The sequence below is a fragment of the Myxocyprinus asiaticus genome, chromosome 34, assembly GCF_019703515.2.
Source record: "Myxocyprinus asiaticus isolate MX2 ecotype Aquarium Trade chromosome 34, UBuf_Myxa_2, whole genome shotgun sequence".
NCBI classification, from domain to species: domain Eukaryota; kingdom Metazoa; phylum Chordata; class Actinopteri; order Cypriniformes; family Catostomidae; genus Myxocyprinus; species Myxocyprinus asiaticus.
The window spans coordinates 18,748,603-19,900,864 of NC_059377.1; the positions used below are offsets into that span (position 1 = coordinate 18,748,603).

The 1,152,262-nt window shown below is 38.8% G+C and overlaps 19 protein-coding genes, 4 long non-coding RNA genes and 2 pseudogenes across 52 annotated transcripts; 10 read left to right on the forward strand and 15 right to left on the reverse strand.

Annotated features, from left to right (window-relative positions):
• The first annotated feature begins 7,320 nt into the window (after nucleotides 1-7,320).
• LOC127425492 (polypeptide N-acetylgalactosaminyltransferase 4-like) lies at nucleotides 7,321-56,626 on the forward strand. Of its 2 annotated transcripts, none has more exons than XM_051671558.1 (11): nucleotides 7,321-7,618; nucleotides 29,612-30,047; nucleotides 32,823-32,992; nucleotides 37,773-37,962; nucleotides 38,988-39,173; nucleotides 40,039-40,156; nucleotides 46,485-46,661; nucleotides 49,250-49,381; nucleotides 49,512-49,622; nucleotides 53,558-53,710; nucleotides 54,912-56,626. In XM_051671558.1, the coding sequence occupies exons 2-11, from the start codon at nucleotides 29,671-29,673 to the stop codon at nucleotides 55,038-55,040; spliced, it is 1,743 nt and encodes a 580-aa protein (XP_051527518.1). In that variant the 5' UTR covers nucleotides 7,321-7,618; nucleotides 29,612-29,670; the 3' UTR covers nucleotides 55,041-56,626. The 2 variants fall into 2 exon arrangements, with proteins under 2 accessions (XP_051527518.1, XP_051527517.1); XM_051671557.1 differs by having other exon boundaries at nucleotides 7,321-7,614.
• A 3,314-nt stretch (nucleotides 56,627-59,940) lies between these two features.
• On the forward strand, nucleotides 59,941-84,685 carry LOC127425491 (polypeptide N-acetylgalactosaminyltransferase 12-like). Its single transcript, XM_051671556.1, has 10 exons — nucleotides 59,941-61,226; nucleotides 63,359-63,528; nucleotides 64,383-64,572; nucleotides 64,778-64,963; nucleotides 67,228-67,345; nucleotides 69,043-69,219; nucleotides 73,435-73,566; nucleotides 74,507-74,620; nucleotides 76,370-76,525; nucleotides 81,557-84,685. Exons 1-10 carry the CDS (start codon nucleotides 60,862-60,864, stop codon nucleotides 81,692-81,694), a joined length of 1,746 nt encoding a protein of 581 aa, XP_051527516.1. The 5' UTR covers nucleotides 59,941-60,861; the 3' UTR covers nucleotides 81,695-84,685.
• A 38,552-nt stretch (nucleotides 84,686-123,237) lies between these two features.
• LOC127425502 (gamma-aminobutyric acid type B receptor subunit 2-like) lies at nucleotides 123,238-493,573 on the forward strand. The gene is made up of 19 exons (XM_051671571.1): nucleotides 123,238-124,148; nucleotides 194,006-194,143; nucleotides 319,002-319,172; nucleotides 337,130-337,231; nucleotides 353,619-353,684; nucleotides 353,792-353,980; nucleotides 354,468-354,710; nucleotides 371,874-371,934; nucleotides 392,229-392,306; nucleotides 394,148-394,298; nucleotides 394,849-394,981; nucleotides 396,367-396,474; nucleotides 401,719-401,841; nucleotides 457,101-457,211; nucleotides 467,015-467,239; nucleotides 468,960-469,142; nucleotides 475,885-476,014; nucleotides 476,302-476,416; nucleotides 484,233-493,573. The coding sequence occupies exons 1-19, from the start codon at nucleotides 123,837-123,839 to the stop codon at nucleotides 484,396-484,398; spliced, it is 2,805 nt and encodes a 934-aa protein (XP_051527531.1). The 5' UTR covers nucleotides 123,238-123,836; the 3' UTR covers nucleotides 484,399-493,573.
• A 2,834-nt stretch (nucleotides 493,574-496,407) lies between these two features.
• Nucleotides 496,408-540,558, reverse strand: LOC127425503 (elongator complex protein 2-like; annotated as a pseudogene).
• LOC127425504 (uncharacterized) lies at nucleotides 526,985-534,322 on the forward strand. The gene is made up of 2 exons (XR_007894629.1): nucleotides 526,985-527,075; nucleotides 527,429-534,322. It is a non-coding gene; the product is annotated as an uncharacterized LOC127425504 (long non-coding RNA).
• Nucleotides 540,559-540,828: 270 nt separating the features above from the next.
• On the forward strand, nucleotides 540,829-545,787 carry abitram (actin binding transcription modulator). The gene is made up of 6 exons (XM_051671570.1): nucleotides 540,829-540,992; nucleotides 542,212-542,263; nucleotides 543,211-543,340; nucleotides 543,456-543,532; nucleotides 543,629-543,698; nucleotides 543,874-545,787. The coding sequence occupies exons 1-6, from the start codon at nucleotides 540,926-540,928 to the stop codon at nucleotides 544,009-544,011; spliced, it is 534 nt and encodes a 177-aa protein (XP_051527530.1). The 5' UTR covers nucleotides 540,829-540,925; the 3' UTR covers nucleotides 544,012-545,787.
• A 15-nt stretch (nucleotides 545,788-545,802) lies between these two features.
• Nucleotides 545,803-670,033, reverse strand: ctnnal1 (catenin (cadherin-associated protein), alpha-like 1). Of its 2 annotated transcripts, none has more exons than XM_051671550.1 (19): nucleotides 669,683-670,033; nucleotides 598,883-599,072; nucleotides 581,931-582,118; nucleotides 577,040-577,159; nucleotides 574,753-574,842; nucleotides 570,268-570,438; nucleotides 568,255-568,455; nucleotides 565,252-565,338; nucleotides 563,723-563,881; nucleotides 559,681-559,773; nucleotides 558,228-558,378; nucleotides 555,077-555,114; nucleotides 554,922-554,972; nucleotides 554,663-554,817; nucleotides 552,879-552,927; nucleotides 551,896-551,952; nucleotides 549,129-549,248; nucleotides 548,221-548,304; nucleotides 545,803-545,967 (listed from the first exon to the last, which is right to left on the reverse strand). In XM_051671550.1, exons 1-19 carry the CDS (start codon nucleotides 669,785-669,787, stop codon nucleotides 545,803-545,805), a joined length of 2,274 nt encoding a protein of 757 aa, XP_051527510.1. In that variant the 5' UTR covers nucleotides 669,788-670,033. The 2 variants fall into 2 exon arrangements, with proteins under 2 accessions (XP_051527510.1, XP_051527509.1); XM_051671549.1 differs by having other exon boundaries at nucleotides 565,252-565,341.
• Nucleotides 670,034-688,250: 18,217 nt separating this feature from the next.
• Nucleotides 688,251-691,395, forward strand: LOC127425494 (uncharacterized). Its single transcript, XM_051671559.1, has 6 exons — nucleotides 688,251-688,389; nucleotides 688,626-688,847; nucleotides 689,313-689,417; nucleotides 689,500-689,614; nucleotides 689,699-689,787; nucleotides 689,997-691,395. Exons 3-6 carry the CDS (start codon nucleotides 689,403-689,405, stop codon nucleotides 691,113-691,115), a joined length of 1,338 nt encoding a protein of 445 aa, XP_051527519.1. The 5' UTR covers nucleotides 688,251-688,389; nucleotides 688,626-688,847; nucleotides 689,313-689,402; the 3' UTR covers nucleotides 691,116-691,395.
• Nucleotides 691,396-702,443: 11,048 nt separating this feature from the next.
• On the reverse strand, nucleotides 702,444-708,433 carry sla1a (Src like adaptor 1a). Its single transcript, XM_051671564.1, has 8 exons — nucleotides 708,223-708,433; nucleotides 707,631-707,733; nucleotides 707,408-707,501; nucleotides 706,191-706,277; nucleotides 705,636-705,739; nucleotides 703,881-704,012; nucleotides 703,423-703,552; nucleotides 702,444-703,020 (listed from the first exon to the last, which is right to left on the reverse strand). The coding sequence occupies exons 2-8, from the start codon at nucleotides 707,698-707,700 to the stop codon at nucleotides 702,816-702,818; spliced, it is 822 nt and encodes a 273-aa protein (XP_051527524.1). The 5' UTR covers nucleotides 707,701-707,733; nucleotides 708,223-708,433; the 3' UTR covers nucleotides 702,444-702,815.
• A 17,729-nt stretch (nucleotides 708,434-726,162) lies between these two features.
• ccn4a (cellular communication network factor 4a) lies at nucleotides 726,163-739,965 on the forward strand. Its single transcript, XM_051671563.1, has 5 exons — nucleotides 726,163-726,324; nucleotides 729,468-729,759; nucleotides 731,506-731,760; nucleotides 738,489-738,682; nucleotides 739,035-739,965. The coding sequence occupies exons 1-5, from the start codon at nucleotides 726,277-726,279 to the stop codon at nucleotides 739,332-739,334; spliced, it is 1,089 nt and encodes a 362-aa protein (XP_051527523.1). The 5' UTR covers nucleotides 726,163-726,276; the 3' UTR covers nucleotides 739,335-739,965.
• LOC127425495 (protein NDRG1-like) lies at nucleotides 739,964-756,144 on the reverse strand. Of its 3 annotated transcripts, XM_051671560.1 has the most exons (17): nucleotides 755,993-756,117; nucleotides 755,675-755,746; nucleotides 752,747-752,821; nucleotides 752,581-752,616; nucleotides 747,777-747,882; nucleotides 747,529-747,649; nucleotides 747,368-747,430; nucleotides 747,090-747,150; nucleotides 746,731-746,817; nucleotides 746,572-746,628; nucleotides 746,385-746,488; nucleotides 746,223-746,285; nucleotides 746,058-746,109; nucleotides 744,121-744,168; nucleotides 743,695-743,730; nucleotides 743,358-743,409; nucleotides 739,964-741,328 (listed from the first exon to the last, which is right to left on the reverse strand). In XM_051671560.1, the coding sequence occupies exons 2-17, from the start codon at nucleotides 755,702-755,704 to the stop codon at nucleotides 741,120-741,122; spliced, it is 1,200 nt and encodes a 399-aa protein (XP_051527520.1). In that variant the 5' UTR covers nucleotides 755,705-755,746; nucleotides 755,993-756,117; the 3' UTR covers nucleotides 739,964-741,119. The 3 variants fall into 3 exon arrangements, with proteins under 3 accessions (XP_051527520.1, XP_051527521.1, XP_051527522.1); XM_051671561.1 differs by lacking the exon at nucleotides 755,675-755,746 and having other exon boundaries at nucleotides 755,993-756,144; XM_051671562.1 differs by lacking the exons at nucleotides 752,581-752,616; nucleotides 752,747-752,821; nucleotides 755,675-755,746; nucleotides 755,993-756,117 and adding an exon at nucleotides 748,784-748,937.
• An 11,267-nt stretch (nucleotides 756,145-767,411) lies between these two features.
• Nucleotides 767,412-772,589, reverse strand: LOC127424964 (uncharacterized; annotated as a pseudogene).
• Nucleotides 772,590-776,729: 4,140 nt separating this feature from the next.
• On the forward strand, nucleotides 776,730-778,424 carry ntaq1 (N-terminal glutamine amidase 1). The gene is made up of 6 exons (XM_051671306.1): nucleotides 776,730-776,939; nucleotides 777,124-777,223; nucleotides 777,310-777,360; nucleotides 777,482-777,630; nucleotides 777,746-777,870; nucleotides 777,956-778,424. The coding sequence occupies exons 1-6, from the start codon at nucleotides 776,860-776,862 to the stop codon at nucleotides 778,057-778,059; spliced, it is 609 nt and encodes a 202-aa protein (XP_051527266.1). The 5' UTR covers nucleotides 776,730-776,859; the 3' UTR covers nucleotides 778,060-778,424.
• On the reverse strand, nucleotides 778,309-782,033 carry LOC127425377 (proteasome subunit alpha type-2-like). Its single transcript, XM_051671305.1, has 8 exons — nucleotides 781,919-782,033; nucleotides 781,444-781,520; nucleotides 781,034-781,166; nucleotides 779,807-779,929; nucleotides 779,630-779,711; nucleotides 779,427-779,500; nucleotides 778,662-778,719; nucleotides 778,309-778,567 (listed from the first exon to the last, which is right to left on the reverse strand). The coding sequence occupies exons 1-8, from the start codon at nucleotides 781,957-781,959 to the stop codon at nucleotides 778,451-778,453; spliced, it is 705 nt and encodes a 234-aa protein (XP_051527265.1). The 5' UTR covers nucleotides 781,960-782,033; the 3' UTR covers nucleotides 778,309-778,450.
• Nucleotides 782,034-782,163: 130 nt separating this feature from the next.
• On the forward strand, nucleotides 782,164-783,496 carry LOC127425379 (uncharacterized). The gene is made up of 3 exons (XR_007894615.1): nucleotides 782,164-782,799; nucleotides 783,061-783,121; nucleotides 783,269-783,496. It is a non-coding gene; the product is annotated as an uncharacterized LOC127425379 (long non-coding RNA).
• A 960-nt stretch (nucleotides 783,497-784,456) lies between these two features.
• On the forward strand, nucleotides 784,457-801,092 carry LOC127424810 (zinc finger protein 706-like). Of its 3 annotated transcripts, none has more exons than XM_051670250.1 (4): nucleotides 784,457-784,511; nucleotides 785,129-785,274; nucleotides 800,236-800,366; nucleotides 800,496-801,092. In XM_051670250.1, the coding sequence occupies exons 2-3, from the start codon at nucleotides 785,140-785,142 to the stop codon at nucleotides 800,329-800,331; spliced, it is 231 nt and encodes a 76-aa protein (XP_051526210.1). In that variant the 5' UTR covers nucleotides 784,457-784,511; nucleotides 785,129-785,139; the 3' UTR covers nucleotides 800,332-800,366; nucleotides 800,496-801,092. The 3 variants fall into 3 exon arrangements, with proteins under 3 accessions (XP_051526210.1, XP_051526208.1, XP_051526209.1); XM_051670248.1 differs by lacking the exon at nucleotides 784,457-784,511 and adding an exon at nucleotides 784,537-784,903; XM_051670249.1 differs by lacking the exon at nucleotides 784,457-784,511 and adding an exon at nucleotides 784,538-784,903 and having other exon boundaries at nucleotides 800,555-801,092.
• A 704-nt stretch (nucleotides 801,093-801,796) lies between these two features.
• On the reverse strand, nucleotides 801,797-810,306 carry LOC127424807 (bone morphogenetic protein 8A-like). Of its 2 annotated transcripts, XM_051670245.1 has the most exons (7): nucleotides 809,805-810,306; nucleotides 805,621-805,813; nucleotides 805,186-805,334; nucleotides 803,230-803,421; nucleotides 803,065-803,144; nucleotides 802,638-802,748; nucleotides 801,797-802,461 (listed from the first exon to the last, which is right to left on the reverse strand). In XM_051670245.1, the coding sequence occupies exons 1-7, from the start codon at nucleotides 810,295-810,297 to the stop codon at nucleotides 802,312-802,314; spliced, it is 1,368 nt and encodes a 455-aa protein (XP_051526205.1). In that variant the 5' UTR covers nucleotides 810,298-810,306; the 3' UTR covers nucleotides 801,797-802,311. The 2 variants fall into 2 exon arrangements, with proteins under 2 accessions (XP_051526205.1, XP_051526206.1); XM_051670246.1 differs by lacking the exon at nucleotides 802,638-802,748.
• A 4,265-nt stretch (nucleotides 810,307-814,571) lies between these two features.
• Nucleotides 814,572-1,031,955, reverse strand: macf1a (microtubule actin crosslinking factor 1a). Of its 17 annotated transcripts, none has more exons than XM_051670235.1 (100): nucleotides 1,031,215-1,031,955; nucleotides 945,235-945,296; nucleotides 940,656-940,745; nucleotides 939,630-939,725; nucleotides 938,151-938,228; nucleotides 936,204-936,296; nucleotides 927,049-927,215; nucleotides 926,836-926,948; nucleotides 926,564-926,670; nucleotides 926,359-926,478; nucleotides 925,636-925,731; nucleotides 925,254-925,381; nucleotides 925,044-925,137; nucleotides 924,034-924,188; nucleotides 923,242-923,662; nucleotides 922,046-922,123; nucleotides 921,461-921,622; nucleotides 921,024-921,128; nucleotides 920,629-920,724; nucleotides 920,404-920,529; nucleotides 918,677-918,829; nucleotides 914,481-914,635; nucleotides 909,506-909,632; nucleotides 909,225-909,408; nucleotides 908,979-909,145; nucleotides 908,244-908,422; nucleotides 907,987-908,125; nucleotides 907,387-907,580; nucleotides 907,140-907,299; nucleotides 906,594-906,677; nucleotides 906,354-906,461; nucleotides 906,122-906,220; nucleotides 905,872-905,991; nucleotides 905,651-905,742; nucleotides 905,354-905,489; nucleotides 896,084-903,592; nucleotides 895,826-895,981; nucleotides 895,515-895,730; nucleotides 895,248-895,415; nucleotides 894,858-895,148; nucleotides 893,480-893,629; nucleotides 893,069-893,302; nucleotides 892,830-892,994; nucleotides 892,302-892,643; nucleotides 891,308-891,499; nucleotides 891,049-891,225; nucleotides 889,199-889,322; nucleotides 887,023-887,222; nucleotides 886,576-886,893; nucleotides 886,302-886,468; nucleotides 885,016-885,172; nucleotides 884,805-884,916; nucleotides 883,671-883,733; nucleotides 881,822-882,060; nucleotides 880,894-881,023; nucleotides 880,103-880,302; nucleotides 877,727-878,234; nucleotides 875,902-876,896; nucleotides 874,055-874,555; nucleotides 852,113-852,274; nucleotides 851,855-852,025; nucleotides 851,201-851,367; nucleotides 850,889-851,048; nucleotides 849,274-849,600; nucleotides 848,693-848,777; nucleotides 848,382-848,608; nucleotides 847,880-848,086; nucleotides 847,444-847,671; nucleotides 847,050-847,268; nucleotides 846,391-846,594; nucleotides 841,373-841,598; nucleotides 841,015-841,241; nucleotides 839,564-839,686; nucleotides 839,349-839,450; nucleotides 839,159-839,260; nucleotides 838,894-839,067; nucleotides 837,307-837,462; nucleotides 837,028-837,225; nucleotides 836,288-836,416; nucleotides 835,203-835,385; nucleotides 834,934-835,089; nucleotides 834,462-834,668; nucleotides 834,255-834,374; nucleotides 833,968-834,137; nucleotides 833,702-833,861; nucleotides 831,221-831,415; nucleotides 830,849-831,121; nucleotides 830,534-830,722; nucleotides 829,627-829,738; nucleotides 828,887-829,041; nucleotides 828,574-828,736; nucleotides 828,337-828,491; nucleotides 828,168-828,242; nucleotides 827,267-827,284; nucleotides 826,021-826,138; nucleotides 825,506-825,568; nucleotides 820,458-820,669; nucleotides 818,548-818,661; nucleotides 817,783-817,891; nucleotides 814,575-814,813 (listed from the first exon to the last, which is right to left on the reverse strand). In XM_051670235.1, exons 1-100 carry the CDS (start codon nucleotides 1,031,306-1,031,308, stop codon nucleotides 814,575-814,577), a joined length of 24,672 nt encoding a protein of 8,223 aa, XP_051526195.1. In that variant the 5' UTR covers nucleotides 1,031,309-1,031,955. The 17 variants fall into 17 exon arrangements, with proteins under 17 accessions (XP_051526201.1, XP_051526195.1, XP_051526197.1 ...); XM_051670237.1 differs by lacking the exon at nucleotides 1,031,215-1,031,955 and adding an exon at nucleotides 989,096-989,224; XM_051670233.1 differs by lacking the exon at nucleotides 1,031,215-1,031,955 and adding an exon at nucleotides 956,420-956,998.
• A 20,226-nt stretch (nucleotides 1,031,956-1,052,181) lies between these two features.
• Nucleotides 1,052,182-1,053,695, reverse strand: LOC127424808 (NADH dehydrogenase [ubiquinone] iron-sulfur protein 5-like). The gene is made up of 3 exons (XM_051670247.1): nucleotides 1,053,556-1,053,695; nucleotides 1,052,524-1,052,743; nucleotides 1,052,182-1,052,419 (listed from the first exon to the last, which is right to left on the reverse strand). Exons 2-3 carry the CDS (start codon nucleotides 1,052,737-1,052,739, stop codon nucleotides 1,052,315-1,052,317), a joined length of 321 nt encoding a protein of 106 aa, XP_051526207.1. The 5' UTR covers nucleotides 1,052,740-1,052,743; nucleotides 1,053,556-1,053,695; the 3' UTR covers nucleotides 1,052,182-1,052,314.
• Nucleotides 1,053,696-1,069,954: 16,259 nt separating this feature from the next.
• LOC127425375 (uncharacterized) lies at nucleotides 1,069,955-1,072,768 on the reverse strand. 2 transcript variants are annotated; one of them, XR_007894614.1, is made up of 4 exons: nucleotides 1,072,636-1,072,768; nucleotides 1,070,661-1,071,714; nucleotides 1,070,327-1,070,464; nucleotides 1,069,955-1,070,090 (listed from the first exon to the last, which is right to left on the reverse strand). It is a non-coding gene; the product is annotated as an uncharacterized LOC127425375 (long non-coding RNA). The 2 variants fall into 2 exon arrangements; XR_007894613.1 differs by lacking the exon at nucleotides 1,072,636-1,072,768 and having other exon boundaries at nucleotides 1,070,661-1,071,358; nucleotides 1,071,460-1,071,588.
• A 783-nt stretch (nucleotides 1,072,769-1,073,551) lies between these two features.
• Nucleotides 1,073,552-1,082,481, reverse strand: LOC127425374 (uncharacterized). Of its 2 annotated transcripts, none has more exons than XM_051671302.1 (3): nucleotides 1,082,042-1,082,481; nucleotides 1,075,648-1,075,749; nucleotides 1,073,552-1,075,204 (listed from the first exon to the last, which is right to left on the reverse strand). In XM_051671302.1, the coding sequence occupies exons 1-3, from the start codon at nucleotides 1,082,475-1,082,477 to the stop codon at nucleotides 1,074,180-1,074,182; spliced, it is 1,563 nt and encodes a 520-aa protein (XP_051527262.1). In that variant the 5' UTR covers nucleotides 1,082,478-1,082,481; the 3' UTR covers nucleotides 1,073,552-1,074,179. The 2 variants fall into 2 exon arrangements, 1 of the variants encoding a protein (XP_051527262.1); XR_007894612.1 differs by lacking the exon at nucleotides 1,082,042-1,082,481 and adding an exon at nucleotides 1,076,835-1,077,005 and having other exon boundaries at nucleotides 1,075,159-1,075,204.
• Nucleotides 1,082,482-1,085,391: 2,910 nt separating this feature from the next.
• Nucleotides 1,085,392-1,107,997, reverse strand: LOC127424954 (E3 ubiquitin-protein ligase RNF19B). Its single transcript, XM_051670534.1, has 10 exons — nucleotides 1,107,750-1,107,997; nucleotides 1,098,528-1,099,816; nucleotides 1,095,158-1,095,357; nucleotides 1,093,515-1,093,659; nucleotides 1,092,320-1,092,482; nucleotides 1,090,898-1,091,012; nucleotides 1,090,571-1,090,711; nucleotides 1,090,223-1,090,412; nucleotides 1,088,395-1,088,529; nucleotides 1,085,392-1,087,975 (listed from the first exon to the last, which is right to left on the reverse strand). The coding sequence occupies exons 2-10, from the start codon at nucleotides 1,099,124-1,099,126 to the stop codon at nucleotides 1,087,555-1,087,557; spliced, it is 2,109 nt and encodes a 702-aa protein (XP_051526494.1). The 5' UTR covers nucleotides 1,099,127-1,099,816; nucleotides 1,107,750-1,107,997; the 3' UTR covers nucleotides 1,085,392-1,087,554.
• Nucleotides 1,107,998-1,111,834: 3,837 nt separating this feature from the next.
• Nucleotides 1,111,835-1,122,016, reverse strand: LOC127424956 (adenylate kinase 2, mitochondrial). 2 transcript variants are annotated; one of them, XM_051670536.1, is made up of 7 exons: nucleotides 1,121,830-1,122,016; nucleotides 1,121,319-1,121,444; nucleotides 1,120,419-1,120,529; nucleotides 1,120,018-1,120,112; nucleotides 1,113,051-1,113,123; nucleotides 1,112,684-1,112,879; nucleotides 1,111,835-1,112,031 (listed from the first exon to the last, which is right to left on the reverse strand). In XM_051670536.1, exons 1-7 carry the CDS (start codon nucleotides 1,121,926-1,121,928, stop codon nucleotides 1,112,024-1,112,026), a joined length of 708 nt encoding a protein of 235 aa, XP_051526496.1. In that variant the 5' UTR covers nucleotides 1,121,929-1,122,016; the 3' UTR covers nucleotides 1,111,835-1,112,023. The 2 variants fall into 2 exon arrangements, with proteins under 2 accessions (XP_051526496.1, XP_051526495.1); XM_051670535.1 differs by lacking the exon at nucleotides 1,111,835-1,112,031 and having other exon boundaries at nucleotides 1,112,643-1,112,879.
• LOC127424957 (uncharacterized) lies at nucleotides 1,113,131-1,120,011 on the reverse strand. The gene is made up of 3 exons (XR_007894546.1): nucleotides 1,118,605-1,120,011; nucleotides 1,117,855-1,118,149; nucleotides 1,113,131-1,117,404 (listed from the first exon to the last, which is right to left on the reverse strand). It is a non-coding gene; the product is annotated as an uncharacterized LOC127424957 (long non-coding RNA).
• A 3,097-nt stretch (nucleotides 1,122,017-1,125,113) lies between the features above and the next one.
• Nucleotides 1,125,114-1,139,782, reverse strand: LOC127425362 (anillin-like). Of its 4 annotated transcripts, none has more exons than XM_051671283.1 (25): nucleotides 1,139,619-1,139,782; nucleotides 1,138,238-1,138,388; nucleotides 1,137,033-1,137,473; nucleotides 1,136,341-1,136,663; nucleotides 1,134,975-1,135,365; nucleotides 1,134,698-1,134,897; nucleotides 1,134,495-1,134,599; nucleotides 1,133,235-1,133,343; nucleotides 1,133,013-1,133,099; nucleotides 1,131,401-1,131,594; nucleotides 1,131,014-1,131,168; nucleotides 1,130,764-1,130,908; nucleotides 1,130,536-1,130,671; nucleotides 1,130,260-1,130,448; nucleotides 1,129,345-1,129,471; nucleotides 1,129,215-1,129,263; nucleotides 1,129,059-1,129,109; nucleotides 1,128,587-1,128,619; nucleotides 1,128,022-1,128,043; nucleotides 1,127,826-1,127,938; nucleotides 1,127,481-1,127,534; nucleotides 1,127,119-1,127,205; nucleotides 1,126,456-1,126,563; nucleotides 1,126,201-1,126,373; nucleotides 1,125,114-1,125,925 (listed from the first exon to the last, which is right to left on the reverse strand). In XM_051671283.1, the coding sequence occupies exons 1-25, from the start codon at nucleotides 1,139,634-1,139,636 to the stop codon at nucleotides 1,125,811-1,125,813; spliced, it is 3,576 nt and encodes a 1,191-aa protein (XP_051527243.1). In that variant the 5' UTR covers nucleotides 1,139,637-1,139,782; the 3' UTR covers nucleotides 1,125,114-1,125,810. The 4 variants fall into 4 exon arrangements, with proteins under 4 accessions (XP_051527243.1, XP_051527244.1, XP_051527245.1 ...); XM_051671284.1 differs by having other exon boundaries at nucleotides 1,137,066-1,137,473; nucleotides 1,139,619-1,139,780; XM_051671285.1 differs by lacking the exon at nucleotides 1,127,481-1,127,534 and having other exon boundaries at nucleotides 1,139,619-1,139,780.
• Nucleotides 1,139,783-1,152,262: the final 12,480 nt, after the last annotated feature.

A 1,152,262-nucleotide genomic window follows, 5' to 3' on the forward strand; every position in this document is an offset into this window, starting at 1 on the left:
AAAGTATCTGTAATCTCATTACGTGCTTTTAAAAATGTAATGTAATCAAATTACAAGTCTTTGGTTTTGTAATCTAAATGTGTAATCCAGAATACATTTAGTCCGTTATCTCATGTGAGTGAACATGATTTTGAAGATATTGTAAAGTTTGCTGTCTTTGATTATGTTTTGGGACTAGCTATTGGCGGTTGTATTCAAATAATTAATTAAGTAGGTCTTTGCAAGGTTTGGGAATGTTATTAATTGTCATTTATAACTAACTGGGGGTTATAATTTCATTTTGAGTTCCTTTTAGTGTATTATTATGTTTTTTTATGTTAAATTACAATGTTTGCTTTAAAGTTACTCTTGTGGGGATTAGTGTTCCTTTTCATTACCTGTGATCCTGTTTGAGAAAGCTGAAGTGTTTCAAAATGATTATTGGTGCAGTGTTAAAGACAAAATTTAATTTAGGCATTTAAATGCTTTCTATGGTCACTTCTCTTTGATACCCAGTACCACATCATTTCTCAAAATTACTATTCCTAAAAGAAGTAAACTTTCATATTACATTTCCTTTGGGGTACAACATTTTTAATCATTCAAAAATGACTGATTGCACTTTTAAAGGGATACATACAGCATATACAGTATAATCCTGTTAAATGTTATGAGTTTCTAAGGGTTACCACTAGGTGACATCCTTCACTTCGTCAAGAGATTTGCTGAGGCGGCTTCAAAAACAAGAGAAGAGCTTCTGCAGACCTTTGACAATACACAAATGCTAACAATATACACATTTAAAATTCAGTGAATTATTCAGTGAATCAATAATACATTTTTCATAATCAGTTCAGTGCAACATTACTTTAAAATAATTCAGTTTTAATTCTAGGCTATTTTTGTAAAAGATGTAAGGCGACATGTTAAGTGTAGGATTACAAAGTGTTCTGTTTGTACTGGATTTGGATTATCTTTCATTGTGTTGAGTTGTGAATAAACTTTTGAGTTAAAATCTGTGATGCTTGCCAAAACAAAGATTTATACATCACATTTGATATATTTAATTATAGGTTGTAGATCAGTGCTGTTGCTCTTAAAGGGGATGGAATTGTATTCAGGAAAGAACTTCAAAGGTCCAAAATGAATATGAAAAAATGCATCAATATTTCCTCATAACAAAGGTCATAGGGAGTAGGGGTGACCTTTTCCCTTTGGTCACTCTCCCATGAATGCTGTTATACCAGTCTGTCATTTAGGACCTGTTAAAAAAAAAAAAAAAAAAAAAAAAGAATCCTCCAGTTCTTTCATAGATTATAGAAGAAGACAAAAAAGTCACTTTTTTTCTAAATTTTTTAGATCTGGTGGTTAAGGAAGCCAAGCAAGGCATATGACTTTATCTTGATGTCAGAAATTACACGAATTATTAGGTGTCATTTTATTTTATTTTTTTTATTTTTTAGCTATTTGGCTGAACTTTATTCAGTCATGGACAGTGGTTCCATGTGTTTAAAATTATTAATGTCAACACAAACACTTTGTGTAGAAAAACCTAGTTGAATTAGGTAAACCAAACAAAATTAGACATGTCAATGTAACTCAAATAAATCTCTTATGTACCAACTAGTGAAAGTGTATGTTAGCATGCTAAACACATGCTGGCTGGAAGCACTACAGAGTGTAGTTTAGTAACTATGCTATGGTTAGCACAGCATTTTCCCAATGAAGTGTCAGGTGTATTCTATTGATTCATGTCTTTTATTTTGAAATTCTAGTTCCTGTTTCATGTCATGTGTTCCTGTTTCCCTAGTCATGTGATTTCTGTTTTCCCTCCATGTTCATGTGTCATGTTTTCATTGATTTATTGTTTAATTATCTTGTTATCAGTTCTGTTTGTTCATTGGTTTATGTTCTCCCATGTCTTGTATTTAAGCCCTCATGTTTGCATTGTCTATTTGTGGAGTATTGAATGTTATCGGATGTGTTGGTCAAGCCATGGTCAAGCCATGGTCAAGCCATGGTCAAGCCATGGTCAAGCCATGGTCAAGCCAAGTCTGGTTATAGTCAAGTTTCATGTTATGATTGCTTCATGTTTGTAGTCAGGGTTATTGGTTTTCATGGTCTCTAAATAAACTGCACTTGGGTTCTTCATCTTTACGTCCTCGTCATCGTCATCATTGTCAGCAGTTCCAGCCAACATACGTTACAGAATACTCCACCTCCCATGGACCCAGCGGTTTTGCTTCTGCGCTTACGTCAGGGGAATCATCCTCTGGAGGACTATGTTGAGGACTTCTGTGGTCTAGCCAGCCAGGTGGACTTTGATGAGGTTGCCCTCAAGGGTTGTTTTAGATTTGGACTGAATGAGTCCATTTCTTTTTTGATGCCTGGCGATCGCAGTTCCCTCAGCCTGGCTCAATATATCGACCTCGCCCTTCGATTCATCAGTTCCCCGTTCACTGTGGGGGAGGCGGATCCCGAACCAGAGTTCCACGTCATGGCTGCCGCCGAGCCAGAGTTCCACGTCACGGCCGCCGCCGAGCCAGAGTTCCACGACACGGCCGCCGCCGAGCCAGAGTTCCATGACAAGGCCGCCGCCGAGCCAGAGTTCCACGTCACGGCCGCCGCCGAGTCCCACGTCACAGCAACGCCTCAGCCTGCTCCATGCCACGTCACAGCGACGCCTCAGCCTGCTCCATGCCACGTCACAGCGACGCCTCAGCCTGCTCCATGCCACGTCACAGCGACGCCTCAGCCTGCTCCATGCCACGTCATGCCCTGGACTTCGCTTTGGCCTGTCTGTCCCTCGACATTGCCTCAGCTCGGTGTTCCCTCGGCTCCACTATGGTCCTTCAGCCTGTCGGCTGTGCCGGGGTCCCTCGTCCCTCTGGCTCCTCCTTGGTCTGTCGGTCACCTGGCTCCGCTTTGGCTCTACGATCCCTCAGCTCCGCCTTGCTCCTTCAAGCCTCTAGCGCCGCCTTGGTCCTCCCTGCCATCGGCTCCACCCTGGCCCTTCGTGTCTTCGGCTACTCTCCGGGCACCACGTTCCAAGGCTCCACCCCTCGAGCCTATCATGGCTCCACCTTCCATGGCTCCGCCCCTCGAGCCTCTCATGGCTTCACCTCGCCCTTTCTCGCCACGCCACGCCCCACGCCTCAAGACACCTTCCCCCCCCCCCCCCCGCTCCCTCAGAACTTTGAATTATGTCATGTATTACATGTTTTGTTTATGTGTTGGGGTGTCAGGAGCCACCCCTTAGTGGGGGGGGGGGGGATATGTCAGGTGTATTCTGTTGATTCATGTCTTTTATTTTGAAATTCTAGTTCCTGTTTCATGTCATGTGTTCCTGTTTCCCTAGTCATGTGATTTCTGTTTTCCCTCCATGTTCATGTGCCATGTTTTCATTGGTTTATTGTTTAATTATTTTGTTATCAGTTCTGTTTGTTCATTAGTTTATGTTCTCCCATGTCTTGTATTTAAGCCCTCATGTTTGCATTGTCTGTTTGTGGAGTATTGAATGTTATTGGATGTGTTTGTCAAGCCATGGTCAAGTCTAGCCAAGTCAAGTCAAGTCTAGTCTGGTTATAGTCAAGTTTCATGTTATGATTGCTTCATGTTTGTAGTCAGGGTTATTGGTTTTCACGGTCTCTAAATAAACTGCACTTGGGTTCTTCATCTTTACGTCCTCGTCATCGTCATCATTGTTAGCAGTTCCAGCCAACATGCGTTACACGAAGCAAGCAATCAATTTCATGCGCAACACTGTCCCTCCTCATCATTTGCTCAAGCTCCACAAGCTCCACATAACAGAAACTCTTCTAAATCTCAACATAACAAAACATTAAACACTAGTAAGTATCCCACTTTATATTCATCTGGCACAAAAACACATAAAATAACACTTAATTTTAACATTTACTCTCCCTATCGAGTCCCGTGCAGTGCATGCTGGCAAATGGAAATCCCCTGCCCAGTTTCATCAATGCTACATTAACATCACAAAAAGTATTCATGTAGACCCAACTCAACTGAATTAAGTAAACTTTATTTTACAAATTTAAATGGACAGAACACAATGAAATCAAGTTGTGACAAAATGTTCTAGAATTGTGTTGCTTAAGATCATTTTAATTAAGTAAATATATAAAATATTTGAGTGTGACCTATTCAGAAATGTTTCCATGTTTTGTGACCGATAAATTCAGGCACCAACTATTTGCTCTTTGGAACTCTATTAGTCATTGAATTGATTAGAAGTAATTTAAACTATAAATAAAGCTTGGCTTAACTATCAGTCCGTGTTTAAAGCTGAAACATAGTGCTATTTGGCAATAGACCTAATGAGCTCATTTCTTCAGCTGCATTTATTATTATGCCTTCGTTACCTTGTAACTAACTCTTTTCTTGTGGTGTTTCTATTGTTTTGTCCACCACCTCCAGATCTATTAGTGCTCTATCATACAGCAGCTGTGAAATTAAGATTTGTTCCTTTAAAAGCTGTCATGCCTCACCAGCAGCAGATGGAGTCCGGGACTCACAGGATATGAGAACAGCAATCCTGTCCAAATTACACAAACTGGGTGAGAGTATAGTACGGTAAATGCAACAGTTTATTACAGATTTTGATCTTAAAATGGTCTTTTCTTACATAGGGCATAACATACATGTACAGCATCAAAGTTCTCTTTGTAAACACTTTACATAATACTGAATTGTATTATGACTGTTCACAAGCAATCCATGCTGACATGAGCCAAAAAAAAAATGAACACATCATAGTCCAAAGAACGGTGAAATGACGCGCACACATACTGTAGGTGCACTGAGGTGCACATCGCTGGAAACACACTGAAACAATCAAAGACGTCCAACATTTACATGCACCAACAATTAAAAATAGTGCAGATTGGCGAAAGAACGCGTCCATAAGGCAGCAGCTGAGAGAATTGCTTTTCCCTTTCAGAGTTGTAACTTGACACAGCATCTTTTAAAAGCAGCAAGATAGTTCATGTTATATACAAAATAATTCGAAATAGTCCAGATGGGTCCCCTTTGGTGTTCAGGAATAGTTAGCCACACAAGGCCTGTTCTCTCGAACTGTGCGCATGTTGTGTAAATACAAATGACAGATATGTGATATAATGTTTCGTAACATCACGAACAGACAGATGTCAAAACGAAACGTTTCAGCAGGGTGGCAACTATAAATGCTCTTTTTAGACTGGGGAGGAATTTTGAGTTCTGAAATTTACAGTATGTTTCTATAGTACAGTTACCTCTTATGTCTAAATATCAAGGAAAATATGATTCTCCAATTCATGACCCCTTTAAATAGTGTTTTTCATGCGTCTTGGGTGTGATGAAATTCTTGGCAGTAAATTCATGTTAAAAATGTACAAAGTATCATAAACATCCATCTCCAAAATCTCAAATTGTGTCTAACTGTCCATTTGAATTATTTAGAATATAATCTGAAACATAGCTCTCAGTTTGATGGCTGTCTTGGGGACAGACAAACGTAAATCTTTCAAACAAGTGTCATGCAGTGCATTGGCAGGGCAGCTGAGCTCAGCTTTCTGTTCATCAATACTACACTGGCCAGCATACAGTTCATGTTCTGCCCTCTTCAATAATGACCTTTGATCTGATAATATTGTAACTGTAGTTATCATACTTGTAGACATTGGTGTGCACACAACATGCTGTGTCATGGAAAAATTGCTCAATGAATTAATATCCAACCTACAAATGTCTGGTGTGGGTTTAAGATGTCCAATATATCATATTTAATATATTTTCATTTTGTTAGTAATATTAATGGTCATTGGAATGTGGCTTACGTGGCTTCCTCAAAGCTGAATATGTTTACTTTAGTGACCAGATACACCTGTTTCACCCATACTTTAGAAAGGCTATAGTGAACAACAGTTAACTCTATCATGTCCAGGTACAGAGGGTCATTTATAGTCTTGTAACCTTGAACATAAAAATGTTGCCACGTTGCAGAGGGGAAGGTCCTCTGCAAGTTCAGGGTGTTGTTCAGTCAACACAGGAAGGAATTACATATACTGTTCATACTTACACATATTCTGAGCATCTTCCCACACAGACAAGCTTTAAACAGTATGATAAATAGGCTATGAATAGTATGATGTATTGAAAAGACCTTTTTTTTTTTTTTGTCAAGATGAATAATCAAGTCCCAAAGTATATCTTTAAGGCTAAATTGGACACCAATAAATGTGCAAATCAATTCTGTCTCTGTATGACAGTTGAAAGGAAATCAAACATTGTGCATACAGTGAAATTAACATCTAGTAGAGTTTTTAAAAGGAATATTCTACGCTCATTACAAGCTCAGTCGAAAGCATTTGTGGCATGATGTTGATTACCACAAAAATAATTTCGACTCATCCCTCCTTTTCTTTAGAAAAAGTAAAAACTGAGGTTACAGGGAGGCACTTATAATGGAAGTGAATGGGGCCAATTTTTAGAGGGTTTAAAGGCAGAAATGTGAAGCTTATCATTTTGTAAAAGCACTTACATTCATTCGTCTGTTAAAACTTGTGTATTATTTTAGCTGTAAAGTTGTTTAAATTGTCGTTTTAGGGTTTTAGGGGTTACGTAGACATGGCAATGAAGTTACTGGATAGGCTTTACTTAGAAAACTTTACCAGAAAAGGTTAGTAAGTGATTTTATCATACTAAAATCATATTAACACCCAAATTGTTTATGTCTTGTGGCTATACTTTTAAAATGGTGAGTATTTTAACATTTACGGATTGGCCCTCATTCACTTAAAATTTTAATGGACTCACTTTAACCCAGATTTGTATTTATTTATTTATTTTAAGAAAAAGAGGGACGAGTCGAAATGGTTTTTTTTATTTATTTATTTTTTTTTTTTGGTAATCAGCATTATGCTACAATGCTGTGGATTGATCTTAACTTGTACTGAATGCGGAATATTCCTTTAAATTCTTTCTAAATGGTATACTGTTAGTCTCATTCACTGTTGGGACATGATTACAGATAAAACCCATTTAATAATTTTATTTGGATTATCTATTATTTAAAAATTATATATATAGTTATAGACATAATTGAAATCATTATTTAAATTATTATAAATAATATCATTATTATTATTCATCATATAAATTCATTAAGTTTGTTTTCCTCTTAATATTTTGCAATTGCGATAATTATCGGCAAATATTCCATGCACTGTTTTTACTACAAGTAATTCATAAACATTTCATAGTTTTAGTATGAAGGTTCACACACAGAACTCGGGCGTTCCCACAATGCTCCAGTCACGTGGCTCACTTTTATGAAGCCAGGCTGTCAAATCTGAAACTTCCTGGGGTGCAATGCATGCAAGACCGTTGCAAGTTCATAACACTTATTTCAAGCATGTAACTCGTAGTAGAACTAGACGTTTGTAATGACCCAAGCTACTTAAATAGTAAGTGCAAGTAGTTATTAGGAAAAGAGCGGGGTTTTATTCGGGGGTGACTGTTGTTTGAGGACTCATTTGGGTGTCTTGAGGAGGATGTGGCTGCTGTGTTGACAGTGGCACGAGTCTTTCCAGCTCCGTATATCTCTATAAAAGCACGGCATGTAGAGAACAAGTAAGTAAGTTTACTATCTAATTTCGCGCTGTGTTTAGATATATGAAGTCTCAAGTGTGTGTATGTGAGATCTGAAGTTGTTTGCATGTGTTCAGACCGGTTAGTGGAGAGATACACACGAAGTGTAACTGTAAGTTATCACAATAATCGAGTTTACTCTCCTGATTTATAGTCTTTTGCGCAGATCTTTTGTTACATTTATATTTAAAAGAGCTGATTTGTTTCAAATGTTATGATTTAGCTTACTGAAGATGTAGGCTGCCATTAAAACATATGTGAAAAGAGATGTAGGTATGAAATCAGTCTATCCCGATTAAATAAAGTGGTTAAGTATCTGTTTTTCTGTCTTCACAACACAAATAAGTACCGTGGCAGTGCCATGGCACAGTAAAGGAATAACCATACCAGATGGTAAAGCCATGGTACTAATACATGTCTTTCCAAATACCAAGTTTGGATTCCAGAATGTTCCCAGAATAGAGCTTTAAAGGAATATTCTGGGTTAAATACAATTTGAGCTCAATTGACAGCATTTGTGGCAACATATTGATTACCATGAAAATGTATTTAGACTTGTTCCTCATTTTCTTTAAAAGAAGCAAAAATCTGGGTTACAATGATGCATTTACAATGGAAGTGAATGGGGCCAATCAGTAAACAATGCTCACTACTTCAGAAGTATAACATGATTTAACATGATTTTAGTGTGATAAAATTGCTTACTAACCTTTTTATTTTGTGTAAGAAAGATTACAGCCAATTTTACAGCTTCGTTGCCATGACGATGGAATGCCAACAAACCCTAAAATGACTGTAATAATTAAAATTTACACAACTTTACAGCTCAAATAATACATGAGTTTTAACAGAAGAATTAATGAAAGTGCTTTTATAAAATAATAAGCTTCAGATTTCTGTCTTTAAACCCTTCACCAATGGGCCCCATTTAAAAAAAAAAAAAAAAGGATGGACGGACGGACGGACGAGTCGAAACTATTTTTTGTGGTAATTATGCCACAGATGCTTTTGATTGAGCTTAACCTGTATTGAACCTGTGATATTATTTTAAGGTTCTTTCTTGGTTAGCCACAAAAGTCCTTTTTGTGGAAATACAGTGTAGTTTTAGGTTGTGCATAATGGTTACCCTAACGTTCCCATATCCTCTAAATTCCGGGAACCTTTCTGCAACCAAACGGCACAAATACGTCAATAATCAGTCTACAAGCCATGTCTTGTTTATTTATTATTATTTTTTTTTATTATAATTTTACCCCCTATTTCTCACCAATTTTGGCATGCCCAGTTCCCACTACTTACTAGGTCCTCGAGGTGGCGTGGTTACTCACCTCAATCCGGGTGGCGGAGGACATGTCTCAGTTGCCTCCGCTTCTGAGACCGTCAATCCACACATCTTATCACGTGACTCGCTGTGCATGACACCGTGGAGACCCTGCATGTGGAGGCTCATGCTACTCTCCGCGATCCACGCACAACTTACCACACGCCCCACTGAGAGTGAGAACCACTCATCGCGACCACGAGGAGGTTACCCCATGTGACTCTACCCTCCCTAGCAACCGGGCCAATTTGGTTGCTTAGGAGGCCTGGCTGGAGTCACTCAGCATGCCCTGGATTCAAACTCGCAACTTCAGGGGTTTGAGTCAGCGTCAATGCTCCCAGAGCTACCCAGGCCCCCATGTCTTGTTGTTTTAATCTATTGTTTAGCTACTCATTAAAATAAGTCAAACACGTAACCAAACTTAATATGGATGAATAATTCTACAATTAATATGGAAGATTTGCTGGAACATGTATTTTTTTAATCATTACCACAAGAATAAAATTGAGCCCAGGTTTTACGTTTCCTAAAACAGCACTGTATCCAGTGCTAAATGATTACAATGTACCATGGTATTTACACGGTACTCCAAAGTACCGCTGAATTCTATGATACTACCAAATGTACATGTCCAAAAAGCCATGGAGTCTAAATTCAACCCTCATACTTTCCCTCTGTCTCTTTCCCCTTCATACGCAACGGTGAGTAATTTGGCACTGCAGCTTAGTTACTGAATTGTTTTGGCTAAAGAAGCCTTTTCCACTATTGTGTTCATAAAGACACATGAAAGGTAACAAGCTGTGAGTAGAGAGCAGCTCTTGTCCGACAAGTAAATCTGGAAATACATTAGGCATTGTGGCGCTGGTACTAACTCACTTAAATTAGAAAGACAGTCATCACAGCCAAGTGTTCAGTTTGTTCACATGTTGCTTTCAGCAAGAGCTGTCTAAGCATCAATGCTGATGTGTTGGTCTGTGATCCACATGTTGCAAGCAACATTGATCTTGCTGTAAACAGTATAATGACAATGTGTTTTCTAAACTCTCCCCAGATGGGTATACACAATTCTGGTTCTTTCTCTCTTTATTTTTCTTTGTATGGCCTTCCCATTTATTCTAAACTATGGCGTAGATTTGGTTTGAACTCTGAGAGGGACCAAATGTGGGAAATGTTTCATTACAACACACTACACAATGCATTATAACAGTTCAAATTAATGCACAGATAACAAAAAAAAAAAAGTGTATTCAGTGTAGAGATACCGTGGTGTGAGTTTTTGACAGATTACCAACTGAGAAAGAAATCGCGATTAACCGGTTTTGCAATTAAATGTGCGTAACTGTAAGATGCGCAACATGTAGTTCACGTCATCAACGTGATGAATTTGTACAGAAGCAGTGCTTCAAATAATGAGGATGAAAACTTTGAAAAGTTGCGTTTACTCGCTGATAGTAACTACATGCACATGCACCGCACGCTGTCAACACGCATAAACATTACAAAAAGTGGCATCTTTAATTCATCACTTTAAAATCACCACAGCTAAAAATATTAAACTTACTAGTATGGTGTTGGAGCATTCTATCCCATTTGTATAATGTGTCTTTCTAGGACTTCTGTCTGCATAATTTACATCCGTCATCTTCAGTCAGTCATTTAAATACTCCCAAACAGCCGATTTAAGTCGCTTTTTTGATGGATATATCTCCTGGTAGATCGAATTCCTCTGTTATTTTTTGGAATTTGTGTGTTTAAGCTTCAGTTTCACATGAATTGAAAGTTCAGTTCGGGACACCTGGCCATTAAAGCACCACGTGGTCACCGTCTGTAACCATAGCAACAGCTCCGATACACACATATGCAAGAGTTTTCCCATTTAGGATTACAAAATCTTACAAAAAAATATTTTATATTATATATTTATACATTATATCTAATATTTTTGCCACGTGTAAATAAAACATTTCATGGTTTTTAACCATGGATTCTAAATTCTTACAGTTAATCGCGTCATTCCTAATTCAATGCATACTCTTAAATATTTATGCACTGTATCATATCAAACATACAGAAAAAAGCATAAGGGTTAATGTTTCAGAAAAAAATGTACCCTTTCAGAAAATTACACTTCTTACCTGCTCATCTGAAATGCTTGTCTGCTTTCCTCACCATGAAAAACAACTGATCATTTCTATGGACGCCTTTAACATCTCCACTGACTCCACATATAACTCATGTGATGTATTTCATGTTTTCTAAATAGTATACAAAAGTTTTGTGTGGGTAACAGACCTACAGAACGAAATTGCACATTGTCAGACCACTGACTGTCTTGTGAGTTTCATTCCTGTAGGGGGCACTTGACGCTTGAAAACCAAATTCTCCATTCATCCGCATTTAAATCTAAGAATGCTTAATATCCATTTGGAGACATTTTACACGGGATAGTTATTTTTAATAAAAACTGATAATTGCAAGGATTCATACCTGTGAATGAAAATCTGCCTCAGCATTATCTATAAAAGCATTTTTTAAAATCTTCATCCAGTAATAATAAACAACTGTGAGTTCATGCATCCTGGCCAGCGCTGAGAAAAGTAACAGGTAGCATGTGACACCGCCGTCTAGTTGGGCGATACCAACTTGTACAGCGGAGGGGGAACTTCAGTTTTTTGTCTCAATATGACAGACTCACAGCCACGCATTTGCAAGGTATAACATACAAAATTATTTTCAGCGTTGATAAAAATATATAAACAAGGACAGATGCATTGTGGGGGACGTGTGCCCCCCCTTGACCAGTGATTCTAAATATAGCACAGACAAGTTCCATCTGTTAAAGGGTCAATGACAAATAAAAATGATGAAAAGGAAAAATCTGGTTTGAAATACATGTAACAAGTTTGTAAAAATATAATCTATGTATTCATGGTGGTGTCCTGTTTTTGGAAAGCTAAAAAAATCTAAAAGTTTGTGATATTTTTAGGCCCTGTTTATACTTGGTAGTAAGAAGGTACTACATAATCACAAATGGACATGCGAGACACATTACCATTTACTAACCTTGACACATGGACATGGGGGTTCATATAGCGGTCCTCTCTGTGATGTTATTTCCTGTGTTATGGATTTCTTGTAACATAACGATGAAGTGGCTTCCTGCATGTTGTTTACACCACTTTCACTTAACTTGGAGGAGAAATCAAGTGTTTTGAAAAGTGTTTTTGAAAGCCTTTTTGTAATGAGATTTTCAAACTGCTTCGAGAATCAGTTTGGAACTCTGTAGTGAATGTTGATTGAAGGCAGACGGTTTTTACATGCAACACACTTCAGCACCTGTTTTGTGAACTTGTGTGGCCTACCGCTTTTTGGGTGAGCTGTTGTTCCTCTTAACAATAACAGAAGTTACAGTTGACCGGGGAAGGTTACACAGAGCAGAAATGTTTATTTTATACACATGTTAGTAATGGATGCAGCTGAAATAGACAACTTGTTCATTAGAAGTGGGTGTCCACATACTTTTGACCATATAGTGCAGGGGTCTGCAACCTTTTTGACTTGAAGTGCCATTCTTAATTTTTCTTGTTAATCACTTTGCTGGCAAAATGGTGCAAGTCCTGTTTTTCCATGCTATCCAGCATGATTTTAGAATGTTCCGCATCTTGAGTGCTTTGATAAAAGGAAATCTGAACTTTTGTACAAAAGGAGTTTACACGGTTAATGTGACAAATTTGCTTATTTGCTTAGTGACCTAAAAATTGTGTTGAATCTTAAATGTTTCATACTCATTTTGCCTAGATTTAAAAATGACAAAAAAACAGTTGCATCAACATATAGAAAAATACATTGAAGTCTTCTGAAGCGATAAAATCACTTTAAATAATTCAAATGTTCTTTTTGGGTAAACTATTCCTTTAACAACATCATTCATCTACAGCAACAACCAATTCATTGAGTTGTAACGGCAAGATTTAGGAAAGAGCTGCAACGGTATGAGATTTTCACGGTACGATAACCGTCTCAGAAAATATCACGGTTCCACGGTATCACGGTATATGGTATTACACAATTATTATTATCAGTTACCGTGACCCTTAAAGGAGCTGAACAAACACTTTATTATAATTGAAACTTGAAACCATTTTTTTAATTGAAGTATGTGTAAAAAAAAAGTCTCTCTTTTGAAAATAAATAAGAAAGATAATAGAATTATAATAATAAACTGAATTATAAACATGATAAAAAAATAGCATTTAACTATAACATGTTATATAAAGCATGTTAGTTTACATGTTAGCATAGCATGTTAAATTAACTACTAAATGAAAAATAACATCAGCTGTGTGAGCTTTTAAAGTAATGTCCTATGATTATTAACAGTTAACATATACTGTAGGTGTGCGACAGCACAGCCAGACTGCTCCTATCTGTACCTTTAACTCAGTGGTTCTCAGTTTTTGCTTCGGGACCCAGATTTTACATTGGAAATCAAGTGGCGACACACCATAGTAAAAACGTAACCTGTATTTATTGTGTCCTGGGTCGCATTTCCTTTTATGTTGCATAGTTTTGTTCATGGTTTTCAAGTACAAGGACATGCATCAGGTGACATTATTTTTGTTCTTGACGTAAACAACAAAATCTACAGGAAGTTTTCTCTCCCCCCTTTTACAAATTGAAGAGCATATTTACTTATATGAGCCCATTATTATCCCATTTGTTTCCTAATTTCAAACAGAACATGCATATTACACAGGAGGAAATGCTCCTCATTACCATGGTTAGGTCAGTGTACATAGTCTTGAATAATAGTAATAATCATAATAAATTATAGTATTTATGAAAAAATAAGTACTAGCTGAAACACATCTTGAAACTTTAACTACAACTGCCACTGTTGATATAAAATGAGGTCTAATAGATTCTACCTTTAGATTATTTCATATAACTATAACATTTTGTCAAAATATAACAGGTACTTTTACTCATGTAAAATCGTGAAAGGTGATTTTGTAAAGGTGATGATGCATAATGAACAAAAAATGTGCACATAGCACCGTGTTGCTCATTGCATGTAGTTTTCCTCCTCAGTGCTGTTTGTCACGTCGGGTCTGCCTACTGTTTGAGAGGTTTGACTTTACTTCCTTCGTAACGCTTTAAACTAGAAAAGTCTCACTAGAAATGAAATCAGTTTTGAGGTCTGCGCTCCACAATATCGAGGGAAGCCCGGTTGTTGCACCCGCGCACCAGAGAGCAGAGCAAATCATGATCGCGAGCTGGTTCCGTTACACTCGTGCGAAAGTGCAGATGAGAAGCCTTTAGCTGATTGCGAGATTATCATTAAATCTGCCTCAGCAGTCCTAAATAGGCTATCACTTGGGTGGCCGCCGAAATATCTTCAATGAGAGAACCATGTCATTGTTCTTTCCCTGCTGTCTGCGACCCAGTCCGAATTGACCTGCAACCCACCAGTTGAGAAACACTGCTTTAACACACACACACACACACTCACTTATGTCAGACCCCCTCGCCTTACATCTCTCTGACGTTTTCTCCGCTGCATGTGTGTGTGCGTGGGGCAAGTTGACGAGTCTGACAGGCAGACGAGGAGGAAAGGAGATGCGCAGGTGAGATTCTCTGTCTGGTTGCATTATTTTTTTCTCAATACTGTAGATAAGCAAATGTACATGGTATGTATGATAACCTTAAATATTATACCCTGGTATTCTGTGAAACCGGTATACCGCTGCAACCCTAGGAAAGAGAAGCCGTTGTTGTCCATGCATGGCAGGCAAAAACACAAAGAAAAATCGAATTACAATATTAAAGTAGTGTTTTATCTAGTCAAATATTTAAAGCTGAACGAGTACTCGATTAATTGATTACTCGTGCACATCCTTAGTTTTAGTTTAAGAGTCACCCTCATTGTGGTGTAATTTTCGTGTATCCTGGGTTGAAAATCTCAAACATGGATTGGATCTAAAAGCAAAAAGCAACAAACTGCGCAGCGCGCTTGACAAAAAGCAGACACGTTTGGAAGCACTGTCTGAATTGATCTGTGCCTCTGTATTATCGTCTCGTGATGCGCAACGGTTTGTACACACTTTGCTCGTCTGCTGCTTAGCGCAGTCTTGTTAGTGTTATAAGCACTGATAGTGTTTAACTTCCCATTCAGTTCATAACCACATAAAACTTGATGCATGACTAAAAGGAAGGATTACATCAAGAAGTAGATTGGCATGCAGGTGCGAGGGACTTCATATAAATAAAATACTAGTTCTTCTCTCACTCTCACTGCTGCTTGCATGCCAATGATTACCCCTCTATGTATCAATGATGGCTTGCTGACCCCTGATATAGTCAGTGGTTGATTTGTAAAAAAAATTCAAGGGAGATAGTGTGGTCAAGCAAACATTCTTTTATGGAGGGGGTCACGCAAAGATCACCGGCAGCCTCGCAATTGGTATTGTTTTCATTTCATGCATTTTATTGGCATACAATTCTTATTTAATCGCTATATTTTTTTTAACCATTTTCCTATTTATATGTTACAGTTACAAGGAACATCCGCATATCATGCCGTATGGACTCTTTTCACATATCTGGGTTTGGAATTCGGAAGTAAACAATAGCAGGGTAAACTTGTATAGCAGTAAATGGGAGACCACAGTAAATATAATTTTTGCTTACCTGTTTGCTCCAACAGAAAAAGAAAAAAAAATCCACTATTAGGCTACACTTCACAGCTGTCCAAAAGACATTATAAACCTCATCACAGCTGTGGTATCTCGTTTTATTTTTAAAAATTTATTCAAGGGTAATAGAATACAAAATATATTGTTATTAATTTGTGACAAAGATATCACTGCAGCTGTCATTTGGTCCACGCTATATATAAAGAATATGCTTTCTGCCTCATTCTATGAAGAAAATTTACATGAGATCTCGATGATGATGGAAAGTTTAAACACTGTACGCAGTAGATTATGTAATTTGTAATGTTTACATTCTGCATCAATGGCAAAGATTCATGGTGCTTGTGCTATACGTGGCCATAATATCCACCTATTACCCTCTGTTATTGTATTTAATGATGTATATTGTGAAAAGAATCCACGTTAAGATCATGAAAAATGTTTTCTCTCGATCGCTCGCTCACTGTCACACACACACGCGCACACACACACACACACACACACACAGACACACACACACACACACATCTTTTCTACTCCATACCAAAATAGTAATGTAAGTTTGGGCTGTTTCTATGATGGATGCTCAACTAGTGGTGTAAGAAAGGAAAGTAATTATTTTTGGGCAAAAACCTGAAAATTGTTTTAGTTAAAAACATGTATGTTTTTACTGTGCACTAGTCATAGGAATATCTTAACTTCTGTTCTCTTCTTTTTAAAGATTTCCTTGAACTTGTTTTTACAAGGGGGATGGTTTTTGCCATTTCTTTCAACACGGAGGATGGCATCCCCTCGCATCTCAACTCGAGCCTTGGATATAGTGTATGAAAATCTGTTTTAATTCAGAAATTTAAAACATGCTCATCATAGAAGAGGTGTATTTAAGTCCCTGTCAATATTTTTATATAATAAAGTAATAGATCAAGGGTCGGCAACCTTTTTGACATGGTGTGCCATTTTTTTTATTTTCCTGGCCAATGGCTGTCGCTTTAGGGGGGAGTATGCTAATCCCAAAAATAGCACAGATCAGGTGGCGCAGCTGTAAATACCTGAAGAACTGAGACATGGGAATCCCAAAATGTACCATATTTTCAAAGGATCTCAACACTCCACTCTCATATGTCACCGAACGTATTAACCTCCCTCTCAATCCACTCTGTCCAGCAGAAAGGGGATTTATTAATACATAATTTTGGGTTCGGCCATATGCTCGAGGCTACATTTAAATAAATGTCTGAATTAAACACTCTGGACACTTTTGTCCATACCACGTGCAAACGCGAGATAACAGGGTGTAACTTAACTTCTCCTGTTAGTTTGATAGAAAGCCTTTGCAATGGCAAAATAGGGGTAAGAACTTCCTGTTCAATACAAAACCAGGGAGGGGCTCTCTCAGATGGAAGCGACCAATGAGCCAAATGTCAATTGGCCTATGCAACTTTCTGAAATGTAATCTGGGACATTTACCATTCCAAATGAAGGACTTCGCTATGCTATCAAATTGCTTGAAATAAGAGAGGGGGACATCTATAGGGAGAGATTGTAGCAGGTAGATGAATTCTGGAATACAATTCATTTTAATAACATTAACCCTCCCAATCATAGATAAATGTAATGAAGCCCACCTGCCCACATCGCTCGAAAATCTTTTTATTAAAGGGTCAAAAGGAACTCTGACTAAATCACACAAATTTGCTGGGAATAAAATACCCAAATACTTAATGCCCTGTTTGGGCCACTGGAAGGCACCCAGCTGAAAAGGCGTTACTGGGCAGTACGCTGTCAGAGCCAAAGCTTCATATTTAGACCAATTATCTCTGTATCCTGAGAACTTAGAAAAGGAATTAATAATTCTGTGGAGGCAAGGCATAGATCTAGTGGGGTCGGAGATGAATAATAAAAAATAATCTGTGTAAAGCAAAAGCTTATGCGCCACACCTCCCGCCATCACCCCTGGAAAATCATCCTCCTTTCTTATCGAGGCTGCTAATGGTTCCAGAACAATAATGGGGAAAGAGGGCAACCCTGCCAGGTGCCCCTATCCAGAGTAAAATAATCTGAAATTAATCCATTTGTTTGTACCGCTGCTAGCGGGTGTCTATAAAGTAAATTAATCCATCCAATTAAAGTATTCCCGAACCTGTAAATTTCCAAAATCTTAAAAAGATAATCCCATTCTACCATATCAAACACCTTTTCGGTGTCAAGTGAGATGACAGCGACCGGAGTCTGATCATTCGCTACTGACCACATGATATTGATGAAACGCCTAATGTTATCAGAAGAGCTGCGGCCCTGAATAAACCCCATCTAATCTATATGTATGTATAAGAGATGTCATAACTTTACTTAATCGGTTAGCCGAAATGTTTGACAATATTTTAACGTCTAGCTGGATCAGGGAAATTGGACGGTAACTCTTGCACTCGCTTGGATTTTTGTCCTTTTTAAGAATCGGACTGATCTGTGCTTGTGTCGTGGTCATTTTGCTCAGCTGACAGTTTAGGAAGTTCTAATGGTTCCACAAAGTTTCTAATATCCTCTCCAGTAGACGAAGATGTGGAATTATAGAGATCAAGATAGAATTCTTTGAAGGCATTATTAATATCAATGGCTGAGATAAATATTTCACCACCAGCAGATTTCACTGAGGGAATGGTAGAAAGATACTCTCTCTATTTTATATATCTAGCCAGAAGCTTTCCTGCCTTGTCCCCTGACTCAAAGTATGACTGTCTAGCCCTGAATAGCCAAAACTCCACTTTCCTCGACAAAATAGTATTATATCTATATTTCAATCGGGACAATTCTCTGAGTCCATCAGATGACATTCGGCGCTTCAGTTCTGCATCGGCACTTTTAATATTCCCTTTCAACTCCACGAGTTCTCGTGCTTTGGACTTTTTGATGAATGAGGCATACTGTATGACCCGACCCCTAAGAACTGCCTTAAGTGCCTCCCAAGCCACGCCCACAGAGGATATTGAGGACCAGTTGGTCTCCATATACACTTTGATTTCAGCCTTTAACATTTGTTGGAATTCAGGATTTTGCAAAAGGTATACATTAAAGAGCCAACTATATGATTTCATTTTCTCTGTATGTGGCAACACCTCTAAACACACCAGGGTGTGATCTGAGACTAAAATGTTTCCAATTGAGCAATCAACGACAGATGAAATGAGGGACTTAGATATATAAAAAAGAATCTATTCTAGAGAAAATCCTATGGACTGATGGAAAAAAAATTTATAGTCCCTACCAGATGGGTTCAAAAGCCTCCAAATATCTGTAAGACCAAGATTTTTACACATCCTGTGAAGCGTCAATGTTGCTCAAGGGGGCTTGCACACTTTTGCTTCACTATGATCAAGTACTGAGTCCATCAAAAGATTAAAGTCTCCTCCCAATATTATATCACGAGGGGTGCCAGCGGCTTGCAACATCCCTTCAAGATCTATAAAAAAAGCCCTGATCATCGACGTTAGGTGCATAAAAATGATCCAAAATAAGACTTTGTCCCTGAATTTCAGCTAAAACAATATTCCTAATTTATCTTTACTCTGTTTGAGAGTAAAGTCTGTTACTCTATTTGAATTTTGTAGATGTTTACTTATCAGTGTAATGACTCCCTCGCTCTTACTTGAGCCAGCACTATAAAAAAATATGCCCACCCCATATTTTTCCACATTTTTCAGCTTCCTGTGGAGAAAGGTGCGTTTCTTGAAGAAACACTATATCATATTTCTTACGCTTAAGAAGAGAAATCCTTCCTTCTTTTTATGGGGTGCCCCAACCCATTCACATTCCACGTGGAGAGAGAAAATCCACTCATATTAACATTTCCATTTTGACATATAAGAAAAAATAGATTGTGTGTCAAAGACAAGATTATAAAGACCACATTCCAACATTAGTGTAACAATCAAACCCAGATCATCCCTTAGAACAAAAAAAACGACAGAACAAAGAAAAACGTGCGCATTAACCCTGTGCATGACAGCGCCAACTGGTGTCCATCCCTCCAAGCTCAAACAGTCCATGTATGCCTACGAGAGCCCCCACGACAAACTTGCCATCGGATTGCTCAAGTCCGGTGCTTCTATACAAATTTTTTGAGACAGAATTACACAGCAAAAGATCAATAAAACAAACTCCAGCCAATAGGCAGAATAAACACAAAGAGCATGTAGATTCATCCATAAAACTGTCCTCAACGTGTATTACTCTACAAAATAAACTCCAGCCTCTAGGCGGAACCAGCACAAAAAGAATGCGCAGATTCTTCAAACAGTCAAACGAATGTTCAGTGAGCCGGTCCACTCGGCTGCAACATGAGTACAAGCAAATTACTTACTCCAATGACTTTGCAAGAAATACTCCACAAAATGAATAGCCAATAGGCGGCACCAGCACAAAATTTTGTTTTTGCAGGTTCCTCAAACTGTCAAGTGGATGTTCAGAGAGCAGGCCCACTCGGCTGCTTTAAAATAAATTATTAACGTAAGTGGAGGCCAGTGTAAAGACCTGAGGACTGGAGTAATATGCGCAGATTTTTTTTGGTTCGGGTGAGAATCCTGTCAGCGGCATTCTGAATGAGCTGCAGGTATCTAATGGTCTTTTTGGAAAGGCCGATTAGGAGTCCATTGCAGTAGTCTACCCTACTTGTGATGAATGCATGAACAAGTCTCTCTAAGTCTCGACTGGATAAAAAACATCTAATTCTGGCTATATTTTTTAGATGATAGAAGGCTGATTTAGTTATTACTTTAATGTGACTACTGAAACTAAGGTCTGACTCCAAAATGACACAAAGATTTCTTACTTGATTTTTTTGTCTTTAGGCCCTTGGAGTCAAAAGTATGTATTCACCTTTGGAATTTCACCAAAGAATTGTTGCAAAATACAATGACCTCTGTCTTGTCATTGTTTAACTGAAGGAAGTTTTAGCACATCCAACTGTTCATTTCATCAATGCACTGGTGCAGAGAGTCTATTTTAAGTTGTCTAAATCATCCTTTTAGTGGTGGGTCTACTGTTTTAGGGAAATGAATGTGTTATTTTACATCATGTCCCTTTCTGGTTTCCTTGAATGTATCATGCTGAAGTTACAGGGTTTACCGGCTTTGTACAGACATGGCATGAGCCTAGAGTAGGAATGGGCATTTCGAGTAATTTTGCAAATCAAGTACTCTAACACACAAAAAGTGAAGTTCAACCTTCAATCTTTGAACCTGTTATTCTTTAGGAGTCTAAATTGCAAGTTTCATCACGATACAATCTTATATTGATTCTCTAAGCCAGCGATCCTATATTTGCCGAAACCTCAAAGTCTGCAGCGATTCAATTTCGATTCAGGGGCCTACGATTGATATTATGTGCTATATTTTACACAATCAATTACATTTATTATCTCCAAATGCAACCAAAATATAATTAGAATATTTGATTAAGCGCTCTGAAAAGTGCAAATCCAGTATCCACATTGGGACATCCACAACAAAATGATATAATAATATAACAGAAAAATAAATAAAATAAAAAGTAAAGTCACATACATGTGATCATAAATCATTTGATAACAAATTATTGCCTTGTGGAATGAGGTAAACCCTACAATGACAATTTGTTATCTCAACAACAGTCAAGCAAGTCTTTCAATCAAAAATATGACAGGCGAGTATGTGCTATCAAGTGTTTTTTTTTTTTTTCTTTCAAAACTTCCACAGTTGTTTTGACATATTTTGTCACAGTTTACTGTGATAAATGTTAGGAAGGGTGTTTATGTGTAGATGTAAAAAGTCTTGTAATTGATGTCGGGGCAGGGCAGGTGTTTTCTCTTTCCCTCGTCGGCGCTGTTCAGAATGTTGTGGCTGTTTAGCCATTTGATTGGTTGAATTGCTCATTAACACTTTAAAATAGAAAATTATCATGTTGAATTCAAATGTGTTGCATGCGCCACGATAACGAAGGAAGCTTGATCAATCGCACATTTGAGCCGCTTTGTGCTATCTTGAAACCGCAGCTCTGTTGACAGGTGAGCACGGATAGAGCACAGCGCAACTTCAGGCTTCAAAAGCCGCGTTTCCGCTATCGTGCCAAATGAGGGTGTGCTAGTGCGTGCAAGGGCCAGTTGCGTTTCCACTGTCACTTCCGGGGCTTCATCGTGCCTCCTCTGGGCTTTCTCGGGGCCAGTGGCTTTCTAACCCTGTCTGCGCCAATATACAATCTTTAAACTAGGCATCTGCACAAGAAATCGATTAATCGAGTACTGGTTCATCTTTAAATATTTGACTAGTAAAAAGACTACTTAAATATTGCAATTTGATTTTCCTTTGTGATTCTGCCTGCCATGGACAACAGTGAAGCTGCTTCTTTCACCCAAATCTTGCCTTTACAACTCAATGAATGTGCTGTGGATGCATGACCTTTTTTTTTTTTTTTGTTTATTTTGTTTTATTTTTGTGATTTTTCTCCCCAAATTGGAATGCCCAATTCCCAATGTGCTCTAATGCTATGTTCAGACTGCAGGCAAATCGGACTTTTTCTCAAATCAGATCTTTTCAGGCAGACTGTCCACACTATTAATTGCAAGTGATCAAATCAGATTTGCGCGTTCAGACATAACCAACCTATCTGCATGGGTTGCTTTGGTAACAACGTAGGCATACCCACGTGACGATGCTTTCAAAACAGATGCGAGAAAAATAGAGGTGCATCATCTCGCTCTCCAAATAAGTGCCCTGTCCAGTCGCGGTGCAGAACTCCTCTGTCGCACAAGAAAAACTCAGCGACGGAGGAGACTGGTAAATATTTTGATGTTCTGTGCTGCAGTCACCGATTTTTGAGGTCATCGTTGTGTGTCGCGTTAAGAGTGACGCAAAAGACCATTTGAAATCCGATTTGAGCAGCCAGAGCATCCGGACTGAGACGCATCTGAAAAAAATCAGATTTCAATCGCATTTGAAACCACCTCCCAATGTGGTTTGAATCAGATTTGGAAAAATCTGATTTCATGTGTTTTTTTGCTGTCTAGACTATCAAAAACTCAACTTGGCTTGTGTTGAACCCAGATATGTATATGTATGCATATCCTTTAAGTATATCTGCTTAGGATCAATGGATTAGAGATGACAATTTCAAAAGTTGTTTTAATGAAGAAGCACAGAAGTTTCAGAACATTTTGATGAGTAGATGTTTCACCTGTTGGCTTATGGTTTGAACGGATAAGCTCACAGGTGCATTAAACCTGTACTTTTGTTACTATTTTAAGGAGCACAGTAATAAGTGAAAGCAATTTAAAACAAGCCTAGAGATATTTTTTAGGGTCTAGTTATATGTTCTCAAAGAATATTGTGTTTGTTCTACTTTTTTATCTTTGTGGAATAACCCTGGCACATGCTCTTATTCAACGTAGATCTCTTCCCCTCCTATCACTCTCTCGTGCACACACACATAAATTAGTTAAGCCTATATCTACCATCAGTTGCTTACAAACTTGTCTGTTTGCTTTTATAGTGTCAAAGATTTTAGCCTGTTTCTGAAGTACATTAATGGTTAATTTAGATTACATAAACTGGTATTCAGTTTACGGTTTTGTTGCATATCTATATGTGCATAAACAACATTCATTATTAAATGGGGTTAAAAGGTTGAAGTGCTGTGATTGAGAAATGGGATTATTTTACCAGACGGCCTGTCTGTCATGACTACTGTTCAGCTAAATCCCAGCCAGCTGAAATATTAATGCAGCTCAATTATGTGATTACTCTGTTAGCCTCGGATGATGATGGATTCTGCTTACATTCAGGCATGTCTGTATTTGACTCATCAAATTCAGCTGCAGTGATTTGAGCCGGCAATTAGCATGAGACCTCTGTCAAAACAGCCTGCTTTTTAAAAGTACAAATGGTGCCATTGAAGAGCATGTTCTTTCACTTCTTAGTTGTTGATGTTATCCTGAAATCATTGTAAACTGCCATTTCATTCATCACATTTCACTTTTAACTTGTTGGAAGCTGTTGGTGATTGTATTTGCCATTAGAAGCTGTTCCAGCTCTCGTACATGAGAGGGAATGTGTTTAGTGGGTAATTTGCATTTTCACATTGGCAAAGGTTAAGAGATCTACACTATTGGTCCGATGTTTGTTTATTTTTTTTTTTTTTTCAATAGCTGATGAGATCTCTAGAGAGCAGGGTGGCTGATATAATGCGGATAGGCAGCACTTTATTGACATTCTTTATTATGGTTGGGATTTGTTCTAAACCCCTAACCTTAAAGTTTAAACTTTTAATGCAGCCCAAACCGCTTAACGTACAGACTCCATTCAAACTTTGTTTTGTAGATAATTTCCGCCTTAGGTCTGCTATCCATTTTGGCTTTTGTAAACTTTATAGCCTACTTTTTTTAAATTTGAGATTCAATTTTGAAAACCTCCCATTGACTTCATATAGCGTTGTTCAGCATTCATAATGTAGTCAACGGTGATGATGTCATTGTAATATTTCCATACTGAATTCCAATTGATCTTCTTTCTGGCAGCTAGTTACATACTAGGGATGTGCCAGGGTGGTCAACTAATTGTCTAGTGGTCCAACAACTGACTAGTCGATTAGTGGGGTCGACTACTAGCATTAATATTTTTAGTTGTAGTGGTTTTAATGGAAGATGCAATGCTCAAATTAATTGAGAGATGCAACTTCTTGGAAGTTGTGTATACAACCTAAACTAGTTCACCTTAAACCTAAAATGTATTTATATTTCAGTTATTATCGTAATTATTATTATTACGTTTAAATTTATAATTGTCTTTAGATCATTATTTTTATTAGTAATGTTCCACCTGTTGAAGATTGATATTTGCGTGATGGCAAACTGAAGGGTGGTTATATAAGATTTTTTTTTAATCACTTTGTTATTTTAATTGCTTTTTCGTTTGAAGTGCAATTTGAATTTAGAAATATCAATAAAGCAAGAATATTCACCGATCCCTTGGCCGAAGGATTCACGATATAATCTGATATTACAATATTTATTACTGAATTGTGTTTGGTCTATTCTTAATAGCCACCTATACACTGCATAGTGACTATGTGTTGATTGTTGTTCAGTGTTTCCCACAGGACTTTGTAAGACTGTGGTGGGTTGACCTCAGACCCCCTAGGGGGGGTTGGGGGGCATGCTCCCCCGTAAGAAAATTTTTTACATTTTGAAGTTAAATGCATCAATCTGGTACACTTTGAGAGCAAAATTAAGAGGCTAGATCTTTGGAGAACTTTGTACTCTTGTAAAGAATTAACAGCAGGGGTGCTCATAGTTCTATGGAATGAGATCTATTTTTCATCATGTTATTGCAGCAAGATCTACCACGTACAATATAAATTATACATTATCACAATACCAAAATTCCAGTAGTCCATAGTGAAATTTGATGATTCTCAATACCAGCTTCAAAACTTGCTGGTATTGAGACCATGATACTTCAGCCGTATCATGGCTGACCCTGCACACTGACCCCAGCTTAGCTGGGATATGTGAAGAAAAAAAAAGAATTTCACTGTATATGTGCAAATGTATAATGTGTGATAAATAAATAAAATTATAATTATAAAAAAAAAAAAACTACAACAAACAATAAAACTAACTAATATGTTAATTATGGAAGAATGGTTTCAAGTTCTTAAGTAATTATTCTAGACTAGTAAACAGTCAGTAATAAAATAACAATAATAAAACAGCAATGAATAGAAATAGATTAAAAACAGTAGAACCAAAATTACAAATTAAGAAAATTCTGTGCTTTTTTAACAACTTTAGAAGTTTTTAACAGCAGTATCAAGTATTCAAGGAAACATTCAGAATGATATTCAACAAAACTACTACTGGTTTTTACTGTATGATTATAATACATTAATACTTTTTAAAGCTACTAAAATTATTCAATCAAGAGCAGTGAGTGTTGTCTTGTTTTCTTGTTGACACACTAGACAGCAGCAGGTCTATTAGCTTACATTTATACTTAAAAGTCAGATATTTTAATACAAATCTGCTTTTTTCTCCACTGTTTACATTCACTTTAGACATCACTCTCTGTGTTTACATGAATACCTCACCAAGACGGCATTTTGAAATGTATTTGACCGATCAGGTGCGCATTAGTGCGAACACTTTCAGAACACACACGCATGATCAAGACACACATACGCTGCCTGTCAATCAAACAGAGCGTAGCTGTTATTAGATCACTAGCCAATTATAAAATTATGTGCTCTTGATTACTTTCAACAGCAGAATAAGAATATGAACTTTCTAATAAGTGACACAGGCCTAGGCTATCACAAATATAGCTGATTATTTACTTTTTTTATTGACGTTTTAATCAGTCTGCTTGTCCGGTCGGTCAAGTAAAGTTCTCTTTCACTTGCCCCTTCAAAAATCCACTTGTCCTGGACAAGTGGACAAGCGTTAATATGGAGCCCTGGGTTGTATAGATGTGAATGGTGATGACACGGCAAAAAAGTCACACCCACAAAGCATTGTAAATGAGACGGAGTTTAATGCAGTTCACAAATGGTCAAAACACAAAATCGACTAGAGCATACATTTGAGCGATCAAAGAAATGAAGCAAAAGTGGTTAGCGGTGTTGAACTTGCTCTCCAGGGGCCGGTTACACCAGCTATACGTAAGTTACAACTTAGGCTAGCTGTGGCGTAAATGGGCACTAAGTCACAATTTACGCACTACTAAATATTTGAGTGTTGCACCATTAAACTTAAGTAGGATGTAACCCTACATATAAACTAAATATTTAAGGAAGCCTCCGACCAGGAGTAACGGATGGAATTAAAAAGCAGACTGACATCAATGAGCTCATGTTTTGATTGACAGCCTTCAGTACTTTTGACATACAGTATGATGTTGACATTTACACTCGTTTACATTTACGGGAGAAAACATTATGTAAAAAACATACTTCTTCAGCATGAAACCGCCTAACGGTGCACTTTCCTGTGTACGCCACCCGGTGTCAAGTTTCAACATATACAAAATGTATAAGATATTAAAATTAATAAATGTCTATTTTTCCAGCCTGTTGTATTAGTATTTATTTATTTATCGCCCCTTATTCATTTTAGATACAGTTATTAAATATTGTTATTTACATTGGTGAAATATACCATTAATGAAATCTTGTTTTATTACGTATCGTATTTTAATGAGGATATAATTTATTACAGCTGACAGTTACGTGAACAAACAAGGTTTGATCAAACGTAACAAGATCAAACTGAAATGCACGGCTTTTTAACATTTCTGTGTCAAATTTGAAGGCTGTTTATTGGATCAATACATGTAAACGTCATATTATGCGACTACACATCACTTTACGGAGACTTAAGAGTCTTACCTTAGGAACAGGTGGTGCAGCCAAATTAAGCACTGACTTAGTTACAAACTAACTAGTAGTTACTAAGCCCTTAGTGTGAACTTTACGTCCTAACTTACGTGAGACCTTAGGCACAGTTGGTGCAACCCGACCCAGGTGCTGAAAATAGTTACATTGTCAGAGCCGCTGGTAATAATGTTAACTAATGTTAGATTAACGCTAATTATCAATGATAACTTCTGTAGTAACGCTAAAATTGTGTTGTGACTAGTGGATAACTGCAGTGGATAATGTAATGTTAGTTAACATGTACTTACCTCAAACGATGTTGTGTCTTCAAAATGCCTTGGTAGTCTCGGATGCAGTAAGGTGGTTCCAATGCGCATGTGTGTGTGAGCATGCGCGCTGACTGACTGGGAGTGAGAAACACAACATTAGAGATCTTTTATGTTATTATGAGAAGTTCAAAAATATTTTTGGTTCATTATGAAACCGTGGCGGGACAAATTAGACTGTGGTGGGTAATATGGTCTGTGCACACATTACTTTTATACTTTATCAGCATTCTTGTCTAAGCATTTTTTTTTTCATGATTTGTACACCTTAAAGAAATGTTCTAGGTTCAATACAAGCTCAATCAACTGTATTTGTGGGATAATGTTGATTACCACAAAAATAGTTTCAACTCGTCCCTCGTTCATTTAATAAAAAAATAAAAAAGACTTAAAATGAATGAGAATGGTGCCAGTCCATAAATGTTCAAATGCACACCATTTAAAAAGTATAGCCATTAGACATAAACATTATATGTTGTAACACATTAAGGACGGGCAAGGAGGAGGTGGGAACCGGATGAACCATCAAAGTAATTTTAATGAAAACTTAAACAATTGACACAAATATAAACACACACATGGCAGCTGCGTGCTGAATAGCCCGATTGGGGGCCGGGCCGTGAGTGTGCACGCCCTCCTCCTCGTCACACTCCTCCCTCCTTTGCCTCAGGCCGGGGAACCCCCGGCATGACGTACATACCCCCCTCCTTTCCGGCCGTGCCTGACTGCAGGCTTTCCCCACCTTCCTCGAGACCTGGGAGGGAGACGAGGAGGAGGAAAGGGGAGAGGGAAAGAACGAGGCAGAGAGACAGTGAGAGAGAGAAAGGAGAGAAAGAAAAAATTGCTCGCTGGTTCCCAGACACGCCATCGCCTGGTCCTCTACCACTCCTCCACCCTCTGGTGGACGACAGCCACTCCTCCCTGGGCAGACGGCAGCGAGTCCTCCGCCCCCTGGTGGATGGAACGCCCCTCCCCGTTCTGGCAGCCGGTAGCGAGCCCCTCCGCCCCTCATGGATGGCAGCCGTTCCTTCGCGCCCAGGCAGACGGCAGCGACTCCTCCGTCCCCTGGCGGACAGCCGTGGCTGCTGCTTTGGGTGGACAGCAGTGGCGAGGACTCCACGACAGCACATCCCTCCTCCTTCCCGGGTTTTGGCACCAATGTACACAAAAAGGATGTGCAAGGAGGAGGCAGGAACCGGACGAACCATCAAAGTAATATTTTATGAAAACTTAAAAAGACATAAACATAAAACACACACACGGCAGCTGTGTTATGGCTCTGTCTCTCCCGAACTGCCGCATCCGGCTCGTCTTTATCCCTCTCCTCGGCTGATTAGCCCTCCTTCTCGTCACATATGTGTTACAATGATCTTAGTGTGATAATATCAGGGCTTTAACAGGCGTTTACCAGATTACAGGGTTTATGGCTTAATGTCGTCATGACAGTGAAGTTGTAATATTGCATATAACTTTAGACAAATAAGGTTAGTAAGAGATTTTATCATGTTAACAAATCATATTAACACGTATAATGTTTACATCTTCTGGCTATACTTTCGGAATACATTTTGTGGCTATATTTTAGCATTTATGGACTGGCTGGAATTATTATTATTTATTTTTTTTAATGAGTGACGTGTCCAAATAATTTTTTGTGTTAATCAACATTATGCCACAAATGCTTGACCTTAACTTGTATTGAACCTGGAACATTGCTTTAACATTTGCCTATGTTTCTACGAGTCCAGCCATCTTGAAACTAATGTTGCATTCCTGTAGCTCAGATGGTAGAGCCTGGTCCTGGCATGGACATGGTCATGGGTTTGACAACCAGGGAACACATACTGAAAAAGCATGAATGCACTCAAAGTCACTTTTGATAAAAGCATCTGCCAAATGCATAAATAATGTTTTGACAGATAGGTGTCCCGGTTTTGAGGTCCTGCAAAGACGCAGAGCATTACCGTATCTGACCTGGTAGGATATTTGAATTCAATAGGTAGATTTATTCACATGTGAGGTCTTGATGCATTGCATTTATTGAAAATGGGCATTATTGACAAGACTGTTGGTAAATCTTAGGACCAACACATGGATGAGCGACCACTTTTATTAATTGGTTGAGTCATTGTAATTTTTGTAATATCAGAATGGCAAAAATCAGTCAATTTATGGGCCTGACTGATATATTTTTAGTCTGTTACTAATCAGCACATTCTCTTTCGTCTCTTGTCCTCCAGAAAGGTGGGCGTCCAGGGCTCTCTGACTGGTGCTGTAAGTGGTGCTGGCTGCCAAGGTCATGAAGATCCGCTGGTCGAGGAAGGCGGCTTTCCTGGCTAAGGTCTGCTTCCTCCTCTGTCTACTGTGGCTCTTCTACCTCCTTATAGTCCGTTCTGTGCCGTCCTCTTTGACTGATAATGAAGGTAAACGCAACATCCTGGTCCGAGACGTTACTACCCTCACAGAGGGGGACTCTGACAGCCTCCTCCGGCCCATTTATGAGAAACTTCCACCAGACCCCAATGCTCCTGGTGAATATGGCAGAGCCACTCGACTGACCCTCAGCACTGAGGAGAAGAAAGAGGAGGAGTCTGGTATTGAGCGCTATGCCATTAACATCTTCATCAGTGACAAGATCTCCCTCCATCGCCACATCCAGGACAACAGGATGCATGAGTATGTCCCAGCCTCTACAACATTAAAGGGATAGTTCACCCAAAAATTAAAAAAATTCTTCATCAACTCATTTACCCTCATTTTGCTCCAAACCTGCATGATTTCTTTCTTCCGTGTAAGACAAAAGCAAATGTTAGGCTAAAAGTTACCCAACCTCGTTTTCCATTCACTTTCATTGCATGAGAAAAAGATGCAATGAAAGTGAACGTTGACCGAGGGTAATTCTGCCTAAAAAAAATGTTTTGTGTCTGCAGAAAATGGTCATACAGGTTGAGTGATTGAGGACATCATTTTTTAGGTGAACTATCCATGTAATTATAAATAAATACAAATAAACAGGAAAAGTGCTTGTTTTCGCTTTCTAGGGAATCAAAAACATGATCCACATCTCAAACTCTTTCAACACTCCAGTGATTCCCCAAGTGATTTACATACTTTTGTCCACCTCACCTGTTCACAGCTGTGCTCTGGGGAAATGAACCCATTGACTAGAGTCAAGCAACATGATTGAAAACAAAAAAACAAAACAATAGAAAGCGGGTGTGGGAGGTTTTTTTCAGAACAGCAATGCTTTTGTATGCGAGTAAATGTTTCATGGTCTCTGTCACACAATAATGAGGATGATTCTAGCTGGTTTTCTGAGATGAGTCACAGTGAAGTGTCCCCCTGGAAGACTAGAAGTGAGACAAATTGGATGCGTTTTTTCACCCCAGCAGTCTTCATACTGCGCTTCAGTTGCCACATCACAGGCTCTTCTGGAGATCACACACTGTAGCTAGCTGATGATTTTTTGGCATCAGCAGGGATTTTTATCTGTTGATGTGAAGTTCTTTTGCTCGCTTTTTGAAATAACTCTCAGACAAGTTAGTTCTTGTCAAAGAGTTAAGCATTACTGCCAGCAACTTTATGCTGTGGGGTTTTCCTTGGCATCTCTCTTTGTTGGGATAATTATTAAGAATTAGCCCAAATTTGTTTGCTTTCAGTAAATTTAGTGTCTCTACATATTTGTGGTGAGTTTTGACTCGACTTTTCAACCTTCATATTCTTAAAAGGATTGTTCACCCAAAAATGTAAATTCTCCATCATTTACTCACCCTCATGCCATCCCAGATGTGTATGACTTTCATTCTTCTGCATGAATATCTCAGCTATATGATAAGTGTGGGTGAGAAATAGATCAATATTTAAGTCCTTTTTTACTATCAATCTCAACTTTCACTGTCACTTCCATATTCTTCTTCTTTTGCTTTTCTCGATTCGCATTCTTCGTGCATATCGCTACCTACTGGGCAGAGAGGAGAATTTATAGTAAAAAAAGGACTTAAATATTGATCCGTTTCTCACCAACACCTATCATATGTCTTCTGAAGACATGGATTTAACCACTGAAGTCGTATGGATTACTTTTATGCTGCCTTTATATGCTTTTTGTGGTTTCAAATGTTGGTACCCATTCGCTTGCATTGTGAGGACCTACAGAGCTGAAATATTCATCTAAAAATCTTCGTTTGTGTTCAGCAGACTAAATAAATTAATACACATCTGGGATGGCATGAGGTTGAGTAAATGATGAGAGAATTTTCATTTTTTTGGTGAACTATCCCTTTAACATCTGCTCTTTTGGTTCTCAACTGGTGGGTCATGACCCAAAATTGGGTTGTAGGTCTGTTCTGATATGGAAAAAACAATGGTAAATGCAAATATTGAAATGCAATTGTGCAAAGTTAGGATAGCAAAATAAATAGGCTAATCAACTTTTAAAAAGAAATAATGCAATCCCATATACTCTGTTGACATCAAAGGTTGTGCATCCAATCAAACTCTTCTGTATTTTGGTGCAAATTCATCTGTCACTTGATAAAACCTGGCCAAATTAGGCAGATGCCAACTTAGACAGGTTACATGACATACCTTCATCCTTAAATGACCAAAACAATGCAAGGTAAAAGAAAATATGACCCAGATTGCATTAAATGCATGTAGACATGGTTTATTCCAACCACATTGTCTTCTGAGCAGTGAATTATTGACTGCCAAGAGCAGGAAACCATTGAAATTCATGTGACATTTAGAAGCTATAAAGACAAATGAGTGGAGATTTTACATTGTGATATTAATGAGTTCTTATTAATAAATTAATATGTTAATAAATTTTAGCATACTAAGGACTTTTTTTTGTTTACTTTTGTATGATAAACAATTATGGTACTGTGTTGTCACCACTTGATCCGTGTCTTAAAACAAAACCAGCTGCGAAGCACCGCTCTATCCTTCTTAAATGGTCCAAGCTGTTCCTCAGAATGCTGCAAAAATTTCTCTGGCATGTCTCCATCCCCTCCTTCTACTGTGTTTACTCTGAATCTGTTTATGAACCAGAAATGGTCCCTTGCAGATTTCGAATTTGAGGAATGAAAGTTGTAGTTGAAGAAAAGTATGCAGAAAAATCTGCCTTGTTTTAAGAATTGAAAGTTGAAGTTGATTGATGGGCTTGTTTTGACTCCACACGCACTTTAAAAAAAAAGTCAGATTCCTTCACACTGTAATTGAGGCATAGCATTGCAGCTTGTGAAACATAGAAATTAAGTAGGCAGTCAGAAGACTTTAGGGTGTTGAGAGTGTCGGTTTAACAGGGCTGTTAGATGCCGCTGTATTTTAAATGTTAACCTTTACCCTCTAATATGCACTGGCTCACTCACAGGAAAACTATTTCTCTAAACCACATGTTGAACAATAACTTGCATAACTGTCTAATTCTATCTCTTTTTGTAATGGCAGATGCAAAGCAAAGAAGTACAATATTCATCGACTGCCCACTACATCTGTGATCATAGCATTTTACAATGAGGCCTGGTCCACTTTACTCAGAACCATTCATAGTGTGTTGGAAACCACACCAGCCGTCCTACTAAAGGAGATCATACTTGTGGATGACTTCAGCGACAGAGGTAAGATGATAAGTTCTGATGCTGGATTTGTGTAGGAAGTTAATTTTTTCAGTTTTTTGTTTTAGTAATGGTCAACTATTCGTTTTAGTCTTTTGACAAAAAGATCCTTAAAATTTGTCTATATTTCGTCATTACATATTCATACATTTTAGTCAACAAAAACAGTATATTTTAGCTGATTATGATGTGCAAAATGGACAAAAATTTAAAAAGTCAAACTGTAACAGACCAAATTTTAATTAAATATTCAAACATTAAATTTTATTTTTCTTATAAACATTTTATAAATTCAAAATGTTTCAAACATATAAATATACACACTGTCCTTGTGAGAAAAAACAAAAAACAAACAAAAAAAAAAAACAGCTCCTGAAATAATAATGAATAGACTGAAGTATTAGCTACTCTTTATAAGTTAGCCTACTGTATTCTGAATTCTTCGTGATTTTGAGACGTAATAATTTAGACGTAAAAGGATATTGTATTGCATCTAGTGTGTTTCTTACGGGAACAGCATATTCACCATGCAAGGTACTCAATGTAAATTACGCATGTTTTCGTCAACAGTTTTTGCAGTATGCTTTAATATAATCTTTCAATTATTGTCTTCATGTGCCTTTTTCGTCTTGTCTTCTTTATCGTTGATGAAATAAAAAAAAAAATCATCAACAAACGTTTTCGTCAGTGATTCCGTTGACGAGATTAACACTGTGTGAAGAATGGGAATCGTAAGGACTTTAATGATTCTGGTCCTATATTCTGATTGCTCTTAACAATTCCAATTCCTGAACGATTCTATTAACGATTCAGTGAACAAGTCAAGTACCTCTATAACTGATTCAGTGAGTCCTTTGACTGTTTCAAACAGATAACTCATGAGTTTGAGATTTTGTGGCTGATTTCAGAATTGCAGTACTTACACTGACACCTAGGGGTATGGATGCAGCATCATTCAAGCATAATTATTTTTTAGTTTTTGATACCATTGAAAACATCACTAATCACATTCATCCATGATTAATTTATTCCATGAGTAAAAGTGTCCAATATCAGAATCAGAATCAGCTTTATTGCCAAGTATGCTTACACATACAAGGAATTTGTCTTGGTGACAGGAGCTTCCAGTGTACAACAATACAAAAACAGCAGCAAGACATAGATAATAATAAAAAATAAAAAATAATTATACACATACGTAGTGCGATCTAATACAAATCTGTTATCTGTTATGTACAGTGCAAATACAAATCTGTTATGTACAGTGCAAATGTTGTTTTTTTTTTTTTTTTTTTCCAAGAGGAATGAAATGGCAGAAGAGGTTGGATGTATTGGATAAATATAAAAAAGACTAAACTGTGTATTGCACATAGTTATTGCTCAATGGGGCAATTTAACTGTTCATGAGATGGATAGCCTGAGGGAAAAAACTGTTCCTGTGCCTGACGGTTCTGGTGCTCAGAGCTCTGAAGCGTCGGCCAGAAGGCAACAGTTCAAAAAGGTAGTGGGCAGGGTGAGTGGGGTCCAGAGTGATTTTTCCAGCCTTTTTCCTCACTCTGGAAGTGTATAGTTCTTGAAGGGGGGCAGGGGCAACCAATAATCCTCTCAGCAGTCCAAATTGTCCTTTGTAGTCTTCTGATGTCTGATTTCGTAGCTGAACCAAACCAGACAGTTATTGAAATGCAGAGGACAGACTCAATGACCGCTGAGTAGAACTGTATCAGCAGAGCCTGTGGCAGGTTGAATTTCCTCAGCTGGCGAAGGAAGTACAACCTCTGCTGGGCCTTTTTCACAATGGAGTCAATGTGTGTCTCCCACTTCAGGTCCTGTGAGATGGTAGTGCCCAGGAACCTGAATGACTCCCTGCTGCCACAGTGCTGTTTAGAATGGTGAGGGGGTCAATTTGGGGTGTTCCTCCTAAAGTCCACAATCATCTCCACCGTTTTGAGCGTGTTCAGCTCAAGGTTGTTTTGACTGCACCAGACAGCCAGCTGTTCAACCTCAAGGCAGTTACTGAGATTTACATGTGATCTTAACATGGGAGACCTGTGAGGAGACCCTCTCCATGTAGAAAAACAAAAAAAAGAAGCTTTTATAAGGTTACTGATATGACTGGAGTCTTCATCTAATGTGATTGGTCAGGATTTCATACATAAGTTTCAAAATGACAGTTCATTTCTTTAGGAGCAAAACTTTTTTAATGAGGAAAAAATTGGGGGCCTGGGTAGCTCCAGGGTGTGCTGAGTGACTCCAGCCAGGTCTCCAAAGCAACCAAATTGGCCCGGTTGCTAGGGAGGGTAGAGTCACATGGGGTAACCTCCTCGTGGTCGCTATAATGTGGTTCACTCTCGGTGGGGCGCGTGGTGAGTTGTGCGTGGATGTCGCGGAGAATAGCGTGAAGCCTCCACACGCACTATGTCTCCGCTAGGGATTGGCATTCTGGTCATTTTGTCTACTCGAGTACTCTGACTAATTACTCGAGTACTTGTTGAGTACTCGAGGGGCGATTACATGTTCATAACTGTATATATAATAACATGTCTGACAAACATCTATGGCTGCTGCATTTTGCCTTGGTGTTCCAGTGTATCGTCTATTCATTATTATAGGCTGTTATAAAATAATATGTTACAAAATGTACAAAAGATTCAAAATATAATGCATTATATTTTATCATTATGTGAAGATTCGCTGTCCAACTCTGAAAGAATGTGCCCAACGCACGTCTGTCTGTTCTTCCTTCAGGTTACCGTAGTAATCTTAGTAAACATGCACCAGTTGTGCATTGTGTTCCATTTAACTGTGCTCTGTCTCGCCTGCTGTATATGCATTGCTTCAGCACGTTGAGTCCACTGCCACACGCGCCTGGTGTGTGTGTCCCCAAATGTTCGCTCTTGTGAGGAAAGCCACGATGCTCTGTATTGTTGTTGCTGTGATTCATGAAGCGTTCCATTCAACTCGGAGAGTCTGAATTTCCACCTTTCAACTGGGGAAAGTGAAACGGAATGACACTTTATATTGAACATCTAACTTGGAAACTTGTGCAGAAATCTTCAACTCCCATTTCATCGAGATGCAGGTGCGTGTTTCTTCACGCAGGGCAGGGAGGTTTACAGTCAGTGACAAACATTTACTTTTATTAAATAATATCCATTAACGAGTCAAAATTCTTACATGCAATGATAATAAAACGTGTTTAGCAAATGTTTTGCAGAAACAGGCATTCAAAACACAGTTAATTACACTCTCTTTTGATTATCGTAACGATAGCATTGCAGTGTTGTATCAGTTTGGTTGCTATGAGACGTTTCTGACAATCAATGTACCCCTCAAAACCACAATGTAATCAGTCTCAAAATTAAAAATAAGCTCCCTCTTTGTTTGTGTGTTTAGTTGTCAGGTAATTGTCACTGGATTTCGAATTAAGTGAAAAGTCACATCATGCGTGATCACTATTGTTCATCGTTTTCATGATCGATCATTGCTCCCGTGTCCGAGTACTCGAGTACTCGTGCCCATCCCTAGTCTCCGCACTAACGCGCTCAACAACCTACGTGATAAGATTGACGGACTGACGGTCTCAGATGCGGAGGCAACTGTGATTCGTCCTCCGCCACCCGAATTGAGGCGAGTCACTACGCCACCATGAGGACTTAGAGCGCATTGGGAATTGGGCATTCCAAATTAGGGAGAAAAAGGACAAAAAAAATTAAGGACAAAATTACTGAGTGAACCTTTAAGATGCAGTATATTTAATAATTTTACAAACTTCAGTTTTAATCTTTGTGGTTAGGTTTAGGGGTAAGGATAGGTGTAGTTGTAGGGTTTCTGCAGGACTCCAGATAAACACAACAAGCACAGTGTATAAATGTGACATCCAACTGTTGCAAGACCTCAGAATTTCATCAGTTAACTTGTCGGGGTGTAACTTGTCGTGGGCGTGCTTTGTAGTAGTCTTGCAGGACGCAGACAGACCCTTCTCTTTTGATGGGTTTATTAAACATAATTCAACTCCTGAGAGTTCGCAAGTTGGACTATACTTGTCATAATGTATGTTTGTCGTTGTTTGTGATTACAGTCAATTCAGACTGTAAGCTCACAACTCAGCTAAAACATGATTTCTTTTGCATTGGTGCTGTAGATTCGATAGTAGCACAGTGCTGCAGGAAGTAGTGTCACTGTAAGAGTATTTAAGTTAATTAAAATGCACAACTTTAAGAACTCTTCTATTAGGGGCCATTCACACAGAATGCTTTTTTTTTTTTTTTTAGCTTTTTTGACTTGTGTGTCATGCAGGAGTGTAACGTTTTTTATACACCTTGTCAAGTTAAAAAGAACTTCAACTTTTAAAAACGTTTTAGCCCTCTAGAGAGTTTATTCTGGAATTCTATATTTAGGAACTTCTGACATTTTTGAGACAAAGATATTGAGCCTTATAGAACTATGTAGAGGCAAAGCAGAGTAACAAAATGTACATTTTCATTTTATGCTTGCTTGATTTTCATGATGTTGTATTTTGACAATATTTGCAATGAAGTGTACTAACATTTGCCTGTCTTTGCATATTTCAAGCATCACCAACACAGGTCTTGATATTGTGGCAGCCATAGTTAAAATCCTGGATCAACTGTTGTATTTGTTCAGATAAAAGCCCCAATAAGTGAAATAATGTCTTGTTCCTAGTAGATTTATGTATTGTCTGCGATTAGAGCTATTTTGCTGGATCCTGATAAAGAGGTTCTTGTCAAAACAACCATTCACATTATCTTTGCATGAACTGCAGGCTATCTGAAGTCACAGCTGGAGCAGTATGTAAGTAATCTGGAGCGCGTTCGTCTCATTCGCACCAAGAAAAGAGAAGGTCTGGTACGGGCACGGCTCATTGGCGCCACCTACGCTACAGGACACGTGCTCACCTTTCTTGACTGCCACTGTGAATGTGTGCCTGGTTGGATTGAGCCACTGCTGGAAAGGTGTGAACGTCTATCTGCCACTGAGATTAATTTAATAAAATTATAGTCTAATGTGTGCAGTAATTATCTTATTTATGAATTTAAAGACCCCATGAAATCAAAATGGGAGTTTTTGGGACATTTAGGCCAGATCTGAAGATTTGAAGCCATCTCTGTTTTAGTGTACTGCTTAAAGATGACAAAACGAACCTTTAGTATATATACACAAAACATTTCAGGAAAGCAAAGCAAAAATATTGATGACTCATGTTGCACTACACAAATTTTTGTCCAATCAGATGCTCTATGGAATGAGAATGTCCCTCCCACTAATACCACCTGCAACTGACTAGCAAGAAGCGAATCATGGTTCACGATTAAAAAAGAGCCCTTCAGTAAGTCCCACACAAACTTCCTGTTTCAACAGGAAATACAGTATGTCAGCACAGGACAGAAAACTGCTCATCGAGCAATTTCATGGGGTCTTTTAACCCAGAGAAGCATTCCTATAATTCACAGCAATATATTTATAATGTTTATTATAGAGGTCGACCGATAGTGGATTTTGCCGATACCTATAAATAAGGTGATGGAAAAGGCTGATAACCGATTAATCATAGAATGTTACAACATTATCTTAGTCGGCACAGGCATAGAGGCCAGAGTCCAAAATGAATTAAATCCCAGATGTAGTTTTTTCAACCAAAATCCCAATAATAATCAGAAAAAAAAATTTGGTGCATGAGACTTTAACACTAAACAAGCCTGAAACACATTATTATTATTCACAATATATGAAGTTGGAGATACTATGTATTTTTCTTTGCATGCCCTCGCTTCAGTTTAAAAAAAGGTAATTATCTGAGGAACACAGAGAAATAAATAAAAAAAAAATACTGGCAACTATCGGCATCGATTTGTGCCAATAACTGATAGCTCCAAAAAAGCAACTATCAGCACTGATTAATCAGTAAAACCGATATATCGGTCTGCCTCTAGTTTATTATGACATTGATATTCACTGCTAACTTTGTCTTTTCATTCAGAATTGCTGAGAATGAGACCACCATCATATGTCCAGTGATTGACACCATTGACTGGAACACATTTGAGTTCTACATGCAGACTGCTGAGCCCTTGGTGGGTGGCTTTGACTGGAGGCTGACATTCCAGTGGCATGCTGTGCCTGAAATCGATCGCAAGATACGGAAATCCCGAATTGACCCCATTAGGTTGGTTTCTGGTCACGTTTTCCAAATATAGCTCTATTTGAAGTGTGTAACTTCTACGACACTAGCAGCAACAAACAGAATTGATAAAATAATGAGTGTTTTCAATCAGGTTTCCCAAACACTTCAACCGCCCTGCCCCAAACGCATCCCACTGGTTGAGCTAGAAATGTTTGTGTTTACAAGTCAGCCTATGAGTGGCTTACTTATAGTTGTCTCTGCACATTACATTTGGATATGAGAGAGTATTACACACTTCATCTTTTTACAAACTGATTAGAAATGCTTAAAGGGATAATTCATCCAAAAATGAAAATTCTACCATTATTTACTACCATTTATTTACAATATGGACCACTGTTAGCATGCTTTTAGGGTGCTTTTTGCCCTTTTTGGAGCTTGACAGCTCCTGTTCACCATCCACTTTCATTGTATGAAAGAGCGCAGCTTGGACATTCTGCTATAATTCTTTTTTGGTATTCCACGAAAGAAAGTCAAATGGGTTTGGAATGTCATTTTAATTTTTGGGTGAACTGTCACTTAAGTAATTTGGGTCTCTCTCACTATCAGACTTTAAAACATTTATGAATGTAAAGATGGTAATTGGCTCAAGAAAATGGAACGAAAAAGGACTGCACTGGTATTGTGTTTATTCAATTCACATAGGATAGTGAAAAGATTATATTTAATGGCCAAAGCCAGGGGTAAATTAAATTTGACCAGTTCTGTGTGAGATTTCTCTGCAGACTCATCCGATGGCAGACCCAGAGGCACTGAACGGGAACTAAGAAGCACTTACCTGCTAGAAAGTTGACCGAGGGAATATCTCTGATGGATTGCCAATGCTTTGCTTCTGCTCATTTCACAGGTCTCCTACTATGGCTGGAGGCCTATTTGCCGTCAGCAAGGTCTACTTTGAGTATCTGGGCACATATGACATGGGCATGGAGGTGTGGGGAGGAGAGAATCTGGAACTTTCTTTTCGGGTAAGACACAAGCAGGTGTTCTGTATTCATGTTACCTAGGGTACTGATGATTAGCATAGGTTTTCCAATGGAGCCTGTCAGCTGGAGTTTGATAACTTGAGAGACTGAGCTCCTCTGTTTATAATTAGACCCATCTCTCATATTGGATTTCTTTTTTTCAGCCTTTACCTAGAAATTAAGATTGATGGTGTATACCATGGAGTAATCTTTTATGCATATGGAAACACAAAACAATGCTTGGTCTTCCAGGGCATTACAACGCTCATGCATAATTGATGTTGTGTGAATTGGTTCACTAAAACATGTGGGGATGTAGTTGGCGTCACGACTGATCTAAAGTTCTGTTGTAATCATATTCATAGTTCTTGGCTCATTATTTAAACATTCAAATCTTCTTATGTCATGTTTTATTTCTGAAAGGTAGTACATGCCAATGAAATCAGATAATGTAACTTTGTTCACTGAAAATTAGGGCAGAAAATCGAATAAAACAAATTAATCACGCCGTTTTCTGTTGTTAATCACAGTTAACATTAAAACAAACATTACAATTATAAATATATTTACTTCATACTTAGATCTCACAAGAAATTGGGTTTATCATCATTTATTTTAATTATTTTAATATGTACATGGTTAAAACATTATGGTTTTTGCGGATAGAGTTAATTATACTTAATTATTTTTACAGGTATAAATCTTTAATAAAAGTATATGTATACATGCCATAAAATCAGTGGACATGCTGTAATTAAAAGTCAGGCAAAATCTTTTTTAATAATTGGATCAGATTCAGTTCATATCAAGCTTTATTGGCAAAAGAAACTTAAGTACATTTCCAATGCATTATTAGACACTATACATACAGATATAAATCGAACTGAAAGTTTAAAATCTCAAAACCATTTTCTCTGGCTGGAGTTGTCATGCCGTTTTTTGACTACTTAGTTTTGCTATGGATAGGGGTAGGTGTGGCCTTTAGGGATAGGGACCAATCAGGTTGTAGGGAGTAGGAATCTGGCAAAGGTCAGATTTCGGCACCACACCGGGACATGCGTTGTGCGTAATGAATAAAGGCCTGTTCACACCAAGCATGTTTTTTCGGTAGGAATGTTTGTTCCGAACAAGCTTTTGTGCGGTAACAATGGATTCCGATGCCGCTATTCATACCGAGTCCGATAAATCGTCCTCCGACAATCCGAAGGTTTTTTTACAGAGAGTGTTCCGTTTTTTTATTTCTTTGGACTGCGATGAAAACTGGCTGACCAATGAGATAAGAGATTTTTGTCAGTCGCTGCAGCTGCTCAATCCAACACATTGGTGGCGCTAATCAGCTGGCAAACACTGGCATTGGATGTGCAGCTGATATACTTAAAAATAAATGGTTGCAGTTCAGGAAACCTTGGTACTGCAAACATAACCCCAGTCTGTTTTTGAAAGTCTGCTTATGTTTTTGTTTTTTTTTATAATCTTAATGTGCATTATTTAATAAGTATATCAATGTCCCTCTATATTCTCATGGCATTCGTTTGGACTAAGCTCATAGTAAATCCCATAAAAAGATTTGTTACATGCAAAGTTTTAGACAAACAAATTGCAGAACCACACTGCTATTTTTATTGCAAGGATAATATAACAAAGTATTGTAATAATTTAAATAAAGGCAGTGAGCCAGTATTTTCTTTTATATTATTTTTATATATGCATCCTATTTTATACTAAACTGTTATTCATAATGTACATTATTCCACGTTTATTTATATCAATGTACCTTGTGTTATATTTTTTTTTGTGATTAACATTTTTATTAATTTTCAAAACAAAGAAAAACAAAACATATATACAGTGATTCAACAATAACACCCACTACTTCCCCTCCCCGATCAAGAACCGCACCCCAAACGAACATCCCAGTGGTCTTACATAAGTACACACATTTACAGAGAATAAAATAATAAATATATATATATACATACACATACATACACACACATATATATATATATATATATATATATATATATATATATATATATATATATATATATATAAAATATACACACATACACATACATACACATATACATACACATACACCTATTATAAACATACAACTCTAAACTATACCTCTCTCTCCACAGACCCACTGCGAGAGCCCCCCAAAAATGTCAAATATCTACCCCATTTCCCAATAAAAGAATCCCATATCCCCAGCCTTCTACATGATACCTCTTCGAAGGCTGCCACCTTTCCCATCTCTTCGCACCACTCCCGAATTGAGGGTGCTCCCACCGACTTCCAACCCCTTAAAACAATCTGCCTTCCTATCATCGCACTAGTGAGGATCCAATTATTTATGTATTTATTACCTACGTCGATGACCGCCCCATCACCCAAAACAGAGTCTGGGGCAAAATTAAATCCGAATGCCCAACACGTCACACAGAACACTCTGTACCTTCAGTCAAAATTCCTGAATCTCAGCACACCACCAAAAAACATGGGCCATGTCTCCTTCCTCTGATTGGCATCGCCAGCAGGTGGGTGTGTCTTTAAGACCAAGCCTATACAATTTAGAGGGGGTCCAATAGAACCGATGTAAAATCTTGAATTGTATAAGGCGCACCCTTGCATCTCTGGATGCAGTTTTTATGTTTTTTAAAATCCTAGCCCATTCTCTCTCCTCCAATTCCAGGTTTAAATCTTTCTCCCATAATCTCTTGAGAGTGGTTGAGACTCCGTCCCCCAGACTCTGAATTAATAAGGAGTAATACACTGATGCCTCATGGCCCTTTCTTCAGCTCTGCCTCGGCACTTTTAATATTTCCTTCCAACTCCACAAGTTCTCGTGCTTTTAATTTTTTGATAAATGAGGCATACTGTATGATTCGACCCCTAAGAACCGCCTTAAGTGCCTCCCAAGCCACGCCCACAGAGGATACCGAGGACCAGTTGGTCTCCATATAGACACTGATTTCAGTCTTTAACATTTGTTGAAAATCAGGATTTTGCAAAAGGGATACATTAAAGCGCCAATTATATGATTTCCTTTTCTCTGTATGTGGCAACACCTCTAAACTCACCAGGGCGTGATCTGAGATTAAGATATTTCCAATTGAGCAATCAACAACAGATGAAATGAGGGACTTCAATATAAAAAAAAATCTATTCTAGAGTAAATCTTATGAACTGATGAAAAAAATGTATAATCCCTAACAGATGGGTTCAGAAGTCACCAGATATCTACAAGACCAAGATTTTTACAGATCTTGTGAAGTGTCAATGTAGCTCTAGGGGGTTTACACACTTTTGCTTCACTGTGATCAAGGACTGAGTCCATCAAAAGATTAAAGTCTCCTCCCAATGTTATGTCATGAGAGATGCCAGCAGCTTGCAACATCCCTTCAAGATCTATAAAAAAGCCCTGATCATCAACGTTAGGTGCGTAAATATTAGCCAAAATCAACCTTTGCCCCTGAATTTCTCCTAACACAACAATGACTCTTCCTAATTTATCTTTAATCTGTTTGAGACATTTGAATTGTAGATGTTTATTAATCAATATAATGACTCCCCTGCTCTTACTTGAGCCAGCACTAAAGAAAACATGCCCACCCTAGAAACACTATATCATATTTCTTGCGCTTAAGAAGAGAAATAACCTTCCTTCTTTTTATGGGGTGCCCCAACCCATTTACATTCCATGTGGAGAGAGATAACCCATTCACGTTAACATTTTACATATTGATATAATAAAAAAAAAAAAATGAGTGTGTCAAAAACAAAATTATACAGACCACATTCCCCATTAATGCAACAATCAAACTCCGAACTTCCCCCGGAACAAAACAAACCGAAAAAATAAAAACGTGCACATTAACCCCGCGCACGACAGGGCCAACCGGCGACAATCCCTCTAAACTCAAAGAGTCCATGTACGCCTACGAGAGCCCCCGCGACAACTTTGCCATCAGATTGCTCGAGTCCGGTGCTTCTGCACAAATTTTGTGAGGCACAATTACAATAACAGAAAATACTTTGTAAAACATACCCCAGCCAACAGGCAGAATAACAGAAAAATCATGTAGATTCATTCACAGAACTGTCTTGAAGGTGTGTTCCTCCTCAAAATAAACTCCAGCCGATATAAAACTGTTCAGTTTCTTCGGACAGACAAACAATTGTTCAGTGAACTGGCTGTTATGAGTGCAGCAGATGAGGTAATCATTCTACTAGGAGGCATAAGCACAAAGAACAAACATATTTAACCACAACTGTCCCAAAGTAGTGTAATTCCACAAAACAAGCTCCAGCCGTTAGGCAGAGCCAGCGTGAAAAACAAAACCGGCATCCCGGTTACTCGGATGATCAAGAGCCAAACATAACTTACTCAGCCCGTCAACTTTATAAAAGACGTCCTTTATGTGAGCATATAGATATTTTGTGGTCATCCAAAGTGTCCATTCTCGATCTGGCCGGAAACTTCAATGTAACAAAAAAATCTTCCGTCAATGCAAAAGTTTCTTGGAGTCATGCCATAAAACAAACTCCTGCCGCTAGGTGGAGTCAACACAAAAAGAAACAAAAATGACACCCAGCTTCCTCAGATAATAGAGTTCCTGAACCGCAAGTCAGTCCACTAATATAAGAAACATCAAATGGCTTACTCCAATGTATTTATAAAGGAGAGTGCCTGTTTTGGACAAGTAAATACTTTGCGACCATTCTTCGTTTCTATTCTCAGTTTGGCCGGGAACATCAGAGCAAACGAGATCTTTTTCTGATGTAAGAGTTTCTTGCATTCCTTGAACCGATCGCGTTTCTCTCTTGTGGAATTCGCAAAGTCCGGGAACAAGAAAATATTATGGTTCTTCCAAGAAAGCTTCCCTTTGCTCCTCGCCCGGCGCAACACGAGATCTTTATCGGATGATTTCAGAAATTTGGCCAGAATGCATCGAGGCCTATCTCCCTCAGCAGTTCTGGAATTTCAGGAATTTCACCATATCTCTGCCCTCTTCATTCTCAGGAATTCCAACAATTCATATGTTATTCCTTTGGCTCATATTTTCGAAATATTCCAGCTTTTCCGAAATTAATTCCAAATCTGTTTTGGACGCGGGCGGATTAGCAGTTAATTCCCTTTCCGATGACTTAAGATAATCGATTCGTTTTTCAACTTCTGTCACTCTTCGGACAGAGAGAATTTTTCCGACAGAATAAGAGAATTTTGTTTCCATCGCCGTAATCGATCGACGTATTACAGCGAGATCCTCCAAGTCGGCAAGAACCTTCGTCAGCATCACCGACATGTTGGACAACTGACGCTGAATATCTTCTCCCGACGTGCTGTTTAAATTGTGTCTCTGGTCCGCAGTCCCGTCAGAGGCCTCAGCTTTTAATGTTTCCAGAGTCTGAGAATTTTGACTTCTTTGCCATATTTACCTCAAAGAGCAAGTATGTAATTGGGTGTATCGAATCTCACCGGATCACAACATGAAAATAATTAAAAAACTAGCAAAGTTCGCAAAGTCTCTCGCATGGCGTCACGTGAACCCCCACCTTGTGTTATATTAACCAGGCATTATAAAAAGGGAAGTTGGGTTCTGGAGTCCGTTTAGAAGATACTTGTAGATAAATACATGTGCAAATATAAATAGGACATATATTTATGCAGCAGCGCTCTTTCCTCATCTCACTTGCATTAAAAACACAGATTATATACTCCTCAAAATGCATCAACACCATGAAAAATTTTGCCGAATTAGGTAAATAAATGCTTTAACAGCGTTCATTATATTAATCTCTAATAGTTGAAGGTGCGGGGAGGAGACTGGTGTACATGTTTAGAACAGCAACAGTGCTGCCTACTGTACAGGAGTGAAATAGTTTTTCATTTAATGTTTTTACGGACTTTGTGTGAATAGACCCTCCTTCAGAGGTTCGTCTGGAAAAGTCACCACGGATTTGGGTGTGAACAGGCCTTAAGTGTGCACTGCCCCATACAATCAGTTTCTGTGCTAGGATGTGCAGTCGAGTTGAGTGTGTACCTCCTGGAAATTAATAAATGGCAATACAGCCACAGGAAGTGGGGAAGAACATTAGTGAAGTTTAAGGAAGTGAGAAAAAAAAAACAGGTACTGCATTATTTACGTAAAAAAAAAAATGTTACGCGTTCAACAGTCAACTATTAATCGTAGAAATTAACATAAAATAATATGTTTGAGTGCAAAAAAATGTGGGAGATGAGTGGAATATGAAATATTGTATGAAAATATCAAAATAATAACATTATTCTTGCTTAATTTTCAAATGTATTTTGAATTTATAGGTGTGGCAATGTGGGGGGTCTTTAGAAATTCACCCATGCTCCCATGTGGGTCATGTTTTTCCCAAGAAAGCCCCATATTCCCGATCGAACTTCCTTCAGAACACTGTTCGTGCTGCAGAAGTCTGGATGGACTCCTACAAGCAGCACTTCTATAACCGAAACCCCCCGGCAAGCAAGGTACAGTGCACTTCCCTCCGTCTCTCTTGAGAGTGAATTGTCACCCTCTTTTACTTTTAAAATCACCCTGTTGTATAATCTGACAGATCTACAGCAGTTGTCTGTTATTTCCTTCTTTTACTTTTTCAACTTTTATCTATAAAAGTTCTGTGCTATAATTGCTTACTCACTCCTGAAGGGGAAAAATTGTGAAAGAGATAAATGATGTTCAGTTTTGCTTGAATGCCACCATTCTATCGGCTTACAGTGTTTGTTCTTCATTTGGCCGTCTTTGAAAAAGCTTAACTGCTATCAAAGATAATAAAATTGGGCAAACATATATTATATCCTGCAGGCTAATGTTGTGTTACAGAAAGATTACATTATTAATGACCAGGATCTATGATCAAACTAAAACGAATGCCAAGACTACTCTTATTGGCTAACATGAGTTGTTCATTCACAAGTCTGCAAGAAAACACACCCTTTTCATGCCTGTTAGGAGTGTTACTAAAATGAATGTTATCTTATGTTAACCTGTTTGGGCTTGTTTGTTTAAAGTGCATCGTGGCAGTTCAAGTGTCATCATTGCTTTTACAGGAAGTAGTTACAGTTGAAGTCAGAAGTTTACATACACTTAGGTTGAAGTCATTAAAACTCATTTTTAACCTCTCCACAGATTTAATATTAGCAAACTATAGATTTGGCAAGTTGAATGTTTCACTTTTAATTGACTATATCACAATTCCAGTGGGTCAGAAGTTTACATTCACTGAGTAAACTGTGCCTTTAAGCAGCTTGGAAAATCCCAGAAAATGATGCCAAGCCTTTAGGAAATTAGCCAATTAGTTTCTGATAGGCTAATTGGCTAATTGGAGTCAACTGGAGGTGTACCTGTGGATTTATTTTAAGGCCGACCTTTAAACACAGTGCCTCTTTGCTTGACATCATGGGAAAATCAAAAGAAATCAGCCAAGACCTCAGAAAAAAAAATTGTCTGGTTCACCCTTTGTAGCAATTTCCAAATGCCTTAAGGTACCATGTTCATCTGTACAAACAATAGTAAGCAAGTATAAACACTATGGGACCACACAGCCATCATGCCGCTCAGGAAGGAGACGCATTCTGTCTCCTAGAGATGAACGTAGTTTGGTGCGAAAAGTGCAAATCAATCCCAGAACAACAGCAAAGGACCTTGTGAAGATGCTGGAGGAAACAGGTAGACAAGTATCTATATCCACAGTAAAACGAGTCCTATATCGACATAACCTGAAAGGCTGCTCAGCAAGGAAGAAGCCAATGCTCCAAAACCGCCATAAAAAAGCCAGACTACAGTTTGGAAGTGCACATGGGGACAAAGATCTTACTTTTTGGAGAAATGTCCTCTGGACTGATGAAACAAAATGTAACTTTTTCGCCGTAATGACCACCGTTATGTTTGGAGGAAAAAGGGTGAGGCTTGCAAGCCGAAGAACACCTCCCCAACTGTGAAGCATGGGGGTGGCAGCATCATGTTGTGGGGGTGCTTTGCTGCTGGAGGGACTGGTGCACTTCACAAAATAGATGGCATCATGAGGAAGGAAAAGTATGTGGATATATTGAAGCAACATCTCAAGACATCAGCCATGAAGTTAAAGCTTGGTTGCAAATGGGTCTTCCAAATGGACAATGACCCCAAGCATACTTCCAAAGTTGTGGCAAAATGGCTTTAGGACAACAAAGTCAAGGTATTGGAGTGGCCATCACAAAGCCCTGACCTCAGTCTGATTGAAAATTTGTGGGCAGAACTGAAAAAGCATGTGCGAGCAAGGAGTCCTACAAACCTGACTCAGTTACACCAGTTCTGTCTGGAGGAATGGGCCAAAATTCCAGCAACTTATTGTGAGAAGCTTGTAGAAGGCTACCCAAAAAGGTTGAACCAAGTTAAACAATTTAAAGGCAATGCTATCAAATACTAACAAAGTGTATTTGAACTTCTGACCCACTGGGAATGTGATGAAAGACATAAAAGCTGAAATAAATAATTCTCTCTACTATTATTCTGACATTTCACATTCTTAAAATAGTGATACTAACTGACCTTAGACAGGCAATGTTTTCTGCGATTAAATTAAATAAGAGTTTAAGTGTATTTGGCTAAGGTGTATGTAAACTTCTGACTTCAATTGTATGTGGCACTCAGTCTTTCAATAGATCATTAATCTATTGAGTTACACTTTCAGTTAATGTGCTAGTTCAAGAAAAAATTTCCTTTTTTTAACAGCAGAAATAATTTATTGTCATTCAAAAATAAATAAATAGATATAAAATAAATAAAATACAAATAATACAAATGTGATTTCCAGGCCTGGCAAATGCATAGAAATTACTATGTTTATAAGTAATGGAAAAGTCTCATTCTAAAGTCTAATTTCTGTAATGAATGTAAATTTTTCAAGTTTATGCTCAGTTCAAAAATTTTACATTGTATAAAACTTACTCTTTGTGAGTGCAGTCTTTATGAAATTATTCCAGTGACCAGAAAAAATGTCACGACAGTCCTTAAGTAAATTCCACAAAATAATCTGCCATCTTTGCCTCGAGGCCTGATTGTGATTTTTCTCTTCTAGGAATCTTATGGGGATATTTCTGAAAGGATTTTATTGCGAAAGCGACTCCAGTGTCAGAGCTTTAAATGGTACCTGCAGAACGTTTACCCCGGCCTTCATGTGCCAGAGGACAGGCCTGGCTGGCATGGAGCGGTAAGAGATTCATTGTACCTCACATTACAAGCTCATCCATGCGATTATAATTGTTTCCCCCTCTGGACTTCCTTCTTAATGTCTTTCTTTTTTAACACTGATTTTCTGTTTTTCCTGGTTCCTGGTATAGGTGCGTAGTGTCGGTATCTACTCCGAATGTCTGGACTACAACGCACCAGACCACAACCCCACAGGAGCTCAGCTGTCCCTGTTTGGCTGCCACGGTCAGGGTGGTAATCAGGTAACTTCAGTATTAAAATTTTTATTTTCACTTACTCGAGTTGTTTGAGTTTTTTGTCACGCTTTCCTTTGAAACTAGAAAAATGTTGCACCCCACATAGCACTAAACAATAAAGGGAAAATGTAGTTCACTAACCACTAAATGAAAATTCTATCGTTATTTACTTAAAGGGATAGTTCACCCAAAAATTAAAATTCAGTCATCGTTTACTCAACCCTGTGTTGTTATATTACCATATTTCTTTCTGTTATTTTATTAACACAAAGGGAGATTGAAAACATTTTGTGCTCGGTGATGTCATACAATGGCAATTTATGGTGACCACATCTTCAAGCTTCAAAAGGACACAAAAGTATAATTCAGGAGTCTGATAAATTATTGAATGTGACTCATGTCTTGTTCTGATGGAATACGATAAGGTTTGGTGAGAAACAATCTGAAATCTAATGTATTATTTAGTGAAAATCTTCAAGGACCGTTGAACTCATCTGCGCGTTCATGAGACAGCCTGCACGTGAGCATTAGAGCTCATTGCACAAGAAAAGAGTGCTGCAGCCGCTCGCAAGGTGTGGCGTTCAAGCAAAAACTCATTTTGTTTCGCTTCGACAGGACCACCAGCGATATTAACAACAGAATACACAACATGGCTGCACACAAACCAAAGAACAGAACTTACAAAACATGTGTGAAGAGTTTGTAGTCGTAAAATAGATGCATTTCTATGACCAGAACTGGAGAGAAAGGCAGAGGGAGCGGGAATATCTGTCACCTCTTTTCTATTCTGAACCTGTGTGTGTGCGGGCGGTTTACGAGGACTTTTTTTTTTAGGTTACAGACTGGTAATTACAAGAGTATTATGCTATAAATGTGGTTTGTGGTTTATGAGGACATTTCTAGTGTCCCCATAATTCAAATTGCTTAAAAAAACATACTAAACAATGTTTTTATGAAAATGTAAAAATGCAGAAAGTTTTTTGTGAGGGTTAGGGGATACAATCTATAGTTCGTACAGTATAAAAATCATTATGTCTATGGAGAGTCCTTATAAGGATAGCCACACCAGCATGTGTGTGAGTGTGTCACAGACGCCTGAAGAGTCCTCCGCAAAAACAGTCGGTAGGTGTAACATTCTCGGCCAAAACAAGTAGTTTTATCCAGCAAGTGAGATGCTGGCTTCAATAATATGTTTTCAGAATGATTCTTGACTGGTGCCAGGACAAAAACTCTGATTAACATGGAAAAGAAAACTTTTATTGCGTGTCATTTGGTGTCTGGTTAGGATACAGTGTGACTGTAGCTACCTCCACAAACAAATCCTTCAAACAAATAAGGCTGGTCATAGAAATGCATTATTTTTCTACTACAAACTCTTAACAAATGTTTTGTAAGTTCTGTTCTCTGGTTTGTGTGCAGCCATGTTGTGTTTTTCTTTTGTTTATATCGCTGGTGGTCCTGTCGAAGCTAAACAAAACAAGTTTTTGCTTGAACGCCCCACATCGTGAGTGGCTACAGCACACTTTTCTGCATATTATGATTCAAGACGTTGTGAGCCATCACGTTATAATCTAGCTGCAGCAAGCACACCATAGTGTGCAGTTTCAATCTCTCCCCTCTCACTTCATACAACTCATAATCAAAAAATATCTCAAAAAAGCAAAAATCTGGGTTCCAGTGAGGCACTTACAATGGAAGTGAATGGGGCCAATCAGTAAGCATTAAAATACTCACTGTTTCAAAAATATAACCACATGACATCAACAATATGCATGATTTTAGTGTGATTAAAAATCACTTTCTAACCATTTCTGTTTAAAGTTAAAACAATTTTAAATCTTTGTTACCATGACAATGTAATGTCAACAAAACCTAAAACCTAAAAACCAACTTTACAGCTCAAATAATACAGGAGTTTTAACAGATGAATTAATGTGTTTAATATAAGTGCCTCACTGTAACCACGAAATAATTTTTTGTGGTAATCAACATTATGCCACAAATGCTGTCGATTGATCTTAACTTGTATTTAACCCAGAACATTTATTTAAGCGGCATGCCAGATCCGGCTCCGCTTTATTTCATGATGACACTACTTCTTTATTTACATATTTTGTATTTTTGCATCAGAAATCCCTCATACTTTGCGATCTACTTCACCTTTTAGGCTGTTTGGAAAGTTTGGAGTGCGTCTAGACTGTGAGCTGTGTTTTCTTCCTCTCTACAATTAGACGCGAGCTGCAGTGCTCATCTCGTGCAACGTCATTAGAGTTTCATATGATCTTGTTATGTTAAATGAGATAAAATGACTATTCGGCAAGGAAAATGTTTGTTGACAATTTTTTAATAGTCGACGTTGTCCATATCGTCGACTAATCATTTCAGCCCTAGCGGAGTGATACAAATAGAAGTTTAGTGAAGAGGTCAGAGCTGTGCTTTATCATGAATAAAACACGGCTGTTGACCAATCAGCATCTAGGACTGGAACTATCCGTTTTATAATAATCCTCATGTCGTTTCAAAACCACAGAACACAAATGAAAATGGATTTTTATTGTTGATCTCCAAAAATCACATAAAAGTATACTCTTTTGACCGCAAGTCCGTACAAATACATTTGACGCATGCACACTACAACGGCTTTGTTAAACTCTTTAGTGCAGTCAACAGCAGACACATGCGCTGACGATGTGCACATACCGCAGTGCACTTTGTCCTTTATTCAACATCCTGATTTCTCCAAGAGGAATTAAAAGGGGTTTTCTATTAATGCCAGAGCTATCGTAAAACTTTGAAAATGAGTATTAGGTGAATTTCACTTCCAGTTATATTACACCTACATTAGCTGATGCAGGAGATCCATCAGGCCCTGTTTGTTGCATTTGCTGCAAAACAAAGCAAGCTTTATTTGGGCAGAAACAGGAGTCCGGGCTGAGATATGCCGAGATATGAAGTTTTGTTTTAGTGTCAACCCTGCTGACAAAATGAATGAGTCTCTTTTGGATGTATATTTAATGGAAAGGGAAGCCTGCATGTGTGTCCGGTGGCTTGTGTCACCACTGTGCATCAAGGGACTCTGAAGTAGCACCATGTGTGAGTGAAAATCAATGTTTCTACAGCCTGGGCTGAAAGGGAAACCTTAGCCACTCTCCTCAAAGATAGACCTCTGTATAAAATATACATGAGGCCCTGGAGTAGATTGACTAATGGTAACCGGGTAAATGAGTTTGAGACAGACAAATACCTTCTCTTCATATAGGTCACGGCCCTGATAATACTGGAAGTAGCTTACTTTTTTTGTAGGAAAGCAACACTATTACTATATCACTATTATCACCAAGCGAATGATTAAATGGAAGGGAAAAAAACAATCGCAAAGACTTGCATTGAAGGATGAACCTGAGCCATTTATAGTGCTGAAAATATTATAGAGACTTGAGGTTTGCTCTTATGACTTGAACCACTGCAACCACACAGAACACCCCAGCGGCAGCCTCATAGGAATGCCCTGGCAACCACCCACAACACTCAAGCGCTGTGGTGGCGAGTTTTGCATAGAAAGTTTCACTCAAATTGTCTTCAGAGAGTACTGTATTCAGATATTTAAAGTGGCAGAGCAATGACAGCAGAAACAGCTACACCTTTTAGTTCATTATTATTCCACAGTTATAACCTTTACCCTCTGAGAAAAAACCTCTGATCCTCTGCAGTGAGAAAGGGTTTGCTTATGAATTATCAACCTGATGTTGACTGTATATGTGCAAACTTCCATACATTCCCTGCAGAGCATGACTTTTTATAGAGGCAGGATTTTAATTAATTCCAAATGAACTCTGATACATGCAGTTTTTTCTGCCTGATATTTTACAATAAACCAGGTTGATTTAGTCATATTAAATATATGTGTACATTTCAAACTAAGTGTCATTTCTCTCTCTCAGTACTTTGAGTACACATCTCAGAAGGAGATCCGCTTTAACTCAGTGACTGAGCTTTGTGCTGAGGTCCAGGATGGAATGACACACATAGGAATGAAGCATTGCCCACAAGATGATGTTCCAAGACCTCCCAGCATCATATGGGAGTTCAAGCATGTGAGTCTGCTTTCCCCGTCATCAGTAAACAGGATGCTTGGACAAAAAATTAAAGTAATAATTCACCCAGAAACTAAAATACTGTCATCATTTACTCACCCTCCAAACATATATGACTTTTATTCTTTGATGTTAGGCAGAATGACAGCTTCAGTTACCATTTACTTTCACTGCATCTTTTTTTCATACAATGAAAGTGAACAAGCTGTCATTATGCTTAACATCTCCTTTTGTGTTCCACTAATGAAAGAAAGCCATACAGGTTTGGAACACATAAGGGTGAGTAAATGATAAGAGAATTTTCATATTTGGGTGAACTATCTCTTTAAAGGGGCTTTCACACTAGATCTTAAGGGATAGTTCACCCAAAAATGAAAACTCTCTCATCATTTACTCACCCTCATCCCATCCCAGATGTGTATGACTTTCATTCTTCTGCTGAACACAAATGAAGAATATTTCAGCTCTGTAGGACCATTCAAATCAAGTGAATGTTGGCCAGAACTTTGAAGGTCCAAAAAGCACATAATTCAGCATAAAAGTAATCCATATGACTCCAGTGGTTAAATCCATGTATTCAGAAGCGATATGATAAGTGTGGGTTTGAAACAAATCAGTATTAAAGTCCTTTTTTTTAACTATAAGTCTCCACTTTCACTTCATTTCCACATTCTTCTTTTGTTTTTGGTGATTTGCATTCTTCGTCCATATCGCCACCTACTGGGCAGGGAGGAGAATTAATAGTAAAAGAAGGACTTTATTATTTATCTGTTTCTAACCCACATTGATCGTATCGCTTCAGAAGACATAGATTTAAACACTGGAGTCTTATGGATTACTTTTATGCTGCCTTTATATGCCTTTTGGCCCTTCAAAGTTCTGGCCACCATTCACTTGCATTGTATGGACCTACAGAGCTAAAATATTCTTCTAAACATCTTCGTTTGTGTTCAGCAGAAGAAAGAAAGTCATACACATCTAGGATAATATGAGGGTGAGTAAATGATGAGAGAATTTTCATTTTTGGGTGAACTATCCATTTAAAGTTTTCATGGTAAATCCAAAGGCTAATGTACCGTGGTTCAGACCTGCGTCAGCCTTAAAGTACCTAATTCGGAAAATTATTCTACATCACATCCTAGCTCTGCCTCCATATTTCCATGCCGAAGATGACAATTATCTGGTAATTGTTTCTACTCAGGATGGGAGCATATATAATCCTCATTCAAACATGTGTATCACCTCCTACCGCACTTCTGACGGCCGTGCAGACACCCAAATGAGAAGTTGCACTCCTGGAGACAAACACCAGCATTGGAAATTCGAGTGACCTTAAATGCTATGTGAACTTGGATGTATGTGCAATTATCAAGGAGAATGTCTCTTCAGACACATAGCTTGGAATAAAAAAAAGGAGTGAACAACAGGCATAAAAATGGGACATATTCTGCAAATAGTGCCTTTGCAAACCAAAGTGGATATAAACTTGTAGTGTCAAGGTTTTTTTATGTGCTATTACAAGTCTGTAACAACTGTCCGATAAAACAAATTTCAATGACACATTGTGGCAAATTCAACTATCCAACAAACATGTAGTGTTATGTTGGACCAGCATTTTTGTTTACATTGATACACTATATGCTTTTAGTGAATGGTTTTTAAACTCAGTGGTAGCTACCTTTTAGCTATACTGCACAGCTATTTTATTTAATTGTACCAGAAGTGACTGATTTCAGGATGTTGTGAGCTGGATCATCTTGATTGTGGCCTCTTGCTCTCCTGTCTTATTTTTGTCTTATTTGTGGCTGTATTTTTGTAAAACTAGGGTATTTAGGGTCTTTTCACCTTATTTTGTGCAAGCTGCATGGATGGTTTTGGAACACTGGTGTTGATGGAACTGTAACAGAAGAAGTATTTTGTGGCTGTGTCACTCAGGAGACCAGCCACATCAATGTTCAAATGGTTTGTTAATAAGTACACTTCAATTTGAAGTAGATTACAGAAGTAGAAAATGCACATCAAAGGTGTAAAAATGAAAAACAGTGTGCTGAAAATGTGGACCAAACTCTTGATAGATTTTGTTTCTTCATTCTCATACCCACTTAGAATTTTACAAGATTCTTTTTAACTACACATTTGGGATTTATCCACTGAACCCTTGAAATAAAAGGAATAGTTAAGCAAAAAATGAAAATTCTGTCATCATTTACTCACCCTCATGACGTTCAAAACTTGTATGGCTTTCTTTCTTCTGTGGAACACAAATGGAGATGTTAGGTTAATGTCAGTGAATCATGACTGAAGCCCAAGTATCTCGGTCAGACATGAACGCTGAGCGTCCGCATACAGGACGCGTGACACAAATTTAGTTATCAGCAGATTGCTTGAACACTGAACGCGCGCAGCCTGATTTTTCTAACCGCGTGTCTTTGAATGTGCAGAATGTGCATGTGCCTGGAGTTATTTGCACTAATTAGAGGGTCCACAAGGTGGCAACACTCACAGTTGAGCCGTTGCTGTCATGAAGAAGCGCTAGAAGAATATGTAATCGCCGGTAAACAACAGGAGACGAATGTGGAAACAACAACAGTACATATGCAAGTCAAGAACACGTGTGAGGAGGTCAGGAGATTCCTGCATTTGTATAACTCGAGTCTGAACAATATAAAGACTATCTTTAGGTGTCTAAACTCCTGAAGATAAATAGTCCAGTAACTCAACAGTGGTAGCGCAAATGCGCAAAGTCAAATGAAGTATACTTGACTGACACTAAGCGTTCTCGTCAAAACCAAGGTATACTTTGGGCGTAAGGCTAACATTTTACTTGACATCTCTTTCTGTGTTCCACAGAAGAAAGTAAATCAAGTTTGGAACAGCATGAGGGTGAGTAAATGATGACAGAATTTTCATTTTTTAACGAACTATTCCTTTATGTATCGATTGTTGTCTTACAACCTAAAGTGCCTCCTCAGCATGATTACTTTCACAAAAGTGCTCATTTTCATGCTACCACCTTTACACGACTGAATACTACAGTATTTTAACATAGTTTTGGCCAAAGTAAAGCATTCAAATGAATTGTCTAAGTGCTTTTATAACAAAGGTCTTCCGTTCACTTATCAATTTTTCTCTGCAATAGTTAAATATGATATTGAGATCAGTTGAGATTTCAGATGAAAACAAAATGAATCTATATCCTGAATGATTGTTTGGATAATTTTAAAAATGACCCTTTAAGGCATTTATTTTTTGCACTAAAATGCATTTAAAATGGAAAAGTGTTTTTTAAAGGGACTGTGTGGGACATTGAACATGAAATTTGAATTACTACTGATAAAGCACAGATCTTGGTGATCATTTCTTTTGTTGATCGACTGTAATGAAGTATTTCTGGAACATGGAAAATAAGTGCAAAGTATTTTTGTCTCAATGTATTAAATTAAAGTTATAAATGGAACTTTTTGTGTTGCTTTTTTTCTAGACAACACGTCTCTGTCTATGCCCTGCCTCTCTGTTGCTATGCCAATGACATCTAGTGGTAAAGGGGGAAAATGCTATGGGACTTTGACTCAAAACAGTTTTGAAATTCTTATTACAGCATTGCCATGCATGGAATTTAGACTTTATCTGGTTATGTTCATATTTTACATTCTGATTCCCCATTTCACATCCCTTTAAAAGAAAGGGGTATGCTGCATATATAGTTATTTCCTGATTCTCTTATGTAAACCAGATCACAGTGAACCACATAGTGTTCTGCCAAGTCAGGCTCAAAAGTTTAATGGCACACTTTCCACATGTGCAACTACGTAAAGTCACTTTGAACAATTCTTCTGCTTATATCTGCAGTGAGCATAATTAAAGCGGTTTTAATTTTACCCTCTGACTTACATTTCAGGATGATTGGATTGTGGGGAATAGGTGCGTGATGAACCCTGTTAAACCAATGCCAATTAGGTTAGTTTCTTGTGGGCTAACAAGAACAACCCCCTGAGAAAATACCAATAAGTATGATGGCAATTAGACAAGATGGAGGACCCAGTGCAAGTCCTTTGAGGTTATGTAGTGAAAGTCCAAACAAGTTGGTTTACAAAGAAGTTATAAATCAATAAGGTTGCTCAAAAGCAGTTGAATTTAATCAAACAGACCATCCCTGTGATAGCACATAGCAGTCTGTGGCCTATAAGCTTTCACAACCCACATAATGTGTGCAGAAACGATCAATATCTCATAAAAACAGAATGTTAAAGGCCATATCAAGATATGTTTTAAATTGACCTCTTACTGGACTGGCTAGGAAAACTTACACTGCTCCGTGTTCATGTGGTAAATGACTGCACAACACTGTGTGCAGTGTACCATAGATTATTACAACACTCTTTGGAACGTCTACAATAAGCGTGTTCAATCAAAAAGCGTGGCACTCAAATTACCATCTCGCCTCCAACGGCCTAATCAATAATTAAGCGCGTTATTTTGAATAAACATATATTTTATTTGCTACTTGGATCATCTTACGTTTTATGTTGTTTAGCTTTCTTTTTGCTGTAAATTATTGCTTGTTGGAATGTTGGGGGAAGAAATATTATACTCCAAACTTCAAACCAGTCTCTCTGGTTCAGTAGAATTAATCTCAACAAACAGGCTTCTTCAACTGACTCACACATATTTATTATTGTCAGTCAAAGTTTCTTTCAAAATTCCATAGTTACCAGAACCAGAACTTGTGGCCACTGATATATACATATGGGGTGCACAAAAATGTCCCTTTCATCTAACACTAATATTTCATAATATTATATTCTAGGCATATCTAGTTATATGTTTAGAAACTGTAGTGACCATTTAAATTGATGTATTTGGCATAAATGGATGACACGCTGTATTTTATATAGTACAGTATGTTTGAAAAATAATGTCTTCATAAAGGTAAAATGCCACTTAAAGGAAAATTCCGGGTTCAATACAAGTTAAGCTCAATCGACATCATTTGTGGCATAATGTTGATCCCTACAAAAATAATAATTTTGACTTGCCCCTTCTTTTTTTATTTATTTTTTTATTCCCTTTTCTCCCAATTTGGAATACCCAATTCCCTCTACTTAGTAGGTCCTCGTGATGGCGCAGTTTCTCACCTCAATCCGGGTGGCGGAGGACAAGTCTCAGTTGCCTCTGCTTCTGAGACCACCAATCTGCACATCTTATCACGTGACTCGCTGTGAATGACACAGTGGAGACTCAGAGCATGTGGAGGCTCATGCTACTCTCCGCGATCCACGCACAAATTACCACGTGCCCCACTGAGAGCGAGAACCACTGATCGTGACCACGAGGAGGTAACCCCATGTGACTCTACCCTCCCTAGCAACCGGGCCAATTTGGTTGCTTAGGAGACCTGGCTGGAGTCACTCGTCACCCTGGATTCGAACTCGCGATTCCAGGAGTTGCCTCTCCTTTTCTTTAAAAAAATGAAATAAATAAATCTGGGTTCCAGTGAGGCACTTACAATGGAAGTGAATGGGGCCAATCAGTAAGCATTAAAATACTCACTGTTTCAAAAATATAACCACATGACATCAACAATATACATGATTTTAGTGTGATTAAAAATCGCTTTCTAACCATTTCTGTTTAAAGTTAAAACAATTTTAAATCTTTGTTGCCATGACAATGTGATGTCAACAAAACCTAAAAAACAACTTTACAGCTCAAATAATACAGGAGTTTTAACAGATGAATTAATGTAAGTGCTTTTATAAAATTATAAGCTTCACATTTCTGCCTTTAAACCCACCTAAACATTGTAAGTGCCTCAATGTAACTTATATTTTTGCTTTTTTTAAAGAAAAGGAGGGATGAATCAAAATAATTTTTTGTGGTAATCAACATAATGCCACAAATGCTGTCGATTGAGCTCAACTTGTACTGAACCCGGAATATTCCTTTAAATCAATTCCAGGGGTGCACAAATCTCCCTTAAATAAAAAGCTCATTTCTGACCAGTTATTTTACTAAAGTTAAACTGTGGTAACATGATATTTGTTGGCAAAAATGTTCATTTTAATAATTTCATAATCATAATGAAAAGACACAACCTAAAACGGTTTTAGAGTCGTGTACAAATGAATGATTCACGTGACAGAAAATGTTAACTTGTTGCATTTCCTCCCGGAAGCAGCGAAGCAGAACCAAACTATGAGGAAACTTCCAGAAAACAATGATATAGAATTTGCAGAGCTACAGATAAGAACTTAAGAAAGTCAAAAGGAAGTGTTATGTTGCATTTAAACTGTCAAAGCATACGATAAAGAGTTTGGCTTCTTTCCAAATGAAAATTAGTAACTGTTTGCTCTCTGTTCCTTCACCGTCTGTTTAACTTCCAGTACACTTATTTATCATACGCGCGTTCAGCTTGTGCGCTCAAAATACAATATTTCACTTATTAATAGCAAAGTGTGAGCACTTTCATGTACTTGGCATTCACATCTCGGCATACAGATGCTTATATTGTGGTGACGCGCACTAAATGGATTTGGATTAGCGCTGATGTCACAGTGTGTAACCCCTTTGAAGACTGTGTGATTTCACCTGGATTCCTGTCTCGTCCAGTTCTACAGGTTTTATCTAGTAAAACAGCCAGTGCTAATCTGATCGGGCAAATCCATCTCTATATCGATCTACAGACCTGCGAGATTTGCCACTTCGTGGCTGTTGCTTAAAACATAGTAAGCTTCCTACCTAGACAACACTTACAATACTCATGGGCGTCACAGGTGCGTATTTTTTGCGCATTGTAAGGCGCTCAATCAGAACTCCAAAGAATGCGCAAAACCAACGCGCTTATGATGTTCGAAAATGCTGTCTAGATAGTTTACGCGGTTTTGAGACAGCCAATATTTCAACAGTTGGTTTCAGCCACTCACTAAATGAACAACAAGCCAACTTTCACTTTGCTCGGATAATATAGATTTCCTGCCATCTATAATTAGTTTCCCCACCACTGTAATCGATTTTCAAATTAAATCTGGCACTTTGTAAACATGGTGTCTTCTTAGTTAGGCGACTGCGAACTTCTCTTGAACTTCTCATGAGATTGAGCTTTGGATGACAAACCATTTAAAGGAAACCAAGCAGCCCAGAGAGGATACATTATGGCATTATATGGCAGACGGAGTCGGTCCAAGTTAATTCTGTGCATTCTCGGAGCTTTTGTTGCGGGATATTTAATATTTCCTAAGGACGTTCAGACTCCAAGCGATGTCGGGTTGGCGAATCGAAGAGAAGTGCCAGTCGTGGAGCGCAGTAATGTGGACGTTGAGTTTTTAAAGAGACCTGTTTATGAGAAGCCTCCTCTGGATATTAATGCATTGGGGGAGATGGGCAGAGCTGTCATACTGGACCTGAAAGATGAAGAGAAGCAAGAGCAGGAAGAGAGTATCAAAAAACATCAAATAAACACTTATGTCAGCGATAAAATATCACTACACCGCCGACTGCCTGAAAGATGGAACCCATTGTAAGTGTTGATGCTTCAAAACGGTTTATTCTGTTGTTGTTTTATTTTTATTTTTAACTAAGACTGGAAAAGCATCAAAGCTTCTTTCTGCATATTAAGTGTATAGTGACAACAAATAATCTACCAGCATCCTGCATAGACACAGTGCGCCTCTATTTAGTACATTTCCTTTTGGAAACATTCAGTTTCTTTTTAAACAGTAAACATTACGGACACTTGCATTATTGTATTTAGTGTAGTAACTTTGTAGCAGGGCATTAACCCTTAAATGCATGGGAATTTCACCCAACTACATATTCGTGGTCTTAAGAGACCTGGGGCCGGTTGCACCAGCTATACGTAAGTTACAACTTAGGCTAGTTGTGGCGTAAATGGGCACTAAGTCACAATTTACACACTACTAAATATTTGAGCGTTGCACCATTAAACTTAAGTAGGACATAACCCTACATATAAACTAAATATTTACGGCAGACTCTGACCAGGAGTAACGGATGGAATAAAAAAGCAGACTGACATCAATGAGCTCATGTTTTGATTGACAGCCTTCAATCCTTTCGACATATATGATGCTGTTGACATTTACACTCGTTTACATTTACAGGAGAAAACATTATGTAAAAAACTTCTTCAGTATGATTCAACCAATCTAACGGTGCACTTTCCTGTTTACGGTATCAAGTTTCAGCATATACAAAATATATAAAATATTAAAATGAAAAAATGTCTATTTTTCCAGCCTGTTGTATTAGTATTTATTTATTTATTGTCCCTTATTCATTTTAATATTTATTTACATAAGCTAAATATATCATTAATGAAATCTTGTTTTATTACGTATTGTATTTTAATGGGGATATAATTTATATCAGCTGACAGTTACGTGAACAAACAAGGTTAGATCAACAGTAACAAGATCAAATTGAAGTTCACAGCTTTTTAACACTTCTTTGCACAAATTTGAAGGCTGTTTATTGGCTCAGTACAGGTAAACGTCATATTATGCGACTACGCATGACTTTACGGAGAGCTTACAACCTACTAGTTAAGTCTTGCCTTAAGAACAGGTGGTGCAACCAAATTAAGCACTGAATGAGTTACAAACTAACTAGTAGTTACTAAGCCCTTAGTGTGAACTTTACGTCCTAACTTACGTGAGAACTTACACACAGCTGGTGCAACCCTACCCTGGCACTTCAAAAATGGATCTACTAAATGCTCAGATAGTGTCAAATATTCAAGACACTGAGGAAATAATAGAATAAAATACATTTTTAATGTTTTATTTTTCAAATAAAAAATGCAAGAAAATGCAACAAATCATGAAAAAAATAGAGGATTCATTACTTTCACAATGAAATTTCATGAGATGCAAGTCAAACACATATTGAGCTACACATAACACATAAGATACACATCAGCTACACCTAAGTTACACAGAAGTATTTTCTCAGACAGTTATTGAGTCTAAATAGATGCACAACTTACATTATTTCAGTAGTACACCCAAATGACAATAGTCATATCATACCGTTAATGTGTTACACTTGCTATAGTTTACTTCCATGTTGTTTATTCATCAAATAGCAATGTCAAATGTAAATCAAGTCAAGCACTGAAACAACAGCACCACCTTGAGTAAATAATAGTATGTATGTGTACACGCATGTGGAATACAGATAACTCAACATTGCTGCGCCAAATATCAACGTGATATAGTGTTTATTTGTATGAATATAGTACTCATTTATCTTGTGATAAAAAAAGACATAGATATCCTGTGATGGTAAACTTATATAGATATGAAATAATCATAAAAATATAAGTGCAAAAAGAAAAAAGAAAACAACAACAAAAAAAAACAAATAAACAACCACAATATTACATACAGTACCTAGGGTCTCTAGTGACCCTATACACTTTTGGTACTTAAACCATTATAAAAAATACATATTTTGCAATTTTGGCTTTTTTTTTTTTTTTTTTACTCTATTCATCAGAGAAAGATTGAGGAATACTAAAAAGGTGTGGGCACAACTCCAAAAAATGAGGTACAGGAGGTGGAATGAGGTCCCGGGTCACTGAAGACCCGAGGTATGTGCTTAAGGGTTAACAAACGTCTTTCTATCCAGATGTAAAACCCTGAAATATGACTACCTGAGCTTGCCCTCAACCTCAGTAGTGATAGCCTTCTACAATGAAGCCTGGTCTACACTGCTGCGGACAGTGCACAGTGTCCTGGAGACCTCGCCTGACCTGCTGCTCACTGAAGTGATACTGGTGGATGACTACAGTGACAGAGGTATCAGTCTCAAACAACATGTCTCATGCTACCTGTCAGCAGGGGAAAATTGAAGTCTGTGATCATCATAAGATCACATGTGATACCTTGGTGTTATAAACCGTGTGTAATGTTTCAAAACAGCAGTGAAACATCGTTAATAATGAGATGGTTCTGTAGTTTAATAGTGAAGAATCCCAGCTTTGAAACAAATTGTGGGTTTTAATTCAGTGTCAGAATCAAGTTTTTAAAAAGAAGTTAAATTTGCCCCCTGGAATGGATTTTTAGGGGCATTTTTACCAGATATATCTATTTGTCATTCATTACTGTCAAATATTGAATCAGTTAATTGAAATAAATAATACAGTGTTCAAACTCATAACTAGACAGGCCTAGAATAGAATATTATGAAAGATAATAGATTAAAAAAAAAACAGAGGAATTCACTAATACATATTTTAAATATCTGGAGCATTTTTGTCACTTTCACTGACAGTTTTGCCCCGGTTTCATTCCATGAAGGGTTTTTGTAGTAACAGATCTGCAAGACTTGTACTGGCAGCTTATTTACCATTATGCCCTCAAGCAAGGCACTTAACACCAGGTAGCTTTCAGGGCCTTTTACGTAATTAGACTATTGCAACTTTCTCTGTATGAAAAGTGCTGGTTGATGTGGGATTAACTAAACAATGCAAGTTTATCAGCTGCAGATAGATTCTTAACATAGAAATACCAAAGCAGTGATGTCAAATGAGTTCCTCCCTGGTTTAAAAAAATGATTTTTTCCTTAATGCCAAAACCAATTGACATATTTCTGTCTCTGTCCATAAGGCCTGTCGCTTTTATTGAATTCCTCTCATGCATTTGCCCTACAGATCATTTAAAGGAGCCTCTTGAGAACTACATTGCCAATCTCAAAAAGGTGCGTCTTATCCGAGCGAGAAAGAGAGAGGGTTTAGTGAGGGCACGGCTCCTGGGGGCATCCATTGCTACAGGGGAAGTGCTGACCTTCCTGGACTGCCACTGTGAGTGCCATGAGGGCTGGTTAGAGCCATTACTCCAGAGGTGAGACTCTCAAAAGTGTTTACAAACCCTGATGCATTACTTTCCCTCATGCTTAAATTTGTGCATGAGGCATTGTGGTAGCAAAATACTTTAGGCTCATTTAACTTTTGTTTGTAGGCCATTTAAATTTGCATAGCAAAATTTGCATGCTTTTCCAGGATTAGCCTAATATTTATCTCCCCTTTTTCACCGTTGTATCCTGTAGAATAAAGGAGGAGCCATCTGCTGTGGTTTGTCCAGTTATAGACGTTATTGACTGGAACACCTTTCAATACCTGGGCAACCCTGGAGAACCTCAGATCGGAGGATTTGATTGGCGATTGGTGTTTACGTGGCACACTGTCCCAGAACATGAGCAGAAACGCAGAAGTTCCTCCACTGATGTTATTAGGTTTGTAGTTGACACAGTTAAAAAGCTCTTCTTCTGTAGCTTAAGGGAAAATTTAAACAAACAAGACAAGAACTGTTTACTTTGGCAAGCCTTACTGTAATTCTCAATAGCTTTGTTTCCAAGTTATCTGTATATTTCTAAAGCAAACATGACTATTACTATTGCTTATACTTATGATTAAGGATTTGAACAAACCCCTACCTCAGGTTTTCTGACCCCTAACCATAAATATTAAACCTAGGCATGTTACTCATACCACACTGTTTGTACTACAGGCATGAATGATATCCATGCAATCTGACATACAATTTCAACTGACCAATGATAAAAATGGGCAAAAAAGTCCTATAGACTTCCAATGAAGGAGAGAGACTTGAATTGAGTCTCCCTGATCTTTAATTTAATAGAGACTTGGGGTTGGAGTCTTGACTTGGGCCAGTAAGCAACACCTAGCAACCACATTACATGGGTAAAAATTAGTCACATTTCTTCAGGAAATCTAAAAATCTAGTTTGCATACTGCTGATGAAATATTTTAGCTATTGCAGGGTATTCTACTCATGTAAAATGTTTTATTAAGTCTTATATACAGTGCATTCAGAAACTATTCAGACCCCTTCATTTGTTTCACATTTTGTAATGTTGCAGCCTTATGCTAAAATGCTTTATTTTTCCTCCGCATCAATCTATACTACGTACCCCATAATGACAAAGCAAAAACCAGATTTTTGATAACTTTGCAAATTTATTAAAAATAAAAATGAAATATCACATTGACTTAAGTATTCAGACCCTTTGCTATGACACTTGAAATTTAGCTCAGGTGCATCCCATTTCCCTGGATCATCTTTGAGACGTTTCTACACTTTGATTGGAGTCCACCTGTGGCAAATTCAATTGATTGGACATGATTTGGAAAGGCACACACCTGTCTATATAAGGTCTTACAGCTGAAAATGCATATCAGAGCAAAAACAAAGCCATGAGGTCAAAGGAACTGCCTGCAGAGCTCAGAGACAGGATTGTGTGGCACAGATCTAGGGAAGGCTACAAAAAAATATCAGCTGCATTGAAGGTTCCCAAGAGCACAGTGGCCTCCATAATTCTTAAATGGAAGAAGTTTGGAACAACCAGAACTCTTCCTAGAGCTGGCCGCCTGGCCAAACTAAGCAATCAGGAGAGAAGGGCCCTGGTAAGAGAGGTGATCAAGAACCAGATGATTACTCTGGTTGAGCTCTGGTTGTCCCATCTCATGTGTGGAGATGGGAGAAACTCGCAGAAGGACAACCATCACTACAACACTCCAACGATCTGGGCTTTATGGCAGAGTGGCCAAACGGAAGCCTCCCCTCAGTGCGAGACACATAAAAAAAGCACATAAAGGACTCTCAGACTGTGAGAAATAAGATTCTCGGGTCTGATGAAATGAGGATAGAACTGTTTGGCCTCAATTCCATGCATCATGTCTGGAGGAAGCAAGGCACCACTCATCACCTGCGCAATACCATCCCAACGGTGAAGCATGGTGGTGGTAGCATCATGCTGTGGGGGTGTTTTTCAGCGACAGGGACTGGGGGACTGGTCAGGGTTGAAGGAAAGCTGAATGCAGCAAAATACAGAGATATCCTTAATGAAAACCTGGTCTAGAGCGCTCAGGACCTCAGACTGGGCCGAAGGTTCACCTTCCAACAGGACAATGACCCTAAGCACACAGCCAAGACAACGCAAGAGTGGCTTAGGGACAACTCTGTGAATGTCCTTGAGTGTCCCAGCCAGAGCCCGGACTTGAACCCAATCGAACATCTCTGGAGAGACCTGAAAATGGCTATCCACCGATGGTCCCCATCACAACCTGACAGAGGTTGAGAGGATCTGCAGAGAAGAATGGCAGAAAATCCCCAAATCTAGGTGTGCATAGCTTGTTGCATCATACCCAAAAAGACTTGAGGCTGTAATCACTGCCAAAGGTGCTTCAACTAAGTACTGAGTTATGTCAATGTGATATATATATATATTTATTTTTAATAAATTTGCAAAGTTATCAAAAATCTGTTTTTTTTCCAAATGGAGTGTAGATTGATGTGAAAAAAATTATAATTTAAAGCATTTTAGCATAAGGCTTCAACATAAAAAATGTGAAACAAATGAAGAGGTCTGAATACTTTCTGAATGCACTGTATGTTTGAGTCTTGTATATGATTAGTTTATATTGAGTCTTTCCAAAACATACATCATATGAACATATGTCTTTTGCTTTGAATCAGGTCTCCTACAATGGCTGGCGGTTTATTTGCAATCAATAAGAAGTACTTCCATTACCTGGGCACATATGACACAGGAATGGAGGTTTGGGGTGGAGAGAACCTGGAGTTTTCATTCAGAGTAAGTGTGTTTTTTAGAGATTTTTCTCAATTTTCTGTGCCATTTTACTCTCATTTCTCTTCAGGTTTTGCTGTCCTGTAGGGAGAAAGCCTGCTGGCATGTTTTTGACAGATGGTCTGCATTTGAGAAATGTGTGATGAGTCACGCAAGGTTAGGGGGTCAGTCAGCGCCTTTATTAAGTGTCTGCCAGCCGGCACGATGACTAAACCGACCTTCACTCTGTGTTTATGCTGCATTTACTTATTCATAATTCCTCTTATTACTCAGCTCACATCCCCTCAAGGATGCCAACACTGTTACATAGAGACCAATGGTTCACTTTTGTTTTCAGTGCCTTGAAAGCCAGTAGCTGTGTTTCCAACAGGGGAACAGCATGAAGAGTAGACATCTGCTTTTACAGTTTACAGTAATATTATGTAATGTACGTTTGCTACAGAATTCTGTTTTTGTAGCAGGAGATTACTTACTCCCAATAATTGCTCCTACTTTTTATGATAAAAAAAAAGTACAATTAAAACAAAACAAAAAATCTAGTTTGTAAATGTATATCTTAACTACATGTTGTCATGTAAACGTTCCACAATTAATTTGTTGCACTGATTCAGATATGAATTTGTGAGCCTATATGACATTCATGTATAGAGCCAGTACTTTCTACCAGTATGACCAGTAGATGGCTGCAGAGATCCACTAATTCATGTCTGGTTGTAACAAACTGATTGTGTGTGTGTGTGTGTGTGTGTTGTGCATTCTGCACTGTGTATGTGTTATGGTGTCACCCCTTCATTTCTGATTTATTGATTTTATTTGACAAATAAAAAAAATAAAAAAAATGCTCTGTGTTATAGTCCCACCCATTCATTTCATTTTGTAGGGTCAAATTTGACCTTGAAAAAAGTATTACATTTTTAGTCACAAAACCTCAACTCATTAAATCTAATCCATATTTTATTTTATATGTGTTTTGTTTCCAATGGAAAATGTAGAAGAAGTAACCAAGCCTTGGACCACTCAGATGAAGGATAACATATTTATTAAAGAAAAAAATTTAAATGGATCATAAATTACTCAAACAATTCATGAGGGTTAAAACAATACAACAAATCTATTTTGTGAATGTACTGTATATCTTTAACAATATGTTGTCATATAAACATTCCACATGTAATTTGTTACACTGATTCAGATGCAAGTTTGTGAGTCTTTTGACAGATTCATTTATAGAGCCGGCTCTTAAGAGTATTTGGTTTTTAATTAGACTACACTGATCACGCTGTTTGTTTTTGTGTGCAGCCAGCAAAGACAATGCAATAAAAATGTTTTGTCAATTTATTGTCTTTTGTCTTTGCCTATAGTCTTTTTTTTATTTTCATGTTCGATTCAGACTGCAAACTCACAACTCTGGTTAAGCATAATTTCTTTTGACAGGGCGCTGTAGATTCAGACACATTCTGGAGGAAAATCTGTGAAATGAATTGAAATATTATGGTAAAATGTGTTAAACAGATCTGAGAGTACTACAATCTTAATGGCAGCTGAAAACACAATCAAATTAGCTGAAATATTTAATAAACAAACATGTAAGATGTATGGAATGTGTAAAAATTGTATGAATGATGGATGTTCCAGTTCTTCGGAAATGTACAATTATCTTCTGTTGCCCTGCTAATCTCAAAGTATTTATTTATTTTTTTCAGATCTGGCAGTGTGGAGGGAGTCTGGAGGTTCACCCTTGCTCGCACGTTGGCCACGTCTTCCCGAAGAAAGCACCATACTCGAGAAGCAAGGCCTTGGCCAACAGCGTGCGGGCGGCAGAAGTCTGGATGGATGTATACAAAGACATGTATTACCATCGAAACCCGCATGCCCGTCTGGTACGCCTACTTGTGCAGTCTGTTGCATAACTTGGCTTTTGTTTGCTTGTCTGCTCATTTTCCAAGAGTACGTTTATCACAAAGTCAGTCAACAATGTGACAGCTTTGCCACAGTGTTAATAGACTCTGACCAATCATGTTGACTGTGAAAGAGGATATGCACATTTTCTAGGATATGTACACCAGGGCTGTGTGCTGCATTCTGAATTAAATTTAGAATGCTTATTAAATTTAATTTAATTCATAAATTTGAATTTAGATAGCGAATAGGATGCAAAATTGTAATTGTAATTGTAATTTAAGGTAGTAGAATTAAAAATGGAATAAAATTTAAAGAAATTAAATTAACTGCTCTAAATGTAGTTTTAAAAATACATTTCATTTTTCAGTATAATTTTCCCCATAAACATACACACATGGTGGAAGAACATTAATTTAATTGAATACTCTAATTTACTCCGAAGTCTTAAAAATGGAGCTAAACAACAAAAACCAGACTTAAATAGAACACGTACAAATCTGTTTTTATCTGTTAAAATAAAAATCTGAATCTTTATAATTTACATCCTCACATACACACACTTTCACACATGCATTCTGTTGATGTGCTCTGAATTAATGACATTTAGCATGCGGGCTGGAACTCCTTAGGTGACATTCTCTCTGCTCGGTGTGAAATTACTACAGAGAGAAGTGGCACCTCTTTCAGCCTGCGTTGTTTGTCATCCAGCCACGCACCCACACCGAGCTCTGTAGTTAAAGGGAGAGGTGCTCTCAGCGACAGATCGGGTAATCCTTCTGTCTCTGAACCTTGGAAATGCTGCCCCGTTGGCACTGTCAGCTCGAAATCTATCTGATGTGATGCCAGCAGATGAGACTTTTTCTCTCTTTGGGTAAAAACCACAGGTGAACACCAGCCATGCCAATGTGGATCAGGTTTGACAACCTTCACACTCTTTTGCCACGTAAATTTGAAAGAGGATCGCTCTCTCGAGTCTCGGTATATTTTATTCATGGTCCAAATCTCTGTTGATTGTGCCAGTGTACTCTAAAATTCAACAACATTATGCTCTGTGATGGATCTCAGTATGCACAATGTCACTGGACATAAAGACAAAGTGAGTGTACAGAGTATTTCCTACACCACTTTTCAGTTGTGACACTACATCTTCGCTGGCTGCACTCAAAAACAAACATACAGCACAACTAGTGAAGTAAGATTCACAAATGTATTACACTTATAATCTGGTTCTTTTAATCAATCTATTAAAAAGATTCACAAACTCATAGAGCTGCTCAGTTGCTAAATAAGGACTACAAAATGACTGTGTGATTTATGTTGTAGAACAAAACGTCAAAGTCTCTACAAGTAATTTTTTGCTTGTGGAACCCATGGTGAATAAGCCTTTCGGACTTGCCTATAAATTGATGTCATGATCAACTCAATAAGTTCTCTGTTTGAATCAGTCTGATGAATCTTTCACTGAATGAACTCACTGAATCAGTCAGAGTGGTTACTAAATTGATGTTTGACTCACTGAACCTTAAGTCATTTTATGTTTGAATCGAAATGAAGCAAGAACAGTTTTGTGTACTTAAAGGAATAGGTCACCCAAAATGATAATTCTCTCATCATTTACTCACCCTTTTGCCATCACAAACTTGCGTCACTTTCTTTCTTATGTGGAACATGAAGATATTTTGATAGAGATACAGTATGATGTGAATTTATCCATACAATGCTAGTCAATGGGGTCATACTCTTTTGGTCTAACTCCAAAAAGGACATAAAGGCAGCATAAAGGTAATCCATATGACTCGAGTGGTTTAATCCATGTCTTCTGAAGCAATAAGATCGGTTTTGGGTGAGAATCAGATCAAAACGTAACTCCTTTTCACTATAAATCATGACATTTGCAAACTCCTAGGCGTAATCATGATTTGAAGCTTGATAACACTTACTCGCTTGATGCATGTATAGAGTGCATATATTGACATCATATCTCCAACAAAATATCTTCAGTTTTGTTCCAGAGAAGAAAAAAAGTCATATGAGTTTGTGACGGCATAAGGATGTGTAAATTATGAGAGAATTATAATTTCTGGATGAACTGCTCTTTTAAAGTTTATGAAACTTATATAAAATAGATATCTTTACTGACTAGTTTTCATATGACACCGTGTAGGTAAAAGAATAGTTCTCTCCCTTGTGTTTTTCCAAACCTGTTTGACTTTCTTTCTCGTGCGAAACAGAAAATATGTTTTAATGAATATCGTGGATGATTTTCTCAATACAATGGCAGTTGAAAGTGACTCACTTCGAAGCTGAAAAAAGGGACTGAAAAGTAGTCCATGCTGCTATGCGTCATATTCCAAGTCTTCTGAAGGCATATGATACGTTTTGTTGAGAAACAACCAAAGATTAAATTACATTTTTAGTGAAAATGTTTACATTAAACTTGTAATTAAATCTTTGAAACATTTAAACGTTACCAAAATAGTGTTTTTTTTTTTTGTGTTTTTTTTTTAAGTATATGTAGTTACGGGAGATTCATACCTCTTAGAGGACAGGGCAGAATAATTTTTTCTGAAATAGCTTTGTGTTCCCTTGCAATGATTTTGCATTCCTTTGCAATATATTTACCATGGTATTACTTCTACAGTAACCGTATTCATGGTAATAAAAAACATAATTTTGTGGTTGTTATGGTTTTACTACAAATACCATATTTTTGGTAGTAAAACCATAGTAACCACAAGATTAACCATGGTTAATATATAGAAAAATCATGGTAACTATATGGATAAAGTATACTGTAATTAAAGCATGGTTTCTCCCAAAAAAAAAAAAAAAAACATGGTTATTTTTATAGTTACTACAATATTACTATAGTAAAACCATGGTTTCCACCAAAAAAAAAAAAAACATGGTTAGCCTACAACAGTCATGGTTACTACAATATTACTATAGCAAAATGATATCTGCAAAAAAAAAAAACTATGGTTACTACAGTCTTCAATATTACTATAGTAAAACCAGAGTTAAACTATGGTATTTGTGTAGTAAAACTGTTATAACCACAAAATTATGATTTTCATTTTGATTTGTGGTTTTCGTTTTCCTGTATTATCACTATGGTTTCACTACGAATATTATGGTTAAAATATGGTTACTGTAGTAAAACCATGGTCAATTTATTGCGAGGGAATGCAAACTATTGCGAGTGAATGCAAACTATTGCGAGTGAATGCAAACATTATTGCGAGGGAACGCGAAACTATTTCAGAAAAAAATTCCCGTCCTGTCCTCTGAGGGGCCTCTAAGTAGGTTCAAACTATTTTGGGGGCTGCAAAAACAGCATTCTGTAGGAAACACTGCTGTACATTATGTGCCTGCCTCGGGACTGTTTGACTTTATTGATAGTAAAGCCACAGACGTATCATCAGTGGGTGTAATATTGTGGCATCTGGCTTACAGTATTGATGACTCACTATCTATCTGGCATAATTAAAAGTTCACTTCCAGTTATGCTAAACCTCTTCGACAGAGCTCTGCCTCCAACAGATGTTCCTCACAAGTAATCATATCTTTGGGCCATCACTCACCAGTAATTCTTGCCTGAAAGGGCAGTTATGAGGAGATACTGTACCACAACCACAGACATAAACAGGAACTTGGCCTGGATTAGTCTTGTTGGGGATGTGGGGATGCAACATTGTTGTGATGGAGGATGCTGCAGAATATGTAGTATTTTGTGGTGTACCGCAGCTGGTGTATTTCATCCAAATGCTTAGAAACCAAGAGAGGAAAGCAATGTTTAACTGATGATGTTTGTCTATTTTTCTGTGAAAACAGTAGATGTGGTTTGAAAAGAGCTTTTTTTGTGTAGCATTGTCATGGCTTTTCCTTTATGCTTGATCTGTTCATGTTATTTTATTAGTGGTGCTTGATACTCACCACAACTCATATCGCATGTTCATACTTCCGGTTAGGGGTTTGTTCAGTTCATTAACCCTAAAGTATTACAATTGTGTGTATTCTACTTTTTGCTATGAACATAATTAAATCATGCGGCTTGTTGAGCTATTTCTTTTGTAACCTACCTTTGACAATGAGGTTAATTGGCTCATTAAGTAATTTTGAGGTGTTATATGCTTTTTATAAGACATTTAATAAATATCTCCACTGGGACAACTTTTTACCATTGTTTTCAGGAGGCATATGGCGATGTGACAGACAGACGGAAACTCAGAATGCGTCTTGGCTGTAAAGACTTTAAGTGGTTCTTGGATAACATCTACCCTGAAATTCAAGTCCCAGAAGACAGGCCTGGCATGTTTGGGATGGTGAGAAAAGACAAGTTTCTTTTTTATACAGTATTTTTTGTTACAGTACATTTTAAGTACTATAGAAGCACGCCAAGTCTAAACTATCTCCAAAATGCAGAATGAGACGTTTTGTCTGCAACCACTTCATGTGGCGTTCAAAGCGGCGATTGATGCTGGCGCTGACGCTTTCACGTGAATCATGAGAGCGGCTTCACGATTGCTGTAACAAAGCGGATAGCCACAGTCTACCGGCAGATTAATATTGTGGAGGATGAGAGTTTGAAAGATTGAATGCCAATTGCAATGAAAATGCAACCTATGGTATACTAGTTCTTTCGATTAGTCAAAATCCCACTTAGACTTTGGGAAACTTAATGTTACTTGAATTGGTGCTATTTTAGTGTATTTCTATCTTTATACTGTGGCTTTGTTTAGAAAATGTTAATAAGGCATTATAATGTTACATATTGTTTTGTTTTCTTTCCTTTAATGGAAATAAATGCATTTTGACAGGAAAAGGAGTATATATAGAGTTACATTTCAGCACTTTCAAAATCTCAGATTAATCGTGATTAACTACTGAAAATTATGCGATTAATTACGATTAAAAAAAGTTAATCGACTGACAGCACTCTTCTTAATGTTTGTTAATTGTAGTGTTAAAGCATGTAATGGTATTTTTAAATACATCAAAAAGACAGACTGATTGGATTACATCATTCGCAATGCATTAAGGGATAAATTGTTCATGTTCGATTTACAGACTTGTACCTTTTTTTCTTTTTTTTATTTCAAATTTTCAAATCAAATGTTTATCATTCATCTTGGACCCTTTTGGTTTATTTCAAGGTTTACACTCAAATAAAGTGAGAAACATGATGTGACAAAACTCAAAAAAATACAAGTGGCAAAGTGTAGACATGTGAATTAATGGTTATGTTTCTCTTCTTAATTTCAGCTGAAGAATAAAGGAATGGCCAACCACTGCTTTGACTACAACCCACCTGATGATCATAATATGGCTGGTCACAGGGTCATTCTTTACCCATGTCATGGCATGGGTCAAAACCAGGTAAATTTCAATTGCTGAACTTTAACAGCAGGCAGACAACAGCACTGCTCCAATATTCTTCACTTGCACACAATACACAAAGGCTGTAATGCTTCCACAGAAATATACATCTAAGTGTGTTTCACAGCTTTATTGTATTAAGATGCCACCATAATATGCTGCAGTAAATAGTGTGTTGTGTATTGTTGTTTTTAAAGTGACTCTAGCGGCCTGGCACAACAGTGTAGCTTAATTTGTCTCCTTCTTCTCTGTGGGGAGGCACACAAGCCCTGGAGACTTATCAGTGCACACTTATGTACAGCACAACAAGACTTTTCTATTGGGTTCTCTCTATGAAAACAAGAAAAATCTTCTACTTCAGTGTGATTTTGTACATGTGTCTCTATCAGATTTTGCATCAGTTGAGTGTTTTGATTTGGCTTTGATGATGATTAAAAGTGTTGAAACCTGGCTGAACTCTGTAGCCCTGTTTACACCTGGGATTAACTTCTGTCTCGGGTGATCCGATCACAAGTGGTCATCTGACATATACACACACATTTACACCTGGTATTAACATGTGTCTCAAATGTGTTTTCTGTGAACACTTGTGATTGGATTTCGAATTCCTCAGTGGCAGGATCTTTGATTTTTTTGATGGCATACATTACTTAGAAAATTTCACGTGTTTGTGTGCTATGAAAGAAGCTCATTCACAATGGCTTACGTGTCCACATGCATACGTACGTTGTTTGGCACTAAATACAACACAAGTTCTCAGTTGAGTATAGAATTTCAATGAAAAATGTGTTGTTTCTCTCCAGAACCTGCCTTATGTATTCAGAGGACTTGAAATATGACACACAAGCCACATGGACTGCTTTTATGATACTTTTGCCCCCTTTTTAGCTTTAAAGTGAGGCACTATCCACTGCCAATAGATTGAATAGATGGACCGAGGTATTTATTAAAACATCTCCTTTTTAACTCAAAGTAAGAAACAAATTCATATGGATTTGAAACGGCATGAGGGTATGTCATGTCGTAAATGATGACAGAATAGATGCATTTTTGGGTGAAGGATTCCTTTAAAGGAATATTCCAGGCTCAATGCAAGTTAAGCTCATTCGACAGCATTTGTGGCATAATGTTGATTACCACAAAATATTTATTTTGACTTGCCCATCCTTTATAAAAAAATTTTTTGAGGCATGTACAATGGAAGTAAATGGGGCCAAACTGTAAATGTATAAAATAATCACTGTTTCAAAATTATAGCCACAAGATATGAACAGTATGCATGTTAACATGATTTTAGTGTGATAAAATCACTTACTAACCTTCTCTGTGTAAAGTTATAGCCAATTTTACAACTTTGTTGCCATGACGATGAAATGTCAACAAACCCTAAAATCACTGTAAAAATGAAGTTTAAACTACTTTACAGCACAAATAAGTTTTTACCGAAGAATTAATGTAAGTGCTTTTATAAAATGATAAGCTTTACATTTCTGCCTTTAAACCCTCCAAAAATTGGCCCCATTCACTTCCATTATAAGTGCCTCACTCTAACCTCGATTTTTGCTTTTTTTGAAAAGAGTGTAGAAATTATTTTTTGTGGTAATTAACAGTATGCCAAAAATGCTGCCGATTGAGCTTAGCTTGTATTGAACTCGGACTATTCATTTAATAGTAGGTTAAACAGGGTCTGTGTGTACTTGCTGATGCTGAAGGTGACCTCCTGTCTCATTCTCTCTTTTTTTGCATTAGTTTTTTGAGTACTCCACACTCCAAGAGATCCGTTACAACACAAGGGATCCTGCAGGCTGTATCGTAGCTGATCCTGTCTCAACCTTCCTTACAATGCATCACTGCAGTAAGCCCAGGGAAGCTGTGCCTGAAGACCAGAAGTTTGTCTTCAGAGAGGTGAGATCACATTTCAGTGCATACTGATGGCATACAGCAGGGGTCTTCAACCTATTTCAGGCCAAGGACCCCTTTGTGGGTAGAGAGAGATGGAGCAGAGACCCCCTGTTACATATTGTATAAAATTGAGAGCCTGGCCTATAAATATGTGTATAGTGGGCCCTTGTTAAAGACATATTTTGACCCCCTGGTATACATATATTGAATGTAAAGAAGTGCAAATGTAGTGATACTTGGGTTACATTCAACACATGGATTATTTGGCAATTAGGCAGAACAAAAAGTGTACACACTAACAAGCATGCTAGGAGCACTTGTGTTCTTTGAAACAAACAAACCCCCACGCAGGGCCAAGATAATGCCACGTTGAAGTGTTATTTGAGAAAGTCACGGGCAACAGGTTGAAAGGGTTTCGGTGTGGCTTGCAGTGAAATTTCAGAAGCAAACCTTAGTCTGAACTCTTTGCCAGTACAGTGAGCACCTGAAGAGCAATGTGATGAGAGACAATTAGGGAATCAGAACACAAAACAGGAAAGAGTTGCTGTGAAATGCTGATGTTGGCTGAGCTTCCTGTTCTAATGGGCCAAAGTCCTTAGAGTATTGAAAGAGAGAGAGAGCACAAAAAGCAGTTTGAGAAGCCATCATCTCTGACTCATATGAATTAAAATCTCTCTGCTTTGAAATTATGTGTGTTGTGAAAAGTGTTATACAAATAATACAAAATTTAAAAACAATCTTCACCACAAACACTTATATAAGATCTCCTTATACATGTATGAATGTGCTGCTATGCTGTCAGTTTATGATAAAGGAACACACTTTGAGTTTTACGTGAGAAAGGGCACTTCATATATTAATAATCACTATGTGATATACTGGTAGAATAAAGTTTGTTTCACTTTAGTGGACAGTAATAGCCAAATTAATCAAGTATGGGTCCGTCCATGTTTTTCTTTCAGTAAAAAACCTCCTTGTTTTCCTTCACACTATCAGTAAAAAGTTTAAACACACCTGACTCACTTATCATGTCCCTAAAAACTTTTAGATATGTGGGATTCTAACGAAACCTGTCTAGAAAATGTCCTTGTCATATATAACACCAAATTAAAGCCTGGATGATTCTCGCAAAACATGTCAAGAAAATGTTCTAGTCCTTTTTTTACTTCAAAATCAAAAGGAACAAAATAGAAATGAAATTCGGCATTTAGAAAATTAAGCTTATTTTTAGGGCCATTAAGATTTTTTACACTGTGCCATTATTTACATTACATTTATGCACATTTTACATCCCAGTTCTCAAACTCAAACATCAACACAAAAAAGATAGTCATTATGATACTCTCATTATCAGAGTGTGACAATAATTATATATTATTAAAATTGTGATTTTCATTTAAAAAAATGAAATGAAATTTTCACTGATTTTAATGAAAAAAAAAAAATCATTGTACATCTTTTTTACCATAATACAATAAAAAATGACTGTGCAGCAATAATGAGAATCATCATTGAAAACAATGGGAATAGTAAAAGTAAAATGTCAATGTATTACTGTAATGAAAAGTGGGGGTTAAAATGTAAATTTTAACGAAAAGTGGGGGTTAAAATTGTAAATTTAAAGGGGTCATGACATACTCTTTTTTTCCCTTTTTTTTTAAATTATTTTTTTATTTATTGTCTTCCCTGAGGTCCACTGATAATTTTAGTAAAGTTTTTTTTTCTTCACCAAAACAGTCATAATTTAGCAATATATAATCATTTTTAACCCTGTCTCTGGCCCTCTGTCTGAAACGCTTGTTTTTTGCCTCAGTGTCCCCTTTAAACTTAAATGTAAATGCCCACTATTTTGATTAGCTAACATCGTGCAGCCCCTTGAAACTCAGTCGGAAGAGAATGAACAGGCTCCACAACATTATGAAACGTAATTTCAGGGTCAACACATAACGCTCATCCAACGCATTGCATCCGAATATATTAAAATGTTCACTCAAGCGCAACTGTAACACTCAGCACCATAAACTATCAAACTGACGTGACATATGAAATATTCATGAATGAAACTGGTTACTTACGGTTTTGCGATCAGGTCCAATATTGTTTTTAGCTGTCCCATCCTTCAATAACAGTTCCTTTGCAAAGCTTGAATCATGTTATGACTGGTTTACAAGCAATCCACACTGATACAAACCTTAAAAACCCACAAACATAGTCCAAAGCAGGGTGAAACAAGACGTACACACATTCAGTATCATCCTGCACTGAGGCACATCGCCGGAAACACATCAAAACGGTCATCCACCATTGTGCCTGTTCCAAAACAATCAAAAATAACTTGTTTAAATGACTGGCGTCCTGTTGCTCTGACCCCCATCATCAGCAAATGTTTTGAGAGACTAATCAGAGATTACATCTGCTCTGTGCTGCCACTCTCTCTTGACCCGCTGCAGTTTGCTTACCGCAACAACCGCTCCACTGATGATGCCATTGCATCTACAATACACACTGCTCTCTCCCACCTGGAAAAAAGGAACACTTATGTGAGAATGCTGTTTGTAGACTACAGCTCAGCATTCAACACCATAGTGCCCTCCAAGCTAGATGAGAAACTCCGGGCTCTGGGCTTAAACAGCTCGCTGTGCAGCTGGATCCTGGACTTCCTGTCAAGCAGATGCCAGGTGGTTAGAATAGGCAGCAACATCTCCTCATCACTGACCCTCAACACTGGAGCCCCACAGGGCTGTGTTCTCAGCCCACTACTGTATTCCTTGTACACACATGACTGTGTGGCAACACATAGCTCCAATGCCATCATTAAGTTTGCTGATGACATGACGGTGGTAGGTCTGATCACTGACAATGATGAAACAGCCTACATAGAGGAGGTGCACACTCTGACACACTGGTGTCAGGAGCACAACCTCTCCCTCAACGTCAGTAAGACAAAGGAGCTTGTGGTGGACTTCAGGAGAAAAGACAGAGAACACAGTCCCATCACCATCAATGGCGCACCAGTGGAGAGAGTCAGCAGCTTCAAGTTCCTGGGTGTCCACATCACTGAGGAACTCACATGGTCCATCCACACTGAAGTCGTTGTGAAGAAGGCTCATCAGCGCATCTTCTTCCTGAGAAGGCTGAGGAAGTTTTGAATAAACCGCCACATCCTCACACGGTTCTACACCTGCACTGTGGAGAGCATCCTGACTGGCTGTATCTCCGCCTGGTACGGAAATAGCACAGCCCACAACCGCAAAGCACTGCAAAGGGTGGTGCGAACTGCCAGACACATCATCGGAGGTGAGCTTCCCTCCCTCCAGGAAATATATACAAGGCGGTGTGTGAAAAAAGCTCGGAGGATCATCAGAGACTCCAGCCACCCGAGCCATGGGCTGTTCTCACTGCTATCATCAGGCAGATGGTATCGCAGCATCAGGACCTGCACCAGCCGACTCCATGATAGCTTCTTCCCCCAAGCAATCAGACTTTTGAACTCTTGATCTCCCACAATCAAAATACATCAGCACTGCACTTTATTACCCTTACTCTTATATCTCACACCGGACTGTCATAAATTATATTATTATTATATTATATTCTCTCTTAACAACTGACTATCAACCGACAGCCTGAATGTCAATACAGTACAATACTGTACATTCTATATATATATACTTTTTTATATATTTTTATTTTTTATTTTTATTGAATAATGTGTATCTATATAGTGCGTATTGTATACTGTACAGTGTATGTTATTATTTGTATACTTTTGAGTGTAATTATGTGTATAACAGATGTTTAAATTGTGCTGTGTTAATTTGATGTTATTGTAAATTGGTATATGTCTCATCACTGTCATGACTGCTATGTTGATCGGAACTGCACCCAAGAATTTCACACACCATTGCACTTGTATATATGGCTGTGTGACAATAAAGTGATTTGATTTGATTTTGATTTGAAAGATCAAGTGCGTGTTTACATACACCAACAATTAAAAATAGAGCAGATTGGCGCAAGAATGCATCCAGGACGTGTTTGTGCTCAGAACAGCAAGAGTAGTTCAGCTGAATGAAACAAAATGGTGTCTCCTTTTCAGAGTTGTAACTTGACACCGCGTCCTTTAAAAGCTGTACGAGATACATGACATCAGTCAAAGACGTCTGTCTAGTGCATGTTTATATACAAAAATAATTCAAAATAGCCTAGATGGGTCCACTTTGGTGTCCAGGAATAGTTAGTAGGCCACTCTTGGCCTGTCTGTTCTGCTCTCTCTCAGTTTAAGAACTAAAGCACCAGTGGGTGGGGCCAAGGGTGTGATGATGTAAAGTAGGCATTGATGTTGTTGCTGTAGAGGCAGTCATGAATTAATGAGACGACTAGAGACATAGGGAAGTCACGGAATTAGAGAACGAGGCATTTTTGCAGCTTGGTTTTAATAAATGCTTTTATTGCATTGGGATTGTTTTGAAATTTACAGTATGTTTATTCAAAATCGGTCAAAATATTGAGGAAAATTGTATTCCTCATGACATGACCCCTTTAAATGTCCTGAAAATACAGTAATGTCACAATGCAGAAAATCTTAATGGTCCTAAATGCAGGCTTCATTTTATTTTTGTAAAATATAATTTCACATTTCTTTGTATTGATTGGGGGTTAAATATGATCAGGATCATTTATGACCATTTTCTTGACAGTTTTCATGAGAATTACCCACCTACATTTTGGACCATTAAGAAAAAAGTTTGTAAAATTTTTTTTTTTTATTAAAATCAACAGAAATGAAAGGCAGCACCAAGGGTAATACTTTACAAAATTTTAACAACATGTAATTTTTTCCAAATTCCGGTAAAGAGAATATCATTATCATTTTTTTTTTGTAATTTGGAAGGGGGAGGGGGGTTAAAATGTGCGTAACTGTCGCAAAAAAAAATCTTCTGCCTCAAAAATAGGTTTAATTTTCTATATGCAAAATATATTTTATGTATAACCTTTATAATATATAACCTTTCCTAAACTTTGCATTGTCAGGATGGCACTTTCTACCACATTCAGACTCAGCAGTGTGTTGAGGCAGTGCACCGGACTGACACCGGCAGCCCTGGCCCCGCTCTCCGTCCCTGCTCAGACTCTGCCTCCCAGAAGTGGATCTTTGAAGAGAGAACATAGCTGCACTTTTTTAAAGGGCATTTAATATGGGCAGATCTGACTTCACACCAGTTTACTGACCATTCCACTGTCTTTCTTCTTTGATTTTATAGTGCCTTCCTGGTATATGACAACACAGGCTGTATAGATAACACGAACATAGAGTATATTGCAGTAAATTGAAAGAAGAGTTCACTCAAAAATGAAAATTCTGTCAACATATACGAGGATCAAAACCCATATTTTTCTTACGTGAAAAAGGAGGTCCTTGGCAGAATGACAGCCTCAGTGACAATTTACTTTTTTTGTATGAAAGAAAGTTGGTTTTTAGTGCATTGAAATTCCTCTCTTAGTCATTTTTTTATGTGTCATGGTGGTCGTCGTCTTTACATTTTAGGAACACTGTATTTTTACAGCTTATTGTAACTTCTAAGTCTTTCTCTATTCCGACAGACAATCACTATCATTTCACAAGCTTTGAGTTATTTTAATCACTCAGTGCTGCCAGCTCCATCTACTGGTTTCTTACTCCTCCCTCCTATTCCTGTAGCTTCTATTTATAATTTTTCGCTTGACTATATCTATTTTTTCTTAAGTGACTATTATATTTCAAGAACTCGTCCTTTATGATCTGGTTTCTGATCCAAGTCTCAACACTTGCACTAGGCGCCTCTTGGCAGACTCTTGTATGCATTTTTATGCCATTTTTGAGTATTGAGGTTAGGCTCAGATAAACAGCGACGCTGTCACTGGCATTCTCTCTACGACCACTAGATGGTACCAAGTCCTCCATTTTACTCAATGTCCTGCGGTGTCCTCCATCAGCTCATATTTACATGGCTGTAATTTCAGGAGCTCACAGTGCAGTGATTCAGATGCTGGTTTCAGGTTTTCATACCTAATTAGAGCTGAAAAAGAGAACAATGATTGTTCCTGATATATAAAAGTAGCCTAACTCTTGTAGTCATGTATTCTCAATCATTGAGGGGAAAAAAGGAGAGAAGTTGAGATTGTGGTTGCCAAATTGCTGTAATTTCACTTTATATTCTCCTTTAATTACAGTGAAGCAATGCTGAATATTCAGTTAGGAGTATGGGAATATAAACCTCTTTTGGACTAATGTCATTAATCATAAATTTGTTTGATTAACTTATCTCATTTATTTATTACTGCAGTAATTGCTGGAGTCCTTATGCATTGAAGAACAGCTAGTAGATTTTTAGTTCTTGATTTTTGTTTACTACAATGTTTTAAGTGCCTTTTCGTGTGTCTCCTGAAGTATAAGAGGGCCGTTTGCTTGTTGACCTTTTGTTTTGATGAGGTTTATGTATAGTTTGTTTGTTATAACTTTTGCTAAACATATTAACATGGACCTGTAAGTTGATGGGAACACTGAACATTGACTTTGGGCAAATTTGTTTACTATTTCCTTTGATCAACGTGATTTCTATGAGAGCTTGTGACATGGACTTAATACTGAACAGATATTTCTATCAGGAAGACTCTCAGACTTGAGTGAAATTTAAGATGACATTTATTTGATGAATATAAAACAGAAATGTAATGTCTCTCTTTGGCGTAAGCCCCGTGTGGCGGTCCGAAGAAGTTGTACTCGGAACGTCATATCCTGCCGGAGATAGGAGGCAGGGCGAGGAGCCTACCCCCGTGCAGGACGGGACTCAACTTGTGGTGGTGGGGTGGTGGAGGTTGCCGTGTTAGCACACCGAAACAGCAATGTGATAGATTGTGAGCAGACTTATAAAGCAATGGCTTAATGTGATTGGCTAGGAGTTACCTAGCTAATGGTGCGATGATGTACAGCTGCTAGTCTTCCTGCTAGAACTACGCTGCACTTACATTTCCAGGGCCTCCACAGATTAGCAAATGATTCCTTGATTATCTTCAGATTTAAATGGGAACCAATTGTGTTTGCACTGGTAAGGCTTGTCCTAGTTAGTCAAAGCCTAAAATTGACTGTCAGTGGATTGGCTTAAAAGGTCAGATCAAATGACAACAGCGATGATCTTCCATATGGATGGCCAAGAGTCCCATTGAGACCATTGTGTTGCACTTAACATTATGATCAATAATTTGGTAATTTCATTGTGACCTGCTTGAAATGGAAGTATAAAACACAAACTTTATTATTTTTTAATGCTTTTTGATCTTCAAAAACACCCAGTGTTCACCCATAGTAGTCACAATGCCCAAAGGAAATAAATGGCCAAAAGCATTGTGTGGTGTTGGTCATACTGACGGTGATTTTGCACTTTTCTGCGATACATAAATGGTTTAATGGTGTTTTTTTATTGTTTGTTTTTCTTAAATCCATATCTGTGCTGGAAGGAAATTCAGGTAACTTTATGCTGTTATACAAGTGACCTTAACATATCAGAAATGAAGGAAAGGATTTTTTTTTTTTTTTTTTGTAAATGGATTAATTATATACAGTACTGTGCAAAATTTTTAGGCATTTGTGAAAAATGTTGCATTGTGTGGATGTCTTCAAAAATAATGCCATAAATAGTTTTCATTTATCAATTAACATCATACAAAGTCTAGTAAACATAAAACAAGCCAAATCTATATTTGGTGTGAACACCTTTGCTTTCAAAACAGCACCAATTATCATAGGCACACTTGGACACAGTTTTCCTTGGTTGTTGGCAGATAGGATGTTCCATACTTCTTGGAGAATTTGCCACAGTTCTTCTATCTATTTAGGATGTCTCAATTGATTCTGTCTCTTTATGTAATCTCAGACTGACACGATGTTTAGTGGGGGGCTCTGTTGGGGTCATGCCATCTGTTGCAGGGTTCCCTGTTCTTCTTTTCTGTTCCATTATATTTGCAAAATGAATGTTTGGGAGTCTAAAATTTACATTTCCTATTGACACACTACAGCTAAAGATATAAATAACCATCTTAAGACAAATGTTTTTGTGAAACATCTTATGTGCCTAAGACTTTTGCACAGTACTGTATGTTTAATAAAATATGTTTTATAACTTATGTACTATTGAATCTAAAATTGATCAAGCTAAAATTGAATTAGTGTTTGAGTTTTTACACTTTAAAATAAAGCCATTGAATAACATCTCAAATGCATATATTGAATTTATTGGGACTATAAATATGTGAAATATATAAATATATTTCATTTTGAATGCTGTGTTCAGTATATGTCAGGTCAAATAGGCCGTTTTTTGGTTAAAATGGGCCAGTGAATCTGTACTGCAAAACCATCATTTTGAACAAAGGAATATACTCTTTTAATGTAATTACAATTATTTCTAATTTTATCAATAAAATTGCATTAAAATAAATTTATTTTGGCATTGCAAATAAAATATACTCACTAAGCACTTTATTAGGAACACCTGTACACCTACTTATTCATGCAATTATCTAATCAGCCAATCAGGTGACAGCAGTGCAATGCATAAAATCAAGCAGATATGGGTCAGGAGCTTTAGTTAATGTTCACATCAACCAGCAGAATGGGGAAAAAATTTAATCTCCGTGATTTCGGCCATGGCATGATTGTTGGTGCCAGACGAGCTGATTTGAGTATTTCTGTAACTGCTGATCTCCTGGTATTTTCTCGCACAACAGTCTCTAGAGATTACTCAGAATGGTGCCAAAAAAAAACATCCTGTGAGCAGCAGTTCTGTGGACGGAAACGCATTGTTGATGAGAGAGATCAATGGAAAATAGCCAGACTGGTTTGAGCTGACAGAAAGGCTATGGTAACTCAGATAACCTCTCAGAATGCACAACATTTCAAACCTTGAGGCGGATGGGCTACAACAGCAGAAGACCATGTTGGGTTTTACTTCTGTCAGCCAAGAACAGAAAGCTGAGTCTGCAGTGGGCACACGCTCACCAAAACTGGACAGTTAAAGACTGGAAAAACGTAGCCTGGTCTGATGAATCTCGATTTTTGCTGAGGCACACAGATGGTAGGGTCAGAATCTGGCGCCATAAGCATGAATCCATGGACCCAACCTGACTTGCATCAACAGTCAAGGCTGGTGGCTGTGGTGTAATGGTGTGGGGAATATTTTCATGGCACACTTTGGGCCTGTTAATACCAATCAATCACTGCTTGAATGCCACAGCCTATTTGAGTAGTGTTGCTGGCCATGTGCATCCCTTCATGGCTACAATTGTCCCATCTTCTTATGGCTACTTCCAGCATGATAATGCACCATGAAACAAAGCAAAAGTCTTCTCAAACTGGTTTCATGAACATGACAGTGAGTTTACTGTTCTTCAGTGGCCTTCCCAGTGACTGGATCTGAATCCAATAGAACACCTTTGGAATGTGGTAGAATGGGAGATCCGCAGCACGAATGCGCAGTTGACAAACTATTTTTTTGCTAATTTAACAGTTATATTTTCATTACAAATTATAATGTCAGAGTAACAGTTTGAGTGAAAAGTTTTATTGAACAATTAATATTAATTCCAGAGTTTCTTCTTAATTTAGTATGTCCTCCTTAAGATTTAATGATTTGTTCTCACTTGACTCGAGTTGGTATGAAAAAAACCTGATGATCATGTTATTCAGCATGATTTGAAAATATTCCAACGATCATCTTGTGTGCTTCTATGGATGCAAGAAAATCTTTTTTTATTATTATTATTGATTTTCTCCCCTTTTTCTCCCCAATTTGGAATGCCCAATTCAATCTCAGTTGCCTCCGTGAGGCATCTTATCACGTGGCTTGTTGAGCGCATTACCGCGGAGACATAGCACATGTGGAGTCTTCACGCTATTCTCCACGGCATCCACGCACAACTCACCACGCGCCTCACCGAAAGCTAACCACATTATAGCGACCATGAGGAGGTTGCCCCATGTGACTCTACCCTCCCTCATGTAACTCTACCCTCCCTCATGTAACTCTACCCTCCCTAGCAACCAGGCCAATTTGGTTGCTTAGGAGACCTGGCTGGAGTCACTCAGCATGCCCTGGATTCGAACTCGTGACTCCAGGGTGGTAGTCAGCGTCAATACTGGCTGAGCTACCCAGACCCCCGGATGCAAGAAAATCTGACATTTTGTATAAAAGTTACATTTCCAGGTAATTTCCTCTTTAATTGATATTTTGAATCAGGCTCAGACTTTTGAACTGAACAAATGTGTGTTTTTGTGTGTTTGCCTTTTCACATTATTATGTCATTTGAAAGTCACTGTCATTGCAGTGGTGTTCCCAGACCGGGGCAGGGGCGGAAGGATAAAAAAAGGGCACTGATAGTTTTTGAATGAGTTGAACTTCTATATACGTTACTAATTTCTTTGCTTTTGCTATATTTTTTCCCCTTTGTTATATAGGCCTTTTTTTTCTCCATGTGCCAATGCTGGTATGTGTGCCCTAGGTTGCCGTCTGCTGGAATAATGTATTGTTCTGTAAAGCCTTATATTCTGTTGCATGGCTCATAATGTAATAAGTTAATAAGTCTAGATTATAGTAATAAAGCAATTATAATTTCTTTTCAATTGAAATTTTATGTGTAATTGTATTTTTTTTTTACTCATATCAGTTGTAATAAATGGGCATGACATGTTTGTGAGTGTGAGGTGGCTGTGTGTATTTGATCACATTTATAGGGAGCCTGCATTCATACAATACAAATATAACACATCCAAACTTGAATTTAGATTCCTTCCACATTATCTTAACAGTTTTAATGAAAGGAACCATCAAAATATCTCTTATATGTCAGTTTATAAAGTGGCCCAATTTACCTGATGGCCCTACATAATACCAAAAAACAAAACAAACAAACAAAAAAACTAAACTTTCCCTCTGCAATCTTTTTTCCACATTATTGCACACGGACTCTCCTGCAATCTAATGATTTGTAGAACAATTCATGCACTTCACTGAGGAGAATGGGGAAAATAATACATCTAAAACCTTTTCCTGTATAAACCACTACTCTCATTTACCCTCTAAATGTGTGCTTGTTCTTTCTATTCATGTTAGAGTAGCAATTGCAGAGAAAGAGGAGAATCGGGGTCACATTGGCACCCTATCTGATTGGCTTGAAGATGCGCATCACAGTCTGAGGAAGCGCTCATGCCAAGTGCTCCGCACTATGCGCTCTGCCCCGCAGTCATTCTCAATTACTCATTTATGATGCGTGTCTGCTTGATATTTCATACTGTTCTTGGGCCTCTTTTGTATAGTGTCATCTGCCGTGCTCTCCGGTTGCAAAATGAGATTAGCACGCAACACTCCGGCAGGCTTTCGGGAAACAGTTTCATGCCGTCAGTGCTGACACCGCTGCCAGAGAAGCATTAGATGTGCCGTCTGTGTGAATCACTGCAGAGAACCTTGTTTGCGTCTTTTTGCATCCGCACAACTATTTTTCATCAACAGCGGCATCTGTGTTGGTGCACTGTAAATGGGATTATGACCATGTCACTTTTTAGCTTTAGAAAGGGACATTAAATATTGAAATGATCTCTTATGTAGAAAACGGCTCTTCCCTCCTTGTGAAGCATTTGGGGATCTGAGATATGAGGGCAGCTTGCTCGCCTACGTCCCATGTGTTGCTTAACAAGGTCTCTGTGTATACCCGAGCCTCTTTTCAGAGATGGAAATAAGCTTGAGTTGGCAAAGAAAAAATAGAAAGACACTCACAGACCTACACTGTCAGTTTCTACACTTTCTGTTGAGCTGCCTCATGTTGTTGAACCATTGACTGGGCAGCCTTTACTGCTGAAGTCTCATTTCACCTGGTCCTCCAGGTTTTCAAATCAGATTGAGCAAGCTAGGTTGTCCAAAAATGTTGATCGATTCGAATGGTACATGCACATAAATTATGCATGAATAAATTCTCACTGTCTCTACATCATATATAGGGTAACTTCTCAATCTTGAAATTGTTATCCCAGGGTCATTTTAACCTTAGTTTATCATAATGGACCTTATTCACAGTCGTGGCATCATGAATATTTGATGGGAATGACAATGAGGCTGTGAGGCATAGACTTAAAGCCCAAAGTATCCTTCATTTGATTGTGCATGCATACACAGGCAGTTTCCGCATGCACGCTAGGACTGCTATGAGATACTGGACTATTTTTCTTGAGGAGTTTAGACCAATGAAGATGTCTTTATATATCTTCAGACTTGAGTTATATAAATGCAGGTATCTCCTGACCTCCTCACACACGTGCTCTTGACGTGCACATCCACTGTTGTTGTTTTCAAATTCGTACTTTGGGCTTTATACTTCTGCATCAAACCTATACCATAGGTTCTGTGTAGGTGTGTCTGCATCATTCTGTGAGTTCACAGCCAAGTGCTAGTATTAGTATATTGAGAGAAAATGCCTTCATTTCTAAAATAACTCTAAATTCCATAAATAAACAAAGGCATCTGCAATTTGTGGATTCAAAGGTGTTTATTAAATTATTGTAGCATTAAAAACAAGTTCATAAAATATGTACATGTTGAGATTTAGGTACATATTATTTATTATACATGTTGCCTGCCATGCAGAGAGAAAATAAATCAGGCATATACTGTATGCTTGCTTTTGAGGCCCGCTTAAATAATAAATAAATAAATAATCTTGCATGCTTTGATGCGCAGTGCTGGAAACAATAATTAAAATAATGAATAACTACCAAAACAAAAAGGGTGTCATTTTAAAGCATAGAAGCTTGACTTTACTATGCATATACAATATAACTAACTCTTAAAGGGATAGTTCACCAAAAAAGGAAACTCTCTCATCATTTACTCACCCTCATGCCATCTTACATGTGTATTACATACTTCCTTCTGCTGAACACAAACATTTCATCTCTGTAGGTCCATGCAATACAAGTGAATTGTGATCAGGCCATTGAAGCTCCAAAAAGGAGATAAAGTCAGCATAAAAGTAATCCATAATGCTCCAATGGTTAAAACCATGTCTTCTGAAGCTATCCAGTTGGTTTTGGGTGAGATCAGACCAAAATATGACTCCTTTTTCACTGTACATCTTGCCATTGCAGTCTGTTGGCACATTCATGATTTCAGGCTCAATTACACTTTCTAGTGCTTGACGCATGTGCAGAGTGCTAGACGGCGCTATAGGAAGTGTAATCATGAAATCATGATCGCCAAGGAGAATGCGGTCAAGGTGTACAGAGAAAAATGAGTTACATTTTGTTATGTTCTCACCCAAAACCAACTGGATTGCTTCAGTAGACATTGAATAAACCACTGGAGTCGTATGGATTACTGTTGTGCTGACTTTATCAACTTTTTGGAGCTTCAGAGGCCTGATCACCATTCACTTGCATTGTATGGACCTACAGAGCTGAAATATTCATCTTAAAATCTTTGTTTGTGTTCAGCAGAAGAAAGAATGTCATACGAGTTTGAGACGGCATAATGTTGAGAGAATGATCATTTTTGGGTGAACTATCCTTTTAAGCCTTAAAGTGAGTCACTATCCACTGCTATTCTACTAAAACTGAAAATATCTCATTTTGTGTTCTGCAGAAAAAAGAAAGGCATATGTGTTTGGAACTACAAGCAGGTGAGAAAATAATGCCATAATTTTCATTTTTGGGTGAACTATTCCTTTAACCTATATTTTCCCTTTAGATTCTTTTAATATGTTCCCCTGACCTGTTCCAAACCCCATTTGACAGATATTATTGAACTATTTATTAAAAACAACACATTGTTTCACAGTGTATATTGTTGGCACTGTCCTACTCTAGAGCAGGGCTTCATTACAAGGCTTATCTGAGTGATAAACTCCGTTTCAGAGGTTGCTTATCCCAGGGTTAAAAGTGGCCTTAACCCGGGGTTAAACATAGTAGTATTCTGGTTCCACAGGCAACAGTAAACATATTTAAAAAGCAACAGAAAGGAGGAATGTTGTTACTTATCTATATTGTAAGTTACAACAGACAAGACAGTATTTGAACGGTGCATTTTTAAATATATGATGTACTCTATTGTGAAGGGCATTCAAGGTAAGAGTGTTGTTCTTTAATGAAAATGTTGTTTCATAATTTCCATATTTGTTTTGTTGTGGCCTGCAGTGAGAAGTTATGCCTCCTGGCCAAGCTGTTTGTAAATTACCATTGGGGCTATTATATATAATTTAACTCCCTATGGAGTTGCATTCTGTACATTTCATGCCCCATTTTTCTCTCTGCCTCTCTCTCTCTCTCACCACTTTATTAAATGGATGCCTTATTCTTTTCATTTGTTATGCACTTAATTCATTTTAAATCAAAGTTTAATGTATTGTTTTTTTGTTTTTTGTTTTTACCAAAGATTGCAGGAATTTACACCATTTGTTTCTAATTCAACATTTTCAAATGTTCCATTTCCACTTCCATTTGTCTTCTAAACACTTGGGCACAGTCTTGCACAACCAATTTCCTCTACGGCAACAACATAATTTAATTTCATGTGATTTATTTATGGACAGTTGGCTTTACTTGTCTCAGATATTTGTTTCTCCGCTTAAACTAGAGCTTGATGTCTACAGTCACCTTTCAAAGGGGCAATGTAACATGATCAGCCACAGAAACACTGCTATTATGGACACTGATGGCAGACAACCTACAGGGGAAGGTAATAGCAGAACTCTGTCAGCCTCATCTGCTCCTCTATGATTTCAGGTGACAAGAAATGTTGCCCATACAAGAAATACAGGCAACTAACAGTGAAATAATGAAAAATCCTACAGTGAAATGAATGTATTACTATTATTGCACTGTAAACCAAAGCCTCGGGTACATCTTAAATTTACAGATCCATGATTGAGAGTCAAGGAGTTAAGAACTTAGTATTTTTTGTTTTGAATGTGGAGATTTAAGTGGATGTGTCTTTACTACAGCACAACACCACCACACTGTCCATGTCCTTTCGCCCCTGCCCCTGCTAAGGTCTGTGCACGTTAGTGATCATCTCTCTCTCTGACCCTTAGAATTAAATAGGCTGTTTTTTGCTGCTGTGACTTTAAGACTCCTATATGTAAATGGTCTCTTCTCATGTGAAGCGAGTAACAACACTTTGTTGCACTCACACATAGGCTGTGGATTTGCTGTTGAGTCCGGATAGTTTTTAATTGCCTCATTTTTCAGTAACAGCCTCTTGGCAAAGCCTGCATTAGATTTACAAAGAATCTGTGCTGAAATGTGCCCCTCAAAACTTTTAAACTAAAACTAAAACTGCACAAGATTTGTGAACTTTACCACATTTTACTGTTATTATTATTTGTTGGTTCTTTTGTTCTTTAGGAATAAAAGAATCTATTCTGATTTCTCCTTATAACCTCACCACGACAGGGCAGGCCAAGATGCATAACACTGAATCGGTGTCATTGACTTGAAAAGATGAATAGTCATGTACAGCAGTTTCAGAATAAGCTGCTTTTGTAGTTTTTGCAGTTTCAATAATTGGTCTTTTTGGACTTTTCACTTCAGTTTTTATTGTAAACTCTTTCAAAAATTTAAGGAAAATTCAATTTCTCATGATATGACAATTTTACTTATAAAATTCACATCTTTAAGCAAGAAAAGCTTGACCGTGATCACGGTGCAAGCTTTATGTGATTTTTCAAGCTGATATTTACTGTATGTTGTTCTAAAGTCTTTCTATGTATTTTGTCAGATTTATTGATTTACAGTGCAACTCATATCCTCTCATATCATTTCAACACGTAGAAAGGAAATTATCTATGGCATGTAATCAGTGACTTTCTCTTGCGAAAAGCATATATCTTAGATGTATTTACAAGCGACTCACAGACTTGTTAAAGGTCAAAGCAAATTAAACTCATTTTTCACTATTTTTGTTTACTTTCAAAAATATTTGACCTTTAATTTTAAATGTAGATTTTTTCCTATATCCCTGATAATGTAAAAAAGCCAATTACTGTGCAAGGGTAAGAATTTTTTCAGTTTTTGTGCAGGTTGTGAAATCCGAACAAACTGTCTGATGGTCCAATCCAAAACCATGGAGAACTGTTCATCCAGACCCAACCCCAGCCGCTCTAAGCTCCTCCCAAGGCTATGTACTATCAACCTGTCCAACAGACATACTGGTCACCTTCAGAGCATCATCAGAACAGCAGACCTCAGGTCCTCCACTGGAATGGACAGCAAGTCACCTGCACAGCACTACTCCAAGTACCATCAAAACTCAGGAATAGACTCTTGTTTTATCCGAACCATAACAGTCACAGAAGTGGTTTGTGGGAAGAAGAGGTATAAGTGCTTAGGGTGTTTGTGCTACTACACTGACCTGTGGAGGTTGATGTCACACACTGAGCAGGACTGGAGAGAAGGCTACAGCTGTAGAGTGTTCTACCGCAGGCTGAAGTGTATGCAGGACTGCAGGGAGCTACAGACTGTATATGAAAAAGAAGCAGCTTCTAAGAGAGACCCTATCTAATCTAAACTAATCATAACCAAAATTGTCATAAAGCAAATGTAAGGGTGAACAACACTGACTTCTCTACCCTAAACCCAACCGATAGTGTCATAAAAGCAAAAGTTAGATGAAAAACACAATAGCTGAAGCAACCTTATTTCATGGCGCTTTAATGGCACTTTCGGCTCGTGTGTCAACTCACGTGCTTTGCTGGAATCAAACTCCAGTCTCATGCATTTAAAGTTCAACACTCTATCAGCTGCACCACTTCATCACATTTGAAGACGCTTGTAAATGTAGTTGGTTATATAATGCAAGCATTAAAATGTAAATGTTTTCAAATAACGCATTATAGTAAGAGTGTTTCGATGTCATAAGATAGCACTGTGTGGGGAACAGAGCACAAAAAAGTGTTTAAGAAGTGTTAATCTGCCGTTTTACTCGTGATTTGTGTGAGTGAATAAAACGTGTTGTTGTTGCAACTCTAGTGTTTATTTCACCTGAACACTGCAGCGATATGTAGAACGAGGCATGCACAACTCATTTTGCAAAGATGTAGTTAGAGTAACGTGGATCTATGAGACCAGGATGGAAATTTTTTTCTCAAGACATGCAAGAACCAAACGACGTTTGACTTTGTGACCTCAAAACTGGTACGTTTATGGTGACTTTTTAGAGCCCCAGTCCTGATTCACTTTCATTTTATGGAAAAGAGCTACCAGGAAATTATCTTCTTTTGTGTTCCACAGAAGAAGAAAGAAGTTATATGGGTTAAGAACAATATTAGGATGAGTAAATGATAAACAATTTTCATTTGAACTTTTCCTGTAAGCTTTTATTTTTAAATGTCCTTCTGGCTGGGGGAATTGCAGATTTGCACTGAATCTACGGTACAGTAGACAATATGATATATGGCTGTAATTTACAATTTATGATTATATGCATAGAGGAAAGGACTCTTTGCAATTAAACTAATGGTTTTTAGCCGTCTGAGTTAAATACTTAATCACAAAATAAGCCCATCGTAATTGATTTCTCTTTTTAGTTGAACATGATAATTCTAAGTTTTCAGCAAAATATAACAAAAATCCATCACAACTACACCGATTGTGAGGCTGCACCAAAGTCTAAAATTATTCAGAGATAATCACTCACAATGTAAACAATATCACTGTTTCCTATTTGAGATCCATCTGAGAGGTGGAATAATTCTTTCCATGATGACACAATGATGAGCGCAGTCAAAACACATATCACACTTGCACTGCAAAGTATGGAATCTGCTCATCTTTTCATCCCAAAACAAATGTTCATGGCATTTCCTGTCAAAACAAGCATGTTTTATTCTGGGAAGGGAAAAATCCAGTTGACACTTCTGAAACAGCTGAAATGTCTGTTTATTTCACCTCCAGCCTGAGGAAAATGCCTTTGAGCTATTTTTTGCATTGTGTAGATTTTTGCAGTTATTGTTACTGTTAGTCTCTGTTTTAGCCTTCACTTTTGTTGATAATCTTATTCAACACAACTATGCAAGTAGTGGTGATAGTTCCTGTTTTTCATGTCTAGAAGGTTGGCTCTCTTATGAGAGATAATAATGGTACATTATTAGGAGAATTATGAAGCTTCTCTAAAAGCAATGCTGAAACTTTTCCTCATATCCAAACAACATAAGGGCTTGAACCTCCATGTCATATCTGAGAGAACTGACTGATAGCCATGGAAACAAATGAGTGGAGTTGTGCCATAAGCGTGACCAGCTGAGCCTTTTTTTTCTTGTGTTTCATATTTGTCATGGGCTATGTAATTGGCTTGTGGATGTATAAGTGTGCAAAGTGTCAGGGGCTCTTCTCAAATGAAACAACCCAGCAAAATCTCTCTCCATCAATAAGTTTAAGGGCTTCAGCTACAGACTTTCACAAAAAGCTTTTTGACATTTGTCCATCCATAACATCCATACATCCATCCACTTCTTTCACATAATTCACAATACATGGTTAATTTAGCTCAATTGACATACTTTGTCTGTTAGATGGGTTTTGTAAGAGGCAGTTTGCAGCAAGTGAGATAAAAGATATTTTTGATATGTCAAGCAAAAAAAAAGGAGTGTCCTCTGACAGTTTTTATTTTCAGGCGGGAGACTGAAGTGCAAGTGCTTTGAAAGCTGTTTTAAAAAGAATCCATGTGTCAATCACAGCTAGCACATGACAGCCACCTAAAAGATTAGAAGAGATCCACTGCTGACAGGCATGGTGGCATCACTGTAAAGCCTTCATCAATTTTTCTGTCAGGAGTACAGTCGCTTTGTTATCGGATAACACAGATACTTATTCTCTCTTATGAGAATTTCAAGGATTCCTCAAATTCCAGGGGAGATACTGTTGAGACATTTGCATGTGCACAAAATCCAATGTTTTGGTAGTGCCGCTACAGGGTGTCCTGTATTTCTGTGACAGGACAGTCAGTGTTCCCTGCTACAATAGATCGGTCCGCTCACTCTGTGGTGGGTGAGTGGGCTGTGAAGAGGTTGTGTGCAGGGGGTGCCGGTGTCTTGCCAAGATACCGACCTTTTCAAAAAGGCAATCGATGAGGCCCAGCACTGGGGCTCCGGAACATTCACGCCTGTCAGGTGGGTGAGAGGAAGCTCATACAGACAGCAGTGGCTTGCTAATTGCTCAGGGTTGCTGGTGCCCCCACTGTTTTGTTGCAGGTGGTGAGTGTCTGTGTCCCTGTGGTGCCCGCTGCGTGTCCACACCAGCCTTGGGGGGGCTACTATTTCACACTTAAGTCTTGCCAAAGCAGGCTCCTCTCCATATGCGACCACACCTCCAATGGTAACAAGTGAAACAGTATTACCAATGTATATATATATATAGTAAGTGGTAGCACAGGATCAGACGTTTAAACTGCAGATTAAAGATTGGTATATTTTCTAAAGGAAGTATGAGTGGTGCTTGCCCTGGCAAAAACTTGCCAACATGATACTGTCGTGTTGTGGGTGGTTGCAGGGGAGTTGCTATGATGTTGATAAGTTGTTGTGAATGGTTTTTAGCATGTTGGTTTGCAGTTGCTAGGGTGTTCTGGGTGTATGTTAGGTGGTTGCTTACTAGCCCAAGTGAAAAGAGCCCACCCCCAAGTCTCTATTGATTTATGATATTCTGGTTCTTAGATATGGCTTGAGTTCCAACTTCAATGTAAGTCTATGAGATTTTTTTTCACCTGTTTTATTGTCAGCCAGGCGAAATTTTACGTTTAATCACTTAGAAAAGTCTCCTCAATGAGCCACACAATTTGAGGTATCATTCATGTCCGTAGCACAAATTATTCAGGCCAAGTTATGTGCTTACATAAAGGAATATTCAGAGTTCGGTACAAGTTAAGCTCAATCTACAGCATTTGTGGCATTATGTTGATTACCACAAAAAATTTATTTTGACTCTTCCCTCCTTTTCTGTTAAAAAAGCCAAAAAATGAGGTTACAGTGAGGCACTTACAATGGAAGTGAATGGGGACAATTTTTTAAGGGGTTTTTAAGGCAGAAATGTGAAGCTTTTATTTGATAAAAAGGCAATTCCAGCATTAAGGATGACATTTTCAGTGAAAATTTGAAATTTAACTTCATATATAAAGTACTTTTTACCAGTATATCAAACAGTTTTTAGGTATAATCATAGACCCCTGCAGATAGAGTCCAGACATCAGAAAAGTTTCAGTCTTGAGAAGTTTTTTTTTTCCAGTTTAGATCAGGAAATGAGCTTGCCTTATGGATGTGACAAAAATGTGTTTTTGGGAGACTTAGAGTTAAAACTGTGAATTGAAAAGCACAATCCAGAAATAATAATAGCCACATAATTTAGAAGGGTTGGCACTCCTAAGTAATATTTATTTTTTATTCTCATTTTGTTAGTGTCATTTGGACTAACACTGACACCTAGTGGCTTGGATGCAGCAAAATTTAAAATCAATAGTTTTCAGTTACAGATGCCATTTTATAAATTCATTATTCTCAGTTAGCCATGTTTACTTTAATCAATGAGTGAAAGTGTCCAATAACAGGACTATTACTGAGATTAAGCGAGTAGTATTCGGCTGGTCATGCTATCATAACATGACAGCCCCCATGAGAGCGACCCTCTCCATGTAGATTTAAACAGCTTTTATAAGGTTACTGATATGACTACAGTCCTCATCTCATATGAGAATTCATGATTTTATACATATGTTTCAAAATGACTTTCTTTTGCAGTAAAAGTTTTTTAATGAGGAAAAAATTACTGAGTGCACCTTAAAGCGACGTCCACAGTTTAAATGTTTTATTTTCCTTGCGTCATCGTTTTCCAAAGTATGCAGTTATGGAAAATGGCTTTCTAGTGTGGATGAGAGACATAAATGTAGCGAAGTTAATGTTTTTTCAAACAAAAACATATTATGCAAGCACCAGTAACCAGATTAAACTGTAGTCATTTTTCACAACACTGCTTAATGTATAGTAACATCACTTCATTCCTCCTGACAATCTATAGATTTTCTTTAACAAAAAGATTTGTTACTGTGAAAAGTATCTGTGAAGATACTGTAAAAAGAGAATTTTTTAAATATGAAAAGTGACTTTTTCTTTCTGCTTATATGTCCAATAGATGATGCTCTTTGATCAAACACTGTGCTGTTGCTCTTGTACCTAAGTGCCAAGGTCCACTTTGGTATGCAAATTAATCTTATGCGGCTTGCTTCATTTCAGGCCCTAAGTGGTGATGTTGGGTCTCAATTTGAGGGATTCAGAGCTATCTAGCCATTTTCTTTATTCTGTCATGTACACAAAAATGAATCCGTTGAGATTTCATTTACTGAGAAAATTATTATATGCTATATCACAAGCTTCCCTTGGGCCAAAGAACACTTTATTTAAACATTACGCATACGTTTAATATCTTTGCTTTGAAATAGCTACACAATTCATCCTTCTAAATAACTCAAACTGCCAACCACCACATACTGTACTTCTGTGATTCACAGATCTAAGTCATGTGAATACTAGGCTCCATCTGTCCAGGCTTCTAGGCTTGTGCACCATAGAGCAATGTCGGTATTATGTGATGAGGTGAGAAGGATTTTGGCAGGTTGCCTGGCAGTTGGGCTCCTTCTCCTAATGAGAGAAGTCTACATCATTATCGATTGACGTGGTCACTTGATGCGCTTCTCAGACTGGTAATGGGATGATGGGGCAGCGTGCTGAGAGAAGGAAGGATCTGCAAGCAATCTAACATTTATGTGTGTGTGTGTGTGTGTGTGTGTGTGTGTGTGGGGGGGGGGGGGGGGGGGGGGGGGGCTTCAAAAGAGTGGAAGTGAATGAGTAAAATCAAGTGGACGGGTCTGTGTTGAATACACAGTCTTTCAAATAACAATATTTATGAAAACAATGTGTTATGTACCTTGCCGTCACTGTTGAAACAGTATAAGGGGCTGTTCAGAACTAACGCATTATTGTGTAAAACAGCTATATGCAGCACATTGAATGGATAAGTATTCCGGTGCCTTGAGGCACATTTTTAAAAGTTAAAGTTCGTTTAACTTGACACAGCATTATATAAACGTGCTGCTTTTGTGAGAGACGCTGAAAAAACAAGACACGCCACAAAGACTTTGGTTTTGCGCATGTTTACATAGGAAAACAGTTTTAAAAAAATAGCACAGATGGACACAACAGCCTCTATCTGGTTAATAACACATGTTATGTTTTGGTTGCTAGTGTGCTAGTATTCCAGCAAGACCGCTTGACAAGTTTAACCACCAATACTTCCTTGGTCAATTAGCTTGCTAACCAGAAAAACCATGTTCCTCAACTAGCTTTGCCAGCTACATTTTGCTGGTGAACCATCAGCTAGACCAGCATAAACTAGCCTGGACCAGCATGGCAATTCTAAGCTGGCCTTTTCACCAGGGGTTGTCTGTCATTTTCTGTACAAATCTTCTGTCCCTCGTCTCCCAGCTCGGCCTATTCAGCGACTCTGTCGAGGACTTTGCCCAGCATTTCTAACCGGTTAAGCAGACGGAGGCTATACAGCATTTCCTGCCCCGGCGCGGATCAAGATCCCGCACCCCGTCTGTTCGTCGCCAGGGGCGTCACCCTGCAGCGACGATTCCAGCTCCGCTGCAGCCCGGGCCAGCGACCCGGCCCCAGCGTAGAGCCACCCGCAGGAAGCAGAAGCCCTCCTGTCTCACGGCCCGCTACCAAGAACCCGAGGAAAGCTTCTAGCCGCCCCTGAGATGGGTGACCCATCCTGGGTCACACACCCAGTGTTTACGGCCATCATTATTGTGATTGTTGGACACCGCACATTTATGGCAGGCACGACGTTGTGGAGGGGGAACCCCCTGCCCCTATGCACCCAGCTGCGACACAACACACCCGCCCAGGCGGTTGTGACAGATTACGAGGACGGTTCCCTCCTCCCCCTTCGCTGGGTACCCGGAGCCAGGTAAGTGGTTCGATGTCTCCAGACTCAGCATGGCCATGAGTTCGGGGTCCGAGCCCCCTCAACGTGGCGCCTCTGGCTCCGCCCCTCCGTGATGCCCCACCCGCCGGTACGTCCCTCTCGCCCGGAGCTTGGGGGTGTGGCTTGCGCTCCCCAAACTGTTGCGATGGTTGACCGGGACCGTCTGACTTGGCTATGCGATTCATTTCGCCTGGGTTCAGCGGCGTCCATTTTACCTCAAGTGTAGGGCGAGAACGCCGCTGCCCTCCCCGCGGTAGAGCCTGTCCCTCCAGCCGAGATGAAGAAGGGGTTCTACAGCCCCTACTTCATCGTACCAAGGAAAGGCGGTGGGTTGCGGCCAATCCCGGACCTGCGAGTTCTGAACCGGGCCTTGCACAGACTTCCGTTCAAGATGCTGATGTGGAAACGCATTTTAGCGAGCGTCCGGCATCAGGATTGGTTCGCGGCGGTAGACCTGAAGGACTCGTACTTCAACGTCTCGGTTTCTCCTCGGCTCAGGCCCTTTCTTCAGTTCGCCTTCGAAAGCTGGGCGCACCAGTACAAAGTCCTCCCCTTCGGTCAGTCCCTGTCGTCTCGCATCTTCACGGAAGTCGCAGAGGCAGCCCTTGCTAAGGGAAGTGGGCGTCCGCATCCTCAACTGTCTCAACGACTGGCTGGCTCTAGCTCACTCTCGAGACTTGTTGTGTGCGCACAAGGACCTGGTGCTCAGGCATCTCAGCCGGTTGGGGCTTTGGGTCAACTGGGGAAAGAGCAGTTCTCCCCGGTACAAAGCATCTCTTTTCTCGGGTTGGAGTTAGACGCAGTCTCTATGATGACACGCCTCATGAGTGAGCGCACCCAGGAGCTCTTATTGCACTGTCTGTCTCTGTCTGCCCTGCCCTCTTTAGATAGATGAGAAGAGAGCAAACACATTAGGACTCCATCATCGATCTATACCAGTGGCGTGCACAGAGAGGGGGCAGCAGGGGCCCATTTCATATACAAGTCTACAGGTGCCCTTCTGGTCATGCAGATTAAGGGAAGAAACTATAATAATAAAAATAAAATGATTAAATAAAACAAAATTTAAATCTCTTAATAATCTCACAATAACAGTAATAATGTGTCAATGTGAGATTTCCTGGTAATTCGCCTTTAACAGCGTGCGCTACAGCAGATTGGGGTGAATTCCATTTGAAAGTGATCTATGCCCATCTCACTCCGAAGGGCAGAGCACTTGAAGTAACTCTGAAAGAAACATGGCATTACTCTATGAATTTTCCCTTCTCTAACAGTTTTGTGGATGGGCCCTTTGAGAAAGGATTAATTTTCTCACTTTCGTTTGGAACAACCCTTTGAGTTGTGTCCCCTTCCCACAGCACCCTCAAGGGTGCAAAAATGCCATTTGGATAATTGAATTGCCGTTGCCTCATACGATTAACATGTCAGATAAAAAGTCCACTCTATGTACATTATTGTAGTGTAAGTTCATCAAAAAATAATACTTGCACAATAATACTTAATACGCACACTTGTGTCATGTATTTTGTTGATCCATGTTTTTCATGTCTTTTATTTTAAAATTCTTGTTCCTGTTGCCTAGTCATGTGATGTCCTGTTTTCCCTCTATGTTTATGTGTCTTGTTTTCATTGGTTTATTGTTTAATTATCTTGTTTAGAGTTCTCTTTGTTAATTGGTTTATGTTCTCCCATGTCATGTATTTAACCCTCATGTTTTCCATAGTCCATTGTCAAGTATTGTTGAATGTGGATGTGTTTTGTGCTTCATAGTCAAGTCAAGTCGTTTATGTTTTGTTTTATACTCACATTTGGATACTGCACCTTGTAAATAAACTGCACTTGGGTTCTCTTTTCATCATCGTCTTCATCATTGCCAGCACACACTCGTTACAAAATACTTGACAAACTATGAACCCAGCAGTTAAGCTCATACGGCTATGTCAGGGGAATCGTCCCTTGGAGGATTACGTAGAGGACTTTTGCGCTCTGGCCGGCCAGATGGATTTTAATGTGGTCGCCCTCAAGGACATTTTTAGGGTGGGATTAAGTGAGCCGATCTCCTCGATGCCTGGCGGTCGCAGTTCCCTCAGCCTGGCTTAATATATCGACCTTGCCCTGTAGATCATTGGTTCCACGTTCACTGTTGGGGAGGCGGATGCCGAGCCAGAGTTCCACGACATGGCCGCCACCGAGCCAGAGTTCCACGACATGGCCACCACCGAGCCAGAGTTCCACGACATGGCCGCCGCCGAGCCAGAGTTCCACGTTATGGCTGCCAAGCCAGAGTTCCTAGTCATGGTCGCTGAGCTAGTGTCATCTTTTGCTCCATGCCATGTCACAGCCACGCCTCAGCCTGCTCCATGCCATGTCACAGCCATGCCTCAGCCTGCTCCATGCCATGTCACAGCCATGCCTCAGCCTGCTCCATGCCATATCACAGCCACGCCTGAGTCTGCTCTATGCCATGACATGGCCACATCTGAGCAGTTGGACCTGGAGATGGTTCCCACCCTTGTAGCCACCCTTAGTTCTCCTGAGCAGGCAAGGGGAACTTTCAACCCTCAGACCCCGCCTGGACCCTCCGAGCCCTGCACTCCACCTTGGCCTATCGGTCCCTCGACATCGCCTCGGCTCTGCGTTCCCTCGGCTCCACTGTGGTCCTTCAGCCTGTGTGCTTTGCTGGGGTCCCTCGTCCCTCCGGCTCCTCCTTGGTCTGTCGGTCACCTGGCTGCGCCTCGTCCCTCCGATCTGTCAGTTCCACCGGGGACCTCCTTCCCTATGGCTCCACCTTGGTCCTCAGTCCCACCGGCTCCACCTCAGTCTTCCGATCCCCCAGCTCCACCTTGCTCCTCTGAGCCTCCAGCACCGCCTTGGTCCTCCCTGCCATCAGCTCCACCCTGGCCCTTCGAGTTTTCGGCTACTCTTAGGGTATCCAGTTCTCCATGGCTCTGCCCCTCGAGTCTCTCATGGCTCCTCCTTCCGTGGCTCTGCCCCTCGAGACTCTCATGGCTCCACCCCCCACTGGCTCCGCCCTGGTCCCATGCTCCACGCCCTGCCAAGCCATGCCTCAAGACCCCCCCCCCCCCAGCTCCCTACAGAACTTTGGATTGATCCATGTTTTTTATGTTTGTTCATGTGTTGGGGCCCCTTAGTGGGGGGGATATGTCATGTGTATTTTGTTGATCCATGTTTTTCATGTCTTTTATTTTGAAATTCTAGTTCCTGTTCCCTAGTCATGTGATGTCCTGTTTTCCCTCTCTGTTCATGTGTCTTCTTCTCATTGGTTTATTGTTTAATTATCTTGTTTAGAGTTCTGTTTGTTAATTGGTTTATGTTCTCCCATGTCATGTATTTAACCCTCATGTTTTCCATAGTCCATTGTCAAATATTGTTGAATGTGGATGTGTTTTGTGCTTCATAGTCAAGTCAAGTCGTTTATGTTTATGTTTTGTTTTATACTCACGTTTGGATACTGCACCTTGTAAAAAAACTGCACTTGGGTTCTCTTTATGTCATCGTCTTTGTCATTGCCAGCGCACTCTCGTTACAACTTGCAGTGTAGAAATCTTTGTTAATTACAATGGGAGCAGTCGCATCACTTTTAGTCTAGATAGACTAGATAGATATCAGTTCTATAAAGATGGTGTTGAGGTCAGAGTGAAAGCAGCAGAGATGACAGGATGAAGTGAGGAAGCAGAGATGAGAGAAAGTGAGAGAAAATTGATTATAATTGTATTCATATTTAATTATATTTTCATGGTGTTTCAAGGTACTTCAGAAAATACCATGGTTTTACCATGGAACATGTCTAAAAAACATTGTAATACCATGGTACTTTTTGTGAAAAAAAACAGAATAGGCTGGAAAATTGAAAAATTATGATATGTAGGCCTATATAACCAAATAAAACTTCTTAAATACCATAAAAGCAAATAAATTAGTGAAGTATATATACAGTAAATACTACTCATTCAAAAATTATCAGTGCCCTTTTTTATCCTTCCGCCCCTGCCCCTGCTGAGGTCTGGGCATGCCATTGATCCATATTGTCTTTGAAGCTAAGTGTTTCAAATTGTCATTAGCCTCGTCTGTCTATGAAATTCTATTCCAACCTCGAAGATCATCAACGCCCTTTCAACCTTTCCGGAGCAAACATTCCTTCTCTGTGGATTCAGCTCATTCCATAATTAATGGTGCTGGTATGACGTCCTGGAGCAAAGTTCCACTGTAAGGGGAGGAAGATCCATGGTGCATGCGTGCTAAGCTTCATTAGTGTGGGGGGAAACTCACGTTCCTCAGAGGGAGAACTGTGTTCAAGTGCTGCACAACTGGAGCAGCAAGTCATGGAAACAAGCTCCAGGAGAGAGTAAAATGTGTTTATGCATAGATCTAAATATAGGAACATACAGAGCTGGAGCCAAATCTCCCCACCCAGTTTTGCTTGTTGACTGTAAAATAAAACCAAAATAGTGAAGCTTGGACAATAATGGTGCTGAAAGGGCTTTTTTTTTTGTCACACAAAAAAGTCCACGTCTATCCATACTTTTGGGGAGTAGTAAACTAAAAGTAGTGATGCTAGAACGTAACTACATTTTTCAGTAGCGTGACAGTAGCTCTGCTATTTTCACAAATGTGTAGCTTTTCGAGTAACAAGCTTTATTTTCCAACGAGTAGTGCTGTATAGCACTGTATCTGTCACAATCATTGTATTACAATTGTAGCAATGGAGCAGAGGCAATAATCAAACAAGCTTAACTAAACCATCCTCTCTCTCTCATGTAGCACTTGGAAACCAAATCATTGCAAATGAACCGGCTGAAAAAATTATTCCCTTATATTTAGCATTGGGAACTATGATCCACTTGAATGAGTTGGTTCTTTCGGACTAGTTCACATAAATGATTCACTGATTCACAAGTATTTAGTTAATTGCTGCAGTTTATCACTATATTTCAATATTTCTAATTTATGTTTAGTACAAATTAATGTTCAATTTGATGTGTTATCCTATTTGATTAACCCTTACAAAAATTAACCATGGCTTTACTATAGTAATATTGTAAATCTGTTTTGTGGAGACACATTTAAGCGACCAAGTGTAAGTACCCCCTGTGACGTAACTACCTACTCCCATCATCAATGACGCCCCGCTTCTCGGATCAGCCACCTTTCCTAGGCTCCCTACGGGAATGGGCGAGAGAGAGCGAGAGGAGGGGCGCATGTTAACAACCCTTGTTGGGCAGCGTGTGATGAGGCTCACCTGATGTTAATTGGGCCTCATCACTGCTGCCTTCAAAAGCCGAGAGCCAGTCTCTGGTGCATGCACGCTGGCGTCCTTGTAGGTCCAAGAATTGAGCGGGTAAGGAGTCTGACACAAGTCAGATGCGTTGCTGGACCCGCTCCCCGGATACCCTGGCGCGAATTAAATGCATTGCCAGGAATTGAAGCATGAGTCGCAGTCGACGAACCAATATGCCAGAACGCCATGCCCCTCACTCGCAGTGGCCCAGAGAAGCTAGGCCATAAGAAGATGTCGCCACCCCTCACACCCCGGAAAAGGAGAGGAGCATGTGTGGATGTCGGACCCTGCTCCTTTTTCCTGGACTAAAGACATAACATTGCTTACAGCACCTTGTAGACTGTGCTTTGAAAGGGGCCAGGCGACTAGACAGCACATGATATCCACTCTTATTCATACAATGGTGACTGAACATAATGCTTGCCATAGGCCTGCACCTTATGTTTATTGTGCAAGCTGTTACAAACAAGCAGTGATTTACCAAAAGGCCTAAGAGATATTTACCTGCCTTCCTGCACTACGACTCCCCCTCAAGTTTCATCCTTTGTTAATTCCACACATAGCTTGTTTCTGAAGTATCGTGTTTGCAGAAGATGGCAGAAGTTAAATCTGCCTGAATGGAGAGCTGTGATGTAAACAAAGTGGTTTGGTTTAATTATGAAGGCCTCAAAAGTAATTTAAGAAACAGATGGAAAGGTTTCCTTATATTTAGTATTGTCAGTGAGATTTGGCCATGTGTTTATAAAGTCAATATAAAATCAAAGTTTACACTATTTACTTTTATAATACATGTTCTCAGTCTTAATGTGCACAATTCATCAGTGCACGTTATTACAAAGGAAAGATTTTTGTCTTCATAATCGTTCATCAAAATGTAATCATTTACACCGCCTCTAAAACAGTTTACCTTTTTGACTGACATCAACTCAACAAATCAACATGATCAGACAGGAAACTGAGATGTTGCCATCAAATGTTCTGGTACCCTGAAATCAACCCCATTCTGCTGAATTACTAACAAGTGCCATCTCCCATCAGAATTTTTTTTGCATGAATTCAAATGTGTTTACCTTTTCATGTGGCGCTAATGATAGCATGTTGCATGAGCAGCCTCAGAGACATGGGTTCTAGACCCATGGAAACCAGGGAGTAATTACGTACACATAAACAATGGTGAGCATGAATCAGAAGTAGCATTTTCCCTATAAGATTACATTTTTGCTCCACTGATGGTAAGGTGTAAAATATGCATTTTTGTTGACTGTATTACATCATTTACAACTAAAAACATTTAACTTTTGGTGCCACTCTGTGGACATTTCACCCAGAAAATGGAGATCACACATGCTAATAAGTTCAAAAAAAAAAAAAAAAAAAAAAGGCCCAAAACAATAAATAAATAATCTCTGTTGAAACTGATAAAATCAACTGAATACAGTTTGAACTTCAAAGCGTCCCATATAACCCTTACAAACATGTACCATGGCAACGATTGTTCTGCCAGAAATACCACATAGACTTCAATTATTGTTAATAAATTCAAATATAAACAGTACATTAACTAACAAAAAAAGTAAAACTAGTGGCAACTTATTTAGTCAGGAAGATTCTTATTACACAGGTGATACCATATGAGTTTCAAGTTTTATAGTAGGCATAGTTACAATAATTCCAGATATTTTGGCAGAAACTTTGGTTCCCAACATTTAAGGTTCATACATTTGTGAATAATAGTTTCAACAGGACAGATACAATCTATATAGTATATTAGTGCCATACTGATGTTTTTCTATGTCTTTGCTCATCTCACTTTTATAATCAATATTTCTGGTTATATTTACGTTTTCCTAAAGTCTTAACTATTTTCCTGAATTGAAGAACTAATTCTCGTCTTGTTCTGAATTTTTGCGGATTTTTTTTGCATGCGGATCCTGCATGATGAGACGTCATCTGATGTTATTATTAAAAGAGGCTCGTTATTTTGAACTTGCCCACATAACGCATAGTAGCCGCTGCTCGCTCTTCCTGATACTTACAAAACCGGACTATACAAAACTGACACAAACAAATTAATAGAGGAATTTGTCATATTTCTGTTAGGCAAGTGTGCATGAAAACTGCAGAGTCGTGAGGTGACAACGCGTGACTAATAAATGATTTGCGAGTGAAGGAGAATGCCAGTCGCCAGTGCAATACTCAGGAAATTATTGCACATTTATTAAAATACATTGTGACCCAACATGTATGGCTATGTGACCCAGTTTGGGTGGGTACAAGGGTGGGAACCATCTCCAGGTCCGACTGCTCAGATGTGGCCATGACATGGCATGGAACAGACTCAGGGGTGGCTGTGACGTGGCATGGAGCAGGCTCAGGCGTGGCTGTGACGTGGCATGGAGCAGGCTCAGGCGTGGCTGTGACGTGGCATGGAGCAGGCTCAGGTGTGGCTGTGACGTGGCATGGAGCAGGCTCAGGCGTGGCTGTGACGTGGCATGGAGCAGGCTCAGGCGTGGCTGTGACGTGGCATGGAGCAGGCTCAGGCATTGGTGTGACATGGCATGAAGCAGGCTGAGGCGTTGTTGTGACATGGCATGGAGCAGACTGAGGCATTGCTGTGACATGGAATGGAGCAGGCTAAGGCGTTGCTGAGACAAAAGATGGCGCTAGCTCAGCGACCATGATAAAGAACTCTGGCTCGGCGGCCATGACGTGGAACGCTGGCTCGGCGGCCATGACGTGGAATGCTGGCTCGACAGCCATGATGTGGAATGCTGGCTAAATACAACAAACCAATGAACAACCAGAACTCTAAACAAGATAATTAAACAATAAACCAATGAAAACATAACACATGAACATGGAGGGAAAACAGGAATCACATGACTAGGGAACCACATGACATGAACCAGGAACTAGAATTTTCAAAATACAAGACATGAAATACAAGAATCAACAAAATACACATGTCACTTAACTTGTACTGAACCCGGAATATTTCTTTAAAGTATGGCAAAAAGCCTCCAGGACCCGGTTAAAAGGGTGGGAACCATCTCCAGGTCCGACTGCTCAGATGTGGCCATGACATGGCGTGGAACATACTCAGGCGTGGCTGTGACGTGGCATGGAGCAGGCTCAGGCGTTGCTGTGACATGGCATGGAGCAGGCTGAGGCGTTGCTGTGACATGGCATGGAGTAGGCTGAAATCAACAAAATACACATGACACTTAACTTGTACTGAACCCGGAATATTTCTTTAAAGTATAAAAGCTATGGCAAAAAGCCTCCAGGACCCGGTTAAAAAGTCCCCTCAAAAGTAACTGCCACCGGTGTTGCAGGAGAATCGTAGTCCTCCATTATAAACTACAAACTTGCATTCAGGTCTGGCTCTATTCTGATATGGAATACTCACCTTTCACAATCCAAACAATTCCCAATGGATAACAAAGTCCTGTAGTACATTTCTTTCTAGTTGTATATTCTGTTGCGCTCTGAAATATGTCACATTACGGAAATAATGGGTTGCAAATGCCATTTCATGTTGACTTTAAACACAGCCTTCAAAGTGACAGATTCTTCAAGCAGATATAGTCAGAGTGCTAGGCTCACAATGAAAGCAACGCATAGAACAGTATGCCACACTATTATAATTTCATGCTCATACAATATGAATTCAGTCAAGGGATTTCAGTTGCTTTTGTTTCAAGTCATTGTAGCTTTTGGAGCTAGCAATGATGGTGACTGAATCTGAATACAAATAGAGAACCATAGTTCTGGGGATAGTGCCCATGGTTTGCAGTGGTTTTTAGAGTTTGTGGTCTAAGGAGGGAGATAGGAAGTCCCTCAGGGAGTTGACCTGATGCTTGGAGGGCTGACGGAGAGATGTGTAGTGCAGGCCAGCTGAATGCAGGGTTAATTGTCCAGAACTGACTGCCACCCTGAGTGACAGAGGACCACATGACTCACTTTGACATGTCATGTGAAGCTTTCTGAGGCCCGTGATGTCCGTACAGTATTTCAGGACCCTTCATGCCAGTCACATCATGGCTGGATCTGAGTCCTAACAAGCTAGCTCAGACCTGTCATCATTCAGTTGGCTGCAAGAGTCTTGAAACTGGAGCTACACCCCGAAAATGCTCAAAGCGTGGGAAAAACTGCTGTCTTTTATTAGTGTGGGTCAGTGCATTTAACATTTTTCAGACAAGAATTATACTAGTTAAAATTTATTGGGATAGTTCACCCAAAACTTTTTAATTCTGTCATTACTTACTGCAGATATAGCCTATTGCAGATTATAGCCTAGTGCTGGTTTACATAATGTTGACTGATCGCACTTTGAATTTCGGCGACAGTAAGCATAAATTTCTGCTACTGATATCAGTCTGTGCTTATCAAAATTTAAACCTCTGCCCCCAGGGGCCAAAGCTGGAAGTGTTTTTAAGCGTAGGTGCATGTGTGATCTCCAGTTTCCGGGTGAAATGTTAACAGGGTGGTGCCAAAAGCAAGTTGTAAGTAAATAATGTAAGACAGTCAACAGATATGCATATTTTATTAACCATATGCCCTAACACAAACCCCAACCCTAAAAAAAAAAACAATCAGTGGAGTAAAACTGTAATCTCAGAGTGAAATGCAACCTCCGAATGATGCTCACCATTGTTTTATGTGCCCATTGTACAACATGCTATCAGTAGCACCAGAGGGAAAGGTAAAACCATAAGTATTGATGCGAAAATATTTGATGGGGGGTGGCGCTTGTCAGTAATTTGTCAGAATGAGGTCGATTTTAGGGTAAATAAACTTTTGGAAGCAACCTGTCGATTTCATGTGATCATATTGGCCTATAAATTACCTAGCTTTGTGTGCTGAAAATCTTCCATTCTGTTGGAGCTCACAAATCTTATTAAATGAAAGTGGTCATGACATACTCTTTTTTTATATATATAATTTTATTATCTTCCCTGAGGTCCACTGATAATGTTAGTAAAGTTGTTTTGTACCAAAACAGTCATAATTTAGTAATATATGATCATTTCCCACCATGTCTCTGGCCCTCTGTCTGAAACGCTTGGTTTTGGCCTAAGTGCCTCCTTTAAACTTTATCGTAAATGCCCACTGTTATAATTGGCTAACATCGTGCAGCTCCTCAAATACAGCCATATTTGAAACTCAATGAACTCAATGGAAGCTAATGAACAAGCTCCACAACATTATAAAACTACATTTCAGGTTTTACACATAACAAACATCTAACACATTGCATCCAATTATATTAAACTGTTCACTCAAGCACATCAGCACCATAAACTATCAAACAGTCATGACATTTGAAATTTTCATGAATAAAACTGTTTACTTAATGTTTTGCTATCAGGTCCCCTAGTGTTTTTAACTGCCCCATCCTTCAAAAACAGTTCCTTTGCAAAGCTTGAATCATATTATGACTCATTTACAAGCAATCCACACTGATATGAGCCCCCAAAAAACACAAACATAGTCCAAAGCACGATAAAAGATGACATGCACACACATACATCATCATTCTGCGCTTAGGTGCACATCACTGGAAACGCATCAAAATGGTCAAAAACATCCATCTAGTGCATGTTTTTATACACCAACAATTAAAAATAGCACTAATGGGTGCAAGAACATGCTCAGGACGTGTTTGTACTCAAAACAGCAAGATGCAGAAGCTGAATGAAACAGAATGGGTCTCCTTTTCAGAGTTGTAACTTGACACCGCATCTTTTAAAAGTGGTGCAAGATAAATGACAACGGTCAAAGACATTTATCCAGTGCATGTTTATATACAAAAATTATTAAAATAGTCCAGATGGGTCCCGTTTGGTGTTCAGGAATAGTTAGTAGGCCTGTCTGTCTGTATTTACGAACTGATCACCAGTGGGCGGGGCCAAGGGTGTGATGATGTAAAGTAGGCGTTGATGATGTTGCTGTAGAGGCGGTCATGAATTAATGGGCCACCTAGTGAAATAGGTAAATCAAGAACGATGCGTTTTTGCACATACTTTTATTGCACTGGGGATTAAGTTTAGAGTTCTGAAATTTACAGTATGTTTTTACAGTAGAATGACCTCTTATGTGTCAAAATATCAAGGACAATTTTATTCCTCATGACATGACCACTTTAAAGCTTGGCAAGTCAAAGGGCATCACGCTAGGTTTGATGTCAATGATGAGGCACACAAGAACCAATTACTTTTTAAAATCATGACATCAAACTTGGAGTGATGCATCACATTTGAACTGATTGTGGGTGTGAATGATTTGAGAACCATGGCAGTCTCTTTCTCACACAAAGCTACCATATGGCTTCAAATGACCTAAATATAATGTACAGCTGGTACTTTTATGGTACATTTCATCATTTTTGCAGCTTGACAGCCCCGTCCACATTTATTTTCACTGAATGGAAAAGAGTAGCTTAGACATTCTACAAAACATCTTTTGTTTTCCATAGAAGATAGAAAGTCAAAAAGGTTTGTAACGATATAGGGGTGAGAGTGAAAAGAATGAAAGACTTTTCCTTTTTGGGTGAACTATTCCTTGAAGCTTTAATTCATTAAAAATAAAATCTTTTATATTTTATTTTTATTAAAAATGTATAGCCTATGCCTCATGTCAAAACGAGAACAAGCGAGACAATACCTTTAAACACTGGACAGCTGAAGTGGTGGGGTTATTAAAGAAACAACTGAATGTTGTTTCCTTCTATTTTAAGCACCACGAAACAGGGTAAGGCCTCGGCACATTCACTAATGAACAGAGCATCTGTTTGCACAAACATACTGTATACAGGTCGAAAGCTCAGTATGCTGAAACAGTACTGAGACACATTTACAGCCTCCTCTGGCTCGCTCTGTGCATGTGTTGCTGAAAAAATGAGCCAAGAGGATGGTATAGGCACTATGCTGAGACTCACATGATCATCAGTCTTAAAATATGATAATGATGGACCCTGTGTCAGAGCTGTAGTGCAGAAGTTGATAATTCTGTAATGGGAAACGGGTTCGAATTCTGACTTAGATTGTGTCTCGGTCCCATCCCCCCTCTCTCTACCACTTGCCTATTTGTCTCTACTGTCCTGCAAATGAAGGCTAAAAAAAGGCCAAAAATATTTCCAATCTCAAAAATATAGTGATGCCATTTTAAACACAATCTTTAATGCCAATAGATTGGGTAGCATTAATCATACACATTTCTGTTTGCCATGATGAGAATACAAGAAAAAAAAATAATGTCTCCAGGAGCTGAAATAATTTTCATTATCAATATTACAAAAAGTTCTTGTCTGGTTTGCTTTATTGTTGTTGTTTCATATTTAATGAATGTTATTATTTTGTCTACAACAGTTTGTTCTGGTCCTTGAATCTGATTGGATTCAATTCCAATGCGGCTCGCATTACAAGATACTTTAAAAGGATAGTTCACCCAAAAATGAAAATTCTCTCATCATTTAATCACCCTCATGCCATCCCAGATGTGTATGACTTTCTTTCTTATGCTGAACACAAAGATTTTTACAATCCCTTTAACTGGCTTCTTTTGGAACTATTTTCGCTGAAGGAGAAGAAATGCACAAACTTACTGGCCAACTTTTGTCTAAAATGTAAGCTTTTTAATATTATTTACTTGTTTGTTGAATTGTTGTATAAAAATTATTTGCGGCCTAATGTGTCATACCTACGGCAAAATCACAGCCGCACTGATACACAGAACAACAGCACGATTGAGAGTGGGATACTGCAGAAGTTTATTACAATGCCATGTCCTTCAGCAATCTTTTTGTGAAATCATAATCTTTGCTGTTCTATAAAAATCTTGGATTATCAATGTACCTGGAAATTGTTGGCTTGAGATGTGGAAATAAATGGACAGTAGTCTGAAATATATCTTTCTAAAAAGGTGACATGGGAGTCCATCAAATGTTTGTTTAAAGTTAAGATACACATTTCAAAATGCCCATGCACTTTCTCATCTGAATCCTATATATTTTAAGTACATTTCCATCCTAGAATTAACTGCTTATCTATGTAATCTATTAAAGGCCCCACATTAATAATTGTTGCCTTGTCATACTCTTTATTCACTCATTAACTGCTTGCCTCAGTCTTGTTCAGACAATTGGTCTAAAGGGGCATGCTGTAGGTGTGCACTGAACCCATAACGCACATTTGTGCACATTATTTCCATAATGAGTTTTTCTCTGGGTAATCTCTGAATCTCAGGACAACACAACTGAATTTGTGCCTTATGAGGGTATGTGGAATTTGCAACACTGCTTTCATTTTGCCTCTACACCAAATATGCATTTTACCCTGACTGTTGCAAATGGGGTGAGAATCGCTCATATCTACTTGGTATGCATGAGATTTGCAAAACTGGGACTTCTGTTTCACAAAGCAAAAGCAACAGCCCTGAAACCATCCCAACTTCTGTATATGTGTGGCACAAACAAATAAGAACAATTGCATCTTGTTGCCTATACAGAAATGCACCACAGCTCATGGCCCTGCATCATCTCTTTTTCATTACACTACTGTACATATAACACTCTAAGACTCAAGAACGTGTTTATCCTGTGATTAGTCTTGCACAGGTATTTTCATTTTGCAAGCTGCTCACTCTGCAAGGTTTGCATCATTCATATTCTGCTCTGACATAAAGCGTTCCTAAAAGTGTTTACAGTTATTTATCCCTTGAAAACACATTTGCTCTTGGGCACAGTTCTGCTCTGGAAGTACAAAAGCTGCACTCAAAGAGGCTCAAAATCTCAAAAATGTTAATCACTGCAATTTCATTTCCAATTTTGGTGAGAGACTTGAGGGACCCTCCCCAGAGAAGGAAGCTGACCGTTGGAATCACAGAGAAAAGTTATGAGGCCTTCAGAATGACTTTAGCAGCTCATAAGTGTATTTAGGACTGTCTGAACGACTACTGAAATCTGAGCCTTAGCTATAACTGCACTGAAGACTGGAACAGTTCTTTGTATCAGCAAAATTTCAATTTTTCATCCAGAATAACATTGCTCAGCTATTCATCCAATCACACACAGAGCTGTAAAGTAATATCTTGTTAATTTCATTCAATACGTGAACATCACTTTTCATAAAGATAAATATTAAAAGGAAAGCTCACCTAAAAATGAAAATTCTGTAATCATTTACACACCCTCATGCTTTTCCAAACCCATGACTTTTTATCTAACGTGGAATACAAAAGGAGACATTAGACAGGATGTTAACCTGGAAAAAAAGATAAAATCACTTTAACTGGTGCACAACTTTTTCCTTTTTGGTACTTGTTGTTTTAACCTTGTAACAAAATGCTTAGTTTCAAAAGAAAAGGAGGAAGCGGGAGACGGTGAGATCCAACTCAAAAGGGGCTTTATTTCCCACACTTTCACAGACTCAAAAATCACACTTTTCAGTGTATACACTCAATAATGCTTTTCAGCACAACAGAAATATTGCACGCTGAAACACTCTGCTTCGTGCAGCTCTCTCCCCTCACTGGCATCTGGCTCGCTCTTAAAAGCCTCACTCTCACTGCAATGACAAACAGCTGTTAGACAATCACTGTCAGGTGATGATCCTTACCATTCTCATCTCCCGATCTCGCTCTCCATTCACAAACCGTCGCTCAACCACGCTCCCACTACCACAAATCTGTATTCTGAATTCATTAGCCTCACTACACACAGACAGTTCAGTAAATACCTGCGCTATAACACATTTGTTTATTATTAGGTAATGGAGGGAAAATATAATTTCAGACCTTAAATTTTCCTTATCCTTTTTTTTTTTTTCTGTCGAAGTGGCATGGCATGGCATGAATCACTTGTTGTAATGAATATTTGTCTCACAGGAATCATAAATGATAATCACTCACACATAATTTGATAAAACTTTAAGATACCATTTCCTTAATAAATGGCTAGACCCAGAGGAATCTTGGAGTGGCCATTTCACAAGGCTTCATTTTTCATTTACGCTGTTTTGAATATATGACATTCAAAATTCAGGATGCATCCAGCAGGAATGTATTGTCAGTGCTGCATTGAAGAATGTCCTCAGGTTGTCCCATTAATCTCTATTAAGTAGAGACATGTCAGCCAGGACTGTGTGTGTGTGTGTGTGTGTGTGTGTGTGTGTGTGTATGCGCTTTAAGCAGACAGATAGCTAAATATTCACCTGCACCAAGTGTGGCCTTCACTGGATATGAACTTCACATAATGAATTCAGGTTCTTTTGAGACATGTTACAACATAGTTGTCTTGCAGATGTACTGCTTTAGAGGACAAGTTGATATTACAAAGCATAATTCTGCATGCATATTACAATTAATCTAAATTATACTAAAATCTCAACCATTTTAATGCTCAACATCAATCCAATATCTGTTAGATGCAACGAAACAATCTGTAATTTGTTTTTCTAAAACTAATTTATGAATGATTTGCTTTCCTCGCTTTGTTAACGGCTAATGCAATGCCTGATGAAAAATGTAAACATTTGGCAACAGTTTTGCTAGTCCTTAAGACTTTCTGTTCTGTGTCCCTGTATTTTAATTCACCACATTTCGGCCATAGCTGATTTTCTGATCACATTCTCTAGTACAGCGTTTCCCAAACGGGGATTTGCAAACCACTGGGGGTTTTTGAAGGAAAGCCAAGGGGTTCCTGAGAGAGCGTAGAGATTGTGTACGAAAATATGTCCATCATTTAATGATTTTTAAAAACTGATGATTCCAAATGTTGTCCGCCATTTAACAAATAAAAAAACAAGAACACAACTTAAACCAAGTGTGTACATTTTTCTTTAAACCAAACTTGTGTCTATGGCTTCAGTGCAGTTTACCTCAATTAGATGAGAGTGCTCTCTCTCTCTCTCTCTCTCTCTCTCTGTGCATGCTGCATATGTGTCTGTGTGCGCTCTCATGCAATGGACGGTGAGAAACGGAAATTTTTTATGCAAAAGTTAATGACGCGCTACTCTCTATACAAATTCCTGATGTAGCATAATTACTTTCATTATCAGCAACACAATCATGTTTTAAAAGTTAAAAAAAAAAACACTTTATTAACCTGACATAGTTTGCCCTGTAGTCCTGAAAAGCAATAGGAGATGGCTGTACCTCCTTGCCTGCATTGTTAACCGCTTGTGCTCTGGTTCTGTTCACTGCCGAACTGACCGGTTGATAGAGGCTTCTGATGGGTCTGAAAGGTGTCAATTAGGCGGCCACCTACTATTTCCTTGCAGGGCAGGTGAAACTTAAAATATAGTCTAATCAGTACTTGAAGTGGGCAGGTACTCACCGGTACGCAGTACCTGCACTCCTCTAATTTGCTCTACAGAGTACCAGCAGTTTTTCTTGCGTACCACCACTTCTCAGAGTCTCCCAGTACAATGTAATGTCTTTATTTAATGTCAGTGAATTGATGCTGCCCGCCAATCACTTTTATCTGACCTTCCATATTATTTTTGATAAAATCGCTGTAAACATCCGAACGCTCTCTGAGCAAAACTCAGCGGTGAGTTTAACAACACTCAACACGTGCAACAGCATCAGCACTCGTCAAGCTATCCGTGGTCCAGTTCTGGAGGAGTGCATGTGTTAAAGCTTGAGTGGGCATAGTTCAGTTACACTCTTCTCCAAAACATGAACCAGCAACTTTTAGGTGAGCACATTTTATCGTGTCTTATTCACTCAAATGTTTTTTTGCAAATTGCTTTTCTCACTCCTTAAAAACAGAAATGAAATAAATAGAACAGAAAACAATCAAGTGGAACATTTACTGTCATGATACACAGAGCAAATGAGGAGGTAAACTTAACAGTTGAAACTTTATTAAGCACACTCCAACTGCATGTCTCACTACAACACTCTCTCAGTAATGGTGGAGCAGCCCCCATCACCTCACAACCCCAGAATTTGCTTTATAACAACCATAGCCCTTCTACCAAGATGAGCCTACAAAGTTAGCAAAAAAAGCATAACGCAGCGGTCACATTGACATTCTTATGGCGGTTCACTGGCGAGGAGACAAGATACAAGAATAATAAACTGCTTTTGTGAGGAAACAGCGCATAACTTATTGAACTGGCCACCTGTCCACTAATCTTCAACATGTATTACAATCCTATTGGAGTGAACAATGTGTGGAGTTCACTACGATAAAAATGGCCTGACGAAGTCACTGACGATTTTGCAACAGTTTACGACTCTCCCCGTTCATAAGGTGATGGCGATATTTTGAATCAAAACCTGCAAGTGCATCCTTCGTTTGGCAGCAATGAATAATGTCTTTATTAAGTTCAACACCTGCATGTGCAGTTTTTGAACAACTCAAGGTAAAGCCATTTTTCCAACCAAACAGGTATCAAAAAGTATCATTGCATGTTATTTTACATGTACATTGGAGTACTATGTAAATACCATGGTGTACATCAATGCACCGCAGTATTACCATCTGATACCATCACAATATCATGGTCCTGCCACAGCAGGCAATTATTTTTTTTAAAGGTAGTTGATTTTGAGAAACTTTAACTAGTGTTGGATGTGCTGTGTGAATAAGTCTTTTATCAATACTTTGTAGCCAGTAGCTACATTAATTGCTACACAAGATATATACTTGTGCAAAGGTAAAAATGCTGTTCCTAAAGTCACCAGAATTAAATGCTTTAGTGACATTTTTACAAAAAGTTTCTCCTGGGAGAGCATGTCCCCAGACCCCCAATAAGGGTACACTGTTTTGCTGGACCTGTGCTTCAGACAGTACTGTAAAAAGCTGTAAACATCCCTGAAAGTGTGTTGCCTGTTTTATTTAGGCTGCAGCGTAGAGATTTCACTTCTGTTGTCACCATGTACAAACTGATATTAATAAAATCGCTTGGCCATGCAAGGTTTTGCACATATTTAGTGACCAAAGATCAGCTCCCCCGTCAATGATTTAGCACCTCTTCAGCACCAGCAATCAAAATTCGCTGGCACCGGCCCTGTTCACCATTTCTAATGATTATTATGTAAGACTGTCACAAAAATTATCTGCATCACTTCCGGGAAAGTCAAAGAACTCTGCGAGAACCAACGTCATAAAACTCTCACACAGAGGAGCATCTCCACCTGAGAAAACACACTCCACTGATTGGGGACCATAAAACACAAATCACACTCACATCTGCTCTCTCTCTCTCACCTCCGGTCACTTTAAGGACACCAAAAACTAAGTTATGACTTATCCTGTTCTGTAATGTAAAAGGTTTTCTGATCATACATGTTTGGTATCATTCAAGAGGTCTCAGTGCAACTGGTAAAACGGTCTCATTCCCTTTCAGCAAAGTCAAATCACAAGTAAGATTTAAGAACTTAATACAGTAATTCTATCCGGGGCATGCCCCTCCCAAGTCTCACACAGAGACCAGATGCTGTATGCAGATTAGGTGCATTCTTTGTAAACATCAAACAACCTACTCAATCAAAGGTCGACTTACAACTCCCTAAATTGTAAACCAAATCCTAAATAACATCAAACACACACATCTGAAATAACAATGGAATTGTTTGGTACTTAAGGAAGGATGGCAGAGAAGCTCGGGGAATCTGCAAATCAGATCTCCCATGCTTCGTCGTTTGCATGTAGTTTTTTCTCTACCAGGTATTTCTTATTATTGATAAATGTTTGAAGGAATCTGTAAATCAGATCTCCCATGCTTCGTCATTTGCATGTAGTTTGTTCTCTACCAGGTAATTGCAATTTGTATTTCTTATGTTTGGTAAATGTTTGAATGGAATACAACTTTAAATATTATTATTATGTTTGGTTCACTGATAGCTTTGAGTTTGATTTATTATTTTAATTGGATTGTTTGAATGTATTACTATTACCTGGTAAATAAATTATGATTCATTCTGAAGGACTGTTTTCTAGTATATTTCTTGTTAACTACAAATCTATGGTCAGAGTTGGTTTAATTAAGCTACTTCAGAAGTAACCCATTAGATAAGTATGTACTAAAAGGCTAAATGGTAAATCGAGAATCTATTATAGAACTTAGCCAAGTAGAATTAAAAGGGAATACTAAATGTAGGACCGAGAACCTGTAAAACAGAACTTAATTGACTGGGGTTAAACGGTAAACCGAGAATCTATAATAGAACTTAGCCAAAATAAGACAAAACGGATAAAGCCGAGAACCTGTAAGGACTTAGTCTAAAACTTACTAATATCTGAAACTGATGAATTTGTAGTTAAAGGACCTGTGTCTGACCAGCACAGGACCCAAATAACATTGAAATAACAAATGCAGTCTGGAAGAGAGAATTACTAAATTCAGAGCATAGATACATCAACGAGGTTTTTCATAATTGGAGTCAGATGAAATAAAGAAAATAATTAATGATAAGATTAATAAAAAACATGGAACTCAAATCAAATAATCAAAGTATTATTTAATGTCGTGCACGATAAAACAGAACACGCAGGAGACCTTCAGCCACGCCATTGGATACCGTCCTTGGGTCAGTGGGTGACTTCCCCCTTACAAAGTGGTGACCCCGACGTGATGATCCACTCCGAACCGATAGGTTGTCCCCCTTACAATTATCTGCACAAGTATCTGGCTCCTGTGTGCAAATTAATGTGTGCATGCAAGGAAGGCAAATGCTCCCCTCATTGAATTGGAGGATAATAATCATTTTAAAAAGGAAAAACATACCTAATGCTCTTTTTCAGTTTTAGACTACATTTATTTTGTATATTGTTGATATTGTCAAAGGTACAGACTTTAGCAGGTCTAAATATTCTTTCTCAGTTTTCATAAACAATAACCCCACATTGTTTTTATTTTCAAAGTAAAGTTAATAAAAAGCTATTTGTTAGTTAAGGATGTAAGGTCATATTTGTTCTCCAGCCAGATCTTAAAAAGGAGTTTATGGCCAGACCTTGAAAATGTTTGAAAATGCTATTTTAATGTAAATAAACACATTATTAACAGTTTTGTTTTTACATGTTACAATAAAAGTGTTAGGTAAGATAATTATGAAAAAAATATAAAAAAAAGTTTGGCCTCAGTTCAGTTTATAAAACCCTATGTTTATTTACTTATTTTTAAATAAACACATGTTGCGAACAAAAACAATCTCAGAGTATATTTTATATACTTTTTATATACACTTTTTTCTTCCACTTCAAGCACTGAGGCTAATCATGTATAATTTCCTAAAAAATATAAATATGTTTCATTTCATAAAAATATTTCTAGAAATAAGAGGGACATGTCCCCCACCCTATAGGTTAAAATGGTTGTCACAGCCCTGGTTTGTTATTTCAATTAAAATACATTTTTTATTATTGAAAATGTAATAATTGGTTATATCATATCAAGATATCAAGGCTACATACACAAATGGAATGGAATAGATTCATACAATTTTCAGGGAAATAAAAACAAAGAAATAAAATAGACCATTAGACAAAGACAGATAACATTTTGTGTGTGTAAATTTTAGCCCACTACTGGGAATGTAGTGCAATCTCTGATTGGGATAGAAATGGCAATGGTGAACTAAATGAAATGAAATATATAAATATGGCATGAAAAGAACAATAGATGTAATAAAGGCTCATTCAAATATAACTATAATATGAAAAATAAAATGCAAAGATGTAACATTAATTATATATGAAAGGTTAACATTACTTAAAATATCAGGGGGTACTTCAAATAAATAATTTAGGTCAAAGGGGTTTGGCTGACGAAAAAGTTTGGGAACCTCTGCTCTAGTAGAAAGGAGGGAGGTGTCTTGCATAAAGCAGAATGGTGGGACAAGAACTCGACCTATTTCTTCATCTGGAAATCACACAACAGAAAGCAATACAAAGAAAATTGTAAGAGATGGCAGTAAAGCTTGTATAAAGGGTCTATGTGCAGTGCTCAAACAAGAGCAAATAAGATAAGAGGCCTCTTTTACAGTTTATCAATGTGCTGATGGTTCACTGTGGTGCTGTATTTGTGATTTATGGTATTGCGATTGTATTGTACTCTTATTTGCAGTGCTTCCTATTATTAGTAACATGCTTGGTTATCAAACAATGGTTCTGTGTTAGAGCTCTGCTGCATTTACATGTGCATTTATATATACTGTAGAAGGTGTCCATGACATGAAAGGCTAACAAGTACTAAAAATCAATAGTCCTTGATTGTGATCAATTTTTTGGGTTCAGTACAAGTTAATCTCTATCAACAGCATTTGTGGCATAATTTTGATTACCACAAAATATAATTTAGACTCGTCCCTCCTTTTCTTTAATAAAATGATATCCAATTTTACAACTTTGTTGCCATGACTACATAATGCTGTAAACCAATTCTAAAACATCTGTAAAAAAAAAACAACAACAAAAAAACACACTTTACAGTTGAAATAATCCACAAGTTTTAAAAGAAGAATTAATGTATGTGCTGCCTTTTATACATTTATAAGATTCACATTTCTGCCTTTAAACTTCTTAAAAATTGGCCCCATTCACTTCCATTGTAAGGGCCTCACTGTGACCTCCGTTTTTGCTTATTTATTTTTTTTTAAAAAGGAGGGACTAGTCGAAATACATTTTTGTGGTAATCAACATTATGCCACAATTGCTGTTGATTGAGCTTAACTTGTATTGAACCCAGAATATTCCTTTAATAATTAATGTAGTAATTATTAAATTGATCTTATTCAAAGACTGTATATTTCAAATCTTGGAGTTACTGTACTAATACTTCTCAGTATATATTACCATCTTTTTTTATTTATTTTTTAAGCAAAACCTTAAGTGGGTTTTATTTTAACCACCAGTTATTTAGTTAGTTGTTGTTAGTAGGCAATTTTATCTACACATCATCAGCTGTGCTAGTTTGTTGGTTTTATGTTTTTTCCTGACTTTTATTTGTCTGATATGTGTAAAATATTTCGGCATATCAGAAGGTGAATTCAGGTAAATTTGGCCATATTGAGATGACTGTAAATAAGTGGTCCAAATTGCCTGAATTCATCCTATATGTTAATTCAGGCTGAAGTGTTTGCTGAAATCTGAAACAAGAAGTGGACAGTAAGCAAAACCACCCAGAAAACAGTGAGAAGCTGCTTTCAGCACCTTGGACAGCAACACTGGAATTGGACTAATCTCTATTCATATATTCAGAATATCTCAGCTCTTCAGATCCAAACAATACAAGTGAATGGTGACCAGAACTTTAAATCTCCAAAAAGCATATAAAAAGCAGCATAAAAGTAATCCATAAGACTCCAGTAGTTAAATCCATGTCTTCAGAAGCAATACGATAGGTGTAGGTGAAAAACAAATCAATATCTAAGTCCTTTTTTTACTATAAATCTCCACTTTCACTTTTTTCTTTTGTTTTTGGCGATTCACATTCTTTGTGCATATCGCCACCTATTGGGCAGGGAGGAGAGTTTATAGTAAAAAAATATCTTAAATATTGAGCTTTTTCTCACCCACACCAAATCATATCTCTTCTGAAGACATTGATTTAACCACTGGAGACATATGGATTACTTTTATGCTGCCTTTATGTGCTTTTTAGAACTTCAAAGTTCTGACCACCATTCACTTGCATTGAATCGACCTACAGAGCTGAGATATTCTTCTAAAAATCTTTTTTTGTTTGTGTTCAGCAGAAGAAAGAAAGTCATACACATCTGGGATGGCATGAGGGTGAGTAAACGATCAGAGATTTTTAAATTTTGGGTGAACTAACCCTTTAATGAATACCTACGACATCATTTGCCTGTCATTATTTTCATAGCAGAACAGATCTAAATGCGGTGGTGCAACATGAAAGGCGCATATTTTAAGCCTAATTAAAACTGCGACGAAATACCATCAGCATCAAAGGTGAATTCATCATTCACGAATGAGCTTAGAATAGCTAGGTGGCAGTATTTATTTTGCTGTTATATTGCACCTCGATGGACAAATTAAAAGCATAACGTTCAATAACATAATTGTGGGATGTGTCAACACCTTGCACATGAATGAATCTTTCTAATAAACCACCGAATCTCGACGCTGGCCCTGTTAACTGTACGCAGACTGAACTGAATACATATTTTAGAACGTAAAGGGCTCAGATGGGCAATTTACCTCACAACCTTACAGGAGACACATTTTGTAGGTTATTCAACACGTTACGAGTGACCAGCTCCCTTGTCTGGGCAGTCGGTTGTTTTTTTGAGAGAACATCGTTGAGGAAAATGATTTCTCTCTCTGCTGCGCGCGCCCGCACACACGCACACACACACACATGCACTGCGCGGTAAGCGCGCGAAAGAAGTGAATCTCTTTTCACAGGCACTCAGGCAGCCGCATCCGCCGAAGCATCAGTGAGCGCAGTCGTTGAGGCTGTCAGCGAAACGTCACACGGATATCCTCACTCGGATTGCCCTCTACGACCTTACCTATAACAATTAAAGGGATACCAGAGCTCTGCCAACTGCTTGGAATATATTTGAGTGTTTACGAATTTGCACTCTGACTCAAATCAGAGCTTTCCACACCTAGAGACGACGGATTGTGATGTGCGCATTTGGTTGTGTACTGGACGTGGAAAGAAGGACTGGGATGGACCGAATTTAACCAGGACAAGTGTGGTACACTAAAGCGGAACCAATACAGCTTTGAACCCCTTCTGCGACTGGGCATCCTCTGGTTTTACGCATCTCAACTCCAGCGTTGGGGTCCGCAGGAATTACTGCGCTGAAGCATCCGAGCGCGCGCCACACCGCAAGAGAACCTATAGAATTACATTGCAGTTTTCGTACAAACCCCGTCTAATGCCTTTTCTCTTCGGGTAATCGGAGCGTCCAAGACGAAGCTAAAGATTGCGATGCCAGGACAGTGAGAAGGTGGATCTCAGTTGTTCTTCCTGAACGGTAGCATGGCTCCGTCCCGGAGGGACTGCAGATGTGAGATGATCTTTTTGTCGGGATGCCTACTCCTGTCCTTCTCGGGATTTCAACCTGCATTGGCGAAGGTTTGCCACGATTACACAAGGCACGGCCTGGACAACAACTGGTACGCGAGGGATGGCGAGAAGTTGCCCATCATGGTCCTGATGCCGATGAACGAATCAGCGCTGATGAGCAGCATCAGTCAAGGCATCGAGCCGGCCGTTCAGCTGGCCATCCAACACATACGCGAGTCCAGGCAGTATTCCTTCTCACTCATAACCAAAATCTACGACACAGAGGTAAGTGCATTGCATTTGGGTGTTGTTTAGTGTGGCGTCGGGGGCTGGGTTAGTTTTGGTCGTATATGTGCATGCATGTTTCGGGGGTAAACTGCGGGCAGCGTGCAGTCAGCGCGCGCTCATGTGGAAAAAAGGATTTTGCAATGGTCGGTATAATTGTGGAATGTCGCGCTACTTGTATTTTCCAGAAACTGTTCGGACTCGGAGAAAGCAAAACGGAACAAGTATAGTTTTTGAAGTCCTTAGATTTCTTTAATACAGTCACCGCCCCCTTGAATTGAGAATTAAGTGTACACAGGTGTTGCACTGCCTTGATGGGCTGCGCACGTGCCAATGGCTCGTGCCATAAATGCAGCCTGTTTTCATGTATTATCACTAACCTTAGGAAAATATATTTTCCTGAACATAAGTACCTGTACTAAGCTGGTTTTATGAAATAACCATTATTGCCTAATGTAAATACCTATGACGAAATAACAATGAACATTCAAATGGGCCATTAATGTTTTGATTTTGACAGTGGTTTTTGGGCCTGATATATTCAGCACTCTTAATGAGATTTGGAAATAAAGTCAACGTGAGAAGTCCAGAAATGAGCTGTTACAACAACCTACTAGGCTAATTGATATATTTACATCCACGCAAAACAAAAGTGACGTTTTCTTCACTGGTATGAGAGTTCCTATCAGATGACACGATCGTATATACGTTTTAAACGTAGGAACGGTTTGCCTTACGTATGAAGATGGCAGTAATTTGCCCCTTATTTTTTCTCTCTTAAGGTCCCTAAGGATTAATTACATTTGAAAGTGCGTGGTACACATTTTAAGTCCCGGAAACACAGTAGGTTATACCAAATTGAATGCATTCGTTGTTCATTGATATATTGATGACTAAACTGATTGGTTTAACCTTTTGTTATTCGTTGTCCTTGATGTTGTCATTAAGAAATATCGAAAGCCCAACCTGTAACACTGGTCTTTCAAAATGACGTGACGTTTTGGTTAGCTAATTAAAACGCTCATTAAAATGTACATTCAACGGGTTAATTAACTTACAAACGAACTGACTATATAGGCTAACCTATATCATGGGCAGTGGATAAGCTCACAGATATGCCTTTATTGTTTCAAGAAAGTGGTTATTGAATTTCGTGTTCGTGTTGTTTTTGTGACAAAAACGCCTCAGGAAATTTTAGAATTACTCCTTAATGATCGAGGCACTATTTGGCCTCTCATATTCTACTATTTCTGGGGGTGCGATCACCTGGGGAGAAGAGAAGCTAATCAATCGCTATTTATCACCATGGTTTCATAAGTGTGACAAAGGGGGAATGAGAAAGCGCGCGAAAACGCAGCTTGAGGCTTGTGGAGTTATCGACGTGAAACGTAGGTGTAAATTAACAAGGCGTTAACATATCTGTAAAAGTTGGCTCATTAGAATTAAAACGTCGCTATGTACAAAGCACGTGCTAGAAACTGAATCATTTGAAATGAACATGAAGGTACATTACTCCTAAATCAATCAATGTAACTAGATTGCGCATTGATTTAGCGACACTTTGCTAAACAAAACTGCCTCTTTTAACAAACGCATATTGTTCGTATTTTACGTTCAGAGGCTTTAGGCTAAATATTTCTCTCAAGTCTTTAAAACAAATCATAATGAGATGTTTTTACAGCAGCAATAAAAACATTTCAATTCAACCATCCCTAGATATTGGTAACACTTTACAATAGGGTTACATTTGTTAACATTAGTTAATGTATTATGTATAATGAACAATCAATGAACAATATATATATTTTTACAGCATTTATTACTCTTAGTTAATGTTAGTTGATAAAAAATACAATTGTTCATTGCTGGTTCATGTTAGTTGATAGTGCATTAACTAATTTTAACATATACTCCTTTTAATTTTAAAAATGTATTAGCATATGTTGAAACTAACATTAACCAAGATTAGTAAATGCTGTAAAAGTATTTTTCATTGTTAGTTCATGTTAACTAATGTTAACAAATGGAACCTTGTTGTAAAGTGTTCCCTATATTACATGTTAACCTGCCATCATGTATGTGCTCATGAATTCATGCAAAGCTTACATTTAAATGTATGTGTAAACTGGTTAAGGAGGATAGGCCACTAATGTATACAAAGTGCAACCAGCCTCCGGCAGGGGCGGTGCTAGGGTCAGTGGACATCCGGGGCTTAGCCCAGACCTCTGTGGATATGGGGCAATACTTTGATGAAATATCGGATTATAATACACTTTATAATAAAGATTTGAATACATCTATGTGGTGCCATTTATAGAGTAAACTAAAAAAGTCTCACTAACTTTTGTCTCAGCTTTAGATATGCCTGAAATTCAGAAATTGCATGGTTTTAACACCTATATTTTAAAATGCGATTTAAAAAAAGCACTGTTTTGTCCCTTTCGGCTTTCTGTATTTTGACACATTGTTTATGGCTGTATACAGTTTTCATTTATTCAACGGGTGCTTGAGTTAATTTACAAGAAAGCAGGTTGTAAATAGGCTTAATAGGTACTTGTAGGGGTGGGTGATATGACTAAAATCCTATATCAAGATGTGAGTAATTTTATATCACGATAACAATATATATCACAATATAGTTAGCCTACATATTTCTGAAAAATCAATAAAATTGTATTAGCCTATATATTAAGCCATGTCGCAGTAATCCAGTCAGTGAATTAAATACTTTATAAATAAAAACTTTTCTCTTTATTTTGAACCTGACAAACATAGTCAAAGTAAAAAAATAAATGCCACATTTCAGTCTGATGATGTGCACCAATGTTCTTCTTTTTCTTTTTATTATTTTTATTGTTGTTGTTGTTATTGTTATTATAATTATTGTTATAACTATCCTCAAGAAACTTGACATCCTCTCAAAAACAATGCAAAAAGTAAAAAAAAAACATAAATAAAAAAAATATATCCATAAATAAAACACTTAATTAGGCTCTTTGTGTTTTTAGTCATCTCTATAAAGAACATATAAAATATAAAATAGGAAAATAGGCTATGGCAGGTTTGTTTCCTGAAATCAAACATCATTCGAACAGAATTTTAGAAATGGGGTTTGATGTGTATTTTAAAAACCCACTTGCCATTGAGAGAAACCAGAATGAGTAGTGGGTGTGATCTATGCTTTTTCTGTCACAGGAGCACAAATGAAGGGACTGGGATGACTTCAAGACTGGTGCGCACTTGCGCAACACTCGCACAAAACACAGCTGTGCGTGTTTGGATGGGAGGCATGTTTGGAGCATGGGATGAATGTCACTGAATTTGCTTTGATGGTGGCTCAAGCGAAATTACTTGCCGCAAAAGCGTAATTTTGTATCGCATTCTAGACAAAATTTTCATCTAATGACACGCGCAGCTGTCTGTGAAAAACTGCGTTTCATTATTTCTATCAGTCTCACGTGAAGCCCTGACCACTGATATATACACGCACATGGATATATCGACATACACAATGTACAAACCTTGCAAATCGCTGTTTTCTGCTCGGTATCGTGCTTTCTAAAGCCAAACCAATACCACACCATGGAAGATGCACTTTTTCTTTCATAATCTCTTTTTACCTTCTCATTCAAATTTATCTGAGGAACGAGCAGTCACTCCGCCTTCTACCATTTATCTGACAATGTGTGATGTGCTTTACACATTTCTCGTGAGGCAATTTTGTGTTACCGCGATAGAGACGATAATCCAAAATGTATACATTTTCTTGGCAACATTTTTACCAGTTTATCCTGTCTACCGTTATATCGCCCACCCCTAGGTACTAAAGATTAAAAATAATAGCTAGCTCTGCTAAAGTTTGCTAGGTTTATTGCATTGTGTCTTAATAAAGAGTTAAATGCTATAAAAGCAAATGTCCTGTCTTGTGACTTTAAAGTTAGCAAATTTCTCGAGTACATCTTTATATATTACTTCATGTTTTCAGGGTTATATATCTAAATATTTGGTACTTACTGCATCTGGATGGACCAACTCAACACAATTTCCAAGACACACAGTCACGAGCCGCGAGCTCTCTTCTTGCATGCACACACAAAGGCCACATGAGAGCTGGAAAGCAGCTGCCGACAAGACAGCGCATGTGTACTGAAATAAGTCTGTATTTGGTGTTATCAAATACCGTAAAAATACAGGAATCATTAATATATATATATATATATATATATATATATATATATATATATATATATATATATATGCACACACACACACACAGTATATTACCCTAACTTTAAAATGTAATGTTAAAATAATAAAATTTAATATGTTTTCATATCAACTTGATACCCAAGCACTGATACTTCTGACATCACTACAAAAAGATGATCAAAACATTCGGGGCTTTACGGAAAACATTCGTGGCTCAAGGCCCGGTAGCCCAGCCCTGGAGCCACACATGGCCTCCGGCATCATATAATGTGCAAACCTATCAATGAGCATTTGTACATGTAACTAAAAACCTGCTAACTCTTACACTCAATGAGCACTTTATTTGGAACACCTGTACACCTACATATTCATGTGATTATCTAATCAGCCAATCGTGTGGCAGCAGTGCAATTCATAAAATCATGCATATACTGGTCAGGAGCTTCAGTTAATGTTCACATCAACCATCAGAATGGGGAAAAATTGTATCTCAGTGATTTCGACTGTGGCATGATTGTTGGTGCCAGACAGACTGGTTTGAGTATTTCTGTAACTGCTGATCTCCTTGGATTTCCACACACAACAGTCTCTAGAGTATACTCAGAATGTTGCTGAAAACAAACAAACATCCAGTGAGTGGCAATTCTGCGGACGGAAACACTTTGTTGATGAGAGAGTTCAATGAAGAATGGCCAGACTGGTTCGAGCTGACAGAAAGGCTTCGGTAACTCAGATAACCTCTCTGTACAATTGTAGTGAGCAGAGCTTCTCTAAATGCAAAACACGTCGAACCTTGAGGTGGATGAGCTATAACAGCAGAAGACCACTTAAGGCACTTTATTAGGACCATAGAGTTCCTAATTAAGTGCTAAGTGTGTGTGTGTGTGTGTGTGTGTGTGGGGGGGGGTGCGTGGTCTAGGGCCGGCTTGTGAATGGAGAGTGAGATCGGGAGATGAGAACAGTGAGGATCACCACCTGTCATTGATTGTCTCTAACATCTGTTTGTCATTGCATTGAGAGTGGAAACGGATTTAAGAGCCAGCCAGACGCCAGTGTGAGAGAGATAAAGCCACACACACACACACACACACACACACACACACACACGCGCACACACACACACACACACACACACACACACACAGAGAGAGAGAGAGAGACTGTGTTGGTTTTGAGTCTGCTGAAAAGCAACTGTGTGACAGTGTTTATATTCAACCACTCATGATATAATTGAAATTTTGTTTTCAGACTTACATTTTTTTTGTGTGAATTGTAAACCTGTGGTCTGATGTCCATTATATACCCTAAAGTTTTTATTTTAGTTATATTACAAGCCCATTTCAAAACCTCTGTTTTCCCCTCCTATGCATTCACACCCATATACATGCACACATTCAACACAACAGCCACAAACAGTAAACAAAGCTAACAGTAGTAGCAGTGCATAAAGTAATGCGCATTCAATACTTCATATTTAGAGAAAGGAATTTGCATCAGACCAAACTGCAATGTACAGTAAGTGCCCATGTGAAACAGTGATATAAAACAGGATGTGTTACTAATATGAAGACAGAAATGCTTAGGGTCTGAGTTCCTGATTGGTCTCCTAAAAGAATTAGAGGCAGTGGACCAACATTTGCACCTCACAGAGTTTCACCTACCTAAAAAGAAGAAGAAGAAAAAGAGAGATTCACAACAGACCAGCCCTTTAGTGCCAATTACAGATGGCATGTTTCTTTATGAAAAACAGATATTTAAACTAATACCTGAAACTCACCATTTATGACTGATTCTATCTGTTATTTTTCTAATAGATAAGATTGAGAAATCAGTTTCAGGGACAATATTTTCATATGCAGAAAGCCATTTCTTCTTTTTTCGGGCTTGTCTCTGTTGTGCTACTGTTGACCTCAGTGAGCCCTTCTCATATTACAGCCCTGGTGTCATGCGTACAGATATCACTGGAACTTACGCCTCACAGAGGAGCAAATGCGTCTTGTCAGATTTGCACACAGAGTGCAGGAACCCTTGCAGAGCTCTCAGCTCTTGCCATACATTTCTGTTATTCTCAAAAGACCAAGAGCCCTGAGCTTAAGTAAAGCATCTTGTTGTGTTGTCGCAGTGAGTTACGATTTTTCTAAAAAGCATTGCCATAATAGGTCACATTCAATTAAACTGTAATGCATCTCAAGATGACAGAGTATACATGTGTTTAAAGGCCCCTCCCCCCATCCCAACCTCTATTTCTATGAAAATAACATTAGTCAAAAGTAGTAGTTAGCCTCAGTCACCATTCACTTTCATTGAATGGAAAAAAGATGTATTAAAGTGAATGGTGACTTGAGTCGTTCAGCCTAACATCTCCTTTTGTGTTTCACTGAAGAAACAAAGTCATATAGGTTTGGAACAACATGAGGTGCATTTGATTTCACCTATCTGCCACAAAATGTACAGTAGTTAATTGAAACTTCCATTGGGTCATGCACATTACTGCATTTATGTGCTCTTTAAACCTGTCATCCTGGGCTTCTCTGACATTTTGAGTTATGAGGGTCTACATGGACATCAAATGGGCTTCTGCAGCTACTACTTTGACATTCATGAAGTGTGGTGTGGAAAATCAGTACAAACAACCGTGCAGCCCCATAGATGCCTTCGATTTCAAAAGTAATAGTGAGGTGATAGTAATGGAGATGTGCAAGGCGGGAAGCATTGAGTCTTATGTGAAGATCATGTCGCTATCCTGTAGGATGTTACTGCTTTCAGCGTTCAGGAACTGAGGTGGTTCAACATGCTTTCAGCCATGTGGTTTTTGGTTTGCCATTTTAAAAGACAGAGGGCTCACCTTTATAGAGGTCAGATGAGAGGTAACATGCAATGTAAATAGAAACTTATGCTGACAATATTAATTCACTTATAATGCATCACTTTTTTTGTTGTTTAATTTGTAGTTAAAAGCTTGTTGTTGGATTGTGAATTGGGCTCTAATTGCTGACCTATAGTGATACTCATTGCCAGGAGTTATTCTTTGCTGCTGCGCAACATTCACATCCCTGAAGACTCAGGGCTTCAATGCAGTACAGTATGATGCTATACAGGTTTTTAAACAAACAACAAGCTATTTGCTTTCAGAGTAGCCAGTTCAGTTCAGCCAGTTTCTAAACAAATTTATTTTTCGGCTTATGTTGCCAATCCCTCCTACTTTTCAACCCCTCCCCTACAAATGCCTGGCTCCATTCTTTTATATAATGTCCACTTTTCATGATCTAAATATTTAATGCAATACATTTTAGAATATATTGTTTCACTCGGGAGTACACTCGGTCCTGTTCCCAGCTATTGGTCCTGTTTAGACCAATAGCGTTACACTCAATAGCGTAATTAATAGAACAGATGTGTTTTAGAGCAGTTGAAGTTCTTTTAAACGTGCCGCCCTTTTTTGCAAGATGTGGTGCAACAGTCAAAGATATCTGTCTAGTGTAGTACGTGTTTACCTAGATTTTTTTAAATTTTTTAAATGATGCAAAAATGCTTTCAATGTCAATGGCCAATTATGTATTATTTTAGAACAGTGATCCTAGAATTACTGATGGTGTTTTTTTTAAAAATTTTTAATGACATTTTATTGATGGGGATTGCCTGCATTGTGAGGTTTTTTGATAAATATCTTATTAGATGAAATACAAAATGAACCCTCTCATATCAACTACTCAATTTTAGCGACAGTTTATGCAGTCAAATTTAGCTCATAAGCTTAACCACATGGACGTGCTCATTAAAAAAACACATTCCACAGATGTTTTCAGAGGTGGCATCCGTCTCTTTGATTATCAAGCAAACAAGAATTGTAAAACCATTTCTTATTTACCAAAATGTGCTGGATTGGAGATTCTGGCTACCAGAAATGTAAAACAAACATTTGCCCAGTTATTGTTTCTGCTGCTTAGGGCAATGGGGAGTTGGACTGATTGGATGCCAGTAGGGCTGACCCCTAATAGTTGACCAAATGTTGGTCGATGAGAAGAGTCTTGGTCGACCAAGTTTTGATTGGTCGGTTGGTCGCAGAAAAAAAAAAAAAACTCCACAGGAAACCGACGAACTTACATACATTACAGCTGGTTGGACTGTAGGTGGTACTATGGGGTAATTTTCGTTAAGCAGGGTTAGGGTTAGGGTTAAGCCTACACAATAAAGCAAGACACATTGATTTCAAACTTTTAACTTTATTTTTTATTTATTTTAACTAAAAATTCTAATGAAACTGGAAAAAAATTAAGTGCAATTAAAATGTGTGTTGTTCAACTTTTTGAAAGATGCTTTTACAACAGTTGTGAAGGGCAACATCTCTTTGGAAACGAACCTACTTCATCTGTGCATTCTCTACCGGTCAGGTATTTCATTGTCTGGGAAAATACATCATGTGTGTGAATACATTTGTTTTGTTCCCTCCTTCACGATATATATATATATATATATATATATATATATATATAAATTTACATCGGCAACCCAGGTCTGAGGGATCGGTGAATATTCTTGCTTTAGTGATTTTGCATTGAAAATTACATTAATTTATTAAATCAAACTTAAATCAAATACATTTCTAAATTCAAATTGCAGTCCAAACGAAACGAAAAAGCAAATAAAATTGTGTGATAAAAGAATAACATATATACACCTTTCCATTTACCGTCAGGCAAGAATCCGTCTTAACATCATGGCGGAAAATTACTTACACAAATGAAGACATAAAAACAATTATAAATGTAAAAATAATAATTATAATGATGATAATAATCACTGAAATATAAATCATGGTTCGAGGTGAACATGGTTTTGTATTATTTTATGATTTAATCACAGATGTATAGGCTGCAGAGTTGTGGTCACAATGAACTGCTCTGTGGAAATAAAGTGAACTGAACTCAAAGCACCTCCTGAGCTGAGGTGTCTGAGGTCATTTGCAGCACTCATAGACGATACTGTTCTTGCAAAAATAAAAAAAATAAAATAAAAAATCAGAAGACAGAAACAAAGAAAGAGTGAGAACCTTTTACATGCGTGTGTTCCACGAGACTGCACGCCTCCGTACCAACAGCGCATCATACATGCGCATAGACAGCTTTTCTGTCATCTTTTCTTAATAATATAATAAAGTGTGTTTCTTCATATTAATTTGATAATAATAATAGCCTAATAATAATAATAATAATAATAATTTAATACATTAATGGGAAAACGAGCCAAATATCGTCTTGACATCGTCAAAGGCATCAGCTATTGGCGATCACTCTGACCATCGTCGATCCCCAAGATCATCGTCTGTCGGCACAACCCTAATGTGCATTTCTCTCTATAAATTAACACAATGTTCAGACAGTCTCCTTGCTGGTTTTACCAACACATTCAGAATCATTACCGCTTTTGCCAGTGTCGCTGCAGCTCGCTTCGTGCGTGCGCTTGTAAAATTAATATTTCAAAGGCTCATTATTACGGTTTAGTATTTCTCTGTAATGTAGAACAGTGTTTGCAATGCTACTTATAACATTCTTCCTCAGCCCTGGAACTCAAACCATTTTCTGATGCCCCCCCAAAAATATATATTTAAGTAGCCTACTTAAATTAATATCATAAACATGTGACAACTAGTCGACTAATGGCTTAAACTAACGCCTACAAGTCGACAAGGAAAATCTTTGGTCGGGGGCAGCCCTAGATGCCAGAAAAGGAGAAACGAGGGTGGGGACATTTCCAAGCTGATTTCTCTCACTGCCCTCCAAAACATTGTGAGAAAAATGGACACAGCTTGAGTTTGGCTTCTGCTGGCAACTGGACTGGTGAATGTCAGAACGCAGCCCTCCCACACAGTTATACAGCATTTAGAGGGATGTTTTCTTTTATATCCTTTCATTTTGTTGCTTTCTTATTGCTTAGGGGACAGATAGAATTAGCTTTTTATTTAGGATGAAAAAGGTTGGTCTTTATGATAGGATTGTATATTTCTGAGACATAGAGATAGGTATTTTCATAAGCACTGATATGTGTGCATGAAATTGCATGCAAATAAATGGACAGTAGCTTATTACAAATCACTTGTAATTTCAGTTAATACTCAATGTATGGAATCTGGCTGTAAACAAAGTGTAAGTTAAATTAAATAATAGGATTTAGGTTTTGTCTTTTAAGATTGGCCAAATGCCATGCTGTCTTTCTCCAGGGGCGAGCACTGAGTAATAAGCGTAAAGTTTGCCCTTGTCAGTCCTCTAATTACATTAAATCCTGTGTAATTCCTGGACAGCAAAGAAGGAGCCGCTGATGCACAGACGAAATGTGTGTGTGTATGTTTGTATGTGTGTGGCTGCATAAATGGGAGAAAGCTAGCCCATGGGATGTGTCTCTCCAGGGATGGAGGGATGGTCTGGTCACAGCTGTGCAATGTGGTGGTCCACAGGCAGATGCTGGCAAGTACCACAGCACACATTCATTAGCCACATTTCCACTATGGGGCCAAATGAGGCCGTGCTAGTGCGTGCCAGGACCAGTTGCGTTCCCACTGTCACTTCCGGGGCTTTATTGTGTCTTGCCTGGGCTTCCTCTGGGCCAACGGCCAATGGCCTTTGGCCTGCCGATTGCCCTTGGGCCAAAGAATGCAAACTGGGGATTGAGGAGGGGTCAGTGTCAAAGACGAGGTGTTTCGTGGAGTCAGGTCAGAGGTTTCAGAACCAAGATACTCATTCCCCAATTTTTCATATCTAGCTACCAGCTAACCTCAACAGATCAATGGAGAATGGAGAATCATCAGTACTGGTCAGTAAACGAAATCAGGGCTCTTCTGAATATTTGGTTGATGAAAATGTGCAACGTCAGATTGATGTTGTCTGCCAAACAAAGATGTGATTAAGTATATTGCTGCTGAAATTGACAAGTTGTGTATTCAGTGCACAACGGTACATGTTCGGGAAAAATTTAAAAGAAATTGCAGGCACAGTACAAATCTGTGTTCATTTCAAGGGCTAGCTAGTCTCCAGAGTCTGATACTTCAGTTTGAGTTTCCCTCTTGCTTGTGAAATGGGCGGGGTATTTGACGTTGGCACCAGATCGATTTTGGTCTTGCGGCTCGAGGTCCGAGGCTTTTGGCCCTGGCTGGGCAGTTGAAAGCCCTGGCTCGCTCTGGCCCAATCTTAGAAAAGCAGCTATTCAGTCACTCTAACTCATATACTCTTGCCCATACTGTATATGCATATCAAAATCTAGAGTTGGGGTACTTGAGTTTGGACTCGGACTCGAGTCCGAGTCACAAGTCCAATTTTAATGGACTTAATGGACTTGCCAAATGCATTTTTGTGATGCAATGAAAATGAATAAATAAATAACAAAACAGAAATTAATAAACACATCTCTGTCTGCATGCAGTTGTATTAGCCCCTGAAGTCGTAGACGTAGCCAGAGTTGTTTCACTGTGTTTAAGCAAACACACATACACACACACACACATACACATGTGCACAGGCACACTCATCAGTCAACCAATGCGCTTGAATGTTACTACAGAGACTACCGAGGTGGCTGTCACAATGAAAACATAAAGACAGGTATGTGTCCAGTGTAATAGAAACTAAACAAGGCAGATCACACAACACGTGACCTGACAACTGGTAAAATTATGTGTGGCGTTTGTGCAGCCAAGATGGTGCTCGCATTGTGGTTTCATTGTGGTTATAAACTTAAAATCAAGAACTTCATTGTGTCAAGTCCCCCACATCATGTCTCTCACAGTTTACTAAAAATAGCATATCGAAATAAAAATAGTATTAATATTAGATATTAAGTCTTTTTAGGTGTAATGTATCTACACATATAGGCTTCTGTAGTCTCTTGTGGTCCATGCAGTGTTGTCAGCTTGAACTGGTCCATGATAGCTAGATGAATTAACTGTGTAAGTTTTTAAATAGTCAGGGAAAAAAGTGTTATTTCTAAAGCCGACAGCAACTCTAAACAGATAAACAGCACCTATTTATTATTGATTGACTATTTTCAAATCATTGACGAGCTGCTTAAAATACATTCTTTTACAGCATTTGTCCACCATTCACAAGGTTCAACCATGCACAATAAAATTAGGATACTTTGGGCAGTGAAATGTTTTGTTTATAATTATAATTATAGACTATAAAATAAATGTATTATTCGATGGTAGAGTTTGTGTATGAAGCTAAACTTCATGTTATGAGATGAATTTAGTTGGTTATGACGTTTTGATTTTACATTTTTATTTTATTTTATTTTTACTGTAAACCACCGGGTAACTTATGCACTTCATTCCACGCTGTTTCAGACGTGGTGCTTTTTGCGCAAATATTTTTGCCATGTTTGCCAGCAGCGGGTAACACGGCTCGTTGGCTTTCCACGGGAGATGTCACTCTTTTATGGTAATCATACATCAGTTCATTCCGATAATGATCTTGCCGCCGAACACGCCCTTGAGCTAAAACAATATTTGAATATTTGAACAATAAAAGAATGCAGGTGTATCGAGATGTGTTTTGAAGATATTTTTTAACTGGCAAGCTGTCAGCTGCCAAAGAGGTCCAACTTGAACATAATTACACTGAAAAACAGCACTGTAGGATGCAAATACGCATCCTTATACCTATATAAATAGGCCTAATGGAAAAGGCTACGACTAGGGAGATCTTACGCAACTCACCAATAGTTGAACCTGATGCGAGTATGCGGCTGGATGCATCTCCAACTCACAATGGAGGTGTCTGTGTTTCATGTCAATTTCTCTATTAATCTATCAATTAAAATATTGATGTTGAGTTTACGGTTACAATTTTAATTCAGATTCATGAACAGATTTATTCGGACTCGGACTTGACTCGGCCTGTCTTGGATTTGGTCTTGAGTACAACTCTGCCCCTTTTGTACTCGGGCTCAACTCAGACTCGACCGTTTAAAGACTCGGACTTGAATCAGTCTCGACTAAGGTGGACTCGAATCCAACACTAACAAAATCATATCACAAACCACTTAAATCCAATGATTAATCATTATTCAGAATCAGGGGCATAGCAACCATTTTAACTTTTCTAAGCAGTGCAAATAAAACAAAAATTATATCTGGTTCCATAAAACGATAACTTTAAGACAAAGCAGAGCCTCTGCCAAACAGTTGCAACGACAACATACAAACGGTAAGCCGCCACCCTACTACAGGGTTCCTATGGTCATTGATTACCAGGAAATATCAGGGAATTTTTAAAAATGTGATTTCCAGGCCTTGAAAAGCCATGGAAATTAATAAAATCTAAAAAAGCAATGTATAAGTCTTGGAAATGTAAATAATGAATATAACTTTTCTAGATATGATCAGGTCTAAAATATTTAATTGGCTTGAAATTACTCTCTAAAGAATTATACTCAAACAGTAAACACAAACAACTGAAAAAATCTGGGAAAAGTCATGGAAATTCATTAGTAAAAAAAAAGTGTTAGAATTAATAAGCAAAGCTGATAATATTTTATAATGTGCCCCCCCCCCCCCCCCCCATTTCAGATTGTTCCAACAGCCTTAAATGTATGCCCATCTCAAATAAAATGCTGAGATTCTCATTTGGAAACTTCCTTCACTCACAGTGTTTAAACAAATAAGGACAAATCATCTGCTCATTGACTTGCACGGATTAACCCAAAGAGTTTTACACATTTACTGTCATGATTCATGCATTAGAATACGTATTATAGTCAGGTTCATGAACAAAGTCTCTTTAATTGTCACGCATGGAGAGGTCTTTCATTTTCACTTCCATTCACATTCCATTATTGCACAGAAATGCAAAGCCTGCGTGTTGGTCGGCCCAGTCTTGTTCTCCAGTGATGGCGTAATACGTCTTTAGTGGGTTCATCCTTAAATGGACAATCTCATAGGCCATTGAGCACAGAGCAGTATGTGGTGGCTGATGAATGGGGGTGGCTTGTAGAAGGCCAGTCTCTATCTAATGAAGTATTACTGGAATGCTGCTATCTGCAGACTTCAGACTGCATAATACTAGTGCAGTTTGCTCATTTGTTACACCAAAAAACTATCTTATCCAGAAATCCTCCAGGGCTTCACACTTCAACCCTTCTTACACAGGTATGGCTGCAGTGAATAGCTGAGCTGAAAGCTCCATGGCACAGCTTTATTAAGCAAGCTGTACAGGTCAATGCAGGGCAGAGGGCTGCATTAGGGCCAGGTCCTACATGAGTGCTTACTCAATCGGTAGAGTAACGCATCAAGAATGTTACCACATTTATCCACAGTTTTCCTGACTATAACCACAGGGCACTGCCATGATGATTCTAATTGCCGCTTGACTGTTTTCTGGTTGGATCTCTATAAGAAGCAATGTAAAAACCGATATGAGCATTCCAGATGGAGAACAACAACAAGTGTTAGTTGGAATAAAAATTACAACTTGTGCACAACGTCATAACAACTCAAAGTAGCTAATGATGATATCAGTGTAACTAACCTTGGGCCATCACTTCACGTCATTCACCAACTCTTTACACTTTACTCTACAGGTTCAACACTATGTAGCAACGTGCTTTTATGACAAGTTTTACAAATTTAATAAGGCAAATATCACATTATCTGCAAAGAATATACGCCGATGGGAGTAAAAACACAGGAGACCGGAAAACAAAGACTTCTGTGTTCAGGAAAAAGGTGGATAAAACAGATAATTGGAACTCAATTGGATGAGTCACGTTCACAGCTGGTGTAAAATTACACTAGCTGACTTTAACCCCGATTTTAGCCTTGATTTGCGAACAGGCCGAGTCAGTGCTCGTTGGCGCCAGTCTGTAGATTTTGGGCCAGTCGGAGTTGACATTAATTTTGCAGAATATTGCGTAGTATATGATGGGTACAAACTCTGATATCTTACCTTCAGAGTATGATTTTGTAAAAATCAAACATGTTTGATATTTTAGTTTGATATACTTAAGAGTTTGTGTTTGGATCGACTTAACAATTTGTCACCCATTAATTTGAATATTCTCAATTCTCAATATCCACAGTATGTTACAACCATTGTCCTTAAGTTTCAGGAGGTCTAACATTTTGTAATGTATAGTAACGTATCATAATGCAAGGCGAGCACGTCGCAGATAAATGCCCCTTTTCAGTGGAATTTAGCATCGGATTTGGAATAGATTAACAATTTAAAATGTTAAATAAACACATTTTATTTTTATTTTTTTACTGTTTTATGAAGGTTGGTTTCTTTTAAGTCTAGTCGACTTCAAAATTTTCATTTAAACGTCAGTGAAATTAATCATTCCGCACATCCCTTCTAAAAAGTTCAACCTTTAGGTGCCTTTCAGTTTTTCAAATAAGCATATTTTACACTTACTGAGAACTTTATTAGGAACACTATGGTCCTAATAAATTGCTGGACATGGTCTTCTGCTGTTGTAGCCCACCCACCTCAAGGTTCAATGTGTAGTGCATTCTGAGATGCTAATCTGCTCACTACAATTGTACAGAGTGATTACACAAACCAGCCCATCTGGCACCAACAATCATGCCATGGTTGAAATCACTGAGATCACATTTTTCCCCCATTCTGATGGTTGATGTGAACATTAACTGAAGCTCCTGATCCGTATTTGCATGATTTTATGCATTGCACTGCTGCCTCACAATTGGCTGATTAGATTATCACATGAATAATTAGGTGTACAGGCCTTCCTAATAAAGTGCTTAGTGTGTGATTATCCATATTTTGAACCTTCACAACAGTGACTGGTGGGATGGGGGTCAGGCTTATTTTTGGTAAATTTTGACGTTTGCCTTAATGACTCTTCCTCATTTTCCTTGAGAAATGCTCTAGCATGTGAATGCCCCTTGCTCATATTGATTTGATGACTACAGATAAAGTAATGGCAGGATGCCTGTAGTTTATTGGGCTGTATCCAAGGATAAAGAACACCACCACTTCTCTCTTTCTGTAAGTCATAATCACAAAGCTCTCTGCACACTGCTTTGCACGACTAGGAGCCATTCTCTGCAAAAGCACTGAACCATAAGCTAAACATATCGCCTGTCTCACAGTCTGTAATTACACAAATGGTGGGATGAATAATTGTAGAGACGAGGTATAGATGGAATTCTGACAACGTTTAACAAAGTCCTGAAAAGGCGGACAGGCTGGCTCAATGTAGTCCTTATGTGAACAGGGTGTATTAAACAGAGGAGTAAAGTCTTGAGGGTATGTTTGAGAAATGGTTACCCTTTATTATTACTGACATAGATCAATTTAAAGTTTTCGTCCAGATTATGGCCCAAATTACTTCTCATCATCTGCCACCAGAAGGCGTAACTCTTCACCATTTTACATTAACTCAGCCTTGGTGCAGATATTCTTGTCAGTTTAAAGTGATTGATATCTCAAATGAAACATGTCTGGCTGTATCTGCTGATATGTTTGGGATGAATGTTGTCTGTTTAGGTAATCCAATAGAACCCTGTCTGTAAGTGATTGTTATTTCATTATTTTATGTGTTCTGGATAATTCCAGACCATAAAATGGCTGAAACAAAAATGACATTAATTTGAATTTTATTAATGTTCTTTCTTCCTGGTGTCTGCAGAGGCCCGCATGGCAATTGTATGGTGTATTGGCTTGTCATGTTTTCTTCTTCAATGCCATCACTTCATATTAGATCAGCTATAATGGTTACTTCCTGGCCATCATTGACCAATGCATTATAATGCATTCGGCCTACTACAAAGATATATGCAGTAATATTTAGCTTTGTGCTCACAGTAGTCAAGGTAAAAGCAGCATCTGAAGAGGTTATAAGGAATTCTTCTTAGACCAGAGAAACAAAGTATAACTTTGATAGTTAAGCCAATGAATAAAGTCTCATTCAAAGTGCTATAACTTGAGAGCTTGTATGTGAAGCTCGAACTTTTGTTAAAGCACATGAGTTCTTCAGTTAAAAATGTTTGTTGCTGTAAGGTTGTCTAAACTGTTCTATTAGCAGTGAGACGCTGGTTTTAGCAGTGTAACTGGTTCAATGACGGGTTCACTCTCTCTCCACACTCTGCGGTCTGGCCCCTTTTTATTTCCCTCATCTTTCACTGCAAACACAGAAACAAGCAATTACCAACAATTAATCTCAGGTGCGAACCCTTACCGCTTACTCTCTTCCCAGACAGACGCTCGACCATGCCCTCGTCTCCACATACCCCCACCACCTGACTCAGGCTGAGGAACCGTCTAGACTGCTCCCCCCTCCCCCCAATTTGGGGCCGCACCTGACCGTGATCCAAGTGGAACTCCAGATACCGTACCTCCACTCGCCCAGTTGCACGCTTCTTCGGGTTTGCCGTGAGCCTTGCCCATCGCAGTGATCTCAGAACGGCCCCCAGATGCTGCATGTGCCGCTGCCAATCATTACTGTAAATAATGATATCATCTAAGTAGGCAGCGGCATACACAGCGCGCGGTCTGAGGACCCTCTCCATAAGATGCTGAAACGTAGTCGGTGCCCCAAACAAACCGAATGGAAGGGTCACAAATTGGTGTAAACCAAACGGTGTGGAGAAGGCTGTTTTTCTTCCGGATATCGTGTTGCGTAATCCACCAGGACTAACGCAAAGCGATGCCCATGTGCTGTCCATTCTAATGGCCCGACGAGGTCCATGCCAATTCGTTCGAAGGGGACCTCGATCAACGGGAGAGGGCGCAATGGCACTTATGGAGCAGCCGGCCGATTCACCAGCTGACATTCACGGCATGCTGCACACCACCAGCGAACATCCCCATGAATGCCCGTCCAATAGAAATGGGCCATGAGACGACTTAGTGTTTTCCCCTGTCCCAAGTGACCTGCCATCAGATTATGATGAGCCACTTGGAATAACATTTCCTGACGGCTCTTTGGTATCAACAACTGGGTTGTATTTTCATTTGTCCGTGTGTCCTGTGTCACTCTATACAACTGGGGCCGGTTGCACCAGCTATACGTAAGTTAAAACTTAGGCTAGTTGTGGCGTAAATGGGCACTAAGTCACAATTTACACACTACTAAATATTTGAGCGTTGCACCATTAAACTTAGGTAGGACTTAACCCTACGTATAAACTAAATATTTACAGCAGACTCTGACCAGGAGTAACGGATGGAATAAAAAAGCAGAATGATATTTAATGACATCAGTGAGCTCATGTTTTGCATGACGTATATGTTCTTTCGACATATATGATGGTGTTGGCATTGATGGTAGGACATGATCCATCCACGAACGATGTCTCCGCGTGGGCAGTGCCCAGACACGTAAGACAGCGATTGTGGCTGTCGGAAGTGGAGAGATAACGACCGCAACCAGGAATAACACACAAACGGAAAGGCATCTATAAAAAGACGCGTCTTTAAAAAGACATTCCGTGTGTGCCACTCTTTTAGAAAGAAAATATACTCTATTAGAATATACTCTTTTAATATGTTCTGCCGAAGCACCCAGGGGCGTTCTCTGCAAACCACAGATGCAGAGGGGGAGAAGCCGCTGAAATGCACCGTAAAATCCAGCAGAGAGAGGTGAATGAACTCGGCGGATGAATTCAGCTCAATGAATAGAACCACTTGGCTCCGAAGAGAAAATCTGAATGAGTGGCTGCATACCAGCTCCTTTTATACCCTTATGTCCAGGGGAGTGGCATGCAAATTCCGCTCGCCAATTCTTATTGGCCTTTTAAAAAAAAAGATTAGAGGTGTTTGGGGCTCCCAAGAGTGACCCTTAGTCTCACTACATTGACACAACATCGAGTGAGTGATAGATAGGAAACATACTTTTAAGCAGCTCTTCAGCATGAAAGCATTCTAACAGTGCAGTTTTCAGGATGCGTCGCCCGGTGTCAAGTTTCAACACATTCAAAATATATACAGGATATTAAAAAGACTAAATGTCTATTTTTCCAGCCTGTTGTATTAGTATTTATTTATTATCCCTTATTTATTTTAGATAAGGTTCCTATATATTGTTATTTACACAGGGCAAGTATACTATTTATTAAATCTACTTTTATTACGTAACGTATTTGAATGGGGATATAATTTATATCAGCTGACAGTTACATGAGCAAACAAGGTTTAAACATCAACCGTAACAAGATCAAATTGAAGTTCACAGCTTTTTAACACTTCTGTGTACAAATGTGAAGGCTGTTTATTGGCTCAGTACAGGTAAACGTCATATTATGCGACTACGCATGACTTTACGGATAGCTTACGACCTACTAGTTAAGTCTTGCCTTAAGAACAGGTGGTGCAACCGAATTGAGCACTGACTTAGTTACAAACTAACTAGTAATTACTAAGCCCTTAGTGTGAACTTTACATCCCAACCTACATGAGAACTTACGCACAGCTGGTGCAACCCTACCCTGATCTTTTACAATTGCAAAATATGGATATGTGAGTGTGATGCCCGGCTGAAGACATTTACCAGCAATCATTATCACTTGGTCAAACGTGTGCTTCAGGGTTGCGTCTCGCGAATACTCTAGAGGGAAATCCTCTACCTAATCCTCTAAAAATATTTCTTAAATGTACAATTTAATTCACCACATAATTGCATTTTGTTTTGCAGTCGTTTTGTGCAGAACGATATATTTTTTTTACACAATCACTGCTTCATTCATCAGATGTGCATTTTAATATTTTGTTTTCAAAATTTGCTCTGTGGGTCAATATGAAAGCTTCCAGGATCAGTGAAGACAGTGGAGACCCTGTGTATGGTCCTGCTAATGACAAGCATTAATTGAATATAGTGAGGTTCACCGTGTTATTGCAGAGCGCAAAATAAGGGGATGTGTGGAACCTGCACTTTAGGGACATTCACCAATCAAATGGATGACTGCTCTTTACTCCCAAAAGTGACAACGTGTGGTGCGGGCGAAAGCGCCCTTAGGTGTCAGAGAGGAAGAGGAGACGAGGATGAGGAGCCATTATATTGTACGGACGATTTTCATGCACGGCATCATGTTATTGACTTTTTTCCTTCTCACTCTGATTGTAATTTTTTACAGTTCTCTGCAACAATCATCCCACCACTTTGTTGTTACCAACTAGTCCACAAATAACTTCATTTTTTTACTTATTAATTTATCTGTTCATCCAATATCGACTAACCATTTTCTGCATTTATTAATGTTATTATTATTATTATTATTATTATTATTATTATTATTATACTTGTCGGTCAAAAATAATAATAAAATAAAACATATGTATACTGATATTAAATGGGCATAAAGTGTAGCTATAGGTATTTAAATTTTATTAGCTGTAATTTCACGATTGTCCTGCAGGTGTCTGCATAAGTCTGTGTCTTTACGATGTTCTTAGCGCTGTACGATTACTCCAGAGCACTCTTTAATCTACGAGCCTTTTCAAGTACTACTTAGGCTTACGATGCTTTTGGGAAACAAGGCCCAGGTCTTTTAAGGTCACGTCAATGCCTTTAAGGTCATAAACAGTTTAAGCAAAAACGTATCGGCACACATAGATTTTTGCCCATTATCCTGATTTCACAATACATGTAAACACCTTTACCAGCGCTCCTACCAGCTTATCCAACATGAGCAAGTGTTGTGCGCCTCACTGTTTATGATTTTACGTCAAAAGCAGAGAATAACCCTAGGGTGACCATACGTCCTCTTTTTCCCAGACATGTTCTCTTTTTCGGACCTTAAAAAAGCATCCGGCTGGGATTTCTAAATTTGCTTAAATGTCCGGGATTCGGCTTTAGTTGCATTATGATGTGCATCTGGTCTAATACTTCATTGTGTGTGTGCGCATATTTGCATTGCTTTAACCCCTCTTTGTAAGTCCTGCCTTCTCGCACACCAATTGGTCGATTATAAGAGGCTTGCAGCAACTATTGGCCAAATTCCTGCCTGTCAATCTCTCCGCGAACGCACAAAGCGCTGTTGTGTTCGGCATCAAACAGTTGCTTGACAGTAGCAGCAAATGACAGCTGAGTGGAAACAATGCCCAAACGAAAGTGCAAATTTACAGAAGATTTTCACAAAAAATTCCCATGCTTTCGTCCAGGTCGAGATCCGTGGGAAGCAGAATGTATGACATGTAAAGCTGGCACTTATGTGTCAGTTGCTAATAAAGGTGCAAGTGATTTAGAAGCACACATTAACTCTGTGAAGCATAAAGGGTTATCAGGTAAATTAACGGACTACTTTTTGCGACCAGGTAAAATTGTTATCACATTGCTTCATTTTCCATGGCCATTCAAAATAATATTAATAGTAAATGAAGGTACACTCATGGCATCAAATATTTTATTTTAGTACATGGACTTCAAAAGAATGTTGAATTTATTTATTTATTTATATATATTTATGTTATGCTAATAGAGTGTCTTTTTCACTGTATTAAAATTGCATTCATAGTAACACTGTTTTGAACCCTATTATTCCACCCCACCCCAACCCCCCCAGGGGCGAAAAAAAAAAGGTGTCCTCTTTTTGGAAAACAAGAATATGGTCACCCTAAATAACCCGATGATTGCAAATCTTACGTGAATGCGTGTTTCTAATGTTTTTTTTTTTACATTAACATTTTATTGATTCAAAAAACAGGATTGAAGCAACATGCACACACAGAATGAAATGATATTAAATTATATGTCCCTCCACCTGAACATCCCACCCCTCACACTACAAACATCCAGTGGTCCAACACAAAATGAAAGTATACACACAAACAAATAAAAAAATAAAAAAAATTATATATATATATATATATATATATATATATATATATATATATATATTTTTTTTTATTTTTTTTTTAAACAGACAAGAGGAAACACTTAAGAATATGTATAAAAATAAAATCATACATTTAAAACTACAAATCTCCCACCACTGCCCCTCCCCGAGAACCTTCTAAAAAAGGCTAAATAGCTGCCCCATTTTTTATTAAATAAATCCATGTTACCTAGCCTTCTATATGACATTCCTTCAAATGCCGTTACCCTGCTGATCTCTGTGCACCACTCATGAAACGAGGGCGCTCCAGCCATCTTCCATCCTCTAAGAATGATTTGTCTGCCGATCATAACACTGGCTAGGACCCAATTTTTAATGTATTTATCTCCTATATTAATGACCGCCCCATCGCCTAAAATATAGAGTCTGGGGCAAAATGAATTTTTAGTTCCCAATACATCACACATAAAACTCTGAACCCTCAACCAAAATTCTTGGATCTTAACACACCACCAAAAAACATGGGTTGTGTCCCTTGTTTTTTATGTTTTAATGTTTTATTGCAGTAGTAAATTGATTTTTGATAGTTACAGTGTCAGCGTATTGTTTTGCATGTAAATGCGATCTAATCAATCAGCTAGCATAACACTGAGTGCATGCATTACTATAGATTCTGCCCTATGCCACAGACACAAACAAACTTTGTTTAGAACCCCAAACCTTGACTGCTTTTACATTTGAGCATGGATATCACAGAAATAAGGCTTAACAATCACCAGTTGCCAGCCTGTTGCCTCTGACCCTCTTTGTGTAAAATAAATGAGTGAGTCTCACATTTACCAGATCATTGCTTCTCAGATGTCTGAATCAGAATTATACATGGTCCCCTGTGGTTATTTGGCTCTGGTGTCTACATAAATATTATTTATGTGCTAGGGCACTGGACTCTTCTGCTCTGTTGACTCCCTCACGCAGGGGAGCTCTATTGATTTCTTCCTGTCCTTTATGCCTGCATTTTGAACTGTATGAATTAGCATTTCTCCTCCAGTCTCTGTTTTATCTGCAAACACTGCTTTGAAGTGGTAATACCCCAAGGATGAGTGACCACTGTAAAACGCAACATCCATAAACAGTTACGTTCTGTATTATTCGGTTAAGGTGCGAGCACAGAAAATAATTAGTGATGACAAAAAACAAAGGGAAAGCTGTGAGGAACATAATTTAAGTGAAATATACAGTTCATTCAAACCAAGCTACTACAATGACGTGTCATTCTTCCATTGTAAATCAACAGTTAGGCCATTGTAGCATTGACAACCTGGAAAATGGATTCTCGCTCTGATTTTCCCATGATTAAATAGAGTCTGATCAGATTGCTGCGAGGATGGTCATTTCTCTGCTGCCCTTTCGAGAGAGATTGTTATGAGAGTGGAGAGATCTAAACCCTTGTTTCTCTTTCTTTGATAGAGGGCAAATGTAAATGTCAGTTATGTCAGGCAGCAGAAAGGTCTGGAAGCCTGGGAGAAAGTGCTAAATGAGTTCTGACAGCAGAGGAAGGCCAGAAAATTCAGCCGAGCACTGAGGAATGCAAACATACAAGGGAATAAAATGCACCCCAAAAGTGTTCCTGTGCTCAGTTCCAAAAGGGATAGTTTATCCAGAAATTTAATGTCATTTACTCACCCTCATATTGTTTCAAACTCATATAACTTTCTTTTTTTCATGTAGCACAAAAGGAGATGCTATCACCATTCACTTTCATGGCATTTGTTTTCTAATCAATGAATGTGAATGGTGACTGAACCTGTCAATATTATTATATGGCAAACATCTGTTTTGTGTTCCACAGGAGAAAGAAAGTAATATAGGTTTGGAACGACATGAGGGTGAGTAAAACAGAATTTTCCTTTTGGAGTGAACTGACTCTTTTAAGCTTTGATATTACTTTATTCAAGATATAGTTTATTGCACACATTTGTACACAGACAAAGTGAAGGAGTGCCTCTTTAATGAAGATTTGCTATTGCAGAGGGCAAAACTTTTTGGCCATTGCAAATTGTCATTAGAAATAAGCAAAGGAAAAAAATAAACAAATATATTAATAAATAGTCTATTTTTTAATCAGTAGATATTATGAACAAATAATGAGCTCACATCAGATTAGAGTTAATGGTTAAAGGACTCTTGGAGCGATTTCAGCCCTTTATCAGGATTTATAGAGTTCCGGTCCTCTAATCTGATTGGATGAACTGCGTTTCAAAAGTGCTGATATTTGTGCTTTGGCTTCTTTTTGAGCTATTTTCGTTGGTGGAGGAAAACTACACTACACAAAATAACTGGCCATATTGTGTCTAAAATGGAAGTTATTTCATATTAACTTCTTGTTAACTGAATTGTTGTAAAGAATAGCTTATCACACTCACAATATTTCTGTTGTACTGAATATCTGCACAGCTGTCATTACATGCAGCTGAATCACAGACTTGTTGATATTCAGTACAACATCACTCTTTTCACACACTTAACATTGTGACGTCCATTTATCTTATTTTGTAATCACTGAACATCTTTTAATATTAATGAGAATATATAAAGCTCAGCTTATCATATCATATGGTCATTGGACGTGCCAGAGTATGTCATTAAACACGTTGACTGCTAACCTGAGGTGCCATATGCGAGATATCTTTCGCCAGCATGTGGTGAGATGTGCCTGAGAGAAAGATGTTTAACATACTGCCTCTTTAAAAAACCTTTGTGGACTTGCATTTCTATAGATTCTGCCCTATGCCATAGACACAAACAAACTTTGTTTAGTACCCTGACGTATCTGGTACAATGCGGTAGTTCCTGCAGAATAGGAACGGGGACAATGTTAGGGCCGATTTAATTCATTTATTCATGAGTGTAATTGAAATATTAACACTGGCGGCAGACAGCAAAAGCTTAACACTGGGACCTGAGTCTGTTCACACGGCACTCTGCTCTGAATATTTTATTTAGATGCTCCGCTTGTGGCTTCACAGCACAGGTTAATCTATTCACCATTCCGACACAGCATGGGACCCTTGTACCGCTGTCTTTAAAGTCCCACACAAGATGTCTAATAATTATCCTTATTAGCAAAATACAAGAAAAGACTCGTTGATTTTTGTCCTAAATTTAAATTTTCTTCCATTTTCTGTCTAATTGCAAAGATAACTAATTCCCCTCACTAATAACAACAGAAAAGACATTCTAACTGAAGCTAAATGAGGAATCTTGTGAATATAGAGAAGGAGGGCATTTGGTTGGGAGGGACTTTTGCATATTATGAGCAAGCTTGTTGCAGTGTGTGTGCCCACACATTTAGCTAATTTTAAACAAGTGTGTGAGGCTTTTGGTAAAAACAGACTCATTAGCCAAGTTTTTATTTTGTGCATCAGTGGCTGTCTTGGGGTCTTTCACAGGGCCGATTCTTGGATTTCAGACTTAAGGCATGGTCACATTTACCTTTGCACGGGGAAAATCCACAGGTGAAGAAGGCGTGGGTGGACATTGAGCACGTGTAAAACCAGCAAAAAACCAATTGCCAAAAAGCCTTTTTTTAACGCTGCCCTATATACTCTATGAGAGCTAAGTTAAAAAGAAACTTGCCACTAAAATTATATCCTTGTCCATTGTGAATATTCAGTGCAGCTGCGTACGAAGCACCGCCCACACAGAGGTCACTGGCAAACCAAGCAACTTTCTATTGGTCAACACGGCAAATTGGCCTGTCAAAGTTCACCAAACTTGATCTCAACTCGAAATCCACAAGGGAAAATTCTTTGCCAACGTGAAATTCACAATCATGCAAATTCCTATTTAAATTACTGTATTTCACCTTCTGTCATTATTTACTATTAATTACCAGTATGTTTTTCCAAACCTGTATAAGTTTCTTTCTTCTGTGGAACACAAAATGAGATGTTAGGCAGGATATTAGGGACCTACAGCCTCAGTCACCATTCACTTTCATTGCATCTTTTTTACCATACAATGAAAGTAAATGGTCACTTAAGCTGTCATTCTGCCTAACATCTCTTTTGTGTTCCAAGGAAGAAAAAAATTATAATATGAGGATGAGTAAATGATGACATTTTTTGGAGAACCATTTCTTTAATGCAAGAAATCACAAATCTTGTGGTCATGAGTTCGAACTTTGTCAGTAGATCAGTAATGTTAATGTATTTAGATTTCCATTTCATGAGTTCAAAAGCACAAAATCGTCACTTGCGGAGCAATTGTAGACACTGTGACGTTTTTTTAAATAAAATACTTGCTGTTTAGGTAGGGGTGCACTGATCGATCGGCCACCGATCGAAATCGGCTGATATTCCTCTTAAATCCGTGCCTAGATTTAGGGCGATGTTTTTTGTAGCATGCAGGGAATCACACATACACTGCTCTAAAAAGGGAGCGCTTGCTCAGCCCTTGAAGCATGACAGAGTGGCCTTTGGAGGGTGAGTGCAATTCTAAGCATTCACGAATTTAAACTTTCAGATATGATGTAATTGACATGAATTGATATTTTATATATTTTTTTTTAAAATGTGTAAGAATTACATGTGTATGAATATTAAGTTGCCCATTTTCAAGAGTCATTACGGTAGTTATTCTGACTCGCCGCACAGAGAGCAGGAAGAGGATAAAGAGGCTGCTAACGGGTATAAAACAAATTAAACAACAAATATACATGTGAATACAAATCTGAGTACACGTGATGTAATGTGAGTCGTGACAATCAGACGTTGTGTTGAGTGATAGAGACTGTTTGAGCCTTCATGAGTGCTTTTAGCCTTACTCCCTCGGTGTCAATCAAACATGTGCACTCTCCAGGTGTTCTCAATATCTCGTCAGTCACTCATCTCAGCATTATTCTGTGAGGATCCCAATTTAAATCAGACTGATGTTCGTCACAATACCACTAATCACAGCAATTACATTTTAACCTTAACGGCACCGCGTCTTCATGCATTTGCTTAATAATGTGTGATTTGTGTTACAGCAAAATGGCAAAGACAGTAAACAAATCATAGATATTAATGATTTCTCACTGGAACAGTTTTAGAGCTTGTGATGGGTATATTTTTCTTATTTTTGAATGTATCTCTTCTGTGTGTGATGCTCTCATGGTTTTTACTGGTTTTTATTGGCAACAGAACTATTCTTAACTGTTTTCAATAGAAATAAATGTTAGCAATTCACAAGTAATGTAATTTTAATGTAATTTTGGTAATACTTTATTAAAAGGTTTAATTTCTTTAACATTAGTTAATGCATTAGGTATCATGAACAAACAATGAATAATATATTTTTTACAGCATTTATTAATCATAATGTTAGTTAATTAACATACAATTGTTCATTGTTAGTTCATGTTAGTTCATAGTACATTAATGTGCATTAACTAATACAACTTTTGATTTTAAAAATGTATTAGTATATGTTGTAACTAACATTAAGTTCATGTTAACTACAGTAAAGTTGTTAAATAATGTTAACAAATGGAAACTTTTTGTAAAGTGTTACTGTAACTGTGTGGGGCATAAACATATTACTGCAGCATATAACTTGCAAAAGTGTGGCAAAGGGCACTTAAAAAAAAATCGGTATCGGTATCGCCTTCAAATTTCCTGATCGGTGCACCACTAATTTAGAGGACGCAGAAAAGCTCTCTGGAAGAACTTTGTGAAGTGCGTCACACTTTCCTTATGTCTTTGCTGTGTGGATCTACAATATATTTTTTAAATGTGTCAATAAACCTGCTCTTCACACAATTCAAGTTTGCATTCAACTTATTTGCTCTTCAAACACTTTGCAGGCTTTGGATTCTCAGGAAATCGTTATTTCAGGATGACCAGCTCAAGATATCAGATGCAATGATTAGTACTGTGGTTAATCCAGTTATGAATTAATGATTCAGTCAATTACTTTTTTGATGCACTTGTAATCCTAATAAATTAAATAGGAGTTTATTCTGTAAATGTGTTTCCTTTATAGTTTATGCGCATTTCTTCTTATCGAATAAAAAATGTATCCACCTCAAGCGAGCTTATAAGTATTTTATGTTCATTTTATTTGGAGGTTTTATTTGCATCTTGGTGTTTCCTTCTGGCAGTTTTTATGTGATATCCCAAAATATGCATAAAAATAAGTGAATGGAAATACAGCTTGTGACAGCTGTGTGCCTACAATATACAATACTGTGCAAAAGTTTTAGGCACTTGGGAAAAATATTGCATAGTGAGGATGTCTTCAAAAATGTCATATGTCAAGTCCAATAAACATAAAAAAGCTAAATCAATATTTGGTGTGGCCACCTTTGCCTTTAAAACAGCACCAATTACGTAAACCTGGACACAGTTTTTCAGCATGCCGAAGCAGGACAGAAGCAGTGTGCATCCATGTTAACAAATGAGTGTATTTGAGTGGTAGCTCAGTTGTAAAATATGCTGCCTTCCACCCCTGGAGTTCGCTAGCTCGCTAGTTCGAACCCTAGGGCATGCTGAGTGACTCCAGCCAGGTCTCCTAAGCAACCAAATTGGCCTGGTTGCTAGGGAGGGTAGAGTCACATGGGGTAAAACTCCTCGTGGTCGCTATAATGTGGTTCATTCTCGGTGGGGCGCGTGGTGAGTTGAGCGTGGTTGCCGCGGTGGATGGCGTGAAGCCTCCAAACGCACTATGTCTCTGTGGCAACGCGCTCAACAAGCCACGTGATAAGATGCATGGGTTGACGGTCTCAGATGCTGAGTCCTCCGCCACCCGGACTGAGGCGAATCACTACGCGACCATGAGGACTTAAAAGCACATTGGGAACTGGGCATTCCAAAAATAAAAAATGAGTGTATTTAAATCGGAAGCAGAAGCAGCGCATCAGCTGCACTGCAGCGGGAGTTGTTGAATCTGTTGCTGTGCTGCTCACGCTGAATTAAAGTGAAAGTGCACTGTTGATGGACATCATGAAGATGAGTTGACACAAACAAGCATATATTGCACAGATTAAGCATATATTTGTAGTCTAGTGTGTTTTTGTTTTAATTACAGCTCGTAGGAAAACAAAAAAATTAACTGACATAAAAGTAAAAAGGTAATCATTTTAATTATTTAGCTTAAGCAGACATAGTTTTATAAATATAGCTGCGAGCAGCAATTAACGGGGTTCGAGTGGTTTAATGCCTTTAAGCACATGCGTAAAACAGTATTATGTTTTATTTAGGAAGCATGTAACCACCTAGATCATAGATGGAATAGACCATTTACTACATGGTTTTTAAAGCTTTTTAAAGCTCATAGAGCCACCTATGGTCTGATCTCCATAAAAGTCTGCATGCTTGTTTAGAATCGTATGTCGCATGTGCTCACCTAATTTCGTGAAGTTCTGAGTTTTTGTTTAGGAATGATACAAATGTAAATAAAAACAAAAAAACATTTAAAGTGCTTCAAATGTTGACTTATTTCTTACTAAGATGCGATTATATATAGTTTATACTCTTTATTCTATACAGAAATGGACCATGGTGAAAATATTTAGACACTGGTTTGTTTTCAGACAGTTTAATATAACTTTCAAAAAAGTCCAGTACAAACGTTACAGTCACTCGGAAGCTGTCACTGTTGTTAGGCGACAAGAACAGTCCTCCTAATTAACAATGCTCAGTCTGACCTTTGTGGCCTTCGAAGGCATGGCCTTTGAAGTCTGAGTCCTTCGAAGGATGCATCCTTTGAATTGGGACACAGCCATTGTGTGTACGTGTGAAACACCACGTGATTACAGAGGTGTAAAACTCTTTAGCGATTTCTTTCAAATTTCTCACAGACCTGTAGGGCCAGGAGTCGAACAGGCCCACCGAGTTTTGTGCCGATCGGCCTCCGTTAACCTTGTCTAATAGGTGCACAAATTGCATTGGCCGATGGCGGCCATGTTTTTTGAGATATGCCAATGTCCTCATAGACAGTCATGGCACCTTGGACGAAGACACTGCATGCTGATTTCCAACTCAATCAGACTAACTGTTGCGTAGTTAGAGCTGTTTTCATGTTTTTTTTTCCTGTTATAGCACCACCAAGTGGCCAAACTCCACGAGTTTGGTGGAAAAATCTCATTTCGTTCTGCCGTTATAGCCATTTTAGTAAAAATGGCCCACCCTTTTCGAAAGTTTTGGCACCCCTTAGTGACCGTGAGTTGAAATTTCAACTTTTTTTTTATAATTATTGATAATCAGACTCTATTTCTGCACTGGTTTGGTTCCGATCGGGCGAAAAACCTAGGACTAGTTCGCGAAAATAGGTTTTTAACATTATCTGAAATATTTACCGAACGATTTGACAGACACCAATGCTTCTTGAGGCAAAGTTGTTTAGAATGAGAAGAGCTATCAGGTGATATATATTACTTGTGTTTTTTCACAACACTGCATTATATATAACTATTAACACCTACAAAAATCGTGATAGCACCACCTAGTGGCCGATTTTTAAAAAAACTTTGCACAACCCTCTCAGACCAAGAGTCAAATAGGTCCACCAAGTTTCGTTCCGACATTGTTAACCTTGTGTAATTGCTGCTGAACTTTGATTGGCCAATGGCGGCCATGTTTTTCAACATACATGAATGACCATATAGACAATGATGGCAGCTGAGACAAAGACAATGTATGCAAATTTTGAAGTCAATAGGATTAACAGTTTCATAGTTACAGCCAATTTCATGTTTTTTTGGTATTATAGCGCCACCATGTGGCAAAACCACGCCAACTTTTCTGGGCGACCAGAGATTGACATGTTACATAAGCATGCCAAGTTTGGTGAAAATATCTCAAAAAAATATATATAAAATATATAGGCGGAAATGAAATCGGAGATATACGTTTTGTTTGGTTTGAGCCAAGGATTCCAGTGGTATAAAGCACTCGAGTCTACGACAAATGGTCTAGGAGTTATGAGTAGTTTAGTGTTTTTGATCTCTGTAGCACCCCCATTCACCGATTTGGCCGAGTCCGTGTTTCTGAGTACCGAGCGATACTACTACCATCTGACCAAGTTTCAAGTCTCTAGGCCTTACAGTTTGCTCTGCCCGATCAGTTTTATGACAGAATAATAATAATAATAATAATAATAAAAATCGTAACAATTACAATAGAGTTTCAGCGCTAAGCGATTGAACCCCTAAAAATCGTAACAATTACAACAAGGTTTCAGTGCTAAGCGCTTGAACCCCTAATTAAAAACTACAATTAACTACAAGTCATAGCCTTAAACAAACAAAATATAACTGCCCTTACATTGAGAGCAGGTCTAAAGGGTTAACACCAATACTCATATACAACAGAGTGTGCTACCAAATGTAAACGCGACAGCACGTGTGGTCGGTAAATTCAGAACTTACCTCAGTCTTGTATTGAAAGACACTTGTATTAAAGTGCTCTATTGTTCTCAAATTTTTATAAGGATTGATTAACAAAGAAAAAAACGTGGGATGCCATACCTGGCTGTTGGTGAAGATGGTGAGTTAACATTGGAATTGCGTACTTTTTGTGAGGAAAGTACTCAACCCTTAAACGTTTGGACTGGTGTTTGAATGAAGAGATATCACTATTCAATGGTTGTGCATAAATACTTTTTTCTGACAATATTATTAAGCTATATTATTAAGTGTGATCGAGCCAAACCATCCTCTGTTGTGCAAAACAACATTCAGCCTCATTGTCCTCCCCTTCCACTAAATAATGATGTTTAAAAATGAGCAGAGCTTATTGAGTTGGGTGTCACTACATTAAATAATTCTACAAGACTGCATTAGATAACACCAGCATCATGTAAATAAGATTTCATGACGATCAAGCTTGTAACACCTATCAATAGCTCACTCCTGATAACCATTTTATAACTTTATTTTCTGTATAGAGCGCAGCAGTTTCTGTAGCAAGTCACTTTACACTGCAAAAAAAAAAAAAAACAAACAAACAAAAAAAAAACAAAAACAATATATCAGTCAGTATTTTTATCATGTTTTGCAGTAAAAATATCTTAACATCTTTATAACAAGATAAATTTACTTGAAGACCAAAATTGTGGTAGACAATAAAAGGATGTTCTCTCAGAGAATACTTCTTGAATTATATTTATCTTTCTTACTCCATTGGCAAATAGTTTTTTGTTTTACAAAATTTTCATAGATTTATGGTTTACAGTTTTTTCAAACAAGAAATAAAAAACAATTTGCCAGTAATGCTGAAAGAAACATTATAAGAGAATTCAAGATTCTCTGAAAACAAGTGTTGTTATTACAGATTTAAAAGGAATCACAGATTTTAAGGTGGGCTGAGATGAAATACGGGGAGACTGAAGCATCACTAGATATGATCTACAGTAGCAACGCCTAGGCCTACACTCTCTCATAAACATGTATATGTAGATGTTGAGAATAAGGTAGGATCTTAGCAGGCAAGTAGAGAACAGGGTTGATAAGATGCACAGGGGGAGTTTACCAAGATGGTTTCTTGCCATGTGCTCCTGCTGTCACATGTCATTACCATGGCAGCAGTAAGGAAAACACCACCCACTGGGACGCAAGGCCCGCGCTGAGGCATCAGGCTGGCACTCGCTCTCTCTCTCACTGGGCTTTATCAAAGGGAAATACTGAAACACAGGGAGATGGAGCTGCCACTAACCATCAGAATCGCAGCCGTGCCACATGAAAAAGGAAGACTGCTTAAATGTCTGCAGAAAAATCGGATATGGTTGTGGAGGGGAGGGGCTGTATTTTCTACTGAACACTGCCATCTATGTATTTGTTTTTGAGTGTGTAAGTGGAAGAGAGTGGGGGGTTGGGTGTGTAAAACATTACGGTGGCCCTTGTGACTCCTTAGGTCTGATCTGGTCAAATCCGTAGGGCCTGTGGACATGTTCCTACAGGAGTCATAGTTCACACTCCTCTGCCTGTTTTCCTGCCTCCCTCACCCACAGAGCTCCACGCAACTGTATGCACGGCTGTAATCATGTGTGTTTTATACTGTATTATTTAGCTTTCTTGCTGACACTGACAATGTCTTGTGCCTTGAGCCTGAATTTTGGTAAACTTGAATTTAACTATGAGCCCTCCTATCTTGTTATGAAGATTTACAATGGACTTATGATGCACAGAAATGAAAATTCTTGTCCAAAACTGAAAATTCTGGGCTGAAAACCAAAACCTGAAAATAATTAGGATTATTTTAAATTAAACTTTATTTAGAATAACAAAACAAATGAATAACTAAACAAATTGAAAATATTATAATATTTTTCTAAGTGATAACACCATAAAATCTAGGCTCCAACAACTGTTTAAAATAATGGACAATATTTTTAAAATACTGCAAATATTACTCTAATTATAAGAGGATCATTTTACATGAACACTGCTTTTTCACTATGTCAATGCTTCTGTTATGTTATATGTAATTGTTTGACAAGGTGTTTGACATGCTGTTGTCATGGTCATGTCATCTAAACTACATGGGCCTGATATGATTAAATATTCCACATTCAGAGCATGGAAGGAGAATATAATCTGGCAAAGACTAAAGAATAAATAAGAGCGAGAGTTATTGGCTCTAGTAACTGCAGGGCAGGACAATGTTAATGACAAGACTGGCATTGTGAAGGTCAAAATGCCCTCAGTACAGTGATGATTGTTTGAATTCCACCAGCAACCTTTCAAAACCAATATGTTCCTTCTGTCTCAAAAGCGTAAACCTTTAAGGGATTTTCTATTGGCTACTTCATGAAGTCCGAAAACTGATGCCTGTGAGCAAAAAGCAAAGTTCTACCAAGTTTTAGTGCATTATAGCTGCTGTACAGATGTTAGCTGTCTTGTTAACTCAGAAACAAGCATTGATTCCAGCTTCCTCTACCAGCTAGAAATCAACAACTACTTTCGACAGGAGGTAGAAAATACGACATGATCCAATTCACTTTGGTGTGGTTAAGGCGGTTCCTCTGTTGAGCTAAATATCATTTAGCAGGAGAATGGGGAATGGGAGATGGGGCAGTTTGCTCAGCGTCTTGAACATATAACTCCATTCATATGGGACCCTATTCACTCATGCTTCTGTATATTTATTTTTAGTTCAGATCGCACCAATCTTCTGCCTTAGTTGTGCTGCTTGCTTGTTCTGTATAGTACAAACACAGCACCCTTCTCCAGCCTGCAGCGGTTTTCCTTTCGCAGGAAAGCCCTCTTTTAAGAATAACCCTGCTGGGCAACAGCACCTCCAGTTCCGGTTTCATATTAGCTAATGTGTTCTTACAGTCCTTTTGTCAGTATATACTCTCGGTAGACTTCACTTTGAGCACTGTGGATATTTTTATCACTTAACACTATTTAGTAAACTATGAGCATGCTGTTCATTAAAATAATAATTAAAATTGGAATCTCTTTTGTACGCCAATATTTGTAAATTGGTATTTACCTTAGTTTCATGTGTAAACATTCAATTGCTCAACATGAAGTTACTATAAAAACAGTGGGACATCTCTGCATTACAATATACAATAAAATGTTACTATATCCAATGCAAAAAAGTATTTGTAAGAGATAATATACAGTGAGACAGTCACTATCTAAAATTGAAATAATGAGCCGCTTATTACATGGCTTCTTGCCAAATAAATAAATAAATGGACATGAAATTTTGAGTTAAAATATTTCAATTTGAGTTTAAATTATTTTATGTAAGAAGAAAGAGACTGTGGAGTCATATGAAACAAGAAATGAATACAGCTATGCCGTTTATACAGTTTAGCAGTCACTATACAATTCGACCCCTGACCGCAGCCCAGAGAAAAGTAGGACAAAGAGACCCACCTAATGATATGTCAGTGAGTCTTTCTGTGCTGGCCAGAGCAGTTCCACACGAGTGCATCATGAGACTGGGAGCTCAGCTGACATTTGGAGAAGAGAGGACTCTGCACCCAGAGTAGCTTTTAGATCCAAGGCTTGCTTCAGGACTTTAAGATTTCATAGGAAGCTGTTAATGCTACAGCCCTGTGTGCCTCTCACACTGACTTATTCATTACAGCTAACCAACACAAGCACTGGGGACTTCTGGCCTCCTCTCTTTTTGGAAACTAGTGACTTCTTCAAGGTTCAAATGAAAACTTAACTTTCGCTTTTTGGATTTTGCACACAAAGGGGATATTTTTTGGTTTTTATGGCTCTGCTTACCCAGTAGTATTTGACCAATATGAGCTGATGCTAATAAAAAGTTATTGAATTTTACAAGATATCTTCAGGGAATGCTGAAAGTGATAGGCACTTTCCATGAGTAGGGTTTAAAATAGTGCCTGAATAACTGGAGTATTTATTATTTATTGTCATCCAAAATGGTCACCAAAATTCAGGACATGTTTAAATACAGTAAAGAAACCCTGATTTGTTTTCTAGCAATAACCTAAAAAACATAAAATTATAATGACAAAAAATTTTAAAACGAAAAAATAAATACAATAAATTAAGACATTTGGTAAATTTAAGTCAGATAGTAGTTCAACAAAATCATCTAAGCGACCATTCACACGAACATGTTTTTTATTTATTTTTTCTACATCAACATGAGTTGGATGGACTGCTTTGACTGTTGCGCCGTGTCTCATGCATGAACGTCATTTTTTTAATAAGCTATGTCAAGTTATAAGAACTCTCAAAAACGCATTTTGAGACACCTGTGTTCTGTTCCATTTGTTGCTCAGCATCAAGCTTTTTTTAAGAACGCATTTGGTCTGAACCAAGACTTCTCATAACCAAAAACAGGGTACAGTATTTGTGCTTCAGCAATGCTTTGAAAAAGTAACGAAACGCCAATGCTTACTGTATTCGTGGAATGTGGAATATTCTCCCTTTACATCCTTCATCTCCCTCTCTCTTGTCCAGTGATTAGTGATACTGCAGTTGTGTGTGGTTGGGCTCATCTGGGGAATTGTTCTCATTATGCAGAGTGAGTTTTGAGGATGGGTGTGACGCTCGCACAAATGTCCATTAGAGGAGCAGTAGGCCTGTCGGAGTCTGCGGCACCTAATAGACTGCACAGCCCCATGACAGAATCCATTGAGAGCCATTCTGAGTGATCAAGAATGACACGAGTCTTGCCACTAATGTGTGTTAAGAAATGCCCTCATAGCTGTAAAAGGTTAACTTTAAAATTTGATTTTTTCTAAGGCTGTCGATTTAACGCATTCAGCGTGATTATTTATATAAAAAATAATGCGTTAAAAAATTATTGACCATAATAAGGAATATTGCTTGAAGTACCACCTGTTTTCTCCACTGGGCAGTAAGCAAAACTCCAGCAGTTTAGGCAATGCACAGCTTATACAGAGAACAAACCACACTTACTGACAGCAGACAGCATAAGATGAGCAGAGGTGGGTAGTAACATGCTACATTTACTCTGTTACATTTACTTGAGTAACTTTTTGGAGAAAATGTACTTTTAAGAGTAGGTTTAATGGTGGGTACTTTTTACTTTTTACTCTTAAAATTTGAATGAAAAAATGTACTCTTCTTTACAATGGGGGACATTACTGTCGTTACATTACTGGTTTTAATTCAATAAGTGGTAATAAATGTGTAACTTTTTGAGAGATTTTTGAAAGGGACTTTTACAGCACCGGAACTTTACAGTGGCGCTCTGTCACTCGACTCAAGTTCATCACTGCAGCAACAGCAGTAAGCGCTCAAAACAAACACTTTCTTTATTTCACACAGTGAAAATGTAGAGTTACGTTTATGCAATGCCTTCATTCAACACCAAAACAAGCGGGAATTTCAGCATACAGAATTATGGATTCAACTAAGAAAACACACTGCGGTAAGTCGTGGTGATAATGATAATGATAATGCTGGCTTGTTTGTTATGGCAATGGTCAGTTTCCATGTGATTCTGTACCTACGGGTTCTTTTGACCTACGTTTTTAATTATACATTTTCTTATATCAGTGCTGCAATACATCAGTGCATATAAATCCATGTTACAAACTGTCTACAATGGACGCGAGCTATGCCGCGTCGCAATGCCATGCGGACGCATCCATTGTAAACAGTGTCTGTGATTATATTGGGAGCAATTTGTTTTTGTCGCATCATGCCGTGCCACTCGCATCTGATGTAGACAGAACATTATTTTGTTCTGCTGATAACGTGCTTGATAATGCAGCACAAGCATACAGTCATATGCGTTATAAAGCACGCATGCGATTGCAAAAGTCGTAAGTCTGATCACTTAGAAAAGCAATACACACCTCATCATCCATGGTATCAGCCATGTCTACAGTGCAGGATGCATTATGTACCAAAGTTTAAAGCTTGGGTTAAGGGATTTGTTAATTATTGTTATGAGCAATAGTAATAGTGAAGAACCACTAACCAGCAGGAAGTAACATTAAAAGTAACTTAAGTAAGACTTCTCTTTTCATTTCTGGCATGGCTCTCTTTAGAGTTCCTGTCTATTAAAGGTCAAATTAAGGACATGCCTTTAGACAAGTAAATGCAACCAAATCTAGCACCTGATAAATGACGGGGACATCAGAGTGGGCCGTGTGACCTAATGGTGGGGTCCTTCACTGTCGGCTGGCTCATTTCTTGAATAAAAGAGATGTTTGGGAAGCTGGGATTTTTTTTTTTTTTTTTTGTCCTCTGCAAAACCTTTGTATTCAGGAACTCAAAATGAATGTAGTACAGCACTGAAGGTTGTGCATTTGATGTTTTGTGCATCTAGCGTTTCGCCTGCAACCATTTCCATTATGACATGCACAAAAGCTGGCAGTTGAGGCTGCTTCATTTGTGAAAAGCCTCACAATGATACACAAAACTCTTTTCCTTTGGATTTGGAGAGTATGGTATTTAATAACACAATAAAATAACGTTACAGATTAGGGATTTTTAACCTGCTTTATCATCTGCCAGGTGAAAATCGCTAAGAAAAGTAATTGTACATGTGACAAGGAGGAGCCCAATTGGGCAAATCAGCCGAGGAGAGGGATAAATGCAGCCGGATGCGGCAGTTCGGGAGAGAGAGAGCCACATGCAGCTGCCGTGTGTGTGTTTAGGTTTGTGTCTTTTTGTTTAAGTTCTTATTATTATTATGCGGTTCCCGCCTCCTCCTTTCCCATTTGAACCATGTTACGGTACAATGTCTGTGGCAAAAACGAGATGACTTTTGCACCAAAGTGTAATACATAGGGTGAACCCTAAGTACAAAGTATGAGCAACCACTGTTTATGTTTTTAGGATGCAACTCACCTCTCAGGCCATTGTGTATATGAGTATGTTTGGTATCTGATTATGCTTCTCTTGTTGTCTACTTTCTATTCTCCTGTCTCAGTGTTTGGAGGGTTTCACTGAGGAACCTGATTGTGTGAAACAGCATCATAACAGTATGTGGAATGTGAGATTTGACCCCTTACGGCGGCGTGTGTTTTGGTTTCCCGAGGTTTCCTACTGTCTGACACTGAAAGGCCAGAGGGAGATGCTCCCGTGGGAGAAACACAACTACTGCAAACACTTGCCTTCAGTTTAAAACGTTATTTAAGAAAGCGCACTGTTTATGACTTTCAGCTGCGGTGTTACCATAGAAACCACTCAGACTTGAGCAGAAAAAACGAGGATTGTATTTAAAAACACTGACACCCAAACACTAACACAAACATACAGGCATGTTTACATTCCTGAAAACAAGCATTATGCTTTCTTTTGTTGTCATATTTGTTTTGGCAGCACAATCGGACACATTCCATTGTAGGGATATAACGTTTTCTTTTTAACGCAGTTGGATCGTTTAACGCCACAACAGGTATACTGTTGCTATGGCAACAGCTAGACTGTCAAATACTGATGCTGGCTAATTCCAGCTCTCAAATTCCACATCAGATAATACAAACTATATTTATGACATAAGCGTTTCTGCCCTACTGATGATGAAATGAGCTGTAAGTTTGTTGGGATGTTCCTCCTCAACGATCTTTTGCACACTTTGTTCTTCTGGCAGAAAGGAACATATTTTCTCTGTTTACTTAAATCTGCATCATGCTAGGGATAGTTCACTCAAAAAATTCATCATTTGAAAAAATTCATCAAAATGAGTCATCATTTACTTACCGTCATGTTCTTCCTTTAGGAAAAAAGAAAAGTCATTCAGATTTGAAACAACAGGAGGTTGAGTAAATGATGAGAGAATTAAAATTTTTTGGTTGAATATCCCATTAATGATTATGGTCCTTATTAGCATGAGGTGTCTGGTTGGGATAGAGAGTGAGAAAAGACACATGAAAGACTGACAGTACAAATCCCTGAGATGAGGCAGTGTGGAAATGGAAGAGGAGGAAGTCATTCAAAAGGAGAGAAAGAAAGAAAGAAAGAGAAAAAAACAAAAAAACAGAGGTGCACGGCTTCTCTGGGCGCCCGCTTTCTCCTGTGCCCACGCTCTTCCTCCCACATCGTGCGCATGCAGTTCTAACCTCTTGCTGTGAGATCTCTCTCTCTCTCAATCACCATGTTGCTCTTTCTCCTTATCTCTCGTTTCTCTCCTCTGCACTTATGTTCTTCCAGTGAAACCATTAGACATTCATGACTATGAGGGTTTTGTTGCTGCTGTATGGGTGAATCTCATGCAACCTGTAAAGAACTTTTTTAAGGAGCATTAGGAGTTTTTGCATTTTTACATTATTTTCATGACAATAAAGCATTTTTCCCCAGTTTTTATTACTGAAATGTGAAAACATCGTATTCTCATTACTGTATTAATACATAATGGTAGTATTTGAAGTAATATCTTAAATTTGTGCATTTTAACAACAAATTTAACTTAAAACATCATTGTATTTCAGAATTTTGTTTACCGTAAGACAGTAAAAAGCACTGTATTACAGTAATGAGTGTCTAAGGAATACAAATGATAATAATGGGAATTTAAAAAATCAAAAGTAAAATGTCTGGACCACTGATCTTTTTTATTACTATTTTTTTTTTTTTTTTTTGCAGGACAAAACCTGTACAAACAAATACAAATATAGAGTATTAAAATGTGCACCTACTATCACAGTAGCACCAAAATAAAATAAAATAAATAAAAACAAATCTTCAGGGGAATAAACATTTTAATGAATTATTTAGAGGAAAGGCTTCAAATACTCTATAAAATAGTTTTGTTTTTTGATTTTTTTTTACTTCTTTTAGAGTCTCAATATTCTGTCACAACTCAGTTTTATGTTGGTGGATGTTAGGTTTATTGTTTGTCCATTTCTGTTTGTTAATATAGTATTTTCCATATATTATAAACAAATTGATTGCAAAATTTAGTTCAAAACTCCTGTTCTCATACAGTAAAACTATATCTTTACCAGTTAGCTGAACCTTCAATGTTATGAGGTTAAATATTAAATGCTCAATGTCAATCCGGTTTTTTATTTTGGAATACAAACATTCAAAGAATAAGTGATTTATGGTCTCTTCCTCTATATTACAGAACACACATGTAGTCTCCATGTCTCTGAAAAATCTTCACTGGGTAAATTAAATGAATAACTAAAGTAATTTCTTTAACTTTATTGGTGAGACAGTATTTACTGGTCAACCTCCAAATATCTTTCCATTTAAAGTTATTAAACTTTGAAAACCAATATGTCTTCTATCTAGATAACAATGTGTCTGCAGATTTAAAAAAAATAAAAATAAAAAAAATAAAAAAATGTATTATATTTTTAACTAAAATGTTGACACAATTTACTTTTAATTGTGTATCGTGGAAAGATTCATCCACCCTGAAGACATACAGTATCACCTGATATCAGTTGAATAACGCCATTCAGAATGGCATCAAATACTATTGCAAATTCTTTTGCAGAATCTGATAGTGATTAATTCATAATAATTAAAAAGTTGTCCATTAATCTGAAATAACTGTCTCGCATCAAATGACTGACTTACATTTTAAGAAAAATTCCAAACCACCCATCGTATTAAAAATCATGTTGTGGATGATATTCCATATTTTGTCTTTCCAAAGAAAGTAGTTCTTTATCCATTTATTCTTAAATTCGAAGTATTCAAATACATAAAATACATAAATAAGAAGTACCACCTTCTTCTAATGGATTGCATAAAATATCCTTTTTAATATAGTAAAGCCTGTTCTTCCAGGCAAAGCTAAATAATAAGGTATCTACATCTTTTATAGTGGATTGTGGAACATCTAATACAAGTGCTATATACACCAAGTGTGATAACCCTTCCGTTTTGGACAAAAGTACTCTACCATTCAGTTATAGATCTCTCATTAACCATGCATTACATTTCCCTTAATTCTTCCTATAATTGGAGTAAAGTTCAAATTTTTCCTTTCCTTTTAGTCTTTCTGGGGTGAAATATGACCCAGACTTGTTTTTGTAAGATTCACCTGTTAAAATTTAGCTCAGCTTTCCATAAAGCTCTTATCATATATTGTATTGTACTCTAAATAATAATAACCTAAAAATTGTACTGGTTTTATTTAACTCAAAACTATTATTAAGCATTACTGAATCAACCTGAATACATTATGTTACAATAACATAACTAATTTTAAGGGTAGATAAGACAGAAATAGCTCCTAATGGTAGGCTAACAATTGCAGGCTACCGCATGTTACAGTGTACTGTATCTGGATTATAAAAATATTAAGGCTAAATGTGTGCAGGATTGAACTCTGGGGGCATTTCAGAGCTGTGCAGGAAGACAAAAAATCAAATATAAGAAATATCCTTCTCAGGTCTCCAGGAAGAGACAGAAGGGAGGGAGGGAGGGAGAGAGAGAGAGAGAGAGAGAGAGAGAGAGAGAGAGAGAGAGAGAGAGCACGAATAAGAAAAGAAGTGGCATAGAGAGTTAAAAAGAATTTGTGAGACTCAGCACAGAATGATGGAAGAGACACAAGATCCTGTTCCCATACTGTCACAGCAAATCTTCATCAAAAGGCCACACACTTTCTGCATCTCTCTTTCTCTCTCTCACTCACAACTAATTTCTATTAGGGATGGGACACAATGGTTGACTAGTCGTCCAACAACTGACTAGTTGATTAGTGAGGTTGACTAGTTAATCTATATTTTATTCATTTTGATATTTTTAGCGATTAGCATGCTAAAAAATTCTCTAGAATGTTGCATCTTTAAATTTATTCCATTTATAGAGCCCAAGAGTGCAACAGTCTGGTTTAAATTTAAAATCCCCTTCATTTTCTCCATAGGTTAAATTATTTTTAACAATAAATTATTAACCTTTGGTATATGCTTCTATTGAAGACAACAGTCTGCGTTATTTGATCTTCATTATTTAAAAGAAAAAGCTTTTTAAAAGTGGAATTTGTGGTGATGAACTACATTACCCATGATCCAACACTGAAAGCTCCACCAGAATTGCAACAAACAAACCGCGGCAAAAGAGCTCTGCAGTGACTGCCCAATCCCATGACGCACTGCGAATGATGCAACCGAGTCGCTCTTCCTACAATCTAAAACTACTTATTGTTTCTGTACTTCAACAACTTTAAATCAATAGTTTTTCCATCACTTTTATTTCCACAGTTCTGGGATTGGGATTGTAGTTCATTCCCTCATGAAAGACGTTAAGTACATCTTTGGTGATCATGTCACATCTTGAGCTGTTTTGTGAGTATCCTGCCATGGTAGTTGCTCTGTTAAAGTAAAAATAGTTCCACTTTTAAAAACTTGTCTTGAGATCCTTCCATTTTGTTCTCTCCGTCTAGCTGTTTTTGAAATCAAGAATGCCCCCTTAGCACACCTTAAGAAATGCATCATATCAGGGTCAGGGGAACCCAAAACCAGCCTAATTGAACAGGGCTTCTTTAAGTAAGATTAATTGACTAGTCATTCAGACAACCCACAAACTACTCAATTTTGAAAATGTGTAGTTTTGCACATCCCTTGTTTGTTTGCCTTTCACTGTATTACTTTTTTTGAGCAACACATACAATGCAGAATGTAGTTTTGGGTTTATTCACTCCCCTTTTCTCCCCCTCGTGTCGTTTTGCTTAGGGAAAGGAGTTGCGGTTTGCAATGCGTGCTGTTGTGAGGTTAAATGAGAAGAGTGTTGACATGTCCCAGAGTTCTGTGCTTCATTTCCAAATGTTCTCAGACTTCACTGGTCTGTGCTGTACACAGAAGCCTTCTCCTGTCTAACTCGGCCTAACTCTCCACCACTAAAATTGTCAAAACTAGGGAACTCTGTGCAAATAGCAAGCAAACGTCAACACCTGGGAGAAGCCTGCATGCCAACAATATCCTCTGAAGTTTTGTTTCACTTATTGGAATACACATAAACCACGAAACAGAAACAGCAACAAAAATGGCATGCATCTTATTAGTTTGATACTTTACCTGCCAAACTAATATAACATTTTAGGTGCTGTTCAGTAAATTTGTTCTGTATTTTATTAAAATTATCTAACACTTCATAATGACTTTTATTCATTAAAAGTCATTATATATAATGCTTAACAGATCAATAGTTAATTTGTATACTGTATATGTACAGTATATATATATATATATATATATATATATATATATATATATATATATATATACTCCATATACAGTATATAATGTATTCATATTTACACACAGTATATGCAGAGATGGGAGGGTTCATTTTGAAATGTATTCCACTACAGATTACAGAATACATGCTGTAAAATGTCATTTGTAACGTATTCCGTTAGATTACTCAAGGTCAGTAACGTATTCTAAATACTTTGGATTACTTCTAGATTTTTTCACTTGTTTTGACTATAAAAACTCTGGCAGTACAATAAGACAAAATACACATGTTAAAAATACATTCTCTGAAAAACCTAAATATCTTATGCAGTGTTGTTTCTAAAACAAGATAAATCTAATTTAAAGATATTTTTACAGGAAAACAATACAAAAAATAATTATCAAGAATATGATTTTTGCCCTAATATCAAAGGTCTTACTAGAAAAAAAGAAAGTATGATCCAATGTGAATTTTCTTGATAAAAAATATGATTGTGCCTGGTAACGTGCATGTAAAATGGCTAGAAATAGCATTTTAGCTTAGCGTAATGCTGACAATTTACACAAGATTTATTTCTGTTTCTTCTGCTCCAAACTTACTTCAAACTTACTTCTCTGTCTGCCCGTATCAAGGTAACACATCATAAGAAAGTGTTTCACCGCTGTTCAAATGCACTTTGGATCGCATCATTTATATATATAAAGTAATCTCTTCAGTAATCAAAATACTTTTTGAATGTAACTGTATTCTAATTACCAATGATTTAAATTGTAACTGTAGTGGAATACAGTTACTTATATTTTGTATTTTAAATACGTAATCCCGTTACATGTATTCCGTCACTCCCCAACCCTGAGTATATGTAAGGAGTCACTGACGACGGACCATTGAATTATTGAAAAATAATGCACACCCTGAAGTGGTAATGCGGCCACGACGCAGGGCAGAAAATAATGTGAGATTTTAAACTTCAGCAAATTAAATAAAAATAGAAATAAGCAAATAAAATTCAGTATTCAATTTGTTTTATATCTGTATGTATAGTGTCTTATAATGCATTGGAAAGTACTCTTAAATTTATCTTGCAAATAAAGCTTGATACGATTTGAATCTGCTCATTTGATCCTATTATTAAAAAAGTCCATTCGAAAACGACTTCTTACAAAAAAAAAAAAAAACGACATTTTGCCCAACTTTTAATTACAGCATGTCCACTGATTTTATGGCATGTAAACATATACTTTTATCAAAGATTTATACCTTTAGACATTTGTCTAATTTACTCTATTCAAAAAAGAAAGAATATTATTTAAATAATTATTATATTATATTATTTTAATATTTAAATAATAAAAATAAATGATGCCTAACCAGTTTCTTGCAAGTGGTCATTCAAAAAAGTTACTTGTCCGGAGAGAAATTGACATTTAAGTATTGGTTACATTATAATACCATATAGTACATTAAGTAGTAACATGTCAAAGTTTCTGTTGTATGTTTTCTAAAATTACGTACCATATAATTATTATTATACCTATGCAATCAACTCATTTTTTGTGACAGAAATGTAAACTGCACTGGGTAGGGGAGAAGGTTATTGTCAAATGGTAGTTTAAATTATTTTATGTACTGTAGTCAAATAAAGAAAAGCCTCCATCGCCATTACTTACAGCAGGGGTGCTCACACTTCTATGTAAGAGATCTACTTTTTCATCATGTTATTGCAGCAAGACCATGCACAATATATACAGTACATTGTCACAATACAAAAATTTTAGTAGTCTGTAGTGAAATAGGATGATTTGTTAAGAATTGTTTGTTTTCAAGTAATTATTCAACAGTAGTAAACAGTAAGTATTAAAAATAATAATAGAAAAGTGATGAATAGAACAAATTAAAAAACACTAGAACAAAATAGAAATGATGAAAAAAGTGCTTTTTTAACAGCTTTAAGAGTTTTTAACTGCAGTATCAAGTATTCAAGTAAACATTCAGAATGAAATGCGACAGATAAATATAAATATACTGGTCTTCAATGTATTATTATAATACATTAAGACTTTTTTAACTACTAAATTTATCCAGCCAAGAGCAGTGAGTGGTTTTCTTGTTATAGCTGTTTGATTATCATATTAACAACACAGAGACAGCAGTGGTCATCGTTCACTTTCATTGTATCACAAAGAGCAGCTTGGACGTTCTGCTATGAATAACTCCTTTTGTTTTCCACCGAAGAAAGAAAGTCATACAGGTTTGGAACAAATGACTCTGAGGAAATGAAGACAGAATTTTCTATTTTGGGTGAACTATCTGTTTAAGTTGTCATCACCAATCTGCTAAATCGAGAGTAACACATCTCCCACTCTTCTTGTATGTGGGGGCTCTTGTCTTCATAGTACTCAGCTTGTTGGATCACCTTCAGAAATAGAATAAAAGATTGATTATGTATTTCTGATATGTAGCTACAGCATTCCGTGCGTAGAGCTTGCGTAAAGAGCTCTGAGAGAGATCTGTCTCTGCTGCCAGATGCTCCAGAGAAAAAAAAACTGGCCTCCTTTTTCCAGCCTGTCAGTCAAGCGGTGGTGTGACCACATGAGCGTTCTTTTACGTGTGGTGGCATGGTGCACAGCTTGGGAAGAGGGCTTTTTTTTCACTTCACAGTAGAGAATCAGCCACCCTTTCACTTCCACAGCTCACTTCCTGTTGGGGCTAACTGACTCTAGGTGCCATTTTCTTCAGGTGGAAGGAACTAGCCTCCCTGTGGCTATGCTGAAAGTGTGAATAATGGAAGTGTGCTTCCAAATCAGCTTTACACAACTTGAGAGCACAGATTTGAGACGGCTAGTGCCTGATCACAGGCAATAGCAAGGCTGTCTAAAGTTTTCTCATGAAGATTTCGAACAGTACAGCATAAATTATTGTTTCGGTAAAGACTTGCATCACTTGCATAGTTTTCTAATAAATTCAGCCCAAATCATTATCAAAGGACAAAGATTATTTACTCTAGCCATCTGTGGATAATATATTGTGTATATGCATTTTTCATATAGCCTAAACAATGTATTTTCAGTTACAAGTATGTTGTTTTGTGGTTTGACAGCTTGAATGAAACCTCTTCAAAGCTACATACAGAGAAATTGCATAATAATCTTAATCATTCAGTTTGTGCGGTTAAACCAGTTTCATACACTAACCTGCAAACTCATCAATGTCACTTTGTTCATTCTTGAAGTACAAAATCCTTTGTAACTTTTGTGTGTAGCGTCCTGTGCAAGGAACTCTAAAATACCCATCCAGTGTTGGGATACCTGTGCATTGCGACCGGCTTCAGTTAATGTTATATCACCCCCTTGTGGTCTCCCAACGCTATTACGTCAGACATTAAACAGAAGACCAACTGAGTGAATCGGAAAGCATGCAAAATAGGCTTCTAGTCTAAATGTTGGCTAATGTTAATATATCGATGCCTCAAAAACATATCGATAAAATAAAGTGCCGATATATAATCGATGTATCAATATTTTATGACATGTCTACTGTGCTAAGATATTTTGTTTTTCTTTTTTGGAGCTTGACAGACCTGGCTCACTGTATGCTTTCGATGTATGTAAAAAAGCAATGTGAACATTGTTCAGAAATGCTCTTTCTGTGTTCCATTGAAGAAAGAAAGTCAAACTCACCCAAATGTCAAAGTTTGGAATGACATGAGGGTGAAAAACATCATCTGAACAGTCCAACACTACCAAAACGTGACATATTAATTCTAAAGGTTATCAGTATAAATCTGAAAACTGAATTGACACAAACAGTAATCCTCTTTTTATGTGTTGTGTGTCATGTCACCATATGTCATCAGAACCCACTGATTAAATCCTTGATCCCCAGCTGGTCAGCAGAATAACAACACTGAGGGGTCAGTTTCCGTGCCGAGGCCTGCAGTCAGAATATTCCAGAAACACAGTCCGTTGCCTCCGTATGCTGAACCTGTAAACTTTGTGGTTAAAGTTCTCCAACAATATTTCAAGTTGAGTCTCGGAAATGGCATGTGATAGCATGCATTTAGTTCCACATTACTCAGGCTAATCAGTGTAGCAGGAAAAGAAGAAGTGGAAGTGGTGCTATGAAATTTCTCTAGTGAGATGAGTTTTCTGGGTGGGATAACATGATGAAATCTGACCTGCTTCAGCATATGCAAACTGCAAGACCCCATTGTTTCCAGGTTTGTCTTCTGCTGTAATCAAGACTCAACCTGCTTACTTCGTCAAATATTAATCTGAAAGAGGAGAGTGAGTGGTTGCAGCTGTTATATACATGAGTCAGTTCACAGTTTCTGTGATGTGTACTTAGGTTCGTCAAACTTAACATCAGTCTAATTACTGACTGTTCATATGAAAACAAAAAGATACATAATACAGTAATAAGTGTACTGTATTGTAAGTTGCTTTGGATAAAAGTGACTGCCAAATGCATAAATGTAAATGTGAGACAAATTTTAACAGTTATTATTAGAATAGTGAGGCCCAATTGAAAGATAAACCAACTGTGATAGAGAATTTTATATTGCAGTAAAATTGTAAGGAGGGTGACATGCAGGGGCATTTCAATCTTAGGGGGCTCAGGCTCCAATGACACTATAAGATGTGCACATTTAATGTATTGCACTTTATTTTTACTGTTTACCTAATTCAAGATAGTAAAAGAAAAAAGAAAAAAGATTAGGTCAGATTTGTTCACTTGTTTGTTCAGTGACCCTTTTTGTAAATCACAGTTTTACGCCAGTCGTTGGCAACAAATGAAAGTCTTTTATGTGTTTTGAGTGAGTTATTAAACCATTGATAATGCACCGAGTCTTTTACGACCAAAACAAGTCTAATTATACTTTATTAAAATCTGCATGTCAAGACACATCAGCAGAGTGTTTTAGCATCATAAGCATTTCCCCGCAAATGACAGCAAAGTACAAATTTGTGAACTGCTGTGCATGAGTATCAAGCTACAATATTAGCCTAAAAATAATTAAAAGTTTTAATTAAGTCCTGATGTCACTGTAATGTCATCAGTCACTTTTAATTAATGCAGCCCCTTTCTCTCCTTGTTAAACAATAAAACAGAACTAAACTAACAACATGCCTCCTCTCCTTAAGTTGGTCAACAGATGCTAATTCTTGCTCGTTCATGAATTGATTGTGAAATAGGGTGTATTTGTTCAGTGTGTCAAACAAATGATATGCTCCTTCAAAGCCCGCACTCCTATGCTATTGGCTCATGCTTTAATCAGTCTTTACAGGTAGGACAAGCCACCAAAGCAGTCTCACGCTTCAAACTAGTGCAGCGCTACCGCTGTTTAAAAGATTTGCATGCTGATTGCAGAGCCACAGATTTCTAGAGGGGCTGAAGTGAATTTTAGAATTTTATGAACTGATGCAAATATTCAATATTTATTTATGCACTTGTCCTACAAAGTCTGTTCCACATACCAGCTGATCCAGAGTTTATTTAGCCCCGAGACGGAGCACTTGTAGAAAGTAAGTCCAGCCTTACATGTAAAAGAGCCAATCAACTTTTAGATACAGAAATTGCCTGTCATCAACTCGAGAATGTGCATTAGCTGGACCAGCCTGAAATCAACATCATCACACGGGAAGTCAGCATGCTGTTTCCGAAAGTTCTGGTACCCTAAGATCGGCAACAGTATGCCGACTCACTGACATGCCCTATCTCCCATCGGACATATTTGGAACGGCTCAACAACAATTACTTTCCCTCGTGGAACGACTGGTAGCACGTTGCATCAGTTGCATGGGAGACCACAGTTCAATCCCCATTCAAACGATGAAGTAATCACATTTGTATAAACAATCAAGAGCGTGATAATGAGGATTCATAAAGAAGCACAATTTATGATACCATTGTTGTCATATTTTACTGCTGATTTGAAATATGTTCTAAGATCGTAATCTTGACCAACCGTTTTGGAGATTTTGGTCTTTCCCCATTCAAGTAAAAAAGAGCTGTACCATCATACCTCTTGTATCTATAGAAAATAGCTGCCCGGGAGCATTCCAAAGATGGCTGCTGAATGGACTGACTTGCCTTGAAAGGGACTTTGGCTGATCTTCAACAATGGTGAAGTGTAGATTTACAGAGTTTAATGTATGTATCTGTGGATCTTCAATCACTGCAGTGTGATGGATGACAGTGTTTCTGAACAACTATCTATAATGAATGATTCTGTAATTTAGCCAAAAAAAAAAAAGGAATTTAGCTTTTAAATGTTTTATATTTTTGTTTTTTGTCTGGAGCCCTGCTTTTTGCATTTGAGTTAAAGCCATAGCTGTTTCCCTGCCTGCATAGCTTTGCTTACAAGCGCTTTGTGTTTATTTGGCATAGCCTATGCAAGAAAAACAGCACATGAACAATTAAGCCATCAAAAAGACACAAATGAAACATATGCATGCTGGAGACATGTTTGATGAAAAATGGAAGTATGTATTCTGGAGACATGTTTGATGAAAAATGGAAGTGAGTCACTGAAAGGCTTCCTGACCTACTTAGGTTGTTGTATTGCCATGCATACTTGATATGCTTCAAAAACACAAAGCATGAGTTAGTGTTTCAAGCAGCAGTCAGCCATTTTGGCTCCGAAGGGTGTTCCTATGAAGAGTTTTTACGAATCATCTTGTCTCACTCTCTTAACAGCTAACCTAGACTGTGTGGAAAGTCTCCTATAATGAGTTGCTTCTATTTTCATGCTGATTCTTTTTTAACTCACAAAGTTTGAGTTTGCTTATTCCAGGAGAGAGGAAACAGACCACACAATCTCGCAGGTCACTGTACAAAATTTACCTTGTCTTGTTTCTGTGTTATGTATTGTTTTTGAGGCTTATCTGGAATTCTTAAAGGAATAGTTCACCCAAAAATCTAAGTTCCAAACCCATATGACTTTCTTCCGTGGAACACAACATACAATAATGTGATGATTGCGAGGAACAGACTGAAATTTGAAAGGTTTATTCACTGATAATCTCGCCCTTTGTTACAGCTTTGAAATCTCATTTGCACTGTATTCATACTCGGCATCTATAATGAGAAACGCAGGAATCAATGATTTTGTATCATTAAGTTCAGTTTGAATATGCTGAAGCATGAATGAGTTTTGAGAGGTATGGGAAAGGGAAAGATTTTGAGTGTAATTTTCAATCTGTTCTTCACAAAAAACTTTCATACGACCTCAGAAGACTTGGAATATATTGCATGAGTTGTATCGTCTGCTTTCTTGTCTCCTTGTCACTATATGCTTTCATTGTATGGAAAAGAGCAGTGTGAACATTGTTCAAAACATTTACTTTTTTGTCATACAGGTTTGGAACAACACGAGAGTAAATGGTAACACAATTTTCTTTTTTTAGTGAACTATCCCTTTAAAACCAAGAGTAATCCATTGATCAGAAACTATGAATTTAATTGAGCAGTTATTTAGCAGTGTAAAATGTTAAAATGGGCAAAATTTTCCTTTAATTTTTTTTAAGATTCATCCAACCTGCTCATTCCCTGTAGTCATGGCAATGCATTGTCTGACATCAGTTCTTCAAATGAGTATTTTCCGCCTGCTCCTGTCGCAGCATTTGTATGGTCACTTGTTTGGTGTACAGTGGCCTCAATTGTACAATCACCTTGATTAAATGCGCCACCAAAAAGGGAATAATCCCAGCTCTTTGAATGGATATTTGGTTTAATGCTTTTCTGTTTATCCATTCTGTATTGTACTGCAGCCTACAGTGCATATAAGGTCAAAAGTGTTTGCATATTATTTCCTTCAGAGCGATAAATCTCAGTCTTTTCCTAAAAGTTTGTCAGTTACAGGCTACAATAAATAGCTATAAACTTGCATTGCCCTCTTGAAGAAAAAAAATGCCATAGTGCTTTTTATTGCATGAATTAAGTGATTCGACATTTTTTTTTTAAAGGGTTAGTTTACCAAAAATTCTGTCATAATTTACTCAACTTTAAGTCATACCAAACCTGTGCGACTTTCTAACATGGCACACAATGAAGAGAAATTTTAAAGAATGTTCAGACTCTGCTCTTCACCATACATTAAAAGTGAATGGTAAATGAGGCTAAAAGTCTGTCTTACAACCTCCTTTTGTGCTTCATGGAATAGAGAAAGTCCTGTAGGCGTGAAACTGAACACTGAGTAGGAATCTTGTACTGAAATTTTCTTTATAATGTAATTTAGCAATTTGAATAAGATGGCAAATTTCTTTGATCTTCATGTACAGTTCATTTATGTTCTAGCTAGATGTTTCACTTATTAAAGCAAGTCACTTTACTTGGTAGCCATATTACATACACACAAGTGAAGCTCATATTTACTTGAATAGAAAAAGACAGAAATCTCCCAAATTGTTGGTCAAGATTACAATAAAAAAAACATATTTAAATCTGATAGCAACAGTATCATAAATTGTACTTTAGCTAAATTAATCAAAACAAAACAAAAACAAAACAGAACGAAATGGATCCGAACTGAACGGAACGAAACACAATGCAACGAAATAAAATGAAACTAAACAAAACAAAACAACATATTTTTTATTTTTGGTCTAACTAATGTGCAAGCATGTTTGAGAGTAAACAAACAGGCCATTGGCTCTTTTAATTGTAAGTTAGGGCTTCCATTTGTACAGCTGCCATATTTAGCTTTGCCATACCTCTGTCAGAAATGTTTTATAGCTGGACTACTTGCCCCATATTTAGTGTTACAATTTCTCCCATTCAAATATATATATGAGTGGTCCATCTCCTCACCTTGTAATGTCTCTGACATCTCATAGCTGGCCACCTGGTCCATGGATAAAGCTGTGCCCCTTTGTTAACCAACTGGTGATTGCTAAGGGTAAACACGTAGGTTAATGCATCTGTGTTCTTGTGTGCCACACAATCAGAGCTTGGCTTTAGCACTCGAAGCTCTCCATGTGAACAGACACTCCAGAGCTGCACATCACAATGCCTCTGCATAATTCTCCTTCAGAGTGTCAGCAGGCTTTGCTTCATTTTCCTGCTCTATGACTGAAGGCATGCCACCAGGAACTCTTCTTGCCACGAACACAGTGTGAAGGAGAAGCCATTTCCTCCCTGGAATGTCAGTTGAGAACCCACAAAATGCAAATGAGGCTGCAGTCATGCAAGATTATAATTTCATGTAAGATGTAAAATGTATTTGTACATTTCAATGTATTTGTACATTTGTACAAAAAAAAAAAAAAAAAAAAAACTTTACAGAGAGAAGTGTCTTATAGTATCATGACAATAATAACATTTCTGTGGTCGATACCATCTCCAATTTCGACATCACCACAAACACCAATAATTAATTTTTAAGGAAGTAATCATCCTTTCATATTTCCAAGCAATTATATATAAGGAAATTAAGTTTGTATACTGTATACAATTAAACATATAAAATCAGCAATCATTTCGAGTGTCCTGTATTTTCTGTTGACTAGCTTGTTAACAATCAGAACTAGTGATGACTAATTCATGAATTAATCACACTTTTGAGTCTGTTCTTTTCAATGAATTGGTAAAATGTATTAGCAAAATGGTCTGGGTGAGGTCTGATGGTCTGAAGATTTGTATCCCCACCTTTAACACATTTACAGCAATCCAAACTGAATTACAATACATGCTAAAAAGACTAGCTTAACCAGCATGCGATTCTCATGCAGGTCTAGGTTGGTTAATGCTGGTTAGTGCTGCTTTTTTGCATATACACCAGCATATACAGTTGTGCTCAAAAGTTTGCATTTTGGCATTGATTTTGAAAATATGACTGATCATGCAAAAAAACTGTCTTTTATTTAAAGATAGTGATCATATGAAGTCATTTATCATCACATAGTTGTTTGGCTCCTTTTTAAATCAAATCATATTTAAATAATGATAACAGAAATCACCCAAATTGCCCTGATCAAAAGTTTACATACCCTTGAATGTTTGGCCTTGTTACAGACACACAAGGTGACACACACAGGTTTAAATGGCAATTAAAGGTTAATTTCCCACACCTGTGGCTTTTTAAATGGACTATTTATACACAGACACTAATTGCAATGAGTTTATTAGCTCTCACGTGGATGCACTGAGCAGGCTAGATACTGAGCCATGGGGATCAGAAAAGAAATGTAAAAAGACTTGCGTAACAAGGTAATGGAACTTTATAAAGATGGAAAAGGATATAAAAAGATATCCAGAGCCTTGAAAATGCCAGTCAGTACTGTTCAATCACTTATTAAGAAAATTCGGGGATCTCTTGATAACAAGCCACGGTCAGGTAGACCAAGAAAGATTTCAGCCACAACTGCCAGAAGAATTGTTCGGGATACAAAGAAAAACCCACAGGTAACCTCAGGAGAAATACAGGCTGCTCTGGAAAAAGACGGCGTGGTTGTTTCAAGGAGCACAATATGACGATACTTGAACAAAAATGAGCTGCATGGTCGAGTTGCCAGAAAGAAGCCTTTACTGCGCCAGTGCCACAAATGACAACACCTTGATACGCCTCACAGCTTCTGGCACACTGTAATTTGGAGTGACGAGACCAAAATAGAGCTTTATGGTCACAACCATAAGCGCTATGTTTGGAGAGGGGTCAATAAGGCCTATAGTGAAAAGAATACCATCCCCACTGTGAAGCATGGTGGTGGCTCACTGATGTTTTGGAGGTATGTGAGCTCTAAAGGCATGGGGAATCTTGTGAAAATTGATGGCAAGATGAATGCAGCATGATATCAGAAAATACTGGCAGACAATTTGCATTCTTCTGCATGAAAGCTGCGCATGGGACGCTCTTCGACTTTCCAGCACGACAATGACCCTAAGCACAAGGCCAAGTTGACCCTCCAGTGGTTACAGCAGAAAAAGGTGAAGGTTCTGGAGTGGCCATCACAGTCTCCTGACCTTAATATCATCGAGCCACTCTGGGGAGATCTCAAACGTGCGGTTCATGCAAGACGACCAAAGACTTTGCATGACCTGGAGGCATTTTGCCAAGACAAATGGGCAGCTATACCACCTGCAAGAATTTGGGGCCTCATAGACAACTATTACAAAAGACTGCACACTGTCATTGATGCTAAAGGGGGCAATACACAGTATTAAGAATTAAGGGTATGAAGACTTTTGAACAGGGGTCATTTCATTTTTTTCTTTGTTGCCATGTTTTGTTTTATGATTGTGCCATTCTGTTATAACCTACAGTTGAATATGAATCCCATAAGAAATAATAGAAATGTGTTTTGCCTGCCCACTCATGTTTTCTTTAAAAATGGTACATATATTACCAATTCTCCAAGGGTATGCAAACTTTTGAGCACAACTGTATAATGTGGACCAGCATTCTTGATTTTTTCATCAGGGAACAATGATAATCATACAAGACAAACATAGCATTCTGTCATTACCTTGTTTTGTTTGTGGCTTTGATCAAACACAGTCATGTATTTGCAAATCATCATAAAAAAAACAACCCCAAGCTTAATTTCCATGTTAGCTCTTATAAGCTAATTCATTTTTCCTATAGATCGTGGCATGCATGTACTACCAAACGTGACTTAAAGCTATTGGATCAGTGTTGTGTAAGATACTTAAATTGTAGCTTGATATTTTTAATCAAGGGAATCAAATCTGAATCTAGTTAGGACACTTTTATAATCATAACTTTTTATGTGTTCCTCACTTTTTAAAATGGTTTATCTGTTCCTGATATTTCAATTCAGTTTTGAAACAATGAATTACATGTGAGGATTACAATGTGTATCATAGCAATGTGAGTATAGCTATGTCTAGACATGGAGCGATGATGCAGCTGATTAAATGGAGTTATGTTAGACAGAGATGGCACACTATTGTCATAAGACTCCAAATAGTGAGAGTCTCTGAGCAGACTTTAATATGAGCGAGTCAATCAGCTGTCCACCCTTTCCTCTGCTCCGTGTCCGAGAGCAGTCAGCTTGATGAATGGCACCCATTACTCTAAACATTATGGGCTGCAGCAGATGGGAGGATATTTGGGCCTTGAGCAAGAGGAGTATTTTACCCTGAACGTAATGGTGAGACCGTTGGTCTCACAGAATGACCAGCATATGCTCTAGACCTGCAGAACACATACCATCGAGTCGCCATTTCCACACACTCACCAATCCCTGTCGCTAGAAGCATCGTGTCTATTCAAATAGATTTTTCAAAGTGAATTTGGACTGTTACAAAAAAGTATTTTCTGTGGCAGAAATCACCTGTTCACATGTCTAAATTTTGTCAGTCCAATTAAGTCGCACATTCCGCAGATTGTTTGCTTTATACTGTAAATTCGCTCTCGTGTTTGTCCAAACCTGTATGAATTTCTGTCTTTTCCGTGGAACACAAAAGGAAATGCTTAGCTGAATGTTAGCTTCAATCTCATTGTATGAAGAAAAAAAGATGCAATGAAAGTGAATGGTGAACAACTGAGAAACAAGCCTCTTATCAGACATCTGAATGATCTTTTGCATTAGAATCTGTTGCATGCACTGTATATTTTTGCTTGTGAAATGCGTTTCTCTTCTCATTCTAGGCTAGAATGTTTAATGACCTCAGACATGGCAACAGGAGTAATGACAAATAAATGAAAGCAGTATGAGTGTTTAGGGTGAGGCTACATCTCAAATGGGATTTCTGTGCAGACAGGGAGTGGTAGTGTTAAGTAATAACCTGTCCCCAGAAGAACCATGGATCAACAGCACGTTAGCTGTCAGGAGGTAGGAGGAACATACAAGTGCTAGGTTATTCAGGGTTCCTGCAATGCATCTTTTTGGCTGCTAAGAAGATAATTAAGTTATGTGTAGAAATATTGGCACCTTCAGCCATAGAGCAGCATTGGAAAGCTTTCCTGGAAATAATGAATGTGTGTACATTTTAATCATGGAGGTATCCTGCTGAAAAGACAATGTAACCTGCAAGACTACCTTGGTCAACAAGCTTTATCAGAAAGACCATGCTGGAAGACCAGCTTCATCAGCTGATGAACAGAAGTGTTATGCTTATCCAAGACCAACATCAAACCTGCAATTTCCACCCTGGGCCGGCATGGAAATTCTTAGTAGTCTAAGCTGGTCTTTTCAACAGCATATCCACTGATGCTCAATATATTTATATGCACTTTTAAAATTAGATTTCAGTCAGACTTAAACAGTAATTTGTCTTTTTTAAATGTCATGTTTATGCTTTAGTCCAACTAAAATCAGTCGAATATGTCCGATTTTGCGGAGTCGGACTAACAGACCTAGATAATGCAATTGTAGCTTGTCTTTGTCCAGCATGTATACAAGTTAATTGCAACACAATTGGCCCCGGCATTGTGCACATGCTCCAAAAGACTGAGGTGATGCTCAACATGTGTTTAACCTGGTGTATTTGATGTCATTCCTTCAAATATTTGATTACACATTGAGTCATGTATGCTAGAATATACAGATGAAGACTGTAGTTCAACAATGCAAAAACCCACTTTTGCTTGATTAGGCTATAACTGGACATTTAGACGTACTCTCTGTTGTATATGATCACGTTTGTTTTAATTTACCACTTCAGAGTAAAATACTGAGCAGATTTTCATTTGAAGGGCAGTTTTTTAGGGCAGAGGACTGCTGGAGGGAAGCATTGTGGAGGTCTGGGTAAAGGAAAAGAAACGGTGTTCCTTTTTGAGAAACTCCAGAGGGCCAAACTCAAAGCTCAGAGCAGGCCTGAACTTTTGTTCCTTGCCTGAGAGTAAAGCCGGATACGTTTGTGCCTTTTATCCTGGCCTGATGCTACACCAAGTGCCACATCACCACAATTATCCAAAATGGCAGTAATTACCCCCGCCTCTCCTCCCTGGCTCTGCAGTGGAGACATCCTGGGGAGAATGTAGGACCTCGGGCCAAGAAATAATTAACTTGATAATGGCCACCCTTTCCACAGCCATCCTTTTCGTTCTGTCTCTTTTCACATTTCCACCAATTACAAAGATACATTGTTTTAAGCCTTTTCATAAGAGTATACTAATAGCTTTCCTTACGGTGCACCATTAATCATCATGTGGGAACCTCTCAGAATATCAGATTATGAAATTACCTGCACAGTGCTTGATGTCACAATGATGCAACCTGCTGGATGCTCCACTCTTGCTTAACATTTTTACACAACTTCCCAGCCTTAAGCATAGCTTACACTGAAGGTGATGGATTGGAGAAATTTTAATGCATTTTGTCATTTTTCAGCTTTCAACTAAGTGGTGTAACTTTTTATGAGCTTAGTCCAATAAAGCAGTTTGGAGGCCTCCTGACAACCACAAACTGCTAATAAAGGCTCATTGCTTTAAAATATTGGCATTTACACTTTCAAATCCAATATGGGCTGATCTGGAGATTTAGTTCACAGTCTTCTGGAAGAGGCATTATTCCAATGACCTACTTGTGCTCAAACATTAGGAAGTGAGAAAACATCTACAATCCATTTCAAAAGATTTCAAACTTGCCATAAACAGTAGACACAGTTGGCAGGAGGACAATTTTGTCCTGGGTATTGTGACTATGGGAGGTCTAGTGAGAGGTGGGAAGGTCAATGGGCCCAGGGGAGACCAGGAGAAAAGTTTGTCCCGGCCCAGAAGAAAATGTTATTGCTCAGATGCTGCTCATTCAGAGCTCAGCACACCTAATGGCGATATCATGTTTTGTTTATTATGTTTTATTATGTACAGTATATGGATAGAATGAACTGTCCATTTGAGCAAAAGTCTCAATTTTATCTCCCTGCTCTCTGTTTAGGAGAAACAATTGAGATGTTTAAAAGATCTCTTTTTTTTTCTTTGAGAGATAAAACTTCTTCAGCAGTGTCACACAATCTCAGTCAGTCAATGCAGCCTCTAAGCTAAGTACTCCAGTTTGTGTTGTACAAATGTCTTCTTACAAATCCAGGCTACTTGGTTCAGTTTCATGCGACACAAAGGTGTGAACATCTCAGGCAAAAACTCCTGCAGCAAGCACGGCTGTGGTTTGCAATCACAAATGTCCAAAAGCCCAAGCCACTTGTCTTGGGGTCTTAAAAATCGAGGTGGATTTATGCGCGTGAGTGGAGCTCGTTGGATCTCTGAGCCCTGTGAAGGGGAACAAATGCACAGGAATGCTTTTGCCCTCACCCTTGTTTGTTCTAGATGTGGTGGGAGATTCCGACATCAGCTTTTGGCCAAGAACACTTTAAACAACCCTAATTTTAGGCTTCATGATTTCCCTACATGCTATTGCCAAATACATAAGATAATCAAGAGCTCTTATCTTGGTGATATAGACTGATGAATCACTGAATTGTTGATAGAATGGACTAAACCCTATTGCCTTTTTGATGGTAAACATCAAAGTTGAAATGCACAGCTTCTTTGGATTTAGAAACCATAATAGCATTGTTTAACTATAGATAAAAGCCTTATTTTTATCCCACTGCACCATTTTTCTTGTAATCCTTAAAAAAATCCCATTAGGTATTCCTAAGAAAGCCATCTTAGTAGTACACTGTAAAGTATGGCAACCTGCGATTTTTACTTAAAGGCCCTGATATACTTCCGGACAAGTTTTTCTTTATTCTTCGTTCAGGGGTAAAAAGAGGTCAAGTAACAGTATACTGTTTGCAAACATTCAGACACCGGTCACACTGCTGTGGGAGGCGATTAGAGGAGCATTTATATATGAAGACACTACATGTAAATTCTAAACTATTGTGACAAAAATGTGTTATGTAATAGCTGAGTTTCCATCGAAATGTTTAGCATTTCTAAAATACGAATCATTGCGTTTCCATCCATTACTTCATGCACATTATCTTGAGGGAGTCACCTTGTCATGATGGAGCAGCTAAATTACCTCCTTGTTTTGGGGAGAGTTTTAATTGCAAGATTAGAGCGATTGTACCTCATTTTATTTAATGCTGCCAGAAGATGCCATAGAACAAGTGTAATATCTGATTTAACGAGGGCTTAACTTGATGCGATGCCCACACATCACCAGTCTCCACAAACCTGGGAGCGCCTGTGCTCAGAACTGTTCTGGTGGATTGTGAGGACCCACTTTAATGACCAGCTGTTGGTTAAACACTTCAGAATGTTAAGAGCTATGTTCAAAGAATTGTGTACCAAGATCAGACCTTCCGTTTGGCCAGTCACATCAAGCTATTGCACACTCATATCACATGCACAAATGGTCAAAACACATCATCGTTTTGCGAAATCGTTTTGTGTTCATCACCTTAATTTTATTAATGCAAAACTCTAGAAAATCCATCTCCTCCTAGCACATTCAAGCATTTCCATTCAGGATTTCTTATGCGCAATTTCAAAATGCGCATAAAAATAGTTGGATGGAAACCCAGCTAATGACATTATGCCTCATTCTATGAGTAAAATTCAAATGAGGTCAATAAAAGAAGTTGTTTTAACCACTCGATGATGATTTAAAGTAATATATATGCAGTAGAAAATGTTTAATTTGTCTTGTTTAGATTCTGAATTCATGACGCTAATGAGCTAACACTATACACGGCCATAATATGCGCCAATTACACTCTGTTATTGTGATGATGATAAGAGAGACTTATCTTACTTTGGTCAGATGTATGAATGGATTTCACTGCAGATGGCACATAAGTGAATGGGCACTTGAGAGTATTTGAGTAGATTTGATTTCTTTTGTAGACTAATTAAACAAAAAATTGCATGACAGTGTTTTCATGTTGAATACTGACTGAAAAACATAAACAAAGTATTAAGTGGAGCTTCAGGTCACACATACCAGTGACGTGGACCAATGGCTGTAAGGAGGTGTTTACCAGCCGGTTAGAAGTTTTCTAAAAGTTCGCCCAAGCAAACTGTTACGGACCACCAAAATGAGCGGAAAAACATACAGATTTTGTTCTAAATTACGTCATACCCATTCGTTCTTCGAGTTTGTATGAAGTATATCTGGACCTTAATGATGAGTATATTGACTAGGTATTTAGATTATTTTTTCTACTCGAGGTCTCAACAGATTAGACACCCGAGTATTTGGGGTGGGATGTCGGGTGATAGAGTGAATAACACCTGTCCTATTTTTTTAATTGTTGGGCTATGTACTATACAGTGTGCCAGATAGATGTCCTTTGCCATGGCATTTCATCTCACTGTTTATTTAGCATCTCGTGCAAGTTTTTTAAGACAGTGTATCAAGTTTAAATTAGTTCAGCTTTTAAAAATGCATCTTGAACGTGTTCAATTCCACTCCATCAGATGCATTACATCTAAATGTTTTTAAATGTAAGACAATGTCCTGTGTAAACACTTTAACCAATCAGACTGCAAGGTACCACCCAATATGAAATCGTAACCAATCACAAAATAAAAAATTTTATGTTTCGAAGTGATGGAAAAGTCATGCAATTATTGTGTTGTCATGATCGATCATGGCTGGCACTTCCAAATACTTGAGTACATGTGTACTCGTACCTAGCCCTACTACTGACTGCCCGTCTAAGGCATAACAAGCCAATAATTTTATGTTCTAATCAGTATTGTATATAATGCTGATGTATTATATAGTAAATCTTATGAACCAATGCCCTGACCTTAAGACTGATTTGTACTATAAACACATTTGTTGACCAATGAATGTAATTTTTTTGAAGAACATCTTTTTCTTTTTCTATTGCAGAAAGCTCACTTACTAACAATAGAGGGGTTTTGCCCACACAGTAGCCGAGAGTAGATTGAGAGTGAGTGGGAAAATTCCTTGTAAAGTAGATACGATTTAAACTCTGTAACCCGAGAAAGTTTCTAATAAGTATTTAATAATAGAAAGACAATGAGTATTGATGAGCTAAAAGGTCAATGAAAGACGTATACTGGGAAGAATTGACAGAGGGACAAAGAGTCAGTGATCATATTGAATCACATACTGTATGTGGCATGATCCACTTGCATGCTACCTTAAAGAAAGAATACTATACATGTTTTTTAATTGATTTCACATTCTTCCAGTTGTATGTGCCTGCACATTTAGTCAACTTCATATTGTGCATGACTTTAAGCCCTTTTATAAAGAGCAGATTGCATGCGACATGCTGGTCCCCATTTGCTCTCTCTCTTTTTTCTTTCTTAATCTCTTCCTGTCTTTTCTAGTCCTGAAGACTTCAGGTTGCATATTTGGCTGCAGCAATTTGCCATTGACTGGCGACAGGTGCAGCTGCTGCCATTGCCACTGTTAACAAGCCGTGATTATCCCTTGTTGTCGCCACAATACCTCGGGTGGCCATTTTATGATGCTGATGATGCCAGAGGAAATAGTTCTATTAATAATCCTTAGCCCACTGTCCTTTCCGAGTCATTTGGTTCTGCGATTGCAAATTTATGTCCTCTTCTATTTCCATTTTCCATCAGAAACACATGAATTAATGAGCAAATCAAGCTTGTGAGTATATTTTGGATCTAAAATGTGTTTGTTTACAATCTGATTTAAAGAGCTGTTGAAGGGGGGCCAGGGTAGCTCAGCGAGTAAAGACGCTGACTACCACACCTGGAGTCGCAAGTTCGAATCCAGGGTGTGCTCTGTGACTCCAGCCAGGTCTTCTAAGCAACCAAATTGGCCCGGTTGCTAGGGAGGGTAGAGTCACATGGGGTAACCTCCTCTTGGTCGCTATAATGTGGTTCTCACTCTCGGTGGGACGAGTGATGAGTTGTGTGTAGATGCCGCGGAGAATAGAGTGAAGCCTCCACACATGCTACGTCTCCACGGTAATGCGCTCAACAAGCCACGTGATAAGATGCGTGGATTAACAGTCTAAAAAGCAGAGGCAACTGAGATTTGTCCTTCGCCACCCAGACTGAGGCGAGTCACAACACCACCATGAGGACTTAGAGCGTATTGGGAATTGGGCATTCCTATTGGGGAGAAAAAAATAAATACAAATAAAAAAATAAAGAGCTGTTGAAGATGTGCCTAATATGTAAATTCTGCCAATGGTCTGAATTACAACTGGTGCCATAAATAACCAGTTCGTTACACTGAAATTTTCCTTAGGGAACTAGTTCCTTGTAAGAGAAAATACACAGTATATTCAATAAATACAATAAATGCCTCTCTGAATCTACAGAAAATGTGCGCTCTTAGAGCTTTAGGTCTGGCTTTATATATTTTCCTCCTGATCTACTGCAGGTCTAGAGTCTGGCCACTGGAGAGACGGTGTGTCAGCAGCCTTGTGGTCACTGTACTGGGCCGGCTTACCATGCTAACAGCTCTACTGATAGGACTTAAAGAGCGGTTTGGGGCTCATTTCAGTAAACACAGATTTAGGGTGTGTCTGAAACCTAAAAATATGGCCTTTTCAGGCAGTATAGGGACATACATTAGGAACGCATCAAAGCATGTCCAAATTCAATGTTTGGATAACATCCTGTCTATTAAGATGACTCCATCTAGCTGATTTTTGAAGGCATCATACAGTATATGTGTCCGTTGTCTATAATATCCCACAATACTGACCATGCAATTCAGCAGTTGGTTAAAAAAATAAAATCTGACAAAGTGGTTGAAAGCAGTTAATGGGTGTACAAATGTAAATTTTCTTTCATTTTTTTAATGAGAAATTGTTATAATTAAATATTCTTGTACTAAATCATCAGATGTGACGTTATGGTGCCTGTGTGGAAGACACCAGTAACACTGTTATGGTGTTTACCAGTGTTGGGGAAGCTAAAAGTTTAAATAGTTAAACTACAGTCAAGCTACCCTTTTTAAAATTAGTTAGCTACACTGCAAGCTATAAACGAAAAGTAGCTAACTACATTAAAGTTAAGAAAGGAAATCTTTTTAATAATATACTTATTATATTGTCACATTTTTGATATTAATATATATACATACATATATATTGTAGCTGTCAAAATGAACGTTACTGCATGATTAATTTAAAATTAATTTTAACGCGTTATTTTTTCTTAATTGCGATGAACACATTTACCGTTAATACAGCATAAACCAGCATAAACACTGGTTAGAAGGGTGGAACCTTTGCAATGTGTCCGCCCGGACTCATTACATGGACACACACACCACAAACACACACAACAGCCGTGTCAGTGATCAAATGATGGGGAAAGGACCTCTTGACACTATTTGTTGTATTTTTCAGCCTAAGTAAGGCACATTTTAATTACCACAGAAGTACGTCATGTCTCAACTATAACCAATATGCAGAATGAGATGTTTTTGTCTGCAAGCACTTTTCATATGTAGTTCAAAGTGGTGCTGAATCCCTAACGTGAATCATGAACATGCCTTCACGATTGCTGTAACAAAGCGGATAGTCACGGACCTTCAGCAGATTATTATTGTGGAGGATGAGAGTTAAAGAGATTTAATGCCTATTACAATAAATATGCAACCTATGGGGAGACTAGTTCTTTTAATTAGTCAAACTCCCACTTAGACTTTAGGAAACATTTAATGTTATTTGAACTGGTGCTATTTTAGTGCATTTCTATCTTTATACTGTGGATGGCTTTGTTTGGAAAATGTTAATTAAGCATTATATTGTTACATATTGTTTGTTTTCTTTCCTAAAAAGGAAACAAATGCATTTTGACAGAAAAATGAGTATATTTAAAGTCAAATTTCAGTGATTATTCGCGATTAACTACTAAAAATCTTACAGTTAATTGCGATTACAGTGTTTCCAATAGGATTTTCTGAGACTGGGGTGGGTGGACCTCGGACCCTCTGGGGGGTCTGGGGGCATCATCCCCCGGATGAAATATTTTACATTTTAAAGTTAAATGCATCAATCTGGTGCACTTTGAGAGCAAAATTAAGAGGCTGGCTAGATCTATGAAGAACATTGTGCTCTTGTAAAGAATTTTGTGCTCTAGTAGTAATTTAATCATAAATACATTGGTTGTATAGATTTAAATGGTGATGACACAACAAAAAATGTCACACTCACAAAACATTAACCAGACAGAGTTTAACGCAGTTCAAAACACAAAATCGACTAGAGCATACATTTGAGCCAGGGCTCGACATTAATCATTGTCATGTGCTTGTCCTCTGGAAAAGTAAATTGTTCATTCACTTGTCGGAGTAAAATAGTTACTTGTCTGGAGAGAAAAAAGGACATTTAAGTTACATGCTCAAGAAACATGTAAAAGTTTATGTATATTTTTCTAAAATTATGACCGATGCCCAACCTAATAGTGTACCTATCCAATCAACTCAATCCTCTGCGACAGAAATGTAAACTGCACTGGGAATGGGAGGAGGTTATTGTCATATGGTAATTATTTTATGTTACGTATGTGGCAAATAAAGAAAAGCCTCCATCGCCACCATTAACAGCAGGGGTGCTCATAGTTCTGTGGAATGAGATCTACTTTTTCATCATGTTATTGCAGCAAGATCTGCCATGTACAGTATAGGTTATACATTATAACAATACCAAAATTTCAGTAGTCCATAAAAAATTAAATTTGATGATTCTCAATTCCAGCTTTAATAACACTAACTAATATGTAAATTATGGAAGAATGGTTTCAAGTTCTTAAGTAATTATTCTCAACTAGTAAACATTCAGTAATAAAATAACAATAATAAAACAACAATGAATAGAAATAGATTAAAAACAATAGTTTTTACAGGCGGTGCTGTCTGACTGGGAGATGCTATGCTGAAGCAACGGAGCAAAACACAATGTTACAGATCTTTTATGTTATTATGAGAAGTGTAAAAATATTTTTGGTTCATTATGAAACTGTGCCGTCACAGTCTAGGTAATTAAAGGCGCACTCAGCGATTCCTGAGAAACACTGTTGATATCCAAACTCAACTGCCAAAACAAACACACCCCTCCCTTCAAGGCTCCTTTGGAAGCTCTGCCCCCCAAATTCATGCACGCGAGATGGTTTTACGCACACCAGCTCTAGACACTAACATCTCTCCTGCTACTAAATCTAACATCACAACAACAGCATATATAGGTTCTGTGGAACATAGCAAAATTTATGTTACTCACCTATCGAGAAGAAAAAGAGCAACATCTGCATCCGTCTTCAAGCCTTTTACCTCTCTGAGGTCTCTCCACCGCTCAAAAGCTTCGCCGATGTTGACGCGGCTCCTAGCCCTCGACTTATCATAATCCTTATTTTTTAATTTATATTAATCTGACCTTTTTCTCTTGGTCTGTTTCTCAGCTATTATTCCTCCTTGGAGTTTAGAAAGTTCGCATCAGCCAAATTTGCCATCGCTCTTCTAATTATTTTCCCTCTCACTCTGCCCCCACCCCCCATCCTGTGCACATGCAAGAATTTGTTGCTGATTGGCTGGAGTAGTGTTGTGTGGATCGGTCTGTTCCACTTTGTTTTTGTCCCATTTACAGAGCCAGGGCTGTGTACAAATACTAGATTTTTTTTTCAGCCCACCCACAAAACGGACAGCTAGCAGACTGAGGAGATACTTGTAGAATTTGACAAAATGTGTATTGGATTAAAATTACTGAGTGCACCTTTAATGGGAAACACTGGATTAAATATATTAATCGACTAACGGCACTAATACACATACACACACACACACACACACACACACACACACACTATATATATATATATATATATATATATATATATATATATATATATATATATATATATATATACGGTATACCCTTGTTCATTCTGCAATCAGATTAGTATTTGGCACAAAAACAAGTCTCGGTTAGGGTGACAGCATTAAAATGAAAATTACAACATAGGGCCTACATAAAAACATAATACATAAACATAATACAACATAAATATTACATACAACTAAACACAATTTATACTAAATTGAACATTAAGCATAAATACATTAATACTAAATACAATTAATAAAACTAGAAAACACGCTATTTTTATTACAATTAAAATTAAAGCTGAAATGTGTCATTTCTGCCCCACTACCGCCACCAAACAGAATTGCAAAAATAAACATTTGTTTTAAACAGCTTTTTGAATACATCCTTCATCAGATGTCCCACCTCCAAACTCATGCCATTGGTTGAGCCAGTGTTACTGTGTTGGGCTGAACAGGTAGCTCAAAACAAACAGAGGAATGTTGAAAGAGCCACAGAGCCTCAGTGTTTACACTTTTTCAGGGAAATCAACCTACAAATGGTTTACTTATTCGTTTACTTATGGTTTAATTATTTCTGCATATTAAGCTGGGATACAAGGAAGTATTTGAACATAAAAAAAAGACAATTAAAAATGACACACATCAGATTTAGCAAAATATTTTACCTTAAATAAAGGAAACGGCTGTAACTTTGCAGGGGCTCAAGTGGAAGGGTAAATTGGTTATTTGAACTGGTTCATTCACGTGAACCGTCAAAGAACCGATACACTTAAATGTTTTGAACTTTCCAGGGCTACATATGAGAGATAGGACGGGATAGGAAGGTAAATGGTTTGATAACTGTTTTGGTTTGCTTGGCTGTAGAACGGTATGCACAGTATAAAAATAAATAAAAATAAAGTGATGTAGTGTTTTGTGACACTACACCACTATTCATTGGGAAAAGTATCTTGTTACTGGAAAAACTACAGTATTGTCAAAATAGCTGAACAATTGTAACGCTAAATGTAGTTAAGTTAGTAGCATTGTGTTTATAGTGCAAGACACACTTGAATTTGTTGTAGATCATTAAAATGATGCTGTTGTGCCTTAAAAGGATGTAACTTCATACTAAAACGCTGTCTGTTAGGTCATTGACGGACTAGGTGACAAGGCCTTTGGTTTTGTTCAATCTTGTTGAGCTACTTAACCATCTGGTTGCTGGTTGCCAGATAGTCAAACAAGCATCAGTGACCCTCAATCAATGTCTCATTATGTTTGTTGAAATTTTTTTTTAAAGCTTAAAATCACTGCTAAATAATTAAATAAATTATATTGCAGTAGTGTGGTGGTGACTTCTATTGTTGTCAGTTCTCTCATTCTGGCACCAGCTCTGCTAATCTAAAATTAAGCCTTCAACATCACCTCTGAATACTGATTAATAGCCCCATGATTGTAACAGCCAATCCATGCTATATCTGTCAATGCCGGCCTTGCCTTCTCCTTCATTTGCACTCAAAGTGAGGAGTGCGTTCCCATGACAACATGATCAAAGCTTTCTTGGCAGATTCTGGTATGCAAAGGTGCCTTTCGGAAGACATAATGTGTTTCCACAGTAGTCCTTATTTGGTATACAAAGACGCTACAGTAGACGCTTACCATAGAACTTCACTGATTACAGTGAAGTTACACACATTATTGTAACAAATTTCTTAGCTTTCGTGGTAAGGAGGAAGCGAGAGACGGTGAGATCCAACTCAATAGGGGCTTTATTTCCCACACTTTTCACAGTCGATAAATCACACCTTTTAGTGGACACACTCAAATGAGGCTTTTCAGCACAACACAAATATCACACTCTGGAACACTCTGCTCTGTGCAGCTCTCTCTTGCTCACTGGCGTCTGGCTCGCTCTTAACAGCATGTCTCCACTCTCACTGCAATGACAAACAGCTGTTTGAGGCAATCATTGCCAGGTGATGATCCATTCTCATGAACCATTCTCATCTCCTGATCTCGCTCTCCATTCACAAACCGGCTCTTAACCACGCCCCCACCACCACAGCTATATTCACCAAATTGAACTTCCATCTTGCTGGAGAACAGACAATATTCTGTTAAACAAGAGGAATTGCCTGTTTTGCACTCAGTGTTTTCGTGGTTACTGATGACCAGAATTAAGTGAATATGGAGGAAATATGCAAATGAGAGCTTTTAAAAGCCTGCCGTTTTATTCAGCATTTATTCAGCATCACCATCACTTCAATCAACTCACCTTGCAGTGCCTCATCACATATTCCTGCGTTTCATATGCCACAGTCTATTTTCAACACTTCTATTTCTGACACGTACTCACTAACCAGTGTGCTCTAGTGTCAGAAATTGAGAAATTGTGTAAGAATCTTCATGGTGCCACTGTTGGTTGTGGGTCAGCAATAGCCACCACATAAAATATGCTGAAAATTGTCCTTTTTATTTTAAAGGAGTTAGGAGAAGTTCAAACAGGATGTGTTCTTGTGTTAAAAACAGCTAGATGGAACAGAAGAGAACAGAATCAACAGAAAGCAAGTTTATAGGCATATTAACTTCCATAAACCTTTGCAAATATAAACATTCAATACGTTGATAAACATATGCTTATCCCACTCCCAGAATTATCTGATTGGTCCATTGTTTAACAATTGACATAGATCCGCTGCACTGAGTGTCAAAGGTTTATCTATTTTAACTTGACACAGGGTCTTAAAAATATGGCAATACACAGTGAGACATGGCACAAAAACATCCGTCAAGCACATGTGGACATAGACAAACAATTAATAAATGGTGCAGACAGAATGCCCTTACATTTTAACAAATTAATTATAATGCTAAAAAATAAACCTATTTGCTTTTTTTCAAATTCTGTTTTGTTTGCTTAAACCCAGTCTAATCCAGAACAAGACAAAAAAGGTCAAACACAGATAGGAAAGTCTTGACCGGGTAATGGTGTGTAGTGTTGCGACATTCTCGTTACAACCATGATTGAGTCAGGTCAATCTGACTGCCATTAATTGACCTTTGGAAGTGTTTACCAGAGACTGAAATATCATCACCAACATGTGAAAATCAAAGATAAAACAGTTAGAAACTCACATCGCAATCAATAGCCCAGCTCCATATTTTCTTTCCTTCAGCACTTCCATAGAGCTAAGAGCGTTGCCATAGTGATATGAAATGGGTGCATAGTGCTGCAGCAGTTGCGCTCTTCTGTACATCACAGTATGATTTGCACATTTAAATATTCAATGTCCATACTTTTTTTTCTGTTTACACTGATTTATTATTTTCCATTTTCCATTGACTATATTATGAAAGAAACATTGCAATTGCAATTCTAGTTGTGCAGTGTGGTTATACGAGAAGAATATAAATCAAGAAAAAGTTCTCAAGGTTGAAACCTGCTTTTCTAGAGTGAAGAATTCAGAGCATGTACAGTACATCTAATGTTGTCACTGTGATTGACATTACTGTTCTATGTACATTTGTAGAATTTACTTTTGAACTTAATTTTGCTTTCCTTTCTATCTCTCTCCCTCTCTCACAGTGTGACAATGCGAAGGGATTGCGGGCTTTCTTTGATGCGATCTGCTACGGTCCAAAACATTTGATGATCTTTGGAGGAGTTTGTCCATCAGTGACTTCAATCATTGCTGAATCTTTAGAGGGGTGGAATCTCGTACAGGTTAGTGTCACAGCAAATATCTAAATCATTAAGCTTGTATTGTCATATCTATTTGCTTTACAGAATACCAGTGTTTCCCAATCCGGTTCCTGTCCCACGTCCAAACATGCACGCTTCCCTGCTTCTCACAGTATGCAAAAAGCAGTGTGTCAAATTTGTTAGATTTCCAAACATGTAATATTCATGACACAGTATGACATTTGGACAAGACAGTGGACATTTTGTTATCCCACACCTTCAGAGCATACTTTAATAAGGGTCAAGAAGTAAGTTCTTCATCAAATGCAGTACATACTCTGAAAATGTGGGGATTTGGATGCACTGAACTGATGTCTCTTATCTAAGACACCCGATCATCTCATTAGTAGAGGCTCCATCAACTAAATTAAGTGTGTAAAATAAGGGAGACCTCCGAAATGTACAATGTTGGGGTACTCTAGAACCAGGATTGGCAAACACTACAGTATACGATTAAAAATGCCCCTTTTCTTCAAAATGTAATGTTTCGTATCGTACTCTGATTATACACACTTGAAAATTTCTTGCCAAATATCTGCACTAATGACTTCCTCTGTGACATAAATAAAATCTACCATCTAAAATCAAAGACTGGCAGAGCTATGCCAGAAACTCAATCCCAATGCTGATAAAAATTGGAAAAATTTGTAAGCTTCTCCCTGCGGTTTTAAGCTAGCTACTACAGAGATTTCTGTTTTGAGAGCACCCGAGGGGGTGTTTAGTGTGTTAATACTGTGATTTTAACAGGAAGTCTGCATTTGGCTTCTCTCAGCCTGTCTTCGCCTCTTGTTTGCAATACCCAGTGATATCTGTAATCTGTGTATTAGTGCATCACTGACAGAACTTGTACGCTGAGGTTGCCATCGGCACACATGAAAAGGAAGGCTTGAGGAAGTAATGCAGTTGTAATCTTTCTGATGATGGGCATGGGGGGCTATAAATGAATGCCACTTGAGGAATCCCCTTCGGGCAACTACGCTTTCACTTATGTGTTGGCAGATGTTTGTGTGGTCAGCCTCTAAGCCAGCTGACATTTCACCAAGAAAACCTGGCATTTTTCCAAAGTTATTCCTCAAAATTGGCTTGTTTCCATAAAATTTACAATACTGTACACAATTCTAAGTGCAAATTAAGTATAAAATGACTCTATTGAATTGGAAAAGGATTTGAGTATATTTAATGTTCCTACGGACCAACCAGCCCAATAAAATAGTAAGAAATGAAAACAAATCAACACATTTAACAACAAATATTGACCGTAATGAATCAGGCGAATATCACGTCTGAAAAAAAAACCAAAAACCTTGCCATTTGGACTGTTCTCGCCTTCCTAAAGGTTTGGAGTAGAGGATAAGCTTATAGAAGTTCTAATTTGTGGATTAATCTCCCATTAACCCCAGCTGAGTAGATCTCTAATTAGTCAGGGTGATGGGATGTAAACGCACACACAGTGGGATTAGCAGTGACATGCCTCAGAAAGGCTTTTATATGACAAAATAAAACACAAACAAAGGAAGTGATTTAGACTAAAACGTCCAAGATTGTGAAAGGTCAAAAGGTTGACTAGATGGCAAGTCATCCAACAGCCAAATAGTTGATCTGTGAGATCGACTTATTTATCTATATTTTGTCTTATATTTTACTAGTTTTTACATTTTTAGCAGTGGTGCTTTAAATAGCATTTTGACTGCATGCTGTGATTTAGCTATTAGGCAGTTTGCAATGTAAAACCATGTCAGAAAAGTTACAGAAACATACTTCACGCAAGTATACAAATGCGAGCGCTTGACCATCGCATTGCCAGCGCGCAGTCTGGTTTAACATGCTTAACATGCGTTTTTGCGTTACTGTGGTGGTAACAAACCTCAGTACTCAAGAGGTACTCAGTTACCATCAAAAGTCTGTGCCATAAAACTGGATGCCTTATTATTAGGCAAGTTGCAAAATAATAAATATGTTGACTTTACCTGACTTGCTCAGCAATATTCTCTTCAAACTTTTGCTCCGCCATAACAGTAGTTGGCTTGAAATAAAAAACACACCTCAAAAGTGAACATTACAATATCCTCTATAGTGCCTCTTGAGGCAACGTTGACAATACAACACGTACTTGCGATGAGTAATGAATTGTGATCTGACACATTTTGGAGTGCAACAACACATGAAATCGAGCTTACGAAGCTAGACATGCATTTGTTTCGACCTTAAAGCACTGTCTTATTTTGCTTAAAATTCTTCTTTTTTTTTTATTCTTTTTATTTTACATTTTCTAATGGTGTGGTGTCTAGTTAAAAAAAAACATCCATTTATTTCAACATGTAACTCGAGACCCCTGCATTCTGTTCCATTTAGTACATCTGTTGCACTATATCTATCTGTTTTTAAACACGAGAACGCATCATACGTAAACACCCCCTAAGAAACCTGTCCGATCGGGCGCAGGTGGACCTGAAACCAGCATTATTATATAGGGCTTCCTCAAGACCAATTAGTCTTAAGTCGTTCAGGCAACCCACAGACTAATTATGAATTTAAAAAGGAACATGAATTAAAGTGTTTTCTATTTTACAATACAGAATCTTTTAGGAAATCCCACAATATGGTGTTTTACAAAAAAATAGAAATAATTGATGATTACATAGCTAATGGTAAAACTGTACATATTATATGTTAAACTGTACATATTATATGCAGCCTACAGGTATATGCAATTTGGAACAAAAGACAACTATGTTTGTGATCTCTGGGATAGATCCTTTTTTATTCCAATAAACAGTTTATTTGGGCGGCGGGGGTTCCGATGTTCGGCGTGATCCGATGACATCATCCTAAGATTATTGAATGCATATCGCATTTTCCAACAATTTATTGCATTTCACATTGTTCTCCATGTCGTGCAGCTCTACAGTAGTGTAATCTCTTCAACTATGAAGTGCTAGATTTATGGCAGCGTTGACGACGCTGTTCTCGCAGTGTTCCATTTCCACGCCCCTCCTCTTGGCCACACAGCATTATTATGAGAGCCAGGTGCCAATGGCTGGAGGATTCTCTGTCACACCTGTTTTATTTCACCAAAGCCTGATCCGTTTCATAACAGCAGTTGAAATGAACATTAAGGAAACATATTATCCAGCTTCATAAGAACCCCACATCAACACTAAGAGGCTGTACCTTTATTTTTCAATTAAGGGATGCGTTTGATGAGAATTTGAGATGGCGTAGAAATGGTGCCTAGTTGATGGATTGTGTAATTATGTTTAATGAAAGCTTCAGATGGTTACTACAGCCAAAAATGAGACAGGCAGTCAGAATAGTTTTCTGTTACAGCACACAGTTGTGTTTTCACCACTGAAATTATATAAACGTGTTCAAACAGGCTGTACAGCTTCCAGAGATGTGCCAACACGCAAACAGTCAATAGTAAACTTTTGACCTCAAGAGCCATTTAAAATCGGTTAGAATGTCAGTTTTCACAGGCATTCTGCTACTGCATACTGTCTAATTAAATAGTGCTGAGCTTCCTTTGTGGTTTTCAAATCATCACTTGGCATTCAGTGCATCTGAATGGCTCCACTGTTATGAAGTGGCTTACATCAGTGCTTGCGATGTGCAGCGATATTAACATGACTCGAGTGCTTTGAATCAAATTGAATGTCACCCAGACTGTAAGAGAATGATTATTTTGAGATGAGATAAAAAAGCTCTGAGATGAAATTGTGCCCTCCTGTGATAGTCATTTTTCTTATCACAGGGAAAACGTTAAACAAGGGAGAACACTGTTTTTTATTACTCAACTAATAGGCAGATCTTATTGTTGACCACATTCATAGGTACTGCTCGAGAAATTATAATAATCTTAAACAAGTCCCCTTCAAAGATCTAATGAAGGTACCAATGCTCATAAGATCTTAACAGAGTGATTAAATGAGGTTAAACTTACCGTATATATTGACTGCTATGTCAAGATGCAGTCAGACATTTAGTTGCCACAAGCAACTGAAAACCTACTTTGATAGTGATGGGCATACACAGGAGAAAAGAGATCACAAATTAGATCTCTTTAATATCTCAAATGTTTCTCCACGACTCCAGTAATCTCACATGTGTCTCAGCGATAATTCTAAGTGCAATTTATTGTGCCAGCGCAAAGCGCAAGTGGGCGTGGGTGGGAGTGTTTGCGCTATCTGTGGGTGTATTGTATGGAAATGAAGTGTAAAACTATCTATAGGTCATGGTTTATTTTTCAATTATTATTATTATGTTTATGTTTATATTTACACAATTCTATTTATGATCTAATTGGTATTGGTATTTTTCCACCTGTTGTCATAGAGTGATTTAAGTCATAGCATAAGGCAATGGTGGAAGAAGTTGGACATGGTTAAATCTTTGGATTTGGTTTAAATATTATGCACATAATAATGGAAATCCATATTTCTATTCTTCTAATTCATTGCATACAGTGTCTTTACTACCAAATTCTTATGAATGTGCTGTCTTTGTTTATATGGCTGGTGCTTGAGGGAATGGACTATATAATAGGACGCAGTTGGTGCCGGAGAAGAACCTCCGAATAAAATTGCACTTGACCAATTAGCACCTTGCACATGTGATTTTGCCCTTGCGCTCTTAAAATAAGGCCTGAGATCTCAACAATGTCTCAAACTGTGCTCAGATTTGCCCAGATACCAAAGTCTGCAAAAAATTGATTTGAAATTTTAATATGAATGTAACACATCAGTGGAAAGGAGGAGACGAGAACCAGCTTGATAATATAAATAATATTTAATTAAATAAAAAGACACACAAACACATACAGGGAAGCTGCCCATAATTCTCTCTCTCTCAAGCTGCCGTCTTTGGTCGCCTTTATCCCTCGCTCGCCTCATCAGGCTGATTGGGGTCTGGGCGTCCGTCATTCCGCCCGGCCCCGCCCTCCTCCGCACTACAATGAACTAATTTGTGCCTAGTTTTATTAGTTTTATGCAGTTTAAGGAGAAACATCTGAGACAAAATTGTTGCTTGAATTAAACAATTGTGAACTGAAAAAAAAAAATTTTTAAGCTGCATGCATGTCAGTTACATAAGTACATTACATCAAATTCAATTGAGTTATCTTAAATAAAATAAAAATAAATTAATAATAAAAAAGTTTTTAAAAATTACATTTTTCAAAAGTACACAATTCAATTTGATGGAATTTTTTTTTCTTACATTTAAATATGTAAATCTTAAAAATATGCTAAAATATATTTTTTAATGAGCAAAACTACCTGGTATCTTTGAAAGATAGCTGACAAGTTGAGGTTAAATAAATTGCTTATACTAAAGAACATTATTGCTATACACTAGTGCTGTTTTTCCTGGATTCTGGCTTTCAATATTGATCAAGTAACATCTGTTAAAGTGTCAAATCAGCTTGAGGTACTTTTCATTTTTCAGTGTAGTTTGAAATGGGCAGCTATTTTGTTGATAGAGTCCATCTGTTTCTGAGGAAAAGTTTGTAAAGACAACATGAAGTAAGGGACAGTATGCAAAGACAATGGTGCTGTCTGGTTCTAGTAAATCAAGTCAAATTGCAGAGCCATAATCTATTGGTTAGCACACATGCTCCCCAACAGTTGAAAAACGTTTTGCACTGTGCTATTTATAAAAACCAACTCTGTTTCATTTGTCTTACCTTGTTAAAACTGCCATACAATCAAGTCATAAACATGTTTTTGATAATTTCTGCTATTCAGTTATTAAATAAGTTTCTTTTTCACCTCATAGGTCAAATCTTTGGTACACACCAAATGCTCTTAGTATCAGCTCTGTCATCATTTCTCAGTCTATTATGAGTCGAACATGTAAGAATGATATTGTTCAAGGTTCAGTGAGTCCGTGAGTTGACTTTATAATAGTGAATCATTTGATGTCAATGTTGCCAATGGCACTTCCGCATTCCTTGATTTGCTAGGCTGACAGATTCGTTATGGGTGTATTGGATGATAGTCTATGCCATCATTATGCACATCAAAGTACTAAAATTAGGCTAACTATATAATATGTCTATATAATAGCCAGTGTTTCTATGATTTTTAGATGTTTTCATGGGCGTTTCCTGTTACGCTCGCATTATCCCTGGTATTGTTGAGATCCAAGCAGTATGTCTTTGAGTCTGTCATCCTCTCATGTGCTCCCAGCCGAGCATGAGCCAGAACCAGACTGCTGTCGATGTGCTTCGGCAGACGCCGTCTTCCTCTTTGACGTCAACTACAGGAGAGAGAAGAACAGCCAACTCCCTTAGCTGTTTACATATGGCCACTTTCCAGACTGACAGAGAGAGCTTAGCACACTTAGTTAATGTAGGGACCTACAACACTTTTTTTTAATTTTTGTTTTTTTATAGTGAGCCTGGGAATATGTGCAAATGACAGCTTTGTTTTTAAACAGACAGACCAGTTAGAGAATGTGTCATTAAAGGTATAGCTCACCCTTTTATAGTTCATCATTTATTCATCATAATGTTTTTCCAAACACTTATGACTTTCTTTCTTCTGTGGAACACAAAAGAAGGTATTAGGCAGAATCTTAACCTCAGTCAGCATTCATTTTCATAGAATAGGAAAAAATGCAATAAAAGTGAATGTGACTAAGGCTAACATTCTGCCTTAAAACTTATTTTGTGTTCCATATGGTTTTGGAACAAAACATGAAACATGGTTTTGGATTGTTGACAAGTTGCTTATTACAAAGAAGACTAAAGTAACACTACAGAGCTCTTTCCTGCATTCTGTTTCTCAGAATTGATGAATAAGCACCTGTTTAAGTATCAAAACTCCTTGAGGTACTTTTTATTTTTCAATGTAGTTAGCACACGTAGTTAATATACTGTAGGGCCTATAACACATTTTTGTTTACATTTTTATAGTGAGCCTGGGAATATGTACAAATGACTGCTTGTTTGCGTATTGAAACAGAAAGGCTGGATAGAGAATAAGTGTGATGAGGAGGAGGGCGTGGCCGGGCCGTGAGGGTGCACGGCCGGCGCTGAATCAGATGATCAGCGGGAAAGCGAGATAAAGGGGGGCCGGAGACGCCAGTTCGAGAGACAGAGAGAGACGCGCGCAGCTGTGCTGTGTGTGTTTGTTTATGTTTGTTTTATGTTGAGTTTTACATTAAACATTATGTTGACTGTTCAGCCGGTTCCCGCCTCCTCCTTGCCCATCCTTTACCTGTTACAGTGGTGGCAAAACCCGGGAGGGAGGAGGGATGCGCTGTCGCGGAGTCCTTGCTGCTGCCATCTGCCAGGGGAGCAACCGCAGCAGTCTGCATGAGGATGGAGGTGCTGCTTCCATCTACCAGGGGTCGGAGGGCTCACTGCCGTCCGCTGGGGGAGGAGCGAGCTTTCGTCCACCAGAGGGCGGAGGAGCGGTTGAGGACCGGGCGACAGCATGTCTGGGAACCGGCGAGCAAGTTTTTCTCTCTCTCTCTCTCCTTAAATCAAAATCAAATCACTCCTCTCTCTCTCTCTCTGCGTGTCTCTCGCTCGCCCTTTCCCTCTCCCCACGCCTCCCCTCATCTCTCTCCCAGGTTCCCAGGAGGTGGGGTGGACCACCGGCTGAAAGAACGGCTGGAAGGGCAGCGTCTCCCCTCCAGAAATGGGGGGGAAGTAAGTCAGTCCGGTGGCATCCCAGCCTGAAACGGGCGGGGTAGGAGTGTGCGAGGAGGAGGGTGTGGCCTCCTTGCCCATCCTTTACCTGTTACAATATGCCATTAAGCATATCAGACCTCTGAGGAATATTCAGAGAAAAGTTACCTGCCTTTTCGCATTTGCTTGGAGTAGGATATACAAAGAGACCAACAGTCTTGTTGAATAAACTGAATATCTCAACCTCTCCAACCTTAATTAATGTAACTTGAAACAATACAGGTAAAAATCATTAGTCCATGTCAAACATGACGCTGGCTCAATGCTGAACCTGTGAAAATTCTTGCTCTAAGCACTGAGGAATTCAAACTAATTTTGCATACACACATATACACACCTCTCACATTTTGCTGTGGGTGTTGCCGTGATCAGTTTGTGGATACCATCTGCCCTCAGATTTATGTAACAACTGATCCACAAGCAGCTCTCACACATCCTGATTGTGACTCATGATCAACCCATGATGCCCCCACTATGGTATTAGTGAGAGGTTCACAATCTCTATTCCCGCTCTGTTCTTAGAGGTCTTGCAACGAAAAGTGACAGCAGAAGATACAGTTAAGATACAGTTACAGTTAAAGATACACTGCTCAAAGAACGATACAGCCAGAAAAATTGCCAAAAAAGGAGGCAAAATGGTTCTGTCATTCGGAAAAATCAGCTATAGTATAATGCAGTGTTGGGGAAGCTACTTTGAAACTGTAGCTTGTCAAGCTACAAACTACAGTGAAGCTACCCTTTAAAAAAGGTAGTTAGCTACTCTACACTACAAACACCTAACACATAATAGCTAACGTCATTGAAGCTGTTTGAGAGGTATTTACTCTAAACACCACCAATAAAAACTATAAAACACCATATTTTATACAACAGAGTGAAAAATATAGTGATGAACCGCAGCATTTAACCAAATATTATACAGTATTATTATGTTAAATGATTGCAATAAATGTAAGTGCAGCGTAGTTCTAGCGGGAAGACTAGCAGCTGTACATCATTGCACCATTAGCTAGGTAACTCCTAGCCAATCACATGTAAGCCATTGCTTTATAAGTTTGCTCACAGTCTATCACATTGCTGTTTCAGTGTGCTAACACGGCTAACAAGGCTCATATGGACATATACGTTTATATAGGTGTTGTATAGGCCACTCTGTCATTAGATAATGGATGTTTTGGCACACAGCTAAAAATCTTTGCCAACAACTCTTGGAAGTGGTCTGCTTCAAAAGTGGACCGACTTTGTCGATCAATTAGTTGTTAGTAGTGAATATTTCATTATCTGTAAGTTATATGCCCATTATAAATCATGTGTGGCAGCAGAAAGGGTTTTATAGCATCATAAACCTTTCAAAGCTTAATGTGTTGGATCCTTTTTTCCTGTTTTTGAGAAATAATGGCTTCCGCATACTGCTCTGTTGTAATTTAGTGCAACATCACAAATGTTGATTTCTCAGTTGAACTAAAACTAAATGCATGGATGAAAAACTGCTTTATCAGTGCACATTATTGTAAGGAACTCTGAAATGTCTCTGAAACAAATGCCCTTTTCAGCTTATGCCATTTAGGCTGTTCAGGCAGCGGAAATACTATTAACTAATATGGATACAGCCAATGTTGTCTGATCAGAAATCCACAGGTTCTCCCATTATGCCATTTGACCTCTCTGTGTTCACTTAGTTTGGACATTCTGTAACAGTAGTTGTTTTGCATTGCCCTACTCACATGCAGCTTTGTTGCTACACTGGGCAATAATGGATGATAGGCCGAATCTGATCCGGTGTAACAGTAAGAATTATGGACAACCCGGAAATAAATATATTAATTCACTCATAAACACTGTTCTGTTTCCTGTACAGAACCAGTTGTTGTTTCCTCAGAACAAGAGATGGTTCCTCTCTCTTTCTCTGTATCTCTTCCTTTCTTTTGCACCAACACTATTCTATTCTTTTGGAAAGTAAAGCTAGTTTGCTGCAATTCCTTGAAGTGCCATAGTAAACTCCTAAATAAAACATGTGCCGCTGCTGTGTGCTGCTCAGCTACCGTCAAACCCTTTCTTGTTCACTATCCATATTTCATGAGCTCCAAGCTGAAGTTAAAAAAATCACAGGTTGGGCTGAATGCTGGAGGCCATTTGATGAGCATGACCTAAATGAAGAACTGAGTCTGTTAATGTGGCATCCACAACTTTACTTAAAACTAAAGCTCAGTGTGTCTTCTCAACACAGATTAATCAAGTCAAGTCAGGTTTATCGTTATTGAAGGAAAAATGATAAAACCATTTCTCTGGAACTAGAATATGACGTGGCAGTGAGTGAAGTTGCATCAGCTAACAACAACAATGTCAGACAATACACAATAAATTAAATTTCTGAAGATTGTAAGCAGTGTAAAAGTTGCTGCCACAATGTGGTGTTGTACGTGGTTGCCAGGGTGTTGCTACGTGGTTAGTACAGTGTTCTTGTTGATTGCTATAATGTTGCTAGGTGGTTGAAAGAGTGCTCTGGTTGGTATGTCTGGTCCGAGTCATAAGACCCCACCCCTAGGTCTCTATTCTGGTAACTCTAAATGTAAGTCTAAGGGATTTTGTTTTTTACCTGTTTATCGACAGCCATGTATTGTAAGTCCAAACATCGTAAACAGTTTTCTTTTAACGGGGTAAGGTCATAAACAATTTAAGCTAAAACCGATCAGCATACCTACATTTCTGCCCATTTTGTGTCTTAAATGATTTACCCACATATAGTACATAATAATATTTGACTTCAAAATCATATTCTATATTCAAATTTAATAACAGCTGTTTTCTTGGTTTTATTTCACTTTGTTACACCTATTGTGTTCCCGGTCAAAAATGACCGGCCAATGGAAATGAATGGTTGGTGCTAAAAAAAATAAAACAAACAAAAAAAAAAATTGTGTTAAGGAGCCTGTCCAACTGATGAGCACATATCTGTATATGTACTTGCACACATAAAGTCCTTGGACATATGAACACACCCATACATACACCCACACACATACACTCACACAAACACACACACCCATTGGTTTGCTCTTACATTTTGTATGATTTTTACCAATGCAGCAATGGTTCAGAGGTTGCCTGGGAATCCAAAGGGCATGTGGGTGTGTGTGGGGTGTGTGGGTGAGTATGGTCAGAAATGACTGGCCATTAGGAATGAATGGATGAAAAAAAATTGTGTTTAGAAGCATGTCCAACCATTAGATGAGCACATATGTGCATGTGTCTGCGAACATAAACACACATACACACACACCCTTTGATCTCAGGCAACTTCGGAACTTTTCTTGACCCTACCTGGACAAAGGAACAATGGAAAAATATTATGTATAAGGTAAGGTCAATAAAGCCTACTATGAATAAGTTCCAAAAAGAAGTACAAAACCTGTTCTAATTAATATAAATCAAGTAAACAAAAAGATCTAATGCAATATCTAGTGCAATTACAGTATATTCATAATGGTAGATTAATATACATTTTAATGGGCCAGTCATTTTTGACACCACAAGTGTGACTGCCATTTTAAACAGTTTAAAAAAAAGAAAAGACTTTCTGGTTAAAACTCACTGTAGAGTAATTTATTGCTGTTGAAATAAGTAGTACAGCTGATGTACTGCAGGTCCATGTGGTGTGTAACAGTGTCCAGTGCCTTGAAAATGACTGTAGTGCACACAACAATGTACTGATGTAGTTATTAGATTGGTGAATTGGCTGTTGAGAATATTTTTTTTTTTTTTTTCTGGCTGAGACTTCTCTGAGGCTGTTAGAATCAGACTAAAGGGATAGAAGACATTCGCTTAACAGAGCCAATTAGTATCTAGCCTAGCACGCTCTCTCTCTCTCTCTCTCTCTCTCTCTCTCTCTCTTTTTCTCTCTCTCTCTCTCTCTCTCTCACACACACACACACTGTTGTCTTGCTAGTTATTTGTCGCTCACTAGAGAACAAGCTTGAATACTTTAAAATGGAGAATTTTCCTTGTCTAATTTTAGTTAATTAATTAGTTATAGGGCTGTAACGATACACAAAATCCACGGTTCGGTTCACACCTCGATTTTTGAGCCACGGTTCAGTTCATACCTCGTGGGGTGTGAATAAGAAAAAAATCTTTAAAAAAATCTTTATTAAATCACCAATAGGTTCAACAATTTGGAACACTAGAAGAACAGGATATGAATAACATAATTACCTAGATTGACTTGAACACTAAATAACAAGATTAACTGTTCACATAAACTAACAATGTAAGGAAAATAAATAAATAAATAGCGATAAATAACAAATAATTTTACATTCTCTTCCACACTCTGAGGTAACAGGCCACCAGTCTGTGCTGTAACCCATGAACTAAGTAAATAACTTTTCCCTTTGCGAACAGTACTCTTCAGAATTAAACACAACTAAATGATAAAAACATTTCTGTGTAAACATAATTCAAGTAAGTTTAAAGTTTTTCTTTAGGAATACCATCATGTCCACAGTGTCTGGTGAGAGGCTTGCACTCTGTGCTGTGACGATGTCCCCTGCGGTGGAGAAAACCCTCTCACTGGGGACAGATGTGGCTGGGACTCCAAGGTAACGTTTAGCCAACTTGGCTAAATGGGGAAACTGGCTCTCATTGTCCTTCCACCACATAAGTGGATTTGACTACACTGGGAGGCTCTGCACTGCCTTGTAATGCTGCACCTCCTCCTCCACCACTTGAGACAAGGGCTTGGGTGGTGGTGGTGCCTGTTCCGCTGGAAAGAAGTTTCCAAACAGTTTAGTGATTGGTGCTCTTTTTGCTGGAGGACAGTCACTGCTGCTGGATGCCACCTCTGATTGCTCCTCTGTCTCCTCTCCGGAGGCCTGGGCCTATCAAAGACAAACACAATTGCAATATGATGTCAGATATTATTACACTGAAGTATCCAAATATGGAAATCCAGAAAAAAATACATAAATAAAACTACCTAAAACAGACGAACATTTCTGATGGTTAAAGCTTTTATCATCTGGCTATACTTAATTGCTGAAATTTAATTAAAATAAAACTGATTTGCACTGTGCTTTTCACAGCATTTTATTTAAATAAATTCTGTTTAGACTGAAACTATTTAACAAATACCTGTGGAGGACGGTCTTCCAGAATACTGTCAGTCAGGCTCCTGAAGATCATGCCAGGGTGGTCTCATCCAGAAAAGGCAGAGTTTTGAAATGTGGATCAAATGCAGTGCTCACATGAAGGAACTGAGTTAGTGTTGTGTCAGTATCAGGGTATCTCTCTTGGAAGTCAGATGCAATGGCAGTTTTGACATCTTTTACAGCTGTTGAATCTGGGTCATTGTGCCTCATGGATGCCAAGATTGTGTGTTTCAGTGGCATTATCATTGAAACTGTTGGCAGCTGGTCAGAGCTCATGATAGTTGTCACCATTTTGAATGGTTTGAGAGCACGAACCACATCCTCAGCTACTTTCACGTCATCATCGGACAAATTAACAATGTCCTTGATGTTCCTCTTAACACTCCTATTGGTAAGTGCAGAGAAAACAGCAGCCTGCTGTTCTAGGTAGCGCTCAAGCATGTCTTGGCTTGAGTTCCACCTGGTTGGTACATCTTGCATTAGCTTATGTGAAGGAAGCTGGGGCATTTCTTGTTTTGTCTTTAACACTGCTGCAGCTGTAGTGCTTCGATGGAAAAAAGTGACCACTTTTCTCACTCTGTCTAAACGCCGTGACATCTGGTTAACACTCATTCCCTTCTGAGAAGCTAGATTTAGAGTATGCGCAAAGCATCGAATGTGGGGTGAAAATCCGGCAGCTTCAACCGCATTCACAATGTTCTTGGCGTTGTCCGTTGTCACAGGGATACTGGCGTTTGGTCTGCCTATTCTCCATTCCGCTTTTTGTAGGATCTCTGACAAATGTTCACTAGTGTGACTTTCGTTGACAGCGCGAGTCTGGAGAACAGGATTTGAAATTACCCAATTATCTGTAATATAGTGCACGGTTATGGTAATGTAGATTTCTGTTGCACGGGACGTCCACCCATCTGTAATCAATGCAATGAATTTGGCATTATTCAACTCCTCCTGTAGTTTAACCTTTACTTCGTCATAAAGTTTAGGCAACACGTTTTGGGTGAAATTCAGTCGGCTTGGCATTACATATCTGGGTTCCAGCAAGCGGAGCAAATTTTTGAATCCGTTGTTTTCAACCACTGAAAAGGGGCACATATTCAGGGCCATGAAAGCGCCGATTGCATTGGTAAAATTTTGAGCACGGTTGGAGTTGGCTGGTAACTTAATTTGAAAGGCATTAGGAAGAGTAACCTGCTGATGTTGAGATTTCCTCCGTGTACCGCTTAGATCAATGTCAGGATGATGTCTTCTGATATGCGTGTGCATATTTGATGTGTTGCCTGTCACCTGAGGAAGTTTTGTGAAACACTTACGGCAAATTATATGTGTTCTGTCTACGACACGTTTGCCATCCCTATACTCCACTGGATAACCAAAATATTCCCATTCTACTGAGTTGTATGTGCTGTGAGGGTCTGCAATTTCAGGGTTATTAGCCGTCTTGAGATAATTGAATAGATCAACTTTGCAGGCGTGGACACATGATTGGAAACGTGGTCACATGACACGTAGTTGGAAGATGCTAAAACAAGTGTAAAGTCATACTTGCCTTAACTTACTAACTAAATAGAATAATAATTTCATGATTTACATGTAATGTTTACTGTGAAATGAGAAAATGAATTTTGTTGTAGTGGAATTTTATTGTAGTGTGGTAAAGAGCTCAAGGGGCTGCATCTGTAACTGATGGAAGGCTGCTGGGGTTGGAGAGGGGCGTGTGTCGACCGCGACATGGGATCGTGGATGTTTGTATCGTGATTTCGGTTGCGGTTCGCGTATCATTACAGCCCTAGTTAGTTAGTTGTCCCCGTAGGGAAAATGGGTTTGCAGCATAATCACACAAAAATCAGAAATCAAGACTGGCGTATATAAACAACATACACAGTATAAAAAAAGAAAGAAAAAAAAAAGGAAATAATGAATGAATGAACGATCAGACCAGCTGGTCATCAGTTAAAAACTATTAAAAAAAGAATTTAAAAATGTAATTGCTTGAGAGATAAAAGATAATTTGGACCTGTTTTTCATACAATGAGGAACACAATACCGTCGGCCAGATAACAACAATTCAAAAGCAGAGGCCAAAGGATGCCTCTTGACACTCACAATATTATTTGCCTTATTTAACACTCTCTCTTTATAAATACTTTCTATACTCGGTAACATAATCCCTAACAATTTACTTGCCATTGTTACCACTTTCCTTACTGATTTCTTCTCTAACTCGGTAGCATTACCATACTAGCAAATAATACAGAATGTCATAACACTTTCAATAAAAGCACCATAAAACATCAAAAGCATTCTGTTGTGGACATTAAATGAGAGTAATTTCTTTAGGAAATACATTCTCTGTTGTGTCTTCTTACTTATATAATCGGTCCACATGTCCCATTTAAGCTTGTGGTCAAGCACTATACCGAGGTATTTATAATTTGTAACTGACTGAATTGGCTCCCCATTAATTAATGTAGGATGTGATATTTTCTCCTCTCTGAAATCAATATACATCTCCTTTATTTTGGAGATGTTTAGGAGAAGATTTGATTTCTCACACCAGTTTAAAAGAAACTCAAGGACAGGTCCATGCTCTTCCTCCCCATCATGTAAGAGGCTCACTAAAGCAGTATCGTCTGTATACTTAATGATATATCTATTCCTAAAAGTACTTAAAAAAGAATTAGTATATCAAATAAATAATAATGATGATAAAACACATCCCTGAGGTGATCCTATTAAAGTAATAATTTTATCAGAAGTACACCCACCTATCTTAACCTGCTGGGTTCTAAAACTAAGGAAATCAGTCACCCATGTAATCAGCCTTCTTTACAGTAAAAATTATTCTGCTATTGTACAAGGGAAATACTATTAAAGGCAGATGAGAAATCTGCAAATAAAACTTTAGAATGAGTCTTTGGTTTCTCTAAGTGAGAATGCAACAGATGCAATACAGTCAAGATTGCATCCTCTACTCCCCTAGAAACTTGATATGCAAATTGCAGAGGATCTGTGATGGAAGATGCTGTGTTTGGGATACAGTGTACTTTTTCACTAAATGCTCAAAACACTTCATCACTAGTGATGTCAATGCTATTGGTCAAAAATAATTTAATCCTGATATAACTTTATAACCTTAATAACTTTTTCTACTGGAACTATTGTAGATGTTTTCCATAAAGCAGGAACAATACCAATATTGTAAGATGCCCTAAAACTATCAGTAAAAACTGGCGCTAACTGGGCAGCACAATGCTTTAAAACGTTACCACATATCTTATCTGGGCCTGGACTTTTATGAGGATTACTGACCTCTAGTTCATTAATATAAAGACCAGCGGAAAAATGAGTTGTAGGTAATAACGACACACGACAAACGAAACAGCGTCCCCACATCCACTTTCAAAACAGCAGAAATATGAGTTAAGCTGATTGGCCATCTTCAGCTCCTCATTATCTTGCAGCACCAGAGGCGATTTACCTCTTCCCTTATGGGGGACTGTAAGGGGGTTAGAGGGAAAGAGGAGGTGAGAACTGGCTTGAAAATATAAATAATAGTTTAATGAACAACTTAACCAAAAACACACAAACATAACCACACACAGGGCAGCTGCCTGTAATTCTCTCTCTCTCGAACTGTCGTCCCCGGCCGCCTTTATCCCTCGCGCGCCCCATCAGGCTGATTGGGGACCGGGCGTGCATCATTCCAGCCCGGCCCCGCCCTCCTCAGCTCTACACACCTCCCGGCGTTGCCTCAGGCCGGGGAGCCCCCGGCATGATGTACATCCCCCCCTTCCTCTCTGGGGGGGGGGGGCGTGCCTTGCGCCCCGACTGTCAGCGGGGCCACTGCTACTGCCTTCCTTGACCTGGGCGGAGACAGAAGGGGAAAAAACAACAACACAAAAAACAAAATAGGCAAGGGAAAGGCCAACACGGAGCGACAGAGAGAGAGAAAGAAACTCACTCACCGGTTCTCTGATGCGCCGTCGCATGGTCCTCGATCACTCCTCCACCCTCTCAGGCGGACGGCAGCCACTGCTCCCCGGGCGGACCAGAGTCAGACCTTCGACCCCCAGCTGACAGAACGCCCCTCCGCGTTCCTGGCAACCCGTGGGGACACTCCTCCGCCCCTGGCAGCGGCCCTACCACTCCAGGCGGTCGGGGAGTCGCTCCCTCCTCCCCTCATGGACGGCGGTCTTCTCTCGACCCCTCTGCGTTTCTGGGGGGCAGCAGGGCACTCCTCCGCCCCTGGCAGTGGCTCCATCGCTCCAGGTGGTCGGAAATCCAGTCCCCACTCACCTCGCGGACGGCGACCGTTCCCCGGCAGCGGCGCTCCCCTGGGTGGATGGCAGTGTCGAGGACTCTGCGACGGGCATCCCTCTTCCTTCCCGGGTTTCGGCACCAGTGTAAGGGGGTTAGAAGGAAAGGAGGAGGTGAGAACTGGCTTGAAAATATAAATAATAGTTTAATGAACAACTTAACCAAAAACACACAAACATAACCACACACAGGGCAGCTGCCTGTAATTCTCTCTCGAACTGTCGTCCCCGGCCGCCTTTATCCCTCGCGCGCCCCATCAGGCTGATTGGGGACCAGGCGTGCATCATTTCAGCCCGGCCCTGCCCTCCTTGGCTCTACAGGAACATTTGTCATAATCTTAATCCCCTGCCAAGCATGTCTACCGTTACCAGATGTCAGAGATGCCTCTATTTTTTCTTATAAATATGCTTATCTATTTGTATTTGCCCTTTGATCTGCCTCTGTATGTCCCTTAAAGTTATCACATCCTGATTTCTATATGCCTTTCTTTTCTCATTTATGAGGGTCTTTAATTCTTTAGACACCCAAGGTTTATCATTAGGGTAGACTTTGAAAATCTTAGTAGAGATGACAGAGTCTACACAAAAATGTATGTAATCAGTCACTGTCTCAACCTGTTCATTAATATTTACACTACCAAAGACCTCCCACTGTGTACATTCAAAGCATCCCTGCAAAGCCATTGTACTGTCATTATCCCACACTTTAACAGTCTTTTCCTGAGGCTTCTCCCTTTCAAGTAACCTCTGATAAACAGGGTGGAGATAGACTACACTGTGATCAGACGCCCCCAGTGGAGGGAGAAGAGATGAAATATAAGCATTTTTGACAGTTCCATAACACGTGTCTTTCCTAGTGGGACAGTCAACATATTGATAGTATGTACACAAACTCTTCTTAACATTGCAGTTATTAAAATCACCCAGAATAAACTTAGGAGCATCAGGAGAAATTGTCTCAAGTCTCTGAGATAGATTGTAAATAGCCTCTTGCGCCTTACTGAAATTTGTTTTAGGGTGAATATATACCACAGTAATAAAAATTGTACAGGAGTCAGTGGGAGCTGTGGCCTAGCGGTTAGTGCACATGTTTCAGACACAGGTTTAAATCCAGCCTGCGTCGTGTACTGATCCCATTCCCCCTCTCTCTTTCCAACAATTTATTGTCCCTTATCTACTGTCTCTCTCTTAATAAAAGTGGCAAAATTCCCAAAACAAAACTTAGTCAATTTACTGTCTTAATATATGTTCGTGGTCTTATTGTGCACAATTCATGAGTGCATGCAATTTGAAATAAAAATAATAATAATAAAAAAATCAATTGTCTTTGTAATCTTTCAGCAAAATGTAGTAATTGCCTCAGAAATGACTTTAGTTTTTGGCTGAGGTCACCTTGGCCGGAGGTCAGGCTCCATTTTGCTTTGAAATGCCCACTATTCATGATCCTATCAATTCCCGATGGATATAAGTCTCGCTCTACATTTTTCCCCTTGAATATCCTGTTTCAGTCTGAAATACGTTACATTGGGGAATTGAAATGGATTGTGAATACTATTTATTTTTGACTTATATAGGAAACTGTATAGAAACCAACTTTCACTGCTACACTATTTTAGCACCTTGGCAAGACCCCGTGACATTCAGGAGTTTGAGTGTCAAATCAATTTAAAGGGATAGTTCACCTAAAAAATTAAAATACTGCCATCATTTACTCTCCCTCGTGTTGCTCTAAGCCTATCAGATGTTTTCTTTTTCTCCTGGAACACAAAATATGTTAGGCAGAATAAGCAGCCTCAGTCACCATTCACTTAAATTGCATCTTTTTTTTCCCATACAATGAAAGTGATAGATGGCTAAGGCTAACATTCTGCCTAACATCATATGGGTTTTGGAACAACATGTAGGTGAGTAAATGATGAATTTTAATTCATTTTTGGGTAAACTATCCCTATAATATGGGGGATTGCAGTATTCTTTTTTTCCCTGAAAACAGAGAAGGAAAAGGTAACAGATGATTGTCTGACTGTATTTAGATAATGTTGTGACGAGGAGGAGGGCGGGGCCAGGCCGTGAGTGTGCATGGCCGGCCCCCAATCGGGCTAATCAGCTGAGGAGAGGGATAAGGCTGAGCCGGATACGGCAGTTCAGGAGAGGGAGAGCCACACGCAGCTGCTGTGTGTGTGTGTTTATGTTTGTGTTTTTTGTTTAAGTTTTCATTAAAATATTACTTTGATGCTTTGTCCGGTTTCCGCCTCCTCCTTGCTCATTTTAACTGTGTTACACTGGTGCCAGTACCCAGGAGGGAGGAGGGATGCGCTGTCGTGTCCTCGCCACTGCCGTCCGCCCAAAGGAGCAGCTGCAGCCGTCCGCCGGGGGATGGAGGAGTCTCTGCCGACCACCTGGACATGGAGGAACGGCCACCATCCATGAGGGGAGGAGAGGCTCGCTGCCAGCCGCCTGGAGCAGTGGAGCCGCTGTCAGGGGTGGATGGGCTCGCTACTGGCCGTCAGAACACGGAGGGGCGTTCTATCCACCAGGGGTCGGAGGACTCGCTCCGGTCCGCCTGGGGAGGAGCGGCTGTCGTCCACCAGAGGGTGGAGGAGTGGTTGAGGACCAGGCTATAGCGTGTCTGGGAACTGGCGAGCAATTTTATTCTCTCTCTTCTCTCTCTCACTGTCGCTTCGCCTTGCCCTTTCCCTCTCCTCTTTTCCCTCCCCTTGTCTCCCTCCCAGGTCTTGAAAGGTGGGCAAAGCCTGCCGGCAGGCATGGCCCCCTCGGAAAGGGGGGTGGGGGATGTACGTCATGCCGGGGGTTCCCCAACCTGAGGCAAAGGAGGGAGGAGTGTGACGAGGTGGAGGGCGGGGCCGGGCCGTGAGTGCGCATGGCCGGCCCCCAATTGGGTTAGTCAACCGAGGAGAGGGATAAGACCGAATTGCCTCCTCTTCCTTGCCCATTTTAACTGTGTTACAGATGTATTATTAAGTGCTGCAGACATGGCTGAAAGACCCGGTCTCATATTTTTTCAGGCCTGTTCTCGTACTGGATTTTTTTGGATACATGGATTGGCTTTGATATTTTTTATTTAGGTCACATTTTCTGCACCACTTTGAAGATTTGGAGTATAAATTATTTACTGGTGGAAAAAGGGCTTTGAACATGGAAATAACACGATGAATGGATCCTGTGATTATTGCTTATCCAAAATAAATGTGCATTAATTACATAAAATCAAATGTGTTTACGATCTGCAGTCATAATGCTTGTAGGCTTGTCAGTTATGTCCAAAAACGTAGTTCTGACACTGTTAATGATCAGAGAGAAACATATTAGCAAGGGTGTTATGTATTTGTTTGTATCTTGTCAGTGGCGTGTCCAGACTTTTTTGACTGGAGTGGCCCATATAGGGCACAGACTCATTCAAGGGTGGCATGAAACGTAACTCAACATCCCTGATTTTATTTATAATAATACTAATAAGATATGGACATTTTCAGGAATTTTTAATAGTTGAATGTTACTTAGCAAAATCATTGATTAATTGTTAATACTGCAAAACACAGAAGACTCCAAATAGCATTTATTTTTTACATTTTGTATTTTTTTCAGTATAATTTGTATGTACTGTATATTGTGTGTCTTTAAACTGCATAAATGATATGGACACTGCTAATGTGAAGATGATAGAGTTTTGGAGTTGGAGAGATGACGCTACCGTGGCTTGACGTAATACCATCAAGTAGGCTATTGTTTTATTTTGAGGAAATAAAGCATATACTGAAGATATTTCTTAATCTTATTATAGGCCTATACATAAAGAATGTGCATGGATTTCAGTTTTGTGTAGGATACTCAATTTAGCCATATATTTCAACTGCTAAAGGCAATTTGATTATTTAATTAAACAGTGCTTTAAAAACAACTTAATTTGATATTAAAAACTGTTTTCCTGATCTCCAAAAAATAAATAAATAATAATTTTGCATCTTTGCTTAAGAGACATACTACGTATTAAGACTGAATGCATTACATTATGAAAGGAAATGAATATAGGCTATATGACAAGGTTCCCGTGGATCCATAAAAAGTCTTAAATATCTTAAATGATACAACAAATATCTTAATTTTCATTTAAATAGGTTTAAATTTGGGGGCGGAAAGACACGAATCGTGATATGATCAAACTTCAAAAGAAAATGATTTAATTAAATAAATGCTTGCGCTACGTCCTTGAGAGTGAAAACATGACACTGTTGTATTTTCTTCTAGCACGTGGGGCTTGTGAGTGTTTCCGGCTGTTGCAGAGATGTTCACAATCATTAAGCCATATCGGAAATTTATGACAAACTATCACTAAAGATCAACTGTTGATGATGATGATATAGTGTTGATGAAATATGAGAATGTTTACTTTTAATTGTTTATAATGTAATATGTTGTAGATTATTGTAGGAGTGCACATTTTATTTCCCTTATCTGTTTGAATGAGCAGCTGAAAGAAGTGAAGTGTATACATTTCAAAATAAAAGAGTCCCTGGTGTATTTCGGCCTTTAAAGTTAAAAGTTCAGCGGTATAAATACCCCCCCACCGGTTCTTGGTATTTTGGTTGCACCATAAACTGCATCTGCAATTTAATTCAGTTTGGACTCGTGTAGCCTCTGTCTGGCCCTCCCCATCACAGGAAGGGAAGACTAAGAACATTTAATATAGGTTACCAATTTTAAAAACTATTGGCAGATTAATTGCCTTTCTTTCAACACATTGTCGTATCAGCAAAATCCAATATCGGTTGACCTCCTTTATTTATATAATGGTACATAAACCAATTTTAATGTGATATTTATGTGGAAAACATGTCTTGATTATTTTAACTTGTATATAGCCTTCCCTGTTTTACTGAAAGCAATGTTAAGGCCATGTTGAAAGAGTCAGTGATACATAATTTATTTTGAGGTTGTGTGGGCTTGTTTTGGTATGGGGATACGGTATTCATTTTATATGTACAAGTCTTGAAAAAGGTCTTAACAAGTCTTAAATTTGATTTTAAAAACTCTGCAGCAACCCTGTATGAAGACTCAAATTTCTGCTAATTAAAAAAATGTATAGGTGTATTCATTTAATTTTAACTCCAACACATGATTATGATAAAATAAATAAATAAATAAATAAAATAAAAATAAAGTTTACAAGTTTCGTGGCAATGTGGCATTGTATCATTTTTAAAAGAGTTTTTAAAACTTTGTTTGAGGCAGATAGTTTTTAGTAAACTAGATATCCCTGTATGTTTAAAAAAAATGCTTATGATGCACGCATCGATGTTATACAGACCTCAAAACATTACGTGGGAAAGTAGTCAGACATTTCATATCTGAATGAATGAAGGGCTCTTGACTAGAATAAGATGATGAAATATGCAGAAGATTCAGCATTACAGTTTTTGTCTAGTTGGAATAGAAGAGAGTACTTATTCACTTCAAGCACTGGTGACTGGTGACATAGAGGTGCATTCCTGTGGAGCTCACGCAAGTTGTTTCTTGTGGTGCGGGATTCAATTTCCGAGTTGAAGGCGGGAGCGGATAGTGATTCCATGAGATGTGGACGCGATGGGATGGGAGCGGGCGGTCAGAAAATATCCTGAGGGCACTGTGGCATCAAAGGATGTGTAACTCGGTCAAGAAAATGGTCAATTTAGTGTTAAGAAACTAACCTCAGGCAAGTCAAATGGTCATCATGTCACGTGTCATCTGATAACAGCAATACCAGGAAAAAAATGAACGTCTTTGTGTACACTTTTTGTCTATTTGTATGGCTTTCGCCCTATGTGGAATACAAATGTGGGGTTGAGGGAACGGGAGCGGTCAGGAAGAAAATCACTGCTGGCACAGAATGGGTGAACATGGATTAAAAGTCATCGGAAAAGTTCTGGTGCAGGACAAAAACTCACAGTAGCGGGATGGAAAAAACAGTCCTGCGCTGACCTCTAACTCGACGGATGATCATAGTGATTTTTTGTCACGTTCCATAGTTTTTGCAGTGAATGTAACCATTGTTTATAGTGAAATGGTCCCTCACCTGATTTCCTTAAGCCCTCTTCACGGTGCACTTCAGTGTCGCTGTCTCGAGGATCATGTGACATGCAGCGTGATCTACAGTGCACGTTTAAGCCATATTTCATTTCAGATGACTGTACGCAGAGTCCACTTGAATAACTAGAATTTCCTGACACTGCTTTCCACTCCGAGGTGTAGCAGCCCGGTTGAATAAAACAAATTTGCTCTCTTTCACTGATGTTTGTGATTGTCTTCCTTTTATTCCTTTCACATGTTTTGACTCCACAGCACACTGTAAGAGCGAAAACAAGCAAATAACCTAGTATGGGTATTTGCAGGGGGAAATTGATTTAAACAGACCAATGAGACAACACAATTGGCCATTTTACAACAAAATTACATATTTAACCCAGTATCTAAACATAAATAACATAAAACTAACCATAAACCAAAGTAAATGACATGAAATAAAACTATACAAAATATAATTATATAAAATAAACATTACTGACATTGTGCCCTTATCAACCAGGTACTAGATCAAAAACAAAAAAACTAAAAGTACAAATTTCCACTTTACAACTCTAATTTAATCTAATCTACAACTTTAATTACACTGTGACTCATTAACTGTTATATATAGTGTGCTGATTGCTCTCTTCTCTTCCATTCACTCTCCTGTTCTTCAGAGGAACGGCACATCAAAATAAAATCTAAATTTTGTGTCACCTGTTTCCAAGACCCTCATATAAATGCACAAACATTTTAAAGAAAAATAGAAAGAAAAAGAAAAAACCTCTATGATGCTTGTAATTGACACAAGTTTTCATTTTAGACCTTTCAACATTTTATTAGTCTTTATAAGGTATAAGGAAACGGTCAACATCTTTTAAATGTTTTTTGTCATATTTAATCACCTTTTCTTTGCTTTTTTTTTTGCAGTGTGATACATGCATTTTTAAAATTACAAATGTTACAAATTACATACAGTAGTCAATTAATTGACACTGTGCATAATAACAACAAGAAATCGAATGATAATTAATGTTGTCTTAAATAGTTCTAGATGGAGTATACCATGTCACAAAACATTTCAACGAACCATATAATGCATTAAAAATTACATTCTTAATGCATTATAATGGACTCATATTTCCTTGTAAAACACCTCACAAGTAGTTGGGTCACACTTTATATTAGGTGTCTTTAACTAATATGTACTAACATTAAAATACACACAATACAATGTGTTTACTGTGTAACTACATGTTGTTCTGCAAAATTATCACAAGATTCACATTTGCTGCTACTGAGGTTGATGTACGGGGAGGTTTAGGAGCAGGGTTAGGGTTAGGTTATGTTAGGGTTTAGAGTAAGGGTTGGGATAGGGTTTAGGGTTAGAATGTTAACAGTGTTACTACAAATGTAATTAAATTTACAGGTACTTTTAAAGTATGAACGTATGTACATTTATAAGTACGTTGTATTGTTTAAGTACAAAGTAGTTAAAGACACCTAATGTAAAGCTGGACCAATAGAGCGCAACAGTCTGGTTCCAGAAGTAAAAATCCCTTTCATTTATCCCATAGATGAATACATTTTCATCAATAACTTATAAACCTTTAAAGACAGACCTACCATGAGCTACGATGTTGTTCATTAGGGCTGCAACTAAGGATTATTTTGATAATTGACTAATCTAACGGAGAGCGATTTTTTGACTATTCGGGCGATTATTGCAACGATTAATCATTAGCTCTTAACCGACTATTCAACTTCTGCCTCGACTTAAAAGGCTGTATTATACGTGCATGCTAACAATAAAGAGGACAAAATCATCTTTTAAAAATACCTCTAAATGACATTCAATGAATTATAGGGAAAAAACTTTTTAAGTTTCAGTAAAAAAAAATCACTGCAAAAAATCCTATTGTTATCAAGTGTTTTTGTCTTGTTTTCCATTTAAAATGGTCTAAAAATCCTTAAAACAAGATACATTTACTTGAGAAGCAACATATAAGATACTTAGACTTACTTTAAATGAATATATAACTATATTTTGTATATAAGTGTTTTTTTCACTTGGTTATATTTCTGTGAGTTCAGTAAAGACAACATATACTTATATTCAAGATCTGTTCTCTAAAAGCAATCTTATCTTATATGCTGCTTCTCAGGTGAATGCATCTTTTTAAAAGGATTTTTAGATATTTTAAAATATTTGTATTTTGTATATTATATTCAACATTCTCAGATGACAATTTTATCTTCTGCAGTATTGCTGCTAAAGTAAATGTATGTTGTTTTAAAGGAGTTTTAGATATTTATATTGGAAAACAAGCCAAAACAAAAACAAATAAAAAAAATATTTTGTTGCAGTGTATAATGGGGCGAAGACTACCCTCTCTCACCTTTCTGTTCACTTCAATCCATCTTTAACTCACAAAAAAACAAACTCTCTCTTATTAATAAAGCTGCATATTGCCAATTTTCTTCACGATAAGAAATGCACAGTGACATATATTATGATTCAATAAGTCGCGAGCCATCACGTTATAATCTAGTTGCAGCAAGCACGCGTGAGGGGGACGAACGTCCCCGTGACAGAGTGTGCCTCAGCCGGGTGCAGTTTCAATCTCTCCCCCTTAGATCGGGACACTTCGCACAACTCATAGAAGAGATGCTGACTGCACAGAGAAATGCCAGTTTTGGAGTTTGTAGTTATTTACATGATCTGCTTCCGTATTATTTGAACTTTATTAAAGCTATAACGCATTAAATAGAACTGCATTAAAGATGTATGCCGGGGTGTTTCATTTAAATACGCTCTGATATGCAAGTTTTGCTTCAGCGGAGCGGCAGCTCCGGCTCCGCATATTCCACAAAGAGAGTGCTTCTGTATCTACTTATTTTATATTTTTGTATAAGTCCCTCATACTTTGCGATCTACATCACCTGAAGCTGTGAAAGTTTAGAGTGCATCTGGACTGTGAGCTGTGTAATTCTTCCTCTCCTCAGTCAGGCACGAGCTGCAGTGCTGCTCTTGTGTGTAATCATTAGAGTTTAATGTGATCTCATGTTATGTTAAATGAGATCAAATGACTATTCAACACCGACATTTTTTGTAGACAAATTTTTATTGTCGACGTTGTCGATAACATCGACTAATCATTTCAGCCTTATTGTTCATCAGTGGTATATGCTTCTGTTGAAGCCATCCATCTGTGTTATTTCAACTTCATTGTTTAAAAATTGTGATTGATAGTGGAATTCATTGTAAACAACTGCATTACTGATGGTACAGCAGAGAAAGATCCACCAATCAGAGAACTGCAACCAACAAAACCAGCGAAACATGCCTAGGAGTGACAGCGTGCTCCCATGACACACTACGAATGACGTAAACGAGTCAGTCTCCCTTCACCCTTAAACTACTTATATATTTGTATATATCGACATATTTTGCAGTAAACTTAAAATATATTGTTTCTATACTTGTAATCAACAACCTAAATCAATAGTTTTATATATTCCGATCATTTTTTATTCAATCACATCATTCGCAATGCTTTATGGGATTGTAGTTTGTGCCTTAATGAAAGACTGTATGTGTCGTACCTTTGTCTTTATGTCCCATTTTCAAATATTTTTTTTTTTCCTCAAAACAAAGTTTGTGATGTTGTGATTCACCTCAGAGCTGGTTGGTTTGGTTCATGGCTCATGGTTTTATGAAGGATTTTATTAAATGTCTATGGAAGAAATTAATGTGGAAAATACTTCCAGAACACAGGCGGCTGAAAAAGTGGGTGGGAACTGTTGCACTCTATTTTTGTAAAATATATATTGGTATATCTTGTGAAATAAGAGGACAGGTTTTTGCTCTTTCTGGATCACAGAGAGGATGTATTCAAATGCCCAAGCTGGTGATGTAACACAGACAGCACAAGGAGGAACATGAAAGAGTCACAGCTCACTGTCTCCTCACTGTGACTCAGAGAGAGAGAATGAGAGAGAGAGAGAGAGACAGAGAGAGAGAGAGAGAGAGCTTAGTTTTCTCAACATGAGTATGGCAGATAAACTGCTGTGTGTGGGGCTGCTGCCTCTATTTCTACAACACTTTAGCAGTGTTGTGTTTTTTAGCAGATACATTAAGACTGCAGCACCAGCAAGATGTCACAGATACAATTAATTCTACACTGCTGTGCAGACTAGGGGCTCGGTAAGCATCCTCTGAGCAGATTTTCAATTCTTTATTAGTGCCTCTTCCTGGGAAAAAAACAGAGAAATATTTTTGTTGCAAATCAATCACAATTATAGCACAAGATGCCAAACTCTCAAAACCTTCTCCTAGATTTTGACCTTGTTAGTGGTGCCTGTTAACTTAGGGTTAGGGATAAGTATTAAACTTTATCATGTAACTCATCCTTTACCATTTGTGGTACAGACATGAAAGTTGTCTCAAATCATGTGGCTTGTTGAGCTGTCACTTTTCTAAGCAATCGGATGACTGATTTTCGCCAGGCGGACCATAAAACGGGTGAATATCAAAGAGACTTGGGGATAGGATCTTTTGGACTGTCAAAAGGCTGGTAAGAAACCACCTAGCAATTACCCAGGACACCCTAGTAACCGCAAAGCAATGTACTAAAAAACAGCTAGAACACCGTAGCAACCACATAGCAACAGCTTAGCAATGGCTTTGTAACATAGAGGAGGCTGCATGCATATACAATATATCACCATAATCAAACACAGGCAGAAACGTAGCTTCCACAAGTTTTTTCTTGGCATTAAAAGTAAAGGAAGATTTATTTCTAATATAAAAGCCAATCTTTACTTTGAGCTTCCTAACTAGATTAGCAATATGTACATTAAATAAAAGCTTGTTGTCTATCCATAGACCCAAATACTTGTACGAGCACACCCTTTCAATGGATTTACTATCAGACGTCAGAATTCTAACATCATAAAACAGCTTTAAACAAGCTTTGAGAAGACCATAAACTTTGTTTTTTGAGCATTCAAAACCAATTTTATACTCTGCAGAGAAGTTTGTAATGACTGAAATGCAGTTTGAAGCTCTTGCAATTTGAGACCTATCTGTAGATTATTCCATGCCCAAGGAGCATAGTAGGAAAATGCAGTTTTCCCCAGATTTTTCACAACCCCTGGTACATTAAAAAGCAACCATTTGGAAGAGCACAGTTGATATTACCAATGCTGAGACAGAGAAGGGTACAGAGGTAGGCTGGAAGTTTACCTAGTATAGCTTTATATATAAAAATATACCAGTGCTGTTGTCTGCATTTGGTCAATGATGTCCAACCCACTAAATAATAAAGAATACAATGGTGAGTAGAGACTTTGCATTTGTAATGAAATGTAGAGATGCATGGTACACTAAACCAAGGCTTTGTAACATAGAGGAGGCTGCATGCATATACAACATATCACCGTAATCAATCACAGGCAGAAACGTAGCTTCCACAAGTTTTTTTCTTGGCATTAAAAGTAAAGCAAGATTTATTTCTAATATAAAAGCCAATCTTTACATTGAGCTTCCTAACTAGTTTAGCAATATGTACATTAAATAAAAGCTTGTCATCTATCCATATACCCAAATACTTGTACGAGCACACCCTATCAATGGATTTACTATCAGACGTCAGAATACTAACATCATCAAGCAGCTTTAAACGAGTTTTTGAGAAGACAATAAACTGTTTTTTGAGCATTCAAAACCAATTTTATACTCTGCAGAGAAGTTTGTAATGACTGAAATGCAGTTTGAAGCTCTTGCACTGCCTGCACTATGGAGGGAGCATATTTATAAATGACAGTGTCATCTGCATACAGGTGTAATTTTGCTTGAATGTCATTACCCAATTCATTTATAAAAATGGAAAACAAAATAGGTACCCTGGGTGACACCTTTAGTTATCTTAAGAAAAACAGATTTATGGCTGTAACAGGATTAGGATGGGCAAGGAGGAGGCGGGAACCGGCTGAACAATCAAAATAATGTTCAATGAAAACGTCTGGGTTACTGTCGTAACCCCCATTCCCTGATGGAGGGAACGAGACGTCATGTCGATGTAGTGCCAAACTTATTTGCGTTGGGGTAGGTGTCCTTGGAAAAAGACACTGCAGTGACCACACCCTGCCTGAAGGGGAGGTAATTGTGTGGAAATACATCACATGGTCTTACCGAGTCTTGTCAGCAGTGTCGCATGTGGAGAAGTTCCCGTGGTAGGTCCTACCCAGAGGGGATGGAGCTCTACCAACATGCCAACCAGTGGCAGAGGGAACTCTGCCGAAGGGGAGACATGGGTCTACCGTCAGGGAGACCATACCGTGCAAGATTACGTCATATGGTTTACCGACAGGGAACCAACATATATGGGGCACCTATACCAGTACAGGGGCTGACCTGAACAGGGCATACTGACACAAGTACTGGGCCTGGCGTCGAATTCCTCCACCGAATTTGCTTGCTGCAGGTGCTGAGGGAGAAATCCAGGGTTCACCGATTCCGGGAACTCACGTGAATAAAAGAGCTTAAGTCTTCCCCTGGGGAAGGGGAAAGGTGCTTGTGTGCCAGTGGTACACCCGGCCAGTTGTCCTGCCACTTACCTGTTCATACCTGACAACACATGGGACTAAACCGGCTCAACCCGGAGATTAGAGAACCTCGCGAAGGTATTGGGTGTTGCCCAGCCCGCTGCTCTACAGATGTCTGTTAGAGAGGCGCCGTTAGCCAAGGCCCAGGAGGAGGCTACGCTCCTAGTAGAGTGCGCTCGTAGTCCCATAGGGGATAGTGCACCTGGGCCTGGTATGCCAACGTGATGGCGTCCACAATCCAGTGGGCAATCCTCTGTTTGGAGACAGTGTTCCCCTTCTGCTGTCCCCCGAAACAGACAAAGAGCTGCTCGGAGCTCGGATACGCAAAGCATGTACTGGACACAGCAACGACAAGGCTGGGTCTACAACCTCCCGGGGCAGCGCTTGTAGGTTCACCACATGATATTTAAAGGGGGTAGTGGGAACCTTGGGCACATAGCCCGGCTGGGGTCTCAGGATCACGTGAGAGTATGCCGGACTGAACTCTATGCATGTATTGCTGACAGAGAATGCTTCCAGGTCCCCAACCCTCTTGATGGAGGTGAGCGCAATCAGGAGGGTCGTCTTCAAGGAGTGGGCTTTCAGCTCAACTGACTCTAAGGGCTCGAAAGGGGCTCCCTGTAGGCCTAGCAGGACCAGAGAGGTCCCATGAGGGAATGAGGTGCGGCCTAGGAGGATTCAACCTCCTGGCGCCTCTAAGGAATCTGATGATCAGGTCGTGCTTCCCTAAATACTTACCATCCACTGCATCGTGGTGTGCCACTATAGCGGCTACATACACCTTCAAGGTGGAGGGGGACAGCTGCCCCTCCAACCTCTCCTGCAGGAAGGAAAGCACCGACCTGACTGCACAACTCTGTGGGTCTTCGCCTTGGGAAGAACACCAATTCGCGAGTAGGCACCACTTCAAAGCATACAGTCGCCTGGTAGAAGGGGCTCTGGCCTGAGTGATAGTGTCTACCACCGCGGGTGGTAGGCCGCTCAGATCTTCCGCGTCCCATCCAGGGGCCAGATGTGGAGGTTCCAGAGGTCTGGTCGCGGGTGCCAGATCGTGCCTCGTCCCTGAGAAAGAAGGTCCTTCCTCAGGGGAATTTGCCAGGGAGGGGCTGTCGTGAGGAGCGTGAGTTCCGAGAACCAAGTCTGGGTGGGCCAGTAGGGCGCTACCAACAGGACCTGTTCCTCGTCCTCCCTAACCTTGCACAACGTCTGTGCAAGTAGGCTCACTGGTGGAAACGCATACTTGCGCAGACCCCAGGGCCAGCTGTGCGCCAGTGCGTCTGCGCCGAGGGGGGCCTCGTCAGGGAATACCACAGCCTATTAACCAATTAACAGCCTTAGGATCAAGACCAGCATTCCTAAGTTTGTTCAGCAGCAATTCATGGTCCACTGAATCAAACGCCTTAGATCCACAAATAAGCCAGCGCAATGCTGTTTTTTGTCCATGGCACCAATAAGATCATTTGTCACAGCCATAGCAGCAGTAATGGTACTGTGACCAGTTCTAAAGCCAGATTGAAAATCACTTTATATTTAATATTATCAGATAAAAACTGTTACCTGTAACAGTGTTATAAAAATATAAGTAACAGGCTCAGCAATAATATCTGCCAACACCTTTAAAAGATAAGGATCCAGTTTGTCTGGACCTGCAGACTTTTTGTGGTCAATATATTTCAGAGCTTTACAAACTTGAGCAACTGAAATGGGTTTAAAATCAAGTAAATCTCGATTTCCTTTTCCGTGGTGATAGAACAAGGGACAGGTATTTTCATTTCTGCTATTAAATACAGATCCAGCATGGATAAAGTATTTGTTAAACTGATTGACAATAATGGCCTGTTCCTTTTTTCCTCTCAACCAACCAGAACACGTTCAGGGAGGCTTGAAACAACATGTGTACCTGACAAAGTTTTAATTAATTTCCAGAATTTTTAGGGGTTATTTAAGTTCTCTTTAACTGACTTAAGATAAAACACTGATTTGGAATTTCTGATCATTAAGGTACACTTGTTCCTAAGGGTTCTAAACGTTGTCCAATCAGCAGAGAAGTTTGTAAATCTAGCTTGGGCCCGTGATTTATTTCTTAAACAAATTAGTTCTGAAAGACTGTCAGAGAACCAGGGATTGTCTCTACCACTGATTCTAAACTTAATGGGAACATGTTTATAGAGATAGACAAAAAGATTGAATTAAAATATTCCCATGCTATTTTAACATCCAGAATCAGAGTAACTCTGCTAAGACCACTGTAGCACAAATCATGCAGAAAAGCCTGCTCTTCAAAACTTTTAAAATGTCTTTTAAAAATGAAGCAGGGTTTTACCTTGGGAAACTTTGTATTCCTAACACAAGCAATTGCACAATGATCGCTAACGTCATTGCAAAATATGCCAATTGAACTGTATTTATAAGATGTATTCGTAGATTTATTTTGTACTTTGGGATTTAGCCTTGTTGGTGCATTAATAAGTTGCACAAGGTTTAAGGAGTCACACAGTTCTTTAAAACAATCTGAGGTCCCTGAAAGCCAATCCCAATTTAAATCACCCATAAGCTTGCTAGTTTACCTACAAAGAATTGTCAAGGCAGATTTTATCTGCACACATGAATCTACTGTATATTCTGATGCAGAGCGACACAACAATGATGACCGTTGAGATAATTGGAATGTCTAATGACTTTCAGCCCACACGCTCAAGCAGACTAATTCTAGATCATTCCTTTCCTTCCATGACTCTCCATTAGACTCAGTGGTGAAGAGATTGAAGGGATGGACTCCAGGCTTGATTGCAGTCAGAAAGACTCTTTAAACTCTTGTGCAAAACACATGCCTGAGAACAAGAGGAAAACAAGCTTAGATTTAGAGAAGGGATGGACTTCAAAGTGCAGCTCCATTACAATCCATTAAAAAGTGCATTCGCTAGATCGACACAGAGGATCAATAAAAGCCAGTTAAAAGTCTTACACAGCTCACTAATATCTGTAGCATAATCTCCCAGTCAGACGGGCAGAGTGCAAGTGAGAAAAAGGAAAATTGTATTAGAATGGAAGAGACCACTTCACACCCTGAGCAAACACACACACACACACACACACACACACACACACACACACACACACACACACACACACACACACACACACACACACACATACATGTTGGTGCAGCTATCATTATGAGGACTCTCCATAGACATAATGATTTTTATACTGTATGAACTATAGATTCTATCCCCTAACCCTAAACCTAACCCTCACAAAAAACTTTCTGCATTTTTTCATTTTCAATAAAACATAGTTTAGTATGTTTTTTAAGCAATTTGAATTATGGGGACACTAGAAATGTCCTCATAAACCACATTTATAGCATAATACCCTTGTTTGTTGCCAGTTTGTAACCTAAAAAAGTCCTCGTAAACCACTTAAACCTGCCCACACACATACACACATACACACACAGATACAGAGATCTAAAACAGAAGACACCATAGACATTTATTAGACATTTACTGTTTTTATATAAAGTTAATAGCTGATTATGTGCTATAAACAAACCCTGCACCCTAAGGATCCATTCAGATAGAACACACAGCCTGAAACTGAACTTTTGATTGGAAGTTTGGATTGACTGCACTTAGCTGCATAAAAAGCTTTAGGATGCTCCCTTGCTCCCTATTTAGTGAATGACTTAACCTCCAGTGTGCTGTGTGTCTGCATTGGTCTCAGAACAGTTTGAAATGCACTTTATTTTCAACCTAACTCCATTTAAAGCCTCTGATAGCAACATTTTTCTAAGGAAAAAATGCGCCAAAGTACACATTAGTGTACATTGTGTTTAGCAGCATAGCGTTGCTCAAATTTAAAAAATGCCATACCGGATTGAACTAGAGACTATAATATTTTGATTCAAACAGGTTGCATTATAAAAACTTGATTAGGTTTCTTATCAGATGTAGCTTTGTTGGTTTTGTCAGCTTTAGCGCACTGTTGATCACAATTTTGTCCGCAAACTACAGCTTAGTACCCTCCACCTTTCTGCTCTTACTTCCGTGCTGGATCTGAATGCAAGTGCACACACAAATACACACACATTTTCAATTATCATGCTGGATTTTCACGCCATACCATCCGCAGCTAATTCCTGCATGCTTCCCGCCTTTTCCCCTGAGGGAATCAGGGTGGGAAATACTGTGATGAACCAGGTTATTACTAGACAGCATTCAGTCTATAAGACCTTATTATTTTTTTCCATGAATACCAGTATTTTCTCTTAATTTCATTTGCAGTCCTTTCTTTTTCATAGTTGTTTGAGCATGAGTGAATTTGTTCTTCTCAACATGGTTCAAAGCTATAAACAGTGAATGAAGATCTCAATCCACTGCATTTCGACTTTATTATTCTGTGCATATATTGAGTAGATGCTTTATGGCCTAAAAAAGTTTAAAATAAACAGTGCTAAATGTACTTGGAGAAAGGAGAGCATTGCATAGTATTTGTGTTAAATCTTATATTAGACATAAAAAAAGATAGAAGGTTATGATTTATTTTCTTGGATGGTTTAGAGTTGTGTTAATGGTCCATTTAGAGTGTGTTGGGAGTCTATTTATTGGACAATTTAGCCCACCTTCTGCTGTGTCGCACTGGCTAATGGTATACGTTCAGATCTTTATATGCTGCACATTTGCACTTCAATCGATAGCATGGGCAAATGTTCCCATTCTTAACTGTCACACATAAACATTTTCTTGGAATGACACATTTATCATATTCTCAATGCATTCACCTCAGTGCATATGAAATCTAATTTGCGAGGGCGGAACACTTGGGCCTGTCTCGAATCTAGAAATTGCATGAGGAAATATTTGGATTAAGAGTGGAAAAAACAGACTATCAAAATTCAAATCTGGAAAGTGTATGAGGAAATATTTGGATTATGAATGGAAAAAACAGACTCTCAAAATTAAAATTTTATCAAACTGTCCCTCCTTGAACATCATTATTTTGCTTCATTATGTACACCATATTTCAGGAAGTGTTGATTGTTTGGCTGTCAAAACTAAATTAAGTTGTAATGAGAGATAACATTATGTTGTAATGAGAGATAATATTTTATTTTTAAGAGGAAAGTACTGCAAAGTACGTTGTAAAAGGCAGTTTAGACTGGTTTAAGCTGTTTTTTTTAAAGCAGGGGTCTCATTTATTTCTAGTTTAAGTTCTCCTAAGGAATTTGATTTAGTGATAAGAGAGTTAAATTCAGCCAACGAATTCAAGTGCAATGTTTCACTATTGATACAGGTGGATATACAAGGCAGAATGCTTCTTATCTATAGCCTAGTTTCCATCCACATTATCGACAAAGTGAAAATGCATAACTTTTGGGAAATTTGCCATCTTCAGCCTGTTTCCATTCAAATGGCCTTTTATCGATATAAATGGTGTGCGTGATGATGTTATGCCTAAAAAAAATACTTTGCCGCAGGTTGCCACCGATTCCGACCCGAAAGCGAAATGTCATGGCTCTGTTCAAGATGACAACCTGCACCAAGTAGTGTGGGAAACTTTCAGTCTTAGTATAAGGACCATCCATTGATGTGTATATGCTGTGTGCACAGCTATTAAAGAAAAATTGATGTGGTGTAATATCAGGGTTTACATATAGTATGATACATTCGTGGAATGGTGTGGAAAAGCAACTTTAATAAATAAACGGATGTCTACCGTGATTAAATTAATCACAAACAGTGGCCATTAATTTGTTCTCCGTGCACTTGTTGATGTGCATGATACGAGATATTTGTGTTGGCAATCCTGGAAGTGTCATGTTTGCAGCATCGGATCTATATGCCGTTAAGATAAATCCATAATCACGTACAATAAATTGGCTTTCAAGGATGTATACCGTCGTCATGATTAACACAGGCTAACAATTGGCATAAATTCTATCATGTGACACTATGTTTTTGCATTAATGCCAATTTTCTCGACAAAAAGTGTTTCCAAACCAGTTTTTCGCGACATTTGAAGTATCGACAAAGAGTTTATTCTCTAGAGTTAAACGGAAAAATATAATGTTCACACTGTTGAAATTTTAGTGATAATTTGCATTTCCATCAGCTTTATTTTGATGCGCTAAAACTTGGAATTGTAGATTATGATGGCATAACGTTATTAACCATAAGAGGGGTGACCTTTGTCTTTATAGCCTTGTGCTTCCATTAGAACTGGTCTTCATAACTATATCAGTCCTACAACAGTGACTTGCTGTTATAAACAACATTATGGCTGCTCACTCTCAACTGGACTCAACTTCATCGAACGACATAGCTGTGTAATCACGCTGTTTGCACACATTGTATCTAAAACCATCAAATCCTAATTTTAGCCACTGTAATATAAGACACAAAGTCTCTCATGTCACTGTTTTCATGAGCACTTTTCCTCGGGGACAGCTGTGGAATTGTGATACCTTCAAAGGCATTCAGCCTTGCTATTGCAATTCATCCAAATTGTTCTTTTTGACAGTTAGTGTTTTCTTGGCATAGCTGTTTTCACACATACACATTCTCCTGTAAAGCGACACAAACAGAAGAGATTAGGTGTGTTCGGATTGAACTGCATCTCAATTTGCCAATCGGTGAGATTTGCTATTTGCAGTCGAGGGAGGAGTTGAAAAGAGTGCAGCCAAGCTGGACACTTTGCTCTTCCCATCGCCTGCTGAACCTAGGGGTGGACTGGCCATTGGGAGAACCGGAATGGGCCGAACACCTCAAACCCCAAAAGGCCCAGTCTTAGCCAAACACGGCAGAGAAATGAAATTACACTAAAGACAGAAAAACTGAGAAAAGAAAACGTCCTGGTTACTTTCGTAACCTCCATTCCCTGATGGAGGGAACGAGACGTTGTGTCGATGTAATGACACTAGGGGTCACTCTTGGGAGCCCCAAACACCTCTGCTTTTTGAAAAAAGGCCAATGGGAATTGGCGAGTGGAATTTGCTGGCTTGCAACCACTCATTCAGGTTTTGTGCTGAGGAGCCGAGACAAGGTCCCAGCCATTTCAGCGGGTAGTTCAGTGTTGTGGCAAGAGGGACACAAGGTCTCGTTCCCTCCATCAGGGAACGGAGGTTACGAAAGTAACCAGGACGTTCCCTATCTGTCACTCACTCGACGTTGTGTCGATGTAGTGACACTAGGGGTCCCTATACAAAACGCCACAACTAGCTGAACTGTGTTACATGGACTGGCGGTGCAAGACGGGCAGACCGCTGTGTGCCTCGTAGCCAGCGCACCAGGCCGTCACGTAACCTTCCCCAATGCTCTTATGAGCGTCGAACGGTCCTCAAAGAATAAGTCGACTGCCCAACAAATAGGGACAGGCTAGCCCAGCCGTGACCTCTTTTCCTCTTTTTTCTCCCCAAAAAAGAGTGGAATTTGTTAACCGACTCGGGGCCATAAGTGTCTAGGTTGGGGGGTGTCACTCCCAAGGGGAAGACACCGCAGAGACCACACCCCGCCCAGAGAAGGGGGGGGGGGGTGTTTGAGTGGAAATACATTACATGGTCTTACTGAGTCCCCCAAGGGGGGAGGAGTTTCTACAAACATCGTGACCGGGGCAGAGGGGCCTCGCCCAAGGAAGACACAGTTTACCGACAGGGAAATTATTTAGCGGAAGATATCACATGGGGTCACCTACAGGGAACCAGCACATGTGGAGCACCTACCCCAGTACAGGGCCTAATCAGCACACGTACTGGGCTGGCAGCGAGTTTCTCCACAAACTCGTCTGCCACAGGGCTAAGGCCTTCGAGTCATCAATACAGTCATCGAGACTGAGTCCAACTCCAAGCTGAGAAAAGAGATGCTCTGAGCCAGGGAGAGCTTGCTCTTTTCCCAGTTGACCCGAAGCCCCAGTCGGCTGAGGTGCATGGAGCACCAGGTCCCTGTGCGCACACAAATCATCCCGAGAGTGAGCTAGGATTAGCCAGTCGTCGAGATAGTTGAGGATGCGGACACCCACTTCCCTTAGCGGGGCAAGGGACAGGGACAGGCCAAAGGGGAGGACCTTGTACTGGTAAGCCCGGCCCTCGAAAGCAAACTGCAGGAAGGGTCTGTGTCGAGGTAAGACCAAGATGTGGAAGTATGCGTCCTTCAGGTCTACCACCGCGAACCAATCTTGATGCCGGACGCTCGCTAGAATGCGTTTTTGCGTCAGCATCTTGAACGGGAGTCTGTGCAAAGCCCGGTTCAGTACTCGCAGGTCTAGGATTGGTCGTAACCCACCGCCTTTCTTCGGTACGATGAAGTAGGGGCTGTAAAACCCCCTCTTCATCTCGGCCGGAGGGACAGGCTCTATCGCATCCTACCGTAGAAGGGTAGCGATCTCCACACGCAAGGTAGCGGTGTTCCACTGAACCTGGGTAGGCACCTGGCGAACTGAATCGTGTAGCCGAGTCGGACGGTCCGGGTCAGCCATCGCGACGGGTTGGAAAGCACGAGCCATGCGTCCAAACTCCGGGCGAGGGGGACCAAGGGGACAATCACATTGGACGTACCGGCGGGTGGGGCCTCGCGACGGGGCAGAGGCTGAGGCGCCACATCGAGGGGGCTCGAGCCCCGTGGCCGTGCTGAGTCCAGGGACATCGAAGCACTCACCTGGCTCCTGCCGCCCACCATAAGATTGGCCGAGGAGGGGGGAGGAGGAATATCGTCCCCGCAGTCCGTCGGAACCAACCCGGTGTGGGCATGTTTGTGCCACAGCTGGGCGCGCAGGGGCGGGGGGAGTGACTATTGGGTTTCCAATCGTAAAGCTCTGTCATGCGACCAAAAGTTGAGAACATTTTGTCTTTCGCTGCAACGAACTCTGGTGTAGGCATCCGTTGACCGATGAGAATCTCAGAGAGGTGGGACTAGCTGCACTGTGAAACTGTCTATTATCTTTCTTTGTCAAGCTAAAAAGATAGTAATTGTGGAGAGAGCCTGGAGAAGAGTTTCAAGGTTTACTGGTACATTGTCAAAAATATATATTTTAAATAGCCATCTCTATCTGTGACCACATCTACCCACTGTTGTGCAAGCCTTCCAAACTGACCTTTTTACAGTCCCATGCATCCAACGCTCCGTCAGAGCTTTCCCTAGTGTGTAAGCGCCCTTTCTGTCATGTAGTGATGGACGCTTTCGAAACCATGAAGCTTCTAAACCTTTACGAATCATTTGTTTCAAACCAGTGCTTTGGAGCACGTATCAAACTGGCCGTCACGTGATTTCAACAAACTACGCTTCGTTACATTATACTGTTTCGAAACAGTTTCTAAACGTTTTGAAATTTTTCACGGTTACGCTAGGGGCCGTTGAACCCACAGTGAAACCCTGAATTAGTGTTAAATGCAGGTTGTAACTGATCTCGAGTCAATGCAGAAATAAATTAGATCCGTAAAATCAGACTCGTTGCTGATTTTAATTTTAGTCATTTTCATTTCCCTGTCGATCACCTTGAGTTCCCAAAGAAAAACAAAAACAAAATGTTGGGTTTATGAAAAATTATTTTGAGACAGATATTTTGTGATATTTAAAGAGATTTATTTGTTTTACAAAAGGTGAATCTGGAATTTCGACTATTGTACATGATAATGTATCTTCACTTTCTTATTTTTTATTGAGTACACCAAAATTTGGCAATTCTAAAATAATGTAGTGGTAAACGTGCTCATCAATTAGTCTAAGGCATTCAATGCGTGAGTTCAAGTCCCATGCTGCCTGAGTGTAACTTACTACCATAAAGTTTTGTTTTCAAATGTTTTTGCACAATCTCTCAAAGCAAACATATTTGTACAATTTCTTTATACAACAAAGTGTTGTTTTATAATATAAAATAAAATAAATAGTTTGGTATTTAAAATTTAAAAATACTTCACTGGCTACCTTTGACTCTGGCCTTCAGGACAGCCAATGGAATGCACCATCTTATTTCAATTCACTTCTCCATGTCTGTGCTCCAACTCGCTCTCTGCAGTCAATGAACGAGCGGCGCCTGGTAGTCCCTATCACAAAGAGGCTCAAAGTCTATTTCACAATCTTTCACTTTCTCTATTCCACTGTGGTGGAATGAGCTTCCAACCTTCACGCGATCTGCTGATACCATCTCAACATTCAAGAACCAGCTGAAAACACATTTGTTCCACGAGCACTTAACCAGTCCTGAAAATAATGTCACAATGCAAAAAAAATCTTAATGGTCCTAACTGTAGACTTCATTTTCTTTATGCGAAATAAAGATTAAATGATGCAAAATAAATTATTTCATTTTTTATTTTTTTTATTGATTTGCGGTGCAAAATGACCAGGGCAGCTTTTCCCAAAAGCATTATAAGCCTAAGTAGATCATAGAGACCACTGACGGCAATAGTTTCTTCAATCAACTTAAGCTTACGACGCTTTTGAAAAACGCAGCCAAGGACATTTTCTTGACAGTATTTGTGAGAATCGGCATCAGCGAAAGTTTGGCTACAGGAATTTGTCTGTGCACTTTATGTTTTCAACATCAGTGACTCACAAACTGCTTCCTTATCTGTTGTCTTTTTAGAACTAATATGCTGCTACACTTTTTTTAAAATAGAAAATTACTGCAAATGTACCATAATGGTTCAGAAAGATAATATACTGTTGAGACATTAGTAAGCAAGATAGTGCACACTCATTAGCATATTGAAATCTACTTTATTTCCCCTATGTTGTTCCAGTTTTGGAGCATTTGGGAATGACTGGTGTTTCAAACGCATGTCCCATCATGCACGGGTACCTGGGGATGTGCACATTGTTCATGCGGTGTCATGGATGCAATTATTTTTCATATTTGAAAATGCACTCCCCTGTGTCACACGAGGTCAGTCTACTGCCAATTTTAAAACCAGAAGTTCCCAGTGTAAAGGGGTTAAATGGGAAAGGAGGAGGCGAGAACCGGCTTGACAATATAAATAATAGTTTAATGATAAACTTAAACAAAAACACACAAACATAAACACACACAGGGCAGCTGCCTGTAGTTCTCTCTCCCTCTCGAACAGCCGTCTCCGGTCACCTTTATCCCGCGCTTGCCTTATCAGGCTGATTGGGGTCCTCCTCCGCACTACACTCCTCCCTGCGTTGCCTCAGGCCGGGGAGCCCTTGGCATGACGTACATCCCCCCTCCCCTCCTCTCAGGTCATCCCCGCCTTCTTCGACCTGGGAGAAGACAGCAGGGGAAAAACAACAACAACAAGAAACAGGCGAGGGAAAGGCCAACACGGAGCGACAGTGAGAGAGAGAGAGAGAAAGAGAGAGGAGAGAGAGAGAAAAAATAAACTCACTCACTAGTTCTCTGATGCACCGTCGCATGGTCCTCGATTACTCATCCACCCTCTCAGGCAGACAACAGCCACTCCTCCCCGGGAGGACTGGAGTCAAACCTCCAACCCCTAGCAGACAGAATGCCCCTCCGCATTTCTGGCGGCCTGTGGGGACACTCCTCCGCCCCTCGCAGCGGCCCTACCACTCCAGGTGGTCAGGGAGTCAATTCTTTCCTCCTCTCGTGGACGGCGGTCTTCCATCGAACCCTCCGCATTTCTGATGGACAGCAGGGCACTCCTCCGCCCCTGGCAGCGGCTCCAGACGTTTGGGGAGTCCAGTCCCTCCTCGCCTCGCAGACAGCGGCCATTCCCTGCGTCTGGGAGGTCAGGATACTCCGTCCCCCGGCGGATGGCAGCGATGCTCCCCTGGGTGGATGGCAGTGCCGAGGACTCTACGACGGGCATCCCTACTCCCTCCCGGGTTTCGGCACCAATGTAAAGGGGTTATAAGGGAAAGGAGGAGGCGAGAACTGGCTTGAAGGTACAACTCTATGCAATAATTTAGAAGGTGCAATAATTTAATAGTGAATTAAAGCAAAAGTAAAATTACAACCAAACATGCAGGACAGCTGCCTGAAGCTCTCTCTCTCTCGAACTGTCGTCTCCAGTCACCTTTATCCCTCGCTCGCCTCATCAGGGTGATTGGGGTCCGGGCATGTGTCATTCCTGCCCGGCCCCGCCCTCCTCCGCGCTACACCCAGGTTTTATCTACATGATAGATGGAATGAGAGTAGCAGAGAACTACACAACTGGTCTCTTAAATGCAGTTTAAATATAAACAGGGACACACAAGAATGGCGCTGTCCTGTTTTAAATTTTAATCAAAACCTTTTAGCAGGATGAGGCAAGTGGTTGAGCTCGTTCCAGAAAATGGCCTTGGAGACAAAGGAAAAGAGGCTCATTACAAAACTGCCTGCTGCACCGTCGCAAACCATACACCCACACAGATACGCACACATGCACAAACACACATCTTCCTCTGACCCAATGGCTTAAGGAAAAGTGGGATGGCTTGTTCCAATGATGACTGATTCCTCTCCATGCACAGCGACCACCTAGAAATTGTGCGCCCCCTCTGGTCCTGAATCTTAAACTGAAGCACTACAATTATGAATTTACATTAGGAAACCATATAACAGGAAATATAGAATTTAGAGAAGTGGCCTTTTACATTCAGAACAGAAAATCTTTTCCATGCCTTATCTTCTGTGCACACTGAAAAGCTTTAGACAAGTAGGTGTTCTACACCCTACTTTCAACTCTAGATATGCACTCTAGTTTTTAGCATATCCAGGCAGGAGATTGTATTAGAACTCTTTTATATTTCTATAATAAATGAATGCAGAGTGGAATGTTTCTGGTTTCAGGCATCTACAGTACATGTACTGTAGGAAGCTCATGCAGACAGTCAACAGCTAATTAACCAGTCAAAATATATATATAGTGTTGTGCCAGGGCTGAAGCCTAGCCAAGAGGGCATGTGGCCTAGACATGTTGAGCTGCAGTGCTTATACGGGAAATGCAGGCTTGAATCTGGTCTGTGACGTGTTTTCATTTACCCTTTCTCTCCCAAATAATTTTCTGTCTTCCAGATGTGTTTTGCACAATAAAATATATATTTGAGCCAGGGTGATTTTGAATGTAACATTTAAAAAAGATTCATAATTATTCTGTGCTAATTAAAGGAATAGTTCACCCAAAAATGAAAAGAGTAGAGTCTCTAGTTTCATCCGGAATGCCATTTTTAAAATGTGAGTGATTTATTGTGAAACGGTACCCTGTTAAACACAATGACCACTTTAGTGAACAGTAGCACTAGTTTTTCATCAGAAATCATATATTTACTATGCGTTTTCACATTGAGAAAATAATTTTGCTTTCAGAGGCTTTATATGGAGTTTGGATGAATATAAGGTGCATTCTGAATTGTTCTTAGACCAGTGCAGACAGACAGCACACTGGAGTCCTTCACTAAATAGGGAGCAAGGGAGCATCCTATAGATTTCCTATGCAGCTAAGTGCATTCACTCCTAAAAACTGAACCAAATGTTCAGTTTCAGGCTGCAGATGATGTTTGAACCACTCAACATTTTTGGCAGACATGGCACAATGGTTATCAGTACATAGATTAATAATTTATAATGTATAATTTTATTTTAACATTGTTGGCAGTGATTGGATGATGCTGGCCATTACTTTGAATCAGAATTATTTATGTTTATACAAGTATTTTATGATACATAAAAGTATCAAAGTCATTTTCCAAGGATTTGGTGAGAAACAACCCAAAAAAGTAATTTACAGTGAAAAATTCCCTTTTTGAAATATTGACGTCCGTTGCATGATTACACAAGAACTTGCATTGTTTTTGGCACTAAAGTCGGGAGTTGAACCCAGATGTCCTTGTACACTAAATGAAAACTGTAAAACTAGACTAACACATCTAACACTTATATAAGGAATCTCTACATTGTTCTTTTGACATGTCTTATCTCGCCTAAGTCACCTAGAGAGCTTGGACTGCCATTGGTACCCCAGCGAAAAAATGTCTCTCTTAAAAAAATGGCTAAAAAGTTGTGTAAAAGCTTTAAGATAAGCTTGGACTTATAGATTTATTGATTTGACTATTGTTTTAGAATGAATAAAAGATTTAATATCTCCATTCATTGTTGTTTTTTCAGTGGCGTTCTGCTGATTTCATCTACTATCGCACTGGCAAGGTCTCTGGGAGAAATCATTACACAATGTTATTGATCACAGATCAATTATGTGTAATGGCCTGGCCCTGTGGGTCTGTCTGAAAAAATATAATTGCTGTGAAGAAATTTATGATTTTGCCTTTATGCAAATTTTGCCTTATGATTTAGCTCTTGAAGCTCAGTCATTCAAAGTGCTGCTGGCTGACAGTCTCGTTAGATTTAATAAATGCTTCTGTGATCACATGCCTGATCTCCATTGAGTCGCCCCAGACCTTGTTATTTATACAGATGTCAGAGCGGTTACACCAACTTTATATCACTATTGCTGTTTGTTTTTTTTCTTCTACCAGATGTTCGTCTGTGGCAACCTTTGGGAAAAATAAGCCGAAATGGTATACAGTATAGTGGCCCCAAAAAATATTAGTGTGTATTTTATGATGAAAATAAAAAAGTTTTTCTTCATAATCTTTATTCAAAATGTTATAACTTACTATGTCACTCAGCCACCTGTAATATTGAGAGCACTTTTCACAGTCCAATCAATTCCAGATGAATAAAATCAAGTACTGCTCTACTCTTTTGTTGAATATCCTGTTACACTTGTTTTCAAATACATTTCAGAATACCATTTCATGTTGACTTTTAAGCCACAATTAAAAATTTATGAATGTCATTGCATTAGACAACAAAATATCAAACTAAATGGCATATTTTAGAAAGAAAGCACAGCCACACTTTTCAAGCAAAGCATATCATAAAATGTTTGTTATTTTTTAATTTATAAAACAATAGACACTGCTCAAAATTAAGAGAAAAGTATTTGGACACTTTCTGTTCATCACAACTACAAACAACATTTGTTATTTAATGCAAAGACATTCATATAAGTATACAAATAGATTTGGGGCCACAGCATATTTAAACGTAGTCTCTAATAAAGTATCTTACAGTATATATCATCTCTAATATACTTTGTAAAATATACACTCACCAGCCACTTTATTAGGTACACCTGTACATCTACATATTCATGCAATTATCTAATCAGCCAATCGTGTGGCAGCAGTGTAATGTATAAAATCATGCAGATATGGGTCAGGAGCTTCAGTTTATGTTCACATCAACCATCAGAATGGGGAAATTTTTTTTATCTAAGTGATTTAGACTGTGGCATGATTGTTGGTGCCAGATGGGCTGGTTTGAGTATTTCAGTAACTACTAATCTCCTGGGATTTTCATGCACAACAGTCAGAGTGTTAAGAGAATGGTGCAAAAAACAAAACAAAAAAACATCCAGTGAGCGGCAGTACAACATTTCCAATCTAAATCCAAGCTCCTGACCCATATCTGCATTACACTGCTGCCACACGATTGGCTGATTAGATAATCGCATGAAGAAGTAGATAAAGTGGCCGGTGAGTGTATATGTAATAAATAAATAGTTCTAGTTTCAAATCGTTGTTGAGCAAATTACTTTATGTTTGTTTCATAGCCTGTTTATGTACACCTATCTGAAAGTCTCCTTGCTTTTATATATCGAACCATTACTGCTGAATCTAAGAAATGCTTCAGGTCCATTATATTATGACAAGCACATCTGCCCAGCATGCCAGTGGGAGAGCAGCAATTCGATTGTCTGTGTTACCTGATATTTTGTTGTTTGATAGGTTAGCAGTGGCAGGTCATGGCTTCCTGTGGTGGATACTGTGCATTTTTAAAGAGAGCCACTGATTTACCAGCAAGACTTCCTTTCCTTATGTTGGGAAATGCACACAAACAGCCAGCCTGTCCTTTACCAGCAATAAACACAATTAAAAATGAATAAGAAAATAACTGAAAGTAACCTGCACATTCCTTGAAAGATTAAAACCTCAGCAAACAAACGGAGCTGAAAACTTGCAAGAATGCTGTTGACATTTCCTTTAGCTTTTCATTTAAAGATCATAACACAAATGTCCAAGATATGATGATGTCAGAAGCTTTACCCTTTAAGCCATAATTAATTCGTATTTTTATTGTCATTAACTAAAGCTAAATGACTGTTTTGGTGGGGGAAAAAAAACTTTACTTACATTATCTGTGACCTCAGGGAAGATAATAAAATTATAAAAAAGAACATTTCATGACCCCTTTAAGTGTTGGAAGCAATAAATTACTAAAACTAAAATACTAAACTAAAACAAGAAAACTAACAAAGTGTGAAAACTAATGAAAACTAAACTATATAATATAAAATCGTAAAATTAAAAGTAAATTAAAAAACTATAATAAGCCTGAATAGGACCAGACCTTAAACTTTAAAATACACTCTGTTTCAGGAGTACACTAGCATACATGACCTCAAGGCAAACAGACTACAAGCAACAAAACTCTAATTTTAATTTCATTGCATCTTTAAAAAGCAGCCATCTCCCCATAAGTGCATTCTTTGCTTTTCCTCTCAAAAGTTTTCAAAAAGAACTTCAAGATTTCCTGAGACTCTCCATCCTTGCATAGCCATCTACACCTTCCCATTGCTCTGCCAGAGTGAAGTATTTATTTTTTTACTATCGATTGCTCTCTATGAATTCCCTTTGTACAAACACACCCCCTTCCTCCACTTCTCATTAATCAGTGTGACTGAGAGCCAGTGTTATTTGAGGGCAATGCATCGCAGATGCTCAGGCCCTTCTCTGCAGTGTGGGCATAAAGAGCTCCTTTGGGCTCTTCACCAGCTCTTTTTTCTCCCTTTTTCTCTTTCTCCATTCCCCTCCTGCACCATGCTGTCTTTGGTTGTACTTAGGGATGAGTAGCCAGCAGTTCTGTCTGAATAATGCTACCTGTGGCAGTTGCTGCATAAGCAGATGCCATTGGCTCCTCTCTGCATTCCTCACATTGCTGAACAATTAGCTACACAATTCCAGTGTCGCACTATGTATCAGCAAAGACTATGGACAAATGCTTGCACCATTTGTTATAGACACTCAGGGAGATGCATGGCATTTTGCTTATTTACTATGTCTGTGCTACTGTTCCTCTGCATTAGTGGTAAGGATATCAAGTCAAGACAGTTTTATTTGTACAGCAAATAAAGAACATGAGTTTTTTTTTTTTTTTAAATAAAGGTGTATTTTCAATCGCATATTAATTTTTTCTGTTGTATCGAAATTGGTATTGAGATTGGTATCGCTGGTATTTGCATTGGCTACTGACATTTTTCGAATTGTGACAACCTTAATTGTTGGTGTAAAAAAAGAGGTCAAATATACAAATAGAGTAGCAAAAAATGAACAAACAGTTGAGATTAAAAGTAGACAGAATCTTATGTAGTCTCCCTATAAAACATTTATCTTGCCTGTACACAACGAACTTGGCAGCTCTGTTTGGCCTCAAAGGTCATTGGGTTGATATAGTGCCTGTCAGAATAAAGCCTGACCTCTTCAGCTCTCCTGGGCTTTGCCAGAGCTTCTCATCTTATCACACATCCTTTGCAGAGACTGCGCTTTATCCGCTAACACCTCAAACAGTGCGGCCAGTGGGAAAGTGTTGGTGTTGGTAGGGGTGAAGTTCAAGGGCCCTGTGTATGTTCGATTCATTTGAATGAAAATATGTTTGACTACATTTGCAGATATTAAGTGAAAAGTTTGGATTACCATTCAAAAATGTATATAAAGTGAGGTTTATTTTAGAAACTGTAGGAGGTCTAAAGGTGGATCTTAATAGACCTTATAAAATTTGTGAAATATGCAGCCCTCTACATTGCGAGTAAATAACTTGCATATGCGACTAAAAAATTTGAGTTATTAGCCACTTGCTAGTAAATGTTAAGATTTCACTCACAAGTGATTGAGTTGTTTAGTTGATTTACTCGTTCCGTGTAATGTGTCCAAAGATGAGATTTACATGCAAATTTTGTAGGAATGTTAGTAGTATAAATATACACGGTATGGATTAAAGTGCCCGCGTACCTTCACCAATAATATGTAAGGAAATTTATATGTGTTAGGAATTAAATTACACTGTCCGCATGTCTATGATATTATGTAAGAAAATTAGTGACTTTGCATACAGTATCTCCAACAATAATACATAGGAAATTAAATAATGGAACTAGCCGTGTTCAACCACCATTATAAGAAGGAAAAATTACAAATAATCAGATTAGAAGGCTCGTATTATTCGATCACAGTTAATATGTAAGGAATTAGCTTAAGGGAATTATGATTAATTCACTCATTGAAATAATTACTGTATGCTTCTAATCACTCGGCCATGCTGAGTTGATATGATGCAGCTGTGAACTCTTTAGAGTAATACTATTCTCATGGCTATTGAAAATAATATCACAAATATGTTTAGATATGGTTTGAGCTTCGGAGCGCAGATCTTTTAAAAAATTAAGTGATGAGATTATTTATCAAAATAATAGTCAAATGCTGGTCAGACCAATCAGATTCCACGCTACAAGACTGTTTTGATCACGCGGACTGAGGTTTCATCAGAAAGTGCATAGAGGATGTTGCTCCGACCAAAACAATACGGATCTACCCCAACCAGAAGCCATGGATAAATAGCGATGTTCGCGCTGTACTTGATGCACGGACCTCCGCTTTTAATTCCTGGAATGCGGAGGAGCATAAACAAGCCATTTATGCCCTCCGCAAAACTATCAGAGCATCAAAACGCCAGTACAGGTACAAGATTGAAGGACAGTTTAACACCACCAACTCTAGAAGCATGTGGCAGGGAATTAATATCATCACAGACTTTAAAGGGAATAAAAACTCCACCATAAACACCGCTGCCTCTCTCCTGGATGAGCTAAATACTTTGTATGCTTGTTTCGAGGGAAATAACACCGCCCTTGCGGAGAGAGCTCTCGCGGTCAAAGCTACAGAGGTTAGTTCACTCTCCATCTGTAGCGGATGTAACCGATCCTTCCGATGGGTGAATATCCATATAGCCGCGGGTCCAGACGGCATTCCGGGCCGTGTCATCAGAGTGTGCGCGAACCAACTGGCTGGTGTTTTTACGGACATTTTCAACCTTTCCCTCTACTTGTCTGTGGTCCCCACGTGCTTTAAAAGTCCACCATTGTGCCTGTACCAGAGCAATCCAAAATCACTTGCTTAAATGACTGGCGTCCTGTTGCTCTGACCTCCATCATCAGCAAATGCTTTGAGAGACTAATCAGAGATTACATCTGCTCTGTGCTGCCTCCATCACTGGACCCATTGCAGTTTGCTTACCGCAACAACCGCTCCACTGATAAGTAAGCAGCTTCAAGTTCCTCGGTGTCCACATCACTGAGGAACTCACATGGTCCGTCCACACTGAAGTCGTTGTGAAGAAGGCTCATCAGTGCCTCTTCTTCCTGAGACGGCTGAGGAAGTTTGAAATGAACCACCACATCCTCACACAGTTCTACACCAGCACTGTAGAGAGCATCCTGACTTGCTGCATCACTGCCTGGTACGGCAATAGCACCGCCCACAACCGCAAAGCCCTGCAAAAGGTGGTGCGAACTGCCAGACACATCATCGGAGGTGAGCTTCCCTCCCTCCAGGACATATATACCAGGTGGTGTGTGAAAAAAGCTCGGAGGATCATCAGAGACTCCAGCCACCCAAGCCATGGGCTGCTCTCACTGCTACCATCAGGCAGGCGGTATCGCAGCATCAGGGCCCGCACCAGCTGACTTCATGACAGCTTCTTCCCCCAAGCAATCAGACTTCTGAACTCTTGATCTCTCACAATCAATATACATCAGCACTGCACTTTATTAATCTTATTGTCTCACACTGGACTGTCTTAAATTATTTATTATTTAATTATTATATAATACTCTCTTAACAACACACTGGCAACTGACTATCATCCGACATCCTGAATGTCAATACAGTACAATACAACCTACTGTATATTTTATATATACTATATATACTATTTTTATTATATAATGTGTATTCTATATTGTGTGTATGTGTATTCTATATTGTGTGTGTTGTATACTGTACAGTATTCTATATTGTGTGTATTGTATACTGTACATTGTATATTATTATTTGTATATTGTGTTGTGTGTAATTATGTGTATATTAGATATATAAATTGTGATGTGTAAATCTGTTTATTGTAAATTGGTATATGTCTCATCACTGTCATGACTGGTATGTTGCTCGGAACTGCACCCAAGACTTTCACCCACTATTGTACTTGTGTATATGGTTGTGTGACAATAAAAGTGATTTGATTTTTAAATTAACTTTGAATACAAACAAGATTTTATTGCTGATCTAAACACATATACAAACATAACAAACAGGTTGGTGAATAAATTGTAACAGAAGGTGAATAAAATGATCTGTACAGAGAAATTGAACTTTATGGAGTCTTTAGACAATGCCTTGAGAACCATCAACTTCCATTCAGAATAAATACCTTGATTTGCAATCGGGTTACTCAAATTATATTAAAGAGACACCAGCACTTTCAGCGAAAGTTGGAGATACTCGTGGATTGGAATAATGAGGCGGGGCTATGGAGTGGGACCTCCCACCACGTTGGTGAGTAGTAGCGCAGACAAGAGAAGGGCTTCCCCTGAAGTTTTAATTCAGAGCTTTCCTGGACTCTACATTGTGCAGAACCTGGCAGAGGGGTGCCGATGCAAAGCCAGCCGAGGAAGGGCTAAGAGCCACGAGGAAATAGAAGCAAAGAAGAGCAGAAGTGAGCTGAAGAAGAAGAGAGTTCTTCCTTAGTGGGGAGGCTTTGTACTGTTGTGGTTGACCGCACCCCAGAAGTGTCTTGAGCAAATCAGAAGTGTCTTTTGCAGGGTCACATGGTAATTTCTGTCCCTCCTTCTGAAGGTGATTGATGAGCCTTTGTCTCTGAAGATTCTCATTTCCCGCCCAAAATAGGGCAATGTTTAATCCTGATGTTTTATATCTCGGATACAACTGAATATATAAAAAATTAATTAACATAAACATTCCTGAAATGCAGAAAGAACCTCTATGATAGTAAACATGATGTGCTTTATCATGAATGGTTACTATTCTAGTAATATGACATGAATAAGACAAGATTAAAGATATAATCATAAATTTGACAATTAGCAAATTGATTACAGGTCATAAAAACATAATTTTTTGAATTATCTAGCAAGGCTAAGTATTGTGTACATTTTGGTACAAAAAGGTAGATTCTGTGCATTTTAGAGAGTTAAGTCAGCAAAGTACTGTGACTTTGTGTGAAATGTTCATGGATTAAGATGAGATGTCTTAGTATTAGAATTGTGTTGTCCATTGCAAACATGAGGGTCTCATAAGGGAGTCTGCTTTAGCTGTCTTGGTAATGAGTTTTTAGCATGTGACACCGGAAATGTCTCATTTTTAAGTGTTCGTGTGTCACTAAATAAATGAAGCAAATTGACTTCTTTTAAATTTCTGGCATGGGGGTTTCTTCAGAAGAGTAGTCTTTAAGTCATGTGATGACCAATAACTTTCAGGGCATTCCTGATTTACAACCTGGAGGAGGAATTTAGGTTTGTCCACAGAACTCTCTTTGTTCTCAAGATGGTTGACACTCAACAGAGCTCTTTGGACTCTTTTCAGGCCTCTGTGTCTTAGTTAATAACTTGGAAGAAAAATATCAGTTTACATCCTGGATTTGAATCATTTTGGTAGAAATTGTTAATTCTTCTGCCCATAAGATCCTACAGTTTTCATTTCAAAATGTTTTTTTTTTTTTAAATATCCTTTGTTATTTGCAGTCAGTTTTGATAAAAAAAAACAAAAAAAAAACAAACAAAAAACAAACAAACATACATTTTAATAAAACATTGCACAGATGTGGTAAAAAAAAATAACATGCAACTTCTCACTAATTATTGTGTACTAAACCGTAATGGAGTGAAATCAAGAGTGGGGTGACATGAGCCCTTTTGGCTGATTGAAGACCAGACACACTGCTGCATTCTGGACCATCTGCAGTGGCTTAATTTTGTAAGCTGGAAGGCCAGCCAACAAAGAATTGCAGTAGTCCAGTCTTGAAATAACCAGAGCTTGGACCAGGAGCTTTTTCATAGTACACAAAATTCTGTTTTATTTTGTAGGTTACAACGTTATGAATAATTTGTGTGAAAATATGTAGCTGACATGAAATTTTAAACAATGACAGCTCATATTATTTTTATACATGCAATTTCCGGACATTAATTGCGAGAATACATTTGTACTTTTTAAAATGTAACTCACACCACATTTAAAGAAAAATCTAAAATGTGATATAAATTGGTGAAAATTATATATAAAACAAATTGCACACTTTCACATACTATACATGTGTGTATGTTTGTAAATAAATCTAGTCACCCTGCCCCCAATATTCATATTAATGGTGAGTCTATATGGATTTTTTAAAGGAAGTGCTATTTTTTTATCATTTTATTATCTTCCCTGAGGTCCACTGATAATATTATAAAAGTTTTTTGGCACCAAAACAGTCAGAATTTAGTATTATATGATAATTTTTGACCCTGTTTTTGGCCCTCTGTCAGAAACGCTCGGTTTTGGCCTAAGCGCCTCCTACTTCAACGTAAACGCCCACTGTTATGATTGGAAGACAATGAACAAGCCCCTCAACATTATAAAACAAAACTGCAGGTTTTACACATAACTCACATCCAACACATTGCATCTGAATATATTAAACTGTTAATCTCAAGCTCAACTGTAATCACTCCACAAACTATCAAACACTCATGCATTTGAAATATTCATGAATGAAATGATTTCCATACGTTTTTGAAAGGGTGGAAGTGTTTTTACTGCCCCATCCTTCAATAACAGTTCCTTTGCAAAGCTTGAATCGTATTTTGGCGAACACACATAGTCCAGAGTGGTGACACTAGGCACACACACACACACGATGTATCATCCTGCACTGAGGCACACATCACTGGAAACACATCAAAACGGTCAAAGACGTCCATCTTAGTTCATGTTTACAAACACCAACAATTAAAAATAGCGCAGATGTGTGAAAGAATGCGTCCATAACGCATTTGTGCTCAAAACAACAAGAGGCAGCAGCTGAATGAAAAAGAATTGCTTCTCCCTTTCAGAGTTGCAACTTGACACCGCGACTTTTAAAAGTGGTGAGATACATGGCAGCGGTCAAAGAGTCTGTGTACCTCATGTTTATATACAAAATAATTAAAAATAGTCCAGATCAGTCCCCTTTGGTGTTACGTTAGGAATAGTTAGCCACACAATGCCTGCCATCTTGACTTGAACTGCCGCCAGTGGGCGGGGCCAAGAGTGCGATGACACATGTTGTGGGATGTGTAAATACAAATGAGCAATGTTTTGTAATGTCATGAGCAGACAGATTTAAAAACAAGATGTTTCAGCAAGGTGGCAACGATAAATGCTCTTTTTAGACTGGGGAGGAAGTTTTTATAGTACAGTTACCTCTTATATGTCTAAATATCAAGTACAGATTTCATTCTCCATTTCATGACCCCTTTAATGGTCGATTCATAAACTGTTACATAGTACAGTATGTTTTTATAGTACAGTTACCTCTTATATGTCTAAATATCAAGGAAAATTTCATTCTCCATTTCATGACCCCTTTAATGGTCGATTCATAAACTGTTACATTGCTCCCCACCAATCCTGAATATGGTTACATCCTTGGCTGCATTTATTGGTGGGACATAAGATGGGTCAATAAAACTCACTGTATAACACTTTGGACTTTTATTGCTAAATAAATGATTACATTACCATATAATAAATACAGTATACATGTGTATGGTGCTGGCAGACTCCACATGCCAATTTCACACAGTGTAGACACGAGGGCTGAAATACATTAAGCTCTCTTAATTTGATGTACAGTGTTGACTCTTTTGCAGTAAATCTAATAATCTTTTAATCACTTCCGCTCTGTATAGTGCCTCTGAAGATGTAAAGCAAAACGCAACCTATTTCGACCTTAAGGCAGTCATGTGACTATGATTTCTCACACCTTTGACCCAGGCCATGTCCTGCTCAGAGGAAGGGTGATGGGATTTAAAATATTTATGCTTTCTCTGAGAACTTAGTGTGCCTGCCCCCTAAGGTCTGGGCAAATTGAAAAGGCCGCAGCAAGATACTTTGAGTTACAAGCCCTAGTATGGCTGCTTTGAAGCTTGCAGATACTATCTGTAAAATTATACTCATCTTGAGTGTATCTCATTGGAGGTGGAGCACCACGACCACTGGGATCTGGAGGTACAGTACGTTTTGCTGGCCTTTCATATCTACCATTGGAGGGGAAATTGAGAACCCATTACTGACTGACCAGGCTTGGGTTCATTAATTTCTATTCTGTGTTCTTCGCTCAACTTTGCTTCCTGTGCTGAGTGAATCAATCCCCTCATATGGATCTATTATTATTGTTCTATACACATGAGAGGGGAACTGATAGTTATAGGTGACTGCTTGATGGCCTCCGTGCCCTGCAAGCAAATAACAAGGGATGCGGGGAGTGGACAATCGATGAGGAAAAAAAGATAATCTAGAGCATGATAAGGGTTTGACTGATGGTTATAATGCAGAGAAGATCCAAGCTGGCTGATATTGTATAAAGGGTTCTTACAGATCTATATTAAACCTGGAACCTATATCCCATATGACAATGTAGAGGTATGAGGACACTCACACTCTAACAGCTAATTATACTTAATTATACTTAATGGGTGAAGAGGCTTTCTTTCTTTTTTTTTCTTAAGTTCCCAAAAATAATTACAAAATGCACTGACGTTTTTGTTCTGCTAAGGTTTGTTCATGCACATCCCTCAAATGCTTAAACCAGGAGAACTCAGCTATTCGCAGAGCAGGGATGATTGTTTAAAACTAATCGTAGGTGTGGTTTGGACATGACTTTGTTTATTTACAATCAGGCATGCCAGCTAAGGAGATTGTAGCTAGCTAGGTTACTATCTTAACCAGTGCTCGAAGTTTGGGCCAAGGCAGACCGTGAACGTTTCACCATCCGAGCTTTTCATTGGACAAGTACACCCTACCAGGCTGCTGGTACGCAAGAATAGCTGCCGGCACTGTGACATCATTTTCGCATCATTAACGTTCTTAACGTTATTAAAGTTGAAAATGGATAACTTGGAAGCCTGTCTCTCCGAGGTTGTTCAGAAGTACACTTTTTTCATATAATGCTCAACACAAACTTTACACAGACTTTACAAAGACAACATGGTCACGCCAAATGCGTGGAAAGAGATTTAGTTTTTAATGGAATCAGATCAGGTAACTTGTGGAAAGGGCTTTGTGACAAGTTCAATAAGGCAAATAGCCCTAAAAATGGCAATCCACAGAGAAAGACCTGCATTATTGGCATTATGTCCATGATGTTACCCTCAACAAACTAATTTTAAAACAAGGCTGCACGTAGTATAAATGCAGGCTTAGTTTGTCTAGGATAAAAATGTGTGGCTTCTTTAACTGTATAAATTAGGTTTTAGTTGTTTCTAACAGGGTCTGAATCCACAAGGCAACAATCATTGGGTAGAATTCAAACAAATGAATTGTGCCTGCTGATAGCCTTGTTTATTTTCACATGCAGTCTGCGTTGATTTAGCACCTAATTCAGATCTGAGTGTTACATTGTGGACTCTTTTTACAGCGACTATATTCTATCATACACACTTCATCATTTGATCGTTTGATGAATTACTGCTGCCCATCATTGCTAGAAAATATACATGAATGTCTCTTTGCAATAAAATTCAGTCTGTTTTATGAGTGGTAATAATGAAACATTAATTGCATCAGACAAATAGCACTGTTTTTTCATGTAAGTCACAAAAAAACAAAGAGGTGTGTTTGCACTGGAAAGAATGACAATTACTTCATTTAAATAATTTAAATTTTACAAAGTAGGATTTAATTTATAGAAAGATAGCACAAGCACACTTTTCAAGCAAAAATACATTTGTTAAATTTTAAAATATAGAGCAATAGATACACTGCCTGGCCAAAAAAAAGTAATATACAGTGCATCCGGAAAGTATTCACAGCGCTTCACTTTTTCCACATTTTGTTATGTTACAGCCTTATTCCAAAATGGATTAAATTCATTATTTTCCTCAAAATTCTACAAACAATACCCCATAATGACAACATGAAAGAAGTTTGTTTGAAATCTTTGCAAATTTATTAAAAATAAAAAATGAAAAAAATCACATGTACATAAGTATTCACAGCCTTTGCTCAGTACTTTGTTGAAGCACCAATTACAGCCTCAAGTCTTATTGAGTATGATGCTACAAGCATGGCACACCTATTTTTGGGCAGTTTCTCCCATTCTTCTTTGCAGGACCTCTCAAGCTCCATCAGGTTGGATGGGGAGTGTCGGTGCACAGCCATTTTCAGATCTCTCCAGAGATGTTCAATCGGGTTCAAGTCTGGGCTCTGGCTAGGCCACTCAAGGACATTCACAGAGTTGTCCCGGAGCCACTCCTTTGTTATCTTGGCTGTGTGCTTAGGGTCGTTGTCCTTTTGGAAGATGAACCTTCGCCCCAGTCTGAGGTCCAGAGCGCTCTGGAGCAGGTTTTCATCAAGGATGTCTCTGTACATTGCTGCATTCATCTTTCCCTCGATCCTGACTAGTCTCCCAGTTCCTGCCACTGAAAAACATCCCCACAGCATGATGCTGCCACCACCATGCTTCACTGTAGGGATGGTATTGGCCAGGTGATGAGCGGTGCCTGGTTTCCTCCAGACATGACGCTTGCCATTCAGGCCAAAGAGTTCAATCTTTGTTTCTCATGGTCTGAGAGTCCTTCAGGTGCCTTTTGGCAAACTCCAGGCGGGCTGTCATGTGCCTTTTACTGAGGAGTGGCTTCCGTCTGGCCACTCTACCATACAGGCCTGATTGGTGGAGTGCTGCAGAAATGGTTGTTCTTCTGGAAGGTTCTCCTCTCTCCACAGAGAAATGCTGGAGCTCTGTCAGAGTGACCATCGGGTTCTTGGTCACCTCCCTGACTAAGGTCCTTCTCCCCCGATCGCTCGGTTTGGCCAGGCAGCCAGCTCTAGGAAGAGTCCTGGTGGTTCCAAACTTCTTCCATTTATGGATGATGGAGGCTACTGTGCTCATTGGGACCTTCAATGCTGCAGAAATTTTTCTCTACCCTTCCCCAGATCTGTGCCTCGATACAATCCTGTCTCGGAGGTCTGCAGACAATTCCTTGGACTTCATGGCTTGGTTTGTGCTCTGACATGCATTGTTAATTGTGGGACCTTATATAGACAGGTGTGTGCCTTTCCAAATCATGTTCAATCAACTGAATTTACCACAGGTGGACTCCAATCAAGCTGTAGAAACATCTCAAGGATGATCAGTGGAAACAGGTTGCACCTGAGCTCAATTTTGAGTGTCATGGCAAAGGCTGTGAATACTTATGTACATGTGATTTTTTTCGTTTTTTATTTTTAATAAATTTGCAAAGATTTCAAACAAACTTCTTTCACGTTGTCATTATGGGGTATTGTTTGTAGAATTTTGAGGAAAATAATGAATTTAATCCATTTTGGAATAAGGCTGTAACATAACAAAATGCGGAAAAAGTGAAGCGCTGTGTGTACTTTCCGGATGCACTGTACTTTAATATTTGGTTGGACCGACTTTAGCTTTGATTACGGTGTACATTTGTTGTGGCATTGTTTCGACAACCTTATGCAATGTCATAACATTTATTTTCATCCAGAGTTGCATTAATTTTTGGCCGATGACGGGAGAGTCGAACCACTCCGTAAAGTCTTCTCCAGCACCTCCCAAAGATTTTCAATGGGTTAAGGTCAGGAATCTGTGGTGGCCAATTCATGTGTGAAAATTATTCCTCATGCTCCCTTAACCACTCTTTCACAGTCTGAGCCCGATGAATCTTGGTATTGTCATCCTGCAATATGCCCATGCCGTCAGGAAAGAAAAAATAACCTGGTCATTCAGTACATTCAGGTAGTCAGCTGACTTCATTTTATTGCCGCATATCGTTGCTGAGCCTAGACCTGACCAATTGAAGCAACCCCAGATCATAACACTTCTTCTAGAGGCTTGTACAGTGGGCACTATGCATGACGGGTGCATCGTTTCATGTGCTTCCCTTCCTACCCTGACACGCCCATCACTTTGGAATAGGATAAATCTGGACTCAGACCACATGCTCCAGAGTCCAATCTTTATGCTCCCTGGCAAATTGAAGTAGTTTTTTTCCAATAAGCCTCACTTACAAGTGGCTTTCTTGTGGTCACACAGCTGTTTAGACCCAATCCTCGCAATCCAATTCTCATCGCATTGTGCGTGTGGAAATGCTCTTAATTTCTTTAATAAATATAGCCGTCGATTTTTTAACGATGTGACTTCACCAAGCATTTTCATTAAAGATTTTTGTCCGACCATATTTCTTCTGCAAAGCTGATGGTTCATCACTATCCTTCCTGATTTTAATAATGCGTTGGACAGTTCTTAACCCAATTCCAGTGATTTCAGCAATCCCCTTAGTTGTTTCTTTGCTTGATGCAGGCCAATAATTTGCCCCTTCTGAAACACAGTAACATCTTTTCCTGGTTGTTTAAGAAATGAGAAGCTACACACTGTATCAGTTAGGGTTAAAAGAATTGTTGCCAGCTGAAACATATTAATCACTGCAATAATGATCCAATCATAGGCTCTTAAGTATTCACTTATATAAAATCCAGATTTTTTTTTTTTTTTTTTTTTTGGCCAGGCAGTGTATACTGTTCAAAATTGAGACTATGTTTTTGGACACTCTCAGGTTTTCAAAGTTGTGGAACATGTCCATAGTTAATGTGATGGGGGCATCTTTATAAACTTGAGGGGAACTGACTAAATATTTGTAAATCACCTATAAAATGACCTTGAGACCAGTTGTTAGAAGTAATTGCAAAGATGGCACCTGGTTAAACTGGATTTTGAGTGGTTAGTTAATAAGCTGCTTTTTTTGCACTGAAATGCCGCACACAAATGTGGCATAACTGTTTAGTGAATTTATCCCATTGTATTCAATGTCATGCAAATGTCCTTTAATTCCAGACTGTCTAAAACAAACAGTGTGTTACAGACAGATGTGCACTAGAGTGGGAGCCTGATGGTGCATCTAACATTGAGAGTCCTTGGCGCCAGTGTGCCACAGATGAGCTCTGATAGCCTGATAGGACAACAGGCTCCATTGGCAGCCTAGTCACGTCAGTGGCGAACTGGGCTAACGCCACCTAATCACGGTCTGGCGATGTGCCCCTCGGATGAGGAAGTGCAGGTGTCTGCCTCAGCTGAGCTGGGTGTCAGTCTATAAGATGTGTCATCCCTCTCTGAGCACACTTCACCCCCCACCCATTTTCCCTTGAAAAACACACAAGAGTGCTTGTGTCTACTCTCAGCCCATAAATTTAACCACATCACCCACTCTAATCTGGTGTCTGGATGATGCCATGAATTGGCCTAATTTTTGAAGGGCAGAATGTGGAAATATGAGCTGGTATTAGAATGGCACAGGAATCTGGGTGTACAGTAGAATACACATATAAATTGGCCCAAAAAGTATTTGGACACTAAAGCAACTCTTAAAAATGTATGAATGTCATTGCATTAGATAACTCAATATCAATCCAAGTTGCATCTGCAAATAAAGGATACTAGACTTTCACTTAACTTTTCTGAGACAATTTTGCAATTACTTCAAACCAGCTGGTCCCAAGGTAATTTTACCGGGTGTATGAATTTGAAGACAGTTCCTTTCAAGTTCACACAGGTGTCTTGAGCAGAGTAACCACAGGTGTAGTTCATCACATAGCTATGGACATTTTCCACTAACGTTTGACAACAAGAAATTGTCCAAATAACAGCATAGCAACTGTAACTTTTTGTGAAATGTTTTACTTGAATAGTGTGCCAGTGCTATCTTTCTTTAAAATGCCACTTTGGCTTAATGTTTGTTATTTTTTTCTAGATATTTTTATAATGCAATGACATTTATAAATGTTTAATTGTGACTTAAGTGCCCAAATACTTTTAGAGGCCACTGAGGCAGGCAGCATTTATGACACTATCAAGAACAAAGAGAGCAGAAATACAAATGGCTGAAAATGAAAACATCCCAATCTTTAGAGTCTTTTTTCAAATTATTATCAACTCTTCTTTGTCGCTGCACACTGTTGCCCATGCCCATGGTGTCTGCCACAGGGCTAAACTTCCATGGCAAGAAAAATCACAGAAATGTTCTTTTTCTTCCTCTGAACAAAGGCAGACTATTTCGAGAATGTGTCTGGCTTGGGTTGGGGGGGCATTGGTTTTTCAAGTTGACAGCCAGAGTCATTTCCCTGGTGAGGAGATATTTCTTTGTTTGGCACACTGCTGTGTCTTCACATGGCAGACTGAGGCTCTGTTGAATAGAGAGCTGCTGAAGCAACTGTGCCATAAGCTCATAAGTGGGGGTATGTTGTAGTCCTAATGAAGTCTGTCTTTTACTGATGTGCTCTTTGCACAGTGGTATTTCCTCTGTCAATTGTGGTTTCCCCTCACCAAGGTGACCCGATCCTTCTCATTTGCAGTTGTACAAATTGTAGCTGCCGTGGCAAGAAAAAGTGTGTGAACCCTTTGGAATTAGCTCGTTTTCTGCATTAATTGGTCACAAATGTGGTCTCATCTTCATCAAAGTCACAAATATAGACAAACACAATGTGCTTAAGCTAACAACACACAAACAATTATAATATTTCATGTCTTTATTGAACACATCCCATTAAACATTCACAGTGCTGTGGAAAAAGTAAGTGAACCCTTGGATTTAATAGCTGGTCGATTCTCCTTTGGCAGCAATAACCTCAACCAAGCATTCCAGGTAGCTTCAGATTAGACCTGCACAACGTTCAGAAGGAATTTTGGAGCATTTTCTTTTTTTGAAGCCATTCTTTATTGGATTTAATTTGATGTTTCTACTTCTAATGAGCTTCAACTGGCACACAGCCACCTTGACATTATCCTGTAGAATATCTTGATAAACTTGGGAATTACTTTTTCCCACGATGATGGCAAGCGGTCCAGGCCCCAAAGCAGCAAAGCATCCCCAAATCATGATGCTCCCTCCACCGTACTTTACCATTGGGAAGATGTTTTCATGTTGGTATGCATGTTGGTAGCCACAGTACTAGACTGTCTCCATTTATAGACAATTTCTCTAACTGTGGACAGATGAATATCTTAGCCCTTCGAGATAACTTTGTAACCCTTTCCAGCTTTATGCAAAACTAAAATTCTTGATCGTAGATCTTTTTCACGAGGGATGGTCCACATCAGCAGATACTTCTTGTGAATAGCAAACTCAAAATGTTTGAGTGCTTTTTATAAGTCATAGTAGCTCTAACCCACATCTCCAATCTTGTTTCATTAATTTGATGCCAGGTTTGCCAACACCTGACTCTAATTAGCTTTTATTGACGTCATTAACCTAGGGGTTCACATACTTTTTCCAACCTACACTGTGAATGTTTGAAAGATGTATATATTGAATACATCTTCAATGTACAAGAACAATAAAAAAAAATTGTGTTTTATTAGTTAAAACAGATTGTTTTGGTTCATTATTGTAACTTCAACAACTTTTTCTTGCCACTGTATGTTGAAGATTGTGAAATGGCTGGATGAGCCCAGTTCCCTATCTGTCACTCACTCAACGTTGTGTCGATGTAGTGACACTAGGGGTCACTCTTGGGAGCAACTCTAATTTTGAAAAAAGGCCAATGGAAATTGGCGAGTGGAATTTGCATGCCACTCCCCCAGACATACGGGTATAAAAGGAGCTGGTATGCAACCACTCATTCAGATTTTCTCTTCGGAGCTGAGTGGTTGCATTCAGTGCACTCAATTCAATTCTCCCTTCTGTTCACCTCAAACTGCTGGATTTATGGCGCATTTCAGCGGCTTCTCCCCCTCTGCACTCGTGGAGCACAGAGAACACCCCTGGGCGCTTCGGCAGAGCAAAACAAAGAGTATATTCTAAAAGAGTATATTTTCAGAAAAGAGCGGCACACACGGAACGTCTTTTTAAAGATGGCTTTCCGTTTGTGTGTTATTCCTGGTTGCGGTCGTTATCTCTCCGCTTCTGATGGCCACGATCACTGTCTTATGTGTCTGGGCGCTCCCCACGTGGAGACATCTTTCGCGGATGGGTCTTGTCCTCATTGTGAGAACATGACCATGGTAATGAGTCACGGCTTGCCTTCGTAGAAAGCAAGCCACGCCAGCGGCTCCCCGCCTCGGTCCTTCTACCTATGGGTATGAGGCCACTTCGGTTAGCACTGGGGGTGATTTGGGGACTTTAATGGGAGCACCTCCGCCGGGTAACCCCCCACGGACCTCCCATTACTCAGCATGCTCGCTTGCTCCGGTTGGGCTCTCGGATGAGACCGCCGGCTCGTCTCAGGGCAAGTTTGACCTCTTATTCGTGGCCCAGGAAGACGATGAGTTATCGAGCGCAGCATCGGAGAGCGGGCTTGTCCAGTCTGATGCGGAGGCTATGGCTGGGCTTCCTCCTTTGGGTATGGTCGCCCAGTCTCAGGCCGACGCGGAGATGATGGACATGTTTTCCCGGGCAGCCGCGAGCATCGGGCTAGAGTAGAACTCTCCACTCTCCCCTGAACCCTCGCGGCTCGATGATTGATTCCTGGGTCCAGAGCGCCGCTCACGGCCGCGCCCCGCCCCGGTCCCTTTCTTCCCGGAAATGCGTGAGGAGCTGACAAGATCGTGGGGGGCACCTTTTACTACCCAATCCCAATCTTTCAGCTCCCCCGCTCTCACTACCCTCGGTGGTGGGACGGCCAAGGTGTATTTGGTGATCCTCCAGGTGGATAAGGCGCTCGTGGTGCACTTGTACTCGCAGAGTGCTGCCACCTGGCGCGGGCATCCGAAGCTCCCGTCCAGAGCCTGTAGGTTTACATCATCTCTAATGGCTAAGGCCTACAGTGCCGCAGGACAAGCCGCCTCCGCCCTGCACGCCATGGCTCTCCTGCAGGTACACCAAGCCAAGGCACTAAAAGAGCTGCACGAGGGTAGTTCTGACCCAGGATTGATGCAGGAACTGCGCTCGGTGACCGACCTCGCTCTCCAGGCGACGAAGGTCACGGCACGGTCTCTCGGGCAGGCGATGTCCACCCTGGTGGTCCAGGAGTGCCACCTTTGGCTCAAACTGGTCGAGATAAGAGAGGCTGACAAGGCACGGTTCCTTGACGCCCAAATTTCCTAGGTTGGCCTGTTCGGCGACACCATTGAGCCCAGCAGTTCTCAGCGGTGAAGCAGCAGATGGAAGCTATTCAACACATCCTGACCTGGCGCGGCTCAAGACCCCACACCCCGTCTGCTCGTCGCCAAGGGCATCCTCCTGCAGCAACAGCACTGGCTATGCCGCAGCCCGCCCCCGCGGCCCGGCCCCGGCGTGGAGCCCACCGCAGGAAGCAGACGCCACCTGTCTCACAGCCGGCCGCCAAGAACCCAAGGAAGGCTTTGAAGCGCCCCTGAGACAGGCGACCAAGGGACGAGGAGACCCGCTTCTATGGAGCTGGTAGACAGACCACTCCATCCCCCGGTGGAGGGCCGGGAGGAGAATCTTTTGTTTCATTTTTCGCCGCATGCCCAAGAGGATGCAGTGCCCAAAACTTCAACAAAAGAGTGGTTTTGTTGTTCCCTGGGTCACAGGTGTGCACGGCCGTCGTCATGACCCCCGTCCACCGTCCCATTTCGGCGCTCCAGCAGCGGACCCCCCGCCCCTGCACACCCAGCTTTGGCACAAACATGCCCACACCGGGTTGGTTCCAATGGACTGCAGGGACGATATTCCTCCTCCTCCCCCCTCCTCAACCAATCTTATGGTGGGCGTCAGGAGCCAGGTAAGTGCTTCGATGTCTCTGGACTCAGCACGGCCATGGGGTTCGAACCCCCTCAATGTGGTGCCTCAGGCTCTGCCCTGCCGCGAGGCCCCACCTGCCGGTACGTCCGAAGTGATTGTCCCCTTGGTTCTCCTCGCCTGAAGTTTGGACGTGTGGCTCACGCTTTCCAACCTGTCGCGATGGCTGATCCAGACCGTCTGACACGGCTACATGATTCAGTTCACCAGGCACCCGCCTAGGTTCAGCAGCGTCCGTTTCACCTCGGTGAACACCGCTACCTTACGTGCGGAGATCACTACCCTTCTATGGAAGGATGTAATAGAGCCTGTCCCTCCAGCTGATATGAAGAAGGGGTTTTACAGCCCCTAATTCATCGTACCGAAGAAAGGCGGTGGGTTGCAGCCAATCTTGGACCTGCGAGTACTGAACCGGGCCTTGCACAGACTCCCGTTCAAGATGCTGACGCAAAAACAAATTTTAGCGAGCATCCGGCATCAAGATTGGTTTGTGGCGGTAGACCTGAAGGACATGTACGTCCATGTCTCGGTCTTACCTCGACATAGACCCTTCCTGCGGTTTGCTTTCGAGGGCCGGGCATACCAATACAAGGTCCTCCCCTTCGGCCTGTCCTTGTCCCCTTGCGTCTTCACGAAGGTCGCAGAGGCAGCCTTGAAGTGGCGTCTGTTTGCTAATTGGTGTTCTTCCCGACGCGAAGACCCCAAGTGATGCGCCGTTGGATCGGTGCTTTCCTTCCTGCAGGAGAGGCTGGAGGGGCGGCTGTCCCCCTACACCTTGAAGGTGTGTGTAGCCGCCAATTCGGCACATCACGATGCAGTGGATTGTAAGTATTTGGGGAAGCATGACTTGATCATCAGGTTCCTGAGAGGCGCTAGGAGGTTGAATCCCTCCAGACCACGCCTCATCCCCACGTGGGACCTCTCTGTAGTCCTTCGGGGTCTACGGGGAGCTCCCTTTGAGCCCCTGGAGTCAGTTGAGCTAAAGGTACTCTCTTTGAAGGCTGCCCTCCTGACTGCGCTCACTTCCATCAAGAGGGTAGGGGACCTGCAGGCATTCTCTGTCAGCGAATCGTGCCTGGAGTTTGGTCCGTGTTACTCTCACATGATCCTGAGACCCCGACCGGGCTATGTGCCCAAGGTTCCCACGACCCCTTTTAGGGATCAGGTGCTGAACCTGCAAGCGTTGCCCCAGGAGGAGGCAGACACAGCTTTGGCATTGCTGTGTCTGGTGCGTGCTTTACGCATCTATTTGGATCGCATGCAGAGCTTTAGGATCTCCGAGCAGCTCTTTGTCTACTTTGGTGGACAGCAGAAATGAAGTGCTGTATCCAAACAGAGGATCGCCCACTGGGTTGTTGATGCCATCATGATGGTATATCACGTTCAGGACGTGCTGCCCCCCCGTGGGGTTACGAGCCCACTCTACTAGGAGTGTAGCGGCCTCCTGGGCCCTGATCAGAGGTGCCTCTTTCTGCAGTGTAGCAGGCTGGGCAACACCCAACACATTTGCGAGGTTCTACAATCTCCGGGTTGAGCCGGTTTCGTACCGTGTAATGTCAGGTACGAGCAGGTAAGTTCTGGGACAGCTGGCCAGGTGCACCGCTTGCGCATAGCGCCTTTCCCCTCCCTTGAGGTGAAAACGTGCGCTTTTGACTCCCAGTCTTGTTCACAAGCTGTGATCCCTGGATGACTTTCCTCCTTAGCCCTGTGGCAAACGAGTTTGCGGAGAAACTCGCTGCCGGCCCAGTGCGTGTGCTAATTAGGCCCTGTTCTGGGGTAGGTGTAGGTGTCCACTCTTTTCCATGGCTGGGCTAGCCTGTCCCTATTGTTGGGCAGTCGACTTGTTCTCAAAGGACCGTTCAATGCTCATAAGAGCATTGGGGGAGGTCATGTGATGGACTGGTGCGCTGGCTACGAGGCACGCAGCGGTCTGCCTGTCTCGCACTGCCAGTCCAAGTAACACAGTTCAGCTAGTTGTGACGTTTTGTATAGGGACCCAAAGTGTCACTACATCGATACAACTTAGAGTGAGTGACAGATAGGGAGTGTCCTGGTTACTTTCGTAACCTCCGTTCCCTGATGGAGGGAACAAGACGTTGTGTCCCTCTTGCCACAACACTGAACTACCCGCTGAAATGGCCAGGACCTTGTCTCGGCTCCTCAGCACAAAACCTGAATGAGTGGTTGCATACCAGCTCCTTTTATACCCGTATGTCTGGGAGAGTTGCATGCAAATTCCACTCGCCAATTCCCATTGGCCTTTTTTCAAAAGCAGAGGTGTTTGGGGCTCCCAAGAGTGACCACTAGTGTCACTACATCGACACAACTTCTCGTTCCCTTCATCAGGGAACAGAGGTTACGAAAGTAACCAGGGTGTTTTCCTTCCTGTGTTGATGTATTTCCTATGGAAACAGGAAGTTGGGGTTGGACATTATGAAGGGCTCATCCCTTTTTTTAAAATAACCAATAGTCGTTAGTTTACATTTCAAAGCCTTGAACCATGATTTGCTAATAGCTACTGCTAGTACAAGTACAGTAGGGGGTATTAGGGGGAGGTTACATTCTCATCCTTGAGAGCATTTGATTGGACAAAAATTTGGACATGCTTGTGAGTGCAAGACGAATCTTCAGTCTTTTTGGGCCATTATCCGAGAAGAGAAAGACTGCAAATTCTAAATTCTTGTATCTGCTAAACTTAATTAGCATAAAGTTAAAGTTAAGCTGTGGTCACACTAGGCTTTAAGCATGCTAAACTATTTCGGACACCACAATGGACAGGATATGATATCATGCTCGAGGACTTCTGGTTTTAATAAATAATAAATACCAAATTAAAAATAAAAGTATATTCAAAATGTTGAAAGATACCATCTACTAACTTTCCTGCAACAGTAAAAACACAGCTTTGAGCCAAGAGGTTAGTTTGTGATGTTTAGATCTGGTCTCCCATGTTCTGATGCTTTTAAATGGGAGTGAATGGAGCTCAACATGTAGTGTGACCGCAGGTTCAGTGGTTCATAGTTTAGGAGTGCATTACATGTATTATATACAGTAGATTAGATGGCCTCAAACTAATAGACATTGACTAAAAGCCACAAAACTCCAATTTGGATATTATGGGGTCCTTTAACAAGCTATTTTACTTAATTTCCAACAACCTGCATAAAAGCATGTGATCTTTCTGCAAAGTGGAAATCTGCAGGGGTCCCGTTGGTTTGACACGTTGCGTTGAGTTTGACGTATGCTTAAAGTGAATGAAGGAGTGTGGCTCTTAATTTTCCTCATTGTGATGCCCGAGGGAACGAAGTTTAATGTGCAGCCACCATCACCTACACTATTTCAGTGCTTCATCACGCAGAAACATATCCCCTTCTGAGGGATAGAATGAAAGAGCATGCCCCTGGCCTATAGTGACAGTGAGGAAATCATTAAAACTGAATTGCACTCACTGAAAGCGTCATTTATTTCACGTGCTCTTTGAGCATTCTACTACACCGAGTAGCAGTTTTAACCACCACGCAAACCATGCAATTGCATGAGGCCCCGGACGTCGGGGGCCCCCTGGCCCGAGTAAGAAAGCTCTGCAAAAATCGCTTGAGGGGTGACATGTTGTTCTGGGTACACACGCGAATACGCTGTTGTCTGCAGTCTCAGAGTGGTTCACAAAGCGCCGGGTTCAGGTCAGTAGGACTTTGGGTTCGGGTTTGTAATTTATGGAAAAAATATACAGGCCTTCCGAACTTGTTTCGCCCACATGCGCTCACACAGATACGCGCAAATGGATGAGGGGCCATTCACACTGAACGTGTTTTGCGTGCGTCTACTTTGTTTTTCCATTGTTTTTCTATGTAAACACATGCTGGATGAACGTCCTCGACTGATGTACCATGTCTCGCTGTTTCTTCAGTGTCTCACGCAAGACCAGCACATTTTTAGACACTGTGTCAAGTTAAAAATAACTTAAGGTTTCAAAAATGTGTGTCAAGACACCTGAGTTCTGTTTCATTCGTTGCGCTGCATCTAGACTGTTTTTAGCACAGGTTTCACAAAGATTTAATGTTCTGAACAAGTTCAGGCTGCAAAGAGGTGACTGTTATAATTTTTAACATTATTCCAGATTATTCTGCACCAAGCAAAGTTTCAGCGCTTGATAAAGGACAATGTTTTTGTTGTTGTTTTTGTTTTGCTTTTTCTTCTGCTCTAGTGTGCTGAGGGGCTGCCGTGGCTTGTATGTTTACTGTTACAATACTGTAACGAATGTTGCCTACGATGCTTAGCCTACATAAAATACAGCCTTTTGCAACATGATGAGCAATGCACTGCAGAATATATTAGAATATAAGCTCCAGGTGAAAGTAAATAAGACAGAACTACACTCTGGTCAAAAGTTTTGAAACACTTACTCATTCTGTATTATAATTTTTTTTTTTTTTTTTAATAATAGTAAGGTCATCAAAACTATGGAATAACATAAATGGAGCTATGGGAATTATGTTGTGACTAAAAAAAATCCCAAATAAATCAAAACTGTGTTATATATACAAAAAGTGTTTTGTAAACATATATGTAGGTAAATAAAGCTTTTTTTTTTATCACTGTATTGTGAAAAACTGGAAAACATGCATTAATTATCTTTAACAAGATTTTTATTTCATTAAACATTTTGAATGTACTTGGCTACAATGGCTGAGAGGAAGAATTTAAAATTACTATTTAAAATAAATTTTTGTCATTTTTTAGCAAAATTTTTCGAAATGGGGCCCCGGGTTGGTTGGTTGCTTGGGGCCTCAGAAATCGTAAACTGACTACACCACGTGTCTGGATATATGCCCTGTTATAACGCTCTATTAAATCACTTCATTATCAATTGATGAACCATTGCTGCCATGATCACTAGAAAATGTACACAAACATCTCTTTTAGTGCGACATTATTTTAGTGCAGCACTATTTTAGCACATTCAGCAGCTGGATAAACCAGATTGTGGGTTGTTAGTGAACAAGACGCAGGGTTTTGCGCTGTGCTGCGTGCAAAGGTGGCCCTTCTGTTATGTAAATTTCTTGAGTGAAGTTGACCCAGAGCTTAGAAAAAAAAAAAAAAAAAAAAAAGAAGTATGACTATATCCTGGACGGACACAAGAGCTAGGAAGAGACTGATAGAATACCCCATTGAATCCTCCTTGCCATGCAAACTTTGACTGCTGTTCCCAAGTCTCAGTGCTTTAGCGGATGCTGGACCACATATGGGTTCTCAATGAAGTCAGGTTTTAGGTAATGCAGCTGTCTAGCAGTGTAGGAATACGATAATGTGCCCTATCCTGCTGTAGACTGGAGTTTGTCTTTGTGTGTTTTGCATAAGGCTTGTGATCGCTTTTGGAAAACATCACAGAGCTGTTGATAGAACCAGGACACATGCACAAGTGTTATGAGTATAGAGAAAGAAAAAATAATACAGCTACTCGAATCATAAAATGCACAAGCTTTGAGTGTTTCTGAAATTAGCCTCAAAAGATTTTGACTTGCTTGCCCTACAAGAATGTTTTTTTTTTTTTGTTTTTTTTTCACATTCTGTGTTACTTTGATCAGACTGCTGAACACAGTTCCAATAGAAAACATAGCATGACTGTGATCAAAATGCAAGGGAATGTTTGCAATGCAGAAAAGAAATAGAACATTAATATAGGACACTTAATTTATTGTAATTGTACGTACAGCAGATTATTTGCTCAAAGGTTACTTTTTCAAAAGTTTACGAAACTTAATACACATCAACGTTATTTTTATTTCTCCTAAAGAGAAACATCTAAGATAGACACAAATGACACAATTTTTGACATACAGGAAGAAAATAAAGCTTAAAATTATACGGATTAAATTGCCAGATAGCTTGGTCTTGGAAGAATTTGATGAGAAATGACGAGTTCACATTGAAATATCTGACTTTTGATCGCAATCATTTGTATCTTGGTAATTTACCCTTCGTTAAACTCCGCCCCCTTGGTTAATGCTGCTCGCTTTGACAAGCCTTGCAGAATTTCCCATAGGAATGAATGGGAGACTGGCGTGAACGGTTCGACTTTTGGCTAAATAGTCTCATAACTGAAATTGAGAATATTCTTACGTGGGCTGGAATGAAGAGTGACATTGTAAACCATATTTAACTGACGTTTGTTGTAAAACAAATAGTTAAATTACACAGTATTTTGATTGAAAACTGTGGAGACTGTGAATAAGAATCAAATCAAAGGATTATCACAGTCACTTGAAAAGAGAAAAGCGTCATTTGATGGTGATTACACACCTGATAACATTAGTGAAAGTGAACGGAACTGCTCATAATGTCTCATAACACACTCACTATGATGATGTGAACTTTTAATTTACTATCGTCTTTATTAACCCTTGTGCAGTGTTCCTTTGTGAGTTACACTCGTAGTGTTCACAGATCAAAAATGACCCGAACATACATGTGCAATTTTTTTCTTTCCTTTTTTTTTTCTTTTTTCTTTTTTGTGTGAAATTTTTGTTTTTTAATGATATGTAAAAACAATAATTTTACTAAAGTAAAAACACTAAAGTTTTTTAAAAGCGATTTATGGTATTTAGACTTTATTTCGCTCTAAATTACACCATTCATTTTCATATAAAATAAGCACATTTTATGTTATCTTCACTTCAATAAAAACCTTCATTTCAGTAAACTGACAGAGTGTCAAAACATCACAGTTTGTCATGCATTGGGGGTCTCTGGTGACATCTGCTGTAATAAAAAACAACAATTAAATGAATTAAGAACTATGTTCCCTAGATGGCTCCAGTGCTCCATGCATTGGCTGATCTCTATAAGCCAATGTTTTAACAAATTTCTAGATATTATCACAAGTTATGCATTGGATATATATTTAGACATTATATAAAAAAAAAAAATGTTTTTGTCAAATTGTAGCATTTTTTCTAAACCACTCGTGTTGAAGTGTCAGATTTTGCAATGATGCTCCAATATGCTGTCAAACCTGACCATGCTCCACAGTCAAATCTTATTGTGTAACAAAGAACAGAAAAGAAAATTAATTATTGTGTTACCTGTCATTTATTTTAAACATCAAACATAAAATTTCCACCATAAACTTTGTCACACGGGTCAGACACAGACTTCGACCTGTGTGGTATGTTTGGTATATACAGACAGGTTTGTCTACACTTGTGAGGGCCAAAAAAAAAAAAAAAAAAAAACTCAAATGGGTCAGATGATGTTGATCTTCAAATCTAGTGATGTGCATATGTTTGTGTGTTGGTTAGGTTTAGGGGTAGAGTTTGGAAGTTGAAAATATAATTAGCCTGATATGAAATCAATGGAAGTCAATGAGAGATCACTAATATAATCAAACAAACCTGTGTGTGTGTGTGGGTGTGTTCATGTGTTTTTTCTGCATTGTGTATTTTTTATAATCTCACACCTTCATTTATGTGTGGTTGTTTTCTGCATTGTGTCTGTTTTATTGATTTTTATTTGACAAAATTAATAATAATAATAATATGTGTATATATACTGTATATATATATATATATATATATATATATATATATATATATATATATATATATATGTATGTATGTATTTTAATATATCCCATTAATTTCCTATGGCAAGTCAATTTTGACCCGAACACCACAAGTGTTTTTTTTTTAATTTATTTTCTTTTTTATATACGACCACTTAGGCTTATCGAATCAAGTCCACATTTATTTATTTTTTTGTGTTTATTCATTCATTTATGTGTTTAGATAGCTAGTAGAGGAAAAGTCACCAAGTCTTATACCACTCAGATAAAGGTAAAAAATTTATAATTTTTTTATGATGAAAAATCTGATTTTTTAAACTCAGATAAAAACTATTTTTATTAAAGAAACAAAATCAAAATGGGTCAAAAATTACCTGAACACCACAAGAGGGTTAAGACCTCAGTCAATACATAAATGAATTAAGGTTAAGTTATCAGCTTTAATTTACCTTGGAACAAATGTAGGTGTCCTCAATGATGTTATAGATGTTCATTTTGGAATGAGGAATGACAGTTTAATACATAGCATGCTCTTTTCGTGATTTGTTTAAAAAAATAAAATAAAATAAAGAAATCCTCTCTAGGTACCTCGTGTCACTATTACAAATGGCCCGGTATCAACGTTTTTTTTTATTTATTTTTTTACATTTTCTTGGATCATTTCTATAAAATCTCACTTAAAACTATTCAAACACGCATTTCTCCCATAAATGAGAGTATATGGGAGAAATGGCACACAGCAACAGTTGCTAAGATAGGATTGTCAGAAACGCTTTTAGGGCAGGGCTTAGTGAAGGGTCAATTCTGAGCCAGTGTTGGGTAGATTATTTCTGAAATGTAATCTGGTACTGATTACATACTACAAAACTAATATTGTAATCAGTAACTCTTTAGATTACATATTTAGGTAATCTAGTATTATTACTTTTGGATTATTTATTGCATTTGTTGATGTAAATCACATTTTAAGTGTACTAATTTGTAATTTGACTTAGGGCTGGGCGGTAAAACGATAACAATTTCTTCACAGGAGAAACAACAGAGATATTAAAAATATCTTATTTGTAATTTTTCTTACCTATAGGCTGTGCTTCAAAATTAAAACCTGAACTGCATTGCACATTGCATGCAATTTTCACATTAATGTTACTTGCATTAAAATGTTAAATGGAAAAAAGATGTATCTACTTAATTATGTGTCATTGATTTTTCCTGCCTTGTCTGAATATGGACAGAGGGTTGTGAGGACAGAGAGAAATGACTAGAACAAGAGTTATTGAATAAAGAAAGGAAAGAAAATGTGAAGTAGGGAAGGAGTTTGTGTGATGGCCCAGGGTTTAACACAAAGTCGATAACCCTGCAAAACGCAATCACAATGTGTCTAGATTCAGATCAGTGTGATCAATGCTGTAGGGGCCCCAGTCACAGTGGCCGCAGAAAAATCAAATGCTTTATGTGGGGAGAATCCTTGATGACGCAGAGGTTTTCGTCCCCTGCGCTTGAACTGACTTCTATATTCTTTCTCTTTATTTTTATTTTTCTTGCCCTATCTTCCATTCTCTTCACACAAGACAACTCAGGGTATGTTCACACTTGGCAGGTTTGGTTTGATTAAAACGAACCCTGGTGCGATTGCTCTGTTAGTGCGGTTCATTTGAACAAGTGTGAATGCTGCCATCTGAACCTTGGTGCGCACCAAACAAGCAGACCGAGACCCACCGCTTCCAAACAAACTCTGGTGCGGTTCGACTGATATACGAACGCAGCATGGACCAAAGACGTCTAAACGGACTAATAACAGGAAGTAATTTGCCTAATACTGATCTCAAGCATACCTGGTTCTTCTCATCATAGGAGCTATGTTGCCCATTACAGCTCGGTACAGGCGTCGGAACCGCCGTCAGCCAACCTTGCAGCATATCTTCGCTTGTGTGTGCAACGGAGGAATTCCTGGCACGGCTTTGACTCCTTAACAAATTTTATTAGCTCTTCGTTTGTTCTCAGCTGGTAAAAATACCACCATATATACATATATAAATTCAACGAGCGCATTTCGCCAAGCAGCCAGCATTGTTTTGGATGTTCGGCAAGTTACGTCGCAAAATATACGTCATAAAAGCTGTCCAATCAGGTTGTGACTTTTTCCTGATGCCTTTTGTTTTGTATCTTTAGGTTCGGTGGTAAAAATGCCAGTGTGAACGCTAAGTGAACCAGGACTAAATGTATCATTTTCTTTTTTGGTCCGGACCAAGAGAACCAAGAGAACCGAACTACATGTGTGAACACCCTCAGAGGAGTGAAGCACTTTGCCATTTTTGTTTTAATTATAAAAAACTCTTTTTCTTTCTCAAACATAAAACTAGAGATAGTAAACAGCAAATTGGGGTTTAAATGCATACAAATGACATGGAATTAAAAACAAAACACACGATAGATAAACTAATAGATAAACTGGAAAAAAATAAAAAACCGAACCTGATCTGTTGGCTGACACTGCAGTGAATGTCTGATGCTTTGATCTCACTCGACTTTCCACCCAGAACCAAGCCGTCAGCACTGATTAGTCTGGATGGGCAATGGGCCACTCAGTTATCCTTTACCAGGCTTGCAAAAATGTGTTATTAACCAGATTCATTCCTGACTATCTACTTTCTAACATATGAACTGCAATCAACCTCTTCAGGAGTTGCTAAGGCTACATCACAGCCTAAATAATCTGTGTATTTGTATTTAACTTAATATAGGAATAAACTGGCAAAAGAAACTAACCAGGCTGAAAAGCATGCTAGATTAGATTGTTAGTTTTGCCAACTCACTGTAAAAAGTGGTAACGTGCAATTGTTACCTCAAAGAGTTATTTCTACTTGATCTAATCCTTAATATTAGTTTTGTTGGTGTAATGTATCCGATGTATTCAGGTTGATTCAGACACTTATTTCTTGAATCAAAGCAATTCATTTAGATGATTCCAAATGTAGCACATTTTAGGTTTCCTGTCCAAGCATGTGTTACAGTGTGGTCTGTATGTTTATCTCAATACCAATTTATATTGTAAGATACAGTAGAGACTACAGGCAGGAAGTGTTGGGGAGGAATGAAAGAAAGAGGATTAGGAAATGACACAAACTGGACTTGAACTTGTGTCACCCATATGAGCACCAAGGTTCAGTGTGACAGAGGACATATGGTAACCACTAGGCCTTGGCTCTAATATATTCTTTTCTCTTTTTTGAGTCAGTGCAGCTTTGTCATGGTCTTCTTTTAAAATAAGAGAAGTACAGACCATGCACTAAGCATACAACTCACTTCCTTTTTGGAGTGCTGTGATAGAAATGTAGAGGAGCAATAGGCTTCAGGTGCATCCAATCAAGCGCAGCCAGCCATGCTCCATTTTGCTCACACACTATTTAGTACTCATTTTTAGCTGGCTGGGAGGGACGATGAAGAAGTGGGTGTAGGTCTCACCATCACTCATGATTCATTGTTGAATATTTCTTAGCAAATGCTCTCACGATCCCTGCAGTGAACCTCATCAGATTCTCTCTGCCCTTTTCAGCTTCAACTCAATGCCTCAACAGCCATGCAATTTCCCATCATCATATCCTAAATTAAAGCTCTCTAGAGCCCCTCACTCAACCACGCTGTAGGTCTTACATAATTACTCAGCCTGTCAGTAGCGCCACACTGCTGGGCACTGTGTAAGGTTACATCACTAATGCAAAATGAAGATCATTTGGGTGGACCATCTCACATTGCCAGACAGAGACTGCTTCTTCCTCTAACATTCTTTCTAAGGGCATAACAACCATTATAACTGTATGGACATGTCCCACCACCACACTGCAAAAAATAAAATAAAAAAATAAAATAAAATAAAATTATTGTTAAGTCAGTTATTGTTATCAAAACATTCTTTTTTTTTTTTTTTTTTTTTACTGATTCCAAGACAGACAAAAATAAATTTAACCACAAAATTATGCATTAGGAATCAACTTATAACCCTTTATACCCCCCCCCAAACAAATAAAAAAAGACAAAGTTCAACATACAGGGAAAAAAAATTTGATTTACAAAAAAAAAAAAACATTTGCCTCCGTCCACTGCCCCACACTAGCACCTCTCCAAATGAGACAAATAACTGCCCCATTTTCTGCCATAACTCGACAGGTTCCCCAGCCATCTGGAAGTAATCTCCTCGAAAGCTGCCACTTTACCCAACTCGGTGCACCACTCCACGAAATGAGGGTGCATCAGTTGACTTCCAACCCCTAAGGATTAGCTGTCTGCCAATCATCACGTTGGTTAGGACCCAGCTTTTCATATATTTATCTCCTATATTCAGGACCCCTCCATCACCCAAAATACAAAGTCTGGGGCAAAATGAAAACTGAGTGTCCAGTAAGTCACACACAAAACGCTGGATCCTCAACCAAAATTCCTGAATCTTAATACAACCCCAAAAAACATGGGTTGTGTCCCCGTCTTCTGACTGGCATGGCCAGCAGTTGGGTGAGTCTTTAAGACAAAGCCTATACAATCTAGAGGGGGTCCAGCAGAACCGACACAAAATCTTAAATTGCATCAGACGGATCCTGATGTTTTTTTAGGATCCTAGCCCACTCTCCCGCCTCCAATACCAAGTTTAAATCTTTCTCCCGTAACCTCTTGAGAGAAGACGAAGCTCCATCCCCCAGACTCTGAGTTAACAGGGAGCAATACACAGAAGCTTCATGACCTTTCCCATAAGCAGTAATCACCATTTCCAAAGTATCTGCCACTTTAGGGGGGTGTATACAACTCCCAAAAACAGTAAAGAGCAGGTGGCGCAGCTGTAAAAACCTAAAGAACTGGGATCTAGGAATCTTAAAATGTTGAACCAAATTACCAAAAGATCTCAGTACTCCACTCTCATATAGGTCACCGAGTGTAGTAACCCCCCTCCCAATCCACTGTGAACAACAGAAAGGGGACTTATTAATTAATAATTAATGTCCGAATTAAACATTCTGGACACTTTAGTCCAAACCACGTGCAAATGCGAAATAAAGGGCTGTGACTTAACTTCACCGGCTAGTTTGATCAAAAGGCTTTGCCATGGCAAAATAGGGGCAAGAACTTCTTGTTCAATAAGAAACCAGGAAGGGGCTCTCTCAGGTGGAGGCGACCAATGAGCCAAATGTCTGAGACCAAATGCATAATAATAAAACAAAATCTTGGGTAGGCCTAACCCACCTTTGTCAATCGACCTATGTAACTTATTGAAATTTAACCTGGCACGCTTACCATTCCAAATGAAGGACTTCACTATGCTATCAAATTGCTTGAAATAAGAGAGGGGGACATCTACAGGGAGAGATTGTAACAGGTAGTTGAATTTTGGAATACAATTCATTTTAATTACATTAACCTTCCCAATCATCGATAAGTGTAATGAGGCCCACCTGTCCACATCATTCGAAAACCTTTTTATTAAGAGATCAAAATTAACACTGACTAAATCAGATAAATTTGCTGGGAATAAAATTCCCAAATACTTAATGCCCTGTTTGGGCCACTGGAAGGCACCCGGCTGGAAGGCCGTTACTGGACAGTACGCTGTCAAAGCCAAAGCTTCGGATTTAGACCAACTGACTTTGTATCCTGAGAACTTGGAAAAGGAATTAATAATTCTGTGGAGGCAAGGCATAGATCTAGTGGGGTCGGAGACGAATAATAAAATATCATCTCCGTAAAGCAGAAGCTTATGTGCCACACCTCCTGCAATCACCCCTGGAAAATCATCCTCCTTTCTTAACGCAGTTGCTAATGGTTCCAGGGCAAGACAGAACAATAATGGGGAAAGAGGGCAACCCTGCCGAGTGCCCCTATTCAGAGTAAAATAATCTGAAATTAATCCATTTGTATGTTCCGCTGCTACAGGGTGTTTACAAAGTAACTTAATCCAACCAATAAAAGTATTCCCGAACCCATACATTTCCAAAATCTTAAAAAGATAATCCCATTCTACCATATCAAACGCCATTTTGGCGTCAAGTGAGATGGCAGCGACCGAAGACTGATCATTCGCTACTGACCACATGATATTGATGAGACGCCTGATGTTATCAGAAGAGCTGCGGCCCCGAATAAACCCTACCTGATCTATATGTATAAGAGATGTCATAACCTTACTTAATCGGTTAGCCAAAATTTTTGACAAAATCTTTACATCTACTTGGATCAGGGAGATTGGACGGTAACTTTTACACTCACTTGGATCTTTGTCCTTTTTAAGAATCAGACTGATTCAGACTTGTGTCATGGTTGGAGGAAGCTTTCCATTCTTTAATGATTCAGTATAAACTTCTAACAAAAGTGGAGCCAGTTCTGTAGCATAGGATCTAAAAAATTCTGCAGCAAAACCATCTGGCCCTGGAGCCTTGCCAGTAGGTAGGGACTTAGTTACCTCGTCAAGCTCCTCCAAGGTTATCTCAGAATCAAGAGTGTTTTTTTGCTCAGTCTTCAGTTTAGGAAGATCTAATGGTTCCGCAAAGTTTCTAATATCTTCATCAGTAGACGAAGACGTGGAACTATAAAGATCAAGATAGAATTCTTTAAAGGCACTATTAATATCAATGGCTGAGGTAAAAATGTCACCACCAGCAAATTTCACTGAGGGAATGGTAGAAAAAGACTCTCTCTGCTTTATATATCTAGCCAAAAGCTTCCCTGCATTGTCCCCCGACTCAAAGTATGACTGTCTTGCCCTGAATAACCAAAACTCCACTTTCTGCGACAAAATAGTATTATATCTATATTTCAATCGGGTCAATTCTCTGAGGCCATCAGATGACATACGGCACTTCAGCTCTGCCTCTGCACTTTTAATATTTCCTTCCAACTCCACAAGTTCTCATGCTTTGGATTTTTTGTTGAATGAGGCATACTGTATGATCCGACCCCTAAGAACCGCCTTAAGTGCCTCCCAAGCCACGCCCACAGAGGATACCAAGGATCAGTTGGTCTCCATATAAACACTGATTTCAGTCTTTAACATTTGTTGGAAATCAGTATTTTGCAAAAGGGATACATTAAGGCGCCAACTATATGATTTCTTTTTCTCTATATGTGGCAACACCTCTAAACTCACCAGGGTGTGATCTGAGACTAAAATGTTTCCAATTGAGCAATCAACAACAGATGAAATAAGGGATCTGGATACCAAAAAAAAAAAAAAACTATTCTAGAATAAATCTTATGGACTAATGGAAAAAATGTATAGTCTCTACCAGATGGGTTCAAAAGTCTCCAAATATCTGCAAGACCAAGACCTCCACACATCCCGTGAAGCGCCAGTGCCGCTCCAGGGGGCTCGCACACCCCCGCTTCACTATGATCAAGGACCGAGTCCATCAAAAGATCAAAGTCTCCCCCCAAAATTACATCACGAGGGGTGCCAGCGGCCCACAACATCCCCTCAAGATCCACAAAAAAGCCCTGATCATCAGCGTTAGGTGCGTAAATATCAGCCAAAATCAGACTTTGCCCCTGAATTCCTGCCAAAACAATGACTCTTCCTAATTTATCATTAAACTGTTTGAGAAATTTGAATTGTAAATGTTTATTTACTAATATGATGACTCCCTTGCTCTTATTTGAGCCAACACTAAAGAAAACATGTCCACCCCATATCTTCCCAAATTTTTCAGCTTCCTGCGGGGAAAGATGCGTTTCTTGAAGAATGACTATATCATATTTCTTACGTTTAAGAAAAGAAATAACCTTCCTTCTTTTTATGGGGTGCCCCAACCCATTCACATTCCACGTGGAGAGAGATAGTACACTCATATTAACATTTGACATTTTGATATAATAGAAAAAATTTATTGTGTGCCAAAAACAAAATTATGAAGACCACATTTCAACATTAATGCAGCAATAAAACCCCGAACTTCCCCCCGAAAAAAAAAGAAGAAAAAAAAAGAAAAACGTGCACATTAACCCCACGCACGACAGCGCCAACTGGCGTCAATACCTTTAAACTCAAAGGGTCCATGTACACCTACGAGAGCTCCCGTGACAACTTTGCCATCAGATTGCTGAATTTTGCCTCACAAATTTGTAAGGCAAAATTACATAACATCAAATATTTTGTAAAACAAACCCCAGCCAATAGGCAGAATAAACACAAAGATGTGTAGACTCATTCACAGAACTGTCTCGAAGGTGTGTTCCTTCACAAAACAAATTCCAGCCGATATAAAGCCGTTCAGTTTCCTCGGTCAGACAAACGAATCTTCAGTGAGCCAGCTGATGAGTGCAGCAGATGACATAATCATTCCAATGTCCCACGAAAATACTCCACAAATCATACTCCAGCCAACAGGAGGCATAAGCACAAGGAACTGAGATATTCCTCCATCACTGTCCCAAAGTAATGTTATTTAACAAAACAAGCTCCAACCACTAGGCGGAACCAGCACAAAAGGAAACGAAACACGCATCCCGGTTCCTTGGATGGTCAAGAGTCAATTCACTCAGAGGCCGCATAAAAGTATATCCCATGATTTACACAGTCAGTCAACTTTATAAAAGACATCCTTTGTGTGGGCATGTAGATATTTTGCAGTCATCCGTTCATTGTAAAAGTGATCTTCCGACAATGCAAAAGTTTCTTTAAGGAAAAGTATTAATCCACAAAACAAAACAAACTCCAACCATTCGGCGGAGCCAACGCAAAAGGAAACAAAAATGCCGCCCAGCTTCCTCCGAAAGCCAGAGTATGTACAGTGAGTCAATCCACTCACAAGAAAAACACCCAATGGTTACTCACCCATTGTTTCAATAAAAGACATTGCCTGATTGGGAAATGTAAATACTTTGCTGCCATCCTTGGTGTTTATTCTCAGTCTGGCTAGAAACATCAGAGCAAAAGTGATCTTCCGCTGATGTAAGAGTTTCTTGCATTAACTAAATCGATCGCATTTCTCTCTTGTCGAGTTCGCAAAGTCCAGGAACAATAAAATATTGTAATTCTTCCAAGAAAGCTTTCCTTTGCTCCTTGCCTGGCACAACACGAGATCTTTATCGGATGATCTAAAAAATTTGGCCAGAATCGATCAGGGCCTTCCTCCCTCAGCAGATCTGTGAGCTGGGACTCTGTGAGCTCGCTCGATTTCTAGCTTGTGGCCTGTTATGTCGAGCAGACTCGGGAAAAGCTCCTCTAGGAATTTCACCAAATCTCTGACCTCCTCATGCTCAGGAATTCCAACAATTTGAATGTTATTCCTGTGGCTTCTATTCTCAAGATCTTCAAGCTTTTCAAGAACACGTTCCAAATCAACTTTGGGCGTGGGTGGATTAGCGGCTAATTCCCTCTCTGATGACTCCAAAAAATCGATTAGTTTTTCAGCATTTGTCACTCTTGTGACTAGCTCAGAGAATTTTTTTTTCCTTCGCCGTAATCGATCGACGTATTACAGCGATATCCTCCAAGTCCACAAGTACCTTCGTCAACATCACCGACATGTTGGACAGTTGACGCTGGATTCCTTCTCCCGCCGCACCATCCAAATCGAGTCCCCGGTCCACAGGCCTGTCTGGGCTTTCATCTGGAACCCGTAAGTGTCTTTTAATGTCTACAAAGCCCGAGGATTTTGACTTCTTTGCCATGTTTATCTCAAACAGTAAATGTGTAACTGGGTGTATCAAATTTCACCGGATTATATCATGAAAATAATGTAAAAAAAAATAGCAAAGTGCGCAGAGCTGTCTCTCACACGTCTGCCCTTCGCATGGCGTCACTGTCGCTGCCATATCAAAACATTCTTAAAACAAGAAACATTTACTGGAGAAGTAAAATAGTGTAAGATAATGAGACTTGTTTTCAGAGAATATATCTTGAATTAAGTTTAGCAGATAAAATGACTTTTTCTTACTTTACTGGCCATTATGTTCTTTCTTTCTTTCTTAAACATAAACTTCACAAAATTATGTTAAATGTATGCCTCAAACAAGAAAATACACTGCCAATGGGGGGAAAAAAATAAATCAAGATATATTCTCTGAAAATAAGGCATACTATACTGTATTACGCAATTTTGCTTCTCAAGTAAATTTATCTTGTTTTATAGTTGTTTAGGTTTGTTTTTGTTTTTTTTACTGGAAAACAAGACAAAAACACTGATTAAGAACAATAAATGTCTCCCCCACTTTTTGGGAAATCATTAAAATAGTGACTTTCAAGCTTTTTGACTCCGCCATTGTCCAAGACAATTTTTGAAACCCCAGAATCTTTGAATGTCAGTAGATAAAAAAAACGTCACGATTACAAATAATTTCGTGATTCCACACATTTCAGAAACTGCCAGAAAGTTGTAGGTCTACGTCATTATTTTAACTAATTTCAGCATTTTATCCCTTAAACGCATACCTCAGGTCTTTAGAGACCCAGGACGTCATTCCACCCCTGTACCTCATCCATTTATTTTGGAGTTGTGCCCAAATCTCTTTAGTATTCCTCAATCTAGCTCTTATAAATTGCAGAATTGCAACAAACATTTTATTTTTTATAATGGTTTAAGCACCAAAAGTGTATAGGGAGATCCAAGTATATAAATTTTTTTTTTTTTTTTTTTTTCACTTTCATAAATTATATTTTTATGATTATTTCATATCTATTTAAGTTTACTATCACAGGATATCTTTTTCTTTGTTTATTACAAGATAAATTAGTACTATATTCATACAAATAAACATTATATCATGTTGATTTTCTGTGCAACTATAAATGATCAACAATGGTGAATTATCAGTATCCCATAAGCGTGTACACATACTGTACATATTATACATGCTATTTCTTACTGAAGGTGGCGCTGGTGTTTCAGTGATTGATTTGATTTACATTTGACATTGCTAGCTGACGTAGAAATCACATTGATGTAATCTAAAGCTATTGTCTATTGACTATTGTCATTTGGGTGTACTACTAAAATAATGTAAGGTGTTAATCTATTTAGACTCAATAAGTGCCTGAGAAAATACATATGTGTAACTTACTTAACTGATGTGTATCTTATGTGTAGATTATGTGTTATGTGTAGCTCAATATGTGTTTGACAACTAGTTCTAGATTTGTCCTGATTTATTGCATTGTTTCTTTGATTTATGAAAAATAAAGCATACAAATATATCAAAATATATTTTATTTTATTATTTTCTAATTGTCTTGAAAATATTTAGAAAATTTGACACAATCTGGGCGTTTTGTAAATCCATTTTTTATAGCTATAAGTGCCGGGTCTCTAAAGACCTGAATATGTGAGAGTGTTTGGGAAAATTACCATGCATTTAAGGGTTAATGAAGTTATCATATTTTAATATACAGTAATAGGGCTGGTATTAATGCAGATTTCCTGATTCGATTCCGATTCACAAGCCTTCGATTCCGATCTTGATTTGATTCGATATCGATTCAAATGGGTTCTCTCTCAGCTAATGCTCTTAATTGTAACGAACCTTCTAGGTAACCCTTCAAGGTACAATTTGAAAATATTAATTTTACAAATTATATTTGATCATTTTTATCATTTTATCATCAATTTTTCATAAAATTAGTCACATTTTAGCTTTTGAATTTTTTTTAAGGTGCTGTGAGCGATTCTACTTCCACGAGACTGAGCCGTTGGATTAGCCACACCTCCTCTTTCCTAAACACCACACTCCAAAGATAACAAATTAGCTTTACTGAGGATGACATTGTGCAGAAACGGTTGTTAAAAACATCAGCAGCAAAAGAGCGCCCTCAACTGACAACTGTTATGAACAACATGGCAAAAAATGGCAGTAAGCCTCAGTAATTCACTGCAACAACAACACTATGACACTGCGACTACAATGCAAAATTATTGACATGTCGAAAGCGTCAGAGACTACGGCCTGCAGACATTTAGTCTAGAGCTGTCACAGAGGCCAGTGAGATATCTCATGACATTTTTTTCAGTAATATCTTTCAGGGAGTAGGAACATTTTTTTCATACCTTTCCATTAAAAAAAAATTCTGTCTATTCCATCATTTAATGTAGTGAAATTGCATATATTATGTTGCATATATATTTTTGTAAATGTTTATTGTTTACTTGCATAATTTGTACAAGTATTTACATTGATATGAAGAACACGTGCTAAATCGGTACTGTCTCTTTAAGACCTTCAGCCCTTGAGTGCATATAATGGGAGGACGTGCATGAACCATGTGTGATTAGATTTAAATGTTTCTTTGTTGTTGTTTTTAATCAACAGCTGACTGTAAAGAACAGAAACGGTATTAAAAGAGACATTATTCAATGACATATGGATCCCTGGATCTCGTCTTTGGACACACAGAACGAGTAAAACCAAACTTTTACTATCAACATGCAGTGAAAAGATCTTGGCGCTAATAACTTCTTCTCCACTATACTACTCAATCACTGGTGAGTGATTTCTGAACATTTACAAGGCAGTGGCTAATCATAGACATTTTTAGTCGTATAATGGGAGAATTGGTCGCAAAGGAGTGATTTAATTACAATACTTGCATTATAGAGGGTTGCCACATAGAGTGAAAGATCGTTCTTGGGATTTAAAAATCAGTAGAATCCTAAAGAAGATCACAATGCATCGGAAAATCGATAATTTTACCCAGCCGTATACAATAACTTATTTTAAGTAATTTGAAGTCATCTTAAGGCCCCCTTGGAAGTTTGCTGAGGCTCCCTTGTGGGCCCTAATTCCCGGTTGAGAACCACTGTCATAAGAGTTTCATTTTACCTGGCTGTAGTGCAAAGAAAACAATTATATCTGGCTGACAAGACCAAGCAGAAGCCTCTGCCAAATGGTTGCATTGGTAACTCACAAGCGATAAGCAGCAATCCTATACCAACCCCCACAAATGAGTTTATTCCTACTCCCAGGTTCTGTTGTTGTATATGCCATGATATGTGCCATCTTTATGATATGTATCTGTAGCAAGTTATGTTCTTTGGGCAATGGAGGAGTCAGGAGACAAAGAAGCAGTGCAGGCAAGTCTTTTATTTTCTGCCTTCAGCATCTTGTACTTTTTAGCACTCAATTCACGTAGATTCTTCACAACACTCAGTAAGATAACATAAACTTTTTAATGCACTCAATACACATCGACACCTTGCTCTCGGGTCACTCTCTCTCTCCCCGAACTGATGCATTGGTGTGGCTTTTCAAGTTTTCCTCCGCCATCACTATAACAAGAGACAGGTGTTAGAGATAATTACAACCCAGGTGACAAGCCTTACCACTCTCTCTCTCCCGCAGACAGACACACGACCACGCCCCCATCACCACATATCCCCACTGCCTGACTCAGGCCAGGGCAACATCCAGCCCTTTCTAGTAAGATCAGTCAATGGGCTGGTGATGTCAGAGTAACTAGGCACAAAGCTTTGGTAGTAGCCAGCCAGCCCCAGAAACTGTCTCACCTCCTTTTTGGTCTTGGGCCTCGGACAGGCCACGGTTGCTGTGGTTTTGTTAACCTGGGAACGCACCTGCCCATGGCTCAAGTGGAACCCCAGATACCGAACTTCAACCTGCCCAATTACGCACTTCTTTGGGTTGGCCGTGAACCCCGCCCGTTGCTGCAACCTCAGGATAGCTCTCAGATGTTGCATGTGCCGCTGTCAGTCATTACTATAGATAATATTATCATCTAAATATGCAGTGGCATATGCTGTATGGGGTCTGAGAATTTTGTCCATGAGATGCTGAAATGTGGCAGAGGCTCTGAACAAACCGAACAGAAGGGTCACAAATTGGTGTAAGCCGAACGGTGTGGACAAATCCATTTTTTCTCAGGAGATTGGAGTTAAAGGGATCTGCAAATAACCCTTTGTTAAGTTCAGTGTTGAATAAAATTAAGCCACGCCCAACTGATCAAGCAATTCATCAATCTGAGGCATTGGGTATGCGTCAAATTTGGACACCGCATTCACTTTGCGATAGTCTACACAGAACCGGACCGTCCCGTTGCTCTTAGATACCAGAACCACCGGGCTGTCCCAATCGCTGTGCAACTCTTCTATTTTTTTGTGTTCAGGAAGGTGATAGGGGTGGCTACGAACCATCACCCCCAGGGTTGTCTCGATGTGGTGCTCTATTAGGTTTGTGCGACTGGGGAGAGGCGAGAACATGTCCACAAATTCCGTTTGCAACTTGGCCACGTCTGTGAGCTGCGACGGTGAGAGGTGGTCTCCACAGGGACCGGGGTGAATTAATTTGGTTTTAGAGTCACCTCCGGCCCAAGCTCCACCCTCTCTGGGACTACCATCGCTAAGGCCACAGGGACCGCCTCCCTCCATGATTTTATAATGTTGAGATGGTAAAATTGACGTGCTCCAGCCCTATCCATTCACTTAACCTCATAACTGAGATCTCCGACTTGCCGTGTGACCTCAAAGGGCCCTTGCCACTTGGCGAGTAATTTAGAGCTTGAGGTGGGCAGTAATACAAGCACTTTATCTCCTGGTGTGAATTCCCATAGTCGAGTGCCCCTGTCATACAGCCGGCTTTGACGTGAGCTTGTAGCAAATTCTCCTGTGTTAATCGACCCAAAGTGTGGAGTTTTGCTCTAAGGTCAAGAATGTACAGAATTAAATGTTTACTGTTTGAAGGTACATCCTCCCAAGCTTCCCGTATGACGTCGAGGACGGCGTGCGGCCGACGGCCATACATCAGCTCGAATGGGGAAAACCCTGTGGAGGCCTGCAGGACCTCTCACACTGCAAATAACAGGGGATTGAGCCACTTATCCCAATTTATAGCATCCTCGTGTACGAACTTACGAATCATGTTGTAAGGGGGTTTAGAGGAAAGGAGGAGGCGAGAACCGGCTTGACAACTTAAATAATAATTTATTAAACAAAAACCCAAACAAAAACACACAACTAAAAACACAGCACAGCTGTCTGTAATTCTCTCTCTCCCGAACTGTCGTCCCCGGCCGCCTTTATCCCTCGCGCGCCCCATCAGGCTGATTGGGGACCGGGTGTGTCTCATTCCAACCCGGCCCCGCCCTCCTCAGCTCTACACTCCTCCCGGCGTTGCCTCAGGCCGGGGAGCCCCCGGCATGACGTACATCCCCCCCACCCTTCCTCTCCGGGTGGGGGGGCGTGCCTTATGCCCCGACTGCCGGCGGGTCCTCCCCGCCTTCCTCGACCTGGGAGGAGAAAAAACAACAACACAAAATGGCGAGGGAAAGGCCAACACGGAGCGGCAGAGAGAGAGAGAGGAGAGAGAAAAAGAAACTCACCGGTTCTCTGATGCGCCGTCGCGTGGTCCTCGATCACTACTCCACCCTCTCAGGCGGACTGCAGCCGCTCCTCCCCGGGCGGACCGGAGTCAGACCTCCGACCCCCAGCGGACAGAACGCCCCTCCGCGTTCCCGGCGTCCCGTGGAGACTCTCCTCCGCCCCTGGCAGCGGCCCTACCACTCCAGGTGGTCGGGGAGTCACTTCCCTCCTCCCCCCGCGGACGGCGGTCTTCTCTCGACCCCTCCGCGTTCCCGGGGGACGGCAGGGCACTCCTCCGCCCCCGGCAGCGGCTCCCTCGCTCCAGGCGGTTGTGGAGTCCCGTCCCCGCTCGCCTCGCGGACGGCGGCCGTTCCCCGCGTCCGGGTAGTCGGGCTACTCCGTCCCCCGTCGGACGGCAGCGGTGCTCCCCTGGGTGGACGGCAGTGTCGAGGACTCTGCGACGGGAATCCCTCCTCCTTCCCGGGTTTCGGCACCAGTGTAAGGGGGTTTAGAGGAAAGGAGGAGGCGAGAACCGGCTTGACAACTTAAATAATAATTTATTAAACAAAAACCCAAACAAAAACACACAACTAAAAACACAGCACAGCTGTCTGTAATTCTCTCTCTCCCGAACTGTCGTCCCCGGCCGCCTTTATCCCTCGCGCGCCCCATCAGGCTGATTGGGGACCGGGTGTGTCTCATTCCAGCCCGGCCCCGCCCTCCTCAGCTCTACACATGTTTTTTAAGGTTTTGTTAAATCATTCCACCAACCCATCCGTTTGTGGGTGGTAAACACTGGTGCGAATCGATTTAATATCTAACAATTCGTGTAGTTCACGTAGTGTTCATGACAGAAAGGTAGTGCCTTGATCAGTAAGGATTTATTTCGGAACCCCCACTCGGGAGATAACTCTCAAGAGTGTCTCCGCAACACTGCATGCTGAGATGTTGCGTAGGGACACCGCTTTCGGATATCATGTTGCATAGTCCACCAGAACTAATACAAAGCGATGCCCGCATGCGGCCCGTTCTAATGGCCCGATGAGGTCCATGCCAATTCTTTCGAAGGGGACCTCGATTAGCGGTAGAGGGCACAATGGTGCTTTTGGGGTGGCCGGTGGATTCACCAACTGACATTCACGGCACACCGCACACCACTTGCGAACGTCCCCATGAATGCCCGACCAAAAAAAAAAAAAAGGGCCATTATTCGGTTGAGTATTTTTTCATGACCTAGATGTCCAGCCATTGGATTATGGTGAGCCGCCTGGAAGAGGGTTTCCCGACGGCTCTTTGGTACTAACAATTGTGTTGTATTTTCTTTTGTCACTCAATACAACCTCTCTTTGATAACTGAAAAATATGGGTATGTGAGTGCGATGTCAGGCCGGAGCTGCTGACCATTGATTACTCTAACTTGGTCAAATGCGTGTTTGAGATACTCCTCACATGACTGGAATCCCCTGAGTATGGGAACTCTCTCTCCTGCGTCATCGTGATGCAGAGTAGACAGCCCTGGCACAGCCTTTTCAGCCATAGCATCACGTCACACACCGAGACAACTTTTTACAGGACCCATCCACACATATTTCCCTTAATAGATTCTTAAAATCAGGCCAATTCGTTCCCAAAATCAGTGGATGTGTGAGACGGGAATTAACTGCTGCCTCTACTCTATACATTTTTCCCCTGAATAGTATCTCAATGGTAACCACCGGATACATGTGAATATCCCCGTGCGCACACCACCCCAGGCGACGAGCCTTACCACTCTCTCTCTCCCACAGACAGACACATGGCCACGCCCCCATCACCACAAAATCAAATAAAATAAAATCACTTTTATTGTCACACAACCATATACACAAGTGCAATAGTGTGTGAAATTCTTGGGTGCAGTTCCAAGCAACATAGTAGTCGTGACAGTGATGAGACATATACCAATTTACAATAAACATCAGATTTAAACAACACAATTTAAAATCTAATATACACATAATTACACACAACACAATATACAAATAATAAAATACAATGTACAGTATACAATACACAGTATATAGAATACACATTATACAATAAAAATAGTATATATAGTATATATAAAATATAAAATATACAGTAGTTTGTATTGTACCGTATTGACATTCAGACTAGTAAGTTGCCAGTGCGTTGTTAAGAGAGAATATAATTTATGACAGTCCGGTGTGAGATAATAAGAATAATAAAGTGCAGTGCTGATGTATTTGATCGTGAGAGATCAAGAGTTCACATAAGTATTCATAGTTCACCACAGTATCATAAATGTGGAATGAAGTGATGTTTGTGTAGATCTGATGGAAGCACGGTGACTTTTAGGAATTCCTGCAGAGCATATGGAAAATGTGTGCACTCTCAGATGTGGCAAGTGCAAAGGTCATGTGTCAGATACATTTAGTGATATCACTTCCTCTCAGCAGACCTCAAGTTTGCACCTCTATGCAAAACAAATAATTCTGAAATCGTTTTCTGCTGCATGAGAGGAGCCTATTTATTCTGATTAATTCATGATGCACTGTAAAAATTTGGTATCCTGCAATTATTACCTTAAGGAGCTATTTCTACCTGATCTGTTTTGTTTGGGTAACTTAATGGATTCAGATTGATTCAGTGATGTTACTTTAATAAAACCACATGAATCACATTTTTAGGTTAAGATTTTTCAGTGTACTCCTGTGGAAAGTGGAAACCGGCAATTGTTACCTCAAGGACTGATTTCTACTAACAATCTAAAAAATAAAAAAAAATCACTAATCAAATAAGCAAATTTGTTACATTGATTCATCAATGCCTTTTGTACAAAGGTCAGATTTCCTTGCTTCCACTGAAGCACACAAGATGCTCTTTAATCATGCAGGATTACATGAATCATCAGGTTTTGCACAAACTTGTGAAGTCCAATACCAGCTCAGGTGCATGCTGTCATTACAGGAATATTGGCACATACCAAATAATAGGATATTCATATAAATTTTTCAGTTAAACTTTTCATAACAGCAGTTAGTATTATAATACAATTCATAATGCAATAAACAGTTTTAAATAATAAAAAAGCGAAACAGAAGCATTTTCACAAGTTAACTCAGACGTATGAACTGTAAGTAAATTAAAAAAAAAAAGAACATTGAATTATTTAATGGACATTCTTGATGCTGAGTGTCATTTTTATATAAGCATCACTCAAGTATATGTGCGTTTCACATTGGCACTTATGTTAAGCATCTGTCTGCATACTAAGTGACACATAACCCAAACACAGACCTCGGTCATGCATTTATAATCCTATGGGCATAATCCACGGCGCCGAGGCCCGAACACGTGGCTAGGAAGTGAAGGCAACATAAGTGCCTGGGTTTAGATATTAAATTCATACATTATTCATGCAGAAGCTGCTGCTCACAAGGATTTTTGGCATGCCATTTTCTTTGAAGCTGTCTCCACCAAAGCTTATTAGTAATGTGTGGATTTTATTTATTTTTTTCTGGTCAAAGTTCAAACAACTAGTAATGTATACACTGTATGCTGGAATACTGTTTTTTAAAAGTTAGTTGGCTTGGCTTGGTGGTTTTATATTGAAAATGTTCAAATGGCCAATGCAATTTCCAAAATAACAGAAGTGTACAGGTTTGTAATCTACACAGTAAAACTTTTTTGTCAAATAGGCTTAATCTAAAAATGTGCTTCATGTGGTAAAATCTATATTAACTGTTTTTATTCAAATATAAAGTACTATAAAATATTACAAAAGCAACCTGATTACATTAGGTTAGACCAACAAAAGTTATTTTTGAAAGGTAAGAACAAATAGAAATAGCACCTCAAGGTAACAACTAGCTTGGTTTGATGGTTGTGTGTGGAAAAACCCACCATGACTATTGGATTTGTGTACGTGTGTTGTGTTAACTACTATATGCATGCCTAGTTGAAAGTTGCAGAATGCATCCCCACAACCCAGCTGTCCCATCAAGATAAGGACTTCCTCAGTTACTCAATTGTTTATTGATTTCCTGATATTCTTCTGTATGAACTGTAAGCCAGCAGTGGCACAAGAGTGATGCACGAATCTGTACAACACAGCTGTTGATTGACAGTGTGTTTGTTGTCAGGATGTTTGTTTTCTTAACAGGACTGCTTAAAAACGTATTTGCTTTATTGACAGAGTATATTTGCAGTCACTGAAGTGAGAATACTGGCACAGTGCCCTTTGTATTAGCCACTTAATTCTTAACCTCTGACTGCAAGTAATTTACAGTATAAAGAAATCGTCTGATGATTTTTAGTGCCTTAACATGCGAAAATATCGCTGCTCTCCAACTGACCGCATGTGGCTTTTGTGCTTCATGTGGTAATATCTAAATGAACTTGTTTTATTCAAGTCAGAAATATTATTTAACATCACAGATCAATCTGAACACATTAGATTACACCAACAAAACTATGGGTTAGATCAAGTAGAAATAGCTTCCTGGTAACAACTGTAAGTTACTGCTTTTTACAGTGCATTATATGTCCAAAATTGCAGTTATTAATGGAATGTATGCATAATGGAACTCTGAAATCATATTTTTCTTTAAATCAGTTGTACAGTATATAGATAACACTTAAAATAGTTTAAGATTAACTAACAATTAACAATACTTTTACAGCATTTATTATTCTTGATGTTAATTTCTACATATACTAATACATTACTAATATATATATATATATATATATATATATATATATATATATATATATATATATATATATATATATATATTAATATTAGAGTTTGGGTACTCGAGTTTGGAGTTCAGCCGAGTCCATGGCATTTGATTTATGATGCAATGAACAAAATAAATAAAAATAATGAAACAATTAAATGGACACTCTGTCTGCAAGCAGTTGTAGCAACCCCTGATGTCGTAGATGTAGCAAGAGTTTGTTTCACCGTGTGAAGCAAACACGCCTGCAGAACTGTACACTCAGTCAACCAATACACTTGAATGTTACTATGGAGACTGCTGTATAACATCGAACTCCGAGGTGGCTGGCATGACGAACACATAAAGACATGTATGTAGCCAATGTAATAGAAACTACAAGGCAGTTCCGCATGGCACAGGACCTGACAACTGGTAAATTCACACGCGGCATTTGTGCAGCCAAGATGGTGCTCGCATCGCGGTTTCGTCATGATTAAGAACTTCATTAAGTCAAGTCACCCACATCATGTCTCTCACGGTTTACTAAAACAACATATAAAAATTCAGAACAATATTATCAATATTGGGCTATAAAGTCTTTTCAGGCGTAATGTATCCACACATGTAGGCATCTGTGGTCCACGCAGTGTTGTCAACTTAAACTGGTCCTTGATGAATTAACTGTAACTTTTTAAACAGTCAGGAAAAATGTTATTGCTAAAGCAGACTGCAACTCTGAAAACAGATAAACAGCACCTATTTATTGTTTTTCTATTTTAAAAGCATTGACAAGCTCCTTAAAATATGTTCTTTTACAGTTTTTTCCACAATAAAATGCACAATGAAATATAAAGTAATTTTGGGCAGCGAAATGTTTTGTTTATAATTTAATTATAGAGTGGGTGACCAGACATCCCGGTTTATTACACAGGACAGTCCCGGTTTTTGGTAGGGTCACTGATTTATTTTTTTTCTTTAAATTAAATCTCCTCATTATCCTTCTCGCTATTGTCTCTGGTATCGTTTACAGAGAAGAAAATAAATTTTGTTGCGTCGCACGTTGATTTGACAATACATTCATTCTAGTCTTCAGCAAGTCAGCTGAAATGTATCTGGTTACCATGGCAATGACGTCATGCGCTATATGTCATCCTGTCAGTCAGCGCAAATGTTTTCAACAACGAGCTGAGGGTTGCGAGTTGCGGGCAAGGCTAATGGATGGCTGGGCTCTGGGACGGTCGCGGTTACAGGCTCTGGCACTGGGACGGTCGAGGCTACAGGCTCTGGGACGGTCAAGGCTACAGGCTCTTTGACCGTGGCAGGAGTGGGCTCTGGCCCGTAGACCGTGGCATGCGTGGGCGCTGGCTCGCAGACCGCGGCAGGCGTCGAGGAGGGGTAATGGAGGTTCAACGTGGCTCGGACGTATTCTAAGAAGGGAAGATTCTCTACTTGCGGAAGGGCTGTGGAATGATGGAAGTTTAAGCCCATACCATAGATGGCACAGAGGTAGGGGTCCGAGATAGTAGTGGAAGTGATGAGTTGGCAGAACTTGACGGTGTATTCAGGGAGAGGAAGGTCTTGCTTGAATAAATCCATAAATGAACCGGTCAGCTCCATGACTCTTGTGGGTCTGGACATGTAGGAGAGGAGGATTAGAGGGATCACTGGAGTGGAGGAGGATGTTAGGAGGAACAGGTAAGTGATCCAGTATTCTTTGTAGGTCAGTCCTTCTGTAATGGTGATTGTCTTGGAGTGGAAGAGAGGAAACACAGGAGTAGAATCATTCAATCTTTTAATTACAATCGCTGGAGTGGAACAAACGCTGGAGTAGAACAAACACTGGGGTAGAATAAATTATAACGCTTAACATCACAAATTAACCACACAATGTAACACTTCAAGGACTGACAAAGGAATGGGCAAAACTAGAGGGTATTTATACACAAAGAACTAAATGAGAGAATGGAATACAGGTGAGGAAGATGAGCAGGTGGGAATGATGAGGGCTGTGAATTCTGGGAAATGTAGTGCAGGAGAAAACTTCAAAATAAGAGTCCTTAAAGAATATGAGGGAGACAGACTGTGACAATAATGTGCTAATTCTGACAGCTCTAATTTTAATATATTAATTTTAATGTATTTTTTATTTCTAATTTTATATACTTTTATTTATTTTAATGCAATCACTTTCTGATATGTGAAGCACTTTGAGCTACACTTGATGTATGAAATTTGCTATACAAATAAAGTTTATTATTATTATGTTTTTACAATAAACATTTTATATGTTAACATTAGTTAATTAGTTCCTGGAACTAATATAAATAAATATTTAACATGAGTATTTTGATAAATTAACATTAACAAAGATTAATACATGCTCTAAAAAGTCATTGTTCATTGTTAGTTAATGATACCTAAGGCAATGACTCATTTTAACAAATTTAGCCTTATGGTAAAGCATTACCAGTATATCACAGTTTAACACAAAGGAGACAAAGCAAAGTCACAGTGGCTGCATTTGAACTGTCAAATAATTCCTATTTTATCATATACGTATATTTGATAGCACAGATGTCTTTTTGCATGCTTTTAAACAGCTAAAAGCACATACAAGATTGGATTTTTCTAATTTAACAAGATCTAATTTTCCTAGGGAAACTTGGTGTGGTAATAATGTACTGTAACATAGTCTGTTATGTCATAAGTCCAGTATTTTCAACCAGGGGGTTGTGAAGGCACTGCACGGTATGTAAGATATTATATAAATGATTTAGAACTCTCTTAATAATTTTCATTCCCTTTTTAACTATTTAAATGATCATTAACTAATGATGTGATAAATATTATGAAGAAAAGTAATGTTTTTAATGAAAGTGTTACCAAGAAATTCAGATCTGTAGTCTATCAATAACAGTATCAAACAATACTGAATGTACTGTAGCTCTTGGGGGCTGGAGTTTCTATCAGACTGCTGAGATTTCCAATTCTATTTTTGCAGCATAGCTAATTTAAAAACATGAAAGAGCAGATACTTAAATCCAGAGCATTTCAAATCGCAATGAATCTGAGAAAGTTTGGTTAGGTTAAACCGAAGCATCTTGTGAGATATCCGGATGAGCTATAGACAGATCTCTCCATCTCTCCTAGGACACAATTGATGGACTTGAAATTTAATTACTGATACTAAGAGGAATGTGTAATGTGCAGTAAGGGCTGTCCCGATCTCCATGACATTCTCAAAGAAAATGGAGGGTTGCTTTTTTTATTTATTTTTTTATGAATGGTGGGAGGAAATGGACCTGCCACTTATATTGATTTCAAGGGAACACTTCCATGGATATATAACCAATTACTGTCTGAGTCTCCAAGACTTTGACAAGTCATTGTAACTTCTCAAGCACACATTATATTCAATTGCCTGCTAATGCAATATCTTAGCTCACTTCGATGTTACCTAAAAAGAAAAAAAAGGGGTGCATAGAGTCCACAGTACTTCCTGGCAGATCAAATTGAGCCAGGAAATATGTTTTCAACCAGCAGGATTTCACATTGCTTTTCTGTCGTGAAATTAACCTTGGTTACACTGACTCACTCTCAATCAATGCCTCTCTGTTTCAATTTAAAATAACATGGAGGTTCTGCACTCAAGCTATGTGCTTGCATTCATTTGTATTTTGTTGTATACTCATTCCTTATTTATTTTGCCTTCAACAATTTAATTGGAAGAGGGAAAAGCAGACGTTCATCAAACGGAGCCAAATAGCCCCAAGTGAAGATTCCCCTGTTTATGGCTTCTAATGTTTCTTTGGCAAATGAATTAAGAGAAAGTGAGAGGCAGAGAGAAAGAAAGAAAGAAAAAATCAAATACAGAAACAGTCCATATGAACAGCAGAAAAGCTCTGTCTCAAAACCTAGTAAGCTACCTAGTGGCCTATGGCTTACATAGGCAGCTAACTTCTAAGGCAGCATCCTAACTGAAATGAAACCTCATAAAAAACTGATTTGGAACGTTCTATATGGCAGTGACTCAACGCATCATACAATTAGCGTTCTTCATGTGAAGTGGATGGGAGACTCAACTCACATTTCATTTCAATGGAGTTTTGCATTATCACATTGCTAAGCTAACTACATTATATCAAAGTCTTTCTAGCAAGTCAGTCCACTGTCTGCCATCTTTGTAACACTCTCGGGAGGCTATTTCCAGTCATGCCAGAGCAGCTCCTATCTACTTGATTGGAGAATGACCAAAATCTCAAAAACGGTTGGTCAAGATTACGATCAAAGAACATATTTCAAATCAGCAATAAAATCTGACAATACTGGAATCATAAATTGTGATTCTTAACCTCATATTAAGCTAAAAACGCAATTTTCCCGGCTTGTATAGCTAATCCTCTCCCTCTCTGTTGGAAAGAGTGACGAGGAGAAGAAAAAGAATAATAATGGTTTCTACAGTTCAGCATCTGCTCATTAATCTTTCATTCATCTGCCAGCAGCAGCAGTGCAGTGAGATTTCAGGTTACGCTATCAAATCTCAATTTATAAATAGACAGAGTTATACAGAGTGTGATGGAACACAATCATTCATCTCTTTTTGAGTGCATTGCTTTCATTTTTTACATCTGTTCTTCGGCCAGTGTTTCTGTTGCACTGATAACAGGTAATTTGATCAACTGCTGAAAACCACTGGCATGATCATTAGAGAAAACATAAACAGACTTTGTTCATTATTCTTTGAAGTACAATTAAAAATGAGCTCATTCTTTGTGTTTTGTGACTTAAAAGTCTGTGAGTTATTACAGCTTATTACTCATAACTCATGCAACATTTCCTTTCGCGTTTTAGCCCAAATGGTGGAATTCAGATGGTTGTCTGGACCAATGTCTTCAGCATGTCATGTGGCATATTTTAAAGATTTAAAATATTTCACCAAAATAAGTTTAAGTTTTGAATCATAAAACAATAGATATAGGCATATTATTCAAAACTGAGACAAAGTATTTTGACACATTCTGGTTGTTAAACGATTAAGGCCTGAGTAATTTTTTCAATGTTATAGTGTAATAACATTTTATTGCAGTGTAATGTACAGAGAAAACTACAGTATACTGTAAGTAAGCCATTCCCCAGCAACACTGCGGCGCTATCTAAACATTGCTCTGTTAGTTTGAGCGGCCCAACAGAGCAACATTGAGCATGTTTTCATGTACATTCTTACACCAACTATGCTTAATCAGTCGACAACATGTAAGGTTTCCACAATTGTGTCCAAAAGAACCAAACCTTGCCCCCTTTATTTGGACCAAATGCGGACAGAGTGAAATAGGATCCAGTTCTCTTTGCATTCACACCTTGAAAGTGGCCTCAGACTTTTTTTTTTTTTCCACTTTATCTTTTACAGGGTCTCAGTCAATTCTTTAGATGTAGGTGTAAAAGTAGATGTTTGCCTATTAATCCTAACCTTTACTGGATACGTTCCGTACACATGCCTGTTTATGGTTTGATGATGATTTCAAGTCTCAAGAAAACCTAGTTTTCTTGCATTGTTAGATTTATTATATTAGCATATTTTTGGTATTTATCAGCGAATTGGTGTGGATGTAAACACACACATTTACGGCAACCAGTGGCGTGAGTTTGCCGCGAGTTTAGTGCGAGCCTACCTGTTTGAGCAAACAATGAAATTAGAGAAATTAAACATAGCAGTTTTAACAAATTAGTCCCAGACAGGTGCTGATTATGTAAAATGTTTACTTTTAAGGATAGTCCTTTAATCATCTAATATATATATATATATATATATATATATATATATATATATATATATATATATACAGGTGCATCTCAATAAATTAGAATGTCGTGGAAAAGTTCATTTATTTCAGTAATTCAACTCAAATTGTGAAACTCGTGTATTAAATACATTCAATGCACACAGACTGAAGTAGTTTAAGTCTTTGCTTCTTTTAATTGTGATGATTTTGGCTCACATTTAACAAAAACCCACCAATTCACTATCTCAAAAAATTAGAATATGGTGACATGCCAATCAGCTAATCAACTCAAAACACCTGCAAAGGTTTCCTGAGCCTTCAAAATGGTCTCTCAGTTTGGTTCACTAGGCTACACAATCATGGGGAAGACTGCTGATCTGACAGTTGTCCAGAAGACAATCATTGACACCCTTCACAAGGAGGGTAAGCCACAAACATTCATTGCCAAAGAAGCTGGCTGTTCACAGAGTGCTGTATCCAAGCATGTTAACAGAAAGTTGAGTGGAAGGAAAAAGTGTGGAAGAAAAAGATGCACAACCAACCGAGAGAACCGCAGCCTTATGATTGTCAAGCAAAATCGATTCAAGAATTTGGGTGAACTTCACAAGGAATGGACTGAGGCTGGGGTCAAGGCATCAAGAGCCACCACACACAGACGTGTCAAGGAATTTGGCTACAGTTGTCGTATTCCTCTTGTTAAGCCACTCCTGAACCACAGACAACGTCAGAGGCGTCTTACCTGGGCTAAGGAGAAGAAGAACTGGACTGTTGCCCAGTGGTCCAAAGTCCTCTTTTCAGATGAGAGCAAGTTTTGTATTTCATTTGGAAACCAAGGTCCTAGAGTCTGGAGGAAGGGTGGAGAAGCTCATAGCCCAAGTTGCTTGAAGTCCAGTGTTAAGTTTCCACAGTCTGTGATGATTTGGGGTGCAATGTCATCTGCTGGTGTTGGTCCATTGTGTTTTTTGAAAACCAAAGTCACTGCACCCGTTTACCAAGACATTTTGGAGCACTTCATGCTTCCTTCTGCTGACCAGCTTTTTAAAGATGCTGATTTCATTTTCCAGCAGGATTTGGCACCTGCCCACACCAAAAGTTGTTTAAATGACCATGGTGTTGGTGTGCTTGACTGGCCAGCAAACTCACCAGACCTGAACCCCATAGAGAATCTTTGGGGTATTGTCAAGAGGAAAATGAGAAACAAGAGACCAAAAAATGCAGATGAGCTGAAGGCCACTGTCAAAGAAACCTGGGCTTTCATACCACCTCAGCAGTGCCACAAACTGATCACCTCCATGCCACACCAAATTGAGGCAGTAATTAAAGCAAAGGAGCCCCTACCAAGTATTGAGTACATATACAGTAAATGAACATACTTTCCAGAAGGCCAACAATTCACTAAAAATGTTTTTTTATTGGTCTTATGATGTATTCTAATTTTTTGAGATAGTGAATTGGTGGGTTTTTGTTAAATGTGAGCCAAAATCATCACAATTAAAAGAACCAAAGACTTAAACTACTTCAGTCTGTGTGCACTGAATTTCTTTAATACACGAGTTTCACAATTTGAGTTGAATTACTGAAATAAATGAACTTTTCCACGACATTCTAATTTATTGAGATGCACCTGTATATATATATATATATTTTTTTTTTATTTTTTTTTTTTTATTCCATTGATTTTTTTGTCCCTGATTCTACACTGTAGCATACATTTTCCATCAAGTTCTGAGCACACCGAAGGTCATGATTCACACCATGCTGAATTTTAGCTAGATATGCTAGTTTAGCTAGGTATTAAACCCCTTTGTGTTAGCCATCCTTATCAAACTTCTCAGTTTTTATATGTCCTCCACTCTTCTTAATGGCAGCCAGATTCCTGGTATCAGAATGTAAATCTCCTTCCATGGATAATTTAAAGGTGATTATAATGGCGTTATAAAGGTGATTATAATGGCTTCAAATCCGTAAGTCATGCAGGTCATGCAGGAGTGTAGCTCTCCTACACAGATCAATAAGCTGATGAAACGAGGGCTCCTTAGTCCCTTCTCTCAGCGTGCAGAAGGAGTACTATCCTCATCTTCCAGGAAACTTGGGATTCTGAAGGACACCCGAGTCACATGATCAATAACCCGGCTCTTTAACCAGGTCATACAATGTTTACTCCATCCTCTTCCTTTCATCCAGGAGAGCGCTGGTGACAGCTAACTCTCCCTATTGATTAATGTTGCAGCTCGTCAAATCACCCATTCCAGACACACGCGGGAAAACATAGTGCCTCAGATGAATTATCCTGCTGAGAGAGGAGGCTCAAACCGTAAACCGTATTTATGCCTGACTCTGAGTGCTGTGGATCATTGTGCAACATTTTATCTTTCTCTCCCACTGCCGTATTGCAGATGCAGAATTTATCTGCTGCTCTATTGCAGTTTGCAACAGCTCTGATGCCTCTGAAAGTCTCAAAAAACTGAGATTGGGTGGAAATAGATTGAAAGCTGCAAAGCAGCTGTTTGCTGTTACCTTACAAAATGGCAAGTTTTTTATATTTTTTTATTTTTTTTATTTGTCCTTTTAATTTAGTTTAATTGGTGTTTACTCCACGAGTGTTGCAGTTTCATTTTAGTTTTTCAAGCTGAAGTGTGTAATGTTTGCACCACTACAACTACCAAAAGAAATTGCAAAAATAAACATTGTTTTTAAACAACTTTCCAAAACACACTTTGTCTGCTATTGGTCGAACTAACAATTACTCCTGCCCCAAACTCCTGCACCAATGTGACCAGGTTGACCTAATGTTGCTGTGTTGGGCTGTCCGGGCTTGTCAAACAAACAGAGCTATATTGAAAGTGCCATAAAACATGGGGAAATTAACCTACATATGGTAAACTTTTGTCTCTGCAAACAACTGTTTTTGCATATTAAGGTGGGATATAAGTAAGTAGTTCAACATTGAAACATCTGCTGTCAGTTTTAGTTTTTCTTTTTTTTTCTTGTTTTTTTTCTCAGTCTAGGTGTCAGGTTTAAAAAAATGTTTTAGTCTTTTTAAACTGATGCCAAATTTTGTGTATTTACTGATATGATAAATATATTTTTAATGCTGTAAAATTTCTCTGGGCTGTCTAGTATTAACATTATTTAATGGCATTTTCAGTTCAGTGAAGGTGGGTTATAAAGGTTTCAAATTATATTGTTTTACTGTGTATCAAAAACCAAAACATTCATTTGTGATTTTTATTTTATGTTTGTTAGTTTTGGAGTTAGGGTGTACAAGTGCATTGGTGCATCGTGGTGCATCGATCTTTCAAAGAAATTTCGATGCATCGATTATGGAATTTAAGAATTGATTATCATAACTATATTAATACCCAATGTGACCGTCTCATATTACAAAAACTTTCTCGCAATGGATACGGAGCGGAGCATGTAAGATTGAAGGGAAAGAATGCACACTTTGAAAAAAGAAAAAAAAAAATGTTATGCAGTTGTTGATTCATTCTCTTTATAGCGAATGCTACAGGGAATGGGGATCGATTTCAGACTGTTCTGAAGGGAACCAGCCAGTTGATTACAGTCACTGTGATTGGTCAATGACACGTGGCAGCCGCAAAAATATAAAACATTTTTATCTTTCGCAGTGTGTGCCGCACAGTCCTGCATGAAAATGTGTTTGAATTCTCGTAAACAAGCTTGACAAGTGGAGGTGCCTCCATCTAGCCCCCTCACGCCTCTCTCCCTATCCCAAAATTAATAGGGAACTTGTGGTTACCACATCCCGTGTAATTGCCTTTAACTACCAGACAGTTTTTTTAAACTATGACACTGCTCGATTTAAACATGGATCTTATCTACCTGCACATAACATTTCATCTTTAATTACTGGTGCAGTATCTTAACGTTACATTATATGCAAATCGATCACGCTTATTTAATGGTTTACCGTCTGTTTATGTGTGTGCATCAGTTCATTATGTTGCATCAGACATTGTTATTCTTATTCATATCGGATATCTAATATACATGTAACTATATCTATATGTATATGTACCACATTAAGTCTAAATGTAACATATTCATAATATTTATGAATATGTTACCCTAACCCAAACCCTAATACATTTTTGTTTGAAAATGCATTGATTTCACTGTTTATGCCTCACATCCTTACTGTAGCACGTTTTCCTCCACCAGAAACTAAGCATTATGAAAACGCTCTCCATTACAGCATAATTTGGAAAACAATTAAATTTAGGAAACCTGAAACCGTGTTTTCAAACGAAAAGGTTTAGTGTGGATGTGGCCTGAGTTTTAAGTTAACGAAATTCTTTTCATTTAGTTTTTTTTTTTTTTCTTCAGTTTCAGGTTTTGTTTTTGTTTTGTAAAGTAATAACAATAGACACTCCAAGAGGGATGTTGTCATTTCTCTATCAATGCCACACAAATCTTCTTTCTGGTCTGTTAGGTTGAAGCACAAAAAGGCACAATTGAGGCAGGGCTTTAGAGGATGTGAACTGCTATTATTTCACAATGAATAATCGAGATGTCATAACTTACTGTTTGACCTGGAATTGGCTTCCAGTGAGTCGAGAGTTCCCATATACCATAACAAAACAACTTAAGCATTTGTTTGCCTCTCCTGTTGTACTCAAATCAACCACTTTTCTAATCCTTATATCCTTAATGCATTTATACGCAGCAATGAATTATGGATGAATGGAAAGCTTTTGAACATGGCGACGTGCTTCTCACAGGTATAAAATGCACCATGCCCTCTCACCCCAACCACACGCACGCAATGACGCCGAGAAAAAACGCCAGAGAAATTAGGGGCAAGGGCTGGTCCTTTCTGTTGTGACAGGCATCTAAACAACCTGCCAGATGGAATGCGGTAATTGGGGTTAAATGCCCTCAATTAGCAGTGCATTGACAGAGTTGTGCAGCTCACGTCTCTTTTCAGTCTCTCCGTTTTCCCTGCGGGAGAGGAGGAGTGGGGATGGTACAAGTGCGGGACTCTGCAGACTCACTCATGTGGCGCTAACCCTCGCAGTGGTGTGGAGAATGAAACACCGGCTCCCTTACAAAATCGATTGCCATATCATCATTGGGTCTACATGCTGGGTGCATGGAAGAGGGTGATATGGCTGCAGATGGTGGAAAGGGAGAGGCATCTTTTCAACTGTGCCCTCTAATAGGTTTTTCTCTGGGTGAGTTTGTGTGTTTAGTTTGATGAGAGAGAGCTTTTCTAATCATTAGCCACTATCATGGCTAGAGATGCCAGCATGAGATTGATTATGACAGAGACTAACACTGAATTTGATAGTTTTACTATATAGTGTTCAACCAAAAGGTGTCAATAACTGCAGGCTTCAATGACCTCCAAATGCGGGAGTAATTATGTTTTGGTTGCTCATTAAATGAACATTTTCTGGTCATGACAAGAGGTTCTGAGCGGAGATGAATGATTGATTATGCATGTAATGGATGCACCCAATAGCACACACACTCATTGTCAAACCAATCAGTTCCATGTCAGTTACTTAGTTTGTTACTCACAATTTAGCAGACAATTTTCATCCAAAGTGACTGACGCTACAATTGCAAGGACAGCGTTAAGTGGGATCACTTAAGGCCATGCGGGTGATTTGTGACCTGCTCTACCATTTTGAGTCAGTTTGACCCAGAAACACATTTTAATACATTTTGTTGTATGGACTAAAGTAAAATGGTAAAATAAAGACTAAATTAAGTTCCAGGTTTCTGATATAAAGGTTACATTCACACAGTCAGTATTTGGGATTGACAACCACATTTATTTACAGGTGTGAGTTTTGAAATGTCCTGTTCATTTAACATCTTATAGTTGCGGCTTAAAAACGTTGTGTATGAACGAACATCCGAAGTCAAGCCTGTATTCTAACACATGTAACCATAGTGACAGAGACTAAAGTAAATATCAAAGATGGCGACGCCCATAACACTGGCATGTTTTATCAAAATTGATGCTGCGTTATTAAATAAACAAGTTTAAATGAGGCGCAAGTTCATTTATCAGATCATAATTAACCAACAGTGGCTTTGAATGCTCTTAACCGAGTGCAGAGCGCAGCATTTGTCGCGCGGCTCGCAACGGCAGGCAGCTTCGGTGAAAGAGTGGTTGGATCTTCGGATGACACGCAGCTCATATCTCCATCTCTTTGAGTTAACGAAACCTCTCATGATTAACACGAGACATGCGCATGTATAGACAACTTTGTCCTATACGGTTCTGTTCACACAGCACAGGTTTGCCAGGTGTCAGTTCGGTTATAAAATATGGTTGTCTCATAAATAACCGACTTGTGTGTGAATGTAACCCTATTAAGCACTCAAAACAGGATTGACAACCATATTCTGCTGCTGTGTGAATGTAGCCGATATGTGTTCCCTCTCCAAACCATTGCCTAAATATTGTTATTTATGTAAATGTTGACTGAGAATTTTAGAAAGTTTTAGACAGTTCTAGATTTGAGAAAGTTACCTTTCAAAATGCATTAGTCTTACTAACTTCCATGACAAGGCCCAGGTCAATGAACTTGCTAAGCGGTGAGGTGGTACACGTTTTATAGGGGAGACTGGGGCTAGTTGTAACACTTTTTACTCCTGTGAATATTTCTTAGGTTAGCTTTATTTTTGAAACACAAAATGTTCCTTTTACTTTATTGTAAAAACTCAAATTGTGTTTCAGGGTAAAAGTGGCTGAAAATGATAGAGTAGGTTTTACTACAGTAACCATATTTTAACCGTGATATTCATAGTAAAACCACAGTAATAATACAGGAAAACAAAAACTATTGTCATAAAAATCATAATTTTGTGGTTACTATAGTTTTACTATACAAATACCGTAGTTTAATTATGGTTACTGTAGTAATATTGTAGACTGTAATAACAACAATTTTTGCCAGAAATATGTTTTCTATAGTAATATTGTAATAATCATGACTGTTGTAGGCTTTGTTTTTTTGTTTTGTTTTTTGGCGGAAACCATGGTTTTACTATAGTAATATTGTAGTAAATATGAAAAGTAAGTTAAGTAATCATGTTTTTTTTTGGTGGAAACCATGGTTACTATATGGACACAGTATACTGTATTAAAACCATGGTTTTTACTATAGATTAGCCATGGTAAATATTGTGGTTACTATGGTTTTACTACAAATATCATGGTATTTGTAGTAAAACCATAATAACTACAAAATTATTATTTTTATTTCCATAGTTTTCATTTTCCTGTATTATTACTAAGGTTTTACTATGAATATCAAGGTTAAAATATGGTTACTATAGTAAAACCATGGTAAATGTATTGCGAGTGCATGCAAAACCTATTGCGAGAGAATGCAAACTATTCCAAGGGAATGCAAAACTAAGAAAACAATTGCCGACCTGTTCTCTAAGGGGCTTCGTACATTTGTGCTCTGTGCAAATTTCTCTTTTTTCTTTTCCTTTTTTTTTTTTTTTTTAGCCTTTTGCCACTGTTTATTCAGAGGAGAACAGGAAATGTTAGGGAGAGAGACAGCAAGCAATCCAGAAATGTTGTCAGTATGATTCAAACACATATTTACCATATGAGCGCAATGAGTCCGGAGTACATACAGTTGAAGTCAGAAGTTTAAATACACTTAGGTTGAAGTCATTAAAACAAATTTTTAACCACTCCACAGATTTCATAATAGCAAACTATAGTTTTGGCACATCCTTTAGGACATCTACTTTGTGTATGACACTAGTAATTTTTTCAACAGCTGTTTACAGACAGATTGTTTCACTTTTAATTGACTATATCACAATTCCAGTGGGTCAGAAGTTTACATACACTAAGTTAACTGTGCCTTTAAACAGCTTGGAAAATTCCAGAAAATGATGTCAAGCCTTTAGGCAATTAACCAATTAGATTCTGATAGGAGGTGTACTGAATTGGAGGTGTACCTGTGGATGTATTTTAAGGCCTACCTTCAAACTCAGTGCCTCTTTGCTTGACATCATGCGAAAATCAAAAGAAATCAGCCAAGAACTCAGAAAAAAAAATTGTGGACCTCCACAAGTCTGGTTCATCCTTGGTAGCAATTTCCAAATGCCTGAAGATATCATGTTCATTTGTACAAACAAGAGTACACAAGCATAAACACCATGGGACCATGCAGCCATCATACCCCTCAGGAAGGAGACGCATTCTGTCTCCTAGGAATGAACATATTTTAGTGCAAAATGTGCAAATCAATCCCAGAACAACAGCAAAGGTCCTTGTGAAGATTCTGGATGAAACAGGTAGACAAGTATCTATATCCACAGTAAAACGAGTCCTATATCAACATAACTTGTAAGGCTGCTCAGCAAGGAAGAAGTCACTGCTTCAAAATTGCCATAAAAAAGCCAGGCTACAGTTTGCAAGTGCACATGGGGACAAAGATCTTCCTTTTTGGGAAATGTCCTCTGGTCTGATGAAACAAAAATTTAACTGATTGGCCATAATGACCATTGTTATGTTTGGAGGAAAAAGGTTGAGGCTTGCAAGCCGAAGAACACCATACCAACCGTGAAGCATGGGGGTGGCAGCATCATGTTGTGGGGGTGCTTTGCTGCAGGAGGGACTAGTGCACTTCACAAAATAGATTACATCATGAGGAAGGAAAATTATGTGGATATATTGAAGCAACATCTCAAGACATTAGCTAGGAAGTTAGGTCTTCCAAATGGACAATGACCCCAAGCATACCTGCAAAGTTGTGGCAAAATGGCTTAAGGACAACAAAGTCAAGGTATTGGAGTGGCCATCACAAAGCCCTGACCTCAATCTGATAGAAAATTTGTGGGCAGAACTGAAAAAACGAGTGCGAGCAAGGAGGCCTACAAACCTAACTCAGTTACACCAGTTCTGACTGGAGGAATGGGCAAAAATTCCAGCAACTTATTGTGAGAAGCTTGTAGAAGGCTACCCAAAATGCTTGACTCAAGTTAAACAATTTAAAGGCAATGCTACCAAATACTAAAAAAGTGTATGTAAACTTCTGATCCACTGGAAATGTGATGAAAGAAATAAAAGCTGAAAGAAATAATTCTCTCTACTATTATTCTGACATTTCAGATTCTTAAAATAAAGTAGTGATCCTAACTGACCTAAGACAGGGAATGTTTTCTATGATTAAATGTCAGGAATTGTGAAAAATTGAGTTTAAATGTATTTGGCTAAGTTGTATGTAAATTTCTGACTTCAACTGTATGCTAATGGCTAACTGCACCCTTTGTGTGGGCATCCTAGATATGCAACCATTACGTTACAGTTAACCTACAAGAACAGCATTTTTTATGGATGACAGGGTTCTGGAATAAAAGTTAATAAACCTTTATATTACCCAAGCTTTATATTACCCAAAAGCATCTCTTGGGTTTTGACCCCCAATACAATTGAAGTCTTACCCTGCCTTGGGTGTATATTATGCTTTAATGAGCTGGGTGTGTATGTGTAAGTGTGCTGAGCTATCATGCAGAGTGCCAAATGCCTCTCTTGAATACTGAATATCAAGAGCATCCTTTGTGTAGACTTCATGATCTTTGGCAGCTGAATAAACCTCTTCCCCAGTGTGAATATCCTCACCATGAATATCAGATCGGTAATGACGTGAAGGGGATTTATCCTCTTCGCCTGTGATGATTTTGTGGTGTGTGTCTATATGTGTATGTGTGAGGACGTCTTTGAAAGCCACATGCCCTCATTACGGTAAATATTGGAATAGAAAAGGACTATCAGGTCATTAATAAACACAGTGACCTTGGGCTACGCCTCTAATCATGTGTTATTGATGTCCCACTGAAGTCTTGCTTCCCTTAAGAAAATCCCAAAGTTACCATTTAAAATCCAATAATGTTACCTAGCCCTATGATAAGGCATATAATAAACACGCTAACAAGTGAAGTGATAAACGTTTTATATAGGGGAGACTGAGACTGAAAAAGTCAAACTTTTTACTCTAGTAAATAATTCTTGGGTTAAGTTGAAGATTTTCACATTTATTGCTCAGTAAAAAATATATACACTCACCAAGCACTTTATAAGGTGCATACTATGGTCCTAATGAAATGCCTGATGTGGCCTTCTGCTGTTGTAGCACATCCGCTTCAAGGTTTGACGTGTTGTGCATTCTGAGATGCTATTCTGCTCACTACTGTTATCTTAGTGGTTATCTTAGTTACCGTTGACTTTCTGTCAGCTTGAACCAGTCTGGCAATTCTCCATTGACCTCTCTCATCAACAAGGCATTTCCATCTGCAGAACTGCCATTCACAGGATGTTTTTTTGTTTTTGGCACCATTCTAAGTATATTCTAGAGACTGTTATGCGTAAAAATCCCAGGAGATCAGCAGATACAGAAATCCTTAAACCAGCCCGTCTAGCACCAACAGTCATGCCACAGTCGAAATCACTGGGATAAAAAATTTTCCCCATTCTGATGGTTAATGTGAACATTAACTGAAGTTCATATTTATGCGTATCAATGTTGCCACACGATTGGCTGATCAGATAATCGCATGAATATGTAGGTGTACAGGTGTTCCTAATAAAGTGCTTGGTGAGTGTAGTTAATTGAGCTCAATAGCAGGGCATGTTGTCACAATAGAAGCAGCATTTTATGAGCATTTCAGCCAAATTTAAACAGTACAACATTTATGAAATAAAACTTTTCAAGAAACAGCAAAAAATGTCAGAAAAAATGTCAGAAAAGAAATATTTTAATAAATGAATTGAATAAAACACATATGACAACTTGCCCCAATAAAAATGTGAAACGTGCTCCAAACTGACATTTGTGACAAATACCCTTGTCCCAGTAACACAGTTCAGCCTTTCAGTTAAAATCAACCTTCATTACATGGTTGACCACCGCCTTAATGTATACTAGAGCTGTTTTATTGTGTACGTCAGGTCTTTAATGAACCAAAGAGAGCATATGTTACACCACTCCTTGTCTCTCTTCACTGGCTGCCGGTTGATGCACATATCAAATTCAAGGCTCTGATGCTGGCATACAGAACAGTCACTGGGTCTGCTCCAGCATACCTAAAATCATTTCTGCAGAGCTACGTTCCCACCAGAAACCTGCGGTCAGCTAAGGAACTGTGCCTAGTTGTACCAACACAAAGAGGCACCAAAACACTTTCCCGGACTTTCGGTTTCATCGTACCACGTTGGTTGAATGACCAACTCCATCCGTGAAGCTGACTCACTTTCTGTCTTCAGAAAACGGCTAAAAAACTTCTTTTCCATGAGCACTTAACCAGTCACTAACTAAAAAATAAATAAATAAAAAATCTTGGTGCACTTTAATCTGTCTTGTATACTATTATTCTGATGCTAGTTAAGCTTTGTAATGCAGCACTAATGTAATCCTTTCCCAAGGGGAAAAACACCATGGAGACCACACCTTGCCCGACGGGGAGGTAACGTGTGGAGAATACGTCACATGAGAGAGGGAGCTCTGCTCAAGGAAGACACGGATTTACCAACAGGGAAACCGTACCGTGGAAAATACATCACACAGGGTTACCCACGGGCAACGACCACATGTGGAGCACCTACCCCAGTACAGGGTATACTAGTGCACGTACTGGGCTGGCATCGAATATTTCCGCCGAGTTCACCTGCCACAGGGCTGAGGAGGAAGACATCCAGGGTTCTTGTGAACTCGCATGGGGGAAAAAAGCGCATGTCTTCCCCTCCGGGAGGGGAAAGGTGCTGTATGCAAGTGGTAAAATCTCACAAAGGTATTGGGTGTTGCCCAGCCCACTGCTCTACAGATGTCTGCTAGAGAAGCGCCGTTGGTCAAGGCCCAGGAGGCCGCCACACTCCTAGTGGAGTGTGCTCATAGTCCCAAAGGGGGCAGCACATCCTGGGCTCCTGGACAGGGCCGCGACTGTGTTGGCATATCAACTGCCTCGAGTTGCTGGTGGTATTGCTGGCCCTGCAGAGGTTAAGCCACAGGTGGCGCTCCTGGACCACCAAGGTGGACATCGCCTGCCCGAGAGCACGCGCCGTGACCTTCATCGCCCGGAGGGTGAGATCGGTCGCTGAGCGCAGCTCCTGCATCACTCCTGGGTCAGGACTACCCTCTTGCAGCTCATTTCAATGCCTTGGCCTGGTGCACTAGCAGGAGGGCCAAGGCATGCAGGGCGGAGGTGGCCTGTCCAGCGGCACTGTAAGCCTTGGTCGCCAAGGACAACGTGGACTTACAGGCTTGGATGGGAGTCTCGGTCAATTCTGCCAAGCTGCCTTGTCCACCTGGGGAATCGGCGTGTACCCCCTAGCCGCCCCACCGTTGAGAGCGGAGAAGCTCAGAAGTCGGGTCCGGGCACTAAAAGGTGCCTGCCACGACGTCGTGAGCTCCTCGTGCACCTCTGGTCAGAATGGAACTGGGGCAGGGTGCAGCCGTGAGCGGCACTCTGAGCCCAGGAACCAATCATCAAGCTGCGAGGGCTCAGGGCAGGGTGGAGGGTTCCACTCAAGCCCAACGCTCGCGGCAGCCCACGCAAGCATTGCCACCAGCTCCGCGTCGGCCTCAGACTGGGTGACCACACCCGAAGGTGGGAGCCCAGTCGAGTCCTCCGCGTCCGACTGGATCAGTCCACTCTCCAATGCTGTGATCGAGAGCTCATCCTGCTTTTGAGCCCCGAATGAGACATCAAACTCGCCTAGGGGTGAGCCGCCTGTCTCATCAGGCGGTTCTCATCCCAGAACTCAACCGGGGCATACTGGGGAATGGGAGGTCCATGGGTGATTACCCGGCAGAACCACTCCCATTGGGGTCCCCAAATCGCCCCTAGCGCTAACCGTCACGGCCTCGTACCCGTAGGTAGAAGGACCGGGGCGGGGAGCGGCTGGAGTGGCTTTCCCCCTGAAGAAGGAAAGCCACGACTGGAACGTTGCCATGGTCTTGCTCTCGCAGTGAGAGCATGAACCATCCATGAACGCTATCTCAGTGTGGCTGTAGCCCAGACACGTTAGGCAATGATCGTGGCTGTCAGAGGAGGAGAGGTAAGACCGCAACTAGGAACTATACACAGATGGAAAGACATCTTTAAAAAGACGCTCTCTATCAGTGCCACTCTTTTAGAGGAAAATACTCTTTTAGAATATTCTCTCTCTTTTTAGCTGTTGAAGTGCCCAGGGGCGTTCTCTGCACTTATCCGTGCACGAGGGGGAGAAACCACTGAAATGCAACGTATATCCAACAGCATACGCAGAGGTGAATGGAATGGCAATGGAATTCAATGAATGAACACCGCTTGGCTCCGAAGAAAAATCTGAATGAATGGTTGTGAACCAGCTCCTTTTATACCCGTATGTCCGGGGGAGTGGCATGCAAATTCCACTCGCCAATTCCCATTGGCCTTTTCTCAAAGATCAGAGGTGTTTGGGGCTCCCAAGAGCGACCCCTAGTGTCACTACATTGACACAACGTCGAATGAGTGACAGATAGGGAACCACTGCTAAACCCAAGTTTGTGTAATTGCATTTTTGACTCAAAACCTTATAGTTACTGAGATAAAGCCTTTCTGACAACTTCCCCGTGTGATGACTAGCCCCGGTCTCCCTTAAATAGTTGTTGGTACATCACTAATGTCATATTGTATAAATGTCTTCTGATTAATTTGTCTGATGTTTGAAAAAAGGCAGGGTTGCCATGAAGGCTGATCTGGTAGAAAAACCAGGTAGATTATGAAAACTGTAAATAATGAGCAGATATCCATCATACTCTCTGAGGAGCACTCTGTTAGTGTGTTCTGCTGTTTTTGAGGATGGGGGCAATGGTGAAGAGGACTGTGTCTCTGCCTTCCGGTAGATCAGAAGGTGAGGACCTGAGTCTCCCCTGTGGATGTCAACTTTAAAAATTCCAATTCACTTATTAGACCTCCTTTGACACTGAAATCCAGTTTACTTGCTGCTAGTTCTTCCCTGGAGATACAGTACTGTGCAAAAGTCTTAGGTACATAAGGTGTTTCACAAAAGCATTTGTCTTAAGATGGTTAATTATATTTTCAGCTTTAGTGTGTCAATAGGAAATATAAATGTTAGACTCCTAAACATTACTTTTGCAAATAGAAAAGATTAGAATAGAAGAACAGGGAGCCCTGCAACAGATGTCATGGCCCCCACAAAGCCCCCCACTGAACATCATGTCAGTCTGAGATTACATAAAGAGACAGAAGCAATTGAGACAGCCTAAATAGATAGAAGATCTGTGGCGAATTCTCCAAGAAGTATGGAACATCCTATCTGCCAACAACCAAGAAAAACTGTGTCCAGGTGTACCTAGGAGAATTGGTGCTGTTTTAAATGCAAAGGTGGTCACACCGAATATTGATTTAGCTTTTTTATGTTTACTGGACTTTGTATGACATAAAGTGATAAATGAAAACTATTTATGTCATTATTTCTGAAGACATCCTCACTATGCAACATTTTTTCATGAGTGCTCAATTTTCGTGAGTGCTTAAAGCGCAGCGCTAAGACCGCGTGCAATGTCTTATCCAATTTTCGTGAGAGCGCTAATTCTAAGCACAATTTTCATGCCAGCACACAGCTTCAGTGGCCGTGGGTGGGAGTGTTTGCGCTATCTGTTGCTGTATGCAAACTAACTGTGGGTGTATTGTAATGAAGTGACACAAAGGGCAATTTGCTGTTTTCCAGAGAAATAGGTCACTGCGCTAAGACGTTTCAATACCACCTCTTAACTCAGCGCAAAGTCCAATTTCAGTTCCTGCATTTGGTTTATTTTTTAATTATTATTAATATGTTTAGAATGTACAATTGTTTTTATGATCTAGTTTGTATTGGTATTTTTTCCACCTGTGCTCGTAGAGCGATTTTTAAGTCTGCAAAAGGGGCTGGTGGAAGAAGTTGAAGAGAGTAAAATGTTTGTATTTGGTATAATTTTTTGACCATTTACTGTATTTAATTTGATTGTATTTTCATTTCGTTTGAAGTGTCATTTGAATTTAGAAATGTTTTTGGTTAAATTTGTTCCTTTCAATAAATGAATTTATTTTTTCAAAATCAAAGTTGACCAGTAGAAGTGAAGTGCATTACGATATAATTACTGTTAATAGCCATGATTTGTGTGTCAGCAGATGAAAATGATTAATAATATTTTACATTCTCTATTTTTTCAGTTCTTCTAATTCATTGCATTCAGTCTGTTTACACTACCAACTTCTTATGAATGTGCTGTCTTTGTTTATATCACTAGTGTTTGACAGGGAATGGACTATACTGTATAATAAGACACAGACGGTGAAGGAGAAGAACCTCCGAATTAAGTTGTGCTTGACCCAGCCCATTAGCGCTTTGCGCGCGCAATTTCGCCAAACCCATTTGCGCCTTTACTTAGCACATGCTTGCATGAAAATACCAAAATTTCCTGGCCATGCCCATTAACTTTGTGTGTTTGAGCTGCTCTTAGTGCTAGTGCTGTTAAAATAGGGCCCTGTTTCTACTAAACTTCACTAAACTACATTTTGTCATAACCAGAAAAAACTGTTTGATTTATTCATATTCTTCAGGCTGCACAAAGTAACTTTTTCCAATGTAAAAAACAAAGTGAATAGTACTTTTGACACAGGGTTGAGATCACATGACCAACTGAATTCTACTCACATTTTATTTCACTAAGTTATTACTGCTAATGTATTGGCCAGTAAACAAAAACTAAAAATTACTTACTGCACCTTTAAATACCTCATGAAATCACTTGACAAGCACAGTTTTTTTTTTCCTGTGTTATCGTATTTCCCACTTAAACAGTAAGTTGGGGTATCATGTTGTCTTGCTACACTTAAGATTGTTAGCAATGTGTATTTTTGGAGGGATGCACTGAACAAAACTATATTTACCATTAAATATACATGGAAAAACACGGTTCCATTATAAAGATGATTCCATTTTAAGCTCTGTTTTATTTGTTAATCTTTCAGTTTATATGCTTACAAAGAGCAGAAAAGCTAAGCTCATTCAATGGCAGCATTGCAGAGAACAATGTTGTGCAATGTTGTCAATATTTCATCTTGCAAGGCCACAGTCTCTGGAATTGGCTAGAAAACCTTAATGAGAATGAAATGCTGTCTATTGACTCAGGCAGCCCAAGTGTCAAGAGAGTCGGCTACACTAGAACTCAGTTAGGGTGCGCTCCCAGAATGCGAAATGTCTTATTTTCTGGCCCTCCATTCCTTTTTTTTTTTCCAACTCATCCCTTTGCTATGTCACTCACACCCATTTGTTCACTTTCACATGCATTTCAAAAGCAAAGGAAAATCACAAGTGAGGTCTCTTTAACATCTCAATTGTTTCTCCAAGAATTCAATGTCATTTAATTTAGACTTTTGCTGGTCTTTTAGATTTTTCTCAATAATGTCTCAATTTGGTCTCAGATTGGCGCAGATCCCAAAGTTTGCAATCAAAATCAAATATTTCAACTCCTCTTTTCTCACCAAATTCAAAATGATCTGAGCTATGCTATCTACATTATTTTTATATTTTTTTTTAGCTCTTATTGTATGTCAATAATTGCGTCATATGTGTCTTTTTTAATCTCTCTTAAGAAATTTTTGGAAACATCTGAAACAAAGTTCATACAATAAAATTAAACTATTACATTTCAAATAATGGCAATACAAATCTACTGTGGGTTATCTCCCCTCTAAATACCCCTTTCTTCCTACACTTCCTAATTTTCTTAGTATTTTTGTCTTGCTTTTCAGTAAACGTACAGTATCTTAAAACAAGATTTAGCTAAATTGAGTGTGTATGCTTAAAACAAGAAAAAAAAAAAAAAAAGAAAAGCTATTTGCCACTAAGATATGAAAAATAAACCTGTTTTCCTTTTGAATTTTGAGTTTATTATCCTCAACCCATCATTGACAAAAAAATATTTTCTTGTTTTAAGCATAAACCTTGCCAAATTGTAATTTTGCTTCTCAAGATAATTTTTTTTCCAGAATTTATTTCCAAATTTTTATTTATTTTTTTTAAATATTTTATTTTGGGGTATATTGTTTAGAAAAAACAAGACAAAAATAGAACATGAGTTAGAACATTATTTTTTGCTGTGTATTCACCCCTACAGTCTCAATGTCATCTGGATTAAAAATCCCTGGTCTCCTTTATTAGACTTATTAGGTGAGCACTGTGACCTTCCAGTCCCTGGGCTGTGGAGCTGAGAGGTGTGACAGGCTGTGGCTCTTCTGTGTAGTTTTAATTAACACTGGCATTGGGAGATTGATGGAGAGAAGACACGGGTTGTCGGCACGGCCTTGCCACTGGCGGGGGGTGGCAATTAAAACTCTGCAGTGGCACAAGCAACAGGATGAAGGGACAATGTGGGGAGGAGAGGAGAGGAGCGGAGAGGAGAGAGGGATTAGGAGACGAATGGGAGCTCACCTGATGCCACCACCCTTAAAAATTTTGTGTTTATGTATGTTTGTGTTTGTGCGTAGGTGCAGATCTGAAAAGATGCCGGAACAAGAAGTAAATAATAATGAAATCTATTTCTTATTAAAGTTATAAGCCACCAGAGTCACTCATTACACTGCACATTACACTGATTTAACTCTGTGCTATTTGCCCAGCTCAATGAACATTGTGCTATTGCAGAGCGAGGAAAGCGGGGAGTAACCTGAAATTTATTTTAAAGTGTTTGTGCACATTTTCTATTGAACATGGCATGATCAAATGATGGAGAGGACCATTCTAAGTATAACTTGGCATTAATTGGCAGTGTTGTCACGCACACTTTCGGCATGTGTGGATCACAGTAGTTTATTGATGCTGTACAGTCCGGGCAGAGTGAGCCAGATCAAGGTGGTCTGCTGCATCCTCATCATGCTGTATAGCACTCAGAACTGGCCCGCAAGATCGGAATTACGCTGTTCAAACTGCATTTAGTGCATATTTTGTAGCAAAATTTATGCCGTTACCTGATCTGTATAATTGTTTTAGTGAATCAGTCACTAAACTAGCACAGAGAGCGTGTGTAAATAAACTGTGCTTTTTCATGACCCAATTCATTTTTAGTGAATTCATCCCTCTGTTTGTTTTAGTGGCCTGATGTACATTTCTTGTCATTTTACATTGACTTCAAATGCGGCTTATCCAATCAGAATTGAGATTCTGAACTATCTGTATTATAAAATGTCATTTGATCCCATTGGAATAGCATGTGTGTGTGGTTTTTTTTTTTCTTTTTTATGAGTATGACCATATTTACACCTGGTATTAAGATGCGTCTCGGGTGATCCGATCACATATGGTCAGGAGAGACACTTCGCTGTTTACACCTGTTCGCTTAAATGCATCTCTTGTGACCACTTGTGTTCGGATTTTGAGGAGAGGGTCTCTAATTTCATGATGTCACACATCAATCACCATGTCAGTGTGTTACTGCATGATAATAAACAGCAAAAAAGAAATTAAAGATAAAGAAAGACCCCCACAAGAAAAACAGCGAACTTTTTCTCCCAGATGCAGTTGAAATTTTATCCAAGCACAAACGCAACATTTCGAACAGAATTTTCCATTATTCTGTAAATGATCCGTAAAACCTGAGCTTCAGATGTGTGTGCTTCTCATCGGTGTCCCTGCATGTTGATACAGACACAATGTTTCATGAAGATCTTGTGCGTGTTTTATTTAAGCGCTTTTTAAAATTTTCAGATCAGATGGTTATATCCTTTTAAATCCGCATGTGACTGCCAAATTGATGATTGACAGGTGAGGGTTGGTGCTTCGCTACTGTCCGGGACACATTCAGGACAGGTTTGTGTTTACACCTCAAATGCAATGTGGTCACATGTGTTTTTGACCATGTCCATATGTGGTTTTGTGATATGATCATAACATTTTTGCACCCCGTTAACACTTGTATTTAGCTCTGACAACATTGGATCACCAAAAATGCATCTAAAAAATTACTGAGTGCACCTTTAAGAGACTGGTGATCACAGTTCAATGGAGACCTTGCATTTTAAATCAGATTTTCAAGGCTTGATACCACCTGGAGATGCCGGTTCCCCCTGCGAGAGGATCTGTAAGGAAAGGAGAAAGCCAAATTTTTTTTTGTGATTACTTTCTTTCTTATTCTGCCTTGTTGACAAACTGAATGATCACACTGATCTTGTGACTCGACAGGAAGTGGAGGAAATCAAATTCATTAGAGGTCATTACTTTTATCAATCTGCCTTACTTTCAAAACACTTTCCACTATCCCTGCTTAAAATGCAGAGACTCTAAGTAAGCCATTCGTAGATTGATTCCCCTGAAATGTATAAACACTGTGGCTCTGTTGCACTGTTTCAAACAATCAAAACATTGTTTGTTTGTTCATCCCAGCCAGCCTGACACAGCAACAGTGGTTAAACAATGGTGTAAGTTTTGGGTGGGACTGTCTGTTTGAGCAGCTAATGGGAAACTGGGGCCTTGTTCAGGAAAAACTCATAATTTTGCATTTCATTTTGTGACACTAGTGGCACAAAAATTACACAATTCACCTTTAGAACAGCTGTGGGACTAGATTGGATCTGCGACTCATCAGTTGTTTGTGAATATGAAGATTTATTATCCTAAAATATATATATATATATATATATATATATATATATATATATATATATATATATATATATATTTATCAGCAAGATACTACAGCAGCCTTTCTCACAACTCTGATGTTTTTAAAAAAAGAGTTGTATCTTAGTGCATTGTGCTCTGACTGTTCCCCTGTGTGGATTGAGCATTCAGCATGTAGGCTAGTCTCAACAAAACAAAGATTAGAGCAACCTCCAAGAGACCCTTTAATGCTCAGAGAGTCCCGTAGGTGCATTTGGATTTAGTGGCACTAGCATGATAAAAATCCTTAATTGGCAGCACTAATCTGTGTGTTTTGAACAACAAAAACTTCATTGAGCTGAGCGACGGATTGACATGGCACGGCATGGCAGTGTTGCTGCCTCTTATTCTGGAGTTGGCCACTGAAGTGAAAGCAGGATTACACTCTGATAGAGGTCTAAATCAGCTAATTTGCTGCACAAGAACAAATTGTAATGCTTCTAAACACTCCAGTCTCTCATATGAGAAAGGGAGGAATGAGCATTGTGATTGAAAACTTTGCACTGCATTAATTTGAGGTTATTCAGTATTCAGTTTTACAGGATAACACCATGTTCTAACCAGGCATGGTACGATAAGCAATAAAAGTGACAAGTGAAAAAAAAAAAACTCTTCCATGAAAATTTGAGTTTTTGTTCTTACCAGCCACAGCCATGACAATCTAAGAGCAGGGTGTCAGGACATTTTGGCGATCTCTGAGTATATATTTCTGTGGCGTCGTGCTGGGTAGCTCCACCCCTTTTTGACTACCTCCGTATGTAGTTTTGTGATAGGATCATAAAACATTTTGCACCCCGTTTTCACCTGTATTTAGCACTGACCACACTGGATCACCAGAAATGTATCATTGGTCCAAATTAGAACTCCTCATAAATGTACAGTACATTAAACATCAAATATCTTATAATTGACTGTGATTGTGTTGTGTTTAGAGGTCTGCATGGGCCTTAAAATGAAACCTGTACCCGAGACTGTGTGGCCCGACCCTACACGGCCCGAACGATACCGTCAGATTATAAGACCAAACCCGAAATCGCTCACTATCTTTATAATTTCTTCTCCTAGCAAGTACTGTTGCAATAGGCTATATTTTATGTAAGCATATAGGCAACATTCATAAGAGTATTGAAACAGTAAAGATACAGTTTTAACAAGGCACGGCAGCCCCTCAGTACACTAGAGCAGAATGGAAAAAAGCATTGCCTCACCATTTATTTGCTGAAACTTCACTTGGTGCAGAACAATCTGGAATAATATGAAACAATGCAACAGTCCCCTCTTTACTGCCTGAACTTGTTCTGAACGTTGAATCTTTGTGACATCTGCGCTAATAACAATTTAGAAGCAGTGCAAAGAATGAAACAGAGTGTAGGTGTCTTGACGTGTTTTGAAAGTTATTTTAAATTGACACGGTTTAAACAGTGCCGGTCCTGTGCGAGACGCTGGAGAAAAAGCGAGACATGGTGCAACAGTCAAAGACATTCGTCCAGCATGTGTTTACATAGGAAAATAATGGGAAAACAGAACAGTTTAGCGCAATAAACACGTTTGGTGTGAACGACCCCTAACTCGTCCATTCACGCGTCTTTGAGTGAGAGCGCGTGCGCGAAACAAGTTCGGTAGGCCTGTTTATTAAATTATTAATTACAAACCCAAACCCGACACGAACCCAAAGTCCTACTTGAAAAACTGACCCGAACCCGGCCCGAAACCTGTCGGGTTCTCGGGTCCCACCAGGTCGGGTTGCAGACCTCTAGTTGTGTTGCACAGCAGTTTCACGTTCAGTGTGGACAGAGAAATTATTTGTCGCTGGAAACTTGTCGCTTTGTACCTGTTTGCAAACAATAAGCATATGATAGTTTTTGTGAAATCGCAGATTTTTTTGGCAGATAAATACAAAAGTACCATTAAAGTGTTGTAGTTCATATGACTAGTGTGCTTGATTAATTCTTAAAGCCATACAATAGCTTTGTGTGAGGAACTGACTGAAATTCACTATCCCTTTAACTGAATGTACAATTGGGTTTCATATGTTCAACAGGTGTGACACCACTGTCCTGAAACGAGGTACTTTCGGGTGAAGAAACGGGTTTCATCGAGGCAGGACGGAAAAGGCAAAAACCGCAACCAATCTAGATAGTGTCTGTCTCTGAGTTAAAGCACACTTGGTTTAAAGAGAATCACAAACTGCTAATCTCTGCCATTATCAGGAATCTTAATATCTCATCTTCTCCTCCACAACAATTAACCCTACGTTGATTGAAATCAATATCTCTCCTAGAGGACACAAAATCATTATATTAGATTACTTCAATCCCTTCCAATCCCCTTTTATATGGCCATGTCCATGTTAAAAGGAAAAATGGATGTCATATTGGCCTTCCTTCCTGTTTAACATGGAGCAGGTTGTCTGATTATGTCCGCACTCTACTTTGAGCTATAGCGTAGCTTCACACATTTCCTCTATAATATAACAGTGGAAGTAAGCCTTTTTTTCAAATCTGTCTGTCCTTGTCTAAATATTCACAGGTCTAAATGTTTTAACAGGGTTTAATAGAATTCACTGAAATGTAAGACTGTTGTTATTCGCAAGTTCTCTGGCTGTCATGGTGTGTACACACCAGTGTGCCATTGTGAGATGAGGGAAAGAATAATTTTTTTTTTTTTTCTCTGCATGACAAATTCAGCTTGCTTATCTTTTTAAGGCAGTTTAGCTCAGGTAAATGTGTAAACATTTGTCAAATTAAGTTCATTTCAAGGTAATTTGGTCTGTGATCTTCATCTTAATGAATGTCTCTATTAGGTTAATCTTGTGTTGTTACACAAAATGGTATATGTTAGAGATGATTATTTAGGCATAGATTTGTGTGTGTATTTGTGCATGTTTATCTCATCAATATTTTCTTCATTGTCACTAGGGCTGTCACTGTGATTATGACGATTAATTGCCTGTTTTAGGGATGTGGCGATTAATTGTCCCGTTAAGGGCTTTCATGATTAATTGTCATATAAATTGTCATATTTTTTAAGGTGTGTTTTTTCTGCCTGTGTGCTTCATACACCTCATTACATATTTAACTTCAAATAAATGAAATAATGAAATAGGAATACACTATGATTTGCTTTTAAGGCTTTAAAAACTTATGAATGACATGAAAAATAATGTTTTAAATATCAAAATATTTCTAAATACTTAAAATATGTCTCTTTTTGGTCAACTTTTGTTTTTGGTAAATTTTACATTTACACTTCTCTTTTTTTTTCTTTTTTTTATTATATTTTATTATATTTATATTATATTTGTATTATATTATGCAATAGTAAAACATTTCTTTTCTAATTTCTCCACTTTCATACATTATTTTAATGCACTGATTAAACCCACAAGCCCTTATTTGTCATGAAGCAAAACCTTTGAGATGTCGTTTCATCATTTTATCACTCCACAGAAATAGAGTAAGCGTGCGTCTCCTCCTCTTTGTCACTGCGTGTCATTAACACAGTGTGTATGAACCAGGAACATTTGCCATTACACGATCGTTTAAAGTGAAACTCATGGGAGTTTGGCACGGGCCTCAGCACACGCTCTTCAGGACAGGAGCTGGTTGACCACCTTGGTGCGGCTCAGTGACGCTCGGACTCGGAGTTCAACTGAATGACACACAAACGTGCCGTTCATAGAATTTATACAGTATATTTGCTTAAAATTCCCTTATTTTGGGCATTATAATGTGATTGGAATTTGAATGCCCAATAATCAAATTTCATTAATCAAATAAAACTATTATATTTTCATTTGATTAAAGCTGTACAGTATGCATTTGATTAAGCACAATTTGATCATAGTAACATTTAATTAAAACATTTAAAATTACAGAACAGAAAAATTAAAACAGAAAAGGCATAATTTGTATCTATAAGACTTTCTGCTGTTCTTTTTGTCAATAATTTTCTGTGTAATTTCATAAAAAAATCTGAGTTTTTTTATTTTTAAGTATCGAGTTAGTATCGATCCCAAGGTACCAGGGCGGGTTTCGTACCAAAGCCAAACTTTTGGTATCGGAGCAACCCTTTTGTGACTAGAGATGCTGAAAACTAGTGAGGCGTGACGCAACCAAAGATGCTCCAAAAGCGTCAGTCTGATGCATGAGAATTATGCCAATATGTTCAGTGATATGGAAATAAAGCAAACAATATTTTGACTTTTAAAGCCACGTTTTGTATTGTCTAAATGCATGTTGCACTGTTGCCACAATAAATATATATGATGTAATGTTTTTGAATGATCTGAATTGCAATATTTATTATATTTATCATTATTTTAATTATTATAGACTAAATTATCTGCATTTAAGGTGCCTTTCTTAGTAAATATTAATTTGTGATTAATTGCAATTCATTTGATTTATTAATCGGCACATCATGAAATTAATTCAAATAAAAATTTGAATGGATTGAGAGCCCTGATAAAAATAACAATTTCAAATAATTAAATAATCCATATTTAAGCAAAACTTCTTTTTTTATCAATACTTCTTAGTAATAAATGAAATATAAGTTTATTTATCAATCAATCAATTTATTTTTATATAGCACATTTAAAAACAACTTTGTTGACCAAAGTGCTTCACAATCAAGAATCTAGAAACAGTTAAGAGATTAAGAATGAAGGAAACATCTAGGGCTGCCCCCGATAGTCGACCAAAGGTTAGTTGATGAGAAGAGTCTTGGTCGACCAAATTTTGATTGGTCGGTTGGTCACAGAAAAAAACTCCACAGAAAAATTACGAACACCGGTATTACCGCTGGTTGGACTGTAGGTGGTACTATGGGGTAATTTTCGTTAAGCAGGGTTAGGGTTAGGGTTAAGCCTACACAATAAAGCAAGACACATTGATTTCAAACTTAGAACTTTATTTTTTATTTATTTTAACTAAAAATTCAAATTGCACTCCAAACGAAATGAAAAAGCAAATAAAATTGTGTGATAAAAGAATAACTATATACACCTTTCCATTTACCGTCAGGCAAGAATCCGTCTTAACATCATGGCGGAAAATTACTTACACAAATGAAGACATAAAAACAATTATAAATGTAAAAATAATAATTATAATGATGATAATAATCACTGAAATATAAATCATGATTCGAGGTGAACATGGTTTTGTATTATTTTATGATTTAATCACAGATGTATAGGCTGCAGAGTTGTGGTCACAATGAACTGCTCTGTGGAAATAAAGTGAACTGAACTCAAAGCACCTCCTGAGCTGAGGTGTCTGAGGTCATTTGCAGCACTCATAGACGATACTGTTCTTGCAACAAAAAAACAAAACAAAAAATCAGAAAACAGAAACAAAGAGTGAGAACCTTTTACATGCGTGTGTTCCACGAGACTGCACGCCTCCGTACCAACAGCGCGTCATACATGCGCATAGACAGCTTTTCTGTCATCTGTTCTTAATAATATAATAAAGTGTGTTTCTTCATATTAATTTGATAATAATAATAGCCTAATAATAATAATAATAATAATAATAATTTAATACATTAATGGGAAAACGAGCCAAATATCGTCTTGACATCGTCAAAGGCATCAGCTATTGGCGATCACTCTGACCATCGTCGATCCCCGAGATCATCATCTGTCAGCACAACACTAATGTGCATTTCTCTCTATAAATTAACACAATGTTCAGACAGTCTCCTTGCTGGTTTTTTCGACACATTCAGAATCATTACCGCTTTTGCCGGTGTCGCTGCAATCAGAACCTGTTCTCTTTGGCATGGCCCATCTTTCTTTAGAGACATGAACAGCACATCCTTCATCACTGTCATCCTGTGACTTCGTCACTACTTTCATTTACCAGAGGGGCTACAAATGAGTCTAGATGAGACACTGTTCCCACAGCTCTCCAGAGGTCAGGGGGTCATGGCCACTGCTCACAGAGCAAAAGTCAATTCCATTTCACCTCCTATTCACAGCAAAATTAATTTAGTTGATCTAATCCCAAGCAAAGAAACCAATTCCAATTTCATTTTCAGTTAAAACGCTGATGTAGACTGGAATTGCTTAGAACTTGTAATATTTTTCTATTGAGGCGTTTCCTTGGCCTCTAATGTACTGTTTACAGCTGCTTAAATTAATTGAACACACCTACAGATTCAACAACCCAGCCATATAAATTTTCATAAAAACATCAACATGCCGCTTTTGAAAGATTACATTACCATTAGCTATTCAGTTTAGATTTTTTTGCACTGCACTGAAAATTTTGTCAAATTAAATGTGCAGCCGCTCAGCCAGGCAGACATTTTATGACTGTAAGCAAATAGTGTGCTCCCTTAACAAGTATAAGACAGCTTTTTCTATTTTAATTCAAAGCATTTCCATATGTTTATCTCTAAGAGACTACAACCCTCAGGAACATTTGTTAATCTACTGTAGGAGCACTGGCATAAAAATTATTCCATGATGTTTAGGGCTTTTTTTGCTCCAGTTGAGGCTTAAGATGCTCCACTTGGTGTTTGACAACATGAAAAAACTCTTCAAATGTGTGAAGCCTCATTTAAACCTTCCCTTTCCAATGCCTGAAAAGACATAAACAAGCTTAACATGTAAAATCTGAAAAGTACATTGAGGAGTTTTTGTTTTAAATGATCTTTTGTTATTTGAGGCAGAGCCGAGCTCAATTCACTCATTGAACTAGATGGAGAACAAACACTTAAAGGGACAGTTCACCCAAATAAGAAAATGATGTCATTGTTTATGCATGCACATGCCATTCCCTTTTCCATACAACAACATTTCATAGTGACTATGCCTGTTAAGCTCCAAAAAGGACAAAAAAAGCATCATAAATGTAGTCCATATGACTCATGTACTTTATTTTAAATCCCCTGAAATCATATGATTGCTTGAACAGATTAAACAGACCCAAATTTAAGTCAATAATTAATTTATCTTTCAGTCCAATGAACTGGTTCATTAAAAAAGAACCTGCTCACAAGAATGATTTGTTCATGTACTGACTGACACGTTTCTCAAATTCGACTCACTGACTCTTGAGTTAACAGCTCAATGGAGGAGAATTTTATTAGTGAATAATGACTTATATTTCAGTCTATTTTTCACACAAATTAATCAGATGACTTGGAATATACTGTAGAGCACCACTGCATAGGCTTTGGGTTTTCTGTGTATTATTCCTTTAAAATTTTAGGCTCTGAGTCTGTACATATACATTCACAAGCTGATTTGCTGAGGTCAACCGTCAGCGGTGCCAACGTTAACTGCTCCTGTCACCATGGGCACTCTCCAAAGGTGTGAGTGCTGTCTTTTTTATAGAGATGTGTTAGTGTGTTGATTCATTCACACCTACACTCTAGACTCCTGGAGTCCTGGCACACTGGCTATGGGCCGACCGATTGTGCTCTATCCAGCATGCTGGGCAAAACAGCCCAAAGTTTAATGTGAGCACACTCTTTTATCTCAGTTTAATTATGCCATGGTGACATAATTTATAATGTACTGACAAACTACTGCATTTTAATATGACTTTGCATTATCTACATGTGTATGATTTGAGTACATTAGCATCTGATTTTTTATTTTATTTATATTTTACATATTTTTGAATGTGTATTTTTTTTTATTTTATTTGCTTTACATAATATTTAATCCTTTTTACTCATTGTGATAGACATTTGTTGTAAAACATTAGGATACGTGTGTGTGTGTGGTCCAGCTAAGACTCATGCACATCATATAGTTGCCATATTGAACATAACATTTTCTCTCCAAGTGGTACATTTTTTCCTACTGATTCTGTTGCTTCTAATATATGAATTAAAATCATCACACAAAGCGTAATGGTGCAGATTTATGTCTCATATGTGACCAGTCCTTTGCTAAAATAAGTCTCCCCTACCTCTTTTTTCAGCTTTCTTTTGCGGCCACAACACCTGTGCTGGCAGACAGGAAAAAGTATCCAAACTTCTTCAGGACGGTCCCGTCAGACAATGCTGTGAACCCTGCTGTTGTGAAGTTTCTCAACTATTACAACTGGAGCAGAGTGGGAACCCTGACCCAGGATGTCCAGCGGTTTTCTGAGGTACTGTATGTCAGGGGGAAAATAAATACTTCAAAATTAGGGCACAGACCTGCCTTGGACAGCTAAGTAAGACCAAATGACTGAGTTCAGACATGAAACTCTGAATGGCGCAAGCTGATAGGTTCTTTTTAACTTGTTATCTTTTAACCAGTCGGCTTGCTCACATGTGATATGTCAAACCAATCGACTCACATGGGCTGCATCCAAAACTGAAAATTGCTGCCTTTGGAGGCTATAATACAGATGTAGGATGAAAATAAGGTGCTTTTTAAACTGTTCTGTGACCAGTTTCATTAAGAGTTCCATTCATTCAAAAACACTGCCAGTTAAGCCATTAATTGATTTGGCAGCATGGCAGCTGCCTACGTATTTGGATGCATTTTTATGTATAATTGGTTAGCCAATCAACTTTCATACTCTCTCTTTGCCTAACATTTATATTTTCTCAGTTTCCAAGTAAGCCAGTTTCACTGCAGCGTGCTGCAAGAGATTTCTCTGAAAATGCTATTTGATCAGGTAGTTGCTGGGGCTCTTTCTTTTAGCAGCTTGCACAGTAAGGTCTGCTTTTGGCCATGACACATAGAAGCGCATCTTTATCAAGGTAAGCCATAGCGAAATCAGGGACAAGCACACATCGCTATCTTAGGTCATTAGTTTGAATAAATCCTCACATAGCTCGGCGAAGTCACTAGTTACATAAGCTCTGGTACACATTATGAGACTGTCTAATTGTGTAGTAGCTTGTCATACATGCTTGATGCAGCATATCTTGTTTTTTTAATTGTGAAGCAGCAGCTGCATGTCCACATGCCGACTCAGTATGTCTGTGTATGTTCTAGCAGTAGCAAGTCTCCGTACTTGCTCTGCAGTAGTAGCAGTAGCAGCAGCAGCATAGCATATCTAATCCGGCAAGACCAAAATCCTATCAATATGTCATACCCACATAAACATGCTAAATGTTTCAGAGAGTTATCATGACTGAACTTATATTACTCATCAGAATGTTAATTTCTCAAAGATGTTTTAGTATTTAGTCAATCTGTAGCTAAAAGAAATTGCTGTAGTTTGTGTTCAAAACAGATCCAGAGAAAGACATGGGGAGACTGTTGTTTTAGCCCAACATTTTCTTCATAAGTGCCAGCATTTAAATAAACATAGGATGCAAGTCAAAGCATTTTGTTTCAAGGAGCACAATACTCACTGACCCCTCTCCAAACATAGCGCTTATGGTTGTGACCATAAAGCTCTATTTTGGTCTCGTCACTCCAAATTACAGTGTGCCAGAAGCTGCGAGGCGTGTCAAGGTGTTGTCGGGCATATTGTAACCGGGATTTTTTGTGGCATTGGCTTCTTTCTGGCAACTCGACCATGCAGCTCATTTTTGTTCAAGTATTGCCGTATTGAAACAACAACACCGTCTTTTTCCAGAGCAGCCTGTATTTCTCCTGAGGTTACCTGTGGGTTTTTCTTTGTATCCTGAACAATTCTTCTGGCAGTTGTGGCTGAAATCTTTCTTGGTCTACCTGACCTTGCTTGGTATCAAGAGATCCCCGAATTTTCCATTTCTTAATAAGTGATTGAACAGTACTGACTTGCATTTTCATGGCTTTGGATATCTTTTTATATCCTTTTCCATCTTTATAAAGTTCCATTACCTTGTTACGCAGGTCTTTTGACAGTTCTTTTCTGCTCCCCATGGCTCAGTATCTAGCCTGCTCAGTGCATCCACATGAGAGCTAACAAACTCATTGACTATTTATACACAGACACTAATTGCAATTTAAAAAGCCACAGATGTGGGAAATTAACCTTTAATTGCCATTTAAACCTGTGTGTGTCACATTGTGTGTCTGTAACAAGGCCAAACATTCAAGGGTATGTAAACTTTTGATCAGGGCCATTTGGGTGATTTCTGTTACTATTATGATTTAAAAAGGAGCCAAACAACTATGTGATAATAAATGGCTTCATATGATCACTATCCTTAAATAAAAGACAGTTTTTTTGCATGATCAGTCATATTTTCACATAAAATAATTTCAAATCATATCAATGTTTTTGCAGAATAAACACCAGCATAACTAAGAAGCAAACCAGAGATGCAAATCAGCTGTTCAGCAATTTCTTTCTTCTCACATAATAATGTAATTTCAACTCAAATCAATATTTTATGTACATTTACTTATTTATTTGGGAAGTAGTCTTGTAGTAAGCTGAATAATGAGCAGTCAGATGGTTATTTTTACAAAATAAACACCAACAGAACTCCAACACAAACCGGAGGTGGAGTGCAGCTGTTCAGCGATTTGCAAATCAATATTTTATATCCATTTATTTATTTATTTGGTTAGTAACCATGTAATAAGCAGGATAATGTACAGTCAGACGGTTGTTATTGCGAAATAAACCCCTTCAGGGTGATACAAGATCCTGTTCACCCTATCTGTGATTATTTTGCGAAAAAATCATCCCTTACATATTTGCCAAGATCTCAATCGTCTTTCAATTATTCACTGCAAAAACCTGTATGATTTTCTTTCATCTGTTGAACACAAAGAGACGTTAGGCAGAATGTTAGGTACTGACAGCCTCAGTAACTATTCACTTTCATTTCATGGGGAGGTGCGCTGTCAACATTCTTTACATTTGTCCTCATAATGGGTTTGGAACAACATGTGGTTGAGTAAATGACTGAATTTTCATTTTGGAGATAACTAACCCTTTAATACCAATTTGGCTTCTTAGATAAATTCCTCTCCTTTTATGTATGTTTATACAAAAGATATGTATTGAGATGAAGGTTATTTTTGCAGAGTCAATTGGTTACTATACATCCAACAGTTCATTTTCAAGACTAAAAATCCGATTTGACTATTAAAAAAGAAATAGCAAAAGCTTTTGTAAGATCACTCTCTGTACCAAACTGAGTGAACAGCATTGTGCTATAGGCTTTTGGGGGTGTGGGGGGTGGGGGGGGGGGATAAAGGGGGTTGGGGGATAAAGTGGGTTGGGAGGGATAAAGAGTCACAGTGAGAGTTGTGGAAGGTATAAATCCCTTTATCTTTGCCTCCGGAAGGAGTTAAACAGGCACAGAGGAAGAACCTGATCCCATCACCCTGCCTGGGGAGGGCACTGAAAGCCTGAATAGCATGTGTATGCCGGTGTCATACTCTCTCGCCCTCGGCGGTGCTGTATCGCAGTGTAGCTCACCCGCACTGTGTGATGTGACATTTCAGGAGGAGGTGCATCTGTTGTGTCACAGAAATTAGGAAGCGTACAACCTGAGAACCTGAGAGTCACTGGCCATTTCATGGAGACTTCATTTGCCTATGATTGCTGGTATTAATAATATCCATTTCAAAGGCAGAAGCCCCTAGATCTAATTGCTTTTATTGGAATTCTTTCCGCATAATACCTAGGCCTGGGCTATATTTATTTAATATTCACTATATATTATAAATTATTTTGCTGGTGATATAAAATAAATCGACACAGCGAATATTGTGATGATTTTAATACCCTTTTTATTTGCCCTTTAAAAGGACAGTTCACCCGAATACATTTATTCTGTCACCATTGTTCTAAAATATTATAAAAGTTCCAAATGCATTTCTTTCTTCCATGAAACACAAAAGTAGATGTTAGGAAGAATTTTAGACCTAGTCAAAATTCCACTTAGACACTTTTATTGTTTGGAAAAAAGATGCACTGAAAATGAACGGTGACTGAGACTAATATTCTGACTTGCAAACGTTGAGACAGATGTTTAAATAGTGTCTCTCATTTAAACTTCAGTAGCAAAAAAAAAAAAAAAAACTTTTTATTTTGAAGTTTGATAAAAAGTCTGATTCAACAATTCATTTACGTCATCAGTCAAAATAAAATGTTAACTTGCCATTTTTTTCATATAAATTGGATGGCCACTTCTAGGGAGAGTACCCACAGTACTAAATTTTTAGACAGTTTGTCTAATTGTGGACAGATGAAAATCTAAGATCTTCAAGATAATTTTGTAACCCTTTCTAGCTTTGTGCAAATCACCAATTCTTGATCATAGGTCTTCTGAGATTTCTTTTTTTGTGAAGCATGGTCCACAAAAGCAGTGCTTCTTGTGATGCAAATTTTTGAGTGCTTTTCATTAACCAAAGTAGCTCTAACCCACACCTACAATCTCGTTTCATTAACTGGATGCCAGGTGTAACCTAAGGGTTCACATACTTTTTCCAACCTACACTGTGAATGTTTGAATGATATATTCAATACGTACAGAACATTACAATAATGTGTGTATTATTATTTAAAACAGATTGTGTTTGTTTCGTTATTGTAAGTTAGTTGAAGTTCAAACAATATTTTATGACACATTTATACATACATTATACAAATGCAGGTAATTCCAAAGGGTACACATATTTTTCCTTGCCACTGTATTAAAAAAAAATGTATTAACCTTATAATGTATAATATATTTAAATTGAATAGATTGTAAAGAATTGTACTTTCACCATACATCAGTAATTACGGTAAATGCAAATATTTATTTTGGTTTGTGTTACCACTTTCATCGCATGCTAAAGCAAATTATCTTCATCTCTTTCACCTTCTCTTTCTTTCGAAATGTGTGAAAATCAAGAGATAATGCAAGAAGGCGAGCATTTGGAGCAGGTGACCATATGGTTTCTCTACTGTAGTATACTGTCCTTACACCAAGGTGCTCCATTACTGACCAATTGGACACACTTCAGTAGCTTTAGTAATGGGTCTCTATTCAGGAATACGTGTGTACATGTGGATGCATGAGTATGTGTGCGTGTAATGAAGTTTCTGCTTGTTTGATAAGTGATTAAACATTTAGGCAGCCAAGCTAATTGCATTCCCCAAGGAGATGATCCAAGCACAAGTCATCCAAATGTTCTGTTACGAAACGGACCTCATGGGCAGCAGTATCTGTGCGCATCAGCTTGTGTGTGTGTGTTAGCCATTGTGTTTTTCTTTGTGCCTGATCACGTCTGTTTCAGTTTAAAGGCTCATTAAAACTAGGATGCATACCTCTGTAAGATGGTACAAGTCTTGTCGCAACTCTGAAAACTGAACATCAAACAAAACTCTATACCAATTCCAAATTAAATGTAAAACAGCTGATTGACGGTGTAAGACAGAATGAGTGAAAAGTCTGTGTGTGTGTGTGTGTGTGTGTGAGAGAGAGAGAGAGAGAGAGAGATAGCAAGAGAGAATAAATTATTGGATATAATATTGTTTCTGTTCTCTGTTTTAACATCATGCATTGGTAACACAATGAACAGTCATTCCAATAAAGGTTCAAATGTGCCATAAATGAAGACCCGGACACATCTAGCACGTTGTCTATAGGGTGACCAGGTTTTGAAAGTCTCAAACTGGGACACCAGGGGGGTTCACAATACATGCATACATATATTGTATTAAAATATGTAGCTAAATTAAATATAACATCTTTTAGTATGTAAAATGGTATTTTATTATACGATTTTAACCACATTTTAGATATTTGTAAAATGTACAAATTCCATATATTTATTCTATCCATAGGATGTCATATTGCTTTTGTAATAATGATATGACTTGTCAGTGCTTGAAATTTCTTGTCAGCTACTGTAACGTTGGATTCTTGCAATGGAAGAGAAAGAGAGGAGACGCAGGAGTAGATAGTCTTTTAATAATGAACGCTGGAGTGGAACAAACAATAAAGCTTAACAATAGTAATCGCTGGAGTGGAGCAAACACTTGAGTGGAACAAACAGTGGAGTAGAACAAACGCTAAAGCTAAACATCACTAACTAACAACATAACGTAACACTTCAAGAACTGACATTGAATGAACAAAACAGGAGGGTATTTATACAAACAGTGCTAATGAGCAGTGGCGGTTCTAGCTTGTATGGCGCCCTGTGCGAAACCCGCTTCAACACGCCCCCAAAGTTATTGACCGGGGTGGGGGGGTGGTGCATGGGGGCGCCCCCCGCAAGATGCCACCCTGGGCAACGGTACGTCACCCATGCCTAAATCCGCTACTGCTAATGAGGGAATTCAGGACAGGTGAGGAAGATGGGGAACAGATGGAAGTGATGAGGGCAGTGAATTCTGGGAGATGTAGTCCAGGGAAACAATTCAAAATAAGAGTCCTCAGAACAGAACTGTGAATAACTGTGACAGCTAAACATTTTTACACAAAATTTGCAATATTGGAACTTAAAAGTTAAAAAAATACAATTCCACTATTCCACATTTAAGTGCTTGTACTATTTTAAAAAAATACAGCTGTATGAATATGACCTGCAATCTCTTATTTAACACTGTGGCCATGGGAAAGTGAACATTTACAATGACAGCAAAACATTTCAATTCCATTTTCACGTGTTGTGCAAAGAAATAGATTTATATTTCTATTTCAGCTTCTTTCAGCTGGTTGAACATGCATTTTCATTTGGGCATTTCTAATTTGCGTTGGATGATGACAGAGAGCAGCAGAGAGCGCCAAGCGCGTGAGTCGTTGTCATGGTAACCAGATATATTCTAAGTGGATTGCTGCAAAACTAGAATGAAAGTATCGTCAAATCAATGTGCAGTGCAATAAAATATCTTCCCTTCCCTGTAATCGATACCATACACGATACCAAGAAGGACACAGTGACACACCTTGTAAAACCGGGACCGACTTCTGGTCACCCTAGTTTTCTACCTGCTTTGCTTCTCTCCATGATGTACTGTAGTGATTCCCTCCCGCTCTGCCTTTGCTAATGTAATGAGGGCAATAGACATCTGCTAGTGCTATCGCTGCCTAGTGACATCTTCATGTTAAGGTGATAGCGGGTTTAAAGGTTTAAAAACTTATCGTAACAAAAACGAAAACTACATATTTTTAAAGATTATTTTTCTATTATTTTAGTTTTTTCAGAACCATGAAAATGTATTTTAGTTTAGTTTCAGTTTTTCTAATTATGTTGATTTTTATTTTTATTTCAGTTTACGAAAATGTTTTTTTTTTTTACATTTAGTTTTAGTTTTAGTTTACGATAATAACTTTGGTGCAATCCAGTATAGACATGTCCACAATTATATCAGACTGAATGTGTCTCTCTCGCATCTGTTCCTCTGCCTGAACACAGGTGTGTAAGGCCACTGGGAATATTCCAACACAAAAATAAAACATGAACAAAGGTTAGCAAGCATGGGAAAGTATGTCTATAGATATAAAGTGTCTTGTCTATTCTTGTTTTGAGGGTTCATGGTTACTCAGCAATAGTTTGGGGACAAAATTGTCCCCAGAAGTGATCTAAATTTGGCAAAACCTCCCTTTCGGGACATCCAGGGACATTCTCAATTGGTAAAAAGATTCATAAATGAATAAATAATGTTTTTTATTCTAAAAGTGCATCTATTTTTTTAGGGATTATGTGTGAGTGTGGGTTAGTCTGTAATAATTATAATTAGTGTTATTATATAAATGAATATTCAAATAAATCAACTATTTAAATCAAATTTAAGCTTCTTAAAAATTTGGGGTGAAATTTCTATTTTAAAAAGTACAAATAACTTCCTTTAATGTCATGTACTTGCAGGTAAAATAATAAAAGCTGTCCTGTTTGAAATGTCATGTCAACTAGACATTTTAATACAAATTATTAACAAGTTGAAACCCTAAAAAATTAAACAGAATTACACGTATACCAATGAAACGCTTGTATCATGAAAAAGTGCAGTGTGTCATAGCTGTTTGAATGTGATCTGCCAGGTCCGATTTACCTCTGTGAGTGTCAGTGTGTACAGTGACTGAAAACACCTCACTGGTATTTTTATGTAGTAAAGGGGTGGTGTAGACTCACACCATCAACTTTTGGTGAAAAATACTTTCTTTGCTCCCACACGTAATCCGTTTGATTGATTCTTCTCAGTAGCTTCAATAAAAACAGGAAGTTAGATGACAAAATTTGGAAGAACAGAGTGCTGAAAAGGGGCAGGGCTGAATAACGTGAATACAGTTGTTCTAGGGCATTGCTAGGTGGTTGCTCTGTGGTTACTTACTGGCCCAAGTCAAAAGAGCCCACCCCCAAGTATATAATATATTTTCATCCCTATAGCTGAGGTCCCTCCTAATGCAAGTCTTGTATTTTTTACCATTTTTATCATTTGGAGGGCAACATTTTTAAGTCTGATCACTTTGAAAAGTAAATTGCACACCTCTCCTAAACGAGTCACATGACTTGACATATCATTCATGCCCGTAACACAAAGGTACATGGCGAGTTATGCCCCATAGTGTAATGCTGCATTCTAATGGACCTGGGAAGCTCCTACCTCTGAGTTGGGCATTCGTTACTATGACATGTCATGCATTCAAGTGGGAAACAAAATACAACAGAAGCCAAACTTAAATACACAATGAACGACAGCAAAATCTCTTTTTTTTCTTTTCTGTTGTACCAGTGAATAGCCATACCTGAACACACAGTAAATTTTACACGACCTATATGATTTATTAATGCATGGTTTCTAAAAAAAATAAATAAAAATGTTCTCTCCTTAAAACAAACTGTCATTAGTCATTAGTTGACTGTCATATAACATTTTAATATTATTGTAATAAAGCACTGAAATTTAAATAATTTTGCCAAATCATTGCTTTCCCTCATCTTTCATGTTAACATGCCCCTTCTGACGTCGCAACTCATGTATTATCTAGAATTTTGAGTTTCCCACTTGTAAGTACGACTTCGCTTGATCATTCATGTTCTCGGAACTTGTAATTACGAGTACAAAATAGTTAGTTGTTTTTTTTGTTTTTTGTTTTTTTCAAATCCCTTATTCTAAATATAAGCAATAGTAACCATAATGCTTTCCTTATAGACACTTATAAGTGCTGATATTTAAATCCATATTGGCAATGTTTTGCAAAGGTAGAAGAAGTATGCCTCTCTCTAGGAGTTGTAGTCTTTGGGACCTTGAAAATAAGTTGATAAGAATAGATCACAAATATAATATCAGCAATATGACTCATACGTAATTAAAACCAACTTTAATCCTTAATTAGGACACCTATTAATGGAGGCATTTTTAACATTTACTGAAATTTAATTCCACAACATAATTATATATATATATATACTGTATATATATATATATATATATATATATATATATATATATATATATATATATATATATATATATATATATATTATATATATATATACAGTTAAAGTCAGAAGTTTACATACACTTAGGTTGAAGTCATTAAAACTCTTTTTTTTAACCACTCCACAGATTTCAATGTAGCAAACTATAGTTTTGGCAATTAGTTTTGACATCTACTTTGTGCATGACACAAGTAATGTTTCCAACAAATGTTTACAGACAGATTGTTTCACTTTTAACCCTCTGGGGTCTGAGGGTGTGTTGGAGAAGTTTCGACATGCCTTGACATTTGTGCTTTTTTCAGTTGCTTAAAAACATATTAAAGTCTGATAACACTGTATTCAGCACAAACCGGGCTACAATAATATGAGAGCAACATGTATGTACATACATGTATGTATTTTTGAGAAAATAACGTTTATGTGTCGTTTTTGAAAAAACAAAAATGTTAAGTCACTGAAATAAGGCCATATAACACATACTAAACATTTGTTCACAAGACTTTTGAGAACTGGATCTTGTAGCCTAGAGTTTTTGCTACAAAATGATGTGAAAACCATCCTGATCACTCATTCATACAAAACAATATAGTCATTTAACTTTTGTAAGACACTTTTAGTGTTAGAAAGGCCATATTTGAGGAGGCGTGGATGATCATGAATATTGATGTGATTCACACCTGAGGAGACAAAGACCCCTCCCCTGGGCCTATCAGTGAGGAATGTGACTGAGAGAGAATGAATTTGAGGAGACTTAATGATTGAATGTATTGTTTGTAGCTTATTCACAAAATCAAGTTTAAGTTAAAAGAAGTAATCTGACTATACATTTTCTTTACATAAAGACTTTACTTAAAAACTTTATAACTACACTACCGTTTAAAAGGTTTTAGATCTGTAAGATTTTAATGTTTTTAAAAGAAGTCTCTTCTGCTCACCAAGACTGCATTTATTTGATCCAAAATACAGCAAAAACAGTGATATTGTGAAATATTTTTTTAAAATTTAAAATAACTGTTTTCTATTTAAATATATTGTAAAATGCAATTTATTCCTGTGATCAAAGCTCAATACTTTGAATACTGGCTGGCAAGTGTGGAAATAGTCCAACTAGTAAAATATGTACATGTTTATATAAAATAGCATGTCAACTAATGTAAGTAAAGACTTACTCATCCGAAATTGTATCCTCAGCTGGATTAAGTCACTCTTCAAAATGCAAACGTTCATTGTCGGAGTCCCGCTCTTCTTCTGAGGAAAATGTGAACTCTTCGTCACTATCCAGAACCGTCTGTAGAGCGTCCTCACCTGTGTAGCATGCCATCTTCAGACGTGCAGGAAAGTGAATGAATCTGATGAACTTGATGCTTTTTAAGGCATTGTTGGGGGCATTTACCATTTGCATTGATCGCCTCAGCACATTACCATATGAATAGCGCCCTCTGCGTGTGGGTGGGATCACATTAGCGATAATTAGCTGAGCCAGGAGAAACTGTACATCTCTTAAGTTTCATACAGATTACATTGCAGGAGAATATTTGTTTTAAATTTGAATTGTTTTATTTAAAAGTAGACATTTTAAGCTTTCTTTAGACATAGGTTTCATGTTTGCCTGATAAGTATTCGCTGAGTTTCAGTTCATTTTTGTGACGTGTTTCAGAAAGATGCTCGCGGAGACAGAGACGGCTGAAAGCACACCCTGTATATTTTCTTTATTTTACAAAAGCACAAGGTTTTGTTGTTATTGTGAGTGTACACAAATAAAAGTAGACCCTTTATAGTCTCTAATGATGTCTTACACTTATCTGTATGCCCAAAAATGAGTATTTTAAGTTGTTTCCGCTGTTATGAGGAAAAAATCCAGCAGGACACGCCGGCGTGTCCGTCGACCCCTGAGGGTTAATTGACTATATCACAATTCCAGTGGGTCAGACATTTACATACACTAAGTTAACTGTGCCTTTAAGCAGCTTGGAAAATTCCAGAAAATGATGTCAAGCTTTAGGCAATTAGCCAATTAGGCTAATTGTCTAATTGGAGTCAATTGTAGGTGTACCTGTGGTTGGATTTAAGGCCTACCTTCAAACTCAGTGCCGCTTTGCTTGACATCATGGGAAAATTAAAAGAAATCAGCCAAGACCTCAGAAAAAAATTTTGTGGACCTCCACAAATCTGGTTCATACTTGGGGTCAATTACCAAACACCTAAAGGTACTAAATTAATCTGTACAAACAATAGTATGCAAGTATAAACACCATGGGACCATGCAGCCATCATACCCCTCAGGAAGGAGACACAATCTGTCTCCTAGAGATGAACGTAGTTTGGTGTGAAAAGTCAATCCCAGAACAACAGCAAAGGACCTTGTGAAGATGCTGGAGGAAACAGGTTGTATCTAGATCAACAGTAAAACTAATCTTATATCGACATAACCTGAATGGCTACTCAGCAAGGAAGAAGTCACTGCTCCAAAACCGCCATACAAAAGCCAGACTACAGTTTGCAAGTGCACATGGGACAAAGATCTTACTTTATGGAGAAATGTCCTCTGGTCTGATGGAACAAAAATGTAACTGTTTGGCCATAATGACCATCGTTATGTTTGGAGGAAAAAGGGTGAGGCTTGCAAGCCAAAGAACACCATACCAACCGTGAAGCATGGGGGTGGCAGCATCATGTTGTGGGGGTGCTTTGCTGCAGGAGGGACTAGTGCACTTCACAAAATATATGGCATCATGAGGAAGGAAATTTATGTGGATATATTGAAGCAACATCTCAAGATATCAGCCAGGAAGTTAAAGCTCGGTCGCAAATGGGTCTTCCAAATGGACAATGACCCCAAGCATACCTCCAAATTTGTGGCAAAATGGCTTAAGGACAACAAAGTCAAGGTATTGGAGTGGCCATCACAAAGCCCTGACCTCAGTCCGATTTATGGGCAGAACTGAAAAAGTGTGTGCGAGCAAGGAGGCCTACAAACCTGACTCAGTTACACCAGTTCTGTCTGAAGGAATGGGCCAAAATTCCAGCAAATTGTTGTGAGAAGCTTGTGGAAGGCTACCCAAAATGTTTGACCCAAGTTAAACAATTTAAAGGCAATGCTACCAAATACTAAAACAGTGTATGTAAACTTCTGATCCACTGGAAATGTGATGAAAGAAATAAAAGCTGAAATAAATCATTCTCTCTACTATTATTCTGACATTTCAGATTCTTAAAATAAAGTAGTGATCCTAACTGACCAAAGACAGGGAAAGTTTTCTACGATTAAATGTCAGGAATTGTGAATTTAAATGTGTTTGGCTAAAGTGTATGTAAACGTCTGACTTCAACTGTATATATACACTACCTGTCAAAAGTTTTGAAACACTTACTCATTCTTTATTATAATTTTTATTTTTTATTTTATTTTTTATTTTTTTACACATTTTCGAATAATAGTAAAGTCATCAAAACTATGGAATAACAAATGGAGTTATGTTGTGACTAAACAAAATCCGAAATAGATCAAAACTGTGTTATATTTTAGCATCTTCAAAGTAGAATTTGCAGACATGTACCCTTGACATTTTCTTAACCAGCTTCTTGAGGTATCACCCTGGGATGCTTTTTAAACAGTATTGAAGGAGTTCCCATCTATGTTGGCCACTTATTGGCATCAATTTCAAAAACTGAAATTGAATGCCAACTGAAATAAATGAATATGGTGGCACAATTATATTTTTGTCTACAAAACTAATTTCAAACATTTAAGCATACACCTTCAGATCAAAAGATTTTAAAAATCATGAGAAACATTTCAGTCCAGTGTTTCAAAACTTTTGACCGGTAGTATATGTGTGTGTGTGTGTGTGTGTATATGTATATATATATATATATATATATATATATATATATATATATATATATATATATATATATATATATATATATCCGGTTTTGTCGTAATACTCTCCTATGATAGAGCCGTGGAGGTTTTTATCTCAGTAAATAAAAGAATCCCTGACAGCACTTAACGCTGTATGATGTACAAAACAAGCCCAGATGGGACTTGTAAAGCACATTTTAATTACCACATGAGCAAGTCAAGTCTAAACTATCACAAAAACACAGAATGAGACGTTTTTGTCTGGAAGAGCTTTTCATGGTGAGTTCAAAGCTTGACGCTGGCGTTGACGCTCTGATGTGAATCATGAGCGCAGCTTCATGATTGCTGTACCAAAGCGGATAGTCAGTCTACAGGCAGATTAACATTGTGGAGGGTGAGAGTTTGAGAGATTTAATACCCACTGAATATGCAACCTATGGGTAAACTAGTTCTTTCAGTTTGTCAACCTCCCACTTAGACTTTGAGAAATGTTTAACGTTACTCAAATAGGTGCTATTTTAGTGCATTTCTTGTGTAAGGCTTTCTTTGTAAAATGTTAATAAAGCATTATATTGTTACATATAGTTTTGTTTTCTTCCCTAAGATGGAAATAAATGCATTTCACAATACAATAAGTATATATCGTGTCAAATCTCAGCACTTTCAAAATCTGTGATTAATCATGATTAACTTCAAAAAATTATGCGATTAATAGCGATTAAAAATTTTAATCTACTGACAGCACTAATATATATATATATATATATATATATATATATATATATATATATATATATATATATATATATATATATGCACACATACAGTTGTGGCCAAATATTTGGAATAATGTACAGATTTTGCTGTTTTGGAAGGAAATTTTTACTTTGATTCACCAAAGTGGCATTCAAGTGATCACAAAGTATAGTCAGGACATTACGGATGTAAAAAACAGCACCATCACTATTTGAAAAAAAGTAATTTTTGATCAAATCTAGACAGGCCCCATTTCCAGCAGCCATCATTCCAACAACTTATCCTTGAGTAATCATGCTAAATTGCTAATTTGGTACCAGAATACCTAGTTTGTTAAATGAAGCGTAACATTGTCTTTGTGTTTGTTTTTGAGTTGCCACAGTATGCAATATACTGGCATGTCTTAAGGTCAATATTAGGTCAAAAATGGCAAAAAAAAAACAGCTTTCTCTAGAAACTCGTCATTCAATCATTGTTTTGAGGAATGAAGGCTATGCAATGCTTGAAGATTTCATACAAAGGTGTACACTACAGTCTTCAAAGACAGAGGACAACTGGCTCTAATGAGGACAGAAAGAGATGTGGAAGGCCAGATGTACAACTAAACAAGAGGATAAGTACATCAGAGTCTCTAGTTTGAGAAATAGACATCTCACATGTCCTCAGCTGACAGTTTCATTGAATTCTATGGCAAGTGCTACAGGAAGCGTGGGGTGAAATGTCACCTGAGTATCTGGACAAACTGACACCTAGAATGCCAAGGATCTGCAAAGCTGTCATTGCTGCACGTGGAGGATTTTTTGATGAGAACTCTGAAGTAGTTTGAAGAAGTTCTGAATATTTTTTTCAAATTGTAATAGTAATTTTTCACGTTATTAATGTCCTGATTATACATCGTGATCAGCTGAATGTAAAAGTACCAATTTATGGCCAGCAGCCATGTCACCCTGAAGCTCTTTCCTGGTTGCCCACTAAAGCTAAGCAGGGTTAAGCCTGGCCAGTACCTGGAGGGTAGACCTCCTGGGGAAAACTAAGGTTGCTGCTAGAAGTGGTATTATGCTCACCATGTGGTCTGTGTGGGTCTTAATGCCCCAGTATAGTAACAGGGACACTATGCTATAAAAAAAAAAAAAAAGCACTGTCTTGCAGATGAGATTTTAAACCGAGGTCCTGACTCTCTGGGGTCATTAAAAATCCCAGGGCACCTCTTGTAATGAGTAGGTGTATAAACCTGGTGTCCTGGCCAAATTCCCCACATTGGCTCTTATCTATCATGGCCCCCTAATAATCTCCATCCCTGAATTAGCTACATCACTCTACTCTCCACCAATAGTTAGTGTGTGGTTGGCATTCTGGTGCACTATGGCTGCTGTTGCATCATCCAAGTGGAATTATTAATTTTTATTATTATTATTTTCTTTCCATAAGGGCAAAACACCTTAGCAAATGTGCATCTGCATGCTAAAAACACTCAGAACATCTCTGTGTAATTGTGGTAAGTTTTGCACGAACAAGCACCATTTTCTTCAGAAAATTAAAAGATCCAGTTGATTAATATTATTTAAAATCAGACCTAAACATTTTTTAAATTTTTAGCTGAGATGAAAAAAAATAAATCTCTAAGCAGCCCTTCTATTTTGAGATGAAATGATCTTAGTGTGCATCCTTAGCGCCCATATACAGATGAAATTTGTCAGTGGAGGGTCACATTAGCTGGCCACTGTCCTCTGTCAGGCCTCATTGTGCCATCAGCCTCAGAGAGCAGATCCTGGCTGACTCTCACACACCTTCCTATATATCTTAAAACCAAGCCAATCAGACTCACAGTGCTCAGCCACGCAAAACGGCACAGAAAATGTGGCTGATGATGGACCGCTGTGGGTTTATAAAAAGAGGGAAAAATAAGCTAGTGACATGACAAGCTGTGACCCACACTTGTCCTGTTAATTCATCATTTACAGGCCTGGAATGGCAGCTCCAAAGAGACGATAATAGTACTTGGTGTCATGGTGACTGCTGGATTCTTGTAATGCAAGGAAAAAAAAGTACATTTTTGGAAAACAGAGAGTGCACCTGACCTCATGCCAGTCTGTAAATTAAATGTCCTTAAAAAGCATCGTTAGAATGTAGATACTGTTCAGTGTAGATACAAAATATGGATGTCATTGCATTAGATAACAAAATACCAAAGCAAGTGGCATTTGTTTTAAAGGAAAATAGCACACTTGAAGAATGTTAGGTATAAAATTATAAAACAGACATGCACAGTTTCAAATTAATACAAAAAGTATTTGAACATTTTCTGGTTGTCAAACTTAGTTTATAGTTAATGTGCTTAACTACACCTGTGTTAACTTGAAGGTAACTGATTTCATACATCCACTTAAAATGACCATGGGAACAATTGGCTAAAAGTGTAAAAATGGCTCATATACTGTAAGTGATGTTCTGGGAAAAGGTCTAGAATCATTGTACTTACAGGGTCCATATGCCCTTGATACAAATCTCTTGGCCTTTTATTTCTCCATAAATTTAGGACAGTTGCCTTCTTAAATTAAATTATGGCCATTAAATTGTGGGCATTAAGCCAGTATGCCTCAGTGGGTTTGTTGTGTCCAGGTGAGAAGGGGGAATGCCAGGTTTGTTGTAAATTAGCTTGCAGGGCTTCTTGACACCCAGTAGTGTGCTCTTGTGTCTCCCTACCTGATTCATGCAGCCTCCTGTTTTTTCCCTGGGTTCGTTTGACAGGTCAGTGCATAAATGCATTATGCATTTCATATCGCATCATGCTCATTTCTCCTCAGCTTTAGGACAGCTCTCAAATCCCATAATCCTTTACTGCACAGAGCCCACCCATCTCTCTGTCTCTCTCTCTCTCTCTCTCTTCCTGTCTTTCTCTTTCACTCCTCTTCCTTAAATCTCCCCATCAGGAGGTCCCTTGTGCTCACACACAAGCGCTTACATGCACATTGTTCATACAAGCTCATGGTATCCACACTTATAGCATTTCCCATCCATCACAAACAGATTTGCTCATGTGGAAAGGGGTTTCCGGGATCTGCCAGTATTAAGCTACAGATATCCAAATTGCATTAGTAATCAAAACAATGTGTAGCAGCCAGGCTTTTCAGGTACAGTCTGTCACAATCCGAGGCCCATTACACCTGGTATTAACATCTGTCTTAGGTGATCCAAGACATTTTTGCTGTCCTTTATGACTGTTGCTTGTCATCACTGTGAGATTTTGGGTAAAATCCAGGGTACACAATACACATCGTAGTCAAGACTTTCATCCCATTTGTCCCAATTGACAGCATGCAACTTTTTAGCATATCTCATGTATCTCCTTTAACCGTATGTACTATCTGTAGCAATAAAAAAAATAAATAAAAAACAATTCTGACAATGCAAAGCAGGGCAATCATGAGCCACTTTTGTGGTTCCTACAGCCAATGCAAACTAAACTAAAGCTTACCTGGCTATCCACCTAAACTGGGTCCATGTTACAGTCTTTACAGTCAGTTGTGGCTCAACTTCAGTGCACCAGGAGTAAGAGCATGGCATTTTTGATAGATCCTATTTTAATCTCTGGTTATATCCAACCTTTGAGTGAATTTGCTTTTTACAGTGATTTCTGTGCCTATATGCTTGGAACAGTGGATTTGAGGGGTTGAAATTATCTCTTTCTTTTCATCCATTGTGGTTCACAATACACCACACAGAGCTCAACAGTACATGGCTTTCATTCTCATGCCATAAATCTTTATGGAGGACGGGAGGTATTGAGACTTTATTTGCAAGGGACTGGTCCATTTTTCAAAAGCATCCATTGACAAGGATGGATGAGGTCTGTGTGGAGTAGGGTTTGAAGCGCTTAGAGGTGAAGCTCTGTTGTATCCAAAGCCTGGTAGGGGAACAGCAGATCACTTGTGGAAAGGGATCCTGGGAGCCTCCAGGCTGACTGGGATGCATGAGGAACATCAGATCGGCAGGAGATTAGAGTGAATTGAGATATATATCAGAGGAAGGGAATGTTGCCTTTGATTGGGTACTTTTCTGGGTGGTTCACCATCTGCAAACCCTGCTCTCATTCTGTTCTGTTTCATTTCCAGATCCCTCTCTCACTCTCTCTCTCTCTCTCTCTCTCTCTCTCTCTCTGGCAGGTGCGGAATGATTTGACCAATGAGCTGGAGAAGGCAGACATCCAGATTGCAGACACAGAAAGTTTCTCTAATGATCCCTGTGTGAATGTAAAGAAACTGAAGGTAAGGAAACTCCCAGTCTCCACCAACCAAACATGACTAGCTAACAGCTCACAGTGGCCCACTCATAGATATATAATTTTTCCTTGTATCCTTGTGTGTTAAGATATAAGGAGACTTTGTTTCCAAATACATTTAGAAGATGGGGCAGAGAACAGCACACATTCATCATATAGATACTAGTCATTTTTGTGCATGCATATATTCAGTGAGAATCTGACTCTGTTCTCCAAAAGCAGAGATGCTAATGAAATCCAATGAGTTGGAGTTGTTATTGCCTTAACCACACATAGAACTTTAATATATCATTTGTTTCTCCTAGACTGTAATGAGATTATAAATGGATAGCAAATTATTAAGTTTTGCTTTTTTAATTAAGTGTCCTGCTCCTCAGATTTTTCTCCTGAGAAAAAGACCTAGTAATGTCACATGTGTCTCCTCTAGAGTTTAAGATAATTTTAATAATGTCTTAAGGGGAGTTCAGACTGAATGCATTATTGTGCTAAAAAAACAAAGACACAAAACAACAAATAAAAAAGAATGTAGGTATCTTAAGATGCATTTTAACAGTTTAAGTTGTTTTTAACTTGACACTGCATCTAAAAAATGTGGCACTCCTACGCAAGACACTGAAAAAACAGCGAGACGTGGGGCAACGGTCAAAGCTGTCCCTCAAGTGCATGTTTACATAGAAAACAATTAAAAAACAGCATGGATGGTGCAATGTGTTCGGTGTGAATGGCCCCTTACACTGTGCTCAGATTTACCAAGATACCAAAGTCTGCAATCAAAAGTCAGAGAATTTAACTTGAACTTGAACAAATTATCTGAGATGTGCTATCCACATTAATAGCTTTATACTCTTTTTGTACTGCAGGGCTCCAGACTAAAACAATGACTGTGGAGCCATTGGCTTCTAAACTGAAACATTGAGGAGCCAAATGGCTGTTTTTAGTTGCCAAATTACAGAATTGCTCAATTTAAATGGTTGTTGAGAAGCAAGATAGAAAGTCGAGAAAGCTGATAACCGATTAATCGGCCGATGGTTTTAAAAAATCTATATATGTGACCTGCTCCGTCATTTTGAGTCACTTTGTCCCAGAAACACATTTTAGTTTTATGCATTAAAGGTGCACTCAGTAATTGGAGCTAATTAAAATTTTTTACACATTAACAAATGAATTGTGTTTTTGTGAAGTGTAATCCGAATGGTGCACACTCACATGAGATGAAGACTGTACTCTTAATAGTTTTCTATAAAAAGTGTTTTTATTATACATGGTGTGGGTTACCCCCCACAATGTCTATAGCCAGGTTGAAATTACATGACCCCCTGTGTTTTACTAAACGTTGAAGAATCCATGCGCCTATTGGCTGCCACCTATATAGATACGCTTGGCTATATTTATGTAGCATACTGTGTTGTGTTTGGTGGTGCGAAGAGCAAAATGAACACAATGGAACATACTTATAATCATGCTTTAGCAGCGGAGACAACGGGAGATTCAGTAGCTGTACTGCCGAAGAAGCGAAAAAGGTATGAAGCAAGAAGACAGAAAGACCAGTACGGCATCTCTGTCTTGTATTGCTAGATAATTGAGGTTTATTTCAAGCTAAGTAGTACTCTAATAAAGGTAATAACTGTCTTTTGAAATAACGTGAAGTCTCCAAATATTATTGATATGAGGGACTATAATAATCTGTCCTTAACTGTAGAAGCATATTCACTTATATTCTGACGTTTGTTTTTAGGCAAAGCAATTATATTATAGTATTATAACTAACCTTAGAAATTACCTCAGACTCCAACATTTTCCAGATGCAAATGAGACGATCATGCTGATCCACGTCGATAGTAGGGGTGTAACGATCCATCAATCTGGATCGATGCATTGATCCAATGACCAACATCAATGTTATCGATACAACGCGTAAATATCGCTATACAATTTTTTTTAAGATGTACCTTTATTTTAATACTCTTATGTCAGCCACATCAATACGCATTTCCGTCAGGTGATGAAGCAACCTTATTACATTCATTTGACTTTATGAGCGCTAAATATGCTTTTCATGTGGGACATGGATGTGCGTGGGGTCTTTAAAACCACATTGTGCTCTGCTATCCATGTGGCGTGCACACGCATTAACTGGGCTTCCCGCGAAATGCGAGCTCCTTTGACAGGATCGGTGCGAGTGCATCCACCGGGCACTCCTTAACATGTGAGCTCTCGTGACAAAGGCAGAGTGGCTCACATGCGTGATTAATTCAGGCTTCCATCGATATCGTTGCGCATGTGACTCATTTGAATTTTAGATGAGAATTTGCTATTTTAAAGTACCATGGAGAAGTTCAACCATGTGAAACATCTTGACAATGCTGACATTCTGAACAGCACTAACGAGGGAAAGAGAAATACCTGCTCAGCTCCAGCATCAGTTATAAGACTTTACACATCTACACATCAACACCCTTACTAACATTTATCCCAGTTAACTGTAACAGAATTTTTCATTACAACTGTGGAAGTTGTAGCCATGAAAACCACAGATAGCACAGATAGTTGGAAACAAGTCATGGGTATGTAAGTATTTTCAATTGGAATAAACTGAAAAATTAGCTGTCATCAAACGTGTGATGATCACTTGTTTGTGACTTTATTTTTATATTATTTATCTGTATACTGTTTTTCAACATCTGGAGTACCATATTTTGTTGTAGATGTCCCAGTGTGGATACAGAGAGCTGAATAAAATAATCAAATTATATTTTGGTTGCATTTGAGGGCAAACTTTTTTTTTAATTGTGTAAAATAGACACAGGTAAAATAGGAATATCGTATTGTGATGAAACATTCTGATTTACACCCCTAGTTGATTGTACACAAAGTAAATGAAGAAGAGCAAAGCTAATGCTAGGTAGAGAACTACTGAATGACCTTTTAAAGTAAAAAGAAAAGCATTTAAATAATTAAATCTAGACAGCGATTTGGAGTAGAAATATAATAATTATATCATTAGACCTTCCTTCTTACCAAAGAGCTCAAAACACAAAATGTGTTTCTGGGTCAAAGTGACCCAAAATGATGGAGAAGGTTAATAAATGTTAAATATATCATGATTTGACATATACATTATATGTGCATGAAGGCTCATAAACAAGTGAAGTGGAAAGAAATGCCACCATAAATTTATTTGGGACTGTTTTTTATCCGAATGGCAATTGTTCCATATTCTGCTATTTATCTCACCTTGCAATTTTGACCTAAGGTTTGCTCTTACCTTTTTCGCTGAGTCGTTTTTTCCACAGCATTTTACACTTGCCGTGAAACTATCATGACTTCTAGTGCATTTTTTTTTTTTTTTTTTTTTGACCACACTGTTATTTTTCACATTGGCACAGCTGTGTCAGCTGTGCCAAAGAGTTTAGAGACAAATACTGTAGATGTTCATGTTCTAAATTAATCAACACAGATAAACAGATGTTAGACATCTTGGAATACTTGCAGTGCGAGTTAGAAATCTGACCACTACTGAAAATTATTCTATTTAGCATTTTGCTTCTATTTTGCAATTTCTGAATACATATTTTCTTCTTTAAAAAAATATATTATGAGCATGACCATTGAGTGAAAAGTTAAAAAAATTTGCCTGAATTTCATAATTTCTTTGGTATATCCCCATTTTTCTTCAATACAACCACAACCCTTAACCTAACAATGCAATAAAGATGTAACACTATAGTGGAAATGGAACCTCCACATCATGCTCGACAGTGATTATGTGTACATTATTAGTTCCTGGTTTTATTGCGAGACGAGAACCTGGGTCTCCCACACAGCTGACGCAACACACAATCAGTGACGTCACAAGAGAAGGTAAGCACACTTGTCTGGCTTAATGTCTGATGGGAGATTGCGCTTGTCAGTAACTCTGCATAATGCGGCCGATGTCAGAGTACTGGAAAGTTTAGAAACAATGTTGAATTCCCGTTTGATCATGTTGGTGGCATAGAAATTGTTCAGAATCTTAAATATTTCTTATTAATTTTTTTCAAAACCCCAGAATTTTGTATATTTCCAGTGTAAAATTAGATTTTAATTCCAGAAGTACGTATTAGCTCAATTACGTTTGAGTTTTGCTGTATTTGCTGTAGGTGGCTATTAACATTCACTATTTAAATGTGGGAAAGCCTTGTAACAAAGGTCTGGGGGAAAAAAGCAAAGCTACTGGTGACTGAGGTCTGGGGGCACTGGTGTGGATCTAGACTGAATTTTGCCAGGGTGTAAGAAGCTTGTGGTTGCCAGAACTCCAGGACAGCTGGAGCCACTTACACAGCTTGAGGGATTCAGGTTAAGTGTCCACGCCGTCGGGAGCGGCAGTAGGCTTTCTAATGGCTGCTGATTGTGAGGCAAGATGTTCCTGTCCCAAGTAGTCAGCTCTGAAAAGGCATGCAGGAGTATTCCACACAATAGCTCAAATCTCTCAGCAGGGTCTTTGGCACTGCTAAGGCGCAGGGGTGATATTGTGGGAAATGAGAAGCTTTAAGTCAGAGAGACACATCTGAAAGAATCAGTTTGCCATAAGCCACACACAGTTTCGTGCTGCATTCTCAAACTGAGTTTGAATGCGGCCCCATTTTGAACACTGTTTACAGTCATTGTTGCCAAGTTTGCCCTCTACATTGCAAAAAATCCCTGTTTTAATCAGTATTTTCTTCTTGTGTTCCAGTAAAAATATCCAAACATCCTCAACATTTGCTGAAGAAGCTAAATTACTTGATCTAAGTCTTATTTTCAGAGAAATACAGTATAACAAAATATTGTTAGGTTTATGCTTTAAACAACAACAACTTGAACATAATGGTAGAAAACCTACAGTCTAATGCTGCATTCCTTTTGTAACTGAGTTTCAATGTGACTCCATTGTGAATGCTGCTTACAGTTATTGTTGCTGAGTTTGCCCCTTAGAGCAGGTCTGGGATCAGTTTAAGTGTGCTTTCACACTAGCACTTCTGGTATGCACCGGGGTTCGAATGATGTTAAAGTTCGGTTCGTTTGGATGATGTGAACGCTGTTTTCCAAACTAGTAGCGTTTAGTAGTCATTTTCAGTGTTTACCGTACACCAGACCACCTTTTTAAGTGGACTTGGGTGCAGTTTGCAGGTGCAGGTGTGGGTCCGAGTCTGCTTGAAAAGGTGGTATGGGGTATGGTTCATGTGAACTCCAGTTCGTTGCTGATATAAATGCAATTGTACCAAATCACAGAAGTGAACTGCTATTGATGAAGTATAATTTGTGTCTTTGCAAGCTCCCCTCAGCAATTATAATGGTACAGCACATTTCTCATACCTGCTTTTGTCCAGATAAATCGCCTCCAGAGAGCAGCTCACATTCTTTATGGGTGCTTCTCAATCAGAAGGCTGCAGCCTTGTTAGGCTGGATATCTCGGTCATGTCATCAGGCACCGTCGAAAGGCCATCTCAACTGTGATTACCCATGGAAGGTAGCCTTGTTTCACAGCCTTCGTTTGCCATATTTTGGAAGATGCATCGGGTGTATCCTTCATGGCCTTCAATCATCCACAATCCTTTGCACATGTCCCAAATTATTTTTAAAAAGAGTGGAAAACGAGTCGTGTGACTGTGGAGGTGGAAACCGTTATGACGCAGCTTACATTTTTTCTTCAAGTTTTTATTTGCATTTGCAGCAATGACAATATGTAGAAAAAAATGCAAGTAGTTTAGACAACACAAAAAATAAATAAAATTAATAAAAGGGCAATTACATGAATTTGAAAAGCTTTAAAAGTTTTATAGTTTTTACAAGTCTAGGGTTCCATTTTTTCATATTTGAAAGGGTTTAAAAATAAATTCTTAAAATAAATTCTTAAAAATACATTTTTGAGTGACTAGCTTTGTGAATAAAAAAATTGCTAAAATAATTACGAGATTAAGGATATTTCTCATTTTCTGATGTATATGGGTTTTCTAAACAAAGTAAATTATCACATGGGTCTAAGCATATAGTTTGCCATGCGCACTTACTAGACCGTCTCATTCTATCGCTGAATGCTGAGGAGGAGCCTAGCCTACAGCCTCAGAAGACTGGTCTAGGAAGGACACAACCTAACTAGGCTGCAGCCTTCCATTTGAGAAGCACCCATCATCTCTTGCAATGCATTTGCGGGCTTGCGGCAGACAAACGCTGACATTCATCACATCATTTGCACATTCAATCCATCCGTGGCAGACAAACACAAGTGTCGTTCTGTGCATGTAAATTTTCCGTGGTAAATACAAAGAGATGAATACTTCAATAATACAGTGAAGCTTATGTCTTCTTAAGTTGTTACTTAGTTACAGTAGTAAACAGCTTCTGCTTGTACTCACGTTGATGACGCAATCAGACTGTGGTTCTGACCCAAATAATCTGATGTAAACAGAGACCAGCGGGGGCAGGGGGAGGGGGGAGGAAACAAACTCGGATTTGGTTCAAGCAATCGAACTAAGTGTGAAAGCACCTTAAATGTATCCGCTGTGATCTTCCCTGTAAATGCTACTTGTTTCAGAGCTGTCAACAATTTGGTAGCCCACCCACTGGAGTCATTATTTTCTCTCTGGCTTGAACATGGAAATTCTCATATTGAGCAGCTCATTAGTTGTACATGTACATGTTAAATGCTCTACCTTAGCCTTCTACTTCTAGTCGCAAGTAGAAATATGATTCAGAGATGACCCCAGCATTCCAAACAGAATAAATCATCCTCCAAAGGGCACTTCGAAGGGAGAACAATCATGATAGCCATGCTGTGAGATAGCTTCAAACCAAATTTGTTTAATAAATCTGACTTAAAAGGTGTGTTCTGAGTAAACTTTATTTTTGAGCCCCACATCTTTCAGCCCTCCAAAGCTCTCACAGTGGCTGGTGAAGTATTCGAAGGGAATTGGGCAGAGGGATGATAATTTCTGTTTGGAACTCGCCAGTGGCCATTTCAATATCCGAGCTGCTCTGACAAGTCTTTTGATGGATGGGGCTGCGGTGTACCATAAACAAGTCTGCTTGACTTCCATCTGAAATTTTTATTGGCATTTGGCCAATATAAGGCAATATAGTTAAGAGGGTGGAGAGGAATATTGAGATTGTACGCAGAATGAGAAAAAGGATACTTAGGCCAATAACTAGGCCCAAATGTAATCTCCCTGCTGGAAAAAACAGCTGGTCACCAGCATATATTGTGTTTGGAATTTTGGCCTACAACTCATGATGCTCATGTGCTGGAGTTTCAACAAGTTTTTTGACTAGCTTAACCAGCAAGACTTAACCAGGAAAACCATACTAGTCAACCAGCTTCAACAGCTAGCATTTTTTGCTTGTGAACAACATGGCTATTCTGGTCAACCAGCTAGACCAACACCAAACTAACACCAATCAGCATCAACCAGCTCAGGACAGGATGGGAACTGCCAGTGTTGGTGCACCAGCTAGAGCAGCACTAAACCAACACCAACCATCAAAAACAAGCTTAGAACAGCATGGGTAATTTGGTCCACCAGCTAGGCCAGCACTAACCATCATAAACTATATTAGAACAGGAAGAGAATTGGCTGCATTGGTCCACCCACTAGACCACTACCAAACCAGCATAAACTAGCCTATATATATATATATATATATATATATATATATATATATATATACACACACACACACATACTGTACTGTACAGCTCTGGAATACATATATATATTAAGAGACCACTGCAAAATTATCAGTTTCTCTGTATTCACTATTTATAGGTATGTGTAAAATAAAAAATAAAAAATATTCTATAAAGTACTGACAACATTTCTTCCAAATTCCAAATAAAAATATTGTCATTTAGAGCATTTATTTGCAGAAAATGACAACTGGTCAAAATAACAAAAAAGATGCAGTGTTTTCAGACCACGAATAATGCACAAAATTAAAGTTCATATTCATTTTTAAACAACACAATATAAATGTTTTAACTTAAGATGAGTTCAGAAATCAATATTTGGTGTAATAACCCTGATTTTCAATCACAGCATTCATGCGTCTTGGCATGCTCTCTACCAGTCCTTCACATTGCTGTTGGGTGACATTATGCCACTCCTGGCGCAAAAATTCAAGCAGCTCGGCTTTGTTTGATGGCTTGTAGCCATCCATCTTCCTCTTGATCACATTCCAGAGATTTTCAATGGGGTTCAGGTCTGGAGATTGGGCTGGCCATGACAGGGCCTTGATCCGGTGCCAGCCTTGCTGAAGCACCCCCTGATCATCACCGATCCTCCACCTGGTCGTCTAATGATTAGACAGAGACCTGGAGAGGCCTTCAAGCCACAGTGTCTCACACCCACTGTGAAATTTAGTGGAGGATCGGCGATGATCCGGGGGTGCTTCAGCAAGGCTGGAATCAGGCAGATTCATCTTTGTGAAGGATGCATGAATCAAGCCACTTACAAGGTTATCCTGGAAGAAAACTTGCTTCCTTCTACGCTGACAGTGTTCTCCAACTCTGAGGATTGCTTTTTCCAGCAGGACAATGTCCATGCCACACAGCCAGGTCAATCAAGGTGTGGATGGAGGACCACCGGATCAAGACCCTGTCATGGCCAGCCCAATCTCCAGACCTGAACCCCATTGAGAATACCTGCTTGAAATTTTGCACCAGGAGTGGCATAAATTCACCCAACAGCAATGTGAAAGACTGGTAGAGAGCATGCCAAGACACATGAAAGCTGTGATTACAAATCAGGGTTATTCCACTAAATATTGATTTCTGAACTCTTCCTAAGTTAAAACATTAGTATTGTGTTGTTTAAAAATGAATATGAATATGAAAATATTGTTTTCTTTGCATTATTTAAGGTCTGAAAACACTACATCTTTTTTGTTATTTTGACCGGTTGTCATTTTATGCAAATAAATGCTCTAAATGACAATATTTTTATGTGGAAATTGGGAGAGATGTTGTCAGTACTTTATAGAATAAAACTAAAATGTTAATTTTACTCAAGACACATACCTATAAATAGTAAATCCAGACAAACTGATAATTTTGCAGTGGTCTCTTAATATTTTCCAGAGTTTGGAAATTATCTTTAAAATACAGTGTCATGAAAAAGGGACGTCCCTTTTTCAGGACACTGTATTTTAAAGATAATTTTGTAAAAATCCAAATAATTTTACAGATTTTTTTTGTAAAGGGTTTAAACAATGTTTTCCATGCTTGTTCAATGAACCATTAACAATTAATGAGCATGCACCTGTGGAATGGTCATTAAGACACACAGCTTACAGACAGTAGGCAATTAAGGTCACAGTTATAAAAACTTAGGACACTAAAGAGACCTTTCTACTGACTCTGAAAAACACCAAAAGAAAGATGCCCAGGGTCCCTGCTCATCTGCGTGAACATGCCTTAGGCATGCTGCATGAAGGCATGAGGACTGCAGATGTGGCCAGGGCAATAAATTGCAATGTCCATACTGTGAAATGCCTAAGACAGCGCTACAGGGAGACAGGGAGGACAGCTGATCGTTCTCGCAGTGGCAGACCACATGTAACAACACCTGCACAGGATCAGTACATCCGAATATCACACCTGCGGGACAGGTACAGGATGGTAACAACAACTGCCCGAGTTACACCAGGAACGCACAATCCCTCCATCAGTGTTCAGACTGTCCGCTGAGAGAGGCTGGACTGAGGGCTTGTAGGCCTGTTGTAAGGCAGGTCCTTACCAGACATCCCCGGCAACAACGTCGCCTATGGGCACAAACCCACCTTCGCTGGACCAGACAGGACTGGCAAAAAGTGCTCTTCATTGATGAGTCGCTGTTTTGTCTCCCCAGGGGTGATGGTCGGACTCGCGTTTATCGTCAAAGGAATGAGCGTTACACCAAGACCTGTACTCTGCAGTGGGATCGATTTGGAGGTGGAGGGTCCATCATGGTCTGGGGCAGTGTGTCACAGCATCATCGGACTGAGCTTGTTGTCATTGCAGGCAATCTCAACGCTGTGCATTACAGGGAAGACATCCTCCTCCCTCATGTGGTACCCTTCCTGCAGGCTCATCCTGACATGACCCTCCAGCAAGACAATGCCACCGGCCATGCTGCTCGTTCTGTGCATGATTCCTGCAAGACAGGAATGTCAGTGTTCTCCCATGGCCAGCGAAAAGCCCGGATCCCAGTCCATTGAGCACATCTGGGACCTGTTGGATCGGAGGGTGAGGGCTAGGGCCATTCCCCCCAGAAATGTCTGGGAACTTGCAAGTGCCTTGGTGGAAGAGTGGGGTAACATCTTACAGCAAGATCTGGCAAATCTGGTGCAGTCCATGAGGAGGAGATGCACTGCAGTACTTAATGCAGCTGGTGGTCACACCAGATACTGACTGTTACTTTTGATTTTGACCCCCCCTTTGTTCAGGGACACATTATTCAATTTCTGTTAGTCACATGTCTGTGAAACTTGTTCAGTGTATGTCTTAGTTGTTGAATCTGTTTATGTTCATACAAATATTTACACATGTTAATAAATAAAAGCAGTTGAAAGTGAGAGGACGTTTCCTTTTTTGCTGAGTTTATATACACTGGTGGCCAAAAGTTTGGAATAATGTACAGATTTTGCTGTTTCGGAAGGAAATTGGTACTTTTATTCACCAAAGTGTCATTCAGCTGATCACAGAGTACAGTCAGGACATTACTGATGTAAAAAACAGCACCATCTCTATTTGAAAAAAGTAATTTTTGATCAAATCTAGACAGGCCCCATTTCCAGCAGCCTCATTTTCATCACTCCAACACCTTATCCTTGAGTAATCATGCTAAATTGCTAATTTGGTACTAGAAAATCACTTGCCATTATATCAAACACAGTTGAAAGCTGTTTGGTTCATTAAATGAAGCTCAACATTGTCTTTGTGTTTGTTTTTGAGTTGCCACATTATGCAATAGACTGGCATGTCTTGGTCAAAAATGGCAAAAAGGAAACAGCTTTCTCTAGAAACTCATCAGTTAATCATTGTTTTGAGGAATGAAGGCTATACAATGCTTGAAATTGCCAAAAACAAAACTGAAGATTTCATACAAAAGTGTACACTACAGTCTTCAAAGACAAAGGACAACTAGCTCTAATAAGAACAGAAAGAGATGTGCAAAGCCAGATGTACAACTAAACAAGAGGATAAGTACATCAGAGTCTCTAGTTTGAGAAATAGACGTCTCACATGTCCTCAGCTGACAGCTCAGCTTCATTGAATTCTACCCACTCAACACCAGTTTCATGTACAACAGTAAAGAGAAGACTCAGGGGTGCAGGCTTTATGGGAAGAACTGCAAAGAAAAAGCCATTTTTGAGACAAAAAGTAAAGGTTAGAGTGGGCGAAGAAACACAGACATTGGACAACAGATAATTGGAAAAGAGTGTTATTGATCTTAACCCCATTTAGCTTTTGTGGAATCAGCTAGACTGTAAGGTGCATGAGAAGTGCCCGACAAGACAGCCACATCTATGGTAAGTGCTACAGGAAGCGTGGGGTGAAATGTCACCTGACTATCGGGATAAACTGACAGCTAGAATGCCAAGGATCTGCAAAGCTGTCATTGCTGCACGTGGAGGATTTTTTGATGAGAACTCTTTGAAGTAGTTTAAGAAGTTCTGAACATTTTTTTCAAATTGTAAAAGTAATTTTTCATGTTATTAATTTCCTGACTATACATTGTGATCAGTTGAATGCCACTTTGGTGAATAAAAGTACCAATTTCTTTCCATAAGAGCAAAATCTGTACATTATTCCAAACTTTTGGCCACCAGTGTGTATATATATATATATATATATATATATATATATGTGTGTGTGTGTGTATATATATCATTTGGTAATTTATTGATTTCATTTAATGGGTTTGGTAAAGTTGCCAACATGTTTAAAAAGTAAGCTCATTTAAATAATTTAGTATAGACATTGTTATATATAGGGCTAATGTTAGTGTTCTAATAAAGCACGTTGAAGCTTTTCTCCTTTTATTTTCAATTTAATACATCTTCTGCACTGAGGGTTGTGATATTTAAAAGCATACTGAAATAACTTGAAATAACAGTGGAGCAGTATTGCGGCAAGTTTCTTTTATCAGTGAGTGGGAGGAGCTAGGAGCGGGAAATGGACAACCCGGAGTAGAGCTGGAGCGGAGTTATTACAGAATGCTTTAAGCGCAGAGTTGAAATTGTTGCCACTCCACTCACATACTCTGGTCTAGACTAGCATGGGAATTGGCTATGCTGGTCCACCAGCTAGGCCAGCACCAAATCAGCACTAAGCTTGTTTCCATCTGTATTGTGGAAAGAATTAGAATAGCCAATAGCAAATTAAAGATCTGTTTAGAGCATTTGTTCGTTTCCATGTATTCGGTCTTGGCATGCTTCACACAGTCTTGATGAGCTTACAGAATGACTGCATGAGCTCCAGATCTCTTCCAGATCCCTCTGAGATGGATGTCACGCCTATTCCCATCAACTACTTCCTCTCTTCTCGTCTGCCAGCATGCCGTGGAGTGGGTGAAGGCCCCGTGTGGTGTTTAATGCATAGAGATCCAGCTCCAGTGATAGATTGAACCTCAGCGATGCAGAACTGGATGGGGTGGAAACACAATGCTCTGAATTCATCTGAATTATTTAGAAGCTCAATTGTGCTGCATGAATGCTGGATACAGATGAAGATCTCTCCTTCTGGATATGACACAATTCACACCTCTGTAGCTAATGTCACTCTGTAATAGATGTCACTCGGCATAATACATTCTCACCCAGCAATGCTACACATCCTAGCTGTGGTTTTGTAAACTGCTTACGCAATTCTTGCAGCCCTCCGGAAGGAGAAAGGCTGCTCTCTGCTCTAATAAAAAGGCTTGCTTACTTCCCCTCTTTTTATTTTAGGGCTTTTTTGGTATTTAGAGACAGTAAGCAAACAGACTGGAAACAGTAGTGGGGACAGGCCTGGGACCTGGGATTCCAACTTGGGTTAGCCACTTTTAAGCAGCATATGTTGTTAAGTCCCAGGATGTATTAAATAGTTTTTATTCTTATTGTCCACTTTACTTAGTTTCCCTATTGCTTTCTCTACTGTCCTTAAGCAGAAAGCACTGTCTGTCTTGATTGGATAGTGAGTTGAGGATAAAGGGAAAATAGCCTCAACATTTCCCCAGTGTGTATGTGTGTGTATTGCACGAGAGAGACTAGAGAGACTTCTTTTTATCTCACTCCTTGACCAAAAGACAACATAATGATGTCAAAGCACTACCCACTAGGCCATGTTTCTGACACCTGTCCTCTTCTTTGATTAGTGCTTAGTGCAAATAGCAATTGTTTACCCTGATATCAGTATTATAAATTTAATATTTTACCATTTTTACCACTGCATTTCTAGAATAGTTGCTTTTGTTTTCTTTATTTCATTTTATGTCATTATTTAAAAATATTTTGCAGGGGAATTGACTGAGAATGAACTGCGCCCAGTAAAAGCTAAATTTTTTGTATGCGCTGTCAGTGCTCGTTTAGCACACGATTCACTAGAGGAATTGCAAACGCGCCCACAAAATCACTGCTGAACACAATTTGAACATGCAATTTTGATCTTGCGGGCCGATTCTGAGCGCTATATAGAGGAGGATGCCACAGACCACCGTTATTTGAGACACCCTGCCGGGACTGTACAGCATCACTGTGATCCAGACGACTTAATCATCCCTTTATGCCAAAAGTGCACTTGACTACATAGTGCATCTGGATATATGCCAGATTATAATGCTCTTCTCCATCATTTGATCATTATTTGATGAATTCCTGCTGATATGATCAGTTGAAAATGTACACAAACATCTCTTTTATATAAAATAAAAAATGTACCTCCTGCTTTGACTTGGCAGTAATAATGCAGTCTAAATTTTGTGAATTATGCGCAATCTATTGTAATCCTAATTTACATAGAAAGGAGGCGTGTTTGCATGGAAAGGTATGACAATGACTAAATTTAAATACTCAAGGCGCAGCACAATTTCAGTGCTGATTGTGCATGGTTAAACTAGATTGCAGAGGTTAGTGAATAAGATGCAGGTTTCTGGTGTACAGGTTACAAGGAAACATTTGACCATCCACGTCTCCTGCCGCTTCGAGTTTCTTCTTTGTGGCCAAGAAAGATGGCGGTTTGCACCCCTGCATTGATTACCATGCCCTAAATGAAAACCTTACGAGGAGCAACTGTGTTCACCAAACTCGATCTGCAGAGCGCTTATAACCTTATCTGCATCTGCCGTGGAGACGAGTGGAAGACCATCTTTGTCACCCCAACAGGCCACTATGAATATCTAGTGATGCTATATGACCTGGCCAATGCTCCGTCTGTGTTTCAGGGCTTCATGAATGAGATTCTCCTGGAATATCTCCATCTTTTTGTCCTCGTCTGTATCAATGAGATCCTCGTCTTCTCAAAATCCCTTTCTGAGCACACTCTGCATGTTATGACAGTCCTTCAGCTCCTCCGTGAACACCAGTTGACTGATGGAAGTGCTCCTTCCATCAGTCTTCCTTCCAGTTCCTTTGGTATAACATCGGTCCAGAGGGGGTGCAGATGGATCCGGGAAAGGTTCAGGCAGTTTAACATTGGCCGCAACCCTCCACCGTGAAACAATTCCAATGTTTCCTAGGATTTGCTAACTTCTACTGCAGATTCATCAAGAACTTTAGTTCCATTGCCACTCCTCTTACCTCCCTCCTCAAGGCCAAGTCCAAGTCCCTGTCTTGGTCCTCCGCTGCCACCCTGGTCTTCCAAACTCTCAAAGGGGCCTTTACCACCGCCCCAATCCTCAAATATCCTGACCCAGAGCAATCATTTGTGATAGAAGACGACGCCTCAACCACCGGCGTCGGGGCCATCCTACCTCAGCAGCAGGGAAACCATCCTAAACTCCATCCATGTGCCTTCTTCTCCCAAAAACTATCCCCCGCAGAGCAGAACTATGACATTGGGAACAGAGAACTACTTGCCATTAAACTAGTGCTAGAGGAGTGGTACCATTGGCACAAAGGGGAACATCTCCCCTTCCAAGTCTTAACTGATCACTGCAACCTTGAATATCTCTGGGAAGCTTGGCGGTTAAACCCTCGCCAGGCCAGGTGGGCTTTATTCTTCACCTATTTCCAGTTTACCATCACCTATCATCCAGGGTCAAAGAATTCCAAGGCAGATGCTCTCTCCCACCTCTATTCTCCAGAAACTCCCAACTCCAGTCCCTAAACCATCCTTCCTCCATCCATCATAATCATCCCTCCTAGGGGTATCAGTTAGTATCTCCTCAGGGTACCACCCTCAAACTAACGGGCAGACGGAACGTAAGATCCAGGAGATAGGCTGCTTCCTGAGAACTTACTGCCACAGCCATCAGACCAGTTGGCCGAGTATGCCCAGTGCGTACTCAGCTTCCAACCTCCTCAATTCCCTTGGTCTGGGGAAGCATCCGATGTCCCCGCAATCAACCGCTGGTTCCAGACTGTCACACTTCCACCTGACTCTCTCTCTCTCCTATTCACCGTTCACTATCCCCAGACTTCCAATCACCTCCACCTATAATCAATCATGCGCCACATTAAGGACTGCATATACTGTATACTCACCTCAGCCCAGTATTCATTGTCTAGTCTAATTAAGAACTTTACAGACTGCACTACTCAGTGTTGTGTTGTTTACTTACCCTCATAGCATGTGTCTTCATCGTCCTTCTTCTCTGCCTTTGTTCATCAGTGCGCATATAATCTGCTGCAAGTTGCATCCTTGTCAACTGTCAACAAGTCTTCATCCAGTTAAGTTTGCTACCTGTAGTACTTAGCAGTGTTAATAAAGTGCCTGTGTTTGGGTACATCCTCAGTTCTGGTGTGTCTGTGTCATTAAAGTCTTGTCATAGAATGATACTATAATTCAACCTCATGTTGTTCTAAACCGGTATGACTTTCTTCTGTGAAACACAGAAAAGGGACAATTGCTCAAAGAGACAATGGTGATAATTTATAGATTGCCCTTTGTGGGATTTAAACCCACAGCCTTGTGGTTACCAGCCCAGATCTCTGACAATATACTGTATATTCCATAATTATATCTATTATTAAGTTGTACTCAACTGGTAGAGCATGGCGCTAGCAACACCAAGATCATGGGTTTGATTCCCAGGGAACACACAAACTGATAAAAATGTATACCCTGAATACACTGTAAGTCGCTTTGGATAAAAGTGTCTGCCAAAAATGCATAAAATGTTAATGTATTATTCCCTAACCATTAACTACCTCTTTAATTCTGTTTTTGTCACTCTCTGTAGGATAATGATGTTCGGATCATCATCGGCCAATTTGACGAGAACCTGGCCTCCAAAGTCTTCTGCTGTGTAAGTCAGCCAGCATTTAAAGGACAGTACAGTCAATACAGCTTGAACTATGGTTCTTCTGCAGATGGTAAAATGTCGGTTGAGTCCATGATTTATGTGTGTTCCAGGCCTATAACCTGAACATGTATGGCAGTAAGTACCAGTGGATCATCCCAGGCTGGTACCAGGGGAACTGGTGGGAGCAGGCGAACTCCACCAACTGCACCACAAAAAAGCTGCTGACAGCCATGGAGGGTTACATCAGCGTGGACTTTGAACCTCTCAGTGCCAAACTAATTAAAGGAATATCAGGAAGGGTAAGTGTCTGCAATGCTGTGTGATATCAGAACGTACAAATGAAATTGTTGATATCCGGCAGACAATAATTCTCACCATGTGCAAGAGAAAATATGAGACATTGCCAGTTTAAATGTTTTCTCAATGGAAGCTTTCCTAAGCTGCTTATAGTAACTCTGTTTGAAGGACCAGTTTAGACCACCAGGAAATTTCCATGATGGGCCAAGCATTGACTTTCTGATGAAGCTGTTTGACCAAGGTAGTCCTGCTGGTTAAGCTAGTTGAAAAGCCTGGGGGTACACCAGTACACCTGCTTCCATGGGGCCAGCATCCAAAACACAACATGTACCTACTGGTCTTTTCAGCTGGGAACTTCTGTTGCATCTAACAAAAAAATACCAGACTTACTGTCTTGCTACCCTTTATTGTATGAATTTACGAATGTGCTATTCAAAACCCACACTAACATATTTGTAAAACAGCACTGTTGTATCTGTCTGTCTTCAGACACCACAAGAGTATGAGAGAGAGTACAACCGGGAGCGAGAGCAGAAAGGGGTGGAGGCCAGCAAGTTCCACGGTTTTGCCTACGATGGCATCTGGGTTATAGCAAAGACCCTCACCCGCGTCATGGAGCTCCTAAGACACAAGGAGAGGCATGACACGTACCACAACTTCACAGTGGATGACCGTGAGGTGGGCAGGATGGTTCTGGACGTCATGAACGAGACTAACTTCTTTGGAGTGACGGTAAGTTTGCGCTTGGTGTTTGTGTTAATAGATGTTCAATGAATCTAGTTTAAACAAAAACATTCATGCACATACATTTTCAGGAAAAAGTATGTGAACCTTTTGGATTTACCTGGAGTCAGGAGTAGTGTTGGGCAGAGTATAATTTAAAGTAGCAGCCCAACTAACTTAAATACATTTTTCAGTTGCATGACTGTAGCTGAGCTGTTTTTAAAATAGAGTAGCTTTTCAACTAGCAGGCTTCTTTTTCCAGCAAGGAGTGGTGTAGCATTACAAAATGTTACATCGTGCATGCAGTCACCTGAGTGTACAGAGACACTTATCAAATATACTCTCCTAGAATTATTTTCTAAAGTAGTAGTGGGAATTATTGCAGCATGTTTTTTAATGGTTTGTTTTAGCAAATTGGTTCATTCAGCCTGTTCATTTCAATGAACTGTTTCAAAAAATAGATCCTGTCATTACTTAAAATCACTGGTGCGTTTTTGGGCTGCCACTTGCAATTTTTCACACTCAAATTTAAAGGCTTACCATTTACACATATTGTGGACTAATTGCATAAAATTGGTCTCATTTTTCACAAAACCCCCAAAATAAAAAAACAAGACTCCAATTATTAATTAAAAAATATTGTTTACAATCTTATGATGAACAGAAATAAAAAAAAAAATTTTTTTTTTGTTTGTTGATGTCCTAACTTTGTAAGCATGCAATTCTGTTTCTGTTCCCTCTATCTCCCTTTAAAAAGTCTTATTTTATTCCATTAGATGGCAGCAAGTACTAGAAAAAGAAATTTCCTCTATTATCTTCCATCACAATGTGCAAATTTGAAATGTAGGTGGCGCTCTAGCACATTTCAGCCCTCAGAGATGTGCTCATCCATAGACATTCAGTCTAATTTTCAGTTCAGGCACCACCCCCATTGTTTCATTGAATATCTCGGACTCTGAATGGACTAAGAGCTCAGTCTAGGTGTTATTAGAAAGCTGAGATAATATATTTTTCCAGTGATTTGTTTAGCATGTTTTTCCTGCTAGACTGCATATTTTGTTCTGGACATTTTATACCATTGGATTATTCACCCAAGCAAGTTCACAGACAAGCAATAAATGGCTTATTTTCTTTAGAAAATATAATGTAAAACCCCATTCATGAGAATGAGAACTTTCATTTGATATTTGACTTGTCCATTTAAGTGCTATGTGAAAAACTTTTATATTAATATTTCTACCACATTACCTCTATGTAGCGCTTATTTGCGATGCAGATTTTTTTCAGCCCTTATTTTGTTAATTTATGTATTGGTGGTATTCTATGAAAAATTGAGATTTTAATCTTTCAAATTATACCGCATATGCCTGAATTACGTATCCAGGGACTTTAATGCTTTAATCTTATTTTGTGATATAGCGCCCCCCTATGGACTAGCCGGCGGGTCCATAGATTTTAAGGGGTTTTAAGTGTGTATATATACAATATATATATTGTGGTACATATGTATACTGTATACAGTATATACAGTATGTATATAGGGGGTTAAATAACAGTTTCAAAGTAGCTTACCCTGCACTGATTCATAATATTTTGTGTTTGAAATTCATTTGTTCCCTATCTGTCACTCACTCGACATTGTGTCGATGTAGTGACACTAGGGGTCACTCTTGGGAGCCCCAAACACCTCTGCTTTTTGAAAAAAGGCCAATTGGAATTGGTGAGTGGAATTTGCATGCCACCCCCCTGGACATACGGGTATAAAAGGAGCTGGTATGCAACCACTCATTCAGATTTTCTCTTCGGAGCCGAGCGGTTGCATTCAGTGCACTGAATTCAATTTCTCCTTACCGTTCACCTCAAACTGCTGGATTTACGGCGTATTTCAGCGGCTTCTCCCCCTCTGCACCCATGAAGTGCAGAGAACACCCCTGGGCACTTCGGCAGAACAAAACAAAAGAGTATATTCTAAAAGAGTATATTTTCAATTCTAAAAGAGCGGCACACATGGAACGTTTTTTTAAAGATGACTTTCTGTTTGTGTGTTATTCCTGGTTACGGTCGTTATCTCTCCACTTCTGATGGCCACGATCGCTGTCTTACGTTTCTGGGCGCTGCCCACTCGGAGACATCGTTCGTGGATGGGTCTTGTCCTCATTGCGAGAACTTGACCATGGCAATGTTGCGGTCGCGGCTTGCCTTCGTAAGAAAGCAAGCCACCCCAGCGGCTCCCCGCCTCGGTCCTTCTACTTACGGGTATGAGGCTGTGTCGGTTAGCACTGGGGGCGATTTGGGGACTTCAATGGGAGCACCTCCACCGGGTAACCCCCCACAGACCTCACATTCCTCAGCATGCTCGCATGCCCCGGTCGGGCTCTCGGATGAGACCGCCGGCTCATCTCAGGGCAAGTTCGACCTCTTATTCGGAGCCCGGGAAGATGATGAGATATCGAGCGCAGCATCGGAGAGCAGGCTTGTCCAGTCTGATGCAGAGGCTTCGGCTGGGCTTCCTCATTTGGGTATGGTCGCCCAGTCTCAGGCCGACACGGAGATGATGGACATGCTTTCCTGGGCAGCCGCGAGCGTCGGGCTAGAGTGGAACCCTCCACTCTCCCCTGAACCCTCGCGGCTCGATGATTGGTTCCTGGACCCAGAGCGCTGCTCATGGCTGTGCCCCGCCCCGGTCCCTTTCTTCCCAGAAGTGCATGAGGAGCTGACAAGTTCGTGGGGGGCACCTTTTACTACCCAATCCCGATCTTTCAGCTCCCCCGCTCTCACTACCCTCGATGGTGGGGCGGCCAAGGGGTATTCGGTGATCCCTCAGGTGGATAAGGTACTCGCGGTGCACTTGTGCCCGCAGAGCGCTGCTACCTGGTACGGGCGCCCGAAGCTCCCGTCCAGGGCCAGAAACTTTTTCAGAGGCTCCTGGGGCATATGGCATCCTCAGCGCTGGCTACACCTCTCGGGTTGATACATATGAGACCGCTTCAGCACTGGCTTCAGACTCGAGTCCCGAGATGGGCATGGCGCTGCGGGACACATCGCGTGGTCATCACGGCAATATGTCACCCCCTCTTCAGCCCTTGGACCGACCTTGCATTTCTACGGGCAGGGGTTCCCCTAGAGCAGGTCTCCAGGCGCGTCGTGGTTATGACAGCACCTCCAAGACGGGCTGGGGTGCCGTATGCAATGGGCACACAGCCGCCATTTCCTGGACTGGCCCGCGGCTGCATTGGCACATCAACTGCCTCGAGTTGTTGGCAGTACTGCTCGCCCTGCGGAGGTTCCGGCTGTTGATTCAGGGCAAGCACATGTTGGTCCAGACGGACAATACGGCGATGGTAGTGTACATCAACCGTCAAGGCAGTCTGTGCTCCCGTTGCATGTGACAGCCGGACGCACTGTCACGACAGGCTACGCTCAGGGGAGGGTGGAGACTCCACCCCCAGGTGGTCCAGCTGATTTGGAGTCAATTCGGTCGAGCACAGGTAGACCTGTTTGCTTCCTGGGAATCATCCCACTGCCCGCTTTGGTACGCCCTGACCGAGGCACCACTCAATGTAGACGCATTGACACACAGCTGGCCCCCGGGATTACGCAAATATGCATTTCCCCCAGTGAGCCTACTTGCACAGGCCCAGTGCAAGGTCAGGGAGGATGAGAAGCAGGTCGTCCTAGTAGCACCCTACTGGCCCACCCAGACGTGGTTCTCGGACCTCACGCTCCTCGTGACAGCCCCCCCCCCCCCCCGGCGAATTCCTTTGAGGAAGGACCTTCTTTCTCAGGGACGGGGTACCATCTGGCACCCGCAACCAGACCTCTGGAATCTCCACGTCTGGCCCTTGGATGGGACATGGAAGACTTAAGTGGCCTACCACCTGTGGTGGTAGACATGATCACTCAGGCTAGGGCTCCCTCTACGAGGTGCCTGTATGCTTTGAAGTGGCGTCTGTTTGCTAAGTGGTGTTTTTCCCAATGCTAAGACCCCCAGAGATGCGCATTCGGATCGGTGCTTTCTTTCCTGAAGGAGAGGCTGGAGGGGCGGCTGTCCCCCTCCACCTTGAAGGTGTATGTGGCCATTTATGCCATTTCAGCACATCACGATGCAGTGGATGGTAAGTATTTGGGGAAGCACGACTTGATCATCAGGTTCCTGAGAGGCTCTAGGAGGTTGAATCCCTCCAGACTGCACCTCATCCCCTCGTGGGACCTCTCTGTAGTCCTTCGGGGTCTATGGAGAGCTCCCTTTGAGCCCCTGGAGTCAGTTGAGCTTAAGGCACTCTCTTTGAAGACTGCCCTCCTGACTGCGCTCACTTCCATCAAGAGGGTAGGAGACCTGCAGGCGTTCTCTGTCAGCGAATCATGCCTGGAGTTCGGTCCGGGTTACTCTCACGTGATCCTGAGACCCTGACTGGGCTATGTGCCCAAGGTTCCCACGACCCCTTTTAGGGATCAGGTGGTGAACCTGCAAGCGCTGCACCAGGAGGAGGCAGACCGAGCCTTGGCGTTACTGTGTCCAGTGCGTGCTTTACGCATCTATTTGGATCGCACGCAGAGCTTTAGAAGCTCCAAGCAGCTCTTTGTCTGGTTTGGTGGACAGCGGAAAAGAAGCACTGTCTTCAAACAGAGGATCGCCCACTGGGTCGTTGACACCATCGTGATGGCATATCAAGCTCAGGATGTGCCGCCCCACGTGGGGTTACGAGCCCACTCTACTAGGAGTGTGGCGGCCTCCTGGGCCCTGACCAGTGGCGCCTCTTTGGCAGGCATCTGCAGAGCAGTGGGCTGGGCAACATCCAACACCTTTGCGAGGTTCTACAATCTCTGGGTTGAGCCGGTCTTGTCCCGTGTATTGTCAGGTACGAGCAGGTAAGTTCCAGGACAGCTGGCCATGTGTACCGCTTGTGCATAGCACCTTTTCCCTCGCTTGAGGTGAAGACGTGCGCTTTTGACTCCTAGTCGTGTTCACAAGCTGTGTTCACAAGCTGTGATCCCTGGATGACTTTCCCCCCTTAGCCCTGTGGCAGATGAGTTTGCGGAGAAACTCGCTGCCAGCCCAGTACGTGTGCTAATTAGGCCTGTACTGGGGTAGGTGCTTCACATGTGCTGGTTCCCCGTAGGTGACCCCATGTGCTATCTTCCGCTAAATTGTTTCCTGTCTGTAAACTTCCCGTTGGGAGTGACCCCCCCCCCCCCCCCCCCCCAACATAGACATTTATGGCCCCCTGTCGGTTAACAAATTCCACTCTTTTTGGGGAGAAAAAAGAGGAAAAGAGGCCACGGCTGGGCTAGCCTGTCCCTATTTGTTGGGCAGTCGATTTGTTCCCGAAGGACTGTTCAAGTGTTGGGGGAGGTTATGTGATGGCCTGGTGCGCTGGCTACAAGGCACACAGCGGTCTGCCTGTCTCGCACCGCCAGTCCACATAACACAGTTCAGCTAGTTGTGCCGTTTTGTATAGGGACCCCTAGTGTCACTACATCGACACAATGTCGAGTGAGTGACAGATAGGGAATGTCCTGGTTACTTTCATAACCTCCGTTCCCTGATGGAGGGAACGAGACGTTGTGTCCCTCTTGCCACAACACTGAACTACCCACTAAAATGGCTGGGACCTTGTCTCAGCTCCTCAGCACAAAACCTGAATGAGTGGTTGCATACCAGCTCCTTTTATACCCGTATGTCCAGGGGAGTGGCATGCAAATTCCATTCCCCAGTTCCCATTGGTCTTTTTTCAAAAAGCAGAGGTGTTTGGAGCTCCCAAGAGTGACCCCTAGTGTCACAACATTGACACAATGTCTCGTTCCCTCCATCAGGGAACGGAGGTTACGAAAGTAACCAGGACGTTACCTCACACAAATAGCACACTTCCACATTTCAATCAATAAGATGAGATTAGAGGTGTTGGTCGGACCTGCCCTATAAAAATCACTTGCAAAGTTTGATTTTGCTTTTCACAAGAAGATTTGCCAGATGTAACTGTGACATTGTGGATTTGTGTGGGGAAGAACAACACTTACAATCCAAGACACATCTGGAATGCTATTTCAGCATTAACATACTTCAAATTTATGAAATATGTGATCTCTTAAGGGCCAAATGCAGTATCTAAAAGGCTTCCTGACAGTCCTATAAGCTGTACCACTAAAAGCGACAGGCGGAACAAGTGTCTAAAAAGATCTATGCATGTCATCTTACATTGAGCTGTTAAGTGACATTTCCTAAAGCTAAAGTATTGTTAAGGCCATTTCATGATTGCCAAGTCAGAACAGAGGCAATGTCAATGTGAATGGGAGAGATTTTACTGCTGCAAATTGCCTGTGACTGGGAAGACTGGGAAAACGTTTGGAAACGCAACTTGAGATTTGAGGCCAGTTACTGTAACATGAAATGTATTTTAAACACAGAATGAGAAGCAGATAAGGGGAGGATATATTTGGTATGCAAGGAGTGTCCTGTCTGCAGACATAACTTAATGTGTGTATCTCTCTGTGCATGTTTGTTTATAAGATAACACTGCTGCTGGCTGCCAAAAGAGAGAATCATAGATTGCAAAAAGAAAGCTAGTTAGCAAATCTAAAGTCATGCAGTGAAGCTGATCTGAACTTTCTTTGTAAAAAGAAAATGAGAAAGAGATTTCATATTGCTGTAAATGTTGTTGGTTTAGAAAAAGAGTAGGGGTTAATGGGCATTGTGGGTTTGAGTATGTCCTCCAGCCCTCCATCTTGAGTTTTTATCCAGTGGTTATCTCTCATTTTTGATGTGTACAGAGTATGCTTTATGGTCGCCCAGGCTGGCAGCAAACAGTGCATGTGCCGCAAGACCTGTAGAAGCTTAATGGAGAAGAAGGAAAAACAAACAACACACAAAAAGGAGAAAATTATGCTCGAATACCATTTGTAAAGGGACAGTTCACCCAAAATTTTAATTCTGTCATTTACTCATCTTCATGTTATTACTTGTTGGCTTACTTTCTTCTGTGGAACACAAATGGAGAAATTATGAAGAATGTACTGGTTTGCACTTGAATGGAGCTTCAAAAAGGATGCAAAAGTATCCTAAAATTGGTCTTGGTCAATATGTCTTCTGAAGTCAAACAATAGCTTTGTGTGTGGAGCAGATTTATTTTATGAGAGTCCATTAGAGAAGTACCAATATCCTATTTGTAAACAAATCGTTCAGACCAGTTTTGTGATATGAAAGAACATAATCGTTTTGAAGAGATCTGATTTAAAAGAATGATTAGTTTGTGAATCGACTTCTTTTCTCATACTGATGTCCGGTTTGTGAACGAATCATTCAAACCAGCTTTGTGAAATGGATAAACTGGTAAATGAGTAAATAATGACAGATTTTGTGTGAACTATTCCTTTAAAAGAGGTTGCTTGGTGTTTACCAAATCATACGTATAGGTTGGTGTTTATTTAGTGTTGGGTTCGAGTCCTCAAGGGTGCAAAAACCCCTTAAGAAAAACCTTCGAGTAAATACACTTACGATTATAACAAAGGGTTTTCTAAACATTAGAGTTTCTTGCAACTGGGCTTTGGTCTTTAACCAATCAAGTTCGAGTCCATAACAGCCGAGGCTGAGTTGAGTCTGGAAAGTGAATCTATTTATGAAACTAAATTCAAATTGCAACTGTAAACTCAACACTTTGTATCAATATTTTTTAGCTTGTTTTAACTTTTACAACTAAGAAAAATAATGTGTCAATATCAGGGGCGCAACTATCCATTTATGTACATAGTATATAGTACCCCAACTTTAGTTTTAGTGCCTAAACAGACTGGATATGGAATTTCACAATTTGAGTTCCTGATGTTTACAGTAACCTTTTCGCATCAAAGCCGAATAACTGCAGAGAATCTTCTAGAACACAGTCTCTCAAAACTAGATGATTTGCAATTTAACTACAACATATTTATTTAGTGGTCCCTCAAGGGCCAGGTTTGTCTCCTGCTGATGGCTGGCTCTGTGGCCGACAGAACGAACTGTTCTAGCTTCTCCGTAAGACTTTGAGTCCTCTGAGTGGAGCTATCGATTGAGTGCCAGCATGCCCTGGGAAGTTAAACATTAGCTTAGAGAAGTCTCCATGGATCATTCTGAGTGAGAGGTGGAGGTGCGCTATGCTCATTTGTATAGAAGAGTGTTCGCAACTTTGGGCCTGTGGCATTAGTTTCTAAAAGCAAATACAGAAATTACGTTTTACATTATTTACTTGTTTATCCCTTTAAGATCGGCCCGCCAAGAAAAAAAATATTTATCAAAATGCTAATAACTACAGTCTTGACCAACATTAAAAAGGTATAATTTTAAAGCTTAGAAGCTGTACTTTCAATGCATGTAGGCATTATGAATGTCACATATTCCCTGTTTTTTTTTTTGTACTGACTTATGTTGAAATTCTTGTTTAGTTTCCATGTTTCTGTTTCCTGTTAGTTTGTAGTCCTTTTGTAGTTTCATTTTATGATTTGTTTTCCCCGATTGTTTCCACAGGTGTTCCTCTTTCCCTTGTTTGCCCCTGTGTATTTAAGCCCTTGTTTTCCCTGTTTCCTTTGTCAGTCTTTTCATGTATTACTCTTTACGTTTGTTCCCTGTGTTTTGTTACTTTATGTTCTGAGTTACCTGGTTTAATTTTGTTTTATTACAGATGCTGCATTTAGATCCTCCATTCTCTCCTGACTCGTTACAGAAAGACTGACTCCTCCGAAATGGATCTAGCAGCGTTCTTTATCCAGTTGAGCCAAGCGAACTTACCAATTAGGGAATACTCTCATCTGTTTAGCACTGTCACCAGATACACGGAATTTACCGATTCCCACCTGAAATCGCTGTATCAGATTGGACTCATAGCTCACAAGTGGAGGGAATTGCCGCAGACCGGAGATTATACGTGGGAGGAATATGTGGAGTTAATATTAGAGACATTCGCTTCAGAGGATCCTCCTCTCTCAATCCCGGTTCCGGTTTCTGAGTCTTCCACGCCTGAGTCCGCTCCACTCCATGTCACAGCAATACCTCAGCCTGCTTCATACCATGTCACAGTCAAACCTCAGCCTGCTCCATGCCATGTCACAGCTATGCCTGAGTCTGCTCCATGCCATGTCACAGCTATGCCCTAGTCTGCTCCACGCCATGTCACAGCTACGCCCTAGCCTGCTCCATGCCTTGTCACAGCTACTCCTGAGTCTGCTCCACACCATGTCACCACCAAGTTTAAGTCTACTCCACGCCATGTCACAGTCAAGCCTCCCGGGGCCCTTGTTTCCAAGTTAAATTATCCACCACTTATGTCGGTGCATAGGGTCACGAAGACCCTTCCTCACAGCTTGTCAGTACTCACGCCTGCCACAGCCAACGAGCCAATGCCCACGCCTTCCATGGCCAACGAGCCAATGCCCACGCCTGCCACGGCCAACGAGCCAACGCCCACGCCTGCCACGCCCAACGAGCCAACACCCACACCTGCCACGGCCAACGAGCCAATGCCCACTCCTGCCACGGCCAACGAGCCAATGCCCATACCTGCCACGGCCAGCGAGCTGGAAGTCTCGTCCATCCCAGAGCCAGCATTGCCAGCCTCGTCCGTACCAGAGCCTGCGTTGCCAGCCTCGTCCGTCCCAGAGTCTGTGTTGCCAACTTCGGCCATCCAGAGGAGGAGGAAGAGAAGAAATGTTTCTGTTCCCAAGTCCCTTCCCATGTACACGACCACAGAGGTCGTTTCCAAGTCTCTGCCCATGTTCACGACCACGGAGGTCATTTCCCATTCATCCAGGACTCTTTGTCTCGAGCCTCCCATTGCTCCGCCTTCCATGGCTTCGCCCCTCGAGCCTCCCATGGCTCCGCCCCAGAGTCTTCCACGGCTCCGCCCACTCCCCCAGAGACTATTCCTCCAGCGGCTCCGCCCGCTCCCCAGAGACTCCTCTTACAGCGGCTCTGCCACCTGACCCAGTCCCTGTTCTGCGGCCACCTTCCAGGCCTCCTGACCCTGTCTCGGCCCTGCGGCCACCTCCCAGGCCTCCTGACCCTGTCTCTGCCCTGCGGCCGCCTCCCAGGCCTCCTGACCCTGTCTCTGCCCTGCGGCTGCCTCCCAGGACTCCTGACCCTGTCTCAGTCCTGCGGCCGCCTCCCAGGACTCCTGACCCTGTCCCCACCTTGAGGTCATCTCCTTGGTCTCCTGGCCGTCCGCCTGATCTGTTCTGGTCTCCTGGCTGTCTGTCTGATCTGCTCTGGTCTCCCTGGTCTTCTGGCTGTCCGCCTGATCTGCTCTGGTCTCCTTGGTCTCCTGGCCGTCCGCCTGATCTGCTCTGGTCTCTCTGGTCTCCTGGCTGTCCGCCTGATCTGCTCTGGTCTCCTTGGTCTCCTGGCCGTCCGCCTGATCTGCTCTGGTCTCTCTGGTCTCCTGGCTGTCCGCCTGATCTGCTCTTGTCTTCTTGGTCTCCTGGCCGTCCGCCTGATCTGCTCTGGTCTCCCTGGTCTCCTGGCCGTCCACTTGATCTGCTCTTGTCTGCTTGGTCTCCTGGCCGTCCGCCTGATCTGTTCTGGTCTCCCTGGTCTCCTGGCCGTCCACCTGATCTGCTCTGGTCTCTCTGGTCTCCTGGCCGTCCACCTGATCTGCTCTGGTCTCCTGGCTGTCTGCCTGATCTGCTCTGGTCTCCCTGTTCTCCTGGCTGTCCGCCTGATCTGCTCTGGTCTCCTTGGTCTCCTGGCCATCCGCCTGATCTGCTCTGGTCTCCTTGGTCTCCTGGCCGTCCACCTGATCTGCTCTGGTCTCCCTGGTCTCCTGGCCTTCCGCCTGACCTGCTCTGGTCTCCTTGGTCTCCTGGCCGTCCGCCTGATCTGCTCTGGTCTCCCTGGTCTCCTGGCCATCCGCCTGATCTGCTCTTGTCTCCTTGGTCTCCTGGCCGTCCGCCTGATCTGCTCTTGTCTCCTTGGTCTCCTGGCCGTCCGCCTGATCTGCTCTGGTCTCCCTGGTCTCCTGGCCGTCCACCTGATCTGCTCTGGTCTCCTGGCTGTCCGCCTGATCTGCTCTGGTCTCCTGGCCGTCCGCCTGATCTGCTCTGGTCTCCCTGGTCTCCTGGCCGTCCACTTGATCTGCTCTTGTCTGCTTGGTCTCCTGGCCGTCCGCCTGATCTGTTCTGGTCTCCCTGGTCTCCTGGCCGTCCACCTGATCTGCTCTGGTCTCTCTGGTCTCCTGGCCGTCCACCTGATCTGCTCTGGTCTCCCTGGTCTCCTGGCCACCCGCCTGATCTGCTCTGGTCTACATGGTCCTCCAAGCCTGCAGTGTCACCCTGGCTCTCCATCCCTCTGGCTCCACCTTGGTTTGAACCCTCCCCGACTATGCCTTGTTCCTCTGCTCCCCTTGCCCCTTGTGCCCCCTTGAACTACCTGTTTTCCCCCACACCCCATGGACAATTTGTTTTTGTTTTTCAGTTTTTTTGGAGCGTCTGGAATCCGCTCCTTAAAAGGGGGGCTCTTTCACATATTCCCTGTTTTTTGTATTGACTTATGTTGAAATTCTTGTTTAGTTCCCATGTTTCTGTTTCCTGTTAGTTTGTAGTCCTTTTGTAGTTTCATTTTATGATTTGTTTTCCCCTGATTGTTTCCACAGGTGTCCCTCGTTTCCTTGTTTGCCCCTGTGCATTTAAGCCCTTGTTTTCCCTGTTTCCTTTGTCAGTGTTTTCATGTATTACTCTGTACGTTTGTTCCCTGTGTTTTGTTTCTTTATGTTCTGAGTTACCTGGTTTATTTTTGTTTTATTAAAGACGCTGCATTTAAATCCTCCATTCTCTCCTGACTTGTTACAATGAACCAGAACTGAACAAGTGCTTTGAAATTTGCAGACAAATCAGAAGTGTCACATTTTGATAATTTATTAATAAATTTTCTCTGAATATATTATTGTATTGTAAAACATCAAACTGAACAAATAGCCATGCATCATATGTCATTGGAAAGCTCTCAAAGAGTAGAATACAACCAGCCTATTTGTTTTTCTCAAATACTTTTCTAAAATATAGCAAATAATAGCTAAGTATTTGTCCTGTTAAAACGAGCCCACACACAACATAAACAGATGCATAGATCATTAGATCAAGCATAGATCATGCACACAGCACAAAATGTGCTATCTGGCTAAAAAAAGGTTAGCTTTCCTGGTTCAGATGACTTAATCGGAAAAGATGTAGCACAGTGGTTCTAGTACCAGTGGTATGCGGCGTGCCCTCAGGTGGTATGCAGCATGACCCAGGATATTTACATAAAAAAATACAAATATAAATTTTATTCAAATGTTTCACATGTTTTATTTCTAATGTATGATTACAATTGTAATATATCTTTATGATAGACCACCTTTTTCTTTTTTTACATCGGCAGTGCAGGATGTGAATAGGGTAGTTCTTGTTGTGCGCGGCTATGCTGATGTCTCTGTGCGCACACCAATATTATTCCCATGCAGAAAACAGAACAGCAAAAACTGATGTGATTGAGGCAAGATGTCATTCTGTTTATTTTACACATTCTCAGACTTCCTTAAAGTCTATGATCTTAAATAGTGCTTTTGACACAAAGACACTGGGTTGTAATTGGCTGTATTTTGTTTTTGATTTCACTGGAAGATTGCTCGGATGAGGGACAGAGAAATGGAGTGTGTGTCTGAAATCTGTGCACAAGGCAAATGACGAACATTGCCGCTATGTCACCTATGGCCGAGTCCGCCTATGACTGGAGGGAAGGAAAATACTTATATTGACAAGTTTTAAAGTTAACGACTGGTAAGGGCATGATTCAGAGTAAAATTATCCTCAGATAGCTTACTGCAGCCACTGTTTTCATAGATCACATGCACATTATCACATATTTTTAAGGGTGATGCTAGCTGTATAATTTTAGGGGGGCTGAGATGAAAAACAGGGTCTAGCAATACTTAAGCTCCAAATTTCTAAATATATGTAGTAGTTTGTTTGAACTGGATTGCAAAACTTCTGAATGTTAATATTGTATGTTTGATTTTAGAAACACACTCTTGCTGATTGTGTAAACTATAGGAATATTGATATTAATGAAATATGGTATTTTGTATGTTGTTCACAATCCTTAAGACTACGCAAAACATTTACATCTGCCGAATGCTGAAAAAATATTTGAGTGAACATTGATGGTGACTCTGTGGTACTTGAATGTTCTGATTTGATCAAAGGTGGTACTTGGCCTAAAAAGTTTGAGAAGCACTGTTGTAGTACATTGTCCAGCATCATGGAATGCTAAACCAATTGTATTAGGATTCAGATTGCCCCAACCAGAAGAGGAAGTCTTCCAAATATGGGCAGAGAGGATTTACTGTAATTACATATGGCAACCAGGAAATGACACCAAGTACATGACACAGACTCAATGATGGCTCATATGACACAGAATGGAACTGAATAAGATCTCGTTACTCATGCTTGCATGCTTTGGAGAGAGAGCATACCTTTAGTCATTGTTGTATTTGCATGTGTAATTAGATCATATGTACAGTTATTATGTTTTATTTGTTTGGAGAGACTTTTGGACAGTTGGAGATGTTTTTGGACACTAGAATAAATTATATTTGTAATGCTATAACTTTTGATTGCTCTGTCATATCAACACAAAGTTTTACTTAGTTATGGTTGACATGGTTGGGAACAAAACAAAAATAGTTTTTTGGAACTACCTTATTTACACCCTGATATATATAATGTCTAATCAGAAAAATAAGAAAAATGTTCATTTTTGGCTCACGTTTTTTTTTTTTTTTTTTTCAGCAGTTTCTTAGGCTGAGAATCAGTGTTTTCTAGCTGTGATGCTTTGCCGCTGAAAAAGAAAATATATTTTACCCAAATTGAATGTGATTTATTTAAAAGATCATGTACCACAAAATAATGGTTTGACAGAAGATCTTTCTATTGTGTTGTTTTTTGCTGGCAACACACATAAAAACAAAGACACAGCACAAACAGTGTGGTCCGATTTATGAACAAACTACAGAGGCTGTGTTTCAAACAGAATTTTGTATTCTGAAGCATACCAAAATTTTTATTCCTTCATAAACTATTTCTTTAAAAGAGGTTGCTAGGCACATGACTTATGTACAGAATTCTGTTGGAAACACTGCCTCTGTAGTTTTATATTGTCTCATACACTGAGTGATTGCACCATCAATAGACTGTTACTATTGGTACATCTTTGTATACATTTGGGATATTTCAGTGCTAAACTATCTGCACTATTATCTTTAGCTTTATGTTTGGTCTGACAGTGCCATTATCATTTGCTTGCATCACCTTCATCACCTCCACCCACAACCCCTCTTTTGCAGACCTGAGGGTGCCTTTTACACCTGCGTGACCTCAACAAAGCCCCCATGTGCCCTTATTGTTCACACCTCTATACAGACTCACACACACACAGTGATAAAGGTTCCATCAACATGTTTGAGCCAGTCCCAACAACCCACACCTGCAGTTCAGCCATAAGTCTATTTTCAGCCTATGGAGGTGGAGGGCTGTTCTAATATTATAAAACTCAGATTAAAAAGACAGTTTGAGCGGTGATGCATTTGAGCTTAACGTGATTTACACATTTCTATTAACTAATCATTTAGTTCCTAATTTTAGGGCTAGAGTTAGGGCTGTGATTGGTTGATAGGTTGATAATATTGTTCTTGGTTAGGTAAGTCTTCCTTGTTAGGTATTTAGAATTTTTTTTTTTTTTACATTCAATAAAAGCAAGTTGTCTATTATTTTAAACATACAGTACTGTGCAAAAGTCTTAGGCACATAAGATGTTTCACAAAAGCATTTGTATCTTCAGCTTTAGTGTGTCAATAGGAAATATAAATGTTAGACTCCCAAACATTACTTTTGCAAATAAAAAGATTATAACAGAAGAACAGGTAGCCCTGCAACAGATGTCATGGCCCCCACAAAGCCCCCCACTAAACATTGTGTCAGTCTGAGATTACATAAAGAGACAGAATCAATTGAGACTAAATATATAGAAGAACTGTGGCGAATTCTCCAAGAAGCTTGGAACATCCTGTCTGCCAACAACCAAGAAAAACTGTGTCCAGGTGTACCTAGGAGAATTGGTGCTGTTTTAAAGGCAAAGGTGGTCACACCGAATATTGCTTTAGCTTTTATTTTAAGTTTACTGGACTTTGTATGACATTTAGTGATAAATGAAAACTATTTATGTCATTATTTTTGAAGATATCCTCACTATGCAACATTTTTCACAAGTGCCTAAAACTTTTGCACAGTACTGTATTTTATCAATAATTTTCAGTATGTAATGCATTGTAAGTAAATTAAGCTGTCTTGCTTTTTCCACTATCGTGGATTTTTTTTTTTTTTTACCAAACTCATCACAGGGAATTGTGGGATTGCCTTGGCAGAGGATGCATATGATTCTGCCTTAGGGAGGCATCTTAATTAAGTCACCTACCTTTTGGAACAGCCTTCTTGTCAGGAGTGCACCTGTGATGCCTTGGGAGGCAGCTCAAAAGGTTTTGGAACAGAGCTTATGTGTTGGGGAACATAAGATTTATAACCATAACCATATTATTCCTCTTCCCCCCTTCAAGAGGACAATATCCCCTTGTTAGACTGTTACTGCATTTAAGAGTCTTGTTCTGACTTGTCTGGTGATACAAAAGACAAAATAAAAATAAAAACATCCTGCTTATAAATCTTAGTTACTGTATGTCTTTGAAGCTGTTTAACATGTATTATGTATGTGTACATTTTACTTTGGATTTCAGAGGTTTCATTTGAATGCAGTTCTTCTAACATAGTAAAAATGATAATATGTGTTGTGAAAGCAAGCATTTATCCAGCACACCCACGTCAGAGCATCTAAACAAAGCATTGTAACACACTGGTACTACTGCTTCCTGTCTACACTTCAAAGACAGACATTTTTAGAGATTTGATCGGTTCTTAGTTGCCTCCATGGTTTTAATGGGCTTCTAATTTTTGCCATGGTAAAGCAGTTTGCCTCTCACCTGGTATTTTATTGGGGCGATTTATCCTAAATCCTTCTAAATGGCTCATTAGGCAGCCCTGGGGGCAGACAGACAAGCAAACTGCAATAAACTAGATAACATTTTGATTCAATGATGTAGCTTTTATTAACTTTTTATGTTAAAGTGCTGTATACCTGTCTGTTCTTTGATCAACTATTCAAACATCTGCAATGTTTGATGAGGCCTTATACCATATTTGAATTAATGATTTTATGGAAAACCTCACTTCCTCTGCTAATTATTGTATTTTGTAACTGGGGGAAAAGCTTTGATTAATTATACTATATATATATATATATATATATATATATATATATATATATATATATATATATATATATATATATATATTTTTTTTTTTTTTTTTTTTATTTATTTATTTTTTTTCTCAGTTTAGAAGATGCATTTCATCCGAAGCCTCTTACAGCGCACTTATTGCCATCTAGGTTATAGGTTAGGACTAAGGTAGTCCGGACTTGCAGTTTTTGCCTGGTGAATAAAAACATTGGCAAAAATAGATCCCCTAGACTTGCACTGAAGCCATATTTAAGTTCCTGAATATCATAGAGAATTGGAGGTCAGGAAGCAACACCCTAGCGATACCCTAGTAACCACACAGCAATGCCCTGGCAACCACCCACAATATCCTAGCATTGTGATGCTGAGTTTTGCACAGACCACTCACATTTACTTTGAAAAATATAAAGACTATTCGTGAACCAGGAAGGCATCCATGGCCTCCTCAGCTGGCACAATCGGATTTCCTCTCTGACCTCCATGTGCTCCTTTCATTAAGCAGATCAATTTTGGTGATATTAATTATGTTTGCCTCAAGAAAGAGATCAATTCACAGATATTTAATCTAATAAATGGGCTGAAAAACAAGCACTGAGCCAGACTTCAAGGTATACACTGCAATTTGATGCTGTGCCAAGAGTGAAGGATATGGCAACAAGATGAAAAATCGATTACTGCAAGATGTACTGTATCTGTCCAACTTACAATAAATGGCATGTTATTAATCCTCTAAAGTCTAAACTGTGGAATCTAGACATCTGCACACTGACAGTTTAACATGTTATAAGCAGTTCTTTTGAGTGTTGTTTTGTGTATGTTTTTGCAGGGTCAGGTGATGTTTAGGAATGGGGAACGGATGGGGACTATAAAATTCACCCAGTTTCAAGGTATGTGCATTAGATGGTCTTTTTTCCTTTTAATAGGAAATGCTGGATGAAGTTCAGGTTTTTAAGCCAATGTAGATCATTCTCAATCTTAAATTAAGGTATAGGGATTGTTCACCCAAAAAGGAAAATTCTGTCATCAGTTATTCACCCCTCATGTCAATCCAAACCTGTTTGAAATTTTTCTTCCGTGAAACATTATAGGAGAAGTTTAGCGAGAATGTCAGAGTTGCCTTATTCCATTTAATTACCAGTGAATAACAACTGAAATTATTGCTTGCACATTGTATACAGTAAATAACTGCTTTTGTGTTCCAGGGAAGAAATAAAGTCATATAAGTTATAAATTATATGACGATACGAGGGTGAGAAAATTATGAAAGAATTTTCATTTTGGGTGAACTATTCCATGAAATGAACATCTCAATCCGTGAAAGTCATTTCGCAGGATACATACACAGTCCATTTGACCAGTGCTTGTGCTATACATCACGTAGATAGCCTGCATACACAGTGCCAGCGTTGGTGCCATCCTGTAGTTTAATGGGGTCAGAGAATTCCCTTGCTTGGGCCATGATGTGATTAATCGTATGTGTGTGCGTACGTTTCCTGAGGGCCAGGGAGATTAACTCTGGTTTGTGGGATTTAATCTCAGAGCAGGGGATTCCTCCCTCACACCCCAGCATCGCTTCAGGCCAGCGTTCCCACCCTCTTCAGTCTTATCTGCTTCGGTACAGAGGTTTCCCCCTGTAGTGTGTTACATCACCACTTCAGACTGCAGTTGTGAGCAGGCCTTAGGAACAGAGAGCTGTTTGGCTGAGGGGTGATCTGTCTGTCAATGTGAAGGCAACTGGCAATCAGGGATAAATAATGAAAAAAGAAGGAGGACCTGTTATCAACAGTGCACCAAGGTTATTATCGTAAACTAAAATGAAAACGAAGACTAAAACCAAATGTAAAAAAAAAAAACCTGATGTAACCTGAAATAAATAAATAAAAAATAACATAATTGAAAAAACTGAAACTAAACTAAAATAAAAATCCATGGCTCTCAAACTAATTGAAATAAAATAAAAATAATCTTGAATAAGGTTTAGTTTTAGTTTTTGTTGCGGTGCCTTTAACCTTAAACCCCACCATTACCGTAACGTGAAGATGCCACTAGACAGTGATAATAGACGGCCTAATACCTCATTGCATCAGCAACAGCGAGAATCACTATCATCATGAAGAGAGGCAAAGCAGGTAGATAAGAGTCTTTTCACTCATTCTGTCTTACCATATCAATCTGTGATTTGATTTAGATTTCATTTGAACCAGTAAAGAGTTTGGTTTGAAGTTCAGCAGGGCTTGACATTAAAGGTGCTATATGTAATATTTTTGCTAAGTTGAAATACTGGCTTCTCCAATAACCATGCTCCAGCCAGTATATTCTACTTTGAAGTTTCCATTCCATGTTTTGGCCTGTGTGATCCCGCCCAGTGCCCACTCACCAATAGTATTTCGACACTGCAGGGTTGCCAGATTTGAACAAGTTTGCAGGCAAACAACACTGCGTGCTGCAGCCATGGAAGCCAGCAAACTAACTGGATCAGAGATAACAGATTCCACCCAACCTAAAAAGCCTCGCCATCCATCTAAAAACCACCATGACCAGAGGTGTAGTAAAACAAAGATAAATACTGGAGATGCCTTTGGATTATGGAGACAGCTTAAAGCCCAGAAATCCTTTAAAACGGATGCTGAGTTGGCTAATTTGCATGTCAACATTCTGGCAACCCACATGAGTTTCGAGTCTGGGGCGGGGCAGACAACTCTCTAATATTTTGAATTTGGACTGCAGTACCCATTTCAAACGCTTGTTGTCATTCTTACATATGGCACCTTTAACGCTTGTCAAGTGGATTTTTGAAGGGTCAAGTAAAAGAGAAAAGTAGCCTGAATGAGAATAACGAAAAAATAACCGGCTATATTTGTGATATAGCCAATGCTTTTTTACAAAGTTCTTATTCTTATTCTGCTGTTAAAAATAATACAGGTCACATCATTTTAAATTTCAGAATAGCTGCGTGCTTTCAATGTCAGACGGCTTTTTGTGCGCTCACATGCGCGTGTGCTCCGAAAACGCTCGTAATGCGGATATGCGCCTGAACGATCAAATACATTTCGAAATTCTGCCAAAATGCCCATCTTAGTAAGGTATTCATGTTATCTCAGAGAGTGATGTCTGAAATGAACGTAAAGAGTTTTTTTACTGACTGTTTAGTAGTTTTGAGTACAATTCTTACATAGCAAATTAGTTAGTGTGAATATTTGTTGTGATAAGCTGGTATCAAGAATTTTCAAATTTCAATAACAACTACAGAAGTTTTGGTATTGTGATAATGTATATATATTGTGTATGGTAGATCTTGCTGCAATAACATGAAAAAGTAGATCTCATTCCATAGAAGTGTGAGCACCGCTGCTGTAAATGATAGCAATGGAGGCTTTTCTTTGACTACCATACATACAGGGTTGGGAGGGTTACCTTTGAAATGTATTCCACTACAGATTACAGAATACAAATACATGCTGTAAAATTTAATTTGTAATGTACTTCGTTAGATTACTCAAGGTCAGTAACGTATTCTAAATACTTTGGATTACTTCTTTAGCACTGGTAAATTGTTTTCACTTGTTTTGACCATAAAAACTTTGCCAGTACAGTAAGACAAAATATACATGTTAAAAATACATTCTCTGAAAAACCTAAATATCTTATGCAGTGTTGTTTCTAAAACAAGATAAATCAAATTGATCTTGTTTTAAGGATTTTTAGATATTTTTACAGGAAAACAATACAAAAATTATTATCAAGAATATTTGCCCTAATATCAAAGGTCTTACTAGAAAAAAAGAAATTATGATCCAATGTGAATTTTCTTGATAAAAAATATGATTGTGCCTGGTAACATGTGCATGTAAAATGGCTAGAAATAGCATTTTAGTTTAGCGTAAAGCTGACAATTTACACAAGGTTTATTTCTATTTCTTCTGCTCCAAACTTACTTCAAACTTACTTCTCTGTCTGCTCATATCAATGTAACACATCATAAGAAAGTGTTTCACCACTGTTCAAATATACTTTGGATCACATAATTTATATGTATAAATGTTTTCCATCTGAAAGGACTAAATATTAAATGAAACAAATGACAATAAAATACAAAGTAATCTCTTCAGTAATCAAAATACTTTTTGAATGTAACTGTATTCTAATTACCAATGATTTAAATTGTAACTGTAGTGGAATACAGTTACTTATATTTTGTATTTTAAATACGTAATCCCGTTACATGTATTCCATTACTCCCCAAAACTGCATACATAACATTATATAATTACCATATGACAATAGCCTCCTCCCCTATCAGTGCAGTTTACATTTCTGTCCTTGAGAAACGAGTTGATTGCAGAGCTGTACTATTAGCAGGGCCGTTTCTAAGCATATGGGGGCCCTCAGCAAAATCCTACTTGGAGGCCACCCGCAATAATATTATTTACAAATTGGACATTGGGAAGTACAGCTATACGGCCCACATTAGGGTCATTCCTGGGATTCGGTAATATTTCAGCTTGGAAAAAAAAATTTCCGACTACATTTAATTAATTGTCTGAAGACTCCAAAACATTAGGCACATATTAAACCTCCAACAAATCATATTTTTCCACATCAGGCATCAAATCCCTTTTATTATGTCCTATTTTTTTCCTATTTGGACACCTTTTTTCTCAATCCTGTCAACGGACATAATGGAAGTGGTTTGAAAATGATTCTACACAAAATAAGCATCTATCTGCTGCTTATGTGTCCAAAAAAAAAAAAGAAAAAAAGATTAAATTCAGATATTAACTAAAGCCCCAACTTTTTTGAGCTAGACCTTAACATGTCAGGCTGTGCTCAGCAAACAATATATTGATTTTTAATTATGTTCCCATTTTAATTAACACACTTGTCTTAACCCCGTAACAACTCTCCAACCACTAGGTGACTTGTACCCACATATTTTTAACACCATGTTTCGTTCAAGTAAATATATAGAATTTGTAATATATAATACATTTTCTATTCCATATTTTTGTTCAAATATTCATAAATGTATTGAATAACTCAACCCCATCACAGGCTTACTGTGAAAAATGTGACAGGGTTGAGTATGATGGAGTTGTTGTTTTTTGCTCAAAATGGCCACTGTTCCTCATGTGTTGTAGGACAGAAGACCACATAACATGCATGATATTAATAAATTATATATATATATATATATATATATATATATATATATATATACAGGTGCATCTCAATAAATTAGAATGTCGTGGAAAAGTTCATTTATTTCAGTAATTCAACTCAAATTGTGAAACTCGTGTATTAAATAAATTCAATGCACACAGACTGAAGTAGTTTAAGTCTTTGGTTCTTCTAATTGTGATGATTTTGGCTCACATTTAACAAAAACCCACCAATTCACTATCTCAAAAAATTAGAATACATCATAAGACCAATAAAAAAAACATTTTTAGTGAATTGTTGGCCTTCTGGAAAGTATGCTCATTTACTATACATGTACTCAATACTTGGTAGGGGCTCCTTTTGCTTTAATTACTGCCTCAATTCGGCGTGGCATGGAGGTGATCAGTTTGTGGCACTGCTGAGGTGGTATGGAAGCCCAGGTTTCTTTGACAGTGGCCTTCAGCTCATCTGCATTTTTTGGTCTCTTGTTTCTCATTTTCCTCTTGACAATACAGGTCTGGTGAGTTTGCTGGCCAGTCAAGCACACCAACACCATGGTCATTTAACCAACTTTTGGTGCTTTTGGCAGTGTGGGCAGGTACCAAATCCTGCTGGAAAATGAAATCAGCATCTTTAAAAAGCTGGTCAGCAGAAGGAAGCATGAAGTGCTCCAAAATGTCTTGGTAAACAGGTGCAGTGACTTTGGTTTTCAAAAAACACAATGGACCAACACCAGCAGATGACATTGCACCCCAAATCATCACAGACTGTGGAAACTTAACACTGGACTTCAAGCAACTTGGGCTATGAGCTTCTCCACCCTTCTTCCAGACTCTAGGACCTTGGTTTCCAAATGAAATACAAAACTTGCTCTCATCTGAAAAGAGGACTTTGGACCACTGGGCAACAGTCCAGTTCTTCTTCTCCTTAGCCCAGGTAAGACACCTCTGATGTTGTCTGTGGTTCAGGAGTGGCTTAACAAGAGGAATACGACAACTGTAGCCAAATTCCTTGACACGTCTGTATGTGGTGGCTCTTGATGCCTTGACCCCAGCCTCAGTCCATTCCTTGTGAAGTTCACCCAAATTCTTGAATCGATTTTGCTTGACAATCCTCATAAGGCTGTGGTTCTCTCGGTTGGTTGTGCATCTTTTTCTTCCACACTTTTTCCTTCCACTCAACTTTCTGTTAACATGCTTGGATACAGCACTCTGTGAACAGCCAGCTTCTTTGGCAATGAATGTTTGTGGCTTACCCTCCTTGTGAAGGGTGTCAGTGATTGTCTTCTGGACAACTGTCAGATCAGCAGTCTTCCCCATGATTGTGTAGCCTAGTGAACCAAACTGAGAGACCATTTTGAAGGCTCAGGAAACCTTTGCAGGTGTTTTGAGTTGATTAGCTGATTGGCATGTCACCATATTCTAATTTTTTGAGATAATGAATTGGTGGGTTTTTGTTAAATGTGAGCCAAAATCATCACAATTAAAAGAACCAAAGACTTAAACTACTTCAGTCTGTGTGCACTGAATTTATTTAATACACGAGTTTCACAATTTGAGTTGAAATAAATAAATGAAATAAATGAACTTTTCCACGACATTCTAATTTATTGAGATGCACCTGTATATATATATATATATATATATATATATATATATATATATATATATATATATATATATATATATATATTGATTAAAATATCATTTTTAAAAGTACTGATTTAATATCTTAATTTCACGTGACTATGCTGAGTTGTTGAGCTTGACGAGACCCATCTCACTATAATACACTTCAAAGTATGAATACAGATTATGACATTTCTTACCTGTTTCCGTACCACACTGTTGAAGACAGCTGAATGATGTCACTTCTGATTAATAATGTCACATATGAGCAGAACTAAAATTTTAATAGGCTGAAAATGGTTGGTGTGAGGGGGTTGAGTTCAGACTGAGGGACAAACCTTTATAGCCTGGATTTTATAAAAAAAAAATCATGATCTTTTCGGTAAAATATATTTCTCAGCAAAGGAACACAAATAAATCTTTACATTGATGACAACAATTATAAATTATTATTTAAATTTTTTTTCTAGGTGCAAACTCAGTGAAGTGTCTCAGGGACATGACAAAATGCTTGGTTTAAGATAGAATGAAGAAAAAAAAAATTATGATAAAGATTATTTTAATGCAATAATTATTTTTGTCCATTTTAATGGACATCAACATCTTGTAAAAAAAAAGCTTTCAACATTTATTTTTAGTGAACCACCACTTCATAAGGTCTGGGGGACTGAAATATTACCGAATCCCAGGAATGACACATTACACAAATACCTGTTTTCCCCATTCTCCAATATCCCTTAATATAAATACTAAAACTAAAATAAAAACTAAATATACTGAAAAACTAAACTAAAACTAACAAATAACTAATGAACAACAACAACAAAAAAAAAACTAAAATGAAATTTTAAAATGATATAGAAATAAAAGCTAAATTCAAAATTCAAAACTATTATAACCTTCCAGTGCACTAGAGAGGGCTTCCTTCAGCATTGTAAGAACAGTCACTAGAGACTTACACTAGCTCAAGGCACTGTTGTTCCGAGGCTCCTATACATCTTTTACACATTAATTCTTTCACTCATAACTCACACATTCACTCACTCACAGGCTCACTCATTCACTCATGTACTGGCACATTTATTCATTCAGTCTCACTCATTCATTCAATCAGTTTCTTTCTCATTCATTCAGATTCTCACGCATTCATTCACTCTCTTACTCACCCACACGCTTTCTCACTCATGAACGCCTGAACCAGTGTGTGAGATGAATGATTCGAAATGAATGATTCACTTTCTCTCTCCCACACTGATTCATTTATTTATTCATTCATGCATTCATTCAATCTATAAGTTTCTCACTCATTCTTTTAACCAATTTCCCACTCATTTACTAACTGGTTCACTTACTCGTTAATTAACTCTCTTACTCACACTCATTCATACACTTACTGGCTTACTTATTCACTTAATTATGGTTACTAATTTCATTCAACCACATTCTCATTCACTCATTCTCACTTGTTAATTCACTTTCTCATACACTGGGTTCATTCCTTCAGTCACTCACTCTCTCACTCATTCATTGACCTACATTCTCTCTCACTCAATCATTCATTCACATTCTCATTCATTCATTTACTCTCACTCATTAATTCACTCACTCCCTAATTCATTCACTTTTTTACTCACACACTGGCTCATTCATTTACTCACTCACTTACTGGTTCGCTCATTCATTTAATCACTTTCACAGACATTCATTCACTCACTTACTGGCTCACTCATTCACCCTCTTACTCTCACTCACTCATTCATTCACTCACTTTCTCACTGACTCATTCATCCATTCATTCACTCACTTTCTCACCAACACACTGGCTCATTCATCCATTCATTCAATCACTTCCTTATTAATTTATTCACTCCTTCACATAAACACTCAAGCATTTTGATCATTCCCTTAGTTTTCCCTGTTCTTTCTGTGTTCTCTTCTTTTCCAGCTGTTCCTGACTGCACCTCCTCCCCCCCCCCACACTCTGTGTATCTCTCTCTATCTTTCTCTCGCAATCCTTCACTGTTAATGGATAGGAAGGGATAGCCCAGGCTGAATATTCATTTATATGAATATTCATCCTCAATTGAACCTGTCCTCCATCCATCTTTAGAGTCTTAATCTGTCAGCTTCTATATCACTCCCTCTGCCGCCTCACACCAAGCCATCTGGACAAGATACTCAGAGCCATTTTTTAACCTAGTTATGGTGGTGCTGACCTCCTGGCACGCTTGTGTTATCAAATATGTTGTTTTCCATTAAGCAAGACTTTTCAAAATAAACAATCATTCAACATTCACATTCAAGATGTGAAAACTCTTAAGTCTTTAGAAGTCATTACAATTGACAACCACAAACAATTCACGTAACTGTGGTCTACCATTACTGACAGCATCTGTCTTTAAACTGAAAACAGCACACATTGGACAAGCTGTATCTACCCTTCCGTCTTTCAGATGAGACGTTAAACAGAGGTCCTGACTCTCTGTGGTCATTAAATATCCCAGGGCATTTTCTTGTAAAGAGTAGGTGTGTAATCCCGGTGTCCTGGCCAAATTCCCCCCATTGGCCCTTGTCAATCATGGCCTCCTAATAATCCCCTGTCATGAACTGGCTGTATCACTCTTTCTCCTCTCCACCAACAGCTGGTGTTAGTGAGTGTACTGGCGCACTATGGCTGCCGTCGCATCATCCAGGTGGATGCTGCACACTGGTGCTGGTTGAGGAGAGTCCCCTTTTCACAATGTAATGTGCTTTGAGTGTAGTATCAGAAAAGTGCTATATAAATTTAACATTCATTCATTCATACCCTCACATGCTCTGCTTCTGTAGTGTTCTGCTGATCTCTGATTTAAATGTTAAGGTTCTCTCATGTACTGGCCTGCAGATCATGTACATGTTACTCTGACAACACCTGATTACTCACAGTTAATTTTTCACCTGACACAGCTAGACCACCTAAGGCAAAATATTTATGGTCGAAGTCTGATTGAAGGAGGTCTAGTAGTAGCATTTGTAGAAGTGATTAAGATGATAATAGCTGACTGGTAATAACATGTGTTCTGTAAATAGCATATTTCATGATTTTTATTTTTTATTTTCTCCCCTTTTCTCCCCAATTTGGAATGCCCAATTCCCAATGCTCTCTAAGTCCTTGTGGTGGTGTAGTGATTCGCCTCAATCCGGGTGGCAGAGGACGAAACTCAGTTGCCTCCACGACTGAGAATGTCAATCCACACATCTTATCACTGGGCTTGTTGAGCACGTTACCGCGAAGACATGGCATGTGTGGAGGCTTCACGCTATTCTCTGTGGCATCCATGCACAACTCACCACGCGCCCCACCAAGAGCAAAAACCACACATTATAGTGACCACGAAGAGGTTACCCCATGTGACTCTACCCTCCCTAGCAACCGGGCCAATTTGGTTGCTTAGGAGACCTGGCTGGAGTCACTCAGCACGCCCTGGATTTAAACTCGCGACTCCAGGGGTGGTAGTCAGCATCAATACTCGCTGAGCTACCCAGGCCTCCAGCATATTTCATGATTACGTTTTGCCTAGTTGATCAATTGCTGTGTTTTGGATGCTGGTTTGCTGGTGTTCCTATTACACTTCTTACCTAGGTTAACCAGCAAGCCTCCCATGATCAACCAGTCTTATGCTGGTGCAACAACATGGCACTCAGCATAATCAGCATAAACTTGGATCATCATGGAAACTCATGCTAATCTAAGCTGGTCTTTTTAGCAGGGTTCCTGCCTCCATTGTCAAATATGTCAAATATCTGATACAAGGACGATTTAATGGTTCACAATGATGTATCAGTTCCACATGCCCCACAGTGGCATTCAGCCATGAACAGTCATGAGATGATATCATAAGAATTTATGACTGTGACGAGGAGGAGGTTGGGGCCGGGCCGTGAGTGTGCATGCCTGGGCCCCAGTCAGGCTAATCAGCCGAGGAGTGGGATAAAGACGAGCCGGATGCGGCATTTCGGGAGAGAGAGAGCCACACGCAGCTGCCGTGTGTGTGTTTATGTTTGTGTCTTTTTGTTAAGTTTTCATTAATTATTACTTTGAAGGTTCGTCCGGTTCCTGCCTCCTCCTTGCCTGTCTTTTATGTGTTACAATGACTTATCACCAATAAACTGTTTGTCTCTTAACATGGCATAACGATTGAACCTTGGTGCTTAACACCCACAATATAACCCTTTATCACCACATATTAGCTATCACCAGTTCTGCAACTCTATTGATGTTGAATTAAACACCATGCATGACAACATTCTCAGAGCTTGTTTAGGGGTAATAGTGACCGATTCTAAAGCTCAATAAGTGTATCAGCGAGTATTGGTTCCCATGTTTCGGATGTAATGGTTGGTAAGGACAGGCTGGTTTAGTGTTTAGGAGAGCAATGGACAACTGTATTCAATATCTGGGCGAAAGAGAGGAAGACAATGCCAGATGGAGGCATTACATATCCCATGAAACCGAATCATGGATTTCTGGTTTCAAGACATGTCTATTACCTTTGAGGCCAACTATATGTGAGTGTACTCCTAAAAGTTGACAAAACATGCATTTATAATTCAGATGACATTTAAAATATTGATGACTCATCTTGTATGCAGGGCATATACATATTGTTCAATAAAATGCTCTATAGAATTGGAATGTCCCCTCCGCCAATACAATCTGAAACTAACTAGCAATAGCAAGTAGCAAATAATGGTTTGTAAATGTAAATTTAAACCATTAAAATAAATGAACAACCATTCCATACTGTATGCAGGGACGTGCTGTCCATTTAAGCAAGGTAAGCAGTGCTTACCTAACAGAAGGGCAAAAAGAAAAATTACACTATGAAATATTTAAATATAATTGTTAATATAAACGTCTCGGTTACGTACGTAACCTCGGTTCCCTGAGAAGAAGGGAACTAGACATTGCATAGTTATGCATATGGGAGTGCCTTCATGCACAACCTAGTTGGAACCTCGCTACAATAATGCCAATATTCTTATATTGGCTATAGTGTTTAAGCCCCGCCTGTTTTGGCGCAAAATTGTCCGCTATAAAAACAGGTGCACAGACTGAGAACAAGGAGCGCATCGCTCATGCCTCAAGAACTCTGAGTCATGTAGTGCGGCTAGAATTCGCAATGTCTCGTTCCCTTCGTCTCAGGGAACCGAGGTTACGTACGTAACCGAGACATTCCCTTACAACTCAGTACACTTGACATTGTGTAGTTACGCATATGGGGAACAGAATCCCATCACGCCGCACTACACGACATAACTTCCCAGAGAGGAAACATATCGGTGCAGTCTTGTGGGATGGCGACCGACATGAGCATGCTGCAGTGAGTGATCCTCATGATGGCCAGAAGGAGAGCACTCATAACAAATATATGAACTATAGTCATATAGTATGAATTAACTCCTCATTAACCCAGTCGGGAAGGGAGTATATTTATAATGAAATTGCTTGCAGCTTTATGGTAAATTATAATGGCCTGACTGCAGGCGGTTGTGCAAATGATGGGGAGCCAGTACTTAAAGGGAAGGGCATAAGTATATATATATATTTGGCTAATGCATAGCAAGTGCTCTAAACAGAGAGGACTGTGAAAAAACAAGAGACGTTACGTCTAGGTTGTAAAACCTTGCGAATGTGTTTTGCTAGGACCACCCTGCTGCAAAACATATGTCCATGCCCATGAGGAGATCATGCCTCTAGTTGAGTAAGCTTTAACACCAATTGGGCAAGTCTTACCCTGCGACTCATAAGCCGGGGTAATTGCATCGACAATCCAGTGAGAGAGCCTTTGCTTGGAGATGGACATTCCTTTTGTGCGTCCTCCATAGCATATAAAGAGCTGATCAGACATTCTGAACTGGCAAGTATGCTCAACATATGCATGTAGTGCCCGTACAGGTCATAACAATGCAATGATTGTTCCTCATCTGAATTAAATGGAGGAGGGAAGAAAGCCTGAAGGTGAACCACCTGCGCTTTGACGGGTGTGGTTAGGGCCTTGGGTATATAGCCTTTCTTGGGTTTGACAGTGGCTCTTGAAAGACCGGGGCCAAACTCCAGATATGAATTGTCGACTGATAGTGAATGCAGGTCACAGACCCGTTTTACTGAGACCAGAGCCAACAGTAGTGCGGTCTTAACGGAGAGCATGTGCAGTTCAACAGAGTCCAAAGGCTCGAAGGGGGCCCTGCGAGAGCTTTTAGGACTAAAGTTAAATCCCAAGTCGGGACTTTAGCCGGCCAAGGTGGGTTTAATCGTCTTGCTCCTTTAAGGAACTTTATGATTAAATCATGCTTGCCTATAGAGGCAGCAGCTTCATGTGTGTGATACGCAGATATAGTTGCCACATACACTTTGAGTCATGCGTCTAATCGCTCTTGAAGAAATATTAGAATTTCGTGTATGGGGCAGTTTATTGGGTCCTTGCCATGTAAGAGACACCAATCAGTGATCACCTTCCTTTTTAGTGCGTAGAGGCGTCTCATGGACGGTGCTCCGGCTTGTAAAATGGTGTTCATGACTGAACGCATCAGTTCTGGTGTGTGTAGTGTGCCCCGTTCAGAGGCCACACATGCAGGTTCCAAAGCTGGGGCTGGGGATGCCAGATTGTGCCTCGCGCCTGAGGGGAGATCCCTCCTCAGTGGTATTTTCCATGGTGAGCAAACTGTACAGCATCTCTATCATGTCCGGAAACCATGGCTGGTTGGGCCATTTCGGCGCAACTAATAGAACCGTTTCCTTGTCCTCTCGGACTTTGCATATGACAGAGTGAATAAGGCATACCGGGGCATCCATTCCCAGTGGGGCTTGGGACTTCGAATAACAGAGGGGACAGTGGGCATTCTCCACTGAGGCAAATAGATCGATTTCTGCTTTGCCGAATATTTCCCAAATCCTCAGTGCAGTTTGAGGGTGAAGTCTCCTAAGTTCTGCCTTGGCGGTTTATATATGCCACAACTCTCAAGCTGTCTGAGCAAACCAGGACATGACAGCTCGCTATTTTTGACTGAAAGCCTTTAAGGCTAGAAATACAGCCGATAGCTCTAAGCGGTTGATGTGCCACGCCCTCCTCGCACCTGTCCAGGTGCCGAAAGTAGGTCGTCCGTCGCACACTGCCCCCCAACCTGTGTTGGAAGCATCCGTGGTCACCACTTTCCGCCTGACAACTTGGGACTTCGAGTACCAGAGGGGACAGTGGGTATTCTCCACTGAGGCAAATAGATTGATTTCTGCTTTGCCAGATATTTCCCAAATCCTCAGTACAGTTTGAGGGTGAAGTCTCCTAAGTTCCGCCTTGGCGGTTTATATATGTCACAACTGTCATGTTGTCTGAGCGAACCAGGACATGACAGTTTGATATTTCTGATTGAAAAGACTTTAAGGCTAGAAATACAGCTGATAGCTTTATACGCTCCATGACATATACCAATGCTTTCTGAAACAGTTTCAGTGGAAGTGTTCTCCCCTGTTTGAACTGAGGTGGAGACTGTAGAATGGCTGAAGCAGTAAGTCTCTGTGCAGGCATAACAGAGCCTCTGATTGTGCCAGTAACAGCCAATCGTCAAGGTAGATCAAGATGCGCATGCTGCTCAGTTTAAGAGGGGCGAGAATCGCATCAGTGCGCTTTGTGAATGTGCGAGGAGCCAGAGACAGTCCGAAGGGCAGGACTTTGAATTGATACACCTTTCCCTCGAACGCAAATCTCAAAAACATCCTGTGATGTTGTACAACTTGGATATGAAAGTACGCATCCTTCAGATCTATCGACATAAACTAGTCTTGTGGGTGTACATGCGATAAGATCCGTTTCTGAGTATTCATTTTGAATGGGCAATTTATATGTGCGCAATTTAAATGTCTCAGATCCAGGATTTGCCGAAGCCCGCTGTTTTTCTTTGGAACAAGAAAATAACAGCAGTAAAACCCTTTTTGTGCTTGACAATTTGGCACAATCTCTATCGCGTTCTTCACGATGAGACTGTGTATTTCAGCTTGTAACACTGGCGCATCTTCTGACAAAACCATGGAAGACAGAACGACATTGAAACGGGGTGGCTGGTGTGCAAAATTGGATCATATAACCATGTTCGATCATTTTTGCACCCATTCTGAAATACCCGTTAGGGCTCGCCACGCATCCGCGTAACGGGACAGAGAGCGATTTGGTTTGCTCACTGTAGGATCTGATGCGACGCTCACTATAGGGAAGCGGTTGCGCATAATGTGTGTGCTTTGAAGAGGAAAAAGGGGCTCTTTATTGAGAATGTGCGAGCATCTCGTGCATTTGCAACGAATGATCTATTCTTTTTTGCACTTATTGCATTTTTTATTGCATTTGTTTGAGTGTAAGACACAGAAACAACATTTTGAACAATATTGTGAACAACAATATTCCTTTCCCGACAAACAATAGTGGGGAGATGGGGAACAGTGATTTGTGTCTCCAATCAATCCCTTTTTGGAGAAACTGCGGACTCTACTTTCCGCTTCAAAGGGTTGTGCCCATCAGGAGAGCTTTTGCTGCGCGTGCTGATACGCAGGTGCCGGTGAGGCAGCAGGTATGGGGCTTTTAGTCGGGGCTGGCTCGAAACAGAGTGAGGGCGAACCGGCTGTGATATACTCCGTTTGGCATAAAGTGTCTCATAGCCTGTGACTGTTGCTGAATCGCGACGTAATGCTCAGCAAACTTATTAACAGAGCTGCCAAAGAGGCCGGCTGGAGACACTGGAGCAACCAACAGAGTGGCTTATTCCTTATCACTCATTTCTGTGAGGGTCAGCCATATACGTCGATCCAGACCTGCCAGGTTGACCATGGACTTACCGATGGCCTGCGCAGTGACTTTTGTGGTATGCAGTGCTAAATCTGTAGTGGTGCAGAGCTCTTTGAATATCTCTCGAAGCCGTTCTCGTCCATTTTCCTGAGGAGCTTGGCTTGAAATTCCTGGCACACCACCATTGTGTGGAGTGCTGATCCAGCTTGTTCTGATGCTGAGTAAGCTTTTCCCGCCAGAGCGGACGTTTGTCGACACGGTTTGGAAGGATGTATGGGGCGTGATTTCCACGCTCTGTTACTCGCTGGGCAGAGGTGTGCCGCTTTATAACCGTTTTCTTCCCCGTGATCCACATTAAAGAGGATGGCGTCACTGCGCGAGTGCGCCGTATAAGGTCACGCGCCAGGACTTGGATAGTTCGTTATGAACTTTGGGGAAGAATTTGCGGGACGCTGCCGTTTGAAGGCGTCCAGACTTCTGAAACCATTCATCGAGGCGAGACAGTTCAGGTTCCTCTGGGGGAGACCAATCAGGGTGAAGCTCTTCGACCGCCCTTGTAAGGACACGGAGCATCTCCCTGTCAGTGGCGCATGCACGTCCCTTGCCCTCGCTGGGGGGAGGGCGGCAGCATCATCCACTGACCACTCGCCTGATGCAGCGAGATACATAATGACATCGTCATTATTATCCCCAGCGTCAGAACCGCTGCACGAGACGAGGCCGCCCACACTTTCAGAAGGCCGGAGCTCGTCTCGCATATAGCGTATCAGAAAACGCGCTTCGGAGAGACTGAGGGGCTCACGGGGCATGTGCCGCCACAAGGACCACCTCAAAGTCATCATGCTCGACCTCGCTGCCCCGCCGTGCCTCCTCGTGTGAATCCTCGGGTATCACAAAAGAGGCGGGTGGGAGGGTTTGTGAAGCTGAATCATCCCTCAGAACGAGGGTTATTCACGAGCAAAGCGTCTTGAGAATCATGCACTCACAGTGAGGGCAGTCTGTCTCCATGAGAGCTGACTCTGCGTGGGCATGTCCCAGACAGTAAATGCAGCTCTCATGCTGATCGGATGGCGGGATGTGCCTCTCGCACAAGGAACACTTATGAAATGACATCTTTAAAAAGACACGAACACGAAAGTGACTCTTTTAGATATATAAATATATAAATTAATATATATTTATATTTATATCACACAGTATACAATACACAAACCCTGCAGAAGCACTGCGGAGAATCAGGATGCTGAGGCCCGTTCACCAACGAAGCGTCAATCAGCGAGGCGGTGTGATGTTCACCGGAACACTGCAGGGGAGCGGAAAGTTTTCCCGCGAAGATTCCGCCCGCTGACTCGTGCATATCGACGGCGAAGGTGGAGGGCTTCTATACAAGAGATGATGGAGGAAGAAATTCTGAGGAAATGGTGTTTGTGCACCTGTTTTTATAGCGGACAGTTTCGCACCAAAACAGGTGGGGCTCAAACACCATAGCCAATATTAGAATATTGGCATTATTGTAGAGAGGTTTCAACTAGGTCGTGTATGAAGGCACTCCCATATGTGTAACTACGCAATGTCAAGTGTACTGAGTCATAAGGGAACTACTGTTTTCGTTCAAATTCATCATCATTCATCTCAGTTGAGCAGCACAGACAGTTATTAATTTTAAGCTTTGGTGCCGCCCTCAGGTATAAGCACTTTATGTTATGCTTTTTCTGATTCAAAGCATTGTTGACCACCCTTTCATTCAACACTGTACGTTCATTCAAATTGAATCACGGCCACTACAAATGGCCAAGGTAAGCATGCTTTCCAAAATGAGTAAGCCAATCAGAAGCTCCTTCCTTCAGTCATGCTATCTGATAGGCTAGATTCTTGTTTTCAACATGTTCAAGCTGAAAAACGTGCGTCAACACGTTCAAGTTCACTTAACTAATGCATTATTAATTGCTAAAATGGATATAGTGTAAGTATCTGTGACCTACGGGGATTTCGCAAAGTTGATTTCAGTGGAATCGAGAAAGAGAGGCTATCGAAACTTTAACAAGTGTGCGACTTTTACAACAAAGTGACGGAGATGTTCATTTGCAAGGAGAGGGAGCATGATTTTGTGTTCAAGTGAAGGTAAGTTAATATATTTATAAAAAATAAGTGTTATTGATACTAGGTCATAGATAGGTCATTATTTCTGGTTAGTCTGAGGCTATGAAGTGGTGATCTGGCAATCATGTCCTTCTTGTGTTATGCTCTGTCTGTTTTATAGTTCTAACATTAGGGCACGTTGTCTGTTTAAAATAAAAATTAAGGGATGTAGACTGCCGTGACTATGTTAAATTTGCCTTGTGCATTCAAGTTAAGATCATTGTCTTTGGTGGTCAGATTAGTTAATTGCTGCTGTCCATTCCAATGGTTCTGAACTGTAGGGAGAGTGACGTGTGAGGCCTATGATGTTGAAACATATAGCCTGCTAGTAACAAGCTATCTTTTCTTTTTCTTTTTGTTGTATGTCAAAACAAGCTCTTCTGGCACTATTGTTCATTGTATGATTTAATGGACATAAACATGCTCGGCTCAATATATGGAAATCTTTAATTTGTGTGATATGAGCAATATTACTCTCCTGAATTTAAAACATTTTGGTCATGAGGTTTGCCACTGTGACATAATTGTTTCCACTGACTGGTGGATTCTTAGGCAACAATTTACATCAATAACATTTCCGCGACATTACCCTCACCTGTTTTGTGTGTTTGGGGCACAGCGTTTAATAATCTGTATTAAAAATCTTTGATGCTTGCCAAGTCTCAAAGCCCACGGCACGTGCCTGACTGTATGTCATACCCATTGTCCTGTTTTAATAGGGAATATTGCATTTACTACAAAAGTTGTACTCATTTTTGTTTTGCTAATTGTAATTGCAGAAAATGGTTTGGCACAGGGCTGCATTTCAGAGTTACAGTAAACAATTTTAGTATTAGCAGCCCAGAAACTGGCGCTCCTAGGAGCTAAATGATAAATATCTTATTGTCCATGTTCACTGTCCTTAAGTGAGTTTTCATCTCAAGGAGGAATGCATCTGGCCCTGGTAGTGTGATTGTCAATACACAGGCAGTCTTGAAGTGCACACCAGGGACAAATATTGAGTTTTAAGATGGCTTTTGGAATAAACTTGCTTTGAATTGGACCTCTGAGAGTAAGTCTTGTTCTGTTTAGGATTTATTGACACTAAGCTTTATTTTACTGCATCTATGGACACATTACCTCAAAATATGTCTAATCGCCTGCACAAATATCCAGTAACTCAGTTTTAATTCATTCTTAACTTTTGTCTTTAAAGACCCTATGAAATGGCTTGATGAGCACAGTTTTCTTTCCTGTGTTGATACATTTCATGTTGAAACAGGAAGTTGGAGCAGGGCACATAGAAAGCGTCCCTTTTTAATTAAATTGCCAATAGCCTTCAGTTTACATCACATCCATGAACCATGATTTGCTACTTGCTGTTGCTAGCAGGTGGTATTAGGGGGAGGGACATTCTCGCTGTAGAGAGCATTTTATTGGACAAAAATGTATATCCACTTCTGAGGTCAGAATGAGTCATCACATTGCAAAAATAATTTACCTGAGTATTTTTGTTTTATTTTCAGTAAAAAATATCTAAACATACTTAAAACCAGAAAAAAAAAAAGAAAAAAAAAAAAGAAATTTTTTTTTTTTTACTTGAGAACCAGAAAGATGTAAAATATTAATCTAACTAAATTAAATGGGATTTATGATTAAAACAAGAAAAAACTAGTTGCCAATGGGATAAGAAAAAAAAAAAATTCTTACCCCATTGGCAAATCATTTTTTTAAGCATAAACGTTACTAAATTCTGTTAGTTTTCTCTGAAAACAAGACAAAATATCTTATGTCATTTGCTTCTTGAATAAATTTATCTTGTTTTAAGAATATTTCGATATTTTTACTGGAAAACAAGGCAAAAAAGGATTTTTTGCATTGCAATATTTTTGGATGTTTCAGGAATATTTCAGGAAAAAGAGAAAACTGTAAATTTTAAGCGTCAAAGCTAAAAAAATACATGGACTTAAAGGCAGAAAATTCCAATTAGGATTTTATGAGTTCTTTAATATAGCATTTTTAGATATGTTGTAAAATTAATGTACAGTATATTTGGTTTCTGAGTGAAGTGGTTCTCACTGTCACGAATCACAGAGAATAATGAGGCTCAGGACCCAAACGCAAACCCAAACGAGTTGAAAATAAACAGGGAATTTATTAATACAAAATAAATAAAAAACAAACCAAAACTCCCACAAGGGGGAAAAGCAAACATAAACTATCCCGTAGGGGGAAAAGGTATCCAGGCTGGGGCAGAGGGTAACGCAAATAACAGGACCAACCGGACTGGAAACAGGAACAGGGAATAACAAGAACACAAACCAACACTGGAAACAAGACGAAATGGCACTGGACAGCAAACACGAGGAGACTAAAACAGGGAGAAAAATCAACAGGTTAACAAGACAGGGCAGGTGTGACTACTAAACTAATAATGGGCAAAAAAGGAGGTGGGGTATATATATGCGGTGATACAGATACAAAACAAAGCCATGTGCTCTCACATGACATCAAAACACCTAAATAGCATGAGCGCACATTGCCAAGACAATGAGGCAATACACGCCCATGCCAACCGACAAACAAGACGAGAGAATGCGTAGCAATGGCAAACAAAGTGACGGCATGCATTCTCATACTAAACGAAACCTGAGCGTATATTATGAGGCAAACTCCACGTGATGCACGCAACAGGCGACAAAAACAAGACAGGACACCTGTGCGAGAGTTTGGCCACACACACACACCCGACACCTCAGACCGAAGTGACCGAACCTCAGCACAACATGAAGACAGCTCGCGACCCGGGCATGCAATGCGAGCACGACACGAGGCGCACCCATGTTCGTGAGAGACAGACAAACTATTGATGCGGGTGCATGCTGCCAAGATGACATAAGCGCGATGCACCCACGTCAGTAACAGACAGACATGAAGCACGAGTGTCTGGATCCCGACACAGAACGAAACCAGACAGGAAGTCAGGATCCAGACACCGTGATCCCGATATGAAACAAGACAGGTTGAAGAGCGCACGGCAGGGAATACAACCAAAACCGCGCGCTCACACAAAGACAGACAACGAAACACAAGAGAGACATGGGCCGATAATGCCACGGTCCCTGATAAACCCACTGCCTGTTGGTGCCGGGTGGTCATTATTTTTATTACACAATATGCACACTTAGTAATCAGGTGTCTTTTAACTGATGTGCAAATGCATAAGGTTGCCATTTATGTACTCTTTCAGCTCCTGTAGCCCTCACATTACATGACTAGTGAAGATTCAACATCGCACACAGCATTGCATGGCAATTTAGGACAATATGTTGGACTTCTTCTGCAGTGAAGCACACAGAAACTAAATTTACTCTCTATTGTCTTGTTTCTCTCTGGGGGCCCCAGGCTTTGAACATTCTCCTCTTATCACCGCTGTCCTCTTGTTCTCGTTGTCTTTCACAGAGGGTCAGGAGGTGAAGGTGGGCGAGTACAACGCCATAGCAGATATACTGGACCTTATCAACAATACCAGGTTCCAAGGTAGGAAAATCCCTTTTTGTGTTTGTTTGTGGGTCAGTGTATGGGTGATAGGGAAACAGAAGGTTCATATGCCAATGTTTTGTACTCGCTGTTAAATTATTTAGCTCACCACACTTGGAAGAGTTATTTTTTCCCCTGTTTGCCCACATTGACATGCTTTTTTCAATCCCTGGATCTTTGTCTTTTCAAACAATCCCTGCCTCTTAAGAAACACACAGTGGTGGACAGTTTGAAGGAAATCAATTGTTTTAATGTCTCATGCTTCCTCAATTGGAACTTGCTAAGAGGCAAAGTGGATCTGAGGGAATTATTTGGCACATTCGGAATGTGTAATCAGGGGGAAAACAATGGTCATGCACTGACCACAAATGAGGTACATTTGCAGTGTTTTCTTTTTGTGATAAGCTTTTTTTTTTTTTTTTTTTTAAAGGTTAATTTTTGAGCATTTAAACAAATTTGAGATGGTTAGGCTGGTCTGTTTTTAATTTTTTGAGGAGCGTTTTTGGCACTTGTTAGCAAGGAGAGCAGCTAGACCAGCTGAAGACCAGCTTGGCAAGGCTGGGAGACTAGATAAGATTAGCTTTACCCTTAAATGCATGGAAATTTCACCAAACACATATTGGCACTTATATCTATTGACACTCAAAAAAATGTTTAAATAATAACACTGTTACATGCCTAGGGTCTCTAATGACCCTATACACTTTTGGTACTAAACCATTATAATTATATATATATATATATATATATATATATATATATATATATATATATATATATATATATTTTACACTATTTATAGGAGAGAGAATAAAGAATAATAAAGAGGTATTTAACACAACTCTAAAAAAATTGATGAGGCACAGGGATTGGAATGAGGTCCCTGGTCAGTAAAGACCCGAGGTATGCATTTAAGGGTTAAACCAGAAAAACACCATAGGCTGGTTTAAACTGGATTTAACAGCATTGCACAAATACAGTATAAACAGACAAAAAAGAACCTTATGACAGGTCTACTTTACAGCATATTTTTAAATAGTTCCTGACATGGATAAAATGTATATTTTTATTAATCATAATGAATGGAAATGCCTTTATGGCCAAAAACACACTATATGGCCAAAAGTATGAGGACACCCTTTCTAAATAACAATTTCTGCTGTTTCAGCTACATCCATTACTAATAGGTGCAATCAATATCAATGTTGCAATAAAATCAAGCATACAGGCATACATCTCCACATCTTCAACATTATCAGTACAATGGGGCGTACCATAGAGCTTAGACACTATCAAAATGGCAATTGTAATTTAAAATTGTAAAAATGCTTTACAGTGTTTAGTGTGGAAGAACTTGAGTGGCCTACACAAAGCCAAGATTTGGACCTCACTGAGTACTTTTGGGATGAATTGGGACGCCAACTGGCAAGCAAGGCCCCATCGCCACTCTTGTGCCAACTCCCTATCAATGCCCATGTTTTTGAACAAGCACATATGGGTATGGTGTTTGGATTTACACATACCTTTGGCCATGAAGTGTATGTACAGATTCATGGACTTAAGTACCAAGCAAGAGTAGAAACCTATGCAGATAACCTATGCAATAAACATCACAACCCCCACCATAGTCTCTAAAACATCCACAAACATTGTTATATAACCTTGCACAGAAATAAGGTCAAATATGTCACATCAGTGACTAGATAATCCTGTATATTCTGTATAAGCCCAAGTCATATAAATTAAACTGGAGAAGGCATTCGGAAGGCATTCTCAGAGGTTAAGTTTTCAGAGTTGACTTCAATTGTAACTGACTGTGAACTGTTGTAATTCTCTTGAAGGTGTGGAACCGCCCAAGGATCGGACGTTTGTGCAAAATAAACGCCGGCAAATAAACGTCCCCCTTTATAGCATCCTGTCTACCATCACTATCCTGGGCATGGTCATGGCGGGAGCCTTTCTCTTCTTTAACATAAAAAACCGCAATCACAGGTCAGTGCTGAACTAGAATACAAAATGAAAAAGTTCAAATAGAGTGACCTCAAAAATATTTGGACATTTAAATTACATTTAAAATTGAACTCAGAACTAACTTGACCAATGACTTTTAACCAACTGGTGTCAAAGGGAGTTTTAGTGGATGTATACATGTTCAATATATATTTAACATCCATAAAGTGGCCAAACAGCATTCTTTCTTAACAGTATATCTACTTCTACAATAAAAGTGGTTATAATACAGTAACTTCCTTAAATATAAATGCCACTTGGTTTGATGTTATCTAATTCATACATTTTTGTGGCTTAAGTGTCACAAAAACACTAAAAATAAAAACACACATAAAAGTGTGGCTTAAGTGTCCAAATACTTTTTGGAGCCATTGTAAGAGGGTCACCTTTCAACATAATTTAATAAGGTAGTGTCATGCTCATATTTTTCTCATACATTTATGTGTGTAGATGCAAATTTAATTGAAATGGTTAATTATAAATTAAATGTGAATATTTAATGTGTCAGCTGTGGGCTTCCCTCCATCTGCAGGCTGATCAAAATGTCAAGTCCATATATGAACAACCTAATCATTCTAGGAGGCATGCTGTCGTACGCCTCCATCTTTCTCTTCGGTCTGGATGGATCCTTTGTGTCGGACAAAGTGTTTGAGACTCTTTGCACTGTGAGTAATGGCTGATTTCTGTGAATCAAACATAAACACGACTGTATTTCTGTATCTGTATTCAGATATTGCCGGTTGTGGGTGGGGCTTAAACTGGAAGTGCGTCAAAACTAAATGAAAAGCCCATGTGTAATATTTGTGACTTTCCGAATAAGATATTCGGCTTCGGTTACATCCCTAGTGCCTATATCTGATTTTTGTTTTGTTTTTTTTTTTACAAAACTGGCATTGTAATAATAATAATAATAATAATATTAAAGTTTCATTTAATAATTGATGAGTTGGAGTGGACAGTGAAGGAAAAGCATCCCAGGATGCGCAACATGAAGTTGTTTGAAGGAATGCCCAGAGTGTGCAGAGCTGTAATCTAGGCAAAGGATGGTTACTTTGAAGCATTTAATCTTTTTGTTTCACTTTTTGTTGTTGTTGTTGTTTCTATATTATTCCCATCTTCCGTTTGAGTTAATTCATAGTTTTGATGGCTACTATTATTATGAAATGCAGAAAATAGTAAAAATAAAGAATGAGTAGATGTGCCCACACTTTTGACTGCAAGTGTAAATTTTAATCTGAAAGCTTTCACCTCTACTTTCCAGATAACTGTGTCACTAAACTGAGTAAGCATGATTGGATGTGTCCCATCACACCTCTGTTCCCTGTTTGCATGTGACCATAATCCACCTTTTAATTACAAGGCTTTAGCTACTGCAATAGCTTGAGTCCCAGGGAAATAACTGACAAATGTGTCGAGAATAGCAGATGCTACCTGCCTCAGACAGGTCTGGTCTCTTTGGCCTGATGAGATGAAGGCTTCCACTACAATTTTAATGATTGGGTACCACCAGGCAATTAATATTCCTGAACATTTAAAGAAAAGTTTTTTTTTTTTTTTTTTTTTTATGAAGTCAAGTATTGTTGTTTAGTTTTTCTTTTTTTTTCATCATGACTCATTGTCTTCAAGGCAATTTAATTAAGAAGTAAAAGAAGTATGTATTTGTGTTTTTGCCTTTGACTCAAAGACAGAGATTGATCGACCTTATACAGTACATGGTATATACATTTCACTCCCAATGGAGAACAGAATAAAGAGATTCAGGAATACTGAATTTGTAGAAAGGGGGAAGGAAGATAGACAATTAAGAGAGGACAAAGCAGAGAATTCTTGCCACAGGAACTTCCACAGAGCTCTCAACACACCCTGCCACTCAATTTGCTTTCTGATAGTGGACTTGGGATCATAATTTTTTCAGCTCCAAGTTTCTTGTGCTTAGTTTTTTCTTAGTGCCAAACTTTGCTTTGTGGATGATACTGAATGTCAATCTATAAAAGATAAGAGCTTTTGGCTAGAAGAAACCTTGTTTTACTTTTCCATGTGTTGTTCGCAGGTCCGTACATGGATCCTAATTGTGGGTTATACAACAGCGTTTGGTGCCATGTTTGCAAAGACCTGGAGAGTGCACGCCATATTTAAGAATGTAAAGATGAAGAAAAAGGTGAGATATGTGTGGCCAAAGCATGTTAAATATGATCTGGCACCTCTCATAGACATTCAGACAATTATGGCTGGTAACTGCTGGACTTTAAAAGATGTGTTAACACAGTCACTGAGATTTTGTTAAGTAAGACATTTTACCGGATCAACATCTTTTGTGTTTTGTAGAGGAAAGTGAGCCTGGATGATAAAAAGATTGTATTCGCCCACCCCCCCCAGAACTGATGTTATTTTGCTTAAATTAGTTTACATATACTATATAGTCTAGTCAAAAAAGAGTTAATAATGTTGACATATTATAAAGATGTATAATTTGTCAACATTATGAAAATTTTGAACAGCACACTATATGGTAAACGTAAACCAATTTAAGCAAAGTAAAGTCAAACCCATGGCTGGGGTCAATGAGCATCAACAGGTTAAAGCATCACGGAAAAGCCATGCTGCCTTGGTCTGTCAGCTCTCTCATTTTTCAACTAAAACGCTATAATATAGAAATACATTTTCATTGAAGGTCATTTTGCTGTCTCCATGCTCAATTTCCTGACACATCCAGAATCAGCCAGCACTGCTTGTCCTACCGATTGAATCTCTGATCTTTTATAAAGAACAGTGTCTTCCTCCTCCACTAGAAATTGTCTTCACAAGTCTGTATGTGAATCTCCTCTGTCCTTTCAAAAGAAAAAAACACCACACTGGAATACAGATGGCCTCTTTTTTAACTATAGGTACAAACACATCCACACAGCTTTTTAACATAACAGATTCATCCACACCCACTGACCTCTTTTATACGCTTCTTTCTCTCTCTACTCTTGTTTTTTCAATGCACTGTAAGAATGTGGCAGGTGAGGCAACTGATACTGTATGACAGTGCTGTAAAGGATGGCTAGCCACAGCTCCAGCACCCTGCTGGCCATCTTTATTTATAGAGCTCACAGCTTACTTCTACTGCTGCAGTCTGAATTAGTGGGGATGAATACTGCAAGAGAGATCCAGAGAAAGAAGTAGAGAGAGAAAGAAAGAGGGTGATGAACAGTGCTGCAGGTACAATTGGAAGATGTGTTATACTGAGAGAATTGGTGCACTGCAAAAATCATTTTCTTAGTTAGTATTTTTGTCCTGTTTTCCAGCAAATATCCTTAAAATAAGATGACAAAAATGACAAGCTATTAAAGGGATAGTTCACCCCAAAAATGGAAATTCTCTCATAATTTCTCAACTTAATGCCATCACAGATGTGTATGATTTGCTTTACTCTGCTGAACTCTAAGATTTTTAGATGAATATTTCAGCTCTGTAGGTCCATACAATGCAAGCGAATGGGTACCAAAAATCTGAAGCTCCAAAAAGCACATAAAGGCAGCGTAAAAGTAATCCATACGATTTCAGTGGTTAAATCTATGTCTTCTGAAGCGATATGATTGGTGTGGGTGAGAAATAGATCAATATTTAAGTCTTTTTTTACTATTAATTCTCCTCCCTGCCCAATTGGTGGCGACATGCACGAAAATGCAAATCGTCAAAAACTAAAGAAGAAGAATGTGTATATGAAATTGAAAGTGGAGACTGATAGTAAAAAAGGACTTAAATATTGATCTGTTTCTCATCCAAACCTATCATATCACTTCAGAAGAAAATGATTTAACCACTGGAGTACGGATTACTTTTATGCTGCCTTTATGTGCTTTTGGAGTTCTGGTCACCAATCACTTGCATTGTGAGGATCTACATAGTTGAGATATTCTTCTAAAACATTTTGTGTGTGTTCAGCAGAAGAAAGTCATACACATCTGGGATGGCATGAGGGTGAGTAAATGATGAGAGAATTAAAAATTTTGGATGAACTATCCCTTTAATTCTTGTTTTCAGAGAAATATAAACACAAACAATTCAGTTAGCTTTATGATTAAAACAGGAAAAAAAAAAACTTTGCAAATGGGTTAAGAAAATAACTTAAAACAAGTCTATTTTTCTTATCCCTTTGACAAATATTTTTGTCTTGTTTAAAGTTTTCTCACATTTCCCTGAAAATGAGTCTTGATATCATATGTCATTTTACTTTTCAAGTATTTTTATCTTGTTTTAAGATATGTTTATAGATAATTTCTGGGAAACAAGACAAAAATAAGAGGGCTTGGTAACATCAGCTGAAAAGTCATTTCAAATTTGTAGCAAATTTGATTATTATGAATATTATGAAGACAACTTTTTTTGGGGGGGGGGGTTATGTGCACCAGTAAATAATTTATGAAAGTAAATAGGTTCCATTTTGATTTCAGGTTTACTTCAAACATGCTACTGTTGTTACCATGCTTTTAAGTCTTTTAAATGTCCTCTGTCATGCTAATCTCCGATTGTCTGCATAGCTCACATTTTTGCTCATCAGGGTGTCAATTAATTGAATACTGAATTGACGGGAGTTTTCAAGTACATACTGTACATTTATTTGCTCATGATTGTAAAGTCAACACCATGACCACTTCTTAAAAACGTTTTCTCTCTTTTTTTTCTTTTTTTTTTTTTTTTTTTTGCAGCTTAGTTTTGTGAACGTTAGAGTATGTCTACATAGCACATTACATCTATTTCAAAAGGGCAGGGAAAGTCCTGTTTTTCTTGTTTACATAATGAAGTTTCAAACAAACCTTTGAGAGGAGAATGTTATAATTCCAACTTGATGTATCACATGTCATTTTTCCCCTTGATGACTTCTCTTTAATTTTATTTTCACACCTCAACTAGAAGTGTTTAGAAGATGCATAAAGAAATAAATCAGGACACATGTAATGCTCAGGCTCAAGGTTTTAATCTAAGGACTGATTCCATCTGGCTTCAGTGTGCAGGAAGCTGGCAGTGAGCTGACTTCTGCTCCACGTAGTGATGGACTGCTGGGCTTTGGAAGTGTAAAGTGATGGTTGCTGTCAGGACTGTGGTTTGTGAGTGTGTATGTGGGTGTGCAATCTCTTTATCAAGCTGAGAAGCAGTCTCACAGCTTTGACTCCTAAGACAGCCCGTTGCAATTCAGCCAGCATTCGATGCGGGTCCGGTGGTCCGAGGGGTCGGCTATAGTCTCTTTCTGCCTCGAAGCACAGCGAGGGCTTTGTCAATCACAGCAGTGGACAGTGCATCTGTCCCTGCCTGATTTAAATTTGAGATCCAGAAACAAAAGGATATTTGGAATAGATGCACATGCAAACACGTGCCTATTTAATACAACAACACCAAAAAAACACCAGGTTGTACATTCACTGGCTCAAAAAAAATGATTTTGGATAAGAAATAAATTTGTGATGCATTGTGTGGAACAAAAGAATGTGCAGCAGTAAGAAGACCTTCACTGATCAGTCTTTGCATTCAGGGAATAGGTACAGGGAGCTTTGGTTTATGTGTGACTGCAAATATAAATGGAAAAATAAAACTGATGTTACATTGATTTTTGAGCCAATATGAATAAAGGATAACATGTCTGACTTGATGCAAACTAACAAACAGATGGTAAGTAGATTGCGTAATAAACATTATCTTCTAATGGAAACATTTAGCTACTGACACAACAGTTAAAACATAAATTAAATCTGTCATGAATATAGGCAGATAAGTCTCTATAAATAAAGGATCACAGAATTAGCAACTTAATGGCATATGCATACAACACTTAAAGAACAAATAATGATAACAAGTTAAAGCATCAGTACCTTTTTCAAATGTGTATATTGGTAATGTAGTAGTGAAGAAAAGAACAACAGCCACATAGTTTGCTCAAATGGAGGCACGCAGTTATGAATAATGACACAGAAAGCTGAACTTGGTAGCAAAAGCTTGCTTAATTTAAAGCGTGTGCTTTTCTCAGACTCACGTGCTCCGCGTCTGTTGCGAGAGCGTACGTGTAATCTGAGCATTATAATGGACGTTATAATCGATTATTAAATTCAGGAATTTATGTATCGAATTGTCATCTTCACATCAATGCGCCCTACTAAAAGTGTCAATATATGAATTAAATAAAAATCTTAATTTAATTTGGGTGAGCAAGCAAATGTTTTGGGTGGCATCTGCACACCCTGGTACAACCGTGGCTACGCCACTGCAACATATACAGTTATAATTGTTTTTTACTTGGACCAAGTCTGCATTATAGAATGTACAGTGTCTCAAATAGATGGCATCAGATGTGTGCATCTGTAAATTCCAATTAGACACAAGCACATGATGTCCTGCATAACTTAGACAGAGCACAAACACAATCTGACACTAATGCACTGCATACTCTTGTAGACCTGCAGCAATAATCTTTTACAAACAGTGCACCATTAAAACTGTGGATTAGAAAGCTTATACAAAGCCATTTTGCTCTTAAAAGCAAATGATTTTAGTTTACAAGCTCCTGATTAGAGGCATTAAACTAGGTATTGTGTCTGATAAGAATAATTTGAAAGTATTTATAGCTTCTGATGATAAAAGCATTTGGAGCAGTGACAAGGTGGAGGTTGGTATTTTAGGATTGCTATTAGTTTTTGATCCTTCATCACCTTCCGTTTGCCATTATAAAAGGAGATTTTGTACAATAAAGTGAAGTTCAACAATCATGTCACTCTGTGATATTGTTAATGCATTGTGAAGTGTCATGATCCTGTGTCATTTGAAATGTCTAGCCCCTATAATGCAACCATGAACTTCAATAAAGAGTGTCCATTCTGAAGGAATTATCCATGAAACTCAGTGGTCAGACAGAAAGAACCACAAAGATCTTGGTTTGGCTTGGCCCTTAAAGGAATAGTTCACCTAAAGCTATTGGCCATATAGTGTGAATGCCAATTCACTACATTTTGTTTTGATGTGTAATATTTTCAGGGGTACAAAATGTTCTGGTCTGGCTTCTTTTGGCTTCACTCTGCAAGCCATCAAATGTCATTTGATCAAAACGAGTTAGTGGATCTATTCTTAAGCACACGCTGGGGCGCTAAGAAATACTCTGTGTATTTTTCCTCTAGGATACACACAGGCCTCCTAGCTGTGACCTTTCCTTTGATTTGGGCTCTGTTCAGGTCAAACACTGTTAAATAGAAGAATAGAAGAAAAAAAAAAAGATCAGACAGTAGCAGCACTTTCATCCACAAAGGTTCAGAATGCAAGAGAAGATCACGCTTTTGAATTGAGCGAGCAGCCCATTGATGGTTCCTGGCTATATATCTCCCTCTTTCTCATCCGTTAATCACCTCATCCCTCTCTGTTTTTTCTTTTCCAGATTATCAAGGACCAGAAGCTCTTTATCATCGTGGGTGGGATGTTACTGATTGATTTGTGCATCCTCATATGTTGGCAGATTGTAGATCCCCTGAAGAGAACTGTGGAAGAGTACAGCTTGGAGGCGAGTTTGCTTGCTTATTTTTAGTGTCATATGTAACGATTCAGCAGAATTCCTCATTCCTGGTCTTAATGATTAATAAATCAGAATTACATCATAGGCACGGGGAGTTGGATTAATAAGGAAGTACTTACACCAGCCAAGGTTTTATTACCATGTGCATTATTTTTGGTTCAGGAAGTGAGATGTCATGGACCGCCCCCCACAACCAAGTCGGTGAGTACATAGGCCAGCTGGAATGTGGGGCATTGGCACACTTGCTTGGAAAAAAGACACTTGGACGAGGCTGTCGCTTGTTGACACACAGAGGGTGAAGTGTGTGACAAGGAATTTAGCAGGGCTTCATAATAGGCTGCACTTCTTAAGTCGCGAGTGATTGAGGATGTTTTGCTGAGTACAATGCTAAAATGGACATTCTCATACTTGACCAGTTGTGTAGTGGAGTAGTGGATGGCTCTTCTTAAAGTTACATCAATGTTCTTTTGTGTTTCCCAGAACTTATTTTTTTTAAGGTAATGATGAACGATGCCACATTGGGCATTTTCAAGTGCAGACTAATGGTGGGGATTTTGATTCATCCCAGTGACTCGAGTCTTTAGAATCCGTTCACCAAAAAGATTAGTTCAGATTCATTCATTGATTTGTTCATGGAACATTTCTGCAAATTACGCCTGTGTGCCAGTAGATGGGACCAAATTACCTTCTTAGACATTTTGAACGAGTGATTGCATTGAACCAAAAGCAAGGTAATTTATGACCAGAACAAGTCTAATTATCCTTATTAAAATTCTGCCATTCTTCTAAGACACTGCAGAGTGTTAAAGCATCATAAGCGTTTTCCCACAAAAGACAACAAAGAATATCGATCATATTTTGAACTGAGAAGCACCATTTTTTTCAAGCTATAATAAAAAGACATCAATACTAGCCCAGGGCTCAATGCTAAGCATTTTTTCTACTGGCCCAATTGGGCAAGTGCTTCAGATTTTTACTTGCCCTGCCAAAATTTTCACTGGCCCCAACACAGAAATAAAAAATAGCTTTTTTACCATACTGGCTTTAAAAAAATATGCCCGAAGCTAAATATATTTTATATCCTGTATATTACGTTTTTAAGACGTATTATTCCCCCAAATTGTATCATGTTTACAATTTACAAGATATAATTTATGCTTTATGTAACCCCATACAAGCACTTTACAGATATTAATTCATTAATTCATCACATTAACCTCAGCCGTCCTGCCATTTACACATGCCTTTTGAAGCGAAGAGTTCTGTGGAGCAAATGATAGGCTTTCAGTCACCCATTTAGTAATTCTGTCAACTTTTGGGCCCTGTGTAATGTTTTCACAACCAGGATAAAAGATTTAGTCACTGAGTTAAAGATTTGATTATTGGCTGAATGTAATAAACATATGAATCCCTGAGAGAGGAGACTTGCTACTAAATCAGTTGTGACTGATGTTGGTAGACATAAGGCCTAATCTGTGAATTAAGAATATGGATATAAACATGAAATTAGACAAACCAAACATGACCAACACTGACTGATACACAAAACACAGAAAGAAAATACCAGTACAGTCCAGAAATGAGATATGAAACAGGTGTGTCATGAGGATGATATAAAGTAGACTGTTTTAAATAGTCATCTTCACCCTGCAGCTGAACAGCTCTGAAAATAATAGTAACAAGTGTGATTTTGCTTCTTTTCATATCAAATGCCATTATTATGTCGAATGAATGTTTACGTTTTGAAATATTACCTAAATAAATGTATATTTACATTTTGGATTCTGAGCTCATGATTCTCAGATCCACGTGTATAATCGGGGTTAAACTAAGGTTATTATGTTTCATTCCGCACTTCATCTCTAAAGGCAAATTAATGAGATAAATGAAATTCTATGTAGTCTATTAATTAATATGAGGTCATAAAAACTGCATGTTTAATAATTATTCAAGAATTATTTTAGTTGTTGTTGTTGTTGTTAGTTTTAAATGAAGCATAGTAGGTCACAGCTGTCACTTTTTACTGTGGGAACAATTCTAGCACTCTGTCCCTTTAAGAGAGCACATGCATGTTAAACAGTGTCTACGCTGAGAGAGAGAGATGATAAGAGAGATGCACGGAGAGACAGAGATTTACAGTCCAATAGAAAGAAACTATTGATTTCTTGTGTTCCTATGAGTGAATTACACGTTTTCACCAACATGTTAAAATAAAAAAATTTGGGAATTTCACGCACTGTGAACATGGAATGTGCAGGGATACTTAAAAAGTTGCGCAAGATGTGCAATCCCACTCCAAAATTCATGAAGTGTTTTTTTTCCTGCTGTTTTATACACATTGATAATTGCTGCTGCTGAGACACTCAGAAAAGAGCCAGGACAGTTCTAGGAGAGCGCGCTCAGTGTCTGCATGTTCTTGAACGCACACACGTCCAAGTTATTGTGCGCACACACATCCAATATATTAGGCGCTTGCGCGTCTTTGTGAGCTAAATATAATCACACTTGCTCATCTCTGAGTGCTCGGTTAGAAGACTTTGTTCGCTCCGTGTAATTTTTGTGCTCGCTCATTTGTTGTCTGCTTGCACTAACATTATAAATGCAGCACTGGCCCGAATGGGCAAGTCACAGTTCTAGCAACTGGCCTGAATCTCTCTCACACTGGCCCTGGGCCATCACGCAGTCCTTATTGTTGAGCCCAGCTAGCCTAAAAATATGTACGAGTTTAAATAACGTCGTATTGTAATGTGTGGTCATCACTTACTTTTATTCATAATTCATCCGGCCACTTTTCTTGTTGAACGAGATTGTCGAACTAAACGAACGACTTGCCGCCTCCTCTCATTCAGCCAGTCAGCAGATCCTCATTCATGAACAATTCATGACTGATTCATTCATTAAATTTGTGAACCAGTGTACCAGTATTTAGTTCATGAATGAGATGTCTTGTCTCGTTCAGACTCAAATGACCGATTATTAGTTCAGTGAAGGGGTGTCTTCGTTCATTGGGTCAAACCAATGATATGCTCCTTCACAGCCCACACTCGAATACTACTGGCTCACGCTATAGTCAGTCTTTAAAAGCAGGACAAATCCACACAAATACAATTTGCATGTCTACAAATGTACAAAGACACTTACCATAACCATTTTGGCCACAAATGACAAAAAAGCAGGCCTTAATTTTTCTGATATTTTGTCAAATGCTGGGCTTCACTTTTATCAAGTTCAAGAAAAGCCTAAATATCTGACACTGTGCACTAAAGCAAAAGATTTCAACTGATACTTAATGTAATTGTAACTATATAGTGATAAATTGGGGGATATGTGCATACCTATAAACTTGTCTTAGTGCATTCCACCCGTCTCTCCTTGTTGAACGCAATTGACTCACATGCCGAACTAAACAAACCACTTGCCTCCTCCTCTCATTCATTCGCGACGTCTCATCTTGTTCAGACTCAAACGACCAACTCTTATGGTTCAGTAAAGGGCTTATTCGTTCAGCGGGTGTAACCAATGATATGCTGCTTTACAGGCCGCATTCGAATGCTATTGGCTTGTGCTATACTCAGTATTTACAGGCATGAAAAGCCACCAAAGCAGTCTTCCGCTTAGCTCACTTGCTTCGAAAGGGAGAGATGTAAGTGAATGAGAAATATTAATCAGTGTATGGAGGTGAAGGAGAACGATTCGTTCGCTTAAAAAATGTTTTGTTCAAAAAGACATATTCGTTCACAAATGAAACATCACTAGTGCAGACAGCTTTGATAAAAATGGGAGCAATCTGGTTTTGTAGGATCAAGTTTTGTTTTGAATTGTTTTTTTTGTTGTTGTTTTTTGTTTTTTTTTTACTTAATTTAGTATGTATGGATATTATTATTATTCTGTCCCCTGACCTCTGACGTTAACGGTACCTGACTCAAGACCAGCAGGTTTAAGGGGCCGGTGCAGTGACAGATTTTCCAGCCCAGAACTGCCTTTTCTGAGGTTCAAAATTATGCACCGGCACCCTGTTAATGGATAAGGGTCTAGTGAGAGAGAGGAAAAGGTCTAAAGCAGCACTAAAATGCGATGTGGCTGAGTGGACTTTGCCATCACACGATGGAATCATGGCCACCTCCATCCCTGGAGAACTCTAAGCCGGGAGATTAGCGCAGATTGATTGGTGCTAGAAAAAGGCCCATTAACTTTCCCATCAATCTAGGTTGTTTAGACGAACTACCCCTTCCTCCTCTCTCCATTCACCACTGTATAAATTGTACATCAGACCCAAACTAATTTTAAAATGAAAACAAAACATGAACAAAAACACATTTAAACGTGACATATATATATATATATACACTACTGGTCAAAAGTTTTGAAACACTTGACTGAAATGTTTCTCATGATCTTAAAATTCTTTTAATCTGAAGGCGTATGCTTAAATGTTTGAAATTAGTTTTGTAGACAAAAATATAATTGTGCCACCATATTCATTTATTTCATTATAAAACTAAAATTTAATTAAAAATAAAAGTTTTTTAAATTGATGACTTGGCCCAAATAATAAAGAAAAGCAGCCAATAAGTGCCCAACATAGATGGGAACTCCTTCAATACTGTTTAAAAAGCATCCCAGGGTGATACCTCAAGAAGTTGGTTGAGAAAATGTCAAGAGTACATGTCTGCAAATTCTAGGCAAAGAGTGACTACTTTGAAGATGCTAAAATATAACACAGTTTTGATTTATTTTGGATTTTGTTTAGTCACAACATACTTCCCATAGTTCCATTTCTGTTATTCCATAGTTTTGATGACTTTACTATTATTCTAAAATGTGAAAAAAATAAAAAATAAAGAATGAGTAAGTGACCTAAACTTTTGAATGGTAGTGTATATATGTTTGGAACAACATAAGGGTGAGTAAATAATGACAGAATTTTCATTTTTAGTTGAACTATTCCAAGCATTGAGAATTGACCATTTGAGGCAACATGTGTGACAATGACTGTTGTGCATGCTATGAAGTTGAGCAAAGTTCAACTTTATGCAAATGTGCACCAACGCGATGTGTTGACAGCTAGTAGGAGTGCAGATAGCGAAGCTCACGTGATTCGCTGCCTGATACAGTCAAGTAGGAATTACTTCTAGCAACCAACAGTTCAGCAACTTGGCTATCTGTAACAATGGAATAAGCCATTGTTGACTGTTTGTTTGTTTAAAATTAAGTGATGTCAGTGAAGCTGGAGACATTTACAGGAGACAGTCTTTCAGGAACTCGAAACAGAAGAACATTAATAGATCTGAGTTAAATGGACAGCATTTTTTGTGTGCTACAAACTCCAGCTTGCTGAGAGCAAAGTCAACCTGCTCAGTTTGTGCCTCCTCTCATCCAGATTAAGAGTTTGCAGAAATTTGCACAAAGAACAACTTAGCCAAAACTGTGCCATATTTGCTGCATAGAGCAGAACAGAAACATATTTTTAACGTTTTTTACCTGTTCGTCACTATACAAGGGAAGTTGACATGAAATGTCAAACAGTGACAGCTAGGACCTGCTATGCTTTGTTTAAAACTAACAAAAAATAAATAAAAATAATTCTTGAATTATTATTAAACATGCAGTTTTTATGACCTCATATTAATTAATAGACTACATAGAATTTTTGTACTTTCAATTCTTTGGTCATACTGCAGTACTTCTTAAAGGTGAAGTGTGTAATTTCTGCTCAACTAGTGTCACTCAACAGAAACTGCAAAAACAATTACTGTCGACAAACAGGTTTCCTGAACACTTCCATCCAGCATTGGTCAAACATGATCCCGCCCCAAACTTACACCATTAGTTGAGCCAATATTGCTATGTCAGGTTGGACAGGACACTCAAACAAACAGCAATGTTTTCATAATGCTAACGAGCGACAGTGTTGATACTTTTCGGAGGAATCAACCTACGAATGACTTACTTAAAGTTATCTCTGTATATTAAGCTGGTGTAGGAGAAAGTATTTTAAAACTAAAGTACATACTTCACCTTTAAGTGAACCACACACACACACACACACACACACACACAAAATTAAAGATACATTATACTGACCAGTTGCAGCACCTACAATATGCATTTTCCCTTATATACACAGTAAATAACCTAAGCTCTTGATGTTGGAAACAAACAAGTTCATAGACATGTTATTAAGCTGCTACCAACAAACAGAATGCTGCATTAGGTTAGAGCAAATTAGTTTTGATTGAACCTTAATTACCTGGCAAAACAAAATGTTTCTCCTTGTGGATACTGGTCTATGAGAGAGAGAGAGAGAGAGAGAGAGAGAAAGAGAGAGAGAGAGAGAGACTATAATGTAGATCCAGAGTATTGCTGTGTTTCTCTGGTCTGATGAAGGACAAACTGTGGAGGGACTGATTAGTATTCAGCAGGTTTCTCCTGCAACACTCACCGTTCTCGTTCCTGTTCTCGTGTTGCGCTGCAGCAAGCGCAGTCTGCCTGCACATAGTATTGCAGTGTGGCATTGCCATGGTAACAGCCAAGGTTTCTGACACCCATAAACCAGCACTGTCACTGCTGATCCGAGAGACAAAAATACATGGAAAGGCTTTGGAAAGGCACTGTTATGACGGCGCCTGCAAACATACAAACACGCATCATAAAATGCTGAAAATATGTAGAATTTGTGTGAGATGCTTGTACATGCTGGACGATGTGTCACGCAAAAACAAACAAATGCCAAAACTAAGAGCTCATTGATGCATTTCCGTTTTCATAACGTGATTGAGCAGCATGCATATAGTAGGATTAGTTGCAATTATTAAGGTAGGACATTTGTCATTTCATGTACTAATTTGGACGGGATTTGGATCTCTGTAGGTATTACTAAGGTGAGAGTGTCTGGATGTGGCTGTTATGGAAGTTCATGTGCTCTAGATGTGTGCATAGATGTGATTAATTATAGCAGTTTGTATATAATAACGGGAAGTAATTCTTGTGAGGATAATACGTGACGCTGCTACTACAGTGGCCATCCAAAATCAGACTTTCCTTATTGATAAAATGTTCTTTGTATGTTGAAAGGGATGCCAGCAGTGCTTGAACCACAGATTGTTATTTTACCCAAAAAGGTGGCAAAAAAGTTTAAATCTATAATGAAGGTGCACCAGAAAGTGCTATGATAAATGTAGCTATAAATTTCTCAGAGGCTTTAGATAGTAGGTAATTTGCTCCATTTTTATCAAAGTTGCACAAGAAACACACATACTTGTTCGATTCGGACTGGATTAAAATCACAAAGTACATCTGTAAAACATAAATTTACCTAGCCTCCTTTTGGAAAACTAGTCCTGTCTAAATAATGCATTAAGACTACAGAATACTTCTGTTTTCCTCATACTGCTACATTGCACGCACAGTGCACGTGACGTAAATTTCATCATTAGGACAGTACATGCAGACTGTCCACGAGCAGCACTGTTTTTCTAGCCTATAGTCTGTGTGCATTGTCAGTGCATGTGCCTGGAGTTGACTGTACTAAATAGTTTGACAAAGCAGTCAGCCTTCTTGTCAAAAGAAAGTGTATACTTTAAAAAACTAGAACACTTGTGCGAGACGTAATGGCACACAGAAAAATTAAGCATAGACTTTTCTCTCAACATCTTAATTTCTAACACACACTAACACTGATACACGCTTATATAAAATAAGGGACTCACTCTGCTATTAATGCTCACTTGCAGTTCAGTCTTCTTGAGTGAAAGTGAGCTGTCTGTCAAATTGTCTCACAAGCATTCTCTCTCTATCTCTCTTTCGCTCTCTCAGACTGAAGACAGGTAGGCAGGCATGCATGAGTCACCAGGTATTTTCATGTGCAAATGCACATTTTAAGAGGGACCTACAGTAAGTAATTTGTCTAAACATGTGCACTTTCATTATGTATTGCTTTAGATGCAGGTCTAGAGTATGCTGGGATCCACTCTGGAGATTTGTTGTGGCCAAGGAATGTTCTACTTTCTTAAGCCCTATTCGGATGGGATTAGTTTTCCGGACATATGCCCATAAAGTAATTATTACTGCAGACATCTGTAATATTTACCATCAATTTGCACGGGAAAAGCGATGTCTGTAAAAATCAGAGATGGGTGAGTCTACAGCATTTTTCACACTGCTGTCACGTGCAATTGACCTATTAGAAAATGTATACTGTGCTGATTAATTGTGCAGGAAATATTAAACATGAGCATATACTGTATTTGTGATTATTAGAAGAAACTGATTAGAATATCAGGCTAAATCAACAGAACTGGTGACATTAACAAACCTGAAATCTTATATTACACTCTTGAATTAAAAATATGGACCATCCCTTCACATTATGTAATTTTATGTTCCGAAATGCAGGGCTCAGCATAATTTCCCTCACTCACTCTGCTCAAATCATAATCAAAAACTGCTCAATTCTCTTTTACATGGGTAAATAAACACTCGACAGCATAAAAAGCTTGAGAAAAACCTGCAACAGCCAGCGTTATCTGAAGTTGTGAAGCACATCTGGCGTCTTTTCTGGCGTCTTCTCTTGACCAACATCCAGTTCAGACACTCAGAGAACTTAAGAAACATCTATATTTAAAGGGCTCATGTGCTCGAAAGTGCAGATTTACAGGCTTTTTATTAACGTGAATTCGCACTGGCTTAATATTACCAGGGGTAATTTTTATAGTAGGTTAAACACACTGTAATTTTTACTGGCGCGGGAATGCGCAGTCCGGGAAAGTCCGAAAAAATGACTGACATGACCAATTCGCATGGGATTAAAATTACTGAGAAGCTCTGGTAATTATTACATTACCCCACGTCCCCATATATTAAACTTATCCCATCCAAATAGGGCTTTATAGGGGACACCTCTATTTATTAGTCAAACACATTTGTTTTTCTATCATGGTGGTGATATTTTCTGTTGATGTATATTCTGAGGTAGTGATATTTTCTATTGCCTAACCCCCTAACCCTAAACCTAACCATCACATAAACTTTTTTTGCATGTTTAGATTTTCATAAAGACATTATTAAGTATGTTTATTAAGCCATTTTTCATGATAGAAATATGTAGCTGATCTCACCGATGATGGACATATTTTTTATTTTATTTATTTGTATCGATTGTTTTTCATATCATTTTTTATTTTATTTTATTATATGAGGATGGTCCCAAATGTCCCCAGAATGATGTTTTCAAATTTAGCTCACTTTTGGGGACAAACTCCTCCTCAAAGTAAAGCTAAGAATGTACACACACACACACACACTCCTGTGAGATAGGTAAAGTCAAGATTGAGGTGAAAAAGCAAAGAAAAAAGGAAATCAACTCATAAACACAAGGGGTTTGTACATTCATAGAAGGGACATGTGGGCAGGTCTTTCTCTTTTTATTTATTTTTCTCTGCTCTATTGTAGCTGTTTGCCAAAGATGCACCTTTACAGCTATCAGGTGTTTGGCTGTGTGTGTAGTAGTGTGGGCGGGCCATTATATGATTTACTTAGCCTCGGACAAAATCCTTTTATTCTCTGTCGCCTAAGAATGCCTGAATAGAGCCTGTATCGTGGGAATAAGTAGTCATCTGTCAATTTTTTTTGTCTCTTTCTTCAGCCTCTTTTGTATATTATGTGTTTGGACATTTGCAAAAAGTGTGTGTGCATGTGTGTGTGTGTGTATTCAGAAAGCTGAAGGGCCTTGGAGGACTCTTTATATTAAATGGCTGTGGTTTGTGCAGGAATCAATGGCTCAACAAAACAAACTGGGTCGTTTAGGGCTGAAAAGCCACCTACCTCACTCCTCCATTGATCATGTGTGTGAAGCGTTAATCTAGATCTTGTTGGACGGGATTTGGATCTTTGTAGGTATTACTGAGGTGAGAGTGTCTGGTGTGAAGTGTTAATCTAGATCTTGTTGTTTGTGCATAATGTTAATTTTCTTAAGAAAAACAGGTTCAGGGGGCCTGGGTAGCTCAGCGAGTAGACGCTGACTACCACCCCTGGAGTTGCGAGTTCGAATCCAGGGCATGCTGAGTGACTCCAGCCAGGTCTCCTAAGCAACCAAATTGGATCAGTTGCTAGGGAGGGTAGAGCCACATGGGGTAACCTCCTCGTGGTCGCTATAATGTGGTTCGCTCTCAGTAGGGCACATGGTGAGTTGTGCGTGGATGTCACAGAGAATAGTGTGAAGCCTCCACACATGCTATGTCTCCGCGGTAACGCACTCAACAAGCCACGTGATAAGATGCGTTGGTTGACGGTCTCAGACGCAGAGGCAACTGAGATTCGTCCTCCGCCACCCAGATTGAGGTGAGTCACTACACCACCACAAGGATTTAGAACGCATTGGGAATTGGGCATTCCACATTGGGGATTAAAAGGGGAGAAAATCAAAAACAAAAAAAAAGGAAAAAGTAAAAAAGGTTCAGAAGTTGAAGGTTGAACTTAAATTAACAATTTTAAGTAATCGATTACTTGTTTTTTATATGTTAGAGTACTTGTCTAAAAAATTACTTGAAATGCCCATCCCTAGTTCAAATTGCACAGTAGCTCAACTGATAGACCGTGGCACTTGCGATGCAACGTGAGTCGACACATGAGCCGAAAGTGTCATAGAAGCAGCACAAAATGACATGGTTGCTGCAACAAGTGTGTTCACATTTGCTTTTTATGACACTACCAGTTAAGTTTAAGGTTTAGGGTAGGAAGGTCAGTGTTGTTGATTTAAAACTCGATAGTGCATTAACCTTAAAAACCTCATCAGTCTGGAAGAAAATGTAACACTCTTTTAGTGCCACACAGTAGACATTTCGAGCGGCATGGTCGCTCAGTGGTTAACACTGTCACCTCACAGCAAGAAGGTCCCCTGTTCGAGTCCCGGCTCACCCAGGGCCATTCTGTGTGGAGTTTGCATGTTCTCCCCATTTTTGCATAGGTTTCCTCAGGGTGCTCCAGTTTCCCCCACAGTCCATAAACATGCAGGTCAAATTAATTCTAAATGTTAAAATTGCCTGTTGGTGTGAGTGAGAGTGTGAATGTGTTTGTCTGTGTGTTAGCCCTGTGATGGACTGGCCACTTGTCCAGGGTGTCAATCTGCCTTTGGCCCGAGACAGCTGGGATAGGCTCCAGCACTACCCGTGACCCTACATAGGACAAGCGGTTATAGAAGATGGATGGATGAAGTAGACATTTCACCTCGAACCTCAGTCATGTAATTTTCATGAGATCAGGCAGTTGGCTCAAAAAGCACATACTTGCATTGCGTTATGAAAAAGTGACAATGGGTGAAGCTTGTGCAGCTAGAAGCATTTGCGTTCACTTATTGGCGTAGAGCATGTTTTGGACTCGCTCTCTCTCTCTCACTTAAATCATCCTGTCTTCCCATTGTCCCTTGCATTTATGTGGTCTTGAAAACCAGACTCTCTCTTTCTCAATGCACTGTTGCTATGCGACTGCTGATTGAGTGTGAGGGAGATGCAATTTATCAATTAAAGGCCTTCTAAATTAAAGACAGTGTCAAGGGGTCCAGTACTTAGCAAGGAGCATTGTCCATCAGGGCAGTTTAATGCACAGATTGGTAAGGGCCTGAGACCAGTTCAGCTGAATAAATAATTGTTACAGGCACATCAAAGATCTGGAGCTCTCTATAGTGCATGTATTGCATGCTGGCTTTATATTGGGTGAATTCAGGTAAATTGGGCCACTTTTTGCCATTCATCTCAATGACGAAAAGTACTGTAGACCATTTTTTCTGCATTGTCCCTTCAAGCTCTGGTATTATTTTGTGGATTCATTTATATCCACAAGAGTCAACAATCTGTCAAAGCTGTGGCCTAGTGGTCAACACACACACTGTATGCATTCGGTTGTGGTGATCATGTTGGCAACATGAGTTGTGATTTCCCGGACCCATTTGTACACATAATTTCCTGTCCTATCTCCACTACCCTGTCCATAAAAGTAGCAAAAAGAACAAAGAAGTGTCTGCAGTCTTGACAAATGTATGCATCTCTTTACATGTTATTGTACCATTTACATCCTTAGTTGAGAGCAAACAGAGGACAATATCAAACCCAGTCCCATATCTTCCACATACATCTCTCTCTCTCTCTCTCCCCCTCTCTCTCTCTCTCTCTCTCTCTCTCTCTCTCTCTCTTTCTCGCTCGCTTGCTTCTAGCGCTGAACAGACACTCTCAATCACAGCTACAGACAGATCCATTACACTCAGCTCTCCAGCTCCTCACAAAGAAGAAAATCCATTAGTGTGTGTTAGTCAGGGTGTGTGTGTTTGAGAGTGAACACGAGGGCAAGTAATAGAAAGAAAGATTGAGAGAGAAACTCACAGCTGCAATATCTGTGTCCTGTGGCTCCGCTACAACTTTTTTAAACTATTGTCATCATGCAGATACATGATGTTTAGAGTTTGTGTTTGTGTGTGAGTGTTTGTATACAGTTTAGCAACTCTTACCGTGCATCGTAGCATTGTAACCACAGGTAAAATAACTTTATTTTCAGTCATTTTCAATACCATTTTTATTTCAAGTAATTTTCATTACCATTGTTAGATCAATGTAACTATGTTTCTATAAAACAAGCAGGGTTGGGAGGGTTACTTTTTAAATGTATTCCACTACAGATTACAGAATACATGCGGTAAAATTTAATTTGTAACGTATTCCATTAGATTACTCAAGGTCAGTAATGTATTCTAAATACTTTGGATTACTTCTTCAGCACTGGTAGATTTTTTCACTTGTTTTGACTATAAAAACTCTGCCAGTACAGTAAGACAAAATATACATGTTAAAAATACATTCTCTAAAAAACCTAAATATCTTATGCAGTGTTGTTTCTAAAACAAGAAAGTCAAACTGATCTTGTTTTAAGGATTTTTAGATATTTTTACAGGAAAACAATACAAACATTATTATCAAGAATATTTGCCCTAATATCAAAGGTCTTACTAGAAAAAGAAATTATGATCCATCGTGAATTTTCTTGATAAAAAAATATGATCATACCTGGTAACGTGCATGTAAAATTGCTAGAAATAGCATTTTAGCTTAGCGTAAAGCTGACAATTTACACAAGATTTATTTCTATTTCTTCTGCTCCAAACTTACTTCAAACTTACTTCTCTGTCTGCTCATTTGAACATAACACATCATATGAAAGTGTTTCACTGCTGTTCAAATGCACTTTGGATCGCATCATTTATATGTATAAATGTTTTCCATCTGAAAGAACTAAATATTAAATTAAACAAATGACAATAAAATGCAAAGTAATGTCTTCAATAATCAAAATACTTTTTGAATGTAACTGTATTCTAATTACCAATTATTTAAATTGTAACCTTAGTAGAATACAGTTACTTATATTTTGTATTTTAAATGCGTAATCCTATTACCGTTAATCCTGTTAATCCGTTACTCCCCAACCCTGAAAACAAGGTATGGTATTTGTCAGGGTAACACTGTATAATAAGGTTATATTTGTTAACATTAGTAAATGCATTACAGTAGGTATCATTAACTAACAATGAATAATATATTATTAGAGCATTTATTAATCTTTGTTAATGGTAATTTATAAATATACTATTGTTAATTTTCATTTCATGTTAATTCATAGTGCATTAATCCTTTAAGCTCTTAGGGTGTTTTTAAAGATTTCCTGTTTCAGTGGCATACCCAAAATTTAAGGCTTATAACTTGACAAAAAAAAAAAGACAAAAAAAAAAAAATACAAGGAGGGTTAAGTCTTTGGTAGAAAAAAAAATATTAAAACAATTATTTATCCTAGTGTCCAGAAACATCTCCAAGTGTCCAAAAGCATCTCCAAACAAATAAAACATAATAATTATATATATTGAATTACACATGCAAACACGACAATGATCAAAGGTTTGCATAGCATGCAGACATGATTTTAGTAATGAGATTTCACAGAATGAGTTTCATTCTGTGCCATTTGAGTCATCATTGAGCCTGTGTGGGTGAAGTTTATCCTACTTGGTGCCATGTCCTGGTGGCTAAATGTAAATAGAGTGATTGATCACATGACTCTCTGCCCAAATATGGTGGACTATCTCCACTGTTTGGAGCAATCTGAACCCAGTCCGATTGGTTTACGTTCCATGATGTTACAGAATTTCCAATGACGTCATCTGATCCAGGAAAGCTAATATGTTTGTATCCAGACAGCAAGATGCCATGTAGCCAGATGCTGTGTGCACATTGATTCGTGTGGATTATCTAATGATCTATGCATCCGATTACTTTGTGTGTTGGCTCATTTAAAAGATAAACGCATCTAATGGTATGTGATATTTTATGTTCTGTTCATTTTTCGTGAAGTTATAAGCAAAAAATGTGGCAGAAGGCATAAAGTACCGATTCTAAGCTTCTTTTTTTTCTCACAGGCCCATCTGAGCTTAAAGGGTTAACTAAAGCTAACAAATACAACTTCTCATTTTAAAAATGTATTGGTATAAGTTTAAATTAACTTTAACCAAAATTAATAAGTGCTGTAAAAGTATTGTTCATTGTTTTCGGTTTTGTTTTGTTAACTAATTGTAACACGGTTAAAATGGGCAAGGAGGAGGCGGGAACCGGACAAAGCATTAAAGTAATATTTTAATGAAAACTTAAACAAAATACACAAACATAAACACACACACATGGCAGCTGTGTGTGGCTCTCTCTCTCTCCTGAACTGCCGCATCCGGCTCGGCCTTATCCCTCTCCTCGGCTGATTAGCCCGATTGGGGGCCGGCCGTGCACCCTGCCCTCCTCCTCGTCACACTCCTCCCTCCTTTGCCTCAGGCCGGGGAACCCCCAGCATGACGTACATCCCCCCCCGTCGTCTGGTCCTTGACCACTCCTCCACCCTCTGCTGGACGACAGCCACTCCTCCCCGGGCAGACCGGAGCGAGTCCTCCAACCCCTAGCGGATGGAATGCCCCTCCACGTTCTGGCGGCCGGTAGCAAGCCCCTACGCCCCTGGTAGCGGCTCCACAACTCCAGATGGCCGGCAGCGAGCCCCTCCTCCCCTCACAGACAGCGGCTGTTCCTCCGTGTCCAGGCGGCCGGCAGCGATTCCTCCATCTCCCGGAGGACGGCCGCGGCTGCTCATTTGGGCGGGCGGCAGTGGCGAGGACTCCACGACAGCGCATTCCTCCTCCCTCCTGGGTTTTGGCACCAATGTAACATTGTTAAAATGGGAAGGAGGAGGCGGGAACCGGACGAAGCATCAAAGTAATATTTTAATGAGAATTTAAACAAAAAACACAAACATAAACATACACACGGCAGCTGCGTGTGGCTCTCTCTCTCCCGAACTGCCACATCCGGCTCGGCCTTATCCCTCTCCACAGCTGATTAGCCCGATTGGGGGCCGGTCATGCGCACTCACGGCCTGGCCCCGCCCTCCTCCTCGTCACACTAATGTAGTTAACTAATGTTAACGAATGCAACCTTATTGTAAAATGTTACCTTTGTCATGAAGGAAAGTAGCCTAAACATGTTTAGAAACTATAATTGTTTTTTAACGATAACGTATAAACCATTAAAGACAGACCTATAGTAAGCTCAGAAGTTGTTAATCAGTGATATGGGCTTCTATAAAAAAGCCATCAGTTCACATCATTTTAACTGTATTTTTAATTAAAAAAAAAAAAAAATGTATTAGCAGAATTCGTGGTGAAGAACTACACTACCCATGATCCTGAAAAAAACTGGCAAAAGAGTTCTGCAGTGACTGAACACTTCCATGCTGCACTGTGAATGACGGTCTCATTGTATCTCCTTGTACTTGTTTATTAGTATATATCTAAATACTCTGCAATAAACTTACAATAAACTTATATTGTTTTTATACATATAATCAGCAACATTAAATCAAAAGTTGTATTTATTTATTTACAGAATTGTATCATTCTATCATGAAAGTGAGAGTTCACTGTCTTTTATCCGTACCTTTTATCCGATTGTCAAATTATTATTATTTTTTTTTGCTTCTAATCAAAGTTTTTGAATCACATCAGAGCTGGTTGGTTTGATTCATGGCTTAGAACTGTTTTTGAGGAATTTTATAAAATCCTTATTGAAAAAATGATTGGGAAAAATTGAAACCGAGACAGCAAAAAGTGGGTGGGCACTGTCGTGCTCTGTTGAGTTTTGAATTGAACATTAAGGATCCAGTGTCACTGACTATGCAGGTGTTACATCACAGGTGTACATTTCAGGAGTAGCCTACTGTTAAGTAAGAATGTGCATAAGACATGTGCGGTCAAGTGTGTGTGTGTGTGTGTGTGTGTGTGTGGGACAGACAGACGGCTCGGTCACTTACACAGAGGTGATTACTGATCCAGTGCACACGCACATGGCCGCTGCTGTTCATTAGTGTGTGGCAGAGCAAGGGCAACAGTGTGAGCTGCATTCTGCTCCCTCTCTCGCAGCTCTTTCCTGCTGTATCAGCAGTGCAGTGGCATGGTGCATACAGATGCCAGCCGCAAAGCAGTGCCGTTTACTCGAGTCCTTGAGGAGATGCCATTCTCCTCTGCCCGTCGGGAAACAGTGACACCCAATCTCATCAGTTAAAGGGTTAGTTCACACAAAAATGAAAATTCTCTCATCATTTATGCACTCTCATGTTTTTCCAGACTGAATAACTTTTTCTTCTGTGGAACACAAAATGAAGACATTTTGAAAAATGCCCCAGTTGTTTTATTCCATGTAATGATAATATTGATGACTGAGATGTCAAGCCTCAAAAAGGATGTAAAATCCTAAGAAGTCCACACAGCTTTATATTGCAAGTCTTTTGAAGCCATACAATGGTGTTGTGCGCTGCACAGAATAATTTTCTTACTCAGCATTACTCAGATACAGTTACTTGAGAAGCAAAATGACCCAAGATGTTAATTGTTTTCAATTAATGTACTCAGTTTTATGCGTAAAACAAGAAAACTCTATTTGCCAACTGATTAATTAAAAATAAACTTGTTTTCCCTTTTAATTGAGTTTATTTTTCCTCACAAACCTCTCTAAAATGTGTTACATTTCTCTGAAAACAAAACTTAATATCTTATGTAATTTTGCTTCTCAAGTGTATTTATCTTGTTTTAAGGACATTTAGATAAACAAGACAAAAGTACTAAGATTTTTTTTTTCAGTTTTAAAATCTTGACATCTGCCATTGTGAAACAGTTTTTGACATGCTTGTTTACACTGACCCGTGCTTAAACGTTGCACATTCATGGGACAAAATGTTTTGGCTACATCCGAAAGCTTAGTGCTATTCACAGGATAGAAGCGAGAACACTAAGTAACTAATTACATAATTGTCATTTTTGGATGAACTGTCCTTTTAACTCACCAGTTGTGGATCCACACTCCACTGAGCAAGGCAGACCGGCACGACAGTGTCAACATTGCGTGTGACACAACTCACCCTCTGTCCCCTGAGGGCGCCGGGACTGCACAGCCTCGAGGTTCGGCTAATTAAACCTACGGAGGTGGCTGGGGAGCTGGCTGTGTGCCAGTCCACCTGGGCATAATGACGTACACAGCTGGTGACACGAATAAGCGAGCAGCACTCATACGATCTGCCCTCTCTTGGTCACAGCGTGTTTTATGAAGAAGTGTTTGCTTGCGGTCTCCTTAGTCGCTCACAGCTACAGTCCCTCGAGACAAATTCTGTTATGAGCTGGTTATGTATTCATCTATTTATCATGTGATTGTTAATAAAAGTGGTAGTATTGGAGTGTGTGCTTGTGTGTTGGTTTATTTGGCTACCGTCTGGGTGATGAACAGGGTGTGATGGGGTGTCAGGTTGATTTGTGATCTTGTCTGCTCCATCTCTGAACTTCTTTTTATATACAGTATGACTTGGGTTTGGAAACAGTGGAGCTTCTTTGGAAGTGGAGGTCTGGGTAGGAGGTTGTGTATAGGTTGAACCTTGAAGTTTTATTGCTCTGATTTTTGGCTGTATTCTGGGCTTCATTATTGGCCGCCTTGAAATGATATGTTATATTAAAATGTAATTTCTGATGTTTGGTTTGGTTTAGGGATTTAAACAAACCTTTATTAAACGTATACTCTTAACCCATAGCCACATCATTTGTGCTGCTGACTGGAATACAGTTTTCACCAGGTTGATGATAAAATGGTTAAAAAAAGCCCATAGATTTATATTAACCCTTATATTGTGTTCCGGTCAAAACTGACCAATTAACTTGTTTTCTTTTCTGAAAGCTGTAGTTTATTTCATTCAGTTGGAATAAAATTCAATGAATTTGTTAAAACACAATTGAACACATGATTTTTTTAGATAACTTTCATAAAATTGTATTGGTTTTATTTCACTTTGTTACATCTGTGGTTATTTAAAGTGACCAGCCATTTGGAAATGAATGGATTAGACTACAAAATACAGAAATATTAAGTGTTCAGAACATCCTTATCCTTTATGTAAGCACATACGTGGATGTGTTTGCACACACAAAGTCCTCGGACATGTGTACATGCACACACACACACACACACATACACACACAGCATGTGTTGAGGCCTTTTTGTGCATCGTCTTTCCATGTACACCCTTTGAGAAATAATTGTATCATATTTACTTATCATATAATGTTGTGTTTGGGCTTGTTTGAATCGGGATAGTCTGCTGTAAGTTACAATATGTCATGTTCTAAGTCAGTGTTTCCCAACCTTTTTTCTGCTAAGCTAAAATATACTACAGCACACCACTATCCCACATAGGCTAGCCGTCGTCAATATTTTTCCTTTTCAAGAACTTGTCCATGTTTTCTGTCTGTCTTAGTAGCATGTTTACTTGTAATGTTTGAAATTCGGCTATGCAAAAAAAAAAAAAAAACAAGTCACATAGGTAGGCTACGCTGTGTGAGGCGCTAAATGGGTAATGAAAAAACAACAAATTTGCTTATTTTCTAGTTTGTAGATTTGTTCTTGTAATGCCACAACAAATTACAGGGATGAAAACTCATGAGGGGCGAAAAAGGTAAGACAATCACTGGTCCACGAACATTTTTTTTGGGGATATTTTTTTTTTTTTTTTTTAAGAATAAGCTAAAAACACCAATTCCAGCTATTTTTGTGATTCAAGTTTATTCAAGTTTACAACTGTGCAGAAATAGCTGCAAAATAAAGAGTATTATGGTGAGGCTTGCTTCTGTTTCACAAATTTGTTCAATTTTATTAACTGATTAGTTCAGTGAATCCTTCTGGAAATGTCACTCGGTGAGTGAGTCAGTGAATCATTTTGAGTCGTTCATGACCGAAATCTACCAAGAGAATTTATAGTGTTTAAGAATTAAAAGAACAAAGCAGATCTATAGTCTTCCTTCAGTCTGAGCATTATTTTTCATCCAAAAAGACAACAATAATAGTCTAATAATCGTGAGTTTCAATAACGTCCTTACCTTCTCCTTTATTAAAACATGCATGGCTACAAATCTACTGACTTCAGTATAAGAATTATAAACACAAAGCAGATCTACAGTATCATTTTCCTACAGTAGCCTATTTAAACTGCTGAGCATGGCTTTTATCAGAAAAGACCACAATAATAGACAAATAATTCTAATTTTGAGTTTCAATAATGTTCTTTCGTCTTTGTAAAGCAAATTTCACATGAGTTGAGTCGAGGCGTCAACGCTCCGTTCAGTGCTAGCGTCATTGCCCTCCACATGACAAGAGTTGCAGAAAGCGTCACAGAGGGATGATTTTACGATCAGTCACTTTTGCACATTAATCATTGCTCTTCACAATCACAAAAGTGACCGATTATGGTTTCAAAATGGCAAATTTCTCCGAAAGGTGAGGAGTTTGGATCCCTGAAATTATATATATATATATATATATATATATATATATATATATATATATTTTTTTTTTTTTTTTTTCATGCATTTATTTATTTTGTGGAATTTGATAATTTTCCACGACACACCTGACAATCTTTCACAGCACACTAGTGTGCCACGGCACAGTGGTTGGGAAACACTGTACTAAGTTATATGTATTTTTCAGGAAGTAATAAGGAAAAATGTGACAAAAAGTCACTCCTGTTTATTATATTTATGTGTGTCAGTGGGAAGTTCATACACTAATACTCACTGCAGTTTTGCCTCTTGAGTGAAACAAATTTGCTCACTGCATTTACTAATTGAGATCTTTCCAACTATATATAACAGAGCTATCTCATCTTTTTTTATGTTTTTACCAACTTGCTCTTGGTGGGGCGTGTGGTGAGTTGTGCGTGGATGCCACGGAGAATAGCGTGAAGCCTCCACACGCGCTATGTCTCCGCAGTAACGCGCTCAACAAGCCATGTGATAAGATGCGTGGATTGACTGTCTCAGACGTGGAGGCAACTGAGATTTGTCCTCTGCCACCCGGATTGAGGCCAAGTCACTGCGCTACCACGAGGACTTAGAGTGCATTGGGAATTGGGCATTCCAAATTGGGGAGGAAAAAAAAAGAATTGGTATGATCAGCTATATGCATTGTATTGTCCAGATTCTAAGCTATTTTGTTTAGATGAAGCAAGTGGTTATTAATTTATTACATATTTATTTATTCATTTATTCTGCAAAAAGAAACAGAACACCTTAGTTACCACATATCAACGCTCTGGCAACCACTCACAGCATGGCTGTTGCATTGTGGCGGCGAGGTTTTCACAGGCAAGAATTAATCACATTTTTCTTCAGAAAATGTCTGAATTCAGTTTAATTTTAAAAATGCAGATTCCATAAAAATTGAAAAGGAAAATGTTTTGCTCAAAATACAGAAATCTATCCATTGCTAGATTGCGGTGCATTTTATGAACCGCAATTCATTACAGAGTATTACATTTAAGACCTCAAGACTCTGTAATAGTATATGGTCAGCTTATTTACTCCATAAAAAGTCAGTCTATCAGAAATTCTGGGAACTCAATGCACATCACAGATGGATATCTCAGTGTGGTGGGAAAAGTGTCTACTGCATCTCGATCGGCATCCTGATCTTATCTCCATCCTGTCTGCAGTCCGGAAACTGAGAGTTAAAGGGAGAATTTCAGAGTTAGGGAGAGGAGGAGGGAAAGGAAAAAGCCTCTAGGATCAATACACACACAAGCACTGGAGGAAAGACATGGTGTGAGCGGAGATGTAAACCATATGGTACTATTAAACCCTACACCACTCACTTAGTGCACTGGGCCATAGGAGTCCGTACATGAGTCTGCGCTCTCCCCTGCACCCTCCAAACATGGCTGCTGTAGTCCCACCTTTTAGTTAAAAAAGCCAATTGCCTTTTTGATCGAGGCATCTCAATACTTCTTATGGTGGCAGTAGGAATGGAAGTTCCGCCTTAAGGTGTGGTCAAACATACCTGTGAATGGCGAAATTCCACGGGTGAAGATGGTTTGGTTGGTGAAATCAGCAAATTATAATTGTCAAGCAGCCTCTTTTTATGCTGCACTTTATACTCTGTGAGACTTACTTTAAGTTAAAATGAAACTCACCACTAAAATGATATCCTTGTCCACTGCGAATATTCAGTGTAGCTGTGTACGAAGCACCACCCACAGAGAGGACACTGCCAAACCAAGCAACTTCCCATTGGTCAATGCATTGAAATTCGCCTGTTAAAGTTCACCTGTCTAAGTTCACCAAATTTGAACTCTGCTCTAAATCTGCGAGGTCAAATCTTCACCACCTGAAGTCCATCGTAGGGATTCCCACTGAGGTGATGAAGGTATGTGTAACCGCGTCTTTACAGTTTAAAGAGGCGATTAGCTTTCTTTTGAGGCATTGCAATGCTCATAATAGTGTTTTGGAAAAGAAGTCCCACCTTAAAGTTAAAGAGCCAATAAACTTTTAATTTGAGGCATTGCAATGCTCAATATTGTGGTGGTAGGAATAGAAGTCATGCCTTAAAGTTTAAAGAGTCAATCACCCTTTTATTTGAGACATTGCAATGCTCAATATGGTGTTTTGGAAAAGAAGTCCTGTCTTACAGTTTAAAGAGCCAATCACCTTTTTATTTGAGACATTGCAATGCTCAATACAGTGTTTTGGAAAATAAGTCCCACCTTGCAGTTAAAAGAGCCAATAACCTTTATATTTGAAACATTGCAATGCTCAGTTCAGTGTTTTGGAAAAGAAGTCCCACCTTACATTCAAACAGCCAATCACCTTTTTATTTGAGACATTGCCATGCTCAGTTCAGTGGTTTGGAAAAGAAGTCCCGCCTTACAGTTAAAAGAGCCAGTCAACTATTTTTGAGGCATTGCAATGCTCAGTATGGTGTTTTGGAAAAGATGTCCTGCCTTGCAGTTAAAAGAGCCAGTAACCTTTTTATTTGAGACATTGCAAAGCTCAATATGGTGTTTTGGAAAGAAGTCATGCTTACAGTTTAAAGAGCCAGTCACCTTTTTATTTGAGACATTTCAACACTCAATATGGCAGCAGTAGCAACGGAAGTCCCGCCTTACAGTTTAAAAAGCCATCATCCTTTTTTATTTGAGGCAATGCAACGCACAATATGGTGGCGGTAGGAATGGAAGTCCCGCGTTACAGTTAAAAGTGCCAGTCGTCGTTTTGGTAGAGACATCAGATGTTTGTTTATTGGAAAAGGTGCATATGCGTTAGCTCAATCAAAAGTAAAAAATTTTTTATTGTTTTTTGAGCTAAATAAGAACAATTTATGATAATATCAAAAAAGTTTGCCTAATATTTCCATTTGTGTTCCACGGAAGAAACAGTTGGGTGTTGAACAATATGAGGGCGAATAAATGATGACAGAAGTTAAATTTTTGGGTGAACTACCCCTTTAAAGGCACTTTGGCTATACTCATAGGCAGCCGCCTTTCTAACCGTTCCTTGCCCCACCCTCCTGGCCCTTCCAGCACAGAGCCTCCGTCCATCAGGACATGTTTAGGCTGAGATTTCATGCTTCCATGATCCACACCGCAGGTGACTGCCAAACATATTTACCCCTGCCTTTTCCCCCAGTTATGGATCTCTGCTGCGAAACGAGGCAGTAATAACGCTATTGTGATTGCCCTGCCAAATCCCTTGTTAAGAAAACTGTGAAATCAAGTGTGCTTTCTGCTCAGGAGATGCACACACACATGCTCACACATAAAGTGGTGGTACACAGCAGGTGATCTTCCAAGTGAGAGCTGAAAAGCTGTGCATGGTGGGAATAAAGTAGATAAAGGAGATGTTAAAGGAGAAGAAGAGACGTGAAGAATGAGAGAAGAGCAGAGATGGAGAGGAGGGTGGCGTCTCCGACTGCAGGCGCAGCCCCCCTCCTGACTGCCATCTGCACATTCATTAACCTGCATGCCACTACACACTGCTGTGATGGGCCAGGCCTACCAAGAGCCTGTGTCTCTGTGTTTTGTGTGTGTGAATGTGTTTTGTGTTTGTGCTCATCTTCCAAATCTGTAATTAAGATAATATTTCTGTAAATATGTCATATAGCAGCAAAGGAAAATGTGTCTGTATGATTCTGTGTGATGTTGAAGGTGTTCTAGTTATTAATACTGAAATGACTTAAAGTATTATTATTAAGACTTGTTACAGTGCTTGTAAGGTGATGTATTTTTGGTTTTGCAAACTGTATACCTTTTTTAGAAAATTAAGATTAAAGTTTTAAAATCTCAGATTGTTTTAGACCGAATATTCTGCATTCCGAATTCACTGACATATTTTGGACTTAATGCTTAGACCTCCAAACCAACATAGGCTGGTTTAAGCTATTTCTTTTACAACAGGGCAAAACCAGGATAGAGAAAAAAGGTTCCAGAACAACAACACATAGCGATGATATCAGGTCAATATTTGCATGCTATTCTTTTTTACATCTGTTTATTCATATAGCATATTACAGTTGCTTTCTTTTCCCCTCCCTCCCTATATCTACACTTTATTTGGATTTTCAAACTTTTATTAAACTGTTTGAACTTTTCAAACTATAATTTTACCTGACACTAATTTGCATGCACTGAAAGACCTATTTATTTAAGGAAAAGTCAGGAATCTGAATCTAGAAGTACATAGCCCTTTTATCTCACATTGTATGATGTCTTAACTTTATTCTACATCTCTCTGGAATACTTGATTCTGATTGGTCAATTGCAGCATTTTCTGGTCAAATGTTTTTGTTTAATAACCCCTAAACTGTATAATTGACCATAGTCCCTAAGCATCTCAAACTCAGTACATGCATTTATAAATTAGTAACATGAGAGCATCCAACAACATAAATGCAAATGTCATAGATGGTCTCTCCTTGATCTTGGTCTGCCGCTGAATTATGTGGGCTCTCATTGCATTCCTGCTTCAGAACAGTAGTTCGAGAGAGAGATTTATGTGTTGAATGAGGGGGCAGGGCAACAGAGACATCAGAGAGGTCTGTGCCCATGATGCCCTTCCCATGCTCAGCACCATTGGGCCAGAACAAGGCCACATCAAAGGGCTTCAAAGGGCCTATGAAGCAAACACTTATTAACCCAGGCAACAGGCCTTTTATAAGGCAGTTTATTTTCCTGTTTGCTAAATATTTGTGTATTTTCAGTTTGTTTTCACAAGACCTTTCTAAAATGAACAAATGTGCGGAGGCAAAAGGGTCAATAAATATGATATAGAGGCCTATTCAAGACTGTAGTATGTATTGTGGTATAATATTAGTCAAAGGTAACTCAAAAGCATCACTACATTTTTGTATTGTTGGGTAAGTAGAACTACTGTAAAATGTAAAAGCCCTATATGTGTCTTAATTGATATCACTGCATTCAGCATAAAATAATTGAAAGGGGAATGAACAGCAACATGGTTGTAATTAGCAGTTGTGCAGTTTTGCCCTCTGCTGGTGTGGATGAACAATGCTGTTGTCCATGGTACTGAATTGTAGCCCTTTTTAGGGAGGACACATTGAAGATATAAAAGCCTCCCATAGAGTTGCTGTGGAGAACCACATTAGAGCAGGGGAAGGTCAAATTTTATGCTGATGTATGGTATGTTTTGGTCACTAGTGGTAGTTTCTAAGGCACATTGCTGGGAAAAAAAAGTAGCTTAGACCAGCCTAAACTGGTTTGCTGGTCTTAGCTGGTCTCCCAGTTGCGACAAGTTGGTGCTCAGCTGGTTTAGCTGTTTTACCAGCTGGTCTCCCAGCCTGACCAGCTGTTATAAAACCATTCAACAGACCAGCTTGACCAAGTTTGGAGACAATTCAAGGCTAGCAAACCAGCTTAGGCTGGTTTAAGAAGATTTTTTTCAACAAGACAGGACCAAGAAAGAAACAGAAATGGATCTCAGACAGTAATGCACACTATAATGAATACACCAGAGACTGACAAGTATTGATTCAGACTGTGTTGCTCCGCATTGTCGTCAATATGCCCATCCTTAAAGAGAATGGTTGAATGGCTGATTTGAAATCATACACTACTTAGACTAGCATACTATCTGCCCATTCCCTCCCGCTCGCATCAGATCTGAGATCTAGACAGATTGGTAGGCAATTAGACAAGCTGTAATGAATTTATACTCCGCATTGGGTCTCTTTTCATTTTGGGATCCTGATCTGATAGTATGGCTTACTCTACTTAAGTTTTGTGACAGTCATGGCGTATAATGGGTGAGTTTAGCATTTTCCTTATATGCTGATCCTACTTGGAGTGCAATGGCTGCTATCGTTAAAATTTCATGATGAATTAGCAGGAAGCCCGCATATATTTTTAATCATCCTGACTGGCGCCAGGATCATTGCATCGTTCAGATCGACTTGAAGGAACAAGTTTTTGAGCAACCAATTAGATGATGTTGTTTTTTGATGGCTTTCTTTCTTAGTATGTCAGCTGTATGTAAAACACTTTAGAAGTGACCACAAGCTACAGTGGAGTCCAAAAGTCTGAGACCACTTGTGAAAATGCAATAAACTACACTTTTTTTCCATACAAATTACAAGTTGTATTATTAGCATAACAATTTCAGTGAAAATTTTAACTGAAAAATGAAAATGAATTTCAAAATTTCTTCTCCACATGTTTGTGCAAAACCTGACGATCCATGTTCTCCCAGTATGATTTGAGAATGAAATGGGCCACTGCACACGATCACACAGAACAAACTCCTTACACTAACAGACACGGTCACACAGACTATTGTACCCAGTGGTATACTCTCTCTGTCTCTCTCCAGCACTAATATGAGGCAGTGTGTTGAAGCTCACACCTCCAAAATGGGCCTATGTGAAAGAGGCTGATTTGAAGCGTGGGTCGATAGCTCTGGCACCGCACACACCACCTGAGCCTGATAACTCAGCCACAAACAGCTCTTCATTACTCTCATAAGACTTGAGCCTTTGAGAGAATGAAAAGTGTCATTTGGCCAATATGAGAGGCAGGTGCTGGGGCCCGATCTGAGGGATTGGATCGATGTGACGGGCTGCAGGTGGCCTGTTATTATCGCACGACTCCAAATGAGCTGATTTTATTTTTTAGAGTCGTGTCTGAGAGAAATTGTTAGATAATTTGGGCAATGCTGTATTTATGTTGTGTGAAATACAGTGGGGTCTAAACGTCTGAGACCACATTGAAAATCTGTGATTTTGTTTTAGGATTCAAGGATTTAGGTTTGAAGTTTTGTTTAGGATTTAAGTAAGAAATATTTAAGATTCTGCTCTATTTGTAGGCCAGTAATCAATAGAAAGCAAATGTGTGACTGTTACCTCATTTTTCCATGATTACCATGATTTTCTTGCTTCCAGTGAAGCAAACAAGATGGTCTGGAACATTATCAAATCATGCTGGGATAACATGGATCATCAAGTTTTGTACAAATTATTTTGCACAATCCATGCCATATAGTGTGCGTATCAAAATGAAAGCAAAAGGGAGCCATACTAAATACTAAGAATGCTAATTTTCAGTTCAACTCTGTCAGTTTGTTATGATTATAATATAATTTGTAATGAAATAAAAGAGAAAAATGTGGTCTCATATGTCTGTACCCCTCTGTAGGTTAAGATTCATATCCTTGCGCGATCCCACGTCCACATGCGTGGACGATATATTTTGGCTTTGCTATACGCAACGCATAATTCAATTTCATTTAAACTGACTAATCTCAGTTCAGGACACTCTAAGCTGTCAGTAAAGAGTTAAACTTTCTATGCATGTCATGTGACAAAAAAACATGGCGCCGATCACAGCGGAGTTTGTCTTTGGGAGAAACGCCAACAAATCTACATCTGGTAAGAACCCTAATTAAGTTTTTACAATGAAACCTGTTTGAGTCAAAAGATTAGTCTCTAATTTCATCCAATATGCTATTTTTAAAATTTGAGCGAATTATAATGAAACGCCATGCTGCCAAACACAATGTAGTTTAGCACAAGGTTTTCATTAGAAATCCTATATTTACTGTGCATTTTCACATTGAGAAAGAAAATTGCTTTCAGAGGCTTTCTGTGGCGTTAGGATGAAAATCTGGTGCATTTCGAACTGTTCTGAGACCAGTACAGGCAGACAGCACACTGGAGGTTAAGTCATTCACTAAATAGGGAGCAAGTGAAAATCCTATAGCTTTCCTATGAATCCAACTGCATTCAATCCAAACTTCAGATCAAAAGTTCCGTTTCAGGCTGTAGATGATGTTTGAACCATTCAACATGATTGGCAGACATGGGACAATGGCAGTGAGTACTAGAATTCAGAATTTATAATAGATAATTTTATTTTAACATGGTTGACATTGATTGGACAATGCTGGCCATTATTTGTATCAGAATGAATTATGCTAATTTCTGATTGGTAAAATGCTTCAGCACTGGCTATCACTTGTTTGACAGTGCAATGAGAGAATATTGAGATTTTGTTGCCAAAGTAGAAAAAAACATTGTAACATAAAAGTCAAATCAAGTCAAATAATTTTTATTTATGTTGTTTTTTATTTGTGCTTTTCTCAATGCACATTTTTCCAAAGCAGCTTTACAGAAAATCAGCTGTAATGTCTGTGACGTCTCAAAAACTTAAACAACCAACACTCCTGGGAAACATAATAAACAATTTGATTTTAAAAATCAGACTTTCTATAGCTTGGAATTATGGAAAATTTTACAAAGGAGTCCTGCTGTCCACATATGTGGACATCAATATTTAAGAAACTATTTGCTCTAGAATTTTTAATTATTTATTTATTTATTTATTTGCATGTTTATAAGGTGCTACTAATTTAAAATAAAAAAGGGAAATGGGAACAGATCTATACGTGGCTACATCAGTTATAGAACATTTTCTCAGAATGAAAATACTTTCAAACGCTTCCACCTCTCTAGCGCCCCCTATGGCTGATGACCACCTGCGGGGAGGCCTGTGGCACCAGCCTGCTGCCTGACACTGTTTCCACTCTGAGCAGCTGAGACCCGATAACAAACCAGCTCTGACCATCTGACAGCCCTCCTGGCAGCCGGATGGAGCCGAGCCCCCCTCCTTCTTCCTCAGTTGCACCCCCTAACACAATGACAGCCCTCTGCCCAAAATGCTTTCACCAGATTCAGACGGGCATCAGTGGCCCCGGCACCACACTACCACACACACACTTAAATATGTGTCCATATACATAGACCAATGGGAACTCTTTCACACCTGCAAAAACACGATTGTCTGGAATATTTGATTCTGACTGGTCAATTGTGGCATTTTGCGCTTCACTTTCTGTATCACACCACTTCTCCATTTTCATGGCTTTTCAAATAGTGCTGGGAATTTTGATTAATTGTTCATTTTGATTTCATTTACTGATTCGTTCAGTGACCATTTCTTGAGAGTGCATATTTATGCCAACAGGTGGTGACCCATTAGCCTATTTTATGTTATGAGTGTGATTGAAACATTGAAAATTGGTCCATTAAAAGATTTGTTCAAAAACACTGATTCGTTTACGAACGAAACACCACTAGTTAAAAACAGTATTTAGAGCAGTGTAGAGAGCAAGTTGTGCTTGATGCTTTGGCATTCTTTAGAACTATTTTCGCTGGCGGAAAAGAAATAACTTGGCAATTTTGGTCTGAAACTGGTGTTGCTCTATATTATTTACTTGTTTGTTGAACTGTTGTATAAAAGCAATATCACAAGTGCAGTCATGCTGTTATTCCATATTTCAGCTCATGCCTACAACCGAATCACAGCAATGCTGATATACAGAACAACTGAACTCTTGCTTGTGTGATATTGCTTTAATAATCTTCACTTAAACTGTTCATTCAACAAGACAACCGATTTCATTCATAGCTGTGCTAGTTTTATGTCTCTCGTATCAACGTCCTGATTACCCTTTTTTGTGGTAATCACCACAAAAAGTAATGATAGGTACATGCGTGCATACACACTCTCTCATACATTGCATACGGTACCGATCTGAGGTCACATGGTCAGCAGCATGACCAACATAAATGCAAATGGCATATGAGTGAAAGGAGTGAGTGAAAAGACATGCCGACATATGCATAATTGCATGTGCAAAGCGTGACTGTGGGATTATTTCATTGGCTGGCTGTGCAGTATGATTTATCATAAGTAGTGAAGTTAGAAGAGACCCTTTATCACCATTGAGCAGAACATTCCAACAGACTTAGAACTGAGCTGCTCATTTGTATCCATGGAAACAAATTAATAGAGTTCCATACTATTAATCATTTAGTCATTTGACAGGCTAAGATTGCTCTGCATCTGTATTTTTCTCTTGTTCTCTTTCTTGTGCCCACATACTTAGCAGACAAATTTAAAGGGATAGTTCACACAAAAATGACTCAATGTTCTCGTCTTTTTGATATGTTCTCACATCTTATGGAGTTTTGCGTTCCTTACCACAGTTGCGTTTGGCTTAATGTACAATCACGTTTTCATCAAACCGCACAATGTTGACTTTAAGACATTACAGACATTTCTATAAAGCTGCTTTTAAACGATGTGTGTTGTGAAAAGCGCTATACAAATTTGACTTGACATGTTCGCAATACATCGACTGCAAAAATACTGTTTTATAACACCACATTTCTGTTCTGCACAGTTTCTGTTACACACTGATGTGTATTCACTCAATTCATCAGAATGCAAGAGAAGCGGTCTTCCAAATGCATTTCACTTCCCCTGTTCCTCTTAGTTAAAAAGACAGATTGCTGGTCTCTCAGCTCCCATAAAGTGGGCCGATGGGAGGGGAACATCCAGGCTGCACAGAGAAATGGGCTGCTCCTGTTTGAACATATTTCCAAAAGCATTGGGGCAGAAGCCAAGCATCTATCCTCTTTTATTTCTATCTGCGGATCTCTCTGTACTGCATGCAGAGTATTTTGCTCAATTGGCCACCTACAATCACAGTAATCCAATTTACCACTGAGGTGTGCTACGGGATAGAAACCAAGCGGAGAATCAAGAAAAGAAAAAACTGTTCTACAATCTGCAATAAGCAGAATTTTTTTGGTTTTCTTTTGAGGCATGACAATGCCTCAATATTCCCACAGCCAGTGAATGTCATTTACACTGTATACAACACATTTTTTTTTTAAATTAACATTTTTATTGATTCATAAAGATGACAAAGAAAAACAAAACGTATACATAATGAATCAACATTTAATTCCCACTACTACCCCTCCCCCTCCCCAATCAACATCCCCACCCCGACACCCAATGAACATCCCTGTGGTCTCACTTAAGTACACACACACACACACACACACAAAATAATAATAATAATAATAATAATATATATATATATATATATATATATATATATATATATATATATATATATATATATATATAATCATACACAGCTAAAACTATGCCTCTCCACAGTCCTTCCCCGAGAGTCCCCCAAAAACATAAAATAACTGCCCCATTTCCCATCAAATGAATCCCAGATCCCCAGCCTTCTATACAACACCTCCTCAAAAGCTGCCACCCTCCCCATCTCCTCACACCACTCCCGAATTGAGGGTGCTCCAGCTGACTTCCATCCCCTTAAACAATCTTCCTGCCTGTCATAACACTGGTCAGAAACCAATTTTTTATGTATTTAACTCCTATATCACCCAAAACACAGAGTCTGGGGCAAAACGAAACCTGAGTGCCCAACACGTCACACACAAAACTCTGAACCTTCAACCAAAATTCCTGGATTTCAGCACACCACCAAAAAACATGGGTTGTGTCTCCATCCACCAATTGGCATCGCCAGCAGGTGTGTGTGTCTTTAAGCCTATACAAACTAGAGGGGGTCCAATAGAATCTATGTAAAATCTTGAATTACATAAGGCTTACCCTTCCATCTCTAGATACAGACTTGACGTTTTTTTAGAATCCTAGCCCACACTCCCTCCTCCAATGCCAAGTTAAAATCTTTCTCCCATAATCTCTTGATAGAAATTAAAGCTCCGTCCCCCAGACTCTGAATTAGCAGGGAGTAATACACTGATGCCTCATGACCTTTTCCAAAAGCACTAATCACCACTCCCAGAGTGTCTGCCGCTTTAGGGGGGTGTATGCTACTCCCAAAAATAGTACAGAGCAGGTGGCGTAGCTGTAAATACCTAAAACACTGAGATCTGGGAATCCCAAAATGTTGAACCAAATTTTCAAAGGATCTCAACACTCCACTCTCATATAGGTCACCGAGTGTAGCAACCCCCCTCACAATCCACTCTGACCAGCAGAAAGGGGACTTATTAATACATCATTTTGGGTTCAGCCATATGCTCGAGGCAACATTTAAATAAATGTCTGAATTAAACACTCCGGACACTTTTGTCCATACCGAGTGCAAATGCTAGATAACGGGGTGTAACTTAACTTCTCCAGTTAGTTTGATAGAAAGGCTTTGCAATGGTGAAATAGGGGCAAGAACTTCCTGTTCAATACAAAACCAGGGAGGGGCTCTCTCAGGTGGAAGCAAAAATCTTGGGTTGGCCTAGCCCACCTTTGTCAATCGGCCTATGTAACTTATTGAAATATAATATGGAATGCTTACTATTCCAAATGAAGGACTTTGCTATGCTATCAGATTGGTTGAAATAAGAGAGGGGGACATCTACAGGAAGAGATTGTAGCAGGTAGTTGAATTTTGGAATACAATTCATTTTAATAACATTAACCTTCCCAATCATAGATAAATGTAATGAAGCCCACCTGCCCACATTGCTCGAAAACCTTTTTATTAAGGGGTCAAAATAAACTAACTAAATCACACAAATTTGCTGGGAATAAAATGCCCAAACACTTAATGCCCTGCTTTTCAAGGGCTGAAAAGCCTTTGCTGGGCAGTACACTGACAAAGCCAAAGCTTCGGATTTAGACCAGTTGACTCTGTATCCTGAGAACTTAGAAAAGGAATTAATAATTCTGTGGAGGCAAGGCACAGATCTAGTGGGGTCGGAGATGAATAATAAAATATCATCTGTGTAAAGCAAAAGCTATGCGCCATACCTCCCGCCACCACCCCTGGGAAATCATCTTCCTTTCTTATCGCAGCTGCTAATGGTTCCAGAGCAAGACAGAACAGTAATGGGGAAAGAGTAAAATCCAGAGTGAAATAATCAGAAATTAATCAATTTGTTTGTATCTATAAAGTAACTTAATCCATCCAATAAAAGTATTTTTATATATAAAAGTATATTTCCAAATTCTTAAAAAGGTAATCCCATTCTACCACCATATCAAATGCTTTTTCGGTGTCAAGTGAGATGGCAGCGACTGGAGTCTGATCATTCACCACTGACCACTTAATAATGATGAAATGCCTTATGTAATCAGAAGAGCTGCAGCCCCGAATAAACCCCACCTGATCTATATGTATAAGAGATGTCATAACTTAATCGGCTAGCCAAAAGTTTTGACAATATTTTTACGTCTAGCTGGATCAGAGAAATTAGACTATAACTCTTACACTCACTTGGATCTTTGTCCTTTTTAAGAATCAGACTGATCCGGTCTTGTGTCATGGTTGGCGGAAGCTTTCCATTCTTTAATGATTCCGTATAAACTTATAACAAAATTGGAGCCAGTTCTGTAGCATAAGATCTAAAAAAATTCAGCAGCAAAGCCATCTGGCCCCGGAGCCTTGCCTGTGGTCAAGGCCTTAATTACCTCGCCAAGCTCCTCCAAGGTGATCTTAGAATCAAGATAATTTTTTTGCTCAGTCATCAGTTTAGGGAGTTCTAATGGTTCCAAAAAATGTCTAATATCTTCATCAGTAGACGAAGATGTGGAGCTATCGAGATCAAGATAGAATATTTTAAAATATCAATGGCCGAGGTAAAAATTTCACCACCAGCAGATTTCACTGAGGGAATGGTAGAAAAAGACTCTCTCTGCTTTATATATCTAGCCAGAAGTTTTCCTGCTTTGTTCCCTGACTCAAAGTATGACTGTCTTGCCCTGAATAGCCAAAACTCCACCTTCCGCAACAAAATAATGTTATATCTATATTTCAATCGGGTCAATTCTCTGAGGCCATCAAACGACATTCGGCGCTTGAGCTCTGCCTCGGCACTTTTAATATTCCCTTCCAACTCCACGAGTTCTCGTGCTTTGGATTTTTTGATGAATGAGGCATACTGTATGATCGGACCCCTAAGAACCGCCTTAAGTGCCTCCCAAGCCACGCCCACCGAGAATACTGTGGACCAGTTGGTCTCCATATAAACATTGATTTTGGCCTTTAACATTTGTTGAAATTCAGGATTTTGCAAAAGTGATACGTTATAGCACCAACTAGATGATTTATTTTTCTCTGTATGTGGCAACACCACTAAACTCACCAGGGCATGATCTGAGACTAAGCTGATTCCAGTTGAGCAATCAACAACAGATGAAATGAGGGACTTCGATATAAATATTCTAGAATAAACGTTATGGACTGATGAAAAAAATGTATAGTCCCTACCTGATGCGTTCAAAAGTCTCCAAATATCTGTAAGACCAAGATTTTTACACATCCTGTGAAGCGTCACTGTTGCTCTAGGGGCCTTACACACTTTTGCTTCACTATGATCAAGGACTGAGTCCATCAAAAGATTAAAGTCTCCTCCCAATATTATATCATGAGGGGGCTTGCAACATCCCTTCAAGATCTATAAAAAAGCCCTGATCTTCAGCGTTAGGTGCGTAAATATTAGCCAAAATCAACCTTTGTCCCTGAATTTCTGCTAAAACTATAATGACTCTTCCTAATATATCTTTAATCTGTTTGAGACATTTGAATTGTAGATGCTTACTTTTCAGTGTAATGACTCCCCTGCTCTTACTTGAGCCAGCACTAAAGAAAACATGTCCACCCCATATCTTCCCAAATTTTTCAGCTTCCTGCTGGGAAAGATGCATTTCTTGAAGAAACACTATATCATATTTCTTATGTTTAAGAAAATAAATAATCTTCCTTCTTTTTATGCGGTGCCCCAACCCATTCACATTCCACGTGGAGAGAGATAATCTGCTCATATTAACATTTGACATTTTGACATAATAGAAAAAATAGATTGTGTGTCAAAAATAAAATTATAACGACCACATTCCAACATTAGTGCAACAATCAAACCTTGAACATCCCCCAGAAAAAAAACAGAAAAAAGAAAAATGTGTGCATTAACCCCTCACACGACAGCGCCAACTGGCGTCCATCCCTCTAAACTCAAACAGTCCATGTACGCCTACGAGAGCCCCCGCGACAACTTTGCTGTCGGATTGCTCAAGACCGGTGCTTCTGTACAAATTTTGTGAGACAGAAATACACAACCGAAGGTAATCTATAAAACAACTCCAGCCAATAGGAGGCATAAGCACAAAGAGCGTGCAGATTCATCCACAAACTGTCCCAAAGGAGTGTTATTCCACAAAACAAACTCCAGCTGTTAGGCGGAACCAGCACAAAAAGAAACAAAAAAGGCGCTTAGTTTCCTCAGACATTCAAGTGAATGCTCAGTGAGTCAGGCTCACTTGGTACCACAAAATGACTTACTCATTCCATTGACTTTATGAAGGACATTGCTTGCTGTGGGCATGTAAATATCCTTAGTATCTATTCTCAATTTGACCGGGAACATCAGTGCAAAAGCGACCTTCCACTGAGAGTTTCTTGCAATCCTTGAATTGATCACGTTTCTCTCTTGTTGAATTCGCAAAGTCTGGGAGCAAGAAAATGCTGTGGTTCTTCCAAGAAAGCGTTCCTTTACTCCTCGCCTCGCGTAACACGAGATCTTTATCGGATGATCTCAGATATTTGGCCAGAATTGATCGGGCCTGTCTCCCTCCGCAGTTCTCCGAGCCAGAACTCTGTGAGCTTGCTCGATTTCCAGCTTATGGCCTGTTATGTTGAGTAGACTCAGGAAGAGCCTGTCTAGGAATTTCACCATATCTCGGCCTTCTTCGTCCTCAGGAATTCCAACAATTCGGACGTTGTTTTGCCGGTTACGATTCTCCAAGTCATCCAACTTTTCCCAGACGCGCTCCAAATCTACCTTGGTCGCTAGCGGGTTAGCAGCTAATTCCCTCTCCGATGACTCCAGATAATCTCGTTTCTCGACATCCCCCACTCTTGTAACCATTTCAGTGAATTTAATCTCCATGGCAGCGATCGATCGACGTATTACAGCAAGATCCTCCAAGTCAGCAACAACCTTCGTCAGCATTGCTGACACGTTCATCAATTGATGCCAAATTTCCTTCACTTCACCATCCAAATTGACTCCCGGGCTTTTGGCCTGCTGCTCAGGGGCTTCAGCTTGAGCACGTAAGTGTCTTTTAATATCTCCAGAGCGCGAGAATTTTGAATTCTTTGACATATTGTCTTCCTAGAACAGTTAAGAATCAGGGTGTAATGAATCTTACTGGTTTATGACACAAAAAATATTAAAACTAGCAAAGTGCGCAGAGCTCGCCGTTAACACGTCCGAACCTCACATGCCGCCACGCGACTCCCCCTATACAACACATTTCTGTTGTTTCAGTATCTCACCTAAATCAATGTGCTAGCTCTTATTTTTTTACTTTTCTGAGCCATTTAGGAATGTTGTAATGTGGCCTTTCTCATGTTACTGTCACCCTTGAGTGAATCGCTTTTGTTGTGGTATTCCTCATTTGTAAGTCACTTGTGATAAAAGTGTTTGCTAAATTAATACATGTAAATGTACACGGTCTACTGGGTAAATACCATTATTTAAGACATAACATGAGCTACCCACTGACATCTATCCATATTTAGACAGTGATACTCAGTTCAAATACATTCTCTGTTTAACATATTATATAAGATTTAGTTTTATTATTTATTTAAAATAATAGTAACAACAGTGAAAACATGCAAATCATACTCCCTGCTCTAATGGATTAGAGCAGTGAACGACTGGGACTGCTGTTGTTTGACTGTTTTAAGGAGCGTTGACAGCTTGTGTAATTTACAGTAAGCGCTGATGGATTTTACTATTATAGGGTATTTTTTTCCGCCTTTGATCATTCTGCTCACAAGTCTGCTTAGATCAGTGATGTCACTTCTGTTGTTTAACTGCAGCTGTGCATCTATCTATCCATCCATCCATCCTTCCTTCCTTCTTTCCTTCCTTGCTTCCTTGTTGTCTGTCTGTCTGTGTCCATCTATCTATCTATCTATCTATCTATCTGTCTGTCTGTCTGTTTGTCTGACTGTCTATTATCTATCTATCTGTCTGTCTGTCTGTCCATCTCTCCATCCGTCCATCCGTCTGTCTTTCTGTCTGTCTGTTATCTATCAATATATCTGTATATCTGTCTGTCCATCAATCATCCATCCATCCATTCATCCATCCATCTATCTGTCTGTCTGTTATTTATCTGTCCATCCGTCCGTTCGTTCGTTTGTTCGTTCATCCTTCCATCCATCCATCCATCCATCCATCTTTCTATCATCTGTCTGTCTCTCTTTCTTTCTTGCTGTCTATCTGTCTGTCTTTGTCTGTCCATCTATCTATCTATCCATCCAACCGTCCATCCCTGTCTGTGTCTTTCTATCCGTATATCAATCTATATGTCTGTCTGTCTGTCTGTCTATCTATCTATCCATCTGTCTGTCTTTATATTTCCATCAGTCTATCTGTCTATATATATCTATCTATCCATCCATCCATCAGTCTATCTGTCTGTCTGTCTGTCTGTCCATCTGTCCATCCATCCATCTCTATATCATCTGTCTGTCTCTGTCTTTCTTTCTTTCTTTCTTTCTTTCTTTTTGTCAGTCAGTCTGTGTCCATCCATCTGTTTTTCTATCCGTCTATCTATCTACATATCTGTCTATCAATCCATCCATTCATCTGTCTGTCTGTCTGTCTGTCTGTCTGTCTGTCTGTCTATCTATCTATCTATTGTTCCATCCATCCATCTTTCTATCATCTGTCTGTCTGTCTCTCTCTCTCTCTCTCTCTTTCTTTCTTTCTTTTTGTCAGTCAGTCTGTGTCCATCCATCTGTCTATCATTCTATCTATATATCCATCTGTCTGTATTTGTCTTTCTATCTGTCTATCTATCTACATATCTGTCTGTCTGTCAATCCGATCGTACATCTGTCTGTCTATTTATCTAACTATCTGTTGTTCCATCCATCAATCCATCTTTCATCTGTCTGTCTCTCTCTTTTTCTTTCTTTCTGTCTGTCTGTCTTTATCTGTCCATCTGTCTGTCTGTCTGTCTGTCCATCGACCTATCTTTCTACTGTATCTATCTATCTATCTATCTATCTATCTGTCTGTCTGTCTCTCCGTCCGTCCGGCCATCCGGCCTGCCAGCTATCTAAAGGACAAGGTTTAATATATAAAAGTGTTTGATCAGACATAATATTTTTAACATTAAGATTGCAATATTATGTTACATTTCAAAATGTTAGATTGTATTAAGATCTAGTTTTAGGCACTGTTAAGTGTATTTGTTAAGATATGTGGTGTTTCAGTGTTGTACAGCATGTTGTTGAGGTTTTGAGGAACACCACATTTCTGTATCATAGCACTCTTCACAGCTGGTATGCAAGTCACGCCTTCAGGGTTGCCTAGGAGAACAGACAAGTAAAAGGTGGTCACATGATCTTAACAGCATGCTTGAGGCCCATGTCAGATGACTTGGCCTGAAGACAACAAGGAGGCATCACATAGTCTCCACATTTGACATATGACAGCTGTTAATAGCAAACATGAGAGGTGGGGAGGTGTGGAAAAATAGAGAACAAGAGTGAAAATGAGATATTTTTGTATTCATAAGCACCAGATGATGTGCTGATTCTGTATTGTTATCAGTTGAACTGTGAAAGATTTATACTGTTTAGTTGCCACAAAATGTATTTGGACATTTCTGCATAACAGGAACAAAAATATTGAAAATATGTACAAAATACATCTATGCATGATTTCAATGGTTCCAGCTGCCCTAGACAGTATTTCAAAAAGCTTTGTTTATTACGGCCAGTGACCTTCTCACATCAGCTTTGCCCATGAATGCTCCTGCTATTAAGCAGACCTCCCCGACTTTCTGTATCTGTGCATAATACAGCCCAGTACACATCACAACACAGGCCTCTGATAGAAACTGTGCCTCCAAGGACTCAATTACTGTTTTCTCAGCCAGCAGCGACAAGCAAGAGATACATTTGTGTGAGACTGCCAAAGTTAAAAAGTTGGAGAAAAAAAGGACAGTTTTGTCTCACTGCTGGAAGTATCGTTCTTTGAATCACAGTTCTGGCCTAAGTTTTTAACTAAATTCTCTATTAAAGGGATAGTTCACCCAAAAATGAAAATTCTGTCAATTACCCATATGTCATTCCAAACCCATATCTCATTCTTTCTTCTGTGGAACACAAAGGGGAAGTTCTGAAAACTATGCTGGTCGCTCTTTTCCATGAAATCACAATGAATGGGGACTGGAGCCTTCAAGCCTCAATTTAAATCTTAACATTTGTTCTAGCTCTCCTCGATGCATTCATGATAGTTCATGACAGAAGTAGTGATTTTTGTGTGAATTGTTTTAAAGACAAATCAGTTGATCTGTTTCACAAAACAGATTTTTTCTGACTGATCTCTAGTTCAACTGACTAACTCAATGATCTTGTTGCTGTGGTTAACAGCTCACTGGAGGAAAAGATTATCAGTTAATACCGAACATTTCAGTCTGTTTCTTACTCAAAATTATCATATGCCTTAAAAAGCGTCGTATGGACTACTTTTATGATACTTTCCTGGTGCTTTTGTGTCCTTTTTAAAGATTGAAAGCTCCCATTCATTTTAATTGTATGAAGCGACCAGTGCAAAATTCCAGTACATTATTCAAAATTCCTCCTTTTGTGTTCCACAGAAGAAAGAAAGTCATACTGGGTTGGAAAGAGGGTGATTTTTCATTTTTTGGTGAACTATCCTGTTCCAGTTATGAACAGTCAAACAGATCTTGACAGTAGCATGTGCACATAGTAATTGAAAAATGTGTTATAACAACGGGGAGCACTCAGTATCTTGAACAAAACGAACACCATCAAAAGATATCATATTCACTCAGAGCTATATAATCATGTTTAATTAATGTTAATACAAGGGAAATATCCTGGACAGAACATGCACCTCAATGGAGCACATAGAGCAAAGGTAAACCGAGAACAAGAAAAAATGAGTGGTGGATGATGCCGGGAATGATAAGTTGAATGAACAGCAAGTGGGACTTTACCAAGAGGATTAGATCAGACAGTGTTTGAAATTTGTTGTCAGCTTTTTAATGTGAAGTGCACTGGGTCAGTTCAGTCCTCAAATGCAATGGATTGTTGCTATCCATTTGAACTTACTGTTTCACTATAAGTATGGTCAGGATCTGCGGTTGTATTTTATTACTAAAAATCTGGGTGTTGCTTCAACTATGGGCACTTTTGGACCTCTTTTGGATGTGTGGACATTAGAAAAATATCTGTCTTTAACCACACTTTTCACATTCTCTCTAGTTTATTTAATTTGTCCAAACAGTAGATATACATGCATCACAGGTGAATTCTGTAGTTTTTAAGAAAGTCTTAATCGTTTCCACCAAAATGTAATTTTATTCTATAATGTATTTTGTTCCATATTACATTGTGATGGAAATAACATTGCAAACATGTTTAGAATAAAATTACTACTTTCTCTTGATAAAGCTCATTTCTTCTAGGATATTATGCATCCTAAATACACAAAATTAAATAATATGTGACCTGCTCCATCATCTTTAATCATGTTGACCCAGAAACACATTGTGACTTTAATGCACTGAAGTTAACTGGAAAGTCTCAGCCAAAATTTTAATGACTATATTTTGCGAACGGTTTGGAGAAACATAATTATATTATTAGAAAACTAAGACTTTCCTTTTAACATTAGTGCATAAACTAAAAAATGTGTTTCTGTGTTAAAGTGACTCAAAACGATGGAGCGGGTCTCATACTGTATGTTTACACTTTTTGCATAATTTAACAAAATTACAGCTCGATTGGAAATGATGCACAATAAAAATATTCTCTTCAAAAGTGATGTTTATCCTAACTTTTCTTTATTTTCTTCACACATCACATTTCATCTCAAGCATGCTCCTGATGTACACTATTGTGTTCTTGTACACTTGATAAAACTTAATTATTTAAGGTTTATGATCAAGTCAGTTTTTGTTTTCACTTATTATCAAAGTGTTTTTTAAATGTCATGTTTTTGATGGATTTTCATATTTAAGAATAAAAGTCTGAATCTTGGGACAAGTGTACAACAATAAAATCTATATACAGTATAAAAGGCATTAGAAAAGCAGGGTAAAAATTATGATGGCAAGATAAAAAGTTTCCAAGAAAGTTTCAATGTGACCTTCATATAACAAAAAGAAAAAGAAAGCAAGTTTTAATAAAAATACACTCCTGGGACATACGAAACACCCTTCTACCCTTTCCATGCCCTTTTATCTATGGCACAAAGAAAAGTATACTATATGTGCAGCTTCAGTAATCATGGGGGCAGCGGAGTGTATTATGATGGAGAGTAGCCCTCTTCCATTGCTCACAGTTTGCAATGCCTGCCCTCATGAAAAGAAAAAACTGAAATCCTAATGAGTTATCAGGACTGATGGTTTATCCTATGCGAGTCCTCTCTGTGTCCTTGACTCAACAAGGATGTATGGACAACCCAAGTCACAAATCTTGATTGTTCCTCAGAAAAGAAAACAAGCTGTTTGCATTATGGCCTTACTTGTTTGCGTGTGAGTGCGTTTGGATTCATGTAAGGGTTTGTGTGTTCGTGACTGTAATACAGAGAACATATCATATGGAAGAGGTATTAGGGAGGCCAGCAGGGGGTGGTTACACTGCAGTCTGTGTGGGTCCTAATGCCTCAGTATAGTGATGGGGACACTATACTATAAAAATGCACCGTCCATCAGATGAGACATTAAACCGAGGTCCTGACTCTCTGTGGTCATTAAAAATCTCAGGGCACATCTCGTAAAGAGTAGGGGTGTAATTCCCACATTGGCCCTTCTCAATCATGGCCGCCTAATAATCCCCATTCATTAATTGTCTCTATAACTCTACTCTCTCTTCTCCACCAATAGCTGGTGTGTGGTGAGCATACTGGCGCACTATGGCTGCCGTCACATCATCCAGGTGGATGCTGCACACTGGTGGTGATTGAGGAGAGTCCCCTGTTCACTGTGTAAAGCACTTTGAGTGTAGTGTCAGAAAAGCACTATATAATGGTAATGTTCGTTCATTCATTCATTCATTCATTCATCTGTGTGAATACCTCAGTTTAGTCCCAGCAGTAACCGAATAAAAAATTTTGCCCATGAGTTAGCACTAATAATGTTTGACAGTAAGCACTCGAACCCCATTTATGAAAGTTGTTATTCACAAATTAGCTACATGTTCATAATGAGTGTGTTTGTGTAGGGCAAGGCTGTGGGTTACACTTCTGTGCCGACACATGATGGCAACATGGGGAAAGTAATTTGCATCAAAGACTTTGGAGACTCACAGAGTGAGCAGATGGGAGTTGTGATTAAAAAAGAGATATTCCAGAGCGTTTGATTAAAGAATGATGTCAATAAAAGCATTTTAGGTTGCAATAACAAAAGCAAACTGAAACAGACCGCCGCACATTCTCATTTGCATATTTAAATGAGCGTGATGTTCAGGGTTAGATTCCTGGTCTAATGATGCTTTTAGCCTGTAATGAATCAGTTATGGCAGCTCCCAGGCTCAGCCGCAGGGACTGCAGCAGGGCCACTTTGAAGACGCCTTGTTTGAAGTAAAGTATAGAGCAGTGGACTCCAAAAATAAGCACACACAAGAGGGAGACAGATCTGCAGAGTTTCTACTCACAGTTGCAGGTTCATCTAAAATCTCTTCAAACTGGAGCAGGTACATCCAACCGAGGGGTTGCACAAAGATTCTTTTGCTCTTACCGAGTAGCCAGCAAGCCAGAAACAGGGTGCAAAGTCAGAATCAGAATCAGAATGAGCTTTATTGCCAAGTGTTCTCACATACACAAGGAATTCTTTTTTTTTGGTGAAGAAACAAGCAAGTGCACACAGAACATTGCAGTGAGACACAGAATATAATACAAGGTAAGAGTATAAATAGACATACAAATAATAAGACATATAACAGAATGGCGTATATACATGTGCAAGTGGTAATATATGTGCAAGGTAGGGGTATGTACAGTTATTCAGTTAAATATGAGTGAATTTACACATGTACATGAGATAGGTATTTACATTATTGCACTATGGGAGAGTCCTGAGGCAGTTTAATTGTTCTTGTGGAAAATGGCCTGAGGGTAAAAACTGTTCTTGTTGCTGGATGTCCGGCCAGAGGGTAACAGTTCAAAGAGGGAGTGGGCAGAGTGTGTGGGGTCCAGAGTGGTTCTACCTGCACGTTTCCTCACTCTGGAGACGTACAGGTCTTGGAGGGTGGGCAGGAGGGCACCAGTAATAAAAAATAAAAAAACAAATCTTTGGATCCGGTATTTTATTTATTTATTTATTTATTTATTTTTACAAAATCCCATAAACCAAGACCAAAATTTCTGACTGGTCCTCTTCTTAGAGCTTTCAAGCTACATCCACCAAACTCGGCACAGACCTTCAGACTGTTCTGACTCGGGTCATTATGTCTTTTATAACTGAACTCATATATCTGTTTTCCTGTAGTGGATTATCAGAAATCACTAAAATTTAGATTGAGTTAGATTGCCATAATGTTCAATCGGGTCGGTCGGTCAGTCAGTTTATCTGAAGGACAGAAGGCTAAATATTTATACATTGTTTGATCGATCCTAATATTTTAAACATTAAGATTGTATTATGATGTTAAATTTATAAATGTTATTAAGATCTAGTTTTAGGCACTGTTAATTGTATTTGTTAAGATATGTGGTATTTCAGTGTTGTAGAGCATGTTGTTGAGGTTTTGAGGAGCACCACATTTCTGTATCATAGCACTCTTCACAGTTGGCACGCAAGTCACGCCTTCAGGGTTGCCTAGGAGAACAGACAAGTAAAACGTGGTCACATGATCTCACTTAACAGCATGCTTGAGGCCCACGTCAGATGAACTGGCCTGAAGATAGTCTCGCATAGCCAGGCCTATGACTACTGCATAAGTTTGGGCTCTATAGCAGCTTCAGTTGGCCAAGAACCGTCCATTTAGACAGGAAAAGCCATCTAACTGACATGTTAAGCGACCGATTGCAATCGGTTTTGTAATTGTGGGGTGTTTAGGGGCTGGGATATCAGAGATGTCTCATACCATTATAAAAGACATACATGGGGAAAGAAATTATTTATATAATGGTGCGCGAGGCTCCGCAAGCGATTGCACAGAAAACACATGAGAGAATAGCAGAAAATTTGTAGAGAGTCTAAGTAAAGTCCAGAAAACCTCATTATAGATTATTTCACAGGCATAACTAAGTAAACAAAGCAGAAGGTGCAGCTCTTCTCGTGAATCTACACTTTACTTTCTGCTTCGTGCCTCAAGCATAACTCTGAATATCTTTAAAACATTTGATGTCACTAACCTGGCAAACTTGGGCAAATGCTGTGATTATTTAATCTTCAAAGTGCTCATTATATCAAATCGGAACCTTGTAAACACAACTTGTCTTCCTATGTGCAACTTCTCGCGGACGTTTCATCGAACCAGCCAATCAGATTAGCACTGAGTTGATCAAGAAAGCATTTTCAAGTTTTGTGTGCTATGTGCATCAGACATAGGGTGTGCCGTCTGAGGCTGGGGCTAGCCTGAGAACAACAAGGAGGCATCACATAGGGTGCTTATTAATACTCTAATTGATGCTTCCTCGTTTCCTCAAGCTTGTGACCCAGAAACCGAGCAAAGTCTGCTATCAAAGGACAATTTTCTAAATGCACCAGGAAGATGGAGGACAGAGGAAGCTTTCTGAGTTGGCTTGAGCGAGGATGCACAGGTGAATCCAATGCAGAGGCTTTTTTTTGTCAAAGCACCATATGCCAGATAAACTCTTCTCCTCCTTCACAAGTGGCATCCCAGTTCTAATTTGTGTTTCACCTTTGCGGTTCAAATTAACCACATTTGTCATATATTTCAACAGTGCATCTTGAATTATTAGGATTTTTAACAACATTCTGTTACTCCCAGAATCATAAACAAGATAAACCAGACTCCGTTTCTTAGTGAAACCGCATCTATCTCATGATTTTGTCTCTAAAATATAATTTTTGTGGCTTAACGTGACTTAATGAGTTCTGGAGAAACTAAACTTTAGACATCTGAGATAAACAAATTTAGCTGAGGTTGAAGTTGTTAAAGGGATAGTTCACCCAAAATGTAAAAACTTTCTCCCATTATTTACTCACACTCATGCCATCCAAGACGTGTATGACTTTCTTTCTTCAGCGGAACACAAACGAAGATTTTTAGAAGAATATTTCAACTCTGTAGGTCCATACAATGCAAATGAAAGGGTAGCCAGAACTTTGAAGCTCCAAAAAATCACATAATGCAGCAAAAAAGTAATCCATATGACTCCAGTGGTTAAATTCATATCTTCAGAAGCGATATGATGAGGTGTGGGTGAGAAACAGATCAATATGTAAGTTCTTTTTTACTAAAGTTTTTACTAAGTTTCTTTTTTATAAATGTCCACTTTCACTTTCACATTCTAATTAAAGAATTTGGTTACTCCGTTAATACCAGTGAAGATAAATCATAATTCTACTGCAAACAATGGCATTCTAGGGCATTCGGTGCTTCCAAATTTATGGCAACAGTTTGAGGAGAGCCCTTTTCTATTTCAGCATGAAAATGCCACTGTGGACAAAGCAAAGTCCATAAAGAAATGGTTTACTGTGTCTGATGTGGAAAAAATGTACTGGCCTGCACAAAGCCCAGACCTGAACCCCACTGAACACCTTTGGGGTGAATTGGAATGCCAACTGAAAGCCAGGCCCCATCGCCAAACATCAGTGCCAGACCTCAGTGATGCATTTGTGTCTGAATGAGAACAAATCCCTGCAGCCATGTCACTACATACAGTATAGTGGAAAGCCTTCCTAGAAGAGTGGAAGTTGTTATTGCACTAAAGGGGGAAATTGATGCCTATGGATTTGAAATTGAAGGTTCATCAAGCACATGGGGTGTCCACAAACTTTTGGCCACATAGTGTATATTAATCCATTGGAGTTGTATGGATTACTTTTCTGCTGCATTTATGTGATTTTTGAAGCTTCAAAGTTCTGGCCACCATTCACTTGCATTGTATGGACCTACAGAGCTGAGATATTCTTCTAAAAAATCTTAATTTGTGTTCCGCAGAAAAAAGAAAAGTCATAACCATCTAGGATGGCATGAGGGTGAGTAAATTATAAGAGAATTTTACATTTTGGGTGAACTATCCCTTTAAAATATGTGCTAGAGTTGGCAGATGTTTTCTTTAGTAGACAGTTTGAATGTTTTTGATTGTAATCGCTCAAATCACATACATCAGAGAGTGTCAGGCTAATGTTCTTGTTTCAATTAAAATAATATATTATGTTGCTGTTTTTAAGTTAGTGGCCAACTGGTGATTTATTTACTTAACAAAGCCAATTTTTTCCTCTCATTTGGTGCTAGGTAAGTATTCAGATTGGACCCTGGTACTAAACCTTGTTCCTTTGATGTGTGTTATGGCTATGCTGTGGTAGGATTAGGTCAGTGAAGTATCACATGGGTTGACCTTGAGATTAGATGGCCGAATAATTGACTTAACTTTTTGTTAAACAACTCTCAGCTCCACTGAGCAATATCTGCCTTTCCATAGTACATTTAAGCAGTGCCATGCAGGTGCCGAGAGATCACAGGATGTAATGTGAAAGGATTACTCACGATAAGAGATTACGGTCACTACAGGCAATGTCAGGGGGAAACAGGTGTACTGGGGGTGACTGACCTGTCCAAATGAAAATGATAACAATCATTACCCTTAAACAAGAGCTTAGTTCAAAATCAAAAGTCTTATAAAGTGGCTGGATAACAGAAATCTCGTTGGGGCTATACTGAGTTCTCAATGGGATGAAATGTGCTTTTGGATAAATTACTTTCTCACTCTCCCCATCATTTTTGGTTGGTCCTGCTCTACCATTGCAGAGGTTACCGGCTTGTCTTTCGCTACAGACAGGCCAATTACTACTTTCATGTCTCTGTAGCTTCTCTTTTCATATCAACATCAACATCCAGAGCCGTAACTATCCGTTTTATAACAAACATTATAGTATCATTTACAGATGCAATTTAGAAAATAATCTTAGTATTGTTTTAAGTTTAGAGTCTCCAGCACCGTAGAGCAGAGTTATGGGGTCAGGATTCACCCATATGCTGCCCTTTTGTTCCCCCATCCTGTACTAATACACTCCTAATGATTGCCGGCGTGCAGTTTTCGGTGGCCATATGGTTTATTTCAGTCTATAAAGTGTGATATAATTCTTTAGTCAGCTGTCTGTGTCCCTATTGCCTCCATCTCTCCACAAACACACATCCATTCCAGCTTCCATTGAACAATTACATTAGACGCCTAATGCAGTGAGAAATAGCAGTGCAGCCATCACACTCTTTAAGCCCATCCCACCAGCTGTTGCCTGGCAACACCACACTGCTCGTCTAATGCTCAGGCTATGATGAAGCGGACTTCTAATTGTTTTGTAATTAGAAATATGCATTGTTTTTTTTTTTTGTTTTGTTTTTTTCTTCTTCTTTCTTTTATGCCTGGGCTGCTAAGGTCAGACAGCACATTTGCATGTTTGACAGAGATGTAAAAGCAATATTGTGTTACTATCAGTGTGAGGACAGATATTTTTTTCAGTAAACTAGTAGTTAAGTTGCATATGGGCTTGTTACTGTATGTGTTTCAGCATCCTCTGTTTTGTGTTTCACCGATCTTACTTGTACATGAAGAAAAATGATTTGGTGATTTAAAAATGATTAGGTGATTTAAAGCTGCTTTATTGAAAATAAAAGTATGTTTAAATACTCTTTCTATGTTGCAGCTAAGTATGGAGAGAAAACTACTGTGCAAGTAAGCCAGAATGTTTTCCCCGAAAAATGTAACACTGTGGCTCTGTGACGCTTTTTACATTGCTCTGTTTGTTTGAGCTGCCTGACACAAAAACTTCTTGCTCAACCAATGGTGTGAGTTTAGGGTGGGATAACCTGTTTGGCCGACCAGTGGAAGTTGGGGAAGTTTTTGGGAAACTTGCCCATCCCCTTTCTCATCCGTCTTTGTTCAGGAAGTATTTTTCCCATAAATTTTATTCCATAGGGATTGCATAATATCCTTCATAAAAGAGTTCTAAGCCATGAACTGAACCAGCCAGCTCTGAGGTGAATCACTAACATGAAAAACTTTGATTTGAATCATAGTAGTATTTGAAAATCAGACAAAAAGATAATGGTACAAGACGTGTGTACTCAACATCTTTCATGAGTGCATGAACGGTAATCCCTTGAAGCATTACGAATTACATAATCAAAATAAAATATATTGAAGAAAATAAACTTTTGATTTAAAGTTGAAACAATAAATTTTTCCGATTAACAATTTTATTGATTCACATATAAGTAACTCATAAGACAAAACATATATACATAGAATCAAACTTAACCCCAACTATTACCCCTCCCAATCCCACCCTAACCCCAACAATATAACAGTGGTCCCAAATGACATAGACACACACATGCACCAAAAAAAATAAAAAAAATAAAAAATAAACAGATAAACACAACAACAATAATCACATATCCACAAATGACAAATACCCGCCCCATTTCTCCACGAACACTTTATACCTCCCCGTTCCTCTGAATGTTACTTCCTCAAAGGCCGCCACCCTTCCCATCACCGAGCACCACTCCTGAAAAGAGGGCGCTTCAGCCAACTGCCAGCCCCTCAAAATGATCTGCCTGGCGATCATGACACTAGTTAAGACCCAACTCTTTATTTGTCTGCTTTCAATGTCAATGACCGCCCCATCACCCAAGATACAGAGTCTGGGGCAGAATGATACCTGAATGCCTAACACATCACACACCAGACTCTGCACCTTTAACCAAAACTTTTGAATTTCAACACACCCCCAAAAGAAAACTCCGTCCCCCAGACTCTGAATTAGCAGGGAGTAATACACTGATGCCTCATGACCTTTTCCAAAAGCAAAAATCACCTCTCCCAGAGTATCTGCTGCTTTAGGGTGGTGTATGCTATTCCCAAAAATAGTACAGAGCAAGTGGCGTAGCTGAAGATCCCTAAAAGACTGAGATCTGGGGATCCCAAAATATTGAACCAAATTTTCAAAGGATCTCATCACACCACTCTCATAAAGATCACTGAGTGTATTAACTCCCCTTGCAATCCACTCCGACCAACAAAAAGGGGACTTATTAATGCATAGTTTGGGGTTTAGCCATAGGCTCGAGGCAACATATTGATAAATATCTGAATTAAACACTCTGGACACTTTTGTCCATACTGAGTGCAAAACTTCTCTGGTTAGATTGGCAGAAAGGCTTTGCAATGGTAAAATAGGGGCAAGAAATTCTTGTTCAATGCAGAACCAGGGAGGGCTCTTTCAGGTGAAAGCGACCAATGAGCCAAATGTCTGAGACCGAACGCATAATAATAAAACAAGATCTTGGGTAGGCCTAGCCCACCTTCGTCTAGTCTGCCTATGTAGCTTACTAAAATGTAATCTGGTGCGTTTGCCACTCCAAATAAAAGACTTCGCTATGCTCTCAAATTGCTTGAAATAAGAGAGGGGGACATCTACCGGGAGAGACTGTAGCAGGTAGTTAAATTTTGGAATACAGTTCATTTTAATAACATTAACCTTCCCAATCATCGATAAATGTAACGAAGCCCAACTGTCTACATCGCTCAAAATCCTGTTTATTAAAGGGTCAAAATTAACTCTAACTAAATCAGACAAGTGTTTTGGGAATATAATACCCAAATACTTAATGCCCTGTTTGGGCCACTGGAAGGCGCCTGGCTGGAAGGCCGTTACTGGACAGTATGCTGACAGAGTCAAAGCTTCGGATTTAGACCAGTTGACTTTGTATCCTGCGAATTTGGAGAAGGAATTAATAATTCTGTGGAGGCAAGGCATAGATTTAGTAGGGTCAGAGACGAATAATAAAATATCATCTGCATAAAGCAGAAGTTATGCGCCACGCCTTCTGCCATCACCCCTGGAAAATGATCCTCCTTTCTTATCGTGGCTGCTAATGGTTCAAGGGCAAGACAGAACAATAATGGGGAAAGAGGGCAACCTTACTCTATTCAGAGTAAAATAATCTGAAATTAATCCATTTGCTTGTACCGCCGCTACCAGGTGTCTATAAAGTAACTTGATCCAACCAATAAACGTACTCCCGAACCCATACATTTCCAAAATCTTAAAAAGATAATCCCATTCCACCATATCAAACGCCTTTTCGGTGTCAAGTGAGATGGCAGCGACCGGAGTCTGATAATTTGCCACTGACCACATGATATTGATGAAACATCTAATGTTATCAGAAGAGCTACGACCCCGAATAAACCCCACCTGATCTATATGAATAAGAGATGTCATAACTTTACATAATCGGTTCGCCAAAACTTTAGCCAAAATTTTTACATCTAGCTGGATCAGGGAAATTGGACGGTAACTCTTACACTCGCTTGGATCTTTGTCTTTTTTAAGAATCAGACTGATCTGGGCTTATAATAATAATAATAATTATATAATAACTTTTTTTATTTATCACACATTTGCCACATATACAGTGAAATTCTTTTTTTCACATATCCCAGCTAAGCTGGGGTCAGAGTGCAAGGTCAGCCATGATATGGCACCCCTGGAGCAGATGGGGTCAAGGGCCTTGCTCAAGGGCCCAACAGTGGCATCTTGGCAGTGCTGGGGCTTGAACCCCTGACCTTCTGATCAGTAACCCAGAGCCTTAACAGCTGAGCCACCACTGCCCCCAATCATGGCTTGCGTCATGGTTGGTGGAAGCTTTCCATTCTTTAATGATTCAGAATAAACTTCTAACAAAAGTGGAGCCAGTTCTGTAGCATAAGATCTAAAAAATTCAGCAGCAAAGCCATCTGGCCCCGGAGCCTTGCCTGTAGGTAAGGCCTTAATTACCTCGTCAAGTTCCTCCAAGGTTATCTCAGAATCAAGAGAGTTTTTTTTTTTTTTTTTGCTCAGTCGTCAATTTAGGGAGTTCTAATGGTTCCACAAAATTTCTAATATCATCATCAGTAGATGAAGATGTGGAACTATAGAGATCAAGATAGAATTATTTAAAGGCATTATTAATATCAATGGCCGAGGTAAAAATTTCACCACCAGCAGATTTCACCGAAGGAATGGTAGAAAAAGACTCTCTCTGCTTTATATATCTAGCCAAAAGCTTCCCTGCTTTGTCCCCTGACTCAAAATATGACTGTCTTGCCCTGAATAACCAAAACTCCACTTTCAGCGACAAAATAGTATTATATCTGTATTTCAAACAGGTCAATTCTCTGAGGCCATTAACGACATTCGGCACTTCAGCTCTACCTTGACACTTTTAATATCCCTTTCCAACTCCACTAGTTCTCGAGCTTTGGATTTTTTGGTGAATGAGGCATACTGTATGATCTGACCCCTAAGAACCGCCTTAATTGCCTCCCAAGCCATGCCCACAGAGGATACTGAGGACCAGTTGGTCTCCATATAGACATTGATTTCAGTCTGATTTCAGGAAATCAGGATTTTGCAAAAGGGATACATTAAAGCGCCAGCTGTATGATTTCTTTTTCTCTGTATGTGGCAACACCTCTAAACTCACCAGGGCATGATCTGAGACTAAGATGTTTACAATTAAGCAATCGATAACAGATGAAATGAGGGACTTAGATACAAAAAAAATCTATTCTAGAATAAATCTTATGGACTGATGAAAAAAATTTATAGTCTCTACCAGATGGGTTCAAAAGTCACCAAATATCTGCAAGACCAAGATATTTACACATCCTGTGAAGTGTCATTGTTGCTCTAGGGGGCTTACACACTTTTGCTTCACTATGATCAAGGACTGAGTTCATCGATAGATTAAAGTCTCCTCCCAATATTATATCAAGAGGGGTGCCAGCGGCTTGCAACATCCCTTCAAGATCTATAAAAAAAGCCCTGATCATCAGCGTTAGGTGCGTAAATATTAGCCAAAATCAACCTTTGCCCCTGAATTTCTGCTAGAACAACAATGCCCCTTCCTGATTTATCTTTAATCTGTTTGAGACATTTGAATCGTAGATGTTTATTTATCGATATAATGACCCCCCTACTCTTACTGAAGAAAACATGCCCACCCCATATCTTTCCAAATTTTTCAGCTTCCTGTGGGCAAAGATGTGTTTCTTGAAGAAACACTATATCATATTTATTGCGTTTAAGAAAAGAAATAACCTTCCTTCTTTTTATGGGGTGCCCCAACCCATTCACATTCCATGTGGAGAAAGATATCACACTCATATTAACAATTGACATTTGATATAATAGAAAAAATAAATTGTGTGTCAAAAACAAGATTACAAAGACCACATTTCAACATCATTGCAACAGTCAAACCCCGAACTTTCCCCAGAACAAAACAAACAGAAAAAAGAAAAACGTGCGCATTAACCCCGCGCACAACAGCGCCAACCGGAGTCAATCCCTCTAAGCTCAGAAGGTCCATGTACACATACGAGAACCCCCGCAACAACTTTGCCAATGGATTGCTCAAGTCTGGTGCTTCTATACAGATTTTGTGAGGCAAAAGTATATAACAGAAAATACTTTGTAAAACAGACCCCAGCCAACATGCAGAACAAACAGAAAGAACATGTAGATTCATTCACAGAACTGTCTTGAAGGTGTGTTCCTCCACAAAACAAACTCCAGCTGATATAAAGCTGTTCAGTTTCCTCAGACAGACAAACAATTGTTCAGTGAACCGGCCGTTATGAGTGCAGCAGATGACGAAATTATTCCAATGTCTCGCGAAAATACTCCAAAAAACAAACTCCAGCCAACAGGAGGCATAAGTACAAAGAAAGAACAGATTCATCCATAAATGTCCCGAAGTAGTGTTATTCCACAAAACAAGCTCCAGCCACTAGGTGGAACCAGCACAAAAAGAAACAAAATAGACATCCCGGTTCCTCGGATGATCAAGAGTCAAATTCACTCGGAGGCCACATAAAAAAAAAATACATCATGACTTACTCAGTCCATCAGCTTTATAAAAGACATCCTTTGTGTGGGCATGTGGATATTTTGCGGTCATCTATAGTGTCCATTCTCAATCTGGCCGGGAACTTCAGTGTAAAAGCGATCTTCCATCAATGCAAAAGTTTCTTGAAGGAGTCATTTCACAAAACAAACTCCAGCCGCTAGGCGGAGCCAATGCAGAAAGAAACAAAAATGGCGCCCAGCTTCCTTAAACAGTCGAGTTATGTACAGCGAGTCAGTCCACTCACATAAGTAACATGCAATTGTTTACTCACCATAGTTTCTATAAAGGACAGTGCTTTTTTGGGGCATAAAAATACTTAGCGGCCGTCTTTGGTGTCTGTTCTCAGTTTGGCCGGAAACATCAGTGCAAAAGCGATCTTCCGTTGATGTAAGACATTCCTTGAACCGATCGCGTTTCTCTGTTGTCGAATTCGCAAAGTCCGGGAACAAGAAAATATTGTGATTCTTCCAAGAAAGTGTTCCTTTGCTCCTCGCCTGGCGCAACACAAGATCTTTATCGGATGATCTCAGAAATTTGGCCAGAATTGATCGGGGCCTGTCTCCCTCAGCAGATCTGCGAGCCGGGACTCTGTGAGCTTGCTCGATTTCCAGTTTATGGCCTGTTATGTCGAGCAGGCTCGGGAAGAGCTCGTCTAGGAATTTCACCATATCTCTGCCCTCTTCATGCTCAGGAATTCCAACAATTCAATTTCTATTTTCAAGATCTTCCAATTTTTCCAAAATATTTTCAAGTCTGTTTGGACATGGGCGGATTAGCGGATAATTCCCTTTCCGACGACTCCAGATAATCGATTCCATTCTCAACATCTGCGACTCTTGTGACCAACTCAGAGAATTTTGTTTCCATCGCCGTAATCGATCGACATATTACAGCGAGATCCTCCAAGTCAGCAACAACCTTCGTCAGCATCACCAAGATGTTGGACAGTTGATGCTGAATATCTTCTCCCGTTGTGCTTCCCAAATCGAGTCCCCGGCTCGCAGGCCCATCAGAGGTGTCAGATAGAGCATGTAAGTGTCTTTTAATGCCATGTTTACCTCAAAGAACAAATATGTAACTGGGTGTATCGAATCTCACCGGATTAAACATGAAAATAATTAAAAACTAGCAAAGTGCGCAGAGCTAGTCGCTCACACGTCTGCTTCTCGCATGGCGTCACGTGATCCCACGTACCAATACATTTTAAGTTCATTGCAAAATGAAGAGTGTAGGGAGACTATGTTGCAATAACACACAGCACCTTTAAAGAATCACCATAAACTTTTCATTCTAAACTACTTGCGTACCTTCAAGCCGTGCGCATTTCCTCTCTTATCTGCCACTTCACTGAGTTTAAAGATTGTCAGACAGTTTGACTTCTAGATTTGTCGCATCATGGAATTTAGAATGTCATTTATAAATAGAGCTTCTTGCATTGACTGGCTCAGTTTACTCACACTGCCACTTTGTGAATTGTTTTCTGAGCAGTCAACTCCTTAATGGCAAACTCAAATCACTCAGATTCTACACAGGAGACAGATGAAAGCTTGACTGTTACGCGCTCTGACTAAACTGGGAAGAACTGGCAAGATTTAAGGATACTTTTGGAGGTTGTATCCCCGTCTATCTTTGTGTATGGGCAGTAGGCATGGTGAGCTTAGGGTTCTCCAAACTGGGGCAGGAGAAAGTGGTTTAGAGCCTGCTACTTTTAGAGCCAGCACATTCAGGGGAACTCAGTTCTTTCCTTCACAGACTTTCTTGAAGTTGTGCTGACCTGTTTTGCATAGCAGTATAGGTTATTTGCATTGCCTGACTGTAAATATCTCAATCAATTCCAAACAATCGATGTCTGACCTATAAAGAGTTATTGTTAATTGGTCGCACTCAAGTGGCATTCTGTAGAGGTGACTGTGTTATTGTTACTATCCCTGTGAAAGGCCATTTAGGGGGATCACAATACCTGTTCACATAATGCAATCCACATCAGGCCTTGTGACCTTGAAGTCACCTGAAACACTAGTGGAAGTGAAAGACTTCTAAATGAACCAATTAATAAATGTTCTAAAATAAATCATATAAAGAAATGGTTCTCAACTGTTTTTGCTTCATGACCCAAATGTTACATTGGACATCAATCTGCCACCCAAGAATATACTGTATAAAAAACTGCGTAGGCCTGAATTTTAATTTGTATTTAACTATCCATTTACAAGACAACCCTACTTAACATTCACATTAACACATTTAAAATCAAGGCATAACAAGTCCAAGTTCAACATCATGTTATTGTTGTTAGTGACAAAGGTGTTTATTTTAGTCAGGATTCTTTCCACTCATTCTTTCCCTCACTGTGTCTCCACAGGCGGATCCTCAGGGACGAGACATCGCAATCCGGCCCTTCCTGGAGCACTGTGAGAACACACACATGACCATTTGGCTGGGGATTGTCTATGCCTACAAAGGCCTCCTTATGGTGAGTGAGAACATTCTAGAGAGTGTCAACATGATCACCATCTGCTCCTGTCGACAACAGCGGCTGAATACTGCCATTTCCTTTAGTATTTGGGAAATTATAATGCATATCTGACTGTCAAAATGAATGCATACAGAATATTAGATTCCATGCCTCTTGTGGGATTAAGAAATACAAATGCAATGCATAAGTAAATGTTACAGCATTTGCAAGGCAGCACTATGTTGAAATACCATTAAAGGAATATTCCAGGTTTAGTGAGTCAAGCTCAATCGATAGCATTTGTGGTATAATATTGATTACCAGTACCACAAAAATTTATTTTGACTTGCCCTCCTTTTCTTAAAAAAAAAAAAAAAAAAAAAGCAAATATCTGGGTTACAGTGAGGCACTTACAATGGAAGTGAGTACGGCCAATTTGTAAATGTTAAATACTGTTTCAAAAGTATAACCACTAGACATAAACAATATGCGTGTTAACATGATTTTAGTGTGATAAAATCACTTGCTAACCTTTTCTGTGTAAAGTTATAGCCAATTTTACAACTTCAGTGCCATGATGATGTAATGTCAATAAACCCTAAAACGACTGTGAAAATTACCATTTAAAAAAAAACTTTACAGCTCAAATGATACATGAGTTTTAACAGAAGAATTAATGAATGTGCTTTTATGAAATTATAAGCTTCATATTTCTGCCTTTAAACCCTCCAGAAATGTGCCCCAAATCACTTCCATTGTAAGTGCCTCACTGTAACCTCAGTTTTTGCTTTTTTTTAAAGAAAAGGAGGGACGAGTCGAAATTATTTTTTTGTGATAATCAACATTATGCCACAAATGCTGTCGATTGAGCTTAAACTGTATAGAACCGGAATATTCCTTAACACTACAATGATGTTGTATTCTTTAACATTAGTTAATTACATTACTTAACATGAACTAGCAATTTACAATACTAATTGATTTTGGTTAATGTTAATCTCTACATATACTAATACATTTCTTACATTAAAAGTTGTACGTTAATATAAGTTATAATTAATGTAAACCAACAATGAACAATGGTATATTTGAAAATGAACTTTAACAAAGATTAATAAATTCTGTAAAAACATATTGTTAATTGTTAGTTCATGATACCTAATGCATTTTCTAACATAACAAATTATTAAGTTGTCAAAATACCTCTTACTTCTTTTTATTCTTTATCTTATCTAACATTTTCTGCAATTAATTCAGCTCAAACTGCTGGACATACTTTGTGTTGTGTAAACTCCTAAAATACTTATTTAAGATTAAAATTGGAAGATAATTTAAATTGTTAGAATGCTTTCCATTCAAAATCTAAATGAGACTGATGGCGTCATTGTAATATTTGCATACTGAATTGTAATTGGCCTTCATTCTTGCATTTATGTGCATATTCAGTTGTGATCTGTTTTTTCTTTATAAAATGGATAGTTGAGACTCTAAATTCTGATTGGATGTGCAGATAAAATGCAGATAAACACTCACCTGTGATGGCACATTCTATATTAAATGTGAGCAGGAAGGGTCACCTTTGCGTTGTTCCTAAGTACACCACTTACCCATTATAAAATCATTGTAACATACAGCCTCATGTATTATTTTACTATCTGATTTTTCACTGCAAAGGCATTACACAAACCAAAAACGTACTAAAAGCTCACTTAAAACTGCAAATCTAGTTTATTTTATTAAGCAAACTGACTTGAATTTAATACATTTTACCCCTAGGAGTACATATAAAATGAGCAAGGTTGCTTTTTCCAATTAACCTCACTAAAGAGCACTGGTAAGTCAGTTTATTGCCCATAGCATTGCCCATTATCTTTATTAGAGTCAATGGTGGCAACATCCTACAATACAACCTGCCCTTTGGCTCATATTGTGCTCTGTGGAAATTATTTGTCCCTTTGTTCTTGTTGCTGGAATAGCGGCAGGTGGTTGGCTTGACTGACAGGCTGTTACCTCTGCTTGTACTTGCCTTACTGTAGACAATCTGTGTCAAAGTTCAGCTGTGCACCATTGAAGCTCTCCCTGTCTGTTTCTCTGCTTATCTGTAAGAATGCTCATGATTGCCCAATAATACACTCACAGTCTCAAATTTCTTGTTCTCTGAGATGTGACATACAGTCCCTAAACATTTCCCCTTCCCTCCCTTGTAATTTTTAAACACCTTGTATTAAATCAGCACAGTTTTTAAATCCCTTACATTTGACATGTTTTAATAGGGAGGAGGAGATTGAGGCTACATTCACAGAGCAGCAGAATGTGGTTGTCAGTCCTGTTTTTGAGTGCTAAATACAGTTACGTTCACAAATATTTCAGCTATAAACGAGAGTGAAAACAGCATTCTATAACCGAAGCGATTTGCATGCACTATTTGAGAGCATTAATAACATCAAACACATCAATAACATCAAATCTCATTGGTTCTTGTGTCATGATATTTGGTCACAAGACATGCAAGAACCGATGAGGTTTGATGTTATTGACTTAGTCGCCATATTTGATTTGATCAATGGTTTAAATTTGATAGAAGTGTGAATTTAAAGTTATTTGTTCATATTATTCATAGCCACTCTTATAAGATTTATGAACAGGACAAACACTGATTGTGTGAACTAAGCCATCGATTCTTGTTCTCAGAGATATGACATACCTGAAAACCTGCAACTAAATTAGCTTGTTTTTTAAATCACTTACAGTAGACATATTCTACTAGAACAAGGGAGGAGGAGACAGAGAGGGTGAATGAGTAAAGAAAGTGTGAGAGGGGAAAAAAATTGTGATATGGGTTCCGATTGGATTAGAATTGAATAGATTTGAGTAAAGTGGGGGAAGAATCAAATCTGTGAGTGTGCATCATTGAGTTAGCTGAGTCATATTTCTCAGAGTTTGCTCTCAGTCGCACACAAAGGTGCTTTGATTACTGCAGACTTCCTGGGAAAGTTAGACAGGTGTTGTTAGCTGTCTTTAGAGGCATTAGGGTGCTAAGTATGTCAGCCACAGTTCATTCTCACTGCCATTATGATATATCACTGTGAACTCAAGATTGCACAAGGTGATGAAAGTGAAGATGGTTTTCTCGGGAAAATGGCCCATGATAAATAACCTTATCCTTTCATTGATTTGATTTCAAATTAAGCTACATATACTGAATAGCAGATAAAGGCAATTTTATCGGATGATGTGACACAGTGCTGTATAGTGGATGGGTACTTATATAGAACCATTCTTTTAGCCATACCAAGCCTGACTATTACTCTTGCTCAAACTTACTGTTGGGCTATACATTTGTACAAACCCTTAACACTAAAGGCCCTGATATACTTAATATGAAATCGAAGAACGAACAGGTGTGACATAATTTAGAATAAAATCTGACCAAAAACAGGATGATTTTGCATTTGTTTCAGTGGTTCGTAACAGCTCATCAGGGCGAACTTTTAGGAAATCGTTTAACCAGCTGCTAAACAACTTCTTACTGCCATTGGTCCACATCAGTGGTAGGTGTGACCTGAGGATCGACAACATGAACACACCGGCATGCAGTTATTAGCGAGCTGGTGCAAATTTACCTGCATCTGTACGGTCTTCACTTAGAGACATTTTCCAAGACCATGTCATGCGATTGTTTTTTTAAATTAGTCTACAAAAGGAACCAAATCTACTCAAATGCTCTCAATGCCCATTTACTCATGTGCCATCTGCAGCGAAAGCCATTCACATATCTGCCCAAATTAAGATATACCCCTCTTATCATCATTCTTTTGTCTGTATTCTGCACATTAACACTGTTTTAAACACCCCTATTTGCAGTAGCATCAGTGTCATCATAAATTGCAATAACAGTGTAATCGGTGCATATATTATGGCCACGTATCATCTGAGATACTGGTGTAACTCCTGTTCCCTGATGGAGGGAACGGGACGTTGTGTCAATGTAGTGACACTAGGGGTTCGATTTTGAGAGCCCCAATCACCTTTGCTTAAAATAGAAAAGGCCAATGAAAATTGGTGAGTGGAATTTGCATGCCACTCTCCACCCCGGACATACGGGTATAAAAGGAGGAGGCGTGCACCACTCATTCAGATTTAAGCTGAGGAGCCGAAAGAGAGCTTCAGCACCGCGGCACGAGGGACACAACATCTCGTGGACACGGGCAAGCTGCTGCGTGCCTCGCAGCGAGCGCTCAACCACGTCGTGACCTTCCAGCGAGTTAGGTAAGGCGTCTCCCTAGTCCCGTTAAGGGGGGAAGAGGCACTTACCCAAGGAGGCTACAGGCGGTGGCCTTTCCTGATTTTTGCTGTTAAGCAATTTCCCACCAAGCACCTTGTAGAATAGTGCTGGGAAGTGCTCTCCCTCCTGGAGAGGGCACTATGGTGACCACATCCTACTGGAGGGAGGTTAACATGTGGAGAATACCTCACATGGACTTACCAACGGGGAAGTATGCATATGGAATGATACCACCAGGAGGACCCTATCTACGGAGAGGGTACACAACAACAGTGGCCGAAGCAGAGCGAAGTTCTGATGAAGGGAAACACAGGGTTCACCTGAGGGGAAACCGAACAGTGGAATGCGTCACATGGGATTACCAAGGGGGGAATCACCACATATGGAGCACTGAGCCAGAGTACACGGGCTCACCCGAAAAGGGGCATACTACGAGTACTGGGCCTGGTGGCATCACTCCTCCACAGAGTTCATCACCGAACAGTGCTTAAGGCTTAAGAGGCATGCAGGGTTCACCAGTTACGGGGAAATGTTGTGGACAAAATAGCGCACATTATCACTTTGAAAAAGGGGTAAGGCGTAAACGCAAGTGGTACACCCAACCGGCTGCCCGGCCTACCTGCTGTTACCTCGTAACACTCGGGACGAAACCAGTTCTATGCGTAGGTTGTAAAACTTTGCAAAGGTATTGGGTGTAGCCCAACCAGCAGCTCTGCGTATGTCTACTAGAGAGGCCCCCCTTGCCAGTGCCCAGGAGGACGCAACACCTCTAGTGGAGTGCGCCTGGACCCCCAAGGGGCACAGCAGTTCTTTCAATTGGTAGGCCAAGGAAATGGCATCCACAATCCAATAGGCCAACCTCTGTTTGGAGACAGCTTTCCCCTTCTGCTGCCCTCCAAAACAGACAAAGGGCTGCTCCGAGCATCTGAAGCTCTGCGTGCGGTCCAGATAAATGCGCAGAGCACGAACTGGACATAGCAACGACAAGGCCGGGTCTTCCTCCTCTGAAAGGAGCACTTGCAGGTTCACCACCTGATCCCAGAAGGGAGTGGTGGGAACTTTGGGCACGTAATCGGGCCAGGGTCTCAGAACCACGTATGAGTGTGCCGGCCCGAACTCCAGGCATTCACTGGTGACAGAGAGCACCTGTAGGTCCCCGCCCTTGATGGAAGTGAGTGCCACCAGGAGGGCCGTCTTCAGTGACAAAGTGCTGAGCTCGGCCTGCTCCAGGGGCTCAAAGGGGCTCTCTGTATGGTAGGTAGGACCACAGAGAGATCCCAAGAGGGAATCAGGCGCGGTCTAGGAGGATTCAACCTGCGCTGTCATGAGGGTCTCCCATCCAGTGTATCGTGATACGCTGCCATAGCAGCCATGTACACCTTCAGGGTAGGGGGAGACAGCCATCCCTCCAGCCCTTCCTGTAGGAAAGACAGCACAAACCCGACCACGCACCTCTGTGGGTCTTCCCCACGGGGAGAACACCAGTTCACAAAGAGATGCCACTTCAAGGCATAGGTGATCGTATTTCCCACCGCTGGTGGAAGATCTGTTAGGTCTTCCGCGACCCGTCCAGGAGCCAGACATAGAGGTACCAGAGGTCTGGCTGCGGGTGCCGGAGCGTGCCCTGCCCCTGAATGAGAAGGTCCTGCCTCAGGGGAATGCGCCAGGGAGGGGCTACTGCCAGGAGCATCAGATCTGAGAGCCAAATCCGGTTGGACCAGTACGGCACAAGGAACAGGACTTGCCGACCATCCTCCCTGACTTTGCACAGAGTCTATGCAATGAGGCTCACTAGAGGAAATGCATACTTGCATATCCCCTGAGGCCAGCTGTGCACCAAGGCATCCATGCCGAGGGAAGCCTCGAACAGGGAGTACCAAAAGGGGGCAGTGAGAGGACTCTCGGGAAGCAAACAGGTCTACCTGCGCCTCCCCGAATCTCTCCCAAATCAGCTGGACTATGTTGGGGTGGAGTCTTCACTCCCCATGGAGCGTTACCTGCCGTGAGAGCGCGTCCGCTGCATGGTTGAGGATGCCCGGAAGGTGAGTGACTCGCAGAGACTTCAACGTCTGCTGACTCCAAAGGAGGCAGCGCTGGGTGAGTTGCGACAGGCGGTTTATGTACGCCACGGTCACCATGTTGTCGGTCCGGACCAACACATGCTTGTCCTGAATCAACGGCCGAAGCCTCCGTAGGGCGAGCAATACCGCCAGCAACTGTAAGCAGTTGATGCCATTGGAGTCGGGGCCCTGTCCAGAGCATATTGCTTGCCCATTGCACATGGTGCCCCAGCCTGAGTTCGAGGCATCTGTTGTGACCACGACGCACCTTGAGACCTGCTCTAAGGGAACGCCCGCCCGTAGAAATGCCGCCACACTGAAATGGAGAGGACACCACTGAACCTGGACAGGTGTCTGTGAACTGGATTGCGTAGCCGAGAAGAATCGTCCTGATGAGCCACCTCTGGGGGCTGGAGAACGCTAACCAGGCCTCCAGGCTCGCCAGCAGCACCAAGGGGACAACTGGGTTTACCACGCCCGGGGAGGGTGGTTCACGGCAAGGCAGAGCAGGCGCCCTGCCGGAAACTCAGGGGGGACGTACTGCTCCACAAGCCCGCAACGGCGGCCGGTGGCTAGGGCGGGCAAGTGGCCCCAGAGACCAGTATACATACCTGTTCGCCGGCCGTCTCTCAACGGAGAACAACGGCACGCGAGGTACTCGCAACTGACTGGTTGACCGGAAAGACTTCCAGGGCCTGGCCGTCGCGAGCGCGCTGACCCAGGGAATGAGGGAACTTCTCTTTTATTGATCATGTGGGCGATTTCATACTTACCACGCGGTGGCCCAGGGGCAAAGGTGGGGCTGGTAAGTTCACCCAGCCAGACCGGTCGGAGTCAGACATCTCATCCCTGGGTCACTCATGTCAGGGCCACCTCGAAGCCTGTGCGGGATTCTTGGGGGCCGACTGACGGGCAGGTGGAGCCACCTTCCCATGGGAGGATCTTCTACTCGGTTGTATGGGCTCCGATGGTTCGGGAGCCGGGGCCGGCACCGCAGGAGGACAACCCTGGCGAGAAGCAGACGGGGCACGGGACTTTGGAGGCCCGAAAATGGCCGAGTCGTGCTGCGACAGGATGTGTTTGATCACCTTGGTCTGCTTCCTCACCATCGAGAACTGATGGGTGAAGTCCTCGACCGTGTCACCAAAAAGCCCCCCTTGGGAGATGGGCGCATCGAGAAAGCGAACCTTCTCGGCGTCACGTATCTCCACAAGGTTGAGCCACAGGTGCCCCTCTTGGACCACCAGAGTGGACATCGTTCAGCTCAGGGCGCACGCTGAAGTTGGTCACGGTATGCAGTTCCTGCACAAGCCCTGGGTCGGTTCTACCCTCATGCAGACCTTCCAGCACCTTGGCCTGGTGGACCTGCAGGATGGCCATGGCGTGCAAGGCGGAGGCGGCCTGACCCACGGCCTCGTAAGCCTTCGTCACCAACAAGGAAGAGAACTTTAAGGCCTTGGAAGGGAGCTTTGGTCGGCCCCTCCAGGTGGCTGCACCCTGCGGGCATAAATGTACTGCTACGGCGCGCTCTACCTGGGGAAACTCGACATATCCCTTAGCCGCACCGCTGTCGAGGGTAGTTAGGATGGACGAGCCCGTGAAGCGTGTACGGGCAGAAAAAGGTGCCTTTCATGACTTTGTTAGCTCCTCGTGCACTTCCGGGAAGAAAGGCACTGGGGTGGGGCCTGGCCATTAGTCACGCTCCGAACCCAGAAACCAATCATCCAGCCGCGAACGCTCAGGGCAAGGCGGAGGGTTCCACTTTAGCCCGATGTTTGCAGCTGCCTGGGCAAGCACGGCTGCCATCTCAGCGTCCGCCTCATCCAGAGTTCTACCGCCCGTGAGCGGGAGCTCAGAAGATTTGTCTGTTTCCAACAGCAGAAACCCACCCTCCGATGCTGCGACCGATAACTCATCCTTGGCACTCGCCGACCCGGCCTCCTGAGTTTCAACCCAGGATGGAGCGGATTGGGAAGCAGCCACGGTGGCTCCTTGCTTCACGAAGAAGGAAGTGAGCTGCGACCGCAACGTTCTCATGGGCATGTTCTCGCAATGAGAACATAACCACTCCATGAAAGCTGCCTTGGCGTGCTGGCACCCCAAGCACTCGAGACAGATTTCATGGCTATCCGGAGGGGAGAGATAACGGCCACATCCAGTAGCACAAAGGCGAAAGGCCATCTTTAAAAAGATGCCAATCATTTGTGCGAGCTCTTGAAGTAGAAAATATATTCTTTTAGCACCTGTAGACTTGGCTGCCGAAGTGCCCAGGGGAAGCACAACACTCGACCGTGTGAGGGTGACTGCTGATATGCACCGTAAATCCAGCAGCGTAAGCGTAGGTGATAGGACGAACACAATACATGCATTCTGCTCTGAAGAAAAAATCTGAATGAGTGGTGCACACCATCTCCTTTTATACCTGTATGTCCAGGGCGGAGAGTGGCATGCAAATTCCACTCGCCAATTCTCATTGGCCTTTTCAATTTTAAGCAAAGGTCATTGGGGCTCTCAAGATCGAACCCCTAGTGTCACTACATCGACACAACGTCGAGTGAGTGACAGACAAGGAAAGCATGTTTGCTCAGTAGCTCCATGAATTCAGAATGGAAACAAAATTGAAACATTTTCTACTGCATATATATTACTTTAAATCATCATCGAGTGGTTAAAACCACTTCTTTTACTGACCTCATGTGAATTCTACTCATGAGGCATAAAGTCATTGATAACACATTTTAATGTCACATTAGTTCATATTTAAATGCTCCTTTAAATGCCTCCCACAGCAGTGTGGAAGGTGTCTGAATGTTCGCAAACAGTATACCGTTACTCAGCTGTTTATAACTGCTATTTACCCCTGAGAAGAAGAAGAACTTCTCCAGAAGTACATCAGGGCCTTAAGCATTAAACTTCTAGCAACTCATCCCAAAACATTTGTGCTACAGACATGGATGAAACCTCAAAATGTGCTGCTTGTTGAGGAGATGTGTGCTAATACCTTTCTAAGCAAAGAAACCAAACTAATTTTGCCTGGTGGATGATAAAACGGGAAAAAACGCACTGAAGGAGGGACACAAGACATATCTAAGAAACCAGAATATCATAGAAACTTGTTGGTAGGCTCTTTTGACTTTGGCCACTAAGCAACCACCCAGAACCCCCTAGCAACCACCTAGCAACAACCCAGAACACCCTAGCAACCACATACTGTAGCAACATGCTAAAAGGAACCACTTAGCAAACATCAACAAGAAGCAGTCACATTTTCTGCAAAACCATGGCCATAACCACCATAGACATTGACGGGGGCATCCCAGCCCATCCAATATTCAAATTATTGGTCAATCAGTAATGGGTTTCAGTGGTCGATGCTTAAATGATTGCATTTGGCCCTCCCCAATCATGAATATGTGGTTGCACTGGTCTTTTATCTGTAATAGTCAATAATTGCATCCATTCTTCTGTTTTTGTAGTTGTTTGGATGTTTCTTGGCTTGGGAAACCAGAAATGTGAGCATTCCAGCCCTGAATGACAGCAAGTACATCGGTATGAGTGTGTACAATGTGGGCATCATGTGTATCATTGGGGCGGCGGTGTCCTTCCTAACGCGGGATCAGCCGAATGTGCAGTTCTGCATTGTGGCACTGGTCATCATCTTCTGCAGCACCATCACACTGTGTCTGGTGTTTGTGCCAAAGGTGAGTACTGCAACACACAGCCTCATCCTCCCTGTGGGGAAGTAATTGTAGAGGTCAGCGAAAAGCACATTCTGGCATTTGTTTTGTGCAAGTTCACCTGAATATAATTTAGAGACATTGCTTACTTTGCTCCCTCTGGAGCTCTCTAAAGATAAATACACTGAAATTTGAAAAAGATTTAATAAAGCATTAAACCTTTTGTAAAGTCTTATATAAAAAATAATAATAATAATAATAATTTAAGGATGTAAAATGAATAGGAAATATTTAAGATTTTGCACTATTTCTAGGTCACTAAAGCAAATAAGCAAATCTGTGATATTGGCCATGTTAACAAAATGGCAGATTTCCTTGCTTACATTGAAGCATACAAGATTGTAATTTTCAAATCATACAGGAATAACATGTATAATCAGGTTTTGCACAAACTTGTGTAGTCCCGGGGGGCCTTGGTACCTCAGCAAGTAAAGACGCTGACTACCACACATGGAGTCACAAGTTCGAATCCAGGGCATGCTGAGTGACTCCAGTCAGGCTTCCTAAGCAACCAGTTGGCCCGGGTAGAGTCACGTTGGGTTAACTTCCTCGTGGTCGCTATAATGTGGTTCTTGCTTTCAGTGGGGCGCGTGGTGAGTTGTGTGTGGATGCTGCAGAGGATAGCGTGAAGCCTCCACACACACTAGGTCTCCGCGGTAACACATTCAACAAGCCACGTGATAAGATGTGCAGATTGACGTCTCAGATGCGGAGGCAACTGAGATTCGTCCTCTGCCACCCAGATATGAGGACTTAGAGCGCACTGGGAATTGGGCATTCCAAATTGGGGAGAAAAAATAAAAATAAATAAATAATAATAAATAAAAAAAAATAGTGTAGTCCATGCCAACTCTGGTGCATACTATCATTAATGCAAAAGATATACATACCAAATACTAAGAAATTCATGTTTATATTTCAGCTCAACTTTTTACTGAAATTTTATGCTGATAATATAATTGGTAACACTTGACAACAAGGTTCCATTTGTTAACATTAGTTAATGCATTATGTATCATGAACTTACAATGAACATGTTTTTTAGAGCATTTATTAATCTTTGTTAATGTTAGTTAATACAAATAAAATTGTTCATTGTTAGTTAATGTTAGCTCATAGTTTATTAACTAATGTTAACATATACTACTTTTGATTTTAAAAATGTATTACTATATGTTAATATTAATTAACATGAACCAAGATTAAAAAATGTTGTAAAAGTATTGTTCATTATTAGTTTCCTACTAACTAATGTTAACAAATGGAACCTTATTGTAAAGTGTTACCACATTTTTTAATCTTGGTTCATGTTAATTTCAACATATACTTATAAACAAACATTTAAATCAAAGGTTGTGTATGTTAACATTAGTTAATGCACTTTGAACTAACATTAACTAACAATGAACACATGGTTTTTATTAACTAACATTAACAAAGATTAACAATTGCTGTAAAAAAATATATATTGTTCATTGTTAGTTCATGATACCTAATGCATTAATGTTAACTAATAGAACCTTATTGTAAAGTATTACCCTATAATTTGTCATGAAAAACTGTATTAAAGTAGGCAAATGCAAAATAAAAGCATTTCCACAAGAGATTTTTGAACTCCGTATATCATAGGCAGAATCAAAAACAAGACCTTAAATGTTCATATTTGCCTTCTCCCTTTTGTTAGTTTATCACAATGCGAACAAACCCAGATGCTGCCACGCAGAACCGGAGGTTAAAGTTAACTCAGAACCAGAAGAAGGAAGATTCCAAGACTTCCACGTCAGTGACGAGTGTTAACCAGGCCAACACGTCCCGTCTTGATGGACTACAGACTGATAACCACCGCCTCCGAATGAGAATCACAGAGGTGACACAAGTGTCACAGGCTGCAAACACAACAAATAACCTTGATTTAATTTCTAACTTCAAAATGAAATTTCAACAACAAATATCATTTTGATAGCAATATCTAATACTTCATCTCAGAGATGCATTTATTTAGTGGTGCATCACTATTATTATTGCTCATACATAGAAACTAGGATTTGAACAAGTCGTACACACTGTTTGTGCTACAGACATGAATGATACCTCAAATTGTGCGGCTTGTTGTTTTAATTTCTAAGAAATCAGACTTACACTGGTATGGTAGATGATAAAACAGTCCAAAAAAACCCCATAGATTTACATTGAAGGACGGTGCTGTACCCAGCCTGATCTCATGACATTTACATGACCACGGCACAATTTTTGCAAACCAAATGTGACGAGGAGAAAGGCGTGGCCAGGCCGTGATGGAGCACTGCCAGCGCTTAATCAGCTGATCACCAGAAGAGTGAGATAAGGGGGAGCCGGAGATGCCAGTTCAGGAGAAAGAGAGAGACACACAGCCACGCTGCATGTGTGTCTGTATGTGTTTATGTTTATGTTGAGCTTTATCATTAAACTTTATGTTTACTGTTCAGCCGGTTCCCGCCTCCTCCTTGCCCGTCCTTTACCTGTTACACCAAAATTACGTGCTGTATTACATGTTTGGCTGCAGTTTCCCTGTGAAATGTCTAGCTGGTGGCACCAAGAGCGAGTGAAAGTATGGTTTTTAAGGTGAATTTTAGATGGATGTTTTAATGAGTAAACCGTACTTCCATAACCTAAAACTTTAACCTAAACCTTATGAATAATAATAATAATAAAAGATAAATGAGTGGCAAATAAAACAGACATCCTTACCCTAAACCAGCACTTAAACCTAACCGATAGTGTTCTTGTCACAAATGCGACATAAAAAGCAAATGTTTTGAAGCAACCACGTCATTTTGCATCGCTTCTATGACACTTTTGCTTCACTTTCACTTTGAGCATCCTTGGCTGGGCTCAAGGCTTGGTCTCAATGTCCAAAGTCCAACACTCTATCAGGTGAGCTACCATGGAAATGTAGGTGTGTCTGGTATAGAAACTTTAAAATGCAACGTTTTTCAAATGTTGCGTTAGAGTAAAAGTGTTTCGATATCATAACATGGCAGTGTGCGAGTAAAATAGGTGTTTTTCATAATCAGCCATTGAACTCTTGATTTGTGTGAAAGTTTTGTTATTAAAATTTTTTATTGATTATTAAAGAGCCCTCCAAAAAGGCCAAATAGCTGCCCCACTTTTTATCAAACAACTCCCGGTTTCCTAGCCTTCTATATGACACCTCCTCTAATGCCGCCACCCTGCCCATCTCTGTGCACCACTCCTGAAATGAGGGTGCTCCAGCCGACTTCCATCCCCTAAGGATGACCTGTCTGCCGATCATAACACTGGCTAGGACCCAATTTTTAATGTACTCATCCCCTATATTAATGACCGCCTCATCGCCTAAAATACAGAGTCTGGGGCAAAATCAAATCTGAGTGCCCAATACGTCAACATAAAACTCTGAACCCTCAACAAAAATTCTTGGATCTTAACACACCACCAAAAAACATGGGTTGCGTCCCCATCTACTGATTGGCATCGCCAGCAGGTGGGTGTGTCTTTAAGACCAAGCCTATACAATCTAGAGGGGGTCCAAAAGAATTTATGTAAAATCTTAAATTGCATAAGGTGCACCCTTGCATCTCTAGATGTAGACTTTATGTTTTTTAGAATCCTAGCACACACTCCCTCCTCCAATACCAAGTTAAAATCTTTCTCCCATAATCTCTTGAGAGAAGTTGAAGCTCCATCCCCCAGACTCTGAATTAGCAGGGAGAAATTCACTGATGCCTCATGACGTTTTCCAAAAGCAGTAATCATCACTTCCAGAGTATCTGCCGCTTTAGGGGGGTGTATGCTACTCCCAAAAATAGTACAAAGCCGGTGGCACAGCTGTAAATACCTAAAGAATTGAGACCTGGGAAGACCTGGGAAGACCTGGGAAGACCTGGGAATCCCAAAATGTTGAACCATATTTTCAAAGGATCTCAACACTCCACTCTCATATAGTTCATTCAGCCATATCGAAGCAACATTTAAATAAATGTCCAAATTAAACACTCTGGACACATTTGTCCATACCGCAAATGCGAAATAATGGGGTGTAACTTAACTTCTCCAGTTAGTTTGATAGAAAGGCTTTGCAATGGCGAAATAGGGGCAAGAACTTCCTGTTCAATACAAAACCAGGGACAGGCTCTCTCAGGAGGAAGAGATCAATGAGCCAAATGTCTGAGACTGAATGCATAATAATAAAACAAAATCTTGGGTTGGCCTAGCCTACCTTTGTCAATCAGCCTATGCAACTTACTGAAATGTAATCTGAGACGTTTACCATTCCAAATGAAGGCCTTCGCTATGCTATCAAATTGCTTGAAATAAGAGGGGGACATCTATAGGGAGAGATTGTAGCAGATAGTTGAAATTTGGAATACAATTTAGTCTAATAACATTAACCTTCCCAATCATAGATAAATGTAATGAAGCCCACCAGCCCACATCGCTCGAAAACCTTTTTATTATAGGGTCAGCTTTAATTAACTCTAACTAAATCACACAAATTTGCTGGGAATAAAATACCCAAATACTTAATGCCCTGTTTGGGCCACTGGAAGGCACCCAGCTGAAAAGGCGTTATTGGGCATTACGCTGTGAGAGCCAAAGCTTCTGATTTAGACCAATTAACTCTGTATCCTGAGAACTTAGAAAAGGAATGAATAATTCTGTGGAGGCAAGGCACAGATCTAGTAGGGTCGGAGATGAATAATAAAATATCATCTGCGTAAAGCAAAAGCTTATGCGCCACATCTCCCGCCACCACCTCTGGAAAATCATCCTCCTTACTTATCGCGGCTGCTAATGGTTCCAGGGCAAGACAGAACAATAATGGGGAAAGAGGGCAGCCATGCCGGGTGCCCCTATCCAGAGTAAAATAATCTGAAATGAATCCATTTGTTTGTACCGCTGCTACCAGGTGTCTATAAAGTAACTTAATCCATCCAATAAAAGTATTCCCGAACCCATACGTTTCCAAAATCTTAAAAAGATAATCCCATTCTACCATACCAAACACCTTTTTGGCATCAAGTGAGATGGCAGCGACCGGAGTCTGATCATTCGCCACTGACCACATAATATTGATGAAATGCCTAATGTTATCAGAAGAGCTATGGCCTCGAATAAACCCCACCTGATCTGTATGTATAAGAGATGTCATAATTTTACTTAATCAGTTAGCCAAAATTTTTGACAATATTTTAACGTCTAGCTGGATCAGGGAAATTGGACGTTAACTGTTACACTCACTTGGATCTTTGTCCTTTTAAAGAATCAGACTGATCCGGGCTTGTGTCATGGTTGGTGGAAGCTTTTCATTCTTTAATGTTTCCATATAAACTTCTAGCAAAAGTGGAGCCAGTTCTGTAGCATAAGATCTAAAAAATTCAGCGTCAAAGCCATCTGGCCCCAGAGCCTTGCCTGTAGGCAAGGCCATATTTACCTTGCCAAGCTCCTCCAAGGTTATCTCAGAATCAAGATAATTTTTTTGCTCAGTCGTCTGTTTAGGAAGTTCTAATGGTTCCACAAAGTTTCTGATATCTTCATCAGTAGACGAAGATGTGGAACTATAGAGATCAAGATAGAATTCTTTAAAAGCATTATTAATATCAATGGCCGAGGTAAATATTTCAACACCAGCAGATTTCACTGAGGTAATGGTAGAAAAAGGCTCTCTCTGATTTATATATCTAGCCAGCAGTTTCCCTGCATTATCCCCCACTCAAAGTATGACTGTCTTGCCCTGAATAGCCAAAACTCCACCTTCCATGACAAAATAGTATTATATATGTATTTCAATACGGAAAATTCACTGAGGCCATTAGACAACATTCGGCGCTTCAGTTCTGCCTCGGCACTTTTAATATTCCCTTCCAATTCCACGAGTTCTTGTGTTATGTATTTTTTGGTGAATGAGGCATGCTGTATGATTCGGCCCCTAAGAACCACCTTAAGTGCCTCCCAAGCCATGCCCATGGAGGATACTGAGAACCAGTTTATTTCAGCCTTTTGCATTTGTTGGAATTAAGGATTTTGCAAAAGGGATACATTAAAGCGCCAACTATATGATTTCTTTTTCTCCGTATGTGGCAACACCTCTAAACACACCAGGGCGTGATCTGAGACTAAAATTTTTCCAATTGAGCAATCAACAACAGATGAAATGAGGGACTTCGATATAAAAAATAAAATCTATTCTAGAATAAATCTTATGGACTGATGAAAAAAATGCATAGTCCCTACCAGATGGGTTCAAAAATATCCAAATATCTGTAAGACCAAGATTTTTACACATCCTGTGAAGCGTCAGTGTTGCTCTAGGGGGCTTGCACTGTTTTGCTTCACTACGATCAAGGACTGAGTCCATCAAAGATTAAAGTCTCCTCCCAATATTATATCATGAGGGGTGCCAGCGACTTGCAACATCCCTTCAAGATCTATAAAAAAGCCCTAATCATCAACGTTAGGTGCATAAATATTATCCCAAGTAAGACTTTGTCCCTGAATTTCAGCTAAAAAAATGATGACTCTTCCTAATTTATCTTTATTCTGTTTGAGACATTTGAATTGTAGATGTTTACTTATCGGTGTAATGACTCCCCTGCTCTTACTCGAGCCAGCACTATAAAAAAAAATGCCCACTCCATATCTTTCCAAATTTTTCAGCTTCCTGCGGAGAAAGGTGCGTTTCTTGAAGAAAAGCTATATCATATTTCTTACGCTTAATAAGAGAAATAACCTTCTTTCTTTTTATGGGGTGCCCCAACCCATTCACATTCCTCGTTGAGAGAGACAGTCCACTCATATTAACATTTAACATTTTGACATATAAAAAAAATAGATAGTGTGTCAAAAAAAAGATTATTAAGACCACATTCCAACATTAGTGCAACCATCAAACCCCGAACATTCCCCAGAACAAAACAAACCGAAAAAGAAAAATGTGCACATTAACCCCACGCTCGACAGTGCCAACTCCAATCCCTCCAAACTCAAACAGCCCACGCACGCCTACGAAAACCCCCGCGACAACTCTGCCATCGGAATGCTCAAGTCCGGTGTTTCTATACAAATTTTGTGAGACAGAATTACACAGCAAAAGATAATCTATAAAACAAACTCCACAAAACTGTCCTGAAAGTGTGTTATTCTACTAAATAAACTCCAGCCGATAAGCAGAACCAGCACAAAAAAACATGCAGTTTCCTCAAACAGTCAAGCGAATGTTCAGTGAGCCGGTCCACTCGGCTACAATGTGAGTACAGCAAGATGACTTATTCACTCTACTGACTTTATGAAAGACAACACTTGCTGTGGGCATGTGAATGTTTTACGGCCATCCTTAGCATCTATTCTCAATTTGGCCGCGAATATCACTGCAAAAGCGACCTTCTGTTGATGTAAAAGTTTCTTGCATTCCTTGAATCGATCACGTTTCTCTCTTGCTGAGTTTGCAAGTCTGGGAACAAGAATATGCTGTGGTTCTTCCAAGAAAGCCTTCCTTTACTCCTCGCCTCGTGTAACACAAGATCAGAAAATTTCAGAATTGATCAGGGCCTGTCTCCCTCTGTGAATCTTTCTCGCTCGATTTCCAGCTTATCACCTGCTATGTCGAGCAGATTCTGACAGAACCCATCCAGGAATTTCACCATATCCTGTCCCTCTATGCCCTCCGGGACTCCTACGATACAGACGTTATTCCACCGGCTACGGTTTTCCATGTCCTCCAACTTCTCCCAGACATGCTCAAAATCCACTTTGGTTGCTAGCGGATTAGCAGATAATTCCCTCTCCGATGACTCTAGGTAATCAATCTGTTTCTCAACATCCCCCACTCTTGTAACCACATCAGTAAAATTTGCCTCCATGGCGGGGATCGATCGTTGTATCACAGCAAGATCCTCCAAGTCAGCGAAGACCTTCGTCAGCATTGCCGACATGTTCAGCATTTCCCGCACCTCCCTGACCAAATCGACTCCCAGGCCCGTGGATTTTGAATTCTTTGACATTTTGTCCTCAAAGAACAGTTATGGAACAGAGTGTATCGAATCTCACCGGTTTGTCATAAAAAGTATTAAAACAAGCAAAGTGCGCAGAGCTCGCCGTTGAGGAACACATCCGATCCTCACATGGCGTCACATAATTCCCCGATTTGTGTGAAAGTTAATAAAACACACAGTTGTTGTAGCACCTCTAGTGTTCATTTCACCAGGAAACTGTGGTGAAACGTAGAATGCGGCACGTATAACTCAATTTGAAAAATGTTTGTTACAGTAACATTTATTCCGTAAGACTACATTGCATGTACCATATCTAGGAAGCAGAATATCATGAGACTTGGGGAATTTGGGGGCTCTTTTGACTTGGGCCAGTAAGCAACCACCTATCAATGTCCTAGCAACCACCCAGAACACTCTAGAATCTACTTAGCACACTGAAGACCTCAGAACACCTTAGCAAATGCATAGCATCGCCTTTGCAAACACCCACATTAGACTAATGCATTGTGTGTGACCACTTACATTTTCTCCATAGAATGTAAAAAGTCTAGTTATTTATTAACATCCTTTCACAAACTTTTAAATGTGTGTGCATTACAGCTGGATAAGGAACTAGAAGAGGTTACAATGCAACTTCAAGACACTCCTGAAAAAACTCCCTACATTAAACAAAACCATTACCAAGACGTAAACAATATCTTGAGCATACGCAACTTCACTGACAGCAAAGGTAAGAGAAGTGGATATCAAACCTTGCGTTTCTCATCTGTCGATCACATGCAGCTGTAAGACAGTGACTCAGTTTAGAATGTGACACACTTTTCCTGTTACTGTCACCCAGAGAAAAAGAAAAATGTATTGAAGGAGTGTTATACATACCTCCAAACATGCCACCCTGAAATGTCATACAAGGTGCAACTTCTGACTCAAAGTTATTTAGCTGCATCCACCACTGACGTCAACATCCTGACAGCAATGACTGCAGTTGTGTTCTGAGGGTCATACCTTTGTTTGCAGATGGAGACAAATCTCTGAAGAACCACTTAGAGCAGAAACCCCAGGCTCAGTGGGGATCCATGGATCCATCCAGGATAAGCAGAGGTCTGCTAGAAGACATCAACTCACCAGAACAGTGAGTTCACACACCTGCATGTACACTGGGCTCCAGAAGTTTTTGGACATTTAAGCCACACTTAAGGCATTGCAGTATATAACAAAACATCAAACCAAATTGCATTTATTTTAAAGGAAGATAGCACAAGCACACTTTTCAAGCAAAACGCTTCATAGATTTTGCAGTTTCGGAAGGAAATTGGTACTCTAGTTAACCAAAATGGCATTCAACTGATCACAAAGTATAAAAAACAGCATCATCACTATTTGAAAAAAGTCGTTTTTGATCAAATCTAGACAGGCCCCATTTCCAGCAGCCATCACTCCAACACCTTATCCTTGAGAAAATCACTTGCCATTATATCAAACACAGTTGAAAGCTGTTTGATTCGTTAAATTAAGCTTAACATTGTCTTTGTGTTTGTTTTTGAGTTGCCACAGTATGCAATAGACTGGCATGTCTTATGTCAGTATTAGGTCAAAAATGGCAAAAAGAAACAGCTTTCTCTAGAAACTCATCAGTTAATCATTGTTTTGAGGAATACAGGCTATACAATGCTTGAAATTGCCAAAAAACTGAAGATTTCATACAAAGGTGTATAATACATTCTTCAAAGACAAAGGACAACTGGCTCCAGCAAGTACAGAAAGAGATGTGGAAGGCCAGATGTACAACTAAACAAGAGGATAAGTACATCAGAGTCTCTAGTCTGAGAAATAGATGCCTCACATGTCCTCAGCTGACAGCTTCATTGAATTCTACCTGCTCAACACCAGTTTCATGTACAACAGTAACTTTTGGCTGCCAGTGTATGTGTGTGTGTGTATATATATATATATATATATATATATATATATATATATACACACAGTTGTGCTCAAAAGTTTGCATACCCTGGCAGAAATTTTGAAATTTTGGCATTGATTTTGAAAATATGACTGATCATGCAAAAAAACTGACTTTTATTTAAGGATAGTGATCATATGAAGCCATTTATTATCACATAGTTGTTTGGCTCCTTTTTAAATCATAATGATAACAGAAATCACCCAAATGGCCCTGATCAAAAGTTTACATACCCTTGAATGTTTGGCCTTATTACAGACACACAAGGTGACACACACAGGTTTAAATGGCAATTAAAGGTTAATTTCCCACACCTGTGGCTTTTTAAATTGCAATTAGTGTCTGTGTATAAATAGTCAGTGAGTTTGTTAGCTCTCACGTGGATGCACTGAGCAGGCTAGATACTGAGCCATGGGGAGCAGAAAAGAACTGTCAAAAGACCTGCGTAACAAGGTAATGGAACTTTATAAAGATGGAAAAGGATATAAAAAGATATCCAAAACCTTGAAAATGCCAGTCAGTACTGTTCAGTCACTTATTAAGAAGTGGAAAATTCGGGGATCTCTTAATACCAAGCCAAGGTCAGGTAGACCAAGAAAGATTTCAGCCACAACTGCCACAAGAATTGTTCAGGATACAAAGAAAAACCCACAGGTAACCTCAGGAGAAATACAGGCTGCTCTTGAAAAAGACGGTGTGGTTGTTTCAAGGAGCACAATACGACGATACTTGAACAAAAATGAGCTGCATGGTTGAGTTGCCAGAAAGAAGCCTTTACTGTGCCAATGACACAAAAAAGCCCGGTTACAATATGCCCGACAACACCTTGACATGCCTCACAGCTTCTGGCACACTGTAATTTGGAGTGACGAGACCAAAATAGAGCTTTATGGTCACAACCATAAGCTCTATGTTTGGAGAGGGGTCAACAAGGCCTATAGTGAAAAGAATACCATCCCCACTGTGAAGCATGGTGGTGGCTCACTGATGTTTTGGGGGTGTGTGAGCTCTAAAGACATGGGGAATCTTGTGAAAATTGATGGCAAGATGAATGCGGCATGTTATCAGAAAATACTGGCAGACAATTTGCATTCTTCTGCACGAAAGCTGCGCATGGGACGCTCTTGGACTTTCCAGCACGACAATGACCCTAAGCACAAGGCCAAGTTGACCCTCCAGTGGTTACAGCAGAAAAAGGTGAAGGTTCTGGAGTGGCCATCGCAGTCTCCTGACCTTAATGTCATCGAGCCACTCTGGGGAGATCTCAAACGTGCGGTTCATGCAAGACAACCAAAGACTTTGCATGACCTGGAGGCATTTTGCCATGTCGAATGGGCAGCTATACCACCTGCAAGAATTTGGGGCCTCATAGACAACTATTACAAAAGACTGCACGCTGTCATTGATGCTAAAGGGGGCAATACACAGTATTAAGAACTAAGGGTATGCAGACTTTTGAACAGGGGTCATTTCATTTTTTTCATTGTTGCCATGTTTTGTTTTATGATTGTGCCATTCTGTTATAACCTACAGTTGAATATGAATCCCATAAGAAATAAAATAAATATGTTTTGCCTGCTCACTCATGTTTTTTAAAAAAAATGGTAAATATATTACCAATACCATACTCCAAGGGTATGCAAACTTTTGAGCACAACTGTATGTATGTATATATATATATATATATACCCATACACTGATCAGCCACAACATTAAAACCACCTGCCTAATATTGTGTAGGTCCCCCTCGTGCTGCCGAAACAGCACCAACCCGCATCTCAGAATAGCATTCTGAGGTGCTATTCTTCTCACCACAATTGTACAGTGCGGTTATCTGAGTTACCGTAGACTTTGTCAGTTTGAACCAATCTGACCATACTCTGTTGACCTCTCTCATCAACAAGGCTTTTCCGTCCACAGAACTGCCACTCACTAGATGTTTTTTGTTTTTGGCACCATTATGAGTAAATTCTAGAGACTGTTGTGTGTGAAAATACCAGGAGATCAACAGTTACAGAAATACTCAAACCAGCCCATCTGGCACCAACAATCATCCATGTGATTATCTAATCAGCCAATCGTGTGGCAGCAGTGCAGTGCATAAAATCATTCAGATATGGGTCAGGACCTTCAGTTAATGTTGACATCAACCATCAGAATTGGGGAAAAAATGTGATCTCAGTGATTTCGACCGTGGCACGATTGTTGGTGCCAGATGGGCTGCTTTGAGTATTTCTGTAACTGCTGATCTCCTGGGATTTTCACACACAACAGTCTCTAGAATTTACTCAGAATAGTGGCAAAAACATCCAGTGAGTGGCAGTTCTGTGGATGGAAATTGTTGATTAGATAAGTCAGTGGAGAATGGCCAGACTGGTTCGAACTGACAAAGTCTATGGTAACTCAGAAACCGCTCTGTACAATTTTGGTGAGAAGAATAGCATCTCAGAATGCTATTCTGAGATGCGGATTGGTGCTGTTTTGGTGGCACGAGGGAGACCTACACAATATTGGGCAGGTGGTTTTAATGTTGTGGCTGATTGGTGTATATATATATATATATATATATATATATATATATATATATATATATATATATATATATATATATATATATATGGCCAAAAGTTTGTGGACACCCCCTTCTAATTAACAAATTTGGTTACTCCATTAAATCCAGTAAAGAAAAATCTTAATGTTTCTTTATGTAATGGCTTAGGCTTTGTGTGCTTCCAAATTTGTGGCAACTGTTTAGGGATAGCCCTTTTCTGTTCCAGCATGACAATGCCCCTGTGAACAAAGTGAGGTCTATAAAGAAATGGTTTACTGTGTCTGGCGTGGAAGAAATTGACTGGCCTTCACAAAGCCCAGACCTGAACCCCACTGATCACTTTTGGGGTGAACTGGAACAGCAACTGTAAGTCAGGCCCCATCGACCAACATCAGTTCCTGACCTCACTGATAGCCTTGTGTCTGAATGAGAGCAAATCCCTGCAGCCATTTCACTACATACAGTATAGTGGAAAGCCTTCCCAAAAGAGTGGAAGCTGTTATTACAGCAAAGGGGGAAATTGATGCCTAAGGTTTTGAAATCAAATATTCATCAAGCACATATGGCGTTCACAAACTTTTGGCCATATAGTGTATATACACTGGCCATCAAACGTTTGGAATAATGTATAGATTTTGCTCTTATGTAAAGAAATTGGTACTTTTATTCATCAAAGTGGCAGTCAACTGATCACAATATATAAGCAGGACATTAATAATGTGAAAAATTACTATTACAATTGGAAAAAAAATCTTCAAAGAGTTCTCATCAAAAACCCCTACATGTGCAGCAATGACAGCTTCGGAGATCCTTGGCATTCTAGCTGTCAGTTTGTCCAGATACTCAGGTGACATTTCACCCCACGCTTTCTGTAGCACTTGCCATAGATGAGGCTGTCTTGTCGGGGACTTCTCATGCACCTTACAGTCTAGCTGATCCCACAAAAGCTCAATGGGGTTAAGATCCATCACACTCTTTTCCAGTGATCTGTTGTCCAATGTCTGTGTTTCTTTGCCCACTCTGACTTTTTCTTTTTTGTTTTTTTTGTTTCAAAAGTGGCTTTTTCTTTGCAATTCTTCCCATAAGGCCTGCACCTCTGAGTCTTCTCTTTACTGTTGTACATGAAACTGGTGTTGAGCGGGTAGAATTCAACGAAGCTGCCAGCTGACGTCAGCGTCTATTTCTCAAACTAGAGACTCTGATGTACTTATCCTCTTGTTTAGTTGTACATCTGGCCTTGCACATCTCTTTCTGTTCTTATTAGAGCCAGTTGTCCTTTGTCTTTGAAGACTGTAGTGTACACTTTTGTATGAAATCTTCAGTTTTTTTTGGCAATTTCAAGCATTGTATAGCCTTCATTCCTCAAAACAATGATTAACTGATGAGTTCCTAGAGAAAGCTGTTTCGTTTTTGCCATTTTGGGCCAAGACATGCCAGTCTATTGCATAATGTGGCAACTCAAAAACAAACACAAAGACAATGTTGAGCTTCATTTAACGAACCAAACAGCTTTCAACTGTGTCTGATATAATGACAAGTGATTTTGTAGTACCAAATTAGCAATTTAGCATGATCTCAAGGATAAGGTGTTGGAGTGATGGCTGCTGGAAATGGGGCCTGTCTAGATTTGATCAAAAATGACTTTTTTCAAATAGTGATGGTGCTGTTTTTTACATCAGTAATGTCCTGACTATACTTTGTGATCAGCTGAATGCCACTTTGGTTAATTAAAGTACCAATTTCCTTCTGAAACAGCAAAATCTGTACATTATTCCAAACTTTTGGCCGCCAGTTTGGAAGTGCCAGTTGATATAATATTTTAATATGATATAATATGTTGATGTGTTCTCATCAAAGAGGGAAAAAAAGTTGCATACATCAATGGGAGGTCATGGTAAAAAAAAAAAGAGAAAAAAAAGAAAAGAAAGACAGGGAGAGGGGGTTCTGGTTTATGTAACTTATGTAACTAGACGTTGGACCCTAAAATGTACAGTAGAGTTGAATTCTCAAAGCTCTTGATTGCACACACACACACACACACACACACACACAATGCTCTCACACTTACCCCAGTAGCCAATGGCCTCTTGACCCTGCTAAATAACAACTTCTACTACAGGGAATATACACTTGGTAATTGGTAGTATGCTTGTTCGTCTGCAATAAAGGATGTCACATTTTTTAACCTGTAGCATCTCACTAATCAATGTTAATTATTTTCAAACAGAGTAGGCATTTTCCTTTATTGATGTGTAAAATTAATATTTAATTGGAACAAATAACTCTCCAATCTCTGAAGACACTCCAATCTTAAAATCGATTGGCAGAGGTGTGACTTGTGTACTTTATATAACTGGCATTTGGCTTACGTATTTGATTTAAAGGGCTTCAGTCTCTTGGGGTTCAGTTTGAAACTGACATTCGACACAGGCATGAAATGTACTTTATGTCAGGGGATCCAAACAGCCAGGTACATAGTGGATTAAAGGCTTCTGCAGAAGTGCCTATTTTTGAGTTAAGAGTAGTTAAGACTTAAGTTACGCCTTTTCAAACACAACTCTACTTTTCAGTCATAAGATCTCAGTCAATTGTCTTCCCATCTAAATCCATGGGCTTTTGTTTGATCTTAATATCACTGTAAGAGAGCATGTTGTATTTTGGCCATCATCTTAAATGTACAATTTGCAAAACATCTAGTAAGCAGAGGAGGGCTGGTGTGTATTGCTATTGGAATTTCTGTATCTTTGTGCACCTTCAAGCTTACATTGTTTTGCCAAGTGCAACATCTTCCTAGAACAACAGTCCAATCAATCAATCAATCAATCAGATTGAAGGTTTAGGGCTTACACAACATTTTTCTTTGATCAACCTATCATTCCCTCTGATTTTAGGAGACTTGCATCTCTGCAGAACAAAAATGGGCATTTTTCAACCACATTACACGATTTGCCTACTACATTGAGATTCCCTACTTTCATTGGATAGGTGAGAAACGCCCATCCTGGTTTGGAAAGGCCCTCTGATTACTACATTGAGATTCCCTACTTTCATTGGATAGTTGAGGAACCCCCATCCTGGTTTGGAAATGCCACTTATTACTACATTGAGATTATCTACTGTCATTGTATAGTTGAGGAATGCCCATCCTGGTTTGGAAACGCCCACTGATTACTATTGTGAGATTCCCTACATCCATTGGATAGTTGAGAAACGCCCATCCTGGTTTGGAAATGGCCATTGATTACAACAATGAGATTTTCTACTTTCATTGGACAGTTGAGAAACGCCCATCATGGTTTGGAAATGGCCACTGATTACTACATTGAGATTCCCTACTTTCAATGGATAGTTGAGAAACGCCAGTCCTGGTTTGGATTCACCACTGATTTCAACATTGAAATACCCTACTTTCATTGGATAGTTGTGGAATGCCCATCCTGGTTTGGAAACGGCCACTGATTACTACGTTGAGATTCCCTACTTTCATTGGATAGTTGAAAAATGCCCATCCCATTTTTGAAAACACCCACAGATTGGGAAACGCACATTTTTGTTCAGCAGAGACCTATACTTTGATTTTAGGGTTAGTTGATAGTTAAGGTCAAAGTATAGCTGCATCCAAAATCGTATACTTCTGAACTATTCTATTTCATTTTGTAGTGCAAGTAGACTGAGCAGTGTTAACACTAAAATGCAATGAAAATAAGTGTACAACAAATACCTTGCTGATATGTTTCTTCACCTGGATTGTTGGACACTTCATGCACTCAGCACTTGCAGCTTACCCTACATAGCAGAAGGGGTGGGGTTTCCAAGCCATAATGCCGGCTGACAAAACAATTGTTATTAATAGTAAATGTGGCAAATAGAGAGACTTCATACATATGTAAATGCTTTACAGTCACTCCATGATGTGTCAATATGTACATTATGTGAGATATAAGTGTTGGACTGAGGTTGGCTACTGTGCTAAAGCTTGCAGCAACACATTGCGTGTTTGAAACGTTACTTCCATCAGCTGAATAATGGCAAATGCTTCCATGTTGGACAAAACCGTTAGTTCTCCATTTGAGACGATACTACATTCACACACTTTAGAGCAAATTGCAGTGTATATTAAAAGTGCACAGTATATAGTGCGTCAATTGGGACACAGCTTATGTGAGCGGTGCACAGTGGAAGTGGAGCACGAAGTAAAGTTTTTTTTTATTCAAGTCGGTTGGTGTTTTCTCTTGCTTCAAGATTGCTCTTATACTGCTAGTATTTCATGTGCTGTGTGGTATAATTTATACTAAACTTTTGTTACTTGCATCAGAGTTCATTTTCCATTATTAAACACATACTCAGAAGAGTTTTAAAGAAAATTAGGTGTTTTGAGACTTTTATGTAAAGTATAATAACCATTTTAACTATTGCTTTTATGCTCTTTGTTCACAGCATACAGCGCAGGCTCTCTCTGCAGCTGCCCATCCTACACCACGCCTATCTACCATCCATAGGAGGGGTGGACGCGAGCTGCAGCAGTCCCACTAGCAGCCCAGCCTCCAGCCCGCACCACAGACACATGCCCCCCTCCTACAGGGTCATGGTCTCTGGCCTGTGAGCCCCACCCCAGCCCTGCACTCTGAGGATGCGATCAGCTTTTCTTTTTAAAAACAGACTGAGCAATATCAGCGGTTAAGCGTGTGAGCAACCCATGGGAGGGTTCCAACTCTGTATGCATCTATGACCCCCCTCCCACCATCCATGACCACTTCAGAGCAGAACTGATCTTTCAGGCTATGAGGGAGGTGACTGGATGTCCTCACACTTGCAGTAACCCACCAAGACTACCATTCCTTCTCAGTTCTGATAACCTCCCGTTCCTAACTCAATGTACTCAACGGCCCCCCAAAACAGCAGGATCAACAAAGGACAGGAGCTTGTAGCCTTACCTGCTTCAAAGAGACAGATCTACTAGCAGCCTTTCAACTCCTTTGACAATATCCGTGCACATTGGTTCTGCTGGAACTTGCGGGAAAAGGGCATTGGATGTGACCGAGCACTCCTCCTATTCACCATGCCAACAGCCATGTAAATACCATATTGGAACATCAAAGTGAGCTTTGAATATGCTGTAAAATGAATTATTTGGGGGTGTATTATTCTGATGAGGCCTGGTGCTCTGGAAAACTTTACAAACAGTGAACAAACCAGGAAATAGATGCATTCAAAGTTGCAAACTGGTTGGTATGAATTTGTTGTATTGCTTCAGTGTCCCCATAGTGTGAAAATAATGGTAAATGGTAAACAAGACTATTAAAATCTCTTTTTTTTAGCTAAAGAGAACAAGCAAGTGTTTCAGAGAAACACAGGCCAACTGTTCTTGTGTGGATCAACGTGTATCACACTTTTGTAGAGTCACACCACATTTTGTTCTTAAAAAACACTGATTCACGTAGGCCTGACCTGGTAACAGAGTATCAAAACAGCTACTTTGAATTATAGCTTCATGTAATGTCATATTAGAGGCAAAGACTCTGATAAACATAAGAGTGCCCTCAAAGAGTCCCAGATAAGAATGCCTCTGGTGAAAGCCTCCACAAACTGTAGAGTACTGTCGGGTATGGCAGGCTTAAAGGGTCAGTCTTCCATTACAGCCGAGTGAGGTGATCCTGAATACTTGGCAGTTCAAGGCGCACCCAAGCACATTTAGCGGGACTAAAACACACAGTTGCAGTCCCACGCTAAGGACGTTGATTGGGCTGTAACAGAACAAGAAGACTCATAGATTGCGATAATAACAGGGAAGTAGGACTTTGGTTTTGCAGAGCCAAACCAAAATATTGTCGCAGAAATCTGTGAGGTTACACAAAAGAACTGGTCCACACAACACGAAAGAAGAAATATATTGTATTAAACAGCGTGGCTGAAAAATTAGCACAAGTGTAATTAACGTAATAAGAGCAAGTGATGTATGAGAAAAGCCTAATTTTGACACTCGGGTCTTTCAGTTTCCCCCTCCCTCTGTTTATTTTCTCTTCTTTGAAAACTTCCCTGGTTGTAGCTTGGGCTAAAAGGAATTGAATGAGAATATAGATCCTGTTCCAAGGGAGAAATGGCAGAGTTTCACCCCAGTCTCCGAGTGACATTGTGATATATTTCACCTAGCTCTTAGCAACAGTGAACTTACCTCATAGTTGCTATAGAAATATTACTGTGTGCTGTGAAATTTGCACAACGTCTTGCTGAGATAGGGAGCGTCAGCATACCAGTTTTGTTCTGTTGTCATACCAATTTTGTAAATCTATATCGAGACAACAAAGGAAATGTAATCAAAATATGAATTATCGGAAATAAGCTATGTATCATGCATATCAAAGGCAAGAGAGTTCGCTTCAGCTGATTTCTCACCGTCTGTGTCTTGGTTTTAGTTTTTGTCAGATTTGTTACGTGTGTGCCTGTTGTCTTACTGTAGCCTGACGGACCGAATTGTGTCGACTGGGCAACAAAAACACATATGTAATGCATATGATCATACGTAAACGCAATGAGAACTATTTTTTTCAAATTTGTAATTACCTTCTGTATGGTTGTTAGCCGATGAGAACACAACATGCACTGTTATTTAATGTCTTTTAATGCAAGCGAGAAAAGAATGGAAAATAATAGAGGTGGGTTGGCTAACAGCTGCGGTTGTCACAGTACCTTACGCTTACTAACAAGTCACAGTGATGAAGACCTTTAAATACAAAAACGCAAACAGATGCACAAAAATCCCACAACGCCACGGGAATTAATGTAAACTCATCTTAAAATGATGGCCAAGACCTACTCTTAAGTTTATTAAGTTATTTTATTTTAATGATTATTTAAAAATATATATATTATTATTATTAGTATTTTCATTTTGGTTGTGTAAAATCGATTGTCTTCATTGACGAAATTACAATATTTGACTTGACTTTACCAGCATATGACCTAAAGTTTATTTAACATCTGTTATTTCAGACTATAATCAGCTCTTATTTCCAAGTTCTTTCATTTTCAACCTAGTTGTTTATATTTTAAGTCTTTTGTAATATGTTGTTTGGCACATTGCACAATCAGTATCAGTTATTAAAGGAATATTTTGGGTTCAATACAAGTTAAGCTCGTCCCTCCTTTTCTTTAAAATAAAAAAGCAAAAATCGAGGTTACAGTGAGGCACTTACACTGGAAGTGAATGGGGCCAATCGGTAAACGTTAAAATACAAACTGTTTCAAAAGTATGGTAGGCGTAAACAATATGCATGTTAACATGATTTTAGTGTGATAAAATCACTTAACCTTTTCTGTGTACAGTTATAGACAATTTTAAAACTTTGTTGCCATGATGCCGTAAATCCTGTAATCCTGGTAAACAACGATTTCAACTTTACAGCTCAAATAATACATGATTTCTAACAGAATTAATTTCAGTGCTTTTATAAAATTATAAGCTTAACATTTCTGCCTTTAAACCCTCCAAATATTGGCCCCATTCACTTCCATTATAAGTGCCTCACTGTAACTTCAATTTTTGCTTCTTTTTTTTTTTTTAAGAAAAGGAGGGACGAGTCAAAATAAATGTTTATGGTAAAAAAAAAAAAATATGTGAAATTATGACACAAATGCTGTCGATTGGGCTTAACTGGTACTGAAGTGCAACAGTTAATGCTTCAACAACACCTTTGGATGCAATCAGAGAAACTGTACATTGAAAGAATATTTAACTGGTTTATTATAATGTACATTTAACTTTTCCCATTGTTTCTTAGTACAACCTCACCCCGTTTAAATATATTTAGGTAATACTCTATAATAACTTTTATATTAATGAATAATTAACAAACATCATATAATGCTTAACAGATCAGTAGTTTATGTGGACTGAAATATTTGATATGATATTTGATTTGAATGAAATATTTACATACAGTGGAAAGAAAAAGTATGTGAACCCTCAGGAATTAGCTGGTTTTCTGCATTAATTGTTCATAAAATGTTATCTCATCTTCATCAAAGTCACAAGTATAGAAAACACAATGTGCTTAAGCTAACAACACACAAACTATAATAATATTTAATGTCTTTATTGAACACATCCCATTAAACATTCACAGTGCTGTGGAAATAGTAACTGAACCCTTGGATTTAATAACTGGTCGATTCTCCTTTGACAGCAATAACCTCAACCAAGCATTTCCGGTAGCTTCGGATTAGACCTGCACAACGTTCAGAAGGAATTTTGGACCATTCTTCCTTACAGAACTGCTTCAGCTCAGCCATATTCTTTGGCTGTCTGGTGTGAACGGCTCTCTTGAGGCCATTCTGTAGTGGATGTACTTTGATGTTTAGAGTAATTGTCCTTTTGCATCACTCAACTTCTACTAAACTTCAGCAGCCACCATGACATTATCCTATAGGATATCTTGATAAACGTATTCATTTTTCCCTCAATGATGGCAAGCGGTCAAGGCCCCAAAGCAGCAAAGCAGCCCCAAATCATGATGCTCCTTCCACCGTACCTCACAGTTGAGATTATGTTTTCATGTTGATATGTGGTGCCCTTTTTATGCCATACGTAGTGCTGCGTGTTCTTCCTAAACAATTCAACCTTAGTTTCATCAGTCCACAAAACATTTTCCCAGTAGTGTTGTGGAGTGTCAAGGTGGTCTTTGGCAAACTTAAGGTGTGCAGCAATGTTTTTGTTGGAAAGCAGTGGCTTCCTTCGTTGTGTCCTGCCATGCATACCATGCCTGTTTAATGTTTTCCATATAGTAGACTCTTGAACAAATATGTTAACCAGTTCCAATGATTCCTTCAAATCTTTAACTGACACTCTAGGGTTCTTTTTTACCTCGAGCATTCTGCGTTGTGCCCTTTGAGTCATCTTGGATGGACGGCTTTTCTAGGGAGAGTAGCTACAGTACTACATAGTCTCCATTTATAGACAGTTTGTCTAACTGTGGACAGATGAATATCTAAGCTCTTTGAGATAACATGGTAATCCTTTCCAGCTTTGTGCAAAGCAACAATTCTTGATCGAATGTCTTCTGAGATCTCTTTTTGCAAGGCATGGTCCATGTCAGCAGATACTTCATTCAAAATGTTTGAGTGCTTTTTATGAGTCAAAGTAGCTCTAACCCACAACTCTAATTTCGTTTCATTAATTGGATGCCAGGTTTGCCAACTCCTGACTCTAATTAGCTTTTGTTGACATCATTAGCCTAAGGGTTCACATACGTTTTCTAACCTACACTGTGAATTTTTGAATGATGTATTCACAATGCTGGTATGTACAAGAACAATACAATAATATGTGCATTATTAGTTAAAACAGATCATTTATACATAAATGCAGGAAATTCCAAAGGGTTCATATATTTTTCTTGCCACTTTATATACAAATATATGAATCAAAGTTTTGTGACATTAATGATCTGTAAAGCTTTTTATAATGTAATGTTTGTTATTGTTTCGGTAACATTTTGCAATAAGGTTGTATTCGTTGACATCAGTTAACTGCATTGGTGAACTAACAATGAACAATACTTTTTCAGCACTTATTAAATTTGGTATATGTTAATTTTAACATATATTCATAAATTTTTCAAATTAATAGTTGCATATGTTAACAATGCATTATGAACTAACATGAACCAACTATGAACAATTATATCTTTATAAATTAACAATAACAAAGATTTATAAACGCTGTAGAGTTATATTGTTCATTGTAAGTTCATGATTCCTAATGCATTGGCTAATGTTAACAAATAGAACCTTGTTGTAAAGTGTTACCAAGTTTTCAAATGAAAGTTATTAATACAGTGCTACCAATATTTATTCAGCTCAGTGAATCAGTAGAAGTAAAAGGGCTAGCTCACACTCACATATTCATTAGTATGGACCATATTCACAGTAGCACCATCTTTAATTTTTGATGGGAATGACAACAATGCTGTAGGGGATAGATTTACAGTCTCTTCAATAGGTTGTACTGTTGTTTAAAGTGTTTTGAATCATTCTGCTGACAAACATTTAAATTATATATATATATATATATATATATTTCCCTCTCAGATCTACAGTATGCATATATCATCATGATATATGTCATTCTGATTGTTGATGCAATTGAAATATGGCATTCAAATGCATACAGTATGGTGTATTATAAAATAGCCAGATATTTATACTGAAATCCTCTGGTCCTATTTTTTGAACAAGCTGGTGAACCTCCAGATGTGAACAGGAAAATTAGTATTTAAATGAAAAGATCTTCAGATCCTTCATATATCACATCAACTCTAAAATAATCCAAAGGAGGAATTCAAATCTGTATTTTAGGTAAATATCTTTTTGACAAAATTGGAGGTGAAGGGGATGTTTACAAGTGTTTCAGCCAAACATCTGCTCAAGGAGAGGGCATGATTAATTATTTTCTGTACTTTTAAATCAAAAAGATGACTATATGATTATTAATGAAATGTAGATTATCAATAAGAGATTTAAGAGATTATCAAGAGATTATAAAAGCATTGTTCAGATAAATCATACAGTACAGTATAATGAATGTATGAGGTTTACTACATGAAGAATTAATCATCTAATATTTATTTATAGCTATTGATTGTTTTCTAATTATTCACTTCCGTGCATGGTGTTCTATGCATACATTGCCATTTTCAAATAATTGTCTCAATAATTTCTGACAAATGCACAACATAATAATTATGAAAGTGGCAATAATTAGCTCATTCAAACTGTATAGATAAGTATACTGAATGTTTTTGATGGTATATTAATTTGAAAGATCATATCGGAAATATATGTCAGCGTTGCATTTTTACACTACCTGTACTTTTCCAATAATTATGCCACTAATGTTGACATTGCACAGGAATACTGTCTTATGAGTCATAATTCTCAGAACAACTACTGTCTGAGCATACTAAAAACAAATCTGAAAACATATTCAGTGTTCCATGCACCACATACTGTTATTTTAAAAAAATTGAAAGGTAAACACTGGTACAGTGATGTTACCATGTCATTGCCGGTACAGGAAAAGTGAATTTGTGACGTATAGTCTCTTTTTACAGAAACCACTAGAAAAATGCAAAAACTAAATAAAGACCAAGGTAGTGCTTTATATGATTTTTATTTGGACATTTGGTTCTATACTGTGGATTCTAACAACTGTGTGTGCATGAGTCTGTGAATCAAACAAACACGAGGTTAACACATCGCTTTTGAAGTTGCATCATGGTCTGTGGAATGCACATCTGGTTGGTTAGGACAGTCTTGGCAATAACCTTTGCTGATTTGTTGGTCACTTAAATTGAAATGAAAATGTTCTGTTTCTCTAAAGCAAGAAAAAACTTAATTGTGCAAAGAGATTCATTAATTTATTGTACATGATTTGACAAACGTTCGGCTGGACTCCAAGCGTATTCTGGTGTATCAGTGCATCATGTAACAAACTATATATAAAGGCCTAGTCATCACCCCAGGAGAGTGAAGAACCACTTATAATGTATATAATGTAAACAACTTATTTTTTTTCTGTAGAGGTATAATACAATGTTAGTGGGGATGTTAAAATGATGTTAAAATGACAGAATGTTAGCAGTGAGCTTGTATGTCTGTTTGCCACTGTGTGAAAACGTGCTGTCTACAAGTTTACACATCGCTATACAAAACTATTTATTCTGTGCTGGAAGACTTCTCACCTTTTCTTTTTTTTTTTTAATTAATCAGTTATTTTGAGTTCACGAAACATCACTGCCTATCAAGAAAAAAAAAAAAGAAAAAAAAAAGAGGAAATCCACAACTGTTGTTTTGTTTTTCTATACAGTGCTTTTTGAAAGTGTACACTTGTGTGCTCCACTTCTGTACCGGTCAGTGTGTTTGCACTGGTACACACACAGACACATGGGAGCTCTTGAACAAATCAAAGTGGATGTTCTCATTTCACATTTCTTGTACCCTTACACTGCATGGAAATCATACAATTTTTAATAAATTATTGCAAAAAAATGTTTTATTAATAAAATAATCAAAATAATCCTATGTTCTTCATCTAATCTTATTTGGATTTTTTTATTTTTTTTATTTATATATATATCCTGGAAATATTATGGAAATGGTTCACGCAAGTTGTCATCATTTACTCAACCTCATGTCATTCTGAACCTGTATGGTTTTTTTCCAACTATGAAACACAAAAGACGTTGTTCTTTTCCATACAACGAAAGCATACAGTTACTCTTAAGCTACAAATTGGACAAAAAAACACCATAAAAGTCATCTGTGCTATATGCCAAGTCTTTTGAAGCTATATATTAGCTATATGCTTCCGAATGTTCATGTACCCTGAAATCGACTCCATTCTGACGAATTACAAGTGCCATCCCCCATCAGACATTTTTGCTTCAATTCAGGCATGATCAATTTTTTTCTCCGGCACTACTGATAGCTCGTTGCATAAGCAACCTCCGAGCAAACTTGCTTTTGGCACCACTCTGTGGACATTTCACCTGGAAGCTGGACAACACATGCCCATACGTTCAACACTTCCAGCTTCGACCACTGGGGTCAGTGATTCAGATTTCCATAAGCACAGAATGATTTCTGCAGAAGAGCTTTCGACCTGTCACCAAATTCACAATGTGACCAGTATGTAAATTTAATCATTATTCACTGAAAATCTTAGGATGCATCTCAGTCAGCTCCTTATGTCATGAATCAGTATATCGTGAATACAAATTAGGGCACTGGCAAAGGTGTTGATCCACTGAACATTGGGACACTTATGACTCAATTACCTGTGACACAATATAACTCTACTGCAACTCTTAATATTTAAAATATTTTTTTCCATTTCATTTACATTATGGATGAAAGATTATTCTTTTTTAACCACTTGTGACCCCACGTCCACATGTGTGGATGTTGTATTTTGGCTTCGCTCTATGAAACGCATAATTTAAATTAATTTAAACTGACTGAATACTGTTCACAAGACTCTAGATTGTCATTAAAATGGTTAAACTTCTCCCGCACCGAGTCTCGTGACACAACAGCATGATGTCGATTTCTGTGAAGTGCTTCTACGGGCACAGAGCCAACAAAAGTGCCTCTGGTACGAAACCTATACGTTTTTTCATGGAAACCTGTTTGGGTGTAAAGAGTAGAGTCTATAGTTTCATTTTGATATGCCTCTTTAAAAATTAATTTTGTTGTGGGTTATTTTGGGACATTATTCCCTCATAAGTAAAAAAACTAAAAAAGTTAGTTATTTTAAATAACATTCAACATTAGCACATCTGTGGGTCATTTCGCTTCATTTTAATGTAAATGTTGTTATCGCTGTACAATGCGGTTCTATTCATTAAAATTAGTAAATGCATTCCTATATTTGCTGTGCATTTTCAGCACACTGAAGGTTAAGTCATTCACTAAATAGGGAGCAAGGGAGCATCCTATAGATTTCCTATGCAGCTAAGTGCATTCACTCCTAAAATCCGACCAAAAGTTCAGTTTCAGGCTGCGATGTTTGGACCATTCAACATGTTTGGCAGACATGGGACAATGGTAATCAGTACATAGATCCAGAATTTATTATGTATAATCTTATTTTAACATGGTTGGCAGTGATTGGATGATGCTGGATATTACTTTGAATTATAATTATTTGTGAATTTTTGATGTATTGTCTGTAATGTCTCAAAAACATAAATAACCAACACTCCTGGAAACATAATAAACAATTTGATGAAAAAAATCTGACTTTCTATAGCTTGGTATTATTTAAAATTCCACAACTTAGTCCTGCTGTCCACATATGTGGACATCAATTTCTAGGAAAACAGTTTTCTCTAGAATATTTCATTTTTTTTTCTTTCTTTTTTTTTTTAAAAAAAACAGGAAAAATTTGATAAATTGGATTTAACTTTGTACAAACAAGGTAAGTGATTCTTTCACACTACGTTAACACAATGTTTAAGTATTGTCGCTATACTTCCAAAACAGTGGGTATGTGGTGATGGGGCGTGGTCGTGCGCTGGTTTGTGAATGGAGAGCGAGGCCAGGTAGAATGAATGGAAAGGACTCGCACCTGTGTATAATTTCTCTAACAGCTGTTCTGTGTTTCAGTGAGTGGCTTTGGGGAGATAAAGGAGAGACGAGAAGCCCCGAAAAGAGAGAGAAATTAACCTGTGTGTGTGCTATGGCTGAAAAGTCCAAACAGAGTATAAGTGAATAAAGTTTTCGTTAGAGTGATTAAGCCGGCTCCCGCTTCCTCCTTTCTACACCTACAAAGGGCTGTGGCACAGTGGTGCCGAAACCTGGGAATAAGGCGGAAGAAAATGCCGTCATGGTGTCCTCGCCACTGGCCAAAGTATTCAAGACCCTCGCCGGCATCCACCAAGCCCAACATTAGTCTCTGCTTGAGCTGCGTCTGGAACAGGAGCAGCGGTTCCAGGCGCTCTTCTAGGCTCAAGCAGAGGACCAGCAGGTGCTACGGAGTTGGGTACAGCAGGAGGGGTCTTCTCCTACGGCCGTACCGCATGTCACGCTGACAAAGATGGGACCTCAAGATGACCCGGAGGCATTCCTTGAGCTTTTCGAGTGGAACACGGGAGCATGGAAGTGGTCCAGCACTCAGTGGGCGGCTCACCTCGTGCTGCTGTTTTCTGGGGAATCCCAACTCGTGGCCCACAAACTACCTGCGTCCAACCTCCTGGTGTACGAAGATCTAAAGAAAGCCATCCTGCAACGGGTCGGCCGAAGCCCAGTGCAACAACGTCAACACTTCTGCTCGCTGACGCTCGGCAAGCTCGGCCACCCGTTCTCATTCGCTCAACAGCTCAGAGACACCTGCCGAAGGTGGCTGCTGGCTGCAGATCACGACACCGCAGTTCATCGTCCGGTTACCGAAAGGGACAGCGGAGTGTGTCCAGTGCCACCAACCAGCGTCACTGGATGGGGCGGTCCAGCTGGCTGAGGACCATATGGTGGCGTATTCAGGGGCCAGCGAGCCCCCTTCTTCTCTCTCGCGCTCTCTCCTCTGGGCTTCTCGTCTCCCCTTTATCTCCCCAATGCCACTCACTGAAACACAGAACAGCTGTTAGTGAAATTATACACAGGTGCGAGTCCTTCCCATTCATTCCTCTTGGCCTCGCTCTCCATTCACAAACCAGCGCTCGGCCACACCCCCATCACCACAGGTTATTTAAACCTTTACCTTGGTGCAATGCCTAACAGAGTTTAAATGATTTTCTGTTATAATCGAAAGCATTACAGATGCCATCATTACTTGCTTAAGTATTGAGTCCAGAACATTCCTTTAACATCTCACAAGGATGAATGCCATTGGATTTAAATATAATAAGTGACACTCTTCCTAAATTAAACATACTATTCCTCCTGTTAATGATTCATGCCTGCTAAGTCTATGGCCCTCATGGCTCATTGTACATCTTATCCGAATGCTCATCTGTCCTTCAGGTCCTGAAAATGATAGGATGAGGTCAGGATTTTCTGTTCTTTTTCCGTCACTTTTGGCTGTAGGGATTTACAATAGGATTCGGAATTCACGGGATGCTGGCTACTTAAAACAACCCTTAAAGGAGTTAAAATTACAGCGGCCTCAAAAAGTTGTTATTTGGAGACAATGTATGAATGTCATTGCATTAGATTAAAAAAATAAATGCAGTTTGGTTTTGATATTTAAGATAGCACAAGTACACTTTTCAAGCAAAAACATTTCATGAAAAGCACGTTTGTTAAGTTTTAAACCATAAAACAATAGATATCCTGTTATGTTAAGACAAAAGGTATTTGGACATTTTCTGGTTGTCACATGTTAGTGGAAAATGTCCATAGTGACTTCATATATCCACTAAAAATGACCTAGACATCAGTTGTTGAACGTTGTAGTATTTTAGGTGCAGAAGAACAAACAAATGCTATGCAATATGACTTTAATCCAGAAAACCCAACCTTTTAATTCCTCAACGTCATAAATTAAAAGATTCTGCCTGACTAGGCATCAAGGAGTCTAATGGAGGCCTGCCTTTGGATGATAAAATGGTCAAGGAGACTAAAACAGCATGATTTAAAACAAAAAAGGCCATTGGTCACAGAGGCCCCTCAACCCATGGGACAGTGGCATGGGGCAGACTCAGCATGACCTTCTGAACTTCCATACAGAGCTAAAGCAGGTTTCCTTGAGAGGCATTCTCTCTGATCAGTATACTGCAAACAACAGCTAAAAAAAGAAGTCCCTTTGTTTCATTCATTTAGTAACACACAGACACTTAAAATTAGACATTTCCTGTCACATGCTAAAAAACTCATTACCAAGACACAGATGTAAAGACCCTCGTGTTTGCACAATTCTAATACGAAGACATCTCATCTTACTCCAGGAACATTTCACACAAAGTCACAGTACTTCGCTGAGTTAACCCTATAATATGCCACAGTCTGGGCCAAAATATACACAATATCTAGCCTTACTAGATAATTCTGAAAATGATGTTATGATCTGTGATCACTTTTATAACTGACAAATTAATGATTATAGCCTGATCAAATCAAATCAATCAAATCACTTTATTGTCACACAGCCATATACACAAGTGCAATGGTGTGTGAAATTCTTGGGTGCAGTTCCGATCAACATAGCAGTCGTGACAGTGATGAGACATATACCAATTTACAATAAACAGATTTACACATCACAATTTATATATCTAATATACACATAATTACACTCAACAATATACAAATAATAACATACACTGTACAGTATATAATACACACTATATAGATACACATTATTCAATAAAAATAAAAAATAAAAATATATAAAAAAGTATATATAGTAGTATATATAGAATGTACAGTATTGTACTGTATTGACATTCAGGCTGTCGGTTGATAGTAAGTTGTTAAGAGAGAATATAATATAATAATAATATAATTTATGACAGTCCGGTGTGAGATATAAGAGTAAGAGTAATAAAGTGCAGTGCTGATGTATTTTGATCGTGGGAGATCAAGAGTTCAAAAGTCTGATTGCTTGGGGGAAGAAGCTGTCATGGAGTCGGCTGGTGCGGGTCCTGATGCTGCGTTACCGTCTACCTGATGGTAGCAGTGAGAGCAGTCCATGGCTCGGGTGGCTGGAGTCTCTGATGATCCTCCGAGCTTTTTTCACACACCGCCTTGTATATATTTCCTGGAGGGAGGGAAGCTCACCTCCGATGATGTGTCTGGCAGTTCGCACCACCCTTTGCAGTGCTTTGCGGTTGTGGGCGGTGCTATTGCCGTACCAGGCGGAGATGCAGCCAGTCAGGATGCTTTCTACAGTGCTGGTGTAGAACCGTGTGAGGATGTGGTGGTTCATTCCAAACTTCCTCAGCCGTCTCAGGAAGAAGAGGCGCTGATGAGCCCTCAGTTCCTCAGTGATGTGGACACCCAGGAACTTGAAGCTGCTGACTCTCTCCACTGGTGCTCCATTGATGGTGATGGGACTGTGTTCTCTGTCTTTTCTTCTGAAGTCCACCACAAGCTCCTTTGTCTTACTGACGTTGAGGGAGAGGTTGTGCTCCTGACACCAGTGTGTCAGAGTGATGTACCTTTTAAAATATGTGTGGTGATTTGTAATCACTTATAACTGACAAATTGGTGATAATAATCTTTAATCTTGTATTATTCATAATTTTACTAAGAATGGTAACTATTCATGACATAGCCTACCAACTATCGCTGAAATTCTTTCTGCATTTCAGTAATGTTTATGTTCATACATTTTTTATATATTCAGTTGTATCCAAGATATAAAATGTATGGTTAAAGCATGTACTATTTCATGCAGGAATTGTTAAGAATCCTTTACACAATGGATTGTAAATCAACTTTGAAAAGGACAGACAAGTTGACCTTGTGACGATGAAACCCTTCTCTTCTCTGCGCTACGACACACACACGTGACGCCGCTTCATCATCCATCGATGCAACAGACAACAAACCATCCACGATCTTAACAGATGTCCAAAACATTGACAGAACCACCCGAACTTTCTACAAAGAGCCAAAGAATCAAGCAACACAAGGAAACGTAACGAAACGCAAGTACATCTCCAGACTTTGCTGAAAGTGCTGGAGTCTCTCTAATATAATTCGAGTTACCCGACTGCAAATCGAGTTAGACTGAATTAAGTATCAAATGGTTCTCAAGGCATTGTCTACAGACTACATAAAGTTCCTTGTCTCTGTATAGATCATTTCCATCCAAGTCACTCTTTCACTTTACTCACCAACCTGTTTCATGTTTGCATGTGTTAGATTAGTTTTTATGTTTAGATTAGCAATAAAGTCTTGTTTGTATTCAAAGATAATTTGACTGTGGTATATTTTGATAATCTCGTCACTTCATTTTTTCAAAGATCCATCCCTAAATCTATACCTAAAATATTTGTGATATTATTTTCAATAAGCCATGAGAATAAATTACTCTAATAAGTGAATTAATCATATTTCCCTTATTAAAGCGAATTCCTTACAACAGAAATTGTGAGCGGATACAACGAGACGTTATATTACAATTTTAATGGTGGAGAAATTTATTCAGACAAATAATCTAATTATTTGTAATTTATCTTTCTTATAATGGTTGTCAAACGCGACTAATTCCATTATAAATTGACATACGGACAGTTTAATTTAATTCCTAACACACATAACGTTCCCCTACAATGTAGTTGCAAAAAGGCTTTACTTATTTCAGAGAAATGAATTCTGAGAAAAGAAGGAAAGGAAAGCCACAAGGATGGATGGAATGGATGGATGTTGTTTCAAGGCAACACAAATCTTCCCTCACATGCTGTCTGGATGTCTCTGTCTCTCGTATTATATGTTTTATTACAGCTCTGCTCATCTCATTTTGAAACTCGCTCAATCATCTCAGTCTAGGTAACTTTCATATACTGTACACTTGCCAATTTAAAAAATAATTAGACAGATAAATAAACACACAAATCCATCTTGTTTTCAGAACTTACTGCAAACAAACAAAAAATCACTGGGAATAGTTCATCCAAAACATGATTTTACATTTTGTTAGGCTGTTGATTTAACGTAATACATTAGTGAGATGAATTATATACAAAAATAATGCATTAAAACATTACTGCAATTAACCATGTCACCGGAGGATAGGTTGGAATATTCCTCCCATCGGAGCAATTAAAGCCAGAAGTACCACCTGTTTTCAGCAGGGGGCAGTAAGCGAAACTCCAGCTGTGTAGGCAACAGCAGCTTATACAGAGAACAAACCATACTTAGGCTTGCTTTATAGTGACCTAAAAATGCTGAGTTTATGACATGACACAAGCAAAGAAAGACACTCCAAAAGCATCCGTCTGACGCATGTGTACATTGACACATTTTTAGACAAGCCCTAATAATAAATCTATCTCGGACAGATTGACAAATTCAATTGTATAATGGATTGCTGTGGACTGTAGGCCAATGATTGGCTTATGTTCAGTAATAGGGAAATAAACAATATATTGCCTTCTAAAGCCACATTTTGCGTTGTCTAATCAAAGTTTTAATTGTATACCTCAATAATGTAATGTCTTTTTATTATCTGAATTATTTTATAATATTTATTATATTTATAATTATTTATAATTATTATTTTAGAATCGTTTATAATTACTAAGTCGTTATATATTGAATTATTGTTATTTAAGGGGCTTTCTTAGAGAATTTTTATACATGCGATTAATTCGATTAATTAATCTGCACATCGTAATTAATTTGATTAAAATGTTTTATTGATTGACAGTCCTAAAGTTGTCATTACAAACCCATTTGCTGTTAACGTTACGTAGCTCTTTTCCATACAACGACAGCTTAGCTGTCAAGCTCCTAAAAGGCGAAAATGAAACCCCATAAAAGTCCTTTTTGACTTATGAGCTATAGCTGTAAAATTGCTTTGTGTAATAAGTCATTATTCACTGATAAATTTAACCAGTTTCCAAAAATGTCATAGACGGCAAAACGGCATTAGTTCTCGAGTATGTAGTAAACCAACACAACGCACCATTTTTTATTCTGGGAGAGGTTAAGATTCAGTGAAAAGTTACTCAGTTTCTGTCTATTCCTCACATAAACCTAGTGTATGGCTTGAGAAGACTTGTAATATAGCTCATAAGACATATGGACCAATTCTATGGTGATTTTATGGTGTTCTTTGTCGTTTTTTGGAACATAACAGTCCCAGGTAACTGTTGCTGTATGAGTGACTTCTGGGCAAGAAATACCTGTAAGTGCCTACACAGATGGTTTATCAATTACACCTACAGAAAGGGAGAGTTTAGCTAGAATGGACTCAATCCACTGTGGGGGAAAGTGTGATGGCTGGAGAGAGGGCTCGGTGCAAACAGAATGGCTTTCACAGCTTGGCCTCTCACTGACACCTCATTCTCTCTCTTCACGGATCAATGCGGAACCTGCCCTCAGGAGCCCCCATATCTACCTGAAGCTTCTCCCGAGCAGTGTGTGCCAGCTCACAAACATGCTGCCTTTTTGTTGTCAAAAACACCACCAGACCACCGGTCTTTGGAAGTAGATATGACTCTCTTGTTTAACTTGAGAATGTGTCACTTTCTGAGATGTTAAGTGTGCAAGAATGAGGACGAAACTTAGATTTTAGTTTTAGGGGTTTAGTGCAAATTGTTGTACAAACTGACAGCAGCAAATCAATCCATAGGCCCGCATCAAATCTGTACACTTTTGTCATTTTGTGCCATTCACTTGCATTGAAAGGACCAATGGAGCTGAGATATTCTTCTAAAAATCTTTGTTTATGTTCAGCAGAAGACATACACATCTGGGATGACATGAGGGTGAGTAAATGATGAGAGAATTTTCATTTTTGGGTGAACTATCTCTTTAAATTTGGGAAAATAAAGACAAGAGATGATTAAGACCTCTAAAAATAATAATTAACACTTTTTTTGTACCATTGAAATTACTTAAGACTTTATATGGCCTTTAATTTTGAAAAGTGAATTTAAAAACGACTTTTTAAGTACCCGGGAGAACCCTGATTATGTGCGGACCTAACAGGCACACCACTGAGATATGCATTCAATAGACACTTTTAACTGACCATTTCAAAATTAAAATGCAGTGTTGGAGAGCAGAGAAGAATATTACCAAGAAAAAGGATACCATTCATCCGTTTCCTCACATTTGCTCCAGTCTGATCCAGAAGACTCTGATGGCCTCCATTTATACAGCAAAATCTGCCCATTCTCAAGACCCACAGCCAACAAATAACTACACAAATTCAAATAAAACAAAACATTATTTAAAATGTCACTTATATCACTTATTTCCAATTATGTCATCACATTAGGATCATGAGTAAAATAATTTTCTTACCTCTGGTCTGAACAGAGCACTGGGCAGATCGACACAGCAGTGGCTGAATCTCCAACATCCAAAACAGAGGAGCAGGGACTCACGTCGGCCCCCTCAAACTCATCAAAACAGTCTCCAGAGCCACGATGTCCCCAAACTATCACCTATAAATAAACAAACAAAAAGCTGATCAAATGTCAAAGTTCAGACTGCAAGAGAGGTAGACTGCTGCTTTAAACCATGAGATACCTTCTTGTCTCGACTTGACGTCACAAAGTACTTGCTGTCAGAGCTCCAGTCACATGACCAAATGATGCGTGTGTGAACCGCCGTGTCCTTACTAGAGAAAAACTGCGCTCTGGAGGGAAAAAAGAAAAAACAAGAAACAGGTGAGATGCAAAAATATATTGTGAAATATGTGAAATATTATAAGACAAAAAGGCATAAAACTCTGTATTAGCTTAATTTACTATTATCAAACTAATAGATTTGGTGCTGGATTTTGATTTAAAAAAAAAAAAAAGTGTACCAACCATACAAAAATACACCATATAGTAAAAGCTATGAGGCAAAACAAATTTAAATATAGCTGCAAGCAGCGATGATGGGCCCAAGCATCATAAGTCCATTTCCACCCGGTGCCTTTCGGAAAACAATGCAAGGTGGACACATGAATTTGGCATTTGGCATTATTCCAAACAATTTTGAAGCAATTTGGGTAAATATAAGAGGACTATTTTAAAGTCTGTTGTAAGAGCCACACTTCCTGCTGCCATGTGGTGGCGCTATGACCGTGACCCCAAATAGTCACATCCATGTGATTAGCCCCCAAGACTAAACATACATCTACATTTTTATCTTAATCACACATTGCACACAGAAGATTTGAGACACTTCCTGTTTCCCATTTTTCACCATTAATTTAATGCCGCGCCATGGCAACACCATTCGATATATCAAAAATCTGCTCACAATTTAGCATCTACAATGTCTTGGCATGATGTTGCACAAATTTGGTACCAGTCACATGAATTCCTTAGGAGCCATATTTAAAAGTTCAGAGCTTGCGATTTTCAGAAAATCCAAAATGGCCGACTTCATGTTGGGAGAGCTAATGACTGTAAGTTGTTCAGCTTGATGAGAACTATATATGTACCAAGTTTGGTGACTCAAGGTGAAAATGGGGTGCTACAGAGACACCGTTACATACCCATTCTAAAGGGGGTGCTACAGAGCGTTCACCCCCCCGGGCAACTTTGCCCAGCCACTCAGACGACTCTGATGTGTGTGCAAAATTTCAAGAATTTTCACGCATGTTAAGTACCCAAAAAGTACAGAAAACCTTGAAAAGAATACAACTAATAATAATAATCCTAAGAAAAACAATAGGGTCTCTGCACTTTCAGTGCTTGGGCCCTAATAATATTAATCCTTAGAAGAACAATAGGGCCTCCCCAGTTGCAGTGCTTGGGCCCTAAAAATTATAATAATAATAATACAAATAATAATAATCCTTAGAAGAACAATAGGGTCTCTGCACTTTCAGTGCTTGGGCCCTGATAGGGCTTCCGCACTTTCAGTGCTTGGGAAATACTGCCACAAGCGGCGATTGTCGGGGGCCATCAAGTATGGCAAGATGACCAAAATAATCAAATTTGACAGAAAAGATCCTGTGGATGCTGTGGACACAGCTATTTTGGTGTGACAATTCAACTGCTTTGAGAACAGTTGTAAAAAATTGATTTTTTTAAAGATATAGCACCCCCAGTTCAAAAAATTAAACTTGCCATGTTACCTAGGGGTGTTCTCTTTTCCGTGTGTACAAGTTTTGTTAAGTTTGAAAATTGTGCTCACAAGATACAGGCTAATTAGTAATTATAGGCCACGCCCCAAAATAAATTTCTTTATATCTTCGGAATGATTTGACATATCAAAATTCTTTGAACAAATTTTTGTCAGGAGGATCTATAGATGATGTATACTAAGTTCCGTGCAAATCGGACAAACGGCCTATGACAAGTTCAAAAAAGTATGTTTTTCAAATAAAGCAAAGTCGTACAAAATTTTTTTGCGGAAATGGAAATTCAAGTAATCGTATGATTTAGGGCCACTGATGGATTCAGAAAAGCTTTAGAATTATTGTAGCCTACACGGTTCCAGAGATATTAGCAAACTTAGCTAATTATAGCACCACCGTGTAGCCGATTGTCACGAAATTTATTATACCACTTCATGTAGACACCTGCTTGTGTATAGTACGTTTCATAACCATCGGCCCTTCCCAATATGCGTTATTAGGTGCTGAAATTTGATTGGCCTCTGGTGGCCATATTTGTTGATTTGTCAAATCTATTTTTTAAGAATATGTTAGCATTTGAACCAAATAAGATGCATATTTAATTTGAGCTTCGTCACTCATATGGCTGCGAAGCAATGTTGTTATAATGCCCCCAAGTGGCAGAACTGTACTAACCTTTGCGTACATCTTAAAAATGTCCTGCTGACTAAGTATACCGAGTTTGGTTACATTTAGAGTTTGCGTTGAGTAGATATTGATCAATTACTCGTATCACGTTCAACCGAAGGAACTGTTTCGCTAATATCTTTGGAACAATTTAACTTAATCGGACAAACGGTCTAGGAGCTTGAAAAAGTATGTTTTTCAAAAAATTCTAAATGGCAGAAAGACTTTATAGACGGAAATGAAATCGGAATGCCATTTTGTAGGGCCTGACCCAAGGAATCAGAGGGAAAATAATTTTGATTTTAGCCCTCACGGTTGCTGAGATATGAGCCAAAACATAAAGGTGCTTACTATAGTGTCAGATACCTAGAGTCAGATGGGTGTGCGTGTATGCGCATGAGTAGCGGTCGGGATTTGGGACCATCCTGCCATGTTTGGTGTCTCTAGGATGGTCTTTGCTGCCCATTCGCTTTTAGGGCAGAAAAGAAAAGAAGAAGAAGAAGAAGAAGAAAATCCTAACAGATACAATAGGGTTCCAGCACCTTCGGTAGCGGTTCTACTTCCACGAGAATGAGCCGTTGAATTAGCCACGCCCCCTCTTTCCAAAACCCTGCACTCCAAAGATATCAAATTAGCTTTATTGAGGCTGACATTATGCAGAAACAGTTGTTTAAAACAACAGCAGCAAAATAGTGCCCTCAACTGATACCTGCTATTAACAACATGGCATAAAAATGGCAGTAAGCCTCAATAATTAGCTGAAACTACAATACTATGAGAACGCTCAAAATGATTGACAAGTCAAAAGTGTCAGAGACCACGTCCCACAGACACATTTTTATTTGCTGTTTACAGAGTCAAGAGCTGTCACAGAGACCTGTGAGATATCTCATGACACTTATTTTATAATAATCTTTCAGGGAGTAAGACAATGTTTTGCATACCTTTCCATGAAAAAAACTGCTTACAGCACCTTTAAAAAGCAGATCCTTATCCGTTGATACGCATGACTCTAACAAGAAACAAATTCCATTAGAATACAATTCAATAAGAATCAAAATATTGCCACACTTGGCTTTGCCTGAAAGCACAAGTAATCATCTCTCTCAACACCTCCACGACACATATCCACAGCGCCCTCCATTAGACTCAATAATAACTGCGAGATTTGGTGAAAGATTCAGAGGGAAGTTCAGTACAATTCAGAGTTGCCTATGGAAGGCAAATGTGCAAAGAAAAATCAATATGCGATGTTCAAAAAGTGTTTTAAATAGTCAACCAATTGCTGCAGAACGAGTACTCGATTAGTCGTTTACTTGTGCACATCCCTAGAAATTTTTTGATGATTAAATACAGTAAGGTCTCCTAAACTAGCTTAACCCTGTAAAGCCTGACATATGAAAGAATCGTCAGAAAATTACAATTTTTTTAGATTAAACTGTTTTTAGTAACATTAGACAAACTATAAAAAACAATTGTAAAACAAATTGTAAAAAAAAAAAAAAAAATTGATACATTAGGCTTTAAAGGTCATTATCCTCCTGAGGCCCAGCAATTCATTTTTATATAGGACAATTGTTATTTAAGTTTTTCTTAGCCCATACATACTACAGTGATAAATCTTGGGGTATTATCAGAGGACTCCCTAGGCTTTTCAGAGTTGCCAAATGTTTGAGAGTTTGGCCGTAACAACTTGGTCCTTGGTCTATAAATATGGACTGAAATATATAACAATTCAATTCAGCACATCAGACACAATATTTTTTCAATTTTTATCATATGTATTTTTTGCACCAAACACTATTTTGTAATTTAAAAAATGGAAACTGTAAAACTTTTTTCACTGGGTCTCAGGAACTTACGATAAGATGACATCAAAATAGCTTATAATGTAAAATAATGAGATCTTTATAATGACTGAGCAGGCTGCATATATGAAAATATATAGAAATATTAGTTCACACTAAATTTATCTTATAAAATGTGTCAGAATTTTCAAAGCTCTGTGATTTTTATTTTTTTGTGGTGGGCATGAATGGAATGGAATAGAGAGATATACCTCAAAAGCCTGTTGTATCATATTTGATACATGGATTTCAAAGGGCAGTTTTCAATAAAATAATATTCAAAATTAAAACTAAGCACAAATTATTAGTCAAAATATCAGTAACAATATAATCATTACTGTCACTTTTACTTTATTAATATAAGCTGCCATTTATCCCAACATAAGGGTCACTTTTTGGCAAAGTCCAGCGGCCTTTTTTAATAGATCAATATAAACATTGAAACCACATTTTACAAATAACCACTAGATGGTACCATAAACATGTTATTTGGCTCGTCAGCTTGAACAGAGAGTGAAACGGGCTGTCAAACGCTGTGTATCATATTTGATACACACAGCTTTATAGGGTTAACAAGCAGAGAAAACTAATTTTCATAGCTTGTTTTCCCTGAAAAGTATAAATACTAGCTCTGTGGCACTATCAAAACATTGCTCTGTTTGCTTGTGCATCCCAACCAGCCTGACAAAGCAACAATGACTTGACAAGTGGTGCAAGCTTGGACGGGACTGTCCGTTTACCCAACTAATGGAAGATGGGGAGCACATTCAGGAAACCTGTTTGAAAACAATCATTATTGCAATTCCGTTTGGTGGCACTAAAGGCCACAACATTTGCCTTTACATTTTCATTTACTGTAGGTATTCTTGAGTATTTTATCTTATATAGCTAAACTTTGAATTTGTGGTCACCCACAGTGCAGCTTCAGATCTCCACCGCTAAGCAGGTCAACACACCCTGATGGCACCACCTCTGCCAATAACCCTCTCCAAGCGTCTGCCCCGTGCACACCAACACACGCGTGCCTCCGCTAATTAAAGCTCAGGCAGCCGCTGCTGGCCAGGCGCTGACTGGCGAGTCTCAACTCATTAGCCAGAAACACAAAAAGAGAGCGAGACAAATGGAGAGGAGGCGGTGGAGAGGGGGCGGAGGGGAGGCAGCTTGTCTCTGTGATAGAGATTTCTCCATGCCTGACACTGTTCGACCGCCACGCTGGGCCGTTTTCTGATCAGCTGTGACACTGGTAACCTCTACACATCTCCAGCATACAGGCTGTGAGTAATACCAGCTTCAACCAGAATGGACTGCGCTGTGCATCAGCCCTTTGCGGCCTGCAATGCCTCAGACACGTCAGAAAATGGAGAAAGAAAAACAAACGCTCCTCTGCTTACCTTATGTCAACAGTCATTTAGTTGCGTATGCTCTGAATGTAGACACGCTATTATAAGCCCTCAAAAATGTGCACTGGCAAAACATTTACTAAAGTAATGAAATATTTGTAATTTATATGTTGCTTGGACAAATGAGTCAGAATGGACGGCTACTTTAGCCCCAGAACAGTGTAGTTATGGCATCTACCCGCAGAGGCTAAATAGATATGCTAACCAGCCTGACCCCTTGTCCATGATGTGTAGAAAATGAATTGTGGGTAATGAGCTGATATGGGCAGAAGAGGGCAGGTCTGCTCACCTGAAGCTGTGCCAAGGTTTCCTCTTCTCCATAGTGACCAGGTGCGGTCCTGAGACACAGCGAGCAGAAGATGTCCGTTCGGGGAGAATGCCATCTGAGTGACTGTTAGACTGTGATAGGGCAGCGACTGGAGCTGTTTCCACTAGGTGGTACTCCACAACAGGATTGCAGCATGCTCTGCTTTAGAGGCCTGGAAAATATAACACATGATCCAAGTCAACTGGTGTTCTGTTCTGCTTACAATATGGCTGCACTTTACTCGTAGTCTCTCTTTAACAGAGCTTGTGGCTTTTTCTGCTACTATTTCTCTAAAGTTTAAAGGAATAGTTCACCCAAAAATGATAATCCTCTCATTATTAACTTGTTTTTGTCTCTACAATGCAAGTCAATGGGGTCCAACACTTCCAAACTCCAAAAAAACAAAAAACATAAAAGGCAGCATAAAGGTAATCCATATGACTCAAGTGGTTTAATCCATGTCTTCTGCAGTGATGTGATCAGTTTTGAATGAGAAACAGACCAAACTGTAAATCCTTTTTCACTATAAATCTTGACAGCTACAGTCTCCTTGGCACAATCATGATTTGAAGCTTGATTAAACTTCCTCGTGCTTGATGCATGCTGCTTTTATGTCATTTTTGGAGTTTGAAAGTGTAACACCCCACTGACTTGAATTTTATGGCTCAAAAAATTTTTGTGTTCCACAAAAGAAACAAATTTGAGATGGCATAAGGGTGAGTAAATGATGAGACAATAATATTTTCTGGGTGAATTATTCATTTGAAGTTTTTCATTTGAAAATTCCTTTTTCACCCAAAAATGAAAATTCTCTCATCATTTACTCACCCTAATGCCATCTCATCATGTGTATGACTTTCTTTCTTCTGCAGAACACAAAGATTTTTGGAAGAATATTTCAGCTCTGTAGGTCCATACAATGAGTATGAGAACAAGTGAATGGTGGCCAGAACTTTGAAGGTCCAAAAATCATATTAAGGCAGCATAAAAGTTATCCACATGACTCCAGTGGTTTAATCCATGTCTTCAGAAGCGATATGATAGGTGTGGGTGAGAAACAGATCAATATTTAAGTCCTTTTTTACTATCACTCTCCACTTTCACTACCTTCTTTTGTTTTTGGCGATTTGCATTCCCCGTGCATATCGCCACCTACTGGTCAGAGAGGAGAATTTATAGTAAAAAAGGACTTAAATATCATATGCAACTCACTTTTGAATTCTACTTATGTTTGTCAAGGTTTCTTGGCTCAAAATCAGTCGTAATCTTCATTTCCCATCACCTCTGACCCTTTCAACAAGCTGTTTTTTCAATATTTTACCTCAAGACTTCAATATGTAGATGAGCTCTGTTATTATTGGGCAACAACTTCACACTGTCATTCATCAGGACAGGAAAAGCTACTGAACAATGAATAGCCGTTGAAAAGAAAACTTACTATGGACTAATTTAAATTACAGCTATCATTTGGCAGATGCTTTAGTGACTTGCTTTTACTTTTTATGGAATGTGAACCAATCTTTAATCACTTGGCCACATCACCCATCAGCTGTTCCTGTAGCTAATCTGGTAGAGCATGGTGCTTGGGACATCAAGATTGTAGGTTCAATTCCCAGGGAACACATTCTGATACCTTGATTGCTCTGTAAGTCCCTTTAGGCAAAGCATCTGCCAAATGAATATATGTAAAAGTAAATCTATGTGAACATTTAGGTCAAATAGTTACAACAGTTCACAATTTCCAGCAGAGCTTGTCCTCTTCTTCTGAACCTCGATCATAGAGACTCCCTCCTACATACAGCAGTGTATATTCAGCCAGCATGTTCACAGCAAAGTCATGTGAGCCTGCCGGACCCCAACAGCAGCCCGCCATCAGCCCCACTGAATCAACCTCACAATCTCCACTCGAGCAAGAACAAATGGCAGGTGACACACAGAATGTGCTTTCATTCGGAAGGGCTTTGTGCGTGATCAGCGTGGGTTTTGCAGAACCACGGGGCCAGACCAGGACACAAACCAATGATCTCATTTCACTGTCTCAGAAAATGTGTCACAGTGCCCTAAGGGCACATAGGGTAGCTACCAACCATAGTCATAAGAGTCCAGTTCCATATTAATACTATAGATGGCTCATTATATTGTAATTGTATGAGAGAAATAAAAGGTTAACAAATTAACACAAGCTTGTGAAAGGTGAAGAGTGTAATGTTTTGGATGTTAAAATCCTTTGTTTTATCCAAGTATAATATATGTAGAGACATCTGTAAGCAAGCCATTTGTAGGTTGATTTTGCCAAAAAGTGTAAACACTGTGGTGATAATAACAGGGTTCCCATACCTTTTGACCAACAAATTTCCTTGAATTTTCCAAGATTTTTCCAGTGATTTACGATTACTGGACTGAACGTTTTAAACATTTTCTAGAGATTGTATTCACACAGAGCATTGTATAGCTGATGAAATATTCATTGAGCATAACTAGAGAAATTATTACATCATATTACTATAATACAATACAAATAAATATAAAAATATTTATATAAAATTATAAATTATTTTTGCAATTCCTTTATGTAACACTAGTAGTACAGAAATTACAAACTTCTAAATCTTTGAAATTCCTTTAGACTTAGTGCAGGTCATGCATGCATGGTTTTTGTGGGTGTCCTGTTTGGATGTTCTGTGGCTACATTTGTGTGACACTAATGACCATCTGGTCGCCCGTGTCACTGTACCTTACATGCAGAGGCTACCACCGTCCTCGCAGAATCAGACGCCAGGCAAAACATCTCAAAGCCATGCCCGTACCTGTGGAGACAGAGCAGTGGAGAGGAGAGGGTATGTTAATGAGGGCTCTGTCAGTGCCTGCTCACAAATACAGCCTGAGCATCATGACAGGTTCAGAGAGACAGTCGGGGCGGTGATTCAAACACGACAGATCCTTTGTGTGTCAGGGCTGCCATTCACTCTGTCCTATGCTTACGGGAGTGGAAGAAAGCCATGCACTTTGGCAGCCATTAGCAGATCTGCTTAGTAATTTCCAGCACTGGATGAATAGTTTGAGAAGTCACGCTGTCAAAGCTTTCAGCTACTTACAGCTGTGCATGTAAATTATTAGAGTTTACCTAGTGCTGCCTGTGTACCAAGGAAACTGACTTTGAATTATTATGAGGGAAATAAACTAATACTGTAATCAAGAACATTTTAATTGATATTGAATGCTAGAGGTATATGAATATATTATCTTGATATCTCAAACTATGCTGTTAATGTGTAATAATTATTCGCCAAAACTCATTTTGATTATACACCTGGATGCTGACTGGTCAATGCAGTGTTGCTGTCATACCTTATTGCTCAAATAATACACCCATTCTTCCCACCAGCAAAATACTACTAAGCATCCATTTCTGTAACATACAGCCTACAGTTTCTGCAAGTGTCAGAGTCATACGTAATATCAGTGCAGAACAGACAGTATACTTCAGTAACAAGAGCTTGGGAACCTTGTCGAGTCTAAATTATTTTTCTTTTTTTTTTTGTGATAATTAGTATTATGCTGTCGACTGACCTTAACTTGTATTGAACTGGATGAACCAATGGCGTGAGTTTGGGGTGGGACTATCTGTTATTTCAACCACTGGTAGATGAAGGGTGTATTGTGAAAGCTATTTGAAAATAATTTTAATTTTTGCAATTCGGTTGCGCTAGTGGTGCAGAAATTACACAATTCAGCTTTAAAATTCTCTTGTATCAGCTCAATATACACAGTCAACTATAATTAAGCCATTTGTAAGTTGATTTCACCTAAAAGTGAAACACTGTAACACTGTGAAAACATTGCTTTGTTTTAGCACAATGTCCAGCCTGACACAGCAACATTAGTTCAACCGATGGTGTGAGTCTGGGGTGGAACTATCTGTTTGCACAACTGGAATATGTTTGAAAACAGCAATTATTTTTTGCAATTCTGTTTGGTGTCGCTAAGAAATAACACACTTCAGCTTAAACTTCAAATGTCTGTGCCTTTATTCTGATTCTGATCTGTTACTATTCAGGTTGCTGGCCCTTTTAAGGTAAAGTTTGTAATTTCTGTGCCATTAGCGCCACCAAGTGGAACTTCAAAAATAAACAGTGTTTTCAAACAGCTTTCCCAAACACTCCCCCAGTCTGCTATTGATCAAACAAACAGATAATCCTGTCGCAAACTCGTCAATGTTGCAATTTCTGGCTGTTTGGGACATTCGCGCAATGTTTTTTAGTGCCAGTTTTTTTTTTTTTTTTTTTTTGATTTTTCTCCTTTTTCACCTAATTTGGAATGCCCAATTCTCAATGTGCTTTTAAGTCCTCGTGGTTGCGTAGTGATTCGCTACAATGGCGGAGGACGAATCCCAGCTGCGTCTGAGACCGCCAACCCATCCATCTTATCACGTGGCTTGTTGAGCGCGTTGCCACGGAGACATAGCACGTGTGCAGGCTTCACGCAATCCACGCTCAACTCACCACGCGCCCCACCGAGAACGAACCACATTATAGCGACCACGAGGAGGTTACCCCATGTGACTCTACCCTCCCTAGCAACCGGGCCAATTTGGTTGCTTAGGAGACCTGTCTGGAGTCAAACAGCACGCCCTGGGATTAAAACTAGCGAACTCCAGGGGTGGTAGCCAGCATCTTTTACCTATGAGCTACCCAGTCAGTGCTAGTTTTTGAGGAAATCAGCCTATGAATGGCTTATTTATAGGTGTCTCTGTATATTGAAGGAATAGTTCACACAATTAAAATTCTCTCATTTTACTCACCCTCATGCCATCCCAGATGTGTATGACTTTCTTTCTTCTGCTGAACACAAATTAAGATTTTTTAGAAGAATATCTCAGCTCTGTAGGTCCTCACAATGTAAGTGAATGGGTTACAAAATTTTGAAGCTCCAAAAGGACATAAATGCAGCATAAAAGTAATCCATATGACTCCAGTGGTCAAATCTATATCTTCAGAAAGTGATATAATAGGTGTAGGAGAGAAACAGATCAATATTTAAGTCATTTTTTGCTATCAATCTCCGCTTTCACTTCCACATTATTCTTCTTTTGTTTTGAGTGATTCACGTTCTTTGTGCATATCGCCATCTGCTGGGCAGGGAGAAAATTTATAGTAAAAAAGGATTAAATATTGATTTGTTTCTCACCCACACCTATCATATCGCTTCTGAAGACATGGATTTAACCACTGGAGTCGTTAAAAATTACCCATTCACACATTGTAAGGACCTAAAGAGCAGAAATATTTTTCTTCTAAAAATCTTTGCGTTTTGCAGATGAAAGTCATACACATCTTTGATGGCATGAGGGTGAGTAAATAAGAGAATTTTCATTTTTGGGTGAACTATTCCTTTAAACTAGGAGAGGAAGAAGTATTGTCATATCGAAAAAGTTTTACAGCAGCACACAGGAGGAATGGCTCTTGTCGTGGGATCTAAATACCTATTACACTGCATTATTTATGCTACATGCGCTGGTTAAGCAATAATGCGGAGCAGCATTAGTGCCTGCAGCAGCACAGCCAATGAGAGCAGACAAACACAAACGAAAATGGATGGGAAACTCACAGCTTCTATACCTCTGGCCACAGTGTGTTCTGCAAGAGGTCGTCCTCTGTCGGGGGCTCTGACAACACACACAGACAGTCACAAAATGTAAACATAATTATTATGAGAAATGAGCAGACCTATAGATTGCATTTTTCAAAAGGCTCATCTTTTAATTTAGCAACAGATACACAGCCAAGCAATTTGCTTGAACAACGGCAGCTTTATCTTCAATTTTCGATGTCACTTAGCTTTACAACGTGCTGTATATCAAAGTTAGCTCTCTATGTGCAAGCCTGATATAACTTTGTCAAGAAAAATAGACACTTACACACTTATGCAACACATGCCCCAATTGAAATGAAATGGAGACCAGACATATTTTTTTATTTAGTGGCAGTTTTATTTTAATTGTTTCCCTCTTTGCTGCTGCAGAAGACACAAGATGGAAGGAGTGGTATTATTCCATTAACAACTCGATGTCCGCCTCATTGCACTCCCCGTAGCCCAGAGTCATCAATATTTTAACTTTGCAATTATATAAGCCTTCTTTCTAATTATGATTTCAGATTAAGGAGCTTTTTCAATCACATTGACAACGTTTGTAACAGTTTGCCTAGAGCGAGAGGCATAAACCTCCCGCTTACACACACACTCCCCCATCCCTCTTTTGCTGTAATAACATTTGTCTCCAGTATCTCTGATTCATGCCCCAGATACATGAATAAACCAGAGAAAACAGTCTTTAATAACCACTTGTCAAAAATGTAGGATATCATTTTGTTTTTTAGGAGTAACTCAGGAATTGTTGACAGGACTTTTGACTGTTATATATGGTATTGTATATTATAGTTTGTTCTGCCAAAGAAACACCCACTTAGACAGGAAGGGTCATTTGATTGACATGTAAAACGACCAACCATAGTTTGTTTTTTAATGTAATGTTATGTATAGGGGTGTGAAAACATGAGGGTGACACTTCAGGACCCAGATTTTACATCAAGTGGTGACCCAACACCAATAATTCACTGCAAAAAAACAATTTGGTTAACACAAACCATCCCTTCATTGCAAGTAAACACATATTTGATGTTGTCTGGATCATATTTCATTTACTTTGTACATGTTTAGTTACTTGTTATTATTGGGATTTTTTATTTTTATTTGCTGTCTGCAATCCAATCAGAACAGATCTGCAACTCATTTTTGGGTCACCACCCACCAATTGAAAACCGGTGGCCAGTAATTTCAAGAAGTGAACTGATGTGAAAATATGTGAAAACAAAACTATGTCTGTATGCATACAAAAGTAAAACTACACATAAATACCTGTAAGTTTGAGAGGTTGAAAGTAGGACTCTTTGTACTGGTCAGACATGCTACTGAAACCATCACTGTCCTGTTGAGTGCTTTGAGATGCAAGGTCAACTGTAAATACATCAAAAACCACTGTAAAGGTTAGCAATTACCTTTCCACTCCTCGGATCAGCACAATGGATAAATGTGCATTCAGGTCAAAGAACTCAAAGGTGAATACCTTGAAACACAGCCTTGTTGGACAAGCCGAGGGCAGGCGTGCTGGCTCCCTCTGGGAGGTCGGCTTCATCCTAGACACCCAGGGGACAGATACTGTAAAAAACATTTTCTACACAAAATCTTTCTATAGAAAAAGGCACTTTCTACAGACAGGCTACAAAATAGAGGCTGAATCGTTATTATTTTTATTTTACAAAATGGTAAGTAAAAATGAGGTGTCAACCTGAGGAGGTCAAACAATATATTATATGAGCTGTTTTATTTTATACTCATTTTATATACATACGGTTTGCTTTTTTTGCAACCCTGTTACCACATTTTGGGACATGTGTAAATGCAGTTTAAAACCCTGATTTGTTTGATGTTGTTATGTTTAAAGTAAAAACATTAAACATTCAAATGAAGAGACATTTTTTTAATAATAAAAAAAAAAACTAAAAAACACATTTTGTACTACAAAGAACTGAATATCATGATTATTATGACACTGTTGTATGATTTTAATTGTTGCATAGAGTTGAGAAGGTGGGACAGGCAAAAATCACCATTTTAACATGAGGATCTCTTTTCACCTACTGTTTTATTCTAGATTAATTTTCTATTAGATAATAATTTCTACAACATAAAGAATAGTTTCACAAAGAAAAAAAAAAGCATGGGATTTGTGCCTCTAATGTTTTGAAAAAAGTAATGGGACACCAACACCACTTACAGTAAGTGCACCCTGTTAGAGAAGTGCCAAAACTCTTCTATACACCAATTTTATCCAAAATCAGCCTGAATCTAGTTTACATTTATGACTAGCATTTTTGTCGTCTCATTTACCATGACACCAGGTTATAGAAAATGGAACTCACTTTTAACTGCATATGTGCATAAATACAGAGTTTTACCACAGGGCTTTTGAATGCTTGATTCCGATTGGTTGACGGATGGTGTGCAATTATTTTTCAGTAAATGAACTGCTATGAAGTAGTTCCAGGTCTTGACTGCATAACGGTTTCATCACTTTGTCAAATTAGTTCAAAGATCTGAACATCCTACCACAGCAAAATAACAAAATAAGTTAAGTAAATCAGATAAGAATGACAAACAATTTATATACTATCTGAAATTTCTTTTAATCTCTCTCTCTCCCACATTCATGAGCACACAAACACAACCTTGTTACTCCAGTAAGTGCTTTAAAACAGCCCCAAGGCACCGTTACTAGTTCTAAAGTGACGCTTTCAAACTAGCAACAAAGGCTTGGGCTGTATCAAAGCAAGATCACAAGAGCATTTTAGGGCAAAAAACCTGAAAATTTATTGAGATAAAACCCTGAAAAATGTCTTCAGGTGTGGCAACTGTAGTATAATCGGAATAATTGACTCAGGCCCATTGAATTATTGAAAAATAATGCACACCCAAGCAAAGTATGTGAGGGGCAGCATGATTTTGCCTGGGGCAAGGAGCTTTTGTTATCGTAGCTTCGCTGTTTTCTCTCGATCCAAGAGTGCTCCACTAATGATCCATCATGAGCACAACACCTGTAAACGGCCCATAATACAGTAAGAATTATGTTTTAAGCAGTGTTAAACAATATTGGCATGAAAGAAAGTGGTGTGTTGCGTAGTGGGCTAAAGCACATAACTGGTAATCAGAAGGTTGCTGATCCCCACAGCCACCACCATTGTGTCCTTGAGAAAGGCACTTAACTCCAGGTTGCTCCAGGGGCATTGTCCCTGTAATAAGTACACTGTAAGTCGCTTTGGATAAAAGCGTCTGCCATATGCATAAATGTAAATGTAAATGTAAAGAAATATGGAATTTCTGATATTTCTGGGGGGGGCGGGGGTGTCTTGGGCGAAACCCGCTTCACCACACCCCCAAAGTTGTTGACCGGGGGGTGTCTGTGTGGGTGCCTCGTGCCGCCACCCTCAAGATGCCGCCCGACGGCACGTCACCCATGCCTAAATCCGCTACTGCTAAAACGCCAACTGGACAAATCGATTTGTTAATATTGTGTTGTTTGACTTTAATTGTTTGCCATCTAAAATGTATTTAGTGCCATAATTTATGCAATTACATGTGCAGATGAACAAGCTTAACAAACGCGAGCCAAAGTAGAGATGCATACATTTTAAATCTTTTAAGTATTTAAAAGCTAGTATTTCTGAAAGTGAACTCAGCATTGGACATTTAGCTTTGATAATCTTATCTAGTTTTGAGTAAAAAAAAAAAAGAAGAAGAAGTGTAGAACTTTGATAGGGTAATGTTAATTAATAAATTAAATAAAGAAAGGGGAGTGGGAAATGGACAACCCGGAGTGGAGCTGGAGCGGAGTGATTATAGAATGCTTTACGCACGGAGGGGAACGGCCATGCCGCAAACCTTGGGGTGTGCATTATTTTTCAATAATTCAGTGGTTTGTTGTCAATTATTCCTTACATAATGTAGGAATGTGAGACTCCTCTTTAAATATCCCTGATCAAAGACAGAGCGTAGAGTAATTAAAATTGCGGTTCCGTTTAGCAAAGCTAATTAAAGTTTATAGATGAGATGATTCTGAGTACTTACATTAGAGGCCAGCAGTTTCTCCAGGGAGGTACATGATATGTTAGCAAAGTTCTCAACTACATTCCGTGGAGCTCTGAATACCCGCAGGACCTTCTCATCAGCACCAGACACAAACTGAAACCGCCCGACCATAGTTAAACACTGCATATCATAGCCATGAATCTGTGGCCTGGAGATCTCGTGCCAGGTCTTCTGCAGAAAGATTCAGCATAGAACAACCTTTAAAGACCCCATATAATGACAAGTTCCGTTTTTTTCCCCCTCTATTGACATGTTTCCGAGTTTAGGTGGAACATATTAAAGCGCCTGTTTTTGTTTTTATTTAGCCAATAGCTTTTAGTTTACGTCAAAGTCATAATTTTCATGTCATGGGGTCTTTTGATAATGCCGACAAGAATATAAAAATCGTCACATTTGCACCAGCAACATTACTACTTATTTAAATCAATTGACAATGTATAATCCAACAAAACATAAAAGTTTTTTGGATAATATAGTGATCTGTTTAAACCTGTGAGGATCCTTTTCTCTTCCAGGGTGTGAAGAGTCTGGTGGTTTGGTCTGATCCAACAGAGATGAGAAACTCTCCATCTGGGTCCCAGCTCAGGTCCTGCACTGCGTTAAAGTGACCCGAAACCACCACACCTGGCCTCCACTTTCCCTGTGCAACACACATACATACCCATCTCCATATTCATTATACACATTTGGTACACATATTATTATTTTGTATTTCAATTTTTACAGTTTTAGATAAAGATCATGGCAAATAATGTCTGTATAACAATTAAATGTCTGTATAATTCGATATAATGTGCTTTGTTATTGATGGATGTTGAGAGTTATGTCTGACCTGGTCGCCGTCACGGTGCCAGAAGTGCAGTGCTCCGTGGAAGGCATGAGCCAGAATCATAGAGCCATCTGGACTCATCTGACAGCCATAGAAACCCAAGGTGTTTCCTCCGACTTCACCAACACGTACCTAGTGTACACAAGGTTAATAAGAAATAATGGAGCAACAATAAACATTCAAAATATCAATATTCTACAGCAGAGATTTCCAACCAGGGGAATGTGTACACAAGGTGTACTTAAGCAGGTTCCAGAGGGAACTTGGAAAGATTAAAATTTTGCTTTGTTGCTAAAAACAGAAACTACAACCTTAAATAAAATTATTAGGCCTTTCAAAAAAAAAACAAAAAAACAAAAAAAAAAAAAAAAAACATTGTTGTGTAATTGTCTTAACACATTCAGTTACTCTTTAAGGAAAAAAACAATGCGTGTAAATTCTGTCAGCAGTGCTCTTTAGGGGCTGTTTAGACGGAAAGTGTCCCAGTGCACTAAAAAGGATACTGGTGTCTCGAGACAGGTTTTTGAAAAAAATAAAAACACAGCGCTCCTCTACGAAAAGCTGGAAGAACAGTGAGACCTGGTGCAATGGTCAAGGATGTCCGTCTAGTGCATGTTTACATAGAAAAACAGTGCAGATGGACAGTGTGAACTGTCCCTTATTTATCTCACTCTATAAAGAGCATTTATAGTTGCAACCCTGCTGAAAAGTCTCGTTTTGTAATCTGTCTGTTCGTGACGTCATGAGACATTGCTCATGTGTATTTACACGTCCCACAACATGCATCACCACACCCTTGGCCCCGCCCACTGGCATGCAGTTCGAGAGAACAGGCCTTGTGTGGCTAACTATTCCTAACACCAAAGGGTACCCATCTGGACTATGTTAAATTATTTTGTATACAAACATGAACTACACAGACTCTTTGACCGCTGCCATGTATCTCACCGCTTCACTTTTTCCACATTTTGTTATGTTACAGCCTTATTCCAAAATGGATTAAATTCATTATTTTCCTCATAATTCTACAAACAATACCCCATAATGACAACGTGAAAGAAGTTTGTTTGAAATCTTTGTGAATTTATTAAAAATCACATATACATAAGTATTCACAGCCTTTGCCATGACACTCAAAATTGAGCTCAGGTGCATACTGTTTCCACTGATCATCCTTGTGATGTTTCTACAACTTGATTGGAGTCCACCTGTGGTAAATTCAGTTGATTGGACATGATTTGGAAAGGCACACACCTGTCTATATAAGGTCCCACAGTTAACAGTGCAAGCCATGAAGTCCAAGGAATTGTCTGTAGACCTCCGAGACAGGATTGTATCGAGGCACAGATCTGGGGAAGGGTACAGAAAACTTTCTGCAGCATTGAAGGTCCCAATGAGCACAGTGGCCTCCATCATCCGTAAATAGAAGTTTGGAACCACCAGGACTCTTCCTAGAGCTGGCCGCCCGGCCAAACTGAGCGATCGGTGGAGAAGGGCCTTAGTCAGGGAGGTGATCAACAACCCGATGGTCACTCTGACAGAGCTCCAGCATTTTTCTGTGGAGAGAGGAGAACCTTCCAGAAGAACAACCATCTCTGCAGCACTCCACCAATCAGGCCTGTATGGTAGAGTGGCCAGACGGAAGCCACTCCTCAGTAAAAGTCACATGACAGCCTGCCTGGAGTTTGCCAAAAGGCACCTGAAGGACTCTCAGACCATGAGAAACAAAGATTGAACTCTTTGGCCTGAATGGCAAGCGTCATGTCTGGAGGAAACCAGGCACCGCTCATCACCTGGCCAATACCATCCCTACAGTGAAGCATGGTGGTGCCAGCATCATGCTGTGGGGATGTTTTTCAGCGGCAGGAACTGGGAGACTAGTCAGGATTGAGGGAAAGATGAATGCAGCAATGTACAGAGACATCCTTGATGAAAACCTGCTCCAGAGCGCTCTGGACCTCAGACTGGGGTGAAGGTTCATCTTGCAACAGGACAATGACCCTAAGCACACAGCCAAGATATCAAAGGAGTGGCTATGGGACAACTCTGTGAATGTCCTTGAGTGGCCCAGCCAGAGCCCAGACTTGAACCCTATTGAACATCTCTGGAGAGATCTGAAAATGGCTGTGCACCGACGCTCCCCATCCAACCTGATGGAGCTTGAGAGGTCCTGCAAAGAAGAATGGGAGAAACTGCCCAAAAATAGGTGTGCCAAGCTTGTAGCATCATACTCAAAAAGACTTGAGGCTGTAATTGGTGCCAAAGGTGCTTCAACAAAGTATTGAGCAAAGGCTGTGAATACTTATGTACATGTGTTTTTTTTTTTTTTGTTTTTTTTTATAAATTTGTTAAGATTTCAAACAAACTTCTTTCACGTTGTCATTATGAGGTATTGTTTGTAGAATTTTAGGAAAATAATTAATTTAATCCATTTGGGAATAAGGCTGTAACATAACAAAATGTGAAAAAGTGAAGCGCTGTCAATACTTTCCGGATGCACTGTATATTCGGATGCAATGTGTTGGATGTGCATTGTGTGTAAACCCTGCAATTTTGTTTTATAAAGTTCAGGGGCTTGTTCATTCTCTTCCGATGGAGTTTTCTGAATTTGAGGGGCTGCACGATGTTAGCAAATCATTACAGTGGGCATTTACACTGAAGTTTTAAGGAGGCGCTAAAGCCAAAACCAGGTGTTTCAGACAGAGGGCCAAAAACAGGGTGAAAAATTATCATATTTTACTAAATGGTGAATGCTTTGGTGCAAAAAAAAACTTTTATAAAATTACCACTGGAACTCAGGGAAGATAATAAAATGATTTTTAAAAAAGCACTTCATGACCCCTTTAAATATATCAATCCAATAACATCTATATTTCTCAAACTGCTTCAGTCTGAGAGGAAGCTACTTGGTGAGGCTGTTTTTCACCCACGGTATCACTTATATATATTGTAACAATGGTAAAAGAGCAGCTTTATACAAAACAAAAACATGGGGACTATACGGAACACTCTCCAACATCTAGACAGAGATGAGAGGTATTTCTGGATGCTAGTGGTGTCAATGTCCCTGATAACACTGCAGGTCAAGAAGGCCACTAATTAGCAGGCATGAATCCTCAGCAATCTGAGTTGAGAGTCTACAGCTGTGATCAGTCTCAGTTAAGTAACAGTCTAATGTGTGCCCAGGACACCAATTAATCAGGCAGAAAACGAAAAGCAGGAGTTATGCAAAGTGTTAACAGAGAACTATTAACAGATAAATAAATTGTGTTTGCTTCCTTTGAATGCATTAATGTGATGTTGAATGTAATCATAGTGTACACATTAAATCGAATATGAGCATCAGACTAGCAAAGCTAGGAGACAAAATAGTTACATAAAGAATGAATCAGTATAAACTCCCCTGACTGGGCTCTGCTATGAATACAAAAGCACTGTAATCATTTTCTCAGCAAACACTAATGTGAAGGAAAAAAAAAACAAAACAAAAAAAACAGTGGCTTGCCCTTTGTCTGGCCCGTGTCTAACATGCTTAATGCTGCTTGAAAGTCTCACGGTAATGGGGGAAGTGAGTCGTGCTGTGGAGCAAGTGGTAACATTGTCTAAAACAAGATAATTAGTCATGATTATGTCATCAGCAATAACCTGCCTCTACATTTATTTACGGTAGCATGTGAGCAAAGATGATGCTCTTGCCTCAACATCTGCATTGTCAATAAAAACACAGAGGGAAAAACTGCTAAATTAATTAATGTAATTCCACTTTCAGCTCTAAAAAAAAAAACGAAGTGTGTGGCAAGAGACATTGGCATCCTGAAATGTATTTGACAGTCATCACAAGGTGACTGTGATTTTGTCAAGTAGGACGTGATCTTGGATGAACATCTTTTATTGGTTTTGTTGCTCAAACAAACATAGCCCTTATCATTATCCCTATCCCTTAACCCAATCATGCCTAACCATTAACTTCTCAAATTGGAGGAAAATGATAGGTTGATAAGAATGTAGTTTAAAACCTCATACCTAAGCCTAACCATTACTCTTAACTCAACCCTAAAATCTGATTGGTTGAGAAGAATGAAAAATGAAAATGTTTAACAGACAGACACTTGGGTAATGGGCAACAATCTAGGTGTGCCGATCAGTTTTTGCTTAAACTGCTTATGACCTTTCCCCGATAAAAACTGTTAAAGGCATTTACATAAGCTTACACATTTATATCTTAGTTTATAAAGCATAATCTATCTACAATTGTGCATGAAGATGTGCTCAGTGTTGTTCAAGTCCAAACCCCAATCATCTAACAATAACCCTAAACTTAAAGCTAAAATCCACATGTACTACTTGGCAAAAGCATGGTCACCAACATGACAACGATGGAAGAAATTTGCAGAAGCTGTTTTAGAGTAGCAGTGATTCCTCTCGTTCAGAGTTGTCTCTGCTCAATGATTCACAGTCTCTTGTCACGCCCAGTAGAGCATATCTCAAAGATATTGCCGGATCAGCTGGCTGGCTTAAGCTCTCCATCAAAATGACAACAGTACACAGACAAATCATCCATCTAACTTTGCCAAAGGGAGATTTTAGCCCTTCCACAAAACATATAGGGCTATTTGGACAGACCCATACTGGTTGGGAAACATGGGTTCAAAAGTAAATCCACAAACCATCAAATGACAGGGGCTACAGACATTTTCATGGTCCTTTCTTCGCCAATAGAGAGGCGTATTCACAGGCGTGTCCTATGGAGTGAATATGGCAGAACTAATGATTGAGATAAAGAGAGCACTTCACTTTGAATGGCATGGATCTTTGTGAGCCATTCTGGAAAGAGCGATGCAACATTAACCAGATTGATTTTGAATTCCGTCCACGTGGCTACTCGTATATCATGGCCAACTCTCACAGGCAAAATGTGCAATTGCTCGTTTATGAAAGGAACACCAATATGGATCTGTGGCATGATGTGTGTTGTAACACAAACCACAGAATTTGCGATGAAACTGGATGCAAAATTAGAGATTCCTGGTGCTGAATGTGAGCAATGCAACACTGATGCTGAGAACCTGGAGAGGGAGAGCAGCTCAATACTAATTTTGACCACATAACCAAGAATTGGTGGTTAAATTTCTGGGCTAGTAACTAAAAGGTTGTAAGTTTCAAACCCCATCATTGTGCCCTTTAGCAAGGCACAAGATCAAGTTGCTCCAGGAGAATTGTCCCTTCAAAACGTATAGGGTGTAGGTTCTTGTAGTTCCTGTACTCCATTTGGTAGAGCATAGTGCTTGATAGAGGTATACCTTGAATACACTAAGTCACTTGGTATAAACATGTCTGCCAAATGAGTAAATTCTTGAACTATCTCCATGAACTATCAGCATTGTGCCCTTGAGGAAGGAACTTCTTCAGAGGGATTGTCCCCTCAATAGGTATAACTAACTACTTCATGCTACCAGTACTTGCATCCAGCCAAGAACGTTAAATAATCCATCCTGCCGAATGAATGTTAAATCATCCATCCTGACCGATAACGCCAGGAATGTTAGATCTCCCACTAGACCTCTCTCTACATCAGAAGATATCGAAATATCAAAGTGTTGTCTGATATCCAAAACCCAGTCAACATCCACAGTTTATGTTAACTTTTCTACCAGCCCAAGAGTTAGGCACAGGCAGCAGGGAATATAGCAGAAGGCAGGAGACAAAGTGCCTTAATGCTTTATTCATGTTTTCCCCCGCAAGGTTCATATTCCTACAAATGAGGAAGATGAGCAATTTCTGTAACTGAAGGTGACCAAAGCACAAATGATAGTGAGAAGCTTGATACTGAGAGCAGCTCAATACTACACCAATTACATCCCCAATCATGAGTGGTGTGGGGGTCATGTGCTCTGGAGGTTAAAGATCTGGCCTGGTAACCCATCTGTCCTATGGTCTATGATGGAAAATAAACTATTAGCACAACGCTAATGACTCAAGGTTCACAGTCACAAAATAGTCCCTCCAGTCCCTCCACACTGTTAAATGGCAACAAATCAAAATCAAATCAAATCACTTTATTGTCACACAACCATATACACAAGTGCAACAATGGGTGAAAGTCTTGGGTGCAGTTCCGAGCAACATTGCAGTCATGACAGTGATGAGACATATACCAATTTACAATAAACATCAGATTTAAACAACACAATTTAAAATCTAATATACACATAATTACACACAACACAATATACAAATAATAACATACAATGTACATTATACAATACACATACAATATAGAATACACAGTATACAATAAAAATAGTATATATAAAATATACAGTAGGTTGTATTGTACTGTATTGACATTCAGGCTGTCGATTGATAGTCAGTTGCCAGTATTATTAAGAAAGAATATTATTTATGACAGACCAGTGTGTTGGGGGAAGTCACCCACTGGCCCAAAGGCGGTATCCAACGGCGTGGCTGAAGGTCTCCTGCGTGTTCTGTTTTATCGTGCGCGGCATTAAATAATAATACTTTGATTATTTGATTTGAGTTCCATGTTTTATTAAACTTTTCATTAATTCTTTTCTTTATTTCATGTGATTCCAATTATGAAAAACCTCATTGAAGTATCTATGCTCTGAATTTAAGTTTTGTATCTTATTATTTTTAGTAATTCTCTCTTCCAGACTGCATTTGTTATTTCAATGTTATTTGGGTCCTGTGCTGGTCAGACACAGGTCCTTTAACTACAAATTAATCAGTTTCAGATATTAGTAAGTTTCAGACTAAGTCCTTATAGACTCTCGGCTTTATCCGTTTAGTTTTATTTGGCTAAGTTCATATAGATTCTCGACTCACCGTTTAGCCCCAGTCAATTAAGTCCTGTTTTACAGATTCTCGGTCCTACATTTAGTATTCCCATTTAATTCTACTTGGCTAAGTTCTATTATAGATTCTCAGTTCGCTGTTTAGCCTTTTAGTACATACTTATCTAATGGGTTACTTCTGAAGTAGTTTATTTAAACCAACTCTGACCATAGATTTGTAGTTAACAAGAAATATACTAGAAAACAGTCCTTCAGAATGAATCATAATTTATTTACCAGGTAATAGTAATACATTCAAACAATCCAATTAAACTAATAAATCAAACTCAAAGCTATCAGTGAACCAACCATAATAATAATAATTAAAGTTGCATTCCATTCAAACATTTACCAAACATAAGAAATTCAAATTGCAATTACCTGGTAATGAAAAACTACACACAATGTTTACTGTGAGGGTCATCTGGCTACAGAGGCACCCTGATTCCTTTATCATTACACACAGCAATTCTGTGGGAGATCTGAATGCAGATTCCATGAGCTCCTCTGCCATCCTTCCTTAAGTACCAAACAATTTTATTGTTATTTCAGATGTGTATATTTGATGTTATCCAGGATTTGGTTTACAATTTAGGGGTTTGAAGGTAGACCTCTGAAACTTGTGACTGAGTGTTTGACTGATGTTTACAAAGAATGCACCTAATCTGCATACAGCATCTGGTCTCTGTGAGAAAACTGGGAGGGGTCATGCCCTTAAATTTTACTTGTGATTTGACTTTGCTAAATGGGAATGAGACCATTTACCAGTTGCACTGAGACCTCTTGAATGATACCAAACATGTATGATCAGAAAACCTTTTACATTACAGAACAGTATAAGTCATAACTTAGTTTTTGGTGTCCTTAAAGTGACCGGAGGTGAGAGAGAGAGAGCAGATGTGAGTGTAATTTGCGTTTTATGGTCCCCAATCAGTGGAGTGTGTTTTCTCAGGTGGAGATGCTTCTCTGTGTGAGAGTTTTATGACATTGGTTCTCACAGAGTTCTTTGACTTTTACCGGAAGTGATGCAGACAATTTTGTGCCAGTCTTACAAGTTTGAGATAATAAGATTAATAAAGTGCAGTGCTGATGTATATTGATTGTGAGAGATCAAGAGTTCAAAAGTCTGATTGCTTGGGGGAAGAAGCTGTCATGGAGTCGGCTGGTGCGGGTCTTGATGCTGCGATACCGCCTGCCTGAAGGTAGCAGTGAGAGCAGCCCATGGCTCGGGTGGCTGGAGTCTCTGATGATCCTCCGAGCATTTTTCACACACCGCAATGTATATATGTCCTGGAGGGAGGGAAGCTTTCCTCCGATGATGTGTCTGGCAGTTCACACCACCCTTTGCAGGGCTTTGTGGTTGAGGGCGGTGCTGTTTGTACATATCAGCAGCCAGTCAGGATGCTCTCTACAGTGCTGGTGTTTTACACCATGACTTATAAGCAGGGTGTATTTTACCCAGCGGTTTGCCTGGCTGACCCACTGGAAGCCAGCACTCCACTAAACCTGACCAATTAGGCTAATCAATATGGATGAGTATCTCATTTTTAGACGTGTTAATTAGCCACAGCGATGTTGGTCATTTGCTGCTTAGTGGGACAGTTGCAGTCAGTCAGTAAGAATTCAGCCCAATTGTATATACTGTATGAACTAGTAATTAGCACGGGTTCAATGGTCTAGGCCTTAGGCTACACTTGTCAGTGTTCCTTCACCTTTTTAACAATAGTTAAAGGTGATTTCTGTGCATCAGCGTCACCAACATAAAAATTGCAACAACGACTGTCTTTATACAGGTTTTGCAAGTACTGTCCCCTTATTCCAGTGGTTGGAAAACAAAAAAGTCCCACCTCAAACTCAAGGTTGAGCCAATTTTTCTGTGTCGAGCTGGTTGGACTGCTCAAACAAACAGAGCCATTTTTTTTTTAATACTGCCACAGAGTCACAGTGTTTACACTTTTTAGGGAAATAAACCCAAGAATGGCTTAGTTGTAGTTGACTGAACATTAAACTGGAATAGGAGAAAGTACTTTAACATCGAAACAATTTACACGCATCACCTTCAAGTCGTTTTCTTTTTTTTTTTTTTTTTTTTACAAGTGCACAGTTTAAAATAATGATAAGGTGCATCCCAAACTGCCCAATTCTGCACTATTTTACATCATTTATTTACATCAAGTAGTGCGAGTAGTGTGTTTACACTGAAAATGCAACAAAAAGAAGTGTACTACGAGAACCTGGATGATGCACTTCAACCATCAAAAGGGAGTGTGGAATGTTAGACACTTCATGCACTCAGTGCACGCGGCTTGCCGTACATAGCGGAAGGGGCGGAGTTACCTGGCTACGCTGCTGGACTGACAAAACAATTGTAAATACTGGAGAATATGACAACTAGCGAAACTTCTGTAAAGACAGCACCTTACAAAAGTGAGTTAAACGCTTTACCATGCAGTATAAGTGTTGAACTGATGGTAGATAGTGTGCTAAAGCTACACAATGCTTGGGTTTGCGAATGCTTCCATGTAGTAAAAAAACCGTTAAGTGTTACATTTGGGATGATACTACACTTTGAAAATTCATACACTACATGGCTGAGTGCATAGTACATTTTGTAAGTGCACAGTATATAGAGTGTTGTTTGGGACAGCTATAGTCATTTGCAACGACATATAATGTGTGCTACTTATCTCTGAAATTGAGCTAAAGCTGAAGTGAAAATAGGGGATCAGAAGCTGGAAATCCAAAAAGTTAATGATAACAGACATTCGTTTCCTTTGTAGGGGGGAACCTGTCAGCTCAAAGGCTCTCATCCACATCTGATATCCAAGTTCACACCAACTTCATATCATATGCCCTTTACGACTCAGAAGACACATGCAATGTGGAAAATACAGGATGTGGAACAGTCTTTCCTACTGCATTCAGGTACAACAGAAGACCTGAAACATACCTTGTTCTTCTTTCTACTGCAGCGCACGACCTTTCATTTTTAATTGGATGTGTCGAAGTACGACAAAGCACGTGAGCCGTCATACGACAAGGCGTCAAGTGTCAGAATCAGGGAAGTATAGGTCTCTGCAGAACAGTAATGGTGTGTTCAAATCTCAGAATCAGAATGATCTTTATTGCCATGTATGCTTACACGTACAAGTGACAGAAGCTTCCAGTGCACAAACAATACAACAAGAAATAGATAATAAAAAAATAGAATAATAATAAAAAGTGAAAAGAAAATATAAGTATATATAGAAATACACAAGACAAAATATATATATATATATATACACACACACACACACATATGTACAAATACAAATCTGTTATATACAGATGCAAGGGAATGAAATGGCAGAAGAGGTAGGGTATGTTGTATAAATATAAATAGATTAAGCTGTGTATTGCTCATAGTTATTGCTCAATGGGGCAGTTTTAACAGTTCATGAGATGGATAGCCTGAGGGGAAAAAACTGTTCCTGTGCCTGATGGTTCTGATGCTCAGAGCTCTGAAGTGTCGGCCAGAAGGCAACAGTTCAAAAAAGTAGTGGGCAGGGTGAGTAGGGTCCAGAGTGATTTTTCCAGCCCTTTTCCTCACTCTGGAAGTGTATAGTTCTTGAAGGGAGGTCAGGGGACGACCAATAATCTGCTCAGCAGTCCAAACTGTCCTTTGTAGTCTTCTGATGTCCGATTTCATAGCTGAACCAAACCAGTTACTGAAGTGCAGAGGACAGACTCAATGACTGTGTGTGTTTTCAAACCGGGATGGGTGTTTCTAAACTATCCAATGAAAGTAGGGAATATCAGTGTAGAAATCAATAGCCGTTTCCAAACCAGGATGGGCGTTTCTAAACTAACCAATGAAAGTAGGGAATCTCGATGGTTTGAAAACACCCACTAATTGGGAAAAGCCCATTGTCTCTAATCAGGAGCCTTTATGCAGAGCAGTGATCTGAGCCCTAAGCCTGTTTGCCGAGATCAAAGTTAGTGCCTCGTATTAATCAACCACAAAGCCATGCCTGTTATCTGCTGCAGGAATGCTAATCAAACTGTCCTGTGAAGAACTGACCTGCTTTGAGGATAACTGAGGTACTGCCATCCCATTTCTGAAAGGAACTCATTCAATCACCAAACCAAACATTCACAGTCTCTGAGACAGATGGAAGAGAAAAAGGTTCTTTGTGCAGTTTTATGCATGTGGGTTAAGTTTGACAGATTTGGCAGAGATTGAGCAGATGTTCCCTTCATGACCCAGAAAGTGGAACACAGCAGAGGAGCTTCTGTCTCTGCAGAGTACTTCCTGTCCCTGCTGTGGATTCTCTCTCTATAACCATTAATTTCCTGTCTACTATACTATCCGACATAGAAACTGTTAAAAGCTTACACCTTTTATCTACGTTTTACCTACATATCTATTTGTTCAAAATAGAATATTACCATACAACTCTTACTATGTCTGCCATATATAGTATGCACTAGAGGTGGATGATATACTGGTTAATGTGTCAGCCGATATGAATCATTTCTATCACAGTTATGCAAAACGCTGCCGTATGGTAAGGAATGTGCGTTCCGCATTTACTTTACATATAGGAAGAAACTGAGGAAGAGTCTGTAAAACCAGGGTTTCTCAAACTTTTTTGAACCTAGGGCCCCTTTCATAACCCCAAATTCTTCGCAGACCCCGCCCCACGTACCATCATCACAAATATGATATTATTTACTAAAAGTATAAAAATTATCTCTGTAATGAGTTCCAATAAATTTTAATACATATGAAGCTTGCAGAACACCCAAGCACTGCTGTCCTGTTGTGTTAGGCTTCTGTATGCAAAGTGTTTCAATGACATTACATTTGGTTTTATGTTTGGAAATGTTTTATTCCACTGTTTTAATAAGATTGTGTTATTGTGTTTGATGTACATTTAATGTACAGCATTTTGGTTTAACTTACATTTTTAAAGTGCTTTAGAAATAAACTTTACTTTGACTTACATTCAGTCACTGTACAGCAATTTACAAGTGAGGAATACAACACAAGCAATTCATATCAAAGAGAGCAAAAACAAACACTGTAAAATGAAGTTAGGGAGACAGTCTGTTGTTGATCATTTCTGGTTTCAGCTAAATCCACAGGATGACGAAACATCACCGAGAACACTACAAAGCTCGAACAGTAGGCTACTGATTTTCTTAAAAAAATTTATTATTAGAATTTCCCCCTAGTCAAAGCATGAGTTTACACATCAATAAAGCACCATATTCTTTTGAAGAAAAATAAACAGTTGATTAATTTGTTTTTATTCACATAAACTATACCACACCACAATATTCATAATTAAACAACAGTGAAGATACAAAACAATTTACTCATTATTCATTTTGTCAAATTATTGTTTCATTGTTAACCGTCACTTTTTTATGCAAATAAAAGGCAGAAAAAAAAAGTTCTAGAAAGTATTCCTGCATAATGGTCTCCCTTCCGTTCGGCAGTGAACGGGACGTGATTTATATTTACATGAATGACAGTTATAGTGAAGTGGAAATTTATATATACTGTATAAATACAATGTATTGACCACCACTATTAGACAAATGATACTGTATGTTTAAATGAAGAGTCACTGCTATAGGAAATATATTATCACATTTGACATGAAGCTGGATCATCAATCGTCATATTATACTAACTTATAATACGACAGTAGCATACTTTATCTAGCAAGATTGAAAAACATAATTATAAGTATATACAGTCAGAAATGTGGACCTTGCTAATCCAGTGCTGGTCAGATGGGAATTCAACTTGGAATACACGTAATAAACCCCTTCTCTTTTGTACTGGATGAAGTAACACCTCCGTGTTTCAATGTATGATGGATATTGTCCAATGTCATATGCAGAAACTCCTGTAGATGCAAGTAACCCCCCCCCCCACATCCCCCCACCTCAGTCATCTTGAAGCGAGATTCATTCACCATTAGAGAAGTCGCTGTGACTATTATATATTATATAGGCTGTTTGAATAAATTCTAAACTTCTGTTATGTTGTATTTTTATACTAGTCAATAGCTTTAGACTGAGTAGTTTTTTTATTGCTTTTTTATTACTTAGCCTATTTGATTACAACATTGCAACACAATGTACAAAATTCAGGGATTTTCCACAGACCCCCTGGCAATTTGAAAAGGACCTACATAATGTGTTCTGTTTAAGGCTGGCAAAGTAAAATTCTAAATTTGAATATTCATCCAATTTAAGATAAAAATACACATTCTAATATTAAAACTATGCATTCGAATTTTGGATGTGCACCAAACACTGGAAAAATCACGTTCTTAATAAAAGGCTACATGCAGCACAACAAATACCTTTTAAAAAAATGCAGGTCTTGAGTCACATTTTGTTGTTGATTTGCTCAAAAAGAAAAATGCAACCAATAAAATATGAGGTTGAAGCTCATTAACTTGACACGGCATCTACAAAACAAAGCATTCCTGAATGAGATGCTGAGTAAACTGATACGTGATGCAACAGTCAAACACTTTCATCTAGTGCATGTTTACATAAAAAACTAATGGAAAACTGCGTGAATGGAAGCAAAGCGTTCGGTGTGAACAGCCCCTTAAGACCTTTGCACACCAAATGCGAATTGTCGCCACCAATTGTTGCCGCGATTAATATTTTGAATAGAAACAATAGATTTCTATAGAGCCATTCATACCTGGAGCAACAAAGCAAGTTTTTTTTTTTCATGGTTAGTGTTAGTATTTTTTTTCCTCCCCGTTGATGAAATGCCCTGAACAATAAAATATGAGCTTTGGATCACATGTCAGAAGCTGCTGCAGTTACAGCTGGTAGCACTAAAGCACAGAAAGCTGTTTTGACCATCGACATTAAACGCTGGTTACTAGAGGAAGAAATCCTGAACCAGCAGTGAGGACGTGCATTTTATTTGCATCAAATGTCTTAAAAACTGAAACATCTTTTATCATATGGGTTCTCTTAACATTTAAATTATATTGCTGCATCTCTGCCTTGCACCCTGTTAAAAAAAACTTTGATTCTGGAATGTGGATTGTCTTCATAATGTATTTCATATTGCTGCATTTTTGCCTTTGCATTTAATACTGTTCACAATAAAATATACAGTATATTGTGGCATCTTTGTTTTCCTATCGCTTTTTTTATAAACAATTTTATGTATCTTTAATGTGTTTTACCACCAAATATTAATAATATAAATACTATTGATGTAAACTGCAGTGCACTCCGTATACACATGTCTTTGTATAGCAAAAATGACTGTGCTGTCATTAGCAGTATTTAAGTATCTAATAATGGGTCAGACTGATGATGGGTTTTGTTTTTTGAGATTCTATTTTTATTGCTTGCATTACACAGACTCTTGGATGTCACGTTTAATTCGTAACATACAAGTTTGTTAATAAATGTACAGTACATAACACAGGTACAGTAGATGTACATGTAAAAAGATATAATCTTGTTCCAATTGACAACATTTCTTTTTACAGTCATTATATGTGTGCATTACACAGTGATTTTAAACACATGTACTGTATATAGAACAGGTAGATGTAAATGGCAAAAAAGATATTAACAGTATTGTTTCAATTGATAAAATGTGTTTAAAAGTTAATATTATTTTTACAATCGATTCTTTCTAATCACCCCTCAGACTGTGGTGAAGCCTATACATGTTCAGTCAACTTAAAAATAGTTTGTGAAAGTGGCTTGAAAGTTTTCTTTCTCGTTGAGCAAATCAACAACAAACTCATTATCACTGCTGCAGCTTTTAGAGAAATTAGTTTTATTTTTGCAATCGGCTTGCTAGAGAACTCAGTTGTCTATCATACTGTAATTTCGTTGTTTACTATTGAACTCGTGGAGCAGTTCTTCTTCCCATCCGTGATGGGTGAAGGGCAGAACAGCTGAAAGGTGCTTTGCACCACCTATCGTACTGGGGTAAATTTGATTGTCGATTAGTGCCACCTTTCGTAACGGTGTGAATGTGCTAACGGCAATCATTCGCCTCACTTTTAAGGTGAAAAGGCCATTCGTCTGCGATTCGTTTTGCATTATTGCGTCGCCTCTGGTGTGCAAAGGCCTTTAGATGAGGTCTTTGACTGTTGCGTCTTGCTCTCTTGTCAGCGTTTCTCAGCGTAAGCAATGCTTTTTCAAACACTGTGTCAGGAAAGGAATTCTCGAGACCCTTGTGTTCTGTTTCAATATATTGTGCTCCATCTGTTTGAACAGCCCCTGTGCTCAGAGTCTGAGCTGCTTCACCACTGAGTTCAGCCGAATACCACTACTACCTGGGAATATTACTAACGTACACACAACTGTAATGTATGAAAAACACTGTGCTATCTCCATTATTATGAAGCTTGAGTCTGGGGTAGTACCTTGGCACTTGTGTAACCACCTCATTTTACTTTTTACTAAACATTTGAGAATATGAACTTGCTAAATCTCTTTTTTTTATTATCATGATTATTATTTTATACACTTTAGTTTAAAATGGAATGCACAGCCAGGAATGTTCTTCGCAATAATTAGCACGTAACCGTGCTGTTTGCTTTATGTAATTGTTGCGACCTCTTGTGGTCTTAGGAAACAATGTAATTTAAAAACCTGGGCAGGGTTGCACCAGCTGTGCGTAAGGTCTTACGTAAGTTGCGACGTAAAGTTCACACTAAGGGCTTAGTAACTACTAGTTAGTTTGTAACTAAGTCAGTGCTTAATTTGGTTGCACCACCTGTTCTTAAGGTAAGACTTAACTAGTAGGTTGTAAGCTCTCCGTAAAGTCATGCGTAGTCGCATAATATGACGTTTACCTGTATTTATCCAATAAGCAGCCTTCAAATTTGACACAGAAATGTTAAAAAGCCGTGCATTTCAGTTTGATCTTGTTACGGTTGATGTTCAAACCTTGTTTGCTCATGTAACTGTCAGCTGTAATAAATTATATCCCCATTAAAATATGATACGTAATAAAAGTAGATTTGATAAATAGTATACTTGCCCTGTGTAAATAACAAAGTATAGGAACTGTATCTGCAATAAATAAGGGGTGATAAATAAATACAAATACAACAGGCTGGAAAAATTGACATTTATTCATTTTAATATCATTATATATATATATTGAATGTGTTGAAACTTGATACTGGGTTATGCATCCTGAAAACTGCACCACTAGAACAGTTTCATGCTGAAGAGCTGCTTAAAAGTACGTTTTCTCTCTCATAAATGTAAATGAGTGTAAATGTAAACAACAAATTGGATTGAAGCCTTTCACGCAAAACATGAGCTCACTGATGTCATAAAATATCAGTTTGCTTTTTTATTCCAACTGTTGATCCTGGTTGGAGGCTTCTGTAAATATTTAGTTTATACATAGGGTTACGTCCTAGCAAAGTTTAATGGTGCAACGCTCAAATATTTAGTAGTGCGTAAATTGTGACTTAGTGCCTATTTATGCCACAACTAGGCTGAGTTGTAACTTACGTATAGCTGGTGCAACCGGCCCCATGTGACTTTAAAATTAGAATTTAATTTGAGTTTTGGTAATATTTAAGTGAAAAATTCCAATTTAGTTTCTCAGCACTAGTGTTCCACATAGTATTTTAAAAAAAAAACCATATATATATATATATGTATATATATATATATATATATATAAAAATAGTAGGCAGTATACAGTGTACACTGCACAGTATTCAGTTAGGATAAAGCTAGGATCGCATTCCAAACATAGAAAATATGAAAAGTTACTCTGACTACCACCCCTGGATTCGCGTACTGAGTGACTCCAGCCAGGTCTCCTAAGTAACCAAATTGGCCCGGTTGCTAGGGAGGGTAGAGTCACATGGGGTAACCTCCTCGTGGTCACAATTAGTGGTTCTCGCTCTCAATGGGGCACTTGGTAAGTTGTACGTGGATCACAGCATGAGCCTCCACATGCTGCGAGTCTCCGCGGTGTCATGCACAATGAGCCACGTGATAAGATGCGAGGTCTGACGGTCTCAAGAGGAGGCAACTGAGACTTGTCCTCCACCACCCGGATTGAGGTAACCACGCCACACGAGAACCTACTAAGCAGTGGGAATTGGGCATTCCAAATTGTGAGAAAAGGGGATGAAATGAAAAAGGAAATATGAAAAGTTGACTGACCTGCTCCACCCACACACCATCTTCCTCTGTTCCCCATAAGATAATGGTCTTGTTCATTGATGCAGACAGCAGTTTCAAGGGCTGTTCACTGAGTCACCTGAAGGGGAAGACAATGAGTATTAACAGAGGTGAAGCCTAGATAATAGCAAACAGCTGATAAATACAAAGTATGTGGGAATACCTTTGATATGTGGAGGCTGCCAGTGAATCCCATGAACCCAGTTTTCATGGCCAGCTAGCTCTGTTTCAAGAGTCACTGCAAACACTAAGACAAAAACAAAGAGCAGACAACTTTTGATACAAAGTATTACAAACAAGTTCCAAAATTAACTTTTTGCTAATGCCAGTGGCCAATCTTGAATTTGGCACTTGGTGAATGTTAATTTTGGACCCTGATTACAACAACATGCATGCATTGTTTAGCTTTGAATTTTATTAAGGCAAGACATGGTTTCAAAGTTAAAAGGATAATTAAGTGTATAACCATCATCCCAGTTATCAATATCTTTAATCATTACTCATCACATAATTTAATTATGATCACGCAAATGACAAACTACCAGCCTCACCATCTCCAGACACTTCAAAGACATTCTCCTTCATTTTAATAACAGTGTCGATCTGAAGGTCTGGTTCATTGGTAGTCTTGGCAAACAGCCTCCACACTCTGATCAGACAGACTTGAGAACAGCTGGCTAGCAAGAGCTCTGCATCTAAACATTTAAAAGTTCCAAAACACAAGTGAAAGAGTGAAAAGCAGTATGCCAGGCTTTCCCGCTTGCATATTTCAGTTACATTGCCTTCAATTGACAGCAAGTGCCTGTTTCATGCATTATGAAAGAACATGAGAGCGGAATCAACTTGGATAGCAGCTATAAAGGGTAGTAGATCACTGCTGTTACCTTATCATCTTAAATGGGTCTTTGCATTTAGGGTGAATCTCACCAAACATGACGTGAAATGTCCAGATCATATTTCACCCAATAAAACAATTTTGTTTTTTTTAATTGCTTTTTTTTAATGTTGTACATTTTTCAATAAATATATTTTGTTTTTAAAGGAATATTACGGGTTCAATACAAGTTAAGCTCAGTCAACAGCATTTGTAGAAGAATGCTGACTACCACAAAAAATAATTTTGACATCATTTGTATTGATCCCGGAATAGTCTTTAAGGTTTTTTTTTGTTTGTTTGTTTTTTACAATAAACCTTAAAAGGTGCACTCGGTCATTTTTCATGATTAAAAAAGTTTTACTCAAGAAATTAATAGTAATTTTGAATCATGACCAACCACAAGAGATGAGGAATCCAGTTATATCAGTAACCTTATTAAAGTAGTTTTATTGAACACGGAGAGGGTCCCCTCATGGGGGCGGCCATTTTTGAATCAAATGACCAGCCAAATACTACTCGCTTAATCTCAGTAACCGCCCTGTTATTGGACACTTTCACTGATGGATTCAGTTAATTATGGCTGACTGTGTATAGTGAGTTTCTACAATGGCATCTGTAACTGAAAATGACTGTGTTTGAATGATGCTGCATCCAAGCCGCTAGGTGTCAGTGTAACTCCAAGATGACAAATTACTGAGTGCGCCTTTAATCAAACAAAAAAAGATGTTTTAATTTTTGAGTTTGTTTTATAATTCTGTTTTTTATATACAGTATATCATTTTCAGTGATGTTCTCATTACAGCAAAATAAAAAATGAAATCATCCAGTTAAAAAATTTTGATTTTTAAAATCAGCATAATTTACAATATAAATAATGTCATCGATTTAAAAAAAAATGACTATTACTTTGCATTATGGGGATTTTGGGAATATGAAAATTGGGGGAGAGAGGTGTGTTTTTATCATGAAAATAATGTCACAATGCAAAAAATCTTAATGCTCCTAAAAATAGGCTTCATTTTGTTCATGTAAAATATATCATTTTTTCCACTTTTGATCTCAGGGTGAAATAATAACCCTTAAACACACATTAATATCTCTACCATTGTATTCCATCATAATATAGAGATAAAACATAATCAAGAATAAGCTTTTTGGGGAGTAACTGCAAAAATTCCTACCTTTTATGGCCCATTCCACACCTCGCACCCAATCCTCATGACCTGCCAGTGTCAGAACCCTCTGAAACTAAACACATCGACATGTGACATCCACACACATGCTTCACATCCAAACCATTACATTTTAATCTTTAGTAGATAAATATAATTTAACAATCTTACCTGTCCACCGATCTGCACGTACAGGTGAACCTTGCTGTCATCTCCCCCACAGGCAAGTACTGAAACTGCAAGTAGATGTAATTATTTTCCTTATGCACTCCACAAGGACACATTTTGAGCCTGACAAGTTACTATAAACAGTCTAAAAGCAAAATACTGCTTCAGTAGGGAATAAAACGTAAATGGCAAGATATGGACACCCCAGGACATATTTAAAGCCCAGGATGAGATTTTAACATGTGATAAGGATGGACAAAAAAGCAAATGAACATGGAGCAGCGGGCACAGCTTACCTCTGCTGCCTGGCAACAGCGCCAAGAGACATCCATCACAAACCCGCTCCCAAATGAAATGGTCTGGAGGCATTCAGCTAAGAATAATAACGCAATTATTAAAGTAGGTTATTACCAATCCAAACAATCTAACTATATTAGAGCAATAATCCAGAAAAACCTGACATTATCTGCTGACCTAAATTACAAAGTAATGTGACTAAAACATTTCTGGCACAAAACAAGGCTTGTTTCTGGGACTTGGCAGATCTCATTAGATCATTGTCATTTGAATGGTTGAGAAATGATGCAATTCACCATAATCTGATGACCTGAGGAAAGCATTTTATAAGATGGTTTTAATAAAATACAGTCTTACACAACATTTGCCCATTCTATTTACAGTTTATAACACACTTTCTGAACTGTCAGTCAATATCACTCTCAATTTGAAGTATGTACATGTACAACAGAAAGTAGTGAAAGCAAATAATGCTGGTCATTATAATATTCTGAGTTATTAAAGGAATATTTCAAGTTAAGCTCAATCGACAGCATTTGTGGCATAATACTGAATACCACAGAAATACATTTTGACTTGCCCCTCTTATTGTTTAAAAGGAAGGGCAAGTCTGGGTTCCAGTGAGGCACTTACAATGGAAGTGAATGAGGCCAATCCATAAACATTAAAATACTCACTGTTTTAAAAGAATAGCTTCAAGACATAAACAATATGCGTGTAAATATGATTTTAGTGTGATAAAATCACTTACAAAACTTTTCTGTGTCAAGTTATAACCAGTTTTACAACTTCGATGTAATGTCAATAAACCCTAAAACCCTCAAAACGACTGTAAAAATTGATTTAAACAACTTTACAGCTCAAATAATTCATGAGTTTTAACAGAAGAATTAATGTAAGTGCTTTTATAAAATTATAAGCTTCACATTTCTGCCTTTAAACCCTCCAAAAATTGGCCCCATTCACTTCCACTGTAAGTGCCTCACTGTAACTTCGCTTTTTGCTTTTTTAAAGAAAAAGACAGACAATTTCGAAATAAATTTTTGTGGTAATCAACTTTTATTAAACCAGAATATTCCTTTAATTTATCTTTTTGGAAATATGCAAGAATTGGACTTGAGTCTAACTTTCTTTTGTGATTAAAAAATGCATATACACTGTCCAAAAGTCTTGAGAACACTAGTGACAATGCTTCTATTCTGCATTCTTCTCATTTAATATTATTATTATTACAAATTATATTATCAGCATAACAATTTGAAAGAAAATTTTAATTGAAAAACTTAATAAATTTGACGATAGGTATTTGACAGCAACAATCACTCTGGCATGAACTCCACAAGTTTGTGTTATTCCCGTATGATTTGACAATGTTCTAAAGAGCATCTTGTATGTTTCAGTGGAAGCAAGTAAACCTGACCTTTTGTACAACGGTGTTAACATGGTCAATGTCACAAATTTGCCTGCATTTGATTAAAGACCTATAAAAGTGCAAGTATCATATATTTAAATATAATCTAAAATACTTATTCATTTTACAACAAGACATTTCTTTCTTTGAAATGTTTCAAAACATTCCTAAAAGTTCCTAAAAATGTATTTATCTCCAGGTTACTTAGATGTTGAACCACAGATCTTCAATGTGGTCTTGTATTTTTGTACCCCATTGTCTATATTTTTAAATAAACATTGTAGCCTTAGTGTTACTAAGAGACAAGGCATTCTAATACTGTATATTTGTGGCACTTAATATTATTTACAAGATCCAACCAGCAGATGTCAGGCTCGCACAGCTGGAAAGTTTTTGCTACTCAAAAAACGTGCAATTAATACAGGATTCTACAGTAAGTGAATGCTGCTAAAATGATTTTTGAAATGAGATGAAAACTCTTTTCATGTTACCTGTATTAGAGGTGCAGGTCCAGAGTTTAACAGTCGAGTCAGATGATGCTGAGGCCAGCAGTAATTGAGAGGAGGGCAGAGACACAGCGTCCATGGCACACACCGGCCCGGAGTGTCCCGAACACACTGCATATACAGTGAACTGCGGCAAAAGACGGACAAACAGCTTTAAAATCATTTCAGCTGATATTGAAATAAACTGCGTTGGTCAAACAAAGAGATATCCCCGCCCCAACTCACGCCATTGGTTGAGTAACACTGTTGGGGCGGGTCTAAGCAGGTCGCTCAAAACAAAAATTGCAATTTTCAAAGCGCAACACAATCACAGTGTTTACAGTTCTCAAGAAAATTTACCTATTGATGGCTTACTTGTAGTTGTCTTCACATATTAAGCTGGGAAAAACTATTTTATCACAGAAAAAGTTACATACTTCAGCTTTAAGTAATTGAATTGTTTTATTGCACAAATACACACGACTTTGGCAATATGTTGTATATTCATTGTTTGTAGACACATACCTGTCCATCATGCTTCTGCCAAACAATAATATTATTATCTGACCCACCAGACACCAGTTGTGTTTCAGGACCTGCAGAAATAGAAACGTCAAGTTTCTACCGATTTTAAAATGTACGTGTATGAGGTACATTTAAAAATAGATGAGGAAGTCTACATTTCATATTTTCAGGTAGTTTTTATTTTTATTTTTTTAGTTCAATTAAAATTCGGTTCAGAAGGAAGACACAGACCATCACGTCAGTAAACACTAAACACTCTATTTGACGTTTAAGTGCTGGCCAAAGTAATCGACTTACCGCAGTCATGTTTATGAACCCACTGGACAGCGTTCACCCTTCCAGTATGTTTGTTTAGGACCTGCGTAATCTTAATTTTCTGATGACAATAAATACATAAAACAAGAATGAAACAAATTTCACAGCAATAAAATATCATTAGATCAAATTGACAGTTCCAAGTATTTATTATGAAACTACTCCATCGGAGTGCATATTATGAAATGTATGTATGAGTTTATAGCTTGCACGTCACTGGACTATTCATCTATAAATTTAACAAAATGCCATTAAGCAACAACGACAGTTGCATCATTTTCAATTTGAGAATAACTGCACAGTCAGTACCTGTGGATTATACAGCACAACTGAATTACATGCCCCAAATGCGAAGAGACCTCCTCTGCCCCATGACACAACATCAGGTGTGCGATAGGCACAACAAGAAACATTACATGTGTCCATCACAGGCGCTGCCATCTTCAGTGCTGCAGAGTGTTACAGTTAAAAAGAACCGGAAACATGTTTGGTGCTGCAGTAGTTCCGGGGAGAGAAATGGTTGTGTATGTTTTCCTAAACTAGCGAGTATGAAACGTTGAAATTGATTAAATTACGTTAGACATGCATTAATTATCATTTAAATAAAAACTGCACCTCACAAAAACGCAAAAACCTTGACAGACGCAAACAGCTTATTTAACCGGATGTGGATTCAGAACAGACAATTTCTTGTGTATCTTTATTTGCCGTCCGACTTACAGCATCAGTGTTTGTTTCTGATTAGTTGGTGTGTCCCTCCCGCTCTTAATAAAAGTGATCCCTTTGGCATAAACGCTATACAGGCGCTGGATATTGTCATGGAGGACATCGAAAAGAAAACCCCATCAGTTATTGATCGGTATTTCACCCGCTGGTATAAAACAGGTAATTGGAGCTGATCATTACAACATATTGATATTGATTCTCTGCATGTAACATTTTGATTTTAAAGGGATAGTCCACCCAAGAATGAAAATTATCTCATGCTTTATTCACCCTCATGCCATCCCAGATGTTTATGACTTTCTTTTTTCAGCAGAAAACAAACAAAGATTTTTAGAATATTTCAGTTCTGTAGGTCCATACGATGCAAGTGAATGGTGACCAGAACTTTGAATGTCCAAAAAGCACATAAAGGCAGCATAAAAGTAATCCATACAACTCCAGTAGTTAAATCCATGTCTTCTGAAGCAATATGAGTGTGGGTGAGAAACAAATATTAAGTCCTTTTTAACCATAAATTCTTCCTAGAAGTCAAGTCATTTTTATTTGTATAGCGCCTTTCACAACACACATCGTTTCAAAGCAGCTTTACAGAAGATTAGGCATTAACAGAAGATGAAAGTGTAATATCTATAATGTCTTAGAGTCATCATTGTGTAGTTTGATAAAATACGTTTGTGTATTGTTTAAAAATAAGTAATTAAATAATAATTGTATTTAGAACCCCAGTGAGCAAGCAGAAGGCGACTGTGGCAAGGAACACAAAACTCCATAAGATGTTTGTTAATGGAGAAAAATAACCTTGGGAGAAAACAGGCTCACTGTGGGGGCCAGTTCCCCTCTGGCTAACATCATGAATATAATGCCAATATTACTTATGTATAGTGCAAGTCATAGTTTAAAATTATTAAACTAAGTAAGTGTTAAGGGTTAGTTTTTAAACAAAGATTTAGTAAGAAATGTAAGATTAATGACTAATGTTAAGACATGGATTAAACCACTGGAGTCATATGGATTACTTTTATACTGCCTTTATATGCTTTTTGGACCTTCAAATTCTGGCCACCATTCACTTGCATTGTATGGACATACAGAAATGAAAATATTAAACTAAATACTAAAAATCTTTGTTTTCTGCTGAAGAAAGAAAGTTATACACATCTGGGATGGCATGAGGGTGAGTAAATGATGAGAGATTTTTTTTTTTTGGGTGAAGTATCCCTTTAAGAATGTTAAGGACACTATATTGTAGTCAAGTATGTGTTTTCAGATTCTCTGATCATTTCAAAGCATGAGATATTTTCCTGTTGTCACCATATGTGATTAATTATAAAGCTGTTGATTTCTCACAGTGAACATGATGGTGTAATTTGTGTTGTAGATCTAAAGGGAAAGTCATGTGAGGATCACTGCATCCTACAGCACTCCAACAGGTAGAAGAACATTTGCAAGTTTGTTCCTTGTTGTAAAGTGGTTTCTAAAAGTGTTTTTCAAACCCATTTTCCAAAACCATGTCACTTACCAATTTTGTTATCAATGTAAACAACTGATCTAAATGTAATTTTTAGAGGTATTAAATAATTTCCCTTCAAGTTATAACAGAGTAACCACAGGTCAAGTTCATCACATTAACAATGGATATGTTCCACTAGCATTCTTTTTTGTGCTAATTTTGAACAATATACACCAATCAGCCACAACATTAAAACCACCTGCCTAATATTGTGTAGGTCCCCCTCGTGCCACCAAAACAGCACCAACCCGCATCTTAGAATAGCATTCAGAGATGTTATTCTTCTCACCACAATTGTACAGAGCGGTTATCTGAGTTACCGTAGACTGTCAGTTCGAACCAGTCTGGCCATTCTCCACTGACTTATCTAATCAACAATTTCCATCCACAGAACTGCCACTCACTGGATGTTTTTTGTTTTTGGCACCATTCGGAATAAATTCTAGAGACTGTTGTGTGTGAAAATCCCAGGAGATCAGCAGTTACAGAAATACTCAAATCAGCTCGTCTGGCACCAACAATCAGCCATGTGATTATCTAATCAGCCAATCGTGTGGCAGCAGTGCAGTGCATAAAATCATGCAGATATGGGTCAGGAGCTTCAGTTAATGTTCAAATCAACCATCAGAATGGGGAAAAAATGTGATCTCAGTGATTTGGACCGTGGTATGATTGTTGGTACCAGACGGGCTGGTTTGAGTATTTCTGTAACTGCTGATCTTAATAAATGCCACTTAATTTTATATTGTGTAATGTACTGCAATGACAATATATTTTGAAGTGTGGCTTAAGTGTCTAAAAACATTTGGGCCTCTGTGTTTCTAAACAAAGTTTTATGTGAAAGTCTAAATCTGTGTTCTTCTTCAGGATCTGCGTCATCACACTTGCAGAGTCTCACCCCATCCTTCAGAATGGACGAAAAATCAAAAACATTAACTACCAGATCAGTGACGGATGCAGCAGACTTAAAAACAAAGTGTCTGGAAAGTCAAAAAGAGTGAGTACCTCTGCCTGGAAAGATCCTTACCATACACATACAGAATGATTGTCATTAATATCTTAATGTTGTACTCCTTTATTCACATTTTTAATATGTATAATGTATTCTGTAGGGTGGTCAGTTCCTGACAGAGTTTGCCCCACTGTGTAGAATAACATGTACAGATGAGGAGGAATACACCATATTCAGGTAAGTCATGAAGTCTTCAATCACACAATTCCACTGAAGATGTAATATCACTTGCAGCTCCCATGTTTTCTGAACTAAATTGTGATTTCTCCACAGCTGTATCAGAGGACGTCTCTTAGAAGTAAATGAAGCCATTCTCAACAGACCAGATCTGTTATTGGAAAAGGTAACCACCTGTATCTGTTTTCCTCATAAGCACTATGGTTGTACTTCCTAAAAAATTGAAAAAAAAAAAATATATATTTTGGTGGTGATCAATAAAAAAAAATTTTTCTTGTCTTAAAAAAAAAGTGTGGACTAAGCTAAACCAAATGTGACTGTTTTTTGTCTTCTTGGCTCAGCCTTCTACAGAGGGGTACATTGCTGTTATATTACCTAAATTTGAGGAGAGTAAGAGCATCACAGAGGGCCTTCTGAACGGAGAACAATATCAGGAGGTTCTCTCTAAAAGAACAAACCAACAACAAGAGCCTTGCTGACTACAGTTTGCACTTTCAAGAATAACTGCTTTGAGAAGGTGAAAATGCTAAAGACATCCAGCTATATGGCTCTAACATTTACAAACAATCTTTAGAAGTAGAGGAAATCTGAAGACTTTAGGAAATGAAGAGTTGCATCCACAACAAATTCACTGGATCGCACTTCAAGAGAGCTGAGAAAACCCTTGCATTTTTGTTGGACTTTTCCATTAGTCTTTAGATGTGTGAATAAGCCATTGTCAAGGGTATTGTTTTGTGTTTAGTTTACTCTCTCATTAACAGCCTTTTTAATTTAGGAATGGATAGGAATAAATCACAGACATATTATTTTATTTTCCCTTTGGTTGCAATGAAACTGCTCATAGCACTCAAGTTTTGAAGGTTATTATAGTTTAAGTAACTCGACTAAATAATGTAACAGCTCCCTTCTGGGCATATTCCAATTCAGTTTGCTATTATATGTTAATTTATTATACAAGCACTCTAAGCTTTATGTTAAAGGCTGTTTTGTAATAAATAAATCATACATAAGCAATGATACATTTTCATAAATTGCATAAATAATTCACCCAGCCATTCATATTTTAAGAAAAATAATGTATATTTAGATGGGAATTTTAAAATTGTTTTTTTGGTGATTTAACAATCATTCAACGGTCATCAATGATCCAACACTAATACAACTGCTGCACAATCATCTCTAAAGCTTATGTATTGACTGACTGTAGTACAAATCAGAGGAACATTTTAGCAAAGTATTCACTAGAATTGGTAGAAACCCAACTCTGAAGAGCCTTGTAATATGTGCCATGCTAAAAAGTTGCTCATCAATACACAACAGTCCTACTGATTTATATACTGTCTTCATTTGAACCTTTCAGGTTAATGTACCAAAGCTCAACATACATTGTTAGGTTTGCTGTAAAAATACAAATCACAGTGACCTACAAGGCAGTCCATATTACAAGGCTGTCACTCCTACAAAAGCACACTTAAAGGATCTGACTTTAAGAAATGTCTCTTTGGAAAGTAACATTCCTCGCTCTGAACTCTCCAGCAGAATAAAACCTGGAACATTTAGATCCTGATTTCTCAAAATAATATCCAAAGTTACTGAAATGCTGCCCTACAGCCTTGGGCAGACTGCCTTGTGGCAAGACCAGTGTAGAAAGATGATTAAAACTGTGGATATATTTGGCATCGACTTGTACATGAGGCAGTTATGTTAAGGGAATAGTTCACCCAAAAATGAAAATTCTGTCATCATTTACTCACCCTTATGTTGTTCCAAACCTGTATTACTTACTTACTTGCACATAACACAGAAAGAGATGTTAGGCAGAAAGTTACTTTTTCTTTCCAATGAAGGTGAATGGTGACTGTTGTGTTCCACTGAAGAAAGTCATACGGGTTTGGAACAAACCAAATTTTTATTTTTAGGTGAACTATCCCTTTTAAAAACAGTGTGCAGAGTGTTTTGCATCAAAAGATCTGAGGTTCTCTTCATGTACACCTCAATATTGAAACATAGTCAAATAGCGATTCAGTTAAAACTGTAGCTTATTTACCAGCCATTACACTTGAAACAGTTGCATTATGACTTGATCACATGCAATGGATATTTTTTTCTATGTTTTGGTAACTGGAATGAGGCTGGTAATACTAACGCTACTGTACACCACAAAGCAAATGGACAGAAGCACAAAGAATGGCACACTGTGAGAGAGTGCACTGCTGTGCACTAGTGTGTGTGTGTGTGTGAGCAGGCGTGAGTGCTTTTGGTTTTCAGAGCTATTTGCTCTCCAGGAACGTCAGATTGGCCATGTGCTGCTCCAGGGATTTGACCCCAAAGCCATTGGAGCCTTTGCCGTTCAGAGTTTCCTCATTGACGGGAGTGCTCAGCTGTTTCTCTCTCCAGTGCTGAGGAGAACTCAGGCAGCTGCATTCTGATTTACACTGGAATTCAAGGAAGAAAATAAAGTGGAAAACAAATGAGCTTTAGGATATGATCATCTAATTTTACTTTGTTCAAGGTTGGTGGTACAGATGACAATCTTGACAAAATGGCAGAACATGGCCCTGGCACACTATATATGACCAAATAGCATAAAGGTTGATTAGGGTAATTTTAGCAAACTTTACTGCAATAAAATACTTTATTTTAACCTCCTGAGACCTGAGCGTGACTGCTGTGTACATTTTCCATTTCCCTTTTTGATTTGTAACTAGTAGCACCTAATAAACATGCAAAAAAAAAAACATTCAAGATCAAATCGTTTTCTAAAAAAATGTATGTCCATATATGTGCACAGCGGGACTAAGTTGTTAAATTTTAAATAATACCAAGTTATAGAAAGTCAGATTTGTATCAAATTGTTTATGTTTCCAAAAGTGTTGGATATTCATGTTTTTGAGATGTTACAGACATTACATCAGAAATGAGCATAATTACTTAGGTGGTGGAAAAGGCCAATGGCATTTCAATGATATTTTCTTAGTTCAGACATAAGAGGTCAGAGTCCAAAATGAATACAATCCCAGATCTAGTTATTTTTTTTTAAACCAAAATCCCAATAATAAGCAGAAAAAAGACAATAGAGTGCATAACATGGGACTTTTAGCACTAAACAACCCTGAAACACACCAGGGACATTTAAATTGAAATGACATAGACTTCTCTCCGTTACAATGCTCTATATTTAATATTTACCAAATTAAGCTTTTTATAGCCTATTTATTATTATTATTCACAATATGAAGTTGGAGAAACAATGTATGTGCTGTCAATGGATGTTTCAATATAGTCGCATTTTTCTTTGCATGCCCTCACTTCAATTTAAAAAACTTAAATTTCAGAGGAACACTGTATAGTTTTTTGCCGATAACCGATAGTTCCAAAAAGCATCTATTGGCACCGATTAATTGGTCTATCTCTATACTCATTACCATTGTCCCATGTCTGCCAAACATGTTGAGTGGTCCAAACATCATCTGCAGCCTGAAACGGAACTTTTGAAAGGGAGTTTGTATTGAATGCACTTAGCTGCATTCAAAAGAATGCTCCCTTGCTCCCTATTTAGTGAATGACTTAACCTCCAGTTAATGCTGTGTGTCTGCACTGGTCTCAGAACAGTTTGAAATGCACCTTATTTTCATTCTAACTCCATATAAAGCTTCTGAAAGCAACATTTTTCAACTTTTGGATGCATCCATTGATTCTCAATGTGAAAATGCACAGTAAATATAGCATTTCTAAGGAAAAATTTGCTAAACTACACAGTAGTGTACATTGTGTTTAGCAGCGCGCCGTTTCGTGATAAATCGCTCAAATTTAAAAAATGAAAGTAGAGACTCCAATCTTTTGACTAAAACAGGTGCCAATGTAAAAACTTAATAAGGTTTTTTACCAGATGTAGATTTGTTGGCGTTTCTCCCAAAGACAAACTCCGCTCTGATCCACACCATGTTGTTTTGTCACATAACTCTGTACGTCGAAATTGTAACCCTTTACTGACAGCCCAGAGTGTCCTGAACTGAGATCAGTCAGTTTAAATTAATTTAAATTATGTGTTGCGTATAGCGAAGCCAAAATACAAAGTACATGCAGGGTTGCACGAGGTTAAAATATATAAGCTATGTATACTTTACATTTTTCAAAACAGCTATGCAAACTTTTAATAATCTTAATTAGATGAGTCATATGACTCAACTGAGATTTGATATAACAATATATTATACCTCTCTCTGAAATACTTATTTCTGATTGGTCAACTGTGTCATTTTGATGTCAAATATTTGTGTAAAATGACCGCAAAACTGTATAATTGACCGTTAACCCTGGCAACCGATTTCCGACATAATTTCATTTAATTCATCCGTATTACTCCTTGTTTCTTCTCACATAATAAAATAACAAACTTAAATGTCCATTTATTTGTACATTTGATAAGAAGCCATGTAACAAGCAGGATAATGTAGTCATTTTCACAAAATAAACCTTTATAGGGTGATACAAGCACTGATCACCCTGTCAAGGATTATTTTGCGATAATGACCGACATTATCCCTTATATATGACTCGGTCTGAATTGGTTTGTTTATTCTGAAACTGCATTGCTGTTCGAAAAGAGTATCTATGTTTTATAAACCAGTCTTTTAAAATTCAAATAGCAAGCTTGGATAATCCCAGACCTTCATGTTGCTACCAACCTTTCTGATGAGCTTATTACAGATTGGCAGTAGGTAGACCACCACTGTTAGGATGCCTTTGGTGTTCTGTATGGACGAGTCAACCTAAATAACACAAGAAAAACAAATGGATCGTTGGCTGACCAAACTACCCAAAATGCAGTACTTTCTTTTTTTTAACAAGTGAACCATGGCTGTTTGTTTGGGCTCTAATTGCAGTCAAGCAATCATTTTCAAGAGACAACAATCTATACATTTTTGACAGATGATTTGTGGAACAGGCTGGTTCACATATAATTGGTTTTTGTGAACTAATTTGCTTGTAAATCACGAGAGGGGTCCTGGAGACATGCTGGGAGATCCTGACTGAGTTTGTTTTTCCGGAGTTCGGAACACATAACCTCTATAAACCTATTTAAAACCGCCTTTGAGTGTGACCTTTGCTTCTTCTTAAAAACAGAGGGATGACCCTCAACAGCAGGCCATTTTATCAGGTTAAATGGTGTCAGGAAATAGAGGAAGGTCAGTGTCTTGGAAGGACAAACTGATTAGGTCAACAGCATTGCATTTATCATCTAATCTCATATGGCAATGACCTTAAAAACAATAAATTAAAGTCTACATTGTTCTCTTAAAATAAATCAAGATGTACTGTATTTACTTATTACATGACTTCATGGATTATTTCATTTTGATTGGTTGGCATTCTGCAGTCAAATATGTATGATAACACTTTATTGTACAGTGTACATGTTGCACATATTACATTTAGCAACTAATCTCCTACACTGTGGACTCTTTTCACATCCCGCTTATTACAAGACAACCTACCAAATATATAAATAGATATGAAAATGTCCTAAATTTTTTTTTGCCATGCTGCAGTCACCAGAAAAGGCTTCTGATGTTCTCTTGTTGTATTCCATTACCTTCTGAAAGATGGCGCTCTTCCCCTGAACTGGAGTTTTGGCACAGACCTGCAGCTGATGACATGAGGCTGCCAGCTTCTCTGTCTCAGATTTGATGAGCATTCTGTCTTCATCCAACACCTATAACACACAGACATAACATGTGGCCATCAGGGCTGTGTGCTACTCAGAACTGAATTAAGAATGCTATTAAATTACATTTCAAATTCTGAGTTGCAATTAAAGTTGCAAAGAAGGATGTAGTTATAATTTGAATGTAAGGAAGAAGAATTAGGATGGAATGAATTTGAAAGAAATTCTATTTTGCCCTACAAAGACAAAACGCAGGAACTACGTCAACACTGAAACTAAGAAAAATGGCTTCAAAGTTATTTGGTTTAAGTGTGGATTTTGTTGTTACTTTTTCACACTCCATTTTCTCTCTGACCATATTTAAGCCAAACCTGTCTGTCACAGGACAGATCATAGTCTAAAATACCCATAACTCAGTTTTGACAAAGTGTGTAGTTACTGCGTTTTGCTTTTGCACAGCAAAGTAAGTGTATTTTTTATTATAATTCATTTCATTTTTTTTAGTATGAAATACCCATAAACATGTTATCATACACACAACCTATGGGCTATTTTCAGAAACAGTACATGATATGAAAGGTGCTGTAAATGAACTTTCACGAGAGCCTTTGAATTATGGGGCTTTTCCACTGCACGGTACAGCTTGACTCAACTCTGGTCGCTTTTTGGGGGTTTTCCACTGTGGATAGTACCTGGTACCTGGTAATTTTTTTAGTACCACCTCGGTCGAGGTTCCAAGCTAGCCGAGCCGATACTAAATGTGACGTCAAAACCCTGCAGATCACTGATTGGTCAGAGAGAATCGTCTCTACCAGCGTCACTGGATTTGTGACATGGGACATCAACCCGTTAGTTTTAAAGTTAGCAACAGCGATAGGAATATCATTTGTTCACACGACATTCGAATTGTAAAAAGAAATGGCAGTGCGCAAAACCACGCTGTGGTCAATAAACGAGGTGCAGACGTTCCTCTCGTTAGCGACGAACAAAACAACGTGAAACGAAAAAGTCTTTCAGGAAGTGTCTCAGCTGTTGGCCGCAAACGGCTACCACTGGACCTACCAACAGTGTAGGGAAAAGTAAAAAAAAAAACTTAAAAGTGACTACAGAACCATCAAGGACCACAACAGCCGGAGTAGTTCAACTAGAAGAAAGTGGAAGTGGTTCGACCAAATGGACACTATCTATGGCAATAGATCGGCGAGCAATGTGTGGAGAGTGCCCTGGACTCGGCCACGGCGTTGTTGGAGTCCACGATGGAGGATGGTACGTTTTGTTATGTTAACTCTATATTCTGCTTGAAAGCTTCACTTTATTTAATTGACCAGCTACTGGAAAGCTTGCTTCTAAAACAACCAGGCCAATTTAACTGTTACACTTGGTGACTAAAATCACCATGCAACAACTGCTTTATGCAGCACAATGAGCTAGTAGCTAACAGCTAGCGGTCGTGTAATTATTTATGGTCAGTAATGTTTAAGTGTCGCGTTTAAGATGATGTCACGGCAGTAGAGGCGGCGCAACTATGACGATCAGCCTATAATCCCACCCACGTTGAGGCGGCACTAAACTGCAGTGGAAAAGCAAGCTCAGAAATGTAAAGCGAGCAGAGTCGAGTCGAGCCAAACCGTAACGAGCAGTGGAAAAGTGCCATTAGACATGCGCCCTCTTTCCAAAACCATGCCCTCCAAAGATACCGTTGCAACCGTCGATGCAGTGCATCTTCTCAGGGTTGCCAAACACAACAGTAGCAAAATAGTGGCCTCAACTGACAACTGTTATGAACTTGAAAATGGCATTAAACCAGAATGATCTGCTTCAACCACTACATTACAACAACGTGCAAAATGATTGACAGGCAGAGAGCAGTCTTCTGATAGGCTGATCAAAGATTTTTGTTTGCTGTTTACACAGTCTAGTGCTGTCACACATCAGTAGAAACAGATCAATATTTAAGTCCTTTTTTACTATAAATTCTCCTCCCTGCCCAGTAGGTGGCAATATGCACAAGGAATGTGAATCGCCAAAAACAAAAGAAGCAGAATGTGAAAGTGAAAGTGCAGATTTATAATAAAAAAGGACTTAAATATTGATCTGTTTCTCACCCACACCTATCATATTGCTTCTGAAGATACAGATTTAACCACTGGAGTCGTATGGATTACTTTTATGCTGCCTTTATGTGCTTTTTGGAGCTTCAAAGTTCTGGCCACCATTCACTTGCATTGTATGGTCCTACAGAGCTGAAATATTCTTCTAAAAATCTTCGTTTGTGTTCAGCAGAAGAAAGAAAATCATACACATCTGGGATGACATGAGGGTGAGCAAATTATGAGAGAATTTGTTTTCCTTTTGGGTGAACTATTCCTTGAAAGGTAATTGCTAACTTTGAACAGATGGATACATACAGTAAATAGAGTTGAGCAATATATATTGGCTGTAGTCTGCACTCACAGCTGGGGAAATGCATGTTTGAGATTATTAATCAAACCATGCGCTGTACCACAGGTGTCAGGCTCTGTGATTATGGATGTGTAGCGCATGCCCGCCCCAGCCAGATCAGGGGTTAACTAACACTATTATCCATGTCTCTGTGGTCCCAATGAGATGGATGGCAGTCATTTAAAGTCTTTATTTACAAGCATCTAATTAAACTCTGAACCATGAGGGCTGGTGGGCATGGTGGGTGTGTTACCTGTGTGGAGAGGGTGTGCAGGATGGAGCACAGATGGATACCCTGGTCTGATAGCACCTGGAAAACAATCCGTAACATCAGGCCTGACTGTACCTGATTAAATATCACACAACTTGAATAAACAGCTTTATAAAATGATTAAAATCATGTATTGGTTAACACCTGCTTGATATTCAGAACTCATGTATCTTTGGAAATGCATAAAGAAATAATTATTTTACATTTTATGCATAAAATTTGAGTGGTACTTTGCAAAACACACTACCGTGACGCTAGAGTGGTTGCCAGGGTTTTGCTATGCGTTTGCAAAGGAATTCTGAGTGCTTTTTTGGCATGTTGCAGGGTGTTCTGGGTGGTTTCTATGTGGTTGCTTACTGGCCCAAACCAATAGAGCCCACTACCATGTCTCTTTGATATTCTGGTCCCTAGATACCCCTAATGAGCAGTGGGTACCCTAAAGAGTTGTTTCTACTTGAGCTGAACCTTAAAAATGACTTCTGTGTTGTGGTCAGATATATTTAGGTTGATTTAGTCATATTAAATTACATTTTCTGACTTCAATAAAACCAGTTCATTTAGACGTTATCACATGAAGCACATTTTTTTACGTTACCTGACAATTATTTATTTTTTTATTGTTATTTTTTATTTTTATTTTTTTGCTGTTAGTGTTAGCTTTTGACTTTGACATTAAGCAGGTAGGCTTGTTCTGTCAGATAAGAGGTTGTTATGGGAAAGGGGGTGTGGTTGGGTGGAGACCAGTATGCCACACTTATTGAAAGACAAGACTGCCTAATCAGCATGTCCTACACATTCACAGCACATAACCTGCTCTGGATCACAGACAAATGATAGCTGGTCCTTTTAATAATATATTGATCTGTCTTTTCCAGGGACTTCATTGCTCTTAATGACACTTCAAACAGATTAAATTAAAAAGCCTATGAGAAAGAGGAAACACAGGAGAGTGAATGCTGCCATACCTCAGCTTGGTGGAATAGATCCAGAGTTGTCTTGAGTAGGCCTTCCCCCCTTAATCACACATGGAAGATAGATAGGTTGCAAACAAGTTAACAGCAGTGTTAATCAAACATCCTCTAGATCCATAAAATTGATTGTGTAGAATGGCAAACTCCAGATCAACAACAAAATAATTTTCCTTTCCTGACCAGACTGAAAATTTGTCATAAAGCTTAAACGGTAATACTTTACAATAAGGTTGTTTACGTGAACATTAGTTCACACAATAGTTAACGTGTACTAACAATGAACAATTTTTACAGCATTTATTAACATTGGTTAATGTTTATTTATAAATATAACTTTGTTCATTTTAGTTCATGTTAGTTCATAATGCATTAACTTATTTCAGTAAAACTTTCCATGTAAAATGTATTACTATATGTAGAAATAAATAATGATAATACTGATAAATGCTGTAAAAATATTTTTCATTGTTGGTTCTTCAGTCAAAAATATAAGATTATTTTCATGTTGAAAAAATATATCAAAATCTTTAAGAATAAAAATGTTATCTATTTTTGAGATTTATGCATTTCAATTATATGACAATTTCTTATCAGACTAAATTGAATAATCTTTTAAATAACATACATATTATGAATTCAAATGTGAAGTATTTAATTCACCTTAAGGAGTATGAACATTTGAACTTTTGTAATCAAAATTCACATTTTAAGCAACATAGTTTGATAAATGACAAAGCAACTGTATACAAAGCAATTTTATACTTTGGTGAATGAAGCATTGTGACGAGAAGGAGGGCGGGGCCGGGCCAGGACTACGCACGCCCGGCCCCCAATTGGGCTAATCAGCCGAGGAGAGGGATAAGTGCAGCGGAATGCAGCAGTTTGGGAGAGTGAGAGCCACATGCAGCTGCCATGTGTGTGCTTGTGTTGTGTCTTTTTGTTTAAATTAAATATTATTTTGACTGTTCAGCCGGTTCCCGCCGCCTCCTTTCCCATCCTTAACCTTGTTACAAGCATATTTAAATCAATCTAATTTAAATAAATTGTTTAAATCTTACTTTTGCAAGGAATCTTTTTTGAGTGTTGTTAACAATTGCGGGAATAAAGGGATAGTTCACCCAAAAATGTTCTCATCATTTACTCGCCCTCATGCCATCCCAGATGTGTATGACTTTATTTCTTCTGCTGAACACAAACCAAGATTTTAAAAAGATTTAACCACTGGAGTCTGTATGAATTACATTTATGCTGACTTTATATGCTTTTTGGACCTTCAAAGTTCTGGCCAACATTCACATATTGTATGGACCAACAGAGATGAGATATATTTACCTAAAAATCTTCTTTGTGTTCTGCAGAAGAAAGTCATACACATCTGGGATGGCATGAAAGTGAGTAAATGATGAGAGAATTTTCATTTTTGGGTGAAATATACCTTTAAATAATGTTAACATACACAACAGGGCCGTCTCTGGGTGCTGGTGCAGGCACCTAAGTGTATCGACATGGCGCTAACACTTACCCTAATTCTTACCTGCTGGAACTGTAGACAAGCGCAAAATCTGAATATTATTTTTATTTACACCACTATTTAACCAGGCAAGTCACTTAAGGACAACATTCTTATTTACAAAGACAGCCTAGTAAGATGAAATTGTTTTGCATTCTTTTAATTTCCTGTGTGATACAGTATTACTCTACCCAATCGGATAATCTGATAGACGAACTGTGAAATTTATGAAAAGGTTTGCAGGAAGTCTGCTGCAGCAGATCAGTACCTGGTGAAGAGGTACATGGAATAAGCCATGCTGGACATGATCTGGCACAGTCGAACCATCTCGTGGTCCTGCTCATCCCAGCGTTCCACTTCTGAGTCCACATCGGATGTGAGGAGACACAGTTCCAGTCCCAGCTTAGCGATGGTGGTTTGCTCCTGGTTAAATCAAGGATAACAGACATGTCAGATCACAGATGCAAGGCTGTGTTTTAACAGAACAGCACTGAATGAACATTAATTAATTACAAAATGAACTGTACCTCAGCATCAAGCTTGGCAGCCTTGACTGTCTTCAGGTTAGCAGAGTGTCTCTAGGAAGAAATGATTCCGTAAATATGAAGGACATGAAAAGCTAACATGAGAATTGTGATTTAGAGATATTCTGAAGGTATACACTTTCTCTCAATATACTCACCCCTGGTCTTGGTAGCGACAGATATGTTTTCTTATCACCTAAAAATGAGGAAGATATTGTTTCATTGCTTTGCCTTTAAGAGGTATTAGAAAATAAAACATGTAATAAAAGTATTAAAGGGATAGTTCACCCAAAAAAAGGAAAATGTTATCATCATTTACTCACCCTCATGCTGTTCCAAACCCACATGACTTTCTTTCTTCCATGGAACACAAAAGGAGAATGTTAGACAGAATGTTAGGGACTAACAGCCTTTCCATACAATGAAAGTGAATGGTGACTGAGGCTAAAATTCTGTGTTCCACAGAAGACAGAAAGTCATATGGGTTTGTAACAACATGAGGGTGAGTAAATTATGACAGAATTTTCATTTGTGGGAGAACTATTCCATTAAATGCTTCAATTGTGTAAGGTAAAATGTAAATCAGGAAAAGACAAAAATTCTCATTTGAAAAATTATATATGAAAAGGGGACACTATAAAATAAAAATCTTTGGGGAAAGGTTGTAGATAATGATGTGGATCATTAGATACGAAGGCATGATCCTTGGTGGGGGATGACAGTTTGTTTTGGGAAATATCTCCACTGGCACAGATGATGACTAAGAGCCTCTCATCTGGAACAAAAACATCTCCCCTGGCACTGCTTTTCTGTCATGTTACTGATGCCTCTCTTCAGACTCTTTGACAAATATCACTGTCACATAAAGCTACGGCTTTATGTGCTATCGTGAGAAAACCACAGTATCACTTCGGAAAGCTGACATTTAAGCGGTATGTCCAAATACAAATAAGTGAAAGAACTTCCATAGAGTGGGACCGCTGCAATGCGCCCTTAACCTTGCCTACAGAGATTTATCCAGCCACTTTACAATTACCTTATGTGAGGGATGTGGATGCAGTGTAAATGTCAAAGCGGTACATCTTTAGCGGCTGGAAAAGATAGGAATCTAGCCCGAGGTAAAAGACCTTTAGAACTGTTATCGTTGCCCTGCCCTGCTACTGATGGAATAAAAACAGCCATGAAATCCACATTACCATACTGTGGTATATACTGTGGAAACTACCGTTCAGAGATGATAAAAGACATGAGATGGGTTCATATCTTGGGCAACGTGAGTGGCTTTATGGGAGAAGATGGACAGCTGGAAGAACATACAGGAGGATGGGGAGGAAATGAGTAACAGTTGGGTTCTGCAAACAAAAATCCCATTTATTTTCTCTAAAGTTAAATCCTTCAAGACAGATTTACCGTGAGCTCTGAGGTTGTTAAGCAATTACATATGCTGCTGTAGACACCAGACAAGTCACTGTGATTTCAACTTCATTTAAAAATAATTGTGTTTAATAGTCCAATATGAACCCTGAAGAGACATCCACCAATCAAGAGAATTCGCTGTCACCATGGAAACGGGAACCATGGCAAAAGAGCTCAGCAGCGATCGCTTACTCCCATGCAGCACCGTGAATGCTATAATCGAAATGATCTTCCTGCAAATCTTAAATACTTATTTATTTGGATTAGGGCTGTCGGTTAAATGCGCTACTTCAGTGTGAAAAATTAAAGCAATTATTCATATCCCCGGACCGTAATAAGAATATTCCTACCATCGGAGCAATTCAGTATTGAAGTAACTCTTGTTTTCAGTAGGGGGCAGTAAGCGAAACTCCAGCTGTATAGGCAACGCGCAGAAAACAAACCACACTCTGGCTTGCTTGACACTAGTGACAGCACATGATGAGGATGCATTCTTACGTTCAAAGACAGCTGGACGGAGCGCAACTTTGAATGCAGGGATCTCAAGACACGTTTTCGAACTACGGTTAACTTGACACAGTGACCTAAAACAATGTGTTTATGACGTGATGCAAGTTAATGAGAGTTGAGCTCCAAAAGCATCCGCCTGACACGTGTACATTTACGCATCCTTAGAAAAGATCTTATAATAAATCTCGGACAGAATGACGAATTAAATTGCAAAATGGATTTCTGTGGACAGTAGGCCAATGATAGGCTTATGTTCAATAACAGGGAAATAAACAATACACTTACTGAGCACTTTATTAGGTAACTATGGTCCTAATAAAGTGCCAGACGTGGTCTTCTGCTGTTGTAGCCCATTCGTCTCAAGGTTCAATGTATTGTGCATCCTGAGATGCTTTTCTGCTCACTACAATTGTACAGAGTGGTTATCTGAGTTACTGTAGCTTTTCTGTCAGCTCAAACCAGTCTGGCCATTCTCCGTTGACCTCTCATCAACAAGATGAGAAAGTACACAGAACTACCTCTCACTGGATGGCACCATACTGAGTAAACTCTAGAGACTGCAGTTACAGAAATACTCAAACAAGCCCATCTGGCACCAACAATCATGCCACGGACGAAATCACTGAGATCACATTTTTTCCCCATTCTGATGGTTGATATGAAAATTAACTGAAGCTCCTGATCCATATCTGCATGATTTTATGCACTGCTGCCACACGATTGGCTGATTAGATAATCACATGAATAAGTAGGTGTACAGGTGTTGCTAATAAAGTGCTCAGTGAGTATATATTGTCTTTTAAAGCCACTTTTTGCACTGCTTTACTCATCTGCCACAATAATTTAAAGTATTTTAATTATCTGAATTATTATATTTATATACAGTTTATTATTTAAATATAATTATTTATACTTGTTTAATCATTATATATTGAATAATTTTTATTTGGGGGCCTTTCTAAACAAATATTTTGATAATTTGTTAATATGAAATTAATTAATCAGCATCATGTAATTAATAATAAAAAATTTGATTTGAAGCCCTAATTTGAATATATCTTATTGTTTTGCATTAACCTTAAAATGTATTGTTTTTTTAAACTTACTCATGGAATTTATTTTATTTTATTTGTTTCAATTTTCAAATATTTTTTTTTTTTTTGCTCCTAATCAAAGTTTATAATGTGATTAATCCCAGAACTAGTTGGTTTGGTGCATGGTTTAGAACTCTTTATTGGGGAATTTTTTGAAATCCCAATAGAGAAAATGAATGAGAAAATTACCTACTTTTGGAATCAAGACAGCTAAAAAAGTGGGTGGTCTCTGTTGTGCTCTATTGAAAGGCAAAAGATGGCAGAATTACATTGGATGAAAGTGCCATACCTCTGCGGCCCTCAAACACATCGTTGATCTCCTTCAGTAGAATAGCCATGTCACACAGCTGAGACTCCCAGGCCTCGCAAAACACATCCAGGTTCTCTTTAGCGATCTTGCTGGTGGGGTGCAGAGCTAGGGTTTGTGCTGCTGAGATAATCTGAGGGAACAAACAGAGAGGTTATAGCACTATATTGCAACCAAGGGCTCACGGTTTCGCTGGTTAACTCCTGCTGGTAGGTGTAATAATTACAACAAACAACATCTTTCTCCACTGACCATGACCCCCATTCAAAAATAGTCGTCTTTTCTAACAAAATATTTTTTGTTTGGAAGCAACATATGAATTGCAAGTAATTCTTTATTTTATAGTATATGTTTTAACAGATACAGATTTTTTAGAGGGCTGTTAAAAGTGTAAAATGGATATTTTTCTGTCTACTGTCTTCAACACCACAGCTGAGGATAGTCGCTCATGAAGGGTTTGGGACAAATTGAGCCACATCCCCCCTACTGCTGCTATTTTAATAAAGATCTTTCTCACCACTTTTAAATAACTTAAGATGCGACTGTATAATTTATCTGCTGTACAAAAGCTGAATAGCAATATTCATCACTGGTTTTTCTCCAATGTGCCAGAGCAGAAATGCACCATCTAACTCTTTCGGCAACAGCATAATTATGATTTACAGCTTTCTGTGAGGAACACAGCAAAGCAGTTCTCGTCTCTGCTGAGGGTGTGGATTCAGCTGGTATAGCTTTCGTAATTACTGATAATGTAATTAATTATTATGCACCCCTGAAGCTGCTGCTCTCCTGCTGTGCTCTTATTGGCTCGCTGATCTTTAGAACTCATCATTATTGGCAGGTGACGTGAGTTCACCCTCAGTCAAAATACTAGTTCCTGCACTCTAGCACACAATCAGACCTGCTGATGAAATGCACTGCAAATTATACACTCGGTTTCACAAAAGGCACATCACACAAGTAAAAATACACCAGTAACTGTTGGGAACACATTCGGTAACAATATTAGGCCACAATAATTTGGCATTTCTATGTTTATTGTAACATATATTGGCCCAATCGTAGTTTTTCATTCCATTGAGCTTTTCCACTTGGCACAATGTTATCTAAAGTTCATATTCCAAGCACAGCAAATAAGATTGAAACAGCAGGAGGCAGCGATGCATGATTTGTTTTTTCTGTTTCTTGCTATTTTATAACTGTGTGTGTGTGTGTGTGTGTGTGTGTGTTTATCTTTTTTTCTGTAATCAGGGTTGCGAAATCAACAAAAAAACACAATATGGGTCAAATAAGCTTTGGTGATAAGCACTGTCTAAGGCGGATAACAATCTTCAGTTTTATTTATTTAGTTATTTATTTATATATATTGCTATTTTGCTGAGGAGCCAGCTTCCTTGTATTAGAGTAGATGTTTTAGTGGGGTCTCTTTGTTTACCTGTGGGCCAACAACGCGGAAGGTTTCCTCAGCGTGAATACAGGTGATCTCCAGAGGCTCGGTCCCCGAAATATGACAGAGTAAACGACAAGTCTGAAATGAGGAGTAATAAAAATAAATGACACTACACATTAAAGATAATCCTAAGGGGCCTGGGTAGCTCAGTGGTAAAATACGCTGGCTACCACCCCTGGAGTTCGCTAGTTCGCTGAGTGTCTCCAGCTAGGTCTCGTAAGCAACCAAAATTGGCCCGGTTGCTAGGGTAGGTAGAGTCACATGGGGTAACCTCCTCGTGGTTGCTATAATGTGGTTTGTTCTCGGTGGGGCGCAAAAACTGTCTCAGACGCGGAGGCAAATGTGCGACCACGAGGACTTGGAGCGCATTGGGAATTGGGCATTCCAAATTGGGAGAAAAAGGGGAAAAATCCCCCAAAAAATAAAATATATAACGATAATCCTATACTCAGAGTACTACAAATGGATTATGTGATATGATTATAGGTCTATATGTTAAACAGTGTTGTAAAACTGTATCACAATACATCAATCATCCTAATTGATTGTAAATGCTGTTCAATTGTTACCCAAAATACTTACCCAAAATACTGTACTCAAAATGTTTTCAAATGTATTTGATAGATTGTAATTATCAATATTCCACAATGGTGTAAATTGTCTTGACAGTTACATTAGTCTTCAGCATACACTACCAGTCAAAAGTTTGGACACAAGTACTTTATATTATTAATTCCACATTTGTAATAAAAACAATACAAAATATTGGAATTATAAAGTCACCAAATTTTTTTTAAAGCTGCACTATGTAACTTTGTGCTCTCTAGTGATATCTGTGGTTGAAACTTAATATTGCAAGCAATTTGCAGAAGAACACTTTACGTCAGTTGTGTTTCGCCACTGCTCTCCTGGTGGATGAATCTCATGATATGAGCATACCTGGACATCGCCTGTGTGTGATCATGACTGGGAGATATTCAGAGCCGGAGTCATAACGTGCTGTTTTCATTTTTATATTATGTTATACAATTAAACATTTAAAACTTAAATATTACTTGCTTTGATGAAGATAAAAACATTCGTATTTGCATATTTTGAATAAATGAATTTGACACTTATAGCGCTTTTCTGACACTACACTGAAAGTGCTTTTACATATAGAACAGGGGACTCAATCACTACCAGTTACCAGTATATTTTAATATGATTATTCAAGTGTTTTATCTACTATTAATGTTTGTATTGTACTACACTTATCAACTGAAGAGGTGAAACTCGTGATATGGCTGATATAAGTTCAATGGAAGACTTTATTATTGTTATATTATATTGTACAGCCTCAGTTGATAATGCAAGTGAATTGTAATACTACAATAGTATGTCTATGCAATGCACACAAAAACACCGTAAACTAAAAACATAAAACAAGGATTCAATAATGATGGGGATAAAACATACTTCATTAAACATTAAAATATTATGCTAATATGCAATATTACAATTACATGAAGTCAACTTCAGAAGTCTTAAATATTAGTGAACATGTCACAGTAATTTCACCCAATGTAAATCACGATTGGTTAACACACGAGTGATGTTCGATTCATACAAGCATGGCAAGCAATTTTAGCTTTAACAACCCTACCAGACAACATATCTAAGCATTAAACAGATAAACATCCAAACAGACTGCAGTGATGTCCTGAACTGTGTTGTAGTGGACAACAAGAAGACAAAAGCATTCCAAAGCCCTTTCATCCACTATAGGGGGTGAATCTTTGTATTGATATAATCAGGTTTCTGATGTGATCAAGCCTTATGTAAGCAAATGCCTTTTGCCATCAGATAAGACTAAAAAGATCATTTCCAGGCATCTTTTTAGAAGACAAAGGGCCCTGCAGAGCGGTTGACCCCTGGATACCATTTTGTTCACCTCCTGACTCTCAAACCGAAGACCTAGGTGTGAATGGCAACAGGACGGCTCAAGACCTCATCAAACTGGTTCTGTTGATTGTTCTGGCCATTTGTCTGGAGCAATTTACAGAGATATGTCCAAAAAGAGGAAAAAACTTCACAGAGTTTTACTCCTAAAATACAAACAAAACTGCATCACATATTCATTCAGAGAATGGTATTAGCTTAACAGCAACTATTTGTGACACAACAGTTCACACAAATGTAGCTGTTAATGTATAAATTAATGCACTGGTGAAAGTTCAACCTTTCATCACCATATTTGGACTCTATGCGTTCTGCACAACGAATATTTTGGAAGTGGTTTGGAAAGTGAACAATGCATAGGTAAAACCTTAAAGACACTTTTCTAACAGTAAACTTTATACTATGCAAACGAGAGGCAAAGGTTGGACCACACAGTGTGTGACACCGCTGATCTTAACAGCCAATCAGAACACTGAAACAGGGAATCACCATATTGGAATCTCCTCCTCATGAAAAAGGTCTAAAAGTATTCTTTAAACAGCCAAACCCTGTCCTGAGTCTCTGAAGGGGTCCTGAGTCTCTGAGCGTGACACTAACAGAATAACAGAAAAACACTCTACAGATCTGCGTCTCCACTCCAGGAGGAAAAACAGGAAGATAACTACAGAGATACCAGCGACAAGGTTTAGCTCTGGAAGCAAATCTTCCCTTCAAGTTTCGTGCATCTGCGTGTTCCAGATAAAGAAACTTCTCCGACATAAGGACTACATCTGCATGTTCCAGATCGCAAAAACCTCTCGGTGCTTTCAGGAGACCAGCGTTCCCCAGTTCTTCGTGTTCAAGGCTGTGGGAACGGAATCCATCTGCTTCTCTGCTTCATCCCACCAAACCAGTGGAAGATGTCACCATCACTGAAGCTCATCACTCAATCAGGCAGAACATAAATATATCACTATCTAAACCTATTTCAAGAGACCTTGGCATTAGTGTTTGTAATTAATGTATACCATCAGTTTATGATTTTCGAATGATCTTTAGATGGAATAATCGGTGTACCAAATGTTTTACAAATAATCTTAAAGTTATTTGTTTACTTCGAGATAAGTTATCAGAGAAATAGCAGTTTATTCTTCCATAAGATAAACCATCTGCCATAGCTACATCGAACTCAGCCACTTGCATCTTTAAATTTCGTGCACTTTTTCTTATCCATTCGAAGTATCTTTTAGCATATTAGTACCATTTTGTAGTTGTTAGTTGTTCTTGTTTATGTTTTTTTTAAATAAATTCATTTTATTATAACTGTGTCTTCCTTGTGTTGATAATGCACAAGTGCTCTAAAGGTTAGGTCGAATCTCACAAATCCTTCAGATTATTCAGATGACCAACTCGCTCCAATTTACATATTTATGATGTATTGAATGGTCCATTTGGATCATTTTTTATACTGTTAAGGTGAAATTCCTGGTGCCCTGAAAATGGAGGGAGAGGCCATCTGACATTCATAAACACACACATACTTTGGTTTCTTGTGTCTTTTGTACATTTTAATTAGTGCCAAGTGTGATTATATCTACAGTGCGAGTGTGACTGACCTGAACGTAGTTTCTGACGGCTGTTTCTTCTTTCCTGTGTTTATGGTCATGAAGTAATGATGCAAGGATGTACGTCATAAGCCAGCAATTTTGCGTGAAATCTGACCCGACAGCTTCGTAGTGAATCAGGGTAAGGTAAGGACATTGTTTTGAACACTGATTGTTTATGTACTCTTTTTTTTTTAACCCAAAAATCTTACGTAGTGCAGCTTTAAACAAATCAAAAATCGTACATTTAAGATACATCAATATAGCCACCCTTTGCATAGATTACAGCTTTGCATCATATTGCATCAGTCTGAATCATAAATTATGAATTGTACCACAATAATTCCGAATTGTTGCTTAATTTCACATTTCATGACACATACACATTGCATCATTCAGTAAATATTTGTAATCCATGATGCAGGTCTTATGCAAATGCATCTGCAAGATCTATGTCAGAGCAAAAAGGTACACCCCTAATATTAAATAGATGAGCCTCTCACCTCCAGCAGCTGTTCTTTGTGCTCGGTAAGTGTGCTAGCATAGTCAGCCACGGCCTCCAGGTTTCCATCCCCACCAGAAGCCTTCAGAGCCTGCAGCACCAGGTGATCTGAATGCAGCTTTAGCAGTTCAGTGGCCCTCACCACCGCTACTTTATGAAGCTGAAGAAAGACAGGAAAAGGTGTCAAGCAGATAGATAGACAGACAGACAGACAGACAGACCAAGCTGGAGAGAATGAAAAGTGAAAAAGTGGAAAATGTGAAAAGGATGGACCGGTGTTTCCAACAGAATTCCAACAAAAACAAAACAATACTGCTTTTGTAACATAATTTTTGATTCTTTTTTTAAATACCATTGAATGCAAAAACTTTGTTGTTAATGTGTGATTTTAACTAGGCCTAGAGTTATATGAATAAGTCAGAAATTATACTAATTAAAGTCTGACAAACCAGCCTTTGTTTTAGACATATATGAAAGTTATGACAACAATAAGTGAGTCAGATGTTAAAGGGTTAGTTCATCCAAAAATGCAAATTCTCATATCATTTACTCACAATCATGCCATCCCAGATGTTTATGACTTTCTTTCTTCATTAGAACACAAAGGAAGATTTTTAGAAGAATTTCTCAGCTCTGTAGGTCCATACAATGCAAATGAATGGTGACCAGATCTTTCAAGCTCAAAAAAATAAAAAAACAACATAAAAGTAATCCACAAAAATATTATATGTATTCTGAAGTGATGCAATCACTTTGGGTGAGAAACAGATCAATATTTCAATCCTTTTTTACTATAAATCTCTACTACAGATTTATAGTAAAAAAGGATTGAAATATTGATCTGTTTCTCACCCAAAGTGATTGCATCGCTTTAGAAGACATAGATTTAACCACTGAATTCATATGAATTATTTTCATGATGTCTTTATTTGATTTTTGGACCTTCAAAGTTCTGGTCACCATTCACTTGCATTGTATGGACCTACAGAGCTGAAATATTTTCCTAAAAATCTTTGTGTTCAGCAGAAGAAAAAAGTCAAATACATCTGGGATGGCATGATTGTGAGTATATTATATGAGAATTTCCATTTTTGGAATTTGGTAACCAATCTGATGGGTACAGTCAATGATTCGTTTGATTCAAATTATCCAAGCCGAACAATGACTGAGTCTTTATGACTGATTCATTAAAGTATAATATACAAAAGAATATATGTTATTTGTTAGTAAATCAGACTACAGTGGTTGCAGCGTCGCACTGTATATTTGTTCTTGCATAAGCATCCTTTCTGTGTTTAATATCACAGGAACCTGCCCTTTTAACTCATTACATTCCATTCAGACTGCAAGCTTACAACTAAAGAATTATTTATTTTTCCATGGTGCATTAGATTAAATAGCAGTGCAGTGCCACCACTGAATAGTGCTACATCAAACACACTGGAATGGATACCTCTGCAGTAAGTCTGACTTCGAGGCTTACACACAAGGGATTCAATCCCTGTGTGCAGTCTGTCGCAAAAATCTCACCTCTCGCCTGAGATCACTGACACACTGACAAGTTTTCAGAATAGAGAGCTCCATCTCTTCCGTGGCCTCTTTGGCTTTAAGTGATTGCTGCTGGAGGGAGAGAGAGAGAGAGAGAGAGAGAGAGAGAGAGAGAGAGAGAGAGAGAGAGAAAGAGGACTTCAAACACTGCACAAAGGATGATTTTCAACCTAACATTCAGCATCCATGTTGAAGAACTCGCCACATTTCAACACAAGTGTCAGTATGGCCCGAGCAGCTTGAAAGATGGACTTGTAAGACACAACAGACTTTTCCGCAGCTCTCTCTTCAGAGGACAGGCAGACAGGTGGGTGGGATTGCTTTCAGACAGGATTACGGTGGGATGTCAACATAAACACAGCACAGACAGGCGTGTGAGTGCTAGCACTCTCACCTTCTGTATTTTACTCTGAGACATCACACTGCGACTTAAACAGTCAATGCACTTCAGTGAGCACACACCAAACGTTTCTGTCACTGAAATGGTAGACAGGTAAAGTGGGGGCCAACCCAAATATTACCATGTAAAAACAACACTCTCGCTAAATCAGTATTATCCGATGACAGAAAAAGCATATATGTACAAAATCTTAAGGTAGACACAACAAGAAAATAAACTGTAATTGTTGAGGGATGAATACAGGTTATTTTGAAAGGCTGACTCTTTTGGATGTCTCTACAAACAATCTTCATTTTGAATTTGACGTTCTTCCACCAGGGCGGCAATATAGAGCCTCTAGGTTTAAGTTTAGGACCATTCACGCTTCCTGGAACTTGAGGGAAACTTACTTCATACATCCACAACAAATTACCATGGCACTAGTTAGTTGAAAGTAATTCCAAAAATTGGTCACAAAAATTAAGTTAGTTCTGAGAAAAAGTCTTGCATTGTTTGTTTGCAGATGCAACCTGGTTTGATATTTTGTTATCTAATGCAATGAAAGTCATACATTTTAAGTAGTGATATACTGATATTTCGGCCAGACCAATTAATCTGCCAATATTTGGCCATTTTGTGATTATCGGCATCGGCCGATAACCGTACACGCTTGGCCGATTAATAAGTGTTAACTCTCCCTTGTGTCAGTTCCAAAATCTACCGATAGATTTGTCAATGAATAGTCAACACTTTCTATTTTCAAGTTTTTTTCTTTTCAAGTTTACGCAAATTTTAGTAAATACTGCATAAGTGTTTGTTTCAGTTTACAAATTGTGTGTACATCTGATTTTCTGCTGTTAAATTGTATTATTGTTATCAGCATTTATATTGGCCATCAGCCATCCTGCTCTCTAGATATCGTATCGGCATCGGCCATTGAAAGCCCATATCGGTTGACCACTAATTTTAAGTGTGGCTCATGTGTCCAAATAGTTTTTAGGGTGACTGTATGTTGTGTATAAGTACAAATGTTTCTTTTTTTATCAGATATTGCAACACAATTCCCCTTTGAAGGGACAATAAATGTCGACCAATTCATTGAAAATAACCAACAAAATAGATTTTGTCGCTCACAAATCAGACGTCATTATGGCTTGTGAGCCAGCTTTACTCCACCCAAGGCAATAGCTGATGAAGTATTTTTTGGTGGTTTTCACATTGGGCACGTTTGCTGTGGTCCGAATCCGGGCGCGATTGTTCCCGGCACCCCACGGAGCATTGGACTGGTTTCAGACTCGCGTATGATTCTGTCGAACCCTTGTGCTTTTCCGTCATCGACTTGCGTCATCACAAACGTGCACATGATAGAAACACAACGTGGGTTGCTATATTTGTGTGGTTTTTTTATTAATTTTGTGTCATGAGCACTAGAGTGAACAACACTTGCGCCTCTGTGTGTCGCATGCCGTAATTCATTTAAATTCAATTCGTAATTGTACATGACAGGATAACTGTCTTTTTTGAGGACACAGCTGGTTGCACGCTCACTCACGCAAATATATAAAAGGCACCTCACCTTTTCTGTGTCCCACAACATTTCCCTGACACTCATGATGCACATGTGTGTTTGTTTTTGTGCAACTGATGATGTCATCATGCTTAAATCGGCAAAAACGCATGAGCAATACAGGTTGCTTTCTCACTCACGCGAACCACGCCACAGTTCCAGTGCAACCGAGCTCAGACCACCTCCTACAGGTAGTCTTGGGTTCGGTACCGCAGTCCGCTCCCTGCTCCGCAAAACAGATTCCCTGATATGTAAAGGTTTTCCATGACCATGGGAACTCTAAATTTCATCCATTTATAGTACATCTCATATTTTTGGGAAAAAATATGAGATATAAAAATTGCGAAGACTTTGACATTTTTCTACATCAAGTATATATAAATAGAGCGCAACAGTGCCTGCCCATGTTTTCAGCCGCCTGGGTTCCGGAAGTATTTTTTCCATTTATTTTTTGCATAGGCTTTTAATAAAATCCTCCACAGAGGAGTTGTAAGCCATGAACCAAAGCATCCAGCTCCGAGGTGAATCACAACATTACAAACTTTGTTTTGAGGCAAAAAATCTGACAAAAAGACAAAAGTACAAGACTGTGTACTTACCGTTTTTCACGAGGGCACAAACTACAATCCAATGAAGTAATGCGAAAAATGTAATTAAATACAAAACGATGGGGATATATAAAACTATTGATTTTAAGTTGTTAAATATAAGAATAGAAACAATCTATTTTAAGTTTATTGCAAAATATTTTAGTAGTTTAAGGGTGAAGGGAGGCCAACATTGCATCATTCACAGTGCATCATGGGAGTGGACAGTCACTCCTTGGCACGTTTCGCGGGCTGTGTTGGCCACGGTTTTCTGATTGGTGAAATACTATTTTCTTTTCATTCTAATAATGCCAAAAGGTTTCTCTGAGGGTTAGGTCGTAGGGTTAGGGGATATGAAATATCATTAGCTCTGTGTAAAAACAATACAAGTCAATGGAAAGTGCCCACCATGATAGAAAAACAAACATATATGTGAGTGTGCATTTTCTTACCGCCTGTCTCCACGTGTTGATGAGCTGTTTGGTCTCATGACCAGTGATCTGGCAGAGTTGTATGATTGTCTCTCTCTGCTCGTGGTTAGTGTAGGCAGAGTCTGTGAAGTCTTCAGTCTTCTCTACCAGAGCTTCCAGCTGGGCAGCCACAGCTTCACAGGACACACAGTACAGAGAGTCTCTCAGAGCCTCCACTTTTACCTGGAACACACACACATACAACTGGTAAGATATTGATCCAATAGAAGCATTCAAGTTGTAGTCTTAAAATACGGAACTCAATTAACATTTTCTAGCCATGGTTTCCTTTGGAATATGATTTTAAACACAGCAGCAAAATTCAACTTTGAGGTATGACCTCAAATTATCAGTTATGTTGTAGAATAAAACGTCAAAATCTCTTCAAGATATTTTATCTAGAGAAACACTGATATATCGGTTTTACAGATTAATCAACACTGATAGTTGCCGATGGTTTTTTTGTTCCTCTGTGTTCAGCGCTGTAGGGTTCTACAGTATAACAGCAGCTTCTAGAGGTGAAATAAAAATAATCTCTGACACCTTGTGGGGATTTGCTGTATCTGTCACTGTATATTGTAATACATTGTTGATGATTATAAGAGTGCATGTTTTTTCACCTTGTGTGTTTGTTTGAGCTGGAAGCACAGACATTTCAAAAGTCCCTGGTGTATTTCGGGCATGTTTATAGCTAAAAGTCCTGTATTATGCATCAAATCTTAGTTTTTTTCTGGTTATTATTGGGATTATGGTTAAACAATAAACTGAATCTGGGATTTTATTATTTATATTTATCCAACATATCCTACCTTTTCTGCCTTTACATTCCCTTGCATTATCTGTATATAACAGATTTGTATTTGTACATACGTATATATATATATATATATATACAGTTGTGCTCAAAAGTTTGCATACCCTTGGAGAATTGGTAATATATGTACCATTTTTAAAGAAAACATCAAGAGATCCCCGAATTTTCCACTTCTTAGTAAGTGATTGAACAGTACTGACTGGCATTTTCAAGGTTTTGGATATCTTTTTATATCCTTTTCCATCTTTATAAAGTTCCATTACCTTGTTACGCAGGTCTTTTGACAGTTCTTTTCTGCTCCCCATGGCTCAGTATCTAGCCTGCTCAGTGCATCCACGTGAGAGCTAACAAACTCATTGACTATTTATACGCAGACACTAATTGCAATTTAAAAAGCCACAGGTGTGGGAAATTAACCTTTAAATGCCATTTAAATATTTGTGTGTCTGTAATAAGGCCAAACATTCAAGGGTATGTAAACTTTTGATCAGGGCCATTTGGGTGATTTCTGTTATCATTATGATTTAAAAAGGAGCCACATGTGATTCTATTTTTTATTATTATCTCTGTCTTGTTGTTGTATTGTTTGTGCACTGGAAGCTTCTGTCACCAAAACAAATTCCTTGTATGTGTAAGCATACTTGGCAATAAAGCTCATTCTCATTCTCATTAATTTTGGAATCTTGTAGCCTCTATGTCTGTGCCCGTCAGGACTAAGACTAAGAAAAACTTTACATAAATCGTTTAATACATTTATTAAAAAACAATTAATAAATCGGTTTTCCATCACCTTAGTTATCGGTATCTGCAAAATCCACTATTGGTCTACTTCTAATTTTAACCACACACCTTTTTTTTACCCATAAATCCAAAACTGCCATATAAATACCCATATGAAAATCCAGAGGAAACCCTTGGCGATTAGCCTTCCAGGTTAACCGTAAACCATTAATTTAAAACATGTTTTTATAATGATCTTATATTTAAATGCTAATCAGCATTTTGTTGTACATGTTAACACTGTCAAACATATGCACATTGAACAAGCTAAAATCTAGGTATTGTGTATGTCCAGCTTGATTGGTTGGACAATCACGCAATACTTTCAGAAGTTTGACTTTCAAAGAGAAACTAGATTCCATTGATACATTCATCTGAGAGCCCTTGTACAATGCCTGTACCTTAAAGTCTTTAATCCCAGCGTAGATGCTGACAGGAAGTGCTTTGGCCTCTCCACTGCTCCTCGCGTCAGTCACAATCTCAATGACTTGCTCCAGGGCCAGGCGCATACGCTGGAAGACTGCTTCTTTGTTGATCCGTGCCGACTCACAGTCTGGATGTCTCAGACATGTCTGAGAGATAGAGAGGGACAAAAATTACTTTAAAACAACAACAGAGGAATAACAGAAGTACTGGTCATACTACATAAAAACCATCAAAATTTACTAGGTAAATGAAATGTAAATTCATCTCATTTTACGAGCATAAGAAGACAAATGAGCACTTATCACACTGTTCAGTTGTATATTCAAGCTCTAAAACTAAAAAGTACTGTGGTGGTATAGAATTCACAGAATACTACAGTACTATATAACAGTTGTGCATATTCAAATAAACATGTTATTACCATTGTCCCTTTTCAATAAAATACCATGATTCTTGTTTTAAGTCCATTGCTGGGTAGAACTGCAATCCGATGCTGATTACAAATCATATGACTAAAATTGGAATCAGTAACATAATATCTTGGATTATAATTTTTAGGTAATCTAATCAAATTATGTTTGGTTACTTTTGGAATACCACTGACCTAACTTGTTTATTTGATGTCACATGCATTTGAGTAGGATAATCTATACCATTTTGACATAATGTTGCTTTAATGCATATAAGAAAACTTACTTAATGAATACACAATTATGATTGATTATCTTTTTATGTTTTACTCGCTATTTGTCTGTTACTGAGTTAAATAAAATAGGCACAAAAACACAATGTTTTGTCCAAGATGGCAGAAAAACATGGTGTGAATTATTCTTATTTAGAATGAAAAATTATATACTATATATATATATATATATATATATATATATATATATATATATATATATATATGAGAGAGAGAAAGAGTGAGAGAGAGAGAGAGAGAGAGAGAGAGAGAGAGAGAGAGATTTTTAAATATAAACACTGATGAACAAAAGTTTGGAATAATGTACAGATTGTGCTGTTTCGGAAGGAAATTTAATTCACCAAAGTGGCATTCAAGTGATCACAAAGTACAGTCAGGACATTACTGATGTAAAAAACAGCAACATCACTATTTGAAAAAAGTCATTTTTGATCAAATCTAGACAGGCCCCATTTCCAGCAGCCTCCAACACCTTATCCTTGAGTAATCATGCTAAATTGCTAATTTGGTGCTAGAAAATCACTTGCCATTATATCAAACACAGTTGAAAGCTGTTTGGTTCATTGAATGAAGCTTAACGTTGTCTTTGTGTTTGTTTTTGAGTTGCCACAGTATGCAATAGACTGGCATGTCTTGGTCAAAAATGGCAAAAACGAAACAGCTTTCTCTAGAAACTCATCAGTTAATCATTGTTTTGAGGAATGAAGGCTATATAATGCTTGAAATTGCCAAAAAAACGGAAGATTTCATACAAAGTTGTACACTACAGTCTTCAAAGACAAAGGACAACCGGCTCTAACAAGGATAGAAAGAGATTTGTAAGGTCAGATGTACAACTAAACAAGAGGATAAGTACATCGGAGTCTCTAGTTTGAGAAATAGATGCCTCACATGTCCTCAGCTGACAGCTTCATTGAATTCTACCCACTCAACACCAGTTTCATGTACAACAGTAAAGAGAAGACTTAGGGGTGCAGGCCTTATGGGAAGAATTGTAAAGAAAAAGCCACTTTTGAAAGGTTAGAGTGGGCAAAGAAAAAGACATCTTTGGAAGAGTGTTATGGATCTTAACCCCATTTAGCTTTTGTGGGATCAGCTAGACTGTAAGGTGCATGAGAAGAGCCCGACAAGACAGCCACATCTATGGCAAGTGCTACAGGAAGCGTGGGGTCAAATGTCACCTGAGTATCTGGACAAACTGACAGCCAGAATGCCAAGGATCTGCAAAGTTGTCATTGCTGCACACGTAGAATTATTGATGAGAACTCTTTGAAGTCGTTTAAGAAGTTCTGAATTTTTTTTTTTTTTCAAATTGAAATAGTAATTTTTCATGATATTAATGTCCTGACTATACATTGTGATCAGTTGAATGTCACTTTGGTGAATAAAAGTACCAATTTCTTTCCATAAAAGCAAAATCTGAACATTATTATAAATTTCTGGCCAACAGTGCATATATAATTTGATCATATATACATATAAATACTGCTTAACATCAGCAGTATTTAGTAACTTGAATAATTATTTGTCATGAGAAGGCATGGTCTTATCCTTTGAGTGGTGCATTTGTCCACAAATTCAGAAGCATGGATTACAAATGTAATTTACATGGTGTAAAGATATGAAGGGAGTTGCTTTCCCCCGTTTTCCCCTGTAATGCTGATAGAGCTCTAGGCCTTCCATCAATGACAGACTAAAATATGTTTGAGTTTAACAGGCATTTTTTAAATAGACAGGTGCCACTTTAAACAAACGTAGTCTTACTCTAGCAATTTTGGCATTATAAACACCATCTATGTTTGCAAACAGATCACACCTGTTATATTTGTGAATCAACATCACAAAAGTGACCACAAAAGCAAAAGTGCATTCATTTACATTTTTGAAGCAGAATACAAAAGCAATTTGCGAAACTAAAACTAACTTTATGCACTACTGCAATCGGTTCGGTATTTATGTGTGGATTACATTGTATTATTTAAATTGGCGTCTATTTGTACACTTTGATGCATTTGATTGAAAAAACCCTTTCAAAGACATAGCGACACATGATTACATGACACACAGAGTGATAAATCAAGTGATATTTAAAATGTGTTCGTCAGGAGTTAAGTTAGATATGCAATGTACAGTTGAGAAAACATGCAAGTACACGTGGAACACTTGGACGTGGAATCGTTTTTCAGTGGTCAGGATATTTTTATTTTTATTTTTTCTCCCCTTTTCTCCCAATTTGGAATGCCCAATTCCCAATGCACTCTAAGTCCTCGTGGTGACGTAGTGACTTGCCTCAATCCGGGTGGCAGAGGACGAATCTCAGTTGCCGTCGCATCTGAGACCGTCAATCCGCGCATCTTATCACGTGACTTGAGCGCGTTACCACGGAGACCTAGCGCATGTGGAGGCTTCGCGCTATTCTCCGCGGCATCTAAACACAACTCACCACGTGCCCCACCGAGAGTGAGAACCATATTACGGCGACCACGAGGAGGTTAACCCAACATGACTCTACCCACCCTAGCGACCGGGCCAATTGGTTGCTTAGGAAGCCTAACTGGAGTCACAAGTGATCGGGATATTAAGTTTTGGAAGGCAGTTTATATTGCACATTAATCTTTTTGCCCTGTCTCCTTAAATCTGAAATGATTTTTTTGTAAATTGAGTGGTCAAATGCTGAGTGAAACCACTCCATCTTATAGCCACCTGTCATGAATGTGCAATTCCACAACCCTCCCCCTCTTTTCCGAAAACACTCGAAGACTCACCAAACGTACATCAGTGGTTGGCTGATTAAGTATTGAAAATTTAAAAGATTAAAAAAAGAGGAATTGGGGGATTAATATATTACCAGCAATTTACTGCCAGTGAGTAAAGACGCTGACTACCACCCCTGGAGTCGCGAGTTCGAGTACAGGGCGTGATGAGTGACTCCAGCCAGGTCTCCTAAGCAACCAAATCTGCCCGGTTGATAGGGAGGGTAGAGTCACACGTGGTAACCTCCTCGTGGTCGCTATAATGTGGTTTGTTCTCGGTGGGGCGATTGGTAAGTTGTGCGTGGATGCCGCGTAGAATAGCGTGAAGCCTCCACACGCGCTATGTCTCTGCGGTAACACGCTCAACAAGCCACATGATAATGGGGGCCTGGGTAGCTCAGTGGTAAAGATGCTGGCTACCACCCCTGGAGTTCGCTAGTTCGCTAGTTCGAATCCCAGAGTGTCTCCAGCCAGGTCTCCTAAGCAACCAAATTGGCCCGGTTGTTAGGGAGGGTAGAGTCACATGGGTTAACCTCCTCGTGGTCGCTATAATGTGGTTCGTTCTTGGTGGGGCGCTTGGTGGGGTTGCCACGGTGGATGGCGTGAAGCCTCCACACATGCCATGTCTCCGTGGCAATGCGCTCAACAAGTCATGTGATAAGATGCGCGGGTTGACGATCTCAGACGCGGAGGCAACTGGGATTCATCCTCTGCCACCCGGACTGAGGCGTATCACTAAGCCACCATGAGGAGTGCATTGGAAATTGGGCATTCCAAATTGGAGACATTCCAATTTTGCTGCCATTGCCTGATTATTTTGTACCATGTAATCCATAAAAAGTCAATTTAAAGTATTTTTTTTTAAAATCTATTTGACCTGAATACAGATTCTACCATGAATGTGTTTGAATATTCTATAAGTACACCCCATGTGAACATACTCTTTAAAGATATTAACATGTTTTAGACAGCAAATGATACTTTCTTTCACAATCTGTTCTTACCTTAGAGGCTGTGAGAAGCATCATGGTGCATTTCTCCAGAACAGCACGTGCTGCGGCCATTCGAGCTCTTTTCTTCTCATCCTTCAGATCCTAAGGAAAACGAGAAACCAAAAGACAATCATGAGAAATCACACACTGCCTCAAGTGCTTTCAATTTATTTTTGAGTTGTTGAGAACTTTCGGCTCAGATTTCACCCCAGCACAAGCCTTTACAGGTAGAATAAATAATTTGCTTGCAACAAGGCTGGGATTACACTGTATTAACTATTTAGTTTAGTTATGATTTCCACTGCTAAGTGCTTATAAAATGCATAAGGCACTTTATTCAAATAGAGTACCCTTTGGTGTCCCATTTACTTTAAGACACAACTTAAAATAAAATTAAAACTATAAACCAACATTTTATCCCAAACTTTCCAGATTTTACTGATTAAGAGCCTAAATTAGTCTTAAAGCTGAAGCATGTCATTTCTGTGCCACTAATGCCACCATACGTAATTGCAAAAATAAACAATGTTTTCAAAACAGCTTTCCGAATATGCCCCCCGTCTGCTGTCGGTCAAACAAAGAAACATTCCCGCCCCCAACTCACGTCATCGGTTGAGTAACATTGTTAGGGCGGGTCGAAGTGGGTAGCTCAAAACATACAGGAATTTTCATAGTGCAACAGAAACACAGTTTACAGTTTGAGAAAATTAACCTATGAATGGCTTACTTATAGCTGTCTCTGCATTTTAAGCTTGGATAGGAGAAAGTATTTTAACCCTGTTACCCATTTTGCTGCTGTTTATTAATTTATTTAATTGCTAGAAAAAAGAAAAAAAATTGCTTTAAATCACACAAATCATGACTGGTTAAAAGGGTTGCAACAATTTCCAACCTCACATAAAATAAATTGAAAATAAAGCTCATATAATATTTAGTTTGACATCCTGAGGTTGACGATCAACATTTTTACTGGTTAAGCACCTCATTTCACTGAGAATTTGTTGAAGAAACAAAGGACTTTCAATGGAGTCTCAGAACCTATTTTGTACCCTATTCATTGAAAGTTCCATAAACTTGTCTTACCAAAATGGGACCAATGATTCATGACTTCAAAACAGAATGTTTGTTTAAGTGCACTTGACTTGACTCTTAATGGTCTAAAGCAAACTGTCAAGAGATTCAGAGAACTCGCTGAATTCATTCAAATGCTAGTTTTTCAAGGTCTTGCTGAGAATGAAGGGTAAATTTGGTCCTTGGAAGACATAGCGCTGACATAATGCCTTCCACCATCACTGAGCGAGGCTGGAATATAACTCAATAGAGCGCCAACACGCCTTGAGGCATACGGGATTTGTGACTGACAGACTGTGTGTGTGCATGTCACAGAGAATGAGACGAGCCTGATCTCTCTCGCCCCGGCTGGGAGCCACTGCTCACAAAAGGAGATGCGATTATCTGTTATTATGTTCTTCTGAATAAAACTGCAAAGACGGAGGCTGCAGATTTGCAGGAAAGCGCTGCAGAGATAGGAACGTGATGTGTTTGTGAAACATTATCAAACACATACTGAAGCTTTCTGCTTGAAATTAGAGAGCCTCTCCTATCAGTTCTCGGTGTCATTCATATTCATATTACTATCCTAATCATGATGATGCCCGGAAGGAGGCCTTAGGACAAACATACAGCCATGCCCAGCTGGAGATCCAGCTCAAACTAGCTTCTGATGTTCGCAAGTTGCTTCAAGCTGGTTATTTATGGTCATTAGCTGGTTCAAGATGGTCTAGATGGTCTGTTAGCTGGACTACCAGCTGGTGTTGCCAAGGTCAACCTGGTAGACCATCTTGCAGACTATATAGCAGAAAATAGGCATATTCAGACGCAGTGCGAGTGTGGTAAATGATCACGCATGTGTTGTGAGTTACTGCATTGCATCAATACACAAATATGAGCCCTAACACTTTAGATTCCCATTAATAAGCACCACAGAGCTACAATTACACTCCATCCGTTCTGCGCTGCAGGCAAGTGAAACATAACCAAAAGGTATTTATCAGTGGGGTTTGAGAGCTGAGTGATTTAAATTGCAGTGTACGGCACAGTTCAGTTCTTTAAAACTTAAATCCCTCCATTATCTATCCCTCTCTCCCCTCATTAGTTGTATGAATCTACACTGGCCCTAAACGTCTGCCATAGGAAGTGTCATTATCAGTGTTTAATTATCGGTGAAATGAGGGAATGAGATGGAAGGATGATGAGCAGAGGAATGTGTATGATCTGACGTGTATAAGAGGTCACTTACATTCTGTCTGTCTCCTGTGAGATGGGCAAACTCTACCATCTCGTTCCCGAATTGGCTAAAGATCTGGACAAATTCCTGAAAAGTGCTGACTCTCTCCAGCTGCTCCAGAGTAACCAGCACCTGAACACACACATAAAACACACATATTTACATATAAAGCTAAAAATATCAATCAAATATCAAATATAAAAAAAAATTATCAGAAGTCACTATCATGGCTCAGAATATTTAAAGGGATAGTTCACCCAAAAATGACAATTCTCATAATTTACACACCCTCATGCCAGACTTTATTTCTTCCGCTGAACACAAATGAAGATTTTTAGAAGAATATCTCAAGGATGTAAATATTGATCTGTTTCTCACCCACACCTATTGTATCACTTCTGAAGATATGGATGTAATCACTGGAGTCATATGGATTACTTTTTTGCTGCATTTATGTGATTTTTGGAGCTTCGAAGGTCTGGCTACCATTCACTTGCATTGTAAGAACCTACAGAGCTGAAATATTCTTCTAAAAATCTTTGTTTGTGTTGAGCAGAAGAATCAGTCTGTCATGAGGGAGAGTAAATGATAAGAGAATTTTCATTTTTGGGTGAACTATCCCTTTAATGGAGTTTTCAGTTATGTTTTATCAACTTTGTCTCAGATGTTTCCTCATTTTACCTACTGCAATTATTATGGATGGCATAGCTCAGATAATTTGATCTTTGAAGTATTTGAATAGAAATGTTTGAAAGTTTTGACTAATCTTTAAAGCTGAAATGTGTAACTTTGAATTTTACTTACTTTTATCCCAGCTTAATATGCTGAGACAACTATAAGTAAGCCATTCATTGGTTAATTTTCTCGAAAACTGTAAACACTGTTTCTGTGACCCGCCCCAACAACATTACTTGACCAGTGGTGTGAGTTGGGGGTGGGACTATCTGACTGTTTGAACAACTGCAGACGAGGGGCGTATTTAGGAAGCTGTTTTGAAAACATTGGTAATTTTTGCAATTCCATTCGGTGGTGCTAGTGTATGGCATCAGATTAATATTACCAGAACTTGAATTTGAAAAAGCCTCCGAATTCATGATCTTGAAAAAACACTGAGTGTAATTTGATGTTATCGAAAAATGGTGCTGTTAATTTAATGGTGAATTTGCCTCATAAAAATGTAGGTTATGAAATTCCAGTTTTAATTATTCAAGTGGTGGATTTCAGGTCATGAAATTCAGGTCTCAATATTCGGGTTGTTAAAAACGGGTTGAGAAATTCAGGTCACAAAATTTGAGGATGGCATCCGGGAATGCAAGGAAGAGCAAACGAGTATCGATGTAATCCATCTCTCTCTTGGACAACCGCAAAGCGATGGAAACAACTCAAAATAATATATATATATATATATATATATATATATATATATATATATATATATATATATATATATATATTCCTTTTCCTCTACTAATTAGTATTATCACCACATAATCTTTAATAGTATTTCTTTGTATGTATATTGTTTATTTTATATCTAGTTCACATAGTATGCTTTATACAATACTGATTACTCTGATTAAAATAATTACCCAAGTGCCAGTTAACAGATTTACCCTTTTTAATGTATATATTTATGTTTAATTATATTTTCTATATTTCCAGAACCCCACACACTTCAACTTACCATTGATAAATGCTACTTATTTGGAATACTCCTGGTATGAGACTTTAATGTTCTATTTATATTAAATCTAAAAAAAATATATAAAAATAATGTATAGAAATATATATATATATATATATATATATATATATAAAGTTCTCTGCCCTCAGAACAACAGAGTGTGTTCTAATATATATCTGTACATATATACAGTATATATATAGAGAGAGAGATGTCACATTTATCAGACATATAAAAAAATATATTTTATTTTTAGATTTATTATTTAATACTCGTGATTTATTTCTTTATTTGCAGACATGCAGTTAAAATTAGGTAGTTTGATTATTTGTTTCCACTGGTAAATGTACTTCGCCTAAATGTTTATGAAATAAGGTTCTTGACGAAACTTGCTGATAGGTGAAGGATCCAATTTACAGTTGATCTTTTCTTCATAACACATTTGTGAAACATTATAATAAGTATCCCTACAGTATACCTTTTTGTGTTTTCACAGTCACAGTTGTTTAAAATGATTTTGAGCTGTTTCCATCGCTTTGCAGTTGTCCAAGAGAGAGAGATGGATTGCATTGACGCTCGTTTGCTCTTCCTTGCATTCCCGGATGTCATCCTCAAATTTTGCGACATGAATTTCTCAACTCGTATTTAACATCCTGAATATTGAGACCTGAATTTCACAACCTGAAATCCACCACTTGAATAATTAAAACTTGAATTTCACAGCCCCAATTTCTATGAGGTAAATTCACACAAAATATTTTAAAATGTTTAAAATGTACAGTTCTTTAATTAATAGTCTTTTTTCAAGATCATGAATTCGGTGGATTTTTCAAATTCAAGTTCTGGTGATATTAATCTGACGCCATACTAGTGTTGCAGAAATTACATACTTGAGCTTTAAAAATGTATGTAGCAGTATATACAATGTTAAACATTAAACAAAACCATTCTTCCACACAGCTGCTTTTTTTTTCTTTTCTTTTTTTTCAGAAATTGATTAATTCTGCCAAAATATAAAACAAATGTTATAACCAGATCTCAGTTAAGTTTGTCTAAAATAATGGAGAAAATAATGATGATTGCTTTCTACCCTTATTATTACTCGTATATTGTGTTTGATACTGTTTTTAATGACTGATTTGAATTGCCTAAATGTGTAATTATGTATGTAACAATTTCCCAAATTTTACTGCTGCACGTTTTCTATTATCTTGAATGTTTGCTATGTCAGAGGAGAGTTCTGAACTCCCTTTTTAGGATGAAATAAGTTTGATTAATAGCCTTTATTCAACAGAAAACATTCAGGGTCTGACTCACACCAAAATGGCATTTCATCAAATAGATTCCCAGACAGAGAGCAAAGTGAGATCAAAAAGGGGTGAAAACTGAGCGATGGACAGCTGCATGGATTTTAAAAACATTTTATAAAGTAATTTAGTCAACACTGATTGTCAGGTCTCTGTGTGTGTTGGGAGTTACAGCACTAGACCTGAGGGAACTAATCAAACGCTGCAGACATGTTTCATATAACTTATGCATGCAGCACAGATTGGGTTTTGTCTTTAAAAATGCCCAAACAAGAGTTTTCAGGTACACAACAGAGTTCTAAATATTTTATAAAAGCTCAATAGTTATGAGAAGTAATGTCTATTTTATGATTTATGACATGATTATAATATGACAAATTAATAATTACACACCAAATAGGACCTGTAGAATAAAATAATAAATAAAAAATACATGTCCTGGTCAAATTTCACCTCATAATCAAAAGAAGAAAAAAAAAGAATCTTGCACTGGAATATTTTTTCATGAGATTTAAACATTATCTAAACCCAAAATACACATTACTGTATTACAGATGAATTTTTTACTCTATTTTAGACAGTAACACAATTATATATAAATTGGGTGTTTCTTCAACTTCAGGCAATTTGATGTCCCAGTGAGATTTCAAATGTTTGTCTTTTTGTTATATGAAGGTCACATTAAAACTAACATTTAAACTTTTTACCTTTTCAAAAGCCTTTCATGTGCAGATTTAAACTTGTCCCAGACCCAGATCAATAAAATATGAGAATCCATTATAAAAATAAGAATTATTACATGTTTAAAACTATGATGATCTAAACAAAGAATGAAATAACCATTTCTATAAATTTCTCACAAATTACGACTGTCCCAGAGTTGTGGTGTCATTTCCACCACACCAAACAATTTTGCCCCTAATAAAGTTTTATCAAAAGTTAGTGTATTTGTAAACCAAGTCAACAAAAGTGTCCTTGAAGAGCATGTTGGAGATGAATTATGAGACATGTAATGTTTGAACATAAAGAAAAATCAAGGTACAGTATCACTTGTGAGCAGTATTTTTTTGGGCTGTAATTTCCAATCAAGCTGTAATTTGAATCCTGTACATTATGCAAAACTTTGAAAATATTAGTCTGAAAAATGTTTTAATGACACTTGACGCAAAAATTGCCTGAAGTTGGAGAAACACCCAGAACCACCCGTTCTTAATGGTACAAGATTAGGCGCCACTTTCTTTATAATTCTTATCACTTCTGATTGTGGAGTGAAATATGACCCAGTCATGTACTTGACAGTCTTTGTGAGACTCACCCAACTAAATGTGCAAACTTTAAAAATGTTAGTAACTGTCTTAGATGCTGAGTCACACACTTTGCAGCTATTTGTGTAAAAAGAGCAAAGTTTCAGTCAGCCTCAGAAATGTTTTCTAATGTACAGACAGGCTCAGCGGAAGCAATTCGAGACTCTCACATTGGTGAAAATTGATAAGAGAAGGCTCTATTTGAGGTGCACCAGCTGGCAGTGGGTGTTATCAGGCATAGTCAGGGACAAATTCAATTGTGTTTCCCTCTAATGGAGAGCTGTTCTGCTGGCTGGCTGTCCAAACATCACTAACTGGGCATGATCAGCTCCAGATCTGAGTCACACACATACACACACCACACTTCCTCATCTCACTGACATGGAAGTTAAGACAGCCTTCCTACTTTGTCCTGTACATCTTCTCTTCAATTATCTCCAAAGCAGCAGGACTCTAAATATTCCTCTGTGGCCATGCTGTGATAACATCTGAGAGCAAGGACTGGCCTTTGTCTGTGTGTGGCTGCGTATTTGAAAAGTAAGCTTGTATTTGACAGGAAAATGTAAAAGCCATTACATGTGTATGTGGACACTGCTGACAGTACGTACTTTGTTGCGAGAGCTTATGATCTGTTTGATAACGATGCAATCTGCGAGCACCAGGACTTTGGTAACAGAAGAGAGCAGCATGCGAGCAGCTTTCACCATGCCCGTCCTATCACTAAACACAGTGTTGCGCCCATCGCCCTCACACTGCTCCACACTGGACACGTCTGTCAACTGAGCTATGGCAGAGCCTGCAAAGCAAAACAGTGCAGAATGTTAGAGATGTGTATGCACATACATATTTACCAAGCTCTCTCAATGGAGACATACAACATACTTTTAGGGGCCGTTCACACCAAACTTTTTTCACACTTAAAATGTTTTGCATTCTATGTAAAGAACAGGTGCTAGATGAAGCATTGTGCGTGTTTGACCATGCATATTGCTGCTTTTTCAGCATCTCGCTCAGTAGCGCCACGTTTTTAAGACTTTTGAAAAGAAATTTTGAAAAGAAAATGTTTCAAACATGTCTTGAGTTTTTTAGTGCAAGAATGCATTTGGTCAAAACTGCCCATTATTGTTTTTTAATACTGCTAATTCTAATAACTACAGACCAGCCATTCTCAAACACAAACAAAATTTTGTTCTTAATAAGTATCTTTTTTTCAGTAAAAATATCTAAACATTACTGATGTTTATGCTTAAAACTAAGTAAAATAAAAAACTGCACAGGATACATTCTCTGAAAACAAATCTTAATATTTTATTGAAAATTTTAATTGAGTTAAACTGATCTTGTCTGAGGGATGTTTGGATATTTTAACTTGAAAACAATACAAAGATACTGATTAAGAACATGATTTTTTTGCAGTACACCCCCAGAATTTTAAGGATTAAAACAATTATTTACTTTATAAGCCACTTTTCCCTTTGAGGATGTCCCCAAATGAGGTTTTTGTTAGTTTTAGTATCTACAGATATTTTTCAGCATACAGTGCATCCGGAAAGTATACACAGCGCTTCACTTTTTCCACATTTTGTTATGTTACAGCCTTATTCCAAAATGGATTAAAGTCATTATTTTCCTCAAAATTCTACAAACAATACCCCATAATGACAACGTGAAAGAAGTTTGTTTGAAATCTTTGCAAATTTATTAAAAATAAAAACGAAAAAAATCACATGTACATAAGTATTCACAGCCTTTGCCATGACACTCAAAATTGAGCTCAGGTGCATCCTGTTTCCACTGATCATCCTTGAGATGTTTCTACAACTTGATTGGAGTCCACCTGTGGTAAATTCAGTTGATTGGACATGATTTGGAAAGGCACACACCTGTCTATATAAGGTCCCACAGTTAACAATGTATGTCAGAGCACAAACCAAGCCATGAAGTCCAAGGAATTGTCTGTAGACCTCCGAGACAGGATTGTATCGAGGCACAGATCTGGGGAAGGGTACAGAAAAATTTCTGCAGCATTGAAGGTCCCAATGAGCACAGTGGCTTCCATCATCCGTAAAATGGAAGAAGTTTGGAACCACCAGGACTCTTCCTAGAGCTGGCCGCCTGGCCAAACTGAGCAATCGAGGGAGAAGGGCCTTAGTCAGGGAGGTGACCAAGAACCCGATGGTCACTCTGACATAGCTCCAGCGTTTCTCTGTGGAGAACCTTCCAGAAGAACAACCATCTCTGCAGCACTCCACCAATCAGGCCTGTATGGTAGAGTGGCCAGACGGAAGCCACTCCTCAGTAAAAGGCACATGACAGCCGGCCTGGAGTTCGCCAAAAGGCACCTGAAGGACTCTCAGACCATGAGAAACAAAGATTGAACTCTTTGGCCTGAATGGCAAGCGTCATGTCTGGAGGAAACCAGGCACCGCTCATCACCTGGCCAATACCATCCCTACAGTGAAGCATGGTGGTGGCAGCATCATGCTGTGGGGATGTTTTTCAGTGGCAGGAACTGGGAGACTAGTCAGGATCGAGGGAAAGATGAATGCAGCAATGTACAGAGACATCCTTGATGAAAACCTGCTCCAGAGCGCTCTGGACCTCAGACTGGGGCGAAGGGTCGTTGTCCTGTTGGAAGATGAACCAAAGCACACAGCCAAGATAACAAAGGAGTGGCTCCGGGACAACTCTGTGAATGTCCTTGAGTGTCCCAGTCAGAGCCCAGACTTGAACCCGATTGAACATCTCTGGAGAGATCTGAAAATGGCTGTGCACCGATGCTCCCCATCCAACCTGATGGAGCTTGAGAGGTCCTGCAAAGAAGAATGGGAGAAACTGCCCAAAAATAGGTGTGCCAAGCTTGTAGCATCATACTCAAAAAGACTTGAGGCTGTAATTGGTGCCAAAGGTGCTTCAACAAAGTACTGAGCAAAGGCTGCAAATACTTATGTACATGTGATTTTTTTCGTTTTTTTATTTTTAATAAATTTGCAAAGATTTCAAACAAACTTCTTTCATGTTGTCATTATGGGGTATTGTTTGTAGAATTTTGAGGAAAATAATGAATTTAATCCATTTTGGAATAAGGCTGTAACATAACAAAATGTGGAAAAAATGAAGCGCCGTGAATACTTTCTGGATGCACTGTATATATTAGGGCTGTCAAATGTTTACATTTTTTTTTATCATGATTAATCGCATGTTTTCTTGTAGTTAATCGCAATATCTCATGAGTGGACAAAATATGCTTCATTCAGATGTATTTATTGTTTTTCAGTCATTTACACACAACCTACGAGTTAGTACAACAGAAAATAAACACAGCACAATTCAAAATATGTAAATATATATATATACACACACACACACACACACTACTGGTCAAAAGTTTTGAAACACTTGACTGAAATGTTTCTCATGATCTTAAAATTTTTTTGATCTGAAGACGTATGCTTGAATGTTTGAAATTAGTTTTGTAGACAAAAATATAATTGTGCCACCATATTCATTTATTTCATTATAAAACAAATTTAATTAAAAGTTTTTGAAATTGATGACTTGGACCAAATAATAAAGAAAAGCAGCCAATAAGTGCCCAACATAGATGGGAACTCCTTCAGTACTGTTTAAAAAGTATCCCAGGGTGATACCTCAAGAAGTTGGTTGAGAAAATGTCAAGAGTACATGTCTGCAAATTCTAGGCAAAGGGTGACTACTTTGAAGATGCTAAAATATAACACAGTTTTGATTTATTTTGGATTTTGTTTAGTCACAACATACTTCCCATAGTTCCATTTATGTTATTCCATAGTTTTGATGATTTTATTATTATTCTAAAATGTAAAAAAAAAAATAATAATAATAATTATAATAAAGAATAAGTATTCGGTAGTGTATATATATATATATATATATATATATATATATATATATATATATATATATATATACATATATACAGTGGTGTGAAAAAGTGTTTGCCCCCTTCCTGATTTCTTATTTTTTTGCATGTTTGTCACACTTAAATTTTTCAGATCATCAAACAAGTTTAAATATTAGTCAAAGATAAAACAAGTAAACACAAAATGCAGTTTTTAAATGAAGGTTGTTATTATTAAGGGAAAACAAAATCCAAACCTACATGGCCCTGTGTGAAAAAGTGTTTGCCCCACCTGTTAAAACATAACTTAACTGTGGTTTATCACACCTGAGTTCAATTTCTCTAGCCACACCCAGGCCTGATTACTGCCACTCCTGTTCTCAATCAAGAAATCACTTAAATAGGACCTGCCTGACAAAGTGAAGTAGACCAAAAGATCTTCAAAAGCTAGACATCATGCCGAGATCCAAACAAATTCAGGAACAAATGAGAAAGAAAGTAATTGAGATCTATCAGTCTGGAAAAGGTTATAAAGCCATTTCTAAAGCTTTGGGACTCCAGAGAACCACAGTGAGAGCCATTATCCACAAATGGCGAAAACATGGAACAGTGGTGAACCTTCCCAGGAGTGGCCAGCCGACCAAAATTACCCCAAGAGCGCAGCGACGACTCATCCAAGAGGTCACAAAAGACCCCACAACAACATCCAAAGAACTGTAGGCCTCACTTGCCTCAGTTAAGGTCAGTGTTCATGACTCCACCATAAGAAAGAGACTGGGCAAAAATGGCCTGCATGGCAGAGTTCCAAGACGAAAACCACTGCTAAGCAAAAAGAACATTAAGGCTCGTCTCATTTTTGCCAGAAAACATCTTGATGATCCCCAAGACTTTTGGGAAAATACTCTGTGGACTGACGAGACAAAAGTTGAACTTTTTGGAAGGTGTGTGTCCCATTACATCTGGCGTAAAAGTAACACCGCATTTCAGAAAAAGAACATCATACCAACAGTAAAATATGGTGGTGATAGTGTGATGGTCTGGGGCTGTTTTGCTGTTTCAGGACCTGGAAGACTTGCTGTGATAAATGGAACCATGAATTCTGCTGTCTACCAAAAAATCCTGAAGGAGAATGTCCGGCCATCTGTTCGTGACCTCAAGCTGAAGCGAACTTGGGTTCTGCAGCAGGACAATGATCCAAAACACACCAGCAAGTCCACCTCTGAATGGCTGAAGAAAAACAAAATGAAGACTTTGGAGTGGCCTACTCAAAGTCCTGAACTGAATCCTATTGAGATGCTGTGGCATGACCTTAAAAAGGCAGTTCATGCTCGAAAACCCTCCAATGTGGCTGAATTACAACAATTCTGCAAAGATGAGTGGGCCAAAATTCCTCCACAGCGCTGTAAAAGACTCATTGCAAGTTATCGCAAATGCTTGATTGCAGTTGTTGCTGCTAAGGGTGGCCCAACCAGTTATTAGGTTTAGGGGGCAATCACTTTTTCACACAGGGCCATGTAGGTTTGGATTTTGTTTTCCCTTAATAATAACAACCTTCATTTAAAAACTGCATTTTGTGTTTACTTGTGTTATCTTTGACTAATATTTAAACTTGTTTGATGATCTGAAACATTTAAGTGTGACAAACATGCAAAAAAATAAGAAATCAGGAAGGGGGCAAACACTTTTTCACACCACTGTATATATATATATATATATATATATATTAGTTGTATGTGTATTATGACAGGACATATTTGGTTCCTTTCATGGTGTTTTAACAGACATCATGTTTAGAGGAGCACAATGGAATAAAATAGTTCTGGTTATGTGACTATTTGCACCACTAATGCGAAAAAAAAAAAAGTCTGCACTGTCATTTACAATTGACAACTATGTGTAAAATACATCAACAACTCCTTTTAGACCCCTTTCACCCCATTCAGTGGGATTAAATGGGTTAATGACAGTGTAGATTACCTGATGGGTTCTGGCATCTTCTGCTGTTCTACAGTGGCTAGTGCACTATCAAACACACTATTATGCAGAGACACTGACAGAACCTTGGAGACTGTGTGCATCAGGGTTTCCGTTAGCTGGAAATGTCCGACAAATAAAAAAATTATTTGCACTGCACTGCCACATAAGACTTTCCAAAAGAAGCCTGTGTTATTCCCGTCTAGCATACCAGTTTAAAACTCTTCCTTTAGTGCATCGGTTAATTAACAGGTGAGTAGATCCTGAAATTCATGCACAAACTCAACGGGAGAGTTCATTCATGATAACATGTAAACAAATAACATAAAAGAACGGCTCGCACCCGTTTGGGGTGATTCAATCAGAAGAGTACAAGTGTATCACCGTTATAACTGGTCATACTATGCTTCTTTTTTTTGACCACTTGTGTTTGGATTTCACGGGAGAGACTCTGGTATAATGACACATTAAACATTAGGCCTATGTCAGTGTATTATTACATGATATAGTGCAAAAAGTAAAAGAAGAATAAGAAAGCGCTTAATATGCGCACAGTTTCTCTTAATTATACTTGCATTTAATCTAAGCACAAACATGACATTACGAGCAGAATTCGAAGTAATTTAGTGTAATACCTGAATTAACAGAGCTTCAAATGTGCATGCTTAGAGATGAGATGAGTGGATTTTTTCCAATTAATCCGACAAACTTTATCATTCCTGGACACGTTGGCCAGCACTAAAACTCTGATTCGCAGTGCAAGGCAGGTGTTCAAATGGCCGCTGCAATCATGTTAAGAGCACTATCTAACTGTGTTTTTTGTGTGCTTACTTCATTCTAAATGTTCCCCTGCTTTGCTACATTGATAAAATGCTTGGCACAGGTCTCAGCATAATGTCTCCCACCATCTGCTTTCACGATGGTCAATGCATGGTTTATTCTATAAAGACGTGTGTTAACAGCGTTAAAAAAAATAGTGGCGTTAACTTCGACAGCTCTATATATATATATATATATATATATATATATACAGTACTGTGCAAAAGTCTTAAGATGTTTAACACAAACATTTGTCTTAAGATGGTTATTTATATCTTTAGCTGTAGTGTGTCAATAGGAAATGTACATTTTAGACTCCCAAACATTCCTTCTGCAAATAGAATAGAATAGAAGAACATGTAGCCCTGCAACAGATGGCATGGCCCCACAGAGACCCCCATTAAAGTCAGTCTGGGATTAAATAAAGAGACAGAAGCAATTGAGACAGCCTATATAGACAGAAGAACTGTGGCGAATTCTCCAAGAAGCCTGGAACATCCTATCTGCCAACAACCAAGGAAAACTGTGTCCTGGTGTACCTAGGAGAATTGGTGCTGTTTTGAAGGCGAAGTTAGTCACACCAAATATTGATTTAGCTTTTTTTATGTTTACTAGACTTTGGATGATGTTAATTGAAAAATTAAAACTAATTATGGCACTATTTTTGAAGAAATCCTCACTTTTTCACAAGTGCCAAAAACTTTTGCACAGTACTGTATATAACTTTTTTTTCTGAAGTATAGCTAGGTTAGATTACAAACTATACACACACATAAACCTCACAAGCCACTGAACCGATAACCTGTCCATTGGTGAAACACTTCTGTGCTTCTTATTTAAGGTCTGGTAAAAACAAATATACACCCATATAACATATATATCTTCTCTTCTCTCAAAAAAAAACCTTAAAAACACACCAACATGCATTCATAAACTGTTACTACTCTGTCAAGAATATCCCATTATAATAAGATCATTCTTGATCAGAGTACACCAGGGCACTCTTTAGAATCTCACACCACATCATTTAATTATTTACACACCAATCCATCACAGTGGGTGGTCACTTTGTAAACATTTATAAACTCTCACTCCTCTCAGTGGGCGTCCATAATAGGCCACTGTCTAACACACACAGGAAACACAGCCCTGTCCAGACACAAATGCTATATGTTGGCTTATTTTTGGTCAGGGCGGCAGATCTGGCGTGTCATGTCCCAGTTGGAACGTGTTGAAAGGACACTTGATGAGGACAGTTCCCAGCCTCGTGCATCTATAAAGCACTGTTATTCCGAGAGACAGAAAGACTGGCTCATACAAAAATGAAAAGAGAATGGGGAAAAGAGGGTGAGAAGTGGAGAGAGACACTCTGTTCCAAAACCTAGTGAGCTGCCTACAGATGAAGCATTGTATTATTAGACCTTATGAAATCTTATGACGAGGGCAGTCTTCTTTTCTTACAGTATATATTATAGTTCCTATAAAAACAGAAAGTTCAGGACATAGAGGAATTTTTCCTTTTTTAACAGCCTATAGGCTTACGTCACAGCCATGAACATTATTTGCTACTTGCAAGTCGGCATTCTTATTCTAGAGAGCATTTGATTGGGCAAAAAGCTGTGTGGTACAGAATGAGTCATCAACATTTTTGGTCAGTTTTCCCAGAAAAGAGAGATTGTACATTTTAAATCTGCAAAAGGGCTAATGTTTTGTCAACTTTTAAGGGTACCCTAGCATATAGATGACTTCAAAGCTACCAGACATGGACTAAAAGCCACAAAGCTCATAAAATTATGACTTAATGAGGTGTTTAAGGGCTCATAGGCTCTCCCGACAAAGGCTGTTCCAAAAAGTAGACATCTTAATTATGCTGCCTCCAAAGATATCACACTTTGTCCAAATGGTAAGGCAGCATCAATATATGGAAAAAGTAATTCCATATTGTATTGCAACACAGTGAAAAATTGTATCCAAGATGGCGAATGAGGCGAGAGATATATTCCATTTAATGCTGAAGAGTATCGTGATGAAGAGGAGGGTGGGGCCGGGCCGTGACTATGCACGCCCAGCCCCCAATTGGGCTAATCAGATGAGGAGAGGGATAAATGCGGCGGAACGCGGCAGTCTGGGAGAGAGAGAGCCACATGCAGCTGCCATGTGTGCGTTTGTGTTCTGTGTGTCTTTTTGTTTAAGTTCTATTAAATATTATTTTGACTATTCAGCCAGTTCCCGCCTCCTCCTTTCCCAACCTTAACCGTGTTACATTGGTGCCGAACCCGGGAAGGAGGAGGAATGCGCTGTCGTGGAGTCCTCGCCACTGCCATCCACCCAAAGGAGCAGCTGCGGCCATCCGCGGGGGGACGGAGGAGTTGCTGCCGACCGCCTGGACGCGGAGGAACGGCCGCCATTCACGAAGGGAGGAGGGGCTTGCTGCCGGCCGCCTGGAGCAGTGGAGCTGCTGCCAGGGGCGGAGGAGTTCCCTACCGGCCGCCAAAATGCGGAGGGGTGTTCCATCCCCCAGGAGTCAGAGGACTGGCTCCGGTCCACCCGGGGAGGTGGAGGAGTGATCGAGTCCACTCAAAGGGTGGAGGAGTGATCGAGGACCAGGCAACGGCGTGTCTGGGAAACCGGCGAGCAAGTTTTTTTCTCTCTCTCCTCTCTCTCTCTCACTGTCGCTCCACCTTGCCCTTTCCCTCTCCTCTTTTTTGTTTTAGTTTTTTTCCCCCTGTGACTATGCATGCCCGGCCCCCAATTGGGCTAATCAGCCGGGGAGAGGGATAAATGCAGTGGAACACGGCAGTTCGGGAGAGAGAGAGCCACATGCAGCTGCCATGTGTGTGTTTATTAAAGTTCTTATTAAATATTATTTTGACTGTTCAGCCATTTCCCGCCTCCTCCTTTCCCAACCTTAACCATATTACAAGTATATTACACTGAAAAATAGTATAATGTAATTAAAATGGGTTATGTAGTTTTACTTTTATTAGAGTATTGCACCTTTAGCTTAGCAACTTGCTAACTACCCTTTGAGTTTCCCATGTGGAACGCTACTTGTGTGGTGCACAGAGATGCTGCCTATATAGAGTGATTAAAATCAGTCACCATGATGGTTTGGATGTTGTCTTTGAAGGCAGCTGTTTATGTAGGCAGTAGGCTTAGAGGCAGCTTACAAGGTTTCAGAACAAAGCTAGAGCTTGTTTTAGTAATTGAAATTAGAGTATTTTCAGAAGGACAACTCTGTTTAATGCTTAGACAGACTAGTACTCTTGAAGACACTGTCCTGATTGCATCCGACAGCTCATCTTTGCCAAATATCAAAGCAGTTTTACAATCAAGATGCCTCATGTAGAACGCTGCACTGTGGGCCAAATTACATTGCCAATATGTGCACTCTTATCCATATTCATCTGACTGGGCATAATGCCAGAGATACGCACATTTCCCTGCTTTGTGGATTTTGGTCTCTTGTTTATGAACGGCCGTACTGCAACATTCTTGTTTCTGGTGGGGATTGTTCTCTACCTCAGTGTCTTTCCTGAGCTTTGAAGAGAACCTTTGTGGAAGTTTATAGCCAAATCCCTTTAGCAGCACAAGAGAAGGGCCCGAGGCACTGTCCTAAAAGGCTGGCATTTTGCTATAAAGAGACACAGGCTCAGGCATTCGGCTAGCATGTAGGGTATAACACTGAAATTTCTGCACTGATGGCATTTAAAGACATGCACCTCTCCATTTTATTTATTTATTTATTTTATTTTTTTTTAAGTAAAACACTGAAATTTCTGCACTGATGGCATTTAAAAACATGCACCTCTCCATTTTATTGTTATTTTTATTTTTATTTTTTTTTAAGTAAAACACTGAAATTTCCTCAAGTAAACCGGTTTCACTGCAGTATGCTGCAAAAGTTTCCTCTGAAACCCTCCAACCCCCAAGCTCCACAGGTCTAGCTCTGCTACACGGACACTGTATTTACGTCTAATTGTGCGGTGTGTGTCATACATGCTAATGCAGCATGTCTTGTGTTTTCCTAATTGTGGAGCAGGAGCATGTCCACATGAACTTTTTGTCATTTTCCCAGAGTCACTGCTGCTGCACAATCCAGCATGTTGGTGGCCCTAATCAACTGGCAAACACAGGTGCTGTGCTCTTTTACTTGTTTCATGCACAAAAACTCTGAATTCAATGCAAATATGCAGTAAATCAATAATATAGAAGCTGTAAATGAATTATTTTTTAGAAAATATATGTAATGTGCTGATACCTCATTTTATAATATACCTGGTATTTTATCTTAATGTGCATTATAAAATATGTATAGTACTGTGCCCTTTTACAGTATAATATCCTGGCATTAAAAACAGCAGTGAGGTTCGGCAATTCGTTTGAACAAGGCTCGTAGAGAAATAACACATAAACAGACTCTTTACATGCAGTGTAGACAAATGAATTTCCAAACCTCACTGCTATTTTACTGCAAGAAAAAAGATAACACAAAGTATTCCTGTAACGTTGCTCTTTTTCTCACGACGCACAAGAAACCCTGAATTCAATACAAATACGCAATAACTAAATAAAGTAAACACCATGAGGCTGTGTCTTCTTTTATATTATTTTTAATGTTATGGATCATATTTTATGCTATACCTGTTTTACTTAATGTACATTATTTCATCTGTATTTATATCACTGTACCTTGTGTTATATTATCCAGGCATTAAAAAAAGAAGCTGGGTTCAGGAGTTCGTTTGGAATATACTCATGGCAAAATACATTCATAAATATAAACACACGGGACGTATGCAACAGTGAAACATGGAAAAACATGAAAAAACATAATGAAACAGTTATGCCTAATTAGGTAAATAACTCCTTAACTGCATCAAATATATTAATCTCATGCATTGACAGCTGAATGCATAAAGACCCATGCAGTACACCAGAATAAATATTTGTAGAACTGCGTCTCCTACTGTGCAGGGGTGAAATTGTTTTTCATTTTATTCATTATGTCTCGGTGTGAATTGACCATTCGTATGCCGTTCGTTTAGCAAATTCGTCACAAATTTGGTGTTAATAGGCCTTAATTCAGTATGCTGTGCATGTTCTAGTAATAGCAAGTCTCTATACTTGCTCTGCAACAGCTGCGTAGCAGATTCTAGTCCGCCAAGATCAATATCCTATCAATATGTCATACACACATTTACATGCCAAATCTTTCTGAGAGTTGACAAGCATGACAAGCAGTGCACTTTAAAACCACTCATACTCAAAACACATCCGCCTATATCCTTCCTGCTGCTGAGAAGATGAAAGCAGATCCCAGTAATGTAGTCTGCACATCATTCAATAGACTCCTGCATTTAAAGAGGTGGAGGCCACTGTGTCACATCTGTGGTTATACCCATCATTTCTCAAATCGGGGCTTCCCCTTTTCAACGAAAAGCTCTCTTTCATCTAATTCATCTCACTCTCGGACCTCAGATGAACAAGTTGAGCTATTCTACGAATTTATAATAATAATACAATACATTGACGGAAGTCATAACTTTCTATTATAGCATTGTTCTTGCTGAACGCACGCAAACATGAACACACAGTGCAATGTGCTCTCCAATTTTATTTGATTGCATCAATTCATTTTGTTGCATTATGTAATCCTTTATTCATATCAGATCTACAGTATAATGCATGCAACATTGGTATTCTTTTTCTGTTTATACTGTATATTCAGCCACAAATAAGACAAACCTCCTTGGTCCTAAATGCATCTGCGACTCTATTGATCAAGTCTGGTGCATGACATTTCTCCAAAAAGTAAGATCTTTGTCCCCATGTGCACTTGCAAACTGTAGTCTGGCTTTTTTTATGGTGGTTTTGGAGCAGTGGCTTCTTCCTTGCTGAGCAGCCTTTCATGTTATGTCGGTATAGGATTCCTTTTACTGTGGATATAGATACTTGTCTACCTGTTTCCTCCAGCATCTTCACAAGGTCCTTTGCTGTTGTTCTGGGATTGATTTGCACTTTTCACACCAAACTACGTTCTTCTCTTGGAGACAGAATGTGTCTCCTTCATGAGCGGATTGATGGCTGCGTGGTCCCATGGTGTTTATACTTGGTGTTTATACTTACACTATTGTTTGTACAGATGAACGTAGTACCTTCAGGCATTTGGAAATTGCTCCCAAGGATGAACCAGACTTGTGGAGGTCCACAATTTATTTTCTGAGGTCTTGGCTGATTTCTTTTGATTTTCCCATGATGTCAAGCAAAGAGGCACTGAGTTTGAAGGTAGGCCTTAAAATACATCCACAGGTACACCTCAAATTCAGTACACCTCCTATCGGAGGCTAATTGGCTAATTGTCTAAAGGCTTGACATCATTTTCTGGAATTTTCCAAGCTGCTTAAAGGTACAGTTAACTTAGTGTATGTAAACTTCTGACCCAATCTGTCTGTAAACAATTGTTGGAAAAATTACTCATGTCATGCACAAAATAGATGTCCTAAACGACTTGCCAAAACTATAGTTTGCTAATATTAAATCTGTGGAGGGGTTAAAAAATTAGTTTTAATAACTTCAACCTAAGTGTATGTAAACTTCTGACTTCAGCTGTATATCTTTCATTCTGTCAAGGCTTTGATCATGTTTACATGCACTTCAGAAAACTGCTTATTCCAGGGTTTTGCAGAAAGTGGCGCTCTGAAACGTCACATAAATGTGAATGCAGCCATTTAAGGGATTAAAGGCTGTACAAGAGAAAGTGCTTTAACACACACGGCTTCTGTCAGAGAACATACCTTATGTGTCCATGTTAAAGCGTAAGTGAAGTTCTTATATTGTGCTCAAGTGCATCGGGGGAACCCCGAAGTCTGATGTAAAGGGAAACTACACTATTGCAACTTAAAGTTGCACTCAGTAACATTTTGTTTGTGTCATCTCTGACTTACAGTGACACCTAGTGGTGTGGATTCAGTATCATTCAAAATCAATAGTTTTCAGTAACAGATGCCATTGTAGAAGTTCACTATTCACAATCAGCATTGATTAATTTAATCCAAGAGTGAAAATGTCCAATAACAAGACAGTTACTGAGATTAAGTGAGTAGTATTCAACTGGTCATGTGATTTTAAAATGGCAGCCCCCTCCCCCATGTAGAATAAAACAGCTTTTATAAGGTTACTTATAGTAGTCCTCATCTCATGAGAGTGGTCATGATTTTATACATATGTTTCAAACTGCAATTAATTTCTTTAGGATTAAAACTTTTTTAATGGGTAAAAAATTACTGAGTGCACCTTTAATGTATCTGCCGCATTTACACAGCGCATGCCACTTTCGTGTCTTCAGCAGCTTTAAACAGCTTTCTGAAATATGTGTAAATGAGCTATATACACTATATCCTATTTCATATCCACAAAAGTTACGGACCCACTTTGTATTAGGTGGCCTTAACTACTATGTACTTAACCATTTGATACAATGTACTTATTATGTACATACATGTTGTTGCATTGTAATTACATTTAAAGTACTTGCATATAATTACATCTGTAGTTACACTGTTAACTTTACCCCTAACCCAACCCTTACCCCAAATCCTAACTCTAAATCTAACCCCTATTCCTAACCCTACCCTTACTCCTAAACCTACCCGTACCTCAACCTCAGTAGCAGCAAATGTGGGAATTTTGCAGAACAATCTGTAGTTACACAATAAATACATAGTCTGTATGTATTTACTGTTAGTACACAGTAGTTAAGGCCACCTAATATAAAGTGTGACCAACGTTATTACTCCACCCCCTGCGTATCGTCATTAACGACAGCTCTATATTGTTGAACCAACGTGGTTTGAACAACTGAGGTGTGATATAGTTATTACGGTTTTGGGAAACAGTCGTGACTAGTTAGTTTATTTCTCTAATGATGCATCGTACTATGGTAGTTAAGCACTGAGTTACATAGTTGAACGGGAAAGTGGTTGAATGAGCCCGGAGCACACAATATGTGCTGATGACCGTTAATGTGTTATGTGTACTTTTTGAAAGCAATTGTAAAATACAATTTTGCAAGGTTGGTGACTTTAATAATGGACTGGTTGTTCATATGGCAACGTGTAGTTAAAGATTCAGATGTAAATCACAGTTTACGAGTTTATTGTGATAAATCAAAATCAAAACAAAAAATATGTTGAAAAAACACAAAAATGTCAATGTGTTTGTGCTAAACTGTTTTCTGTCATACATGGACAGCCTGTGTTATAATCAGGAGGATTAAATGTGTGGGTGCAGCATTGTGAGGAGGAGTCTAATAACTAACTTGAAACCAGTCTAATTCGAGTGTTGTGGCAGATCTTTTGCCCTGGGAGGTATGAGAGGACTACCAACTATCTGTATTTATAGATACAGAGGAGAACACAGCTCCTATTATTTCAGACCAGAGAGACAAATTTAACCGCAACACTCTTTGAGCAGCAGACAGTAGGATTTGATTGACAAAGCGGTCGTTTTGCGACTAAATAATTTTAGACTCTCTTTTGTAACTGTATTTCTCCAAATATCATTACATTAATGATAGAAATCAGCAGGTCAGCCTGACCAAGCTATATGAGACCAGACAAGAAAACCACCTTAGGCTGGTTTAAGCTGTTTTTTTCATCGGGGGGTAGAGTGTTCATTGAGTTAATACAGGAATAAGTCATTCTGAAAAGGATCTGGTAGCAACTAAAGTGATATGATTTTAAAAGAAATTACATAAACATCAAGTCTTTATAAGAAAATTTACAGCTGTCATCTTACATAATATTTACATTCTACAGCTGCTTGGCTTTGTAAACCTCTTTAAAAAAGTCAGAACAGATCACATCTCTTCGTGCTTGTGTTGGTTATTCTGAGAGCAAGCACAACAACACTTTATCGGGAACGAGAGATATGGAAATGCACATTTGTAGGGTATTTTTAGAGGCAAACTCTTCAGAGACAGATGGGACATAGAAGCCTTACACAATAGGAGAGAAACTGCACCACTCTTCCTTTCACACACCCAGATACACTCAAGCAAACACACAAATGCACATGCATACAAAGAAACAAAGCCAAGGAAATGCTGCATTTGATTTTGTATCATGCAAGCAGCTGCATCCATATGGATGTGAAAGTCCCATTGAAATTAAATTAAAGGCTCTATATATATGTCATTTTGCATAGCATTCTAGTATACACCATATAACCATGTCGTTTACATTAGATTTTTCAACCAAAAAAAAACCATTTGTACTAAGACGTTTATTTTATATCTTCTGCTTTAGTGTGTCAATAGGAAATATCGTTTGGTTTCCAAACATTCCTTTTGCAAATAGAATTAAACAAGGAGTCCTGCAACAGATAGTATGGCTGCCACAGAGGCCAGATCTCAAAATCACTGAGTCAGTTTGGGATTACATGAAAAGACAGAAGCAGTTGAGACAGCCTAAATACAAGAACTGTGGCGAATTCTCCATGCTTGAAAAATCCTACCTGCCAACAACCTTGAAAAACTGAGAGAATTGGTGTCGTTTTAAAGGCATAAGGTGGTCACACCAAAAATGTATTTACTTTTTAGGTTCACTGCACTTTGCATAATAAATAAAAATGATTCATGGCATTATTTTTGAAAACAACCTCACTATACCACATTTTACACAACTGCCTAAAACTTCTGCACAGTACTATATAGTACTCACAGCTGATGATATACAGAAACTTGCTAGGTTAACTTTTCAGTGCACACATGGGATAATATGGGCACCAGTGATGAGCAATATTCAGAATTAAAGAATTAGCTCTCATTCAATTCATTACTTGGAATTTGAACTGAATTGGCCACATCATACAGAATGCTGAATTGGACGGAAAGGAATAAATAATCATGTTAATTAAGGTTTCCATCTCATAACTGTTGTCTGGCTCCATTTTCAAGATTTCAGGGCAAATTAAAGCATTTAAGGGAATGATTTGTTCTGCCTTCAGGGTCCATAAACTGAAATTTAGATTATTAAACACAATTAAATATATTTCATCTAAACACAAATTTCAATGGGTGGTATTTCAAATATTCATAATCAATATAAACTATTATCTATTGCTATTATGTTTTAATAGTAAACTATTACTTAAAGCAGAAATATGTAACTTTTTCTGTGTTAAAATTCTTTCTCCTTTTCCAGCTTAAAAAAATTATTAAGTAAGCTATTTGTAGGTTAATTTTTTTCGAAAATTGTAAACACTGTCTCTGGATAAAAGCATCTGCCAAATGAATAAATGTCTCAATGGTGATATAAATTTTGCTCTGTTTGTTTTGAGAGACTCGACATAATAACACTGACTCAACCAATGGCATGAGTTGGGGGCGGGACTATCTCTTTGTTTGACCAACGGCAGATGGGGGCGGATTCAGAAAGCTGTTTTAAAAACATCATTTATTTTTGCATTTCTGTTCGTTGGCGCAGAATTACATACTTCAGCTTTAAACTATTACTATTATGTTTCTGGAAATACTGCATATGTTTTATGTATGATAACATATGATATCATAATACAGTTACATTCATACAAAAAAAAAAGCAATTTCACCCAATTTCATATTTGATATTACAATTAAGAATTCTGCTTGCTATCGAGTTGAATTAAAATTTAGAAGGCATTTTTTAATCCATTTAATTAATTATATTCTGAATGTTGTACAACCCTGATGATCAGTCCTGAGTTTGTTGTGGTTGTTGTCTTACAAACAGACAAGTTGTTCTATGTTTAACTAAGCTTCCCACTTCCTGTTTTGTTGCCTGGTAACTTTATCCAGAGAGCTTCTTATATGTCAATACTCTTGCAGTTGAGTAGTTTCAGACTGACCTGCTCTCCGGGCCTCAAAGCAAGCCAGCCCCATCTCATCCTTTAAGTCTTCATTCTCTGCTGCAATGGCCTCACCCACGGCCACAAAACGGCCAACTGCGACACTGACTGCCTGCCCCACTCTCTGGATGGCCCGTAAGGTCTTCTCTGTCTTCTTAAGCTTGTCTTTGTGATTGATCAGTGTTGTAATCTGAAATGAGACAAATTAGGCAATGTTAAGCCAAATAATGTTGAATGCAAGTCAGAAACCTCAAAGAATCTGTAAGAAACTTGCAGAGTTTTAACAATATTCTTTTCAATTTTAATTAGAATCTGTGCAATAAAGGCTAGATATGAATTTCCACAGGTTTGTGACAGCTGTTTGCAAATAATGCCAAAAATTTACCACAAAAATTATTGCCAGTAGTTTCAAATAATTGCTGTTTATTTGCCATAAAACTGTTTGCTAGTAGTGGCAAATTGCCCATTGCTGCAAAAGGTTTACCACAACCGGTGAAGGGCTGCAAACTTCTCCAAGGGAATCCATGGATGTTAGGCATGGCAAACATTTGATGTGTATTGCATCATGGAAAATGTGAAAGTATGATGCAGGTATAATAGAGAGAAAAGACAACAGAGACAAAAAGAAAAAAAGTGAGTGGCCAAGAGAGGTGAGAAAGACTCCCTTCTCCTAATCCTCTTTATCACCATACGTTTAACGTCATCCCCTTTCGCACTTTCAGATACAAATCACAGCTACGGTCTTCTGTCTGCGTCAGGATTGTGTTCATCATTCATTTACCCTGAGCCCTTTACAATTTCTGCTCTGAAGAGCTGAAATCCCTCACCTCCTGCTGATGGGTAATGGCAGGTGGCCTGCTAAAGGCAACATTTAATTGGAGTACAACAGCAGGGAGCAAGGACAACACAAGAGCTGGAGAATAATGCTTGAAAACAGGCTGCATGGAGCAAACAGGAGCCTATATATGATACTGCCAACCAGTAAACAGCAACATAACAAGTATTAAAGAACTTTCACTAAGCAGCATGCTTTTATAAATTGGCTGCATTTCTATTTTAAAAGGCCTTTCCTATATTTCATATTTTAGGTTAGCACCAAACTCAATCAGCGAGAAAATTCTCCTACTCAGCAACATGCATTTCAGCATGCATTGTGAATGAACGTTGTTAGGATATATTTACATTCCTCATGAGTGAGTCATCTGGTTTGACATTTTTCATCAGCTCTCTGTCTTTTCTAAAACTGTTCAAATGCAATATTCATTTAAAGGGAGCACATCATTGCTATTTTGAATCAGCTTATTCAGTCACAACCATGAGCACACTAATATTTGACTGCCCATGTTTACACTTTAACATCAGAATTCACCAACATGGGCTGCCAAGTCACTGTGAAGTAATAACAAGAAACTAGGATAGATACTATTATTCCTAAATATCATAAGATGCTAAATATCATGATGACGGTGATAATTCCAGTTAGTATCTAGATGTTGGGGAAATATGCCAAACTTTTTGCTGTTCCTGGCTGTGTGTAGCACCTGCTACTCTGCATAGCCTTCCAAAGAATCCCAACATTATGAAAGAGTGACTGAAGTTTATTTTTATCAAGATCCATGATAATTTCAGTCTGATCTTAACACTCTGTTCTAACCAGATGTGATACGAAAACCGATAAAAGATATCTTATCAGTATAAATCTAAAGTTCTGTCCTGATCAGCTGCAACCACTAATGAGACTTTTTTGTTGGTCGGTTGGTTTCTATTTCTTCAGCAGCACACTGGCTAGCCCCACCCATCATAAAATCTCATTGGTCCAAAATCCACCTCCACATTATTGTATATTAAACAATAAAAGGCACTTTTAAATCATACGCCGAACGGTTCTCATTGTGTACCGATACAGGCTTGTTGGCACAGTCATGGTTACTTTTTTTTTACATAATTAGGACAGGCTGACTCGCCACTTCAGAAAAGCCGTTCCACCATAACGGTTCTCTGGCTGTCTCGTTTCGAGGCTGCATGCTAGGTAGGACACGTCCTTTGAAGGCTGCAATATACCGAGCGTCCACCTTTAAACAAGTATCGTTTAAACGAGATGGCCTTTGTAGGTCAAACGGAAACGGAATGTATCATGGTTGTTATGACAGCACGCCAATCTTTAACAAGCACGAGCGCTTTGTGGTGAGAAGGGAACACTACGTTAGTTTCACAGACTTGGTTCAATGAGCCTGTATGATCATGTAGGACATGTAACAGGTTGATTAATACACATCCTCACACATTTAACACACTTCTAAAGCTTAAGAAATGTGATATATAAAAATAAAAACAACCACTAGACATGCAATATGTGTCTTAACTGCTTAAATTGTTAACCCACATCCAATAAATAATAATATTCTTACTTCAAAATGATCATATTCCATTTCAAAACTTAATAACAGCTGTTTTCGATTGAACAATATTATTTACTGCATTCAAAATAAATGCAAAGACATCATTTTAGCAGTATGACATTATTTTTTATTCACTTATTCTTTCACAAACAGTAGTCCATGCACTGCGGTGGTGGAGACAGGTTCTGTTACTCCTGTTATATCGTATACGGTGGTCTTGATCAGATAATCTTTAGATCATATTTTACCTCATATCTGTCACAGCGACAGCACTTTAAATTAAAAACAGCCATTTGCGATCAGAGTTTGCGTGATTTCTTAGTAAAAAAGTTAATATCCACCAACAGCTGCTGCGGGTCAACTGTGTCTAATAGAGCAGATGTGATAACAATGACGGTGACCCGTGAATTATCATCATTTACGTAAAATCCTTTCCTCATGCAACGATCTGGTGGAAATTTAAAGAAGCCCTAGTCTACAATAATCTGTGGAAAACGAGGTGTTTCAACCCCAAAACAGCACTTTTTGGGCAGGTTTCAGCGCAATTTGAGCGAAGCGCCCATAGACAGCAGTTCTTTTCTGGGTAACCAAAAGAACCAGGAAAGGGTGGGGCAGAGTGTTTGTTTGTTAACAGTAACTTCATCTATAGGAAGAGTGGAACCGATGTTTTCTGAAATCGCGCTTTTTATGTAAATTCGGATAGTGCCTCATAAAGGGCGTATATCAGTGCTGCACAGAACTTTTTCCCAGAACGTTCCTGCGACCCTTAGCAACTCTTCCACGGCCCGGTATTGGGTCACGACCCAGGGGTTGGGGACCTCTGCCTTATATGATCAGTCAAACAGGGGTGTATTCCTATTCCACAGTAGGGATGGGCAGACAGATACTAAAAAATAAAAAAATTAAAATATTGATTCTGTAGTTTTGTTTTTTTAACTAGTGATGATGAATAATAATGCATCTTATAATCTTCGAAGTGGAAATAAAATAATTATTTTAGCTATAGTTGCATGGCACCGGATCTATTTGTCTTCCGCTCATCTTGAAGTGCAGAAATGCTAAAATACACTAGCAGGCAGACAGCGCTCACCCTTTCAGTCATAGCGCTCGTTCAAAGAGGGAGCAGTGCTTTCCTGAGATAATGACAGATAAACAGCATCTGGAGTCATTCACACTATGTAATGACAAACCTAGATGTGACATTTATTATAATGGGTTTGTGCGACCATTTTTACAGGTTATTTAAATTCAGAGTTGTTAAACATTGATAGCGATCTTTAATCCTCGTTAATAAATGATATCCCTTACGAGAACTTACAATGGATTTACTGTAGTAATATTGCATTACCATAGTAACCACGACTGTAGTAACCATGTTTTTTCTTCTTTTTGGCAGTAATTAATGTTTTGATACAATTAACCGTGGTTTACTACAGGATTACTATAGTATCCATATGGTAACTTGGTTTTAACAATAGTAACCATATAATAATACCTATGGTTAATTTTTAGGTTTTATGTGTAGCAGGTAAGTAAGGTTTTTTTTACTCATTGGATAAACCTGTGCTGGATTAGTTTTTCACAGGTTCGAAATTTCAAAAGCTCATTATTTCAATTCTGCTACAGTTAATCTTCCGTATTTGCTGGTTACATAATGCTTTCTACGTTATTCTACAACTATTTTGCCAAACCCATTATTTTTAAAGTTACATGCATTTTGCTCTCCAATCCTTTCACTGTTAATATATTTGCTGTCAGGGCAGCTTCCATTTTGCAGCAGGTAAGTAAGATTTGTTCACTCTTGATAAACCATGCCGGATTAGCGTTCTTGCAAAGCAGATACCGAATATTCAGACGACTGAAGCTTTACATGCTGGTTTTATGGTCTTTATCAGGGCTTCGACTTCAGACATCTTTCGCTTCACATACTTTAACCCCATTCAAGGTTGGGCATGGCGCCCTCCTCACCAAAGCAAACATCTATGCTCCAAATTATACCCACTCACCCCGCTGACTGGCCCATTCGGCCCATCTCTGTCCGGCTCACAACAGAGTGTAGAAGTAGTCCCCACATTTAATTCTCTGTCGGCAGGCTTATCTGGATCCTTCCAATATTTTAAGCTTCTGTCCATACGCACACGCTACGATTCTCTGCTCCTCTATTCCTGTCCTCTCACAGCTCCACATACAATGTTTAAACCATTTTGCCCCTGCTAGATTCAGCTAAAGATTTAATAAAGCATGGTATTGCCCCCTCTACGCTCAAAGCTTACAATTTCGCTTGGTCTCAATATTCTTCATTTTGCAACTTATTCCCAGTGTTAGTGTCAACTGTCTGTGCTTTCATTGCTTTCTGTTTTAACATCTGATTATTGAAACCTCATCCATTAATAAAATGGTGGCGGGCATTCAGTTTCACTCTAGATGTCCTTCACCATAATTCCCCAGTCTTTTCTCCTTTCCATCCAGCCAATTCTAAGAGGTATCAATTTTGTTTTTTAAACATTTCCCCTACCATTCCCCATATATGGCTTCCTATCACTTTAGACATTCTACACCTCCTTATCCACTCTTAGAGCAGGTTGTTTTTCTAAATTCAATGACATTCTTTTAGAAGCAGTTTTTCTCATGGCATTTTACGGCTTTTTGAGGTGTGGGGAATTCACATCATATTTTCTAGTTTTCCTGCCTTCTCGACATTTAACCTTTTCTGATATTCCTTTTTCTCCAAAAAATAAAAAAAATATTTCTTTATTTCTTAAACATTCAAAAACCGATAGTTTAGATCATGGTCGCTACATATTAATATCTAAAATTCCCAATAATTTTTTTTGCCCAATCAGGGCTCAAAAGCATTGCAAACTTTGGTTATTCTTTTCAAAAATATTGCATGACCAAATGCTCGCCCAATCAGGGCTCAAAAGCATTGCAAGCATTGGTTACTCTTTTCAAGGGAATAGCATAACCAATGCCCCCTTCCCTTCATGTGTCATAAGCTTTGGTTATCCTTTCAAGGGTATTGCACAACCAATGGCCCCCCTCCCTTTATATGTCATAAACATTGGTTACTCTCTTCAAGGGTATTGCACAACCAAATGTTTGCCCAATTCAGGGCTCATACATATCATAAGCTTTGGTTACTCTTGTCAAGGATATTGCACAACCAAATTCTCACCCAAATCAGGGCTCTAATGCATCAAACACCACAAACGCTGCTCCCCTCCCTCTTTTCCTCATAGCATCGTTATCCTTTCAAGGGTATTGCACAAATGATGCTCCCCCAACCCCATAAATTATATGTTTCTAACTACTCCGTTATCTTTTACAGATTGTTTCATGCCAACATGAAGACCCGGTTGGTATTCCTTATTTTATTTTTCCCTCTCTTTTGGGGGTCCTGGTATAAAAGTATTCTTGGGGTAGGCTCCTCACCCCTGCCGTCTTCCCCGGCAGGATTTGACGGTTCACTAAAAATTTTCCCAGACCGTCAGATGGAGGCTTATGCCAAAGAGACTTTACTTTATTATTTTATTGTTTATCAATAAATTGTTATTCCCTTTATGCTATGCTGTTCCGAGTCTTTCTGCTAGAACTACTGAATGCCCCTTTAAAGTATGTTTTATAATTACAATGACCTCTTACAGTGTCAAAAGATTAAGGAAAAATGTATTCCTCATGCCATGACATTATAAGTGGACCTTAAAGGAATAGTTCACCCAAAAATGAAAATTTGCTGATAATTTACTCACCCTCAGGCCATCCAAGTTATTTCTTTCTTCATCAAAATAGAATTTAAGATTTTTAAGATTTCATTTCAGGCCTCCTCCTTTAAACAATGCAAGTGAATGTACTCAATTTTTCTGATGGTCCAAAATGCATATTTAGGGTGCATCAAAATAATACAATTAAGAAAAGACAATTCAACTTTTGTTCAGCGCTCCTTCTCTTGTAAACATTGATGCACTTCCTGCCTCCTCCTCCACGCATGACCTTACCAACGAGCTTACATCATCCCTCTCATGAGCGTGCATCACAGAGATGTACAGAAGCGAACATTTGTAGTTAAAAAGTATATAAGTATTGTTTTGTTTCTAAAAAATAATCAATCGTTTGGGTTCAGAAGAACTTTATTTGTCGACTGGAGTCATGTGGATTATTTTGATGCACCCTAAATATGCATTTTGGACCATCATTTAGCAAATTTTCATTTTTGGGTGAACTATTCCTTTAAGGAAAAAGTATAAAATGCAACAAAAGCATAGAACGTGGCCCTTTTATGCTGCAGAGCCTTTGTTTGTTTTGTTTTGTGCTGTAATAATTCTGAAGAATTTGGAATTATTTCCATGTTGTATGTCTCTTGACAACACCCACAGAGAAAAGGCGTGAGGTGATAAATCGATGGGGAGGTGCCTCTACATCATACTGTGGTCCAGCGTTCAGACTGTCTCTGATACATCTCCCTGAAGATGGCTGTAATCAGACCCCGGATAAAAGATAAAGGGTCTTCTCCCTGTCTCACCGCTCCTGCACTGATATTAGAAGGCTACGAGCCATCCTGCCAACAAACCGAGGGCCATCCATGAGTCATAGATGGAGAAAATGGAACATTCCCCAAGGAGGAAAAAAAATCCTGTTTGAGGATAAGGGTGTGAGAGGAGCTGTGAACAATGAAAGGTTGAATGGTTCAGCGTGGAGATTACGTCAACAGTTCTGGAAGAGCACCACGTATAAGAGATGTTTATCTCCCAATCATTCTGCTGATGGTAAATGCTGGCAGGCCTCAGCTGTGTATGTAAATAAATGAGCGAGCGAATGTATGAGTCATAGAGATGGGTCATGATGGTCGATTAGTGGGGTCGACTAGTAAAAAAATTTGTTCAACTTTTAAAAACGTCTAACAACAAAAAAGTCGATTAGTAGGGTTGAACAGTTCACAGATTTAAAAAAATATATATTTTAAGTTTTTAGATTTTTAGCAGCAATGCTTTAATTAGCGTACTGCTGACAGTGTGCTGTCTGTGCAGTTTCCACCGAAAAGTTCTAGGCTCTCATCTTCAGGATTTTTTTAGGGGTTTTTTTAAAACCCTTTTAAAAATGCTTTAAAGCACCATCGCTATATCCATACACATTCATGCTGAAATTATAAAATGATCGCTATGCTTTTAAGATGCCGTGTCAAGATGAAAACAGTCCACCTTTTAAAAATATCCAACAATGGTTCAATCAAAGACATGAATTTGGGGCGGGACTACACGTTTGTCCAACCACCTATGTGTGATTCCAGCATGGCTACATGTTTTTAATGTTGTGGTTACACTCACATGTCTTTCAGTTATGGCAATGCTCCAAACTGAGACAGTGACCTGAGACCAGTTCTAGTCTTACTCACTGAAGTCTTGCCACAAAAACATGAGAAGGTCTCAGGACCTATGCACGCTACAACTTTTTATAGTATTTCCATATGTGTCTCTGAGTGAGAAACAGAGTGAGAGTGAGTGAAAGTGTGAGACAGCATGTGTATTTTTTTATGTGTCAAAAGAAGAGGGTGGTGGCACACATAATTTCATGTTGCTGGATTAACACATGGCCACTCGAGCTATGTCAACAGAAACGAAGCAGCATACAGAAACACATTCAGCACTGTGACATGACACAGCAATCGTTTCTGTCTAAACATGGTAGGCAGTGCCTGACTGAGCCAAAAGGCTATTTTTATGATGTAAAGATTAGCTCAAAATGTGCTCATTCAAATGAGCTACTTAACTACTTCCATGTGGCTATAGGTTTCCATTGCTGAAAAGGGTAGTTTAGACCTTAACTTCATGCTTCTCAAGGCTGGTTAAGGGCTTGTCTAGCTGGTGGATTTCTAGACTACAAAAAAATGCTGGTCTTTTCACCAGGGTCTACGGTTAAAAGAAAGTTACCTCTGTATGCCTTTCAAGGATATTCTTCTTTACCCAAGATTAAAAAAATATATAATTTTTAAAACTTGCTTGTTAAAACATAAGACCAGTGCTGCGTGACACTCCAACAAACCCCAAATAAATTGTATGCAGCCCCTATGAGGACAGGGTGGGAATTCTTTTTTTTTTTAAATATATTTTTACGTGCACTAGCAATAAGTTTTGCGTGCCCTCGCAATACTTTTGCATTCCTCTGCATTAAATTTACCATGATATTACTACAGTAACCATATTTTAACCTTGATATTTGTAGTGATACCATAGTAATAATACAGGAAAACGAAAACTATGGTAATAAAAATCATAATTTTGTGGTTATTATGGTTTTACTAAACAAATACCATAGTTTAACTATGGTTTTACTATAGTAATATTGTAGACTGTAGTATCCATAGTTTTTGACAAAACCTTTTCTATATTAATATTGTAGTAACCAATATCTGACAACAATGCCAAGCCAGCTAAAATGGTTGTAGACAACTGAAACCATTCTTCATTATGTGCACAGTGTGATCTGTTCCAGCATATACGTCATCATTGCCCCAGTTCTTGATGGCTCCATAATAAGAGGAGTATATAATCAAGGAACAAGCAATGCATTCCTCCAAGGGCCAATATATCAGGTCATTTGACAAAAGCTGGAAATGCCTGCGAGGATTGTAGACTGGGTTTAAAAGAAACAGAACAATAAAGAGTCTGGCTGTGCCTTTTGGATCTTTACTGTCTGAGATCTGAATTTGTATCTGAACTACAGAGTGCATTTTAAACTTTTTTTCTGTTTTCAAATATTTCTGAGTGAACTTCTGGTAAATGTTGCGTTAAACAAATAAAAAGGGTAATATCAGCAGTATATTACATTACTTTCAAATACAGACTATAAAAAAATGCATTCCCATAACAGTGATTCTAAATAAAAAAGTGTTAGTAACAAAAACAATGTTAACTTGTGCATGTTTTGTTCTGTACATCTTGTTAGAAGTGGAGCTCAAACTCTATTGTCTGGTCATGAATTTTGTTTTAATACTGAAATGGGATATTGCAATGGCATGTCATGACAAAATGTTATTCCACTTTGCCACCAATTATGCAGTTCTGCTGCCAAAAATATTTACTGTGAAAAACGAAATGCATTTCAATTCTCCATTTCATTGCAGTCTATCAGAGTGAAAGATGAAAGAGATCCTATTTAATTTCAACAGCCATATCAGTGGAGAAAGCTCTGTCACATTCAGCACTCTCTTTCAATCACATGCTAGGTTAAGGGACAGAAAGTGGTATGGAGTGACAGGCAGCAGATAAAAGTAGCATGAATTGGAGTTATATCTGATTAAAAAAAAGTACGAAATGATCACAGAAGTTGGCTTGCTCTGCAAAAATCCAGTCAACTGACTTTCTCACTACAAATAAATAATTGTACCTAAAATGACCTAAAAATTCTGTAAATGACAGAAAATCTTCAGGTAATGCAACATCTGATGACAACCTCTCTTAATCATGCCACTGGACAAAAGCTGCTACAGATAATATGGCCGATCATTATAACAAAATAAACCCAGAGAAGCTAAGGCTACTTACCGAATAGGTAAATAAATGGGCATGAAATATTGCTGAGTTTTATTTTATTATGTGAGAAGAGACCACAGAGTGCTACAAGAGAGAACACTAGCACAGTGTAGGAGACTGGTTGTCAAGGACAGCAGTTTAAACAGTTTAGCAATCATAAAACAAAAATATTTGAACTTATTTGAATTCTGAAATTGACCGATCAGAATCAAGTATTCCAGAGAGGCGAGGAATTACACTATTTAAAAGACATTTGCCATCCATTATATGTGAAAGTAAAATCAAACTTTAGTTAGCTTTGTAACAATTCATCACAATCTTTTTGGATGCATTTTAAAGGTAGGCTCAATATTTTTCAGTTTGATCATGGTCAGATTTTCCACAAACAAAGTAATTATTTTGCAAATACCTGCACTGAAGTATGGTTAGGGTTTTGGATATCTCTTTAGGGCTTTGTTGTCCAATGGCATTAGGCAAATGACCTTGATCTTTATGTTGGGCTACCCAATGCAACGATGAGAATATTTAACAAGGGAAGAAGTGAGGTCATGCTGAGTGTGCATTTAAATGCACTCAATAGAGTCTCTCTGCATTGCCATTGGCTAGATGAAGGTACATCAGGTTTTCTGGTAGAAAGCCAACAAGACAGAGACAGATAATTAAGATCATAGAGTGGGTAGTAAGGGCCAGGACTGGAGAGGAAGCTGGCACACAGGTACTCCTGCCAAGCCACAGTCAATGGCCAGTAAAGTACATCTCTCTCTCGCTCTCTCTCTCTATCTCTCTGAGTGATGTGCGGAGTGACTGGGAGGAGCATGTGAGTGTTTGAGCATGTGGCTGCTTTTTTGAGTGAGTTTTTCCTTTTTCCTATTTCTGTAATAATTTAGTTTAGTTTGTAGTTATTTCTAATTAGCTGTTAGGGGTTGTGAAAATGTCGGCAGACTCTGACGGGTTTACTACTTTAACCGCCCGGAACGGCTGTAAATGTATACCAGATGAATCTACAGTTGAAGACTGTTTGACTGCTATTAGCAGTGAAATAGGTGCTCGGAACATAATGTCAGCATCTAGAATGAATAAAGCTGTCTTTGTGTTTTTGAAAGAAGAGTCTATGGTTCATCATTTAGTAGAAGTCGGCCTATCTGTTGGTGATGCTTTTCTGCCTGTTTTACCGCTGTCGAGCTCTTCTAAAAAAGTAACTCTTTCCAAAGTTCCTCAGTTTATCTCTAATGACTCACTGGAGCGATTACTTGGCCGCTATGGTAAAATAGTGATACCAATTAAAATGATTCCCCTAGGTGTAAAAAATCCTGACTTGAAACATGTTATGTCCTTCAGACGTCAAACCTTCATGATTTTGAATGTTGAATTTCAAAACTTGGAAGTTTCTGTGAAATTGACTTTGTCAGGTAAGGATTATACCATTTTTATCAGCATGGACTCAATGAAATGTTTTTCTTGTGGGATTTTTGGTCACACAAAACAAAAATGTCCATCTAATAAGGTGGCTAAACAAAATGAGATGGAACCTAATATATTTCCAGAGCGAGTGGCTTCTACTTTGGGAAATATCAATCAGGATGTAGGTAATAAAACTGATCAGCGGGCTGTATCCGATTCTTTGTCTAAAGACAAAGAATATCCGAATGAGCACGCAGCAAACAGTCATGCTAAGGGTGCAGAAATGCGTTCAGTGAACGCTAGTGAACATGATAATGTCAGCAGTGGGGCTTGCGGTGGAACAGAGACCGCCGCTGTGGGAACCAGTGACCCAGAGTGCCCAGGGGAGCCAGGGGAGCCAGGTGAGCTCGCGGGAGCCGGAGAGTCGTGGGACTCGCAAGCATCTGTTGGCCTGTAACAGTGCACAGTGACGTGGACCAGTTCACAGAGAGAGGTGAGACTCAGTCTATAGATATTGATTCTGATAGTGAGGGATCTGATATTGTAGATTATCTCACTGATGTCAGTTCACAAGGAAGTTCTGCAGAAAAAAAATGCAGCCTTCAAATGAAGCCACCTTATTATACGGTACAACAAATCAACGATTTTCTTGACAGCACTTTCAATCAGCGAAGACCAAAATTAGAGAGGTATTTCTCTGATTTGCAATTTTTGGCCGATTCTTGTGTTATGGCTATGAGAAAGGCTTCATTGGAGGAGCTCGACCAGCCTAAACGATATAGACTCAAGAAACATGTGAGCACTGTTAAAAAAAGATTAAAAACTTGTCAAAAGAAATATTAATAGGGTCATGTTCATTATTAGGGTGATTTCTGGGGCTGTTGTATGCTTTTTCTATTCTTCCCTTATGGCAACCTTAAACATTGAAACATTTAATATTAATGGTTGTCAGGGTATAGAAAAGAGAGCTGCTTTATTTGATTATTTGCGTTTAAAGAAAGCAGATGTGATTTTATTACAGGAAACACATACAGATCAGCAGAATCAGTCACAGTGGACTGGTGATTGGAAAAGCAATGTTTTGTTAAGTCATGGAACAAACCTCAATGCAGGTTGCCATCCTTTGTTCCCCATGTGTCAGTAGTCAACCAGATATGGTTGAGGTTATGCCTGGTCAGATTCTGAGAGCTGATATTTCCTTGGGTGATACACATTTTTCCTTTTTTAATGTGTATGCTCCAAATGTTGGTCAAGAACATATTATGTTTTTCAGAATACTTTCTAATGCTTTATCATAGTGTCCTCAGGGAAATATTCTTGTGCTTGATGGTGATTTCAATTGTACTGTTAATCCAGATCTGGATAGGAATCATGATGAACCTCATCCATCTTCTGCTGAGAGTTTATAGAAATTAATAAATGATCATAAGCTAGTTGATTTGTGGAGGGAAGCCTTTCCTGGGGTTAGACAGTACACATGGTTAAAAGCTAATTCTAATAATATGTCAGGGGCTAGGCTTGATCATTTCTATGTTGAGTAAGGCAATAGGAGTAGGTTTTTTAATAGCTTGATTTCGCCATCTTTTCTGTCAGATCATCACTATTTATCTATTGTAGTTTCTGTCTCATTTCCTAGATTTTTTAAATCACATTGGCACGTTAATAATAGATTATTGCAGGACTGCACCTTTATTCACTCTTTTAATCTTTTCTGGAAAACTTGGAGGGAGGAGAGATGTAATTTTCAGTTTTTGAGTCAATGGTGGGACATCGGTAAAGCGCAAATTAAAACTTTTTGCCAACAGTACACTGCACATAGTACTAGAGCCCTCAAACAAAAAATGAAGGCTCTTGAACAAGACATCCTTGGGCAAAGCAGTGACTGTACCCACAATAATTCAACTTTTATTGACTCTGTTGCAAGAGATAAGCTTCTTTTAATCAAATCAAATCAAATCACTTTTATTGTCACACAGCCATATACACAACTGCAATGGTGTGTGAAATTCTTGGGTGCAGTTCTGATCAACATAGCAGTCGTGACATTGATGAGAGATATACCAATTTACAATAACATCAAATTAACACAACACAATTTAAAGTCTAATACACACATAATTACACACAACAATATACAAATAATAACATACACTGTACAGTATATAATACATACAATATAGATACACATTATTCAATAAAAAAAAAAAAAAGGATATATAGTAGTATATATAGAATGTACAGTAGGTTGTATTGTACTGTATTGATATTCAGGCTGTCGGTTGATAGTAAGTTGTTAAGAGAGAATATAATATAATAATAATATAATTTATGACAGTCCGGTGTGAGATATAAGAGTAAGAGTAATAAAGTGCAGTGCTGATGTATTCTGATCGTGGGAGATCAAGAATTCAAAAGTCTGATTGCTTGGGGGAAGAAGCTATCATGGAGTCGGCTGGTGCGGGTCCTGATGCTGCGATACCGCCTGCCTGATGGTAGCAGTGAGAACAGCCCATGGCTCGGGTGGCTGGAGTCTCTGATGATCCTCTGAGCTTTTTTCACACACCGCCTTGTATATATATTTCCTGGAGGGAGGGAAGCTCACCTCCGATGATGTGTCTGGCAGTTCGCACCACCCTTTGCAGTGCTCTGGGGTTGTGGGCTGTGCTATTGCCGTACCAGGCGGGGATGCAGCCAGTCAGGATGCTTTCTACAGTGCAGGTGTAGAACCATGTGAGGATGTGGCGGTTCATTCCAAACCCCCTCAGCCATCTCAGGAAGAAGAGGCACTGATGAGCCTTCTTCACAACGACTTCAGTGTGGATGGACTATGTGAGTTCCTCAGTGATGTGGACACCCAGGAACTTGAAGCTGCTGACTCTCTCCACTGGTGCTCCATTGATGGTGATGGGACTGTGTTCTCTGTCTTTTCTTCTGAAGTCCACCACAAGCTCCTTTGTCTTACTGACGTTGAGGGAGAGGTTGTGCTCCTGACACCAGTGTGTCAGAGTGTGCACCTCCTCTCTGTAGGCTGTTTCATCATTGTCAGTGATCAGACCTACCACCGTCGTGTCATCAGCAAACTTAATGATGGCATTGGAGCTGTGTGTTGCCACACAGTCATGTGTGTACAAGGAATACAGTAGTGGGCTGAGAACATAGCCCTGTGGGGCTCCAGTGTTGAGGGTCAGTGATGAGGAGATGTTGCTGCCTATTCTAACCACCTGGCATCTGCTTGACAGGAAGTCCAGGATCCAGCTGCACAGCGAGCTGTTTAAGCCCAGAGCCCAGACTTTCTCATCTAGCTTGGAGGGCACTATGGTGTTGAATGCTGAGCTGTAGTCTACAAACAGCATTCTCACATAAGTGTTCTTTTTTTCCAGGTGGGAGAGGGCAGTGTGTAGTGTAGATGCAATGGCATCATCGGTGGAGCGGTTGTTGCGGTAAGCAAACTGCAATGGGTCTAGAGAGAGAGGCAGCACAGAGCAGATGTAATCTCTGATTAGTCTCTCAAAGCATTTGCTGATGATGGGGGTCAGAGCAACAGGACACCAGTCATTTAAGCAAGTTATTTTTGATTGCTTTGGAACAGGCACAATGGTGGATGTTTTAAAGCATGTGGGGACTACAGACAAAGAGAGGGAAAGGTTGAAAATGTCTGTAAAAACACCAGCCAGCTGGTTCGCGCACACTCTGATGATGCGGCCCGGAATGCCGTCTGGGCCCGCGGCTTTGCAGATATTCACCCGTCGGAAGGATTGGGTTACATCCGCTACAGAGACGGAGAGTGAACTAACCTCTGTAGCTTCGGCCGCGAGAGCTCTCTCCGTGAGGGCGGTGTTATTTCCCTCAAAACGAGCATAAAAAGTATTTAGCTCATCCGGGAGAGATGTTCATGGCGGAGTTTTTATTCCCTTTAAAGTCCGTGATGATGTTAATTCCCTGCCACATGCTTCTAGAGTTGGTGGTGTTAAACTGTCCTTCAATCTTGTTCCTGTACTGGCGTTTTGCTGTTCTGATTTTTCGGAGGGCATAATTTTAAAGAATTTATTGGAGGAACGAGGAAAAATAGCCCTTCTAAGGACCAGGTTTGCCCAGCTGAATGACATGGATGCTCCTACAGTTTTCTTTTTTGGACTTGAAAAAAGGTCAAGGGAACAGAAGATCTTTCATCAATTGAAGATTCCATGTGGTGGAGTTACAACTGACCAACGGGAAATTCAACGTTATGCTCTTTCCTTTTATGAGGATTTATACTGTTCTGAGACATGCGACAGAGCAGCTGCTGACAAATTTTTATGTGACCTATCTAAGCTATCTGAAGAGGAATGTGATGACTTAGACATTTCTTTATCATTTGGAGAACTTTCACAAGCTGTTCAGGAGATGTGTTCTGGGAAATCACCTGGGCTGGATGGTCTTTCAGCAGAATTTTACAAGTCTTTCTGGAATTGAATTGGACAAGACCTATATGATGTTTTTCTTGAATGCATTGATCAAAGAACTCTTCCTTTGAGTTGTCGAAGGGCAATTCTAACACTAATTCCAAAAAAGGGTGATCTTGGGTGTCTAAAGAACTGGCGTCTGGTATCATTGATCTGTGCTGATTTTAGGATTTTATCAAAAGCGTTGACTAATAGACTTAAAAAATATATGGCATCAGTCATTCATAAAGATCAAACATTCTGTGTCCCCAAAAGGTCAATTTTTGATAATCTCTTTTTGCTGAGAGATATTATTACAGTTGCAAAAATGCACAATTTGGACATTGGTTTTCTTTCACTGGATCAAGAAAAGGCATTTGACAGGGTGGATCATCGGTATATATTTAAGACCCTGGAAGATTTTGGTTTTGGTCCTTATTTTGTTTCTCTCATTAAAATGTTATATAATTAAATTTACAGCATGTTAAGTCTTAATGGTTCCTTAACTAGGCCTTTCTCTGTAACCAGGGGAATAAGGCAAGGGTGCCCTCTTTCAGGTCTTCTGTATGCAATTTCAATTGAGCCTCTCTCCTGGTTTCATTTAGGAGGCAGTTACGTGGTTTTAATGTTCTCAGTTTCCCCAGTGCCGATCCAGTTAAACTTACAGCTTACGCAGACGATATAACAGTAGCTATAAAAGACTCTGAAGATGTTACAAGATTGATCTTTACCTTAGATCGATTTCGGCAAGCTTCATCTGCATGTATTAACTGGGGGAAATGTGCTTCCTTGCTGCTGGGAGACTGGCAGGGTGCAGGACCTCCCCAGCTACCACAGCAATGTAGATGGGACCGAGATGGCTTTAGAGTCCTTGGTCTTTATTTTGGGACTAATAGTTACACAGAAAAGAACTGGGAAGAACTATTTGATCGGGTGATTTGTAGAATTCAGAAGTGGCAATGGATTCTTCCACAACTCTCTTATAGAGGGAGATGTTTGGTTATTAACAACTTGGCAGCTTCAATGCTATGGCATAAATGTACTGTGTTAGATCCTCCTAAAGAATTACTTATTGGTGTTCAAAAAGCATTTGTAAATTTTTTTTTGGGATGGTTGCCATTGGCTTCCTCCAGGTGTCCTTTATCTTCCTGTGGCAGAGGGAGGGCAGGGGTTAATACATTTAGAATCTAAAATTTTGGCAATGAGGTTGCATACACTGCAAAAACTCCTGTTTTGTTCAGATCAAGTGCCTAGGGTTGTTTTTGGTCTGCATATACTCAAGAATTTTGGAGGAATTGGTCTTGACAAGCAGTTGTTCCTAATGCAGAAATCCTTTGTGGAGAAGACGCATTGTTTGCCTTTCAGTTTCTATGTATCAGTGATCAAATCTTGGGATTGTTTTAGACTGCTAAAACAAGAAGATGAGCATTATGGTATTGCAGAACCTCTTTTTTTAATCCCCTTTTTGAAATACCATTTAATGTATCACCATCTTTAATTATAACATTTTTGAATGCTGGCATCACCAAAGTTATGGACTTGATTGATTTAACGAAAGGCCAGTGGAGAACTGTACATGAACTTGCTGACCAAGTTGGGCTAACTTTGGTTAGAATTATGGAGGGATTAATTAGGAATCTTAAGGCCTCTTTCCCTCCGATGCTGACTTCTTTTATTAATAATGTTCTTCTGAATGGTTTTATTTCTCAGACATTTCCTGAGTTTAAGGTGGTTCTTAAAGACTGGGAATTTGTTGATGATACAAGTCAGACAAACTTGCTGAAAGGTTACAGGGATTTGGTATTTTATTGTATTGAGAATTTTTTTTTATATCATATTTGTGTCAAATCTGTACATCTGGGAAAATTGAAGCAAAGACCAGATACTAAATGGAGGTCTTGGCTATCTATTTCTGATTAGGTATATCCATCCTGGAGATTACTGTACAAACCTCCTATCTCTAAGAGATGTGGGGACCTTCAGTGGAGGTTACTGCATTGCATTGTTGCCTCAAACTCTTTTATTTCAAAGCTTAATGAGACTGCTTTACCAATATGTCCTTTATGTAATGCACTTTACACTGTTTTTCATATGTTTTGTGAGTGTTTTCGACTCTGCTCATTGTTTGAATTGTTGGGGGAAATTATTGTAAAATTGGGTATTTCATATACCAATAGTCTATTTATATTGGGTTGCCGATATAAGAGGTCTTGGCAGCAACAGTGTACACTTGCCAATTTTTTAATAGGGCAAGCTAAACTTGCAATTTTTAAGACACATCAGTGTAAAAATGCTGGCGAGGATGTAAATATGGTGACCCTATTTAAGTCTTTGGTGAAGTCAAGAGTGATCACTGAATATACTTACTATCGGCATAATAATAATGTTCCTTATTTTGAATGGAGATGGGGTGTTGGAGGGGCATTGGTAATTATAAGTGAATCAGGGAACCTGGTATTTAATTGGTAATAGTATGTAATATTATTATTTTTTTTTCTTTTGATTTCTTAATGTTTGTAATTAAAGTGTTTTTAAAAGTCAAGTCTCTCTCTCTCTCTCTCTCTCTCTCTCTCTCTCTCTCTCTCTCCATTCCTGTATTCCTCTTTGGGGCCGATGGTGGAATGGATAAGTTCACCCTCTAATGCCAATGTAACATAAAGAGTGCTCAACAATGGGTATTACAGAGAAGCAAAAATCAAGGTATTATTACAAACTGTAGCTTTATAATGGAATGAGGGGAAAAGATAGCTAGGTATACTAAGTGATGCATAAATGTTGTAAGATGTCTTTAACATTTTCCGGACAATGTGTGCAGTTAATAGTTATCCTAATAATCAAGCGAAACTAAAGTTTTTATCTAAAACAGCAATGTTATGATCAGCGTTCCAGTCCCAGATGCTGCTTCATCCACCGGCTGCCTATAGAGGATTGACTTAGGAACATCTGTTTGAAGAAGCTTGGAATCATTTGTCAGTGTGCTTTTTTCACTTTATTGGCAAGAAGTGGGGATTACTTATATTATCCACCGTTATGGTATGGTTATGATAAACATCCAGAAATGGAGCACAATGAATTACATAAACGATAGCATTACTGTGCTAACAGGTGTGTGTAAATTTCATTAGAAATGTTTAGAGTTTGTTAATTTCTATTTAGCGTTTGCCTTTGTGAATGCTTCACATGTTTTGAAATGGCATAATTACTGAGTATAAAAAGGAACAGTGTTTTTCCTGGAATATTGCGGATTAAAAAAACAAAAAAGATAACGTCTTCTGTTAATATAAGCTCTAGAGAGGTTATCTTGTGTTGTATTCATGCAGAAATTACCACAATTACAAGATGGCAACTGTTCAGGTCTTGGGAATCAAAAATTATTTGTTTCTATAGCAATGCTCATATTGCCAAAATGGATGAATGTTCAGCTTTGTTATTGATGATGGCAAGTTCTCTTGCAAAGTACTGAAGAACAAACAAAGCATGCACAAGGTAACATTGGCTATAATCTGAAGAGGCTGCTACCTAACCACCTTTAACTCCTGCCATTTTGGTTGTTTTTAAGTGATGTCAGTGTGGGAAAAGTTGGTACTTTCATAAAATTCATAGATTCCAACTTGGAATAGAGCATAACAGTAATCAAATAAAAAACATTGAAAAAATATAAAACTACTGAACTTAAAGTTGTTAATTATAAGTGTAGAATCAATAAATGTAAATTTTTTTCCAAAATATTCAGAAGTCTTTAAGCAGTTTTAAAGGGTTATGAAACCCCAAAACAAATTTTTTGAGATGTTAACATATATGTACAGGTTACACATCATTGAAAACAAATCTAGCACTCAGTATGTTTATTGTTAAGGGTAAAGTGGTTATTTCTTCTGGGGTTTTTTAGCCATTTAATTCTTCCGGTTTAAAAATGAAACTTAAAACAACGTCATAAAATATGAGGTATATGGAGGTTGAGATTGGTAGTAGAGTACACTAATATATCATTTAATTCTGAGCATTTCTCCACACTCTTTATGAGAAGGAACGCTTCCATCTAATCTCTGCGCTGCCTCATGCATGAGCTTGCATTACAGCGGAGAATTCAAAATCACATGCAGACGTGACAGTGGTTCCTGGCTGCCCAGAGTTGCAGAAATGAGAGGGGCTCCATAGTAAGATTGCATAACAGATCATGACAGCGGTTCCTGGCCCAGATATGACAGCGGAATTTAACACAAAACACCATAGTGAGATCAGAACTACTCACCAGAATGAACCACAGTTGATAACCGGACCGGAGCGAGCACGTTTGTTTGCTGAATTTCTGCTACTTGCGCTTCAAACATGAAGCAGCTTAGAGATGCACAAATTTCATGTATCTTCTCCGTACGTCGGCTCATGGACAGGATAAAACATTGGCTTGTTCAAAAACAGAAGTTATGTCATCTCTCTATTTGGTTTCATTTACATTATGCGAAAGTTACCGGGATTTAGGCCAACAGGGTTTCGCAGCACTGCGTCATCAAGAAAACGAAACTGAAATACTAGATAACTACAAAGACAAGGTAAGAAACTATTTTATCACACTAGAGTCATGTTAACATGTACGTATAATGCTTAAAGATTATGAAACCCAAAAACACTTTTTTTGAGATGTGAACAGATATATACAGGATGCACCTCACTGAAAAAAAATATAGCACTCATTATGTTTATTGTAAAGGGTAAAATTTGTATTTTTTCATTTTATTGAGCCATTTCATTCTTCTGGTTTCAAGAAGAAAGTTAAAGCAATGTGACAAAAATGAGATACAGTATATGTGTAAACTCCGAGATATTATTGGTAGGACAGCACACATTTACGTCACTAGATTCTGAGCATTTCTCCACATTATTCATGAGAAGAAACGTTTCCATCCAATCACAGTGCTGCCCAATTCATGAGCTCACATCACAGCCACAGCAGAGAATTCAAACTCATGGCATGGACGTAACCGCAAATCAACATTTTGCCACAAATACTGTCAATAGAGTTTAACTTGTATTAAACCTGAAACATTTCTTGTAAGAACAAATATCTATAAATTATTGTAAAGTCTTAAAGCAGTGCTAGTTTTGATAGTAATTTCTGCTCTGAGTGCTGTTCTCACTTCATTCTTAAAAGTTTGAACAAAATATCCAAATATTTTTACAGATTTGCAAACTGTTCTATCACATTAACTCTTCACACTTTTGTCCCATGATTATGTAGGGCTTTACTGGTTGTTTAGATCAGTGTTACTATCAGAAATAATTGGTAATTATTTATTTAGTTGTTAATTACAGGTGCATCTCAATAAATTAGAATGTCGTGGAAAAGTTCATTTATTTCAGTAATTCAACTCAAATTGTGAAACTCGTGTATTAAATAAATTCAATGCACACAGACTGAAGTAGTTTAAGTCTTTGGTTCTTTTAATTGTGATGATTTGGGCTCACATTTAACAAAAACCCACCAATTCACTATCTCAAAAAATTAGGATATGGTGACATGCCAATCAGCTAATCAACTCAAAACACCTGCAAAGGTTTCCTGAGCCTTCAAAATGGTCTCTCAGTTTGGTTTACTAGGCTACACAATCATGGGGAAGACTGCTGATCTGACAGTTGTCCAGAAGACAATCATTGACACCCTTCTCAAGGAGGGTAAGCCACTAACATTCATTGCCAAAGAAGCTGGCTGTTCACAGAGTGCTGTATCCAAGCATGTTAACAGAAAGTTGAGTGGAAGGAAAAAGTGTGGAAGAAAAAGATGCACAACCAACCAAGAGAACCGCAGCCTTATGAGGATTGTCAAGCAAAATCGATTCAAGAATTTGGGTGAACTTCACAAGGAATGGACTGAGGCTGGGGTCAAGGCATCAAGAGCCACCACACACAGACATGTCAAGGAATTTGGCTTCAGTTGTCGTATTCCTCTTGTTAAGCCACTCCTGAACCACAGACAACGTCAGAGGCGTCTTACCTGGGCTAAGGAGAAGAAGAACTGGACTGTTGCCCAGTGGTCCAAAGTCCTCTTTTCAGATGAGGGCAAGTTTTGTATTTCATTTGGAAACCAAGGACCTAGAGTCTGGAGGAAGGGTGGAGAAGCTCATAGCCCAAGTTGCTTGAAGTCCAGTGTTAAGTTTCCACAGTCTGTGATGATTTGGGGTGCAATGTCATCTGCTGGTGTTGGTCCATTGTGTTTTTTGAAAACCAAAGTCACTGCACCCGTTTACCAAGAAATTTTGGAGCACTTCATGCTTCCTTCTGCTGACCAGCTTTTTAAAGATGCTGATTTCATTTTCCAGCAGGATTTGGCACCTGCCCACACTGCCAAAAGCACCAAAAGTTGGTTAAATGACCATGGTGTTGGTGTGCTTGACTGGCCAGCAAACTCACCAGACCTGAACCCATAGAGAATCTATGGGGTATTGTCAAGAGGAAAATGAGAAACAAGAGACCAAAAAATGCAGATGAGCTGAAGGCCACTGTCAAAGAAACCTGGGCTTCCATACCACTTCAGCAGTGCCACAAACTGATCACCTCCATGCCACGCCGAATTGAGGCAGTAATTAAAGCAAAAGGAGCCCCTACCAAGTATTGAGTACATATACAGTAAATGAACATACTTTCCAGAAGGCCAACAATTCACTAAAAATGTTTTTTTTATTGGTCTTATGATGTATTCTAATTTGTTGAGATAGTGAATTGGTGGGTTTTTGTTAAATGTGAGCCAAAATCATCACAATTAAAAGAACCAAAGACTTAAACTACTTCAGTCTGTGTGCATTGAATTTATTTAATACACGAGTTTCACAATTTGAGTTGAATTACTGAAATAAATGAACTTTTCCACGACATTCTAATTTATTGAGATGCACCTGTAATATTTAAATTAATTAAATGAATCTAACTCATTAAAACCTCATATGGGGCTCCAGTAAATGTAGTGCGCTACGTTTAGGAGCGGGTTTGGTTATTAGCAATAATTAATAATTATCAAAGATAATTATTAATTATTAAAATCAATAGAACATTGATAAGAATCAATGTTAGTTTTTTTAATCCTTTAAATCAACAATTATCAAAGATAATCACCAATCATTAACATCGATGAAACATTAATTAAAATTAACACTAGCTTATTGATCATTCAAATTCAACAATCATCAAAGTTAATCATCAATTATCAAAAATCAATAGAATATTAATAAGGATTAACACTGACGGGGCACCACCCTGGAATCAGGGACCAATAACCAGATAGTATAACAGTCTCAATATTAGATTGTTTTCTTAGGAAAATCGACATCCGAAGAATATCGATTTTCGGAAAAAAAAAAAAAACAATGAATGAAGGCTTGAATCCAAACACTGACATCCCGTCAGCATGACACAGGTGTATGCAAAACAAACCAAAACACTTCTCTTTGTAATATAAACAAAGTTTATTTATGCAGTAATATCAATTAATAATTAATACAATGCAGTCAATAAACTTCCGACTTACAACTACAAACTAAACAGTGATATGATTAGATATGGAAACTGAAATAATCCTATAACACGTGAGGGTGTGTGTGTGTGTGTGTGTGTGTGAGAGCGAGTGTGTGTGTGTGTGTAAGGAGGGACGCGCACAAAATGGCGGACGTGACTCTCGTGGAGAGTATGTCACGCGAGACTTCCGGCCAGGGAATATGGCTGTGAATGTGGGCGGAGAGAAACCAGTCAATGGTGTCTACCAGTTACCGCGTGTATCCGCTTGTACGATAGCTTAGGGACAAAGCTGAGTTTTATCACGAAGCTATCTACTAGCCAAAAATGTGTGCCAGAATGTTTGTGAGGGGTCGCGCGCACGTGTGTGTGTGTGTGTGGTTAGTACGAGAGTGAGAGAGAGAATTAAGTGACGGCCCCAAAGCCAGTTTCACGATCGTGGGAGAGAAAGCAGCTGTTAGTTTATCACTCAGAGACGCGGTGGACGGCTCATAAACTGTCCCGCATTCTTTGATTCATTAATGGATAAACTCAGTTTGCCGGTCTCACCCGCGATGGCGGAAATGCACAACAGTCCAATGTGGTTGGACCACAATACAGCAAATCAAATTCGTGATAATTAATACCCTGAGTATTAATAATGAGCGGACATGGTGGTCCATAAACTGTACAAGCAATACCTTGGTAGACAAGAATAACGCACTATAATATTCTATCTCTGCCCAGACGTAAACCTCTTACTTGAATCACATGAGGATGCAGAATGTGTGTTCATCCGTCCTTTAACTCAGACTCGGTTCCTCGTGGCTCGGGTGATGACGGGAGGCCGTTTCCTCGCTCTGTCAGCAGGCAGTACGGATGCTGATTCCTGGCGGGCTGGCGGAGAAATCAGCGACATTGACTTGATTGAAGAGGGAAAATAAATCTTTTCTTTTCATTTCTGCAGGCAAACGGATGAAGATGCGGATTGCTCGGCGGTCTCCTTCGGATCCGTTAGAGTGTTCGGTGGAACACAGAGTAATCTCAACTCGTCCAGTGCAATGGAGATTGTATGGCCACAGTTTCAAGTCGGACGTTACTTCCTTGTGCCACGAGGCTGCACCTGAGAGCAGCGATAAGCTGCGTCTACACATGGTGAGCAAAGTTGCTGGAAGCAAATCCCGGAAGCATTTCAGAGGTATTTCTACTCCTGATGATGTCATGGTTGAGGTGCATTCTGTCGTGTGCCTCATCCAATAGGAGTTGACAGTTTGATCCTTTAATGAGCAAGGCTTCATGGGATTTGTGGTCTGTTTTGGACTCCCTTTGTTTGATTTTGGCACGGTTTTTATCAGTAAGATTTACGACTTGTTATGTGGGGGCCTGAGTTAGGTGTTATGACTGTGTTAGGCCTGCCTTTGTCTTCTATCTGAATACATGAGGCCCAACAATTAATATACAGCAAAGTGCCCCAAACTCTTTTGTTTTCATCTCCACTCACAATGTTAGGTTCAGCCATCTCTGTTGTGTTTTTGGAAATAGGTCTTGACCCCCTCCCATTTTCCTTCTTCCCGCCCACAATACCCGCCCACATATTTACATATTGTCCCACCCAATTCGAAAGTCGATTCTCAGTCTGAGGTGTGAAAATTGGGGCTCAACTAGGAGGGTTTCCTGACCCTTTAAGTATTGTGGCTGTACTTTTGAAAAACTGTGTAGGTAATGTTTGTTGTATTGGACCAGTTTACTTAAATGATGTGCCTTACTGAACTTGATTTTCTCTTTAGAAAAAAAGGGATGATTTAAAATAATTTTCTCTGGTAGTCAACATTATGCCACAAACACTGTCAATAGAGTGTAACTTGAATTAAACCAGAAACATTCCTTTTAAGAATAATTATCTATGAAATAATATTAGGTCTCTTAGCAGTCCTGGTTTTGGTAGCAATGCCTTTTACATTCTCAAAAGTTTGAACTAAATATTAGAATCTTTGATTTGCAAACTGTTCTGTCATCTTCACTCTTGTCATGTTCATACTTTTGTCCCATATTTGATATACAGCACAGTGAGCCAAAATGCTAGTTACATAAGTAACTGTGGTTCTGTGAATTCTGGATGACCGCCAGAGGCAGTGCTTAAGCACTAGTGGATTATCACAGCGCCAGCTAGATAGGTCGAGAGAATATACCAACAAAGTCATGTAGTTACGTAGGCTGAGCCTCGAGGATAATAACCACATTAGCTCAGCGTTCAGCCTCGGTATGTCTTTCTTGCGCATTCCGAGTGACAAATAACTCTGGCGGTCATCTGGAATTCACAGAACCACATTTACCTACGTAACTAGTATTCTGTTTCATTCCTCCTGACCGCCAGAGGCAGTGCTTAAGCACTAGTGGATAACAACAACCAACACAGTCATGTGGAATGCCACCCACCTGAAAAACAGTCAAGGCTGTCCCTGAAGAACCGCTGAAGTCACAGCATGAGGGGTAACAACATTGACCTTGTAGAAGGTTGTGGTCACTACCAATGTAGGGACAATCCTTGAGAACTTGGGGGCCAGTGTCAAAGCTGTAAAGCATACCCCCTTGCTCAGGATAGTCAAAAACAAAAAAGGTCAAAAAACCTTGAGCATCGTCAGCAGCACGGGGCCTCTGAGGGCTCTGAGGCTGTGGGTAGGATGCTGGCGGAAGCGTTGTTCTGCCATTGTATAGCGATGGCGAGCTTGAGATGTCGGCACTTTAAAGGCAGGATTGCGCTGCACCCGTGTCAGCTGGTGAGTGGACTCAGACAATTTCACTCTCTTTTCCAGCAGTTCTGGAACGTTAGGCCCAAAGAGGTGCCCAGGAAGGATTCTGAGGTCCCACAGAGTCTTCTTACAATCCTCTGGCAGTTTCGCCTGAGCAAGCCACACTTGGCAGTGGGCTGCGAGAAGTGTGGCAGTAAGAGTACCTAGTTCACAGATCACATGGCCAATAGTCAGAAGAGCTGTCTGCAGGAACTGAGAAACTGAGGGGTCAAAGTTTGCAGAGTCAAGAGGCTCTTCCCCAATTCCTTTATTTAAACTATCCTCATCCTCCTGTGTTATAGTTACAGGAGTGGCAGGCATCACAGGCTGAAGCAATGTGCTTTTTCCTTCCACTCAACTTTCTGTTAACATGCTTGGATACAGCACTCTGTGAACAGCCAGCTTCTTTGGCAATGAATGTTAGTGGCTTACCCTCCTTGAGAAGGGTGTCAATGATTGAGACGTTTTAGCAGAAGAAAGGACAGCAGCTGTCTTAGAAAGTGAATTCTTCTTCATATGATCGCTCCGTGAATTTGCTCTTTTCTAAGATGGGGGGGGGGGTCCACCGGCTGCCGCAGATGCATGTTTCTGAGTCTGTGTGGTGGGATTAACTCTGACTCCCTGAGTTTCACCGTTGAACTAGTGTCTAACCCAGCTAGACAGAACCACCTCTCCGACTTAGGCAAAAGACTACAGTGCAAGCACATGTCCGTGATAGCCTCTCTCAAATGCTGAATTCCCAAACAAGGCGAACAGACATCATGGCCATCGTCAGGGAGAAGAGTATTGGGACTGAGCTTACACATCAGTTGGAGGCCGGTGGCAATAGAACCGTGAGCCATGATCACTTCGTTAAAAACTCCTCTGGATAGAACCAAAAGGCTAAGGCGAGCAGAGCGGTAAATAGCCTGGGGGAGATACCACGACGATGAACAAAAAGTAATACAATTCCTCCGGATAGAACCGGAAAGCAGTTCAGCAATTAAAAAAAGAATATGCACTATATTGCCAAAAGTATTCGCTCATCTGCCTTTAGACGCATATGAACTTAAGTGACATCCCATTCTTAATCCATAGGGTTTAATATGACGTCGGCCCACCCTTTGCAGCTATAACAGCTTCAACTCTTCTGGGAAGGCTTTCCACAAGGTTTAGGAGTGTGTTTATGGGAATTTTTGACCATTCTTCCAGAAGCGCATTTGTGAGGTCAGACACTGATGTTGGACGAGAAGTCCTGGCTCGCAGTCTTCGCTCTAATTCATCCCAAAGGTGCTCTATCGGGTTGAGGTCAGGACTCTGTGCAGGTCAGTCAAGTTCTTCCACACCAAACTCGCTCATCCATGTCTTTATGGACCTTGCTTTGTGCACTGGTGCGCAGTCATGTTGGAACAGGAAGGGGCCATCCCCAAACTGTTCCCGCAAAGTTGGATGCATGGAATTGTCCAAAATCTCTTGGTATGCTGAAGCATTCAGAGTTCCTTTCACTGGAACTAAGGGGCCAAGACCAGCTCCTGAATAACAACCCCACACCACCACACACCGCACAATGCAGTCAGACAAGTACTATTCTCCTGGCAACCGCCAAACCCAGACTCATCCATCAGATTGCCAGATGGAGAAGCGTGATTCATCACTCCAGAGAACGTGTCTCCACTGCTCTAGAGTCCAGTGGCGGCGTGCTTTACACCACTGCATCTGACGCTTTGCATTGCACTTGGTGATGTATGGCTTGGATGCAGCTGCTCGGCCATGGAAACCCATTCCATGAAGCTCTCTACGCACTGTTCTTGAGCTAATCTGAAGGCAACATGAACTTTGGAGGTTTTGTTTCCCAGTGCCATGATCCTTGATTCCTTTTGTACCTTGCCCTCTAGTGCCGCTCTCTCTGAGATTCATGTTACCTTGTTGCTTGAGCTCCCAGCAGTCTTGGCGCCTAGTGCTTTGCTCCCTAGTGCTTTGCTCTCTGGGCCCTCTGAATCCCTAGATGCCATATCCATTGAACCCTTGCTTCCAGTAGCTCCATCTTCTGAGCCTCCGCCTCCTGCCACCAGACCCCACTCCCTTCCTTGAGCCACTTCTCTGGCCACTGGCTCCGCCCTGGTCTCCTGGTCCATGCCGATCTCTGGGCCCTTCGCCTGCTCCGCCATGGCCTTCTGTAGTCATGCCTAGTCTGCCATCGTTTACAGGCCATCCATCAGATCCCTTGTGGCCTGCAGCACCAACTAGTTCCCCCCTACCTTGCTCCCTCATGAACTTTTGTTTTTTTTATTTGGGTGTCAGGAGCCACCCGTAGAGGGGGGATATGTAACATATTTTTGTGTTCTTGTTTCATGTTTTGATTCATGTTCATGTTTTCAGGTCTTTTATTTTTAAATTAGTTCACTTCCTTGTCTAGTCATGTGATATGTCTAGTTCATGTGTTTTGTTCTCATTGGTTTATTGTCTTGTTATCAGTCTTTTCATTGGTTCATGTTTTAGTAGTCTTGGTATTAGTTAAGTCTTGTCATTGTTGACATTGTCATGTGTTTACCCTTGTCCAGGTATTTATAACCTCATGTTCTCTAGTCTTTTATCGAGAACTGTAGGTGTAACCGTGTTGTTTGTAAGAGTCAAGTCATTTGTTTTTTTTTGGATTCACGTTTGGATACCAGCACTGTAAATAAAACTGCACTTGGGTTCTCACACATCTTCATCTTGTCCTGTCTTCAGCCAGCTTGCCCGAACGTTACACACTGGTATTGGAGTATTTGTGTTTTCTGATTTTAAGTATTTTGGAATTGTGGCATCTCCGTAAGTTATTTACAAAACTCACCTATTTGAAAGCTCAAATAGGTCCATTTTTACAATCATATTTACAGCAGCTTGCTGTGCTAGTCAATGAAGCCTCCTCCCGTCTAATCGCTAAAAGGAATTCAGGGATCCCTTTACAATAACTAACAATGTTCAGACAACTATGGCCCAACTGAGGAATAGATTCATTCCTCCAACACAGAGACTCTTCGTGGTGATTACCACAGGGACTGTGGATAAGTCAAAACAGAGTGGCTTGTGCTAAGGAACCATGGGATATTGCTGAACAAAGACTCACTGAGCCATACCCGTATGCTCATTAGTGTACAATATGTGGCTAAATCTGAACAGGCAGAGTGTCAAACATGAAGCCAGAGCACATATGTTCTCAGAAATCACGACATTAACCAGAACAAATATAGTCTTAGCCATTAAACTTGCAACAAAACAAAAGAGGAAGTCATGAATCCAGCTATCCTGCTGAAAACACAAGCATAGCTGATCACCAGCATAGGTTATGTTTTGCATGCTGGTGAGCTGGTGTCCCCTGCAGGCTTCTTTGCCAGCTTAACTAGCAAGACATAAACCAGCTTCACCAGAAAGATTGTGCTGATCAACCAGCTTCACTAGAGAAGTTTTTTCTGGTGAACAGCATGTGTATACTGGTCCAACCAGCTACACCAGCACCTAACCAGCATAAAACAGAACTACCATGGAAATTCTGGTTGGTCTAAGCTGGTCTTTCTCTCAGCAGGTAGTAAAAAAATACCTGCTTACCTTGGCAGGCAAGAACAAGCATACTGTATCAAGCCAGGTATTATAGGAAATCTTCAGGCTCAACATAAAGTCAATGCTGAGAAACACCACATTGCTTTGCATGCATGCATGCCACTTTATCCTTTAATAGGCCTGACAGGTTATATCATGGTGGCCTTAGATTTGGTGGATTAGGTGGGACCACAATTTTCCAGGCTTGGAAAATCTGATCATGTGTAAAAAAAAAAAAAAGACATCAGGACCATGAAAATGTATATGCAGATGTAGCAAATCTTAAGAACTACTGAAGTTCACGCAAAGCAGAAATTATTCAAAAAGTTTCCTTTTATACTTTTAAGGAGTTTGAGTTTAATACAGTTAACCGATGAGACACTGTGCTCCATCACACATATGTACTATTTGAAAAAGCAGGCATGATTGTGAAAGTTCTCTTTTATCTGTGTTTGCAGACTACATCTGAGCCGATATGACGGGAATAGCAGAAAAGTGTGGTCTCTCCTACCTGGGAACTTAACACTGCAGACATCAAGGGCTGCTTTTCATTGTGATTTAACACAGATGTGCCTTAGCGGAGATGAATGGCTGGATGGGGAGGGAAATGGGAAGACGAACTACATAGAGCTCTTGAAATGCTGTGGCTAATACTACCCAATGATTGGTGTGCTTTGTGCCCTGACAAGAATCACTGGCTGCACAACAGCATGCATGTCAAACTGCCTGGAAATGTAATCGCTCTTTATATGGCCAGTGTTTAACTATATTTTACCCACACTTGCTTTGCATCAACACCATCTGTTAAAACAGGACATATGATTTTGTGCATTGTATTGGAGTGTTACTATTCACTATAAGAGGTTGAAATGTTTTAGTCAGCATCCAGTATCAATAGATGCCAATTAGAAGACTTCATTTAAAGTGACTTACAATATACTAAATACAAGGACAATACTAGAGGGACCTGAGGTTGAGCAAATACTAGAGGGACCTGAGGGCTTGAGGATAAAAAGGTGTTAAATCAGGCTTGTAACCTCAGTTCCAAGGCCACCCATACTTGGTTCTCAATCGGCCCTGATTCTTCGAAAAATGAAACATTACATATATGGTGCATTTGCAACATATTTAACTTCTGTAATGTGACACATTTCCAAATGAAACAGAGTACTTTGTGGGCATTAATATAGGACCGGACTCAATTTACATTTTGTTATTTGATTGGGTCTCTTGATGAACTGGATCGATATTACAAGGTCAACGTGAAAACAAAACCGTATTTTGACCATATTTACATTTTTCTAATACACATTCTTGGTTTGACTGTGAACGATTAATAGAAATGCATGTTTTCAAATGTGATGGACCGATATAACAGCCAGGCCGATTAATAGGCCAGTATTTCAAATCAAATCAAATCACTTTATTGTCACACAGCCATATACACAAGTGCAATGGTGTGTGAAATTCTTGGGTGCAGTTCTGATCAACATAGCAGTCGTGACAGTGATGAGACATATACCAATTTACAATAACATCAAATTAACACAACACAATTTAAACATCTGTTATACACATAATTACACTCAACAATATACAAATAATAACATACACTGTACAGTATATAATACACTGTTTTTTTTTTTTTTTACTATATAGATACACATTATTCAATAAAAATTAAAAATAAAAATATATAAAAAAAGTATATATATATATATATATATATATATATATATATATATATATATATATATATATATATATATAGAATGTACAGTATTGTACTGTATTGACATTCAGGCTGTCGGTTGATAGTCAGTTGTTAAGAGAGAACATAATATAATAATAATAATATAATTTATGACAGTCCGGTGTGAGATATAAGAGTAAGGGTAATAAAGTGCAGTGCTGATGTATTTTGATCGTGGGAGATCAAGAGTTCAGAAGTCTGATTGCTTGGGGGAAGAAGCTGTCATGGAGTCGGCTGGTGCGGGTCCTGATGCTGCGATACCGCCTACCTGATGGTAGCAGTGAGAACAACCCATGGCTCGGCCATGCAACTCAACTGGAAGAGCATGGCACTAGCAACGCCAAGATTATGGGTTTGATTCCCAGAGAACGTACAAACTGATACACTGTATACCTTGAATGCACTGTAAGTCGCTTTGCATAAAAATATCTGCCAAATGCATAGTGTAAATGAATAAATCGAATTGCATAATATAAGTGTTTGTTTCATTTTAGACATTTTGTGTAAATCTGATTTGCTGTCGTTAAATTGTATTATGTCATTTAGTATTTATATTGGCCATCAGCTATCCTACTTTCTACATATTGGTATTGGCTACCACCACTGAAAAAACAATATTGGTCAACCACTACTGACAAAAACAAGCCCTGTTATTTTTCACTTTTCACTTTTCACAATCCAATCAATTCCCAATTTATAAAATCGAGTCACAAAAAATATTTTGTTTTCTTTTAAGTTGCACTTTTAAACAAAATTAGCGCTAATGTTGCTTCATGTTGTCTTCAGTATTATGATTCTCCAACCATGAGCCAGTGTGGTTATGTGCTGAATCTCGCCCCATAAGAGCAGAAAAAAATAAATATATATATATATTATTTCATGTTTCTTTACAACACATTCTTGCATTGGTCTTCTTGTTACGTTGAGAAGTGTAAATTTGAAGTCATCTGAAATTGTACCAGCACTGACTAAGTCATTGCCCGCTGATAAAAAGCTGTCCAATCTTTTTGCAATGCTCTTTCTCACTGCTCTTCGCTCATTCAGCGGATTCAACAGAGCACAATAAAGCCTTTTTATCGTGTAGCGCTCCGATGTAAGCGTGATTACTGAGTCGAGAGGGAGGGAGCAGGACACGTGACTTCTCACTGAAACTTCTCTCACAAAAACCAAAAGCACACAGTGACTCTGACCTTGTCGTTACTGGAAGAATAAGCCATTAAATAGAGGGCAAAGGTGAGGTACATTAAGGCAGAACAGTCCTGAGGTGCACTATGGGTTTGGATGATTGGTTAAACACTGCACAACACTGCACAGTTATCTGAAGTGCTACAAATATAACTTGATGCTGATGTGCATTTTTTAACCTCAAAATGTTAAAACTTATTTCTGTTTTTAATTTTTTATTGCTCTTTTTTGTCATTATATAATTTTACAATGGTATTCTAACAAACCTTTAACCTTAAATTTGGCCTTGGCACACCAAGTGCAAATTTTCACTGTGATTTCTCATTGCGATTAACATTCACACCTGGAGCAAACATTAACGCGCCGACAAAGTGAGGTTTTTTTACGGTGAGTGTGTAGATTTTTTTTTTCTTCGCCCCGCAATGAAATGCCCTGACCAATAAAATACGAGATTTGGATCACATGTCAGAAGCTGCTGCAGTTACCAAAACCAGTGAAACTGGTGGCGCTAAATCTCAGAAAGCGGTTTTGACCACCAACATTAAACACTGAAGTACTCGAGGAAGAAATCCTGAACCAGCAGTGGGAATGTGTATTTTATTTGCATCGAATGCTTTAAAAACTGAAAAAAATTCAATAAAATCTCATATCGGTTCTTTTAACATTTAAATGATACTACTGCATCACTGCCTTTCATCCCCATTAAAAAACTCTCTGGTCTTATGTGGATTGTCTTCATTATAGTTTATTACAGATTGCTGCATTTTTTTGCCTTTGCAATTTTGTTTGTGCTCTGAACATGAATGATAATTCAAATCATGTGGCTTGTTGACGAGAGGTGTGCCATTACTTTTCCTAAGTCATCAAACTAACAAGTTTAGCCTGGTGGATGATCAAAAAGACAAGATGTATTGAAAGAGGGACCTGAGCCATATCTAGGTACCAGAATAATATAGACTTGGGTGTGGGCTCTTTTGACTTGGGCCAGTAAGCAATTACCTGGCTGGCAAATAATCAGCCAGAATACTTTAGTAACAGCATTGCAACACCCTGAGGACCACCCACAAATCATTAGCATTAGCGGTTAGTTTTGCTAACTAATATTCCTTCAGAAAATTTTAAAATCTTGCCATTATGGACTACAGGATGATTTCTTTTCACATCTACATTTAGCAAATCTTCGGTGTGATTCTCTTGAGAAGTCTCCTTCTCACCCACTAATAGCTTGGCTGAAAGTGAGAGGTCACATACGGTACATGAAACCATTTTCACCTCCAGCTTTGACAAAGATGATAGCTGAGTCCTTAAGAGTTCATGCACCAGGTATTCCAATAGATGGTGAAAATGAGCATACATTTCCAGTTCACTGCACACCAGGCATGCAGCATTTTCAGTTGTACAGCAGTGAGCTGTAATCCTCATGTGTTCATGAAGCCACGTTCAAACCTGCATGGGGAGGACGCAAGCCGAAACAACTGATAACATATTTTCATGGTCTCTTGCACTATGATTAACACTGACATGCTCCAAACAGACTCTTAATGTGTTTCATGGGGCTTTTATTTTGTGGTACGCTGAGGTTCCCTCACATGATGTCTATTTCAAGTCTGAAAGACTTGTGTAAATTAGGAATTTGACTTCATCTTTGGAATAGACAGCATACAGTAATTCAGTGATGCAGAGTTGTCAGTCAAAAGAAACATAAACAGTGGATAAAACAGGTTCCATATTATGTCTTGGCACAGGACACTCTGATGGACCACCAACTGAGATTTCTAATCATGCATTAAATGAGAAATTATAAACACCTGTGCTGAAAAGACCTGCTTAACCCAGCGTAAATTTCCATGATGGTCCAGACTGCTTTATATTGGTTAGTTCTGGTCAACCTGGTGAACCAGCATTTCAGAGATGTTCACCAGCGAGTCCTACCTCGTGAAGGTGGAACCTTGCTGGTCAAACTAATTAAGAAGCCTGTTGGGGACACCAGCATCCAAATTACAACAAATGCCATTGACCAGTTATGCCCATCTTTCTAGCAGAGAAAGATACAACTTCTGATTTGTTCTGCTCTGGAAGCAGAGTCACTTGGTTACTCTGTTATTTCTTTAGAAAATCCCAAAACTGAGGTGTAGCAGTGGGCTTTTGGTCAGTGCGAGTCATCAGACATATTGGCCTAGGTCATGTTCCCATCCTCCCCTCTCTCTGTCTCTTCGATTTTCTTCTAATCTTTCTTGGTTGTTTGGGGGGGTTGGCTAAACTGAGAGCCTACAAATGGAGAGCCACTAAAGGAAGCTGCTGCTCTTTGCTCCCTGGACCAGGTGAGGAAAAAGTGTAGTGGCTGGACAAAATTCTCTCTGCACTTCCCAGACCTTAAATATGTCCTGACACCGTAGGGACACCGTGCATCATTTCAGTTCTTCATCATACTCCCCTGGACACTTGGGTTTAATGTTTTTTTTTAAATTATTATTTAAAATAAAATATCTCTCTGAGGTCTAATGCCAAAGCCACTGTGTCTGTGCTCACCCCACCTCAATTGCTTAAACAGACACAAGGCACAATCAATGGTACTAATAATGCACATTTTTCCTTAAATTAAGAGTTCATGTTAATGAAGCTTGCTTACCGGTTTCATTTGTAGCCAGCTGTAATCCATTTTGTGAAGGCTCCAGACTTTAAACTATAATGGTGTATGGAGTGTTATAGCATAGTGATTAACAATCTGGGCTGGTAACCAAAAGTAGTAGGTTCAAACCCCACAAGCGTTGATCCATGAACTATCAGCATTAAGCACTGAACCCAAGGGGGACTGTTCATCGATTTCGATAAAACCATCAGCTGAACAGCGAATTGGTCATTAGCTGTAAGAATTTTCAGAACAATGGGGCACAGAGAGGTACCCAATAAAAGAAAGATAGCAAGGGTCAACTTAAGCCATGCTGAACTATGTTGGGAATGATGGCAGGCCTGTTCCTAAGGAGAGATAACACAATGTCGCACTGGATGTTCAGTGGTGACTCACTTCAGAGAGTGGGAAGAGGCTATTTCTGTTTAAATAGTATTAACAGAGGGAGAGGGGGGTTTCAGGACTTGTGCTTTGCCCATTCTCTTCAGCTGTCATGCTCCATCATCTGCCAGGATTGATGGGCCATGAGGAAAGAAATCTCATGTTTGATGGAAGGAGATTCTTAAAGGGTTCATGACATATTCTTTTTTAATAACTGTATTATCTTCCCTGAGGTCCACTGATAATATCAGTAAATTTGTTTTTGTATTTCATAAATTAGTAATATATGATAATTTTTCATCGTGTCTCTGGGCCTCTGTCTGAAACACTCAGTTTTGGCCTCAGCGCCTCCTCTAAACTTCAACGTTAACGCCCACTGTTATGACTGGTTATGATACAGCCATATTTGAAATTCAATCAGAAGAGAATGAACAAGCAGGGTGAAACAAGATGCGCACACACATACAGTATCATCCTGAACAGAGGGGCACATTGCTGGATGCACATCAAAATGGTCAAAGAAGTCCATCTAGTGCATGTTTTCATACACCAACAATTAAAAATCGTGCTATTGGGCACAAGAACGCGTCCAGGACATGTCGTGCTCAATACAGCAAGATGCAGCAGCAGAATGAAACAGAATGGGGTCTCCTTTCCAAAGTTGTAACTTGGCATCACATCTTTTAAAAGTGCCAAAAGAAATGGCAACAGTCAAAGATGTCTGTCTAGTGCATGTTTATACACAAAAATAATTCAAAATAGTCCAGAGGGGTCATCTTTGTTGTCCAGGAACAGTTAGTAGGCCACACTAGGCCTGTCTGTCCTGCTCTCTCTCAGTTTACGAACTGAGCACCAGTGGGGCCAAGGGTGCAATGATATAAAGTAGGCATTGATGTTGTTCCTGTAGAGGTGGTCATGAATTAATGAGCCCCTAGTGATGTAGGGAAGTCGTGGAAGAAGAGAACGAGGCATTTTTGCAGCTTGGTTTCAACAAATGCTTTTATTGCATTGGGGATTAAGTTTTGAGTTCTGAAATTTACAGTACATTTTTATAGTAGAATGATCTCTTGTATGGGAAAATATCAAGGAAGATTTGATTCCTCATTGCATGACCCCTTTAAGCAACTTATCTGCTTAAGGTAAGAGAGACAACCCGAAGCATACTGGGATTAACTCAAAGTTCAGTCCAGACAAACTCTGGGGGAGGGGGGCATTCAAGGATTTCTGTTCTTATCTTTTAGCTGAGATGAGCAGCATCTGACTGCACTAAAAAGTTTGTATGAAATGCACATGGCTGTCCAACTGCACAGCTTCTCAGTTATTGATAAGTTGATACTTATATAGCTAGATTCACATTCATCTTTAATACCAGCAATTAATTATTGAGAAGAGCTTAACTTGTGCCCACAAGTCAGGTGAGTGCACCAGAACTGGCAGGCACTGAGTAGAAAATGAATCAAAAGCACTTTAGCTGTGTAAATGGTCTACTCAAACAGTAAATGGTTTAATGTTTAATAATCTGCAAGTGTCAAAGAAGCATAAAACAAAATTACTCAACATACCTGGTCAAAAATATAGCAATTTTTATAGGCATTTAAAAACAATGAGCCACCTGCAAAATGTACCATAATATTTCCATGTTTTCTTTATACTTGGTCCATTGTGGCTTTCTGGACATGTACCATGTAATTTTTTGAAGTACAGAGTAAATACTATAGTATATGAATACTGTAATCATTCAGTACAATAGTGTTCCTGTAAACTGTAGGAGCTTGGAGCTAGTGACGCCATGGGCATGGGTTCAATTCCCGGGGGACACACAAACTGGTTCAAAATTGTATACCTGAATCAATCTTCTATAAGGCATGTTAATCACTTGCATATGCAACCAAATTTTGCACTGAATGACTAAAAAATTGTCTCTTTTAATACCTTTAAAAGTCCTTTTTATAAGGGGAGAGTGAGGTTTTATTGCTAATGTATGATAAACAGCTCTCATCAAAGAATAACCTTTTACCTAACAAAATCCAATTACTGTGGTCTAATATTGACTAGAATCATCTTACAGCTTTTCCACAAACAATGAGCCCTTTATTCTCTTTGTCTTTCCTTTATTGGGGCTATAAACACTGTGTAAAAACGTTAATTCAAAGCTTGTGATCACACTCTTCCAGTACAGTCGTCATCCAAACTCTTACCACAACATCCATATGTGTTTGAGTACATTCATGAAATGAAGTACACTGCGTCTTTGTTTTCATAAGGGGGCGTGGGTTTGTTTTATCATGTAAGAGGGTGTGTCCAACCTATAGATTCCCCTTGTCCCTGGCATAATGTTACCTAGGACTATGTCTGGTTTTACTGTGGCCCTGAATTCAAAAAATTATTCTAGAACCTTAATAGAAAAAAGGAAAACTGATCTATTTGCAGTGTGTGTGGTCTCAGAGGTACATCAGTAAATAGAGGAAAACTTTAAATGAATAGGTACATCAGCAACAGAATAACTTCCAAATAACCTGAAATCATGTCAAAGAAGAAGGTAATGTATCTTCATATAAATGAAGATGAAAGACCAAAAAGGATGTTGAACTACTACACGCTATGTTTAACTGATTTCTTTAAGGTTTGCCTACTAACATTGCAACTCAATACTGATCTATTTTTTGTCTTATTCATTATCACCCAGAGTGTCTATATGTAGACAAACCCAAACTACAATTATCACCTTGTATTTATCATGTCCTTGGAACAAAATAGTAAAAGTCTACTTCAAAAATTGCATCTCTGGTGAATAAGGTGAACCTAGGACTCAAGATGGCGCCGAGTATGGCTGCTGCGTTGTGAGCTCCGACACAACACTGCAGTTTTTTGTTTGTTTTGTTTACAATTCTATGTTTTTTTGTGTTGGATGTTGTCTACCTTATTGTCTACGACAGACAAAAAATTTTGGACATTGGTTCTGCAATAGCACACCGAAAACCAGACTTTAAATACCTCAGTGCCAACCCGCTGTTTACAAACACGGCAGCGGAGCCCTTTGTCTGGGCAGCCCGGCCGCGGAAACACAGAAGGAAAAGGGGAAATAGAGCCGATGTTCTCATCAGAGTAAGACGTCACGCAAATCGACCCCCGCTACCCAGTATTCTACCGGCAAATGTTCAGTCTCTAGACAACAAGTTCTGCGAGCTGAGAGCGTGGATCTCTTTCCAATGAGAGACGAGGGACTGCTGTATTATCTGTCTAACAGAAACTTGGATGTCTGCTGAGATTCCAGATTCAGCTATCGAACCCGCTGGGTTCTCCGTGCACCGAGCGGATAGAGCGAAAGACCTCTCAGGTAAAAGCAGACGTGGTGGTGTATGTTTTATGTTCAACAAATCCTGGTGTGATCAGAGGAACGAACATTCTATCAAGTCTTTCTGCTCTCCTGATCTGGAATTTCTCATGCTTCTGTGTCGACCATTCTGGCTACCGAGGGAATTCACAGCAGTCATTATCACTGCTGTGTACATCCCGCCACAAGCCGACACAGACCGGGCACTCAAGGAACTGTATGGGAGTATAAGTGAGCAGGAAACCGCGCACCCTGAGGCTGCGTTCAATGTGACCGGGGACTTTAACAAAGCCAATTTAAATCAATTGCACCAAAATACCACAAACACATCAGTTTCAACACACGAGGGGACCGACTTTTGGACCATTGCTAATCTCCCTTCCGGGATGGCTACAGATCCCTCCCCCGCCCACCATTTGGCAAATCGGACCACTCTTCCATTCTACTTCTGCCTGCTTACAAGCAGAAACTGAAACAGGAAGCACCCACACTCAGAATGATCCAGGGCTGGTAGGACCAATCAGATTCCATGCTACAAGACTGTTTTGATCACGTGGACTGGGAGATGAATAAAAACTCCACCGTAAACACTGCTGCCTCTCTCCCGGATAAGCTAAATACTTTTATGCTCGTTTCGAGGGAAATAACACCACCCTTGCAGAGAGAGCTCTCACGGCCGAAGCTACAGAGGTTAGTTCACTCTCCGTCTCTGTAAAGGATTTAACCCGATCCCCACATGCTTTAAAACATCCACCATTGTGCCTGTACCAAAGCAATCCAAAATCACTTGCTTAAATGACTGGCATCCTGTTGCTCTGACCCCCATCATCAGCAAATGCTTTGAGAGACTAATCAGAGATTACATCTGCTCTGTGCTACCTCCATCACTGGACCCATTGCAGTTTGCTTACCGCAACAACCGCTCCATTGATGATGCCATTGCATCTACAATACACACTGCTCTCTCCCACCTGGAAAAAAGGAACACTTATGTGAGAATGCTGTTTGTAGACTACAGCTCAGCATTCAACACCATAGTGCCCTCCAAGCTTGATGTGAAACTTCAGGCTCTGGGCTTAAACAGCTCGCTGTGCAGCTGGACCTGGACTTCCTGTCAAGCAGACTCCAGGTGGCTAGAATGGGCAGCAACATCTCCTCATCACTGACCCTCAACACTGGAGCCCCGCAGGGCTGTGTTCTCAGCCCACTCCTGTATTCCCTGTACACATATGACTGTGTGGCAACACACAGCTCCAATGCCATCATTAAGTTTGCTGATGATACGACGGTGATAGATCTGATCACTGACAATGATGAAACAGCCTACAGAGAGGAGGTGCACACTCTGACACGCTGGTGTCAGGAGCACAACCTCTCCTTCAACATCAGCAAGACAAAGGAGCTTGTGGTGGACTTCAGGAGAAAAGACATAGAACACAGTCCCATCACCATCAATGGAGCACCGGTGGATAGAGTCAGCAGCTTCAACTTCCTCGGTGTCCATTTCACACTTAGGCCGTTGTGAATAGGGCTCATCAGCGCCTCTTCTTCCTGAGACTGCTGAGGAAGTTTGGAATGAACCACCACATCCTCACACGGTTCTACACCAGCACTGTAGAGAGCATCCTGACTGGCTGTATCACTGCCTGGTACGGCAATAACACCGCCCACATACGCAAAGCCCTGCAAAGGGTGGTGCGAACTACCAGACACATCGGAGGTGAGCTTCCCTCCCTCCAGGACATACACCAGGCAGTGTGTGAAAAAAGCTCGGAGGATCATCAGAGACTCCAGCCACCCAAGCCATGGGCTGCTCTCACTGCTACCATCAGGCAGGTGGTATCGCAGCATCAGGACCTGCACCAGCCGACTTCATGACGGCTTCTTCCCCCAAGCAATCAGACTTTTGAACTCTTGATCTCTCACGATCAATATACATCAGCACTGCACTTTATTAATCTTATTATCTCACACTGGACTGTCATAAATGATATTCTCTCTTAACAACACACTGGCAACTGACTATCAACCGACAGCCTGAATGTCAATACAGTACAGTACAACCTACTGTATATTTTATATATACTATATATACTATTTTTTTTGTATAATGTGTATTCTATATTGTGTGTATGTGTATTCTATATTGTGTGTATTGTATACTGTGCATTGTATATTATTATTTGTATATTGTGTTGTGTGTAATTATGTGTATATTAGATATGTAAATTGTGATGTGTAAATCTGTTTATTGTAAATTGGTATATGTCTCATCCCTGTCATGACTGCTATGTTGCTCGGAACTGCACCCAAGAATTTCACCCACTATTGCTCTTGTGTATATGGTTGTGTGACAATAAAAGTAATTTGATTTGATTTGATTTTGAGGTATCTGTTTTCCTCCCTGATCTTGAAGCTCCAGAAGACAGCTCTGGTGCTTGATTAAAAAAATGCTCCGACCTCCACAATCAATTAGTTTTTCATTTCAATCCAATGTTTTTATGTGTTAATCTCTTAGGAAATCAACCTTAAGATAGGCTGTAACTATAAATGTAATATTGATATGATCTTAGTGTGATTGAGGCAGCTGGTACTATAATGTGATGGAGTAAAACAAAGATGTGCACTAGAGAAAATGAAAGCAAGCAAAAGTGATGTTAAAGGCCAGAGTGTAACATCTTCCATATGTGAGACATTGGCAAAAACCCCTTTCTTAAGGGCCGTAACAGTTCACATACAATGCATCTTTACGCTACTAAAAAAGCTAGATGCTAGTGCCTGACCGATATATCGGTCGGCCAATATTAGCCTTTCGGTATCGGCGTATATTTTAGCGATATGCGCCGATATGAAAACTTTTTTTCAGAACATACAATGCAGAAAACAATGCTTTAGAATTGGTGTCAAAGCGTAGTTTGTCCAGCAGAGCGCGCTCAGACTCCATTGTTTACAGAGCTGTCTCTGAGCTGACGGTGGCTCTGCAGACAGGACGGAGTTAAACGGTGTGGATTTGAGCGATCTCTTCTCATTAAATTGCTAACTAGTTTGTGAAATACATACTGGAAAGTTAATAAAAAATTACCCCATCATTTTATATAACTAATAGAAAGTTAACCCTGTCCCTGACAACCATGTCACTCATGTTTATCACATCTGTTTGCTGTTAGCCAGCTATAGTTTGTCAGTGCAGTAAGTAATGTAGCAGATTGAAAGGTAAACATCAGAGCATCTTTTTGCAGCTCAGCAGACAATGGTGCGGTGGTGGATTGTGTGTGGTGAGTGTTGATTTCACGCTTCGCTGTTGCCTAATTGGTGAGACACAATTCTGAAAAGTAAATAAAGTCCATCTTTTACTCTCCATGACAACGAGCTTATAGCTAACTAGCTAATTGCGTAGCTAATTTCATTGTTGTCAGCTGAATGGAAGCTAATGTGTAAACATGTATTCACCAGAATGTTTTGTTCAGTATTCACAGTTTGGTACCCCCTTCAACCAAACAATTCCAGTCGTTGCATTTACAAAATGTAATATTTAGACGTCTGGTTTTCCAGAGATTAAAATAGGATACGTAATAAAAGTAGATTTAATGAATAGTATATTTGCCCTGTGTAAATAATAACATATAGGAACTGTATCTAAAATAAATGAGGGGTGATATATACTAATACAACAGGCTGGAAAAATAGACATTTATTCATTTTAATATCCTATATATATTTTGAATGTGTTAAAACTTGACACTGGGCGACGCACCCCAAAAATGGCACCGTTAGATCGGTTTCATGCTGAAGAGCTGCTTAAAAGTAAGTTGTTTTTCTCTCTCTCTCGTAAATGTAAATGAGTGTAAATGCCAACACCATCATATATGTCAAAAGGACTGATGTCTGTCAATCAAAACATGAGCTCATTGATGTCATTAAATATCAGTCTGCATTTTTATTCCATCAGTTACTCCTGGTTGGAGGCTGCCGTATATATTTAGTTTATACGTAGGGTTACGTCCTACATAAATTTAATGGTGCAACACTCAAATATTTAGTAGAGCGTAAATTGTGACTTAGTGCCAATTTATGCCACAACTAGGTTGTAACGTACGTAAGTTGTAACGTACGTATAGCTGGTGCAACCGGCCCCTGATGTTTATTTAGCTATTTATTGTATTTTTATTTATTCTTTATTTTAATGGTCAGCATTTGACTGATACTAAACAGTAATACTGATGTTTATTTAGCTATTTATTGTATTTTTATTTATTCTTTATTTTAATGGTCAGCATTTGACTGATACTAAACAGTAATACTGATGTTTATTTAGCTATTTATTTTATTTGAATTTATTCTTTATTTTAATGGTCATCATTTGACTGATACTAAACAGTACTGATGTTTATTTAGCTATTTATTGTATTTTTATTTATTCTTTATTTAAATGATCAGCAATTGACTGATACTAAACATACAGTACTGATATTTTTTTTTAGTTATTTTATTCTTTATTTAAATAGTCAGCAATTGACATACTAATAGTACTGATGTTTATTAAGCTATTTATTGTATTTTTATTTATTCTTCATTTTCTCAGTGTTCATTTCTAGAATTTGTTGGCAATGTATAATAATAAATATTTGTTTAAGAAAGCAGCCTTCTGAGTACCTTTGCATAGTCATATCGGTGCAAAATCAGTGCACAATCCACATAGAAAAGGTCTGTTTTCATTCCAACTCAAAAATTAGCTATATCGGCCACCATATCGGTAATCGGTGAATTTTCCCTCTCTAAAATCGGTATCGGTCTCAAAAAGTCCCATATCGGTCAGGCTCTACTAGACGCAGTACCATAAATTGAGCAGAACATAGGTGTCTTGGGACACTTTTTCGACAGTTGAAGTCTGTTTTTATTTTGAAACGGCATCTAAAAAACGTGGCAATCCTGCATTAGATGCTAAAAAAACTATAATAAAACTGTGTGGAGAGTGAACGGCCCCTTAAATGCAAAGTGCATTATTTCTGTTACTGTGCTACTCGTCACCAAATACAATTCCAAAAAAATTTGAACTATTTTCAAACAGATATCCCAAATACTCACCCATCTTCCATTGGTCCGAAAAAACAGACAGTCCCAGCTTAAACTCATGCCACTGATTGAGCCAATGTTGCATGAGGCAACATGTCGGGATGCTCAAACAAACAGAGTCAATTTTGAAAGTGCTACAGACCTACGAGTGGCTGACAAATAGTTGACTCTGCACATTAAGATAGGATCAGATTACATGCTTCACCTTTAATTTCATGCTTAAAACCATTTGATAGACTGCACTCCTGCTTCACTGAACAAATTAATGATTAAGAGCTAAAATATAGCTGCAAGCAGCGATGATGGGCCCAAGCACCATGGGTCCATTTCGACCCCGTGGCTTTCGGAAAACAATGCAAGGTGGACACATGCATTTGGCATCTGACATTATTCTAAACAATTTTGAAGCAATCTGGGTAAATATAAGAGGACTATTTTAAAGTTTGTTTTAAGAGCCACACTTCCTGCTGCCAAGTGGTGGCACTATGACCGTGACCCAAAATAGTCACATCCATGTGATTATCCCAAGACTAAACAAAAATCTCAGTTTTGATCTAAATCACACATTACATATAGAAGATATGACACTTCGTTTTTCCCATTTTTTTCACAATTAATTTAATGCCTTGCCATGGCAACACCATTCGATATATCCAAAATCTGTTCACAATTTAGCATCTTCAATGTCTCTGCATGATGTTGTCTAAATGTGGTGACAGTCTCATGAATCCCCTAAAAGGAGTATTTAAAAGTTCAGAGACTGCAATATTTGTATTTTTTTATTTTCTCCCCAATTTGGAATGCCCAATTCCCAATGTGCTCTAAGTCCTCATGGTGGCGTAGTGACTCGCCTCAATCCGGGTGGCGGAGGACGAATCTCAGTTGCCTCCACATCTGAGCCTGACCATCAATCCGCGCATCTTATCACGTGGCTTGTTGAGCGTGTTACCGTGGAGACATAGCGCGTGTGGAGGCTTCACGCTATTCTACGCAGCATCCACGCACAACTCACCATGCACCCCACCGAGAGCGAACCACTTATAGCGACCATGAGGAGGTTACCCCATGTGACTCTACCCTCCCTAGCACCCGGGCAAATTTGGTTGCTTAGGAGACCTGGCTGGATTCACTCAGCATGCCCTGGATTTGAACTCACCACTGAGATGGTTACAAGAGTGGGGGATGTCAAGAAACAGATCTATTATCTGGAGTCATCGGAGAGGGAATTAGCTGCTAATCTGCTAGCGACCAAGGTGGATTTGGAGCATGTCTGGGAGAAGTTGGAGGATTTGGAGAAGCGTAACCGGCAGAATTTAGTCTGAATTGTTGGAATTCCTGAGGGAGCAGAGGGTCAGAATATGGTGGAATTCCTGGACGGGCTCTTTCCAAATCTGCTTGACATAAAATAAAAAACGAGCAAGCTCACATGGTCCCGGCTCGGCGATCCACTGAGGGAGACAGGCCCCGATCAATTCTGGCCAAATTTCTGCGATCATCCAATAAAGATCTTGTGTTACGCAAGGAGTAAAGGAAGGCTTTCTTGAAAGAACCACAGCATTTTCTTGTTCCCAGACTTTGCGAACTGTACAAGAGAGAAACGTGATCATTTCAAGGAATGCAAGAAACTCTTACATCAACGGAAGGTCGCTTTTGCACTGATGTTCCCTGCCAAATTGAGAATAGATGCTAAGGGTGGTGTAAAGTAATTACATGTCCCCAACAAGCCATATCCTTCATAAAGTCAGTGGACTGAGTAAGTCATTTTGTAGTACTCACATTGCAGCCAAGTGAGCCTGACTCACTGAACATTCACTTGACCGTCCGAGGAAACTGAGCGCCTTTTTTGTTTCTTTTTGTGCTGGTTCTGCCTACCGGCTGGAGATTGTTTTGTGTAGCAGCTCTCGTAGGCATACACGGACTGTTTGAGTTCAGAGGGATGGACGCTGGTTGGCGCTGTTGTGCACAAGGTTAATGCGCACGTTTTCTTTTTTCTGTTTGTTTGGTTCGGGGGAAAGTTTGGGGTTTGATTGTTGCACTAATGTGGAATGTGGTCTTTATCATTTTATTTTTGACACACAATCTATTTTTTCTAATAAAGTTGTGCTCAAAAGTTTGCATACCCATCAATGCAATCAATGCATTGTGAAATTTTGGCATTGATTTTGAAAATATGGCTGATCATGCAAAAAACTGTCTTTTATTTAAGGACAGTGATCATATGAAGCCATTTATCATCACATAGTTGTTTGGCTCCTTTTTAAATCATAATGATTACAGAAATCACCCAAATGGCCCTGATCAAAAGTTTACATACCCTTGAATGTTTGGCCTTGTTACGAACACACAAGTTGACACAAACAGGTTTAAATGGCAATTAAAGGTTAATTTCCCACACCTGTGGCTTTTAAAATTGCAATTAGTGTCTGTGTATAAATAGTCAATGAGTTTGTTAGCTCTCACGTGGATGCACTGAGCAGGCTAGATACTGAGCCATGGGGAGCCGAAATGAACTGACAAAAGACCTGCATAACAAGGTAATGGAAATTTATAAAGATGGAAAAGGATATAAAAAGATATCCAAAGCCTTGAAAATGCCAGTCAGTACTGTTCAATCACTTATTAAGAAGTGGAAAATTCGGGAATCTCTTGATACCAAGCTAAGGTCAGGTAGACCAAGAAAGATTTCAGCCACAACTGCCAGAAGAATTGTTCAGGATACAAAGAAAAACCCAGAGGTAACCTCAGGAGAAATACAGGCTGCTCTGGAAAATGACGGTGTCGTTGTTTCAAGGAGCACAATACGACGATACTTGAACAAAAATGAGCTGCATGGTCAAGTTGCCAGAAAGAAGCCTTTACAACACCATGACATACTTCACAGCTTCTGGCACACTGTAAATTGTAGTGACAAGACCAAAATAGAGCTTTATGGTCACAACCATAAGCGCTATGTTTGGAGAGGGGTCAACAAGGCCTGTAGTGAAAAGAATACCATCCCCACTGTGAAGCATGTTGGTGGCTCACTGATGTTTTGGGGGCGTGTGAGCTCTGAAGGCATGGGGAATCTTGTGAAAATTGATGGCAAGATGAATGCAGCATGTTATCAGAAAATACTGGCAGACAATTTGCATTCTTCTGCACGAAAGCTGCGCATGGGACGCTCTTGGACTTTCCATTGGTGCTTCACAGGATGTGTAAAAATCTTGGTCTTACAGATATTTGGAGACCTTTGAACCCATCTGGGAGGGACTATACATTTTTTCATCAGTCCATAAGATTAATTCTAGAACATATTTTTTTAATATATCTAAGTCACTCATTTCATCTGTTGTTGATTGCTCAATTGGAAACATCTTAGTCTCAGATTACACCCTGGTGAGTTTAGAGGTGTTGCCACATACGGAGAAAAATAAATCATATAGTTGGCGCTTTAATGTATCCCTTTTGCAAAATCCTGAATTCCAACAAATGTTAAAGGTTGAAATCAATGTCCTCAGTATCCTCTGTGTGCGTGGCTTGGGAGGCACTTAAGGCAGTTCTTAGGAGTTCTTAGGTGTGTGCAAATCATACAGTATGCCTCATTCATCAAAAAATCCAAAGCACGATAACTCGTGGAGTTGGAAGGGAATATTAAAAGTGCCGAGGCAGAGCTGACGCACCGAATGTCGTCTGATGGCCTCGATTGAAATGCAGATATAATATTATTTTGTCGCAGAAGGTGGTGTTTTGGCTATTCCAGTCAGTCATACTTTGAGTCGGGGGACAAAGCAGGGAAACTTTTGGCTAGATATATAAAGCAGAGAGAGTCCCTCAGTGAAATCTGCTGGTGGTGAAATTTTTACCTCGGCCATTAATATTAATAATGCTTTTAAAGGATTCTATCTTGATCTCTATAGCTCCATGTCTTCGTCCACTGATGAAGATATTAGAAACTTTGTGGAACCATTAGAACTCCCATAACTGACGACTGAGCAAAAAAATTCTCTGATAAAAAAAGATTCTGAGATAACCCTGGAGGAGCTTGGTGTGGTAATTAAAGCCTTGCCTACAGGCAAGGTTTCCGGGGCCTGACGGCTTTTCCTCTGGGTTTTCAAATCTTATGCTACAGAACTGGCTCCACTTTTGTTAGAAGTTTATACGGAATCATTAAAGAATGGAAAGCTTCTTCCAACCATGACACAAGCCCAGATCAGTCTGATTTAAAAAAAAGACAAAGATCCAAGCGAGTGTAAAAGTTACCGCCCAATTTCCCTGATCCAGTTGGATGTAAAAATGTTGTCCAAAATTCTGGCTAATCGATTAAGTAAAGTTATGACATCACTTATACATATAGATCAGGTGGGGTTTATTAGGGGCCGTAGCTCTTCTGATAACATTAGGCGTCTCATCAATATCATGTGGTCAGTAGCGAATGATCAATCTCCAGTTGCTGCCATCTCACTTGACGCCGAAAAGGCGTTTGATATGGTAGAATGGGATTATCTTTTTAAGATTTTGGAAATGTATGGGTTCGGGAGTACATTTATTGGTTGGATTAAGTTACTTTATAGACACCCTGTAGCAGCGGTACAAACAAATGGGTTAATTTCAGATTATTTTACTCTGGATAGGGGCATCCGGCAGGGTTGCCCTCTTTCCCCATTATTGTTCTGTCTTGCCCTGGAACCATTAGCAGCTGCGATATGAAAGGAGGATGATTTTCCATAAGCTTCTGCTTTATGCAGATGATATTTTATTATTTGTCTCCGACCCCACTAGATCTATGCCTTGCCTCCACAGAATTATTAACTCTTTTCAAAATGCTCAGGATACAAAGTCAATTGGTCTAAATCCGAAGTTTTGGCTTTGACAGCGTACTGTCCAGAAACTGGAACTTCCAGCCGGGTGCCTTCCAGTGGCCCAAAAAGGGAATTAAGTATTTGGGAATTTTATTCCCAGCAAATTTGTCTGATTTAGTCAGAGTTAATTTTGATCCCTTAATAAAAAGTTTTTCGAATGATGTGGACAGGTGGGCTTCATTACACTTATCGATGATTGGGAAGGTTAATGTTATTAAAATGAATTGTATTCCAAAATTTAACTACCTGCTACAGTCTCTCCCTGTAGATGTCCCCCTCTCTTATTTCAAGCAATCTGATAGCATAGTGAAGTCCTTCATTTGGAATGGTAAACGTCCCAGGTTAAATTTCAGTAAGTTACATAAGCCGATTGACAAAGGTGGGTTAGGCCTACCCAAGATTTTATTTTATTATTATGCATTCAGTCTTAGACATTTGGTACATTGGTCGCTTCCACCTGAGAGAGCTCCTCCCTGGTTTTGTATTGAAAAGGAAGTTCTTGCCCCTATCTCGCCACTGCAAAGCCTTTCGATTAAACTAGCTGGAGTGGTTAAGTCGCACCCTGTTATTTTGCATTTGCACTCGATATGGACAAAAGTGTCCAGAGTGTTTAATTCGGATATTTATTTAAACGTAGCCTCGAGCATATGGCTGAACCCTAAACTATGTATTAATAAGTCCCCTTTTTGTTGGTCAGATTGGATTGTGAGGGGGGTTAATACACTTGGTGACCTGTATGAGGGTGGAGTATTGAGATCTTTTGAAAATTTTATTCAACATTTTGGGATTCCCAGAACTCAATTTTATAAGTATTTACAGCTGCGCCACCTGCTCTGCTCTGTTTTTGGGAGTAGCATACACCCCCCTAGAGCGGCAGATACTCTGGAAGTGGTGATTGCTGCTTTTGGGAAGGGTCATGAGGCATCAGTGTATTACTCCCTGTTAATTCAGAGTCTGGGGGACGGAGCTTTAAATTCACTCAAAAGATTATGGGAGGAAGATTTAAATTTATTATTGGAGGAGGAAGTGTGGGCAAGGATTCTAAAAAACATAAAGTCTGCATCTAGAGATGCAAGGGTTCGCCTTATGCAATTTAAGATTTTACATAGATTTTATTGGACCCCCTCTAGATTGTATAGGCTTGGTCTTAAGGACACACCCATCTGCTGGCGATGCCATACTGAAGATGGAGATGTTTTCCATCCATCCATGTTTTTTGGGGGTGCCTTAAGATCCAAGAATTTTGGCTGAAGGTGCAAAGTTTTGTGTGTGATGTGTTGGGCACTCAGGTCTCGTTCTGCCCCAGACTCTGTATTTTAGGAGATAGGGAGGTCATGGATTTGGTAGATAAGTACATGAAGGACTGGGTTTTGACCAGTTTGATGATTGGTAGGCAGGTTATTTTGAGGAGTTGGAAGTTGGATGGAGCACCCTCGTTCCCGGAGTGGTGCGCGGAGATGGGGAAGGTGGCTGCCTTCGAGGAGGGGTTGAGCATTAGGATGGGGGTTAGGGAATCTTACAATAAGAAATGGGGCAATTATTTAGCATTTTTGAGGGAATCTCGTGGTGGGGCAGTGGAGGGAGTAATTAGAGTTTAGTTTTTTTTTTTTATTATACTTGATTATTGTATGTTATTTTATGTTGTTGTTTTAGTTTTCTGTGTGTGTGGGTGTGTGTCTATATTCTGTTGACCACAGGGGTCAGGGTGGGTTGAGAGTTTGGTAGGGGGAGGGGATATAGTGGGGGTTTAATGTTTAAAGTGTTTGATTCATTCATTATATAGATGTTGTTATATTTTTTGTGATAAATTATGAATCAATAAAAATGTTAATAATAAAAAATGCACATTAAATCCAAAATGGCTTCCTGTTGGGCGGAGCTAAAGACTGTACTCTTGAAAGTTGTCCAGCTTGATGAAAACAATATATGTAGCAAGTTTGGTGACCGTAGAAGAAACTGACCTTTTGTCAAAAGGTGGCGCTACAGAGCTCCCCAGCCATGCCCATGTGTTAAATTTTGCCCAGGCCTACTGGCCGACTACTCTGATGTGTGTGTAAAATATCATGAAAATTCAAGCATACCAAGTACCTCAAAAACGTAAATATACATAAAAAGGAATAATGACATTTAATGCGTTGCCATGGTTGATATTTAAGATATCAAGAATCCCTTCAGAATTTTAAATCTGCACTGTCTTGACATTATTAAAAAAAAATTAAGCAATTCAGGCAAACATAAGAGGGATATTTCAAAGTCTGTTAAACGTGCCACACTTCCTTCCGCTAGCTGGTGGCACTACGAACGTGGCCCACAATAGCCACATCAATGTGATCAGCCCACAAGGCCAAACATTTGGCTCAATTTTGATGTAAATCACACGATGCATGCAGAAGATATGAGACGCTTAATTTTTCCCATTTTTTGACGTTAATTTCGCATCGCCATGGCAACACCATTCGATATATCACAAATCCACTTGCAATTTAGCATCGTCAATGTCTTGGCATGATGTCGCCAATATTTGGTACCTGTAACATGAAATCCCTTGGAGGAGTATTTCAAATTCCAGAGCATGCATTTTTCAAACAATCCAAAATGGCCTGTTGGGTAGAGCTTATGACTGTCAGCACGAAAGTTGTCTGGCTTGATGAGATCTATATATGTACAAAGTTTGTTGACAGTAACTCAAAAGAGATGTGTTACAGAGCCCACCGAACATGTCCATCTTCTAGGTGGCGCTACAGAGCCCCCCCGCACGCCCCCCCTGCAACTTTACCTAGCCCTAATGGCTGACGACTCTGATGTGTGTGTAAACTTTCAAGAGTTTTCACACAAGATAAGTTCCCCAAAAGTACCGAAAACCTAGAAAAGAAGAAGACGAAGAAGAATCCTTAGAAGAACAATAGGGCCTCTGCAATTTCAGTGCTTGAGCCCTAATAATAATCCTTAGAAGAACAATAGGGTCTCCGCACTTTCAGTGCTTGGGGCCCTAATAATCTTTAGAAGAACAATAGGGTCTCCGGAGTTTCAGTGCTTGGGCCCTAAAAATTACAGTGGTTAACCTTTTCGCACGTGAGTTTCTGCTGTACTGACAGACTACCCAGCGTGAGTTATTTAATGTGCGCTGTAATAAAAAAATAATCTTACCTTACACTTCACAGCAGATGCACTGGAGGACAAATTATATCACAGCAGGTGCACTGAAGGTCAGATTTTTATATTATCAAACATATAATGTAGTTTTTAGATGTTTATAATGATTGATTATAATAGATATGATGCAAACACGAATGCACTTGCTGGCTATGCGTGTCGCCATATTGTTCACATGCAATGCGGCATGGGACTCTGAGTTCATCATAAAAGCATAGACGGTTCTAAAAACATAGCCCATCCACTTTCACAGCATCAGAAGTGGTTAGAATAAGTGACGGGTGGAATGGGAGAAGGCTCAAGTGGACTGACTAGTTTGTATATTCTTTGTTTGACATCAGAAAACATGGCCTCATTGCTGCATCAGAACGGTGAGCTCTGACGGTAATGGCTTTAAACTTTTATTTAGTGATTGTTTTGTTTTTTTATCTTTGTAACATGTAAAGAAAAAACAATTTTGTGACGTTGAAAAGATGATTTAACAGCTGGTTCATTATGACAACTGCTTCAGTCCCTCTTTTGCTGGTAAACAGCAGCACGATTGCAGATCACACTCGTTTGATCATACACGTCTGAGCCAAGCAAAGTCTAATCACACCAGTTTGATTGTATGTGTGAAATGGTTAAGACTTAAAGTGTAATATTGACAGTGTTTGAAGCAACAACAAAAATTTGACAAACTTTTGTGATTGCAATTTATACAAAAAACATTAACTACAACAATATATGTTAAAAGCTAATGTTCTGTCATAGTGAAACCAGTCTTAATTCAGAAAACAATAATGATTTATGGGTAGATCACAGGATGTACTGAAGGCATCCAATGGCAGTAAGTCATTCATTACACAGAACCAAGTGTGTGTCCAGATCTAGCCATGGAGAGCATGAGCTTTGTCCACACACCAGTGTTTGCCCAGCGAAATGTACCTTACCACACACACAGAGGCATCTGAAATATAGCCATTCAACAAAAAAGCAATTCAATTTTGAACCTCGGACTGAATGCAAAATATAAAAGTGTGAACCCTCAGTGGATAACTGCAATAAAGCTTAATAAAGCTAAAAAACAATTAGTACAGTGGACACCAATGCTGAAACACGATCCAAATTACTGAGCTGTACAACTCATCAACAACATTGTCAAGGATTTAAGTTGTGGGCACAGAATTTCCACAAGAGCAAGGGTGTTTAACAGTATCTGACCTGGATCATGAACTGGGATGGAGTAAAGAACAGTGTCTACTGTCACTTTTAATATGAGGGCCACCTGTCACCAGTTGTGGCCTCTGTCACCCTGAGAGGCTGTAAAGATATAAAAGCAGCTGCCTGAATCAACTAGATCTCTCTAAAAATGTGTCTTCTGTTCTGACAGTAGCCAGACACTCCTTCTGGAGTGTGTCTGCTCACAGGAAAACTCAAGACCATGTTTGCCATCATTCTGGGATAGTTCACCCAATATGACTTCACCATGGAACACAAAAAGAGATGTTAGACAGAATCACAGCCTCAGTCACAATTAACTTTCATTTTGGTTTAGCTGGTTGGCTAACTGGTATCCCATTCTGATCAGTTGACAAGTGCCTAAAACCTCTCTAAAACCAGCAAACCAGACAAGCCTGACCAAGCTGGCAGATGTGTAAGACTAACAAACCAGTTTGAGTTAATTTAAGCTGTTTCTTCAAGCAAGGATATTAGACTAATTTGATACAAAGTGTAAGTTACCTTTTGGAACAGCTGAAAGACACAAGCCACAGTGCAGTCAGACATAGCCTGGGATGGCTAGCTGAAGTATCATTAACAAAAGTTTTATCAGGATTTATCTGGCCAACAGAAGGGGTGTACAGAGCAAATCCCTTCAGCTCAACGGCGACATGACTAATTACCACAAAGAGATTCATTTAGATCTTCCTAATGGAGGGAGTGTACATCATCTGTGAGAATCAAAAAGGATAAGTACTCTCCTCCTTACTGTCACACAAACATGCTCTCCTCCTTTGCTTGGTTCTGCTTTTTATGCTTGCTGTGAAATTTGTGTGCCCTGAATACAGTCAACAAGCCAGAGGCCTTTACAGTGCACCATCTAATTTCAAATGAGAAAATATTCACACTACACTCTTTTTTGAGCAGGTGACATATCTGTGCATTTAACCACTTTAAAGTCAACTTACCCATGACAGGGCATGATTAAGGGCATCATTCTAATACTTTCTTCTAAAAAGCTCCTTAAGATAGCTCTAGTCTTAATGACTGTCTGACTTCTCTGAAAAAAGTTTCCAAGATGAACTAATGAACCTCTTTTTGTAGTTTAGAAAGCTTCTTTTCACGTTTTGGTGAAAACTAGCAATACAGTCTACTGAGCAGATTAACTTTATTTTTTCACTGTGACTTTTCAGGCCGCTGGCTTTGCGTTTAAGATGGTGGTTTTAATGAGGCCTGTCTGGAACTTCATTGCCCCAGCAGACAAAGGAAAGGTTTTCACAAGACTTTTGCACAGTGTACTGGTTTCAGGTGATGTATTTAAGCTGAGCTCCGAGATCATGACACTCCTGAAGGGACAGAAGGTTTAACAGGAAAGAAAGGTGTCAGTCTGAGTTCAGATGGGTTCCACAAGGGCACTGTGTGCTGGGCTAAGCAAGGAACAAATGGGTGAATCTCACGAAGACATATCCGTATCCTATTTCACCCCTCAAAAAAATGGAAATTATATTTAGCACCATTATGCTTTTTGGCATTGTGAAGTTATTTGATTACAATTAGCCTGTGTACATTTCCCAACAAATTCACATCACTGTAAAGTAGGGTTGCACGGTATACCGGTACTAACGAAATATCGCGATACCAAAAAATTTAAAATGGTACGATATCATCTTGTTGTTAATTTCGGTAACATATTAAAGTATCCTGCCATTAGCAAAATGTAATGCAATGTGAGAGTTTTGAGTGAAATCATAGACCATTTGAAAATAATAATAAAAAAGCCTCTAAATGGCTAAGTGTGATCTTTAAACTGCAGAGGGATGTCTTTTAATGAAATAATATTGTAACAGTCACAAGCCTGTTACTAGGCTGTGAAATAGCCTGTAATATTCTTCCTCACTGCTAGGGGCGCTAGAGTGTCTAAATTATTGAATAAGTAGAGATGTTGTGGTCGAGCAAGATAGAACAGCATGTGGAGTTGGAAGTATGGCTTACCTGCTGTGCCCAAACAACTGTTTTAAGCTCAAATGAAAGTAAAAGATTGTTCAAGAACTGTATATTTTGGATGTTGATATTTCTAAGATTGCTGAGTTTATTGTGAGTTAAGTGTTTGTTTGTATCACACATGTTGAATGATATATGGATTGTTTGTTAAGAGGAAATTAATTTAAGACATGCATCAGATAAGACTACTACACTCACTGAATTACTCACCATTTACCACCAACTGCTAACACTGAACTGATTAATACTGGATTCAATAGACTGGACGTTATACACCCATTCATTGCTTTGACTTTTGTCATGTTTAATTTCATCTACGTTATTTTGTTTGCATTGAGATGGATTGTTTATAATGTTGATTTTTCTATATAAAAAAACCATGGTATTCATTCATGTGGCATTCATATTTCTTACATGTTTAATAGACAACGTAAAATGCTATAGATCCTCCCTTTCTTAATGTATAGCTGATTTTGAGTTAAAAAGACACAAGACAGTTATAATATACAGTCACATGCACTTCGTGCCACAGTATGAATAAGAGGTGCCTCTCAGCCCTGTCGTCATCTTCACACACACACAAATGCAACACACACTACTATGCTTTATTTTCATGCAGTGTGTCCAATAGTATCCATCTGCAGAGCAGTGTGTTTAGTGTATAAACGGCTGTGAACTCTCAAATTAACTCTTTCTCCGTTGCAGCTTGGAGATTTCAGCTCACAAGTCAAGGGAAGCTTGATATAACAAACCCTTCACAAACAGGAAGAACTTCAAAGATCTTTCAAATTAAAAGTTCTGCTGAAAACGAGAGCTCTAATCAGCTGATTGCGTGAAATTGAAGATATTATGACACAAAAATATTACTACTGTGTAAAAGTTTAATATTCAAAGCAGTTGCAATAATACTCATAGTAACAATAATTTAATATTAAATGGTTATATTATTAGTATTATTATCTGTAAGCAATATCACATAAGCAAGTGTACTGAATATCAGCATGTTGTGATTCAGCCATGGCAGCTTTTTGCCTCAGGTAATCAGATTGTTTTCATGAATACTTTAAAGCTCTGTTGTGCATCTTTTTTTATTTATTTTTTTATTATATATATATATATATATATATATATATATATATATATATATTTGTTGTTGAAAAGTATTATATTTTCATTTGATTAAACCTGTACAGTATGTATTTGATTAAACACAATTTGAACACATTTAATTAAAATATTCCAAATTGGGAGAAAAGGGGATTAAAAAAAAAAAAGAAAAAATAACGGACTGTTGACCAATGTGCTGTACAATAAAATAAGTAGAGGAGATTTAAAAAAAAAAAAACAATAAGTATAAAATACATCAAATAAGCATACTAAACAAGGGGACAAACAAATCTCAGCTCACTGTTAATTAAAAGCCTTGGAGTAAAGATGAGTTTTTAATTGAGATTTAAAAGATAACAGTGTTGGAGCTGTTCTAATATGCAGGGGTAAACTGATCCAAAGCTTTGGGGCCACTATTGCAAATGCGTGGTCTCCTTTCAGTTTGAGTCTGGCTCTAGTCAGATGACCTAAGAGATTTAAGGGGCTTGTGTAAGTGTAAAAGGTCAGAAAGTTAGCAGGGTGCTAACCCATTTAAAGATTTAAAAACAAACAATAAGATCTTAAAATCAGTTCTATAACGGACCTGCTGCCAATGAAGAGATGCTAATATTGGGAAGATGTGGTCTCGTTTAGGGGTACCCGTCAGGAGTCAAGCTACAGCATTCTGAATCATTTGCAGTCATGACAAAGATGACTGGCTGACTCCTATATAAAGGAAATTATAATAATCTAGACGCGAAGAAACAAATGCATGCATCACACTAAGGCTTAACTTTGGCCAGTAATCTTAAGTGAAAAAACTCGATTTGACAACAGAATTTAACTTTTTGTCAAATTTAAAGGAATAGTTCACCCACAAATGCTGATCATTTTACTCACCCTCAGGCCATCCAAAATGTATCTGAGTTTCTTTCTTCATCAAAACTTTTTAAGTAAGAATTTAAGGCTTTTAGTGTTTCATTTCAGGCCTCCTCCTCTAAACAATGCAAGTGAATGTCTTCCATTTTTTGACGGTCCAAAATCCATATTTAGGGTGCATCAAAATAATCCACACGACTCCAGTCGACAAATAAAGTTCTTCTGAACGCAAACGATTGATTATTTTTAGAAACAAAACAATACTTATATAGTTTTTAACTACAAATATTCGCTTTCCATACATCTGTGTGACGTGCGCTCATGAGAGGGATGACGTAAGCTTGTTGGTAAGGTCATGCATCACGTGGAGGAGAAGTCAGGATGTAAACATTGTTTACATTGTTTGTTTTTTTTAATTATTATTTGGAAATGTTTTTTATTTATATATATATATATATATATATATATATATATATATATATATATACACTACCGGTCAAAAGTTTTAAAACACTTACTCATTCTTTTTTTATAATTTTTTTTCACATTTTAGAATAATAGTAAAGTCATAAAAACTATGGAATAACATAAATGAAACTATGGGAATTATGTTGTGACTAAACAAAATCCCAAATAAATCAAAACTGTGTTATATTTTAGCATCTTCAAAGTAGTCACCCTTTGCCTAGAATTTGCAGACATGTACTCTTGACATTTTCTCAACCAACTTCTTGAGGTATCACCCTGGGATGCTTTTTAAACAGTATTGAAGGAGTTCCCATCTATGTTGGGCACTTATTGGCTGCTTTTCTTTAATATCTGGTCCAAGTCATCAATTTCAAAAACTTTTTTTTTTTAATTAAATTTAAATTTTATAATGAAATAAATTAATATGGTGGCACAATTATATTTTTGTCTACAAAATTAATTTCAAACATTTAAGCATACGCCTTAAGATCAAAAGATTTTTAAGATCATGAGAAACATTTCAGTCAAGTGTTTCAAAACTTTTGACCGGTAGTATATATATATATATATATATATATATATTGTTTTGAAATTGTGTTGGACTGTTTTGGTTTGTGAACGGCACAAGTTTCTCTTGTAAACAATGACACGCTTCCTGACTACTCCTCCACGTGACACGTGACCTTTCCAATGAGCTTACGTCATCCCTCTCATGAGCACAAGTAACAGCGATGTATGGAAGTGAACATTTGTAGTTAAAAACTATATAAGTATTGTTTTGTTTCTAAAAATAATCAATCGTTTGCGTTCAGAAGAACTTTATTTGTCGACTGGAGTCATGTGGATTATTTTGATGTACCCTAAATATGCATTTTGGACTGTCAAAAAATGGAGGACATTCACTTGCATTGTTTAGAGGAGGAGGCCTGAAATGAAATCCTTAAAGTCTTAAATTCTGTTTTGATGAAGAAAGAAACTCATTTTTGGGTGAACTATTCCTTTAAGAGAACTGTCAAATAGTACCTCTAAGTTCTTCACCATGGGTTTACTATAGGGAGCTAGAGGGCCAAGGTTAAATTTTGAAGTGCAAACACCATCAGAGGCCCCAAACACAACAATCTCCATTTTGTTTTCACTGAGGTGTAAAAAGTTTAGAAACATCCAAGATTTTAAATCCTCCAAACAAGCCAGTAGGGGCCCTATAGTATTGCTTTTCTTTTTCAAAGGCAGATAGATTTGAGTATCGTCTGCATAGCAGTAAAAAGAAACACCATGCTTGTTAAAAATAGACCCAATGGGAAGCTTATACAGTGAAAACAGGATGAGGCCAAGAATAGAGCCTTGGGGGATCCCACAGATAAGAGGAGCAATGCTAGATGAAAAATCACCAATATTAACTGAAAAACATCTATTGCTCAAATATGACTTAAACCACTCGAGAACAGTTCCTCAGATACCCACAGACTGTTCAAGCCGGGCTATAAGGATATCGTGATAATGGTATCGAATGCTGCACTAATATCTAACAGCACCAGTATTTCAGAGTCTCCAGCATCTACAACTAGCAAAACATCATTCAGAACTTTTAAAAATGCAGATTCTGTGCTATACAGGCTGCACTACAGCATGTTTTAAATAGGCTGGCACAGACCCTGTTGCAAGGCAGCTATTGATTATGTACAGAATACTAGTCCCAACAATATTAAATACCTGTTTAAGTAAGCGAGATGGAAGTACATCTTGTGAACAGTCTGTAGATTTTAGTCTACTTATCAAAATGCGTAGAGAGACTGGCTCAAACTGGCCAAATGAGCAGGACAGAAAGGAGGGGCAGATGGGTCATTAGCAGCAGATGGAATATGAGATTTAATATCCTAAATCTTATTAACAAACATTTTAGAAAATCTTCGCAGGTTGCAGATGATGCATCAAAGCAGACAGTATCAGTGAGGTTGATAAACAGAATGTATAGTGCTAAACAAAACTCTGGGTCTATGACAGTTTTTTTACAATAATATCAGAAAAATACTTTGTCTTGACTGCTTTAACTGTTTTCTGAAAAGTAGACAAGGATTCCTTTAAAATGTCATAAGACACGTGAAGCTTGTCTTTCTTCCATTTGCGCTCAGCTCTTCTGCAAGCCTGTCTAAGAGCATGAGTGACATCATTTAGCCAAGGCTCTGATTTAGGTTAACTTCATGCTTAACTTTCATGGGAGCAATAGTGTCTAATATTGTGGAACAGGTGGAGTTAAACAGGGTAAGCATAGCTTCAGAGCTCAAGTGAGGTGAGGGACTTTCAAGTGTGGAAAGATGTGAAGCATTTGTATACGCTATTGAAAAATTGTCAATAGTAGAAGAGTTAATAAAGCGCTCTTTTTGTCATTTTGATGCGGGAATGTAGCACAAAAAATAACTAATGATCAGAGAATACTGCGTCACAATTCAGTATAACTGATAGAAAACCCATACGATAAAACAAGATCTAGTGTATGTCCATGTTCATGTGTAGGACCCCTCACAGATTGAACAATATTAAAAGAGTTAATAAGATTTAAAAAGTCTTTAGCCAGAGGATTTGATGGACAACAAACATGAATATTAAAATCTCCCAGAATTAGAAATCTATCGTATTTTGGCAGAATTTCCCCCCAAAATTTAGAAAATTATCAAATAAAATCCTTGTTGAATTTTGGTGGTCGATAAATCACCACACACAACACAAGAACAGCCAGGTCTAATTGAAACACTTGGAGTTCAAAACTGGAACAAATGTCCGTCATTAAAATCCGGCAGTGAAAACTGCTTTAAAAAACAGATGCGAACCCTCCACCCCGACCCGTAATCCGAGGAGAGCTAAAAGAATTACAGTCTGGGGGAACAAGTTCAGCAAAGGGGCTTGTGTCACCAACATTCATCCAAGTCTCAGTCACAAATAGATTTAACTACTCGATGATGATTTAAAGTAATATATATGTAGTAGATATTGTGTAACTGTGTCTTGTTTACATTCTGAATCCATAACACTAATGTGCTTACATGCTATACTATAATAATATGTGCCGATTACACACACACTGTAATTGTAATTTATGATGACACTGATACTACTGAAAGGTTTGGGTGTATAAATGAGTATTAATGAGCAAAATACAGACAAAAGAATGATGATAGGCATAACTTATTATGGGCGGATGTGTGAAAGGCTTTCGCTGCAGATGGCACATGACTGAATGGGAACTTGAGAGTATTTGAGTAGATTTGATTCCTTTTGTAGGCTAATTAAACAAAAAACAAACAAAAAAATTGCATGACATGTTCTTGGAAAATGTCTCTAAGAAAACGATTGTACAAATGTAGGTAAATTTGCACATGCTCACTAATAACTCTACACGCCGATGTGTTCATGTTCACAGGTCTTAAATGTGCTGTAAGTGATATTTTCATGGAAAGGTATTGTGGTAATAGTCCTACTCCCCGAAAGATTTTCATTAAATAAGTGTTGTATCTCACTGGTCTCTGTGACAGCTCTAGACTCTGTAAACAGCAAACAAAAATGTGTCCGCAGATTGCGGTCTCTGATACTTTTGTCGTTCTAACAGTATTGTAGTTTCAGTGAATTATTGAGGCTTAATGCCATTTTTATGCCATGTTGTATATAACAGTTGTCAGTTGAGGGTGCTATTTTGCTGCTGATGTTTTTAATAACCATTTCTGCACCATGTCAGTCTCAATAAAGCTCATTTGGTATCTTTGGATTGCAGAGTTTTGGAAAAAGGGTGCATGGCTAATTCAACGGCTCAGTCTCGTGGAAGTAGAACAGCTGAAATCGCTTACAGCATCTTTAATTGACTGAATGGGAATTAGCTGTCACCTCAAAGTAGGTGGAGCTTCAGGTCACACTTATAGATGATATGGACCAATGGCAGTAAGGTGTTTAGCAGCCTGTAAGAAGTTTTCCTAAAAGTTTGCTCAGGCAAGCTGTTATGAACCACCGAAACGAATGCAAAAACACCTTCTTTTGGCCAGATTGTGTTTTAAATTACGTCAAACCCGTTCATTCTTCAATTTCGTAGGAAGAATGCAGAGGCCTTAAGAGGCTGTTTACAAAGGACATGTTCTTTTTTTATGTAAACATGCACTAGATGGATAACACATCTCACTGTTTTATTAGGCATCTCACGACTCAGACATCTGCATTCTGTTCCATAGTTGTTTTTAAACTCAAGACAATTAGACATTGTAACAAGGTTAAAATGGGAAAGGAGGAGGCAGGAACTGGCTGAACGGTCAAAATAATATTTAATTAAACAAAAAGACACACAACACAAACGCATACACGGCAGCTGCGTGTGGCTCACTTTCTCTCGAACTGCCACATCCTGCTGCACTTATCCCTCTCCTCGGCTGATTATCGCGATTGGGGGCTGGGCGTGCGTAGTCACGGCCTGGCCCTGCCCTCCTCCTCATCATACATTTAAAAATTAAAGTAATGAGAACAAGAAATTTTCACAGGCTACTGACAATTGGGGAAAGAGGAAAGAAATGTTACAAATTGTTAATGGTCTCAAAAACAGGCTTCAGTTTCTTAACACAAAATATAATTTCTTGTCTTTTTCTTTTGATTTCGGGGTGAAATATGACCCGGACATTTCTAGGCAGGTTTCGTGAGATTCACCCAAATGCCATTTCCCCTCAAGCTCTTTGTTTTATAGTAAACAAACTCTTGACATCTCAGTGTCACAGGGCAGATGAAGAAGAATTGGACTGGAAAAAAGAAGACGTCTCATAAACATTTGGGCCCCTTTGGCCTGAAACCTTTAGATATTTAGCTATTTAACCCTGTGAAATTCTTCAGGTCATTAAAACCTCTGTCCAAAGTGAGAGAGGGGCCACTTACACCCATAGGAATCCAGAGTGGCTCAACTCTGCTCATTCAGCTGTGAGAGAGGAAATTGCAATTTACAATGTTTTGTCCAAAAATTATTATACAACTCTGCTGCAAACAAAACCATTGCTTACAGTCGAGTTTGCTTCTGTCTAGTGTGGTCGAGTGCTTGCTCTAGTTTTGCTGTTTTCTATGGAGAGGATATACGAGCCATTGTTAAGTACAGAAGAATAATGAGCCTTTTGTAATTACTGTTAAGGTAAGTGGGTATTTGTCACGAGCCCCTCACATTCCACAAGCACAGCAACTTGAGCCAAGCACCGTCTCTGTGCCAACGTACATGCTGGAAAGATATAAATGGATGCCCGACCTCACAAACAGAGAGATTCATTATATCTATGTGTTGTCTAGTGTTATTTAAATACCAAAGAGCATTAAGTTGTTAGTACGGCTATAGAACACAACAGTGACTGCTCACTTTTTCAGCTGAGGTATTTTTTCCCAATCAGTCAGAGATTTAAAAAAATTCTTCAAAGCTCTACAAAGCTCTAAGCCATGACCATACCAACCAGCTCCAAAAGGAATTGCAACATTACACATTTTGATTTAAAGCAAAAACATATATGAAAATGGGGGGTGGGGCCGACAAATACTGTATATTTAATGCCTTTTAAGAAGTAATTAACAATCCTATGAATCATTGGCAATGCATAAAATCATGCAGATACGGGTCAGGAGCTTCAGTTAATATTCACATTAACCATCAGAATGGGGAAAAAATTTGATCTCAGTGATTTTGAGTGTGGCATGATTGTTGGTGCCAGACAGGCTGGTTTGAGTATTTCTGTAACGACTAATCATCTGGGATTTTCATGAATAACAGTCTCTAGAGTTTACTCAGAATGGTGCCAAAAACAAAAAACATCCAGTGAGCAGCAGTTCTGCGGACGGAAACGCCTTGTTGAAGAGAGAGGTCAACGGAGAATGGCCAGACTGGTTTGAGCTTACAGAAATGCTACGGTAACTCAGATAACCACTCTGTACAATTGTGGTGAGTAGAATAGCATCTTAGAATGAACAACATGTCGAACCTTGAGGCGAATGTGCTACAACAGAAGACGACCACGTCGGCCACTTTATTAGGACCATAGTGTTCTTAATAAAGTGCTCAGTGAATGTATCATCTTAGTTAAGTCACTGCTGAGCTTTCTATTTCCTGAGCATTTTTTTTTTTTCATGGTAACATACATTTTACTGATTGGTGGAGGTCTCTGTAAGAGCCATTTAACATGATTTTTTTTTTTTTTTTAAATGCAGTTAAAGGTGCAGTATGTAACAATTTTCATGTAATATTCGCCTTTTTTTTGCCATTGTGTGAACGGCTTGTAACGCAACTTAAAAAATGAGCCCTTCCCGGACTTCCTAGGTTGCCTATTAAAGTCTGTAGACTGATTTTCACGCGAAGGGAGCGGGTCGGTTTTGCCAGGAAAATCCAAAGGATGTGACGTTTATGAGATTATGAGAACCTTGCCTCAGTAATAGCTTCTCTTCCGCTATTCAACAGCGACAACAAACTGCAACACTAGGTAACGTTATCTTAGAGATGGAATCCAGCAAACGGCCGGCTCCCAGCACAACACCAACTCCTACACAAACTCCGAGTAAGCCAAACAAATAATAATTGATCTACTAAATCCCATCTGGCTAAGCGGGAACGTGATCGTGGTCGAGCGAAAACTAGAGTGAACATCGGCAGGGCATTTGATTCCTGGAGGGACCTTCGTTCGGTTTTGGGGATCAAAACCGACCCTGAATTGGCGTTCTTCTTATTGGACAGGTAAGCTTACATAACTGCAAAGCATGTGAAATATAGTGCCATAAGGAGTGATCTGTGTTATTTTAGCTAACTTGATCTTGCCTGTTAATGCTGACGAATTGCAAGCTACCTTGCTTTGTAACTTTCAAATAATTTCAACGATCTTCTCTTTATACTAAAAATCAGGTATACAGGATCAATTTAAGTAAATACGCTGGTTTCTTGAACGTAGTATAACATCTGACATACAAAACATACAATAGTGCAACACAACAGTGCAGTGCAACAGTAAACTGTCTGGTATAGTTTGGTAGTATGTGTGTATCAGTATGCTATGTTAGCTGATAAGTAGTTTTAGTTTAGTCTCAAAGTTTGTAGTAAAACAATCATAACTGTGTAATTTTAATTATGCAACCTCATCTGTCAGCATGATGCCAGTGAATCACGTTCAGCCTCTTTGTACGTTACGTCATTGTTTTGGCCGATGCTCGCTCGCTTGCGTCCCTATGGAGTGTGTGCACGAGCGTGAGCACGCGCAACAGGTAGCTGGCTGCAGTTCACTTAACGGCCACAGGTGTCATTAATAACAAGGGTTTCTGAATCTTACATACTGCACCTTTAAAATCAGACCTGTGACTGACTAGTGGCAGGGCTGTTGCCGGGACGCTGCCAAGCATTTTGTCCCAGGACTCGTGAATATTAGCGAAGGCCCTGTAGGTCTGTGTTGAAAGGTGCATTTACATTATTGCTAAAACTCAACTTCCCAACTGTTGCACTCTATTCATGAACCCAGCTAGAATGGAATAACAGGAACACTAAACGTAGCTGACCTGTTCTCTGAGCTGACAGCTTCTTTGTCCGTGAGTATTACCCCTGAGCCCTAAGATCAATGGTGACAGCACGATAGCAGAGTGCCAAGGAAGTCCACCTCTTTCCCAGATTTTTTCCTAAACCTAGCATGAGCTTAGGGAGAAAGAATGTCATCAAACTGTTGCAGTGATTAAGATCTCTTCCTGCTCAATGACAGGTCCCGTAGCTATGTAACATAAATACAGCCTGGAGCGAAGCCAAGCTGTCACTGATGCAGAAACAGAAACTGAGGGGTATGCTGCACCCCTGATCAGACAGACAACTTCTGAGAGCTACCCCGGAAAGGTTATGCCTGCAAGCTATGAAGTACCAAATGCGGTAAAAACCAGACAAACCACAGAATGATCATAGAGTCACAGTCTCTCAACAAAGAGTGATCTATGGGAAACCGGTTCAATATCAGAATTGGCTCTAAACATAAAACTAGTGGATTTTTTTCAAAAGATGCAATGTGTCACATTCACAGTAGAACATGTTAGATCAATTTGTTACAACTACAGAAGATTCTGGGTGGTTCAGGGTGGGGGAGGCTGCTATTCACAATACCGCTCTTATCAGTTCTGGCTTCCTTATTTACACCTCCACTGGTTAAGCAAACACAATGGAACACTACTACACACAGCCAAGCAAATATGGAGAACATGCCTTCACACATACATAAGTTTACGCATACTGAACACGAAGCCTGCTTTGTTCTGACACTGGAGGGTATTTGGTCCTGTAATCCTACACAGTCTACACAGAGTATACATTCATCCATCTTTCTTTGTCACATTCTCTTCAGAAGGAACCATGTCGCTCTTAGTTGATATGTTTTTCTAATCCTGCTCTTTGTGATATAATTTCCTCCCACAGAATTCCTCTTGTAATTACAAGGAGTAGGGGAAATCTTCAGCTGTGGATTGTTTTGATTATGTTTGAGTTTAGTTGTTCTTCATAACAGAAAAGTCTCCAAGCAGTGCACACATGATATGTTTTTACAGTCCAGCCTTACAGCTCTGACAAAATCCTTTTCTAGGTCATGAGGGGTTGCGGAGTCTTTGCATATGGAACGAACCTTTGGCCCGATTGTGTACTTAACTGCACACGAAAAAAATCTCTCACTTTCACCACTTTTCAGAGGTTCACTTTACAACAGTGCAAATGGCATTGCACTAACAAAGGCATGAAGGCTCAACCTAATGAACCAAGACAGAGCAAGTATTTTCAGCCAATTATATCTAAAAAACTTTACTGGAAAACAAAAGCATAGTCCTGCAGAAACAAAGGACACAGCTAGCACAAATATGTAATAACAAGCCTTACTTGTCACAGTAGTTTAAAAGCAATCTGATCTGAACAAAAACTTGGTCATTTCATAACTCCTGCCCTGGCTTTGGCTTTAAAATCCAAGATTATAGCATATACCAACACAACAAAATTCTAAACTATTATGATTGTTCTATTTTAATATAGCCCAACCGCAGGTATCAACAAGGCTGCAAGTCAGCGTGTTCAAAATATCAGATATTTCAAAGCAAGATTGGGCCGAAATCCTAAATATCTTTCAGGGAATAGGAAAAGTTTTTGCATACCTTTCCATGACAAAAAATCACTTACAGCACCTTTAACTGTTTGTGTGTCACATCACAACGTACATTATGCACAAGCAGGCATTAAGAATTACTAAAAAAAACAAATGATATACTTGATACATGACAAAGGACATCAGACACTTGATAAACCTTTTTTAAGGTTTCTTAACATATTAGTAGTTCATAAACATTCAAATATATATGAAAATACAGTATATTGGGGGCCTGGGTAGCTCATCGAGTAAAGAAGCTGACTACCACCCCTGGAGTCGCGAATCCAGGGCGTGCTGAGTGACTCCAGCCAGGTCTCCTAAGCAACCAAATTAGCCCAGTTGCTAGGGTGGGTAGAGTCACATGGGGTAACCTCCTCGTGGTTGCTATAATGTGGTTCGCTATCAGTGGGGCGTGTGGTGAGTTGTGCGTGGATGCCGCGGAGAATAGCGTGAAGCCTCCACACGCGCTATGTCTCCGCGGTAACGTGCTCAACGAGCCACGTGACAAGATGCGCGGGTTGACGGTCTCACACGCAGAGGCAACTGAGATTCATCGATTTAAAAACATTGACGGATAATTCAAACACTGTTATTCATTCTGACAGATAAAAAAGTAGCAGGAAACTCCATCTTTGTGTGGTATATTTGCATAAATTCTAGATTTAATTTAGATTTTTAAAACAAAAAACAAAAGAGTGTGGATTTATAAATTGGTCATCATATTACATATCAGACATAATAAAAGTTAATTATCCAAAACTGGCCAAGATTTGTGCATCAGGACATCCCTAGAATCAATTATATTATACAATAAATTATACCACACATTCCTATTTCACTGTATTATAGCAATGACAACCCTGCTGAAAAGACCAGCATTGCTGGTCACCAGCCTATGTTGTGTTTTGGGTGCTGGTGTCCCCACCAGGCTTTTAAAATAGCTCAACCAGCTTCTTCAGAAAGACTACACTGGTCAGTCAGCTTCACCAGCAAGGTTTGGTGGTGAAAAGCATGAATATGCTGGTCCACCAGCTAGACCAGCACCAAACCAGTATAAACAAGCCTACACCAGCATGGGAATTGCATGCTGGTTAAGCTGGTCTTTTCAGCAGGGAAAATAGCAATTGCAGGGAGGACACTTCCAAAGTGATAGTCATGTTCAGAGGGCAGTCTCAAATACGAAGCTGGAGTGGGCCAATAGGCAGAAACACAGACAGACTGATCTTGGCCTGGGAGGATAGCAGCACAGTAATTACACAGTTGTGAAAGTTAGACTGATAACAAGGCGAATAATTGGGGAGATCTCTGCCTGCATGTGTGGAGGCACAATATCACAGTTGTGAAAATGAGCTGCTAAATAAGCTTTTAAAACCCATTCTCGCCAACATGAAGCTTTCATTTCTTCCCCCATTATCATGCTAAACCACCAGAGAGGGCACACAGATTCTGAGCTCTGCACTCACCCTCCTGTCCTCCACATTGTGAGAAGAACTAACCACAGACTTGTTAATGGCACTTTTACTTTTAAATAACATTCTATATTAAAGGATTAGTTCACCCAAAAAAAGTACAATTTTATCATCATTTTCTCACCCTCATTTCCGTGGAACTTTTTTTTCTTCTTTTTTTTCCCATGCAATAAAATGCAATGAGGTTGTCAGTCTGTAACATTCTGTCATAAGGGTTTGGAACACCATGAGAGTCAGTAAATAATGACAGAATATTAATATTTGGGTTAAACTAAGTTTTTGAGGAAATAGTTTCCATCTGTATCCTTAGACTCAAATTGAATGTTGGTTACCCAGCAGTTTTAAATTCAGCCCAAATCCCCATGGAACAATTGAAACAACTCTCACAGTTTTGGAGACAGCTTCAAAGTGGTCTCCTGCTAATCACATTCCAATAGTATGTATGCATACAACACTATACAGCCTAGGGAACTTGGCAGTTACAGTCAAAGTCAATACAATATTTAAGATATTATTCAATATCAGGTAATTATTGTTTACAGAGAGGGCACTTTCAAACAAACATGTTCAACAGAACTGTAGTTGGGGGAAGGGTTGTGACGAAGGCCACTTTGACAACCTATTGTCCAGATTCTGTAAAGCTCTGAAAGAGGTCCAATACCCAAAGGTCCACTGAATAGGTGATTAGCATGTCTTCTAACACTGACCTTTCAGCCTCATTACCATCAGTGGCCCTAGTGAGCAACACTAACTAACTACTGAGGCACATGCACGTCAAGCAGGCACCTCTTAATGCTCTCAAAAGACATTTTAGCAACTATCTCTCATCAGCTTACAAAAAAATCTTTCAAAACAACTAGAACAGATGAATAGAAAGAAATCCATTCCATTAGATGTCAGATCTAACAGCTTAGCCAAGGCAATAGGTTGGTATTGAGACAATATAAGACGTATTCTTGTGCAACATACAGTAAAAATCAAATAGAAACAGATTCCACACAGATGCTCAAGAAACAAAACACTTCATTCATAAGGACAGGACATATATGTTGTGTGCTCTTATGCACCTGGTGAACTGAGTTATTTAAAGTGCAATGGAAATCAATAGACATAGGCTGTGACTGAAAACCTTGAAGATTTGACACTGCATATTTGGGCATCATGTTTAATGCACATCTGATGCCTAAAATGCAGTCTAGGTACCCTACCATGGCAACCACACACTGAAAAAAGTTAAAGGTATAGTTCACCCAAAAATTAAAATTCTCTCATCATTTACTCATCCTCATGAAATCCCAGATGTGAATGACTTTCTTTCTTCTGCTGAACACAAACAAAGATTTTTAGAGTAGAATTTCCACTCTGTAGGTCCATATAATGCAAGTGAATGGTGACGATCAGAACTCTGAATCTCCAAAAATCACACAAAGTTAGCATAAATGTAATTCATAAGACACCAGTGGTTTAATCCATGTCTTCAGAAGTGATATGATAATTTAGATAATTTAGTGGTTAGATTTAGTATTTGGTTAGTATTTAAAGTCCTTTTTTAATATAAATCTCCACCTTTAACCACCCCACGACCAGTAGGTGGCGATAGGCATGAAGAATGCTAATCACTAAAAACAAAAGAAGAATAATGTGGAAGTGAAAGTGGAGATTTAGGGCAAATTCCAATCAAAAGTGATCATCACTACGCCCTATTCAATCCAAAGGACAGAGCTCTTTATGTGGGCTCTCTGAAGGGAGCATGGCATTACTGTATGAATGTACCCTTCGCTAACAGTCTTGTGCAAGGGCTCTTCGTGAAAAAAAAAAAATCTTTCTTTTGTTTGGAATGACCCTTTGAGTGGCGTCCTCTTCCCGCAGTGCCCTATTATAAGGGCGCCAAAATGTCATTTGGAAAATACCTTTTTAGTAAAAAAATTACTTAAATAATGATCTGTTTATATCACTTCTGAAGACACGGATTAAACCACTGGAGTCTTATTGATTATTTATATGCTGCATTTATTTGATTTTTGGAGCTTCAAAGTTCTGACCACCTTTTACTTGCATTGTAAGGACATACAGAGCTGATTTTTGGGTGAAATATCCATTTAAGCTAAAAGAGAGATTTCATGTGGTAGCAACAAAATTAACTAGTCAAAGACATTATTTAACATCACTTATTCAACCTGAATACGATTAAACAACACAAAGGGTTAGATCAGGTAGAAAGCAGGTTGTAAGCACCTTCAGGTAACAATTGTAGGTTACCACTATTTACAGTGCAGTTTCCAAAACCCTACAGTTTCTACAATTGTTGTTAGCCTACAATAATAAAAAATGCGAACTTGATTTTATTGGCCAGAAATTAAACAAAATGAATGACTAAAAACAGCAAAAATGAACTTAGCTTAACTTACATTATTTCGAGATCCCAAAAATAACTGTTATTACAATAATTGTAACTGAAACTGTTGTTGCCGTGATGAACTGTACATGTTTTCTGCCTGTGGTGTTCTGGTTCAGCTAATATTTACACTAGAGTTTCAAATCACGAATCGCTCATTAAGTGCTTTTGTTTTCCGCTATAGGTTCTCCAGTCCTGTAGGATTTATAACCCTTCAGTGAACTTTCTTTGATCTGGACTCACCTGAGACACGAGCGGGATGAGTGTTTGCTCCACCGAGCGAGTTTGGATCTCTAGCCCACAATCAAAGTTCCCACCGCCGCCGCCACCGCAAGGAGACGAAGCCATTCCGTCGATCCGACTCCCCCTACTAACGACACCGCTGAGTTTGATACGAGTCTTTCAATACTGTAAGCTTGTATTTGGTTCAGTTCGGAAGCACGCGATAATTAGCCCGTTTCCAGATGATCCCCTCTGTGTGTGTTGCCCACTGTAATCCACGCGCACTCAGAGATGCCGACTCCAGTCCAAGCGACTGACAGTACATGCACATACAATATACCTACAATCACAGAACTGCTGCAGCCACTGGCAATTCAGGCTATCAGAGAGAGAGAGAGAGAGAGAGAGAGAGAGAGAGAGAGAGAGAGAGAGAGAGAGAGAGAGATGCAAGCAGTTCCAGTGTGTCCCTCAGTCTGTCTCAATAAACTTTTTATTACAACTCACTGTTTTGTTCTCCCTTATTTTTATACCATCTTCCTTATATGATATGCCTTCAGTTACCCAAGCTGCAAATACATTGGCAATACAAATGCACAGTTATTTGTCATGTTAGCCTAATTAAGCACATTAAAGGGTAATATTTGGGGTTCAATACAATTTATACTCAAACTCAAACTTGATTACAGCAAAAATTCATTTTGACTTGCCCCTGCTTTAAAAAAATAAAAAATAAAAATAAAAAAAAACAAGAAGGGAAAAAAAGAAAGCTAAAATCTGGTTTCCAGTGAGGTAATTACAATGGAAGTGAATGGGGCCAATTCGTAAACGTTAAAATACTGTTTCAAAAGTATAGCCACGAGATGTAAGCAATATTCATGTTAACATGATTTTAGTATGATAAAATCACTTGCAAACCTTTTCTGTGAAATTTTAGCCAATTTTACAACTTTGTTGCCATGACGATGTAATGTCAACAAACCCTAAAATGACTGTATAAATGACGATTTAAAGAAATTTGCACCTCAAAAATACATGAGTTTTAACAGAATAATTAATGTAAGTGCTTTTATAAAATGACAAGCTTCACATTTCTGCCTTTAAACCCAACAAAAATTGGCCCCATTCACTTCCATTATAAGTGCCTCACTGTAACCTCGATTTTTTGGTATTTTAAAGAAAGGAACGTGTCAAAATCATTTTTTGGTTGCAATCAACATTATGCTACAAATGCTGTCGATTGATCTTAACTTGTATTAAACGTGAAATATTCCTTTAAACTGAAACCAATAACCCTTTGCCATGCAAGAGTTTTGCTTAAAAGTGTACATGCTGAAACTGTTTTGATTTAAAATAATAATCCCAGAGCCGCATTTCACACTAGCACATAAACTATTCAGGAAGGGCTGCTGTGTATTTCTGTGGTGCTGCTAAAGTAACAATAGTCCATTTATTAAATGCTAATTTGAGTTACTAATCTCATCACTAATGCGGACCATGCTCCAAATGTCTCAGCCTGTGATTTTCTCAGTCTGTTTAAAAAGAAATGAGGCAATTCAGTGTTGGTCAACTCATTTTAAATGGAATGGAAGACTCTTCTGCCATCGTATTTCTAGAAAATTATGCCTCAGGTGGACATCTTGTTTGAAGTGGGACAGTCTGTTCACCAAAGCTGTTAGAACCTACTATATCATCTTATTTCTTATGATATAAGAAAGTGATTAACCATGAGATTTCATCAATTGTTAAGAGTTAAGAGACTTCTCAAAAGATTAACCACAATGTTACTTCAGGTTATTTAAAAAATATACACTTTCAGTCAAAGATTTGGGCACATCTACTCATTCTTCATTATTACTTTTTTTCACATTTTAGAATAAGGAGTTTTAAAAATAGCTTTGTAAAGAAATGCATATGTAGGCACAATTTACATTATATTTATCTAACTAATAAAACTAAGTTTTAAGCATTTAAGCATAATCCTTTGGATCGAAGAGTTTTTAAGAGCAGTAACATAAATTCAGTCAGTTTCTCCTGACTTTTGACTGGTTGTGACTCATGTATTTCTAACCCTGGAGGATGTTTCTGAATTGTGTCAACTGAACTGTTTGTGTAATGTTCTCGCAGAAGTAACCAGCTTTGTTTAAGTGTGCCACAGTAATTCAAGGGATGTGAGTTTCCTCTGAGTCATGTGTATCAGGTGACATGAGAACACTTCCTCAAACCAGAGCAGCTGGAGCAGGGGCCAAAAAAGCTCTATCACACAACCACACAGTGATTGTGGGCCTCAGAAGTGGTTAGTCCTTATCCAGCACAAGCACAGAGGTCTACCACTTTGCAAACTCTTGCCCAGGAAACTGACAGTAATGTCAAACATACCCTTCAGTTGTACAAAAAGCAACATCTAGGCTTCCAGAATGTAATCTGATAAAAACAAATTTTGTCCAGGATTTTACATTTCACTTCATGGCATCCGAAAAAAGAGTGATTGACATTGTGTTGGCAATATCGGCAATTGCATTCTCTCTCGCTTAGAATTTTACAGGGGGCATAATGCAGTGTTACTTTAAAACATAAAGCTTAAGTGATTTTTTATTTTATTTTAAAGGGATAGTTCACGCAAAAATGAAAATACACAATGCACAAATACACATCAATTCATTTTCACCATGTATTCCACACATAAATGCAAAAACTATTGCATTAGTGCGGTAAAGTTAGTTTTAGCTTCGCAAATTTATTTTGTACTCTACTTCAAAAATGTAAATGATTGCACTTTCACTTTTGTAATAACTTTTGATACTGTTTTTTGTGATGTTGACGAATATAGAGTAAAAAAAGATACATTCTCGTATTTTAATGCATTAGGTAAGTTTTCTTAAATGAATTTAAGCATCATTATGTGAAAATGGTATAGATTATCCTCAAATGCATGTGTCATCAAATAAAAAAAGAGTTAGGGCAGAGGTAATCCAAAAGTAATCAGTTTAGATTGCATAAAAAAATAATCCAATAGTTTACGTTACTGACTGCAATTTTAGTCATGTCATTTTTAATCAATACCAGATTTCAATTCAGAGGTAATCTTTCCAAAACTAGTAGTAAGAGTAGTATGATAGCATGATATTTTTTTAGTGCCACTAAAGGATGACAAATAACACAATTTACCTTTAAAGCATCATATAGGCTGCCAAAATGTGATATATATGATGTGATGTCATATCAATCTGGCAAATTGAATTCTGTCTCCCTCAGAATTGTGTAGGTGGCCTGATGCAATGCTTCTCTACTTTATATCTGGGTTTCTACTTTTATGTAATCTTGAAATCCATCTAATTTGCTCATGACTGCACCTCTTTGAGCAGGCATGTTCAGTAGAATATCTTGCGAACAGATTGTGCTTTTCTGCACTTTCTTTACTCTTTTCAGAAATGCTGACAGAACTTTTTCCCTTCTGAGTCCCCTCTGTTGCTCAGCTACACAAGGCGAGACAATGTACAGAATGTAGAGATCATAAATGAAGGGACTTAACAGAGAGAAAGACAAGTGCAAACTGATCACATTCATCACCTTGGAAACATGGATCTGCATTCTCGCAGGATGGCAGATCCAAAGCAAATCCCTGAGGCCTTCTTTACCCCCACACCCCTCCCCCAGTCAAGATTTATTACAATACATATCATGTTTGGATCATTGCTGACTGACAGTCTGATGTTTGAGAATTTAAGTGAATGCAAATTGCTTACTGAACTTTGTAAAATCCATCGTGGAAATTGTTGAAGCTTTTGATTACAAGTGTTTCGACTAATGTGTGTTTGTACAAGTGTCATAAAGGGATAGTTCACCCAAAAATGATAATTCTCTAATAATTTACTCACCCTCATGCCATCCCAGATTTGTGTAGTAACTTTCTTTCTTCTGCAGAACACTAACAAAGATATTTAGAAGAATATCTCAGCTCTGAAGGTCCATACAATGCAAGTAAATGGTGACCAGACATTTCAAGCTCCAAAAAGCAGATAAAAGCAGCATAAAAATAATTGACACAACTACAGTGTTTTAATATACACTCACTAAGCACTTTATTAGGAACACCTGAACACCTACTTATTCATGAGATTATCTAATCAGTGTGGCAGAAGTGCAATGCATAAAATCATGCAGATATGGGTCAAGAACATCAGTTAATGTTCACATCGACCATCAGAATGGGGGAAAAAATGTGATCTCAGTGATTTCGACAGTGGCATGATTGTTGGTGCCAGACGGGGTGGTTTAAGTATTTCTGTAACTGCTGATCTCCTGGGATTTTCACACACAACAGTCTCTAGAGTTTACTCAGAATGGTGCCATCCAGTGAGTGGCAGTTCTGTGGATGGAAATAACATGTTGATAAGAGAGGTCAACGGAGAATGGCCAGACTGGTTTGAGCTGACAGAAAGGCTACAGTAACTCAGATAACCACTCTGTATAATTGTAGTGAGCAAAATAGCATCTTAGAATGCAAACATGTAAAATCTTGAGGCAGATGGGTTACAACAGCACATTATTAGGACCATAGTTTTCCTAAAAAAGTGCTCAGTCAGTGTATGTCTTCTGAAAAGATGCAATCACTAGTCCATACAGTGCTAGTAAATGGCACCCAGACATTTCAAGCTCCAAAAATCACATACAGGCAGCATAAAAGTAATCCATATGACAAATGTGGATGAGAAACAGATCAATATTTCATTCCTTTTTTACTATAAATCTCCACTTTCACATTCACTTTTAAATGTGAAAGTGGAGATTTATAGTAAAAAAGGACTTAAGTATTGATCTGTTTCTCACCCACATTTGTCATATCACATCTGAAGACATACATTTGTCTACTGGAGTCATATGGATTACTTTTATGCTGCCTGTATGTGATTTTTGGAGCTTGAAATGTCTGGGTGCCATTTACTAGCACTGTATGGACCTACAGAGCTGAGATATTGTTCAAAAAATCTTCGTTCATTCTGCTGAAGAAAAAAGTTATACACATCTGGGATGGCATGAGGGTGAGTAAATGAAGAGAAATTTTTCATTTTTGGATGAACTTTCCCTTTAAGGCCTTCTCAGTCTGAAAGATGGGCATGGATGGCATCCTTAGCAGTGCCAGAGCAACGCCCTCTGAAGTTTATTTAACTGTCTCAGCCTGCAGAGAGAAGCAATGTGACATAATCTTCAATCAAACACTCCATATACACAAACATTAGGTGTCTGCGCACTTACAAATAGACTCAAGCATGAATTATAACATGAGTAAGATTTGCCTACATTGTGGGGACCAGCCAAAACGGCTTAATATACACAGTAAACAATGTCTTGCTGTAATGGAAATGTAAAAATGCAGAAAGGTTTCTGTGAGGGTTAGGTTTAGGGGTTAGTGGATATCATTAGCTCAGTATAAAAACAATAGAAGTCTTTGTAAAGTCCCCACAATGACAGAAAAATAAACAATGTGTTTGCAAATGTGGGTGAGGGTGTGCATTTATATGTGTATATGGAGTTTGACCTCACACACTTGCTCACCCATCTGTTTGGGTCATAAAGATAATAACACCACAGTCGTTGAAGCAGAAGAAATCCTGTGTTTTGTTTTGTTTTTTTTACCAGAAAAGGTGGAAAATGTACAAGAAAGCACACAGCTGATGTCTGTGGTTGTAACAGAGTAAACTATGAGCATATCTGTTGAAGTCCATAATGTTCTGTAAACTTTTTTTTTTCTCCCCTTTTCTCCGCAGCTTGGAATGCCCAATTCCCAATGCGCTCTAAGTCTTCGTGGTGGCATAATGACTCGCCTCAATCTGGGTGGCGGAGGACGAATCTCAGTTGCCTCCGCGTCTGAGACAGTCAATCTGCGCATGTTATGTGGAGATGTAGTGCATGTGGAGGCCCATGCTATTCTTCACGGCATCCACGCACAACTCACCATGCGCCCCACTGAGAGCGAGAACCACACATTATAGTGACCACGATGATTACCCCATGTGACTGTACCCTCCTTAGCAACTGGGCCAATTTGGTTGCTTAGGAGACCTGGCTGGAGTCACTCAGCATGCCCTGGATTCGAACTTGTGACTCCAGGGGTGGTAGTCAGCATCTTTACTCGCTGAGCTACCCAGGCCCCCTCGAAGATAACCTTTTGGCACCAAGCAGTTAAATTAGAGTTTAGAATGCTAATATCAGGCTTTAAAAATGTTGAACCAGAGGTGACAAGATCAAGCAAAATACATAAATATTTCAAATATAGATGCTTTTATATCTTAAATGTTTTAGGATTGTTGCTTTTATTAATGTCATGCCTCTTTCCTTGCAATCTTTAAAGATCTTTTAAGGTCCTTTATCTGTTGCCAGTTTGCCTCTTAAGCTTTTATAATCTATAAATCTCTTCATTCCCACAGGGTTTATATGACTGTCCTTCATATTCCTAATTTTGTGAAAACAAATTCCCTGCGAGTGTCTGAATTCAAAGTCCAAGAGATGTACGTGACACGAAGCAGAGACAATTTTTCACTTGAGGTGTTTGATAATGAGGAGCCAGAAAGCTAATATTTTATGACTGTGGCTTGTCTTCTTTCCTGGCTGGTTGTCATTAATCTTCTCATCTCAAAGGTTCAAAAGCAACCACAGATTTTTGTTCATGCTTGTCAAGCAGTCAGCGGGAAACCGTTTCTGACAAAACTGTCACAGAGCCTTTACAATAGATGCCTGGCAGCACTTTTTGGATTAGCCCATGTTTGACAGCCGAGCTGAGGTTAGGCAGAGTTGTGAAAAGAGTGTAAGACACCCAGTAATGGTGCTTTACCTCTGCACTGCAAAAAAATAAATATATAATATATATATATATATATATATATATATATATATATATATATATATATATATATATATATGTATATATATACAGTATATATATAATTTCATAATCAGTATTTTGTCATGTTTTCCAGTAAGATATCCATCCATCCTTAATATAAGATACAGTACATTTAAGAGAAGCAAAATTCTGTAACAAAATAAGACTTGTTCTCAGGGAATATATATTAAATTAATCATGTTTTTCTTACCCCATCTTTCTTGTTTTAAGAATAAACATCACTAAATCTTGTTAAATTTAAGCTTAAAAGAAGAAACAACAAAATTTGCCAATGGGGAAAGAAAAATAAACTTAATTCAAGACATATTGTCTAAAAACAACACCTAATATATTCTGCCATTTTGTTCTCAGGTTAATTTATCTTCTTTGAAAGATATTTTTATCGGAAGCTATGACAGTTCATAAGGTTCATAAGGTACAGAGTTATTTATTATAAAACATTTAAAGAAACAAAGTAATGTTCCTTTGTAAAATGTTATATGACAGGTTTATTGCACAGCTATAATATGTTTATAACCAGAGGGTTCAGTTAAAATCCTCTTTCTCTTTCAAGTCTTTAAAGCACATCTGCACCAAAAAGAATTTCAAGACCTACAGACACAATGTCAGCATACAATGAAGACTTCATATCACAACAGGATTTAAAGGATAAGGCTTCAGCATCTATTGTACTTGTTTTTGTTTTATGAATATTGTGATATGGAGACTGCTCCATACAGCAGCTGGCATTATACTGGGCTGTTTTTTGGCCTTTTGGGCATATTTAGCCTTTATTTATAGTACAGCGGAGGCAGACAGGATGGGAGTGGGATCAGCACATGACCACGGCTGGATTTGATTCTGGGTCCCAATGCAGCAGCAGCTCTTGTTGTGAAAAAGTGTGCTGCCTTCTGCGCCACTGATCCGACAATGGACTATTGCTGTTATTGAATTTGTCAAAAATATCTTCTATCTCTTTCATTAAATCCAAGAGTGGCGATGCCTTTCTGCATGTACTAGACTTCTGCAGTTTGAACTGAGGATCACAAATCACTGCTTGGCTGATTCTTTAGCTCCATCTACTGGTGAACGGTGACCAGATCTGTGCAAAAAAAAAAAAAAAAAAAAAAAAAAAAAGGCAGCATAAAACTAATCCATGTGACTCCAGTGGTTAAATCCATGTCTTCAGAAGTGCTATGATACACTAAAAATGCTGGGTTATTTTTTTCTATCAATTCACTGGGTTAAGCATTTTAACCTATCTTGCTGGGTTATTTTCTCGGTGATGGCTGACATTGACCCAGCATTTGGGTTCCTTGGTGGACTCAACATGCGCTTGGAATATTTGACCCAGCGATTGAGTTATCTGCTCATGCTGTTCAAATTCAAAACCATAACGTAATGGTTGAGAGCAGTCCCGGTTCTACGGGGGTGCACCTCAAACGAAACTTAGAGCACTTTCAATTGCAGACCAGGGCAAACTACTGCCCGCGGGTCGATTTATCATGAAAGTTTTTTATTAGATCTTTCATTTATCTGGCTTTTGGATCTGTCGTGCATCCACAAGCTTTTAATATGCTCAGGGTTGCCAGATAATATAAGCAACACCCCAATCAGAGATTTATACTTGCACAAATAGGAATATTTTGCCTTATGTCATACTTAATTTATGCAATCTGGCAACCATACATGCAAGTGCACGCGTTTTCTCTCCGCAAAAAACAAACAAACAAACAACTACTTAGCGCTCAATAGTGCACAGAGGGGACACACGAGTAAAACCAAGTGAGAGAGGAATATGTTTGTTCTTTGTGTTATTTGTAAAATGCTGAAGTTCCTCACACCTGTATGTGAATGTTACTGTGGCAGTAAATTTTATCAGTGTCATGCAGCCTGTTTTATTCAGTGGTGTGCTGAATGGGGTGCCAAACATTGACAAGACCCACATCATGACCCATGAGCGTGTAAACGAGTTGATAATGTTTTGAGAATAAAACAACTTTATCCACTTTGCAGCAAACATTAAAATACGCTTTTAGAATCTCTTTCCCCAATATTTTATTTTACTTTTAAACCAGACTCCTGATGTAGAGTGTTAAATTGAATACTAAATTACCACTGCATTGAAGTATGGTAAAATAATCAATAATTATATTCAGCCTTTATTCAGTTTTACTAACACATAAAAGTAGCAGCAAAACTTCAAGCAATCACAGAATGGTCCCATCAGTCTGTATACACTTCAGACAATTGTGCATCATTCATTGAGTGCATGTCTGGGCTTAAAAGATACAACTATGCAGAAATGTTTATCTTCTCTGTTTCATATTCTACTGAACTCACAAAATGCTGCATCACTTTATAAACGTGCATGATTTTGCAAATCAGTATGTCCTAATCTGCAGGAACAGCATTTTACTGTCATTTTCAGTGACAGATCATGTGGAAAAAAATGAAGCAATAAATGTTTTGTACATTAAAAAAAAATATAATAATAATCATTTCTTTACGTCGTTTTAGTGGCATTTATACACGATTTAATCTATTAAAAAACTGTAATTACAAAACATCTCCACTTTATACAGAGCACCCCCACTATTTTCAGCAGCACCCTCAGTGATTTTGGCCTGAATCCAATATTGGTTGAACTCTAATTTGTATTTATTTATATAATGGTACATAAGCCAATTTTAATGTGATATTTATGTGGAAAACATGTCTTGAGTATTTTAAACTTGTATATAGCCTTCCCTGTTTTACTGAAAGCAATGTTAAGGCCATGTTGAATGTGTGCCCATGCCTGTTTAAGTAACATGCCTGTGATACATGATTTATTTTGAGATTGTGTGGATTTGTTTTGGTATGGGGATACGGTATTCAGGTTTTGAAAATTGTCTTAAAAAGTCTTAAATTTGATTTTAAAAACTGTGCAGCAACCCTGTCTTTAGACATATTCAGGTTTTCATCTTAAATGCTCTCATGAGTGTATAATACAGGCTATTTCCTTATTGCATTTTTCAGCGTTATCAAACAATGCAAGTAAACATTGACACAATTAAAATAGCAGGCCACAATAAAACTGCAAAGTAAAAGTGGACTGCCCTAAAAGTAAAACACAAATTATGAGGATTCAGTTATAATAGGTGTCATGGTATACAGAGAGTAGACAACAAGGTAAACTCAACTGATCAAAGTCACATATTAACAGTCTCACTACAACTCTCAGTAGGGGAGTAATATATTTTATTATGCATGAAAAAAAAAGCATTGATAACAAAAATTAAAAATTTACTCACCCTCATGCCATCTCAGATGTGTATGAATTTCTTTTTCCTTCTGCTGAACAAAAACAAAGATTTTTAGAAGAATATTTCAGCTCTGTTGGCCCAAACAATGCAAGTAAATGGTGGTCAGAACTTTGAAGGTCCAAAAGGACAAAAAATCAGCATAAAAGTAATCCATATGACTTGAGTGGTTTAATCCATATCTTCAGAAGTGAGAGAGGGTGAGAAACAGATCAATATTTAAGTCTTTTGTTACTATAAATCTCCACTTTCACTTTCACATTCTTTCACATACTGAAATCACATACTGGAATATCTGTAAGACTGTGTCCAATAGACATCAAGTAATATTGTGTTTCTGGAAATGTCTTTGATCACAGTGCTGAAGGGAGCCAAGGTCACAGCACTATTCTCGCTGATCTTGAGAGATGTCATGATATCCAAGAAGGCTTGGAAAATATTTCATCCTACACAGAGGTGTATGTGACAGCCTAGGTGAAATTTAAAGGAACAACATATAGGCCAAGTATGACAGTTTTTGTGTCTTACTGTTCAAGTGGTGACCCCCAATTTGGATGTATAAGACACTGCTTGGCTTTTGACTCCAAATTCAAATTAGTGATTCAGAAGTTAGTCACTGTTGGATTTGAAAGGCATATTTTGTATTATTTTTTTATTTGTTTTATTTTTATGCTGTGCAACACACTCGTGCCATCACATGTAGTGATGTCACTGACCTCACGGATCATCATCCTCTCTGTACAGTTCAGTCATTCAGGAAGAATGATGAATGTTTTTATGTGTCTCTCTGATACAGGATGTTATAGTGGTCTGAAAAAACTGAAATCAGTTATCATGCCACAACATGGTAAAATATAATGTAATTTAATTCTGTGTAATCTAACCATATCTTGTTAATCCAAATTAACTTTTTTTAGTGTATGGTGTTATTCAAGTCTATTCAAAAATCAGTTTACATTTTGTCTAAGAAAAACAGTATAGGTAGGGAAGATATTTTTAGTTGGTGGCAAGCTTAAGTGTCTAGTGAAGTATCCCATGTGTGATGGTTAGTGCTGGCATCAGTTCATCCTCTGTGAAGTCCATCGTAGTAGACTGAAGTGATATCTGGCTGGCACAGGCTGCAGTTAGTCGTCATCACTCAGCAACACGTAGTAGTGGGCTTCGGACATCAGGCAGGACCGGAGTTGGATCTGGCAGGCTCTGGTAACCTCAGGATATATATCCCGAGGTTAAGACAGGGAAACAAATAGAATTATATTAGTGTAGATGCCATTCACTTTAAAACAGGATTATAGAATATGAGAAGTGTTTCTGGTTCCGGCAGACCTAACTAATGCAGCATAACTATGAATTGATGGATAAATTAGGTGTATGCCTGACAGAAAAGATGAGTCTTTAGTCTAGACTTAAACTGAGAGAGTGTGTCTGAGTCCCAAACCATATTAGGAAGACTATTCCATAATTTAGGAGTGTGGGTGAGAAAAAGATCAATATTTAAGTCCTTTTTTACTATACATCTCAACTTTCAATTTCACATTCTGATGGATGGCATGAGGATGAGTAAATGATGAGAGAATTTTCATTTCTGGGTGAACTATCCCATTAACCCTCTTTATAATCGTGAAAAGCAGAAATATTTATAGATTTATATAAATATTTATAGCCATATTTTAGCAATGCTATCACACTTTTTCAGTCACTTTCTTTTTCACATTGATTTAACACATCGATTTAATGAAGTTACTGCCAAATCAGATCTTCTCTTACAAAGTCCTAACATTGCTTCTAATGAAACTCATGGACAAAAGGGAAAAATAGTCTAGTTATGCCACTTGGTGTCACTGCCTCACATTTGTGAGTTCTAGTAATATGGCAAGGCTGGGTTGATGACAGTGTGTTTTGGCAGAATGTGTAGTGAGATAAGAGTCCCACTTTGTTCCTGCCTCATGTTTGGGATGTTTAAAGTTCTACTTGTAATAATTAGGTCTCAACCTTGCAAAACACTTGTAAAAACAAGAACTACTTAACCCACAAAAACCAAATACATCCGCATAGTAAATCAAGCGGCTAGCAGAGGAACCTTTTTGACACTAGTGCTGCAAGCATTCCGTTCTAAGCTGTTTGTTTGTCTTAGACTAGTTTTAGCTGTTTTACCCTCTGCTACAATTATTGTGCTTACTACTAGGCCATCTCTTCGATGGCACGCACAGTATAAAGCTGTAAAATGCTCCTTGATCACATCTGATTTTCTACAAGTCATGTTGTTAGGAGTTTTTTGTCTACTGAATGTTCTTGGAAAGATGTTTTTTCAATGTTTTGTTGGCAGAACGATCCAATAATGCTTTAAACTGCAGAACAGCCCATTGAAGAAACTGTATGTCCATCCTTCACAGCCTTGTTGTCATTCCCATCAGAAATTAAAGATGGTGCTACTGTGAATAAGGTCTATTATAGTAGGTTAGCAAATCATAATTTAGCTTTGATAAATCCTACCATTATCAGTAAACCATATCAGGTTAACTGTTATCTACAATTTATGAACTTTCCAATACTGCTGAAATAAATAAATATGTATTCTTCAGGTAACTATTGTTACATTTCATGCATCATTTCAGGTTATGCAACCAATGCAATTTACAGCCATTCTCATGAAAAACAAAGTATATTTTGGAACAAGCATATTTCCTGTTTACTGTAAGTATGTGCAGTCTGTTTTGTGCAGAGGATTTTTGCATGCATTTTGATATACAAACTTAGATGAGTACATCTATGAGGGAAATAACTTTCCGTGCAAAGCTTTAAGCCCATTTCATTGTTATCCTCCCCAGAGTAATACATTACTTACTTGGACCATTAACTTTCTATTTTTCATTCTACAACATTTAATTCTGACTCTTATTGTTGGGTAGAGGCAATAGAGCATCATCCAATGTCTTTATTTCTCTGTGTGATTCCAGTTATATGACAGCATTGCCAAGTGCAGAATAAGTAATATGAAGGTTTACGTGGAAACTTGTCTCTAATACTTCCAAAGTCAAGTTTTGCCTGGCTCACTGCCTTAAGGTTGTTTCATAACAACATTTTCATTTGGACATTCCTTGAAGATGGCAGGACTAGTTATTCCCATGGTAGCAGAATCAAACTTTCTGGCTCAGTGGTCAAATGCTCTCAGTAGAAAACCAAGGATATTTTTTTCAGTGTTATTGGGGAATTTACTGAAATGTGGTCATGTCAACCTCCATGGTGGCTAATCAGCCCTGCATGTCAAAGCTGTCCTTGTCTGTTTTGTTTCAACAGGTCATTGATTATTTATAATCTGCACTTTACAGACTCACAGTCTGTAAAATGATTTTACAGTCTTGTTTTATTAAAGGGTTATGGATCACCTTTTAGTTTTAGATGTTATTCCTCTATCATGACAATACTGACCAAAGGTGACAAAAGCCAAAGTCAAGGATCAGAAAAGCACCGTGGCATTTATATTGACATTTACATTTATATTCTTAACAGTCATTTAAAATTATTCTGGGCTTATTAAAGGAAGTAAACATCACGGTCCGTCTAACCTATGTTCTATAAAAACAGACATCGAAACAGAAATTCATTATTTGACCGTAGCCAATTAATGACTTTTGCACTGAAGATTTAGAAGGCACAAAATTTGCTTTATGCTGAGGGATGGCTAGTGATATTAGACACACAGGTAAAATATATGTGCAAAGATTACTGTGATGAACTCTAAATTACACTCTATAGTTGATTACATTAATTTTTTCTTAGGGGTATTCGGCCTAACTTAACTCAACAAATCTGACATCTCTTTCAACACTTTAAAATAAATACAATTAATGAACACTCACACACATATGTCTATGTATGAATTTCTTTGTCTTTTATTTATTTATTTATTTTTTTACAATTTGGATAAAGATGGAGAAGGAAAAGCAGTCAACAAATTGTCCAGCATAAATGGTAAGTCCTTTAAATACTGTTTAAAAATATGGGCCTCATGACATTGGTTGTGAGTGCCTATAGAGTTTGCAGAGCTATAGGACCAATCTAGACAAACAGTGGCTAAAGTAATATGTAGTGTGATAAATAAGATTATGTTGTTGTTGTTTTTGTTGTTGTTGTTGTTGTTGTTTTGTTTTGTTTTTTTTTTGGTTACTGCATAATTTCTATACTTTCCTTTGTTATTTGATACTTCTGATGACTTTACTACTGTTCTAAAATGTTGTAAACAGTACTAAAGAAATAACGAATGAGTAGGCTATATTAGGCTATCTAGTAGGCCTACTGAATATTATCAATTCACTATTAAAATTTCAAAGCTTTCATAACACTTAGCAACATGAGTGTTGTGTTCAATATTGCATTTATTAAGAGTCTGTTTGATTGTTAACAAACGTGAATCGGAATTTAAATCCATCAGCTAGAGTGAAATGTAATGCAGCATTCCTCCAATGCAGCTTCATTTTGAAAGAACCGCCTCATTCACGTTCAAGCTTGGCATGTCAAAATGCCTCGCACCATTGGTTCTCCTGTGTCTCGTTACCATACAGATTCCAAGAGCGGAACAGCCGCCACTTTTATGATGCATCACACCAAAAACTCAATTTTGCGTCAAAATTGGAATGCATTACATAGAACGTTCGATGTATAAAAGTGAGTGTAGAAGTTCACATTGCTCATTCTGTATCTGATTTTCAGCTTGTCTGTCGATGTGAGTATGCTAGATTTCGGAGTTTTTCTCTTAATCTGTTCATGACTAAATTGAGATAACAAGGATGTCCGAGATTATTCAAAAGTAGCAATCGTTTAAAAAACGAGTCTAAACGCGTGTGTCGATTTCTTGTAATCTTTGTACTCATGCATAAATAATAGATTTATTGACTATAAAAAATGTCAAAAGCTATAACCATCAAGTAAAAAGTACTAAAATACTTTGAGTACTCCTTGAATATATGTTAGTGTACACAACTTGCTCACTATTATAAGTTACTATTATACTGTGTATATATATATATATATATATATATATATATATATATATATATATATATATATATATACACACACACACATATTATTATTATTATTTAATTTTTTGTGTGTATTATATGATATATTAAATAATTAATATGAGTTATAGTCATATACTACAGTATGTATATGCTAACAATGAGCAAGTTTTGAATACTGGTGATATTCAAGTCATTTCTGTATGAATTGCATTTTATATGTATGTTTAAATAACTTAATATAAAAAATGAGTTTCACGTCATTGACCCTTAGTAGGGGAATATTAAACATTTACCTTATTGTAAGTATTGCATTTAGACTAAGATGCACTGTACAATGAGACTGAAGAAGTTCCTGTGAACTAACAAAAATTCAAGTTCACTTACAGTAATAGCTGGCCAACATTTCTAAAGGTGATCTTTTCCCTCTCTTTCTCTCACAGTGTTTACAGTGTTGCATATACACCAGTGTGAACATGCCCGTGTATTTTCCACAGTCAGCACCATACTGTGGCTTCCTTGCTGCTGCATTAATGGGGTCACCTCCATCTCCATCTTTCTTTCCACCTGCTAAGGAGAGGAGACCAGTGAGGGTACACAAACTGTTTTAAGCTAGTTCTGTGTCATATAGCTTCTTAATAGCTGCTTGTGAATTGGAATGTGTGTGTATTATTATGCATTACCTTTATGAAAAATTGTAAGAGAAAAGAGCTTGTTATGGCTTTTTACTCCTGTGAATATTCTCAAAGGAGATTTATTTTTGAAAGTCAATTTCTATATAGGCTCATACCTTAAAGTCTTGGCTACAAGAAGTTATGGAACATTTCCACAGCTATTGTCCAGCAAAAATAATACAGGTCACTGAATACATGTTGACGTATTGTGACAACATGACCCAACAGTGGAGCAAGATGTCACAACTGGATCCTGCCTTTACAGTAAATAGTACATTACAGGCTTTTCAGCAAAATGCAAGCAATAAAACACACTGTAACAAACTGCTGTAGTTTTACAGTACATTTTTACAATAATATCCTGTATTCTATAAATTACAGTCTGTTACTGTATTTTGCTATGAATTCTGGGAGATGTTGTCCTGTCTTGAAAGTTAATTGTAGAATTTATGGCAAAGTCTTAGAAAAATAAATGTTTACGTGAAAACAAAATTGTAGCACCAGCACTAAACTAGAGATTTTTCTGATTAAATGTTGGGGTAGCACATAACTACTGTATTTAATGTTATGTATTGACAATAATTGTTTCTTGTTTGAAGTCACCATTATGGTGATTAGTGTTCCCCTAGTTTGGTCTGTGTTTTTACAGTACAATTTCTAATACATGATTTACACTCCTTTTGTTTTTGACAATAACTTACTACCAGAGTTGCAGTAATTTCACAGTAATTTTACAGAAAATGTTTAATAGTGCAGTCATTATAAACAAAACAATGAAAGAAACAAGAACCTCAAAGATAAGCTGCAAAAAAATAAAACTATTGTTTGGACAAAACAGAATTTTTAAAGAATAAATTCCATAAATTGACAACACGACCCGATCAGACATAAAAAAAAATAAAAAATGAAATGCCAGTGTGGTTTTATTGTATTCAGTTGTTCACCAGTATTACAAAAATATAATGATTTTGGCATTTTATTTTAGAGGATAAATTCACCAATAATGTAAGTTATTCTGATTCAAGGCAGTTTTGAACTAGGTGTTTGAAACCAACATACAAACCACTGTCATAGAAAACACACATTTGTGTTTGTATGCATGTGTGTGTGTTTAAAATGCTTGAGTAATACTAAACAGGAAGCAGTCATAGATGCTTTTAATTTATCACTTTATGAGTGTCTGCTTCTTGTCTCATAGATAACCTTCAAAGATCCCTAGCAGGGTGGAAAAGACATTATTTTCAGGGACCTGGAAATTAAGCCCACCTGAACCACCGCAGCCAGAAGTCCCCTTCGGCCTGTAAACGGATCCTAGTGTGGGAGCCTCCATGCCTGCCTCAACAGATGAGGCAGAAGAACCCTCTGGCCCCTCGGCTGAGCGTGAGCCAGAGAGTTCAGTGCAGCCCTTACCATTGAGCCTTTTTACTTCAGGTCAGCCTGAAGAGGCTCCGAAAGAGGCGGCAGAATTCTCAGGCCCCTCAGTTGAGTCTGAGCCCGAACCAGAGCCAGAGAGCTCAGAGCCGCCCTCAGCTCTGAGTCTGTAGGTGTTTCCAGCCCAGCCCGAGAAGGCAGCGGTAGAGGCAGAACACCTCTCTAGCCCCTCAGCCGAGCCCGAGCCCTCAGGTCCAAGCATGTCCATGTCCCCTGCCCAGCCTAAAATGACAGCAGTAGAGGCAGCAGAACCTACAAGCCCCTCTGTGCCGATCACACCACCATCTGCAGAGAGCAAGAGGAAATACGATAGAGATTTCCTCTTGAGTTTACAGTTCATGCCTCAATGTCTGCAGAAGCCAGAGGGTCTTCCAAATAATCTTATTATTTTGGACAAGGTCAGTCATTCTTACAGAGTAATGCTCTGTACAGTTTTTCCTTTAAAGTGGGAGACCTAATAGGTATCTGCTTCATTGATTGACTGCTTTACAGGTGAATGAACATCAACTGCCCATGTGTCCGGTGGATTGGCCAACTACGTCCAGAGGCCAAAAATCTGGATATAAGAGAAGGCGTCAAGCACCTGGATGCAAAACAATCAGTGTGCAGCTGGACTGTGATGTGGAGCTAAATAGATCTGCAAATGCTTGGAAGCCTGGTCTGAAGTGGGCCGTTGAGAATCCAGAGGCCCAGAAAACTGAGGTGTGTTCCTTCTCTCTGGCTTGAGCCAAATACACATTTCAACCAACTTTTGGATAGATAGATAGATAGACAGACAGACAGACAGACAGAGTGAGTGAGTGAGTGAGTGAATGAGTGAGTGAGTGAGTGATTGATAGAGTGATTTTGTTTTATGTAGGAACTCCTGCATAAATTCCGGAGCCTCCTCAACAAAATGACTCCAGAAAAATTTGACCAGCTGACGAAGAAGCTGACTGACCTCCATCCATCCATCGACACAGAGGAGCGACTGATGGGTGTCATAGAGCTGGTGTTTGAAAAATCCATCAGCGAACCCAGCTTCTCTGGCACATACGCCAGTATGTGTCTCTCTCTGACACATACTGATACTCTCTGCGTCAAACATTTACTTAATACTGGGTCTTCAAATCCACACTTATGGTATAGAAATTCAGTGGGTCAGTGGACTTTTAAATCAATGAATGAAAAGTTATCTAGAATTGATTTTATTTCCAGAAGACTACATGTGTTTAGCTCAGAACACAGCATGAACATTCCACATACTAATATCAGTTGTTTTTGCATTCTGTGTTTGTAGTTGAAAGCACAAATGACTGGTCAACCAAAGATGAAGGTCAGTTTCAAGGCCCTGCTGGTTTGTTGTTGTTGGAAGGAGTTTTTGTATAATGACAAGCCTTTGGCCCTGAAACAAAAAGAAATGGAGGCAGCTTCATCAGTAAGTGCTAAACATTTAAAATACCTTTAAAAAGGTTCTTAATATAAAAAGACATTGTATTGTGTTTCTAATGTTACTATTCTTAAAAATCTTAACTGTATCATCAATAATTATAGACATCTATAACTATATTAGAAATATTATCTTTCTCTGAAGAGGTACTAACTATGACACAAATGTTTTACAACATTTGCAAATTAATCAAATACATACTGTAACTAAACTTTCTGTCTCAGGCTGGTGAACAGGAAAGGCTGAAGGAAGAGAACAATGCCCACAGACGCTCAATGGGAAACATCTGGTTCATGGATGAGCTGTTTAAACAGGGGATGATTACAGAGGACAATATGCATGAGTGCATAAGGAAGTTGGTCAAACAGCATGACGAGGTGTCACTTGATCAACTCTGTAAGCTGCTCAGCACTGTGGGCCAAGACCTGGATGCTGAAAAAGCAAAGGTGAGTCCAGGATCAGACCGGGGTATATGTGGGTTAAACTTGACTATGTATTTTTAGGGAAGTGCCTGGCAGACATTAGTAACACTGTGTCAGCTGACAGTGTTGGGTTCTGAAATGTAATATGGTACTGATTACAAATTCCACAACTAAAACTGTAATCAGTTATGTAATCTTTTATGTTACACTGTTTAGGTAATCTAATTTTATTATTTTTGGATTACTTATTGCATGTTTTGATGAAAATCTAATGTTAAGTGTATTAATTGTACAAAGTTACACGGCTGTAGTAAACATAAAATCAAAAAACAATTTGTAATCATTTTACGCACATGTAATATAATTACAAGTAACTGATTTATGTGTCTGATTACATAGTTTAGATTACATGATGGTCTGCTGACATATTCTTGTCCCATTTGAAGCTTATGAATCTTGAGGAATGTTCTGTTGTTTTTTCACTTTCAGTCAAAAATGGATGGATACTTCAGCCAGCTGGAGCAAATGGTCGTGGAGCGAAAAACAACATCACGCATTCGCTTCATGAACTAGGACATTATGGACCTGCGACTGGTAAGTTTGTGAGTGTTTCCAATAGTGAAGGAGTGTGGAACTCAAGGAAACAATTGTTAATTTTGTTCTCCCCTTCTCTCAGAACAACTGGGTGTCTTGGAGAAGTGCTCTGGGTCCCAGGACTCTTCAGCAGATCCATGAGGAGGTCAAAAAGGAAGAGCAGGTGGAAGAGAAGGTCCTTCATAGGATGAGAAAAGGTCAGAGGAAGAATTCTGCTTTAGTCGGATCTTCTTTACCAATCTGTACCTCTATGATAACAATGTTCTTTCTTCATGTTCCAGTGGTGCAGAGAGAAGAAGCCTGGAGCTCTGTGTATTCAGTGGACAACAACAGGACCACAGTGGCCAATAATGTTCCCAAGAGTTCCAAGGTAGTGTCCAGTAGTCATATCTGAAATCATGAAATGTGCTGCATAGCTGTGGTTGTAACCAAGAAATTAGTTTCTTTTCACTATCTATTGTGTCTTTGAGTGCAAAGATGTTGCATTTTGTTTTCATGGAATGTATCACTTTATCTTAAACATATTTAAGGAAGCTCTGCAAGTGACACCTTACATGTCATGAATTATGTACTTTGCAGGTTGCTACCTTATGCAGCTCAGAGGCAGCAGGCCTCTCTCCTGAGCCCTCAACACTGAAACCAGAGAACTCAGAGGAGCCCTCAACATCAAAACCTGAGGGCAGACCACAACCAAAGGGCTTCAAACAGCCTTCTACACCACAACAACAGAAGCGTTCAGAGGAGACCTCCAAAGAAGAATCAGAGGAGCCCTCCACACCACAACCAGAAGAGCCCTCCACACCACAGCCAGAGGTGCCCTCCACACCACAACCAGAGGAGACCTCCACACAAGAACTAGAGGAGCCCTCCGCAACACAACCAGAGGAGCCCTCCACACAAGAACTAGAGGAGCCCTCCGCACCAGCACTAGAAGTGCCCTCCGTACTACAACCAGAGGAGCCCTCTGTACCACAAACAGAGAAGCCCTCCACACAAGAACCAGAGGAGCCCTCCACAACACAACCAGAGGAGCCCTCCACACAAGAACTAGAGGAGCCGTCCGCACCACAACCAAATGAGCCCTCTGTACCACAACTAGCGGAGCCCTCTACACAGGAACTAGAGAAGCCCTCCATATCAGTACCAGAGGATCCCTCCGTACCACAACCAGAGGAGCCCTCTACACAAGAACTAGAGGAGCCCTCTACACAAAAAACAGAGGAGCCCTCCACACAAGAACTAGAGGAGCCCTCCGCACCACAACCAGAGGAGCCCTCTGTACCACAACTAGCGGAGCCATCTACACAGGAACTAGAGAAGCCCTCCATATCAGTACCAGAGGATCCCTCCGTACCACAACCAGAGGAGCCCTCTACACAAGAACTAGAGGAGCCCTCTACACAAGAAACAGAGGAGCCCTCTGCACCACAACCAAAGGAGCCCTTCATATCAGCACAAGAGAAGCCCTTATCACCTCAGTCAGAGGAGCCCTGCACACAAGAACTAGAGGGCTCAGAGGGCTCAGAAGAATGGGTAGAACAACCATCAATACCCTTAGCTGAGCCCTCAACAAAAGCACCAGAGGTCTCAGAGCTTGCTAAGAGTTTTTCCACATCGTCCACCCAAACTGAAGAAAACCATGAGGAAGAAGAAAATGGGAGGAGCCGTGACAGCAGGACTGGGAAGAGGAATGTGTAAAAGACCAGATTACAGTGGGGGTGGTGATTATCAAAGCCATTTCCTTTGTTTTAAAGGCAATATTTTATTATAGGGCATTTAAAGCAACTTGTGCATAACAAAAATTGTGCATTGTAAAAACAAAAAAAAATTGTGCAAAGTTTAAAAAAATGGTGCATTGTAAAAACAATTTGTGCAAAGTATAAACAAATGTGCATTGTAAAAGAATGGTGCAAAGTAAAAAATAAATGTGCTTTGTAAAAGAATGGTGCATTGTAGAAAAAAAGAAAAAGAAAAATTGTGGTGCAAATAAAAAAAAGAATTAAGAAGTAAAAGAAAAACGTATTCTTTATATATCCATTAGGGACAATACACATTAATACTCATCAATACACATCACACTGTGATATACTACTGTATCTTCCCTAAAGGCAAGTGTTGGTCGTCACAGTTGACTCTTGGTAAAACATTCAATGTTCTATTACAATATTACCATATTTTACATCAGCTTACTACATATTTTCATAACATCTCACCAGATCAGGATGCAGGTAATACACGGATATGATAGGTTAATTTAGATGTCAAACAGTACTGCAGAATCACTGTGCAAGAGTTGCACTATTAGTAATTTCTTTTCACATAAAGCAGCTACCCAACCCCTGGTGCTAAAACAACTACAGTAAACACACCTCACAAATCACAGAAACCATCAAAACAGTATTAGACATTTAACTCTTTAAGTAATGTCAACATTAAAAATCAAAACTGCTTCCGTGATACAATGCATCCTGAGTAACCCCAGCCATGTATATTACATAGTATAGTAAATAATATCATGTACTATAAAATACACTATGTACAGGTAGTATGGGACTTGCTATTAATTGTGGGGTTTCGAACACAACTCAAGTGTCCTTAACAGACACATTTTAAGACGAAGTTTCTCTTGAAAATATACAATACTTTTTTTCAAGCATTTTACCCTAGTTTTCAAATCCATAATGACATTTTCAGTGAAGTAGTCATATTTACACAAAATTTGCTTAAAGCACTATTAAGGGTTGTTGCCTCAAGTCTGGTTTCCTGCCAAGACTGAAACATTGTTGATAGTTTGAACAGACTGTGACAGACCAAATCTCAGATGATGAAGAGAGAACAGACTGTTGGCTTAAACAGACTCCCACCTGCCTTCCATAAACTACTAACCAAACCCAACATCACTTACCATTGAATACGTGGCTGTAGTGACAACTTGCAAGCTTCTTCCATAATCAAATTTTATCTTCCAATAATACCAATAATAAATCTTTAAAACCAAAGCATTATTATAATTTTTTTTGTCACAAATGAAGACAACAGACAAGCCCTGAAACCAGGGAAAAGCCTTGACCAGTGAACACACATTAGGGTGACCGTATTCTGGTTTTCCAAAAAGAGGACACCATTTTTTTTTTCTTTTTTTCGCTGGGGTGGGGGGTGGAATAATAGGGTTCAAAACAGTGTTACTTATGAATGCAAATTTTATTACAGTGAAAAAGACACTCTATTAGCATAACATAAATATATATAAATAAATAAATAAATTCAACATTCTTTTGAAGTCCATGTACTAAAATAAAATATTTGATGCCATGAGTGTACCTTCATTTACTATTAGTATTATTTTGAATGGCCATGGAAAATGAAGCAATGTGATAACAATTTTACCTGGTCGCAAAAAGTAGTCCGTTAATTTACCTGATGAACTTTCACCTTTTGTTGACCCTTTATGCTTCACAGAGTTAATGTGTGCTTCTAAATCACTTGCACCTTTATTAGCAACTGACACATAAGTGCCAGCTTTACATGTCATACATTCTGCTTCCCACAGATCTCGACCTGGACGAAAGCATGGGAATTTTTTGTGCAAATCTTCTGTAAATTTGCACTTTCGTTTGGGCATTGTTTCCACTCAGCTGTCATTCGCTGCTACTGTCAAGCGACTGTTTGATGCCGAATACAACAGCGTTTCATGCGTTCGCGGAGAGATTGACAGGCAGGAATTTGGCCAATAGTTGCTGCAAGCCTCTTATAATCGACCAATTGGTGTGCGAGAAGGCAGGACTTACAAAGAGGGGTTAAAGCAATGCAAATATGTGCACACACACAATGAAGTATTAGACCAGATGCACATCATAATGCAACTAAAGCCGAATCCCGGACATTTAAGCAAATTTAGAAATCCCAGGGGGACGCTTTTTTAAGGTCCGAAAAAGAGGACATGTCCGGGAAACGTATGGTCACCCTATGTCTGCCATATACTTTGCTCATTCAAGACGTTCAATATACGCTGATATAGCAAACCAGTGCACACATTTTTCTTTTAGACTTATTTATGATTTTGTCGGAACACATCTGGAACACATCTGCTTCCTCAAACGGGAGGAAAAGTGTTTGAATGTGCCATTCCAAAGCATACTCCTCAGTACATGCTCTCTTTCCTCTGTACGGAAAGATTACAGCCATAATTCTCACACATATGAGTGACAGAATGCAAAATCCACAGAGTTCAGGTGGTCTTGAACCCTAAAAGCCCTCCATTTACCTGTCTTGAAAGTTCTCAGAAATGTACAAATGCTGGCAAAAATATGTTTAAATAAAGAAAATGACAATTGCTGTCTGCAAAAGTGAATCAAAAATGGTTCAGCTACAACTGTTTCTTTTTCTTCCATTTAAGTTTGTGTTTCCATTTTAGCAGCATAGGGTTAAATTGTCTTAAAGTTTATTGCTTTGCATTAAGTGAATTAACCTGTAAGCAGTTTGAGGATAATGGAAATGTCAGGACAATTACGTCACAGTTGAGTTTAACTGGAACACTATATGAAAGCATGTAAGCTGAACTATTTAAAAGAAATGCTCACTGCAAATAGCTTGCATAGGTATACTGTATGAGCCATCCTTAAATGTTTGCATAAATGAATCATGTGAATCACTTCAAAACAGACAGCAGTTTCTATGGTTTTATGTGATCTATCAAATGTCACCCTTTTACAGATGTGACTTCTCTACAGCAACATCTTTCTGAAGGCCTCATGATATACTTCGGGAAGTATTTATATGGCATGATACTCTATTTAAACAGCGCTGCAAGACAGATAGAGCCACAGATGTGTCTGTGGCTTTTCTAAATAGAATGTGTCATAACCAACATTTTATTATTTGACCAATTTGCAGTTTCTCTCTATCTCCTCTATCTATAAGCAAATTAATGAAATGAATGGAAACAACATTCAGTTTTGATAAGGAAATAGACACAGCCCTTAAAAAAAAAAAAAATACAATTTTACATACATAAAATCTGTATTCTTAATTTTTCAAGTCTTTTCTTTGTTCATGTAATCCTGTTTGTTACATATGTAACTGACTTTAAAGGGGCCATGACATGCCTTTTTTATTATTTTAGTATGTTCCTTGATGTTCACTTATAATATTAGTAAAGATTTTTGCACAAAAAACAGTCATATATTTGTAAAACATGATCATTTACCACCCTCATTCTGACCCTCTGTTAGAAACACTTGGTTTTGGTGCTGCTTCTCCTTTAACCTGCTTTCGACCCAAGCATGACTGCTGTGTGCATTTTCCATTTCACTTTTTGATTTGTAACTAGTAGCATCTAATAAACAAGCAAAAAAAAAAAAAAGTTTTCGTAAAAATGTATGTCCACATATGCCGACAGCGAGACTACATTGTGATATTTTTAATAACCCTAAGCTATAGAAAGTCTGATTTTTTTTCATCAAATAGTTTATTATGTGTCCAGTAGTGTTGGTTATTCATGTTTTTGAGATAATACAGACATTACAGCTGATTTTCTGTAAAGCTGAATAAGTAATTCTTACTCAAAGTAATATCCAGCATCATCCAATCACTGCCAACCATGTTAAAATAAAATGTAGCATTATAACATTCTGAATCTATGTACTGATTACCATTGTCCCATGTCTGCCAAACATGTTGAGTGGTCCAAACATCATCTGCAGCCTGAAACGGAACTTTTGGTTGGATTTTAGGATTGAATGCAAGCTGCACAGAAAGCTTTAGGATGCTCCCTTGCTCCCTTGTTCACTATTTAGTGAATGACTTAACCTCCAGTGTGCTGTCTGTCTGCACTGGTCTCAGAACAGTTAAAATGCATCTTATTTTCATTCTAACTCCATATAAAGCCTCTGAAAGCAACATTTTTCAGCTTTTGGATGCACCCATTTATTCTCAATGTGAAAATGCACAGTAAATATATAGGAATGCATTTACTAATGTTAATGAATAGAATCTTATTGCACAGAGATAACAAAATTAAACATAACAAAATGTATATTAAAATGAAGCTAAATGACCCACAGATGTGTTAGAATCGAAAGTTATTCAAAATAACAAACAGTTTTTTCTACTTTTGAGGAAATGCGGTGCCAGTGTCCACATACTGTATGTAGACATCATGTTATTCGGCATGCTGACGTGCAAAACATTTTTTTTTAAAGCGGCATATCAAACTAAACTAGAGTCTCTCCTCTTTACAACCAAACAGGTTTCAATGAAAAAACTGAAAGATATTTCTTACCAGAGGCACTTTTGTTAGCGCTGTGTCGATAGGAGCGTTTCAAGGAAATCGACGTCATGTTGTTGTTTCACATGACTCAGTGCGGCAGAAGTTAACCTTTTAAATGACACTCTAGAGTATTTTGAACAGTATTCATTTGGTTTTTATTCATTTAAATTATGCGTTGCGTATAGCGAAGCCAAAATACAACGACCACGCATGTGGACACGGGGTCGCACGAGGTTAAGACTTGACAGTAAATGGCCACTGTTCTGATTGGCTCTCTGCTCTTGACTGACCAGGGCTGCATTTCCCAATAGCATTGTAAGCCTAAGTAGATCGTAGAAACCATTGGTGCCAATGGTATCTACAATAAACTTAAGCTTGCGATGTTTTTGGAAACGCAGCCCTGCTCTCTCTATTTGCTGCCTCACTTCTCACCACTACTAGGCGGTGCTACAGAAGTGATTAAAGGTAAAGTAGGTGTTGATGTTTTGTTCGGAGGCAATCGGATGCAAATGTCTACCACAGTATGACATCACAATATGGAGGAAGTAGAGAACAAGTCGTTTTGGCAGCTTGGTTTTAACCAATGTTCTTTTTGCAGTGAGTAGAATGTTTTGAGTTCTGAAACTTACAATATGTTTTTATAATATAATGATCTCATTTGTCAAATGATCAAAGACATTTTATTCTTCATATCATGACCCTTTAAAGGAATAGTTCGACCCAAAAATGAAAATTTGCTGATAATTTACTCACCCTCAGGCCATCCAAGATGTATTTGAGTTTCTTTCTTCATCAAAACAGAATTTAAGATTTTTAGTATTTCATTTCAGGCCTCCTCCTTTAAACAATAGTTCATAACGTAAGCTCGGTGGTAAGGTCACGCGTCACGTGGAGGAGGAGTCAGGAAGCGCGTCATTGTTTACATTGTTTTTTTTTTCATTATAATTTGGAAATGTTTTTTTTTCATTATTTTATATTGTTTTGAAATTGTGTTGGACTGTTTTGGTTTGTGAACGGCACAAGTTTCTCTTGTAAACAATGATGAGCTTCCTGACTCCTCCTCCATGTGATGCATGACCTTACCAACGAGCTTACGTCATCCCTCTCATGAGCGCACATCACAGAGATGTACGGAAGCGAACATTTGTAGTTAAAAACTATATAAGTATTGTTTTGTTTCTAAAAAATAATCAATCATTTGGGTTCAGAAGAACTTTATTTGTCGACTGGAGTCGTGTGGATTATTTTGATGCACCCTAAATATGCATTTTGGACCGTCAAAAAATGGAGGACATTCACTTGCATTGTTTAGAGGAGGAGGCCTGAAATGAAATCCTAAAAATCTTGAATTCTGTTTTGATGAAGAAAGAAATTCAGATACATCTTGGATGGCCTGAGGGTGAGTAAATTATCAGCAAATTTTCATTTTTGGGTGAACTATTCCTTTAAGTAGTAGTAAGCAGTAAGCAGTAGTCACTGAACAGATGCATTTTTCCAAAGCGTACTTCTAGTACACTTATTACAGGGACAGTGGAGCAGCCTGGCGTTAAGTGTTTTTTCTTATAAGGGTTAAATGGTGAAAGCACATGGCTTGCAACCCTCTAGTTGCCAGCCATGATCTTTAGCTGCTAGCACACCACCATCATTGGTTGCACTAGGAATGAAAATGAACAGATATGCACAGTCCTTCCTTCAGAAAGCAAACTAAATATAGTTGCATAAGAGACTTATATACAAAATGAATGAGACTCATTTATGAAACTCATTTTTCTGTTTACTGTTCTCCATAATGAAAAAGCATGCACATTATTCATAATCTGAGTATGAATACAAATAAACTGTGGAATGTTTAAAAGAGATCTTGCTATCATAAAAAAAAAAGAGTGGGGAAGCAAACATTTATTTGAACTTTTCATGGTATGCCAGGGCCCATCCTAAGGTTTGGACAGCTGGGCCTGAGGCTAAATTACATCAAACATATTATGTTCAATGGCACAATGTTCAACACTGCCTCTGTTTTTTTCCCATTCAAAGAAAGAGCAGACTTGTGTGCATGTTTTTATAATCTCATTGAGCAAAGATATAAACCACCACATACTGCTTTTGGTGTTTTACTTGATCTGGGAGCTGTTATATCATCAAACAGATGTTAAGAAATGTTACCACAACAGAGGAGAAGAGGTCTTTATCTCCATCTTTCACATCCATCTCATCTGAAAGTAACCTGCCCTTGGGTTCAGCTCTGGTTACCGATTGTTTAGGCACAAAGTCCAGCAGCTCTATCAGTATGAAGCCTAATATACTATAATGAAATACTATAATTTTTAATGTAATTCCAAAGCAGCATTAGTTGTTGTTTTAGTTAGGTTAACTGTGAGATGACATTGTGTCCTGTGAATGTATCCTGTTTGTTACTATTAAATTGCATCTTTGGCATGTTCTGCATCTGTCTCAGATATGTTTCCATTTGGCTGTGTGTTCACTGGCAATTATATTTCAGCTTTACCTTTAATGTACACCTTTGATCTTTTTCCACCTTTACAAGGTATGTTCAACACATGCTACCTACATATTGACCCCTTTAAAATGTCAACTTTTTTTGAATGTATAGTTTGGAGCTGGCAACGATTTTAGTTGACTCACTGATGACATGATAACAGTAAATGAGAATGTTCATGATAGCATTCTGGGTTCCAGGAGAAAGTGGCTGTAATGGTTTCCAATGGAAGACTACACCAAACCCAGTATGTGTGCACCACCAGATGTGAGCTCCATATGCTTTATTAAACATATATCTCAACCCAAAGAAAATGCTACCTCATTCTTCACCCAATTAAGTGTAAACTGATAAGACAGTGTAAGGTTATTTTTAGGAGCGGCTTTTTCCAACTAGTTCAGTTTGACCTTTCCATAAAACAAGCTTTTGAGGTGTAAGGCACAATGTTTGCTTTTGGGTGGAAGGTTGACTTTGTTGATGTTGCGGGAAAGTGTGTAGAAACAGGTGGGTAGTAACGCGCTACATTTACTGTTACATTTACTGTAGTAACTTTTTGAAAAGGTTTAAAAGTGGGTACTTTTTACTCTCACTCAAGTAAATTTAGAATGAAAATTTTTAACTTTTACTTTGTTACAATGGGCGGCGTTCCTGTTGTTACATTACTGGGTTTAATTTTAGTTAATGTGTAAATTATTGAGAGATTATTGAATGGGTCTTTTACGACAGCAGAAGTTCACACAGCTGCGCGCGCTGTCACAGACTGTCACTCAAGCCGAGTCCATCACTGCTGCAGCATCATGCTCTTCTAACTAAATTAAACACTTTCTTCGCTCCATACTGTGAAAAAAGAATAGTTTCATCATGCAATGCCTTCATTTAACACCAAGACAAGTGGATATTTCAAGATTAAAATTGCAGATCCAACTTAAGGCAGCATGCTGAGGTAAGTTGTGGATCTAATGATAATGCAGGCTTTTCTGTGTAATGAGATGGTCATTTTCAAGGTGATTCTGTAAATGTGGGCTCTTGTGACATCCATTTTTAAGTGTACATTTTTAAATCAGTGCAGCAGTAAATCAGTGCACTTTGTTCCTGTGTCCCACATGTCATGAGCAGTATTTACGCATTTACCCTGCGCCCTCACAGGTGTACTGGAATCTATCGCAGCTACTACGGGCTGATTAACAGTATAAATCCATGTAAACATCCAAGTTAAGTGAACATGCCTTTTGCTCTACCGAACGTGTGATTGACAACTGGAGTGCAAACAGAAAGCATTTCTGAGCGTGATGCACTATGTAGGTTGCGTACTATGCGTTTAGGGAGCGGTGGTACTGCTGCACAGAAATAATTATCTAAATTCTTTTGACACTGAAAACTGTAACTACACTGAACTAAGAACTAAAAGCTATCAAATAGCGAAAGTAGGCATTAATAAAACATGATCTTGTTTTGGTTTACATTCAGCATTATATATAATATCCCTGTGGGACATTGTTCACATTTTCACTGTAAAACTTATTAAAGGTTTCCAAACCTTTCTTCTTATTGACAAATTCATCCAGATCTGACAAGAGCCCTTAAAGGGATAGTTCACCAAAAATTTAAATTCTCTTATCATTTACTCACCCTTATGCCATCCCAGATGTGTATGATTTTCTTTCATCTGCTGAACTCAAATGAAGATTTTTAGAAGAATATCTCAGCTCTTTTGGTCCATACAATGCAAGTGAATGGGTTCCAACATTTTAAAGCTCAAGAAGTAATCTATAAGACTCCAGTGGTTAAATCAATATCTTCAGGAGTGATGTGATTGGTGTGGATGAGAAACAGATCACTTTCACATTCTTCTTCTTGTGTTTTTGGTGATTCACATTCTTCTCTGCAGATCGCCCCCTGCTGGGCTGGGAGAAGAATTTCTTGCAAAAAAATGACTTAAATATGGATCTGTTTCTCACCTACACCTATCATATCACTTCTGAATATATGGATTCAACTACTGGAGTTACTTGGATTACTTGCAACTAATGGATTACTTTTATGATTCCTTATGTGCTTTTTGGAGCATACAAATTTTGGCACCCATTCACTTGTATTGTACTGACCTACACAGCTGAAATATTCTCCTAAATATCATAATTTGTGTTCTGCAGAAGAAAGGAAGTCATACACATCTGGGATGGCATGAAGGTGAGTAAATGATGAGAGAATTTTAATTTTTCCCATGTGACCTTCTGTATTCTGTGGAACACAAAATATGTTAGACAGAATGTTAGGGACTGACAGTCTCAGTCACCATTCACTTTCAAAATATAGAGGAAAAAAAACACATTCACTGAAAGTAAATAGTGACTCTCTGTAGAAAATCTCCTTATTGTGTTGCAAGTCATACAGGTTTGGAACTTCCATTAATAATAATAATAATAATAATAATAATAATTCTGTAATACATGTTAAATGTGTATTATGTAATGGAATGTAGGGAGTTAACGTCCATTATGTCATTTGTGAAAGTAACGAGTTACTCACTACTTGAGTACTCTTTTAATTGGATACTTTCTTGCTCTTACTCAAATAATTATTTATGTTAGCACTTTTACTTCTACTTGAGAAATTATTTTTTTTAAAGTAATTGTACTTTTACTTGAGTATAATTTTTGACTACTCTACCCACCTCTGGTCGAAACCACTTGTTTGTATACAAGAATTATGCAGTACCAAAGTCAAACTTGTAAACAAGCAAAATCCCCATTTAGACATTCACATTCTCATGAGGTGAACTAACTTAAACATAGTATATTGTGAGAGAACATTGAACATAATAGTGTGAACACTGCGTTTATAAACATTATTTTCTCTTTGCCCACATAGCTATGCCATATCACAAGTCAATTTTTTACCATTGTATAAGATTGTAGCTATTTTCTCATTACTGTAATTTAAAAAATAAAAACACAAAAAATAATATATTATTCAAATTGTACAGTTTTTATACATCATGGTAGTATATTGTATTGTCTAACTCCTCTTTACTGTCTGCATTTTTAAAGTTCATTTAGGACAACTCTCGGAAATAGATAGATTTTTATTGATTATAATGACAGAGAAGTAAGCTTAGTCTTGGTGGACTAGATCTGCTTTACGCATGCTGCTGCTGCTTGACCTGAGTCATAATGCTGCTGGCATGAAAACATCATGCTGCTGAAACAGAAGATACATGCTGCTGCTGCTAGTGTACCAACATCAAGACATACCCCCTGTAAAGCAGATCTAGACAGGTGATGCTGGGGAGGTGGAGGGATAACGCTACAAATACTGCTCTGCTGTAGCCATTTCCCAGAGTATTGCGTGAGTTGAGTAACAGCTTTATATATTTTAACACAAAGGAAAAGCTTCTGATTGGGTGATGAGGTGCACCTGTTTGACCTACCAGCCGCGCCATATAGAGTTTCCTAACTGAACTTACTTGTCATTTAATGCAATTCTATGTGGAACTCAATGTCATAACTATTAGAAAATAAAGGACCTACTTTATATTAGGTGTCTTAAACTACCATTTACTTAAGCATTTGATACAATGTACTTATTATGTATGTACTTGTTGTTTCATTGTAGTTACATTTAAAGTACCTGCATGTAATTACATCTAGTTACAATGTTAACCTCACACCTAACCCTAAACCTAACCCTACCCCAACCTTTAACCTAACCCTAATCTAAACCCTAACCCTTTACCTACCCGTGCCTCAGTAGCAGCAAATGTGAATTTTTAAGAATTTTGCAGAACAAAATGTAGTTACAGAATAAGTATATTGTATTGTATGTAATGTCAGTACATAGTAGTTAAAGACACCTAATATTATGTGGGACCTGTTAAATTAAATGCAAAAACAAAAAGAGCCATCAGATGATGAAAAAGTTATTGTAATTCACCATGTGTCTTTATTTCAGCCCTCTTTATGTTCTGCTTGTTGAATCAAATGAATGTATGATAAATGTCGCTAATTAACACTCCATATGGTTACCATTTAGATTTAGCTGCCAGCACACTGTATGAAGACAACAACATGAGCCAGACAGAGCCTTGACAATGAGAGTTTTTTTTGTGTGGCTTTTTTTGAATAGATCGGGGCTCAACGTGTTTCTCCTCTGTAATTCAGAACAAACCTCAATCCTGGAATATGGTTGACATGTAAAATATTACATAAATAGTCCCTATGTCTGTAGCTGTTCAAGTCCTGAAGAGTGATAAACAAATAAATAAAGTGCAAAAGGTAAGATTTATTAAAAGATAAGTAGAGAAATATCAGTTTCCACTTTCAAAAAAAGTGTCACTGACAAGTTTGAAAAAGATAACAGTAGCTTTTTGACAAATGTACATTAAAATATCCAATACTTACGTATTCACACACATCCACAAATATCGATGAAACTGCAAGAAGGTCAAGTATCGCACAATAACTATTTTTCTAACATTCTGATGCTGCATTTCACAATGATATAGTTTTCAGTTTCAGTGTTTATAAGAAAGAAATGTGTATAAGAGTGAAGTAAAAAAATACTGTGTTGTCATACAGTGCAAAAATGTTATCCGTTCATCATGTGTTGGCAGATCTGTATCTTTGGTCGTGTGCTAACAGTTCTCATCTATATCCATATTACTGTGGTCAGGCATGATATAGACAGATTTGCTCTTCTTTTTGCGGTCTTTGGACTGCCCAGCCTTAGGTATTGATGTTAAAGACAGATAGCTGGCCATGCTGCTCCTTACCCCGTAGCTCATCATGTTATCTTTGTTGTCCACAAAATCCAGCTCACCTGGGCTCATCAACTGTGATCTATTCAAGGAGAAACTTATTAACATACCAGTCACTGCCCCAACCATGGCTAGACATACATAAGCTGTAATTAACATTCTGTATGTGGAGGAAGAGGTTAGCATTAGAGACAATATAAGAGAAAGGAGAAGGACCACTCACAGAAAAATGAAATGGAGAAATTGTAATGTGTAATAAGATAGCTGTAGGAATGGAAGTCCCGCCTTTCAGTTAAAAGAACCAATCTTTTTTTAAATAAAGGCATTATATTATAAAAAGGATATTTACTTGAGATGTCCTAATGACTACAATGAAAATGCTACCACATGGGCCACCAAGTGAACTGACTTGCCTTAAAAGGAATTTGTTAGCATGTTCTTGAACTTTGACCTACTGTATGTTGACAGAAACACAGAAATATACCTATTCACTTTCTTCCAATCCAAGTTATGGCGCATTACCACAGGGGGTGCTTCCTGGATTGAGCTTGGGACAGGGTTGGATAGAGCCAGACATGGAGTGCTGAGAACGCAACATATACCATCTGAAGAGTCTGCAAAACATATGTAAGTGTCAAGGTCTCACACACCCATTCTCTGCTCTTATCTACAAAATACAATCCTAAGTTCAACATGAAATCTTTGTTTGAGATATATGTCTTTATTCCAGCATTCTGTTGATGATTGACTCAGCCAAAGCAGACAGAATGGTTTGCAGAGACATTTTCCACAAAATTATTGGAGTGATGTGTTCTATATGGATTACCCCCTTGAAAATCAGCTTAAACCAGTGTAATTTACCAGGCTGAGACCAAGAAACCATCTTAGGTTGGTTTAAAATGATTTTTTTTTTTTTTTCAGCAGGATAGGTTAAGTTCTCACCACAGTAGTGATTGACCATATCCTCCAGACACTGGAAGGTAAGCCGTGGTGAAATGTAGTACCAGCTATTAGTCAGACGCAATATCTTATAGTGCTTGATGGTCCTGTGTCTCACAGAGAGAGAATACACACCTGCAGGGAATAGCAGCAATTCGATTACAGTTTTGAAAACACTGTAGTGTGAGACTTCTATCTGATATAAACATTTACATTTATGTATTTGGCAGACAGAGCATTCAAGGTATATTGTATATTTGATTAGTTTTGTATGTGTGTGTGTGTGTGTGTTCCTCAGAATTCGAACCCATGACTAGAGGTGGGAAAAAATATTGATATGTTAAAGTATCATGATATTTTTTCTCATGATATTGTATTGATATTTGCTACCTGTTGCTTGTGCTCGCACTCGTGCACACACTTCATAGGGACTTGAGCGAGCATCCAAAACAATGACGTAATGTACAAAGAGACTGAACGTGATTCACTGGCATCGTGCTGACAGATGAGGTAGCATAATTATGATTGTTTTACTACAAACTTTGAGACTAAGCTAAAACTACTTATCAGCTAACATAGCATACTGATACACATATACTACCAAACTATACCAGACAGTTTACTGTTGCACTGCACTGTTATGTTGCACTATTGTATGTTTTGTATGTCATATGTTGTACTACGATCAAGAAACCAGCGTATTTACTTAAATTGATCCTGTATACCTGACTTTTAGTATAAAGAGAAGATCGTTGAAATTATTTGAAAGTTACAAAGCAAGGTAGCTTGCAATTCGTCAGCGTTAGCAAGCAAGATCAAGTTAGCTAAAATTACACAGATCACTCCTTATGGCACTATATTTCACATGCTTTGCAGTTATGTAAGCTTACCTGTCCGACAAGAAGAACGCCAATTCAGGATCGGTTTTGATCCCCAAAACCGAACGAAGGTCCCTCCAGGAATCAAATGCCCTGCCGATGTTCACTCTAGTTTTCGCTTGACCACGATCACGTTCCCGCTTAGCCAGATGGGATTCAGTAGATAAATGTGTTTTTTTATTTTTCTTGTTTTTTTTTTGGCTTACTCGGAGTTTGTGGAATTGCAATAATATTGTATCGTGACCTAAATATCTACATTATATCATATTGCCAGTTACCTTGTAATTCCCACCCCTACCCATGCAACATGATCACACGGGAAGTCGGCATGCTCTACCAGCTGAGCTTACAGGAACTAAAAACAATGACATTTAATAGTTTGCAACAAGCTATGATCAAAAACAACTTACAGGTCACAAGATTTTACCAGTAAATAAATTTCTTAGGAATCAAACCCATGACCTTTGCATTGCTAAAGCCATGCTCTACTACATTAATACACCATTCATTAATTGTCTCTATAACTCTACTCTCTCCTCTCCAGCAACAGCTGGTGTGTTATGAGCGTACTGGCGCACTATGGCTGCCGTCACATCGTTCAGGTAGATGCTGCACACTGCTGGTGGTTGAGGAGAGTCCCTTGTTCACTGTGTAAAGCTCTTAGCATATAGTGTCAGAAAAGCACTATATAAATGTAGCATTCATTCATTCATTCATTCATACTGTGAGTTGAGCAACAGGAACACTGATATCAGAGTGGAAATCTAATTAAAAAATAATGATAATAATAACATGTCAGTTCTTTTTGTCACATTCTTTATGTGGTTAAAACTGAATGCACGGAAACAATCAACACCAGATGACATTTCCATGTACTTACCTTTTTCTCTCTGACTCTCTCTAATGAGAAAAGATCCGACACCATTACCAGGCAGTGACAAAAGCTCTTCTGCCTTCTGCCTCTCAACCCCCTCAAACAGCCATCTTTAGAAATATGATATTGTTGTATTAAATTGGAAACACTGTTAATACTCCAAAAAAAAAAAAAAAAAAAAAAAAAAAAGGCAATAGGGACATTAATAAACAAGAACAACTACAACTTCACAATGAAATGAAGAAATTGAATGATTTATTCTTTCTTACATCAGATCAAATATCTTATATAAATAACCATATTATAACCAAATTCTTTCACAATCATTAATCTGAAATGCATGTCTGGAATTGTATCTCATATGCTGATTTGGAGGGTCAGAGGTGATATTATCATTGATGATCATTAAGTAAGAAAAATTTAACTAAAAGAAAGACTTAATGAATTCTGTCTAGATGATTTTGGGAATGAATAGCTCTTTCACCATGTCACAAAGACAAAAAGGTGAAAGCATCAACTCATTATGTGCAGCCTAATTGGAGATAAACAGTCCACACTTACCCGTGATAGACCTTTGCCACATGATTACTGGGAATGTAGTTCTCAGTTCCTGTTTGTAGAGAGTGGACTTTCCACCAGCAACCATCTCTATAGGTCATTGCATCAACAAATAAATAAAAAACATGTTTATAGGTATTATGCTGCTTATATATATTTATGTAGTATATGTATGTACATGAATATACTGTATATATATATATATATATATATATATATATATATATATATATATATATATATATATATGTATGTATATATATATATATATATAAGTTACTTAAAAAATAGTAATCCACTACAAATTTCTAATTATTTCTCTAAAATTGTAATCAGATTACTTTATTAATTACTACATTTTAAAAAATAATCACATTACTAATTACTTTTAGGTTACTTTCTAAAACACTTTTCCGCTCAACAAATTCAAAATAATGTCTATATTTATTCCTTGTTCATTGTTACACACAAGTCATACACTCTGGACCTCACATTTCTCCTTCACAATGACTCGTTACGGGCCCATAATTCATGTATTCTACGTAAATTATATATTAAAAATAAGCATAACCCTATAATGTACTTAAAAGTAATTAAATTAATTGAAAGTCAGTAACTGTGATCTGATTATAAGTATTTAAAATTGTATGAATTACACTACTTTTTAGACTAAAAAGTGAGTAAATTACAGTAACTAATTATTTTAATCAGATTACACCCAACACATACACTAATATATATACACTAACAGTGCCGTACCAACCATAGACATTGATCTAAAGTTCTGGCAAACTAGCCGCAAACTTGCCACAGATTTGCAGCAAATTTTCCACTCATTATTTTCACATGCAAAGACCTTGTGATTCGCCGCAAGTGTTTGCTAGAAGTTTGCAACCCTTCACAGGTAGTGGTGAACCTTTCAGGAAACCTTTGTCAAAAACTGACAGTTTGCAGCAAAGCTAATTTCCATGTGAAAAAAATCAGTGGTGAATTTTCGGCAAGTTTGAGGCAAATTTGCCATGAACTCTCGATTTTTGTAAGGGGACCTGTTCCTCACAATATTCAGATTAGTGGTCAGTCAGTATTGGTTTTAAACATTTTTTATGGCAGATTCTCACAATTTTAACTCTGGTGTCCCACAGTATTTCATTTTTGGTTACATCTTTGTTATACAGCACAATACGCATTATATTAAATTATTTCTTTAAAATTAAACTTACTCTGAAAGACCCATGAGTCTGTCCCCCATCTTAAAGATTGGTTCACTAATGTCACGGCATGGATAATCAGAGAGCACCACAAGGCTGTCACAGTCTGTAGATGTAGGTTGACAAATAGCATTCATAATGTAAATGAAAAAACTTACAAACACAAAGAGAATGGTTTTACTATATATTTAAGCACAGGACATTCCATACAGCTAAAAAATAATCAACATCTCACCTTTAGACACGGAGTCCAAGCTGTTAGGCGCTGTGCTTTTCTCTTCCTGCCTTTTCATCACATTCCCCATGATGGCAGTTTAGAGCCCACAGCCCTATTGATGCTGGAATTTTACAAATTACACATTTACATATTACAAATCCATGCAGCGGACAAGGTTTTTCATTAGACTGTCGCATGTCCAATTTTGCAACTTCCCCTCAAAGTTTTTTATCTCTATCAAGACACACTAATTAGAACAGGGAAGCTGCTGAGTCTGTCACTATTTTCCACTCAACTCTTTTCTGAGAATGTAAATAGGCTATAGCTCATTTAGTCAATGAAGACAGTCTCAAGCTCTTGTTTGTTTGTGTCTTGTCACATAAAGTGGCATGTTGCATCTTGGGCCTTAAAGCAGCTTCAACATGATGGTTAAAATTTGCATTAAAAAAAAAGCATAGAAATAGTATGCATGAGCACACTTCTCATGGCCAAATCAAAATAATTTTCACAAAAATAAGAAGTTTACATTTTCATTATATATATGCTAAAATATGACAAATGTCCGAGGAAAGTTTCTGGAAGTAGCTAACTCTCAATGGTTAAAACTTACCTTTTTGCACTCTAAGCAATTACATATCCATTTTTCTTCCCAGAAGGCTTCAGTTGTGGTTGGCTGCTCACAATAAATTTGAAGCAGGTGACTTAGGGTAAAGAAATTCTGGCCAGGTTTAAGACTCAAGTCCAGCAGTTACAGCAGTTGTGTTCAGAATGGCCTGCTCTGCTCTGAAGGCTTATCTAAACTGAGTGCTGGTCTATTGAAAACAGCGCATAGCCACAAACTTCCTCTGGTAAAATGAGGAAGAGTTCCCTGACCATGTTTCCTTCATCCCTGCAATATGCACCAACAGAATGTTTTTATTAAACATTATTTATGCGGATCATAATTTCCGTAGATATCTGCCATATTTAGGTTGTTGTTTACATTTAATTTTATAAGTAATTGTTGGCACTCTCTGTGTTGCTCTGTGTTGAATATGCTCAAATTGGATATTGTGTAACTTCCTGAATTTGGCATTAGTGGGTAGATGTCTGGGTGTGTGTGCTTCGAAATGTGTGAGTTTCAGAAGCATAAAGCCTATAACTACATATTAAAATACCATCAAGGACACTTTATTGTAAACATGACTAAAGATTTGAAGTGTACCAGAAAATAATTCTAGAAATATTTTATTGCCTTTATTGCCCAGTTATCATGTGAAGCAGCAGGTTCATCTATAGAAATTGCAATGAAAAGGTTGCCACATAACTGAAAATTATTTCTACATCATACACCCTTCATTTTGTCCATTTTAAACAAGAAAAAAGTAATCTAATGATAAAGAGTCTGTCTGTCCATGCATGAGTTATGGTCTTCCATATGCTACTTCTAAATTTTAAAAATGTAACATTTTACAGCTGTCTCTGTATGTTCAAGTGGGGATCCAACCTAGATGTATGCATCTGGAGACCAATTATATACCATAAATCATTTAAAAAGCTTAGCAATAGCTTTCCTGACTATAAAGAGTGCAAAATGCTTCAGCATTGTAATACTTTTTTTATTATGTTGAACTTTCCTTACCACGATGTCATGTATCAGAGTACTTGCAAAATGAACATGAGATAATGTGACATGCACCCATAAAAGTTCTACCATAATAGCTCAGAATGTTAATCACACTTCTTTTTCCGCAGTGCTACAAATATACACCAGAGCTCAGAGCTGTTGTAGAATTGAATTTGTGCTGGGCTGACATGCCTAAAAAAAAGATTATTCTTGTTGATTAGACTCGTGCATACTAGTATCTGAGATGCCTGACCTGGTCGAGGCTCTTTGTAACTATGGGTGTACAAGTCAAAGTATAGATAATACTTTGTCAAACTTTTACCCATTTTAAAGTATCTGACCAAATTCTTGAGTATAAGTAAAAAGCATTCACATATAATTGTGTAAAAGTTTTAAAAGTACATTTTAAAGATGAATATTAAAGGTTAAACATGTTTCAATGATGGAAGGGGTTGTAGCAGAGTTTGCAAAACCTGTTCGGAAATGCCACTAGTGTCACAGAAATAACACACTTCATTTATCAACGTTCAACCCATGCATGGACATTGTGTTACATTAAATTCATTTAAACAGACTGATCTCAGTTCAGGAGACTCTGGGCTGTCAGTAAGGGGTTAAACTTTCGACACATGGTGTCATGTGACAAAACAACATGGTAGAAACACCAACAAAACTACATCTGGTAAGAAACCTAATTAAGTTTTTACATTTAAACCTGTTTGAGTCAAAAGAGCAGTCACCAGTTTCATCTGATATGCCATTTTTATAATTTGAACGATTTATCGCGAAACACCATGCTGCTAAACACAATGTACACTAATATGTACTTTAATGCATTTTTTTCCTTAGAAATCATATGATTACAGTGCATGTTCACACTGAGAATCAATGGATCATCCAAAAGCTGAAATATGTTGCTTTCAGAGGCTTTATATGGAGTTAGGATGAAAATAAGGTGCATTTCAAACTGTTCTGAGACCAGTGCAGACAGACAGCACACTGGAGGTTAAGTCATTCACTATATAGGGAGCAAGGGAGCATTCTATAGCTTTCCTATGCAGCTAAGTGCATTCACTCCTAAAATCAAACCAAAAGTTCAGTTTCAGGCTGCAGATGATGTTTGGACATCTCAACATGTTTGGCAGACATGGGACAGTGGTAATCAATACATAGATCCAGAATCTATAATGTATAATCTTATTTTAACATGGTTGGCAGTGACTGGATGATGCTGGCCATTATTTGTATCAGAATTAATTATGCTAATTTCTGATTTCTTGTCATTAATGTCTCAAAAACATGTAATTGTTTGTTTAAGCACACACAAACGACGGTAACCGTCGATAACCTAAAACAGCTTGTAGATAAATGAAAACTCTCTCAATTAATGAAACTCTCTCAATTAATGGTTGTCATGCTTTCTGGTCACTCTCTCTCTCCTCTGACGCTCTGGTGTGCCTTTTCAGGTCTCCCTCCGCCATCACTATAATGAGAGACAGGTGTTAGAGATAATTACGACCCAGGTGACAACATGACCACGCCCCCCATGCCACATACCCCCACTGCTGACTCAGGCCAGGGCACCATGCTTGCCTACTCCCCCCCCCCCTCCCATTTCTGGAGAAAAAGTCAAAATCAAATCAAATCACTTTTGGTTGCCACACAACCATATGCACAAGTGCAACAGTGGGTGAAAGTCTTGGGTGCAGTTCCGAGCAACATAGCAGTCATGACAGTGATGAGACATATACCAATTTATAATAAACATCAGATTTACACAACACAATTTACATATCTAATATACACATAATTACAAAACACAATAATAATATACAATGTACAGTATACAATGCACACAATATAAAATACACATACACATAATATAGAATACACATACAATAAAAATAGTATATAAATTATATATAATATATAGAGTAGGTTGTATTGTACTGTATTGACATTCAGGCTGTCGGTTGATAGTCAGTTGCCAGTGTGTTGTTAAGAGAGAATATAATTTATGACAGTCCGGTGTGAGACAATAAGATTGATAAAGTTCTGTGCTGATGTATATTGATCGTGAGAGATCAAGAGTTCAGAAGTCTGATTGTTTGGGGGAAGAAGCTGTCATGGAGTCGGTTGGTGCGGGTCCTGATGCTGCAATACCGCCTGCCTGATGGTAGCAGTGAGAGCAGCCCATGGCTTGGGTGGCTGGAGTCTCTGATGATCCTCCGAGCTTTTTTCACATGTCCTGGAGGGAGGGAAGCTCACCTCTGATGATGTGTCTGGCAGTTCGAACCACTTTTTGCAGGGCTTTGCAGTTGAGGGCGGTGCTATTGCCGTACCAGACTGTGATGCAGCCAGTCAGGATGCTCTCTACAGTGCTGGTGTAGAACCGTGTGAGGTTCATTCCAAACTTCCTCAGCTGTCTCAGGAAGAAGAGGCAATCATGAGCCTTCTTCACAATGGCCTCAGTGTGGATGGACCATGTGAGTTCCTCTGTGATGTGGACACCGAGGAACTTGAAGCTGCTGACTCTCTCCACCTGTGCTCCATTGATGGTGATGGGGCTGTGTTCTCTGTCTTTTCTCCTGAAGTCCACCACAAGCTCCTTGGTCTTTCTGACGTTGAGGGAGAGGTTGTGCTCCTGACACCAGCGTGTCAGAGTGTGCACCTCCTCTCTGTAGGCTGTTTCATCATTATCAGTGATCAGACCTACCACCGTCGTATCATCAGCAAACTTAATGATGGCATTGGAGCTGTGTGTTGCCACACAGTCATGTGTGTACAAGGAATACAAGAGTGGGCTGAGAAAACAGCCCTGCGGGGCTCCAGTGTTGAGGGTCAGTGATGAGGAGATGTTGCTGCCCATTCTAACCACCTGGCATCTGCTTGACAGGAAGTCCAGGATCCAGCTGCACAGCGAGCTGTTTAAGCCCAGAGCCTGGAGTTTCACATCAAGCTTGGAGGGCACTATGGTGTTGAATACTGAGCTGTAGTCTACAAACAGCATTCTCACATAAGTGTTCCTTTTTTCCAGGTGGGAGAGAGCAGTGTGTATTGTAGATGCAATGGCATCATCAGTGGAGCGGTTGTTGCAGTAAGCAAACTGCAATGGGTCCAGTGAGGCAGGCAGCACAGAGCAGATGTAATCTCTGATTAGCCTCTCAAAGCATTTGCTGATGATGGAGGTCAGAGCAACAGGACGCCAGTCATTTAAGCAAGTGATTTTGGATTGCTTTGGTACAGGCACAATGGTGGATGTTTTGAAGCATGTGGGGACTACAGACAAGGAGAGGGAAAGGTTGAAAATGTCTGTAAAAACACCAGCCAGTTGGTTCGCGCACGCTCTGATGACGCAGCCCGGAATGCCGTCTGGACCCGTGGCTTTACAGATATTCCCCCGTCGGAAGGATCGGTTTACATCCGCTACAGAGACGGAGAATGAACTAACCTCTGTAGCTTCGGCCGCGAGAGCTCTCTCCGCAAGGGCAGTGTTATTTCCCTCGAAACGAGCATAAAAATATTTAGCTCATCTGGGAGAGAGACAGCGTTTTTATTCCCTTTGTAGTCCGTGATGATATTAATTCCCTGCCACATGCTTCTAGAGTTGGTGGTATTGAACAGTCCTTCAATCTTGTCCCTGTACTGGTGTTTTGCTGCTCTGATAGTTTTACGGAGGGCATAACTGGCTTGTTTATGCTCCTCCGCGTTCCCAGAATTAAAGGCGGAGGTCTGCGCATTTAGTGCCGCACAAACTTCGCTATTAATCCATGGTTTCTGGTTGGGGTAGATCCGTATTGTTTTGGTCGTAACAATGTCCTCTATGCACTTTCTGATGAAACATGTTACGCTATCAGCGTAAACCTCGATGTCGTCATCAGAGGTGGACCGGAACATCTCCCAGTCCTTGTGATCAAAACATTCTTGTAGCGTAGAATCTGATTGATCTGACCAGCACTGGATCATTCTGAGGTGCTTCCTGTTTCAGTTTCTGCCTGTAAGTGGGCAGTAGGAGAATGGAAGAGTGGTCTGATTTGCCAAATGGTGGGCGGGGGGAGGGATTTGTAGCCATCCTGGAAGGGAGAGTAGCAATGGTCCAAAACCCGGTCCCCTTGTGTGTTGAAACTGATATGTTGGTGGTATTTTGGTGCGACTGATTTTAGATTGGCTTTGTTAAAGTCCCCGGTCACAATGAACGTGGCCTCAGGGTGCGCGGTTTCCTGCTCACTTATACTCCCATACAGTTCCTTGAGTGCCTGGTCTGTGTCGGCTTGTGGGGGAATGTACACAGCAGTGATAATGACTGCTGTGAATTCCCTCGGTAGCCAGAATGGTCGACACAGAAGCATGAGAAATTCCAGATCAGGAGAGCAGAAAGACTTGATAGAATGTACATTCCTCTGATCACACCAGGATTTGTTGAGCATAAAATATACACCACCACCTCTGCTTTTACCCGAGAGAACTTTCGCTCTGTCCACACGGTGCATGGAGAACCCCGCAGGTTCGATAGCTGAATCTGGAATCTCAGTTTCTGTAAGGCAGATAATGCAGCAGTCCCTCATCTCTCGTTGGAAAGAGATCTGCGCTCTCAGCTCGCAGAGCTTGTTGTCCAGAGACTTAACATTTGCCAGTAGAATACTGGGTAGCGGGGGTCGATTTGCGCGACATCTTACTCTGATGAGAACGCCGGCTCTATTTCCCCTTTTCCTTCTGCATTTCCACGGCCAGGCAGCCCAGACAAAGGGCTCCGCTGGCGTGTTTGTAAACAGTGGGTCGGCACTGAGGAATTGGAAGTCCGGTTTTCGGTGTGCAATTGCAGAACCAATGTCCAAAAGTGTTTGTCTATCATATACAATAAGGCAGACAACATCCAAGACAAAAAACATAAGAACTGTAAACAAAACAAACAAAAAACTGCAATGTTGTGTCAGAGCTCGCAATGCAGCAGCCATATTCGGCACCATCTTGAGTCCAGGAATCAGCCACAACCATCTGCGCCCCCAGTCTGTGGATCACCTCGAACTTAAAGGGCTGAAGAGCCAGATACAAAAGGGTGATCTGCGCGTTAGTATCCTTCATGCGGTGGAGCCAATGAAGAGGAGCCTGATCGGGTGAAGGCCCACCCCAGCAGGTAGTAGTGGAGGGTAAGAACAGCCCACTTAATCACAAGACACTCCTTCTCAATGGTTCTGTATTTTGTCTCCCTGAATGTGAGCTTGTGACTAATAAACAGCGCTGGCCGTTCCTCCCCTCCCACCTCCTGCGAGAGCACCACGCCCAGCCCCCTGTCAGATGCATCAGTCTGCAAAATAAGGGGAGAGAGAAATTAGGTCCATGTAAAAGCAGCCCCCCACACAGTGCAGACTTTACCTTAAGGAAAGCCTGTTGGCACGACTCTGTCCACTGGACTGGATTGGGAGCCCCCTTTTTAGTAAGGTCAGTCAGCAGGCTGGTGACATCAGAGTAGCTAGGCACAAACCTTCAGTAGTAGCCAGCCAGCCCCTGTCTTAACTCCTTTTTGGTCTTGTGCGCCGGGCAGGCTATGATCGTTGCGGTTTTGTTAACCTGTGGACGCACCTGCCCGTGACCCAAGTGGAACCCCAGATACCTAACTTCCACCCACCCAATTGCACACTTCTTCAGGTTGGCCGTGAGTCTCACCTGTCGCAGCGCTCTCAGGACAGCCCTCAGATGTTGCATATGCAGCCGCCAATCATTACTATATAGTATCGTCATGCCGTGTGTGGTCTGAGGATCTTGTCCATAAAGCGCTGAAATGTAGCCAGGGCTCCGAACAAACCGAACGGAAGCATCACAAATTGGTGTAATCCAAACGGTGTGGAAAAAGCCATATTTTCTCAGGATATTGGAGATAAAGGGATCTGCCAATAACCCTTTGTTAAGTCCAGTGTCGAATAAAATAGAGCCGCGCCCAACCGATCGAGTAACTTGTCAATTCACGGCATTGGATAAGCATCAAATTTGGACACCGCGTTCATGTTCCACTCTTCAGTACCAGAACTACCAGGCTAGCCCAATCGCTGTGCAACTCCTGTATTACGCCCAGTTCAAGCATTGCCTCTAATTCTTCCTGAAAAAACTTTTTCTTGTGTTCTGGAAGACGACAGGGGCGGCTATAAACGACCACCCCCGGGGTGGTCTCGATATGGTGCTCTATGAGGTTCGTGCGACTGGGTAGGGGAGAACATGTCTGCGAATTCCGCTTGCAACCTGGCAATGTCTGTGACAGTGAGAGGTGGTCTCCGCAAGGGACCAGGGTGAATGAACTTGATTTGGGAGATACCTCCGGCCCGAGCTCTGCCCTTTCTGGAACTACCGTCGCCAAGGCTACAGGCACTGCCTCCCTCCATGGTTTGAGGAGGTTCGTCTAACCTCATAATCGAGATCTCTGACTCATCATGTGACCTCAAAGGGTCCTTGCCACTTGGCGAGTTATTTGGAGCTCGAGGTGGGCAGCAATATAAGCACTTTATCTCCCTGTGTGAATTCCCGTAATCGAGTGCTCCTGTCATACAGTCGGCGATGACGTTCTTGCGCTTGGAGCAAATTCTCCTGTGTTACCTGCCGCAAAGTGTGGAGTTTTGCTCTAAGGTCAAGAATGTATTGAATTAGATTTTTACTATTCAAAGGTCCTTCCTCCCAAGCTTCCCGTATCGACGTCAAGCACATCGCGCAGCCGGCGCCAAATCAGTAGCTCAAATGGGGAAAACCCTGTGGAGGCTTGCGGGACCTCTCATACTGCAAACAGCAGGGGTTCGAGCCACTTATCCCAATTCTTAGCATCTTCATGTACTAACTTACTAATCATGTTTTTTAAGGTCTTATTAAATCGTTCGACCAACCCGTCGGTTTGCGGGTAATAAACGCTGGTGCGAATCAATTTAATGCCTAATAATTTGTATAGTTCGCGAAGTGTACGTGACATGAATGTTGTGCCTTGATCAGTGAAGATTTCCTTTGGAATCCCCACTCAGGAGATAATTCACTGCATGCTGAGATGTTGCGTAGGGGCATTGCTTCCGGATATCGCGTTGCATAGTCCACCAGAACTAATTCAAAGCGATGGCCACGTGCAGTCCACTCTAATAGCCCAACGAGGTCCATGCCAATTCTCTTGAAAGGGACCTCGATCAACGGCAGAGGGCGCAATGGTGCTTTTGGGGTGGCCAGTGAATTCACCAACTGACATTCATGGCACGCCGCACCCCATTTGCGTATGTCGCCGTGAATGCCCGGCCAAAAGAAACAAATTATATGATTTAAAGTCTTTTCGTGACCTAAGTGGCCAGCCATTGGGTTATAGTGTGCCTCCTGGAAGAGTGTTTCCCGACGGCTCTTTGGTACTAACAGCTGAGTTGTGTTCTCTTTGGTCTGAGTGTCCTGCATCACTCGATACAACCCCTCTTTGATAATAGAAAAGTATGGGTATGTGAGCGCAACATTAGGCTGGAGCTGTTGACCATCAATTACTTTCACTTGGTTAAAGGTGTGCTTGAGGGACTCATCACGCAACTGCTCCAGAGGGAAATACCCCTCAGGGAAGCCCCTAAGAATGGGAATTTCCTCATCTGCGTCATCCTGATTCAGAGCCGACATTGATGACACATAACCTAAAACAGCTTGTAGATAAATGAAAACTCTCTCAATTAATGGTCGTTGTGCTTTCTGGTCACTCTCTCTCTCCTCTGACGCTCTGGTGTGCCTTTTCAGAGAGACAGGTGTTAGAGATAATTACGACCCAGGTGACGAGCCTTACCATTCTCCCTCTCCCGCAGACCGACACATGACCACGCCCCCCATGCCACATATTTATTTATTTATTTTTGCGTGTTTATTAGGTGCTACTAGTTACAAATCAAAAAGTGAAATGGAAAATGCACACAGCAGTCACGCTCGGGTCTCACGATGCTATAAGTCATGATGACCTGCAAAATGTAATTCATACTCCGAAGGTAAACATTTTTTTTTTTTTAAGTTCAAATAAAGAACAAATTACTAAAATACTTGCCAGAGTACCACTCCTTTTTATAACAGAACAGAAATTTCATCAGGGTCTTTTCATGGTCAAGTTCTTTTTTTTTTTTCTTTTTTTTTTTAGACTGACATAGTCATTACTATTCCTGTTTAAATGTGGCAATAATGCTGTTGAAATAAATAGCTGTGAAGACAACTTAACCACAGGAAACGCCACCACTTTAGAGCTGCATCAACACATCTAAATACACAAAAGTATTGTAAAAGCATCTTGCTGATCTCTGGATGTTTTGTTTTCTTAAATACTTTTACTATGTGTTCATTTAGAACTCATTTGTGCAGAGTTAATGTGTTTTAGTGGAAAATAGATCTGACATCCTTTCAGGTTTTCAAAGATTAAAGCTTCCTCATCTCTCTCTTTTATCTCTCTCTCTCTCTCTCACACTCTCTCTCTCTCTCTCTCTCTCTCTCTTCTAATGCTCTCATAAAACATCCTAACTGGATGACTATAAATAGAGGAGGATGACTAGTATCAGCTCTATCATCAACACAACACTTATTGCATTTAATATCATAATATCAAACCAAGTGCCATTTATTTTAAAGCAAGATAGCACAAGCACCCTTTTCAAGCAAAAGCTTTCAGAAAAGTTATAAAATGGTTGTCAAAAGTTTTTGGATCATGTCCATAGTTAATGTGATGAACTATAACTTTGGTTACTCCGGATACATTTTTGAACTTTAGAGCAACTGACTTTATACATCCATTAAAATGACTTTGAGACCATTTGGTTGAAAGTAAAGTGGTTGCAAAAGTGGCTAAGAATAGTGAGGTTAGTTCTGAGAAACTTTTTTTTTTTTTTTTTTTTTTTTGCAGATCCCACTTGGTTTGATATTTTAGTATCTAATACAATGCAATTTTGGTTTTAAGTGTCACTAAAGTGTCCCAATACTTTTGTGGCCCTTATAGATTCCTCTTCATGCCGTTAAAATGGTCTCAATCTAACTACTGTATATCCTTGACTTTAGAGGTTAAAGTCTTATTTGCAATTCCGGTGGGGCTGTTGGGGCATAATCAGACTTGTTAATGGCAACAGGGTTCTAGTCAGATCCATACAGACCAAAGCAGACATGGGCCCCTCATCTGTACTGCAGCCATAATGCAAATGCATGCAGACTTCAGTGGAAACTCTGACACAGAACAGGGTTATTAAGTCACAGTGCAATTTAGGCATTGTGGCTATGACATCATGTCGCACAGTTAGATGGCACTCATCAGACACTGCAGTACTGAAGCAAGAACATGTGGCAGAGGTCCTTCTTGGCCAGGTCTAATGATTCAGAGATGTATCACAGTAAAAGACTGCCTTGAGCAAAGAAAAAATAAAGGCATCCTGTAGTGAATGAAGCCTTTTAAAGAGACAATCTGTTAGACCAGCCCCAAACTCGAGACATTGGTTGAGCAAATGTTGCAATGTTGGCCTAGTCAGGATGCTCAAACAAACAGAGCAATGTTTTGATAGTTTTTTAATATGGGATTACAATCACATACATGGGTAAATTACTTTTAAAAGTAATCCACTACAAACTAATAATTACTTCTCTAAAAATAGTAATCAAATTACTAAACTAATTATTTCAAATAAAAGTAATCACATTACTAATTACTTTAAAGTTACTTTCTGAAACACTTTATTTTAGAAAGGAAACTTCATGTAATGTACTTACTTGTAAGTAATTACCTTAATTAAAAGTCAGTAACTGCAATCTGATTACTAGAATTTAAAATGTAATGCATTACTCTACATTTTTGTCTAAAAAAATAATTAGATTACAGTAACTAATACAGTAACAGTACTAATTACTTTGTAATCAGATTACACCCAACACTATACAATCTTTTCTTGAGAGAAGAAACAGACACATAGAATGTTTATGTTCATTTTTATATTTGAAGAATGACATATTTAAGGATCACATTAATGACTGTAAGACATGAATTTCAATGCAACTGTAGTAGCCCAAACATTGAGGTCAAAATAAGATTTTTTGGAAAACTGATTACAGTTAAACAGGCCATCTGTATGCCCACCTCTCTTTAGCCTGCCTTGTTAGCAAGGCTCTCCCATCTTAAGCATCTTAAGCATATTCCATAATGAGTCCCTTCACCAAGGTGCACCATAGTCTTTTTCACTGCCCTTATCTCTATGCAATCACCTTTTTTCCGCTTATTACACAGTGTTTATCTGTCCTGTATTTAAGTTATTTGTTTTCTAAAAACAACTGCACAACCCAGAGAACATTTCCAGTAAATGTTAGGTGTATATTCAAGCCCAATGAGCAGCACACCCTGATCTGTACAGATATGACGTAAGATGAGTTTGTTGACTTGAAGGAGAATAAGGCTAGATCTGTTTTACAGTTGCAGGTTGGATAGAAATGTTGCTAAAAAAGAGACATAAAACAAGCCTCCCATTTGCTTATTTCAAATATTATTTAAACATTTAAATTGCTTACATAGCTGCCAATAAAAACCTTATTTCATTGCTGAGAAATGGAACATTTCTGCCATTCTGCTCTGAATTTACAATTTATTTGGTATCAGCAGATTCAAAGTCAAGCTTCTTAGAAATACTTCCTTGCTTAGAATCAGTCCTTACAAAATGCTTTTGATGGACACATCTGAAAATCCTTTTATCTTTTGTATTTAGATAGTTTGAATTATATGTGAGAACTGTCCTTGCTCTGTATGCTCCCCAGAAAGTGTCAGCATAACCCAGTGATGAAAGTCTAGCTTTAGATTGAAAACACACTTTAGAATCAGAGAGCAGTCAAAGGAAGAGATTTCAGGAATATTTAAAAGTGGTTTTCCATTCATTGGAACGTCCCTTCAATTAATTTATTGATAGTACATTTTCTGATTTAGAGGCTGATGACTGAAACACATTTTTTCAGCCTAGTCAAGTGCTTGGAATTCAAGTAAATAAATTAAGTTGTTTTAAAGGTCAAAGAAAATCATAATTTGTGCCTAAATTAACCTCTTAATAATGATAACCCTCCTTGCAATAACTCATTTTTATAACTCAAATAAATCATTGGACAGATTGTCAACAGATATACAGGCGCTAAGCCTGATCTGTGGACTATTATGAGGTATGTCTGTTCTGGTATGTCTGTATTTGCACGTGTCTTTTGTTCCAGTACATTTAGTTACAGTTAGGGTTAAGTTTAGGGTTCGACCCTTTGCTTCATTTGCGCTTGGGAGGACATAGGGATAATTTGGGGGCGCTAGACATGGATAGTACAAATAAAAATAAATAGCTATGGTGATGGCTAAATGATAAGTATACCATGGCTTGGCATGTCAAAGGCCAATGAAAAATGGCAGGAATGCAAGAATGGAGCCACTGCCCACATTGCTCTGTGCTTCCACAATTTAAGAAATTCACCCTATCACTCCATGTATGGTCAAATTGAACCACATCTCACTTTTCTAGATCGCACCGCTCACTCCAGCCAAATGATAGAGCTTGCTTTGTTTCGAGCCATGACATCTTTGACCTGATCTCATTGCTGGCTGATTTTTTTAATAGTCCAAGCAGCTGAGCAATGCTTCTGTTTGGATTTCCCCCAGTCTGATGGTCCTCGGTCCAGATGTAGAGTAAAATGTGTAGTCGTATAAGAAGAATCTGATTGTGCCAGAGCATGTGTGGTTTTGGCTCCCTTAGAATGAGCAGAAAAGTTCAACTCCTAAACACTGTTTATTTGCTCATTTTAAGAAAATCTCCATCTGCACTAAAACTCCACACGGCCCATAATAGTTGAGAGCAAGGCAAGTATTTTGGCATTTTCCTTTATGTCATGCATTCAATCACCCACTGGTAAATAAAACATGGAAACATTTAAATACAGAATGAATTCTCATAAAAATATAATAATAACATTTATTGGGGAGACCAGGGCTACACACACACACACACACACTATTTTGTAGTGTCTTAGTCACAATAGAGCTATTGAACATATAATATTCACCGTTAATGCCCAGAAAGAAAAGATACAGATTCTTTTACGCAAGTTGAACTTTTGAGACAACTTACCCCAATAGCGAAGCATCTTGTCACACTGGATGGGATTTGTTGTCACAAAGGAACCTGACAATAATTACCCTTTATTGGCTTTTCAGCTCAGTTTAAAAAGTAAAAGAATTATGAAACACAAAACAGTTCAAGAAACAGCAACTATGTAAACTGTAACATAAAAAACATGGATTTGGCCAGCAAAAATTAATACAGCAATAAATAAATTGTGACACATGCCCTGACATTTATGTAAAAATACCCTTGTCTTCATAAAACACAGTTCAACCTTTCAGTTAATATCTATCATTATTATATAGGCAACCCTTGCCTGAATTTATCTCAGAATGTTTTTTTTTGTTTGTTTGTTTGTTTTTTTGTTTTTTACTTGTTTACCCCACAACTATTACAGGATTATTATGATATTGGAATGTTTGTTTGGACCATAGTAAATAATATTATTTTATTATTATAATTATATTGTGAAGTAGTTGTTTGAAACAACATATAAATACACTGCAAGAGAAAACACACTTTGTGTATTTGGACTTTTGACTCAAACCCCTTCTGACAATTTCCCATGAGACAACTTGCCCCAGTCTCCCCTATATGGTCAGAAATGCTATTTTATTTCCTTCTGTGATCTTGAAATAAGTCACTGCGCTAGTGCTCTCAATAAATGAAAGTTAATGTGAATGACCATCTTATTCAGCTATCATGTGATAAGGTGTTTTACATTTGTGCTCAAAAGTTTGCATACCCTTGGAGGATTGGTAATATATGTACCATTTTTAAAGAAAACATGAGTGAGCAGGCAAAACACATTTCTTTTATTTCTTATGGGATTCATATTCAACTGTAGGTTATAACAGAATGGCACAATCATAAAACAAAACATGGCAACAAAGAAAAAAATGAAATGACCCCTGTTCAAAAGTCTTCATACCCTTAATTCTTAATACTGTGTATTGCCCCCTTTAGCATCAATGACAGTGTGCATTCTTTTGTAATAGTTGTCTATGAGGCCCCAAATTCTTGCAGGTGGTATAGTATTTCATCTTCGCAAAATGCCTCCAGGTCATGCAAAGTCTTTGGTCGTCTTGCATGAACCGCACGTTTGAGATCTCCTCAGAGTGGCTCGATGATATTAAGGTCAGGAGGCCACTCCAGAACCTTAACCTTTTTCTGCTGTAACCACTGGAGGGTCAACTTGGCCTTGTGCTTAGGGTCATTGTCATGCTGGAAAGTCCAAGAGCGTCCCATGTGCAGCTTTCGTGCAGAAGAATGCAAATTGTCTGCCAGTATTTTCTGATAACATGCCGCATTCATCTTGCCATCAATTTTCACAAGAGTCCCCATGCCTTTAGATTTCACACACCCCCAAAACATCAGTGAGCCACCACCATGTTTCACAGTGGGGATGGTATTCTTTTCACTATAGGCCTTGTTGACCCCTCTCCAAACATAGCGCTTATGGTTGTGACCATAAAGCTCTATTTTGGTCTCGTCACTCCAAATTACAGTGTGCCAGAAGCTGTGAGGCGTGTCAAGGTGTTGTCGGGCATATTGTAACCGGAATTTTTTGTGTCATTGGCACAGTAAAGGCTTCTTTCTGGCAACTCGACCATGCAGCTAACTTTTGTTCAAGTATCGTCGTATTGTGCTCCTTGAAACAACCACACCATCTTTTTCCAGAGCAGCCTGTATTTCTCCTGAGGTTACCTGTGGGTTTTTCTTTGTATCCCGAACAATTCTTCTGGCAGTTGTGGCTGAAATCTTTCTTGGTCTACCTGACCTTGGCTTGGTATCAAGAGATCCCCGAATTTTCCACTTTTTTTGGGGGGGATTTTTCCCCTTTTTCTCCCAATTTGGAATGCCCAATTCCCAATGCGCTCTAAGTCCTCATGGTCGCATAGTGATTTGCCTCAGTCCGGGTGGCGGAGGACAAATCCCAGTTGCCTCCGAGTCTGAGACAGTCAACCCGCACATCTTATCACGTGGCTTGTTGAGGGCGTTGCCACGGAGACATAGCGTGTGTGGAGGCTTCACGCCATCCACCGCGGCAACCACGCTCAATTCACCATGCGCCCCACCGAGAACAAACCACATTATAGCGACCACGAGGAGGTTACCCCATGTGACTCTACCCTCCCTAGCAACCGGGCCAATTTGGTTGCTTACGAGACCTGGCTGGAGTCACTCAGCACGCCCTGGGATTCAAACTAGCGAACTCCAGGGGTGGTAGCCAGCGTATTTTACCACTGAGCTACCCAGGCCCAATTTTCCACTTCTTAATAAGTGATTGAACAGTACTGACTGGCATTTTCAAGGCTTTGGATATCTTTTTATATCCTTTTCCATCTTTATAAAGTTCCACTACCTTATTACGCAGGTCTTTTGACAGTTCTTTTCTGCTCCCCATGGCTCAGTATCTAGCCTGCTCAGTGCATCCATGTGAGAGCTAACAAACTCATTGACTATTTATACACAGACACTAATTGCAATTTAAAAAGCCACATGTGTGGGAAATTAACCTATAATTGCCATTTAAACTTGTGTGTGTCACCTTGTGTGTCTGTAACAAGGCCAAACATTCAAGGGTATGTAAACTTTTGATCAGGGCCATTTGGGTGATTTCTGTTATCATTATAATTTAAAAAGGAGCCAAACAACTATGTGATAATGAATGGCTTCATATGATCACTATCCTTAATTTTTATTTTTTTATTTTTTATTTTTAATTTTTTGCATGATCAGTCATATTTTCAAAATCAATGCCAAAATTTCACAATTTCTGCCAGGGTATGCAAACTTTTAAGCACAACTGTATCTCTTTTGGAGACCTGGATTAGGCAACAGATTTGATCTTAATGGTCTGTACCTTTTATTACAATAATACTCACTTATGTATCATTAAAATACTGTATGTGGAAGATCTCTACACTACAGACTCTTTGGCTCAGTCTCCATGAAGCCTTTATTATGCCAGTCGGTACACTTTAATGGGAACACTGAAATGCACTGTACCTGTGATGTAGCCCTGTGTGAAAACATGTATTAATCAGTTGTTTATAAACAACTGATTAATACATGTAATGTAACAGGAATTTTTTATTTTTTTATTTTTTTATCTACCTCTTGATGTAATGTTTATAGGTTAAACAAAATTAGTTATTAACCTTCCAGTATAATCTTGAATGGTCTTAATGGGAGTATAAGGAGTAGCGCTTTAAGCACTACTTGTGGTCATTTGACCTGGAAACTGCAGCAAAAATGTTTTGTAAAAATGTATGCATGAGACCAGGTAGCCATAAGATATTACAATAAGTTGCCATTCTTTAACATTATATAAAGCATGAAGTATCATGAACTAACAATGAACAATATATTTTTTTACAGCATTTATTAATCTTTGTTGATGTCAGTTAATTAAAAAAAAATTGTCATTGTTAGTTTATGTTAGTTGATTGTGCATTAACTAATGTTAACATATACAACTTTTGATTTTAAAAATATATTACTATATTTTGAAATTAACATTAACCAAGATTAATAAATACTGTAAAAGTATTGTTCATTGTTACTTCATATTAACTAATGTTGTGAACTAATGTTAACAAATGCAACCTTATTGTAAAGTGTTGCCAATACTGTCAATCAGAACTGAAAGAACATCTCTTATGGACATTTGTAGTTGTTCTAAATAGATAAGAGGTGCTCGTTTCAGATTGTATGTTCCTTTTTTTTATCAGTGTGTCATCATCAGGCAGGTACGAGGCATCTTTTTGAAAAAATGTGCACAAGTGATTCTTTCTCACGAGAGAGAGAAAGCAACAGGAGCTTCACAGACACAGCAAGGCTATATCAACAGTTGAGAGAGATGAATCCTGTCTTTTAATGTATAATGAATGGAACGGTTAGAAATCTAAAACTTCGTACATTTTTGCTAAATATAATTTTGCTGTTTAACTCTCCTTTGGATCCAGGGATTAATGCCATAATAGCTTTAATGCCAGTGTTATCTCTCAGTGGTGCAATGGACTGTGGCTCTCTCCCGTGCTCTGTTGGCTTTGGCATAAAACCTAGTTTCTCTGCCTCATCTGAACCTGGCAATCTTTTGTAAGCCAAAAATAAAAGTTTGTGTATGTTTGTTTTAACTCTTTAATCCAAAAAAATAAAAAAATAAAAATAATAACAGATGCTTTTTATCCAAAGTGACTTAAAGTACACTTATTACAGATCCCAATTGGTACTACGATGAGGTTAAAGGGATAGCTCTCCCAAAAATTTACATTTTCGTTTGCTCACCATTATGTCATACCAGATGTGTATGGCTTTCTGTCTTCTGCTGAACACAAAGATTTTTAGAAAAATATTTCAGCTCTGCAAGTTTCAATGCAAGTGAATGGGTACCAAACTGTTGAATGTCAAAAAAAGCACATAAAGGCAGCATAAAAGTAATACATATGTCTCCAGTGGTTAAATCCATACATTCAGAGGTGATATGATAAGTGTGGGTGAGAAACAATATTTAAGTTATTTTTTACTATAAATCTGCACTTTCACTTTCACATTCTTCTTCTTTTGTTTTTGGCGATTCACATTCAACCTGCATATTGTCACCTACTGGGCAAGGAGGAGAATTTATAGTAAAAAAGGATTTAAATATTTATCTGTTTCTCACCAACACATTTCATATCGCTTCTGAAGCCAGAATGGCTTCAGCCTGGGAAAAGCCAGATGTTCTTGGCCAAATCATGTGACCAGTTCTTTAGTTTTGAGCGTGTCTGAGGCATTCCATTGGTCTTGACGTCATTATGATCTTGAGTTTTAAAACTTGATCCCAGCAGCAGCAGCAGCGCGGAGGCGAGTGAGTGAGAGAGAAACTGTCAGTTTACAGAATGAATGGAGCCTGCTTGTTTATGGGCGCTTTTTGATGTACTAATTCTAGATTCAATGCATTTATAATTCGGGACCAGTTATGCCTTGGCTCCTGACGTGGGTTATACTAGCTGTCGGTGTACCTCAGGTAAGAAAAATATTTCTCGTTGAGTTCCAACTCACCTCGTCTGAAGCCTAAATAATTCATTTTTGGTGAAATTAACAAATGAAATACATGCAGTTGGGTCCATGCAAGCACACTCCACATTTTAGCCACTTGTAGTTTAACGCTATTGATGAAATACGTTTTTAATCAACTTAAGATGGATGCTTTCATCATTGGACTAATGTTATGCAGAGGACGATGTGCATGCATTTAATTTCTTGGAATGCGGTGTCCTTTCCCATTAACATTTGCATTCACTTTGGTATTAACTTCGCTTGGATTACGCACATTGCGTTACAATTCATTTTTTCCCACTATATAGCCTACCTATTAAACTGTATTAAAATATGAGACACCTTATTAGTTTTGTTAAGTAACAGTGATTGTACGGCTGTGACTCTCTTTTCCACATTACCCTCAACAATTATAATAATTTTGTATTCATTATATTTAGGCAGTATTTCTACTGGATCGTGATCGTGTAATTACGTCAGTGGGACAAAAATGTGAACCAATGACATCATATTAATTTAGTTCATTTTAGGAATGCTGTGACGAAATACGTGACGTCTGAGAGTATACTGTGATTATCAAATCAAATTTATGCGTTTGTCAGGCAAAGCTTTAAACATAAAAGTTAAAAATGGGCAGATGTTTTTAGAGGATGCCTTTTTGCTTGAAGTAATTTAAAAGAGTCTGCTAATTTTGTTCTAAAAGAGTAGTTCACCCAAAAATGAAAATTATTTCATCATTTACTCACCCTCATGCCATCCCAAATGTTTATGACTTTCTTTCTTCTGCCGAACACAAATGAAGATTTTTAGAAGAGTATCTCAGCTCTGCAGGTCCATATAATGCAAGTGAATGGTGGCCAAATCTTTGATGCTCCAAAAAACATTCAAAGGCAGCATAAAAGTAATCTATATGACTAAAGTGGTTAAATTAATGTCTTCTTAAGCAATTTAATCGATTTTAGGTGAGAACAGACCAAACTACATGTCATGCCATTGCAGTCTCTAGACCTGATTTCAAGCTTGATTTTACTTCCTAATGCTTAATGCATGTGCAGGGCACTAGATGGCGCTATAGGATGTGTAATCGAGCTTGAAATTAGAAGACCGCTGATGTCAAGATTTATTGTGAAATTTGTTTTATAGATTTGGTCTCCCCCCCCCCCCCCCAAAACCGACTGGTTCGCTTCAGAAGACATAGATTAAACCACTGGAGTTGTATGATTTAATTTTATGCTGCCTTGTATGCTTCAAGTGTTTTCTTGAAGCTTCAAAGTTTTGGTCAGCATTCACGTGCATTATATGGACCTACAGAGCTGAGATGTGCAACTTTTGCTGAAAGTTGCCAGTGTCTGCTGTAGAGCCCATCTGAAGGGGGAGCCTACAAGATTAGCGTAGAACAGCATAGAGCAGCATAACACAGCAGTCCCATAGACATTCAATGGGAGGTACATTGGCGAGGAGACAAGAGTCCGTTCTTTTTGAATGGATGTCTATGGAGGAGATGCTTCCGTTGAATGAACTACTTTTGTGAGAACAGTTCAGAACTTAATTAATGTCCGCCAATCTTCAACATGTTTTACACTAAACAATCCTTTTGGAGTGAACTATGTGTTGAGTTTACTACAATAAAATTACTGTTTTATAAGGGAAGTCACGGACGATTTTTCGACAGGAAGGTGTCAGTTTACGGCTCTCCCCATTAATTTGTATAGTATCTGCAAACGTTGACTCACTGTGGTAACACGCTAGTTGACCGTTACACTCTCTTCTATGGTAAAAATGAGGTTGTTATCTCAGTGTAGAAGATCTCTGGTCTGCTGCTAATCTCACCCACATTGTGAGTGGTGAAAGGATAAGCAGCTCTGCAGCTATAACCCATCAGTCCTCTTTACGCTGCATGTGGTGTGTGTTACATAAGTTTGTTGCCATATCAATCAATTATATCATGTTAATCATAAAAAAATAAAATAAAAATTCTACCATCCCTGGAGTGGCGAGTTCAAATCCAGGGTGTGCTGAGTGACTCCAGCCAGGTCTCCTAAACAACCAAATTGGCCCGGTTGCTAGGGAGGGTACAGTCACATGGGGTAACCTCCTCGTGGTCACTATAATGTGGTTCTCGCTCTTGGTGGGGCACGTGGTGAGTAGTGCATGGATGCCGCGGAGAATAGCGTGAAGCCTCCACACGCGCTATGTCTCCACGGTAACACTCTCAACAAGCCACGTGATAAGATGCGCGGATTGATGGTCTCAAATGCGGAGACAACTGAGATTCGTCCTCCGCCACCTGGATTGAGTCGAGTCACTACGCACCCATGAGGATTTAGAGCGCATTGGGAACTGGGCATTCCAAATTGGGGAGAAAAAGGGGAGAAAAAAAACATTAGTTAGCATTATTCAGGGGCAGTGGTGGCTCAGCGGTTAAGGCTCTGGGTTACTGATCAGAAGGGTAGGGGTTCAAGCCCCAGCACCACCAAGATGCCACTGTTGGGCCCTTGAGCAAGGCCCTTGACCCTATCTGCTCCAGGGGCACTGTATCATGGCTGACCCTGTGCTCTGACCCCAGCTTAGCTGTGATATGTGAAAAAAAGAATTTCACTGCACATGTAAAATGTGTGATAAATAAATATGATTATTATTATTAGCCAACGACCACAATATAAGTGACTGATTTGATGTAAAGTACTTGGGTAAAATAAGTAAAATGATTTAACAACTTTACTTGTACCCAACATTTATCTCTGTTTTAGTTTATTGCCAATTTTTTTATTGACATGACTTCATGATATGAAATTATTTATGAATGGGCTGAAATACGATTGAAGAACTAATGACCTGTCACCAATAGAATTGACTAACATTCCAGTTTAAACTGCAAACTCAGGATGAAAGGACATTTTTACACCTAAGATAAAAAACATCAAGTTAATATGTTGAGCTGTGTCAACTGTAAGGCATTCGGGGTGAACATATTTTGTTCATCCCAACTGCAAAAACAAAATCTCCTTGTAAACATTTCCATGTTTGTCTACAGCCAGGACGACACTTGGAAAAAAAAACAAAAGCCTAAATCTGTCAGAAACTGAAATCTGTGGGATTTTTGTCTCACAGATCCAGCTGGCTCTGGCACAGGATTCCTCTAAGCTGCTATCCATAACAGAGCCTTTCTCCCTGGAGTCCTATAACCGTACCCAGTACTGCCAGTGGCCCTGCAAATGCCCTAAAACTACCCCCACCTGTCCGCCAGGTGTGAGCCTGATCATGGACGGCTGCGATTGCTGCAGAGCTTGTGCCAAACAGATGGGGGAGGTTTGCAACGAGAAAGAAAACTGTGATCATCATCGTGGCCTTTACTGTGATTACAGCGCAGACAAGCCTAGGTACGAAAAAGGAGTATGTGCATGTAAGTGTCCTTGTACTAACACATGCCCTGTAATACAGCCTTCTTATTAACACTGTGTTCCGCTCTTCGATTAGATTACGGTGAAGATTTAGATGTTGGATTAAGGTGATGGAAGCCAGCTAAACCATGCCATGGAATTATAAATGGAATTACAATACATTTTGTTCACATTTTTGGATAACTCTCACATAAATATCACATACTTTTTTATATATATATATATATATATATATATATATATATATATATATATATATATATACACTATATTGCCAAAAGTATTCACTCACCCATCCAAATAATTGAATTCAGGTGTTCCAATCACTTCCATGGCCACAGGTGTATAAAATGAAGCACCTAGGCATGCAGACTGCTTCTACAAACATTTGTGAAAGAATGGGCTGCTCTCAGGAGCTCAGTGAATTCCAGCGTGGTACTGTGATAGGATGCCACCTGTGCAACAAGTCCAGTTGTGAAATTTCCTCGCTACTAAATATTCCACAGTCAACTGTCAGTGGTATTATAACAAAGTGGAAGCGATTGGGAATGACAGCAACTCAGCCACGAAGTGGTAGGCCACGTAAAATGACAGAGCGGGGTCAGCGGATGCTGAGGCGCATAGTGCGCAGAGGTCGCCAACTTTCTGCAGAGTCAATCGCTACAGACCTCCAAAGTTCATGTGGCCTTCAGATTAGCTCAAGAACAGTGCGTAGAGAGCTTCATGGAATGGGTTTCCATGGCCGAGCAGCTGCATCCAAGCCATACATCACCAAGTGCAATGCAAAGCGTCGGATGCAGTGGTGTAAAGCACGCCGCCACTGGACTCTAGAGCAGTGGAGATGCGTTCTCTGGAGTGACGAATCACGCTTCTCCATCTGGCAATCTGATGGACGAGTCTGGGTTTGGCGGTTGCCAGGAGAACGGTACTTGTCTGACTGCATTGTGCCAACTGTGAAGTTTGGTGGAGGGGGATTATGGTGTGGGGTTGTTTTTCAGGAGCTGGGCTTGGCCCCTTAGTTCCAGTGAAAGGAACTCTGAATGCCTCAGCATACCAAGAGATTTTGGACAATTCCATGCTCCCAACTTTGTGGGAACAGTTTGGGGATGGCCCCTTCCTGTTCCAACATGACTGCGCACCAGTGCACAAAGCAAGGTCCATAAAGACATGGATGAGCGAGTTTGGTGTGGAAGAACTTGACTGGCCTGCACAGAGTCCTGACCTCAACCCGATAGATCACCTTTGGGACGAATTAGAGCGAAGACTGCGAGCCAGGCCTTCTCGTCCAACATCAGTGTCTGACCTCACAAATGCGCTTCTGGAAGAATGGTCAAAAATTCCCATAAACACTCCTAAACCTTGTGGAAAGCCTTCCCAGAAGAGCTGAATCTGTAATAGCTGCAAAGGGTGGGCCGACGTCATATTAAACCCTATGGATTAAGAATGGGATGTCACTTAAGTTCATATGCGTCTAAAGGCAGATGAGCGAATACTTTTGGCAATATAGTGTATATATATATATATATATATATATATATATATATATATATATATATATATATATATATATATATATATTTTTTTTTTTTTTTTTTTTTTTTTTTCTGGATATATACCCCAATAATACCTGTCTTTGACATTTATTATGTATTAAAACCCATATATACTATATAATGTCCTAGATAGTGGTCAATATACTTTCAGTAAGAATTATGACCATGAAAAAGTTTTGCTCTATCACTTTCCAGACCTGCCTGGCACTGGCTGTGAGCACAATGGTGTGATCTATCGCAATGGCCAGAGCTTCCAGCCCAATTGCAAATACCAGTGTCTGTGTGTAAATGGGGCAATTGGCTGTGTCTCACTGTGTAATGAGTCTCAGCCACCCAGGGTGTGGTGCCAGAACCCACAGCGGGTTAAAATCCCATCCCGCTGTTGTGAGCAGTGGATCTGTGATGAGTCCAGGAGGGGGCGCAAGACAGCACCACGACACGCAATGGCTGGTATGTTCTGCAACATTTCCTGCAGATGAGATAAGAATTAATCCACAACATTTCTTCAGATTATTTGATAACAGTTGGAACATTTCCCATTATAAAATCTGTCACTCTCAGATTACACAAAATATGCACAAACAATTTTGTCTGAACAATGCTAAATAGTTTCAGACAATGCAGATCATTGCTTTGAAGTAAATATATGGATTTTACCTGTGGTTCAGTGAGGGTCCCATTTATGTACTCTTGTGTTGTTTTTGCAGAAACAAACAAGTTAAACCTTGTTTGCACAGAATATTTCGAGCAAACTGTTCCTTCAACACAAAGAGAGGAAATTGTTGGCAAATATTTTGACCAGGGTTTTATTTTCAGGCCTGGAAAATTCTTGGAAATGAATATAATCTTTCTATAAAATCCATAGTAAATGTATATCTTTGTAGTTATGCTCAGCTCTAAAATAGTTAATTGGCTTGAAATTGTTCTTTGTGAGTGCAGTCTTTATAAAATGATTTTTAAAAATACTTCAGAATTGCAATCCGATACTGATTACAAATTACATGACTAGAATTGCAATCAGTTGTGTAATTTCTTGGATTACATTTTAGGTAATCTAATCTGATTACTTTTTTATTACCTCTGACCTAACTCTTGTTTATTTGATGTCACATGCATTTCGTAGGATAATCAAAACTATTTTGATGTAGTGTTTCTTAAATGCATTTAAGAAAACTCAAAGAATCAAAAAATGAGAACTGATATAATTTTTTTGTGTTTTACTTTCTATTTTGATGGCAAAAAAGTTGGTGTGAATTTTTCTTATTAAAGGGATAGCTCACCAAAAATGAAAATTCTCTCATCATTTACTTACCTTCATGCCATCCCAGATGTGTATGACTTTCTGTCTTCTGCTGAACACAAACAAAGATTTTTAGAAGAATATTTCAGCTCTGTTGGTCCATACAATGCAAGTGAATGGTGACCAGACCTTTGAAGCTCCAAAAAAGATATAAAGTCAGCAATAAAAGTAATCCATACTAATCGAGCTTGAAATCATGATTGCTACACTGTAAAAAATGTCAGTAATTTTAATGGTAAAAGACTATAAAAATGCTACAGTAAAAAAAAAAAAAAAAAAAACGTAAATTGGTTAACGAGTAGTTACCGTACAATATATGTTAAAAATGTGTAATATATTTAAAATGACAATGCATGTGGTTTTATGGTAAAATGTTGTAAAAAAAATGTAAATTTTTTAGATGTAAAAGTATAATTTTCCCATATAATTAACAGTTAAAATGTATATTATACTGTATTTAACAAGAGAGTACATTTACTTTTTACGGTAAATTATTGTTAAAATTGCGGAAAAAACAGTAATTGGGCATTCCCAAAATTCCCCGCCAGACTCATTACATTTCATTATATTTTATGGGAATAGAATCTTCTTATTTTTAGATCAGTTATGTACTTTGGGGTGTTCTATGTTATATTTGATGTAGTTTAGTTAATGTTTATTGCATAATTTTAATTTCACATGTGTTACCCTGATGGTGTTTAATGTTTGTGTGAGTGACACTGAGCACTGTCTCTACATGTTTATTGGTCATTGCTCCTGGAAGGGCCATTAATGATGAACTTCATGTCATCATGTGCCCTTCAGTAATTAATACGGTAATTACGTTTTTTTTTTCTTTTTTTTTTTTTTTTACAGTGTAAGGAGACTGCTGTCAAGATGTACAGTAAAAATGGAATTATATTTTGGTCTGTTCTCATCCAAAAAGAACTGGATCACTTCAGAAGACACTGATTAAACTGCACTGGAGTCTGATGGATTATGTATATGCTGACTTTATGTGCTTTTTGGAGCTTCAATGGTCTGGTCACCATTCACTTGCATTGTGTGGACCTAAAGAGCTGAGATACTCTTCTAAAAATCTTTGTGTTCAGCAGAAGAAAGAAAGTCATACACATCTAAGATGGCATGAGGGTGAATAAATAATGAGAGAATTTTCATTTTTGGGTGAACTATCCCAATTTTTTTGTCCAGACTCCAGAATCAATAATTAGTGACGGTAACTGGATATGATGTAGAAGACATATTATTTCACAGCTATACATCAACAGTGTTTAGTAACTTGCATAATTATTTGTCATGAGAAGGCATGGTGTAATGTATATAAGCGGTAGGCTGATATAGAATGAAAAATATAAAACATTTCAAATGAAATTCAGAAAATTATGAACAATTGAATGCCGTTGCCTGATTAATATGTAATCATGTAATCCATTAAAAGTAACTGTAATCTGATTACAAATATTTACAAATTATATTTTATCTATTTACAAGTACTAAGATTTTGTAATCTTATTATGAAATACAGATTACATGTAATCCATTACTACCCAGCACTGGTCATCACAGGTGACTGGAAAAGTAATGAAAAATCCTGGAAATTCAGTGGGCAAAAGGTGTGTAAACCCTATATGACATGATATAGTATCTCCTCTTTTTCCACCAGCGTTTCTTGTGCTAAAATTGATTATTACCAGAATAAGAGCAGTAACACTTTAGTTTCACGTAAACTATTTTCAACTTTCTCATCTCTTTTCTATCCTCCCCCACCACAACCTACTACATCTCTGACTGCTGATGACTTTGCCATGTTTTTTTACTGACAAGTAGTGAGCATCAGCAGCCAGTTCTCTACACCTATCACCCACAGTCACTCTCTTCCAACATCCCATCCTCTGTTCTCCTCTTTCTCCCCTCTCTCTGAGACTGAGGTCACCAAAGTGCTTCTTTCTAACCATCCTACCACCTGTCCACTTGACCCTATCTCCTCACATCTTATGCAGGCTGCCTCTCCATCAATCTTACCCGCATTCACACACATTATCAATGCATCTCTCACAACAGGAAACTTTCCCAATACATTAAAGCAGGCTCGAGTAACCCCACTGCTCAAAAAACTTAACACATAACCTGACAGTAGTCGACAACTACAGACCAGTCTCTCTTCTACCCTTCCTGTCTTAGACTATTGAGAGGGTCGTATTCAACCAGTTGTCTGCTTTTCTCTCACAGAACAACCTGCTCGGCAGACATCGGTCTGGCTTCAAAAAAAGGCACTCAACAGAGACTGCCCTCTTGTCAGTAGCTGAAACCCTGCGACTGGCAAGAGCTAACTCCAAATCATCCATCCTCATCCTCCTTGACTTGTCTGCTGTTTCAACACAGTAAACCACAAGATTCTCCTGTCCACCCTCTCTGACCTGGGCATTACAGAAACTGCACTTGGATGGGTTGAATCATACCTCATTGGCAGATCTTTCAAGGTCTCCTGTAGAGGAGAGGTGTCAAAGTCACACGAGCTGACCACTGGTGTTCCTCAAGCATCAGTGCTTGGACCCCTCCTCTTCTCGATATACACAAAATCACTCAGACCAATCATTGAGGCACATGGCTTTGTTGTTCCAGCTTGACGACCCTACTGTCTCAGCTCATATCTCTACCTGCCTCTCGGACATTTTGGCCTGGATGAAAAATGCCACCTTCAGCTCAACCTTGCCAAGACCAAACTCCTCGTGATCCCAGCCAACCCATCTGTTGACCACATCCTCACTATTCATCTTGGTTCAACTACACTAACACCAACCAGAACAGTTCGGAACCTGGGAGTGGTGGTAGATGACCAGCTTAATTTTACCGCCCACATCTCATCAACCGCCCAGTCTTGCAGATTCGTGCTCTACAACATCAGGAAAATCAGACTGATTATGCTGCACAGCTGGTCCAAGTTCTGGTAATTTCAAGACTGGACTACTGTAATGCTTTGTTGGCTGGCCTCCCAGCTAACACAATTAAGCCACTGCAGATGGTCCAGAATGCAGCAGCGCATCTGGTCTTCAATCAGTCCAAAAGGGCTCATGTCAACCACTCTTGATTTCACTTCACTGGCTACCTGTAGTTGTCCGCATCAAATTCAAGGCTTTGACTCTGGCTTTCAGGACAGCCAGTGGAACTGCACTCTCTTACTTCAATTCACTTCTCCAGGTCTGCTCCAACTCGCTCTCTGCGATCTATGAACAAACGGTGCCTGGTGGTCCCATCACAAAGAGGCTCAAAGTCTATTTCACGATCTTTCACTTTCTCTGTTCCACTGTGGTGGAATGAGCTTCCAACATTCACACATTCTGCTGATACCACCTCAACATTCAAGAACCAGCTGAAAACACATCTGTTCTGCAAGCACTTAACCAATCCACACTTACTGCACTTACTATTGAACTTAACGCACTTCCTGTACACAATATATATACACAATATAACCACCTGCCTAACATTGTGTATGTCCCCCTTGTGCCGCCAAAACAGCGCCAACCCGCATCTCAGAATAGCATTCTGAGATTATATTCTTCTCACCACAATTGTAAAGAACGGTTATCTGAGTTACCATAGACCATTCTCTGTTGACCTCTCTCATCAACAAGGCATTTCCATCTACAGAACTGCTGTTCACTGGATGTTATTGAAACTATTGAAACTATGTTATTGAGTAAATTCCAGAGACTGTTGTGTATGAAAATCCCAGGAGATCAGCACTTACACAAATGCTCAAACCAGCCCGTTTGGCACCAACAATCATCCATGTGATTATGTAATCAGCCAATCGTGTGGCAGCAGTGCAGTGCATAAAAACATGCAGACATGAGTCAGGAGCTTCAGTTAATGTTCACATCAACCATCAAAATGTGGAAAAAATGTGACCTCAGTGATTTGGACCGTGGCATGATTGTTGGTGCCAGATGGGCTAGTATGAGTATTTCTGTAACTGCTGATCTCCTGGGATTTTCACACACAACATGTATATACAGCTCTGGAAAAAACTAAGAGATCACTGCAAAATTAGTGCAGTTTCTCTGGATTTACTATTTATAGGTATGTGTTTGAGTAAAATGAAAATTTTTGTTTTATTCTATAAACTACTGACAACATTTCAAATTAAAATATTGTAATTTAGAGCATTTATTTGAATTTAGGAGAAATGTTGTCAGTATGTTAAAAATGTTAATTTTACTCAAACAAATACCTATAAGTAGTAAATCCAGAGAAACTGATCATTTTGCAGTAGTCTCTTAATTTTTTCCAGAGCTGTATATATATATATATATATATATATATATATATATGACTGTATATGTGGCAGTTAAGTGAACTGCAGCCAGCTACCTGTTGCTTGTGCTCATGCACACACTCCATAGGGATGCGAGCGAGTGAGCATCGGCCAAAACAATGATGTAACGTACAAAGAGACTGAACGTGATTCACCGGCATTGTGCTGACAGATGAGGTAGCATAATTATGATTGTTTTACTACAAACTTTGAGACTAAGCTAAAACTACTTATCAGCTAACATAGCATACTGATACACACATACTACCAAACTATACCAGACAGTTTACTGTTGCACTGCACTGTTATGTTGCACTATTGTATGTTTTGTATGTCATATGTTGTACTACGATCAAGAAACCAGCGTATTTACTTAAATTGATCCTGTATACCTGACATTTAGTATAAAGAGAAGATCGTTGAAATTATTTGAAAGTTATGAACCAAGGTATCTTGCGATTCGTCAGCGTTAGCAGGCAAGATCAAGTTAGCTAAAATTACACAGATCAATCCTTATGGCACTATATTTCACATGCTTTGCCGTTATGTAAATTTACCTGTCCAATAAGAAGAATGCCAATTTGATCCCCAAAACCGAATGAAGGTCCCGCCGATGTTCACTCTAGTTTTCACTCGACCACGATCATGTTCCCGCTTAACCAGTTACTGTATGTTGTCGCTGTTGAATAGCAGAAGAGAAGCACTGAGGCAGGGCCCTCGGGAGCGCGCATAAACGTCACATCCTTTGGATTTTCCTGGCAAAACCGACCTGCTCCCTTCGCATGAAAATCAGTCTACAGGCATCAATAGGCAACCTAGGAAGTCCGGGAAGGTCTCATTTTCTAAGTTGTGATACAAGCCGTTCACACATTGGCAAAATAAAAGGCGAATATTACATGAAAATTGTTAAATACTGCACCTTTATGTACAGCATCATGTATTTACCCATTTCAACCTATCCCAGGACCTATTCAAAAGCTACAGAATAAAAATAAGTTTTCAAAGAAGATGTAAAAATGGCTAATGAAGAAGCTGACCTCACATGGACCTACCACAGAAAAGGCACAATCACCCTTAGATCTGTAGCGAAACCAAGGAACCCTCAAAAGAAGTTGATCAGAAGACCTAAGCGTTCTAGTGGGGAGAGTAAGAGAGGAGAAGGTTACTGATACATTGGGGTGCGAGACAAGATAGTGCCTTGTAGACATAAAGCAGAATTTTAAAATCGACCCTGAATTTCATGGGAAGCCAGTGTAGAGACGATAAAACAGGGGAAATGTGATCCCTCTTTCTTGACCCTGTTAGAAGCCTAGCTGCCGTGTTTTGAACCAGCTGTAGGTGGGATTTTAAGTCGCTTTGGATAAAAGCATCTGCTAAATGACTAAATGTAATGTTAATGTGACAGGAAAAGTTGCCATGGACTATCTGAGCACATTCTGACAGTCTCAGTTTCATAGAGAAAAGGTGTAGGAACAGCAAACTGAAGTATAGAGATATTGCGACTATATATGACATAAGAAAGCAGTGACTGCATGCACTGTCACCTCTGCACTCTGATAGCCGTCTCTAGTGTAAAGGACAACTGGCACAAGAATTGTTTGACCCAGACATCCTCCTGGAGTCCCTGTTCAAAGACTTGCGGCCGCGGAGTGTCTTCACGCATTTCTAACAACAACATGCACTGTCAGATGGTCAAAGAGAGCAGACTCTGCAACATCCGGCCCTGTGACCTGGACATCTTAAAACACATCAAGGTAGGCAGTCATTTTGTGTGCTTCAAGCACATGTGCCTTTACTTGCTGATCTGAGTACACTTGTTGGTTAGCAAAGTAGTTCCTAAAGCTGACTTTGAACCAGATATTTTAAAAATAAACCTCTTTTGTAAGGTTTCAAAGTTATGCTCTACTTTTTGTCAAAATCTTTAGATATCTATGAAATATTTATAAAAAATCAGGCTATGTTAAATCCAGCCATCATCCTGAAGATCCTGCATTGAGTTCAGTAAGGTCAGACAGGCTGTTATTATAGCTTTTATATGTAATTTTAAATTTTAAACAACCATTACATGTCAACTCCATTCCCTTATTTCACCTATCTATCCAAAAGCCTGGAAAGAAGTGTTTGAACATCTACAGGTTGGAGAGGCCATCCAACTTCACTATCTCAGGCTGCACCAGTACAAACACTTATCGGCCTAAGTACTGTGGAGTGTGTACAGACGAGCGCTGCTGCATCCCCTATAAATCTAAGACTGTTGAGGTTGAGTTTCAGTGTCCTAATGGATCTGGCTTCACCTGGCAAATCATGTGGATTAATGCCTGTTTCTGCAACCTGAGCTGTAAGAACCCCAATGACATATTCACAGATCTAGAACAGCACCATGAGAAGCGTGAGATTGTGAACTGAAAGTGTACTAGCCCTTGCAGAATTCAATATTGACTTATTGCAATATTAGTCAATATAAAGATTGGGATAAGAACCACAGATTTGCTTTTCTTTTGTCCATTATTTTATGAGCAAGAGTTATTTAATCGACCAGATCATCTTTGGTCTTTTTCCTAGAAGACCTTTTTCCTTTAGTTAAAAGTCTTCCATGCATAGAAATATTATTTAACGACAGTATATAAAAAATATAATTTTTCGACAACGTGACTTCTTACAATTAAAATGTTTATATCTGTCAGGTTATATTTATCACCCAAGATTAGCACAAACAGCTTTTATGTTACATTGACAAATTAATCCTTTTGTACACATGATGTAAGTAACTGATATGACAAGATCTTGTTGACTTTTGTGGTTAAAACCTTAATTTATGTAAAATCTATGTAAAGAATAACTAGAGGACATAGCCTCTCTTTTTTTTATTACATATGTTCGAATTTCGCATTTGAGCTTTGTAATAACACTGTATACTTCGAAGAGTTAAAGTTTTACCTTGCATGTACTGTCTATATAACATGATTATATATGGATACATCCTAAATTTCCCATTAACTTGAACAGTTATTCAAAAAAATAAATGACACCAAAAATAGTAACCAGCTTTTTATTTTTTTTATAAATACAAACTGTTATTCCATTAAAATGCAGTGCATTAAGTGGTTTCATCTTTACAAAGCGATGTGCCTTACAGAGCCTGCAAGCATTTGTTTTAGTGTGCATGAAAGAGCAGGTGAGTTTCTAAGATTGACCTCTTTCTCGTTCTGAGAAATTGCTTTACACTTTCAAAGCCTTGAGAGAAAAAAGCATTCAGTTCAAGTTGAGGATTCAATGGCACATTTTGTTCTGTTGTGCTTGATTGCATAGAAATCATTGTTACAAACAAAAGACGACAAAAACATCAGTCATGTACGGTATGCATTCTTATATCCTTATCTACAGATTGGATTTGTTGAATTTCAACTAATGATAAGACTATTTTTAAAACGTTTACAGTTATTTCATCTCAAAGTCACATTTAAAAGAAAAGAAAAAAAAATAATCACTCTAAAGAGCATCAGTCATTGCGTTACATATATAACCCACAATAATGGGACACTCCCAAAAGGTAAATGCAAATCAACACAGTATGAGCTTATCCCTTAGTTTTAAAAGGTAGTTTAGCATCATGAAAAAATACCACCTTCTCTGTGGTCAACAAATCCCTTTTCCTATCATTGTGGTCCATTTCAAGATATACAGAAAATTAATTATGCACTCAAACTAGCATGTAAAAGTCTGGTATTATAACTTTACAAAAATTAGCCATTTAAATGATTCGATGAGTGACACTACAGTCAAGTATATGAGAATGTAAAGAAGAAAATGAAATACGGACTAGAGGATCAACATAAATTTACAAACTTGTGCCCTTTTCAGTGCCCAGCTTATTTGGATGTTGACCATCACAGTGTCTCTGTGCTGCATTGCCTCTAACAATAACAAGAAAGCCACTGCGCAAGGCAAATAACTCCATCTTTTCTTCATCCGCTCTGTTCTCAACATTTCCTCAGGATATACTCTACAGTACAGTATAGTCTTTCTACAGTAAATGCTCTCCGACTAAGAAAATGGTGGAAGACCCCTTTGGGAAACACCAGAGCTCGTGGCATGCAGTCCTGTTGCGGGTGTAGTTAGTGGCAGCGCAGCACAGTCAGAACAGAGAGGTTAACGCATGTGTGAGATTGGACCAGGGATATGGTCGCCAGTCTAACAGGACACTTCAGTGGACTTGGGAGTCTGGTCCACAGAACTGTCCATGGTGTCGGTATGCGAGCGTCCACGCTGGTTGTCGGAAGTGTGGGCTCGGCTACGGCCCTCGTTGGTGTGAGAACGACTGCGGTTGCCATCAAAGGAAGTGACGCTAGATCCCGATGCTGTGCGAGAACGAACCAGGCGGGTCATGCTGGCAGAGGGCACTGAGAGACAGAGGAAAACGGTGAGATATGGGCTACAAGCACTGTGAAAAGTAATGTAAGCACTAGTTATCTACACTGAAAAAAGTGTTAACCTAAAATTGCTACCTCAAGGATCCATTTCTACTTAATCTAATTCATAAAAAATACTGGTTGGTGTAATATTGATTTAGTAAAATGAAATAACATTTTTGACTTGGAAAAACCCCCCAGCTAATTTAGAGTCATATGAAGCATTTGTTGTTGTTACCTGACAACATTTGAGTGTCATTTCTACTTGATCAGATGATTAAAAAAATTTGACTTGAATAAAACAAATTTCATTTAGATTAGTTTATCATTTGAGGTATATTTTTAGATTACTTGACAAAACATTTTTAACCATTAAACCCTTACCTAGGGTCTTTATTGTCCTGGGACCTCATTCCACCCCATGTACCACATGTATCCATTTTTTGAAGTTGTGCCCACACCTCTTTAGTATTCCTCAATCATTCTCTTATAAATAGTGTTATACAAAAATACTTGTTTTGAGCTACACAAAACTTTGTTTGACAGCCAGTTCTGTCTCATGAAATTTCAGTGACATTATTTAATCCTGTTCTAGATTAGTCCTGATTTGTTGCTTTATCTCTTTGGTATATGAAAAATTAAAAATTAAAATATATTTTATTCTATTATTTTCTAATTGTCTTTAAAATATTTTGAAAATGTTACACTGTTTACATGTGATAGATATAAGTGCCAGATCTCTAAAGACCCTGAATATGTAAGAGTGCTTGGTGAAATTCCCATGCATTTAAGGGTTAAGTATGTTTTGAAGCACTTATTGTTTTATTCATTTTTTATTTTGCTTATCAGGGGAACATTAAAATGTAAGTTTAAAGGTGATGTGTGTAATTTTCAATGTTAAAATACTTTCTCTTATCCTTGTTAAAGGAATGTTCCGGGTTCAATACAAGTTGAGGTCATTGGACAGCATTTGTGGCATAATGATGATTATCACAAAAATAAATTGACTAGTTCCTCCGTTTCTTTAAAAAAAAAAAAAAAGCAAAAATCGAGGTTCCAGTGACGCACTTACAATGGAAGTGAACGGGGGCCAATTTTTTAACGTTAAAATACTCACTTTTTCCAACGTATAACCATGTCTTATAAAGGATATGTGTATAAACATGATTTTAGTGTTTAAATCACTTAAACATTTGTGTAGCCAATTTTAAATCTTTGTTACCATGAAGACGTAATGTCAACAAACCCTAAAACGATTGTAAAATGATTATTTAAACAACTTTACAGTTCAAATAAAACATGAGTTTTAACAGAAGAATTAATGTAAGTGCTTTTATAAAATTATAAGCTTCACATTTCTGTCTTTAAACCCTCCAAAAATTAGCCCAATTCACTTTCATCATAAGTGCCTCAGTGTAACTTGGATGTTTGCTTTTTTGAAAGAAATGGAGGAACGAGTCAAAATAAATTTTTGTGGTAATCAATATTATGCCACAAATGCTGTCGAATGAGCTTAACTTGTATTGAACCCGGAACATTTCTTTAAATGTGCAGAAACAACTATACTCCATTCACAGATTGCATTTTTTCTGAAAAGTGTAAAGACTGTGATGCTTTCAACACTGCTCTGATCGTTTGAGAATCCTGACCAAGCACAACTGACTCACATTAATCAATGGTGCAAGTTTATTTGGGGGGGGGGCGGCGCTAGTAGCAGAGAAATAACACGCTTCACTCTTAAGTTAAAAAACTGCCCTGCAAGCATTAGAAAAAATTTAATGAAGTATTGTTTATCATTTGGATTTAGTAAATCTGACCACCTGAGGGCAGCACTGCTCATCTGCATATATTGCTATTGTTAATCTCTTATTGTACACTAATTTTTCAGGCCCTTCAAAGTTTGGCCAATGCATCACTTTTGACCATTAAACAATTTTTGGTATTCTTTATACAGACACAGATGTAAAGTAAGAGGAAGCCTATGTTGAGTATATAGGAAAATGTATCTTTTAATACTTACTGTAACCCATGCCTTGAATGAAGTACTTGAAAGCCTCTGTGAGCTTTCCAGGCTAACAAAACAAAAAGAGCTGAAGTCAGATTTTTTTTTACAACATAAACAACATTTAGGTGTCATCAACTAATTAGGTCATGCTGGAAAATTGATTTCTCTAAGTACATGTTGTGAAACAGGGTGGATTCTAACAGCCGGTAGTAGCAGGTGGCGAGCTGGGTATTAGAACTGTGCCATCACTGCCCGTAATGAGATTAGGGCGTGCTTCATCCCAAACTATTATCCTTTGCCTTAAGCAAACACGGAAATGAACCTAGAAGTCATAAACACTATCAATACACACCTGGTCAACCTGTGGCAATCCTCCACAGTCAGCCATCTGAAAAACAGCGAGAGGCATCAAGATTATTCAGAGGAAAAAAAAAAAAAAACAACACTGCACTGCTCGTTTCTCATTTTTATTTCTGTTATTCACACAGATGTCTAAGACATTGAGCGCTCCATATGCTGCATTGGTCACAGCACATATCGGTGATAAATAGGCCATTTCAGACACCATAAACCTGATTTTCTGTCCACCTGAGGCTGGGTTATGGAAAATTAGGTCAGCTAAGAGGGGATTTAGCCCCCGGAGCTGGCCAATGTAGATTACTTCTGCACTACCTAGGTAAATGAGTCACTAGATAATGCTGAGCTATCGGAATCTTATCAGTGCCGACTTTTCTATGTGGGCTATAAATACCTGGCTGCTTCAGTAGAGGCCACTCACCTTAAGCAGTGTGGTTTTGGTCGGGTCCAGCTTAGTGTTGCACTCAACCTGTGCAGAAAACAGACTTGTTGAACTACAAAACATAATGTTAAAAACAAATGTTAAAATAATGCTAAATTGCAAAACAATCAAACAAAAATGCAACTAACCATATGAGAGTGCATAGTAATGATAGAAAAATAAATAGGCTTATTAACTTTCTAAGAGGAGAAAACACTTCCCATATATTTAATTGTTGGCGTCATAGTCTGTACATCCAAAATAATTATAATGGCTGGTAAATCACACTTCTGCTTTTGTTTATGCACTTATAAAATTGTCAATTTTCCTATTCAGCCTATGTCAGATAAATGTTTTTATTTTTTTATTGTATACTACATTGGCAGTTCATGGTAATATTAATACATTTCAGTTTGATTTTAAGAAGATTTGTTTACTTTTGTACTCTAAACAATTTTGGTACTGTGTTGAGTCGCCACACTTGATATCCAGTTTAAAATATGGGTCATGAAGCAAAACCAGTTTAGAATAACTGCAATAATGCATAGGATGGTATTGGTTTAAAAATTGCAGGACAAAATGTGAAGTTATGTCTGAAGGTGTTTTTAAAGATTTCCTGTTTCAGTGGCATGCCCAAAATTAAAAGGTTTATTCTACAAAAACACCAAAGAAGGTCAGTTGTTTGGTTTCATTTTAAAGAAAACTTTTCAAATTTTTTAATGATATAGATTATGCTAAATTATGCGACTCTCAGCCTAAGAAACAGCTGAAAAAAAAAAAACAAACTTGAGCCAAAAATTAACTTTTTTTCTTATTTTCCTGATTTGACATTATATATCTCAGGGTGTAAATAAGGTAGCCCCGAAAAACTGCTTTTGTTTTGTTCCAAATCATATAACTTGTAAGTGATTAAGATTTTGTGTTGATACGACAAACCAATCAATTATCTTAAGTGTCCAAAAACATCTCCAACTGTTCAAAAGCCTCTCCAAACAAATAAAACATAATAATTGTAAATAAGAACTAATTAGACATGTACGCTTTCTTTCCAAAGCATGCTGGCATCTCATTCAGTTTCATTCTGTGTCATATGAGCCATCATTCAGTCATGTACTTGGCACCATCTCCTGATGGCCATATGTAATTAGAGTGAACGATTCTTGCTGCCCATATCTGGATGACTTCCACCTCTGGTTGCAGCGATCTGAATCCTAATATGATTGGTTTAGCGTCCCACAATGCTGGACAACATACTACATAATTTCCGATGAAGTCATCTGATCCAGGAAAGCAAACGTGTTTTTAGCCAGATAGCACATTATGTGCTGTGTGCACATTGTGCTTCGTGTGGTTTATCTAATGATCTATGCATTAGATTATGTTATGTGTGTGCTCATTTTAAAGATAATCGCCTCCAAGTAATGGTGATATTTTATGTTCTGTTTATTTTTCGTGAAGTTATAAGCGAAAACACAGCTTATAAGCAACACCTGTTTACATGTTACATGTATGTCAAAGACATGTACTTGGTTATTACTCACTATTTTTTTGTCTGTGAGTAAAACAAATAGCCTGGTTGTATTCTACTCAGAAAGCTTATGACACCAACGACACATGGCACATGGCTATTTGATCAGTTCGATGTTTTTACAGATTACAATAAAATGTACAGTGCAAAATTATTAATAAAATATCAAACCGAAACACTTCTGATTTGTCTGCAGATTTCAAAAGCACTTGTTCAGTTTTGGTCAAAATGCCTACATTCTAAGCTTTAAAGCGATCACTATTTTGTGTTGGTCAAGACTGTAGTTATTAATATTTTGATCATTTTTTTTTTCTCGGCGGGCCCATCCAAGCTTAAAGGGTTAATGGTAAGGGGAAAAAAATTTAACTAATGTTAAAATGAGGTGGTCCTGGAATAAAGGTAATCCTACCACAGCATCAACTGCAGGAGAACTGTCTCCAACCACCAGGAGTGCAGGACACCTGAAAACAGAGTGGCATGACATAACTGCAGAGCAGGAAGGAAAACTCATCCTACATTCTATAGAGATGTTCAACAACCATGAGAGAATTTCTCCTGACAGTTTCACACTTACGTAAGAGTTCTGACACTGGCATGTCCACCAGGTACAGGCCTCTCGATTTCCAGGTCTCGTCGGCTGTGGACAAAATTGTTGGTTAAGCGTAACATCAATGCCACTATAACATGAGTGAACCTTGTTTTCTATCAGGAAATTTGGTAGGGGTGCTGTGCTTACCTGTTGTAGGACTTGACAAAGAGATGCAGATTGAACTGGTTCATGTCATTCACAATGTGGTGACGGTACCTGCCAATGAGGTCATGGTTCTGCTGGATTTCCTCCTGGAGTAATGATAAGAAAAAAGCTTTAATTTTACTAAGAACTCCAAAGTCCACTACAGGGTCAAACATTAAACTTGACTAACCTTTCCAAACAAATGAGAGATGATCATGTCAGGCATGGCATGAGTCCAACCAGAGATCTGTAAATCACATAGAATATTAGTCCAGGAACAAAAGCCATTTGAATAAATAATATATCACAAACTAATGTGGAATGATGAGCTATAGCATTTAGCACTCACTTTGTGTGCTGCCCAGTCCATCCAGCCCTCAGCACAAGGGTTAATGTTTATAAGAACAAGGCCCTCCACCATAGCAGGGTAATCCAACTATAACAGCAAACAGCATTTGTAAACAGCTGATAAATGTTCTTCAAAGGCTATCTAAACCCTTTTTAATAAATAAAGAGACCACGAGTCAAGCAGAAATTTTCTGAACAAACAAAAACAAAAAAACAGTTTTACACTGGGCATTCCACAGCAGCTAAACAAGCCAAAATGAATGCCAAACTCCACAGGAAAAGAAACACTTTTAGCTCTTTATCCTGGTTTGATTAAAACTTTAAACCACATAATAATGCATAAAAGCAAATTAAACTCACAGCAAACTTAGCAAGGATATAAGCGCCTGCTCCAACAGCCATGCCGATTACACTCTTCAGTCTACAGGGTTTAAGAAAACCAGTTAAAATATAGAAAATAATCGAAAAGTTACCTAATATAGAACTTTGGGTTAAACTTTAATTTTATTTTACATATTGTTATTATTATTACTTGAGTAATTAATGTTAGTAACCTGTCATATACTGTATGTAGTATTGACACAGTAAAATAAAAAGTGACCAAATTTTGTTTAATATTAATAGAAGAATCACCTTACCCAAAATGTTTAAGGATTGATGGAAGAGTCTCAGACAGTTGGTCCATGGAAGGGTACTCATATCTACAAGAAAAGTCAATTGCTATAAGGTTCTGCATTCCGCATTTACAATCCATATTGTCCATATAGCCATATGTATGTCAGTATACAGTACAACTTACCCAGTAGAGAAGGTGACAGCTCCCTCTTGCTGCCCTGGTGCATCTACATGGCACACAGCAAAGTGCTGCATAATCTCCTGCATATCTTCATGGCTGAACAAGGTTTCAAAGCAGGATTTGTCTATTGGAGAAACAGAATATATCCTTTAGACAAAGCTCTTAAGATTTCTTCGACAACGGAGTAAAGCAAAGATTTAGGGTACATTTTATGCGGTTTTGTGTATGTTTGGATCGGTATAAAAGCTTACGGTTTAGTCCGATATCATGGAAGGTGAGGATGACAGGCCGGTCACCCTTAGGAACTCCTTTCATGGTACAGTGGACTCTGCCATATGGAGTCTCCACATCATGTTCCTGCATTCAACATGACAAGGAAATGCTCATCAGCATCTGCTAAACCAACATTTCCTGCATTCATCTCATCTGCTGTACTACTTACTCATGACAACATGTATCTCAAATACAGCTTGTGAATGCTTTGTACTGACTGTAAATGTGCAGATGACATGAAATACTTTTAGGAAGTGTGACATGCTATATTCCATCTAAAACTATTTAAAAAAGCATTTTGCTCATTCTTTTATAAATATTATGTATGCAGTTGTTATTATATTATATTGAGAGACTACATCGAATATCTGTGCTTTTAAAAAAAAGTCAAAGAAGTGATTCAAAATGCCTAGTTAATTTATGTGTTATGCATCAACTAACAAACTTCTTTCAGTTTAAAGACTTTTATTGCAGTTTGTACTTTAAAAAATGATGTCACCCAGCAGAACCAGTGTGAACTAAGACCCAACTAAAATTAAAAAAAAAACTGCATGAAGTTTTAGGAAGTAAAAAAACCCGGATACTGCATTAATTTCATATATATGAGCTAAATTGTGTTATATGTCAACTACCCAACTCCTTTCAGTTTAAAGACTCTCATTGCAATTCAATGTACCGTTTACCAAAAAAAAGCATGAGTTCGAACTATTATCTGCAAATGAGCCACAGACCAATCGCAAATGCTTCAACAACTCTGCAATCATTAAGCTTCCAGTCCATGTCAGCTACTGCCCGATTTCATAATATTCAACATACAAAAGCTACCAACATAACAAAGCTATGATTAACACAGCACTATTGGCTTATTTGCAAACTTCTCATCAAAAATGTAAAAATTCATGCAAAAATACTTTAAACCACTAGTACAACAAAAATGTACAAGAAAGCATGAATGAGGCAAAACAACATAAATGCCTGTACTCACAGAGACCTCGATCTCAAATACTAATTCCATTTCAGAGTCTTCTAGAACCATAGCTGCAGGTAGTTATTAGTATTTGTGATGAGGACACTTTAGAGTGGGTAGGTAAGATCCGACTGCAAGTAAGCCTCTGTGTGCACACTTGGCCAATATTTGTCTTTGCGCAGGGTTTTATACCCCTGTTGTCATCACTCGACATAAGCCCAATGCTCCCGGCATGCTTTGCACCAAGATCAAAACAAGCTAATTTTAGTTGAAGATATCTTTAAATTGGATCAGCGTTTGTCAGGTGCTTGGAGTAGCCTGCTCTAGGACATTGGAAATTTAAGGGAAGTGCAGCCAAACTATCATGTGCTTATTGTGGTGGTTGTGTGCCATCAATAATCGTGTCACAATCAATCTCAAGTAAATCAGTAATAAAAAGCACAATGGAGCTTCACTGAATCTATGATACATCTCAAAAAAGGTCAGCACATGAACAAATCAAATCAACTCCCAACTGATTTACCTTTAACTTTCAATTTTACTTTGTTGGAGTTAATTTAACACTAGTGATTTAACACTAACAAATATACCATCCACTGCATTGCAAGTCATTGAGAAAAGTCTGTGAGAGCAGGACACTGGTCAAAGATCAGGCTGACGCTGCAGAAACTAGTTTCAGCTGCCTCAAGTTAAAGCACAAGCTGCTAAGAAAATCAACTAAACATCTTGTGCTTGGCCTTGTATACTGACTGAACACAAACATATGTTGTCTCCCAATTGGCATTAATCCCTTTTAATGGGACAAGCCCTACGTGAGCTCCTCACCCAGATGGCCAGTGTTCCTCAGCAGCGCACGATATTAAACACATGACCTGCAAACTTCAGGACTTTAATCAGTGTGAGGATCAGCACGAGAGGCTAGTCATTTACGTGTCTTCACAACAGTCTGCCATGAAACACGGTGCATAGTGCTGTTCTAATGACCAGGAAAGACATGATCAATGTTGATGATAATCAATAAAGCAATAAAAAAAAAAAAACCTGTAATTTTAATGTCCCGTTACTGTGATCTGTTATCTTAAAAATGTCAACGTCAATGTGATTGTAACATTTTTGACTAGGTGGTTTAACCAAGGAACTAAGTAGGGATGTCCCGATACCATTTTTTTGAGAACGAGTACAAGTACAGGTACTTCTTTTTTGATACTCTCCGATTCCAGTTATGTATTTTGAATTCCATATCAACAGTTTTTCAATTTTATCATCAAAATGGTGTTTAAATAAATAAACTCGGTAACACTTTAATCAAATTAATTTTTAACATAATATTGTGTTATTTTTATTAATTGAAGTGCTTTTTTAAAGAACATCACAGCACAATCCAAAGTACAACATTGGAGTTATTTTTGTCAAATAAAGTGCTGCATAACAGAGCATCACACATGTGAGATATTGCTTAAATATAATTCAAATACTATTGATTCATTAGTAGTAGTAGTAGTAGTAGTAGTAGTATTACAGTAAATATTTCATAACACTACGGCAGTGATTTATGTCCGTCATACTTTTTTCATTAAAATTGAGCTTATATTTTGACAGAGCTTTTATTTTATAGGTTTCTGCGTTGTTAGGATGGTCAATCTGGAAAAGCCAGTAGCTACGTGACTCAAAGTAATTATTAAACCACAAAAGGCTGCTATTTATTTAAATAAATATGTAGTCTGTATGTCCCTCGTACTACAAAGTGAATTTGTGCTCTGTTCGCCGTCATCTGCTATAAATGGAGCACGCGATGCTCATGATGGTGTTTTCCATGTATGAGCCAAGGAGGAGCTTTAAACGGTACGTGCAGCCGGCGCTGGCACAACACTAGGTGTGTTCGAGTTCGACTGCGCCTTGCCTTACCGATCGGTGAGATTTGACGGTTGCAGTCGGGGGAGGATTTGACACTTTGCACTTCCCGTCATCTGCTGAACCTACACAAGTCACGGAAGATCACGCAATGTTTGCAGACGAAGTGGAACTCAGACAGACAGATGCTTGAATTTTACACAAAATAATCAGAAACATTGTTCATTTGAAAGGTTTATGTGCTGCTTAATACAGTGCCTATTGGGTGTGCAAGAAGAAAGTACAATAAAAGCCTGTATTAATTTAATACCAATAAAGGAGTCAGTATTTGTAATCATTTTGAATGTTTTTAATGAATAAACATAATATTACTATGACAAACATAATATAACATGACATAAACATGATGTACTGTTATAAAAACACAGAGTTGTGAGAGTTTTCGCAGAACTGGTGGTGTCAGAATAAATAAATTGGTGATGGCATACTACCACACTACTCTTATTTCTGCCATAGACTGACATAGCAGAAGTAGTAAGAGTAGTATGTGAAGTACGCACTTGCGAATGCAGCCCATGAAACAGCTGCAACCGTTGTCACGTTGCGAGTCTGGCCAATCGCAAATAAGCTGTCATCATTCAGAGCTCGTGCAGCTGCTCTGGAAAAACTGCGCCGGCTGAGCCAGACGGCTGCTCTCAAATCGCTCTCGCAGTACTTTGATGGTATACAACACGGTGACGCAGCGGTGGCGCCATGTCAAGTCGGACAAAAATTCTAACTGACATGTGCTGCTTTAAGCGTTGCATGAAGTCGGACACACCTACTGTCTCCACACAATCACAAGTGCTCAGACAAACTAAAATTCATCTCATTAAATTGCAGCTTTTGCTGCTAAATAAACCCACTAGGACATAAAGTGTTTCAATTTGTGTGCTGAATGTTTACACAATGACATTCGTACGTCAGGTGGTATCGGTTTTTGGTATTGGAGCATTTTTACGAGCACCAGTACAAGTACATGAGTGCGGTATCGGACCCGATTTCGATACCAGTATCGTATCGGGACAGCCCAAGAACCAAGGATCAAAAACCAGGAACCATTTGAATAAATATGATGCAAAAATGACTGCAGTAAACAAGTCAATGAAAAGAAATTTGCTCTATATATTTAGTATTTTTGCACTCATAATTGAAATGAATATATAAATCAATATGACTGAAGTGATTCCCACCACCAATATGCCAAAACATTTGTATAATTACACTACATCATGGAATCAGAGCATTCAATTTATTTTTACTGTAAAATTTGGTATTTAAAAGTGTTCTTGGATGTAATCATGTACAGTTTATAATCAACTATTTATTTATTTATTTTTTCCTTTTTCACCCAATTTGGAATGCCCAATTCCCAGTACGCTTTTAAGTCCTCGTGGTCGCGTAGTGCTTCGCCTCAATCCAGGTGGCGGAGGATGAATCCCAGTTGCCTCCGCGTCTGAGAATCAACCCACACATCTTATCACGTGGCTTGTTGAGCGCATTGCCACGGAGACATAGCGCGTGTGGAGGCTTCACGCCATCCATCACAGCATCCGTGCTCAACACACGCGCCCGCGCCCCACCGAGAACGAACCACATTATAGCGACCACGAGGAGGTTACCCCATGTGACTCTACCCTCCCCAGCAACCGGGCCAATTTGGTTGCTTAGTAGACCTGGCTGGAGTCACTCAGCACGCCCTGGGATGCGAACTAGCGAACTCCGTCTTTACCACTGAGCTACTCAGGCCCCCTATAATCAACTATTAACACATTTCTCCAAATGCTGAATAAAATTCTGATCACAAGATGGCGACAATGTTGAATTAGGGGAAACTTAACTGTTAAAACAGTGTAAAGTGCATGACCTTGAAAATTGCTAAAGTATCAAACCATACAAGTACAATACAAAATGTAAATGCTTGCCTTAATCACCAGTTGCTGAACAGCCTCCCTTAGCCCCTAGAAAAAAGGATATAACAGTGTAGGTTATCACAAAACTATCAATTCACTTCATGCTTATGCTCATGCACGAATGAATGTGCATTCAGTACAAGTCTAGACAAACAACAGTGTTTCACAATTCACATACCTGTAAATCCTTATCAACAAGCAGAGGTTTCGACTCAACTACTTGGATATCGTCCATTCTCAATGCTGAGGACACCTAGAGGTAGGATAAAAGTGACAGAAACACAAATCTTCATGATGGTGCACTTCAAATAATTTGCTGTAATCATACACAGAGGTCACAGAAGGAAGTATCAAATTGCAGAACAATAGAAAAATCCTGTTCCTCGCATTAACATTTTGTTTTAATTCAGCTTTGGCAGCTGCTATTTACAACAGTTTTGTGTGAGATAGTGAGAGCAAGGAAATAAGGCTCATTTTTCCTATTGATCGTTTGGGGGGGGGGGGGGGGGGGGGGTTTCAAACTGAAGGATTATGTTCATCTCCAATGTGAAAAGATCATATATGGGCATAATGTATATACCAAATTTTTGAAGATTCCAACCTAAAACCCATAGCTTAAATGTATTTCTATAACTGCAATGCTAAATCTAGCTAATAGATAGACATATTACATCTAAAATTATTTGTATTAACTATTCACATTATATGCAGCTTAAGTTATATGACTGTTTCTTCTGCAGTTCTGCAAAACAGTCTAATTTGTTTCACAACAAGGATGATGCAGATCATGGAGTACAAAAGATGGCAGTTTGAATGCTGATGCGCATGTAAATGGAAAGAGTGCTTGAACAGGCCCTTTGTCTAAACGGAGGTTTCTAAAGGTCACATGTCAGGCTTTTCCTCTGTAGCGCGTCTGGACGCTACACACAGGAAGCCACTGATACAGCTGCTTCCATGGCTCCTGCAGTCCCTCCACCCCTTTAACATAACCAATTTTTTTCAGCTCTGCTCCAAAGACAGCATGAAAGCCTTTGTGTCTTATCATCCCACAGGTTCAGCAAGGAGTGTTCCTTTACTAAAGCCCTTTCAAAGCAGCGATTGATTTTCAGATTCACAGAGCAGCTCTGGGAACCGAGCCAAGCTGTGGTTCAAAAACTGTCATTATGCAGTCCATCACTTGCTGAGGTTTCTAGTGCAGCCCCCTACACACATTCCTGACCAGAATCATGTGAGTGAATACTGGACCAAGCTAGAGGAAAATAACCTAAAATGAGACTCAATCAAATATCCTTAAGAGCTGCACACACTTGGCAGCTGCAGCCAACAAGCAATGGTTACCTGGCAAATCTGCTTGTTTTTAAACTCAGTGCCCTTATTGCCTCTCTGGACTAATCTTTAACCTGGGAGTGGCAGCGTCAGTTCTGTCTCAGTTGGATGATTAAGCAGAGCGACAAAGACAGAACGTGTCCTTTCCATGGCCTGGAACACTGACCATTACTAATATTTCAAAATATCTGAATTAAAACGTCTACCTCAACAGATCATGTTTATATCACAATATGCAGTGATAAACTTCATATATGAACCCTAATGTATGATGTATTCTAATATATATAATATCTAATAAAATATTCAATATTGGTACTGATTAGACATTAAGCATTTAGAAACAATTCTGTCCTTAAAAATAGTAATCCACCACAAATGACTAATTCTTTTTCTAAAACTGTAATCAAGTTACTTTACTAATTCATTGAAAAAGTAATCACATTACTAATTACTTTTAAGTCACTTTATAAAACACATTTCTACCTAACAAATTCAAAATAAAAAGTGTATATTTCTTTCTTGTTTATTGTTACACACGTCATGCACTCAGCACCTCCTTCACAATGACTACATGTATTCTACATAAATAACATATTAAAAAATATGCATAATTCTATAATGAATTTAAAAGTCAATAAATTGAAACTCAGTCTCAAACATCTGATTGCAAGAATTTAAAGTGTAATGTATTACACTACTTTTTGTTTTTGCCTAAAAGTAATTAGATTACAGTAACTAATTACTTTTAATTGGATTACACCCAACACTGCCTTCACATATGCAAATGAATATTTTTAATGGATGCTTATTTACGCTACCTCTGACAAGTGTTAAACACATTATTCCATCAGTATCAGTAATGTTTATGTTGAGAATTTACTGTTTACTTATGAAGGAGGGTCACCTAACCACCACTGCAGCTGCACACTATCCACTGGATAGAAGGGGGAAATATTTGTTTCTCTTCTCATTACCGCAGTTTTCTTTTTTCTTCCTATGTTTGTTCTCTTGACAATGCTTATTAAAGATCTACCATGCTTTTACAGACAGACAGTTTCATTCTACTTTGGTGTGTAGTTTACATTCTGCATTATATAAGAGTATTGCAATACAAACCTGGGTAAAGATTTAACCACATAAAGAGAGTGCCAAAGGAAATTGAACTAGAAGGCGCCTGCAGAAACAATGACTGCTTTCCTAATCTTTGAGAATTCATTTATTTGGTCAAATCCAGAAGCCTGAGTCGAGCTTGTGTAGACCTACATTTGTAGATTGTGAGAGATATAAAACCTGATATTAGACAGACTCTGCAGGGGTCATGGTCATACCTGCTGGCAATTCCTACTAAATATTATATTCTTTAGGCACCAACACTTGATTTTCAACACACATAGACAATAATCTCAAAATGCACCAATGTATGCCAATGTCAAATCTGTTTGCTTCTTCATGTGCTACAGACGTGTGCACTATTTGTGAGATTTTAATTGATCATATGTCTCATTTATGTGTAACGCCTCATGCATCCTGATTTTTCATTATTGACAAATGTCTTACATTTTATTTCAGCAATAGTGAAAGACACTCTTAGGAACTATTCGTACCTTCACACTCTTATAAAACGACAGGTAGTGGCAGGAACGCAAATATAGTTAAGATTGCAAATATTGTAAGATCATGGGGAAAAACACCTTTTGTTTAGATGTAACTGGACAGATAAATCAATTATTGGTTTTAGACTAGTTAGTAGATATTATATTTGTTTATCTCAACGCACCTCACTGTTGAGTTCTCTCTTTGTTGACATGCACACGTGCTACAACATGCACGCAACTGCTCTCGCGCAACACTGACAAACAACAAATAAAAAATACGACACATTTATATACAATTCTAAGCAGTTATAACTTAGCATAATATTTTTGCAAGTTTTATTCAAATCTCAAACGTTTACATAAACTGAGTTATTACACAATTTTGTTTATAGCTTTTATAAACTTTGCTCAGTGGCACATACGGACGGTATACTCAATAGAGTAATAAAGTTTAAAAATTACTAGGATATTATAAATGAACATAATAGCACATGACTCACCGGTTAAGGTTGATTGTCCAGAAAAAATTATGTCCAACGAAAAATGGAAAAAGTTCAAAAGTGTGAAGCTTATTTTTAAATTTGCTACGTGCTGCGAAACAGAATGTTGCAGGCAATTTTATAAAGATGTGTTTAGTCAGTCCTGCCCACTCCTCCTTCTATTGGGTAACATCAATGAGTCATGCGTTCCTTTCACAGCATTGCATGAGCGATATGATGACTGTTAACTTTTAATAAAGTGGTCTTCACTAGAACTGATCTGATCTTTCACATTAGAATAAAACTGTTAAATAGAAGACAGTAGAGAGGCAAACTTAGATATAATGGTTTTTGTTCACCTGTGGCAAAGTTTCAATGTGTGCATTTGTCACAACAAAGTTGGGACAGACTTTGATATTCTAATGCTGTTAAAAGCAGAATTCTTTTGTATCAATAAAGTATTGTTCAGAGGAGTGCATGCCTTTGTGTGTGTGTGTGTGTGTGTGTGTGTGTGTGTGTGTGTGTGTGTGTGTGTGTGTCTTCTCTAACCACACAATGCTGTCACTGTGGTTAGCTAATATGAGGCTGGGATAACAAGCACATTCACAATGGCTGCATTGCACAGAAACTGCTATTATGCTGATCAACTCTCAAGCACCATTTACACCACAATCTGAATTTGACCCCACTCTAACAAAGATAGAAATAGAATAGAATTTACTTCTAAAGCTGGGTTCAGCATGAGAGACTATTTCATCAGTCAAAACTATGTCAAGTGCTTGCAGTTATTTTTAGGTTATTGTTACTGGGTACTTTGATGCAATCAGCCAGGTTATATTGTATTGTGGAAAAATACTGAAACCAATGTTAACCAGATAACTTTTATGATTTAAGTTTTATAGGCGAATACAGCGCAAATCAAAGAGTTGACTGCTTGGGTTTATAAACTGGGTTAAAGAGTATAATAACAGATAAGAATCGTGGACTTTTACCCGATGGGTTCATATCACTGTGTACACTCATGTTTTTCTCATGGAGTTTAGTTTTACACTCATGCTTGTTTTGCTAATCTAATTATCATCTCCATTCAGACAGAAGTAAAAGATGACTACATTCTTGTAATAATTTCACTAACCTGGAAAAATAAACTAAAATACATTAATACAAAGACATTTATTCACCCATACTGTAAATAAAAGAATCACTTGCTACCCTGATAGCACGTGTACATCACCCAGATGTCCATTTGATGTGTGTGTGTTTACATCTGGAAGATGTATTTTTGACTGCAATATGTCTATAAGACGTATGTCAATAAGTATGTCTCAGATATCAGTAAGACAATCAGCAGACGTTTATGATCTTATGATCTTTTTCAGATATTTAGCAGATGTTAATTAGATTGCGATGCTTTCCAGATGAAAAACTCTCAAGGAGACATCTTGGAGATGTACATGTGCTGCCTGGGTAGATTGAAGCCATCTTACATTAAATTATGATAATAAAAAAACATTTTTTTTTTAAATGGTTAAATATGTACGTTTAGTTTGAGGGTCACATGTGCACATTTATTTCTCAACTTTCTGTCAGTTCTCTGTTATTTACAAAATCTGTGTTCATGACTTTGGTTTCTGTTCATTTCCCTGGCCTTGAAATACAGAGCAGGCTGTCAAACACCTGATATCTGGTTTGCACAACATGGAGGTTATTGGATGTCTCCAAAAAAAACAGATAAACATTGACTACTTCCTACAAGCTCTTGGTATCAGACAAATCAAAATAATAAAAGGAGGCTCAAAACCAAAGGTGGATTTCTTCAGTGGCCAAACAGTAATTCATTATGTTGTCATTTTAACCACACAACCCACAAAGAAATCTAATTGAAAATGTATGGATTGTATTGGAAAACTTTGTAACATTATAAAAGCATTACAAGCCTTCCTTTCAGGTATTGAGAGGTCAAGGGTGCTGGTTTGACGTAGAGATGTTGACTGACAAGTGTAGAGTAGATGCTTAACCTTCAAAGTAAAGGCAAGATGTTCCCTTTCCCTTCTTTTGACTCTAATTTAGCAACATGACATGACAATCACTAGATACCCATTTCCCCTATTCATTTTCAAAATGAAAATTCTCTCATCAATTACTCACCCTAATGCCATCCCAGATGTGTATGATTTTCTTTCTTCTGCTGAACACAAACAAAGATTTTTGGAAGAATATTTCAGCTCTGTAGATCTTGTGATGACCTGAACTCTGAAGCTCCAAAAATCACACAAAGGCAGCATAAAAGTAATCCATAAGACCCTGTGGTTAAATCTGTATCTTCAGAAGTGATATGATAGGTGCGGGTGAGAAACAGATCAATATTTAAGTCCTTTTTTACTTTAAATCTCCACCTTTGACCAGCCCCGACCAGTAGGTGGTGATATGAACAAAGAATATGAATCACCAAAAAAAAAAAAAAAAAAAAAAAAACAAGAAGAAGAAGAAGAATGTGGAAGTGAAAGTGAGATTAAGAGAGATTTATAATAAAAAAATAAATAAATAAATAAATAAAGGACTTAAAGATTGATCTGTTTCTACCCACACCAATCTTCATTCTGAAGATACATATTTAACCACTGGAGTCTTAAGGATTACTTTTATGCTGCTTTTATGTGCTTTATATGTTAAATACACATCTGGGATGGCAACAGTGTGAGTAAATGATGAGATATTTTTCATTTGGGGTAAACTATCCCTTTAACTATCCCGATTTTGACTAAAATCTCAAGGTGTTTCATTGAAACTTGTCACATATCCTGAATTATGGACCTTAATCAGGGTAGACAGCAAAGTTAATGCAAATGTAAAAAAGGCTGTGACGTTAAGTCCATTAGGTTTTCCTTAGGTTTAATTTTCTTAACCCATGTTGTGAAACCCAGAGACTTATTTTCATTGTTTCCTCAACTTAATGAGCTATGCTAAGGTACACAACAGTAACCTACTGAACATAAACCCTGGCATTTATGCATACAGTATATGAACATCCACTGTGGCATCTACTCTGACTACGGTCCATTTATTGCTAATATTAATATTGCACAAAGTTGTCATGCTTCAAGCACACAACTTGTTTCAAAGTACAGGTATGAATCTAATTAGGATAGTAGCAATCAGCTTAAACTGCATCAAACTGCTTTAGTACAGATGCAGTATATGATGCAATAACACATGTAGTTTGAATCATACTAAGCCATGATTCAGAGACACATGACATGAGACAGCTCACAGAATACAGGGCAGTCTGTATGTAGGCTTCACCTCTAGCTATCACATAGTTTCTCAGAGTGAGTGCCACTCAGTTCAATGTCATGTATTACTCATTTACTAAGGGGGATAATAGGATGTCTCCAAGTTATACAGTAACAATAATCACAACTTGCAGCATATAATGGGACCGTTAAGGCAGTTTATGATCATTTTTGGAAGTATTAAGTAGGGAGTAAATCACCTAAGTAAAATGTGATGGGGGCTTTTTGGACTCAAGCACTGCAGTGCAGTGCAGTGTTGACATGCAAAGAAATAAACAAGTTGTATAATAAGGCTTTGGTTGCAAGTGAATGTTCAATAAATGATAACAAGGAAATGATGTGCCAATACAAACTCTTGCCAGTAGGATCAAACTAGTACAGATTATGTATTAACGTGTGTGGTGGAACTCCGCAAATACCGACTCTAATTACTTGATTGTACAAACGAATCGGGATCATGCAGGAATATTCACTTAATACACTCAGTAAAATTTCAGTTTATGTTTGCTGACACTTTGCGGAATTGATGCAGCATTATACAAAAACAGAAGTTTTTAGTTACTGATGTCAGTTACCCTGACCAGCACAATTATGTAGAATTAGGGTTGCCAACAGTCCCGTAGTCAGTGTTGTGCCGATTTCTGACTCCCTAGTATGATTAAGGTTAGGAGTAAGTGTAGGGGTGGGCTTCAGAGATAGGGACCAATGACTCCCAACTATGGTTAGGGTTAGGTTTAGGGGTGGGCTTTACCCTGTAAACTTGCTGCAAACTTGCTGCAAATTCGCCACTCATTATTTTCACCTGCAAACGAGCTTGCGGCTGGCTCTTCATTGCCGCCAAAGGTTTCCTGCAGGTTCACCACTACCGATGAAGAGCTGCAAACTTCTGGCAAGCATTTGCTGTGAATCGCATGCTAATTTGCATGTGGAAAATAATGAGTGGGAAATTTGCTGCAAGAATCTGGCGGGGAGTCAACACCGGAACGTATTTTGGCTGAAATAATGACCTGTCATTATCAATTGAGTCTGCCCGGTAAGCATGTCATTGAAGACTAGGCTAACTGAAAAACACAAACAACGACATGTCTTTAATTTCACAATCTGTAACTTCAGTTATATATTATTGTATGTAACATATTATTTAAAAGACATTAAATGTCGTATTTACATAGTTAAACTGCATTTACCATAAAGTGAATTTGTAAAATTTTTAATCAGGCACTGAATAGAGCACCCATTACTAACTCTTTGAGCCAATGGAATCGCTGTGATGTCATATGGGGACTCAGTTTATCATGACACCGGGATTTGTCTTGTATTTTATCTGTGAAACGCCCAAGGGGTACCCCCGCCCCGGTCAGATTGAAGTCGCAAAATGCTCAGTATTATACACAGGACAGGAAATCGAAATAAATGCCTCAGTCTTCGTCATTCATAAACTGTGAGAAAGTGGTCAAAGAAGGTAGTGCTTGTTAGCAATTTATTGGTGCCTCTGTTGTGTATATCTGACAGAGACTTTTGTAGTATCAGATCTTGGTTCAGTGTCTATCTCTGTTATCAGTCCTTGTCGCTGGACCAATTATAATAGCATTTTATTGCTCATATCACTGATAAAGTTAATAAGTAACTATGACAATAAGTTTTTTAGGGCCCATTATTGCCCCTGTTATAGAAATATTTGATCTAGGAGTATTTCTTACTACTTTTTACTGATATATTACACAAATATTGAACTAAAATGGACAAGAACTGGGTGCATTGTATACAGTTAGTTATTGTTTCAACTATACCACTGATTTGCTCTACACTCGAACAAACACTTGAATATAATACCCTTGAAATCATAACACCCTTATAAACAGTCCTAAACAGGGCTTAAGCAATGTCTGTGAGAAGTGCTTCTACAGATATTCCACAGCACAGTTTTTGTTTGGTTTCTCGCAGCAGTTTTATCCAGACACACCCCAGCCAAATAAACCAAAGTTTACAGTAACATATAAGGCTCGGTATGAATTATTTTCACAGGTTCATTTTCATGCAGTACAAAGCAGTAAAGGCGGAATTATTTCATAAATAATAATGTTCTTTAATCTGTTTATTAAATGGATAGTTCACCCGAAAATGAAAATTGTCTCATCATTTACTCACCATCATGCCATCCCAGATGTGTATGACTTTCTTTCTTCAGCTGAACACAAACAAAGATTTTTTAGAAGAATATCTCAACTCTGTAGGTCCATACAATGCAATGGAATGGTGGCCAGAACTTTTAAGCTCCAAAAAGCACATAAAGGCAGCATAAAAGTAAACCATAAAACCCAGTGGTTAAATCTGTATCTTCAGAAGCATTATTATGGGTGTGTGAGAAACAGATCAATAATTAAGTCCTTTTTACTATAAATTCTAATCCCTGCCCAATAAGTGACGATATGCACAAAGAATGTGAATTGGCATAAAACTAAAGAAATGTGAAAGTGGAGGTTTCTAGGAAAAAATGACATAATATTGATTTGTTTCTCACCCACACCTGTCATATCACTTCTGAATAAATGGATTTAATCACTGGAGTCTTATGGATTATTTTGTGCTGCTTTTATGTGTTTTGAACTTTCAAAGTTCTGGCCACCATTTACTTGCATTGTATGGACATACAGAGCTAAAAATCTTCATTTGTGTTCAGCAGAAGAAAGAAAGTCACACATCTGGGATGGCATGAGGGTAAGTAAATAATTAGACAATATTCATTTTTGGGTGAACTATCCCTTTAAATTTTTTGAAATTTTAAATATCAATACTAGAGCTACTTTGGCAGAACTGGATGGCAGAACTCCTTCTGATCTCCCATGTCCACTTTACTCTAACCTGGCAAAATGTTACATTCTTGCTACAGGTCATTGCCTCTGCTGATAAGATGCAACCAGTCACTGAAGTGGAAAATTGTTTTGACCTGATTTTGTTTTGTTTTCCATGAAGATAACATTTAAAACAGGCCCTAAGCTAATTCACTAAAAACTTGCCAAAGACAACACTACAAGGTAAGGAGTCACCATCTTGTCTGAAGTACATTTTTAAGTTTTATATATTGACATTTATGAATCTGCAACATAAATACTGAAAACAATGATGAGTATGATCATGAAAGGTAGTATAGAATCTGAAATGTAACCAAATCCTATATAATATTAGTCTTGTAATGACATAGGGACACTGAGTACGCGAATGGGGCCACCGCACCACAGGAGGACCACTGTTATTGATTTTACAAGAAACACGAAAACAGTTTAAAATTTCTGAAAAAACATCTCAGATATACACATTCTATTTCATATGCCACAGCTTGAGAGGTTGGGTGTACAGGCTCCTCTGGAGCCGTCTAGCTGAAAACACAACAATAGAACTTAACAATTCCCATGACATGAGTGTGTCGTCTTATAGTGCAGAAAAGAACATATAAGAGATGTTTTGCCCTTCTGGAAAACCCATGATTAACAGTGGTTACAAGAATAAACACTGTCAGAAAGATGTCAAGATTTTTAGATAGCAGGTTGAACAAATAAAGGGAAACCAGGACAAAATGATGAAATTATTTACCCATTTCTAAAAAAAAATTTCATTAAAACTGAGCCACAGGCAGGGGTAATAATTACTCCACTGCTGATGTAGATGATGGGCACAGCTGCTTTGCTAGGTATTTCTCTGTTAATAATTTTATCCACCTTTTGACCTTATATGCAGTCATAAGACCTCTGTCCACACAACACGCTTACAGCATCAAAACAAAGGCACATGATCTCAAGATCATAAACCAGAGTTCACACGTCCACATGCGTGGACTTTGTATTTGGCTCTGCTATACAAAACGCATAATTCATTTTCAATTAAACCGACTGATCTCAGTTCAGGATCAGTGTTTGGTAACATTACTTTTAAAAGTTACTCGTTAGAATATTGTGTTACTCTTTGAAATAGTAACTTAATTAATTAAAAAGTTCTTTTTTTTATGGAAAGTAAAGCATTACGTTACTTTTGCATTACTTTTTTCTCACAGCCACTTTCTCCTTTGCTATGCTATGCATTCCATACAAATAAGCCATGCATTGCATACAAGAGACATTACAGGTCAGGCTATCTACTGTAAAACACTCATGTCAAAACAACATAGTAAACAAACAGATATTTAGAAAGTAGGTCTTCACGTCATATTTATAATAAAGAATCAATAACATACAGTAAATATGCATGATTTGTTTTTCCATCAACATGGCAGTCAGTATGAATAATGAAAAATAACCACCTTCTTACCTAAAGCAGCAAAATCCAACACTTGAACCTGTATTATATGTCATCATGTGCTGTGCCCATCGACAATGTCAGAGTCAACTTCAGATGTTTTTCAAAAGTCAGGATAAAATTCAGTGGGGAATGCAAGCCTAACATGTTCAAGGAATGTTCTGATAATAAAATAATATTTTTAACTCAAGTCGTCTCAGTGCACACTTGTTTTGAGTTGATCCACGGTGCGTACAGATGCCACAACTTCAAAAGTGCATGTTGATGCAACTTGAATGGAATATTTGGGAATTTTAATGCTACCAAAATGTCATAAAAGCAGTTTGTTTCATGAATCAAACTACTTGTTTATTATAAAACAAAAATATATAATCTTTTTAGAAACTAAGACATTTTCTCTGTGTACAAAATCGATGTAGAACGTTGCTCGGAGCCACTGATCCAGAGTCAGCTTTTCTCATCCCATTCTCCCAGTTACGGGGAGCTGTAACACGGAGCAGTTCGGCTGCAGAAGTCAGTGAATTGAGCAAGTATTTCATCCTGTGTATCATGTCGTGGCCAGTGGAAGACTAGTCTTATAATTCCTTCAGCCTAAATGCGTTTACTGATTTATTAATGCAGTGTATATTAACTAGTGGCGAATTCTCAGGTCCAGCAATGCCTTCTCTGCTGGCCTAAAATGCCATATAAATATTTTTCATCCTTTCATTCTCAATCACCTTTTTGCCTATGTATTTTTAATCGCGTTCCACTCTTAATTAATCTACAAACAAATAGAGAAAAATGAAAAGTTTATCCAGTCAGAATTTATTCCTTGATGCTTACAAGCAAAGTGGAACAACTGTTTCACAAATCGCATGCCTGAATCCGGGCTCATTAACAGAAGCAGCGCGTGAGTCTGTGCTCCACCCCGTCAGGCCTTCAGAATTTCCACAGAATCCCTCAACAGTGCAAATGAAGGGGCAACTAAAGTCAGACTGTCAGATTCATCAACCAATCAGATTGATTTATTTGTTCTTGGTGGGTGTGATCTTTAGGATATGTCCCGGTCGAGACCTTCTAACTAGCCTTGAGTGACGCAATCATGCTTTAAGTGACGTACGTATCTCAAGAGCGAAAAGCGTAAGATCAAGCTGTCTGACGAGTCGGCTGCCATCACTGCTGGTATTGCCGTTGAGAAAGAGATCCTTATGGATTTAAAAACGAGATGTTCTGCATGACTGTGTGATTGTTTAATGTATTAAACAGGAAATGAGGGCTGATTTTCACTTCAAGTAAATTGCTAAGTGCTTTTTGCGTTGTTATAGCAACATCAGGAGTTTTCTAAGTGTAAATTAGGCTGCTGGAGCATTCAGTGTCGGATCAAGTTTTGAAAAGTAGTGCTGCATTCCATTCAACTCGGAAAGTCAGATTTTACAACTTCCTACTAGGAAAAGTGCAATGGAATGCATCTTGAAGTCAGAATTACAACTTATAGGCTCGTGCAGAAATTCTCAACTCCGATTTCGCCAAGATGTAGGGGCATGATGTCACACAAACATGTCAGCACTCAGGGAGATATACAAAGTAAGTGATAAACATTCACTTTGTTAAGTAATATCGATAAATGAGTTAGTTTCCACATTACCTGATATTAAAGCTTTTTTAACAAATGCCTGCAGAAACAGGTGTATAAAACATGGTAAATTATAATCTCTTTTGATAATCGTACACCTGAAGCACGAATGCTAGCGCTGCAGCATTGTTTATCAGTTGGGTTGCTAGGAGACATTTCTAATGAGAGTCAAACCCCTGCTAAGCTAACGGAAAAACTGCAGTTCCGAATATCGGGGAATAGAACGCATTTATGGTCGGAGATATCAAGTAGGAATATCTCACATCCAACTTGAATGGAACGCAGCATAACCATGTACTCTGAAGAAACGAAATTTATTGCAAGCAACGTTTAAATCGTAAATATTATTAGATAGATTTTTCCAGGTATTATAGACCTCCTTGGTAGATTCATATGAAAAATTATGATTTTTGAATGTCTGTTCAGGAGATGTTCATTTCAAAAAACAGTCATGCTGCAGTTAAAATTAGGCTTGCTTGAGCTTGTGTGGACGCGTTTTTAAAATGTCAGTTGGTATTACTAGTTAGCTGCGACATAATGTATGATGCCCAAAGGCATAGGGTGTTTTATTAATTGTGAAACTGTGCTTTCTTAATGGCATGAATTACACTGAAGGCCTAGACTTGAAATGCACGGACCGCCACTGGTATGAACACATGATTCAATTGCGTTTCACCACCGAATGTTGACCTCATATTACTCTAAAACACTGGTTCTCAACCAGGGGGCTGGGACCCACTAGGGGCCCTCAGCACACTTCCAAGGGAGCCTTAAGATGATTTAAAATTAATTTAAAATAAGAAATATTAAAATAATTAAAATAATCCTTAATTAAAATGTTAAAAACTACTTTAAGATGTATGCCTACAAATTATAAACAGACTCTTTCTGAAATTTCTAGAATCAAAAATTATCCATAATTAATTCTTTGAATAAGACACGTCTAGTTTCGGGTGAGGGGGCCTTCAAATATTGTCTTGGACAGTGGGGGGCCTTGGAGTCAAAAAGGTTGAGAACCACTGCTCTAAAACACGAAATGCACTGCGTTAGTGAGTTGATTGACAGGCGATGTCTGTATCTAAAAAGTGATTGGCTCTTCACTTGGAGCTTCTTGGTTGGGCGTTCCATTTTCTCCCATTCATTTAAATAGAAGTGACTCATCTCTGCTAAATGGTATCTGGCCTCACACTCTGTAGAACTACAATGCCAATCATGCACTACGTCTCCTGATTTCTCGCAATACAGGGACAGTAGATGTGTACAAAAGCAACATGTTACTTAATATAAAAAGTAACTAAGATATTATGGTCTAAAATAAAAAAATATTGCATTACTTTACTCGTTACTTGAAAAAGTAATCTGATTACGAAACACGCATTACTTTTATCGCATTATCCCCAACATTGTTCAGGAGACTCTGGGCTGTCAGTAAAGGGTTAAACTTTCAATGCATAGAATCATGTGACAAAACAACATGGCACCGACAACAGCTGAGTTTGTCTTTGGGAGAAACGCCAACAAATCTACATCTGGTAAGAAACCTAATTAAGTTTTTACACTGAAACCTGTTTGAGTCAAAAGTTTACAGTCTCTAGTTTCACCCGATATGTCATTTTTACAATTTGAGGGATTTCATGTAAAATGCTACACTGTTAAACACAATGTACACTTATGTGTACAATAGCACAAGGTTTTTATTGGAAATCCTATATTTACTGTGCATTTTCAAATTGAGAAAAAAAAATTATTTCAAAGGCTTTATACGGAGTTAGGATGAAAATAAGGTGCATTTCAAACTATTCAGAGACCAGTGCAGACAGACAGACAGCACACTGGAGGTTAAGTAAGGATCAGAAATATTTTGCAATGTAAAGTGACAAACAGCTGTTTAGGAAAGTGCTGTGGTAGTTTTCGTTGCTATTTAGTATTTTTGGAGAAAATAAAATCAAAAGTGCCTTTTACCCCCAGGGGCCTCCAACAACACCCTTAACAGACAGATGTTTTTATGCTGACCTGCAAATAAGCTTTACTCTACACAAGCAACAAAAAAAAATCATCATAAAGTTGATGCAACATTTGAGTATATTCCCTTTAGAAATTCCTATGACATTTTCAAAGATTTTACAAATTTCCTTCATGCTTCCAGGGTTGGAATTCGTGACCGTGGGAATTATGTAATAGTCATGTTAAAGCCCAAGACCCACTGATGACGTATAAACCCTGTGCTGACTAAAAGGACACTCTAGTGCTCAATCAGGTTAAACCAGCTGAGCTGTTGGGCGATAGGGAGGTGTTTCCCAAACGTGAGTGTCTTCACGTCCTCATGCAGACGTGGCCAACGTGTCTGTCTAGTGTGTTTGTGATGGGTGGGGCACACATTAAGAAGGGCGTAATAAAGTCGTTTGTCTTCTTGTTGTGGCTGTCTGCAAAAAAGACAGTCAATTGCCAGTTAGTTTATTTTGTTAGTCTATTTTTAGAGCATGGTACAAAGAATAATTGTTATTTTAGAGGAACTGCTCTGAAATAATGTCACATGACATATTAATCAAATTCCTTGATGTCAAGTGTTAAACATTCATTGAAGGCCCATTTTATGGTGATGTAAACCTTAAATATGAAGTTTGCACATGAGAGTGAAATGCTGCTATTGTGTTTCAGCCTCCTGTCTGTCTGTCTGTCTATCTATCTCCCTCTCTCCCCTCTCTTTCTCTCTCTCTCTCTCTCTCTCTCTAAAGATACATTTTGACACTATTTTAAACCTTTGTACAACCAGACAAGAGGTAAAAGAGCATCAAGTTCATAGATTTTAAGGCATGGTGTATTTGCTGTTATTGATCTTGGCATTGCCAGTGGTCAGTCAAAATGGTGTCAACACCTGATTATCTAATTGAACTTAGTTGAACATCTACAGAAATATCAGGACAGAAAATGTAAAGAATAATCATACGCAGAAGTAAATGTTTTGCAGCTGTGATAATGTAGGCTACAGTAACAGGTGAATAATAGGTACATAGACATGGTTTTTTATTGGTAGCTTTTGGTTTAAACTCTTTATTTAGAAGTCAGATTTATTGGACAAAATCATTTAAAACCCTTGATTTTACAAATGGATTAATTTCAGATTATTTTACTCTGGATAAGGGCACCCAACAGGGTTGCCCTCTTTCCCCATTATTGTTCTGTCTTGCCCTGGAACCATTAGCAGCCACGATAAGTAAGGAGGATGATTTTCCAGGGGTGGTGGCGGGAGATGTGGCGCATAAGCTTTTGCTTTACGCAGATGATATTTTATTATTCGTCTCTAACCCTACTAGATCTATGCCTTGCCACAGAATTATTAATTCCTTTTCTAAATTCTCAGGATACAGAGTTAATTTACCTAAATCCGAAGCTTTGGCTCTGACAGCGTATTACCCGGTAGTGGCTTTTCAGCCAGGTGCCTTCCAGTGGCCCAAACAGAGCATTAATTATTTGGGTATTTTATTCCCATCAAATTTGTGTGAGTTAATTTTGACCCTTTAATAATAAGGTTTTCAAGCGATGTGGGCAGGTGAGCTTCATTACATTTATCTATGATTGGGAAGGTTAATATTATTAAAATGAATTGTATTCCAAAATTCAACTACCTACTACAATCTCTCCCCATTGAAGTTCTCTTCTTTTATTTTAAACAATTTGATAGTATAGCTAAATCCTTTATTTGTAATGGTAAACAGCCTTGGTTGCATTCCAGTAAGTTACACAGGCCAGTTGACAAAGGTGGGTTAGGTCTCCCCAAGATTTTGTTTTACTATTATGCTTTTGGTCTCAGACATTTGCCGCATTGGTCGCTTCCGCCTGAGAGAGCCCCTCCCTGGCTCTTTATTTAACAGGAGGTCCTTGCCCCTATCTTGCCATTACAAAGTCTTTCTACCAAGCTGCCCGGAGAAGTAAAGACACATTCCGTTATCTCGCACATGCATTTAGTGTGGACAAAAGTTTCCCACGAGTTCAGTTTGGACATTTACCTGAATGTTGCCTCAAGTATTTGGTTGAACCCTAAATTATACATTAACAAGTCTCCTTTCTGCTGGACAGAATGGATTGAGAAGGGTGTTGCTACGCTGGGTGACCTGTATGAAAATGGAGCGTTGAGATCTTTTGAAAATATTATACAGCAGTTTGAGGTTCCCAGGTCTCAATTCTTCATGTACTTACTGCTGCGCCATCTAATCTGTTGCTCCTTTGGGTGTAGTACGCAGCCCCCTAAAGCGGCAGACACTCTCTTAAGATGGTAAAACTGATAAAACTTGATTTTGTGTATTTTTATGCTGTTTGTTTAAATATGTGTATGGAATCAATACAAAATTGTTCATAACAAAAAAAAAAAAAAAAAGACCCTTGATTTTACCCAGCTGAATCTCTTGTTGTACCGCAATTTAAAAATAACACAGATAATCATGTCTTATCTGGAAATTGCTAAAAAAAAAAAAAAAAAAAAAAAATGTGTAACACCTATTGTTGGTTATTAAGGATAACATCATTTGAGTTTGACTTGGGAACTAACATTTGGCTACTAAATAGGCCAAAACTGACATCAGCTTGTTGTTAACTGTTGTTAACATGAAACACATATTGACATGCTATTACATTGGACATTAAAACTCTAAAAAGTTTTTGCTCATTTTAAGATTTTGCTGAATATTTTGAGAAGTAAAAACATGAAAATGGCAGTATAGATCATAATGTGAATGTTTCAACATGTAGGCCTATTATTATTCAAGTTTTGTGTAAAATTGTTAATTTGTTAATGAATGAATACAAGTTATTTCTCCATATCTGCACCCCTGAATATTCAACCTTTCATCTTACTGCTGCCACCCCGTGGCAAACGCAAGATACGCGTTGTGGTGCATAAAACATGTATGACGGGAAATTGTCTACACAGTTATTATATGAACGCCCATGAATGATGTGTTAATCACCAATAAACATACTGTTCGGTCTGTTTTGTCTGTCAAAGACAAACACATTCAAATGCACATTATTCTGAGATTTTGCTTACTAATGTTTTTAGGCGTATTGTGTACCTGGGAAGTCAACAACAACAACTTTCAACAATATTTTAGGTTAATTGTATAGTAGAAAAAAAGTGTAACATTTTATATGCAACTAATTAATATTTAAGTTAACAATTTTAAATAATCGTTCTGGAGTTATTCTGGAGATATTACATCATGCACTGTAAAACCGTTTTGTTAAATCAGCAAAAACCCACATTGGCAACATCTAAATGGAATGATTTTATTCAAGCTAGATATATTATTTAATATGGCTGGATCAACCCGATTAGGCTACATTAGATTACACCAATGAATGTAGGCCCAATTTTCAGATCTCGTCACATCAGAAATACAGAAAAAGCTCCTAATGCCCATATTCAATTTTTACTGCAAAATCTTATGTCAGGTAACCTTAAAATGTGCTTCATTTAAATTAAAACATCTAAAATAATTGGTTTTATTCAGATCAAATGAATTTAAAGTGTCAACATCTGGTTTACCAGAACAAACAAATCAATATAATTTAAACAGATAACAGCCTAATTCTTGTAGTATCAGAGTATTTGTGTGTTTTGTTATAAATCACATATTACTACTGAACAAATATGACATTTATCATTTCTATTTCTTATTTAGGCTTATTAGAATGACCAGTTAGGAGAAGTGAATGTTTTTAGATTAAATCTGTTATCCATGAAACAAAATATACCACAAACACCAATGTGGAAACAGATGGCTTTTATTGGAAATGAACAAATACAGGTACAGAAGAAAAAAAATTTAAGTGCAACTTTATCATATATACAAGAGACTATTCTGACTGTTTATCAGCTTACATATCTTGTGTCAGAGGCATACATTAAAAGGAGGGCTACAAAAGATATTGAATGTTGATCATATGAGATCTGTGAAGGAAGAGATCGTCTGAACTGTGGGCCTGCAGATAGATGCAGTGTATTTGCTGGACAGAATTCAGATCCCATTATTGAATTAGGTTCAATAATGGGTTCTGTAGTGTCAAAGTCATAACTGTGCTTTCTCTTCATCACTGAACACTGAGTGTCTTTATAGTGTGAATATTTCTCCAAACATGAGCTGCGTGTCACTTCATGGCCACTCTTTAATAAAGACTCTATTGAAAAGGGGCCTGTAAATTTGACTTCACTTCTGTTTTCTCTGACACTGCAGATTGGCAAATGTCACCCAGGAGCAATACAATTCTCTCCACATTCATCCCTGTGCTGTGTCTGAAGAGAAAGCTCTGGGAACTTGTCGATTATGTATTTGAAATGTCGGCAAAGCATTTTTGGAGTAATGCCACTCTCATCCACTTTCCAATAGTTCTTCTTGGGATTTGGATATTCCGGATCAACTGGCACCTGTAAACAAAACAAGTTAGTAATATTGTCACAAATCAGTCAGTCATATGAAGCAATATTATGAAATTAAGCAGACAAAAGTGACCCAATTTTAATAACAAATACCTTTGCAAAACAACTGTTTGGTGGCAGATAAACTCTGATGTTATTCTCAGTGCGTTTTCTGTCTCCAGAGACAAATGGTTCCAGCTTCTTCATTATCTGTCCAGATGAGGGGAAATGTTTTAATACTTGATAAATATACAGAAGACTTAAAATCCTACATTTATCAGATTTACACCTTTGGGTCAGTTATGTTGCTTACCTCTTTGAATATGAGCATCTTGTCTGGTGAATCTTGAATTGCAGATGCAACAAGTCCAATGTATGATACAGTAGTGTATTTTTTGTATCTCCTTCTTTCAATGCAAGACTGAGTCAGACTGTTGACTCCTCCATTCACTCTGTTAGTCATGATCAGTTCCTGGCCCAAACTCAGACTGAAGACTAAGAAAATCAGGCTCACTTTATATCCAGGTTGTATGAGCTATTCATGAAAAATAGGTGTTAATGGTGGGAGTGGTTTCTTGCAACAGAAATCATGTTAATTGTTGATTTACTTCTTATTTCAGAAAAACAATCTAAAAACATTGGTAAATTGTGCTTAGTTTAATTTAAAGCCATTTATTTTTGGACAGATGAAAGTAACACAAACCTGAAGTTAGTTCAGTCGACTGAAAGAATGGAGCATTATTAAAACATTGGCATACACTACCCTATTCTAAAATGTAGCTGTTTGGTTAATTCATTTTTATAGCCTACTTAAGAGTGGGCTATCTAACATCACTATATATTATAACACGGTGACCAGACATCCCTGTTTTCCAGGGACAGTCCCGGTTTTTGACCTGTCCCGACTGGAGCTGTCCCCTGAAATGTCCCCATTTTTACTGCACGTTCAAAACATTCCGCAAAGTGAAAATACATGGCAAGAGAGCCGCAAATGAAGCCTACCGTCATTCGTCTTCCTTTACTGATTATTTGTTCTAGCCAGTTTTGCCATTAAGAACTGGACCAGGAAGTAAACATTTGCAGGGTAAACTTCGACAGCGGTGAATGGGAGAACACAGCACATATTATTTTCATTTACCCATTTGCTCCAAGCAGGGCCATAGCAAAATCTGGGCCCCCTGACTTTATGTTGCTCTGGGCCCCTTTCCTATTAAAACATACAATTTAGAAATTGTTGTGGGGCCCCCTGGACCTTTGCGCCCCTAGAATCGTTACCACCTTTCACCCCACTAGCTACGGCCCTGGCACCAAGACCAAATGAAAAAATCCAATATTACCTTTGAATGACTTTCCAGAAAAGGAATAAAATAGAGAGCGGTGGATTAAGACATTCAGATGGGAGAAGATGCCAAATTTACTGTCACTCTCTAAGCAGCTGTGGTAATTCATTAAAACTAATTCCAGGGTAATATAACACAAAGCATAATGTTATAAATTTATACTCAATTAAAAAACAAAATCGAGAGATTTACGCTGCTAAATAAGGCTAAATAAACGCGTCATCACAGTCTGTGAAAAAGGCCTATTGAAAAGAATCATCATTATCATCTTCGAGGTGAGGCACATACTAGTTATGTTATAAAGAAGTTATATTGTTATGTATTATATAAAATTAACACATTTAAAATAAAAATACAACATTAATAACATGGAAAAATGAATGAAATGTGTAATAAAGTATCTGCAAAGAACAACAATAAATGTAAGTCATCACATTACAGCATAGATTACATTGCGCTTTGCAGGGAAACAAGTGACTGATAAAATTTTATCAAAATAAAAGGTATAATTAAGAAAAACAGGTCCATATGAGATAACTGATAGAAACAGTTGAAATATTGTAATAATACGAATTATTATTATTATTATACAATATTGAATATCTTTGTGTCATGACTACAAAGTGGAAAAAATCCCCAACAATATGAGGCATCTAAGGGGGGCAATCCCCCCTTCACAAATTAATTTCATATTATTGCAGTTGTAATACTGAGGGAAATGATAGTCAAGTGAGCTCATTTCTTTTGAAATTCCTCTGCCGGTTTGCCAGCAAGCAAGTTAACGGCCTACCTTCTTTTAGGAAAGTGTCAGGTAAAGGTGAAGGAAAAGAAAAGACCAAGAGTGTGACCAAGGGCAAGGGACCCTGTGCTGTGGAGTCAGCTGCAACAGTTCCAATACAGTGCATCCGGAAAGTATTCACAGCGCTTCACTTTTTCCACATTTTGTTATGTTACAGCCTTATTCCAAAATGGATTAAATTCATTATTTTCCTCAAAATTCTACAAACAATACCCCATAATGACAACGTGAAAGAAGTTTGTTTGAAATCTTCAATTTCAAATTTATTAAAAATAAAAAAATCACATGTACATAAGTATTCACAGCCTTTGCCATGACACTCAAAATTGAGCTCAGGTGCATCCTGTTTCCACTGATCATCCTTGAGATGTTTCTACAACTTGATTGGAGGCCACCTGTGGTAAATTCAGTTGATTGGACATGATTTGGAAAGGCACACACCTGTCTATATAAGGTCCCACAGTTAACAGTGCATGTCAGAGCACAAACCAAGCCATGAAGTCCAAGGAATTGTCTGTAGACCCCCGAGACAGGACTGTATCGAGGCACAGATCTGGGGAAGGGTACAGAAAAATTTCTGCAGCATTGAAGGTCCCAATGAGCACAGTGGCCTCCATCATCCGTAAATGGAAGAAGTTTGGAACCACCAGGACTCTTTCTAGAGCTGGCCGCCTGGCCAAACTGAGCGATCGAGGGAGAAGGGCCTTAGTCAGGGAGGTGACCAAGAACCCGATGGTCACTCTGACAGATCTCCAGCATTTCCCTGTGGAGAGAGGAGAACCTTCCAGAAGGACAACCATCTCTGCAGCACTCCACCAATCAGGCCTGTATGGCAGAGTGGCCAGACGGAAGCCACTCCTCAGTAAAAGGCACATGACAGCCGGCCTGGAGTTTGCCAAAAGGCACCTGAAGGACTCTCAGACCATGAGAAACAAAGATTGAACTCTTTGGCCTGAATGGCAAGCGTCATGTCTGGAGGAAACCAGGCACCGCTCATCACCTGGCCAATACCATCCCTACAGTGAAGCATGGTGGTGGCAGCATCATGCTGTGGGGATGTTTTTCAGCAGCAGTAACTGGGAGACTAGTCAGGATCGAGGGAAAGATGAATGCAGCAATGTACAGAGACATCCTTGATGAGAACCTGCTCTAGAGCACTCTGGACCTCAGACTGGGGTGAAGGTTCATCTTCCAACAGGACAACGACCCTAAGCACACAGCCAAGATAACAAAGGAGTGGCTCCGGGACAACTCTGTGAATGTCCTTGAGTGTCCCAGTCAGAGCCCAGACTTGAACCCTATTGAACATCTCTGGAGAGATCTGAAAATGGCTGTGCACCGACGCTCCCCATCCAACCTGATGGAGCTTGAGAGGTCCTGCAAAGAAGAATGGGAGAAACTGCCCAAAAATAGGTGTGCCAAGCTTGTAGCATCATACTCAAAAAGACTTGAGGCTGTAATTGGTGCCAAAGGTGCTTCAACAAAGTATTGAGCAAAGGCTGTGAATACTTATGTACATGTGATTTTCGTTTTTTATTTTTAATGAATTTGCAAAGATTTCAAACAAACTTCTTTCATGTTGTCATTATGGGGTATTGTTTGTAGAATTGAGGAAAATAATGAACTTAATCCATTTGGAATAAGGTTGTAACATAACAAAACATGGAAAAAGTGAAGCGCTGTGAATACTTTCCGGATGCACTGTATCCAATCATTGTTTATATATGTTTGTGTTTAGTTCACTTTTATGCCACAATGTCATCTACTGTATACAGTGTAGAAAAGAATAAAGTCATATGTAACAGAAGACCATTAAATCATCAAAATACATAACATCCGAATTGTCCCCCTTTTTTAAATCATGTGAAATTTCAATGACATATTTACAACTAAACTTGAAATGTCCTCATTTTTCATTTAACAAATCTGGTCACCTTATCTTATAAGGAGGCATTATTAACAAACTCTAACAAACTGGCTGTTGGATTTAGAAGGTTGAGAAGCATTTGTCAAACTGACCCAACAAACACCAACAATGTTTGTTGGTGTATGTTGGAGTTTGTTTGGGCAGTGTGAATTTGCCTTAAAGGAATATTATGGGTTCAATACAAGTTGAGCTCAATCAACAGCATTTGTGGCAAAAATGCTGATTACCACAAAACATATTTCTACTTGTCCCTCCTTTTCATTTATAATAATAATAAAAAAGCAAAAATCTTGGTTCAAGTGAGGCTTACAATGTGGCCAATCTGTAAACATTAAAATACTCACTATTTCAAAAGTATAGCTAAAAGACATAAACAAAATGTGCGTTAACATAATTTTAGTGTGATATAATCACTTATTAACCTTTTCTGTGTAAAGTTATAGCCAATTTTATAACTTCGTTTTCCATGACAATGTAATGTCAACAAACCCTAAAACCCTGAAATGACTGTAAAAATGACGATTTAAACAACTTTACATATCAAATAATACAGGAGTTTTAACAGACGAATGAATGTAAGTGCTTTTATAAAATTATTAGATTCACATTTCTGCCTCACTGTTTTGTGATAATCAGTATTATGCCACAAATGCTGTCGATTGAGCTCAACTTGTATTGAACCCGGAATATTCCTTTAATTTAATAAGGCAAGTCTACAAGTATGAAAGAAACATGATCACGTCTGTTAAATACAACATACCAAATTGGGCCAAAGTTTATCAGGATTATTTCTTCGTTTGCATTCAATTTGAAAATGATAAAATACTAAACAAAATATGTATTTAGCATAGCCTATATTTATTTGAGAGGGGAAATTAATCGGACATAGTTTTGCTAACGGGTTTTTTTTTTTTTTTTTTTTTTTTTTTTTAACAGACGATATGTTTAAGTCAACAGAATCGTTAAACAGTTATCGTGATTGCACATGACATTTGCAATTGGCATGAGGGTTGAATGTTCGGTTATCACTTCATTGACACATCGGAACTACAAATTAGCCAAAGTTCCTTACGGACAAAATAAACTGTAACACCTTTATTTCTTAAAAGTGAAAGGTAGTATGGCGAGTTAACATCTTTTAAGCATAACATTATAGGTTCAGTCTTTTCTTTCGTCATGGTTTGATGCAGTCAAACATATGGGGTGGGAAGAATGAATGAAGAAAGTACTCCGTCTGAATATACAATTATCACCCCGTCTAGAAATGAATGTGTGTACACCAGCTGCTACTGGTAAGTGTGAGGATATGTAACAATACTATTTAGGCTACATTTATATTTTATCTGACTGCATAAATGCATATACAAATAAGGGTTCACTCTGTTTTAGATATTCACTTCCAACAAATAAATTTTGCATTACATAGCTTTGAAAATAAGCACCAGGTCATGATTTATACACGTTTATTTTTTCTAGTGAGGAGAATGTGTGGAAAATGTGTGAATTTGCCAAGGATCAAGGGACGTGCTCTTTGGATGAGGTGTATACAGTCTTTATTTCTAATGAAAGAAAAACGGTGAGTGTGAATTACAGGCTAATATACAGTATCTATGCATACTCTATATACTGCTTTTATATATGTGTGTCTTCCAATTAATGCAGATACCCATTTGGAAACAAAAGTCCAGTAGAGGTGATAAACCAGTTATCTGGGTGAGTATTTTATCAGGAACTGTTTTCAGTATGCTAAAGACCAAAAGAACAAAACAAAAAAAATGATAGCAATATGATTTTTAACACTCATCTAACAAGGTTTTTGAATGCTTGTCTTTAGGATTACCATGTTATTCTTCTACACACAAGTAAAGAAGGGCAGAGCTTTATATATGATCTAGACACCATCCTTCCCTTCCCTTGTTCACTTGACATGTATTTAACAGAGGCTTTGCGGTCTGATGAGTATTTGAAACCTGCTTATTGGAGGCAAGTTAATACGTATCTGAACTGCATGTGATTAAAATGTCTATCATGAATATGAATGGTACCAGTATGCATGGATGGTACCAAGTAACAGGTATGGTTATCTGTTGTGTTTTAGAAAACTTCGCGTCGTACCAGCAGACATCTACTTAAAGAAGTTTGCTTCGGATCGCTTGCATATGAAGGATTGTGATGGGAATTGGCGTATGCCACCTCCAACATATCCTTGCATAGAAACATCAGGTATCTTTATATGATCCACATGCACGTACATATCACAATTTGATTTCTTCATGCCGTTACACTTTTTAATGTACCATTTTCACAGAATCTAAAATGAATCTGGATGACTTCATCTGCATGGATGCACAAGTGGGATATGGAGAAGTTTATGACCTTTCAGACTTTGTTCAACACTTTGGAGTGAAGTAAATGGGGTTTTGATTATGCACCTAAGCCAACAGCACTTTGTACATCATAACATAACTGTGTCTCAGGATGAAGATCCCTTTAGTGTGGATAGTACTGTAAGTAGGCAGGCACAGGAGTACATGTTAGTCTCAAAAGAATCCCTGACAAACTCCAAAACCAATCTGTTTTCACTCAGTTGCTCAAGTCTATGCTTTACAGACCTACTCTTAATTACTTTGTGGTAGAAATGAGCAGAGAGGACAGTCATACTGAAATAAACAGGATTTTTTTATTGTTAATATGAATTCTTTTATAAAGAAATCAGTGACAGATGTACAAAAAAATTCGGCATTTAAACAAAACAATAAAACCGAATTGGCAAACTATGTAAGCAGTTGTAGTGCTATGGTTTTTATGAAATCGCTGCCAGGTAATCCTTCACTTCAGCAGGTGAGAGTCTGCGAAATCCTGCTTCATTACAGATGCCCACCTCTATGTTGTCCTCAGTCATCTGACCTTCGAAACTTTCCTGTAAAATCACAATAAACAAACAACGCAGCTCTTCATTATGTTGTTTTGAGCAACCTGGTATGGAAGGTTAACAGTCAAGAGATTAAATTCACCTTTAAAGTTAAGATGGCAGTGTGTATAGCATCTTCAAGTTCTAGATCTTTATTATATCTGTAATGGAAAAAAGTACAAAGCGATACTGTAAAACTTTTGCAAAATCACTTAAGATGAAGAGGACTTTTTACACAGTCATCATAAAACATCATATCCTCTAAACTACTTTAAAGAAATATTCCGGGTTTAATACAAGTTAAACTCAATCGACAGCATTTGTGGCATACTGTCGATTACCACAAAAAATTAATTCAACTCGTCCCTCCATTTCTTTCAAAAAAGCAAAAATTTAGATTACATTGAGGCACTTGCAATGGTGAATGGGGCAGAAATGTGAAGCTTATTTTATTAAAAACACTTAATTCTGCTGTTGAAAACTTGTGTGTTGTTTACATTGTAATTTTTATGGCGTCACATCATTCATCATGGCAACAAAGTTGTAAAATTGTCAATTTTACACAGAAAAGTTTAGTAAGTGATTGTATCACACTAAAATCATGTTAAGAGGCATATAATTTGTATGTCTTGTGGTGATACTTTTGAAATAGTGAGTATTTTAATGTTTACTGATTGGCCCTATTCACTTCCAAATTAAGTGCCTCAATGTAATCTCGATTTTTGCTTACTTGAACAAATCTAAATAAATGTTTGTGGTATCAACGTAACACCACTAAAGCTGTCTATTGAGCCTAACTTGTATTGAACCTGCAATATTACTTTAACTCAACCTGCATCTGATCATGTTGACTTTGCTATTTTTATACCTTTTCTCAAGGAATGTTTTTCCATTGACATAGTTCTTTCCCATTGCTGTAGCTTTCCAGGCAAAGTAAGCTCCCTTTGGGATACATCGATTAAGAGATGAGTTTACAAAATACATTGGTTGAATGTTTACAATGAGATAAAAAACAATCTAAAATATTATAATAAAAAATAATGAAACCGTTTTGATTTTCTTTTTTTTTACCGATGGGTCTGACTGAAATAAGTAAGGTCTGTCCTCATCCCAACCAGCAATCAGAAGAGACACTCCAAAGGGCCGCACACCTCTAAAAAAACATGACATTTAAATTACTACAAGAGCTTGAATTCAAGTCCAGAATAGTATAATAATTTCAGGTATTTGGCTAAGAAGTAAACATACCCTGACTGAGTGTATTCTTGCATAACAGAAGCCACTCTCTGTACCAGCTGGCCTGTGGGGATTGGCTCTTGGTATACCAGGTAATACTGCTGTGCCAGCTTCCTTGCTCTTCTGACCAGCACCCTGTCAAGAGAGCATTCCCATATACATTCCTTACAGGCCATGCCGATGATGGCAGTTGAAATCAGCTATAGACCATTTCAAGAATGTAAACAAAAACAAAGGAATTAGAACGGTCCAGACATATTTCAGGGTCCTTTCAACAAAGTCTCTTTTTCAAAGTAAGACAGTCCACTCAGCGGCCATTTTTAGAATGTTCTTGGGCAGTTTTGGCAGCTATTTTTCTATGTAAACAAGCAGCATGAAAGTGCAGCTCTTGTCTACTTGAATGGGGAAAGACCAAAATCTCCAAAATGGTTGGTCAAGATTACAATAAAAGAAAATGTTCAAATAAGCAGTAAAATCTGATAACACTGCTGCTTCACTCGAGTGGTCCGGCATTCCTCAGCACTTGAGGGGAATAGCAGCCCGGCATCCTTGCCCGTCAGCCGTGACGCGTGCTCTAACTCATGCTGGGGTTCCAGAGTGTGGGTCCGGCAAAGCATATAACTCGCACCGGATGCTCCCCGCTCCATTCCTGGACCTGTAAAGATGCCAGCATGTAGAGACCGGTCTCCCGAGGAGAGGCGCGCTCGGTGTTTAAAAGCAGCAGTGATGAAGCTCTTCATTGGGATTACGCGAGCCTCATCACGCAAGGCAGGATGACGATGATCCACGGGAAGGGCGTGTCGTTCCGTCACAACTGGTAAAATAAATTGTTTCTTTACCTCAGATTACACTATAAATGCAATTATGCCATACTGTATAGCTAATGAGTGTGCGTGAGTTGATTGACTGGCGATTTCTGTATCTGAAAGGTGATTGGCTATTTTGCCTGTAAGGCGGTTGACCACTGGCTAACGTTGGGCGTTCCAATTTATCTCATTCATTTTCATAGAAGTGGCCCGTCTCTGTTTTGACAAGCAGGAAATGTTCATGGAACAATGACGTCACAAACAAACAGTCCTTGAAATGGTCAATACCTGCTTCAGTTAAGAAAGGCTCATCTTAAATGTGGTGTTTTTTTTGTTGTCGTCATCTTTAGACCGCATAGACCATTATGTAGTTGGATAATTTAGCATACAGATCTCATAAATGTTTCTATGTATTATAAATAGTACTTAATACCTGTAGTCAGGACCCATTCCACTGTACACCATGCCTATGTGTTTGGTTATTGGTTCAATTTTGTGTACGCTCTGTTCATCATACAGTATGGACTTCTGTTTCTTCTCAGTTGCCAACACTACTCCATTTGATGCTGCAAAAAGGACCAAAGGAAATAACTTTGATATATGGTTTTGCAAATGCAGTGGAGAAAGCATACCAAGAGAGAAACATTAATTATCCATGTATTTGTCCCAGGCACGTAGCTAGTGGGGTGAAAGGTGGGAAAGATTCTAGGGGCCCAAAGGTCCAGGGGGCCCCACAACAAATTCTAAACTGTATTTTTAAACAGGAAAGGGGCCTAGAGTAATATACAGTCAGGGGGACCAGATTACCTTGCTACGGCCCTGATTTGTACTAAATAAATGCACCTTTGATTCCTACAGATGGGGCACCGGCTGCGACAGCGGCCAAGGCATATTCAATCTGCACCAGTTTGCCAGAGGGGCTGTGTTGATAAAAAAATAAAAAATAAAGAGAGAGAAATTAGCTTAATTTATGAATGGAAAAATGGCACATCTAACACAGATACACAGTTTTGTTGATGTAGGCCTATTCATAATGTGTTTAGACACTTAATTCAGATGAACTAAAATGTACAAAATTCATTTGTTCATTCTGAACTCAAATATATTTATTTATTTTCCGCAAATTCACATGCAGATTTGCCATTAGGTTGATACGAGGTTTCATACTAACACCGTGACAGTGCATCTCCAGTGCGACTCAAAATGACGTACAATAGGCAATGTATGAAAAACACAACTATTTTTATTGAAGGCATGCAAAAAGAGATGCACACTGTAACCTTTTAGTCACATATCGATCAATACATGACAAAATTACCTAAATGTTGTGAGAGAGAAACTGTATCCTCGTTCTGCCATTTTTGTCTTCTGCTCCGGAAACACAACTTCTTCTTCTTCTTCTTTGACGTTTTATGGCGGTTGGTAAACCAGCTTTTGGTGCATATTCCGCCACTTACTGGGATGGAGTGTGGAGCATTGACGTAGTGGGAAACTACATAAAAAAAAAAAAAAAAAGGAACCAACAAACATGTACATCTTAAATCCTGACCATTAACTCGGTGTCTTTGAGATATTTAAATAAAATGTTGAACACTCTTACAGTTGTATCTTTGTTTAACAAATTCTGCAGTGAAAGCTGATTAACTCCTATATCTCTAAGTGCTTCTATAAGTTGTAGTCTTTCATTGTCATAACCTTTACACTGTTTCAGGAAGATCACATCTGACACAACATCTGGATACATGTTTTCCAGTCATATGTAGTGACTGGTTAAGAGCAGAATGCCCAATTCTGAGACGTGATATTATACTGTCTTCCTTTCTATTCCCAAAACTTCTCTCGTTCCCAACTATTCTCTGAATATTATATAGATGTCGTCCTTTATTCTCACTGTCCCATTTTCTTTGCCACATATCCTATACAGCTCCTTTAATTAGCCCTTTTATTTCCAATTTACCAATTGGAACATTCAACTCTATGTCTGAGTGTTTTAATGCTTGTTTTGCTATTTGATCCACCACTTCATTTCCTTCTACCCCTATATGAGCGGGTACCCATACAAATGAGATAACTATTCTTGTTTGATGTATTCTGAACAAATTTTGTAAAATATATGATAAAACGTCTTGCCAATTGATGATTTTCCACTCTTTAGACTTAGTAATGCTGCAAAAGAGTCCGAACAGATGACCACTTCAGGTATTTTGATCTCTTCCACCCACTGAAGAGCCAGTAATATTGCAAGCATTTCTGTTGTATAGACTGATATATGATTAGATGTTCTTTTTGCTATTTTGTTCCTAAATCTTGGTATATACACTGCTGATGCTGTATGTCCTGTTTCAGGATCTTTAGATCATCTGTATATAGCTGAATTACTGATACATATTTCTGATCCAAATATTTATGTTATATTGTTTCTTCATGTTCTTGTCTGTTTTTATCATTTATACTCACTAGAAGTTGAAAGTCAACTACAGGCATTGGGAATAGCCATGGGGGTGTTGCTGGCAATACTACAGTAGGGCAAACAGCACATTTACTTATTCCAGTTTGATGAGCCTCTTTATATGCTTTCCATCCAAAGCTATTCAGATTTATATATTCATGTTCCCAGCAATTTTCTAATACTTTTTAACTGGATGTACTTCTGAATGCCTTTTCACAGTAGCCCAATATACCAACTTCAGTTTTAACCTCCGAAACTCCAACTCCAACAACCCATTTCAACCTGTAGACTGACACAGGTGATGTTTTAAATGCTCCACAGCATATTCTTAATGCTTGATTTTGTATTATATTTACTTTATCAAGCAGAGATGCTGAGGCTGTACCATAAATCACACTGTAAAACAACTTCCGCGAGATTTTGTGAATAAACTAATCAAAATAAAAGTCATTTAGTGCACTGTGGACAATTAAATATAAACAAAAAATAATATTTTTTTTCCCTTTTAGTTTATTTCTTATGCTTTCAGTTGGTTTGACTGTCATGTTATATTGATTAAAGCAATAAAAAATAAATAAATAAATAAATAAATAAGCAAACTACTTATTAGATACAATTACTCGATACTTTTAAATAGACCCAATAATTTAGAGGGTTCGAGTTAAATTAATATTCCAGGTTCAGTACGACAGCATTTGTGGCGTGATGTTGATTACTACAAAAAAAATATTTTGACTCATATGTCCTTTTCTTAAAAAAAAAAAAAAAAAAAAAAGAGGCAAAAATCGAGGTTACAGTGAGGCCCTTACAACGGAAGTGAATGGTAATTTTTTACGGTCATTTAAGGGGTTTAGTGTTTATGGTGTTACATAGTCATGGCAACGAAGGTATACAATTGGATATAACTTTACACAGAAAAAGTAAGTGAGTTATTTTATCTCACTAAATTCATGTTAACACGCATATTGTTAGTGCTTGAGAATATACTTTTGAAACAGTGAGTATTTTATCGTTCACGGATTGGCCCCATTCAATTCCATTGTAAGTGCCTCAATGTAACCCAGATTTCTGCTTTTCTTTTCTTTTTTTAAAGAAAATGAGGGACGATAAATTATTTTTGTGGTAATCAACATTATGCCACAAATGCTGTCGACTGAGCTCAACTTATATTGAGCCTCGAATATTCCTTTAAATTTCTATTTTCAACCTATACAAATATGAAAATCGCAGAAAATTTTTATTGTCAGACTCAGAGGCAAAAATGCACATAAAAGGAAGCGTAAGGAATCGTTTTGCAGTCCTACGTAGTATGAATTCGTTTTAAATTCATTATGAATTCATAACCGTTTTCAATCTGACAGTTAATGAATTGTGTTAAACCTTTATTATGTAAATGTTTCTGGCGGAAGTTGTAGAATCGCGTCAGTTAGAGCTCCACTTCCTAACGTGTCTAAACGCCGAGGTATTGTCTCTAAATATCGAATAATCTGACATATTTTACAGAATAATTTTTCTTCTGTCGATTTTAAAGACGTTTTTGTCAGTAGTGATATGATTTTAAGTTGGTCATCCAGCACACTGTAATTACTGTGTTTAGAGAGAGTTTTGAAGAAGGCGTTGTGTCGCCGGATGAGGAAGAGCTACAAGCTCATGTGATCTTTGCGCCCTCTATTTTGGATCATTAAAATAAATTTCTCCTCCCAGCGAAAATCACTAGTCGTTATTTATACATTTATAATATTTGACATTTATACTTAATGCGTTTAGCTAGACACGGTTATCAGCGTGGTTACAGGTGTCTGACGGCAGCATGATGGATTGTTTTGATTGTTCATTTTCTAATGAACTTCATTCGTAAGATTATCCTATATTAATTTCTAGTTCAAATAATTTATATATATATATATATATATATATATATATATATATATATATATATATATTATTATTATTATTTATTATTCTTTTTTTTTTTTTTTGGCGTCTTGTAAGTATATTACAATTCAAATATATATGACTGCTTGTCAGAAAAGACATTTATGGTGAGTAACTAAATATGTCATGCATGTTGTTGTTTAGAGAAGGCCGTCATGGCTCGTGGGCAACAGAAGATTCAGTCTCAACAGAAGAACGCAAAGAAAGCTGCTGAGAAGAAGAAATCTCAAGGGGCAGATCAAAAGACTGCTGCCAAAGCAGCACTGGTCCACACATGTCCTGTCTGCAGGGTGAGACTATCATGTCTTCTGTCTGTCTAGTTTATGTCTGAATTCAAGAGGTGGAGATATATACACACACACAGTTGAAGTCATTAAAACTAATTTTTTAACCACTCCACAGATTTCATATTAGCAAACTACAATTCCAGTGGGTCAGAAGTTTACATAGACTGTGTTAACTGCCTTTAAGCAGCTTGGGAAATTCCAGAAAATGATGTCAAGCCATTAGGCAATTAACATCTGATAGGCTAATCGGAGGTGTACATGTGGATGTATTTTAAGGCCTACCTTCAAAGTCAGTGCCTCTTTGCTTGACATCATGGGAAAATCAAAAGAAATCAGCCAATACCTCATAAAAAAAATTGTGGACCTCCACAAGTCTAGTTCATAATTGGGAGCAATTTCCAATAAATGTGTGCTGCGTGAAAATGAAAAGGTGTTGCCTTTGACTGAAAGTCCTGTCCCTCTGTCAGCAGCGTGAGGGGAATTGCATCACGGTACAATCAACTCTCTCAACTGAAGCGCTTTAGAGTTTGAAGAGAAACTGTATCCTCGGTTGTGAAATCTTACCTGAAACCTCTATTGCTTGTTATGAAGTGTAAACAATGCTCCACAAAAAAACTGACTTTGGGGGTTGAACCATTTTGACATGACATTTGTGGAGAGAATTTGATTATTTTAATTTGAACTATGAGTAAACTGAACTTTGTGTTCTCAAAATAACTTAAAAAAATAACTCAAACTTTAAAAAAAAAAAAACTTTTGTTTTTACAATAAATTTCATTAATATATATACAGTATATTAGGGCTGTCAATTGATTAACATTTTTAATCAAGTGAATAACATGATATGCTGATTAATTTAATCACATATGTAAATATTTGCTGAGAAAGCCCCAAATAACAATAATTCAATATATAGGGGGCCTGGGTAGCTCAGTGGTAAAATAGTTCGCTAGCTCGCAAGTTCGAATCCTAGGGTGTGCTGAGTGACTCCAGCCAGGTCTCCTAAGCAACCAAATTGGCCCAGTTGCTAGGGAGGGTGGAGTCACATGGGGTAACCTCCTCGTGGTGCACGTGGTGAGTTTAGCGTGGTTGCCGTGGCGCGGGTTGACGGTCTCAGATGTGGAGGCAACTGGGATTCATCTTCCACCACCCGGACTGAGGCAAATCACTACGCGACCACGAGGCACATTGGGAATTGGGCATTCCAAATAATGTTGATCCTCTCCTAACAGCTACTATTAGATGGTAAGCAAACAATCAGTTCTTGTAGTCAGTGTGTTGAATGCAGGAGAAATGGGCAGGAGTAAAGAGGGCCAAATTGTGGTGAATACCTACCGACAGTGGTCCGAGGAGGGACAAACCACAGTCCGGTGTTGGGCACCCAGGGCTCATCGATGTGTGAGGGCAACAAAAGCTATCCTGTCTGGTCCAAACCATCAGAAGGTCTACTGTGTTTAAGTCACAGAAAATTTTAATGATGTTTACGGGAGAAATGTGTCACAATACACAGTGCATTGAACCCTGCTGCGTATGGGGCTCTGTAGCCACAGACAGGTGAGAGTGCCCATGATGGTCCCTGTCCTCCATGGAAAGCACCTGCAATGGGCAAGCGATCATCATAACTGAACCTTGGAGCAGTGGAAGAAGGTTGCCTGGTCCGATGAGTCCCATTTTCTTTTACATCCCGTGGACGGCCGTGTATGTGTATGTCGTCGCTGGGGGTCACTGTGTCTAGTTAAACGTAGTTTAAAAAATTGAGGAAAGTTTGGATCTGTGATCAAAGTCTTATGATCCCTTAATATATATAAAATATATATTAATTCCGATATTAGATATGTCATAAGAATATGTTATGATCTATTAAAATGCAAGGCGTTAAGATAATAATAAGCTTTATATATACAAAATCATAATTTATACAGTACTTTGTTAGGAGGTGGCTGTCCCAAACCCTCACCCTTAAATTTCAACATATCAAAATAATTCTTAATTTTTTCAAAAAAAAATTTAAAAGACCTTTTTAATTTGTTTTAAAGTTAAAGGAAATTGTTTAGATTCTATTGATGGTTTAATTTTTAAATAATTCAACTTTATTTAAAAATGCTGTCCCTCATTATGTCACTACTGAAACACAAAATGTTTTAGTCCATTGGTTGAGCCTGATTTTAGCCACACCCCTGCATTTTAGACTAGGAAGTGTGACTGCATCTCTGCCCATCATGACTGTATGGTGAGTTGTTAGATCCCATAATTTTGAAGTAAATGTGCTCCAAAGTCTGGGAAATCAGTGTGTAACATTATGAACTGTCACTACTGAAACTCTGCAATTAAATAAACTTTTTGGGGGTTTCATTTAAATATTCTGTTTTTATGTAGGTACAGCTGTTTAAAACATATGATTATTTCTTAATAATCATAAGCTAAAATTCGCTAAAATTGTCACTACTGAAACGTATAATAATGTTTCGGCAGTGACATGATGATTTTAAGCAGTGACAAAATGATATCTTCAACGTCTCATTTTAGGAAAATAATTACAAGCTTTGAACAGTTGCACATACATAAACATAACATTTAAGATTAAAACCCCAAAAACCCAAACGTTTGAGTTATGCTCAAAATTAGATTAAATTGTCACTACTGAAACAAAGACATACAGTATGATAAAGTTTTGATAATGATGTGATTATTTCAGTAGTGACAAAGTTATTTTCAACTATTAATTTTAAGGAAACAATCATAAGCTTTGAACGGTTACAGTACATACAGAAAAACTTTATTTTATATTTAAACCCTTTTTTTTTTTTTTTTTAATTGCAGAGAATGTGTTTCGGTAGTGACTTTTTTTTTTATTTTGTTTTTTGGGATTTTTTTTTTTGGGATTTTTTCCCCTTTTTCTCCCAATTTGGACTGAGACAGTCAACCCGCGCACCTTATCACGTGGCTTGTTGAGCGCGTTGCCACGGAGCAACCACGCTCAATTCACAATGCGCCCAACCGAGAACAAACCACATTATAGCGACCACGAGGAGGTTACCCCATGTGACTCTACCCTCCCTAGCAACCGGGCCAATTTGGTTGCTTAGGAGACCTGGCTGGAGTCACTCAGCACGTCCTGGGATTCGAACTAGCGAACTCCAGGGGTGGTAGCCAGCGTATTTTACCACTGAGCTACCCAGGCCCCTCGGTAGTGACATTCTTAAAGTTACACACTGATTTTTCAGACTTTGGAGCATTTACTTCAAAATGATGGGATCTGACTACTCACAATACATTTACATTTGTTCATTTAGCAGACGCTTTTGTCCAAAGCGACTTACAAATCAGAACAATAGAAGTGATTCATCCAACAAAAGGGGCAACAATATATTAATTGCATTCTGGATCAGTTGCAGAGGTTTGACAGGACATGCTGGAAGGCCTGCCAGAAGTACAATGCAATAGTCCAGCCTGGATAGAACAAGAGCTTGGACGAGGAGTTGTGTAGCATGCTTCGATAGGTAGGGCCTGATCTTCCCAATGTTGTACAAGGCAAATCTGCACGATAGGGCAGTCCTTGCGAAGTGGTCTGTGAAGTTCAACTGATCGTCAAACACAACTCCAAGATTTCTGGCTGTCCTGGATGATGTAATTGTTGACGAGTCTAGCTGAATGGTGAAGTTGTGATGAATTTCTGGGCTTGCTGGAAGCATAAGCAGCTCTGTCTTAGCTAGGTTGAGTTGGAGGTGGTGATCTTTCATCCAACATGATGAAATGTCTGCTAGGCAGGCTGAGATCTGGGCTGCTACCGTCAGATCAGCAGGCTGGAATGAGAGGTAGAGTTGTGTCATCAGCATAGCAGTGATAGGAAAAGCCATGTGCATGAATGACAAATCCCAGTGATGACATGTATATGGAGAAGAGGAGCGTTCCAAGTACTGAACCCTGAGGTACCCCGGTAGCTAGTTGGTGAGACTTAGACACCTCTCCCCTCTAAAACACCCTGAAAGACCTACCTGTGAGGTAAGACTTGAACCAGTGGAGCACGGTTCCTGTCATGCCCTTTGTCGTGAGGGATGACAGGAGAATCTGGTGGTTTACTGTGTCGAAAGCAGTAGACAGATACAGCAGGATGAGTATGGATGATTTAGATGCTGCTCTCGCTGGTCTATGAACTTCAGTAACTGACAGCAGGGCATTCTCTGTAGAGTGTCCGCTTTTGAAGCCAGACTGGTTGCCATCTAGCAGGTTCTGTGTAAGAAAAGATGAGACTTGGTGAAACATGACTCATTCAAGTGTTTTAGTGATGAATGGGAGAAGGGATACTGGTCTGCAGTTTTCTAAAAATGCAGGGTTTAGTGTGGGTTTCTTAAGCAGTGGGGTTACCTGAGCCTGCTTAATTGTGGTGGGAAAAGTACCAGTGAGAAGAGATGTATTAATGATGTGAGTGAGTGCAGGTAAGATTGAAGGAGAAATGGCTTGAAGGAGGTGGGTGGGGATAGGTTCAAGAGTGCAGGTAGTAGGATGGCTGAAAAGGAGAAGTTTGGAGACTTCTGCTACTGAAAGGGGAGAGAAAGAAGGAAGAGTGAGTGAGTGTGTGTGATGTTAAAGGTGCAGTAAGATTCAGAAATCCATGTTATTAATGACACCTGTGGCCGTTAAGTGAACTGCAGCCTCGGGACGTGAGCGAGCATCGACCAAAACAAAGAGACTGAACGTGATTCACCGGCATCATGATGGCAGATGAGGTAGCATAATTACAATTACACAGTTGTGATTGTTTTACTATAAACTTTGAGACTGTATATTATATTTGACTCTCCAGTGCTGGAACAGGGCTAAAACAAAGTGTGGATATAGGACTGACTATGCGAGACTGTAGTGGGGCAGTGGTAGCTCAGCGGTTAAGGCTCTGGGTTACTGATCAGAAGGTCGGGGGTTCAAGCCCCAGCACCGCCAAGATGCCACCGTTGGGCCCTTGAGCAAGGCCCTTGACCCTATCTGCTCCAGGGGCGCTGTATCATGGCTGACCCTGCACTCTGACCCCAGCCTAGCTGGGATATGTGAAAAAGAAGAATTTCACTGTATATGTGCAAATGTATAATGTGTGATGAATAAAGAAAATTAATTTAAAAAAATTAATTAATTAATTAGTTTGAAGTAATCACTTTTCCTTGCATGATACATTGACTGCATTTATACGATAGCCTATGTCGGCGTTAGCTAGCTAGCCAGCTTTATCAATAGCTGTTAGCTAAATTTGGTGGATGATGACAGTAGCTGTTTATAAAATAGACTGTACATTATAAATATGTTGACACAATTCAGTATTGATGTGATTCCATCATAACTGTCATTTTGATATATCGATGCGCTATTGTTTTATAATAATAGATTGTATAAATTTTCTGTATAACCAAGTTACGTTACACTAATGAATGGGTCTTTTTGCATTATCTTGAACATTGTCTAGCATTCATTTCAGGTATTATTGTAGTTTACCTGGCTGAAAAATTACAGATTAACATTATATCAGTTACTGTGAATCAGCAAACCTGACTTAGTATAAAGAGAAGATCGTTGAAATTATTTGAAAGTTACGAAGCAAGGTAGCTTGCAATTCGTCAGCATTAGCAGGCAAGATCAAGTTAGCTAAAATTACACAGATCAATCCTTACGGCACTATCTTTCACATGCTTTGCAGTTATGTATCTTACCTGTCCAATAAGAAGAACGCCAATTCGGGGTCGGTTCTGATCCCCAAAACCAAATAGAGATCCCTCCAGGAATCAAATGTCCTGCCGATGTTCACTCTTAATTTTCGCTCTACCACGATCATGTTCCCGCTTAACCAGACGGGATTCAGTAAATGTTTTTTTGGTTTCTTTAGGAATCGGTGTTGTGTTTGGAGCCGGCCGTTTGCTGAATTCCATCTCTAAGATAACGTTACCTAATGTTGCAGACTGTCTGTTGACATTGTTAAATAGCAGAAGCACTGAGGCAAGGCTCTCGGGAGCGCGCAAAACGTCACATCCTTTGGATTTTCCCGGCAAAAGCGACCTGCTCCCTTCTCATGAAAATCAGTCTACAGGCTTTAATAGGCAACCTAGGAAGTCCGGGAAGGGCTCATTTTGTTAAGTTGTGTTACAAGCCGTTCACACATTGGCAAAAAAAAGGCAAATATTACATGAAAAATTTTACATATCGCACCTTTAATGTGTGTTAGTGGGTTTGTGGTGTGGAGAATTGACCGCTGGTGGTTGTTATTTTATCTATAAAAAATGTGGCAAAGTCATCAGCTGTTCAAGATGATGCGGGAGATGGTCAAAGAAGAGAGGAAAAAGTTTTGAAAAGTGTGAGAGTATCAAAAGAATTGTTAATTTTTATGTGATGGTATGATGTTTTTGCAGTGGAGATGTTAGCAGAGAAGGAAGTGAGTGACCGATACATACTTGGGTCAGCAGTATCTTTCGATTTGCGCCATTTCCTCTCCACTGCTTTTAGTTGAGTTTAGAGCAGGGATGGGCAACTATTTTGGTAAACGGGGCCACATCGGGCTTTAAATGGTGCATACGGGGCCACATTGTATTCCTTTTGAGATGCAATGTTCCGCATTGATTTGGTTTTTGTATCTTTTAAGCCCAGAAATAGTTGTGTACTCAATTTTCTGAAGTGTATATGTGACTAATTGGACTATTCTGCAATTGCCTAAAGTATTGTATTGCTCTACAAAGGTAGATATTTTTTCTATCAGGCATAAAAAAACTGAATAAAGGCTGAGCTTATTATAAATTATTTATTTATTTTACTATCTCTACTTCCCCTTTAATTTATTATTCAATTTAACACTATACATCAGGGGTCTGTTTTAATAAAAATAAAATCGAAAAATATAGAACTTTTAATGTTTGTCGCAGAGCGGGCGAGTTTACCTATTTTATTCACAAAGCATTACCTGTTTACATGCTAAAAGGGTCATGATGCGGGTCTCATCAGTGGTTTGACTTTCCATTCAGCACACAACTGATTAAAACAGGCTGCATGACTATAATAAATGATTACTGCAAGAGTTAGATTAATATTCAGGTGCGAGGGGACTTCAACATTTTTGAATTGCACAAATAAAAAATACATATACATATTTCATCTCTCGCTTGCTTTTGCTCGTGTCAATGATTACCCCTCCGCGTGTCAATGATGCCGAGATCTACCTTTATATTTAATTTCATCACTGAGAAGGTTTACCTGCAAACTTGGTAGCACCAAACATCACAAGCAGCCTCAAGAATGGACACAGAGTGGCTGTATAACACTTTTCCTTGAGCAGAATATTGCACTAGAGCTTGCTAAGTTTGTTCAAAGGGGAAAGCGAGAGCTAGAAAGAGCGCACATGGTTGCCAGATTGCACAAAATAAGTATAACATTAGGTGGAATATGTCCAATTTGCGCAAGTATAAATCTCAAATTGGGAGTGTTGCCTCTCTTATCTGGCAACCCCGAGCATGTTGAATGCTTGTGGAGGTGCGTCAGGTTCTAATGCAAGATAACTGAAGGGAAAAAAAAAACGCTTTTAGGATAAATGAGCCGCGGGCCATGTCTCCTGTAACTGGAGCGTGAGTGAGGAGTGTTAGTGATAGTAGGAATTTGGAAGCACAAAGTGGTATGGGATAGAGAAGAACGATGTCAAAACACAGTAAACAAGAAAAGAAGATGATAAGAGCGATACTTAAATGCCTTGTCGGTGTCCATGCTCTAGACTCGCACAGGTAGATTCGCTGGTCTTCACATGAGTGCTGCCGCGGTGCGTGTATCAAATAAACTCAGCTCAGTCCCTTTTTCAGGACACTGTATTTTAAAGATAATTTTGTAAAAATCCAAATATCTTTACAGATCTTTATTGTAAAGTGTTTAAACAATGTTTTCCATGCTTGTTCAATGAACCATAAACAATTAATGAACATGCACTTGTGGAACTGTTGTTAAGACACTAACAGCTTACAGACAGTAGGCAATTAAAGTCACAGTTATAAAAACTTAAGACACTAAAGAGACCTTTCTACTGACTCAAAAAACACCAAAAGAAAGATGCCCAGGGTCCCTGCTCATCTGCGTGAACATGCCTGAGGCATGCTGCATGGAGGCATGAGGACTGCAGATGTGGCCAGGGCAATAAATTACAATATCCGTACTGTGAAATGCCTAAGACAGTGCTACAGGGAGACAGGAAGGACAGCTGATCATCCTCGCAGTGGCAGACCACGTGTAACAACACCTTTACAGGATCGGTACATCTGAATATCACACCTGCGGGACAGGTACAGGATGGCAACAACAACTGCCTGAGTTACACCAGGAATGCACAATTCCTCCATCAGTGTTCAGACTGTCCGCAATAGGCTGAGGGGGGCTGGACTGAGGGCTTGTAGGTCTGTTGTAAGGCAGGTCCTTACCAGACATCCCCGGCAACAACATCGCCTATGGGCACAAACCCACCTTCGCTGGACCAGACAGGAGTGGCAAAAAGTGCTCTTCACTGACGAGTCACGATTTTGTCTCACCAGGGGTGATGATCGGACTCGCGTTTATCGTGGATGGAATGAGCGTTACACCGAGGCCTGTACTCTGGAGCGGGATCGATTTGGAGGTGGAGGGTCCATCATGGTCTGGGGCGGTGTGTCACAGTATCATCGGACTGAGCTTGTTGTCATTGCAGGCAATCTCAATCCCACTGAGCACGTCTGGGACCTGTTGGGTCGGAGGGTGAGGGCTAGGGCCATTCCCCCCAGAAATGTCCGGGAACTTGCAAGTGCCTTGGTGGAAGAGTGGGGTAACATCTCACAGCAAGAACTGGCAAATCTGGTGCAGTCCATGAGGAGGAGATGCACTACAGTACTTAATGCAGCTGGTGGCCACACCAGATATTGACTGTTACTTTTGATTTTGACCCCCCTTTTTTCAGGGACACATTATTCCATTTCTGTTAGTCACATGTCTGTGAAACTTGTTCAGTTTTTGTCTTAGTTGTTGAATCTTTTTATGTTCATACAAATATTTACACATGTTAAGTTTGCTGAAAATAAAAGCAGTTGAAAGTGAGAGGACGTTTCTTTTTTTGCTGAGTTTATATACACCGCTGTAACATCGATGCTTGAAATCAGCAGGACACGCCTTACCACTTAGCAAAACAAAGCTATTATACGAGGAAAAATAAAAAAAGAAAGGAAAATTGAGTTATCAACTAAAAGTTTATGATAATGATTGATTGATTATATATTTAGTTTCATGAATCATTAACTCTCCAATAAGTATCATGAAGTGTATGTATTTTACAGAGAAAAATAGCATTTAGATTTTTAGTAAACGTATACATTTTTGGCTTTTTAAATTTTATTTTGGAAATTTGTTAATGTCTTTATTTGGCTATAAAAATATTTTAGAAAAATTCATAAAAATAATGTTTAGAGGGTGAATTGAAACAAATTCTTGATAGATAAATATAATCCTTTTTATTTTGGTGTATTTGTTTCGGTAGTGACATATTTTGGGAAAAGAACAACATTACAAAAAATTCTGAAAATATCAATTGAAAATTGACTGTTCTTTTGCTAGATATTTGTACCTATGTGGACATATATACATATGTGTTTGTGTGTATATACAGGTGCTGGTCATATAATTAGAATATCATCAAAAAGTTGATTTCACTAATTCCATTCAAAAAGTGAAACTTGTATATTATATTCATTCATTACACACAGACTGATATATTTCAAATGTTTATTTCTTTTAATTTTGATGATTATAACTGACAACTAAGGAAAATCCCAAATTCAGTATCTCAGAAAATTAAAATATTACTTAAGACCAATACAAAGAAAGGATTTTTAGAAATCTTGGCCAACTGAAAAGTATGAACATGAAAAGTATGAGCATGTACAGCACTCAATAGTTAGTTGGGGCTCCTTTTGCCTGAGTTACTGCAGCAATGCGGCGTGGCATGGAGTCGATCAGTCTGTGGCACTGCTCAGGTGTTATGAGAGCCCAGGTTGCTCTGATAGTGGCCTTCAGCTCTTCTGCATTGTTGGGTCTGGCATATCGCATCTTCCTCTTCACAATACCCCATAGATTTTCTATGGAGTTAAGGTCAGGCGAGTTTGCTGGCCAATTAAGAACAGGGATACCATGGTCCTTAAATCAGATACTGGTTGCTTTGGCAGTGTGTGCAGGTGCCAATCCTGTTGGAAAATGAAATCTGCATCTCCATAAAGTTGGTCAGCAGCAGGAAGCATGAAGTGCTCTAAAACTTCCTGGTATATGGCTGCGTTGACCTTGGACCTCAGAAAACACAGTGGACCAACACCAGCAGATGACATGGCACCCCAAACCATCACTGACTGTGGAAACTTTACACTGAACCTCAAGCAATGTGGATTGTGTGCCTCTCCTCTCTTCCTCCAGACTCTGGGACCCTGATTTCCAAAGGAAATGCAAAATTTACTTTCATCAGAGAACATAACTTTGGACCACTCAGCAGCAGTCCAGTCCTTTTTGTCTTTAGCCCAGGCGAGACGCTTCAGACGCTGTCTGTTGTTCAAGAGTGGCTTGACACAAGCAATGCGACAGCTGAAACCCATGTCTTGCATACGTCTGTGCGTAGTGGTTCTCCCCCACATTTTTGAATGGGTTTTGTTTCACAATCCTCTCCAGGGTGCGGTTATCCCTATTGCTTGTACACTTTTTTCTACCACATCTTTTCCTTCCCTTAGCCTCTCTATTAATGTGCTTGGACACAGAGCTCTGTGAACAGCCAGCCTCTTTTGCAGTGACCTTTTGTGTCTTGCCCTCCTTGTGCAACGTGTCAATGGTCGTCTTTTGGACAACTGTCAAGTCAGCAGTCTTCCCCATGATTGTGTAGCGTACAGAACTAGACTGAGAGACCATTTAAAGGCCTTTGCAGGTGTTTTGAGTTAATTAGCTGATTAGAGTGTGGCACCAGGTGTCTTCAATATTGAAACTTTTCACAATATTCTAATTTTCTGAGATACTGAATTTGGGATTTTCCTTAGTTGTCAGTTATAATCATCAAAATTAAAAGAAATAAACATTTGAAATATATCAGTCTGTGTGTAATGAATGAATATAATATACAAGTTTCAATTTCTGAATGGAATTAGTGAAATAAATCAACTTTTTGATGATATTCTAATTATATGACCAGCACCTGTATGTATGTATATATATATACAGGTGCATCTCAATAAATTAGAATGTCGTGGAAAAGTTCATTTATTTCAGTAATTCAACTCAAATTGTGAAACTCGTGTATTAAATAAATTCAATGCACACAGACTGAAGTAGTTTAAGTCTTTGGTTCTTTTAATTGTGATGATTTTGGCTCACATTTAACAAAAACCCACCAATTCACTATCTCAAAAAATTAGAATACATCATAAGACCAATAAAAAAACATTTTTAGTGAATTGTTGGCCTTCTGGAAAGTATGTTCATTTACTGTATATGTACTCAATACTTGGTAGGGGCTCCTTTTGCTTTAATTACTGCCTCAATTCGGCGTGGCATGGAGGTGATCAGTTTGTGGCACTGCTGAGGTGGTATGGAAGCCCAGGTTTCTTTGACAGTGGCCTTCAGCTCATCTGCATTTTTTGGTCTCTTGTTTCTCATTTTCCTCTTGACAATACCCCATAGATTCTCTATGGGGTTCAGGTCTGGTGAGTTTGCTGGCCAGTCAAGCACACCAACACCATGGTCATTTAACCAACTTTTGGTGCTTTTGGCAGTGTGGGCAGGTGCCAAATCCTGCTGGAAAATGAAATCAGCATCTTTAAAAAGCTGGTCAGCAGAAGGAAGCATGAAGTGCTCCAAAATGTCTTGGTAAACGGGTGCAGTGACTTTGGTTTTCAAAAAACACAATGGACCAACACCAGCAGATGACATTGCACCCCAAATCATCACAGACTGTGGAAACTTAACACTGGACTTCAAGCAACTTGGGCTATGAGCTTCTCCACCCTTCCTCCAGACTCTAGGACCTTGGTTTCGAAATGAAATACAAAACTTGCTCTCATCTGAAAAGAGGACTTTGGACCACTGGGCAACAGTCCAGTTCTTCTTCTCCTTAGCCCAGGTAAGACGCCTCTGACGTTGTCTGTGGTTCAGGACAAATTCCTTGACATGTCTGTGTGTGGTGGCTCTTGATGCCTTGACCCCAGCCTCAGTCCATTCCTTGTGAAGTTCACCCAAATTCTTGAATCGATTTTGCTTGACAATCCTCATAAGGCTGCGGTTCTCTCGGTTGGTTGTGCATCTTTTCTTCCACACTTTTTCCTTCCACTCAACTTTCTGTTAACATGCTTGGATACAGCACTCTGTGAACAGCCAGCTTCTTTGGCAGTGAATGTTTGTGGCTTACCCTCCTTGTGAAGGGTGTCAATGATTGTCTTCTGGACAACTGTCAGATCAGCAGTCTTCCCCATGATTGTGTAGCCTAGTGAACCAAACTGAGAGACCATTTTGAAGGCTCAGGAAACCTTTGCAGGTGTTTTGGGTTGATTAGCTGATTGGCATGTCACCATATTCTAATTTTTTGAGATAGTGAATTGGTGGGTTTTTGTTAAATGTGAGCCAAAATCATCACAATTAAAAGAACCAAAGACTTAAACTACTTCAGTCTGTGTGCATTGAATTTATTTAATACACGAGTTTCACAATTTGAGTTGAATTACTGAAATAAATGAACTTTTCCACGACATTCTAATTTATTGAGATGCACCTGTGTATATATATATGGACCATTCTACCGAATTGGTGCAAACTCAAAGGCGGAAAAATAAAAATAATTTTTTTTTTCCCAAACTTTGTCCATATATATACAGGTGCATCTCAATAAATTAGAATGTCATGGAAAAGTTCATTTATTTCAGTAATTCAACTCAAATTGTGAAACTCGTTATTAAATAAATTCAATGCACACAGACTGAAGTAGTTTAAGTCTTTGGTTCTTTTAATTGTGATGATTTTGGCTCACATTTAACAAAAACCCACCAATTCACTATCTCAAAAAATTAGAATATGGTGACATGCCAATCAGCTAATCAACTCAAAACACCTGCAAAGGTTTCCTGAGCCTTCAAAATGGTCTCTCAGTTTGGTTCACTAGGCTACACAATCATGGGGAAGACTGCTGATCTGACAGTTGTCCAGAAGACAATCATTGACACCCTTCACAAGGAGGGTAAGCCACAAACATTCATTGCCAAAGAAGCTGGCTGTTCACAGAGTGCTGTATCCAAGCATGTTAACAGAAAGTTGAGTGGAAGGAAAAAGTGTGGAAGAAAAAGATGCACAACCAACCGAGAGAACCGCAGCCTTATGAGGATTGTCAAGCAAATTCGATTCAAGAATTTGGGTGAACTTCACAAGGAATGGACTGAGGCTGGGGTCAAGGCATCAAGAGCCACCACATACAGACGTGTCAAGGAATTTGGCTACAGTTGTCGTATTCCTCTTGTTAAGCCACTCCTGAACCACAGACAACGTCAGAGGTGTCTTACCTGGGCTAAGGAGAAGAAGAACTGGACTGTTGCCCAGTGGTCCAAAGTCCTCTTTTCAGATGAGAGCAAGTTTTGTATTTCATTTGGAAACCAAGGTCCTAGAGTCTGGAGGAAGGGTGGAGAAGCTCATAGCCCAAGTTGCTTGAAGTTCAGTGTTAAGTTTCCACAGTCTGTGATGATTTGGGGTGCAATGTCATCTGCTGGTGTTGGTCCATTGTGTTTTTTGAAAACCAAAGTCACTGCACCCGTTTAACAATAAATTTTGGAGCACTTCATGCTTCCTTCTGCTGACCAGCTTTTTAAAGATGCTGATTTCATTTTCCAGCAGGATTTGGCACCTGCCCACACTGCCAAAAGCACCAAAAGTTGGTTAAATGACCATGGTGTTGATGTGCTTGACTGGCCAGCAAACTCACCAGACCTGAACCCATAGAGAATCTATGGGGTATTGTCAAGAGGAAAATGAGAAACAAGAGACCAAAAAATGCAGATGAGCTGAAGGCCAATGTCAAAGAAACCTGGGCTTCCATACCACCTCAGCAGTGCCACAAACTGATCACCTCCATGCCACGCCGAATTGAGGCAGTAATTAAAGCAAAAGGAGCCCCTACCAAGTATTGAGTACATATACAGTAAATGAACATACTTTCCAGAAGGCCAACAATTCACTAAAAATGTTTTTTTTATTGGTCTTATGATGTATTCTAATTTTTTGAGATAGTGAATTGGTGGGTTTTTGTTAAATGTGAGCCAAAATCATCACAATTAAAAGAACCAAAGACTTAAACTACTTCAGTCTGTGTGCACTGAGTTTATTTAATACACGAGTTTCACAATTTGAGTTGAATTACTGAAATAAATGAACTTTTCCACGACATTCTAATTTATTGAGATGCACCTGTATATATATACACACACATATTCATCTCTCGCTTGCTTTTGCTCGTGTCAGTGATTACCCCTCCGCATGTCAATGATGTCGAGATCTACTTTTATATTTAATTTCATCACTGAGAAGGTTTACCTGCAAACTTGGTAGCACCAAACATCACAAGCAGCCTCAAGAATGGACACATAGTGGCTGTATAACACTTTTCCTTGAGCAGAATATTGCACTAGAGCTGCTAAGTTTGTCTATGTCTAGTCAATATGGATTACAAGCAACTGATATTTAACAATAACTTGCACCATGTACTTAAGTAATCATTTTTGTGAGGGAAGTTACTGGTTTTGGAAAACAATTAATGGGTTCATCACTTTCAGTAATGTTTTTTTTTTTCTACAAACAAAAGCACTAATGCAGCTACTTGACATTATTAAAGATTATCTACTTCATTTGGTTTGGAAAAATGTTGCATCTTTATTTTGTAAAGCATTCATTAATTGATAATTTATTTTTCGAATTCACCTACAGACACAGATGCCAGACCCCAAGACATTTAAACAGCATTTTGAAAGCAAACACCCAAAGTCTTCAATGCCTCCTGAGCTGGCGGATGTGCAAGTATAAAGGACACAAGAAATGAACATGGACCTAAAACAGGGGTGAGTCAGTGTCCATAAAAGATGTATTGTACATCAGAATCAAGCCCACAACTTATTGAATACAATACAACAAAGTGTATCTGTCAGTGTGTCTGTCTAGTCATTTCATTATAATGGTCCACATTTCAGACCCCGGTTTAAACGACATCATTAGACCTGGCCAACTGACTCGACTCTCTGTATTGCAGAAACATAGACCATGGACCAGGTGTGGACAGGATGACAAGAGAGCTTAGGATGAACTCAAGCACACCAGCACTCATTTTTTTCTTTTTTTTTATATATATATTTTTATATGTGCATATTGCCTCCATCTTTTCCAAGTGTGCAATGTGTCTCTCATTGCCATGTGCTGTAACTCTCCATATTTATTCACCACTAATGGCACAACATCTTTCCCCCTTGTCCATGGTGTTTTTGTGCCTGTAAATTTAATTTTCAGATTATTATTTGGTGCTGTCCACCATATTTTCTAAAAGATATCAGAAATGCCTGTAAATTCCCTGATCTTTTAATTGTGAAACAATTGAGAGATGCACCTCTGTGTGTATTATTAATAATAGTGACCAGGATTGGGATTGAATTGCATTGATTGACATGCTTGAAATGAACACAAATGCGGTTAGAAATGTACCTGCTGAAGTAGACAGAATTATATGATGAGTCAGTGCCCATGCTATTGTTACTTTGTTTTCTAAAGTTTTCAATAAATGTATATGCATATAATTAATGTCTGCCATGATTACTCGCAAGAACATCTACAGGAATGTTACATTTGGATACCAATTTTTTTTTTCTGCTAGAAAGTTTATGTTCGGTGATTCTAGATAGCATTAATTTATATAAACAGCATGATAATTGTGAAATCATGAACTGAAATATGTCTGCATATCTGTTACAATCACTAAATTCACTATGTGAAAAAGCCTTTTAGCACTGAATTTATTTCAGTCAAGCTTTGAGGAAATTTAGTCAACAGATGCTTAATTTTCATAAGCTTACTGAAACTGCAATTTTCTCAATAAATGCATTTTGTCTATGTGTGCAGGCCTGTCATAGTCTGAATTTATGGGCCATGGTTTGTTTTAGTGTGCATGGTGCATTGGCACTAGGAGAAATTGCAATTTAATAATGTGAATGAGCTTAAGTTAGGTATAATGTGTTGGATGTTCTTAGTCCATATAATTTAATCTCGTGTTTTAGAGCAGGGGTTTTCAGACTGGGGTCCAGTGGGTGCTAGGGGGTCCGCAAAGAAAAAAGAAAAAAAGTGTAAAAATGTTGACATTATTTGATTTTACTATTCAGATATCTAGATTATGATTATTTTATTGTATTGACAACCATAGTAAGTAAAAACAGAAATTGAAATAAATTGTCATATTTCATATATTGTAAAAAATAAAAAAAATAAAACATATTTGTAAGAAATGAGGGTTGTTATTCACTAGTTTCTGTAAAGCTGCTTTGAAACAATATTTAGTGTTTTATTGTATACTCTTACAAATGTATTTATATAGCGCTTTTCACAATAAAAATAAATATTTAAATATATTTCTTACATTGAATTGAAAATGTTTCTCTTTGGGTTTAAACGTCTAACATCATAAGCATAGCATTACTTAAGCATGAGAAAAATACAATGTCAACTTAAGTAAATATTTTACAGATAATATTATAATAATTTATTTTGGCTTTAGTACAATGACAATATAAAGGCACTATTTAATTTGGCAAACAAGAATCTTTATAATATCATGTTTACTATTCTTACACAGGGGTCTGTTTTATAAAATAGTCTGATATATAATAATAGTATGCTTATAGAACATGGCACTTAAATGACATCAATCAATTGGGACAAGATCACTCAATTTTATCTTAAAAACACATTGTATATTACAAAAATTGCTTCAGTGATTTGAAATGGGATGAACAAGAGGCAAGGTTATAAGCAGCCACAGTTCTTCACCACCATATTTCGATGTTTCTTGAGAATAACGTTGTTGTTGTCATCATAGAAGAGCACAGAAACAGAACTGAGTTTGGTTGGAGCACAGCAGGCCTTAGGCACTTCGTCTGGTCTTAGAAGATGAACCTGCCAAAGAAAGCAGTCAGTACAGCCATATATTCAACCATCTAAACTACACAAGTAGAAAAATAAGATTTAAATTATTTGGATTTCAGAAAGGGGTCTAAGCTGAGTTGAAATCATTTCATGTGCATAAATATACACCATGAGATACAGAAATGTTAAAAGAACAGATTTTGCACCAGAAGCTGGATCATGGCATGGTTTGTGGCATTCATACAGGAGCCCAGAGGATAGTCACATTCCCCATCACAATAATATGCAGAGTAACCTGGAGGAGCCAAAACCCAGTCCTGAAAATAATTGAAATAATATTATTTACATAAACAATAAAAGCCTACAATTGCTGTACTCATGTGAGCTCAATTGGTAGAGCATGGTGCCAGCAACAACAAAGTCATTGGTTTTATTCCCAGGGAACACACTTACTGGTAAGATGTATACCCCGAATGTACTGTAAGTCGCATTGGATGAAAGCAACTGCCAAATAAATGTAATGTAATGCCCTAAGAAGTTTATTTGGCATCCTTAGGAAATAATAACATTTGTTGGTCAAATGCAACATCCTGAAATTTCATACTGATGTACAAAAGTCTGTATGTTTCTGACCTTCCAGCCAAGATCACTGAAACTGACATAGAGTTCATGTTTCTTACAGGCCTGGCGTCCACTGCTGGCATGATTTTGATCTAGTAAGAGTGAGATCACGGATTAAAGACAAATAATTTATATGCTCCTTTAAACGCAATATTTAAACGGCTTAATGTGGCTCACCAAATATGCCGGGTCTGTTTGGGTGTGGCAGGTCGTACTTGTGTTTTTTCTTGCGTGGATTGTTGTGTCTCACATCGCGAGGTGGGCGGCAGGGGGCTTGACTAGCCCTGAAAAATGTCACCATGAAGGGCTGCTTAGAGCGCGGACCTCGCCGACCCACCAAACCCACCCACCCGGCAGACAGCGACCGGTCTGTGAAAATAAAAACAAATAAATAATAACTAATATATATATATATATATATATATATATATATACACACACACACACACACACACACACACCGTGTATATATATAATGGGGCACCTCCATTGCAGCCCATCACAATTTTGTAATTATATGTGCAATGTAAGCAGCTTTTTTAATTTATGTGAACAGCTACTGTCTGACAGATATCTCTGTCTCTGTGACAGCCAAGTCAGGGGTTCAAGCTAACCAATCAGACAACTAGCAAGAAATGCTCTCTGCCTTCATTATGCATGCTCAGGTTTGCTGACATGTCTTTGGAGGGTGGTGCCAACTATCAATTCACAATACAAGAACTTTCATTTTGTCACACAATCAGTCTTATATATAGGTTTAGATTACTTTTACTGTACATGAAGTTAAAGGGATAGTTCACCCAAAAATAAAAATTATCTGAAAATGTACTCACCCTCATGCCATCTTAGATGTGTATGACTTACTTTCTTCTGCTGAACACCTCTGAAGATTTTTAGAAAAATTTCACAGCTCTGTAGGTCCTTACAATGCAAGTGAATGGTGATCAGGCCTTTGCAGCTCCAAAAAGGAGATAAAGTCAGCAAAAACACAATCCATCGACTCCAGTGGGTTAATGAATGCTTCTGAAGAAATCCAGTTGGTTTTGGGTGAGAAAAAGACCAATATATATAACTAATTTTTCACTGTACATCTTACAATTGCAGTCTCTAGGCATGATCATGATTTCTAACTCAATTACTCTTCCTAGTGATTGATGCATGCACAGAGCGCTAGATGGCACTAGGAAGTGTAATCAAGAGAGATCGCCAAGGAGACTGCTGTCAAGATGTACAGTGAAAAATGAATTACATTTTGGTCTGTTTTTACCCAAAACCAACTGGATCACTTCAGAAGACATCGATTAAACCACTGCAGTCGTATATTTATGCTGACTTTATCTCCGTTTTGGAGCTGCAAAGGCCTGATCACCATTCACTTGCATTGTATGGACCTACAGAGATGAAATAGTCCTCTAAAAATCTTTGTGTTCAGCAGAAGAAAGAAAGTCATAAACATCTGGGATGGCATGAGGGTGAGTAAATGATGAAAGCATTTTAATTTTTGGGTGAACTATCCTTTTAACTGCAATCTTTGCCTCTGAAGAGAATGTCTTGCAAGGCAAGGACATATATACAATTGGCTGACATAAACATCAACCCTTAACACACAAATCTCAATAATGGTGACAACCAACAAACCTCATTAAGTTAAAAGATCATGTTACAATGCATGTTGGGAACTTGCAAATCATCAACATTGTTCATATAAAACAGTTCATTAAGACAACTCTGTTAGGCTAGTTGGGACAACATTTGGGGGAATATTGTTGGTCTGACATGTGTTTTTATGTAGATGCAAAGTAATACACATTTCATAAGCTGATAAAATGTAATTTCATTTTTTACAGTGTTGTTATTACTGTGAAACCATAACAAATTAACATGGGATCTTATCGATAGCAGGAAGCTTTCAGAATCATTCTGTCATTTCAATTTCTTTCATGCCAGTAGTGGCTAATATCAAGTTACCACAATCTGACTGTGGTAACAATAACTGTAGTAACGATAGTAATATGGGACATACTACTATGGTTACCATCTAGAGAGGCAAAATTAAATCTATCTTTAAAACTCTGCCAGAGCTGGCTAACATTATGAATTTATTCTGCATGCTTTAAGTAAGGAATAACTCACCCTCCTCAGTTTCCACATAAAGGCGGATGCCCAGGTTGCTTCGAGGATGGAGAAGCCAGCGATTGCTTGCAGAAGTCACATCAAATGCCAGCCAGCCCTCTTGACCTGCAGGCACTGACTGCATGTCCAACAGTACCAACTCTGGCTCCCTGTCAAACCAAACCCAAGATCATGCGACGAGATTTGGAAAGACCATAGTTCAATTTAACTGTTCAATTCAACTCAACTCAGTATGGCAACCAATGATGGATGACAAGGATACTAATGGATGCAAAATTAACCATTATGGGGAAATACAAATAGTTTTGGATAAGGTATTTAATATTCAAGAGTAGTGCATCCTAAGCACTAAAATGAAATTAAATGTTTTTACATGAACAGTTACATGAAAAAGATGCAGTACTAAAACTCTGAGAGTTATATATGAGTATTGACCTCTGTCTTTTCTCCTTCTGGATTTCATAGACAGAGATATGGAGGGTGCGGTTTGCTCGCCAGCCCATGGGAAGTGTTTTATAGATACGAAACTCAGCGGCGGTGACCGTCTCTCCTTGAGGCAGCGGGGTCAGGTCGAAGCGGAACTCTTTCCAGTAAGGCCGAGGCTGGAGCAAATCCTTCTCCTGCTCCACTGCGGTCAGAGACAGAGAGAGGAAATTAGACAGAAAACCAAAGTAGAACAACATCAGCAACTATGATATAGGGCAGCGGTTCTCAACTATTTCAGGACCCAGATTTTACATTAGACTAGCGACCCAACACAGTACTAAAGTTGTTTATCAAACAAAATGTAATTTTGAGTGATTCATGCTCTTAGCTGCCAATAACTCATAGCACATGTTCATCCTTGTAAGTGAACCTGCATTTTCTTTGTAGTCTGGGTTGAAATTTTCTTTTACTTTGCATATGGTTTTTGAAGATCTTAGGATCTGCCTTCTACCAAGTGACAGATGGATTTGCACCAAAACACTGTAGAGTTTGATTTAATGCACAGCCTTTGACATCCACTCCAAAGATATGGGGAATGTTTTATCATCCCTTTTAAAAGTAGATAATCCTGTTTTTATTTTTTATTTGCTATCCAAGCTATGCATGATTAGTGTAAAAGGTATGGAATCCAGATCCTGCCTTTGAATAAAAACAAAAAATAAAAGAAAAAAAGGAAAATGTCACAATTGTGACTTAATTTCTCGTAATTACGAGAAAGTTGCAATTGCAAGTTTATCTCTCGTAATTACGAGAAAGTGGTAATTGTGAGTTTATATCTCATAATGCGAGATATAAACGTGCAATTACGAGTTTTAAAGTCGCAAGTGCAATAAATAAAGTCACAATTATGAGATAAAAGGCAGAATTATTTTTGGGATCTAGGCACCATAGCAAAAGCCCTAACGACAGGAGAAAGTGGGACTGAGTTTGATAAGTGAATGTACAGAGGCTGGAGTCAGTTTACAAAGATGCTGGATAGGTTGATTGGCAGGAGAAGATGGAGAAACAAAAAGGGAAAGATGAACATTTGCTCTTGTGGAGCGCTGCAGATTGGACTAACGCCCACGGCTGTGGCTCTGCAGTTGGATAATTAGAGGCACTGTTGAGCTGGCTGCAGCTCAGCGCACAACCACTAATTACAGTCCAGTGCTGTATTTTTAGAGGAGTACCCAACAGTATTTTCATCTTATTCATCTCATCTTTTTTCTGTCTTTCAGTGGGGCCTGTAATTCTACACAGCTGTGCGGCCACTACAACATTACATGGCCTGCGTGCGCTGGACTGGCATTTGTAAATCCATAAGCATGAGTAACAATTAGGATTTACATTTAGATTCACATTTATTAGACAATTGGCAAGGTTAAAGTGGCATGCTAGATTTTTACATTTTCTGTGTGGTTGCTAGGGAATTGCTAGGGCACTTTGGGTAATCGCTAGCTGTTTTGAGGAAGCTACTTTGAACCTGTAGCTTACCAAGCTACAAGCTACTCATAACTTAAAGAAGATAAACAGTGTCCAAGCTGCTCTTTTAAAACACTACAAGCTACAAACAACAAGAAGCTTGCTACACTGAATCTATGTAAGGACGGCAATCTTTTTAGCTATATTAGCTATAACTGATTAGGTGATATTATTTAATTCTGCTATGAGAAGTTCTGACTAAATAGTTAAATAATTATCTTATAAATATATAGTTTAGGCCATGTAAGTTTAGTTGTACATATGGACTATACATTTATAATAGGCCTATCATCTTAAATCTAATTATATATTTTGTATTGCTGTATTGCTTTTGTGCCACATAAATACTGTTCTGTTCAGAATAAATAAAATGAGAAAACACACTATTTTATATAACATGGTGATAAACAGCAATTATCTCCATAATTCACATAAAAAAAAAGAAGCGAAGTGACTTCTATGCAGGGTCTCAAGTGAATCCGTGAATCATTTATTTGAACTATTTATTTTACATTAACTGTCAGAACAATCTGATTCACTAAAATTAATTGGGACACTTCACATCACTGAATCCCTGAATTGTTTATTTCAACCAGTTCATTTATGAACTGTCAGGCGAAAAGATCCACTTAATTGATTTGGACTTCCCAATGCTACATATTGTATGAAAGAGAGAGAATTTTACACATTTTGTGTACTTGTTGGGAAAAGCAGCTTGTCATGTGAAAAAGATACACTATTGTGAAAATAACTGAGCTGCTCTCACGCTATTGAAAAATGTAGTTAGTAAAAGTTTTTAGCATCAGTAGGTGGTTGCTTACTGGCCCAAGTCGAAAAAGAGCCCACCCCCAAGTCGCAATGATATTCTATCACTTTTCCTCAACAAGCTGCACATTTTGAGGTATTAACTACGTCTGTAGCAAAAAAAAAAAAATGTGGAACATGTCACACAAAAAGTGTAATGCTTAGGGTAGAGGCTTAGAACACAGTAGAGCTAATGAGCAATTATCATAGTGATGCTTATCTTAGCCAGCACCACTAATTAAGTTTGATAAAGAGTTGATACTGACCAAATATAATGGGACAGGAAAGACATGGAGAGAGAAGCAGTAGTTGCAAATGGGATGTTTAACTTGTTTGTTTCGTGACAGATAAGTATCGTCTGTGTTTGGGCTGAGACAGGAAGAGATGTTGGAGTGATAATGAGCTGTCTTAGTTTCTCAGTAACTGTCTCGCTGACTTTCTCCCTCATTAACATTGTGCCAAAAATCTGTGGCAAATATCATAAACATAGTATAGTAGTATCTGACTTCCATTGTTGTATTTTTATAACATGAAACAGTTCTGCATACTTTTCTGAAAGAGTATCATTATTGGATAAATTACTCCAATTAATCCAAAACAAATTACTTAGCTAAAATTAGATTACTTCATTGAAAAAGTAATCACATTACTTTCTTAAACACATTTCCACTTAATAAATTCAAAATGAGGTCTATATTTCTCCCGAACAATGACTTGTTCAGCTATCACAGAAATTAAAACAGGCAAGCATATGTACATAATTAATGTTTTAAATGTATACAAAATAAATAATAGATTTGGGAATATGTGTAACTCTAGTTATGTACTTAAAGTAACTAAATTGAAAGGCCGTAACTGTAGTCTGGTTACAAGAATTTAAAATGTAACGTAACACTACTTTTTCAGACAAAAAAGTAATTTGATTACAGTAACTAATTACTTTGTAATCTGACTACACCCAACAATGCTATCAAGTATCAGTTACAGACACTTAAGCCACACTTAAAAATGTAGATAGCACAATCACACTTTTTGAGCAAAAGCTACACTGTAAAATCAAATTAGTTAACCTTACTTAAAAAAGCATGTAAACTAATTGCCTTAAAAAAATCTAAATAAATGTACTTATTTGGCTGAAGTGAACTAGGAATAGTCCACTTTACTTGAGCCAAATACGTATGTTTACTTGATTTTTTATTTTATTTATTTTTTTTTTAAGGCATTTGGATAGCCAAGGCAATCAACTTGTGTACTCTCTCTTTGGCTAACATTTACATTTTCTCAGCTTTCAAGTAAGCCGGTTTCACTGCTGCGTGCTGTGATATTTTTTCTTTGAAAACCTCCTCCTCCCAAGCTCCACCGGTCTAAACCTGCCACTTGGGGATTGTATTTATGGCTAATTGTGGAGCAGCAGCAGCAGCAGCATGTTCACATGCTTAACTCAATATGTATGTGTTTTTCTAGCAGTAGCAAGTCTCCATACTTGCTCTGCAGCAGCATAGCAGATCTAGTTTGCCAAGACCAATCCTGTCCTATCAATATGTCATACCCACATTAACATCCTAAATCTTTCCATGATAAGAGTTGTCATGACTGAACTTCATGATTGAAGTTAGTTTTAGCAAAAGGTCTATAGCATAATTGTTTGCAGATGCCACTTGGTTTAATATTTTATGTTATGTATATAATGCAAAATTCATAATTTGATTAATATTTATACATTAATATTTGACAGCCACTTGAAAAGTGTGCTTGTGATATCTTTCTTTGAAATAAATGCTACTTGGTTTGATATTTTGTCATCTAATGCAATGACATTAAAACATTTTAAGTGTGGCTCAAGTGTCCAAGTACTTTTTGTTACTTACCCAAGTTGACGAAGCTCATGACAGTATCTGCCTCACTGACCACTGTGCCAAGGGGTGGAGTGTGTGTGCTTAATGTGGGCAGTGCGGCATGGCTGACTCCTTCTGGATTGAAGCCCAAGCCTGGTCCATCGTCACCCTCAGATGATACGGCATGGTACAGATCCAGCATAAAGAGTGGGGCAGAGGAAGGAGGTCGCAGGGGCGGGTGTGGCCTGGGTCGCCCGGGCAGCCCTAGAATGGATAAAATCTCCTTCTGCATCTCCTTCTTTTCCCGACCACTCAGTCTGCGGAAGCTGGAATGAACCACTCCTTCCACCTGACCCCAAATGCACAGCAGCATGCACAGAGGGAGGAAGACCGCTAGAGGGAAGAGTCGCTGTCGGCCTCGGATTTGATCCTTCCTCCCTCTGCTGTGGTGTGAGGGTACAAACTCAGCCACAACCTCTTGTTTGTCCATTGGTGTGGCACTGTGGTTGGAAGAGCTCTGTTCCATTGGTTCTGCTTTAGCCTACTGTGTTCCTTCAGTAGTTTTCTGCTCTACCAAAGCTTCGTTCTTGTCCTTCAAGATTCTCTGAGTGTTTAAAAGATGTCGTTCCTCTCTGGAATGGTCTGGACTACTGTTTGGAAGTCTGAGCAACACTCGAATCTCTAAACAACTCAGATTCCATTGCAGTAGACATTATTTTGGAGAACGCAATGTTTACTACTATGAGACGCTCAATTTATTTTCTCTTGATGGCCATTCCTCATGCTGTCACTGTATTTACAGAACACGGTCTTTCTCTCATAATCTATAGCTTGCTTAGGGTGTTAGATGACAAACAACATCCTAGAAACTTGGAGAGAAAACAAACAGGTCTCCTAATAGTTCCACTCCTTTTGAGGGTGATCTTGGAGTTGGAAAGACTGTAAGTAAAGAGTAGTTATTGAGCAGGCACTGTCAGAATGTGAAATTAAAGTCTTTGGGTACAGTAAATAAAAACAGAGGGCCTCATAACCACCAGCCTTCAAAGGTTTTCAGTCTTCAAAGTTTCCTGGAACAAACACAACACATGCTTTGGCTCTTGTTGCTATAAGGTATGACCTGATACTCCAATGGATTAAATAAAATCCTGTTTAAATAGTTTTAAAAAATGCGGTACAGTAATCCACCAATATTTGTCTTCAAAAGTAGGTTTAATCCAATGGGTGGAAATATCCAAGACTCCTGAAAAACTTTTAACAAAACTAGACTTTAAAGGATTGAGTAAGAAATGTTTTGTTCACAAGAATCGTGTCACCATTTCCATTCCCAGTTTTGGAAGTTCAAAAATCCCAGTGAGCTGTGGTATTCTTAGCCTGTGTGCTGCTTGCATTGAAGGCATAATCTGAACATGGGTGACCTCCTTCTCGCCAAAATACACGGTACAGAGAGGGAGTGTTCAAAATGACTGAATCTTTCCTCCTCCCTCACTTCCCAGAGCCCTTCTCACCTCAGTCTACATCTACACTATCAACCATCTCATCTTCTACACATACCTCACAAATTGCTGACAATTATCATGTGGTTTGGCACGAAGATGGTCTCAGATGTCATCCAGACTTTGCACAGAATAGCATTTAGTTCTTAGGGCAACAATAATATGAAAACTATATTTATATTCTGTGGTTTAAACAGTAGCCTATGAGTGTCAGATCACTGCTGTTTCACTCACTGTAAAAAGAGATAGCAATATGAAATAAAATGATTGCTTAAAACCTATCCCTGTGTTCTAAGAGGTTTATTATTATGCACACATGCATACTCTATACTGATTTGCAAATGTTTTAGTTCTAAATCCTGGAGTAATTTTGTGATTATGCAAATGGTTGATTGACATGAAATGTCCAGCAGTGACAGCAGTTTCCTGTAATGTGACATTACTTCATCTAATACTATTTTTAATAACACTTCTTATTCTATAATTATCCCATATGCAGTTTTTTTTTTACTTCATATCAATTGACAGACTACACGGAATATTTGTACTTAAAAAAAACAACTGAAAGGTGACAATGGTGAATAGCATTGGGCTGTCAATAATACCATAGGACTGTCAATTCATATTTTCTTTTTATATCACATTAGTCAAATGACATGCAGATTAATGAATTGCAATTATTCGCATATATTAATATTTATCAAAAATATAAACCAACAATCATGCCATGATCCAAATCACTGAGATCACATTTTTTCCCCATTCTGATGGTTGATGTGAACATTAACTGAAGCTCCTGACCTGTATATGCATGATTTTATGCACTGCACTGCTGCCACATGATTGGCTGATTAGAAAATCCCATGGATGATTGTTGGTGTCAGATGGGCTGGTTTGAGTATTTCTGTAACTGCTGATTTCCTGGGATTTTCACACACAACAGTCTCTAGAATTTATTCCGAATGGTGCCAAAAACAAAAAACATCCAGTGAGTGGCAGTTCTGTGGACGGAAATGCCTTGTTGATGAGAGAGGTCAACAGAGAATGGTCTACGGTAACTCAGATAACCGCTCTGTACAATTGTGGTGAGAAGAATATCATCTCAGAATGCTTTTCTGAGATGCGGGTTAGTGCTGTTTTGGCGGCACGAGGGAGACATACACAATATTAGGCAGGTAGTTTCAATGTTGTGGCTGATCGGTGTATATATTGATCTTTTAATTTATTATGAATAAAAAACAAAAATAAATGGTATGAGATTGTAGGATTGTGAAACGTCATAGGAGTCTGGCTCAGCAGTGTGGATGGTGTTTGGTGGGAAAGGATGCGAGTGGGTTTAAATATTTGTTTATAAACACAGACACACAGCTGCACAAGAGAGATGATGGAACACCACCCTTCCCTAACCCCATCCGCTCCATCTAACCACCAAATATACACAGAGTCCAGTACAAGCACACTGACACTCCAAGGAGCATGGGTGACTTACACACATGGCACAAACAAAGGTGACTCGATTCACTCGTGGGAGCCTATTTTTTTTAACTCCTGAATGACTAGATATAAATCTTATACAAAAGACCAATGTGTTCAAAACCCTGAACATACAAAAGGCCTGTCCCCTTTTGAAGATTTAATGGGGTGTGTCTATCTATACTGCCTGTAATTACGTTGTCATTTCCTGTTAGCTGTGGCATCCTTGCGCACACACACACACACACACACACACACACACACACACACTACAAAAAGAGACAGACTGTTTACTGCAAGCATTATTTTAATACAAAAGAGGAAAAAAAAAAAAAAAAATAGGATATATAATCATAACTTTACTTTTACACAATTGCACCCCTTTGTCTCTCAGTCATTTCAAAAATGTAACACAATCAAAAAGTGGATCATATCCCTTGTCCCCTACCTTCCCACTGAAATAATAAATAAATAAAAATTACCTTTCTTCAGGTATTCATATACTTCAGCTTGTCAAGGACAAGGTTCAAAGCACTGTTTCATGAGGCTACACAAGCGCTCCCATTATCTATTATTCAGGGTGCTTCAGTCACAAGAGAAAAAGTGGGAAGCCACCTTTAACGTCATCTAATGTTTGTAGTCACTGGCGAAAAAGGCCACCATTGGAATCAGCAAGCATCCTGGTCAGTTAATGATCATTGTCAAAAGAATTCTTCACATCAGAAGCAGATGTTTTCTCATTTCAAAAACAAAAGTGATTGTTATTGTATTAATACTAGTCAGTTGATTTGATACTGCAATCACAAATAAATACACAGTTACTTACTCTAGAAAAGACACACAACATCAGGATTATAAATGAACCATGAAACAAACATTCACAATTGTAATGATTTTTGCATTCTGGGGAAAAAGCTCTGTAACGAAATGAGCTGAACAGAAATTAAAACTAGAAGTGTACATGTGAATGCATGGACACAGCAGGAAAGACAGTCGGTGCGAGCATGTGAAATGGATCTGCTGTGCGCTATAGGAGTCCCTTGAAAAATCTTGTGTGACATCAGAAAGAGACCCCTGAAGGATCTAGTATCCTTAGTCACAAGGCTGAGAATCTCGACTCCGCAGGAAGGCTAGAGATATGTATCCTCCATTTCCTCTCCTTATTACTGCGTTAATTTTCCACGAAAGAACTACCACACACATACGTACAAACACACAAACATACAGAATTACAAAATGTCTCATGTGCCAAGGAGGAATATGTCTCTTCCTTATGTTTTCAGTGGCATGCACACCTGGGAAAGTGGTCTGCATACATGCAGAGGGGATGAGTTTTCCAACCAAACAATCTCGACAACCATGATTGTGCATGTCTGTGTGGGTGTGAATCGAGTCTTTGAGGTTTGCATATTCATAGAGATTAAAACCCCTCGTGCAGAACTGACATTCCTCCATATGTCAACTGTACCAAGTGAGCACTGAAGATGTAGTTATGTCACACAGCGTTTTCACATCTCAATCGCACAATCAAAACCTAAAATATCAGTCAAATGAAGGACATGATTTATAACACAAATAAGGCAGCATTTATGGTAGGTATTCATCAAGGTGGTGTAGCAGTGTGCAGCTGCGTGTAAAGCTGCCCAGAGGAGGACGCTAGAGAACTGACAAGACTGGGGTTTGGTTAGAGTCTGGTCCTGTCTCATCTAACATAAAGGTTTGAGCTGGGGGAGGGCACATTAATTGGTCAATGTGCATTGAGGAAAGAGAGGGTAGAGGTTCTCTTCTCCTCAACTACCTCAGAATCAGTCACATAGGTCTTATTGGGGTGGAGACTTCATTTTTTCCCCGCTGGTGTTTTAGGGCTGGGGGTCTTCTTGGAGATTGTGGGGATTTTGGAGGGTTTGGCCCCAGGCCGGCGAGGGGTGTCTGAGGTATCGGAGCAAGCTGAGCGGGTCTCCATGAGTTCAGAGGTGTCTGAAGCGTCGCTGCCCCTTCGGCTGCTGGCTCGACTTCCCGCACGACTTCCTGCTCGACTGGCTGGGCCACTCGTAGAGGACGGAGTGCGTTTAGTGTCTAATGAAGGAAGAAGATGGTTAATAGCTTATGTAATTAGTTAAAGTTTAAGCTAATAGGTTTTAAGGTTTAGAAGTACAGTAACACATCTTAAGGAAATAAGGACATAACATGTTTTGAGGAGAACCACACAAAAACAATAAACAAAGTGCTAATATTTGCTATTAACAGTGATGGGAAGTAACTAACTAAAAATAGCATTAAAATATAAAATATTTTCAGTAGCGTGACAGTAGCTAAGCTGTTTTAAAAGCAGTGTAGCTTTTCTTGTAATGAGTTACTTTATCCAATAAGTACTGATTTTATGGCATAATGTTTGCACACAGAGCCAGAGCAAAGCCATCAAATGCACTCTCTTAAAATCTCTCCTCTCGATCAAATATCATTTGGTTGTCACATTCATTTTAGAAAATTGGTTGGTATGGAGGGTTTAATGAATAAGTTAAAAAAAAAAAAGTCAGTGTGTACTATTTTTTTTGACTGTATAATTTTTTTCCCCCTCAGTTTTATGTAGCTGTATTTAGTGTATATAAATGTTATAATTTTATTTTATCATTTTTAATTTTCTAAAAATACTGCCCCCTTAATACCGTCGTAGTTAAATTATTTTGGATATTTATTTCTGTATTTAATGTTTATTATTTTTTACATTACATATGTTTACATATTTATATTTTTATATAAATTATATATTTTTTATATATATATATATATATATATATATATATATATATATATATATACATATACATATACATACATACATACATACAAATATACACACACACATACACACACACACACTGGCGGCCAAAAGTTTGGAATAATGTACAGATTTTGTTGTTTCGGAAGGAAATTGGTATTTTAATTCACCAAAGTGGCATTCAGCTGATCACAAAGTATAGTCAGGACATTACTGATGTAAAAAACAGCAACATCACTATTTTAAAAAAGTCATTTTTGATCAAATCTAGACAGATCCCATTTCCAGCAGCCATCACTCCAACACCTTATCCTTGAGATCATGCTAAATTGCTAATTTGGTACTAGAAAATCACTTGCCATTATATCAAACACAGTTGAAAGCTGTTTGGTTCATTAAATGAAGCTCAACATTGTCTTTGTGTTTGTTTTTGAGTTGCCACAGTATACAATAGACTGGCATGTCTTAAGGTCAATATTAGGTCAAAAATGGCAAAAACGAAACAGCTTTCTCTAGAAACTCATCAGTTAATCATTGTTTTGAGGAATGAAGGCTATATAATGCTTGAAATTGCCAAAAAAACTGAAGATTTCATACAAAGTTGTACACTACAGTCTTCAAAGACAAAGGACAACTGGCTCTAACAAGGACAGAAAGAGATGTGCAAGGCCAGATGTACAACTAAACAAGAGGATAAGTACATCAGAGTCTCTAGTTTGAGAAATAGATGCCTCACATATCCTCAGCTGACAGCTTCATTGAATTCTACCCGCTCAACACCAGTTTCATGTACAACAGTCAAGAGAAGACTCAGGGGTGCAGGCCTTATGGGAAGAATTGCAAAGAAAAAGGCACTGTAAGGTGCATGAGAAGTGCCCGACAAGACAGCCACATCTATGGCAAGTGCTACAGGAAGCGTGGGGTGAAATGTCACCTGAGTATCTGGACAAACTGACAGCTAGAATGCCAAGGATCTGCAAAACTGTCATTGCTGCACATGGAGGATTTTTTGATGAGAACTCTTTGAAGTAGTTTAAGTAATATTTCATGTTATTAATGTCCTGACTATACATTGTGATCAGTTGAATGCCACTTTGGTGAATAAAAGTACCAATTTCTTTCCAAAATAGCAAAATCTGAACATTATTCCAAACTTTTAGCCGCTAGTATATATATATATATAAAATAAAATAATTTATGGTTTTTAATTTTGTAAATATATTGCACCCTTAACTAACTTCTAATAGCTTAATTCTTTCTGACAATTATTTGCTTTATTTAATGTTAATTACCTTTACATTGCATACATTTACATACCGGTATATATATTTTATTTTATTATATACACACACACACACACACACACACACACACACACAAAGTATATATATATATATATATATACACACACACTACCAGTCAAAAGTTTTGAAACACTTATTCATTCTTTATTATAATTTTTTTCTTCACATTTTAGAATAATAGTAAAGTCATCAAAACTATGGAATAACATAAATGGAACTATGGGAATTATGTTGTGACTAAAAAAATCCCAAATAAATCAAAACTGTGTTATATTATAGCATCTTCAAAGTAGTCACCCTTTGCCTAGAATTTGCAGAAATGTACTCTTGACATTTTCTCAACCAACTTCTTGAGGTATCACCCTGGGATGCTTTTTAAACAGTATCGAAGGTGTTCCCATCTATGTTGGGCACTTATTGGCTGCTTTTCTTTATTATTTGGTCAAAGTCATCAATTTCAAAAACTTTTTTTTTTAAATTAAATTTTAGTTTTATAATGAAATAAATTAATATGGTGGCACAATTATATTTTTGTCTACAAAACTCATTTCAAACATTTAAGCATACACCTTCAGATCAAAAGATTTTTAAGATCATGAGAAACATTTCAGTCAAGTATTTCAAAACTTTTGACCGGTTGTGTGTGTGTGTGTGTATATATATATATATATATATATATATATATAATTTATTTTATAATTTTTATATTGCCCCCTTAAATGGCTTCAATGTAGCTAACTACTTTTGGCTAGTAGCCTGTAGTTTAGCTAAATAATTACTTGACAACTTGAGTAACTTGACTGCAGTTTAACTACTTTAATTTATGATTAGCTTTTCAAAGTACAGTTTCAAAGTAGCTCCCCCAACACTGGATATTAGAAAACTTTTTTTTTTTTAATCCTCCTTTTAGTAATGAATGCATTGAAGTAGGGACCTAAGTGAAGAGGTACATGGTTTCATACCAGCTCGTCCAGGTTTAGCAGTGGTTGGTGTGGTTCCACCGTTCTCACCAGTCAAGGAGCCTCTGCTGGAATGAAAGGTTGGTCTCTTTAGTTTGGATGAGGAGCCTCCCTATTAACGAAAAGAGAAAGTTTATTAAATTACAACAGGGCAGATCTACCAATTATTCTGATCCAGATAAAAAAAAATTTCACAGAAAAATGTTGTACAATTTAGTAAGTGGACTTTGTTTTCCATTTGTTTTACAAACAGGAAACCAGACAAAACATCCATCTTATCTCATCTACATTCTACCAGAAGATCTACGGTGATCGGGATGAATGAAAACAGTCAGACATGAGACCATTCAACAGAATAATTCTCTTATGAACATGCAAATTACAGCAAAGGTTTTTCAACTAGGTTTTTAACTATGTTTTCAACTATGCTTTTGTCTTTTACATATTTTACATATTTAAGATGTTTTGCTGTGATTTTCTTTGGGCATGTATTCAGACTAAAACAAAAACCCTGCCAACACTATCAGCAATATATGTGGCCATCAGACTTAATACACTGTAATCAAAATGAACAATTTCTTACTATAATTAGATCTCACTACATCTTAAAATGGTGGTGAGTCGTTCACCACAATTCTTTCCCATTTTGTGTTGGTAGGATCGCTATATTAGACTGCTGCTTACAGTATCTGTTGTCATTTGGAGGCCTCCGCACTTAAAGATTGTACTGTTAGTGTGTTAGGGCACTGGGGTAGGGTAGTGTGTTACCTCATGCCCAGGGGTCTGGCCGTGTTCTGGGCAGGACTGGCACTTGGTTGGAGTTGGAGTTTTACTGTGTGCCAGCCAGGGCTTGGCATAGCCACGAGATTGGGATTGGGAGGACTGGGAAATGGGGCAGCGAAAAGGACGAAAAAGAGTGGAGTAGCAAAGCAGTGGGAGGAAGCCAGTATAATCAGAAATTGAGCAAAGTTGAGGGAAGTAAAGCAGCATGGCAGAGCGTAGTGTTTTATAGGTGGAAATGAGCACAAACAGGAAGGAAGAGTGGCACATTTTGGAAAGTGAGGGGAGAAGGGACAAAAAGACAAAGAACAAATAAAAATCTCACAGAAGACAATATGATTCTGACATGCAGACACAACAGCGACCATGCTTTGATCCCAAAATAACAATGGAAACAAACAATCAGTGACAGAGAAACCATCCACCAAAAAGTAGACATGACAAACAATGTTGATTTCAAAGCATTTTAAGGTCTAGTGACAATCCGATATAATCTGTTGATATTTAGCCATTTTGAGATTATTGGCATCAGATGATAAACATACCTGCTTGGCATATTAACTGAAGTGATAGATAATGCACATTGTAAGTTCTTAAAAAAATTATTTGTAAATTTAGAGTAAATATTAAGTGAAATCAGTGTTATGGTAACATTTTACAATAAGGTTGTATCTGTTTACATGTTAACTACATTAATCTATATGAACTTACAATGAACAATACTTTTTCAGCATGTATTAATCTTGATTAATGCTTATTTCAACATATATTTGCATAGATTACCATTAGCTAATGCACATGAACTAACAAATAAACAATATAATTTTATTAATGCACATTAACCAAGATTAATAAATTCTGCAAAAAATATTGTTCATTGTTAGTTCATAAGTAGTTATGTTACCTAACGAATTAACTAATGTTAACAAGTACAACCTTATTGTAAAATGTTACCAGTGTTTTATATATATATATATATATATTTAATTAATAATAATAATAATAATAATAATAATAATAATTGTGGCAGCGGGGGCATGGTCGAGCGCCCATCCAGAGAGAGAGAAAGCGGTAAGGGCGCTTAAACCTGAGCTTAATTATGTCTAACACCTGTCTCTAATTCCAGTGAGCTTGGGGAGAGCGACATATAAACAGCCACGCCACTGCCAGAAGAGGGAGAGAGAGTCTGGTACGAGAGTCTCACAGTGAAGCTACAGAGTTTGTGACGCTACAGAGTTGTGATAAAGACTTTGTGATGATTAAAAGGCTGTGACACTAAAGAGTTTGTGAAGCTGAAGAAGTTACTGTGCCAGTTGTGACTGTGTTATCCCTAGGTTTGTGATTAAAAGCTCACCTGAGACCTGAACCTTCCTGTCCCAGTGACCTCATTCCCTCACAATAATATATATATATATATATACACACACATACACACATTCCAATTTTTAGGGATGATCTGTGTACTAATTCTGCCACATAATATTTTTCTTATGATCTAAGACATATTAAGCTGCATGAAACTGACTTCTGTAAATGCTGACAATGTTTAACATCCAGATACAATGTCATGAAAAGTATATCTAACAGTCCACATGGTGACAAAGAACTTTCAGCACGTATGCTTTGCAAGAATAACTAATGTGCGTATTGTACATAATGTATTGTATTGATTGTGATTTATGTATGATTAAAGTGCAGCAAGAAAAATCTATGAGACAGAGGCAATCTTTTCTAATGTTCTTTTCACATTATAGATCACGCTAATAGCTAGTTTCTGTTACAATATCAATCTAGAGCGTTAAGACATTTGGAAATGTGATTCATACATGAAGTTAAGTAAGATATGTAAGGTTATGTTAATGATGGAGTCAGTATCCATACCACATCCCGAGACTTACCCTTGTGGAGGCTGTGGGCGTGGCGGGTGCGGAGGGCACAGAGGCGCAACTGTGGGCACTGTGTGATGCTGATGAAGATGAACGGGTGGGTGAAGCCGTGCGCGATGAAGGTTTGGATCGTCGACCCCGGGACCGGAAGGCCGCCAGACCCTGCGTGGCTCCTTCTGGAAGAATGAACTTTTCCCGAAGCTCCAGGTTAGTTCGTCCACGAGCTGCAGAAGATGAGGGACAAGGGGAAAACATTTTAATAATCTGACTGGACAGAAAAAACATTCATCAGGCGCTCAGCAATGATTCCTCAGGTTTACTGCTTTGACTCAGTGCAGACACAGGGATCGTATTTTCACTTTAAAAGCAGTCAGTGTGCGTGTTGGACAAGATGCAGGGGATAACTGTGGAGAGAGTCAAAGAGCAAGCATCTCCAAACAAGAACTCACTCAAACAAAGCACAGCTTCCCTCAGCCCACAACGTAAACAAGTGCACACGCATAAACACTGTTAACAGACACCTGAGGCTCATGCCTGATTATGCTTCTGGCAAACATACATACTGCAAACCAACACAAGCCTTACAGAGCATTCTTAATAACAAAACAAACGCAGCAGCCTTTGCGCAACACACAGACCAGAGCAGCCAGATTTGATTAATAGCGAGGAACTTTTAACTTTAAAGGCACTTTAACTTTGAAATACACCAGGGACTCTTATTTTGAAATGTATAAGCTTCACATCTTCCAGCTGCTCATTCAAACAGATAAGGGAAATAAAATGTGCACTCCTACAATAATCTACAACATATTACATTATAAACAATTAAAAGTAAACATTCTCATATTTCATCAACACTATATCATCATCATCAACAGTTGATCTTTAGTGATAGTTTGTCATAAATTTCCGATATGGCTTAATGATTGTGAACATCTCTGCAACAGCCGGAAACACTCACAAGCCCCACGTGCTAGAAGAAAATACAACAGTGTCATGTTTTCACTCTCAAGGACGTAGCGCAAGCATTTATTTAATTAAATCATTTTCTTTTGAAGTTTGATCATATCACATTACGTCTTATCATGATTCCTGTCTTTCCACCCCCAAATTTAAAACCTCTTTAAATAAAAATGTAAACTTTTCTTGTTGATATTTAAGATATTTTTATGACCTTAAATTTTGGAAAACTGACTTTAAGTGACTTTTTAAGGATCCGCGGGAACCCTGCGTTTACTTGTTTATACTTTTTAATACTTACGTACAAATGAGAATACTTTTTTACTTTCACGCACGTACGTTTTTTACCCATAAAAAAAGTACCCATACTTCAAAGCTGAAGTATGTAACTTTTTCGGTGTTTAAATACTTTCTCCAATCCTAGCTTAATATGCAGAGACAGCCATAAGTAAGCCATTCATAGGTTAATTTTCTTTAAAATGGTAAACACTGTGTCTCTGTGGCGCTATAAAAATTCCTCTGTTTTGAGCGACCCATCTCAAGAGAGACAATAACACTGACTCGACCAATGGCCCGAGTTTGGAGCGGGACTATCTGTTTGTTTGATCGACGGCAGACGAGGGGCATATTCAGAAAGCTGTTTTGAAAACAATGTTTATTTTTGCAATTACGTTTTGTTGGCGCTTGTTTCGCAGAAATTACATACTTCAGCTTTAAAGAATAAAGTACCCATTCTTCAACTTATTTTATGACACAGCTCTCTGGAACTCTCTGATGCTGACTGGTCAATTGCACCATCCAACGGTCTGATATTTCTGGATAATGACCGCACATCTAGGGATAAAGTGATATCTTACTGGTCATCCGGTTAGACCATCTTTTCTACTTCTCATATCACGCTGCAATCTTTACAAGTAAGCTAATAAAGTAATTTGAACTCAAACCAATATTTAATGTCCATTTATTTATTTATTTTTCAAGTAGTCTTGTAATAAGCGATATAATGAGCAGTTAGGCAGTCATATTTGAACTCTGACGCAAATCAGAGGTTCAATTCAGTCATTTCTGGAGACTTCACGGTCTCTTCTCACAAAATAATGTAATTTCAACTCAAATCAATATTTCATATCCAATTATTTATTTAGTTAGTACCCGCGTCTAGGTCCTGACCACCCTATCAGGGCTTATTGTGCGATAATGACCATAGATTATCCCTTTTATAATTTCTCTGTACTTGTTTTGAAAAAAATATTGGGTTAAATGCTGCTATTCCTTCGAGTTATAGAACTTTCTAGTTGTTTCTAGTTTTATTAGTAGTATTTTGTAAATGTATCTGTTTTTTGTTTAATGCCTTTTTTAAGTTTAATGCTATCACACTAATGCAGTTCCTTATTGCTGCTGTGCCAGATAAATACTGCTCTGATTGTAAAAATAATATATGTTATCAGATGATATTTATGTCATATAATTACAAAGATACAGCCCCCTTAAATGGCTTCAATATAGTAAGCTACTTTTGCTTATAGTGTAGCTGAAAATTGCTTCAGAAGGCTAGATTGACTGTAGTTTAACTAATTAAAATTATGAGTAGCTTCACCAACACTGCAAGACACCTACTTTTCCATCAAATCAAGTAACAGCAGGGCTGTTGATAATGCTGCACCATATAATTTCCTCCCCACAAGCCAGGTGGGGCCCAGTAATTCATTTCTCCATGCGTAATGGTTCTTTAAGAGCCGCTTCAAACAATTAAAAACCCAGGCCTGGCCACACCCAGGGTCCTGGATGCTTTTAATTTGCAATATATTCATCCAGGACACACATGAAAGGAATAAAGCCCAGGCCTGGCCAAACTGGTTTGAATGGTTAGCATGATGCTAGCTGACACATAAACACATCCTCACACACTCCACATACAAAGACACAGCTGTGATGGAATGGACCCAAAGCTGAACAAAGGCTTTAGAGGCTCAGAATGGAATAGAAAGACAGATGTTGTTAAACAGGAACAGAATTAAGAGAAGAGAAAGGAAAGAAGAATGAGGTACCTCTGCAGCAGAAATAGCCAGGAGTGACTGTCACTGAGAGACACAAGAGACAACAAGAAAACACACATTCACACAAACCAAGAGAACCAGTCACATACGTGCACACACACATTCTGCTGACTAAAGGGATAGTTCACCCCCAAAATGTTTTTTTTTAAATCATTTACTCACCACCATGTCATTAAAAACCAGTATGACTGTATCTTCTATGCAACACAAAATTAGAAATTTAGTAGAATGTCTAAGCCAGGGGTTTTCAAACTGGGGTCCGGGGGTGCTAGGGGCTCCGTGGAAAATTTCAGAGAAAGAAAAATTGTTAAATTTACCGAATCTTACATTATTGCCATTTATGTTTAATCAATATGTTTCTCCTTAGGTTTATACATTTAACATTACTCAATTATTGGGTAGAAAAAGATATGCTGTTCACGTACTACAAAGTAGCCTAAATATTTTCCAGATAATTAAGAGACGCATTTAAAAAAAAAAAAAAAAAACAATAGGCAGATTCCAATATGTTGCCTCTTACCTTATTGTGTCATCAGATCACAGTTTTGCTTAGGAATTATGCTTTAAAAATTTACAGAGAGGTACAAATGCTATTTTATTGTTCTAACAAGAACAATTTCCATTGAACATGGATTGAATCTGTTAAATGCATGACATTTTAAACATTTAAAGAGAGCAATGAAAGATAAATACAAGACTAAAAATAACAAAGGTCTAAAATATTTCTGCAGTTCTGTTTTTTGCAGTTCTAAACAGTACAATTCACATTTTACATATGACAGAACAAATTAATATGATTTATTCAACATGTTTTACTTTTTCATTTAATTTGGTAGGTATTTCTTTATATTACACAGAGAAATGATTATAAACTCAATACAATGCAATCAATTTACATAACTGTAAATAAACCATTGGTTTTTCATATCAGCGTTTTCATGCTTATGTAACCATAAAAAATTATGGTTGATATTGGCGGTTTATATGAATGGTCAATAACTGGCCTATACATTGGTACATCCCTACAGATAATATTTAAAAAATGTATTTTTGCTTTAGTACAATAACAATATAAAAGCTAAATATTTAAACTGTCTTAATAATAATCACACTAAAAATATTTCTTTTCTTTTTTTTCTGGTCTTTATACACAAAAATATAGCAACCTTTATATATTTTAGGAGTGGTCTCTCGCAAGGTTGTTGTCATATTTGGGAGTCCTTGTCATCAAAAAGTTTGAAAACCCCTGGTCTAAGTTGCTCTTTTTCATAAAAATAAAAAAAGCATAATAAATGTAGTCCATATGACTTGTGCGCTATATTCCAAGTCTTCTGAATCCATATGATAGCTTTGTGTGAGGGAAAGACTGAAATGCAAATCGTTATTCATGGTAAAACTTCCCCTTGGTCATAACTCTCAAATCTCTTTTGTGCTAGTGTACATTTAGACATGGCATATTTAGATATATCACGCCAGGATTGACGTCAATGATGTCGAACATCATTGGTTCTTGCATCTTATGTGACCAATTTCCATTGGTGTCAAACCTGCCATGGAATGTTACAATGTTTGCTCAGCTCCAGTCCCCATTCTTTTTTTGTGTGTGGAAAAGAGCAGCTTAGACATTCTGCAAAACATCTTCGTTTGTATTCCATGGAAGAAAAATAATACCGGTCTGGAATGTAATTAAAGTTTGTAAATGATGTTCATTTTTTTAGCCTAATGTTACTTTAAGACCTCCTGTCTTTCATCATAAGCCCAATCTGTGAAATAGAAATATGCTTAAAGTTTCTTTAATTTGTGCAGGAATTTGTGCTTAAAATGCAGGAAACGATGTTAACAACATAGCCAGTGTTCTCAATGTGCATTACCAGTTCATAACAAGCTCCAGGCGTGAGGGAGGGGGCCAATAGTTTAGTGTAACGGTCAGCAAAGCAACAAAGGACCAAACAGGGTGTAAGTGAAACAGAGAGGGAAAAAGAGGGAAACCAAATGAGAGAAAAAGAAGAATATCCAAACGAGAAGGAGAGAGAAAAACCCAACCTATGCGAGATGATATGGAGCTGCTGGAGTCAGAACGGAGCATTTTAAGTCCTGGATGTTGCACTGGGGAGAGAGAAAGAGAGATAGGGGACGGGGCAGAGAATGAGGGAGGGAGAGACCTAAGGAACATGCATCATGCACTACAATTGAGAAAAAGGATGAACAGGAGAAAGAAAGATAGAAAGGGCCAAATATAAAGGCCATGCATATAAAGACAACCACAGTGGGAAAGAGTAAAGGAAGTAATTGAGGAGTGATAGAAAATGAGATGAGAGCAAATAGGTACTGAGAGAGAGGACACTCACAGTATGGAATGGGGAAAAGAGTGAAAGATGTGAAAAAGTGATAAAAGTCTTGAGAGGACAAGGAATAATTCTACAAGTGTTGATCTGAATGGTCTGTGAGTGTTTAGTACTTTCTGGAATCTTCTTTGGATATGCGGCTTTTTGTTTCATGAATCTAAAGAGCAAATTTCTTCTGTAGTTATGATTCCAGCGGTCATGTGTCAGACTTACCTCGGCAAGGGTCGTTCTTGACCAGGAACTCATCCAACGCCATCCATCCACCTCCGACCCGAACCATAACGGTACTGCGCAGGATTCGCACAAGACGCAGCTGCTGTGAGTCTCCAAACTGAGGAAGGAGAGAGTGGAGAGGAAGAATGGAGGAGAAGAATGTGATATATTTGGGAGGGAGGGAAGAGAATAAACAGATAGAAAAAGTATTAAAACTGTATAATGTTTTGTAATGGAACAGTTCACCAAATAATGAAACATATGCTGTTATTTTTCAGTGGAACACAAAAGAAGGCTTTTTGGAGAAACTTCACACAGCTCTTTTCCTTTTTGGAGCTTAACAGATGTGGTCACTATGAACTGTTGTAGTATGGAAAAGAGCTGCACAAAGATTCTTCAAAATTTCTCCTTTTGAGGTCCAAAAACTAAAAATAAATTAAAGCAGAATTGGGATTTAGAATTACATACAAATATTAATTTCTGGGTGAAATTTTCCTATATTATCATATTCAAATTAGTTAATTATACTAAATATGTTGTAAAGCACCATGCAAATCAAAAGAAATCACAAAAAACACATTTTTATTTTTTATTTGATTAACATTCACGATTGCCCAACTAAACCCCATCTCTACAATAAACACCAAACCATAGCAATTCTATGAATATATATATATATATATATATATTGTTTTTTTTTTCCAAAGAATTACATTGGTTTTATGTTTATTTTTCGCTAAGTAAAATTATAAAAAAATATATATATATTATTATCGGCCACTGAAAAATTCTCCTCCACCAAAAGCAAAAAAATTAATAACAGAAAGCCTGTAAATCTTAACCATTTCCTGATCATGATAAATCATTTTCATTAAAAATCAAGCACATCCCAACCACAGCACATGAGCTGAACCTTTGAAATCTGACCATGGGTTTGGAAGATAAATGCATTTAATATTTTGTCGATAGTACTGCATTTCCATTTTATCTCCCAGACAGGAAATTCCCACTATGAAAGCAGGGAAAGACTAAAGAAATCCCCATATCAGACAGAAGTCAAGAATGTGGGCTATCCACAGGGAATCCATAGCTAGCTCATGCAGAAACTGTCCTTGAGCACTGATTTAGATCTGGCTATCTTAGACACCCCAACATACAAGGCCAGGTTCTACAGTGGGAGCTCATAGGAACTGCGCAGAGGCAACAGATTTCAGAGAACATGTCACAAACACACCGGTCACTTTACCTGATTCCCAAGGAAGAACTACAATAAGTCCGGTGCACATGGAGGAGGAAGAAAACAAGGAGGAAGAAAAGAAAAAAGAGAGTGAACGAACAGATACAGACATACACAGCTTTTTAACACGCTTAAATATTTGTAACCTAATTCATAATATCTTCTGTAGGTACAATGATTAACTTCCTACAAAATATTCCTTATATTCCTTTAAATTAGCATATACAGAAGGAATGGAGATTGTGAGTATTTGTGGCCATGAGCAGGGTAGAGTGCCTGTGAATAATTGCTTGAAAAACACAACAAGACGTGTACAGCAGGTGAGGTAGGTAAAGAGACAGACAAAGAGACGGACAAACATCAAGACGGAGAGTTTGGAGAGTTAGCATCATAGATCCGTAGCCTGTGCAATGCAATAGTTAAGTTAGTAGACAGTCTTGTCAAAGATCATTAACTGATGATAATGATATTGCAGTATGAATGACTAACACAGTGACTGTGACTGCAGCAGCTGCAACTCCAGTCATTAGAATAATGAGTATTATGGGCTGATCATTAGTTAAGTGTTGGGAAGCACACACAACATACAACTCTGTTGTTGCTGTGAAGTGTTATTGCTAAAACACACAAAAACTGCCAATACACTTTTAGCCCAAAAAGGTTGGGCCATCCTCATGTAATTCAAAGAATGTAATGCTGGTTAGAGTCATAATATTACAATGGCAAGCTCAGTGATGATCTGAATGAGAAGGTGTGGTGATTACATGACTATGATGAGCACTGCTCTCAAATCCCTTAATATACATATTAAATCAAAACAAAATTGTGTAAAGTTTAGAGTTAGATATTAGAACTCTGACTTGACTATTGCTTTTGGGCTTTACTGAAGTGTTTATTTCTATAATCTCACCCTATACTTGTTCTCTCCGATCTGTTCCACCTGAAACCTTTTGGCACACTTGCACTGGGCCACTTGTCTGGTGACCTGTAATAGAAAAATGATTATTTAGTTTGGATTCAAATGAATCAAAACTTCATACACTATATTACAAACTGCATTTTCTCATTATTGTCCATACCTCATCTTCAATCTTATCAGCATCTGTAGTGGGTCTGTAAGCGTCTTTGTTGGGGTGCAAAGCTGCCACAAATTCGTAGTAATCAATGTAGCCATCACAATCACGGTCAAAAATATCAGCAACAGCTGTCATTTCCAGCTTGCTGGTGGGGAACTCTGCAACACACAACAAAGGGTTAAACTGCAATTAAAAACTAAAAAAGACAAAAATACTTAAGAGATGTGTTTGTGACCGTACTTGACGCCAAGATGCCATCAATAAACTCCTGGCGGGTGATCTTTCCATCCTGGTCCTTGTCAATGCGTCTGAAGAAGTCCATGACGCGAGACTTCTTGTGGTTCATCCAGCGCATGTATTTTTTTCTCCATACATCAAAGTCAAAGTTGGCAAATTCTTTGAGCTGGAGACAGAGAAGGGTTGTGAGATGAGGTAGGCAGCTCTCACCTTCTGTTTAGATGAGTGATTTTGAAATCACTTATTTTATTAATTGTAAAATACAGACTGGGACTGGTTTTTGTGTAATTTAGTGTTTGTAAAATAGAAGCAGTACCTCCTCTAGTCTGTCGAGGGCGTCATTGAGTTTGCGCTGACGATCAAGTGCAAGCAGCCACACCTGTTGCCAGCGGGAGCAGAGCTGGATGAGGCGAGGGTTACCGCCAGTTACCTGTACTGAATGCTGTTGTTGCTGATGCTGCTGGTGTTTTCCTGTGAGAAGGACATAGAGAAACCTAGATGCTAAAACACAGTTTTAGGCATTTGTGAAATATGCTGTATAGTGAGGTTGTTTTAAAAAATAATGCCATGGATACTTTTTATTTAGTTATCTATTAACTTCACACATGTAGGTACAACTCTGCACAGTTTTTCAAGGTTGTTGGCAGATAGGTCATTTTGGAGAACTTGCCACAGTTCTCTATATACAGTATTTAGTCTGTCTCAATTGCTTCTGTCTTTTCATATAATCCCAGACTGACTTAATGATATTGAGATCTGGGCTCTGTGGGGGCCATAGCATCTGTTGCAGGACTCCTTGTTCTACATCTATTCTATTTCTATAAGGAATGTTTGGAAAGCTAAAATTGATAATTCCTATTTCCTATACACACTAAAGCATAAGATATAAAATAACCATCTTAAGACAAATGTTTTTGTAAAACATCTAATAAAAAGTGTGCACAGTACTGTATATAAAGATATATTGTGGAATATTTAGTATTTCCATGATACTTTAAGCATAAATGGTTTTGTGGTTGTATGCAGTGTGCGTGCAGCTGAAATAAAGTTTCTTACGAGTTCCTCTCCTCTCTGATAGGCTGCTGGGATGTTCTGCTGGTTTCCTCTTATACGTCTTTGTCACTTTGTCGACATCAGGTTGTTTCCGGGTCATTTCCTCCATAAACACCTGACAGAAGAAAACAACACTCAGGAATCTCTTTAAAGGGATTTTTCAACCAAATATTTTTTACTCACCCTCAAGCCATCTCAGATGTGCAAGACTTTATTTCTTCTGCAGAACACAAACAAAGATTTTGAGAACAATATTTCAGCTCTGTAGGTCTACACAACTTTGAAGCTCCAAAAAACACATAAAGCGACATAAAAGTAATCCATAAGACTCCAGTGCTTTAATCCATCAAATTTTGAAGTGATCTAATAGATTTTGGGTGAGAACAGACCAAAATATAACTTCTATTTCACTGTACACCTTGTCATTACAGCCTCTAGGCACGATCATGATTTCAAGCTCAATTACACTTCATAGTGCTTGACGCATGCGCAGATCGCTAGATGTAATCAAGCTTGTAATCATGATCTCCAAGGAGAGCACAGATGTCAAGGTTAATAGAAAAAATGAGTTATATTTTGGTCTGTTCTCACCTGATTAGAAGACATGGATTAAACCACTGGAGTCTTATGGATTACTTTTATGCTGCCTTTATGTGCTTTTTGGAGCTTCAAAGATTTGATCACCATTCGTTTGCATTGTGTGGACCTACAGAGCTGATATATTCTTCTAAAAATCTTGGTTTTCAGCAGAAGAAAGAAAGTCATATACATCTGGGATGGCATGAGGGTGAGTATAATGATGAGATCATTTTCATTTTTTGGTGAACTATCTCTTTAACACTTAATAATGAAAGTTATATTAAAAGACTATGGACCAATAATGGTGGAGTAAAGCAGGTGGCCCACCCACCTGATGCTCTGTGATTAGTGTCTTCAGTTGAGGGATGTCTTGTGGGAGCGGTTCAGTATCACGCTGCACCAGTGTGGTCTCCGCCCACTGTAGCCATGACAACAGTTCTTCCAACAGTGTAGCATTGTTGAGCAATTCAGTCAGAGCTGTCTCCAATCGCTGCTCGTGCTGTTTGGCCCACGTCAGCACCTGTAGAGCATGACAAACGTGGATATGTAATAACTAGATTGCTTTTGCTTAACACTAACCTATTTAACAATCAAACTACATAAAGAGACAGGCTAATGGCATAATTTAGATTTTCCCTGCCTTTACCTCTTCAAAGCGAGCTCTGATGATGGTGATCCAGTGTTTGATGGTGGTGATGCAGTCTGGGTGGCAGACAGCCAGTATGGCTTCACCCAAGCCAGCAGCTTTATTTACATCTACTCTCTTCTCCTCCACCGTCTGCATGAAGTCCCGGTGAGTGTGCAGCAGTGCCTGCAGTGTCTCTACCTCCTCTGGCAGGACGCCGTGGAAACGCAAAGTCTGCTCCGCCTCCGACAGCCACTCCAGTATTATCTGAACAGCTGTGCGGAACTCCTCTGCCTGCAGACAGAGAATGAGAGCGAAAAATAAATGGTGAGAAGAAAATATTAACCTTACTCTTCGTTTCATTGTAAATGTACCAAGAGCTGTCAGCCATACCTGTTTGAGAGCCTGTTGGAGGCGGGTCTGTTTTGAGACCGACAGGGCACAGACCGTTTCCCAGCGGTTGCTAAGCTCCTGAAGTTGAACTTTGACCCAGGCGGTGTCGTCCCGGCCAGTCTCCATCAGCTCTCGAGCAGAACGCTTCAAAGCCTGCACACTACTGGTCCTCTTTCCCAACTCCTTCTGGAAGGCCTGTGGAACAATAAATATAGAAAACACCACTTAGACACTCTACTTAGTGGTAATCTTATAATGTTCTTTCTACTGGGTCATAATTGTGATCTCTACAATCTATAATCTCTTATTCAAGGACTAAAATAATAACTATGTTTACATAGACACCAGAAAGCAGCTTATTGAGAAAAAGCAGTGTTCCGGTTTACATGCACTGTATAAGCAGCATACTCTTTACTCCCATATACATGAGGCTCGGTCACGTGAGCATGTATAAGGTAAGCAGCTTTCTTCACAGCAACCCGTGTGTAAATAACAAACATGGTATCTGAGAAAGACTGTCTTGAAAATGCAGCTGCCAGATTGCTGATTAGAACCAAGAAATATGATCATATTAGCCCCATTCTATCGTCATTACATTGGCAACCTGTTAAATTTCATATTAATTTTAAAATTCTGTTAACTACATACAAAGCTTTGAATGGTCTAGCTCCACAGTACTTAAGTGACCTTCTGACATGCTATATTCCATCACGTTCATTACGATCGCAAAATTCTGGCTTGTTAATAATTCCAAGAATATCAAAATCCACAAAAGGAGGTAGATCCTTTTCATACTTGGCTCCTAAACTATGGAACAGTCTCCCTAACACTGTTCGGGATGCAGACACACTCACTCAATTTAAGTCTAGACGAAAGACTCATCTATTTAGCCAGGTACACACCTAATTTATCCATCAACTCACAATTAGGCTGCTTTAGTTAGGTCTGCCGGAACCAGAAACATCCATCATGATCTATAACTCTGCATAAAACTGAATGTCATCTACGCCCAACCTTGGGATTCATATCCCGAGGTTACCAGAGCCAGCCAGATCCAGCTCTGTTCCTGCTTGGTGTCGGACTCCACTGCTACGTGTCGCTGAAAGATGACGACAAACTACAGCCGGTGCTAGCCAGACATCACTTCAGAGGATGAACTGATGCCAACTCCAACTGTAAGACATCGGATACTTCATATACTACTGCCGAAAACTTGGACTTTGTATGGACCCAACCGAACATCACTGAAATGACCTGCAGGTTGAACTGTGATGCAACTCATTAATCTCTGCCTGCATCACCTTTGACTATTGATGGACTACACTCTTGAAATGGAATACATAGACCATCATTTAATTGCCAACAAAAGCCTTCATCAACCAACTAACAAAGGACAATGCATCAATGTGAACTTCTGCAGTTAATCCAGGATGGACTTCAAAGACATTAGTCATTAATCTTAAATTTGTTTGTTTGTTTCTTTAATTTTAAAACAATGGACCTTAACGCCTACTTAATTTACACATTTTAAACTATGACTTGCACTGCACACAAATAACTAATATTGGCATTATATTCTTGTTGTTTAGCCAGAGGGGAACTGGCCCCCACAGTGAGCCTGGTTTCTCCCAAGGTTATTTTCCTCCATTAACAAACATCTTATGGAGTTTTATGTTCCTTGCCACAGTCGCCTTCAGCTTGCTCAAAGGGGTTCTAAATACAATTATTATTTAATTATTTAATTTCTATGCACAATTTACAATCATATTTAATCAAACTACACAATGATCACTCTAAGACTTTATAGATAATACATTTTCATTTTTTGTTAATGCATTATTTCCTGTAAAGCTGCTTTGAAACTATGTGTGTTGTGAAAAGTACTATACACATAAAAATGACTTGATTTTATTTCCAGATATTCCAGAGATGTTGCTGTGTTTGTTTCCTTAACTTTCTATCGTGACCTGCAGTGGAACTGCACTGCAATAGTGGGGTTTCACTCTTACTTAAAACTCTGGGATTCCCCCATTGTATGAGCACATATACCCGAACGTGAGGGACCATCAATATTTTACATTGGTTTGTATAAATGGGTATAGTTTATAATGTATGTGCTTTTCCCACTGTACTCCCACAAATGTCTTTCCGCTTTGTTAACTTGTTGTTGGGCTCCATCGTATGACGTCTGTTATCCGGTCTATTTCAAGCACATGCGAACTCTTCAAGAACCTGTAACAATGGCACTTATGTATTTACATGACCACATAAGCTGTATTCTTCGGGAGAAACCTGGGCGTGTTAAACCATTTCTCTTAATCCCTTAAACAGCTTAAGGAAATCAGCGTTCTTGTTAACAAAGTTTCAGAACACGGCTTTCTGCAAAACCCTGGAATAAACCGTTTTCTAAATTGCATGTAAACGTGGTAAATGATACCAATCTGATCTGCCTAAAGAAACACTGAAAGCTGTTGTTAGTACCTTATGGGAGTCCATGAGGTTGGAAACCAGGTCCAGGTCTCCATGGACAGGCTGGTCCTCTGCAAGCTGAGGCTCCACACGGTACAGCCAGTCAACAAGAGCCTGGAGAGCCTCAGCAAACTGACCTGAGAACAACAGAGCTTCCTCCAACTTGTGTTGCCTGAGGAGGAGAGAAAAACACATTTAATACAAATGAAGAAAACATATCAAAGCAGGTTCTTGTTTTCTACTTTTATCAAAGGATGTCAATCATCAGTCATGATTACCTCTCCACACTCTTTCCACACACGGTGTCCCATTTGTCACGGACCTCACCCAACAAGTTGTCCAGTTTTTGTGTGTCAGCAGGTAGTGTGGCCTTATCTCTCATGGCCTTCCCAGAGCGCACTGTAGTGTCATACACTGGTTGCTTGGATCCAAGAGCCTTCTGGAACTCCTGCAGTACAGTACATAACAGATAGAGGGCATAAGAGACAAGTATAAACGTTTTCAGCATAATTGCATGTCCTACTCATACAAAACCCCAAAGCACTTTGATGCAAGCATGGTGTACCTTATGTTTGGCAAGCTGGATTTTAATCTTGTCAGGTTCATTGGAGATTTCCAATTCAGAGTCCAGCCTGCTCTCTGCCTCCTCCAGCCAGTCCGTCAGCTTCCTCCAGGCCTCATGGAACTAGAGAAGTGAAGAATGAAAAACGTCAGTGACAGAGAGAGACATTAATAAAGCAATGAAGAAAGGAAGAGAGTAAACGAACAATACCTGCTTGGCTCTCTTGCGGGCCTCATCCAAGTGCCGTCCTCTGTCCAGCGACCTATGCACCAGTTTGTCCCAGCGGGCTTGTACACTGAGCAGCAAGTTCTTGATAAGAACCACGTCCTGTTTGAGACTAGCAAACCGCAGTTGAGAGCCGGCCTTCTCCAGAGCCAGAACCTGCTCTCTGTGAGTGTTCACCTCATTTACAAACACCTGAAATATATAGGGATGATGCACACTGTCAAGCACCCAAGATACATAAAATGTAATACAATCCTGATTCAAAAAGGTGATTATGGATCCAGTGGTAAAAGCGTATAGATTATCCCTTGCAATAGATTTACCAGCCAAAGCTTTAATCAGTACAGCACAACTCCATAAACATCATTGCAACCTGATACTATAATAATCATGTCTACATAAAAATTAAGCGAAAAAAATAAAAAAATAAAAAAGTAATCAACATTTACTCCCCCACCTTGTGCTCATCTATCTGGAAGAGGACAGTGTCCAGAATGAGACTGGGTGGTTGAGCCATGTTGAGTGTCTGTTCTGCCTGAGTCAGCCAGTTTATAGTGTCCTGCAGGGAGGTCTGGAACCCTGTTGCCAGTGAGACGGCTTCCTCCAGTTTACCCTTTGAAGAGAGAGAGCGACAGATTGCTTTAGAATGGGAGACACAACATGACGCTTCACATAATTAATTAGCACTTAATTCCAATTACTGGGATCATAAAAACATAAACTCACCCTTCTGTCATCCATTTTGGCATTGAGACTAGCCCATTTGTTCTGCAGTAGGGCCAGGTTCTGTTGTGTCTGTGTGGTTCCTGGTCCAGCATCCTCCCCTCCTCTGGCCAGCAGTATGGACTCTCCCTTGTCCAGCAGCCGATGATACTGCTCACCTCTGTGGGTCAACTGAGACTGGAGCTCCTGCAGACAAAATAGAGCAAGATAAGTTGATAAAACCTTTTCATGTGCACTGATATGCTCTAATGATACAATGCAATTGAGTTAATCATCACATACAGTGCACATGTAGTATTTCCTGTCATCATCATTTATTTGTTATTTTTAGTACATTTATTTCTACGAAGAATTAACTTTTAAAGTAACAAAAAATAACGGTAACATTTTCTATAAAGCCCATATATATATAATGCACTATAAAGGCATTATAATGCATTAGTAATGTCTCATAATACACCTAAAGACAATCTTCTTGGGTGTAAACGCACCCGTATGTTACAAGTTTATGTTATGGCTGTTTATAAGAAGATATTGTTTTGTAACTTAAAGCAGGCAAAGACCACTTAAAATATAATCATTTGACTGTTACAATATACAGCACTTATACAATTAACTCTATTAGCTTCTGCTGTGTTAAAATTGGATGTTGCTTGTGTTATAATGCATTATACTCTAAAGTATAACTATGCATAGGGGAAGTCTTATAATGTGTTATAACTGTAGTTATAATTATTTATGAGAAGTTATAACTTATTATAAAGTGTATTATGAGACAATATGAATGGAGTATAATGCATTATAAATATGGGTTTCATAGAAAGTGTTACCAAAATAACTTTTAAACTCTTTAAATTAACAAACACCCCTGAAGTTGGGTCTATGCCCAAAGAAGGTTGTGAGACCAAAATGTTGCAGTTTAAACATAAATAAGCAATTCTGCAAGCTACATCAGTAAATTCTTACAATTAAATGAACTGAAACGTTTAAAGTCAAAACAATTATCCATTATTTAAAATTGCTTTAATATGATGTTTATTTGGTCTGCTATCTGATGGACAGCCTGCAGGTGAACTGTGTAAATGTACCATGTGTTGCTGCAGCTGCTCTCTGGCAGTCTCAGGCAGGCCACCTGTGGGTTTGGCAGCAGACAGCTGACTCTCTGTGCGTCTGAGCCACTGCAAAAACTCCTCCAGCTCTCCATGGAAACCCTCGGCCTGACAAAGAAACCATGCAGGGCAAAGACAATGAGCTAATTGACCTGACACCTGTACTACAATATTGAAGAGAGCCACTCTAGCTGGACAGTAGCCCTCCAGACTACATCTGTTTCATGGTACCTAGTTCAGTAGAATCCTTTGTAAAAAAAGATGTATTTAAGCCACTTAAATATGTATATTCACTTGCATTTGTGTTTTTATTGCTTCATTCAATAAGAGCTCTCTGTATAATGTATGTAACTAGTCCTTAAGTAATATATAAAAGCTTTATCATCAAATAAGAGTTTCTCACACACACACACACACACACACACACACACACACACACACTCACACACACACATGGTTACATTCGTAATGCTTTATTACTGAATTATTGCAAATTTACATTGAGTTCCTTGTTTAGATTGCCAGTGCATTTTGGTGATGTTTAAAAACATAATTTTGTTGTTTTTTGGGGGTCAAGAGTAAAAAACACTGTTGCGTGTCATCCAAACATAAAAAATACACAAAGCCCTATCACTCTTCATAAAATGTTAATGTGTTAACTACGAGAACTACTAATCACACTAATCTGTTGACAGCCCTAATATTAATATCTGCAGCACCTGTTGCAGACCAGCTTCCAGCAGTTTCTGTCTCTCGTCAGTCTTGAGCAGAAGATTCTTCCAGCTGCGGTTCAGTTCATCCAGCTGGTCTCTCAGGTGGTTGATCTCATCTCCAGGACTGGACTCCAGCAATTCGGAGCCAGCACTGTTTACAGTCTCCACAGTGGTCCGATGGGACAGCACGTCGTTTCTTAAAACCTACACAGAGAGCTTGATAAAGGGGATTTGCCTAAAGAAAGATAAAGCAGAGCACATGTAAATGAAGCCGTATGTACATACGTGATGCTTAGCCAGCTCGATTTCAATGGCCTTGGGGTCAGAGCTGATGGGCCGCTGAGTGTCCAGTGTAGCACGAGTGTGGCTGAGCCAAGACTGCAGCTCAGAGAGAGCATGCTGGAACTGACCTAAAGCCAGCAGAGCACCCTCTAGTTTGTGCTGGGGGAGAGAGAGAGAGGGACAAAAAGATAGACAAAATCAAGTCAGGATAAATAGAAAGACCATTTCCTGTTTTTCGTAACAGACTACAATGTAAACCAGGGGACTTCAACAGGGGATCCTCCAATTATTGTTTGCTCTCAAGCTAATTTTTGTGATATAATGAAAAAATTACTTGAACCAAAGTTAAAGAAGCTAAAGTTCAGCTAAATGTTTCCAAGTCCATCCCAGTCCCACAAAAAAATATATTAAGTAAAATTAAAGTACATGACTCTGTTTATCAATAATATTGTATTATTATTTTAATGGTTTTGCAATACAAGAATAATAACAAAGTATGTAAATTAGTGCTGTTAGTCGATAATTTTTTTGTTGTGATTATGGTAATCGCATACTTTTTCGCAGATAATTGTGATTAAGCGCAAATATGAAAAATGCTGAAATTTTACTCTAAATATACTTCTTTTCCTGTCAAAATTCATTTATTTACTTCTTAGGAAAGAAAACAAAATAATATGTAACAACGTAATACTTTATTAACATTTTCCAAACAAGGCCTTCCACAGTATTAAGATAGAAATGCACTAAAATAGCACTAATTTACATAACATTAAAAGTTCCCCAAGTCTAAGTGGGAGTTTGACTAATTGAAAGAACTAGTCTCCACGTAGGTTGCATATTCATTAAAATGGGCATTAAAACTTTTTAACTCTCATCCTTCACAATATTAATCACCTGGCAGACTGTCACTATCTGCTTTGTTACAGCAATCGTGAAGCCACGTTCATGAATAGCGTAAGGGCGTCAGTGCCAGCATCAAGCATCGCTTTGAACTCCACATGAAACGCGCTTGCAGACAAGAACGTCTGATTCTGCGTTTTGGTGATAGTTAAGACATCACATGGTTCTGTGGCAATTAAAATGTGCCTTACGGAGGCTGAAAAATACTTGATTTCCGTCACAAGTTCCATCTAGGCTTGTTTTGTACAACAAATAGCATTAAGAGCTCCTTTCCCTATCACTTTATCGCTGACACTAAACCACTGCTGTGTGTGTTCGTGGTGTGTGCGTCAGTGTAATGACTCCGGGCACACCCATCACAAAGGTTCCTCCCTTCCAACCAGTGTTTATGCTTTATTAATGGTTATATTGCTGAATAAATGCATTAATAGCGATTTAGAAAAACAAACGCCTTTAACTTTAGTCAATCGCTTGCGTTAACACATTAATTTTGACAGCTCAAATGTAAATACAAGTGGTACTACACACGTTATTACAGGACAGGTTTCAAACACAACACTCAGTCTGATATAATATGTTATATCCATGGCCTGGGTTGAGGATCTTTGCACATGAGGTAATTTGTTTGTGAATATAATGTCAAAAGTAGAATTGATTGATATAATAATAAAATATTCACTCTTTCCTCACCTGTCTGAGTGTGATCTTATCCACCAGGTTGTCCCACAGGTGGCGTAGCTCAGTGAGAGGCTCCTGTATCATGTCTCTGTCTGTTTGATCGGTCACTTTCCTGAGCAGCAGTTCTCCTTGGTGGCACAGCTTCTCCATGTCAATCTGCTGCTGGTACACCTCTACTTTGTATTGCTGTTTCATGTCAAAATACAAAGGGTCAAACAAATAAATACTTTTCTCAGTATGAGTTGAGTGATCAAAGTAGATAAGGGCCAATTCAGACCTTGAGCTCCTCGATCTGTTGTTTGACTGTGCTGAGGTCTGTCCCCACAGCTGGCATGTCACACAGTTTAATGACAGCATTGTCCAAGTAGTCAAACATGCCCTGAAAATACAAAGGGGAAGGATTGTGAACAGACAGTTGGCTTAACCAGTCAGGGTGGAGCTGGAGGTATCAGTAGAGTGATAGAGACCTGAAGAGCATCCTGGTACTGAACAGAAGCAGTCATTGCTTCCTCCAGTCTCTCCATTCTCTCTCTCCACGTGCGGTTCAAGCCCTCCCAGGCAGCATTCATCTAAAAGAGACAAAGGGCCACCACAAATTAACAACACATGGTTATATATTGTTTAAAATCTAAGTAAAATTGGGCATTCTCCTTGTGACTTTGTCATTCTTCTGTCCTCTTACCTCATCAATGGTTTTCTTGACCTCTGGTTTCTCTGTCTCTCCGCAGGCAAAGATGAGATCAGCTCCCAGTGTGCGTACAATCTCCAGTTCTTCCCTCAATCCATCCGTTTCTGCCTTAATGGCCTGTGTGTGAGAGGATAACATCATGGCTCCTTGCTGACCTATATCTTGGCACTTGTCCAACATTATTTTTTTCTATCTTCTTTAAAGCTGAAGTGTATTTGTTACATTGTTAATACCAACTTAACATGCAGAGACAACGATAGTTAAATTCAACTCTGGGGCTTTTTTGGGCTGCCGCCTGCAATTTTTCACACTCAAATTTAAAAGTTCACCATTTACACATACTGGGGACTAATTGCCAAAAATTGGTCTTATTATTTCAGAAACCCCCAAATAATAATAATAAAAAAAGCATTCAAAAATAATATTGTGTATGTTTACAAACTTATGTTGAATAGATTTTTTCCCTTACTTTGTAAGCATGTAATTCTGGTTTTGTTCACTTCATCTCCCTCCAAAAAGTCTTATTTTATTCCACTAGATGGCAGCAAGTACTAGAAAAAAGATTTTTTCCTCTATCACCTTGTAGGTGGTGCTCTGGCAAATTTTAGCCCTCACAGATGAGCTGGTACATAGACATTCAGTCTAATTTTCAGTTCACGCTCTACCCCCATTATTTCATGAAATATCTCGGCCTCTGAGTGAACTAGAAGCTCAATATAGGTGTCATTAGAAAGCAGAGATCCTCCCCTTTGTGATGACGTATATAACACTTCATCACCATTAGTCAATATCACATATTTCCGATGATTTGTTAAGCATGCTTTTCCTGTGGGCCGCATATTTTGTTCTGGACATCTAAGATATAACATTGGATTATTCACACAAGCAAGCTCACAGACAAGTAAAAAATTGGCTTATTTTTTAAAAAACTGTCTAAGGTAAACGCAGATATAAAGTTTTTAGCTATTTGGGGCTGACAGCAGAAGTGATCGCCGCATAAAGAGACGTATTGCACCTTGTGATTCTTTTGAAAATCTTTCGAACTGGGGTACAGTACAGTCACATTACTGAGAATGAGAGCTTTCATTTGATATATGACTCGACCATTTAAGTGCTATCTGAAAGACGTATCTATGAAAAGTTATCTATGAAAAGTTCAGATTCTAAGCTTTCAAACGATACCCCACAATCCTGAGTTATGTATTCGGAGACTTTAACATTTTAAGCAAAAACTTCTCACAACTTAACGCCCCCTTTTGGAGCCGCCAGCGGGTCTGCAGAGTTGAAGGTAGGTTGATTTTTACAATTCTGTTTGGTGATGCTAGTGGCACAAAAATTACATAATTTAGCTTTAACTACGTATGAAGGAGTGTTTTTTTTTTTTTTCACTGGAAGCACTAGGAAATAAGAAAACATCTTGCCACTGACTCGCTTGTTGGACTGACCTCTGCTGCCTCTATTTGCTGTTTAATGAGTGAGGGATCCACCCCAGGATCCTCTAGCTCTTTCACAATGTCCTGAGAATCACGGAGAGTGCTCAGCAGAGCGGCCATGTCAGCCCAGAACTTTCCAGCAAGTTCCAGAACATCCTGAAGCTTTCCTTCTTTTTCCTCAGCCCTCTGCCTAATCTCATCCCATAGAGAGCGCAGCCGCAAGAGTCTGGAATGCACCGCTGAGAAGGGGAACAGAATACAGATTTATCAAAGCATTTATTAAGAAAATGTATCCTTCAGCAGAAGACTATATCTTAGCTAAGAATGTAATAATATAGACACCATTTATATTCAGATAAAAGATCTTTACCCTGGGCAGCAGGATCGTCGTGTGGGGCGCGACTGATGAGCTCTTCTCCGCGGGAACACAGGGTGCTAAAAGATGGCAGGAGTTTGTCCAGCTCGAGTCCAGTAGACCGGTGCTCTGCCAGCTGCTCCCGGATCTTATCCACCTCAGCTGCCACTGGAGGAGGCTGCCGCAAACGCTGGACCGCCCCCTCCAGGGTCTCCAACAGAGGGTCCATCTTATCATAAAACTGAAAGGAGAGAATGATGGACAAGGTCAGATCAAATACAGCATGTCAGAAAATGAAGGAAAAACCAGGCATAAGGAGGGCTGAAGAGGAGAGATTTTTCCCAGACACAAGCTAACTGAAAGAGGAAGTTGGTGCTAAGGAGTACTTCAAGGTCAAGGGTCTACAGCAGTGTTTCCCAATCCTGGTCTTGGTCCTATCCCCAACACTCCACATTTTGTATGTCTCCCTTATTTGAAACACCCAATTCAGGTCAATGAGTCTCTACTAATGATCTGATGAGTAGAATGAAGTGTTAGATACACTGCCTGGCCAAAAAAAAAAAAAGTTGCATTCACTAATATTTCGTTGGACCGCCGTTGGCTTTGATTACGGCATGCATTAGTTGTGGCATTGTTTCGACAACCTTATGCAATGTCACAACATTTATTTCTGTCCAGATTTGCATAAATTTTTGGCCGAGATCTTGTATTGATGACAGGAGAGTCGAACCACTCTGTAAAGTCTTCTCCAGCACATCCCAAAGATTTTCAATGGGGTTACGGTCAGGACTCTGTAGTGGCCAATTCATGTGTGAAAATTATTTCTCATGCTCTCTGAACCTCTCTTTCACAATTTGAGCCTGCTGAATCTTGGCACTGTCATCCTGGAATATGCCCATGCCATCAGGGAAGAAAAAAATCCACTGATGGGATAACCTAGTCATTCAGTACATTCAGGTAGTCAGCTGACTTCATTGTATTGCCACACAACGATGCTGAGCCTAGATCTGGCCAATTGAAGCAACCTCAGATCATTACAATGCCTCCAGAGTCTTGTACAGTGGGCACCATGCATGAAGGGTGCATTGCTTCATGTGATTCATAGGGTAAATCTGGACTCATCAGACCACATGACCTTTTTCCATTGGTTCACAGTCCAATCTTTATGCTCTCTAGCAAACTGTAGTTGTTTTTTACAATTAGCCTCACTAACAAATGGCTTTCTTGTTGCCACACAGTTCTCATCGAATTGTGCATATGGAAATGCTCTTACTTTCACTATTAAACATAGCCATGAGTTCTACTGTCGATGTGACTTCAAGTGTTTTGGTGATCTCTGATCATGATCATTCAAGATTTGTTCCACGAAGCTGACAGTTCACAACTATACTTCCAGGTTTTAATAATGCGTTGGACAGATCTTAACCCAATTCCAGTAATTTTAGCAATCTTCTAAGTTGTTTTCTTTGTTTGATGCAGGCCAATAATTTGCCCCCTCTGAAACACAGTAACATCTTTTCCATGAACACAGGATACGTCTTCCGACATGGTTGTTTAAGAAATTAGAAGCTATACACTGCATCAGTTAGGGTTAAAATAATTGTTGCCAGCTGAAACATATTAATCACTGCAATAATGATGCAATCATAGGCGCTCAAGTATCTGCTTATTTAAATCCAAACGGCAACCTTTTTTTTTTTTTTTTGGCAAGGCAGTGTGTGTGTGTAGTGTTGGGGGTTCTCCAGGACCTGGATTGGCAAAATTATGATCTACAGAATACACCACAGAAAAATTACACCTTCATCCTGCATGAACACATCTGAAACATGCTCTACATAAATAGAATCAATAATAATAATGAAAGAATTTTGTTGCCTTTCTATTAGGTTTAATTGTATTGGGGCTATATGTATTAGAAAGTACTTGTAGGTATTTCTAAAGGAAGCACTTCTTTGTCTAAGAGATAATTGCCTGAAATTGCATGTTTACCATCTGTTGAAGACAACCATCTCATAAGTGAAGCTAAATCACTTCTTGTAAGTTGCTCTGGATAAGTAATGACGTCAATGTTATGTAAACAAAGTATAATGAGTATGTGAGTAGTGCCAAGATGTCAATAAAATTCTAATTCTAAGGCACAATATTTGGGAATCTCAAGTAATTCAAAGGATAAATGGAGAAGGTTTAAGGTGGAATTTTGACTTTACACACCGTTAAAAATGCCAAAAAAATAAATAAATTTGATCAATTATTTATATGTCTCCAGTCATCTTCATGTTTTTGTTAGACATATAACTAACAAAAAACAATTACTGTCTAACAAAATAAACAATTACTGTCTAGATCAGCTGATGTGGGATTAAACTAGGTAAGGGTAAAAAAGGTTACATTTCTGTTCCATTAGAGGGCTATGGCATATTTCTGATCAAAGAATTCCTGATTATACCTACATACAGTGCATCCGGAAAGTATTCACAGCGCTTCACTTTTTCCACATTTTGTTATGTTACAGCCTTATTCCAAAATGGATTAAATTCATTATTTTCCTCAAAATTCTACAAACAATACCCCATAATGACAACATGAAAGAAGTTTGTTTGAAATCTTTGCAAATTTATTAAAAAAAAAAAAAAAAAAAAAAAAAAAAATCACATGTACATAAGTATTCACAGCCTTTGCTCAATACTTTGTTGAAGCAACTTTGGCACCAATTACAGCCTCAAGTCTTTTTGAGTATGATGCTATAAGCTTGGCACACCTATTTTTGGGCAGTTTCTCCCATTCTTCTTTGCAGGACCTCTCAAGCTCCATCAGGTTGGATGGGGAGCGTCGGTGCACAGCCATTTTCAGATCTCTCCAGAGATGTTCAATCGGGTTCAAGTCTGGGCTCTGGCTGGGCCACTCAAGGACATTCACAGAGTTGTCCCATAGCCACTCCTTTGTTATCTTGGCTGTGTGCTTAGGGTCGTTGTCCTGTTGGAAGATGAACCTTCGCCCCAGTCTGAGGTCCAGAGCACTCTGGAGCAGGTTTTCATCAAGGATGTCTCTGTACATTGCTGCATTCATCTTTCCCTCGATCCTGACTAGTCTCCCAGTTCCTGCTGCTGAAAAACATCCCCACAGCATGATGCTGCCACCACCATGCTTCACTGTAGGGATGGTATTGGCCAGGTGATGAGCAGTGCCTGGTTTCCTCCAGACATGACGCTTGCCATTCAGGCCAAAGAGTTCAATCTTTGTTTCTCATGGTCTGAGAGTCCTTCAGGTGCCTTTTGGCAAACTCCAGGCAGGCTGTCATGTGCCTTTTACTGAGGAGTGGCTTCCGTCTGTCCACTCTACCATACAGGCCTGTTTGGTGGAGTGCTGCAGAGATGGTTGTTCTTCTGGAAGGTTCTCCTCTCTCCACAGAGAAATGCTGGAGCTCTGTCAGAGTGACTATCGGGTTCTTGGTCACCTCCCTGACTAAGGCCCTTCTCCCCCGATCGCTTAGTTTGGCCAGGCGGCCAGCTCTAGGAAGAGTCCTGGAGGTTCCAAACTTCTTTCATTTATGGATGATGGAGGCCACTGTGCTCATTGGGACCTTCAATGCTGCAGAAATGTTTTTGTACCCTTCCCCAGATCTGTACCTCGATACAATCCTGTCTCCGAGGTCTACAGACAATTCCTTGGACTTCATGGCTTGGTTTGTGCTCTGACATGCATTGTTAACTGTGGGACCTTATATAGACAGGTGTGTGCCTTTCCAAATCATGTCCAATTAACTGAATTTACCACAGGTGGACTCCAATCAAGTTGTAGAAACATCTCAAGGATGATCAGTGGAAACAGGATGCACCTGAGCTCAATTTTGAGTGTCATGTCAAAGGCTGTGAATACTTATGTACATGTGATTTTTTTCATTTTTTATTTTTAATAAATTTGCAAAGATTTCAAACAAACTTCTTTCACATTGTCATTATGGGGTATTGTTTGTAGAATTTTGAGGAAAATAATGAATTTAATCCATTTTGGAATAAGGCTGTAACATAACAAAATGTGGAAAAAGTGAAGCGCTGTGAATACTTCCGGATGCACTGTATATCCTGATTTTCAATTCAATACAGATGGAACAGGGGTTATCAGTGGGTGATGGTATTCTTACCTCTACCAGCTGAGGGTGTTGCAGAGAGCATTGGTGATGGTGGGATGGACACACACAGCACATCCAAACAGAGTGAGTGCAAATGGATGGATGGACCAATTGGACATGGAAGTGAGTGGTAGAGGGAATGAACAAGGAAAGAGTTGCAACAAGCAAGAGGGAATGCAGGAAGGAAGGTGGATAAAGGACAGGGGATGTCAGGGTGACAAAGGGGGGTAAATGCAGAGACAGGTGGAGTTAGAGTACAGTAGAATTTGGAGGGGGGGAGAAACAGTACCATGAGTTAATTCAACAGCATGCAACAGGCCAGCACGAAGCATCAATATCACAAACATTCAGCCAAACTGCAGTTGATAATGCCTGATGTCAGTGATATAATTGTTTAGAGAAACCTTTCTAAGACTGAAGCTATCAGTTACTTAAATGGTGGATAGAGCATATTTTATTTGGTTAAACTTAAAACAGTGAAAAGTCAACACGAAACAGCATTCACAATACATTTGATTTTTGGAATATGTTCAATTTGTTTGTGAAAAAAATGTAGGTTGGGAATTGATTTTCATCCATCAAGAATTGATTGGATCATGAAAAGTGGTCTCTATATGACAGGTGGTTGGATGGGGGGGCTTGCTTGTTCTGTTTTCTTTGGAATAACGTGCACTAAGTGTGCACAATAAAACCAGGAGTGTGCATTAAGGAACTCATTAGGGTCAATTTTGATTTCATCTTGACTAAACAACTGCCTTATTGAAGCTCAGAGGTGTACACTATAAAACATGACAATGATACAACATTTGTTATTATTGTGCAATTTAAAAATAAAGTGTGTGTGCTACAACAGAATAATCACAAGGGCAGCAGTCCAAAACACGCAACATATTGAAGCAAATACCTGTGTGGACTGTGACACGGCTTCATCCAGTGCTGTGGCTCGACTTTTGACCTCTTCTTTGATAGTGATATAACGTCTTTCTGCACCATTATACTGCTGTCTCACCATCGCCCCTTCCTTGTCACTCAGCTCTGCCAGCTGTGGGCCAATCTTTAGAAGCCTGTCTATGTGTGGCTTGTGCTCAGCAATGGACTCCCTCAAAAGCTAGAAAGACAAATATGAAACATACTGCATGGTGTCAATGTACAGTATTTAAATGGCCCATTAGCTTTGATGCCATTTATATGCTAGTATACTCCTAAAAGTTGACAAAATTTACTTTTAGCTAATATGCTCATTTAATATTTACAGTATTTCTCTTCTGAGAAAAATAGAACAATAATATGAATGACTCATCTGGCACTCCAAATGTTTTTCCAATAAATCTGTAGAATGAGAATATCCTTTCCCTAAAACCACCCACTTCTGATTAGTAATAGCTAGTAATAATAGTTCACCACCACCACCATCTTGAATGATACTATTATTTACAGCAGGCAACAATAGGTCTATGAGTTGCATGAAGAACAGTGATGGTTTACAAAACCCCAACAGAAAGCTTCTTAACAAATCCAAGGGTTTCTGGACTCAAGTCATGTGTCTGTGTATTGCTCACTCACCCTCATTTGGTCTTGCTGTTGCCTAAGTGCCTCTGTGTCAATGGCGGGAGGGGGTAGCTGAGTAATCAGTGTTTCCGTCTCGCCCAGCCAGGGTTCAAGTTCCTCATACGTCTCCCAGAACCGGGCCACCAGCACCTGAGCCTGCTCCAGAGCTGAGAACCGCTCAGCATGACTCTGGTTTACTGCTTCATAACGAGCACTTAAAGAGTCCGTCTTCACCTTTAGGAGGAAGAACAATATAGCATTGTTGTTTTTCCCAAACAAGAGACTTAATTCATTACTGTCTAAACAAATCAAATCACTACGGAAAACGCATAACATTTCCCTGATTTAACATTTTGCAGAAGGATTATTGCATGGCTTTTTCTCCCCTCCCTTCCTCTTTGTCGCTAACCTTCAGTGCCTCTCTCTGCTGTTCACTGCAGCTCTCCAGGATGTCCTCTCGTGTCTTAAGAAGTTGGTCCACGGTATCTTTGTGACGAATGATGTCGATGTTAAAGGCTCTCTGCACCTGGAGCTGAGTCACGGTTACATCGGGCTCCAGACTGAGAGGCCCCAGAGACGTCAACTTCCTCTCTGTCTCTCCGACCCAGGTCAGCTCTGCATCCACTGCCTCCTCATACTGACAGAATAATAAACATAAATACACAGTTAAAAGGAGTGTGAGAAATATTTACATACTCAAGCAGGCAACATGGACACAATGCCCTAAATCTAATATTGTTCATTCATGGCAATTAATTATATTTTTATAACATTAAAAACAACATAATACAAAAATATAATAAAAATTCAATGAATTTTGAATTGGCCAGTGTTTGTTGCAGTACCTGCTGTGACCTTTGGATGGCAGCCTGCACTAACTGCACTCTCTGTGTGATGGTCTCATCTGCTTGGCGGTAGCGCTGATTGGCATCAGCGACCAGGCGGTCCAGGCCCTCTCGTGCTCGCCAGGGCACCTGATCCAGTAAGGCACTGCCCACCTCGTTGACTGTGTCCAGAACCAACCGCTTCTCAGCAGACACACATTTCAGCTCCTGAGGCAAACATACAGATATATCTATCAAACAATTCAACAAACATAACTAGGGAAACAACTAAATTGTAGCAAGATACATAGATGTAGCGAAAACAAAAATGGTCACAGAAGGACTAGATGACTTCTCAATTTTTAACAAAATTTTTTACAGCATTGAAATATGTAGTCTCACCATTTCATGTTGAAAAATATATTAGTTAATACATTTTCAAACAAAATAAAACACAAATGCCAAATTTTCAGGGCACTTTAACATTCTGTAAATACAGCTAATCTAGAATAGACATCGTCACCCTTTGTCTGTCTTGATAGGCTGATGTTGTGTCTGGCTCAGTGTTGTTAAGCTCCGCCTCTACAGCATCCAACCATTGGTTGATGTCATCGTGTGCGCTGGAGAATCGTGTGGCCAACTGAAGGGCTTGTTCCAGAGTACGAAGGGCCTTGCTGCTGCCTGCTGTCATCTCTGCATAGCGGCTTTTAATGCCATCTAGCTTCTCCTGAATCAGCAGGACCTCTTCACCTGTCACACAAATTGAAGATGATTACAATCGAGGAAGCAATTCAGTGATACACCAATGAACATAGAGGCTGGACTGCAAAGTACCAGTGGTTTGTTTGAGCAGAGACTGTCCGTTCTTAATAGCCTGGTCCACTGTCTTCTTCCTGCTGATAATCTCTTCATTAAGAGCCTGTAGGGGGTGGCAGGGGAAATATTAACTGGATATAATGTAAGGATGTTTTATGTATAATAATTTTCCAAGTATAACCTAAGGTTAAATTGGGATTTTGGAAGTGGGGGACCCAAAAATCTGGTGGTGATTTTGGTGCCTTAAGCAAGATATGACATTTGATGTAACTTACAAAGCAAAAGTGCTACTGCATTTCAGTGAATGTACTGTATTTTAGAAACTTGGGCACATTTGGTTGCATTTATTTTAGCAATTTCACTGGAAAAGAGATCAGGTTGCGGACTTGACTGGAGAAAACAAACACATTTTTTTTTTTTTTTTAATCGAAGGTGCCATAAGGAATGATCTGGCCCAATTTAATGCCTGGTTATTACTATGGTCTTTTGTCAGTGAGTGAGAGCTTTTTTTGTGAAGAGGGCCATTTGACAGCATTCTTTATCTCCTTACTGACTTAAACAATGTTGACCCCCAGCTCTTATTTTTTGCAGAATCGTACCAGTGTGTGTTTGTGTTGCTGTGCTAGCAGCTCCAGCTGATAACTCTGCACAGAGACCTCAGCCAGTCTCTGGGCCACCTCAGCTAGCCAGTTAAGGACTTCCACCTCTTCCTCTCCAAACAGCTGTGCATTAGCCAAGGCCTGCTCCAGCATTGCCTCCCTCCGACTGCACCAGTCACGCAGCTCTGTGTGTCCATTGCGCACAGCGGCCACATGCTCGCCTAGCCAATTGCGATCAGCCGCACAGCTGAGCGGGTACAGTGATTGGCTGAGAGTCTCAAGGTGGTCAACCTTTTTCTCCCGAGAGAACATCTCCTCTTGGAGAGCCTGGGATTATAACCCAGGGTAAAGAGTAGAGGAGAAAGTAATGGTATGAGTAGAAGAGGGAAAACAGAAACAAAAAGGCAAACATAAACATAAATGACAGATAAAGAATGATAACAAATCATAATTAAAGTTGCACTCAGTATTTTTTTGTTCATGTTGCACTGGCCAATACAGCAGTCATCTTGAACTTACACTCACTGAGAACTTTAATAGGAACACCTGTACACCTACTTATTCATGCGATTATCTAACCAGTCACTCGTGTGGAAGCAGTGCAACGCATAAAATCATGCAGATACAGGTCAGGAGCTTTAATTAATGTTCACATCAACCATCAGAGTGGGAAAAAAATTTGATCTCAGTGATTTCGACCGTGGCATGATTGTTGGTGCCAGACGGGCTGCTTTGAGTATTTCTGTGACTGCTGATCTCCTGGGATTTTCACGCACAACAGTCTCTAGACTAGAGTTTACTCAGAATGGTGCCAAAAACATCCAGTGAGCAGTATTTTTGCGGATGGAAACGCCTTGTTGATGAGAGAGGCCAACGAAAAATGGCCAGACTGGTTTGATCTGACAGAAAGGCTACGGTAACTCAGATAACCACTCTGTACAATTGTAGTGAGCAGAATTGCATCTCAGAATGCACAACACGTCGAACCTTGAGGCGGATGGTTTACAACAGCAGAAGACCACGTCAGGCAGTTTATTAGCACCATCACACCATATGTGAGTGTATATTTACACCTAGTGCACTACTCGCAGCTAGCCATAATTCATTTATTGCAAAAGCTAAAGTGTCTAATAATAGGGGGGTTATCAAGATAAAGTATTCCGCTTGTCATGAGTGTTATTTAAAAAAAATCATGTTTTTCAAAAGCATTAGGGGTGTGTTAGGGGTAAAACTTTTTACTGAGCACAAAATACTGAGTGCATCTGTAATGGATGTGAATGAAAAACAAAATGTGCATCAATATAAGATGAGATAAGAACACAACCATAAAAAAAGAAAAGAAAATTATGATGTAATCAATCATACTGCAAAATGGAAAGGATGTGAGCAGGGCTATGACTAGAGGCCTGAATTTCTTGTCTTCTTTGATAATAATTGCAACCACAGGAGACTGACAGTTTATTCCAATCTGTTTTTTGTCTATTCATTTCTAATTTAATTCTCAACACTTTGAAAATTGCTAGCTAAAATGACTCAAATCTCAGCTCCATTCCAAGCAGTGACAGTCATTTCTTCTGAAAAGTGCCAAACCTCTCAAATGTAACATATACTTTACCTTGTGCCTTACAATCTGCTGTGTGATTTTGGAAGTCTGGGTTCCCATTGGTTCAGCAGAGCTCAGGCGTCTCTCCGCGGCACTCAACCACTCCCCAAGTGGCTCCATAGCCTCATGGAACTGCAGAGCCAACACCTGCAGCTCCTCCAGTTGTCGTTGCCTGAGGAGATGAGGTGAGGAGGAAATCTGTTATATTTTTATGACTACACTGCATTTATGGCATTGTAAAGCAACCAAATGATTGAGTTCTGAGTAAGAGATTTGATTAAGTAGTTTTAGGCTTGTGTCTCGATGTCTGATTATTGAGTTTACCTGGCACTGGCCTTTTCCAACAGGTTTGTCCATCTCTCTCCGAGGCTCTTTAGTTGTCTCTGGATTTTGTCTCTGTCTTGTGTCTCTGCCGTGGCAGCGATACGCTCTCCTTCTGCCATGATCATCTCTACTGTCCCACGGCGGTCATCCAGCAACCGCTGTAGCAGCTGAGAACACAATAAATATGGAATCTCTGTTAGATAACATAAATTAGCTAGGATGATAAAATAGTTTAATCAACTAAAGAAGACTTTGAACTAAATTAACTTTAAATTATTAACTTTTAATACTGTAGGAGGTCCACCAACTATTGTTTGAGTTAAAAAAATCAAACATTTAGAATTTTTGTAAAAAAAAGAAAAAGTACATGTCAAAAATATTATATAATATTAGTTAACTTCAACCAAAGTTAAAGGTAAGAAGCTTCATGTTTCACTGTACCTCCAACATTAAAATGTATGCAGTAAAATTAAAATGTAATATTGTAATGGATTTGCAATGTAGGCATCAGTAAATATGTAAGTATATTAATGTGCTACTATATCCACATTATTCTAGGCATAAATGCAACACTCAGTATTATACAATATGTAACGGGGTCCCTGTTTGGCCTAAAAAAGACCCCTTTTTAAACAATTAAAAGTTTATCCTTGCCTTCTGCTCCTGAATTTGTGCCTTGACCACACGATACTCAGCGGACGGAGGTTTCTGATTGGCTATGAGATCCTCTGTGTCACTCAGCCAGCTCAAGAGTGGCTCCAGGGCATCTTGGAACTTCCCACAGTGCAACAGAGCCTCTTGCAGCTGTGCAATTCTTTCAGCGACCTGTAAATAAAAAATAAAAAAAAATCATTAAAAATTATTATTTCTCTCAATACACCAAAAACAGGGTTAAATTGATGCAAAGGTTACCCTCTTGTTGAGGGAGTTCCAGCGCAGATTGGTGGTTTCCAGGTCATGCTCCAGGGCCTGAGTGTCTGTGTGTTTGGCTGCACTCTGGATAAGACCCTGACCCACAGCGTTGACATGCTGGAGTTTTGGTTGTATGCTGTCTACTTGTTCCCTTTCCTCAGCCTAAAAGAGAGTGATACAAACAAAGAACAAATGGTTTGATTAGTTTATAAACACCACACTTGTGACTATGTGACTGGATATATGATAGAATGTGTACAAACAGGTCAAGGCTGCACAAACATAACAACAAGATAATAGTGGCGGCATAGCCATTTATAATTTGGGAAGCAGTTTTCAGCCCCCACACACTGAAATCAAATATAGGGCTTGGCAATCACACTGTACATCTCTATTCCTCCAAGAGTCCAACACAACAGCCTTCCATCAAAATGGTGCTGGTTCTCATGACAGAGCTGGTGCTTGACAAGGGGAACTGAGAACCGATCTCAAAACCAGTGTCACTGACTTGAGAACCAAACGATGATGTAACTAACTACGTTACTACAGTCTACAGTTTTTGAGTCTTATGAGTTTAAAAACACATTTTAATAACCAAAGCAATTTTAACAGTGAATAAGTAATAACACTGAAATAACTGCATTTTTCGCTTATTCTAAAACCTCAGCATTCATCGCGTGTAAATGCGTGTTCATTGTTTGCAGCTGCCTTGTGGCATGGGGCTTCATTCCTGCATTAAACAGGATGTCTGTCGGCCTCAAAACAATGAACCACAGCCTCGACCTGCTCCACCCTCTCATCAACATCATGTGTTACTGTGAGTGCGTACACGTCTGCACAGCGAAGAGTGTGTTTGGTCCCCTTTTGTCTTTCTATATCCTGTCTAACATTATCCTGAATCCATCATCTAGGCCTTCTCATCCTCCTCCTCCGTCTCCTCGGTGTGTCCACTTGGAGCCATTTCCCATTTCTAATCCTGATAATTCATCACATGTGGCACTTTGCACCCACCAGCACAGACATAACTCCAATTATCTGTGGCAAATCTACCACATTATGAGGCCAAAACCAAGAAAAAGTTGTTTATTATTTCACCGACAATTATAAATCTACGTATTTGCTCATTTGACTTACAAATTGGGAAATTAATTTGTTGGAACCAAGGACGTCATAAGACCTGGACTGAAAGGGACTGTAGCCCTGAATCTTTTCTGGACTGCCCCAAATGTTTTAGAGTCACAACGGTGAAGAAGGTATATTCATTTTGACTTATTTTTAGATTATTAATAGACAAAAGTTACATAAGATAATCATTCTCAACAATCATAACATTACTTATAAACAGAAATATCCTGGCATAGGATTTTTACAGTTGCACAGGACTGCGCCCACTCTCCGATAACGCTCAGCAGCCCCTCTCTTTGAAAATGAATTGTGACCTAGCGGGTTACTTTTCCGAGCAGCTCCATGTGCTATTCTTTGCCATCCCTACTCAATTTGCCTGATGTCTTCCCATAGAAAAAGTCCCTGACCTGCTAGAAGCCATGTTATTGCTGTAAAGTTAAAGTTGTTCAAATCACAGAATAAAATGCAACCCAGTTCCTAATATACATCCACTGACTTAGTTGCATTTGTACTTATAAAGGTCTCTAAAAGTATATATTTGTTAAATATTTGTCTGAGATTCGAGCTGGAGACCTTTGTCACACACATTAACTATCCATCCTCTGTATTATATATCAACCGTATATAAATGTACAAATGTATTATTTCCACTTGTACGTAACTTTTCTTTATGATATAGCCATAATGGGTTAAGCTCTGGATGTCATTTATATCTAACGACGTCCCTTGTTGAAGCACTAAAATCTAAGTCTGAAAGATGCACCATCCACATCTAAGTAGGATGTGGCTATACATATCCATACAACAAAAGAAAAAGGTCAGAGCAAAATAACTAAACAACCTTTTTTCCTCTCTCTCTTTTTCTTGGTGGACAAGTGTTAGACTGTGATGCAGGGCTCTGGAAAATATCTAGGATTCCTGTCATTCCATTTAAACACTCTCAAACAATCTGGCCAGCACGCAAGTAAGACACACGGCTGCTTCACACTTATCTCTCCAGCTCTCGCTGTTTATTTGTATCCAAACTTTAAACTCTTTTGTTTCTCACTTGAACCCCCACAGATGACTTTAAGCTTCTGGCAGCTTTCCATGCTGCCGCCAACCCACAACAATAATGCCATTGGTGTCTTTTTTTTTTTTGTTTCTCCTCAATCCAAACCAAAACGCCACACTGCCAAACTGGGCATGCCCACATTCGAGTAAAGAAAAAACTACAATTTCTGGCTTAAAGTAAACTGCTATATTCCCGACATAATGTACAGATCATTTGCTGAGTTTTCTGGAACTTTTTTTTAACTGAAAACATTGTGAATATGAATCTTGTGCAATTCTTGCCTAGGACAAGATCAAAACTTTTTTTTTTTAAATAGTTATCAGACAAACATACACCCCACTTAATGAATGTTTTTCATAATCACAAAAAGCTACTGATCTAAAGGTGTATGCTTTAATGTTTAAAATTAGTTTTGTAGACAAATACAAGTTTTGGTTTGTTAAACATTGTTTTGGTCTTAACATCATTCCTACGCTTTCATTTGATATATTCATGAGTAGGTGTTACTTGTATTGTATTTGAAACCTGTTGTTGAGTGGAAATACATGTATGCTACATACAAGCATGAAATTCTAGACATAACGTAGGCTATACATGTCTTGAATGATTTCATGAAGACTATAAAAGTCTATACAAGACATACTGTATTTTATAAGAGCTATAAAGGTCTAAAAATGACAAAAAACAAATAAATGGCAATACAGATAGGCTTCAAGGAAAGTAACCTAAGGGACAAAAGAATGTTCTGGATATACCAGGATTCAACAAGAGTTAAGGCACAGGAATACGAATTCTTTCAAATCAATGACAACATGGACTTTAGAAACTGTCTTGTGCTTCCTAGATCTTTCCAAACTCTCTCTCCATTCCTATACTTCCTGTCTTTGCTTTCGCCTCCTGCTTTCTTCCTGTCTCTCAGCCTCTCATCTTAAAACTTGCCTCCTTTTCGGTGCACTTCGAATGACTCCATTTTATCTGCCCTAAATGTTCTAACAAGGAAATCATTTATGTTGTTCCATTCGCAAAAGAGGTTAAAATTACAACCAGTTGAGTTCACAGCATATGTGACTGTTTTTTATGGTCATCACAGTGTCGACAGGACTAAAGGGTTTGCTCAAACTCTCTTTTGTTTGCAACAGTCTTTTATCACAGGTGTTTCCCACATCCTGTCTTTCACTGACATGATTATCTACACGATTCTCATCACTCCCTCTCTGATTGCTCTTCCCTCTCCGCTGAGTATGTCAGTTAGTGTGTCTGTTTACTTGACCGTCCCTGAAACGCTCTTTTATAAAAATGAGTCAAGTCTAGAGGTGCATCCCAAACCTCACACTTCTGCACTATTCAACGTCATTCTGAAGTGAAAGTAGTGCGAGTAGTATGTTTTAGTATGCACTGAAAATGCAACAAAAAGAAGTGCACTTCGAGTACCTTGATTATGTACTTCTTCAACCGCCAAAACGGAGTGTGGTATGTTGGACACCTCATACATTTAGTGCTCGCAGCTTGCCATACGTAGAGGAAGGGGCGGAGTTACCTGGCTGCGATGCTGGTCTGACAAAACAATTGTAAATAATTATGTGTAGCAACTAGCGAAACTTCAATGAGAACAACACCTTACAACTGTGAGTTGAATGCTGAGTGGCAACACATCACATTTGATGGGACGACGTCACTTCCATCAGCTGTTAAATGGCAAATACTTCCGTGTAGTAAAAAAAACGCTAAGTGTTCCATTTGGGACGATACTACACTTAGAAAATTCAAACACTACATGGCTGAGTGCATAGACTATTCTGTAAGTGCATAGTGTATTGTGCATCATTTGTGACACAGCTTAGGTTTCAGATGTGACATCAGGCTTTTCTTCTGATGCCTCTTATTGCTCAGCCAGCTCTTATTTTGAGTACTACCAGGGGTTCTGGACTCTTTGTCCATTCATGATCAGGCTGTTGCAAAATTGTCTGACTCTATCCTCCAAATCAGTCCCCAACAGAGAGCTGCTCTAAAAGATTACAAAAATCTTTCCTAAGGTCTGTGATTTACTCACTAGACTTTGGGCATTGTGGGGGTGAGTCTGGCTCTGTGCTGATAGGACTGACATGTCCTTATCATCTATTTATATTTCCAACAACTTACAGTGTTTGCATGTTACAGGCAAAAGTGGCTCCCCTTACAGAGTCCAATGTTTATTTCTCACTTCCTTATCTCAATTGCAATGCTATCGGACTGCAACGGGGACGTAAGGAGGGGGATTTGTGTTGGAAGAGTGGGGCTGGAGATTTTGTATAAGTTTGGCACTGCACCACAGCCACTCCTGAAATCAGTCAATTTGCTTTGGCCTTTTAATTCCTCTATCCCAACTGAGTTTAAAGATCATTTGTTAGCTGATCCTGCTTGGTCTCTCAGTTGCTATAATCCTCTCTAGCCAAATCCAGCATGACAGAGTCCTGCATCTGATTACATTTGATGGAACAGGGGTTTTGAGAGTGGTAGTGACCATGCAGAAAGACAAATTTGGGCCAGGCCGGGGGAGAAATGAGATGTGGATGACCAGCCAGGCTTGGCCACTGTAATGTAATAATAATCCAGAAAGCACAAAGACTAACAGGCAGTCTCTCGGCCACCCACCACAACCTCTGTGAAATAGAGCAGACACTGGCCTTGTCACAGCAGCCAGAGAGGCTGTCACAAATCATGTCAAGAATTCTAAGATGTATTTACAAAAATACATTCCTGTCCCTTTTTTGACTCTAAATCTCTTTCTAAAACATACACACAGAGTTCTCATAGACAAAGCAGTGCTTCATCAGGCAGCAAAAGCAAATACATGCAAATGTGTGCAAAAACCCATTTACCTGTAACCAAACCCACAAATGACCACTGGGGTTTGACTACTTTGGAGTGAGCATGCTTTTTGAACTAAAAATACTTATTTTCGGACATTTGATAAGCAATGAAATGCACAAATAATACCAACACGCAAAAACCTACTGTGCTCTCAACCAATAAAGATTTCTGCCTTTAAAGCTACCTGAAGTCATTTATAATATAAGAATATTATGTTTAGGGTCTAATGAACAAAAAAAATATGCATTCCTTCAAATGAATCTATGAAAGGACTGCTTGAAGATTAATTCATTCATTGTCTGAGTACTTTGGTCAGACAGTTCACTACATAATATTGTGCACAATTACATTATAAAACTAGCACAGCATTTATTGGTGTTAAACTAGGTAATTTCTCTGAAAAAAACACTATAGAGATCAACCAAAACCATTTGTGAGGTTAAAAAGACCTTTAGAAAAACACTTGAGGTAAACAGTAATAGATTACAGAGTGATATTTAGCAGGTGCATTTAGAGTAATGACTTTTGTGTTGTCATTGGGCCAGCTGGCAACCTAGAAACTGAGAAACCTTTCTTTGCACTGACCAATTTAAATATTAAACTTAAGGGAGGAGCATTACCTTTGTGTCCAATTCAAGGTCATGTTTAAGTGGTGAAATTTCTTCTTCAGAACACTTTTGTTGTTCACAGGAGGCCACACAGTCATTGTCACATGATTCCACACCCTCCTGAGAGCTTGCCTCACTCTGGCGGTCATAAAAAAGTGCATGCAAAATGCCTGGCTCTAGCTGCTCGTACTGATCTCTCTGTGGGTGTAAAGAGCTTGGTCCTGACCCATCCGAGTCCCATTCACTATCTCCAGTCATTGACCCAAGTACAAAGTCAACACCTGAGTGGCTGTCTTCGGACTCAGAATCCAAATCGTGACAGTCCTCGCAAGCAGAACCCCCATCAGACACAAGTCGCTCAGGGGCTGCCAGGTAAACAAAACTATCTGAAGAGAGTAACACTCCTTCCTCGGGCTCAGGGCAGCATTTTGAAAGTGGGCTTGGTGGGGTTGATTCCACTGATGGAGATGGAGGACATTCCTGAGAGTACTGGGGTGGCTGAGCCACAGCTAAATAAACAAAACTGTCTGTCGCAACAAATGCATCTGCATCTTTGCTGTGAAGTTCTGCTGTTCTTGACTCATGTTTAGTGGTCGAAATGGGCAAAGGTGAAGAGGCAGCAGATTCTATACTGACATCTGGCGAGTTTAACTGGGCGTATGATATGTCTGATTTTGCCGTACTTGTGGTTCCCTGATCCACCTCTGTTACCTCCCACTCATGTGAAGACACTTCATCTTGAACAACAACTTCTTTGGAGACTGAAATCTCTGCTTCTTTCTCTAACCTTGAAGGTGCCCCCTCTTGGTCAAAGGTCATTTCCATAGTAACTACAGTAGGCTCAAAAGAAATTGCATTCTCATGAGAGACAATCTCATAGTCACTGTTCCCTACTTCCCTTTCTGCCTCATCTTCCAAGACAGAGCACTCAGGGGACTGGTTAATGCTGTCCTCACACTTCACCCCTTCTAAATCATTCTTGAAGATGCCAAGATCCACATTACATTCAACATCTGCATACAAATTATCTGGGTGAAAAAGTCCATGCTGCAAGGAGATTTGAATATCAGATGTCTCATCTTGTTTATTTACCTCCTCATTTTCTTGCTGCTCATGATCTAATGAAGCTCCGCTGCCTAAATCTGAATCACTCTCTGGTCGTACATACTGAATTGCATCTGATGGAACAGTTACATCTTGGTGTGAGGTTTGAATGCCACTGGATTCAGAATCGAAAGCATCTTGGTCAGCTGTGTATGAACAATAATAATCTTGATCATGGTTATTATTCTCACTATTACAATGAAGACATTTTTGTAATTGCTCTGGGCTTTGGTCAATATCTTCAATAGCAGAGCAGCTTTGCATACTTTCTATATCCTCTCTGGGTGCATTTTGATTTATATGTGTTATACATGGCTCAGTCTGATCTGTGTGCTGTTTATCATCTGTTTGATTTGTGATGTCAAGTGCTGATGTCACAGCATTATCAATTTGCTCTTTAACATCACCTTCATCAACATGATCCTCTTCTACAGTAGGCAGGCTGTCACAAATATCTGAATTGTCAGAGTGATGAAAAATGTCCATCTGCTTAGAAACAGTTGAATCATCTGCTTCCTCTTCCAAACACTGTTTCTCCAGCTCAAGAAAGAGTTCATCTGAGCTTGCCTCTGAGCTGGGGCAGGGGGAAGCACTAGGGGCCTCAGAGCCTCCAAATCCAACAGGAGGTGTCAAAAGGGGCCACTGTCCAGAGGAACTAAGTTGTTGTGTCTCCCAGTCCTGTAACTGTGATTCCTCTCCCTCTACCTCCCAAGATATACCACTAGTTTCACTGCTCTCAAGTTTTAACACTGCCTGCCAGTTTCTCTCCTCTATTTCTAGTCTCTCCTTTTCTTCTCTCTTTTTTTCCTCTCTCTCTGTCTCATCCTCCTCCTCTAACTCCTCTAGGATTCTGCGTTCATCCTCCTCAAAGCGAAGTTCTGATGCTGTCTTTTCTCTTAGCACTCCAGTAGGAGGGGGCCAGCCCAACAAACCATCCTCACCACCCTCTTGACTGATACATGGGGACAGCGGCAAACCCCCATAGTTAAATCCCTTGTAATTTTCTTGCAGAAAAGGTGATGGAGGATCCAACAGATACAGAGATTCCTCATCCAGGTCACTGTCCTCACAAATAACAGGGGGCAGTGGGGGCAGGATAGGGAACTTGTGGAGTACTCTTCCGTGCCCCAGGGTTCTTTTACTACCCCGCATACTGCGGGGCCAGGTACGGGCTTTAGTGGGGGGACAAAATATCGGTTTTGGAGGTATTAGTGGAGCTGTGTCTTGGTCATGTTCGAGCAATGGTGAGTCCCGTTCATTATCTGAGTTTCTAGCTGCATTGGTATCCCAGTTTTGTGGTTGTTCTTCTGATGCACTTCTAACACCGATTGGGGCTGGAGTTGGTTTGCTCTGCTCACCTTTCCCTGTCTCAGCAGGTTGAGAAATACTACGATTAGGTTGTGGTGAACTATCAGAGTCAGTCTGATTAAAAATAGTAGTCTCTAAGGGTGGTTGTCCTTTTGAGGGAGAGGGCAGAGCAGCAGGCTTGTGGGAGTGCAATTGTAGGGGATGTTTTTGCCTGAGTGGATGAGGGAAATGGGGGGGCATTGGGCTTATAGAGGGAGTGAAAGATGGAGAGCTGGAGACAGGGGGAGTTTGAGAACCTCCTGATGTGACAGGTGAGGGGGAGAAAGGTGCCAGAGGTGGTGATGATGTAGAAGGAATAGATGAGGCTAGTAAGGAGGGTAGAGGATGAAGAGGAGAAACTGGGATTCCAGCCCCAGAGAGACGCTTGTCTCCACTCTCTCCAGGTGAAAGCTCTAAACGTTCTGCAAACTCAGGGTAAGTAGAGGGCATAAAAGCTTTCCAGGAGCGCCGATTTGGATTGTCCTTCTTATCAATGCCCTGGTGGCGCCTTTTGGTCACAACAGCTGCTCCAACAGCAGCTGAATTTGATGCAGGAATAACCACTCCAGAGCCAACTCCTCCGACAGATGGCATACTCTGTGGGTCACCTGTGAGTTTCAGAGCATCAAAAATAACTCTTTCATCTAGCCTTTTCACACCTGCATCTGCAGGACCTCCTCGTGCAACAAATACCCCACCTATGTCAGCACCCAATGTCCCATTGCTGGAAAGTGTACTTCCCTCACCGCCCCCTGAGCCCAGAGTGCTGCGAGAGGGCTGGCTGAGTTTTGAGCCTTGATCAATCTGTTCATTGATGCGCATGGTGTCGTAAATTGAACGCTGGGGTACATAGCAGTCCTCAATGTATGCCTCCTCATCGTCGCCCTTCCCAAGGCACCTGGGGTTCTGCCGCAAGCAGTCCGGGCGGCTCAGAGGTTTTCCCATCCCAAACTACAGCGCCCTCAAGGGGCTGAGATGGGATGGTTACTAGTCCACAAACAAAGCCTGCAGTGACAATCAGTGAGCTGCTGAAACTATTTATGTACCTCACACATCAGTCCAATTTTAAAAGACACACAGTCATGCACCAAATTCTCAGGATACAATTATGTGTTATGATGCTTAAGATCCAGGGTAAACATCCATAAGTAAGAAAAGTTAGGAGGCTTTTATTCAGAGGTACATGGTGACATCTGCACTCACATGGCTGAAATACATTAAAATAGTCTCTGTTGCACAGATGAATCTTTGCAGCAGCATATTATGAAAAATATACAAAAGAATGGCAAAACTGCCACTATTTGAGTCAGATATGCAAAGTCCAGGACAGAAGGATAACATCCATTGTGGACAATATTCCTTTTGTTTCTCTTCTGAACAGCTGAGTCCTAACCCTCAAAACAAGAACCAAATCCAAAATCCTATCCTTCCTTACTGCCGCTTCCTTTTGACTCTATTTCCCGCTGCAATAACAGGAAAATCAAAGAGGGGCTTCAGCTACTTTTACCATGTCCGAGAACAGCATCCAAAGCTGTATGAGGCTCCTTTTAAGGTGAGAACTCCACACGCTGTTACATAAAACAGTTCGAAAAAGAAAAGCAAAAAGTTCCAGTGAAGAGATTTTGTCTCTCATATCCCTTTTCTTCTAAGCACATAAATTCAAATAGATAATTCTTTGGAAATATTGCCAAAAAAAGACGGCAATATTGTTTGACAAAAGGATGGCCCTGAAAATGTACTCAATAAACGCTTTTTTTTTCTCTAATGGCACGTATTTAAATACACAATCATACAATGTAACAGACTCTCTTCCGACAGTCCTACTAGTGTTCTTGCAGTGTATTCTTTATTAATTTCTTCCTCCTCGTTTTAATCCTATAATGAAGCATTAATAGAGCATGTCAGGAAGAGAAGCCATCTGCGCCTGAAATACATCATCCTCTTCTTTTATCCAGTCCTGTTTAGCAGCAGAGCACGAGGGAGTAAAATCAATGAAATTCAACACTCTTTGTGACATGGTTATTTCACACACACACACACACACACACACACGAAAAAACACTTTCTCCTTTCCAATTCTTTCAGCCAGAGCTTGGGGGACAATCCAAGGATCTAAAAGGTGTCTATGTCCAGAATGGTTAAGGGAATAGAGATCCAGTGAACGTTGAAGTCCGGTGCAGCCAGGGAGAAAGTAGAGAGACAAGGGACTATATCCAGAAGGCAGAGACCCAGACAGAGATTCATTCCAAGCGCTGCCTTGCACTCCAGGCACTGTGTTTTCCAGACAATCCACGGACACGCTCCCTCTGCTCTTATTTTCCCTTTTACGATATTCCAAACACTATGCTTTACGCAAGTTATTCTTTTCTCTGATGTCTTGAGGAGACTTTCTTTCTCATACACGTTTTTTTGGTGTCTGTTCTAAGGCTACTACACAGCTGAAATGGTTTGCAGCTGCTAAAAAAATCTCCCACTTTTCCTCTCTCGCTCACTCCCCCTTCTCTCTCTCTCTCTCTCTCTCTCTCATACACACTCTGCCTCTCTTTTTTTTCCTCTTGCTCTTTCTCCCCTTTCTTTCTTTTTTTCTTTCTCTCTCTCTCTGTTTTTGTTTGAATCCAGCTCTGTTTGTTCTGTTTCCTGCTATGGTATTAAAACACAGGAAGTGGTCCAATCATGCCGGTTTCCTCTTCCAAAAAAGCCCACGAGACCAGGCTATGGGAGTGAGCACAAGATAAATTGAGTGGGAGGAGGGACCATGAAGTCAGTAGGAGTGACCAATCCGGGGATTTAACGTGTTTCTGCAGTATCACTGGATAACGGGAGCTGCTTATCGCATACTAAGCAATATACAAACCACCTTTGTAAACGAAACGCATATTATTGATAAAGATGGGCTACATGCTCTCAACTAAGAGTTTCTTTTAGGATGTGTGCAGTCATCCAGTGATTCAACTGTGTGAGTGATACAGACTTTTTAGTTTGTGACTGTTGTAATCCAAACCCGAATCAGAAGAGATAAATACTCCCATTTAAAAGACCGCAAATGCCTTAGGCAAAGAAGAAACTAGAGAAGAAAAAAAAACAACAAATACAAAAAAAACAACAGAAAAAGATGACTAAAGTGGGAGTGGTCATGCTGAAAGAAGAGGGAGGGTGAGAGGGAAACAAGGAAATAACGGCTGCCTTTTTTCCACCTTCAAATACACTGCCATACGTGGAAGCGAAAATCCCCTACACACATTCCCTCTCACTGTTTTGCCCCCTCCCTCCCTTCTTTTACAGACGTGCCCTCTGTAACTGTGCAAAACAATACAGGAGGACATACAAAAGTCTGCCATATTCACACACCCCACTTGTGCATTCCCGTCTGCTACTCTTCTGTAACACAATCTTGTCAGGACAGAGTGTGAGGGGGCTGGGGCCTCTGACAAGTGGCTTCAGAAAAACTGAACATAAAATGAAAATGAATGAAATTTCCACCTAGAGGTGACCACAGAAAGAATGGGATAAAATGAGAATACAATAAGTAGTAGCTTTTCACTTTTTCTATGTGTATGTTGTGTTTTGCACAAAAGCTTGTTGTTTTATTGCACAGACCAAAACACTGTCTATCCTTCCTTCAAAGTTTAAAAGCTTTGGCAGACACTAGATCCTGAACACATGCCTGCCTATTCTTCGTAGCACTCTGTCCAAAATGCACACACTCGCATCAAAGGGGGGAGGGGCTTTCTTCCTCAGTGATCTAACTGTTGCTCTGAGCCACCACACTCCCCGTGGCCTGCATGTCAAGCAAGTTAAATACTCTGTCTTTCAGATAAACTCTCTTTCCCCCTCTATGTCAGTTGGGTTGCAGCTGTCATGCCTGCTTCCAACACAACCCTCCCTACAGAAACAAAAGGGATTTGTTGCCCATTTTGTTGGTGCTTGTGCTCTCTCCCTTGACCCACATCAAACTGTTTCTAAGACCGTTATTACTCGGCTAATATGAAATGGGACACATGTGCATCCCTGATGCAACTGGAGGATAGCCAATTCATTTGTACGCACTGTGTCAAAATAAAATAATGCTGTAAGAGAGGGTTTCTTAACCTTTTGAATTTTCCATGACTTTTCGGGTGTTTGATTATTGGATGAGAATTTCTAAAATTCTTTGATTGTATTGTAACAAAACATTATATCAAAAGCTACTCTTATCAGTGCACTTCCTGATACTAATTTAATTCATGACTGCTTGGCTGATGTATCCCCCACTCTTCTTTTCCTCATTCTTTTAGTAACTGGTCCTTTGGCCAGTCACGCCTAGTTAAAGAGTCACAGTCCAGACAGGAAGAGGGAGGGGTTCAAGCCCTAAAATCCCCAAAAGAGACTGTGAACTGTGAAAAGTGCTGCTAGTGCTGTGTGTCTTGCTGCACTGAAAAAAACTAAACTATAGACTGGAAGTTACTCAGCAAAACAAGCATGAGACAGAGAACATTATTGACTTTAGAGGGCAATTTGTTTGCTTCAGCAGAGCACCTGTTGATATTGTTTTCCCTCTTTCTCTTTGTCCCGTTTTACTCTTGCCCACTCCCTTTCTCTCCCTCCCTTAATGCACGAAAAGTGAAAAGTACTCAAAGCCTTATCTGTTTTGGTTCTTCATCAACCCCCCACTTCATCTCTCGATCCCTGTGGCACATTGGTTGCCTCTCACTGGTTTTGTCTATCTCGGCAGTAGATTTATAATTAACTACCAGGTTTCACCTGAACAACTCAATGTGTGCATTGTTCTCTTTTACCGCCACAGACACAAAGACACAAAGAGAGGAATACAAATACTCCTCCACAGACTGATTGAGGAGTCTGATCATGGCACAAAATTAGAGCAATAAAATAGTTTTTGAATGCATGATTGAATGTTTTTACTATTGTATTAGCATTAACTTTCCTGTTGCAATAGTGTTATATAACTGAAACGATGTGTAAAAAAACAAAACATGCCTATGTTTGATATGGCAACCATTTTCTTTTGTACTTAATACTTAATAGTCTATTTGAGATGAACTTGTGGATTGGTGTGCTGTGAAGTTAAGGTGAGGTGGCAGAAAACTTATTTTCCCACAGCCAGTCATTACATTGATTATTATCTTGGTAATTATTTCTAAACATAAATGGGGCAACACTGTTTACATAAAGCTCCTATTTATTTCTGTTGATGAGTTAATCGAGACTAACTGGAAGGGAAAATGGGCTATTCTATGGAATGCCACAGTAATGCACAACAGCTGAAACAATATAAGGCAATGGGAACAGCTAGAGAGGGCATGACATAACACATACACACAAATGCCAGTGATATATAGCACAGGATCAAATTAGAAGTCTTCAGATTAGTCTAATCATGTTATCCTAATTTAATCAACCCCTTAGCGCAAAAAACAAACCAAGAAAATGAGCATACTGACATGATGTTAAATTCGAAGCAGTTTTACTCAAAGGTGGTATTTGCTACAAAGAATCTTTGCAGAAAAAGAATGAAAATTACACCAGCATGACATCAGAGATCATGGATGCTGCATTTACATTTTGACCATATGCAAAAAAAATGTTACATTCACTTAAGACATAACCGACGGTGTTTACATTAATTACCCACCAAGACGCTCTTGGCTGTCAGTCAGCATATGTCAGCACTTTTTAGCAGTCCTAATAAGTGATTAACATCAACAGCAATGAACATACTTTACATGCCATTGTTCTTAGAAATATCAATAAACATCACAAAAATTGTCTACAATTAATTCTTCCAAGGAAAAGACGACTCACAAGAACAAGAAGATTTACACACAAGAATTCCCATGCAAGAATTCATTCACCAACCTGAGCACTACCAAATGAAGATTTCACAACTGAGCCCACTGTCTGATAAAGATATTTAATTATACTGGTTAAGACTTTATTCCACAAAGAATTTTACATGCTCTATAGAGTAAACATCTATTTAGAATATTCCTGTACATGTGCTTACGGATAAATTAAAACATGCTCATTCTTTTACTGCTATTCTCTTCTGGAAATACTAGAAAGGCTCGCTCTTGCAATTTATTCCACTGCATTTTGCCAATTCTGCACATGTAATTTAACTAAATACTGTAATTATCATTGATGTCCTCCTCATTATGGTAAAGTGTGCACACAATAGGCTTCGAGCATATCATAAATATTTCTAATAGACTTTGAGCTTTCACCCATTCGAAAACGTATTTATGCTCATTTATTTTCAAGTTTGAAATGTCTCCTTGCTACAAATGCGTGCGTGACATCTTGTATCTCCAGAATAACGTTGTTATACATGCACAGATATCATTTTATCAGATATGATTTTGATGTCAGAAATACGAGGAAAATCGGATATGAGTGTTTAGACAAAGATCAGATATCCATATATCAGATATGTATCGGATTAAAAACCAGATATGGAAATGGCTCACAAAAGTTGCTGTTTACACGCATGCAACAAGCTCTGATCTGTGGTAGATATCTGTGAAAAAAATCGGAATGAACCCTTTTCACATATCTGCGTTCACGAAGCGGAAGTCATCATAGTTGGATAAACTTGAATAGCAGTGAATGGGGGACCACAGCAAATTTATTTTTTGCTGACTCATTTGCTCCAACAGCAAAAGAAAAAAAATCAGCGATTACACTTTCACTGCATTGGAAAAGATTATAAATATATAGAGCGATGGATAACAGCAGTAAGAAGAGAGAAACAGGCCAAATTTTCTGTCACTCTCTCAGCAGCTGTTTTAGAAGTCTCATCTCAGCAATGGTAACTGATTTTTTAAAACTTATTCCAGGGTAATATAATACAAAGTACAATGTTATAAATGTACACTAAATATTGGTAAAATTGGAAATATAAAAAAGTTTGCTATATTTACTTTTAAGGCGGAAACACGTTTTAACAGGTCTGTGAAAAGGGTCCATTGGTTGACAGTGTAAATGCGGCCAGAAAGTCACCACAAAATAAACTTAACCACAAAAAGCTGTCTGGCTAACACAGACATATCCTCATCAGAACTACAGAGTGCCAGTCAGGTAATACAGTCATCAAACTAGTCTCAATTAAAAATTAAAATAGGATTTAAGATTTATGCAGGTTTAAGTATACATCATTATATTACAACACAGAGCTGTTTTGTGAATCCCAAAAAATAAGAAAAAAATATATATATACACTTTGCATTAAAAAAAAGCCTATTTTTTGGACCATTGTTTGTACCAAAACAATATTATGCAATAAAATAATAATATCAAATAATAATAATACAATTTAGTAATTAGTTGAATAATATCAAATTTACAAATTATGAAAACTGAGGAGGAACATTTAGATCTGCTAAAGCCCTCTAACAATATTCAACACAGATATGAAAACAATGGTCATATAGAAATGTCATTTTACTTAACAATGCACTGAAATTCAATTTTCTTTAAAAAAAAAAAAAAATTATATATATATAGTCTTTCTCTATAAAGTATCATCCTATTCAGTAAAGAAAATTAGTCATGCAAATATTGTGAATTTGCACACAGTAGCCAGTGCAGGAGCCAGATTTTTGTGCACATAATCATTGGCAAAAGAAGAAAAAAAGAGTTGATGCTGTTCGTGATTGAGAGGGCTGACTCACAGCTGTTTCATGTATCACTGTTTTTACGAGCACTACGGACCCTGAACTGATGAGACACGCCTGTTTGACACTTCAAGAATAGTGAATAAAAACTTTTCAGCACATTTTTGTCGAACGTTCAATTTCATAATTGATTTCTCTTTTGTTGCCAAAGATGTGCGTATGTGCTGACAACATTTCTGTCACAACTGCGATCTTTTTTTTACATCTGTAGATTTGACCGCACTCCACACAACTAAGCAATTTATATAAGTAAATTTTATTTATATAGCACCTTTCAAGAACAGACGTCACAAAGTGCTTCACACTAAAATACAAAAAACTAATAAGAAACAGAGTAACAGACATTAAATGCAGACAACCGCATAAAAACATGAAAAAAGACAAACGATATTTAAACAAAAGCAAGTCTAAACAAGTGGGTCTTTAGCTGCTTTTTAAAAGTGTCAACAGTGTCCACAGATCTTAACTCTAATGGAAGGGAGTTCCAAAGTTTAGGAGCTACAACCTCAAAAGCACAGTCTCCTTTTGTCTTGAGCCTAGAGCAAGGAACAACCAGCAAACCCTGATCATAGGACCTCAGATTCCTAATATAAATACATTTGATTGAAAAAGACGTGATCAAATGCTCACCTAAACAGTGCGATCCATGTTTAGGAAAGCAGTGTAACTAAACTAACACCAGAAAAGTTTAAATACATGTTCTGGTCTGGATAACTGATGATGGCTGATAGCTGTTGCACGTGCCAATGAGTGCTGTTAAACCAAAATCTTTCTAGTAAGTCAGTCCACTGTCTGCCATCTTTGTAACTCTCCCTGGAGACTATTTCCAGTCAAGACAGTTTAGCTCCAATTTACTTGAATGGGGACACACTGAAATCTCAAAAATGGTTGGCCAAGATTATGATCAAAGAACATATTTCAAATCAGCAGTAAAATTGGTCAACGCTAGTATCATAAATTGTGCTTATTTACCTCAGATTACCCTAAAAACGCAATTTTCCCGGCTTGTATAGCTAATGCGCATGCACATTCTCGAGATGATTGACAGGTGATGTCTGTATTTAAAAGGTTACTGGCTCTTTTACCTGTAAGGCAGGATTTCCTTTCTACATCCATTGACCATTGGGTGCTAGAGCTTCTTGGTTGGGTGTTTCAGTTTCTCCCATTCATTTTAATAGAAGTGGCCCGTCTCTGCTAAATAGTCTCTGGTTAAACTCACTGTTGATTGCTGAGGCTTGCGCCTGCGAAAGCTGAGTTTTGCACAGAGAGCGCTCTGGTATTTCAGATGGTGAGGCAATCTGATCAAAAATCAGTTGGAGGGCCAGACAAAGATGACTGGCGGGCCAGATTTGGCCCGCGGGCTGCCAGTTGACTAGCCTTGCCCTAAGGTTTGGGTGGGGGTAGGGCAGGTTGTGACAGTCTCTGTTGTTATTATTGTGCAGGAAAGAATGCGATTATAAATTGTGTACAAAGAAAGAGATAAAAATAAACTGGCAGGAGTGAGGAAGGGATGAAAAGTGTAAAGGGAGCAAAGATATAAGCGGCGAGTGTGAGGACAGCACTGACAGTGCAATGTGATTTAAAAGCCATTCCCCCTCATCCCAACAGCCCTGTGAAGGAATTCCGAGTTGGACGAGGGGCCCTCGTTTTTCTCCTCTTCGTCTCGCCCCGCTGACTCAGGGCTCAGCTGCTCTTGGATAGGGCAACAAGGGAACATAGGGGATGAGAATTTTAGGGAGAGGGGGCAACCACACCCTGCTTTTGTGCATGTGTGTGAGTGTGTTTGCAGGATTCAGGGTGGGGTGACAGCTGGGATGCCGGACACTCCAAATGGACTGGAATTAGAAACATTCTCACACATGGACCTGTGGGCACACTACATACAAACACACCTTGAGTGTCTATATATCACCCTTTAGCACACGTAAACCTACTGTTAAAAATTAGAATATGTTTAGACAGGAAACACTCAGAAACTGTAAAACATTGGATACATTTCACATTAATGTTTGAATTACGGCTGGATGATATAGCTAAAAAAAAGGCTTCCATTAACATTTTCAAGTGATGATAAATCAGAATTTTATAATAGATTCACTGAAACAGATAGTTTGAACTAATTCATGGAAATTACACGAACTTACCAACTCAAATGCCGTTTTTGCTACCGAGGTTTAAAAGAAAACTCTCTAAAAAGACTCTTAAAATATCGTAACACTCTCATTCTTGTGAGTTGCAGAACAAGGAAGGATCACGAAACTAGTCCTGACACTTAATGGAAACGAAATGGCCAAGTAAAAAGTGCATTAAAATCACTGAAATAGTCACAATGTATATCAAATGTTATATCACCAGCAAAATAAATCTGAATACATTGCAATATTCACTATATTGCATAGACATACTTTGAATGGTCGCTTCCCTGCCTGGGATCCACGATGTCTCAATAAGCTCATTGTTGAAAAGCTAAACAATGAGACTGACAAATCTGACACCTACTCTTAATACCCCGTGCCCCCCAGCTACCCCAATGGAGCTTACACAACAGACAAATCTCTCAGACACACACAGAATCACCCTCCCACTTTCCCCCCTATGAGCAATGACATCATTTTGGATTTGGTGTCTTTGAAATGGAGTCTGGTTGGCGAAAATGAGAGCAGACCATCTCACAGCAGACGAACAGCCTGTGGCCAAATTTACATTAAAATATTTCACTACTAAGTGTTATGCAAAGGCAGAAAATGAAATCGAGAGAAATCGTATATGATGAAAGAGGATGGAAAAATAGTCAAGCACTGGCAGTCGAGTTCATAGAATTTTTCCCTAACAAATTTTATTCCTCTCTCTCTCCCTCCCCTTTCTAATGAATGAGATCCCATTCCACAGCTCCCTAAAAATAACCCCTAGACTTCATAGACATGAACTCTGTCTGAATGTCTTATACATTGTGCTGCCTAAAGCTCAGTGATTGAACTGTATTGACCAAACACCCACATTAGCTTTACTTCAGCCCATTTTGGAATCAACCATTTTTTATTCTTCTAGGCCACATTCTACCCTCTATTCACACAAAGACAATCATTCCTTCTCTGTCCCTCTCTCTCCCTGTCTCTCTGCGCTCTGAAACACGACTATTCAACCTGCTTTCTTTTAGCACCCATGAAAAAATGAGAGAAAGAATAAAAAACAGAAGCAGAGATGACGAGTGATGGCATGTATTCAGTGGACCATATCTGAAAGGCTTTATTGGACAGCTAGGTCTTTAAACAGTGAGATGAGATGAGGTAGGAGTGAAGCTATGAGAAAAGCTAGTGGGCAGACAGTGAGAAGAAAAACAGAATACTCAAAAATAGAAAAAGTGTGAGGAAAAGGAAAAAAAAAAAATCTCTGTTTAGTCAGAACCTTAGAACCATTTCTTATTATTTAGCATTCCTGAATTGGCTTTATGGTTCTTGGGAGATTACAAAACGTTCTTGATGCTACATTATAGGTTCTTTAAATTAGCTCTCCAGTGACATCACCGAAACTTATAAAGGATCTCATCAGTAGGGCCCCTATGATTTCCGCGTTGCGGAAAACGCTGACGGAATCGCAGAGTCCATTCATAAAAATGGAATTACAAATTAAAAATAAATAAATAAATAAATAATCAATAGTGTGATGATTAAACAACAAAATGCTGAGATTTAATTAAACAAACAGCCTATATGGTCTGCATGAGCTTCAAGAGTAAGTGAATGTGAGAAGCCACTGCTCATACACTAACTGCATCATTAACTTCACGTGTGCTCTGTGTGTATTAATGACAAAGAGCAGAACACTTTATTCACTGTGAAGCGCGTAGCACATGCAGACTATACATTTATTAGGCTTAGGATCGATGCCTTTTTCACGCATTGATAACTGGAAAATTTTTCCCAATGATTGTCGATATATATCTGGATTTATTTCAGATATAAATTGGGCTGCTCGTTGCACAATAGTCTTTGTCTTTTCAAACATATTTCTCAACATATAAAAACACTAATAAAGTGTGAGTGGCAAGGTAAATTAAAAGGTAACGCACACTGGACACGTCTGGTGGACGACATGGCGCATTCTTAAATTAGACACAATTATTTATTTTCTACAAAAGGTACACACACACCGGCAATGCTCAGTATCAACATTCTGAAGTGCCATGGAGTGCAACTCCATGACTAGTTTTCCATTAAATTCGACCAAAATCATTATCAAAGGACAAAGATTATTTACTCTAGCCATCACTGGATGATCTATTCTGAACACGTATCTTTCATAGATCCTTAACAATGTATTTTTAGTTACAAGCATGATGTTTTGTGGTTTGACAGCTTGAATAAAAGACCTATTCAAGGCTACATACAGAGAAATTGCATAATAAACATCGCCATTTTTAATCATTCAGTTTGCGCAGTTACACCAATTTCACTAACCTGCAAACTCATTAACGTCACTTTGTTCATTCTTGAAGAAGTACCAAAACTTTCGTAACTTTTTATTAAGTGGATTTCATAGGACCCCACATCAGGCTGTAACCCTCTTTTTAGAACCTTTATTTTTAAGGGTAAAGTAGTCTAATTCAAAACAGAGATTACATTTAACATAAAACGATTTTAACAAATCATGCACTGATGCAGAGCTCATTCTGCGAATCAGTGCTGTTATGATGTGTTATGATCCGTTGTACTGTTAGATTTAGCTCACTTTCCATCACCACAGTGACATCTCTGATGAGCTCTTAGTGTCTGTACTGGGCCGACAAGACAAGTGAACAGACACAAGAGACATGTCACAGCCACAAGATTTTGAGGACACTTTAAATGATACAACCAAATTCTCAAACTAACTTGCTAAATGTTGATGCTTTTTAAAAGTACAAAAGTTAAAAGGCCCTCACTGGGCTACCTCAATACCACTAACATCATTTTATACAAGTCATACTGTTGTTGCTGAGCAATCAAACATGGCTGAGGAAGCAATGATTTAGACTCAGCAAGGTATATTTTGTACAAAAGCATTGATTCACTCTCTACTGCTCCTGGAGGTCTCACACCCCCACCACGTCCGTCATATCCTCGTCTCCACTTCCTTCCCACTACCACCTACACTTCTTCACTCTCTCCTTTCTTTCACCACCCCCAAGAGGCATGAGTAACAGAGATACGGACATTTCATCAGACAGCAAGGAGAAGGAACGTGAACTCTAGCATCCCACTCTGAGGAGTAAGAACTAATGTTTCTCTCCTTCCTTCACCACATCATATGAAGCATGACAGGAGGAGAACAGCAAGAACATGTTGAGAAATTAGATTTATCAAGGGGGAGAGCTTATTCCCAGCAGTTATACAAATATTAAACTTAAAACGTACAGATCTTGACACATTTTACTTGTGTTTCTCTCATAAAACCTTCTCTGGAGGCAGGAGCTCAGAGAGTAAATGTGCTTAAAATCTAATAGCGTTGTAGATTTTTAGAAGTTAAATTTAATGCAGATATGACCACCTGAGAGAAAATGGCTCTATATGACAACTTATTCTCCAGACAAATATTAGCTTGATGTCATTTACACAATTAGGACATGCTCATGGATCAAAATCATTTGCTGCCTCTGGAACATGAACCTATTTGCCAAACTTTGCCCATGTATTTAAAGGTGTAGGATTAGCCAGGGGCCATCACCTTATTGACATGAAGTGCCATTTTTAATATTTCTTGTTAATCACTGTGCCGACCACCCCCCCTTTACAGATGGGCTGGTTTAAGTATTTCTGTAACTGCTGATCTCCTTGGAATTTCACGCATGACAGTCTCTAGAATTTACTCAGAATCGTGCCAAAAAAAAAAATCCAGTTCTGTGGACAGAAATGCCTTGTAGATGAGAGAGGTCAACAGAGAATGGCCAGACTGGTTCGAACTGACAAAGTCTACGGTAACTCAGATAATCGCTCTGTACAATTGTGGTGAGAAGAATGGCATCTTAGAATGCTATTCTAAGATGCGAGTTGGTACTGTTTTGGTGGCACGAGGGGGACCTACACAATATTAGGCAGGTGGTTTTAATGTTGTGGCTGATCGGTGTATAACAGTGGCTTTGTGTTTAAACACCAAGTTACACAGTTTACTAAAAGCCCCCAAAAATGGGCATATCTGTCCCTACCTTAAATTCCTGAAGCTGCTGTTTGATGACCTCGACCTCTGTACCCACGATAGCCTGTGTGTTCAGCACCTCTTCGGCCCGTCCCAGTAACCCCTGCAACTCAGCTAGCTGGGCATAGAACTCCTTCACACGCTCCTCTGCTGCTTCTATAAGTGCCAGACGGTTCTGGCCTCGCTCCGCCAGCTTGCCTGCCTGTCTGCTCAGGGCCTCAGTCTCCCTCCTTAGGGCCAGAAGATCTGGAGAGCTTCCCTCTCTACGCAGCATAGTAGTGCATTCTCCACCATGACCCTCCAGCTCAGCACGTAGGGCATTGAGTCGGTTCAGGAAACCTCTGACAGCCTCAGCCTGTGAGGCCAAGGAGTCTGCGTCTCGCCCCACGGGGCTGAGACTGTCAAGCTCATCGTCCAAATCAGCCAGGCGGGAGAAAACGTCCCGGACATGTGACTGGACCTCTCCCACACCCTGTAGCCGGGACTCCAGGGATGAGCAGCATTGCTCAGTCTGTGGGAGAAAAAGAGGGTATATATGGTTTAGCGCAAGTAGGTGAATGCAGTTTTATATTTTATATGAGATTATATTTTATAATTTTGCAGTGTGTGTGATTAGAAAATAATGACATGCACAATTTTTTCAATGTCATAATTCCTCCAAAAAATTTAAACGCTATTGCTATGTGGTGCTATCAAAATATTGCTCTGTTTGTTTGGGCTTCCTGATCAGCCCAACATTGGCACAACCTATGCCATAAGTTTGGGACTAATGGCATTTAACCCTAATGTTTTCTCAGTCAATGAAAGACAGGAGGAGATCCCCCTGGTAAACTGCTTGAATACAGTAATTTTTTTGTACTTTTGTTTGGTGACGCCTGTAGCACAAAGATTACACATTTCACATTAAAACTTTCATTTTGGGTTAGTTTACCCCAAAATGAAAATTCTCTCATCATTTACTCACCTTCATGAAATCTAAGATGTATATGACATTTTTCTTCTGCAGAACACAAATGAAGATTTTTAGAAGAATATCTCAGCTCTGTAGGTTCATACAATGCAAGGGAATGGTGATCAGGTATTTGAAACTCCAAAAAGGAAATAAAGTCAGCATAAACATAATCCATCAGACTCCAGTGGTTTAATCAATGTCTTCTGAAGTGATCCAGTTGGTTTTGGTTGAGAACAGACCAAAATATAACTCCTTTTTCACTGCATATCTTGGTGATCATGATTTCAAGATCGATTACACTTCCTGTAGTGCCATTTCGTACTCTGCGTATGCGTCAAGCACTAGGAAGTGCAACCGACCTTGAAATCATGATCACATAAATCAAAGACTAATGTCAAGATGTACAGTGAAAAAGGAGTTATATTTTGGTTTGTTCTCACCCAAAACCAACTGGGTCGCTTCAGTTATCCAATAGAGTCTTATGGATTACTTTAATGCCGACTTTATCTCCTTTTTGGAACTTTTGTAGTTCTGGTCACCGTTCACTTGCATTGTATGTACCTACAGAGCTGAGATATTTTACTAAAAATCTTCGTTTGTGTTCAGAAGAAAAAAGAAAGTCATACACATCTGGGATAGCATGAGGGTGAGTAAATGATGAGAGAATTTTTATTTTTGGGTGAACGATCCCTTTAAAAGGACAAAAATTATCTACTTAGATATTTACAAATGTGCAAGCCAAATCTGGACCAACAGCCAGTGTGGAAGATTCTGTCTACTTTCAGCAAACACATTTAGTACTTGAGCACCGACATAAACTGCAGATCAGGTATATATAGCATCCCTTCAACCGCCTCGGTCCTGACAACTTCCAAAGGCTACTGATCATGTGCAGATTCTCTCACCTTCTCAGTGACTTCTTCAAAATCCCTTTCCGTGTCACAGGCTTGCTGTAATAGCATCTGGCTGCCATCTTCACTGGCCCCAGAGATCTCTGGTGCATCCTGCAAAAGCCCCTGAGCCAAATTACACAGGTACAGCACCTGTGGCTGCAGAGAGTTTAACATCTCCTGCTGGCTACGAAGACGCTCCAGGCTTTTATTGCTACAAGCCTGAGGTCCAAGTGCCTCCTGAACTTCTATCTGATGTCTGGCTGCCTCAAGTCTTCTCCCCACAGCCTGCCTGCCATCTTCAAACTCTTTCAGTCTGCTTCCCAACTCGTCCAGTTGGGCCGTGCGACCCTGCAGTCGCTCTGAGAGTCCGTCTATCCTACGGTTAAGCTGAGCTTTCTCATCTCTCACTTCCTCCTCACCAGTGCAGCCCTGCTCTAAAAGCTGAACTGCCGCAGTGTTCATAGAATCCAAGAGGGGGCGACGTCGATCCAAGTCCAGGCTTAATTGTCTAGCCTTTTGTAGGGCCTCATCTAAGGCAACAGGATCAAATGATGGGTGGATCTCTGACTCCTTCTCTTCACATTCAGTAACCCAGGGTACTAGTTCGTCACGATGTTGTCGGTACAGCTCTGCACGGCACAGTGTCTCTTTGATTCGACAATGTTTCTCTGTTGTTTGTTGGTTCAGGCCCTCCCAGTGTTGCCGTAGGTTGTTGAGTCGTGTCTGTAGGGCTAATCGCTCATCTCCAGCAGGGAGGGATGACAGGAGAGATGCCCCCTCTGCCTGGATGAGTTCATAGGATCCACGCTGCTGTGCAATGGCTCGCTGGAAGTCCTCCTGTTGGGCGAGAAGGGTCTTCAGAGCGCCAGGTTGGCAGGGGAGGGGTTCAGAAATACCAGATGTGTGATTCCCAACCTGTCCATCCAACCAACCACGAAGCTCATCGAACATCTGCTGGAACTGTTGAGTACTGGACAGGGCAGCCTGCAGCTGAGACAAGCCATCAGCTGAAAGACAGTGGTGAGGGGGCATGGTTATATCCACATATGCTAATATTAAGGTGTGAAAGAAATATATAAAGCAAAAACAACTGAAAAAAAAAAGCAAATGCAACAATATGTGCAATTTTTTTTATGTTTTATAAAATTCTAATATCCCACAATAATATTTACAGGCAACTATAAGTAAGCCATTTGTAGGTTAATTTCTCAGAAAATGTTAAACTATGACCACGTTTACATGCACTTAAGAAAACGGTTTATTCCAGAGTTTTTGCAGAAAGTGGCGCTCTTAAACGTCATGGTATCAAGAATGCCAGTTTCCTTGTGCCGTTTAAGGGATTAAGAGAAAGCGGTTTAACACATCCAGGTTTCTCCAGGAGAACGCGACTTACACAAGTGTCGTGGGGAAATTAAGTTGCTGTGGAGAAAGCTGCTTACTGAACAATCCGCATGTATACATGAGTAAAGAGAATGCTTCTTATACAGTGCATGTAAAATGGAACGCTACTTTTTCTCAATAAGCCGCTTTCTGGTGTTCATGTAAACATAGTCACTGTGGCTTAAAGGCACTTTCAAAACATTGCTCTGAGTGTCCCGAACAGCCAGACAAAGCAACATTGACTCATTGGCAAATGGTGGGAGTGTTCAGAAAATCTAACTTTATTTTTATAATTTTGCTTGGTGATGCTGGTGGCACAGAAATTACACAATTCAGAAATTACAAACTATTAATACTTGAGGGGGCATATAAAACAATTGTTTGAGACCCCTAATCTAAAGAACAGAAAATTATATGAAGTTTTAGGCATCATTAAATGGCAAAGATTGTTACTCACCAGCCCTTTCTTCTAGACTCTTGAGGGGGCCACTAACACTCTCCAGTCTCTTGTACAACTCATCTCTCAGATACGGTTCGGCCACAATTGTGCTGAGCTCAGAACAAAGCTGCTCAGCATGGGCCAGCTGACCCTGTCTCTGTTCCAGCTCAGCTCGGATCTCCCCTGTTTCCTGGAGTCTGCGGCGTAGCGCTTCAGGCTGGGCACTTAGAGAGGCCTGTGCATCCAGTCTCTCGCCTAGATCGGCCACACTGTGAGACAGCTCCCTGAGGAGGGACAGATAACACTCACTGGTTCCCTGTGCCTGGTCAATCTGCTTGGAGCGGCCCGTGAGGCAAAAGGTGAGGTCTTCCCACTGTCGTGAAATGTCTGCCAGCTCCTGCCGGACCTCTTCTAAGTCCTGACCATCTCCAGTAGTCTCATCTCCAGCCAGGGACAGGATTCCCTCTGCTGCCCGAGTCAGCTGGTCGTACTGGGGTTTTCGCGTCTCAAACTCACGAAGCATGAACTAATAGGGATAAAGAAATTGGGTGATCGGTTTTGGGTAGAAAATTACTTATCTAAAATGATGTTTAAAGCAATAATCCAGGTTAATTTCAGCTCTCAATTACACAAAATATTTGACTTGTCTTAAAATATGAAGGGAAAATGTACAGTACAGTATTTACAGAAGGGTTACTTTTTTATTCTTTTGTGTTCAATGGAAAAAAGAAAGCCATATGGGTACTTAAATGAGTAAATAATTTTTCAGTTTTGGTTGAACTATTCCTTCAACCCTTAAAAGGTCCGATGGCCAGACGGCAGGCCCGCCGAGAAAAAAATTATCATCAAAATATTAATAACTACAGTCTTGACCAACATAAAATAGGTATCGTTTTTAAAGCCTAGAAGCTGGGGGGGCCTGGGTAGCTCAGTGGTAAAATATGCTGGCTACCACCCCTGGAGTTCGCTAGTTCGAATCCCAGGGCGTGCTGAGTGACTCCAGCCAGGTCTCCTAAGCAACCAAATTGGCCCGGTTGCTAGGGAGGGTAGAGTCACATGGGGTAACCTCCTCGTGGTCACTATAATATGGTTTGTTCTCGGTGGGGCGCATGGTGTATTGAGCGTGGTTGCCGCGGTGGATGGCGTGAAGCCTCCACACGCGCTATGTCTCCGTGGCAATGCGCTCAACAAGCCACATGATAAGATGCGCAGGTTGACTGTCTCAGACGCGGAGGCAACTGGGATTCATCCTCCGCCATCCGAACTGAGGTGAATCACTATGCGACCACGAGGACTTAGAGCGCATTGGGAATTGGGCATTCCAAATTGGGAGAAAAAGGGGAAAAAATCCCCTGAAGCACTGAAGAAGTGCTTTAAAATTTGCAGACAAATCAGAAGTGTTCCATTTTGATAATTTATTAATTTCGCACTGCACATTTTATTGTAATCGGTAAAACATCAAACTGATGTGTCATATGTCATTGGAAAGCTCTCAAAGAGTAAAATACAATCAGCCTATTTACTCACAGACAGAAAATATAGCAAGTTATATCTAAGTATATGTCTTTGACATACATGTTACATGTAAACAAGTGTTGCTTACATGCCTCATTTTCGCTTTTAACGTCACGAAAAATAAATGGAACATAAAATAATCACATACAATTACTTAGAGGTGATTATCTTTAAAATGAGCCCACACACATAGTAATAATGCATAGATCATTAGATAATCCACACGAAGCACAATGTGCACACAACACATAATGTGCTATCTGGCTAAAAACATGTTAGCTTTCCTGAATCAGACAATCGAAAATTCTAGAATGTTGTGCAGCGTCATGGAATGTTAAACCAATCATATTAGGATTCAGATCACTGCAACCAGAGGTGGAAGTCATCCAAATATAGGCAGAGAGGAGACGTTTTTGGACACTAGGATAAATTATTTTTGTAATGCTATAACTTTTGATTGCTTTGTCATATCAACAAAAATTTTTACTCAATTACAGGTGACAAAATTGGGAACAAAACAAACATTTTTCGGAGCTACCTTATTTACACCCTGAGATATAAAATATCAAATCAGAATAATATTTTTTTTTTTAAAGTTGGCTAGTTTTTATTATTATTATTAATAATATTATTATTCAGAAGCTTCTTAGACGAGAGTCTCAGAATTTATCAATCTATATCATAAAAATCCTTTGACCCTCCTTGTTTTTTTTTTTGTCCAGTCATAAGCCTTTAATTATAGGTATGCACTGAAACACCCTCGGAGCTTAAATTAAAGCACTTTGAAAAGTATGTAAAGTTGTTAAATCATACTTTTGAGGTGAAATTATTTTTCAATTTGAAAATTATTTTCTGTGCTAATCCGGTAAACCAGTTTACCTGCACTTGCTGCTTCTGTGTGTTGAGCATGTTGGGATCGATACTTAATGGGCCCAGTACACTCATCATCAGTTCCTTCTCTCTGAGCCATGGTCCTAGTTGACTGACTGCTGATGCAAAACTACCCAGCCTATCAGCACATGCCTCCAGTTCAGTCTGCCTCTGGGCTGCAGTCTGATGAGCCTTCTCCCACCGTAAATCTAGGAGAGAAAGCAATGGGTGAATTTAAAAGAAAAAAAAAATCCAGAACCAGCTCGATGCTTCTTGAAACCATGGTAAAATTACTGCTACAGAAACCATGACAACGCTAAAATTCTAGGGTAAAGTAAGTGACTGATTATAAGCCTGACTCATACTAAACATAGCAAGAAGCATAATGATAATAGACACAAAGTAATCTTGTTTGGGGAACTTATTTCCTGGCAACATACAGAGACAGACTTTTAAAAAGAGCATGTTTGTGTATTGGAAGTGGCTTATAGTAAAGGCCAGTCATGGATGCCTGACATCTGGATATTGTTTAAATGAAGCACTCTGAAGTGGATGAGAAAGAATGATAAGAAACAAGGTAAGAGCTCTTATAGGAGCTTATGTTAGTTTCAGAATTCCATCCATGAGCAATAAATGAATATTAATGCCCTATCCTGAGTATGACATCACAAAGTTACAAACGTATTGCTGTGAATCAACTGAATGGAAATTCTAATTTAAATTTAATGAAAATATTTATGTGGGGACACCACCACATTTTAAAACACTTTAAGATCTTTAAACTGTCTTTGTTTACTGACCTATGTCTTCAAGCTGACGTTTCCATATCTCAGTTTCAGGAGAGTCTGGGTTATCTGTTATTAGCTGCTTCAGAATGTTCTTCACGTCCTCCACTTTCCCAGAATGCTCGGCCAGCTCAGAGAGTAAAGCCTGGACACAGAAATCTGTCTTTTATCTAACTGACCATGTAAGCACATGGAATGATGGCTGCACTCAGGCCAAAGAAATTTACACGCATTATCCACACTTGTTTCCTAGGTTTTCAACTGCAGTAGCTCCAAAAAATATTTGGACACTAAAGTCACACTTACAATGTATGAATTTCATTGCATTAGACAAAAAAATATCAAACAAAGTGGAATCTGCAAGAACTAACTTTCTTAGCCATTTTTGGAAGTACTTTTAACAAACTGGTCCCAAGGTCATTTTTAATGGATTTATGAAGTCAGTTCCTCTAAATTTCACACAGGTGCAATAGCAGAGTAACATAGTTAGTATATCTTTTTTAACAATGTTCCAAAAAGTTTGACAACCAGAAAATGTTCAAATACTTTTTGTCTTAGACCATGTCCACACTAATATGTTTTCATTTAAAAATACATTGATTTTGCTACATTTACAGCTCTCTTTCACACTGGAACAGCATTTTTGAAAACACTCTAGTATTGCATACTTTGGAAAATAATGTTAGGACACTGGAAATGGATTAGTGTGGACATAGATTTAATTATGTTTTGCTTGAAAAGTGTGTGTGCTACTGCTTCAAAGTAATTTCACTTGGTTTGATATTTTGTTATATAATGCAAATACATTTACATTTTTAAGCATGGCTTAAGTCCAAATAATTTTGGGGGGCTATGTGCCATTACATAACACTTCATCCATGAAATTACTGTATGTAAAAGTATTAAAATCTTTCATCATGATGAAACAAAATCTAATAGTTACCTTGGTCTCTTGGGCTTGAGCACGCACCACCTCAGGCCGGGAGGGTGAGGCAGTCTGCCCTTGTGCCAGGCTCTGTTCACGGGGGCCCAGCCACTGGGTGAGTGCCTCAGTGCCCTGCCTGGCCTTCTGTCGCAGGTCGAGTGAGGCCTCTTGTCTGCTCTTCCTTTCCCTCAGGTCATTGCCCAGATGCTCATACTTGCTGTTCACATCTGCCACTGCCACCTGGATCTCTGTCAAATCTTAGTGTAAAAGAGAAAAAATGTTGTACAGTCAGGCCAAATAGTTGTAAAACTACATCATGTTTGGGCTAATCTGATTTTTGCTTCTCAGATAATGAGATAAAGAAAGGGAGAGTTCACTCAAAAATGAAATTCTGTCATCATTTACTCACCCTCATGATGTTCTAAGCTTGTATGACTTTCTTCCAGGGAACACAATAGGAGATGTTAGGCAGTATGTTAGTCTCAGTCACCATTAGCTTTTATTCCATCTTTTTTCCATTCAATGAGATTGAATGGTGATTGAGTCTGCCACTCAACCTAACATCTCCTGTTGTGCTCCATAGAAAAGAAAGTCAGAGGTTTGGAACAACATGAGGGCGGGTGATAATTACAGAATTTCATTTTTGGGTGAACTATTCCTTTAAGTATTTCAATTCTAAATGATTGGACAAACTGGCCATATGCACAGAGACAGTTGACATCAATCTGCACATACTCTGAAAGCAAACAACAGAACAGGACAAAAAGCAATGCAGAGTAAAATGGGGAGAGTGAGTGAGTTAGTGAGTGATTGAGTGAGTGAAAGTGAGAAAAAGAGGCTGAGAAAGAGGAAGAGAGCTATGGGAGTAGTTACCATGTGAGGATAAAAAGCAAGTGAAAGTTGTTTAGCAGTTTTATGTGGTCTATCCGTATTTGTCCACCGGCACAGAGCGAGTAAAGCAGAGCAGGCACGTTCAATTCATTTTCTATGGGAGCCGAGTGATGGTAGATTGTGAGATTGACAGCAGAGTGGAGCAGTCGTGAGAGCATCAGAAACTTGAGAAATGTTCAATTTTTATGTAAATAAGAGGCAAAAATGCTGGGTGGCAACCAATCGTTGAGGTGAAGGCAGTGATTCAGTCATAGACATTTAAAAAAAATCTGCATATAATTCAGTGCTCAGATCACATTGTTACATATTTTTATTTTTAATTTGGATTTCAAATGAAATTTTAACACTTTCATTATGGCCAAGTTAAAAGCATGTTTAATTTACAGTCTGTACTATATACTTTGGAAATAAAGTTAGTTCACCAAAAAAAAAAACTGTAATCTTACCCTCATGTCTTTCCAAACTCATATCTTTCATCCATGAACCACAAAGGAGATGTTAGGCAGAATGTTAGGGACTGAAAGCCTCAGTCACCATTCACTTGCATTGTTTGGAAAAAAAGATGTAATTAAAGTTAATGGTGACTGAGGCTAACATTCCACCAAACATATCCTTTTGTCTTCCATGGAAGAAAGATAGTCAAGAAAGATGGGTTTGAAACAACATTATGGTGAGAATGATGATTTTTTATTTTTTGCTTAGCTATTCCTTTAAAAAAAAAAAAAAATCTTTAAAAAAAATTCTAAAGTGCAATCATGCACATATGATGACTTTATTGACAGTGTATTGAAAGCAATCATAGACTACACTCACTGTAATTTTTGCAGACACACCCCTAAAGCGGAAGACCACTTGCATTTTGTGCAGTATTGAGCTAATTTCTTCCGTATCAGTGGACACATAGGCTATTAAATAAAAGCCTCCAGAGATGTGGATGCTGCACAGCTCATTGGCTTAAGGTTTAGAGGAAGCTCACCTTTACAGGTGTGAATGCCATTAACACTGTTGGGGCTGGAAGCACCACTGAGCTGGGGAACACCTGGGAGAAAGACACACACATGCTCAGACACTGCCACAATAAGTCACAGGCATGCTTGAGCAGTATACGAATACAAAAGCAGCTAGACAAACTCAACACAGAGGGTTTAGAACACAGAGATACATACATACATATAAATAAACAGATGTATGTATGGCAGAGGCCTATAAAGTGGAGATTTGTGGACCAGATACACTACACGGTCAAAGGTATGTGGACACCAAACATCACACCCACTTTTTGCTTATTGAACATTTAATTTCAAAACTGTGGGCATTATTTCCTCCCTTTGCTGCTATAACAACGTCCACTCTTCTGGGAAGGATTTTCACAAGGTGAACATGGCTGAAGGGATTTGCTCCTATTCATACACAAGAGCATCACTTCGCTTAGGCACTGAAGTTGGGTGATGGGGTCTGGCTCGCAGTCATTGTTACAATTCATCCCAAAGGTATTCAGTGGGGGTTCAGGTCTGGGCTTTGTGCAGGTTAGTCAAGTTCTTCCACACCAGACTCAGTAAAACATTTCTTTATGGACCTCGCCTTGTGCACACAGACATTATCATTCTGGAAAAGAAAATTGCTCTCCCCAAACTGCTGCCACAAAGTTGAAAGCACACAGTTCTCTAGGATAACACTGCATGCTGTAGCATTAAGATTTGCCTTCAGTGGAATTACTGGAATAGCCAAATATGTAAATTAGAAGGTGGCGTCCACAGTGAAAGTGGCATCACAGAGAAGTGGTATCACAGTGGAAACACTAAGCACTAGCTACAGACAAACATGAAGCATTGGCCCTGAGCTTTCACTGTGTTACTGCTCCCTGCCATGGTCAAAATCACTGAGATCAAATTGTTTTCCCCATTTTGATGGTTGATGCGAACATTAACTGAAGCTCCTGACCCATATCTGCCTGATTTTATGCACTTCACTGCCACACGATTGGCTGATTAGATAATTGCATGAATAAGTAGGTGTGCAGGTGTACCTAATAAAGTGCTCACTGAGTGTATATGCCATATGTAAGCAACCTTCTGCGCCACAGCTGCAACCACTTTGTTACTGTTCTTACCAGTCTTATTCTTTGGTGCTGTGATGTTAATAATCAGGCTCTCCAGTTGTGAACTGGTCTTGTTCAACTCCTGAACTTGGCTTCCATAGGTCTCCCATTCCGTGAGAAGATCCTGCAAAGAGAATTTGTAAGACGTGTTAGTTAAAGCTTGCTTCCCTAAAAACAGAAACTGGTGTCAACACACTGTAAATAGTGAGAATAGCAGTCCTACTTTGAGCTGTTGTGCTCTCCTCTGCAGGCTCTCTGTGCTGAGGTTGGGCTCTTTGGCAGGCAGCTGCTCTTGTACTGTCTGCAGCCACCTGAGGAGGGAGCCAGAGCGTGAGCGAAAATCTGCCAGTTGCTGTACACTGCTCTGGATGGAATCAAATCTGTAAAGGAAACAATAGTAAAGTGAATATATAACAATTAACTAGGGCTGTCAATTTAATGGGATTAATTCTAAAGATAAAAAAAAAGAGACATAAGAGACATAAGATGCTGAAAAACAGTGAGATGTAACACAATAGCCAAAGACGTGAGTTTGCAAGTGTACCTAGACCAAAAATTTAAAAATAGAACATGTCCTGTGTAAATGGACCCCAAATCTACAGATCTACTGACAGATTGACAAACTCTATTGCAGTGGATTGTAGGCAAATTATCGGTTTATGTTCAATGATATGGAAACAAATATGTGCCACAAATATGTGGTATGTCTTTGAATTCTCTCAATGGAGGCTTTTCACAACTGCATAAAAATCCCCAGTAAACTAACACCACCAGACAAGCTTGAGCAATTATCCCTCCTATTAATATGGCAACACAGAAGGCAACTATTTTAAGTCTTGATGATAGATCAGGACTTTGTTTGGGATATTAAGCAGAGCCAGACTCAACTCCAGACTCTTATGTGGGCAGCAGGCATCTACTATTGTTAGCAGCAGTTGGGGTTGAAGGTCATGTCCTAACATGCAACTATTTACTACAAGTTTATATTACAATAATCCCACTTCCCACTCACAAGCATTCCCAGAGATATGTGGAGTGGAGTCAGATTTGAACACATAACTGACTGTTTTATGATCCCTCTCTTGGGGTATTTGAAATGCTTGGAGAGAGAGAGGCATCTTAAGGAGGGGATGTGGTGGAGTGGTTTCCATAACGGAGGACACAGGGCTGTCAAATTAGGTTAGCCTGATGCTATTTTTTATGCCCAAGACTATTCTGACATCGTCCATACTGTCTTTATGAGATTAGTCTTATTTTTGTCATGTCAAATGACAAAGCAATTAAAGCTGGCAAGGCATCACATTTCAAGAAAAAAATGACAGAGAATAGCTGGGAACAGCCTAATTATTCAGTGAGATAAAATATATTTCGATTAGTGGTCAACCAATTTTCAATGGTTTATATTTGATCCTCCCAGGACTGAATTTTGGGTTACAGCTTTGCCTACCTCCAGTCTGGAGAGTGAAATTATAAGTATAAGGTAATGCTAGTACAACTCTCTCCACTCACCTCTCGTTGACATTGGATTCCAGGCGTGCAAACTCATCAGAAACTTCTTTGGTTGTATCCAAAAGGCTTTGCACATTGGCAAAGACCCCAGATTGGCTCAAATCTGAACCAAGCTCGACAAATGACTTTAATTGACTTGACTCTTGGGTAATCTCTGATCTCACCTCCTTTAATGAATAAGAAATAAATGATAAGGCCTTCCAACATCAGCCAATAAGCATTGACTCTTTCAAAAGTATAAGTATATTTGAGGCCAAAAACCTCATTATCTAACCTCTATGGTCTGTCTGTAGTCTTCCACACTGCAGTCTAGTTGGCCTACAGGGCTAAGAGCTCTTTCTCGGCTCGTTGTGAAGCTACGGAGGTCTTTGTTCTGGCGCTCAAAGCTCTCCAACTTGGGCAAAAGACCCCGCAAATCAGTCTCTCCTTCAGCCTGCTTGGCCTGGGCTGCTGCATAGCGCTGACTAAGGTCCTGCAGTGCCCCCTGCAGGCCAGATGCTGTTGATGCATCTGCAGATTTCAGAAGCTTGGACACAGATTCAAAGGTGGCATCTACACTGCCCTGCCTTGAAAGAAGCTCCTGACGTATTTTCTGAGGGGGAAAAGTGCCATACTTATATAAAACACATTTTCTGTTTCTCAGTAGAAAGTTTTTAGAATATTGGAAAAATTTAAATTATGTTCAATTCTGATGAGTTTAAAGGTACATTTAACAAAATACCTGATTTTGTGTCAGGGCATCCTGAACTGCTTGGGCATTGGGCTGGACTGGGCCAGGAGATAAAGGGAGGCCATCCAACCATGTCAACAGCGCTTTAAGCCCCTCCTGAACAGTGACTGACTGGGCAACAGCTGTTTGGAGCTGCTCTGCCCTCATTGACACTGAATCAGACAGAGTTTCAAACCGCTTCTCTAGAGCATCTAAAATGGCCAAAGGAAAAATAAAAAATACTTAGAATATACAGTAATGTGCAAAAGTTTTAGTTTTATGTCTGAAGATGGTTTCAGCTTTAGTGTGTCAATAGGAAATATAAATATTAGACTCCCAAACATTCCTTTTGCAAATTGATTAGAATAACAGGGAGCCCTGCAACAGATGGCATGGTCCCCACAGAGCCCCCCACTGAACATCGAGTCAGTCTGGGATTACACGAAGAGACAGAAGCAACTGAGACAACCTAAATACATAGAAGAACTGTGGTGAATTCTCCAAGAAGCTTGGAACATCCTATCTGCCAACAACCAAGAAAACTGTGTCCAGGTGTACCTAGGACAATTGGTGCTGTTTTCAAGGCAAAAGTGGTAAAATATTTAATTAGCTTTTTTATGTTTACTGGACTTTGTATGATGCTAATTGATAAATAAAAACTATTTATGGCATTATTTTTGAAGACATTCTCACTATGCAACATGTTTCTCAAGTACCTATAACTTTTGCACAGTACTGTTTGTTGAATACGTATTTGTTTACTTCGTGAGTAGGTAGTCAGCTGTTCATTATGACAAAATCCCTACAAGCTAATTTGGTCAATTACACTGTTTAATAATCATTATTGAAAAATATGTGACAGCAGAATGCTGCAATTAACCAATCAAGTACTCCAGAGAGCCATGTAGTAAATATGTACATACATATTATACTGTACATACACTGGCGGCCAAAAGTTTGGAATAATGTACAGATTTTGTTGTTTCGGAAGGAAATTTGTACTTTAACCAAAGTGGCATTCAAGTGATCACAAAGTACAGTCAGGACATTACTGATGTAAAAAACAGCAACATCACTATTTGAAATAAGTCACTTTTGATCAAATCTAGACAGGCCCCATTTCCAGCAGCCATCACTCCAACACCTTATCCTTGAGATCATGCTAAATTGCTAATTTGGTACTAGAAAATCACTTGCCATTATATCAGACACTGCTGAAAGCTGTTTGGTTCGTTAAATGAAGCTTAACATTGTCGATATATTTGTTTTTGAGTTGCCACAGTATGCAATAGACTGGCATGTCAATATTAGGTCAAAAATGGCAAAAAAAAGAAACAGCTTTCTCTAGAAACTCATCAGTCAATCATTGTTTTGAGGAATGAAGGCTATACGATGCTTAAAGTTGCCAAAAAAACTGACGATTTCATTCAAAGTTGTACACTACAGTCTTCAAAGACAAAGGACAACTGGCTCTAACAAGGACAGAAAGAGATGTGGAAGGCCAAATGTACAACTAAACAAGAGGATAAGTACATCAGAGTCTCTGGTTTGAGAAATAAACGCCTCACATGTCCTCAGCTGACAGCTTCATTGAATTCTACCCGCTCAACACCAGTTTCATGTACAACAGTAAAGAGAAGACTCAGGGGTGCAGGCCTTATGAGAAGAACTGCAAAGAAAAAGCCACTTTTGAAACAGAAAAGCAAAAAGAAAAGGTTAGACTGGGCAAAAAAACACAGACATTGGACAAAATATAATTGGAAAAGAGTGTTATTGATCTTAACCCCATTGAGCTTTTGTGGGATCAGCTAGACTGTAAGGTGCGTGAGAAGAGCCCAACAATACAGCCATAGATGTGGGGTAAAATGTCACCTGAGTATCTGGACAAACTGACAGCTATAATGCCAAGGATCTGCAAAGCAGTCATTGCTGCACATGGAGGATTTTTTGATGAGAACTCTTTGAAGTAGTTTAAGTATTTTTTCACATTATTAATGTCCTGACTATAAATTGTGATCAGTTGAATGCCACTTTGGTGAATAAAAGTACCAAATTCTTTCCACAAGAGCAAAATCTGTACATTATTCCAAACTTTTGGCCACCAGTGTACACATAAATTCAGCAAAGGAATATTAACCTCAGGTAGCGCAAATCAAGTATGACAATATTCGTTGCTAATGAGAATTACCTGTAGTGTTGTTAATATCTGCTTTTTTGAGAGTCGGGGACTCTTGAGTGCTGACCAGCTCTTTTCCTGCCCTCTTGACCTTCTCAAGCTGTACAGAACGCTCTGCCAGCTCATCCTGTAACAGCTGAGAGAACACAGCAAAAGAGAAAAAAAAAGATGATTAAGATTAAGGGTAAAGGAAACTTGCCATTTGCACTCCATTGATCCATATACAGTTGAATTCAGAAGTTTACATACACCTTAGCCAAATACATTTAAACATTTTAATTAAACATTACATTTTTCACAATTCCTGACATTTAATCGTAGAAAACATTCCCTGTCTTAGGTCAGTTAGGATCACTACTTTATTTTAAGAATGTGAAATGTCAGAATAATAGTAGAGAGAATTATTTATTTCAACTTTTATTTCTTTCATCACATTCCCAGTTGGTCAGAAGTTTACATATACTTAGTACACTTTTAGTATATGGTAGCATTGCCTTTAAATTGTTTAACTTGGTCAAATGTTTTGGGTAGCCTTCCACAAGCTTCTCACAATAAGTTGCTGGAATTTTGCCTCATTCCTCCAGACAGAACTGGTGCAACTGAGTCAGGTTTGTAGGCCTCCTTGCTCGCACATGCTTTTTCAGTTCTGCCCACAAATTTTCTATCAGATTGAGGTCAGGGCTTTGTGATGGCCACTCCAATACCTTGACTTTGTTGTCCTTAAGCCATTTTGTCACAACTGGAGGTATGCTTGGGGTCATTGTCCATTTGGAAGACCCATTTGCAACCAAGCTTTAACTTCCTGGCTGATGTTGCTTAAATATATCCACATCATTTGCTTTCCTCATGATTCCACCTATTTTGTGAAGTGCACCAGTCCCTCCTGTAGCAAAGCACCCCAACAACATGATGCTGCCACCCCCATGCTTCACAGTTGGGATGGTGTTCTCTGGCATGCAAGCCTCACCCTTTTCCCTCCAATCATAATGATGGTCATTCAAACAGTTCAATTTTTGTTTTATCAGACCAGAGGACATTTCTCCAAAAAGTAAGATCTTTGTCCCCATGTGCATTTGCAAACAGTACTCTGGCTTTTTTATGGTGGTTTTGGAGCAGTGGCTTCTTCCTCACTGAGCAGCCTTTCAGGTTATGTCGATATAGGACGTTTTACTGTGGATATAGATACTTGTCTACCTGTTTCCTCCAGCATATTCACAAGGTCCTTTGTTGTTGTTCTGGGATTGATTTGCACTTTCCACACCAAACTACATTCAACTCTAGGAGACAGAATGCATCTCCTTCCTGAGCGGTATGATGGCTGCGTGGTCAAGTGGTGTTTATACTTGCATACTATTGTTTGTACAGATGAATGTGGTACCTTCAGGCATTTGGAAATTGCTTCCAAGGATGAACCAGACTTGTGGTGGTCCACAATTTTTTTTTCTGAGATCTTGGCTGATTTCTTTTGATTTTCCCATAATGTCCAGCAAAGAGGCACTGAGTTTGAAGGTAGGCCTTAAAATACATCCACAGGTACACCTCCAATTCAGTACACCTCCTATCAGAAGCTAACTGTCTAATTGTCTTAAGGCTTGACATCATTTTCTGGAATTTTCCAAGCTGCTTAAAGGCACAGTTAACTTAATGTATGTAAATTTCTGACCCACTGGAATTGTGATATAGACAATTAAAAGTGAAACAATCTGCCTGTAAACAATTGTTGGAAAAAATCCTTGTGTCATGCACGAGTAGATGTCCTAAATGACTTGCCAAAGTAGATGTCCTAAATGACATGCCAAAACTACAGTTTGCTAATATTAAATCTGTGGAGTGGTTAAAAAATAAAAAATAAATAATCAGACCTGTACAGTATTAAGAATACAATGCAGTGTCTGGGTGTCTCTTTGCTCTCCGCTAGGTTTAAATATGCTCTGATTCTGCTCCTGAGTACTCAGCCAGGACTCTAAAGAACCAGCCTCCTCATGGTACTGTTGGTATCGCTCCAGGAGACCTGAGAGATGAGTGCCAAGTTCTGAGGACTGAAAAAAGTATATCAGTATGTATTCAGTCCATTACATGCCATTGTAGATTGAGAGAACATGAGGCTTTGTTTGTACCCACCTTGCTGTGTAATGAATTGTAACGCTGTGTGGCATCTTGTAGCTGGTCACTCACAAGTTGCTTGGTGTCCTCCAGAGCTGGATTAGTACCATCCACCCTCTCCAGGGCCCCCTGAACAGTCTCCAGAACCTTCTGACCAGTGATAGTCACAAAGCGCAGGTCTGCTTTGTGACAGATGATATCCTCTGCAAGCTGTCAATACAGAGGAAAACAGATATACAAAATTTTTGTAGCATTTTATCCCTTATAAGTGTCCGTTCACACAGAACACATTTTTGCATTTTTCCAATGTAAACATTTTTAAGATGCCCTGTCAAGTTAAAAGAACTACAACTTTTAAAAACGACATCTGCATTGGTTGCACTGAATCTAACTTTTTTTTTTTTTTTTTTTACACAAGAACGCGTTCTGTCTGACTTGTTAGTTTGTGACTTGACAACCATGAATATTGTGAATGGCCCCTTTTTGCAGCTTAGTTTAAATAAAAGATCTAGGTTGGCCGGAGAGGTTTTTCTATGTAAACATGCACTAGGATCTCTTTGACTGCTGCGCTGTGTCTTACTGCTTTTTCAGCGTTCGCACAGTGCCACATTTTTAAGATGCCATGTCAAGTTAAAAGAACTACAACTTTTTAAATTGTGCCTTAAGACATCTGCATTTGTTGTGCTGCATCTACCTTTTTTTAACGCAAGAACGCATTCTGTCTGACTTGCACTGCGTCTGTTTTTTATTTTTAAATGCAAGATGCAAGAATGTGTTCGGTTTGACTTGGTTGGTTGTGACTTGACAACCATTAATATTGTGAATGGCCCCCTATTGCAGCTTAGTTTCAATAAATGATCGGGTGGGATGGGGAGGGAGCTTTGTGTTGTGAATTTTAGAGTATGTGTACATAACACTCTTTTATTCCAAAAGAGCACCTTTTAAGGTCTTAATGATCCCTCATATGAATAAAATCTTGTAACTCTACACCATCATCACTACATTTTGATACCTTTTTGTGCGCTTCCATCCGGTCTTTCAGGTCCTTTGCGTCAGTTTCCCCTTCTCCGAGTGAACGTAGCTCTTGTTCACTCTGATCCAGCCATGTTCCCAGGTTCCTGTGCTCCTGCATGAACTTGGCGAACTCGTCTCTAAGGGCATCTGCCTGCCTCAGTCTGTCTTGACAGCTCTGGAGGCGCTCCTGATGCTGACTCTGCAGCTGATCCAGCTTGGCCCGCAAGCGCTGCTTCTCCTCTGGTTGCACACTGGAGTCGGGTTGCTCCAGAAGGGAATGGACGGATTGGGCCACCTGCTGAAGGTGAGCCTGTTGAGCTTGTAACTGCTGCAGCTCAGTCTGGTAGAATAAAACAAAGACAAAATGTCAAAGGGCTGAATTGAGCACTGCTGAACAATGTCATACATATTTAAACTTTGAGACTTGACTGAAATTACTTTAGAACTGTCAAACTGAAAGAAAATTTGAATTGAGTTGCTACATCTGATACACTGAGAATTATTAACATCTCTCCAAGAATCTGACCTGAAGTACGTCACTGTGAGAATTCAGAGTACTCTCTGGTGGGACAGATGAGTCAGTGGCAGTCTCTCCATGTGACCGCCTTGTTGACCCATCCAATGATGACAATTCTCTGAGCAGTGTGTCTATTTTTCCCTGAGTCTCCTGCATCAGCTCCTCTGCTTTTGCCTTGAGCAGAAGCAAGTTATGACAATAAATGAAATGTATAAAATATACACAAATATAACAGATTAAATCCTTACTCTCTGTGTGTTCTGCTGAACTGTTGTGAAGATGGCAGTGTCCACTTGAGCCAGTGAGGAGTGGATTGAGTCTGTGAGTGAGCTGTGCTGCTCCTTCATTTGTGAAAGAGCCCCCTGAAGTTTGACTCTTTCCTCAGGACTCAAACAGTCACCACGCTCAGACAGGAACTCCTCCACCGATCGCATAGCCTCCATCAATGAGTCACTTTTAGTCTGAAGGTCCATCTCCACCTCCTAGTTACAGGGTACCAACAGAATGAAACAAACATAAAACAATAAACTAAAAATTAAGTTATGGTTTTGCATAAGCATTTTTGCAATTTTTACAAATTTGCAATCACAAATTAATATTTACTTTAGTAACTGGTAAAAGTTTTTCAGAGGTAAACATTAAATGCATCACTGTCTCACCTTAAGCTCTTTTTGCTTCTGTTGTAATTCGTTTACATCATTTGACTCGGCTCCCACTCTCTGATTGGCAAGGAGGCTGGCAGCACCAGCCAACCACATTGTGAGATTCTCCAGTTTATGAGAACATTCTACCTTCTGCTGCTGCACAACCTACATCCCACCACAAGGAAAAATGGATAAGAGCCAAAAGACAATAAAAGATTAAGAAAACTTTGCCTTTGATAATTTATAGTCATAAATAAGACCCCTCAACTTAAAAGGTTCATCACCATTGTCTTTTAGCCATCCATACACTACTCCTTTGTAAACAATGCACAGTGTTTGAGCATGATGTGTCCAAAGTCAACACACAAAGCAAACAAATACAACACTCTTTCGACAGGCCAGTGAAGCAGAAAAAAGACCAAACTAAATATCTTAAACAACATAACATCTCAGTTTTATATTTTTCTTTCTTTTTATATAAAGAAAGACAAGTTAAAAAAACAAGCACGCTACACAGCAAGGTTGCTTTTAAATCTTTAGCCTTTTCCAAAGCACTTGTCCTCTGTGACAATCTGTAAAAGCAAGGTAGACAGGTTAATTCACACGTGTATTAGTACACACAATACACTCACACACATCTGGCAAAATCAAGTTTGAAACACATGTGGCTAAGGAAAATGTTTTAGATCAACAGATTATCAGCAATACTGTAAAATTAAGTGAAAAATATAGAACACACTGATTTTTACGTGCATATGGAGATTATTTTACATTTCAAATGCAGCACAACATGTATGGATGAATCAGTAGTGTGGTTAAATTAACAGTTTTTTTTTTTCCTCCCCTTTTCTCCCCAATTTGGAATGCCCAATTCCCAATGAATTCTAAGTCCTCATGGTGGCGTAGTGACTCGCAATCCGGGCGGTGGAGGATGAATCTCAGTTGCCTCCCCAACTGAGATCAATCCACACATTTTATCACATGGCTCGTTGAGCGCGTTACCACGGAGACGTAGCGCGTGTGGAGGCTTCACGCTATTCTCCGCAGCATCCACGCACAACTCACCGCGTGCCACACCGAGAGCGAGAACCACACATTATAGTGATCATGGGGTAACCTCCTCATGTGACTCTACCCTCCCTAGCAACCGGGCCAATTTGGTTACTTAGGAGACCTGGCTGGAGTCACTCACCACGCACTGGATTCGAATTTGTGACTCCAGGTGTGGTAGTCAGCGTCAATAATCGCTGAGCTACCCAGGCCCCAAATTTTAACAGTTTGTTATATTTAATGCAGTATTCGATTATTGTGAATTGTATAAGTAAAAAGAAAAATTGTATAGCCTTCTGTTTTTAATAAGGCAGCGCAAGCTGTTATTCATCGGTTTGCAAACCTCTCTATCCCTTGTAGTTTGTCGCTCTTTCTCCTTTTTCTCTTCTTTATCTTTCTGCTCTTTACTCATTTGTACATCCTCTCTCGCTTGCTGGGCTAACAGTGCTTCTGCCCTGGCATGAAAGTGACCAACAGCCAGGTGAAAGACCCTCTGTAGCTGCTCCAGTTGTCCAAGAAGATGCCTGCACTGATCAGGAAGCAGGTCCTGAGCATGCTCAGAGATAAACACCTGGATATTGAACGCAACAGTGCTGACGTCAGTGGATCGGGCTGCAAGAGCATTCTGTAACTCCTGTAGGGAAAAGAAGGATAAAATGCCATAACTGTAACTCTAAATGCAAAGGTATGGAAAAGCTATGCAACCAAGATATTATGCCTCTTGAGGTTTTACCTTGCACAATTGTTGTTTATGAGTTAGCTGTGCAGAAATGCTTTTATCTGTTGCTGTCTGTCCATCTACCCCTGTTTCCTCCTCCATTTGTATCTCCATCTTCTTAAGCCAGCTGAGAAGGTTGTTAACTTGCTCTTCTAAAGACTTTAGCTGACTATTTATAGCTTCCTGTAAGAATATAAATATTTCACATATTTAACAGATTGTGAAGAAAATTATTTGGAATGAAGCAATATCACCTTCTTTTTTAAGAATTTTTTTTCGTACTTTTTGTGCATCACATTGTGCTTGCAACCCCTCCAAAGTCCTCTGGCCAAAGTCCCTGGCTGCACTGTATGCTCTGGTTAAGCTTCGCCCATCCTTTTCCAGGGCCATAAGCAGCTGAGGTGGGACATCCAGAGAGTTATACTCCAGTAGTTGCATTGCTGCTTCAGTCTCCTTGTGCACTTCTGGTTCCAGGTCACAAATTTCCAGGAAAAGTATCTGAATAGAGAATTAAATGAAAATGAAAACAGCCCTTGTGAGCCTAAACTGTTAAATATGATAGATGTCGAAGATTTGTTTTACAAAGCTATTACCTCTGTCTGTCTGATTATGTCATTAAGTGCGATGAGACTTCGACCAACAGACTGTTGTTTTTGTTGTTTAAGACGGACCTCGATATGTCTCACCATGGAGAGCAGAGCCACAATCTGTTGGTCATGTTCTAAGCACTCTTGGCGGGCCAGTGATGACTGAACAGAGACGGAAGAAGTATTCAAAAACCAATTCCCAATTAATAATATTCTAATTAAGGTTCCAGAACCTGTAGAAAGATATTCAGAACTACACCTTACCTTGAATGCCTTTGTAGTATCCCTGTTCATTTGTTCAATTTTCATTTGCATTTCTTCAGGTTGCTTTTCCACTAAACCCTCAGCATACTCTTCCACCTCTTCTATCTGTGTGGTAACAGACACTGGAATCTCCTCCATTAAAGATGGTCCAAACATTTGTGATTCTTGGACAGATGGTTCATCCATGGCTTTACTGAAAGGGGACTCTTCATTTATTTCTTGATGAAGTTCATTACTTACTTTCCCCACTGCTGTTTTGATAATTTGTAAAGGAGTACACACCGCACTTGACAACAGTTCTTTAGAGTCCTTCATTGCTGGGGTGTAGGGTATTAATTTAGTGTCTTCGTGACTGTCAGTCAAAACAGTGTCTGAGGTCAATTCAGCCATTTTGTATAACAACTTTTCATCTTCTGTACATAATGGATCAATGTTTTGTTCTTTTGCTCTTCCTTCTTTGACTTGCACATCTAAATTCTGGATTGGAGTAAGTCTTTGTTGGTTTCTGTCCACAATGTCATCAGAGGTCTTTGTAGAATATGAAATATTTTCATCACCATTTAATTCTCTGTTTATATGCTTGTCATGCTCAGCATCTTCCTGTTCATGAAGCTGTGCTTTATCTTTGGAGCATCCAGGAGAATCAGACCCAGGTAGAATTTTCTCTGCCACTAACTTTTCATCCTTCATTTCTTGCCCTGTCTGGTGTAGTTTATTATCTACGATCATACTTTGAGGAGGTTCAGGTCCTGTATTTTCATCAATGGATTTCTCTTGGGTGGTCATTCGCAGTTCTCCAAGACTAGCTCCTTGACGCATTGCCTCTAATTCTTCAGCAGCTTGTTTATCACTGACTCCTCGCTCAAACACCTTCCTAAGAATGCTTTCTTTAGCCTTCATCAAAAGTCTTTCGTTCTGTGTCATTGCCTGGTTGACTTTCTCAAGTTGCTTCTCCTTTTCTTTCTCAACTGATTGATTATTTTGAGACTGGACCTCATGAATCACTGTCTTCTGTTCTTTCTTAGACCCATCATCTTTTTTAACTCCTGCTTCAACAACAATCATATGCTTAACTTTTTTATGTTTATTTTTCTTCCTCTTTTTTTCTAAAAGCTCTCTATCAAGCTCTCTAACAGTAGGTTCTTGATGCTGCTCTGGTTTTGCCATATCAGTCATGACACTGTGCTGTGTGTGAGTCTTCTCATTCTGTTCTGTGTTTACATTAAACAGCAGATGATCAGACTCATGTTGAGGAGTCTCAGTTCCATCAGCAGTTCTAGCCGTCCTAATTTCCAAAACTTTGTCTTGAACATTCTCATTGCCTCCTGGCACAGGTGCATAGCTACCACTTGTTTGGGGTAACTCTAAAAGCTCTACTTTATTCACCTTTTCTACTTTGTTATCTTTGACAATAGGCTTTTGAGCAGTGGCAATGGCATCTTTTTCACTAACCTCAGTATTTACTAAGGATGAAACTATAGATGTCTGACATACACTAGAGTTTACCGAAGCCTGCGGCTTTTCATCATTTTTATTTTCCGTTTTAGCTTGCTTACTATTTTTCCCTCTGCCTTTCTTCTTTCCTGGTACTTTTACAGTCTGTGTGGGTGTGGAAGCAGATTGATCCAATTTAGCCTTCTGACTGTCCTTGTTTTCCTCAGTTTTCCTCTCTGACTGATGTGCTTGTAACTCAAAAGTATGCCCTTCTATTTTCTCTGTAGATGGGGCTTGTTCCTTGTGCAAACCATCAGCGGTGTCTGAGAAAATGGCAGTAGAGATTGCAGGTTCATTCATTTTCTGCCTCTGGATCTCTGTCTCTGTGGTATGATCAGGGGAAGTTGTTAAGTTACTATTTTCCACCACTTTCCATTTGATCTCAGATATCTGTTGCATTTGGTCAGGGCTTTGACTTGGTTGAAGTGATCTGATATCTTTGTTTGGGGGCTTTATTTCTTCAATGGCCTGCTGAATCCTTTTTTCTGCTTTCAAGGCAAATTCAGTCAATACCTCTAATGATGCCTCAGTGCTCTTCTGCATCATTCCATGTGATGAACCTACATCAAACATTTGCTCTTTGTTTTTTGAATCAGGAGAGTGCTCAAATATCCCAACATTTAAGATATTTTTAAGATCCTCTTTTTTCAGGAAATCAGCATTTTTTATTTCAACCTCTGTAGGATATAGTGGTGGTTTACTCATTAGATTTATTTCAGGAGTCCTATTATTAAGACTGACTTGATCTGATACCAGCTGAGGAACAAGAGGACAAGACATTCCATTTGTTGAGGAGACTGATACCTTGGAACTTTCCATCTCATCTTCATCTACATGTGCTATGCTGTCATGAAGCTCTGCAGCCATTTCTCTAGAAATAAGCCCAACTTCAATTGCCTCAGTAATGTTGGGGATCCTGTGTCCACTGGCTGGATCAAGTAACCCCCCTTTCAAAACCTGATTTGTAGCAATACATTTAGCCATCTCTTCATCAACAAAGCCTTTCTTAACAGCCTCTGGAAGAGACAATCGCTCTCCACTGTAAATGTCAATTATGCCCCCTGTATCTGCTTGACTTTGCAATATTCTCAGTGCAGGTATGGGATCCACGTGGCCTGCCATAACTGCCTGTGGTAAGGTCATAATTTTATCAGTTTGTTTATTTATAACACCCCTGAAAGGCCTCACTTCAAGGAACCTCTGTCCTGTCTTGATGTCAATCTTACACTGACTTATCAGCACAGAATAGGGCACAATATGAGCGCTTTGAGGGTCCAACAAACCACTTTTTACATTGGGTGAAGCCATGGCTTTATTTGTCGTTTGGTCATCTAGAAGGCCTTTGGAAATAGCCTCAGTCAAAGTAAGCCTGGTTTTGGAGGCAGCATCATAAATGGAGCCTGTAGATGCCTGGAGAAGTGTAGTGGCTGGATCCAAACTAAACGGTTCTTGGCCCATGAAAGCCTTTTCAAGTTCTTCTAATTTTGGAGCGATTGTGCGATCCACCAGACCTCGTTCTAGTGCATTGACAACAGTGAGTCGAACACCAGAGTCATGATGTATAATGCCACCTTCTGCAACCTGCTGGCATAAAATCTGCTGAGCCACCTCCTGTCCAATTATGCCTTTCTGAAGGGCTTCTTCTAGTGGCACAGCTTTTTTGGATTTTGGGTCCACCACTCCACCAATTTGTAACTGCAGTGCCAATTTAGTGTGAATCACATTTGAATCTGAACTTTTCCCCCGGCATGCCTTTTCCAGTGCAAGAAGCTCCTCCTTCGTACTCTCTTTAATCAACCCAAGGTTGGTTGCAAGGGTAACTGATACCTTCTTGTCCCTTTGCAGGTCAACTATTCCTCCTGACACAACTTGGGCTTCAAGGAGACGAGCTGCTGTATCGGAGTCCAACAGGCCTGCCTCAGCAGCATCCTTTATTGAACAGAGCCGACCATGCTCCATGTCTACCACACCGGCTAAAGTCTTTTCTGAATGAAGCACAAAGGTCATTAAGTCCTCATTCAACAGACCTTCTTGCACCACATTTTCAACACTAAGTGACTTACAGGCATTAAAGTCCAGGAAACCACCAAAGAGACCAGCTTTTGCCATAAGCCTAATAGCAGTGTGCCCTGGAAGCAAACCCTGAGTCACAGCTTCATCCAAAAGAACTTTCTGGCCACCTACAGTTAAGAGACCACCTTGTTGCAGCTCCATAACCATACACTCAAGCTTAACATCGTCACTAGGTTCCACTGACAAAGTCTTCATTTCTGATAGGTCTAATTTCTCAGTATTTGTAACTTTATTATGCTGATCAAAGATGCTTTTCTTTACCTCTTGTTCAATCCTTTCCTTTAGTTCCTCTGACTGTTTTGCAGTCTTAAGCAACTGAGATTGTTCTGAATCGACATTTAGCTGATCACATTGTCTTAATTTTATGGTATCTTGGAATGAATTATGTGCACTGCTTTCATCCATATCAGATAATGTTTGATCAGTCATCTCCATAACTGTTCCACTACTCTCTGCCCGTTCCAACTTTTGACTTTGCTTATTTTTAGGTTCATTTACTGTTGAATCTATAAGCTGATTCTGAGAAAGCTTAACATTCCCTGATATAGTCGTTGGCGGGGCTGAACTTGTATGTGAAGGCTTTATAAAGGTTTGGTCTGTGCCGGTTGAGTGTGCAAGATCTTCCTCTGTTCTTTTTATAGATTCCTCTATAGCAGTGTTCTTACTGGCGATTTCATCTTTTTTAATTTTGGGTTCTTCTTTCTCTCCCGATGACAGAACTTTCTTGTGCCAAACCACTTTAAATGAAGGCTCTGAAAAGGTTTGTTCTGTGCCTGTCAAGAATGCAAGATCTTCCCCATATTTTTCTATAGTCTCCCCCATATCATTGTTCTTGCTGGCAATTTCATCAGTTTTAGTAATGGGTTGTTCATACACTTCTGACAACAGAACTTTCTCTTGGCAAGTTACTTCATGTGAAGGCTCTATAAAAGCTTTGTCTGTGCCTGTCCAGGGTACAAGATCTTCCTCTGCTCTTTCTATAGTCTCTTTCATATCAGTGTTCTTGCAGGAAATGTCATACTTAATACTCTTAGGTTGTTCATACTCTCCTGCTGACAGAATTTTACCTTGACAAGTCTCTTTATGTGGAAGGTCTATAAAGGCTGTTTCTGTGTCTGTCAAGGGTGCAAGATATTTTTCTTCTCTTTCTCTCACTCCCACAACAGTGTTCCTGCAGGCCATTCCATCTTTTTTAATCTTGGGTTCTTCATGTTCTCCTGATGCCATAACTTTCTCTTGCCAGTTATCTTTATGTGAAGGCTTTATAAAGGCTATGTCTGTGCCTGTCAAGAGTGCAAGATCTTTCTTATCTCTTTCTATGGTCTCTTCCATTTCATTATTCCTGCTAGCAATTTCATCTTTTAAAATGTTGTGTTCTTCATACACTTCTGATGACACACATTTCTCATCCCAAACCACTTTAAATAATGGTTCTTTAAAGGTTTGGTCTGTGCCTGTCAAGGGTGCAAGATCTCCCTCTGCTCTTTCTATAGCCTCACCAATACAAGTGTTTTTGCAGGCAATTCTATCTTTCTTAATCTTGGATTCTTCATGCTCCCCTGAATACAGAACTTTCTCTTGCCAAACCTCTTTATGTGAAGGCTCTACAAAGGCTCTGTCTGTGTTTTTCAAGGGTGCAAGATCTTCCACTTCTCTTTCTATGGTCTCTCCCATATCAGTATTTCTTCTGCCAATTTCATCCTTCCTAATCCTTGGTTCTTCATACTCTCTTGCAGACAGAACTTTCTCTTGACAAACCACTTTAAGTGAAGGCTCTACAAAGGCTCTGTCTGTGTCTTTCAACGGTGCAAGATCTTCCACTTCTCTTTCTATGGTCTCTCCCATGTCAGTTTTCCATCTGCCAATTTCATCCTTCTTAATCCTTGGTTCTTCACACTCTCCTATGGATAGAACTTTCTCTTGCCAAACCAATTTAAGTGAAGGCTCTATAAAGGTTTGATCAGTGCTTGTCAAGGGTGCAAAATTTTCCTCTGCTCTTTCTATAGTCTTACCAACATACATTTTTTTGCTGGCAATTACATCTTTCTTAAACTTGGTTTCTTCATACTCTCCTGAGGACAGAACTTTCTCTTGCCAAACCTCTTTATGTGAAGGCTCTATAAAGGCACTGTTTGTGCCTGTCAATGGTGCAATATATTCCTCTGCACTTTCTGTAGTCTCTCCCATATCAGTATTGTTCCTGGCAATTTCATCTTGTATAATCTTAGGTTGTTCATACTCTCCTGATGACAGAATTTTCCCTTGCCAAACCTCTTTATGTAAAGGCTTTATAGAGTCTCTGTCCATGTACACCATGGAAACAAGATCTACCTCTCCTATTTCTTTAGTCTCACTGGTATCAGTATTTTTCCTGGCAATTTCATCTTTTTCAATCTCGAGTTCTTCATTTTCTTCTGATACCAGAATGTTTTCTACCATATCCTTTTCAAACTTGCAAAAAGATGAGATGTCCCCTCTAACTCGAATGTTGTCGTTTTCTTGTTGGATTGGTCTGTCAAGGTTTGTCGTTTTAACATTTTCACATATTAGTTCTACCAACTCTGGTTCTAGTAGGACTAGACGTTCTCCTGAGTGAGCATCAATGTAGCTATGTGTCATCAAGTGAATAAGAAGTTGGGTTTGGACCTGTTCTTTTGACCTGCCTTGTTCTGTGATGGAAGAGTCACTATGGATAACTGCATGTGGGACATGGAGTGATAAAGAGTAGGCAGATCCACAACTCAAGTGATCCATATGTGAGGAACCTGACTGAGTCAAATGGGGAAGGACATCTGGGACATGGGTCTGTTCTAGGATATCCACTGCCTGTGGCTCTAGTATCTCCTTAGCTTGATCTAGAGGGACCACCTGCCCACTGTCAGCCAGGTATACTGCACCAACAGAATGACGTTTATTCAGGGCTTTCAAGGCAAACTCTCTATTGACAACGCCCTGCTGGAGTGCCTCACTTACAGGGAGCAGCTCCCCTGATTCTGGCCATAGTATTGCCTTAAAAGACTGGAGAGACTCCAGCACACATAAGGCTATGCGATGAGAGAGAAGGTCTCTTTGTATGGCCTCATCTAACACCAGACGCTCTCCACTAACCGGATCTACTATTCCCCCAGCTTGTATCTGTCGTGTCATAAGCGTGCAAGCTAAGTCCTGATCCATCAGACCGTACCGCATAGCCTCATTTACAGTCAATCTGTGTCCTGAGCGAGGGTCACTGATACCTCCTGCGAACAACTGAGCCTCCAGAAGTCGAACTGCAACATGTCGGTCGATGAGCCCTTCTTGAACAGCACAGAATATTCCTACCTTTCTGCCAGAGCATAAGCAGACAGTACCTCCTGGCTTTTGTTTAACTGGAAACAAGCGCAGACCTGTCTCCTGATTGATAACACATCGCTGCTGAAAGTCTACCAGAGTTAGCTTTTCTGCTGTATTAGGATCGATAAGCTCTCGTTGGTTAAGACAGGTTTGCAACTTATGGCAAAGGGTGGTGGATAGCAATCCCCTCTGCCTTGCAAATTCCAGACTGACCATTTCTCCATTGGAACCAATCTTGATGCCACCATTGCTTACCTGCAGCTCAAGTATACGTAGCCCCACCAGCTCCTTTATGACACCTTTTTCCATAGCAGCAGCTACTTGTAATACCTGACCCTCAGCAAAGTTTGACTTGTTGACAAGACAAAGGGCAGTCTCCAACTCTACCAGTGATTGGTAGGTATGTTTATTAATCAAATCAATTGCAAGACCCTTCTCTAATGAGAGGATGTCAGGGGATTCTGGCTGGAATAGTCCACCCATGATGAGCTGTGCCTCCAGCAGTACATGACATGTGTCCTGATCTATGAGGCCTCGCTGTGCTGCCTGGAAAACTGGAAAGGTTTCCATGGTTCCAAGGTCAATTACTCCAACAATGATTTCTTTGCCCTGTGGAAATAAATACTTTGCATAAAAATCATTATTTTAAGAATAGGTCTTATTTGACTTTGCAGTGTATTTTAATTTATAGTATAACTAGGAGGAAAGAAAAAAATGCCCACCACCATAGCAGGAATAACTGAAGTAAACATAATTAAAGAATTCATCATCATCTTTATTCCACTGTTTATGAGTGTAAAGTATAATAAATTAATAAAAATGGGAAGTACAGCAGTTTAAAAAAAAAAAAAAAAAATGTAAACATGAAAAAGAAACTATTTGGCAGAACTGCACTGCAGTGTGGAAAAAAATAAAACAATGCACAAACTGATTGGCTTAAATACACTAAAAGGCAAAAAAGAGAGAAAACACAGACTGAAAATCTTGAGAACAAAGAAGGCAACGTTAAGTAAAAGCAAGCACTACTTACCAAGTGGAGTGGTCCTTAGACGCACACACACTGATAGGCCGAGGGTTCGGCAGTTTGAGGTGCGATAGGGTGAGAAGCCAGATGTTAGCGATCTGCATGCCACACTCCAGCTGCCTGAAATGCTGCCCGGGACTGACTAGCGAACTTTCTCTAACAAACTATTTTCTTACCTCCATTACCTATTTTCATATGCAGTTTTGTTTTAAAATTAGTTTTGAGACTTACCAATGAATACATGAAGATCTTGACTGTTTGTTTGTATTACTAATCGACCAAGGATAGTACTGCATTCCGATTAATGCTTTTTTTCTATCTAACTCCATATTCCAAGATGATGTCTTAAATTCTCTCCCGGCAGCTGTTAGTGATTTTGAAGCAAAATGCTGATTAAGTTTCACAAACAATTATAGTATTAAAGACATGGACTGAAAACAGACAACACGACAGACACACAAACATACGGCTGTGACCTGGACACATCATGTTAAAACAGTGAGGTGGGGGTTTGCTCAGCTGGCTTCTTGTACCAAGGAAATCTGTTGGCTATTTTTCACTGATGAATCTATCTTGTTTATTTCTGTAAGTTTAGGTTTTCAAACACACCATTGTCACACAGTAACCACTACATAATGACTGATATATGAGTACACAGTTCAACACAATGATGCCTGTGGCTGCATATATCAACACAATGTGGATGTAAACACGTTTATACTTTTGTCTACATGTTAATCTAATGGTTTACACCAATGAAATGTGCAGGTCTATAGTGTTAAAAGGGGAACTATTTATAGAGAAACACAAACTACAAAAAGCTAAACTACAATGTGAATGTAGCTTACTTTGCCACTAAAGTTGCTATTCAAAAAGTTTTTGGTGCAGAAAAGCTGCTGTATCACTATTCTAGTGTGACAAGCTGATGAACTGCATTGAAGCAGATGTGCTTGATTAATATGACAAATAAGGATGGTGTGGGTGACATGATATCAGGCATGTTGTGGAAAATGGAGATGATTCAGATTTCACACCATGCTATTAATCTGTTATAACCGTTAAATAAAACAACAGTGAGGTGTATAGAGGTGATGATAGATGTTAAACCACACGTGACAGGCAACACAACAACATAAAAATGATTCACTTGCGCTTGCTCACACATACACATAGCTGTAGCATTTCTCCAGCTCACACTGACCATACTTGACCATAACGCAGAGCAGTATTAAAAGCAATATATTTCAGAAGCATCGTTTCAAGACAAGCCTTTGCATTTGAAGCTTGCTTCGGTAAAGTTTAACACAGCTGTCAAAAGTGACTTCCCCATGCCCCCCTAACTGTACCTTATGTTCCTCGTCTTTGGCCAGCTGCTCTTCCAATTGTTGTAATTGTGCGGCAGAGCTGTCACACAGCTGACTGTAGGTGGCTCTCAGCTCATCCAACTGGGAGATCACATGGGCACGCTCTTCAGAAGACAGCCTGAGGATACATGGGCTGCATTAATAACATTTTTGCATACATACAGTATTTAACAGTTATTGGTCCTCAAATGTATTAGTCTAATTTGATTAATTGTGCTTGGTCTGAAAAGTTTGAGAACCACTTCCATTGTATATCTACAGTAGTTTAAAAACACTCACTTGCTTGCCTGCTTGGACATTAGGAAAACTTGAGTGCTCCTGATAGCTTCAGCAACCTCTTCTTTTTTGGCTGCTAACTGTTCACTAATGGCCTAAGTGAGACAAATGTTTTCAATGCCACACATCAAACATTTACATGATCAAACACACATAAATGTACTAAATTTGGAATGACACGCTACTGTCTGCATAATATTAAAAAATCGGTACTCCAATTTTACCTGCTGTGTTGCAAGTGATGGCTCTGCCGACCTTCCAGCTTGCTCCTGCAGGCCCTTGACCCAGTCAAGCAGCTCTGAGACCTGCCCTACTCTCGCCTGCTTCTCCTCCTCTACCTCCTTCTGTACCATGAGGAGGGAACATTTCCATTTAACACACCAAGTATGATGAAAACTAATATTGTCTTTAAGTGCATACTTATGCAAGCTTAGGTAAAAATCGGGCATAGAAATGTACTATATGATAACACACCTCTTCCTCTTCCAGTCGCCGCAGTGCATCACTAATGTACTTAACATGTTGTGTTGTCAGGGTAACCAGAGCAGTGTAGCGTGTTCGTAGATCCATGAACTAATAGGCAGTAGAAACATTTGATTAAGCCCTTAGATTAATAAGTCAACAAAACAATCAACGTCAACAATTAATTTAATACATAAAAAGCTGTATACTGCATCCTAACCCTCTAGGTTTTGCCTTTGTTTACCTCTTGAGTAATGACATCTGATGAAGAGTGCATTCTTCTCCTTTTCGCAGGGGATTTCTGGGTCGTTTCGACAAAAGCTCTAAATGTCATAAGTTGGAGTTCATAGTCCTAAGGCACAGACGGGGAGATATGGTATAATCAGAAGTATAATGCTATTGTTTAAACATACTCAAATTGTTGCCATGTTGCCTGCCAGAGTGACAGTAACCAGCAGACTGTACACTTCGTCAGAGTGCTTACCTTGACAGCAGCACAGTACTGTTTAGAGTTTGTCTGGCACTCATCCAGTTTGGTCTGGTTCTGTTCGATCTCAGCCACCAAGGCCTACAGAAAAACAGATGTCATTTTTTTATGAAATACTGGATTCTAAAACTAGATTTTGCTTGAATATTGAGTGCAAACACTTGGGAATGCTGAAAAACACTTTTTGACTAATTTATTTCCTTGACCTTTTCAGTTGTTGTTTTTTTTTTTTTAATCCATTCAAATTCATTAAAGAATCTTTTCAATTCGTTTAACAGAACAGACACACACACACACACACACACACACACACACACACACACACAGCACACACAAAAATTGCTCACAAACCAGACATTACTTTGGCTTGTGAGCACATTTTACTTTACCCAAGAACAATGTTTCAACAATATTCTCCATTACTTTTAAAAAAACGTTTTCAGGCATGGAAACACAATTTTAAGGTTCTCCGATATATTCAGGTCTTCAATGACCATGGAAAACCCGTTTATAGCACTTAGAAGTATCAGTCTCCTCTCTCACTGTTTGCTGTGCAAGTTGCTCTGATAAAGCTCTGCTGTCCGTCTGCTCTGGTTTTGTGTTTTCTTGTCTTTTGGTGGTCTCCTCAATCCAGCGGATAAGAGAAGAATGGCCTTCTCTGTACTGCTGCAGCACTGAACCCAGCATCTCTAGATCGGCTTGCCTGTGACCCATTAAGTTTCATGTTACAATTTGAACTAATTACAGAGCATATAAGTAGTTACCCACTTTTGACCTCTACACAACTCACCGTGTCTCCATTTGCCTGCACACTCCATTCCACCTCTCTGTGAGCTGGTGTGCTTTCTCCTGGTAGCGGTCCAGTTCGGGGCTGCGGTCAGGGTGCAGCTGGCTAAGCTGGTTTCCTGCCTCTCTAGCACGCTGGACCTCTAAACTCATACTCTGGAAGATGTGATCCTGCTCTTCCAACTCTGAATGCCATTTCTGTAACAGAATGACAAACATTTTGCAATGCAGTCAAAAGCTAATAGTGTTAACTAGTTGTTGACCAGTATGAGTTATTATTGATGCAACTATCCAGAGAGCAGATTGGCTGATGGCTGATATAATGCATATGTGATAATACAACACATGAACATGTGATTATCATTACATTATAGGAATACATTGATTTATTGTACACAACTGTACTAAATATTTACTCACTCAAAAAAATTGTAAACAGAAAATTCACATTATCCACTGACAAAACAGCTGGTACAAAGTGTAACTACTACTAGTTTTAATCAGCCAATCTGACACGCTTATCAAACAGTACCCATACTCTAACTATAATCAGACACATCGGTTAATCACTAGAAACAAGCATATCTGTGTGCATGTGTCTCACCTTTAACTGTTCTCCCAAGGCCCGGATTGCCGAAGTATCGGCAGGCACAATATCCTCTTCACTCAGTAGACTCTCATACTTTCTCACTTGACTTTCTGCTGCCTGCAGGCTTCTCATTAACACATCTACTGTCTTTAATCTGGCAGAAGGAGTAGAACAGAACAAAATCATGCTTACCCTTAAGGCTAAACAATGGCAGATGACTAATCAAAGCTGAGTGTAAGCATATGTGTTATGAAATGGCTTTATGTACTAACTTTTGAAGATAAACAGAAGAGAGGGAGTTGAGTTTTTCTATGTGTTCTACTGCCAGGTTGAGTTCAGAGCGTAGGACAGGCACACTGGAAGAGGTAGGCTTCTCCTCAAAGAAGCTCACACAGCGACGAGACACCTCACCCAAATCTGACTGAAGACCTTTCAGATCCTGCTGGAGCTTCTGCAACACCATTATTAGATTCTTTTCTCAAAATTTGACTTTTGTGGCTGTTAGTCCATGTCTAAAGCTTTGAGGCCATCTATTTGCTTGTGTACTCCTACACGTTGACAAAATCAACTGCAGATAGACACATTTAAACTTTACAGTCTTTCTTATCCAGGAACATTAACCAGAAATTTTTATGACTCAACTTGCACAAAATTTGTCCAATAAAATGCTCTTTAGAATAATAATGTCCCTCCCCTTAATACTACTAGCCTCTGACTAACTATAGCAAGCAAACAAAATCATGGTTAATGGCTGTGATGTAACCAAAAGCCTATTGGCTGTTTAACAAAAAGAGAGCTCTTCAATATGCTCGTCATTTCATCAGATCTTGAAAAACATTTTTGTAGAATTTGCAGTATTTTCAATGGTAAAGCAATGATGCAGTTAATACATTAACACTACTGACTACTGTGTTCATCAGATAATAACTGTATAGCAGATTAGACAAATTAACAGACATTGAGGTTATTGACCAGTAGGGGAAGTAGTTGTACAGGTCAATCCTCACCTCTTGCTCTTCTATATGAACCACATTGTCTACGACATCTCCTGATATTGTGCTGGGGTGTGGAGATTGTATGCCACGCATCAGTCTGCTCTCTGCATCCTCCAGGTGTGACTTGATGCTCTGCAGCTCCGACAGGTATGCGCGAGACACCGACTTATCCTTTTCCACTAAAAGACAAAAGTCAGTATTGAACATCATTCCATGTGGTTTCATATATCATCAATACATCCACAAATACCATCTTACCTGTCTCTAAAGAGACCAGCAGTGTTTGGCAATGTTCACGGCAGTTCTCAGCATCCCTCTCTAGCTCAGTTCGTTCAGCCGGCGTGAAAAGGGAGCTCTCACGACTGTCCTTCTGGAAATCGGACAGGTGGACATCCAGGTTGTCTAAAGCCTGCTGCCTCTCTGCTGGGGACTGTAAGCGCATCTACAGAGAAAATTTAGTAAATGGAAAATTGGAGTATAAATAAATAAAAACCAATAAGAGAGTAAATGGGAAATTGGATGAAATATGTGGTACGAACTGTGTCTAGGCTCCAAGAGGAAATATTTCGGATTTCTTTCTGCAGGTAGTGCCAGGAGACAACACTCTTCATGTTAACATGCAGCTGGTGCCACAGAGACATGACGTTCTGGTACATCTGCTCCATTCTACACAGAGAGAAAAAAAAGAAAGATAGATTATCTCATATCTCAAAAGTTTTTTTTAACCTATTTATGGTCTTGTTGTGCGCAATTTATGGGTGTGCATTATTCTAAAGATTTTTTTTTTTTAATCTTTTGTCAAAATATAATAACCCTGAAGAGCCTCTAAAATGACTTTTCTGTTGATGTACCCAAGGTTGTGCAGTCAGGAGAAAATAATAAACTAGATTTTTAGATTTTGGTGATTGCCTGTGAAAACTCGACACCACAATGCTAGTTGCTATGCAATTGCTATAGTGTTCTGAATGGTTGTTAATGCATTGCTGGGTGGTTGCTAAGGTGCTCTGGATCATTGCTTACTGGCCTAAGTAAAAGAACCCAAAATATGGCTTAGGTCCCTCCTTCAAGTAATCGTAAATCTATGAGATTTTCACCCATTTTATCATCCCATCTGAAGTTGGATCAATTAGAAATTGAACCCTTGTTGAACCCTGAACCCTGTTGCTGCCAGCACGCTGCACAAGTGTTTGTAGCTTGCTAGCCTGCTTAGCATTGCTCATTCTTATTCGTTCATCATTTTATCCTTTGCCATTTTACCGCATGCTTCTGGTTTTTCCGCTTTTCTACCATTTCATCTGTGTGTATTTTACTGCGTGCACCCATTTCTCTCGTTTTTTTTATTTTTTCTGCTTTTTTCTGCTTGTCTACTTCTCGTGTCTCGACTGTGTGCTTTCGTTTTCCCCACTGTTTTACACGGATTATTGCATCAATCTCAAACATCTGCTGATTTGGAACCACATCGATCTCAAACCCTTGCAGCTCTAGAACAACCATAACAACAACAACAACAACAACAACAAACAATTGCAGTAAGTCATGGCATCCGCTCATGTTATTGCTTCCTGGATTGCATGTCACATGTTTACTATAGATTCTCCCGCCAGCAGTGAGGGATTCACATAAATGTATGGAATTAGTCAGGCTGACGGAGAAGGTTAATGAGTTAGAGGCACGCATCCGAACACTAGTGAAGGTCAGTAAGAAAGAGTAGCCAGTAGGTACTGTTTCAGATGCGGGTAATACAGCGAGCAACACACACACCATGGTTCTGGCTCTAGAGCCCCCACAGCAGGGCGATTGGGTGACGTCTCAGCGGCATACTCGCTCAGCAAAGTGACACTACTCTCCCGTTCCTGTTAGGGTTTCCAATCGATTCTCCCCACTCCGTTATGCACTCACTGATAATCATGTTGAAAGAACCCCAATATTTGGTGATTCTATTGTAAGGAATGTGGAAATAGAGACTCCAGCCAACATTGTTAAATGCATTTCGGGGGCTCGGGCGTCTGACATCAGATCAAATTTACAAGTGCTGGCGAATGCTAAACGTAGATTTTCTAAAATTGTTATTCATGTTGGCACTAATGATGTGTGGCTTCGCTAGTCGGAGATCACTAGAGATCATTTTAAAGAGGTGTGTGAACTTGCAAAAATGATGTCAGACACTGTAATATGTTCTGGTCCCCTCCCTGCTCATCGTGGTGATGAGGTTTATAGTAGATTAGTGTCACTAACGGATAGATGTCTGAGTGGTGTCCAGAGAATAGCACAGGATTTATAGACAATTAGAAGAGTTTTTGGGGTAGACCTGACCTGCTAAAGGGAAGCTCCAGGGAAGGTGCTGCTCTCCTCTCTAGTAATTTGGCTCATAGTCTTAATAATGATAGTATTTGACTAACTGGGGCCCAGGTCAGGAAGCAGACAAACTGGTTAATCCAATCGTCTGCGAGCTGCCTTGAGACATCACACAGGTCACATAAACTACAACACATAGAGACTGTGTCTGTTCCCCAAACTACCAAACACAAAACTCTCACTAAATCATTTAGAAAATTTTTTATTGAGGTCAAACATGAAAAGAACAAAAAAATTGAATATAAACATCATATGGCTACTAAACATTAGATCTCTTTCTACCAAAGCACTAACTGTAAATCATATTATTACAGATCATAGTTTGGATGATAGAGCTTTAATTGTTGGTGACTTCAACATTCACATAGATAATGAAAATGACACATTGGGATTAGCACTTATCGATATTCTCAACTCACTTGGAGTCAGACAAAATGTGACAGGGCCAACTCATCGCCATAATCATATGCTAGATTTAATTCTGTCATATGGATTTGATGCTGATACAATTTAGGACATGTCCCAAGAAACTTTAAAATGGCAGTTATCAAACCGCTTATTAAGAAGCCACAGCTTGATCCTAGAGAACTGGCTAATTATAGACTGATTTCAAATCTACCATTTATGTCAAAAACACTAGAAAAGGTAGTGTCCTCCCAACTATGTTCATTTCTATATTCACTATGTTGTTCATATATTCAGAAATGGAATATATGAACAATTTCAGTCAGAATTTAACCCCCATCACAGTACAGAAACTGCACTTATTAGAGTTACAAATTACTTGCTCTTATCTGATCGCAGCTGCATTTCTCTTCTAGTGCTTTTAGATCTTACTGCTGTCTTCGACACGATAGATCACGACATTCTCTTGAATAGGCTGGAGAATTATGTTGGCATTTGTGGACTTGCATTAGCATGGTTTAGGTCATTATTTATCAAGACCGCTACCACTTTGTATGTGTAAATGAGGAATTGACAATTCAAATCAAACAAAAGTTAAGTATGGAGTGCCACAGGGATCAGTTTTAGGACCTCTGCTTTTTCCTTATACATGCTTCCCCTGGGAGATATTATCAGGAATCATGGAATAAGTTTCCACTGTTATGCCGACGATACCCAACTTTAGATTTCTTCTAAACCCGATGAAGAACTTAGGTGTTATATTTGATACCAACCTGTTCTTTGAAAATCAAATTTCCAATGCTTGTAGAATGGCATTCTTCCACCTGAGAAATATTGCTAAATTACGACACATGCTCTCTGTTGCTGATGCCGAAAAATTAATTCATGTGTTCATGACCTCAAGACTAGATTATTGTAATGCATTACTGGGAGGATGTCCAGCAAGTTCAATAAATAAATTTAAATTGGTTAAAAATGCAGCTACCAGAGTGTTGACTAGAACCAAGAAATATGATCATATTAGTCCAATTTTATCGTCGTTACATTGGCCACCTGTTACATTTCATATTCATTTTACAATTCTGTTAACTACATACAAAGCTTTGAATAGTCTAGCTCCACAGTACTTAAGTGACCTTCTGAGACGCTATATTCCATCACGTTCATTATGATCACAAAATTATGGCTTGCTAATAGTTGCTAGAATATTAAAATCCACAAAAGGAGGTAGATCCTTTTCATACTTGGCTCCTAAACTATGGAATAGTCTCCCTAACACTGTTCGGGATGCAGACTCATTCGGTTTAAGTCTAGACGAAAGACTCATCTAATTAGCCAGACATACACCTAATTTATCATTCAACTCCCAATTAGGCTGCTTTAGTTAGGTCTGCCAGAACCAGAAACATCCATCATGATCTATAACTCTGCATAAAACTGAATGGCATCTACACTAATATTATTCTATTTGTTTCCATGTCTCAACCTCGGGATTCATATCCCGAGGTGACCAGAGCCAGCCAGATCCAGCTCTGTTCCTGCTTGGTGTCGGATTCCACTGTTGCTGAGTGATGACGACAAACTACAGCCGGTGCTAGCCAGACATCACTTCAGAGGATGAACTGATGCCAACTCCAACTGTAAGACATCGGATACTTCATATACCACTGCCGAAAACTTGGACTTTGTATGGACCCAACCGAACATCACTGAAAAGACCTGCAGGTTGAACTGTGATGCAACTCATTAATCTCTGCCTGCATCACCTTTGACTATTGATGGACTACACTCTTGAAATGGAATACATAGACTATCATTTAATTGCTAACAAAAGCCTTCATCAGCCAACTAACAAAGTACAATGCATCAATGTAAACTTCTGCAGTTAATCCAGGATGGACTTCAAAGATATCTGTCATTAATCTAAAAGTTCATAAAAAAAATTTCTTTTTTTTTTCTTTTTAAAACACTGGACCTTAACGCTTACTTAATTTACAAATTTAAAACCATGACTTGCACTGCACACAAATAACTAATATTGGCATTATATTCTTGTTGTTTAGCCAGAGGGGAGCTGGCCCCCACAGTGAGCCTGGTTTCTCCCAAGGTTATTTTCCTCCATTAACAAACATCTTATGGAGTTTTATGTTCCTTGCCACAGTCGCCTTCAGCTTGCTCACAGGGGTTCTAAATACAATTATTATTTAATATCTATACACAATTTACAGTCATATTTAATCAAACTAAACAATGATCACTCTAAGACTTTATAGATAATACATTTTCATTTTTTGTTAATGCATTATTTCCTGTAAAGCTGCTTTGAAACTATGTGTGTTGTGAAAAGCACTATACAAATAAAAATTACTTTTTTTGCAGTGATTAATTGCACCCCAGTCTTCATGGGCACCCCCTTTCCCCAGGCTCCAGTGTGACTGCATATCTTGCAATGCATGTAGTTATGTCACTGAACAACTCTTCTCAATAACCTGCATAATTTGAGCTAACATTAATGTTCATAGCACAAACATAGCACAGGTGAAGTTTAATAAATAGGTAAAGGGGCTAGCCTCACATATTTCACCCCCTCACAGTCCAATTAAATTCTGATGGATAAAATAAAGTCCCACCCTTCATTATGCCCCACTGACTATTTTGTTTCATTCGGAAATCTGTTACATTACAGAAGATGTAAGTGTGTGAATGCCTCATTGACATGTTTAGCAGGTACCTGTAAGAATCTGTGTACTGTACCTGCTGGCAGTGTCAATGGCCTCCTGATTGGGAGGAGGGACGGTGAAGCACACAGATGGCACCATGGCCTCATTTCCTGTCGGACTGATGACCTTCCACTTAGTCCTCTGAGAGTTATCCTCCAGAACACACTCCTCTCCTTTACTGATCGTGATCTGGAGAAACAGAAAGACAGAGCGAGAGATGGGAAAGGACATAGAAAGGGAAGGGCAGAGAAAAAAGAATGAATGGGGGAAAATTTTGAAAATTTGAGCAAAAAAGCAAAATTGATGGTCAATGTTAATTAAAACATAAAGGGATTCATAATGTCAACCAAAAGATGAGCAATAAAATGTTAATGTTAATGGCCTTCGTATGAGCTGAATTATGTGAAATATGAATAAGGTCAAATAATGCCTTACTGCACTACCAAAACTTTGCAACTGACCAGGAAAAAATTATTATTTTTAAAAGGACTTCTTTTTCATTTAAATGTTGAATTACATTTGGTTCTGTTTCATTCCTACTGACCGCTAGAGTCAGTGTTAATCACTAGTGGATTATCACCACGCTAGCCAGGTTGAGAAAATATTCCAACAAAGTCACATGGTGACATGAGCTGAGCTCTGTAGGTTTATACATTGCAGTAGCTCAGCACCTCTTTCGCTTTCTCGCCTGATAAGGATAGGTCGTCTTTCTTTCGTATGATATTCGTGTTGTAAAGTATTGTCCTCGCAAGCTGTGACAGTGTGCTCTTCAACCATTCTATGTATTTAGATTACCTTGTCATTTGAGTTTTTCATAGTTTCAGTCAGTTTTATATTTCACTTGTGTGCCATTTTCTCAGCTTGTCGGTAACACTCTTTGCTTCTCGGTGCTATCCAATGGCTGGCATTAACTGCACTAAGTTGGCAGTTCCCTGCTTACTTAATTATCTCTCCATACAGGTTTGTCGTGGTGTTTTTTGAACATTTATGATACTCTGTGTCCTGTGGTGCAATCCACCGGCCAGTTTTTGGAGCAGCGGATATATTCTTTTAGATTTTGTTTTTTACGTAAGAGTTTTTGCTTGAGATAAATTGCCTTTCGTTTCTACCCGGAGGAACTGGATTACTTCTTTCTTGCCTTTTTATATCATTGTGGCATTCTTCCCGAGTTTATCATCACACCACTCTACTTCTAGCCTTACGGTTCTATCCGAGCATGTTCATTAATCACAGTGATCATGGCACACAGCTCTATTGCCACCAGCTTCCTGCTGTCCTGTAAGCTGTGCCCAAAGGTTCTTCATCCAGATGACTGACACGACGTAGAAGAACTGCTGGAAAAGAGGGTGAAGTTGTCCGAGGCCACATGCCAGCCGACACAGGTGCCGCAAACTCAAGTTCACCATCGCTAGGTGATGCCATAGCTACACTTCTGCCAACACCCTACTTCACAACCACAGGCCCCTCAGAGGGCTCGTATTGTTGAGGATGCATGTGGTTTTCGACCACCCACTAGTGCTTAACACAACCTCTGGTTGTCAGTAGGAATGAAATTGTTCAGTGAATTCCGGAGACCGCCAGAGTGCTTGGTCACTCAGAATGTGCAAGAAAGGTGTACCAAGGTGGAGTGCTGAGCTACTGCGGTGTATCTACTTTTAGAACTCAGCCCATGCCACCACATGACTTAGTTGGTATATTCTCTCGACCAAGCTGACTGGCACGGCGATAATCCACTAGTGCTTAACACTGCCTCTGGCGGTCATCCGGAATTCACAGAACCACAGTTACATATGTAACTAGCATTTTTCTGCCTTGCTTTGCCCTGCTTACATGAAAGCTAAAGGTCATCAATAACGCTAAATGCAACATATAAATTAAAGCATTTAGAATGATTTAAGCAAATAAAAAAATCAAAGAGAAGATGTGAGAGCACTTCCTAACACCCCACCTCAACTCAACTCACCATATCCCTTGCACACAGAGAACATTATTGTCCAAAATATGTTGCATATATGCTGCTAATATTTGCTGCTAATTATTAATAAATATGTGAAAACCCATAATGTGAGGTAGCAAATACACATGCTCCCACCATGGAGTTGGCCAAAAATCTACCGACCTGCTTCTTATATACAGTATATAATGTAGTATAGTATAGTATAGTATTTGATCTGTATGAGAGAACAATTTGGTATGATATATTACCTTGATTTAGTGGTTGGGAGAAGAACATTTTTATAAACAGGGTCCAAAACTAACAGTTGCCAAGCACCAAATGTGAGTAAAAGCTTTGGCAAATTACTCGCCACTTGATATAATAAATGGTTTAAATCTTATTGTAAGAACTATAGTGTGACTCTCATTTAGTGAAATTATTCATATAAAAGACATGCAAACCGGCTATTAATCAAAATATCTAACAATTTAACTTTTACCACAATGCAGGCTTTACTATTAGAGATTTATCTAGGATGCCTGAATTTTCTTTTCTTTAAACCATGTGGTGACTTGCAACATAAACATGAAAAATTCCATGATAAAAGCTATCAAAATGAAAACATGAGGCACAAAGTGTTGTTTGTTTGTCATGGGTCTTTGCACCGTCACAGGTGCAGTTTCACAGTCTGAGACTAGCTGTTCACTGTTTTTACAAATATGTAAAGAAAAATAGCTAAATAATTCAAACTATGCAAAATACAGTTTCACAGCAGATAAAAAATAATTAAGGCTGGTAAATTTTCTCAATTCACATGCACTGGGAGATGTGGCAAAAAGTTAATTTGGACCCAAATTATATATAGGCACTACTTCACATTAACAGTGTATGGGACGCCTGAAGTAAAGCAAGGGTCCCTTGTGTGCAGGGCCAGGCCAGAGAGCAAAGGTCAGAGGAGAAGAGCGATCGACAATAATACCTGAGATTTGGCCTTGCCCAGCCCCGCAGACACACATAAAGAGGAAGGGAGAAGGAGGGCAACAGAGAGAGAAAAAGGGGTTAAATGGAGGGATAAAGGAAGAAGAGGAGGATTGGGGTAGGGCAGAGAAAAGGGGGTGGAGTGGGAGTAGGGAGGGAGAAAGAGATTATTTTTGGGCATATATTAGACCCTGTTTGACTAAAATAATATGATCAGGAAGAGAAACAGGATCACAGCTGAAGGTATGATTGAGTGTTTATGAGTATTCTGCATAAAAAGACATATTCACTTAATGATAGTATCTTTTTTCATTTGACTTCAAGAAAGTAGTTACTGAAGAGGGGGAACGTAACACGATGTGTGCATGAAGAACAAGTTATATATCCAAAAAGCAGATTATTTCTATATGCTACAGCAGGCGTGTTCATCACTCATGATACGCCTCCTCTTTGCCAGGATTCTCTGTTCACAGCTAAATTGGCAAAGACATGAGAGATCTCCTGGATGTATCTTGGTCAAAAGCACCTTGCCCTTGTACTTGCCTTAACAGCTACAGGTCAGAGTTTATTACTAAATAAGTGCAGATGATCTCTCAGCAGTGCTGCGGGGTGATCATAATTCATTCAGAAGCTTTCCAAAGGTCCTGTGACATCACACCACTTTTTACAGCTTTTTTTATACAGTAGTTTCCATGTAAAGTTAGGTCAGCTGTCAATGACATCTCATCTTTTCATGAATTATTATGCCACTGTGTCTATTAAAAAGCTGTAAGTTAAGTAAGAGATGTCCTTGTGGTAGCAATGCAAAGCCATCATCTCTTGAATGCCTCTTCCTTTTTTATATATGATGGCTCAAAATGGGTTGTCATCACACTCTGATTAAAAGTCCATCTTTTTTTTTTTTTACTTGACCAAATGGTTTGTAACCATCCAATTTCAGAGTTTCTGAGAGAAACTGCCATGCATTAGGATTCTGCCTTTGACAGCAGCTGCCTATGTAAGTGATATTGACAGCAAGGAAGCTCACTAGGTTTTGTAACAGTTAAAAAGTGCTTCACTGAAGCCCTGATTTGAGTAGACAATGAAAGCTAAGAGAAAATTTGACAGATGGGGTACGACTGGATTGAAAGAGGAACTTAAAACTCTGAAAAACTGAATTAGGATCGCATTTTATTTTTCAAATGTGACTAAAAATATTTTCTGAATGTGATCGTAGTTCAGTTCTTAAGAGTATAAGATCAATGCAGGGCTGTGATGTGGTAAGGTAAGGTAAAGCGAGTGGGTTGTGATGGTGAGATATCTGGGGTGTGTCATACCTCTATTTGCCGGTAGTCACAGATGGCACGAATGGGTGTGGTGGTGCCCAGGTTACTATCTGCACTGCGAGGGCGGAGCTGGACAACAGACTTGGCCCGGCCTACAAGGCTGGCCACTGTGCTGCGGTATTCAATCAATTGTTCTTTCTCCTCCTGGAAAACAAGCAGACTGACAGTTAACAACAGTTACAGTGATTTTACTACAGGTGGGGTTGCACTTAAAACCCCCTTATTGCTTTTAGAAAATGGCAGTGAACAGTAAAATAAAAGACACAAGTTCGAGAAATATTTAAATGTATTACACTATGTCCAGATCAGGCACAACACAATACGTTCCTAATGTCAAGTAACCTATCTGTTCACACTGAAAGAGAAAATATTGTGCAATTTCACACAATCACCACCAATCAGAACACACTGTCATACTGCTTAAACTGTCACTGAGAAGAAGAGCGATATCTTTCCGGCATCTTTTCAATAGGAACATTTTCTGCATACTATTCCATAAATAAAGTCGCAAAGAGCACCTTTAATATCCAGATATGTGGAGCAAGACGTTGAACCAATGAGACTAGTGGGGTTACTCAGTGCGATGCTGCAGAAAGAGATACAAAGTGGCCGACAAAACGACTGATTTCAGAGTCAGAACTATTCAATTTATAATTTACATTGAAGCCTTTGCAAATCTAAAAGTTTCCATAATTGCATTTCCATAAAAATAATGATTTTTCATGCTAAATGTCAAATCAACATTAACTGAAATGTGTTTTCACGATAATAAATACTCTTTTTCTCACATTAAAATTCATTAATGAAGTAGCTTTAAGCAGACAAGAGGCAATCACTGCTATTCTTCCCTGGGTTATTATTTGCTTAGCTTTCGTTTTACTAAAATTAATGAGCTGTGTATTAGTATGTGATACAGGAGAGTATGACACTTCCATGAAAAGCTCATGAGGGATTCATTAGTTCTGGCTTTGGGAAGTGCTAATAACATTACACTCTCCATATGAATTTTACATGCGGTATTAAGTTTGACTGCACATCAGCATGGGCTTAGAGCTCATAAAAACCACTGAGATTTTCAGAGCAACATAAGGGGAAAGTTATGGCAAACATGTCAAAAGGTTATTTGAGGGATATAAATGGCCTCATTAACTGTGCTTTTTTTTCCTTAGCAAGATGGAGACATCAGTCAAATTAATATCATCCCCTAGCCAAATGTAGAAGGAATAGGCCACAGTTGTCACTGTGAACAATTAAGTTCCTACTGATTCACCAATATTATATTTTTTTTTTTTTACCAATTTATTCACTTTATTATTTAAAGTATAATATAGATGCTTCTGTTAAATTCACATTGAAATGATTATCCATCCACACTTGGATAACATGTTTTACTGCATTAATGACCTCACTTTACTGTAAAACAACACTTGTGCCAGCTCTGTGTCTCTCTTCCATATGGCCAGAGGATATGCCCATTGCTCTGCCCGTTCTGTGCAACCCCTCTCTCACGGTGCCATCTGTCGTATTTAAGGACACTCACCTACTCCAGTGCACCCATGGTGCTCAAGCATTCAAATTCCTAAACTGAATGTAAAACTTGTAATGGACAGCATTACAGCAGAATATTCATAATAACCAATCATAATTGCCAGTAAAACTGATTTAAAATATGATTCAGAACTGGATTGTGTACATAGTGATCAAAGAGTCAGACCCACCATGGAGTCCTGCAGCAGGTCCTCCAATCTGCCAAGTCTGCTGTTTTTATCACAGGTGTATTGTCTCTTTATGGTGTCTTGAAGCTGGCGTAGATAGCTCTCACAGTCCCGTGCATCACTCATAAACTATTAAATAAAAATATGCAATAAAAAACAGTCACTTATAAATAGAAAGAGAAAAGGCATTTCTAGGAAACAATTCCACTAAAAAGCCCAACTCAGTACCTGGAAGAAGGCAGTGTTGTCTTTGAGGTGTTGCTCCACACATATGGAAAGCTCTTTGACCCACTGCCACTGCGTCTGCAAGGCAGCACTGTAGGCCTGTGAATTGAGAGGTCAAAAGGTCAGGACGATTCAATGATTTAATCCCTGTCTGTTTGAAAAATGGTTTCTGTGCAGAAAATCTGGTGTTAAACTCTTTTTTTTTTTACTGTGTCTAATACTAACGTATGGAGATTACTGAGTGAAGATTTGTTCACATCAACGATGTAGCTGAATGTTTTAAAATCTGCCATTGAAAAACCCATATTGATTGTCCAATAATCTGAATATTGGAGGCATGTGTCCCCTTTGATGTCTATGGGGATTATGGCCCTGGAACACAGTGATAAACAGCTTACCTCAACAGTCTGTTTGGCTGGATGGTTCTCTTGACACAGGTGGTCGGCTCTCTCCTGAAGGGAGCGCATCTCTTTCTGTTTTTCCTCCAGCTCTGACCTCATTTCCTGAGAAAGGATATGGAGGATGAAGGATATTACTCCATAACAACACCCTGACAACCACAACTACATTAAATACTAAAGTATCAAGATGTTTTTGAAACAGGGATAATTGAGAATCTGAAGGCTAAAAATACAGTATTGATACTGTATTAATATGCAAAAATGTTCTTTAAAGTTTATAATATTATATTATAATAGAAAAAAATACAGAAAAGAATATATGAAAAGGCAAAAAATGTACATGGAGTAATACAGGACTACATTATAGCACATATAGTGGTCACAGGTAGTGTTGACTTCTAAACATTTCTTTTAAAGTGTTATAAAAGTCTTACAGCATATTGCTCTCTTTTGGCTGCCATGTTGGTGTTGCTGTCACTCCAGTCGAAGGCCAGCTCCTCCTCCTCCCTCTCATTGAGCCAGATCAGCTCCTCAGTGCAGCGGGACACAAAACCTCGAAGGCTCTCCAGGCAACGCAGTCGCCATGACGAATGTTCCTGCAAAAAAAAAACAAACAAAAAAATATTCATAACATCGGCTCTATGATGCAGTCAACTGCTATGTCTGATGCTTTCCCCGTGGTAAGAACTCTTGGCGAATTGGCCTTTCAAGTCCTTTGAAGAATTGCTTGTCTTTATGGAGAACTGATTTGGTTAAATTAAGGAAACAAGGACTGAGTGTGTGTGTGTGTGTGTGTGTGTGTGTGTGTGTGTGTGTGTGTGAGATTGTGTAATGAGGAGCAGGTGTTGTCCAGCACTCTTATGCATGTCACACTCAAGTATTTGTTCTTTGGTAAGAAGCCACACTCTCTCACACCCTAATGAGATAAGGGAACAGTAGTATCCATAATACAGAAGCTAATGAACTTAAATACACTCACATATGTCTGCTTACTATAACACGAAAACAGAAAAACTCACCAACAGTTTGCAATACTGGTTCTCCAACTTGGATAAAGTTTCAGAGTAACTGCTACATAAATTAGGCGAGACCCTTGACTGGGGAAGAGAGAAAATGGGAATAAATAAAAGTTGCTAGTGACAAGGTGTGCGGCATTAGCATATAGCCTACTCACACCAAGCCCGTATTGTTGTGTCATAAATCATACAATAGAGGCATCACCATTTTGTTTACTGTTTGTTTAGGCACATGCACATTAGCTGGACCAGACAGAAAAATATAGTCTTCTAGCGTAATTTAAGATAAAGAAGCCCAATTTATGATACCAATGTTGTCAGATTGTATTGTGGATTTGAAATACATTACTGAAAGTTTTGGAGATTTTGGTCGTTCTCAATTTGAGTAGAAAGGAGCTGTGTTTTTAGATATTTTATCTACACTGCCGTTCAAAAGTTTGGGGTCACTTGACTGAAATGTTTCTCATGATCTTAAAAATCTTTTAATCTGAAGGCGTATGCTTGAATGTTTGAAACTAGTTTTGTAGAGAAAAATATAATTGTGCCACCATATTAATTTATTTCATTACAAAACTAAAATTTTATTTGTAAAAAAGTTTTTGAAATGGATGACTTGGACCGAATAATAAAGAAAAGCAGTCAATAAGTGCCCAACATAGATGGGAACTCCTTCAATACTGTTTAAAAAGCATCCCAGGGTGATACCTCAAGAAGTTGGTTGAGAAAATGTCAAGAGTACATTTCTGCAAATTCTAGGCAAAGGGTGACTACTTTGAAGATGCTAAAATATAACACAGTTTTGATTTATTTGGGATTTTGTTTAGTCACAACATAATTCCCATAGTTCCATTTCTGTTATTCCATAGTTTTGATGACTATTATCCTTAGATGTGAAAAATAATAATAATAAAGAATGAGTAAGTGACCCTAAACTTTTGACCAGTAGTGTACATAAAAAATAGCATCATCAAAATGGCCACCAGCTGAACAAAAAGGCACTTTATTCATAGTGCAATGATCCCTTGTTTTGTTTATTCTGAGGCTAGGTAAATGTTTGTTTGATATCAAACAATTAATTGAGATATCCAAACTTTTTTATTGTATGATGAAAATTCTACAGCCTAGTTGTGTTGCTAAAAATCGGTTGTAATTATTTGATACTTTTGTGTCCATTAACATCTAGATGTGGCTTCATGTACCTCATAGTTTTGAGACTCTTTAAGGCTATTCAGAAGATCCTCCACAGCTGTGTGAATGAGGTGATGGTCCTGCAGATGCTGTTCTACAGACGGCAGGTCTGAACCCCACTCGGCCCGCTCCAGTAGGTCCTGCATCTCCTCCACCCATCCCAGAAGTTCATAAATGAAGCGTAGGCTGCCCTCATCCTCTGAGGATGACAGGGCAACCAGGTCTGCGCGAGACATAGGCCGTCTTAGCAGGGATGCCACAGCACCCACTGCCCCCAGCAATGTCTGTGCACCTAATGTGGCCAGACTGCCTGTAGACCCCTTCTGACTGACATGTTCTCCCAGCAGACCACCTATGGAGAAATGGCCCTTCCGGTACACATTGGCGCACTGTAGGCGCAGGGAGACCAGCTCCTCCTGCAAACATGATACCCTACAAGACAGAGATTAACCATTTGGACTGTTGAATACAAAATAAATACATCAATACTCATAAACAGGCAGAATACAAAAAGTTATGATAAACAAGCATGCACAGATTTTTTTTTTAAATTACTAACAATCTCTACCCTCTTCTTTTATTTCTCAATCTTCACATCCTACTGTCAGAAAAGGACGTCATAAGCTATGTCTGAAATAGCATACTACCATACTACTGTATATAATACTAGTTCTGCAATATATGGAAACTGCAGAAATAGTAAAAGTGGTATGCTTTTCTGAACATAGTGATACACATTCTCTGCCTCTTATCCCTTTCTCTGGCCCAGTTTCACCCTCACTTTTTTCTTTCCTCTCTATTACCTGAAAGCCAGCTGCTCCACTTGGTAGTACTTTTCATTTCGGAGGACTTGCAGTTCAAGGTGAAGCTGTTTGACCAGAGTCTCACAGTCCTGAAGATACATTCCCAATTCATTTTCACATCGCACTGGCTGCCCATTCTCTAACTGAGACATGTCCTGAAGTAAAACAGGAAGATTGAATGAACTTCAATTAGTAAAACATCTGTTTATACAATATTAACACATAATATATAGCTGCAGACATATTAGGCTGCATTAATACTTTTACACTGCAAAGTCTTATGCACAGATCTGATATTTTGACACATACCTTATTTTTTTGCACCTGTTTGCATTCACATAAGACATAATCGACTGTTTATGTTAATCACTCGCAGAACGGGCATTAACCATGAAGCACATTTAACTGTTGGGCGCGCAGCCACATTTACTCATTCACGAATAGCGCTTGCGCCTCACGGTAAATGCAGTTATGTGTATATGTGGTTTCACGACTCAATAATACGTATTTCTACATTATTTACACACAAGATTTTGTGTTACATACTACATACCGGAAAAAATTTACATTCATATTGAAACATGGAGCATGCATTTAGCTCTGATTAAGGAAAATCTCTAAGTTTTCCCACACACTTGAGTCTGCACAGATGTTTTTTTCGTCTGCGCAGGAGCAACATCAGAAGTGCGCAGCTGCACAGCTTAGATGTAACACTGAAGCTATGTATTGCTATGCTTACTAAAGTATCGTGTTGATAGCTTAGCAACATTCTGACTTCAGACTCTGAAATTAATTGCGAACTGAGTCTGCTGTGTGGTTCTCATGAGCACTTCTTGTGTGACAGTCGGAGTTACTGTCCATACAAAGTTGTGTATGCTCCAAATCACTTAAGGTTCCATTTCAGTTAGGATGCTGCCTTAAAAGGCCATCTAGGCAGCTCCCTAGGTCTTGAAACAGAGCTTACAGCATGTGGCAGTTCTCACAGAGGGAAGAGTATCTACAGTACTTACAGCCTGCAGAGTGTTCTTCGCCAACGTGAGTTTCTCCTCACAGTCTAGAGCCATGTTCTGGATCTTATTGGCCATCTGTAGGAGTAACTCCAACCTAACCAAACATCCATATTCACAAGCTTACATATAGATATACAGCGCTGTATTACTGAAAATACTGAAGTGTCTAAAATGCACGCATCTTCTCTTTCTGGGTGTCGAGTCACTAACCTCTCCATAGCAGGCCTCAGTGCTTTCTCTCTTTCCAACATTTCCAGGATCAGTTTTCCCCATTCCTCCTCTAGGTCATTAGGGTGTAGCCCTTGGGGCAGCTTAATGCGCCCAAACTCTATCCACGCCTAAACAACATCCATAAAAATAAATCTTTTTAAACATGAAAAGAAAAAGTTTCAGTGTGTGTATGTGTTCCCTTTATACTTTCATTTTTCCAACCCTCCTACATAGTAGCGTCATGCTCTATATTAGCCTGAATCTGTTAATTTGCAGTTCCACTGTGCTTCTTGTGAACAGTATAGCCTTCATTTAGCTGCAGAATCAAGGTCAACCTCAATCTCTCCCTGTCGTTCTGTCTTCGTAACAGTTTCTCTCTCACCTCCAGAAGCTTGTAAAGGTGCTCAGTGTGGCTTTTCTCTCTTTCCTTGGCAGGGATCTCTGTTTCTTTGAAGTGTACATATTCATTATAAAGTGCCTAGAGAAGAGAGGATCTTTGGTAAACAGCAAAGTATGAACACATTATATGGTGATTAATGGAGTAAATCCTTGATATTCATACATGTTCTGTCACATTTTCTATGTTCCAAAACCGGCAGCATTTTAAGGCACTTCAGATGCAAAGGTTGTTCCAAAAATCATACTTTTTCTGTCTTCTATGATATAGTTTTAGCGGCATTCTGAGGCAGCATCACATATATTTTAACAGAGTAGGCAATCCAACAATGCATCATGATGGGAGAAAAAAAATCCAAGATGGTGGACGTGGCGAGAGAAATGTTAATTGTAAATAATCTTTTATTTCATTCAGTACTGTATTTTGTCCATAAAAAAATTCATTATTTTATCTAATATTTCTGTGTGCTATTTATTATATGCTTCATTTATAAGCTTAGCAACATGCTAATGTCAAATTCTATAGAAATCAATTGCAAGTGTTCTCCTGTGTGGAACACTATTTGGCCCCCTGAGCATTTCTCAGTCCTGGCAACAGTACCACCATCACAAAAGAGCTGCCACTGTCAACCACTGTCTCTACACATCCCTTCTGCATTAATTTCTGCTCTCTTACTCATCTCTCTCCCCATCCTTGTATGTTTTCTACCTTGAGTTCCACAGGATTGTGGGAGAAGCTCCTATTGGCCATGAGGGCTGTGTGTTGTCTGGTCCACTGCAGCAGAGAAGAGAAGCCAGACTGATATTCTGCCCATCGCTGGTCAACCTCCTGAAAAACAGAAACCACATGTGAGAAAGTCAAAAGAGAGAGATTACATGAAAGAATGTCAGAAAGTGCAGTGAAGGGACCATACATGAGCTGCAATGCCTTCTCCACCCTCTGGGATTTTTGGGAAAGCATCGTAGATGGAGGAGACATATGTGATGACAGACTTCTCATCTGGCGATGGAACATCCACATCTAACGTAGAGAAAGAGGATAAAGAAATGGAAAATAACGAATGATGAACAAAGAACATTAGGTGGAGGAAATAAATTGAGAGGCCTTGAGTTTGAAGGTTAACAAATTATAAATCAGACATGCTGAATGATTAAGAACCAAAGACATATAAGACACTAATGTTACCTTCAGCGTCTAGAAGTCGCGTTACACCTAATGACTCAGCAATCTCAAAGGCCTGTTCCAGGTTCTCATGGTTACTTTGTTGCGCAATCACTTCCATGTCAATCAGGTCTGGCCTAAAATAAAAATAATGTGCTGATGCCAGTATTTGTGCATGCATCTTTTAAAGGAAGCTCTCATTATACTTAAATGTGTCTATGTGTGAGTGTACAGTACCTGTATCTGTGCAAAATGGCGTTGAACAAGCGTCCATCGCTCCAGTTTGAGGAGAAATTGACACAGCGGAGACCGGGGTAGCCCTCTGTGGCCTGTTGACTCCATATTAACAGTTTCTCTTTTGCTGTGAGGTCACCTGACTCACCGCTCACATAGATCTCTGAGATCTGGTAAAGAGTAAAACATTGTATCAAATGAAATCAAATGGAATTTAAATTTAAGTGCGAAATGCAAATTGTATTATTGCAGACATTGTATCTACATTTTTAAAGACTCTATGAAACCCTATGTTTTCAAATATTTCCTTTAGAAATATTAGAATAAATAAATTGGTGTGGGACATATCAAACACTTGCATAACTGGCCAGAAAAACAAAAACAAACATGATTTCTTACTTGCTATTGCTAGTCGCTGGCATGTTATATTATTGGGAGGGGGCATTCTAGAGAGACAAAAATGTGCCCCTGAAGCAACATGAGTCAGCAATATTTTTGGTACATTTTCCTAAAAGAGGAAGACTTTCAAATGTGTATGTCCTAAAAGTTTATTTTTGTCAGCTTATAGTAATACACTAGCATATACTGCAGATGACTTCTAAGCTAAAAAAACATGGACTAAAAGCCACATCTCTCATTTTGAATTCGTGGGGTCTTTAATCAAGCCAGGAGATCATTGTGCCAGATATTTCAAGGAATTTAAGCTAATCGTCAAAGCATACAAAGATGCAAATGTCTTTCTTATAAATGTTAAATACTTTTATGGGCTATTTGCATGGAAATGAAATAGCTCTCAAGTTCCATTAGCCCTGATACAGCCTGTCCAGTTCATTAGATGTGTTTCCATTTAATACCCCCTCCTTTTCTCCTAGCTGTAACTCCATGTTTCTTCTTCCTTTCATTTCTCTTAGCACTTTGCCCCTCGTCCATCTTTCTCTCTGTTGTCCCTAAACAAAAATTTTTGTTATTTTATAATCTTTACCTGCCTCTGTCTACATAAACATTTGACCCCCGACAGATCATGCTCATCCTTTCACTTATCTCTTTTTTATACTTTTCCTCTTGACAAAGAGAGGCAGTATCTGCAGTATCTGTCTGTGCTAGGCTCTAATTTGTATTCCTTTGTCATTCCTCTCATACACTGCTCTTCACAACCCTGTCTTCTTTTTCTGGAGCTAGCAGACAACACTTTAAAACCCGGCATAAATTCAAACAGTGTTGAGACAACAGACAGACTTAAAGAGTAAATCACTGATCTGCACAAAGCCAACACGGCCCAAGATTAGCATGGTCAAATTTAGTGACATGCAGAAACAGAACAACAACTAGCATTGCCTGAGCCTCTTACTCTAAAGATGATTATAAGGAGAGGTCAGACAGGCTAGTCAAATCAACCTGGCCCTCAGCCATAAAAATGCACCCAAACATTGTCTTTTTATATCACCGTCAAACATGTTGTCCAGGCAAGACCAATGAGTCAAACCAGTCTCAAAACCACTGAGTCAACCCAGACAGTCCAGTAAGCCTGGGTTTACCGACATCCTGTGTGTGTCAAATACAGTGGAAAAAATGCTGTGACACAATGGTATCACTGGAATTTACCTTATAATAAGGTCAAGTCAGGCATACCTTTGATTAGCTGCAACCTGCAACCCTCAAATAGTCTCATTAAATCACAGTTTAACACAGAGTATGTTACCAGCAGATGAACACACGCGCCAACATGGATGTTTAAGTAGTGTGGTTATAAGAAATAGTAGACGGAAAGCTTAAGCAGTGTGGTCTGTGGGGTAGTAGAGAATAATTATACAATGAGCATGTGCTGTAAAAGGGCATTTAAGGATGATATGGGGTAAGAAAATAAAGATGATATCTGATAAAAAAAACTAAACAAAAACAAAAAATATAGACAAACAGACTAATTGAGAGAAAGAAAGAGAGAGGCAAAAATGAAGGCAGCAAACATTTCCCCTGAGGAAGTTTGCTGGAGGCCTGATACAACAAATAACAAATCATCTTTATTCATATGTGGGGAAACATAGTCATGACAACATGAGTGCAGCCAGCACATACTGTGCTCAACTCCACAGAACACAGTTCTGCTCTACTGAAAGTGATCACTGAACTTGCAATGCATTACACGCAACCATTTAATGTTTTAATGTGTATTTCTGGGCGTGCATGCTGGCCTTAGTTTCTACATTGATGAAGCATTCCTGGTACACTGGTAGCATAATAACCAGCCCGACCAGGTGGACATCACAAGCACAGTCCTTGATTGAGCAAACATAGGATTACGCATCTAATATAGAGTGCTGCTAGCACAGGGCTGGAGTAGCTAACAAGGCCATGAAATCCCTCTCTCTCCAACAACCTCCACCAAACATCACTTATTAGTGTGCAGGTGGAGCACCAAGTAAGGGAGGGTAGGCAACAGAGACACAGACATTCATCAATCTCTCATTGACAGAGAGAGAGAGAGAGAGAGAGAGAGAGAGAGAGAGAGAGAGAGAGAGAGAGATGAACAGCTCACAGTGTGTCGGTGAGCATTACCAGTGATGATATTTTGGCAGAGCCAGGCAGCTCCACTCTAGTACAGAGCATCAGGATTGACAGGGAATAGAGTGGGTGGTGTTAGGAAAGAAAAATAATGAGGAATGGAGGGAAGGAAAGTAGGAGGAGAGGGAGGGAGAGAGCTAAAGATGGTCTGGGCAGTACTGATTAGGCTACTGGGAAAGGGCCAGGAAGGACCTCAAGGTGCTGTATTCTACGCTCAGCTGATTGGCTGCAAAAAAGCCACACAATACGTAATGGGCTCTGAACAAATATAAAAGCAAATACAATGAAACTGTAAAAAAAACAAAAAACAAAAAAAAAAAAAAAAACATACACACCCATCCACACACAAACCAAGTCTACTTTTATCTCTCCCCCTTTTATGCTACTAAAGCCACATGAAAGAACATTAGACAGACAGAGAGAAAGAGTCTGACCTGGTTGGGAGGCAGAGCTTGTTTCTCTTGTGGGGAGATGGGACTCTCAAGCACAGAAGAATCAAGCACATCAGAGGAGCTCCCCCAGTCAGTCTGAACAGTGCCTCCAGTCTCAGGCGAAGTAAGAGGAACATCGCTAGCATAACCTGAAGACTGAGGGTCCTGTAGTGGGGGGCCAAAGGCCTCACTCATTTGAGCATAGCTGTCAAATAGGAATTCTTTCACTTTTTTTGTCAGAGTTGCAGCTGCTACTGGTTTGGCAGTGTCTTTCTTCCCGGGTGGTAGTCCTTGACTAGTGGACACTTGTACTTTCAAAGCACCTCCGGTAACAGGAGATGCAGTTGGAGATTCAAAATGGACCTCAAGTTCTTTGTTATGCCAGATGGGTGACCCAGAGTCCCTGGGATATACAGTGCGGACCACACAAAGTTGTCCTCCAACCTCACGTATGTGAACCACTCCCTTCTTCTCCATTTTCAAGGGTTCATCTAACATTAGTTCACTTGGTCCATGCACATCCTCCCCTTCTTCCTCTACTTCCAGGTCATCACATAAAAGGCAGGGTCTCTCTAATACTCCCTGCACTCGCTGCCTTACCCTGTACACTCTGCCTCCCCCAGGTGTTGTGTTGCCTTGCTCTAATTCAACTTGGGGCTCTTCACTCAGTCCCTGTACTTCAAATGGGCGAAGCACCCCAATCCATGCTGGGCTAGGATCTGGGGACAGAATGGCCATCTTGCTGCCCCGCAATGTCCCTGTGCTTCCATATATAGGGGCCACTCCAGGGACCAGGACCACATTGGTGGGTGTTTCAGTAACTGTTTGAGCAGATCCCAGTTTTGTTGAAACTTCATCAGTTGCCCTTGCTGTGGACTCATCCGTAAGTTCAACACTTCTACCCTCTTTCTCTTCAAACACCCGGTTTCTCTTGTCCTCCCCCTCAACACCTTTTAAATTATGTTTGGCCTTGCGTTTTCTCCTGAAGCGAAGTTTTCTTTTGGGTGACATTGGTACAGCACCACCTGGTCCAGCATCCCTGGGTTGTTTCACGCAACCAAGGGAGCTCCCCATATCTCACAGAAAGAGTGAGAAATAAAGAGAAGGGAAAAAACAAGGTGAGAAATGAAGAAAAGGTGCCCACTATAGGTGCAAAAGTAGTTCAGCTGAACAGTCAGCACGAGGTCATCTGAAATGAGTAACTCATCTGGAGTGAAAATCTAGACAAAAAGGAATAACCCATTACAGCACATAAGGGAAGACAAAAAAGACATGAAGAAGTGGGGTGGGGAGATGGATTTGGTTCAGGTTCTGCCAGGACAGCATATTTTGGCTTTACAGGTGTGGACTGAGGTCATTCCTCCTGCTTCATTTTTCAGGCAATGTTGCTGTAAACGTCACTGTCAAGCCTCTAGCACATGATGCTGAACATAGATTACTGTCCTTTATTAAATATAAAAATCCAACGGCAAAGTTTTTTTTTCTCACTCTCTCATGATGCAAAGATGATGCAGTGCTGATTTACAAGGAAGAGAAGACAAAGTAAAGAGTAGGTTGTCCATTCTAGCCAATTTCACAGGCTATGTGTTGAATAGCGGCCATTTGACATGATACTCAAGACTCACCATCCTACTGCTGATAATCCTTAGGGTGAAAACCAGGACAGAACTGCAGTGCAGACACAGACTGTCCTGTGAAATCACATGCACTTACACTCAATATCTCTGAGTCAGGACACATCACTGCCAGTTTGCCAAAGGAGAGTAGGCAACTGACAGCTTGAAAAAAACCACAAACTGAAGAAAAATGTGTTTGAACGTGTATTCCTTTGTGTGTACAGTAAGACCTTCAGAAACAAGTGCCTCTCCAGATTTATTTAGTATATATTATTTATAAATGCACTCTGTAGTGCTAACATCAGATAGGGAAGTAATGTGTCCAAGTAGTAGTGGTATGAGTCCTGTGGGAAGTTGTTTACGATAAAGCCATGTGTAACAGGCCTCAGATCAGCTGCTAATGGATAAAAGTGCAGAGTCAGGCAACCTCTGGTAGCTCATCTACAATTTAGCCACAGCCAATCAGAGCTTTATGTCTTTTGTTTCCATCATCACAACAGCAGAAATAGCCTCAGTCAGGTGATATTTGGTCTCTGGAATTACACCTGTGGCTATGAGTGTATGCACCTCGCAGGCGTACAAGCTCAGTTAAAACAATGCACTGACACTAGCATATTTGGGTCAATACAGAGGATAGAGACTACTGTGAGTGAAGACCTCACCTTCAGTCAGCAAAATTCAATAACCACTATCCCCCTCACTGTCCAAGCTGGTTATGGACGTGGTTAAGCATATAGTCCAATCACATATATCTGGTGATCGTTGTTTCAGACCATCCTGTCTTCCTCATACTGCCAATAAATGGTGTATGTCCCAGGAATGCAGTGAGGGAATGAAAGAAAGAGCGATAGCTGACAAGAAGCCGCCCCCGATGATGCCAGCTTCTCTGGTTGTAGAATCTAATTAGTAAGCCGCCAGGACAGGACAGGGCTGGGTGGCTGAACCATGTCTGTATGAGGAAAAGAAGAGGAAAATCTAGAAGAGTCCTTCCCCCACCTGGAGCTCCAATGCTGGCCTTAGAAAAAGTCGTCACCCTGGTGCTGAAAAAAGCATAGATCCTTCAGTCAAGCACGGCGAAATTGATCCGACTGATACGGTGCTCTCCTTTGCACAACCTGAGTGCGAATTAAATGTATGACATACAAGTGTGCCAGCAGGGTTCGACAATCCTCTGATCCAGAGATTGAAAGCATATGTGTCTCTGTAAATGTGCTGTTGCTCAAGAGGCCTGCGTGTGAGATAGAAAGCCAGGGGGCCCAGTAAAAGCTGGTTGCCTGTGTCCTCTCTCAGTTGCTGGGTAGCTCCTCTGCTCTCGCTGGCAGGAACCTTAAGAAAAAAGAGCTTTATCTCTCGTCTGCAGCAGCCTCACAGAATACTCTGCTGCTGCTTTAGCTTCCTCCTCCCTCTCTCCCTCCTCCTCTCTCTCTCTCTCTTCTATCCACGTGCTCATCCCTCCCTCCCGCTCCCTCTCTTGCTTCTCTGATGCCTGGTAAGCTCAGAGCTCAAAATGCACACACACACTCACACAAACCAATCCAATGGCCTTCAACTTGTTGGCAGCCAGGACTGCAAGGAAAGAATTAGAAATAGTAATTGTTGCCCATTTATTGGAAAGGCATGCATGTTATTTTAAGAGTCGTCATTGCTGGCCTGTCCTACTCCTGTATTATACATTAAACATACCTGTCCATCAGACATCTGGACCAAAGATCAATAAAGAAAAAGACAGAATGAATGTATTTGTTGTAGACTGGTTTAAGTTGTTTCTGTGAAAAGTGAGGGGGATGTAGACGAAAGACCTTGTCAACTCAAAGAGGGTGGGGGCATGAAGATATCAAAATCCCTCTACTATTGAAACTCATACACAACATGTAGCATTGTGATGGAATTTAGTCATGTGATCCAGAAGCAACACACACATAAATGTGATTGCATGGGCAGCTGATGAATTAAGGAGCAACAAACTGATTTAACTGAATACAAATCTACCACTTGAGCCCACATTTATGAAATCAGCCTAATTATAATTTATCCAGACTCTCCTGTACTGAAAGTGGGACAGGAGATAGATTTCTGTTTACCGACAGACAGAAACCTGAACACAGCAATCAGCATTTGTCTGCAGACTGGGAAGATATGATTTCAGCACACAACCAGTAGCCAAAAACTAAATAATCCTGCTGGCCTGACTGCACTTTGCAGCCCAGCCCACAACCACATCTCATTTCTGAATAATATTTCAATGGCCAATCAGATCAATGGCTAAGACACAGGAGCCTGATTGGCATTTTATTTCAGGATCCAGATTTTAGTCCAAAATATATGAGGTCAATATGAGGATATCCAAAACAAGATTTTGAAAGGCTGCAGTGAGCCTAAACTACAGATGTGGTTTCAAAACAGAGGGAAGAGTCCCAGATTGTCGGCTGGGGAGGTTGGACTGTTGGCTTCTCTTGGCTGTGTGAAGTGAATGTAACTAAGCATTAAATTGGCATGTCCTTTGAAAGGTTCTGTGAGCTCTTATCTGACTCAAAAACAATTCAAGACACCACCAACTCCTAATTGTGGATCTGTGCTTAGATGATTATATCAGATTACGTTTCTGTAAATTAGTCATGATATATTACACTATGCTATAGTAATTTTGGCTGCAAGTCATTCTAGATAGTGTCATATAACTGTAAAGCTTTGGAGGTGGACCAACTTGAATGGAAGTTAAATGACAAAGGTGCACTCATTCATCCCCTGACCACATTACATCTTTCTGTAGTGGTCTACTTCCACTCCTTTGCAGCCTTTTTATTCCTCTTCTCATCCGGTTTCTCTGTAGTCATACTTCACAGATAATCGAACAATGTTTAGCTACAGTGGATTCTCCATACTTTGCCAACAGGATGTTACACTGTTACATACTCTAGATCAGTGGTTGTGGATAACATCTTCAGACACTGCTTGCTGCATTTATGTGCATTGAAAACGTAGCTTTAATAATTGACTGTAGATTAAATGAATAAATATTTTTAAACAATATTAAACGAAGGCAGTGTAATACGTGGATTAAATATTTAGTCATTTTGGTATCATTAACTAGCCATCCATCCATCTTCTATAGCCGCTTGTCCTATGTAGGGTCACGGGTAGGGCTGGAAACTTTCCCAGCTGCCTCGGGCTAAAGGCAGAGAAACACCCTGGAGAGGTGGCCAGTCCATCACAGGGTAAACACACACAGCCATACACATTCACACTCTCAGCATTAAATATTATTTTATAAAATAAATAAATAATAATAATTACATTACATCTCTACATTATACTGAGCAACCCCACTATTTTCAGAAGCTCCCTCAGCGATTTTGATCTGGAACCAGGCCTGCCTCTGGCTACTCCACTCTTTTCTGCTGAATCATGCTGATTGCTTTGTAATCACTGTTAACACAATCTCCTTGGCAACCAGCTACCTATGTCACCTTGTGATGTCACCACTCTGTCGATAATTACTGTGCCCTCTGCTGGACAGTTCTGGGAAATGTTCCAATCAGAGTGGAGGGTTGAAGCACATGACATTTATACATATTTCAACGATTATTTAATAAATACAATCATGTTATTATGTTAACCCACTTAACATTTTTGCCAAAAGCTATAATATGTTTAACAAAATTAGATAAAAAATGCAAAATAACCATATGTATTTGTTCTGAGGTGATAACTGGACACGCCTTGCTGAATAAGCTACGATGTAGCGTACACTGTAGTACACTACTGTTTGAAACATTTATGTCATATTGTTTCACATATACAGTATACAATAGACAAGTATCCCGTTCTGATCATAGCCACAAAAAAAATGGTCACAAGATCATAAATTCATTACTTGTAATAAACTATGACGAGACCTTCTTAAATTGCTTTTCTAAAATGGATGTTTTAAGATACAGTAAACTGGACTGCAATGATGTTAGTTCTAACATCCAGCAGTGCAGAATCCATTCCAGTCACCAGGGTTCTATGAAAGAGAGCTCATCAAAGATGAACAGACCTTACTTACTGCAGTGTCTTCACTCTTGAAAGCTAATAAACATGGACACACACAGCCAATCTCCTCTAGCCTGAACCACAAGTCCAGAAAATAAGATCATTTTACAAATGCACTCTGCAGGGCCCATTCCAGCACATTCTCGTTTTGCTCTCAGCATGCAAGTTGGCATCCTACAGTATAGGCAGACTGGCATGCATTTTCTTTTGAAACACCACATAAACTGGTCCCTGAGCATATTCGGAGTGTCTGAACTTAGGACTGTACTCCATCTTTATCCATCTTTATCTCTTCATCCTCACACCCCTCTCCCTCTTGAGTTCTCTTATTCTTGCCATCAGCAAATCTCTGTTGCTCAAACTGACAGATGCGGTCATCCAAAGCTAGTAAGCATCAGCTATTGGCATTAAGAGTAGTCACCTTAAACTCTGGCATGCTGTGCTGACCACTACTGTATATATTAAAAGGCCATGCTGGAGGTTAACATCTCTTTGAATAAACCCAAGGTGAACTTACCTGGAAGTGAAGGATGATGGTCCAAATCAGACCCAGTGTCAGCTTTGGGTTTCCATCTGTGATGTCATCATTACGTATATTCACTAATTTGACCTACATAAAAAAAAAAGAAAAAAAAAAGAAAAAAAAAAAACAGACTGTCATTAGTGGATTTATTTGAATGACTTACAGGCGAAGTGTGTAATTTTTTCAATGTTGAAATATTTTCTCCTATCCCAAGTTTGATTTTGAAGAGACAACTATAAGTAAGCTATTTGTCAGATGATTTCCCAGAAAAGTGCAAACATTGTGGCACTATCAAAGCATTGCTGTTTGTTTGAGCATCCCGACCAACCTAGCACAGCAACATTTGCTCAACCACTGGCATGAGTCTGGGGCAGGGCTAACTTTAGCTTGCAAACATATAGAATCACCAACCACTTTATTAGGTACACCTGTACACCTACTTATTCATACGATTATCTAATCAACTAATCATGTGACAGCAGTGCAATGCATAAGATCTTGTAGATACAGGTCAGGAGCTTCAGTTAATGTCACATCCACCATCAGAATGAGGACAAAAATGTGATCTCATTGATTTCGACCAAGGCATGATTTTTGGCTGAGGCTGCAGTGGGCACAGGCTTACCAAAACTGGACAGTTAAAGACTGGAAAAACATAGGCTGGTCTGATGAATCTTGACTTCTACTGAGGTACACAGATGTTAGGCCCACTGCAGCCTCAGCTTTCTGTTCTTGGCTGACAGAAGTGGAACCCGACATGGTCTTCTGCTGTTGTAGCCCATTCACCTCAAGGTTCGAAGTGTTGTGCATTCTGAGATGCTATTCTGCTCACTACAATTGTACAGAGTGGTTATCTGAATAACCGTAGCCTTTCTGTCAGCTCGAACCAGTCTGGCCATTCTCCACTGACCTCTCTCATCAACAAGGCATTTCCGTCCACAGAACTGCTGCTCACTGGATGTTTTTTTAAACATTCTGAGTATACTCTAGAGACTGTTGTGTGTGAAAATCCCAGGAGATCAGCAGTTACAGAAATACTCAAACCAGCCCGTCTGGCACTAACAATCATGCCATGGTCGAAATCACTGAGATCACATTTTTCCCCATTATAATGGTTGATGTGAACATTAACTGAAGCTCCTGACCTGTATTTGCATGATTTTATGCATTGCACTGCTGCCACACAATTGGCTGATTAGATAATTGCATGAATAAGTAGATGTACAGGTGTACCTAATAAGATGGTCGGTGAATGCATGTTATGACTGAATTACTGCAGTATAAAAATATATCTACTTGTAACATTGATACTAGGGACAGATGGAGTGGAAAAACTTGTTGTTTTATGCTCTTTCATGGCAGCTTTGGTTTTGTTGTCCTCTCATGGTAACAGCTGTCAGAAGCAATGTGCTGTGTTTTGGGAGAAGGGTGCTGTTGGGCAGTTTATCTGGTTTAGGGAGCATAGGCTAGGGTGACAGCAGAGAGGGGAATGGACAGGATTGTATGGGGCAGGAAACATCTATCACTGCTTGTGATAGATATGTTATCTCAAAAACTTTACCATGCTGCATTTTGAAACACAATAATCTGAGGGCACAGATGTCCCTACCAATGTTATTTTTTTGTTTGTTTATTTACATCTCTCAGTCACCACCTCTAAATCTGCATTTCATTTGTACAGAGCCGTATATCCATCCTAGATATTAAGGGGACATGTCCTCCCCAGTATTTAGAATAGTGCTCTATGAACATGGGATTTTCAATAACTAAATCCTAAATTTGATTCCCTTTGAGTTGCTATGGTGAGTTAATTATGAAAGAAAGAAAAAAAACTCCATTTGGGGTAAACCGATAGAAGTCTATTGTATGCCCTTATTTAGCTTGCAAGGTAAAAATATGTTTGTGTGTAAGTGTGTGTACACAGTATACAGGTGTTCATACCTGTCTCTGCTTGAGGAATTCCAAGGCTATCTGCACATTCTGGAGTCGGTGAAATCGCATGCGACCCTTTTCCCTGGGCTAAAGAGGACAGAAAAGAGAGAGAGAGAGAGAATGCATGTGAGTCAACTAAAAATCTGGGCAAATTGGACATCTGTGAGAAAACAGAGCTGTTTCATTAGCAGCAGGCTGAAAGCAGTGAAAGCAGCACACTGAAAAAAAGATGCAAAACTCTGGATCATTAGTAATTAAAAACTCCTCAAGAGTTACATGAACAGTTAACATACCATGAAACCGTCGCCATTTGCTTACCATTCAAAAAGCAAAGCTAAACTAATTATTGCACCGCACACTCTTGCTCTCTAACATCTCTCTACTGAGGCCAAAAAGCAAACACACACACCCTTACATGCAAACGCATGCGCAGTAGCACCCAAAAACACAGTAGTGTGTACAGCATGGAATTAAACAGTGCAGGTTATTCATGAGGTGGCCAGAGGGGGAGGGTCAGCTGATGAATCCCACCGCAAACTGAGACACTCCACATAGGTCAAACATGTCAGTTTTATAACATTCAATGTGAGAGGGTGATAATACGTGTAAGAAGCACTTAAATGTGTCAAGGTGAGAAATTAATCAGGAATCGAGGCAAATATGTCACAAAATGTGACAAATGTCCCAGATATTTAAAATGTGGAAGCAAAAAATTATCCCATAGGGAATTTCTTTATCTGTTAATCTATATGTTAGATTTTACATTCTATTCTTTAAGCCTATCTACAGTAGTTAGGGGTTTATTATGTGTGCTTCTGCAAACACCATTGTGACCTGTAGCTGCAGGATATATGCGTTCTCTGTCCCAAGGGAGAGTGTTGATTAAATAAGCAGCTAATATGAAGCATTTTTTCATGAAAAAACTAAAGTCAGTTCTGAAAACACTGAATGGGAAGAAAACAACTCCAAACCTTTATTACATCGACAGCTACTATAACAGCAGATAGCAATACAATCAAACAAAACAAAACTACTTTTGTTTCATTTTTTGATTTTGTGGGCAAAAGCATAATTGTTCAGATTGAACCATTGATTCAATTGAAGCATCTGAAAAAAATGGACAGCATGCTGTGTGATTATATATGATTAAGGAAACTGTCTTCATAAAGGTAAAAAATGCCTCTGAAGATCACTTACAGGGGTCAAATATTGCCCCTTAATCAAAAAGTTAATTTCTGACATTGGAAGGAGTGAAGATGAAGTCTCTCAGACATGAACATTTAATAAACCACAATATATGTATACTGTATGTATGACAGACTGCATGAATAATGCATTGTCCTATTTGGTATTCCCCTCTCCATACTCACAAAATTGACCTGTCCTTTGGTTTGAGCCCACACCATGCAGTGAACAGAGCTGGCCGTGTGTGTGTGTGTGTGTGTGTGTGTGTGTGGTAGAGTGGGGGGAGGGGGGGGTCACACATACTCCCTGAGCTCCATCCTCCTCATCCTCCCCACCAAGCAAGATGAGTGGCGGGGCGCGTGACACACACGCTCTCCGCAGAGTCGACACGCCCTTGTGCTGATGACATCATAGAGAGAGATGTGGAGAAAGGACGGAGACAGAAACAGTGTTGAAGGGCAAATATGAAAAAACAACTGTTAAAAAATTTTTTTAGCAAGGTGGAGGGGGAGAGTGAAGCAAAACCAAAATTAACAAAAAAATTAACATCTTACTCAACCTCATGTTCTTTCAAACCCATATGACTATTTCTTCACAATTCACTTTCATTGTATGGAAAAAGATGCAATGAAAGTGAATGGTGACTGAGACCAACATTTTTGCCTAAGATCTTTTTTGTGTTCCACAGAAGAATGAAAGCCACATGGGTTTGGAAGAACATGGGGGTGAGTACGTAAATAATGATGAATTTTAAATTTTTTGGTCAGCTATCCCTTTAAAAAGCAAATCATAACAACAAGACGAGAGTGAGATGAGAGTTGAGAGAAAGATGGCAGAGGGCAGGTGCTGTGTCAGCATTCTCTCTCAGTAAATCCACCTGTCAGTCAGTGTGTCCCAGCCCATCATGGTCTCCACATTGGGCAAGATTGAGTGTAGAAATAATGTACTAACGTACATAATGTACATGTCATGACTGCACATTTCAGCACAAGTCTGACTCAGCTATTCCTGTGCAGCGGAACCTGCATCTGCATTCAGCAATGTCAGCTAAACACCACAACACTTCATGACATAAGCCTGCATGATCACCTGCAACTGCATATGTGACTATATGACTCCGTTGTCATTTATCAGTGGTTCTGAATTGCTTAACTGAAGACAATGCAGATCTCTGCCACATGAATTACCCAGATGAGAATTGCTAATATTGTATACAAACTGTCTGGTGTATAACGCAAAGCCTGCAGTTGAGTAGGACTTGTCTGTGGTGGTGTAAGTGAAGCTCAGTGAGAGGGGTGTGTGTTACAGTAATGGTGGTGTGGTCCTTACCAATGTGACGCCAGACAGCACCTCAAGCAGAGATATGAGATTATGTCCATCCCTTAGATCTTCATACAGGTCTGTGATGTGCTTCCTCACCTTAGGAGAGAGAAATAGAGAGAGCAAGATTTAGTAAAAGGCTGGATTGAGGGTAAATACAACAGTGTGTGAATTATGAGCAAGAGTGTTAGAGTTACAAAAGAGTTTGTGCTATAGTTGCCATCTTCTATCCTTTTTACAGGCTGACTCTATACATCAAACTGCATTTAACCTCATGTGATCCTGTGTACACATGCGTGGACATTGTATTTCGGCTTTGCTATTCGCAATGCATCATTTAATTTAATCCGATGGATCTCAGTTCAGGACACTCTGGGCTGTCAGTAAAGGGCTAAACTTTCGTAAGTAGTTATGTGACAAAACAACATGGTGCCGATCACAGCGGAGTTTGTCTTTGGGAGAAATGCCAACAAAACTATATCTGGTAAGATACCTAATTAAGTTTTTACATTTAAACCTGTTTGAGTCAAAAGATTAGAGTCTCTACTTTCATCTGATATTGCATTTTTTAAATTTGAGCAATTAATCGTGAAATGCCACAAAAATGAAAATTCTGTCATTATTTACTCACCCTAATGTCACTCCAAAGACATATTGCTTTCAAATCACTGATCAACTCCCGTTTGCAGTGCCCAAATCAAATATGGTGTCTACAGTGCAGGTTGGATGTCAATAACATCAAACCTCACTGGTTATTGTGTGACTCGTGACTAAACGTCATGACATCAAATCTGCATCACAGTTGCAAAGCTTAACATAAATTTCCTTATGTTCATCAAACAAAGTGATTTTATGGCTTCATAAGCCTTGAAATGTAGTGGCGAGATATAATATCTACTTATACTGTGGTTTCATGGTATTCTTTTGTACTTTTTGGAACTTTACAGCCTCTATTCACTTTAATTGCAAAACCCATGTGAAGATTTTAGACATGGGTTTGGAGCAATATTGGGGTGAATAAATAATGACAGAATTTTCATTTTTGGGTGACCTATTTCTTTAATCACTAGATCTAACCAGTAGAGGGCAGCACACTCATTAAAATATGGATGTGTAAAAAGACAATGTGGCAAGAATCAAAGCAGAGGAAATAACAGGGGATCTTGAAGTCCTGTTCCTCAGTATGTGTGCGAGTGTGTGTGTTTGTGGATACAGAGGTCCTAAGCTGTATACAGCAGGGCCAACACAGATGCCTCCTGTTGGCAACCCCACAGGACCACAGAGAGGAACCATCTGCCGAGTATAAAAGAACACCCTCACACAACCGTGTGTCCTGTTCTCTCCATCCATCCTCTCTATTCCCTCTCTTTCTAGAGCTCAGGGAATTCTGGAATGCCCCAAAATATCATATTTAAAGTAGAAGTGTGTAATTTCTTCAAAGTTAAAATATTTTTTCCAATCCCAATTTGATTTGCAAGCCAGTCGTAGGTTGATTTCCTTGAATGGCGTTATATCAAAACATTGCTGTCCATTTCAGTATCCCGATCAGCCCGATATAGTGACATTGGCTCAACCATATTACATACCAACCATATTGAATATTACATTAAAACAACATAGAACAATAAAATATATGTATTGTGTTTCTATTACATGCATGTTTACACACTTCTGGAGCACAATTTAGTAATTTCTCTCCACTTCTGTCTCTCTCCTTTCATTTAAACATTGCACTCAGGCATATTATCATGGGATGCCCCCTGTTTCCATAGACACAGAAAATAAGTTAAACTTGGGCACTGGGGTAATCCCCATGTGTTCAGGTATTAAACTGTAAAAGGTACCACACTCAAATGTGCCCCACTTGTATTATCTGCGCATGAGCTTGCATCCTTTCTGTAGGCAGGTATGTCATACAAACCTACTCAAACCTGTTCAACATTTTTGCAATGAGGTCATTGCACACAAACAACTACAAACAGCATTTTCAGTCAGTGTAACACGGCCTAAGGCTAACTGCACACACCTGTTCACCTGCCAGAAAAGGAGAGGGATATGTAAACACAAACGCTAACAAGCATCATCACCTACTTAGTCCCTGCTAATGAGGCTCTGACTCATGACAAGCTATGTGAGCTATGCTACTACAAAGACAAGAGAGAATGACTTAAATAATCATGGATTCCCAGAAATAATCTGAAATTTTCATACATAGTGTTTCCCCGGGGATTTGTTTTTCAAGCAGCAGTACTGTTGTGCACGTCCACGAGCCCATCCTTGGAGGAACAGCTTAAAACGACCTTAGAATCATTATAGATGGGTTATTCATGTGCGTCTTGTCATGTGTTTGTTTATTTAATGGGAACTTTTGACCCTTAAAGGGCTCTGGAAAGCCAGATTGTTGTTTCTATAACTGTCAAATGATGAAATGCCTCAACACAGAAAATTACTTGCACTTTTTTTTAATTAAACATAAATACAAATGGATAGTATAAATTAGTAGTGATTCTTGGATTTCAATCTTAGGAGGACCTGACCCCCAATAACACTATAAGATGTGTGCATTTAATGTATTCCACTCTGTTGCATTGATGGTGTTTCGTTTTTAAAACTGTGTTTTTACATAATTTAAGATAGCCAGCTAATATTCATTCAGAACATTGTCATTTTCTACAATAAACATGAATCAAGTTATAAAAATAACCGAAATCGCTTGAATAACGACAAATCATTTATTATTGTAACCGTCTATTCATTGGCAGTACATTTCTGTCCTGATTCCTTTTTGTTCTCCATTTATTAACAATAAATTTAGTGACAATTTTTCTCAATCTCACCTTAACCAGTAGGTGGCAACAAATGTGTTCAACCATTGATAAAGTACAGAGTTGTTTACAAATGAAACTGTATTTATCTTTATTAAAATTTTAAGAGAAATTTAGCAACATAAGCGTTTTCCCCATAAATGACAATGTATAGCTATCATTTTGTGAACTGCTGTACAGGACTCTAAAAAACAAAACAATATTAGCCAAAAAATAATTATAAGTGAGCTGTTTGCTCACACAGCGCTGACTAAAGTATTGAATGCAGACTGTATTTTAATCGCAGCCTTTTAAGGTTCATTAACGACGCAAGGCCATGTTGCGACTTCAATCTTAATTCAATGAATCATGCAGCATTAATGGATACCATACCGGTGTCTCAGAAGTCAAAGTCTGCTGGTTCAAAGCATTTTAGATGGTTTCCCTCATCATGTATCCTATAGGTTTCAAAACTGTCACATCCGTTTAGGGTGGTTTTTCAGCATTAACGTGAAAATAAGAACGAATAAAAATTAAATATTACATGTTCTTTGGAGGGCCAACCCTTCTATATATTGTGGATTTTAGAATTCACAAAGTTTTTACAAAGTGTGTTACTAAATAAACCATCGGTTTTTCATATCTGTGTTTTTTTGTTGTTGCCAATAACCGATATGCCGATGGTTTAATTTGGTCAATAATTGGCAGATACATCGGTGCATCCCTAGTCAAAATAAATAAATAAAAATTGTGTCAACATGCATGTAATGGTAAACTTTACCGTTTAAAGCAGGGTATTTTTCTATATTAAAATACTTTCTCGTATCCCAGCAGAGATAACTATAAGTAAGCCTTTTGTAGGTTGATGTGCCTGAAAAGTGTAAATATTGTGATCCTGTGGCACTACCCCAACATTGCTCTGTTTGTTTAAGCATCCTGCCCAACCCAACACTGCAACACTGCCTCAACTAAGTGTAAGTTTGGAGCAGGACTTTTGTTTGTCAGACCAGTAAAAGATATTGTGGGTGGTTTGGTTTGGTTTGGTTGTTGTTATTTTTGCAATTCCGTTTGGTGATGCTAGTGATACAGAATTTAAATACTTCTATTTTAAGTTTGAAGTGGTTAGGACTAACAGAAGAGGAATCAGTCTTTCATTTTTACATAGAAAAAAGCTGTCTGTCATCTCTTATACGATATAAAGAGGCACCAAAAGGGTCACACAGCTCTAGTATATGTAACTACTTCCAGCGTCTAACATTACAGCAGTGCTGAGCAAAGGCACTGTATCTCATTCCCTATGGTTGACCTACATTACAGTGATACCGCTAGAGTTATGAGGTCACTATCTCTAACATAATAACTCGGGCCCTTATGTGGCTAGTCATCTGCCCTGCCCTTTGAATACCCAGCATTCTTTGCTCCCATGATCTGGTGGTCAGTGGGGCAGGAGATACAGAGGATTAACAGACACAAATACAGTTCTGGAGCATAGCAACATGCTAAATGTCTTTTCAGTTGTGGAGTCATAAAAAAAGATGGGAAATGTTTTACTAATTGTGATATTTATAGATCAATAAAGGTCAGGGAAAGTACACACTGTACTTGCAGGATTTACACCTACTGCAAGTTCGAAAGCCTTGTGGCATTACTGAAGAGGCCAGTCCTTGAGTTGAGTGTGTAAGTGTAAATATGTGAGCGTGTGTTCAGCAGAACTGGAGCTCAGGGGCCTGTGGGCCTTATCTTTGTGCATTGCAGCACAAATAACCCAGCGTGCTGGACTGTACCTTTATGAGATGTTTGTTGACCCATTTGGTGAAAGTTTTCTTCTGAACCCTGTCTCGTTCATCTGTGAAGAGAGAGAGAGAGAGAGAGAGAGAGGGCAAGACAGAGAAGAAAACAGGATAGAAAGAGAGAGGAAGAGGAGAGAAGAATGGAGGAAAAGATTAGGTTAATTATGTAACACAACAGGAAGACCACAGCATCATGATATTGGTGTGTACTATTTGCAAGCTTTCTCTCCAGTCATGCTTTAAAGAGCTTGCATTTCTCAAATGTAGAAAGGGAAAGAGGACAAATGCAGATTCTTTCTAAGCATTGTACCTATTGTCACATGACTTAACAGAAAGACACATTAAATCCACGCATTTAATGATAGGCAAAGAATGTTACGGTGGTACATCATTACCTATTTTAGGAGAGGTTTGGTAAAATTGGAAACTAGGCTGGAAGTTTAAAAAAAGACCAGTTTAATAGGTTCATTACAGTTCTCACCTGACCTACATTCTCCACAGTTTACTATAACATGTATGAGGTTGATAAAAGTCACACATAAATGAATACCAGCTCAGATAACATAGGCTGATATAAGACTTGATGTTGCCTCATACTTGTGTGTACACAGGGCTGTGTAAATATCATGCCTTTAAAATTCTCCAATTCAGTATACAGACCTACAGTGTGATCAAAGCTGAGATAACACAGCTTTGATCTGACTCCTGATGCTGTGGATGTTGGTATGGTTAAAACACACACAAAAAAACAAAAAACAAAAAAGGAATTATGTTGAGGAATTTAAAATGTAATATTTATTTTGGTCTGAATTAAGACATGAACTTAAGGTCGAATGCATTTTTTGTCTCAGAGTCTGGACATGCCAGAGCTGTGATGCAGTGAAGCACAGAATGGAAATTGATCACATTGCACTTACACTGGCAGCCAAAAGCTTAGAATAATGTTCAGATTTTGCTCTTATGGAAAGAAATTGGTACTTTTATTCACCAAAGTGGCATTCAACTGATCACAATGTATAGTCAGGACATTAATAACATGAAATATTACTTAAACTACTTCAAAGAGTTCTCATCATAAAATCCTCCATGTGCAGCAATGACAGCTTTGCAGATCCTTGGCATTCTAGCTGTCAGTTTGTCCAGAAACTCAGGTGACATTTCACCCCATACTTCCTGTAGCACTTGCCATAGATGTGGCTGTCTTGACGGGCACTTCTCATGCACCTTACAGTCTAGCTGATCCCACAAAAGTTCAATGGGGTTAAGATCCATAACACTCTTTTCCAATTATCTGTGTTTCTTTGCCCACTCTAACCTTTTCTTTTTGTTTTTCTGTTTCAAAAGTGGCTTTTTCTTTGCAAAATTCTTCCCATAAGGCCTGCACCCCTGAGTCTTCTCTTTACTGTTGTACATGAAACTGGTGTTGAGCGGGTAGAATTCAATGAAGCTGTCAGCTGAAGACATGTGTGGTGTCTATTTCTCAAACTAGAGACTCTGATGTACTTATCCTCTTGTTTAGTTGTGCATCTGGCCTTGCACATCTCTTTCTGTCCTTGTTAGAGCCAGTTGTTCTTTGTCTTTGAAGACTGTAGTGTACACCTTTGTATGAAATCGAGTTTCTAGAGAAAGCTGTCTCTTTTTTTTGCCATTTTTGACCTAATATTGACCTTAAGACATGCCAGTCTATTGCATACTGTGGTGACTCAAAAACAAACACAAAGACAATGTTAAGCTTCATTTAAGGAACCAAACAGCTTTCAACTGTGTTTGATCTAATGGAAAGTGATTTTCTAGTACCAAATTAGCAATTTAGCATGATTACTCAAGGATAAGGTGTTGGAGTGATGGCTGCTGGAAATGGGGCCTGTCTAGATTTGATCAAAAATGACTTTTTACAAAAGTGACGGTGCTGTTTTTTACATCAGTAATGTCCTGACTATACTTTGTGATCAGCTGAATGCCACTTTGGTGAACTAAAGTACCAATTTCCTTCCAAAACAGCAAAGTTTGTACATTATTCCAAACTTTTGTGAAAGTTCATTTCACTCTCTCTTCCTCTCTCTATCATTTGACCACAAACTGTGAGTGCTACAGTTGATGTGGTTGCTATGGAAACAAAGCAATACTAAGCAACCATGTGGTACTGAAGGCCCACTTCCTCTGCACACACATCATACTCTCAAATTAAAAATACACATGCATACACAGCCATACCCTCTAATGAATAATACACTATTGTAATTACTAACCAAAACAATCTATACCTTACACATTACAACCAAACGTCATACTCACAAAAAATACACATATCAGCCAGGCTGATTAATTGGCCTGTGTTTTGGCTAATTTGAGATTATCAGGATTGACCGCACAGCCAATTAACAGAAATGTTACCAGTGACAGCCTTTTCAACTGATAATAAACATTTTCTGTAAAGTAAATTTAGCAAAATAAGTGTTCAGTTGATTTCAGCAATTTTGGGTAAGTCTTGTATGCAAACATAAAACAGTTTTATGTACATATCTGCATTATGTCAACCAGTTACTCTAAGGTTAAGGTTGTTTACATTAACATTAATAAACAAAGTAGTCAACTTTGTTTAATAACGAACAATACTTTTACAGCATTTGTTAATGTTACTGTTAATTTCCATACAAATATAGGTACTTTTTTAACATTAAAAGATGTACATGTTAACATTAGTTAATGCATTGTGAACTAGCATTAACTAATCATTAGGGATGCACAGATACCACTTTTCTCTTCCGATCCGATTCCAATATCGGAAATCTCAGTATCGGCCGATACCGATCCCAAGCCGATACCAGTGATGTTTTTTTGCATAATCAGTTTAGAATATCTTTACATTATTGTGTGGAACTAATTGGGAGTACTCTTTAATATGTAAAGAAACACAAACCTCTAACTACACATTATTTCAATATAAATCTATAGCTTATTTAGAAACACCTTATTATTAACTAGTATACTGGATAATGTAGCAGCAAAATTGACAGTAATTCCAGTCTTCAAAACTTCAGTAGAAAAGAAACCAGTGTTTTATTTTTGCCTTTTTTCTTCTTTTTTTTTAATGTTTCAACTTGCATCTGGACTTTAAAGGATACAGATCTCTTTTTTTTTTTCAATTTAGTTGTAAGACATCAGTCTACTTTTCATTCACTGTTATTTTTTGGAACCATTCAACTTAAATATTGTTATAAATTGTAAACAAATACTAATGATGACAATAATAATAATAATAATAATAATAATAATAAATTGTTATTAATATTATTATTATTGACTTTTAATTTTAAATATAGTAATATATATAATATATTTAAAAATCGTGCACTTTTTAAACCCTCACGCTTTTATTTTGACATTCTAAACTCTCCAGGAAGTCCTGTATGTGTCTGTTTGTAGGCAAGTTCACAGTAGTTTAATTAGCTTCTTATTAAATTTCTGGTAAAATGCACCTCCGGTGCCGTTCTAAATGCATATTATTAGTGAACTGAACTATTGAGCATCTACATCTGCGATGCTGTTCTTAAGTAGCACTCAAATATTGCGCACCGCTGTGAAGGCTAAAAATAGCCACGAGTGCATCACTAGCCTGTGCGTGAGTTTGTGTCAACAGAGGAGCTCTATTCACTAATGCACTGGCCCTGAATTCACAGCCTTTTGTGATTCACAGAGCTATCGCATGTCTTCAGGTGGATCTGAATAAAATGCACAAGTCATATGAACTGCTTTATTGGTGTTTTTATGGTTCTTTTATGTCATTTTTGGAGCTTGACAGTAACGAACATGACTAACACACAGTATCGGATTTGGATCGGGCTCGTCGGAACCGATACCCGATCCGTCTAAAAGCTTCAGTATCAGAGCCGATACCGATCCAGGTATCGGATCGGTACATCCCTACTAATAATTAACAAAAGTATATTTAGAAATTAAAATGAACCAAGACAACTAAACACTGCATAAAAATATTGCTCGCTGTCAGTTCATGATAGTTAATGTATTATCTAATGTTATAGAACCTTATTGTGAAGTGTTACCTAAATTTCTGTACCAAAATGACTTGATTATCTACAACTGTGGGAATCTAACTTCTGCATAATAGGATTTCTTTTGTCAGGGCAAGTACAGGAAACACACCTTTTAAGGTTTCCACATAACACACACACCTTGACAGTTTGGATCTAATACACACACACCATTGCAAAAGTATATATATATATATATATATATATATATATATATATATATATATATATATATATATATAAAAATGTTTTAAAAAGTAAATATGACTGGTTTAATCTCAGCGAGACTTCAGTTGCTTGTGATATCGTTATCCACGTGTTTGTGGATGTCACAGAGGGGCACATTCTCTCGTCCTCACTACAGTGAGTCATTGTGTGTTGCCTTACACATCCTGCGCTGTGCAAACATGGTACGGAGCTCATCCCATCACGTTCACACATACAGCATCAATACAACAGTAGGCACACATCAGCAAAGAGCAAACACAATAACACACAAATCACAGTGTCCATGTGACTAGGTGACGAAAAACACACAGGAACACAAATAGAAACTGACCTGCGCAGCACATGAGCGTGTGCAGATGAGCATTGAGGGTCCTTTCAGTGCAATAATCAGGCCACATTTTGATTTGTTTTTGGAGTCTTATTCGTCTTGGTTTCCAGAATGATCTACCTTTCCCAGTCTTGCCATTGCTGCCATATCAAATCTCAACTCAAATGAGAAGTTTGGCTCACACGTGCATGTCAAACTCTATCAGAGCTCCTCCCTTACAACTAATAAGGACTGACACACCCCTCCTCCCATAAACCACTTTTCTCACCCTCTTTCTGAGGTAAGATCTGTTGTAAATGCAGTAAAGAGTGCTCTCCTTTCACCTTCTAACATTTACTCTCTCATAATCAGTGGTTACTTAGTTCCTGTGTTTGGATTAATAACCTCTTGCACAGCAGTTGCAGTCAAATTTATCCTCAAGTGTCATTTTAGCTTTCGAGTCTCTTTAATTTTGGTCAGAAGTGAACCAGTCAAAATTAAATTAGAGGTTGCTTCTCTGATTAGATCATGCTCCTCTGAATTGTTGTTAGGAAGTCCTTAAACAATGTGATGAGATCAGGAAGCATGTCTCTATGATGATGTCATCTGCACAGTTTGGTTATTGTGCTCCAGTGTTCCGATTCCAACAATGTTGTCATGCAAACACTCTTCCCAAAGCGACTGCCTTATCTTGAAAGTGCACAAACCCCAAGGAACTAGATCATAGATCATGACAACATCATGCAAGTTAATTAAAGGTCCATATCATAAATAGTCTTGTGATGCAGTGTGGCTTGATCCTATCGATGACTCCAATACGATGACTGAGTTGTGCAATAAACTCAAAAAGATATGACAGAGCATTCGGCTGTGTTTGTTGTCAAGTCATTACGGCATCATCACTCCCTCGGCAGAGCTCTCAGGATGCATAACTGAATTGCAGGGAAAACCAGAATGAAAGTGAAAGTGAAAGTGTGTGTGTGTGGGGGGGGGGGGGGGTGTAATACTGGAAGGTAATCTGGGGATATTTGGGAATGAATGAATGAATGAATAGACTGGACAAGAACAACAGAAAAAACGGAACAGGAGTGAATCAAGATTATTTGCTCTTTGCATCATAACAAAATGCAGAAACAGGGTCCTTTGCTGCAATCCCAAATGTGTGAGTCAGCAAAACAGAGGCAGTGAAATAACTACCGAGATGCTAGCATGATCTCATAAAGCTGCGACCAAACACAGAGCCACAGCCAACCAGCAGTCAGAAAGGATCCGGCACATTGACATGACATTTGATCTCACGTAGCCCTGGTTAAACAGGTCGTTAAATCCCTGCAATGATTCCAAAAGCAAAGAAGGAAAAACACTGATTATCCTTAGACAGTAGCACACACACACCGGGTTCCTCAGAGACATTCACTCACAAACACAATCAATGCTACAACAAGACAGCTGAGACTTAGTTCCATCTTCCTTATCTGTTGAAGAGACACAAGGCAGGCAAGTTGAAGCTTTTCTAATTGTGGTCCTGTCATCTTTGTTCTTTCCTCCAGTAGTTCTGAGTTGCATTTACTCATTTCTTCGGTATTCCATGTCTCTCATCTGATTTTTTTAGAGATTGTTATCCCGTTGTCTCCATGTGTGGCCCTATGAACTATAAATACCAGACAGAGCTTACGCTCCTAATGCCACACAAAGTGCTTATCCCTTCTCGTCAATGTGGTCATCACGTCTAATCACTCATCAGGTTCAGACAGAAGTCCCTCCTCTGCGTCTTCTCTTTCTGTTTTGCAGTTTTCTGAGCCCAGTTTCCACACTCTTTCTTTTATTTTCATATTTAGCCTTGTGTTACTCGATCTCTCTCTCCCCCTCTTCATGGTGGCACTCAGAGGCTGGCACAGCTCGTGTCCTCTCTTCCAGCTCCCTCCCTCCTCATGTGCTACCTTTTATCTTCCCCATTTGTCTTTTTATACATTAACAACAAGCGCATTTCACCAGTATTTGTGTTTAGTGGTTGTTTGGTGGGTTATGGCTGTCCACATGGAAGTTATAGGTTATAACTGGAAACTGGAAGTTTTGCAAGATTGCAAATGCTGATGGTTTGGAGAGGTTTAATGGTTTGGAGAGAAATGCATTAGATTGGATTTCTTTAGTAAGAATATTTGCATCAAAATAAATGCGTAACACAAAGTAGCAATGAATAATTAGTTAATTAAATAATTAAATCCTAAACAACAAACACAAGCTGCATCTATAGCATATATAATGTAATACAGCAGTAAAAGTGAAAGTCTAATGTATCATTAAGGAATAATTCCCAGAGATAGAGAGGCGTTGGGACTGTAAAAGTAAGTCTCTGCGGGGGAGCCAAAGAACTAAGACCTATTAAAATAAAGTCTATTAGAGGTGTTGTGGAGAGATTCAGACAAACATTGACATTGATGGATAACAGTGGGCAGAACTTCATATTGAGTTTGTTTTGGATTTGTGTACCAAATAAAACACAGAGACTTGAGGTTTACCACATTTGTATTAACATATAATAGGGTGCAACATCAAGGACAAAAGGTGGTTGCCAGCACAAAACAAACACAGACAGACACATACAAACAGACTAATAATGAAAAGTGCCCAACCCTACAGCTTTACCCACACCCATGTTCCGCTACACTTCCTGTTGTAGCTAATAATAACCTCTGTGTAGCAATATTGCATCTCTTTCTTTTTTCATTCTCTCCGTCACAGAGAGCATGACAGTTAGAATACTCAAGACACAACAGAGCACAGATCTTGCATGACCCATAGCTTGCTCACCCTCATACACATACAGTATGCATGGATGCAAATAATCCAAAAGAACAGCAACCCAGGCTGCCTGCTACACAGATCAAGCCACATGAGTTACATATGTGGCAGAAAGCCAGATTTGGCCACTTCTACCAAACTCTGCCCTAGGGTTGTCATAACTTGAATCACATCTTATGGAATAATACCAACTGATTTACAATACCACATATTCAACACCAACATTCTTCAAAATTTCTCTTCTTGTGTTCCATGGAAGAATGTTCATGTTCATACAGGCTTGGAATGACAAGACATCGAGTATATGATGACATAATCGTCATTAGGGCTGCACAATTAATCAAATAAAAATAATCAGCATTACAATTACAGCTGCCTCAAATAATAATGAAAAGTTTCAATTACAGAATTTAATTTAGGTCAACTCCTGTTGCGTCAATATCAATATTAGGTTTTTATGCAGCTGCAGCAGCAGTTGAACATTGTAACCTATCACATATATATGCTGTATGTTGCTTACTTTGTGAATCATTTATTTAAAATATGAACAATTTAAAATTGGTACAAGCTCAGTTGAGCATTCCCTTCATTGTCTGTGCAGAACTAATTGGTAATATTATATTCATTTTGTTGATATAGCTGATTAATGTCATATATATAGGATGCATTTGTAAGAAGGTGATTAACCCATTAAGCGCTTCAGTTTATCGGCTCACGCAGTTCAGATGGTGCAATCCTCAATGTACAGTGACTGAATCATTTGACAAGGTTTTATTTAACAAGGTTAGTTATTTATCGTCAAGAGTATATGTGCAATACGACTGACACACAACAGCTTTAAAATGCTCACAGGCTTATTTTGAACACATGCTCTGTTACTGCTTTTACACTGAAATGGACAATTAATCCAAGTGACATGTCCTAGTGTGATTTATTAAACCGCTGAAGGCTGCAATCTTAGTGTGGAAGAGATGCGTACTTTAAATGAATGTATAAATCTGACCGCTCATACTCTGGAAACTCCACAGACATTGAGAATCATTCACGTTTTTTGAGATGACAAAGCAGAGCACTAATCCACTGTGAACCATGCAGCACATGTCAACTATATATTTATATAATTAAAGCACAGCATTTGCGCTTTTAATCTCAACTCTGCTTTATTTATATCGCATTTAAAACAACAGAGTTGACCAAAGTGCTTCACAGTAAATAAAATTTAAAACAAAATTACCACATACACAAACACCAGTAATCACACCTGGCTCGTTGGAGCATTGGTTTCAGAATCTGGCGTGTTTTCTCCCATGGTTCAGTTCGTTTAGGCATATATTAACATGGCAATTGTACTCAAATCCGCACCAAAACAATTGGCCCGAGACCGCCTGAACGAGGTGGTCTTGGACCAACTGCAAATGAACTCTGGAGCGGTTCGCTTGTGGTGAGAATGCAAACCAACCTATCGGACCAACGAACCAAACAATATCCCTACAAAAACCATGAACATAACTGAAGGATCTTTGGAGAAGACATCTGTAGATCAGCACTTCTCTGTAATTCATCATCAAAAGGTGGATATAGCCTTTTGGCAACTATATTAGATATAATTGCATGTTTAAAATCGGAGCTGTTTTATAATTCCTGAGGTAATTTTAGTACGATCATTTCTCTCTTAGGATAGCGGCAGAACACGGGTAGGACGGTGTTAGCAACTTATTGACAAATAAAAACATTTTTACGTGGCTTTACTCTGCTGTGTGTGTGTGTGTGTGTGTGTGTGTGTGTGTGTGTGTGTGTGTGTGTGTGTGTGTGTGTGTGTGTGTGTGTGTGTGTGTGTGTGTGTGTAAGTGCAAGAGAGATATCTGTGAGAACAGGCACGTTTCAATGGAGAAATAATGCAAATCAACTAATAAAGGATAAAAATAGCCATGACGGAAACTTTACGCCTCATAGCCATCCGAGTGATGGATAATTTGTATTTGGAGCACAACCTCTAACTGGCGACGCTCGAAAATTCTCTAAAATTTGTAATGGTTGACAAATATTTTACAGGCATATAATTTTAACCAGTATATCAATGGATGAACTTAATGCTGGAACAGCAAACAAACATAGTGACCAATAAGGGGACAGCTTGCTCACATGTGACTTTTATTGACATAGTTTTGGTCCGTTTTGCAATGTTGCCTTATTGTAACAATTTAGTCCACGTTTCGGAACAAAGCAAACTGTCTACAGGTCTGAAAACACCCTAAAATACAAACACACCAAAACTGTGTTCTACATATAATTTGTCAGACTCAAAGGCCAGTGTAAACAGATGAGATTTCAGACGTGATTTGAAAGTCTTCAATGATCACACTGGGCCGTGTTGTGAACTGTTTATCCGGAAAAGCGAAGCTTCCGGCAAAAAACACACATCATAATAAAAGTTAAATGCTTGAAATTGAAGAAATTAAATAAAGAATTTAACACAAATATATTACAACTGTATAGTAAAATGTAATATCCACTTTAATATAATATAACAATAATTAATCAATATATCACAAGCAAGACAGCTGTTGAATAAACGTTGGGCAAAAAATAAAATTTAATGGCGTTAAAAGTTCTATTTTCACTTTTTAAAAGTTTTAAGAATTAATTGATTAGACACCATTTTGATGATTAAATTAAATGAAACTTTAAAACATGTTCTGGAAAATAATAATAATTATTAAACTATAATTATTAAAATAATTATTAAAAATAACTAATGTGTTCAATAGCACATTATCATATTAGCATATTTTTGCTGTGGTATCAAAATTGGTATCGAGAACCATGAAATTTCACTGGTATTAGTATCGACTACTGAAAATTTGGAACCGTGTCAACACTATTTATTTGTGCTGAATATTTGAGTTTAGATATTTTGACAGTCTTGAATATTTTTAGCCGTTAACATGTTACCGAAGTATAAGATAGGCTATTGGTGAAATAGCAGACAGACATTCAACCAATGCAAACTATTTTATTTTAGTTTTGTATTATGGTATTTTGTGATATTTTACAAAGGGTTTAATTTCTATTCGGTGTTCAGTGACGCACTATTTAAAGTTTGATCCACATTAAACATGTAATTTGCGCACATCACCTCTCCCGCCCTCCAACCACCGTACAACACCTTCCACACCGTGAAGCCCTAATCGCCATCACCCAATTGACTCGAGCCTCCTTGACTGATGGCAATCACCAATAATGTTCACCAGGACAATTAACATAACCCACGGCAACATCTGCCCTTCATACACAGCTCTGCAGTCAACATCTAAACTAGCATTTCACACAAGGGAAAAGCACAAATCCACATTACATATGTTCAACATTACTATATCTTTATGACAGTACTTAATCTGGCACAAGACAGTGAGTTACTGCGTAAATTCTAGAAGTGCAAAGACAAACTCTGAAGTGACAATTTAACACTCGGTGTAAGGCCGATTTTAAACAGTACCTTATGACATCGTAAAATAACATGCTGAATTGCAATACACTGACAAGTTAATTACAATACAGCACCCAGAACAAATGTAAAACTACCCTATAATTATACGTACATCTGTTTGGACAAACACCTCCAAACAAAAAACAGTGCAGCCAATGTACTAAATGCAAAGCAATAGTGTTACAGGAAGAGGCGGACCCCCAAGAGGAAACAAGAAGCCAGGAGATTCCCTTCAAGAGAAAGTACAGACAGCTAGAGAGAGACAGAGAGAGAGAGGGAAAGTTGAAAGACCATTAGCATTACCATCAAGGCAAAGAGCATTTCGGGCGTGTCTAGCCCGCCGTCTACGATACAGCCATACTCCAGTTGCTGTCAATAGGTGAGCTGCCACAAAAAGCAGTGGCATGAGCACTGCTGGATCAAAAGTGTCCATCTTGATCACAAGTCGGTATTTTCCAAAAGAATCACGTCTCAAAAAAAAAATCTGCTTTAAATCTGCAAACAGAATTAATTGTACAAGTATGGTCCTTATCAATGTGTCTGTCGGTCTGTCTATCTAACTACGCATCCATTGTGTACATCCTTTTTAGCATCCTTTCTTTTCATTTTCGTATTTCTTTCTATAGTTCTAAAGCTTTAAGAACCGGAAAGAATTTAGTAAAGAAAAATGAAATCAAACTCTATGCAATATTTTGCTTTCTTTCAAAGTTTATCTACTTTGAAAAAGTAACTGCTGAGACTAAGCATCTAACTTAGTCTTCCTCTTTCTCCACTCCCTCCTCTCTCTCTGACACTCTTACACTGAATTCCTTTCCCCTGAAACAAGCGGCATACTTTTAGCTATCGCTCCAAGAGCCATTATAAACTGAACTCAGCGTGAACAAATAAAAACTAAAAGTTACAACGTTTCCCTTCTCTATGTCAGACCACATGGCAGTTCATCCTTCCTGTATGAGTCTGTGCTTCTACATGGGTGAATGTTCATGCAGTGTGGATGTCAACATGTGCGTCTGTTTATGTGTGTGTATCTCTGTTGCTATGAGTATGCACTTCGACTCTCTTCCATATTTACACAAGACCTTCTACGGAGAGCATCCTCTGTGAGTGGTGCATTTGTCCAGAGAGCAAAGAGGCAAATAGTGTTGATGGGTGTGTGGCAGCCATTCCCATGATCTCATTTGGGATGAGTTCCATTCACTGAATGTGTGAATGACATGAGAGATAACTATGCATGGTGTTACAGAGAGTTCTGGCACTATCAGCTTTTTTTTTTTCCCATGAAACACTGGGCACAATGTATGTATGTGATCAAAGCACAGTGATTCAGCATGACTAACTGCATAGTCAAAGCACCTAGGGGTCTTGCTGTAAGCGCATGTCTATGAGAGAGTAAGAAATGGGGAAATATGAGAGTAGGAGCCGATGACTGTAAATGGTAGTATTTAAAGCTGACCTTAAACTGTGCACAGATGGTGTCTATGTTACTTTTACTGGTTTGTTTCTGGGTGTGTTCAAAGATGTGTGCAATGGCATGTGTTATCACCAGAATCTTTGTGGTTTTGCAGTGACAGGTGGGCACATTAGTCGCCTGACTTACTGGGAAGTGTCATAAGATGTTTTGCCCATATGAGGGACATCCAATCATCTGTTACCAGAGTCCTCCCTCTGTGCAGTCACAGTAAACCATTCAGTGCTCATCATCTCCTCATTCTCTGACTGTGGTATCATATCTTTAAAAAGTGAAAAGGGGAAATACAGGAAAGAAAGGGACTTTACAAAAAGAAAGGTTATAGCGTGACAGAGGAGTTAAAAATAAAGTACGAAATGAGTAACAACTGCAAATCTGTGGTAGCAGTGTTAAACCACTTAGGCCCTGGGGTTTATATCCTGGTTACAAGCGTGAATAAAACAAGCCTGACAGGATATGTAATGTAGAAATGTGCACATAACATAATATTTTTTTGGGGGGGGATTTTTCCCCTTTTTCACCCAATTTGGAATGCCCAATTCCCAGTGCGCTTTTAAGTCCTCGTGGTCACGTAGTGATTCGCCTCAATCCGGGTTGCCTCCGTGTCTGAGACCATCAACCAGCGCATCTTATCACGTGGCTTGTTGAGCGTGTTGCCACGGAGACACAGCGCATGTGGAGGCTCCATGCCATCCACCGCGGCATCCGCGCTCAACTCATCATGCGCCCCACTGACAACGAACCACATTATAGCGACCACGAGGAGGTTACCCCATGTGATCTGAGATCATCTGATAAAGAGCTTGTGTTACGCGAGGCGAGGAGTAAAGGAAGGCTTTTTTGGAAGAACCACAGCATTTTCTTGTTCCCAGACTTGGCAAATTCTACAAGAGAGAAACGTGATTGACTCAAGGAATGCAAGAAACTTAATCCTGGAACAGCAAACAAACATAGTGACCAATAAGGGGACAGCTTGCTCACATGTGACTTTTATTGACAGTTTTGGTCCGTTTTGCAATGTTGCCTTGTGAAAGTGAAATGAACCAAGAAGAAAATGCAACATTGTAACAATTTAGTCCCCGTTTCGGAACAAAGCAAACTGTCTACAGGTCTGAAAACACCCTAAAATACAAACACACCAAAACTGTGTTCTACATATAATTTGTCAGACTCAAAGGCCAGTGTAAACAGATGAGATTTCAGACGTGACTTGAAAGTCTTCAATGATCACACTGAGCCGTGTTGTGAACTGTTTATCCGGAAAAGCGAAGCTTCCGGCAAAAAACACACATCATAATAAAAGTTAAATGCTTGAAATTGAAGAAATTAAATAAAGAATTTAATACAAATATATTACAACTGTATAGTAAAATGTAATATTCACTTTAATATAATATAACAATAATTAATCAATATATCACAAGCAAGACAGCTGTTGAATAAAAGTTTGGCAAAAAACAATTAATGACGTTAAAAAGTTCTATTTTCACTTTTTAAAAGTTTTAAGAATTAATTGATTAGACACCATTTTGATGATTAAATTAAATTAAACTTTAAAACATGTTCTGGAAAATAACAATAATTACTAAACTATAATTATTAAAATAGTTACCATATTATTGGAGTCACATGACGCCATGCGAGGTTCGGACATGTGAACGGCGAGCTCTGCACACTTTGCTAGTTTTAACACTATTAATGACATAAACAGAGATTTGATACACTCTGTTCCAAAACTGTTCTAGGAGGACAATATGTCAAAGAATTCAAAATCCTCAGGCTCTGGAGACATTAAAAGACACTTACGTGCTCAAGCTGATACCCCGGTGAAGGCCCCGAGCCGATTTGGTCGGAGAAATGAGGGAAATTTGGCGAGAGATGCTGAACATGTCGGCAATGCTGACGAAGGTTGTTGCTGACTTGGAGGATCTTGCTGTAATATGTCGATTGATAACTGTCATGGAGACAAAATTCTCTGAGGTGGTTACAAGAGTGGGGGATGTCAAGAAACGGAACGATTATCTGGAGTCATCGGAGAGGGAATTATCTGATAATCCGCTAGTGACCAAGGTGGATTTGGAGCATGTCTGGGGGAAGTTGGAGGACATGGAGAACTGTAGCCAGTGGAATAACGTCCCAATCATCTGAATTCCTGAGGCCGAAGAATGTCAGGATATGGTGAAATTCCTGGACGGGCTCTTTCTGAATCTGCTCGATATAACAGGCCATAAGCTGGAAATTGAGCGAGCTCACAGGGTACCGGTTCGGCGGTCCGCTGAGGGAGACAGGCCCTGATCAATTCTGGCCAAATTTCTGAGATCATCCGATAAAGATCTTGTGTTACGCGAGGCGAGGAGTAAAGGAAGGCTTTTTTGGAAGAACCACAGCATTTTCTTGTTCCCAGACTTTGCAAATTCTACAAGAGAGAAACGTGATCGACTCAAGGAATGCAAGAAAATCTTACATCAATGGAAGGTCGCTTTTGCACCGATATTCCCGGCCAAATTGAGAATAGATGCTAAGGATGGCCATAAAACATTCAAATGCCCACAGCAAGCGATGTCCTTCATAAAGTCAATGGAGTGAGTAAGTTATGTTGTGGTACTCACATTGCAGCCGAGTGGACCGACTCACTGAACATTCACTTGTCTGTTCGAAGAAACTGAGTGCCTATTTTTGTTTCTTTTTGTGCTGGTTCCGCCTAGCGGCTGGAGTTTGTTTTGTGGAGTAACACTCCTTCGGGACAGTTTGTGGATGAATCTGCATGCTCTGTGTGCTTATGCCTCCTATTGGCTGGAGTTTGTTTTGTGGAGTATTTCTTGCAAGACATTGGAATAATTTGGTCATTTGTTGCATTCATGTAGCAGCCGAATGGGCAAGCTCACTGAACATTCGTTTGACTGTTCGAGGAAACTGAGTGCCTTTTTTTCCCGTTCATGGACTGTGTGAGTTTAGAGGGATGGACGCCAGTTGGCGCTGTCATGCCAGGGGTTAATGCACATGTTTTTGTTTTATCTGTTAGTTTGGTTCTGGAGAAAGTTTGTTTAATGTGAAATGTTAATATGAGTGGATTGTCTCTCTCCAAGTGGATTGTGAATGGGTTGGGGCACCCCATAAAAAGAAGGAAGGTTATTTCTCTTCTTAAGTGTAAGAAATATGATATTATAGTGTTTCTTCAAGAAACGCATCGTTCCCCACAGGAAGCTGAAAAATTTGGGTAGATACGGGGTGGACATGTTTTCTTTAGTTCCGGCTCAAGTAAGAGCAGTGGAGTCATTACACTGATAAGTAAACATCTACAATTCAAATGTCTCAAACAGTTTAAAGATAAATTAGGAAGAGTCATTAATGTTTTATCAGAAATTCAGGGGCAAAGTCTTATTTTGGCTAATATTTACACACCTAACGTTGATGATTACGGCTTTTTTATAGATCTTGAAGGGATGTTGCAAGCCGCTGGCACCCCTCATGATATAATATTGGTAGGAGACTTTAATCTTTTGATGTGTGCGAGCCCTTTAGAGCAACATTGACGCTTCACAGGATGTGTAAAAATCTTGGTCTTACAGATATTTGGAGACATCTGAACCCATCTGGTAGGGACTATACATTTTTTTTCATCAGTCCATAAGATTTACTCTAAAATAGATTTTTATTTTTAGATCAAAGTCCCTCATTTCATCTGTTGCTGATTGTTCAATTGAAAACATTTTAGTCTCAGATCACACCCTGGTGTGTTTAGAGGTGTTGCCACATATGGAGAAAAGGAAATCATATAGTTGGCACTTTAATGTATCCCTTTTGCAAAATCCTGAATTCCAACAAATATTAAAGGCTGAAATCAATGTTTATATGGAGACCAACTGGTCCTCAGTATCCTCTGTGGGCGTGGCTTGGGAGGCACTTAAGGCAGTTCTTAGGGGCCGGATCATACAGTATGCCTTAAAAAATCCAAAGCACGAGAACTCGTAGAGTTGGAAGGGAATATTAAAGACATACTTTGAGTTGGGGGACAAGGCAGGAAAACATCTGGTTAGATATATACAACAGAGAGAGTCTTTTTCTACCATTCTCTCAGTGAAATCTGCTGGTGGTGAAATATTTACCTCAGCCATTGATATTAATAATGCTTTTAAAGAATTCTATCTTGATCTCTATAGTTCCACATCTTCATCTACTGATGAGGATATTAGAAACTTTGTGGAACCATTTGAACTGATGGCTGAACAAAAAAATTTTCTTGATTCTGAGATAACCTTGGAGGAGCTTGGCGAGGTAATTAAGGCCTTGCCTAAAGGCAAGTCTCCGGGGCCAGATGGCTTTGCCGCTGAGTTTTTTAGATCTTATGTTACAGAATTGGCTCCACTTTTACTAGAAGTTTATACGGAATCATTAAAGAATGGAAAGTTTCCGCCAACCATGATGCAAGCCCGGATCAGTCTGATTCTTAAAAAGGACAAAGATCCAAGCGAGTGTAAGCATTACCGTCAAATTTCCCTGATCCAGCTACATGTTAAAACATTGTCAAAAATTTTGGCTAACCGATTAAGTTATGACATCTCTTAAACATATAGATCAGCTGGGGTTTATTCGGGCTGTAGCTCTTCTGATAACATTAGGCGTTTCATCAATATCATATGGTCAGTGGCAAATGATCAGACTCCGGTCGCTGCCATCTCACTTGACACCGAAAAAGGCGTTTGATATGGTAGATTATCTTTTTAAGATGTTGGAAATGTACTGGTTCAGGAATAATTTTTATTGGTTGGATTAAGTTACTTTACAGACACCCGGTAGCAGCGGTACAAACGAATGGATTAATTTCAGATTATTTTACTCTGGATAAGGGCACCCAACAGGGTTGCCCTCTTTCCCCATTATTGTTCTGTCTTGCCCTGGAACCATTAGCAGCCGCGATAAGAAAGGAGGATGATTTTCCAGGGGTAGTGGCGGGAGGTGTGGCGCATAAGCTTTTGCTTTACGCAGATGATATTTTATTATTCGTCTCTGACCCTACTAGATCTATGCCTTGCCTCCACAGAATTATTAATTCCTTTTCTAAGTTCTTGGGATATAGTGTTAATTGGTCTAAATCCGAAGCTTTGGCTCTGACAGTGTACTGCCCTGTAACGGCTTTTCAGCCGGGCTCTTCCAGTGGCCCAAACAGGGTATTAAGTATTTTGGTATTTTATTCCCATCAAATTTGTGTGATTTAATTAGAGTTAATTTTGACCCTTTAATAAAGAGGTTTTCAAGCGATGTGAGCAAGTGGGCTTCATTACATTTATCTATGATTGGGAAGGTTAATGTTATTAAAATGAATTGTATTCCAAAATTCAACTATCTGCTACAGTCTCTCCCTATAGATGTCCCCCTCTATTATTTCAAGCAATTTGATAGCATAGTGAACTCCTTCATTTGGAATGGTAAGCGTCCCAGATTACATTTCATTAAGTTGCATAGGCCGATTGACAAAGGTGGGCTAGGCCTACCCAAGATTTTGTTTTATTATTATGCATTGGTCGCTTCCACCTGAGAGAGCCCCTCCCTGGTTTTGCATTGAACAGGAGGTACTTCGCCATTGCAAAGCCTATCAAACTAATCGGAGAAGTTACACCCCGTTATCTTGCATTTGCACTCGGTATGGACAAAAGTGTCCAGAGTGTTTAATTCGGACATTTATTTAAATGTTGCTTCGAGCATATGGCTGTACCCAAAATTATGTATTAATAAGTCCCCTTTCTGCAGGTCAGAGTGGATTGTGAGGGAGGTTAATACACTGTGTGACCTATATGAGAGTGGAGTGTTGAGATCCTTTGAAAATTTGGTTCAACATTTTGGGATTCCCAGATCTCAGTTCTTTAGGTATTTACAGCTGCGCCACCTGCTATGTACTATTTTTGGGAGTAGCATATACCCCCCTAAAGCGGCAGATACTCTGGGAGTGGTGATTACTGCTTTTGGAAAAGGTCATGAGGCATCAGTGTATTACTCCCTGCTAATTCAGAGTCTGGGGGATGGAGCTTTAATTTCTATCAAGAGATTATGGGAGAAAGAAAGGTATTGGAGGAGGGAGTGTGGGCTAGGTTCTAAAAATCGTCAAGTCTACATCTAGAGGTGCAAGGGTGCACCTTATGCAATTCAGGATTTTACATAGATTCTATTGGACCCCCTCTAGATTGTATAGGCTTGGTCTTAAAGACACACCCACCTGCTGGCAAAGCCAATCAGAATATGGAGACCCAACCCATGTTTTTTTGGTGGCGTGTTAAGATCCAAGCATTTTGGTTGAAGGTTCAGAGTTTTATGTGTGACGTATCAGGCACTCAAATTTCATTTTGCCCCAGACTCTGTATTTTAGGCAGTGGGGCGGTCATCAATACAGGGGATAAACACATAAAAAATTGGGTCCTAACCAGTGCTATGATCGGCAGACAAATTGTTTTAAGGGGATGGAAGTCGGCTGGAGTGCTCTCATTTCAAGAGTGGTGCACGGAGATGGGGAGGGTGGCGGCTTTCAAGGAAGTGTCATGTAGAAGGCTAGGGAACTTGGATTTATTGGATGGGTAATGGGGCAGCAATTTGGCGTTCTTGGAGGGCTCTCAGGGAGGGGCAGTGGAGAGAGAAGTATAGTTTTAAATGTGTGTGATTATATATATATATATATATATATATATATATATATATATATATATATATATTTTTTTTTTTTTTTTTTTGTGTGTGTGTGTGTGTGTGTGTATGTGTGTGTGTATACTCATGTGTGACCACAGGGATATTTGTTGAGGGTCAGGGTGGGGTTGGGGATTAGGAGTGGGAGGGGCAATAGTGGGGGTTAAATGTTGATTCTGTGAATATATGTTTTGCTTTTCTTTGTTAATTGTATAAATAAATTCAAACTGTTAATCAGAAAAAGAATACCATATTATTAAGATACACATGTTCTACTTTCACCCCTAGATCTCAAATAAAGAACACGGGGACCCTAGGCAAAGAGTCTGACACCTGGAGATCACAAAATACTTAAACATCTATTCACACACTGAAAAGCAGTCAATGATCCATAAAGCAGCATACACTCAAATACAGTGATATGATCTTCATCCATCATACACAAAATAATACTATTTTTGTAAAATATTGTAATGTAATATATTTTCTATTGCAATGGCGCTCAATGATTTTCAGGTGTTACCTTCATTAACATAATCACCGGCCAGGCAGAGGGAGACGGAGCATGCATTAGCGTCACTCAGCAGGAGGTGTTAATCACTTGACCACCGGGACTCCCTGCTGAGTTAATGGCTTCAAGAGCTGAAAAAACACATCCAGCTTGCTTGAAATTATCACTGGCTATGGATGGGGCAGGTACACGTCACCAAGGCAGTGACCAATGAGTGCAGTTCATAAATAAAAGCCTTTTTTTTCTGCAGAAAAAGCATGCCGTCTGGAAAGCGCTCGTTGATGGTGCATTTGCAGGAGAAGCTTATTGCTCTTTGGAGTCAACAAGTATGTTATGACATATTATATATCATGACAGATCATTAAACAAAAACATTTCTGCTGCCCAGATCTTTGCACAGAGTGACAATAAATGTGTAAAACCTTTTACATTTAATACTTGGGTTTTAAAATATTTTATATAAAGTAAACATAAGCTTTATATTTGTATACAGCTTTAGATTATATAAATATACTGTAGTCTGCATTTCTATAACATTACGTATAAGTATGCATACCTTACAAGTTTGTACTTTTGATTTATTTTAGCTCAGGGTACTTTAATATAATTTACTTTTATTTTGCACAATGTGACAATAAACATGTGAAAGAAAGGATGCCATTTCTTTTTGCTATGCGTTTTCAATAGAACATGTCTTTAACAAACAACCTAACATAGCAGATGCTGTCGACTCTTGAAGTAATATTGAAAAATACCCATGTATTCAAAAGCTTCAGATTGACTGTCTGCGAAAATGGGGCGTGACAGTGAAGCATTGAGAAAAGTCAAAGGCTGCCGTTTATTGTGACACCTTCCCTCCATTTTTAATCTGTAAGTTCGACAGGCTCACTGACTAGGAGGGAAAGATCAGCAGCAACAGTCACTAAGTTGTTCTGAGTCTGCTTGTGTGACGCAAGCTTAAGAAGACAGAAACAAACTGCATGGAAAGATCATAAGATCAGCTGTTTTTGGAGGTCAAATTCAAATGCTGCTAGTAAGGTAGAGGAAAAACAAAGATGACTGTTTGCCAAGAACACAGTGCACATATACTTCACAAACAGTTTATGACGCATAAATCTCAGAGGTAAGCTGTAGGAAAAGGCATTTTCCAGAGGGAAAGAAATTGATATAGTAAACATACAGAGAGTAGAGAAGGTAGTATTTAAATGGACTGTTTTTAAAGACTATGAATAAACTATGCAGATGAAAAGAACAGAGAAAACGCATAAGATCAAACACCTTATTGTGATTGGTGTCATTGCATGACCTGCAACCATACATTTGCTATAATCCACTGAATCATAGCAACTTCCATGTTAGACCCAAAGGCCATCCTCAGTCAGACTTATCTTGTTTCTCTCCCTCTTTGACACGTACACACACACACACACACACACACACACACACACACACACACACACACACAAAGCCATCTGTCTCAATCACTTGCAAATTTCAAATATGAAATTCAGTGAACTGGCTGACAAGGTCACCCTGATGTTCAAGCCTTCACACACACTCTTCACCCAAAATAAAATCTGGTGTTCTCACACTTAAATATGTCATCACCATTTCTGTGTAGTTCATGTGTTCCTCCTCCACATCAAACACAAGGTCAAAGGAAATATGCTAACCACAAACAAAGGCAGGGCTAAGGAGGACAGACGGATGATGCTGTGATAAAACTGTAGCTAGTACACTCGTGAACAATATAGCTCAAAAAAGAGAACTCCGTCACCTCATTTTCACAGGTAGTATCATTGTCCTGTAAGTGTAAGAGCAAGTTTTTTAGTCTACACTGCTGCCAGTATCCGCAATCCATTAAGAATATTTGAAAGTGGTATATTTTCCATTACTCCCTCTATATCTGAGTGGGTCCACATATGAAATCATTTTTGTTGTGGAGAAAAAAACAGAACACAATAGCCTTCCAAATAAACAAACTGACCAAATTAACAACAACCTGCATAACTCCTTTCATAATGCTGACTTGATGTTCCCTGTAATACCAAGAAAATCAGATAGGAGGCAGTGTGGTAACAGCCATAGCACCCACATTAATAAGAAACAGGCTGACTGCCACTGTACCTGCCCTTAACAACACTGTCACACTTTACAAGAAGTGACATCCCTGCCTCAGGTGTCCCTGTACCAGCTGGTCTCAAATCAGTTACCTATCACCCTAATGGTAATGATGACAGACGTCAGTAATCTGCCAGACATGGCACAGGTGAAGCAACACAGAAACAGAAACTGACGTGAGGAAAGGCAGGTGTCTCGAAACTGTGTGGTAGAACTTTGAAGGAACAGGAAAAACCACAAGGCAACTGTTCATAAAGGAATTTAAATAGATAAGTCTGATTCACACAATGTTTAAAGACTGCATAAGTTGAACAAACACAGGCCAGACAAATGCAAGATGAACCTCAATTGAATTTTATAAAATTATTATGATCATAAATGAAGTACTTTATAGTCAGAGACTGGCGTGCTGCAGAGTAACAAGTGTGCATGTTTTGACAAGGTAAATGGACAGCACTCAGAACGTCTTTTCCAGCCCTGTTTAAATATGCCCGAAGGTGCCACTGGGTAAAGAGTACAACAAACTTAGATCCAGACTTACTTAAAACAAGGGTTGGGCTAAGGATAATGCAGAGCAGACAGCACTGTAGACACTGCTAAAAAAAAAGCCCCCACACACACAGACACATGATTGCGCACAAATGCACACAAACACGGTGAAGAGGCAAAGTTTAACATAGGGTTTAATCTCACCGCCGTTAGACTGTCTAGTCAACACAAACATTTTGTCCTGAGTATACGCTGAATATTGCATGAATGAAGCAGCTTTCTGGAATCTTTCCAGGGACAATTTTGGGGTGTTGATGTGACCTGCTTTATTACGCATCCAGAGTGTCATACATAGGCCTACAGAAAACAGTCTAAAATAGGTATATTTTGTTAAATTATTATTGCAGATATTATAATATATCTTGAATACTGTGTATATATATATACAGGTGCATCTCAATAAATTAGAATGTCGTGGAAAAGTTCATTTATTTCAGAAATTCAACTCAAATTGTGAAACTCGTGTATTAAATAAATTCAATGCACACAGACTGAAGTAGTTTAAGTCTTTGGTTCTTTTAATTGTGACAATTTTGGCTCACATTTAACAAAAACCCACCAATTCACTATCTCAAAAAATTAGAATACATCATAAGACCAATAAAAAAAACATTTTTAGTGAATTGTTGGCCTTCTGGAAAGTATGTTCATTTACTGTATATGTACTCAATACTTGGTAGGGGCTTCTTTTGCTTTAATTACTGCCTCAATTCGGCTTGGCATGGAGGTGATCAGTTTGTGGCACTGCTGAGGTGGTATGGAAGCCCAGGTTTCTTTGACAGTGGCCTTCAGCTCATCTGCATTTTTTGGTCTCTTGTTTCTCATTTTCCTCTTGACAGTACCCCATAGATTCTCTATGGGGTTCAGGTCTGGTGAGTTTGCTGGCCAGTCAAGCACACCAACACCATGGTCATTTAACCAACTTTTGGTGCTTTTGGCAGTGTGGGCAGGTGCCAAATCCTGCTGGAAAATGAAATCAGCATCTTTAAAAAGCTGGTCAGCAGAAGGAAGCATGAAGTGCTCCAAAATTTCTTGGTAAACAGGTGCAGTGACTTTGGTTTTCAAAAAACACAATGGACCAACACCAGCAGATGACATTGCACCCCAAATCATCACAGACTGTGGAAACTTAACACTGGACTTCAAGCAATTTGGGCTATGAGCTTCTCCACCCTTCCTCCAGACTCTAGGACCTTGGTTTCCAAATGAAATACAAAACTTGCTCTCATCTGAAAAGAGGACTTTGGTCCACTGGGCAACAGTCCAGTTCTTCTTCTCCTTAGCCCAGGTAAGACGCCTCTGACGTTGTCTGTGGTTCAGGAGTGGCTTAACAAGAGGAATACGACAACTGTAGCCAAATTCCTTGACACGTCTGTGTGTGGTGGCTCTTGATGCCTTGACCCCAGCCTCAGTCCATTCCTTGTGAAGTTCACCCAAATTCTTGAATCGATTTTGCTTGACAATCATAAGGCTGCGGTTCTCTCGGTTGGTTGTACATCTTTTTCTTCCAAACTTTTTCCTTCCACTCAACTTTCTGTTAACATGCTTGGATACAGCACTCTGTGAACAGCCAGCTTCTTTGGCAATGAATGTTTGTGGCTTACCCTCCTTGTGAAGGGTGTCAATGATTGTCTTCTGGACAACTGTCAGATCAGCAGTCTTCCCCATGATTGTGTAGCCTAGTGAACCAAACTGAGAGACCATTTTGAAGGCTCAGGAAAACTTTGCAGGTGTTTTGAGTTGATTAGCTGATTGGCATGTCACCATATTCTAATTTTTTGAGATAGTGAATTGGTGGGTTTTTGTTAAATGTGAGCCAAAATCGTCACAATTAAAAGAACCAAAGACTTAAACTACTTCAGTCTGTGTGCATTGAATTTATTTAATACACGAGTTTCACAATTTGAGTTGAATTACTGAAATAAATGAACTTTTCCACGACATTCTAATTTATTGAGATGCACCTGTATATATATATATATATATATATATATATATATATATATATATATATATATATATATATAATTATTATTATTATTATCAACACCACAATAAATTCTGAAGAAAATACAAATGCAAGGGTTTTCTGTGGTTAATAAAAAGCTGCTGTTCAACAAATGGATAACACATTATATGGCATTTAAAGGTGCAGTATGTAAGATTCAGAAACCCTTGTTATTAATGACACCTGTGGCCGTTAAGTGAACTGCAGCCAGCTACCTGTTGCTCGTGCTCATGCACACCCTCCATAGGGACACGAGCAAGCATCAACCAAAACAATGACGTAACGTACAAAGAGGCTGAACGTGATTCACTGACATCATGCTGACAGATGAAGTAGCATAATTAAAATTACACAGTTATGATTGTTTTACTACAAACTTTGAGATTGTATATTATATTTGACTCTCCAGTGCTGGAACAGGGCTAAAACAAAGTGTGGATATAGGACTGACTGTGCGAGACTGTAGTTTCAAGTAATCACTTTTCCTTGCATGATACATTGACTGCATTTATACGATAGCCTATGTCGGCGTTAGCTAGCTAGCCAGCTTTATCAATACCTGTTAGCTAAATTTGGTGGATGATGACAGTAGCTGTTTATAAAATAGACTGTACATTATAAATATGTTGACACAATTCAGTATTGATGTGATTCCATCATAACTGTCATTTTGATATATCGATGCGCTATTGTTTTATAATAATAGATTGTATAAATTTTCTGTATAACCAAGTTACGTTACACTAATTAATGGGTCTTTTTGCATTATCTTGAACATTGTCTAGCATTCATTTCAGGTATTATTGTAGTTTACCTGGCTGAAAAATTACAGATTAACATTATATCAGTTACTGTGAATCAGCAAACCTGACTTAGTATAAAGAGGAGATCATTGAAATTATTTGAAAGTTACGAAGCAAGATAGCTTGCAATTCGTCAGCGTTAGCAGGCAAGATCAAGTTAGCTAAAATTACACAGATCAATCCTTATGGCACTATATTTCACATGAAGAATGCCAATTCAGGGTCGGTTTTGATCCCAAAACCGTACGAAGTTCCCTTCTGGAATCAAATGCCCTGCTGATGTTCACTCAAGTTTTCGCTTGACCACGATCACGTTCCTGCTTAGCCAGATGGGATTCAGTAGATAAATGTTTATTTTTTTATTTTATTTTTTGGCTTACTCAGAGTTTGTGTAGGCGTCGGTTTTGTGCTGGGAGCTGGCCATTTGCTGGATTTCATCTCTAAGATAACGTTACCTAATGTTGTAGACAGTTGTCGCTGTTGAATAGCGGAAGAGAAGCACCGAGGCAAGGCTCTTGGGAGCGTGCATAAACGTCACATCCTTTGGATTTTCCCAGCAAAAGCGACCTGCTCCCTTTGCATGAAAATCAGTCTACAGGCTTTAATAGGCAAACTAGGAAGTCCGGGAAGGGCTCATTTTTTAAGCTGTGTTACAAGCCGTTCACACATTGGCAAAAAAGAGGCGAATATTACATGAAAAATTTTACATATTGCACCTTTAAACTTTCATAAAAAGTTCTGAATTAACTATCGTTATTAATAATATTACATTGTATTTGTATAGCTTATATATTTCATAAATAAAATGCAGCTCAATGTGCTTCACCTTATAAAACATTAAGAAAGTGATTGCATAATTAACAATAATGAAAAAAAATAAAAAAGTCAAATTACCAAAAAAAGAATTGAAAATGCATCACAACATGGCATATTGTGACTCAATTCATAAAAAATACTATCTTATTAATTGTACTTTATTAATTTGTTTTCGGGATTATCTTTTTTGACTCAGGGTTCCAGAATACAGAATACTGAATGTGCCACTGAATTCTGAATTCTTCTGAAGCGGTCAAGCAACCAAGCATAGCTTTCCGGCAACCGGGACATGAAGATACATAATTCATAAGGCATGAAAATAAAACTATTTAGGCTTAAATCTTGTCAAAATTAGGAGGAAATCCCAGTGTGGCCACCAGATGGAACATGCAGTACTAGTACTGACAGACACAAAATAATCCCATGCCAGATTTGGGCCTCTAAGACAAATGTGAATGGACCACCATAAATAAACCAGGTAACTATACCAGCGTCAGTTTGAGGTGTCACCCTTTCATTAACTGTCAACAGAGAGTTCGCATTTAAAGTTCATCTGCCATGAAGTCAGTGAACCTGAAGGGACAAGCTTACTGTTTGTGTATTTGTGTCTGTGGACATTGACACCATGGCTGCGTCAGAGTTGATGGCTGAGCTGCCTGGACTCGGTTCAATGAAGATTTAAAAGGTCCTTTTTATTTAGCCACTTTGCTACTGCAGCCAGGAAGAGGAGTCATTAGGTAAGCCCAGAGAGACAGTTCATACTGTAAGAATGGAGTGAAAAAAAAAAAGATTTACACTTACACCTCTTTGAGGAAAAAGCCAAGTCTCTCATCCCTCTCTTTCAGCTGAGAGCCAAACTTCCAGAGCTGACGACAGGCTTACTTAATCACAGGTTAACAGTGGGAAAAGAATGGAAGAGAGAGGGAGTGGGGGGAAGGGATATGGAGAGACAGAGAAGGTCGTGAGAGAGACAAATTTCAGAAGGGGTCGGGGATGGGAAAGGACAGAGACCCGGGAAAGAAATAAAGAAAGAAAAGATAAAAAGAAGGGGTGGAATGTACTGAGGATACACAAATACAAGGCAGAAAGAATGTTACCATCACCTTTTTCCTCACAGCTCCTGTCATCACCACGGCAACCTGTAAATTTGGTACCAGCCTTGCCCTCTGTTAGCCACTTGACCCTTTATAAAAGACCCCCCTTTTCCTGTGAGGGACCAAAGAAGACACCCACCCAAAATCCAGTTGATGCGTCTCCCTCCATGTTATTCAGTGGTGGGAACTTGAGAATATTGGCTCTTATTTACCTCATCTCTACTGCAATGTTTCCCAAAGCAAAGGGGAGATTGGTATTGTTTATGGCTGTCACAATCGATTATTTTTTAAATTGAGTAATCTAATAATTATTCTGATGATTAATCGAGTAATCTGAAAAATTACTAATAATTCAGATTGCATAATGTTGAATTTACCGTGCTGTGTCCAGCGGGTCTGTGAAAACTTGATTCCATCTTTTTAAGTGATGGTATGGTTTTTCGGGTCAAAACTACATTGTTTTTCAAATCAAAAGTGAAGTACGCTTACACAGTACTCTTACCTGTCGTTATGATTTCAGACCCTCATCCGTGGACTGCCTCACTTCCGCCTTATTTTCGATTTGTCAATTAGGCAATTTTGTAATTAAAACGAGTAATCAATTTAAATCGAGTAATCATGAAAGCCCTAAAACTGTTTACTGTCATAAAGATTTCTAAAGGTCAAAAGTATAGGGTGGAGTTACATGTCCGACAGAGTTCTTTGGCTTTTGCATCATGTCACACTGTTTTTTCAGTGTCTCGTACATTGTGCGATACATTTTTAAGATGGTGTGTCAAGTTAAAAATAGTTCAGCTCCTAAAAACCTGTCTCAAAATCCCTGAGTTCAGCTCAGGACATTACATTAGTTGCACTCCTTCTTGCTGTGTTTGAACGTCTTGTGGTGCATTATACCCACTGCCTTTGACTGAAAGTCTCTATATACAGTGTTCGGTAGGAGATATAGGTCTCTGCAGAACAATAATGGGCTTTTCCCAATCTGTGGGCGTTTTCAAACCGGGATGGCCATTCCTCAATTATCCAATGAAAGTAGGGAATCTCAATATAATAATCAGTGGCCATTTCCAAACTAGGATGGGCATTCCTCAACTATCCAATGAAAGTAGGGAATCTCAATGTAGTAATCAGTGGTCGTTTCCAAACTAGGATGGCCGTTCCTCAACTATCCAATGAAAGTAGGGAATCTCAATGTAGTAGTCAGTGGCCGTTTCCAAACTAGGTGGTCATTCCACAACTATCCACCTTTTTCCTGTGGGTCTTACTGGGTAAATGAATGTAGGTGGGACTTCCGCCAGAAGTTGTTCTATAGCATTCCCTAGCTATGGCTGCAATCATATTAGACCCGTTTACAGCTGGTAATAAGACGAGTTTCGGATGATCCGATCGCAAATGGTCAGTGCTAAATATAGTTGTAAACAGGTTGCAAACTTTTTTGTGATTGGATCACAAAAACATATACAGAGGTAGACAAAAACCACATCGCATTTGAGGTTTAAAATGCCATCCTGCTGCATCCCAAACGGCAGTGAAGCACCACCTCTCACCAGTCAATCACCCGCCAAACAAAAGTTTAAACTTACTTGCGGAATTAAAAGGAAATAACCGTCCAATCGGAAAAATTTAAAAAGCAATTACATACCCAAGGATGAGAACTTCACGGCTCTTCCTCAGTGTGTCTGTCTGATCGGAACATGCAGGGTGACAAGATGACAAGTACACACATCTGAAGCTGAACCAACACAGGTACTCCACAACCACAAACAACCAATAATTTTGCTCGAAAAGTTATGTTTGTGCTTGGATTAAATCTCAACTGCATCTGGAAGAAACAGCGCACCAATTTTGTTCGTGCTTTCTTTGTCTTTCTGACTTATTTGCAGTTTATTATCATTCAGTAACACACTGATATAGTGATTGATATATGTCCTCACGAAATCAGACACGGTCCCCTCAAAATCCCAACACCGCAACAAAAGAATGAATGGACGTATGCCGCAACAGCTGTGTTTACTTGACAACGGAAGTAACGGCCATATTTCTCGCTAAGCATCATGGGATGTAGGAAAAAGGTGGATACAATGAGGGTAGGGAATCTCAATATAGTAATCAGTGGCCGTTTCCAAACTAGGATGGGCATTCCTCAACTATCCAATGAAAGTAGGTAATCTCAATGTAGTTATCAGTGGCCGTTTTAAAATGAGGATGGGCGTTCCTCAACTATCAAATGAAATTAGGGAATCTCAATGTAGTAGGCAAATCATGTAAGCGGTTGAAAAATGCCCATCCCGGTTTGAAAACGCCCACTGATTGGGAAACGCCCATTTTTGTTACGCACAGACACAAGTCTCTTGTGTTGGGTGTTGCAAACTACCTCACAATAGGATATGCTTCGTTATACAAATGTCCCGATTAAATGCAGTGCGATCACAATATCATAACTGGATTCAATGAAGGTAAATCTGTTGCAAAACTCGAAAGCTTGTAGATTTGAATTTGAGAACTTGTACAATAAATATTTGTACTTGTAAGTTGAAATATACACTCACAGCCCCGATGAGAGAATTGAAAATCTGAAGATGAATGCTGCAATCTGCACTCACAAACAATAATCAAAAACCTCAGTTCTGAATTCAAATTTGCAGACTTTGCCACAAATCGGCATTTACAACCTCTCAAATCAGCCACCGCAACTTCAGATCTTCCCGTCTTGACCTTTGCATCAACTTTTTGCGAAAAACCTGTAGTATAACTCACTTGTGCACTTGTAAATCAAGATGTGAGCGAGCAGACTACCGGTGCTAGACGGGGGGAGGGGCCAATGAAGTCGAGACCAATCACAAGAGCTGGAACATTCAATACTGGACCAATCAAAATGGATCATCTTAGAACGCAATGACGTCACGCAACAGCGCCAGTGTTGTTTTTGTAAGCAAAATAAATCCAGTTGTGGCAAAGGCTGGCTGATGCGATGGCAGGATAAGTTAAATAACGTGACAGTAAAATGATTAAGAGTGAATTTATCATGTAAAATGAGACCATTTGATCACACTGATCAATGCAGAATACGGTGCCAACAGACCACACATGTAATGTCTAAGGATGGAAATGAGAGAATTCTCTGTAGAAATGTTTCTGCATGATGTTTGCATTTAGTAAAACTAAATGGGACGCGACAATCCAGCCAACTGTCATATGCCACAAGTTCCATATTTCCATGAAAACATGAAATAGAGTTTAAATATCAGTTAGGTATCAATACGTTAGAGAGTGAAGTAAGAAAATCGCAATTATAACCAGAGAACTGTTCCAACAGATAAAATACAATTAATTATTGATAACACCAGAGACAAGATAGCAGTGCAGCGTTCTGCTATATTTCAGTCATTTTCTGACATTTATAATATCTATATATTTATATTTAAGATATTTATAAATATCTTCTGTATTATTTAAACTAAAAGTCTGGTATCATGTTGTTGCTTAAGTGCTTGGATGGAAACATGTTTGATTTTTTTTTTTTAAGTGTAAAACAACAACTTTCCAAAACATTCTCCTCATTTTCACATGAATGGATAACTACATTAAATCACGCTTGCTGACTATCTATAGAAGATTAAAAATCATGCCTTTATTATTTCATTATTATTATTTTAGTTAGTCGTTTCCCTTTTTTTTTCTATTTTGATGTTGTAGCTGATATTGCATTGTTGCAAATTAGCAAGCAAATGTTGAATCTAATGAAGTCATACAGTATTTGCTTAGATGAATTGCAATGCTACTGTAATTTTAAGAAACCCACTTGTGAAATAAAGATAATGTTGTGCAAAGTGCGCATTCTTGTATGAAATGAGACTGTTCGTATATTTATCCACTCAGAATAAAACTCAGATAATTTTAAATGTCTTTTACATAATGGTTATTAATTTCTTAGTTTTATCTACTTTATCAACCCATCCATGCTGATCAATCTTTGAAACTCTAGCACTGGGGCCTGGGTAGCTCAGTGGTAAAAGACGCTGGCTACCACCCCTGGAGTTCGCTAGTTCGAATCCCAGGGTGTGCTGAGTGACTCCAGCCAGGTCTCCTAAGCAACCAAATTGGTAGGGAGGGTAGAGTCACATGGTGTAACCCCCTCGTGGTCGCTATAATGTGGTTCGTTCTCGGTGTGGCGCGTGGTGAGTTGAGCGCGGATGCCGCGGTGGATGGCGTGAAGCCATCATGTCTCCGTGGCAACGCGCTCAACAAGTCACGTGATAAGATGCACGGGTTGGTGGTCTCAGACGCGGAGGCAGCTGGAATTCGTCCTCCGCCACCTGGATTGAGGCGAATCACTACGCAACCATGAGGACTTAAAAGCGCATTGGGAACTGGCCATTCCAAATTGGGTGAAAAAGCGGAAAAATCAAAAAAAGAAAAAAAAAAAAAGAAAATCAAGTACTAAGAAAGTACATCTTGATGCCTTAAGAATAAGATATATAATTTAGAACTTAAGATATATAAATGCCTGACCTCGATGACTTGTTTAATCATGATTATTTGAGATTACCATGGTCATGTGCACTTTAATTTAAATCACATACTGACATCTAAACAAGGGAATTAAGCAAATACTAAAAACACCAGAAAATGCTAATTTCTATATCTCTAATTCAGATTCAGCGGGAAAATAGATTCTTTATAACTTACACTGAATTCTATACAAGTAGATAGCCATCAAGTAAGTACTATGATCCATTTTAATTGGTCCAGTATCGATTGTTCCAGCTCTTGTGATTGGTCACGACTTCATTGGCCCCGCCAAGCACCAGTAGTCTGCTCTCTCACATCTTGATTTACAAGTGCAAGTTTTGCTACAGGTTTTTTGCAAAAGTTGATACAAAAGTCAAGGTGGGAATATCTGAAGTTGCAGTGGCAGATTTGAGAGGTTGTAAGTGCCGATTTGTGGCTGTACTGCGAAAGTGAGTTAAAGTACTAAAGTAAATATGTAATACAAGTTTGTGTCTGTCATTGTATTTATATGCATGTCATTTTACACATTTGTGACTATTTGGCCTTGTTCAGACTGCCACTAAAAATTAGATTTTTTGCATATCCAGATTGTATCCAGATGAGTTTTTGATAGTCTGGACAGCAAATCACCACATGAAATCTGATTTTTCCGAATCTGATTCAAACCACATCTGGAGGTGGTTTCTTATGCGATTGAAATCTGATTTTTTCAGTCTCAGTCTGGATACTCTGGCTGCTCAAATCAGATTTCAAATGGTCGTGACACACGACATGCGACACACAACGATGACGTCAAAAATCGGTGACTGCAGCACGGAACATCACAATATTTACCAGTCTCCTCCATCGTGGAGTTTTTCTTGTGCGACAGAGGAGTTCTGCACCGTGACTGGACAGGATGCTTATTTGGAGAGCGAGATGATGTACCTCCATTTTTCCCGCATCTGTTTTGAAAATATCGTCACGTGGGTACTCCTACGTTGTTACCAAAACAACCCATGCAGATAGGTTGGTTATGTCTGAACATGCAAATCTGATTTGATCACTTGCAATTAATAGTGGGGACAGTCTGCCTGAAAAGATCTGATTTGAGAAAAAATCCGATTTGCCTGCAAACTGAACATAGCCTTAGTTCTCAACTTCAAATCTACAAGCTCTCAAGTTTTGCAACAGATTTACCTTCATGGGTTTCACAGAGAAATTCTGATTTCAGAGGTTCTGTTTAATAATACGACCTGGTTCTTTGGTAATTTAACTTCTGGAAATGATATGTCCAAAATAACACAACAGTAAAACAATAGTAATATCACAATAGTAAAAATGAAAGTGACATTTTTTTTATGTTTTGGAGATTCAATTTGTTTTCATGATTGATCATTGCTGTCACTTCCCTTTAGTAGAGTGGAATGCTGTGTTTGAGAAAGGGTTTTACTGGACTGAGGAACTGTGCAGAGAGAGAAGCATTTAGCATGAAGAGATTCACAGCTAAGCTTTGTGTGTGCTCGTTCCAGCCAGTCACACACTGGAAAGGGCCACCAAAAGTGTTCAACAAGGCCTTGTGTCCAACAGCATGTGTGTCTGTATGTGTGTATGATGGGAGAAATGATCAATGGAGTTACGTTAGGATGGACGAAACCACTGAAACGTTTTGGACTAAATGGGACCAAAAAATTCTAAATGATAGGGTGGTCTAAATGTTGTCAAACAGAAGAAATGCATGTTTCCTTAGTCAACAATGCATTAAATGACCAGCAGTTTTGCTAATGAGTGCTACTACAGCTGGTTCATTAAGAAAAGGTAATCCGTTTTTAACAAGCCACTCTAGGCTAGAAGCCCAAGTCTCACTTAGAAGAACTGGACCCTTGAGGGCTTCGGCTTGTTTGAAGTGCAGCACATTGAAGATGAAGCCTAAGTATAAAAGACAGGAGGGATAGAGGGCAAAGATGGGAAAATACAAAGATTATAAAGGCTAAGAACAAGGGAAGAGATTCTAGGCAGTGTTAATTGTATGCGCTGTCAGTATCAAAATAAAATCATTCATCATGATCTTTGCAAAGGCTCTGATGAAAAATGTCTAACTGGGAAAAGGGGAGAATTGTGAGAGATAAGGGAATTAGTGAGATATTGGAGCCAATGGAGGGAAAACTGGATGAGGGAAGCATGGGGCCCCAGCATCCATTCATCTGATCAACAGGCCAGTTCCAGTATAGAAGAACTAAACAAATATCCATGAATATAAGAACTCTCACGCACAAGCGCACACAAACACACACAGATGTTTACTGGCATCCTGAATTTTCCTGTTGACAGCATAAGAAAACGCTAATATATAACCCAAGTCTTCTCTTATACAATGCAATTTATTGGTGTAATGTTCACCAGGACTTAACTTTAAGGATGGCCTGGGTCCAATGTAGGACTGATTATGGAACAGTTGATGGAACAGTCATTTGCCTTATTGGGCCAGTGCTGCGTTGTCACAATATCTTACGAATGTTGTTCATGTGTCATCAGTATGCCTTGTAATCTTAAGCTTGTAGTTTTGTGTAATGCATTGTTTTTGCAAATCGTGTGCATTTATATTATATAAATATATCTCCAAGATAAAGTTATCTAGCTTGCAGAACTTTATTTTATTTTTATTTATTTTTTGTCAAAACTGCTAGATAGACTTGGAAGTATCAAATTACTGAGCCCGTTTACACCTTCTTTCCCTGAAGCATGTTTTTACACACCTTCCTCTCTCATTCTTTACACTCAGACATAAAAATACACCCACTGGTGGACATTTCTTATTTGATTTACTGGGATGGTTGTTGTATTATATTCCCACGCTGCTGTAAGGAAAGCACTCCAGAAATCAGAGGGATTGCAGGCACACTCCTTAAAAGTGTTTAACTGTCTGTGTGTGTGTGTGTTGCCCCACTGCAGCCTAAGGGCCAACACAAAGCAAACAGGATGTTGGTCAGGTGCACAATCAATCAGAATACAGTATTATCAGTCTCAAGATAAAGCTGTATCCAAACAAATAATTCTGCTTGACAAGAGGGGGAAGGATAATGGATTGGTGATTGGTGAACATCTATCTTTTGCTCCTCTTCAAATGAAAGGTGCTTGACTATCTAGATACACTTCTCTATCTTTGTGCATCAATGGCAAAGTTAAACTTCATTAAACTTCAGCTCATAACTCGTTAGTAGTGAGTGCTTTACTTTTCTAAAGCAATTAGATTTTGATTTTAAGTCATAATAAATGGTCCTTCCTTTGGGATTACTGATGAGAAATCAACTGCCAAGAAAATATAATGTCAAAGGTAATGAGAAGGCAGGGGTAACTAATCAATCACCCCACCACCATAAGTGCCTGAACCAAAACACTTTGAAAATAACTGAAGGAATAGGACCTCTTGAAGAAAACAATAAACATCTATTGGTATCAGTTGATAGCTCTATAAGTGGTTCAGTTTGAGATAACTGATGGAGAACTGATGTCAATCTAGAACTAACATGTTCAGACAGAATAAGATTGTGTAAGTGAAAAGGTCAAAGGTGTGTTTTTGCATTGTAAACATGTTTTCATTGACAGAAAATTCTATGAAATTAGCTGCCCTGAAAGAGTAACAAATACAACAACCAATCAGCCACAACATGCAAGATAACATACATCAGGTAATCTACTAAAATGAAATCAATTTAAGCAAAACTGAATCAAGCTGAACTAAACTGAATTATGAGCAAACTAGGAACAAAATGAACTGAAATTAATTTGCAATGCCAAAGCACCAAAACAACTGTGAAACCAAATCTTTCCAAAACCAAGTAGAACCAATCTATAGTTTAAAAAATATGAATCCTAAAACTGAAAATTACTGGAAATTACTGGTTTTAAAACAAAAGCCCCCAAGTATTGAAGGGGAGAGGGACTCGCATGAGGAGTCACAACTGCTTCTGACATGACTAATTTCTCGTTTGAGTCAGTAGGGGAAGAACAGAGTTGCACTATGAAGAGGAACAAGGTTTAAGAGAATGCAGGGATCTCCTACACAGACAATCTCGGCCCTATGCATATCACAAGTCTGGAAACAATAGATCTTCCCACCACAATCTTTATAGCCATAATTACACACCAATCATCCTCTGATTATGGAGACAGCAACCAGTCACAGCCATAACTCAAAAGTAGTGGTTGTAGAAGGAGGGATCAGCTCGCCAACATGAGCAAGATAATTACTCAGTGAACTGATATGAGAGGATGGTAAAGGAACAATGTACAATGGTCTCAATGTAGCTTCATGTAAAGAGATCAATTTTCCCATTTTCAAAAAGACAGGACAGCAGAAAGAGTCCTAAGTTCTTTTTTTTTCCTAACTTGAGAAAACAAATATTTTGTATTCATGAATAATACAAATATTATTTATTATTTTTAAGAATCTCAAGAATGTTCTTATAATTTTTCTTAAACCGTCAACATTTAAAGCTACATACCATTTTACGAACTGCTTATAATTTATCCTAAAGACTTTTTTTTTTTCTTAAAAAAAAAAAAAAGATTTCGAGAATCCGTGCCCTGAACTTTACAGTTAAGCTGAATTTAGGACATGGAGGACAGAGGGCATGACAGCACCATTTAATAAAATCTTCTGTGTGGCATCTTAACACCAGCAATGTTTTTGCTGTTTTGAAATTGGTTTCTCATTTGGACCAGCCACACCCAACTGGCACACAGGAGATATGCAGACATGAACTCTTATCTCTGTCACTGCCTGCCTGTGCATGCTGCCATGCTGGAGAACTACTTTGCTGTTTCTGTGCCTCTACAACTCCATCTAAATAACATCTACTTCCCTGTCTCAGTGACAATTACATAAGCATGCACACATTAACAAACAAACATGCAAACTCTGACTTTAGTCTAAAGTTTGCCCTATAGTAGAAAAAGAAACTCAAGTTGAACTGAAAAATACATATTTATTTACAATAAATAAGTCAGTGAGAGATCGATAGGCCCACACAAACTCTGCACCTACTGTACAGAACACTCCATAGTTTTCTGCAGAATTGGAACACCCTTCATTCACAAAGTTCACACATCAACTACCCCTTCCATGTTTGTTTATTCAATATTTTGGCTTTGAGCCAAAGGTAGGCTACCCAAAATCAATTCCACACAATTCTGCTGATTATCACCTAAAATCAGCAGAAAATGTGGAACATGTCTGTGATTCAGTCTGGGCATCATTTTTAAAACATGGACCTGGAAATCAACCTACAGCAAGCAGCTGTCTGTAAAACCAAATTCTCTCATTTTTTACAGCACTTAATGTAACAAACATGATCCAGGCCATGCAATCTGGCACAAAGCCAATGACAGTGGAAGTGGCAGAGAGGACATGTGAGAAGATGTGGTTGGCCTCAGTGCAGGTTTGGCCATGAGGTCTGGTGGCAAATCAAAGGATTTTTATGGCATTTAATGGTACAATCAAGAGTAGGAAACACATCTGAACTGAAAGTTAGTCCACATGCGGCGCTGATCAGGAGAGCACTCTGGACCAGAGAGTTTTCCTTGAAACAGCCAGGAAACCTGCTATTAGAGGCAGCCCTTTCTATAGCTTTAGCACGTGTGAAGGCGTAGTAACATTTACCTTTGCACGGCAAAATTCAGTCATCTCAATGGGAATTAGAGCGATCATTAATTTCACGCAATGGACTTTCGGTGGCAAAGAATTTCCCCTTGCGGATTTCGCGTTGAGTTCAAGTTTGGTGAACTTTGAAAGGTGAATTTGTCATGTTGAACAATGGGAAGTTGCTTGGTTTGCCAGTGACCTCTGTGTGGGCGGTGCTTCGTATAATGCTACACTGAATATTCACAATGGACAAGGATATAATTTTAGCGGTGAGTTTTTTTTATCATCACTATCGCAGAGTATAAATTGCAGCATTAAAAAGAAGCTGCTTGGCACTCAACACCCGCCCACACCTTCTTTGCCCACGTAATTTCGCCGTGCAAAGGTAAATGTGACCGCGTCTTGAGGGATAATATTGTGATACTTTGTTTATTGTATAGTTATTTAAAACTGTGATATATTTCAAACTTCTACTCACTTGTTTTTCTTTCATCTGCACTGGACTTCAGTGCTTTGTACAGTTGTATTCTTAGCTTGTGCAAAATTTGGATTTTGGTCATATAGAAATAGTTGATCAAATATTTTTGCGTTTTTCTCACAGACTTGCTCTGAGTAGTAGTCAATCTCCCTTTACCCAAAAATATTCATGTGAAAAATGCAACTAAAAATATAGATTCTTGGTGAGAAAATATTGATATAGTATAATAAGTTAAAATTTTGCAAATGCTTCAAAATATAGATTTTTCCCAAACCCTAATGATGTGTCGTGATGTCTTATACTAATCAAATCAGTACTGTGTGTTACAGGTTGATCCAAATAGATACTATCTGACAGCAGGCAGAATTGAAGATATCATCAATAGTGATAAACTGATATATCACCCAGTATTTGTCATTTTGAGGTTACTGGCTTCAGTCTGATTAACAGAAGACATACAGAGTGCACAGTTTGTTTTCAAATATAAATACTGGCATTGATCACTGAAATACTCATACTAGTTGGCAACTTCTCTGAGGAGATAACCCCTTAAAATGCCAATTTACAATCAGATTTGACTCTTGGTTCATTCTGTTACTGGTTCGAGGTGACTCACTGACCATAGATGTGTTAGGTTAACATGTTCTTCTTTAGAAGACTGTCCAGTCCTGAAACACATTTTTAGGAGGAATGTTCCTTTGAATTTCAAGTTGCCAACCCATATTTCTGCCAGTGCAGAGTAATGCTGACAACACATTAAGATACATGTTAACAATGTTTATGGAACATTTTTGCAAAGCTTTGCCGTATGTAATAAATCATATGTTTGCAGAGATGGGAAGTGGGATGGTGCAAAACCGATATTCTCCACCAGCCATCTGGTTATATGTAAAAGGAGGGACATGTATTTGGTATGCATTTACAAGGTGCTGGGGCCCAATTCTTAGATCAGCCAACTGAGCACAAACTCCAGCAATGGGGCTATTTCACAGGAAAAGAGGCAGTTCTAACAGTTCTTGGAAAAGCCCAAGTGCAGAACAGGGAAGACCAAAGTGTGAATTGTGTGCATGTGTGTAAGAGGCTGGACTGTCTGTGGCTTGGTTTTGAGCTTGTATAAAAACATCTAAGCCAGTGTTGAGAAGGATTGAGCCTAATCAGGGTTAGATGGATTACAGTTCTGTGGGGAGACGGCACAGCAAGTCAAGCCACAGTGAATAAATTTTAGGAGACAAACTTTAAAATTTACTTCTAGACATCCCAGCAGAACAGAAACACACATAGGCCTACCTACTGTTCTAAACTCAGGTTTAAACTGAAACTTTTTCATCTACAATCTGTCCCCAAACTCTGTCCAGGTGCTCCAGCATGTAACATCATCCAACAACATTACCTTGCCTAATTCTACTATGACCTCACACACAATATTGCTCAACAGACAGTGTATACATTGCTATCTCTAACAGTCTTAAACTATGACTGTCACTGATAGTAACTAAACTAGTCATATCTGCAAACATATCCACTAACATATCCTTTCCTTAAAGCTTAACCTGATAAGAGTAAGCTTGATTAGCAATTTGAAACTATTATTTTCATTTTTAGAAGAAAAAATTCCAAACATTATATGGTGGTTTTGCCCAGTATAAAATCTGGCAAGTCTGAATCTTCAATAAGGTTACTGTTTGGTTATTACTTTGGGTACAACATACCCCCACCCTCCCCGTTCCTGCTCCATATGGTCACCACACTTGTGGTTGTCTACATCCACTAAAAGCAAATGTTGTGCAATTGTTTGCCCCATGATCTGGGATTGAATTACAAGAAAAATAAATAACTCGGCATCTTCAAATAACAGTATAACAAGCATAAGGTGATCCTACGGCAACGTTTGCATTACAGGCAGGATGGCAAGTTTAAGACGATGAAGCTCTACTGTAAGTAAACTAAAGATTCAAACCGATGCATGCTGATATACTGTACAATGACACCATAAAGTATTTGGACACTTCAAATGTATGAATATCTTTGCAATATTTTAAGAAACAGAGTACAAACACTTTTCAAACACAAAATTTCACAAAAAGAAGTTTGTTCGGTTTCAATACATATAGTGTTAAAAAAATGAGAGAAAGTTTTTGGACAAATTTATATATATATATATATATATATATATATATATATATATATATATATATATATATATATATATATATATATATACACACTACTATAACTTACGCAGCGTTCGAATATCCGTACTTCCATACTATATAGTATGCCAAAAACAGTATGCCAATGCAGTAGTAAGTCCGAATCCACACTATTCATGAAGTAGTAAGTGAGAAATGACTTACTATTTTCAGCCAGATTTTGAAGTGCGGGTGGACTGGACACTTAATGATCCCATAATCCCTCAGGAGTTGAGGCGTCATCTTGTTCAAAACACTGGATTTAAAAGGATTGGCGGTGAATCGCGAGGTGGATGGCTCTTCTCAACTGTAAGTGCTACGTATACACACCAAAATAATTGTTTCTTGTGCTTAAATGGTGCTTTTTTTAACGAAACCAGAGCAGATATTTTTCATGGTTGTTTTTCTTACGTCATTTATTCCGGTCACGAGACAATGCCCACATCCCCGGATGAAGTACGTCCGAAATCTATTCATATGACTCGCATGCATACCTAAAAGAACGTACTTTTCTACAGACCGAAAAGTGTGTCCATCATCAATACTGTGACAGTACGCGGTTTCGGACGCAGCTTTAACGTATACAGTATCCACAATATTCTCAGTGAGTCAACTGTATTTCGCTAGTTGGGCAGAATTTCCAGTTGGCTAGCGGAAGTGTGATTGGTTGCCGATTTGTGTGTAGCCGGTCTCTGCTTGCTTGCATGTCATGCGTTAGATTCTTGCTTTTTAAATATTGTAAGATGCCTTAAAAATTTCCCAGACAATGTGTGCAGTTAATGGTTATCCTAATAAACAAGCAAAACTAAAGTCGTCTAAAACAGCAATGTTATGATCAGAAACTACTCTCAAAGCACAGTGCTCAAGTCCCAGATGCTGCTTCTTCCACCGGCTGCCTACAGAGGATTGACTTAGGAACATCTGTTTGAAAAAGCTTGGAATAATTTGTTTGTGTGCTCTTTTCACTTTATTGGCAAGAAGTCAACAGTGGGGATTACTTATATTATCCACCGTTATGGTACGGTTACGATAGACGTCCAGAAACGAAATGCAATGAATAACATAAACAACAGCATTACTGTGCTAACAGGTGTGTGTACATGTGCTGAAATTTCATTAGAAATTTTGTTCATTTCTATTTAGCATCTTTGTTTGTGAATGCTTCTCATGAAATGGCATTATTACGGAGTATAAAAAGGAACAGTGTTTTTCCTGAACTGTCTGTGAGCAGTGATGATGTTTTCAACTGTTTTCATGCTGTGATGCTAAATGGATAATTCTACAGTGGAAGACCATAATTATTAGATGAGACATGTACAGTAGTGAGATGTTTTATCATGTTTGAATGTAATTGTATTATGATCTTCCTCTTTCCTGCATTTTTCCTGCCAGCAATTCACTTTCTTTTGTGTGTCTTTGCAGAATGTGCATGTCTTCCCTTAAGGCGAAAAGATGATTTGGAAAACAGTGTGGACATTAATTCAGTATCAGTTAATTAATATATACAGTTTTATAGTTGCTTTACAGAGAACACTGAACTTTTGTGTACAAAGTTTATAATGTATGTCCAAATAAATATGTTTATTTGTATTGCATGTAGTTCTTTTTGTACAGTACAGTTTTTTGTGTGGCAGCTAATACATCGTTATTATTTACACAAGAACAATAAATTCAATCTATCAACAGGATCAGTTGTTCAGTCAAAACTAAAACATTTCATGTAGGTTATAGCATTTAGATACGGATATTATGTATGTAAAAATTATAAAGCTAGATTGAGTTTACTACACAGTCATCTCCCACAAAATAATTGTATTTTATCCAAAAAATGGCAGCAAGACTGTCTCATCGCCTGAGTCCTGTAATACATGAACATCCTGCTGTCTGGACCTCCCCTGTATCTGCAGTTAGTACATAATCTCGGTACAACAACCTCTTCAGGTTCTGACTAGACTCAATATATGCTTTAAAATAACCATAATTATCTACAGTTCTCAAAACATGCCCAAATTTACAGCTGTGAAGGCGCTTAGGCTACATAGCTTTTCAGGCTAGTCTGCTCAGGTTCTTCCATCGATGGATAAAGACTCAACAAAAAACTCAAATGCTTCTATTTGCGATATTTGGCCTTCATCCTCAAACCCATAATCATTAACAGATAGGTGGGGAAGAACAATATCACCTCGCTATAATTCTGTGATCAGTTGTTCTCAAGTTTCTGTAATTTTTAATGCTGCGTGAGTACAAAACATAACAGTTGTTAACTGGAAGTTCTGCCCACATCGACCTCAAAGCATCATGGGACTTGAGAATATTGTGGATATAGTCAAGACAAGTTAATATGATGAACTACACCTGTGGTTACTCAACTAGGACACCTGTGTGAACTTGAGGTGAACCTACTTCATACATCCATAAAAAATACCTTGAGACCAGTTGGTTGAAATTAATTGGAAAAAAATAGTTAAAAGGCCTAGCATCATTTGTTTGGAGATGCTACTTGGTTTACTGTTTTGTATCTAACTCAGTGACATTCAGACATTTTTAAGTGTGACTTAAAGGAATATTTCAGGTTCAATACAAATTAAGCTGAAACAACAGCATTTGTGGCATAATGTTGATTACCACAAAAAATTATATCCACTCATCCCTCCTTTTTTTTTTTTTTTTTTAAAAAGCAAAATTGAGGTTAGAGTGAAGCACTTACAATGGAAGTGAATGGGGCCAATTTTTGGAGGATTTAAAAGGGCAATAAAGTGAAGCTTATAATTTTATAAAAGCACTTACATTAATTCTTCTGTTAAAACTCCTGTATTATTTGAGCTGTAAAGTTGTTTAAATCATAATTTTCACAGTCATTTTAGGGTTTGTTTACATTACATCATCATGGCAACGAAGCTGTAAAATTGGTTTTAACTTTACACAGAAAAGCAATTTTATCACACTAAAATTATGTTAACACGCATATTATTTATGTCTTGTGGCTATACTTTAGTGAGTATTTTTATGTTTACGGATTGGCCCCATTCATTTCCATTGTAGTGCCACACTGGAACCCAGATTTTTACTTTTTTTTTTGAAGAAAAGGAGAGACAAGTCAAAATAATTTTTTGTGGTAATCAATATTATGCCACAAATGCTGTCGACTGAGCTTAACTATTATTGAACCCGGAATATTCCTTTAAGAGCCCAAGTGTTCAAATAATTTATGGGCCACTTCATGTGCAACCCAACAATGGAGAAATAAAAGGGGCACACACAGCCATAATGTGCACACAGCTAGAGAGAGCCTGAGTGCAGATCAGGTGAACTACTCCCTTTAAGCAAATTAAGGCCATTCACCACAGCTACTGATGAGAACACTCTCTCTGTTCAACACAGGCACTTTTACACTCGCACACATTCAGACACTTAGTCATAATTGTGGGCAGGATAATCTGAAAGGTTATACAGATGACATAATGGCATAAACACACCATCAATTACCACATCAACCCCAATTGTCACTGATCAATGTGACTGAACTGAAGCAATGTACTTGAATGCATTATAGTGCCTAAAAGGAAGGTGAAAGGGTGGGTGTTTGGCTATTAAACTCAATAGCCTTGAGTCACATACAGGGGCATGTGCTCACAATTAATCTTGACCTTGGTCAGCCAAAGGGAGCAGAAGCAACAGTGGAGCATCTTCCTTTCAAGTTTTATCAAAGACTTGCGTATACTATACTTCAGGCCTAGAGTATGTTTTTCGCTTGCAATGCTTTGGCCACGCATTCACAGCAGCATTTGCGTATTTGTATAGAGTACGTTTCTGGCCTTAGTATCAAAAGTTAACTATGGTAACTAAATAGTTAAGAAGCTGACAATAGACTCAAAGAGCACATAACCTCTTCATTTGAATCCTGACTGCAGTCAACCATTGACTTAGCTTTTATCAGGCTGCTGGGGCCAATAACAAACACGGATTTCAGCTTATTGCATGCCAGTGTGAGTTAACTTTACAAACAAACTGAAACAATGGACACAGCCTAACAAAATAAACAAAAGAAACATATATCTATTATATAAGGCTAGAAAATTATGCAAAACATGGAACAATGAGGGATGTGTGTTGACAAAAGATATTGAATAAAACCAACCTTTCTTTTCCTCAAGGTCTTGAAGATACTGTCTGTAAGATGCCACAGCGCTCATTTCCCCACGGCTAGAAAGAAGGAAAGCAAAACTAAAAGGAAAGCAATAAAGACGGAGGGTAGAGGTGGACTGGATGGGTAGAAATGGCAGGATAGAAACTGAAAGGAACTGAGCGGCTGAACTAAGTTCGTTTAAAAGGCAAAGAAGCAGGAGAGGTCAGAGCGCAAAGCTCAAGGCTCGCTGGAATCCAACAAGTCACCAATCCATGGTCAGCATGGAAATCCAGTAAGTCACTTCCCTGTTACTTTCTCGTGTATTTTTCTTTGAATTAACCGCTGTAACTTGCTCTTGAGTAACTGTGTGTGTGTCAGCCGGCTGCCTGGTAAATCTGAAAGAGTAGCGTGTTTTAGATATGGATAGAGGAACTGTACTTTGACCACAAGACAGGTGATGTCACTGCTAGAGCCCGAGCATGTGTTGCACTCCCTGCATGACTCAAGCTCTGTGTGTGTGCATCGTAAAGAACATTTTTGCATCAATAAGCTGGGCTATCTATTTAGCTTAAACAAATAAATCCATCTATAGCTTGTGGTAGTCCTTTCCTTTGCCTTTCAATATATGACAGCATATCTAGGATTCATACTGAAGAATTTAATACAAGAGTGTACATTGTTTATACCTTCCCAATTTGAAAATAAGACTACATTTCTAGCTGAAATACTCGAAAAATCTTATTTCATTCAGTATCCATTACATTTCTATTGCAATAGCTGATTGCAGACTCTCTCTCTCTCTCTCTCTCTCTCTCTCGTTACTTTTTTATCTTGGTGGAAGGAAGAATGTAAATACAAGAGTGAAAGATTAGCCCTTTCTGAAACCTTCACATTCTATCTGGAGACTCAATATCTCACTCCAAATCAAAAACACACTTTTACTTGAGGCCTAACATTCAAAAAATAAAAACACCCCACATGGCCTTTGAAGCTTGTAATCTATCCATTTTCAACATAAAACAAAACTGTACTACCAGACTCAACAACTGTAATGCCAGTCATTACACTTCACAGCCAAAACTTTTCAAAGCATACACAAAACATACACACAGACAAAACACACACTGTTATAAAAATCAATCTCACACAAACACCCTGCATTCACTAATGTCATGAGAATGAAAAATCTCAAGTAGTATTTAGATGACTGCAATTAACACTGATTAGCTAAAAGCTAATATCAGCAAAGGGAGCTAAGATGCAAATAAAATAGTCCATGGAAAAGTGAATTGAAGAGATGGCCACATACTGTAAGAAAAGAAGTACTCAATTTTTACAGTAAACACAGCACTGAACCAGAGATTTAACTATTTATGCTTTATGAGAGTTCTGTAATATTTATATTATTATTATTTATATTGTAATTTTAAACCATATTATTCGATAAAAGTAAGCTCTGTGGCAACATCTGTGGCATACCTTTGCTATCATCTCCTGTCTAGACCATGTGAAGTCGGTTAATCCAATAACTTTCGCATGATTCATGCAAGAATACCAGAAAAGGAATGCAACTAGAGACTAGGCAATTCCATGGAAATGTCAACCATACAATGAAAATGGTGAATTCAATCTTATTTCAATTCATTATGCAGCCTTGATGGATATCATAACAATGTTTCAGAGGTTGAATTCTGCAGGTTTCAGTGTTTTGGATGGTTTCCCCTCAAGATCCGAGTGCTGCTTTCACAACTGCCAAACGAAGAGATGTCCCATCCATAATACCGGTTTTTCCCCATTTACATGAAAATGATAATACATTTAAAATTTAATATGACATATACTCTACATTCTGTGGCTATTATTATTTCTGGATTGTGCATTTCAGTTCACATATTTTTTACAAAGTGTGTGGTTTCCCAAAAACTTCCGTAACTTAAGCTCATTTCCCGATCTACACTGGGGGAAAAAAACTTGTCTAGAATTTTCTGGGGAGAATATTTTTATGTATAATCATAGACCCCTGCAGATAGTTTGATATAATGGCAATGAGTACTCGTTTTCACTGAAAATGTCATGTTCATAATGCTGGAATTGACCGACTGTATAGAATGAGAAGGGTCACTGGTATACTTATGAAAGAAATCGCTGAATATATGGCAGCTCTAGGAATGGGGGTCCCGCAGTTAAAAGAGCCAATCTGAAAATTCACCTTTTTGATAAAGACATCACCTGTCAGTTTTCATCGAAAAGCGCATTCGCATTAGCTGGATCAACCTGAAAAACTGGGTTTTTTTAGCGCAAACGCAGCTAAAAAAAGTACAATTTATGAAACAACTGTTGTCAGATTTTATTGCTGATTTGAAATATTTGCTCGTAATCTTTGGAGATTTGTTTTTCCCCCCATTCAAGTAGGTAGGAGCTGTACTTATATCCATAGAAAATCAGCCTCAGGCTGTCTGGAGGAGTTACGGACATGGCCGCCGAGTGGCCTAACCTGCCTGAAACGGAATTTGATGCAATGTAAATTAACTATCTGCGAGGTGCTGTTTAGCATATATGAAGCAAACATTACCCACAGAAATGATGTCCGTAAATGAATGTAACTTTACTGCAAATAGCACATTTTTGTGCAGAAAAGTAAATACATCTGCTTTATCAAAAAAAAGAACTGCACAATTCTGCTTTAACCCTCCGAAATGCCTACTCCACAGACTACCACTCTAAGTTAATTACAATAAAGAGGTTTTTTGTTTGTTTGTTCATAAAAAACAAATAATTTTCTGAGGTAATCCACAGCATGCTAAAGTTGCTGTCAACAGAGGTTAAATTGCATCCATATACGCAACCAAAACATGTTCAATACATAGGATTCCACAGAGCAGAGAAACCCATTATTAAGCATAGTGAAATAAGGAAATTAATTTTCATATCTCCTATTCAAGTCTAAAATGCTTTTGACAAATTTCACGGTCAATGCCAAAGCTGTTAAGGTACAGTTATTAAAGGAATATTCCGGTTTCAATACAAGTTAAGCTCAACCGACAGCATTAATGGCATAATATTGATTACAACAAAACTTTGCCACCTTTTCTTAAAAGGAAAAAAAAGAAGAAATTTTAGTTAAAGTGAGGCACTTACAGTGGAATTGAATGGGGCCAATCCGAAAATGTTAAAATTAGTGCTGTCAGTTGATTAAATTTTTTTATCGTGATTAAATCGCTTAATTTTTTGAAGTTAATCACGAATAATCGGCGACTTAATTTCTTGTAAAAATGCATTTATTTCCATCTTAGGAAAGAAAACAAAACAATATGTATCAATATAATGCTTTATTAACATTTTACAAACAAAGCCTTCCAGAAGAAATGCATTAATTCAAGTAATATTAAACGTTTCCCCAAAGTGTAAGTGGGAGTTTGACTAATTGAAAGAACTAGTCTCCCCAGAGGTTGCATATTCATTGCAATGGGCATTAATTCTCTTAAACTCTCATCTTCCGCAATATTAATCTGCTGGTAGACTGTGACTATCCGCTTTGTTACAACAATCGTGAAGCTGCGTTCATGATTCACATCAGAGCGTCAACACCAGAGTCAAGCTTTAAACTCACCATGAAAAGCACTTCCAGACAAAAACGTCCTATTCTGCGTTTTGGTGATAGTTAAGACTTGACTTGCTCATGGGCTTGTTTTGTACATTAAATAGCATTAAGAGCTCCATTCTCCATCATTTTATCACTGACAGGGAAGCGCTGTCAGAGATTCTTTTATTTACTAAGATAACAACTTCCGCGGCTCTATCATAGGAGAGTATTATGACAGAACTGCTCATTGAATGTCAATGGACCACCACGTTATGCTATTTTATGCTAAGCTTCTCATCTTGGTAGAAGGGCTCTGGCGCTGTGTCTGTTTTTGAAGTGTGCTTCAGTGTAATGACTCCGGGCGGACACATTACAAAGGTTCCGTCCTTCACACAAGTGTTCATGCCGTATTATACCATGGTCTGTTAGAATGTTCGATTCTGATTGTCTGGAATGTGTAACCGTTGAATGCACAGGTAGTTCCGGTCAGTTTGAATCACCGTTTGTAACCCTAGCAACATAACATTGCAGAGCAAGCAGAGTGAGCTATAGCAATTGATAACATTTCCTAACCACTTTCATCAGCGTAGCTAATATTAATGAGTTCAGCTTGTTTTGCACGGAGGGCAAGAGAAGGAAATCAGGACTTATTAAATGCGTCTTTCCCAGTCCGGCAAGGTGATGCAAGATGATTTAAACTGTATTGTGTTGTGCATGTTATGTTGCTGTGCTGAAGTGCTGCCTATAGCCACTAGAGGGGCCCCCTCTAGTGAGAAGAAAGGTCAGTGTGTGAAGGGTGCCAGACCCTATGGTAAAGACTAATGGTATGAGATACTGGATTCTGCTTTAAAATTCTCTGCTACAGCTGGAATGAATCCCCCACAATGCATCAGAACTGATGTAGGGAAATGTTCTCCCCTCCCCCAGCAGAGAAGGATGCAGCTCTGCACGCACACACACACACACACACACACACACACACACACACACACACACACACACACACACACACACACCACTGCCATTCACACAAAGGTAGACAACCACTTGAAAGCAATGATTGACATCATAAACCAACATTTATACACACAGGTGGATCATGGACAGTCAAATAGGATGGTTCCAGATTCAAGTGATAAAGTAGGCTAATTGTGATCTAGAAGAAAAGAAACAAACACGCATTCAGAGCTGGAGGCTCGGTTTTAATGTTGTACATGATTGCGGATTGCCCAAATGAAAACACAATCAGTCTCTCCTAGCATTTATGTCTGAACTAGAACATTCCGTTCAGTGACATGCATAAGAAATGGATGAGTGTGTGTCATTTGTGTTAAATATACATAAACACACATTCGGATATCCACAAAGACAATGAAGCTTTCTTTTAAAGGAATTGGGGCTGCCTGCAAAAGAGACGCATATGGAGAAAAAATAGTGATGTTCAACGGAAGGAGACAAATGATAAAACCTCAGTTGCTGAAGACATGTCATGGCAAGAAATGAAGTAGGCATGTACTACTGAGAAAAAGCAGAGGTCTCTCATGGCCAGTTGGGGGGGGGGGGGGGGGGGGGGGTTTAGAAAGCTGAAGACGGAGAGATAGAGAGAGAGATGGAGAGAGACATATGCAGCCACACCTAAATGTAGGTCACGCACTGTGCAGTGATAAAGTCGATAAAGATTCCACAGACTAAGAGAGACAGGATATAACAGAGGAATGAGAGAGAAAATAAAGTGTCAAAAATCAACACCACGATGCTAGGATGGTGTGAGTGGTTGCTAGATGCTAGTTTCATTCCTACTGACCACCAGAGGCAGTGTTAAGCACTAATGGATGATCGCAGTGCCGGCTAGATAGGTTGAGAAAATATAACAACAAAGTCATGTAAGTGAGATCCATGCACTGCCTCTGGCGGTCATCCGGATTTCACAGAACCACAGTTACATACGTAACTAGCAGTTTCTTACTGGCCCCAGTCAAAAGATCCACCCCAAAGTCTCTTTAATTAATAGTGGAGGAAAACTACCTGTGAAACCTGAAGAGACTCCCTATATATTTGAATTTATTTGAAGATTTTACAATAAACTTAAAATATACTGTTTCTAGGGCTGAGCGATATGGCCAAAAATATTATCACAATATTTGTTCATATCGTTCAATATCAATATTTATAACAATATACATTTCATACCATTAATGGGGGAGGAAATGCATTCCTTAATCCATTAATCCTACATACGGTTTGTGTGACCTCTTTTTGATAAAATTTCAGCAATGTCATCATCTTCAGCTGATGTTTGACTCCACTGAAAGACTTTCTTATGATGCTCCACACTCCAGCTCAGTAGGTGGCATTAATGCACCATAAGCTGGATTGCCAACCACCAATAAACATCACAAGGAGAAGAAACACTTTCTTGTCTGTGACAGCGCTATGGATCATGATTTTTATTTACTTAATAGTACATAAACATCAATGGTGTTGATGTTGAAGTTGCTGTTGTGTTCAGTCGATAGCTGTATTACATTGTCAGTGTTGTCTTGTTCAGTACACAATGATGTAATTTTAGCCGGTTAGGTTTGATCGTCTAGATGTAGAACATCTACATTTACATTTTATTACTGAAAAGTTTATCATCGATATCGAAAATTTATGTTTTCCGATAAATATCAATATTGTTTTATGGCCCACCCCGAACTGTTTCTATACTTACAATCAATTGTTTTAGTTTCAAACATTAAGTACACAGTCTTGTACCTTTGTCTTTTTTCAAATTGTTTTAAAACTTTTTCACTTTAAATCACAGCTTGTAACCTTGTGATTCACCTTGAAGCTAGCTGGTTTGGTTCATGGCTTAGAACTATTTTACGAAGAATTTGTGTGTGTGTGTGGGGGGGGGGGGGGGGGGGGCAGGCTTCAGGCACTTCTAGAACCACCCCTTCTGTCAGGGTGGGCTTCTGTTCAGAGGCATTTTGGGAAATTTCTTTTGAGCATGCATCCAGGTCTCTTCTCAGATCCCCCCCCCCACCCCACCCCCCCATCAGGGGCCCTGTATGTACCTTCAGATTGTGTGCATTCTTGCTGTCTTCAATCCAGATGATCCGATCTTTCATAAACATGTAGGTCATGTTCACCCAGTTGGAGGGAATGTAGCGTGCAAACCACAAGATCTAGTGAGGAATGAGGCCATTAAGAGCACATTTTGAAGAGGCATTCTGCAATCTGGATCAGTGCTGATTCCGAGGCAGTGGGTTGGATCGGTTACCTGATGTCCACTAACTGCAATTCAGGAGTTATTTTGCTTACACTTACTCAAGCAGTCCCAGTCTAGTCTATAACTGTGTCCCTATGAAAACATACATATATACAAGCAGGGCTACAGTTAGGAATTCTTGGGCCCAGTACAAAATGTGGTCAACGGGCCCCCCATCAGTCCATTGTCTCAAGGTACGCTACCTGGACACCTTTCGCAGTTGCACGCAGTCTTTGTGTTTATATCTGCATCTCCTGCTGAACGCGTTTAGATGTGCTCTACAATATGGAATAGCTTGCATGGTTTGCGCGGTGGTTAAAACCGCTACTGTCCAGGCCCCCCTCAAGCCCGGGACAAAAGGTCCAGTTGGCTCCCCTTATCGGCGGCCCTGCATACAAGACCACAGCTGCAGTTGTGCTCTTCAGTTGAAAAAGGCCAATGAGTTGAACCAGCCATCCAGAAAAATCAACCTGTCTTCCATTGGATGTAAAAACAGATATTCCTGCGGAAAAGCACATTTACACTTATGTATCATCAGTTGATATATCATCAACAACTGTCGACTATCGGCTGACTATTTTCTTCCACAAAACCTACGGACTGTGAACAGCTGCCAGCCAGTGATTAAAACCACTGTGTGTGAAATGTGGAATGCAGCGTTCATACATGCCACACATGCAACTGTATGTCTGGGCTGCTGTTGGTGCCATTTAGAATCTCTGTAACATAAGCCATGATTTCCTGTGTAATAACCCATTCAAAGCCTAGTACACATACAAATGCCTTAGACATATAGGAGACACTGACCCATTTTTGCAGACAGCAGGGGGTAGAACAAAGCACCGACGGGTCAGAACAGACCAAATACTCGGCACAGGCCAGGACAAGCCCCCACAAATCAGCAGAAACTCCAACAACAAACCTAAGTGAGACACTGCTGTATGCTGTTAAGACTAAAATATGAATGTAAAATGGGCGATAGATGGAAACAGAAAGAGAATGACAGAGAGACTGAGAAACAGGTAAAACTGATGACAAACTAGACAAAGAATTACAGGCAGAGTGATGTTGATTTAAAGCTAGACGAGTGACATTAGAGTGCCAGAATCTAGGCAGGACACTGGAGTGGAATGGAATGAATGGATGCTTCTTCTGTGCATTTGTACCAGCGATTTCGACATAGATTACAGTCATCCATGAAGTTCAATTGCAAAGCTGTATGCTCAGAAGAAAGACAAGTGACAGCTGTTCAACAAACTCACAACCAAAGAACAGCTACAGAAATGGACAAACTTACAGTTACACTTACAGATAACAGGCTTATAATGTAATACTGATTAATGCAATATCAAAATGATGTTATTCTCTCTAGTCCCAGACAGAATACTTTGACTTTGTTACATACTAAATAGTATCAGAATAAAAATATTACTCATTAAAGAAACATAATCAAGGAATTAGCTGGTTTTCTGCATTAATTGGTCATAAAATGTTATCTCATCTTCAAAGTCACAAGTATAGACAAACACAACATGCTTAAGCAAACACACAAACAATTATAATCTTGAATGTCTTTATTGAACACATCCCATTAAACATTCACAGTACTGTGGAAAAAGTAAGTGAACCCTTTAATAAATGGTCGATCCTCCTTTGGCAGCAATAACCTCAACCAAGCGTTTCCGGTAGCTGCGGATTAGACCTGAACAATGTTCAAAAGGAATTTTGGACCATGCTTCAGCTTCAAAACTGTTTCAGCTAGCACCAAATGTCGTCTGATAGCCTCAGAGAATTGACCTGATTGAAATACAGATATAATACTATTTTGTCACAGAAGGTGGAGTTTTGGCTATTTAGGGCAAGACAGTCAGTACTTTGAGTCTGGGGACAAGGCAGGAAAACTTCTGGCTAGATATATAAAACAGAGAGTGTCTTTTTCTACCATTCCCTTAGTGAAATCTGCTGGTGGTGAAATATTTACCTCAGCTATTGATATTAATAATGCTTTTAAAGAATTCTAACTTGATCTCTATACTTCCATGTCTTCATCTACTGATGAGGATGTTAGAAACTTGGTGGAACCATTAGAACTTCCTAAACTGATGGCTGAGCAAAAAAATTCTCTTGATTCTGGGATAAACTTAGAGGAGATTGGCGAGGTAATTAAGCCTAGAGGCAAGGCTCCAGGGCCAGATGGCTTTGCCGCTGAGTTTTTAGATCTTATGTTACAGAACTGGCTCCACTTTTGCTAGAAGTTTATACAGAATCATTAAAGAATGGAAAGCTTCCGCCAACCATGATGCAAGCCCGGATCAGTCTGATTCTTAAAAAGGACAAAGATCCAAGCGAGTGTAAGAGTTACCGTCCAATTTCCCTGAACCAGCTAGATGTTAAAATATTGTAAAACATTTTGGACAACCGATTAAATTATGACATCTCTTATACATATAGATCAGGTGGGGTTTATTCAGGGCTGTAGCTCTTCTGATAACATCAAGCGTTTCATCAATATCATGTGGTCATTTGTGAATTATCAGACTCCGGTCGCTGCCATCTCACTTGATACAGAAAAGATGTTTGATATGGTAGAATGAGATTATCTTTTTAAGATTTTGGAAATGTACGGGTTTGGGAATACTTTTATTGGTTGGATTAACAGACACCTATTAGCGGCAGTACAAAGAAATGGATTATTTCAGATTATTTTACTCTGGATAGGGGCATCCAGCAGGGTTGCCCTCTTTCCCCATTATTGTTCTGTCTTTCCCTGGAACCATTAGCAGCGGCGATAAGAAAGGAGGATGATTTTCCAGGGGTATTGGCGGGAGGTGTGGCACATAAGCTTTTGCTTTACGCAGATTGCATTTTATTATTCATCTCCGACCCTACTAGATCTATGCCTTGCCTCCACAGAATTATTGGGATACAGAGTTAATTGGTCTAAATCCGAAGCTTTGGCTCTGACAGCATACTTCCCAGTAATGGCTTTTCAGCTGGGCTCTTCCAGTGGCCCAAACAGGGCATTAAGTATTTGGGTATTTTATTCCCAGCAAATTTGTGTGATTTAGTTAGGAGTTAATTTTGACCCTTTAATAAAAAGGTTTTCGAGCGATGTAGACAGGTGGGCTTAATTATATTTATTTAAGATTGAGAAGGTTAATGTTATTAAAATGAATTGTATTCCAAAATTCAACTACCTGCTACAGTCTCTCCCTATTGATATCCCTCTCTCTTAGTTCAAGCAATTTGATAGCATAGCGAAGTCCTTCATTTGGAATGGTAAACATCCCAGATTACATTTCAGTAAATTGCATAGGCTGACTGACAAAGGTGGGCTAGGCCTACCCAAGATTTTGTTTTATTATAATGCATTCGGTCTCAGACATTTGGCGCATTGGTCGCTTCCACCTGAGAGAGCCCCTCCCTGGTTTTGTATTGAACAGGAAGTTCTTGCCCCTATTTCACCATTGCAAAGCCTTTCTATCAAATTAATCGGAGAAATTAAGTTACACCCCGTTATCTCGCATTTGCACTCGGTATGGACAATAGTGTCTAGAGTGTTTAAACGTTGCCTAGAGCATATGGCTGAACCCAAAATTATGTATTAATAAGTCTCCTTTCTGCTGGTCAGAGTGGATTGTGAGGGAGGTTAATACAATCGGTGACCTATATGAGACTGGAGTGTTGAGATCCTTTGAAATTTGGTTCAACATTTTGGGATTCCCAGAGCTCAGTTCTTTAGGTATTTACAGCTGCACCACCTGCTCTGTTCTATTTTTGGGAGTAGCATACACCCCCCCTAAAGCGGCAGATACTCTGGGAGTGGCGATTACTGCTTTTGAAAAAGGTCATGAGGCATCAGTGTATTATTCCCTGCTAATTCAGAGTCTGGGGGAACTTTGACTTCTGTCTAAAGATTATGGGAGAAAGATTTAAACTTGGTATTGGAGGGGGAGTGTGGGCTAGGGTTCTAAAAAACATCAAGTCTGTATCTTCACCTTATGCAATTCAAGATTTTACATCGATTCTATTGGACCCCCTCTAGATTGTATAGGCTTGGTCTTAAAGACACACCCACCTGCTGGCGATGCCAATCAGAAGATTGAGACACAACACATGTTTTTTGGTGGTGTGTTAAGATCCAAGAATTTGGGTTGAAGGTCCAGAGATTTATGTGTGACGTATTGGGCACTAAAATTTCACTGTGCCCCAGACTCTGTATTTTAGGTGATGGGGCGGTCATCAATATAGTGAATAAACACATAAAAAATTGGGTCCTAACCAGTGTCATGATCGCCAGACAAGTTGTTTTAAGGGGATGGAAGTCGGCTGGAGTGCACCCATTTCAGGAGTGGTGCTCGGAGATGGGGAGGGTGGTGGCTTTCGAAGAAGGGTCATCTAGAAGACTGGGGAATTTGGATTTGTTTGTTGAGAAATGGGGCAAATATTTGGCGTTCTTGGAGGGCTCTTGGGGCGGGGCAGTGGAGAGAGAGAGAGAGAGGTGTAGTTATTAATGTGTGAGATTATTATATTTTTTGTTGTTTTTTGTGTGTATGTGCTCATGTGTGACCACAGGGGTGTTTCTTGTGGGTTGGGGTGGGGTTGGGGATTGGGAGGGGTGGTAGTGGGGGTTAAATGTTGATTCTGTGCATATATGTTTTGCTTTTCTTTGTTTGATGTGTGAATCAATAAAAATTTTAAAATCACAAAAAACTGCTTCAGCTCAGCCAAATGCGTTGTGCCCTTTGAGTCATCTTGGCTGGACAGCCACTTCTAGGGAGTAGCCACAGTACTAAATAGTCTCCATTTATAGACAATTTGTCTAACTGTGGACAGAAGAATATCTAAGCTCTTCGAGATTACATGTTACCCTTTCCAGCTTTATGCAAAGCAACAATTCTTGATCATAGATCTTCTGAGATCTCTCTTTTATGAGGCATGATCCATGTCAGCAGATGCTTTTTGTGAAAAGCAAACTCAAAATGTTTGAGTGCTTTTTATAAGTCAAAGTAGCTCTAACCCACACCTCCAATCTCGTTTCATTAATTGGATGCCAGGTTTGCCAACTCCTGATCCTGGATATATTTTGTTGACATCATTAGCCTAGGGGTTCACATACTTTTTCCAACCTAAACTGTGAATGTTTGAATGATGTATTCAATATTTACAAGAACAATACAATAATTTGTGTGTTATTAGTTAAAACAGACCGTGTTTGTTCATTATTATAACTTAGATGAAAATCAAACTAGATTTGAAGACAAATTTATACATAGTTTATTCACTTAACTGTAGGCCAGGGGCGGACTGGCCATCAGAAGTACCCGCCAAAAAACGGGGCCAAATGGGCCACGATAAGCTGAAATGGGCCGCCGCGTTATGCAGAATGGGCCACAAAACGGTGCCGCGATATGCCACAGGGGGCAGCGATAGCCAAGCAGAGTACAAACTTAGCGCCTTTATTTAAAATACAACTGCTGGTTTGCATATATCAGCTTTTTATTTAGAATGGCTTCATCCAATCAGATTTTTTTGGACTAATATATTTGTCCTAAACCTAACATTCTTCACTTAAACAAGAGTCTTGTTTTGATTTGCACTAGATATTTAAGAAAGACACAAGTCAGTATGCGTTTTTACTGACATCCAATATATTCTGCAAGCTAGCTTTCAATCACAATATCTGTAATAGCAATATCTATTAACATAAAGACATTAATGTAATTTATTTGTAAGCTTAAACGATGCCCACATTTACACAAATTCAAATAGTCAATTTACACCATAACAAACACAAAGAACAAAAATGGCTTAGGAGTTTTGTACAAACATCACCACCAGGCATTTAGGCGAATAACTGCATGGTGCTTATGTGTGAGAATGAAGGTTTGATTAACCATGGGGCTGTGGAACACATCGACCTTACTATGCAACCTCAATGATCAATCCCTGAATGGATGACATGCATGACCTCATCTCCACTCAACACTCCACCAGAATGTGTGTAGCAATCTCAGCAAATTTTTAATGGCTGTCCTCCTCTGAATTTCCCTTTCTCCATTCTTCTATCTCCGGTTCTCCTCAACCTGTTGATGTGCATAGTCTAGTCAAAAAAAGTTAATAATGTTGACATATTATACAGATGTATAATTTGTCAACATTATGAACAATTTTGAACAGCACACTATACAGTAAATGTGAACTCATTTAAGCAAAGTAAAGTCAGGCCCATGGGTGGGGTCAATGAGCATCAACAGTTTTTAAGCAGCTGTCATTCTGCTGTAAGTCCACACCATACCAGGGGGGCCCACACCCTATATTCTGGAAAACCTATACGAAACTGTCCTGTGAATGTCAATCCAATGGCACCCTTACAATGCTGACATGCATTTTATGAAACAACTGTGTCAAAAAGAGATGGCCTGGGTGGCAGCTGAGAGAAAATACTAAGTGTATTGAATCTCCCCCTCACACACACACACACACACACACACACACACTTCCCACCTACTCCTCAATTTCTTCTCAAGATCTTCTTTTAATTGCACCTGTTCTCCACTTTCTCTCTGTCATACTCTTGAATCACTGAGTCCATTCAAACTCTGTACGCAGAGAAAGAGTTAAAGTAATTACATGCAAAGAGACTATTACATAAACAATGTTATGAAGATGTGCTTGTCACGGAGCCATCGATCACCTGCCTGTCAGAGTTAAGGGTCAGTGTCTGTTTCTCTCTCATAAAAGAGGGATAACCTAGTGAGAATGCTTTCAAAAATAAAAACTTTAAACAGGCAGGTGTGGAGCAAATAGACAGGCAGGGACAATTCTTACTTTATAGACATTTTAAATGGGCTTGCACTTCTCAACCATCCTTTAAAAAAGAAATACAATTTTAATATAATGTAAATGAACCAGGTCAGCATAAATTACAACAGTACCGTACAGTGTACAGCGGCCATTGATTTCTTTGGAATGTATGTATCTTTTAAAAACAGCTGACCAAATCATTAAAATAACACACAGGAACAAGAAATGACTTGTTAGTGGTGCTTGCAAAGGCAAGCGTTAAGGATTAAATATTATTTAGCATTAGGGATTAAATATATTGCACTTTGTAATTTGCCTCACACCACTGGTGGACATGAACGATACCTTAAATCATGTGGCTTGTTAAGGAGATGTGTGCTATTACTTTTCTAAGCAATCAGACATATAATTTATAAACCTCGTGAACAATAAAATGGGCAAGAAATCCAATAGACTTGAGCCATATCTACGGACGAGATTAGATTCTTGGAGGTGGGGTCTTTTAACTTGGACCAGTAAACAACCACCTATCAACCACCCCGAACACCCTAGCAAAACAAATCAGAACCCTTTTTCCTCATGTTCTCTTCCAGTAATTTGATTGCTTTGATGATTTCTCCCATTAGGACACACCTCTTACATTACAACATTCCATGCTTCAGCAACTGTCTGTCACAAAGTTTACATACATGTACATGCACATGCACACAACATCCAATGAGACTGATGATAAATTTCTTCTAACCTAAACCAGTCCTCTCTCTATCAAGCAGCTCTTTGTCTTTCTATACAGTGCATTCCAGTTAAGTAAAAATAGAAAAATGTGTGTATCCAACACAAAAGCTTTGTATGGTCTTATGATTACATAATCCAAAACAGGCATGCTGCTGAAGACTGGGGAGGAAGCATTATAGGCCAGCAGAGGGCCTGATCTGTGCCAGAGAAAGACAGAGAGAAAGAAAGACACTCCATCCAGAGAAAGATTTCATTCATTCGCCTATGATAAACACCACCACTCTTTTCATTCTCCTCCCTTCTCTTCTCAAGCCTTTTTTCCCCTCCACTGCCTTTGTTACTTCCCCTCCCTCTCTCTTTATGGATTCAAGTGCAGTTTGTGGTTATCTGCAGTGCTGTACAGTATTAGAGCACAGTTGGTCCACTCTTCTGCCCCAGAAATTACTGCATCAAGACCCCAGACTCTGAAACAGACATTCAGTACAGAGAGCTTCAGGACCAGACACATACACTTGGATCTTTTCAGCATGGTTTGGTCTTTGTGTAACCACAAGAGACTTCCACAGACAGAAAATGAAGTAATGACTGTCCAAGGGCCCACACAATCTGGCAACAAAACATCAGTTTAATCAGCCACAAATGCCTAGCATTAACCCTTAAATGCATGGGAATTTTACCAAACACTTTTACACATTTGGGTCTTTGGAGACCCGGCACTTATATCTATCACAAATGGATCTACAGAATTCTCAGACTGTGTCAAATTTTCAAAATATTTTCAAGACAATTAGAAAATAATAGAATAAAATATATTTTGATATATTTTGATGTTTTATTTTTCATATATCAAAGAGATAATGCAACAAATCAGGACTAATCTAGAACAGGATTCATTACTTTCACACTGAAATTTCATGAGATGCAACTGGCTGCCAAACACATACTGAGCTACACATAACACATAATCTACAAACAACTTACACATAAGTATTTTCTCAGGCACTTATTGAGTCTAAACAGATGCATAACTTAAGGAATTTCAGTAGTACACACAAATGACAATAGTCATATCATACTGTTCATGTGTTACACTTGCTATAGTTCCACATTGTTTCTTCATCAACAACAGTGCCACCTTGAGTAAGAAATAACATGTATAATATGTATGTAGACATGCATTTGAAATACTGATAATTCACTATTGTTGATAATTAATCAAAGAAAATCAACGTGATATACTGTAGTATTTATTTGTATGAATACAGAAATAATTTCTCTTGTAAAAAAGAAATAGATATCCTGTGATGTTAGATATGAAATAATCATAAAAATATAATTTATGGAAGTGCAAAAAAACAACACTATTACATACATAGGGTCTCTAATGACCCTTTACACTTTTGGTACTTAAACCATTATAAAAATAAAAAAAACTGCTGCAATTTTGGCCTCTTTTTTTGTGCTTCACCATGTATAAGTGGAAGATTGAGGAATACTAAAGAGGTTTGGAAACAACTCCAAAAAATGGATGAGGTACAGGGGGTGGAATAAGGTCCCGGGTCAATAAAGACACGAGGTATGCGTTTAAAGTTTAATGAAGGTGCAATGTTACCCTTGAAATCTCCTTCACAAGTAAAATCAAAATCGACTATTTACTTTCATAATAAATGTCCCTGATGAAATCCTCTGTGCACATAAAAAGTCAAATGGCAAATGACCCTCTGGTAAATTCACAGAGATCCCTGTGAAATAAGGATCAGATTTAATTCGTTGCATTACAAAACCTTCCATTATTAATTAGCCTAACTTTTTCATCTTAATCAGTTTTCCTAATCAATTTAAAGAAAATTGGCTGGATGAATTATTGGCATCCAAGAATAACAGATGAGTTTTATAAAGGCAACAGCACAATTGGGAAATTATCATCGCAGGCAAAAAAAAGAACAGGAAATGATCCAAATATCATCTGACCATTAGAACCCAACAAAGGGTGCCAAACACTGTGAAAAAGTAACTCAGGAGAATACTGTGAGGTAAAACATCTTAAAATGAGGAGACAGTAGATAACTTGATAAGGTGTGGAGTAACAGAGGAAATAGAGAGTAAATCTGAGAACACTCCATTAATGAGACAAGGACAAGAGGGGCAGATTCAATTAAAGACTAGGAAGGATGGTCATTAGATTGTGTTTTAGCTCTGCAAGTGCCAGACGCCAACTATTTGCACAGCTCCATAGAGGCAGAGGGCCCCCTCTGGGAAACCTACGCACACAGGTCTCCAACATGAATGTATGAAAGGTCAAAGGTCAGAGTGGGGCTTCACATATTCTTTACCAGATAGTGCCATCCATCTTTCTAACCGACACGCAAGCACATGTCAATATGCAATGAAACGCAACTAATCTACGCTAACACAATCTTTCTGTAGGTCATCTTAAGTGATATGCAAGTAGCTCATTTCATTCAATTAAATATCCTCAAGTAAGCAAATCTGTCTTTGTGTTAATATATATTTAAATAATAAACACTATAAAATAACTGTCTACAGAAGAGTATCAACCATAGGTGTGGCTGAAACAAGGTTCGTGTTAACATAACCACTCAAAGCTACATCTGTACTTTTATTTTTGGAGCTACATGTGCCAAGTGTACGAGTGTAACCCATCATGCTTTAAGACAGCAGCACATTCAGGTGCATTAAAGGCAGGAGCAGATGTTTTGGGCGTCTGACTGATGTATGGAGTCAGTCCACAACCCTGAAACACCCACATGACACGTAAAGACATGAAAATACAGACTCAGACATATTAACCCCCAAACACACACATACAGTCTCTCAAGATTATACCAGTGGTAATAATAGGAATAAAAATATTTAGAGTTCCCAGAATTGTCTGATTCCTAGAAAAGGCAGCTAAAACATAAATATATATATATATATATATATATATATATATATATATATATATATATATATATATATATATATATATATATATAAATCATACTACAACACAACTACACACATCTTCATTTAGGAATATAGTCAGTGAATGGGAATATTTTTTGTGCACACAATTACATTGAATAATAGATATTATATTCAATTCTCAGGATTTTCTGATTCGTAGAAAAGACAACTAGGCCTACACATAGCTTCATTCTAAAGTCATAATCAAGGGAAGTAGTCAGAAAATGCTGTGTCTACAGACTAAAAGTTAGTTAATATTTTAAAACCTCTTTATAAAAATAGACTGAAGACATGGACAGACCTGAGATGTGCAACCTGGGTTGTGTTTCTTTCAGGAGGAGGACAGCATCAATGAAGGAGCAGAAATGGCAAAAGGTTTTAAATGTATAAAACACGTACGCTCAACAAAATACTGAGAAACAATCTAGTTGTAAAAAAACATTTAACAGGTAGGTGTTTAAATGATATTAATCTTGGATATCCTGCTAAAAGTCATTGACACTTATATTGACTTCACAGAAAGCACACACCATGCTTTTCTGAAGTAGCTAACATTCTCTAAAGCTTTGGGTAGGAACTTTCTCACTGAGGAAAGGAATTCTGACATTTAAGTGCGCTTTGAGTCTTTTTTTCTATTATTTACACATTGTGTTATGCCACTCTCTACTCCTAGATGTTTTCAACTGCAACCCATATAAAAAATGTTGTTTTTTTTTATATCTAGGATCAGTTAAAACAAAAGACATTCTGCTTGTTATAAAGCGATCACATTATACAACATAATGACTACTAAATTTGAGGTTTGTTTAAGACATGCTTATTAGTGGGAGCAGTGGAGCAGAACAGACCTGGCTCTGATAGAGCAGTAGGGAAAGGTTGTGGAAAGTGGGACAGACTGATCGGGGATCGATGGGCTCCATAAAACACCTTCGTCAGGGGAGAGTGATTTTATCAGCAGGATCTGAGGTGCTTACAAAAGGTATTTTTCTGGGAAGTTTTACCACTGATGCCTACTGCTTGTTGTGCTTACAATATGAAAGACAGCACATTGCATAAACAGATATGAAGTAATGTTAAGTAGTGCTGTCACGATACCAAATTTTCAGTAGTCGATACTAATACCAGTGAAATTTCACGGTTCTCGATACCAATTTCGATACCACAGCAAAAATATGCTTATATGATAATGTGATATTGAACACATAAGTTTAGTTATTTTTAATAATTACTTTAACAATTATAATTATTATTATTGTTTCCCAGAACATGTTTTGAAGTTTAATTTAATCATCAAAATGGTGTCTAATCAATTCTTTCTTAAAACTTTTAATAAGTGAAAATAGAACTTTAACATCATTGCATTTTTTTTGCCAAACCTTTATCAACAGCTGTCTTGTTTGTGATAAATTGATAAATTATTGTTTATTATTATTATTACTACTACTACTACAACAGAGAATATTACATTTTACTATACAGTTGTATTATTAATATATTTTTATTCTTTTTATTATTATTATTATTATTATTATTATTATTACATTTCTTCAATTTTAAACATCTAGCTTTTATTTTGAATCGTGCTTTTATTATGACGATTTTTTTGCTGGAAGCTTCACTTTTCCAGATAAACAGTTCGCATCATGGCCCAGTGTGATCATTGAAGACTTTTAGGTCAAGTCTGAAATCTCATCTCTTTACACTGGACTTTGAGTCTGACAAATGAAATGTAGGACACAGTTTTGGTGTGTTTGTATTTTAGACTACTGGTGTTTGTGTATGTGGTAATTTTGAAATGTTATGTTTTAAATTTTATTACTGTGAAGCACTTTGGTCAACTCTGTTGTTTTAAATGCGATATAAATAAAGCAGAGTTGAGATTAAAAGCGCAAATGCTGTGCTTTAATTATATAAATATATAGTTGACATGTGCTGCATGGTTCACAGTGGATTAGTGCTCTGCTTTGTCATCTCAAAAAACGTGAATGATTCTCAATGTCTGTGGAGTTTCCAGAGTATGAGCGGTCAGATTTATACATTCATTTAAAGTACGCATCTCTTCCACACTAAGATTGCAGCCTTCAGCGGTTTAATAAATCACACTAGGACATGTCACTTGGATTAATTGTCCATTTCAGTATAAAAGGAGTAACAGAGCACGCGTTCAAAATAAGCCTGTGAGCATTTTAAAGCAGTCATGTGTCAGTCATATTGCGCGCTGGTACCAGACAGAGTCGGTGCTCGGTACTACCGGTACTGCAGAAACACTGGTATCATTACATCTTTTTTATTTTAGTACCGACTTGGTACCGAAGTACCGGTACTTTTGACAACAGTAATGTCAAGTCAAGTCATGTTTTATAAAGCACAGAAGTGAAGCTGACCAAAAGTGCTGTACAACTCTAGTAAACATGAAAGCAAATTTAAAACCATGAATATAAAACACGAGAATCATAAAACAGAAAGAGAATTTAAGAAATAGAATAAAAAGAAAACACATTGAACAAACAGAAAGAAAATGAAAAATTGGACATAGTCCATCTAGAGGTAGCACCTGAAGAGGGCTGGGAAAAACAGGACATAGTCCGTCCCAGGTAGCACCTGAAGAGTGCTGAGTTTCTAAACCCAGAAAGCTGCCCACCTATACAGCATTTTTGAGCATCACAGGCACTTTCCATGTCAGCTGATAAGGGGTGCATTTCCCATACAATGATGTAACTCACTGCTTAAACGCCATAGTACGATGCATCGTTGGAGAAATGAACCTCCTAGTCACGATTGTTTCCTGAAACCATGGTAACCATGTCACTCATCCATTGTTCGAACCACGTTGGTTAAAACAACATAGAGCTGTCGCTAATGTAGCGCAGAGGGTGGAGTAATAACTTCTGCGGATATAAAATTATAATAGCTTATTTACACATCCTTCAGAAAGCTGTTTAATGTGCAAAAGCTGCAATAGTGCAGTTTCCCCTTTACATCAGACTTCGGGATTCCCCCGACGCACTAGAACACATATGTACGTTCACTCATTAAAAACATAAACGCCACTTATGCATTAACGTAAACCAATACAGTTAAAAACCGTGTTCAAAGCGCTCTCTCATAACAGTCTTTAATCTTTAAACGAAACAATGCTTCTAACCACTGGTAAAGAGCTGTAGTTCCTACCGACTTTGCGATGCTGTTTGCGAATGTTCGTTAGAACTACGGTTTCGGGAAACACCAAAACGTTGAACTATGTTGGTAACGATGGAACTTGCGACCATAGTTGGCTAACGATGTTTTTGGGAAACGCACCCCAGAGCATGTGTGCATGACCTCAGCTGACTCTAAATGTGCTTATGGTGCCCCAAAATGCTGTCTAGGTAGGCAGCTCACTAGGTTTTGAAACAGAGACGAAATAACTACAGGATGAGGATTTAATATCTTAAGTATTTTATTCATCTAAATGGCATTATTACAAAATATGTGGTGTGTGTGTGTGTGTGTAAATGGGTGTATACCCAAACTGAAGTATAAATCACTTTTACTTTATGTTGGCCTAATATAGCTACTACATCTTTAAGAACTGGAACAGGAACATGTGGCAATTTCCCCTTCCTGTCACCTCCCAGAACTCTCTCTGTTATTTCAGGAATGCAGCTCTGGCCCCACTTCTGTTTCTAGTTGCCTTCTGCTGTCACCCTAACCACTCCTTCAGCTAGAGGGCACATATACAGTGTGCAGAGCTGTTTACAGACAGACATCTCCATTCACATCCCTCTACAACACATCACATTTCATTAGCAGCCCACTCAGAAAGCAACCGTCTCTCACTGTGCCATATGCACAGAGACATGTGACAGGAGAACTGATTGAAGTGCATAACTATAGACTTTATATACATTATATGACTTCTGTCAGACTTGCAGTGGCTTTACTTTAGTCATTTTGCTTTTCTCCATTTCACTTACTCCCTCCTTTTTCTACTTTATATGTCCTATATTTACTGTACATAGGCCTACATTTTTAGACATACACAGAGTTTTACAGAGATGCCATGCTTCAGAATCTTGTTGTGCATGTTTTTCATACTGAAAATTCGGCCTTTAACCAAGACTGCTTTCCTCATGCATGGTGGCACATGGCTGGGCATTCAAAATAGCTCTGGATGCCCTGAACTCAACGGGTGAACGATTAGCATAAACACCACCTAACCCCAGACAGATGGAGTGGGTCATCCTTCACCAGAAGCACTGTCTGACCCCCCTCCAGCCCATTGATAGATCCAGAAATGCAAAAACACATTAACAAAACCCAACCTGAACAATCAAGACTGCAATAACTGTTTACGCCTGAACAAGAGTCATCAATCTTTCTGCAGAATCTGTCAAAACATAACTTAATTAAACCACAATGTTTTTGGCATGATCCAGGGAACATCAGCCATAGGAATTACATAACTGGGGAGCAGTTCAGGGCAGCAAAGTTAGCAACATTGCAGAGCAAACATTTTTTCTATTCACTTCTGCTGACATACAGAATATTTTCTATTGTGTGAGAATACAATTGAAGATCTTGGCCTTATCCTTGTTTTTTTTTCCTAGTATACAAACAGCTTAAAGTAATAGTTTACCCAAAAAGGAAAATTATTTACTCAACCACATGTTGTTCCAAGCCTGTATGACTTGGCACTTTCATTGTATGGCAAAGAGCAGCATCAACATTCTTAAAATGTTCTCCTCTTGTCCCAGGGAAAAAAGGGTAAACAATATGGGTTTTGAACAGCATGATGGGTGAGTAAATGACCACATAATTTTAATTTGGGGGGAGGTGGGGGGGACCCCTTTAATTCTTACAGAACATAAAGAAAATGTTTCCTTTGTAGAGGCTAATGTCATTTTGCTTGGCATAGGGTTTGCATTAAACAGTGTAGATTTTTGTTCAAAGGCTGCATATAAAATAGCATGGTATGTGAAAATGAACAGCTGGATGCTGAGCAGACATACGGGAATCTCAGTGTATTATTCTGTTCATTTTACCAAGCATCCATGCCATCTGTCACCTATTATTTTGACAGAGGCACTTGTAAGGACATACTAGAAGGTTAGGAACTAATATAATAAACTAAAGAACTAAGGACACTTTTACCTAATTTTATTAGTCTTCAATGAAACAACAAAGCACAGTGTCAAACCTCAATGTCTAAATCATGATACTGAGGTGAACAATGAAACAACACTCACTGAAAGAACTAAAATAGCCTATTTGATGTCACCACCTCACACAGACATGTTTGTCTCCTAAACTGATAATTTTAGCCTTGTCAATTAAGAGTAAAGCTTGTTAACACAGCTCAAGCCAAATACAGATTATCACTGTCAGAAACTACTGACCTACTAATTCCTGCCACAGCAAAAGAATGTGAGGATGAGGAAGGAGGACTGAAGACAAAACTGGAGACTCTTAGTACCCAGACCTAACAAAGGTGAAGACATAGAATGTATGACGTTACACCCCATGTCCCGCGTTTGACACGGTCTATGCCAGTGCACCACGGAAGAAGAGAAAACTTAGATAGCAATTAGTGCCCAACCGATATATAGGTCGGCCGATATTATACAGAGACTCTGAGCTGACGGTGGCTCTGCAGACAGGGCGGAGTTAAACGGTGCAGATTTGAGCAGTCTCTTCTCGTTAAATTGCTAACTAGTTTGTGAAATACATACTGGAAAGTTAATAAAAAATGACCCCATAATTTTATATAACTAATATAACGTTAACCCTGTCCCTGACAACCATATCACTCATGTTTATCACATCTGTTTGCTGTTAGCCAGCTATAGTTTGTCAGTGCAGTAAGTAATGACAACGAGCTTATAGCTAACTAGCTAACCACGTAGCTACTTTCATACCTTGTCAGCGTGTAAACATGTATTCACCAAACTGTTTTGTTCAGGATTCGCAGTTTGGTACCCCCTTCAACCGAACAATTCCAGTTGTTGCATTTATAAAATGTAATATTTAAAAGTCTGGTTTTCCAGAGATAAAAATAGGATACATAATAAAAGTAGATTTAATGAATAGTATATTTGCCCTGTGTAAATAATAATATATAGGATCTGTATCTAAAATAAATGAGGGGTGATATATACTAATACAACAGGCTGGAAAAATAGAGATTTATTCATTTTAATATCCTATATATATATTTTGAATGTGTTGAAACTTGACACCGGGCGACGCACCCCAAAAACGGCACCGTTAGATCGGTTTCATGCTGAAAAGCTGCTTAAAAGTACGTTTTTTCTCTCTCTCGTAAATGAATGTAAATGCCAATACCATCATATATGTCGAAAGGACTGATGTCTGTCAATCAAAACATGAGCTCATTGATGTCATTAAATGAGTCTGCTTTTTTATTCCATCAGTTAATACTGGTCGGAGGTTGCCGTATATATTTAGTTTAAACGTAGGGTTACGTCCTACCTCAGTTTCATGGTGCAACGCTCAAATATTTAGTAGAGTGTAAATTTTGACTTATTGCCCATTTAAGCCACAACTAGGCTAAGTTGTAACATACAGTACGTATAGCTGGTACAACCAGCCCCTGATGTTTATTTAGCTATTTATTGTATTTTTATTTATTCTTTATTTTAATGGTCAGCAATTGACTGATTCATTTATTCTTTATTTTAATGGTCAGCAATTGACTGATTCTAAACATACAGTACTGATGTTACTTTAGCTATTTATTTTATTTGAATTTATTCTTTATTTAAATGGTCAGCATTTGACTGATACTAAACAGTACTGATGTTTATTTAGCTATTTATTATATTTTTATTTATTATTTATTTAAATGGTCAGCATTTGACTGATACTAAACAGTACTGATGTTCATTAAGCTATTTATTTTATTTTTATTTATTCTTTATTTTCTCAGTGTTCATTTCTAGAATTTGTTGACAATGTATAATAATAATAATGTCAAATATTCTTTGATAAAAATATTTAAGACAGTAGCCTTCTGAGAACCTTTACATAGTCATATTGGTGCAAAATCGGTGCACAATCCACATAGAAAATGTCTGTTTTCATTCCAGCTCAATAATTAGCTATATTGGTCACCATATCGGTAATCAGTGAATTGTCCCTCTCTAAAATCGGTATCAGTCTCAAAAATCCTATATCGGTCGGGCTCATAGTAATATGACAATTAATCGTGAAAGCCCTAAAACAGACAATAGTCATAATCTCAACAATTTGTTTGACAATTAATCCTTAGCAAAACTGCATAATCGTTACAGCTCTAGGTGCGCCACTAGCATTACCAAACAAAACTGCAAAACGATGACTGATTTCAAGCAGGTTTCTAGAATTTTAGGGGAAATCAATTTATGAATGGACCTTACATCAGTATTCAACTTATCAACCTTACTTGCAGTTATCTCTGCTCATTAAACTGGGATAGAAGCATGTATTTTAACATCCAAAAATATGACATAGATCATGTTTAAATTGTTAAATACTTATGGTAGTATTTGTTGTGCTTCCCTTAAAGGAATATTCTGGGTTTAATACAAGTTTAGTTCAATCAACAGCATTTGTGGCATAATGTAGTTTATCACAAAAAATAATTTTGACTCATCCCTCCTTTTCTTAAAAAAAAAAAAAAAAAAAGAAGCAACAATTTAGGTTACAGTGAGGCATTTACAATGGAAGTCAATGGAGCCAATTTTTTGTGGGTTTAACGGCAGAAATCTGTTATCTTATGAAAGCCCTTACATTAATTCATTACTTAAGTACATACATTTTTTTATTATTTGAGCATTGAAGTTGTTTAAAATCACTATTTGTATGGTCATATTAAGGTTTACGTTGCTACGTCATCATGGCAAACTTGAAGAACTGTCTATAACTTTACACAGAAAAGGTTTGTAAGCGATTTTAATCACACTAAAATCATGCTAACACAAATATTGTTTATGTCTTGTGAATATACTTTTGAAAAAGTATTTTAACATTTACGAATTGGCCTCCATTCACTTCTATTGTAAGTGGAACCCATATTTTTGCTTTTTAAACTTAAATTTTGTGCTAATCAACATTATGCCACAAATCCTGTCGACTGAGCTGAGAAATTTATAACAATTTACATAAAACAAATGTGTATTACAGTAATGAGAATCATCAATAAGAATAATAATTTTTTTTAAAACTACCAACTACAGAACTACAAAAAAAAAAAAAAAACCTCAAAAGGTAAAACATCTGGAAACATTACAGTAGAGAAATTCTTCTGCAGAATTTATTTATTTATTTATTTTTGAGGTGAAATATGACATGTTCTTGACAGGTTTCCTGAGACTCACCCCAAAACTTAACATCACACATTCACAGGTTTGAATAAAGGTGTTAACCCCTCCCTGACTCTGCAGAGATAGTCTGGAAGCACTTATCTGCCCAGGGAAAAAGAGAAAAGCACACAAAAAGCAAAAGAAGAAAACACAGTGGACATCTTCACTAGGGCATTCAAGTCAAAAGCTACAATAAGCACAGATAGACCTGTAGACTGCAGGTGAGTACACTGTGCAGGTGAGGTGGGGAGGTGCTGCACTTTTTTTATAATATGGTTATAATTTTGTCTAGTAAGTGGATGAGATTAGGGCTGCCTCTGCAGGAGGTCTTGCTGTAGGACACACAACCGGGAAGAGAGATTATCAGCAGGATTAATTTGAATGGCAAATCTCTCATCTTTCAGGCAAATGCCCAGTCACTTTCTGGTTTATCAACTGTTCATTTACAGTTTTATAAGCTTGAGTCCAGAATAACAGTAAGATGAAAAGTTAATTCTTAATATTTAAGAGTAAACTGCTCTTTAATGTGAGTTAAGTACCTAACAAAATTATCTACAGCTGCTTTTTTTGTCTGTCAAATTGTAAATATTGCTTGGGGAAACATTACTGGCCTCTATAAACCGCTGTAGCCATTTCCTCTTGAACATTCTCTTTGGAATTAATAAGGTGATATTTCCGAACTTTAAAATACTCACCTTTGTGGAAACTATTGGAAATCTAACAGGGGTATAAAGCTGTCTCAGGTTCACACTCTGATGTGACTAAAGAATCAGATGCCACCACAATCAGTGGGCAATATTCCCACCACAGCTCTCAGCTGAGAGTCATGTGCCTAACTGCTTTTGGAACATTGAAAACACGCATAATCAACACAGGCATCAGCTATAACTATATTACCAAACATATTTATCCACAAGGTGTGTCAAACCCTTGTAAAAAGTTATGTATTACATGCTAATACCACGATAATGCCATAGTGTATGTATTAAAATATTATTTTATATTTAACCACTATATATACACTGGCGGCCAAAAGTTTAGAATAATGTACAGATTTTGCTCTTATGGAAAGAATTTGGTACTTTTATTCACCAAAGTGGCATTCAACTGATAACAATGTATAGTCAGGACATTAATAACATGAAAAATTACTATTATAATTTGAAAAAGAATTTCAGAAATCCTTCACGAGCTGCGATGACAGTTTTACAGATCCTTGCCATTCTAGCTGTCAGTTTGTCCAGATACTCAGGTGACATTTCACCTCACGCTTTCTGTAGCACTTGCCATAGATGTGGCTGTCTTGTCGGGCACTTCTCATGCACCTTACAGTCTAGCTGATCCCACAAAAGCTCAATGGGGTTAAGATCCATAACACTCTTTTCCAATTCTCTGTTGTCCAATGTCTGTGTTTCTTTGCCCACTCTAAAATTTTCTTTTTGTTTTTCTGTTTCAAAAGTGGCTTTTTCTTTGCAATTCTTCTCATAAGGCCTGCACCCCTGAGTCTTCTCTTTACTGTTGTACATGAAACTGGTGTTGAGCAGGTAGAATTCAATGAAGCTGTCAGCTGAGGACATGTGAGATGTCTATTTCTCAAACTAGAGACTCTGATGTACTTATCCTTTTGTTTAGTTGTACATCTGGCCTTCCACATCTCTTTCTGTCCTTGTTAGAGCCAGTTGTCCTTTGTCTTTGAAGACTGTAGTGTACACCTTTTTATGAAATCTTCAGCTTTTTGGCAATTTCAAGCATCGTATAGCCTTCATTCCTCAAAACAATGATTGACAGATGAGTTTCAAGAGAAAGCTGTTTCTTTTTTGCCACTTTTGACCTAATATTGACCTTAAGACATGCCAGTCTATTGCATACTGTGGCAACTCAAAAACAAACACACAGACAATGTTAAGCTCCATTTAACAAACCAAACAGCTTTCAACTGTGTTTGATATAATGGAAAGTGATTTTCTAGCACCAAATTAGCAATTTAGCATGATTACTCAAGGATAAGGTGTTGGAGTGATGGCTGCTGGAAATGGGGCCTGTCTAGATTTGATCAAAAGTGACTTTTTTCAAATAGTGATGGTGCTGTTTTTTAATGTCCTGACTGTACTTTGTGATCAGATGAATGCCACTTTGGTGAACTAAAGTACCAATTTCCTTCCAAAACAGCAAAATCTGTACATTATTCTAAACGTTTAGCCGCCAGTGTAATATATATATAACTGGATCACTAATGCAACGTTAAACTGCCAGCAGGAGGTGAAGCCACTGGAAGTGTTCGAGCGGCCATCTTAGTATGCCCATAGAGCAGCAATGACTACAACACCCCCATTTCACCGTCTCCGACCTGCGGATATGACAGTTACATTTCGCCCTCTAGTGACAATCATGTTTAATGATTAATTAGCTCGTTATGGATAATATTAATTACGAGGGAGAAGATATACACAGATCGCGATGTCAGAGCATTCACCTGCCCTGGTGTTCAGTCTATCAGTGCAGCACAACAATCACCAAAGGAAGCGGGAAAACTGTCCACAAGTTGTAATGCAAGTATGAAAAGCTATAATATTTGCTTCTTTTGGGGTGACACCATGTCCGTTTGCCTCTAAGGGTCCTTAAAAAAGTCAAACCGGGTTTTTTAATTATCCTGAAATGCCCGGGATTTGCCCGATTTCATATTGAAGAGCTCGCTGTTGTCATGGAATAAAATTACATGTTCATTTGCCATTTAAACCTATAGCGCATGAGTTTAATTTTAACCAGCTCTTCCCTCTCTGCGCATGTGATAGAGGGAGTGAGCGTGCACTCTTATTCAGTTGAACTCGAGAAAAAAGGCACTTTTTGATAAAAACATAAAACAAGTAACTCTGAACAAAAAACACTTCGATGTTCACAATAAATAGGTCTGAAAATGTCTGTTTGTATCTTACCTCAGTTTCAGTGAACTTGTTTACATTCAGCTGATTTGTTCGCTTTTTTTAGAGTTTGTTAGAGGTGGATACAGATACACATAACTCGCTCAGGCTTTCAAGAAACAGAAAAAATTCTTTAAATAAATAAATAATTACATATGTAGGATTTTGCATTGTAGGGATGAACAGGCAGATTTCAGATATATAATCAGTGATTGAATGACTAATGTTTACTCACTGAAATTCGATTATATCCTATTAAGTCAATAGGGACACTGAAATGTTTGGGCATAGCAATATGGTGGTGCAGTGGCTTCTCTGTTATGATGACATGAGCAATCCAGTTCTATATTATATATCAGTGTATTTAACCATGTTTGGCAGAATCTAAATAACATAACACCATTCCATCATTTAATGTTTTTTTTTTATAAACTACGCTATCTATAATCTGATGAAACTTTGTATGGACACCACAGGGGCCGCTAAACAAAACAATTCCATGGTATGTTCCATGATTCATGTTTGTGACCAGAATGACCATCAGCAAATGACAGTATTGATGAAAGTTAAAAGAAATGTGTAACCTTTCAGATTTGGAAGACCTGTTTGTAATTACAACTACATCTCAAGGCTTCTACACTCTAAATGAGCCATGAGTGAACTTCAAACAACTGCTCTGCTGCTCTGACACACAGGAGCATGTATATCTCAGAGTAATACTAATACAAACTAACATGTGTAATCGAGAGGCTGCAACATAAAGCCACCCTTCCTCAATGACTGTCCATGGATAGCTGAAATCCGTAGGATGACAAATGGAGTTTCCTACAAAAACACACTTATAAAGAGCAGGAGAGGATGCGTGAAGTTGATGTTCCTCTTACACACATACACACAGGTGCTTCCCACCACCTGAAGAGGATAAGGAAATGTCATGTAATCTCAGTTTTACAGTTTACGTCTGTTTTACAGTGTTACGGGGTGTTCCCACGAGACTGTTTTCAATTTACTTCCAATCATATGCTCAGGGATGGAGGAGAGTGGGAAGACGGATTTTCATTTTTGTTGCATTCAAAAGCTCAACTTTGGTGAAATCCGACTTGTGAATTTGTATTCTAAAAAGAAATTTGACGAAATATTAATCTGAATATAAAAGTCTATCATATAGCACTTAAATAGACTAATCATATCTCAAATAAAAGCTCTCAGTCTCAGAAATGCAACCGTGCAGTTTATTTTGTTGCCCTAATACCACAGTTTGAAAGATTTTCAAAAGAATCAGAAAGTGAAATATGATATTTATAAGACATCAAATACCAATGTCTCTTTTATGCACCGATCACTGTTGCTGTAAGCCCCAAACAGCTAAAAATATCTGCTCTTACCTTACGCAGTTTTCTTAAAAATTAGCAATTTTTTTCCTTGTCTGTGAGCTTGCTTGTGTGAATAATCCAATGTATCTTAGATGTCCAGAACAAAATATATGATCCAGCAGGGAAAGCATGCTAAACAAATCAACGAAAATATATGTTATCGACTACTGATGATAACATGTTATACATCATCGCAAAGGGGAGGGTTTCAGCTTTCTAATGACACCTAGATTGAGCTTCTAGTCCACTCACAGGCCAATATTCGATGAAACAATGGGGGTGGTGCTTGAACTGAAAATTAGACTGAATGTCTATGGACAAGCTCAACCGTGAGGGATAAAATGTGTTAGAGCACGCCTACATTTCAGATCAGCATTTAGTGATGGAAGGTGATAGAGAAAAAATGTTTCGAGTACTTGCTGTCATCTAGTGGAATAAAATAAGACTACTTGGAGGGAGACGGAGTGAACAGAACCATCAGAAAGATTAATCATAAAATTGTAAACATACCAAATATTATTTATGAGTCTTTTTAAAAAAGGGGTTTCTGAAAAAATGAGACCAATTTTTGGCAATTAGTCCACAGTATGTGTAAATGGTGGGCTTTTAAATTTATATGTGAAACCTTGGTGTGCTAGGTGCAGTAAAACAGACCAAATCTTTTCTACAAATCTATCATTAGTCAATGTCCAAGGAACCATGGCCAAATGCTTTTAACACAACCTTCATAATTAATTCACAATCACAGTCTCTCTTTCTGCCATTGCACCCTCATTTCACAGTCCAGCTCCAAACCTCATCTCAGTTCCTATTAATTCTTTCCGGTTTTTCTGTTTTTTTGGCTACAACCCCGAGGTAGAACAGAGCGATATATGTGTGTGTGTGTGTGTGTGTGTGTGTCTGGCCGAGCCTGGTACTAAAACACAGCAGCTGCACTTTTTGCCATGTTTGAATCAAAAGGAATGTCTTCAAAGATCAGCATCCAGTGATCACCAGCACCGCTCAACACGGCCAACTCGCACCCAGCAGGGAGTCTAATAATCGTTAAACCTGAGGAAATTCTGTAAGAAGAGCTAGAGATTTTCAGTCAAATGCAATCATGTTACAGTTCAGCAGAAAGTTTGTGAGACTACAGTGAAGAAATAGTCACCGCAGGAGTTTTGAAGGTACCCATACACCGCTGAAAGTTCATAACGCAAGATCTCTTTGCACGCTGGAGTACTGCAGTGTGGGCCAGTCCTCGCCAGCCTAATGTACCAGGAGTGCAGAGAGTTTAAAGGTGCTGTAAGCAATTTTTTTCATGGAAAGGTATCCAAAAAATTTTCCTACTACCTGAAAGATATTAATGAAATAAGTCTCATGAGATATCACACCAGTTTCTGTGACAGCACTAGACTAAAGTGCAAACAGCAAACAAAAATGTGTCCGCGGGACGCAGTCAGTGGTGCATTCTGCCAGTCAATCATTTAGCACTTTCTCATAGTATTGCAGCGAATTATTGAGGCTTAAAGGAATAGTTCACCCAAAAATGAAAATTCTCTCATTATTCAATTACCCTGATGCCATCCCAGATATGTATGACTGTATTTCTACAGCAGAACACAAATTAAGATTTTTAGAAGAAGATAGAGCTCTGTTAGGTCCTTATAATAGAAGTGCATGGATGCCAGCACTTTGACGGTCCAAAAGTTATATTTAGGCAGCAAAAAGTAATCCACACAACTCCAGTCGATCAATGAATGTCTTTTGAAGCAAATCTATATGTTTGTGTAAAAAATAAATTGATAATTAAAATATTATTAACTTTTAAAAAGCACTTCCTGTCAGCAGCTGATGCGAAGTGTTACGTAAGTGCCATTGCGCCTCCGGTGAGTAAAAACAATTTAATTATCGACTTGATTCTTACATAAACCTATCAGTTTGTGTCAGAAGACATTCATTGATCGACTGGAGTCGGATGGATTACTTTATTGCTGCCTAAATGTGACTTTTGGACCATCAATGTGCTGGCGAACTTTTGGGTGAACTGTTCCTTTATTGCCATATTTATGCCATGTTGTTCATAACAGTTGTCAGTTGAGGATGCTATTTTGAAGTTGTTGTTTTTGACAACCATTTCTGGACATGTCAGTCTCAATAAAGCTAATTTGGTATCTTTGAAGTGCGGGGTTTTGTGGCTAATCCAATGGCTCAGCTTGTGGAAATTCCAGAACAGCTAAAATTGCTTACAGCACCTTTACAAAGAGGACCAGACAAGAAAAAAAAAAACATTTTCTGACATACTACCCATACTGCAGTATGTAGGATGAAGCCTAAGCGTACTGTGCATATCTATGACATACTCAACCTTATCTGCTAAAATGTGCTGTATACACTGCATGGAATTCAGTATCTTTTTACTGATATATTTTTGAGATATAACTGGACATCACTTGTTGCAAATAGTTTCACACAGGCTACCATTCTTTTTAGAAATAGTGTGCAGTGTACAGCACTTAAAAGTATAAAAGTTTTATTTTTTTAATTAGAAAAGCATTTCATACATAAATGTAAGAAATGCAACATTAGACACTAAAACTCCACATTGAACCCTGGACAATGGAGTGATTTGCTATAAAGGAAGGATGTCAGATAAGCAATGAGAAGCCTCCGCCTTGTCAGTTAACATCCTGAACCAAAGAGGATTGATCAGTGAAAGCTTTTTTTTTCCAGTGACACAGTCTGGTGCCGGTGCAGAATATGGCCAAACAGGAAGTGCAGGGAGGGAAATCCTGCAGCGTTGCAGTAGGGAAGGAAAAGAAGAGAAAGAATGAGTGAGTGAGGGGAAGTCGCAGAGGCCAAGGCTAAGGCTGCATTTACTCATGGTCACCAGTCTACTGTGAGAGGGAGAATGAGAGGGATTCGAGAGGAAAGTAGGCCATGTGGAAAAATAGAATTGTAACGACCCATCTCTCGATCGTTTTTCTGCCACTGTGCTCTGCCTTCAGCTCCTATTTCCCCTCCAAACCAGCAGAAAGTTCAATAGGCAAACTATGTGGAATGTATTTGGGATTTTCCATGTAAAAAAGAATCAAACCCTGAAGGCATCTCCAATCAGGGAATCAACTTACCTCTCAACAGAACAGAACTAGATGTTCTATTTTCTGAAGACAATGTTGTGCAAAAGTGACAGCCACAATCCTAGGGTGTTGTGGATAGTTGCCAAGGCATTGCTAAGATGTTCTGAGTGGGGGGTTTTTTCTCCCCTTTTCTCTCCAATTTGGAATGCCCAATTCCCAATTCGCTCTATGTTCTCATGGTGGCGTAGTGATGCCTCAATCCGGGTGGCGGGGGATGAATCTCAGTTGCCTCCACGTCTGAGACCATTAATCTGCTTATCATGTGGCATGTTGAGCGCATTACCGTGGAGACATAGCGTGTGTGGAGGCTTCACTTTATTCTCCACGGCATCCACACACAACATTATATGCGAACCGAGGAGGTTATTCCTACCGACCCTTCCAAGCAACCGGGCCAATTTGGTTGCTTAGTAGACCTGGATTCGAACTCGCAACTCCAGGGGTGGTAGTTAGCGTCTTTACTCGCTGAGCTACCCAGGCCCCCCCTGAGTGTTTTTAGCATATTGCTATGTGGTCAAAAGAGCTCACCTCCAAGTCTATATGAAATTGTGGACACGTTTTCAATATAAGTCTTCAGTTTTATTTTTGCCTGATTTATAGTCCTCCTGGCAAACCTGGCATAAGTCTGATCACTTAGGCTGCATTTACACTGCAAGGTTTAATGCACAAATCCAATCTTTTGACCATACTGTATTACATTTTTTGTCCCCATTTACATTAACTTAAGACAACCGACTGTGTTTACATTAATTACCAACCAAGATGCACTAGGCTGTCTGTCAGCACTATTTAGTGTTGTTTTAGTAGTAGTTCTAATGAGTGTTTAGCATGAACACCAACGAACATGCCTTTATTTTACATGCCATTTTTCTTATAAATATTTATATACATCACAAAAATTGCCTACAATTAAAGGAGAAGACGATTTACAGGCAAGAATCCCATGCAAGCATTCTTTCACCAACCTGAGCACTATCAAATGATGATTTTAAAACAGAGCCCGCTGTCAGTCGTCACCAATATAGGTAATTAATAGCTGCGTTTCCACTATCGGGCCAAATGAGGGCGTGCTAGTGCGTGCCAGGGCCAGTTGCGTTCCCACTGCCACCTCGGTGCTTCCTCAGGGCCAATGGCCAATTGCCTTTGACTCACCGATTACCCTTGGGCCAAACAAGGCCAACTGGGGATTGAGGCAGGGTCAATGTCAAAGGCATAGTTTCGCTGAGTCAGGTCAGAGGTTTCAGTGCCAAGATCGCTAAACTTGCAGGTTGTGTATCCAGCAAACAGTAGAGGTTCAGGAAAAATAATAAAATTGCAGGCACAGTACAAATTCGTTAAAATGCACAATGGACAAAGTCGTGCCCAAAGATCATGGTTTGAGATCATGCATGGTGTGCTGAGACATTGTCCCGCTGTTAGTGGAGAGACCACTTAGGACACCATGTCAGTTACAGCCGGTGAGTTGTCAACACTAACTTCTCTTGCTAGCTAGCTATGTTTACAAACTATATAAAATCAGTATTCTAGATTACTAGATAACATGATACCTCAACTTGAGCTTCACTCTTGCTTGTGAAATGGGCGGGGTGTGTGACATTAGCACCAGGGTGGCATATTGATGGCGTGTTTTAGGGCAGCGCTGCGAGGCTATTGGCTGAATGGTGGAAAAGCAGATCGATTTTGGACTCATGGCTCGAGGTCCGAGGCTATTGGCCCCGGCTGGCCAATTGATAGCCCTGGCTCGCACTGGCCCAATAGTAGAAAAGCGGCAAATCATACTGGTTAATCCTTTATTCCAAAAAGAAGTTTAAATGCTCCATAAAGTGTACATCAATTCAAAATGTTCCTGTGCAGGTGGTTATATCTGATCTGTGTCAGATGTGAGTAAAAAAATCTGATTTTTTGTGACACTGTAAATGCAGCCTTAGAAAAGTAAATTTACACCTTACTTCAACAAGCATGATTTTATCATTCATGTCCTGCAATCATGCAGGAGTTATGCCCCAAGGTTTAATGCTTAGGGTTAGGGGTTTGTTCAAATCCCCAGCCCAAAGTATGAGCAAGAGTAATAGGTACTTTCCTTTAGCAAGCACCACTAACAAGCTTTTAAAATGCCAGACACAACATACACTACAGTTCAAAAGTTTAGGGTCACTTACTCATTCTTTATTTTTTTTCACATTTCAGATTAATAGTAACGTCATCACAACTATGGAATAATAGAAATGGAAATATGGGAATTATGTTGTAACTAAACAAATTCAAAATAAAATCAAAATTATGTTATATTTTAGCATCTTCAAAGTGGCCACACTTTGCCTAGATTTTGCAGATCATTAAGATCATGAGAAACATTTCAGTCAAGTGACACTAAACTTTTGAATGGTAGTGTACCTGTATAAAAATATTTGCTATGACAAGTACTGTATGCTGATTAGACTAAGAACACTAGAACAACTGCAGGGTGTTTACAGCACAAACAAAGAAACTGACAGAGGAGGCTACCTTCCAAATTGCCACTTCCTCTGGTTCGCTAGAGGAAAAGGACACACACAAACACACTTTGTGAAACCAGTGTTTGTGTGTGTTTGAGGGTCACTGGGAGCAGGCAGCACAGGGTGATTAGGCCAAAGGCCAATAAAACAGAGTGAGGAGAATGCATGGGTGGGGTGTAACCATCAGACAAAGCCAAGTGGCAAGATTGGATTGCATTAAGGCCCTTTCCCACTGCAGAACTAAACTAAAGCCTGTTTTAGGTACTTATACTCAGAACTACCGGTACTACTTTTTGTTGCTTTCGTCAGAGACTATTTAGCAGAGGCAGGCCACTTCTATTAAAATGAATGGGAGAAATTGGGCCACACAACCGTCAACAGATGTAGAAAAGAAGTACAGGTAAAAGAGCCAATTACCTTTTACATACAGACATCACCTGTAAATCAACATGCATGCATGAGCATTAGCTATACAAGCCGGGATAATTGTTAGCATAATCTGTGGTAAAGCAGCACAATTTATGATACCAGTGTTGTCAGATTTTGCTGCTGATTTGAAATATGTCCTTCTATTGTAATCTTGACCAATCGTTTTGGAGATTTCTGCAGAACCGCAGCAAACGAGGACGGAATTGCAGAATTAGCAACCTCAGTTAAGATACATTTATGTTCTATTTAACTTGTCAGATAAGATAGGAAGTTTCTGTAATATGGACCCAGGGCAACCACTGCTTTGAAAGTTCTTTCAACATGACATTGACTATACTCAAACCTCAAATACCTACGATGAGCACTTAAAATAAAAAACAAGCTTTTTCGTGATAAATTGCACAATTAAACCATAAAATATAGAATTCAGAACATTTAAAATGATAAACAACGAATTGAGGGGGGGATATTTTAATTTTAGGCCCTACACAGATGAACCCATTGTCTATTTCATGAAGCATCTTATTCGTGTAACCCCATACACCCCTCTCCTTGCATGTTCCCAGGATATACATTTCTGTCTTCTTGAGTGACAGCAAACCACAGGCCGGGACCAGAGCTGTGGCCATTTCTGCCCATCTGAAGTCTGCTTTGGTTTGTATATCACTGTGCTTCCTGAATGTTTTTTTGTTTTTTTGACTCATGGTTCAGTCACATTCTCATTTTAGGCACCAGCCGGTCTTAGATATCCTGCTTTTGTCTCTTCAGTTAACTCTTTGGTCTAATGGTCTAATAGCCACCACCCTCTCATAAACAGACGTGCACTAACATTCAGAGTCCCCTGAATTATTGAATCCCTGGATCATGTGTCTAACTCTGATTTCAGCAAGGTGACACCTTCAACAAGCCACCAAATCCACATTTCTCCTCCTATTCTCATGAATCTGCCACAAGTGACGCAACTGAAAGCCATACAAGAATGTTAAAAAACATAAACATATATTTCAAGCGTGACAGCTCAAGTTTCACTGCAAACAGCAGAGGAAGGTGACAATGGTAAAGTCTGGTAATAACATATGGAACTCAAAGAATACTGACAGGTAGAAGAAAGGTTAAAGCTGAAATCTGTAACTTTTTCAGTGTTGAAATACTTTCTTTTATGCAAGCTTAATATGCAGAGACAACTACAGTTGTAAATATGAGCAAAGAAGGCTATGAAAAAAAAATCTCCATTGTTTATCCTTTTGATCTCATTCAAAAAAATAAAAAAAAAATCGTATTTTTAATTTAAGTAAAACAATTGAAACGGGAGAAATATCTCATTATTAAATAAATATTTTTCTCCAAAACGCATTGGCCATAATTACTGGCACCCTTTACTTTTTGCAACCTCCCATTGCCAAGATAACATCTCTGAGTCTTCACCAACACACTCTCACGGCGAAATCATCAGGATTTGTAGGACTTTTCTAAATTTGGCTAATACGTATGATATCGTGCGACTTCACGCGTTTTAATTCCTACGACTTTCACTACAGCCAATGACGTCGCTGGACATTGTTTCCATCTAATACGAGACAATTACTTGCTTCTGTCACACACAACAGCTTCCTATCATGTTTAAACATGAGTTTATGCGAACAACATCATGCGAGACCATACGAAACAGCCAACTCGTAAATTATATACGACTTTTCGTGAGACCGTGTTGGTCTTCTCTTATAATGCCTAATGAGGTTGGAGAACACCTGGCAAGGGATCTGATGCCATTCCTCCATACAGAATCTCTACAGATCCTTCAAATTCAGAGGTCCATGTTGGTGGACTCTCCTCTTCAGTTCACCCCACAAATTTTCTATGGGTTTCAGGACAGGGGACTGGCAAGACCATGGCAGTACCTCGATTTTTTTTTGGTCAGTGAACCATTTTTGTGTTGATTTTGATGTTTGTTTTGGATCATTGTCCTGCTGGAAGATCCAACCAGGGCCCATTGTAAACTTTCTGGCAGAGGTAAGATTTATCTGTTGGTATTTGATAAGAGTCTGTGATGCCATGTATCCGAACAAGATGTCCAGGAGCTGTGGCAGAAAAACAGCCACACAACATTAAAGATTCAGCATCCACATTTAACCGTGGGTATTGGGTACTTCATTTCTGTGTGCGCCAAACCCATCTCTGGTGTTTGCTGCCAAAAATCTCTTTTTTTTTTTGGTTTCATCTGACCATAGAACCTGGTCGCATTTGAAGTTCCAGTAGTGTCTGGCAAACTGAAGATGCTTGAGTTTGTTGTTGGATGAGAGCAGAGGCTTTTTTTTCTTGAAACCCTCCCAAACAACTTGTGGTGATGTAGGTGACTTTCTAAACCCAAGACCCAACTAATTTCTTCAATTCTCCAGCTGTGATCCTTGGAGATTCTTTGGCTACTTGAACCATCCTCCTCACTGTGCATGGAGACAATATAGACACATGTCCTTTTCCACACCGATTCTTCAGATCTCCAGTTGATTGGACATTTTAATTATTGCCCTGATGGTGAAATTAGTATTTTCAATGCTTTGGCTATTTTATTATAGCCACTTCCCATTTTGTGAAGCTCAACAACCTTTTGCCGCACATCAGAACTATATTCTTTAGTCTAACCCACAGTGATTGATTAAGGGAATTTGGCCTGTGTGTTACCTCATATTTATACCACTGTGAAACAGAAAGTCATGGCTAAACAATTTCATGTTCCTAGTCACCCAGGTGCACTAAAAATTTTTAAATATGAATGGGAATATCCTTCAGACATACACTACCGGTCAAAAGTTTTGAAACACTTGACCGAAATGTTTCTCATGATCTTAAAAATCTTTTGATCTGAAGGCGTATGCTTAAATGTTTTAAATTAGTTTTGTAGACAAAAATATAATTGTGCCACCATATAAATTTATTTCATTATAAAACTAAGATATAATAAAAATAAAAATAAAAGTTTTTGAAATTGATGACTTGGACCGAATAATAAAGAAAAGCAGTCAATAAGTGCCCAACATAGATGGGAACACCTTCAATACTGTTTAAAAAGCATCCCAGGGTGATACCTCAAGAAGTTGGTTGAGAAAATGTCAAGAGTACATGTCTGCAAATTCTAGGCAAAGGGTGACTACTTTGAAAATGCTAAAATATAACACGGTTTTGATTTATTTAGAATTTTGTTTAGTCACACCATAATTCCCATAGTTCCATTTATGTTATTCCATAGTTTTGATGACTTTACTATTATTCTAAATGTGAAGAAAAAAAATTATAATAAAGAATAAGTGTTTCAAAACTTTTGACCGGTAGTGCATTTTACTCATAAGAATTTCTAGGGGTGCCAATAATTGTGGCCAACGTGTTTTGGAGAAAAATATTTATTTAATAATAAGATATTTCCCCTCTTTCAATTATTTTCCTTCAATTAAAGGTTAATTATATCTCCCTAATCAAACACACCTGATTCAACTTGTCAGCTCCTTAGTGGAGACTCCAAGACCTAAATTGGGTGTGTCAGAAAAGGGAGATATACAAAAAGTGCAGTGTTGGGGGGCCTCCAGGAACAGGGTTGGGAACCACTGGGTTAGATTTTTGTGATTTTTTTGAATTAAAGATCAAAAGGATAAACAATGCAGATTTTTTTTTTCACAGCCTTCTTTGCTCATATTTAACAAGGGTGCCAATATTTTTGGCCACCACTGTATTAGTAAGCCATTCATAGGTTAATTTTCTCTGAAACTGTGAACACTGTGTTTCTGTTGCAGTATGATAATTGCTGTTTGTTTTGAGTGACCCGCTTAGACCCACCCCAACAATGTTACTCAACCAATGGCGTGAGTTGGGGGCAGGACTATCTCTTTGTTTGACCAACGGCAGATGGAGGGGTGGATTTAGAAACCTGTTTTATAAACAAAGTTTATTTTTGCAATTCCGTTTGGTGGCACTAGTGTCGGAGATATTACATACTTCAAGAGATAGTTCACCCAGAAATTAAAATTCTCTCATCATTTACTCACCCTCATGCCATCCCAGATGTATGATTTCTTTCTTCTGCCGAACACAAATGAGGATTTTTTTAGAAGAATAGTTCAGCTCTGAAGGTCCATACAATGCAAGTGAATGGTGATCAGGCCTTTAAAACTCCATAAAGCAGATAAACTCAGCATAAACATAATCCACCAGACTTCAGTGGTTTAATTAATGTCTTCTGAAGCAATCCCATTGGTTTTGGGTGAGAACAGACCAAAATATGACTCCTTTTTCATTGTACATCTTGCCATTGCAGTCTCTAGCCACAATCATGATTTCAAGCTCAATTACACTCCTAGTGCTTGACACATGCGCAGAGCGCTAGATGCCGCTATAGGAAGTGTAATCATGAACAGCAAGGAGACTGCTGTCAAGATGTACAGTGAAAAAGGAGCTATATTTGGATCTGTTCTCAACCAAAAACAACTGGATCACTTCAGAAGACATTTAACCACTGTCATATGGATTGTGTTTATGCAAAGGCCTGATCCCCATTCGCTTGCACTGAATAGACCTACAGAGCTGAGATATTCTTCAAAAAAAATCTTCATTTGTGTTCAGCAGAAGAAAGAAAGTCATACACATCTGGGATGGCATGAGGGTGAGTAAATGATGAGAGAGTTTTCATTTTTAGGTGAACTATCCCTTTAAGCTTTAATGCTCTGAAAACCATCATGTGATATTAAATATAAAGAAATACTTAAAATTAATATACTTTCTATTTCAGAGACAGTGCACTGGCTCAATAATGGATGAATTTTTGAAGAATAAAAAGAAAAACATGAGGGTTTACGTAAAACAAAAAAAAAAACAAAAAAAAAAAAAATATATATATATATATATAAAAATAATAAATGGTATTTGAGTTGATATGACATGGCAGAATAATTGCACATCTAAACATTAGCCAGCATAAAACAAAGGTGACATAAACGTCCAATTGAGAGTCAGTGGGGCATATAAAGTTAAATCTATTGACCTTTGACAAAGCTGGCCTGGGAAGAAAAGTGGAAGGCTGTCTGCGTCAATGCATAGAGAATACATATAAATAGAATAAAAGAAGGAAGTTAAGGGCTGCTCGAGTTTGCTGCCCTTCATGAGACTCATTCATTCATCAAAATAAAACAACTCCCTTGGCAACCACTTTGAATATTCTGTAGGCTAATGTGGGTGTAATGGCACGATTAATTAAGCTTGATTTACCATGCTCTCTGAGAAGGCAAGAGAGACAGCACTCTAGCTCATATTAGTCCAGTTGTTTCAAAAGTGTTTTATTGGCGGAACGTCAGTCAAAGAAATGTAAACATTAATTTGAATAGCCAAGCAATTTTCCCGAGAGAGAGGAACAAGATGCATTAGTACAAAAGCAATTGAGCTTCTGTGTTTGTGGGTTTTGTTGGAGGTACTTACATGAGGAAAACCTTACTCATTTAGCAAAAATAAGCAAATTTCTACTTATATATGTCTGAATGTCCACAAAATGGGCTTCTTATGCTGTCCCCAGGTCCCTAGAGAAAAGCATTTCATTACAATAATCAATAATTAAGAGCTTGTTTTCATCAGGGCTGCATCACAGATGCTCCCCAAGTCAACTGACATCACTCACTCTCTTTCTTCTATACCCATCATGGTCAATTTGATTTGAGGTATTCATATTTCAGAGAGCCACTGTCATAGGAAGTACACAAACAACCCTTCTGAGGCCCTCAAGGGTGCTGGATGCTGTGCATCTGAACACAATTCTCAACTGATCCAGGACACCATGGGCAAGTGGACAAGCTTGGACAGCGGTGAAATGCTGGACGAGCTGGGACAGTAGTGGGCAACTGGATCAAATTGGACAGAAATGAATCTAAAAACTCCTTTTAAATGTAGATCACTGTAAAACACTGCCTGCAATTCTGGAGATCCTCTGCACTGTCACAAACCCCTGGAAAAAAAGACTCACCATATAGGCTACCTCCAGTGTCCTTGGACACCTGAGAATGAATAAATTATACCAAATATCGCAAGTATACAACTAGGCTCTACAAATGTAAACAATGTAACAAACCGGTTACCTTTATATCTCTCCAGCACATCCTCATACGCCTGTGCGAACTCCTTCTCCTGGGAGTGATTCGCCGGCAGTAAGCCGGGTATGTAGCCGGCCATAGTGTCTCTCACTCCGGCTGGCCGAATCACAGCGGTCCGCTGACTGAGTAATCCAGTACGGTGGGTCTCGCTCGTCCCACAACAGCTGTCAAGTCCCGTTTGCGTTGAATATCCACAGTGGATATCGACTTATCCACGTTTCAATATCTTTCTTCACGTATTATATTGTATCTGACGTGACGATAAATTAATATTTATATAAATCTCGTGAACAAAGCTACTTTGGACCGGTGGTTCCTAAAATGTGCCAACAAAACTAGATTAGATAAAAGTACGTGTCTATCTATTATTAATGTAAACATTCCTTAAACGTCTCAAACGGTTTAAATTTAAATGCAATACTAAATAAACCCATCTTTCATTGGTTTAAATCCCTACTGTCATCGTATTTAAAGTCCAGTGTAGCGCGTGCGGGCCGGTGACTGGGTTTATATGTGTGCGCTTCTCAAGTGGGTGTGGGTGTGTGTCTATGTGCGGTGGGCGGTCTGTTCGGCTCCTTCCAAAAACAGATATAAAGCTTCAGCGAAGCGGTATCCGGACAGCGGGTCTCATATTCCTTTGTCGGTGCGGACTTAAACCTTCGGTTGCTTTGCCTTTCCCCCCTCAATGCAGCTCAATGTAATGGCCGCTTGTATAATCACACGGCGTGCGTCTGCGACTATTTCACTCCTCCCTCTCTTTTCCCCAGTGCGAATGGGGTTCATGTTTCTCTGTTCTTCCCGCAGTGCCTGCGCTCTCCTCCTCCATCCCTCCCTTCTTTCCACGGCCACGCCAGGCAATATAGATCTGTTCAGCTTGTAGTCCAAAAACCTGTAAGTCTAATTCGCCATGGGTTACCTCTGGATTTTCCTATGGGTTTTTATAATGGGGTTTTTGGATTCATGTGTATGGTCTGTGGTAAACATTACTTGACGACACGTGGACGTTTTGTTCTACGACATAAATTACACACAGTCATACCATAAACGTGATTTTTTTAAGCCGTATTGAGTTACATACTTAAAAAAAAAAAAACGCCGGCTTCAAAATTCACGTTTGAGGTATGACTGTGTGTAATTAATTTTTTAGAACAAAACATCCACGTATCATCAAGTCATGTTTACCACAGACCTTATTTTACACATAAGTTCAAAAACCCCATTATAAAAACCCATAGGAGAATCCAGAGGGAACCCATGGCGAATTAGACTTCCGGGTTCACCTACGAATTGACGTCACGGCTGGTGTTGGGCGATGATTCTTGGGTTTTGACGCCCCCCGATGGTCGAAGATGAGAGGTGCAAGACGAACAGGCTTCTCGCACTTCATCATGACCACTGTAAATTGTGGTGGGCTTTTGTCCCAGAGAATCCTCCAGTGAACTGCCATCTAACGGCCGCATAGAGTCGGTTCAGAAAAAAAAATATCACTGATTTGATTCATAATGGGTCTCTCTTCATCAGCCACTAGTAATGCTTTGGGTTACAACCATAAGTACATTCCAAACTCCTAAAACTTTAGTTACATAGTTGGTGGCAAAGAATAGTGCTTAACAGAGCAAGCCTTCATCACACAACTTTCTCAAACAAATCATTATTATTTACTAAATGTTTTAAACACAAATATTGTCCTTGAATTAATTAAGTGGTAACACTTAACAATAAGGTTTCATTTGTTAACATTAGTTTACAACACAGTTAACATGAACTAAAAATTAACTATAGGGTACAACAGGGCTAAAGGCACACCTTAAGGAAATTGTGTTTTTTTTCTGGTCACAAAGTTGATCAAGATTGGAAAAATAAATGTCTTTTTATTGAATATTGATGGAGCAACATAATGTGTGTGAAAAGAAATAATAATGGAAGGTTGCTTTGAAAGGTGGCGAGGGAGTGGGTTTAAAGTGATATTGTGTAAATATAGGGACAAAAGTTATACTGCAAAATTTGTCAACGTAGGCAAATAATGTTAAGAAATGTGAAGAAAATTGAGGAAATGGTTTTTGATCCTACGTCAGTGGGCAACCACTCACTCATTGTGATTGAAAATGAGTCTATTAGACAGGTTGCCTCATACAAGTATCTAGGCCTATTTATTGATAATAGCCTACTGTGGAATGTGCATGTTGATAACCTGTGTCGAAAAGTACAGCAAAAAACGTACTTCCTTCGTAGGCTTAGGCTTTTTGGACTGGCCCAGAGGGTTATGCTGATGTTCTATCATGCCCTCATTGAATCCATCTTCCTGAATGGCATATCTGCTTGGTTTGGTAATTTAACAGTTACCCTCAGGTTCCAGCTGAACCATCTGGTGCGCACAGCAATAAAGACCACCTTTCCCTTCAGTTCATATTTAACAAAACTGTTCTCAAACTGGCAAGGAAAATGACTTTGGACCCATCTCATGTGAACTAGCCTGAATTTGAACTACTCCCATCTGGTTGACGTTTTCGAACACTCCAAGGTTTAGATACAATTGCTATAAGAAATCTTTTGTCCCTTTGGCTATGAAACTGCTAAACTCTATTATGAATGACATGACTGTATGAATGTTATCAATATGTTTGTCTTTTTACGCAGTGGCACATATATGTATACTCAAAACAAATTTTACTCATTGGGACAAATAAAGTATATCTGAATCTGAAATATACTGATGCCTTTTTGGATTAAAAAATTCATTTCTATTTGCCCTCTAATTCACCCATAAATAAAACTTCTCTCATCATTAACTCACTCACCCTCATGCCATCCCAGATGTGTATGACTTTCTTTCTTCTGATGAACACAAACAAATATTGCAAATGAATAGTGATAAGAACTTTGATGCTCCAAAAAGCACATCAAGGCAGCATAAAAGTAATCCATATAACCCCAGTGGTCAAATGTATGTCTTCAGAAGCGATATAATAGGTGTGGGTGACAAACAGATGAATATTTAAGTCCTTTTTTACTATAAATTATCCTCCCTGCCCAGTAGGTGGCGATATGCACGACGAATGTGAATCGCCAAAAAATAAAAGAACAGAAAAGAAGAATGTGAAAGTGCAGATTTATAGTAAAAAAGGACTTAATATTAATAATATTATATTGATCTGTTTCTCACCCACACCTATCATATCACTTCTGAAGATATTAATTTAACCACTGGAGTCATAAGGATTATTTTTATGCTGCCTTTATGTGCTCTTGAAACCTTCAAAGGTCTGATCACTATTCACTTGCATTGAAAAGACCAACAGAGCTGAGAAAATCTTCTAAAAATCTTTGTTTGTGTTCTGCAGAAGAAAGAAGGTCAAACACATCTGGGATGGCATGAGGGTGAGTAAGTGATGAGAGAAGTTTAATTTTGGGGAGAACTATTCCTTTAAGAAAAACAATGTGTTTTATAAGGGCCTTTAGCCCCTGCAAAGGGGTCCCCCCCCCCCCAAATATGATCCTTTCACTTATTGGACAGTTATTAAAAAACTTTTGATGTATTCACCTTGAACAAAACTGAAAATGATAAATAAGTATTTTTCCTCAAAATAAATGTGTTAATTTCAGGGATTCTCATTAGCAACATAAAAATGATTAAATATTGAATCAAATGACCTCAAAATCAATCTTTAGACATTACACACAATGATCTCAAGGATCAGGAATATTTTGCAGTGTATAGTGACAAACAGGTGTTAAGGAAAGTATTGTGGTAGTTTTTGTCGCTATTTAGTGTTTTGGGAGAAAATAAAATCAAAAGATTTTATTTTTAAACTAGGGGGCCTTTAGCCCTGTAGTACCCTACTTTTACAGCATTTATTATTCTTGGCTAATGTTAACTTCCACATATACTATTATAAATGCACTATGAACTAACATGAACTAACAATGAACAATTGTATTTTTATCAACTAACATTAACTAAGATTAATGAATGCTGTAAAAAAAAAATATATTGTTTATGGTTTGCTCATGATACCTAATGTATTAACTAATGTTAACAAATGGAAGATTATTGTGAAATGTTACCAATTAATTTGTTCAGGACACTTATGTGACACAATCCTGCTCAGACAGTAAGATCCTCATAAAAATAGCATGCTTACATCTCAAGCCACTGTTATAAACACATCATCTGACCCATTTCCTCTGCATGTGCTGGGACAATCGTATTCTTGATAATAATTTTTGTATTGTTTTCCTATAAAAATATCTTTACATTTGATTGATCTTGTTTATGAAACAACACTGCATAAGATATTTTGGTTTTTCAGAGAATGTATTTTTAACGTGTATTTTGTCTTACTGTACTGGCAGAGTTTTTATAGTCAAAACAAGTGAAAAAATCTACCAGTGCTGAAGAAGTAATCCAAAGTATTTAGAATACATTACTGACCTTGAGTAATCTAACGGAATACGTTACAAATTAAATTTTACCGCATGTATTCTGTAATCTGTAGTGGAATACATTTCAAAAGTAACCCTCCCAACCCTGAGCATCCCGCATAGTAGATGTCAATGGAGTTACTGGGAGTAATGAGCAGAAAGTAAATTGATCCAAGCTGGCAAGTATTGACGCTGACTACCACCCCTGGAGTCGCGAGGTCGAATCCAGGGTGTGCTGAGTGACTCCAGCCAGGTCTCCTAAACAACCAAATTGGCCCGGTTGCTAGGGAGGGTAGAGTCACATGGGTAACCTCCTCATGGTCACGATTAAGTGGTTCTCGCTCTCAGTGGGGCGCGTGATAAGTTGTGCGTGGATTGCGGAATGTAGCATGAGTCTCCACATGCCGTGAGTCTCCGCAGTGTCATGCACAGCAAGCCACGTGATAAGATGCGCGGATTGACGGTCTCAGAAACGGAGGCAACTGAGACTTGTCCTCTGCCACCCCGATTGAGGTGAGTAACTGTGCCACCACGAGGACCTAGTAAGTAGTTGGAATTGGGCATTCCAAACTGGGAGAAAAAAAAAAAAAAAAAAGTACTTCCAGTACTACTGTATTAATAATATGGCTACGCCAATGTCTCTGAAGAAATCACAGTTGGCTCCTTTTCTTACTCTGTAGGTGGGCAACAACAATAAACAATGAAAAAAGGAGCAATTGCAGTCCAATGGAAGTTCTAAGGAAGTGTTTTTCCATTGTGAGTCTGCTTGTCACAGCAGATTTAAAGTGTATGAAATTATTGCTTCATAAGCCTCTTTGTTTTGTGTGTGGAGCGATTAAACAACTCACAACAGCGAATGGCCACCCAGTCTGTAAACTCTCTAACATGATTTAGCCTGAGAATAAATCCATTTATTGACAAATTTCAAATGTTAGAGAGCATATCACTGACTGGTATCAAAATTTTTTTAGCACATACACAAAATTAAAGGTAAAGGCACATATTTCACTGAAAAAACAAAACAAAAAAACATATGTCATCATTTACTCACCCTTATGTCATTCCAAACCAGTATGACCTCCGTGGAACAAAAAAGGATCAGTTTAGAAGAATATTTGAGCTGTTCTTTTGCATTCAATGACAGTGAATGGGGACCAAGGCTGTCAAACTACAAAAGCATCAAATAAATAAATACATAAAAATCAAATTCGCATTTGCTTACATAATATTGAATTTCAAGATGCATCAAACATCATTGGTTCTCCTTGTGTCTTGTGACTAAACGTCATGTCGAAAGAACCAATGAGGTTTGACAATATCGACATAGATGCTGTATTTGATTCATGGAGTTTCTTAATAATTGTATTTATTTGATTGTGAATAATGACTTAAATTTCACTCTGTTCATCACACAAAGTAATCATATGGCTTCATATGGTCTTTTTTCGAGCTTGACAGACTGAAGGCACTTTTCACTTGCATTATACAACAAATAAACCCTGTGAAGGAAAAAAAATCACCTTTTGTTTTCCAGGGAAGACAGAAAGTCATACAGGTTAGGAACAACATGAATGTGAGTAAATTATGACAGAATTTTCATTGTTGAGTTAACTTTTCCTTTAAGATCTATGTCCATGGAGTTGTCTGTGTGTGGATGCACTCTGTCTGTTGTAGGAAACTGTCATATCTGATTTGCAGACTTGCATTTCAAGACTGAAGTGCTCTAAATCACCCACATCCCCCTTTCCTCCCAGTTTGTCCCTGCATGCTCATTGTCTTTCTAACCCTGTCACTTTGATATGCCATCATTATTTTTCCCTTTAACCTCCTCCTCTTTGAACTATGTCCTTTCCCAGCCCCTTCCATTCATTGCTCTCTTCATCTTTTTTGAAACACTCAGTCTTTCTTGCGAACCAGGATCCATGTAACTTTTCTCAAACTCAAATTGAAATTCAACTGATCCCGCAAACTGTAACTTACTATTTGTTTTTTGGGCTTTTGCCCGTTTTGATTCCCGTTCCCTTCTACTTCATAGTCATGGAAACTGTTGGGACTGGAAAAGCAAACAGGTTACCCATGACTACAAGGGGAATGAGAGAGCCAGACTGAGTCACCCTTGGAGCTGCCTGAAAAAAAGCATTAATTAAAACGGATACAGGCAGCTCCCCAGACACCTCTGTATCAAAATATTAATGCTGAGTTTGGAATGGCATACTACCCATACTACTCTTACTACTTCTGCCATATGAGCCTAAGTGTATGGGATACTAAATCAGATATAGCATGCTCACTTACAGATCAAATATCCTTTACTTACACTAATTTGGCTAAGGTTTAAATTAGACTCGACTCTGCTCGCTTTTTGGGGGTTTTCCACTGTGGATAGTACCTGGTACCTGGTCTTTTTTTAGTACCACCTCGGTCGAGGTTCCAAACAAGCCGAGCCGATACTAAATGTGACGTCAAAACCCTGCAGATCACTGATTGGTCAGAGAGAATCGTCTCTACCAGCGTCACTGGATTTGTGACATGGGACATCAACCCGTTAGTTTTAAAGTTAGCAACAGCGATAGGAATATCATTTGTTCACGCGACTTTCGAATTGTAAAAAGAAATGGCTGTGCACAAAACCACACCGTGGTCAATAAACGAGGTGCAGACGTTCTTCTCGTTAGTGACGAACGAAACGACGCGAAATGAAAAAGTCTTTCAGGAAGTGTCTCAGCGTTGGCTGCACACAGCTACCACTGGACCTACCAACAGTGTAGGGAAAAGTAAAAAAAAACTTAAAAGTGACTACAGAACCATCAAGGACCACAACAGCCGGAGTAGTACAACTAGAAGAAAGTGGAAGTGGTTCGACCAAATGGACACTATCTATGGCAATAGATCGGCGAGCAATGTGTGGAGAGTGCCCTGGACTCGGCCACGGCGTTGTTGGAGTCCACGATGGAGGATGGTACGTTTTGTTACGTTAACTCTATATTCTGCTTGAAAGCTTCACTTTATTTAGTTGACCAGCTACTGGAAAGCTTGCTTCTAAAACAACCAGGCCAATTTAACTGTTACACTTTGTAAAATCACCATGCAACAACTGCTTTATGCAGCACAATGAGCTAGTAGCTAACAGCTAGCGGTCGTGTAATTATTTATGGTCAGTAATGTTTGTGTCGCGTTTAAGATGATGTCACGGCAGTAGAGGCGGCGCAACTATGACGATCAGCCTATAATCCCACCCACGTTGAGGCGGCACTAAACTGCAGTGGAAAAGCAAGCTCAGAAAAGTAAAGCGAGCAGAGTCGAGTCAATCCATAACGTGCAGTGAAAAAGTGCCATAGGTGGGAGGTTGACTAATTGAAAGAACTATGCAACCTTAGGTTGTGTATTCATTGCAACACACAATAAATCTCTTAAACTCTCATCCTCCACAGATTGTGGCTGTCCGCTTTGTTACAATAATCATGCAGCCACATTCACGATCCACGTCAGGGCATCAACTCCAGCGTCAAGCACCGCTTTGAACTCCACATGAAAAGTACTTGCAAACAACAACTCATTCTGCATTTTCACGATAGTTAAGATTGACGTGCTTTGTGGTAATTCAATTGCTCCTAACAGAGGCTCTAAAGTGCTTGATTTCTGTCACAAATCCCATCTGGGCTTGTTTTGTACAACAAAAGCGTTAAGAGGTCCTTTCCTTATCAAATGATCACCGTCACGGCTGTTGTGTGTGCATTTGTGATTTGTGCCAGTGCAATGACTCCGGGCAGACACATTGCAAAGGTTCCACCCTACTCCAACCAATTAGCTGGTTTATGCTTTATTAACGTTAAACATTTTAATCAAGATTAAGAAAAATTGACGCATTAAACTTTTTTAATTAATTGCATGCGTTAACATGTTAACTTTGACAGCTCTAATGATTATATTACCATTCATATTTACCTGCTGTCTATGACCTAATAAGAACAGACCTGCGACCCAGTTGAAAGCAACTGGGCTAAAATGAAGATCACTGCAGTCTAGTCTAATATACAGTATATTACGCTTATGGCTATATACAGATGCATATAGCCTAGAAGACTTTAGTGGATGTTCTCCCATGCTCACAAACAAGCCTCCCTGACTCAAAAAATGGCCAAAACATGAATGGAATAAAAACAGATGAGGCCTGACAGTGGCAAATCTGGAGGGATACAAGCTAAACACATGACCATAAAACTGTGAGGTTAGGACTATCAGAGAAAACTCTGCTGAGGTTGTAGCGTGACAGTCTGCACAGCATTCCAAATGTGCCTTGAATATACTTTCATCTGCTTTTTAAACCTAGCAAACACTGACTAGTGTTTTTTCACACTTCTGTCCAAACATACACTCAGGCACCAATTTATTACTAAATCTCTTTCCATTCAACTCTGTTGATCTTTGTTTCAATTGAGTAATGAAATCAGCACGAAAATCCACAGAAACACAGCCATTGTGTCTAAAAAAAAGTTTCGAAACAGCTTGGCTCCCAACATCGCCTTTCCACTCACACTCCAGCCCAGTCTCAGTTTTTCACAGAACCTGATCTTCTTGCACAACTTCATGTAAACAATACTGAGTCCCAGACATTTTCTAATGTATATCTAAAATCCACCACATGCCTTCATATAATTGCCAGATTGCTTTTAATTGAATCTTGTCATACTGAAGAGATCAGTATAAGTTGCTCTTAAAGGGATAGTTAAAAAAAAAGAAAGAAAGAAAATTCTGTCATCATTAGCTATGTTTCCATCCAACTTGCTATTTTAATTAATGCGAAAAATCGCAAATATAATTTTCGAATAAAGCTGAATTTCCATCCTATGGGTTTAGGAGAACAAAATCTTCTGGGGAAATTGGTGCAAAATAGAAATAAAATTGGAAGTTGAAGATGATATTTTCTAAGCGAATAATGTATTTACATGGCTGTATTCACATTCACATGAGGCAGTCACATGACTGTTTTCATGCGCATCTATAGTCTTATATAAATTCTATAGGAATATGTATCGTAAATCTGTTTCCATCGTAGTTTATGCGCATATCTTGTTACCTATATATATATACACACACACACACCTCAAGCCAATGTATAAGTTTTTTAAAATTTTGGAACTTTATTTAGATTTTTTTTTATGTTTCCGTTCAGCAATTCAAAGCTATGATATTGCCTATGATATTGACTTGATGCTTTTATGGTGCTTTTTTGTTCTTTTTGGAGCTTGACAAGCATTGGTCACCATTCTCTTTCATTGCATGAAGGAGAGCAGTGTGAAAAACGTCTCCTTTTATGTTTCATGCAAAACAAATAACGTTATATGGGTTTGGAACAAAATGAGTAAATGCTAGGTGTTATGTGGTAAAAACTCTTTCTGAATTCACGGTTTTCATTCCCTGCACTCAAGTTTTTCCTGTGAAACTCTTACCTGCCACTCGCACAACTGCCCTCTCTGCAGGGTCCAGCACTGAGTCCTGGCTCTTACGCTTGCGTCTCTCATGTTTGGATAGGTTCCACGGTAGAGTGTCCCCTTTAGGTCCGGCTGCGCTGTGCGCACATGGCGAGAGAGAGCCCCCCGACCTCTCACTGCGGAACGAACGCTCGCTCACACACGAGCGTTCGCTCAGGCTCTCCTCGTCCGAGGTAGACATCTCATCAGGGGGCTGGGAGGAGGTATGTGAGGGGTGGCAGGGTAAAAAAGGAAACATAAATAAGGTCAGGACAAAAACAGAGGCATGTAAGAGACTCTATAAAATGTGATCTCATCTTCATCAAAGTCACAAGTATAGACAAACACAATGTCCTTAAGCTAACAACACACAAACAATTATAATCTTTCATGTCTTCATTGAACACATCTCAATAAATATTCACAGTGCTGTGGACAAAGTAAGTGAACCCTTGGATTTAATAACCTCCTGCCTCCTTCGGCAGCAATAACCTCAACAAAGTGTTTCTGGTAGTTGCGGATTAGACCTGCACAACATTCAGAAGGAATTTTGGACTATCCTTCCTTACAGAACTGCTTCACCTCAGCCATATTATTAGAATGTTGAGGTCATTCCACAGCATCTCTACTGGATTAAGATCTCGGCTCTGACTGGGTCACTCCAAAAGGTGGATTTTCTTTTTTTGAAGCCATTCTGTTGTGGATTTACTTCTGTGTTTAGGATCATTGTCCTGCTGCATCACCCAGCTTCTGCAGCCACCCTGACATTATCCTGTAGGATATTGTGACAAACTTGGGAATTCATATTTCCCTCGATAATGGCAAGTGGTCCAGGCCCTGAAGCAGCAAAGCAGCCCCAAATCATAATGCTCCCTCCACCGTACTTCACCGTTGGGAAGATGTTGTTATGCGTTGCCCTTTTTTATGTCATACATAGTGCTTAGGTTCTTCACAAACAATTCAACCTTAGTTTCATCAGTCCACAAAAATTTTCCTTGTAGTATTGTGAAGTGTCAAGGTGGTCTTTGGCAAACTTCAGGCACGCAGCAATGTTTTTGTTGGAAAGCAGCAGCTTCTTTCTTGGTATCCTGCCATCCACACCATGCCTGTTCAATGTTTTCCATATAGTAGACTCTTGAACAGAGATGTTAACCAGTTCCAATGATTCCTTCAAATCTTTAGCTGTCACTCTAGGGTTCTTTTTACCTCATTGAGCATTCTGCGGTGTGCCCTTTGAGTCATCTTGGCTGGATGGCCACTTCTAGGGAGAGTACCCACAGTACTAATTCGTCTCCATTTATAGACAGTTTGTCTAAATTTATAACCCTTTCCAGCTTTATGCAATGCAACAATTCTTGATCATAGGTCTTCTGAGACCTCTTTTTTGCAAGGCATGGTCCATGTCAGCAGATGTTTCTTGTGAATAGCAAACTCAAAATGTTTGAGTGCTTTTTATAAACTCTAACCAACACCTCCAATCTTGTTTCATTAACTGGATGCCAGGTTTGTCAACTCCGGACTCTATTAGCTTTTGTTGATGTCATTAGTCTAGGGGTTCACATACATTTTCCAACCTGAATGTTTTAATTATGTATTCAGTTTTCACAAGAACAATACAATAATTTGTGTGTTATTAGTTAAAACAGATTGTGTTTGTTCATTATTGTAACTTAGATGAAGATCAAACCAGATTTTAAGACAAATTTATACATAAATGCAGGTAATTGCAAAGGGTTCACATGCTTTTTCTTGCTACTGTACTAGTACTGAATCTTACTACCAATTTAAATTAAAGGAATAGTTGCCCCAAATTCTAACATCATTAACTCACCCTCATGTCGTTCCAAACTTGTATGTCTTTCTTCTTTTATGGAACACCAAAGGAGATGTTTATCAGTCAGAATGTCTGAGCTTCCCTTTTCCATACAGTGAAAGTGGTTGGGGACCAGGGACTTTGAAGGTCCAAGAAGGAAATTAAGGCACCATTAAAGCAACATAAAAGAAGTCCTTCTGACTTGAGCGCTATTGTGGTGATGTGGGTGTGGTCGAGCAACGTCTGTGGAGAGCGAAGCCAGGATAGGAAGAACGGTAAGCATCGACACCTGTGGGAAATTATCTCTAACAGCTGTTTGTGTTTGCAGTGAGAGCTGAGAGGGATAAAAGAGCAGTCCAGACCGCCGGAGGAGAGAGAGAGAGAGGCACATGACGCTGACTGTGGGCGACTCTGAATATGCTGAAAAGCCTTTAGTTTGTATCTTACACTGAAAGAGTGTTGTAAATGAAAACTCACATTGGATTGTTTACCCGGCTCCCACTTCCTTCTTCAGAGAGGAGCCGTCAGGAAATTTTATTCCAGACAACTCATCATAATCCGATGGCGGGTCACTTAGGGCAGGAAAAGACACTAAACCGTCTAATGGCCCATTTCTATTGGCTGGGCATTTGCGGGGATGTTCGTAGGTGGTGTGCGGCTCTGCACAATATCTCAGCACATAGTGTTGCGGAGGCACTCTTCAGAATAATCTCCCGAGTGGGGATTCTGAAAGAAATCCTCACTGATCAGGGCACTAAGTTTATGTCACATACACTACGCAAAATGTACGAATTATTGGGGATTAAATTGATTCGGACCAGCGTATATCGAATGATTTAATCAGACCCTAAAGAATATGATTCGTAAGTTCGTGCACAAAGACGCTCGAAATTGGGACAAGTGGCTCAAGCTCCTATTACTGCAGTACAAGAGGTCCCGCAAGCCTCCACGGGGTTCTCCCCATTTGAATTATTGCACTGGCGTCGACCGTGCGGCGTGCCCGACATCCTATGGGAAAATTGGTAGGAGGGACCTTCAAACAACAAAAATGAAATTAAATACGTTCTTGACCTGAGAGCAAAACTCCACACACTGGGGCAATTAACACAGGAGAATTTGCTCCAGGCTCAAGAACGTCAAAGCCAGCTGTATCATAGGGGTACTTGGCTACGGGAATTTGCACTGGGAGATAAATTCCTTGTATTGCTCCCCACATTGAGATCTAAATTACTTGCCAAGTGGCAAGGACCATTTGAGGTCACACGGTGAGTTGGGGAAGTCGATTATGAGGACAAATAGAGGTGGAGCACATCAAATTTACCACCTCAATCTCATAAAACTGTGGAGAGGGGTGGTCCCCGTGACTTTGGTGACAGTGGTTCCAGAGAGGGAGGAGCTCGGATCGGAGGTGAACTTAAAAGACACTGATCAAGTTGCCCCGGTCACTTCCGGAGACCACCACTCACCGTCACAAGTCATGGAGATTGCCAGGTTGCAAGGAGAATTCTCTGCCGTGTTCTTGCCTCTTCATGGTCGAGATAGAGCTCATAGAGATCTCATAGAGCACCATATCGAAACAAACCCAAGGGTAGTGGTACGAATCAGATGGGACTGAACGGTTATGATAGGAAGAACGGTAAGGATTGACACCTGTGGGTAATTATCTCTAACAGCTGTTTGTGTTTTCAGTTAGAGCTGAGAGGGATAAAAGAGCAGTCCAGACTGCCAGAGGGAGAGAGAGAGAGAGAGAGAGGCACACAACGCTGACTGTGGGCGACTCTGATTGTGCTGAAAAGCCATTAGTTTGTGTCTTACATTGAAAGAGTGTTGTAAATAAAAACTCATGTTGAATTGTTTACCCAGCTCCCGCTTCCTCCTTCAGAGAGTTAAAGAACCTTGTCACAGCTATATTCTGAATCCTCCGAAGTCATATGATAGCTGTGTGTGAGGAACAGACTGAATTTTAAGTCATTATTCACTGAAAATCTTGCTTGGCAGCTGTAGTCACCATTCACTTTCATTGTATGGAAAAGAGAAGCTTGGATAGCTTACTTTAAATAACTCCTTTTTTGTTTTACAGAAGAGGAAAGAAGTTATACAGGTTTCAAAAGACATAAGGGTGAGTAAATTATGAATTAAGAATTTTTGCATGAACTATTTCTTTAACATAAGACTATGATTGTACACTACAGCAGGAATAGTGAGGACATTAAAGAACATATCAACTGAATGCTCAGCAAACCCATAATGAAAATAAGAGATGATGACTGATGCCTTTGGGAGATCAGGTGAACATTGCTTACTTCAACAATAATGATGAAAAGGAAAAGTGGCAGGGGGATCGAACTGTTTTTGCAGGACACATTACTATTTATACAGGTCTTGACCAGTATTGGACATTCCATTTGGCTGGGCCAGACCTCTCTGATGTGCATTCTTCTGTGATCAGCTGGAAAGGAATGGGGCCCATAGGGGCTACAGAATGTTCCTGTCTGTCACATTACTCCACACAAGCTGAACTCATCAATTTAAGTGAGCACAGTGCAAGCTGTCTGGAGAAGTTTTCCCCTGTGCAAACTAGCTAGTCATTGATAAAATGCTTACCAGAGTAGCTATGGCAACTCTGAGAAAATATATATGATGGTCAAAAGAGGTATATAAATAAATAGTTAAAAAAGAATGCCAAGTCTTTGGATAAGTAATTTTTATATTCATGATGGTCTCATATGTTTTTGAAAAATGTATACAATTTTCGACAAAGGTTTTGTTTTTCCTTAAAGTGTTTTTCTTACACATTTAATACACCTGAGTGTACACATCTTAATCATTATTTTCAAGCGAGCTTTCAAACTTTCAAGCTTTAAATTTTAGATTTTGAAATGGTAATATAAATCTCCATTTTCACTTTCCTTAGCGCTCTTCTCTTTCCTAAGTGTACTACTTCTTTTGTTTTTTGGCGATTCACATTCTTTGTGCATATCGACTTTATTATAGTAAAAAAGGACTTAAATATTTATCTGTTTCTCACCCACACCTATCATATCACTTCTGAAGACCACTGGATTCGTACGGATTACTTTTATGCTGCCTTTATATACTTTTTGGAAATTAACATTTCTGGCCACCATTCACTTGCATTGTATGGACCTACAGGGCTGAAATATCCTTCTAAAATGTTTCTTTGTGTTCAGAAGAAGAAAGAAAGTCATACACATCTGGCATGGCATGAGGGTAAGTAAATGATCCTTTAATCTCAGGATGTCTATACCACCCTGTTATTTTCACTTTATGTAAGCCAGGAATTTCACACATGTTCATCATAGAAGAGATTTATTCAAGTCATTGTCTGTCTAACATTCATGTTTATGTCTATTAGATGAGTATAGTTCCTGCAGATATGTTTACAATATGTAGAATTTAATAAGTCTTTATTGTTTCTTGAAAGCAGGACTAAGTTCACTAAAAACAGTGTTTTGCTGAAGCTACATCTCTTTGCCATCCCGCTGTTGCCTGACAGCATGGTGATTCTGTGGCAGCCAACAGATATAAATAGAGGCAATGCTGGGTTTAAAACCTTGCTATGTCATTATGTCTGTGAAGGAAAAGAGAAGAATCCAACTTTTTTACCCCCAAACATTATTTCATCTCTTGTTTCTTTTTCTGTCAATGCATGGCAGCTGAATTCACACAATACACCAACAGAGAACCGTGGTGTTGATTTAAAGTCTCTCTGCAACTGTTTCAGCGTCTGCATAAAGAGTCGGGCTTCCCACAATGTTTGCCAAGAACGTCTCAGAACGGCCTTAATATTACAACACTGCTCCATTTCCCTTAGAAAGAAATGAGGGGTTTGCACTTTGCAAAACACAGACTGGTGGAATTCGTTCTCCTGCCGATGTTTATACAATGCATGCAAACTTACTCATGTGCATTGAACCATGAGGTTAGAAGCCTCTGCTATGTGTAACACTGACACACTGGCTATAGACACACTCACGCAGCACCAGCACTTGCTAAGGAGCTAAAGGAAACAGTAATGGAGGAGGGTATAGAAATGAATAATGGGTTTGCATTATTCGGTGCATTGTAGACACTAGTTCTTACTGTAAATGCGACATTTAATCTGGGTGAAATATTATCTGGTCAAGCATTTTGTATGTTTTTAGAGCATCAGCATTTAATCTAATGTGAAAAAGTCTGACCTGGAAACATTTCCTACATATCGGAAATGACAATGAATGCCCAAAGTGAGTAAATGTAAAAGTGGGAATATAGGATTCTCACAAAAACTGAGAACTTCAAGAAAATGTCCCGGTCATATTTAACCCAAAATCAATTCCAAACGTGTACAATTATACAGTATTTTGCATACAGTAAAGACAATTAAGCCTGCATTATGGATTTCGTTAACACTTTACAATAAGGTTCCATTAATTAACATTAGTTAATGTATTAGGTATCATGAACTAATAATGAACCATATATATATTTTTTTTTCAGTATTTGTTCATTTTAGTTAATAAAAATACAATTGTTCATTGTTAGTTCATGTTAGTTCATAGTGCATTAACTAATGTTAACATATACAATTTTTGATTTTAAAAATGTATTACTATATGAAATGAACATTAATTAAGATTAATATATTCTGTAAAAGTTTTGTTTATTATTAGTTCATATTAACTAATGTTGTTAACTAATATTAACAAATGAAACCTTATTGTAAAGTGTTACCAGGTTTCGCATTGCTACATTATTTTCAGCACAATTTACCCCCCATTTATCATTACCGTAACACGTCCAGATGTTTTACTTTTACTATTCCCATTGTTTTTAATAAGGATTCTCACTACCGTAACAGTCTTTTCTTTCTTTCTTTATTTTTTTACTGTATTACAGCAATGTTTTTGTACAATGGTTTAATTCAAATGTCCTGGTCATATTTAACCTCAAATCAATACAAAAAAATATAACATAATATTTTGAATAAAGAAAAATTTAGGATTTCTTGCATTGTGAGATTAATTTCAGGATATTTAAGAACATTTTATCACCCAGTTATCATTACTGTAATGCGTCCGGACATTTATTGTTTTCAGTGAGGATTCTCATTATCGTAACACTGTATTACAGTAATTGTTTTACAGTAAATATGCTTTTCTACAATGAATTTCTAATTAAAATGAGCAGAAATCAAAGGCAGTACAAATGGAGTTCTATAATGTATAAATACTTTACAATTTAAAGACTTTAATAATTTAAACATTTTTATCGCATTGCGGTAATGAGAATTGGGTTAGGGTTTGGGTTAGGGTTAGGGTTAGGGTTAGGGTTAGGGTTGGGGAGGGGATAATGTGCGCAAAAATGAAAATAATGTCACAATGTAAAAAAATCTAAATAGCCCTAAAATATGGACTTGCGAAATAAACTTTCTTATTTATTTCTTTAGATTTTGGAGAAAAATAGGACATTTTATTGACAGGTTTCGTGAGAATCACCCATTATGGGGCATCCCGGCTGCAAGGACTGAAGCATTTAGATTAGTGGGTATATTTTCTGATCAGCTCTAGTTAGTGCATGATACTATAATAAAAATAATAAAAATAAAAATAAATAAATAAAACTCAGGCAGGCTACAATTACTATATGTCCTATTAAAACTATTAACTTTGAATTACATAACTTTAATGGGGTATCCTTATGAATGAGATCATGTCTGAAACTGAAATGATCAGCATGACCCCACAAACACAGTAGGCAAAAGAGGTGTATCATATCATGGCCATCTCTACAGGAGCACAGGGCAGGCAACCATCTGTGGATGGGCTTAGAAATAGCTTTTACCCACTCAAGGTTCTGAACTATCACCTTTTTAGACCAGGAATGGGTGTGATTATATAATGGAAAATACATTGACCATACTGCTTTTTGTTCGTTTCCCTCTGGGAGACATGAATGTATAGTCACCATTCCTGAAGGAAAAGTAGACATATGCGTAGATCGATAAATATTTGTGAAGGAACGCCCCTTATTTCAACACGTAGCTGTCAATACTAACGGGTCGCAGGCTGCTAAATTACATTAGTAGAGTAGAAATATGATTTCCGTTTAACGGGAAAGACTGAGCGTAATGTTGAGTTAGATGTGCAGCACCTCTTTGTCCAATCACACCCTGAATAACGGTTTTCATTAAGTGATCCATTCAGCAGGAGTGAAATGAATAAATCTTGAATCATCTTTATCTGTTATTGATTAATTTGACTAAATATAGAGAAAACAGTTCAGATGCCCGCTTTTTAATCGGAAACAGTGATGCTTATAGGGAATATCTGGTTTATTTAGGCATAAAGAAACGCTTTAGTACGGAAGCCCCCTAACCAAAAGGTATATGATGACACATAAAGGCGAGAATTGTCAGACACACACACACGCCGAAGCTTTAGGGCAGAATAATGACGGACATTTGGACCTTCTTACCGTATAACGGCACTGCCCGTTACCGCACGCAGGGTGACAGAGGCGGAGATTCGCTGGCTCTTAATCCTGACCGATACGCCTCGCTGCCGGACACAAGAACGCAGCTTCTCGGTCCGTTTTGCACGGAGCCGGTCGACAGAGGAGTGGTGTATATGGAGACCGTGACTCGGTAATGGCTGTCTATTCCCCTCCTTTCATATCCCTCCTTCTCTCCCGCTCTCTCTTTCTCCAGCCCCCTCCTCCTCTTCTTCATTCTCACTCTCTTCGTTTTTATTCCCTCTTTAACCCAACCCTCTTTAAGGATGTTGAATTTAAATAATGAGTGTGCTTCATCATGAGCTGTATGTGAAGACTTAGTCTAATAAATTTAATCAGAATGTCTATCAGCAATCTAATAATCTCACCTCAATAAGAAATTCAGTCTATATCTGACTGCATCATCGTGCACTTTGACTAAAAAGCTCGGTTCACATACACTATTTTTTATTTTTATTTTTATTTTTTATTTTATTTTTATTTTTTTTTTAAGGATTTATGCATTTCAATTTCACAAGTAGTAATCTTTATTAAAAAAAACTACAATAAGGTTATATTTGTAAACATTAGTTAACAAAATTAGTTAACATGAACTAACAATGAACAATACTTTTATAGCATTTATTCATCTTGGTTAATGTTAATTTCATATAGGCTACTTGTACATTTTTAAAATCAAAAGTTTTATATGTTAACATTAATAAATGCACTATGAACTAACGTGAACTAACAATGAACAATTGTATTTTTATCAACGAACATTAACTAAGATTAATGAATGCATGCTGTAAACAATATATTGTTTATTGTTAGTTCATGATACCTCATGCATTAACTAATATTAACGAATGGAAGATTATTGTAAAGTGTTACCAAACAACTAAACATTTTAAGTTTTATTAATTTAATTATGTTCAAAAAGCACACAATTCAAATAGAATTTTGTTATTAAAACTGAAATGTGTAAATCTTAAAAATAGGCTTAATTTTTTTTATTTGATTTTTCTTATTTTTTATTTTTTTTTCACAAACAACTTTAAAATAGCTTTTAAGAAATCAAGAATGGTTTCTCACCGTGATATAAACTGGGTAGTTGATGCATAATGTGTGTGTCAACTGAGATTATTGATCAAAATTCATATTAATAAGGGAAAGTTTATAGGCCTGTCCTATATCCTGTAATTCACTGGTCACCATTTCGTTTACGTTTTTACAATTTTAATGACATTTTAGTCTTCACGTGTTCATTTTTAAATGGTTCTGTGGTGTGACAAATGTATTTTAAAAAGTATACATTTTCAATGTAGTTTCACAGTTAATATCAGGTGAAATAAATAAATAAATAAATAAATAAATAAAAAGCTGCATGCGTAGTAATTATGAAACAGCAAACTGGAGTATACACTGCAGCAGGACATGTCAAGTTGTCATTAGTATTTAATGCCAGCAACTCTTAGATTAAACTTAGATTAGATTAAAACGATTAGTTCTCAGTTATTGGCTCCATATAAAAGTCATAAAAGTATATTACATAATGAATCTTTTACATTTAATGAAGAACGTGTATCCTTACAGTACTGCTGCAGTGGAATTCAGTGTGATAATGAAGGATAAGTTGCTGTTTGGTACGCTGATCAAACAAAACCCATCACGGAAGAGCAGCCTTGTCAAAAATACCAGTGGAACATCCTGTGGACATTCTTTCCCCAATTTGTCCTCTAATAAGGTAATTATTGTGACGACAACCAGTTTAAACTACACTAGATCTTAGAGTGACATCTAATTGTCTGGGCAATTAGCCAGCTTTTAAATTTAAAACAGGCTTACTTGAACCCTTGTGACTATCGGTATGTCTTCATTCCACTCTTGAACTAGACTTTGCATTTGAACTGGGTTGTCTCAACAGAAATATCTGGCTGCTTATGAACTGTACTCATCCAATTATTCCCAATTGGATCTGTTGCTTAGGTTTTGCACAAATGCAAAATGCTTCACTGGATACTTGTTTCAAGTCAAGGAGTTCAGTTCATTGAAGCTCAGAGATGGTTAGTCTCTGCTACACATTGGTGGTTTGTTTCTGCCACCCACTGACCATGATACCAAATCACTAATCTTGTCAAGGTGGCTGGCTTAGTAATGTAATTGGGATGCCAATGTAATGCAATGGTTTGATGCATTCATATTAAGCTTTCAGCTGGAAGCTACCCCATGGGAGCTTAACTAAACCTCTTAATTCCTATTCAAAGCAATACGTTATTATTCATGACAGACTATACTGTCCTAGTTTAAAATGAAGCATAATCAGATGGTCTCACAATACTTGAAGGACGAATTCGAGCTCAAATGTAAATGTGTTTAGTAGACCTTATTCATGAAACTAGTACACATTTCTGTGTAAACTGTACATCAAATGATTCCTACATAAATGGACACATTTATTTAAATGGGACAGTTTGCGTACAAATTGATTTATGACTTATTTACATAGAAGTGTTTTATAATTAAGGCCAATCTCTTTAAAGTGATGCACAATAGGGTGCTGGATTTTAATATAAGCTTTTAATATCTTAGTTTTAATATGTAGCTCCCTGGAGAGGTACCCAATTGTGCCAAGAAAAGAAACAGAAGTATAAATAGAAATATATCTAATACTGAAATCCCTTTAATGGAGCAAAAATACCACCTTGAATGAGATATTACACTATAAAGAAACCTAGTTAAAAGACAATAACATAGAAGCATTATATTTATTTCTCAAACATTGAACAATGTTGATACAACAATCATTTTTATAATACATAAAGGAGGAAGTGACTGTACAGCAGTATGACTGGGTTGAGAGTATGTTCTGTCTGCGGTTCTAGATTTAAGGTCGGGCCTCCTCGTTGCCTGTGTGATGTGAAGGTGGTGTGTAGGTTCCCTCCTTGATCAGCTTGTCCCTCTGCTTACGAATATCGTATAAGCGCTGTTGCTGTAAGGAGCAATCACAATGACATTTAAGTAGTAACAGGAGTAATGTAACAAAATATGTGTCAAATACAGTTTAAGTTGGTTGAAAAATAGATTGCTTCTTACAGTCTTTTGACGGTGCATGCACTCATAGAAGTCTTCAAACTCGATTTTGCATTCCTTTTTGGCCCGAGTCTGGCCGATGCCGTCAGCACACTCTATCCACTCCTTCTCAAAGGCATGGCAGCGAGCTACCCGCTTCTGTGGCTGCTCCCCACTCTGGGCCAAGAGCCACTGGTCCAGATTAATACCCAGCTTTGACTGGAGGTCAACGAATGGCATGTTTCTAGACATTGTAGAAAAATATTTTGCAAGTTTGCATTTGGCAGATCCTTTTATCCAAAGCAGCTGACTGTGCATTCAAATAATACATTTTATCAGCTTGTTTATTAATTAAAATATATCCAATTATTTAGGTATTAATTCTGTTAAATATTCAATGAAATTTTACAAGTAAAAAAAAAAAAACTATTACATTTAAAAATAAAGCTTAAGACATTCATTTGTTGTTTACACCTGAAGATTTAGTTATTGCTATATATATATATATATATATATAAGGCAAAGTGTTTATTTGCTATTACTGAATGAAGTGAATACCTCAAATATCTCTCATTTATCTATGCTTTAAGGCATCTCTGCCTGTCTTGTTTATTATTGACATGCTGACACACATACATACACATACACACACACACACACACACACACACACACACACACAATAATTACCTCGTATGTACAGCTATAAGCGCAAAAATAATTATTTTACATACTGCTAAATAGAAATACTCCATTTACTATAGTATAAACGCTTTAAGACTTATAAAAGACAGAAACGATGACGCTTATTGGATATATTTGACAAGCTAGTATCTAGTTTACAGTATATTATATAATAATTATGTTATCAGTGCATAATATATTAAAATGCAGGCCTGGCTGCTAGCTAACAGGAGGCCTAAGCTTAACGATGCCACAATATACGTTTTATCCAATATATATTATTTACAGTATGTGCCTTGCATTAGTATAGTTATTGCAGGCAATGGTGCATCTAAGACATTACAACTCTCAAACTACAAAAACAAACACTGACCGTTCACTTTCGAGCCACTTTAACCTTCCTCAAGACCACAGCTCACTCACGACCTCTCAGCTGCCATAAACCAGGCACTGCTTTAGGTCTTTTGCGGCACTGCTGCAAAATGTTTTTGACGTCTTTCACACAGACAGCAGGGGGCAGCGTTGGTGCATTACATATTTAAAGTATTTTCCCAAAAAATAGGTAAACGTCAAACTTTTAAGGTCAGCAAAACCTTCTTTTTTAATTATTTATTTATTAATTAATCTTGTTGTAAGGTTTTATCAATGCTTTAAAGAAGTGTTTTAATGTTCACTTTTAATCACATTCACTTATAACTAGGGCCTAAAAATGGACCCCACCAGGGTAAAAATTGTCATATCTCTTTAAAAGAAGGCATTTCTAGCACTCTAGAGCTCTGTAGATAGATGGCATATAAAATGTCTAAGATTTTTTTCCCCCATTATGAAGATGGTAGGTTAAAATGTACATGAAAGACAGTGGATATTTTAGGTGCTTTAACAAGTCAACACTTCTTCACCATTTCAAATTTTTCACAATATTAATCAGTTGTTTAACTTTTTCTAGAAGTAAAAATAAAGTACTACAAGTAATAGTTAGTAATAATTACAGTAAACATGATTTATTTGTCTTTTTTAAGTTCTGTTTAAAATAGTTTTAGATGAAGAAAGTATGCAACAAATCAGGGAACTGCTGGCAATGCTTTTTTTTTATTTTTTATGCCCAATTCCCAGTGCGCTCTAAGTCCTCGTGGTGGTGTAGTGACTTGCCTCAATCCGGGTGGCAGAGGACGAATCTCAGTTGTCTCTGCGTCTGAGACCGTCAATCCACGCATCTTATCACGTGGCTTGTTGAGCGCGTTAACGCGGAGACATAGCACGTGTGGAGGCTTCATGCTATTCTCCATGGCATCCATGCACAACTCACCAAGTTCCCCACTGAGAGCGAAACCCACATCATAGCAACCATGAGGAGGATACCCCATGTGACTCTACTCTCCCTAGCAACTGGGCCAATTTGGTTCCTTAGGAGAACTGACTGGAGTCACTCAGCACCCTGGATTCAAACTCGTGACTCCATGTGTGGTAGTCAGCATCTATACTCGCTGAGCTACCCAGGCACCTCTGCTGGCAATGCTTTTCTTTTTTTTAGAATACTATATGTGCAAAAGTGAATAGAAGTTAAAACATCGATGACGAGGGTGTATGTAGATATTTTTTACACTCTTTAAAATAAAGATTCTTAAATGGTTCTTTGTCAAGATGTATGGTTCCATGAAGAACCTTTAACATCTATAGGCCCTTTCCCACTGGCAGTACTAAAGCCCGTTTTAGGTACTTTCCCCCAGGACTAATACTTTTTGTCGCTTTCGAACCTAAGGAACTATAGTTCCTCTGAGCCGTTGTGGGGGGGATTTTTAGCTCCTACTCTGGAGTAGATACTTTGGAGGCAAATAGGGAATGTTGGAGGCTGTGGGGGGTGCTGCAGCCTGTGATTGGTCAAAAACCTATGAGGCACAAAGCATTGAGAAGGGAGAGGTGTCTACAGCAGATCAAAGCACTTGGTGTAACATTGTAGGCAGTAAGATTTCTAAACATTTGTTTTTGGATAAGATTGATGTAATTAATGATAAGTGCAGTAATCAGATGATCTCTCTTTGTTAATATTTCTACCTCTCCATCGAAAAATATATTTGCCTCTTTTGTTTGGGAAAATATTTGGGAGTTGTTAATCGTTACTGTGTAACAAATAAAACCAAGAGGTATCCTTTAAAATTGCTCACAGAATATATCCTGTGAAAGAAACACAAGAGCGTTTTCATCTGGATATAGATTACAATTGCTTTTTTTGTAATTGTGAAAAGGAAACTATTGTGCATTTATTTTATTTATTTTTTAATGTCCCTGTTCATCTTCTTCTTTGCATATGTCACAATTTCTGAGTTTGATAATGAAATTTTACTATTTCATTAAATCTATCAACAGTTTTGCTACACTTGAATGAATATTACATTTCAAAAAGAAATGTGTGTGTTATTGATTTGTTGTTGTTATTAGGAAAATGTTATATTCATCAGAGTATGTGGAGTGATTTAAAACCCAACGTTGTTCATTTCCAAACAGCCCTTGAAATTTATTTTGAATCTATAACATTTTCAATGAATTTGTTAAATTAATTTAATATATGTTTGTGACGCCCTTTAGTTTAGTTTTTATTTATTTTCTGTTGTTTTAATTTGTATTTGTACTTTGTGTCAAATGTCTGAAAACTTGTTGAATTGTTTTGTATTTTTGAAATCCACAGCCACCATTGTAAACAACTAGCTGCTAGCATGCTACTCAGAGGATTTTACAATTCCCTTAACAGAAATAAAATAAAATCAACAAAGTATACAAAGAGGATCACGCGTTTCACGTGTGTGTGTGCCTTTATCGAGAGACACACTTTGAGTTACTGTGTGGTAACTTGCATCAAGACGTATTTTTTAGTCAATGGATGAGTATTTCAGTACAGTAATTTATGTCGAGTCATAAAAGCCTTTATTGTATAAGATTGTGTTGATAAATAGGTTTATAGTGCATTCAACACGTTGAGTTCAGCATGTGCAGCATGTCAGTCTGACTGCTCGCCGCATCTCTCCCTCCGGCTGCAGCACGCACAGCTCTCGCACCCAGTTTAAACTGTAACATGAAGACAAAGACTGCGTCCGAAAACGGGAAAATGCTGCCTTTAGAGGACTGTGTTAGGAGATAGGAAGAAATAAGTTGCTTTTTAAACTGTTAAGAGACCAGTTTCCTTTAGAGTCCGTTCATCCAAAAACGCTGTCGTTTAAACCATTAACTGATTAGGCAGCTGCCTATGTTTTCAGATGCAGACAAAGTTTGTGTAAAACAGCCCTAACAAAAGTGTAACTCTAATCCCGGCGTCCTCCGTCGGTGTTTTTATTTATTTTATTTTTATTATTATTATTATTATTATTATTATTATTATTATTATCATGAACAGAATCGCGCGTTCCAACGAAAATGGGTTCTACTAGATGACGTCACTATGGTGGTAACTATGTGAATGCAAATGCAACAGGGAAAAAGTCTCCTCGGGTTCCTCACGAGTTCTCATCTATAAAGTTACTAAAGGAAAAGTACAGGGCTGTAGGTGGGAACGGGCCTATGGAACTTTCCCATTCCACAAAAGGTTATTTAGACCATAAAACGGTTCTTCACGTTGAATAATCTCATATAATATGATTGTTTTTTAAAGGTAGCTCAATGCAAATGAATTGTGTTCTTTCAACGAGAGCTGTCTTTGATGAACATTCTCAAAATATTATCATGTTATCAATGTTATTCATTAGTGAAACATTCTTTAAACATTACTACATTATCTTAAAAAAAAGTATGCTGTTGATTTATCACAGTTATTGATTTAATAACATAGTAATTTGTGTATATGAAGTAGCCATCTAAAATTGTTCGTTGGTTAGACTATTATTTTCTCCTGATTGACCAAAAACAAACAAACAAACAAACAAACAAACAAAAAAAAAATACATATATATATATATATATATATATATATAGGATATTGAATAAGGAAAACAACAGTTATAATTACTTATATCGCTGGTTATTACGCGGTTTCAATTTAAAGAAAACAGCATGTAGAGCTGAAGTGAAATACAAATGAGTAATGATAAATAAGGAAATAAATAAAAATAAAACAATAAAATGCATTATTAATAATTTCACAATTAGTTAATAAGGCTATAACAATTACAAGATTAGGCGCTTTCCAATAGGCATAGTATTAATATAATGTTATAAAGTGTAATTTTTTTTTATTGTTAATCGCTTTCTCACAGACTCTTGAGATTCATGTCCAGTTTTGTTTGAGGGGTCAGTGCACTTGCGTCGTCATTTATCACACGCATGCGCAGACGAGCGACACCTGAGGTAACTGAGAGGGCGCCAACTTCACGAAAACTTCGATTTTATTTTTTTGGTGAGTAGAGTGTAAAATTCAGTGTCGTTACTGATTGTCTTGGTATCAGAATTTTTTGATTTCGCTTTGTAAGCCGAATAAAAACAGAATTTCGGTAATAGTAAAATTAATGGAGGTTTTACCGTTGGGAATGGTGTTTCACGCGTAAGTGATATTTCATTAATCATTGAGCTTCAGTGTTATTTAAATTCAAAGACCACAAATGACTTTAAAGAAAGTTTTAAATAAATGTGCTGTTAAGAGGTTGCATTCATTACATTTACTGAGAAGTGTGTGTGCGTGTGTGTGTTTGAGTGAGAGAGAGAGTGTGTGTGTGTGTGAGTGAGAGAGAGTGAGTGTGTGTGTGTGTGTGTGTGTGAGTGAGAGAGAGTGTGTGTGTGTGTGAGTGAGTGAGAGAGTGTGTGTGTGTGTGTGTGTGTGTGTGAGTGAGAGAGAGTGTGTGTGTGTGTGAGAGAGTGTGTGTGTGTGTGTGTGAGTGAGAGAGTGTGTGTGAGAGTGTGTGTGTGTGAGTGAGAGTGTGTGTGTGTGAGTGAGTGAGAGAGAGAGAGTGTGTGTGTGTGTGTGTGAGTGAGAGAGAGTGTGTGAGAGAGAGTGTGTGTGTGTGTGTGAGTGAGAGAGAGAGAGTGTGTATGAGTGTGTGAGAGAGAGTGTGTGTGTGTGAGTGAGAGAGAGTGTGTGTGTGTGTGTGTGAGTGAGAGTGTGTGTGTGTGTGTGTGTGTGTGTGTGTGTGTGTGTGTGTGTGTGTGAGTGAGAGAGAGTGTAGACACCAACGGCTCGTTATGTCTTTCATATTTTCAAAATGTATGCGCTTGACCGCGAGCGCATCTTTACATATTAGGATAATAACCTTTACGGAAATTAAAATATCCTGCATGCAAACTCTGTCTTTTATTTTCTGCGGAAATACATGGTTTCACTGGACTGTTTGTTTTGGTACTGTAAGTTGCTTAACAAATCAAAGGATTCTAACAAGACGTTATTAAGGGAATATTCCGGGTTCAATACAAGTGAAGCTCAATCGACAGCATTTGTGGCACAATGTTAATTACCACAAAAATAGTTTCGACTCGTCCCTCAAAAATCGAGGTGCCAGTGAGACCCATCTGTAAACATGAAAATACCCACTGTTTAAAAAGTATATCCACAAGACATAAACAATATGCTTGCTAACATAATTTTAGTGTGAAAAAAATCACTTACCAACCACATCTGTGTAAAGTTTAGACAATTTTACTACTTCATTACTTTGACAATGTAATGTCAACAAACCATAAATTAACTGTAAAAATGACGATTTAAACAAATTTACAGCTCAAGTAATACATGAGTTTTAATAGAAAAATCAATGTACTTTTATAAAATAAGCTTCACATTTCTGTGTTTAAACCCTCCAAAAATTGGCCACATTCACTTCCATTGTAAGTGCCTGAATGTAACCTCGATTTTTCTTTTTTTTTTCTTTTTTTTTTTAAGAAAATGAGGGACGAGTCTAAACTATTTTTGTGGTAATCAACATTATGCAACAAATGCCGATACCGGTTAGTATTCTTTGCTATGGCATAAATGACCTTGACAACACTATTGCCTTACAGAATGAAAAGTGATGTTTTTAAACCCCCAATCTACAAACTTAAACTGAGTAACTGACCATGTGTTTTTTCCTTGTCTATGTCTCACACTACAGTGGAAGTGACCAAATTCAGTGCTAAACAAAATAATAGCCAATTTTGTGATTTATGCAAAACCATTTTGTCCCAACACTATTACAAATGACTAAAATTATGAGTGAGCATCAGTTTCCCCCCAAAAAATCAATGAACAGATCATATTTTGTCTGTGGTGAAAGACCTGATATTGTTATTATTCTGATTTTCAATCAACAGGTAATGTCAACGAGCTTCCAAAAATGATTAAATATACACATTTGCACAGCCTGTAAAATAGGATAAGTGCCAAATTCAGTTACCTCTACATCCACCACACTTTCCAGTATTCACAGAGCAGCTGCAAGATTTAATAGCTGAATGAATTAATGAAGATGTGCTTGTATTTCTGAAATGTTTCAACCAACATTGATAATGGTGAAGATGAGCACAGCATTGCCCAACACATTGAATGCATGGGCAGGTGGAGTCAAAGAAGCTCATTACATTTGTCAACGTACAACAAAGGTGTTTTATCGGTTTCCTTGCCGTTAATGGTCTTGGTTTTTTAAAAGACACATTTTTCATGGTTTAAGATGTTTATTGACATGGTATGATGCTCCACCAGACTAAGTTACTTAAGATAAAACAATAAGATAATTATGCCTGAGTGTAAAAAAATGCTGATCTTTCTATGAGTCATCCATGCTATGGATTGTACTATTAACATTCCTAACTTTGGATTATAAAGACGGTGGTTCTGTATCTCCACTTTTCTCATGATCATTTTTTTATATTTTTCTAGAGCAAATGAACAGCGCCTGTCACATTGACACTGACAAATGTATCATCACAAATCTGTGGAAACTTTCTCCTCATGTTGTGGAAAAGGCTCCGAATGCTGCATTAAAGAAAATGCTTTGAATTCATGTGAGACAGATGTGGGGAGAAATGGTGAGTATTTGTCAAAATACTTCACTAATATATTGTATATTTTAGGGCATTTTTTGCTTGTTTCCATGTGTTTTGTTTAATTCCTTGATGTTTTGTGAGGTTTTGTACTGACAGCGACAATGCATTGTTTTATTTCCACAATGCAATGTGATGCAAATAAGTTTTTTTTTTTTTTGTAATTAACATTTTTTTTATTAAATCATACAATAGGGGTGTCGCGATATACCGGTATTGACGATAACCGTGATATTCAAATCATGAAATATCGACATCGTGTTAATTTAGGGTGTGACGATATACCAGATTTGGTGATAACCATGATATTTAAAATGAACAGGACTCTTATGATAACACGACACGTAAATTATCCAGCGCTAGTGCCTGGTTGATCTCCCAGGTGGCAGTATTGCGCCTTAACGCTGACACCTGCTGTCAAACAAGAAGAAGATGCAGCGCGCACGTAAGAATCATGTTGTCCGAGCGGGAGAGTGAGAGGCTTTGTCCGCATCCAATAAAAGTAAGCTCGCCAGTATGGGAGTTTTCGGCTTCAGAGAAAACAGCTCCTTCTTAGACAACCCAGTTTGCAGAATCTGTCGGGCTACGGTCAGTGCGACACCACCAACCTTTTTACCCACCTCCGTGTCCATCACCCCGCGGATTACGCCCTTTTACAGAGAGTAAATTGCGATTATTTTATTAATCATGGAATGGGAAATGTTACATTAACCTGTTAACAGCGGTTTTCTGTTTTTATATTTAAATAAAGGGTGATTCTTTTAAGTTTGTCACAGTGCCATGCACGTAATGCCTCATCTATGCTGGCGCAACTATAGTTTAAAAAGCTTAAAATAGGGGTACGTAAGTTAACAGGTTAAAGTATCAGTTTTGATGTTAATATTTATTCATCATACTGTTTATCTTGACCGTATTTTCTCTCTTGTAATTTCATAGGGAGCTTCAAAGAAGACTGAGAAACCCAGAGTCTCGGGTCAGCTGACACTTTTTGAGTCTGTGGAAAGGAAGAGGAAAGCAGACATGGCTAGTGCATCTGAGGACACAGCCATCACTGAGTCACTAGCCTACTTCATAGCAAAGGACATGATGCCCTTTAGAATAGTAGAGAGGCCAGGATTTAATGCACTGATGAAAACAGTTGCTCCAAAATACAAAATCCCAAGAAGACAACACTTTTCTGAAAAAGAAATCCCAAACATGTACTTAAAATCTGACATTGCCAACACTATGGCTGAAGCCAAACACTTTGCATTTACAACTGATCTCTGGACCAGTATTACTGGACACCCCTATATGAGCTTAACAGTTCATTTCATCACACCAGCATGGGAAATGAAAGCTGCATTTTTACCTGATGACCACACCAGTGAGAACATTAAAGAGACATTCGAAAACCTAATTAAAGAGTGGGGAATTCAGCAGTCAGCAGTGGAGTGTGTCACTACTGACAATGGCACAAATATGAAGGCTACATTTAAATCCCTCCTCCCATTGAACTGGCTCAGCTGCTTTTGACATAATTTAAATCTTGCTCTTGGAAAGGCCCTGAAGATTGACCAAGTGGATGCTTCTGTGAGGGCTTGCAGGAGTGTCGTACAAGGATTTAACCACTCATGGAAGAGAAGGAGAGAGCTGGCAAAAAAGCAAGCAGAACTTAATCTTCCTCAACATACCCTGATCCACGACGTTGTGACTAGATGGGGGTCTACGTACGACATGATTTCTAGGTAGGTTTGAATTTCTTGTGCTTGGGAATAATCCTGTTCATTTAATTATTTTGTCAGTGTCAACTCAGCATAAGCTTTCTTATGCTTAAAAGGCAAAGGGTGCATGAAAACAAAAATGTAAATGAAAACAGCAGATAAAGAAATGCTTTAGTTTTACGAACTCACTTGCCTTTTCTCACTCTCAGACCCGTGCGCACACACACACATATGCTGGATGCTTCTCAGCAAGCCTGTTGTGTAGATTAGGAACATTTTTCTAACTTCATTTAATATAATGTTTGCAGATTTGTTGAACAACATGCTGCCGTGACAGCAACTCTTATGGCTGACAGAAATACCAGGCATCTTGTGCTAAGGGGGTCATACATCTCTACACTTGAGGACACATGTAAGGTGCTGAAGCCACTCAGAACCTTTACTGATTCCCTGGCTGCAGAGACCTGTATCACAATCTCATCCCTGAGGCCAGTCCTTCAGCATCTGACTGAATCCATCCTGGCAGAAAAGGATGATGACAGCAGCCTTGTGAGGAGCATGAAACATGCAATCTGCAAGAACTTACAAGAGCGGTATGAGGATTCTAATATGGCTAATAGTGAGTAGGCCGGTACCACAAATTTCTCCAACCTCACCTTATTCATAGTCTTATATAATTACTACTCATCATGACTGATTGTGTTTTATGAGCTCCGTTAATAATGAATTTTCTCTTTGGTTCATCTACAGTGATTAACATGGCCTGCGTACTTGACCCCCGCTTCAAGTTGAACTTCATGGAAGAGGCAGATTCAGTCAAAAGACAGCTAGAGCAGCATCTCACGCAGGAGTCTTCTGACAATGTAGGTAGCACTTCTACTCTCTCACAGGAGTCTTCTGCCAGAGGAGAATGTGAAGATGAGGGGACCAGTGTCTCTATCCCTGAGGCCCCAAAAGGCTTGGCTGGTATTCTCAAAATGATAACAATGTAAAAACAGGAGAACAGACAATCAGCAGACATGGTAAAATCTACACCAGCATTTCAAGAAGTTTCTGCATACACAGCCTTGCCCACTATTTCTGTGGATAAAGACCCACTGCAGTGGTGGAAAGACAATGAGGAGGAGTTTCCAAGGTTGGCAAAACTGGCACAGAAGATCCTTTGCATTCCCGCCACCAGTGTTGCATCAGAAAGACTTTTCAGTTCTTCAGGAAACATTCAGACAGTGTTTCACTCCAGTTTGAAACCAGAGGAACCTAACATGCTTGTCTTCCTTCACAAAAATTTGCCATAGATTGAGAATGTAAGAAGTGAAAATGCATGTGCCCTGTTTATCTGTGTCCTTATGTTTGTTGCATGGTTAAAAAAGAAAAACTAAATAAAGTAAAAAATAATTTGACTGAAAGTTTTTTCCCCAAGGTTTCTATAGATATCGCGATATATCGATATCGTGAATTATTTTGGCCACAATAACCGTGGTGTGAAAAATCGAATATCGTGACAGCCCTATCATACAATAACAATAAAATGCAAAACATACAGGTGCATCTCAATAAATTAGAATGTCGTGGAAAAGTTCATTTATTTCAGTAATTCAACTCAAATTGTGAAACTCGTGTATTAAATAAATTCAGTGCACACAGACTGAAGTAGTTTAAGTCTTTGGTTCTTTTAATTGTGATGATTTTGGCTCACATTTAACAAAAACCCACCAATTCACAATCTCAACAAATTAGAATACATCATAAGACCAATAAAAAAAAAACGTTTTTAGTGAATTGTTGGCCTTCTGGAAAGTATGTTCATTTACTGTATGTGTACTCAATACTTGGTAGGGGCTTCTTTTTCTTTAATTACTGCCTCAATTCGGCGTGGCATGGAGGTGATCAGTTTGTGGCACTGCTGAGGTGGTATGGAAGCCCAGGTTTCTTTGACAGTGGCCTTCAGCTCATCTGCATTTTTTGGTCTCTTGTTTCTCATTTTCCTCTTGGCAATACCCCATAGATTCTCTATGGGGATCAGGTCTGGTGAGTTTGCTTGCCAGTCAAGCACACCAACACCATGGTCATTTAACCAACTTTTGGTGCTTTTGGCAGTGTGGGCAGGTGCCAAATCCTGCTGGAAAATGAAATCAGCATCTTTAAAAAGCTAGTCAGCAGAAGGAAACATGAAGTGCTCCAAAATTTCTTGGTAAACGGGTGCAGTGACTTTGGTTCTCAAAAAACACAATGGACCAACACCAGCAGATGACATTGCACCCCAAATCATCACAGACTGTGGAAACTTAACACTGGACTTCAAGCAACTTGGGCTATGAGCTTCTCCACCCTTCCTCCAGACTCTAGGACCTTGGTTTCCAAATGAAATACAAAACTTGCTCTCATCTGAAAAGAGGATTTTGGACCACTGGGCAACAGTCCAGTTCTTCTTCTCCTTAGCCCAGGTAAGACGCCTCTGACGTTGTCTGTGGTTCAGGAGTGGCTTAACAAGAGGAATACGACGACTGTAGCCAAATTCCTTGACACGTCTGTGTGTGGTGGCTCTTGATGCCTTGACCCCAGCCTCAGTCCAATCCTTGTGAAGTTCACCCAAATTCTTGAATCAATTTTGCTTGACAATCCTCATAAGGCTGCGGTTCTCTCGGTTGGTTGTGCATCTTTTTCTTCCACACTTTTTCCTTCCACTCAACTTTCTGTTAACATGCTTGGATACAGCACTCTGTGAACAGCCAGCTTCTTTGGCAATGAATGTTTGTGGCTTACCCTCCTTGTGAAGGGTGTCAATGACTGTCTTCTGGACAACTGTCAGATCAGCATTCTTCCCCATGATTGTGTAGCCTAGTGAACCAAACTGAGAGACCATTTTGAAGGCTCAGGAAACCTTTGCAGGTGTTTTGAGTTGATTAGCTGATTGGCATGTCACCATATTCTAATTGTTTGAGAGAGTGAATTGGTGGGTTTTTGTTAAATGTGAGCCAAAATCATCACAATTAAAAGAACCAAAGACTTAAACTACTTCAGTCTGTGTGCATTGAATTTATTTAATACACGAGTTTCACAATTTGAGTTGTATTACTGAAATTAACTTTTCCACGACATTCTAATTTATTGAGATGCACCTGTATATATAAAATCAATATATCCACCCCATATCTTCCCAAATTTTTCAGCTTCCTGCGGGGAAAGATGTGTTTCTTGAAGAAACACTATATCATATTTCTTATGTTTAAGAAAAGAAATAACCTTCCTTCTTTTTATGGGGTGCCCCAACCCATTCACATTCCACGTGGAGAGAGATAGTACACTCATATTAACAATTGACATTTTGATATAATAGAAAAAATAAATTGTGTGCCAAAAACAAAATTATGAAGACCACATTTCAACATTAATGCAACAATAAAACCCCGAACTTCCCCCCCGAACAAAACAAACAGAAAAAAGAAAAACATGTGCATTAACCCCGCCCACGAAAGTGCCAACCGGCGACAATCCCTTTAAACTCAAAGAGTCCATGTACGCCTACGAGAGCCCCCGCGACAACTTTGCCATTGGATTGCTCAGTTTTGCCTCACAAATTTGTAAGGCAAAATTACATAACATCAAATATTTTGTAAAACAAACCCCAGCCAATAGGCAGAATAAAGACAAAGATGTGTAGACTCATTCACAGAACTGTCTCGAAGGTGTGTTCCTTCACAAAACAAATTCCAGCCGATATAAAGCCATTCAGTTTCCTCGGTCAGACAAACGAATCTTCAGTGAGCCAGCTGATGAGTGCAGCAAATGACAATCATTCCAGTGTCCCACGAAAATACTCCACAAATCATACTCCAGCCAACAGGAGGCATATGCACAAGGAACTGACAGATTCATCCATAACTGTCCCAAAGTAATGTTATTTAACAAAACAAGCTCCAACCACTAGGCGGAACCAGCACAAAAGGAAACGAAACACGCATCCCAGTTCCTCGGATGGTCGAGTCAAATTCACTGGGAGGCCGCATAAAAGTATATCCCATGATTTACACAGTCCGCCAACTTTATAAAAGACATCCTTTGTGTGGGCATGTAGATATTTTGCGGTCATCCTTTCATTGTAAAGGTGATCTTCCGTCAATGCAAAAGTTTCTTTAAGGAAAAGTGTTAATCAACAAAACAAACTCCAGCCTCTCGTTGGAGCCATCGCAAAAGGAAACAAAATTCCGCCCAGCTTCCTCCGAAAGCCAGAGTATGTACAGTGAGTCAATCCACTCACAAGAAAAACACCCAATGGTTACTCACCCATTGTTTCAATAAAAGACATTGCCTGATTGGGACATGTAAATACTTTGCTGCCGTCCTTGGTGTTTATTCTCAGTCTGGCCGGAAACATCAGAGCAAAAGTGATCTTCCGCTGATGTAAGAGATTCTTGCATTCCTTAAACCGATCGTGTTTCTCTCTGGTCGAGTTCGCAAAGTCCGGGAACAAGAAAATATTGTAATTCTTCCAAGAAAGCTTTCCTTTGCTCCTCACCTGGTGCAACACGAGATCTTTATCGGATGATCTCAAAAATTTGGCCAGAATCGATCGGGGCCTTTCACCCTCAGCAGATCTGTGAGCTGGGACTCTGTGAGCTCGCTCGATTTCCAGCTTGTGGCCTGTTATGTCGAGCAGACTTGGGAAAAGCTCGTCTAGGAATTTCACCTTATCTCTGCCCTCCTCATGCTCAGGAATTCCAACAATTCGAATGTTATTCCTGCGGCTTCTTTTCTTAAGATCTTAGATTTTCTTAAGAACACGTTCCAAATCAACTTTGGTCGTGGGCGGATTAGCGGCTAATTCCCTCTCTGATGACTCCGAATAATCGATTCGTTTTTCAACATCTGTCACTCGTGACTAGCTCAGAGAATTTTTTCCATCGCCGTAATCGATCGACATATTACAGCGAGATCCTTCGTCAACATCACCGACATGTTGAACAGTTGATGCTGGATTCCTTCTCCTGCCGCGCCATCCAAATCGAGTCCCCGGTCCACAGGCCTGTCTGGGCTTTCATCTTGAACCCGTAAGTGTCTTTTAATGTCTCCAGAGCCTGAGGATTTTGACTTCTTTGCCATGTTTACCTCAAACAGTAAATGTGTAACTGGGTGTATCGAATTTCACTGGATTATATCATGAAAATAATTTTAAAAATTAGCAAAGTGCGCAGAGCTGTCTCTCACATGTCTGCCCTTCGCATGGCATCACGTGGCCCCCCCGATGCAAATATGTTTTTAGGCAAGGTTCATGCTGCCATCCTTCTCATGCAGTTGCTTTTCAAAGAAAATAAGTCATTTCGAAGTCAAAAGGAGTCAGGGAAAGTATGTAATTGATCAGGTAACTTGCACACATAAAGAATGTGGACAAAATGTCTTAATCCCCAATTATCAATGTGCATTATTCTCAGTTCACGTAAGTTCAGTCAGTTTTTAGCTTAATAGTAAGCAGAATATTATATTGTACAGGTTTAAAAACATACCTCTTAAAGAGCAGATCTTTTTGTTTAATGTTCTAAGAAGTTAACTTAAGAGTATGTAATAGTTTGCTGTTTTCTGTTATTTGTCACGTTATGACCTACACTTGCTTTTAGATAAAATAGTATATCACTGATGAATAAATAAACTCAGCAAAAAAGAAATGTCCCTTTTTCAGGACACTGTATTTTAAAGATAATTTTTGTAAAAAACCAAATATCTTTACAGATCTTTATTGTAAAGAGTTTAAACAATGTTTTCCATGCTTGTTCAAAGAACCATAAACATTTAATGAACATGCACTTGTGGAATTGTTGTTAAGACACGAACAGCTTACAGACGGTAGGCAATTAAAGTCACAGTCATAAAAACTTAAGACACTAAATAGACCTTTCTACTTATAAATTGCAACGTCCGTACTGTGAGATGCGCTACAGGGAGACAGGAAGGACAGCTGATTGTCCTCGCAGTGGCAGACCACGTGTAACAACACCTGCACAGGATCGGTACATCTGAATATCACACCTGTGGGACAGGTATAGGATGGCAACAACAACTGCCCGAGTTAACCAGGAATGCACAATTCCTCCATCAGTGTTCAGACTGTCCGCAATAGGCTGAGGGGGGCTGGACTGAGGGCTTGTAGGCCTGTTGTAAGGCAGGTCCTTACCAGACATCCCCAGCAACAACGTCGCCTATGGGCACAAACCCACCTTCGCTGGACTAGACAGGACTGGCAGAAAGTGCTCTTCACTGACTAGTCGCGGTTATGTCTTACATGGGGTGATGGTCGGACTCGCGTTTATTGTGGAAGGAATGAGCGTTACACCGAGGCCTGTACTCTGGAGTGGGATCGATTTGGAGGTGGAGGGTCCGTCATGGTCTGGGGCGGTGTGTCACAGCATCATCTGATTGAGCTTGTTGTCACTGCAGGCAATCTCAACGCTATGTGTTACAGAGAAGACATTCTCCTCCCTCATGTGGTACCCTTCCTGCAGGCTCATCCTGACATGACCCTCCAGCATGACAATGCCACCAGCCATACTGCTCATTCTGTGCATGATTTCCTGCAAGACAGGAATGTCAGTGTTCTGCCATGGCCAGTGAAGAGCCTGGATCCCAATCTCATTGAGCACGTCTGGGACCTGTTGGGTCGGAGGGTGAGGGCTAGGGCAGTTCCCCCCAGAAATGTCCAGGAACTTGCAAGTGCCTTGGTGGAAGAGTGGGGTAACATCTCACAGCAAGAACTGGCAAATCTGGTGCAGTCCATGAGGAGGAGATGCACTGCAGTACTTAATGCAGCTGGTGGCCACACCAGATACTGACTGTTACTTTTGATTTTGACCCCCCTTTTTTAAGGGACACATTATTCCATTTCTGTTAGTCACATGTCTGTGAAACTTGTTCAGTTTTTGTCTTAGTTGTTGAATCTTTTTATGTTCATACAAATATTTACACATGTTAAGTTTGCTGAAAATAAAAGCAGTTGAAAGTGAGAGGACATTTCTTTTTTTGCTGAGTTTATATCTAAGGTGTCTCACAGTACGGATATTGCAATTTATTGCCCTGGCCACATCTGCAGTCCTCATGCCTCCATGCAGCATGCCTAAGGCATGTTCACGTAGATGAGCAGGGACCCTGGGTATCTTTCTTTAGGTGTTTTTCAGAGTCAGTAGAAAGGTCTCTTTAGTGTCCTAAGTTTTTATAACCGTGACCTTAATTGTCTACCATCAGTTTAAACCCTTTACAATAAAGATCTGTCAAGTTATTTGGATTTTTACAAAATTATCTTTAAAATAGAGTGTCCTGAAAAAGGGATGTTTCTTTTTTTTTTGCTGAGTGTGTGTATATGTGTGTGTGTGTGTGTGTATATATAATAGCAAATGATTTCATGTTTACTACTGTGTAATGAAAGGATTGCAAATTGGTGCTTAAAGGTGCTTTGAACTATTTTAGCCATTCTACTTCCATGAGACTGAGACCATGAATTAGCTCACCCTCTCTCTTCAAAACCCTGCACTCCAAAGATACCGAATTAGCTTTATTGAGACCGAAAACAACAGCAGCAAAATAGCGCCCTCAACTGACAAAATGGCAGTAATCCTCAATAATTTGCTGCAACTACAATACAATGAGAATGCACAAAATGATTGACAGGTCAAAAGCATAAGAGACCCCGGCCCACAGATACATTTTTGTTTGCTGTTTACAGAGTCTAGAGCTGTCACAGAGACAGATGAGATATCTCACGACACTTATTTCAGTAATATCTCTCAGGGAGTTGGAACGTTTTTTGCATACCTTTCCATGAAGTAATTGCTTAGAGCACCTTTAATACATTTAAAATTAGATTTTCATAATATGCAATAAGTAATTCAAAAGTAATCAGATTACATTACCTATAAAGGGTAATATATAAAGTTTATGTTAATGATTACAATTTAGTTGTGTAACACATTTAACCGACATATACCCTGGTCTATTCCTGGACTTATCTTTGCTTTTTCAGCATCCAGGTCTTGGCCCACAGTGCTGAGCAGCTTACAGAGTTGATCAAGTGACACCTCGTCATGCTGTTGACCAACTTCCTTATGCACTCATGCGTATTGTCCTCTGTAATCATCCCCTGTTTAAACAGCTCATCCATGAACCAGATGTTTCCCATTGAGCGTCTGTGGGCATTGTTCTCTTCCTTCAGCCTTTCCTGTTCACCAGCCTGAGACAGAAAGTTTAGTTACAGTATGTATTTGATTAATTTGCAAATGTTGTAAAACATTTGTGTCATAGTTAGTACCTCTTCAGAGAAAGATAATATTTCTAATATAGTTATAGATGTCTATAATTATTGATGATACAGTTAAGATTTTTAAGAATAGTAACATTAGAAACACAATACAATGTCTTTTTATATTAAGAACCTTTTTAAAGGTATTTTAAATGTTTAGCACTTACTGATGAAGCTGCCTCCATTTCTTTTTGTTTCAGGGCCAAGGGCTTGTCATTATACAAAAACTCCTTCCAACAACAACAAACCAGCAGGGCCTTGAAACTGACCTTCATCTTTGGTTGACCAGTCATTTGTGCTTTCAACTACAAACACAGAATGCAAAAACAACTGATATTAGTATGTGGAATGTTCATGCTGTGTTCTGAGCTAAACACATGTAGTCTTTTGGAAATAAAATCAATTCTAGATAACTTTTCATTCATTGATTTAGTAGCCCACTGAACTTCTATACCATAAGTGTGGATTTGAAGACCCAATATTAGGTAAACTTTGACTCACCGGGGCAGAGAGTATCAGTATGTGTCAGAGAGAGACACATATTGGCGTATGTGCCAGAGAAGCTGGGTTCACTGATGGATTTTTCAAACACCAGTTCTGTGACACCCCTCAGTCGCTCCTATGTTTCGATGGATGGATGGAGGTCAGTCAGCATCTTCATCAGCTGGTCAAATTTCTCTCAAGTTTGGTGAGGATGCTCCGGATTTTACATAAAACATTGATTGACATATTATTTTTATGCATTGATTTGCTACACATTACTCAATAAATGTACATGTCCAGTGGATACTTCCTGTGAATCACTGCAATATAATAATGTAAAATAGGTCATTTTGTGTGCATACTGTGCATGTTGTGTAAAACCTGTAGAATTTGTTGTGCAAGTTTTTGTGTATGCCTATTCTTCTAATTATATCTATTTATTGTAATGTAAATTATATGTATTTTGTAAGTTGTCTGTCTGTCTATCTATTTTGCTCAAGCCAGAGTGGAGCACATCTCAGTTTTCTGGGCCTCTGGATCCTCAACAGCCCTGTTCCTCTTCAAACCAGGCTTCCAAGCATTTGCAGATGTCTTTAGCTCCACGTCACAGTCCAGCTTCACATTTATTTTTTTGCATCCATGTGCTTGACAAGGTTTTGGCCTCCGGACATCATGGGCCAATCCACTGGACAAATGGGTAGTCGATGTTCATTGACCTGTAAAAGCAGTCGACCAGTGAGGCAGGTACCTATTAGATCTCCCATTCAAAAGGAAAATATTTGATATTTTGGAGCATTACTCTGTAAGAATGACTGACCTTGTCCAAAATAATAGGATTATTCGGAAGCCCCGCTGGCTTCAGCAGACATTGAGGCATGAACTGTAAACTAAAGAGGAAAATCCCTATTGTATTTCCTCTTGCCCTCTGCAGATGGTGGTGTGATCGGCACAGATCGGCTTGTGCGTTCTGCTGCCTCCACTGCTGTCATCATAGGCTGCTGTCTTCTGGTTCTGGCTCAGCTGAGGGGCCTGAGAATTATGTCGCCTCTTATCAGATCCTCTTCAGGCGGACCTGAAGTAAACAGGCTCAGCTGTGAGGGCTGCACTGAACTCTCTGGCTTATGCTCAGATGAGGGGCCAGAGGGTTATCTGCGTGAACACGAAGTTGTAATGGCTAGCCGTAAGCTAACTCCTTTGAGTTTTCTTTTCATAGTTTCCAATGTGGTCAATATGAGAATAAAAGCTAGAGCTCAATGCTTTAGGTCGATGAGGAACTAATAGCCACATAAGTGTGAGGTTGTGTGGAAGTTCAGTTCACCAAGAGATGAAGTTTACTGGAAGTTCAGTTTCCAGATCTTTATCTTTTTCTCGCTGCCCCGTGCTGTGGTTGTAGCTTGTTCTGTGATTAATAATATTTCCAAATAATTTATCAGACGTTGAATATTTGAGGATGAGGGGAATACATGCGGAAGCTGTGCCTACCTACCTATGTAGACCTCCAGATGATGATGATACTTTGTGAACTTCATAAATATATATACTGGCATTATGCTTTTTCTGTAAATATTGTGCATTACAATTGTTATGTAAAGCCTGTTGCATGGAAATAGATTTAGAAATGTAGTCATTATATTGTCTTTTGAAATGTAAGATTTGGCTTACTAAAACGTGTCTACAATGTGTGGCCCGAATGTAGTACCACAGTATGAATTTCCCCTTATTTTGACTACTCAGCCACTGGATCTGGTAATGTGTTTGAATTCACTCTTGATTTAAAATAACTCAGCATGTACACAACCTCATTTTGTTCTATATATTTTTTTTTTTCATACAGTGAAATTAACAACTCATTTTGTGCTGCACAGAAGAAATAAATAATGTTTGGAAAGACATGAGGGTGGGTAAACATGACAGAAATGTAATTATGAGGTGAACTTCTGGAAACAACCACACCATCTTTTTCCAGAGCAGCCTGTATTTCTCCTGAGGTTACCTGTGGTTTTTTCTTTGTATCCCAAACAATTCTTCTGGCAGTTGTGGCTGAAATCTTTCTTGGTCTACCTGACCTTGGCTTGGTATCAAGAGATTCCCGAATTTTCCACTTCTTAATAAGTGATTGAACAGTACTGACTGGCATTTTCAAGGCTTTGGATATCTTTTTATATCCTTTTCCAGCTTTATAAAGTTCCATTACCTTGTTACGCAGGTCTTTTGACAGTTCTTTTCTGCTCACCTAGGCTCCTTATCCTTAAATAAAAGACATGCATGATCAGTCATATTTTCAAAATCAATGCCAAAATTTCACAATTTCTGCCAGGGTATGCAAACTTTTGAGCACAACTGTACATTGTGGAGTTCAGTCTGGAAACCTAGGGTCACTGCCAGTTTTTTGTTTTTTTTTTTTAAAGAGAAGCTTGCCATGTCACCTCCATCAAAACTGCAGCTTCTCTTGCAATGAGAAGGATGACTGGTACAAGGCAAATGACTGCCATGAAACGAGGACTGGAGCTAGAACCAGTTGTTCTTCAGCACTATTCTGATGTCATTCAGGTGTCCTGCCTTGTGGCTTTGCAGTGCATGGTCAGGTTTTTGATTAAAAGGAAACTCCACCCTTCGGACTAGTTGAAGTCAAATGCACAACAAAAACCAATGCTCAGTAAGTGCAAAATTTAAAGGCAGTGGATGGTAGGCATAAGCTCTTAATCAGTCATAAATATTACTGGCTAGTACAAGGTCAGTTAGCCAGCTCTGGTTTGTCTTGGTGTGACTCATAATTGAGCGAATCTGGAGAAGCAATGAGTTCATAACTGAAATGAAAAACAAACCACACATTTATTGCTATAATGAGTACATGACCACATATCTCAGTTTAGTGTAAGCATGCTACACCAAAAAAACCTATCACAATATTTGTAGTTCACCATTTTTCATGTTTATTCATGTACTATTTCACAAGTGTGTTATGCACAAATAAATGTAACACAATGGCATTTTTAACACAAACTTTTGTGACTTTAACTTTTAACTTGAACGTATTAAGTACATTTATATACTGTTATCAGTCAAATTAAAAGCATGTACAATCACTAATCACATCAATAACATAAACATGGATTAAGTGAGAGGTATTAGATTTAAAGGGATAGTTCACCCAAAAATAAAAATGCTGCCATCATTTACTCATGTTGTTCCAAACCCACATTACTTTCTTCCATGAAACACAAAAAGAAGATGCTTGGCAGAATGTTAGGGACTTATCACTACATCTTTTTCCACAAAATGGAATTGAATGTTTACGAAGGCTGTCAGTCCCTAACATTCTGCCAAACATCACCTTTTGTGTTCCATGGAAGAAAGTCATATGGGTTTGGAAAAACATGTACGATGACAGAATTTTTATTTTGGGTGAACTTTACTTTTAAATGTTCTAAATTATATACACATATGTACATGTAAATGCATATATCTAATAAAGCAAATGTGGAGATATAAAAGAACAAACACAATACATTTTGAAGCACTTTCTGCTTGACTCATTCACTCATCCACTGACATGGGTCCTTGATAATTAGCCATAAAACAACAATTAGCCCAAATCTGGTGGATGGTTCCCATCAGACTAAGGGGTACAGTGGTATCCCAGATGTGGTACTGTTTCACCCTGCAAATCACCTTCTTTACATGGGTGTGCAGTGTGTCTTCCTTGTTAAACTGGGATCTCCGTTTGAAAGGTGGGACTATCAGACTTGCTCCAACTTCCTTCAACATCTTCTCAATGGTGAAGCTCTTATCTGCCATGACACTATCACCTGGTTCAAGGAGGTCTAGGATGCCAGATAACATGGTCAGTTCTTTGTCAGAAAGACAGCTAGTGTACAGCCTTGAGACAAAAGTAATTGTTCCATTAGGAGCAATTCCTATCAAAGATTTCAGAGTGATGGTGTTCTTGTCCTGCGAGAAAGTTTCAGACTGAAGAGTGAGTGATGATGGGTTCACACATTTTATCTCAGTGGAGTCAAGAATAACTCGCAGATTTGGACAGCACTCTTTGTACTTCTTAGGCATAGATGAATTTACATGCTCTCTAGTGGCCCATATGGGGATGGAGCCTAGAAAGAGATATAAATAATTGGCCCACGTAATTATTATCCTGCTCACAGTTGATAAATTGACACTGAAAAGATCAGCAAGTACCTTCTCTTTCAGGCCGGCGGCCACTCTCATACAGTACATTAAAAACTCATCAATGAGTGCCAATGATCTGTGAGGACTTGGAGTTTTGTCAGCCTCACAAACTCTTTGAACTTGTGTCCAGTACACCAGATTTTTTGCAGATGGTGCAATATAATCCCAGAAAACTGTGAATGTTTTCTCAGATGGAAACTGAGTGTAAAACCGGAAGTCTTCATCTGTGACGCAAAAGCGATTGATGGTGAGAGGAGATTGGGAGAGGTGCTGTACTTGTTCTTCAAGCTCACAAATCCTGTTCTCAGATGATATCCTTATCTGCAAAATCTCTGTCTTTAGCTCTTCGATTCTTGCATACGCTTCATCAAGTGCACCTTCATAAAATAAAAATCACAGTTAACAACATGGTAAATGTGCACTTCAACAATAAGCCAAGAACAGTTTCTTTAAAGATAAGAATTTTAAAGATTCTTTAACATTATATTAATCAAAGTAAGTTGTTGTGGTATATAAATGTGTTTAATAGGTTAATAGTAAAATGATTTATCACCTATGGATTAATTAGGTTTAATGTCACTTTTTACTGAGATTAAGCAAGGTGTATTTGGCTGGTCATGTGATTCTAACATGGCAGCCCTCATGTGTGGACCCTCTCTATGTAGAATAAAACAGCTTTTATAAGGTTACTGATCTGACTAGAGTCAGAGGCAATTCTAGGGACTCTGGTGGCAAAAACTAAAAACTAAAAAAAAAACAATGATGGTGATGCTGCTAGGGAGTGGTGTGGCCTCTTTCTCAATATGAGGTGTTGAAGTACCTGCTGTTGTGGTACTGCTGATGGCACTGCTGGATGTGAGAAGTGGAATGTCCTTTTCATCATGAGCAGAGCAGGAGGTTGCAGTGGAAGTCAATGGAACTGCTGAATAATTATATAAATTCAGATATCAGTAAATAATTATATACATTCAGATAAATATTCTCATTCAGCATGAATATTCTCATTGTAACACACAGAATTAGGTAAAATAATTTATGAAAGCAGGCTATATCAATATCAATAATACCACATTGTGATACATTGAATTCACATTCAATGTATGTGCTTTTCTGTGGTGTTGTAAAGAGTTCAGTGATGCCCTTAGAGAGATTAGGGAATTACTTTAACTGTAACATTTCTATCATAAAACAGTGGTGAAATATCAAATCTGGAGATTACGCCTTTCTAATGATGTATAGTTTGTCACAATTAAATAATACATTCCAGAATTGGAGGACAATTTATGTATCAAAACTTTTCAATAATTTACTTATTTAGTCCACATTTTTTGTTATGTATTTTAAGGAAAGAGGTAATAAACTTCCAGAAAACTGTATTTGTCTAGTTAAGGCATCAAATATACATTTGAAACCTTTTAAGAAACTGATGAGGGTGCAACCCTGTTACTAAAACAAATAGTAACAGGGTTGCACACTCACGCTAATATAAGTAATTTCTCAATGGAAATTTGGAAATGTCAATGTCAAGATCATTACAGTCATATTTATGAAATAAACAAAGAAAACTGACATAAGCACTCTATACTGACAATGTTAGTAACAGGGTTGAGTTGTTTAGATCGGCAACTAATGATGAAAAGATTATACAAATATTGAAAATGGAAGAATTAAATTACTTTTCTTCTGGCCATGCTGTTAGCAAATTTCTTGATGATGTAATTCCCTGTTTGCCAAGTGACCTATTGTTTTTCCATCAGGCTAGATTGGTTTCGGTAACAGGGTTTAGCACAAGATGTGGGACACAACTTAAATGCAATATTTTTTGGGTCCATTGCAGTAGTCGACCCTACTGGTGATGAATGCATGAACAAGTTTCTCCAAGTCTTGACTGTATACAAAACATCTAATTCTCACAATGTTTTGAGATCAGTAGGCTGATTTGGTTTTTGCTTTGATGTGACTACTGAAAATAAGGTCTGACTCCAAAATGACACCAAATTTTCTTACCTGATTTTTTGTCTTTAGACCTTTGGAGTCAAGGTATTTGTTCACCTGAAGGAAGTTTTGGCACATCCAACTGTTAATTTCATCAAGGCACTGGCACAGGGAGACTACGGGGCTGTAGTCACTCAGCGATAGGGCTAGGTAGATCTTGCTGTCATCTGCATTAGTGGTCGACCGATATGGGTTTTTTAATGGCCGATGCCGATATCCAGAGAGCAGGGTGCCTGATAGGCCGATACAATGCCTATATATCACACAATTTAATATAGTAAATAACATAAATATGAAATTGCTAAAAATTGAATAAACTCTTATTTAGCACTATATTTAATACATTTCACACAAAACTTTACCTTTGCTAAAAAGAATCTAAAAAATTAATATTTTATTTAAAATGGTAGATAGCAGTTTCTTTTGATTTCTGTTTAGTCATCAAATTTTAGTAATTTATTTGCACAAAGGAATTGTTAATATATTAGGAAGAAAGAAATAACAGTACACACAGTAGTCCAGCAACCATGGATGGCATGTCCACGATAGCAATCACATTTACTCCACAAATACCAAATCAAACCCACTGTACATACAGTGCAAAGTAAATAAGACATTTACTTGTAGCACTCATGAAGCGCTTTTACTTTGAAGTTGCATTCACGCACTCGTGCAGATCCAGCACGAGCAGCAATCTCCTAACAGTTTAAATGGTCTGGATTGCCTGCTTGTATAGTCACGGAGTGACTGTCATGATTTGTGAATCAGAGGAACTTTTGATCCTGATCCTGAAGTTTTGATTCGGGCTGATAGAATACGCGCTTCACAGGAAGATATTAGATGAGTGCTTGACAGGAAGAAAACGCTGGATTTTTGTGAGGTTCGTGAATTACATCTGTTTAAACAAGATATCTGCATATTTGCAAATGGTATATAATAGAAGTTTTATTGATATTTGCCTTTTATCATTAGAAAAGAAAGTTAAAAGTGACAGAGAACTGCTGAGGAGAGGCTGATAGAATATGTGCTTTAGAGGTAAATAAGCACTCCACAGGATGATGGATCTGCTCAAGTTTTGTGAGGTTTGTTTATTACATCTGTTTAAACAAGATATTTGCAGACAATATATGATATTATTTTTATTGATATTTGCCTTTTTATCATTAGATAAGACAGTTAAATGTTACAGGGAACTGTTGAGGATAGAGAGGGAGAATGAAACAGGCAAGCACTTTAACATTATGAGCTCAAACGCGTATGTCACGGCTCTGATATGCAGACCATTTAAATGACACTGTGTTGCACACCGGTCTATTACTGCAGTAACACGATGGCACGTAACAACAAAACGAACCATGACTGGTCGTTTACATGTCACAGTTGCTTCACATGCAAGCAGGTGATTCTCAGTGCCCTCAAGAAACAAATCGGCCAAATGGGAAAATTTAAAAAAGTCAGAATATAGGTCAATTTATCGGTGTCGGCGATATATCGGTCAACCACTAATCTGCACAGTTGTGGAACGTAATTTGGTTCTTTTTCATAATTTGGCCTAGTGGGAGCATATACAGGTTAAACAGAAGTGGTGCAAGAATTGAGTCTTGCGGGGACTCCACACGTCATGGATGTCCACTCAGATTCATAGTTTCCTATGTTCACAAAGTAACCCCTCACATCTAGATATGACCTGCTGAGGGCTGTCCCAGAGAGCCCTACTCAGTTTTCCAGTCTGTCTGGGAGCATTTTGTGGTCGACAGTGTCAAATGCAGCACTGAGATCCAATAAAACCAGCACTGATATTTTGCCTGAATCAGTACTTAGCAAATCAAACTGGAACTTGTCTAAGTAGCCATTTGAGTTCAAGAATTTGTTCAGCTGATTGAAAACAACCTTTTCAATGATCTTGCCTATGAAAGAAAGATTTGAAATTGCCTGTAGTTGTTTAAAATGCAATCCAGATTGCTCTTTTTTTAGAAGGGGTTTAACAACTGCAGTTTTCAGAGACTTCGGAAAAGTGTCTGAAACGAGTGAGGCATTCACTATCTCTAAGAGTTCGGTTTCTAGGCAGTTAATCACACTTTTGAAAAAAGATGTGGGGAGTGTGTCAAGATAGCAGGTCGATGTTTTAAGCTGCTGTACTGTTTCTTCCAGGGTTTTGCCATCAATTTCTGAAGTTCTGTAGTTGTTGTGGTGGGTGCTGTTTGACCTCAGCGTAACATGAGGACGGGCTGATCGCCATTCTAATGTCACTGATTTTTTTCCTGAATAAGATGCAAACTCGTTGCATTTGCTGTCAGAGAGCATTTCACAGGGAACCTGTGTTGGTGGGTTAGTTAGTCTCTCTACAGTAGCTAACAGAGTCCGGGTGTTGTTTATGTTGCTGTTTATAATGTTGGAGAAGAAAGTCTGTCTAGCTGTGCCTAGTTCCAAATTAAAAGCATAAAGGCTGTCTCTATAGATATTGTAATGTACTTCAAGTTTTGTTTTCCGGCACATTTGTTCTGCTTTTCTGCATTTCCTTTCCATGCTTTGCACTACTGTTGTGTTTCTCCAAGGTGCTTTACTCCTGCCAGTAATCTTCCCGGACTTTACAGGAGCAATGTCATCAATGTCATTTTTAACTTTATAGTTAAAGTTATCAAGGATAACATCAACAGATTCTGCAGATAAACTTGGTGTCATAGATAAAGCCTTCATAAATTGCACACTAGTGTTCTCATTTATGTACCTCTTCTTGACGGAGACAAATCTAAGTTGAGCGGGTGGAGAAATCAGTAGATTAAAGAAAATACAGAAATGGTCAGATAGCGCTTCATCCTTAACAACAGTGGATGAAATGTTCAGACCCTTACTAATGAGCAGACCTAAAGTGTGGCGCGAGTGTGTGTGTCCAATTACATGCTGTGTCAAGACAAAAGTGTTTAAAACAGTTATGAGTTTTTTGCAATTTTGTTTTCAGGATTATCTATTAGGGCTGGGCGATATGACAATGTAATCGGATATCGACGATGTCTTACAAAGATCCCAATTGCGAACAGATGATGATCGACAATATCGGGAAATAGCAAAACCATGGATCTGGGATGTCGCCAAATATATTAAACAGTGACCAGGGTGTGAAACTAGCACCCGCCGCCCGCAAAATATGACAAGGCTGAACCCAGTTCACAAGCTCCTCGTCCAAATGCATTTCATGTGCGGGTAATTTTGACAGGGCGACCTGTCTCGGAGTGACACATGACAAGAAATGCTGTTAGTCACAAAGGCATGCGATTGAAGAAACACTCTTTATTATATTTTTAAGAACAGACAAAAGAAAAGCCGTCAATGCTCGTGTCTGATTCACTGTTTGTTCAGAGGCGTGCAGCACAAGCCTGTCGTGTGGAGCAAGCGCATGTAAAGGGTTATCACTCCTTTTTCTGTTTCATTCGTCTGAAAACTGTTTGCAAGAATAATGTTGTCTATGAGAAAGCTGAAAATTATCTCTGATCATCTCGGGAGGTGCTGTGAGTTTAATTTGCTTTATTTCCTCGTGATTGGTATGCATTGCAGATTCCTACGTAATGCAGATGGAGCCGCTGGAGACAGTAAATGTTTAGATTTGGTTAAATAAGATTTTTTGATCACTTTGTTATTATATTGCTTTAGTTTAGTTTAAAGTGCAATTTGAATTTAGAAATGTCTTTTGTTTATGTTTTTCATGTTAGAATAAATGAATAAAAAAAAAATGTATCCCCTTTTCTCCCAATTTGTTATGCCCAATTCCCACTACTTAGTAGGTCCTCGTGGTGGCGCAGTTACTCACCTCAAACTGGGTGGCGGAGGACAAGTCTCAGTTGCCTCCACTTCTGAGACATCAATCTGCGCATCTTATCACGTGGCTCGTTGTGCATGACACCGCGGAGACTCACAGCACGTGGAGGCTCATGCTACTCTCCGTGATCCACGCACAACTTACCAAGCGCCCCATTGAGAGTGAGAACCACTTAATCGTGACCACGAGGAGGTTACCCCATGTGACTCTATCCTCCCTAGCAACCGGGCCAATTTGGTTGCTTAGGAGACCTGGCTGGAGTCACTCAGCACATCCTGGATTCGAACTCGTAACTCCAGGGGAGACAGTCAGAATCAATACTTGCGGAGCTACCCTGACTCCCAGATTGGTACATCGGATGTCCTCTTCATGATGCCAGCATCCCACTCTTATTTAAATTCGATTGTAGCTAAAGGGATGTGGGCACCCTCGGGTTCGAAAATGTCATTCTAGTCTGCATAGCATTGCCAATCATTGGTTTCGAGTGTCACTGCAGTGAACTACTGCAATTGCCGCCCACACGGGGCCCCCTCCCAGCTTAGGGCCCCAAACAATTGCCTGGCTTGCCTTTCCCATAGCTACGCCTCTGACTACAGTCTTCATTTTAATGTGAGTGGTCATGATTTCAAACATATATTGCAAAATTACAATTCATGTCTTTAGGAGTTCAACTTTTTAAATGAGTAAAAAATTACTGAGTGCACCAAGGGTAAAGTTATAGGAATATTCCAGGTTAAATACAAGTCAAGCTCAATCGACAGCATTTGTGATATAATGTTGATTACAACAAAAATTAATTTTGACTTGCCACTCATTTTCTTTATAAAAAACAAAAACAAACAAACAAAAAAAAAAACACTCTGGATTCCAGCGAGGCACTTAAAATGGAAGTGTATGGGGCCAAATATTGAACGTTAAAATACTCACTATTTTAAAAGTACAGCCACGAGATGTAAACAATATGCGTCTTAACACGATTTTTGTGTGATAAAATCACTTACTCACCTTTTCTGTGTAAAGTTATAGCCAATTTTACACCGTTACCATGACGATGTAATGTCAACAAACCCTAAAATGACTGTAAAAATTATGATTTAAACAACTTTACAGCTCAAATAATACAGGAGTTTTAACAGAATAATTAATGCAAGTGCTTTTATAAAATTATAAGCTTCAAATGTCTGCCTTTAAACCTTCCAAAGATTGGTCCCGTTCACTTCCATTGTAAGTGGCTCACTGTAACCTCTATTTTTTATTTATTTATTTTTTAAGGAAAAGGAGAGATGAGTCGAAATAAAGTTTTCTGTGGTATTATTCCACAAATGCTGTGGACTGAGCTCAACTTTTATTGAACCTGTAATATTCCTTTAATAAATCTGTAAGTAGTACTAGGTGAAACTAATACCTGCTGGGGGGCGACGCGCGTAGTCGTGGTCACCAGCCGATGTCGACATCGCAGAATGTGAAGGAGTGGATAGACACATGTCCCGCTCCATTTTAACTCTGTCAAACACACACTCTCGTGTCGGTTTTGATTTGAAGTCATTCCAATGAAACCGTGACGGTATGGCTCCAAATTCAAGACGTTTCACAATTCCACCTGTGAGCGACTGCTGAAAGTCCTCCTTTTGAAAATGCTGTCCACAGACGAAAGTGCTTCCTCGTTTAATAACGAAGTTAATTCCTTCTTCACGTTTAATTGCCTGAACCCACCTCCTACAAAGTATAGCGTCTTTCGGAAATTCATGGAAAGACAAATCAGGACGTTTTCTTTTAGAATTTGAGCAATACGGAACACTGCAGTGACTGTGGCCCTTACTGCTCTTCCCGATCGGCGCCATTGTTTACCCAACTATGACGACTTCCGCTTCGCGAACACGGAAGTGTGAAAAGAGTCCTTTAACATGTTTTTGTAATAGCTCTTGTGTAACCAGTTAAATACAATAATACCACACTGGTATTTTTTTAAATGTCTGGTCGGGTCATGTTGTAATTTAATGGAATTTATTCTTTAATTCTGTTGGTCTAAATCAATAGTTTGATGCTTTTGTTGGGTATCTTTGAAAGTTTGCCTGTTTCATTCATTGTTTTGTTTTTCATAACTGTTTTATTGCTTGCATTTTGCTGAAAAGCCTGTAATGTACTATTTACAGTAAAGGCAGGATCCACCTGTCACAAGTTGCCCCGCTATTGGGGCATGTTGTCACAAAAGGTCAACATGTGTTCAATGACAGTTATTTTGCTGTTTTTGCTGGACAATAGCTGTGGAAATGTTCCATAACTTCTTGTAACCAAGACTTTAAGGTATGAGCCTATATAGAAATTGACTTTCAAAAATAAACCTCTGAGAATATTCACAGGAGTAAAATGTTTTTAGACAAGTTTTGTCTTAAAATCTGCATAGTTTACTTATTTTTCTGAGGTGAAAGCAGAACATTTTTGACCATACACAGTACGTTTCTGGAAGTACCCAGTAGTACACCATTATGTAATATGTGAGGATAATAGAGGATTATTGGTTGCCCCCTGCCCTCCCTTCAAGAACTATACACTTCCAGAGTGAGGAAAAAGGCTGGAAAAATCACTCTGGACCCCACTCACCCTGCCCACTACCTTTTTGAACTGTTGCCTTTGGCTGACGCTTCAGAGCTCTGAGCATCAGAACCATCAGGCACAGGAATGTTTTTTTCCCTCAGGCTATCCATCTCATGAACAGTTAAAACTGCCCCATTGAACAATAATTAATGTGCAATACACAGTTTAGTCTTCATATATTTATCCAACAAACCCTACCTCTTCTGCCATTACATTCCCTTGCATCTGTATATAACATACGTGTGTGTGTGTATATATATATATATATATATATATATATATATATATATATACCTGATGTTTCATTGCTGCAAGTGGAGGAATCATGGATAAATAAAGAGTTTAAAGAATACAGCATGGATTTAAATACAGATAGTCATTTGAAACATTATAAATGTCTTTCCTGTAATTCTTGTTAAATTTAAAACATCCTCTGCGAAGAAAATGTTTGTTTTTTTTCCACAGACATAAACATTTCATAGTGTGTTCAAACTCTTGAAGTGTAGTGGATTTACTTCAATTGTTCCCCCACCCTGACATTATCCTGTGCGATATCTTGATAGACCTGGCAATTAATTTTTCCCTCGATGATGGCAAGCACACCAGGCCCCGAAGCAGCAAAGTAGCCCCAAATCATGATGCTCCATCCACTGTACTTAAACCTTGGGATAATGTTATCATGTTGGTATGCAGTGCACCTTTTACACCACACGTAAGTGCTGCATGTTCTTCCCAAACAATAAAACCATAGTGTGGTGGTGGGGGCGTGGTTAAACGTCGGTTTGTGAATGGAGAGTGAGATCAGGGCCCAGTTTTTCAAAAAGTTTAATCTGGATCAGAACGATCCAGATTTGGAAATCCCAAATTTTGCTATCCAGGATCAGGTAATCCATCCTACTTTTGTGCCAGTTTTTCAAAGCAACATTGGATTGGAAATCCGGATTACCAGTGCTCTAAATGGTACTACATATCACAATGTAGGCTACTAGCTATGTAAAGAACAACAGGTAGAATAGCCAGCATGGGGTTTTTATTTGAAGAGACAGAAAACAATACAATAAAACGATACAAACATCCCCTTCCATTTTCAATTTCTTTTAAAGCTGGAGAGTCGATTTATGTTTGTAATTGATTTATGTCTGCTGAAAAGCATAGTTCTAAGTCACGCTGCTAAAAAGCGTGAATATTAAGTTTAAAGAAATAAAAGATACCGTTTGAGTTGGATTCGCCATCTCCCGCTTCCTCTTTTTCTGTGAACATTTGTTACACATAGTTTCATCAGTACACAAAACATTTTCCCAGTAGTGTTGTGGAGTGTCAAGGTGGTCTTTGGCAAACTTCAGGCACACAGCAATGTCTTTGTTGTAGAACAGCAGCTTCCTTCTTTGTGTTCTGTCATGGACACCATGCCTGTTCAATGTTTTCTGTATAGTAGACTCTTGAACAGAGATGTTAACCAGTTCCAAAGATTCCTTAAAGTTTTTTGCTGTCACACTAGGGTTACTTTTTACCTCATTGAGCATTCTGCAGTGTGCCCTTTGAGTCGGCTGATGGCCACTTCTAGGGAGAGTAGCTAGAGTACTAAATCGTCTCTATTTATAGACAGTTTATCTAACTGTGGACAGACGAATATCTAAGCTCTTCTAGATAACTTTGTAACCCTTTCCAGCTTTATGCAAAGCAACAAATCTTGTTCATAGGTCTTCTGAGATCTCTTTTATGCAAGGCATGGCCCACGTCAGCAGATGCTTCATGTGAATAGCAAAATGAAAATGTTTGAGTGCTTTTTATGAGTAAAAGTAGCTCTAACCCACACCTCCACTTTTGTTTCATTAACTGGATGCCAGGTTTTCCAGCTCCTGACTCTAATTAGCTTTTGTTGACGTCATTAGCCTAAGGGTTCACATACTTTTTCCAACCTACACTGTGAATGTTTGAATAATGTATTCAATATGTACAAGAACAATACAATAATTTGCGTTATTAGTTAAAACAGATTGTGTTTGCTCATTATTGTAACATATACGAAGATCAAACCAGATTTTAAGACAAATTTATACATAAATGCAGGTAATTCCAAAGGGTTCACATACTTTTTAATGCCACTGTATATTATAGTATATAGTATTTATAGTAGAATAAGGAGAAAAGAGATTAAACTTGCCACAAGGAGGAAATGTTTATTTTCATGTTGTTTCAAACACTCACAGCCAGTGCAGTTATCTTTGTAGGGATGTACAAAACAGATTTAACACACCTTTAGTCTTGTCTGCATATTGCCTTTTTAACTCAATTTAGTTGTTAACACTCATTTCACCATAACCAGTTTATGGTCAAATTGTCAAGCACTTTTCACAAGTTGCTTGTAAACCTTAAAAGTATAAAAGCATCCTCACACAACAACAAAAAAGCTAGAGATGTGTAAACCACAAATCCTCTTTTGTGATTACAAGACAAAGCTAATCCATCATATACTGTATGTAAAAATCGAGGATCCTCTCTGCAGGCAAATTTTATAATCACGAGAGTTGCGCCATAGATTCAGAAAGCATAGTAACATGTTGAGATTATGAAACGTTCAGTATTCTATTACATCCAAATTTAAATAGCAAAATCATACTGTAGACTACAGTGTCCAAATATTCCATAATCCCAGAGAAACTGAAAATAAAAGAAAGAGGGAGTGCATAAATATAAGCCTACAATGTAGAACAATGATAAATAGTGGGATAAAGTGCAGGAGTGCTCATCCATCCATTCATCCAACCCTTCTCTCTCCATACATCCAGCTAGCAGGTAAAAAAAAAAAAAAAAAATTGCATTGTGCAAAAACAATTCAAACCTGTGTGCCAAAAATAATAATAATAATAACAACATGCATGTTAATGGCCATCCCACCCTTGATACTATAAGATTTAATACCCATCAATAGAATCAACACTGGTAAACATACACACATATATAGCAAACACACATGTCCATTTTCTCAGCTCAAGAGGGCACAAACAGTGTTGTCAGTGAGTCACAGACAATGTAAGGGAGTGCATGTGCTCTTTTTGTAAGGCAAGCAGTCAGTGAATCAAGTGAAACTGTCTACAAGTGAAGTTTGGATCAGTCTCCCATTGCACTGACCTTACTCTATACTGATCTCTCTCTCTCTTTCACTGTGTAGATGAAGTGTTTTCTTCTGTGCAAACTGGGCCAATGCGACCAAAACAATACTCTGCTTGTATTCGCATATACTAGCGTAGAACATGCACTCACATGCATACAGCAAATCATACAATTTCCAGGTCATACAGATTCAAAACAAAGAAAAACAAACATACAAACAATACTGAAATATGTCAAGTAAGTCACTCTAAACCATTCAAAAGCCTCTCACATATACATGTGCTTGGTGACATTTTACTTTGTAGCATTTTATGTTTGTTTGTTTGCTTTCTAAGGAAATTGTGTAAATTATAGTACCAAATGTAAAGGAACAGTTCACCCTAAAATTCTGGCATCATTTACTCACCCTCATATCTTTCAAAATCCTGTATGACATTCTTTACTCTGTGGAACAGAAATAGAGGTATTTTGAAAAGTGTTCAGGCTGCCCTTTTACATACAATGAAAATGTATAGATGACCAGGGGCTGCCAAGCTCCAAAAACAACATAAAAGCACCAGAAAGAAGTTCCCTAACAAGTACAAGTATAAAATAATAACAATAATAATAAATAATAAAATGTGAATATTGTCAGTGAATAACAGCTTAAATTTAACTCTGTCCCTTACACAAAGCTATTGTATGGCTTCAGAATACTTGGAATATGGCATTTAAGTCATATGAATTACTTTCATGGTGGTTTTATGTAATTTTTGAAGCAAGACAACCCCTGGTCACCATTTACTTTCATTGTATGGAAAAGAGCAATGTGAATTTCCAGCCTAACATCTCCTTTTGTGTTTGATGAAAGAAAGAAAAAAAAATCATTTGGGTTTGGAACGCTATGATGGTGACTAAACGATGACATAACTGTAATTTTTGGGTGAACTATCCTTTTAACCTTTTTTTTTTTTTTTGCTCAAGGCATTGTTGCACCAAGAAGTAAACACCAACTAATGAATAACAGTATGAATTTCTGAAGAGGTAGAGGACCTGTCCGGGCTTATAATAAGGCAGACAGGAGAGAAGAGTGATGATCAGTCAGTTCCATGAGTTGTGTGGATGCAAGTAAGGTGTTTTAATAATTATAAAAAGCAGCAAAATAATACATAAAGCATTAACAAGTCAAAAGCTCAGAAACAGTTGGGCTTGTGCAACTGTGTGAGTCTCTCACACGTAAAGAATGACATTGTCGGGACAGTGCAGGCTGTCGTTGGGGTTCAAGGCTCTGCAAGTTGTCTGTGGCGGGGGAGCAGCGTGACAGCTCTTGGGGTGGGGCGAGTCACAGTCATCAGACGTGAGCTCCGCGATATCGTCCGACTGCGTGTCGGACATCTCCAGGTCACTGCGGATGCTTTCTGGCTGAGCGAGGGTGACATCTCGAAGAGCCTCCCTGAGTGACACCCCGGGGGACAGCCCTAGAGGGGAATCCAACAACACTCCGCTCCGGCGGGAACTGCAGTCCTGGGGCTCCTCCGCTGAACGGGGTGCCATTGCGGCAGTGGGTGGAGCCAGATCCTCCTCAGTGGTCAGACACAGATGGCTGGGTTTAGTTTCAATGTCCACCTGGATCTCAAGGTTAGTGCTCTCTCTGAAATGCATTAGGACAAACAAAAGGTGAGACTAAGCAAGACTAGAGTAGTTAGTTATAGCCTATATATTCATCAGATTAAGAGTTTTGTATATATGTATATAATTTCACCAGATAAGGTTTATTTATGAGGAATAAAAAAAAATGAGGAACAACAACAACAAAAAAACAGATTAATTGGTAAAACCGATATATCAGTCTACCTCTAGTAGTTACTAAAAACCCTTCATACTGAGCATATTGTATGCAAAGACTGCATGAGCTGATGAAATAAATATTTAAATTTGACAAAGTTTACAAGGTTCTTGGCATCAAATCTTCAAAATTATATCCAAACAACTTTGAGGCATCCTCTGATACAACTTATATATACTTGCATTATACTTAATATTCCAATTATTTAGCAAAAGTTGTTTTACCTGTCAGGTAAGGTGTAAGTGGAAGTGATGGATCCTGCCATGCCCCTTGTGCTGGCACAGTCACTGGCTGCTCCCAAGCTGCCTGTCTCCCTAACAGCACCTTCCTTACCAAGCTCTGTTCCCTGCACTTCCAGCCTGAAACATAAATGAAAAGGTCATGCATTCTCATGGAAACAAAAACAATACCAATATTTACAGTATACCTCTTTAATTTACTATACAGTTTACCAAATATCCCAACATGCTCTACTGGGTAAATCTCACAAAACATGTTTGTTGGGGGCCTGGGTAGCTCAGCGAGTATTGACGCTGACTACCACCCCTAAAGTCACGAGTTCGAATCCAGGGTGTGCTGAGTGACTCCAGCCAGGTCTCCTAAGCAACCAAATTGGCCCGGTTGCTAGGGAGGGTAGAGTCACATGGGGTAACCTCCTTGTGGTTGCGATTAGGGGTTCTCGCTCTCAGTGGGGCGTGTGGTAAGTTGTGCGTGGGTCGCGGAGAGTAGCATGAGCCTCCACATGCTGTGAGTCTCCGCGGTGTCATGCACAACGAGCCATATGATAAGATGTGCGGATTGACGGTCTCAGAAGCGGAGGCAACTGAGACTTGTCCTCCACCACCCGGATTGAGGTGAGTAACCGCGCCACCACAAGGACCTACTAAGTAGTGGGAACTGAGAATTCCAAATTGGGAGAAAAAGGGGATTGAAAAAAAACAAAACAAAAAACATGTTCGGTTCATATTTCAACCCAAAAAAATTAAATAAGACATTATATTTTGCTATATACATATATATATATATATATATATATATATATATATATATATATATATATATATATATATATATATATATATATATATATATAAAAAAGAAATGAAGCCTGTTTTAGGACCATTAAGATTTTTTGCATTGTGACATTAGTTTCATGACATTTAAATTGCAAAAAAATAAAAAAATAAAAAAATAATAATATCTTATTTTATTTGTATTATATCTTGATACATATTGATATTACTTGTACTGCTTTTAAATTATGCACATTTAATGCAGACATTTTGTAATTTGTACAGTAAAACAGTAAAAAAAAAAAAAAAACCTCAGAAGTATAACGATGAGAATTTTGAGGGAAACTCAAAAATAGGTCCTAAAAATAGATTTTTTTCATGCAAAAAAAAACAAAACAATTATTTATATATATATATATACACACACACACACACACACACACATATATACACACACTATCGGTCAAAAGTTTTGAAACACTTGACTGAAATGTTTCTCATGATCTTAAAAAGCTTTTGATCTGAAGGCATATGCTTGAATGTTTGAAACTAGTTTTGTAGAGAAAAATATAATTGTGCCACCATATTAATTTATTTCATTACAAAACTAAAATTTTATTTGTAAAAAAGTTTTTGAAATGGATGACTTGGACCGAATAATAAAGAAAAGCAGTCAATAAGTGCCCAACATAGATGGGAACTCCTTCAATACTGTTTAAAAAGCATCCCAGGGTGATACCTCAAGAAGTTGGTTGAGAAAATGTCAAGAGTACATGTCTGCAAATTCTAGGCAAAGGGTGACTACTTTGAAGATGCTAAAATATAACACAGTTTTGATTTATTTGGGATTTTTTTAGTCACAACATAATTCCCATAGTTCCATTTATGTTATTCCATAGTTTTGATATTATTCTAAAATGTGAAGAAAAAAAAAATTATAATAAAGAATAAGTGTTTCAAAACTTTTGACCGGTAGTATATACATATATATATATATATATATACACTCTACTGCTGACAACCCATGGGTGTTCCATACCTGCTGTATTTTCCTGTCCTAGCACCAAGCGCTCCTCCTGCTAGTGTGTTAAAGTGGGGTGTGTCTCCCAGGCCACCTGGGGCAACTGATAGGCCCTCACTTGGAGAGGTAGTACTGAGGCCACTGGCTCCTCCCTCCAAACTGCTCTCACCCAAGCTGGGAGACTTCAGTGCTCGCCATGCATCAGCAACTACAGAGAGTGAATGCATCAAACTGATAGTTCAATCAATTGATCAGCTTTTTATGACATCACATGCCATAAATGGTCTTAACAGGCTTAATTTTCTGAATGTGAAGTCTTATGTCTAATTGTTTCAAAAGCTGATGGATCATTCATATAATTTATACCTGTAATAGGTCCATCATCGTCATCAAAGTCTATCCTCACACCTCGTCCTTTCCCTCGGCTCACCCCACAGCCCCCACCACGGCACAGAGAGATAGGCACAACACCATACACATACGCCAACATGATGGGAACACCAATGCCTGTGTGGAAGATAAATAATATTTTCAAGCAGTCTATACCATCTTTCTATAGTAGTTCATTGTATTTGTACCTTTCTTCTACTTTGATACTACATTATTAGAAATGATTAACTTATAAAATTATATGTAATTTGCTTTCAATAAAAGCATCATCTAAATTAATAAATGTAAATGTAAATTACTCACCCACACTGACAGCAGCAATAACAGGGGCTGTGATGATTGACAGAGCCACACCTCCAGTGATGGCAAGATTTCTTCTGTGATGTGAAGTTTTCTTCCCCTCATAGTGCGAGTGAATCTGTGATAAACAACAGCAGGGTTATACAGTAGCACTGTCACAAATCTGCTTATCAGTTACTACGAAAGATTCTGATGGGAATTAATTGCACTGGATGTCTTTTAATTTTATAGGCAATAAAAATAATTTAATGGGTATTGGTATACTACAACTTCAAAGTTACAATAAAAATGCTTGTCAAATGGCCAAAAACTGCAGCTTTGGAAACCAATGAAAAGCATTCACCAGCATCCACATTACTGGCAAAAATATTTTGTAGCACAAGGGTCTGTGTATTTATTTATTTTTTTTTCTTTTATTGGTTTTAACACTGATTAATAAAATAAGCAGATACCAACTCGCTTCCTTTCATTTTCTACTTAAAAAGGAATACAGAGATTGGGGGAAAAGGCTCAATTTTTGTTTTCCTTCAGTGTTGAAAAAATTAGTTTACGCCTTGAATATTGGATATGCACATGTGAGTGGCACTGAAACACCCCTTTTATCTGACTGGTCAACTTGCCAGTCAGCAAAATCATACAATGTTAATAAAAATAAAAATAATATATAATAGACCAACTCTCAGTCAGCATATGGCCACGTGATGTGGCTTGTGATCTCTCACGCATCGTCCATTAGAGGCAACACCTTGCAACAACATCATGATGTGCCAAGCAGCAAGATTTGAATACATATGGCATGCATAGTTTACAGTTAGTGGTGGTTCGGGACAATATTTAATGAAAATTGAGACAAATTTGCAGCCCAATCCCAACTCTAATTCTGTCTGATGGGATTAAGGCAGTACAGAAGATGGGGCGGGTTCACCATTCAGATAAAAACGGGCATTTCAGTGCCACTCACATGCGAATATCAAATATTCAAGCCGTAAATTAATTAAAAAAATCAAAATAAAAAATATATATATATTGAGCCATTTCCCCCTTTCTCTTTATTACTTTTTAAATAGAAAATGAAACAGTCAACATAAAATTCATTTGTATCTGCTTATTCTATTAATCACTGTTAAAACCAATAAAGAAGAAATCACATTTTTGGGTTTCAAAAGTTGAAAAGAATGGACGCAAAAGTACATAGACCCACAAGGCTCCTTGTTGAGGCACAGGAACAATGCTGTATGCCCACAAACATTTTTACACAAGGCAGTCATTGTACCAGAATTATGGCTGGATTAAAACCAATTAGTCTGGTTGAGCAACACTCAGTGTGAAGAGAGGGAAATTCCCAGCCTTTTTAAAGGAAATTCTGTTCCTGATAAAGGTTATAGTGTGAGGGGAAGGTGTTCACTAATATCCAAAAATCCGCACCTTGCGTCCAATGTAAACCGGGATACCGATAACCATAGCAGGAACTGCAATTCCAGCGATCAGAGTGATGCCCACTGGTGCACCAATCAAAGTGCCCAGCTGCCAAAGAATCTTCTTCTTGCGACTCCATGGCTTCTTTCCCCAGAATGTACAACCTGATGGACTGAGAAAACACAAAGTCCAAGAGAATTATTCTCAGTTTGTACCGCACAGTACAATAAATTGGCATAAAAAGCTTCTAAACTTAAAGGAATAGTTAACCTAAAAATAAAAAAATACTCTCTCATCATTTACTAATCTTCATGCCATCCCAGATGTATATGACTTTCTTTCTTCTGCTGAACACAAACAAAGATTTTTAGAAGAATATCTCAGCTCTGTAGGTCCATACAATGCAAATGAATGGTGGACAGACATTTTAAGCTGCTAAAAGCACAAAGACAATCCATAAGACTTCAGTGGATAAATCCCTGTCTTCAGAACATTATGATTCAATAGGGTGAGAAACAGATCAGTCTATCAATTTACACTTTCACATTCTTCTTTTGTTTTTGGTGATTCACATTCATTGTGCATATCGCCACTTAGTGGGCAGGGAGGAGAACTTATAGTAACAATGGACTTTAATATTGATCTGTTTCTAACCCACACCTATCATATCACTTCTGAACTTATAGATTTAACCACTGGAGTCTTATGGATTACTTTTATGTTACCTTTAAATGCATTTTGGAGCTTCAAAGTTCTGGTCACCATTCACTTGCATTGTATGGACCTACTGAGATTATATATTCTTCCAAAAATCTTTGTTTGTGTTCAGCAGAAGAAAGAAAGTCATACAAATCTGGAATGGCATGAGGATGAGTAAATAATGAGAGAATTTTCATTTTTGGTTGAACTATACCTTTATATTTCAGTCTGTTCTTCACACAAAGCTATCGTATGGTTTAATAAGACTTAAAATATAGCGCACAGGTAGTTTGGACTACTTTTATGATGCTTTGATGGTGTTTTTTGTCTTTATTGAAGCTTGACAGGCCGTGGACACCATCCATTTTCACTACATGAAAGAGACAAGCTTGGACATTCTGCTAAATTTCTCATTTGGTGTTCCACGGAACAACATGAGGGTGAGTAAATGTTGACTGAATTTTTATTTTTGGCTAAACTATTCCTTTAAAGACAGAGATGATACCTGAGGTAGTGCAAGTCTGATATCTCCTTCATACAGAGCCAGCAGAACTCACAGCCGCACACAGCACAGGTCATGTGATTACAGCTGCCGTCATTCATTTTGATGATGTAAGCACCGCATCGAGGGCAAGGTTTGATGTCATCAGCTGAATAGGGATTAAAGGGTTTGGATTTAGATTTTGTACAGGCAAACAGAACCTAATGTAAACAATGAGTGCTGAGGAAGCTCTCTGTAAAAGCAGCAAGAGAGATAAGAAGGGAAGAAGCTGGTAGACTGTGCTTTTATTCAAGAGGTTAGAGAAAAGAACCTAAGAGGGTGGAAAGTATACAGTCCTGTAGGGAAAGAGAAACCTCAATAAATGCACAGTGTAAAGTGTACACTGAAGTATTCAAAATGAAAGTGCTTAAGGGTGAACAACATAGCAAATCAAATTATATGACTGACAGGTGGCACTCTTAAACACAATAAACCAGAAAGGTAGCACAACAGTTATTTTTATCCAGTAATTTGTGGTAGTCATTTTCAAAGATGTGATAAACGCAACAAGTACTGTACAAAGCAGTAAATATAATGAAGGAATAATACACTTAAAGGAATAGTTCACCCAAATATGAAAATTCTCTAATCATTTACGCACCCTCATGCCATCCCAGATGTGTATGACTTTCTTTCTTCAGCAGAACACAAATTAAGAATTTTAGAAGAATTACTCAGCTCTTTTGGTCCATATAATGCAAGTGAATGGGTGCAAAATGTTGAAGCTCCAAAAATCACATAGGTCAGCCTAAAAGTAATCCATATGACTCCAGTGGTTAAATCAATGTTTTTAATTTCTCCTCCCTGCTCAGTCAATCTCCACTTTAACGTTCACTTTCTTCTTCTTGTGTTTTTGGTAATTCACATTCTTCATGCATATGCCCCCTACTGGGCAGGAAGAAGAATTTCTAGCAAAAATGGACTTAAGTATTAATCTGTTTCTCACCCACACCTATCATATAACTTCTGAACACATGGATTTAACCACTGGAGTCTTATGGATTACTTTTACGCTGCATTTATGTGCTTTTTGGAGAGTCAAAATTTTGGCACCCATTCACTAGCTGAAATATTCTTCTAAAAATCTTCATTTGTGTTCTGCAAAAAAAAAAAAAAAAAGAAAAAGAAAGTCATACACATCTGGGATGGCATGAGGGTGAGTAAATGATAAGAGAATTTTCATTTTTGGGTGAACTATCCATTTAAGGGCTGCAGAACAACACATACTAACTAGATTTTTGCCATTACTAAGACAATTTGAGTGGTGCTTGCCCATGCAAAACTTGCTGCCATGATGTTTGGGTGTTGTGGGTGGTTGCCAAGGTGTTGCTCTGCGGTTGCAAATGTGTTCTGAGTGGTTTTTAGTGCATTGCTGTGCAGTTGCTAGGGTAATGTGGGTGGTTGTTTTGGTGTTTCTAAGTGGTTGCTTACTGGCCAAAGTCAAATTAGGGCACCCTCAATTTTCTATGACATTCTGATCTCTAGTTATGGCTCGGGATCTTCCTTCAATGTAAGTCTATGGGACTTTCTGCAGTTTTTTTTACATGCCGAACTTTGAGTTAGGGGTTGAGAGACAAAAAATGGTAAACAGATTGCTGAATACTCACTGTGTCCCTGCTCGGCCGTGTAGCTGGGTGAATGGTTACTGTGTGTTCTGAAGGACAGCGCCCTCTGCTGTCGGGCAGAGTCACAGGTCTGGTTAGGATGCCAAGTCTGCTTGCAGTGGTAACAGAACTCGGCACCACACCCTTCCCTTCGACACACCAGCCTGGGGCAGCTGGCACATCCAGATGCAATTACCGCAAAACTGGCAAGAGAACAATGCATACAAGTCAACAAGCCGTTCTAGAGAATCTATCATTTCATCTGCATGGGAATATCGTTATAAATTGTTTTGTGAACTTTTTGGACTAGGTAAGATTAGAATGACAAAATTAATAGCACAGCTTTTCAGTTCTTTGAAAGTACTCACGTCATCTCTGAGCTAGGGGAAAATCATGAATCTGATTTACACACAAACTAGGACAAGAGTGTGTTCCCAACACAATTTCATTGTGCCTTATCTTCTTTATAATGCAACTCCTTGAAGTCAAGGGAAGCATTAGAAGTTACAGACAATACTAGGCCTACATTATGGAAAATGAGAGGGAGAATTTATTGCCAGTCAAAATATTTGTGCTGTGAGCATTTCCAAGTATTCCAATTCCACTTTATTTCTGCCCTAAGAACAATACTTAGTTGCCAGACTCAATTTCAGATCCGAGGAAAGCACAATGATGATAAAAAATATTTTTAAAAGATTAAAAAGAAAACGTAATGTAAATAATATTTTGTTGTTTTTGAGAGATTTTGTGACTGAATATATTGAGTCAGTTATGGCTCAATTGAGATTCAACACTAGTGTTTTAAGATAAATTTCTGCTGAAATAGATTTTTCCAGTAAATGAAAAGCTGGTTTCTCCCTTCAAATTAAAATAAAACTGGTCCCAAACCCTGTTTAACATCATCAGATTATTCATGAAAAACAATCCTGTAAATTTTAAGTGCATGTTTTAACCTGTTGGCATAGAACATAGAACAACATAACTTGACGGAGTTAGGGCAGGTTCTTCAGAAAAACATTCCACCTCAAGCCTACACCTTATTTATTTATTTATTTATTTTATTTTATTTTTATTCCCTTTTCTCCCCATTTTGGAATGCCTAATTCCCACTACTTAGTAGGTCCTCATGGTGGCCTCAATCCGGGTGGCGGAGGACAAGTTTCAGTTGCCTCCGCTTCTGTGACTGTCAATCCGCGCATCTATGGCTCGATGTGCATGATATGCATGGAGGCTCATGCTATTCTCCGCGATCCATGCACAAATTTCCACACGCGCATTGAGAGCGAGAACCACTAATCGCGACCACGATGAGATTACCCCATGTGACTCTACCCTCCCTAGCAGCCGGGCCAATTTGTTTGCTTAGGAGACCTGGCTGGAGTCACTCAGCACGCCCTGGATTTGAACTTGCGACTCCAGGGGTGGTGGTCAGCGTCAATACTCGCTGAGCTACCCAGGCCCCCTCAAGCCTACACCTTATTAAACAGCTCAGCTAAAATGGAGGACTGTGATGTCCTATACACAGTGCTTCTAATTACCTGCACGTAACCAGGCACCCACACCCAGTCAAGCCGAAACAAACCTCATTACACTATGCTCACTACCTCAAAGACTGAAGTGTATGAAATCGAGACTCTAATTTGTGCCTCACAAAGACACTGTGGTATGCACACACAGGGTGAGTAACCAATGATTGTCTTAATCAAATACCAGCCTCAGTTACCCCTAGCAACTCTACCTCTATGCCACATCTCAGCTGCCATAGCAACTCATCGCTCAGGGAGAGAGAAACAAGCTGTTCCTTTCTTCGATTGGCAGCAGAGGCCTTTCAATCAAGCTGAACCAGAGCTGGTTGGGGAAGCTAATGGGTAATAAGTTGCATCATGGACTGGAACTGAGACTTAGGAAGCAGAATTTACTGTAGAAGTTTTCAGGTCACGCTTTTTTTCTTATAATAGGATACAAGAGCCCATTTCAAGACTGAATGAACAGAGAAAAGCTATGGGGGAACGTGTCTGTGTATTTGTATATATCTTTTTTTAGAGTGGAAAATTCCCTTTGGGTCTTCAGTCAGGTAGATGTAACATTTTGAAGAACTGCTGCATAATATGCATGTTTGCACAATGTTAAACAACTTTCTACTATCTCAGCTTAATTTGCGGAGACAACCTGAAGTTGTTTTTCTTCAATTACTCACCCTCATTCTCTGGAACACAAAAAGAGATATTAGGCAGAATGACAACCTCAGTCACCTTTCACTTTCACTGTATGGAAAAAGACGCAATGAAAGAGACTGTTGAGTGAGATTGCCTAAACTTGTCCTTTTGTGTTCCGTGGAAGAATGAAGTCATACGGGTTTGACAGAACATGAGGGAGAGCAAATGATGACTTAATTTTTCTTTTTGGGGGGGTTAACTATCCCTTTAATGCTGCAAATAGCATTCATTAAAAAGTTTTCTTAAATGGACAAAATGCCCTTTTGAAAAATCTCCACACCATCTGAAAATCCCTTAGCATCAGCCGTGGGCTTTAAAGGAAGTGGCAGTGACTCAAATATGCAGAGATGCAGACATAAACATGTCTCTTAAATGCAGGTCACTGGCTCACCATTATGACTGATGAACCTCTGACAGGTTGTAAAGGCCTCTAAAGTAATCACACTCTCCCAGAATGACAAATCAGCTAAACTAGGCTTCCCACACTAGCACAAGTGTTCACTATAACTATTCAAGAGCCTCCTACACTTGCTGAAGAACGCAGTACAGCACAAACTGTGAAATACTGTCACATACTTCCACTGAATCTGACGGAGATATATATACGTGCATAGACATCAAGCACATTGAATATATGATGCACTATCTTCTATTCACAACAAACAGGTTGTCATGTATCTTATAGGGCAGTGTTTCCCAGTCCTGGTCCTAGAGAACCTCCTGCATTACACATTTTGGGTGGTTGTGTCTAGAAGGGAACCCTCGGTCTGGGAAAGTCTTGTGAGAGAGTCACATTTGCTGTTACTAAGGTCAGGGTAAGGGTTAGGGGTAGGGTTAAGGTAAGGGTTAGGTTTAGGGGTAGGGCTTTTGTGGGACTCTAAATAAACACAGTGAATGAATGCCAGATGCAACTCCCACAAGACATTACCCAGACCGAGGGTTCCCTTCTAGACACAACTTCCCTTCTAGATGTCCCCTTAATGTAACAGATGATTCAACTCATCAGTTCATTAGCAGAAGCTCCATAACCTGAACTGGATGTGCCAAATAAGATCCAACATGTGCAGTGTTGGGAGTACTCCAGGACCAGGAATGGGAAACACTGTTATGTCGAACTGATATCAAACTCATTCCCTGACTTTTCCAACCAGTCTTACCCACAATCCGGGGCGGGACACCATCGGCAGTCAGGGTCTGACGCCAGGCAGCGGCGTAGCAGGAACTCCTCGTACTTCTCCATCAGGACGGGATCATCCAGGATGACAGCCACCTGCCGTGGGGCCAGTCGCTCTGCACATTCTGGGCAGCTGAGCTGGACTCGACTCTCCGTAATCTCGATCCGCAAGTATTGCCGTAGACAACACAGACAGGACCGGTGACTGCAACCCTGGAGCTCAGGAAGCTGCTCCACAGGTTGTCGCACCAGGCACAGGGGACACTCTAGGAGTTCTTGCCCACTTAGGGAGGCCTGGCTGGCAGACAGTGGCTCGGCCGAGTCTGACTTAGATGGGTCAGACGAAACATTAGTGGGTGTTGGGGGCTGGATAAGCTGTTGTTGTTGGAGTTGTTGCTGTTGGTGCAGCTGTTGTGTGAGAGGAGTGCCCACATTAGCCTTGGTCCCCCTGGATCCACGTTTACTATGAAAGAGACTTTGAAAGGAGATCCTGCCTTGCTTCTTTCCAGGCCCACGGCATTTGGGATTGGGAATGCCACTAACAGAAGAGTGGGGCGATTCAGAGTCTTTTTCTGATCCCATTTCCAAAGAACTACCTTGTAATGTTCTCCCACTTGGGTCTTTAGAGAGGTCACTGAGTTTTAGGCTAGAGAAGCTCTTGCGTTGAGTGTCTCGGTTCTTTCCACTGAAATTTGTCAATGAAGCCCCAATTCTCAAGAACACGGACACACTCCTGACACACAAAAGAATGTTTGTCAAGGACTCGACAAATTCCAGTTAGTTTCCCCGTTGGGAAAGTTCCATTTATAAAGTCATTTCTTCCTCTAAACTAAGCAAAGTAGTAGTTTAAACAATAAACGGAAAGATAACTTGACAAATTGAGTTTGCCAAAAGGGAAACCAAATGAACAAATGCTGGAAAAAAATTCCTTCACTCCCACAAACGTGTTCTAGTAACAGTGAAAGGGAGATCCAAAAAAAAAAAAACACAAAAAAAAAAAACAGATACCCCGGAATTTGTTACAGACAACAAAACTGACAAATACTGTCAATTAAAAATGGGGTGTTTAAAGAAAATTAGGAAGCCAAAGTCACAGCTTTTGGTAAAAAAAAATTATCAAAAAAATAACAGATCGGGCTCAAGATATCGTAATCCTTTCAGCTGGCTTGTCATCTATCATTTGTCCTCATTTGCCTCTGTTAAATTCTCTTGATCGTGAAGACAGGACGAGTATGCTCCAGTTTGCTGTTCTCTCCTTCTGAATAGGCCAGTCTGTTGAGGAAGAGAAATAGCACAGGAAGTTAGCACAGACAGCCTGCAGGAGGAGCATGCTCAGTGCACGCTCATGTACACACACTCCTCCCTTCTTTTATTCTCAATTCTTTTTTTAATTTCATCATTAACCCTTCACACACTGTACTCCTTTCTGACTCTCAACAGTACAAGGAAATTAACTACTAACCAACCAATAACAAAGCAGTATATGGTCAGAATGATGAAAAAGAGGAAGTAACTGGTACCGTGACGTAAAACTTTTACTAGTCAAAACCTGAAATATGTTATGAGATTTTAAGTTCTCAAAGCTAGCTTTGGATTTAACTTCTCTCTCTCATTTTCTTTGTGTCTCTGTTGATGACACCCTCTCATCCTCTCTTGAACACACAAGCACATATTCAGGCTCTTCCTCTTCACTTCACACTGTGCTGCTAGTGCAGTTGCCATGGTGATTCGCACTATGAACACAGCAAACAAGGACCCTCACAGTGACTCTGGCCCTTGTGAACAAACACATTCTCACACACACACACACACACACACACACACACACACACACACACATATACGGCAGATATTAACACCATACAGTACACAACACACATGCATCCACTGGACTTTATTCAAATATTTATATGTGAGAGGGACATCAATACAATTCATAAATGTCATGGCACTGCAAAGACAGAGACAGAATATAAATCTCTCTGGTACATATTCCTAATCTAAAAATAAAAAAACACATACTGTAGCTACAGAGATCTACACAAAACTCGTCTAAGACCGAGGTATCCTGGTTTCCTGCTCTGATGACCCCTGGACTAATGCCTGCGTATCGCAAATCTGTTTATTTGAGCAGAAGGGGGAGGGGAGAGAGACCTATACAGTAGAGTAAAACTGTCATTGCACATATATACAGTATTCATGACTTATGAAAATGTAAAAGATTGCAAAGGATCTACATTTCATCTTAACTTGCTTTTGGTTACGTTCCTATTTGCAATTATGTAAACACATTACAGTAAAGGAAAAAAAATAAAAAATTTACTTACAATAAAGTACTGTGACAGTACCATGGTACAGTGATGGTATCAGATGGTAATAACATGGTTCTCTGATATATATAACAAGGTACTAAATGATTACCCTATTTATATTCCACAGTGTTAACATAGTATTCCAAGGTGTTTCAACAACCCCCCCCCCCCCTTTCTTTCACTAAGGTACATGTATTTAAAACAAAACAAAAAGAGAGAAAGAATACCATGGTATTTTTTTTGTTAATGTTAGGCTTGGCTATGTGACAGGATTTGATGCATTTTTGCTATATTATCTACTCAAGACAGAAAGCTCTGCATTTGTTTGTGATTAAACAAAGATTTTAAATTGAATAATTTGCAGGAGCATATAAACACATGTATAGCCTGTTGCTGCTGTATTTGAATAGGGAAGCTGCAGAATTATGCAGAGTAAACTGTAACAGCAAGCGTCTGCTTGTTTTCTGCTGGTTTCATAGATCTGCCAGGCAAGCAGTGACAGCAGTTGGTATGACCCACTTTTTCACAGAGCGGTACTGCATCGCTCAAAGCCACTGTGCCCTGATGTCTTGACCCATTGTGATAGCCAATGCAACAATCATGAAACACTACATGCTCTACATGTGATCAAGAGGCACACATATTAAATGCATTAAAAATGCAAGAGTCTACCCAATGGGCAAAGGAACATTTCATACGATTTCTGTAGTTATAATAGATCCGCCTTTAAGCAGGCAGATTAAAAGGCTGCAATGCAAAAATAAATAAATATATAAAAACTAAATAATAATAATTGTTTTCTTTTTTGTCTTGTTTTACAGTAAAAATATCAAAACATTTTAAAAACATGATACATTTACTGTACTTGAGAAGCTAAATTACATAAGATAAAATGTTGAATAAATTAAGTGAGGTTAATGTTTAAAACAAACAACCCAAAAAATTGCCAATGGGATACTTTTTATTTAATTTACTTTAAGCATAAACCAAATAAGACTTAAAGGGATAGTTCACCAAACAAATACTAAATAAATATATAAATAAAATGACAATTCTGTCATCATTTACTCTCACTTATGTTGTTACAAACCCATATTACATTCTTTATTATGTGGAACACAAAAGGAGACGTTAGATAGAATGTTAGCCTCAGTCACCATTCACTTTCATTATATAGAACAATAGATGCCATGAAAGTGAACAGTGACTAACTAACATTCAGCCTAACATATCTGGATTCTAAGAAAGTCATATGGGTAAATGATGACAGAATAATATTATGCATGATTATAAATGATGGCACTTTAATATCGTATGTTATTTTGTTTCTCAAGTAAATGTATCTTGTTTTATGGATGTTTAAACTGGACAAAAAGTAAGAAGAGAAAGAAAATGATTTTTGGCAGTGTGGTGTAGAATCATAGAGTCTACCATCTATATATAACTTTGGGCTGAGATGGTAATAGCCCTCCATTCCAATTTAGGCTTTGTTGAAGGGGAGCAGCAGCCTCATTTAATGCAACCGATGGCATATTATTACCATCTGTGCTCTCTGAGGTTTAGTGTGTGTGAGGAATGCTAGTGTGTGCACAACAAGAGCTGTTTTTGGAAAATCTGTGTCACATCTCGGCACTAGAGTGCAAGTTTACAAAGCACGAGCTGCTGTGTGTGTGTAAATGGGTGTGGTTTTGTCTGCTGGAAAAAAAAAAAAAGTTGCTCTATTATTTATCAGCCGCAAATGAGGTCTAGATTCACAAGATGCTCTTTTGGAAGCTCAGCTGGAATTAGTGGGCTGGTTTTTCCATGTAGGTAAGACTTTATTTAAAAACTTTGAAAGAGGTTGGAACAATCCACATAAGCTCCCAGTGCTTGTTTGCTGATGGATCTCCGTAACTGCAGGAATAACTAAGCTTGGTTTAGCTCTTGTGGGTTTTATCTTAACAGGCAGTGTTTGTAACTGGTTGCAAAGTAGCAAAGTAGACGAATGAAAAGATAAAATAGATGTAACAGTAGCCAATGATGATCATGGCAAAAAGGGAAATTCTACACTCACTGAGCACTTTATTAGGAATTCTACGGTCCTACTAAAGTGCCTGACGTGGTCTTCTGCTTTTGTAGCCCATCTGCCTCAAGGTTCGACTTGTTGTGCATTCTGAGATGCTATTTGGCTCACTACAATTGTACAGAGTGTTTATCGGCCATTCTCCGTTGACCTCTCTCACCAAAAGGTGTTTCCATCCACAGAACTGCCGCTAACTGGATGTTTTTGTTTTTCGCACCATTCTGAGTAAACTCTAGAGACTGCTGTGTGTGAAAATCCCAGGAGATCAGCAGTTACAGAAATACTCAAACCAGCCCATCTGGCACCAACAATCAAGCCACGGTCGAAATCACTGAGATCACATTTTTTCCCCCATTCTGATGGTTGATGTGAACACTAACTAAAGCTCCTGACCTGTATCTGCATGATTTTATGCATTGCTCTGCTGCCACACGATTGGCTGATTAGATAATCACATGAATAAGTAGGTGTACAGGTGTTTCTAATAAAGTGCTCAGTGCTACGAATTAACTCATATTAGCCACCTCGAACTATTGTGATGAATTCTCATGAGATCGGGTTGGCCTGTCACCAGGCCCGTACAGAATCTATGGACTCGCATTTACTGTGCTGGGAACACTGTGGAATAGATTCAAAGTGGTAAAATGTGTTAAACTGAACCAAGAGTAATACACTTTTATGGGCAGGTGAAAGCATTTTCAAATTAGCCTCAATATGTAATAACTAAACAGACAAGGGCGTATATGTGTACAGCTTTACGGATGACAGCTGTTCCAATTCAGTGGAAAGTGGAGTTTTTTTGTGGAGTTGTGTGGCCCTGCCTATTACTATTTTTCATCATCATTATTATTCTCACTCTTTGTTGTATTCAGAAAATTTTTTCCATTTTGCGTATATGTTATGTTTTTGTTTTAAAGGAAACAATTACTGATTAAGTCATAATGAAAAGTATACAAATCCTTACAACAGAGACTTACTGTAAGTGCCCTATCAGGAACAAGGATATTAGTTTCACTATCTCTAACTGTAAAGTTTAGTTTCAAGATGAATAGTGTTTGTTTCACACTATAAATCAACACGTCAGAGGCAATGGGAAACAGTCAAAAAGAATTATTAGCAGGTACCGCAAACAAACTATGTAGGCTACAAAACAGCATAGGTTTGCACAATCTAGGTTATTATGAGGGCACAGCAGAGAATGAGGACAGAATCACACTCACACACAGAAAAATATGCTAAATATAATTCAAAAAACACCCTATAGGCAACTGAGAGAAGGGAAAACATATATTTTTGCATAGTCTGGCCTCCTACCAGGGTGTTAGTTTGCAACCCGTCCCGACACACTCAATTCTCTACAGTGAGAGACAAGACAGTTCTAAACTGGCATTTTTTTTAGGTCTCAGCACTTCCACCCACGACAGACCCTGAAACCGCACCTCAGCACTTTCGTATCACTGATATTGGCACAAGTATCGGCAGCTGGCTAGCAAGGTTTAGTGTGTCTCTATCTCAGACTGTATTGTACACAAACACACCAGTCACATTGTCCAGTTGGTGTACAGGTGGGCTGCTGGATCTCTGGCCATTACATAACCATTTGAGTCACACTTGAAGCTCAATGGGGGCTTGTTGTTCTTAGTAAAGCTCAGTAGCATGGGTACTGTTTGTCTATCTTTATCATATAATACATAGTAAGTATTGTTTAATTCACTAATTAAGAAAAATTCTGTCATCATTTACTTACCCTCATGTTGTTACAAATCTGTGGAACACTAAAATGGAAATTTTGAAGAATGTCCATGCTCCACTTTTCCATACGATACAAGCATCCAGTGACTAGCAGGGATTGTCAAGCTGCAAATGCGTCATACAAGGTTTTTCATACAACTGATTCTAATCGGTCTCGTAACTGAACACAATGTGCCAAGTTTGTATATGCAAAAGTCTGAATGAGATAAGAGAACTACAGTGAATATCGAACTTTAGTCTGAATTTCAGTCTGTTCCTCACACAAAGCTATAGTAAGGCTTCAGACAAGGGGGTTAAACTGGGGCTGAATGGCATTCCGGCACCTATGATTCAAAAAAGAAAAAAACATGTTGGCAGTTTGCTCACCACTTCATTCTATTCCCTGCAGGCAGGCTCAACTTCAGTTTTTTTGATGCATTCAGTCTCCATTTAACGAGTGTGCTCGCTCGAAAACACCTTTACATGTTCTTTCAAGTCAATTATAAAACAAACAGTTCGGCCTGGATGCTGATTGGACAACAGCCCTTCTTCATTCATGATAAAGTACGGCTTTGACCTCTTCACGGAACTTTTATTTGTATCACTCTGCGCACCCATAGCTGACAGTTATTATTGTTGCCTAGCAACGTTCGGTATACTGTTCACTAGCAGGGACTATATTTTCATGCGGAAGGATGGCATTTAATGATTTTAATAAAAATAAAAAACATAAAACGTTTTAATGAACATTTGTGTCCTTAATATCTTTATTATGTGGTAACTGTTTCATAAATGCAATAAGGCACTCGAGGCTGTGCCACTCTGCTTCGTGTCATCCCTAACAACACCCTTCAGCCATGACAATATTCACAATATAGCAAGGCCTCTCGTACCTTATTGCTTAATTACATACGCATTATACTTCCGGCGGTGTTAATCCTAAAGTATACTTCGGTTTTGATGCGAACGCGAGCCATTCAAAATATACTTCATTAGACTGTGCGCGCATACACAGGCGGCTGCCTCATGCGCGCTACAACTGCTATGTGGTACTGGACTATTTCTCCTCAGGAGTTTCGACACATGTCTATATATTCCTTCAGACTCATGTTATACAAATGCAGGTACCTCCTTACACACGCACTCTTGATGTGCACATTCACCGTTGTCTCCTGATTTTTAGCTGCACTTACATCTTTAAGCGCTTCTTCGTGACAGCAACGGCTCAAATGTGAGTGTTGCCACTTTGTGGACCCACTAATTAGCGCAATTAATTCCAGGCGCATGCGCATACTGCGCATTGAGAGTATGCGAGGTTAGAAAAATCAGTCCGCAAGCGTTCAGTGCTCGAGCACTCTGCTGATGATGAAATTTGAGGCACGCATTCTGTACAGAGATGCCTAGCATTCGCGTCTGACCAAAATATACTTTGGGCTTTAGGGTTCCCCCTCCCCGCCCCCCAAAATCACAATTTAACCCCTAGTCATAACCACCACAGCCACTGAGGGGAATATTCACATTAGTGGTTTATTGATTTTTTTTTTTTTTATATCTTTGATACCCCCAAAATTTTATATTTTATTACATCCTTGGCTTCAGAAGACTTGGAATATAGTACACAATTCATATGAACTACTTCTATGTTTTTTTTGTTTTGTTTTTTTGTCCTTGTTGGAGCTTGACAGCCACTGATCACCGCATGCTTTTATTGTATGGTAAAAAGTAGTATAAAGATTCTTTAAAATACCTCCTTTTGTGTTCCACGGAAGACAGAAACTACACGTAGGTGAATAAATGATAATTTATGGGTGGACTATTCCTTTAAGCTTTGAAAAATGGTTGTTTGAACTTGGAGTCCTGTTGGGATTCATTCATTTTTGATTACACATAGGCTGTTTAACCTCTCCACTGCAGGGAGTGCCGGCAGACGGGTTAATTAACTCATTAGGTGGGTTGTGATAGTTAATGAAATCTCTTTAAGCTGTGAGGTTGTTTGAGTGTCTGTGCAGAGCAGGTGGTTGAGTTGATCCCGGTCTATTCTTGCTAAGAGCCGAGCTGTCTGTAACACATCTCCACTGTTCAACTTATCCTTATTATTGTATCCCAAAAGAAATGGCCACATCATCCTTACACATCTCATATAACGTATATATATATACACTATCACAAAGGCTTTGTACCAGTTAATCAAATGTTCACTAACAATAACACCAACACCATTATGCCATATTCACCCTCACTGTCTCTGTGTTGAGATGGAGGTTCACAGGATAAAAACAGAACCACAGGTTTCTGTGAAACCAAAGATCTTGATTTTATTAGCTAATGATGTCATTTACGGCATGAATGGAAAACTGTATTTTTTTAGAGGGGAAAAAAACAAGACAAGAAACTCTGAGGCAAAAGAAGAAATGAAACCGATAGCAAATGTCATCTTTCTGTGCATTCCTTGCTTTCACTGTAGAAGTGTTAGCAAAACTCCAAACACGTGTACAGTTACAAAGTATTTATCCAATACCGGAAAGTTCATGATAAACCAGTAAGCTCTATATTTAGAAAGGTGTTGAGGAAGCAAGAACACAAACACAGGCCCAGTCAAAGGCAACAAAGCAGTCCAGGAAGGACTAAAGCCTCAACTTAATTCACAGAAACTGACTCGGCCTATATATATATATATATATATACACATACACACACACACAAGAGATTTAAAACTGCTGAGGTTATGAAAAATTATCTATTGAATTATATAGAAAATACTACATTGTCTTAAAGGAGAATCAAGTTTAATTAAAATATATGCATGTGCCCTGCCTAGTTTAACCATAACAGATCAAATATAACTAAATAATCAATGTATTAAGTAGCTTGTTCATTTATTGTGGGTCACACTAGTTTTTTTGCCGCATAAATAATCTTAAAGATCAGTACGCAGTAGAAGAATTGCTGATCCATCTTGAATGGTCTGTTTAAACACAATTTATGCATGTCTGCTATCACAAAATCATACTAAAGACTTTGTCAACAAAAATCATATAACACAAAGTGCTCGTGATTATTCTAAGGAGTAACCATGACAACAGATATGTTTGGCACTTACCGTACTGATGGATCTGATAAAGTTGAAAGCAAATCAAGCAGAATAGGGCGGAACGCGGTGACCTTCGGTGCTGTTCTACACCACGTACATTAAACCAACTGAGGTGTAAATCTTTTCAATTTCACCCTAGAGGTGTGCGCTACAACCGTCGACCCGAGAAGAGAATGTCAGCCCTTTATTCCCTACCCTGTACTCGACACTGCTCAGATTATGTCCGCAACTCGCCTCTTTTCCATTCACGTCAGTGAGGAAAGCCCCTGCGTGCGACGTCAGTCTTGTTCGACTAGGAAACCCCGCCCAGTGACGTTGACTTTGAACAGTAACGGGGCGAATTCCAATTGAAAGTGATCATCACTATGCCCTACTCCCTTCGAAGAACAGATCTCTTGATTTGGACACTCTAAAGGGAGCATGAAAGTACTATAATCTTCTAAAAGGGCTGTTCGTGGAGAAGAAGAAGAAAAAAAGGTTTTCCTACTTTTGGTTGGAACGAACTTTCGAGTGGCGCCCCCTTCATGCAGTGCCCTTCAAGGTCGCAAACGAATGCGGCTGCGTACGTTCCGCGAGTGTCCACAACTGGCGGAAGACTTGCAATGGGTACAGCTGGAACACCCTAAACCATTGATCACAGCATGTTGAAGGCTGATGTCAATTTGTGGAATTATTTAGTGATTTTTGCACCTGAGAAAACGTTTTTGGAGATTGATGCAACCGAATCTCGAGTTGCATTATGGGATATGGAGCTGCCTGAAGCGTAAATCAAATCTCCCTCTGTCAAAATCGAGGGGTTGAGGGTCTGTCAACAGAAACTTCACTCGCTCACTTAACAAAGTGGAATGGACTTCCAAAATGGCAGCGGGGATTCCCCCAAGGGGAAGCGCTTAGGGGAGTTAGCCAGTGGATGTTAAAAGTGAAGTGGAAGGCAGCCTGCGTGTCACATTCTTCTTCTGTGGGTTTACTGGGGGGGGCTGCAAACCAACTAAATAGGTGCATGCCGCCACCTACTGTGCTGGAGTGTGACGAGGATGAAGTCTAGGCACTGATATATATATATATATATATATAGTAGTATGGGGCGACTCTCCTCAACCACCCACTGCAGCATCCACCTAGATGATGCGACGGCAGCCATAGTGCGCCAGAACGCTCTAGCTATTGGTGGAGAGGAGGGTAGAGGGTATTATTAGGAGGCCATGATTGATAAGGGCCAGTGGGGGGAATTTTGGCCAGGACACCAGGGTTACACTCCTACTCTCTACAAGAAGTGCCCCAGGATTTTAAATGACCACAGAGAGTCATGACCTCAGTGTAACATCTCATCTGAAAAACGGTGCTTTTTTTACACTATATTGTCCCCGTCACTATACTGGGGCATTAGGACCCACACAGAAATGGCCTCCTTAATACCACTTCCAGCAACAACCTTAGTTTTCCCCAGGAGGTCTGCCATCCAGGTACTGGCCAGGCTCAACCCTGCTTAGCTTTAGTGGGCAACCAGGCAAGCGTTGCAGGGTGATATGGCTGCTAACTAAAAGGATGATTTCCTATGCTCTATGTTTAAGACCATTATTTCTTAAGAATCTCAGTATTGCTTTTACCATTTACCAGTTCCTGATCTAATATTTAAAATATTGCATGTATATTCTGTACATCTTGAAGCTTGTAGTCCTCTTATAAGTTCAATTCTTTCCTGTTCATATTTGATACATTTAATTAGAACATGTTCAACAGTTTCCATTTCCTGGCATGTATCACATAAACCCGTGTTATGTTTGCCCATGATGTGAAGTGTTGCATTAAATATGACCCATTCTTAAGCGTGTGAGCATGACGTGTTCCTCTTTATTAAAGAGTAATTTTATCTTGCCTTACATTGCTTTGCATTTTATGGAAATGTCTGCCAGTCTGACATGTATCCCAGTACTTCTGCCATTTGTAATAGCAGATTACCCTTCCGCCCTGCTTAAATTGACTGTTACGTTTATATTATCTAATTTAAGTGCTTCCTTAGCCATTTATCCACTTTTTCGTTTCCTTGAACCCCCACATGTGCTGGTACCCATAAAAAATGTAATAAGATTCCAATCTGCCTTAATCTAAACTGAACAATATTTCTGTCAAGGTATTATCTCTACATGTTTTAAATGTTTGAAGGCTTAAGAGTGATGCCATTGAGTCCGAACCTATAACAAACTTATCTGGTAACACTTCCTCAACCCAACCAAGTGCCATTTGAACAGCAACCAACTCTGCAGTGTACACTGAGGTCCCATCCGTTAACCTCACAAAGTTTTGGATTTTTAAACTCTGGTACAGAATAGGCTGCACCTGTTCGTCCAGTGTCAGGGTTTCTTGAGCCATCAGTTTACACTGGAAGAAATGCATAATGGGTAGTTCTAATATGTTCCGATGTTATAGATCTGATATTATTTCCACTCTCTCCTTTTTGAATGTATTTATGTAATTTAAAGTCAACTTTAGGTTCACTGAATAACCTCAGGGGCATTTGGGATATTGTAACAGTTGGTCCAAATATTCTAGAATCTAATGACATTTCTTCTGTCTACTCTTTAGCTTTCCATGGAAATCCTGATCCTCTTGAATTTGTTCCCCAACTCTCTTCTAATACTTTACTTGCCAGATGTTCTTTCTTATGACCCTGTAAATTTAACCAATATGCCATAGATAATTTTTGACGTCGTATATTTAAAGGGATTTCTGACAGCTCTACCTGCATTGCTGCTACTGGTGTTGTTTTAATGGCTCCTGTAATACATCTTAATGCTCTGGCTTATATAATATCCAGTTTCTTGAGCAAAGAATGTGATGCAGTCCCATACACAATGCATTCATAATCTAATACAGAGTGAAGAAGTGCATAGTATATATTCAGCAACGACTGTCTGTCCTGCTACACATCTCAACAGGTTCAGCACTTTATTACACTTTTCTATATATATTCAATATTAATTTTCCACATTAGTTTACTAACCCTAAATATTTGAACTATCATTCTTTCCACTGTTTGTCTATACATATACAACTGTATATTTTGTCCTATTTGTTTCCTGGTGAAGAACTGACATGACTTTAAAGCCCCATTCTAATGACCGTCGTTCCACACTCCCTAATGCTTGCTGAATTTTCTGAATAATGAATGTAACATTTCTTCCTCTTTTCCACTTCGTTCCATCATCTGTGTATAATGCTGTACTGTTGTCTGGATTTACTTCTTCAAATATATCATTTATCATAATATTAAATAAAATAGGGCAGATAACACTTCCTTGAGATGTTCCATTTTCCACATTAACCATGTGTGATAGTGTATCACCCACCTTCACTTGAACTGAATGTCCAAAAAAACTCAAAACCCAATTGTACAGCCTTCCCCCTATTCCTGTCTTCAGCAACTTTAATAATAACCCTTCTTTCCACATCATATCATAGGCTTTTTCAATATCAAAATATACTTCCACCAGTACCTCTTTCATGGCTAGTGACTTACAAGTGCATCCAGAGAAGAGCGACCAGGGTGAAAACCAAACTGTTATACAATATAATAAAATATTGCTTTCTACAATATAATAAAACCTATTTTTAATCATTCTTTCCATCACTTTACAGAGGTTAGATGTAAGGGTAATAGGTCTATAGTTGCCTGCAACTGATGGTTCTTTTGCGTGTCACATTGCCAGGAAATAGAAGTAACTGCTGTTTAATAAGACGTGCCTTACAAACGTATATTCAAATCATATTGCATATCAATAGAGTTTAATGACAAACACGGAAAGTAATTTGAATAAGGATGTTTTAAATGTAAGGAAAAAAAGAGGTAGACAGCTCTGGACAAACCTCTTACGAAAAGACATTTGTATACATTTAGTATACTAAAATGAACCTTACATTCATCTTTTAAGATTACTGAAATACTTAAACTGAATTAGGGGGTAAAAAAACAAAAACAAAGAACAATTTCCTAAATTGGGAATTCCGCAAAGTGTTGCAATAAATAAAATAATATCCTCACATGCCACAACTGTACACCAGTGAGTAATACAAAGAAACAACACCTTGATTCAAGGTAGTAGAAAATAGTCTCTTTATGTTTATTTGAGGTAAAGTATAATCAAGTCTTGATCAAGTGTGACGTGCGTTTCAGTCAAATCTGTTCATTACAAAACATTCACTACATGGAATGTTAAATTAACCTCAGAGACTGCCAACTTCCACTTTCCCCATCCCTTAATTTCTCATCTGGATCAAACTGGATTTCATACAGCTGTGGGAGAAAAAAAAAAAAAGGCCACAAGTAAATAAACGATTCGACTCAGGACATAGATTCATAAAAATAACTATAATAAAAGTTACTGATAAAAATGCTTCATTTCATTCAGCAATTATCCAGTTTATAAGCCAAAGTAAATTTAGTTATCATTAAACATTCACACGACCTCTACTGGTTAACATGCATTACTACAAAAAATTTTTTTTTTAAATAACACCGGCATCTGTATTCTTTAGAACATTTGTGTAAATAGGCTAAAATCTAACCAGCACCAGCAGTAGTGCAAATAATAATCATACCCTTTTATAAGTGTATGGTAAGAGCCAAAAGTGCTACAGCACTTGTATCCATTATATGGAGACATTTAACCAAACGACTTCAGTCACAATTTGTATGTTGATCTATACAGACATCACATTTAGTATCGTTACTACAATCACAGTTTCCTGATATGCTACACTCAATATTTAAGATGCCATTTAAGGAGCTCAGTTACCCATGGCACAATAGGTACCAGAGGAATCAAAATCAATTTTAATGAAAAAAACCGTGTCATAATGCAAATTAGGTTTTTATGGAGCCCTTAAGAGAAATAGTGAAAGAAGGGATGCAGAGATGTTTTAGATAAAATAGACAAGATCTTTACAGGAAGCAGCAGAGAAGGCAGCGAGGATGGAGGCAAAGACAAGTTCAGGGGACTGAGAAGCATCGACTGCAGTATGCAAGCCACGGGCACTGTAGTACTGGACTAGAGGGGCCGTCTGCTTGTGGTAGGACTCTAGTCGAGTGCGCAATGCCGTCTCGTTGTCATCACTACGCCGCATAAGAGGCTCCCCGGTCACCTATGGATAAAGGTATGGATCAGACCAAAACTTTAATAACAATGCACTTGCATGTCATGAAATTAACATAAGAAATAAACAGATTTAGATAAACTAATGTACTTTGGGGATGCTCCCCAGACATAAATCAGGTGCAACACTGGATTTTAGGTTGTTGCTTTTTTTTCTTACATCGTCCTTCATATGCTCCTTGGGAGGGTTGAACTCTTCGTGGTAAGATCGGCCACTAGGCTGGTGAATGAGCCTGAGGAACAATGGATCAGATTTCACTTAAACAAGAGTGTCAACTTCATGTTTAACAATTCTCACAAGGAAGGAAGGAGATGGTGGGAAAAATCCCTCTTTAAACAGAATTTGGAGTCCAAGATTTGTTTAACACTTCCTTTTTCAGTAAACATTTGCAATCAAAATTGCCTGAAGACAATATTCCTGCCATTCCCCCATAATATACAGTATTTTAGGGCTGAGAAATTTAAATTTATTTTCTGCGATTAATAGTTGACTGTTTAATGGGTTAAAACATTAACGCAATTAATGCAGTATCCATTTTTTTTCCCCCCACTTCACTAATGTTTTTCCCCAATTTGTGTGGCTAAAATTGCCATATATAAATTTCCATTAGGTACACGTTCGACTTGACTGCACATCCCAACACAGAAACTAAATGGGTGCAGCAGTGCATGCTTATTCATTACGCGCAACTAATTCCCGGACATAATAAACACGGAAGCGGATTTACTGTACAGAGAAAGGAGACTTTACCCGCAAGTGGTGAGACAAGTGTGGGAGAGATACTGGCAAGCTGCCATCTCTCTTCACATTGCCCAAAAACACTCACAGTCATCTGAACCAGTATCAAAAGCAAAACCTCGCAAGAGACAAAAATGTTCGTGATAGAGCAGCCAGAAAAAAATAATAGTTTTGAGATTTTAAACTTTAACAAATTAATCTCCAGCATTTAATTTGGTTTATATATGTATGTATAGTGTCACTTGATCCGTCTAAGTTTTGCCAACATACCGTTTGTTTCAAGGACATGAAAGTAAATAAATCAAGTTTTCGGAAGCACATGTGACAAATTATTTTATATGTACGGTCTGTTAACAAACTTTTAAAAGAGGAAGTTCTATGCACATTCTTACACGCAGTCCAGTTAAGACAAGTAATGTCTTTACTTAAACGACCATCTGTCACGTTCCGTGTGGTAAAGGTATCAGGTTTAACTAAATCTCTAATATTGTTCAATCTATAATGGGAAAAGAGCAGAGGATCAAAAAATAATGTAGCGCATATATTATCGAGTGATCGTGTATGCCAATGCTTTATGTTCTTAATTTCTTGACTATACGCTGAATATGTAGTAGTACACACAACAGAAAAAGGTTTGTCCTTCTTAGTGCGTAATGCATCCCATACACTGACTATCAGTTGCATCAAGACACTTCTTTGAATATCCCCTTAAACATAATTGCTTGTACAACTTTGTATTCCAAATCGGATTCTAAAGTGCAGATATGCTTCAGCCGAAGAAATTGTGTGTATGGTAACCCCTTCTTAAGATAATGCGCACTCGATGCATGTAAAACACTATTTTTATCCATGGGTTTAGTATATAAAGTAGTCCAAAGAGTACCAGATTCAAATATGACTTTTGTATCAAGAAACGAAAACGAGTGGGTGTCAATCTCTGCATTAAATCTAATTGAGTCAACAATAAAAATAAAAAAAAAAAACATTCCTTGGACCCTTAAAAATGCAAAAAAAAAAACATCCACATATCTTTTCCACATGATTATATGGTGTGAGAACAGGTTATTATTCCAAATATCTCTCTCCTCTTGGTATCCCATGAATAACCACGCATAATCAGGCGAAAACAGAAACAGTGGGGCTGTACTGAAATTCCTTTTTATATCAATGTACAAAAAGTACTTTTCTTTATATCAATGGGAAATAATGTATATCTAATACTAAAATGTAATATGTTATTATTTATAGATACAAGCAATGCTTCTAGGAATGTATACAACTACGTGTCTTGACGTTTGAACCAGTTACATGCTTAATATTAGAATGTTTACGGTAACGGCTTGTACTAGAAATGATTGCAGGTGTGCGCTTATAGGTATTTAGCACTGATGAAGGGGTAAACCAGAAAATGTTTTGCTGCTGCACTTGGCACTTTTTTTGCTCTGTTGGGGCTACTGTATAAATAAATTGATGTGAGATTTAGCCCATTTTTGAGTGCGGACTCATTCCTTTCGTTTGCACATTTTTGGACCTACGCACCTGGATAATTGGATTACATCTTCGTATACTTGGACTGGTGTTTGATGCAAGGTGGCAAACAATGTTGCGCATTTAAATAGTCATCATTTCTTTTTAATTATCTAATTTATTGCAAGTTCTTTGAGACATACACTGATGACCCAAAACATTATGAAGACCTGCCTAATATGCTGTTGGTCCTCCGTGTGCCGCCAAAACAGCACTGACCCACAGAGACATGGACTCCACAAGACTCCTGAAGGTGTCCTGTGGTATCTGGCTCCAAGACATTAGCAGCAGATCCTTCAAGTCCTGCAAGTTGCGAGGGAGCCGCTGCGGATCGGACTTGTTGGTCCAGCACATCCTACAGATGCTCAATCGGATTGAGATCTGGGGAATTAGGAGGCCAGGGCAACACCTTGAACTCTTCATAGTGTTCCTTAAACCATTCCCGAACAATGTGTGCAGTGTGGCAGGGCACATTATCCTACTGAAAGAGGCCACTGCCACCAAGGAATACCATTACCATGAAGGGGTGTACCTGGTCTGCAACGATGTTTAGGTAGGTGGCATGTGTCAAATTGATGTCCACATGAATCGCCGGACCCAGGGTTTCCAGCAGAACATTGCCCAGAGCATCACACTCCCTCCACTGGCTTGTCATCTTCCCACAGTGCATCCTGGTGCCATCACTTCCCCAGGTAAATGGCACATACGTACACAGACGTCCACGTGATGCGAAAGAAAATGGGACTTATTGGACCGTCTTCCACTGCTCCAAGGTCCACTTCCAATGCTCGCGTCCCCATTGTAGGCGCTTTCAACGGTGGACAGAGATCATCATGGGCACTCTGACCGGTCTGCGGCTACGCACCCCATACGCAACAGGGTGCGATGTAACATTCCTCCAGTAACCATTATTAAAACTTTGTGACATGCCACAGCAGACCTTCTGTTTGGACCAGACGGGATAGCCTTTGTTGCCCTCGTGCATCAATGATCCATGGGCGCCCAACACCCTGTCGCCTGTTTGTCCCTCCTTGGACCACTGTTGGTAGGTACTCATCACTGCTGACTGGGAGCACCCCACAAGCCTTACCATTTCAGAGATGCTCTGACCAAGCTTCAAGAGACTTTCTTACCAGTTCCGAGTATCAACAATTAGTTCCTGAAACCTGCGCAGCAATCTACCAGGTATTAAAAGAGAAATACCTGAATGTGTGTGTGTTATATTGGTTTTCTTTTTTTGATACTTTGAAGTTTATAGTGCAGTTTGTAGGCATTTGGACCGCAACACATGGCCACATGACTACAAGTTATCAAGGGTCTGACATGCGAAATTAGCTGACATATGAAACTAGCCTTCATGTGTTTTATATTTTATTTTCTTGTTTTTCAGTGCCCAGCCACAGTGGAAGAGTGGCAGCAAGTAGCCGATGGATTCCAGGCTCCGTGAAACTTCCCAAACTGCCTGGGTGCTCTGGATGGAAAACACGTCAACATTCTTCAACTACAAGCATACATTTTCCATAGTTCTAATGGCACTGGTTGACATCAGTTACAGATTCCTGTACGTAGATGTTGGTTGCAATGGGCGGATTTCAGATGGCAGAGTGTTTGGTGGATGCTCACTGCAGGATGCCCTGGTGAATAGAACATCCAACATCCCTGCCCTTGAACCACTTCCTGCATCTGACCAGCTGGCTCCTTGTTGCATTGTGGCAGATGAGGCATTTCCCTTGGAGCACCTCACGAAGCCATAGCCAAACCGCAGGCTACATGTAGAGCAACGCATCTTCAATAACAGGCTGATGCACGCTCTGAGGGTGGTAGAAAATGCTTTTGGCATCCTAGCGAACCGTTTGAGTCTAACCACCATTAACATTCAAGACACTACCAAAGTGGAGGACACTGTTTTGGCTTGCTGTGCTCTGCACAACTTCCTGTGGACCGAGTGCTGCGAGCTATACATTGCGGGAATCGACCAGAAAGGACTGGATCATGACACTGTCCCAGGAAGATGGAGACAAGACCCTAACCTACGGCAGGCCTCCTTGCCACACACAACCAATGCTACAACACGAGCCAAGCAGCACAGGGATGATCTATGCCATTAATTTAATTCTGACATTGGTGCGGCGCCTTTTCAGTGGTGCAGAATATAGGAAGTGTGTACATGTATGCAAAGGAAATCTGTAAAATACTGACAAACTTGGTTTCCAGAAGTTGGCCTTGGTTTCAGTTCTATGGCTGTTATCTGAAATTGCAAAATAAGGTTTTGTATTATACTATTTTGTGTTCACTCTTGACAAAGATGTGCGAGTGCAAGTACCCTTTACCAAAAGTCAGTGTTTTATTATCAAATGTGCAGTTCAATGGGCAATTAAATTATTATAAGGCACAGATATAAAGATGTAGATGTAAAAACAAAATGTAGGTAGTAAAAATATAAGTGTGCATGAATTATTTACATTTACATACATCTGTTACACCTAGTCCTTTGTTGCCACATGTAACATTACAGATGTGTAAACTGTCTGTCAGAAGTTTCTAATGCCAGGCACTGGCCCACTGTATACTTTAAGATGGAGTTGTCCACCTCGTGCTGGAAATGTGGCAGTAAATGTGGGGTCAACTTCCGCATTCTATGCTCAATGTTTTGCAGTAGGCAGAGATGGCATCATTGTGGCCTTCCTGAGAAGCTAACCTTTCCAGGGTTTCACTCATGGTGTGCATCAAGTATGTCGATTCCTCACTGGCAGACTCATCTAGCATCTTTCTGCGCTTCACCCGTGACCTCGGAGTGCTTGACTGGCTGGAGGTGCTTGGCAAAGGCTCCTCTCTGATGGCTGTGGACTCTTCTCCACTGATGGTGGATTCTGCTAGGGGAGTGCTGGGCCTTGGCTCAGCCTCAAAGAAGCTGGGCTCTTCAGGGGTACTGTCCAGGTGTCACTGCTGGTGCCATCTGAGGGTGAATGGGAATCATCAGCAGCCGAAGGTTCCTTCAAATAAAAATAAATTCAAAATGAGGGGGATTTAAAACCATGGATTCTTACAACTGTTCACCAAGCATTCATAACAATAACAGGGCATTGTGAAAACAATATCCTGAAAATTGGGCTCCATTTGGTTGGGGTGTGGTCAGGTGTCAAATGCCTGGTGTGAATAAGCTTCCCTCACAGTGTAGACAAATTGATATTATAATAGCTTTATACAGATGAACTTCATGGCACATTGTGGAAGATAATGGGAGAGTGAAACCAAGTTAACGTATGAAAGGCTACATGTGAAGAGGGGTAGAAACCCCCACCAGGACAATCAGTGGCCACTTCTTGCAAATTTCTATTTACATTTTTGTCATGTAGCAGATGTTTTTATCCAAAGCGACTTACAATAATAAATGAAAGCAGCAAGAAACAATTTTTTTTTTTTTACTCAAATAGAACAGTTAATTTACCCTGATAGTTAGGTTGGAAGTGGTCTTTTTGTGTGGGGCTCTAAAAACTGTAGCCGGCTCAGAATCCATTGCTGCCTGCCAGTCTTCTACGCTCCAAAATTCCTGAGGGTGCAAGTTTCTTGTACCGTATATACTGTGTTTGCAGAGAATCCCACCTCTTTCTGAGCTCTTTCTCTGAAAGAAAAGGTCATGTTTTGTAAGCATTGTGTTAGCATGTCAAATTCATGTCTATATGCAGTGCCAACAAAGGTTATTTTTGCTCTTGTTGAGACAGGACAGATTCAAGACGCTAGCATGTAACACAGCAACTGCCAGTTCCATAACCAAAACAAGCCTGGCTTATTTTGCTAAACAGAAAAATAAAACTATATTTACAGTGCACTAGCAAACAATAACAAACAATTATGAACTGTTTCTGCTAAAGAGCTCAATGGCCAAAAAGAAAATCTTACCTGATATAACAAGTTTGTTTTTGATCTCACGCCAGAGTTCTGCTTTCACCACTCAGTTGGCATAACGTTTTTCTGCAATGTCGTACAGAGCTGGCCTCTCCTCAGTCATGATGATCAGTTGGTCTTCAGTTTCTTCATTCCAGATGGCCATGTCATTATGAAAATATTTGCATATTGGAATGCTCAGACGAGATGAAGATGAAAAATGAGAAGAGCCTTTTGTGTGTGCCCCCTCTTGATTTCGTTGTTTGCTTGCTTTAGTCATTTCCGTTCTTCTTCTCGTGTACTGATTCGCTAAGCTGAACAGCCAATCAGACTGATCTGTCTAACCGATGGGCTCCGGCGTGATTCAACATGCTCAATTGGCCGAAAAGCCGACGACGGTGGTCCGACTAGTGCCAATGGTGCAGAATGCGCCACAAAAACTAGGCCGACAGACGCTCAACAACGGCGTGTCACAGCCTTTAGGATGATCAACGTTATTCGCTTTACTTGTAAGTGGTCATAATGTTTAGGGTCATCAGTGTATAGCAAATATATTTGCCATAAATATATTTATAATAATATTTTACATTTGAATGTAGCATGATTAATCGCAATTAACAGTATCTCCTACCTAATACATGCTTAGTGTTATTCTTGAATGGAGTGTCAAACTCTATTCAGCGCTTCCTATTTTTAATAAGATGAATTGAGACATTAGAATACTTGCCTATCAGTGGTGTGTGCTGCTAAAATTCTACAAGTGTACTACCTGTTTATTTGTTTTTAACACCATGCCAGCTTCTATGGCTATTTTCATGACAAAATCCAGGTTGAACATAGGTTAAAATACAAAATCAACTATGTTTAAGATTAATTTTTAATAAAAACAAACTGATTCTGGACTGACAGTGTCAAGGGTATCAGCAGAATAATACATTTTTCTGTGGACTAGAAATGGTCCCATGAACCCTCATACCTCCCACAGATCCTGCGTACTAGTAGAGAGTCATCAACAGAGAATTCAACAACAGAGTCCAATTTTTCACTACGCATCTCCAGGAGGCCATCCAACTACAAATGGGAAACGGAGAGCAGCCACAGGTTTGACATGCTGATACACTTCTATATGCAGGGTTGATTTTCATGTGCAGTTATGCAGTAAACATGTGGCCAATTAACATGCATACATACTGGACAGAGCAGAGCTACAATCTCATAAACTCAGTCTGTTAGTGTGGTATGATTTTAGTTTAACTAAAGCATTTACATGATAAATTATTGTTTTAGTCCAACTAAACTCGAACTTTAAGTCCTTGTAAATGAAAACGTACTGACTGATTTTGAGTTGAGGGAAAATTAAACAGATGAAGTCCTCACCATTTCTGCCTGCTTGACAGTACGTGGGAAACCATCCAGAAGGAATCCATTCTTGCAGGCAGGTGTGTCCAGGTTGTTGTCTATAAGCTCCACCACCATTTCATCACTCACCTAAAGGTCAGGAGATGATTAGGGTTATAGGTCTTTATCCCTCCAAACACGGTCAAGTCCAATCTATTGATTCTAGCACTAAAAAAAACAGTATCCTGATTGAAGGGATAGTTCACCCAAAAATGAAAATTTACTCACCCTCATGCCATCCCAGATGTGAATGACTTTCTTCTGCTGAACACAAAGAATATTTCAGCTCTGTAGGTCCATACAATGCAAGTGAATGGTGGCCAGAACTTTGAAGGTTCAAAAAGCAAATAAAGACAGCATGAAAGTAATCCATAAGACTCCAGTGGTTTAATCTATATCTCCTGAAGCAATTTGATAAGTGTGGGCGAGAAACAGGTCAATATTTAAGTCCTTTTTTAACTATAAATTCTCCTGCCTATCCAGTAGGTGGCAATATGCATGAAGAATGTGATTCACCAAAAACAAAAGAAGATAGTGAAATTGAGATCGATAGTAAAAAGGGACTTTAATATTGATCTGTTTCTCACCCACACTTATCAAATTGCTTCATAAGATATAGATTAAACACTGGAGTCTTATGGATTACTTTTATGCTGCCTTTATTTGCTTTTTGGACATTCAAAGTTCTGGCCACCATTCACTTGCATTGTGAGGAACTACAGAGCAGAAATATTCTTCTAAAAAAATCTCTGAGTTTAGCAGAAGACAGAAAAACATGAATGGCATGAAGGTCAGTAAATTATAAGACAATTTTCATTTTTGGGTGAACTATACCTTTAAGGGTCAGTATACACTAGACTAGATATGGATCCATTTTACCAGTTTGCCAGCATCCATGGTTTCCTTCAGACGCTGGCCGAGCTCTGAGCCAGATGCCACCATGGCCCTCAGCATGTCTCCAGTGGCTAAGTGACACACACAGTATTTCTCTGCCAGCCTGGGTGCCTGTGGAGGCCAAAAAATAATAAAAAAAAGACAAATTAAGGAATCTAGAAACAATACACACCAATTGTCAACATTAAAACCCTAACAAAAGTTGAAGGAAAGCAAAATATTTTATCAACTAACAATGTTAAGGAAGAATATGAATATAATCTGTATACTTCATCCAAGTTGTACTTGTTCTGATAAAATAAATGCTCAGGGCAACATGATGGCACACGTGTAACATTTATCGAAGGTTCAAAGGGTATAATGAGTTAAATTTGGTTGAGTTAAACTATCTTTCCCTGCGGCTGCAGGGCAGGACAGAACAGAACAGAACAGGACAGAACAGAACAGAACAGGACAGAACAGAATGAACCACGCGGCCATTCACACCGACTCTCACCTGCGTCCCTTTTCCCGCACCTGGTGGACCGAGCAGAATGGCTCGAATGCCTTCACGTACACTGGAGACCTTATCATCCGTTTGCGTGCTAGGGGCCATAGTAACAACTTGTAAACGAACTAAAGACACTTCTCTCTATAACACTCTTCGAGCCCACAAACTTACTCCGCCGAGAAAGGAAGTGTTAACGCCTCCGTGTACTAAGTATGGGATCAAAGCCCCGCCTTTTCGCACCAGGCGAGCCATTTGATTGGCCAACGACACGTCGTTTATTCACTACTCAAGCTCATTGGATGGAATAGAATGTTTCAGAATCATCTTATATCCGGAATTTGGAATGAAATGCCACATCGAACATCAAGGAGATTTGAAAGTTTAGATAAGATAAACAACATATTTGTTAATATATCTTATCAAACTGTACAAAGGCTATCCTTTCGATTTTGGTCTTCCGACTTGATGACTAAATTATGATTAACCACAGACATCGTTTTAGATGTACTAAATCACTTTATTCATTTTTTTTTTTTTTTAAATGACACTGTGTAACAAATTTTATTTGATTTTTTTTGGTTCCTGAGTAGTGTTATTTCCTAATTGCTTATGCCTCAAAAGTATAGAAAATGGCTATTATTCCCCACAAACTTTGCTTTTATGACCAGGACAGTGATATTTTGAAATGTACCTATTTCCAGTGAGAAAACGGGCAAATTTGTGTCTTTTCTTTCAGATAAAGTCAGAAAAAAACAACATATGAATCCAAATGAACATGTATTTATACTAAAGTAATATTCAAAGCCGTGCTGGTCCATAATGGTAACAAGTACCCATCTCTTCCCCTGGCTCACTCTGTGCACCTCAGTGAGGATTACAACAGCATCAAGACCTTGCTGGACACCTTGAAGTATGATGAGTACGGCTGGGAGGTCATAGGAGACTTCAAAATGGTGGCATTCCTGATGAGTCTCCAAGGCGGTTTTACCAAGTTTCCCTGCTATCTTTGCCTTTGGGACAACAGGGACACCAAGGCGCACTACCACAGGTGGGACTGGACACAGCGGACCGAGTTCTCTGTGGGGAGGAACAATGTCAAGTGGGAGCCACTGGTGGACCCCCAGAATGTGCTGATGCCACCACTGCACATCAAATTGGGCCTTATGAATGTCAGAGCTCTAGATAAGGAGTTGGCAGCCTTCAAGTCTTCTTCCCTAAGCTGTCTGAGGCAAAGGTCAAAGCCGGTGTCTTCGTCAGACCACAGATAAAGAAGGATTTTGGATTCATATGTTGTTTTTTTCTGACTTTATGTGAATGAAAAGACACAAATTTGCCCATTTTCTCATTGGAAATAGGTAAATATCAAAATATCACTGTCACAAAAGCAAAGTATGTGGGGAATAATAGACATTTTCTATCCTTTTGAGGCATAAGCAATTAGGAAATAACACTTACTACCCAGAAACAAAAATTGTTACATAGTTGCTGATTTGTCGTTAAAAATAATGTTATTTTAAACCCAGTGGGATTATGTTGTTTAAAGATCAATGACATTTATGTATCTTCTCATATTTAAATAATACTATTAAAGTTCCCACCTTTACAGTAGTTTATTACTTGATTAGAAAAAAAAAAAAAAAAATCTCCTTCAGTTCCTTTCATTTATAACATTACTAACACAACATTATGATAGTATATGTTGCTTAACAGATCATTAATGTTAAGAGTTTTAAGTTCCATGGACACATTATTAGTAGTAATAAAACAAAATACCTTTTTGTTTTCTGTGCAGCAGAATATATTAATGAACAAGTGAGGCAGTTAAAGTGATTGTTCACCCAAAAATTATAATTCTCTTTTCATTAACTCAGCCTTATACCATCCCAGATGTGTATGACTTTCTTTCTTCTGCTGAACACAAGATTAAGAATATTTCAACTCTCTAGGTCCATACAATGAAAGTGAATGGTTGCCAGAACTTTGAAGGTAATAAAAGCATAAAAGTAATCCATACGACACCAGTGGTTTAATCAATGTCTTCAGGATAAACATGATAGGTGTGGGTGAAAAACAGATCATTACTTAAGTCCTTTTTTTTTTTTTTACTATAAATCTGTTTCTTACCCAGACCCATCATATTGCTTTAGAAGACATTGATTTAGCCACTAAGTTGTGTGGATAACTTTTATGCTACCTTTATGAGCTTTTTTTGGACCTTTAAAGTTCTGGCCACCATTCACTTGCATTGTATGAACCTACAGAGCTGAGATATTCTTCTAAAAACCTTCTTTTGTGTTCAGCAGAAGAAAGAAAGTCATATACATCTGGGATGGCATGAGAGTGAGTAAATGAGTTTACATTTTTGGGCAAACTAACCCTTTAAATCCAAATGTGCAAGCCAACATAAGATGGAACGGATGTAATCAGTCTTCACCTCCAAGATCAACATGCAGAAGCATGAAACTTGTTTTTTTGGTTTTAGTAATAGCTGGACGTATATATATATATATATATATAAACACACACACACAACAAACTGATAACTGATGGCAATCAAGTTGTCAAAAGTTTGGTTTATTTAAACTGTAGCTTTGCTGGATACATGGAAGCCACTTTGGAGTGTTTAAGAGAGGTAATAACAAAAACAGCCAACATATGCCATAACACTAAAGTGCCTTAAGATCTCAACAGCGATAGCGGCTGAATTTTGGTATTCTGTAACAAGGATATTAAATCTGTCCCAGTTAAGTTAATATATAAGTTTAGTGTGAAAAAGAAAAATGTAATGTGACTGACAAAACCCTTACAAAATTCAACAATCACATTTTGATACAGGTAGATATAAATGTAGGGCAAGTTATAATAATTTAAAAAGTTAATATTGTAACACACAATTAATCTAAAGCCATCTGGATCAAGTAATAAAATAATTTTGATGTTGTAGGCCATTTTCCTTTGCCATAGGCCCTCAATAATCTTGTGTTTTGGAAAGTGACAATCAACATGTTTCACCGCCACAGTCATGTGGATTGTATGTATTCTATTGTATATATTGCATTGATCTGGTGGGTCTTATTACAGAAACAGTTGAAAAAGCTTTTACTGAAGCTTTTAATTATATTGGATAAAGGACCTAATTTCTTTATTTGAATGGTTTGCACAGAATGCTTTAACAGGAATTGGCACTGTGTAAAACTGCCCATAAATGCTATCCAAGTGTGCTCTCCATTGTGTACTTATAACCAAAAATATATTTATAAATATACATCTCAATTCAAGCTCATTAAAAAAAAAAAAAAATAAAAAAAAAAAAAAATAAAAAATCCATCCAAACCCTTTAGCTATTTAAACAAAATCCTGATACCTGCGAAGGACGAGTTAGAGTAAAGAAGTAAAAAGCAATCACAAACAGCAAGTATACCTGTTTACAAATTATATATTAAAAAAATAATGAGTTTAAGTTGAAGAGCTTCTAATATTTGAGGATAAATAAATCTGTTTTGTCACCAAATTGTGACAATTAGTGTGTGATTCATATAAAGATAATATTTTCTTCGATTTTGTAAATTCTTGTCTTCTACTTGCCTAAAGCAATGAAGAAAATTCTGGACAATCTTATTTCAGCAGACAACAGTCATGCAAAAGACATGTTTAAATATATTCATACATATAACAATTGACAGTCTAACAAAGTAAACAAACTTTCATTAAAGTAAGCCATGCTCATCAACACAACATATACCTGAAAGCCTGTGTAAGGCAAAGCATTTAGTCCTTAATTGAAATGTCTCCCTTATGGCTTTGATTTTTTTTTTCTTATCCCATCTACATTTGACTTTGTCAAATCTAAAATGAGAAGCTTGTAAAATGGATCTGTAAATGCTCTGTAACTTTGAAACCATATTGCACTTCCAAATCAGGCATGTACACAGTCAGTGAGAAAGTCAGACCTAGATATGTTTGGCCCTTGATCTCAGACAGACAGGCTCACATGGGCTTGTAGCATGAATCTGGCTGCCACATACGCAGGTCTACCAATATCTGGTTGAGCTTCTGCATCCATAGGTTCCTCTCATCCTTAGTGTCAGCACTCAGCCAGTTCCTGAACATTTCAAAGGGATGTTTTGATTTAGGAATTTAAATTAAAGGGATAGTTCTATCAAAGATGAAAGTTCTGTTAATATTTACAAACACTCATGTTGTTCCTAACCCATCTGACTTTATTTCCATGGAACACAAGACAGGTAAAAGGAGAGAAGGTTATGGAACAACAGGAGTGTCAGTGAATGTTGACCGAATTTTCAGTTTTGGGAGAACTATCCCTTTAAAGTTTCCAGCAAAGCACATGAATTCATATTCTTGTTGATTGGGTCTTACTTTGTAACACACAGGGTATCCTTGCACTGGCTAACTAGAGTCTCTCTGTCATCCTCCCTCTGTGGCCTCACGGTGATGAGCTCAAAAGTATTGGGCCGGGCGCAGAACTCCCTGTTAGCTGGCTCCACTTTACGACTGGTACAGTTGGCAAGGTTAATGCGACCCATAGGATTCTGTGTGGAGAAGGATAGTGATTTTTAACACTATATAAAACAGCATAAAAATTATTTTGAAACAACAGTTACAGAGGTGTACCTTCCGTTTCTCATCATCAGGGTAGGTCCAATATGAGATGCAGTATCCTGAAAGGACACACCATCTCCTGTGCCAGGCTCCAAAACCACTGACATCTTCAAACATAGTCTGCAAATAAAAGAAAATAATTCTCACATAACCTGGAGCTAACATGTTTCTAGTTAATACAGCAATAATTTGATAATTAATGGGAGAATAATGAAAGCTACTATTTTAACACTCTGCAAGCTTTCAATAAAGCAAGATCATTCAAGCAAGAGTGCTGTTGTACCAAATATAATTTGTACTAAATTAATTATCCATGACATTCAGTTCTTTGTGATTATTGAAGAATGATACAGTATATAAAAAATATAAATTTAGACATCACTATGAATTAGTACCCAGTTTTACTCTAATTTCCATGACTTTTCCAGGCCTGGAAAACCATTTTAAAATTCCCTGATATTTGCAGATTTTCCCAGAGGCAATCAACCGTCGTGTGTCAGCGAGCAACTCGCAGTCTGGTAGCCTGTCTGGAATGTCGTGAACACAGACAAGCAGAGTGATACACACAATGAAGCACCCCAGTACTGTTATACTAAATTTCAGCACTCTTGGAACGGCGTTTGTCCAATTAGAGGGCAGAAACTAACTGTTGTATAAGAATTGCATAAGACTCACCAGGAAACCCCACTCCTCTACACGAGAGCCAACCTCGCACTGCATTTTCAGGTAAATGTGCCCCTCCAAAGGACAAAGAAAAGGAACCTGTAGCAAGACAGGAGAATCGGAGCATAAGCATTTCCTAGAGAAATATCTGATGGCAAAGAAAGCAAAAAAAAGGTGCGAGTGAAACATTTGGCTGAAATGAGGAAGAAACCCAAATTGACAAAAGCTTAAAAATACCCAAAATATGAAGGCATAGAACCATAAATAAACAGCACTTAGTGAAAGTTAGTAACACACACACAAAAAAAAGCTTTGTTAGCCAGATAGTCAAGGCACACATCCCGTGTTACTGAACACAGAGCAAATATAGCAACCTTGTAGTGAAACATGTCACTGAGCAGTTCTCTCTCACTCCCTTCATATTTGATCTAAAAGAGAGAAACTGCATGTGAAAATATCTTGCAAAGGCAAAAAAGCAGCATTTTGCAAGAACAACAAGAGTGTAGAGTTAAAACTGTATCAAGCTGGTGTGGACACAAATGCTCTGGTCAAACGTCTCCCTCTATGATGTCAGTGAGCATAAATGCTAGTGTTTTTTGCTAGGCTGTGGTGTTAGTATCAAATCCAAAATTAAAAGTTTGATTTATGGAAGAGCTAGAGGTCTAAGGACAGTCTAAGTGAAAGTAACAGAGGGAGGAAACAAAGCAAATGTAATTTACCTTCTCCAAAGGGAATCTGTTTTTCCCAATAGAGGCTAAAGTTAACTTGTGTGATCCAACGAGGACAAAGCCGCTGGTGCGCACCACATTTGGACCGCCGGGGCTGGCCATTACTGAAAATCCAAACAGTGTCATTTAAAATTCTATGACAAAAGTTAAAGCTGAATTAAGATGCTTTTAAATACCAAGTACTCACCAGGTGTTTGAAGGTTGCTCTTCTATAATATTAGAATGGAGAGAGAAAAAAGATTTGAAGAACATTAAGTCTAATGTCAAAGTCAAATTTTAAATTATTTATAACAACTAAATGTAATGGCACTGAAACATTAGATATGTTGAACATAGGGAAAAAAAAAAAAAAAAAAAATCAAGCAAGAGGTTGATCACATTAGATGAATGAGTAGGCCTTTTAAAAACTTTCCATTTTTAGTTAATATAGCAAAGAAACTTTTGCTGCAGCTTGGGTTTTCAAGATTGAATCTGTTAAGACATCAGGATAATATACTGCTACCTTCCTGGTTGTGGACTTGCCAGCAGAAGAATGAATTTTAGATTTATGGAAATTAGTGATACATATTTTTGTTAAGACATTGCCCAGTTGTTTTTCACCCTTAGAGCAATACATTCTCCTCTATACATAAGAACAAAGTTTCTTTGTATAATCATGCAGTGTAACTAACAATTTATGGCACAATTATTCTGAGACTGTAAAGCTAATATTCATTCCATTTACTTTGTATAAGTAAACATTGGCTACTTACAGAGATAGCGAGGAACCTCTTTGGTGTGATAGCCTGAGGAGAAAAAAAATTCATTTCCATGTAAAATACAAGCCAGTGAACAGTATTGTGACAGCACAGAGACAGTTGTACATTCAATTGTACTTTATAGTGGTGTTTGTATATAACAAGCTGAGACAAAGGGCATTTGTAGTTATATGAATATAAAACACCATTCACCATGTGCTTAGTTTTAGGTCAGACTAAAAAAAAAAAAAAAAAAAAAAAAAAAAACTGTTCTTTAAAATCTAAGGTATTAATTGCTTGCACACCAGCAAGTGATGATTTTATAAAACAGCATACCAACAAGCATGCTTCCATGTCATGGAAATCTGGACACGTTCAGTGCTGCTCTTTATAGTAGCCATTCAATAAAATTAAGCTGTTAAAGTGTTACACACTACACTTCCATGTGTACCATGAGTAAGTGTAATAGAGTAAGTTTGAAACAAACCTTTGATTTGTTTTTTTTCCTCTTGTCAGGGTTCAGCTCCCGTTTCTGAACCTGAGGTCGGGAACCAAATATTTACTAAATCTCAACAATAAACATTTAACCTGCATTCAAGACTCATGTATTTCTCTTAAAAGTAAATGAAAAAGCTGTACTTACCAAACAGTAGATCTCAATATCAATCTCAAAGTCATTAGAGACATCAGACCTGCACAATGAGGAAAAAGTTATTGTTATAATAATGGAGGTGTGGTAATATGAAGACTAGATTGACAAAAATTACACTCACAAAGTGAATTTGGTGGTGAAGGTCAGAGCATCACCACTTAGAGCATTGCGAGTGCTTGCAAGAGGAGTCGCCACTGTGTTCTCAGCTCCAGCGCGGATCATCACAAAGAAGTAATGGTTTCCACATTCTTGCAACACAAAACATAAGTGAGTTAACACACTGGACATCAAACCAACTAACATACACCAATCAGCCACAACATTAAAACCACCTGCCTAAAATTGTGTAGGTCCCCCTCGTGACACCAAACCAGCGCCAACCCACATTTCAGAATAGCATTCTGAGATGATATTCTTTTCACCATAATTGTACAGAGCGGTTATCTGAGTTACCGTAGACTTTGTCAGTTTGAACCAGTCTGGCCATTCTGTTACCCTCCCTCATCAACAAGGTATTTATGTCCACAGAACTGCCACTCACTGGATGTTTTTGTTTTTGGAACCATTTGGAATAAATTCTAGAGAATGTTGTGTGTGAAGATCCCAGGAGATCAGCAGTTACAGAAATACTCAAACCAGCCCATCCGGCACCAATGATCATCCATGCGATTATCTAATCGGCCAATCGTGTGGCAGCACTGCAGTGCATAAAATCATGCAGATACGGATCAGGAGCTTCAGTTAATGTTCACATCAACCATCAGAATGGTAAAAAAATTTGATCTCAGTGATTTGGACCATGGCATGATTGTTGGTGCCAGATGGGCTGACACCACAATTGCGGTGAGAAGAATATCATCCCAGAATGCTATTCTGAGATGCGGGTTGGCGCTGTTTTGGTGGCATGAGGGAGACCTACACAATATTAGGCAGGTGGTTTTAATGTTGTGGCTGATCGGTGTATGCCACATCACTTCAAACTTAGCAAAATGCAAAAAAAATTCAAATGAAATGATAAAACCAGAAGCTTTCCTACCAGGCTTGTTGGCAGAGGAGCAGATGAAGTCAGCCTTTAGGGGGAGTCGCAGCTCCAGCAGTGAGATGGAGCCTTTAGAAGCAGTTATACCGATATCCACCTGTGCACTGCAGGCGCTTTTCTTCTGTGCTGTTGGACCCTCTGCCTTTAGCCGGTCCAGCTCAGCCTTCAGGGCAGCCCTCCTCTCAGCTGAGGTCAAACAAAGAAGCAATTACTTCAAGTCAAATAAATAATTTAGATATTCATGTACAGAACAAAACGAAAACCGTTACTCACTTGCAATAAGCAGCAGTCTCTCTGCCTCGGCCTCCACTTGAGATCCTTTTCCATGTTCCTCATCTGTGCAGCAGTTGAGAGCTTGACTAGCTTGATGGATCACAGTCTGCTGCAGGTTCATCTCATTGGTCAACATCTGTAATCGAAAATATTAAGCCAACAGTAACCAATATCCTTCCCTCTAATATAAAACTGATGAGCTAGAAGGTGCTGCTTCCTTTAACTGACCTTCATTTTCTGTTTAATGTTGATGCAACTGGCGCTCCCAGTCGTCTCAATTCTCTGAGACACATTCTCATTTCTCACGATCACCTGTTTAACATGAGGTTTCTCTGACTCATTCTTAACCCTTATGGATCTGTAGGCATCAATGCTGTAATCGAACACAACCACTCATTAAACACAAATGATTATAGAGACTATATTGTGCAAATCAGCTGAATGTTGGTTGAAGAGATGACATTAAACAGATGTACACCTGTAGGGAAGGTTCTGGTTTTGCTCCGCATCTATGTTGTCAATGCTGTCAGATGATTCAGCCTGTAACATGCGTGTTCTTTGGAACTTACTGGGCCTGGATACCCCCTGTGGGGTGGAACTCTTTTCACTGAATGAGCTGGCAGGAGTGGACGTCTGGACCAAAATAAAGGTTAAGTTGAGAAATTTAACTCCAGTCACAGTTTTATTTTGTGCAATCTTTGGCTAATAATATTGTGTAAATAAAGTGTGTAAATTCTGTGCCAATAGTGCCACGGTTTCACACTTTTAGCTGAAATCAAGCTATAAACAAAGCCTACTTTCAGTTGACTGCATATTAAGTTGAGATACAACAAAGAATTTTAACACTGGAAAATCATATGCTCACCATAAGCTTCCTCTCAGGGCTCTTGACCACAGCAGCTACTGTCTCTGCCAGTGGAGCAAGGATAGACATGGAAGAGATATTTAAGGCATCTTGCTCCTCATCACTTTCCTCAAGAACTCCATCAAAGAGCTCGTTTATCACCTCAGAGTTCACAGAACCATCCACATTCATCTCAATCTCATGCACTTCTGTCTCTGCAAAGATCACAACAACGTCCATAATCAATAATATGCTACAAACAGCTGGATAAATAAATATGTATATAATGATGATGAAAAGCATGCATGCTGAATGTTTGTGTTGAAGTAAACTAGATGGAAAATGTGAGTGGTGCTTGACTGGGCAAAATCTGCCATCACAATGCTAGCATGGTGTGGGTGGTTATCAGGCTGATGCTCTGCGGTAAATAAGAGTGTCTTTAGCATGTTGCTATGTGGTTGCTAAGGTGGTTTGGGGGCTTGCTAAGTGGTTGCTTACAAGCCAAATTAAAATCGCCCACCTCAAGTCTCTATTGTCAAGCACCACTCATATTTTCCATCTAATTTACTTCAACCCAAACATTCAGAATGCATGCTTTTCATCATCATTATATACATATTCAGGCCAAATGAGTGCATGCAAGTGTGTGCCAGGGCCAGTTGCGTTCCCACTGTCACTTCCGGGGCTTCATTGTGCCGCGTCTTTGCCAACAGCCAATGGCATTTGACCCACTGATTACCCTTGGGCCGAACAAGCCAAACTGGGGAGTGAGGTGGGGTCAATATAAAAGGCAGAGTTCCCCAAACTTGCCAGGTTGTGTATTCAGCACACAACGGCAGAGGTTAGGGAAAAAGTTTTTTTTTAAAAATGCGGGTACAGTACAAATCCGTTAAAACGTACAATGGACAAAGCATGCCCAAAAGATGAACTTTCCATGGTTTGATATCATGGACGGTGTGCTGGGACATCATCCTGCTGTTAGTGAAGAGACCACCCGAGACACAATGGCTGTTATAGTCAGTGAGTTGTCAACGCTAACTTCTTGCTAGCTAGCTATTGTTTACAAATTATATAAACTCAATATTCTTGATAACTATGAAGCTTGAACTTCCCTTCTGCTTGTGAAATGGGGGGGGGGGGAGTGATGTTGGCACCAGGGTGGTGTTAAAGGCAGGTTTTAGGGCGATGCTGCTGTGCTTTTGGCATGATGGTGGGAACTAGGGGTGTAACAGTTCTCCGTAAAAAACCGAAGCGTACGGTTCGGTAAGCATTGGCACCACAGTTCACCTCAAGTTTTTGATGCATCTGGAGCACAAGGTTTGCAAAGAAAAAAGCGTCAAATAAACACGCACAGTAACAACCTCCGGTAATGCACCTGAATGGATATGCTCCGCCTGTTTCACGTGGGTCAACTTGATGACATCACTCCACAGTTTTCAATCATTACTGAGATTTTTTTCTCCTCAGCAAGATGCATGATTTCATGAACCATTCATGTGTACACATACAACATTATTTGAACAAACCCCTAACCCCATGTACGAGCAATAGTAATAGTGATGCTTGCTTTAGCAAGGAACACTGATGAGGTTTAATATATTTTGCTGATAATTTCAATGACTTATGTCCATACCTTTCACTTCACCTTGCTCTTTGATTTCAGGCATCTCTACTTTGCATTCAACTTCTGTTACTGGGATTGGGAGAGCACACTTTCTGTCTGAGGGAAGACAGAATCTGTTCAACAACTCATCTTCCAATAAACTACAAGATGAACAACATAACACACAACAAAAACAGAGACAGTAAAGCACACTGCATTAAATTATATTATAGTATTTAAATAATATATTACCTTTTCCACTAGATTTGGAAGGAATGTTGAGTATTTCAAGGACTGGTGCTGAAAGCTCATTATCAAGCAGTGGTGCAGAAGTCTGACTCTGTACAGGCGGTTCAATTTCCTGAGGATAAGAAATGGTAACATTATGTTCTTCAGCTTCTAATCCCTTTCTAAAAATTAAGTACTGGGTTTAAAAACAGAGGCCCAACTGACCCTTTGCCTTAAAAGATTCTGACCAATCATATTTTAGCAACTGCTGCCATTTCTCTTACAAGCGTTTGCTTTTTTCTAACGAGAGTAATGTGTGTTTGAGTAGTTTTATAGAAATTATCCGAAAAAATAAAAAAAAATTTTATGCTGGGTCACTTGTAATAGTGACACAAGGAGCCTAAAGAGGACACAGTGTTTTTATTCTTTCTTTCTTTTAATCTTTAAATAAATCTTAAGAGCATGCTATGGATTAAACTTTCATTCATTATTCCCAAATGAACATATTTAACATCAGCAAGGACACCAAGATTTGCTCCAAAGTAAATTAAAGCTAATAACTAATACACAGATCTTAGTAGAGGCAATAGCAAATAGAGTCCACAGGCTGAATTTATTAGATGTTACAAGCAGTTCCATTCACTTACACTAATGTTATCTGTTTTTCTCTTTTCAAGTGACTGTGATAATTGTTTACCTCAATTCTGATTCACAGTCTCCAATCAAATTACAGTGTAATTGAATTTGATTTTAAAAAATCTGATTAATATGCCTTAAAACGTCAGTCTTTATTCCAGCCCACGTAAGAATATTAGCAAGTCCGTTTATGATAATATTTTGCCAAAAAACATGCCGTTCACGGCAATCTCCCATTGATTCTAATGGGAAGTTCTGCAAATCTTGTCAGAGCAAGCAATGGTAACCAAGGTGGGTGGCACTTAGAGAAGGGTCAATAGTTTCCATAAAAATGAATATTAAAATCATAATTGATCATTTAGATTTCTGCCCAAATCCATTTAGAATGATTAATTGTAAAGTGCTTTTCATACCAACATTGTATTGGTAATTGGTATTTAGATCAATTTCTAAAGTTTTTCAGGTTAATATTCTTGAAACATTCAGAAATCAGAGAAAATGGCATTTCCATTCATCTTTCAGTTTAATGTTTTAGAAACATGACATATTCGGTTTTAACCACGTCCAGTAAAAAACTGGACCATAAATAAATTTTCCTTGTGTACAGTGTTCAGTCATTAAGCAGCAGGAGCAAACATAATAGCAAACCTTGATTTCAGAATCATTTTTGACCTCAGAGAGATCCTCTTTGCTTTTCCACATGTTGCCTTTCTGAAATCGATTACGAACTTGCGCCAGTTCTGTCTCTCGTTCCTATGTAAAAAATACAATAATAATAATAATAATAATTAGAACTAATGTTTCATATATAATTTTACAAACATGCACTGAAAATATTTAAAACAACATGCCATTTTCTGCTTCTGAGTGAGCATGGCAGTGCAGGAGGTTGCCTGGGCACCTCCCAACCTCTCCTGGAGCAGCCTAGACTTGGGGGTAGGAGAGGGAGTTGCCGCAGGTGTGAGGCCTTGACCTCCTAATGTGGAGGGAGAGCTCTGGTTTCGCTCCTGGCACCTTTCCCCAAAACGCTCCAAAAATGACTTGACACCTCCTAAAGGTCAACATAAATTTTTTTAAAGATGTAAACTTCTGAGTATAAACAACAAAGAGCAGAAGAACTCCACTGACCAGAAGCTCCAGCTGGGCCTCTTTGCTGTAAGGGTGTTGTGTCCTTGGTAAATCGCTCACAACTTGGAGGAACAGCAGCAGCATCAGCAAAATAAGAGGATTTAGGTGCCAAAACTGGTTTTGCAAGATTTGAATTAGGTGATCCTGAATAATACTTGTTCAATGGGCCTTGATTCTTCAAGGGGCTTGGAGGGATGTGAACTCTATGGGGACTAGAGGGAGAAGCTGTCAAAGATTTGAGTGGACTGCAGGGCTGGGTCAAGGAGTAAATCTTTAATGGGCTTGAAACAGGAGAGGGAACCACTTGAGCGAGTCTGGGTTGAGGCAACTCAGTCTTCTGAGGATTAGGTGGAACCACCCTGGTTGATTTGACTGGAGAGTAAACCATGGGCTAAAAGAACAAACATCTCCCATAAGTTAAGTACCCTTGTTCCAATGTGAAGCCAGCAAACAATCCCAGCATACAATGAAATGCTGCAAGCCCAGGGCTCCAAACTGCTACAAAATAATCAAAAATGCAAAAAAAAAAAAAAAAAAAGAAAGAAATACACATTTGCAACAATTTCAGATCTAATGGGCATCGGCGTCAGACATGGACTCTTACATCAGTTATGTGGTTTTATCATTTTCATCTGGTGAGAAGTCAATTACAGCTTTAGAAAGCATGCCAGTGTTTCCTGAATGAATAAATGACTCTTACAAACCAGTTATTTTTAATGAGTCAGTCTCAAACTCATAAGCTATTCATTTGAATTAATCTCACTACTGACTCACTAAACTGCAAGTCATTTTTGGTCATGTCAAAACACCAAAATAACCTGGGAACCGTTAATGTGATTTCCATTAGAGGAGGGCGATAAAAACAAAAAAACAAACACAATATTCCAGAAATTCTTGGTAGATAATGTATAACACTAAGTAACTATAATGGCAGATATAATTAATAATAAAATGACTATAATATTCAATTTTTGTAGCACAATCTCTCACCGGAAGGTGCATTCCTTAGCATGCTGCGGCATTTTGCATAACCGCGATACAAAAATTTCTACCGGTTGACAAAATTTCTTACCAGTATATTGATTTAACAGGTATATTGCCCACCCCTAATTTAGATCAGTCTATTTACCCACTGGTTGTTGGTGACAATATTTAAAGATACGCAATGTAACAACTAGTATTTTGGTTCCTAAATTTTAGTTTTTAGATCTCAGTGGCTTCCATGTCATTTCTATAGCCTGGAGCCCTGAAGCCTCAACAAGATTTGTTTTCTCACATTAAAAGACATTCAGACAATCATCAACCCACAACACAATCTTACGTAATAAAATGCATAGAGTACAATCTGCTGTTTGTCATGACCCACCTGCTGACCGCTGTCAACAGACTTTTGTGGAGCTGGTTGGACTGAATGAGGTTGCTGCACAGCAGGAGTTGGCTTGGCATTGTTTGACGCTGCACGGGCTGGTGGGCGCACACAGGCAGTGCCAGGCTGTGCTTGTGCATTGTCCTGGCGGGTAGGCGGGTGTCCAAGGTCATCTTCCCAGGAACCGATTGTGGCAGCGAGGTTTGCTAATCTACCCTTTCTTCCAATGGGGAACCCAGAGTTTGTGGATGTAGGAGGCAGCTCCTCTTTCTGAGACTTTAAAGGAGATACCACTATGCTCTCTGGAACCGTCTCTGAGGTCCCTGAAAAAAAAGAATATTACATTTAATACGTAGCTAGGAGAAAGTATTTAAAGTCGAAAAAAATATTCAAGCTTTGTCTTTAACAATCACATTCAAATACTTTGAATTAGTGGTCGACCAAAGCATTTTTGTAGCAGTTTAATTATAGGTACTGCCATTTATTTACACAAAAACATTAATATTAAGGGAACATTTATTTAAAAAAAAATATTAACTTAAAATCCCCTTGAAATATTTGAAAACGTGCACATGTCCAAATATCATCTTCTGCCTAATCCAATACATCAGCCTGTTACTGATTTGAATAAAGTAAAATCCTGCAAGAACTCATTACAAGCATCATTACTTTAGAAATCTGTAAATAAGCACCATGTATCCAGGTAGTCACAGATAACGGCCTACCCTCAGAATCCCAGTACTGCCTCTGTTCAGCAAGTCTCTGTAAACGTGATCTCATGGCAGTGGGGGCCGGTATTGCCATAGGAGTCTCTCTGGCTCCATCTAGAGCAGAATGCTTCATCACATTATATTTGCTCTTTGCAGGAGATTGTGGAGGGCACACCACAATCTTTTCAGTGTCTGGAGGAGGGCGAATGGGCAGCATCTCTGGTTCTGGGACACAATGAGCAACCTTTTGCTCCACTGGCAGAGGGCGAGCACTGCTTGGTGCCAGGGGTGGCTTCTTGTCTGTCATGGGCTCAGAGGCTTTAAAATGTGTGCCCACTTGGTGCTTGTTTTCTTCCCCAGTGATAAGTGTATTCTCATCTGAACAGTGACGCTTTGAGGGAGATTGCTTAGAGGATGGAAGTGCTGTACAAAAAAAAAAAAAAAAAAAAAAAGGTTATACAATTTAAAGGAATAAGTTCACCCCAAAATGAAAATTCTCATTTACTCACCCTCATGCCATCCCAGATGTGTATGACTCTCTTCTGCTGAACAGTTCCATACAATGCAAGTGAATGGCCAGAAATTTGAAGCTCCAAAAAAGTACATAAAGGCAGCATAAATGTAATCCATAAAACTCCAGTGGTGAATGTCTTGAAGACATCTTCCACGTCTGAAGCGATCCCATTGGTTTTGGGTGAGAACTGACCAAAATATAACTTCTTTTTCATTATAAATCTTGACATCAGCAGTTTTCTTGCTGATCAAGATCTCATGATCGATTACAATTCCTAGCGCTATCTAGCACATATGGCAAGTATTAGGAACTGTAATCATCAAGGATGCAAACTCAGGGGTGAAAAAGGTGAGAAAGTCATAGCAGGTGTTCCAGATGTATATTTTTAGTTAATATGTCTATGGATTACTTTTATGCTGCCTATGTGATTTTTGGAGCTCCAAAGTTTTGGTCACCATTTACTTGCATGGACCTTATATGGACCTACAGAGCTGAAATGTTCCTCTACAAATCTTTGTGTTCAGCAGAAGAAAGTCATACACATGGGATGGCATGAGGGTGGGTAACTGATGTGAGAATTTTCATTTTTGGGTGAACTATCCCTTTTTGACACGCTACAAATGAAAGGTCAAATAGCTAAAGCTTGAAACAGTAAAGAAATATCAAACTAAACCTTTTTCAATGGGGGGCTCACTAATGACACTGTTTGTATCTGTGAGTGGCTCTCTTGTCCTTTTTGCCATTGATCTGTTGGCCGATGTAGGTCTGTCCGCCATCTTCCTCTGGAGATTCTCTCTACGAGCCCGTGTGCGCTCCAAAAGTTTCTGTGTGCAAAAGTAATATTGAGCTAATCAGGTTGGTCAAAACATCCATTTTATTAAGGCTTAGGATTTGAATGCCACAGTACTGTAATGAAAACTGACAATTGCTCAACCACATAACCGTACATACAAAAATACAACAGTGTGACAGTTTACGGAACACTTTATGATCAGTTAAAAATGTCAAAAGGAACAGAACTGAAGCAACAAAAGGTCCAAGTTTCAGTTCCTTTTTATGGGCCCCATTTATCACTGCAGCTTGCTTTCAGAATATAAACAACCCAGCAGCTCATTCTAGCAGAACATCTCACAGACATGACGAACAGCCGTTACTCTGCAAGACCAAACACATTCCTCATGTGTTGCTGTTGCTTGGCCGTCTCCCAGGGAATGAGTGGAAATGTCAGTTAGTGAGGATTTCATATCCATGGAATTTTGTCATGTGACTCAGTAGTTGAATCCTATTGGCTACAGTCAAAGCAGGCTTCCTGTTTTCTAGTTGCCACAAGTTATGGGCAGAGCCCTGACAACTATTCACTTTTTTTTTCTGTCTCTAACAAATAGTATATCCAAACGTCTGATATTTAAATGCAGAAACTGATCATAAATCTATCATAAAGATTGGATTTAAGAGACTTTACCTTACTTCTGCCACCAAAGTGATTGTTATTTAGATAATAATAATTAAAAAAAAAACTAAAAAAAAAAAAAAACAGGAAGCACAATCAGTGACATTTACAGTGAATAATCAGCCTTGTGGACTATTAGTAAAAATAATCAGACCTAACAACAATTATAATATACAAAACAACAAGATGCAATAGATGATCACGTTAAAGTCAGACATAAAGCAGAAGTGACATTTTTAGATTGGCACTAATTTAACAGAACAAACTGACAGCACAACAATAAACAAGTCTCTGGTTAACAGTTGGTTAAATTAATATTGCAAGCTAAATGTAATAATGGCGTAGGTATATGGTATATTTCTTATAAGCTTACGTACACAACCATAGATAGTTAATTAATCAAATGGTAGCCTTACTTACACATTAATATGTAAATGATGGAATCAAAACGTGCAAAACCACAGATTTTTATCTTAAAAATAACCACACATAATTTGATAGTTAAAGAGCGACAAAGACAGTTGGTGAGACAATGGGCTCGTTGAAGTTTGTCGGTTCTTTAAACATTTAACGGCCCTAAAAAGCTGTCACAAAGCATACTCACCTCAGTAAATGGATCCATCCCGATATATACTCCGTTTAGCCTAAATTACAACACAATCCTATTTTTATTTGTCTGAAAAGGGAGCAAAAGGTTCTCTAGTCTCTTCAAGACGCCACGCGCTGCACAGCTGTTTGAAATTTTTGAATTTAGCGCTTGCCTTGCTCACTTCTCTCTCGCCAACGGTCGCGGACACGTCACTGAACACGAGCTGAGCCAATGAGAGTCCAGTCCGTTAATCCAGCCACGCCCACACGCTCTCTTCTGACAAGAACGCAACGAAAATAAAACACTGCTATCAACGCAGCTGGGTACAGTGCAAGCGAATGACAAATTCCTTGCTGTTGTTATTTAACATCATTCGCGTGCCCACTAAATTCAATAGTTCTCCTTTATATATTTATTAGATCTCTGTGGTTTTGGGAGATCTGAGGCTCTTGTGTGGAAATATGTATACATTTTTAGGTAGTTTTCATTCACTAACGACACTTAAGCTTATTTTATTCAAATGTAAAAGTTTCCGTCACAGTTTTGGACACCAGATAAGTAAGGTGGCTTCATATATTAATAGAAACACATCAACAATAAACAATTTCCTTTTTGAAATATCATGTCAATGTCTATAACAATGGATAGGCAACATTTGACATATTGATTACTACATTAACTTTTTATTGTTATTAACTTCTCACGCAATGTAGACCTAAAAACAAATTTCATTTCCAGACAACACTTTTTAATTATTTTGAGCCAATTAAATGTTCTAAAATCAAGAAAGCCCAGATGAAGTGTTTATGGGTCATTCCTGGGATTCCAGGCTTTTTAAAGAGGTGGTTAAAGCTTTTTAAAAGAAATTGATATGCCGTGGGGCCTGGGTAGCTCAGCGAGTATTGACGCTGACTATCTTTCCTGGAGTTGCGAGTTCGAATCCAGGGTGTGTTGAGTGACTCCAGCCAGGTCTCCTAAGCAACCAAATTAGCCCGGTTGCTAGGGAGGGTAGGGTCACATGGGGTAACCTCCTCATGATTGCGATTAGGGGTTCTCACTCTCAATGGGGCACGTGGTAATTTGTGCGTGGATCGCGGAGAGTAGCATGAAGTCTCCACATGCTGTGGGTCTCTGTGGTGTCATGCACAGCGAGCCACTTGATAGATGCATGGATTGACGGTCTCAGAAGAGGAGGCTACAGAGACTTGTCCTCTGCCACCTGGATTGAGGTGAGTAACTGTGCCACCATGAGAACCTACTAAGTAGTGGGAATTGGACATTCCAAACTGGGGAGAAAAGGGGATAAAAATAAAATAAATAGATGAAATAATCATTATCATTAATGAATGTCTTCTTTCTATCTTAAACCAAGCATTTGTCATGTCCCTGACTCAGCACTTCACTGAATTTGTGCATAGAAAAAATATATATAAAAAGTGCACACTGTTTATAATTTTTGTCATTAATGTAAGAATTATTTGTGTTCCTTTGCTGAGAAATATATTTGACCAAAAAAAAAAAAAAAAAAACAGGCTATAAAGTTTTGTCCCTCAGTCTGAACTCAACACCGTCACATCAACCATTTTCAGACCATAAATATTTTTGTTCCACTCATATGTGACATTATTAACCAGAAGTGACATCATTCAGCTTTCTGCAACAGAGTGGCGCAGAAACAAGAAATGTCATCATCTGTATTCAAGTGTATTATAGTCAGATGGGTCTCGTCAAGCTCAACAACTCAACACTGTCACATGAAATTAAGATATTAAATCTTAAAACTTTTCAAAAGATATTTCAATCCCTAAATATATAAAATGTATTTTGAGCAAAAAAAAAAAAAAAAAAACTCTGTCACACACAACTCTATAAACTTTCTTCACTGTCATCCTATAACAGGATTTAATTATTCACTATATTTATGAATATTGTAACATAAATATGGAATATTCAATATATTTTGCATAACAAATTCTATATATTTACTTGAATGAAACATGGTGTTAAAAATATGTGGGCACAAGTCGCCTAGTGGTTGGAGAGTTGTGACAGGGTTAAGACAAGGGTGATAATATTTGATAATTAAAATGGGGGAAAAAACATAGAAATCAAAGTATTGTTTGTTGAGCAAAGCCTGACATGTTAAGGACTAGTCCCCAAACCACAGACACACAATTTTACTTTTTGTAGCTTCATCACATGAAAATGAGAAAACCATCATAAATGTTATATTTGTGGTCATTGAAGGTGCACCATGGATCTATGAGGTGCACTCAGTCACTTTTTGCGTTTGTGTCATCTTGGACCCACAGTGACACCTAGCGCCATGGATGCAGAACCATTCAATATCTATAGAGTGCAACAGTCAGGTTCCGAAAGAAGTAAAAAATCCCATTCATTTATCCCATTGACGAATTGATTTTCAACGATAACTTATAAACCTTTAAAGACAGACCTACCGTGAGCTCTGAGGTTGTTCATTTATGAATATACTTCAGCTGAAGCCATCTGTCTGCGTTATCTCAACTTCATTGTTTAAAAATCATGTTTGATAGCAGAATTCATGGTAAACAACTACATTACCCATGATACAGCAGTGAAAGATCCACCTATCAGAGAAAAACCCGCGAAAGTGGTTCGGAGCGACCACCCACTCCCATGACCCGCTGTGAATGACCTAATCAGTTTCTAATACAAACTCATCATCATCTAGGAAGTATCATTTAAACTCATAAATAGGATTTACCTAGCAAAATATTTTCTTGTCAAATTTAAATATAATATTAATATAAGCTGTGCTTATTGTGACAGCTGCACTGAAACTGTGAATCATTTGATTCATTTGTAAAATATATTTGGCAAAATGTATGTGATTTTATTGTCAAGTGTATTGATGCTCATTTCATTTTATGGAAACATTTATTGTTTGATCTAGAGAAACAAAAAGACAAAGATAGTCATGTATATATTATAAATCTTTTCCTTTTATTGGCAAAATGTAATATTCACACGTAAATTCTCTTCTAAAAAACCCTTTTTTATGGCTTTCAGAAAGGAAATGGAACATTATATTGATTCAATCCGTTATACCTTGAAACAAAAGGCAATCAAAACTGTTAAAATTTGTAACCTCCTTAACATTTCGAGTCGGTCTCCCTTCACCCTTAAACTACTTAAAATCAATAGTTTTATATATTCCCATAGTTTTTTATTTAGTGACATCATTCGCAATGCTTCATGGGATTGTAGTTTGTGCCCTCACGATAGACGTTAAGTACCTTTAGGTGTGTTCTTTTTTTGTTATTATTTTATTTATTTTTGTATTTACAAATTAAACAATTTATAATATCAATATAGAAAGTATAAAGAAAAAATGGGGGAAAAAGTAAAAGACAATACAAATAGTTAGGGGTTTCAATACAAACGGCATTATGTTAAATTATACAAATTAAAGATCTATACAAATCTTTTGGCTTTAATATTTTTATAAAGTTTAATCGTGTTGTAATATCCTTGTAAGTCTATCAAAATAGGTTAATATTGGGTTTCTTTTCATTTCAACTTATGTAAAATGAATCTTCCATAAATCATTATAAAATTTACAATAAAAGAAAAGTTAACATCTTTGTTATTGTGATGAAAATAAAGTAAAACATTGTTTTCTTCAATGGAAAAAGTATAATTCGTTTTTCTACACATAAATTGAGCGACATCCTTCCAGAAACTTTTGACAAGATGGCAATTCCAAAATAGGTGGGGTAATGTTTCTGGTTCAACTTTACAGAATGCACATTCATTATTAATTTCAATTTTTTTAGTAATATAATCTTTGACAGGGTATATTCTATGAATAATGTAAAAGTTACCTCTTTAATTTGATTAGTTATAAGATATTTATTACATTGATTCCATGTATTTTTCCAATGTATATATTCCAAATGAATATTCCAATACATGACACTAGGGGGAGTATTATTGCTTCTGCACATAGATCTGATATTGCTATTACATTTTCTAATATCTACACCTTTACAGATTGGAAAATCTGATAAATTCCTGAACAGCAATCTTACTCCTCCAGGGATGGATCTCAATACATTTTCAAACTCTTTGTGACTAATGGAATTACCAAAACGGATCAAAACCTCTGAATAATTTAAAAAGAACCATCCTCTTTAATTAACTATATAACCCATATTATGACATAGAGTCTTGTTTTTTTTTAGATAATTTTATATCCATTTTATCTTAAAAATCCTATTTGATGTCCGGTAGTCCAAAGAACTCAGGCCTCCTTTTCTTGAATATTACATATTATCTCTTTTTTTAAATAATGAGGTTTATTCCTCCGTATAACGTTAAAGAGCTTGGAGTCAACATTTTTAATAATTTACGAGGGAACATCAAGGGCTAGAGAAGCATAAACTAATCTTGATAATCCTTCAGATTTAGAAATAAGTACATACAGCCATACAATGAAAGGTCCCTCATTAACCAATTTTTTTTTTTTTTTACAATGTTCCCTAAAATTGGGTACAATTTTTAATTCTTTACAGATTTTGATACCAAGGTAGGTGATTTGATTTCTCACAGGAATATCACATATAGAGCTTAACATGCAATTTTTAAGCGGTAACAATTCACAGTTTTTAACGTTAATACATAAACCAGACACTTTGGAAAAAGCTTCTAAACACTCATTTGCTTTATGAACCTCATTGCTATCTCGTAAAAAATAAATAAAAATTGTATCGTCTACAAGTTGACTACATTTAATTTCTCTGTCTTGAATTTTAATTCCTTTAAACTTATTTTTTTGTATATGTAATGTCATTATTTGGGTAACTAATAGAAAGAGAAGAGGTGAAACTGGGCATTCCTGTCTGAAAAAAGTTTGCTCAACGTTATCAAATGCCTTAAAGAAATCTATAAACAATATAAAAATATCTTCTGGTATAAAATCACTATAGTCTATTATACAGGTGCATCTCAATAAATTAGAATGTCGTGGAAAAGTTCATTTATTTCAGTAATTCAACTCAAATTGTGAAACTCGTGTATTAAATAAATTCAGTGCACACAGACTGAAGTAGTTTAAGTCTTTAGTTCTTTTAATTGTGATGATTTTGGCTCACATTTAACAAAAACCCACCAATTCACTATCTCAACAAATTAGAATATGGTGACATGCCAATCAGCTAATCAACTCAAAACACCTGCAAAGGTTTCCTGAGCCTTCAAAATGGTCTCTCAGTTTGGTTCACTAGGCTACACAATCATGGGGAAGACTGCTGATCTGACAGTTGTCCAGAAGACAATCATTGACACCCTTCACAAGGAGGGTAAGCCACAAACATTCATTGCCAAAGAAGCTGGCTGTTCACAGAGTGCTGTATCCAAGCATGTTAACAGAAAGTATGAGTGGAAGGAAAAAGTGTGGAAGAAAAAGATGCACAACCAACCGAGAGAACCGCAGCCTTATGAGAATTGTCAAGCAAAATCGATTCAAGAATTTGGGTGAACTTCACAAGGAATGGACTGAGGCTGGGGTCAAGGCATCAAGAGCCACCACACACAGACGTGTCAAGGAATTTGGCTACAGTTGTCGTATTCCTCTTGTTAAGCCACTCCTGAACCACAGACAACGTCAGAGGCGTCTTACCTGGGCTAAGGAGAAGAAGAACTGGACTGTTGCCCAGTGGTCCAAAGTCCTCTTTTCAGATGAGAGCAAGTTTTGTATTTCATTTGGAAACCAAGGTCCTAGAGTCTGGAGGAAGGGTGGAGAAGCTCATAGCCCAAGTTGCTTGAAGTCCAGTGTTAAGTTTCCACAGTCTGTGATGATTTGGGGTGCAATGTCTTCTGCTGGTGTTGGTCCATTGTGTTTTTTGAGAACCAAAGTCACTGCACCCGTTTACCAAGAAATTTTGGAGCACCTCGTGCTTCCTTCTGCTGACCAGCTTTTTAAAGATGCTGATTTCATTTTCCAGCAGGATTTGGCACCTGCCCACACTGCCGAAAGCACCAAAAGTTGGTTAAATGACCATGGTGTTGGTGTGCTTGACTGGCCAGCAAACTCACCAGACCTGAACCCCATAGAGAATCTATGGGGTATTGTCAATAGGAAAATGAGAAACAAGAGACCAAAAAATGCAGATGAGCTGAAGGCCACTGTCAAAGAAACCTGGGCTTCCATACCACCTCAGCAGTGCCACAAACTGATCACCTCCATGCCACGCCGAATTGAGGCAGTAATTAAAGCAAAAGAAGCCCCTACCAAGTATTGAGTACATATACAGTAAATGAACATACTTTCCAGAAGGCCAACAATTCACTAAAAATGTTTTTTTTTATTGGTCTTATGATGTATTCTAATTTGTTGAGATCGTGAATTGGTGGGTTTTTGTTAAATGTGAGCCAAAATCATCACAATTAAAAGAACCAAAGACTTAAACTACTTCAGTCTGTGTGCACTGAATTTATTTAATACACGAGTTTCACAATTTGAGTTGAATTACTGAAATAAATGAACTTTTCCACGACATTCTAATTTATTGAGATGCACCCGTATCTAACACCAGTCGAATATTATTACAGATATGCCTGCCATTCATAAAACCAGACTGAAATTCATCTATAATTTGATTAAACACTTTAAGTCTTTCAGCAAAAATCAAAGCTAATAATTTTGCATCATTATTAATTAAAGTTAGTGGTCTCCAATTGTCTAATTATAATGGGTCTCTTTTTGGTTTTGGAATTATAGTTATTAGACCCTGTGTCATTATAGTAGGAAGAGAACCAGTTTCAATTGCTTCCTTAAAAACAAAAAGTAGAAATTCAGAGATATCATGTTGAAAAGCTTTGCAAAATTCACTCGTCCATCCATCATTACCAGAGGATTTGTTTTCATTTTGAAATGCCTAATTTTTATCTCCTTTAATGTTATTTCTGCACCACACATATTCCGGAATTCCTCATCAGTGATTGTAGCATGTTCTTTAACTGATTCTAAAAGCTTTCATTGTCAGTTAGAGGGCAGGCATGACTGGTATAGAGGTTTCCATAAAATGTAAATACAAATTTAGATATATCTTTATAATTTTTATTAATTTCTCTGTCTATTTTAAGCTTTGTAATAGAATTATATTCATAATTCCTCTTTTCTAAATTATATATATATATATATATATATATATATATATATATTATTATTATTTTTTTTTGTACCTTTTTCTAACAATCTCCTTCTTGACCTTATAAAAGCACACTTATGTGAGCCCAATACGTCACACATAAAACTCTGAACCCTCAACCAGAATTCTTGGATCTTAACACACCACCAAAAAACATGGGTTTTGTCTCCATCTTCTGATTGGCATCACCAGCAGATGGGTGTGACTTTAAGACCAAGCCTATACAATCTAGAGGGGGTCCAATAGAATCGATGTAAAATTCTGAATTGCATAAGGCGCACCCTTGCATCTCTAGATACAGAGTCTGAATTAACAGGGAGTAATATACTGATGCCTCATGACCTTTTCCCAAAGCAGTAATCACCACTTACAGAGTATCTGCCGCTTTAGGGGGTGTACGCTACTCCCAAAAACAGTACAAATCAGGTGGCGCAGCTGTAAATACCTAAAGAATTGAGACCTGGGAATCCCAAAATGTTGAACCAATTTTTCAAAGGATCTCAACACTCCACTCTCGTATAGGTCACCGATTGTATTAACCTCCCTCACAATCCACTCTGACCTGCAGAAAGGGGACTTATTAATACATAACTTTGGGTTCAGCCATATGCTCGAAGCAACATTTAAATGAATGTCTGAATTAAACACTCTGGACACTTTTGCCCATACCGCGTGCAAATGTGAGATAACGGGGTGTAACTTAACTTCACTGGTTAGTTTGATAGAAAGGCTTTGCAATGGCGAAATAGGGGCAAGAACTTCCTGTTCAAAACAAAACCAGGGAGGGGCTCTCTCAGGTGGAAGTGTCTGAGACCGAATGCATAATAATAAAACTAAATCTTGGGTAGGCCTAACCCACCTTTGTCAGTCAGCCTATGCAATTTACTGTAATGTAATCTGGGATGTTTACCATTCCAAATGAAGGACTTCGCTATGCTATCAAATTGCTTGAAATAAGAGAGAGGGATATCTATAGGGAGAGTTTTGAGCAGGTAGTTGAATTTTGTAACACAATTCATTTGAATAATATTAACCTTCCCAATCATAGATAAATGTAATGAAGCCCACTTGCTCACATCGCTCAAAAACCTTTTTATTAAAGGGTCAAAATTAACTCACACAAATTTGCTGGGAATAAAATACCCAAATAATGAATGCCCTATTTGGGCCACTGGAAGAGCCCGGCTGAAAAGCCACTACCGGGCAGTACGCTGTCAGAGCCAAAGCTTCAGATTTAGACCAATTGACTCTGTATCCTGAGAACTTAGAAAAGGAATTAATAATTCTGTGGAGGCAAGGCATAGATCTAGTAGGGTTAGAGACGAATAATAAAATATCATCTGCGTAAAGCAAAAGCTTATGCGCCATACCTCCCGCCACCACCCCTGGAAAATCATCCTCCTTTCTTATCGCGGCTGCTAATGGTTCCAGGGCAAGACAGAACAATAATGGGGAAAGAGGGCAACCTTGCCAGCTGCCCCTATCCAGAGTAAAATAATCTGAAATTAATACATTCGTTTGTACCACCACTACCAGTTGTCTATAAAGTAACCTAATCCAACCAATAAAACTATTCACGAACCCATACATTTCCATAATCTTAAAAAGATAATCCCATTCTACCATATCAAACGCCTTCGGCATCAAGTGAGATGGCAGCGACCGGAGTCTGATAATTTGCCACTTACCACATGATATTGATGAAACGCCTAATGTTATCAGAAAAGCTGCAGCCCCGAATAAACCCCAGCTGATCTATATGTATAAGAGATGTCATAACTTTACTTAATCGATTAGCCAAATTTTTGACAATATTTTAACGTCTAGCTGGATCAGGGAAATTGGACGGTAACTCTTACACTCACTTGGATCTTTGTCCTTTTTAAGAATCAGACTGATCCGGTCTTGTGTCATGGTTGGTGGAATATTTCCATTCTTTAATGATTCCGTATAAACTTCTAGTAAAAGTGGAGCCAATTCTGTAGCATAAGATCTAAAAAAAAAAAAAACTCCACCTAATCTATATGTATAAGGAAGAGGAGCTTACCTTGCCAAACTCCTCCAAGGTTATCTCAGAATCAAAATCATTTTTTTGCTCAGCTGTCAGTTTAAGAAGATCTAATGGTTCCACAAAGTTTCTCATATCTTCATCAATAGACGAAGACGTGGAACTATAGAGATCAAGATAGAATTCTTTGAAAGCATTATTAATATCAATGGCTGTCGGAATGGTAGAAAAAGACACTCTCTGTTTTATATATCTAGGCAGAAGTTTTCCTGCCTTGTCCCCCGACTCAAAGTACTGACTGTCTTGCCCTGAATAGCCAAAACTCCACCTTCTGCGACAAAATAGTATTATATCTGTATTTCAATCGGGTCAATTCTCTGAGGCCATTAGACGACATTCAGCACTTCAGCTCTGCCTCGACACTTTTAATATTCCCTTCCAATTCCACGAGTTCTCGTGCTTTGGACTTTTTGATGAATGAGGCATACTGTATGACCCGACCCCTAAGAACTGCCTTAAATGCCTCCCAAGCCACGCCCACAGAGGATACTGAGGACCAGTTGGTCTCCATATAGAAACTGATTTCAGCCTTCAGCATTTGTTGGAATTCAGGATTTTGCATTAAAGGCACCAACTATGTGATTTCTTTTTCTCCACACCTCTAAACACACCAGGGTGTGATCTGAGACTAAAATGTTTCCAACTGAGCAATCAACATCAGATGAAATGAGGGACTTAGATATATATATATATATATATATATATATATATATATATATAAATCTTTTCTAGAGTAAATCTTATGGACTGATGAAAAAAATGTATTGTCCCTACCAGATGGGTTCAAAAGTCTCCAAATATCTGTAAGACCAAGATTTTTACAAATCCTGTGAAGCGTTAATGTTGCTCTAGGGGGCTTACACACTCTTGCTTCACTATGATCAAGGACATCAAAAGATTAAAGCCTCCTCCCAAAATTATATCATGAGGGGTGCCAGCGGCTTGCAACATCCCTTCAAGATCTATAAAAAAAGCCCTGATCATCAGCGATAGGTGCGTAAATGTTAGCCAAATTAAGACTTTGCCCCTGAATTTCTGCTAAGACAATAATGAATCTTCCTAATTTATCATTAAACTGTTTGAGACATTTGAATTGTAGATGATTGCTTATCAGTGTAATGACTCCCCTGCTCTTACCTGAGCCAGCACTAAAGAAAACATGTCCACCCCATATCTTCCCAAATTGTTCAGCTTCCTGCAGGGAAATATGCATTTCTTGAAGAAACACTATATCATATTTCTTACGCTTAAGAAGAGAAATAACCTTCCTTCTTTTTATGGGGTGCCCCAACCCATTCACATTCCAACTGGAGAGAGACAATCCACTCATATTAACATTTGACATTTTGACAAATAAGAAAAAATGTATTGTGTGTCAAAAACAAAATTATAAAGACCACATTCCAACATTAGTGCAAAAATCAAACCCCAAACTTCCCCCAGAACCAAACAAACAGAAAAAAGAAAATATGTGCATTAACCCCATGCACAACAGCACCAACTGGCGTCCATCCTTCTAAACTCAAACAGTCCAGGTACGCCTACGAGAGCCCCCGCGACAATTTTGCCGCTCAGTTTCCTCGAACAGTGAAATGAATGTTCAGTGTGCCGGCCCACTCGGCTGCTACATGAGTGCAACAAATGACCTAATCACTCCAGTGTCTTGCAAAAAATACTCCACAAAACAAACTCCAGCCAATAGGAGGCATAAGCACACAGAGCATGCAGATTCATCCACAAAACTGAACAGTCAAATGAATGTTTAGTGAGTCGGTCTACTTGGCTGCAACGTGAGTACCACAACATAACTTACTCACTCCATTGACTTTATGAAGGACATTGCTTGCTGTGGGCATGTGAATGTTTTACGGCCATCCTTAGCATCTATTCTCAATTGGGCCAGGAATATCAGTGCAAAAGCAACCTTCCGTTGATGTAAAAGTTTCTTACATTCCTTGAATCGATCACGTTTCTCTCTTGTTGAATTCGCAATGTCTGGGAACAAGAAAATGCTGTGGTTTTTCCAAGAAAGCCTTCCTTTACTCCTCGCCTCACGTAACACAAGATCTTTATTGGATGATCTCAGAAATTTGGCCAGAATTGATCGGGGCCTGCCTTCCTCCACAGCTCGCTGAGAAGGAACCCTGTGAGTTCGCTCGAACTGAACAGGCTTATAGCCAGTTATGTCAAGCAGATTCAGAAAGAACCCATCCAGGAATTTCATCATATCCTGACCCTCTTTGGTCTCAGGAATTCCAACAATACGGACGTTATTCCGCCGGCTACGGTCCTCCAACTTCTCCCAGACATGCTCCAAATCCACCTTGGTTGCTATCAGATTAGTAGATAATTCCCTCTCCGACGACTCCAGATAATTGATCCGTTTCTCGACACCCCCCACTCTTGTAACCACCTCAGAGAATTTTGTCTCCATAGCAGTGATCGATAGACATATCACAGCAAGATCCTTCAAGTCAGCAGTGACCTTCATCAGCACTGCCGACATGTTCAACATCTCTCGCCGCATTTCCCTCATCTCTCTGACCAAATCGACTCCCTGGCTTGGGGCATTCTCGGGGGTGCCAGCTTGAGCACTTAAATGTCTTTTAATGTCTCCAGAGCTTGAGGATTTTGAATTCTTTGACATATTGTCCTCCTTGAACAGTTATGAAACAGAGTGTAACGAATCTCACCGGTTTATGTCATTAAAAGTGTTAAAACTAGCAAAGTGCGCAGAGCTCGCCATTCACACGTCCGATCCTTGCATGGCGTCACGTGTGTCTTCACATCTATTTTATTTAGCCGGCGTGTGTTTTTAAAATAATAAGTATGTGATTCAATACGGCTCAAAAATCCATGTTTGAGGTATGACTGTGTGGAATTTATGTTGTAGAACAAAATGTCCACGTATCGTCAAGTAATTTTGACCACAGGCCTTATTTTTCTCATATGTTCAAAACCCCCCATTATAAAAACCCATAGGAAAATCCAGAGGGAACCCATGGTGAATTAGACTTCCAGGTTTTTGGACTACAAGCTGAACAGCTCTATAGTTTTTAGTTACAGATGACATTATAGAAATTCACTATACACAATCAGCCATGATTCATTTAATCCAAGAGTGAAAGTGTTCAATATCAAGGTTGTTACTAAGATTAAGTGAGAAGTATTTGGCTGGTCATGTGATTCTCACATGGCAGCCCCCATGAGGAGACCCTCTCCATGTAGAATAAAACAGCTTTTATAAGGTTACTGATATAACTGGATTCCTTATCTCATGTGATTGTTTATGATTTTATACATATTTCAAAATTACTATTAATTTCTTTGAGTAAAACTTTTTTAATGAGAAAAATTGAGGTTTGAGGTTTATTTTATAACAAGTATTGTGTAGATTC

Coding starts and splice junctions, on each gene's coding strand:
- LOC127425492 (XM_051671558.1), top strand. CDS start 29,671: ATGAAGATCCGCTGGTCGAGGAAGGCGGCTTTCCTGGCTAAGGTCTGC. Junction 40,157..46,484: donor ATCTGGAACTTTCTTTTCGG/GTAAGACACAAG, acceptor TTGAATTTATAG/GTGTGGCAATGTGGGGGGTC. Junction 46,662..49,249: donor GAAACCCCCCGGCAAGCAAG/GTACAGTGCACT, acceptor TTTCTCTTCTAG/GAATCTTATGGGGATATTTC.
- LOC127425491 (XM_051671556.1), top strand. CDS start 60,862: ATGGCATTATATGGCAGACGGAGTCGGTCCAAGTTAATTCTGTGCATT. Junction 69,220..73,434: donor GAAACCCGCATGCCCGTCTG/GTACGCCTACTT, acceptor CATTGTTTTCAG/GAGGCATATGGCGATGTGAC. Junction 73,567..74,506: donor GGCCTGGCATGTTTGGGATG/GTGAGAAAAGAC, acceptor TCTTAATTTCAG/CTGAAGAATAAAGGAATGGC.
- LOC127425502 (XM_051671571.1), top strand. CDS start 123,837: ATGGCTCCGTCCCGGAGGGACTGCAGATGTGAGATGATCTTTTTGTCG. Junction 394,982..396,366: donor TGTTTGAGACTCTTTGCACT/GTGAGTAATGGC, acceptor TGTTGTTCGCAG/GTCCGTACATGGATCCTAAT. Junction 467,240..468,959: donor GTCTGGTGTTTGTGCCAAAG/GTGAGTACTGCA, acceptor CCCTTTTGTTAG/TTTATCACAATGCGAACAAA.
- abitram (XM_051671570.1), top strand. CDS start 540,926: ATGGAGGACATCGAAAAGAAAACCCCATCAGTTATTGATCGGTATTTC. Junction 540,993..542,211: donor CACCCGCTGGTATAAAACAG/GTAATTGGAGCT, acceptor TTTGTGTTGTAG/ATCTAAAGGGAAAGTCATGT. Junction 543,341..543,455: donor TGTCTGGAAAGTCAAAAAGA/GTGAGTACCTCT, acceptor TGTATTCTGTAG/GGTGGTCAGTTCCTGACAGA.
- ctnnal1 (XM_051671549.1), bottom strand. CDS start 669,787: ATGGCTTCGTCTCCTTGCGGTGGCGGCGGCGGTGGGAACTTTGATTGT. Junction 570,439..574,752: donor TGCTTCTCACAGCCTCTAAG/GTAAGAACAGAT, acceptor TCTATCTCTCAG/ACATGTCTGAGACATCCAGA. Junction 563,882..565,251: donor TCAGTGATCTCAGGCGAGAG/GTGAGATTTTTG, acceptor GTCTTTCTTCAG/CTTCATAAAGTAGCGGTGGT.
- LOC127425494 (XM_051671559.1), top strand. Junction 689,615..689,698: donor CCTTCATAGGATGAGAAAAG/GTCAGAGGAAGA, acceptor TTCATGTTCCAG/TGGTGCAGAGAGAAGAAGCC. Junction 689,788..689,996: donor ATGTTCCCAAGAGTTCCAAG/GTAGTGTCCAGT, acceptor TGTACTTTGCAG/GTTGCTACCTTATGCAGCTC.
- sla1a (XM_051671564.1), bottom strand. CDS start 707,700: ATGGGGAATGTGATGAAAAGGCAGGAAGAGAAAAGCACAGCGCCTAAC. Junction 706,278..707,407: donor AGACTCATGGGTCTTTCAGA/GTAAGTTTAATT, acceptor AATGACCTATAG/AGATGGTTGCTGGTGGAAAG. Junction 703,021..703,422: donor GATTGGAAGAAAGTGAATAG/GTATATTTCTGT, acceptor CTCCTTGAATAG/ATCACAGTTGATGAGCCCAG.
- ccn4a (XM_051671563.1), top strand. CDS start 726,277: ATGCCTTGGCTCCTGACGTGGGTTATACTAGCTGTCGGTGTACCTCAG. Junction 726,325..729,467: donor TAGCTGTCGGTGTACCTCAG/GTAAGAAAAATA, acceptor TTTGTCTCACAG/ATCCAGCTGGCTCTGGCACA. Junction 729,760..731,505: donor CGAAAAAGGAGTATGTGCAT/GTAAGTGTCCTT, acceptor ATCACTTTCCAG/ACCTGCCTGGCACTGGCTGT.
- LOC127425495 (XM_051671560.1), bottom strand. CDS start 755,704: ATGTCAACAAAGAGAGAACTCAACAGTGAG. Junction 747,650..747,776: donor CCATGATATCGGACTAAACC/GTAAGCTTTTAT, acceptor TTTCTCCAATAG/ACAAATCCTGCTTTGAAACC. Junction 746,110..746,222: donor GCCAGTGTCAGAACTCTTAC/GTAAGTGTGAAA, acceptor CTCTGTTTTCAG/GTGTCCTGCACTCCTGGTGG.
- ntaq1 (XM_051671306.1), top strand. CDS start 776,860: ATGAATGAAGAAAGTACTCCGTCTGAATATACAATTATCACCCCGTCT. Junction 776,940..777,123: donor GTGTACACCAGCTGCTACTG/GTAAGTGTGAGG, acceptor TATTTTTTCTAG/TGAGGAGAATGTGTGGAAAA. Junction 777,361..777,481: donor GTGATAAACCAGTTATCTGG/GTGAGTATTTTA, acceptor GCTTGTCTTTAG/GATTACCATGTTATTCTTCT.
- LOC127425377 (XM_051671305.1), bottom strand. CDS start 781,959: ATGGCAGAACGAGGATACAGTTTCTCTCTCACAACATTTAG. Junction 779,501..779,629: donor TATTTCAGTCAGACCCATCG/GTAAAAAAAAAG, acceptor TGTATCCCAAAG/GGAGCTTACTTTGCCTGGAA. Junction 778,720..779,426: donor AAAACATTCCTTGAGAAAAG/GTATAAAAATAG, acceptor TTTCCATTACAG/ATATAATAAAGATCTAGAAC.
- LOC127424810 (XM_051670248.1), top strand. Junction 785,275..800,235: donor ACACATGTCCTGTCTGCAGG/GTGAGACTATCA, acceptor ATTCACCTACAG/ACACAGATGCCAGACCCCAA.
- LOC127424807 (XM_051670245.1), bottom strand. CDS start 810,297: ATGGAACAGAGCTCTTCCAACCACAGTGCCACACCAATGGACAAACAA. Junction 805,814..809,804: donor CATGAGCTTCGTCAACTTGG/GTAAGTAACAAA, acceptor CTCTGACCGCAG/TGGAGCAGGAGAAGGATTTG. Junction 803,422..805,185: donor TTATGTGGAAACTGAGGAGG/GTGAGTTATTCC, acceptor TTATTTTCACAG/ACCGGTCGCTGTCTGCCGGG.
- macf1a (XM_051670226.1), bottom strand. CDS start 931,109: ATGGGGAGCTCCCTTGGTTGCGTGAAACAACCCAGGGATGCTGGACCA. Junction 846,595..847,049: donor AACAGCAAGACCAAATGAGG/GTGAGTGAGCAA, acceptor TTGTCTTTCTAG/CTTTTGAGGGAGTCCATTGC. Junction 828,243..828,336: donor CTGATAAGATTGAAGATGAG/GTATGGACAATA, acceptor TTTCTATTACAG/GTCACCAGACAAGTGGCCCA.
- LOC127424808 (XM_051670247.1), bottom strand. CDS start 1,052,739: ATGCCATTCGTTGACCTCCAGTCAAAGCTGGGTATTAATCTGGACCAG. Junction 1,052,420..1,052,523: donor GCATGCACCGTCAAAAGACT/GTAAGAAGCAAT, acceptor TGCTCCTTACAG/CAACAGCGCTTATACGATAT.
- LOC127425374 (XM_051671302.1), bottom strand. CDS start 1,082,477: ATGGCGCCGATCGGGAAGAGCAGTAAGGGCCACAGTCACTGCAGTGTT. Junction 1,075,750..1,082,041: donor CGCGCGTCGCCCCCCAGCAG/GTATTAGTTTCA, acceptor ATAATTATTCAG/CAGTTCCATTGACTTCCACT. Junction 1,075,205..1,075,647: donor CAGCAGTACCACAACAGCAG/GTACTTCAACAC, acceptor TATTTTATGAAG/GTGCACTTGATGAAGCGTAT.
- LOC127424954 (XM_051670534.1), bottom strand. CDS start 1,099,126: ATGGGATCAGAAAAAGACTCTGAATCGCCCCACTCTTCTGTTAGTGGC. Junction 1,093,660..1,095,157: donor CACGGCCGAGCAGGGACACA/GTGAGTATTCAG, acceptor ATCCCTATTCAG/CTGATGACATCAAACCTTGC. Junction 1,092,483..1,093,514: donor TCAGACTTGCACTACCTCAG/GTATCATCTCTG, acceptor GTGTTTTCTCAG/TCCATCAGGTTGTACATTCT.
- LOC127424956 (XM_051670535.1), bottom strand. CDS start 1,121,928: ATGGCCCCTAGCACGCAAACGGATGATAAGGTCTCCAGTGTACGTGAA. Junction 1,121,445..1,121,829: donor GTGCGGGAAAAGGGACGCAG/GTGAGAGTCGGT, acceptor TGGCCTCCACAG/GCACCCAGGCTGGCAGAGAA. Junction 1,120,113..1,120,418: donor CTGTCAAGCAGGCAGAAATG/GTGAGGACTTCA, acceptor TCCCATTTGTAG/TTGGATGGCCTCCTGGAGAT.
- LOC127425362 (XM_051671283.1), bottom strand. Junction 1,128,620..1,129,058: donor GGAAAAAAAACAAATCAAAG/GTTTGTTTCAAA, acceptor TTTTCTCCTCAG/GCTATCACACCAAAGAGGTT. Junction 1,126,564..1,127,118: donor TAGAGGAGTGGGGTTTCCTG/GTGAGTCTTATG, acceptor TTTTATTTGCAG/ACTATGTTTGAAGATGTCAG.